General features: G+C 43.2%; 5 protein-coding genes and 1 non-coding gene across 10 annotated transcripts; 1 reads left to right on the forward strand and 5 right to left on the reverse strand.

The window, feature by feature from the left end:
- Positions 1-1272: 1272 nt before the first annotated feature.
- FAM3C (FAM3 metabolism regulating signaling molecule C) lies at positions 1273-47085 on the reverse strand. 3 transcript variants are annotated; one of them, XM_054988418.1, is made up of 10 exons: positions 46994-47085; positions 19400-19458; positions 18333-18437; positions 17730-17759; positions 15357-15480; positions 8302-8360; positions 6982-7032; positions 6295-6379; positions 4022-4148; positions 1273-1827 (listed from the first exon to the last, which is right to left on the reverse strand). In XM_054988418.1, exons 2-10 carry the CDS (start codon positions 19410-19412, stop codon positions 1738-1740), a joined length of 684 nt encoding a protein of 227 aa, XP_054844393.1. In that variant the 5' UTR covers positions 19413-19458; positions 46994-47085; the 3' UTR covers positions 1273-1737. The 3 variants fall into 3 exon arrangements, with proteins under 3 accessions (XP_054844393.1, XP_054844396.1, XP_054844394.1); XM_054988421.1 differs by lacking the exon at positions 46994-47085 and adding an exon at positions 27358-27553; XM_054988419.1 differs by lacking the exon at positions 46994-47085 and adding an exon at positions 26211-26370.
- A 198026-nt stretch (positions 47086-245111) lies between these two features.
- PTPRZ1 (protein tyrosine phosphatase receptor type Z1) lies at positions 245112-383745 on the forward strand. Of its 3 annotated transcripts, none has more exons than XM_054988905.1 (30): positions 245112-245382; positions 291795-291854; positions 311134-311313; positions 313031-313182; positions 316014-316109; positions 316391-316457; positions 319364-319521; positions 321115-321265; positions 326435-326619; positions 329717-329843; positions 336108-336148; positions 337385-340928; positions 347467-347596; positions 355216-355307; positions 360071-360156; positions 362036-362056; positions 362199-362295; positions 363861-363943; positions 365298-365432; positions 367273-367407; positions 368111-368274; positions 369391-369526; positions 370787-370933; positions 372142-372235; positions 374558-374631; positions 375603-375731; positions 376270-376416; positions 377150-377292; positions 379012-379147; positions 382741-383745. In XM_054988905.1, the coding sequence occupies exons 1-30, from the start codon at positions 245322-245324 to the stop codon at positions 382879-382881; spliced, it is 6912 nt and encodes a 2303-aa protein (XP_054844880.1). In that variant the 5' UTR covers positions 245112-245321; the 3' UTR covers positions 382882-383745. The 3 variants fall into 3 exon arrangements, with proteins under 3 accessions (XP_054844880.1, XP_054844878.1, XP_054844879.1); XM_054988903.1 differs by having other exon boundaries at positions 337385-338324; XM_054988904.1 differs by having other exon boundaries at positions 337385-337721.
- Positions 383746-386987: 3242 nt separating this feature from the next.
- AASS (aminoadipate-semialdehyde synthase) lies at positions 386988-431547 on the reverse strand. The gene is made up of 24 exons (XM_054988931.1): positions 431488-431547; positions 427407-427627; positions 424146-424322; positions 422345-422429; positions 421755-421822; positions 421505-421651; positions 418893-418971; positions 418680-418807; positions 417831-417979; positions 417005-417127; positions 416730-416841; positions 411008-411067; positions 410844-410911; positions 405207-405328; positions 402591-402720; positions 401361-401471; positions 399340-399448; positions 397856-397996; positions 397286-397453; positions 395933-396028; positions 394189-394304; positions 393107-393195; positions 391065-391241; positions 386988-389474 (listed from the first exon to the last, which is right to left on the reverse strand). The coding sequence occupies exons 2-24, from the start codon at positions 427617-427619 to the stop codon at positions 389356-389358; spliced, it is 2787 nt and encodes a 928-aa protein (XP_054844906.1). The 5' UTR covers positions 427620-427627; positions 431488-431547; the 3' UTR covers positions 386988-389355.
- On the reverse strand, positions 428370-428441 carry TRNAA-UGC (transfer RNA alanine (anticodon UGC)). Its single transcript has one exon. It is a non-coding gene; the product is annotated as a tRNA-Ala (tRNA).
- Positions 431548-470607: 39060 nt separating the features above from the next.
- Positions 470608-473908, reverse strand: FEZF1 (FEZ family zinc finger 1). The gene is made up of 4 exons (XM_054987784.1): positions 473090-473908; positions 472874-473008; positions 472127-472259; positions 470608-470909 (listed from the first exon to the last, which is right to left on the reverse strand). Exons 1-4 carry the CDS (start codon positions 473906-473908, stop codon positions 470608-470610), a joined length of 1389 nt encoding a protein of 462 aa, XP_054843759.1.
- A 14750-nt stretch (positions 473909-488658) lies between these two features.
- Positions 488659-963206, reverse strand: CADPS2 (calcium dependent secretion activator 2). Its single transcript, XM_054988125.1, has 29 exons — positions 962733-963206; positions 871310-871423; positions 827757-828089; positions 814955-815035; positions 807936-808172; positions 806265-806386; positions 773200-773311; positions 745683-745822; positions 695699-695765; positions 684873-684981; positions 682034-682234; positions 675012-675148; positions 671276-671463; positions 650590-650691; positions 643896-643959; positions 638391-638514; positions 617454-617557; positions 612656-612812; positions 581621-581762; positions 569972-570127; positions 562913-563060; positions 560516-560530; positions 554558-554632; positions 548004-548087; positions 547872-547904; positions 531314-531331; positions 530737-530844; positions 493484-493588; positions 488659-489684 (listed from the first exon to the last, which is right to left on the reverse strand). The coding sequence occupies exons 1-29, from the start codon at positions 963066-963068 to the stop codon at positions 489514-489516; spliced, it is 3783 nt and encodes a 1260-aa protein (XP_054844100.1). The 5' UTR covers positions 963069-963206; the 3' UTR covers positions 488659-489513.
- Between the last annotated feature and the right edge of the window lie 125550 nt (positions 963207-1088756).

The following is a 1088756-nucleotide window of genomic DNA, read 5'->3' on the forward strand; positions in this document are numbered from 1 at the left end:
AACACAAACTCGGTGTGTGTGTGTGGCTATCCATATCACCCAATAGAATGCAGTCTGGATAGCAAGAGTATGCAGAATTATAACTCGATCCCCTACAGCAAACACACCAAACTGTATCACTCTTTGCTTAAAAAGTTACACAATCTCTATTATTTAAAACCAATACAATTATTATGCTTCCACAAGAATTTGCTATTGATCCCTACAACTGTGAACATGTCCCTTTAAGAGCATCTCTACAGAGGCATATGTAGGTTGTCTCAAGGTTCCGGTTCAACACTTCAGTGATAAACAACAAATACAAGGTTTAGTACGGGGAGGGGGGCAAAGACCCAAAGAAGCCGATTTCCTTTCAACTTTAGGACAACATGGCATGGGAGGCTTTTCACAATTTTACAAGAAATTTCCGGAGGTGCTGAATGCTTTCTGAAGATGGGGAGTGGGGGAAATCGCACTTCCTGCATCCACCGTATCAGATTTACGGGTATTGGGAAACGTGCCACTGTTTCTGATAGTGTGGAAGGACCTCATTTGCACACAGAATAGGTGAATGTGCAGATATCAAATATGGTGTGTATAAGAATGAATGAATACCTGTAAAAAAAACCCAGTGAAAATGGCCCCTAAAAAGCCTACTTGTTAAGAGAGATTATTTTAGCAGCATGTTCACCATTATAGGAGAGTGGATGTTATACTCCAGGTGATTTCCCTCCAGTATGAAACCTCTTCTTGAATTTATAGCAGTACATCAAGGTAGTAGTGAGGCTCTTCAAACTTGAATGATGCGTGCTGAGTTAATTAGCTTATTGGGTAACATGCTATTTTTTCCTTTCTAAATAATACACCCGCTGCCAAAAACTGGATTCCTCCCTGACTCCAAATAACATCTAAATCAGCTTCAGTGGTTGGCAGATCAGAGTTTTTTTTTTTTTTTTAAATTCTAGCTGAAATAACCCTATTATGCAGCTCTACTAGAAGTTTGCATTACTAAACAGACAAAATAGATGGTCTAACAGCAGACGCAGGCACAAAAGTTTTCCGTATAAAGGATTTAACTGTGCTTCTTACATTTCTGTATCCAACACTCAACATTCACTTATCCGTAAGCTTGGAGGCAGATGACATAAGGCTGTTTGAACCAACCCTACAGGAGAATGTTGCTCTCAAAGAGTCAGATAATAAAATATACACTTTCTGCTAAAAAAAAATCTACATATCACACTAAAGATATGCATTCATAGCAATGTCCTTGTTTGAGCAAAGTACAGCCTATTTCAGAATCAGTTCAGCTATTTATTAGGTACCAGTAGTACTAAAAGACATACCAAAAGTAACCTGAACATTGTGCTTTTAGGGGGGAAATGCATTAGAAACAATTGTTTCATTTATCTGGGGCCTATTTACAAAAAACCGAAGTTCTCTGTTTGAACAATAAATAAGCCAGATATTCAAGCTCTCAAAGCTCATGCACACTCAAAGGTGGAAACATGCTTGGAAATTATTTACAGAGGGCACCCTCCACTGGGACATTTTCCTACACAAGTCCCCTTTAGATGAATGGGAGTCCTTCACCGTGTTCTTGTGTGACTCCCTTTCATTTCTACAGCGCCTGTGCAAGGTACCATTTCCGGAAGGATTCTGCCTGCAGACAGTGTTCGCTCTCCAACACCCAACAGCGACAGAAAGTGCATTTTTCTCCCAACATTCTGTTGTGTATGTGTTGTTTTTACGATTCCTTCAGTCTTGCTTCTGTGGGATGCATCCCTCCATCTCTACGACTTCTGGCCACCCTTCATATTTGTTTGTGTCTTTGTTGTTTTTAATATGCTGTAAACATACAAATTTTAATGTTAAAATGAAGCGGCTTACTCTAGTGCATTAGCAGTCATCTTTGAGGGAAAGTTTAGTCAATTAAACAATGGTAGAAGTATTTCTACTTCAGTGGCTAGTCACATGAAACGGGTTCCAGAGAGTTACCACTGGGGTGACTAGTGCGCATAAATCATCCCTGGAATTTGTATCAATGTGTAGGAAATGTGCCAAAAGCAACTGAAACGTGCACAAATTCAACCATGAGTCAACCTGGCCAGACAAATCCATAAAGCTACACTACCAGGATAGGCATTAACCGTAGGAAAAGTTGTGGAATTTCTGTCCTGACGTTCAAGGGCTTAAAGACACTTTTGTTACAGTGGTGAATTCCCTTATCATTTGTATTGCATTATTTATTTAGGGAGAGCCAGTGTAGTGTAGTTGTAGAATTTTGGACTAGGATCTGGGAGACCGAGGTTTGAATCCTGACTCTTATCATGGACACTTGCTGCGTAACATTGGGCCAAGTCACACAGACTAAAGTCTAACCTGCCTCACAGGGTTGTTGTGAGGATAAATGGAGGAAAAGAGAATTATTTAAGCTACTTGGGGGTCCCCACTGGGGAGAAAGGTGGGGTGTAAGTGAAATGAATAAACAATAAATAAAGCTGAAGAAGGAATATATCTTCACACTACACTGCGTTTTGTGTGATGGCTGGTGTTGAACAGCAGCAAGCAGCCAGCCTGAATGAGTAATGGAAGTCACATGGTAGCAAGTTGCCCAGTTGCCCCAATGAGTCCTCCCACTAAGGCCAAAACAGCCTGAAAATGGTGTCTGGCCCCTGCCCCTTCCTGACAGAAGCCAAGGCTTGAATACTGGCAATACTATTGTGGTTGCCTAGCAACAATTATTGAGGCATTTGTTTCTTAAAGTAAAGGTGCTACTTTTTTAATGGGGGGATTAACCCCTCCTCCCCATGTATTTTTTTAGGTTTCAGATTCGGTTTCAGGTTTGTAGAAAGATCTAACTGGTCTGTTCCTAGCCCTACTCACCAGTTTTAAAAATCCACAAATGAGGTCCATGTTGAGAACTAGATATATTTATATCTATTAATACATATTTATAAATTTATTTATTTAAAATCCTTTTATGCCACTTCTCCACCACAAGAGGATCCCCAAGGTGGTGAACCGTTTGAACATGAAAACATTTAAACTAATATATAAAAATTGAATTAAAATGAAGTGATCATCATATGAGAGCCTTTTCAAATGATTCATGATAGCCACATGAAAATGGTGCTGAAGAGTCACCATTGGGGTGACCTTTTCATGCCCCAAAAGCACGAGAACCTGTCCCAAAGGGGAAAAAGTCTAAATAAATGTTTGACTAGTACAAAACAAATTGTTTGGTTCTACAGAGCTTTTTCAAAAAATCAAAAGGGACTAATACATTTCTAAAATATCATATATAGCTCTTGCAGGTAATGAGACCAGAAGTCCAAAGGGATCCTTTTTACCTACCACAATGGTGTAAATGTGCTGAAAAGCATTTTTTAAAATAGTGTCACTTGCATGCTACATCTGGTATGTTCCTTCTGTACTAACTCCTGGCTGAGAGCAATTTGGCATTGAGCTATTAGGACAGATTCCAAGGGTGTCGAAAAGCACATTTATTTTATTTTAAAGAACTTATATATTTTGTCTTTTTGTCTTTTACACACAAAGCAGTGTATTCATCTTTTAAAAGTTTAAGAACCAAACACTAACACTTTAATTGACTAATGTAGAAGAGCTGAAGGTGGAGTCTTTGGAAGCTTAATGAAATGGCAGTAAAAACTCAAGTTTCTTGCTCTGTGTTCATACTTTATATGAAAAGGAAATTAAGATACAAGTCTAAATTAACACAGATTTTTACAGCAGTAGCTGTAAAGTAATCTACTTACATTGCCGCAGTGTGGTCATACATTTTAAAAGATGGAAAATAGCCAGTGCTTGATTTTCTGAACCTGTTAAACAATATGGCTCCAACCCAGCAAACCAAAACAGTGAGAGCAACAGGAATGTTCCATTACCTTCCCTGAAATCTATTTCCTTTCCACACTGAGCAACGCAAATGCAAAATGCTCGCCGTCTCCTGGATTACGGGTGCAGTCTGCTATTAAGTCAGGTATAAATCATGCCTCCAAATGTTATCTCGAGAACAAACCTGTTCAAATGGACTTTTGGTCTTGATTCCTTTCCCACCACAGAAGACCCAATTGTCTCTAAAGCCAAGGTTTGTGATAGATGTGCTTCCCAGTTCAGCAATCAGTTTCCGTGCCTCTTCGTTAAGCCTTGAACAAAAAGCAATTAGTTTACTGTGCAGTAAATTCAAAGAAACATTCTGGTTCATATACAGTTCCAGTTCTGGTCCTCTTTGGGTAAACAGTACAGATTGCAGAACCGGCATGTCTCATGTCAGTTCTTTAGGAGAACACATGAACTCGTCCAAACGAGAAGAGAGAACTAAATTTTATCATGTTCACCCAACCCATTATCCTTGTCTCTTTGTTCCCCGCTTCCCTTTTTGCCCCCTCCCTCCTCCAGTACTAGTCAAAGTTTTGACCTCTTTCCTAAGTAATGTTTATACCATATACATTCAGATATACCAGGCAAAGCAGTCGCTAAATTTACCTTGCCTGAAGAAACACCAAACCTTGATAAACAAGGTCAAAGTCCTGCTACGTCAGAGCATTTGTGACTCCGTTATTCAATGTTATATCAGAGCAACACTATACAAACTTATCTACGAATCCTGCTAAATATTCTGTTACTATTGACCCTTCTCTATGAAACTAGGAGGGTTTTAGAAAATTGAGGGATCAAGATCCAAAGGGATACTTTGAGGATTGGGGGAAATTGAGAAAATATTTAGAGAAAAAATGGGATGTTAAAGGACAATTATGGTATTTTGAAAGTTATTAAATAAAATAAGATATAGTTTAGATCTTTACCAGTAATAAAAAAAATGTGACAACTAGGATTTAGAAATAAGGTTAGAAAACGGGGGGTTGGAATGCTGTTGGAAGTCAACAAAGAAAAGGGGGAGGGGAGGGGGTGGGAAGCATATAACCATGGGAAACGAAGGAAAATGTAACTGTTATAATCTTAATTGTATATTAACCCATCCAATAAAAATGTATTTTAAAAAAAAAGAAACTAGGAGGGTTTGTATGGGTTCTGCCCCTCTTTACACCTTCTCTAGCCCCAAACTGAGACGAGACTAATGGAGGCAGCAAAGAGCTCTCAGATCCTAAGCATTGCTGAGATAGAAGGGAAAATGTGCACCAGACCTCTACCTTTGCCTCTCTTGAAAAAGATCTTATTTACAGCCTTTATTGCTGCTCTTCCCTAACTGCGCCTTGCCAGTCTGTACAGAATCACAGAATCATAGAGTTGGAAGGGATCTCTAGGGTCATCTAGTCCAACCCCCTGCACAATGCAGGAAATTCACAACTATCTCTCCTCCAACACCCCCACTGACCCCTGCTCCATACCCAGAAGATGGCAAAACACCTCCAGGATCCCTAGCCAAACTGGCCTGTGTAAAATTGCTGCCTGACCCCAAGGTGGCGATCAACATTTCCCTGGACATGTAAGAAGGGCCATGAGAACTAAGCACTGATGTAACCCTTCCTGCCCTCCCTCTCATGATCTGCCTAGGTTCACAGAATCAGCCTTGCTGTCAGATGGCCATCTAGCCAAAGAAGGAGAGCCCACCACCTCCCAAGGAAGCCTGTTTCCACTGAGGGACCGCTCTGTCAGGAAGTAGTAGGTTTTTACTTTCCTGAAGGATGGCTCACAGAAGCTCAAAGCATATCACTTCATTCGTGGTGCCCCACGAATCTTAAAACAAAGCAGACTGCTACCTCCAGAAAAGCATGACTGGTTGAGGAGGAGGAGTGCCGGTATTTTGACACTTGTCCTGTTCACAAGTCACAGTGAGCACATGTACAATCCCTGTACAATGTAACTAGAGTTTACTTCATATGTTTGTTATGTAATTCTCATGTTACATTAAATGCATGTAAAACTCAACATGTTATTGAAACTGCACATTTATCCAAGTACTTGTCCCTGGTTTCATTTGTAAAATGAACGTGCATTGGCTCTTTCTTACAAACAGATGTACGCATGTACAGGCAGGATGTATGTGTGTTCACTATAATTGTGAACAAAGTTACAGTAACAGTAGGACAAGGGAATATACTGTGGCCCTGAGGGGAGAAGAACTGAAAAACAAGAGAATGGGAGAAGGGGGTCCTTAGGAAAGCATGGACTTATCTACACCTCTCGTTTTGGGAAACATAGTTTAGGATTATATAGGATCTTCCATGATGGATGTATTTCCCCTTTCTCATCTCCTGAAACACCCAGAAACGTGCTGTATAGAAACAAGAATTATGAAAGCATTATGGAGAGAAACTGCTACCGACTTACTTTGTGGCACCATCGTCATAAGTTGCCATTAAGACAATCGTTCCATCTGGAATGGTCTTTATAAATTCAATAAGTGGAGCTACATCTAAACAACACAGAAGCGTATTATAGTGCAACATTCTCAAATTCACACGTACTACAATTTAACTACACACAGCTTCTTGATAACACCACAAGGAACTTTGTAAAAGCACTCTATATGTGTAACAGCTGAGTGACAAGGATTTAACCTGAAATGATTTCATTTCCAATAATTCGCCTTGAAATTTACTTTATTAAATTTAATAAATATTGTTCAAATCAGGGATGTGCAATTCAGGTTCGATAATCCCTTAAAATTACCAAATTCCACCTGATTCGGTGAAATTCGGTATTACTGAACCCAAAAGGGAATAACCAATCAGATTCAGTATTCCCGAACTGAAGTTTACCAAATTAATTCGGTTTAATTCAATAAACTTCGGTAGCCGCAGCTGGGCTACTCTGTTGCTGTTTCTTTGCTAAGGAACAGCAAAGAAACACTATTTCCTGCCCTTTTTCAAAAGCTAAATAATGAGACAAGATAACAGGTGGATTTCAATTATTTCATTCAGCTCAAGTTTCAGTGCAAGTGCATGTAAATCAATGATGGACAAAAACACTTTAGTTCTTATTGCGCACCAATGAATAATGTATTTCTGCACTTACCACCACCCCACATATCATAGAACTTTGTGTCCATTTCTTCACCTGTTTTGCCTAGCCAAAGGAAAATGCATAATTGAAGTCGTTTAGCTCCATAAACATTAAAAAATTACACCAGATACAGTGGACAAGGTATGCTTGCATGGATATTACTAGAGGCCTCTTCATTGTTATGCTTGTGCTATACAATGTGGCCCACCAGATGCCATAGTGTGGATGTATGCCAGTGCACAGGCCGCCCCTTTTCTTTGGGCTTTGTTCAGCTCCTCTGAACACCAGGTCAAGGCCTGTAACTGGGCTGGATGCAAGAATGATAAACAGAGCTCCACTCACAGAATGTATCTTCCCTGTCATTCCCTGTCCTCTGCAGTTCACCATATAAACATGACAAGCTTCTCTTAACAGTCCAGAGAACGCTATAGAATGTAGCTTGGGAGGGTGGAGGTAGTACAGGAAATGTCAAAAATATGCACCACCGTGACACCCCATCTCATGAGTGGAAGTACCTTCTCCACTCACATCACCTTTGAAGCCAACTATTTTAAAGCTAATATTAAATTCTCGGAAATTTTCAGGAAAATTCTAACTCCCACTCAAACAATGCTTTCCTTCACAAAAACTCCCTTACAAACTGGTTTGTTATAGTACTGGCACAGGCGTGAAATGTAAAAACAGTATTACTGCCTGTAACTGGTCTGCTCTTTCAGTAACAAAAAGTTAGTTGACACAGTATTAAACTTTCAAGGATGACCTGGGCGAGGACTATCACATTGAACACGCCACGGAACTAATTTCAATATACACCACAAGTCAGGGATGGATATTCAGGCATAGAAGGGGAAGCTCTTTAGAATATAATTGGTATTTTGTTTAAAAATAAAGACTGAATGACTCAAGTACCCTTACAATCTTACCCCAAACATTATGCAACTAAGTAAAATAAAGGGACTACCACTTCAGAACTAGAAGCCCAAGATGTTTCATTTCTTTTCACTTTGATGAACAAGCATAGCATGGTCTTTTTTTTTTAAAGAGGAAACTGGAATGTATAGCTATATGAGTTTTGGGTTGATAGCCCCTCCCACCTTCGAACCTGGATATAAGAGCTGATAAATCTTCATTCTTATTTGTATCTGACAAAGTGAGCTTTGACACATGAAAAGTTATAACCGAAGAAAATGTTGTTGGTCTTTAAGGTGCTACTGGACTCGAATTTTGTTCTATAAGAATACTTGGTTCAGTAAAACCAAATACGATCTTACCTCTTCTCTTCACCAACATTCAATTTTTATTTTCACACATCTAGAATTCAAAGTCACTTACCATTTACCAAAGCTATGTTGATGCCTCTCCCAACATTGTTTTTAACTCCACTCATTAACCTGGAAGACACCACAAAGAATTACAGCAAGTTTATTCTCCTCCTTTTTTCCCCCCTCGCCCCAAAATTCTCTAGTATCTCTGTCTTGGTGACCTCAATTCATAGCTGACATATGGCAAGAGGCCAACAGGTTGTTTGCCACCGTCTGCCTCTGTAACCTTCGTCTTCTTTGGAGGTCTCCCATCCAACTACTAAGGCCAACCCTGCATAGCTTCCAAGTTCTGACGAGATCGGGCTTGCCTGGGCTACCTAGGTCACGGTTCCTTTCTTTGGCCTCTCCTTATTTCCTTAAGTGACACTTGCACATGCAGCAGTGTGGAGGCATGTGGCAGTGAACAAAATGAGGTTCCCTGAGAGCCAAACTACAAGTGATGCCTGACACTAGTTGGACACTTGTCAGCTTCCCTCAAGTTTTGATGGGAAATGTAGGTGTCCTGGTCTTGCAGCTTGGTTCTCCGACTGCGGCCCAATGGACTTTTCAACTGTCACTTGTCCAACATTCCGCCAAGCTGCCTACAAGTGACAATTGAAAAGTCCATTGGACAGCAGTCAGAGAGCCAAGCTGCAAGACCAGGACGCCAACATTTCCCATCAAAACTTGAGGGAAGCTGACAAGTGTCCAACTAGTGTCAGGCGTCACTTGTAGTTTGGCTCTTAGTCAGATTTTGACTCTGACCTAGTGAGCCCCCCCACACACACACACAATTGAGTCCTACAAGTTGATCCAGTTGCTCTCCCAGTACAGAGTTTTAAGTCTCTCACAAGAATCCACCTGATTAATTAAACAGGTCTAGGCCTCCTTCCTGGAGAAGGAGAGAAGTTCAATCACTATTATAAAAGATATAGCAGTTTATTTGCCACAATATTTCAGCTCAACACCATGCTTTCCTAACCATGCATCTCTTCTGGTGTTCCCACTCGTCTGACTGCATCTTAATTTTACGTTCTTTGCATAGTAATGTCACATTCCTAACTGCATATGGCTGACAGCTGCTCTTTGCAAAAACTGAATGGATGTTCATGGAAAGCAAGGTGGGAATACACAAGCTGCCTTCACATCTTAATCGGCACATGTCCCACATGCAAAATTTCCACCGGACATTAAAGGGACAAATGCAGGCACTCTTGCTTCCAGCGAGTGACACTTCCTTTACAGTTTAAAGCTCCTCTTTGAGCTTGTTTTAGTCTGGAAGACTGTCAACTTGGAGCAGAAATCTGGCAATGACTGTTTTTAAAATGAAATGTAACAAACTCAGGAACAGAAAAGCAGTGCTATTTTCAAGGAGGACATGGCAACTTTCTTAACAAGTTCGTTATTGTGTTGCAACTTTGTCCAAGTTTTGGGGAGTCTGGAGTGGTACAGCAGGGCAGTTTTGAAAGTGAGCCGTTTCCATCTCTTCTTTTCTGAGGTTTTTGTTAGGGTAATGTGGCGCACTGGCCACAAGGGGACAGCAGCACACCAGTCTGGCATTCTTGTCCAAATTTTGGTCAATGGTCTTAGAAGAACAGTTCTTGTCAAGATTGGAGCGACATTACATTCTCAGAAATGTGAGGCAAGTCGTTGAGTAAGATTAACATATTGATATGCTGAAATTTTCATTCCAATGTATCCTAGATTTAACATTAGAGTCACTTAATTGTAGCTAGTTAGTGGCACATTGTTTCTTTTGTAACTTTCCTTCCCACTATACTCTGTTAAGGTAACAAGAATTTCTCTGTAATTGTTTTCAGGTCTGAATAAAAACGAACATAAAATGAACACTAAAAAAGTAGATTTTATGAGGACTCTGTCAAGCAAGGTCATTTTTAAACCCAGACTGCACCTGAGTGTCACATTTAAAGAATATTTTTGATATGAATACCCATTACATACACCTGAGCTGCCGAATCGCAGTTCTGCTTCTGAAAGCTTCGCTGATGTAATCTAATCTTGTGAACTGCAAAGCCTGCAAGAACCTGAAACCTTTGAACTAACTGTTCAGTTGACAGATAAAATGCAAATGTCATTCACATAGATCAAGGTGACTAAGCTTTAAGCTTCTAGAACTTTCAACAAAAGTAGCTGGTGAAAAATGCGGTAGGGGTGCAGCATGGATAGTCTACTATATTTGGACACCTCCCTCAACCTTGTATGCATCTTAACTTGTTTCAATAGATTTAGTCTCATTCTTAGATCCCTTCTACACATGCACCGCAGTTTTTATTTACTTTATTTATAGTCTGCCTCTCTAATGGATACTCAAGCTAGATTACACAATTTAAGTCAATTCTTATTAGGTATCTCATTCTACTGACTGCACCGTAACAGGACTAGGATTACGGAAATCTGCAACAAATAATAAGTATTACAGTATGGTAAAAAAATTGCAGAAAATATACTGAAGTGGTACTGTCTGAAACGTCAGATGACTGATTAGAGTGTTCAAAGTTCCCCTACATTAAAAAAAAATTCTATAAGTGAAAAACAAGCCATGCATGCAAACAGCTAGGCTCTTCCGTCTGATATGTTCATTTTTAATTTTCTGGATTTATTTGTTTAGAAAATGTATACATCACCTCTTTATAGACCTGCCTGAGGTGGCTTACAACTAAAACAACAATGCAAAGCCATTAAAAACAAAAAACCATTAAAACAAATCAGTAAAAACATAAGATGTCATTAAAACAAACAAAGCAGTAAAAACAAACCAAGGCCGCATCATGCCATAAAACACACATTGATCAGCCTAAAATGAGGAAGATGCACTGATTCTTGATCCAGAAGCATATCATAAAAAATTTAACTCCATTAAAACCTGAGTAAAAAGGGATGTTTTGGCCTGGCACCTAAAGGAGAAGGGAGCATTATATGAGGCTGCATTAAAGATGTGTGACTCCACCCCCGACCCCCGCAACAAACCTGATGTAGTATATCCCATTCTATCACCTCAGGATTCTACTTCCTCCTTTTACTATGTAAGTAAACCAGACCTCAGACCTTGAAACTGGCTAACAGTAAAGAAAGTTTAAGCAGAGAAAGGTTACAATACCTTTAGGTATTATTAGGTATGAAAAATCAAGAATCTCATCAAATTTCCTTACATGCCACAAATCACATTACAAAATAATTTAAAGGAAGAAGCAGCTTGCTTGCTTCCTAGATCGTACTTATGAAAGACCTTCCACTGTACAAACCCACTTCGCTTTTACTCAATCCTAAACATATGGGCACCTTTACAATAAAACGAGAACTGTGGGTTATGCCTCATGTATTCTCACCGAGACATTCACACTCTGCTTGCTTAAGGAGGAGAAGGGCAATTCCACCCAATTCACCCCCTTCCTCCCTCTGAGCCACACGGCATTTGGCTTTGGGTGGAGATAGGAGGCCACTGGGGAGGGAGGCAACGGTGGGGAATAGCCACTTCTGCACACTTCTTCCATTTGTGGAAGTTTGGCTCCAACCCATGGACATTGGCCAATATGGAAGTTCTGTCTCTCAAGTGGTTAATCTGTTGTGGTAGCAAACAGAATGGCAGTATGTAAGACAAAGCAGGGAAGGGGATAAAAAACGGAAAGGTCTGACAAGAATGATAATGCTGTAATTTAAAAAAACCTCCAAATCAGAAACATACAAATCAACAAGTGACTAACATGCATGAATGACATGGCCCTCAGAAGTGCCACCACATGTTAAAGTTTTCCTAAATAGTTGAATAGTCAAGGGTGGGGTTTGGGGGTGATAACTAACTACAATTTCTGTCTGCTTTAATACTCCTCCTTTCCTTTTTGTTTGTCTACTTCTATTGGCTTTGTAACATCCACTGCTGAAATTTTAATGTGCTGGTTTCTGTTTTCATTACTGTGTGCATTGAGTGTACTGTGCCTTTATCACAGTGTGCCGTCGCCTTGAGAACCGAGATGGGAAGTAAGTCTGTCAGACGAATGCGCACAGCAGTACAGAAGCCCACACAAGCAGCAGATTGTATATTTAGTTTCTGTAACAAATCCAGCCATACATCTTTTTTGAAATCTGTGTTTCTGTTAAGTTTGTACAGAGGACTAAAATATACATATCCCCTTTGAACCTGACACAGGATTTGACTTCAATAGATTCCGAAGGGCATAACTCTGTTTTGGATTGCACTGTTAGTTGACTAATATAACCTTAGTTTCAATGAATGGATTTTTATACCAACTTATATAACTCACCGGGGCAAAAAAGAGTCATTGCCCAATAAAGAATGAAGTCACCAAGCAAAGAATTTATAAAGCGTCATTTTACTGATTTCAAAGATACCAGCCTCTCTTGCTCTTTCCAAATTTAGGTATGAACATAATCTGTGCTCTTAACCCCAAAAGGGTGAAGCGGCAATGAGTTGTTTTCTCATTGCCGCTTCACTCTTTTGGGGTTAAGAGCACAGATTACGTTCATATCTAAATTTGGAAAGAGCAAGAGAGGCTGGCATCTTTGGCTGCAAATGCTTCTAATCTTACAAAGTCACGTTAATTAGTAGTAGAATCTAATCCATTACTCAATATCCGCTGTGCAGTTAAACATTCCAGTTTGGCATGCTTATAATGTACTCTCAGTAACAGCTTATCTATTGTCTTTGAGCTAAGGTGCAGAGAGGCCTACTGAACATCACTGAAGGGTAATATAGTCTCACGATAAGGGAAATGATAACATTGAAAAGGCACACCAGAACTGCTTGTTCCTTTATACAGCTTATCCCTTTACACAAAAATGGAGGTAGTCCACTGGAAACGAAAAATGCCGAACTCAAGGCATCCCAAACCCCAGAAAATATAGAGTGGTTTACAGATCCTTTCCCTGCACTTGGCAGGGAAAGTACGTAACTGCTTAAGGCTGGATCGGATAATAGGAAGCACCCTAGTGCACGGTTTGCATGTAGGAAGTGCCAGATTTAATACCCAGCATCTCCAGTCACAGGCTTGCAGGGCTGGGAAATGCCTCTGGGCTTATTTATACACCGCAGTGGACACAAATCCCCCAACATGGCTCACAACTAGATGTGCACAGGGGGCCTCACCTTTACAAAGTGCTCTGCCACTTTGTGCAGCTCTGAGCACTGCAAGGGGAAATGGCGGTGTGGGGCTGGGGCTGTTCGCTCCTTCCTCAGGCTCCATGTGTCCGTTGTAATGCATAGCTTGAAGAGCTCACATCTGGGCTTTTAGAAAACTGGTTTCCTTTCACTCCAGTGGGTAACTAGGAGCTAAACTACAAGAGACGAATTACACGCGGACGCTCACATGAAGGGAGTCTCAATGTTAACCAGGAAGCTGCGTTTTAAAAGAGTTCGGAAGGCTCTGTCAACTTGCCATCTCTACAGAGCAGCAAAGATTGCTCCTCAGGTTTATTTCCTCTTTGCCTCCTAGAAGGGAAGGTGAAACTGACAGAGCCTTCGGGAGGTGAAGAGGAAATAAATAAACCCTCTGAGAAGCAATCTTTGCTGGCTCTGTAGAGAGGGAAAATTGCAGAGCCTTCCGATCTCTTGTAAAACTTCGCTTCCTGGCTAACATTGCAACTCCCTTCACATGCGCGTCCTCGTGTAATTCGTCTCTTGTAGCTTAGCTCTTACATGGCAATAAAACTAAGGTAGTACGTGGCAAAAGAACAAAGGTCACACACACTGAAGAACTATCATACATTTTTTTCATACAAAGGGGAGGGGGTCGACTGATAGACTTTCCAGCACTGAAAGTATTTAAGAGTAAGGTAGTCCCTCACCTCCTATATGGAGCTGAAGTGTGGGGTTGGAAGGAAGATATTCTAACCAGTCTTGAAGTAATCCAAAATCAATTTTTGAGACGGATTTTGGCTTTACCCAAAGGCACTCCTGCTGCCCTGATGAGGGCCGAAACAGGACTCCCCTCCCTTGCAGTTTTAAAATACTTGAAAAGTATCAAATCTTCCAGTTCTGACTCCCTAAGCTGCCAATCAGTAAATTTTTTACTATCTAAAGACCCCACACACCCTGTCTTTCTATCCACCATTTGCCGAAGGTATACCATCCCGGATGACCTTTTAGGGGTCTCAGCCAACAACCTCCCACTTAAGGAGTGGATCTACAAGTCAGATGCAGGGATGGATCGGCTATCAGTATTAAAATCTAAGGCAGCTCCTTGGTATAAACTAATCAAATTTGATCACTTAAGATCTCCCTACCTAGCCATAGATGCATCTGACGAAGAGAACTGTGATTCTCGAAAGCTTATGCTACAATAAAGTTGGTTAGTCTTAAAGGTGCTACTGGACTCTTTTTGATTTTCCTACCTAGCCAGTATTTCTCATTATAACCTCAGAGTCTCTTTCGCTGCTCTGCGCTTTCAGATGATGCAAGCAGCTCTCTTGGCAGGGCGTTATTCTCACATCCCTATGGAACACCGCAGCTGCATTTGTGGATTATCTACAGTGGAGAACTTTTCCCACTACCTACTTTATTGTCCATTATATAGTGTACCCTGAGCTAAGTTTTTGGCCAGAATCCTATCAGTCACAAACACATATTCTGAAATCGAGAAGATTGTGTTTTTGTTATCTGATAACACTGATAACCATGCGTCGTACAGAGTCTGTCAGTTTGCACTTGCAGCCAAAAAGATAAGATCTAAGGTGGTATTGAATGAGGCTGTTTCGTGATTCCTGGGCAAGTGTGGTATACTGTACTGTTTTAATTTTAATTAACCTTTTCAAACTGTGATACTGGATTTAACTGTTTATTAGTTGATGTTTGGAAAATTTGTGATGGTCTATGGCTATAGACAATAAACTCTTTGGTACTTGGAACTGAAGGACTATACTGAAGAACATCACACCTCATTTGAAAACATATTTAATAGATCTACCAAAAATAAACCATTGGCAGTTTTCATTTTTAGGGTATACTAAGAGCAAGGTAAATCCCTTACTCATTTTAATCCCTTCCAAGATGATACAATAATTCTTTCACACATTTTTTACAACAATAATAGAACAGAAATTGCTTGTACGTACACATTATCTTCTAAGCAAATTTTAGGTCCAACGACGTTGGCTGCTCCACTTGCCATTTTGAAAGCAAAATGCTTCTCTGGACAAGCTTTTGAAGTTCCACATTTATATCTTGGGGGTTTTGTAGCTTTGGGAGGGGAAAAACAGTTTCATTTTTTAAAATGTGTGTATATGTTTTTAAAAGCCCATCTTATTATCTTTATTGTACAAAAAAAATTGAAGGGAAGAAAAAAGGCCTTATATTTTTTATTATTTAAAATTTTTAAAGCCACCTTTCCACCCAATTTAGTGCCCCAAAGGCAACAAACAAAAACATTAAAATACATATAGGTAAATATAAAGTAATTAAAAACAAAACACACAGATAGATGAACAGGACAGAGGGTTAATGATAATCAGCAAGGGAAAGCCAGAAAAAAAGAGAAAAGTCTTCACTTGTTGATGGAAGAGGACAAACATATGTCCCTGGGGAGGGAATTCCATAGTCTTGGTGCCACAACCAAGAAGGCCATTTCTCAAGTTGCCACACTTTAAGCCTCAAGTGGCAGAGGGCTTGATGCTGGGCCGCCAAAGATGATCATAATGGTTTAGTAGGCTCATATGGAAGTAAGGTATGTTGACCCCAAGCCATTTGGGCGTTAAAGGTCAATACAGTACCTTGAATTGGGCCTGGAAGCAAAGTGGGAGCCAGTCAGGTTAGCATTCTGCACTCAATTGTAGCTTCCAGACAGATTAGCATACCCTCACCCTCTTTCTTTCACAAGACAAAAACTCAGACAGTGGCCTTCTTCCTACTGCACAATAGCATTGTTACTGCAAACACTGCTCATTCCTCCACAGATTTTTTAAAATTAAATTTATTCCACTAAAAACACACACAATGACAATCTTACAGAGCATATTACCATACTACCTTATACAATTCTTATTTGTTAAATTAGTAAAATTTAATTAAAATAGCAATGATTATGAAAGGAATATGGAGAGACTTTGTTCTTTAAAAGTTTTTCCAATACCAGAAACAGCTTATTCAGGAAATTTGACTCTGACATAAGGGGTCATATGAGTATCCAGTTTGGTGTGAGAGACAGTTTGGTGTGGTGGTTAAAAGTGCGGGACGCTAATCTGGAGAACCAGGTTTGATTCCCCACTCCTCCACTTGAAGCCAGCCAGCTGACCTTGGGTCAGTCACAGCTTCTAGGAGTGATTGTTGTGGGGATAATAATAACATACTTTGTAAACCGCTGTGAGTGGGCATTAAGTTGTCCTGAAGGGCAGTATATAAATCAAATGTTGTTGTTGTTATTATTGTTATTATTATCTCAGTTCTCCATAGATGACAGGAACCCATGTCACAGGCTACAGGCTAAGAGCCCTTCAGCTAGCACTACGAGAGCACTCAATTCATGAGGTGAGTTATGGGACTGGCACCTCCTCATTCTTGGTGCAAATACCAGCTCTATGGAATGCTCTTTCTGACCCATCTGTTAGTCTCCTTCCAGAAAAGGCTGTCCTTTTTAAAACAGGTAGGAATTAATCTGTCTTATATCACCGTGTTTACGAGGTAGTTTTTCTTAACTGATTGTTTAGTTCTATTTGTTTGTTGCTGGCTGGTGAGGCCTTTGTAAGCTGCTTTGAGCCACCATGGTCAGTGGAAAAGGGCAAACATTTCCATTAATAAATAATTAAACTATAATGAGTAAAAGTCAGCAGAGCCACAAATCTAATCAACACTCAGAGAACAGTTATAGAGAAGGGAGAAAATTATATCAAATCATCAACAGCAAAAATTGGAACCTTTTCACCTGGCACCTAAAATGACAGAAGTTATACAATGTATGAGTGGCTCTTGGGTTGGAGTTCAAGAAACAAGACACCACAGCAGTTCCTGTCTAGAGGCCACTTTCAAGTAACCAAAATAATATTTTTCCTCATCTTTGGGTCAAAGGGGAGGAGGGAGATTTAGTGGGTGCCCCATGAAAATTATGTGGCCCACCCAGGGCTTTTTTTTCTGGGAAAAGAGGTGGTGGAACTCAAGACCACACAATGACGTCACTTTGGGTCAGCTGGAACAAGGGGGTAGTTTTTAAAGTTTAAATTGCCCTCGGCAAAAATGGTCACATGGCCAGTGGCCCCGCTACCCTGATCTCCAGACAGAGGGGAGTTTCAATTGCCCTCCACGCAAGTGGAGCAGAGGGCAATCTAAACTCCCCTCTGTCTGGAGATCAGGGGGCAGGGCCACTGGCCATGTGACCATTTTCAAGAGGTGCTGGAACTCCGTTCCACAGTGTTCCTGCTGAAAAAAAGCCCTGGGCCCACTTCTAATTTATAAAATCAAATATATAACACAAGTAAAATCCGGCCCCAAATACTTACAGCGTGCAGGTGGGTCAAGTGGTGATCTTGCTACAAGAGAGAACATTTTTTTAAAGGTTAAAAATAATCACAGCATACTCTAAACCAAGTTTATAGGTTTATAAAATGTATTGAAGACTATCCCTCAAAGAAAACGCACAAGTATTGAATTTGCTGAAATAAACAAGCTTTGAAATGGATTCCTACGGAAGCCATAATTTTGTGGTTCGCTTTTGCTGGTGGCATGATGAGCTAGTGTTTTTGCTGGATGGGATAACTGGCTTAGTTTTCATATTATAAAATATGTTTTCGTGTGTGGATCATTAAGGAATGAGTCACTTTTGTCCTCTATAAATATTTCAGTGTAGGTTTTATTGGCTATAAATAAATACCTCTTCAAAATTAAATATGAATCAAACATTAGCTGCAAACAAAATAAAATGATGTACTGTACTGCAAGCAGGGCTTTCATAAACTGACCATGCTTGTTTTGACAACTCATATGGGAAAAAAACTGGTGGTCAGGAGACAAGTGACCTCCAAATCACAAATATATGTAAATCAACTAAAGATCAATATTCTCGCTGCAATTATGAAGAACACAACTGAAGACGGTCAACTTACCGAACAGATTTCCTAGGCTGGCATCCATTTTTATTTCAAATACTTGAGATATGACATAAAATGTCAGCAGAAACACTGCTACTGCTACCACCAATTTTGCAGCTCCTAGTTCAAAAGCAGAACATAACAGTTTCTCATTGTCTGTTTCAAGTTTTATACAGCGCAAAAAACCAAACTCTTTCCAAGTCTAGTTTCTACCCAACTTTTAGATATTGACATGTATATTTAACATGTACATCAATTTAATTGTAGGAAAAAATCTGGTTGAAAATAGGCTGTCATTGCACACTACATAAAATGCCTTCTGCTGAAAAGTTTTTTTTTTGGTTCAACTTTAGAAACGCTAGCTCAGTAACTGCAATGGATTTGGGGTGGGGGGGAGGTTTGGACAGTAAATGCTGAGTAAGTTAAAAAAGAATGACTAAATTCTCTCATTTTCTTCACAGTTCTAAAATACAAAAAATATGTTTCTAATTATATACTATGCAGAGGAGTTAGAAGCGAGCTACATCTCAAACCACACAAAATTTAAGCTACAGTTCTTGGATTTAAGAAAATATAGTATTTATCATTTACTGATTTAAGACCATATACATGTCATTGCTAAGTGATTTAGAATATTTATTTAAAAACTTTATATGCTGCCTCTCTAGATTCATGCACAAGGGAGTTAACAAAAAGAGTAAAACAATAAATACAAATTAAAAATGTAAAAATAATCATTTAAATTAAACATGCAGTGATAAAGGCATCTATCTGCCTGAAAAAAAAACCAAAATGCAAAGAAAACCAGCAGTAGAAAACAATCTTAAGATTATAAAAAGGAAGCCATAAAATATCAAAGATTGGAAAAGCGAACACATCAAATAGGAGCTGATTGTTTTGAACAGATGGTATATAAATTCTGCAAATAAATAAACCCAAACATCTCAGATGAACCAGACTGTGAAACGCAGAACACGCCTGAGACAAAAGGCGGAGATGAAACCTCTTTGCGGGGCATAGCTTGCTATTTAAAGACCAGCAAGCTACTTATTTCACCACATAATGAAAAATGGGCTGGTTACCTGCTATTCTCATGGTTACTCCTCCTTCGTTACTGACACAATTGCATTTAACCAGCTACCTGAGGGAGAGAAAAAGTAGCACACGTTTACAACATAATAAGGAAAGAGGTTTGTGTTGGTAAATCCCACTATAAACATCAGGGCACAGTTGTGATGCAACAAAATGAACTATACATATCTATCCATGAGTGAAATCTAAAAATGTCTGAAAAGTTTAGGAAGGTGCATCAATACAACAGACCGGCTGTGAGATCTATGTTTGATTTTCTCATATATACCCCCATCCTCAGGCATAATTCTGTTTTCCTTGTATATTGCACATCTTTTGTTATATGAAAAGGTATCACAGAACATTTTTTAAAAAGGAAACACACAGGGTTCATTGTCCAATAAATACACGATGTATCCTGTCTGAATAAATTCACCTTTCCCATCGCAAAGAAACAGAGTTAATACACTGTGAGGTCTATTCATCCGTTTGAGATTGACAGATGCAGGTTATATGAACTAAAAGACTGAAATAAAACCAGTGGTATGAATTTTGCAGAAAAATCAGAATCTGAACACTTGCAAGAGAATTATCTGATACCCTAACAGAGTGCGGTATTTGACTTATAGTTGTAAATACATTTTAAAATTACCCAGTGTTAATTTTATGTTCTAAATTGAAACAGACAATTAGCATTAAAAAACCAAGTGTGTTTTTAATGCATTCAAGGAAACTTAAAACTCTTGAAATTATTTTTACCGGAATAATAATTTAATTTTTTACAACACAGTACAGCATTTGCTTCCTTTATGTTGTTGGAGTAAAAAAAAAAAAACTCAATTACTGCAAACTGCTGTCCCACTAATATTACCATACACAAAGCGCTATAAATGATGTACCATGGGTATGAGTGGGCTCATCTATTTCAACACAATTTAACTTTTCATCTAGTTCCATACCAGACTGGTGATTACAACATAACTTCCATCATACGATAGGAGACACATAAATGAGAATTCCAGCTTTGGTTTACATTGGACCTGCACAATCAATTAAGTGAATTCCTAATTTTATTTGGATCATTATATGCAGGGGCAGCGGGCCTATAGAGGCCAGGCAAGCGGTGGCCGCAGGCGCGAGGTGCCGGAGGGAGCACTGGAGGAGGCTCGGCGGGCGGGAGCGCGCGCCACAAAGCACCAGCCTCCTATCCCTCCCACCCCGCGCCGCTGCTGCCGCCAACACAAGCCCCTGGCCAGGCGCAGCCACCGCGGGCAGGCATCTGCGGCGGCGCACGCAACCGAGCGGGAGAGCTCGGAGGCCGCCCACCGCAGCAATCGGGCCGGCGGCGGCGCGTGCGCTCCCGTGATAACGTCACACGTGACATCATCACGCAGGCCGGTGCGCGCGCTTGCGCTCGTGGGGGTGCCCGGCCGGCCGGCTGCGAGCGAGGTAAACCCTTGCTCCGCCCCTGATTATATGTATCCATGTTTTTATCCCCTACCCTCTCTAGTTTACAAATCAAAGGATACATATATTCTTTCACACAATTCCCTAGGATATTCATTGTGTGTGTGTGTGGGGGGGGGAATTCATTACAACTTTGACACTTCCCAGCTTGCCTAATATTGTATTGGCAACAGCATCCATGCATTGTTATTAATTTATGAAACAATCTTTAGAAGTGGAACATTTTCTGTTGAAAAATAAAGCACTATGAACATTTTTGTGCAGTATCACTGAACAAAACAAAAGCCAACCCCACCACCTTACAGCAAACAACTTGTGTTCAATTGGATACTCTATGGAACTTCTGCATAGAAAATGTACTAATGACACCACTGCTACCAAGGGAACACACACACACACACACACACACACACACACACACTCCATTTGCCTACAAATGTTTTAAGAACTCCATGGAATTTCAACAACAGTAAATGAAATGGCCTAATATTCCATCCCCTCTCCCCAGGCAACAATCCCAGAGAATGCAAGCAGCCATTGTTCACACTTTAAGAAGCAATTTGGATCCCCTTCAGCCCTCAATTTTTACATAGCAAATTCTCTAAATAATCAAAGCAAGCTAACCTTTATCAAGAGAACTGATCCTACATACACTACGTAGAGCACTGGTGAATGCTTCCTTAACCATGAAACACACAGTTCAAAGTTAGAGATGGGCACAATCGGCATTACGATCGAAAAATACCCACGATAATGGCAATCGTGCGATTGGAACCCGGCGGATCGGTGCTGTCCACGGCGACTGATCCAGAGTTCGGGGGGGGGGTGCTTGATTGAGGCTTGATCAGGAAGCCAGACACACAGGTGCCAGCAATCTATTCCCCTGGCAACGGAGCCAGGGGAATGCCTGAGCTGTGTTTGCCCTCCTTCTGTCGCCCTGGAAACCCGAATGGAAGTCCAGCTTGCCTTGATCAGCAGGGCTTCCTTCCAACCACAGAGCAGCAAAGCACTCACCAGTTGAGAGAAGACACCCAGGGGAGGGAGGGGGAAGGGGGTGTTCTGTAGCAATGGGCACTCCAATCTCATCCCTGCAAACCCTGAGAGACAGCTCTGACGGCCAAACACAGAAGAGCGGCCAGACCCCCCCCCCCCGCCCCCTGAGCGGCCACCGTCTTCACCCACCGTTCATTTCTCACCAGCACGCTCCTTTTTGGCCTGGCGGGCAAGCACATGGGGGGTACCGCCGTCGAGCAGCCAGACCCCCCACCCCCTGAGGGGAGGCGGCTCGTCATCGCCTCCCCGTACCCGCCAGGCCCGACAGTTGCTGCCACCACCGACCTTCCCACATAGCTGGGAACAGTGGGGCGCCTCTCCGCTTTGGCCTCCCCGATCCACGGATCGGAAACGGGAGATGATTGGTTTGGATCGCTAGTTAGGGATCGTCGCCGGCGCCGATCCACGATCAGCTTGATCGGTAATTTTTTTTGGATCGTGCCCTCCTCTATTCAAAGTACTAATGTGATTCTCTCTGTTTCATGACCATACCACCTCTGTGGTCTAACTGAGAGCCAAGCTACAAGTGATGCCTGACACGAGTTGGACACTTGTCAGCTTCCCTCAAGTTTTGTTGGGAAATGTAGGCGTCCTGGTCTTACAGCTTGGCTCTCCATTTAATTGAAGTTTACAGAACCCCCTCCCCCCCCACACACACAGCGGAAGGGATGGGGGGGTGCCCAGCAAGAGCCCAACGCCTGCACTCCCCTCCTGACCACGTTCTCCCTCCCATAGACTGCCACTCTGTAAACTCGTGTCAGGCATCACTTGTAGCTTGGCTCTCACTAAAGCTTTCACAAGAATGAAGTAAAAAGAAAAAAATCAGTGTCAACTTTTTTTTCTCCCCAAGAAGAAACACCCCAGCAGACTAGCGATAAGTCAAACGTGCTCTGAAGATGGTCTATAGTTCTGCCCCATTGTTCTAGCTAGAATACAGTGAAGACCCCCTCCTCTCTTCTCCGGGATGACAGTTCAAATGAGAAAGAGGCTGAGTGCACACAACTATTTTCAAAGACAGAAAGCTGGTTCCACAGGATCTGCTGCCAGCAGCCTAGGTTTAAATTAAACACTTTCTTGAAAAGTATTTTTCGTCTCTTTCTACAGTGCACAAACTTCACCTGAAATTCTAGAATACGCAATGACATAAAAAGACATTGTTGGGATACTGCAACAGCCCCTAAAAAGAGATATTTAAAAATCCAAGCAGCCATTTCCATTCAGCTTCCAGTACATAAAAGTTAATTTAAATACATCCATATTTTAATTGTATTTTTAGTATTTTGGTATCTGCCCTGAGCCCGCTTGCAGGGAGGGCGGAATACAAATTTGAAATAAATAAAAGCCATTTATTTCACATTTGCCCATTTGATTAAAATTAACTGAAATGTTAACCTTTCAGCAGTCCTACAAATGTGGTGATAATCAGTATATTTTACAACACCGTTACCAAAGCGACCGTAAATTATTTGAAAACATCCAAGATCTTCACAATAGAGATTGAAAGCCTCTGGCCACGGTTTGCATATTCTTTTAATTCTTCCATAGCACCTGGCAGATTTACAGCACAACCCAGCGTGCTCAGAAGTAAGGGTCACTATGAACCAAACTGCACAAGACACCATATGCATGTTCTCCGAGTATTGGGTCCCACAAGATTCCTTGGGTAGAGAAGTCTTACAAAGAACAGCCACTTGATGTCGTGATTCTCCACTGGGGGGGGGGAGCAATGGAAGGGATTCTCTCTCTCGCTCTCTCTCTTTCAAAAAGCCTCACCTCAGGTTTTCCTCCAGGAGCTGGGGGAGGAGGCATAACTGGAGGCAGGAAATCCAGGGTGGCTTTTTGCAAGAGAGAGAGAATCCCCCCACCATTCTTCATTCTGGCGGAGAATTGGGTAGCGTAGTCTTACAAAGAATAGCCTCTTGATGCGATTCTCCACTGGGGGAAGAATGATGGGAAGGATTCTCTCTCTCTTTCAAAAAGCCTCAGCTTGGGTTTTCCTCCAGGAGCTCGGAGGCGGGGGGGGGATGGAACATAATAGGAAGCAGGAAATCCAGGGTGGCTTTTTGCAAGAGAGAGAGAATCCCCCCACCATTCTTCATTCTGGTAGAGAATTGCATCGTGGATTCTCTCTTTTGCAAAAAGCCACCCTGGATTTCCTGCTTCCTATTATGTTCCATTCCCGCCCCTCTCGCCTCCGAGCTCCTGGAGGAAAACTCAAGCTGAGGCTTTTTGAAAGAGAGAGAGAATCCTTCCCATCATTCTTCCCCCGGTGGAGAATCGCATCAAGCAGCTATTCTTTGTAAGACTACGCTATGCAGAGAATCTTGCAGGACTTGACACACCCCAGACATCTCGTGCATTTTCCCTCTATGTTCAAGGTAAATGAGAATAGCTTGCAGACTTCAGCAGCTCGGAATAACATGGATGGAGACTGATCATGAGCATTTCAATTCCTACTCTATTGCTGACTTAATGGTTCAGCTGGGGTACCTCAGTATGTGGGGACTGTACTCATCATGGTGACAACCGAAGGACCTTCTCAGTTGTGGCACCAAGATGATTGACCTCCCTTCCCAGTGATATTTGTCTGTCCCCTTCTATCACTGTCTTCCATTAGTAAATGGACTTTTTTGCTCTATCTGGTGTTCCCACAGTTGTTTGTCCTTCCTGCTTTGCCGCTCTAGGTTTTGTACACATATTTTAGCTCTGGTTTTACCTGTTTTTACGATACATTTTTATTATGTCTGTTTGAATTGTTAGCTGCCTTGATTGCCTGGACTAGGCAGAAAGGTGGGATATAAATACTGTAATTAGTTAATTAACAGTGATCTCACAGCAATCTGTCAACCTTTTTTTCTTTGCTTTTTCTGATCCCTGTTGCTCAAACCACTGTCAACCAAGCAACCCTGCCTCTGGTCCCTTTGGCAACTGATTCCCATGTTTGCCCAGTACTAACTCTGCCACTTCTCTCCCAACAATTGACTGTACACACTTTGTTTTAAACAACAAAAGTAGCATTTTATTTCTTCCAAAGAAGCTTTCACAAAGAGTACCTAAAGTATTTTATATTTACTTTCTTTATATCCCACCATTCCCCCCAATGGAACCCCAAGTGGCTTACATTGTTCTCCGCTCCTTTATTTTATCCTCACTCCAACCCTGTGAGGTATGTTAGACTATGAGCCAAACTAAAAATGACACCTGACACTAGTTGGACGCTTGTCAGCTTCCCTCAAGTTTTGATGGGAGATGTAGGCAGCTTGGCGGAATGTTGGACAAGTGACAGTTGAAAAGTCCATTGGACAGCAGTCGGAGAGCCAAGCTGCAAGACCAGGACGCCTACATTTCCCATCAAAACTTGAGGGAAGCTGACAAGTGTCCAACTTGTGTCAGGCATCACTTGTAGCTTGGCTCTGAGTGCATGACTGGCCCAGGGTCACCCAGCAAGCTTCCACAGCAGAGCAGGGATTTGAACCTGAGTCTCCCAGATCCTAGTCATACACTCTAACAATTCCATCTAAATACTAACAAATATAAGCTGCCTTATACTGGGGTGGATCTTATCACTCCATTGACATCTTCCTCCAGCCTTACGGAGCCTTCCCCAATGGCACAGTGTACACATACTGGCACACCTTTTTAACTCTTCAGAAATCTACAGTTATTCTACCTTTTAATAACAGACCAAGAATCAAGCGTACCATTTTAGCCATACTACACATTAATGTAGGAAACTGCACATTAAGATAGAAAGGATCAATCTTGACGTTCAGAAAGCATGTACTAGATGGAAGTATTTTTCTTTTATTCTTTTTATTAATTGATTAAATTGAGAGCCAGCAGCGTACAGTGATTGGCATCAGATTAAGATTTGTGAGACCCAAGTTTAAATCTTCACTCTGCCATGGAAGCTTGCTGGATAACTTTAGGCCCATCACACACACTCAGCCTAACCTACTTCAGTGTTGTTGTTGGAAGACAGAACAGTGTAAGCTGCATAAATGAAGTAAGTAAGTAAGTAAGTAAGTAAGTAAGTAAGTAAGTAAGTAAGTAAGTAAGTAAGTAAGGAAGGAAGGAAGGAAGGAAGGAAGGAAGGAAGGAAGGAAGGAAGGAAGGAAGGAAGGAAGGAAGGAAGGAAGGAAGGAAGGAAGGCTTTGCCTTTTCTGAAGCAATCACCCAACACATTTCAGACATTATGCCCAGTTGCTCTATGCAACTATGTTTTCTTTTACACCCATAAAAGAATGCAAAACGCACACACTTCAGTTTGTTCGATTTAAAGTTTAAAAGAGCAAGGCTTACCAGCATGAATACAAGCAGCCTCCAAACCCCTGGTTCTTAAACAGCCCTTGCTAACAGATCGTCCTATTTGCAAGAAAACAGTGTGTTGTGGCATCGCAGATATTACAACAAACTTTGGTTTGCTGGAAACCTGGAAGTCTCTGAGCTATGCATGGGGGAGAAGGAGCAGCATGTCAGCCCAAGGCTCCTTTCTGTAGAGACAAAATATTTATATTTTCCAAACAGGGACCCAAAGTGGCATATAAGAAAAATACATAAATAAACCAAAGCTCATCAAACAAACATGCAAAACAAAACAAGTACATCTCAGGGTAGTCCTTGACTCAATGGGTGGCTTGATTGAAGCCAAGGCCCAACAGTTAAAGGGCCAAAGGCTCAAGTCTGGCCGCACCCAAGTTCTAGAAGGTACCTGAGACATAAAGGGGAAAAGCAACCTGCAAAAAGATGTTACATGGCAGCCAAAGATTTTCCTTATCTTATTCATCCCCACATTCCTGTCCAAGGCTTGGCAGTAAGTCTCAATGGAGTAATTCTCCCTGAAATGAAAGGAGCCAGCTTCTGATTTTTAGAGAAGCAATTTTACTCCTTGTTTCAGCTACTTTTTAGAAAAAAACCTGAAAAATTATAGCTGATGTTCCTCCTGGGGCTTTTCTGAGCAGCAGGAGCTTTTCATCAAAAAGATAAACTGGCGGCAAAGCAAAGAAACATACACCATTCTTCCAAATGAAAACCACAGTGCACTCCTCTAATCAACTATTTGAACAGAGTTACATTTTATTCATTTGGAATTTTAGCCTATCCTGTTTCCAAAGGCCATGGGCTGCTGGTAATTGGAAACACACAAACACGTGCTTAAAATATATAGGAGGCCTGCCACCAACATACCTCCCCGCTCATCCCTGGCCACATGACGTTTGGAGGAATATTGCTTTTTCAAAGATATTCAGGCCAGAGCTTTTAAGACCTGGGGGGGAAGCAGAGGTTTGGGACACTTGGGGTTGGGGCACACCAGAAAGAAGCTGCTCTCACCTGAACACAAAGGAAGTGACAATAATAAGGAGACAGGCTCTAAAAAATACAGGACTCTTTGATGAGCTTTAAGTTCAACTCGCCACACTTCTAATCAACCACTGTCATTCTCACTCACTCGTTTGCCCGGGAGAAGCAGCAATTCTGGCCTCGAGCACCTCAGGCAAGCATCCAAACAGTCAATCAGCATTATTATGGGATGATGGCTGCATGCCCAGCGCAGGTATTCTCTTTCTTCTAGCACCAACAGCTCCCCATCGCATCAGAAGAACACACGCATCCCTGTATGCCCCTACTCAGAAGAACGTCCTCCACACCTCAGTGCAAGGCATGTCTGCAGGCAACTATTCTCTGCTCCCACACATCGTACAGTGTTTACTCCTATGGAAACCCATTGCTACAGCTGTTTGCCTTGAAACTGCCAAGGGGCGTGGAGAAGGTGCAGCTCACCCGATCAGACACCCTTCCAGTTTCAGGTGTAAAAATTGCCTTGTTTTGTAACCAGGACCTTCCTGGAAACCAGTGAAGTTGCTGCAACACTACTGTAATATTCTCTCAACAGTCATAAACATCTTGGACAAAGTCACAGTATTTTGCATTAAGTGGAAACTTCTTAGCAAACTTCAAAAATAGTTCCAATTATGCTCCTGAACACCAACTATTAAGTCTGTTACGATTAAAGTCAGGAATAAATAAGACTGCAAATCAAGGTCTGTTTGTTCTGAGGCCACAGAGATCTTATTCATAAGTTGCTAGAATGGCATGACAATTGTTTCTCAGGGTTCTTGTCTCACGGCATCCTAGTAACAACTGTAAGAAGCAATAGTTCTACTACTGTGTGTTTTATTCTGCTGGTTAATGACCGTATTAAATAATTCAACGTTTAATTAAAAGATGTAAATGCCTGGATCTGTTGGATGGCATGGTTTCTTCTCATACCAGCGTAACTCCCTTACCTTGAGTTCTGGAGCTAGCATGGGGAAACAGCTCATTATTTGGAACACTCATATAGTTCATTCTTAAAGCTATGATCAAAGCTGCATAATACTGGGCTGTACAGACAAAGCTCTCACCACTGGGGTAACATATGAACAGCTGTAATCTGATGGTTATAGACTGGGAATGCTGGAGCAATAATGAACAAAAAAACATATTCTATACAAGATTACAATTATTGATTTCTGACTACAAAATGTGCGGTTGTTACAAAAAAATTATCAGATACAGCAGAATACAGTTTTACACACATAAAACAGAGGATCATGCTGACTCAGTAGAATGGCAACACTAATCCTATGTGTAATGCTAGAGATTAGAGACCAGGAGGAGAACGCTTTGTTAATCAATTCCAACTGCTTTCAGTGAGCATGAGATGCTTGCTCATAAAAGTATCAGGAAATGGAGTTAATTCTCTTGTTATCAGTGAAATCCCAAATCCTGAAAACATTTACAGTAAACTGACAAACCCCTTTGTATTGAAAAGGAAGTAAAACTATAGATCCAGATAGAGCTATGCAGGGGAAATTAAATGCTGTTTTGATTGTCGTACAGTGGGAATCTGTTCATTGCGGCAAAAGACTGAGGTTATGGCTAGAAGATGCCATTTTGTGCTCAGTGGGTAGGAAGCGCTTGCTCCATCCCTGTTCGAGAACAAAATGTTGCTACAGAATTCCAGTATCTAATTCCTCGACTTCTTCCCGGGTGGGCAGGGGCCTTAAAGAGAGGAAAGCACAAGGCCCTGGGTAAAAATACCTAGCGAATGAAAATCAGAAACAAAAGAAAAACAAAACAAACATGGTCCTTTAAATATCACAAAACGATAAATGCATTCATTTCTGAAACAGACTGTAAATGATGCCTCTCTCTCCATATGACTCGCATTATCAACATTACACTAGTGAGATGCCCACTAAAGGCTTAGGAGTATATCTGGAAATATGAACATTAAAATAGGTGGGAACTTGGAAGTAGGAAAGTTCTGCCTACTGCCCTAAGCTGCTTATACCCAGATGAAATAGTAAAACTGTCTGTCATGATCTGGCTGTGCCAGGAAGGCCTAGCAAGGCCTCAGAAGCCTGTTAGCAGTGGGAGTAGGCCTGCCTACAATTCCCAGGAGCCCCTGGGTCATTTTGGCATCCTTTTTCACCAATCAGAACATGGGGGGCTAGTGCTATATAAGCCCTAGAGGGGGAAAGCCTGTGTTCTTGCTCCCAAGGAGCAGGCCTGAGGAGGTTTCTGCTAGGGGGAGAGGCCCTCATCCAGGTAGGGTGAGAAGTCAGGCCTGGCAAACAGAGGGACAGTGAGTTCAGTCCCACTAGGGCCTTTTGTTTATTTTGCTTTCACCCATCTATTGTTGCTAAGGCACCTTGTTTGCTTGATTAACTGACCTCCTTGTAAATAAACTCTTTTGTTTGTTGTTACTCTGCTGGGTCATCACACCTGTTTATTGGCCAAGCTACGGAGGTCAGAAGGATTGAGAGGGTACTCTGGGCCTTCCCAAGGGACCCTAAATCCCAGAGTGGTGGCAGTGTAAGGTGGCTCACCCCACCTGAGGCATGACACTGTCCTTTAACTGTACCACTGCAGAATACAGGTAAGGAATGTCCGGGGTCTGGGTCCCAGCCCCCAGACTTGCCAGGAGGGAGCAGTGGGAGGCAACCGGGAGGCAGTGGCCCTACCTCCTCAGCCAGCGAACCTGCCCACTCCAGGGGGAAGAGCTGAAAGGCCCAAGCCTCAGAGGGCTGGGGGGAGCAGGGGGAGACCAGCCAGTCCCACCCTCCAGGGGGAAGAGAGGGGGCTAAGCAGGACAGAGGCAAAGGGCCAAGGCAGGGGGAACAGGGACCCAGCAGCAGCCCAAACAGAGCCCTTACCAGCCAAGGAGGAGAAGCAGCCACTACAGCCCAGAGCCACACCCTGGCCAGAGGACAGTAGCCTGGCTCAGGAGTTGCTAGGAGCCAAGCCCCTCCAGGTGGAGCTGCCACAGGCATTCTGGGTGAGGAGATGGGTAGCCCCGCCCAGCATCAACGAGCAGGCAGCCCAGAAGCTGGCCAGGGCAGCTCCTCGCAAGCAAGGCCAGGGAAGCTCAGCAGCACAGAAGCTGGCTGGGGAAGCTCCTCGCAAGCAAGGCCAGGCATGCTCAGCAACACAGAAGCCGGCTGGGGCAGCTCCTCGTGAGCAAGGCCAGGCATGCTCAGCAGCACAGAAGCCGGCTGGGGCAACTCCTCATGAGCAAGGCCAAGGAGACCTCAGCTGGGGATGGCTCGCATTCAACCCCACCCTGCCAGCAAGGCAAGGAAGCCAAGAAGGGATTAGTGGTAGGAGGGAAACACCTGAGGGAAGGCACAGCTGGGCCAAGTCAGGAGAGGGAACAAGCCTAGAAGGAGGGAGGGCGGGGAAAGGATACCCTATATAAGGTGGCTAGGAAGAGCTCGGAGGTGGTGGGTGTGAGTAAGGAGTGATGGTGTGGAGTGAGAGCAGAGCAGTGTGAGAGTGGAGGCTTGGAGGAGAGTTCTTGGAGGAGGAGATGATGGAGGACGCAGAGGGTAAGCAGGCCAGGTTGAGCAGGCCAGCGGGTGGACTGAGAGGGAGTCTGGGTGATGTATACTGCCCCTCCTTCCACAGAGCAGGGTCCTGTAGTATCCCTGGCACCCCTCTGATGTCAGGGCCGGCCCAGCTGGGGCCCCGCCAGCGACAAGCCCTGACAAGGAATAACACAGATGAATGCTTTGTCATAAAAAAATGCCATACATGGACAAAACTACCACTTGCAACCTGAAATGGTAAAATCTAGGAACAATTTTACCTGTGTTTGTGTAAATTAGGTCCCTAGGCCTGTTCACATATCAAAGCAATATATATTTAAAAAACTGCACTACATGGCAGCAAGTTTTGGGCTGGGCTCACCTCAAATCGTCATTTTACAGTTTAAAATCTGAGTAAACTTTGCAGTATTTATATCTCTAGGCACACACGTACTACCTATACTACTTGCTGCAAAGAGGAGGCATAAGGTTTGCTCTTGAAGAATGTAGGGAGGTAAAAGCCTGATCTCTCAGCATGTTTTATGTGAAGAAACTCCCAGGTTTACTTTTGTATCCTTCTAGCTCCATGCTGATTCAGTGTTCACCCTCAATCTTAGGGTGTTTCACACACTGCAGTGCAACAAACCTAAGTTTGCTATTCAGCACAGACTCAATAAGAAGCCACACTCAATTAGTTTACCTGTATGCTAATTATTTAAAACATTTATTTATGTCGCCTTTCTGCCCAAATAGGATCTCCAAGGCAGTGAACATCAAAACATTAAAAGGCCTGGAAATGCTGTACACAAACAGCTGCAGAACTGTTAAGTGTTAATCTCTCACAGAATCAGAGCTTTGAGTGACAGGCTACTCCAAGGCATCTGATTGAGTAACATGAGCTGGAAAGAGGAGGGTCTGTTTTCAGTCCTAGCAGAGAGAGATGGAGTGTGAAGAATTGGGAGATGGAGTCCTAAAGGAGAGCAGTTTTAACACCAGCAGGAGAACTTCGGAAAGTTGGCAAGGAGGTTTGGGGAGAAGGTGCAGACTCCCAAACAGGCCAAAGAAAGGGTATAGATTTTGTAAGGAGTCATTTTCCCCACCCTGTCAAACAGGGAGGTAGCTCTGGAGAGTGGAGAGATCCCTCATTGGGTGTGGTTGGAAACTGCCTGTGGGGGCCTTCAGATTCAGTTAACGACTGAAGGAAAGCACTAGTGTGCTAGAAAGTGGGTACCAGCCTTCCTAACCCCCAGAAGAGAAAGAATACTAGTGTGCTTGCGGGGGAAACAAGGGAACCAAAGTCTCAAAACAGAAACCTTTAAATATGTGTAAAGATTCTAAGAACTGAAGTCTGTGAATGATCTGATTTTACCTCAGAGAGATACATATATGTTGAATTACCTCGGAAATTTCAACCCCTGATGCCACCTGACCTTTCCCCTCTTAAGTAAATAAACTAGTTATTTTTGAAATTTTAAAAATGCCTCTGGTGCCATTTCTGTTGTTTAAGGAAGAGGGAGCATCATATCAACCCTTTAGCCTCTGATAGCAGGAGTACCTGAAGCAGGGTCTCCGAAGATGACTGGAGTGGATGGGTAGGTTCATACAGAAGAACGTGATCCTTCAGATATACTGGCCCCAAGCCATACAGGCTTTACAGGTTGATACCAGCCCCATGAATTAAGCTTGGAAGCCAAATGAGAGCCAATCTAGATGGAACAAGACTGGAGTTATATGGGCCCTATGACCCACTCCAGTCAATGTTCTGGCTACAGTATTCTGTACCAATTGTAGCTTCTGGTCAATCTCCAAGAACAGCCCCATGTATACAGCATTGCAGTAATCTAACCTAGAAGTTACCAGGACATGCACCAGAGTGGCAAGATTGTTCTTTCCCTGGAAGGGCTGCAGCTGGCTCACCAGTCAAAGCTGGCGAAAGTTCTCCACTTCCACCCATTGATCCAACAAGATGCCCAGGTCCAGGAGCATCCCAAGGCTACAAACCTGCTGCTTTAGCTGAATGTAACTCCATCCGCAACAGGAAATGTCCCATTTCCTGCATCAGACATTCCCCTGACCAGTAGCACCTCCATTTTGTTGGGATTAAATTATGATTAAACACCTGTTAGTTGCATTTACACTTTAAAAAAATCTTACCCATGAACAAGGACACATACCACACTCAAAGCATCACTTTTCAAAATATTAAACTTGCATTATGTGCTGTTTCATTTTCTGGATGAGTTTCTCCATTTGACATGTAAATTATGCCCTCAGGATGAGGTGGGATATAAACTGCAATAAATCATTGAACAAATGGAATAAACTGACAATTTGCTCACTGTATTTTATGAATGAGTGGGGAAAAGACATACCAAAAAATAGACAGGTACTCATCACACTTTACATTTATTTATAGTAGTATGAGAGAGACATATGCAAATTAAGTAATACGGTTCATTATACTAAATATTTATCATTCAAGTCATTGCAATTACATCATACAACTTATCCTCTCCCACAGGAAAACAGAGTTTAATTGCAGGTGCAGGTGGAAGGAAGTACACAGAAAACTGGGACGGCTTTTTAAAAGAATGGTGTACCCTTTAATTAATCAAAACAAGAATTAGTATCAGGTTATTTCTGAACATACTGGGAAATAACAAGACTGGAACTAACCTGCTATAATGCTATTTACGACCACACAATTATTTTACTCCTATGCTTGACCAGAGAAGAGTTGTCCTTGGTATCCTAACATCTGGTGCTGTCCTCTGGAGGCCATTCATACCACAAAATTTGCAAGTACTAGATCCTTTTCTCCAAAACCCTCATAACAAAAGAACACTATTTCAGGAGATCAAGTATCTCCCATCTGTCAATCTAAAATTTCTACCAGTGGTAACAATTCCAGAGTTCTATACTGTCTCAGCATTAGTAAAGGAAACAGAACACAGCCTTTTCATTAGGCAATCTAAAACAGTATTGAAAAGTTCTTTCCTAACATTCCAACACAACTCCTGGAACAGCCCTAACAACTGTCTCATGTCACCAACTATGCCCACACCTAGCTTTCTCAGCCCCCTCACTTCACAACAAAAATTAGAGGCGGGGAGATGGGCCTGCAATACTAAAGATGCCCTCTAATCTTTGCTGAAGTGCTAAATAATATACCATACAATTTAGCATCCAACAAGCTGAGAATCCATTCCCTTCTCTTACTTGCTGCCCTTAACTACCAATTATTTTCCTCTCCACATCACAAGCAGTTCTGAGTTTGTTAAATTATAACATATTAAGCATTAACTGGCATAATACACTGTTGTCTTTCACACAACAGGATCTGGGAGACCTGAGTTCAAATCTACTCCGCCATGGAAGTTTGCTGATGACTTTGGGCCAGTCACACACACTCAGCCTAACCCACCTCACAAGGTTGTTGTGAGGATAAAATGGAGGTGAAGCGAATGGTATAAGCTGCTTTGGGTCACCCGTGGGGAGAAAGGCATGGTATAAATGAAATAAATAGATAACTAATAGATATACAGTGAAAGACAGAACAAGTATAGGTTAATGACATTTATTTATTTCATTTATACCCCACCTTCCTCCCCAGTGGGCTTACATCATTCTTCTCTATTGTAATGTTTTTCATGTAATATATTTAATTTGGCTTTTATTTCTGCATGCTAATGTAGGATTTTTAATAATTGTTACTGAGTGAATAAATGCAGGCCTCTGATGAAAAGAGAGGCGTTGGATGAGTGAGTAGAGTGTGATATGATTGGAGGGTAGATGTACCCTAGAGGGTGGAGGGAACTGCAGTTTTGAGTTACAGAGCTTAGAAAAAGCTTTTCAGTCAGTCTTTGAATGTCTCAGAGAAAAGATTCTGTCTCAGTCAAGCAAACTGTGTGTGTCTGGGGCAGTCTATCAATATCTAAGAGATTATTCTATCTAGGTTAAGCAAGTTGAATGGGAAGGCCTGAGTGAATCTATGTCTGTGTGGATGAGACGAGAGTTTATTCTGTTAGTGAAGATCTGTGTGGAGAATTAGTCTGTGTGACTGAGTCTGTGAAGATATATATATTCAAGAATCTTGAAGATTATATCTTCAAGAAGATATAATTTATGAAACTACCATACTTAAGAACTATTCTGAAACCAGTACGCTTAGTAAAAGTCTGCAACCAACACATTTATGTAGTTGTAAATATATTCTACTTTTGTTTAAGAAAAAAGATATTTTTTTAACCTCATAACCACCCTCACACACTGACTACAATTTATAATAAGCCTTCCTATATTACTGGTAAACCTGAGGAGGTCTAAAGTGAAAGCCTTTGTGGCAGCAAAAACCTTTTGAGGGAGTCAGGGAGGCAGCAATATAGAGGTCAAATACAAAAAAAAGGGAAGGTGTTCTCAAGGTATAAGTCTCGGTAAAGTAGAGAAGTACTAAAGCTCTGTGTGTGTGTGTGGAGGAAAAAAGAGTGTTGGTTGTGACCTCCTGCGTTAAAAGTTTAAGGTAACATAAGGATGAATTGAATTAAAGGTCCAAAAGTTAGGTTAAAAAAACCAAAAGAGAATCATTACACCTATCCTCACAACAACTCTGTAAGGTACGATGGTTGTTGGGGGTTTTCCGGGCTGTATTGCCGTGGTCTTGGCATTGTAGTTCCTGACGTTTCGCCAGCAGCTGTGGCTGGCATCTTCAGAGGTGTAGCACCAAAAGACAGAGATCTCTCAGTGTCACAGTGTGGAAAAGATGTAGGTCATTTGTATCTACTCAGGAGGGGTGGGGTTGAGCTGAGTCATTCTGTAAGAGTTTCCCAGGGTGTGGAATGCTAATGGCGGGAGGCTTCACTGTATCCTGAGGAGGTTCTTTTGCATATGGATTGGTGCTTGATGTGCTAATCTTCTCTGCAGGGCTATTGTCGGGTGTGGAGTGTTTTGTTGGCCTGGTGTTTTTCAGAACTGGAGCCCATGCTCTGTTCATTCTTAAGGTTTCTTCTTTCCTGTTGAAGTTTTGCTTATGCTTGTGATTGGAGTTTTTGTGTAAGTACTTTTTGTGTAAGTACACAAAAACTCCAATCACCACCCCCGACAGAAAAGAGGCATAATGAAAACATTAGTGGATCGTGCAAGACGGATATGTGAGCCGCGCTTTCTCAATGAGGAAATTAATCATCTAAACCACGCACTTCAGGCAAATGGCTACTCCAGAAATGAAATCCGAAGAGCAATCAAACCCAGGATGAATCAAACAACCAAGGAAAAACAGTCACCTACAGGAAAAGTGTTTTTGCCATATATCAAAGGAATTACTGATCAGATGGGAAAGCTTATGAAAAAGCATAACCTTCAAGCAGTATTCAGACCCACCCGAAAAATACAACAGATGCTACGATCAGCAAAAGACAGCAGAGACCCCCTCACCTCTGCAGGAGTATACCGTATACCCTGCAGCTGTGGACAAGTTTACATCGGGACCACAAAGCGTAGCATCCAGACAAGAATAAAAGAACATGAAAGACACTGCAGACTTGGACAGCCTGAAAAATCAGCAGTGGCTGAACATAGCCTAACTCAAACAGGGCACAGTATCTTATTCCAGGACACCAAAATACTGGACAACACTTCCAACTACTTTGTCAGACTGCACAGGGAAGCCATTGAAATTCACAAGCATAAGCAAAACTTCAACAGGAAAGAAGAAACCTTAAGAATGAACAGAGCATGGGCTCCAGTTCTGAAAAACACCAGGCCAACAAAACACTCCACACCCGACAATAGCCCTGCAGAGAAGATTAGCACATCAAGCACCAATCCATATGCAAAAGAACCTCCTCAGGATACAGTGAAGCCTCCCGCCATTAGCATTCCACACCCTGGGAAACTCTTACAGAATGACTCAGCTCAACCCCACCCCTCCTGAGTAGATACAAATGACCTACATCTTTTCCACACTGTGACACTGAGAGATCTCTGTCTTTTGGTGCTACACCTCTGAAGATGCCAGCCACAGCTGCTGGCGAAACGTCAGGAACTACAATGTCAAGACCACGGCAATACAGCCCGGAAAACCCCCAACAACCATCGTTCTCCAGCCGTGAAAGCCTTCGACAATACATCTGTAAGGTACGTTAAGCTAATAGTGTGATTGGCTCAAGGTCACCTAGCAAGTCTTTCTGGCAGAGTAGAAATCTGAACCTGGGTCCCCCAAATGCTCGTCCAACCACTATATCACATATAAACATTAGTAAAAGAAGAAGTGCTGCTATGTCAGTATGCAAAACAACACTGGTGGTTACATCATCAGCTGGTTCATGTGCTTGCACACAATTATTCCTCTTTCTGGAGACAGGAAGTGGACATGCAAACAGCTTTCTGTGTACTATACAACTTGGGGTCCTCCTGTAGACTCATGCCACTACCTGTGATTGCTTTTACCACAAAATCGAACGGCAACATGTTTAACAAGAAGTACTTTCTTTTGTTTGTCAGGAACTTACAGCCCATCCATTTCCTCAGTTGATGCCCAAATGAGAGCATAATGAAAGAGTAAGAATTCTCACATCCGCTTTCTCCAAACCGTACATTATTGTTATAAATGTCAGTCACGTTGCATCTTGGTTGTCTTTTTTCCCCCCTCAGCTAAAAAGCCCCAAATGTTTGACCTTCTTTTTCTGTGTAGGGGAGACATTCCAGCACCTTGATCATTTTACTGGCCCTTTCTGTACTGGAAGCAAGAAAAGAAATCACAGAGTATCATTTACAAATGTTATCCAGTGGCAATTTTTTAAACGGCGATAATGGCAGTATAAGGACTCATTTGCATTCTTGATGATGATGGAATACAGCCAACGTTTAGGACGTACTCTTTAAAACTGGTCAAACTAGTTTTGAACAGGACAGGCAAGCAGCTTAAGAAATCTACGTTATCTTGGCCTGAAGGGAGCCAACTGTAGTTCAGTAGTTAGAATACTGGATCAGGACATAGCAGCAGACACATGAGGTGAAAGGTGATGGTGGCAGCTGTGCTTGGTTGGACACACTGGGAGCAAGATGAGCCAGCACCTCAGGGGTTCGCCTCGGTCCTCTATGTGCAGAACTGGCCTTGAGCGCTAAGCAAAATGGCCTGACATGCCATTTTTGTTATGTGCGCTGGGATGGCCTACATCAGCCTAGCCAGCTGCTGGAACAAGGAGGAAGTTGGGCAGGATGCCTCCCTGCGTTCTTATCCAACCCACGGCAAGCTGCCCTTTCTGGCTTGGCCTCAGAGGTCAATCCAAGGAATGTCCTGAAATGCGAGGGGCTATGTTTCTAGGTGCGGGGCACGTGCACGCTCATGGTCGGGAAAGTGAACAAGGAGGTCTCTAGTGCATCTGGGTATGGCACATGCACGTGTAGGTAAATGTGGCTAGGAACAGGTTGCCAGCCTCCAGGTAGGACCTGGAGACCTACCAGAGTTACAGCCGATCTCCAGACCATAGAGGTCAGTTCCCCTGGAGACAATGACTGCTTTGGAGGGTGGACCCTAAGACATTATACCCTGCTGAGGTCCCTCCTCCCCAAACCTGCCTTCCCCGGGCTACAGCCCCAAATCTCCAGGAATCCCAACCCAGAGCTGGTAATCCTAGCAGCCATTTCTTTATGTGACAGATGTGGTTAATGTTGGTGGGCAGCAGGCTCAGAGGTGTTCTTTCATAGATAACTTTCTCCTCTTCCCAGGGCAGACCTTTAAAGCAGGCATCGTCATCCACTGGAAAAGACAAGTCGGGAAATGGATGGATACGGGCTGAATTTGGAGGATCTCAGTAGTGATGGAAAGGGTATACAGAGCACATGTCTACTCAATACCTTTTATTAAGAGCAACTAAAATGATACAAAACAGTGTGCAAGTTTCTGAGTTCTCCAGAACTCTTAAACAAACTGAACGTTGAGGGGAGGGAGAGAGGAAACACAGATGTCTCAGGCTTGAGACCCCTGAACAGCATACTCAAAACTGCTACGGCACAGATTTTAACTCCAGATTTTGATTCAAGAAGTGACAGTTACCCAAGACTGTAAAATAGAGGAAATACTGTAAGCGTGCTAATGTTTTAAGTATGTTTGCATTTTGAGTCAAAAAAAATTATATCATTAATTGGGTATGCCTGTGTCTTTTATAAAGTTTTATATCTCTGGTACCTGGCATTAAATTTTATGGTACACATGGTCAGCCTGACAAAGTGCCATTTATGTCAGATCGGGGCTTCGTAACAAATGAGTTTGACACCCCAGGCTTAGGCTGAGACTGTCAATGTAGCGGAAACCATAGGATAGAACAGGAATTTCTCTCCCTCCCAAAAGGTCAGCAATAGAAACTTGAGCAAGTAGAACAAACAGCACCTATCAACGGAGAAGGAAAGAGGACTTGCCCAGGGCATGAAGATAAGATAAGCGAATCCCACCCATGCACAGCCTGCCCAACCCTGCGAAATAACTTCGTCAGACATCTCAGCTATGAATGCCTTTTCCAATTTGATCCTAGCCACATTTACTCCGAAACAAGTTCCACTCAGTTGAATGCAACCCACTCGCTTATGAATTCAGTTGTAGTATTTAATACATCACTTATTAATGAAAGAAGTGTTGAACGTTTTAAAAACCAAACACAGATTCTGATGTAAGTCTTTCACCCAAGTTACTGAAGTGGGAAATTAAAATATGCCTTCTAGAATTAGCACCAGGGTGGAGAACAACTCTATTTAAGTCTGCTCAAAACAAACTCCCCAAGAACCTCTAAAGCATGAGTTGAAAAATTATTAACTAAAAATCTTTACGGAAGCCTCTTAAACACTGCAGTCTACAATTATACACAGCAATATACTACTGTTAAAAATATCAGCCTGTCTTAATCATTTTTAATTTAGTAATAAGCCAAAAAAAAGCATATACGGACTCCGTGAAAGTTTTCGAAGCTTGATCATTCCATTCAAGATCTGAAAATGATGGAGCTGCATGAAAATGCAATAGACCTCAACGTTCGACATTGTTTTATGCATCAAACTGAGAGTATTATTCTTTCTTTGCACCTGCGCACACGCAAAGTGGGTTCTGAGTGATCCCAATGCAAAAGAACATCTAGTGTTTTCATTTTGGTTCCTAGAATAAGAGGGAAAATGTTTTTTTAACGGAAGCAAAAAAACCCCAGTAGTCACCTGTAACAAAGGCATATGACGTTAGCTTGTGCTCTCTGGTATTTTATTTTTAGCTCTATAATACTGACTCTGGCATATTTACTTGGAGGCAAAAAATAAAAATATCTTCAGAGTTAAAGGACACCAAACTGAGGCTAATATAACTTTGCTGCCTTACTTCGATATTCAGTTCAATACTTTGGCACTAACCTTGAAAGTGTAAGAGAGAAAGTACCTTCTTTTTCTGAGAGGCCTTTATAGTCCTGGCTTTAATGCACCAGGGCAGACTACATGGCTGACTATCACAAGACTTGTGCCAAGACAGACAAATTCTACGATTGGTAAAAAAAATTATGCAAGTTAAGTGAATCTCTCTCTTTAAATTCTGAATAATATATTTTTCTTCAACTAGGCAAGGCTTCCACCTTCCAGAAAGCCTGCGCATCTCTCATTTAGCTTCTGAGGTGGCATCAAGATAGGCCACAAGCTTTCAAGCCCTTCATCGGCCTTAAAGGCTAGAAGCTTGATTTTAAAACATAAAGGATTGTCAATATACTGAGCTAGGTGCCCAATACAAAGTTAAGTACATGGACACTTCCTAGGATTCCCAAGTGCCCACCAATGGAGGACAAACTCCCTGGGATTTGCCTCCTCGTCTTCTGATTGCCCAGCGATTGGTGGGAGGAGGCACACTCACGGAGGTTGCCCACCACTGGCAGGCACCTCAGGAGCACGCGCCATGTGAGCGCTCCCAACCAGCATGGCCATGTCACTTCTGGAGGTGATGTCGTTGTGCCACCCACAGGAGCATTTCCACGCTTCATTTGGGGCCATGCTTCGTTGGGAGCGCTCGTGCGGCTGGCATGGAGCACGGCCAGCTCTTGTGCTCTGCACAAGTTAAGTGCCAGGTCCTCCACCCTCCCAATGGGAGGTGAGGGGTTCCTGGCAATCCTAACACAGCCCCTTCCATAGTTCCAAGTGGAGAACCAGGCCACTTGCTCTCTCCACACAGAGACCTCTCTTCTGCCTACTGTTTGCAGCAATAATCTAGTATGGGAAATGATGATAAACTAGTTTGTCAAATACAAGCACTGAAGTCTCATAGTTAATCAAGCCACTGAAGGTTCCCTGAAACCAGGCCCTCTATTTTTCTTATTTCCTGAAACAAAGTGATTGATTTATTAAATTTGTAATCTGCTCTCCCTGTGAATGGGCTCAGAGCGGATAACATCAGCACTAAAATTTACAATAAAATTTGCATGAAAACCATAAATAAACAAACAGTTCAAGTAATAAAACAGTTCTAGATGGCGGCCCATATTTCCAACCACCAATCAAACATTCTACGGGGTGAGAGATGGAGGAGCTGCAGTGGTCCAGCTAGTGGAAAAAAATCAGGGTGGGGACTGAACTACCCCCCCCCTTCCCCAGAGGAGACCGGTAGGAAGGAAGAAAACTGCATGCTTGTGCAATCGAGGTAAATTGCTTGATTCAGAACAATGTGCACTGAAGCTTGGGAAATCATGTAATGAGATGCAGGGCATACCTTTCACAAAACATATTTTTATTCAATAAATTGTTGTCCAGAGACTCCAGACTTAATCTTTCTGCATCTATGTTTTTATCACAACAGTTTACAGGTCTGGGTGCTAGCAATACACAAATTAGGTGATTAGTCTATAAAGTATTGTCAATTGCTTTCTCTGGATTTTACCAAATATTTAATACAGTTTGGTGTAGTGCTTAAGAGCGGCAGGACTTAATCTGGAAAACCGGGTTTGATTCCCCACACCTCTGTTTAAAGCTAGCTGGGTGACCTTGAATAAGTCACAGCTCTCTCAGAGCTCTCTCAGCCCCACTCACCTCATATGGTGATTGTTGTGGGGATAATAATAACATACTTTGTAAACTGCTCTGAGTGGATGTTAAATTGTCCTGAAGGGCGGTATATAAATCAAATATTATATTGTACTATACAACAAAATCACTGAAGATGTTTTTACGACGTTTAGGGAAAGGAGGTCTGCTTCTCATAAATCAAAATAATAATCTTGTGGTACCTCAAAGACTAACACATTTACTGTGGCATAAAATTTCATGAGCCCAGAGAAAGCTTATCATACATAAATCTGTTAATTCTTTTAGAAACGACAAGAATCTGTGTTGTTTTGGATACAACAGAGACAGAGACAGCCACCCCTCTGGAATGTCAGTTAAATTTTCAGTTTAATTTTGAATAAACACTTCTTATTGCTAGACAGGCCTCATTTAGAACATATTCCTTTTCAACAGATTTTAGAACATGGAAGGAAGGACAATTCCTGTTACAGAAACACATTCGAGCCAAAACCAGCCTCCACAAAAATCTCCCAAAACATTAATTTAAAAAAAAATCAAGAAAAAACTAAAAAATGCTACAGTTACAATTCCAAGCCTGATGTCATGGTTTTACTGGAATAGATTAAAGTCAAATAAGCACCATCATCTTTAATTGTCCTTTTCCTCCATAAGACTGATTTGAAGAGAAGACACATCTGTGTGGCTAACACATGGGGTGTTTCAAGAGCTGCAAAACCTGGAGTTTGTAGTTGGCCAATACTAAGTTGGACCCAACCAGCATTTCCATTAGTAAAAAATGGAGGTCACCTTTGACCTGCCAAAGAGGATGTGCAGCAGATCATGGGACCTGCATGGACAAAAAGCCACATCAGGTGGAGTGCATAATAAGGAGAACTTGGTGAGTAACAAAATAATCTGGCTGGATCCCACCTGCCCACTGGGTAAAACTGTAACTGTGACTAAAGTTCTAATGAATGTCACAGATTTTTAAAAAGACGCAAGCTTTAATGCCAGAATAATTTCGGAAATCAAAATGACACGTTTTGATTCCTCAAGAGATTCCCCTGGTACATTTCAGACAATTTTTCTTTTTAAAAATTGCATCTGCTTTACGAGTATTCGTACGTTGACAGTGCAATCTATACAGAATGTCTCCAGCCTAAACCCATTGGGCATAGACTGGCATACCTCCTTAGAAAGGAAACATCTTCCTAAGAACATAAGAACCACTCAGCCCAGTCACCACGACTTCTCTGCTGGTCCATTCATCCTGCATCTGTTTCAGCAGTGACTAGCTAGAAGCCTGCAAGCAAGCCATAAAACCAACTCTGCCCCGCTGCTCGCTTCGAAACTTGTATCCAGAGGCGTACAGCTTATTGGCATGGTATAGTCATTTAGCAATCAGTCCTCTATGAATTTTAAAGTCATCCTCCATTACCACCTTCAGACTATACATATAGTATGTTACACAGGTGCACTGTAAATTTGTGCATGGGGAAATGGGGTCAAGCCCACTGACCCTGACCCTAAGTCAGAAAAAAAGTCCTTAATTCAACAATGCACATATTTATTTAAACCATTTTTATATGCCGCTTCTTCAGGGATCTGCTTGAGGGGACCCACAAAGTAAAAGATAACCTTGTGGAACACTAAATTATTACAATCAATAGCCATTAAAACCTAGAAACATAAAAATCACATAACATCCCAGAATGTAAAACATACACAGTGCACCTATGGCCAGGAACCTCCCAGCCTCTTTAAGGATTCTTGGAACAGAAGGTTGGGCTAAAGGCAGATAAGATGTACAGAAGTTATGTGAAGCATTCATTCTGACCAATTTTGCATTCTCCCTCAATCTGATCCTCATTCATTTAATTATGTGAACTCACATTCTAGAGTTAAAAGAAAAACTGCTATCCAATTTCTTCACACCATGACTAATTTTATAAACCTCCATCATGTACCCCTTAAGTCATCTTTTTTTCTAAAACTTAAAAGTTCCAAATACTTAAAAGTTCCAAATACTTAAGTTCCAAATCGATAATTTAGGAATTCCCCCCTTTTCTACACCTTTCCCAGCTGCACGCCCTTTTTGCTGTGGGGTGAACAGAATTGCATCTGCTATTGCATTTGCAACTATGGCAGCAAAACCAAGATTATTGCAGTGGTTAGACTACCACCCAGATTCAAATGCCCATTCTCCCATGGAAGCTTGCTGGGTGAGCTTGGGCCAATGACACAATCTCAGCCTAACCTACCTCACAGGGTTGTTGTGAGGATACAACAGAGGAAAGGAAAACGATTTAAAGTGCTGTGGGTCCGCAGCAGGGAGAAAGGCGTTGTATAAATGAAGTAAATAAATAAAACTGCATCACAAAGGTAAACAATTTATTTTCACTCTCTTTCCGAATAATCCCTGCCATGGAATTGCCCTTCCACAGCAGACATTTTTACTGAGCTATCCACTACAATCTTGAGATCTTTCTCAGTTAGTCACCAATTTAGACCCCATCAATATATATAATATATAAAAATATACATACACCGAGCCCCGTGGCACAGAGTGGTAAGCGGCAGTACTGCAGCCCAACCTCTGCTTGCAACCTGAGTTCGATCCCGGCGGAAGCCGGGTTCAGGTAGCCGGCTCAAGGTTGGCTCAGCCTTCCATCCTTCCGAGGGCGGTAAAATGAGTACCCAGTTTCCTGGGGGTAAAGTGTAGATGACTGGGGAAGGCAATGGCAAACCACCCTGTAAAAAGTCTGCCAAGAAAACGTCGTGATGCGACATCCCCCCATGGGTCAGTAATGACTCAGTGCTTGCACAGGGGACTACCTTTACCCTTTTAATATATATAAAGTTAAAGGGGATGATTTATGCCAAAGCGCATCACTTTACATTTACATGAATCTCATTTGCCTCTTTTCTATCCATTCATCTACTTTGACGAAATTGCTTTTTGGAGCTCTTTGCAGCCAAGCGCTTCCCTAAAGAAATCTCAAAGCTGCTTTAACACATCATCTGACCACTTCCACAATTCTCCAAGTTCCACCCTATTACCCGCTACAAAGTTTTCCCAAAGATTTGAGTTTTAGGAATGTTTCACCTTGAAGCGTACTTTAGATTTCTACATTCATCCATCAAAAGAAAGTGGTTGTAATGAAACATATCAGTAAGCTTTACATTGGCAAGTTTGTGAATTTTAAAAGCAGGAGACACGTACAACAGTTGTGTAAGCAAGACTTGCCCAATGAGACCTTTCAGCAAGATGCACTGGGAACACATATGTTTTTCCAGCGTAATATGTGAAACAGTCCCCAAAGGGTTGAAGAAAAGGAAGTGGGAGGGGAATACACATTAAGTAGTTGGCACAGCAGTAGGAAAAGACAAGAAAGAAACAGAGTCTAGGGAACAGAAGGAAAAAAGCAGTATTGACAGAGGGATGAATACAATAATGGTGCCATACATAAACGTGTACAGCGGCCTTGTAATAACCAAAATATTGACTGCAACTTCTGGTTCCATGCTCCCAGATAACAACAATGGTTAGAATTCCACTTCACTCACTACTGTGAAGTGAAAGTGGGAGAGAAATTCACACTTTCCCCACTTTGAGTGTATAATACGTTGGGAAAAGAGAACAAGAGCATGTTAAGTGATTTTGAATACACGGCCAACTTTAGCCACTATGCACAGCCAATATTCTTCTACTGTGCATTAATCTGAATCAGACACTCCTGCCCAGTCCTGTGTTCACAGGCACAGATATCAATAAAGTATCTTGAAGACTAACTCATTTATTACGGCATAAGCTTTTGCCAGCCAAAAGCTTATTACATCTGATGAGGTGGGCACTGGCTCACAGAATTTGTTAGACTTCGACAGTGAAATCCTAAACAGAGTTACTCCAGATTAAGCCCAATGAAATCAATGGGTTTAGACCAGAGTAAGTATGGTTAGGATTTCACTGTAAGGTGCCAGAGGTCTCCGTCATTTTGGTTGACGCAGATGAGCACAACTAATCCTCTGGAATTTGATGTGTTAGATTCTCCACCAATCTGTATGCGGATAACGACAAGATGAAAACGGGAAATTTACACTGTTAGTTCTTTTCAGCCTTCATGATCAGGCATAACATCTGATTAAAAGGTGCTAAGCATAACTTAATTTTTAAAGAAGTGCTGGTACTCAAGCTTGCCAAGATAATGCATCATCCTACTCCTAATTCCAAATGCACGAAAAATTCAGCGCTCTGCACATCTTCAAGTGATCTTCCCTTCTAAGTATGTCAGAAATCCCAGAGTAGTGTCCCAGTGTACGATCCTAAATGTAAATCCTAACAGCTGTCCCTATGTATGCTATTGTACCGTTTATTGAATGTCCCAGCTGTAATTTACCTGGGGGGGGGTCTCATTTTATTTATTTATTTATGATCCTAAATATAAATCCTAACAGCTGTTCCTATGTATGCTATTGCACCGTTTATTGAATGTCCCAGCTGTTGCTCATATAGACGAACACTGTAATTTTCGGGGGCGGGGGGGGGCATTTTATTTATTTATTTATTTTGTTTGACTTATATCCCGCCCTTCCTGCAAGCATGTGCAGTGAGAAAAGAGGACTATAAATAATATAAACAAATAAAAAAATTAAAAAATGCCTATGCAAAATCAAAGCTGTGTAACTTGCACACAGACCACATATGTATTTTTTTTAAAATCAACCAAATTCACTTTGAATCATGCAAACGTGGCAGGAAAGAGTGCTACGCAGCACCGCCACTCTCTCGGCGTCTCAGCCCAAGCAGCCAAAACGAAACACACACGTGTGCAGCTGCCACATCAGATAAGCTGCCGCGCGGCTTGCTGCGCTCTTTCCTACCCGCTGTCAAGGACCCCCCGCCCCGGTTCTGTAGCATTCAGAATCTACAAAGAAATCTGCCAAGATCCCCACGGAACCCAGCGGTGCTCACTTACGAGGAAGCACCGCCAGGCAAGGGCGCGTGAAGTGGGACTCGCGGCAGAAAGTGGCCGGGGAGGAGAGCTTGTGCAGAGGCGGAAGCGGGCAACGCGGAGGGGACCAGGGGAGGAGGAGGGCGGCTGAGCACCGCAGGAGGAAGCCGAGCCAGGGAAAGGCGGGAGAAGGGATGGGGGCGCGGACGGGGCCCGGGGCGCCGCCCTCCTCGGGAGAAGCGGGCGCACCCGCCGGCCGCCTTACCTGCAGCCTCGGCCGGCTCGGAGCGCGCCACTGGCCCGGAGTCCGCCAGCTCTTCCCAACGGCGCCTGCGCCCTGGCGAGGGAGCAGGAAGCGACCGGGAGCCCGCTTGACCCTCGCCGCCGCGACCCAGCCGCAGCCGCCAGCCGTGCCGGGGAGAGGAGCGCGCCCGCCCTCTAGCGCTGGAGGACCGGCGAGGAAGCGCCCGAGCGCAAAGGATGTGCCAAGGCGGAGGGGCTTTTAAGCATGTGCAGAGGGCGGCGGGCCCTTGCTGGGGGCTTTTCCTGGGTATTCCAGCCTGGGGGGTCCGAGACGGCCCCCTCTCCGTGACCCTGGGCCGATAGGAGGGAAATGCTTGGCGATCTGGGGGAGGCGAGGCAGCAGAGCAGGGACGCAGGGGCGGGCTGCCAGGGAGTCCCCCCTCGGAAGCTGCCGGTTTCTTACGGAGAACTGAGGTCTGTAGTCGGATCGGTCGTAATTCTGGGATAACTTCAATCCTCGTGTGGGATTTGGCAAGCCCAGCCGACAGTTCTCGATTGTATGTTTATGAGTAAAACTGTATACAGAATTAAATAGTTGTAAGTAATATGTACCTAACGATGCAAAACTGAATTATTCAAAAGGTCTTTCCCTCAAACTGTAGGGAAAAGAGATGCTTTACTGACGAGTTAGGAACTGTAGACTTCACCGCTATGTTGCTTTACGTAGTTTCTATTGCTTTAAGTATGTTCTCCCATTAGGGTTGCCAGCCTCCATGGGGTAGCTGGAGATCTCCTCGAATTGCAACTGATCTCAGGGCCAAAGAGATCAGTTGCCCTGGAGAAAATGGCTGCTTTGATGGGTGAACTCTATGGCATTGTACCTCACTGAGGCCCCTCTCCCAAACCCCACCCTCTCCAGGTTCCACCCCCCAAAATCTTCAGGAATTTCCCATCCTGAACCTGGCAACCCTACCTCCCATGTACTACCTGTTGCTCTTAAGTATGACCTTACTGGCTAGTTCTATGCTGTCTAATGTCAATCCTAGAATTGCTTGTGCTCTGTTTCAGCATTTCTTTGACTCTGTATTGGATCCTTGCTAATGCTATGTCTTTGTAATCTTGTATTTATCACCGTATGGCATTGTTTATGGAAATGTCCTTGAAATTGACTGTGCTAACCTAACTCTACGTAATCTGCCTTGAGTCTCAGTGAGATGACCTGCGGGGTGAGACCACCAGTCTATCTAGTCTGGTATCCCATTTCTTTTCTACAGTGGCCAATCAAGGGACTCGAGCCCAAGAACCTGCCCCCATGGCCTCCTAAGCCCAGTATCCAGTGCCACTGGAGGGATGGTGTGTGTGGTTTTTCTAACCACTTGTCTTTCATTTTGCAAGCTAACTTAGGCACATCTCTGAATAATTTTTTCCCCTCCTAGCAGAACCTAGCAGAACCTAGGCCGAATCCACACTTCCCCACCTTCCACTTTACATGTGCATTAATCGCGCTGGATTCTATCCCGCAATGTCCCAGTCTATGTTCACATCCCTTCTCTTACTGCCGCTGCCTCGCGCTATATTTCGTCCACATCTCTGGTAGAATCGCGCAATACGGGGTGGGTTTAGATCTGACGTCGCTGATGACGACATCACGTTCATTTTTTTTCATTTTTTCATCAGATTTCCGCTATAGCGTTTTTTGCTAAATTGCTATGGCAAGGCCACACCCCTATGATACCTGTGATTGGTTAATGTGATTCTATGCCTTCTTCTTTGAAATCCATTGGACCATTATTCTGACGGGCTAATTTGAACTGATATTTAAGGTGGGGGTAATCCGAACTCTCCATACGGGCAGACTAATTATTTGATGCTTGAATGTAATGTTAGAATGACGGATTTCCACTATAACGGTAATTTCAACAGTTAAAAAAAATTAATTTAACAGCCACCGATATTTCTGACTGTCCGGCATCCTAAAAATGACACGAAAATGGAAATGACACCACCCCTTGATGTCTCTGCGGGGATTTTGGAGCACCCCGATTAAGATTTATGGCCGGGATTGTGCAACAATGCTGGGAAAGTGAATCCTGTGTAATCCTTAATTAAAACCACTTTTAAAAAGGGGGGGAAGGGCGGACAGGCAGGCACGCTGCGGAGAGAGTGGAAAAGCTTGATAATTGCTCGGCAAAGAGGGATGGTGTTCCGGAAAGGCTGCAAACATGGAAGTGGGGTGGTTTGAAGGGGGCGGTCTCCTTGTGAAACGCTTCTATTTGTCCACATCCACGGTGAGAACCGCGCAAGAGAAGCGTTTGAACGCATGACAAATTCATCTGAGGCGCAACATGAAAGACGCGAGAGAATGGCGGGATTGAGGTAAGAGTATGAGAACAGCCCTCTGAGAAGAGAATAATGGGGGGGGGGGAACGGAAAACTTGAGACATGTGGATTTGGCCCTAATCTAGGGGTGGTAACTGCCTGGAGAAAAATGCCTCTTTAATACAGGCTTCATGAGATGTTATTTACCAGATGATGTTATTTACTGCCATGCCATGAAAAGCTTCCTCTGCCCATTTCCATGCATTAAGGCTATTAAAGGGGCAGGGCATCTTTCTCCAGGCCCCTTGGCGGCCCTAGTGGTAGAGTGGGGCCTCAAACCCTGGTCTCCTAGATCTTAGTCCACCACTGCACCACATGGAAATGCTGAAGCAAGACTGGGAGAGGACTGTTACCAGAACTGCTATTTTATGGGGAAATTAGCTGCAGTCTGGGTTTAATTATTGCAGATCTTAACCAGCTATACCAGAGTCCCTCTTCCAGATTACTCATGCAATAAAGAGGCAAGACTAATAAAGATAAAACTTGTTTTTACTAATAGTGTTGCGTATGCCTATAATAACACACACAAGCAAGGTACATACAAGAAACTAGGAAATAAAGAGTAGGAAAAATAGAGCTGTTTGCATTAGCAGGAGAACCCAGTTGAGATAGATGAAATTGGGTGATACGCACCTGGTCACGGCGAGGAATAAAGATGTAGCAGCGAAGCGTGGCGATATCTAATGCCTGCACTAGACACGCAGAGTGACGGTTGAGGTTCAGGATGGGAATGGCACGTGCACCTCATGGCAGGGGAAGCCTGCTTAAATACCCCAAAACATACCCTGATGCTAGTGCCTTCCAAGTGGTTCTCAAAAGAGGAACAAAGGCTTAATGGGTCTACAACTATCCCTGATGGGCCACTTTAGTGTCTAATTGTGTGATAGTGATACATAGGGAAGTGGGGACAAAGGAGGGGAGGGGAGTGCCAGGCGGGTTGATTGAATCTTGTCAGGAAGCTGGAGTTGTCTTGATGGCATCAGCTCTGGAATGCAGTGGTTGTATTGACATGCGTCCATTAGGTGTTCTGGACAGCCAGCACGTAGCTTCCATTCCAGGGCGGCTTCTGAGATATGCATAGCAGGGCGAGGCTGGCCGCTGTGGACATGACAGGCACGCATTCACGAAATGGCAGCTTTGGAGTAAACTGTCCAAGCTGGTTCTTTGCTGCCTGGGAACATGGCTTCTTCCTTGGCACGGCTTGGGCTTGCTAGCAGGCTGCCCAGTGGTGGGGGCAGACCCAGTGACCGTCCTGCAAGGGGCTCCCCGCAGGAACTGGCCAGGGGGTGCCTGGCCAGGCTCGTGGAGAGTCCCTCCGGCTGGCACTGTGCTGCTGGCAGCATGGCTCTGGGCCCAGGTGAGATAGGTGCCCAAGGAGGCAGGAAACAGACATGGATGGCACAGTCCATTGCAGCAGGGAGACCAGGACACAGGCATGGGCAGTGCTGCCCCAAAACAGAGTCTTTGATGGATCTTTAAAACGGCAACACTGAAAACTGACGCAGTCCATGGCAGGCCCCATAACAGGAGGAGGGGGGGTCCCTGGCAACAGGACTGCAGTGCGATCCTAAACATGTATACTCAGAAGTAAGTGTACTTAGGACTGCAATCTGTTAGTGACATCCTAAGGGTGTAACTCTGCTTTGCATGGTGCTGTACCAGTGCGTTCCTAAGAATACTTTCTTAGGAGTAAGACTCATTAAAAATGGGGCTTACTTCTAGTAGACCTCTTTAGCATGCTCCCAAAGACACAGAAATGTGTCATTCAGCTAAGCAACTGAAAGCTGGTACAGCATTTTATTTTTATTTCTTTAAGCGGAGCTGAGAGATGTGTACAAATGAAATGGTAAAGTGTGCTTATTTGCATCTGAAGCTGAATTTCCTGCAACCTCTTCTTGCAGCACTAAATAATGTGTGTCATATCTTGTATAAGCTTTGCATAGAAATGTGTCATCTGCTATCAGCATATTTCTCTTAATGCTAGAACACTGGCTGGCATATCCTAATTAAATGGCCATATTTTTTATTCCATCTTATTTTTGGAGTAAGTGCTGGTTAACTGTCAAATTTGACAGGCAAATGGGCAACTCTTTCCTCCCTATCCTCTTCCTGTTCCCACTTTGGTTGTTCATAGGTTGCGCTGTCCCCCCCCCCATTTATTCCGTGTGGTATTAGCAGTTAGACCCCCTCCCCAGACTGCAAGGGCAGTTTATGGGTATGAAATATCATAAACCCCTTGCCATAAGTCCTGGCACTGCCTGTCCCCGGGCAGAGAGGATGTCAGCCAGCCTAGAGACTTGAAAGTTACCAAGCCATGAGTCAAAGGGGGGGGACTGTCTGACAGCCCTCCATGCCCCTGACAGCAGTGGAGATAACTGCACTTCCTGTGATATCTCCCTGGCTAATCTCATCAAAACTTTCCTCTATCTTCCCTCTCCTACTTACCTAATCAAGGCTATTCAGCACATCTAATAGTCTTCCTGCCCAGCACTTACCAGATCATCAAGCAATATTTTCACCTATAGACTATCCCAGATAGTCACTTCAAACCTCTCCCAACTCTATTGTCCATCTCTGGAGACAGCCATTAAGGTATTGTTCTTGTGAGCAAGATGGTCACTTTGAACCTCTCCCAACTCCATTGTCCACCTCTGGAGATAGCCATTACGGCATGGTTCTTGGGAGCAAGATGTCAGCCTTGCCCCAGGATATGTTTTGCTCTATAATTCGGCTTCCTCGCCATGAGCTCACTCTCTGTGTGTTTTTGACCCACACATGCACCCTCGGATACTTCTGAGTCCTCCTCATGAAACACTGATCATTTGGCTGCTGTTCCCACAGACCCCTCCTTCTTCAGGACTGGTAAGTATCACCCTATCCCAAATTACTCTCTCCCAGTTTCTTCCGCTTTCTTAGCTAGACGTGTGTGTGTTTTGTGCTTGTTCGGTTGCCTTTATTTCTCTTTTAATAAAAAAACCCTTTCCTGTTGAACATCTGCCTGATTTATTTGAGAGTTCTCTAAGGGAATAATCTCGGTATACGTAGGTGCAGATTCCTAGTTACTCCCTCTCACTGCGTCTCCTTTAATGCTGATTCTTCCAAAAAATTAAGGAGGCCTCCTATTTGGGTAACAGTAGTGCAGGAGGAATGGAGAGCTTCCAGTTGTTGGTGCAAATCTTGAGTGGGTGGGGGATCTTTTCACTGACACTAGCGATGCTTCTGTGAGTGCATGCATGGCAGTAGGAGATTCCACTATGTGCCATACACAGAAATTTGGTTTGCTTCTGTTCCTAGTCCTCATTTTGGTGGTAGTCCCCTTATAGGGGAGGTTTAAAGAGCTCATTCCTATCCAATTTGGAGCACAAAAATATTCTTGCGACTGGAAACTGATATCGTGCACAGTTTCCTTCTCTTTCCTGTTCCCAGCATTCATTTGGATGATGATCTCATTATAGTAATGGAGGTGGGAATCATTAGAGTTGCACTCAGAGTATTAGTAAAATAGCCTGAACTACTCATGAAGTGGCTTTATATAAGTGGCCTGACTTCAGCAGTGATCTAAGCCTATGGGCAATCAGGGCAGCTGCCCTGGGCCCTACGCTGCAGGGGACAACCGTCATGGCCCTGTCCCATAATGGGGGGAAGAGAAGAACAACAACCGGTTCCCGCTCCTACTCTTCCAACAGAGGGGTACAAAGAAGAGCAGGTTCCTACAGTGTCACTAAGATTGCCCCTGCCTGCCCTGTTCTGGAAATCTTTTATTTAAAAAAGAAATCAAACTGACCTAGATAAATAGAAAAAAAGATGTACAACGTCTTTGTTTTTTATCCATAGTCTGAATATTCGGTTGTCACGTATTCCATGATATTTCATGCTGTCCTGCTTGTAATTCTTTTGGTAAATTATAGAAATGGTGTTGGAGTCCTTTTTAAAGCCCATGTGCATTGAAAGGAAAACCAAAATTAGCATATTGGACGAAAGTGACAAAATTACATTTTATTACTTTTCTCCTTGGTGTTGTCATTGCTGTTCTATTCATTCACTGCCAAAAGGCAATATTTAATAACATGCTGGGTTTTTTTCTTGACAGCTGGTGGCATGCTCAATGCAAACTCAATGCGTTTTTTTCTTTCTGTGATTTATTTTATGTTTATTGGACTCCCACACTGGAGGAGGTCTTTGTTTGCTCTTTGTTTAGGCAAGGGGTAAGAAAATTACAGTGGTATCAGTACAACTTAACGTTTTGAAAATTAACTGCTTTTGACTCAAAATTATAGATAAACGGCAAAAACAAGATTACTGTAATGTGACCACAGGTTATTTTAACTCAAGAGGAATAATTGCAGATGATTGCTTGAGACAAAATATAGAGAAAGCTTTATTTCCTGTTGGTTTAAGGCAGATTATAAATAATAATCTAAAACATACAGAATAAAATTACATCCCAAATTACCCTCATGCACACACTATTGATCCATGACCGACTTCAACAATTGAGTCAAAAGTGTGCACATTTTTGTAATTAATTTTTTTGTAGCTAACAACCCACTCTTAATCTTATTTACTTGTAAATTACTCCCACTGAATTTTATAGGATGTATTTCCAACATGTGGTGGCTTTCCTGATAATGTTTAAATATCAAGGGATACTGAAAAAAACCATCTCTTCTAATGCCTATATCCAATGTGCAAATATGCCTAATGGTGGTATTTCCTAGGTTTTTTTTATTTCCCATCAGTTTTTTTTATTTCCATTGTCCATCTTCTTGCATGCCTGAGATATTATAAGACTAAAGAGCCACTTCTCGATGGAAATCCCCTTTTTAAAAATAATTAGCCAGCTTGGTTCAAGTGTTACAACTAATTGCCTGAAATAATGAGATACCACCTGAAAGAGCACTATGGCTCCAATTTACTGATAAGGACTGAACCTATGCAGAGGCTTCCAAAAACTGCAAACGTATCCCACAAGGTGAAAAGTTGATGAAATTTTTCTTACAACTATGATTTGATTTATTTTACGTATTTTTCACTTTTTTTCTCTCCAGCAGGTCCCAAAACATCTTTAAAAGTGTATTATATAGGGTGTGACATGGCTCTGTGGTCAAGTACCTGCTTGGCATGGAAAAAATTAGTGGTTCAGTTCCAGGAGTCTCCAAGTAAAAGGGTCAGGTTTTGTGAAAGACCTTGACTTGAGAGCCTGGAGAACTACCACCAGTCACAGTAGACAGTACAATCACATCACCCCCTGGGTTAGTCCTGGATCTCCTGGCCTAGCTCATTCGGGTCACAAGCAACAAAACAAAGGCTAAGAGTCAAGGACCAAGAGCTTCTGTCCACACTCGGGCTAAATACCTGAACCAAAGGAGGACCGCAAGCTAAGCCAAAATTTCTTTCAGGTGGCAAACAGATATCCCCACCATTCTTCCCCTGCTATACATATAATTCATTAATGTCTTTTGCTGGAGGAGAAAATGACCCCGGAGAATAGAAATGTTACGCTCACAACGTATTAGGACGGAACTGGGCTTTGTATTTATCCACTGTTCTTAAAAGACACTGCAAGAGTTGTGAATACCTCCAAGGCCCCACTCTCTGTTTTCTATAAGACACAACAACTACTACTTCATTAGTCTAGTAGTACATAATCTGTGTTCATATGGATTGATAATTCTCCTTCATCCCACTTTGATAAGACATGGAGCAGAACCACAAGTGACAAAAGGCACAGATTGGACACTTGTCTGCTTCCTTCAAGTTTTGATGGGAAATGTAGGCATCCTGGTCTCGCAGCTTCGCTCTCTGACTGCTGTCCAATGGACTTTTCAACTGTCACTTGTCCAACATTCCACCAAGCTGCCTACATTTCCCATCAAAACTTGAGGGAAGCTGACAAGTGTCCAATCTGTGCCTTTTGTCACTTGTGGTTCTGCTCATGGTTGCAAAAAATGAACTGAGTTTGCAATACAGTGCAAAATCGATACGTGTGCAAAGGTTTTCTTCAGCTTTTTTTTTAAACTTGCTGTACGTTTCCCTAAGGCAGACTGTGACACAACAGGAAAGATATAATGTTTGACAAGAAGCTGTTCATCATCTTAAAATGCCGTTTGATCTGGAATGCCGTTTGATCTGGAAAAACTGGAAAACCAGTTTTTATGTTTGTTAACATTTTTACAGAATTTGGATCCAAGCCAAGGTTTTGTTGGCTGCTTTCCAGATTCAGAATGTTGTGTTTCATATTATGTCCAAATAAATGGGAGCAAATGTTCTTGTTTTAATCTTAAACCTTCGGCAATATATTGTTTTAATCTGTTGATTTTCTGGGACCCCTTTCTCTTTATCCATTCACAAAGTTTTCTTGGAAAGCTGAGTTCAACAAAAATTCTGGCTTCGCATGTCTACAAAAATGGTGACTATAACTGCTTGCATGCGTAGCAAGAAGGATCTTGATCTCTAATCACAAAGTATGTTCTCCCCAGCAGGTATACTCAGAAGTTATGTCCCAGTTTATTCAATGGATCTAACACCCAGGAAGGTGTTCTTTGTCAGGTCCAGTGTATATCTAAACTGTACTGACTCCATTTTCTAATGCTTCTAGTGTTTAAGTGCTTTCTTCCCAGGTGCACCAGTTCCCAGGCAGCATTCCCACCGGAGGAGACTGTTTTGTCTAACACCGTTCCACCAAGCATTGGCCTTGAAGAAGAGCAGCTTCCCAGGACTGAAAGATGTTGTTTTGAGAACTGTGGGGGGAGGCTGATTCAGATGGGGATTGTTACTCTGTACCTCATGCTTTGCTATTCATTGGTAACAATGATCGTGTACCATCCTGAGTCTCCTACTCAGGACAGTGGACTATAATGGACCTTTTCTGCAGTAAAGTTTCCTTATTCAAACAATGGACTCTTGTTTGCTTCTGAAGGGGAACCTGTAGTAAGAGCCTTATCTAGCCACAGTCTGACATTTTGTTACCAATCATGCCTGAGTCGGGCCCAGCGGAATCCAAGGTTGTCCCGGACAGGGATCCTTTGTTTGATCCGTATGCGTCTCCCGACAGTCAACCAGCGCAACCCCAAGAATCTCAGGAACCGGTGCCAGCCGGGACCGGAGCTTCGACTTCTACCCCGCCTCTCATCGACCTCGGCAGTGAAGGGACAAGGCCGACGGCGGCCGCTCTCCCCTTGATCTCGTTACCCACCCCGTCGGAGTGGGGAGCCAGACCCCGAGAAACGAGAGAGCGCCGGGCCGGGGGACTACATCCACGAGTTTCGATGGAAGGGCACCGAAGCCTAGCGACTGTCCCTGAGCTGGATAGCAGCCAACCGTGGCTGTTTTGGAACAGGACGACCGAACAGACGGACGGGAACACATCCCGCCGCGGCGCCCTGAGTTGGGATTATTCGGAACTTGCCCCGTGGAAAGAGCCAACGGAAGTTCCTGAACAAAGTTGGGTGCAGATGCAAAGTCGCACCCATGCTGTAGATTCCGGCATCTCGGCAGTGACGGGCCTAGCCAAAGGAATTCTAGCAGCGAGATCGCGAGTCGATCAAGGAGACCCCCCGCCTTGGGGGCCGTTTTCCCCCGGTGAGTGCAACTGAGGGAGGTTCCGTGATGGAGCAACCGGGTCCAAGCCGAATGCAACAGTTAGAAGCTAGGCTGATCGACATGGAGGAAAGTTTGGCTCATGCCATTCACCTAATCTCAGCGATGGGGGCAGGAGAGAGACTATCACCTGAAGAAATGGCTGTACAGATAGCTACCCTCCAAAGTGTTATTTCCTATCCGGTGGAGGTCGTTCCGCAGCAGCCGCCGTTTTCAGGAGAGGAGGAACCCTGCCCAGGAGAACCGGGAGAACCGCCCGCGGAACTTCCTAGATTAGACGAAATTCCGCCTAGCGGAGATACTCCAGCTGAGGTACCTGGAGAAGCTCCAACAGAACCCCCTAAATCGGACGGGGATCCACCTCCCGAGGAGACTCCAGCTGAGGTGCCTGCAGAAGGGGAAGAAAGGCCAACCCGTCCAACCGAGACGACGGTGATACCCCCTCCCGCTTCTCCAATAACGGTCCGGCCGGATCAATCGGAAGAGCCTCCGGCTCCGCCTGAGGAGGAATTGCCACAACAACCGCTGGAAGTTGTCCCCATTCAGCAAACCCCAAGGGACGGTCTACCGGCGCCACAAGACCAGCCTCTGCTTCCCAGAGTAACGACGCCGGGAGGGGCAAGCCCGCGCGGCCCGCCACCCATCAGGCCTTCGCCGCTGCGGCCCCTTCCGCTTCGACCGCAACTAATCCCTTTGCAGCAACCGGTCCGTTTGCCATCGGACCAACCCGTATTACCACCTCTGAATCAACCGGTGGGGCCTACGCCACTACGACCCCACCAACCCGCCCCTCAGCGGCCGATCATCACACAACCGCACCGACCTCCTCCACCTCGACAGCTACTGCCGACGCCTCCGGTGTTGCCACCACCAGCCCGACCAAGGTTGCAGCAGCCTGCCCGGCCACTGCTACAGCCACCGGCCCAACCAAGACCACCGCCCGCCCAGCCGAGACCACCACCGCCAGCCCAGCCGAGGCTGCCACAGCCAGCGCAGCCGGTGTTGCCGCCGCCAGTGCAACCAGCGCCGCTGCGACAACCGGGTCCCCAACTACCTCCCCTCGTACCTCAAGTGCCCTTGATGCTTCCGACAGATTTCTACCCAGCACCGGCTCCGAGACAAGACCTCCCGATGGGCTGGGTGAAACTGGAAGCTACTTTTGATGGGGACCCCTCCAAACTAGGATTTTTCCTAGTGCAAGTAGTGCAATTCTTCAACCGGTGGGGACACCTCTTCGGCAGCGAGGCCAGTCAAATTGAGCATCTCGGCTCCCGCTTACAAGGCAAAGCAGCGGATTGGTATGTAGGTCTATACAATATCGGGGCCCCCGAACTCAATACTCTCCAGGGGTTGGTAGACGCTATTCGAGCACAATACGAAGACCCCTTAGAGGAAACCAGGGCCCGAACAGAATTGCAAGCCATTAAACAAGGCAGCATGTCGGCAAGGGACTATATTACGAAATTCCGACAACTAGCTGCCAAATGCCCTAGGTGTGAGGAGTCCACCAAAATTATCCTGTTCAAGCAAGGGCTAAACCCGAGACTTCTGGACAGAGCCCTTATGCAGGACAATCCTCCTACGTTATTAGGTTGGATCCAGCTTGCATGTGAAGTTGAAAATCGCATTCTGGAAGTCCGGTTGGTTGAACAACAACAACAAACGGGACAAAGAAAACCCTTAACTCTACAGAGGGGAGGACGGGGAGCTGGATACGCCACCCGTGGAGCGAGAGATGCTAGATGGCAACAAGGGCTGTGTTTGCAATGCGGGCAAGCCGGTCACTTTGCAGCACAATGCCCCTACCGGCCTGTGCAAAGACCTCCGCTTCAACTACGGCGTCCAACCCTTGCTCCATTTCCTACTCTCCAACGCCCGATTCCCGCTCCACGAGCGAACAGAGGCCGTGGAGCTTCCCAACGACCCGCCGCAGAAAGGGGGCTGGAAGCGGAAGAGATTATGGAATACGACCCCGCTTCCCCAAATGCTGAGGGAAATCCAGAAAGTCCCCAGTCGGGAAACGAGATGGATCTGTCGTAAAAGGGCCCAACCGACAGATCCACCCCAAGCCCGTCCCTGCACGGAACCGGCTGCCTGGGTCCATCTTATTCATGCCAGTGACTTTACTTAACCCGGAGAGGAAAATGCACATCCGAGTGCAAGCCCTTATCGACTCGGGCTGTTCCAGAGACATCATCGCCCCAGCCCTAGTCAACGGACTAGTCCTACCAACGCGTGAATTGCAAAATCCAGTAATATTTGAACAAATGGATGGCACCAATATGAACCCTGTTACCACCGAAACCATCCCAGTGATCACAGGCATGGGCCAACACTGGGAAAAAAGGTCTTTTGTCATCAGCTCCACTGCCAAATACCCGTTAATTCTAGGCAGCAAGTGGCTATGTGATCACAATCCCTACATAAACTGGGCAGAAGGATGCATCACTTTCAGTCACACCAACTGTAAAAACCATCGTTGGAACCAAAACTGGGGTAGTGATCCAACTCACACCGAGAAGGCTCTTCTCACCCAAGAAGAAATAAACCAAATACCCGAACCGTATTGGCCTTTTCTGAATGCTTTCTCCGAGGAAGAAGCTGATACTTTACCCCCGCACCGACGAACTGACTGTGCAGTGGAAATTTTACCCGGAGCCTCACTGCCCAAAGGACGACTCTATCCCATGAGTCTCCATGAACGAGAAGAGCTCCGGAAATTCATCGACACCAACCTTCAAAGAGGGTTCATCCGCCCAGCCAATAGCCCCCACGCCGCTCCGGTTCTCTTCGTGAAAAAAAAGGATGGGGGACTTCGGCTGTGCACGGACTTTAGAGGACTTAATGCGGTATCCACCAACAACGCCTATCCCATCCCGCTCATCCGAGACCTTCTCAACGTCGTGGCCCAAGGTAAGATCTTTACAAAATTAGATTTAAAAGATGCTTACTTCCACGTCCGTATCAAGGCAGGGGATGAGTGGAAAACCGCATTTAATACACCCCTCGGGCAGTATGAATACTTAGTTATGCCTTTTGGATTGACGGGAGCCCCGTCTGTATTCATGTCCATGATAAATGAAGTTCTACACGAATTCCTTTACAAAGGTGTGGTGGTGTACCTTGATGATGTATTAATTTATTCGGACACAAAGGAGGAACACATTCAAATGGTGCAAAAAGTCCTGGCCACCTTGATGAATAATAAACTACCCATCAAGTTGTCCAAATGTGAATTCCATAAGACTGAACTCACTTACCTTGGGTACTGTATCTCCCAAGAGGGATTAAAAATGGATCCAGCCAAAGTACAAGCGATCCAAGAATGGCAAACTCCCACCACCCGCAAGGAACTGCAATCCTTCCTGGGTTTTGCCAACTTCTATAGAGACTTTATAGCAAACTTCGCCCAAATCACACTCCCCTTAACAGAACTGTTAAAAACAAAAAATAAAGGGGACCAGGCTAAAAAACCCTCCTCCAAATTACAATGGACATCCGATTGCCAAACTGCTTTCGAATGCCTGAAAAGGCAATTTGTAACAGAACCCATCCTCTGCCACCCCAACGAAAAGGCCCCTTTCATAGTGCAAGTCGACGCCAGCGATACGGCGATAGGAGGGGTATTATTACAGAAGGGGGAGGATGGGAAATTGCGGCCCTGTGCATTCCTGTCTAGGAAGTTTTCGGAGGCAGAAAGAAATTGGAATGTGTGGGAGAAGGAAGCTTTTGCAGTAAAGGCAGCCCTCACTAACTGGAGGCATTGGCTGGAGGGGGCCCGATACCCCTTCGAGGTCTGGACAGATCATAAAAATCTGGAGGCCCTGCGAAGCCCACGCAGACTGAATGCCAAACAATTGCGATGGGCAGAATTCTTTTCCAAATTCGACTTCACTCTAAATTACCTCCCGGGCAAGACTAACTTTCTGGCAGACGCCCTATCGCGCATGCCCCAACACAAAAGCAAACGGGAGGAGAAGGTGGACACGGTCTTCTCACCTACGCAATTGGGAGGCGTGGTAACTACCCGCAGCCGAGCAAGCCAGCCCCTCCCGCCCAACCAGGAGTGGAAATCGAAACTTAAAACTGAGGTGGAAAAGGAGGGGGATAAAGCACCTAGAAATAAACTGACCCAATCCCCACAGGGGGATTGGCTAGCTGGAAGCAAATTCTATGTCCCGGACAGCCTCCGACGGGAGGTATTACAGCGATGTCATGATGCCCCCACTGCTGGTCATTATGGGTATCTGAAAACATTGCATCTAATACAACGGCAATTCTGGTGGCCGGGCATGCGCAAAGACATTTCCCAATACGTTAGCTCCTGCCCCATTTGCCTCAGCGCCAAAACCCGGAAAGGGAAACCTCCAGGTCTCCTACAACCATTGGAAACACCTAACAGACCTTGGGAAATAATATCTATGGACTTTATCACTGATTTACCCCTTTCGAAAGGACATAATTGCATTTTAGTCGTAGTAGATCTGTTCTCCAAACAAGCTCATTTTATTCCATGTACTGCTATACCCACCGCTCGAAAACTGGCGGATTTATTCTTAAAACACATCGTAAAATTACATTCTTTTCCGTCCAAGGTGATTTCGGATCGCGGCGGACAGTTCGTTGCCAACTTCTGGCGGGAGCTTTTGAGAATGTTGAATATTGAGCAAGGCATCAGCTCAAGCCACCACCCACAAACCGACGGACAATCCGAAAAAACTAATCAGATTTTAGAGCAGTTCCTCCGTTGCTACATTAATTTCCAACAAGATAATTGGGTGGACCTTCTCCCTCTGGCTGAATTCTCATACAACAACAGTGTGCATGCTTCCACTGGGGAGGCCCCTTTCAAAATTGTATATGGAGCTCACTTCAATCCCTTCCCGTTGGACACTCCCCCTCTCCATTCCTCCAGTTCGCCGGATGTATCTTCATGGTGGGGGGAGGCTGCGCAACAGTGGACTCTTATTAAGAAACACCTCGAAAAAGCCAAACTGGATTACAAAAAGTACGCAGATCGCCATCGTGCGGCCGAATGGGATTTACAACCTGGAGATCATGTTTATATTTCCACCAAGAACCTGAAACTAGCTCAGACAAGCCGCAAACTAGCGTTAAAGTTCCTTGGACCTTTCCCTGTGCGCAAAGTAATAAATAAAGTGACTGTTGCTGTAAATTTACCCAAGAATTTGCGCCATGTTCATGATACATTCCATGTCAGTCTCCTGAAAAGGGCTCCCACCGACGACAAGTGGCACATCAAAGCTCCACCCATTCCAACTTTGATAGACGACCAAATACACTATGAAGTGCAACAAATTTTGGACTCTAAATTCAAACGAAATCAGCTTTTTTACCTCATTAGGTGGAAGGACTTTGATTCTGGTTACGATGAGTGGGTGAACTCTGTACATGTTCATGCTCCTAGATTAACCAAAGCTTTTCATACTCGTTACCCATATAAACCAGGGGGGGATCTGTTTTAAGGGGGGCAGAATGTCAGGTCCAGTGTATATCTAAACTGTACTGACTCCATTTTCTAATGCTTCTAGTGTTTAAGTGCTTTCTTCCCAGGTGCACCAGTTCCCAGGCAGCATTCCCACCGGAGGAGACTGTTTTGTCTAACACCGTTCCACCAAGCATTGGCCTTGAAGAAGAGCAGCTTCCCAGGACTGAAAGATGTTGTTTTGAGAACTGTGGGGGGAGGCTGATTCAGATGGGGATTGTTACTCTGTACCTCATGCTTTGCTATTCATTGGTAACAATGATCGTGTACCATCCTGAGTCTCCTACTCAGGACAGTGGACTATAATGGACCTTTTCTGCAGTAAAGTTTCCTTATTCAAACAATGGACTCTTGTTTGCTTCTGAAGGGGAACCTGTAGTAAGAGCCTTATCTAGCCACAGTCTGACAGTTCTTAGGATTGCATTGATTGAGACTTAAGGCAGAGATTCTCAGATTTTTTAATCTTCTGCAATTTAAATGAGAAAACAGACATCAAGTTAATTTACTGCAATAAAGAAAGCCAGCACTCATCTTGGCTTAAGGCTGTATACCACAAGATATCCCTACTGGGTTTCTCTTTCGAGTCATTGCAGATAATGCCACTCTGAAAAGCTAAGGTGATAGTTAAAGAATATATGACATACAAAGGCAGGATGATATTGTAAGGGTCCCTAGCTACTGGGCCCCACAGAAAATAAAATATGTAGTGGCCCCAGTGGCATATTTATCACTGGTAGAGATCCCAACACACTGTAGGGCCTACTCAATGGGCAGATGTAACATCTTTCCATCAGCAGTAACAGAAGGCCATTACAAAAAAGTACCGTTGATAGAGCGGCTCTGCCCGTGTGGGTCAGGGAACATAGAATTGATCGATCATGTATTATTGCACTGTAGGTTCTATGAGGACAGCAGAGTAAATCTTATCTATCCCTTATTAACATAACCCTATGTTATAATAATCCTAATTATTTTACCAGACCAACCCCCTGTTGTTATTCTGTGGGCATATGCAGAGGAAAGCAGGTTTAGAGGCTGGAAATTAGGACCATGGCTTTTACAAAAAGATGTGTGAACCTGTATCAACTATGAAACGGAGGAATTTTTAGATTTAATATTCCCTAGCCTTATGTGTGGTCCATTGTTTGGGACACATTCTAAGCATACCTAAAGAGTTATATTTTAAAAAAGAGGAATCAAAAAGCAGATAATGGAAAAAATTAACTAATTTTCGTAGAGGAAGATCATAAGATCTTTGAAACCAAAGAGGCTTTGGTGAGGCTGACACCAGGTGGGGGGAGTCCAGTCAAGGCAGTGCACAGCCATGTCATGAGCTGCAAGCATTCCCTCTTTGTCAGGCATGGGCAATGGTGTCTATAGGGCAGGATCAGGCCTCCCCCCCCACACACACACATGCTGACAGCCTCAGTCATGGAGGCCAGCATTTGTGGGGAGGTGCCAGCCCTCGTGTGGGGGGAATGAGGGAAGTGGATGAGGATGAGCAAGCGAGGGCAGACAGCTCCCCAGCTCTTCTACCTATCAGCGCATCCTCGTCCCTTTGAGCCAAACGGGAGCTGTTAGTCAGACATTCTGAACTTAGCTCTCCCCACCCAGTGAATGAGTGCAAACTGCTTGCCCAATTTTGCAAATTTCCCCCTCTGTGCTCTCCCTGCCACCAAGAAGCCTCGCGCTCTAAGTCCCCAGGGCAGTGGGCTCTCAGACAGAACCTCCTGCCACACCCCCTACTTACCGAGTTCATGGGCACTCAGCCCGAGTTTATGTAGGGTGGTGGGAGCATGATTGGGTGCAGGTGAGGGGGCTTAACTGCTGCTGGGGAGCAAGTAGATTGGTCGTGGCTTCAGTTGGCATCCTATGGTCCTTTGAGCCATCTGGGCGGGGCTGTGCATGGAGGGGCAGTTAAGGTTTCCTGTTATATAGGCACCTCTGGGCTATGTCACCTTTTTCATTGTAGAACTTTCTGACACTGTTTGGGGTATTCCCCAGCCTGGAGTGGGTTAGGGAGCTGACTAAATCCCATCCCACCCCCTGGCGCGTCCACTCCCATGCCCACACAGTTTACATTCTGGGTTCACCAGCGGTGGGCCATGGTGGTCCCCCCACCAGTGTAAAAACCTGGCAGGGAGCCACCAAGAAGCTCCGCCAGTCTAACTCAGATTTACCATAACGTGAGTTATTGGGGCAGATCAGTTCCCTGAAAACGTTCAGCACCCCCATTTAGGATTGCTCTGATAGATATTCAAAATTTTTGTCAACTATTAATATGACCAAATTATCCATAACTGAGATAATTGAATTGGAGGCCCTCTTTGCAGAAGCAAAATTACTTCAAATTATTAAAAGTTTAAAAATGATAAAGCGCCATGGATGGATGGGTGGGTTTCTTAAAGAATTTTATAAATCATTTGTTGATTCGATTAAAAGCCCACTGACTATTGTATTCAATGAGATGAACAGACTACAACAAATTCCTCTATTCTGGAAAGAAGAAGCTAAGGTTGTGTTGGTTCTAAAACGTGCCCCCTCCCCCAAATAACCTCTTTAGGATATGGGGTCTTATCAACCTACTTCTCCTCTAAATCAAGATTTTAAAATCTGGTCTGCTCTAATCACAAAAAGACTCAAAATAATTTCACGAATTATTGATCCAGATCACACAGGTTTTATGAACAAGAGGCATATGTATCAACAGGGCTTTTTTCTGGGAAAAGAGGTGGTGGAACTCAGTGGGTTGCCCTCGGACAAAATGGTCACATGGCTGGTGGCCCCACCCCCTGGTCTCCAGACAAAGGGGAGTTTAGATTGCCCTCCACGCCACTCGCACAGTGGGCAATCTAAACTCCCCTCTGGAGATCAGGGGGCGGGGCTACCAGCCATGTGACCATTTTCAAGAGGTTCCGGAACTCCGTTCCACCGTGTTCCCACTGAAAAAAAGCCCTGTGTATCAAAATATAGAAAGATTATTTAATATTATAAATTACACACACGCAAAACAAGCGGGTGCATACTTCCTTTAGACATTAGTCACAATCTAAGCATTTTTGCTCCTTTAATCCCCATGCATTTTAAAGCACTGGTTGTTTTTGGAAAAGATTGGAAGTATTCTACTAAATTTCATTAATAAGGGACCTCATTCACAATGCATTTTTAAAACTTTTGTAATTTAAATATTTATAATAAATTTAGATTGATGATCCTTTAGATTTTTTAAAGGTCATGCTAGTAGTACCGTCTCTTATACCTTATTAGCACTGAAAAGGCTGCTTTGTATTTCTAACTTGAAATGCTACCAGCGGCTCAGCTGTAGTAGCTTGCTGTGACCTGACATTATTATTTTTAAAATGGATTTTCTAGCCATGTATTTTGCTTTGCCTGCATGAATAGGACTAAATTAAGAGCCCCTAAAAATGAACATTTATGCCTCCATTGGTCCAAATAAGAGAAATGGAAAGCCACAATTACCAAAGTGCTCCAACAGAATAAAGCTTGCTGAAATGAATCACGGCTGTGTCAATGGAGAAATGGAAGCTGTACGGGGTACTTTGAACAGTCCTATCAATGGGATACCATTCTTTTTGGAATAACGCTCTAGAAGTTATACACATACAACCTGGGTATATAGAATCCAACGGTATTCAGAACACTGCTATGGCTCTACAAGTTTAAACTCCTACTAGTAGTATTTACGTTTTTCTCAGCAGTTGGCAATAGAAAATGTCAGCCTTGTCAATTAATGATGTAATCTACTGGGGATGCCTTTTGACCTAGAGTGTGTTTGTTGACTGTACAGGAGAGGAAACGGCTGCTTCCCAGGGCTGTAGGACGGATAGATTAGACTCTATCAGAGCCCTTTGACTCCATCGGTGATTTCAATATTAGACTGAGCAGCAATCAAGGTTCGTGGTAGAGGGCAGCATGACTGAGCATCTACTGAGGCCCACCCCCAACTGGAGACACTGGGTCAGTCTCATATTTCTAATAGGAGAGGTGCCTAGATGTAGCTGAGGAAGCAGAATGCAGAAGAACTGCACTCTGCCGCCTCCTCTAGGCACCCCTCGCAAATCATTATTTTCGCCCCATAATTATTTTTTGCTCCTTTTACACCTCTCGCAGCTAGGACTGACTCCTGTCAGTCAGCCCCCAGCCCCCACAGCTGGGGTGGAGAAAAGAGAAGTGAAAATAGCTGTTATTTTGGTGGCATGACATCACTTCCAGTGTGAACCTGGAAGCAACATCATGTCAAAGCGATGCTCTAGGATTCTACTAGGGTTACCAGGTCCCCTGGAGCCCAACCTGGGTAATGGGGGGTTGTGGGAGGGCACGGGAGGAGGCTTTGCATGAGTACTTCGGAGCTCTTCCTTGTCACCCCAGGAATAATGTCATTCCTGGGGTGACAAGGAAGAGCTCCAGAGCATGCTACAGGGGAGGAAAGCATCTAACATGAAATTAAAGGCAGGCCCCCTTGATCAAAGAATGAACAACTTGATTTTCTGAATACTGTGGGGAAATATCAATAAAGTTCCTTTGAACCTCCAGATCTCCTTGTATCCTTTTCTACAAATGAGGGGTCAGGTTTGCAGGATAATAAACGAATCTCTTGAATTTCCCTTCATAAACACAATTCCTAGATGATACAACCATAAATCAGAAACTTGCCCATCTCCTGGCTGTTATCAGAAGAACTATGTCAAGAATGCCAAGTTGTTTAAAAGATTCACCCTTCACTACATCTGTCTCCATCTTTGTAGCTGATTCTCACTGTAGCAAACATATGAATTAATATAATTTTTTGTCAAATTATTATATACCAAGCTAACCACAAACATTAAGAGCCAATCAACCAAGAAAATTTAAGAGTACTTCCGTAAGTGTTGCTTTACAGAAAAAGAGATTCCATAGATATTTGGGGGCAGCTACTTATGATACTTATAGTAACCGGGAATACATATCCAACTACAGAATATATATTTTTCTCTTCTCTTATGGCTTGACATGTAAAATTTATTCACTGGTTTTCCTAGCAAGAGCAGTAATTGGGAAACGTTTGGGCCATCCCTCTGGTGCACTTTCCACCTGTAGCTGAATATAAAAATGATAATAAGCAGTCTCTTAAATGCTCTTCCTGTCCAAGAGAGATGCATCTGTGGATTAATTAAGAAGATTTTCTTAGTAACACTAAATGCATGTCTGCATCAGCACCTCTCCATTATGAAGTTTTGCATGCGTCCTTATTGTCCACTTTGTGCATCAACTGGATATATGTGCTTCTTCGTCTCATCAGGAGCAACAACAAAATGCAGATGAAGTGCAGAAAGTTCTATAGCCCCGGCATGTCCACTAGGTGTGGAATTATTCAACCAGTACAAACCGATGTGGATGTGTGCTCACATGAGAATAAAAAAACACACACAAAAAGCTGGAGTTAAAAAAAAGATACAAAATGAGGAGAAGTGTTCTCCACGGTCAAGAGGGGGAACAATATCCTGTCCCTTTAATAGAGGATTAATGGAATGTTATTTATCAAGTGATTTTGTTTAACTCCATGCCATGAAAAGATTCAGCCACCTATTTCTACACATTAGGCTTCTGTTAGAAAGACAGGACATTTTTTTTCCTCCTAGCCTGCTGGTTACCCTAATGGTGAGATATTGTCCAGAATTAAGAATATTTTGAAAATCAACCCTAATAATATAAAGGGAGAGTGCAGTAAACCTATTTTACGTGGGTCTACCTTTAGCAATTTAACACACACACACCCCAAATATAACACTAATCATGATAGGCCATTTATTTATATTTATTGGAACAAATCAATCAAAAATAAGTTTTTTAAAAAAAAAATGTGACTGGACACAGCATGAGGTAAACAGCACCCAAGGACAGATGGACTCACATTCTAGCTGTATCTGAAGTAGTGAGCTGTGACTCACAAAAGCTCATACCCTACCACAATTTTTTTGTCTTATAGGCGCTACTGAACTCTTGTTCTTTTCTACTAGCACCCAAATTGTATGTTAAAAAGTAAAAGTTTAATACTAAGTGCCAGAATGTGTGCCCTTGAGCAGCACTGGATTCTCCTGACAATGCGCTAGTTGTGGGTATTTGGTGAGATGATCCGCAGCCTGAGGCCAAGACAGGCAAAGGAAACAGCCTTTTCTTTCATGTGCACACTACTGCTAGCTGTTTCATCTGCCTGACCTTTGAGATTGTATTCATTAGGAATATGCATGTGACCGAACATGTTAAATGAGAGTTTAAAATCACATTACTTTTGACAAAGACACCTTATAAATCTTAATGAAATATTGAAAGAGGCACCTGAGGTGTTCAGTTTAAATTACGTTGAGAGAAAATGTCGCCTTTATCTAGCTGGTACTTAGAGTGCCATCTAGCGGAATAAGTAAGAAGCGGCGAAATGTTTCTGCTTTTAGGCCAGTTAAGAGGGTAATTCCTGTTATTTTACTGGCTTGTGTTGATAAAAGACTGTATTAAAATTTAGGATCACAGAGGGACAGCCAAGAAAAAGTCTAGTTTAATACAATGTCCAGGAGTACTCTAGAACTGGCGTCTGATTTGTTCCTAAAATAGAGTCCAGTAGCACCTTTAAGACTAACCAACTTTACTGTAGCATAAGCTTTCAAGAATCACAGTTCTCTTCGTCAGATGCATGACGAAGAAAACTGTGATTCATTTCGTCAGATGCATCTGACGAAGAGAACTGTGATTGTCGAAAGGTTATGCTACAGTAAAGTTGGTTAATCTTAAAGGTGCTACTGGACTCTTTTCTATTTTGCTACTACAGACTAACACAGCTAACTCCTCTGGATCTATGATTTGTTCCTGTGAGGGGTTGGTGGTGAGGAGATCCACTTTAATTAGCCGCACGCCATTTTGAAGAGAGGGGAACTCACTTTCCAAAAATCCATAGCTCTATATATTCTAGGCTGAACTCTATCTAGGTTTGCCAGGTTCTCGAGCACTTGGTGGTGGTAGTAGCAGGCACTGACCTTTGAAGTCTTGGTGTGTGTGTTAGCCCATGTGAGACAGTGGCACCTCACAATGACATCACTTCTGGTGTGACCTGGAAGTGACAGCATCACACTGGGGCTAATTATTTAGGAATCAGTTTGGGGTTGATTCTCCACTGAAAAGCAGCCCCGGTGGCTGCATTTTGAAATGAAAAGCTTTCTAACATGATCTTGAAACTCAGCGAGACGCCCTTTGTTCTCAAAGGCTTCTGACAAAAGACTTTTGTATCTGAGACATCCTGTCTTTGTTTTTTCTGTTTTTATTCTATTTTATTAAACTGTTAGAAGCGGCCTTGAACTTGGATGATAAAAGAGAGAAATGCTTCAAGTAATTCAGCAATGAGTATGAACTCACAACATCACCAGGTCTCATCTGTCTGCTGTTCCCTGAAGCTCACTGGCTGATGCACTATATTGGGGTTTGCACTGGCTAATCTGTTGAGCCGAATATTCTCTGACACCAACCAGCAGCAACCGCAGATGTTTGTATTTTGGATTAGTCCAGACACAGCTTGGGTGGCTCCACAAATGTTCCTAGCTAAATATCCTCCTATCATAGAAGACACAAAGGTGATGCTTTCTGGATTCTTCTGTAAAACCTCCTGCACCAGAGAGGTGGAGGAAAGCCAGGACTCGCTCTTTGCTTTGAGGAGGACATGCTTTGGGGTTAGGTTTGCCAAGTCTGGGCTGAGAAATTCCTGGAGATTTGGGTGTGGAACTTTCGAAGGGTGGAAGTTCAGCAGGCATGTGATGCCACAGAGTCCACTCTTTGAAGCTGCCATTTTCTCCAGAGTAAATGTACTGTGTAGTCTGGAGATAGTTGTCAGCCTGGGAGGACTCCAGGCCCTACCAGGAAAATGGCAACCCTATATGGGAAGAAGAAATGGCTGCCAAGAAAAAACCATGGACACCATGTTGAGGACCACTTCTTTACATGGACCCTTAGGATGTTTCGTTATCTCTGTTTATTATGTTTTTAGTCCACCCTTCCACCAAAGATCTCAGGGCAGCATAGGTATGTCTGCTGTACTCCATTTTATCTTCACAAACACCCAGTGAGATTATTTAGGCTGAGACTGAACTGGGCTGAAGTCACTCACTCACCATGCTTGTGTCTCAGAACAAATATGGGTCTCTGCAGTCCTTGTTCAACACGCTAACCACTAGGAAGTACTGGCTATATGAGTAGTACATATTTATTCTGGGCAACCATTTAAACCTCTTAAATATTCAATACACAAAATTCAAATGAACTGGGTTGTAAATCAGAGAAGAACTCTTCTCGCTGGCCATTTCTTTGTCATGAAGCAATTTGCTGTCTCGTTTAATAAAGACTAATACATAACAAGCAATTGTGGACAGGATAGTAATTCAGTTGTAGAGGAATTTTCTGTGGTGCTACTGAAGCGAGGTATTTGGCTTGGGCAAGTCAAGAACGACAGCAAGCTCCTGGCATAAAATCAAAGCAGAGCACAAGCCTTCAGTCTGCTGTTTCTTCAATTGTTTACAAAGAAAAGAAAGCAGAAATGACAGAATTATTTATCACATCACAGTGTCAATCTAGTCAATGAAAAGGCAGAAGCAGTTACAAGGGAAGTTTTTATGGAAAATAAAACAAGATTCATCTGAGCCTCATTTTAGACCCTTCACATCTCCTGCGAAGAACTTTTTGTAATGGATATTTAGAATGTACTCAAAGAGCTTTTCAGATACTATGCACAAATGAAGTGGTCTTCATTTTTGATAAGGGAAATGAAATGGGTTGCCCTATTAGCGGCTGTGTTGTGGCATCTGATACAGAAGTGGGATTAGATGCAGCAGAGTTAAAAGGAGATTAGAATACATCTGGCAAAAGAGGGGGTATTACAGGAAATAATTTGTTGTAGAGCATAGATGGGATGCTCTTCTAATAGAAACACAAACAGTGCAAGCCTAAGAAGAGTTGCCCCAGTCTTAGCCCATTGATTTCAATGGGCTTAGACTGGAGTAACTCCTTTTAGGATTGCACTGTAAATGTAGGATTGTAAAGGAAACAGATAATAGCACCAGTCTGTCAAAAAAATTTTTTTTTTAAAAAGAATGGATATTACAGATATAAAATGAAATTTCTATCCATTAAAAATATCTCTTTCCACAGATTGCATTAAATGAGTACTTTTTTTAAAAAGTTGCAATTAACATATAGAAACAATAAAGAGCATTAAAACTTTGTATGCGGCATATTAGCAAGGCAGACTCTGCCAAGAAGCTACATTTGCAAAACTATCTCTTTCTGGCACCATAAAAATGTTCTTAATTTGAGCTGTCGTGATAGGTCACCTGATTTCAACATCTCTATTAAGCCATAAAAACTTAAGAACGGTTGTCAGTTGGCCTTCTTCTCATCCTATGCCCTTTGACTGGCTGAAAGGAGCTGTTGGCGGGCCTCAATCAACCATCTCATATTTTAGAATGAGAGGAAATTTTGAAACCTGAGAAGCTACACTGTGCACATTTCCTCCAGTTTCCCTTCTCTGCTTAGGAATGCGCTCATGCTCACCTGGATTTTCCAGACTTGGTTACCTATAAGAAGGTAGGCCCAACAATCAGCAAAAGGAGGGAGACAGAAGAAGAGAGATCTCAATTGGCCCTTCGCTCCCAGGTTCTGTTCAGTAGCCAGTCTGACTGCTGGCTGCTAAACTGCTGGGTGCAAGTGTACCAGTGTTCCCTTCCTTCTCTCTCTTCCTTCCCCCCCCCTTCCCTCCACCTCCTTTGAGAGCATATCTTCTTATCACATGGGAGACATTGCATCACCCTTCTACATTTTCATATAGCTGAACTTCCTTAGGTTAAAGTGCCGTTTTATCTTTACTGCAGATTGATATAACACACTCCTATACATTGGAAACCAAGCCTCAGGTGGGTTTGTGATTGGGTTTGGAGAACTTGGGGGGGGGGGTCAATTAAGAGCATGTTAGGGAATAATTTTCTCATTTGGTACATTTTTTCTTTAGAGTGCAACAATAAACGAAGAGCAGTGTGTGAATGCAGTCCTGGATCTACTGCAATATTTGTAGTTTATCACATAATACTAGAGGTAAATTCTGATCCAGTATTTTACCTAGAATAATTCTAGCACTTAATAATGGACTATATCATATTAAAAAAATTCCTCCCCCCTTCTTCTTTTGTTACCACTCTAGATAAAACATCGGGAGCATTGCATGATTGGTTTCTATATGTGTGGGTGTGTTTGATCATAAATTGTTTACAATTGACCACTGAGGAAGGCCTTAGGGCCGAAACGCATCTGGTCGGTTTTTTACTGTACCTTGGTCTATTTGTGTTGGTCATTGCATTGTATTTTGAGATGTTTTAGCAAGTTTTAGTATGTATATGTAGCCTGCCATTCAGGCCTTATGTTTTAAACTTGTTTTTAATCTATATTTAGGTTGTTACTTAACCCCTCTATTTTGTTCCCTTGATTTGATCTAGTACCCACTTATTTGTCTTTTTGGCCATGTCCACAAAACTCTCCTCCAGCACCACATTTCAAATGAATCAATTTTCTTCCTGTCAGTTTTCTTCACTGTCCAACTTTCACATCCATACATAGTAATGGGGGATACCATAGTTTGGATTACCTTGACCTTGGTTCCCAGAAAGACGTCTTTATCTTTAAGGATCTTTTATAGCTCCCTCACAGCTGCTCTTCCAAGTCTCAGTCTTCTTCTGATTTCTTCATTGCAGTCTCCCTGCAAGTGGACACAAAATAGGCGCATACACAATCACAATAAAAACATCATAAAACTGATAATTAAAAGCGATATAATGAAAATCTGCCTTATCCCTTCTTTGAAAGACAAGTCTCAAAAGAGTTTTCAAGTAGTCCCCAAAATACAGCTAGGTTCAGACGGAAGTTATTCAAGGAAATGGAGCCCCCCACTGAAAAAGCCTTCTTAAAAATCCTTCTGGTTTGTCTCTGTACACAGGATGACATCTGTAGCATAGCATTCCAACAGGCATCGAAGGCTGTGACATCAGCGACTTTAGATGTGTATGTCATAAGCTATTTAGGGCTTAAGAGTGAACAGTAAATGCCCTGAATCCTCACAGAAATGCAAACCTCTGCCAACTTGGAAGTGCTGCGGTCAAGCTTGCCATAGCCCATCCCATGTTAATAGGCAACCTACAACATTGTGCACAACGGAGGCTTCCAAATACTGTCCATATGTATAAATGATGGTTGTAGGTTTTAGTACTGCTTTAATAAGCTTAGAATGAGGATTAACCTATTTTATCATGTTTAGCTTAGCATCTAACAATAAATGGTTGGAAGAAAAATAGTTACTAAGCATGCATGTCAATCTATTTGAAATTTCCCATTGCATCTATTGTAATCTTCTGTATTTACATTAACATTGTATATTTCATTCTGAAACGTGCAGTGAATGTGTAAATTGAACAACTTTATATAATGATTAGTTGGCTCACAATAGAAGGGTGTGCTGCTGGCAGCACCCTGACCCTTGCTGCCACTTGGTAGAGCAGTGGGGGGGGGGAATTGCCATTCCTTTGATGGCATGACATCACTTCCTGCACAAAGATCATAACACTGGGGTGACGCTCTAGGATTCTACTGAAAATCTGCAGTAAGTTTCAGTGGAATCCCAGAGCATTGTCGTCGTGACACGATAACATCACTTCCGGATTCATGCCAGAAGTGATGTCAAACTATCGAAGCAATGTCAATTTGCATTTCTCTACCCCTCCAAGCCTCCCACCAACTTCCAATGCTCAACTGGCAACCATAGCAGTGCAAATATATGACATCTATATTGGGGCACTGCCAATTTCCTCTGTCAGTTTGTTTAATTATTTGGAAATTTATACCCTGCTTTTTTTCCCACTGGGAACCCAAAGCAGTTTACAGCAGCATCCTCCCCTCTTCCAATTTTTTCTTGTGAGGTAGGATAGGCTAAGAGAGAGTGACAAGTGCAAGGTAAGCAATGAGCTTCTGTGGCAGAGTAGGAATTTGAACTTGGGTAGGGATTCAAACCTAGTTCAACACCTTAACCACGAATCCACTCTGGCTTTCCCGAATCAACATGTGATATACAGCCTGTTTCTTTGTATGGATAAACTGGTAAAGAGCTCTCTGTGTTGTTTTGTTGTTACATACGCCTTTTGAATTTGCCCTAATTACTGCCAGTGAATTTTGGTTTATAACAGCTCAGAGGATTAGTTGACATTCACCACCATCAAAATGTGCTTTACGGTCTGTGAGTTTGCCATTGTTAAAATCAATGGACCTTTATTGTATGTTGTTATGGACAGAATGAAATCCTTACAGATTAGCACTTGGAGAAAATCATTTGTACAACTCAATTGTAAGGTTGCCAGGTCCAGGTTGGGAAGTTCCTGGAGATTGGGGGGGGGGGTGGTAGATCCTGGAGAGGGCAGGGTTTGCGGAGGGGAGGGGCCTCAGTGGGGTATAATGCCATAGAGTTCACCTTTCAGAGCAGTCATTTTCTCCAAGGGGACTGGTCTCTGCTGCCTGGAGACCAGCTGTAATTCCAGGAGATCTCCACCTATCACCTGGAGGCTGGCAACCCTATCAATCAGGCTAAATCAGCCTCTTGTAACCATAAGATACAAATAATGTTTGTAGAATGAAGCATGAAAAAATCTGAATATAAGATTTCAGAGGCAATTATAAATTATCAATCATCATCTTCAACATCATAAAAACCAGACGGGTTGTGGCGCAATGGCAGAACGCATGCTTTGCAGGCAAAAGACTCAGAGTGGAACTACAAGTGACAAAAGGCACAGGTTGGACACTTGTCAGCTTCCCTCAAGTTTTGATGGGAAATGTAGGCATCCTAGTCTTGCAGCTTGGCTCTCTGTCTGCTGTCCAATGGACTTTTCAACGGTCACTTCTCCAACATTCCACCAAGCTGCCTACATTTCCCATCAAAACTTGAGGGAAGCTGACAAGTGTCCAACCTGTGCCTTTTGTCACTTGTGGTTCCGCTCTCAGTAGCAGGTGAAGAGAAAGGCTTTTCATTTTATTACCAGACAGATCAGATAACACTATCTGACATCATATACGGCTGCCTCATGGTAAGTTATTCTTTCTAATATAAGATAGAGATTCATATTAAGAAACTGGCCTTTTCTAGCCTGTTTCTTCGTTGAAACTTTGGTTCAGGCTTTTGGCCAAGTCAGCCCAAAATCTGTCAGAAGTGTCTGGGAAACTTACTGAAACTTGGAGTTAGCTGTTCTGGGGCTGCCAGGCCCCCAGTGAGGGTGGGGGATCTCTTGCTTCCAGCCTCTGTCCCCCACTGCCACTCACATAGCCAGCGGGGGGGAAGGCCCAAGAAACAGGCCCAGGAGGCAAAAAACCTCCCCCTGGTTTTTTGCCTCCTGGGCATGCTCCCACTGGCTGTGACAACATCACTTTCTTAAGTGACGTCATTGTGCGTATTGGCAGACATGCTCCCATGTTTCACAGGGGGTCCAATTGCATTGGGGCCAGTTCTACATTCTGAGAAGGACTTCACCTGCCTATTATCTTCTAGCATTGTGCAGCATAGGAAGACACATACAGTTGCCATTCCCTCACTGGGGGCGGGGAATCCCCCGCTCCCACCCTCCACCCACTGCCCCCACTTACCTGGCTAGAGGGGGAGGCACAGGCCTCACGAGCACACTACCAGGTGGCGAGGCACGCTCCTGTGTGCCTGAAAGGGCCAGGATCGGGCCTGAATCAGCCCGGATTGGGCCACTGCAGCATGGAGGAGCGGTCCGCCATTTGGCAGCGGTCTGTTCCAGGCTGATTTGGGCCCAATCTAGGCCGTTTCGGGCCTGATTTGTCCCAATCCAGGCCTGAAATGGCCCACATTTGGCTGCTGCTGGGTGGGGGAGTGCTCCCCCACATGGCAGCAGCCCATTCCAGGCTGATGCAGGTCCAATCTGGGCCATTTTGGGCTGATTCAGCCCAATTCAAGCCCGAAATGGCCCAGATCGGGCTGCTGCCAAGCAAGGGAGTGCTCCCCTATGCTGCAGCAGCCCATTCCAGGCCAATTTGGGCCCGAATCACACTCCTGGTGGAGCACGGGAGTGCTCCCGGGGGGGGCATGGCCTGCGTGATGACATCACTTCCCAGAATCTGTTCCAGGTTGATTTGGGCCCAGGGGCGCACGTAAATAACAAAAAGATAGGTGCTACGGCCCCCACCTCCCACCGTACAGGGGGACCTGGCAACCCTAGAAGACAGGGAGGTATCTTCATGTTGCTAGGCAACACAAGGATGTGGTCTCTTCCCACATACTAGTCACTCATCTCATTCAGTAGCTTTGCTCATCTGAACTTGGCCTTCTGCAGCTGCCACCTTGCAAATGGGCAAAATCAACAACTGCCCCCCCCCTTATGAAATGGGATTGGTAAAGAGATAGGGACCATAGCTTATACTTCAGTGACTGTGAGAAAGGTGGACTATAAATACCATAAATAAATAAATGCCAAAAATGAAGGCACCATCTGCATCCAGTCTAATAGGCTATTCCAGAGGATTGGGCCTATCACAAAGATATCATTTCAGTAGAAACTGAGCATCTGTTTGAAGGTTTCTATAAAATAAATGTGATGTGTCAACAAAGAAACTGGGCAATTATGAACATTGCTTTATATTTAAACAAACTGAAACTGAGTAGGAAAAGAGAAAGCATGGATCTTGAAAAGTGAGGTGGACTTCAAGCGCTAAGCCATGAGAGGCGTCTGTCTGTCTGTCTGTCTGTCTGTCACAGTTCCATTTTCCAGCAACTCTTGAGTCCTATAAAATGAAGCTGAGAAGCTCCCTCTGCTGGTAACTCACCCTTAAGATAAATAAGTAATTTGTGGAAACCATTTAAAACTCTTGCCTTGGCTGATTATTTGTTGGTTCAAACCCTTTTGTTCATCTGTCCCAATTGGCAAACTTCAGACAAAGGAGGAACATTTCCAATAGTGCAAGTAAAACAAAATCTTACCTTAATCCAATGTGTTTCAAGTCATATGAATTTCTCGTTGGGGGGCGGGGGTATTTTTTGCGTTATATTTCAAGAGCATGACACTGCCAGTGCAATCCTATGCAGAGTTACTCCATTCTGAGTCCATTCATATGCATGGCCTTAGAGTAATTCAGCATAAGATTGTGTTGCAAATCTTATCTTTATTCTCTTTCATGCTCAGGGATGTAAGATTTCTGGGCATTTTAATGCTCAAGGCTTAGCAATTCTGACAGCGATACTCATGAAATAATTGTTCTTTGCTTATTGGGGCTTGTGAACATTGACTGGGTTACACACACTATGGCTTTTAACATTTTTTAATCATCTTCTGCAGAGTACAAAGCAAAAATTTGACTACAGCTAATTTATTTTATTTTATTTATTTATTTTTTCAATTTATATACCGCCCATCCCCAGGGGCTCTGGGCGGTGAACAGTTAAAATCGATAAAAACAAGAACTAAAATAAATATACAAATAATAAAAACAAATTAACAAAGTGCAGTGGTGGGGAGAACCCTCCCCCCACCCCAAAGGTGGGAGGCCGACATGGCACCGCCCCCTTCAATCACCGAATGCCTGGCGGAACAGCTCTGTCTTACAGGCCCAGCGGAACGATAATATGTCCCGCTGGGCCCGGGTTTCCATTGACAGAGCGTTCCACCAGGCTGGGGCCAGGACTGAAAAGGCCCTGGCCCTGGTTGAAGCGAGGCGGGCATCCTTAGGGCCAGGGACCACAAGTAAATATTTAATCGCTGATCGAAGCGATCTCCGGGGAACGTACAGGGAGAGTACGTTGAACCATTCATATGAAACTAAAATATGTGCAATGCTCTATTCTCAGAATGCTCCTGGCCGTCAAAATGACAGTCCTACAGAACTTTGACTCATGGAAGCTTATGCCCTGGTATATTTTGTCGGTTGGTCTCAAATTTTAATAACATAGTAGTATAAAAACATTCACCCTTCAGGACAATTTAACACCCACTCAGAAGGGTTTACAAAGTGTGTTATTATTATCCTCATGACAATCACCCTGTGAGGTGGGTGGAGCTGAGAGAGCCCTGAGAGAGCTATGACTGACCCATGGTCACCCACCCAGGAGTGGGGAATCAAACCTGGCTCTCCAGATTACAGTCCTGCCGCTCTTAAGCACAACACCAAATTTTGTTCTGCTACTACAGACGAACATGGCTACTCACCTGAAACAGTCCTATACTGCTGTACCTGTTGGAGTAAGCAACATTTGGTGGGCAAAAGAAGGGAATAACACCCTGCAGAGGGCAACAAGAGCTAGTTAGATAGAAATATACGGTCAGCGCCTTCTTTCCTGACAAGTGTCTTCCCTTGCCTGTCTCCAAATTGCTATTCTCAGGGCAATATCCTGCTACTTCTTGAGATGGTCTAGGGCTGTTTTCATGTGTCTTTAAAATACCGCAGTACTCACAGAAGGCTGCCTGGCTTCCTCATGTAATTTTCCAAAATGGAGGAAAGCAGAGATGATGGCACTTTCGTGGCATTTTGTAAAGGGATGGCATCAAAAACCACGCGAGGAAGCCAGTAGCCTTCCATGGTAAGTATCATGCTTTTTTAAAGGCATGTAAAAACGGCCTAGAACTCTCTCTCTTAACTAGTAAGGTAGTTAGCTCTCTATCTCTTCCAGGGCTCATTTGGAGGCGGAACGCGCCGGAATGGCGTTCCGGTAGATCTGAAAAGAGATCATGTGGGTTTTAGCTCTGCCCACGATTCCTTTTCCTCCTGGCTGTCCTTATCTTTAGCAACAGGCAGTGGCAGCTGCAGTAGCACCACCACCACCTCGTGGTTTCCCTGGTAGGAACTGGGGGTGGGGGCTGGGGCATGGGCTGTCCTTGAGGCCTGTAAGCTGTGAGGGCTCTCCAAAGGAACATTAGCTGCTTTGAATTCATTCTGCTCTGCTGCTTTATTTTCATTTGTGACTCATGAGAGAGAGGGAGAGAGAGAGAAAATGAGTGAGTGAGTGAGTGAGTGAGTGAGTGAGTGAGTGAGTACAAGCCGGGTGGGGCTGGACTTCAAAGGAGGGTAAACTGCTTTGAATTCATTCTGCTGCTTTATTTTCATTTGTGACTTGTGAGAGTGAGTGAGTGAGTGAGTGAGTGAGTGCGTGAGTGCGTGCGTGCGTGCGTGCGTGCGTGGGTACAAGCAGGGCTGGCTCTCCAGAGGAGGGTAAGCTGCTTTGAGTTCATTCTGTATTAAGGAAATACATAGAGATTTTTGGGGAAAGGGGCCTGAGGGGTGGATGTTGCCTTCTGACACACTTCTGGTGATATCAGGGGGTGTGGCATATGCTAATGAGTTATGCTAATGAGTCCCTGAAGTTCTTTTTCTGGGAAATGACCCCTGATCTCTTCTCTTTACTAACAAGTATGTTCGTTCCTGAATAAATAATTTCTTTACAGTTTAATCACTTCACACGGTAATTGCTGCGTAATTGCTCTGCCAACAGTACCCTTCAGTATGAGTGCAGCCTTGAGTTCAAAAGAGAGAGAGATAGAGAGATCATTACCATGATTAAAAAGAAACCATTTCCTTGGGAGAAATTCCAAATTGTCCTAAAGCAAAGTGTAATGTACCATGAATGTTCAGGCATTTTCTTATGAGGAACTGTAGTTATTGTCTGCTGATAGGTCCAGGCAAACAGGTCTTTCTACTAACAGAACTGGTAACTGAATAAGCCCCCCGTTTCCTCCTCAGTCTTGATCCTTTCTGACATTTGAAATATATTAATCAGCTATGAAGGGCATGCTTGCACACAGCTCTTACATGATCCAATTATTGGAACGCCGCTGATTGTTTCCATCTTTTAAGCGTGACTCACACTGAATTCTCTGCAGGTAAGCAGCTCGAAGTGTTTTTCTCCTCTCTTTCTATTACTGCTCTGCAGAGTTGTGTGCTTTGAAAAATTAATGAATAGTAATAAACTGAAATGCCACTTGAGTCTTTTATACCCCTCTCTCTCTTGGGGTGTTTAAAAATTTGCACGTAGGTAGAATGCTGCCTTTTAAAAAAATGCTTCTTTTCTATGACGATCAAAGAGGTATTTTCATATGATGCACTGGTTATTTGACATGATCATGGTCTCTTCTTGACTACTATCTCTCTGAAATGCATGGTCGGATGAAATTATCATTTACTTGTCACATGATAATTTGACATCATTCTCTCCAATGGCTTTCCTCCAATGCTAAACACACACTGCTCAAAGGTCAGTCAGTGCCAATATAGACTGTTGCTATAAGCTGGGCTTGTAGGCCCTCTCAGAGAATCCAGAGAGGCCTGGACCGTTTCCAGGTTTGAAGTCTGTTGCCATAATAAGAAATAAAGAATAATGACGCACAATGCACATAAAACAAGTGTTCAACAAATGATAAAAAATTAATAGCCTTCCCAGTCACCCTTCCCGATGGCCCTGATTTTAGGGTAAGCCTGAGCAGAAGAGGGGATTTCTTCACAGAACCTTTCCTCGTATTACACTACTATGAGCTGCTGCTTCTACTGAAACCCCTGAGATTCTTTTACAATTTTCTTTGTCATCTTTCCTCAGCAAAGTTTAGAGTGGCCTGCCCTGTCCATTCTTCATCTTCAAAACCATGTTGTGAGTGGTTGTGATGATAGACAACCTTCACAACTGAACTGTCAGGTGAGCATATCAACCAGTTGAATGCTGGTTCAACTTCCAGCCCGGCTGCTCCTTGTCTATTCATTTACTGCTGCTTCTGCCTCCGAGGGAAGTTTATGTGTCATGCAGGTGGTTCCTGAGATGGAAGCAGAACAAACTCATCTCAGGGCCAAGCTACAAGTGACGAATGACACTTGAACGGCAAGTGGATCGAGTGGCGAGCAACTGCAGGGCAAGTGAACAGGGAGGAATACACTTGCCGTTCATGTGTCATTCGTCATGTGTAGTTTGGCCCTCAGTCATCTAGCTCCAGGGCACTATGGAATTTCCCCAGCAGAAAAGGAGGAGATGTTACATTCTCTGCATGTATCTATTTGGGGTATTTTTATGCCACTTTCCCCCACAAAGCAACTCACAGATGTTTCTGTAAATAAAAAAAAAGTACACAGAACCACATCCTGGGTGGATTGTAAATCACTGGGATTGGCCATGGGCTAAGACCAAGAGCAAGAAGCCCTTTGGCTTCTGCCAAGACCTTGTGCCCAGCCATGCCCATGTTTAAGTACTTGCAAGGGCAAGAGGAGATGGTGAATAAGTAAGGGTGTGACCTGATGTGGAAAGACTGACTGGCCTGAACCACAATCACTGGCATGCTCACTTGTGAAGGCAGGTGCCACGAACATGCGGTGAGCTCCCTCTTTATATTACATCGATCTTCTTCATCCTGGGAGACAATTGCCCAAGACCGCCCAGAGAGCTTCATTTAAATCTGTGTCCCAGGTCAGTATGGATTAGCAGCCTGTCTCCTCTATTACATTTAGCCTATTAAAAACGTATTTGCTTAGCAAGCGCACGTGCGTTTAAAACAATGCAGAAGTAATAGGTGGGTAAATTACTAAGCTACAGCTCATATTCTTCTCTTCCAACAAGAATAGCCTCTGTATAACGTTGCTCATATTCTATGCTTTCCCTTGATTATTCATTTTTCAATAAAAAAGAGCAAACTGCTAATGTGAAGGATTATGTATTGCTTGCTGTTGTGTAAATGTATACTTGTGTCATCAAAGGAGTGCTTTCAAAAGCTGATAAATGTTTGTATGTTGCTGGGTGTTGTGCTGCTTTAATAAAGGAAGATCCAACAGTCCAAGAGGTGAATGTTGCTCTCTCGCCAATCCCGCACAATCACAAGACGCAAATTGCAAGGAGGATTTACAGGCACCAGCTAGGAAAGTAATTTACAGTGCCATCCTGAGCCGAGTTACACCCCTCCAAGTCTTTTGACATCAATGAACTTAAAAGGCCATAACTCTGCTACAGATGACACTGTTGGGCATTCTGCACAAAAGTAAACAATTTAGAATATGGATCCTTGCTATTTTTCCCCAGTCTCACTTCAGTGGGTCAGGCATTTTAATAACAACAGCAATAACAACATTTGATTTATGTATCACCCTTCAGGACAACTTAATGCCACACACAGAGCCGTTTACAAAGAGTGTTATATTATTATCCTCACAACAATCATCCGGTGAGGTGGGTGGGGCTGAGACAGAAGCTGAGACTGACCCAAGTTCACCCAGCGGGCTTCAAGTGGAGGAGTGGGGAATCAAACCTGGCTCTCCAGATCAGAGTCCTGCTGCTCTTAACCACTACACCAGACTGGCTTTTTTTGCGTCATCTTCTCCTTTCAGCTCAGGATATGCACTCCACAGTTGCTCCAATTCATCTCCATAGTCAGGTTGATAAGGTGGACCCCTCATTTAGGGTGGCAGAAGAAAGTGAATGAAATCAATCCCAATACCCTACCCACGCAGGATATTGACAGTATCAAGACCATCAGCACTATTGATTCAGCATTATCTTGTATTTATCTATTTCAGTATTTTTATGCCACTTTTCTCCACAAAGTGACCGACAGATTTTTCTGTAAATAAAAGAAGTGCACAGAACCACATCCTGGAGGATTCTAAATCACTGGGATAAGCCGTGGACTAAGACCAAGGGCAAGAAGCCCTTTAGCTCCTACCCAAGATCTTGTACCCAGCCATGCCCATGTTTAAGTTCATGCAAGGATAGGAGAAAACACACTCAGCCCAAATAGGACTCAGCTGTGAACTGAGTACTATTAGTACTATGAAACGAGTTAAGTGGACTGGCTGCTCGCCAGGCGGGGGTGGTTCTCTGTGCCCTCAGTCTATATTATCCAACCTGGGAATAGAACATAAGCACATTGGAGAGTTGCTTTGTTGCACTTACCTGTCCATCTTCCACCGATGGCATGTCACCTTAAGACTTTATCCTGTCTTCTCTGTAAGAGAAAAAAGAAATTAGTTATGGACTGTTGACTGTGATTTTTGGTGTTTTGGTGTTAACCTACAAAGCCCTACGCGGACTGGGACCGACGTATCTGAGGGACCGTCTCTCACCATATGAGCCCCGGAGGACTCTCCGCTCTGGCGGAAAACATCTTTTAAGTGTCCCTGGCCCTAGGGAGGCCCGCCTGGCGTCGACCAGGGCCAGGGCCTTTTCAGTCCTGGCCCCGACCTGGTGGAATGCTCTGTCTTGCGAGACAAGGGCCCGGCAAGATTTGCTTGCATTTCGCCGGGCCTGTAAGACAGAGCTATTCCGCCAGGCATATGGCTAACGCCGGGCAGTGCCCGCCCCCCCCCCCGTGAAGGGGGGGTTAAACCATCACCCCTATGCAAACACAGAGGCATGTATGAACCACTATGCAGCATGAATTGTTATATTTAATGTTTTTAAATGTATTATTTAATGTTTTTAAATGTTTTTAAACATGTTTGTATTTGTTATCCGCCCTGAGCCTGCGAAAGCGGGGAGGGCGGAATATAAATATAATAAATTAAATTAAATTAAATTAAATTAATGGTTTTATATACGAGTGTGCATTTATATCTATTATATTCATGGTATTTATTGGTTTCATTGGAATGTTACATGTGTGCATTTTATTTATTGAAATTTATATGTAAGAGGTATTTGTTCACTATATGCACTTGTCACTTTATAAACATATGTATGACTGGCTTACTCCTGTTGTATAGTTTTGTATATGTGATATTTCTCCGCTTGGTGGGGTATTTCCCTTTTGGTGTTACACTGCTAGCAAGCTAGCAGGATCTTCTCAACTTCCTCCCCTTTACACAGGGCTTTTTTCTGGGAAAAGAGGTGGCGGAACTCAGTGGGTTGCCCTTGGAGAAAATGGTCACATGGCTGGTGGCCCCGCCCCCTGATCTCCAGACAGAGGGGAGTTTAGATTGCCCTCTGCGCCGCTCAGCGGTGCGGAGGGCAATCTAAACTCCCCTCTGTCTGGAGATCAGGGGGCGGGGCCACCAGCCATGTGACCATTTTCAAGAGGTTCCGGAACTCCGTTCCACCGCATTCCAGCTGAAAAAAAGCCCTGCCTTTATATATTTGTCTAATCCAGGGGTCATTTCATAGAAAAAGAGCTGGAGGAACTCATTAGCATAACTCATTAGCATAACTCATTAGCATATGCCACACCCCTTGCCATCACCGGAAGTGTGTCGTTAGCATAACTGATTTGCGTATGTCACACCCCCTGACATCACCTATCCTGGCTGTTTTGGACCCAATCGTGGCCATTCAGGGCTGAAATTGGGCCCAAAATTGCTAAAAGGGGCTGAAAATGGCTCCAAAGGGGCCCAAAATGGTCAGGATTGGGCCGCTGCTGAGTGGGAGAGTGATCCACCACCCATCAGAGGCCCAATCTGGGCCGTTTTGGCCCCAGTCCAGGCTGAAATGTGCCCCAAATGGCCGAGAGTCAGGTGGGTGGGGCCACCTGATTATGTGACCTCTTTGGGGAACTGCTGGAACTGCGTTCCTGTGCATTCCCCCTTGAAATGAGCCCTGGTCTAATCCATCAAAGGGAGAGCCTGAGCTATGGAGAGGGAGCCTGAGAAACGGCTACCACATCCAAGGAAGGCAGCAGGTGAGCCATGGCTGCAGCATTTCTTCTCATGCAACTCCATTTTGCAAGCAGACACCTGACCCAGAGGCTCCTCAACAGAGAGAAACCTGTTGCTGCAAGCTGATTGTCCTTGATGGATTAGTGTGTTCCTCCCATCTAGTCTTAATCATATGATAAGAAGCCGCCTGAAGATGTGTGTCTCTATGACGTGTCAGGTGTATTTCTTGAATAGATCTAGATCAAACATATTTCTGGGAGTTGCACACCCATTAGTCTGACAAGGGCCAAATTGTAATTTAATAAGATAGTTTACGCACTGATTGATGCTTCTCTAACAGCATCTTAAGAATTGTGTTGGGAAGAGTAACATGAGAAGCAGCTCTTAATGGCTTACTGGCATTTAATCTGAAAATTGTTTTCAGCATTTGAAAGGCAGGTGTTTAACTTTCCAACTTCAGTGTTACACCTGGAAGCTGCTACTGTTTCTTAAACACTCGTGCTATTCAGGATTAAAAGAGGGGGGGACAGAGTCTTCTATGTTTCATAGCCCATATTAAACAATGAGTTCCATTGTATGAGCAAGTGTTAACTGAAGACACGAGATCTACTTTGGCAGAGAGCATCCATCCATGAATGTTTCAACACTCTCTTGATTAAAGTTTCTGGCACACATAAACCTCAAAGAAAAAGAAAATAGCTTTTTTCTTTTGGCCTCTTGGTATGGTAAGGGATGACAGTCCCTTTCAACTGGATGTTTGCTTGGCCTAATTGTGCTTTGTACATCTCACACAATTCCAGACAGCATTTCTGGAAATAATACCACCTGTTAATGTGAGCTGTAGCATTCTCCAACTTGACCAAGGGTCTCCAATAGTTAGTTTGTGAGCTTCCAGTCCTTTGCCACCTGCTACAGAGCAACTCATGCATCCTCCTAATAAACCCAGAGAAAGATCACAAAAAATCTGCTCTAGGCTTTTTTAATGCTTTTATTACGTAGGATTTTTCTCTGTGATGTTTATCTGTTAGTTTTATTTTTCGTACTCCTCTTGTTCTGTTTCTAAGACACAACAGAACTTGATAACGTGCAGAGTGGTTGTAGGGTCCTGACGATATTTTTTGTTGCTCAGAAGTAGCTCTCATTTTTTTTTAAAAAAAAACTTGGTATGTGACTCCTTAACAGGTTGGATCCTGCAATGCACATGTGGAAATGGGATTGCCAACCTCCACATGAAGCCTGGGGATCTACCAGAATTACAACTGGATCACAGAGATCAGTTCCCCTCGAGTAAATGGTTGCTTTGGAGGGTGGGCTCCATGATACAACATCCTGCTCAGCTCTCACCCCTCCCCATACTCCACCCATGCCAGCCTCCTCTCCATAAATCTCCAAGAATTTCCCAACCTGAGGCTGGCAACCCTAAATGGAAATTTAATTGCTCTTAGCTCTGTTCTGTTTGTGCCAGATCTGCTGCAATACCTGTCATCTGATCTCTTGCATTTTATTTTGCCTGTGGGGCTTTGCTCCTTCTTGGCTTCTTAATTAGGGCCAAATCCACACACACTCACCACCCGCTTATCTTGCACAGTCATGCCAGTTGGGTTCATTCTGCTACCATGCTGTGCATCATCACATTCACCCTCCCAGTGCGTCTTCGTGGCGCAATCAGTTCTCCACACGCTAGCGTTATAGTGGGCAGTTCCCTCCTCCATCATCAGCGTTGATGGCGCGGGTCACTTCCCCTTCTTTTTAAAAAAAGTTAATTTTGCACTATACCGATATTCTGACTTTTAAGAAATTGCAGGGTTCCCTCCCCCTCAACTTTGATTGGCCCATTTTTTGCTCATCACAGACCACTTTCTAGCAATTGGCTGGTGACATGCGCATGCTCCAGGGACTGTTTCTTTTCCTGTGCAAACCGCTGCTCTCTAAAGTTGGTTTTGTGGTATACTGACCTTTCTTTATTGTGCAAATGTGCTATGAAAGCACATTTTTTTAAAAAAAGGGCCGGGCAAAAACAGATTTCCGCCATTATCACGTGGTACGGAAAGGAGGTGCAATTGTGGCGCAGTGATGGCGGGGAACACATGGAATGGGAAATCATGTGAGTATCTGCTTGAACAGCGCCGTGGTTGTGAAAAAGGTGCGGAAACAAAAAGGAAGTGTGGATTCGGCCTAGATCGGTTTCCCCCCCTTCCTTACACACAGGATCTTTTGCTTCCTCTGTTTTTCCTTGCGCTCCCACCTCCTTGATTTTGCAGCAAATGATTCTGTATGTAAGGGGAGATGTGTATAAGACGCTAAGCTGGAGCAAAATCCAATGCAGAAACGCCCTTCTTGTGCTTTCATTTAAAACAGCAGAGAAAGAAGAAGGTTCGAATCTGCTGTCTGCGTTAATTGCTTCATGGTCTAGCTAGCCCTGCCTTGCAGATGATCATGAATCAATTACTTCTAGCTGATTTCTCAAGGCAGATTTGCAGATTCCTTGATGTTAAATGGAACCCTCATACAGCAATCAAGAGTCAAATATAAAGCACACGTAAAAGCAGAAAGGCAAAAAAACTCTGTCCCTCCTTTGGAGACCTAAATGCCTAAACTTTAGATGGCGCTAGGGAATAAAGTTCTGGAGCAGGAAATGTAAACTGAATGCCTCTTACTTCAGAGTGGCCCCTCTACAGTAGTGTGCAACTTGATGCAGTCTTAACACCTGGCATTATTTCAGAAGACTTTTAGAAGGGTATTCGGGCTTTTAAAACTCTTGTCTGGCATTTATTTACTGTGGTTCCTTCTGATACATGCTGTTACTGGTGGTCAGCAAAACAATTCACTTTTTGGCCCCATGTGAAATTGTAGATCAAGTACATTGTAGTGTTCTCGTTTAAGACTAGAGATGGGCACGATCCAAAAAAAATTGCCGATCCAGCTGATCGTGGATCGGTGCCAGTGACGATCCCGACTAAACGATCCACACCGATCATCTCCCCTTCCCGTTCCGTGGGGCGTGCTGCTATTCCCAGCTATGTGGGAAGGTGAGTGTTGGCGGTGGCCACCGGGCATGGGGAGATGGCAACAAGCCGCCTCCCCTCAGGAGGCAGGGGGTCTGGCCGCTCGCCGGCGGCATCTCCCATGTGCCCGCCCACCAGTCCAAAAGGGAGCGCGCTAGTGAGAAAAGAACAGTGGGTGATGCCGGCGGCATTTGTGTTTGTGTTTGGCCTTCTGTGTTTGGCTGTCAGAGCTGCCTATCAGGGTTTGCAGGGATGAGATTGGAGTGCTCATGGCTACAGAACACCCCCTTCCCCCTCCCTCCCCTGGGTGTCTTCTCCCAACTGGTGACTGCTTTGCTGCTCCGTGGTTGGAAGGAAACCCTGCTGATCAAAGAAAGCTGGGCTTCCATTCAGGTTTCCAGGGCGACAGAAGGAGGGGAAACACAGATCAGGCATTCCCCTGGCTCCGTTGCCCCGAGAATAGATTACTGGCGCCTGAGTGTCTGGCTTCCCGATCTGAGCACGATCCAGCCCCGATCCAGCCCCCCTCCCGATCGCTGGATCGTTGGCCATGGCCGATCACAATCCACTGAGTCATGATCGTGTGATCGCCATTATCGTGGGTTTTCTTGGATCGTAATTTGGATCGTGCCCATCGCTATTTAAGACCCTCTAGAAAGTGACTGCCTGGATATGTTTCACTATTTACATGGCTACGCCAGTCTGCAGCACAAATGCAAGGAAAAGTACCAGATGTCAGTTATTTTCTCCAGCAAAATGACCTCTTTGCTAAGAGACATAACAAGCGGGTGATTTTTGCTTTTGCTTCCTTGGCTGTCTGTGAGGATCTGCATCTCACTTGTGAGCTGCAGAAGCCCCGAAGGGCTCACAGATCTCATTGCAAGCAAATTTTGAAAGTACGTTTCATTGCAAAAGAAGCAGGGAAAACAGAAGAGATGGCTGATCTGCCTTTGCTACCTATATGGTAATGTATGAAGTAGTTTTTGTTTGTATGTGCTTATGTGCTTTAACTGTCTTGGAAAATGGAATCGTTTCAGCCAGAGAAACGGTAATGCAGAATTATTCCCTACTATTTTCAAAATTCTTTCCAAAGATGGCATGTAAAGCAGATTGCATAGAGATGGTTCTATGTTAGCGGAAGGTAATGTAGAGCCAGTATTGTATAGTGGTTAGGGATAGGGGTGCACCCAGAAAGATTCAGTTTCAGTTCCGAGGGACTCTATAATCATTCAGTTCCATTATTGGTTTGTTCCAGGTCAGCTGGTACAAGCTCAGAACTGATCTGTATGTTTTTTTTTCATTTTCATGAGTTTTGGCCCATTGCATGCACGTTGGCTGTGCATGTCCAAATACAAGCTTTTCTTTTCAAGGGGTGGGATGGAGAAATGAGGTTCTGGGGCAGGTGTTTTTTCATGTAATGGCACCAAAATTACACTGAACACAGTCCTCCCTCTAAACCATTGACCCACCAAGTTTGAGAGCGGGCTTGAACGAGTCAGAGCAAGTGTGCTGTGCAGTGAGTACACACACACACACACTCTGTTCTCCTAGTAGAAATGGGAGACTGGACAGGATGCTGGCTCCCAGACTCCCTTTCCAATGAAAACCATTAACTCAGAGTTGAATGAAAACAAAGAAGCAACACTAGCTGGCACTGCTAAATGAGAGTCCTGTTGCTGTACCCAAAAACAAAAAAAAATTGACCAGATCAATCCTTCCATACTGATCAGAAAAGATTTGGGGAGGGGGGGGGTGCATGCTTGTGAGAATGTGCAATGCACACAAGTGCTACCTCCCCATCATTTGACACTGGGTTAACAGTTTTAATCAGAGAAGCCTCAAAAGCCTGAAGGCTTTCTGAGCAAGATTAAATTCTTGCAGGTGCTCTTTGACCCTTTGCAGGTCTTCTTAATCACAGTGAGTGGCTCTAGGGCACCATGGCACATAAGTGAAGCACAGCAGCAGAAGGCCACTGGATGGGCATGGACCAGCTCCACATGCCTGGGACCTCCTGGATCTCCTTTAATAATTGCTTTTTCTTTCCAATTGTCACCCTAATCTGCATAACTTGAGCCTTTATGGCAGCCAGAGACCCGGCCTTTTCTTGCATTGTGCATAAAAGTTCACAGAAAGGGCCATAACACTGACATTGATAACACCATGCCATCTGCTGGTCCCCAACCTGGTGCAAAGCAAACCTTTGATCTGTACAAACCACTCAATGCCTATAGCTATGGAAGCTCTCTGTAGGCTGCTGCCACCACTCTGGTACAGGTTTCTTCAGATGGGCCCAGAGCATTCAACCAACCCCTTCTGTTTACTCTTTTCCTATAGGTTTGATTTCCCATAGGCGTGAGGGCCCAGGCAGAAGAACTATATTTAAAAGGTTTATTAATAACTGGTGTTCAAAACTTTGTAAAATAAAGAGATTAGTAAAGGTTGGTGAATAAACAAACTAACACACCCTAACGTGTCTAACTAGACTGTCTCCTGGTGACTGACTTCCAACTGTCTCATCCCTTCTGGATGAGGGAATGCTCCGTCTGCAGCAGCCTCTCAGCTTTGCTCCCTAGAAGTGAACACCCTCCCAATGTGGTGAGGCCTTTTCCCCTTTCTCTCAGACACCATCTCCCTACTTTCCTATTGGTGCGATTTTTCCCTCAGAATCCCCTCTTACTCAATCACAGGGGCCAAAGGGAATCTGGGAAATGTTGGCTCTGCAGTCACTTTAGTGCAGGCTTCCCCAGAGCCACTAGGCCTCACTAGGCCTAGGCTCATAACACCATATAACACCTTTGCCCAGGAAGCACTGGAAAAAAATGCACCTATACGCTCCATGCATATCCTCTTCCTGCCAATGAAGTTAATGCTAAAGGCTCAGTGTTAAGTAGTGGGTTCAGACTCCGAACTGATTTCAACAAGCTCTTTATTCAGCAGAAACATCTCTGAAACATAAGCAGCAAGCTGCAAATATTTATACACAGCTTCAACTCCCAAACCACGCCCCAGCTTTGTTAACACCCAATAAGAATCACCTAACTAGAAGCCCTTGTTTGCATCAACGATATACATTGTATTTACAGCATAGCAATTGGTCTTTATTGTGCTGTTATGCTTGGCTACTGCTAGCACTAAACAACCAATGACAATGCAGACTTCAGGAGCCTTGTTTGTGATAGAAGCCCGACCAATGCATAACACTGAGGGCCAAACTACAAATGACGAATGACACAGGTTGGACACTTGTCAGCTTCCCTCAAGTTTTGATGGGAAATGTAGGCAACTTGGCAGAATGTTGGACAAGTGACAGTTGAAAATTGAGATGGGCACAATCCAAAAAAAAATTAACAATCACGCTGATTGTGGATCGGTGCTGGCGACAATCCCGATTTAACGACACGCACCGAGCATCTCCCGTTCCCGATCCATGGATCGTGGATCGTGGAGGCAAAAGTGGAGGGGCGCCCCGCTGTTCCCAGTGATACAGGAATGGTGGGTGATGCCAGCGGCATCTGTGTTTGTGTTTGGCCGTCTGTGTTTGGCCATCAGAGCTGCCTATCAGGGTTTGCAGGGATGAGATTGGAGTGCCCATGGCTACAGAACACCCCCTTCCCCCTCCCTCCCCTGTGTGTCTTCTCCAAACTGGTGACTGCTTTGCTGCTCTGTGGTTGGAAGGAAGTCCTGGACTTGGTTCTGTGTTCCGGAAGCTGATTTAATGATAGGGTTGCCAGCTCCAACTTGGGAAATTCCTGGAGATCTGGGGGGTGAAACCTGGAGAAACCTGGAGAAAGTGCGGTTTGGAGAGGAAAAGGACCAGTGAATTCTAACGCGCCAAGAAACGACAACGGAGACAGGACATGGACATTAACCTTATTGTTCCCGGTTGTTCCAGTAGGATGTATTTAAACTGTACATGAATCGTTGCTGCTATATTGCTTGTTTTGAGTTTATGAAGAGTTAGCTACTTATTATATTTATTATACTCAATGTATTGCACTAACCTTGTTTATAGCACTTGCACTTTAAAAATTGAAAATTTATAAAAATTTATTTAAGTGGATGATTGGTATTGTTGAATGCTTCCCGTGGGTTAGTCCCAACATTTTTGCCAGTTTCTAAGGAAGCAGCCATTCGCTGACTACCTGGAGACTGGCAACCCTATTTAACGAGCCGAACCACTGAGTTCTGTGTATAATTTTGGCTCTTTTTTTCTATTATGCACACGCCTAGTTAGGATGTCAGACTACGATCTAGGAGCACTATGTTTGAATCCCCATTCGGTCATGCAAGGAAACCATGAAGCAGTCACACACACTCAGCCTAACTTTCATCACAGGCTTGTTGTGAAAATAAAATGGAGAAGAACAACGTAAGCTGCTTTGGGTCCTAACTGGAGAGAAAGACAGGATATAAAGGAAGTCATTTTTGCCTGTTTCTTAACCATTGTTACACTATATACACAGCAGCCTTGCTAGATACAGATGCCCACCGCACCCATGTGCAGAGATGACTGAATTAAAACCTGCTATGCTTTTTAATCGTGCCTGAACACAATGGTGTGTTGCACTTGCTCTCTCTGTTTTCAGCCCACACTACTGCAGAAAAATACTCACAAAAGAGATGGATAAGCTCAATCAACCGTATCAGCATTCTTTAAGCTTCACAGATTTAAAGAGCGGAATGATGTTTATGCCATACATATGAGGCAGGTGGGAGAGTTCAGCTTGAGTAAGAGCCTGATATTGCTGTCCCATTAGTGGGAGAGCATAATGGATCCCACTTTTGAAGTTCTCTGAAAGTTCTCAGTTGAACAGCATTTTTTCTATCACAATGTTTTCTGTTTGTCTCACCAACTGTTGCAGAAGTAATTGCTAAGTATTCTCCTTGCCCACATTGGAACAAGCACTCCTTCCTTATACTGGAAAACCAATGAATGTAACCATCTTAGTTTTTTTAAAATTATTTTTCTTTCTTAATTTGCTGCATTTTTGGTAAAGTTACTTCTTCACCTTCATCATCATCATCATCATCATCATCATCATCATCATCATCATCATCCCTCACAGGAATCCTTCCATACTAAGGAAATCCATCAAGAAAGCACATACATCTATCAGAAAGTCAAATGACTTCAGTATTATAAAATGTGCTATATTGGGTTGGATTCAGACATTGCTTTCACGCTTCCTTTGGAATAGAAATTGCCTACCTCCCCTCTTCCTGCTCTAGCACATTGACCTCTCTAAAATGCTGCTCCTGGGGGAGTAGAGGCCCTTTGGAACAGCAGTAGTAGTGAATGGGGATTGGGGCCTGGAGTGGGAGGAGGGGCTCCGCAAACATTGCCACCCTCTTACTGGTGGGAACTTATGGCTAGATCTAACTTATGGGCTGTTCAGTTCAATGCAATTGCTCAGAATTACCTTGGCTGCAGTCCTAAGAACACTTACCCACAATAAGCCCTATTAAATAGAATAATGTATTGTCCCAGCATCTTCCAGAACAGCTGCAAATCAAGAGATAACTCATGCAGTTATTTTTGTTCCAACATTTTCTGAGTGAACATGAAGCCTACATAAATATTGGCTAAGCATGAGCTATGATTCTGGGAGTGGTGCCTGCAATTACTCCACTTTTTTCCCTCATGCTTCCATATGCCTTAGTTTATCAAAGTATTTCTCAGCTCCACCTGTATATAAAACTGCAATAAAGATATATATCTCCTTGCTAAGTATTCACACATTTGTTTTGCGGCAGTGGGTGTCCCTCATTACATTGGGTTGCATCCTAGAGGGGGAAGAGCTTGCAGAGGAAGATCTTTGCCTCCTCTTCCCCTTCCCATAGCAGCTCACCTGTGCACCCTTAAAATCAGGAACCTCCGTAACCAGCATACATTGCAGCTGGAGAAGTGGGGAGGGGGGAGCAATAGGGTGAAATCACCCTCAGGGCCCTCTTACACATATAGATTATTCCATCATTGTAGTAGAAGCAGGAGAGGCAGAAAAATTCTGTCCAATTTGCTTTTCTCACTGCATATCACCTATGCCTTGACACATTTTGTTTATACGAGTTTTTTAGGGTATATAGCTGGCTGTTTGAGGAAAAAGAAAGCAGGAACAACTGTTGTGTTTGCCATGAAATCTAACCCAGTGGGATGTTTTTAGCTGGCATAAATTGAGGACTCAGAAGTCGCAAGAACTTTGTCAGGAAAAGAGAGGGAGAGTTGGTTGTCATCAGCACAGAACAGAACTCTAAATTTCTCTTCAATTATCCTCTTGGGCAGCATGAGAGAACAGAGGTCAATATAATGAGTCATATTTTAGTAATCCTGAGGGAGTTTTCTGGCTAACATAGGAAGGTATTATTAATTAATACCTTCTGTGATCTTTCAATCCTGACAGAAATAAGCATAACCCCAAAAACAAATTCCAATAATCCTGTTACAAATATCATTAGCAGTAGTAGGAAAGCCCACAACAGATATCTACCACCTCCACCTGTCATGCTTGTCATCACCTGTCATGCCCAGCCACATACCCTGCTGTTATAAGTGTACTCATCTATATGTTATGGTTAATTCTGAGATTATTCTGTGCTTGAACTGCAGATGTGAAGCTATGTGAGGGGAGGTGTTCATTCCTACTGTTATCTGTGTATCCTGTGGTGGGAAGCGGCGCCTGAATGGCCTTGGAAACCTCTTATATCATCACTGCTATTTTCCCGCCTAGCTGACCATTAGACGGGGGGGGGGGAGTCTAGTGTTTGCACGTGCTTTGACAGCCTATATATGTTTGATATTTGCACGTAACCATCATTCCTGGCAAAGATGGAGTAAGATCATAATACTAGTGGCTTATCAATAAAGATGCTTTTACCGCTCACAGTGAAGTCCTATTGAGAGTTACTTGGCAGAACCTGACAAAGCCTGAAGAAGATTAAAATGCTTGACTGATATATGTTATCTTTGGACCAGTGTACTGGATGTAAAACACCCCGTCAAAAAGTTACGGTAGACCTAAGTTTATAGCCTGGAATATAGGAGTTTAGTGTAGCAGTCAGACTGACTAATACATGAGAGTAACTGCAAAGAATGATGCTATTTGAACAGTGGACAATAGGACTGTAAAACCTAGAGTTGAAAGAACTGTTCAGAAATATTTGAAATTTAATGTTCAAGTTGTGAATCAGAAATTCAGTATTTGAAATTCAGAATTGAATTTAAATATGAAATTTTACTTCCAAGTTTGAGTGCTGTAAGTTTCTTGGTGTATCAATTATTTTGATTTTGGCAAATATAGAACAGTGTAAATTGTTACTTGTCAAATACCGACCACCAAATTACATTAACAGTATTTCATTTTTTTAATTCAAACACTAGTATTTCATTTTTTGAATTCAAACACTAAATATCATTGCATGTTACCTACTTATAGACCGGATTCACACCTTGCTGGACGTGGTGCTATTGTAATCATTGTGGATTCTTCTGTCTGCACTGGAAAATCCAGGAGGTGAATAATTACAGTCACACAGTGTTCAGTGGTGTGTTGATTACCTGTTAGATATCAAATAAAGTCAAATACAATCCCATCGCATACATAAAAGTCAAATACTCTAATATTTGCCAAACATAGAATGTTGAGTCACACCAGGATTTGACATATTTCACAGGGGAGAATTTTAAAGTAGTATGGGGGAAAATTTTTTCAACTCTATAAAAAGGTGTCAAAGAAACACATTATAATATGGTGTCCTAAACTTAAAGAATCAAATATCCTGATTGATCCTGGGCCAATACAACACCCTTCAAGCCTTCTCAATGCCTAAATGACCCTCATGGATTTGCTGCAGCATTTCTTTGCGGAGGCTAGAGGGATCCTCTTTAACGAGCATTCTATCAACCACTGTGAGGTCATATCTACAGTTCCAATCATCATGGATAGTGATGTCACAGTTATCCCAAGTTTCAGGCCACTGTCCAGAAAGAGTACGAATGAGAATTTGTAAAGATGAGTCATTAGCATCTTTGATGTGGAGCAACACTTTATTAAACAGCAGAAGTCAAGTAATATTTAATATCCACATATGCTTACAGTTCATGTTTCACAGTCTGTTCTATGACTGCCTCCGGAGGAATGACTCAGGAAACTGCATCAGCAGCGGACAAAAACTCACCAGATATATAAGTCACGGCCAAGTCATATTTCTGAAGTTTGATTATCATACGGTAGATGCATAGGTTTGCTAAATAAAGTAACGTGAGGCTCGTGATCCATTTCCAGTCACAGTGTACCAAAAACACAAGGAATGCTGCCATTTCCACCATCTTTGGTACCACAATAGAAAGGAGCTTATACACAAAGCTATTGTGCTTGAGATGTAAAATGCAGCTGCCCACAATGAGAATATATGTTCCCAAATAACAGTCAAGATGGACAAGGATGCAGAGCACAGGATCTAGCGCCTTCACCGATGCCAGGATCCTGTCAATATCCATCATTGTAAGTGGTTCAAAAGTGGTCGATATGTGAACCAGATGGTATATTAAGCATTTCTTCCGTCTTGATTGTATTACAGCTGGCATCCAGATTAGAGCATATCTCATGCTATTTTATCAGCAAAAAAACTTTGCAAAGGGACTGCAGCTAATTGTCTGCTCTTGAGACTGTAACGGTTCAGATTTAGGAGTCATAAGATGTCGAGATACCTTGAACTGTTGGGATGGTTGTGAACTGTCGATTCAATCGTTGCAGAGAAACATTTCTTTTCTGCTCTCGTTGCTGCTTTGTAAGTCTTCCAACGGGATCTGTAGCATGCTCTATCAGTTTCAGCATGAGTTTTCTGCCAGTGTCTTTCTAGATATCTTCCAGCCTCCTTTAGACCACCTGACTCTGAGCTAAACCACAGGGCTGGCTTCCATGCCAAAGGTGGGAGAGATCCGCAAGGAACAATGTCAGTAGTTTCAAGGAGCTTCATATTCCAAGCTCCTACCCCAGACTCAATAGAGCACGTGTTTGGAATTCTAAGATCCTCCAGGGCATTTTAGAATCTAGAAGAGTTTTTTGTGGGGTGTCGGGGCCATTTTTACTGTTGCCTTCAGGCTGAATTTCCAAACCTGAGACAAGACCTTCTTTCCATGGCTGAGTGCAAAATATTAAGTCCAAGGTGTGGCCTCTTTCATGTGTAAGGGAGCTATAGGTCCTTGGGCCAGCCCTGACATGGAGCATTCAGCATGGATATAGAAGTCTCCCAGAACAATCAGTCTAGGTGTCTCCAACACCACATCTGAGAGCACCTCTGCCAACTTGGAAAGGGTGCTTAGTGGAGAGCTGGGCAGCAGTAGATAAGCAGCATGTCTAATCTATCTTTAGTTCCTAATGAAAAGAGCATACAGTCAATGCCAGTTATAGTTTGTACTGGGAGTCTGCAGAAGTTGAAGGACGCTTGAAGGATAATAGCAACCCCTCCTCCTCAGCCATTACAAGGTAGGCATAGGACCACAGAGCTAGGCGGAGTTAGTTGAGACAGACGTATCACATCATTTTTCTCTAATCACATCCCTGTTATGCAAGCCACATCTATTTTCTCTCCCTGCATCATCCCAGTAATGCAGGCAGCTTTGTTCTTTACAGATGTGTATTGCATAATATTAGGGTAGCATTGGGGGAGGTAGTGTCCCTTCCACTGTTGACGTGCAGGATATTAGAGAGGTTAAATAAGCAGCCAGGATCTTTGACTGATACTGGCCAACTTTAATAAATCCCACTCCTGTATCAACCAGCGCCCATCTACACTGGAATAGTATATTCAACATTCATTCTGTCCCAGGTAAGAAAGCTCTCTCACAACTCTCTCAACTTGAACATGTGACTTTATGGAAGATCTTAAAATTAACAGTCATTAACACAGAGGAATATAGAGGAACATCGAACATCTTAAAAGTTTAAGTTGTATCACTACAGTGTGTACTGTGATGTGTACAGAGATGTACTGTGATGTGTATGCATTTATGATGAGAGACATCATCTCAAAGGGAGATCCTGTGGTTCAGAGGCAGAGCACCTGCTTTGCATACAGAAGGTCTCAGGTTCAAGCCCTGCCAACTCCAATTAAAAAGGATAAGAGAACAGGTGATGTGACAGACCTCTTTCCCTGAAACCCTGGGAAATTACTGCCAATCAGAGCGGGCAGTGTTGACCTTGGTAGCTCAATGTTCTGACTCAGTATAAGGCAGTTTTTCATCTGTTTATGTGACTATGATTCGCATTACTAGTTTTGGCAAAACACCTAATATGTTTTGTGAGAGAAAAGAAAGTGTCTCCTCTTTTTCTGTGATACTTTAATGGTGGGAGGGGGGGAGAGAGAGAGAGAGAGAGAGAATGAGTGAAGGAGCATTCAGTCATGTAACGTTTCAGCTGCTATCTGACGTGGTACAATCCCAAGGAACCAGAGGAGTTAGCCTTGATAGTCTGTAGTTGCAAAATAGTAAAAAGTCCAGTAGCACCTTTAAGACTAACCAGCTTTATTGAGGCATAAGCTTTCAAGAACCACAGCTCACTTCATCAGTATCTGACGAAGAGAGCTGTGGTTCTTGAAAGTTTATGCCTCAATAAAGTTGGTTAGTTTTAAAGGTGCTCCTGGGCATTTTACTAATCCCAAGGAAGAATCCTATGTGTATGCATTGGTTCATAAAACAATTTAAGAGAAGTTCTTGCATATAAGGCAAATGTAAAAAACTCCAACAGCCAGAATGCTGTTGAGGGAATTCCTGAGAGCCAGGGCAGACTTCTGTCCCCCCTTCAATTGCCAGAGCCTTACCCTTTTGCAACTCCCTTCCAAACACTGTTCTGAAGGGCAAGGAATGATAGAAGGGTTTTTTTGCGAGGCCAAAGGGGAAAGGTGTTTAGAAGGAGGGATATCTAAAAGGAAAGGCTCACTCACTATGAGCCAAGATACAAGAGGCAAATTACACAAGGAGGAGACATGAAGGGAGTTGCAATGCTAGCCGGGAATGCTGAATTTTAAAAGAGATCGGATGGCTTTATCAATTTCCCCTCTCCACAGAGCCTGCAAAGATCCCTGTGTACTCAGAGGTTTTGTTAATTTCCTCTTTGCCTCCCAAAGGCTCTGTCAGTTTCACCTCCCCTTCTAAGAGGTGAAGAGGAAATAATCAAACCCTCTGAGGAGTGATCTTTGCTGGCTCTGTAGAGAGGGGAAATTTACAAAGCCGATCTCTTTTAAAACTCAGCTTCCCTGCTAACATTGCAACTCCCTTCACGTGCTCGTCCTCGTGTAATTCGTCTCTTGTAGCTTATCTCTAAGACCCAGGTCTCCCAGCCCAAGAGTGTGTCACTGCCACACCATTTGATCTTGTCATGGCAAACTGCCATAGTGCCTGGGCTTGGGACATCTTTCTCAAACCATGCTTGACCTCAGCTTGGCCCACTGCCACTGCTTCCAGGCCCCACAGCCTTGGGGCAGGTCACTGCCACCATACCTGTCTTCAGCATGAATCACTGGTGCAACTCCTGACCTTGGTAAAGCTTGCTGCCACCAGTCTCAAGCAGTTGGTCGCTGCTGTCATGCCCGGCCTCAATGTGGTTTGCTGCAGCAGTGCCCAGCCCCAGCAAAGCTTGCCACTGCCACTGCCCTGACCAGGGAAAGATGAGGGTCAGGTGCCAGGATGGTAACTCTCAGGTAAGTTCTGAGGTGGCGGCCTTCACCCCCTGCCTGCCGAGAACAGTTCACTGCACTTGCACAGTGCAATGCTCGAGTTTTTAAGCTTTGTTTAAATTCCTCAAGCCCTTTTTCCACTTTCCAATTTTTCTTTCTGATAGTTTGGAGAAAAATCTCCCTTGTGTCAAGGGCCTTAAGTATGTGCAGATCAGGGCCATTTGGCTATTAGTATATAAGATGATGGCAAAGAAACTCAAAGACACTGTAACCCTCACTTTTCTAAACTGTCATCCATTTTATTCACTGATAAAAACATTATCCTCAAATATTTGTCCTCTTACAGCCAGCCATGAATGTGGGTCCCTGGCCTACAACTCAGACACTGCCTTCCCTCTCCTAGACACAAAGCTAATTGGTGAAATTACAACTGATCTCCAGGTGACAGAGATCTGTTCACCTGAAGAAAATGGCTGCTCTGGAAGGTGGACTCTATGGTATTATACCATGCTGAGGCCCCTCCCTTCCTCAAACTCCATCCTATCCAGGCTCCACCCCTAAAATCTCCAGGAATTTCTCAACCTGGTCCTGACAATCCTACCTTGACGCAGTCTTTTTCACGAAGCTGAAGTTGGTTCCCAGTTCCCAGTTCCTTATTCGCAGTTCCTTATTCCTTATTCGTTATTCGCAAAGCCAAAGAAAAATATTGTGGGAAAACTGAAAAGCTATAACTCCAAAATGAAGTTTGCAGGGGCACATATTATACACCTCGATATTCAGAAGACTTAGCACTCTAAGTGGACCTATACTGGGTCATCCTACAAAACCCAGATCTTGAGTAAACAGCTTCAAAATAGGATGCCCCCAGAACATTTCAATAAGAAGAAAGGGGGGGCAGCTGCAGCAGAAAAATACTTTGGATCACCCCAAATCACACACCCCTGAACTCCAGAGACTGTCCCCTACAAGAGGACGTGTGCTGGTGCTGATCCAGTCTCTGATTCTGGACCTAAAGCCTCGAATGTGGCCTGTCTCCAAGTACTATGTCTGATAGAAGGTTCTGGGAGGCAGGCCAAATAGGAGGCTTCAGCTCCGGAAGCAGAGACTGGATCAGCACCAGCACAGGTCCTGTTGTGAGGGACAGTTTCTGGAACCCAGGTCTGTTTGATTTCTGGTGATCCAAAGATTATTTGGGGGTGCCGAGGGCTGTTACATTTCTCAGTTCCTTATTCACAGCAATATAAAGTACAAGGTTCTGAGAGAAAGGTGAAATAGTAGGCCTCAACTCTGGAACTAGAGACTGGAATAGAACCAGCACATGTCCTCTTGTAGGGGACAGTCTCTGGAGTTCAGGGGTGTGTGATTTGGAGTGATCCAAAGATTGTTTTGGGTTTCAGAGGGCTTATCGTTCCCCACTTCCTTATTCACAGCAATGTCTAATACAAGTTTTTTTTCAGGCAGGCCACATAGGAGGCCTTAGGACCAGAACCAGAGACTGGATCAGAACCAACACATGTCCTTTTGTAGGGGACAGTCTCTGGAGTTCAGCGGTGTGTGATTTGGGGTGATCCAAAGATTATTTTGGGGTGCAGGGGGGCTTATATTTTCACCACTTCCTTATTCAAAGCCATGTCTAATACAGGGTGCTTGGAGACAGGCCACATTCGAGGCCTTAGGTCCAGAACCAGAGACTAGATCAGCACCAGCACATGTCCTCTTGTAGGGGACAGTCTCTGGAGTTCAGGGGTGTGTGATTTGGGGTGATCCAAAGATTGTTTTGGGTTTCAGAGGGCTTATATTTTCACCACTTCCTTATTCAAAGCCATGTCTAATACAGGGTGCTTGGAGACAGGCCACATTCAAGGCCTTAGGTCCAGAACCAGAGACTGGATCAGCACCAGCACATGTCCTCTTATAGGGGACAGTCTCTGGAATTCAGGGGTGTGTGATTTGGGGTGATCCAAAGATTGTTTTGGGTTTCAGAGGGCTTATAGTTCCCCACTTCCTTATTCACAGCAATGCCTAATACAAGTTTTTTCCAGGCAGGCCACATAGGAGGCCTTAGGTCCAGAACCAGAGACTGGATCAGCACCAGCATACGTCCTCTTGTAGGGGACAATCTCTGGAGTTCAGATCTGTGTGATTTGGGGTGATCGAAAGTTTTTTTTCTGCTTCAGCTGCAGCCCCTTTCTTCTTATTGAATTGTTCTGGGGGCATCCTATTTTGAAGCTGTTTACTCAAGATCTGGGTTTTGTAGGATGACCCAGTATAGGTCCACTTAGAGTGCTGAGTCTTCAGCTTCTAGGTTAATGATAAGTTTAAGGATTGGGCCAAGTTAAATTTGCCCTGGGCTGAAAAAATACTGCTAGTCAAATCCATGATTTTACCTCTTATTTAACTTTCGTATGCTGCCTATTCATCTCACGGTTCAAGATATCCAGTCATGGCAAAGTCTCATAAATAAATTTATCTGGGCTAACAAACGCCCTAGAATCAACTTCTCAACCATGAAACGTGCCTCCAATAGAGGTGGATTGGCTATACCTGATTTAAAACATTATTGCATGGCTGCTCAATTAGCTAATATAGTGTTTTTGTTAAATCCTACAGAAAATTTAGACTGGAGCTATGCTGAAACGAAACACATTTCCCCACATGACATAAAAGATATAATCTGGACAGATTATAAAAGCAGACCAGTTCAAACATTTACCAATCCTTTTCTGAAATCTACTCTAATAACTTGGGACAGGGTAAGGCAGTATCTAGCCCCCACTCCTTCTCCGTTATCATCCTTCCTGGACCAATCTTGGTTTCCACCGGGAAAGGATTTAATCTCATTCCAGAAATGGAAGATACTTAAGAAAAGTAGAATTATGGATATAACCAAACAAGGGGCCATCCTAAGTAAAGGGCAAATTGAAAAAGATGCAGCTGATACCTTGCCATGGTACCAATACTTACAACTGTCACACCTTATAAACAGCCAACCAATTGCAAATGCTTTGAAACGTGAGCTAACAGATTTTGAGTTCCTGCTGAAACAAATATCATCTCAACATAAGGGATTTATAGCAAGAATTTATTCCATTTTAAACCTAAAAAAATGAACATCCACCCTTAAAATACCAAATGAAATGGAATAGGGATTGCAAGAACATACTAACGGACAACCAATGGGCCCTGATTTGGTCAGGCAGACACCTAAAAACGAAAGCAATCAATATTAAAATGTCATCTTTTAAAATAATGTCGAGATGGTACGTGACACCTAGTTCCCTCCATCACCTTAATCCTACTATAGCCCCGCTTTTGTTGGAAGCAATGCGGCCAAATTGGAGATTATATTCATCTCTGGTGGACGTGCCCTAAAATCCAGTCATTCTGGGACTTAATCTTGAGGTCTGTTACAGAAATCACAGGCCATGATGTACCTAAAAATCCTGAGACAATCCTGCTGGGTCTCTGGGAAGACCCAACAGTACCAACGATCAGGAGAAACTGAATACTCTTGTTATTAGCTGCAGCGAAAATGCTTCTTGTGTTATACTGGAAACAAGACAGACTTCCAAAATTGCAGCAGTGGTACCAGAAAGTGTGGGATATCTTCACCATGGAGAAAATAGCGGATTATCTTCACTCTACTGATAATCCACAGCATCATTCAACGTTCTTTACACAATGGATACCTTTTTTGAACCATCTTCATGCTACCAATAAACTGCCGAATGCAGATATGAACAATGTATTGTCGAAGGCTTTCACGGCCGGAGAACGATGGTTGTTGTGGGTTTTCCGGGCTGTATTGCCGTGGTCTTGGCATTGTAGTTCCTGACGTTTCGCCAGCAGCTGTGGCTGGCATCTTCAGAGGTGTAGCACCAAAAGACAGAGATCTCTGTCTTTTGGTGCTACACCTCTGAAGATGCCAGCCACAGCTGCTGGCGAAACGTCAGGAACTACAATGCCAAGACCACGGCAATACAGCCCGGAAAACCCACAACAACCATCGCAGATATGAACACTTTCAGCTTTTTGGCAATCTTATGAGTCTTCTCTAGTATTGTACCTTCTCTAACAATAATGTACTTTTCAGTGATAGCTGATCTCTTATTGACTGTTCCAAGGATCACTGTTTATGTTTTTTGCATGTTATGTGTAAAATTTTTCTTTAAATTGTTATGTATTCCAGAAAATCAGAAAATAAAAAGTTCAAAAAAAAAAAAAAAGAACAGCAGACAGCAGGGTTTTCTGCAGTGGCTCGGGGCTTTATGTGCACTCAGATCAGGTTTTCAAACCCCCTCCCCATTGTCTGGAGTTAGCCTGGGGCTTAAAATATGGCTTCAAGCCAATACCGGTTGCCTGGCTCCAACAGACAATCAAAAAGAGATCTCCTATCTATCTATCTATCTATCTATCTATCTATCTATCTATCTATCTATCTATCTATCTATCTATCTATCTATCTATCTATCTATCTATCTATCTATCTATCTATCTATCTATCTATCTATCTATCTATCTATCTATCTATCTATCTATCTATCTATCTAAAGACAAGTGTCCTGACTGACTCATCAATGCCCAGCCCAAACCCCTGAACCTAAAAGCATGAAATTTGGGGAGAACATTCCTTTTGTGGTATAGAGGCTCACTAAGGAGGGATTTTAAGAAATTTGGCCCTTAAGGAGGTAAAAAGGGGTAAAATGTGTTTTCCCATAGGGATACAGCTTCCCTGTGTGGCTGGGAGGCTGCTCATCCCACTCCCCCTGCCAACTGCCAACTCAGCCGCTGTGCCCTGAGGTCATTTGCATATGTGGCCCTGATTGGTCATCATCCCAACATTCTAAACAGTACTCAGGACACATTCAATGACTCCCTGTGGAGTTCCTCAACATGCTCAACCCTCCTGACTTCCAAGCCCACAAGCTTCTCCTCAAAGTGGGGGCTCCAAAGTGGGAGAAAACCACCAATGAGGTTTATAAAGAGGTCCTTCAGTAGAAAAATAAGGTTGTACGTATTTTTCACTTTATTTCTTGCACTACAGTCTTTTCCTTGTAAAAATCTCTTCAATAAATGTTACATTTCGAAATTCACTTCATCAGTTTTAGGCATCAACACACTTCGCTTTATTCAAACACTTTTGTGAAGCTCGGGTACTATGCTATTATACTACAAAACCAACTCAACCCGCCCCCCCAAACCAAAAAAGTTACTTACCCATAAATATTATAACTGGATTTTAAGTAGTTAAATACCATAGCGAAGCACGGGCATCAAGCTAGTTAATATATATAATCAACCAAACAAAGGAAACTGCTTCCCCATAGATCAATTCAGTCAGTGGGTCAAAATGAAGGTGAATGCAACAATAATGGAAAGGGGCTGTGTGTGAACATTGAACAGTGGATGAATGTGAACAAAACTTGGCGACACGTCGGTCAGAAAGCTGCACAAAGCGTGGGCATTTGGAGAGGGATTTGACTAAAGCGTCAGTAAGTGCATGGAGAGATGATTCAAGCATATAGAGGAGAACAGCAGAGCTGATTTGAAGAGCGGGAGACTGGATAAGATTGCCAACCTCCAGATGGGGCCTAGAGTTCTCCTTGAATTACAGCTGATCTTGGGGTTCAGATGGAATGTAAGTTAAATATGAGCAGCCAGTGTGATGCAGTGACAAAAAAAATTATATTAGAACAGATATTAAACACGTCTGTATGCAAGCATCTGATGGACAACATAGTGATATGCGGAAGTCAGCATGGATTTGTCCTCAATCGGTCCTGCTAGACCAACCTCATCTCCTTCTATGATCAAGTGACAGGCTTACTGGATCATGAGAATTGTAGTTTATCTGGATTTCAGTAAAGCTTTTGGCAAGGTTCCTCATGATGTTCTGATGGGTAAACTAGAGAACTGTGGACTGGACTCTAGGATAGTTAGGTGGATAGGGAACTGGTTGGAGAACCACACTCAAAGAGTAGATGTCAATGCATTTCATCTGAACGGAGGAAGGTGCCGAGTGGGGTGCCACAGGGCTCGGTCCTTGGCCTGGTACTTTTCAATATTTTTATAAATGATCTGGATGAGGGTGTGGAGGGGCTATGCATTAAATTTGCAGATGACATTGAATTTGGAGAAGCAGCAAACAAAATCAGTAGATAGGGATAGAATTCAACGAGATTGGAACACATTGGAAAAGTGGGTGGATGTGAACAAGATTTGGAGATCATTTGTAATTTGGAGATCAGTTGTAATTTGTGGGGATCTCCAGGAGGGTTGGTAACCACAGTGTCATCAAGCCAGGCGGCCTTAGCATGACCTGCCTGCTGCCAGACCTGCCACTGTCTCCCAAAGAACCCCAGGAGCAGCGAAGGCTGAGGGTAAGGGCAGAGGCATGGACCAAGCACAGGAGCGCATGCCTGGCAGCCCACGGCCTTCCCCCTGCTGAGGAAATGTCAGAAGAGCCAGTACAGGATCTGATCTACTCCTCATGAGCAGGAGAGATGAGTCAGCTTGGAGAAAGAAGCTTAATGAACCCAGCCTCACCTGTAGGAGAAACTCCCTTTATAAGGCTGCAGCCAGCGTGGGATTAGCTAGTCACAATTGTGGTATTCTGGATTTGGCTGTTGGTGAGCTCTTTGGTTCTGGCTGCCTGAGCCTTGGTGGGTCACAGTCTTTGATTTTGGAATCTGTTACTTGACCATGGAGTTTGACCTGAGAATCTTTGTTGTTGTTGTTGGCCCTGTTGCTCTCCATTATACCCTTAGGTTATGTTGCTGCTGTTTCTGTGGGTTTGTCATGAAAATATGGTTTAGAGCACATTATACTAAGTGATACATGTGTATTCTAATGAACCTTGTTTTAGAATTTCATTAAGCTGTCTTGGTTTGGGGCATAAATTGCGCCAAATGTGTAAGTTGGGTTTTCTATTTTCTCCATTTGTCAGCTTCTTCTGGTGGTAGCTAGGATAATTCATCCCATGAAGTAGGTTCAGGTATTTCTGCTATTCTTAGTGCAGAAGTCACGTTTATTATTATAGTCTGCGACCAGTACATATAAAACCATTTGCAAATCAGTTTAAAAACAGTCGAGACTGGATACAGGGGAAGAACGATGAATAAATATAAGAGTAAAAAAATAAGATCATCATAAATTGTTTAAAAGGTTAAAATACATTCAGTCTGCCTTATGCAATTTACGTTGCTTGTAGACCTGGCCACAGAATCTTGCTACTTGATGTGTTGTCTGGTGATTCCGATCAGACAAAAGATAATCAAGTTTGATTTTATTTGGACTTCCAGGGAATCTTTCTACTAATGGACTGATGGTTTCTGCTCTAATTTTACTGTGACTTGGGCAGTTAAAGAAGATGTGCTCCATTGAGTCAGTTTCTCTTAGGGGATAGGAGCAAAGCCTAAGAGAGTAATGGACAGCTTTAAACTTTCCTTCCAGAATGGCAGAGGGTGGAGTTGAACTCCTAGCTAAAGTAAATGCCCTTCTGGAGTTACTGGATTCAAGAAAGTAAAAATAGGCTGCAGGAGCGGCAATATATTTAGTAGTATCTGAAGAAATAAAACCTGGTGCTCTAAGTAAATTTGTTTGTCTTTCAATGTCTGTCACTCTCTGCTTAATGAGTGATTTAGCTCGGTCTAACCTCATGACTAGCAAACTTTGAGGGGAAAGACCCAATTTCCCCAGGGATTTCAGAGTCAGCTTTTGCCAATTAGATTGAAATTTGTCTTGGAATAACAGAGGGAGCAGACCTTGCGGGTTTAGACGTCCTGACAGCCATTTGAAAATGGAAAGGATGGTGATTCTGGCCTCTACCCTTAACATTCCTGTTTCCAGTCTAACCCATGAGTTAGGCATGCATTTGGGCACTTGTAATAGAGCTCTAAGGAATTTGGACTGCACTCTCTCAAATTGAGAGAAAGAGGAGGATGGCAGCCCCAAGAATGATCCGTATACTAATTGGGCCAATGGTTTGGCTTTAAACAATCTGAGCGCAGCCGGTACATACTGCCCCCCTTGTGATCGATAGAATTTCAGTATACCGTGTGCTGTTTTTTCTCCCACATCAGCAATGAAGCTGCTATGTGTTGTTTTGGTACCTGAGGCTTGCAAAACTACACCCAAATATTTGAAGCTGGTATGTTGTTCTAACTGATGCCCCTGAAGCTCCCATCGTCTGATCTTTGGATTTTTATCAAAAGCCAGGATCTTAGTTTTTTGGTAATTAGTTAGAAGGTGTTCAGTATCACAGAATTGGGAGAACTTTTTTAGGGCTCGTTTCAGCCCTATGGGGGTCCTAGAAAGTAATACCGCACCATCTGCATAGAGCAGTACGTGAATGTGCCTATTTGCTAATTTGGGAGGGTGCAATCCAGGGTCATTCAAAAGGTTTACCAAATTGTTGATGTAGAAGATAAACTGAAAGGGGGCTAGAAGGCACACCTGCCTGTAAGTTTGAATGGGGTCAGTCAAATGCCCAATTCGGCTGCACCTTACTCAGGGCAGTTTGCTTGTGCATAGCCCCAAAAAGGAACAGCAGTCGCCTATCAATAGAGGAGGCCTGCAGTTTCCTCCAAAGTCTATTTCTAGAGACTGTGTCAAAAGCTGCTTTTAAATCAACAAATGCACGGTAAAGTGATGCTTGGTCTCCTGTAGCGTATTTCTCTACAAGGTGTTGCATTACTAGGCAGTGATCTATTGTTGACCTGCCAGCTCTAAACCCAGCTTGCTCATCAGCAATTATATCCTCCTGTTCTAGTCAGTTTAAAAATTTCTCCAGCAGATGTTTTGTAGACAACTTGCTTACAATGCTTAGTAAGCTGATTGGTCTATAATTGGATGGATCCTCCTTCTTTCCCTTCTTATGGAAGGGGACTACTATAGCCATTCCCCAATCATTGGGGATGTAGCCGGTTTCATCAATATAAGTAAACAGGGAGGCTAGGAAAGTTGCCCACCAGTCCTTATTTGTTTTTAGTAATTCTGGAGATAGTCCATCAAGCCCAGGGGCTTTTGCATTCGTTAACTGGCTAATATAAGCTTTTACCTCCTCGGCATGAACTGGGGGGCATTTGGCCAGATTTTCTATTGTTAGGGCAGGAGGGGGTTGAATAGGATCATCATACATTTTTTGGAAAAAAGAAGTCCATTTATCTGGGGGGATAGCGGAAGCCAAGGGGGAGGCGGCTGTGGAGGCGCGGTTTGACACTAGTTTCCAGAACACCACTGAGTTTTTGCTCGTAGCTGCTTCAGTTATATTGGCCCACAGTTTTCTGGTATGTTCTTTCTCACAGCGGGCAACCAGTGATTTATCTTTCTTTTTTAAAAATGAAAGAGAGCGATATGCATCCTGTCTGGTCTTTTCATCCGCTCTCAATGCTAGCTTATAGGCATAGATTAAAGCATTTTTAGCACAAATACAGCTTTGATCAAACTAAGGTTTAGATGACAAATTGGTCTTGACCAGTTTTCCCTCTCGAGCACCTACCAAAAGTGGCCTTAAGGATTGGATGAGGTCATCATAACTTTTTAAAGGATTTTCAGATTTTGAGGAAACCTTAAAAGCTTGACTATATAGTTGTAGGTTCTAGTGCAGAGGTATTTTTCCCTGCACTTGTTCCTCTGCAGCAAGTATCCTCTGCGCATTGCTACCGTAGAATTTCCCTGCTTTCCTCCCTTTTATTGCAGCCATGAAGCTGACTTTCAGCCCATTTCTTTCCAGACACAGCAGAATAGCTGTGAAGATTTAGTGTTTTCCACTCTGCCGCTTCTCTTGGTGTTGCTGGGATACAGTTTGCTCTATGAAGTGGGGTTTTTTCTTAGCTCTGGAGGCAGTTTCCCACCTTTTCCCTTTTGTTTTCCTTCTCACTTCTTGCTTGGCTTCCTCAAGTTGCTGAAAAGTTTCTTTTTGTAGCATTGGAAGCTATTTCCCCACCTTTTTCCTGGCTGGCACAACAGAGTGTCTTCTACTCCCACCCCCTTCTCATGTTTGCTGTGAGACAATGAGAGAGAGAATTATGTTGTACTTGAAAAGGAGATACTTTTGTCTGCAGTTACTTTGTTTGCTTTCTTCTTTTTAGCTGGCTCTCTGGAGAGCTAAAAAGGAGTAGTTTCAGTAAGGATTGTTCCTCTCAAGTTGACTGAGATTTCTGAGATAACTTTGAGTCTCTTGGACTATTTTGAGACGCAGCAATGACTGGCAGTATTATCTGAAAGCAGGATGATATAACTCATAAGGTTTGCCTTTTTCGAGAGTTAATGATCTCATATTGCCTATCCAAAGCCATACCATACTGCTGTTAGTCAAAGAACAATATACACGAATCACTAGCATCTTTTTCACCTTAATAATTACTTCAACTGGTCTACTTTGTTGGGGGAAAAGGTTAAAAAATAGCTTTTCTTCAGAGTTGCAATGGATCTTGAATCAATAGAGAGTCAGCACACGAGTTTAGCTTTTAAAATCATTTACTTCTAAAGGAAAATAGGTTAACAGTATTGCCTACAAAATAACAAATGCCTGGAGCTACATTCTCACTACTGGTTACAAACAAAGAGCTGGGATAACTGAATGGAGAATCTTCTTCTTCCTCTGTCTTCTTGACCCTGAAAGAAAGTCACCTGACCTGTTGACCAATAACAGTTTACAAACACTCTCAAGTTTCCCGGGCTTGCAGATTATTGGCTTTGAGCCAGGTTCCCCTTCCAGGTCAATCTAAACAATAGCATGGTAGGTAAACACATTAACCCCATAATGACTGAATCTCAGACCTTGCAACACACATATATTCCAACACATTTATGGTACAGGTTTCTCATACTTGTTTCACATATTGGTAAATGTCTTGTTGGGGTAGTGGTGCTCATTCGAGAGTCTTTCTCCATCAGGCTGCTCCCCTTGCCAAAGATTGCTGGCATTGATTGTGTGGGCCTAGTGTGGGATGCCGAGGAGAGTATAGCCATCTGTCTGGTGTACTGATCGCCCAGCGCACCAGCAGATGCTGTGCCTGGCCTGTTAGAGGCAGTGGCTGGCTGGGCCTTGGAGTACCCCAGGCTTCTGGTCTTAGGGGACATCAATATCCATGCCAATGATGTTACCTCCTCACAGGCCATGGACATGATAGCCTCCATGGCAGCATTAGGACTCTCCCAGTTTGTATCAATGCCCACACATCGAGCAGGACACACACTGGATTTGATCTTTGGGTTCGGGATACAGTTGGATCTGGATGAAGCTATAGCAGTGCCATGGTCAGACCATCTCATCCTGAGGGCTTGTCTGGGCACCATGACCCCCTCCTGCTTGGGCAACGAGCTGATTTATGCTCGCCCGTGGAGTCAAATGGATCCAATTGAGGGGGCGTTGTGCGAAGATGGCAGACGTCTAAAACCTCGCTCCGCACCCTAACTGCCTACCGTGGCTTTTTGCAAGTGCCTATACAGCGGTAAGCTTCTAAAAATTATGGGAAAAACAGGAGGAGGAAAAAACAAGCCCACAGATCAAAGCGGCCCTTCCCTAAAATCCTTTTTAGAGCAGATAGAAGCTAAACAAGCCCCGGTGGGAAATCGACAAGGGCCAGCTAAAATGGAGGCCGCCAAGCCAGCAAAAGACCCTGATGAAGCTCATGCTCTAGAGGGAGAAATAACTACTGCCCTGGAACGGCTTGAAAATAAAATAGTTACAAGGCTTGAAAATGCAATTAAAAACCAGACTTGTGAACTTAAAGAGTCAATTGATCGGGTTGCACAGACTGCCGAAAATGCTAAGCAACTAGCTATAGACAACCAAAAAGAAATCCATGATCTACATGCAATAAATGAACAGCTTCATGAAAATATCTTAAATCTTGATAATAAGCTAAGATCTAATAATATAAAAATCAGAGGTTTTGATGAACATGAAGAACGCAATACAGATCTCTCTATATTTATAGCAGAATGGCTTAGAAAAGAACTAAGACTGGAGGATGGTATAACCCCCCCCTAATATCTCATGCCTACAGAGTGGGGTCACTAATCAATACAAGATCAAGACAACAGCAAAGAGAAATAATAATAAACCTCCCTGACTACAGATCAAAAGAAAAGATCATGAAGGAAGCTAGAGTGAGAGGATATTTCTCCTATCAAAATAAAAAAATATATATATTTCAAGATCTCTCTGCAGAAACACTAGCGAAAAGGAGGGAATTAAAGCCGATCATTAACAAACTGAATAAGGCTGAAATGAGATACCGCTGGGCTTCATCAACAAGAATTCTGGTACATTGGCAAGGGAAGACATACCAAGCTCATGACATGGAAACTGGCACCAAACTACTTAAAGATCTACAACTAGACTGGCAAACCACCTCTCCAAGCAAAACTGCTGTTTACAATGCAAGAGCTTCACTGAACAACTGGAGCAAAATACCAGTAAAAAAAGATGATAGAGGTCCACAAAAGGAGTCACCATGAACAAACCAAAGAAGAGTTGCAGAAGGTGGCAAGACTTTCTTTTTTCTGCCGGAATACTACTTTTTCCCACAAAAGAAAAAGAAGCGAGAAGTTTCCTTATAAACAATCAACCTTTCTTAAATGTCACTCAAAAAATTACTTACTTTCTCTCCTGTTTCACTGTATGGTGTCTGATTTAGCTTAAAATGCAGCCGGGTAAGGTGGGAGGGGGTGGACAGAAGTGAGGCCTAGTTGGTTCTCTAATTTAGTTTAAACCCCGGATACTGGGTTGAAAGACCAAAACCCAGTTTCAGTGCACACGATTCTGGATATATTGTTAGCAATCCCTTTCCTACTAGGGAAGGTTTCCGGTGGTTTCCTCCTTGAAAGTACTAAGGAGGTTAGGGTTCTTATACCTTGTTCTTTTTTCCCTTTCTTTTTTCTTTTTTCTTTTTTTTTTAAAAAAATCTCTCTTCTTTCTATTTCTTTTCTCTTCCTTCTCTCTACGAATTTTCTCTTCTCAAATCTCTTCACATCTCCCAGCTACTCTCCATTGAGGTTTTCTCCTCATTTTATATTCTTGCAAATTGCAATTAATACGTAATAGTTGACCGGTTCTTGTTATAGTTGGGGTAAAACCTTGAAATTCAAAAGATTGTTTGCACCTTGCAGTCATATAAACCCTGTTTTATTGACTTCTTTTTATTTCGCAGGAAATGGAGTTTAAAGTTCTTTCTCTAAACTGTCGGGGTCTAAATAATGTTATTAAATGCAAAAGGGTCCAGGCTACACTGCTGAAACAGCGTCCAGATTTTTTGTTACTCCAAGAAACACATCTTTCAGCAAAGGTGAAACAGGTATTCAAATCTAGCTGGTGGAACCACCAATACCTAGCTCATGGTAACTCCAAATCCAGAGGGGTGGCAATTCTTATTTCAAAGAATGTTAGATCTGAAGATATAGTAGTAGAAAAGGACCAGGAAGGTAGATACCTATTCCTTAAGGGTAATTTCGACACAAAGAAACTGACACTTGCGTCAATATATGCTCCCAATTCTAATCAGATTTCATTTTTAAAAGAGACCTTTTTCAAACTTAAAGTGTTTCAGGAGGGGGACATTTTATTAGGGGGGGACCTAAACTTAATAGCTGACCCTAAACTAGACCATTCAAAACAAAACAAAAAAAGAAAATCCAAATCGACTTCACTTGGGCTAAATTCATCTAAAAATAGTCATCTTGCTAATATCCTAAAACAATTAGATCTAGTTGATGTGTGGAGAAATCAACATCCTACTGAAAGGGACTATACTTATTTTTCCCCCAGATTTGAAACATATACTAGGATTGATTACCTGCTGGCATCTCCAAATCTACTACAATATATCTCAAATTCAAAGATAGGCCCAATGAGGTGGTCTGACCACTCATGGGTAGAATGCGCATTAAAGCCCTCAGAACAAAAAACCAAAACACCAAATTGGAGTCTTAACAAATTTCTTTTATTTGATGCTGCAGCTCAAAAAGACACATTAGAAGAAATACAAAACTACTTTAAACAAAACTTAAATTGTGGTATTCCAATTGAAATAATCTGGGATGCAATGAAGGCTGTGGTTCGGGGCAAGTGTATTGCAATTGCTTCAGCCTACAAGAAAAAGAAAGAAAAAACTAAATTGGACTTAATGGAGAAAATATCTTACTTGGAAAAGGCCCATAAAAAAACATGTAATAAGAAAATCTATAAAAAACTTTTAAATGAAAGGAAAAAATTGGAAGCCCTAGAAACCACAACTATTCAGAAAAATCTAATCTTTCTAAAACAAAAATATTGGCAAAATAATCCCAAAAATCTGAAATTACTCTCTTGGAAAGTGGGGGGAAAAAGAGCCACAAGACTAATAAATCAAATAAGAGATGAGGATGGTCAAATTCAAGTAAAAACAGAATCTATTCTTGCAGTCTTCCAAAATTTTTATAAAAATCTATATAAGTCAGACACTCCAAATTTAGAAACTGTCAATAACTACTTGGGAAAAGGAGGGCTGCTTAATAAGATTACAACAGCTCATAAACAAATGGTTGATCAGCAAATCTCAATTACAGAAACTCAAGAGGTGATTAAAAATTTGAAAAATAATAAGTCCCCTGGTAACGATGGATTTCCTGCTGAATATTATAAAAAAATTTCACAACAGTTGGCCCCTCATTTTACTAGTGTTTGTAATGCAATATTAGAATTTGGTGTAATGCCTCCCTCCTGGACTGAATCACAAATGGTGGTTCTCTTAAAACCAGGAAATGATGCTACTAATCCTGCTTCGTATTGCCCTATAGCTCTATTGAATCAGGATATGAAAATATTCACAGCCATCCTAACAGCCAGATTAAACAAAATAATTTCTAACTATATTAAGGAAGGCCAATCTGGCTTTATACCAAACCGCCAACTAACAGATAACATAAGAAAAACACTGAATATCATTAATTTTGGGAAGCAAAATAAACTTAACTCTCTTATTTTGGCGTTAGATGTGGAAAAAGCTTTTGATCGCGTGGAAATCCCTTACCTTATGGAACTATTACGGAAAATGAATTTTGGAGATAACTTTCTCAGAGCAATTCAGTCATTATATGCTAGCCCCACTACCTCCATCAAAATTAATGGTCGTAAGTCGGGGAAAATTAATCTACTTCGAGGCACTAGACAGGGATGTCCGCTATCCCCACTTCTTTTTGCTCTGGCTATTGAACCATTTGCAAACCATATTAGATCATCTCCCAACATAAAAGGCATTAATATTAATAACAAAGAGTACAAACTTTCTCTGTTTGCCGATGATATGGCACTTTAACTTTCAGACCCTGTGTTTTCAATGTCTGAATTAGAGACAATTATGAAAGAATTCTCAAAAGCCTCAGGCCTAACCATCAATAGCAACAAGAGTGAAATTTTCCCAATATATTTACAGTCAGACTTGCTCAATCTCATCAAAAGCAACTATCAATACAAATGGGTTAAAAAACACTGGAAGTACCTAGGAATTAAAATACCTATAAATTTAAATGATCTCCTGAGCATCAACTTTAGCGAAATCAATCAGTCAATCAACACTATATTAGAGGAATGGGGGGGAAATTACCTAACCTTGCTCAAGAGAATTAACCTAATCAAATCATTTATTTTCCCAAAATTTCTATTCATGTTCCGGGCAATCCCTATCGTAATACCAGACAAAAATTTTGATCAATGGCAATTTAAAATTAGTAAATTCATTTGGAATAATAAAAAACCCAGAATATCATTGGAAACTTTAAAAAGAAAAACCAGCAGAGATGGACTAAATCTTCCAGATCTGAAAACCTACTATGAGGCTAATCATTTGAAAAATCTGGTGGTAATAGCAAATGATTTAATTGGACTAGATTGGAAAGACATTGGACAGAGTTACCTGCAAGGAAGTCGTTTAAGTGAATGCATTTGGAACACGAATTTAGAACGCCCCTCTACACTAAAAAGCAATCCCTTTTTATTAAGCGATATTAAAATCTGGGACAGAATGAAATCTAAATTAGTCCATCCATTCTCTGTAGTCTCATCATTTGCAGGACAGCACTAGTTCCCACCAGCTCTCAGCACCCACTCATACAGATGGTGGAGGCTGAACAATAAACTAGAATAATAGATATCCTTGATAAAAAACAATTACAAGAAAAAGCAAAAATAGAACAAGGCAACACGACAAGAGCCCCATGGTTTGAATATCTTCAGATCAAGCATCTCTTTGAGTCGCCAAAACTCAAAGAATCTATAGGCAAGCCACTAACAAGCTTTGAAAGAATCTTAAAAGAAAGATCAGTAAGACAGAAGGGTATCCTGTCTAAAATCAATTCAATTCTATTGGAAGAAAAAAAAATGCAAAATTTTGTCTTATCAAAATATTTGGTTCAAGGAATGCAAAATTGACCCTTCAAATGATACATGGAACATGATTTGGAACTCAAATAATTTCCGTACAAATATAATAAACATCAAGATGCAAACCATAAAACTGATTTCACATTGGTATATGACCCCAATCAAGCTCCATCATGTCCATCAAACTCAGTCAGCCACCTGTTGGAAGCAATGCGGTCAGCTGGGCACATATTTTCATTGCTGGTGGGAATGTAAATACATCAGTTCTTTTTGGGATAAAATAATTAAGGAAATTGAGGTCATAACAAGTTATGTGATACCTAAGTCTCCAGAAGTAATATTATTAAGCTATTGGGAAAATCCTGGGATTCCTACTTCTAGCCTTAATATTATATTCTCACTTCTGGCACTAGCGAAATTATCAATAGCTTCCTTCTGGAAACAAAAATCAATCCCATCCATAAATAACTGGAGAAGTCGCATATGGGATCATTTTGTCATGCAGAAGATTTCTGACCAGCTGGCACAGAGAGAAAACCCGAAACATAAGTCTTGTTTTCTTGAGCAATGGCTACCAGTACTTGCTTATTTAACCAAAGATGAACAATGGTCTACCAACAAGGTGAAACAAGACTTATACTATTCCTTGGCCTATCTTTAAATATTACACAGTTTTATTTACAAAAACGTTATCTGACCCTTACACCACTAGGCAATTTATAACCTGGTCACTGCAAATCAGAGATGTGTTTTCAATAATTGTTATATCATTTTATTTGTTTTAATTAATGTTAATGTTGTTGTCTAGACTAGATAGTAGTTTAGACGTTGATAGTTGTTGGCTGTTACTGAAAAGTACACTATTGATTTGTTTAAAATTGAAGTTGAATATTTTCTGTTAATAATTTCCAGATGTTGTATTATAAAAAATTTGAAAAACTTAAATAAAATACAATTTGAAAAAAAAAATGGATCCAATTGAATTGCAGAACGCTCTGCAGGATCTGATGCCCCCTGGTGGCTCATTGGATGAGCTGATAGAGGACTGGAATGCCCGTTTCTCTGAAGCTATTGATGAGATCGCTCCCCGTCGCTCTCTCCGCCCCCGAACTAGAGTAGCTCCTTGGTATACTGATGAGGTACAACAAATCAAATGGGAGCTGAGACGGCTAGAGCGAGTGTGGCAGCGACTTCATGATGAAATGACAAGAACATTTTATAGGACGTTTATGAAGGCCTATGAGATGGCACTGAAAGCTGCAAAGAGAGACTACTATGCAGCTTCCACTGCGTCCACTAGTTCTCGCCCGGCACTCTTCAGAGTGATTTGGTCTTTAACGTCCCTCATGCATGGGACAAATAAAAATGTAAATTCGGTAATAAGCTGTGAGGCTTTTGGAGACTATTTTGCAGATAAGATCTTGTCACTCCGCTGGGATCTGTCCACCACAGTTGATGCAGTATATGTACTGGAGGCCCCTTGGTTGTCCTCAGGGTTGATATTAGATCAATTCAGGCCACTCTCCCAAGAGGAGGTGGGCAGGGTCCTGCATGCTGTGAAACCTACCATGTGCCCACTGGACCCATGCCCATCATGGCTGGTGAAAAGTGGTGGTGATGGGATTTGGGCACCATTAGCTGACATCATTAATCTTTCTCTGAGTTCTGGGTTTTTTCCAGACTCACTGAAAGAGGCAGTGGTGCAGTTCTTATTAAAGAACCCATCACTGGATCCTGCTGATCCAGCCAATTATCGCCCAGTTTCGAATATTCCATTCCTGGGTAAGGTAATTGAGAGGGCGGGTAGCGGAACAGCTGCAGGTATACCTGGATGATGCCTCTATCCTGGATCCATTCCAGTCCAGCTTCAGGCCTGGCCATGGTACAGAGACGGCTCTGGTTGCCCTCACAGATGATCTGTGGCGACACCTGGACCGGAGTGGGTCAGCACTGCTGATACTTTTAGATCTTACAGCAGCATTTGACATGGTCAATCATAATCTTCTGACCCACTGCCTTGCCGATGTGGGGATTCGTGGAACAGCCCTGCAATGGCTGAACTCCTTCCTTCACAATCTAGGACAGAGGGTGGCACTCGGGAAACAGATGTCTGCTTACCATTCTTTGGTATGTGGCATCCCTCAGGGGGCGATTCTTTCCCCGATGCTATTTAACATCTATATGTGCCCCCTTGCCTGGTTAGCTCGCAGCTTTGGGCTAGGTTGTCACTGGTATGCGGATGACACTCAGCTCTATCTGCTGATGGATGGTGTTATGACTTTTACTTTCTTTAGGGTAGATTTTTCTTTTAATCTATCCCTTAACCCTCTGGGTAGTCTGCTGCCACCAGGAATATTTTATTCCAAGATATTTTATTTAAATTTTCCCTTTGGTAACGTTCCTAAGCGTCAGGCTCCTTTGTGGTTCTATGTGGCCCTGAAGATAGGAATGGGATATAGCAATAACAGCTACACTGGGATATAACAAAACAAAAATAAACTTTTATTTAGTCAAGAAGCGTATCGGTTTCATAAACGTAGTTCTTGGTTCTTTAAGTTACTTCATTTACTCTCATTCACACAGCTGGCCTCTCTTTCCCTGACTGAGTGTCCTTTCACAAACATGCTCAGTTTAGGTTCCACACAGGTTATATTTCTCTCATAAACACTTCAACATATTCAGGCAGCACACAGCTAGCCTGTTTTCTTCTGACTAAAAATTTTCTCTCTACTCTCAGTCTCAAACTGCATTCACTCCGCCCACCCTCTCAGTCCTCAACCAATCATATCACTCACTCATCCATCTCCTTCACCCCCCACTCTTCACCTATCTCATCAAGCATTTAAAGATACATTTACTTGGAATCATTACAGATGGCCAGTCCGATCTTGCTTTGGATTCCTTGGTCAAGGGTCTTGAGGCTGTGACGGTATGGTTACATCAGAGTCACCTGAAATTGAATCCCCTGAAGACAGAGGTTCTGTGTCTGGATCATGGGGCAATCGAGCTGGGAACCGGCTCCCAGCCCTCGATGGGGTACAATTGAAACCTTCACTGATGGTGAGGAGTCTGGGTATGACCTTGGATGCCACACTTTCAATGGAGGCCCAGGTCATGACTGTTGCCAGGTCTGCCTTTTTTCATCTTCGACAGGCCAGGCAACTGGTGCCCTATCTTTCACCCCAGGACCTGGCCACAGTAATCCATGCAACGGTCACCTCCAGGCTAGACTACTGCAACTCACTCTATCCTGGACTGCCCTTGGGCCTGACCCGGAAGTTACAGCTGATCCAGAATGCAGCGGCACACGTCCTTACCGGAATGCCCATCTAAGCGCATATTCATCATGTGCTGTGCCAGCTGCACTGGCTTCCAGTGGAGTTCCAGATCCGGTTCAAGGTGTTAACCTTGGTATTTAAAGCCCTTCATGGACTGGGACCTCCATACCTGTGGGACCGCCTCTTCCATTACGTCCCCTGCAGGGTGTTGCGCTCTGCAGACAAGCAACTCCTGGTGTTCCCTGGCCCAAAGGACATCCATCTGGCCTCAACCAGGGAGAGGGCTTTTTCTGCCCTGGCCCTGGCCTGGTGGAATGCTCTCCCGCTGGAGATCTGGGCCCTGTGGGACCTGTTACAGTTTTGCAGGGCTTGTAAAAAGGAGATGTTCTGCTGGGCCTTTGGCTGAGTGCCAGTGAGTGTCCTTCTTCTTCCATCTAAGACCACCATTTCTTCCGGAGCTGCCCTCAGCCATCTGCCATGCTTGTATAAGGAGTCCCAATATTTGTTTAAATAGCCTGCTCCTGGACTATTTTAATCATTAAAAAAAATATTATTGATTTTATGTTTCTGTGATTTTAATGTATTTTTTAATGTTAGCCACCCTTAGGCCATCTGTGGGGAGGGGAGGGTATAAAATAAATAAATAAATAAATAAATAAATAAATAAATAAAAATGTTACCGTGAGCTTTTGAGCTGCTTGATGTCTGTGGACAGGACCATTTAGGGGGTGCTCAATAGGTTTTCTCAGTTGCATTTTTTTCAAGAAAGTAATTTGTATAAAACTATGCCCCTCTTGAGGTCTGTGCCCAAGGCGGCTGCCTAGTTGGTCTAATGGTAGCACCGGCCCTGTCTATAGTTATGGCAAAAAGAAATGGGGAAAGGGGACAGCCATAGTTGTTGTGGGTTTTCCGGGCTGTATTGCCGTGGTCTTGGCATTGTAGTTCCTGATGTTTCACCAGCAGCTGTGGCTGGCATCTTCAGAGGTGTAGCACCAAAAGATAGAGATCTCTCAGTGTCACCACTGATCTCTATCCTTTGGTGCCACACCTCTTAAGATGCCAGCCACAGCTGCTGGCGAAACATCAGGAACTACAATGCCAAGACCACGGCAATACAGCCCGGAAAACCCACAACAAGCATCATTCTCCGGCTGTGAAAGCCTTCGACAATACAAAGGGGACAGCCTTGTCTAGTTCCCCTTGCTATATGGATATCTATCAAATGTACATTGCTGGTCCTAACTGTAGCTTTTGTAGAAAGATAAAGAGCATTAATGGCATTTCAGAACTGGTCGCGAAAACCCATTTTTGAAGTAAAAGTTTTAGATATGGTATTTCCACTTAATTGAATGCCTTCTCTATATCAAAGGCCAGAAGTAATGCAGGGATTTTGTATGCTTCACAGAAATTAATTATAGTTAAAGTGTTACGTGTATTGTCAATAAGATTCCTTATTGGCATAAAGCTAGTCTGGTCAAGGTGAATGTAGTTGGTTATTTAAATTTAGACAATCTTTTGGCAAATATGCTGGTAAAGATCTTTTGGTCTTGATTCAGTAAGGGTATTGGTTGCGAAGATTTACTATTTGTAATATCGTTGTCCTTTTTTGGAGTAACTACTATTTCAGCCTCTGACCCAGATAGAGGGATGCTACCTCCTATCATAATAGAGTTGCATGTGGCAGTTACTGGAGCTGAAAGTAGGTGAATGTATTTTTTTGTAAAAATTTGGCAGGGAATCCATCCCTGTCTGAAGCTTTGTTATTTTTTTCAAGGATTTGATAGTGACTGTAACATCTTCTGTTGTGACTGGTTGGTCCAGATATTGTTTATGTTCTTGTGAGGTTTTTTGCAAATAATTTCCTGTGATGATAAATAATTTAAAATATGATTAGTGTCAGGATTGTCTGATGTACAAATGGTTTGGTAGTATTTACAGAATTAGTTTGAGTTTTTTCTGGGTGCCTTTAATAGCTTGTATAGAATGTGAGGAGGTTTTTTCCTTTAATTTTCAAGCAAGTAAGTTTATAGATTGGGTGGCCTTTTTTGTGTTCATCTTCTAGTTTTCTTATTCTAGATATCATTTCATTTCTAATGTTTTCTTTTTGCTCTTCATGACAGGAGGCAATGGAGATTAATTTCCCTCTAAGTACCACTTCCATAGCATCCTACACGTGGATTTGAGGAATGCCACATAGTTTGTTTCGATTGTTTAATTTCTAAAGAGACTTCAGAAGAAATTTATTTGTTAAATAAAAGTGATTTATTTAGTTTCCAATTTGTTTGATGTCATTTATTCTCAGTGTACATTCTGTCCAAGCATAGTCTGTCCACAACTTGTCACCAATCCTTGATGTAAGAGTTTGACTAATTAATTTAGGAGATAAGAATATGTCATTTAAATATGTAATTTAGAAGATAAGAATATGTAATTAATCCTTGTGTATATATTGTGGATAGAAGAGAAGTATGTATAGTCTGTTACCAGTGGGTTTTGAAGATGTCACTAGATCAATAGATAAAGCCTAAGAGCCATTAATTGATCTTAGCAGCTTAGTAACTGTATTGTTTATTTTAATTGCTTTGACACAATAGGAAGTAAAATTTAAAAGTTCATTTAGAGAGGAGTGATACAAATGTTTACTGCTGCTGACACATTGATTTACCCGTGCTGAACGAAAGCAGAATTGAAAGCCAAGAGAATCGTGCACTCTGCATGAAGACAGCTCGCCAGGTTGTTTTGATCTACAAGCAGCTCTCCACACTGAAAGCAGTGAAAGCAGCTTTCTCAGTAATCATGCTTTGCGGTATTATCCAATAAAATTTTTAAAGTTTGTATATGTACACTCACACATTATGCAATGCATTTATATTTTGTATCACTTTCATATTTATCAAAATACTTAATTTCACAGGTCAAGGGATGGCGTCATGGAAATATAAATAATAATAATAACTGTGCTTATATACCGCTCTTCTACACATATTAGTGCCACACCCAGAGCAGTGAACAAGTTAGTGTTATTCTTATCCCCACAATGGAGCTGGGGCTGAGAGGAGTGGCTGACCCAAGGCCACCTACTGAGCTCATGTCAGTAGTGGGATTCAAACCAGTAGACTGCTGATTATGGTTTAGAACACATACTTAGTGAAACATATGCATTCTAAATAACGCTGTATGAACTTCACTGTAGTTCTTTTTCTAGTACGGTGTATAACTGGTGCTTCTTTATCTTTGACAGCCAATTAAAAATAGTGAACAGTATCAGATAAATGTTCTGTAATTGTTAGCAGAGACCAAGGATGACCTGGTCATGTAACTTTTCCTGTCATTTTTACTATCCATATCTCTTACCTTGCAGCTGGGCATAGTGGTACTTTCGACTAGGTAGAATGTCACATGATTGGAAATAGTAAAAAAGAATTAAATTATGATTGGTTTGATATTTATCTATGTTATCATATGAAAAGATCTTAGATTTCCGCATAAGATAATATATAAAAATGGTAATCCATATAGCAGATCAGGGTTTTGGCCAAAAGAAATCTCATGAAGATCTAGGCAGGAAACTTATCCTTGTAATATGTGCTACGGTAACTTGAATGCATTTCATCGTTAATCTGACTGAGTTAGATTTCATGAAAAAATGTTAGGAAACTTAATTCTTGTGTTCATCTGTTCTATTTTTCTATGTTTTATTTAAATTATCATTTGTATTTTGATACCTCACTTAATGAAAAAGACTAGCGTTTGTTAATGAAAGAAGCCATTAAACTCTTAGGAGAAGTCTGTCTCCTGGTTGGAAGAGTGCAACAAAAACATCCTGTTTATTTTGTACTGACAAATAGTTTCTCTAAAACAGAGAAACGTGTTTTCAGTTCTCACTTGAAGGTTTCAAGCTGCTCAAGATTTAAGATAAAACTACTGAGTATTTAATACTTTTTATTTAATGATTAAAAGTTATGTTTAATATTTATGCCTAATATGATTATAGAAGCAATACTGTTTGAATTATATACATACTTATTTGAGTTGGATTGTTAGTAAAATTACAATTGTATGAATTTTTTACCTTTTTATAAAATTACAACATTGTACCACAAAAGTTTTAAGTTTTGCATGAAGAAGTTGCCAAAAATAAACACCCCCATCCCCATCCCCATCCCCATCCCCATCCCCATCCCCATCCCCATCCCCATCCCCATCGCGGCGGGCGGCGGGCGGCGGGCGGCGGGCGGCGGGCGGCGGGCGGCGGGCGGCGGGCGGCGGGCGGCGGGCGGCGGGCGGCGGGCGGCGGGCGGCGGGCGGCGGGCGGCGGGCGGCGGGCGGCGGGCGGCGGGCGGCGGGCGGCGGGCGGCGGGCGGGAAGACGAAGACGAAGACGAAGACGAAGACGAAGACGAAGACGAAGACGAAGACAAAGACAGCCGGGCCCCCGGGGGTCGCGGCTGCGCCGCTCCCCCCGACGCCCCCCGCCCCGCCTTCATGTCTCCTGGAAGAAATGACAGTGTCGGAGGGTAGACTCTGGTATCACATTCCCGTCAAGTTCCCTCCCCAGGCGCCTCCCCCAAATCTGCAGGATTTTCTCAAGCCAGAGCTGGCAACCCTATTTGGTGTTATTTATATATTTACATACTGCTTTCTCGCACAAGTGTTCTCCAAGTGATTTAAATTAAACGTTAAACCTACAGATCCAGAGGGTGCCTGGTTTCTGCCTCCATCCTTTCAAATGGTTCTAGTGACAGTATCTGGAATCTAGAGAGGTCTGGTCTTCTGCTGGAGTTTCATTCGGTCATGATAAAAGAGTACCTGGCTGCTGCTTCCTGCCCCTCTCATCAAATTACTACCTGATTGTTTGCCCAGATGTTGAGCTTACTCTTCCAGATTCCAGTTGCTACGGTAAGTCATGGCACACAACCAGATCAGCCAGAATTCAGAAGCTTCTAAGCAGGCCTGCCATGAGTTAACACTCAGTTGAGGAGAACCTGCATCTATATATGGTAGACCCTTCCTTGAATGGTGTGGGTGGTTCTTCACAGACGAACCTCCAAATTTGCCACCAAATGCTGGATCGTTTTTGAATATGCTCTTACCTGTTTGCATCCAGTCTGGTGCCCCTATTCAGGCAAGCAAGCCTGCATGAACAAGATGTCTTCCCAAAAATATCAACAATATTCTTTCCCATAAATGTCATTTCTTCTCTCTCCTTGACTTCCAAATAGTTGTGCCTCATTGCCACTCCCAAGAGGGTGCCTCCACACAAGGCCTCCTCCCTTCCCAGGGGGAAACAGAGAACACCCAAGATGTTAACACAATGTGGCAAGCCAAACAAATGTATGAAGCATTTCTCAAGAGATTTTCCACCCGTCACTTTTTTTGGTTTTGTAGTCTATTAGTTGTTCTCTTTGTTGCTACACCCTGTTTTAATTTTTCTGTCAGCTCAGCACAAGCTAGCTTATCAGCTCTTTATGGCAGAGATCCTAGTATAAGAAAAACCGCACAAAAGATCTATGGCTAATTATTTTTGTAAGCCTTTGCATAGTGTTATAGAACGGAGAATGATGGCCTTATTCACTGGTTTTCATGTTCCTATATAAACTCTTCTTCCAAAGATCCAGTGGGTGTATCTACACAATACATTAGTTTAGCACAACTTCATCTGTCATGTCGTTTCAGGGAACCTAGGAACTTTAGCTTCATGGTGATGATTCCCTCAGAAAATCTTTGACTGTCCTTAGAGCTATGCCGAGAGCAGGTTATCTTTCTCTGCCATTCAAGTCATTCCAAGCGGTTTCCTCTGCTTTCAGGAGCCCTGTGGCATGGAGATCGGTTCAAATCTACCGCCTGCCTAGTGCAGTAGATTTGTTTTAATTAATATTTTATTACTATTACAGTACACCATAGCTTTATCTTCGGTAGATAAACGGAATTAACATTTTATAAATGAAAGAGGCGCATTTCCCCATTAAGGAGCTCCCACTATTTTGTTTTGGTTTTTTTGTCCCTTGAAACATCTTCAAAAAAAGTGTTGAACCAGAATGTGGTGAATTAGCCAATTAGATATGGACAATTTTAGAAAATGACTCAACACAACACAAGAGATTAGCAAGTGGTGGTGTAGCAATTAGCATGTTAAACGAAAACCTGAGACACCTGAGTTCTAATCCCCACTGTGCCACAAAGCATACTTGGGTGATTTTAGGATGATTTCTGTCTCTTAGTTCAATTTACCTCACAGCCAATCTGAAAATGGGGAGAGGCTATAGCCCGCATATTCCTGTGTTCCTTGGAGAAAGGGCAGGATAAAAATCTAAGACAAAACACCTCAGAAACATACATAACCACATTTTTTAAAACGGCCATGTGAACTGGATGTGCTCACAGTGCAAAAATGACTCACGGCATTCAGCTTTGTTAGAAGCATAAATCTCATTTGAGAAGATATTTCTGTGAAGCAACTGACCTTCTGTTGGGAAACACGGACCCAGTGGAAGGCATATGGCATATTCCATTTCATTGTAATAGTTGTTTCCCTTGCAAGAAAATGAGCCTACTCAGAACTAATTAACACGTCAAACTACGTTAAAGCATACAGTGATTCAGAGTGTGGCTGCTGTCACAGCTCAGCGCTAGGAGATTATTATTTATTGTTCTTTTTATTTACATGAGACCTTTGATGCTCTTGACACTGGACAGAATGGAGAGAAAGGCACAGTCCTTCTCCCACAGTGTTTTATATAAAGGCCCTTTGAAGCTCAGACTGCTATTGGGCACAGTGTACAGTTATCATCTTTCACAGATAATGCCTAACATATAAAGGTCAAACATATCCTGCCGTATTCTTTGCCTCTATGTATGTAATCACAGACGCCCCTTTGCAGGTGGTTCCATATTCTCCAGTTATATCAAACGTACTAGTGTGAGTACCTTTTGCCTACATAGGATGTGTATATAGTAGCTTTGGCCTTTACCATGCATGGAAAGCTATTTTCAGTTGCTGTTCGACATCTTATTGATCTAAACCAACAGTCTTCAATCAATGGGTTGGACCCTCAGAGCCAAGCTAGAAGTGACGAATTACACTTGAATGGCAAATGAACAGACTCACATGCATTCCTCCCTGTTCACTTGCGCTCCACTCGATCATATAGAACCAGTTCAAGCACAGACACAGGATGGAGAGCTATGTGATTGAGTAGAGTGCAAGTGAACAGGGAAGAATACATGTGAGGGCCAAGCTATAAGTGACGAATGACACTTGAACGGCAAGTGTATTTCTCCCTGTTCACTTGCACTCCACTCAATCCACTTGCCATTCAAGTGTCATTCATCACTTGTAGCTTGGCCCTGAGTCTGTTCACCTGCCATTCAAGTGTAATTTGTCATTTCTAGCTTGGCTCTCAGGTATGTCACAAATAGGGTTACTAGCTTTTGACTGGCAAGTGGCAGGAAGATTGGGAGGGTGGAGAAAAGGTGGAACGGCATCTTGTGACACCACAAAATTATTTTTGGCCAAGAAACAGAGGCAATCTCATCTTGTCATGCAACACAGTGATGTCACTTCCAGTTTTTTGGCCACAAATTATTCCACAATATTGTGTGATGCAATTTCCCCCCACTATTTCCCCCCTACTGAGTGCCAATGGTGGATGGGGTAGCATCAGGAAGGATTTCCCTGCCTGTGGTGGGAAAATGGTAACCCTAGTCACTCAGAGAGGGAGAGAAACAGGGAGGAGAACGAATGTACTCCTGCCTGTGCTGAAAGAACGCAACAGCTCAGCTGCACAATTTTCTGTGCTTGAGGCACTACAAGAACGCCTGCCTCCAGGAGCCTGTGCTGCCAGAAAGGGAGAGAGACAGATAGTCACTCTACACAAGACATATGTGTTCTTCACTTGTTGGAAGATGCAATGTTAGCCCAGAAATGTAGTTTTCAATGAGAGCCAGAAGAGATTGCTCCGGAGGGGATGGATTCTCTCACAGCCCTCTGCCACCTCTGGGGTCTCCCCTTTTAGAGCCTTTGCCCTGCTGAGGCTTGGTTAATTCAAAGTTTTAAGCCTTGAGGGTGGCAGTGTCACAGTGACACTGAGAGACCTCTGTCTTTTGGTGCTACACCTCTGAAGATGCCAGTCACAGCTGCTGGCGAAATGTCAGGAACTACAATGCCAAGACCACGGCTATACAGCCCAGAAAATCCACAACAACAACCCTATGGTTAGTTGTTTGAGCCTTACATGTTCTTTTTACCAAAGAAGTATAATAAATTTCCTCCAGGGGGCAGTTGCACAACTCAGTTGGTAATGTTTGTGCTAAAAGGATATTTCAGGGCCAATTTCCACATGCCACTTTGTGTACAGTTTAACAGTGCTAAGAATGATCAAGGCTGGTTTTTGTGCTCGGTACAGAGGTCAGGAATGTCAGCTTGGCCAGAGAAAGGAAGTCCCATTTCTGCTTGTCAGCATCTGGAGGGGAGAAGAAGGGACAGCCACAATAGCGGCAACAGCTGGATCAGTAAAGGTTTGGAAACAAGACTAGAAGTGAAATGCTTCAGAAATAGAAAAAGGTGAAGGCACCTTCCTTTGATCGTTCCCATTCCAACACATCAGCTGCTGAACAATGCCCTGTCTTTAGGATCAACAAGGAATGTCTTGTCTCCAAAAGCAAAAGTCTGCTATTCCACCTTCACAGAGCTCTGCAGGTTCATCAATTGATGTAGCTTTTAATCAAAAACTGTTTTGGGAGCCAATCTGGCTGAAAAGCAGACTGTCATTCTAATAAATAACTAAACACAAGGAAATAAATAAATCAACGTGGGGAAAAAATCTCATATCAGCCCTCATCAAATATCTTTTCTACTAGGCATACCTGAGCAAATTGGATCCAATTACCCAGTCTGAAGCAACAAGAGCACTGATTTTTCTTTTCCAGCTAGCATGTTTCTATACTGTGGATGGGATAAAGGATCTCCTTCTGCCTTCTAATTATTGAAGACTTAAGGGTAAGCCTAGAACATTCTCTAGGTTTTTATGGAGCAAGACACCTTTCTACAGACACCAATTACAACCCTGCCCTTCTGCCAAAGCATACTGTCCATCTCACTTTCACATTTCCTAATCCACCCTTTCTGTTGATCTCTTGGGTGCAAGGTAAAGAGCAGGGAAGGAATGAGGATTATTGAGCATGCCAGTTACAGGCTTCTGCAGGTGCCTTGCGCATTAAACATTATTGCAAGTGATGACATCATCTGTAGATAAGCCCTGAAGACCCAACATTAAGAGTTTCTTTTGCTTTCAGCGGGAGTAGGGAACTGTGGAGCACGCCTGGCTGAAGATGGGCCTAATTGTTCCAAGACATTTCAATTCCCCTCAGGATTCAAAGCTCGGAAACCTCTCCTTCAGCGGAAAAAGAATGTCAGTTATGGAAGATGCCAGCATTCTCCAAGTGACAGGTATATTGGAAACCATTTTGGATTTTGTTCTTATCAAACAGGGCTTTTTTTCAGCTGGAACGTGGTGGAACAGAGTTCCGGCACCTCTTGAAAATGGTCACATGGCTGGTGGCCCCGCCCCCTGATCTCCAGAGGGGAGTTTAGATTGCCCTCCATGTCGTTGGAGCGGCACGGAGGGCAATCTAAACTCCTCTCTGTCTGGAGATCAGGGGGTGCGGCCACCAGCCATGTGACCATTTTCACGTAGGGCAATTTAAACTTTTAAAAACTCCCCCCCCCTTGTTCTACTGACCCAAAGTGATGACATTGTGTGGTCCTGGGAGCGTGGTACATGTGGTACCAGGGGCACCACCTCCCACCAAGAGTTGTCCCCTGTGCTGGCAACCCACTGAGTTCCACCTCCTCTTTTCCCAGAAAAAAAAGCCCTGGTTTTATAAATGCTACTTTTCTTCCCTGCATCGCTCTTAACATAGGAAATTGTGTTGAAACTATGTCTTTAAACTGTGTGTCTACTCTTGAGCTTCTTGGATTTGTTTTTGTTGAACTGCTGGAACAAAGAAACCAGTGAAGAAGAAAGTGGGGATCAAAGTGCCAAAAGTCAGAGGAGAGAAGATTCTAATATCAAAGGAATAATTTTAAAGAAAAAAAATCCTTTCCTTGTCTGCCATAAGAAACGGTAGAGTGAGAGGTCAGCCTTCTGAGCAAAAAAAGTACACATGCATTTGGCTGTTGCCTATTACAAATTTTAGAGAGGTAACCATTTGGGCATGTGGGCACACACAGAATACACCAGATTTGCTGGCTTTTAAATATTTCCCAATTTGCATGTATATAACCATTACATGTGTATCAAAATGCCTTGCTATTGACTATACTGACACTGTGTAATCCACCTTGAGTCTCAGTGAGAAAGGCAGACTATAAGTAATGTAAATAAATAAAAATAATAAAAGAACTGTAGGCTGTAACCAGAGACATTATCAAGGAAGAATGTGCACAGAATATTCCTGTAACCAAAAGAAAGGCGATGGATAACTGATGAAATTCTTTAAATGACCAAAGATAGGTGAAAAGTAAAAGTAAAGGTGACAGAAATAGAATGAGAATTCTGAATACTTCTTTTCAGCATCTTGCACACAGAGACAAAGAGAAACAGTATATTAAGGAGTGCAAAGAAACAGAAGAGAACAACAGAAAAGGAAGAACAAGAGATCTGTTCCACAAAATCCAAGAAATTCAAACCATGGCTAGGCTACAGGAATAGTCTGAAAGATTAACATGGAAAGACATTATCCCATCAGGACAAATTAAAGAAAAGATAGAAACAATACACTGGGGGACTATGCAGAAGAGATAGAAGGATGAGAGATTCCTTCAAAGAAGAATCTGAAATCTTAGAAAGTGAAGTGAAAGCTGCACTAAAAAAAATCGGAAGCTACAAACCACCAGGAGTAGATAGTATACTAATAGAGCTATTTCAAGCTACAGAAACTGAATCCATTAAAATCTTAGCAAGAATATGTCAATATGGAAAACAAAACAATGCTCCACAGACTGGAAACAAGTAATCTATATTCCAGTTCCAAAAAAGGAGATTCTAAAGATTGAAGCAACTATTGGACCATCACATTAATTTCCCACACAAGCAAAGTGATGCTCAATATTCTACAACAAAGATTCTTATCATATATGGAACAAAAAATGCCAGATGTTGAAGCTGGATTCAGAAAAGAAAGAAGCACTAGTGACCACACTGCATGTTTGGCTAAAGAAGCATAGCAGTGAGTTTCAGAAGAAAATCAGCCTGTGTTTTATAGATTACAACAAAGTTTTGACTGTGTGGAACATGAAAAGTTATGGATGGTATTAAAAGAAATGAGTGTGCCGCCCACAACCTTTGATTGCTTTCAAGCATGACCTGTACTCTGAACAAGAGGCTACTGTTAGGACAGAATGTTGGGAAACAAAATGGTCTCTGGTTGGCAAAGGTGATAGACAAGGAGGTGTATTATCTCCCTATCTGTTCAACCTATATGCAGAACATATCATAAGGAAAGCAAGATTAGATTTAGAAGAAGCAAAAGTGAAAATTGGTGGAATTGGTATATCTTGAGATATACAGAAAATAGTGAGGACGGGAGCACTCTCTGGGTGGCCCGATGATGTCACTCCCAAGAAGTAATGTTGTTTCGCCACCCCAGGAGCACACACGGGAGACCCGTTCCCACACACACACACTGCTGGCCAGGTGAGTGGTGACAGGTGTTGCCAAGTAGGCCCCCTCCCCTGCTTTAAGGCCTGCCATGAACTATGTTAAAGTTTCCTGCGTTACTGTTTCACTGCTGCACAAAGATTACTTTGCACGTGTGTGTTCTGATACACGTGTCAGTTTCCTGCCTGCGTGTCAATTGCCTTGCTGCTGCTATAGACTGTGTAGTTACTGACTCCATGTTTGGATAGCTGCACAAGGGACTCTCTTTCTGGGCAGCCCTGCCCTGACCTGTATCTGGACTTCCAAGTGTGTGTTTGGACTGTGTTACAAGTGTGCCCCGTGCCTGCACTGCCATCTGCCACGGACCGTGCCTGTTCCCTGCTTTTGACTGTGTTTTAAAGTGTTGTTCCCGCTGCCTCCATGAAAGCCTGCCTCATATGGGCCCAAGCCGCTGCTAGCAGCCGGGCGCCAGCCGGGGGAAACCTCCAGCGAGCCTGGCTAGGCGCTCCCTGGTCAGTTCCCGCCTGGAGCCTCCCGCGAGCCGGTCGCCGAGCTTGCCCTCGCTACCGGGCAGCCTGCTATCCAGCCCCAGCTATGCCCAGCCGGCATCCATGTTCTCAGGCAGCAAGAAGACCCTGGGAAGAAGACTGCTTTGAGAAGCCATTTCGGTGAAGCGGGCACACCACGTCCGCAGCGAGAGCCCCTCGCCCCGCTCTGCATATCTTAGGAGCCGCCCCGGAGAAGGAACTAAGTGCCGACCATCCCAAGCACTTAGAGAATGCATCTCAAAGAAACCTCCGCATTCCAGAGCTGATGACATCAGGACAAGCCCTGTCCACTGGAACATCCATTCAGCCCACTCGGATTTCCCCCTCCCTCTTTTGTCCCCTCTTCCTGAGGTGTCACTTATCACAATCTGATTACTAAAGTGGCCCATCCAAGCCATTCAGTAGCCCATTAGACCCTTTGTTTTAAACTGTGAGAACCACCAAGTACAGCACCAGCCCCAGGGTACGTTTTGGGGTATTTAAGCTGGTCTCCCAGACCACTCGGTGCCTCGGCCATTCCCTATCCAGACTTCCTTGCTGTCCGTCTGTGGTCCCAGTGCTGGCATTGGGCCACCCTCGCTGCCGTGTCTCTGCTTCGCTCCAGGATTGTGAGTATTTCCCTTACCATCGTTGGGAACCCGCTAATGCGAATGTCTCTGTATTTCCTACTCTGTATTTCTTAGACCTTGTGTGTTCCTTGTATGATTGTGCAAGCTAGGCTTACGCTACACTCAATACACGTGTTTGGAACTTATTCGTTGTCTGCCTCTTTTTCACTAGAGTGTCTGGGATCGGGACCTCCGTAAACATAGGTTATGATCCGCGCTTAATATTTAGTTACAGACTGCTATAGCTAATTCCCCATTATAATAAAGAGCAGTTCTGGTAACAGTTTACTGGTGGAGAATGCGGGCATAACCCAGTTCGTGTGAATACACGTGAGTCGACACGCGTGTCTTCAGCGAACTGACTTAGAGGAAAATTTTCCAGACCTCAGTGTAAAGAGCGCAATTTAGCTCAGGGAATTAAAAGTGTGAGTGTGTGTGGCTCTAGCGAGCATTTCTATCTTGTGGGTTGGCTTTTCCCCCATTTCCTCCTTCAGCCAGCTTTGGACTACTTGCCTTTTGTGGTGCACCGCGAGGCCCTCCAGCCGTTATAACCGGTGTACTGTGGGTGAGGACCTCTGAACTGGTGAAGTTCCTGGCCACCTTCCGGGCCACCTAAACGCGTCTATGTGGGTGGGATCCCAGAAGTAGGCTCTATAGATATATATATATCCTGAAGCAGCACATATAAAATTCTCTTCCGCCCTCCCCCGTCTCTCCTAAGCCCGTCCAAAGCCCGTTCCTGCTAGCACTTAGGCTTCAATCCCCGCTCCGGAGGAAACGTGAAGGGATCGATAGTCCGTTCGTTTAGTTTAGCTTTGGGAATCTAAAGCCAGGTTCCTGAAGCCCCGCGGCAGCCGGCCGCACCGTGCTTAAGAGTTTTAAGATAGACTCTTGGGCGCCTTTCCGCTTGCGAGTTCTAAGTCAGACTCGTGGGAGCACCTCGCTTGGGAGTCAGTGGGACTCTTGGGCACACTTCTGCTTGGGAGTTGTTAGAACTCTTGAGCGCTTTTTCCGCTTGGGAGTACAGTAAGCTTTACTCCTGGGCACTTTTGCTTGGGGACTTGCAGAGGCAGTCCTTGAGCGCTTTTGGTCTTTTGGTCTTGGCTTGGAGACAGTATAATCGTTTGTCTCTGAGCGTGAGGCCCGGGGACACTTTGAGTTTAGTTCTTGGGCAGAGAGCTTGAGAGCATTTTGGCTTCTGAGCAGAGGCTTGGGAGCATTTCTGGTTGCCTGAGCAGAGGCTTGGGAGACCCCTTAGTTGCAGTTTCCGAGCAGAGGCTTGGGAACACTTTTTTGGTTTTCTGAGCACATAGGCTTGGGAGACCCCTGAGCTTTGGCTTCTGAGCAGAGGCTTGGGAGCACTGAGCGTTCTTTTTGGTTCTTGGGCTTAGAGAGCTTGAGAGCACCTTCTGAGCCAGTAAGCTTTCCTGGTCCCGTGGCTTGTAGGCAAGCTTGAAACGGGAATAGGAATTTTTCCTTCTCCCCCGGTGGAGAAGAGCCGAGTGTAGGACCCTTAAAAATCCCCTTGTGAACCTAAAAGTAGAACCTTAAAACCCCCTGGTAAAAACCCTTGAGGACCTGAGGGAAGGATAAACCTCCCAAAAGGGACATAGAGAGGAAGAAGTTGTTAAAACCCTTGAGCAGCTTTAATCGCCCCACCCCTGGTGTCGCTGATCTACTCTTTAACCTCCCCCGAGGTCAGCCTTAAACGAAAGTAAAAATGTACCGGGCAAACCCCACCGTGCCCCGCCTGGAGAAGTGGCTAGTTAAGAAGGGAGATTGCCCTTGGGAAGCCGGTTCCTTCAAGGGACCTGACCCGCTCCAGATAGTCAGAAGTGCCTTCCAAGATTTTTGTGAGAAAGAGAAGCCCAAGTCGAGCAAGAAGGACAGATACGGAGCTTGGGCACTTTTTACTGCCTTACAGGACAGCGTGTCCCTGATAAATAAATTACATATTGCGCAGGAAGATAGTGAGCAGGAAATAGAGAGGCTCAGATTGGCCCAAGACAAAGAAAGGAAGGAGCTAGAGGAAAAAGCAAAGAGAAAACAGGACGCCCTGCACCTAGAAATCCAGAGTCTCAGGGCCAAGCTAGTCAAACAGGAGAGAGACCATGAGGAGAAAGCAGTTGAGTGGCGCGCTGAACGCGTCAATTTCATATTGGAAAAACAAGGATTAACCACTGCCCTTCAGGACGCCCAGCACAAGGCTGAAGCGGCCTCCGCTCGTGCCGATATGGCTGAGCATGCAGTAATCGAGGGAAAGGAAAGAATCGCTAAGCTAACCCATGCCGCCCAGTTCATGGCAGAGCATAACCACTCCAAGGTAACCTCCGCTGACCACTCCGCTTGTAGGAGGGAGCTAGAGGCCCTAAAACAGCACCTGGGGATGCAGCAGGCCGTAATCTCCGCCGTGCATCCCGCAGCCCTCTTGGCCCTCCCCGAAGGTAGTGCCGACAGTTGGTCACCTCCTTCGCCCCAGCCCGAGGAAGCTCCACAGCCCCTCCATCCGATAGCTACCAAAGAAATTGTCACCACAGACGATGATGGCAGGAAGACAGACCGAATAGTTAAAGAGACCCGCAATTGGAGGCCCGATGAGCTCCAAGCCATAGCGGATCGAATGGGATCCCTGAACCGAGACTCAGCTATACAATGGTTTGCTCACGTGACCATGTCCCAGCCCTCCGCCAGTGGCTCCGATGTAGCTCAGCTGGCCCGCCATTGTGCCAGCCCCGAAATAGTCACCTCCCTCAACGCATATATTTCTAACCGGAGACTAGCCACTCGCAGTCAGTATGGTGCCATGAAAGAGTTGTGTGCCTTCCTGTGGCCCACCAAGAGTTTAAAAGCCCTGTATATTGCAGAGTCTCAAAAACCCGGAGAGGATCCAGAGGCATATTTAGCCAGAAAGCAGCTTCTAGCCGAACTAGCAGACGAGGTAGATTTAGACTTGAGCGACATGCCGGACTTCGATGACTTAGAATTTAGGAGGGCAGTCATAGATGGACTCAACAGCACCACTCGCCTAGCCCTAGCAGGAGTAGAGCCCGGGAGCATTACATGGGGAGAGCTGGAATCCCGCATCAGGAGCATTGCTGGCCTGTTGCGAGAGACCGGCGCCATCCGCCATGTGAAGTCCCCGGCCTCTCGTAGAAAGGAGAGCGAGCCGATAAGTGCAGTCACCTATGCCAATCATGGCCCCCACTCTCAGTACCGACCGCAGGGACGCAGCCCGTACCCGGAGGCAAGGGGAGGGATCCTGAGGGGAAGGAGCAGCAGCTTTAACCGGGGAAGAGGACCGAGGGACTACCGCCCGGGAGTTTCCTTTGCGCCCACCCCGAGTTACGGCTCTTCCTCCCAGCAGGGACCCCACGAGCCCCGATTACAGGAGGCGCCCCTAGCCCCTTCTCACTCGCGAGCATCACACCCGTACAATCATCAGGTCTACCCGCCTCCAGATCAGTCTAACGCTTGGGGAGCATCGCAGGGCGACCACGAGGGCTACCGGGACTGCGGCAGCACGCCCCAGTCCAGGGACCCCCTCCGTTGGGAACTATGGATGCGCCTCAAAAACATTGGAGCGAACATGGAGCTATTCGATGGAAAGCCCACGTCCGTTCTGATGAAGGCGATCATGGAGTGGGAAGACCAGCAACAGCCCCCAGTACCTCCGTCAGCGCCCCCTTTACCGCCTGACCCTCCCTTCTCGAGTCCCCCGATAGCTGCGGTCTGGGAACGCCCGAGCCCCAACAACCCCTTTAGAGGAAGTGCCGCCCCCACCGACCAGGGCGCAGGATCAGAATAGGGTTGCCCCGAGTCCCAGTCTCCCTCCGTGGGCATAGTTGCCAAACTAAAGCCGGACACATGGGGGAGACCGACAGTGAAGGCAGGGATCGGGACTCCCGGGGAAAAGAAGAAGCCTGCCACTCTCCTCATAGATACCGGAGCTTCACTTAATATACTCCGGCCCACCTTAGTCACTAAGGGAACTCAGACCCCCACCACCATGCAGCTCGCCGGTTTTGGAGGCGGCATGCAGGAATCCCAGGTCTGGCAGGATATCCCCCTCTCCGTTGGGAACCTGACCACCAGGATTTCGGCATGCGCAAACCGGGGAGAAGATGATGGACTTTTGGGCATGCCATTTTTCCGTGCCGAGGGACTGACCATTGACCTAGCAAATGGGCTCCTGTGGCGCATCCCAGGAGGCCCAGACTTCGTCAATGCAGTCCATCGATGTGCAGCCCTTAAGGCCCCCCTTCCTCTCGCCCCCATCACAGGAGACCCCTGGGTTCAGGACTTTCCCGAAGTGTGGGTGACAGACAAGGCCGAGTGTGGGATAGTGAAGGGCGCCTGCGTCCTGATTGAAGGAAAGGACCCCCCTCCCCAACGACAGTACAAGTACCCAGCGGAAGCTGAGGCAGGGATAGCCAAAACTATAGAAGGACTCCTTGAGTGGGACGTCATACTCCCGATGCAGTCCATCTGCAACGCCCCATTGTGGCCAGTTCTAAAAGCAGATGGAGTGACCTGGAGAATGACGGTCGACTTCCGTGCCCTGAATGCCACCACCCCTCCAGTTGCCCCGGTTGTGGCCAAGTACAATGAGATCCTAACGGCCATTGCCGCTGGGTCCCAGTTCTACTCGGTCATAGACCTGGCCAACGCTTTCCACTCCATCCGGTTGCATGAGTCTTGCTGGTACAAGTTCGCGTTCACTTTCCGCGGCCAGCAATACGCATTCAAACGGACACCCCAGGGATTCCACTCCAGCCCCAGTATTTGTCATGCCCATGTAGTTCAGATGTGGGAACGCCTCCAACCCTCCTCGAGGCCCCACGTACTGAGCTACGTGGATGACATTTTAGTCCACGCCCCCACGGAAGAATTAGCCAGCCAAATCACCAGGGAAGTCCTGGAACTCCTCCGCGAGACTGGGTTCAAGGCAAGCAGGGAAAAGGCCCAATTGGTTCAGACCAGCGTCAAGTACCTGGGTCTGACCCTGGGACCCGAGGGTCGCACCCCGGATGCCCAGCGAATGGAGGTCATTTCCAAGCTGCCTGCACCCACCGATGTCCCCTCCCTCAGAGCCCTTCTAGGAACTTTTAACTTTTCCCGAGACTTCATCGAGTCCTTTGCAGACAAGGCTCGCCCCCTTTATGCTCTCCTCAAGAAGAACACTCCCTGGGAGTGGGGACCGGAGCAACAGACAGCCTTAGCCGAGCTGAAGCGCAGTCTGGCCGCAGCCCCGGCCCTAGCCCATCCGGATGTCACCCAGCCATTCTTTATTCAGTTAGCCGTGTCAGACAAGAGCATAGGAGCCACGCTCACCCAGCAGCAAGCGGGAACCGCTAGAGTAGTAGCCTATGCCTCTCGCAACCTAACCGCAGTAGAGACCAAGTTCAGCCCATGCGAAAAGACTTGCCTTGCTCTAGTTTGGAGTCTGACCCATTGGGAATTTATCATAGGAGGGTCACGTACAATAGTTCAAACCACTCACGCGCCTCTCAAATATATCCTGTCGGGAAAAATACAAGATGGACAAGTCTCGAACGCCCGCATAGCACAGTGGACCCTGGCCCTGGTCAACCGCGGAGTAGAATTCAAAAAGGAAACCACTGAGCCACCAGCCCCCTATGGCCTGTTAGTAACTGGAACCGAGCACGAGTGCCCCCTGGACCCGCCACCGCAGGTTGTCTGGCCAGTCACTTGGGGAGTCCCGCTAGAGGAAGCCCGACAGAACGGCTTCACATGCTGGTTCTGTGACGGCTCCTCCTTTCACGTTGGAGGCTCCCCTCGGACAGGCTACGGCGCCGTGCGAGTGAGCGACGCCCATACTCTCAAAGGTCCAGCCCGCCCCCATTCCAGCCAAGCGGCTGAGGTGCAAGCGCTTCTGGCAGTGCTTGAGTTTGAGCCCCCAGAAAGCCCACTCACCATTTACACAGACTCGGATTGGACGGCCAAAGCCGCCACAGTCTGGCTCCCGGTATGGCAGAATCAGGGGTGGAGAGCTAGTGATGGGAAACCCGTAGCTCACCTACAGCTATGGCAGCAAGTAGCAGCACTCCTTCAGTCCCGCACAGGCCCAACACAGGTTACCCATGTCAAGGGACACCAGAAGACAAACTCAGAGACCGCTTATTGGAATGACCAGGCAGACCTCGCAGCCAAGGCAGCCGCCACTGAAAATGCTCCCCTACCGGAACCAGCTACCAATTGCCCCTTACACCCTGTCACCACTCGCGCACAAGCCCGCAGCCAGGCTCAGGGAACTACGGGAACACTAGACCTAGCACAACTGCAGCTATCTGACCCAGAAATAGCCGACCTCCTAACCGCAGGAAGAGATCAGACAGGAAGACTAATGATCCGAGAGGAGGAAGGCATAGTTTGGGCAGTAGATACAGCCGGCGAACGCCACTGGGTAGTGCCATTGGAAGTTAGGGCTGACTTAATTCAGTTTGTCCACGAGCAGGGACACCGAGGCAAGGACCTGACTCTGGAAAGGGTAAAAGAGGTTGGTTGGTGGCCTGGCATGCGCACCGAAGTAGCGCAATGGGTAGACAACTGTCTGTCCTGCGCTATGGTCAATGCAGACCCCACCGGACCTAGAGCTCCCCTCCAGCATCAGAGAATTGACGGACCCTGGGCTCGCATACAAATTGACTTTATCGGCCCCCTTCCCCCCACTCCTCGCGGCAATCGCTACTGTCTCACTGTCATAGACCCCTTTAGCAAACGGGTCGAAGCGTTTCCTTGTAAGCGCAACAATGCAGCCACCACAGCCAAACTACTGTTCAACAATGTCTTTTCAAGATGGGGCATCGTGAGAGTCATGGACTCTGATTTAGGCTCACACTTCATCGGAGAAGTCACACAGGAGCTTTGCAAGGCGCTAGGCATCCAGCAACGCTTCCACATAGCCGGCCACCCTCAAGCTTCGGGCGCCATAGAAAGAACCAACCGGACCCTCAAGGAGGCTCTCCGCAAAATGGTTCGCTCCTCCGGGAGAGACTGGGATGAAAAACTCCCCATAATCCTAATGGCCATCAGAGGCACCACCGCAGTTCACGGGCTCACACCCCATATGGTAATGACAGGGCGAAGAATGCAGCTCCCGGAAGCCTTCTGGCTAGATACGCAGCTCCCTTCTGATATGCAGCCCGTAGTGATTAATGACGCTTGGGTCCAGGATCTGCTCTCATCCATACACGCTGTCCACATGCAAGTGGCCCAGAAGTTGGGCACCGCTCAGAAAGATATGGACCGCAAATTAGGATGGGTCAGGAACCCCAGGCAGTGGGAGGAAGGACAGCTCGTTCTGTACAGGAAGTTCTCGCAAAAGGCGCATTCACTAGCAGCCAAATGGCAAGGCCCAGTCCCCATCACGAAAAGAGTCTCCCCAGCCGTCTATCAGGTAGCTATCCAGAGAAAGACAGGAGGCACTTGGCTAAAATACTTTCACGCCTCTCAGTTAAAAGAATGGAAAGGGAAGCCGCTGCAAACTGCCCCTCCTGTGTATGACCCTGGGGGAGCCGCAACCAGCCCAGCCCCCCTCTGCCCAGTGATTCGCCAGATATCCCTTCACCCTGGGCCGGAGATACCCTGTGTCCCCTTAGACCAGACCTTTGTAGCCTTAGTATAAAAGAAACAGTAGAATATGTAGATATAGGTGTGAATGTCAAAAGTTTTTCCAGTTCTATTCTTTAACTTCATTAGGCGGGCCCCACAGTTGGGACCCTTGGGGAAGACACGGCAACCAAAGCCAAATAGGACCACCACCGAGAGTGATTCTTAATTGGATTGTAAGCCGCATGTTCGGAAAAAAATTGCACAGGCAAAAGAGATTTGCTGTGTGTGAAAGTGTTTGGAGAGGCTTTAGCCCAGAGGTGAATTCATTCTTTCGAACATAGTGGAACCACCAAAAAAGGTGATCCCTGTATTCGAAAATATATCACCCGCCGTGCTGGTGAAGATCCCGCATCTACGTAGATTCGGGGTCTCACCTACCAGACCCACGCTTTCGCATGATGGTCGGCTTTGGCTTTGAGGGCCGTGCCTCCCCTGGAAAAGGACCCCCAGATAGCCCAACATCCCTCTTTTACTAATGTTCATATTCGTCATGGTGAGTTGCTATACGGCGCCACCAGTCCGTACGCTTTAGTGCAAAGGTAAAAGACCCGCCAGTATTTTGTAAATATGTTACCTCTGGAATGTGTTATTGAGGTGCGTTCGCTACGCACAAGGGGCAGCGTGCCTCATTTACATAGCCAGGATCCCCTGCGCCAAGATGACCCCCGAATAACCCAGACCCAGTGGCGCCGGCAGATCTCGGCCGCCTCCGCCGCTTTTCGATAAACGCTGCCGAGCACCTTCGGCTCCACTTCGGTCCTTTCCGCCAGCAGCCGCCCGCCCCACGTAATCTTTTCCCTTGCCCGTACCGTATAAGGGAAAAGAAGGGGGGGGGAGACATATTGAAGTTTTAATGAAGCCATGCCAGGCCTTCCAGGTGAGGGCAACCCGAAAGTACCCCACACCCGTATGCTTCTTGCTCCTTATATTTTTCTTGCTCAGTGTATTTTTCCTTTTTTGCCCGGTGTATCTTTTTTTCTTTTAACTAGAAGATGGGGCCTCCCGAGGGAGTCCCTCCAAAAATTGCTTGTCCTGCAAACATATGACGAAGGCCTATTTTTGAAAATTAAAGCGAGGGCCCCCGTCTGCAGCAACCCGTATAGTTAATGGAAGCCGCTCTTTAGTTTTTTTTCCATTTTAAAACGGCAAGGCCAGGCCGAGCCGGACCGACAGCTCCCAGCCCGCAAAATAAAAGTAGCCCGCCACCGAGCAAGGGGCACCTGAGGGCCACATAGCCTAGGCACCCAGGGACCCCTGGGGCGAGTTTGCATAATCCCGCCTAACGTACAGCCGACCCTTGCTCGACGCAAAGACGTTCCCCCTGAAATATACATGCTATAGGAAGAAGCCCCCGCACAGGAGTTCCCCAGAGCAACAAGCTGGAAGGCTCGCTTAGTGCCCCCGGGACTTCTCGTTCGAACCCCGCCTAACATACAGTGCTGGCAGAAATACGCCCTCCTTTTTCCCCGCTTTACTTTATTTTATTTTTGCTGCAATAAACTCAGGGAGCCTGTACTTATATCCGCAGGTCTCCCCAGGATATTTTCACTACAGAAAGGAAAGGAAGGCCAGGAGATGAGGCACCTGGCTACTCTGTGTTTGCTCGTGCTGGCAGGCACCCTAATAGAGGGACGCCCGTCCAAATTAATGCCCTACCCCCACTGGAGATGTATCAATACACTAGCAGGGAATGAGATGATGGTCTGCAAGGTTGTGCAGCAGATTAATATGACCACCCCCATGGATCGCACTAACTTCCGCAGTTGCGAAGAGCAGTGGATCCGACCCCCAGAGCTTGTTATTTTATGTGTGGGAGTTAAAACCATGTCCCAAGAGCTAGTATGCTATTCACCTACTGACACAGTGTCACCACTTGCTCCGATTCCATGTATGTTTCTCCCCCGCATAAGGCCAGCCCCCACCGCAGTCCCGGTGGTAGACAAATATACCACCCCTGCCAACTTCGAAACCTCGCCATTCGTCACTGAGGCTTTCGGACCATACTGTGAAGTTATTTTAGTGTTGGCCGCAGTATGGAAGGCAGGAGACCCCTTTAGAATGACCATCCTACTAGGCACCACTGCCACTGAGTCTGCATCAGTCACTATCACGCCCCCTTCAGGCGCAGTTCTCTCCTTTGCTATAGAACGCTGGGAGAACCTGACCTGGATTGTAAAGGAGGAAGACCTAGCCAAACATGGCCCACCCGATTGGATACTGGTTCAGCAGACGCCAGAATGCCAAACTAAGCCCCTAGTAGAGAAATTTCACCAGCTTGGGCTGCTCTTTGTAAACTTGACTCACGAACCAGGCAATTATTCCCTGCTGATCCGGACCCAGGAGACCCACGCCATCCAAATTGACCCTTTGATTGCTAGCAATGAACAATTAAGCCAAGGCGGCACGCATATAGTGGGCTCCCATGTTTTGAAAACTGACATTCGAGAGAGAGTTCTAGTCCGCCCGCAAATGTCTTTAAAAGAGATCCGCATAGACTTAGCTGAGCTAAATGTAACCCAGAGGCTGCCGCAGTGCGCTCCCTATCTGGAGGCCGGTAGCAAGGGTTGGAATGCATGGCTACAACTGTGGATCGATCCCTCCCCCTCTCTCTCGCGTGCCAGACGAAGCATTGCCGACTGGACTGCTCCTGCAGCCGGAGGCTTAGCAATCATGGATTCGGTCAACATTGAGACTCTCGCTAATAAGTTTGCCCATGTCACGACTAGCATCTCCGACTTAGGTAAACCGGTGGTGCAGTCCCTAAATTCCATTTCGAATGGGCAACACGAGATCAGCTCCATTTTAGTTAACTGGGAGAGTCAAATTGAAAGAGATTTTTCTCTGCTGCTCAAAGGAACACAGTCTTTTGAACGCAACGTGTCAATAGCCATGGCATGTATGCAAGCCCAACAATTAAACCAGGCTGTGGCCATGGGGCTAATTCGGCAAGCCACGGACGGGCATTTGCCCCTGGAAATTAAAAGATTGATTATGCCCAAATTGTCACCCATAGAACTGGAGCTTGAATCCTGGTGGTCTCTTGTAAATTCCTCATTCTCACCGACCACCCAGGAGCTTAAACTATTTTTATTAACGGCCAGTGCGCACGAGTCATTCCATGTGTATCCAGTCGTGCCTCTGGGACTCCAAGTCAGCGACACCGAGGTCCTCTACGCCCGCCACTCCGACCATTGGGCCCGCTTCACCCCGACCGGATGGCAGCTCGTCAGCCTCCAAGGGTGCCAGCATCGAGACCAGACCGGCTTCATTTGCCAAGACCAAGCCTTTGCACCTCATCACCCCTGTGTAGCCCCGCAAGTCGACGCCCTCAATGAATGCTCTTTCGAGGTCGTCCGGGAGAACAGCTCCGCTGTCGTCTACCTTGGGAAAGGATGTGCCTGCGTGCGAACGGCCTGCGATTTTGTGATCCTGAACTCGTTCCAGCCCAAGCCCGTGATCCCGGGAGTCAACCGCTGCTTCTGCAACCTGTCTTCGGTGGCAGCCTGCGACTTCACCTACACGGTACCGGTCTGGACCCAAGAAGAGATCCTGGTGGCACCCTCCATCTATCGTTATGTGAAGCCCATTCCCCTTGGCATCGGTCTGGAATTAATCCACGAGCTCCTGACCCACCCGCAGCTCCACCGCACCCTCCAGAGCATCCAGAGGGACGGGGATACCACTGCTTTGGTTGTGTTCCACAACGGCAAGGAGATTTTGGATCTTGTCCAGCGGATTAAGACCACCGGTGAGCACTCGTGGTGGGAAACCCTCTTTGGCTGGAGCCCCACCGCCACTGGAATTTACAATTTGGCTTTGCACCCGATTATTGTTATTTTGGCTTTTCAAGTTTTACTATGTGCCTCACTGCTTTATTTGGGCTGTTGGAGCCGCCGACAGCTCCAGCAACTCCAGCTGTCTCACCGCTTGGATCACTATAACCCCGACCTTCTTCTGCCTTAAGGGTTATTCTTGGCGCCCTCCTTTAATCCTTGTTTATTTGCTTGCGTTGTTATGAACTATGACTATATTTTATTATATGTATGGATCCTGAACCAGCCCCATGGACGCTTTGCTGCCGGACACCGCTCCGAGGCCCTCTTGTGGACTAGGGGGGGACATATTACTCTGCCTCCCGGCCCACGGCCCGTCTCCAAACGACCGCCAGCAGCGCCACCTCCATGAGGACTAGAACTGTGTGTCTGAAGCCCTTCTCGCCGCCTGCCGACCCTGCCCTGCGGATTGACGCAGACAGCAAGGGGGGGTGGAAGTGTGTTTTAGAACACATGAGCTAAGTTTGCTTGTTCCTGTAAATATGCAACCCAGTCCAGCAGCTGTACTGCGGACTGAGCCGTCTGTGATCTTTATTGCTCTATTGTTTTATGAATTTCTTGCCATTGCTTTTTATGAATTTTACTCCCATGAATTTAGCCCCGAACTAGTCCCTCCCTCTATCTACTGCAAGTGCGCCCATGATCTTCCCATGAACTGGGACCCTTTGATAACCCCCTATTAACTTTATCCCTATGAATTTGATTTTAACCTTTTGAATTGCCTTTTTAACCTGACTCCCTCCGCCGAGGTAATTCTAGCCTATTTATTATTTTATGAATTTGGTTTTAACCGGGACCCCTCCTGAACGGTCTCTTTCAAAGGTTATTTTATTTCTGATTTTAAGTTTGATGAATTTGGTTTTAATCTGACTATATGAGTTGGTCTTTTAATTGCAGAGTTTATTTTTCTGTCCCCTATGAGCCCTTCCGCCGCTTACCCCTCATGAATTATTTCTTCGCACTTGCTTTTACTATGGCTGCTATCATCTATGAAATCGGTTTTAACTTCCTGAATTATCCTTTTAAACCCTATGTATCTATGTATTTATGATTTTAACCATTTATGAATTAGCCTACCCTCAATGAATTATGCCATGCTTGCACATTTCACTTTACCCTGTATGAATTATCCCTGCTTTTAATCCTATGTATTTATGATTTTACTTATCTATGAATTGATCCATGTATATTAATTGCCCCTGGTTTTTAGTACTTTTAACCCACCATGAATTCCGTATGAACTACCTTCATCCATGAATTAATCAATGTACACAAATATGAATTATTGCTATTTATATGCATGAATTGCTCATTGCTGCCTGTATCACTATGAATTGCTATTACCTATGAATTACTGCTATTTATTCTGACGATTGCACTTAGCACGCCCCCTGGTGTGAACCCAGAGACCTGCAGCCCATTGGCTGATCTAAATTGCACTTATTCGGTTAGGTGGTTCTCCAAACTAAATTTTTGAGTGACGCCTCCTCCCCCTTCCCTTCCCACTCCTTCCTCGCTCGAAGCTCGACCACCGGACATTGCCAGCCACCTCGCCTTTGAAGTCAAGTTCGGAGACCCGCGTGCCTGACGTCCCGGGGTCTCCGAGGGGGGGAATTGTTGCCAAGTAGGCCCCCTCCCCTGCTTTAAGGCCTGCCATGAACTATGTTAAAGTTTCCTGCGTTACTGTTTCACTGCTGCACAAAGATTACTTTGCACGTGTGTGTTCTGATACACGTGTCAGTTTCCTGCCTGCGTGTCAATTGCCTTGCTGCTGCTATAGACTGTGTAGTTACTGACTCCATGTTTGGATAGCTGCACAAGGGACTCTCTTTCTGGGCAGCCCTGCCCTGACCTGTATCTGGACTTCCAAGTGTGTGTTTGGACTGTGTTACAAGTGTGCCCCGTGCCTGCACTGCCATCTGCCACGGACCGTGCCTGTTCCCTGCTTTTGACTGTGTTTTAAAGTGTTGTTCCCGCTGCCTCCATGAAAGCCTGCCTCATATGGGCCCAAGCCGCTGCTAGCAGCCGGGCGCCAGCCGGGGGAAACCTCCAGCGAGCCTGGCTAGGCGCTCCCTGGTCAGTTCCCGCCTGGAGCCTCCCGCGAGCCGGTCGTCGAGCTTGCCCTCGCTACCGGGCAGCCTGCTATCCAGCCCCAGCTATGCCCAGCCGGCATCCATGTTCTCAGGCAGCAAGAAGACCCTGGGAAGAAGACTGCTTTGAGAAGCCATTTCGGTGAAGCGGGCACACCACGTCCGCAGCGAGAGCCCCTCGCCCCGCTCTGCATATCTTAGGAGCCGCCCCGGAGAAGGAACTAAGTGCCGACCATCCCAAGCACTTAGAGAATGCATCTCAAAGAAACCTCCGCATTCCAGAGCTGATGACATCAGGACAAGCCCTGTCCACTGGAACATCCATTCAGCCCACTCGGATTTCCCCCTCCCTCTTTTGTCCCCTCTTCCTGAGGTGTCACTTATCACAATCTGATTACTAAAGTGGCCCATCCAAGCCATTCAGTAGCCCATTAGACCCTTTGTTTTAAACTGTGAGAACCACCAAGTACAGCACCAGCCCCAGGGTACGTTTTGGGGTATTTAAGCTGGTCTCCCAGACCACTCGGTGCCTCGGCCATTCCCTATCCAGACTTCCTTGCTGTCCGTCTGTGGTCCCAGTGCTGGCATTGGGCCACCCTCGCTGCCGTGTCTCTGCTTCGCTCCAGGATTGTGAGTATTTCCCTTACCATCGTTGGGAACCCGCTAATGCGAATGTCTCTGTATTTCCTACTCTGTATTTCTTAGACGAATGTATCAGAACACTGAAATAAACATGCCATGCCCACAAGGAACCTCTGAGCCCATATCAAGATGTGCACGTAACCACCAGATAAACTCATTCTGTTTAATTATGCCAAATGCTGAGAAAACTTAGAGATATAGGGTAAACAGTATGATTAAACTCTTACTCGTTTCCATTGAACGGACTGACAAACTGATAAAATCTGGGACTGGAATCCCTGTTTTCTCCAATTGTTTCTTGTACTGTTTTTACTGCTCAGTTTTTATATGTTGCCAATTATTTATTTCAAGTATCATCCCTTTCTGCCATGCATAATGCACAGTGTCTGCATCTTTAATGCCTTGTATAGTATTTCCAAGAGTTAGCCAAAATTCTTATGGGGCATTTTGAAATATTCTGGAAGCCCATTTAGTTGTAATGATTTCTGCTTTTGACCATTTGGGGTTTTTCCCCCCAAAGTTGTTTTAGTCTTGTTTTCCTTGAAATAGTTGAGAGATGTCCCTCTCAATGACAAGCAACAAGATATGAGCCGGGACAGAGTACAAACACAAGTTGCCAGGGCTTTTTTTCTGGGAAAAAAGGTGGTGGAACTCTGTAGATTACCCTCAGAGAAAATGGTCACATGGCCGGTGGCCCCGCCCCCTGATCTCCAGACAGAGGGGAGTTTAGATTGCCCAGCAGCACGGAGGGCAATCTAAACTCCCCTCTGTCTGGAGATCAGGGGGCGGGGCCACCGGCCATGTGACCATTTTTTAAAAATAAAATTTTATTAAAACTGTAAAACACAACTATAAACTGTTAAACAATAAGCACACAAAATTTAAAAACATGCATAAAGTCAAATCAAGTAATAAGTAACAATTAAATATACAAAGATTTATAACTCACAAGAAGTCTATGTTAATTATGAGTAGTAATTATACTAAGTAATGCTTATTACAGTATAAGGAATTATAGCTGATCTAGTAAAGAGAGGGAATTCTTACAAACTACACCAGATACTCTATGAAACTAAGATATATTTTATATATTTGCATATGTATGAAAAAATTTTAGGCTGGGCACGGAGCTGTTATATTCCAGATATTCAAAAAATGGAAACCATTTCTCCATAAAATTAGTTGTTCTTGGGAAGTGTTCTACTTGATAGATTTTATCATACAACTTTTCCGATATATAATGGTCCCAATTTTTTTTTTGCCAGTTGTCAATTGAGGGGGTGGCCTTAGATTTCCAAAGTGCAGCTATTGCATTTTCAAGAGGTTCCGGAACTCCGTTCCACCGCGTTCCAGCTGAAAAAAAGCCCTGCAAGTTGCTATCATTTCAGCATTAAACAAGTGTTTGGGTCAAGAGAGGCACATGATGGCTTAGATCTGATGAAAACTTCCCCAGAAAAAAATGACATGCTGCTCCCCCTGAGTGAAAGGGGATAGCATGAAGGGAATGTTGGAGAAGTGCTTGGAGAGTCAGCAAAAATTGCCGCCCTCCTTCCTTCCATCCGTGGAAAACATCTGACAAATTCAAGCCAATATGAGAAGTACTTAAAGACTTCAATCATTTCCCCCGTGGTTCCAGAATTTCTACAAGATACAGAATCAGAAACAGTGTTCACGAATGAACTATATAGCCCACTGATGTCTCTATCGAATAGAAACTGCTTCAGTATGGAATCTTCAAGATAATAAAGGGATTGTAAAAGGAGGGACGGGCAAACAGTTTCCATGAATAAGCAGCAGGCTATTATCTTTGACTAAATCAACTTTTGCGTGCCATGTTTTATTTTTCAAAGGTATTCTGCATAGACTTTTCACTCTGGAAGGAGACGTAGCCCTTTGCTGCTTCAACACCCTTTGTGTAGCCTCATGGCTATGACAAACAGGTTATATTACATTTGTAATTTCAAATGAAGACACAGTGTGCTTTTCAGTGCTGGGGAATGTACATTGTCTGCTATTGTTGCACAGCAGAACGGAGCTCTCCAGCTGTGGGTGCCTCCAGAGCTAATCATTGGCCTGTGTTTGGATGATCAGACTGAACATAGTTAATTTAATTAAACTGTGGTTCGATGTGACATCTGAACAGAGCCTCTGTCTAGCATATTCACCCTGGAAGATCTTGGACCCTTAGATTTCTGCTTTTAGTATTTATAACAAGATACAAAGAGAGCAAACCAACTGTTAAGCAAATAGGAGGATGAGTTTGGATTTTTTCATTTTGAAGTACCAGAAATACAGATTTTAAAAATGTTGTTGTTGTTGTTGTTGTTGTTGTTGTTGTTTTCCATGTGCTGTTTTTAGATGAAATGTTGCACATGACATTAGACATGTTTTTGCCATCATTTGGCTGGTGCACAAAGTAGAATAATCTTCATTAATATCTGCATCCTATAGGATTCCATCGAATTCTTTACCTCTGCTTGATTATTTCTCTCTGCTCTCTTCTTTAGTGCTGAGAGAATGCCTGATGTTGCAAGCTGTTCGTTTGCAAGAGGAATCATGTTCCTGGGCCTAATCCTGCCCCCAGAAGATTAATTCTAGTGCATCAAGACTACATCTCTTGGATCCAATTCTAGCAGAACATTTTCCACCCATAAGATGACTTTGCATTGGTAAGAAAACATGAGCATTCATGGTCATAGATCTAGAGGAGTTAGCTGTGTTAGTCTGTAGTTGCAAAATAGTAAAAAGTCCAGTAGCACCTTTAAGACTAACCAACTATATTGAGGCATAAGCTTTTGAGAAAGCTTATGCCTCAATAAAGTTCTCAAAAGTTCTCAAAAGCTTATGCATCAATAAAGTTGGTTAGTCTTAAAGGTGCCACTGGACTTTTTTACTATGGGCTATCATGGCTTGTTGACACCTCTATTAACTGTGTTATTCCAGGTGCAACACACTGTATCTGCAAGTATGTTGCACATAGATGGGCTTTTTGTGGCCATAGGGTTGCCAACCTCCAGGTGGTGGCTGGAGATCTCCTGGAAATACAACTGATCTCCAGGCAACTGATCTCCTGGATAAAATGACTACTTTGGAGGGTGGACTCTATGGCATTATTCTCTGCTGAGATTCTTCCCCTCCCTAAACCTGACTCTTCTTCAGATACCACACCAAAATATTTCTCTTTATCAATGCTTTTAATTAAGGGATTCCTTTTTTAAAAAAATTGCCATGGTCTCCTCCTAGTCCAAGGACTGTTTTTATCAGCATCGTTTTAGACTGCTCTGTTTTATAAATGAAGAATAGAAACCCATTACTAGTTAAAACTTTTCATAATAGGCTATGGAAAGCATTCCCCACAATGGTGGACACTCTGGCCTCTATTTCACTCTTCTTTTCCCCCTGTGATACTAACCTGAAATGGGATGGAACAATATGGCAGAGATCCGCTGGAGAGGGGGAGGGACGCCAGGTTTAATTTAGCCATTATGCAAAGGTATCGTTGGCCTTTGCTCTTTCTTTTCAGGTTGTTCTTCCTTGGCTCTGCTGCTGACAAAGGAACCCCCTTTCTCTGCTATGAAGGATGATTATGTTCCAGCAATATGCAGGTTTCATGGACAAAGCCTGCGCTTCTTATGTCACCCTTAGCCCATGCAGTCGGGTAACATCTTTATTGGATGGCAGTATTCTCTAACCGGAAAATAGAGCCTTGTGGATAAATGGAGAGCAACAAAGGGCACTGTTATGAGCGGCACTAAATCCCTGTAATGTTACAGCACCAAGAAGAAGATATTTTGCTATTGCAATAAAACTGATTCAATTCTATAGCTGGTTGGCTTACGCTGAGCCATAGCAATAAATGGATTCCAAGAGCAGAGCTGGAGCAGGGAAATATCAAACCAGTGGAAGCTCATGGGTAGCTGTTAAATTGCAGCAACTGTTTCAGCACTTCCATAACAGTCATTCGCTTTGTATGCAATAAACAAGACCACACATAGAAATGTATGAATGGCACACCTTGACGTGAGATGGGATCAAATACTGAACTCCTTTTTATGGTGGTACAGGGAAGGCCTCGCAACGAAATGCTGTGGATTGTAGAGACAGTTGTCTCCACAGGTGTCCCCGGAAGCATTCCCTCTTTTTGTCTCCCGGCTAACTCACCCTGTCTGGTTGGTTGGCCCTCCAAAGCACCCTTCCATGTTACTGGTCCCCCTGCCTCCCAAAGAGCCCAGCTCTCACCCATCTCCCTAAAAACCTTTACACTTCCCCCCTTTAGTTTGGAAGTCCTTTACTCTTCCCTTATTGAACCACACTTACCTTTGCACCCTTCCTGCCCAAACACCCTTACCCTCCCTCCCCCTCCCTCCCTAGCAAATACCCTTTCCTCCCATAGTCCCTGGAAAATACCTCCCCCCACTCCATGGCTCTCTCGCAAACACCCTTTGCCTTCCCTCTGAATCACCCTTCCCCTGTTCCTACCTTTTATCAGGGCAGCTTGTCCCAGCGTGGCAGTACCTGAGCCTGGGGCAGGTCCCCTCACCACACTGTGGGCCCTCCCCGGGGTGCCAGGGCTCAGCTCTGGTCCTACCTGGCCTGCAGGGTTGTGCTGCGGTACTGGCTGGATGCAGAAGAGCTCGGCGCAGCACAGCACTGGCCTGCATTGGTGAGACTGGCTGCAGTTAGGGTTGCCAGCTCCAGGGTGGGAAATTCCTGGAGATTCTGGGGGTGGAGCCTAGAGAGGGCGGGGTTTGGGGAGCGGAGGGCCCTCAGCAGGATATAATGCTAAAAAGTCCACCCTCCAAAGCAGCCATTTTCTCCAGGGGAACTGATGGCCTGGAGATTAGTTACAATTCTGGGAGATTTCCAGGCACCATCTGGAGGCTGGTAACTCTAGCTGCAGTGCAGGACTGGCCTAGACCAGCAGGGCTGGCTGCAGCATAGCACAGGCATCCTTCTCCACCCTCCGGCCTCCTCCATCTGTTTTGGAGCAGCAGCAGAGGGGGGTGCTGATAGCATTGCCAGGTCCCTTTACCCTCCCGGTGGGGAGGGGGGGAGCCGGCACTCACCTTTTTCCTCCTCTTCACACGTGCACACTCCTAGGCCTGCATGATGACGTCACTTCCGGGAAGTGCCATTGTGCAAAACTGGCTGTATATACACACTTCGCAAAGTGCAAGAGCACTTCCACAGCAGCACTCCTGGGGGCCTGTTCCCTCATCCCCCCCCTCGCTGGCAAGGTGAGTATAGCGGGGGTGGAAGATAAGGAGCAGGAGATCCCCCAACCCTACCGGGGAAACAGCAACCCAAGGGGCGGAGCAGGCCCTGCTAGTCTGCTGGCATCCTGGCACCTCCCCCCCGCCCCAGTTTAGCTGTGTTTTCTTCCAGCCAGGCCAGCAGGAACATGCCAATACCAGCTGTGCTTTGTGGAGTCACTCCGGCACATGCTTTTTGGGGTGTAGCAGTAAGTCATGCCTGGGCAGTGCGTGCTGTTGTTGAGTTTTTTTCTAAAATTATTGTTGTTGTTAGTTTGCCTTTCTCACTGAGATCCAAGGCAGATTACAATACTGCAAGGCAATACAATATAATCCATAGTCAGGACATTCATTGAGCAAAATACAACATGATCCACATTTAGGGCATTCTGTGAGAACAAACAGGGTATGCTAGCTTCAAATATGAAAAACTATCAGAAAGCCAAACACATGGGTGAAACCTTTTTGAATGTAAGTGTAAGGAATTAAAATGACATCTTCAGCAATGTCGAACAACCCAGTAGAAAAGTATCTACATCAGCTGACAGTACCCAATGGCCTAGTCTATAGTCCCTGCCCCTTACCAAGGTATGTCTATCAGCTATTACTTATGACACAACCCTATAATCTCAGTAAAAAGCCCTCCTGAATAATTCAGTCTTGCATAGTTTGTGGAAAGCCAGGAAAGTGGGAGCTTTATTGACCTCCTCAGGCAGGCTATTCCATAACAGAGAAAGCATGTGTACAGGCAGCTGTTGATTTTGCCCAACAGCAGGGTGGTATCTGCAGAAGGCCCTGTGAGGGGCCAAGGCCATGAAGGGCTTTGAATGGAATAGTCATGACCTTGGATTCAGTTCAGTAACTGATGGGTAGCCACTAGGGTGGCTAGGTCCAGGTTGGGAAATTCCTGGAGATTTTGGGGGGTGCAGCCTGGAGAGAGCAGGGTTTGGGGAGGGGCCTCAGAATTAATTTAATTCATTACATTTATATTCCGCCCTCCCTGCTTTCGCAGGCTCAGAATGGTATAACGTCATAGAGTCCATCCTCCAAAGCTGCCCTTTCCTCCAGGGGAACTGATCTCTGTCACCTGGAAGTCACCTGGAGGCTGGCAGCCCTAGTAGCCAGTCGAGTGGCTGCAGAATGGGGGTGATGTGCACACTCCATAAAGCTCCTAAAAGGAAACAAGCTGCAGGGATTGGCACCAGCGGGAGTCTCCACGTTGGCTTTGAGGGGAGACCTATGTAGATGTTACTGTGGCATGAATCCAGGTGGCCAGATCATCCATTTTAGGATACGGGGCCATCTTCCAGGCTCGTCTAAGTTGGAATAAGTCCCTTTCTTTAAAGATTCTAAAAAGATTTTTCTGTAACCCTAGGGGGTTCCCCAATGTTGCAGCTTCCCCAGATTGTTCTGAAGTGGCTCTGATCCTTGGATATAAACACCCGCATGCATCAGGCTGACTTCAGAATTAAATATATGATAAAGCTTACATCAAAGTCCATTGAAGTCCTTAGGTATAACTTGCACTGGTAGTAACACAAAAACAAACTGTTGCAGTGCTACCACTCTCTAGGTTACTGCCTTTTCTCCTTCACCCCCACCTCCCAATTAACTTCGGTTATTGCTGAAGTTTCTAAAATGGGGTTTCTATTCTAGTTCAGTCTTCAAGCACTTTTCTTTTTCTGACAAATCCTCCAGTTGCAGTAACCTTTTCATGGTTAAATGTAGATACTTCTGCCTGCTGGAAGTCCAGTATAATTAGACAGTTTGCATATTCCATTGACAGAGGCTGATCCAACAAAACTTTATATGTTCTATGCGTTTCTTAGTGGCACTCAGGGCTTTTTTTCAGCGGGAACGCAGAGGAATGAAGTTCCAGCAGCTCTTAAAAATGGTCACATGGCCGGTGGCCCCACCCCCAATCTCCAGACAGAGGGGAGTTTAGATTGCCCTCCATGCTGCTCGGTGGTGCGGAGGGCAATCGAAACTCCCTTCTGTCTGGTGATAAGGGGGTGGGGCCACCAACCATATGACCATTTTCACCTAGGGCAATTTAAACTTTAAAAAACTCCCCCCTTGTTCCAGCTGACCCACAGTGATGTCATTGTGCGGTCTTGAGTTCCACCACTGAGTTCCACCACCTCTTTTCCCAGAAAAAAAGCCCTGGTAGCACTGGTGTGATATGGAAGAACTGAGAGCCAAGCTACAAGTGACACCTGACACAAGTTGGACACTTCTCAGCTTCCCTCAAGGTTTGATGGGAAATGTAGGTGTCCAGGTCTTGCAGCTTGGCTCTCCATTTAATTGAAGTTTACAGAGCGGCAGTCTATGGGAGGGAGAACATGCGGTCAGGAGGAGAGTGCAGGCATCGGGCTCTCGCCGGCCCCCCCTTCCCCTCTGCTGTGTGTGTGTGGGGGGGAGGGTTCCATAAACTTCAATTAAATGGAGAGCCAAGCTGTAAGACCAGGATGCCTACATATCCCATCAAAACTTGAGGTAAACTGATAAGTGTCCAACCTGCATCAGGCGTCACTTGTAGCTTGGCTCTGAGTTTGTCTTTTTTTGGGGTAGAATTGCAGCCTGTAAAGTGACCAGAAGATCGTGAGACCTAAACTGCCTGCCCTTTGGGAAAGCTCTTTCCTGCATTACCTCCTACAAACTAACTTGATCTTATCTCTTTTGCATAGCTAAGCCAGCTGGGAAACACATGATACCTTTGTGCAGTGAAACTGTGAATATGCATGCACCAACGTTTAATCATGCCTCTGGAATTCTTCAGGACATTGTTTAGAATGCTGCACGCAGTCATAAATATTATTCTTGGTCCAACCCAGGAGACGTCTATGCCATGGAGTTCTGAAAGATCCCAGCTCCAGAGGGCAATGAGTATTCTTCATAGTAATGCTAAAATATCCACCGGGATGGCTCTCCTGGTTCAAGGTAATTGGGTTGGTCACCTTTTCTCCTTTTGGATGAAATTCTACCTCATTCTTGCATTTAGAGCAGCATGTAGGTCAGTGCCATAAATTACAGTTTTTTCAGAGAAATAGAAAAGTTCCGGGCTGATTGCATTTCTAGTTTTCCTCTCCCAAAGGCCAGTCTGTCGTCTAGCTGGATTCTGTTTCCATGCAACTTCTGTTACTGGGCAGAGCAGCAATACATAGAAACAAGGAAGCCAATGAATGTACGATGTCTTTTTCACATGGGCAAACAGCAATCCAGATTTGGAAATGGGACCCCCATAAAAATTAGGATGCATTTTGTTTGAAACCTAAGACATTTGAGAACTTGGAGGCAATTTTGCTCTAATTCTACTGCATATTAATAATAACAATTTTTTTATACAATTGAATGCAGCTTATACTATATAAGTGACAACCACTGGAAATTCTGTATGTCTGTGTCTCTGACAGGTGTGTGACAGATAGCAGAATAACAAGGTCAGCTGTCCATCACTGTCTCACCTTCTTACAGAGCAATCCTTTCACTGAGAGCCAAGCTACAAGTGACGCCTGACACAGGTTGGCCACTTGTCAGCTTCCCTCAAGTTTTGATGGGAAATGTAGGCATCCTGGTTTTACAGCTTGGCTCTCCATTACAGCTGCAAGACCAGGATGCCTACATTTCCCATCAAAACTTGAGGGAAGCTGACAAGTGGCCAACCTGTGTCAGGCGTCACTTGTAGCTTGGCTCTGAGTTATCCTATCACCCATAGGCCATAGACAGAATTTCTTCTAAAGTTGAATTGGTGGAGTTGGAATAGAAGTGACTCTACTGCAAGGGGTGCTATTTTTCCCATGTATGTGACTATTCTCTCTATTTTCCACAGTCCACCAGCTGTTTGGGCTGGAATTTTTGGTCCTTCACCAATTCAGATGTTATCCCAAAAATCTAGGAGTCAGTGAGGTATCGCCTTAGTATGTGGCATGTTCCAAGCAGAGTGGCTGTTTGCCACTGGCCTGTTGTTATTCTGTCTATTCTGATATTGTCTTGGTGTTTAGTTGGTCCTTTTGGAATCTTCCCTCATGTTTGTATCCAGGGGTCATTTTGTAGAAAAAGAGCAGGAGGAACTCATAAGCATAACACATTGGCACAACTCATTAGCATATGCCACGCCCCTTGACATCATCGGAAATGTGTCATTAGCATAACTGATTTGCATATGCCACACCTCCTGTCATCACCTATCCTGGCTGCTTTGGACCCAATCCTGGCCATTCAGGGCCAAAATTGGGCCCAAAATGGCAAAAGGGGGCTGAAAATGGCCAAAAAGGGGCCCAAAATGGCTGACATGTGACCTCTTTGGGGAACTATCGGAACTGCACTCCTGAGCGTTCCACCTTGAAATGAGCCCTGTTCGTATCACTACTGGAATTACTGTTGTATGTTTCTCCTGGGGATGCATTTCAAATCTTAGATCTTGATATTTTGTTATCTTTTCAGTTACTTTTTACTCAATTTGACTGCTGCTTGGGATTGCCACGTCAATCAGTTTGACCCTCTTTCTTTCTACCACAGTAATATTTGGAGTACCCTGACCTGGATAGCCCAAGTGAGCCAGATCTTGATCTCAGAAGCTAAGCAGGGTCAGCCTTGGTTAGTAATTGGATGGGAGACCTCCAACAAAGACCAGGGTTGCAGAGGCAGGCAATGGCAAGCCACCTCTGTTATGATCTAGCTTCTTATCCATTTGGAGTCTGAAATCGCACAAGATCTTAACCTTCTCATTTTCAACAGTTTCCTTGGCCTTATGTTCATGCCAGTATTTCACAGATGGTAGCTCATACTTTTTGTATAAATTCCAATGCAGTATTGCAGCTACTTTATTGTGGCACTTTTTATTATCAGTTACTGCACTTGCTTATGGTCAACCATTTCATCCACCTCATTACCAGTGATTTTATTGGGCTTAGACTGGAGTAACTCCGCTTAGGATTTCACTGTACATAATCTACACTTGCTGTCTTTCATGGTCTTTTCAATTTTTGCTTTCATATAGTTCATTCTTAATGCCCATTCTTGTGCAGCCAACATAAGTCCTTCTGTCTCTCTTTTTGCATTAATTGTTACGCCTATCATCTTTACCATCACTACTGTATTGGCCATACAGTAATTTTCTTAGCCATGCCTCCATATGGTTTTTCAATGTTTCTTTCCTCAGTTTATCTTTTATACCCTTAACTTTAATGATTCCTCCTCTATAAACTACCTAGCATCTTCTCTTTCTTGCTCTTGATGTAATCATTCAGTGTCATTTTCCCCTTCTCCTACTGTTTGTTCTATTTGGAACGATCCTCAGCCACCATTACTTTGTGGCAAATAAAGCCCATCTATGTCACTTCAAGGGTGTAGGGCATGATTGGTTGTCACGATTTTCCTCGTTTGCAACTGAATGTATCCAGTTCAGCCTGTGTCCAATCTACAATTCCAGCTTGATATCGAATGACTTGGATTGTTTGGGTGCTTATACCAGGAATTATATTTCCACTGTTAGTTTTGCCTTGAGTATTTTTGAATCATCATCATCATCATCATCATCATCATCATTTGTAAGCTGCTTTCCCACCCAAAATAGGGCCTCCAAGATGGCGAATATTAAAATAGTAACAATTTAAAAATAAATTTTAAAACCATTTAAATTTAAAACAACATTTAAAATAGCATTAAAACAATTCATTACATATGCCACACAAACACAAGACACAAAGTACAAGGAGGAGAGCCAATAGCAAGTTATTGGGTGTTTGCCAGACAAAACAAAAAGTCTTCACCTGCTGGCAGAAGACAATAGAAGGAGAGCGATTTCCAAAGTTTTGGTGCCTGCAGATAGGCAAGATCCACAATTGCCCGTACACATGCCTTCTCTGTAGTGGCCCCACTCTAAGGAATTTCCTGAAAAGGAAATTTTCTTGGTGCATGCCCCAGTGATCTCTTTTATCCCACACTCCAGTTCCAGTGCAAAGGGATTTGCTGTCCCTACCGTGCATTACTTCTGGTCAAGGTGATGCTGGAGAACCTCCTTACCCAAGCAAGGGGCAATAGGAGAAGTTGGGGGGGGGGTGGGAATGAAAGAATGCACCCAACCAGATCACACTGGTGGGAGGGGAATGGGCTATATCTGGAACGAGCCAAAGGAAAGCTTAAGGCAAAGCTTTGCCCAGAAACTAATAACCAGATTCCTCCAATAATAACAATATTGTGTCTTTAACCAGACAAGACTCTTCCTTGCCACTGTTACCGTGCCCTGTATTGTATCCATATACAACTCTCGACTTTGTCAAGTCAAACCTGCACCCAGAATCTGTGATCCCTTTGTCTACAAGGCCGCAAACAAAATAATTTCTTTTGCACCCCACGTGCTTGCTCTCTAAGTGAGGGAAGAATTCTTCCCTTAAGTGTGTAATTGTTTTCTCTCCCCTCCCTCTCCCCAGAGTGACCTGTCCCTTGAGAGCAGCCCAAGACGCAACCCAGTTTGGCATGTAATGTGCTGTCTGCCACCTGGATCTCTTTTTATGGCTCTAACTTCTTTGCTGGATCTCAGGAATGGAATCTGTCTTTTCAGATTCTCACTGAGGATAAATTCAAAACAGACAAAAGGAAGTACTTCACTCCATGTGTGATTACATTGTGGAATTCATTGTCAATGGATGTAGTGATGGCCAATATCATAGATGACAATTAGACATATAAATGCAGGAGATGTTCATCAATGGCTGCTCTCCAAGATGAACTTTCATGTCCATAGGTAGTTAAATCTGAACACCAGTGCTAGGAGGCCACATTGGGGCCAGGGGAGGCCTCAGCTCTGTTCCATTAGCCCTCAAAGGTATCTGGTTGGCCGTTGTGTGAAACAGGACACATGGCCAGATGGACCCTTGGTCCGATCCAGCAGGGCTCTTTTTGGTGTTCCCTCCTTTCCTCACATTTCATAGTGCCTCAAGAACCCTGCCACAGGGAGTGTTCTTTCTAGCCTCACCTCTTGCCTTCTTTCGCTAACTCCCCTTCTCTCCTGCTGAGGGGAATAATTTGCCCACACTCTTTGTGGCTGGTACTACCTTCTTGTCCGTGTTTGCTGATTCCTCTGCCTTCATACTTGTATAATTTTCCTTTGTATGTGTATGGTACACTTTGAACCTGGATTTTGATTGTGGGTCTCTCCGTTTCTTCCCTCCTTCAAGCCTTGCAGAGACGCCTGATCATCCAGCGAACGATCTCTATTACTGTCCTGTGGGTCTTGGTTCCGAATTGGCATTCCTGGAACTGCTTTATATTGGGAAGCTTTTAAGGGCAATCCAGAGATTTTTGCTCTGTCTTGAAATAGCGTTATAATTTGGGTCAGTCGCTGTACAGTTAATGATAAAGAGGAAGGCGGGTGGCAGCTTCCCTGCATTGATTTACTGAGGCTATTTTGTGGATGTGGCCTCCAACAGAGGAGCAGAACTATATTCACATAGACACTGGTCTAGAGAAAACAGATTTTTAACCACAATGTGAGGTGGGTTCATCTAATGGCAGCCTTTGTAAATCCAGGCCTCCTGTTATCTGTTGAGCCATAATAGCTCCAGGGCTGGATCCAGGGTTGCCGGTGCCCAGGGCAACCCAAGTCTGGCCCCCCGCACACACACATAGCGTGCACACCCTCCCAGCACTGCGTGATGATGTCATTTCTCTGACATCATCACGCAGGGGTGGAGCGTGCTGCCAGCACAGCAAGACAGCTGCCCCAGTGCACGGTGCACCACGGAGCTGGCAGTGGCAGCGCAGGCGGCTGGGAGGCCACCTGTGCCATTCACCTGCCCTGCTGAGGGGGTGGCCAGCTTGCCAAGCGCTCCCTGTCCTGCGGGGCAGGTGAATGGCACTGGTGGCCTCCCCCCCTCCACTCAGCTGCCTGTGCTGCCGCCAGTGCACTCCCGGTGGCTGGCAGCTGCACCCGGCGCCCCCTCTTTGGCGGCACTGGGGGCGGACTACCCCCCCCCCCCGTCGATCCGGCCCTGACTAGCTCTACAGTCTATATAATTTCTAGTAATCAGCCCGCATTTCTGTATGCCTAGAACATTATGTATATCAGGCCTTCCTCACCCCAAATCTTCATATTGAAGATGGTGCAATGAAATTTACATGGATCACTTAATTAAATAATGTGATTGCATCTATAAGATCCTTTAAAGCCCTTGTGAAGCACTGAATAAGAGCACAAGTTTCACATGAGGAAACGTTCTCTCTCTCTCTATGTTTTAGAAGGGTGTTTACTGTGCGTACATACTCATGCTATAATTGCCCATTTAATTTTATCACAAGCCTTAATGGGTGAGATTTTGTTGATAATCCATTTGCTTTCAATGGGAGAAAGGGTGAGGCATGCAATCCCACAAGATTTCACAATGTATCTTCGCTCGCCTTGTACAATAATAAGCATATGGTTACACTCTGCTTTGAAATAAACTCTCTCACACAATTTTCAGCACACGTCCCATGGGAAACATTAACTCCTATTGCCTACACTATATAAATGACCACAGGTTGGAGGCACTAGACACATCAGCGGTTTGTAACTGAAACCACAAGAGTTATTTAACGGTGTTGTGTGCTCCTGTACTTTTATTTGTCTGCTGTTTGTAATGGAGTATCTTGCCTCGCCTTGCCTAATGCCACGGCCAGAGAGATAACACTCTATAAGTTTAACCAAATAAAAACAAAGCCTCTAGCCTCCAAGGCGAAATTTTATTTCTAAGAATCAAAATGTTCTTTTTTCATTTGTTTCAAAGAGCAGTAAGTTCCCTTATGTGGTTGCTCAAGTTGTTAACGTATTTATTATTTGGCTCGAAGTTGAAGTTGTTAAGCCAACAGAAACATTTCCACTCAGGATCCGTTTCAGTCTGGCTTGATGCTGGTGGATTTAAGTATAATAACAATGAGGGAAAGTGGCCCCCAATACACACTAAACAAAGGAGGAAATTCCTAAGAGACCACTAATACAATAATGAAGATTGTCTCAGTATAAATAAATACAATTTATAGGTCAAACCAAGTATAGCAATATTTTGGTCAAAACATATGTAATAATGTAATATTCTAATACTACAATTGAGCAATGGTTTGTTCATATCACAACCAGAGCCTGTGGGGAAATCACATTACTAGTCAATTGTCACAATACCCTGTCAGGTAAGTATCAATCATCTGTTGATTTCAATAATTGTCTCTTGTCACAATGTCCCTTTCAGGAAAGTATCAATCATCTGTTGATTTCAATAATTGTCTCTTTGATATTTTTTTCTGTTTTTAGGCAGGATTTCTGCTGATATCCAACGATGTATGCTCCAGGAGGAAAAATTCCCAAATCTCCTGGGCAGTTGGCAACAGGTGCGCCAGCTCTTTAGCCAGCCTGTTTTGCAGTTGCTTTTTCAAGCCAAGAATTCTACTGCCTACAATATGATAAATAATCTATTTACAACAGATGTGCTATACAAAATTACAATAAATCATAAAAAGTTACAGAAAATATGTAATTCAAAATGCAAGGTTTCCTTTACTTATAGAAAGGACTTAAATGGTTGACAGAGGAGATCAGTTATCACCAGTGGAACAGGGTGCAGTCTTATCTCCCATGCTATTTAATTTCTACACAAGGCCCTTAGGAAAATTCATTCATAAGTCTGGAATTGGTCACCATCGGTATGTAGACGACACCCTGCTCTGCATCTCTCTATCCGAATCTCCTGAGGATGTAATAGAGGTCTTGAACCACTGCCTGACAGCTACAATTAAATGGCAGATAGTGAACAAATTGCTGCTGAGCTGTAAGACAGAGGGAATGCTGGTTGAGAAGCCTTCAGTCTTGAAAGATGTTTTGATGGGATTCAGCTGACCCTTGCTGGCTCAGTCAAGAGCTTAATAATAATAATAATAGCATTCGATTTATATACTGCCCTTCCGGACAACTTAATGCCCACTCAGAGCGGTTTACAAAGTATGCTATCATTATCCTCACAACAAAACACCCTGTGAGGTGGGTGGGGCTGAGAGAGCTCCGAAAAGCTGTGACTGACCCAAGGTCACCCAGCTGACTTCAAGTGGAGGAGTGGGGAATCAAACCCAGCTTTCCAGATTAGAGTCCCGTGCTGTTAACCACTACACCAAACTGGCTCTCGAGTTATACTGGACCCAGCATTACTGCTGAAGACACAAATTAATGTGGCCACAAAAAATACTTTCTTACAACTTAGTTTTGTTTGGAGGTCCTACCTGGACTTGGTTGATCCACACCATGGTGACATCAGGACTAAACTGCTGTAATATACTCTATATAGGTCTCCCCTTGAAATCAACTTAGAAACTCCCGTTAGTGCAGAGCCTTCACCAATGGCATCTCAAGGATTAAAACCTACTTGGATACCTGAGGACACAACAAATTGTTATTACATTTATTGATTTTCAAAAGACTCTGTTTATTGAATTAGACGATGAGAGCTACCGGAAGAATTAGCAAGCAATGACCATTGAAACTGACACAGATTGTACTAATAATTTATCTTCAGCTGTTATGCAGTAGAGGATATTGAGGAATTGTACTGATGCTATTTATGTAAGTTGTATTTAAGCTATTTATTGTATGCATTTTGTACTATCGATTAGAAGCACATTGCACTTTGCACTTTGAACACTGAAAAATAATAATTGATAAATTGAGTGTGTGGGAGATTTTTTCGTGTGCCCATTAAAATTACCAGGTTCAGTTCAAAGTACTGGCCATCACATGCAAAGCCCTTCTTGGCCTGGGACCCTCATATCCGCCTCTCCTCCTATGCCCCGTCACAACAACTTTGCTCATCTGAACACTTCTCTACATGTGCAAGTGGGCAAGATTCGCAATTGCCTGTACATATGCCTTCTCTGTGGTGGCCCCACCCAAAGGAATGGGCAGCCTGCGGAGGTCAGGAAGGCTCCCACACTTTGGGTTTTCTGCAAATTATGTAAAACAGTACTATTCGGGAGGGCATTTTAATGAAGGAGCTGCATTATAACAGAATGATTCAGGACAATGCTTCAGTAGAGGGAACGGGACCATGAACTATACCACTGATATGTATTATCTGCTGCTGTATGTTTTTATCTTGCATTACATTTCTACTTATGTAACACCATTTCTTACATCCTTCAGCATGTGTAGTACTTATGCCTTGCTTCAGATTTCTGCAATCCTAGTCCTATTGTATTGTTTATTATACATATATATCCTCATTCTGTTGATTGTACTAACTTTTGCACGGACTTGTATGGCGTAATCCACCTTGAATATCAGCAAGAATAAAAAAAACAAAGAAATAAATTTCGCCATCAAAGAAAGTGACTATTTTCATTCATAAGAACTTGTGGGTTGGATCGAGAGTAAAGATTGCAAAAAGATGGCGCAAAAGCTATGGATGGTACTGCTGTCCCTTCCCCCCAGCAGTTATTTTGGACTCTGGGAAAGTTTGTTCCCAATTTTGTGAGCCCCACACGAAGCCTGTAATTGAGAGGGGAAAGGCAGCCCAAACACTCCGCTCATGGGAGCTCACCCTCCATCCCCATCACAGCCTCCCCGCTAGGGCTGCCATTCTCAGGGTGGGGCTTGGAGTTCTGGCAGAATGAAACTTGATCTACAGGCTACAGAGGTCAGAGCTATGATTACCAGCAGCCTGGAGAGAAAATGTCCTATCACTTTAACTGAGACTTAGGCCTTTTTTGCACTTACAGTTTATTTATTTATGTCATTTATAGTCCACCTTTCTCACTGAGACTCAAGGTGGATTACTACACAGCTGTGAGATAGAACAGTCAGTTTCAAGGACATTTCCATAAACAATGTCATAGGGTAAATAAACACCATTTTACAAAGACATAGCATTGGTAAGAATCCAATATAGACTTGAAGAAATGTTGAAACAAAACATAAGCAATTCTAGCGCTGACATTAGACCACATGAAACATAAATAGTTTATAGAAGGACATATTTAAGACAACAGGTAGTACATAAGGCAACACAGTGGTGAAGTCTGTCAGGTCTGGCTATGTTTCTTGTGTGGTCTAACCAAAGAGACTCTATTTTAATCCTGTCAGTGTTTTAAGTGCTTCTTTTGCAGGTGGCAAGCAGTCCAGTAGCAGTTATCTTAAAGAAGAGGAATGTTACGACTACAACCTTTCCAGCCTTGGGAAACTCACTTTCTCAGCTTCAAGCCGTTTGTTTTGAGAACTATGGGGGGAGGATGGGGCCTGCACAGTTATGCTATCCTGTACCTTAACCTTTGCCTGTCATTCGTAACAATACTCATGTACCAGCCAAGATATTGCATCTTGGATAGTGGACTATAAGGGTTGTTTATATTCAGTAAAGTCTTTTGAAACCAATGGACTCATGTCTAATTGCAAGAGATAGTCTGGATTGCAACTTTTAGTAAGCCACTGTCTGACAAAGTCTATGGTCCTTAACTCATTAGCAAAGCATCTGGGAGCCCCTCCCTACAATACAAAAGCCTTTTTGAATAAGCTAGGAGAGTGGGGGCTCTCCTGACCTCCTTGAGCAGGCCATTCCAAAGGGTAGGGGCCACCACAAAGAAAGCCCATGTATGGGCTGCTATTGATTTTGCCCATGTGCAGGGTGGCACCTGCAGGAAACCCTGTTCAGATGAGCAAAGCTGCTGTGGAGGAACATAGGGAGGGAGGCAGTCCTGTAGGTATGCCAGGCCAAGGCCACGAAGAGCTTTGAATGTGATAACCAATACCTTGAACTGAGCATGGTAGCTGATAGGTAGCCAATGAAGTGACTGCAGAATGGGGGTGATGTCCATGCTCCTGCTCGCTCCTGATAACAATTGCACTGCAGCGTTTTGCACCAATTGAAGTCTCCTAGTTAATTTGGATGGGAGACCTATGTATCTATATATCTATGATTTAAACCACCATTTATGAGCATTTGCTGCAATCACAATGGCTTCAGCATGGCACCCCTGTGTTCCCCACTGTCCGAGGCAGTTTTGATTTGGCATCTTGTGTTTCATTTTAGATGGGCTTTGAAGCTTTGGTGCAGTTTCAGGCTTTCAGGGCTTTGCAATTCATGTCACACTTTTTTTTAACTTTCAGCAGGCATAGTAATGTTGCAATGTATGTGGGGGGGAACCCATATTTGCTGATTGGGCTGTCCTGTGCCCACTGGAGAGAAAATTGGTGGCAGAGTTCTGGAGGAAAACATGTATTTTAGTGCTTATTCCACTCTCATTTATTTTTTTAAAGCCAAGCCAGGAAAGGGTTAAAATGCCGCTGCTTCATCCCCTCCCCACAGCTTCCCTGCCACTTTGCTTCCAAAGGGCTGTGCAAAATGCTTGGTTTTTTCCCCTCTTTGGCAAAGACCAATACATGCCTAGGAGGGAGGGAAAAGCAGCCATTTAATGCTTTCCTGGCTTTTAAAGCCTGAAGGAATGTGCCATAATGTTACAAATGTTACAATGTTACAACCCATTCCTGCCTTTGAAAAAAAAAGAGAATGTGCATATTCCAAGGGAGGAAGGGAAAAGTAGCCATTTATCCCTTTCCTGGTTTTTAGAGCCAGCAGACAATAAGCAGCAACATTAAGAATCGTTCCTGACTTTGAAAAAAAATAATAAGACAGTGCGTGCATACCTGGGAGGAAGGAAGCCAATGGAGAAGCCACCTTATGACTCTTACCTTGCTTTACTGATAAAAATGGTGGGAAAGGAGTTCAGAGAGCTGAGGAGGGTGGGAGTGGTTAATTCCAGACAGACCAATCAGCTCCCAGGGAAAAGGAGAGCAGGGAGAAGATAAGCAGAAGGGGAGTAGAAAGTTCACACTGACATTAATCAGGCCAGATGCAACTTGGCAGCAGATGCAAAATAAAATCGCAGTATGTCTTCATGGGGAAAAATTGTGGATACCGTGGACAAACCTTAGTACTGTGCTCCATGATCACCTTGCAAATGTGAAACTCCTGCAAACATGGGAAGCAGAACAGATACTGAAATGCTTTAAAGTCCCAGTGCGAAAAGGACCTTAATAAGATGTTTTTTCACAGGTGATGTTATTTACTTCCATGCCATGAAAAGCTTCAAATGCTCATTTCCACACATTAAATCTCTATTAAAAGGACATTTTATTTTTCTCCGGGGCTGTTGGCAAATCTAATCTGTGCCCAGGAGGTAATGGCATCTTTAGAGGGGGAGACTAGGAGAAATAGAAGTCCTAGAGTAGCTACAGAGGGTGGACTTCTGATTCTCTTATGGAAGAAACATCCCTAATGAGCAAATATCCAAGAATTTCTCAAGTCAGAGTTGACAACTCCCAATTCACATGGCTATTACTCTACATGGGTCCTGTAACCTGACTCTGGGAATAAACTTTCCCAGGTAAGAACAGATTGCTGGAGGGAAGGGGAAAGCTTGAAATATTGGCAACCCTCTCACTCACATTCATGGGCTCGAAGCCTGTATTTGTAATTAGTTCCTACAAGGGAAGTTTGACGTCTTTGGTACACTCTGATGATTTCATGAAAAGAACTTGCCTCACTCTTGTTCTTATGACCCATCCTTGTGTTGACTCATTAGGCTACATAAATATATATACATGACATATATGCCACAAGTGCACATTTGTTCAGTGGCTGAATTTTAAAAAATGGTTTATTTTTTTTTAATCATCGCAACATTTCATTTGAAAAGCACATGACTCATCTATGGACCAGTGTCTAACATTTTATTCTCTTCTAGATTTGGACCATAAGAGTATTCATATTGTTTCAGGTTCTATAAGCAATACTGCAAGAATAACAACAACAAATCCCTGGATGGTATGCTGTTCAATTGCATTAAAAGGTTGAGCCACTGATACATTTGTGCAATCTCTATTGGGTTAGAGAAATATTATTGGTAATGTTTACTAGTTTAAAGCTGGTCGTGAACTGAAATAAATAAATTCATTCATTACTGGTAATGACCATAGGGCACTTTCATTCATATAGTTTGTGAGTGATTGATTCTGTGGTTCTTGGCTGCTTGATCCGTTTCAGTGCTCCGTCTCCCATACACATACCACATTCCTTGGACTTGGCACCAAAATTATTGGATCTGTGCAGGAATGAGTACAAGAATAGTCACATGCATGTGGTTCAGATAATATGTGAGTATTCCTAACAACCTCAGTTATTACGAGGTATATAAAATGACCAGTGTAAGAACAAACACTCTTAAAATGTGTTCCTTCGGGGCACCATGGATGGCTCCTGGCCTTAAGGTCTTCCGTGTTGCACCACTTTGGCAACTAACATTGAAGCAACTGTTAGTTTGATTTGGCTTGAGAGTCAGTTTGGTACAGTAATTAAGAGCGGCAGGACTCTAATCTGGAGAACCAGGTTTGATTCTCCACTCCTCCACTTAAAGCCAGTTGGGTGACCTTGGGTCAGTCACAGCTCTCTCAGAGCTCTCTCAGCCCCACCCACCTCCCGGGGTGATTGTTGTGAGGATAAAAACAACACACTTTGTAAACCACTCTGAGTGGGCATTAAGTTGTCCTGAAGGGGGCGGTATATAAATCGAATCTTATTATTATTATTCTGCTCTGCCATATCACCACTACACAACGGCAGAGGACAATACTGCAGCTAAAGCACAAGAGGCATCAGGTGACACAAGGAGTCAGGTTCCATTTGGTCCCAGCTATTCATGCTCTGATCGCATCCATGTTGGAGAATTGGAGAGTGAGTGAGGTTGCCTTTGAAGTCTGTTTGGGATCTCCAGTTGGTAGAGAATCCAGTTGCAAAATGACTAACTCATATGCCAAAGGGGGAGTATATTACATCAGTTTTATTGGCTCTCAGTCCATTTCCATGTACAATTCAAAGCAGTGGTAGTTAACTTTAAAGATCTAAATGGCCCAGGGCTAGAAACCTGAATGACCGCCTTCTCCTGTCTGCACCTGCCTGAACATTAAACTCTTCCTCAGAGGCTCTAATCTCTGTGTGTCCATCATTTCTAGTGAGATGGATAAGCAGTAGAGAGGGCATCTGTTCTGCAGTGGCTGATGATGATGATGATGATGACATTCGATTTATATACCGCCCTTCAGGACAACTTAACAATCACTCAAAGTGGTTTACACAGTATGCTATTATTATCCCCACAAGAAAATACCCTGTGAGGTGGGTGGGGCTGAGAGAGCTCTGAGAGAGCTGTGACTGACCCAAGGTTTCCCAGCTGGCTTCAAGAGGAGGATTGGGGAATCAAACCCAGTTCTCCAGATCAGAGCCCCGTGCTCTTAACCACTACACCAAACTGGCTCTCTAAATACTTCTCACCTGCGGAACTCCCTCCCTGCAGAGATTCGCTTGGCACCTACACTTTTATAATTAAGGCATTAGGTTAAGATATTTTGATACTCCCAGTCATTAGTGGGGATTTGTTAGGTGGGTTTTTCGCTGTTTCTTAAAACTCATGCATTATTTACAGTCGTGTCTGTTTTTAGTCTGCTACCTGTACTAGCATTTTTTATTATCATTATCAATGCTCATTTCACTGTTGCGCTATTGAGATTTTGCCTTATTTTTCGTTTTGCACTGTTATCTTTTATTTGTTGCAAAATGATACTGCTTTTCTGTGAATTGCCCACAAACCTTCAATTGAGACCGAGTTTAGAAGTATTCTCGATCAATGAATCTGGCCCTGCAAAAATGCAGGCTCCAGCTTGGCTTCTCAGTATGAGCTGCTTGTAGAATGCCTTAGCCTAGCCCATACTAGCCACCTGCCTCTCCCAGCGCAGAACATTTCTGCTTTGCATTTTAATTTTAATGAATCCAAGAGGAGGATTTCTCCCCATGCTATGAATCCCTCTCTCACTTTGTATGCAGAAGGTCCTTAGTTCAGTCTCTGGCATCTCCAGTTTTAAAAAGGACCAGACAACATGCCACGTGCAGGACCTCTTCATGAGACCCTAGAAGGCCACTTCCAATCAGAATAGACAATATTGACTTTGTTAGACCAATGGCGTGACTCAGAGTTGCTAACCTCCAGGTAGGGCCAGGAGATCATCCGGAATGACAACTGCTCTCCAGGCAACAGAGATATGTTTCCCTGGCAAAAATAATAACATCATAATAATATTTGATTTATATACCACCCTTCAGGACAACTTAATGCCCACTCAGAGCAGTTTACAAAGTGTGTTATTATTTTCCTCAGGACAATCACCCTGTGAGGTGGGTGGGGCTGAGAGAGCTCTGAGAGAGCTGTGACTGACCCAAGGTCACCCAGCTAACTTCAAGCAGCGGAGTGGGGAATCAAACCTCGTTCTCCGTATTAGAGTCCTGCCACTCTTAAACACTACACCAAAATGGCCAAGCACATAATCTCCCAAGCACATAAGGCAGCTTCAATAAGGGGGCTGCTTACTGGTAGGGCATCTTCTTTCATGCAGGAGGTGCCAGGTTCAATCCCTGGCTTCTCCAGCTAAAAGGATCAGGTAGTAGGTGATGGGAAAGCCCCTTACTGGAAACCCTGGAGATCAACTGATCCTGAAAACTATTGATCAGACTCACTGTCAGGCAGCTTCATGTGCACTAGCAGAACACATAATTATTCCCACCAATGACAAATGGTAGCAATTTTGTGTGTAGTAAAATAAGTTTTCCATAATATACTCTTTGTAGTGTTGGGGAAGAGGAGGGAGTCGCTGAATGGCAAGAATCTCTTTTCCCCTCAGGACTCCATTTTTCAAATCATACTGCAGAACATTTGGGCTCTGGTTCTGGTTTCTGTGTTTCTTTCCCTTAGTGAGTGGAAGACCGACAGCTAGCCTGAGCCTTTCTCGTATACATCTTTCACAGCAGATCCTCCCATCACTCAAGGCATTGCAGGCACTGGGGCCTCGGTCAGTCCTGCTGGTGGTAACTGGAATCTCTCCCAAATTCAGTGGATTTAGCTATGCTATGGATTAAGAACTCGTTGGGGATAGGCTGGGCGTGGCGATTCCTCTCTCGGTGCAGGGTGTTGTACAACAGAGGTTTTGAAATTCTCTCTCCCCTTCAAGTTTAGCTTCATTAGCACGTAATGCTCCTGCCGCAAATGCATCAGAGATGCAGCACCTACCGAAGGCATGGGAAATATGCCCCTTGATTGCAGAGGAGCGAGAATAAACTCTTGGGGAGTCACCATCAATTGTTTAAATAAATGGTTGCATAATTAAATTATCAGATATATTCTGTGGCTCATTGAAAGTTTAGCTTAGCGCTAGTTGACACAGCTGCTTCATGCACTAATGGGAGCATGAAACTGCAAGAGAGAAAGAAAATGCTTCTGAGAAGTGGGTGGTTTGGGGGGGGGGGTTGGTGTGCTGAGCAGTTCCATGCTTGTCACGCCAAATGATCCTGCTGATCCTGCTAATTTAGCAGGGGTTGTTACTAGAGATGGGCACGAACCACAAAAAAACCAAACCACGAAATAGCACGAACTGGAGCCAGTTTAGGAACCAGTTCGAGGTTCGTGGTTCATGTGGTTTAAATGCCCCTTTCCAGCTGCTTAGCAATGGGAAGGAAATGGGCATTTGACAGTTTAAAGGGCCCTTTCCTGCCTTGCAAGTGGCGGGTCCCTTTAAACTATCAGCTGGCAGGTGGAAGGGGGGGATCCCTCCCTCGCCGCCTGCCAGCTGAAAGTTTAAAGGGACCTGCCACTTGCAAGCAGCAGGGCCCTTTAAACTGCCCAAACCGTGGCTACGCCCACCATTTGAGGGGCAGGGAGCCCGTTTTCAGTGGTGGAGGTAGCAGAAAACAGCCGTGGACACCATTTGAGGGGCAGGAAGGCCGTTTTCGGCCTCTTCCACTGCTCTGCAGGCTCATGCAGTGGCAGAAGAGGCCAAAAACGGCCTTCCTGCCCCTCGCGGGAGGAAGGGGAGGATGCCGCAGGCCCACAGGGCAAGGTAAGTGTGGGCTGGGGCTGGGGCAGGGGCTGGGGGTGGGGCAGTTTAAAGGGCCCTGCGGCTTGCAAGTGGCAGGTCCCTTTAAACTATCATTTGGCAGGTGGCAAGGGGGGGATTCCCCCCGCTGCATGCCAGCTGATAGTTTAAAGGGACCTGCCACTTGCAAGCCACAGAAAAAGTTTATATTTTAACTGAACCAGTAGACCAGTTCGTGGAAGTTCGTGGAAATGAACTTCCATGAACCACTGGTTCATGAACCACGAACCAGCCTGGTTTGTGTGGCTTTTTTGGCCATCATTCGATTCATGTCCATCTCTAGTTGTTATATATATATATATATATATATATATATATATATATATATATATATATATATATATATATATATATATATATATAGTTGTTCCGAGATTTTTTTTAAAAAAATGCTATTGATTGATTGATTGATTGATTGATTGATTGATTGATTGATTGATTGATTGATTGATTGATTGATTGATTGATTGATTGAACTTTCTCCATTGTTGATGTTCCGTGCTAATGGAAACTAACAATACTCAAAGCAACACATAAAACAAAGCACTGAAAAGCTGCCAAATTTCACACATTGTAAGGCAGCAAGAATGGGACCTGCAAGGGGGCATCTCATTTTCCTTCCCTCACTGTTTCCTTTTTCACTACCTTCAATGCCCCCATACAAAGTTGTGTCATCTGTTCATGGTCCCAGTCTCTGGTTTTAAGTATCCACAGATGGGGACCATGTTGAGAATTGGATAAATTGATTGAACAGCAATTGCATTTTGTACTAATCCCCTTCAACTCCCAAAAGCTTTCCCCAAGAGATGATTCTTAAAGCTTCTCATGAAGGTCTGGAGGGTTCTGTGCTCAAACAGTCTTCCTGAGAGAGGATCTTCTGCAATCCCTTATGATGTAGAGCTAAACTACAAGAGATGAATTACATGAGGATGCTCATATGAAGGGAGTCGCAATGTTAGCCGGGAAGATGAGTTTTAAAAGACAGATCAGAAGGCTCTGTCAATTTCCCCTCTCTACAGAGCCACAAAGATGGCTCCTCAGAGGGTTTGTTAATTTCCTCTTCACTTCCCAAAGGTTCTGTCAATTTCACCTCCCCTTCTAGGAGGCAAAGAGGAAATAAACAAACCCTCTGAGTAGCAATCTTTGTGGCTCTGTAGAGAGGGGAAAATGACAGAGTCTTTTGATCTGTCTTTTAAAACTCGGCTTCCAGGCTAACATTGCAACTCCCTTCACGTGAGTGTCCTCATGAAATTCATCTCTTGTAGTTTAGCTCGTAATGGTTGGTGTCAGGCTTGGATCTTGGAGACTTTCTACTTCACCACAGAAGCTTTTGGTTACTTACTCTCTGAGCCTAACCTAACCCATGGGATTATTGTTGTGAATAAATTGGGGTAAGGGGAAATGATACTATAAATTGCTTTGGGTTCCCCTTGGGGAGAAGATCAAGATACAAACATACGTAACTAGATACATTTCTGTCTGTCCCTTTTCTTTGGAGTCCACTGCCTCACAACACCTGTGTTTCCTTTCTTCCTATACAATAACTTTAAGAAAATCATCTTTTCTTATAAGAATGTAAGACAAACCCTTCTAGGCCAGACCAAGGGTCCCTCTTGTTCAACATCTTGTTTCCCGCAGTGGCTAACCAGAGGTAGAAGCACACAAACAGAAGGGAATAGCCTTCTCACTGTTTCATCGCCAGCAATTGGGTGTTTAGGCATATTCCCTCTAAACACTGAAGTTCCTTTTAGAAATGATTGCTAAGAGCTGTTGTTTGGCATATAGGCTTATCTTCTATGCATTTGCCTCATCAATTCGACTTACTACTGCAAAGTCCATAAATTAATGGTACATTCAAAAGTACTTTCTTCTGCCAGTTCGGAATCTATTTGCCAATAAATTTCTTTGCATGATACCTAAATTCTAATAGCATGGAAGAGGGAGAAAAACTCTTTGTCGACTTTCTTTCCACTATGCATGATTTTATAAATCTGTGTGATCTCCAGTGATAATTTTGCTTGCTGTTTTCAGCAATTTCTCTTCTCTCAAGACTTCAAAATCTAATCTCTATGCTGCTGATTTTTTCCAGCCCTTCATTATTTTGTGTTCCATCCTGTTTTCTACAAGCCTTGAGCTCCTTCTTTAAATTATAAGGCTACAGGCAACATTTGTGTGTCTTGTATTTAATTTTAATACTGTCTAACACCTTGTTTTTAAGATGCTATATAAATAATTATGTCTACGACTCAAATTCCTCTTCTCCAGGAGATTAATACCCCTTGAGCTTGAGATTAGGTAAAAAGAGGAATATGTTTAATTAAGACATATTATTAATTTAAAGCAATTTATTTATTTTAATAGAAATTTTTATTTTTAAAAAAGATACAGTATAACTACAGAAATAATACATAATATAGCTTATACAGGCAATAGTTGAAATTAATTTGAGACTTATACTAACTTATACAAATAGTACATTGGATCTTAATTTGTAAATTACACAAGCATGACATTTAAGGCTGAGTTAAACTAGTAAAAATATAATGAAAGGAATTTTAATAACAAAACTTAGTTTGTGATAAATCTCCTTCCCTATCCTTGATTACTTATACAAAATTTAATATCAGCTATTTTACTAATCATTCCCTGTGTTTCATCCTTTTATCTTTATGCTACCTTATTTAATATTAGTTCTGGCCTAAGTATTCTAAGAAATCCCTCCATTTTCCCCAAAATTCAGCTATTGGTCTATTATGTACATAAACAGTTAATTTGGCCATGGAGGCATATTCATGGACCTTGTTTGTCACTAGAGAGGCAAAGCAATTTCTTTATTAACTTCATTTATACCCCATCTTTCTTTTCAATGGGGACTCAAAGTGGCCTACAACATAATTCTCCCCTTCTCCATTTTGTCCTCAGCAATATAACCTTGTGAGGTAGGTTAGGCAGAGAGATAAAACTGGCCTAAGGCCATCCAGAAAGCATCCAAGGCAGAGTGGAAATTCAAACCTGGATCACCGAGATCCTAGGGCCAAGCTACACATGACGAATGACACTTGAACGGCAAGTGTATTTCTCCCTGTTCACTTGCCCTCCACTCAATCCACTTGCCATTCAAGTGTCATTCGTCATGTGTAGCTTGGCCCCTAGTCCAAAACTCTAATCAGTATACCACACTGGCTCTGAACAATGTTGCATCTATGGTTGTTGTGGGTTTTCCGGGCTGTATTGCCGTGGTCTTGGCATTGTAGTTCCTGACGTTTCGCCAGCAGCTGTGGCTGGCATCTTCAGAGGTGTAGCACCAAAAGACAGAGATCTCTCAGTGTCACGGCCGTGAAAGCCTTCGACAATACAATGTTGCATCTCTTCACACGAGTACAGAATCAATGGACGTGTGACGTGGTGCAGTCTGTCTCTCTAGCTGAATAATTTTCAAGTAGGTTAGATATCACATGGCTTGACAGAATTATTTTCAGTGTGTGTGAAGGGGTTTTTCAATGCTTTAGATGTATGAGGCTCACATAAGATGAAAAGTAGGTTACATGAGTTCTGGGACAGCAGGTATCCGTCTCAGTTTTCTTCCAATTAATTCTCAAAGTTGTTAGATATCAGATCTTGGCTTGTAAATTTTTGTTCTTTCCCTTTGCTTCTATTAAGTGCCACATACAGAGAAGATTCTCATTTAATTTTAAGTGTTTCTGTGATTTCACCATTTTCAAGGTAATTTGCCCTGAGCTATCTCCATTATACAACGCCATTCTCCATTTTCAGGGTTGGAAGGCGTCTTCCAGAGTTCCAAACCAAAATTAACCACAGCCACTCAACTGATAGTTATGTACGCCCACAGCACCTATAATTATGCTCCAGATTTAAATTATTATGAAATAATCATAATAAGCCCATTCAGTGCTAAATCATTAACCCTCAAAGGTGTTGCACAGTTTGACTACAATAACTTCCTCCAAATTAACATCTTTTTAAGAGCGTTTTTAAAAAGGGGACATTTTTATTTTTGGGGACTATAAAATCAACATTATATTAACCTTTGGCGGGAGGGGGAAGAATATATTAGAAATACTGAAAATGGTTTATTTAATAGTAGAGATAATCCAAAGAACAGTGGATGGAATTCTGCTTGTGAAATAGATTTCGTTCTATCTTTGTTTTCTGTGTATCAGGGCTTTTTTTCAGCTGGAACGTGGTGGAACGAAGTTCCAGCACCTCTTGAAAATGGTCACATGGCTGGTGGCCCCACCCTCTGATCTCCAGACAGAGGGGAGTTAAATTGCCCTCTGCGCTGCTCCAGTGGCACAGAGGGCAATCTAAACTCCCCTCTGTCTGGAGATCAGGGGGCAGGGCCACCAGCCATGTGACCATTTTCTCCGAGGGCAACCACTTCTTTTCCCAGAAAAAAAGCCCCGCTGTGTATGATTTTATTTTTACTTCATCCCTCCACAAAGAACTCAGGGCAGTATACATGGCTCTCCTGCCTCCATTTCAGGGGGACCCTTGATGGTATGCAGTGGGAAAGGGACAACAGTGAAAAGCTGCCTTTCAGCCTTTCAACTGCCTTTCAGCTCACAAAGCAGAAGTCTGAGTCCAGCTCTTTGGTCTTTTAGTTCAACAGTGCCAAGCTGGAAACAGCATCTGACAAGGAGAGCTTTGACTCTTGAAAGCTCCTGGAAATCTTGTCGGTTATTAATATATGCTACCGGACTTGAATCTTGCTCTTCTACTGCAGACCAGCACAGCTACCCATCTGAAACTCTCTTCATTGGAAACAGCAGAAAATTGTGTTTGGGAAGCAGAACGTCGAGCAATTCCAAAGCCCCAAATCAACCCTATCTTCCAGTCTTAGAAGAAGATTAACACATAATGCACATTTCATACCAAAGAATTCAAAATGGGATCCTGACTGAGGGCCAAGCTACAAGTGAGGAACGACACTTGAACGGCAAGTGTATTTCTCCCTGTTCACTTGCCCTCCACTTGCACTCCACTCAATCCACTTGCTGTTCAAGTGTCATTCGTCACTTGTAGCTCGGCCCTCAGTAAGATTCCTTCTTCACAGCCTTGGTAATCAAATGTTCATTTATGCAACAGTTGGTCTTTGCCTGGGATATCAAGCGGTCCCACATCTGACGAGCTGAAGGCTGATATTCCGGAGCTTCATCCAGAGAGAATCTAGCCTGGAGGGGGTTTTGACGTTTGTATTCATGTGCTTGTTTGTTACCAGAGCTATAAATTATTTAAGCCAAGTCATTTCTAAAGAAGATGTGGCATATAAAAGGGAGGGAGCGAATGTTCAGTGGAACGAAAATGAAGCCCCCGTCTTCTCTTCTAAATCGTCACGTGACTTTCTGTTCTTAAATATTCAGAGATATAGCAAAGTCTTGCTTATAAAGGGAAATAATGAGATTCTGTGCCTGTAGATGAAGCAAATAAAAATAACCAGTTAACCTGTTGAATGACGTGGAGAGTTCCGAAATGCTCAAAGGAGAAAGGTGGTCATCATGACCATTTTAAATAAATAAATGTTTGGCACAGTAGTTTAAAACGTCAAGGATAACGTTCTATCTCAAGAATCCATTGTCTATGTTGTAAAGAGACACAAAGCGAAGACGCCTTTGGCCACAAGTAGAAGTCAAAGACCCATTAGGCAATTCACGACATACAAACCAGAGTAAGGGGTGCAGGTGTGAGAAAAGAGATTTTCAAGAGCCCCAGCAATTTTGCTTTCAGGATTCAATATTTTTCAGAAGGTTTGGTAACAAAATTACTAAGAGCATGCACAGAGTGCCTTTAATTAATGACTAACTGCATGATCTTATGCGTGTTTTATCAGAAGTAAGCCCTTCTAGATTCAGTAGGATTCACTCTCAGGTAAATGTGTATTGGATGCCAATAAGGTTGCCAGGCACTGGGTGGCATCCAGTGGGGGACTGAGGGGTTTGGGAGATGGGGAGGCACCGTCACCCAATATCTATTTTTTTAGATGATTTTTTTCCAGCTGGCTGCACAGACAGGGGTAGGCAGAGGGTGGGGGAATTGCTTGCCTGCACAAGGGGCATGGAACCCCTGGATGACAGCCTGAAGCAGGGCCAGTTGAGGCAAAGGGCAGGAGGGCCGTTCGACCTGGGCCTCAAGTTCAAAGGGGCTTAGGGTTGCCAGGCGTAGGTTGGGAAATTCCTAGGGATTTTGGAGGTGGAGCCTGAAGAAGGCAGTTTAGGGAGGGAAGAGGCCTCAGCATGGTATAATGCCATAGATCCCACCCTCCAAAGCAGCTGTTTTCTCCAGGGCAATTGATCTCTGTCACCTGAGAATCAATCATAATTCCGGGAGCTCTCCAGCCACCAACTGGAGGCTGGCAACCCTAGGGGCCTCAGGTTTAGACATGTTAATTTTTCAACGCCTGATAAGTTTTGCAACTTGTTTTTTGAGTAATGAAATGACACCTATCTTCAAATTATGTCTTCCTTCCTTCCTATGCTTACTTATTTTGTCTTTTAAATTTTTATTATGGTGCCTGAAAAGTTGGAAGTGGTTCAGGCTTTTCTGCACCGCTTAGAGGCCTGCTCTAAAGAAGGTTTGATTTTCTTTAGGCAAGGAAGCGTATATGGTTTTACCATAAAGTTTCTGGTGATTCCTAGGGAGGTGTAATGTCACTTTCATTTTCCCCCAGAAGTGACATCATATCAGTGATGCTGACCATTCTCAAGATTCCTCCATCCCTGGTCTCTCCCAATGGTTGCCAGGCCATACTCGGTGACCCTTCCTTGGATTCATTTGGTTGTATAGGTCTGATTCTGAAAATGTTTTAAGGAGACAGTATACTACTTCATTTGGGGCCTCAGAAACCATCAAATTTCTCCATCTAAGAGAGTCCCTTACTGGTCTTTTTTTTTACTTCCTGTCCCTCCTTCCAGGGTAGGAAGAAAGATTGACATACCTGATAAATGGAATCTTATAGATCCATTGACCAATCAGGGACTCAGAGGAAGCCATAAGGACTGCGGACCAATAAACTAGGGCATTAGTGTGGATGAACCAGGGTTTAAATTAGGGACATGTGAAAGCTCTCTTATTTTTAGGAAGGGACTTGCTTGCCTGCAGTGTTGAGTTAAACAAAGACAAGCCAGAGATTGATTGACTGAATAACTGGCAGCCTGTGACCTAGGGTTGGGAACTCTGGTGTAGGAAATTCTTGGAGATTTGAAGGGGGAGGTGCTTGGGGAGTAGGAGCATGGGAAGCACAGTCTGGCAACCAGTGGGAGACTCAAGGGTGGGAACATGAGGTGTGGCTGTTGGTCACAGAGTGACATCACTTCTAGGAACCCAGAAGTGATGTTATGTCTATCTCAGAATTGCTAGAAACTTATGTGGCTTTACCATAGAGTTCTGGAGATTCCTAGAGAGGACTGATGTCAATTCTGGGTTTTCTTCAGAAGTGATGTCACACCATTTCTCCAACAACCTTTCCCCCCCTCCTGCCATTACTCCGAGCAGTGGCAGGAAACACATGCTGGGGCTGGGGGATCCCTGGGTAAGCAGGGGGCTGGCAAGCCTATTGGGGAGGGTAGAGTTTGGGAAATGGATGGAGCTTAGTAGGAATGTGGTGCCATAGAGTCTGCCACCTGAAACTGGCATTTTCTCCAGCAAAACTGATCACTGCAGTCTGGAGATCAGTTGCAATTCTCGGAGAACTCCAGACCCCTTTTTGAGGTAACTCTACTGCCACTCCATGAGTTGCCTGCTCAGGACAGTAAGGGGGCAGGAAAGAGGGGACTGAGGGCCTTTCTGGGTGGGGCATTGCCCTAGTCACCCTAATGGACCAGCCCCCACTGCAACTTGTGTACAAATAAAATTCCCCGATAAAAGGCATAGAACATACTGTTAAATCAATATGTTAGGACGGCTGTCGAGTTGGTTCATTATAAATGGTAGTATCTTCAAGTTTCATTGTGTGAATGGTCTTTGCAATGAACATTCGCTTTGCTTAATAATTGCATGTTGGCTTAGGGTTCAAAGCTTAGCAATACTAGACCACTGGTCACACAAAGTAATTTTCTTTGTAAAAATGCCTTGCTAGGGTCCTGCCTAGACAGATGTGATCAGCGTTTTACAAAAGTAACTCAAAGGATCGAAAGGATGGACCCTCTATAGCGAGCTAATTTAAAAAGGTGCACTGAAGCTTGCATAAGTAAGTGTAGCAGAATGGGTCAGGCAGATGCCTGTAAGCAAGGGGGAACAACAGACTATCCAGCTGTGACAGATAATTCAAACCTCCTCCTTCAGAAACTCTGATTTTACAGGTGTAGTAAGGATTTGTCTCTGGCTTCAATGATGTTACCTTGCTCTCCAAGATTGCATCTCTCTACACAATTTATTCATGTCACTGAATTCTCATTCATATCGTTATTAAGCATTGTTTTGTGTGTTTATGTTGGTTTGGGAGCCTGAACAAACATGTTCAGGGAAATATACAGTGGAAATATACAGTTCAGTCCTAAGCAGAATTCTACCCACTGTAATCATACCTGAAGGAATGGTTTGAAATAGAACCTTGCCTGGAAATCCATCATTTGTGTACAAGGTTTATGTACAATTAGGTACATGTTATGTTGTGATTGCATTTTATTAAACATTGCAATTATGTTACAGATTATATATCAGCCGTGCTTTATACATGCTATTTTTTCAGGCCACCTTGGATAGACATGTATATGTTTGAACATGTGGCTTAAATAATTAGTATGTGGATTGGCTGTTGTGGATTTTCCAGGCTGTATCGCCGTGGTCTTGGCATTGTAGTTCCTGATGTTTCGCCAGCAGCTGTGACTGGCATCTTCATAGGTGTAGCACCGAAAGACAGAGATCTCTCAGTGTCACACTGTGGAGAAGATGTTAGCAGGTAATTTATATCTACTCAGGAAGGTGGGTTTGGGTTGCGTCATCCTGTAAGAGTTTTCCAGGGGGTGGAATGCTAATGCTTCACTGTATCCTGAGGAGGTTCTTTTGCATATGGATTGGTGCTTAATATGCTAATCTTATCTGCAGAGCTATTGTAAGATGTAGAGTATTTTGTTAGCCTGGTGTTTTTCAGGACTGGAAACCATGCTCTATTCATTCTTAAAGTCTCTTCTTTCCTGTTGAAGCTGTGAAGCAATAGCATTCCATTAGCATTCCACACCCTGGAAAACTCTTACAGGATGATGCAACCCAAACCCACCTTCCTGAGTAGATATAAATTACCTGCTAACATCTTCTCCACAGTTGACAATGAGAGATCTCTGTCTTTTGGTGCTACACCTCTGAAGATGCCAGTCACAGCTGCTGGCGAAACGTTAGGAACTACAATGCCAAGACCACGGCGATACAGCCCGGAAAATCCACAACCATCGTTCTCTAGCCGTGAAAGCCTTCGACTGTATATGGATTGTTGTGCTGATCTATAGGTATTTCTAATAGATCAAGATGGGTAGCCATGTTAATTTGTCAATCACAGTAGAAAAGAGCAAGAGTCCAGTAGCACTTATAAGACTAACAAAAGATATCTTCAGATATCTGTGACTCATGAAAGCTCATTCCCTATCACAAATTTTGTTAGTTTTATAGGTATTTCTAAAGTAATGTACATTATTCATTCCAACTTTACAGCACATTAAATTTCAGATTATGTTAGTTGAATAATATGTGGAGAAACTTATCTCTGGACCAAAAGTTGGATTCAGTAGTCATTAAGCCACTTCCTGGGCTGTAGAGGGTAGATGATGGTAATCATCCCATTTACCTACTCCAGGGTAGAAATTACCACCCCCCTGTCCCAATTTCCCATCTCTGAAGAAGTGAGGATGGGGGGGGGGGAATGGTCTCCACCAGGGCTTTTTTTCAGCGGGAACACGGTGGAACAGAGTTCTGGCACCTCTTAAAAATGGTCACATGGCCAGTGGCCCCACCCTCTGATCTCCAGACAGAGGGGAGTTTAGATTGCCCTCCGCACTGCCACGCAGCGCGGAGGGCTATCTAAACTCCCCTCTGTCTGGAGATCAGGGGGCGGGGCCACTTGCCATGTGACCATTTTCGCGGAGGGCAATTCAAACTTTAAAAAATTCCCCCCTTGTTCCAGCTGACCCAAAGTGACATCATTGTGCGGTCTTGAGTTCCACCACCTCTTTTCCCAGAAAAAAAGCCCTGGTCTCCACACAGTGGTGCTTTAGGAATTTCCCCCAGGCTCTATGATAAACACCACAGAGACTAGAGTAAACAGCCTAACTCCTCCTCACCCAGAAGTAATATCACATCCGTCCCAAATTCTGTCCTCCCCAGGCATTATGCCTCAAATATCCTGGCATTTGTTGAGACAGGGTTGGGAATCTTTGGAAATGGATAGAAATACCAATCACTGATCTTGTTAACAGGCTATGAATTCCTTGCAGTATGTATTTATTCCTTTTATGCATTCCTGAAATTGTTTGTTATGCTCTGATTGAGGATTGCAATAAATCAACTGGCCGACTGACCTTGTTGACAGAGGCAGGAAAGAGAATGCAAGAAGTGTTGCCATTCTATAGAATATTTGTAAGTGCCAAGACATCCTTTTCCATGAACTAGTGGTCAAGGACTGCCTTTAATCTTATTTATTGGACAGGGCTTTGTTTTGAAAACACTTCTGAAATACTAATATTTTTTCTTTGAGGCGGGTGTTGGAATTGGAAAGGCCTAATTACATGCCCAAATCACAGGGCAGGAAGGGATGAGCTGGTGTTGGGTTCTCTGTAGCTCTTTTGTATATGCCCAAGGGTAATGCTGATCACCACTTTGGGGTCAGGATGGAATTTTCCTCCGGGACAGACTGACCAGGGATCCTGGAGATTTTTTGCCTTCCTCTCAGCATAGAGCAGGTCACTGAGGGAGGTGAGAGGGGGAGATGGCTGTGAATTTCCTGCAATGTACAGGAGCTTGGATTAGATGAGCCCTGGGGTCCCTTGTTTCTATGATTCTGTGTATTGTAAGAATCTCAGGGCAATACAGTCCTAGATATAATTATTCAAAATTAGTGAGTGGAGGGTTATTATCCCTAATGTGAATGATATGGTTGAAACCTAGATATCATACATGTGTAATGATGGAGGTTGCTCAGAGGGGTCACAACATTGTCATTTTTTTAAGAGGAAGATGCTAAGTGGGTGCGATTCTCTCAGAATTGGGCAGGGGTTCGGCTGGTGAATAGCCAGCTGCACCTTGTGCAACTCAGTACAATATGAATGCCCTATGCTGCTATCATCATCATCATCATCACCACCACCACTTCACTGCTCTTCCAGACAGTTTAGTGTCCCACTCAGAGCAATGAACAAAGTCAATATATTATTATCCCCACAATACAGCTGGGGAGCTGGGGCTGAGAGGAGTGGCTTACCCAAGGCCATCTATTGGCAAGGTTGCTGGGTCTCCTTACCCTCCCAGTGGGAGGGGAGACCCAGTACTCACCTTTCGTGGTGTGTTCACATACGCCCAAAGCATGCATGCTCCCAGGGTATCCAGGAAGTGATGTCATCACACAGGCCCAGGAACGCTCCCATGCTTTGCAACAGGCCAATTTGGCCTGCTGTGAAACACAGGAGCATTCCTGAAGTGCCATGATGACATCACTCCCAGAAGTGACATCATCAGACCACCACAGGAGCACACTGTTCCCCTGCCTTTCCCCCCTGCTGGTAGCAGGGGCGGAGGGTGGGAGTGGGAATCCCCCGCCCCCACCAAGGGACTTTGGTTCCCTACCTATTGGGATTATGGCAATAGTGGGATTCAAACCTGCAGAACGCTGATTTGTAGCTCAACCACTTAACTAATATGCTACAGCAGCAGTCATGTGATACTGGCTAATCAGTTGCTGTGTTCCTGTCTCAGTTGCACCTCATTTCACCCATTGGTAACAATGTTGGGTCCTCTTTCTTTGGCCTCTGCTCAGTGCCAACTGCCAAGTTCTGCCTTTGTTTGTTTTTCTTTATTTATACCACACCTTTCTCCTCAATGGAGACACAAGGTGGCTTACATAACTCTCCTTTCCTCCAGTTCATCCTCACAAAAACATTATAAGATTGGTTAGGCAGAGAGTATGTAACTGACCCAAGGTCATCCCGCAATCTTCCGTGTCAGAGTGGGAATTCAAACCTGGTTCTCACAGATCCTAGTCTGACACTCTAACCGCAATACCATGCCGGCTTTTTATTCCTATGAGTGACAAATCTGGTAACTGTACATAGCATCCATTGTTTTGTTTACCAGTGCTATTTGGCCTTTTGGAAATTGTTGTGCTAAAGAAACAGCCTCTCCTCATGTGCTCTGCTTTTCAGAATCCCAGGATGACTTCTGCAGCTTCTAGAAAGGAAATCCTTCACTGAGACGAGCCCTTTGCTATAGGATATCTGTTTTGTCCATTACTTATAAGTAATTTTGCTGCAAAAAGGCTGTTGGTATTATTTTATTTTATCACAGGTATCTGAATAGATAACAATATAGATACAGATACAGGTTTTGGAATTTTCACAAGAAAACAAGGAAAATCTTTCAGCAATCACCCACATATCCTTTCTAACGGTTACTGGGGAGTAAAAAAAGTTGGAGGAAATATTAATATTTTGATGTCAGTGCCAGTCAGAGACCAGAATATAGTGATAAAAAGGAATTAGGCGGGCACTCAATAGTAGAAAAGGCATGATAAAGAGCAGGCAGCTTAAATGGGTAATGCTCAAGGATAAGTCCTTCAGGGTGAAAAACTCGACGAGAAAGCAATTTAGAAAAGAACAGTTGTTCATTCCTAAACGACTGGCATTGACAGGAAAGAAAGACTGATTTTTTGCTCAAAGGGGAGCAAGTAAGAGCTTTTTCATTTCAAGGGCTGAGTAAATAGTAAAAGAAATTGTATAGATATGAAGCAGTTACTGAGTTTCTTCTTCTTAAGGATCACTTAAGCCCTCTATCTTCAGAAAATAACACATTTCTGTGAAGAAAGAAATCAGCATTCAACTGCAGTGCCAAAGTTAGGCTTGAAGGCCTTTGTTTTACAGTGTTTGAAACCAAACAGCCTCTTAGGCCCAGCTTACCCTTATTGCAAATGGGATATTTATCCCTGGATCTCAGCTCTGTAGAGAGGGATGATCAGGGCTTTTTTTCTGGGAAAAGAGGTGGTGGAACTCAGGGCCAAGCTACAAGTGACAAATGACACTTGAACGGCAAGTGGATTGAGTGGAGGGCAAGTGAACAGGGAGAAATACACTTGCCGTTCAAGTGTCATTCGTCACTTGTAGCTTGGCCCTCAGTGGGTTGCCCTCAGAGAAAATGGTCACATGGCTGGTGGCCCTGCCCCCTGATCTCCAAGCAGAGGGGAGTTTAGATTGCCCTCTGCGCCGCCGAGCGGCGTGGAGAGCAATGTAAACTCCCCTCTGTCTGGAGATCAGGGGGTGGGGCCACCAGCCATGTGACCATTTTCAAGACGTTCTGGAACTCCGTTCCACCGCATTCCTGCTGAAAAAAAGCCCTGGGGATGATTGAAAGTAACTGAGTTAGGAGAAGCTCTCAAAAGCTCATAACCTGAAAATTTTGTCGATCCCTCAGGTGCCACTAGACCAAATCCTTCTGTGAGGTAGGTTAGACTGACAATGTGTGACTGACTCAAGGTCAGCCAGCAAGCATCCATGGCAGAGTAGAGATTCAATCTTGGGCCTCCCAGTTCTTCGTCTGACACTCTTAACCACTACACCACGCTGGCTCTCTCTACTTACGCCTCCAGATACATTCCACTTCCATTGCACATTTGTTATGAATTCCAACCTTTCTAAAGCAGACGAAAACATACACAAACAAAATAAAATATACACCTAAGCAAATTAAAATATGCTCAGTATCTAGTACATTTTAAAACCTGTCCTCTTTACAAGGAGCGGAGAGCAGTTTGTATGAGTTTTCTTCACATTGTCTAGACAACAAGTCTGTGAACTAGATAAGGCTGAAAGAGAGATGACTGGCTAGGATCGCCCAGGAAGTTGGGATTTGAACCCACATCCCCCAGAAACAAGTCTAGCACTCTAACCATGACAGTATACTAGCTTTCTAAGCACCATACAGTCCAAAAGCAGAATCTGGGTGGGGGTGTTAATGCAGAATTCAACATCCATTAGATCATGAAATATTTGAATGGTTGTATTCTCTGCCGCGTGAGTAATATAATAGACTTTACACATTTTGTTATCTTGTTTCTTTAACTGGATTAGTCAGTAAGTCACGGTTTGTTTTTGTATTGGGCTCAAGTAGTCAGCTCAAGGTTGACTCAGCCTTCCATCCTTCCGAGGTTGGTAAAATGAGTACCCAGTTTCCTGGGGGTAAAGTGTAGATGACTGGGGAAGGCAATGGCAAACCACCCTGTAAAAAGTCTGCCAAGAAAATGTCGTGATATAATGTCCCCCCATGGGTCAGCCTTTACCCAGGGCTTTTTTCCAGCAGGAACACGGTGGAACGGAGTTCCGGCACCTCTTGAAAATGGTCACATGGCAGGTGGCCCCGCCCCCTGATCTCCAGACAGAGGGGAGATTAGATTGCCCTCTGCGCAGTGGCGTGGAGGGCAATCTAAACTCCCCTCTGTCTGGTGATCAGGAGGCGGGGCCACCGGCCATGTGACCATTTTCGCCAAGGGCGATTTAAACTTTAAAAAACTCCCCCCTTGTTCCAGCTGACCCAAAGTGATATCATTGTGCAGTCCTGAGTTCCATCACTGAGTTCCACCACCTCTTTTCCCAGAAAAAAAGCCCTGTCTTTATCTATTCTCTATATTGCATTGTTGCCTACTGGAACCCAAAAGACCAGCCAGCAGAAACATGAATTGATTTTCTAAACAAGATTTACCATAAAGAAGGCCAGAACCAACAGCAAAGTTTTTAACCTTGTCTTGCATTTGAGGGAGAAAACCACAAACTCATTCAGAGCCATTTAACCAAGTAGGATCCATACTGTGATCATTAAAAAAAACTGACAGAACACCTGGAATCCTCCTCACAGAGAAGCTCTAAATTTGATCTCAAGAGGTCTCGCAAGTATTAACGCAAAGGTGCTGATGCACAAACAGAACAGCATGAAATAATTAAAAAGAAGATGAAAAGAAAATTAAAAGGCATAATTCCTTTGAAACTGTTCTCACTGAATGTCCTCTGTGTCTCTTTTGCATTTCCCCCAGCTGGTGATTTGTCTTATTTCTCTATCAATCTTGCAACAACTTATTTCCCCCAGAGATTATATAATATGCACTGGATGTACAGAATGGTAAACAGCTGCCAAAGACTTTTATCAATCAAACTACTTGCTCTTTTGAGTATGATCCCTTTTTGGTGCTTTTTTTCTCACAACTTAAAGAGACCCTATAGGAGGGGGGGGCGGAAATATTTAAAAGAAAAGAAAGCTAACTGGAGCAGATCAGAGTGCTAGCAATAAAACTCACGTGTTATTAATCAATAACAAAAATGATGCCAGCCATTTTAACAAGACAAATCCAAGTTCTCATCTTGTTGTGACTGCATAGCAAGAATGCCTGTTTGGAAGTGTTTCTAATTTGTTTTGAAGGAAGGCTCAGAGAAGGCATTTCAAGCAAAGCCTTTATATATAGGGGATTTAACGTCACGCATGATTCACAGGTTACAGGACTAGCTTCTGCTGACCATTAGCTTGAAAGGTAATATGGAGAGGTTCTAAGTAGGACTTGGATTTCAGATGATAACAGGGAAGAGTCTAACTCCCTTTGATCAGTTTGGATCATCATTTGTTCATGGCAGGCATAAACACAGCATGTTTTGCCGTGCTCACCGTTCTTCTCTCCTCCCTGGGATTGGCTGAGAATCCCAGAGTAGGAGAGCAAATAAACTTTGATTGGTCATGGCACCTTCTTTCAGACATCATGGGAAATTTGCTTTGGATTGAAGGCTTTCCAAAGCAGAAAGATTTCCATTGTGTTCTGTGAGCAGTGGGGAGAGATAGTGATAGGAATTGTGTGACCACAACAAAAAGGTGTGGTTGTATCGGGTTTGTTCTGACATCTGATTGCATCCACAGAGAACCTGTCAGCTTTCATTTTCTTTTAGTTTTATTGGAGATACGTGAACCATTGTTCATAACCTGGGGAATCCTACATTCGTTTGGTATTTGAGGGGGTGCAACACTGAGCCTGATACATATCTTGATATCCATAGCTTTCTTTCTTATTGTGGGAAGAGTTATACTGAGTTGGCCCATTGGTCTATGTAGCCCAATCTTGTCTTGACTACCAGCTAGTGAGGCTATTTGTTAGTTGTTGTAGCAAAGTTGCACAGTTATAAACTAGCATTGCCATCACCAAGTAGAGAAATTCCTGGAGATTTGGAGGATGGAGCTTGGGGAGGGTGGGATTTGAGGAGGGACCTCACCTAGGTAGAATGCCATACAGTCCACCTTCCATGGCAGCCACTTTCTCCAGGGGACTTGATCTCTATTGCCTGGAGATCAGTTGAAATCCCACAGATCTCCAGCTACCACCTGGATGCTGGCAACCCTGTTATGAACATGTGGAACCATGTGCGGTGAAACACTCTCCAAATCAGTATATTGCAACAGTTAAACCTTATTGAAGCTGATTCACATTCACTTGCATTCTTGGTGTAGTAGAAGAAAACTTAGAAACCTAACCTAAATAACACTATTCATTACTATACGTGGCCAGCTAATCTGGCTGTGCATGAATAAGAGTGTGTACCTCTTGGCACACTTAACAGGAGAGCTCTGTAGAAAGCATCTCGCTTCTTGCAAGACCTGGAGGAAAGAGAGAACAAAGGCAAAGAAAGAGAAAGAGGAGTGAGCAAGAATCTTCCAGATCAGACTAAGAGAGGGATCACAGAAATAAAAAGATGCAGAGTCTGGTTTTAGTAAAAGGGAAAAATTGCACCACCACCCCAGCCAGATATCTAGTCTCCTCTAATCCAATAGTTCCCTGAGGTCTCAGGCAGAGGTCTTTTCCAGCTGGGCTATCTGGGATATATCAATGTGTGAAAAAGTAAATAACAGTAATGAACTCAATGCACAAAATAGTCAATAATCAAAATAAATTAGTCAATTATGCACATAAATCCCTGGACCCACAAACAATAAATGAGTAGGTGCCTAAGATATAACAAAAGACAAAGTGAGGGGGAAAGTCTATTCACAGATAAGACAGTCAAACAGTCAATCATGCAGATACTGCAGTCCCATTAACCAGTATTTATTCCTCAATCTTTGTTATTCTTGCAGGCGATGAATTGAAAAATGAGATGCCCAGCAGACGAAGTCCTCCCACCCGACATTCAGGGCTGGCAAGTCTTCTGATGTTTCGTGGAAACCTCCTCAAGGGCAGTGGAACATATACCACAAACTAGCTTCATAAATTAACACAGCACCAGTGAATCAAATGTCCATAATGGCAGCTCTGGGAGCCTTATGCATGAAAAGCATTCTCTACCACTATCTGTGGTCCCTCTTCAATATCTTCCCAATGATATAATCAGCACTGCTCCCAGAGGAGGTCTTAGCCAATGAGCAATAGGGGCCACTGCCCTGGGCCCCACACTTGGGGGGCTCCCAACTATTGAAGTCAGTGGGCTTAGAAGTCTATAACTCCACTTAAGAATACACTGTTAGAGATCACATTCAACTAAACATGGTAAAATCCTGTGCACTTGTTACTTTCTCAGCACAGTGAAGAGAAGGAGGAGGGACACTGAGAGCTTAAGACTGAGTGGAGATTTCTCACAGGAAAGTAACAGGCCCAGCGTCTATAAACCCCTGGTATGCGGAAATTCATTTCAACATCATTCAGCCAAATGCGTCTGATTTGAGGGAGCAACTTACTAGCAGCTGAAGCTGGGATGGATAACATAAATTCCCCTAATTATTCAAGTTCATCTCAAATGCTATGTGTTAAAAAAGAAACCCTACCTACATCAAATCTATTTGTTAATTCCCTAAGAGAGTCATTAGCAAGCCTCTGGTTACCAGCTGGTTGTAGCTAGGAGGTATTTCACGGAGTTCCTTCTCGTTCCCCCTCCTTCCAGAAACACGGTCCAACATATCCCATGCACCACCTGCTAAGCTTTTTGCAAAATCGTAAAGTAGATTTCAAGCACAGGCTTGTGCAAATGCTGCAGTATGCGCAGGTCAGCCACCCATGTTCTTTCTGCAGAACGCTTGCTGCTCTCTGAACGTTGAAGAGAAAGTGGCTGAAAGTGGCTCCATCAACCTCAATCTGCTAAATTAACTTCAGGCTTGCAGACTCAGGGCCAAGCTACACATGACGAATGACACTTGAACGGCAAGTGTATTTCTCTCTGTTCACTTGCCCGCCACTCAATCCACTTGCCGTTCAAGTGTCATTCGTCATGTGTAGCTTGGCCCACAGAAGTAACCAGTTTGGTTCCCCACAAATAAATCACGGCAGAGCTTTCCTAACCGAACACTGCGAATTTCACACTGAATGTGTTCGGCAGTCAAATGTACTGTGTTCGACTGTGATGATCACATGTCTGCCAATCACTGGGTATGTTCAGTTCAGCACCAAATGACTTACTGATGGGTTGGACTTTGTTCAAAACTGTATATGCATGAAAATGTCTCTGATCCATACAAATCAACAAACCGTAATATCGTTAAGGACTTCTTAGATGGAAGAGAAGATTTCCCCCTGAACCAGTGGCATGGTAGGAGTTAGTCAGTTCCCTAAGCCGCCCTAGTCCAGGAAAAAAACGTTTACAAACACTGTAGAACTACGCTTTCAAAAACTACAATGTCGCCACTCATTAAGTCTGGAAAAAGTACTCCCCACCACCTCCATCATTCTCCTAGTCTCCCAAGGACTACAAGTAGCATATTGACACTGCAGCTTGCATTGGGGCCCCTGTCAACCCCCCTCCCCAGCCAATGCTAGCTCCCAGAGGCCAATATAAACCCCGGCCTGAGCATGGGCAGGCCAGATATCAAGTCACACAGCATGGTGCTACATCAGTCAGTTCCATGACTGTGGTACTTAGCATCTCACACCATGGTGGTGGTTTGGATGGAACTCAGGGAATGGGCACACCATATGGAAATACAGCTCACTGACAGGGCAGAGTTGGGGGACCCTTCCCTCCCCACACCACTGCTGCCATTCTGTTATTGAGAGCCAGTTTGGTGTAGCGGTTAAGAGCACGGGACTCTAATCTGGAGAACCAAGTTTAATTCCCCACTCCTCCATTTGAAGCCAGCTGGGTGACCTTGGGTCAGTCACAGCTTCCAGGAGCACTCTCAGCCCCACCCACCTCACAGTGTGCTTTATTGTGGGGATAATAATGACATACTTTGTAAACCACTCTGAGTGGGTGTTAAGTCATCCTGAAGGGTGGTGTATAAATTGAATGTTGTTGTTGTTGTTGTTGTTGTTGTGGGGGGGGACTGTGCCTTTAAGGGGGTGGGCCTGTGGGCATAGCCCAGTGCTGTGTGGGTCTGTTCCTACCCTCTCCTCACACATCCCCAGGCCTGGTTCCCCATAGCTGCCACTTTGTGGTTGGTCGGTTCCTCCCTGTCTGTCGTGACCATGCTGTGACACTTCTATTACATCTTTTGAGTGCACCAGCATTGGGAATGCTGATGTTCTCACACCCTGTGTGGCCCCACTGCAGAGCCATTTGCCCAGCTTGTGCTGTTTCCCATTAGGGAATGGTCCAGCTGTGTCACTGTTGTGCCAGCTTCCACCACCATAGCAGCTGCCTGGAATCTGCTGAACAGCCATAAATATGTTTAAGAACAGAACAACAGTCCATTCTTATCACCTTAAGCTCTTAACTTTCTCTGCAAAGACTAGCTCCACTCTATTAAGAAGGAGGAGTGCTGGAGTCCTAAGAATAGGCTCATGAGATTAAGCCCAAATGAGTAGGATTCTGAGATGTCTGGCTTCGGATTGCTTTGTAAGATCATCTCCTCTAGGATGTCAACCTTCCTGACCTCCATCTTGTTTGAATATTCCTGTAACCTCCATCTTGTTTGGATATTGAAAACAATAACAAGAATATGTTTAATGTTTCTTACAGAGGTAGAACAAAATGACAAAGTGCTGCCAAAGTGAAGCACACACCTGAACTGAGTCAGACCACTGGCTTGTCAAAGTCAGTATTGTCGGCTGTGGCTGGCAGGGACTCCCCAGGGTCTCCGGCAGGGGTCTTCCACATCCAGGGCTTTTTTTCAGGGGGAACACGGGGAAACAGTGTTCCGGAACCTCTTGAAAATGGTCACATGGCTGGTGGCCCCGCCCCCTGATCGCCAGACAGAGGGGAGTTTAGATTGCCCTCTGTGCTGCTCAGCGGCGCGGAGGTCAATCTAAACTCTCCTCTGTCTGGCGATCAGGGGGCAGGGCCACCAGCCATGTGACCATTTTCTCTGAAGGCAACCCACCTCTTTTCCCAGAAAAAAAGCCCTGTCCACATCGCATCCTTTAAATTAGAGGTGCCTTTAAATTAGAGGTGCCAAGAGATGAACATGGGACTGTCCTCATGAAAAGCAGGTGCTCTGCCACAGACTCATGCCCCCTCCCTTGTTCATCTTTCATTTCCATTGATTTCAGCGGGAGAGGGTTGTCTGGGCTTAGTCCTGTCGTTGAAATCAATGAGCCAGAAAACTCGGTGGAAAAACCACAAGTAGAGGGAAATACAGAGATCAAGAGCTATAAATATAAAGTGTATTCAAGTGCCAAGTGAATGAGTGTTTGTTATAACTATTTTGTCCATTAGGATATTATATTTGTATGAATATTTATCAGAAGAAGTATTTATATAAGTATTTATAAGCACTAGTCACTTGGCACTTGAATACACTTTATATTTATAGCTATTGATCTCTGTCCCTCCATTTGTGGTTTTTCCGCTGAGTTTTCTGGTTATATATATTGAGCGGGGGGGGGGGCTTCTGTTTGGTTACTCTGTTGAAATCAATGAGACATTAAAAAGTGCTTAATTTGGGCTGAGCAAGCCCAGTCGTTGTTGGTCGCTACTATTACTGTGCAGCACATTTATTTTCTTCATGTATACATAGTTCTTAGCAATATGAACAAAGGTGTTCTGAAGTATCCAATTGAGTACTTTACCAGAAAATAATGTATTTCCTTATTTGCATGGCTCTTGGTAGAATAACCATTTTCCATTTTGTTTCCAAATTCACTTTTCTTTTGTGTTCCTGTTCCAGTTAGGGATGTATTCTGTTGTACCACAGTGCTCTAATCACAGGCATTGATTTTTGCAAAAAAAAAAAAAAAAAGTAGGTCACTCACCATTATCAGCCTTCTTGGCTGCAAATACATTTTCCTGGGCAGTTTCAAAAACCACACACTGAGCTGTTGCATGTGATTAAGAATTAGTCCTGAATAAATAATGATGGCCTGCATTCAGCTGTTCAGATTCTACCTTTTTATGCTTAACAATAAAATAATCACGCTAATGGTGATTAGATTATGCAGTCATAAAACAGAAAAGACCAAGCATTTACCCATGCTGGGACTAACTACACTCATAATAAGTAGCAAGCCACTGTGAATTGCAGGTTTTTAATGTGACCAGGTTGTATGAGGAACCACAAAAAACTGCTTAATAGTTTGAGTAGTTGCTGTAGCCACTTAATAAAATTATAGGCCCATCACCCAAAAAAACCTTCAGTTGTTAACACAGCAATAGATCTGACATGGATTCCTGTCTTATTCCATCTGTCTCCCTCTCTGATTTTCTAGAATACCAAATTCCTACAAGATTTCTTCTTTCAATTTTATCTGTTTGAATTTATCCTGAATTTCACTGGTGCTTTCCCGTGGGAGACAAAGGGGATGGGGACTTGGGGTGGCCATTGGCTGCAGTGTGACATCACTTCTGGGAAACCTGGAAGTGATTTCATGCCTCTCTAGGGATTGCTGAAAACTTTATGGAAAACCATAGAGTTTCAAACAATTCCTAGAGAAGATTGATAGCAGTTCCAATGGTGGCCCAATAACCATTTTTATTTTTCTCCCACTGCCACTTGATGCGGTGGGGGAGCAAAAAATCAGAAATGGCAGGGGAGGATCCTCTACCCATTCAGAGAAACTAGAAACTCTATTTCCTTCCATTGGGGTGGACCAAAGAAGCATTCCCACTGAATCTTGCCTGTCTTCCCTCTTTAACATGGTCCTTGTCTCACATGGGTTTTGTTCATGCAGGTTCTATGATCCTCAGCATAACCTTTTCGGGTAGTCAAAGGGAACCCTTACTCCCTTTTTAACAGCAAAAAAAAGCTGGTTAGCTCCACCCCACAGCTTCTCATGGCTATTTCTATAACTTAGGGATGTTACCAAATTATGAAGCCAACATTTTCAGCTTGAAAATCCCTTGTGCAAGTTGAACCTCCATGCCTTTATTTTCATGTGGGGTTTTTTTGTTCCACAAGCTGCATTCTTCCCATTCAAACTACACAGCATTATTTTTGCATTGGCATAAAAATAACATATACCTGACGTTAAAATGGTGTCAAGGAAAGGAACGATTCAGGAATACAAGCAATGAAAACAGGTAAAATGAAAAGTTGCACAATGATAATAGAACAGAAACAAAAAGAGCATATTTGTACATCTCTAATATAATTCAGGGGTTTGCCCAGTCTCTATAAGCACTACGCCAGACAGGCCTTATTCTCCTTTTCCCGAAGTAGTATGCACTGAAAGAGTACAAAACCTTAGCTGTTATGTGAGATTTGAACCAGAGAAGATTCATTAACTCTCCCTGTTAGCCTGTCCAGGAAAGCTTTTTAAAAGTCAGGCTTTAACTGTCAGAACCAGCATAATAGTTGAATCGCATTATTTATTTAGATATTTATACCCTGCTTTTCTCTCCGATGGTGACCCAAAGCTACTCGCAACATCATTCTCCTCTCCTTTATTTTGCCCTCATGACAACCTATAAGGTACGTTAGGCTGAGAGAAAGTGGCTGACCCAAGGTCACACCTAGTGAACTTAAAAGGCAGAGTAGAGAGGTGCACCTTCCCAGATCCTCTTCTGACATTACACCAAGCTGGCTTTCTAACTCAGAGTTCAAGGAGGGAGGCATTGATTTCACTTTCTCCTGAAAAACATCATTCCATAATGAAAATTATGGTGAAATGTTGCTTTCCTCTTTAGCCAAGGAGGGAGTAACCCTGAACATGCAGTTACCTCCCACCCCCCACCCCCAATACAATAGATTTGTGAATTAGTGCTCTGGGATTCAACTCATTCTGAGCCATGTTACTACAGAATCACCTGCCCATGTGTCTTTCTTCCTTATTCTGTAGTCCTATGTGAAACTTCTTTCATTCCTTCTATACTGGTACAGCCTCATCCACCTTTGAAATGTGCTGGCTGGAAGCATGGCTGACTGCTAATTGGCCTCAACAGCTTATGCTGTCTCTGGTTGCCACCTGGGCACTTCATTACCTCATCTCTCTCCATGTCCCCCTGCTCATTGGTTCAGTCTTCTTTTCTAACCCCCCACCCCCACCCCAATTGGGAGGAGGGTGTCCTTCTGAGGCCACTGCGATTGGCTCTGCTTCAGGTCTTTTTAAATAGCACCTAAGGTTTGGACACTGAGAGCTACAATGTCTTCTTTGCCCTGTCTGTGATCTTTCTGCCCATGCCAACTCTGACAGAAGGCTTCTTTCAAATGCAAGAGCTGAACCAAGTGTATTTTATTGTTTCATACAATATGGGCCTAGCACAAATGTTTTAATCCTGGCTGGCTTGGAATTGTTGGCTGAGGGAAAATATTAATTCATTCATTCATTCATTCGGTCGGTCGCTCCATCGATCGATTGATCGATCGAATGATTGATTGATTGTTTGATGATTGATTGAATTTATATTCCACCCTCCCTGCAATAGCAGCCTCAGGGCGGATTACATACAATATAAAACATGAATATATATATATATACACTTTAAAACAGAAATAAAATCACATAAGTATTATAAATATTTAGAACAATGTGGCAGCACTTCTTAAAAAGGGGATCCACCACCCAGTCCTCTCCACAGATGTTTAATAGAGAGGCTGGGCAAATAATACATCTGATAGGGAGGGCAGATTTTCCTCTATTCGGCTGGCAGCCAGCATCAAGCATATGCCTGGCGGAACAGCTCTGTCTTACAGGCCCGGCGGAAAGATAGCACATTCGGCTGGGTCCTAGTCTCTTACAACAGAGTGTTCCACCATGCTGGAGCCAAAACCAAGAAGGCCCTGGCTCTGGTTGACACTAGGAGGGCCTCCTATCACACACAGAGACCTCAAATGCTCAGGTCATGTTAAATTGGCCAAGTTTAAGTAAAGAGTGGTGCATATGTAGGGAAAATAAACTCAAAGATCCCTTTCCCCAATAGCCCTGGGCAGTAGCTGGGTGAAGGGAGGTAAATACAGGGTATGGACTGCCTGTCTGGTGGAGCCTCTGGAAGAGGAGAGAGGGGACCCTGTGAAGATTTGGGTCAGGGCTCTCTGCCTGCTAAATTGGAGGCTAGACAGGTGGCATGTAGTGAACAGCCCTGACCTCTCTTGAGAAGCCCCAAATCTGTGAAGGGAGGTTTAGGGTGGGTGGCTTAGAGTGTGTAAAAGGCACAGGGTCTGCCATACGCTCCAAAGGGTAAAGCATGGTAATTGGACCCATTTCTCACAGTCCTTAATGTTGCCAGCAATAGAGGAAAATGTTCGTATGTGTTCAGTATCAAGCCCTATAGGGGTGCGCTTTACAGATACAAATTAATAGCTTTAATGCCCTTTAAAGACACAGATTAAAAGAATAGAATTAGAGTGAACTTTAGCTAAATGTCACCTGTTTTTTTCAATTAATCTGTTTCCTTCTTTAGGGCAGAGCCACCTGATTTGATATCATCTGTAGCTTACGGAATCTGGCTGCTTTGCTGATTTCCTTTTGTTGTTATAGTTTTCCTGCAGCCTATGCCATTAAAACTGGAATGAAAGGGGTGTGTCATACTGATGTTTAGCTCTTATTTGCATATGTGATTTCTAATGTGTGTGTTTTAAAATTATTCAACAAGACACAAAAGGTCACACAACCCAGGATCCTTGAGGATCAACAGCAGGAGGACTCTAATGTTCTACCATTCAATGAGATGGAAAAGATCCTTGTTTGCAAATAACAGGAGAAAGCATCATGAGAGCCTGTTTTTCCAAAAGATGAGTATAACAGACGTGGACGATGATTCCTCAAGCAAGTCACTATTTCATATCACTGATTTCTTGGTATGGAAAAGAGGTATGATCCTGGCCAATCTCACAAGATTGTGATGAGGTTACTCAATGGTCTGGCCAAATGGACCAAGGAAGAGTGTAGGCTATTAAAAATCTATTAATAAAAATAAAACAACCCTTCTGGCAAGGTGATCACAGTGGTATTTTGCACCCTAGTCAAAAGTGACTTCTCTCATGTCCCCTTGTAGAACCCCATGATTTGATTATCAATTCATTATATCTCTAGCCGTTTTCACACGGCCACACACCCGGAAGATCGCGTGAAACTCACGGCATAAAAGCGTCTTCCTAGCATGATCCTGTTTAATGGCACTTTTTTGGACGTCATCGGACCATTTAAGGGGATCGTGCCGGGAGATCGTGCTAGGAAGATGCTTCATGCCGTGAGTTTGCACGATCTCGTGGGGCGCGAGTGAAAATGGCCTCTATCTCACTTTTCAGTCAATAGGCTCCCATTCTGGATCACAAGAATTCAACCCAGCACAGAGAAACAGGATGAGAGGAATTCATGGCCTGTGTAGGGGCAGTCTCTTTGGGCTCCTGGCATTCACAAACTAGGTTCCAGTCTCTTTCTTCCATAGGGAAAGCTTGAAAGTAGCAGCCGGCTGAGTGTAGAGATGCCCACCTACAGAAGCAGCCCTTCTGATGAACTGCAGACTCTTTTCATCTTTGGGGGCTGGGAGATCGTGCTAGGAAGATGCTTTTAGATATAAGAACATATGAAGTTGTTTCATACAGACACAAATCCCTGGACCATTTGCTGTCTGGGAATGGAGACTCACCTCCAACTAGTGGCTCCACTGGTGCCTCCACAGCTCAGCAGCAGCCAAAGGGAAGAATGGAGGACTGAATAGGAACCTCATGTGTTATGGGAATTACTGGTATCCTCCACAGACCATGTATGGCTTACTGTGAGGTCTGTAAAAGTGTCAGGTGGCAGGTCAATGGTGTTGGAGACCAACTGACTGCTCCCAGTGATACAGGACAGGAGATGAGCCGAAGGAAGAGAGCATAAGTGATGATTATCTGCTCCCCTTCTGGCTGAGGTCACAGAGGGACTATACAGGATTGGCCAAGGCAGAGGTGGATCTTTTCTGACACCTGATACCTAAGAGCCATTATTGGATACTACAACACATGTGCTCTGCTACTGAGCCATAGTCTCTTCCACTCCTCCTAGGACTGATTGGCACGATGTGTGACTTTTTCCTCACAATCTGCCTTCACTCCCAGGAATCTGGTTGCTCTATGCTCAGCCTATTGACTTTGGGTACAAGGGACTTTCCTATTCCACCCTCCAAATTTACCTGTCCTAGTCTGCATAATAAATGGTTGTCTGCATAACTTGCCTGCATAATAAATTATTCTGGGCTTTTTTTGTGGGAACTAAGGAAAAAAGTAAGTGCATTTATTTTATGCCACTTTAATTGAAGACCTCTGATGGCTCGACAATGGAGATCATTTTTCTTAATTTAAAATATAATCTTGTTTTTGTTTATTAATTCATTGCTGAAATTCTTCATATTTTACTGGCTACAGGGCTTTGGGTGTGAATTTTCATCATTTGGGGTACATGTGAACATAAGAATGTAAAAGATGTCCTACTGAAACAGACCGATGGTCCACCTAGTCCATTACCCCATTTCATAAAACAGCTAACCAATTATCCTGCAGGACTAACAAACAGGGCATAGAAGCCAAGGCCTCTAACACTGGTAGTCAATGGTTAAATGCCTCTGAATATGGAGACTCCCTTTATTCACCATGGCTAGTAGCCATGGATGGATATTGATGTCATGCTCTCCGCCACCCTGATGCATCTGACGAAGAGAGCTGCAGTTCTCGAAAAGTTATGCCTCAATAAAGTTGGTTAGTCTTAAAGGCGCTACTGGTCTTTTTACTATTCTGCCATCCTGTAACTCCTTTTTCAGTTGAATGCTTTTCCAAGTGTATCTTCAGCCTGCCTTTGGATATGTGATGGAAAATAGCTAACAATGATTTGCAATAATATAGTTCATTGGCCTCCATTAAAAAATATTGTTTGATGTCATGTTAAATATTCACAAGCTCCTTTCGCAGTGTTTTATCTGTAGCGGCTGTTTCACATCTACGAGTCATCACTTGGTTTTGGAGTCAAAGAATGGCCAACATGTACGTCTGAATGCCCCAATCAAACGATCCCCCCTTGACTACATTTTAAAGTCACCTTAGTTGTATCTAAGAAGTCCTGAATTTCCTTTTATCATAATGCAAAGGAGCTGAGAAATTCCCTGTTCTCCCCCTGGCCCACCTGTCACTCAACATAATACTATACAAATATGTCTGTGGTGTTCCATGCAGATCTCACCGCTGTGGTAGTCATAACTGAATGACTCAAAGGCTTTTCACATCCATAGTTGAGTATGATTGGACAGCCTGGAGAGTGAAAAGGCTGTCTGAAGTGTATCCTTCTTCTGTGGCCAGACTGTGAACTCATTGAAATCAGCAGAAGAATTTTCCATCAAACTGAATAGGCCTTGGAGCGGATCCCTCAATCCATTGAAGTCTTCTGTAATTTCCTGAGAGCCCAGTAATTCTTGGTTAAGGCCCTGGCACTGCCAAACATTGAGGGCCCTCACAATTAGGCTGCCTTTCCTGCTTTGTAAATCCTTGCCTTCTGTTTGCCAACTACTGGATGTGTTCTATACAGCATATGGGATAGACCGGCTCCAATTGGCTTCCCCTAAGAAGATCCACCAATCTGCACAATTGCTAAGAGGGTTTGTTTTTTTTTCAAGAGGCTGTTCTTTTCTTTAGCTGAGGAGGAGAAAAACCCTAAATGGAAATGTGCCCTGGATTTGTCAGGCAATTTGGGTTGCCATGGAGCCTGAAAGACTACTGTTGCTTTTCATGCATTTTCAAAGGCTTCGGCACGTCTATCAAGCCTTGTTAGCCTGAAAAGATCAAAGCTGAAGACTGATGGGTGGCATCCTAAGTCAATTGCAAAATTGTCTGGAGGGGCAGAAGAAGCTGATTGCTCATCTGCATCACTTCTTATTCCACTGCAACATCTTTGCAGCCTCTTGTTCATCACATAGTTATACCCATTACTGAAGTTTCCCTTTATTACCTGAGAAAGAACACTTGACAGACAGATCTTATTTGTATAGGCTGATACTTGCAGGTGCTGCTCTCCATCCATGTTTTTGTTAATACTGGCTCACATATTTCTATCTCCATCTCCATCTCTAGCAAGTACATTAGAATTGCACTGCTGGATCAGACTAAGGCTGATTCCGCACACGTTGGATAATGCACTTTCAATGCACTTTATCAATCGTTTGAGGTGGATTTTTTGTTCCGCGCACAAAAAAATCCATTCCAAATGATCTATAAAGAGGATTGGAAGTGCATTATCCAACATGTGCAGAATCAATGTCTGTCTCCACCATGGACAGCTCAGAAACAGGCTGAGATGGTTAAATGGCTACCTTTTGTGGTTCTTTCCAGCATATGAAAACTAGTAGCGTACTGCCTTTGAATACAGGTGAATACATGGCCCAAAAAAGCCATTGGTAGACCAGTCTTCTATGAACTTGTCCAATGGTTGCAGGTACGGCAATCGAGCAAGCAAAAAACTGAGCTATAGGGAATCCACATCACCACAACCACATGGAGTAAGGAGAATTAGCTCTAGGCAGACCAGTTTGTTCACTTGGCAGGCAACCTCCTGCCAATCATCTATGGCCCCTGCCATCACTCCATGAGACAGCAGGAGAAAAATGTGGGGAACAAATGTAGGCTCGTTCAACACCATGATGTCAATTCTAGCAGTTTTTAGCATGAATCCTAGAGTGCCCTGCAGTGTGCCAGCATCACTTCCAGTTACTCAGCAGGAAATGATGTTATGGTGTCAATAGTTACCATTCAAGTAACTCACGCCCTCCCCAGTCTCTCAGAGGTTGCCAACCCTAATTAACTATCATGCAAATATCCTGTTTGTGTGGAATGTGAGAAAACAATGAGGGGCCTGCAACTTTTTAAACAGTCTGCAATCTCCTGGGAAGATAAACTGCGGGTACACTACCAGTGCCATCCAAAGGCAAGTTACAACCTTCCCAGTTCACTGAAGCCAATGGGCTTAGAAGGGTGTAACTTGCTTAGGGCTGCACTATGTGCTATGCTGCTGCTTAAGGACATGATGTCCATTTGATTTAATGTATTAAGGCAGTACAAAGAACCCCACAAAAATTCTTCCTTGCCTACCTGTCTGTACCTTTTCAGTCACCTAACTTACACCTCATATACCACACCAACCACTTGTGAAGTGTGGCCTAAGAGGGAAAAAGATATCAGCTTCTGCAGAAAGTCCCTTTCCTGCTTGCTCAGCTGGAATCTACTCTTATACTACAAGCTTATTTGCAAGTATATTTTAAAGTCTTGGGTCAACCAGCTCTCATGTATAGCAGCGTGCCAGATCTCCCAAGGTTACAGCATTTGTAGGCTGTTGAACCAGAATCGAGATTTTTTCTTCTTCTTTGACATCTATAATGCATGCTCAAATATGGTGTACCCTGGCTTTTTTGCATTCATAGAAATCAGCTCAGAAGGAATATTTCAAGAAGGATATACCCAGATCCTAACACAAGAGTGCCAGATTTCATTCAGATAGTTTCAGGTGGGCAGCTGTGTTGATCTGAACAGCAAGATTTTTAGGGTATCAGCTCTGACAAAGGCAGCTTTGACTCTCAAAAGCTTATACGCTGAATATATCGATGGTCGTTAAAGTGCCACTGGATTTGAATCTTGCTGGTTTAATTTACCTTTTGTAAACTGTTTGGAATGGGCTTTGTCACTCCATGAAAGAATAATTTACTATCTCTTGGCGGCAGGGTTGTTAATCCATTGAGAGTCCACAGAGGTACTCATGGAGATTAGCTGATCCAAGGATGGAAACGGACAAGTTTTCTTATCTATAATAGTTTTATTTCATCCGTCCTCCAAGGGCAATGCACATAGATCACTCCTCCTCCTTTTTATTCTCGTAATAACCCTGTGAGGTAGGTTAGCTTGAAAGAGAGTGACTAGTCCAAGGCTTTACAGTGAACATTGTGGCTGAGTGAAGATTTGAACCTGGGTCTCTCCCCAGTCCTAGTCTAACACTTAAACCACTACAAAACATTGGGTCTAGAGGGGAAGCCTGACCTGTTAAAAAGAGGCTTACAAAGCAACCCTAAGCAGAGTTACACCCTTCTAAACACATTGAATTCAATGGACTTTAAAAAGGTGCAACTCTGTTTAGGATTGTATTGAAGCCCCAAGAACGCTTTCCTAGGAGTAAGCCCCTCTGTATAAAGTGAAACTTACTTCTGAGCAGGGCTTTTTTTCAGCAGGAACATGGTGGAATGGAGTTCTGGAACTTCTTGAAAAGGGTTACATGGCCAGTGGCCCTGCCTGTTTGGGAAATCTAAACGGAGGGCAATCTAAACTCCCCTCTGTCGGGAGATCAGGGGGCGGGACCACTGGCCATGTGACCATTTTCACCGAGGGCGATTTAAACTTTAAAAAACTCCCCCCTTGTTCCAGCTGACCCAAAGTGATGTCATTGTGTAGCCCTGAGTTCCACCGCTGAGTTCCACCACCTCTTTTCCCAGAAAAAAAACCCCTGCTTCTGAGTATACCTGCTTAAGATAACTCTATCAGTGTACAAGTAGGGATCTGTGATGGGAACCAATATAATTCCTGAAACAAACTTGTCTCTGAAATACGTTCACAAGAATTCTGTCCCTCCATCACAGCCAGCGTCTTTAGAAAGTAACAGATTAGGTGAAAGTCTGTCCTTATAAATCATTGTTTGCGTTGTTTGATGTTTTATTTTTGATGTACATTGCTTCATTTCAACTCACAAGAGTGGTGTGGAACAAAACAATACAGACCTTTTTGTCATTTAGAAGAATTAAAAAAAACATCGACAACGTGTTCAACACTGGTCCATTCAGCTCAATGGAAGCCTGCTGTCCTTAAACTCAATGTGACGTGGATCACACCCAGTGTGAATAATCCTGTCCACTATTGTCTGCCAGCATTCATAATTCATGAAGTCAAAGGGAATAACTTGCATGATGCAGAAGAGAACTGAGCTTTATGTAGTTTAAGCTCAGAAGGAGAAACACTGTTAAAAGCTGTTTTAACATTTAACTAGTAGTCATCCTGCATATGGTTTATATTTCATCCATTTGATATTATTCATGCACTTGTTAATTTCTGAACTCATTACTCAGCTTACTTACCTGGGTCGGTTGTTAGATACCAGATGTGTGAATTACACTGATAATTTATATCACATATGCAAAAAGAGAGCTTTCATAAACAAGTTGAACCTTCCTTCTGTGCAGCTTGGAATTAGATATCCCGCATTCATAAAGAGAATACAATATTCTCTAATTACAGAGCTTAATTGTCTCCAAATTCAAGGATCGGATTCCCAAACACTTATAAATTCTTTATGTACGGTTGTTTTAAAGTTCTCAAGTTCAAGATAGGCCCGAAAGGCAACATTATCAATTATTGATGTATTGTCGAAGGCTTTCACGGCCGGAGAACGATGGTTGTTGTGGGTTTTCCGGGCTGTATTGCCATGGTCTTGGCATTGTAGTTCCTGACGTTTCGCCAGCAGCTGTGGCTGGCATCTTCAGAGGTGTAGCACCAAAAGACAGAGATCTCTCAGTGTCACTGAGAGATCTCTGTCTTTTGGTGCTACACCTCTGAAGATGCCAGCCACAGCTGCTGGCGAAACGTCAGGAACTACAATGCCAAGACCACGGCAATACAGCCCAGAAAACCCACAACAACCATTATCAATTATTACTTACGAGGCAAGCAGCCCTCAGATAGTCCATGCAATCCAACAGTTTGCAAAACTCCCTTTCTCGCTGTTGACTCCAAAATTCAGCTGTGTATTTTGCCAGCCTTATTTTCATTCAAAGAGCACACACACTTAGAAATATGCTCGGTGGAAATCAATGTCTGTATTGATATGTCTATCAATGTCTAAAACTGGGGCTTGTGCTCACATTACTTTCATTATATTCATACAGTTGCACATGGATGGGATTCAGGAATAGGCAAAACTGTATCTGTGACCGTACTGCATATGAGAACCTACCCATCAATCTTGTGTCACTTCCAGTGAAACCATTGTGTGAGAACCCCTTGCCGTATTCAGATCTTAGGCTCACAATAATACCAAGGATGCCCTTTCCCTTGTAATGATAGCTTTGGTTTATTATATCATGTCTTTTCTCATACTGAGGAGAATCCGTATGCCCGCCCACCTCCAAGTACCTTCACTGAGTTTTAAGCAAATAAAAAATTAGTTGATTAACATTGCCATCTAAAGCAAAGGTATACCTTTCTAAGCCCATTGAGTTTGATGGACTAATAGGCTGTAGCTCTGTTTAGGATTAGAGATGGGCATGAACTGAAATACGAACCAAAATTAAGCACAAACCAGGCCGGTTTGTGGTTCGTGAACCACGGTTCATCAGATCCCATTTTTGACGAACTGCCACAAACTTTTAGGCTGGTTCGTTTGGTTCGGTTTTTTGGTTCGTGACTGAAGACAGCCTGGTTCCAATCAATCAGTTTCCTAGGCAACAGGGGATGGACTTCCTGCAGACCTTCTGCTGACCCAGAAGTGACCTTCTGCTGGCCTGGAAGTGACTTTCTGCTGACCCAGAAGTGCCATTTTTCTGACCCAGATGTGCTGTTTTCACTAATCAAACGAACTGGTTCGCAAACCAGGGGCAGGTTCGTGAAAGTTCATGGTTCATGAAATTTGACGAACCACGAACTGTATGGTTCAGTTTTTTTCCAGTTTGTGCCCATCTCTACTTAGGATAGTTTCATCAGATGAAGGGATCTCTCAAAAGCTTACACCGTGGAAACTCTTTGTCGGTCTTTAAGGTGCTACTGGACTCCAACCTTGCTCATCTGCTTAGGATGGGGCTGTGAGAGATGAAAGACAAGAACTAAAGCTGCCTTTCATTTACCTATCTAGTGACTGACTCATTAATTTTTATAGTTATTTGTGTACCGCTTTCAACCTCTCACAAAAACCATTCACATTAAGAAAACCTGTTGACATATAGATAATAATAGACCCATTTGGAGCGTACCTATGCACCGGAGAAGGTAGTTTCCATTCAGCACTACTATTCTGAGAAAAAGCAGTGAAAAGCAGGGAGGGCCCTTTTGAGGACTGTTTTGTCTTTGATCATTGGGGCCAAGCTCAGAAGCAATCGTCAGGCAACTTGATACAACATGAGTTGCATGACTTACCCAGGCCTGACTGCTTGCTAATGTTCAACAGCAGCAACCCCCCCCCCCCGCCAAGCCAGTGTGGTAATTATTAGAATTTCAGACTAGGATCTTGGAAAGCCATGTTCAGATCACCACTCTACTGTAGAAGCTCACTGAGTGACTTTGATCCAGCCACACACTTTTAGCCTAACTACCTTTCAGGGTTTTTGTGAGGATAATATCGAGGCAAGGAGATTGATGTAAGCTGCTTTGGGTACCCACTGTGAAGAAAGGCTCAGAATAAGAATTATCTTATGGGGTTCCACAAGGCACAATCTTATCCCCCCTGTTATTCAATCTCTATGTAAAGCCTTAAGGAGAACTCATTTGTAACTTTGGAACTGAATGCCACCAATATGCAGATGATACTGAGATCTATATCTCGTTATCCAAATCCACCAGTGATGCAGTAGAGGTACTCAGTTGCTGCTTGGCAGCTGTTGTCAATTGGCTGAAAGCAAACAAACTGAAACTGAACTCAGAAAAGATGGAGGTGATGCTGGTTGGAAAAGCAGAGCTCTTGAAGGACATTATGCTTCTGACTTTGATGGGGTTCAATTGACCTCAGCTGACTCAGTTAAGAGCCTAGGGGTCATACTAAACCTAGCACTGCTGTTAGAGAAGCAAGTAAATGCAGCTGCAAAAAACACTCAGCTCAGCTTTATGCTTGTTTAATTTTTTTTTTACTATCATTCTCTATTGTATTTGTTTCCCTGAATGTCCCAACCATTGATTAATGAATATCCTAGCTGTTGACTAAATTGTATTTTCATTTGCACTGTTGTAATCTACCTTGGATCTCAGCGAGAAAAGCAGGCTATAAATAAATTAAAAAAACAAATAAATAAAATTAAGTAAATTAAGAAATATCAATGAAGATAGAGGGGCAGATAAAAGGTAAGTTTTTTAGTGGGTTTGGAGATAGGGAAAGGTGCGCATATTGAGGCTGCCAGAAGGGAAAGAGAAATAGTATAAGGAAGGGGATACAGGGGAAAGTGTCATACTCCCAGTAAGTCCTTGCAGGTTCCCCACCATGCAACTGGGTCTGGTTTAGCCAACTTCACACAACCAGGCCATAGGGGAGAGGCTGCCATGGGGGTAGGGGGAAAGGTGAAGATAGGGGGGAAGACAAAGGTGTCTGGGAAGGAGAGAAGGAAGCAGGAAAGGGGGAGTGGCTATGGGGGGCCTGGAAGGGAAAGAGGACATGATGAGGGAGCAGAAAATAAAATCCCGCCGTCCCCCCCCCCCACAAATCCTTGTAGGTTCCCACTTGTAGGATCAGAATTCTTTAGACCCCAGTAAATAGAACCCTGGGACACTGCAATCGAGCATCACTTCCTGCCAAAGACAAAGTTCACTAATAGCCAATCCAAACAGGAAAATATCAAATGAACTCTTGGTCTGAAGAGGTGTTGCTTGTTATTAACTGTCCACAGAGACATGCATAAATCTGTGGTTTAGATGACTGGGGAAAACAGAAGCAGTGTATAAAAAGAGTTTATCATTTTTTTTACAGTTCCTCATTACAGCTGGCAATTTTGGCAACAGATGATCTCATCGTCTGCTGCACGCCTGCCAGAGAGCTCGCATACAAATAGATGTCTTTGTACCTTGGACCATAGAAACCAGCATCAAATTGGCCTTCTTTCCTTAACTTGAGCAGCAAAAACAAAGATGAGCTTGTTGCTAACCCAGAAGCAAGAGCTTTGTTTCATAAGACTCTCTGAATGTAGGATGCTTTGCCACAGGAGAAGGTCCTCCGCTTTTTTATTTAAAAAAAAAAGAGAAGGGTAAAAGCAAGGGAGGGAGAAAAGAAAACAAGAGAAGAATAGAAAGCGGAAACTAGACAACAAATCAAAGTGTATACTCGTATACTCCACTATTAGATACTGGTGTTGACAGTATGGTGAAACTCCCTCCCCCTTTTTGTGCATACTGGTCACATTTCACAAGCTGAATAAAAATGAAAGGGAAAGGGGCTTTAATTAATTAGATGCCTTTTGATTTGTAGAGCAAAACTGCTAGAGCAGATGCAGTAGAAAAGAGGATTAGATAGTCCCTTTGCTGACACTCTGAAATTTTCTCTTTCCTCCTTTTTTGGTAAACCCCCATTGAGGAAGGGTTGTCTTTAGTAGATTCAGCCCAGCTAAAGAAACTGTTGTATTTGGTTACAATGGCAGCTCTCATAAGCCTAGACTGAATATGTGAGGAGAGAGCTAATATTCATTGAAATGCAAGGTTTCATTAAGAAGCACAAGGAAAAGAGAACTGCTAAGTCTGAATTCCTTCAAAGTGTATGAAATGGGTACTATGAAAAGGAAACTTGAAATAATCTCGATTAGAGACCCTCATTTTGAAGAGTGCAGAATAATAAGATTCGCATGCCTAAATTTGTTTTACATGTTTTGGATTATCCACCTGTGTCTTAATGTCTGTCTCTAAGTTGTACTCCTTTGCTTTTAAATCTTCATCAGGTTGGTTTTTCTGTGGTCTGAGAAAGCTGTGGCTTGATGAAAAACAGAATCTGGAGCTGTTATTATCGGCCTAATTTGTGCCAGTCACTATGATATCAAGACTGATTTCAGATTGTTGGCCAAATCTGAAACACGAGCTCTTCAATACAGTGATAAAATACAATACTCAACCAGACTCCGACAGGGCATTCAGGTTCATGCCTATCTATCTCATTTCCTGTTCATTGCTTTGCAGACAGATGATCCCAGGGTTCATCCCTGACATCTGATAGCAGGTCTGTGAAAAACCTGGAGACTTTGGAGAGAACTATTGAGCTACATGAGTCAATAACTTGATTCAAGTCATGTCCATACATCCTAGTTATTTTATTTGTATTCCACTCTGGCCTATAGGCACATGGCAGTTTATATCAGTTCTCCAAATGCATTTCAGACTCCAAAGGGCTCACAATCTTTTTACATGACATAACACAACACAACATATAAATCTGGGAACCAGAGCTCAATCTCAGGTGCAATGAAGATGGGCTATGGGGCATTGCTCAGGATGTACATAGATTTCCATCCCCAGGTCTTGCCAGGTAATGTTTGCCAGGTAATTATTCTATGTTGCAGCCAATAATTCTGCTAGAATGTGTGTTTCATGTTCCAGCTTCGAAAGCCACATTAGTTGGAATCCATCTGTCCTAGCCTACTGGATGATACAGACAAAATGTATCCCAATTTATACTCGTACTTATAGCAGGAATCCTAATCAGCCAGTTTGGTGTAGTGGTTAAGAGTGGCAGGACTCTAATCTAGAGAACCGGGTTTGATTCCTCACTCCGCTTGATGCCAGCTGAGTGACCTTGGGTCAGTCACAACTGCTCTCGCCGCCCCACCCATCTCACCAGGTGATTCTCGTGAGGATAATAATAACGCACTTTGTAAACCACTCTGAGTGGGCGTTAAGTTGTCCTGAAGGGTGGTATATAAATTGAACGTTGTTGTGGTTGTTCCTTCTCTCCAGCAGCAGCACCAACTGCCACCACCCCCAAGGCTCAAGGCAATCCATAATGCCTCCAATCCAGCTCTAGTTGCAGGCAACTGGTGAAGACGTCTTCCCAGCAGAGATGGTACATTTCTGTTCACTCCAAAATGCATCCAGTCAGTCCAATAGGGCCTGGATGACTATTTTGATATAGAGGAAAAGCCACATGCACAGCTCCTTTGCATCACCTAAGCATACTTCTTCCACACAGTGACTTTCCTTGCTGTATCAAGACAACTGCTATCATCAGTTAAAAACAAACAGGCATGCAGAACGCCACCCCCTCCCATGTTGGTCTTGGATGAAATATTTCAAAATAACAAGTAGTGCTCACTCACATAAATATAGCAATGCATCCAAAGCAGCAGTGACCCACTGGCAGCATAAAAATGCACGAGAGATTCCATTTTTCGAATATCTTTTCAGAATCCTATTTCAGAAATCATTCTGTTGTATCCCTCATGCCAGGCTAACCTAATGCCAATTAGGTTGCCATTTATCATAACTTCCTTGGATTTACCAACTGGTTTGGATATCCCCCAGTCATTCAGAAAAACAGTTATGACTGTATATATTTACAGTGCAATTAGAGCCCATGGAAATCAAAAGGCTTTGAATGGAGTAACTGCATAGGATGACAGTGTTAGGAGAGGATGGAAAACATGATAAAGTCAGTGATCGCAATGATGTCACATCCTGTAGTGACGTCACTGTGCTGGCCAGGAGCACGGATACACTGCATGTGCAATTTTTTGTAAAGGTTAGTCCGCCATAACCTCCTCCCCAGAGTCCGGTATTATTCTGCATCCTGTCTGGCAACCCTAAGTGGGACAATTTTAAAAATAAAAGGGATACGTTCAGCAGGAACAAAAGGCTTCACTTTTGAGACCAGAGATACTTGATACTAGCTCCTGTCCACCTTTTCAGAGAACTACAGCTAGAAACCCAAATAACTTGAAAATACAAACTCAGGCTATAATGAAGTTTACTCTTGGAGATTTGTTTTTTTGTCCTGGCGGACTTAGCCCCACTATCTGCCATTTTTAATAGCAAATAAGCAGCAATCAGATTGTTGTCATGTTGGGCTCCTCAAAAAATGCTGCACCAATTATTTATTTCTCCCTCATCACTTTCCCAAAGTGAAAAATCAAAACCTCTCTATGAATGTTTTATGGGTTCTAAATTTCCTCCCCCCACCCAGTATCTTTTTTTCCTCATGTTTTCTGGTACAATTTTAAGGTATTTTACCTTACCACCTAGGAAAAATTAGGATTATGTTTCAGGAACGTATTTATGCTGTTCTCAACAACAATATTTCTACTGTAAAAAAAGTATGTAACTTATGACTTTCTGAACTCTCCTTTATAATAGGTAAAGTTTTATACTAGTTCATACTCTCCTCATGAATAATTTCAGTGGGGAATCCATTCCTAAAAAGAGGGAAAGGATCTTTCACATTCAACGAGTGAACGGCCACTGTACTTCAAATGTAATTTTCCTCCACAACATGAAGGAGCTCTATTATTTCCAGAGATTTCCATTGCTTCTGGGGGCAGTGGGCAGGACTGTATGTTTTGTTCTTGTTCTTTTGCCTAAAAGCATATGTTAACAGATTTAGCTGAGGTCCAGAGAACTCAGAAACCAGATTCACTTAGACACAACAACCTTAAGTCCCTTTACTGCTAGGATCTCAGCTGGCATTAATCAATGCAACTATTTGATTGAAAGCAGCAGCTTTATTACATATCATCTTCTTCCGTGTATATTCTCTTTCACTTGGGATATGGTGGAATGAAAGAGAAACTTCATTAAAAAGATAACTGGTAATTTCTGTGAATAGCTGGTCAATTCCACTGCTTCTACCCTAAACTCATCCTTCAAGCATTTTTTTCTTTTTTGAAAGAGGAAGCTTTAATGCCAAGGGTCTGGATTTTAAAAACTGTCTTTTGAGGAAAGATGACAGGCACTGAGCAGCATCTGTTTCAGACAAGTCACTCCTTAGGCATGATGTTCAAAATGTTCTGTCTTCAAAGTGGAGACAGGATGGCAGCTAAGCAGAAATTGATATGAAATGAATGCAAAACCATAACAAAAAGAAGTATTAAATGAAAATTGGGCACAGAAAAGAGCTGAAGTAAAAAAACCAGCTACAGCATATGAAGTGGGCATTCTCAAGGGTTCCTAGAGTGCATCATGAGACATCGGTCAGTAGGGTTACCAACCTCCAGGTGGGGTCTGGAGATCTCCAGGAATTACAGCTGATCTCCAGACAACAGAGGTCAGTTCCTCTGGAGGAAATGGCAGTTTCAGAAGGTGGGATTCGATGGTATCACATTGCTGCCGAGTTCCTTCCCCTCCCCAAACTCCATCCACCCCAGGCATCAGCCCCCAAATTTCCAGTAATTTCTTGAGACAGAGTTAATCTATAATCCGAGATTTTTTTTTAAAGATCCATTTGGGAAAAAACTATTTTCCACAAATGTTACTCAAATGGAATTCCTTCTACTCAACATCTAAAGTTGTCCTCCAATTCCCTCCCCAATAGTCTCTCAGCTTTTCCTGCCTTCCTGAGAGACTGTTTGGTGTAGTTGTTAAGAGTGGCAGGACTCTAATTTGGAGAACTGGGTTTGATTCCCCACTCCTCCGCTTGAAGCCAGCTGGGTGACCTTGGGTCAGCACAGCTCTTTCAGAGCTCTCTTAGCCCCACCCATCTCACAAGGTAATAACAACATGCTTTGTAAACAAGGTAATAACAACATACTTTGTAAACCACTCTGAGCGTGGCAGTTATCCTGAAGGGTGGTATATAAATCAAATGTTGCTGTTGTTCTTTCCTTCCTGTCCATCAAACAACCTACCTTTACCTCCCCCTGTGGCTTCAGTTTTCCCTCCTTCTTCTGCAATTCCCACATTAGCAAGATGCTAGCCGTTCTTCCCTGACTTGGATACCCCAGGCTAACCCAGTCTCATCAGATCTTGGAAACTAAGCAGAGTCAGCTCTGGTTCATGTAGTTGGATGGGAGACCACCAAGGAAGTCTAGGAAGGCAAAGGCAAACCACCTCTGGACCAGCCATTGCTAGGGGGTGCATGATGGAAAAAATGAACCGAAATTACAAACAGAAATCAAAAAGAGTCCAGTAGCACCTTTAAGACTAACCAAATTTATTGTAGCATAAGCTTTCGAGAATCACAGTTCTCTTCGTCAGACGCATGCATCTGACGTCGTCATGCATCTGACGAAGAGAACTGTGATTCTCGAAAGCTTATGCTACAATAAAATTGGTTAGTCTTAAAGGTGCTACTGGACTCTTTTTGATTTTGCTACTACAGACTAACATGGCTAACTCCTCTGGATCTACAAACAGAAATGGCTAGTTTGGCCTGTTAAGCAGCTTGAAGAATGCTGAACCAAATCCAAGAAAAAAGGCTGTAACGACTCCCCCATCCCTGGCCTAAAAGTCTATGTGTTTCATTTTGGTACTTACCATGCAGAGGCTGCTCAGGCAGGCCAGGCAGTATCTTGTTTTTCTTAACAGTAAGTCTGACTGCATATGCAACCAATTGGTTCCAAAGGGGAGAGTCTGAGCCCTTAGCGTTAACTCCGTTGGTGGAAAGGGGCTATATGAGGCACCCATATGTGCATTTTCTTTTCAGCGCTCCCTGGGCAATAGGGTTACAGCATCGGCATTGAGTGACTCACAGGGAACAAAGGTTTGTTTTGCGCTGAGGAGGGGAGCAGCAGATGGCATGGTACCATCTGCGCCAGTATCGCCATCCATTTCTGTGCGCTTTTAAGCACAATGCAAGGAAAGGCCTGCCAGGCAACATCCACACATGCAGCAATGCACACATGCATGGGTTTCAGGAGGGAGGGGTCTCCTTCAGCCTCTGAGCCTCGGCTGCCCTTAAAGGCTCATGTTATGCAGATTAAAGTGAAAAATTGGAAAGAAAAAGCAATTACTCAAGGAAAGCCAGGAGGTCCCAGGCATGTAGAGCTGGTTGGTGCCCGTTCAGTGGCCTGCTGCTGCTGCTATCCTTCACTTACATGTCATGGTGCCCCAAGGCTACTCATTGTGACTTAAGAAGTCCTCCAAAGATAGTTGAGGAGCACCTGGAGGAATTTCATCTTGCTCAGAAAGCTTTCAGGCTTTTGGGCATCTCTGATTAAAACTGTTAAAACCCAGTATTGAATGAGAGGGAGATAGCACCGTGTGCATTGCACACTCGCACACGCACACCGTCTCCAGTCTTTCCAGATCAGTATTCCACATGGAAGGACCGATTTGGTCAGATTGGCACAGCAAAGGAGACTTGTTGAATTCTTCCGGCCATTTTGTCGTCTTCTTCAATTAACTCTGGGGCAACAGTTTTAATCAGAAAGAGAGACTGGCAGTTAGCAACCTGTGCAGTCTCCCACTTTTACTAATAAATAATAGGGGGGGGGGAGAGGGCCATCCTCCCTCTCCTTCCCTTCCCATCTAGCCCTCCCATTCTCTGCATTTTTATGCACAATGAAAGGACAGGCCAGCAGCCCGAGGGTTCAAACAGGGAGTCCTGGGCAGCTTCAAAGCAGATTAGGTTGAGGAGGATTTGCCCCTCATCTTGGAAACGAAACTACAAGGCACAGGGAAACATGGCATAACAGCAGGACTCAAAGGTAAAATTTATTGGCTTTGTCAATAAAGCAGGAATGTTTTTTTTTTTAATTTCGTCTTGCTGTTCCAGACAAGTTGGCAATGGAGCGCTCTCCTATTTGCGTGCTGTGCTGGTGCCACTTGTTTCCCACCATTGTGTGTGCCCAACCATCGCAACACTTGCTTTCTTTGGGATCCATTGTTGTGTGAGTTTTCATGCGCATGAGGAGAAACTCATTGGATCGACAGCTTTTTGGATGGTGCAAAAAGAACAGTGTGCGTGCATGCGCAGCTGCCCAATGCTTGCTTTGATGTGCACCTTCCTCATCCCTCATGGTCCATAAATACAGAACCTCATTGTTGCATGCTCTCAGACTTGGTGGGTCAATGGTTTAGGAGGAGGACTGTGTTTTCTGTGCAATTTTGGTGCAATTACATGCAATTGAACCTCGCACCCTTGAAAAGAAGAGCGTGTGTGTATGCGTGTGCGGGCAACATGCGAGCAAGGGGCTGAAACTCATGAAACAAAAAAACCAAATGGATCACCCAAACGCAAATGGAAAGCCCAAATGGCACCACCGCAGCTGGAACAAACAGTAATGTGGCATGTTTGTTCCATAACACCCAGAACCAAAACTGAAACAGAAACTTTTTTGATGCACACCCCTGTCTCTTGCCTTGAAAATGCTATGGGGTTGCTGTAAGTCAGTTGTGACTTGAAGGGAAAAAAAAAGGTGTTTGTACTGGAAACTTTGGGTTAATCAGGCTTTATGACCTACAGAAGACCTTTGGAGCAGCTCTGTATGTCCTGATTGCTGCTGCTGGAAGGGAAACTTTATAAGAAAGGAAGAGACCTTGCCAGGAGGAGCAGGTAGGGATATTGGCTACTGGTAAGGCAGGTGACAGGAAAGGCAGGTCAGGTAGGTTTGCCAACTCCAACTTGCAAAAGTCATGGAGATATGGGGTGATGCATGGCGAGGGTGGAGTTTGAGGACAGGGGTGTGCATAATGGAAAAAGAAGCCAAAAATACACACACAACTCACTGGTTCACCTTGTTTAAACAGCTTCCAGAATGCTGAACCAAATCCGGGAAACTAAATTGTAATGAGTCCCACCAAAAAGTTTGTGTGTTTCATTTCATACTTTCCAGAAGGAGGCAGGCACTGGGCTTACCTTGCGGAGCAGCAGTTTGTTTTTCTGAACAGCTTTCTCTTACCAGATCCCAAGGGAAGAGAGCCCTTACAGTTTATTAATTAACTCTATTGGAGGGAAGGGGGAATTAGACCCAGTGTGCATGAGTGCATCTCCCCACCCTGTAGCTACCCAGGAAATGGCATTTATTCTCCTTCCCTGCTAATCAGGTCCTCGTAAGGAGATATTCCTCCCCTCCCCTCCTATCAGTTTTGGAAATGTTTAGAAAGTGCATACTCTGCACTTTGAAAGACACTTCCCTAGGAGTAAGCACTGATGAATAACATGGGACTTACATCTGAGTAGACCTATTTAGGATTGCTTTTATAGTCTTTCAGGACTCTCTTTTTTTTGAGTCAAATGGCAAACGTGTACCTACCCCCCCCCTTTAAAAAATAATCCTGCCTGCTGCCACAACAAAAGAAAGTGCCTGTTTGGGCTGGGAGAGGGATTTGGCCAATCATTCTGCCTGCCTGCCTGCACTTGGGTGATGGAGAAGATTGGCATCGAGAACTCCCCATTGACAGCAGAACTGTGAGCATCAAAAGGAAGGATCTGGATTTGCTCCTAACTGTGGAAACAAAACTACACAGCACAAGGAAACACAGCAGCAACAGGCAAAAGCAGAATGCAAAGGTAATAAGTTATTGGCCCTATAGAAAAAGAAAAACATGAACATGAAGCAGGATTGTTTTTAATGTTGCTGCACCACACTGGATGGAGTGATCTTCCACTTGGGAGTGCCCTGCTACTGCTGCCCCACCCATCACCAACACTTGCCTTCTACAAGTCCACTGTTCTACGTGTGTGTTGTTGTGCTTGAGGAAAAACTCAGTGAATGAATGGTTTAGATTAGGAGGGAGAGTAACAGTTTGTGGTTTTTGGTTAGGCATGAAAACAGCTGCCCCAGAGCCTCATTTCACACACAGACACACACACCCTGAAAGGACAGCATGCATTTGCACATGTGCAGCTAAACACACATGCAATGGACTGAAACTCATGTAAACAAAAAACCCCAAACTGATCAGTTCTGAGCCAACACCAGCTGACCCAGAACAAACTAGTAATGGAATGGAATTATTCTGGAGCCCCTGGAACTGGAACTGAAAAGGAAATTGTCTTGGTGTACCCCCCTATTTGAGCACAGGAAGGAAGTCACTGGGGAACTGAAACCACTCTCTGAAGCTGCCAATTCCTCCAGGGGAACTGATCTTTGTAATCTGGGGAAATTCCAGAAGACCTCCTGACCTCATCTTGAGGTTGGTAACCCTAGGGTCAGGTCTTTCTGCCAATTCAGAGAATTCTTAAGGGAAGCCCAAGCTTTTCCCAAGAATCACCTGAAAATCTCAGAAGGAACAGCCTATTTCAAACTGAGATTAGGGGAGCTATACCTTCTCTAGCTGGGTGTGGTATGCTCGGTCAAAACATAGCACGTTGTTTTCATTTCAAGCATCCGATATTCCAGTTGCTGCTCTTCACTTGCTCACACACCGCACCAAGCATAGAGAGAGTTACGCACACGAGTTCTTGCACAGATGCAGTGCACCTGTTTAAGAAAAGCCCATACCAAACAGAACCAGGAGGCAATCATTTCTCTGTGTTATTTTATGCAATCATCTCCTCAGTTATCGGTCCCTCGACTCACATTCAGAAACAGAATTTATTCCGGTGGCACAATGCTTTGATTTGTAACAGCTTGGTGAATTGTTCCTGCATGCTGTGTGAAGGGAATACAAGAAGGCATTGTGGCCACTTAAGTCTGACACCACGCATGTTTGCCTCTCTGCTGAGATATGAATGCCACAAATAATCTCTTAATGAACTTAATACGTGGAATGAGGAAGTGGAACTTTGTCTTGCTCACAGCTGACAGAAGCTCATGACATTCAGCTACCGTTAAGCTTTGAGTTTTAGAATTGCCGTTGCTTGGCAACTGAGTCACCCTTCCCTTTCAGAGGTGTCATTTGGTTAACTGTATTTTTTTCTCTTCTAGCCATGTCCTTAATAGGGTATCTAGTAAATAATATCAAGAACACCAAGGGCCGCCCAGAGACACTCCAAAAGTTTTACGCCATTTATTTTTTACGCAATCATTTTCTAGCTTCTGTTAATGACCCACATTTTGGCTGTAGTGGAAATGAAAAGCATATAATTGGCATATCAGTTGCCATGGGAGAGCTCCTTGAGTATCATACCCTCCTTTCTCTCCTCCCCTCCCTCCTGAGAGAAGCAAAAACTTCACAGAGCTTCAGTGCTGACTCTAAGATGCAGAGCCATTTCCTAGAAACCCCCACACAATCCACTCAGATTTCACCCACTTTCTTTAAGTTAGTGATTGATCTTTTTGAGAGCCAGTTTGATGTAGTGGTTAAGAGTGCAGGACTCTAATCTGGAAAGCCGGGTTTGATTCCCCACTCCTCCTCTTGAAGCCAGCTGGGTGACCTTGGGTCAGTCACAGCTTCTCAGAGCTCTCTCAGCCCCACCCACCTCACAGGGTGTTTGTTGTTGTGGGGATAAAAATAACAAACTTTGCAAATTGCTCTGAGTGGGTGTTAAGTCATCCTGAAGGGTGGTATATAAATCAAATGTTGTTGTTGTTATGTGTTTTTCTAAGAAATATCCACCATGTTATCAATTATTATCAAGCAGATTTTTATCACACCCTTCTTCCAAGAAGCTCAGAGTAGTATACCCGGTTTGCTTCTCTTCCATTTGATCTGCCACAACCAAATAAGATGCATCTGGCTGAGAGACAATGGCTGTCTTAAGATCACGTGGAGAGTTTCATTGTAAGTGGGGATATTAATCTGGGTCTCCTCCTCTCCAAGACCCCTCTTGACGTAGTCGAACCATTTCCCCTTCTTCTGAACTTTCTCCTGACCAAGCTCATGTGCCCCACTGAGTATGAAATGGTGATTGCTGAATAACAGGATGGTCCCTGTGCACTAAAAGTTTACAGGGGAAGAATTTTTTTAGGTGAATACAAATCAGTGGGTCACTCACAAGTTGTGCAGGCTTCAAAAGTGGAGAAAGGAATGTTGTGCATGTAATAAAGAAAAAAAAATAAGGAGATGGTATGAATTATTGCCTGAACAGCAACTAACCTTTATCTCTAAACTACCCGTCTACATAGCCCTCTTCCTTGGGTGCTGAGGCCTTGGTACGGTTGCCAGCATTCTAACCAGTCCCTCTAACAAGTCCTTTAACATCAGATTTCATTTACAAGCAATTACCAGGTGGTGTTATTTAACTTCGTGCCATATCAAGTGCCCATTTCCGCTCATTAAACCGCTATTAAAGGGACAGGAGATCTCCCCCACCCTCCAGTCCAATAGACTACCTTAGGTAATGGGGGTGATACTTGGGTGGTAAACTCTACTTAATCCAGAAGGGGTGGTTTTGGCATATCTACAAAGGGGACACAGCTATCTGTGATCACATTTACCTTTATTTTAAAACCAAACCCATCTCACATAATAGCTTCCTAAAATGAAAGCAAATAAAAATTTATTGATTTATATTGATTTATACCATTCCTTTCTTGCCAATGATCCAGAGGAGTTAGCCGTGTTCATCTGTAGTTGCAAAATAGTAAAGAGTCCAGTAGCACCTTTAAAACAAACCAACTTTATAGTAGCATAAGCTTTCGAGAACCACAGTTCTCTTCATCAGATGCATGGAGGGTATGAAGAAACTGGCCAGAGGTATATAGGGGGAGGGGGGGAGTAGATGTAAATCCATTGCAAAAGTCCTGAAAGAGGTGGAGTGCACAATTCAGGCTGGGAGTGACCCCTCCCCTCCATTGCTGAATCTGAATGAAATGCCTGAAAGGCAGTTACTTCTGAGAATGAGATAACCATCCAGAGTCTCTATTCAATCCAAGTCTGATTGAGTCAAATTTACGTATGAATTCCAGTTCTGCAGCTTCCCGTTGGATTCTGTTTTTGAAATGTTTCTGTTGAACTATGCTGACCTTTAAGTCCTTGATGGAGTGTCCTGGTAGATTGAGGCGTTCTCCTACTGGTTTCTGGATATTGCCATTTTTTATGTCAGATTTGTGTCCATTTATTCTTTTGCGCAGAGGTTGGCTGGTTTGTCCTATGCACAGAGCAGAGAGGTATTGTTGGCACATAAGGGCATATATCACATTGGAGGATGAGCAGCTGTAAGAGCTAGAGATTGTGTAGTTGACACCATGGAATCTGACGAAGAGAGTGGTGGTTCTTAAAATCTTATGCTACAATAAATTTGGTTAGTCTTAAAGGTGCTACTGGACTCTTTACTATTTCTTGCCAATGGAAACCCAAGGTGGCTTACATGATTCTCCCTTCCTCTACTTAGTGTTAATAGAGATGAGTTTCAGGCCATTAGATTCCTATGACTAGTTTTGATTTATTTACTTACTTCATTTATGCCCTGCCTTCCTTGTTAAGGTGGTTAGATTGTTTTCCTCTCCTCCATTTGGTCCTCACAACAACCCAGTATGGTAGGCTAGGCTGAGACTGTGTGATTGGCCCAAGGTCACCCAGCGAACTTACATGGTGGAGTGGGAATTCCAACCTGTGTTTCCCTGATCTTAGACCAACAACCTATCCGCTAGCCTACGCCAGCCCACAGTCCATAGCAAAAACTTATTCTGAAAGTTAATTATACTAGTGCCATTGTTATGGGACACTGAAATTAGAAAACAGTTGCATAAATGCTTGAGCTGAATGAACAGGCAATATCAACTGATCTCACTCCTAATGTGAAAACTATCTAAAGTGTCCCATTGAAAGGCAATTTTGGTTCTCAAAGGGGAAATCTGCTGTCATACCAAATGATGTTCGTGCCATACATACTGGGGACATTGTTAATGAACAGAGGCTCCTCACACAGGGAATGCCCCTGTATCACTGCCAATGTCAGTTCCTGAATGGCTGATTTGCCAAGGAAGTGCCAGCTTTGTAATATACACACTTTAGCAGGCATGGAAGCGATTCTCACTTTCACACCCACCTCCTGAATGGCATTCTTTGCCCTCTTTGTGCCAATGTCGTCGGCTTCCCATTCACTGCTGCTCTGCCACTCATGGAAGGTCAATGGTGTATGTGGTTACTTGCTAAGAAATTAAACTTGCCAGTTATGGATATCATCAAAGGCACACAGGAGAGCCAAGACCCAGGTCCAGAGCCTCACGTGCACTCTTAACGTACATATGGAGCTCCCCGGCTGACGAGGTTCCCCATTAATTTCCACAAGGCATCCATGATGTCAAAATTAATGGGGAAGCTCTGAAGTGTGGATGTGACAGTGTGTATTGAAGTTCTTACACAAGGAACTACTCACTAAATTGCGACAAACCTGCATAATTTTATATAAACTCAAATGGCAACAGACTCTTACCTATTGTCATATCCTACCCCCAGGGGTCATTTCGTAGAAAAAGAGCTGGAGGGACTTATTAGCATAAATCATTAGCATATACCACACCCCTTGCCATCACCAGAAGTGTGTCATTAACATAACTGATTTGCATGTGCCACACCCCCTGACATCACCTATCCTGGCTGTTTTGGACCCAATCCTGGCCATTCAGGGCCGCAATTGGGCACAAAATGGCAAAAAGGGGCTGAAAATGGCCAAAAATGGGCCCAAAATGGTCAGGATCAGGCCGCTGCTGAGTGGGAGAGTGATCTACCACCCGTCAGAGGCCTGATCCAGGCCGTTTTGGCCCCAGTCCAGGCTGAAACAGGCCCAAACTGGCCGAGAGTCAGGTGGGTGGGGCCACCTGACATGTGACCTCTTTGGGGAACTGCCGGAACTGCGTTCCTTCACGTTCTCCCTTGAAATGAGCCCTGCCTACCCCTGGAACATGTAAACATTTTATGCCACAAGCCTATTCTACTGACACTGAGTGAAATCTTTGGATTAGCGCGAGAGTTAATCTTTATTTAATCCCTTCGTTTTTAGGAGTTTCGACTGAGAAATTCGGAATGAGAAATTCTGATTTGCTGAGACATAAAAGAGTCATGCTCAGCGATATGCACTGTTTACATGGAACAGTAGGAGATTCAAAATTAGTCGTTTGCTTGGAAGTGGTGCCCGTATTTTGAGCTAGGCAGACAGTCTTGCAAAAGTTTTCTGTCCTCCATTCTTACTGAAATCAACAGAGCTTGATGTGTTTTCACTGTGCAACATAATCCCATTGTTTTCTATGAGTCGTATGAGACATGCTTCAGTTGATTGTACCCGAAAATGTATACTTCCAGACTGCAATCCCAAACTTGGTTTACCCTTGTTGAAAATCCTGCTCAAATCAATCTAACTGAACCTATGTAACTATCTAATAATAGCAATAGCAATTAAGTGTTGCACAGAATGCAACATGTTTGCCAATTAACATACTGATTAATGACTTTAATGTTCAGCTGCAACAGACAAATTAGTAGCCCCGTAGCGAACGGCTTATTAGGAAAGGGTCACTGAGTTTCACAGGGTCTTTCCTTCATACTACGGGCAGTATGGTCTTTGGAAAACCCTACCTTTTAAGTTTGCAGAAGGTTGGCAAGATCTATGGAGATGTCCACAGTGACATAAAGAAGAGTGATTATTCAAATCACGGGGAGGAGAAAAGGCGCCATAGAGGAAGGAGTATTGAACCTGAAGAAGTTGTGGGCATGGTGAGGGAAGAACAAATGGGGCATTGGAAAGCAGAAATGAATGCAAACAGGATGGTCTGAATGGGAAGCGGGGAAAGGATTGTAAGGGGGGCTGAAAAGAAAGGGAGGAGCTGACGACAAAGGGGGAAGGTAGAGAAGAAAGAAGCAGAGGGCAACTGGAACACAGCAAATGAAGCAAAGCTCGAGAAAGTGACTTTAGCAGAGCACTCAACAATGAGGGCCAGTGCAGCTTGGAAGGCAAAATAAATGATCCAGATGGGTGCAATTAAAAATAATAATAAAATGAGACAGAAGTCCTGCATCAGTTTGAGAAAGTGCCAAGTAGCGAGTGGTGTCATTTTCCACAAGTCTTAGCCATGGAATATGCAGTTTGAATTCATAAAGGTTTCATGTTCATTATCAGAATCCATATTGGGGGCAATCTGGTATAGGAAGCTTTGACCTCATCTCTACTGATCGTCAGCATACAGAAACGTAGAAAGCAAGTATGTAGTAGGGCCAAGCTAGAAGTGACGAATTACACTTGAATGGCAAGTGAACAGACTCACATGTATTCCTCCCTGTTCACTTGCATTCCACTTGCACTCCACTCGATCACTACACAAGTGAACAGGGAGGAATGCATGTGAGTCTCTGTTCACTTGCCATTCAAGTGTAATTCGTCACTTCTAGCTTGGCCCGTAGTGGCTAGAGTATCAGACTAGGATCTGGGAGACCCAGATTTGATTCCCTGCTCAGCCACGGAAGCTTGCTTGGCGACTATGGGCCAGTCACGCAGTCAGCCTAACCTGCCTCAGAGGATTATTGTGAGGATAAAATGGAGGAGAATGATATACGTCACTTTGGGTCATGGTTGGAAAGAAAAGGTAGGGTATAAATGATGTAAATGAAGTAAGCAAACAAACATGTTATCCCTGCACCTGGTTTTTCTGTGGCCTGTTGCCAAGCCTTACCCCCTTTCCCAAGTCATTCTGAGTGGGGGCAGTAGCAGCATTACCCAACTCTCCTCCTTTAAGTTTAAAACCATGTAATATTTTTGCTCAAAAAGCTTAAAGAAAAAAAATGGTTTTCTCCTGCCACTGCAGCCAGCCAGGTTTGAAGCCTTGCTCCAGCCTAAGACAACTTCCTCCAATGCTACTTCCATTCGGCGGGATGAATGTTTCAAACCCGGCTGACTGCAGTGGAAAGATACAAACCAAAGACATCCAAACAAGTTAAGTTACAGGTGAGGTCACAGAGGTAAACCAAGAAGACACTGTCTCGGTCATGGTTTCCAAACGCTCTAATGTTTGCTTCTGAAGGTAGACCCTTGACGGACAGGGCACTCGCCTGGGATCAAATGCTTCCTTTCCACAGCAAGGGGCAAGAGGGAATGGGGGCATTTCTGTGTTTTCATTTGTTGCCATGTTTAGAGCAACTACGACTGTTGAAAGGAAGGAAATCCATGTTCACACAAGATGCATTTCTTCTAATGCTAGATTTTAATTAATATCTATTAATTTTTTATTATTTTTATTTTGTAAGCCACCACAGGCAGCTTCCTAGAGAGGCAACACAGAATATTTCTAAATCATCCTCATTGATATTATCAGTGAAAGCATTGCAGGTTGTACATATGATGTTTGTGTATTTATATTAAGTTCTGTTCTGTTCGCCCCACCAAAGGTGCTTGAGGCAGCTAACAGACAATTAAAAATAATGAACACATATTAAAATAACATATTTTTTAAAAAAACATAATCAACAGAAATCTTAGATGGACAAGTATGTCTTTAGCTGGCTATGAGAGTTGTAACAAATTCTGTGCCAACCAAATATCCATGGGGAGCCGGTTTCATAATTGAGGTGCCATGTAGAAAAAGGCCCTTCTCTCTTGTGGTCTTCCACCTTATCTCAGGTAATGGAAACCCATCAAGTACAGTGTCAGAAGACTGCAGTTATTGGACAAGTTCATATGAGAGCAAACAGTCTGTCAAATATCCTAGTCCCGGATGGAGTAGAGCTTTCAAGTTTATAACTAGTGCTTTGAAATAAGCCTGGAAGTGTATCAATAGCCAAAATAAAATCTAAAGTCACAGGTGAAGTAGGTGCTTGGTAATTGATACCAGATAATAATTATGCTTCCAGATAGAGGTGGGCACAAACTGAAATATGAACTGAAATTCATCACAAACCAGGCCGGTTCATGGTTCGTGAACTGCCGGTTCATGGGAGTTCATTTCTCACGAACCCTGACAAATTTTAACCCAGTTTGGTTGGTTCGTATTTTGGTTTGTCACTGCAGACAGCCTGGTGCCGATCAATCAGTTCCCTAGGTAATGGTTGGGACAGGCTGTCTGCAGATCTTCTGCTGACCCAGAAGTGATGTTTTCATGAACGGAATGAACTGGTTTGCGAACTGGGGCAAGTTCGTGAAAGTTTGTGGTTCATGGTTCATGAAACACGATGAACCACAAACCGCATGGTTTGGAATTTTCCCAGTTCATTCCCATCTCTACTTTCAGACTTTGAACTGGTTGAAACTTTTGAATGGTCTTTAAAGACAAAGAGCATATTGAAGAAGGGTAGCTTGGATTTAATTGGAGCAGGAATATCTGGAGGCAAATCACATTTCTGGCAAACTATCCAAAGCAAGTCAAAAGTACAGCATGCTGCGGAGAGATCTGATCACCCCATTGTAAACATTGATCTAATAGCATCCCAGAATTTCAAAACTATTCTTTCAAGGTGAATGCACAGCCTGACTTCTCCATCCCTGATATGAACTAGAATCAACAAACCGCACTGCCATCTTGTCTGGACTGAGTTTCAGTTCATTGGCTCTTACCCATTACTTCCTCCAGGCACCTGTTTAAAACATCCACCATTTCATCAAATGATGCTGAAAAGAAGAAAAAGAGTCACTGGGATTATCACTGACTGGGATTATTACACTTTTTACAGGGGTAGCAACCTATATGTGCAAGGAACATTGAACACAAATACCCTTGATGACTCTCCTGGGTCATTAACAGACCACTGCTTGTCTGCATGCAACTGTTAACAACCGTGCTATCATAACACTGCATGCAAGCGTTAACAACCGTGCTATCATATGATCACATATTTGGGGTGCGGAAAGACAAGAATCACAACCTTTTGATTTTGCTAAGGAGCATTCTCTTTAAGTCCTCTAGAACATGATCGTGGAAACAAATTCTCCTGTTTGAAACCCCATGTCACATGTTGGCTACGGAAACAAATCAGAGGCTGAAGCAAGAGAATGAGCTCTTATCCTAGGAGAACTGATCATCTAAAGAGGTGTTTAGAAGAGCTATAAAAGAAAAGAATCCCTAAAGATTACATGATCATTGCTAAAGAAATACGATGTTATGAGCATCCACCCACTGTTTCTGGCAGCAAGGATGACATTATGATTTACAAATCTGAGATTTGCTGTAAGAAAAAGGGAATAGAAGTGAGTCATACTCCAAAGCAGAAATAAATGCAATCAACTTCAGCAAAGGGCAGCTGCAAGTCAATATAATATATATTTTTTTCATATGGAAGAGATGCTGCCAATGTGTTCTTGAAATATTTATTAAATATTTAAAGCATCAAATACAATTGAATTCTGGCTGAGAAAAGAGTTGTGGAGATAATCTTGTGAAGAATCAATTATTTTTGCTATCCATGCAGTGTTTTCTACATTTATATTGATTGTGTTTCTAATGTCGTGTGTTTGGGGCATGTGATTTGGTGTTTTATCTTTTTACACAAAACTAAAAAGATAAAGATTAGCTTGTCCCATCAATTAAAAACAGAAATATAAGGCTTTGTAAAAATAATAAAATAAATTGGAAACCTTGACAAAATGTGCCAAGCAGCAAAATAAGCAAATACACCAAAGTTGTTATTCATCTCATCTGCAAAATCTTCCGCAAAGAATGGAAAGTGAATATTTTGAGTTAGCTAGGAACAGTTATTGTTCCTCCCATTGTCCTTCACCTTCCTTAGAAATCTCTCCTTTTCTGTAGCAGTGATCGTTTTAAATCTAGAAAATATCTTTAGTATTCACAGCACACAGCCCAACAGTATTGCCAGGAGATGCAAGTCAGAGAGGTTTTGTCTTGAATTGGAAACTCACAGAGCTGTATGAGAGAGTGGTCTCACTTGCCAGCTAACGTTCTCAATAACCCTATTGTCATGCTTTATCAGGATGAACCACTTTAAGTGTTTTTTAACTGGAAAGCACGCTGCCAAGATCTGCAAAAGTGGACTGGACAGTGGTAAATGGTGGGCTGTACAGTGAAAGCGTGGGTTCTGGCCACATGGGGAAGCAACCAGCATTTGCCAATGAGGAAGGGCCATGGTTCAGTGGCAGAGCATCTGCTTAGCATGAAGAAGGTCCAGGTTCATTCCCCAGAATCTTCAGTAAGTAGACCTCCACCAGAAAGCCTGGAGAGCTGCTGCTTGTCTAAGTTGACAATACTGACTTTGGTGGACCAATGGTCTGATTCAGTATAAGGCAGCTTGATGTGTTCATGTGCCATGTGCCCAGAAGAAGGTCGAGCACAGAGGCAGGTGGCAAGCCAGGCCAGGAAGGTCAGAAGAGTCCAAAGTCAAACCAAGGGTCAACTAAAGATTATAGATATATAATCAGTTTGTAAAACACTAGGTTGTATTCAGACTATATTTTCTGCTCATGCAAGCCTAGGCCCTGGCCTGGCAAGAGTGGGAGATCCAGGGCAACAGGAACATGCTGGGGGGGGGGCATCAGGGGACGCCTCTCTAAGAGTCACTGGAATATCTATGTTAAAACCACAGAGTTCCCAGCAATTCCTAAAGAGGACTGATGTCACTTCTGCATGTCCCCCCGAAGTGACGACACACTGTCAACCCAATGGACATCTTTTAAAAATTGTCTCTTGCTGCAGCTCCAAGCAGTGGTGGAAAACGAGAGGCGGGGTGGGGAATCTCCCACCAGATGACTGGCAACCCTATATGAGGTCGTTTTGTCAGTGGAACAGAACTTTCCTGCCTTTCTCCTCCCACTGCAGCCCAATGATCTCCCTGAAATGCTGCTCTGGAGGACAGGGGATCCTTCATAACATCATGAGAGGCAAATCAGAAGTTAAGTAACAGGAACAGGGAATTGAAAATTACCTCTGCCCATTTGTTAGTGAAAAAATTAGTCTCAGTGCAATGCTTCCTGGAGTTGATCCCTACTTAATAAAAGGGGGACTTTCCTCTTAGGTTTGCTCCTAAAGTCAGGAATCCTTAAGGATGATCCAGAAGAAGTAGCATAAGAAGGGATTCGATGACTGAGACACAGCTGTCCTGTAGCTTCCCCTGCCCTTGCCTTCCTAGGCAAACTGAGCAAAGCCTGTTTGCACATTTCCTTTTATATCTCCACAACAAAAAGTCCTACAAATTTAACTTTTTTAAAAATGCTAGGAATTCAGGGAGAAGGCATGGTTTATTTTTGAGTGGGCATTGCCCGCCGTGCTGTCTGCAGCTACAGGCCTGCTCCAAGGATGCATGCTACACATTGTGCATGCTACAAACACAAATTCTTCCCCTTAACCTTTAGGCTCCTATCTGAAAGAAAGCAAATAGCAGTCCACTTGATTTTCTTTTTAGTGTCAGCTGTTAAAGAGGCCATGCGTACAAAGTGTTCTCAGCATTTGAGGATGTTTTCTGGAAGTTTGACAATACTGTGAAATGTGCAGTCCTCCACCTCCACCAGTTTTGAAGGCTTAGAGAAATGTAGGGAGTAATTCTGATGGCTCAGGGCTTTAAAAAAAAGGTTAGGCACCTACTGTCAAGAGTCGACCTAGGGAACCCCGCCCTCATCCCTCCCCCAGGCATGATGTACACACCTGCTCACATCATAGAGCAGATGATGAATCTTAGAGAAAGGAAATGAAGTTGGACTAGCATGAAATATTGCTGGAGCTATCTGGGTTTTTAAGTATATTATCGGGAGCAAGATCCAGCCTAAACAAAACCCTGTAACATTAAGATAAATGCAAGATATTTGAGACTGGATCGTTCCATTTAAATCAGTGGGCTAAATATATGAACATTTGATTTGATTATGAACTGGTTTGCAATGGAACCTACTTCCAAGACAGAATGCTTACCGAATTAAAACTTGTCCTAACGGTGGCAAGGAATCCCAGTAACAGCACAAATCGAAAGGAACGGACAGCGGACTTCAACTCCTCGTTAGCAGTGCTCTGTCCGCACAAGGACTCCTGAGCAAGCAGTAGATGTGGTATGATTCCTGATGTGTTTCTGATCTCTTACCATGTCCCTCTTTGAAAATACATTCTTTAACTATTCTAAATTAACATGATTGTGCAAACATATATTTAGATGAACCGTCTGTTGCAAGTTCTAAACCTTGCACAAGTGGAAGTAGGTCATTGAATACAATATTGTCTGTGCACCACAGCATACCACAACTTAAAAAAACCCCTTCTGTTAATGTAACAGCCTTTCTATTACCAGAAGCAGACTGTATGGCCCTCCAAGGGTTACAGCATGATCTTTAGTATGTTTACTCAACATTAAGTCTTGGGGGCTTATTCCTTAGTAAGTTTGCTCGGGTTTCCAGCCACACATATTTTCTCAGAACTAACTTCCTTTGTACTCATTGAGGTTTACTCCCAAGTAAATGAGCATAGGATAATGCTGCTAATTTAGAGAGAAATATATATTGCCACAGGTTACTAGCAGTGAAAACTCAAGCTGCAGCCTTATAGGACTATGCATGAAGGCACTGGTTCAATGATATCCAATGCAATGGAGCTTGAAAAATAGCCAGTCTAGGGTTATGATGCTTAACTGCTGTACAGCTACCAGAAAAAACACACACATATGGTGTGTTACCCTATTTGCAGCACGGTGTAAATAATAGAGAGTGAAGCCTGGCTGATGGCAGCAAATCTTTGAGCTCCCTCTACATTGTGTAAATTGTATAGGAACTTGCAGATAACACTTTGGGACACACACACCCAAACATGTGCATTTGTACTAGCATAGCAGCAAAGATTTTGCAAGAAATGTTCACCTAAAGAGGATGGGGAAAGAGAGGACGGAGCAAACCCAAGTTACCTTGTTTCCATCGTAGCAAGCATCACTTCTGACTTCATGCCCCTCTGGCTGTTGTGAATTGCTTTGAACAAATCCTGTCTCAGTTCCTCCTTCCACACAACAAATGGTACCTGGGCAATGACGCCAGCTTTATTTTAACACTATGTAACCGATAATATGCAACCCACACATTGGCAGTCCTGATTAAAAAACTGTGACAGATTGCATGGATGTACGGTATGATATAAATACACTTAAAACCGCAGGGTGCTGTTGTGCTTGCCCTGGGGGGGAGTGGGGGTGGGGTGGAACCGAATGATTCTGCCTGGAGTGGTTTTGGACATAGCTGTTCCTAACAAGCTGAAATAAAATCAGAGGCATGGAATTTACGCAGATATGGTAAATATATGATTATGATTCCCACTATAAGTACAAATATAAATTGGGGTGTGTTTTGTCTGAATCATCCAGTTGGCTAGGACAGATGGATTCCAACTAACGTGGCTTGCAAAGTAGAAACATGAAACACATATTCTAGTAGAGTTATCGGCCGCAGCATAGAATAATTACCTGGCAAAACTGGAGGGTGTTAGCTAAACAGAGTTTTTCATAACAACATATTGCAAGCGCATACTTCAAACGAAAATACCAGCAGCCGCCGCCAAGACTATTTAAAGTCTTGCAATGGCTAGTTTCTTCAGGCAAGAAAAGCCATAGCAACAGGACTAGCCAATCAACACTGGTTGTCCTTTGAAAATGCAGTGCCAGCAATAATGAATCCCATTTAGGCACATTCTTAAATATTAAAAAAAAGTTTCACTGTAAAAAGAAAAGAAAATGTTTATTGCAGTACAAATGGTTGTCCTCCAGCAAACATCACCAAGAAAAGGCCCTTCAGCAGAAGTGAAATCCTGGAGGACTCTGGGATTCAAGCGATGCAGGTAAAGCCATTATGTAATCGATGAAAAGATGTCATTGAGGGGCAGAACGGGTTTTTCCCATGTAAAGTAAATATTCAGTATTGATCTATGAGATTAAAAAAATGAACTGTTTGTGTGAGCAGCTTGCCACAGTTTTGGGCATTTTAAGCATGCTATCCCGCTACATACGCTAACTGTATAGTCAAATGACATGTTATGCCAACCACACAAACAACTTACTTGGGGCACTGCTTCTAAGGGCCAAACTACGTGTTACAGTGGCCATATGTCCATGTTCCAGTGGCCATGGAGGCCAAACCCAATTTAGAGAATTTAGTTGTTTAAAAATTCTCCTCTAAAATGGCATTGTTGGCCACAGGTTGGACCGGCAGCCACCATAACGCTCTAAATGGCTGTATTTCAGGTGGTCACCAGCTGGGAATACTCAGGGTCTCACAGGTAATTCGAGTATAAATCAAGTGTATTTTGTCTTGTGTGGTTTGACCCTCAAACACCTGCCAGTTCAGCTCATGTCCTGTTTTCAGGGAGATGTTTTTTCAACAAACCTTGTTTGTTCATGGCTATTAGGCAGGTAGTTTCACTCTACTCCTTCATAACAGCACACTGCATATAGTCTTTTTATGCATACATATTCTCACACAGCCCAGTTGAGGTCTACCCCCCCCCACTCCATTCTTACTTCGCCAGTGCTCTGTTCAGCAAGCCATTGTTTAAATAGACACTTCAATCAGTCACCAATGATAGAAATTAGGCATAAATAATCAGCTGACATCTGATCATCAACACATTTGACATGCAATTCACAGCATCCCTAGCTTGAATACATCGATGGGACCATTTAAGATGTGAATAGCCATTTGGCCATGACAACCATGCCTGAACTACCTTGAAAAAGCCAGGCAGGAAAAGCTAGCTCTTATGCTAGTGTGGGTGGTGGAGAGTGCCCTGAAGTCACAACTGACTTATGGCAACCCTTGTTGAATGCAAGAGACTAACCGAGGTGGTTTGCCATTGCCTGCTTCTGCAACCCTGGTCTTCATTGGAGATCCCCCATCCAATTACTAACCAAGGCCGAAGCTGCTTCGCTTCTGAGATCCGATGAGATCAAGCAGTGAGCACCATTGTTTCTAGGAAGTCTTTACATATGTGGCTCTTTGTGCCTTTCCCCAAATAATCTGGATCATTATGGTGTTGCCTACAAGCCTCCATTTTAGCCCATCCAAAATGACTCAGGACCAACTCCTTTCTGCAAAACATGAGGCCACTAAAACCAGAAGAAGCAGAACCACACCCAGGGCTTTTTTTCAGCAGGAATGCAGGGGAACAGAGTTCCGGAACTTCTTGAAAATGGTCACATGGCTGGTGGCCCCGCCCCCTGATCTCCAGACAGAGGGGAGTTGAGATTGCCCTACGTGCTGCTGAGCGGCGCGGAGAGCAATCTAAACTCCCCTCTGTCTGGAGAGCAGGGGGCGGGGCCACCAGCCATGTGACCATTTTCTCCGAGGGCAACCCACTGAGTTCCACCACCTCTTTTCCCAGAAAAAAGCCCTGACCACACCTATTATCATGCCACATAAAATAGCTATTCCGGGGGGAGCAGATCCTTGAGCAGTGTACATTCAGAACATTTCTATCCCACCTTTCCAAAAATCTTGTTCAAAGCAGTAACAAAATTAAAACAATAAAATAAGGCAATTGCTTTAAAACAATTAAAGCGATGAATAAAATCCCAGCAATAAAATTCTATGCAATAAAATAATCAGTAAAATCAACAATATAGAAATTTATAGACAGCTGTGGTTAGAACAGCAAAAGCCAAGATAAAAAAGAAATAAGGGAGATGCCAAGAAAGCTTCAAGGCGGAGGACATTCTACAGCTGGGAGCCACCACAGAGATGGTCCTGTCCTTAGCTGCCATTTGCCTCACTTTTGTGGGTGAGAATAACCATTAGCAGAGCTTAATAATAGCGACCTGATGTCATTGGTCACAAGAGAGCCAGTTTGGTGTAGTGGTTAAGAGCATGGGACTCTAATCTGGAGAGCTGGGTTTGATTCCCCACTCCTCCACTTGAAGCCAACTGAGTGACCTTGGGTCAGTCACAGCTTCTAGGAGCTCTCTCAGCCCCACCCACCTCACAGGGTGATTGTTGTGAGGATAATAATAGCATACTTTGTAAACCACTCTAAGTGGGTGTTAAGTTGTCCTGAAGGGTGGTATAGAAATCAAATATTGTTGTTGTTGTTGTTGTTGTTGTTGTTGTTATTATTGAGACTGTGATAGCAGCAAGGCCTAGTAGATATTTGTGGTATTACTTTTGGAAATGTCAGAATGATCAAATTGATTTTACTTTCTTGAAGTTGCAACATTCTGCACTTGAAGAAGAGTTGGGCAATAAATGAAGCACAAACTGTTCATCTAGAATAGCACTGGCTGACAGTGGGATTTGGTCAATAATATACACAATTCTTGTGGTACAGGTGATAATGGTAGATTTTTTAAATTAAAAGCACAACTGTCAGTCAGGCCCTTTCTTGCTTAGGATCCAAGTTTGTTTGTACATTGAATTATAAAATGCTACAAGAAATGCGCTGCAGTTTTAGGCAAATCAGTAGTCTGTTATGTAAGTGTGATTGAATTGCTAAACAGAGGCGACAAATCCCTAGAAAACTTCTAGGTGAGTAGCTGTGTAGAACAGTAGGATTTGAGTCCATTTGAGACCAACAAGATTTTCAGAGTGTAAACTTTCAAGAATCAGCGCTCTCTTCCTCAGACATGAGATAACTTCTCTTTCCTCAGAAGTCTTCAATATGTTTTCTGTCAGGGTAGCTCATAACTTTGTCCAAAGCATTAAGCTGTCAGAAAAGGGACATGGAAATTTGACAGAACATTTGGTTCTCCTCCCCTTCTTAGAGCCAGTTTGGTATAGTGGTTAAGAGCAGCAGGACTCTCATCTGGAGAACCAGATTTGATTCCCTCCCTATTCCTCCACTTGAAGCCAGCTGGGTGACCTTGGGTCAGTCACTCACAGCTCTCCAGAGCTCTCTCAGCCCCACCCACTTCACAGGCGTCTGTTTGTGGGGATAATAATAACATACTTTGTAAACTGCTCTGAGCATTAAGTTGTCCTGAAGGGTGGTATATAGATTGAATATTATTATTATTCCTATATCTTTAGGTAGATAGAAAAAGTACACTAGATAATAATAATGAATGAAGTTCTCACTTATTTAGTTCATTTTTAACACACCCTTTTGATGTTTAAAAAGCCACCCTGATCCATTCAGAGAATAACAGACAGCTCATAACGGGTTTCCATTCATGGCTAGCATAGGCTGAGAAGTTTTTGTGTATGCTACATCTGCACTGGTAGGCCGGATTTGGGCACATGATTATGATGAGCGTAGCTTCTGAACATTTTTTGTGGCATGCCCACAGCCAATCCATAGTGATTTCACTTGTAAGCAAATCAGCTTATACCAGCTGACTGACAGGTAGGGTTGCTAAGCATCACCTAGGAAGCAATGGGAGACTGGAGGGAGGGTGGAGACACAGAAAGCACCATTGGCAATGCTGTGATGTCATTGCCAGTGGAAACCCGGAAGCGACATCACACCTCTCTAGGAATCATTAGGAACTCTATAGTAAAACCTAAGTTTCCAGTGATTCCTAGAGAGCTGACATCATTTCCAGGGTTTTGCCTGAAGTGATGTCATGCTATTGGCCCACAGGTGATTTTTTTCTTTTATTTTTCTCCCATCGCTGCTTGGAGTGGCAGCAGAGAATGGGAGCTGGGAGGAGGGGATCACTTGCTCCCAGCAGAGACTTGGCAGCCCTGCTTACAGGCAGTTAGCATCACTGGCATGCATATGATAGATGGAGCCCATCTTCCAAGTTGACAATAGGGGCTACTGCTTTTGGAGTGCAAGCCTCCACTTATGCCACACGGGGGAAAGCATCATCTTACGTGCGGCAAACAATTAGACCTTTTATTGAGGCCAATCACAATGACACAAAACATTGTGCAAGCTTTTGAGCTCTATAGAACCCTTCAGCAGGCAGGTGTTAAAAAAGGAGGGGGAAAACAAAATTTCCACTTCCAGATGTTAAGACCCTTGTCATGCTAGCCTTTGATATTGGATGCTGCCAAGTTCACAGTCTCATTTGATTGCTACAGGAGTTTAGATTATAGCATTTTCATTCTGGGAAGAAAGGGACCTGAGTTGGGTGGAAAGGTGGCATAAACACGTTTAAATAAATAAATTAAACATCCCAGTTCTTCTTTCAGTACTGCAGCCCCAAATCAAAATCAGTCTCTCCCCCCACCAGCTTCTTTTCAAGTTTAAAAAATACAACAGGAGATTCAACCCTGACGCTTCCTTGTAATGTATTTTTGATTTTACAGCGCAGTTCTATGTGGAGTTTCACCAGTCTACCCCTATGGAATCAACAGGCTTAGTCTGGAGTAACTCTGCATAGGATTATATTAAAAATCTTTCAGCTGAGTGTGATACTGTCATATTCTCAAGTACCAACATGTTTAAAACCACATCCCCTTAAAATCAGTATATGGACTTTCAGTTTCATCTTCATCACTGGAAGGAAGGAACGAAGGAAGGCTGACCATATCGAGTATTTAACAAAAGATTAGCCTGTATATAAACATATCTGCATTTGTAAATGGAAATTTGTAAACTACAAATTGCCTGTTTCCAGTCTAAGATCACAGTCTGCTTCATGTGAATGAGGAATTCAGCCCAACTATGTCTACTGAAGGAACATGTCATTATTATACACACTACAAGTAGGGACCCGCAAGGACTTGTAGAAGGGCATCTCATTTTTCTCTCCTCCACCATGTTCTCTTTCACTTCCATGTTCCCCTTGGCCTTTCCCCCCTTTCCTGCTTACTTCTCTCCTTCTCACCCACCTACCTCCTGCCTTCACCTTTGCCTCTTTCCCCCGGCAGCCTTCCCCTATTGGGCCAATTGTGTAGTGCTGGCTAAGCCACGCCCAGTTACATAGTGGGGAACCTGCAAAGACTTGTGGGGATACTTCATTTTTTCCCTTGTACCCCCTTTTCCACACCATTTCTTCTTTCCCTCCTCCTGGCAGGCCCCATAAGGGCACCTTTCCCCATGCCCTTCTCTCCTTCAATCCCACTAAACATCTTACCTTTTATCTGCCCCCATCTTTACCTATATTTCTTAATTTACTTCATTGATATACTACTTTTCTCCAAAGCAACTTATATCATTCTCCTTGGCTCATTATTCTCACAACCACCCTGAAAGGTAGGATAGGCTAAGTGTGTGATTGGATCAAAGTCAACCAATGAGCTTCCACAGCACAGTGGTGAGTCAAAGCTAGGTCTTTCAGATCCTGCTCTTAAGCTCTAACCACTACACTATGTTGTCATTTGAAGGGATGGGCTGCTGATGAACAGTAGCAACCAGCTAGGCTGAGATGAGTCATGCAAGTCATGTGGTATCAAGCTGTCCCATGATTCTGGGCCTTTCCTCAATAAGTCCTCTCAAAGGCCAAAGCAGCTCTGGAAAGGGCCCTGCCTCCTCCCCCTGCCTTTCACTAACAGAAACCAATACTGAAATACTGTTATGGTTTTTTAGCAACAGCCACTGAGGACATCTAGTTAAAGCTACAGGCACTCCTTTTATCATTTTGAGTTTTTTAAAAAAACATCCCCCCAATGTATTTTTTTTATTTCAATTTTTTCTGCAAACCTAGGGCATTTTTCAGGTGTGTAGGAAGATCTGTCTTGTTAATGTATGGCTCCAGTCTCTAGATTTAAGTACAGATAGGCATGAACCGGAAAAAAATGAACCATGCAGTTCGTGGTTCATCAATTTCACAAACTATGAACCATGAACTTTCACGAACCTGCACCTGGTCACTTCCAGGTCAGCAGAAGGTCTGCAGGAAGTCCATCCCCTGTTGCCTAGGAAACTGATTGATTGGCACCAGGCTGTCTGCAGTCACGAACCAAAAAACGAACCAAACAAACCAGCCTAAAGTTTGTGGCGGTTTGTCAGAAATGGGATCTGACAAACCACGGTTTGCGAACCACGAACCGGCCTGGTTTGTGCTTAATTTTGGTTCGTATTTTGGTTCATGCTCATCTCTAGATTTAAGTAACCTCAGATCAGGGCCACTTGGCTATTAGTATATAAGATATTATTATATACATTCAGTTAGGGCCTATTGTCACAACCACCTCAGCTGGTGGCAACTGCAGGGAAAACCAAGGAGCCACTTTAATAACAGTTTGAGGGATTTTTCTTGGAGTGACAGCTTGGCTTGAGGAGACGGTCAACTTCCCCCCCCTGTTTTCAGCAACAAACATTGCCATGGGGGGCTGCTTGGCCCTCTGCCAGGACCACATATTCTGGGATCATGTGACTGAGAACACCTGGTGCTCTCAAGTATTTGGTTGCAGTTGAGCGCACATAAATTCTACAGATTTGACATGTTTAAGATTGGACCATACATTATATATAATGTAGTCTTACTAAATCCCCCCCCTTTTTTTGCAGCCATGAAATGTGGTCACTAATCAGAAATCTCATTACTCTGTTGGAAGTAGTTTTAATCCCTGCATATTTTTAATATTTTAATATAGAATATATCTCTTGCCATCTACACTGTCCTCCTTTCTTTTCTTTACTTCTCTCTTTCTCTCACTCTCTTACTCTGTAATTTTATTGAAATTTATAGAAGTACTGGAGTTAATGAGTGTTTGTTAATGAAATGCCTTCCTGATATGTATAATATTGGATTGGATATATGAGCTGTATTCCTTTAGCAAGGCTGAAGTAGTTTTAGATATAGTTGAGCAAAAACTGAAATATGAATGACTGGATCCAAAGAGAATTCCTTTTGACCACCAAAAAGGCTATACTGGAATCATGAGAACTGGTTGGACAGAAGGCCCATGGTGTGGCCTCGTTTGGAATATTGTGGGCAGTTCTGGTCACTGTATCTCAAAGCAAGTTGATTAAGCAGTTGGAGCCCCTTTCCTGTGATAAAAGACTGAAGAGCCTGGGATTTTTCAGTCAAGAAATGATGGGGGGCAGGGAAAAATAGAGGTTTATAAAATTAAGCACAGTGTAAAGACAACGAACAGTGAGAACTTTTTCTCCCTTTCCGAAATACTAGAACTTGAGGGCATTCCAATGAAGTTGATGGGCAGTAGATTCAGATTGGACCACTGGTCTGAACTAGCAGGGCTGTTCTTATGAAAGGCTGGATCCAAACAGAGTTATCTTTGACCATCAAAAAGAGTATGCTGGAAATCATGAGATCTGAATGGATAAAAGCCATGTGTGATGGGGGCTGAATTAAGGAGGGCTGTTGGGTGAGACTGAGTTAAAAAGCTGGCTGGATTCAACCTGAAATTTAAAACAAAATATAGTTGAAGTTATACTGTAAAAAAATCCTGTTGGAAAAAGAGGAGTTGAAAAGGAAATGAGATGGCCTCGGTGTAAAGGGAGAGCAAGATTGTCTCCAAGAGTAGGTAGTCTACCTTAGCGTTACTTGATGCTTTCTAGTACTCCTCTAACTTTGTTCCCAAGTAACTTCTTTCATGTGTTTTATTTTATTTTTATTGATTGATTGATTGACCTTTACCTTTTCGATGGGGATCGATAAAGGGCAAATCTCTTCTTTGTCCATGCAGAGATTCTTCCTTCTGACTTCAAAATGGCTACACACAGAGAGAGATTACCAGCATAATACAATCCTACTGTTCCAGCAGGAGATAGCTATCCATTGCCTGACTACCTCCTACACTATTGTGCACTGTGTGCATAGTGACTTTGGAGAGATAGTAATGATAATTCTGGATGTAATCAGAGGTAGCCAACCATTTTGCATGTGTAGACAAGCTGCGAGGCTGTGTGGATTGTTGGCTGGCCAGTCAGCATCCGTCTCGGTTGCTATTCATGGTGTTTTCCTTTACACTCCCAACACTCAGCTCTGTGGGTAGCCATGAGGAAGGATGGGTAACAGCAGGAGCCAACACAAATTGACCTCAACCTGTCAACACGAGATCTGTCAGTGCCCCTGGTAATCTTTATCTCCCACACAGCTCCAAGGCCAGAGGGGGTGGGGGATGGAGAAGGCTTCACATTTACAGGATCTGGAAGCACGCCCAAAACAAATTAATACAAAGCGGTTTTATGTGAAGCGGGAACTCTGGTCAGAAAAGGGGGGGGGGTGCTATGCATTTCCCATCAGCTCTGCAGGGATCTCTCTGTTTTTGGATAGGTTGCATATAATTAGTGATGGTGCTAAAATTTCAGAACTGGGAAGTTTTTAGAAATGAACTGCTCATGTTGAGAAACTCAGAGCCTAGTACATGTCAATTCTGGAGCCCCCCAAAGTTCACACCTTGCTTGTAACGGGATCAGCCTTGTACCAACCACCTGCTTCTCATTTCCTATTCAATCTTACCAGGTATCTGCAAGTGTATCTGTTATGGCCTGCAGGTGACTTCCCTCATTCCCTCCTGGTCATATTTTCCTTTGGTCCCTGCTGACACCAAACATATAGGCCCCAACCCTCGCCAGCCATTAGGAAACTGGTGATCCTACAAAATACTAGCAATATGGATGAGTGGTAGGTGAGTAAGTGAGGACACCTTTTGACACAGCTTTATTCCTAACCAAAGAAACATTAGAATATAAAAGTCAAAGAACACACAATATACAGGAAGGTATAGCACACTAAGGCTAGCAGCTAAATAGGAAAAGGAAAATTACTAATGTCTAGCTATGGCACTTGAGAGTTACTAGAGATACCTTAGCATCCTTCAGGGTGCTTTTTGGAGAGTCAGGTATAGGGACCAGCCTCTCTTCTACCTCCCCTCTCTGCTTCTCAGATGAATCACACAACACAAAAAGAACTGCAGATCTTTCCCCCCTCCCTCAAAGCCTGCTCACGTCACCCACAGACCTCAGGTATTATGATGTCACCAAAAAGGCTGGAAAAACAGCCATTTCTCCATCACAGGAAGACAGTTAGAACAAATTGTCATGGATATAGCTAGAAATATAGAAGGACAGTTGCTGGATATGACCAAGAAAGTTCCAGAAGATGCCTTTGCGCACAGAAACAGGGCTTTCCCGGCACCAGGGCCGACGTGCCCATTGAGGCCAGGTAGGCGGTGGCCTCAGGCGCGGGGTGCCGGAGGGAGTGCTGAAGGAGGTGCGGGGGGCAGGAGCACGCGCCACAGAGCTGCAGCCTCCTATCCCTCCTGCCCCGTGCCGCCGCCACTGCCAGCACATGCCCCCGGCCAGGCGCAGCCGCCACGGGCAGGCATCTGCGGCGGTGCAGGCAACCGAGTGGGAGAGCTTGGAGGCCACTTGCGCACCGTCACAGCCGCCCGCCGCAGCAATCGAGCCAGCAGCGGTGTGTATGCTCCCATGACGACATCACACGTGACGTCATCACACAGGCCCGGGGGGCATGTTTGCGCGCGTGCGGAGGGGGCACCCGGCCGGCCACGAGCACTGAAAACCCTTGTGCCGCCCCTGCCTGGCACCATAACTAGACATGCTACAAAGGGAGTCGAGAGGCCTAGGATAGAACAACCTTGGAGAGGAGCGTGAAACAGTGGAGTTGTATGGCCTTGTGTAGATCAGAAGAGCCTCATATTAATATATACAATGTACTAAAGCCCAAGTGCAGAGAGTATCTGAGAATGGCAGGAAAGTGTGACTTCACAGAAGTTAGAGATATTATTCAATGATTGGTGTATTGGTGGAGGGCCAAAAGATATTCATATGTATGAGAAACTTGTAACCACTAATTTTACATATCCTTTGTTAAGATCAGAGGTAGTAAGAATGAACTAACTAGTTTAAAATAATTCTCAGCCATTCTCAGAAACTCTCTGCACTTGGGCTTTAGTACATTGTATATATTAATACAAGACTCTTCTGATCTACACAAGGCCATACAACTCCACTGTTTCACTGATGCTAAGAAAACTCTCTCTGTTCAGCATTTTTTTTCTTCAGAGATGTGTGTGAATACTAGCCCTGGTGCACAAAAACAATTATACAAAAGCAAGGGGGCAGTTCCCAGTGCCTTGTCAGTTTTACTAGGTTGTAGGGAACAAGTAAAAGTAATGGTAAAAGGCAAACTAGCTCTCTGCAATTGCACAGCTTCGTTTAGGAGAGTATTGGGCAGGATGGAAGGTGGATGAGAGGGAAAATGTTTTCACCCACACTAGCTTGGAAGGGCTGTGATGACAGTTAAAGAGGAGAAAAATATAACCTGTGAACTGTGGTGACTGAAGAAGGGGAAGAATCCTGAGAGATCGTTAAAGTGCTTTAAAATGCACGTGCGATTTTGGTCTCTGGGAGGGAACTACATGTGCACGAATATGCATGTATCTCAGGTCTAACAAGGTGCCTTGGGTGGGAGATTTAATGCAGTGAATTAGGGTTGAAGGTAAAGTTAACCCTTTCTCTAATATTTCCTCTCTGTAAATTGCCCATCTCCAAACTGCTTTTTCTTCTATGGTGTTCCAAATGCATGTTTGGAGAAGCAAACATACTGGAAGCCTGAAGGAGAAAAAGTGGCATGGGAGTTTTTGAGGTGGGGAATAGGAACATGAGTTAAGTATCAGCTTTCCTGATCCAAATCCTCCTCCCAAGCCTGTTTGTCCCTAAGAAAAGTGGCCACCAGGATTTTCTCACATGCATTTATGTATAATATGTGGCTAGGTCCTTAGCTTGGGTGGTTGATTTGCATGAAAGGAATTTAAAAAAAAAGGATTTTTTTTTAAAAAAAGGAATACAAAATAGCTGAAATAAGGCAGTATGTAAGATGGAGTGTAAGTTTCTCTTGGGTGATCCTCAAAGCTGAATACAGAGTTCAGTCTAGCAGTTACTGCTTGCAGCAGAAAAATTCTGGGATTAGAACATATACAGGTACTAGAATATTCAGAAATATACCATGATCTCCCAAAGGACAAGTTAACTTGGATTATAAACACATACACACATATGTATATATATACATATATGTATACATGTGTGTGCGTATGTAAAAAAAGCTGTGTGTAAAAAAGCCGTGTGTGTGTGCGTGTGTGTGTATATATATATACACATACACACACACACAAACATACACAGGGCTTTTTTTCAGGGGGAACATGGTGGAATGGAGTTACGGCACCTCTTGAAAATACTCGGCAATAGTGCTTGAAAATAATATTATTTCAAAGAATCCCGTGTTTCTTCCTCATTTCCCTCTTGACAGTTCTACCACCTCTTTTCCCAGAAAAAAACCCGTGTATGTATATATGTGTGTGTATGTGTGTACAGTGTCAAGAAGAAATATATTAAACGTGAGTTAAAACCGCTTTGCATACAATACTCCAGATGTTCCTATGAGTGAAACCAAGCAGTCCCTAAGAACTTGCCTGAACTTGCACAGAAAAATAAGGTTGTAGATAAGAACAGCTTGTTACCTAAGGGTGAGTACTTCTCCCAATGAGACTACTCCCTTTCTGAACTCTCAGCCCTTGTCATAGAAGAAAATCTATACAATAGTTTTAACGTGTTCAGGGTATAAATATCCATTTGCTACCAAAGATAAAGAGGACTGTGCTGAACGGATATATTCAGTTCCTTCACTTATTATGATAACCTGTGACCTTCTGGTCAATGAAGCAATGAATGTGTTTGAAATAGTAAAAAATGTGAATAGGCCACTATTATTGTTGTTGTTATCATCATCATTACTACTATTATTATTACTATTCAACTAAAAACAGCTAATATTGTGTCAAAACAAAGACTGTAAAAATCACCAGAACAACTTGACAGAAAGTATAATTTTGTTTATAAAGTTTAATTGGTTCACTGTGGCATAAACATGTGAGTCATAATGCCACAATAAAACAGGTCTCTAAGAGTCCACAGGACTTTTTGTCTATATGAATTGACTGGAAAAACAAATTATGTACACTTGCATCATAACTGAGTAGACTTTCTTTCCATTTTGTAAAGTTCTGTTTTTTATTATAAACCATGTGGATGAGGAAGAACCCAGCAGGGGCAGAAGCAGTGTACACAGACCCGGGCTGCTTTTACCAATTGGTCACAAACTGGAAGTTGGCCACACCCACTCTAACTGGATTGGTTGTTACTCTTTTGACTGGATCTCAATTTTGTTTTCATCCTGTATGCAATAGCTTTTTAGCCTTACTTTGTAAAAATAGCCCTGTGGTTCTGTATTTCTACTCACTGTGGTTACTACTTCATGCATGTGTCATAGGGATCTCTGGGTCATAAAAATTTAGTCTTAAAGATGCCATAAAATTCTTTATTATTTGGCATCATCACCAGGCTAACAAGGCTACACTTTGAAGTTCTGCTTGTATAATCCAAACATTTATGTATTCTTATTCTAACAAAAATTACTCCAATAAAAGACATCACATTATATATTGTGTTATTCTTTGGAACAATAAGCAAATGTTCATCCAGTACAGGTATAAAATACAATCAGATCCAGGATGTCAGAAGGTGTGGTTAAGTGGAAATAGTGGCATAAAGTTTAAGACAATAGATTATCACGACCATTAGTATCCATAAGGGTTTTGCTAAAGGTAGGTAGGAGTATGGAATTTAATGATAAATGTAGATAAATATTGATAACATTTGTCAATATTTGACAAATAGTATGCTGACAATCTAATGACAGCTATGATCATACTGAGGTTAATACTCATGCTACTACATGACTTTATCCAAAAAGTCCTGAATATAAGACAATACTCCTAAAAAGATTATAGATAAAAGGTTTTATTATTATTATTATTATTATTGTGTGAGTTTACAATGGTTACCTCTTTTTCTTTGTAGTGCACATGGAAAAAACTAATCTTTCTTTCAAGTAAATAGGTTCATCGGAAAAGAAAGACATAAGAGTAAAAGAAATAAAGAGAAAATGCCCAAGACTTGTATATGGACAAAAGAAATAACACTAAATAGATGAACGATGAAGAGATGGAATCGTTCTCAGGCATGCGCTCCTGGCAGAATTTCAACTTCTCATCAACAGAAGAGGGTGAGAATAGTGGAGAGATTAACTGGATGAATTTGTAACTGAAAATCCAATAATTATTTGAGTACCAAAAGAATAAAAGCAAAACATAAAGCAACTGAGTCCAAATATGTAGCTCTCCTAAAACACCATCCTTTGCATTCTAGTTTAAGATAGTTCTAAGTCTTTAAAACAGTTTTCATTGTTTCCCTTGGAAGCTCCATGGGACATCTCCCACCCTAATTCCCCACTATACCATTCCAGGAAATTCATCCTATTTTCCTGTCCAACACAACCAGCATATTGTCGAAGGCTTTCATGGCCGGAGAACGATGGTTGTTGTGGGTTTTCCGGGCTGTATTGCCGTGGTCTTGCCAAGACCACGGCAATACAGCCTGGAAAACCCACAACAACCATCGTTCTCTGGCCGTGAAAGCCTTCGACAATACATCGAACACCTCTACGGGGAGGAAACATTCCAACAGACCCGGAGATTGGAAACACTTCGGAACAAGAAAGCACATCTACTCTGTTCTTTAACCTTTCTCCTACGCTGCAGGGACACAAGAACCATTCCATCTTTTCTCACAACTAAAAGAATCTTCAAAACCACACAGGCGAACCGCATTTATGACCGTCTAGAACAGGCCCTCTTACGTGGCCAAGACCACGGCAATACAGCCCGGAAAACCCACAACAACCACAACCAGCATAAATTGGCTCCCCCTCTTTTACCTTTCATCATTTTTCTTATGACCAGAGTAGAGACAGAGGTGTGGACATAATTTTGCCACCCAATTTCTTCCCCAAGGGTGTTTTTTTAAAAAAAATCCTTCATATTCTGTCTTGCACATCACCTGTCTCATTCATATGTATATGTATGTGTGTGTGTGTGTGTGTGTGTGTGTGTGTATTATATATATATATTTTAACCTCTATGTGTCTGTAATCCGCCTTGAGCCTGCTAGAAATGTGGGGAGGGTGGAATAAAAGTCAAAAATTATATATATATTTATTTATTTATGACTTTTATTCTGCCCTCCCCACATTTCCAGAAGGCTCAAGGCGGATTACAGACACATAGAGGTTAAAATATATTTAAAAAACAATTCTTATAAATTAACAATCCTAAAAGCATCCAAATTTACACAAATTAAAATACATATATAAACATCAACACAGCAGCACAAAATTCCACTGACCAGACTTAAATCATCGTCAGAGCATTTTTGCAGTAAAAGATTTTTAAACGAGGGTATTGGTGGTGGGGAGGGCCCAATCCACTGCCTTGCTTTGATCCTGTCACCTGTATCACTGCCTTGCTTTGATCCTGTCACCATGACTAGCCACATCTTGCTCCCTTGCCCTAAGGATGATTACTATGTTGCTCTTCTGCTCCCTAAGGTTGCTTGTGCCAACTTGACATGCGGGCCTTGTTTTGCTTTTTGCCATTCTCAGCATATAGCAGGAAATTGTGAGTAGCTGCTTCTCTGCCAGAGTCATAGGAAGACACTATGGTTATACATGCACATAGCTCTGGGAGTCCAGTCTGGGGTGGAGACCATGTCTTGCTTCAATATTCTAGTCCTCTCTGTGGACTTGTAGGCGGTGGGCATTGTAGCACAGTGTCAGGTTCAGCAGCCATATCTTATTACTATGGCATCAGGTTTTTGATATTCAGCCAACTTTCAGACTTCTACAGAAGCCCACAGCTCTAACTCCGTGAAAAACCTTGCAAAATCAATTAAAAAGAAATTAAAAGAAACTTATACTTTTATCATTACACCATAATTCATGGGATTATAGTGGGGACATCTGCTGTAAAAACCCATTTTGACAAGACTTGTATCTGAGGAAAAATCTTTTTTTAATATTAAAGAGATTCTTTCAGTTGTTTACCCTTCCATTATAAGGATTAAATGTGCTCCAGAAGAATATAAATACAGCTTACTGTTCCTTATTATATTCCAAACAGGAATACTTTCCAGCAGAAACTCAGGGTTAGGGTCTGAACCAGGCCAAATTTAGCATACCTTAGGCTTCTCTTGTAAAGATTACTCAGGGTTTAACAGGGCCATATTAACATACAACAGCATCACATTAAAATCTGGACTTAGACCTGATCTATGCATGCAATAGAATGAGGTGGTAGAATTCTGTGATGGTAGAATGGGTCCAGACGTTCCTCCATGTAAAAATTCCCTGCAAATAATAAAAAGCACAAAAATGGGAAAGACTGTGCTTGGGCTAGAACCTTTGTATGCATAGTATCCTAATTTTCCACTTATAGGGAATTAGTAACTTTGGAAAACATAATCCCTGCTATTTGAAGTGTTACATTCCATTCTACCACCTAAGCACTCTCTCAGCTCCTTACTGGTTTATTCTGCTGTAGGCCTTAGAGCAGTCTGGAAGTGACTTTGGGGAGGGGGGCTGCCTTGCTCATGCTTCAAGGCCTGGATTCTGTTCATCACAGTCACATGTTGTCAGCAAGAATTAGCCTGCCACCCTTAAATCCCTGGCACCCTCTTGGAAGCACTTACCAGGGTGTGCTGACGAAGTAGGTCTTGGAATGGTGGTGGAGAGTGCCCTCAAGTCATAGCTGACTTATGGTGGCCCCTGGTGGGGTTTTCCAGGCAAGAGACAAACAGGTGGTTTGACATTGCCTGCCTCTGCAGCCCTGGGCTTTGTTGGAGGTCTCCCATCCAATTAATAACCAAAGCCTGCTTAGCTCCTGAAATCCAACGAGATCAGGCTATCTGGGCTATCCAGGGCAGGGCAGGACTTGGAAAATCCAGGTTCAAACCCCAATTCAACCATGCTTATCAGATGACCTTGATCCGTTCAGCCTAGCCTTCCTCACAGGGCAGTAGGGAGGATAAACTGGAGGTGGAAAGAAACATTTATTCTGTCCTAAACTCCTGGAATGATGGATGGGGTAAAAATTTGACAGATGGCTAGCTGACCTAGGATGTTTTTTTAAAGCTTTTTAAATGTTCTTTTCCACGCAGAATTTGCTGCCTCGAGTGTGTCATCACCTCATCTAACTGGGTCTAGTGGACCAGTAGTGAAGTGCTGAAAGGAAAGGCCGTCACTTCCATGCATGGTGGCACTATTAGGGTAATTCTAAAAAGAGCACTACTAATGGGGAGGCAATCTCTCTCTTGCCACTACTGAGACAATGACCTGGGCGCCGTCACGTGGCCCCGCCGAGGGGCGAGCGACCCATCATCATAACGCGAGCAGCGTTATTTAACCCCTTTCCCCCAGGGCCGGGGAGGAAGGGCTGCTCTCGCCTCTTCGAGACCTAAAACGTTCCCTTCCGCCTTAGTATGTCGAAAGGGACGCAGACGCCCCTGTTGACGCGCAGCCCTTCGAGACCTCAGGCCAATTTGGCGCCTCTTCGCAGCGCCTCAGCGGAGCTCGCCCCCCTTCGCCGCCTCCCCTCCCCTTCCCCTCTCAGGCAGCCGCGCTCGCGCCCAGACCACGCACAGGGCCGCGCTCCCCCCCTCCTCGCGCTCAAGGAGGCGCGCGCGCCCTCTCTCTCTCTCTCTCTCTCCTCCGCGCGCGCGCAGCCCCAGAGCGCCGCCGGGCTGTGGAGCGGCTGGCGTCTGAGGCGGCGGGGAAGTCTCTCCGCGATGCGCTTTGCGAGCGGGCGCCGGCCAGAGTCTCTCGCGGGTCCCTGCTGAGGAATCCCTTCCCTGCCTCGGCGCCTCGCGGAAGCGTCCGGGGCTGGAGCGGCTGCCCCGGGGAGACCAAGCGCGGCTTGCCTGGGGTGCCAGAGACGCCGCCGCGGAGCGGGCTTCGGGGCGCTGAGAGCAAGCCGAGCCGGCTTGGAAATGCGAACCCGCCGGCGGTCGCTGCTCGCTGCCCTCCTGCTCTTCTGCTTCCCCCGAATAGGTGAGTGTCGGCGGCGCTGGGCTGGGGGAGACAACTTTGCCCCCTTCCTTTGCCTTACTGGTGCACGCCCCCCCCCCGCCAGCATCAATGGCTCCCCACTCTCTCTCTCTTCCCCCACCCCCCCAGAATGGCCAGAGCAGAACTTAACAAATCCGCCACGCTTTAAAGATGTGGGGCGCTGGAACAGTCCCTCGCCTATAGAGATGTGACGAGAGGGGATGCTTCTTTGAAATTCCTAGAAATCCAGGCCATCTGGCCGTCTTTGCTCCTCGCTTTCCTCCTCTTTCTGATGCTCCAGGTGCATCTGACGAAGTGGGGGGGGGGGGGGCCCTTCCAGCAAAGCTGGCGGTGTGCAATGTTGTCAGTATTCAGAACGTGCAATAAGACTCCGATTGGTTTAAGGTGTCTTTTCCTTGCCACATTGCCAGCCCAGCCAGATGCATTGATCCCGGTTAGCTCCACAGCGTCCTACTTTGCCTCAAGAGAGTCTAATTTGAATTGCACTGCTATGCCCAAGGAAGCCCGAAACATCGAGGCTTGTCTGATTGGGGCGAGGGGCTATCTCAGCCATTCCTATCTTCCCCGGCCTGGCAGGATGAGGCACTGAGAGACTGCTTACAATACAACACAGTGTTGGTTGCAGGAATGTACCTGCCTGTACGTTGCTTGATGTTAGATAGCACTGCATGTTCAAACAATTAGCCCCGGTAAGCCTCATGTGACGCTGACTCCATTGACATGAATGGGACTAACTGCGGATGTCTTTAGGAATGGGCTGCTGCCATGGAGAGGGGAATTCCTCAGCTAATTAATGATTGCCCTGTGCAAAATGTAGGCATCTGCGTGCAAGAGCAAAGCAGCTCATCAACCCATTCATGCATAGGACCCTCATACTCAGATAATTGATTTTTCCCAACAGTGCTACTTATATAACCAAATTAACGTGCTGGATGCCTTCGTATTTATCTTGTCTTCCTTCTGTGTTGTTTGTTAGCAGTTTGTTACACAAAACCCAATTAAAATGATGGTGTTGTGGTAAACAATCATAGTGTCGAATATTCTTGTAAAAATAAGGACAGGGTTCTTTGATTTTTATATGATACATAATAATGATTCTTGTCACATTACGAGCCCAGCAGACTTCTGGAAAGAAATGTTCCCTGACCTGTGAGTGAAAGTAAATAATTGCTGCAGTCATTTATATACAAGTCCAGTTTTACAGCAGATAAAGTAGATATTAACCTACATTTTTATCCAATAGTTTCTGTTGCTTTTGGCACATTAAACCTTGGCAAGCCATGAGAATCAGAGTCAGACTTTTAGATAGGCAAGACATTTAATTATAATAAATGTATAAGCTATTATACATATAAAAATCAGTGCCCTTTTTGAAGACTTTGTTAAGATTAATTTGAAAGTAACTCTGGTTACACAGATGAAATTGTAGTAATTTATGCAATAGTTTGGCATTCTTAGTTCTTCTATTAGATGTTTTGGCTTGATGAGTTCATTTTAATGGAAATTAGTTGGCCCATGGAGGTGTGGAAGAGTATGTTGAAATACATATATATATATAAGATGGCTATGCTCCATGAAATGAAGTAATCATCAAACTTAATAGTTGCTAAACTTTATTTGATGCGTGTTTTAAGCTGTACCATGTATCAAGAATGTATATTCAGGGTTACCTCCCACTGAGTAAGTGTGCTCAGGATTATGGTTCCTTATAATCAGTGAAACTTCAGTGGCTGCAGAAATACTTGCAATGAATTAATCATTTTTGTTCATATAATACTACTTGTTTTAACGAGAATGTTTCTTTAAAAAAACAAAGTGGTGACTGCTTTTTCTGGAGCTATGAAACAAAAAAAATCCCATTTAAAATGCATAAAAAGGAACCTGATTTGCACAGAATCAATGAAATTCTCGAAGCTTTTTCAAGATTTCCTCAAGTTTTCCCTTTGGAAACAAAATTCTTATGTATGTTATATGAATTTGTTGACTGATTCGGTACTACAAAAGTACATTATATTGATGGAAGTCTTTGTTGATACATCAGGTATACCATCAGCTGTTACTTTGTGTTTTCCTGAAGAGCAGCAATTGTTTGCAGATATGACCTGAAGGGGTCCATCAAAGGTGATAGATCGTTTGACCTCAATAGCAGTTTGGTATGGAGGACTACTGAGCCAAACTGCTTTGCATGATAAATGATGTGAGGGTTCCCATGTTCGTACCAGGAATTAGATTATCAATTTGACAATATTATTTATTTATTTATTTATTTATTTATTTATTTATTTATTTATTTATTTGAAATGTTTATTACCTTGCTGGAACTCAAGGCAGTTTACAACATAAATAATATAACAATAATATAATATAACAATCGTAACAATACCTTTGTCTTGACATGTCTCTTGCCGTGTGCTGCTGTTTCCTATGCAATTTTTACATTTTGGATACAATTTTGTAATTCCATACAAATTTTAGTACCAAACTTGGAGCAAATTTTCTTGTGTGCTTGCACATGGAAGATACTTGTTATAACTTGATAATTGTGATGTCCAGAACCTTTTGGCTGTTGAAGACTTTGGTGGTTGGTATCCTTAAGAAACAATATACTTTGTCTGCCAAGGCTCTGTAGACATCAATTTTCAGCCGTTGCTGCAATTTAACTTCCTTCTGTTGAATGTAGCTTTGGTCATGACACTTACAACATATTTGTTATGGTGACCTCAGACTTTCCTTGGTTTGACTCTAGGCACACACCATGTGGCTTGTAGGCCACATACCACCGAGCAGTGCCATACTGAGTGGCCCAAAGCTGGGTGAGGGATGTACTGGCAAAGCAGATTTCTAACTCTTCCTGCAAATGTCTTGATGTGTCCTTCTGGGTTGCAGCAAGGAATGTCCTGTCCCTGGGGGCCCTCTGAACACCAATTCTTAGTTATTCTCTGGTCTGAGAGGCTGACTGCCCCCGCCCCCATACACATATGAGAAATTTCTCTTTTGTATCGCAGGGACTTGCATTTCAGTCAAACATCCCAGAATGCAATGGGGAAATTTCCCATTGGGAGCAGGAGGGACAGAATGCCGCCTGACATCCCAAAGGATGCATGAGAAGAGGCATTCTGATACTGCCCTTCAAACCGATACATGCTATAATTGTGCAGGTGACATCATGGAGTGGCCTGGCACATTTAGCCCCAGTGCATATCTGCAACTCCCTATTTCTATATTCTGTAGTTTGGTGTGCACTGACTCATGTTTCTTCATCTTGCAGTGACTTGCCCCAGAGACACCTGCTTTTATTTTCATTACTTCCTCTTCAACCTGTGTTCTGTTTGGGCATTCATTTGTCCTGTCATTCTTCCTTCTGCTCAAACAATAATAAAAAAAATCATCAGAACATGTGCCGTGCATGAATATCAAAGGTTGTACAAAAAAGAGCATGAGTGAACTGCTCGGTGAACTGCTACAGGAAGAGTCCATGGATGATGGTGCTAACATCAACTGAGAGATCAAGGAGAATCAGCAGGATTAGGATCTCCCTGTCCCGTAGCAAAGGTCGTCAGGATGACCAATGCAATTTCTGTTCTCAAACCAGGTCAGAACCTTGGTTGAAATCCAACAATGCTTAGAGGTGCATGGTTACCACCCACCTGAGCATTTTGGCAAAAAAAAAAGGGGGGCGATATTTGTACCAGACTATAGATGCCTATGTTCTTTTGGGCCCAAGGACAGCTTCTTGGGGAAAGGTTTTATAACCACTTCTTTCAAGGCTGTAGACAAACTACCTCCTCCTTTAACATTCAAAAAGTAATGATGGGTTGATACTACAGCAAATTGTTCCCATGGTCCTTGTTTCCCCTCACAACATTCTTGAAAGTGCTTAAATCCAGCCCACAGCACAGTTGTGCCAAAATACTGGATTTCAGCTTGTTTAGGCACATTTACTTCATTAAGCCCCCAAAGGGCTTCAATAATACTTTGGCTTCCTTGCTTTATCTTTGCATGAGAAGTAGTTCTGCTGAGGACTGTGGGATTACTGTGAAGTAATTAGTTTGAGTACTGTCATCTTAGTCAGTCTTGTTTCCCTTCTTTCTTGCCCTTGTCATTTAAGTGGTCAGTTCCCACTGTGGCTCCTCTAATTAGGAATTTAAGGGTGAGAAGGTTCAGTTCTCTGGCTGACAATTTCAATTCTTCTTCAAATGGTTAGTGCTTTTCAAGAACTGGAAGTCTGAGCTGGTTCCAGAACTCTTGTATTACAGATCAGAGCCCTATTCTTAGAACATCGTGCACTGATTGTGAGCCGTCCCAGTATGACGCATCCTTTGGCTAGTCAAGACACTATGCTCATAAGCTCGTTTTTTCTCATTAAGTTCCTTGTTTGAATATATGTCACAGGATGCTGCACAGGAAAATATAAATCAGCAGGAATAATAGTTTTAAGACTTAAAGTAAGCAGACTGAATATTCACTGGTCACAGAACAGGCTATTCTTCCAAAGAAAGTGACGTTGTTAGTTCCAAAAACAAACCACAGTTCACATAATACTTTTTATTAGGACCAACCAAAATGATACAAAACAGTATGCGAGCATTATCAGTCACCAGAACTCTTCTTCTGTCTGGATGATACCCCCCAAAGGGAAAAAAAGATGTTTCAAGCTAAGAGTCTATTATTTTTCATGGTGTTTTCTCACCAGAATTCCTCTGCTTCATGCCAGTGGGCATGTAGATGTAAAGTGGTGACGTTGGCATCGGGTTACAGTGTTAGCTTGAACTATTTTGAGGAATTGTGGATATATACTCTGTGCCCCCCCCCTTTGATAAAAATTACTAATACTAGTTACTTGCCCTGGTGAGAACACAGATGGTATTTCCCCCCCATGTGGGCAGCAAGAAGTCCCCACAGTGAAGGAGAGCGACCAGATGGTGTTGTGCTCAATCTGGGTGCAACTTTCCTGCTTATGTTGTGATCACCCCTCCCCTTTACACTGGAGAAAATATAGACTTTATTTTCTCGGAGTTAAAAAGGAAAATGCAGGAGAAGCATCCATATGGATTTCCCCCCACAGACACTGTGGAGAGGACCTAAGCTCTAATTCCCCCTCATTTCAGCTTTTAAAGGGCTTCCCCCCCCCTTTCTTGACCAGGCCATGCTGCAACGGCACAGAGTGGCTAGGAAAAGAAACTTACAAAGTCTTCTATTACAGGTTGAGGGCTGCATGGGGGTGGGGGGCTGTGAGTACATAGGTGTTACTGGAAGGAATGGGGCCAGCTGCAGGTCAAGTGGCACAGAAATGGAGAACGTGGACGCTGTTCCCACCCATTTATGCACTGCTTGTCATGGGCAGGAAGCAATTTAAAAGGCTTCAGAGAACAGAACATTGAATGAGGTTGCTCCAGAAGAACGCATTCAACTGCACTTCAACCACCTGTTCTTCTGAAGTGTTGCACCTCTTTGTTTCAGTAGTAACATGGATGAAGAATTCCCACTTCCCCCTGGAAACTTCATGAGATCTCTGAACAGTGGGGGCTGGAGGTCATGGGCTCAATGTAAACAACAACCCGCTTGGCCCACAAGGCTGCAGTGACTTTTATCCATGTAGGTTCTGCAATTTCTAGCCCCTGCCCCAAATCCTGAACTCAGTAAGGGAAGACTTTCCGGAGGTGTCTGTTCTGTAATGTGTCAAGGGAGACACAATGTTAGCCGGGACATGTAGTTTAAACAGACAGAACGGAAGGCTCTGTCAATTTCCTCTCTCTGCAGGAGGGTAGTTTAAAAGACAGCAGGCAGAAATGCTCCTCAAAGGATTTGTTAATTAGGTGAAATTAACAAACACTTTGAAAAGCCATCAGGCTCTGTCTTTTCAAACTATTCTTCTGACAAGAAAGGGAATTGACAGAGCCTTTGGCTTTTAAACTACACCTCCCGGCTAATATTGCATCTCCCTTCACTTGAGTGTCCTCGTGTAAGAAGTATCATGTAGAGAGACTCTCAATAAAGGAAGCCACAGCCTTCAGTTTTCAAGACCTGAACAAGGCTGTCAATGATAGGACATTTTGGAGGTCATAGGGTCACCATATTTTGGGAGCAACTTAACGACACATAACCCAGATCATACTTTTCCTGACTGCTTGCAGTACTTTGTATACATTACTTCAGTAATGCTTATCCTGTAAAGTACAGTAATTTTATTATCCCCATATTAAAAAGGTTTTGAGGGCTGAGAGAGAGAAGCTTGCCCAAGGCCACTTATTTAATTCATAACTGAGATGAAGTTTGAGCCAGGATGTTCTTGGCTCACAGCCTCCTTAATCATTATCATATTCTAGCCCTCAAAGGTACTAAACTGCTGAAGTACATATTGCCTATGGCAGGTTGCAAAGAGTTACACTGTTCTACTCAAGTAGTACGAAAGCTGTCTAAGTCACAACAGTGATTCTTCATGTGGGGAACCATGCTGGATTTTACAGCTTCAATGAAGAGAAGAAAAAATTATGATGCAGTGGAAAATTTTATGTCACTTGAAGTTCCTTACATGTTTCAAACACAGCTTCATTAGAGGATCCCACCTTTCTCCAAATTGGAGACCCAAAGCAGCTTACATCATTCTCCTCACCACCATGTCATCCTCACAACAACAACCCTGAGAGGTAGGTTAAGCTGAGAGTATGACTAGATCAAAGTCAATCAGTGAGCTTCCACAAGAAAGTGGTGATTGGAGCCTGGGTCTCCCAGATCCTATTCTGAAATTTTAACCACTATATTTAACCAGAACCAGCTTCTGGAGAGGCTGCTCTTGAACAGTAGTGAACAGCTAGGTCTGGGTGAGTCATGCAAGTCATGTGGTATCAAATCACTCGGTAGTTACATCTGGGTCAGGTCCCAATAAGTCATCTCTCAAAGGGCCTTACCACCTTCCCCTGCCTTTTATTTATAGAAACCAAGCCTGGTATACTGGCTAAAATGTTAAAGTTGCCTAGCAACAGCTACTGAGGGTATCTGGTTCAACTATAGGTGCTCCATTTATAATTTTGGGGTTTTTAATCCCTCCATTTATTTATTTTTTTAGATTTCAGATTCTTTCTGAAAACTTGGAGCATTTTAGAGATGTGTAGGAAGATCTGTCTTGTCCATTCACAGCTCTAGTCTCTGGATTTAAGTATCATCAGATGAGGGCCACCTGGCTATTAGTATATAACAGGGGTGGCCAAACTTGCTTAATGTAAGAGTCACATAGAATAAACGTCAGATGTTTGAGAGCCACAAGACATGATGCATTGAAGTGACTTCAGATGAAGAGGTGGGTTTAGGGGAGTGTCCTGAAAGTGACATCACAGGAAGGGTGGGGTTTGGGTGCAGTATGCTGGAAGTGACATCATCGGAAGTGGTGGAGCTTGGGAAGAGCCATCACCTGACAGTTGGCTAGGAAGTGACATCATGAAAGTGATGTCACATCCTTGCTAGACTTCACCCCCAAAGTCCCCAGGTATTTTCTGAGTCAGACCTGGCAACCCCAACGTTTTTACTGAAAATATGAAAGATGTGGAAAGAAAGGAGGAAAGGGAGGGAAAGGAGAGAGGGAACTAAACTAAACTAAAATGTATGGCCACAGCAATACTCAGAGACCATTGGGAGCCTCACAATATGTCTAGAAGAGCCACATGTGGCTCCAGAGCCACAGTTTGGCCACGACTGATATATAAGATTCTTAAAGATATATTCACAGACCCAGTCACAAAGGCTAATTTTCCAAACAGATCTTCACTGACAGGATAAACACTCATCCACACAGAAATAGATTCCCTCAGGTTTTTCTATACAGTTTGCCTGACTTAACTAGAATAGTCTCTCACTGAAATACACCCAGACTGCCCCAGATGCACACACAGTTTTCCTGACTTAGACAGAATTTCTCAGAACTCAACACAGACTCATTGAACTTGGCAGAATGAACACCCCTTTCAGGCTTCCATGCAGTTTGCCTGCCTTAGCCAGAAAGAATACTTTCCCACCATTCTCAGACTAAAACTGCAGTTCTCTCCACCCCCTAGGGTACAACCACCATCCAGTCACAGCACACTCCATCCAGCCTCCTTCCTTCCTTGGAGGCCTGTATTTAAACCAACAGAAGCAAATATTAAAAACCTCACATTAACCAGCAGAAACAAAATACAAATACTTCTTTACATGTAGAACATTACAGGGCAGATAACCTTTCTTGATGTGGGTGCTGTACCATTCTGTACATCATCAGAATTCTACATCTATATCCATCCATAAATGCACACTGAGAGCTTCACATAAGATGAAAGGCAATACAGCAGTTCATCTGAAATTATAAAGGCTATATATTGAAGCAACAGTGAAATTCCTATAAGCACTTGCTTCCTCATGGAGACAGGCAGGGCTTTTTTTCAGCGGGAACGTGGTGGAACGGAGTTCCGGCACCTCTTAAAAATGGTCACATGGCCGGTGGCCCCACCCCCTGATCTCCAGACAGAGGTGGAGTTTAGATTGCCCTCCGCACCGCAATCTAAACTCTCCTCTGTCTGGAGATCAGGGGGCGGGGCCACCAGCCATGTGACCATTTTCACCAAGGACAATTTAAACTTTTTTAAAAAAACCCTTGTTCCAGCTGACCCAAAGTGATGTCATTGTGCGGTCTTGAGTTCCACCACTGAGTTCTACCACCTCTTTTCCCAGAAAAAAAGCCCTGGAGACAGGATTATTACAGTTCCACTTACTTACTTAATTCATTTATACCCTTTCCTATCTCCCCAGTGGAGGCTCAACATGGCTCACATCATTCTCCTCCCCTCCATTTGACCCTCACAACAACCTTGTGAGATCAGTTAGGTTGAAAGAGTGTGTCTGGGCCAAGGTAACCCAGCAAACTTCCATAGTAAATGAGGACTCAATCCATGACTCTCCCAGATCCTACTCTAACCACTATATTCGTCTGGATTTCTGGTTGAGTTTTATTTTGTAGACTGTTCCCGTCCCATCTGTTTATGCCAGTGGTTCTCAGACACTTGACAGGGAGTTAGGAACCCCAGAGAAGATCGTGACACTTGAGCAAGAGGCCGCAACGCCAGGAGTGAGGAGGAACAGCAAGATGCACTGTGGTGAGGAGATTTGATAACAAATTTGATCGGCCTTTGCATAAGGTGAGAAATAGTCATGAAATACAGCCTGTTGCTCAGTAAATGTACCTTATATTTATAAATATTTAATATACAGATCAAAATAGAAACTTGTTCAGTGTTAAGTGATGTGAAAGTCCCTCGTTTTATGTTGAGGAGAGGGGAGGTAATGTGGAATTATTTGGCAAGTGGGGCTTTAAGAGCTCAATAAGTTTAGAAATGGATCCTGAAACGTCCTGTAAGTTTAGAAGGGGCTCCAACTTCAAAGAGTTTGAGAGCCACTGCTGTATGATAATATCTGTAAGTCCTGACAGGTCTTTCTGTATTAGGGATAGGAATCTGCATTCTGTTCTGCTTCACCTCTCCTTGAATTCACAGTCATATAGTGGATGAAATTAGTGCCCATATTGGAGATTCCTTCAGGATTGATCGAGATATCTTTCTGCCAGAAGTACATATTTTGGGGGTACACCTAAAAATATAATGTATGAATATTTTTTGAAACTGCCGTACCATATTATCACAGTCATTAAAAGGTTAGAACGGCTACAGCACTTACTGTGCAATCCTAAGCAGGTCTGTTCAGGAAAGTGGCTTACCCCCAGCAAGTGTCCTAGAAAGCTTTGGGGAAACAGAAAAAGGAGGCTTAACACAGATGAGGTTGCAAAGAGACTGTGGTGTGGTATGAAACCAGTAGAGACGAGTGCTATGGAGTGGGAAGATAAACAGATGGAAGATTAATAGATAGGGTGCAGGATGAAGTGTTTGCTATAGAGTCCAGTGAGAAAAAAGTGAGGTTAAAAGAGTAGGCTAGCATGAAGATACTGGGTTTGAAATATAACAAAAAATGCTTTATTTATTTATGCATTTATTTATTTACTTCATTTATGCAGCTATCTTGGATTTATAAAAAGATAAAAATAACCTGTGGAGCAATTTGTGCTCACATGTGTAGCTAGTTATGAACACAGCACCTATGTGAAAAGTAGGTTGATAAAGCTATGTAATAGCCAGAGAGATGTTGCTTAGCACTGGCCATTCATTGGCCTAGGTTCTTGTCAATTTTTATCCCTACATTGAGTGTGTAGGACTAGCCTAAGGTCATCTAGAAAGCTTCCATGGCAGAAGAGGTTATTTGAACCCATATCTTGTGCTGATACTGTAACCACTATCACGCTGTCTTTCTCATCTTATATGCTGTCTAGATTTGACTGTAAACTTCTTACAGTTAAATAGCCTTAGTTATGTTAAGTAGTAAGGAAATATTTGAGTGTTGTAAAGCTTCTTTTAAAAAACGGAACAGAATAATTTTTGAAAAATTGTTTCTGCATGCACTTTTAGCTTTCATCTTTCAAATGCAATGTATACTGGATGTTGTATACAGATAAATGGAACCAGATGTATCTTAATGAATAAAGACCTGTTTCTGTGCACATGCTAATAGAATCTCTCACACAGTCATTAGCGTATGTAAATTTCCTTGGCAAATCATTAGGAGATTCCCTTTAATGTGACTAGTTTACTGTTGATTTGAATGCTGTATCAGCTAATTTCAGCATTCCAGTAGTGAGTGAAGACTATTAATTTGAACTTAATAGGAATAGTTTCCTTTAAGTCATTAAGATGGAAAGGGCATGTTATCTAGCACAGATTGAACCTCTGGGGCACGACAAATTAAGAAAGCTTGAAAGCCCGCTTTGAATACCAACATGTTAAAAGAAGGCACTAGGTTAGCTTCCCCAGGGATGTGCAGACAGTTACCAGGGGAGAGATGCATAAACTCTTCATCTCTACTCCCCTTCTCCCAAAGTGGTGTTGCCTGGGAAACGCAGTGCTAACTCACCCCCTTCAGTCAGTGCAATACTTGCTTAACCCATGCTTTGATTTGACTCAACCTTGCAGTCAGTTATTTAGCTTCTTGTCCAGGGCAGTATTTCTTTCCCAGCCATTACAGTGTAATCATAAGAAGAATTACTCCAGTGGGCTTAGACTGGAGTAACTCTTCTTAGGATTTCACGGACAGTGTTCTGAACATTCTGCTCAAGTGTACTGTGGCATGCATACAGGAGCACACATGTATGTGCTAGCCGTTGGTCTGGACATGTTTATTTGAGAGTTGGCAAGGGCTTTTGTACTTCTGTTTTCCAGTGGTGACAGTCAATGGGCAATCTGCTGCCCTCCCCCTTCCCGGTGTTGGACCAAAGTACAACCAGATTTCTGAGAAATTTTACAATTAAAATACAATCTTTCTCTCAAGCTCTGTGCATCTTAGTGCATGGGTTGGCAATTCTTTCTGCAATGTCTGATGAACCTTTACAGTGCATATGATCTTGGTGAAGCAACACTATCTTCATCGGTTCCCAGTGCTGGTCTTCCACCTGTCTGCACAATTCATGGGGAGAAATCACAGCGCCAGTATGGAGGTGCAGAGAGCAGAAAGGGTTGTCATATTTTTATGAACTCTGGCTTTGTGCCTTTTTGAAGGCAGCCGGAGATGTGAGATAGGATGGCTCTGCTGGGTTGTATATGATTCTCCTCTATGACTGAAAGAACTAGACAACTATGAAGGTGGAAGGAGACACATTGCAAAATGTTTTATGCTCCTGTGAGGGAGAAGGCTTCAAAGGAAGGGGGTGGAATAGAATGCCATGGCAAGCTAGTCTTTCTTCTAGTGCTGCCAGTCCCCCTTTCTGTCAAAATGGTTGATGGGGGGTCACTAGACAGATGGGGCCCCCATATTCTTCTTCCTTGTGTGCACTCTCCAGAGGCCTCAATAGCATCACTTGTGGTTGAAAACCAGAAGCTACAGGGGTTTGCTTTGTTTGGGGCTGATTTGCCTTCACCCCACCTGAGACCCCATAGCTTTGGTTTTTGACTGGAAATGCATCATCAGGGCCTCAGTAGTGTGCTTGCCACTATGCTATGTGTGCTGGTGGCTTCTGGCCTGGTGGATCCGCCTGGTGGGCAGGGCCGGGGAGAGGGGACTGGCATCTCTATTTCATACCTTTCTCTGACTCTGACGTGTCAGTAATTATGATCTATGAACAGAACAGAGCAAGTGTTGTGTTCAGCAAACTGCAACATGTGTTCCTCCTAAGCACTATGCCACCATTTTGTAGATTATGCTTGAGTCCTTTCATAATTCATTCCTCATAACACCCCCGAGGGGAAACTAGGTTGAAGTGGCTGGCTGAGCTTTGTGGCCCAAGCAGGGGTTCAAACTGGGTTTCTCCAGTCCAGCATGTAATACCATACCAGCTCTTACCACTAGAGATGGGCACAAACCGAAATACAAACCAAAGTTCGTGATGAACCGGGCCGGTTCGTGGTTCATGAACCAGTGGTTCATCTGAGCCCATTTCTGACGAACTGCCACAAACTTTAGGATGGTTCGTTTGGTTCATTTTTTGGTTCCTCACTGCAGACAGCCTAGCACTGATCAATCAGTTTACTAGGCAAAAGGGGATGGTCTTCATGTAGACCTGCTGGCCCAGAAGTGACGATTTGCTGACCCCAATGTGACATTTTCACAAACCAAATGAACCATTTCGTGAACCGGGGCAGGTTTGTGAAAGTTGGTGGTTCGTGGTTCATGAAATGCGACGAACCACAAACCGCACAGTTCGTTTTTTTCCAGTTCGTGCCCATCTCTACTTACCACATGTCCATCCTAGCCAGTTAGAAAGGGTTCCCATTTAAACCAACCATTCATAATGCTTTTTTCAAAGTATTCAGGTTATTTAAGTTACATCTTATATCTTCTGTGGAGATTTGCAGTGCTTAGCTTATAGAAGAAAACAGACTCCTGTATAAATCTGCTCATCAACTAAGTTAATTTTCAAATGTCCTTTTTTAACCACTCCCTGTGAACATACATACACACACACATCCTAAAGTTTCTGGTTTTCTGTTTAAAAATATTTTAACGTGTCAGATTTTCTTGGTTTTCAGATATTTTATGCTTCTGTCTTTATTATTGGATATGCTGGTTTCTTATGATTTTGTGGTTTGTATTTTACATTTTTTATATATTTTATTGCATTATACAGAGTTTTATGCAAGCCTCCTTGAGCAAAATTTTCTGGCTGAGAGGATGTAACTGCTAAATACAAATTTAGAAAAAAAGTTCTGCAGCCATTTGAATGAAAGGCATATGAATATAAAATACACTCAATAGCATTCATTCAGGTGCCAATACAAATAGACTTAGCTCAGGTATTATTCTCTTTCTTCATTTACAACAATTGGGTCTGTACAAAAAAGATTTGGGGGTGTTGCCGTTTTATTCTTAGAGGCTCCATTTCATTTCTGAATAGTACTGTCAGTACTGTATAAATCTGGCAGTCAAATGTTCCACTATGAACAGTATTTTTATTATCTATGCATGGGAAATGCCAGCTTTTTCCTTCATTGCAATGTGACTGCAATTCATAATCTGTTGGAGATTTATCTGAGTCATTGTGACATCTCCTAGGTAGATTTCTCAAGGGAACAACACAGCCAGAAAATACAGGTTTATAGATGTTTGCTGTTTTCTACTGAGAATGTGTTCAATGATTGGCTAATATCCCAAAATATTCAGATGTTTACAATAGTTAGAAGAATTCGTTCATCAGGGCACTTTTGTGTCTATTAAGCTAGGAACTGGTTGCTGGCTGAGTAAAGGAGAGTAGATCTGTTAGGAAATTCTGAATATCCCCTTTTAGGATATTTAAATATTCCTCTTATGATGAGCCCAGTAGAAACTCACCCTCCTTTTTCCCTGACTTTCCTTGTTACATGCTTCAGCTGACCAAGTTTGTTCTCTGCTTAGTATGTGATGATAACTAGTACAGTACCAGATAGCCTGTTCCTAGAAGGGACAGTCTACTCTTGAACATGCGCAGTCTTAACATCTCTTTTATCTTACACATGTTCTGATCTTCTGCTTGACTAATGTTGATATGTGTTATGAAACCTGCCGCTGTAGCATTGTTAGAACTGCTTTTTCTCAATGACCTCACACTTACATCACTGTAACATGTAAATTGATGATGCTCGTTATCCTACTGAACTGTATAAAAGATGAAACTGAAATGGCCTCACACATTCTAGCTTCTCTGGTTTGCATTGGGTGGCCATCCTAATGGACTCTGTTCTGCTTTGCCAGTTGCCTTGCCTTGAGAGTTTCTTTTACACCACCAGATCTGAACCTCATATTGAAGGGCTTCCCCTACCCTTTGGCTCTGCAGGGGAAATTCCTTAACAAGAACACCTAACTCAAATATGTATGCAATTGAGTGTGTGAACAAACTGGATGCATGAAGAAAATTTTTTCAGATCTTCATTTCTTTAAATCAGAATTCTCATCGACATATCTATTTTGTATATAAAATACATTATAGTTTTTCAGACTTGCCAACTGGGAAGAAGTTTCAAACGTGGGTGCAAAATCATGGTGGCAATCTCTGCCCCAACCTGTGCATGTTCATTGGAAGGGGGAGAGGTTGTGGCTCAGTGGCATAGCATTTCGGCATGCAGAAGGTCCCAGGTTAAATCCCCAGCACCTCCAGTTCTAAAAAGATTAGTTAGTAGTTGGTGTGAAAGACTTCTTTATCATACCTTAAGAGTTACTGCCAGTTGGAGTAGACAGTATTGACTTTGATGAACCAGTGGTTTGATTCAGTATAAGGCTTCAAGCTTGTGTTTCTGTTTTGTTTGTTGTTTGTGACTTGTAATGGCCTATGGCTGAATACAATAAACTTTTCTACTTCTCAGTATAAGGCAGCTCCATGGGTTCAACATTTGTATAGAACCTGCTTTTACAGGGTTCCTGATTGCATGCATTCCAGTGAATGTATGCATGCCGGAGCTTGCTGCCATGGTGACCCTCTTCTTTCCAACATGTTTGTTCTCCTCAGTTAGAACATTTGAAAATGGCTCTTGTGTCATGAAAAAGTCTTTTGCAGAGAAGACTTTTTCATGACACAAGAGCCCATTTTCAAATATTCAGCCTTGGGAAGAACATACCGATGGTTGGTTCTCTTGGCAGGTCATTGGAAAGCAATAGAAGAGATGTCCCAGAATTGGGATGAATCCTCTGAATTTGTTCTCAGGCTCCCTTCAGACCTTCATTCCAAGATGATGAGAGATGGCAGAGAAGGCAAGGATTAAAGGAACCTCAGTCAGGTTCTAGTTCTAGAGCTTTCCTTTGAAACCTAGTTTAATAGAATTCCCAGTGTGCTGATTACTCTAACCAGATGAATCTATACCTGGTTTTGTTTTTTTGAACTGTAAGCCATGCACTGTCTTTTAAAGACATTTTCTGTGGCCCAGTGTGAGCACTTGAAAGAAGGAATGACTTCACAAGCCTCCAATTGCTATGGGCCAAGTGACTTCTGAATAGAGATGAAGTGGCTAGGGGGATGAGAACTGGCAAGGAGAATACGAAATTTGGCAGGAATTAATGGGCCTCAAGCAATCTAGGAGGCTCAGGAAGAAATGCCTGGAATTGCCAACACTTGAATGGGCCTCTCTGTGTAGAACTACAGCAGATAACAATGCAGATCTCCCATAAAGAACGATTTAAAAAAGGAGAAGCTTCTTATTTCCTTGAAGAACACACAGCTTCTGTGAGTTGTGAAAAAGCAGCATGAAGATGCCTGGAAAAGGTATGAGATATATGGGAGAAAGAGGCTTCTTTCAGGGAGTAGTTTTACTCTCCAAGGTATCTAGAAGCATTATCTTAACTTCCAAGTACCACTCCTAAAGCTTAGCTGGCCACCATACAGAATATAGATTTTGGCCACAGTCTTTAAACTGCTTATAACATTAGTTAAACCAGTCTGGCTGGGGAATAGGCAGGGCTCATTTCGAGGGGGAACGTGCAGGAATGCAGTTCCGGCAGTTCCCCAAAGAGGTCACATGACAGGTGGCCCCGCCCACCTGACTCTCTGCCCTTTTGGGCCTGTTTCAACGTGGGGCTGAAATGGCCCAGATCGGGCCTCTGACGGGTGGTGGATAACTCTCCCACTCAGCAGCGGTCCGATCCTGACCATTTTGTGCCCCTTTTCGGCCATTTTCAGCCCCTTTTTGCCATTTTGGGCCCAATTTCAGCCCTGAATGGCCAGGATTGGGTCCAAAACAGCCAGGATAGGTGATGTCAGGGGATGTGGCATGTGCAAATCAATTATGCCAATGACACACTTCTGGTGATGTCAAGGGGCATAGCATATGCTAATGAGTGATGACTGCAGTGATGCTGCAGTGATGACTTTCATAAAGCATTAGCCACAGGTATTGAGTGTAAAAATGCATCTGTATATTTATGCACCATATACTATGCTACATCATTTTTGTGCAATAAGAACAAACCAAATCTTGGGGGGGGGGATGGTGTGCAATGGGGCCATGCCTTTCGTCAATTTCTTTGCAATGTAGAAACTTGATTCCAAGTAACCCAAGTAAACTTCAGCTCTCTATAAAGGGTTTTAAAATTCATTTCTTAAATATTAGAGATTTGAAATTCATATATGAGCCTAGAGTTGAAACCCATCTGTTGACTTTTCAGAGCTCCAGTTAAGAGCAATTACTTTAAATGCTAAGAAATAGAGCTTATTCTAAGAGCTGCAAGCTTGCTATTGAGATGTCGCCTCTGCTTTCAATATCTTGATGGCATATTTTGCTTCAAGCTTACAATATTGTGTTACATTTAGATATAAATTCTGTGTAAACTTATGTGCCGCCCATTCAAGGTGTGTGGCTGCCTGGAGGCTGTATAGCTCTTGGTAAAAGCCTCAGAAAATAATAATAATAATAATATTCAATTTATATACCACCCTTCAGGACAACTTAACACCCACTCAGAGCGGTTTACAAGGTATATTATTATTATCCCCACAACAATCACCCTGTGAGGCCTGAGATAGCTCCAGAGAGCTGGGACTGACCCAAGGTCACCCAGCTGGCTTCAAGTGGAGGAGTGGGGAATCCAACCTGGTTCTCCAGATTAGAGTCCTGTCGCTCTTCACCACTACACCAAACTGGCACCAAAATAGCCTGAAGGATGGAGCGTGTTCCTATATGTCAGAAACAATACTAAGCATCCACTGGAATAGCACATGCCGCCTGCCTTCTTCGAGCTCTTGCTTATGTAATTATGACACTACTTCACTGAACCTTTTGCTAGATATGCTTAGAGATGTTGTGTCTTAGCTGAACTGCTAAGAGGCATTTGTTCTGTTTCAGGGCAGAATAAAGGATTCCAGTGTTTGTATCACACAGCAGCTGCAGTGCAGTGAACAAGAGCAAGTATGCTTTTCTCTCCATCAAATCATCTTCATTTTGTTGTGAAGATGGACAATTACTATGCATATAATCAGGGTGACCGAATGCAATGAAAGACAGACTAGAAAGTACTTTTAATAGTTGTGCAGCATGGGAGATTTAGAGGGGTAAATCTTCAGCGCTGGGACTTGACGAGCTACACCTGCCTTTGATCTCATTTCTATACCACAGTTAAAGGTCAAGACCCTCCCCCCCCCCCCGCCATTATTTGTTGCAATGAGGTCGAAAGACCTTCCCTGGTTGCACTTTTTAGTGCTGCTGACCACACTTACTGAACTATTTGAACACGGATAACTGAAGAATTGAATTTACAGCTCTTAGGCGGCATGCAAACTATTAAAGTATACTATTCAATAATAGATATGCCTTGTTACTATACTTAATCGTTTAGTAAGATGAAAACTCAAATAACTTCTTCCCCCTCTCCAGATTCCTATTAGGGTTTTTGCTGATAATTATTTATAAGGCTTGGTAGAAATGTTTTGGGTTTTCATCTCTATGTATATTGCTTTCCCAATAGCTCGTGGTATGGCTTGCTCCCTTATCTTTTGGTGAATATATTCCTTCTCCTGTAGAACCTCTAGCATAGCACATTAAGGTTCCTCTTTCTGACTAGTTGTGATAGGATATATAATCTGGTTGGCGTGTGTTAATCTGTTAATATTTTATTATGGAAGATTTTGTTAGAAACCCCTTCAGTCTTGGTTCTAGGAACTTGACCTGAAATCATAATTAGAAGTTTTCTAAAATATGAGGCAGAAAGTCAGACATTAAAGGAAATATTCTTAGTACTGGATAGAAAAAAATGCTGACTATAACTGTTTGCGCTGGAGAATTTTGCAATGGATACATTTAAGGTTCAATTCCAAGAACACTTTTGAGAGAGTAAACCCAATTGAATTAAATGGGGCATACTTCTGAGTCAACCTATTAGTATTTCTCATGATGTTCCAAATGACCACTTGTATCCTCCCTTCGGCTGGAGGAAGTTCTACCATTTTAAGCAGATCTTCTGTTGGACTAAGATCTAAGTCTGATTAGATTGAAGGAAGGCTTCAAACTCTACCAGTATAAATGTCAAAGTGTCTCAGCCACCACTAAGTCCTAATCAACATGCTATTCCATTGCACTAGAAACAGCAAGACTATTATCTGCACAAAATTGGAAGAGTCCAACACTGCCTACAATGGAGGAATGGTTGATAAAGATGTTGGAACTTGCAATTATGGGAAAACTTCATTGATTAGAGAGAAGACAATAACTTCATTTGTAGTTGAATGGCAACCTCTTACAGACTTTTTACATGAAATAAGATAACAATTTGATTATTTGTGTATTTCTGGATTAAAGAATTTGGACATTAGAAAAAAGAGAGTTTTGCATCTTTAACACAGAGCAAGAGAAAATTTGAAAATGGTACTTATATTTGTCATGGAGAAAACTGGAAAGCTGCTTGTAGCTTATTTGGTTTTTTTCTTTCATGTCTTTCTTTTTTTGTTATGTTTGTATGTTTTGTTAGTTTTGTTAGTTGTTTTTTGTTGTTGTGTGAGTTTATGTAACTGTACGTTTATATTGGTCTTTTTATTAAATAAATAAAACTTTTTATTAAATAAATAAAACTCTTTTTTTAAAAAAAAGAACATTTATACTGCTTTAAAGCCCCAGATGCTCTCCAAGAATCTCACAAAAGACCATCATAATAAATGTTATACTTCATTCCTCTAAAGTTTGGTTCAAGTCTTTTAGCCTACTTTTTATGCAATCTTATTTTATGCCAGAGCATCTCAGGGTCAGTCTTGTTGGAAGGAAAGATTGTAGGATGCTGATTCTTTCTTTGTAAGTATATATTTATTTACAAATCAAGGGATGCTGCAAAAAGCAGCACTAGTCACTAGGCACAATCACTGTGGACTTCCACTGAGCTTCAAGCCCAGGAGAATGTTTTTCTCAAGCATCTCTTTCCAACATCTCTCATAACCAGGACAACATTTTACTTTTCTGTGATGTTAAATTCCAGGAATAATAATATAATAATAACAACATTCGATTTATATACTGCCCTTCAGGATGACTTAACACTCACTCAAAGCGGTTTACAAAGTATGTTATTATTATCCCCACAACAAAAACACCCTGTGAGGTGGGTGAGGCCGAGAGAGCTAGAAGCTGTGACTCCCCCAAGGTCACCCAGCTGGCTTCAAGTGGAGGACTGAGGAATCAAACCCGGTTCTCCAGATGAGAGTCCTGTGCTCTTAACCACGACACCAAACTGGGTCTGAATATCCTTGGCTTAGACAGAGCAGATTATGAGAGATGCACGGTAGGTTCCTGTATGAAGCAGGCAGTACTCCAATATTATACACCTGTTCATAACAAACATTATTTTTGTTGCAATATACTAGGGTTGTCAACTCCAATATGGCAAATTCCTGGAGATTTAGGAGCAGTGACCCAGGAGGGGGCCGGTGGCATTTGGGGAGGGGAGGGAGCTCAGCAGAGTTTTATTTTTATTAAGTCTACCTTCCAAAGCTGCCCTTTCCTCCGGGGGAACTGATCTCTGCAATCTGGTAATCAGTTGTAATTCTAGGAGAACTTCAGGCCCCACCTGGAGCTTGGCAATCTTACAATATACTTTTGGGTTGGCATTCAGAGATTCTACCGAGGATCAAAAATTACTTACTGTTCAAATCTGGTATATAAAAAAACCTGAAATCTTTATGTGCATTTTTTGTTCAAAAATAGTGCATTTTTATACTTCTTCTGTGTATACCTTCTAAACCTTGCAAGAACTTCTTATTCTGTAAGATAAGGTGAAAATATAAAATGAGTTTTCAGTTTCATATGTATGTGCAATTTCACTTTATGATTATGAAAGTAAGAAATAAAAATTTCCCATTTTGGAAAAAGATGGAATAGCTCTTTGTAGAAATTACGAAAAATGCTTTAAATGAAGAATGTGATTGAAACTGGTGCTGCTTCCATCTGCAGTCCAAAACATTTAGCTTCTATACCGCTTTTGATGAGTTTCTGGCACACAGTTTTAGCATCTACTTTACCTCCATTTCAGTGTTGAGAAAAGGTTAACGCACAGCTAGAGGGAATCAACTGAGAAAGATAACTTAACAGACATATGAGTTTACTCCCTGGGGATATAAATGAGATAAAAGAAGAAAAGAAAGCGTTCAGTGCTGAAAATGGATCTAAAGTGTGAAAGTGGAGAAGTCAGCCAGACTGTGGCTGGGAGGAGCTTGTGACAGAGAAGGAAGAATTCTGCAGAATTGTGAATATGTTTCATTGAGGTTATCTACATGGAAAATAGATAACCTTAATAAATATAGATTCTGAAATAAGGCACATCTCTTATGTGATTTATAGATATACTAGGTTATAGAACAAGAAAAAAATTCCATTGGAATAAGATTTTTCAAAAAGAGGAAGATTATTCCATTGAAAACATAGTCTGGAGGGACTATATGTTAATTACTAACAACTTTCAAGCTGTTCTGTTTTTAATCATGTTGATTTGTAACCTACTTTGAATAAGTTTCCTGGAGAGGCAGCATAGAAATGTTCTCAATAAATAAATAATACAAAGGCTGAAAAATCAAAACAAGTGTTGTTGAATTGTTTAATTGAACTGTCATCTTTGTATAATGCATACTAAGAAAAGAAGCATTTTTAAAGATTCATTGAAGAAAATCTCTCAGCTGTGTTCTGTGTTTCCATGTTCTTTGTACTGAGCGCCTTTTTTGTGCAGCAAATTTGTTTCCTATGTGGATATATTATTAGAGTTGTTACATCTGCTTTTGACTTATTAAAGATTTTTTAAAAAAAACTTACTATAGAAAATTGTAATTAATCCTGAACCTGGTAAATTTCCAGCCTTCAGGATCAAAGGCAAATACACTTAGCTCCATAATTAACTTTAGATTGCAGATGAAAAAGAGAGAACCTTTTATTAAAACCCATGAGTTTTGTTAAGCGCAAGATGACTTCAATGGAAATATTAAAGATCCCCAGATTGATTTGGGGAAAGAAATAAACAATGCACTTGTTGCATGATAATTCTAATGCTGACAGTATTTCTTCATTTTGAGGCTTAGCTTAGCATAAGTGAGGAAGAAGGTTCATAAATTCATTGTTTGCCAAAGAAGAACGCAGGGGTATATTCTGTACATGAAAATGAATTTAAGGGGTCAGCTATATGAGATACTGTTTCCACATGACGATGATTCTCCATGTAGTTCTAGTTGCTGCTGCTAATGCAGAGACATTCACTGTGGCAACAGAGCATCCACACAGCAGCTTCCCCTGCATTTTCCTTTCCTCAACGCCCCCCCCCCCCCATGGCCAATATTTCCTCCCCCTTCACCTGAGGTTGTTTTTTTTTAAAAAAAATGGGAATTGCTAGATTACTATGCCATTAAGATGAGATGACAACCTGTTGAAATAATGTACTAATTCACAGCTTTGGTTTTAAAAAGGAATGTCTTGAGCCCTTTTTGTTGCAGAGTTATATGGGGGAATGTACACCCTGCATCTTTCCCCTTATAACTCTGCAATGAAAATGGCCAGATACCTTTTTTTTTAAAAAAGGAAAGCTGGGAATTACTAGATCATGGCAATAGATCACTGTAATATTATAATGCTATCTAGTGAGATTAATGCACTATATATAGTGACATAAAGCACTATAATGAGGGGTGGTGGTGGTGGCTACAGTGGCTAAAGCAAGGAAACTGACAACCATGAGAGCAGGACCTGCAAAAATGCACACTTTCCTGTCCACATAGCATCCAAAGCTGTTCTGAGTGTACCAGACCGAATTAGGTACAGATTGCAGCAAAGCAGGGAGAAAACACAGAAGCTGGACAAATGGAGGATAACATTGTGTGGATCTTCCTGAAAACAGCAGTACCGTAAGGAAGTCAAGGTGAAGCAAAATGTCTGTGTGGAAATAGCCGCTATTTCTTCAGAACGATACTCACTGGTAGATAATTTCTAATTTATCCTTGAGATTTTGGAGCAGAAATGCAACGTTGTATTGGGGGTGGGGGTAGATAATTAGAATAGTCTTTCACTATTTATACCACAAAAAAATTTCCTGCTAAGAGACGTTGCTGAGCTATTACCAGAGACTAAGACCCAGGTAAGAAAATACCAAGTTATGGAGCCAGATTCTGTTTGCTTTATTGGTGATATTCGTGGCAAAGCTTCATAGTCAGGAAAGTGTAGAATCATATGTGATGAAACACTTTTCAACCCAGTATATTACAACAGATAAAATTTACTTTTGTTGAAGTTGATTCACGTTCACTTGCACTTTTGTAGTGGCAGAAAAAAAATAGAAATATAGAACCCTAATCTAAATAACACTATTCCCTAGTTTGGTGTAGTGAAGGATTAAGAGCGGCAGGACTCTAATTTGGACAACCAGATTTGATTCCCCACTCCTCTGCTTGTAGCCAGCTGGGTAACCTTGGGTCAGTCGCAGCTCTTCTAGAGCTTTCTTAGCCCTACCTCACAGGGTGATTGTTGTGGAGATGATAATAATATACTTTGTAAACCACACTTGAGTGGGTGTTAAGTTGTTCTGAAGGGGAGTGTATAAATTAAATGTTGTTCTACTTATTATTAATTACTACTACTACTACTACTACTACTACTACTACTACTACTACTACTACTACTACAAATGGCCAACTGATTCAGCTATATGTGAGGGGGAGTATTGGTGTACCTCTTGCAAGCTTGCAAAGGAGACCTCTTCCTGCTTGCATGACCCTGCAGAGAGAGCACATAGAAAGAGAAGGAAGACTCAGATAGAAGCTTCCAGAGCAGACACAAAAAGGGCATAACACAAATGCACAGTCTGGTTCGAATAAAAGGGAAAATATAGTGCTCCCAGTTGTCCAGGAATGCTGAGTCACCTCTATTCTAACAGGTTTAAAAAGTGGTTTGAAAGAGGGCTTCCTACAGCTCACGCTTGGAATCTCTTGCAGTGCTATGAATACAGCCAATACGTGGGCACTTAGGGTTAAATGGCAGAGCTTCCATATCGAAATGTGTTACTTCAAAATAGGAAACACTTGAGAAGGCATTTTTGAGTTAGCCTTGTATCACTGAATTTTGGGCCTTTTCTGCACATCCTTAGAGGTACAAAATAGACAAGAGTCCAGTAGCACCTTTAAGACTAACCAACTTTACTGTAGCATAAGCTTTTGAGAATCACAGTTCTCTTTGTCAGATGCATCTGAAGAAGAGAACTGTGCTTCTCGAAAGCTTATGCTACAGTAAAGTTGGTTAGTCTTAAAGGTGCTACTGGACTCTTTTCTATTTTGCTACTACAGACTAACACGGCTAACTCCTCTGGATCTTAGAGGTACAGTTCACCCTCCGAACTGTGGCGGCTTTCCCTCAAACATGCACACATTATGGGTTGCCAAGCATGTGCAGATGGTTTTGTTACCAGGTTTTCTATGCCTTTTGTTAAGGAAAAATTTTCTTAAAGGTACTCAGCATTCAGATTATGTTTCCCAATAACCATCACCACAAGTAATCAAGACACCAAAACTTGTGATCCGTAAAGAATAATGAGTTTTATTGACATAAAACCCAGATGCAGTGCACAGGCATAAAGCTCAGCCATAGCACAGAATCTTACATACTTTCCAAAGCTAACTGTTTACAGAAAAGAGATAAAAATTGTTATACAAAACTAGATACAAAATTTTTCAGAATCAAATTCTTCAGGAGACATGGCACCAATACAGGCCTGATTGACAAGATAGTAAACTCTCTCTGTAATATAAACATGCTCCATGTCTGGTGCCACACAGGAATTTTGGGTGTCTTCCTGAGAAGGTGCTTATCCAAGGTAAATCCTTGAGTACACAGTCAAAACAAGAGAGATACTGGCCTTGCAACAGGGCTCTCTAACCACAATCTCAGTAGGAATCTGCTTACATAGGAATAACTTTTGCCTTCTGCATGAATAGTCAACTCTAATAAATGCTTATACATAGTTCTTTTAGAATAGGGGTCATAGAAATTCCCTAACACCTTTACTGGGACTGCACTTGCTCCAATGTTTTCTTTTGGTGTGAATTTCTGGTTGTTGTGGGGTTTGGGTTTTTTTTTTTTTTTTGCATTTTCTGGCATATGAATTTGAAACATTTCTGAAGAAACTTCTACTCCTCTCAGTCTCTGCCCAGTTCTTCCCCTGAAGCGCTTTCCCTTCCTTCTTCACATTTCTATTCAGCCGCAAGAGCCTGCTTGCAACAGTAGCTGCATGCAGTTGCGCATGTGCAAAGTGAAAAAATAAAAATGGAACGGGCACTTTTAGTCTATGATGGCAAAAGTGCCCGACCTCCACTCCAAAACTGCTGCTGCTTTTTTTTTTTTTTACTGTTTGGAGGCTTTCCTGCAACCTCGCAACCAACGTAAATGTTTGTGGGTGCTGCACGGAGAGGATGAGTTCTCAGGGTGATGGTTGTTGTGGGTTTTCCAGGCTGTATTGCCGTGGTCTTGGCATTCTCAGGGTGACTCAGCACAACTCAGACCTAAATAGGGTTGCCAGTTCCAAGTTGGGAAATTCCTGGAGATCTGGGGGGTGAAACCTTGAGAAACCTGGAGAAAGTGGGGTTTGGGAAGGAAAAGGACCTTGGCATGGTAGAATTCCATAGCGTCCACCCCCCAAAGTAGCCATTTTCTCCAGGTGAACTGATCTCTGTGGCCTGGAGACCAGCTGTAATTCCGGGAGATCTCCAGCCACTACCTGGAGGCTGGCAACCCTAGACCTAAAGCAGGAAAAAGGTGGGAACAACAGGCTGTGCAGAAATGTCCTTGTTTTTCTGAAAACATTTTGTCATTATCAAAGAGAAATCTTCTAACTTAAAAAACAGCTATTTCACCAGATAGTCCACTACAATGATATCTCACAGTTGCTTTATATGATTTTTGTGTATATCAAATGTAGTAGCTGAACATTTTGAATATCATGCACACTTTATTATTGTGTGGGATGTATTGTAACCTTAATATCACTAGATGTTGGCTGTTCATGATGACTCCAGGGCAGTATATAAAACTTTTTACATTTTATTGATCTATAGGAAATTCTCAAGTGTAACTTTGTTCTTAGAGACAGAAATAGATATTGACAAAAAGTTTGGCCGTGGTGGTTGTGCCAGTGAAATCTTGGCTCTGTTCACTCCACCTACTGATGTACACTTTAAGAGACCTTGTATGAATGGTTAGGTTGCAAGTTTGTGTCCATGGCAATCTGTTCAACGCGTAGAGGAAGTTACAATGGCATTAACCCATGAAAACAGTCAAGACATGCTTTGCATTCATATAGCCAAGTTAATCAGACCTAAGCATCATTTACTAAAGTCTTCTGTTTCAGGAATGGCAGTGATGCACCACCTCCTCTGATTATACATGTGTACATACTTACTAGTACCACTATGCTTGGTGCATTTTTTAGCTCATAACCTCAAATGTGGCTTCTATCGGGGCAAATTTTTTGGCCAATAGATGGAACATAATAATTAATTTTAAAGCTTCATTGAAACATTGGTGGAAACAAAGAGGGCCATATAAATATCTGCTTTTCCTGTTGTTTCCTGTTTAATGGGGGGAGGGGATGTCTCTCAGGTCCAGTTTCATTAATTCTGTCTTTGCATTTCAAATCGACTGAAATGTTTATTGTTCATTATTATCTGTTTGCATGATATCATCAGCTTACTGCCCAAAGTAAGAAAAAGTGAACTTGAGCTAGCCTATAAAGCCAGGACTTCTGTACATTAATGTCACATCAACTGAGAGATTAGACTCTCGCATTGGACTTCCGTTCTTATAACTCCTGATGGAAATATAAGACCCATTCTCATTCATACTGATCTGAGTGAGCAGTTACATTTCATTTTTTATTATGCTGTAGAACAGTCCATATACAGTGCTCAGTTTTGTAGCTTGATGAACGTTTCCTTCATTTCTATAATGTTTGAGAGCCATGGATAGTTAAGTTTCAGCACTGACCACATACTGCTTTACTTGTTGAATAATATGACAGAAACAGCAGTCATTTAACCTGTGTTCTTGAATATTATTCCTTGTGGCCAGTAAATATCATATAAGGAGATAATATAATAAAGAGATTTAGGGCGAGGAATTCAAGAAATTGTAGTACAGTGTACCAATTTTTGCCGTTAGACACTTATTTTCAGTCGATGAGTATTGTTACTGTTTTAGATACAGTACTTATTTGTAAAAAAAATTGCCATATTGCAATCCAAAACATTAAACATTCTTCTTAATAGGAAATTTAATGGTTACTTAGCTATCAGATAAAATGCAAAATGGGGCCCACCCATAGACAAGAGGTTTCCCCATAACTGGGCAACTTACCATGTATACAGAAAAATATTAGTTTGTAGTATTTTTTTTTCCTAAAAGGAAAAATACTTGAAATAGCCCAGTGAGCGTTGAGCATGCAAATTGCCTTCTTGGAACCACAAATGTTCAGGTAGGAAAGAAGATAATATAGGCATTTGTTAAGTAGAAGGAAAACTTGATTGATTGAGTTCTTTAGAGCATCTAATGTAAGTGGTGGTTAGGGTCAGAAGATGCATTTCCTGAGTTGTGCATATCCTTACTGCGCACTGGTCCGGGAGGGTTCTTGCCTCCTGGGCTTGTTCCCCAGGGACCTTTCCCCCTACCTGCCAGGTGAGTGGCTGCAGGGGAGAGGCTTGGAGCGGGGGATCCCACTCCCCCACGAGGAAATGGCAGCCCTAGTTGGTCACCTTGGATTCTCTCACAGCCTCTTTCTAGTGGAGCCTTTCCTTTGAGCTGTCCACTGTATGGGCATATCCTTTGGATAGCAGCCCCAGTGTTATGAAATGCCCTCCCAAAGAGATATGGAGTGCTGTCTAATTTCCATAAGAATTGTAAAGCCATGCTTTGCAGACAACCCCTGTACACTTAATTTCATAAATAAGGTATTGTTTTGATGGAAAGTCATATAGCTGGGGAGAGTTGCTTGTTTTTGTTTAATTGTCTGTAACTACTGGTCAGGGTTTCTTTTTAATTGCCTTGAGCCACCAGGGTCAGTGGGAAAGGTAAATATAAATAAATTGGATGGCATTTAATGATAACATTGTATACTTTTGAGACGGGGTCATGGATTAAATATTAAACACTTCTTTAACTCCTCTTCTCAGTTAAGGTTGCCAACCAGCCTGGGAAAAAATTCTCCTGTCCTTTTAATTAGAGGCTTACTTTCTAGAAATAGTCTCTTGAAGCTTTTCATGGCATAGAAGTAAATAACACAACAGCATCCCACTGAGCCTCTGTTAAAGGAACAGGACATTTTTCTCCCAGACAGTTGGCAATCCTGCCCCCAGAGCAGGATTATATAAAGTGTGAAGCTAAAAAGGTGAAGGAGGGTGCAGTTTGGACTTGAGGAAAACTGGTTACTTTGATACTGGAATGGGAAGTGGAAAGAATGGATGCATTCATGCCATGTAGTGAAGAGTCCAGTAGCACCTTTAAGACTAACTAACTTTATTGCAGCATAAGCTTTCAAGAACCACAGCTTTCTTCGTTAGATGCATCTGATGAAGAGAGCTGTGGTTCTGGAAAGCTTATGCTACAATAAAGCTGGTTAATCTTAAAGGTGCTACTGGACTCTTTACTATTTTGCAACTACTACAGAATAACATGGCTAACTCCTCTAAATCTAGATTCATGCCATACATTCTCCAGCCCCAATGCCCCTTTCAAACTTGCCCATACAGCACTGGGACATAGGTCAACGTTTCCCCCTTTCTTAATTTTATAGCTCATGCTCATTGCTCAGTTAGCAACTTTCTCACCTCAGCTTCACCTTTGCAATCCAGAGAATTGATCTATAGCACTTGGGTGCTGAGGTTCAGGGTTAAGGGAAGAGGAAGCCAAACTACAGAGTATCATATTCCCAAGTGCACCACAGGGACACAGTGCCATTTTACAGCTCTGTTTTAAACTTTTCAAAATGCTGCAGGGGCCCAATCTTGCTGGGGACCACAGCACGGTGAGATGAGAGTCTCCTCCCACCATCCCCCACTGTTTTAAGAACTGAAATGGCTCTTAGAGATGTGGTATCATCTGGTGTGGCCTGCTGTCTCACACATATATGAATTCTCATGAGAGTCAAGCTTTTTATTTAATTAATTAATTTACTTACAGTTTTAGGTGGGAAGCCGTGTTGGTCTGCAGTAAAACAGCAGGAATTGAGACCAGTGGCACTTTAGAGACAAGCAATATTTCCGGGGTATGAGCCTTCAAGAGTCAAAACTCCCTTCTTCAGATACTTGTAAGAATGGAGATCCCTGACCCTTTACATCCAAGCCAAAATGTGGATGGGGTGTTACAAGAAAGGACATCAGGGTGTAAATGTACAATGCAGCTTGATCATATGAGAGGGGTGTTGGAAAGGAAGATGTTAGGATGTAAAGGTACAACGGTACAAATGCAGTTTGATTACAGCAGAAATTAGCATCTGTTGTGAGATAAGAATCCTGTCTTTATTCAGCCCAGGGACGTCCATTGTTCTGAATGTATGAATAAACTCCGTTTCAACAGTCTCACATTGTAATCTCTCCTTGTAGTTTCTCTGTTTGAGGATAGCCACTTTTAGGTCAGCAGTGGAATGTCTTGGAAGCTTAAAATGTTCTCCCGCTGTTTTTTTAGTGTTGTGATTTCTAATGTCAGATTTATGTCCCTTTATTCTTTTGCATAGGGACTGACCTGTTTGTCCAATGTATAGCATATATAACATTGGAAGATGAACAAGTGAGTGAAACTGAGATGGTATAACTGGTGTTTTGATATCCGGTGATCATGTTGTTGGAGTAAATATGGGGACAGAAATGGCATCTTGGTTTATTGCAGGCCCTGTTCCCAAAGTCCGTGTCGGTGTTGGAAAGTACATTCTTCTGAGTGAGAATTTGTTTAAGATTAGGGGGCTGTCTGTGGGCAAGAAAAGGTTTGCCTCCCAATGCTTGCAAGAGAAGAGTATCTTTGTCCAGCACAGGTTTCAAGTCATTCATGAACACCAAAAAAAAGTGGTGTTATGAACCATCAAACCTCAAAAAGGCACTTTTCCCAAAAGGTTTCCATAATTTTGGCCACTAGTGTATATATGTTTGCTGACTGGCAGCTTTCCAGTACAAGATGGTTCTTAAACATCCATTCTGCATATGTACATGTGTACAAATATGTACATACATATACAAATGAGTACTTTACTAACATAATTTATATTTTGCCTTTCTGCCTAATCAGGACCACCAAGCAGGGCTGGATCTACGGTTGCCAGCGCCCAGGGCAACCGTAGTCAGGCTCTACGCACGCGCGCATAGCGCGCACGTGCTCCTGGCGCTGTATGATGATGTCACTCCCATGATATCATCACGCTGGGGCACTCCCCCGCCCCCGCAGCTGGCGTTCCACAGAGCTGGCGGCAGTGTGAGTGGCTTGGAGGCTGCCCGCGCCATTCATCTGCCCTGCAGGACAGGGGGCGGCTGGCTTGCCGCGCACCCCTTGTCCTGGGGAAAGGCGAATGGCACGGGCAGCCTCTGAGCCACTCACGCTGCCTTTTGCCTTTCCCCAGGACAAGGGGCGGCCGGCTTGCCGTGCACCCCTTGTCCTGGGGAAAGGCAAAAGACAGCGCACGTGGCTGGGAGGCCGCCTGCGCCGTTTGCCTTTCCCCAGGTGCGCTCCTGGGGCTGGCAACTGCGCCTGGCGCCCCCTCTTTGGCGGTGCCGGGGGCAGACTACTCCCCTGCCCCCCCATCGATCTGGCCCTGTCACCAAGGTAGCTAACAAAAATCAGAACTTTATAAAACTGTAATAAAACTAATTTAAAGCCCAGAATAATTTTTTTAAAAAAAAACATAGGGCAGGAAGCAGGGAGTCATTAAGGAAATGTCAAATGAACAGAAAGATCTCACAAGCTGGCAGAAGACAGTGATAGAAGGGGACAGACAAATATCCATGGGGAGGAGTTCCACAGTTTTAGTGCCACTCATCCTAGGTTTCCACTCGTCTAACTTCGGGTGGTGGGGGCAGTAATGCAGGGCATCCAAAGAAGACCAGAGTAGATGGGGAGGTTTGTATGGGAGAAGGTGGCTCTTAAGGTACGCTGGTCCAAAACTGTATAGGGCTTTACAGGTCAGTACCAGAGCCTTGAACAGGGCTTGGAAACAAATGGCTCAATACTGGAGGGATATAGGCTGTTTTCACACTGCTTACCCGATCGCGCAAAACTCCCAGAATGACATGCCTTCCTGGCATGATTTCCTGTCATAACCAGAGTTATGATGGGAAATCGCGCCAGGAAGGCGCGTCATTCCGGGAGTTTTGTGCAATCGGTAAGCAGTGTGAAAACGGCCACAGTCCCTACAACCCTCCGTTTTCAAAATATTAATGAATGAAATTTTCCTCATAATAAATGACATTCTCTGACATGTATACAAGTACAGTACTAACAATTCTGACCAAGATGGTACAGGAGTAAATAAAAACAGAATAGGTTGGCTTTCTAAAAATTAAGATGTGTATCTTTGATAGCTTTTTAAAAGTTGCATAGATGATTTTGCACTATTTACAAGGGACCTTCACAAGGGAAGACAGAGGCTGCTTCCACATAGCCCATTGTTCTCGCCTTTTTCCCACTTCAAGTGTGTGCTTTGCTGAGTCGCTCCAACAATTCATCCTCCACACACACTCCCTACAAGCACTTACTTTGCACTGTGAGATCGCAGGAGGACCGCCTCCAAACAGTTGCTAACAAAAGTGGTTTTGGAGGGGAGGTCGGGCACTTTCATCATTGTGGTCTGAAATTTCCCACCTCCCTTTCATTTTTTTTTTTAACTTGGCACATGTATGATTGCATTCAGCTCATTTTGCAGAGAGGCTTCCACAGCTGAACTGAAAGGACTTCAGGAGAGGGACTAAGGGAGATAGGAGGATTCTCCAGAGTACTTTAATTGTTCATATGTGAAAGAATGGGGAAACGCTACTCTGTCAACCCATGGCAGAAGAAAATACTAGAGAAACTGCGTTCCCAGTAAACATGCGGCAAAGGCAGTAACGAAACAGTATGCATACGTTTTGCAAACATAGATGTGAGGAATCCTGAGGAAAAGCAGCCAGAGTTCTGTGGGTGGGCCATGCCTATGAGAACATGTGGAAACAGCCAGGATTAATTGAAATTGATATGATCTTTGCCATACCATTCATAATGTCAAAGCCTACATAATACCTACGGCTACCAATGGAAATGTCCTTATAAAATTATTCTTGAAGCTTAAGGCAATTGGCTTTGCTTTCAGATATTATACAGTCAGTGCTGTTCTAAGAACCAATTCCATGGATTGGGGAGTAAGGCTGCACACTGTAGCTGCAGCGTTCATCAACTAATACCATATGGTTTTCCTGTCCTGTATAATTTATGGCTGTGCCAGAGGTCTCTGCAAGATGTTGTGCTAGTACAGAACTCACCACAGGAACTAACTCATCTGCATAGCGGCCGCTTACAGAGTCATCATTAATATATATTGGTGCAGTTTTCTTAATAAAAGGTTTAATTTCCTGTTCATACAAAGTCTTGGAAAGAGCAATAGACTATTGCCACCTAGCTAAAAAAATTTCACTCAGTATGACCTTTCTGTGACAAGTCAGCAAATCAAAACCCTTAAGAGAATGTTTGTGCTGAAGGGTTTCCTATTTAAACTGGAGAGTAAATAGAGTACAGGTTGACAGTCTGGAAGAAAAGCCGTGACTTCTATTTTTTGGTTCAGCTGACAGAATTAATCTTTTTTCATGGAGTGTAATAGAAGTGATAAATAGAAGTGATAATAGAAGTGATAAAAGGCTTTCTGTTGATTTAGTGAAAGGTTAGAAAGGTGAAGCTATGATGGTGTTCTCCAGGTTATATCTCTGAGAAGGATGAGTTCCAACAAGGGCCTTAGTTTCAGTAGCGGATGTGCTGACGTCGTAGGGCAGCTTTCATAATTTGATTGCATTCTTCTTAGTTTACCTGGCCATGGGATAACAAAGTGTTTGTACCAACACTTTATTCATCGAGCATTCTAAAGGTTTACCCCAGTACATTCCTTTGTTCACCGTTTGTGTGTGTGTGTGTGTCTGTAGACACAATTCAAGCATGATGCATATATCTCTCTTTGGAAACAAGGGTGGATTAGGAAATAAAAAATGGCCTTTGAGTAAGCCAGGTGAGGGGCAGTGCAAGCCCGCACCACAGAGGCCACTCAGTTCAGACTTGCCAGTGTCCGCTCATCCATTTCCTCCTCCTACACTTCCAGCAATGGCAGTTAGGATTACCAGGTCCCCTTACCCTCCTGGCAGGACGGGGAGGACCCAGCACTCACCTTTTTTAACTCCTCATGCACCCATGAAGTGCTCAAGTGCCATCCTGGGACAGTGCAATGACATCACTTCCAGGAAGTGACATCATTGCACAGGGCCAGAAATGCTCCCACACTTCACAGCAGGCCAATTTGGGCTCCAAACAGGCCTGATTCGGGGTCCTAAGCAGCCCACTGCGAAGCATGGGAGCATTCCCGTGGTGGCACAATGATGTCACTCCTGAGAGTGACGTTATCAAGCTGCCACAGAAATGCACCCAGGAGACCTGTTCACCCACCTTTCCCTCCCAATGGCAGTAAAGGAGGAGGCAATAGGAGAGCTGAACCCCTTCATCATCACTGGCCTATTCTGAATTGAGTGGCCCTTGCTGTCTTAGAAAAGTTACTGAGGTGTGACTCTGCTTCCTCCTGATGGCCCTTGGTCTTCTAGGGGAGTAGCCCACCAGGTACCTCCCTTGTAATTTAAATTGCCTATCTGCCCCTGTTTAATAAGCACAGTCGCTGTATATGGATCCACAGAGTAAAAAAACCAGGAATATTTTTACTGCGTAGTCTATAGTTCAATATTTTAGATATTACATAGTGTAGATGAAATCACAGAAGGTGTAGATAAGAGCATGTCTTATGAGTGTTCAAATAGCCAAGGTTTGGAACATATATTTATAAACAGACATTTTGAAATGAACATGAGCAATTAATTGTACTAATTGCTTAATACTGTTGAGAGCAGAGGGGCCCTATGAAGTCACATGCTGAGTTATTTGCCCAGATGGAAACAAGACACCCTATATGTTATCATTTTGAGCACACACACCTTCAAACTACAAGGTTTCTTCTCTTCTTTGTACATAAGACATTAATAACAGTTCCTTTGTATACTGCTCTTCTGGACATATTAGTGCCCTCTCAGAGTGGTGAATAAAGGTAGTGTTATATTATTGTTATTGTTGTTGTTGTTAGTGTTGTTAGTGTTGTTAGTGTTATTATTAGTGTTATGTTATTAGTGTTATTAGTGTTTGTTGTTGTTGTTGTTGTTATTAATCTTATATTCTGCTCTCCCCACTTATGCAGGCTTAGAGCTTATAACAATTGTGAATAAAGTTACATTTTAAATAAATAAAAAATAGACAATTCGATGAACATCTGTTGATGGCAGTTCCATTTTTCCATTGGGAATGGGAGGTGAAGAAGAAGAGATAGGCAACTGATGGAAAAACTGGGATGGGAGGGGGCATAATACCCCTCCCCAAAAAGAGACTGGCAACCATAAACAAACTAAAAAAGTAACTAGCAGATGGCAGCATCTTGCAGCAGTTTGGCAGGGAAAGGAACAGTTCCTGATATGTTTCATGTGATCTCCTTCATCAGGGGACTTAAGAGAATCTTTTCAATTAGGTTTTTCAATTGAGTTGCTTTCTGTAAGCTTCAAATGGGGAAAAAATTCTCCTGGCATACCCTCTGCAGTCCTGTGACAAAGAATACACCAACTCAAAATGTATCAATTGGTTTTTTGTTCCTGCTAAACAAACTACCTCTTTGCATACTTTCTGAAACCTCATTGTTACGTGTAAGCTGGTCACTCTGGGTTCATTCAGCATCTAACAAACAGCAGACAGAGATCCAAGAAGTGGTTTAGCTTGTAATCTTCAAACGGTTCACATTCTGGATGCAAAGTGGTCAGATTCAGGCTTCTCCAGGACTTACCCACAGCAACGTCTACCAGTCTAATGCTTGGCTAGTAGAGGTGGGCATGGATCGGAAAATGGACCAAAATTTGCATGGACTGGGCCAGTTCGGCTTTCGTGAGCCGGCAGGTCATGGGACGCACTTTTTTTCACAGACGCAACAAACTTTGGCTGGTCCGTTGGTCCGTGAAACTAGACATCCCGGCGCCAAGCAATCGATTTCCTAGGCAATATAGGAGCCGCACACAGACCTTCTGCTGCGCTCAAAACACACCAGTCTTAGCCCTGAAAACCTTGGTAGGCAGCTCTGACTGCCAACCCAAGAGCTCCTATTATTCTCTATGTAAGCGTTTAGTATATAAGACACAGGCCAGAGCCACAGTTTCACTTTCCAGCCCATAGTTACTGAGCGAGGAACTGCTTGCTGCAGGAGGGTTTTTTGCTCGTTTGTTTTTTGCATTGTGCATAGTGAGAGGGAGGCTGGGGGGTTGTGCTGCAGCAAGGCCCAGGGAGCAAGCTTATTGGGTTTCCTCAGCTGAGGGCTCAATCTTCTGTTTAATACATTTTTCTTTCAATTCTTACTTGCTTGTGGGGCAGCGGGCTAGCCTAGGGCCGTGCCCCAACCCAGTCTCAGGACTGCAGTCAGGCTCTAACGGAGACCAAGTTTCTTGAGTTTCCTTGGCTGAGGGCTCACTCTTCTGTTTCTCCTTTTTCCCCCTTTCAGTTCTTATTTGTTTGTGGGGTGGTGGGCTACCCTAGGGCTGTGCCCCAACCCAGTCTCAAGGCTGCAGTCAGGCTCTGGGACCAAGCTTATTGGGCTCCTTGAGGGCTCACTCTTCTGTCTCCTTCCCCCCCCCCTTTCAATTCTTATTGGATTGTGAGGTGGCGGGCAATGGAGACCTGCCAATGCCTGGCTGTCCATATCTGCCTCCTCCCAGTTTTGGTCACAAAATCCTCACTTCCATCCTCCTTTCCACATGTGGCCCCTCAAGATGTCTGCTCCCCCAAGAGTCCTCCTGTCTTTTAGTCTCCCCATGACCAGGTCTGCCTCCTCATGATGATTGTTCTCCCTCCCAGAGTCAGCGCTTCCAGCCTCCCCTCAGGCAGCCTGATGGGGAGGTTTCTATTCCCCCAGGGAGACTCTCCTTCCCCCCAGGATTGCCTCTGTCCTGTCCTGTACAGGGATATCCCTGTCTCCCCAAAGAAATACACTTCCTCCCCTCCCAAATTTAGCCTCTTCTCAAAGATCACCTCTGTCCTCATGTCCTTTAAAAGAATATTCCTGCTCTCTCCCCCCAAACATCTCTTTGACTGTCCCCTCAAAGAGTACTTCTCTCCCTCCCCATCCCAGCCCCCAGAGCAGGTTTTCTGCTCCCAGGAACCATCATTTCACTCTGGAGGGCCGTCATTCCATTCTCAGAGAAAGATTCTCGAACTCCATCCCACGTTTTCATTGCAACTTTTTGTGATGCAAGCCAATGCAAGTCAATTGACATTTGCAGCTCCTATTCGATATACTGGAAGTTTCTTGAGGGCAGCCACTTTGGGGGTCTGTACCTTGAATGTCGGAACTGCAATCTTGACCAAACTTGGAGGGTGGCTGGAGGAGAGCCTGCTGAAGACTCGCTGCGAGTTTGACATCGGTGAGCACAAAGGGGGTGGTCCCAGAGCCCCCGGAAGTGACAGACCACGGACTGATGAATCCGTCTGCAAACTGGGGCAAGTCCGTCAATGGTCCGTGGTCTCTGAAAATCGATGGACCACAGACTGTTGGTCAGTGGTTTTTCCTGGTCCATACCAATCCCTATTGGCTAGTTATAATTTTGAAAGAGATAAAGAAGCAAAGCATTTTGTATAGCTGTTTGAAATTAAAGCTGAACACAGTGTTTTCAAGAGTGGATTAACATTTTTGTTAACTTCAATCAGCTTAGACTGGAGTAACTGCATAGGATTGCACTCAATGTTTTATATGTTTCACTGCTGGAGACAAAGTGATAGAATCCATGATTCTATTTGCCGGAGTATTTTCATCTTTCATTGTGAAATGGCTTGGGATTTCATGCCTTTTGTTATAAACTGTTCTTCAACAAAGCAGTGAGCTACAAATTGCCCAGGTGCCCCAACAACTATTCCTGTTATGGTGGGGGAAACTGATGACTCTGTGTTAGCTTATTTACTGAAAAGTACGTTCAAATTTGTCAGTAGATATTAATTGTCAGTAAGTATGTTAAGAATCACTTATGCGAAAACATACAGGAGGGAAAATCCTGGGCTTCTTTTTCTAAACTTGTAAAAAAAAAAGGCAGATTAATAAATGGTACAAATGGAGAAGAAAAAAAAAGAATCACTTATGCAGAGCTCAGCCTTCATGAAGATACTGCAAAAATAACATTCTGGAGCAGAGGCTTCCTGCGGTATAGCCAAGCAAAACAGGGCTGGATCCTGCCATGCAACAGCAGAAGAGAAGTTTTACATAATACAATTCTTTTTATTCATGACATTGCCCAAGAGCTACTGTACTGATTTTCATTGCCAATCAACATTGCTGTGTAGAAAAATCAAAAGATAAAAGACTGTTTCAATTGGTCTTTACAGTCCAATTTGGAAGTGTGATAAGATGTGATCAAAGGAGGTCATTATCATTATGGGGAGGGGTTGCTGAAATACGCTTTGTGCTATGTCTTGTGCAAAGGGAAATGCAAGGTGGTATATGGTTAAGTTGATTCAGCACAAGGGCTTCTTATGCTGACTTTCATATATTCTAGTGCAAGTGAAAATGTTCTATGAGATCTCTCCCAGTATCTTTAGCTACTGCTAGGGTTACCATTCCCCCACAGGGTGGGGGATCCCCCGCTCCTACCCCCTGCACCCGCTTACCTGGCCAACGGGGGAGGCATGGGCTTCACAGGCGCGCTCATGGGTGGCATGGCATGCTACTGCGGGCCTGAACCAGCCCAAATCGGGCCTGAATCAGTCCAAATCAGGCCACTGAGGCATGGAGGACTGTTCCTACATGCGGCAGCAGCCCATTCCAGGCTGATTCAGGCCTGATTCAGGCTGTTTTGGGCCTGATTTGGACTAATTCGGGACCAAAATGGCCCAGATTGGGTCGCTGCTGGGGAAGGAGAGCTCCCTTGTGCCACAGCAGCCTGTTTGAGGCCGATTCGTGCCTGATCCGGGCTGAATTCAGCCTGATCGGGGCCAAATTGGGACCGAATTGGTGATGATATCGCTTCCCAGAAGTGATGTCATTGTGCAGGCCCGAGGCATGCATGTGCACGCACACGTGTGTGAAGGAGACACCAAAAAGGTAGGTGCTGGGGCCCTACCTCCCACTGGGAGTACAGGGGGACCTGGCAACCCTAGCTACTCCCAAGTGAAGGCCAACCCAACCAGTTGTGAAGTATGTACTTTGACCATACAATGCATGCATTGACCATGCAATGATCTTTAAAACACAAAATAGAGAACATACACCACTACCTATTTTATTTCTTTCTTGTCATATTTGGGAACTAACTGCAAAATAGAAATCAGGACTATGTTAAGGAACAGCCAATTCCCGCAGCTCCATCCTAGTTGGGATTCATTTGATCAGAAGTTCATTTCAAATGATCTTCTGTGAAATTCAGGTAGAGCTCAAGAAGTGAAAAGAAAACACTCATCTCTGTTTCCTGAAAGAGACTTGGATGGGCAATAGAAACCACTCCAAAACTTGCTGTTCATGTGTTGAAAATCTTTTTAATTTTCTTTTTAAAAAATTGCATGCAGAGGGTTAGCTTTGAAGGGAAGTTTGTTTTTTCTCTGTTGCAGAGGAATATAATTGCACTCATCTCTATCATACAAATATAAAGCAAAAGAAACCTCTTCAAAACCCTTTGCCTGCCAAAAAACAGTTTTTTTAAAAAAAAATATAACTTTTTGGCACAGAGAGAACATGTTTAGAAGGGTCCCTCTTAATTTTGTTGTTGTTGTTCTGTGGTATAAAAGGACAGTTGGATTCAATAGCAAAGCGGAAAGAGAAATATTATGAACCCTTTCAAAATTATCCCTTTGCTTGTAGAAAAAACTAAAAATCTTTTAAAAACACTTTCAGCATGAAGAGAGCCTGTTTTGGAGGGGTTGTTATCTCTTCATGTTTCTATAGCAACACATGCATGTGCTTTTTCTAGGATCTCTGAATCTGTGTTGCAGAAATTACTTTTATGAAAAATTCCTCAGTGTTTGCAGACCTGGCAGGCACTGGAGGAAACTCCCCCAAAATGCAAACCTGTCTTGGATTGCTCATCAAACGCACCATAGGTGAGGTTTCAAACCAAATAGCAATTTGAAGTGTGGGGGGTGGGGGAGCAAGATCCAAATGTGGAATCCATTCTAATCAGATTTAGCAGTCCACCATAGTTTGTGTATTTTTTATCTATGTTATTTATAGTCCACTTTTCTCACTGAGACTCAAGGGGGATTACACAGTGTAATTCAATACAATCAGCATCTAGGACATGCAATAAACAATACAGTAGTGAATAGATTGCAGAAATTTGAAAACAAGCAGAGCAAATCCAGAGCTAAAACAATGATGGAACAAAACATAAACAATTTGATATGACTTAATAAATGACAGTATCAGATTGTGCCCAGTAGTATAGTCTACAGTCCCTATTCCTTTATCGAAGCTTCTCTTTGAACCATTTCATTACAGAACAGCCCTATTATCAGTTTATTAAAACACTCCTGCATAGTTTGGTTTTGCACAGTTTGTGGGAAGCCAAGAGAGTGAGAACTTTACTGACCTCTTCAGGCAGACTGTTCCATAAAGTGGAGTCCACTGCAGAGAATGCGCGTGTATAGGCAGCTATTGATTTTGCCTGCTTGCAGGGTGGCACCTGCAGAAGGCCCTGTTCAGATGAGCAAAACTGCCATGGTGGAGATAGGCAGTTCTGTAGCTATAAGGGACCAAGGCCATGAAGGTCTTTGCAGGTGATAGCCCAAACCTTGAACTGAGCTTGGTAACTGATGGGTAGTCAATTGAGCAAGTGAAGAATGGGAGCAATATGCATGGTCCACCTAGCTCCTGATTAATCAAGCTGTGGCGTTCTGCACTAACTGGAGTCTCCATTGTTTAAGTAAAGCAGCAGTCATTATGTGAAGTCTCAGTAGGCACAGGATTGTGGCCCGAAAGAAAGAGGATTAGTTTCTACAACAAACAACATATTTTAAATGCCTGGTGCTGTTTAGCAAGCTAATCACTATATTTGTTCAGTTCTTCTATTTCTCTTGGGTTTTGTATTCCTTTAAAATATATTTGGTGTCTGTATAAGGAGCTTGTAGTATTGCTTGGGATCAATTTGAATGCCAACTGCAATGCATTAAATGGGTGTCAGATTCATGATTTTAACAGTATCCAGTGACTGCTTCTTCCCGCCACCAGTCTTTATCCATATGCTGCCCTTTGGTCTAATTTTAAGAGTTGGCATGGTGTTTGCCCCAGCGTCCAAACATGACATGAGGCAATAATTACACAGACAAGTATGTGTGGGTTCAACTCATTTGTATTTATTTAACCATTTAACTTTAAACTACTGATCTTCGCCAGCACTTACAAGCTGACAATGTGTGGGCAGGCTGCACTAGGCATCCCCCTTGGTTGCCAACCGGGCAAGTCCACCCTGGCTCCAAACTTAGCTGGCAGTTTCGCCTGCCTTGCTTATCATAGCCTGCAAAGCCCTCCCTTACCGAGAGGTGCTCAGCTTCATCCACCTCCCTTGACATGCTACAAAGTACCTACCACGTTCAATAGCACCAGGATTAAGTATGTGTCATGTATGCTAGAAAGTATTTTAAAATAACAGGTTCATTTAAAAAGGCATCTGTTAAACACAACTTCTGCCTGAAATGTTGAAGAGACACTATTAGAGTTATGCATAATCTCACTCCTTGCCATTTTGTGGTTGGCTTTACCTTCTGTGATAGCCATTTTGTGGATGGGTCCAGTTATGTTTGCCAAGCCCAGGTTGGTAAATTTCTGGAGATCCGGGGGTAGAGCCTGGGGAAGGCAGAGTTTGGGGGAGGGAGAGAGAGCCATAGAGTTCACTCTCCAAAGCAGCCATTTTATCCTTGGGAACAGATCTCCATCATCTGGAGATCAGTTGTAATTTCTGCAGATTTCCAGGGCCTGCCTAGAAGTTAGCAACCCTAGGACCACCTTATACAGCAGCGATTTTGTGGTTGTACCCACCACCCTGTGTCAGAATTCCAAAGGTGTCCCCAGGCTTCAAAAAGTTGGGGCCCCCTGATATACTGTATTTTCTTTCTTTCTTTCTTTCTTTCTTTCTTTCTTTCTTTCTTTCTTTCTTTCTTTCTTTCTTTCTTTCTTTCTTTCTTTCTTTCTTTCTTTTTCTTTCTTTCTTTCTTTCTTTCTCTTTCTGTCTGTCTGTCTGTCTGTCTGTCTGTCTGTCTGTCTGTCTTTGCTCCTCTGATTTAAAGGTTTTAAGTAGAATTTATCAAATGTAACTGGGAATATGAGGAAGAAAGGACGAATTCAGGCCACAAGCTACAAAAAAGCCTACATCTTCTGAGTTGCCCGAATTCTCATGGCTGGAAGTTGGAACTAAAAATTTAGCTTATACTGTATTCAATGTTGTTGTCTACATCAAGTTCATTTTTTTCTTCCAATGACAGTTACTGAAAATAATAAAAAAAAATGTCCTTTGACATTACAAATGTGGGAATGAATTTTATCTGACTAGAGATCTTTGTCCAAAAGCTGCACAAGTTACTTTGCTTTCTGTGCAAGCATCTTGCCAAAATGTAAAAGTGTGGGTAAAGCATAAAAACATTAATCCTGTTCTTGATTGCTGAAGTTATCTTTGCCCACTGAAGTTCTTCATGGAGTTTAAAAGGTGGTGGCATTCTTTCACGCCCAAGCGCTCCTTCATTTTGCATATGAATGCTTAACAGATTGTTTGAAGTAATAATTAAGAGAACAATGGATAAAGGAAGAAACTGGAAATAGCAACTAATAAGAGCTTCCCATCTTCTTTAAGCTGTTGCATAAAATGGATTTTTAGAAACTATATACTGGTAGGGAGCACCAGCAGGTGATCAGCATCTGCTCCCATATTTCTACTGATATTAATATATCTAATATACCAAACAATATTTTAGTTTATTGTTCATATGCAATTCCTTTGACTACAGTGAGTTATGTACATAAGAGCAGAGCAGCATGCTTTATAATAGGTGCACAGACATCATACTCCTTTCAGTTTCCTGACTGTCTCCTGGAGATAGTCATTAATTAGATTAATGATCCAATTTAGAGAATAATCCTTCATAATGAGATTATAACTGACTGGCAGTTAGCAGGATGAGTTTTCCTTACTTGCCAAAGCGCTAGTTGCTGTTGTTACTATGCCACAGCTATGCATACCTCTAGTGATGGGTGTATTGCTAATTATTGCTAGATGTGTTGATTATTCTAGTGGCTTGTTGTTACCCAGGCAGGTGAAAGCCCAAAAAAATTCCTGGAAAGGTTTATTCTAAAATCAGATCTCCTTATATCTTCGTAGCTCTTCCTACCAACAGCATACATGCAGTGGGATGCCCTGCCAAACAGCAAGCTGTTCAGTTTTCTCCTAATGATGCCAACTACCAGAAGGTGACCTGGAAGCCCTTGATGATCCGTACCTCTTTTTACCAATAGCACCCACCCCGTTCTATCCTTGTATGCTTCAAGTGAGATTTTTCCTTCAGGATATCATAGCAGCTTATCCTCTTTCTTGCCTCTTTTTCCCTCCCAAGTATGCTTATAGCTACAGCTTCCTTCTCACTCTCTCGCTGAAGCCCTCTCTTGTCCTCACTGTTTCTATGCATGTTCAAAGAGTTGCACATATGCCAGACACGCATGTGTGTGAATGAGGCAGCTGATTCTTACCCACATCCAAATTTGCTATGGGGAAACCAAGCATAAAGGAGAAATTGGTCTCCTCCAGCCACTTCCCATTCCTGTTCTAAAGGAGATCCGCTCTTCTAAGCGAATCCTTAAACCATGGGGAAGAAATAAGATGAAGCAGATATGGAGTGAAAAAGAATGATGGAACAAGCAGTGATTATACAAGATGCATGCAGCCAAGATAATATTTAAGTATGTGCAGGGCTTTTTTTTCCGGGAAAAGAGGTGGCAGAACTCAGTGGGTTGCCCTCAGAGAAAATGGTCACATGGCTGGTGGCCCCGCCCCCTGATCTCCAGACAGAGGGGAGTTTAGATTGTATGGGACAGCACCAAACACTGAAATACCGGCAATATGTGTAAACAGTCTAAACTGCCCAAGAAACCCTTGTACAAGGCATAACTCAGAGGGAAAGGGGGTGGAGGGAGAAGGACAGCACAGACAGCAGAACAAGGTATTACCTTTCCTGTTCTGCCTGGGGATGTCACCTGGAGTAGCAAGAGACTAAGCAGTCAACAATCCAAGCAGACCAGACCTGTACAAACTAGGAGGATTGAAGTTCTAGTAGAAACAGTTTGACAAGGAACCAAGCGAGAATCAGAGTAGAAGCTTTATTGTTTTACTTCATTTATATTCTGCTTTTCTCCCAAATGGGGACCCAGGGTTGCTTCCATAGTTTTCCTCTCCTCCATTTTATCCTTACAACAACCCTGTGAGGTAGGTTAGGCTGAGAGTGTGTGACTGGCACAAGATTACCCAGCAAGCTTCCATGGCAAAGTGGGGATTAAAACCTGGATCTCTCCGATTCTAAACTGACACTGTAACCACTACACCACACTGGCTGTCAAGTTCCAGGCCATGTGGAGTAAGACTTGTAAGCAAATGAACCAAAAGCCTTTTGGGTTGGGAGGAGAACCATGTGTTTGTTAAAACACCAAACACGAAAGGTGGATTTGCTTACCTCATTAAGACAACTGATGTCACTTTGTCCCGGGTTTGTGTGTGTTGGGGGGGGGATGGGGGTGTCCTTTGTTAAGGACTGTGACAATACAACAGGGTACTCTGATTGACCAGAAACATACAACAGCCTAAGATAGGGTTGCCAGCTCCAAACTGGGACATTCCTGGAGATCTGGGGGGTGAAACCTGGAGAAACCTGGAGAAAGTGGGGCTTGAGGAGGGAAAGGACCTTGGCATGGCATAATTCCATAGAGTCCACCCCCCCAAAGTAGCCATTTTCTCCAGGTGAACTGATCTCTGTGGCCTGGAGAACAGCTGTAATTCCAGGAGATCTCCAGCCACTATCTGGAGGCTGAACAACTGCAAACCAAGAGAGGCAGTCCCCGACAATACAAAGGGAAAACAAGCTGAACCAGCAAGGGAACCGACAATAATCACAATTACTCAAATGTGTATATTCATATTCCAGCCTGTGGGAAATAATTACGTCATTATACTATTTCAAAGAGCAAGCATTTCTACTGGACTGAGGGAGCAGGTCTGGGTTGAGGGAATACGGTCTGTTGTAAATACTTGACATGTATACACCTTTCATTATACTGAAGTGAAGTACTTTGTATTTATATAGTACACATAGTCTAGCAGTTGAAATATTTTTATATGCATTCTATGAATGAGTAATTGTGATTACTACCTGGAGGCTGGCAACCCTAGCCTAAGAATATACTGTGTATGGTTAGCACTGTAATCCTAAACTGAGTTACATCTTTCCAAGATTGCAGTGGATTTAGGGTCTAGTACTGCTTAGAACTGCCGTGTGAGCCTATTTCTCTCTGAGCTTTCTGTTGTACCAGGCTTAACCTTCCTGGGCTTGTTGCTGTCTTGCAACTTACCCATTATACCTTCACAGGGGCAGCGCAAGGGTTTGCAGCGCTCACGGCCGGCCGGGTGTCCCGCCGTGCACGCGCAAGCGCGCGCACACCAGCCTGCGTGATGACATCACGCGTGATGCCATCACAGGAGTGCGCGCGCCACCGCCAGCCCGATCACTGCGGCGGGCGGTCTCCAAGCTCTCCCGCTCGGTTGCCTGCGCCGCCGCAGATGCCTGCCCACGGCGGCTGCACCCGGCCAGGGGCTTGTGCTTGCGGCGGCGGCAGCATGGGGCGGGAGGGATAGGAGGCTGCTGCTTTGTGGCACGCGCTCCCACCCCCCCACACACACCTCCTCCGGTGCTCCCTCCGGCACCTCGCACCTGAGGCCACCGCCTACCTGGCCTCAATGGGCGTACCAGCCCTGTACCTTCATGGCTGTAATTCTGTCATGTTAAGTGACCCTTCCAACCTGTTCCTCTGCTAACTCACTTCCCTCTTGTTCTGTAAACTGTTCTGTAAATAGTCCTGGTTTGCAGGGCTATTTCTGCATACCACTTTAAGTTTGGAGACTGCAAGACCCTGAAATTATCAGCAAGTGTTGGTCAGACACACTTTTAAGAGGTCACACAATTGTTACAAGTAATCAGTGGTAAGTGCCAAAATTATAATGCTGTATGTAGTATGTGCTCTAGCGATGATAGCTACATGGAGAGTTACCATTATATTGTAGCAGCCACTGTTTGCTTTCTCTTTGGCTGGCTAGTATTTTTGTACTTAATATGAAGTACTTTTGTAAGCCACCTTCAGTGTTGGAATGGGAACACAGGAACAGGCCTCCCTGCAGCCTCCCTGTCTTGTTCCTACTATTCTCTCCCTTTTGCCTTGTTTCTTACATTCCCCTCTGTTTAACAACATTACAGGACCTCATCCAATAGCTGTGGAAGATTTGGACACTAACAAACAATAGTTTATGGTTATGTTGGGATTTAACCCCTACTTTGAGTTCTTGTGACAATTTTATGTTTTCAGAATGCATGACAGGCAAATCTGCGTATTGTATGCTTTAATTTAATATCTCATTTCCAGGGCTTTTTTTCAGCAGGAACGCGGTGGAACGGAGTTCTGGGACCGCTTGAAAATGGTCACATGGCCAGTGGCCCCGCCCCCTGATCTCCAGACAGAGGGGAGTTTAGATTGCCCTCCGCACCACTCCAGCGGCGCGGAGGGCAATCTAAACTCCCCTCTGTCTGGAGATCAGGGGTGGGGCCACCGGCCATGTGACCATTTTAACCGAGGGCGATTTAAACTTTTAAAAACTCCCCCTTGTTCCAGCTGACCCAAAGTGATGTCATTGTGCAGTCTTGAGTTCCACCACTGAGTTCCACCACCTCTGTTCCCAGAAAAAGGCCCTGCTCATTTCTATAAATATGACAAAAAGGGTCTGTACACTAATTCTATCTTTCATGTCTTTGTGCTTTTTCTTGCCTACTCTACCTGACAAGGATTATCCACTGAGCTTCTGTGTCCTTAATATAAGAGATATGGTAGATGATAGATATAATAATAGAATGCATGTAAATATATGAAATCCTTCTTGGGAAAAGCGGGTTTTTTTGTTTTTGTCATAGGCTGATTCCGCACATGTTGGATAATGCACTTTCAATGCACTTTTTCAATCGTTTGAGGTGGATTTTTTGTTCTGCACATGAAAAGATCTGTTCCAAATGATCTATAAAGAGGATTGGAAGTGCATTATCCAACGTGTGCAGAATCACTCATAGTAGGATCCCAGTGCTTTGATAGAGTGATTGGTGTTGTGTAAGCTAGACAAAGGTGAGAACTACTGTTCTAACATACCCTGAGATATAATGAAGGGCCGTGAGGCATACTATTTCTGTTTATTCTGTGAATAAAATCATAGCTAGAGAAAGCTGATGTATTGACATTGATTCGGATTTTTTGTTTGGTTTTTGACATCCTCTGTGCTGCTTGAAGATGTCACGATCTTGTTGTTGCTTGTTTATTTTTAGAATTGGTTTCTGGATATCTCAGACAACAGCGGAAAATTACAGAAGACTGGTCGTATTCAGGTAAGTGCATTATTTGCTATTTCATGATGTTTCATTATAAATAAACATTTTCCGCCTTTCATAGGCAAACTAACCAAAACAGCTGGGTAAAATTACATTTTCACATAAATGAAATGGAAAAGGAATGGAAAGAAGTCAGGGAATACATACGTTCATTCAGCTATCACAAGGAAATGGCTTGTTTCTTGTTCTGAGGTTCATTAAACAACTCCCCACCACTACCAAAAAAGCCCTGTGTGAAAGAGGAAATCAGTTAATACTGAATTGCGGAATGCATCCGTATTGGAAAAGAAAATGCTAGTACTTAATTCTCAGTGTTCAGGAACTGGTAAACAATCTTGTCATAATCTGATTCATTTACATGATTGTAAAGAGTCACCTGTGGTGCAGAGTGGTAAGCATCAGTACTGCAGCCCAAGCTCTACTCACAACCTGAGTTCGATCCTGGCAGAAGCCGGATTCAGGTAGCTGGCTCAAGGTTGACTCAGCCTTCCATCCTTCTGAGGTTGGTAAAATGAGTACCCAGTTTCCTGAGAGTAAAGTGTAGATGACTGGGGAAGGCAATGGCAAACCACCCCATAACAAAAGTCTGCCAAGAAAACGTCGTGATGTAATGTCCCCCCATGGGTCAGTAATGACTCGGTGTTTGCACAGGGGATTACCTTTACCTTTCAAGAGTCTAGTAGCGCCTTTAAGACTAACCGACTTTATTGTAGCATAAGCTTTCGAGAATCACAGTTCTCTTCATCAGATACATGGAGGGTATGAAGAAACTGGCCAAAGATATATAGGTGGTGAGGGGAGGGGGAAGAGAGTGTGGAGAGTAAGGGTCATATAAATGTAACTAAATTACAAGAAGTCATGAAAGAAGTGGAATGCACAATCCAGTTCTTTCATGACTTCTTGTAACTTATTTACATTTACATGACCCTTACTCCCTGCACTCTCTCCCCCCTCCCTCACCACCTATATATCTCTAGCCAATTTCTTCATACCCTCCATGTATCTGACAAAGAGAGCTGTGGCTCTGGAAAGCTTATGCTACAATAAAGTTGGTTAGTCTTAAAGGCGCTACTGTACTCTTTACTATTTTGCTACTACAGACTAACACTGCTCACTCCTCTGGATCTATGTTTACATGATTGTGATCTTTAAAAATTCATCCAGCTGATATGTGAGCAAAGCCCAGGTTTGTAGATTTATCAATCACAAACATACCTGTTTATCCCATTTTTTTCCTTGTCCAATTGCGTTTGGTATAGATCTCCCACATAAATCTAGTGGTTATCTGTTCCCATTACGATGTCGGTTCCGTTTTCAATTGTCAAACATTTTCTTTTCTTGGCATTATCTTGTCAAATAATTTTCAACAAACCTGTCTTTTTTTGTTTCTATATATAAATTTTATTGTTATGTTCTTTAGCAAGAAAATGTATGGTCTTTTTCATATTAAAACGATTAAAAATTAAAAATTATATATATATATATATCAACATATAAATGGAAAGCGTAATATCAGAAGAAGACCTGCAAACGAGGGCGGCTACCATGCTTCTTCGTTCTCCACTGTAATGTCCCTGTTGCTTTCTCATCCTTAAACTTCCATGCAGTTGCGCAGTTGAGGTGTAAAGGGGAACCACAGGGTTCCATGTATTGTTGAATTTCAAAAAGCGTTTTTATCTGATACTTTGAAAAGGCGGCGGGGGGGGGGGGAGTGAAATTATTTTGTTATATGAGAGCATCTCAATGTTGTTTTTCACTCTTCAAACCTCATGTACATAAGTTCATAGAGTTTTCTGCAGGAAATGTTATAAAAATCACATACAGTATACTATTTAAACTAAACAAAAGATTGACAAATGGCTTGGAAGGAATCCAGTAAGTGTCCTGCAACCATCACTAGATAACTTGCAAATGCATTTGTCTACACATACAAGGGCTGTTAGGAGTGGACAGATGGGTCATTGGCAGGAACCTTCTTTTCACTGAGCATCACACATGGGAAGTTGTAGGAAGATGAATTGGGAAGATGGATTGTGCCCTTTGTACTAGTTTAGATATGAATCAGTGTTATTTGAATCACTGTGCAGGTCTTAATTTATTAGGTACAGAATTTCCTTTATAAAAGATTGTAGAAAGGAAAGATTGCTACATACATAGGTAGAAAGGATTGTTTCTTGTAAGTATTATTAATATTAATGTATGTATAGTCGACCTTTCTCTCTGAGATCCAAGGCGGATTACACAGTGCAAGTGAAAATACAATATAATAAACAAATAGAGCATTCACTGAGCAGAGTACAATAATGAACAAGAGTTTGGGCAATCAGTGAAAAAGATACGATATGGTATGGTAGCAAAAAAATTGAAAAACAAGCATAAAGCCAAGCACAGGGATGAAATCTTTCTGAAACAAAGCATAACTAATTTTCATGGCATATTTAGCAATGTGGAAAACTCACCAGTAGACATGGGCACGAACAGAAAAATACCCGAATATAGTGTTCGTTGTTCGTTGCCATCCATGAACAATGAACATTGACAATCATGACCTGTTTACAAACATGTTCATTGTTTGTTGTTTGTGGAGGCCAGCAGGCTCTCCTCCAGCCATCAAGATCCCTACCACACCACTCCCAGAAACCCTACCTGAGCAGGCAGCAGGAAATGTACCAATAATAAATAATAGCTTGGCTCCAGAGCCTGTCAGCAGCCCTGGAACTTGAAGAGGTAGAGCCCTATCCCACCACACACAAAGAAAATTCAAGCTCCAATCCACTCTCCCTGTCTCTCCCTCACTGTCTGCAAAACCAGAGCTGGGAGCCCGCTCCCCCCTGCTCTTTGCTTCCTTGTAACAAATTTGGAGCTCCACACTTGAAAGGAAGACCTGCCCATCCAGCTAAATTGGGCTTAGATTGGGGTTTCCAGGGCAACAGCAGGAGTTCAGACAGAGTTCAGGCAGTCCCTGCCTCCAGTTGCCAAGGGAATTAATTGCATGTGCCAGGTTGTCTGGCTTGACAAACAGCAACTAACGAGGCTTGCAACGACCACCTGTTCGTTTAGAACGGGGCCTCACGAACAGCTGATTGGGCTGTTCATGGCATTTTTTAGTTCGTATTGCTGTTCGTGCCCATCTCTACTCACCAGTAGGCATGTCTATATAAGCAGAAAATATCCAACATAGTGGCATATAGTCCCTGTACCTACTATGGAATCTTTCTGAGATACTTCTTACAAGACAGCCCTATAATCTGGGTAGAAAGGTCTCCTGAATAATTCAGTTTAGCATAGTTTGCAAAAAGCCAAGAGACTGGGACCTTTCCTGACCTCCTCAGGCAGACTATTCCCGATTTGGGTCACACATAAACCCAAATCTCAAGCCAATCTTAAAGCCAATCTCAAGGAATGTTAACTCAGTTTCATCGGATGGTGTGGTTTTTTAAGTGGCAGGCTCCATTATTTGAAACAAGTGGCCTAATGAACTGCTGTAAGTGTATTAACTGGAGATCTTCAGGATAAAATGTAAGGCTGCATTATATCACTGGAATTGAATTTGAAAATTGATCTGTTGTTGAGCTGATTGTTGTTGGTTTAAATGTTTACTGTTTTATCTATATAGTTGGAAACTGATTTGAGTGTTTGTCAGAAAATTATACTATAAATATTTTAAAACAATAAATTCATTGTATTGTCAAAGGCTTTCACGGCCGGAGAATGATGGCTGTTGTGGATTTTCCAGGCTGTATAGCCGTGGTCTCGGCATTGTAGTTCCTGTAGTTCCTGGCGTTTCGCCAGCAGCTGTGAGTGGCATCTTCAGAGGTGTAGCACCAAAAGACAGAGTGACACTGAGAGAGCTCTGTCTTTTGGTGCTACACCTCTGAAGATGCCACTCACAGCTGCTGGCGAAATGTCAAGAACTACAATGCCAAGACCACGGCTATACAGCCCAGAAAATCCACAATAACCAATAAATTCATTAAATATCCTTTTTTTTAAAAAAAAAGCAGCTCCATTGTTCTTTAGATGAAATCTCCTTACATAAAAGCTGGACCATAGTCTCTCTAGATAATACATTCCTTAATTAGTCACCAATGCAAAGAATTAAAGTAAATGAACCAAAATTTGCAGTTTTAAAGGTATCTGCCCTTCATATACCCTATGAACTTTCTGAAGGTATGAGCTTGCGCTCAGTCAATAGAAACCTATTTGTATATTAGAGGCAAAACAGTCAGATAATTTATTCCCCCCCACACACACCTTTCAAATATCGAAGATCAGTCCAACTGTAGCAGAAGCCTGCTTTTATGAGAGTCAGTTCTCACAGAACAACCTGTAATTGCTCTGTAAGCACTTCATTAACAGGCCAAAGACACCACCTTATTGTCTGGAAAGCTGTTAGGCTGCTGCTTAATTTTAGACTTCACTGGGGATGTTCACTAAAAATACGAACTTCAAAAGAAGAATGTATTCTTCACATGCAGAGAGAAGAGGACCTTAAATGTAATCTCACATAGATTTGAGAGCTGATGGTTACAGATACTCCTAGAATGAGAGTGAGGTGATAGATCTCAAAGGATCTCTGCTCTTGTCCTTTATATAAGGTTACCAGTCACCTGTTGAGAGTGAGGGATCCCCACCTTCCACCCTCCACCACTCACCTGGCTGGTGGGGTGGAAGGCACAGGAACAGGTTTCTCAGACATGCTCCCAGGTAAGCACAACACTGTCACTTCCCAGGAGTGACGACATCCTGCTGTCCCGAGAGTGCTCCGGTGCCTCACTGCAGGCTGAATTGGGCCCGTTTGAGGCCCAAATCGGCTCACTGCAAAGCGCACACGGTCCTGTACCTGTGCAATGAAATCACCCAGAAGTGACAGCATCGTGCAGGGGTAAGGAACAACAAGAAGGGGAGTTCCAGGTCCCCCCCCCCATCCCACCAGGATGGTTAGGGGCCTGGCAACCCTACCTTTGTATCTGCTTGCTTTTATTCTTCGTCCTGCATGCAACCAAGGGAAGTGAAAACCCAGGTAAAGAATTCTTGTATATTGGCTTTGTACAGGGTATGAACATTAGGGCTGTGCATAACTGAGAAAAAACAAGATGAAAATACACACAGAAATTGCTGGTTCAGCCCATTAAAGTGACTTCTGGATTGATGAACCAAATGAAATGGTGACAAGTCCCACCTCCCCCCACCAAAAAGTTTGTGTGTTTCATTTCACACCTTCTAGCACCAGGCAGACACTGGGCTAATATCACAGGAGAGCAGCTTGTTTTCCTGAACAGTCACCAATCAGATCTCAAGGGGAGAGAGCCCTTACATTACTAATTAACTCTTTTGGTGGGAAGGAAGAACAAGCACAGTGCACAGGAATTCATCTCCCCCCCCTCCATCAGTTGCATTCTCCCCCTGCCAATTGAGTCCTCATAAGGGGAGACCCCTCCCTCTCCTCCTATCAATCATTGGCTGCAATTCAAAAGACATGTCCCTAGGAATAAGCACTATTGAATAACATGGGACTTAGATCGGAGTAGACCTGTTTAGCATTGCTTCCATAGTCTTTCAGACCTCTCTTTTTTTCTGAGTCAAATGGCAAAAGTGTACCTACTCCACCCTTTCAAAAACAATCCTGCCTGCCCCCACAGCAAAAGGAAAACTTGTAGGAAAACATTTGTCTGTTGGGGCAGGGGAGGGGGAGGAATTCAGACAATCATTCTGCCTGCCTGCCTGCCTGCCTGCCTGCTTGCACTAGGGCGATGGAGAAGATTGACAGTGAAAATGCCATGTTTTGCAGCAGAATGCTGAGCATCCAAAGGAAGGATTAGGATTAGGATTAGGATTTGGGGGACAAAACTTCAAATAAAAGGAAACATTGCAGCAAGAGGCAACCTCAGAAAGCAAAGGTAATACGTTACTGGTGCTATAGAGAAAGAAAAAAGTAAACATGAAGCAGGATTGTTTTTAATGTTGCTTCACTGCACTGATTAGAGAGCTCTCCTGCTTGAGAGTGCCCTGCTGCTGCTGCCCTGCCCACAAACCTTCTATGGGTCATTGTGTGTGTGGTGTTGTGCTTGAAGAAAAACTCAGTGGATCAATGGTTTAGACTAGGAGGGGGGCTAACGGTTTATGTGGTTTTTGGTTAAGTGCAAAAACAGCTGCCCCAAAGCCTTGTTTTTCTACCGCCCTTGAAAAGAACAGCATGTGTCTGTGCATGTGCAGCCAATGCCTGCCTTGCATACGCACAATGGGCCAAAACTCATGACAACAAACAAAAAAATGGATCAGATCTAAGCCAGCACCTTTCCAGCCGGAACAAACTAATAATGGAACCAAATTATTCTGGAACCCCCAGAAATGAAACTAAAGTGGAAATGTTCTTAATGCACATGCATTCAAGGAAATGGCAGCGTTTCCTCTCCAGTAGCCATACTGGCAAGAGATGCTTCACGGCTGCTCTTGTTGTGTTCAGACTTCCATAACACCCACAGACTACGTTCTCCCTTTCCTTGGTGTTCAGACCTGTGAATGAGCGATGTGCAAAGCAATTAACTTCCTTGGTGCAGTTCCTAAATGATTGCAAATGCTAAGAGTGCAGATAAAGAACGACCTCCTTTAATAACTTTATTTATGGAATTGGTAGTTTACTACTCATAGATGCCTCCCCTACTAGAGTTAGACACATAATTTTTCTTTTATAACTTTTAAATGATACTTGTTCATATCATTTATTTATTTACTTCATTTCCCCTTACTGGGGATCCAAAGCAGTTTACATTATTCTTTTCTCTTCTATGTATCCTCACAACAACCCTGTGAGGTACGTTAGGCAGAGCGTGTGAGTGGCCCAAGGTCACCCAGCAGGCTTCCATGGCAGAATGGGAATTCAGACCTGGGTCCTCAGTTCCTAGTCCAACATTCTAACAACTATACCGCATTAACTCTTCTTCAGAATATAAGATAGTTGTTAAACTATATTTTGTACCAGCCATCAAGTATCACTTTCAAAGCAATTGTCATACAATTTATGTATTATGTATATGTACAATTTAAACATCTATTAATGTTTAATAGATTCTAGGCTTGCTAAGCAGTGACAATCTTTGAAATGATATCCCCAGAAGAGTAATGTGAACGAAAAACCCTAATAACTTGTCACTGCCAATCAAGTTAATCCTATACAGGGATCCAAAATACTAATTGCTTTTCTTGAATTATTGTCAATCTTTCCTTCTGTTTGATAAGATGCCCCAGGAAGAGCATATTAAATTGTCTCAGATGGAGATTTGTTTTCATCTTTGTCAGTTATGACAAATATTTCTGTTTTCACTTAATGTTGATTCCAGTAGCTTGTTCTTACATATTTCAGGAATAAAATGGAAGTGACATTTTTCATATACATTATACCTATATTAAAGTGAGAATATATTTTTCTCACTTCAAATGAATGTTTTGTTATGTAAAAATGTGAATTACGGTTCATTAGAATTACAGATGTTGCTGTTAAATAAATTTGAATTAACACCTTCTGTTTTCTATCTGTTACCAAATGTTTAATATAGAACATTCTGGCTGTTAACCTGAAGATCACCTTCCTGAGTAGGTATTTTTGTTTTACAGAACTGAACATCTCATCATGATTTTTTAAAAAAATAGTCTCCAAATCATATCTCACTGACTTTTTTAGTAAGACAACATCACAGGAAGTATGGGATTGACCTTATAACATTTGAGTTGGATCCAACCAATTTTTCCACTGCTGAAGAACCTTTCCCCCCTGACCACCTCCAAAAACTATCCTAGAAATCACAGGACCTGCATGGGCAAAAGCCATGTTTGGGGATGTAGTAAGGAGAGGTAGATTGGCTTGATCCAACCTCAAACTCCTAATTATCTGTAAATATATATAATATCTTTATTGGACGAAGCAACTTGGATGAGCTAAAGATAAGCACAGTCTTGCCCTGCCCGTTCTAAAGCAGGGAAGTATCTCAAAGCAGTTTCTTTTGTTGTATCAGTTTTAACTAGAGATGAGCATGAACCGAAATACGAACCAAAGTTCGGCATAAACTGGGTTGGTTTGTGGTTCACGAACCAGCAGTTTGTCAGAGCCCATTTCTGATGAACTGCCATGAACTCTAGGCCAGTTCATTTGGTTTGTTTTTCGGTTCCTCACTGCAGACAGCCTGACACTGATCAATCAGTTTCCTAGGCAACAGGGCATGGGCTTTCTGGAGACCTCCTGCTGACCTAGAATTGACCTGCTGACCCGGAAGTGTTGTTTTTATGAACCAAATGAATGGGTTCGAGAACCCGGCCAGGTTTGTAAAAGTTAGTGGTTTGGTGGTTTGTGGTTCATGAAACGCGATGAACCACGAACCACCCAGTTTGTTTTTTCCCCAGTTCATGCCCATCTCTAGTTTTAACTCATATCAATATACCCATGTTGGTTATGGTTACAGGTCTTCACTTTGAAGATTACAGAAGCCATGCTACCTGATTCCTTTATGCATTTTTTGCTACAATTCTGTCATATTACTGCCTTTTGCCATAGATTTTCTGCAGCTGCTTAAAATATAGACAACTTACCTGTATTAAGCCAATGATGTGACATTAAAGAACTATTTATATGTGTGTGTGTATGTTTGTAAACTTCTACCCATGCATGTCTAAAGCAGATGATGGGTGTCTTTTTGAATAAAAACAGAGCATGTCAGTGATGGGAGCCTTCCCCTTCCCACATGTACTTTCACTGTGTTCTGTAACTTTGTGCTTTTTCCCAATCATCAGTTGTGTTGTACACTTTCCTCCACCAGTTGCCATTTTCCCCCACTGTGTCACCAGAGGACTTTAAAAAAAAATCACTGTAACAATTTATCATTTATTTTAAAGCTCTCCAAAAGTTGTCTGGTGGTGCAGTGAGGCAAATAGAAGCCCTGAGGGACTGAAAACAGAGCCAAAGGGAGCAGAGCCTTTCGAAATGCAAATGTTGGACTGCATACATTTTTTAAAAATTAAAGCAAAGTAAGTTTGAGAAAAATCAGAGCAAAGCAGGGTGGAAGCCTGGAAAAAGGGTAATTAGAGGATGACATTGTGTGGATGTTCTCTCCCCAAAGTGCACCAGTTTAGAAGCCAAATGGAGAAAATACTTCATGTGGATGCAGCCCACAGTAGTTAGTACAGAAGAGCAAGGATAGTAAATCCCAAAACTATCTGATCAAAGAATCCTGGATAAAAGAATAGCTCGGGCAGAAACCTGATGTACTAAGGTTTCTCCAGTGAAGAGCATATAACTTCTAGGGTTAAGTAGCTTTGGCCCATATTGCACCTTTCTATGAAATGGAATATGTTAGAATATTTTATTGTGTGGAGCCAGCCATATTTGTACAGACAGTACCAGAAATCAGTGAACAAACCCGAGGAAGAAGAGGAGGAGGACAGCAGAGAAGGGGCTCCAAATATGTATTGTGATCAAGTGCAGAGAGGGTAGATCCAGTATCTCAACAGGACAGCTTCAAATCTTATCAGAAGGTGCATTCCTAATCCTGCTGCATGAAGTTTCTGCTGCTGCAGAAGCTTACTCAGTTATAGCCTTTAGTCTTTCATTCTAATAAACCAAAAATAGCAACATCCTATTCAATTCTTTAACAAAGTTATCAGTTTCTATGCAGAGTGAAGATTTTTTAAAATAACATATTGAAATACTTCCTAAATGTAAAGTTCAAATAAATTGTCACTGAAGGACAGTGAATTCATAAGACAGCTTTAAGTCATTTTGTATAGTGTTGTTATCATGTCAAGGCAAACTAAAATACTATTCAGTGTAAGTAGGGTTTGAAGCCATTATAGCCCTTTTTAGAAAAACAAGCACATAATAGCACTGCAGAAATATGGTGTGATGCAGTTTCAGTAAAAAAAATCATCTTTTGACAATGCAGACACAATTCTAAAGAAGCTATTTTGATTCAAATGTGTAGAAGCAAACACAAAAGAAACTAAAATAGTTCTAAGCAGGATGTGGTGTTATGGCTTTTATCTTTTATATTGTAGTTTGCTCACAGTGCAATCCTAAACAGAGTAACACCCTTCTAAGTCCTTTGAAGTAAATGGGTTTTGAATGACATAACTTTGGTCATGATTGCATTGTCAGTCATGCATTTGAACACGGGAGAAAAAATAAGGACTTTTTTACATATGCCTGTATGAAATGAGGGTTTTAAAAAAAATTCCCCTACACAATTCTCTTTATTTATTGTATGACTTCACAATTAGAGGCTGTAAAGTTACTAAAAAATAGTATGAGTGATAATTGATTTTTCTTGGATTTAGGACATTGATCTTGTATATATACCCTTGTATGTTTTAAACAGTTGTGTAAATTAAGCTAATATTGCATAGCAAAATTGTCTCTGTAGCCATTTTCTGTGCTAACAGACATGAAAAATTAGCTTTAAAAATTAATTTATGTGTAAAAAAGTTGTTCATGCATGTAGGGAATCCAGTTAGGAGTAGAGATGGGCACAACCCTAAATACGAACCAAAAAATCCACAAACCAGCCCAGTTCGGGGTTCACGAACCAGGGTTTGTGGAAGCTCGTTTCCACGAACTTCCACAAACTGGAATACTGGTCCGTTTGGTTCGTATTAAAAGGCCAGTTTAAATGGCCATTTCGCCAGGGAAATAAACCGTTTCCCCACTTGCAAGCACAGGCCCCTTTAAACTATCAGCTGGCAGGTGACAGGCCCAACCCCTCTGCTCACAGAGCAGCAGAGGAGGCCGAAAAGGGCCTTTCCACCCTTCAAATGGCAGCTGTGGCTGCCATTTGAGGAGCACAGGGCAGCTTTTGGCTTTCTCCTCTGCTGCGCGGGCCTGCAGGGCAGCAAAGGAGGCCTCCACCATACCAGCATCAGAGGGAAGGTAAGTGGGGGGCTGGGGCTGGGGCTTGGGGGTGAGGTGCTGGGGCTGGGGGCTGGGGTTTGGGGCTGGAGGATGGGGGCTGGGGTGGGCACTGTGGTTTGGGGAGTTTAAAGGGCCCTGCTGCTTGCAAGCAGCAGGGCCCTTTAAACTATCAGCTGGCAGGCAGCAGGGGGGATTCCCCTGCTTGCCAGCTGATAGTTTAAAGGGCCCTGCCCCTTGCAAGTGGCAAGAAAGGGCCTTTTAAATGATTAAATGCCCCTTCCCCTCCTGGAAAGAGGCATTTAAACCCCACGAACCACAAACTGGTCTGTAATTGGCCAGTTCCGTGCCAGTTCATGGTTCATGGAAACCCCACAAACCATGAACCCCATGGTTCAGTTTTTCTGGTTCATGCCCATGTCTAGTTAGGAGATACATTTCTAGTTGTGAGTCTGTGTTCTGGAACACTGTATTTGTCTCAGATTGTTAAGTTTCATTCAGTGTGATCCTAAACAGATTTACTCCAGTCTAAGCCCTAGGATTCCACTAATTATGTAGCAACTAGAGCAGAGAAATAGAATTAATTTCATGCTCTATGGACATCAAGATAGTGTTAATTGTTCAGGCTGTCTGAGGGCAATGACCAATGAAAGGAAATATTTTTGTCTGTTTTGTCTCCTTTAATCTGTGAGGCCAGCAAAACATCTTTTTAATGGAAATTGGGAAATGTGCAGCTTTTAATACAAAAGCTGGACATTAAAATGATCCAAGAAGGTAACTGCGGGTAGGGAAGAAAAGGTGGAGAAGGCAGCAATGAAAGAAGAAGAAGCAGCGATGAGAGGAGGGAGCCAGACACTGGTAGCAACGGGGGAAGAGGAGGAGGAGGAAGCAGGGGAAGAAGAATGTCAGGGAAAGGAGGAAGAGGTGACTTGAGCAAAAGAGAACCAGCAAGAGGATGGAACTTCTCTTCCCCCACCAGTTTCTTATGGACTTGTAATTATCTAATAGGCCCCTTGCATTGTCCTAGGAAGCATACTTCTACCACTCATCTCTAAAAATGATTTGCTACAAAACCACATAAAACAGTTGTAAAGAAGTTACACAGACCTGACTGCATTTTCCCCACTTGAAATAAACACTTTAAATCTAGAGTGGTCATGTGTAGTGGTTGAGTAGTGCTAAAAAGGAGCAAGTTCTCTCAAATGCAGGTGAGCATGTACGAAGATAATATTCCAAATGGCATCTCCAAAATTTTCCTGAGAAGAAACACAAAGGGGGACATGTACCAGAAGATAGGTACAAATAGGGATGTTCTTTTTATTTATTCACATGTTTCTACCAAACATAATGTGTCATTACTATGTTCATGGAAGGATATGCATGAAATGTCAGCAACCCCCCCCCCCCACACACACATTTTAATTTGTTTCTTCATCTTGAATGCATATTGGAGTATAGCAGGGCTTTTTTTCAGCAGGAATGCAGTGGCACAGAGTTCGAGCACCTTTTGAAAATGGTCATATGGCTGGTGGCTCTGCCCCCTGCTCTCCAGACAGAAGGGAGTTTAGATTGCCCTCTGCGCCACTGGAGCAGCATGGAGGGCAATCTAAACTCCCCTCTGTCTGGAGATCAGGGGACTGGGCCACCAGCTATGTGACCATTTTTGCCGAGGGCGATTTAAAATTTTAAAAACTTCCCCCTTGTTCCAGCTGACCCAAAGTGATATCATTATGCGGTCCTGGGAGCATGCACGCACTTTGCGCACATGCATGTGGTACCAGGGGTACTGCCTCCTACCAAGAGTTGCCCCCTGTGCTGGCAATCCACTGAGTTCCACCACCTCTTTTCCCAGAAAAAAAGTCCTGGAGTATATTCTCTATGCCTTATGATTTGGCAGAATGTTAAAAATGCCATCCCACTTCCTTTGTCTAGATTTGTTGTTAATGGTGACAAACAGAAGTAGATTATTTTTGAACGTTTTGTAGTTGCAGTGTTTTCTGCATATGTACCACTGATTAATTGAACCACAAGTCCTAGCTCTTTCGCAATTACTGCCTTTTGAAATTCCTTTTTCTTTTATCTTTACTGGATTCTGATGACCACACATAAAGATTAGCAGTTCTTTTGTATGCTGCAGGGCAAAGAAGATTGCACTTTCCCACTCTTACTGCATTGAAAATCTGTATGGTAGAATTATGCTGGTGTTCTATCAGAATTTTGATACAAAGTTGGATGGCAAGTGTGGCCAGACTATGCAATTTCTTGACCTTCTTATTAACAGTGGCTCTAAATGAGTGGCTGTGTATTTCTTTTCCAGTTATAGTTCTTTATTTCACCTCCTGAGCAAGGAGGTGAAACTAGCCTTCATTGAAACTACTGATCACTCCCCTGGCTTTCCACTCCACACAAAAGGAGATAGTGGACATAAATCAAGTAAATTTATTGGACAGATTATGTTGCCAGGTTTAATTTCAGAAATGACAGAAACTTTTATAGGCCAGCGGCCAAAAGCTAGGTGGGCTCAGTGGAGCTGATATTTCACTTGCAATATCAATATGTTAGCAACATACAGCTGTTTTCAGTCTTTCCATGTGTTAGCCATGAGTCTCTATAACATTTTGAATGCCCTCCTTAATAATTGTTCTAATAAACTAAATTAGCTGTTCATAATGATACAGAAACTTTAATTACTGAGTGTGGTCTTTTGTTTCTTATCAAGATAAAGATAAGACTTAGTGTAAAGCTATACCCAGAATGAAGGCTTTGATCTTGCTTGTTAAAAATTCATTCAGCCAGAGCCTTGACAGAGAAATAAATAAACATATATTTCCTCAGCTTTTTAAGTGGTTATTTCAGACTTTGTTTGGAAACAACAATAAAATAGCAATACACAGTTCGGAATTCTCTACACGCGCAAAAATACACTGATTGCCTTCAGGATATTCAGTTAAGATGCATCTGTAATTCAAATTTTTCTTGAGCTCTTGAAATAGATTACTTCTAATGAATTTTATTTCAATCTCAGACAATTTTTTAATATATAAAGTGTAAGCCTCTATTGCCTGATAAATTTAAGATTGAATTCACGTAGCAATATTATATGTTTAGGCAGCATTAGAACTTCAGTGCACATGATTTGGAGTGTAAGTGTAGCCTAAGGTTGCTACAGTCTGGCATGTAAATAAATCATAATAAATTCCTTTTAAATCAAAGTGATATGGCCAAATGAGCTATGCTGAATTGTTGCTCAAATGATTACACACCCTAAATGATGTTAGCATTCTACAACCATGCTGCTGGCAAGAACCAAATCTTTCCCACCTTTCCTTTCCTCCAGCAATGTCTGGTGACACCCCAGAAAGTACTGCTGGAAGAAGAGGGGCCCTCATAGAGGACAAGCCATATTGTTTGTGGGCAGCTTCAACGAGGAGAGGAACTGGGTGAAACCACCCTCCCTTCCTCTTTTGTTAGTGGAATTGTGGTAAAATACAACCCTATAGTTTTTCTGTGTTTGTTGTCTCAGAAACTAGGTTGCAAGTAGGGTTGCCAGCCTCCAGGTAGAGGCTGGAGATCTCCTGGAATTACAACTGATATCCAGGCCACAGAGATCAGTTCACCTGGAGATCAGTTCACTTTTAGGGGTGGACTCTATGGAATTATGCCATGCCAAGGTCCTTTCCCTCCCCAAACCCCACTTTCTCCAGGTTTCTCCAGGTTTCACACCCCAGATCTTCAGGAATTTCCCAACTTGGAGCTGACAACCCTAGTTGCACGTTCCTTTTCACCTTTATTTTTAATAGGAACAAATTTCCCACTCTCTTGTGTCTGTTTACTCATATACACATTTATTGGGGATATTTGTTAGTCATAGCAAAATTGTACAGTTCAGAAAGCATGGAATCACATGCGGTATAACACTCTCCAAGCCAGTATGTTGAAACAGATAAAGCTTACTTTGTTGAAGCTGATTCACATTCATTCACATTCTTGTAGTAGCAGAAGAAAAAATAGAAACTGGGTCTAAATAATACTATTCCCTATTACAAATGGCCAGCTAATCCAGCCCCTCACGAGTGGGAGTATCGATGTGTCCCTTGCAGGCTTGCACAGGAAAGCTCTGCAGAATCATCTTACTTCTTATAAGACCAGTAGGAGAAAGAGTACAAAAGGCACAGAAAGAGAAGAAGCCAGTAGCTTCCAGATCAGACAAAGAGGGGTATCACACAAATTCACAGTCTGGTCCTAGTTAAAAGGGGAAAATAGCACCCTCCCCAGTGTCCAGGCTTTCTAAGTCTCTTCTATTCTGGCAACATGGTGCTAGGCTGGTTCATACATTTGTATCTTAATGAGGCTCATATGTACAGTAGATATCTGTTTCCTTCAAGCCTGTGCCTTGACCCTCGATCTCAGCAAGCTGAGAACCTTATTCTCACCAAACCTTAGTCCTCAAGAAGACATCCATAACAGTTCCCTGAAGCACAGCAACTGCTCCCCTTTGTTTCCATCCTCCAGTTATTAGAATTCACCACCAGAGAGAAAAAACAGAACCTGCTCATGCAGGTGTTACAAGGCCATGGTTAAAGTAGGGATACAGATCTTCTTACCCAAGATGCAGCTCTGTGGAGGGGAAAACAATAAGTCATGAACTGAGAAAAAAAGTTATTTGTGCTGTAAAGGGGATTTGTCACAGCCTGTTTATTGCTTTCCTAACTTTTTTTTAAAATTTAGGATCTCATACATGAGACGCAATCAAACCACACTGTTCTATTAACTATAAACTATAGAAAGATAATCGTCATTTTTGCTTAAGAACTGAAAGAAAGTTATTAAATCTGACTATTCCAGAAATGTTTAATTACAATCCTGAGTGGTTTCCTAATCTCTCACAAACTGGGGCTTCTTTGAGGGTGAATGACAATGAACTGCAATAGGAAAGACATGTATTATAAGAGGCACTCCAGCTCTGTGAACCTTTATTGGTTATCAGAATCAGAAGCCAGTACAAGTACATAGATCCAGAGGAGTTAGCTGTGTTAGTCTGTAGTAGCAAAATAGAAAAGAGTTCAGTAGCAGCTTTAAGACTAATCAACTTTACTGTAGCATAAGCTTTCAAGAATCACAGTTCTCTTCGTCAGATGCATGCATCTGACGAAGAGAACTGTGATTCTCTAAAGCTTATGCTACAGTAAAGTTGGTTAGTCTTAAAGGTACATAGATGCATCCTTTTCTGTAGTGCTTCCCTAACAAATTAATGAACTAGCATATCAAAGTCAGTTGCAATGATACCAACGGTACAAATAATTGCTTATGTGAATGGTCCAATCACCATAATATGTGAGCAACCTACTCATTCAAGATTGCCTGTTCCTTTATATGATTTTTAAAAATCATAGCTTGCAATTTTTCAGTTCACAGTAGGGGATGGAAAATCTCATACAAATTGTTTGCTCACTCATAACAGTTCTCAGATGAGCAGACAAGTTGTATGAGTAGTGTTCAGAACCAATGTTCCAAGCCCTAATCCTACTCTGCTCAAGGGAGGGAATGCCATAGCGGGATCCAGGAGCAGGCAGTCGCAGGTCCTCTGTACCCAACAGGACCCTATTCCAGCAGGGGTGGTGGTGTTTACCTCATCTAATCCACCTGCCTCCCTAGGACACACCAGAGGTGGGTGCCAGCAGCCTTGGCAATGCGGTACAGCTGCTCTGCGAGCTCAACACCCCAAGAAACAAAGGAGGCAGGGCCACAGACAGAGATGCTAGAGGCCAGCTCAATCCCGAGCACTGGCAGTGATGGCGGGGGGTGGCTCCTTCCTTGATGCTAGAGCCCAGAAATATTACCACCTGGTGGGAGTGGCACAGCCTACCTCAGCCTCCTAGCAGAACATGCAACCCCAACCCTGTGATAAGTGGTGGCTGGATGAGGTAGGAGACTGGGGGAGGAATCAGGAGGCTCTACTGGCCCAGAGCCCTGGTAGCCCGAAGGAAACCCTCCCATGTGAGGGCTGGGTAGCAGAGCCTGGGAAAGCCTCATCCCCGGAAGGGCCTTCAAATGGTGAGGGGAAGGAGCCTCAGGGAATAAGGGCACAGCTGTGCTCTCAGAGTAGAAGAGGCAGCCGAGAGTCAGTGGAAGAGGGGGAAGTGAATCTAGTGACAACCTGCCTCTATCCCATTTTTGAGCCCCCCCTCATCCCCTTGACAAGACCTGGAGAAGGAACCGAAGGAGGAGGCTGTAGTCTCAGACTCCACCCCAGGACAGGAGGAATCTTATACAAGTAGTTACTTGCATGGATCAGAGGCTGTTTTGTATCACTGGAACTGATTCTCAGTCACAACTCTTTGCACTGATATATTTGACAGCAATGCAAAACTCTGCAAACAATGCAAAAAAGTCATGTTGCCGACAACTCACCTTTTATCCTGGTACAGACACACTGAGATGCCTGCGGATGTTCCTGTGCCAGGCCTCTGAAGGTCATGGAGGTGGCAGGGAGGCCCGATGTGGTGGCCCGGCCCTCACAAGGCCCCACAGCAGCCACAGAGGCAGCAGGGAGGCCCGGAGTGCCAGTGCAGCCTCACAAGGCCGTGTAGTGGCTGTGGAGGCAGTAGTAAGGCCCAGCCTGGCGGCACATCCCTCAGCAGGCCCCACAACAGCCGTGGGGTGGCAGCAGGGCCTGGCTAAGAGGTGTGGCCTGGGACACCACTTGCTGCTGGGAGGGGGCCTGCTGAATCCATTTTCTAGAGCCCGTTGTATTTGTTCACATAACGGGTTTGGTTGCTAGTGTTTTATAACAACCCTCTTAGAGCCATTTTCAAAAAGGCATTTTAAAGATTTGAAAAAGGCAATCACAAGACTTTGTCACCACTGAATTTTCGTTAATATGTTTCTATTCGCAAAATAAAAAGGTTCCTGTGAAAAACTTAGAACTGAGCAAGCAGCCTTTCTTAGCTTTGTAGTCTTAAATCGTTCTCTTTTTAAAGGCAGACGTTGTAATCAGCTGCTACTGCTCCAAATGGGCACTTAATAATTAACACTACCTTCTACCTCTTAGTCATTTGAAGGTACCTTACATTTGTTATAAAACCAAAGTGTCTGTTTAACAAAAGAATAAATCATAAAGGACATTTAGGAGAATAGTTGGCACAGATATTTAGTTCTAGAGGCAAACTAATGAGTGGAATGTGCAAAACTTACAAGTATTATATTTGGAAGCAATATCACTTTGGAAGTCAAAATATAAAAGGAATTATATTTTTGAAAAGCTCCCTATTGCACAGGTGACAATTATATAATTGGTTGAGTTTGTTCTGTTTGTTTACAAATTTATACCCTGCCTTTTTGCCCTCATAGAGATACAGATTTCTGTGAATGAAGTTCTGTGATAAAAGTCTATTATCCAAAGTTGTATTCAAGGCCTAGGAAATAGATACTTAACCATTGCTTCAACAAATTTGTCCAAGAGAAGAGAGGGCAAAAAGAGTGTTTCTAATCTACAACTGGGAGTGCTGGAGGAAAGGGGAAACTGTCAAGATTAGAGAGTGAGCAACACGTGGTCGTCCATTTTCATGAAAGTTCTAGTGATTACAAGAAGTAGAGCTTGTGGAAAGATAGCCAGGAGGAAACCTGCAGGAGTAAACTAAATAGTTGAGGAAAATTATTTCATTTTTAGTCCTATGAACGAGTCTGGCAAGGAATAGGGAGATTTACCCATTTTGGAGAAAAAAACGCCTCCATTTTAGGATACTTGATACTTGGAACGGCAGAATGGCATGGTATAGCCCAATCTCGAACTTGGCTGGGAGACAATGGCAAACCACCTCTGCTCATTTCTTGCCTTGACAGCCCGTTGGTGGGGTCCCCATAAGTTGGTTGTGACTTGATAAAACATACATATATATGAGAATACTTTGGCACTTGATTGAAAGGTGGGGAAAAGAAGTCTTGTTATCAAGGTAACAGACAAGGAAATACATCTGACATTCAGGATTGTCCAAAATGGCGCTTTGCCCTTTTCAGATGGAAGTTGATGTTGATTTGGCACAACCTTAGATATATATAGGTGCTGATGTAGATAAATCACTTTTTCTGCACTTGCAAGGCTAGTGTGGGTTAGAAGCTGTCTCCCTGGTGGTCTAGCCTTGTGCATGAAGGGGCGGGGGGGGGGCGGGGTTGTAGCAAAATATTCAGACTGGTGATCCGTCACATCTTTATGTTGCAGTTGCTTATATGACTATCATGAAATCTATGAGTCAGCTGTACAAAAATCAAGCTAAAGGTTTTCCTGAATGAATGAGCATCAAGTTACATAATTTGTTCCTTCTTCATAAAACAAAGTACTTTTGAGCAAATTTATTTAAACTGTTTATGGATTGTTTTGATGTTTAGGCGCATTAAATCAGACAAACTGGGGGAAAAGATATCCAGCATGTAACGGTGCCAAACAGTCACCTATTAATATTGATGAAGATCTAGCGCCAGTAAATGTAAACCTTAAGAAACTGCAGTTCCAAGGCTGGGAAAATGAAACATCAAAAGACACTCTAATCTACAACACAGGCAAAACAGGTACACATCATATTTGCTGTTATTGTTTAAATTATTGTTTAAAGTTTATCATTTAAAGTTCATGAAAGTTAATTTGTTTTGCATTAGAAGTGAAAGATGTTTAAGGGGTTTTAAATGATCTCTTGCATTACTTTTTAGCATTTGAAATTAGGATTTTTACAATTATTTGGAAGATAGCTCGTAATAGCAGCCTAGCATGAAGTCAAGAGGACTCAAAATGAAATTAGATGTATCAACAAAAATAGGCCTTAAAACTACATGAATAGTGTGACTCTAGTACTTCATGTTTACTGAAGATGTACTTTTTACATAATAATTGTCTGTTAATAATACCTATATTTGATACAATGATATGTCAATACACTAAGATTTACACAACTTATACTTTAGTGATCTTAAAAAGAAATGTATAAAGGTGGTCACCGTTATATTTGAAAGAAGACCAGATATACAAAAGCAAAATGTCCATCATTGGTGCATAAGATTGGAATTCAAAGCAGGAAACATCTCCCTACTGCCAGCCTCAAATAAACTTATTGGATAATGCTATTGGAGAGTGATATTTGGGTTTACGGTTCTTATTTCTTAGAGAAAACAACTTTGTAATGAAATGGGAGCCTTTAGTTGCTCCCGTGAATGTACAGGAGGAGTTGATTGCTGCTAGGCAAAAATGCATTGATAATTTTTTTTTAAAATCTCATTTTATTTGAATGAGCTTAAAATAAAATAATTTCATTTACTACTTATTCCTTAAAAAGCTCAAGATAGATACTTATGCCTATGCTGTGTTGCAAAGAGGCTGTAGAGCCTAGAATTACACTCTGGGCTCAGTATACTGATGTAAGGAAACCAAACCCATTGTTCTTACACATTCAGTACGCAGAGGTAGTTTTGGTGGAGTGCATAAAGGGCTTTTTTTTCTTAGGAGGGAAAGCTGGGCAGGGCTGCAAAGCAACTAGTATCCCCTCAAGCCCTCTGTTTGGACTGTCCTTATCAGAACAGTCCTGTGATCGTAGCCAGGATTTTGGCTGTAAGCCTAAGAACAATTTTCTGAGAGTCAACCCCTTTGAATAAAATGGGACTTACTTCCAAGCTAGGGTTGCCAGGTCCCTATACCCTCCTGGCAAGAGAGGAGGGACCAGGCACTTATCTCATGTCCATCATGTGCTCCATTGGGGGGGGGCATGACTACAACACTTCCAGAAGTGATGTCATTGTGCCAGCCACAGAAGCGCTTCCACGCTCTGCACATGGCTGATTCAGCCCATTTGAGGCCCAAAAAGACCCAAGGAAAGCGGAGGAGCACTTCTGAGGAAGGCACGACCACTTCACTTCTGGAAGTGATGCAATTGTGCCCCCCCCCCCAGGAGCACACACATGGCACATGTTCCTGGAATGCCTGCTGGTGGTGGCCGACCTCCGGGGGGCTTACTGCCTCCTGCCAATCACTAGCAGATCGGTGGGCCACGAAGCAAAGTCCCGGGAGTTTGCCCGCCACCAGGGGGACCTGGAAACTCTATTCCAAGTATTTCTGCTTAAGATTGCTCCCTTTGGCTTCCGAAGAAGCTAGAACATATGCAGGCCATGAGTATCACTATCTGTGATATTTAATTCAGTGAGATATCCTTTAAAAATTCTGCACTTCTAATGTTTGAATCACAAATTTCCCCCCTTTTTAACTATGATAAATGACAGCTTATTTTTTTTCTCTCTTTAGTGGAAATTAATTTGACAAATGAATACAATGTTACTGGAGGAGGCTTAGAGGGTGTATTTAGAGCGAGCAAGATAACATTCCACTGGGGAAAATGCAACGCATCACTTGATGGATCTGAACATAGTATAGATGGACAAAAATATCGCCTTGAGGTAAAGAACGTGGACGATTTGAGTAACTATTTTCAAGTGTTCTAGTAATTGACAGGAATTTTGTTTGTAATACATATTCTTAAGTGTGAAGTTTAATTTATTTCATTTTTCCTATCTTAAAGCAAAGGGTTTTTTTCATGTGTTCAAAATACCTCCCTTTGAATAATATGATCTAAATTTTAGGGGGGAAATTTGATGTTCAATGTACACTTAAATACGTTTATTCATTTATTTAGATTTTATCCTATTCTCTCTATATTATATTATATTATATTATATTATATTATATTATATTATATTATATTATATTATATTATATTATATTATATTATATTATATTATATTATATTATATTATATTATATTATATTATATTATATTATATTATATTATATTATATTATATTATATTATATTATATTGCTCCCCACCATCACCTCAGTTGTGTCTTCATAGATAAGGCTAAGAGAATGTGACAAATCCAAGATCACCCAGTGAACTTCATGGCAGAGTGGAGATTTGAACACTGGTCTTTCCAGTTCTAGTGCAATGCACTAACCATTGCACCATATTGGCTGTCAAGACAACATTTATGCTGGCTGCATTAATCTCCTGAAACTTCTCTCAGAGTATTCTTCCATTGAAATGATGGACAAGGCCTTGAAAGTAGTGAAGCTCTCTGATCATATTTACATGTCTTTTAACTTTGAAAGAAGAAAATGGATGGATTGATTTACTTCAGCTATACCCCACCTTTCTCCCCAGTAGGAACCCAATGGTGCAACTATATTTAAACAGCCAGTTCCCCCTGCAATAGACACTCAAACAGTTGTGCAGTCTTTTCCAATTCACCTTTTCTGACTTGAATGCAAGGAAATAAGGGCCCACATTCATAGGCTAGCCTAGGTCACATGACTGAAGCTGTGATCACCAGTGACCCTTCCCCTCTTCCCCTACAGGAAGAGCTGTAGCTTGTCACTGACATCATATTGTACTAGGGTTGCCAATCTTCAGGTGGGGGATGAGAACTAGAGATGGGCACAAATTGAATTATGACCCCCAAAAATGCACAAACCAGGCCAGTTCATGGTTCGCGAACCAAAGGTTCATGGAAGCTAGTTTCCATGAACTTCCACGAACTGGTCTACTGGATCGTTTGGGTCATAAAGGGGCAGTTTAAATGGCCATTTCTCCAGGGAAATGGCCATATAAACTTTTCCTGCAGCAAGGAAATGGCAGGTCCCTTTAAACTATCAGCTGGCAGGCGGCAGGGGGGATCCCCCCTTGCCGCAAGCTGCAAGGCCCTTTAAACTGCCCAAACCCCAGGCCCCAGCCCCACACTTACCTTGCCCTGCGGGCCCGCGGCATCCTCCCCGAAGGGCAGGAAGGCTGTTTTTGGCCTCTTCCACCACTGCATGGGCCCACAGGGCAGCGGAGGAAGTTAAAAATGGCCTTCCCGCCCCTCAAATGGCTGCTGCAGCTACAGGAGGTTTACTGTTTACCACGGGAGGAGGGGAGGATGCCATGGGTCCACAGGGCAAGGTACGTGTGGGGCTGGGGCTGGGGGAGTGGGGGGTGGGGTGGGCAGTTTAAAGGGCCCTGCTGCTTGCAAGCGGCAGGTCCCTTTAAACTATCAGCTGGCAGGCAGTGAGGGGGGATCCCCCCCCTGCTGCCTGCCAGCTGATAGTTTAAAGGGACCTGCCACTTGCAAGGCAGGAAAGTTCCCTTTAAACTGTCAAATGCCCCTTTCCCTGCTGCTGCTATGCAGCCAGAAAGGTGCATTTAAACCCCACGAACCACAAACCATGAACTGGTTCGTAAACTTACCCCAGTTCGTGACAGTTTGTGGTTCCTGGTTCATGAAAACCCACGAACCACGAACCTCATGGTTCGGTTTTTTTTTTGTGGTTTGAGCCCACTGATCTCTTATTTCTGATCTCCATGTGACTGACTTCAGCTCCTCTGGAGTAAATGGCTGCTTTGGACAGTGGACTCTATGGGATTCCAACCTGACCCTCCCCAAATCCCACCCTCCCCAGCCCCAAAGATCTCCAGGTATTTTTCTGTCTGGTGTCTGGACCTGGAAACCCTGTATTGAGCTACACAAGAACTTTTAAGGGCCAAGCTACACATGACGAATGACACTTGAACAGCAAGCGTATTTCTCCCTGTCCACTTGCCCTCCACTCAATCCACTTGCCCTTCAAGTGTCATTCGTCATGTGTAGCTTGGCCCTAAATTCCAAGATGGGGTGGGGAATGTGGGATGTGGGGGATCGTCCTGGTCATATCTGTCTTTTTTTAGATGCTTGGAGCACTTCTGAAACTCAGTGCATCTGCTAAGCAGAGTCCTTGCAGATCCCAGCAAGGAAATCAGTCTTTTAAAAATGCAGGAGTTGTTCACAATTTGAAAACTTTGCATATATTTTGCCATTTACAGTTGGAATACATTTTCCACCAAAGTTTAAACAAGTGTACGATGATGCTTAGTCAGTCTACAACCTGGATCATTTGGGCCCTTTTGATAAATTATGAGGCTGTTTCAGGCAGTATATGTTTGAATGCCCTGATGTTCTCATCAGCTCTGCTGCCTCTGTTAATTGGAGGAGACAATAACAACTTCCAGTCCTGATTTGTAGGGTTTGCTAACCCTATTCAATATGGAATATGTGTTTCGGGCAATGTTTGGATAGCTTGGGAACAGGGTCCTTTGTATCTCAATGGTTTTATCCAAAATAAATCTTTGTAATTTATACAGTAAACCTTGTCTTTATTAACTTATTTTCAAATAGCTTAACTAATTTTTTTGGAAAAAAATATTATTTTATTTGCAGATGCAAATCTACTGTTACGATGCAAGTCAGTTTGCGGATATAGATAAGGCAATTGAAGGAAATGGGAAAATAAGAGCTTTATCAGTTTTATTTGAGGTAATAAATGTTTATGTGAATTGAGTCATCTTAACTTTGGAATATAATAATTACCATCTTAAAGGTAAGAGTTGTACAGTAGTATGTATGCACACATTCTTGCTAATTTACTTTGCATGAGAAAAACTACCCTTATCCGCTTTCATGTTTTGCCATGCACTCAGCCATTTTTCTTTATGCGCAAAATAGTAATACAAATATACATATATGATTTAAAAATTAGAAAACAGATTTAAAAGGAATTCTACTTAGGAATAAATCAGCCAACTTTTTTTCTACAGGTTGGTCTGGAAGATAATTTGGATTATAATTCAATTATCGATGGAGTGGCTAGCGTTAGTCGCTTTGGTGAGTTTGTGATGTAACTTAAGAAACAATCAGCATAAGTATCCATTTCAATACACCATGCATGTTGATGATACACAATTCTGAAGTCTCAGTGTATCATGGGTTGGATCCAATCAAGTTCTCAGCTGATGAAAAGGGGAAGATGGGGTCCCTTTGATCACTCAAAGGGCCATATTGGAGATCATGGAACCTGCATGTGCAGCAGGGGCTATAGTTAGGAGGAGGGTTGAATGAGATTGAACCAAAAAACCATTAAAGCACAGCCCCACCCTCTTCCTCTCCCAAAAGGCTCGTTTCCTTTAGTGCCCATGTTGAATCTTGAACTCGTAAAAGTTCATAGCTAATAAATCTATGCTGTTTTGTCAGTCTAGTCTACATTTAAAACTGTGCTAAGCCTGTATTTCACTGCCACATCTTGTCACAGAAAATCCCCTAATAATTATGTGATTATATTAATCATGTGTAATTATGTGTAATTATATTAATTATGGTGTGTACTTTTGTCCATTCTTCCAATCAATATCATTGGATGACCCTGAATTTTAATATTATACAAGATGGAGAATATTTTTCTCCCATCTATTTTCTCCAAATGAAGAATAATTTTATAAATCTGTATCATATCTTACCTTATAAACTGAAAGTGCCAAACACTGTAGCTTTTCCTTGTAGAAAAAAATTGATCTGATTCCTTGATCGTTTTGTATTTCCCTTTCTGAACTACTTTCATTTCAATGATATCCACTTTAAGATGAGGCAACTGGAATTGTACACGTTATTCTAAATGTGGCACATCATGGAGTTATACTAGCAGTTATGCTTTCAGTCCCTTTTTCATAATCTCTAACATAGGCCGATTCCGCACACGTTGGATAATGCACTTCCAATCCTCTTTATAGATCATTTGGAATGGATTTTTTCGTGTGCGGAACAAAAAATCCACCTCAAATGATTGATAAAGTGCATTGAAAATGCATTATCCAACGTGTGCGGAATCAGCCATAGAATTTGCCTTTTCACCGTTACTGTGTTCATCCTTGATATTTTCACTGAACTATCCGCCACAATCTTAATTTCTCTTTTCTGTGTAATAATACCTTGTTCAGATTTTTTTTGCACCACTTTATAGTTACTAGCATTAAATCCATTTGATGAAAACCCATCATAATAATTATACGTTATTATACATTATTATGATAATGTTTAAAGAAGCAAACTCATGAAAGCAGTCTTAAACAATCAGAAAGCCCACTTTGGTGGAAGAATGAAAGTAGCTGTTATCTAATGTTACCAGGGGTCATTTCGTAGAAAAAGAGCTGGAGGAACTCATTAGCATAACTCATTAGCATAATCCATTAGCATATGCCACGCCCCTTGCCATCACCAGAAGTGTGTCATTAGCTTAACTGATTTGCATATGCCACACCCCCTGACATCACCTATCCTGGCTGTTTTGACCCAATCCTGGCCATTCAGGGCTGGAATTGGGCCCAAAATGGCAAAAAGGGGCTGAAAATGGCTGAAAAGGGGCCCCAAATGGTCGGGATCAGGCTGCTGCTGAGTGGGAGAGTGATCCACCACCCATCAGAGGCCCGATCCGGGCCGTTTCGGCCCCAATCCAGGCTGAAACGGGCCCAAAATGGCCAAGAGTCAGGTGGGTGGGGCCACCTGACATGACCTCTTTGGGGAACTGCCGGTACTGCGTTCCTGTGCATTCCTCCTCGAAATGAGCCCTGAATGTTACTGAATAACAAAGAAGATCACCATGGATTTTGGATTATTATTCAGATGAATAATCTAGCCACAAATCTATAAGCAATTCCTTGAGATATGGTGAATTTTCATCATTCAGCTTTCCAAATAATAGATTCTAGGTAGTTACCTAGTTAGGAACGAACTTAAGGCCATTAGTACTTAAACTGCAGTTCGGTTCAGAATTCAGATTAAAATACCAAATTTTGGCTGAGTTGGTAAAATCTGATTATTCCAAAAATTTTAAATAAAGATGTTTTGAATTTCACCAAATTAATTCAGTAAAAGTTTGGTCATTGTTGGGCAACTTAGCCCGATACAACCTGTGTTATTCACAGCACCCAGGCAATGGGTTCAGCCAATGGGAGAACACCACAGAACAGAACCAAGCAATATCCAGCCACACAAGCACAAAGCATTCCCTTGCTTCATTTTGCTTCTGTTGGCTTAAGTTGCAACAGTGTCCCTTGCTTCGGATTGGTTCAGGTGGAATGGATGTGACTCTCTGATGTGATGTTGGTCCCTTTGCTTCACTGTAAGCCCAGTACACACAACACCGTGCATTGAGTGAACATGCAGAGAGGGAGAACAGGCATAAGCATGCTATCCCCATCTGTCTCCTGCCTCTGTGTGATTGCTGGATCATGAGCATGGTGCCTATGTGCAGAGGCTATGACCATGCATATACTCCCTTACCATGATTGAGGAAACTTGCTTTCTGAACATTGCCAATCGCAGGGAGAGGGTGTATGTGTGGACATTGCCTCCATGAGTAAGTGCTGTGCTAATGAGCTGGCGATTATGTGGAGGCAAGCAGCAGGCTCAGATTGATTGTGTCTGCTCTCCCTCTCTGTGCATTCGCATTTGGAGGAGCTGTGTGTGCAGGGCTTGAGTCTAAGAAGCTTCCATGGCTTCTTCAACTATACTGCAGCAAAGAAGCTTGTCCAAAGAATTATACAAGCTGTGTAACTTTTTTCTATCTTTCCCAAATTGCAGACAGCCCCATCCTCCCGGTGCCACAACATATACTGAATTGTGGTCACGTGCAGGCAGTTTGAACATTTTTCTGCCTGCAACATGGAACCTAAATAATTTCCAGGATGTTGTAATAGTTAAATAAATGTTATAGCTGGCTTATCAATATTGCTTTTCAGGGAAAAAAACTGAATTGAATCCTTTCATCTTGTTGAACCTTTTGCCAAATTCAACTGACAAATATTATACTTACAATGGATCTTTGTCAACTCCTCCATGCTCAGAAACGGTTGAATGGATTGTGTTTAAAGACACTGTTAACATTTCAGAAAACCAGGTAATTTGTGAAACTTTTATAGAACTAATATTTCCATCTAGCCTCAGTTGCATGAGCACTCAAAGCAAGGCCTGTGAAGATAACCAGAGTGGATAGGGTAGGTGCCTAGGAGAGAAGATGTTCATTCAGGTGTGCTGGCACCAAACCATATAGGGATTTAAAGATCAACATCAACACCAGGAATTAAGCCCAGAAACAAACTGGGAGCCAGTATAGATGTAACCAGACTAGAGTGATATGATCCCTATCAGTCGTTCAAAGAAGCTGGGGGTACCTGGATACCAGCAACATTTGAAAAAGCTCCACATTTAACATTGGACATAGATTGGGCTAGAACTTAAGACCGTGTCCTAAAGAATTTAGGACACTTCCCCCACTTTTTTTGGGCTGTTGTTAACATCTAGCCTAAAGAAGAATGTTGGAGACCTCAAAAGCTTGCATGCTGTTATGTATTATTTGATTGGTCCTAATAAAAGGTATTATATGGGTTGGGTTCTGGTTTTATGTAGAACAGCCCTTTTAAAAACTTACCAACGGCACAACCAAAGTTTTGCTCACGTGTCTCTTAGAAGCATCTCCGGGAGAGGACGTGGGATACTCTCACAATTTTTGCATAGACCTGTCTTGAAATGCAAGGGTATAGCTGTTGCAGTATCTAAGACAAGAAAAAAGACATTTACATTTGAATAGTGGTCTTTGGCTATTTATTTTAATACTCTGATAGCATTAATATTTTAATACTCTGATAGCATGTGTATGAGCGAATACAACATTTTGCACAGATTCATTAATGCAATTACTGACATTAAAAGAAAGGGGTTCCCTTCAAAGAGCATGGCCTCTAACCATAAATATAGATGAAGCGTGGTTTTGGGGGCACCAAGTTTTGTCACTGTCACAGCTCTTCATTTGTAAGCTGATGAAGTCGCTGGGAAGATAATGCTGAGCGACAACACTGCATGCCATTTTTCTCAGAGCAATTATTTTAAGATTGTGGCAATTTGGTGTGGAAGAAAAGTTCAATCAGGATAGTCAATAAGGAAGCTGAAAATGAAGACTGCAAATTAACCATTATGTCTTCTAGACTGAAAAGGCTAAACCTGTCCATGCCTCTGATGAACTAAAAGGTAATGTAGGCAGAATCCAGGTATAGAGAAAGAAATGGTACATTTAACTAGGATTTGCCAGTCCTACATGGGCCAGCCTGGAGTACAAGTCTGTTACCCTAATATGGTCTATTTGTGCCAATTTTAGCAATAAAACAATTTTTTCTTTCATAACTGATAAAGCTATAATATGCAATATGATCATGCGGGGAGGGAATTCCAGTTATAAGTTTGTCCCAGAGAAATTATTCTAGAGCCCTGAATGTAGGGGGGAAAGTCAGAAGTATGGGAACTCTGGTTTGTGAAGACACATCTTTGTTGGTTTTTTGATCATGATAATATATGAAACACAAATACTGATTTCTCCATTGCCTGGGAAATTTCTTTAACAAGTGTGTTTACGCTGACATTGTACAGAGACATTTCTGAAATCAAACCCTTCCTCATTTCTGTGATTGTTTGTGAAACGTGTGCTGTGTTTTCCCAGCTGGCAGTGTTTTGTGAGGTCCTTACCATGCAACAGTCTGGATACGTGGTGCTGATGGACTACCTGACCAATAATTTTAGGGAAGAGCAGCATCCATTTTCTGTCAAGATGTTTTCCTCGTATACTGGCCAGGAAGAAATTAATGCAACAGGTATTTATTGTTTACTTATGATTGCTGACTTAAATGATGGGACCACAATTCAGAGCTTCTGTTTAAAAGATAATGGCTCAGATACAAATATATGTGTGCACAACACTGTTAGAAAATCAAGAGTCACACCCTTCATCTGTTCAGCAAGTACTAACCTGAGCTTCACTCCCTCATTTTCTGTCCTGAACAGCTGTTTAGTGTGATTCTAACTAGAACTGTCTGAATGCAGTCCTGGTAGATGGATCACGGGGAGGAACTGAATGCATAGCGTGTTCAGCTCTTGATTCAACTAGGATGCATACTAAGAAGCCTGTTTACTTCGAGCATATATAGCCCAAGTGGCCTCAAGTTTGAACTTGCAATTAGGAAAAAATTAAAGTAACCATCTTTTTAAAATTTAATATCTTTTCTATGAAATGCACTTCAATAGTGAAATAACAAATTTTCCTAAATGAAAATATGAAGAAACCTAGTAGTTAAAGAAAACATGATTTGAAAAATATAGAACGGCCAACCATATATTTCCTTTCGAACGCATGTCACTCTAACCAAAACACCTCTCCCACAGCTTTAAACAACTTGGTTGTACAGAATAAGATGGTCAATCAGGTGTTATTGTTCATGTTGTTACCATCTGTGCTCAGGAAGACTCTGGGCCAGGCTGAAATAGAGAGGAATTATCCCATGTACCCAGAGATTTGAGTTTGAAATGGAAAATGATGGAGCTCCAGAGCAGGCCTAGAAAAGAAAATAGTGGCAATAATAAATTGAACAGGGATAAGTTATTAGAATTAGAGTTACAGGCAAGCTGTCAGAGCAATATTTCAGTACATTACAGCACCAATTACCAAACTGCTCTATCAATACCAGCTCCCAATTCTGACACTCAACCAGTATTTACTCCCAAAGAGCAGTGTATACCTCGGAAAACTGGATAAAAGAGGGCAAAAAGTAAGCGGGGCGGGGGGGGGGGGGGCAGAGCAGGGGAAGTACTACCTATTTTTTTTTCTGCATTGAGGAGTTGTCTGGAATGGCATAATTGTGTTGGTCATGAAACAGACACACCAGCTAGGGCTAAGAGGTTTGCAGAAGGGAGCTTCTTGAAGACAGTGAGCAGAAAATCCCATAGTAATTCCAGGCAATACATCTAAGACTCAATGCTGATCCTCTGATCTTCATGTTTAGTGTAGTGGTTAAGAGCGGTGGGACTCTAATCTAGAGAACCGGGTTTGATTCCCCACTCCTTAGAGTTGAACGCAGCCATTTAAAAATGGTCCAATCCAGTTGGCAGGAACAGACGATCTTGTCCCCCACCAATGTCTTGAAAGCTCCCCACAGCTATTTCTGTGCTTGAAAAGGCACTGGTGGAGGGAAGGGTCTCCTTGTCCTGCCATGCAGCGACCCAAACAGGATCAGACCCTCAGGGCATTTTAAATGGCCAAGTTCCGCTCTAAAATGACATGGTTGACCCCGTGGATGCCGTAACGTCTGGTTTGGCTCAAGGCCTTGCCTTTACTTGCCTGCAGAGATAAACAGGTGCAGGACCTCATTACCATCCCTCCCTGCTGGTTATCATGCAGGGTTCAAACAGTTTAGCCAACTGGTCTTCTCTATAATAGAGTCTTACTATTTGGAAATGGGTAGCTGAAGCTTTTCATGGTATAGAGGTCAATAACATTACTTTGTAAATAACATCCCATTAAGCTTCTATTAAAGGCTCAGGACATTTTACTCCAGGATATGTGCCAACCCTGGGTTCAAGCAATGCTCTCGGGGCTGAACTAAGATACAATGGGGCCAGTCCTAAAATAAGCCAAGTTTAAAAGGTCCCACTGCATTACCAAACAATTGTGATTTTAAAAGATTTTTTTAAATAATCTTCATTTTCAAAAGAAAGAAATTTGTAGTACATTGACAAATGAAAGCCTTTCCCTTTCTGGATCATTATGACTAAAAAGAGGGAACTGATTTAGATTGGGAATGGTTTATTTATTCGGATTGAGAAGATTGGATCACACTTTGCAATGTGGTTTCAGCTATTAAACTTTATAGGCTTAGAATAATACAATTGAGCATGTTTTGTTTCCTGTCCTTCAGGGTACATAGTAACTGACCTATTTAATAAAGAAGTTAGTTTATAATAAGATTATCTAGAATAATGGAAACTGACACTATCACAGGTTTAAAGTTTTATTTTGAAACCTGCAAGAGATGTTTTTTCATTAGTTAAATCATTTCATGTGTGCTTCTGCCTTGATAGAACTTTGGGGGAGTACATCTTTGGGTTGCATCATGTAGATTTCACAGTGTAACTCTAAAAAGAACTACACCCTTCTAATTCCCATTGTGTTTAGAAGGTTGCAAATCTGTTTAAGGGGTGTGCTGTTAATATTGGAAAACAATATAAGGCCTTGATCGCCCTCTTGTGTTCCAAAGGTAAATTACAAAGTTAATTCAAACAAGATTTTGAGAGCTTTGTGAGCTATATAAGAATTCTTATTTATAAGTTCTCATTAGCACCTTTTTGTGTGCTAAGAAGAGAAAATAAAGTATTTCATTTGATCATTTTATTTGCTATGCAGCACATAAAAGACATAAATGTAGCAAATAAAAGCTAGAATATATTTTCTGCTACATCAGTATACAGTTAAAGAATATAAGATTATGTTAAAGCTGCAGCGATGTGATGCTAGCATTATATCTATAAAGCTGGACACGTGAATTGTAGGGTTAAATGATATATTGTCTGGGTTTTATGCAGTGCCAGCTGTGGAGCCTTGTTCAGTTTATTTATTTATGTTATTTCTAGTCTGCCTTTCTCACTGAGACTCAAGGCAGATTACCTGTGATGAATGGCTTTTTATGTACCTGGGACCCCCAAATCTCAGCATCACCTTTTTGAGATTTGTAGGCAGCCACTGAGTAAAAGAGGGAGCCAGGGGAAAACTCTGCCTTTGGTAATGCCATCTGATGTCATAGAGTCCTTTCCAAAGATTGTGTCCCTTACAGATGATAAATATTTATAAACTATTTAGGTAATAATGGAACATGGGGTAAAAACCAAAATCAACTTACATTAAATGAAATCATTACAGTGAAGATGGATTACACTGCTGTTTGGTGACTTCACTCAAGTTAGAACTAAAATTTATCAAACTAAAGGTTAACAGTCTTTTTTAATTTTAAGGCCAATTTAGTACTAACAGGTTTCTGCCTTGTGACGGCTATGAATACAAACACAGAAAATGTTCTTCAGATGGCAAATTTAGCTTCTGTTCACCTGTGGAATCAGTGATTTTCATGGTGGCCTCACAAACCATTTTGAGTTTGAGGCAAGAAGGTGAAAACCAGGGTTTCCTTGTGGTGCCAATTACAAATGGTTTGCCATGCTAAGAAGTCTATATGCAGTTGACTTAAAAATGGCCGCCAGAATGTGGCATGGCTTCATCATATGAAATACCTCATAGCCTGTCTCCGCTACCGTGCCCTGATTTCCCCTTGGTGTCATCTCTAAGCTGTAAGCCAAAAATAATAGCTTTAGAGCACTGAAGCCACTTTTCTCTCCAGCCTTAAGTTCTGAAACTAGCTCTTCTGTCAGTCTGAATCAGAAGCCAGCTGTGCATACGTATCTGAGAGCGAAGCTACAAGTGACTTTCTTCACGTGGAGAACACTTGATTTTTCTCACAAGTTTACCTGGGAAGTGAAGTCCGAGTGGTCCTTCCCCTCTCTGTTAGAATCGCTGCCTGAAGAGCCACAAGAGGGCTTTGTTTGGGGGCGGGCAGCTGCTACTTTCTCCAAGGGCGTCCTGCCGGCTGCCTGCTCCCGGGGAGCTGCTCTGGAAGCGGCCACGTCAGTGAAGCTTCAGCTGCAGTGACAGCGGAAGAATCTGCAGCAGCTCCCTGGGAGCAGGCAGCCCACAGGACGCCCTGGGAGAAAATAGCAGCTGCCCACCCCCAAACGAAGCCCTCTTGAGGCTCTTCAGGCAGCGATTCTAATGGAGAGGGGAAGGACCACTCGGACTTCACTTCCCAGGTAAACTTGCGAGAAAAATCAAGTGTTCTCCATGTGAAGAAAGCCACTTGTAGTCACACCATTAGTGGCCCACTTCTTCTCTGAGTTCTCCAAAAAACCTTCCGTCCCCAAACCTTGGAGCAGTTTGCACTTAAAATGCGGCTCTCCCAGCGCGGCAGAACGCCGCTTAAGCTGGGAGTCGTCCTTTGGAGCCCCGCCCGGTGGAAAGGAGACAGTCTCCCTTCCCGGGCTTCCGGGGCTTTGCTGGGGGGGCGGAGCCTTGAGCCGTTACTGGCTGCTCCGCCCTTACCCAGCCTCAGTCTCTTCGATCACTCGGCCCACCCACCTCACCCTGTTTTAGTGCAGGACTAGCTGGCTGCTGGGTTCAGAGCCAGGTAGGAATTTTTCCCTCTTTTCCCTGATTGGCTGTTGGGAAAAGGGTTTTTTCGCCTACCTTGCACTAATGGCAGTGTTTGAGTTATTCTTGGGTTGTGCTGTTTAGTTGTAGTTGGCAGGAGATTTTGGGAATAGGGTGCGGGCCGGTGAGCCCCTCTGGCATTTTCCCCATGCGTGGGGTGCAGGGTCTGCCAGGACGGTGGGATGCTTTTGACGGCTCCTTGCTAGGAGGGCAGGCGCCTGAGGGGATCCCCAGGAGCAAGGCCTAACCTCATGCTTGACGGCTGGGGCGTAAAGGGTGCTTGAGGGGGGATCCAAGGCCTGGCTGCCGGGTTCCAGCCATTCATGAGATGGCCTATACCCGGGGCAGGGGGGCTCGCCCAGACAGGCAAGGCGGTGGTCAGTGGTATGACCCCAGGGCTTGACCTGTACCGCTTAGTTAGCTCTTGCCGTGCATTACGTTATGGTCATTTAATAAACGGCCCTTTATTCCAAGCCTGTGTCTGTCTCTTCCTTCCGGCTGGGGTTACAAATAACTGTTGGCTTTTAAAAAAAAATCACTAAGGCAACAAATAAACAGCGTAATGCATGATCATTCACCTTTTCAGAAAGTGGAAAAAATTATTTAAAAGTTGACAGCATGAAGGGGGAGGTGCAGGATGATGGGGTGATCCTGAACATGTCAGCTCTCTCTTCACATTGCATCGGACTTAATTCTGTGTATCTTGAAATGACATTTTATTCTTTCTTCTCTTTTAAAGTTTGCAGCTTAGAACCAGGAAATGTCCAAACTGATCCAAAGAACTACACCAGCCTTCTGGTAACTTGGGAAAGGCCTCGAGTAGTGTATGACCCAATGATTGAGAGATTTGCTGTTTTATACCAACAGTTAGATGGAGAAGACCAGACCGTGCACGAACATCAAACCGATGGGTATCAAGACTTGGTAACTAGCTGTTTTGTAGATTTGGAATCATTTATGAATAATTATTATGAACAAATGAACTTTCTCAGATATCTTTACAGTTTAAGCAACACGGATAAGAACGCATTGCAATCCCTTTCTGTGATGTATACAGATCAAAAACAGGCACTTATTAGCAAGTGCATTAACCCTACTCTGCTACTTATTTATTAGGTATATGAATTGTATATGAATTGTGTTTATAGAATTGCATCTTATTTATAGACATTTTCTAAATATATAAAATACTGTTTTGTAAGCCACCTTGGGCAGGTTCCCTGGAAAGGCAGCATAGCAATTTTCTTAGAACTCTCCTTACTCCAGCACAGTGGGAACATAGTGCTAGTTTAACATATGGAACTCTGAGACAAGAACAGAAGAAGTACGTATATTGAAAATTAGTGTTTCACAATTGTCCACTCATCATCTTGCCCAAAGGCAATTTAGGTTCCAGCTTTTGTTCTGGATGAAGTGTATAACTCGCCCATTTTCTAGTTTACTACCAAAAATTCTAGTGACAACAGAACCTTTTCTGATTATAGTTCAAAATACAAGAATAACGTGGCAGTGACTATTGAAGGCAGCAGAAATTAATAGGAGTGCTGTGGCACCTTGAAGGCTTTTTACTTTAACATAGATCCAAAACACACGAGAAGAAATACCTAGATTCAGCACGTGTTCTCTTACCTCAAGGTTTGCTGGGATCTGTAGGCGTCCTGGAAGCTTAAAGTTTAGCATTTACAGAGCAGCAGGAAGGGAAATACAGGCGCCTGCATTTCCCTTCCCCTTCCTGCTGCTCTGTAAATGCTAAACTTTAAGCTGCCAAGACACCTACACTTCCCAACAAACCTTGAGGTAAGAGAACAAGTTTAGCATTTACAGAGCAGCAGGAAGGGGAAGGGAAATACAGGCGCCTGTATTTCCCTTCCTGCTGCTCTGTAAATGCTAAACTTTAAGCTTCCAGGACGCCTACAGATCCCGGCAAACCTTGAGGTAAGAGAACACGTGCTGAACCTAGGTATTTCTTCTCGTGTGTTTTGGCTCATAGTGATACTCAGTTTATGAGTTTAAAGGAGCTGCATTCACAATTACCATCAGCCAAAACAGCCACATGATACTGTATGCCCTGCACACCACCACAATAAATAATATTAAATATATAGCTATTAATTTTGAATTGAGGTGGCAGCAGGGATGAGCAGCGGCGGCTCCCTAGGAGCCAAGCTACCAGAGACGAATTTCACGAGGAGGAGCACATGAAGGGAGTCGCAATGTTAGCTGAGAAGCTGGCTTTTAAAAGAGATCGGAAGGCTTTGTCAATTTCCCCTCTCTACAGAGCCAGGGAGATCTCTGCTCAAGAGAGTTTGTTAATTTCCTCTTTGCCACAGGAAGGCTTTGTCAGTTTCACCTCCCCTTCAAAAAGGCAAAGAGGAAATAAGCAAACCTTCTGAGCAGTGATCTCCATGGCTCTGTAGAGAGGGGAAATTGACAAAGCCTTCCAATCTCTTTTAAAACTCAGCTTCTCAGCTAACATTGCGGCTCCCTTCATGTGCCCCTCCTCGTGTAATTCATCTCTTGTAGCTAAGCTCTAGAGCTCCCTTTATCAAATATATGGAGTGAGTTCTCACTTGGAAGACATATCTATATGACGTTACAAAGAAAAATACTGTGAATAGCATGGTAATTGAATACTAGAAGGCCAGCATTTAATATAATTAAGTGCAATACAGGTGTAACCTAGAAAAATACAGATAACATTCATAATAGCAATAGTGATAATACCATCTCCCTCATTTTGCTAAGCTGATAAATACTTGTGTCGAGTGACTAATGGAAAACAAAAATGCTGTTGAATTTTTTGATGTATCCTAATTTATCAGCTTCACTCTGGAATCTCCCCTTGAAGTTCTTTTGTTGATGAATAGTAACTTTTAATCACCAATAATATGTCATGGGAATATTCGTGGAGCTACGCTCAGAAACAATTTAAATTCCACAGATAATGATCAAACAAATCTCTGCAGCCCACCATCTACTTAATCCATCAAAATGCAAAGGCCTAGTTTTGATTATGTTCAAATGTGTGACCTGTTTTACCAAACATTTGTTGTAACAAACAATCCAAAATAACGCATTGCAGATCATAAACAACATGCAGTTCTTAGCATAAAACCTTAAGTAAGTGACATATTCACCCCAAAGACTAACTTTAGAAGATGTGCTTTAGAGCATTTTTTCATATCATAGCCATTGGATAAATATGTACTGCATGACCATGTCGGCATCACAAACTGCTCATGTTCATTAATGCTAAAGCATGGGGTGAGATACCTTTAAATCCTCGTGGCATTACGTAGCTGTTTGTTTGTTTCTCTGCTTTTGGAGAAGTACTTTTTGATGGCCTCCACATGGAAGCTGTGATAGTTCACTCACGTTCTAATTAATGGTGCTCAGCTCCTGTCTTCAATGGATTTTGAATTGTGAAGTGCTTTATATGGTTGTGAATCACACTATAAAATTTTGTGACCAATTTAAATGCATATGTGCAGATGGAGCACAACTGAAGTAAATATGACCCAATTTGCTGTCATGCATCCAAGTAAAATTATTCACGGTAGCGACTTACATTGTAATGATTTATGTGCTCCGGTGAACATGAAGGGTTCTACGTAAGTAGGAGTAACTTCATTTTAATACTGCGGAAGCTTCAGAGACACGGTGGGGGTGCCTGTTCATTGGATCCTGAAATATTGATGTGAACAAGATATTCTGCTCATATTGTGTATGATTGGGAACCCACAGAGCTTAGAAACGTGCCTGTTATGTTTAAATACAACACAGGCTTTCACTCAACTATACTATGTGTATTTTATTAATTACTACTACTGTCAGTACTACTACCACTATTTGGAGAATACTAAAAATGTTGTTCTTTTTTATCCCTATCCGGGTACCCAGTGAGTCCCATTGTGGTCAAGTGTACGTAGGAATGCAACGTTTTTATTGTTCATGGGAAACAGAACTTTTAAAACAAGGAATTAAAGATACTGAATTAAATAATCGGTTTCTATGCTTCCAGGGAGCCATTCTGAACAATCTGCTACCTAATACCAGTTACGTAGTGCAGATAGTTGCTATTTGTCCTAAAGGACTTCGTGGAAAATACAGCGATCAAGTGATCGTTGACATGCCTTTGGATGATCCAGGTAAGTGCCTGCATGAGCCCAAAGGTAATTTTTAGTTGGAAGTCTTCATTACTCTTTTATTTGCAAACCAGCTGAAATCACAATGCAATGGAATTTCAGTATCAATGTTTTCAATTTGAAATTCCGCCCTTCACCATTACCTGGCACTAAAGAATTTTTTGCACTGGATGTGTCATTGTTTTAGATTATGAACCATAATAATCAAAGTCACTTTGACTTTGATTCCAATACCATGCTACTCTCTGAGATGTATCCATATTCATTTGTTACATTACAGAGACCTGAATTCAAATTCCTGCCCGTCCATGAGCTACCCGGATGAGCTATAAGGATGAATCAGATAAAAGTTGTTAACTGTTTATACATTACAGTATTCAGCATCAACAGTTACCAAACATGACTCCATTGATTTTGAAATCTTATTGCATGTTGCTTCTTTGAAATGTTACGTCAATGCAAATATGGTGATGGAATTCCCTTGCTTCTTAATGTTGGAATGCACAAAATCAAAATAATTAACTATTACATTTTGTTTCAAAGCTCTGTTTTCATCCAACTGTGAATGATACAATGTCAGTTTTACCCTAAGGCACTTCGCTTGATTTGTTACTGAAATCAACAATGATTTGATTTTGCCATTGGTCACTAATCTATATGACCCCGTAATATTATTTCAACTTTTATGTATATTGCTTGCTTTGAAAGAAACCTTAGTAGCGGGGGTGTTATTTCTCTGCATCATTACTTATCCTGCTTCGTTGAAATCTGTATAATTGCACAGACAGAAACTCTGTTTGGAAGAGAAGAAATACATTTAATGATTCAGGAATGCCTTGATTTTTACTCCCTTTATCTACATAGTTTTCAGAGTCAGATGCAAAATTCCCAGGTAGGTGCAGTCAGTTGGATTCATTCCTTATTTACCCGTCCTCAGTTAAAGTTGCTGATGGCTCGGATAGTCCATTAGTGCAGTGGTTCCCAACATTTTTGATGTGGTGACCCGCATGTCACCGTGTCACTCTGTATTGGTGTCCCATTCCAGGGCTGGCCCAAGAGATTGAGAAGATGCAGGGGTGTAGCACTGGATTGAGGAGATGTGGGAAGATGGTAGATGTTGGCAAAGAGGTGGGTGGCAAGTGCCTCAGTACTGTACCTCACCCACAACAGGTAGAGGCCAGTGAGGGTCTGCAGGGAGCTGGACAACAGGTTGGGCTGCTGAAGGAGCAGCAACAAGACAGAGCCTAAACCCAGGCATGCCTCTTTCTCTCCTCCTCTCACTTTTCCATGTACTGAACAGTTCCCACCTACTCTCCAGCCTTTTCTCTTTTTTATTTATTTTATTTTATTTATTTCAAATTTCTATTCCGCCCTCCACACAAGTGGGCTCAGGGTGGATAACAACATATTAAAATACAAAATACAATAAAAACAACATATTAAAATACAATAAAATCCATACACATTTAAAACAGGATGGTGGACAGCCTTCACAGGGAGGGTTAAGATTTTATACAACCCTTTTTCAGGCCGGCGGAGGCCCAGCCTTAGCCATATGCCTGGCAGAACAACTCTGTCTTGCAGGCCCGGCAGAAGGATAGTAGGCCCTGCCGGGCCCTGATTTCAGCAGACAGAGCATTCCACCAGGTGGGAGCCAGGACTGAAAAGGCTCTGGCTCTAGTCGAAGCTAGGCGGGTCTCCTTGGAGCCAGGGACCACCGACAGCTGTTTGTCCCCTGATCAGAGTGTCCTCCGGAGTGTCCACCTACTATCATAAAGTTACTAGTTGCCAGACAGCTTCCTTCCCCCATTATTGTAGAAGCTGGAAAGAAAGGAGAGAGAGAGACAGAGAGAGAGAGAGAGAGAAGAGTGCCAAGGGCAGGAGCCACCATTAGGGACGGCTGGCCGGTGGCCCTCCTTCAGAGGCTGTGTGACCCACAGATTGAGAAATGCTGCATTAGTGTATTATTTCTTCCCAATCAGGGCAATTCAGTTTGTCCCACCTTTGGGGGTGATTGGCAGTGCTTGGCACAGGAAGAGGGAAGCTCTGCTTCTCCCCCCCAACCCCCCCCTCTTTTGTGGCCCCTTTGTGTTTCCAATTATCCAATATAAACATGAACTTTTTTCTTCTGATCTGTCTGTCCCTGCTTCTGTAATGCATGTAAACTCTGCCAGGTCATTTATTGTAATAGAAAAGGCTTTTTATTATGAGATTTGAGTTTAGTAGCTTGTTATGCAGTATAACAAGGAGAAGAGTGTACATTACATTTCAGAGAACAGATTTATCACAGGGAAGGATCCCAAAACTGCTCATATTCTAATAAAGTTAATTGCTGAGGTTCCTATGTAAATAGGTCTCAACTAGCAGATGCAGTGCAGATTTAAGAGGAAGGGAGATAAAGAACATCTGGTGAACACCTGAAGTCAGCAACATGGTGGGGGGGGGCTGCCCAAACAAGCCTCTTGTGGCTTACAGGCTCCTGAATGGGAAGCCCTCCCTGGGGCTCTCGATCGCTCATCACCTTTGCTTAATGGCAAATGTGGGGATGATGCTGAGCAGACCCTTGTACCTTAACCAGGTATTTGGGCAGTAAAGAGCAGTCTGAGGCTCAGAGGCAAACTGGGGTTGCCCAAGCAAAATGTACAGCTGGGAAATATTTCTTTGTTATAAAGTATACTGACACAGAAAGTAAGAGGAGTATTAACAGTTTGGATTGTTGCAGTACATTGGGGATCCCATCCTTCCTTTTATCTTGCTTATTATGCCCCCCAGTGGCCCACTCCCTCCTCTTTTTGCTCCCCCCCCCGTTCCTTTGCTCCCTCTGCCCCTCCCCTGGCCCTTTGCATCTTTGTTTATCCCTACTCTTTCTCTTGCTTTTCCTGCTGGCTACCACGGCTGCCTCCTTCTCCTAGGCTCCCCTGGTAGTGGCGCTTCTCTTGCCCTCCCCAACACCTCCTCCTTCCTTTCCTGCTGCTTCTCCAGTCTCAGCTGCAGGTACCCATTCACCTGCCCACTGACTTGCTCACCTGCCCGCGTGCAATGCCTCTGCTCCCCCCTGCTTGGTTTTCCCAGCAGCAGCTTTCCCAGCCTCCCTGCCACTTCCTCCCTTTCCTCATCACCTCTGCCTCCTCGCATCAGTGCCTTTCAGCAGCTATAGCTGGTTCTGATTATTTATAGGGTTGCTCACCAGTCCTTAAAATGGCCACCAAGATCTCATGACATAGTATCATGAGATCTTAGTTTTTCCCACAGTATATACATTTTTATAAAGTTTTAAAAATTTGAAAATTCAATTTATTTCTTTTGGGGATTTTTGTGAAACCTGAAGGCTGACCCAGGTTGGCACAAACATCACCTCAGTCTGTACCTGGCCCTAGTGTGTGGGTTTTAGGGTTCACACATTGAAGAAATTATTAATAAATTTGTGGCCCGCAGTTACCGCAACCTCTGTGACTTTCGCCTTCATTCCAGAGCTTTAGGGGCCTGAGATCTCTACTTATGATAATCCCAGCAATGTGGAAAGTAGCAGCAGACTAGGAGCTTCCGTACTATCGAACTAATGACCACCAAGTCATAGTCGCTATGGCCACAGACCATGTAGCCTCTAGCCAACCATTATTACACCCAAGGTTCCACCCATTATTACTTATTATTATATGTGTATTCAAACTTTACAGGTCAGAGTTTTTGCTCAGAAGTCATATAGTAAGTGGATGTGTCATTCTGCCCTTAAAGAAATTAGAGAAGTGCAACCTCAGAGTACAAGAAGTCTTATTTCTCATGCACATATATGGGTTGGACCCAATCAGCTTTTTTACTGATGAAAAAGGGAGGAGAGGATTCCTCCTGACACCAAAAACGTTATGCTGAAGATCATGAGAACTGAATAGACAAGAAACATGTGGGACAGAGACCATACGAATCAGAGGACTCAGAGATTAAGTAAAAAAGCAGACTAGACCAACCCATGTCATGCTTGGTGCAAACTAATCAAGAAGAGCCTTCAGTCACTGTTATCTTTCCACCCAACTTGTTAGAAGAACATGTCATATCATAGCCATACTTGTAAATTGTTTTCATCACATTTACTCAGAATGCTATGGCATCTAGGGGCACAGGAGTGGAAGATGGTTGAAATCCCTTGCAAGTTTTGTTAGAGTTCTCCTATTGGTTAATAGCTTTAATCTCATTGTTAATTTGCCTGGATCACATTTGTTTCCTGTAACTCCTGCTTATCCACAAGTATCGCTTTGTCTCCACTAACTTTGGCTGCTGATCACACACTCAAGAAGGTGCAAGGTCTTTTGTAGATGATGCATTCCTTTTACCACTTTTCACCCATAATCTTTTCAGTGTGCAAGACCATTGACTCAATTGTCCTCCAATATTCAGGGTAGCCCCTCCCCAAATATTTTATCTGATAACAGATTTGGAGGCAATGAAAACCTTCCATAAGTCTTTCCACCACAGACCAGTCTAAAGAGCATGTAACTTGGAATAAGATTACGTTTTTCTTGTATCTTGTGGATTTTAGAATCCATCAAAACCTTATCAGATAATTAGTGAGGTGAGAAGCTAGGATGACCCTCAAAGACCCACTTGGGTTCATTACCCTTCATTACCTTTCAATCACTTAAAATCATGAGGATGAAAAAATTCTCTTGTCATACTTTGAAGTATTTTTATTCATTGTATGTCTTCTGACATGGAAGATGGATTTCCATCATAGTTGTTTGTTGTTTAAACATAGTGTAATCGTTTCATGTGGAACTGAACTCGTTTCTTCTTCTTTCTATGGAGAATTAGTGAAAGATGGACTATTTTCAGCTCATCAGCTTTGTCTGTAAGCTAATGCATTATTTTATCTCTTAAGTTCTACTCTAGTTTTACTAGTTGAGTAATGTAGCTACACCTAGTGACAAACTATAAGCATTTTTGAGTCATATAATTTTAAAAGAGAAAAAAATTGAAAATATCTGTGTGATTTAGTCCTGGATGGTTACCGTAACATTTTAGCAAACATCTGCAATCTTATCTAGGCAAACAGTCAACAGAAAATTATCACATCTCATACAAACCAAGTTGCAAATGTATAGATCTTAATAAGTATGGCAAACAGCAAATGTGGAACAAGTTTCATTGAGTCTAGTTTCTTGAAATTAAGAAAATCTTGTTGATAAAAGGTTTAATCTTAAGTATGAGTGAAAGTTTTGTTGATTTTATTGCTAGAATATCACCTACTGTTTTTTTTTTTTTAGTCACCCATATTATTTGTACAGGTTTTTGGATAAAGGAGTTGTTCTGCATAAAGTGTTTAAAAATACAAAGACTTGAATGGAATATGAAATTGAAAATAAAATCCAAATTAAATAAATTCAAACAAAAGATCACTTTTACAGCAAAAATAATCATGCTTCTCTTTAATTAAAATAAAGGTTGTTTGAAAAGTCTGCTGAATGATTTTAATATATATGTATTGTGGACCTGCAGTATTAAGTATTTTCAATGGATATGTAAAATTTTCATTAGAAACAATTGAGAAGCCAGGGAATATCATCATTATTTTATACCTAGCCTACTAATTTCCAGAAGATAAAAGGTAAGAATTTTTTAAAAATCTGATATCTGCTTCTGTTTGTAAATGACTTCTTTATAAGTTACTCATTTGTTTTTAAAACAGTACATTGGGTGTTTTTTACAAGCCAGAGAATGTGTATCATATATCACGATACAGTGTTCTTTAAAATTCATAATGGTTTAATTCTTAAACTCTGCATTCTGGAAAAAATCGAGTGCGGGCAGGGGATCTGCAGGCTTGAGAACTGTTATCATGATAGGCCTGGCATTTTTTTTTTTTAAGAAGTCTTTGTGGCTGTTATCTGTAGGTGACATCAATGCACAGGAGACACAGCACATGTGTATATGAGTATCTGTGTACTTTTTCTGTTAACTTTCAGCAATAGTATTTCCACTGCTGAATCTAAAACTCTATTTTACTTCCCTATTTTTTTGCCACCCCCCCTGCGAATTCCTCCATCATAGTAACTCAGAATTAACTGTCTTCAAGTCCTGTGCACATAGGCCTAATCATTAGCCATTCATAATATTCTAACACTATTTATGATATTGTCATGCATGAATTTTTTACCAAATTTGTTTAACATATAAATTTCTTAAGCATACCTGTAGTTTTGCCAAAGTAATAACTCTGGTGATATTAAAATATGAGTTTAGACAGTACATTTTGTTTGTTTGTTTGCTTGACAGAGATTGAATTTTCTGAGTTGACTGGACCTGAAGACTATGAGGTATTGTATCATCTGAAATCCTTTCCTGTTTTGAAGTGCCAGAATCACAAAGACATCTTGCATTAACATTGCAACATAGACAATTTTAAACACCTTCTTTTCACACCTGCATTTGCAGAAGTATAAAAAATATGCTACAGCAGTTTACTGGAACTGGTTGTTATTAGGAGTATGCATCAAAAAGAATTTGGCTCAGTCCAGATCCAGGTATCACAGGGATACCATAAAAATTTGGCATCCCTGAAATCTGGGTTAGTTTCTCTATTCCTGTTTGGTATCTGGCCATTTTTCCCTCGGGGGGTTTATCTGGCCATTTATTCCCTATAGGGAAAACTATCCAGGGGGCTGGGGAGGCATTTTTCAAGAAAATTCCACTAAATTTGCGGGGAACTTACTCCTTCCTGTCCACTAAAGACCTCCTGAGCTTCAGCAAGATTAGGCCCCTGAACAGGGTGCCTCCAGCCATTTTCCATTGTTTCCTGTAGGGGAAACATTTCCAAGCTGAACCAACAAAGCCTAACAAAGCCAAAGTGAAGCAAAGGAATCAATATCAAACCAAAGAATCCCAAGCTTAACCAAGGGGGATTGAGGCAGCGGACAGACTTTGAGACCGGGGTCGTTCAGTGACCTGTGGCTCAGGAAGGTTCTAAAATTTGTACAATAAGGAGGCAGCATCAGCAGTCGCCCATGTCTTATCTTTCCTCACGCACAGAGAAAGAATGGCTTTCATTTCAGAGCTTTGTGGAGACCAAGAACAGACTCAGTCCAGTGCCTGAACTCCTTCAGTGCTGCCTTGCCCCCATACTGCTGCCCTAAATGAATGCTGCGATGGTGGGTTATGCATACTGCAATTACATTTGAGGCAATCAGTAATTATAGTTGCGACAATCAAGTCCTAATTTAAGTGTCTGAAGTATTGTTACGTGTGCTTGAATTTGGTTTTGTTTGTTGAATGAAGCCAAAATTACTAAATTGAAAACATCTGAAATAAATAAAAAAAATACCTACCACAGCAATGCTCTTACCATCAATTGTGTTTAATTATACATAAGAGAGTTTAAAAGAGAGAGAGAGAGCCTGTGGCTTAAAATTACAAGTTAACAATCATTCCTGGCTTGCCAGAAGGAAAATGTACTGACATTACTGCAGAGTTTATTTCAGTATAATTTACCTTCCTTTAGTCATAGATAATCATAAGATCTTAACTTCGCCGTATTTTTGTGTGTTTTTTTAAAGGAGGAAGATGAAATGGAGGAGGCGAGAGCAGGGGTGGGTGGAGAAGCTGCAGTAATTACCAGCACCGATAGTGTGACAAACGAAATAAGGAAAAAAGAATTCCAGGTGACGACATCTAGCTACAGTCTGGAGAGAATGGGGACAAAATTCAATGAAGCGGGAACACACAAATACTTGACAAGGGAGGAAGACTTCTACGAAAAAAACTATCAATCCACAGCAATTCATCATTCAACTTTTCAGCCCATTCCTGAAATACCAAAGGAAGGAAAAGACGACTCTATGGAAGCTCATGTGGTTACCACAATTGTCTCTCCCACGAGTGTCTCCACCAAAGGTAATGGGGAGGAACGCACACATCTTTCTGACAATGAGCAAACAACAGCCACTGCTTCTGAGAGTAGTGAAGATGATATAGAGGTGTCTGCTTTTAAACCCGATCTAGATCCCGATGACTCTTGGAGTTCTAGCCGTACCACCTCTTCTAAGTGGTTAGTTACTGCAGAGACATCCCCGGAAAACACCTTTAGTTCAGGAAGCCCAGAAACCAGTATTCACGATGACGATCTCTCTGAAAACCATATTAAAATGCCATCAGAAGATTTAACACACCCAAGGCCTGAAGATTCTGCAGAAAAAGCGCCTGCATTTGATGGGAATTTGTGGCATCTTAATGGTACACATATTAGTGCTGTACCAGAGGATAGTAAGCAGTTTTTTGACACTAGTCCCCCAAATCCTGCCACAGTGCCTTATCCGAATGGTGCGGTGCTTTCACAAGATGCTTCTGTTGTGGATATAGAATTGCCACATTCTCCCACCTTTGCTTACTCCCTCACTGAGTTGTCATCTTATTCTGTCTCTTCACATTCTGAAGAACATGGCTCTGCTACTGCTGCCAGTAAGACACTCTCTCAGGCAACTCAACCAGTGTATAATGGTGAGATACCACTTCAACCTTCCTACAGTAGTGAAGTGTTTCCTCTAGTCACCCCTTTACTGTCTGATGCTCAGATGCTCAACACTTCCCTTGCCGCATCAAGTAGTGGTGTCACCTTGCATGCTACACCTGTATTTCCCAGTGTCGATGTGTCGTTTGAATTCACCTTGTCTTCCTATGATGATGTGCCTTTGCTTCCATTTTCCTCTGCTTCGTCCAGTAGTAAAATGTTTCACCATCTGTATATGGTTTCGCAAACATTCCCGCAAGCTACCGCAGCTTTTGAGAGTGATAAAGTGTCTCTGCATGCTTCTTTGACGTTGGCAGAAGGTGACATAGTAATGCAGTCAAGCCTTGCTCAGTTTCCTGATGTGACATCACATCAGATGGTCCACCCTGCTTCGGAGACATTGGTATTTGGTCATGATAGAACTCGCTTGTCTCAAGCTGAACCACCCAGCAGTGATTTAGATATGCATGCACTGTCTACAATCTCTGAACTTGCCTATGCTTTAACTAGTAATGTGGGCTCTCTCCAAACTGTTGCCGCTACCTATTACTCTTCAGAATCCGCTCATGATTCTGTCGGCACGGTTCGACAGGGTCCGTTGTTTAGCAGCTGTAGCAGTGTGCTGGCACATAAGCCTTCTTCCGCAATATCGCAAGCTGACCCTTTGCTGCTGCCTACGTGTTCTTTGTCTAGCGAAACGGAACGGTCTGCTGCATATGCTGGTAGTGAGTCCCCTTTGCCTGACACAGATATGTTGTCTATGCGTAATGCTTCTCCGCACAATCCTTCTGGTGAATTGATAGGCAGCACACCTGGGTTTAGTGGTGATGTTGAAATGCTTCACAAAAACGGTGTGAAATACGGATCGGACACAGAACGGCAAATTTCTTCTTCTTTCAGTGAAATGGCTCCCCTTGCTGAAAGTGAGATGCTGCTGACTGAACAGCCAACAGCCGTTTCTAGCGATGACGTTAATAAGCTGGATGCGGCCTTGCGAGAAATCCTCATTACTGTTTCTAGTGCAAAGGGAATCCTTCCAGTGTCTCTTGCTTTTCCTGTTCCTAAGGTGCTTGATTCTGGTGTTAGTAAGCTCTCAGAAAGTGCTGCTCCTGTTCAGCTTTTGCATGTTACAACCCCAGTCTTTGATGACACTTTGCTTAAGCCTGTGCTTAGTGCGACCTCAAAGCAAGCTTTCTCTGCCCCTGCTTCTAGCCACGTAGTATTTCCTTCTACCCAACAGTATTTTTATGAGTCTTCAGCTACATTGAATAATAATGCATTGCTGCAAACTTCCTTTCAGAAGTCTGGTGATGGTACCCTGCTTAAAACTGTGCCTAGCGATCCAGTATCGATTGAAAAAACCACCAGGGCTGATAATGGTAGTTCTGCATTTGATCAAATATTGCACCAAATGATACAAGGCTCTGCTGCAAATAAATCAGTGTTACATTCTACATCGGTGTTCTCTGCTGTAAATATCTCACATACTACCAGTAATCTGACAGATTCACCAGAAAGTTTAACTGTCTCTAAGGCAAGGGGTGAATATATTTCCCCAAGTTTGCTTAACAACGAAGATATACACCAGGTTGCTCCTTCATTGCACAGTAATTCTGAGTCATATTGGTCAACCAGTTTAGAAAACACAAATGCCTTTCACCCCAAAGCAGTGGACACAGTAACTACCCCGATCTTGCCAACTAGTGCGTTACCATACACAGCTGTTTATGTTGCCAGCCATAGTCATTCAAGTATTTCTGAAAAGGATGAGGTTCTCACTTCTTATTTGGGTTCAAATATTGTTGATATTGCAGATCCTGTGCCAGAAGTAACTTCTGTTCCTCAGGCTTTTACAAATGCGCCAGATATGTATGTTACCCTTTCAGCTGATTCTCCCAGCATGAAAGATGGTAGTACTTTAAACACATTTTTAATTCCCACTAAAGTAACTGCTGAGTTATCCACTGCTGCCCGTTCTGATGCTGATTTGTGGTCGTCTATTGTTGATGAGGATTACGATGAGTATGATAGCGGCTTGCCTATGAATGGCTGTCACACATGCACTTCCCATAGAGAAATTCAGGAGGAGGTAGATGAACCAGATACAAAGGTAAACATTGTGAACGGTCAGCATAATCTAGTTATAAATTCACACTTTGAAATATCTGAAGAAGAAGAAGAAGAGAGAGAAGCTACAATCGCTCCATCAGATCATAGGATCATCCATGATGCAGACCAGATGAAACGCACACCATTCCCAGGATTGGCTTTGAACATCAAGGCTGAAAAACAGAGTGATCCATCCATACTGGACAACCAAATTCAGACTGTTAGCAACCCATTGCAAAACACACCAGAGTCTAAGTCATGGGTAGTTTTGGCAAACGATGAAGAGAGTGGTTCTGGACAAGGTACTGCAGAAAGCCTTAATGATAATGAGACATCAACAGATTTCAGTTTTTCTGACCTTAATGACCGTGACGCTGACGGGACAGTTGGAGCAGGTAACTCAGAAATAACTTCTGGATTACAACAGTCATCTGTAGAATCCATTCCTAGTGGTCACTCATCAGTCTTCAACATTTCTGAGGCAGGTTAGTTATGGCCGTCTGTTGCTTCACTTTGCATAGTTGTAGCAGCCTTCTGCCACACAGGGTATGAAGGGAAGATATCAACATAGCGTGTGTTGAACAAAGGGGATCATCACATGTATTTCAGTTGCGGGCTCAATAGAATAGGAGAACGGTGAAGAACTGCAGTGAGTTGCTTGTGTATGCAATACTAGTTTCAACTTTGCCAGCTAATTTTAAAATTCAGAGTTTCTCCCAGTTATATGAGACAGTAAGAACAACATGCTACATTCCAAGGACACATCTATACTACAAGTTAAATGACTCTGGCTATTGTGGTCTGTCAAAATTATCTTCAGAATTGTTCTTTTCTAAGAAAGTTGACAATTTTTAAAGATTTCCTGACCCCCATACAGTACAGTGAATGATGCCTGGAGCTGGAACAGTGACAGTTAAAACTCCTTAAGTTTGCAGGGTAGATACACACTAAAATTATAGTTTTCTTGTTAAAACCTAGGAACATTTTTCTTATCGAAAGAGTTAGTTGTTATGTGTGGTTTGAGGCATAATATATTTTTAATGATGTATTTTGTATGTTCTTCAGATAAGATGATGGTAAGGTAAAAGATGTTTTATCATAATACTGCCTAGATAAACCTTTTTTTAGATGTGAATAGCTTGCAAAATATGGTGTACTAAGTTCTAACTATGTCTAATCTATTGCTTTTTCCTCCTAAAATGTCTAATTATGCTGTCAAATGAAATGGAAATGAGACCTTTTAGAAATTCAAAGAATTCTTTTTAATGAAATTATATTAGCTACCAATTTATCTGATGTGAGTTCCCCAAAAGAACCATGGGGACTGAAGTGTGGAGAGGCACTGGGAAACTCTTTGTAAGAGATTCCTCCCAACAATCTACATTTATTTGAACATATTTCCAATAGGGGGCAGCATTACCAAGCTTACATTGAGGGAAGAATTAGTTTCTGGAAATTTGCAAAAGTCCCTGGATTCAGACCTGCAAACATGTTCGCTGAACTTCAGTCATAGATATAGGAAAGCGATGAAAGAGAATTTTTGAAAAATGCACCTTTATCCTATTACAGAATTGTTTGCTTCACTGAAAATATACAGGGTGATATATGGCTTAAAGATGACCAAATGGAAAACTCACTGTTTGAACAGAGCATATGAAAGGGATATAGGTTTTCAGTGCTGAAATTGTTTTCTGCATTAAATCATTCCTGAAAATAAAAGGTTGAAGAGAAAAATAAATATCTGTTTCCAAAGCCAGTTAAATATAGCATAATTTATATATATATAGTCAGCTGTGACTAAATGTAAAATCCCTTGTTGTTGCAATTAACACGAAAGGAGGCTAAAAGGATAGTTCAAAAGAGCGGCATATTGTACTTCTTAGGAAACAGCTCTTGTTAGCAATTGAGACTCGCTGTCTTTCCTCATTAAAGGCCTTTCACAGGAATGATTCCCTTCTGACATAAGCCTAATTTTTTTCTTTTGTTCTAGTAGCAATTATAAGTGGTTCTTTCAGGAAGTATTTCACTCAACTATAAATGTCTAGTTAAATCTATTTTTCAAAAAACAGACTCATAAACACTGAATTTTTAAAAATGTTACATGAAGGATCACTCGTTGCTAAAGGCAGGAATTAAACCTGATAGCGTCGTTGTGAGATTTAAAAATATTTATGAATTCATATTTTGACCTGTAGTTGTTATTTATTTAAGCCCACTTTTCTCTGTTAAGTGGAATAAGTCTTAAAACATTGTTTGTCTTGTCATTCATTGAAAATATTTAAATACAATATTTATTGTTGGCTAGATGGTAAAAATTGCAGCAAGTGTTCTGCCAGGGGAATGGAGCTTCCTGCGTTACTGTGATTTCTGCACTCACACACCCATACCTAGGGCTTTTTTTCTGGGAAAAGAGGTGGTGGAAATCAGTGGGTTGCCAGCACAGGGGGCAACTCTTGGCGGGAGGTGGTGGCCCTGATACCACATGTGCACGTGCGAAGTGCGTGCATGCTCCCAGGACCAATGATGTCACTTTGGATCAGCTGGAACAAAGGGGGAGTTTTTACAAGTTTAAATCGCCCTTGGTGAAAAAGTTCATATGGCTGGTGGCCCCGCCCCCTGATCTCCAGACAGAGAGGAGTTTAGATTGCCCTCCGTGCCGCTTCCATGGCACGGAGGGCAATCTAATCTCCCCTCTGTCTGGAGATCAGGGGGCGGGGCCACCAGCCATGTGACTATTTTTCAAGAGGTTCCAGAACTCCATTCCACCATGTTCTAGCTGAAAAAAAGCCCTGCCCATACCACCTGCAAAATTGCTCTGAAGCCTTGAGGGATCCTTTGAGATCATCACTCTGAGATGCAACACAGGGTAGGAGGGGATCTACATCATGATCGACAAGTTCAAAAACTTCCCGATCCCCCTTTATGCAAGCAGAAGTACCTTCTACTTGTTCGCCGGTGCATGCAGTATTTTTTTCTTGAGCGGAAAAAATACTTGATATACCTTATTTTAGAAATTCTTACAATAACCCTTTAAGGGAAACCATTATTATTATTCTCCCTATTATAGAAGGGAGTCTACAATGGAAACTTACTTAAATCTAATTAATTAATTAATGTTATTTATAGTCCTTTCTCACAGAGACTCAAGACGGATTACACAGTCTGAGTCAATACAATCAGTGGTTTGGACACATTGAATACAAATGCCATAGGGTATGGATTACAGAAATTTGAATACAAACAGAAATCTGAAAACAGACCTGAAACAATGCTGGGGGAAAAGCATTAAACATAGTAAATGATGGAGAAACTACCCAGTAGGTGCGTGGTAGTACAGTCCACAGCCCCGGCCCTGTCACCAAAGCATCTTACTGAACCATTTCCTTACAGTTCAGCCCTCCTACCTATGTAAATAAGCTCTCCAGAATAATTCAGTTTTGCATAGGTTGCTGAAAGCCAGGGGTGTGGGATCTGTCCTAACCTCATCAGGCAAGGTATTTCCATAAGGTGGGTGCTACAACGGAGAACACACATGAATGGGCAACTGTAGATTTTGCCCAATTGCAGGATGGCCCCTGCAGAAGGCTCCGTTCAGATGAGCAAAGCTTGTGGCACAGCATAGGGAGAGAGCTGCTCCCATAGACGTGAGAGGCCAAGGCCATGAAGGGCTTTGTACGTGATAGCCAATGTATCTTGCTAGGATGAATTCAAACATGTATTCTGGAAACTGAACACAGGTATTGGTTTCCCAGCACATCTGTTAGTGTAGAGACATACTAAGTGTGTTAGAATGCCATTTATGATCTTGTTCTAATGCAGCAAGGGATGGCAGCAGCCCCCTTCCATCTACACACAGGAATCCATTGTCCTTAATGAGAAAAGCTGTTTCCCAAATTGATAAGTTTGAGGAGATGATCAGGTTTAGAGCTAAGTACAGAACATAGGAGACTAGAGCAGACCTGGAGAGGTATAAATGCTTTTAGAGTGCTCTTCAAATGTACAAGAGAATTCATTGCTTCATGCATATTGTCAGTTCTGTACTAATGGGTTCAGAAGTTAACCATAGATTTAAATACAGCTTACAGACAAAAGCTTTCAAAGGTGCCTTCAGAGTTCTTTCAAAGGGGGGTGAAAATCTAATTTTCGTTTTTGAAACCTGTAATCTACAATGAAGTTACTTGCAAGAATGAAAGTTATTTTTATACATTTTAACTCCCATTTCCCTTTCAGCTCACAATAGACATAGTCTCGTTCTGAACAAAGAAAGCTATTACTCTAAGTATGCTGTGATATCAAACTATACAAGCACCATGTTCTTAGTTGCTGTAATTAATAGCCTATCTGCCCTTAACAACAGCTTGACACAAAGAAATTAAGCAGTTGAATCTTGTTCTATCACTTCTCTCCGTGGCAGGACAAGCATCTTCCTGCTTCATGTCTGAATGTCAGGCTACTGTTTAACGCTCAGAAGAAAGAACTTTACTTCTCAAGTCATCCCTTGAGAAGTGAAATGTTATATAAGAATCTTACCTCTATTGTTAAAATCACAGCTATATATGACGATCACATCTGCAACAAAATAGTAGGTTGGACCAACCATCTCTCACTTGAAACATGCAGTTTAATACTTTGCATTAACTTGAAAAATACCAGTTAGATTATCATCTGTGTGTTTTGCATATGAGATCCACCACTTGGCATAAATAGTCAGTCACCTTTGGAATCATTTCATAAATACAGAAAAACTGAAATTTGAAACAAGTTATGAAACAGCTAATATTTATTTCTATATTATATCATCATTATATGCCTTCATGATATTATAATTCTTAAATAAATTTTGTCTTTCCTCCCATGAAATGCAAGGGGTTGTACATTGAGTAGACCAGGCAGTGTCTCATTCAGTCACTGACCAGACCCATAGGTAATTAGTTTCAGCACATCTGGTTGATTAAATGCCTCCAGACCATGTCCTTTCACACTCACATTGGCTGCATTCAGATCTACTAAAATGTCTGCAGTAGCACTGAAAACAGCAAGTGCTTGAACAGAAGAATTCACCAAATAAGAATACATCAATTTTGCTAATAGTTGCCATTATCCAAAAATCTCCAAGATCCCAATGCACATTTTAAAGTCTATTTACTCAGTTTACCTCCTTGTTTTGGAGATATCTGCTAGCAAAAGACGTTTTCCAGGAGAAACTCCTATGAGCACAGAGTTATCTGAATGCATCGCAGATGCACCTCAGAGCTGATGAATGAAAAGCTATAAATGATAAACCAGAAAAGTTACTAATTAAACTGTTGCATGTTTTCTTTCCTTAAAATTGGATTCATCAGGATTCAGGACTAGAGATGGGCACGAACCGGAAAAAAAACGAACCATGTGATTTGTGGTTTGTCAAATTTCATGAACCACGAACTTTCACGAACCTGCCCCTAGTTCGTGAATCGGTTTGTTTGGTTCATGAAAATGTCACATCTAGGTCAGAAAATCTTTACTTCCGGGTCAGCAGAAGTTCACTTCCAGATCAGCAGAAGGTGTGTAGGAAGTCCATCCCCTGTTGCCTAGGAAACTGATTGATTGGCACCAGGCTGTCTGCAGTGACAAACCAGAAAATGAACCAAACAAACCAGCCTAAAATTCGTGGGTGGTTCATCAGAAATGGGATCTGACAAACCGCTGGTTCATGAACCACGAACTGGCCTGGTTCATGCTTAATTTTGGTTCGTATTTCAGTTCGTGCCCATCTCTATTCAGGACATATCCCAGCAGTCCGGTGGATACAATTTACTCTCCTAGTTTTAAATAGGGAATCTTCCATTTAATGGAACTGTTACTAATCTTTAAGATTTTTGCCCCTAAACCCTCGACTTCTACGTACTCAGTTACCATGATTCAGTCACCTCTTGTAGTGTGCATATTGACATCCCCCCACTGCCGCCATTTGTAATTGCTTTCCTATTTATTTCAATAAAGGGACAACTTCATGTATGATTCTTTGGCTTATGTATTTCTAAGTCTGTCTGAATGTTTGTGGAAGTCAATGCGCAGAAACTCATCAGGGCATATGTATGGCTTTGGGTTGTGTCATTTGTACAGAGATGACCGACAGGATGTGCGCTAAGCAGGGTATTTATCATTTCAGTTTCCACTGTCCTGGTTTTCTTTGAAAGATCAATACGATAGATTACACAATAATGAAATGCATTTTTCAGTTACACTGAACACTGTATTGACACCATGGATCTAAAATTTGATTTCAATATAATAATGAAGAAAATTAGATTTTTAAAAAGGCTGTCATGTCTATCAAGTTCTACTGATCAGAAAAGTTCTATTGATAAAAAGTTCCAAATTCCTCTCTTTCATGTAGATTTTATTAGAACAACTTTACAGTACACATTTTGATTCTCAAGGAAGACCTTGTTGGAGACACCGAATAGCATAGTGCAAATAGAAACATGGGGTATTAATGCAGATCTGCTTTTCCATGAGCACAGGACAGATAAGGAATTCTTACAAAATTATCAAGGAAACCCTGACTTCTTATCACCTAAGTTATGGTGTTTAAATGTTAGAGAAATACATTAAACGGTTTCTGGTGCATTTTCTCTGTTAAGAATGGTTTTGCACTTACAACTAGTGTTATACTGCCTAAGTGAAAATATAACACTGGAACAATCTTTTATTCTCGGTGCTAACTTGTATATGCTAATATAAAGCTGTACCAAACTTCTCTTTGTTTTTATCCCCCTTCTAACAAAAAGAAAAAAATGCAGTTGTTGGATAATGAAATTCTACATTGCTGTGGTGCGGACCTGTCTAAGCTATGAGCCTCTGCTTTGTTCTCTGTCTGCTTATTTGCTTTAAACTGGTTTGCAAATATGTATGTTTTCTGCACTAAAAAAAAATTATAACGGTAAGTGACAGTATTTAGGACCCTTGAATCATGGTCAGTTATGCTGTGTCTATTGCCAAAGTTTAAATACAAGTTGTTTCAATTTTCTTCGACTACAGAGGCAAGTAATAGTAGCCATGACCTCCTAATTGGTCACGCTGAACAGAAGACGGTTATACCACTTGTGGTCGTATCAGCTCTGACTTTCATCTGTCTAGTGATTCTTGTTGGTATTCTCATATACTGGAGGTAAGATTTTTACTGTTGCTTTTTATCACTGCTATTGCTGATTATATTAATTAATCCAGCCTTTTATAGAGAGAGACAGTATTCCACTTGAGGCTGATTTTCTTGATGCAAGTCTTGGGTTCACCATGTTAATGTTTTGCTGTGAGTCAGCTCATCCGTTTAAAAAGCCATAGGTTAAAAACTAGATGGTGTCCCATCTCACCTGTGAAAGTAGCTGCTTAAAATAACAAAGCATTAAACATTAAAGAAATATTAAAATAACATTGCCACACCTAAATATAAGTATTGTGACGATGTATAGGACAGCTTATGTGGCGATAGCTAAAGCAGCACAGGCTGTAGAACAGATATGGCAAATCTTTTGAACAGTGCTGTGTGTGTTGCTGACTTGTCATAATTGGACAACTGTATGCTCGAGATTGCTGGAATGTTTCTCTCTGATTCTGTGTGGCAGATGTGCATGATGTCATAAAGCCACATGTGGAACTAGAGATTATTGACTGAAAATCAACACCAATACATTCATGGGTGGACTAACCATGGCAGTGGCAGTTTTCTCACAATTCTGTGCATCTCTGAATTTATTGGTGCTTAACAGGAAACACAGACATGGGAAGCTGATGCGTAGTAAGTCCACAGCTGTGAAACTTTGTGCATCTTTGTTTCTCTTTGTATCTCTCTGTGTATCTCTGTCTCTTTGTGAACGTTGCTTATTCTGAGCTTGCTCCTCAGATAAAATAATTATAATAACATTTGATTTATACACCACCCTTCAGGACAACTTAACACCCACTCAGCGTGATTTGCAAAGTATGTTATTATTATCCCCACAACAATCACCCTGTGAGGTGGATGGGGCTGAGAGTACTCCTAGAAGCTGTGACTGACCCAAGGTCACCCAGTGGCTTCAAGTGGAGGAGTGGGGAATCAAACCCAGTTCTCCAGATTAGAGTCCTACTACTTTTAACCACTACACCAAACTGGCTCTCTGACCCAGAGCCAGATCGACGGGGGCAGGGGGGTAGTCTTCCCCCAGTGCTGCCAAAGAGGGGGTACCAGGCACAGCTGCCAACCACCAGAAGTGCACCAGAGCTGGCAGCGGCAGCATGGGCAGCTGAGCAGAGGGCTGGGAGGCCGCCCGCACCATTTGCCTGCCCTGCCGACAGGGCAGCTGACTTGCCGCACATGCAGGACAGGGAATGTGTGGCAAGCCAGCCGCCCCATCAGTGGGGCAGGTGAACGGTGCAGGCAGACTCCTAGCCCTCCGCTCAGCTGCCTGCACTGCCACCGCCAGCTCCGTGGCGCACTGTGCACCAGTGCAGCCGGCACGCCTCCGGGCCCCTGCGTGATAATGTCATGGATGACGTCACGGAAGTGATGTCATCACGCAGTGCCGGGGGCATGCGTGCTACATGCATGCGGGGGGGGGGGAGAGAATGCCAGACTTGGGTTGCCCTGGGCGCTGGCAACCCTAGATCTGGCCCTGCTCTGACCTGTGAAAAGGTCTTTCACAGATCTCTGTTTTCAGGTTCTTGTGTTAAAACTGCCACTATGCCATTTAAATTACAGGGAAATTTCCTGAAGGGTAATGCCAGGAGCAAACAGAGTCCAGCTCAAGTTGCTCTGCTACCGTTCAGACCTGACCAATGCTAATGGTTAGCAGTAGTACAAGAAACACACAATTGAGAATACACTCTTTGGCACTGTTGGAAATTTGAGCTAAGTAAACCCTGCACTGCTAGCTTGCAGCCCTGCATGGGTCATGATGATTTTAAATGTCTAGTTTCCTCCTAAAGGCATTCTCTGATATTGGGACAATACATCTGGTTGCAACACCAAAGGGATCTTCTACCCTAGGCATCCTCCTAACATCCTTTTTTGTGATGCAGTGATTTACAGTATTGGTGATGTTTTACTGTTTGTGTTTCCTGTTAAGTGTTTGAACATGATTTTTGAAGACATTGGAATGAATGTTCTATAAATGTGCCATAAATAAAAATATTATAAAATATGTACTGTAAACTTTGTTTTGAGATTCATTTAAAAATAGAATCTTTCACTTCTTAATAAAAGGTTAGGGACAATCAACATATTCTAAGTTCATCCCATCGCTGTTGCAATACCGAGCACTGGATTGCATGTCTGAATGGGCTGTCACCTATTTAACATGCAGGTTGGCTTTACATGAGGGGGTGTGCACTTCAAAAAAAAAATTTTTAATTTCAGGTCTTTTTTTAAAAGGGCATGATGGTCTGTATGCCAAAATTTCAGGAGGATGTTTGTTACTATTTGGGGGCATGTTTCAGGTTTAGCTCTTTCGGTACATGAAAAACATGCCATTTAAAAAAGATCTGACATTAAAAACAATTTTTGGTCCACCCCTGGCAACAGAAGTGAAGATGGAGGGATGGAGAGAGAGGAAACATGCACTAGCTCTCAGCTGCTCTGCAGCACATCAACCCCTTAAACTTTAAAAAGCCATTATTTTCTATGAGAAGACCTGGCCTCCAAGAGCAGGAGGCCAGGTCTACCACCATTGAAAATAATGGCACCTTTAAATTTAAAGGGACAATGCAGTGCCAAACATCTGAGGAGGGGGCACTGGTAGACCTGGCCTCCAAGGCTATGTCTACTGGCCATAGACAATCAAATTATTTCATATTGGCCTAGCCTCAACCATTCAGAGGCCAGGTCTTCTCATGGAAAATAATGGCCTTTTAAAATTCAAAATAAGCATGCACTGCCAAGCATCAGAGAGCTGGGATGAGCCTTCTCTCTCTCGTTCCCTCCCTGTTCCTAAAACCCAAAGCTGTCCCAAAATTCTGAAAGCTAAATTATCATCACTCCCAGTCAGGGCTTTTTTCTGGGAAAAGAGGTGGTGGAACTCAGTGGGTCGCCCTAGGAGAAAATGGTCACATGGCTGGTGGCCCTGCCCCCTGATCTCCAGACAGGGGGAAGTTTAGATTGCCCTCCATGCCGCTTGGCGGCACGGAGGGCAATCTAAACTCCCCTCTGTCTGGAGATCAGGGGGCGGGGCCACCAGCCATGTAACCATTTTCAAGAAGTTCCGGAACTGTTCTGCCGCGTTCCAGCTGAAAAAAAGCCCTGCTCCCAGTATGTTGAGAGTTTTTAGGAGGTCACTTCAGATACAGAATCAGCTACTTTCAAGTGTAATTTCAACTCCGGTATATCCAAATGCATGCTCCTAGTTTACATAGAACCCAGTCCCAGCTCAAATGTGATTTTTTTCATTTTCATTTTTGAGGTTCACATATACTGCTATAAGTGATCCAATCAGGATATGTTTGTGTGAGCCTGCCCATAAAAGAGGAATGTACAAAAAGCTGCACATCTTATTTTTTTTAAATCTACATTTACGATTAATTTGTTATGGATGTTTCTGCAAGGATTTATGACTAACCATCTGCATTTTGTTTACAAGCTTCTCTGTAGCTTTGTGATATGACATGATTGTTCATATACATCTTCCAAAAGGTTTTATCTGTAAGGCTAAAAGGTCTTTGAAAGAAAATACTGTCATAAATTGTAAAACCAGGATTGCATGGTGTTCTTTCAGTAATCTTACATGTGTTCTGACCTTGTTCTTTACAGATGACAGTGTGTTCATTTTGTTTCTTTTCCTAAATACACACTCACACAGTTTTGTAACTTTAATCTTTCAAAACAAAACAAATAACCCATGAATGATAATATTTGCTAGATGATCATGAATTTAATCCTTCATGTCTTTTCAGTGGACCACAAAATAAAATTTGTATCTCTGTTTTTTGTTAATCTGAATCAGAAATTGCCTGGACCACAAGAGGTCACTAATATTTTACATTTTTTCCTTGTGATATAACAACTGAATATTATTTCATAAAACCCAAATGCTGTTTTGCACTCAGTTTCTATTAAAGTCAGGCAAATCTTTTGAAAACTCAGCAGTTTTTGAAAATACTGTATCTTTAAATTGTCATTTTGCATGCATTCTTCTTTGGGCACTTATAATATGCAACGAATGGATCAATTCTGTAGATCATTCTCCATTTTTTCATCTTGCAGCTCTTCTTTGAGAGCTAGATCACACATTGCATTTTTCATATTACCACAACAGAACTTTCCCCCCAAAGAGCAAGGGGCAAAACACACATTATGCAGGAAGATCCATGATTGTTGGTTGTTTCATCTTTGCTAAATGCAGCCCTGAAAGTGAGAAGAGCTCATTTGGCAGGAAACGGCCGGGGGGGGGGGATGATCCTTTAGCCTTTCTCCTGGTGCATCCCCCCCCTTTAAATGGCCCCTTTCACATTCCTGTTTGGTCCATGGGAGGAGAAAAATACTGGCACCTCTATCATGCCTATTTTTTTTTCCATCAGAGAGCAAGTAAACAACTTGAAGAAAGAACTAAAAGGCATAGGGGAAAGGGTTTGTTTTTTTTAAAAAAAAAAACCTTCTGCAACCTCCCCAACCGAATCAATAGCCCATTTATCAACTGCATTTCATTTTTTAAAAATAGGAGCTCTCCTTAGATAAGGTAGCATGGCCCTGATTTCATGTTAGCTGTCTGTAATGTTCATTTCATGAACTCACTTGGAAGACATGTTGCAAAGGCTCACTTATGCTGCAACCTCGTGAACATTTAGTTGGGAGTAAGTTCCTTTGAAATAATTTGAACACAACATTCAAATATGTATAGTTAGTATAGAATTGCAAGAATATCATGCAAAGAAAGAAAGAGCCATTGCCCAGCCTGTATGTGTATGCACATCCATGCACCGTATACATTTCTATGTGCCCTCAGATGATAGCTAAACCAATTTAAGACAATACATTGTGCAAAAATGTTAAATTTGCTTAATGGAAAGAAGAAATAACACTTTGCATTCAGATTTATTGTTTTCAGTACGAAGTCAGAAATGGAATGGAAAAGTCGTCATGAGGAGCATACATTCATGCAATTTTGCTTGGGGGGGGAATGGTCTTTTCTCTCAAAGTATTGTGGAGAACAATGCCACTTTTCAGACATTCAGTTTTGGCACTCCAACCATATGTAACATGAGCACATACTAATGTTATAGTCAGCATGGCGCGGAGGGCAATCTAAACTCCCCTCTGTATGGAGATCAGGGGGCGGAGCCACCAGCCATGTGACCATTTTCAAGAGGTTCCAGAACTCTGTTCCACTGCGTTCCAGCTGAAAAAAAGCCCTGTCCCTAATACAATCCCCAGCATCTCCACTTAAAAGAATCCAGTAGTAGGCAAGATGAAAGACCTCTGCCTGTGTCTCTGGAGAGCTGCTGCCCATGGTCTGACATAATAGCAGCTTTATTTTGAAGCATCATAGTGTGAATAACCGCTAGCTGCCATCCTCTGAATTTTGCTTTTAAAAAAAGAATTATATAGTCTGCACAGCATTCTCTGGCAGAACTTCAAGCGCTGTAATGCTGCTCATCCAGTACCTCCTTCTGCCATAACTACTTCAGCACAAAGTCAGTGGTTCAGTTGAATAAACTTAGACTCTGGTCTTATGCCATCCTTTAGATGGCAACGTAGACTTCAAATGCAAAGCTCCAGCCTGTTTTGGGTCCATCCCTGTTGAACACATGAGCCATAGTGCTGGAATCCCATCCCAAAGTGGTTCTGATAGCATCATTGTGCAAACAACAGCATAGGTCTGTGCTACTCTGTTCTAAGATAAGCCTGAATGACTTGTGTGACGCCAAATATATCATTCCAACTTCTTGACAAACTTCCTGTTTTTTTAAAAAACCCAGAGGTTTATCATGCACTTGATAGGCCACAAGCTCATGGGGTAAGGCTCAAGGAACATCTCAGCCTCTACCAATGCACACTGCAGAAGGGAAAAGCAGTGCCCTTACTAGTGGGTGATGGAGGGTTGCAATGGACCCACCATGGCCATGACTGCAGCATTATGCAGCCATGCTGCTTCTGAATGGCCAGTGGAATCTAGCACCAGCATCACCTCACCCTCCCACACTCATACAGGTGTTAGGGGACTGCATGTGGCTTGATAAATTACATGTTGTCCAGGACTGTACTAAGGCCATGGTGGTATGTTGCCTAGGCAGGAGAGCGAATAGGCGAAGTCTTGCCTCATTGCTTGGAATGGATCGGGCTTTGATTTCAATCATTCTTTGTGACAATGCAGCTAAAGTCATCCATTAGATGGATAAGATCTAGGTGCCCTTTTTATCATTTAACAGCATTTAATTACATTTATGAACATTTTAAAATGAAATACATTAACTTAAAGTAGAGCTTAAGCATCATTGCTATCTTTTTAATCATAGCATCACATCAGTAATTTATCACATTCCCCTCCACCCCTTTATGCTATGGAATTAACTTCCAAAATTTTTCTAACTAATATCAAATGTAGAATGGCTTTCGATTTGATCCTGGTTGAATAGTTAAAATACTCAAGAGTAGAAAACACAGTACCATTCAAATCACTGGAAATACAGTAGCTTAAACCCAAGTATATAATCTTGTTAATCAGATAAAAAGTTCTATAAAATAGCAAAGGAAGAAAAAAGGAATATAGTCCCATTTTCCATAAATCAGAATTTAATAAATTTAAGATGACATCCATGTCTTTTTCTCATTTAGATATCTCTTTTTGAAGGTAACAGATTGTGAATAATACTTCAAACACAGCAAATGACCCATATAAAGTGTTATTAGCAGGTTTAATTATCTGAAGATTTTTTTTAAAAATTAAGAAAAGGCTGAATTGTATAAAACTGAAGTTAGTTATTATGAGCTGCTGAATTACTTACAGTAGTCTCTTTCCAGATGTCTTTTCTATTGTCTTCACATCTGGGGTATAAATGAAAATTCAAATAATATATTACTACACAGTTAATGTTTCCATTCCAAATCCCAGGTCCATTTCATTGGCTAAAATTACCCTCTCTGCATTACTGTGACTTAGTTGGCTGAGATATGTTACAGTGAGATGAACCAACCTCTCCCTCTGAATGGATTGCTTTTTCATTCAACTTTAACGCCTCTAAGGAAAGAGGTGTCTAATTGTAGTATTAAAAGTGGTTTGAAACATGCTATCAACTACCATAGAACCTGAAAACAGACAATTAGCTGGCATTTCAATCTGATAGAGGTGATAGTACGGCTGAAATTTTCAGTACACCTGAAAGCCTGGAACAGCAAGTTAATATCTGTGCTGCCCTTGGTTTGTTTTTCACTATGACCAATGTCTGCTACGTCTTCTGCCTCTTATTCAGGTAAAAATTATTTAAGCATTTAGTAATGGGGGGTATTGTGCTGCCTGTTTGTGTGATGTCTTAAACCTGATCTGAGCATCTTTAGATACCACTGAATTCCATGGAGAAAATAGTAATGTGCTTCATCCTTTGTTGAAATGGATGCGACCTAAAGGGTCTGAATTGTGCCCTAAATGTTTGCTTTGAAATGTGATGATGAGATCTGATTATTTAAAATCTTAGAAGACATATGTGTTTTCATTTGTTATATTCTTTTCCCCCACGATGGTTATTGTTCAAGAATGCATCCAGATTTTGTAGGCAGTCAATATTTATTTATGCAGAATATTATTTCCTGTATCTTCCTGTTAGGAAATGCTTCCAAACAGCACATTTTTATTTAGAAGATAACACGTCACCTCGGGTAATATCCACTCCTCCAGCACCAGTCTTCCCTGTATCAGGTAATTTGCTTTAAATTTATTTTCGGAATAATTCTTTTCTAAACTATGGCAGATAATGGTTGTTTCTGTAATTAACAACGTAAGTGGAGTTACACCTCTCTAAGCCCATTGGGGCCCTTGAAAAGTAGAACTGTGCTTCGAATGGCAAGAAGCTGTTGTGTCAGTATGACTTCTAATTAGGTGCTCTGGACTAATGATAAAAAGATGTGACTTGATTCACCAATGTGACTAGGAGTCTGATCCAGTGTTAACAGCCTGTGAGTTCGAACAGGTCCACATAGAGACATGTAATGTGGATATAAATGCCCCACAGGCTGTAATGTGGATATAAATGCCCCACTGTGTTATGGAGTGGCTGTTCTTAATAACCACAAATACAACACTGAATGCTCTCAAGTTGCCTGTGCTCTTGAGTGGTCCTGCCAAGTGCCCTTCTGCATTGTTAGCTTTAGCTTTATAGTAGGGAAATTTCTGCTAATGCTGTTTTTGGTCAAACTCTTTGTGATTATAATATAAACTCTGAACATAAACTCTGCAACTGCAGAATACATACATCATTAATGTAGCTGACCCAGGAGTAGAAACAAGAAAAAAAGATGCACTCGTGACTGCATTCCTAGGTTTATTTGTTTTTTAACCTACAGTAGGTTGGTATTTGGCTTTTTGTTGAATCTCATTAATTTCAACAAGTTTTAAAGTGACTTCAGTGCAAGAAATTCAGTTTAACCTTGATGACTGGGCTGCAAGATTCAGATATTCTGATTTATAGCGTAGAATAGACTTCAGTACTTCAGTCCAAACAGAAGTAAAAAGGTCTCTCTCTCCCTCTCTCTCTCCCTCTCTCATTTATTCTGCCATATATACTAAGTTGATATTTAGTTACTAAGGTCACTTAATAAGCATCATGGCTGAGCATGTATCTGAACCCACATCCAAATGCAATGCTCTGTTCCAATGTACTACATTACTCAATAGCAAAAAACAAAAGAGAGGCTGGTATAATTCACATGTCAAAAGAGCTGGAAGTCTGTTGTTGTGGAGCATTCCATTAAAGTACACATTCTTTTAAAACCTTATGCCTTGTAACCTTGAAGATGCATGAGCCTCTGTACAAAGATGATAACATTATACAAATTAAGATCAGTGAAAGCAGCGCCAAGTAACGTTACTGGATCAAAGCAGCAGTGTTAAAAACCATGGTTTTCATTATGCACAATGCTCTCCCACAGGTATAAGTGCTTGTTCACAGGAACATGGCATTTATGGCTTTTTGATATGATGTTATTTTAAGCATACTAGCACAAGAAATAGGAACTTCACACATACAGTTAGATGTATAATGGGGAATCCAGGTACCCAAAAGCCACCACTTTTCAGCGTACTCAGCCTGAAATCATGTGCACTGCTCAGGTGTGTGTCTTTTCTCCGACTTTTTTTTTTTTGATAATGCAAAGCCAGCCTCAGGAGCTTTGACTAAAAGCAGAAAGAAGTTGGGAGAGCTGTTTAATCCCTTCTGGTTATTATAATCACCACCACCACACCTCCAGCACACTTTCCCAACTGCAAGGAGAAAGATACAATCTGGGCACATGTGTGATGTAAACAAATACAACACTTTTCTGGAGGCAGAATGGAAAAATCCTGTTTGAAACAGAACAATAGAAACAGGAAACAAAAACCAAGGGGCACTTAAAAGGTCAGGGTGAGTGTCAGTGACAACCCTTTGACTATTCCTGTTGTCCCACCATTTGCCTTTGATTTTTGAATAGTTATTGTATTTCCTTCCATTCTTTTCTCCAGATATATTCTCTGTCATTTGCCCACAATACAGCCTCATGAGTCATTCTGTCCGTGTGTGCGCGTGTGGTGCACTAAAGTATTTTTCCTATTAACCAATGTATGGTAATGTATAGTTTTTCTGTAGCACCTGGGTACTATAAAGGTATAAAGAAACTGATGCTTCATTTAGGGTCTATAGATGGGAGGCTCATCAAAGATTTCAGCTTTTGAGAGAATACCAAGGCTTCCACAATTCAATAGAGACAGGATTGCTGTATGAAAGATGGTTGCAAGCATTGGTCCTCACACTGAAATAGGCTTTTGACAGAGGAGGTCACAAGAAGCTATCACTCAAAGCTAAGGGATTTCATGCACAATTCACAGGTGCCTCATTCTAGTATTCCAGCAAGCTCCTTTTATGTACTGACGGGGTTAACCACACAATATGCCTAGACAATCAACCGTAAACAGAAGTGTGGCTGTCTCTTGTTTGGATCCACACTAAATTTTCCACTGACATAAGAAGCCATGTCTGCCTTTCCACTGCAGACCCCCTGCATGTCATTCCTCAGGATCCTTTACCCCCCAGGAGAAGCATTTAGCAAAAATCATTGTGCTCCAGTGGGATGGAGGAAGCAGGGAAGTTCCATTCCAGTAATGGAAAATTCAGGCTGGATCCAACCCTGAGTATTCTTATATCCAAGCTCTAGGCAAGGAAATGAGGCTCTCTTTCCACTTCTGCACATTTATAAAACAAAATGTAGAAAGAATTGCAGCAAAGTTCTCCCCTGGATTTATTTTTTTAATCAAAAGAACATTGCACAATAGTTTTTTTTAAATCCACGTGAACCCACTTTGCCCAATCAGGACAGAGGGCCTGACCAGCGTTGATTGAGCTTTGTGATACTTAGCTTTGTCCTTCCATTTTCTTTTGTCGACATTTGGTATTGGATGTTACTATTTAGATATTTGTACCCCATTTTTCTCTTCAATGGGAACTCAAAGTGGCCTATTCTGTCATCCTCCATTATCCCCACAACAACCCTGTGAGGGAGGTTAGGCTGAGAGAAAAGTCATCCAGTGAGCCTCCATGGTTGACTGGATCTGAAGTTACCAAAATCTGGTTCCCATTTCAGCCCCTCCCTGCAGGATTCAATGGAACGGGAATGCATTCGTTTCCATGGATCTGTTGCCTAACCTTCTGTAATTATCCCAGCTTTTCCAGTGCAGTGATTATCTCTCATTTTATTAGAGAACCTGTTTTGTGCCAGGCTCCTTTGCCAAGGTTTAAGGTGGCATTACATATTTGTGCATTTTTTTTTCTTAAGCTTGAATGGCTAATTCAATTTGTGTATTCAAGCCTATTCAAGTAAAAACAAGAACAGATGGATCCCAGTACCAACTAACAAATGATTGGTAACTGAAGCGTAAAAAAAAATTAGGTGTTTTAAATGATGAAACATCTGTTGATGTAAATAGTAATTCCTTATGTAGTTTGTTTGATATGTCCTCCTCATTTATGAAATTGCACGTTGTGGAATAGCTATAAGAACTTAAGAAGAGCCCAGCTGGATATGACCACACATCAGTCTAGTACAATTTATTGTTTTTGACAGAGGCCAGTAAGCTTCTGGAAAGCACACAAGTAGGACATGTAGAATTCGCTGAATCCATAAAATGTTCTCTGGGTAAATGTTTTGCTCTTCAGAGATTAAACTACTTAAAATTGTGTGACCTTTTAGCAATTAACTATAGCAAATGTTTCCTTTTTTAGCCTATTGTCAGTCAAACATTTTCAAGATCTACAGAATAAGACAATAGGTTTTATATATTCTATTGGACAAATTTTTTAATACCTAAAATATCTTCCGAAAATACAAATGATGCTCTGAGAGTTTTGGATGCAGTTTAAAGGCCACAATCCAGAAAAGTGCACAGGTCCACATACGTAACAGATGGTTTGGTTCGTTCTCCACCCACCACCCACCCCTCCAAAAAAACAGGCATTATGAGCCCTTCCCTGCATCATGAGCCTTTGCTGAAACTCATCTACTCCAGAAAGTGCTTTCGGTGCCACACAGTGCTTCTGCTTAAAAGGCAAAAAGGGAAAACCTCTGCTTCACATTTGCAAGCTTTCGCTTGTATATCTGAAATGCATATCAAGAGAACAAGCCATCAATATAAATTATTACGTAAATCTCCATGTATAGCCAACCTTCACATACATTTAATTTCCATTAAAAATAATGGGCATGATCCAGGGAAAATTGTGCCATAGGCTGAATTCTGTATTATGTTGATCAGGAGATTAAACTCAATAGGACTTACTTCCCAGTAAGCATGTTATGACAGGCTGTAAATTGTAATCAGTGGAACACAGTAAGAACTTTTAAATCCTTTTGAGTTCAATGGCCTCGAATTGCCTAACTTTCTTTTGATCAGAGCATTGACCATTATCACTGGAAACAAAGTCTTGGATTGAGAAATGTCATTGTAAGAACAAAAAGTAGTGGAACATCCTGTCTTTTACATATCATCATAGAGCATAATTGTAAAATATGAGAGGTTGATCCTGGGGAGTCCCCTCTCCTTGAATAACAGAGTTGGAGGGTGGTATTTCAGACTGTTTCAGGAGGGGGAGGCAGTAAAATCACACTCCATGAGCAGAAAAACCTTGTGCCAGTGGAAACATCTCGTTTGGAACCAACTTGTAGGGTTATATCCACAGTACCCTGAGCAGAGCTCCTCTCGTGGAATAGAACCCCCCCCCCTCCACTGAAACACTGCTCCCAGGGTTCAGGGGACTCCCCAGGAATGGTTCTAGGTGCAGTGCATGGAAGGGACTATGAATGGAGTAGGAAGTCTGCAAAAATTGCCTTACTTCTCCAACAGAAGAGCCCTTCTAATGGCAGAAGATTAACACTGGATCTAACCAAAGGTGTTAAGTTTCATTTCTTCCTTCTGTTTCTCCTTTCACTTTTAAGATGATGTTGGAGCAATCCCAGCAAAGAGTTTTCCAAAACACGTTGCAGATTTACATGCCGGTAATGGGTTCACTGAAGAATTTGAGGTATGCAATATTACCCCATTGAAACGAATGCTACAAATAGCATCGCAGTGACACAAATTTGAGACATGTTTAAGCAATTCCAGCTGTTAAAATCTTAGATGTTCATGGTACTGTGCCATGTGACTTTGGGAGGGATTTCTTTAGCCCCCCATCACACCATTTATGAACATGAAGTATATGTTCTGTGCCCAGATGTGCTCAAGTTGAATATATATGTATCATCTGTGTTTTGGAACATGGATTCCCATATCTAGCTAGGGAAAGAGAAAGACTTGCCCACGCAAGGGGCATCAATATAATATTCTTTTTGCATTGCAAGTAGTGGGAAATCTATACAAAATCTATACAAAATCTATACAGAATCAAAATGACTAAGATCCAAACTACACGAGATGCCAAACATGTTCTTTATGTGTCAGGTCCCACAAGTTCCCCTGGGTAGTGTAGACTTACAAAGAACAGCCGCTTGATGTGATTCTCTGCTGGGGGAAATGCGATAAGAGGGATTCTCTTTCTCTCTTTCAAAAAGCCTCAAGCTCAGGCTCAGGTTTTCCTCCAGGAGCTCGGGAGAGGGGGACGTCACAGGAGGCAGGAAATCCAAGGTGTCTTTTTGCAAGAGAGAGAGAGAGAGAGAATCCCCCCACTGCTCTTCACATCGCAGATTCTCTCTCTCTCTCGTGCAAAGGCGCTTTGGATTTCCTGTTTCCTATTACATCCCGTTCCCCCCACTCTCGGAGGAAAACCTGAACCGAGGCTTTATGCAAGAGAGACAATCCCTCCCATCACTCTTCCCCCAGTGAAGAATCTCATTAAGTGGCTGTTCTTTGTAAGACTACACTTCCCAGGGAACCTTGCAGGACCTGACACATCCAGGCGTCTCATGTAGTTTCCTTCTAAGTTACAGATGTTATAAAGTGAAACTGACCAAAGAAGCATTAGTGACATGTGTGTTTTCTTCCTGTATTTTCTGGATATCAGTAGGAACTTGTATACCACTCCTTCAGTGAGATGAGGGGCTTCATATATAGCTCTGAAAGTGGTGCATCTCACTATAGGAAAGAAAAGTGGAAGCGCAAATCACTTCCGCTTCCTTGCCCTCATGTGTGTACAGCTTTTGAAGTTTCCCCGATTAAAGTTGGAATACTTCTGCTGAGCAGTATTTGATGCACTTGATCAAAATGTAACGATTAAAACAATACACTGTACTTGCTAATCCCGAATCATAGAGGTCCAGCTCTTCAACACTGACGTTTGTTCCACTTTAGTGGTGTTTCCTGTTGTTAATTTAGTTTTTACAGTATCAGTGACACAAAGAAATAGAGACAAAATTGAAATTATTAAGAATAATCTCATTATACACCTAATTTCTGTGCCTCACATCACCGAAATAGAATTTAACTTCATTTGCAGTTCATATACCTTAGCTCTTCAGAGCATGATCAAGTACTTACATGTTTTTCATGGGGAATTTTCATGCTTAGTGTTTGTATTAGCAAAATAAAGTAATCTCAATCAACAAAACTACTTTCCCTGGTTTTTACCATTGAAATCAACAGATACTAGATGTCGTTTGCACATTGACTCAACCATTCCAATTCATGTTAATCAATGGGTGTCTTGCCATTGACTTCAATGGAAGGTAGATTATGTCTCGAGTCACTAAAAACTTTGTTTCCAAGTGAATTTCTTTTACTTTCCATGCTCTTTATTACAATTACCTAGCGAGGTCCTATTATAAATGTGTTATCTGTATGTGTATATTTATCTCATAACCATAATTGCTTTCCATTGTATTTGTAATATATAAACATTTACTCATTTGTTGTGTGCTGTGGAATTTGATTTATTTTTACCTTTTTTGCATTCATTCCTTCATTAGACACTGAAAGAGTTTTACCAGGTAAGGAATTCTTTCAACATATTTTATTTTAGTAAAGAACTAGTTGCAAGCTACCATGCATTATTTGTGGGATGGGGAATCTGTGTGTGAAAGTGTGTGTAGCTATGTAGTCTAACTCTCATGTACTGGTTTTCTTTTTCAGGAAATCCAGAGCTGTACTGTAGATCTAGGTATTACTTCAGACAGCTCTAACCACCCTGACAACAAGAATAAGAATAGATATATAAACATTGTGGCCTGTAAGTAAAGGTGTTGGTTTGTTTGCACCTACAAGCCTTCCTGTATTGTACTAATCATATTTAAGGGGAGCATCTTCTGGCGAACCTAGTCCTGAATATTAGAGGTCAGATCAATTATACTATAGCAACAGATTGCTATGGGTAAGGGCTAAGGTTGACAGGTCTCCTGCTATAGTGGGAGACCTCCCAGCAACCTGGTTCATTGCCTGCTGGTGCCAGAAGCACCAGTCGGAGGAAATGGGAGGGGGCATGTGCCAGCATGGTAATGGTGCACTGACATTACTTCTGGTGAAAATCAGAAATGAAGTCATTGGATGTTCTAGGATTTGCAAAACCTCTAATGTTCTGCCATAGACTTATGCAAATCCTAGAGTGATCCATGATATCACTTCTGTTTTTCACCAGAAGCAGCATCAGTGAATCAACATGCTGCAGAGGCACCAGTCCTCACCCACAAATGCTCCTAGAGATTATGGCCTGGCAACCCTAGTCGGGGCTAGGAGGTCAGGATAAGTCATTCAGCCCTGGAGCTAAGCTACATGTTCCTATTAAGTTAGAGCCAAGCTACAAGTGACGCCTGACATAGGTTGGACACTTGTCAGCTTCCCTCAAGTTTTGATGGGAAATGTAGGCGTCCTGGTCTTACAGCTTGGCTCTCCATTTAATTGAAGTTTACAGAACACCCCCCCCCCCCACACACACACACTCAGCGGAGGGGAAGGGGGCGCTCGGTGAGAGCCTGACGCCTGCACTCTCCTCTTGACCAAATGTTCTCCCTCCCATAGACTGCTGCTCTGTAAATTTGTATACTGTATTTCTCATTTTAAATCTATTACTAATTTACTTTGCACTATTACTTCTTATTTATTTATTTATTTATTTATTTATTCAATTTATATACTGCCCATCCCCAGGGGCTCTGGGCGGTGGTAGTATAGTAGACCAATTTTTCTCTCTTTGATTTAATTTACACAGCTCCGTTTGCTCCAGAGGAGGCTGTCCAGTTAATTAATTAATTTATTTATTTAATCACATTTCTAGACCGCCCTCCCCGTCAGACGGGCTCAGGGCGGTTTAACAACAGCTTAAAACAGTAAAAACATTATAAATCCTATTTTACTTGTTGTTCTATAATTTTTGGGTGCTAATTCTAGCACCCCCCAACATGCTGAAAAAATGCAGATTTTATATATGTAAATGGAAAATCTCATCTTTCTGAAGTCATGGGTAACTAGTTATGTGCAATAACTAGTGCCTCTCAATTGGACATGGAATTCAACCGACATCTGAAGGCACATGCAGCCAATTCAATGGAGCCCAGATGAGCATCATGCAGATGTACGTCTGTATCAGCTGCACGTCCAAAAAGCAGCTTCCACACATGGTCAGGATTGGAGCAATTGAATTCAGTCATTCCTCGTTGGGTGTAGAATGCTTGCATGGTTCAGATTCATTGCATATATTGATAAAATGGTCTTCCATTTTCTAAAGTATTTTCAAAGAAAAATATCACTCTGATTGCTAAAATGTCGTTTGCTGTCACCTTTTTACCCCCTTTGATGCAGATGATCACAGTAGAGTTAAGCTTGCACAACTTTCAGACAAGGATGGAAAGCTGACCGACTACATTAATGCCAACTATGTTGACGTGAGTGCACTTTCCTACTGCATTTGTCCTGGGCAGGAGGTTGGCCTACATTTTGGCTGGAGAAGGACATCGGCAGTTGCAGATCAGAGATACTTCCCTTTTCTTTTTCTGTTTTGGGAGGGGAAGAAGCCCAATCAGAGTTTGGCAGGAGGAATGAATGAAGAAAGCTATTGCCAGTATATAGCATTCAGCATGGGTGTATTCAAGAGGAGGCTATGGGGGGGCAGGTGTCATTTTTTATTTTGCCACATTTTTAGCCCACTCATCTCTTAAGAAAGATGGCATAATGCATGTGATGTTCCCTTACTAGAAACATGTGTCATATTTGTTTGTGTGTTTCTTTGTTTGTTTAATAGTACACCTTTCTCACTGGCACCCAAGGCAGAATACACAGTGCAAGCCATTAAGATCAACAGCTAGGACATTTAATGTACAAATACAAGAGGGTATGGCTCACAGAAGTTTGAAAACAGCCATAAATCCAAACTCAGGGATGAAACATACATAAAAACGTGGCTGAAACAAAGCAAAAGTAATTAAACATGACATCTTTGACAACACTGAGTTGTGAAACCAGGTCAGTCTTGTGTAAGTCTCAGTCCAGGCACTATAGAAAAAAGAACTGATAGATCACGGCTGTCCCAAAGCAACTTACCGTTTCATCGACGAGCAGAGATTTTATCCTGGGATTCTCCTTGTGAGATTATGTATCATTTTAATATCCCGTAAGGCACCTGATCACAAAAGGCCAGTTCTTGTTGGTGTGTTGATTGACAGCTCTGGTATCTTCTGAATTTGCACATCTAATCTGTAGGACTGATGAATTAATGTTAGGAATGTTTCATGATGCCCCTTCAAGATATCACAGATCAAGAAATGGAAAAGATTTTCTCATCGTTGCTATGATGTTTCATGTTTCATGCTATGAAAAAATGGTTCATGCTCTCAGAAGCATGAAGTTTAAGTTTAAAAGTCCTGCCGTGTAGCACACCCTTTTGTGTGCTGAAGTAGGTCTGTTTGGTTCAAAAAGAGGTATCCTGCAGGGAAATTGCAATGCTATACATACTCCATCTAGGAAGTCCCCAAAACCCATGCTTCTATGGACCTGTTTACACTAGAACATCCATAGTATGTTTCTGCCGCCTGCTACATGGTCATATGTTTATGCATGTTTACCTTATGCAATGGGTACATAATTATGGACTGGATCCTGAAATCATTTTGTTAGCATCAGACTTTCAGAAATAAACATTCTTCTCCAAGAGAATTTTATCTGGTATGGATGAACCATATTTCTCTTCCCCTTGTGTGACATATTTCATTAATCAACACCTTTCTTTTATTTTTACTATAGGGCTACAACAGACCAAAAGCTTACATTGCAGCTCAAGGGCCTTTAAAATCAACAGCTGAAGATTTCTGGAGAATGATTTGGGAACATAACGTAGAAGTCATTGTAATGATAACTAACCTCGTTGAGAAAGGAAGGGTATAATTATTTTGTTAAAAAAAAATTCTTTTAATATATTGCTTACTAACTTCAGTTATCATGCCACAACTCCATTCAATACACACAGTAGTGGTTAAGATGGGATGAAATGGATGCTCAGTACAGTTTCCAGTACTCAATGATCTCTCTATATAATAACAATAACATTCAATTTATATATTGCCCTTCAGGACAACTTAATACCACACTCAGAGTGGTTTACAAAGTGTGTTATTATTATCCTCACACCCAGGGCTTTTTTTCAGCTGGAATGCAGTGGAACAGAGTTCCGGAACCTCTTGAAAATGGTCACATGGCTGGTGGCCCCGTCCCCTGATCTCCAGACAGAGGGGAGTTTAGATTGCCCTCCATGCCACCGAGCGGTGCGGAGGGCAATCTAAACTCCCCTCTGTCTGGACATCAGGGGGCGGGGCCACTAGCCATGTGATCATTTTCTCCAAGGGCAACCCACTGAGTTCCACCACCTCTTTTCCCAGAAAAAAAGCCCTGCTCACACCAAGCATCCTGTGAGATGTGTGAGACTGAGAGAGCTCTGAGAAGCTGTGACTGACCCAAGTTCACCCAGATGGCTTCAAGCGGAGGAGTGGGAAAGCAAACACAGCTTTCCAGATTAAAGTCCTGCCGCTCTTTGCCACCTCAGATGGAATAAAAAGGCAGACACAGGGTTTGGGGACTAAAGGGCAACATTTATTTGGCAACAACATTAACAGTGCACTAGTGCAAACACAGTATGGGCCTAACTAGTGGTACAGGTCAAGCCCTGGGGTCACCCCTGGACCTCCTCCCTGACCTGTCTGGGCAAGCCCCACTGCCCCAGATGTGAGCCATCCCTGCAAATTGGCTGGTCCCCGGCCAGCCAGGCAAAAGTGGTTCCCCCCTCCAAGCTCCTGCCACCCCCAGCCATCAAATATGAGGGAAGGACTTGTACAGGGGGGTCCCACTGCGCAGTCTGTCCTCACAGCTAGCAGCCATCAAACATGCCCACCTATCCTGACAGACCTCAATTCCCCCAACAATGGGGATGTGCCAAGGGTGCTCACAGCCTGCTTACTTCACCCAAACTCTATTCTGCCAGTGACAACCTATTCAAGGCTCCTCCATACGCCCATTACCACAACCCATGTAAGCAGTACAAGGTAGGCAAAAAACACCTCCCTGTCAGCCAGTTGGGGAAAGGAAAAAAATCCCTACCCGGCCCTGTTAAACAGCGACCAGCTAAACCTGAACTACTACAGGGCAGCAGGTGGGCTGAGTACAAGGTTAACTGTGGAGCAGGAGGGGCACCTGGCTCTGCCCCCCCTGCTCAAGCCCTGGACGGCTGGGAGGGAGTGTCATGCTGTTTCCTCCACCAGGGCGGCAAAGGCGGCCCCTGGCCTAAGCAAATGACACTGCTGGCTGGGAGGGGCCAAATAACGACTACACCAAACTGGCTATGCTTTTGATAAAAAAAACACAGACATTTCCAGTTGCCTCATCCTTAGAGAAAACTTTTTAAAAGCTCAGAAGGAAACTTTTTCCTTTTTCCTTGGTTCTTCCTCACGAAAAGTAATGTTGGTCAATGTCATTTTATATTTCAGATGTAAGAGGGTAGTGTCTTGTTTAACACGTTAAGGCCATATTCTTTACCCCCACCCACACCCCACCAATGGAAATTAAAAAAAAACAATACAGATGGTGATTAGGAACCAGCCAGGCCAGTTTTTAAAATGATCAGTCTTTGGAGGTATTTCATAAACAGTAGGGGATCCTAGAGACTCAAAAAGGCAAAGTTTGTTTTCATATATGTTATTCAAACGCTGTATGTTCCTTTGACTGCCAGAGAAAATGTGACCAGTACTGGCCTGCTGATGGAAGTGAAGAATATGGAAACTTTTTAGTCACTCAAAAGAGCGTTCACATGCTTGCCTATTACACTGTGAGGAATTTCACTATTAGGAACACCAAGGTGAAAAAGGTAGGCAATACACGTCTACAAATGTATAATTTTCACACAGTAAGAAATCACAGTCTTATAAAAGATCATTGTGGAGTACATTTGTTTGTCTTACAAACAGTTCCTGCTTCAGTAAAATTCTTATTAAATTCTGAATTTAATGTGCACAAAGACTTTATCATTTATATTCTAATTATAGTGGCCCTATTGTGGAAAGTGAGCTTTTACTAAAGCTTCATCCAATTGGCAGCTTCCTGAAAAACTGATTTATTGCTGTAGGACTTAATCAAAACTTGGAAGAAGGAATTACTACCAAGCAGCATGGGAGATTTGTTGCTTTGGCTGCTTTTCTGAATTCTCTCTTCTGTAGTCTAGACTAGATATGGTCAGTGGAGGGTTCAATGAATTGCCTGGACTGGTGAAGCCAGTCCTCTTGCTATTGGGGCAGCCATAGGAACAGTTAGCAGCCCAAAAGTCAGGGCTGGGATTATCATGGCCACCTGTTACAGCCCAGATTGATTGAGGAGAAGGTCTGGCTTCAGACATGAACATGAAAATGTCACTTATGTAAGATGGGATCCGCACATGCTCAGAGTGGCTTCAGGATATATATGAATCAGCTCTCCATTTCTTGTTTGTCACAGAATGTGAAATATGTCATTTCTGTAATGAAGTAGTAGTCTCTATCTCTGTTTTGATACGTAATTTTTATTGTCTGTTTTAGGGTTCTCAAAAAGGGAGGCCCAGTGGCCGCCTCGTTTCTCAGTATCACTATACCCAGTGGCCTGACATGGGTGTCCCTGAATATACTCTGCCAGTGCTCACATTTGTTCGAAAAGCATCATATGCCAAACGTCATGCTGTGGGGCCAGTCGTGGTTCATTGCAGGTCTGTTTATTAGAGCGGGGGCGGGGGGCAGGGTTGATTGAAATGTATTTATGTATTTGTACATATTGACAAGGCTGCTGACCTTAAATATAGGCTCATTAAAACAGTAAAATGTTTTATAGTAACAGAAAATTGCAGAAAATTTCCTAAGAAGAGTTTGTTGCTATTGAGCTTGAAAATTTTTAGCAAATTTTACAACATCTGTAATGGAGCAAAAATGAATCAGCCAGGAAACATAAAAATCCCCAACTGACAAAAACCCAAATCCATGTGAAATAGCATAGCCTTACAGCTGTCCCTAAAAGCACCTAGTAGAGGGGTCCTTCGGGCAATCTGATGCTTAGGACCAGGGCAATGATTGGAATAAAGATTGGATTGGACCAGGGCAATGGTGGAGAAAGTTTCAGCAAAAGTTGAAGAAGTGTATGCAACTTAGTGGGAAAGGACCACAAACAGGATTCATCCAGGTAACACAACTGGTGCACAGGTTTGTATACAAATCTGGTCAGATGGCTTATCTGTTTCTGTTATTTACAAAAATCTAATGAAAGGCTGATTCCGCACACGTTGGATAATGCACTTTCAATGCACTTTAGCTATTGTTTGGAAGTGGATTTTTTGTTTCACACTTGAAAAATTCAGTTCCAAATGATCTCTAAAGAGGATTGGAAGTGCATTATCCAACATGTGCGGAATCAGCTAAAGTTTCTACAAATCTTTAGGGCAAATAGTTACAAATATTGTAGCAGTTCAAAAACAAAACTTTTCGTGCATGCCATTACCACGTAATCCACTGCAGTTCATTTTATTTATTTAATAAAATATTTATACCTTGCCTTTCCTCATGGCTCAGAGCAGCTTACAAATCATAAGTCAAATAATTGTGAATTGTCAATGTCTTCTCCAGTCACTTGGTGATTTTATTGGTGCATTTTAGATGCCACTAAGACCTCGATCCTTGAGCCATAATGTTTAAAGCAGGGCCTTGGATCAAGTCACCTTTGGGCAACCCTTGTTTGGTGGGTGTTTTTTATAAAATGTTACTTTGAAGATTTGAAGCACAGATATGGGTAGTTTTACTGTTTGAGAGCCTTCATTTGTGGTAATGTTTTATAGTGCTGGCGTTGGAAGAACAGGCACATACATAGTATTAGATAGTATGCTACAACAAATTCAGCATGAAGGGACTGTCAACATATTTGGATTCTTGAAGCACATACGAACACAAAGGAACTACTTGGTACAGACAGAGGTAAGACAAATGTCTGGCTCTGTTCTTAGTATTATTTCCCTATCTTGACAGCTTATAAAGGTTAACAAACGTATTACAATGCATTGACTAAATCTGGTGTAAACAAATCTGGTGTAAACAAAAGTACTAGAATTTTGCCCCATTTTGGTTACAGTAACCAAAATAAAGCAGGGTTTATAGTCTCCCTATACGATGTTTGAATTTTGAATATTGATATAACTTGGTTTGCTTGTTTTATGGGTTTTTTTCCTTTTTATGGTTTGCTTGTTTTTATTTTATTACTCTGTTGGGTTTTTTCAGTTGCTAGGATTAGGATGGTTTTTAGTGGAACACATGGAGTCTAATCATTGGTCTTGGGGCTTTCACATCACCTGTTACCTAATCCTTTTAACAAGAAATTGAACCTGGGGCTCTTTGCATGCAAGACAAATGCTCTACTAGTGAGCAACGACCCTTTTTTCTTTCTGGTTTGGTTAGTTTTACTTGGTAGTTGTTTTATTTATTCTTATTTTGTGAGACTCTTTGAGCAGTTTTTCTGGAGAGGCAGCAAGGAGAGAGGCATTACTGGAGAGGTATTACTTCCAAGTAATGTATGACCCCCCACAATCCAAATGCCCTGAATTCTTTATGCCCCCATGGTAACTGGGGATAACATTATGACAAACTTAGGTTGCTCTGCCTGCATTGACCAAGGGTGCTGCATTGCCACTGGATTGTCCAGAAGCACACCATGCTTCTTTTCTCAGGAATATTACATGAAGTCTGATTTGGTGCTAACATGGGCTGACCAGGAGAAGCAACTATGCAGACATATGGTGATGAAGAGTGCCCTCAAGTTATAGCTGACCTGTGGTGACCCCGATAGGGTTTTCATAGCAAGAGGCTAACAGAGGTGGCTTGCCATTGCCTGCCTCTGCAACCCTGGTCTTCATTGGAGGTCTCCCATTCAGTTACTAACCAAGGCCCACCCTGCTTAGCTTCTGAGACCTGATGAGATCAGGCTCACCTGGGCTATCCAGGTCACGCTATGCAGGCACATAAAATGTCTCAAAGTTTAGCAATCTGCAGTTCATACCTGTTTCCATATTATTTCATACACTTACCAGACAGAGAATTCAAGAAACCAGTGAGTGTACAATAATACAGCTGTTTTAAAACTCCTTACTCAACAGATATATTGTAGGTTAAAGAAAGAAAACTTGTATTTAACCAACGATAAAGCCCCAAAGGTTTGCTTACATTTCTTTTCCCCTCAACCAGGAGCAGTATGTCTTTATTCACGATGCACTTGTGGAGGCGATACTTAGCAAAGAAACCGAAGTACCTGAAAGTCACATTCATGCCTATGTTAATTCTCTCTTAATTCCTGGGCCAACAGGAAAAACAAAATTAGAGAAACAATTCAAGGTAAGATCCTGAGGAATTGTGTAAGCAGTAAAATGTGCCAGTTCAGCACATTCCTGCATTCTTGGATCACAGAGTCAGAAGGGAAAGTTTTAGAATCCCTTAGAACTCAGGCTTGGAAACTTGGTGTTGCATCGTTTCCCAAGTTTGTCACCATGGCAAAAGCAAGATGCTCATATTCTAGATAGCATTTATACTGCAGAACTCTTCTTCCCTGGGGTTCTGAAAACTCACAGAAAAGGCAAGCAGACTAAGTGGCCATTCCTGTATAGAGGGCTTTTTTCCTGGGAAAAGAGGTGGTGGAACTCAGTGGGTTGCCCTCGGAGAAAATGGTCACATGGCTGGTGGCCCCTCCCCCTGATCTCTAGACAGAGGGGAGTTTAGATTGCCCTCCACGCCGGAACTCAGTGGGTTGCCCTCGGAGAAAATGATCACATGGCTGGTGGCCCTGCCTGCCCAGACAGAGGGGAATTTAGATTGCCCTCCGCGCCACCAAGTGGGCAGGGTGCGGAGGGCAATCTAAACTCCCCTCTGTCTGGAGATCAGGGGGCGGGGCCACCAGCCGTGATCATTTTCAAGAGGTTCCGGAACTCCGTTCCACCGCATTCCAGCTGAAAAAAAGCCCTGCCTGTATGTATGCACATCTGATGTTTAAGGAACTGAATGGAGACCAAATAATGTCTCACAGAAGCATGGTTTCACCACAGGGACCCTCAATGTGGCAGACCTCTGGGAACCAGCTGGTGTGTCAAAAGGGCAAGGGGCAGGAGACCTGGATCATATCTGGTCCATTAACATTCAGCCCACAAATAGAGCAGAATATCAGTGCTTCTAATGGCTTTACATTTGGGGAGGGGGTCAAAGAACAAATCATTTTCTATATCATGACAAACTCTTGCATTTTTAAGGACTGTTGTAACATAATGGTTGAAAAATGGGACTATGGAACAGGAAGTCATTAGTTCAAATCCAACACTTGTCATAAACATAAAGCCTCTGTTTTTCAGCCTCAGTTCCATGTCTGTAAGCTGGGTGATCTTGTAAGTTGGTAGAAGAGATGAGACCCCTACGTTAATCAATGTAGCTTTATTGTAAGAGAGACATGATCGTGGCCTGAACTTCTGTTACATGTATATTAAGCATGTAAAGAGAGTGTATAGTAAACATAAAGAACAGGCAAATCTTGTTCTTTTTATTCCTGTTGTCTTTAGCTTCTGAGCCAGTCTAATATACAGCAGTGTGATTATTCAACCGCACTGAAACAGTGTAACAGAGAAAAGAACAGGACCTCATCCATCATTCCTGGTAAGTTTGTTGGGTGGAAAGGTTGTTGAACATGATTCCAAAATCAGAAAAATAGCAGCCATCAGGTGTGGCGGAACAGCCCCACTGACCTGTGAGCAGCGCCCCTTCTTGTCCTCTGGGGTGTCTGGGGTTCATCAGTGGCAGTCCAAGTCTCCACCTGGCATATGCCACCCACGTGGTCGGGGGGAGGGGGCGTGCAAGAAGGTTTCCCAGTCCTGGTTTGCCTCTACTTTGTCCCTCATTGGTGGAATGTTACCCCTTTCCACTCTGGATCCTAAGTAAATCCCAAACTGCTATTTGTTCAGTTTGATGATGAGACCCGCCCACTGGAGGGCACCTAACACTTGCTAAGTGCTCAAAGTGTGAATTCAATTACTTGCTAAAAGTCATCATTCTAAACCACTGCGAAGTCTGACATGCCACACCACAAACTATCCACAGCCTCTGAAAAGATGCAGTCACACACACACACACCTGTCCAAAATGCAACATGGAGTAATAAAGGCAGATTTAACTCTTGACTTCTTTCTCCAACTCCTTTTGCCAAAAAAACTTACCATTCACTCTGTGAGGGAGGGCACCTGATCAGCAGGAGAGACCCTGTGACTATTCCATGCCCAGCCCCCCTGGTCCCTCCCTTTTCAAAACCATCCTCAGGCTAATGCAAAACTGACAGGATTCCTTCCCTGTCCTGACATACCTGCTGGCTACTTCAGCTCCTCCCACTCAGCTGATTCAGAAGAGTGAGCAAAAACATTCACTAAGCCTTCATCCAGTTCCTCATCTCCTTCTTCTCTCCTAGTTATATTCAGAACCAGCGTTTCCTTGTCCACATGCTCACCTGAACAACCTAGTCTTTTTTCCTGATCTCTCCATAGAAACAGCATAGGTGACATCAGCTAGCCTGAGAACTGCTGTAGCATGGTGGCTACGTGGCTGGGCTGTAAATCAACCTTCTGCTGGTTTCAATCTCACTACTGCCATGAGCTTGGTAGATGGTTTTGTGTCAGCCACTCCTCTCAGCCCCAGCTCCCCAGCTGTATTGTGAGGGTACTAATTACACTGACTTTGTTCCCTGCTCTGAGAGGGGCACTAATCTGTCTAGAAGAGTGGTATATAAGCACAGTTATGTGCTGATTTGGTAACAATAGCCAGTAGTAGATTATTGCCGGCTTCTATTTCCTCACACCATTACATTTACTCAATTCCCCCCCCCCCCCGCAATTCGGAATGAACAGACGGACACAAGGCTTGGGTGAAAAAATGGGGCCTTTTATTGACCAACATTAACTCAAGAAAGGCAAGGGCATACTAGCAGTACAGGTTGAGCCAAGGGATCTACCCTGGACCACCTCCCCAACCTGTCTGGGCAAGCACCCATTGCCCCAGGCATGAACCATCCAAGCGCATGGGTGTAACTCAGCCAGCCAGCCAAAGGTTCCCTCCTTAAAGCTCCATGCACCCCAAGCTGTGGAGCCTGAGGGAAGGACTTGTACAGGGGGTTGTACAGGCAGTCTGCCCTCTCAGCTGGCAGCCGTGAAGCCCGCCAGCCGATCCCTGACAGACTCCCCCCCATTCCCCACCAATGGGGAGGTGCCACCGGGTGCTCACCCACCCGCTCTATCTACCCCACTCTAACCTGCCAATGCTAGGGTCAAGCTTCTGCTTAGGCCCTCGCACCCCACAGTTGGTGCAATGCCAACCACAGCCCTTGCTGTAGGTTAGTCAGGAAAATTTCATTACCCTTCACCAACAGGTGAACGCCATTGCCTCTGTAGAGGTTGGCAAACTTGTCATGTATTTGATAAGTTTGTTAGGCTTTATTGTGCCGGATTCCTTTAGGGGCTGGGGAGACTGCAAAACTAATCACTGCTAATCTCTCCACCTTTACATGCGGCATTCATGCCTGGGTCTCCTAGGCGGGACTCAGCAACTGTTAGCTGGAATTCCCCTGGCTGCAATTCAAACTGCTGTTTTAGATCTAGGGGCCTTGTGATCTTTAATATCACAGGTAGCCATATTAAATGGGTATTAAAGATGGCGGAGGCCAGGCCAACTGCTTACACACTCCCACCAGGGGGATGGGATCCCTAAAGAGGAAACAATTTGGAAGGAAAGTGCTGTGAAATCAGAATTGCCTACATGGTGTAAGGCCATCAATTGCAATGCTGTGATGTGGGACAAAGTCACAAAAGTGTATCCGGGGGGGGCGGGGGGGGGCTTTATTTTTAGAAAGATGGAATAAGACTAAATGACTGGATGTTTGCTATGATCTAGGAAGTGAAAGAAATAAAAGAATTAGCTTTCATATTTGTTTTACAGTGGAACGATCTAGAGTTGGTATTTCATCATTGTCAGGTGAAGGTACAGACTACATCAATGCCTCCTATATTATGGTAAGTCAAAAGAATTTGTCAGAAACCATACTGTAATTCAAATCCATCAACATAGTTTTGACAGCTTTCTAGGGATTCCTTGGATGGATTACACTCCATTTGTAGCTTTTCTCTGTGCACTCAAATGAAATTCAACACAGGGTAATTCTAGACAATAAAAATAGTAAGTTGTGGAGTAGAGTTACTAATATTAAATGAGTACTAGTCTTGTTCAGTCCTAATATTTATTCCCTACTGTGCTAGGAAATTTCAGCTGCCTGTTCCTCATTCATCTACTTCTGCTTGGGGGAGCTTCTGTCTACCTTCTCCTGAAAATAACTCTTGCTTCTTACTGTTACTGCTGTTAGTCTGGGAGAGTTTTCTTGTCACCTTCATTATGTCTTGAAACTGTACCAAGTCTTGCCACAGTTTCTTCTCAAGGAATTCTGTTACAGAAAGACCGTACTACTGACCAAGTAATAGCAGAAGGGTGGGCAGGCAATGAAGAGAAGCAAGTAACACACCATTATCAATCAGGCCACTGTCCCACCTTCAAACCATGTGAAAAATATTATTAGGTCAGCTCAGCCTTCATGTGCTATGCTTCTGCTAGGAGCTTCAAAAATCTCTAGAAGGATACTGTTTTGAAGATAAGATTCAGGCTAAAGATGACAAAAGATACATCATATGGATTCTGCAGAATAAATATGTGGATGCAGGGCATTAATATCAAGATCAGGCTTAAGAGTGGAAGATGTTCTTGTATATAACAAAAATGCCTACATCTCAGGGGGAAGGGTCCTCAGTTTTCTCCTCCTCAGAGATTAACACCTGCAGTCTGTAAAATTCAGCTCTAGGCTTGCTACTGCATCTGTTGTTTGATAACGAGGCCAGGGTGCTGGTATTTTGAACAGAATAATATTCTTTCATAGCCATTAAATTAAACAATTAAAACTGACATCCATTCTCAACAGATGATATTTGCTTTGCAGGGTTATTATCAAAGTAATGAATACATTATTACCCAGCATCCTCTCCTACATACCATCAAAGATTTCTGGAGAATGATATGGGACCACAATGCTCAGATCGTTGTAATGCTTCCAGATAGTCAGAATATGGTAATATTATGTGATGATATTCAAATACTTTGTTTTTCATCGGTATTTTCATTCAATGAAAATATGGGACAGCAAGAAGTATGAAATATCTTATTCTGCCATTTGTTTTTCTTACTGGTTCATTTAATAGTCATTTTGATATCAGGAATGTGAAAATAAAATCAACGACTCCTTTTTCATTAGAAGTTTAGTAATTAGCATAGCAGGAAATTCAGGGCTTAAAGTGTTAGAATTCTAAAGAGTGAGACCTGGGCAATATTTATTTCAGAATAGCTACGGGGTAAAGAGAAAGTCCTTAACAAGTGGAGGGACCTTCGTAGAAATTTATTTGCTGAATGGGCAAATTTTTATGAACTGTGCAGTTCCAAACTGGGACTTTATCATAACATTTCTATCAAATTCATAAACCAAGTTAAAGCAGTTAAGTTAAAGTACATTACACAGATTGTGTGTTATTTGTTTCACAAAATAGCTGCTTTTTAGCTTTAGTTCCTGGCAAACGTTGAGTTTGTTTAAAGGTTTCTCTTTCTTCCTGCAGGCTGAAGATGAATTTGTTTATTGGCCAAACAAAGAGGAGCCCATCAATTGCGAGAGCTTTAAAGTCAGCCTGATTTCAGAAGAACACAAGTGTTTGTCCAATGAAGAGAAGCTTATAATCCAAGACTTCATTTTAGAAGCTACCCAGGTATTGTTGCTACCCAGTCTTGTAATAAAAAACTCACTGTGTTTTGAATTGCGAAAATCATAGCCTACATCAAATCATGCAGAGTTAATATTTTGCTAGAAATGGAAAATTGTTTTGGTAGAGAAGAGGACTGCAAACATTGGGCAGCAACATATTTGTTTATAAATCCCATTAAAGGTTTCATCTTTTATAGTAGCATTACGGAGCTTTGCAACCTACTGGCAAAACAATGAATGCAGAATTAATTCATGTTTCCAGTCTCTCCATCCTTGTAGTTGTACACTCTGTATATCTTTTACAGCACCATTTTAAGCACAATAATATCTACTAAGCTCATTGACTTCCACTGACTTTTAGAAGGGCATAAATCAGCTTAGGATTGCACTGTTATCCACATAACATGAATATTAGGGCTGGACACTGTCCCTCACTCATATTGCATAAATTATGCATCAATGCATAAATTAAAGGCAACCTTACGCCTAAAAGTGCCATTACAAAGACACATCGTTCCTGATTTGGATTGCCAGTTAGTTATATACTAGTTTTAAAAAATCAGAATAAGACATTCTGTCTCAACAACTGAGTTCTAAATTTTTAAAAAGTGTGTATGGGGGGGGTGTAAACAAAAGCAGGGTCAAGTTTTATATGCAAGCAGAAATAAAGACAATCTCTGCCTTGAACATTACAAGTCAGACAAAGGATATTAATTTTGTATTTTCCTTCTTTGTAGGATGACTATGTTTTGGAAGTGAGACATTTTCAGTGTCCAAAATGGCCAAATCCAGATAGTCCAATTAGTAAAACATTTGAGCTTATAAATGTCATCAAAGAAGAAACTTCCAACAGAGATGGACCCATGATTGTACATGATGAGTAAGTACTCAAATACTGTTGAATTGCTGTGTTTGTGTGTCCCTCACATACCTACAGTTTGGCCAGCCCCCACCCCCCCAGGAGGGGAGCTGGACCAGACTGGGCACATACTTCTCCCCATGCCACGGGTGGGAGGCCAGACTGGCCACATCCTTCCTCGTGCTGCTTGGGGGTCACCTACCCTTGGCAGATCATGTTCACCCCATGTATGGGAAGGAATGTCCCTTGCTTGGAGCTGGGGTGATCCCTGCAGAGGGAGCAGCCCTCTAAGCCATCACCCCACTGGAACTTTTTCTGGTGGCCTTGATGCCCAATCTGCTCCCAGCTGTCAGTATGCTTTTGACCAAGCCTTTCTGACACAGATTCTCAGTATTCTGAGTGCATAGATCGCATGGTATTCTCATTCATTCAGAGAAGAAATTTAAGCTGCACTCACAAAGACATGAACGAAGACTAGAAAGAATGTGGAAGTCCCTCTGGCATCCATTTAACCTTCTGTTCTCTCAACAGATGAATGAGTTAAACTGATTGGGAAGTCTGCTCATGCAAGAGTTCATTTGACTTTAATATCTGGAACAACTCCACATAGGCAGCAGGGTGCATACATTGCAATTCTCTATCCATTTATGCCAATGAAAGAAGTCTTTGCTTGCACAGAAGTTGCACTGACTCATTTATTTGGACTGGATATATATATTTATTGGTGCAAATGGAGCCATGAGATCAAACTGAGGGAACCTTCCTTTACAACTGATTGGATTGTCAAGGAACAATTTCAACTCAATTGGAATTAGCTCTAAAAAAATTTAGAACCAACTGAATACTGATTAAGAAAAAAAAGGGAGAGAGCCTTTTCAGCAGGTGACATTACAAGAGGCAAGGAAGGACAAAACTCTCAGGAAAATTTAAAAACCTACTCCTGAACATTTCCAAGAGCATATTACAAAAAGCAGTGTTTAAAGAGCCTTTGCAGTATTTACTTTTTTATATAGATTTCATAGTCATTGTAGTGATGTTAACAACAGGGGGCATCCCAAAGACCAAGCCAACAGATTTGTGCTTTTCTAGTATTCCCATCTAGTACATGGGCAATTTTATTATTTGCAGGTGGTTCATGGCCGTTTCCACACGTCTTACCTGCCTGCGGAACATAGCGCGAAAGACCCGGAAGACACCTTCTTCTCGTGTGAAATTGCGCCAGGAAGACGCTGTTATCTGGGTCTCTTGCACGATGTTCCACAGGCAGGTAAGACGTGTGGAAATGGCCCATGTTTAAAACTAGTGAACTGACTAGAAATAATGATGTGTGATTGTATCTCTCAACACCTGCCCCGCCCCAGCCCTTCATAAATGGCACATATTCAGAAACATTGTGCACCTTCTCAAAGTATAGTAATGTCTCTTTTAAGCAGGGCTTTTTTTCAGGGGGAATGCGGGGGAACAGAGTTCCGGAACCTTTTGAAAATGGTCACATGGCTGGTGGCCCCGCCCCCTGATCTCCAGACAGAGGGGAGTTTAGATTGCCCTCTGCACCGCCAAGCGGCGTGGAGGGCGATCTAAACTCCCCTCTGTCTGGAGATCAGGGGGCGGGGCCACCAGCCATGTGACCACTTTCTCCGAGGGCAACCCACTGAGTTCCACCACCTCTTTTCCCAGAAAAAAAGCCCTGCTTTTAAGTATGTGTGTGTGTGTGTCTCTTTCTCTTTTACATTCAAAAAGACATGGAGGAGTGACAGCAGGTACTTTCTGTGCATTAACAACGCTCATGCATCAGCTAGAGAATGAAAACTGTGTGGACGTTTATCACGTAGCTAAGATGATAAACTTGATGAGGCCTGGAGTCTTCACAGACATTGTAAGTAAACAAGGATCACACACAATTTTCAAAAGTTCCATTACTGTAAGGATCAAATATTTTATGCATCTCAACATCATCATCATTGTTAGGATGTTAACACTGTTAGTCTAGAACACTGCTACTCTAGAACACTGCTATATTTTACGTCAGAATGATAATATGAAAAATTGGCAGCCTAAAGAATAGAAATGCTTGAGAATCCACTCCCTGCTACCAGCCCAGCTTTGTGCTTCCCCCTCTTCTTTTCTAGTTCCTTCCAGTTACCTGTGTTGGGGGACTAATAATGAACTACACATAGCGGCCCTCTGCTTGTTCTCCTCGTGGGATCTTGGCTGCACCCTTCCTCCCACTCTTTCTATCCTCTCTCAGTCACAATTGACAGCTCCGATGCAGCCTGTTTCATCTTGTGCAAAGGAAGTCTCAACAGGGCAATGCCATTATAAAACCTGATGGAAGAAATAAAGGTGAATCAGTTCAAAATGAAAATTCCACTAGGCAATTATTTTTGAAATTCGAACAGTGGCCCTTATGTGCCCTTTGCTGTTCTGTCCATTTTAGAACCTGCTGAAGTGGACTATAGTCTACAACAGCTTGTGCTTTTAAAAATAAGCTAGTTAAACACATGTTACAAAGACCAAGTCTTCTCTTTTTCAAACAAACAATCAAACGATCCTGCATCTGAACGCCTTCGTAGTCTGAAGTGACTGCACGTATGTGGGGTATGCAATTTTCTTTTAAGTTAAACCAAGTTTATGATCCTAGTAGATGCCTTAACCATGAGGATGGATCAAGATGGGTAGCTGTGTTAGTCTGTCTGTAGCAGTAGAAAGAGCAAAAGTTCAGTAGCACCTATAAGACTAATAAAATGTGTGGTAGGGTATGAGCTGTGGCTCATAGAATCATAGAATCATAGAGTTGGAAGGGCCATACAGACCATCTAGTCCAACCCCCTGCCCAGTGCAGGATCAGCCTAAAGCATCTCTGACAAGTACTCATCCAGCATCTTCTTGAAAACTGCCAGTGAGGGGGAGCTCACCACCTCCCTAGGCAGCTGATTCCACTTTTGAACTACTCTGATGGTGAAAAAGTTTTTCCTAATATCCAGTCGGCACCTTTGTGCCCATTGCTTCACGTCCTACCCTCTGCTGCCAACTGGAACAGCTCCCTGCCCTCCTCCAAATAACAGCCTTTCAAATATTTAAAGAGAGCAATCATGTCCCCCCTCAACCTCCTCTTCTCCAAACTAAACATTCCCAAGGCCCTCAGCCTTTCCTCGTAGGGTTCAGTCTCCAGACCCCTGATCATCCTCGTCGCTCTCCTCTGCACCCTCTCGATTTTGTCCACATCCTTTTTGAACTGAGGCCTCCAGAACTGCACACAATACTCCAGGTGTGGCTTGACCAAGGCAGTATAGAGAGGGGCTATAACCTCCTGCGATTTCGATGCTATGGCCCCTTTGATACAACCCAGGATTGAATTAGCCTTTTTTGCCACCGCATCACACTGACTGCTCATATTCAGTTTACAGTCCACTCTTACCCCAAGATCCCTTTCACATATACTACTGCCCAGAAGTGTATCCCCCATCCAGTATTTGTGCTTCCCATTTTTGTGGCCCAGATGTAATACTGTGCACTTGTCTTTGTTGAATTGCATCCTATTCACAGCTGCCCACTTCTCCAGAGTATTCAGGTCTTGTTGAATTTTAATTCTATCTTCTTGGGTGTTTGCTACCCCTCCCAATTTGGTATCATCAGCAAATTTAATGAGCAGCCCTTCCACTCCTTCATCCAGATCATTGATAAAAATATTGAAAAGTACTGGGCCCAAAACCGAGCCCTGCGGCACCCCACTGGACACCTCCCTCCAATCTGATGAAACGCCGTTGACCACCACTCTTTGAGTGCGGTCCTCCAACCAGTTCCCTATCCACTGAACTGTCCTATAGTCTACTTCACAGTCTTCCAGTTTGCCCATCAGAATGTCATGGGGGACCTTATCAAAAGCTTTACTGAAATCCAGATAAATCACGTCAACAGAGTTCCCCCGATCCAATAAGCTGGTCACTCGATCAAAGAAGGAAACCAGGTTGGTCTGGCAGGATCTGTTAGGAACAAAACCATGCTGACTTCCCCGGATCACTGAGCGGTCCTTCAGATGCTTACAGATTGATCCCTTTAAAATCTGTTCTAATATCTTCCCAGCAACAGAAGTCAGACTGACCGGCCTGTAGTTTCCTGGGTCATCCTTCCTCCCTTTCTTAAAGATTGGGATAACATTCGCTCTTCTCCAATCTTGTGGCACATCCCCAGTCCTCCAGGAGGCCTTGAAGATGATGGACAGAGGTTCTGCAAGTTCTCTGGAAAGTTCTTTCAGCACTCTTGGGTGCACCCCATCCGGCCCAGGGGATTTGTATTCATCCAGTGCAGCCAGATGCCTCTCCACTACCTCTCTGTCAATGTCAATTAGCCACTCAGGTGTCCTGCCACATTTTCTACTATCTCTAGATGTGCCTGAGTTCTTCAGGGAGAAAACAGAGGCTCACGAAAGTTCATACCCTTTAACCGTGAGGAGTTACTGTTAAGATACAGACTCCCAGTCTCTTCCAAAACACCTCTTGTTCCAAAGTCTGTGGTCTTGTCTGTGATCAATAGGACAATGCATGGCCGTGACACACCTGCCTGAGATGAGTTCAACACTTTTCTAGTCAGTCAGCTGGTAGGGAGCAAGCTGAAGCTCCCTGGATTATTTCCCCCTCTTCCATTCAAGAGTCTCAAGACCCTTTGAAATTTACCTCCAAAACTCAAGAAGCAAGTAGATGCCTGGAGAAGCGATCCTTGGGCCCTGTAGCACCCATGGGCGCCACACTCAGGAATGTTGGGCTACATGGACTTGGCAAACACCTCCTTCCTTTCTCCCGTTGGGTGAAGATCTCTCTCTTCCACCGACTGAAGAAATCTGGCTGCATACGCTGCACAATGCACATTTTTCACAAAAGGGAACACTTTGCTCTATTATTTCTCCAAAGCAGTGAAGCAGATAGAACAGAAGAATCATCAAGAAATAAGTCAACCCTCAGTGAGAGCATAGGTGTTTGCAAACATTTGTCTGCTGAATTCCCACTTTACATTTTTCATGTATGCTGAAAACAATCTAGGTGCATGCCTTCAACATGAAGTAGCCCACAATACTAGCAAGTCTGACAACATTTCCCAACCTCCAAGGAAGTTTTTACTGCCCCGTATTTTTCAGCTGCATGAGAATGAATCAATGACCATAGGAAATACCTCTTCTAATCAGAAGCCAGGGGCAAATGTGATTGCATAGATACTACTCGAGAAGAAAGGGAGTGACCTTTAACATGGTTAACGTTCTAAAAACCTGTTGCTGTTTTGATTTATTTAGTGTGAGTAAATATGGCAGAAAGGCAAGCAAAACTGTTTTAAATTGCAAAAAAGTTCTGTTTGTGTTTGAAAAAATGCATGACCCATTCTTAGGGTTTTTGCACATGAAACACACTATGACAAGATACTCTAGCAATCCAGACCAACCACACCAACCTTGTATTTTTTCTCCCTCTCCCGTTGTAGGACCAGTACCAGTTTCTGTACAAAACTATCCTCAGTCTTGTAAGTTCAAGGCAAGAAGAAAACCCTTCAGTATCCATAGACAGTAATGGCTCTGCTTTACCCGATGGCAATGCAGCAGAGAGCTTGGAATCTTTAGTTTGACGACAGCCAGTGTTCAGAATTCAGCAGAGTTGGATTTTTCAGTATCATTGATTCCCCTTATTAAAAATTATGTAGGGGGGAGGGGGGAATTATCCAGCTATTCATTTATCTTTTTTATATTTCCCGTTGGGAAAAAAAAATCACAATTGTTGCATATGACTTTATTGCTGAACTTATATCTTTAACAATGTGTGCCTTTTTGGAAAAAAATCTTGTAATGCATTTTGTTATGTTTGGACTAATTTGATTGAACTACAGTGTGTTTCTATGACTGAAATTGTGGTCTCTCTCTTTATAGTATTAGCTTTCCACTTCTCTGGCTTTATTTTAACTTAAATTTTACCATAACTATAGCCTCTAGGGGTTCTAAGCAACAAACAAGTTATTTTTTTTTAGTATCCACCTTGCTGTTATTTATAGCATTTCTTATGTTTGCTAGAAATGTAACTTTTAATATGGTAGACTGTAAATATAATACTGTTACCTGTAATATTCAACATTTTAAGATTTTGCTAGGCAGTTAGCGTAGTTAATACCTACTGTAAATATTTCTATAGTGATTCCATGGACCAAATTTATATTTATAATTGTAGATTTTTATATTTTACTACAGAGTCAGTTTTCTAGTTCTGTGTACTTGAATTGTTAAAATGATGTAGTTGAGTACCTGTTTTTAATTTTAACAAAGATATTCTGATATTATTATGCATCCTAAGTAACTATTGTCTCTGCATGCAATTTTAACTTTTCTGAGGAACTGAAAAAAACTTGTTTTGAGATGTTTTTATGAGAATAACATCTGTATTCAGCCTTGTTTAAACGGTTTTTACCCGAGGCATTGCAAAAATAAATATTGATATTCCAGTTTGTGTCTTAACTCTGTGCAAGAAAGATGCATTAGTCAAGCCTGCCCTTTTCAGGGTTGAAGATCTGGGCTCCGCTCAGAAGGGCACTGCTTCGCCTTCAGTAACTGGGGCAAAGAAATGGGGGGAGGGATTTAAGATTCAAAGCAAATTTCAAAAGCCTGCTTATTGGATATATGTAAGAGAATGTGTGATAGCAAGGGCTATAGATGCTTTTGTGGAACATATCACATGTGGTGTGAAAGCAGGATTATGAAAGAGAAATGAACCACTGCCCCCCATATGTCTCTCCTAAAACAGCACCCAGTTTTATCCATCTGCTGAATATATGGTTCCAGATCTCTGCTTTAACAGTTCCAGTCATCTTTTGGCAGGAAGAAGGAAACAAAGGGAGAGGCAAGTTCAGCCAGTGTTCATTCACATTTCCTCTCACCTTTTATACTCACACCCACATCTTCCCTACCTTCGTAGAGGCCGAAACCAATGCTTCCAAAAGCCGTTTCTGAAGTACTCCTGTCCATGAGCCAGTTAAACTGGAGCATATCAGTTTAAGGGATTTACTCCCAATAAAACTCATCTTTCCTGATTCAGAGCGAGTCTCAACTAGGCCAGGATTTGTTTCCCTCCACACACATCTTAGCAACAGTGGACTAGGGCCATTTTCACACTGCTTATCAGCCACGGAACATCGCACCAAGCTCCCAGAACGACAGCATCTTCCTGACGCGATTTGGTACCAGGAAGGCGTTGTCATTCCGGGAGCTTGCCGCCATGTTCCATGGCCGGTAAGCAGTGTGAAAATGGCCTAGGACAAGGGAGGCCTTATGATGCTTTGCTCCATGGATATATGGGCTCTAGGCTTGTACTAAACAGGTATCTAGGATTTGTTGACTGCACTACACTGTCAGGGTTCATATGTTCTCTGCAACACTTTCTAGGATAGTCAAGGGAAGACAATAACCCATATCCTAAGCCCCAGTTTATGGGCTTTCATAAGCAAGTGCCTGCTAGCTTCTTTAGAACAAGGGAGATTGCAAAGACCTACTGTAATCAGAAAATGTCACAACTGTAATAAGATCAGGGGAAGGAAATCATCAATGGCACAGAGAGGTATTTTCAGAGTAAGCATACTTTCTGCTTTTTAATATTTTTCTTTATAAAAGGCAAAAGGCTACCCTCAAGAAAATGCACAGAAGTATTAGCGTCTAAAGTCAAACAGGTGAGAGCCTGATTGGGGTGGCGAGTAGAAAGTGCTCTGAGCTTTCTAAAGGAAAAATATGTATGTACACTGAATTAAATACTTTTTATAGCTATGAGGAGCTCACAGACTGAATGAGCTTCTATCACATATTGGTCATAGCACTGCTATCCAAAGAAAATGAATCCAAGGATGCAGTTCTGTACCATTTGAGAAATCTTTCAAGTTCCTATGTCACTGGCTTGAAAATACAGATGATTTCCCCTGTGACACCTCCCCCCTACATACACACATGCTCACTTTTGTTTGCCCTCAAAACAAGCACTGAACATAAGCATACAAAATCATTTTCCCCTTACAGCATCCCCTGGGGTATAAGTGGCACAGGGTTGATCTTCATGGCTGCTTCCTTAACCTCATTTCTTAATCCCCTTGTTCTTTATTTTCCTTTCCCATCCCTAATCCAAGTGCACAGAACAATTCAGAGACTCAGCATAAGAAAATCCAACTGTATTGTGTTAACTAGGAAGCACCCCATGCACGAAGTGGTACCCTGTCTCTGGCAATAAATTGTTACTCAACACTGCAGGAAGATGAACTATGGAAAAGGAAATGTAGAGGAAGGACTCACCTGACACAGACAAATTCTCCTTCAGCTGAGTTCAGCAAAGTTCCTTAAAAATAATAGTCCTAAGGAATCAACCACTGCCCCTTCCATCAGTGTCTGCAATTGGATTCATCATTTCATCATGCTAACAAATTATTTAAAAACATTAAGTCCTTAGGATAATCTGGATTTGAGTCCAGTGGCACCTTAGACACCAACTAGATTTTCAGAGTGTAAGCTTTCGAGATTCAGAGCTCCCTTCTTCAGACACAACAGATTATCTCTTATCAATTTGCATTCACTGGGGGTGAATGAAGAATTATAAGAAACCTTCCATAATCTTAAACCTGCACTGGTTTACTCATTTTAATAAATATGCCTTGGTTCCTAACTAGAGTTAAGCAAACTGTGTCAGACAAATAGAACAAATTCCAATTATTTTTATTGTAATCCATGCTCAGAAGACATGAAGTTTGTTTATGTAAAACTAGGTCAAGAGCATAAATGGTGTTACTCAAGTAACTGCAAGCCATGCAATATATCTTTAGCAATGTAAATTGAAGTCTTGTTTTGCTGTTTTCAAGTTACAAAAAAAAGGATGGTTAGAAAAAAAAACCTTGACAATGTCACGATGAACACAATAAAAAAACTCAGCCCTAAATACTATTTGCCACAGAAGCTTAAAGTGTCAACTGTATTTCATTTTGCCAAAGTTCCTGACACTCTAGTAACACATTTCACCTTAATACGTTTGACTCAAAACACTATCCTCTTTTATGTGTACTACAACGTACAGTAGAAGAAAGCTTGGAAAATTGTACTGATATGGTCAAGCAGGGGGGATGGGAGGCAGTAATCTTCCGGTCTGAAGAAGGGCTAACTCAGCCACAGTATGAAGTGGCTTTATCTCACAGTTGTCACTTATGGTTCTTGTTTAGATGAGTTGACCTGGCTGGTTCTTTCCGACAGCACAACTCTTGCAGCATCAGAACAAAAATGTTTATAGCAGCGGGATAAAAGACAAGCTTGAGAGTCCTCACATAGAACAATGGCAGTTGTACAAACACAAGGCTGGGATACAAATTCATGAGCAAAAATAAAATAAAATAGGGTTGTTTGTAAAGAAAGGGAGAAGAAAATGGCATTCTCCTCTTGAAACAATAGCTAGGGTCTGATGAGCCCCTTACAGCACAGCCTGGGCCCCTGCAAATGGGTACCCTTTTGTCCCTCCCCTCCTTGCTTAAGCCTTAAGCCAATATTTATTCTGATTTATACTTCATGTTACTCCACAATATGGTGTTAATCATCACAATAATGTGCTAACTATCTCACTCATGAAGTGCTCACCTGCCAAGGACCCAGAAATATACCTTATACCCAAATAAGCGAAGGCCCATGTTAATGTACAACTTGAATCACTACAAAAAGAAACAAATAGTGATGAAGTAAACTTTTATTTAGCATCAATCATAACAAAAACACTGGATTTCTTTAAACTCAGCACCTACATATTCCTCACTCCCATATAAGAAAACGATTTAGTGATTCAAATGTATTTTGAAGTAGAAAAGAGTTTGGTACAAAAACACAGAAAAACAAGGATTTTGAGTGATGCACCATCCAGCAACATGTTTTTCCCTTAGCAAAAGATAAGCTTTAAAAAGGAGGATTCTTTTTTATTTAGGTGGGTGGATGGAAGAAAAGGTAGAAATAGGAACGGAAAGCTTAGTTTTTTAGTTTGGGTGTAGGTTTGGTTTGTAAATCACAACCACTTGGAGCCAAGGCTGTCTGAGAATTGAAAAAGATACTGGTAGACAGGAGCTCAGTTGTGCTGCATAGTCTGGTGGTGGGAGAAGAGACACCAGATCACCAGCAACATAGACCTGTTGTGGCTGGGCAACACTGAACTCATGACCCACACCCTAAGCTGGTGTTGCACAATGGTGTCAGCAGTTAAGGTGAGATTTACCAGGGTCAAAGAACAACTTCTTAATTTTTCTTGAGCCTAAGTCAGTAGTCAGACTGAAAAGGTTAAGACTTTTGTCCTTGACATGTGATTGATTTTAAGTACAAAGTGAATGTACTAAAAATGTACTAAAAATGAGTAATGGAAGGATGAAAAGTTGTCTCATATACATTCTTAAAAAGGTAAACGTCCCCTGTGCAAGCACCAAGTCCCCTGTGCAAGCACCGAGTCATTACTGACCCATGGGGGGATGTCGCATCACAACATTTTCTTGGCAGACTTTTTACGGGGTGGTTTGCCATTGCCTTCCCCAGTCATCTACATTTTACCCCAAAAAAACTGGGCACTCATTTTACCAACCTCAGAAGGATGAAAGGCTGAGTCAACCTTGAGCCGGCTACTTGAACCCGGCTTCCACCAGGATCGAACTCAGGTTGTGAGCAGAGCTTGGACTGCAGTACTGCAGCTTACCACTCTGCGCCACAGGGCTCTCACATATACATTCTTAAAAGACACAATTACCAAGGCCAAGGATCCCCAACATTTTTGATCCTGTAGGCACCTTTGGAATTCTGACACAGGATGGTGGGAGCAACCACAAAATTGCTGCCACAGAAGGTGAAGTCAACCACAAACTGACCACCATAGGAGGCAGAGCCATACACACAAAAAGAGGAAGCCCAAGTGCAAGGGGACAAGAGTAGTAATTTTAAAATATATACTGTGAAAGAGGAGCAAGAGGGAGAATAAAATACTTGGTGGGCTCCCGGAAATTTGTCAGTAGGCACCATGGTACCCACAGGCACCATGCTGGGGTTCTGATCTAGCCAACGGTTCTGGAAATGTCTTATTGACTTTAATAGGAGTTCCTCAGAATAAGCAGTTTGAGAACTGGGACCTCTACCTACAACATAAATTATTTAACAAAAGGGGAAAATATCCCAATTTGGGCTCACAAAGAACACATTATAGTTTTCTTCAGCCATTGTCATATATTAAAGACAAATTCACCACTAGAAAACAAAGCCTTGTATTACTACATACAGCAATACTGCGACATTTAAAAATACAGTAATTTTTTTTTGGCACTAGCAGAACAAGTTCAGTATGAACATTTTTTTCTTTGTTAGGCAAATACTGTTTCAGATGATGACTGAATAATGACCTGCTGTTATCCTCCCAGCGGGACGGGGGGCCAACACTTACCTTGTTTTCACTCCTCACGCCTGCGCAATGATGTCACTTCAAGGAAGTGACCACATTCCAGGAAGCAGTGTCATTGCACAGGTGTGGGAGCAAGCACATTTTGCAGGCCCTAAATGGGTCCAATTCAGCCAATCTGGGGCCCAAATTGGCCAGCTGCGAAGCGTGGGAGCTCTCTCGGCATGGCGCAATGACATCACTTCCAGAAAGTGATGTTGTTGCACCACCTCGAGAATGTGCCTGGGAGGCCTGTTCCCACACCTTTCCCCCTGCTGGCCAGGTGACTGGTGGCAGGGGGGCAGAGGTTGGGATTGGGGGATTCCCTGCCCCCACTGGGAGACTGGTAACCATAACTGTTGTCCACCTAAAACGTTAGGAGAGTACTTTGTGAGTACTTTTTTAAAGGTACAGGGCAAAATCCACCAGGAATTTGTCTTGCACAAGCCATTTACAAGTCCACCGGAGCTGCACAAGAGCATTTCAAGTTTGGAGTGACGAGGCATTCCTACTAATTTCAGCAAAGCCTGTGCAGAAGAGCTTGCAGTGGCCCATGCCTGGGGACAATTTGCTTTGAGTTATGCATAGAAAGCTAGAGACGGATAGTAAACCCTTCCCCACCAAAAAGATGAGCTGCCACTTATTGCTTGATAATGCTCTGGGTACTGTATACAATGCCTTCAGCTCGAACTCGTTCCAGTACTGGTCCATATATATTCTTTGTCAGTGGGATTACCATGCCTTTGGTGATAATTTCCCCTGGAAGGTAACATGATAAATATATTTTGAGAAACTTTTAAAGATACAAATTCTATCATGTGGCTATTTATTTCAAGCAGTTAAGACACAAAAGCAGTTATCTCCAATATCATAAATGTCTAGAGATACTAAAAAAAGCTGAACAGTAAGATTTGGGTCTAATGACACCTTAAAGACCCACAAGATTTTCAGAGTAGAAACTTTTGAGAATCGAAGCTCCCTTGTCCAGATACCTTCAGGTACCTGAAAATCTTATGCGTCTTTAAGGTGTCACTGGATTCAAATCTTGCTGTTCTATGGCAGACCAACACAGCTATCCACCAGAAATTAAAAACAGATGGTTCTTTAAGCCAATCAGTGACTATCAACTTTACACCAATAAAAGAGAAGATTCAAGCCTTACCTCACAGAGCTGCTTTAGACGAGGCCAGAGGATAGGAGTACAGAAGCCCATCCAGACCTCCCAGACCACTATGGCCATCTTCTGAGGCCCTGTTCCAGGTGTCCCCACTTTCTGAGGCTAGACAAGTGGCAGACTCTGAGAGCCAAGCTACAAGTGACTTTTTTCATGTGGAGAACGCTTGATTGTTTTTGCAAGTTTTCCTGGGAACTGAAGTCCGAGTGTCCTTCTCCTCTCTGTTAGAATCACTGCCTGAAGAGCCAGAGAAAGCCGGCGGCAGCAGCAGCTTTTACTAATTGTTCCTCCAGTCACAAGCCTGCTGGACAAGAGCAGGATGCTCGAGGGAAAGTAGCAGCTGCCCGCCCCCAAAGATCATTGAGAGCCCTCTTGTCCAGCAGGCTTGTGACTGGAGGAACGATTTGCAAAAGCTGCTACTGCACCCAGCTTTCTCTGGCTCTTCAGGAAGCGATTCTAACAGGGAGGGAAAGGACACTGGGACTTCAGTTCCCAGGAAAACTTGCGAAAACGATCAAGCATTCTCCACGGGAAAAAAGTCACTTGTAGCTTGGCCCTGAGAGGGCCTTCTCAACCATGACACAAAGATTACAGATTTCTCTCCCCAGCAGGTGAAGATTTTTTTCTGCCCGGTGTTCCCTCAATGATCCTTTCCTCCTGCCCTATGTTTTAATTTGGGTTTTAGATATGTATTTTAGCTCCAGTTTTAGCTATTTTCACTATGTTTTTTTATTATGGTTGCTCTAATTGGCAGCCCTGATCAGGCAGAAAGGCAGAATACAAATACTGTGAATGAATGAAATCCAGCCCTCAAGTCATAGTTGACTTATGGAGACCCCTGGTGGGGTTTTCATGGCAAGAGACTAACAGAGGTGGTTTCCCATTGCCTGGCTCTGTAACCCCAGTCTTTGTTGGAGGTCTCCCATCCAATTACTAGCCAAAGCCAACCCTGCTTAGCTTCTGAGATCTGACAAGATCAGGCTCTCCTGGGCTATCCAGGTCAGGGCATACTGTACATAAACAATAAAATAAATACATGTCGTGGTTTATAACTCTTGTCACATTTATAATCTCTCTAGGAATAATATTCCTTTTTAGGATTCATGTCCTAAAATAACAGCTCCCATCAGTCGATTATACAGATAAAACATAGAAAGAGCCTTGGGAATACATACCGTCAAGCACCATCTTTGCTGCAATAGCAGTAGGATACCCTACAGTCTTGGCCATTGCAGAATATCCATTACAATCACCATACACCACCAGATTAATGTATTTTTCTTCCAAATGCCCGGACGGATGCCTGATTCCTATTTCATTTCTCATAACTATCATATCTCGTTCTCCAATGCCTAAAGAAGAGGCAAAATTGGCATTTCAGTTTTTAATGTGGTAAATAATTTTAAGGCACAAGATCAATGATAAATTGTAACCATGTGTCATAATCTGCAGGAGTCCCTATCTACATCTCAAAGAGCATTAAGGCACCCGGATCCTGTCCCATTGTGTTTTGTTTCTGGCTCCCAATGAAACTCATCTTACCTTTCCAAAACAAAGGATCTGCAGTCAGAAGAGAACAACATTAAATCCCAGCCATAAATTGTGTCTTCATCTTCCATTATTCCCAAGCTAACCATCAGATACATGAAAATACATACACTTGGCAAGCAGGAAATACAATTCACCATTCGAGCGACAGGAACATGTGTTATGCTAAAGTCTTTTCCACATAGGTCCCCATATTGCATAGACTTCTCTTGATTTCTGCACACACAGTCAAAATACCCCAATTCAGTCTCTGAACTGTTTCCCAGACTGTTTTATATTCTGCACAGAGAAAGGCTATTTTTGCTGCAGAATCGATATTTCCCTAGCTTTTCTGCGTCTTTTCTCCCTAAGCGCATACTCTTATGGACAGGTGTTTTTTTTTTAGCAAAACGGGGCTTTTTGTTGAAGTGCAGAATGCTTTCTTTACTGTGAGGCCTGGCCTGTTTGAGGCCTGCCTTTCATCCTCCCCTTTATCCCCTTGAGTCCTGACTGGTTGAGCAGCAACCAATCCATTTTTTCCAATTTTGGTGCCTTAAAAAAACCCTTTTATGGGGGGAAAAACGCTGCAATACGGCTAACTCAAAAACTCTGAAGACAGCCCTGAATCCCACTTGATAGTTTTAAGTTTCCCTCTGTGTTTCCTGTACCTTTCAGTCCTTTAAAAATCAAAACAACAAAGATGGTGTCTTAAAAACAAAACAAAAGCCTTGCAAGTCTCCTCAGTTGATCACCTGACAAAACTTGTTCCCCAGAAAGCCCTCAGCAAAAATGGGGCATTGGGGGGGGCGGGGCGGAGAGAAAAAAAGTAGACACCACCTCGGTTCAACTCCCTCAAGTGTGGAATTATATAGGCCCAAATCAGATCCGATCCTTGCTGATCGAATATCCAAAAAACCTGGTGTAAGTGTGCATGCAGAAAACACCTGAGTCAGACTGGCACAGCTCTCTGGGGTCTCAGGTGGTGGAATTTCACATCACCTTCTACCTGGTCCTTTCAGCTGGAGATACTAGGGTTTGATCTTGAGACCTTCTGCATGCAAAGCAGATGCTCTACCATAGAGCCATAGCCCCACCTTATGCCACAGTCCCAACCTAAGCCCAAGTTTGAAATTCAAATGTAGAGCTTACATGCACCTTCTACCATGAGGGGCTGAACCCAAGATTGTCCTAATGTTCTTGCTATGTGGTAAAGAATGGATCTAGGTTCTGAGCACATTGCAAAAAAACCCAAATGCAGTGCTCAGCAAAATCCTAGATGGCCTTGTCTTTAAGTGGGCTTCACCCCGTAGAAATCAACCTAGGTATTTCACGACTAGCACACTAGGAAGGGATAGGCAAGACGTGAGGAATTCTGATAAGAGTGGGGGAAACATGCAAGGAGCTCAAAGTGGAGTGTTTAGTGTGGGTGAGCAGAAAACCATGTCAAGATCTTAAAGCAAAATGATTGAAAGTGATGAAGAGGAGCTAGAGACATTGGTGGAATAAGTACTGAGCTATCTGAATATTTTGCCTAGGGGCCAAAATAGCCAAGACCAGCCCTATCTCTGAAGCTTTCGACGATGATATGTCAGCAAGAAAGCCTACTTAACTTTTCTTGCTCCCCCCAATCAAGGAGAGACAAGAAGAAACTACAGTCTACCAAGTCATACACAAAAAATACTTCACATACCAAAAGATAGCTTGGTCTCCATGTGCTTGGCCAGTGCACCCACTATAGAATCTGCTTTTGGAACAGGCTCAACTCCAAGCAATCCCAACCTGGAGTAGTACAATAAAATAAAGAAACTTGTCTGAACAAGCTCATTACATATGCAGCGGAAGTATACCGATGAAGTACTTTACGGAAATGTCGTTATTCTCATTGTTCCAGAGAGGAAACGGGGACACGGAATCAGAAGGGCTTGCAGGGTGATCCCTGGTGAGACTCTGCTATCACAGTCAGAGGAGGGGGGCTGGGGCAGGCAACAGCTACTTTACATAGCAATTAGTCCCATTCACAAAAAAAATTACAACTATACCACATTTATGTGGCTAAGGCCGTTGACACTATTTCTGGGTCACAGAACACGTATCTCCATCCCGCAAATACACTGGAGCCATGCTTGGGCAAGGATCGCTCGGGGATAAGAGGGGGAGGTAGCTGTGAATTTCCTGCATTGTGAAGGGGGTTGGACTAGATGACCCCGGAGGTCCCTTCCAGCTCTATATTTCTGATTTCACCCTGGAAACTCAGAGTGTTCGAAGCATGGAGAACATGCCTTTGCTTCTCAGTCAGATGCTTATACAGTGGATTTTTAGAAGCAAGGATTTCTGTGCCATTTGAGCCCCAGGACTTCTCTTTAATAGAGATTTCACGCTAGCTTCTGTTGCTTACAGTCATCTCTTTGTAATGTTTTCCCACCCAAAGCAGCCTAAATTTAGATTCAGTTTTTCCAGAAATAGGACCTACCACTTGCTTCCCATATTCAGTATATATTATAGAAAGAACAAGATTAATACATGCATTGACTAATCTAGGATTCAGACTAGCTATTGACCTACAAGCAAAATCTTGTTCTGACACCTAAAATCGTTCTTTCATATCAAATCCTCACCTTCATGCAAGTTTTTATGAACTTGAGGTAGGCAGCAAGAATGGCTATTTTCTGTACACTTAATTGGAAGTTCTGTTACACATCGTATATCTGGAAACTGGAGAGAGGACTTAAAGAGGTGCATATATAGAGAATGGTTGCTTATGAAATGTCCTACCATTCTACTGCCTCCAGCTGACTTTCATCCTTGTCCAATTTATTGTAGACGGCTTCTCGGAGATCGCCTGATTTGACAGATGGCTTAAGCCCCAGAAGCTTGCACATCAGCTCTTGCTAGGTATGTGAAATCAAAACTACTATCAACAACAACACATAACTATATGAAAGCCAGTCTAGATACCTCTAGCATTTAAGCCTTCAGAAAACTGTAGGCAAAGAAGGAAGGATTTCAGAGTACGAAAAACTAAGTTACTCACTAGGCAAGAATAATGATAGCAAGCTACAGGAGACAACATATAATGTCATCTTTGATGCACGTAACATTTGGAGCATAATGCTTTTGAGTAAGAGAAGAGCTCTGGGAGGGGAGCATCTCTAGGAAGGGAGAATTAAATGTAAAGAGAAATTTGAAAAGTGATGGTGGTCCATTCTGATATACTGGAACACCATGGTGTGATCAGTTCTTTCTATGGGTTTTATCTCCATTTCCTCCAGTGAAAAGAAGGAGGAGGGGACACTTTTGATCAATAAAAAGGCTATGGCAGGCTTTGTGAAAGCCACTCAGACAAAAGCCACATGGGATAGGGGCCACAACAAAGAAAGGAAACTGAGCAAAGAGAAAAGCTGGTAGGAACCAGCCCTTGGTTCGAATTCTTATGCCTTTTTTTTTGCATTTTGCTTTTTGGCCCTTTGACAGTTGTCTCACTCTGTGTTGTGCCGGAAGTAGATTGTTGGATGCGTTTCTTATTTCACTGTTTTTTTCCTTAACATTCTGTATTTATAGAGTAATTATAAATTATATAAATTATATAAACAGTGCTATTCAGGTTTCGCTTTGGGTAAAGATATCCAAAGAGGACCTGATTCGGTTAGCCTCGGTATTCCCGAAGTGGGGCCAGCATGCTGGCCCTGCTTCGGAATACTGAAGCAAAGCTTTCTGAAGCATTCAGAAATGCTGCGGAAAGCTTCAGGGCTTGTTTAAAGGGCCCTTGCAAGCAGCAGCGGGGCCCTTTAAACATCAACCCCCTACCTCCCCCCACCTACCTTGCATTGGCTCCAGGCCGGCTCCTCTGCCATCATGCTGCCGCCACCGCCCGAAGGGCCAGAGGGGGGGAGAAAGCCCTTCCTGCCCCTCAAATGGCCGCCATGGCACCGGTTCACCACGGCCATTTGAGGGGCAGGAAGGGCCGGAGGAGGTGGCTCTGGCCTTCCCCACCACCCCACAGGCTCGGGCAGTGGTGCGGCACCAGAGGAGCCGGCTGGCTACAGGCCGTGCAGCCCTGTGCTGCTGCTGCTGCTGCCACAGAGGCAGCAACAGTGGCCCGCCGCCCAGCTGATAACCCTCCCACTGCCAGGTAAGTGGGTGGGGGTTGGAGGGATCTCCCCAGGGTTGGGTGGGGGTGGAGAGGTCTCCCCACGGGGGTGGGGGTGGAGGGGTTGCCCCAGGGAGGGTGGGGGTGAGGAGTTTCCCCCCCTCGCTTCAGTATACTCCGAATCTTCACGGAGCATACCAAAGTGATCTCTGGAACCCGAATCCAAAGCGGCTTGTTGCTTCGGATTTGGGGGTATTCCAAATCAGTTTCCCGCTTCGGGGAATACCAAATCTCCCCGCCCATGCACAGCCCTAGATAGGAGTACAGGACCAGATACAACAGCAACACAACACTGCAAACCAATACTATTTGAGTCTCAGTGATAGCATTGTGAAGCAATTCTCTTGGACCCAAAAATGAAACACTCACCCATTTTACAGAAGGTGCTGCTGCATTTAGCAGAGGACACGGCTCTGTATTTATCAGTCCCAATTTTACAAAGCCACCTATGGCTTTAGAATAACCCTGCAAGAACAGAAGAAAAAGGTTACAAATCAGAACAGTGGATATTCACAGGCTGGAGGCCATTCAATTCCATTCTGCATAGGGTTACCAGCCCCCCCACCACAACTCACCTGGCTGGCAAGGGGGATAGAGCAGGGAATAGGCCAAGTGCTCCAGAGTGTGCAGGAGTGCGCTCCGGAGCTCTTCTGATCTCAGAAGCTAAGCAGGGTGGGCCTTGGTTAGTAATTGGATGGGAGACCTCCAACAAAGACCGGGGTTGCAGAGGCAGGCAATGGCAAACCACATCTGTTAGTCTCTTGCCATGAAAACCCCACCAGGGGTCTCCATAAGTCAACTATGACTTGAGGGCACTCTTCATCATCACCACACGTCCGCTTGCAGTGAATTCCACAATTTAATTACTCATGAACAAAGTACTTCCTTTAATCTGTCCTAAATCTATTGCCTATCAACTTAACTCAGTGCCCTCAAGTTCTCATAAGGGAATGGAAGAAAAAGTTTGCTCCATCAACTTTTCCTACCCCATGCATAATTTTATAAGCTTTTATTATGTCCCCCCTCCGTTGTCTTTTTTTTCTAAACGAAAAAGTTCCAGAGTCTTTATCTATTCCTCATAGAAAAGGTACTTTGACCCATTAGTCATCCTGGCTGTCCTCTTCTACATTTTCTCTTTATTTTTTTTATTTATATATATATATATATATATATATATATATATATATATATATATATATATATATATATATATATATATATGTGAGAAAATGTAGAAGAGGACATATATATAATTTCTTCTGCATTTTTTCAAGCTCTGTAATATGTTTTTTGAGATATGCTGACCAGAATTGCACCCAGTACTCCAAATGAGGCTGTACCATAGATCTATATGGGGACATCACAATATGTAATTAAGTGATACTGAAATCAGCCAACATGGCTTCTACTGTATTCCATTCTCTTTACTTTTCTTCAGTCTGGTCAGATCCACAGCGAACAGAAAGTTTGCTACCACTGAGCTGGAACCTCTCACAGTAAAAATTTGCATACAAGGAACATTTACATCAAAGGCTCTTTCACCCACAGCTCTCGGCTTCTACCACCATTACTACACCCTCTGAATAACAGGTTCCGCTTTTCGAATAAGAAAAAGGTTATTACAGGATTACCCCTGAAGAAACAAGGCTTTGTTTTGTATAAGAACTGCAATGTATGCTCACCCATACATATATTATCAGTCACATACAAAAATATACTTACCCTATATCGTAAAGTTCCTCTTAAAAGTGTGTGAGCTGACTGAATCCCATAGGGTTCAGCATATTTTGTACTATCCCTGTTTGGAAAACCTTCCAAATTTAATCCCGGGAAAAAATCCATGACAGTAACAGAATCAAGCAAAGCTCCTCCCGGTGGAATATTAACAATCTGAAGGTTGTGGAGAAACAAAGAATTGTGTAAGTGTGTTATAATTTAAGACAGGAATCCCCAAGACCACTTTTAAAAGTTTGATTCCCCATGAGACAAAAGGCTGGTATCCTCTTTCTACCACAGGGCCCCCATCAACAACCAGGAAATGCCACTCGGGCACAATTATGTCATTTCCTTCCACCTCCACTGCCTGCTCATCTCAGATCCACTGCCAGATGTCCCAACACATTACAGGCACCCACGTGTCCTGCATCCTCTCAACAGGAGGCCAACTGGGAGCACTTCTTCCAAGATGTGACACCGACCTTAAACGTTTGTCCTAGCAAGTATCCCACCATGCATTTTTGATCTTGCAAGTACCCCACCTTTGCATTTTTAGATATATACAGATTAGTTCACCTCTCCATTTTTTAAATATGTGGCTGGCTGAACAGTATTCAGCAGAACCCCCTGTGGACTCCAACTGAATTTGTATCTCAGGGGATTATCTGAATGCTCTGGAGCAGGCAGGCCACCGCAGAAAGATATGTAAGATGCCACCTGTGGTTAAAGAAAAGAAACACAGCGAATTCAGTTCTACTGGTTCAGAAACATGTGAAACAGGCTGCAATAACATGTAGCCCTGTTTTACTCTGGGGCATGGAATCTCCCTGTACTTATTAAACTTTTGCCATTAATTTTAGAAAGAGATCCAAAGCCCATTTCTAATCTTTCGTTGTAATATCTGAATTCATTACTGTAACTTTGCTAGATTCATTTTACCTGAAATGGTAAAATGGACCAAAAATGGCCAAATTGACATCTAATCAGGAAAAATACATTAGATAATTATTTGAGCATTTGGAAACCCCTTACTGACTTTTTGCAAGAAACAGAAAGAAATGAACTAATGTTGTCGAAGGCTTTCACGGCCAGAGAACGATGGTTGTTGTGGATTTTCCAGGCTGTATAGCCGTGGTCTTGGCATTGTAGTTCCTGATGTTTTGCCAGCAGCTGTGGCTAGCATCTTCAGAGGTGTAGTACCAAAAGACAGAGATCTCTCAGTGCACAGTGTGGAAAAGATGTTGGCAGGTCATTTATATCTACTCAGGAGGGGTGGGGTTGAGCTGAGTCATCCTGTAAGAGTTTCCCAGGGTGTGGCATGCTAATGGAGGGAGGCTTGACTGTATCCTGAGGAGGTTCCAGTCCTGAAAAACACCAGGCTAACAAAACACTCCACAATAGCCCGACAATAGCCCTGCAGAGAAGATTAGCACATCAAGCACCAATCCATATGCAAAAGAACCTCCTCAGGATACAGTCAAGCCTCCTCAATTAGCATGCCACACTCTGGGAAACTCTTACAGGATGACTCAGCTCAACTCCACCCCTCCTGAGTAGATATAAATGACCTGCCAACATCTTTTCCACACTGTGACACTGAGAGATCTCTGTCTTTTGGTGCTACACCTCTGAAGATGCCAGCCACAGCTGCTGGCGAAACGTCAGGAACTACAATGCCAAGACCACGGCTATAAAGCCCGGAAAATCCACAACAACCAATGAACTAATGATCTGTGCTTTTGAAGATTAGGGAGAGGGAAGTAATGTATGGATGGAAAGGGAAAGTGGTTACCTATGGTAACTTTGGAGATGGTATATAATATGTAATATTGTTAGACCTTTTCAAATAGAAAATTGGTACGTATTACTATCTATATATGTACAAGCTCTTTTCTTTATGCTATTTTTTTCTTTTGTTTTATCTCACTTTAAAACTTTAGTAAAATTCTATTTTAAAAAAATGACAATGGATAACAACTTTACCATAAAAGATAATGAAATAAGATTTCACTGAGGAGCAAACAAAGTCCCTCAACACACCTATTATCTACTGGACTTACCGTAGCACCCACTTCTTTTGCTTTATCAATACACTCCATTGCCAGCATATGATCAAGACCAGGATCCAAACCTACTTCACTGATAACTGTGATGCCAGCTGCCTCTACACTAAAATAAAAGGTGAGTTCAAATCAAAGGTCAGAACAAGGTATATATACAGCTCAGAGCACCAATGAGTAATGCTCCTGGTTCCCAAGCAGAATCTTTACTACCTATAACCCACTTTTCTTCTAGCATGAAACTCAAGACAGCATACATGAGGTTTCCAGGAGGTCTCCCATTCAGATACTGTCCAACCCTTAACACGATTGCTGTATCATGTATCTTTTTCTAACTATGCCGTGAGATCATATATTTGACACTATGGAGGGCTACATCCAGCATGTTGCATTTCACTGCCCTTTAAACGGATAGGATAGCAAGGATAGATGGGGTGTTATGTATCAGGCTAGCTTCGAGGAAAACAGGGCTCCTCAGGTAGCCAATCCTATTGGGAATTAGGGTTATCAGCAACCAATCATTTCCCCTGGATATGAGCCAACTGCAGTCGTGTAAACATGTTACCTTTTGTTTAGTGCCTGCAAATGAAGGATCCTAGTGCCCGTGTTCTCATTGTGGAGTTACAGAAATGGGGTGGAGTTGGAGGTGTATATATCTGGCTTCCTCGGAAGCCACGTTGTTCTTTTTGCAAACAAAGTTACTATCATGAGCTGAAGTCACTGCCTGGCTGACATCACTTGAGCACTAGGCTCAATATTTAATATGGACCACGTTAGTTGCATCCAGTATACAAGGGTCTGGGGTGGAGGAGACAACATGCCCCTCTCCTGCTCAGCTTCCCACAAGGCCAAGAACAGCAGCCACCCAGCTCAGAAAGTCAGCTGAGACGCCTTATAAAGATCTGCACACCAGCAAGCTAATCAAGAGCAGCTGGTCCTTTAAGAGCTATCACCCATTGATAGCTGCCCTGACAACCAGCTGTCTGAACAATCAGCTGCCGGGAAGTTTGGGGGAGGGGGGAGTTACAAGGCAGAAATTGCTCAAGAGGCTCTATTGGTCCTTCCCAGCCTGGGCCACACCCACACAAGGCTTTTGAGAAGAAGGAGGCCAGTGGGCATGCCCAGGCCTGGTTAGAGCCTTCAAAACGCTTGAGGGAGGAAGCCAAGGAGGCTAGACCAGCTCTGGCTTCCATCTCAGAAGGCAGTAGAGTTAGAGGGGGTGGAGGTGGACTAGGGTGGTATCCAACCCCCACCCCTCTCTGTCTGAGGCCAAGGGAAGGAGCTTAAGCCAAACTCAGCCCTGGTGAGTGAGAGCTGGGGCCAGGATTCTTAAAACAGGACCCTAAGTGAACTTGCTTTGCCAACTTCAATATACCTTGGGAAATGCTGAGCTTTCCCCTTCATTCTGCTGTAGAACATTTTGTTGTAGGTTGTCTTTCCTTAGGACTCTCATACATATATTATGCTTGGCCCACCTAGAACCACCCACAGTGGACACGATAGAAAGTCAATAGACCATGACCAATGGTTGGTGGAGGAAGCTTTAAGTGCCAAGGGCAGAAACCATGATTGAATGAGGGGCTTGGATCAGACATAGTGCAAAACCATGGTTTAATTAAACAAACTATGGTTGCTGTAATTGTCCAAACACGTGTCACTCCATTAAGATTTAAAGCTGGTTTATTAACCATTATGTGATATTGTATAACCAACAAGCATAGACATCCTGACTTGTTTGCGCGCTTTGCCCTTCCCCAAATGCAGGTGGAGTTAACACAAGAGAAAAGGTGATTAAACCAGCATTTGTTGAAGCAAACCAAGATTTATACGGTAAACTATAAGTCAAATCCTGATTTTAGATATCAGCTGTGGTTAAAAGGAACCATGATTTTGCATTATGTCTAAACTGAGTCATGTGGATGCCATTTTCATAACATGTATTCCAGCTCCAAAATCATGCACAGGAGAGATTTTCTTCTCAAGAGAAAGTGGAACATAAAATGGATTCCCTTCCACCCTACCTTTGCTGCAGCTCTTTCATAGCTGGTGTCAGGTAACTAGCAGTTACCAAGTTCACTTTGCTGTCAATGCATTTCTTAGCAACCAAAGGATGGAATGAATAAGGCAGCAAACTAAAGAGACAAAGGAGAAGGAAGAATAGAAAATTCTAGCACCATTGAATGTGCTTTGCCTTCCCTAAAACAGAAAAATTACCAACTAAGGAACCATTTCTGTATAGTCATTTATAACATGGTGCAATAGGTATGGGTAACTGGATTAGGACAGCTGGGTTCAAATCTGCCCTCCGTCACAATCTAGGGCCAGTCACTCTCTCGCCACCTGAACAATCTCACTGGGCTGCTGCCAAGATAAAATATGGTAAGAAAGAATGTTCCTTAGAGGAATAGCTTGATAAAAATGAAATAGAGTGTAATATGAGAAAGGGGAGAGAAATTTAAAACCTAAGATTCAGGAGAAACCAAAACCCTGGCATGGAAAATAGCAACACTTCAATCTTAAGCATGTTAAATGGAAGAAAATTCATTTCTATGTAGAGTTCAGGATCACAGTGTAAAAGAGGAATGCTTTTACTGACCAAAGTCCCTCCAACTCAGTTGGAAAAATCTCAGGTAGCTCTCATTGAAGAAAAGTTTGGCAACCCCTTCCCTAGGCAGGGATCCCATTTCCCCACTGGGGGAGGGGGACCCTCACTTTTACCCTCCACCCCCCGCCACCACTCAACTGGCCGGCAAGGGAGAAGGGCGTGGGAATGAGCCTCCCAGATGACGTATCTCCCAGGAGTGACATCATTGCACTGCGCCAAGAACACGTGTGCGCTTTGCAGCAGGCCAATTTGGATCCCAATTGGGCTGAATTGGGCCCGTCTGAGGCCTAAATTGGCCCATTGCAAAGTGCATGCGTGCTCCTACACCCACGCAGTGATATCACCACATGAGCACAGGGCGACGCATGCAAAGCATGCATGAGTGAAGCATGCTGGGGGGAAAAGAAAGGTAACCTCCTGCTAGGACGATAAGGAGACTTAGCAACCCTGTCCCTAGGCCATGAGCACACGATCTTGTTGAGCTTGTGGGCATTTCCAGAATTTTAAGAATGGGGAATAAGTACCAGTTTATTAATCAGAATCCACTTATAAGCTGAGCCCAAACAGCTCGTCGATGGCTAATCAAAACACTGCCCATGGCCACTATCTGGGCCCACTAAAGCTGCATGATCACCAGAACACCAACCTGATCACTAGATCATGTTTCTTCACCATGGATGACAATCTTTCCTCTTCTTTGGTGACATCCACAACAACAGGAACAATACTGCTGTGTTTCTTAGCCAGTTGCTCAAGCTGTTCCTTCATGACAGAGGCTGTGTCGCAGAGCGAGATTCTCAGGTGAAATATCCCAGACACCTCAACAAACTATTAAATCCTTTTTCAAGCCAGTTTGACTCAAACAGGTCATGAAATTCCCTCTTTGTGTCACAACTTTTTTTTTCATACATTTACTCCCAACAAAGTATCTGGCACAAATGAACATTGGCATAAACTTAAAAAAAAAAAATCAGTAACCAATATGCCAGTTGAATGCATCTCCTTCAGTGAAAACACCCCGAAATCAACAGAGATAGGTCTATATAGATGATAGGTCTGATAGCTCTGGATCATCATCATCAATTTATTGACAGCTGCAAAGATGTGCAGAGCTGCACATTTGAAAAATAAAGACCCGCCAACAGTATCCGAGAGATTTAACAAAACTGGGGAAATAAGCGTTGTCAGTAAACTAATTTATTATATTCCAACACAAGTTAAGTTATGTGACAGGTATATTTGTAGAATGGCAGAATTTGTTTATCATTTATTGGAATTCTAAGTTTTTGAAGATGGACTTTGCCCATTTATATCCTTCTATAGGCTGTAAACTCAATGAATCTTAATATGATCAGTCACTTCTTTACTGTCTCAACATTTAATAAAACATTTAATAAGCAGTAAAAAAGAAATAGGCTATTCTAAATCAGTACGCTGTTTGAATAAGCAGATAGGCCTTTCAGAGAAATGCTAATCTGTCTGTTTTTGGTAGCATCTTAGGAAAGAGCTCAACAATTAATGGTGACACCTTAAGTCAGTATTAAATGTTATGAAGGTCCATCTAAAAAGGAGCAGAATGCATTTTAGACAAAAGATCGTCTATATAGAAAATCCATACGACACTAGATTAGATCTCACCATGCTTTACAGCTGAAGAAAATACTTCTACATGTGAAAAGGGGTATAATATTCTCACTGACCCCTCTATCCAACTACAAATCCCACTTTGCCCCCACTATTATTGAGTGTAATGATTTGCTTAGTTTGATAACCTTTCAAAACCTTTTAAACCTTTGCCTTTGGACCTTTAGTTCATCTCCTCCTTACATTACCTTAAACTTTTACCTCAGGAGGACCCTGGTTTTAATCAACACTCATTGTATTTCCATTCACACAGAGCTTCAGATGGTCTCTGCTTGACCCAGGCTTATATCTTGAGAACACCTTCCCTGTTTGTTTGTGTGACCTATATATTGCTGCCTCCCCAACAGGTTTTTGCTGCCACCAAAGGGCTTTCACATTAGATCTCTTCCGCTTAACTGGTGCAACAGGAAGGTTATAGATTGTAATTTGATAGAATGGTCAGCACGTAAGAGGGATTGTGAGATAAAAAATGATTTTTCTTCTTAAAAGTAAAATTTATTTATAGGTATGTAAGTGTGGTGGTTGCAGGATTCTGATAAGTATATTGGTTTCAAATAGGGTTGTCAAGAGTCCCAGGGGCCAGAAGTGTAGGGGGCTGAGGGACAGGGGACAACAGGGTACTCACCTCCTGTTGCTCCCCCATCGCACCATCACTGAGGGACAGGGGACAACAGGGTACTCACCTCCCGTTGCTCCCCCATCGCACCAAAATGAAGTCATTTTCTGGTGCATGAGGAATCCTGGTCACGCTAAAGCGGAGTAAAAACTGCCTCCAAAAGGGAGGTTTTCAATCCACTCTGCTTCAGCACACACTGTGACAGGGGAGAGAGGGAGCATGTGCTTGTGCTTCTCCCCACCCCCACGCCTCCTCCCCATGCTGGCCTGGTAAGTGAGGTGAGGGGGTGGGGGTGACAAGCCTAATTTCAAAATAGCTTGATCGTTTCAAAGACAGTTATATATTCACAAACCAAAATATAATTATGTCTTCTTAAAGGTATTTTCACAGACTCAGTGATACAAATGTAGGCAGCTTGGCAGAATGTTGGACAAGTGACAGTTGAAAGGTCCATTGGACAGCAGTTGGAGAGCCAAGCTGCAAGACCAGGATGCCTACATTTCCCATCAAAACTTGAGGGAAGCTGACAAGTGTCCAACCTGTGTCATTCATCACTTGTAGCTTGGACCTCAGATATACACAAACTGACCCAGGCACACGCAGTTTGCCTGACTTTTCTATCAGCTCTCTTACTAAAACTGTAATTCACTTCACCCTCTAGGGTGCAGCTACCGTCCAATCAGATTTCACTCCACTCAACCATCCAGCCCCTCTCCTTCTTTTCTGAGAGGCCTGCATTTAAAATCACAGTAAAAATTTCAAAAAACTCACATTAGCAAGCTGAAATAAAATCCAAATTAAATACATTACAGGTAAAACATGACACAGAGGAACTATCGAATCTTGAGGGCACAATTCTGGGGTCACTTCCAGACACTGAGAGGTGGAGGAATAGATTACTTTTGTGAGTACTACTTGGGCCACCCAAAATAGTTTCAAATCCCTTACTTCTGCTACATGGGTTACTTTGATATCATAGGATTCTATTCTTAAGTCACAAACCTGCTGTTATTTCAATGCCGGGGTCTCTTGAGAGGTATTCTATCACAGGCCCAGAGACATATCCAGATCCCAGTAACAAGACTTTCTTCTTCTTATCCATCGCCAGTGACTGAGCGTACTCCCTAGAAAAGACAAAATTAAATGGAAAGGAAACATCTTGGCTGCTAAAGCCTGTAGAAGTGTGAGTAAACCTTAAAACAAAGAACATTCACCACCAGCCCAGCATATTCGGCTCTTAAATTGGATGAACAACTAGTCCATGGTTTCAGCCTGTTATTTCTGGTATCTATAGATAGTCTGTTTCTTTACATTTACACTGAAGGTAACACAAATTACTCAGCAGAGTTTTTTTTTTAAAAAAGACTCACACTTTAGGGCAGGGATCCCCAACCTTTTTGAGCCTGTGGGCACCTTTGGAATTCTGACACAGGGCACAACCACACAATGGCTGCCATGAGAGGTGGAGCCAGCCACAAAATGGCCACCACAGGAGCTGGAGCTACAGACACAGGCAGATTGAGGCCAAGTGCAGGGAACAAGAGGAGTAATTTTAAAAACAGACTAGGAAAGAATAGGAATAAAAATCAATATTGTAGCGGCAGATGCCACCAAAACAATTTTATTTGAATCTGCACAGTGAATCAGATATCCAATGGCCAATCAGAAATCCTGAGGGGCCCCAGCACTTGGCGGGAAAGCTATCGGTGGGTACCACTGCACCCATGGGCACCATGTTGGGGGTCTCTAATTTTGAGAAATGTAAGCTGAACTTGAGATGCTATACTTCCAGCTTACAAATCCCTGGCACTGTATCCCAGCATCAACACACATGCAAGCTACTTTAAACACAGCCCAAGATATTAGAATACCATAATTACTCTATCAATCAGCAGGACATGCTAAGTGAGTGCCAAGGCCCAAAGATCACTCAGTAAGGTTCCCATCCTGCCTCTGGTTGCTGGAGATCCCCTGGAATCACAACTGATCTCCAGGTGACAGAGATCAGTTCCCCTGGAGAAAATGGCTGCCTTGGAAGGTAGACTCTATGGCATTAAACCCTGCTGAGATCCCTCCCCTCCTCAACCACACCCTCCCCAGACTCCAATCCCAATATCTCCAGGAATTTCCCAGCTTGGAGCTGGCAACCTTCTCATTCAGCCATCTTGCCTGAAGTAATACCCAATCATCCTAATCCTCATTCCAAAGCATGTGTAAGGCACCAAGGTTTCCCAGAGCTCAAGTCTACAACCTGGTTTAGAAACTCCAGCACAGTTCTGCAAATAAAAATGGTGCATGTGTACCACAAGAGTATCTCCAACACTGCCAGTTCTTACACAAATATAGGGGTGTCCAGCAAAACCTGGATCCTGCCACATCTCTTCATAGTAATGAGGATTTTGGAGATCCCTTCTTATATCCTCAGCCAACGTTATATCCTCTACCAACATTAGAGTCAGAAAACACTAATATGCCTTATGACTAATACACAGGCATCTTCTAGGGCAGACAGCTTCGCAAAATGCTGTCTTCTAATAAATATCAACCAATCACAGTTTACCATACTGGGACGCTTATCTTTCTTCAGATCAAGCAAAGCCAAGGAAGTCATGGAATCCAAACACGGAAGAAGGCACGCACTTCCCAACACAAAGCAAAGGGACATCTTTAGGATCCATGCAACCATCTCTAACATGCTATAAGCCCTCCTTACACTGTGGATACTGGCAACCCCATACGATACCATAAGAGATTTCCTGTGTACTAAAATGGTAAGATATAAATTCTGCACCAATAAAGCTTTATTCTGTAGCAGTAAACGGAGCCCACTCAGTTTACATAATTTATTCAATATTCCCATCATGGAGAACAACAGTCTTTGAAATTCTGCTCAGCTACCTCAAACATTTAATATTTCACCCACATTGCATTACAAAAAAACCCCAAAACAGGATTTTGCTGAACAAGGTGTCTACTAGCACAAATTTCAGTGGTTTTCACAGCATGGCTATGGAAAAGATAACATTCAAAATGAGCTTGTATCACATTGTTCTCTTATCATGGAAAACAAAAGCATTCAAAACCAGCCCAAAGTAACACACAGCTAGCCACTCAAAGAGAAGCCATTTCATAACAGCCCTGTTGGATCCCATCAGGTTTTTGCCTGGTGAAAAAAGGAAAGGTCCTTTTTGCCCACCCAAAAGTCCATGAAGGAGGTTATGGCTATGGACCTTCATAGATAAAAGCCACATTTGACAGGGCCATGTAGTAAAGAGGGAACCTGGGTGAGATTGAGCAAAAAACCTGACTGGATCTAACCCATTAATGGTTGTGGATAGGCCACAGAGGTGCCGTCCCCTCTCCCATACAGCAGAAGAACAGTGCTATCTCCCTAATCAGTTCCTTACACTGTTCCCTTGAGAGAAGCCCTCAAAAGAAGTTATGTTCAAAAGGAGGAGAGGAAAGAAAAAGTTTTTTTAAAAATGATGCTGTCTATTATAGACCTACGGTGTATGGTCCAACTAGAAAATGAACAGATGTCTCCAAGACCATTTTCAACCATACCACAAAGCTGCTTCATTCTTAACCTCCTGAAGACTTTCAAAAAAGGAGGGCTAATTCTGTTAAGCCCGTTGAATGGTGAAAATGTAGATGGGGAAGGATCTCTCAAACTGTGGTTACAATGCTATCAGATCACCCGAGCCTGACAAACAAGTTTACTTGGATTGCCCCAAATGCAACTAATATCCTCACCCTACAAGCCACACGGCAGCCATAGGGCTGAGGTTTAAATTACTTGGGAAATGGGACACGCCCAGCAACTGCAGAGCCAGTGGGGTATAGTGGTTAGGGTGTCAGATTAGGATCTGGGATGCAAGATTCGAATCCCCACACTGCCATGGAAGCTTGCTGGGTGACGTTGGGCCAATGACACCCACTTTCAGTCTAACCTACCTCACAAGGTTGTTGGAGGATAAAATGGAGGAAAGGAGAACAATGTTAACTGCTTTGGGTCCCAATTAAGGAAAAAGGTGGGGGATAAATGAAGTAAAATAAAATGAAAATAAAATGAAAATCAGTGCTGCCAGATTATTGCTGACCCCCAGCTATTATAGCAAACAAAAAACAATGCAACCGATAAATTAAGACCTCAGAGGAATAAAGACCCAGATTTCCCTACCCAGTTTGTAAGAGCTTGGTACTACTGTAACTTGGATAGCAAGATACTGTTTGTGCTTCTGTTATCGCTGCAAACACAAGATGGGTAATCCACAAGTCAAAAACAAAGACAAAGCTCATCTCTAGACCAGGGGAGATAACTGAGAGCCACGTTTTGTATCCCACAAAGAACAGACTCAACAAGATCCAAGAGCAAGAAGTCTCCTCAGCTTCACCATCACATTACACAGCTAGAGAAATTCACAACCAAGGATGCCAAGAAATCCATCATGGACTTCCAAAGATTCCCTCTTGAGCCCCCCCCCCCCACACACACACACATTTAAGAGACACAAAATGAAGGAGGAAAGGATAAAGGGGGCATATGAAAACACTGAGAAACAGTGAGAAAACAATGGTTAAAGGAATGGAAGACCTGACTTTAAATTCACCCTCAGCTATGAAACTCATTTGGTAACTTTGGCCCAGTCATCTTCTCTTAGCCTACCTTACCTCACAGGGACGATTAGAGGACAAAATAGGGGAAGGAAGAATGACATCATCTCCCTGAGAGTCTTGGAGAAAGGTACACTAAAAATGTGAGTGAGAGGTAGGGGTATGTAGTTCGGTTTGGTATTTGGATTAAAATGCCGAATTTTTGGCCAATTCGGTGAAATGTGCGTATTCTGGATCAAAACAGTGAATAATGAACTAGGTTCAGTATTCTGGATTTTTTAACCAAATTAATTCAGTAAAATTCAATAAAATTTGGTAAACAAAGTTTGGCTGGTCCTTTGCTGTTTCCCTGCAAAGAAACTAGAGGGGAGGGTCTTTAGAGGACAGTCAGGAATAAGTCCCTTTCAATTTTTTTGCAAAGACGGCGGAGGGCTGTGTGTCATTTTTCAAACAAAATTTGAAAGGAACTTATTCCTGACTGTCCTCTAAAGACCCTCCCCTCCAGTTTCATGAAGATTGAACCCCAGAGACCAATTCTATGGGCCCCCAAAGAAGGTGCCCCCAGCTACAGTCCATTATTCTCTAAAGGAAAAACTATCTGGGGGCTATCCAGAGGGGGGTGGCATTTTTCAAGAAAACTTCACCAAATTTGCAGGGGACCTAATACTGCTGACTGTCCTCCAAGGACCTCCCAAGTTTCAGAAAGATTTCACCACATGGGCCAATTCTGTGAGCCCCCAAAGAAGGTGCCCCCAGCCTCTCTTTTGTTTCCTATGGGGAAAAAGTCAAAGATGACTCCCACTGCAGAAACACAGTTAGGCAAGGCTGCATTGGCCAGGGTACACTCCCGAATGCAAGCTGAGCTCATCCCAGAAAAAGTCCTACAGAACAAAATTGGAGCAGGGAATGGAATCCTCTCAGAACCAAAGTGAAGGGGACCAATATCAAACCAGAGAATCACCCCCTTTCCACCCAAAACACACTGAAGCAAAGGACACTGTTGCAACTTAACCCAACAGAAGCAAATTGAAGAAAGGGAATGCCTTCTGCTTGTAGCTGGGCACTGCTTGGTTCTATTCTGTGGTGTACCCCCACTGGCTGAACCCAGTGCCTAGCTGCTGCGAATGACACTGGTTGTGTTGGGCTAAATTGGTTCGGTATTCCTAATCTGGATTTACCGAATTTGGGGGGGGGGGGATTGCACACCCCTAGTGAGACAGATGTTGTGGAAAAGTCAGTAGGAATTCCTCAACGCTTAAGGAGAAAAGGCTCTCTAGGAAACCTGGTTCTCTCACTTTAACCTTTTGCTCAAAACATAGCAAGTGCTCTATTGTGGCAGAAAAACATTTGCTATGATTTGAATTCAAGGAAAGTGAGCTATTTTGTATTCACAGGGAGGATTCTAGTCACTCAAACTATCAGCCTAGACAAATAAAGCACTGTGCTGGCTGCTTCCTTGTTCTTGCATAAAAGCAAATTGAGACAAGAGAACTGCCTGGTTTCTTGAGCCCCACAAGTTTGGAATCCAACCCTACCCATCATGCACTGCCTGCAAGGTAAGTATGATATGCATTAAAGAAGGCAAGAGATCAGGCCCATATTCAACTTTCTGGAACAGAAGAATCGCTAAGGATGAGTCAAGAAAGGTGGGCCACAAGGAGGCCCATCTAAAATGTTAAGAATCTTTGATCAGATGACCTTCAGGACCCTACAGCATTCTTTCCATGTTTAGAAGATGTGCCCAAGGGTAGGGAGCCAATAAATACAGAAGAATTGCTCTCTGCTCAGAACAGCAAAGAACTGTCGATATTCGTACCTCTTGTGTTAGCACAATGACACACCTGAGGCAACCATAAAGTTTGCACTCTGCAAACACAACCTTTACCCTCATAATAAAACAAGATAGTAAAAATCCACCACCATTACAGTTACACATATAGATACAAGGAGGCAAAGCTACATTTAAAGCGCAAGTCTGAGAAGCTTTTTTTTTTTTTTTTTACAAAAAAGAAATCTATGGATTACCTGCTCTCTCTCAGTTTCTGGATATACTTATACTTATCAGTCAATACACCATTGGACGTAATCACTGCCTATAAAGTATACGAAACATAACATTATTTTCCTTGCCGCTGGCCTTTGCAAACTGGAGTCAAGAAAAAGGGAGGAAATTCCTTCGCAAGACTTACATCTCTAACGACAGGCGAGTAATTCTGGCTCTCAAAGGGTTCAGAGGCATCAGATAAGAGCTGTGGAGATCAAGGATTTCAGTCAGAGCATTCACTTTCATATGTCAGACAGATAATTATCTTTCAGAACTGAGAGCCCTGGAAAACTTGGTTTCATGAAAGGTAGGTGGACCTTTAATGTGTACACTCTTAAGTCAAATGCTGACTGTGTTCCTAGGTCTAATACTTTGAAAATTTGAAACTCTCTTGATCCTCTGTTAACTCCTCCTCCTTGGATTCATAATCTTTTTTCTTTTAGCATTATTCACTGTACCCTGATCTACCTTTACAGATCAGGGTTGGTACATTTGGTAGGTGGTTTGCTAACTCAGGCCTGGGAAATTCTGGGAGATTTGGGGCAGGGGGTGCCTACAGAGATGGGAGTCTGGTGATAAATTTCAGCAAGAATCTGCGATACAGTATAGCATCTGCCCTCTGAAGCGATTATTTTCTGCAGGGGAATTCATCTCCATTGTCTGGCAATCAGCTGTAATTCTGGGAGAACAGGCCAAATCTGGAGGTTGGCAAAGCTTCATATGCAGCTCTTGACTGCAGGAGAAATGTTCCACTTTTTTTAGTGCTCTCCCATGTGGAAAAACTTACTACAAATAAAGAACTAACACCTAATGTAGAAACAGTCTAACTCTGCCTTATCTTATTACCACTTTCTGCTTGCAGGGAGTGATTTAAAAAAAACATACAAACGAAGGAGTGTTTAAAAGTGTCTCTCCACACCTACAGTGGTTCAGCCCACTCTGCCACCTTAAACAAAGACTGAACGGATGTTCTGTCATTTAGCAAAGAGAGATACAAGACAAGTGCAACAGAGCCCTATCTACAGGTTTAGCAGAGATCTGCACATAGCAAGTGCAGAACTGGCTCACTCAAGAAACACATTCCCAAAATAAATAGGGACCATGAGCTCAGATTCTAATATGAGATTCAAAATGTAAGGCAACTAATAAAATGGTCCAGATTGACAGAGGTTGGAAACCAATTAATACCTAGATATTTCAAGTGCTGGAAACCTTTCCTAGGTTATTGTTATCAGACTCTGGACTTAACCGCTGATTTTTTTAAAAAATGTGTTTCTTGTATAGGTGTGCATTTGTGTATAAAGTATATGTAAAGCATTGTCAAGCAGCTGTCTTATTGTGACCCCATCATGTTTTCAAGGTCAGAGACTAACAGGTGGTTTACCATTGCTTGCCTCTTTTTTTTCATTTGTGGTCTCCCATCCAAATACTAACCAGGGTTGACCATGCTTAGCTTCTGAGATATGATAAGATGGGGCTAGCCTGGGTTATGCATATAAAATTCATTTAAATAAACAAATCAAAATAAAAATGATTTAAATACATTCATACACAAATAAATAAGTCAACTGAAGTCAATGGGCTCAGAAGGGTATAACTCTGTTTAGGATTGCACTGCAAATAGCTTTCAGAAGGACAATGAGCTCATCACGCAATACAGCCTAAGGTCAGAGATCAGAAAGGGTGGCGAGTAATTCAGAATAAGGGGAGAAACCAAAGCAAATTCTGTTGGCAGTTGCTTTAGCAGCCGGTGGTTCCCAAAGCCATGGCTCCAACACTATAGTTGGAGCTATGGCTGAAAAAGCTCCAGCTTTGCTTGCTGCTGGGTGGGCTACCTTAAACTAAGGAAAGGCCAGTATGTGGCAACCCAAATACCACAGTTTCTGCAGAGAGACATGCCATGTGCACGTGTTTAAAAAGGGTGACTACCGCCCCCGCCCCCTCCTCCCTGGGGTCTGGTATTATTCCAGACTTCATCTGGCAACCCTATTGGTGAAGTTTGTGAGGGAAAGTGCATTTGTCCCCATAGAAGACGACTGAGGAAAGAAAAGGATTTCTGAGGAGAAAGGGAGATGAAAGCTGTTTTAGGTGTGTTCTATGCAAGACCCACATAGCCCGGTAAGACGCCTAGATGAATATTCTCTCCAATTAAATAAACTTGCTTCGGCACTCCTAGCTTCCCTTTCACACTACAACACTTGTTTAACAGCCATTAACACCCTCAAACAACCATTTATTTCTCCTCCAGAGAAGCTCACACAATCAGCCAGTATCCAGGTTTTCAAAACAGGATTGCAAACAAAAAATACCGTCCAAAGAATCAGCCTGGGCAACCTGAGAGATACAAATTTAACAGGTGGAGGAGCTTTCTCAGTAACTGCTAAGATCTGCAGATCCACCTGCTGTGGAAGCACATTAGACTGTCAAGAAGCTGGCAGCCATGCATCAGACATATAACAGTAGTCAATTCCAATAAAGCAGGGGGGTTGTGGGAGCACTCCCAGAGCAGCCTCTTGGAAGGATTTGCTCCTGGTGTTCGTGCACAGAGAACAAAGGTACCTTGCTTCCTGCCTCTCTTTGCATGCACACCAAAGGAGCAGCAGCACTGCACAGCAAGGTCACTCAGAGTCTCTCTGCACAAGACATCTTACACGGGGATGCTCAAGTGAAAGATCGTACCCTTGTTCTCCCATGGTGGATACACGTGCATTGCTAGGGAAACAGAGTACACTTGAATGTAAGACCGCACAGAAACTCACTTGAGCATCCCATGTAAGATGTCTTGTGTAGAGAGACTCTCAGTGGAGGGGGGGGGGTTCCTCCATGGCTCTGGGCTCTGACCCTTGACATGCTCCTCTCTATAGTACCCTGCCCCTTTGCCTTGTGTTTCCTGTCCCTGACAGCCAAACTACACGAGATGCCAGACACGTGTTCTTCACGTGTTGGGTCCTGCAAACTTCCCTGGAAGGGAAAACCAAGCTTACTGGATTTTCTTACAAAGAACAGCCACTCGACGGGAGAGATTCTATCTTTCAAAAATCCACTCTGCTCAGTTTTCTTCCAGGAGCTTGGAGGCGGGGGGGGGGGGCATGGATGTAACAGCAAGCAGGAAAAAAGCTGAGAGGGAGAAAATCCATGATGCGATTCCCTATGGGGAGAAGAACAATGAGAGGGACTGGGATTCTCTCTCATGCACAAAGAAAATCAGTTTTTTTCCTGCCTCTTGTTACATCATTCTCCCCCTCTCCCAAGCTCCCAAAGGTTTTTTTTTTTTGAGAGAGAGAGAGAGAGAGAGAATCCCTCCAGTTGCAATTCTCCCCAGCTGAGAATCACATCGAGCAGCTGGTTGTTGTTTTTTTAAAGACTACATTTTCTAGGGAACCTGGCAGGATCCAACACTTGCATCCAGGGCTTTTTTCTGGGAAAAGAGGTGATGGAACTCAGTGGTGGAACTTAAGACCACACAATGACGTCACTTTGGGTCAGCTGGAACAAGGGGGGAGTTTTTAAAAGTTTAAATCGCCATTGGCGAAAATGGTCACATGGCCAGAGATCTCTGTCTGGAGATCAGGGGGCAGGGCCACCAGCCATGTGACCATTTTTAAGAGGTGCCAGAACTCTGTTCCACTGTATTCCCACTGAAAAAAAGCCCTGCTTGCGTCTCATGTAGCTCCACTCTTGAGTCTCTTGACTTGTTGCTCACAATCCTAGCCTTGTCGCCAGCAAAGTCATAACTGGCTGATTCTCATATAGAGATAACAAACTCGAGGTGGGGGGATTGTTACTATGAAGCTTAATTGTTTTATTATCTCTTGCTTTTATGGCCCCTGCCTGGCCTGCATCAACCTGAAATCATATTTTTATTTGCCTGTTACCAAATACATTGTACACTGGCACGAGGAGATCATCTTAACACCATGACTTAACATTTTCTTAATATCTACTTTTTTCCTCTTTTTTACTATGTGAAATCTACACTGATCCAATTTAAGTCTCAAGGAGAAAGCAGGGCTATGAATAAATAAATAAATAAATAAATAAACTGAAGTGTTCTAGGGGACTTGAAAACTTGCACCCTGTCCTAATGAAGGACATGGAATACGTTCTTGGTGTTTTGGATAGTCCTCTTACTGGTACGTTCTCCGAGACTGATGTCACATGATCTCATATCACCGTTAGCAGTTCAGTGGGTCCCACATTTGGAAAGGCCAGAGGCTACTGCTTTAAAGCTCACATCAAAGTTGTTTCTGTAACCTGCCAGGAGGTGGAGCTATTACATTATCTAATTCTGTTAACTGGTGAGATTTTGATTTTAGCAGGCAAAGTTGTTTAGGAGGAGAAGGGATGGAAAACGACATTTGTTAAAAAGGGCTTCTTCCATGCATGGTTCCAGCAATCCCCAGTGCCCAAGTCACTGGGCTGAGGCTTGCCTTGCCACACTGCACAAGCAAGTCCCTATTATCTGCCAGTGTGGCATCGCAAGACTTGCGAGGGTGGGGGGGCACCGTGGTTCATACACAAAGTCCCCAGTTCAACCCCTGGTATCTCCAGTTAAAAAATCAGGTCATTTCAGGCGGGTAGCTCTGTTGGTCTGCAGTAGAAGAGCAACATTATAGTCCAGTAGTACCTTAAAGTTGAACAAGATTTCCAGGATATAAGTTTTCAAGAGTTAAAGCTCTATCAGACAAAGGGAGCTTTGACTCTTGAAAGCTTATACCCCTGATATCTTGCTGGTCTTTAAGGTGCCATCTTACGCTAAGAATCAGCTAGTAGGCAACGTGAAAGACTTTGCTCAAAACGCTAGAGAACCACTGCCAGTCAGAGTATTTTACTACACATATACCCTGCCTTTCTTTCCAACGGGGACTCAGAGCAGCGTACATCAGTCTCCTTTCCTCCATTACATTCTCACAAATACCTGGTTGAGAGGGTAGCGACTGATGCAAGCGTAGGTTGAGAGGGTAGCGACTGATGCAAGAGCACCCAGCCAACTTCCAAGGCAGAGCGGGGATTCAAACCTGGGGATCTCCGATCCTAGACTGACACTCTAGCTGCTACACACAGACTCTCAACAATACTGACCTTGATAGACTCAGTATAAGGCATTTTCATTTATATTTTGCTGCAGTCCAGCTCTAGCAGTCCAGACTTCCACGTGATTAGTTGAGGCAGAATGTGGTGCGGAGTGCACTGTCATCTATTCTGCCCCACCTAATCAACCAAAAGCACCTGCAACGTGGAAGAGGAAGAGTGCCAAAAAAAAAAAACCCTGCCAAAAGGGAGGAGTATGTTTTGCAGTCCAGGAAGTGTGAAAATGTTCACAAAACCTCCCCGCTCCCACCCCACACTGTTTCAACTAAGCACTAGATTAAATTGTCACAACTCTGGCAGATGCCACTAAAACTGAGGATGCACTAAGAAGCCTAAGCAGATACCCAAATACAGTTGAATGTCAACCCCAGAGAAAGCAAGGTTAGAAAAGGATTAAACAAATGATACCCTTCGGTAACAGATGGCCCTCGACACCACCAAGGATTTTGAGGAGTCACCAGTCATTGGGCAGAAGAGAAAACTACATTTTATTGGAACCACTCCAGTAAGACAAGTTTGTGCAAGCTTCCACTGTCCTCTTCATCAGGTGGCTAAGAAATGCAGAGTTCCAGCAAAAAAAATTGGATTCATGCAATCATTAGCAGAAATCACATCATATAATGTATATTGCCCTGTTGACATTATAACATCAATAGAGAAAGAGACATTTTCTTACATCCCGTTGTGTTTTACAGCAGATTTCTTTCCTATAGAGCAAACCAGAAACACCACACGGAGATCCGTAAGTGCCCAAACTCATACACAAATACACTTACCATTTCTTCGATATAAGGGAAAAGCATGTCTCCAAAACATTCTGTTGATTCTATGGGAAGCTGAGCTGGTAAGTTATCAATGGAACACATCAAAATTCCAAGCCCTTCCACACTGAAAGAGAGGACAATGGAACTTCACATTGCGCAAGTATTTAGAAAGACCATGACTTTAATCATCCTAATTGCATTTTTTTAAAAAAGGGCAAAAGAATTGCTTTGTAGACTCTGCTCATAACATGAAATCAAACCAGCAGCAATTAAAAAGTCCCACTCACCTATCATGAATAATATGCTGGTCAGCGTCATACATGCAGAAGGGGCTGTCGATCGTGGTACATTCCGTCATGAATTCTATCGATCCTCCAGTGTCTGCTGAAATGTCACAAATTGCAACAAGCCTAGAAAAGTTGATTTTGAAAAATACCTATCTATTACCAAGAAAAGATTTTCAGTGGTTATATACACAAACCTCTAAACACTCCCCTATGTGTTATCGTTGGTTTAAAAGGTAGTTCAGAAGTCCCAAGAAAAATATTCCCAAGAATCAACAAAGGCACCCTCTGAAAACTATTTCAAACTTATTCCAAAATGATTTAGATCTAGTAAAACTTCACACCTGCATATTCATTTGTTCCACAAATCAGCAAATGATGCACATATTTTACCCCTAGAGTGAATAACAAGGCCAGAGGGGATGTGGGGAAGCCGGGCTCTTGCGTTACAATGTCACTTATGTGTGTATGTAAAGTGCCGTCAAGTCATAACAGAGCTATGGGTTTTCAAGGCAGTTGACTGCCTCTGCGTAATGACTCTGGACTCGCTTGGTGGTCTCATTAAACGATTTTTCCTACTTTAAGTCTGATTCTAGTGTGCCACTGCTCAGAGCCAAATAGGCTGTATGAGCAGTATCATTAAAGTAAAGCTTGGTGGTCTCCCATCCAAGTACTAACCACGGCTGGTGTTGCTTAGCTTTCGAAAGCTGATGAGATCAGGCTAGCCTGGCCCATCCAGGTCAGGGCACAAGATGACTTTGCTGCATTTTAACCTTATGAAGGTGCAGCTCTCTCTCTCACACACACCCCACCAAGAAATGTTTCTTACTTGTGTGGCAATTCCGGGCACCCTTCAGTAGCTAATGCAGAAGGTCTGAGAGGCGTCAGAAGTCTCTGTGCGTCTTGCCTGCTTAACAAACGTGGGGTATGCTGCTCCCAATAGATCCCATTGACCACACAAGTTGCATAGGGTGCAATCTGTAAAATAAAGCCAGACATTTCCTGATGTTTGTAGTAACAAATTACTAGATCCAGAGTCCTCCGTCTATGACTGAAGAAGCAAAGGGAATGAGACAGGGCATATTTCTGACACTGGGCCTCAGATTCATGTGTGTGTGTGTGTGCATTACAATATCACTTGTCATTTTAGCTTCTAGGGAGAATTCAAGCTTGATTTGATCTAGAACCCACTTATTTGTCTTTTGGGCCATCCACGGTATCCGCAAAACTCCTCCAGCACCACATTTCAAAGGAATCAATTTTCTTCCTGTCAGCTTTCTTCGCTGTCCAGCTTCCACATTCATACATAGTAATGGGGAATACCATAGTTTGGATTATCTTGATCTTGGTTCCCAGAGAGACATCTTTATCTTTAAGGATCTTATCTTTGGGGTCAGTCTAGTCTGTGAACCATTGTTAATTCTTTGGTTTAGCTGATGATTATCAGGATGTGTTTAATGTTCTACACCCACACGAGTGCTCAAAAACCCTGTGATGGACATGAAACACATCCTGATAATCATCAGCTAACCCAAAGAATTAACAATGGTTCACAGACTAGACTGACCCCAAAGAGGCCTGAATTGGGCATTTCAGACAACCCGCTTGGGTTACTGAAAAGCCGGACCTCAGAGTACAGCTAACCCATAAACAAGAGAGATTTAAATGTTATGCTCACATCAGTGTTAAAACGAGATGTGTAGAGCTCTGGATGCTTGTCATATTCCACAGGGTCATACACCCCATCGGTCTTCCTCACGAGGTGATGGTGTCGACTGAGCACTGTCCCATACACTTTTCGGAGGTCTGAACGAGAGATTGAATGAGAAATTAATACCGGACTCTGCAAATCTTCTGCGTGATGTGTGTTACAGAATTGCTCAAGGATTACCTCCAGTTCTGGAGACTTCCTTCAGCTCGTGGGGCTCTACAAACTCACAAGGGAGTGCATTGAACATTTCTTGAGCACCCTGCAAAAAAATTACTGACCCTCAGTTACATTGGCTTCCTCAGATACTACAATACTAACAAGCACAATGTGGCCGATCTGGTCTGGAAACTTGTGGGGACAGGCAATGGCTCAGAAACAGAAAAGCTGCCCTGCATACAGAAGGTCACGCGAGCACATGAAGCTGCCTTATAGTGGATCAGACCCTTGGTCCATTAAAGTCAGTACTGTCTGCTCAGACTGGCAGCAGCTCTCCAGGCAGAGCTCGCATCATCTACTATCAGGTCCTTTTAACTCAAGATTCCGGGTACTGAACCTTGGACTTTCTGTGCACCAAGAAGATGCTCTACCACAGAGCCGTAGCATCTTCATTTAAAAAGATCAAGTAGGAGGTGATCTGAAATCCCTCAGTGTGAGACCCTGGAAAACCCTCTGCCAGAGGCAATACTGATCTCAAGAGGCCAATGGTCTGATGCATTATAAGGTAGCTTCCTATGTATTCATGCAATGCACTCATTTGGAGGAAGGTTGTGGCTCAGGGCTAAATTTCAATCCCTTGCATCCACTGGAGAATACAAACATAATGTCCAGGGTCACAGAACCTGCCCCTCTGGACTTATCTAGACCCCTGCCAGAGCGCACATCCATTGGGACACCGGGGCTGGGAGCCGACGATGCCAAGCTGGGGCCACCACTAGAGTCAGCAACAGTGGAGCCAACCGTCAGCCAGCACTCCAGGGGTCATAGCTGCACCGCTGTCAGGGCAAGGCCGCAGCTAGGGCTGGTGGTGAAAGAAACAGCTGATGGATGAGGCCCCGGGTGCTGCAGCCACATTGCAACCATCCAGGGCACTTCCTGACAGCTGGCAGGCCAGGGAGCAACCCTTCCCAGTGGTGACAAACGTGAACCCGCCTGTGGAATGCTCCTTGTAGTGATGCCATTGTAGGCAGCCAGGGCAAGGCCACCAGAGAGAGCACAGGCACAACGGCCCAGCCATGCTGGCTGGAAGGGGCCAGCCAGGCCACCCAGAGGGGGCCAGAGAGGGGATCAGGATGGGGGGAAACACACGGAGGCCCTTGGATGAGTCTTTGGCCCCATCAGTTGATCTGGGGGAGGTTGAATTAAACCTAGGTAGGACGGAGCCTGGGGGAGGGGTCAAAACCCCCCAGGGTGACCAGGAAGGAAGAGAACTGAGCCGTCTATGGGCGAGAGAGAGCATGGCGAGATGCTCAGAGGGAAGAGGATGCTGTGAACCCCCCTCCTTCCCATTTCTAAGGCACACCCAGCAGCCAGACTGGATAAGCAGGCCAGCTCAGAGGGTAAGTTCCCTTCAGGCTCCAATGCCCCCACTGTGCAGCACGACACATAAATAATAGAAGTTTTTTTTAAAAAGAGGTGAGTCTCATGACCTTCTTACACAGGGGCTGCAACCAATGGTTCCAAAGCCAAAAGTGGCTCAGTCCAACCTCCCACCCACTCAATACAACAAAATTTGCAACTTAAGGCATATTGGCGGAGTAGGCAGAATATTAGAATAGCCAGCATGTGAAAGGAAAGGCAGACAAAGATTTTATGGGATTAAAGGGCTTCTTAGAGATGCTTTACAGAAAGGGAACTGATAGAGATTAGGAGCCGCCGCTAATCCAAAAGTGAACCATGTGCAGATTTATGTCACTGCAATGAAACAATCAGGCAGGGTGTGCTCCTATGTATTTTTATTACTTATTGTGAGCCTTTGCGTGTGCCACTTGCAACAACCAATGTGTGAGCTGCAGAAATTTTATGGATTATTAATGAACATGTCAATTTTCAGCAAAACTGAATTTTTGTCAGTTGTGCACTAATCACTTGCTATGAATTTTGGTTCTTATACAAGGTTACCAGCGCCTTTTCTTACATAGGTAGAAAATGAAGTATGTAGAAATTACTGCATGTACTCATACCACCTATGCCTTTTGACCAGGCATTTGACAACGGGCCAGGACACGATGCTATTTCCTAGTCTCAGCGGAAAGATGTCCAGATTCTTCCTACTGGCTGGTGACACACAGTGACAATATTGACAGCTACAACCTATGGACAGAGGCTAGTGGTGGTTGTCTTTTGTGATGAGAACATGGGAAACCACCTGTCAAACTTACTGGTTTAACACAAGCCTTATTTTTTGGTGGTGTAAGGTACTTCTGTCGGTAGAAGAAGTAAGGGAGAGTTTGTGCCAATTCTGCCCCCTTACTGGAGCCCCTTAATTTGCTCCTCATGTTGTCCCTGGCCCCTGGCCCCCAAAAGCATTTCTAGGAGTCCAGCACACTGCAGTGGAAGTAAGGAGGCACAAAAGTTGTGTTCCACTAGCAAAGTCTGTTGGTGGTATTTTGGATCCACCCGTCAATTTCTACAGAGGAGCTCTAACAGTGCAATCCTAAGAAGAGTTACTCCAGTCTAAGCTCATTGATGTCTGCACTGTTAGTCTTTCTAGAAAGTACATGCTAATCCAATGTGATTTACACCACATATTTTATTTCTTCAGCTTAATGCTACATACTGAAAGATCACCTTACCTTAGAGACGTTACCGGTACCTGTAAACACAAATGTTATGGGGCCAATCGATTTCGGCATCAAGCCCAGCGAAATTTCATAGCCACAATCCCGAACGGCTTGCACAGCCTGGCCGCTGTTTCTGTAGTTATGGGCCATTCCAATGTGCTGAAACCAGAGGCAGAATGTCAATGTCAAGAGGTCTTTCTGGACATTTAATAAAACCCCAACTCCCTAATGCTCATGCCAGCAATTCTGTACATAGTCTTACCATGAAAGGAGTATGGTGTCCCAGAGCAAGAAACCGCAATCCCATTCCATGTAAAATATTGATCATACCTAGTTTAAAAGATGACAAAAACTGATGGACGGACAGAACTCACAATGCTGCAAGGGACCAAAATGCCACCTGGTCCAGTTGCTTCAGCAAGGAAGAATATCCACCGCCAGCTCAAGGCAGCCAAACGACAAAAAGCCCTGGAAGTAACGGCCTATAACCAGCCACACAATTCCCAAGACTTAAGGACACTTACATTTTCTTAAGAGAGGATAGTGATTTCCACTGATTTCCCCCTCCCTCTGCAGACCTCCCCCCACTTTGCCCTCATTGTGTACGCTGTGGGTCTACCTACCCCCTCAGTAGCAAAATTGGAGGGGGAACTCAGTGAATGGCAAGAAATCATTGAAAACAGCCTGGGCCTTACATTTGAGTAGACCTGGTAAGGCCTGCTCCCTAAGCCAAGCTACATAAGACAGTTGGAAGCAAAAGTATGCTTCCAACCCAGGCTTATTAATTACCTGAGAGAAGGTATAACATTTTTCTTGTAAAAATGCTAAATATGCATTATTTATTCTAGATACCTGCAACACCAGCCCACTTTCCAAAGGCTACAACTCGCACTCCTCTGTGATCCACCAATTTCTCGTAATCTATCAGTCGAATGTCCTAAAAGTACAATACAAAACAGGTATGTTTTCTCATACAATCAATTGATTTTTGTATTTAAATAATAATGTTACAACAAACACCAACACCTAAATAAAATGGTGCATGCTCTAGAAATTAAATGGCTTATTATATAGCAACAAGATAACCGGGGGGTTTCCTCTGTAATTTCCCTTTGAATTTAATGGGATTTACTTAAATGCCACGATAAGATATCCGACTGCTTCCTTCTATTTCAATGGAGAATAGCACAGGAGGCTATCCTGGCAAAGTATACTTTTTAACAAATTCAACATGGTCTGTTTTGCCAGCAAAATGAACACTGTTTCTTTGCGACACTCTGTAAATATTTAACATATTGCTAGTAAAAATATAGTTTGAGAAGTGAGACCACACCACTTATCTCTAGCCCCTAAAACCAAAACATGGTGTTCTTCCTCTAATTAGTCCATCGATTACATTTTCTACCAATACAACACAAATCTTGACTATTCCACAATACATGTTCAGGTGATCAAATAGAGGAGATTATGCAAGTGATCGGCTTCTTATAGTCTGCAGACAATAGAAGGAAGGGCAGATGTTTTCCATCACCAGGATCCAGAGACCTAAGTAGCGTTATATTTGGCAAGGCCTGAAGTTTTTATCCTTTAAATTTTAGAAGCTGACAAAGGAATGTTGAGAAACCTTTCAACTGTGACTGTGTCGCCCTAAGCAAAGCTGCACCCTTATAGGCCCACTGAAGTCATTACAGGATGCTGAAATATCTGTCCAGTCCGAGGAAGAAATGGAGGGTCAGTGAAGAGATGGTGCAATGGTTTCTCCATAGCAGTCTGTCATCAGGACATTCCCAGAGTGGTCATACTCAGTACTGAATTTGCTATAGTTTTATATTTGAAGGACAGACTTGACAAAGAAATAAAACAGACACATCATTGGCTGCTACAGGCATTTTAAATGCTCATGGTATCACATCGCACTTTGTACTGATCTCACACTGTTGCAGCCTTACTGACAACTGATGTACACGAGACCATATAAGTGGCTTTGGGAAAATACTCCATAGGAAGCATTTTTCTGCAGAACAAAAAAAAAATTGGAGGATTCAGAGTAAACCTGTTTAAGATTACTCTGTAAATATATTAAATACAATAGGACTGAAAGCTGGCTAGATTACATCCAATCTGTTAGCTACTTGCTTTTTAAATGACTAATAGTGTCATCCTAAGCAGAATTATATTTAAATCAATGAGCTTAGAAAGGCGTAACTCCACTTATGATTGCACTGAGAGCCAGTTTGGTACAGTGGTTAAGAGCGGTAGGACTTTTATCTGGAGAACCAGGTTTGATTCCCCACTCTTCCAGACGAAGTCAGCTGGGTGACCCTGGGGCTGAGAGAGCTCTCTCGGAGCTCTCTCAGCCCCACCCACCTCACATGGTGATTGTTGTGAGGATAATAATAACACACTTTGTAAACTGCTCTAAGTGGGCGTTAAGTTGTCCTGAAGGGCAGTAATATAAATTGAATGTTTTTTAAAAAAGAAAAGACACTGTGCTTCAAAAGACATAAAGGCTTCAAGGAAAACTAGCAGTATTCTTTGTAATTATTCTTCAGGGCATAAATTTTATAAATATTCTCATTTACATCCAGCTGAACCTATACTTCAAAACGGTATTCTGTAGTAAGCCAGTAATCTTACTTAAGCACAACAGTACCTTTCTTAGGATCTCATCCAACAAGGTCATGTTTGCCTCCTGGGCTTTAATAGTATGAGAGAAGAAGGCATATGTCTTCTTGGGGATTAGTTTATCCTCCGGAGGTCTTTTCACACCTACAATCAGACAAGCCGCTGAAATGTCTTCCTGTATAATGCCGCCAGCTTTAACATAGTCCTAGGAAGGGAACACAGAAGAGAAACCCAACACCTTGAGTAATGGAAGCAAATGCCAGTAAGGAAGTCCTTACCTCTGTATCAGACACACCTTACTGTGAGAAAGTATCCTCCTTCATTACAAGGAGAAAGTTACCAGAATAATATACCAGCAATACTTTATCTGTTTCAGATATATTCAGGTGCCTGAATGGTACTCAGGATTTTTCAAGTTACCAGTAAATGGGTCGCAAAAAATTCTGGAAATATGCATAGATCCAGAGTTAGCCATGTTAGTCTGTAGTAGCAAAATAGAAAAGAGTCCAGTAGCACCTTTAAGACTAACCAACTTTTCTGTAGCATAAGCTTTCGAGAATCACAGTTCTCTTTGTCAGATGCATGACGAAGAGAACTGTGATTCATTTCATCAGATGCATGATGAAGAGCTGTGATTCATTTCGTCAGATGCATCTGATCAAGAGAACTGTGATTCTCAAAAGCTTATGATACAGTAAAGTTGGTTAGTCTTAAAGGTGCTACTGGACTCTTTTCTATTTTGGAAATATTCAGGAACATAGACAAGCATTTTATGCTCCTAGGACTGTTTCCCCTCAATTTTACAGTGTGTCTGTGTCAGTATTTCATTGGCTTGCCAGGCTGGTTTTCCTTGGATTCTCTGGATTGACATTGATTCTTTTAGGCTTGAAACAGCATCCGTTGCTTGAATTGGTTTGGCTGGTTTGACATTGATTGTGTTGGGCTTGCCACATTGGCCCTTGGTTCTGCTGGGACTCTAGTTTCATGTTGGTTCTGTTAAGCTTGTTGTTTCTGTTTTCATTGGAATGTTTTTGGCCTGTGATTGCTTTCTCTTGCATGTTTGGCTTTTGGCTTCTTTGTCCTGAAGAAAGCATGGATGTTTTCCCCCTCTATTGGAAACAATGGAGACAAGTAGGAAGGCTGGGGCGTTTTCCTTGATCCAATCTTTCCCCCCCCCCAAATTCTGTTTATTGTTTTCAAAATCACCAACAATACAAATAACTTTTACAAGAATAGGTATCTATAAACAATTATTACATTCAGTATATGTTTTCTAAATTATTATACTTCTATACAATCATAAATAACATATATTTACAATTCATATGCAATCATATAGCAATGATTATATCTTGCTGTATTGAATTTCCATCCTGTTATGTGCTATTGCATACCAACTATTACACTATCGATTAAGTTCTGATTTATACGTTTATATCAATGATTTACAATAATTTAATTAAGTTATAAAAAGAAACACCTCCCTCTTCCCCCCTCCCCCCAATCTCCATGTGGTTGACTTCATAATATTTAACAATCAACTTTTATAACACTAACCCCTATTTTTATATTAACACTAATAGCAAATAAATTTATATCAGATGTATGTTATAAATTTTAAGGTTCAACCACTCTCCCTAAGATAAGTTCTCAGAGAGAGAATGGTTCGGCTGTAGACCTGTATTCCCCATTTAATCTCTTTACTAAGTGAGAGCTGAAGGCACCAGACGACAGCCCGCTCCCCTCCCCATGTGGATGTTCTGTTAAGACTCATTCTGCAACAGTATTTTCATTTCTTTACTTTGATTTTTGCCACTTCTGACTTATCAGTTAAGTTTACCCCAGACTTGATTTTCTTCCTGGCTAAGCTGTCTGTGGAGTGGTTGTTCTGATCAGTATTTTGCTGCCTTTTTTTTTTTTTTTGGTGAAAGAGTTCTGTCTATTTTCCTCTCGTTTCCTTTGCGTTCTATTTCTGATGGAGTAGGAATACCAAGCTGTTGTAACATGTGTAGTCCGGACTCTATGCCTGCCGCCCCAAATACCTCTCCTTTATGTAGCACTTGGATCTTGGCCGCTGCTACCCATTTGTAGTGTTAATTAGCTGCACAGAGTTGTGAAGTGATAGGCTTTAAATCTCTTCTGCGCTGTACTGCTTCTCGAGGTAAATCTGGGTAGATTTCTGTTTCATGTCCTCTATAATAAGTGCCCCCATTTTCAGGCTTCTGCCGGTATTTGTTGCTTCAGATTAATGTCTCTCAGTTGAATTTTAATGTCCCTCGATTCCGTTCTTTGTAGATTCATATAAGAGCCAACCCTATAGGCTCTAAGCACCATCACATCTCCATTTTTCCCAGCGTATGTTTGTGTGCAGAGCCATTCATCTATTATTTTTGCCATTTGTTCTTCCATTTGTTCTGGAAATCCTTCTGCCTTTACTTTTAATTTTCAAGCATCTAGTTCCAGCTGAATTCAATTCCTCTTTGTTATGATGTAGGGCCTTAACCTCTTCCTATAATGTTTGCCCAAGAGTGAGGGCGTGTTCTGCTTTCCGATTTGTCTCCTGAGAGGAAAGTTGCATCTGATCTAATTGAGCTCTCAGCGGTTCAATCAGGGATCTCATCATTTCCAGAATTCTGGATTCCATGGCTCTTATTACTGTAATCATCTCTGGTTTTGTGGATTCTGTCTCCATCAGGCCTGCTTCATTATGTTCGGCGGCCATTTTGTGTCTATTGCTGCCTGTAGCTCTGTGTTTGTCTCTTCAGGTTTCTTCTTGAGAATATTCTTCTACCGATCTGGAGGGTATGTTTTTCAATTATGTGTTGTAGGCTTTCCCCCTCACATCTGTTTGGTATTTGATTTCAGCAGACAGTCTGATTTATTTGTAGATTTGAGGAGAGGAGCTCAGATTTTAGGCTGCTATCAGACCTCTGCAGCTCTTGGCACAAGCACCGCTTCTCCAGCCAAAGTGATACTGAACACAGATCTTGGGCCCACCCAAAATAGTACTGATTACTTTAAGTAAACCAGAGCTCTCCAAGATACCACATAGAGATCGTTCCATCCTGCTACTGGAGATGCCAAGGATTAAACTTGGAATTTTTGGCAAGCAAAGTACGTGTTGCATCACAGAACAGCATGTTCCCCTTCCTCTTCTTCTCAGACTCTTCCCAAAACCTTCTCCTCATTTGTTTACAATCTTCCTTCCTATGCAAATTTAATGCATGCTATACATTGCATTTCCCATCACGACCATCATCAATAACATCAATAACATCCAAGAACTTACCTTCTCATGGATGGCCCTTCGGTTCGATGGCTGCACCAAAACTTTGTATCCCAGGCTGGTTAATGCCTTGACGTGCCGTGGGGCCAGAGGTGCTCTTCTTTCCCAGGCATTAACATCCTCCCTCCTGATGGCCAGCACAGATTTATGATAATGCCTCCACCTTAAAAGATGGTTCCCAGGTCTACCACCTGAATGTCTGAATGCCTGGAGCATGATAAAACCTGGCAGCAGCAAAGACAAAGTAACAAACCAATGCAAGCTAAAGGTGCTTGGAAACAGTTGCATGTGTGCAAACTAAGGTCTGGTCTCTTTAGAAATCTGCTGTAAAAAACTTTATATCCCATATTAGTTTCTGTACCATATTATTTTCCGTAATAAGTATCACAAAAGCCATCATTTACAGCATGTTTTCAATTACATATGCAAATATTCCCAAATTCTTAAACCAAAAAAAAAAATTAAGGTGGATTCTTTACTAAGAATGGTAAGAAAAAAAAGAGAAGTAATTGAGTTAAAAAGTTACACCTGTGGCTCAAACATAAGGGTGGCCGTTGATCACAGATCCTGGAATTCCAAAGAGCATAACTATTGCAAGAATGATAATAACTGACCTAAGCCAGCAGCAAACATATAAACCACCCAATGCTTCCAGCTCTCCCCTCAGAAACTCTTAAATGTATTTGTAAGTCTTCAGGGTTCCACTGCACTCCTGTTTTATTATACAGCTGGTCAAGAATTCAGCAGATTTGAGTCTGGACTCAATAGAGACTGGGAGATGCTAACTCATGATAGAAATATAATTAATTCCCTTTAGAGGTTTGAATACATACACAAAGTTACACCTTTCCAGGGCATCGGACCCTTAGTCCATCAAGGTCAGTCTTGTCCACTCAGACCGGCAAGCAGCTCTCCAGGGTCTCAAGCAGGGGTCTTTCACATCACCTCCTGCCTGATGCATTTAACTAGAGATGCCAGGGATTGAACCTGGGACTTTCTGCATGCAAAGCAGATGCTCTGCCACTGAGCCACAGCTCCTGTCCTATGTATGCCATTCATATTTCTTTACCAGTTCATTACTGTTGTGCCTAGGCCATATCCACTCGGACTGGACTTTTGCATAGTATGTGACGTGCCTGTGTCCAGGTTAGATTTGATTTAAATCGAGTTGATTTAAATCATGATTTAAACCAGTAAGACTAGATTTAAATCATGGTTTTCTACATAAAGACTTATTCTTTTCTACATAATGACTCCTCACATTTAGTTTCTTGTGCAGATCTATTCTACTCCTAACCATCTTCTATTCATTGGATTTTTTGAAACTTACCTCTTAAGTGCTAAGGGGTTGGTTCTGTGTACAAAGATTTGCAAAGGAACAATGGGATTAAGGTCTTTTTCTCAACTGTGTATGTTTATTTTATAACCTTTTTGCAGTGAAGAAAAGACATGTGATCTCTGCAGACACAAATTCACAGTTTTGAGAACTGTAAAACCAAGCATCTGTGATAGTATCTTCTAGACAGAAAATTGCCCAATAATCTAACAGAAACCTCTGGAAGAGCATGACCATTGTGAATGGATTAAAAGGTAAAGGTGCAAGCACTGAGTCATTACTGACCCATGGGGGGATGTCACATCACGATGTTTTCTTGGCAGACTTTTGTTACGGGGTGGTTTGCCATTGCCTTCCCCAGTCATCTACACTTTACCCCCAGGAAACTGGGTACTCATTTTACCGACCTTGGAAGGATGGAAGGCTGAGTCAACCTTGACCTGGCTACCTGAACCCGGCTTCCGCCAGGATCGAACTCAGGTCATGAGCAGAGCTTGGGCTGCAGAACTGCAGCTTACCACTCTGCACCACGGGGCTCCCTTGTGAATGGATTAATGGAATTCATTTACCAAAAAAATTAAACATTGCATGAATATACAGCCTCATGCTACATAATTAAAAACTAATCCTTATTTCATGATGATAACCTTTGGACTATAATCTATCTTAAATAGAAAGCTATCTTTAGATAGATTTTTCCTCAAAAAACATTTTATGAAAAAAAATCCTATTTAAATTAAAAACTCCGATTTAAATTTTTAAAAATCTGATTTTTTAATTAAAAAAAAACATTTTATTCACCCTGTCTCTGTCTCATACTGCTGGGCTCTCAAGCTCTCCCACCAGCACCCTCCTTGTTTGTGCCCCATGTTTAACTGAGAACATTTCGTGCCTCAGAAATGATGAACTGGGGCTCCCAAATGCTTAAACCACAATGAGGGGTTTTTTTTCTGCTTTAAAATGCCCTACTTTGTTGTTTTACACAGAGAATAAGATTTCCAAAGAGGTTATCTGCAGTGTTAACAACCTGGCTATTACAACTATTAGCACAGTATAATTCCATGCAGATGTTCACAGTCGGCTGGCCTCAGCTGTGCTTTTTTCCTGCTTCTTTGAGGCAAGTTACAGTGGCTCACAGATGAGTCACTGAATGGAAGATTTCCCTGGTCCCTCCTGTACACACACACACACACACCCTCTCCTCAGAACTGCTCCACAGACACACCTCTCCCTTCTCAGGAGAAGAGCTCTGCTGCACATAGTTCCAGCTGGGGAATGCAATGCTCCAGGACTTGCATGTGCATGCACTCTCTTGGATTGCCTCTTCAAGACTGGAAAGAGAGGTACATGCTGCTGAAATGCAGGCACATGCGCCATATTTCTCCTACTGGAAGCAGCAGCGCCCACCTCTCCTGGCTGCCAGGCCCACTTTTAAATGGGCTCTTAAAAGACCACATAAGTACAGCACCAATAATGCGATTGCCATTACAACCACGAATTTATTTTTTTAATGCAATGATGCCAGTGTGATATAGCTTTTACGCTTTCAGCCTAGATCTCCCCACCTGTCATGAAAAAAACAGGGGCTAGTCACTATCTCTCTGTCTAACCTACCCCACAAGGTTGTTTTGAAGATACAATGGAGGAAGGGAGAAACACACATGGCCACTAAGTTGCTTGGGTTAAGGGTGGGATACAATTGTAACACATACATACAGGACTTAAGGTATTTACGGATATTGCTCTGATTATTACTAACACAAATCCAGGGAGGGCTGTCACCCTTTTTACTGGCAAGGCTCCTGTGCACTGAAGGGCCACAGAAATGCATTGGATAAAGCTTTTCCTGTCAGGAGCGCAAGTGGTGGGGAAAGTCCACTAGATACCTTCCTCTCTGTTATGCAACTGTAAAAGGTGCTGGCCAGAAAATCAAGGTGGCAGCCCAAAATCCAGGACAAGTCTTGCATTAACCCTTTGGGAGCAGAAAACGTACCAAAGGGGGAAACAGCCGAAAGAGCACTGTTTAGTAGAGTGGCTGAGTCTGGGAGGTGAACCTAGAGAACTAGTTATTCCTGGTGAGCTATTCTGACTGGCAGGGAGGCAGGCGGTTGTTGTTTAACCCTCTTGGTTGAGGCTTTGAAAGGAGCCTGAGAGAAACTCTTTGGAGTACGCCGGGACCCGCACCTCTTTGCAACTGTAACAGAGCGAGCCGTCTCCGCCAGAGGCGGGGAGCGTGGCCTTTCCGGTCCGAAGACGAGAGGAGCCCGGATTTCCCCTCACGCTACCGTGACCGTGACTCACAAACAAGGTCTCCAGGCCTCAAAAACCCGGGAAAGACGGCAAAACGAGGCCGCGGGAGGGGCACACCGCGAGGCAGCAGAGCCGCGGCTCGGGCTCCTTCCGAAGGCCCCAAAGCACCGCCTCCGGGGCGGCTCCGGTGGGAAAGGGGCCAAAAGCGCCCGCGGGAGGGCCGGAGCCACTGGCGGGGCTCCGAGGCGCTGCGCAAAGAGCGCCGAGCAGCGGCAGGCGCGGGCCGAAGCGGAGCGCATCCTCCCCCGGCGCCTTGCCTGGGCTCGCCAAGGCGGCCCTCCCGCTCGCCTCCGCCCGCCGAGCTCCGACGAGGACGCACGGAGGCCTGCGCGCAGCGAGCCGCTTTCCCAGCCTCGGAGCCGCCCCGCCGCGTCCTGCGCGCAGGGACGTCTCCCGGCTGCCCGGCCCTGCCGCCGCGCGCCGGGCCTGCTCGCTTACCTGCCGCGGAGCCCGTTGCGCGCGCCCCCAAGAAGGGCCGCTGGAGCTGCGCCGCGAAGTTGGCTGAACTGGCGGGGGGGGCTCCCCCCTCCCGGCAGCCAATCGCGGGCAGCGGCCTGGGCACAACCTTCCCCTTCCGCCAGTCGGAGAGGGGCCCGCCGCGGCGTCACAGGCGAGCCCCTCCGCCGCTTGCCTGCCCGGCCCGCCCCCTCGTCGTGCGCCTGCCTGGGGGTCCCAGAAGGGGACCGGCGCGCCTGGAAGCCCCGGGGGGGCCAGGCTTGGGTAGCCAAGACGGTGCTCCGGCCCTTCCCAGAGCGATAGTCACGCTCGCGCAATGCAGAACCGCCACTGAGTTCCCGGCAGGGATCCTGTGCAATGGAACAGAGCCGGGCGTCAGGCAGAAATGCAGATTTCCCGCCCCCCCCCCACGAGATTCAGCAACTGGGAGAAGCTTCATAGACTGAACTGGCGTCAAAAAAGGTGTCAAAGGCACAGCAGAGAAGGGGTGGGAGGTAGTGATGTATTTATTGGGTATTTATATATAATATTATATATTATAAAATAAAATGAGTACCCAGTTTCCTGGGGGTAAAGTGTAGATGACTGGGGAAGGCAAAGGCAAACCACCCCATAAAAAGTCTGCCACGGAAACGTTGTGATGTGACATCCCCCATGGGTCAATAATGACTCGGTGCTTGCACAGGGGACTAAATCCAAAGAGTTTATTGTCTATAGCCATAGGCCATCACAAATTTTCCAAACATCAACTAATAAACAGTTAAATCCAGTATCACAGTTTGAAAAGGTTAATTAAAATTAATTAAAACAGAGGACTACCTTTATCCTTTACCTATATATAATATTTATTAGGAATTATATTAGCACTTTGGCACTTTAGACTCTGTACAAAAAAAATTATAAAAATTTATTAATTTAATTTCCAGTGTACCTCTGAGGTTTTGCTCTTTGTAATTGGCATAGGAATAGATGCAAGAGGAGCCAGTTAACCCTCTGTAGATGTTACACTGCTATTCCATTCATACGGAGGGGGAGTTGCTAGCTGCACATTTTGGAAGCGTGAATCACTGTCAGGTCTTGCCAGATAAATCCCCAAGCACTTCACTGCAAATACTCAGGTGTATGAGCTAAAGTCACTTTATTGAAGAGACATATCAGTATCAAGATACTCGGACAGGATTATTGGCAGAAGTGACGCAAGGTGGGCAAGCAATGTTAATTATAAGTGGACATTCCCACCCATGAGAAAGGGAAACCATTAGGGTTTTGGTGCGAAGTGTCCAGGGCCTGGGAGAAGAGGAGGAATGAACTCATAGTTCTCAGGGAAGGCTGGCTCCGGCCAGTACTCCAAGGCAACGTTCTCAAGCTGGCTGGGAAAGTGAAAGCAAAACACCTGCAAGATAAGCAGCGAACAGCCAAGCAGTAACTATGTTCCCTTTACACATTCTCAGAGGTTCAGAACATAATACAATCATGGCAGATATACTGGGGTGTATCTGACAATCACAAGATCATATAATGAGTGAACTGGGCAACGTTACCTGTGGATTTCCCATGTGGGTACAGCTTTTGTTCATGCCAACCAGAACCTGGGTCTGGTGCCCTCATGGAAAATCCACACAATTTGATCATTCACACACAATTTGATCATGTAGATCTGGTGCATCATGGGGACGTGCTCTGTGCACAACTGGTGTCCTTTCCCTTAGCATGAATGAAAGATCATCATGTCTATAGAGGATTAAAGGCAAGAAAAGTACGTATTCAGCTATCAGGATGTGAAACAGGAAAAAGCAAAAGAGACACTTTAATCCAAAGGCTTGTGCTGAGGCCACAGAAAGTAGGGGAAGAGGCCTTCCTACATTCAGTTTCTGTAAAGCCTGGGAGAAGTCATTTGTAGCTATGGAATTGGATGTCGTCAATAACTTTATGACATCCAGCTCTATGTCTCGCTATCCAAATCCTCTGGTGATGCAGTAGAGGTCCTGAGTCTGCAGCTTAACAGCTACGATCAAATGGCTGAAAGTGAACAGATTGCAACTGAATTCTCCCAAAATGGGACTGATGCCTGTTGGGAAGGTGGAGATCTTGAAGTACACTGTGCTTCCCACCTTTGATGGGGTTCAGCCGACCCTGGCTGACTCTGTTAAGAGTCGTTCTCTTATTCTGGGTTATTCTGGATCCAGCTCTGCTGACAGAGAAGCAGGTAAAGGCTGCTGCAAAAAAGGCCTTCTCCCTACTCAGACTAGCCTGGAGTCAAGGCCCCTGCCTTGACACATGACTAATCTGGCTACTTGGGTTCATGCCACAGTAGCATCAAGACTGGATTATTGTAATGCACTCTTCCGTAAGTCTCCTCTCAAAGTCAACTCAAAGACGCCAAATGGTGCAGAGCTCCTCAGTGCAACTATTATCAGGAGCTAGGCGGAACATGCATATTATTCCTATTCTGCAGTCACTCCACTGGCTACCTATCCATTACCAGGCTCAATTCAAGGTTATGACTATCACATACAAAGCCCTTCATGGCCTTGGCCCCTTGTATCTATGAGATTGCTTCTCTTCCTATACTCTGCTGCAGCAGCTTCGATCATTGGAACAGGGCCTTCTGCAAACACCACCCTGCACTTGGACAAAATCAGTTGCTACCCATATGCACACATTTTCTGTGGTGGCCCCCGTCTTCTAGAATGGCATGCCTGAAGAAGTCAGGAGAGCCCCACTCTCTTGACTGTCCACAAACTTTGCAAAACTGAATGAATCAGGAGGGCTTTTTTCACTCAGATAATAGGGCTGACCTGTAAGAAGTGGCTCAAAGAGATGGTTCAGAGACATCCTTTGGTAAAGAAACAGGAACTGTAGACTATACTTCTGGGTACTGTCTATTGATGTACATGTGCTCCTACTGGGTAGTTTCCATGTCATTTAAGATGTCATGTCAAATTACTTACGTTTTGTTTCATCTCTGTATTTGGCATTATGCTTGCTTTCAAATTTCTGCAGTCCCTAGACTATTCTATTGTTTATTGAATGTCCTAGCTGTTGATAGTATTGATACACACTGTGTAATCAGCCTTGAGTCTCAGAGAGAAAGACAGACTATAAATAAATAAATATTTACATTTTATATACTTTATACCCTGCATTCCTCCCTAATGGGTATCCAAAGCCTCTAACATCATTCTCTTCTCCCCCATTTTATCCTCACAACAATCCTGCAAGTCAGGTTAGGCCAAGAGTGTGTGACTGGCGCCAGGTCACTCAGTGAGCTTCTGTGGCAGAGTGGAGATTCGAACTCAGTTCTTCCAGATCCTAGTCCAGCACTCTAGCCACTGCTCCACACTGGCTGTCAGTGACTACCATGTGGATCTGTAAGCCTGTGAACTGCATGCATGTGTATGTGCTATCAAGTTGCAACTGACTTATGGCAACACCAGCAAGGGGCTGTCAAGGGAAGTGAGCAGCAGAGGTGGCTTGGCAGTGCCTGCAGAGTCTTCCTTGGTGGTTGCCCATCCAAGTACTGACCCTGCTTAGCTTCTGAGACCATGCCACTTTTCCTCCCAAGCCTGTGAACTATCCCATCCCATTCCATAGGTGCTGTAGCACAGTGGTTAAGTGGTTCGTCTGTGAATCAGCACACTACTGGTTCAAATCCCACTACTGCCATGAGCTCAGTAGGTGGCCTTGGGTGAGCTGCTCCTCTCAGTCCCAGCTCCCCAGCTGCATTGTGGGGATAATAATAACACTAACTTGTTCACTGCTCTAGGTGAGGCACTAATCTATCTAGAAGAGCAGTATATAAGCATAGTTATTGTCATTATTATAACACATGAACCATGTGAATTGCTGTATATTTTGTTATTTCCATGTTTTCTGATTTTCGAACACCATCACTAATTACCCATTGTACAAACTGAAGACACAATCCCGCACACGCTCAATTTTAATTGACTGGATCTTTTGTTGAGGTACTCGAGGGGGGGGGGGGGCGTGCTTCTACCCTTTACTTAAATTGTGCAGCTAGTATATATAACATGTTTTACAATGGTTTTTATTGCCAGCTCTTAGATTTTATTGCCAATTTTAATCTAGTCTCTGTTGAGTTTCACTTAACTAATGTTCCATTGTTATTGCTATTTTAATAACATTTGGAAGCCACATCCAGAGTAATATGTTGAAAAGCAGGGAGCACATATTTTAAAGAATAAAGATAAAAGCAATGGTAAAATTCTGTTGTTAAGTTCACTGTCTTGAGGTCCATAGAAGAAAGGCCTGCTAGAAATGTAATAAATAAATAAGATTCCATTTGACTTTCCTCTTCTCAGGTAGTGTTCTATAAGCCTGATACTTTCTTGGCCTTTGCCCCTTGGACAAGAAAAATGGTAAACCTGCAAATAATGTATTTTTCAAACTTCTGCTTCTGTCTAAAGCCAGGAGAAACATTGTGGTCCTTATTTGTATCTATGCTAAATACCAGCTGACACCCGCCCAGGGCCAAGTGCCCTCTTTTCCTACACTGTTACGAACACAGTTCCCAAAACCCAGACCCAGATCGGTGCTTATCCAACAGTGGCCCCTCTCCAGTTTCCTTGCTGCCTGCCAGAATTTTGACTTGGGAAGTCTTTCGTCCTTGACCCTCAGAAGGCTGCATCCAGGAGGCAGATGCTGGAGGCTGGTTGAAACCACCACCTATTAAGTATTCACTCTCTATCTGTTGAACTGTTCCTGCAGTGGCAGCAAGTTGCAAGTTAGACCTGATAGCTTCAAACAATGCCCTAATCTCTGGGGCTTTGGGGCAAGAGCCAAGAGTTGTGTGTGTGTCTGTGCATGCATGTGTTATGTGCCATCAAGTCACCTCCGATCTATGATGACCCTGTGAAGGAAAGACCTCCAAAACGTCCTATCATTAACAGACTTGCTTAGATCCTGCAAACGGGAGGACATGGCTTCTTTTATTGAGACAAGCCATCTCGTTTTACGTCTTCCTCTTTTCCTACTGCCTTCCACTTCTCCTAGCATTATTGACTTTTCCAAAGAATCTTGTCTTTTCAAGATGTGACCAAAGAGTCATGTAGCCAGCTAAAAATAACTTAGAGTGCAACTCATCACTAGAGACCTGTGAAGCAACTTGTGTTAATTTCTCCTGTAAGAAATTTGCAAACTCACTGAGTATTGCTAAATCCCTTAAATAAGACATGTTCTGCCGTGGGTTCAGTTGCTAGATACTTCCTGAACATAAAAAGGAATTTATAGATCAATTTTCTTAGTTTCGAAATGCTGCTCCAAAGTACAAAATAATGTACCCAGTGGGGCAAGGTTGTGGATAGTAAGTCAGCCAGGCCTTCAAAATCTTTTCCTTACAGAAAAGAGGAAAATAGCCCTTTCTTCTTTACATATTAAGAGGACACTGGTTTCAGTCCCGGATCCTCACCCTGTGTCATAAATGCCCGTTGCAGGTTCTCCTCAATTTCCACACACCTGGGGCACAATTAAAACCAAAACTGGCAGAGACAGAGAAAGGGCTTCGCTTTTCCCTTCCCTGAAATGGCTGGGGAGGGCACTTCTAGTTGTTTTCCCAAGCTCCGTCTGGTGCGGCATGAAAGTGTACAGTTGAGCACCTGGGAGGGCCCACACCAATACAGTAGGCATGCCCATGGCCTGCCCTCTCTTACCAGGGGCCATTAGGAGAACTGGGCCTGCTCCACACCCGCAACATGCGTGCAGCCCCCAGTTGGGAGAGGGCTTCTTCCTCCCTTCCCCTCTCCTCCTTCCAGACAGTCAGCAACAGGGCTCCTGACATTCACTCAACTGCCTGAGCAAGGAGTTATGGCTTCCGGAAGCACTCCTTGCTGCTTCTAACCACACTGACAGCCAAGCTACAAGTGACACCTTACACAGGTTGGACACTTGTCAGCTCCACTCAAGTTCTGATGGGAAATGTAGGCATCCTGGTCTTGTAGCTGTAATGGAGAGCCAAGCTGTAAAACCAGGATGCCTACATTTCCCATCAAAACTTGAGGTAAGCTGACAAGTGTCCAACCTGTGTAAGGCGTCACTTGTAGCTTGGCTCTGAGGGACAGAGAGAGCAGTGAGCGAGCTGTGGCTGCCCTTGCTTGTTCATGCAGATGTGTGAGTGAGAAGCACGGGTCACAAGGAGCAGCCTCTGTCACTGCTTTCCTGCGCTCTCTGCGTCTGTCGTGGCTGCGCCTGGGAGAGGCCTGCTGGATGGCATCTTTCCAAGGGACCCCAAACCCCAGATCGAAGCCTGGTGCTCGACATAGCCTTGAAGCCCTCCTCCTGCACCCCCACATCACCCCACAAAACATTTAAGCACACATAATGTTGAGACAATAAACATATTATAATAAGGGAGGGGCTGTGGCTCAGTGGAAGAGCCTCTGCTTTGCCTGCAAAAGGTCCCCAGTTCAATCCCCAGTGCCTCCAGGAGATGTGCAAGACCTCTGCCTGGACCCTGTAGTACCATTGCCAGTCTGAGTAGACAGGACTGACTTTGACGGACCAAGGGGCTGACTCAGTATAAGGCATCTTCATAATAGTTTTGTTTGCAGCATTTAAAGATGATAAATTCGTTAACAACCATGGATAGGCAAATAGGCTTCGTATCCCTCTTTAAGCCACTGCTTTTAAAATCAAAGTTAAAAGTTTGGATAGGTTCAACATTGTCCACAAAACATGTACGATTTGAACCAGTAAGTTGAGGCTTCTCAGCTCTGTGGAGCCCCAAGGCGGTTTGCTCTTTCCCCTCCCCCTGTGCAGCAGCCTAGACTCGTCCCTATAAGTAAACAGGCAATCCAGTATGGACTAGCCCCAAGGCAGAGGCTGTCCTGAGGAATTTGAACATCAGGCTCTTGGAGAGAGAAGGGAAGGCCTAGCAGCCTGGCTGGGAAATAAACATGACATTGCACCTGCCATTAAGATCCGCTCAAATTATCTCCAGTACTAGGCCCTGAAGAAGATCGTCCTGTGCTTGAAGTCCTGGAGAGCTGCTGTGAGTCAGTTGGGTGGACACTTGGTCTGGCACAGCAGAAGGTAGTTTCATATCTTTGTAATAATTTACATAGGCAAGTCACTTCCTGTTTCTTTTTTACTCCTCTTCTTCCCTTCCTTCTCCCAGCCCCGTCTCCATTGAAATGCAGAACCATGAAAAGGATCCCTTTGTTTAGTGAATGTTCTGGAACAGCAACCAAAACATTTCTGTTTATGATGGAGCTTCTTCCCTATTGTATATCTCGAGGGGGTCGACCGACTCCTTTTGTCTGGCAAATTTAGTTTCTCCTCCAAACTTGCTGGAGGAACTCGTTTTTCCAGTGGTTAAGAGCACTCTTGGCTTGGTTTATTTTTAACACTTTATCCCTCCATTTTATCCTCATGGCAGCCCCTTGTTTTGGGTTAGGCTGAGAAAGTGTGAGTGGCCCAAGGCTGCCAAGAAAGCATCATGGATGAGAGGGAATTGGAACTAATTTCCCTGGTCCAACTCCAACACCCTAACCACTACACCACGTTGGTTACCTTGTATTGTTTTCATTTCCAAATAAAATTGGCCACATAGCTATAGAAAGCTGAAAATCCCATGGAGCGTCAAGACTGGACATGGGCACGAAGAGCATTACGAACAGAAAAAAACCACGAACAGCCCAATCTGCTGTTTGCGAGCAAGCTGTTTGTGAGGCCCCATCCTAAACGAACAGGGGGTCATTAAAAGCCTTGTTCGTTGCCTTCAGCAGCCATTTGGCAAGCCAGATAGTCTGGCACCTGCTGCAATCAATCCCCTTGGCAACCAGAGGGACGGAGGGACTGAACTCTGTCTGAACTCCTTCTGGCTTTAACCCTTCAAAGTACTTCCAGCAGAGAGTCCCGTTTTTGCTACTGTGAAGAGAAAATGACAGCCAACGGGGAGACCTGTGGATCATGCCTTTCCCAGGGTGCAATCTCTCTGAAACTTGGGGGGGGGGGTCTTCAGAGGACAGTGAGGACTATGTCCCCTGCAAATTTGGTGGGTATTGGACATTGGGAAGGTCAGTTTGTGGGATGTTTAAAGGGTCCTGCCCCTTGCACATGGCAGGAAAGGGCCCTTTAAACTATCAGCTGGCAGGCGGGATCTTTAAAAGGCCAGGTAAGTGGGTTTGAGGGGAGGGAGGCTAAGTGGGGGGTGGGTGGGGGTGGGGTTCTGGCCCCCACGAACAACAAACATGTCCAGGAACAGTTCAGGTTCATCCATGTTCATTGTTCGTGGATGGCACCGAACAACGAACAGGGTGTTTGGGGTATTTTTTCCGTTCGTGGCCATGTCTAGTCAAGACTGTTGTTTAAAAGTTAACATTCAAAGGAAAGATCTCACTTTAGTAAATGTGTCCAAGAATTTTTTCCCTCCCAGTAATCATGCTAGTGCCACCTTCTGGATACTGGCCAAAAGCGGCAAGTGAAGGTGTATCCGTTAGCCATGAGCCAGTGAACAAGAGACAGCAAGTCCCCTTCCCAAAGTCCACCAGAAGATTAAAAGCCTTTTACAGATGGGGAGTTGGCGCCCTTTTACAATCAAAGAACACGTTGCCATTGTGACTTGCAGCCATGAAGATCAACAACACAGCCACAGGCCGCACAAAGCCTCTGTCCTTTTTTCTAGGTCACAGTACTAAGAAGGTAATTCAATGGTGCAAACCATACGTGACTGTTTAGCCTTAAAGTTTTTGTAACAAATATATTCTTCTTTAAACTTAAACAGCTAAGCATACCTTGAAAGGCTTGCTACCTTTATGCAAATATATGGACATCATTTATTCATTCTGCTTTTCTCACCAACGGGGACCAAAAGTGACTTTCGAAATTGTTCTCCCTTTTATCCTCACATCCTCACAGCCCTGTGAGGTAGCCTAGACTACAAAAAGTGAATGGCTCAAGGTTACCTAGCAAACTTCCATAGCAGAGTGAGGACTCAAACCGGAGTTTCCCAGAACCTGTTCTGACATTCTAACCCCTGTACCATGCTGGACCTGAGGGTTTGATTTCCTAAATAATCTTTAAATATCCCTTTGGGACAGTCAAAGAGCAAATACATTTGCACTTTTTAAGCTATTGCTTCCAGTATCTAAACACATTGAGTACTTTAGAGGCTCCACAATAGCCTTGTATAACCTGAACAACACAGAGAGTGAATTGTGCACTGTTCCCTTTCATGCAATCCAGCCTCTTTACTCTTCTCCCCCGACTTACCTCCTTCTGCCAGGACAGTTTTGTACAACCCTGTTAATCATCCAGTTAGAATTACCAAGGCGTATGTGTTCGACTGGCATGACAGTCTATTTGTCAGTCAAACATTTCCAATTTACCGCTCAATTGACTGCCAATTATTTGACTGAAGTTAAATATTGCTAAGTATTCCATGAAGCCAAGCATGCTACTGTGTGTCCAAGCAGCTTATTTTTTAAAAAAAAAATTAATTTGTTAGGAGTCAAGGCTGCTTGCCCCAAGGTCAGGGGCAGCCCTCGCAGGACCACAGAACTCCTCCTACTGGCCACCTGCTGCAATGACTGGCATCCCCAAGCAGGCAGAAATGGCTTGCTGCTAGATTAGCAGCTCGGCTGTCTTTCAGAACTCTGTTTTTAATACTTATTCTTACTTTGCTTTATTTTTGTTTTCAACAAAACTGTAGGCTGACCATAATGCCCCCAAATAAAAGCCAAAGCAATGAACTGTTCATGCATCAGTCACATGTATATTAGAAACCTTTCTATTGCTGAGACAATTTACATTATTGTACACAGCAGTTAAGAGTAAGGGAGGGACAGACTACATAGCTCTGCAGAAGGCCATTTGCTTTGCTTGCAGATGGTCCCAGGTTCTGTCCTCAGCATTTCCAGTTAAAAGGGTCAAATATCTTGACCTGACACCCTGGAGGGCCAGCACTAATCAGATTAGACATTGCTGACCTGAATAGATTAATGGCTTGACTTGGTATAAGGCAGAGCTGGATAGAATGAGGGAAGAACATTTCTCTAGTACAGAGATGCCAACTACTGAAAGTCCTTGGAAGGCGGTCCAAAGTAACGGTGAAAAATCAGTAAAAACCCAGTGTAATAACACACACCACACAGCACTTCATGTGATATAGTCAGAAAAGGGGCAGATATTCCAATACAATGGGAAATACTTAAGGCCCACACATTCTGAGGATAGAATGTATTAGAACCAGCCAGCTGTGAGCATATCAACTAAGCCTCCTACAAAAATCCTGAATCCATGGCTCACACCAGGCCCTCTTGAAAACTCTGCTGAGGTATAGGAGAAGTTAATGCCACCTCCGAAACATGAAGCCTAACTTCAGATGCACAGGTTACTGATTGCAATGTGTCCGACAAAGGTGTAACCGGTTTGGTGTAGTGGTTAAAAGCGTGGGACGCTAATCTGGAGAACCGGGTTTGATTCCCCACTCCTCCACTTGAAGCCAGCTGGGTAACCTTGGGACAGTCACAGCTCTGTCAGAACTCTCTCAGCCCCACCCATCTCACAGGCATCTGTTTGTTGTGGGGATAATAATGACATACTTTGTAAACTGCTCTGAGTGGGTGTCAAGTTGTCCTGAAGGGCGGTATGTAAATCAAATGTTATTATTATATATTATTATTATTATTTAAAGTTGTTAGTTCGTGGCAAAAGGCTATAGCCAGCCCACCATGGAATTTGATTATTTCCCCTTTGGTTAGCTATGTTTTGACCTTATGTTCGTGAGATGGGGATGCTGGCAACACTGCCTATTCCGACCTTCCACTGGTCTTTGATGTTCTTGGCTAGGCGCCATAGTTCTCTCCTCCAGGCTACAAGCTGTTAGTCTGTGTGGAGGGCAGGAAGAAAAGGAATTATATATATTGATTACAAGCAGCAGAACAAAGAGAACGGATCCCTTCACTGAAGTCAGTCCTGTAAATGGAGCACGAGGCAAGCCCAGCGTCCTGACATTACTCCTTTTCCTGGGGTTACGTTTTCAATGGAGAGTATTACTGCTCTGAGAGGGAAAATATCCGAGCACCGCAAACACTTGAATACAAGTACTGGTTGTCAACTTGACCTGGCCTCTACTGTGGATGGTTTAGCGATTTCCAGATTAGACTACTTGTGGCTGCCAGTAAAGAGCATTTAAAAACGACAAGTGGTACCAATTGCAGCAGCCAGAGTTTTAACTGGAGCTTGTTTGTACCAAGCATGTAGCGCCAGTACTTTTCCATCTGAACTGGTTTGTTTCTAGGCCCAGCTCATTTGGGAAGGAGCCATGGCTGAGCTTGGCATGCAGAAGTTCCTAGGTTGCCACCTGGCCTGGAGAAAAATGTCCTGTCCCTTTAAAACAGGTTAAGTGTGTGGAAATTTCCACGTTTTTCATGTCATGGAAGTAAATGTCCTTATTAAAGGGATGGGACATTTTTCTCCAGGTCAAGGTGGCAACCCTACACATTATCTAATTAAAAAATATTCATGCCTTCAATGAAGTAAACATTGCATTAAGGAGCAAGAAAATAGCAGAGTACAAATATGGTTATCCCAGTTCTAGCTGGTTGATTTCAAACAATTAAATGATCTGCTACCCAAGACAGACGTATTGGAAGGCAACTTTCCTTTATCCAGTACTATGGTTGCAGAAAGTTTGCTTTCATGTACAAGATAACTGCAATTAGGTTAATATGGTATGGAAAAGATAAAATGCAAGAAAACTATGCTAATGTGTGGCTACCTTTTGTAAATTATTGGGGCAAAAAGTATCCTACAGAGAAGATTAAAGAAGAGATTCTGGAACTTATATAATCAGGGCTTTTTTTCAGCTGGAACTCAGGGGAACGGAGTTCCGGAACCTCTTGAAAATGGTCACATGGCTGGTGGCCCCGCCCCCTGATCTCCAGACAGAAGGGAGTTTAGATTGCCCTCCATGCCACTGCGCGGAGGGCAATCTCAACTCCCCTCTGTCTGGAGATCAGGGGGCGTGGCCACCAGCCCTGTGACCATTTTCTCCGAGGGCAACCCACTGAGTTCCACCACCTCTTTTCCCAGAAAAAAAGCCCTGTGTATAATTCATAATTTATAAACACTGGTATGAGGGATGAAGTAAAAGATATTTAAAAGATATGCTATAATTTGAACGTATGGATAAATGTGTTTTTTTCTTTTGGAAAATTGAAAGATTGTATGAGCATCACAGAGTTTGACAAGAAAAGAGTTTATATTTGATTAATATTTATGTTTCATTGTATGTAATATATGTAGTGTAAGATTATTTTTAAAAAAGAAATGACTATGAGGGAGAAAATGTTTGTTCGTTATCATAAAAGACCTTGCACACAAGACCTTCACTGCCTTTGGGGACCCTATTTGAGTGGAAAGGTCACATAGACATGTTTTAAATAACTAAATAAGCTACACCAGCATCTAATTGCCTCTTTATATGCTTAATAAAAAAAAGGATCCATCACATATCGAAAGAAGTGTGTGAATTTGTTGTGTCATCTGTGTCAAATGTGGCAAAGAATCTCATTTTTAAAAAGATATTTTAGTTGTTATTCTGTTAAAATTGTCATTTGTGAGAATCCAGTGATAATGGATAATGTTTTTTCTTTCCTCTCTAATTGTAAATTGCTGTGACTAACAGTTTTAATATGGGGATATACAATTAAAAATGGGAACTATATGAGTGAATTTCTTGTGGTGTCAAAACATTAAGCTAAATTTGAAGATCTCAGTTTTCAAACTTGTTTGCTTATTCTGTAAATGGGTAAATGTTAAGCATGAATTCTGAAGACATGCTCACATTACAGAAATATATAGCTTCTATGAGCCATGTACCTAGCTGAGGGAAAGATCCTGAAATGTAGGAAAGAGGGCATAAATTCTGCTATTGCAATAACAACAACAACATTTGATTTATATATCACCCTTCAGGACAACTTAACGCCCACTCAGAGCAGATTACAAAATATGTTATCGTCCCCACAACATTCACCCTGTGAGGTGGGTGGGGCTGAGAGAAATCTGAGAGAGCTGTGATTGACCCAAGGTCACCCAGCTGGCTTCAAGTGGAAGAGTGGGGAATCAAACCCAGTTCTCCAGATTAAAGCCATGCCTCTCTTAACCACTACACCAAACTGGCTCAGAAAATGGTTCCCTTAAAACATAGGAATTAATGAGATAAAGAATGAGAGACAAGGAGCTGTTTGGGCAGTCTCAGGGCATATGTAGAAGAATTAAGAAGGATAATTTCTAAAATGAAACCATGCTGTCCTCCAGCGGTCTAGTAACTGAGGCCTGGTTCACACACACAGACTAATGAAGTGCCAGAGACTTGCAATGGTAGAATATACTGCACCAAACTGCAGATGGAGGATCGCATTTTGAAAGAGCACCTTTCATATGGAAAACTAGCACAGCAAGCAAAGAAAGGAGCAAGAATTCTTCCCCCTGCTGGACTAATTTTGTGTGTGCGTGGAATAGTGTTGCCAGCTCTGGGTTGGAAAATTCCTGGAGATTTGGGAATGGAACCTGGGGAGATGGGGTTTGAGAAGGGGAGGGAAGGGAACTCAGCAAAGATCAGAGGCCACAGAGGCCACCCTATAAAGTTGCCATTTTCTCCATGGGAACTGATCTCTGTAGTCTGGAGAACCGCTATCATTCCAGATGTCCAGGTCCTACCTGGAGGTTGGTAGCCTTAGCCATTGAACTTCTTATACAAAAGGGAACATTCCAAGATGAGATCTACCGCCTGAACTCTGAAGTGATGCTTTCTGCTGTACCACTTTGGGGCTTTGCTGTCTCATGCCCACGCTGTTCTCCTGCGGGTGAGCACCAGGCCTTAAGGCCGGTTCATACACTTATCTGAGCAGTTCTGAGAAGCAGTAGAAGAAAGTAAAATAGAAAAGAGTCCAGTAGCACCTTTAAGACTAACCAACTTTACTGTAGCATAAGCTTTCGAGAATCACAGTTCTCTTCGTCAGATGCAGTAGAAGAGTGACCTCTCTCACACACTGGAGGCATGATAGAAAGTAATGTTCCAATTCATACGTATCGTTCCAAAATAGGTTAAGGGAGTTCACCTAATTCAGACTTGTATGCATACCATGTTCCACATGGAACATTGAGCAATTTGCAGTGTAGTCTATTGGCTGGCCAAGTTGCACAAATTAGTTGCTCAAAAGTGCTTACTTCTTTGAGCCCAAAAGTTCACTGATTTTTTTTTTTTAGCAGATGCTAGGAGGTCAGGACGAAAAGCATGCTGTCTGCCTCAAAGACAGGTATCAAACTGGGAAAATCTAGACCAGCTCCTAAACAGAATAGGCCTTACTTGCTAACTCATAGAGTCGAGCAGTTTGCATTTGGGGTGCAGAAATCCCTCTCGCAACAACAGTTATCCATTAAAGCAGGCTGAGAAGTTTCTATGGAGTGTAAATGGTGTACGTCCAAAGTCAGGTCTTCTTATATCCTAGCCAGAGACAGTTAACAGACTTTTGAACCTTCCTGCTAGGCAAGGCCTTTACAGAAACCAGAGATGGCAGGACTGGACCTCAAACCTTTTGCATATGAGGGGTATGCCATACCACTACACTACAGCCACTTGAGAAAAAGATTGCCAATTGCTGACAAGGGACAAAAACCTGAATTTTAAATACGGGACTCTAATCTGGAGAACCGGGTTTGATTCCCCACTCCTCCACTTGAAGCCAGCTGGGTGACCTTGGGTCAGTCACAGCTTCTCGGAGCTCTCTCAGCCCCACCTGCCTCACAGGGTGTTTGTTGTGGGGATAATGATACTTTGTAAACCACTCTGAGTAGGCATTAAGTTGTCCTGAAGGGTGGTATATAAACTGAACGTTGTTGTTATTCTTGTTGTTGTTATTAAACTCTTAATAAAAAGTATTCCTCACACACTAATTTGTTTCTCTTGTTCAAGAATAGAATATGAAATGGAATATCCTTTAGAATATCGTTTCAACAGCTGAAGCCTGAAAGGTATGGAAGATCGGTGAAGGAATGTTTACAAACTGCCATCCTGGACCGCAAGTGTGATCAAACCTGGTTCTTTCCCTCATCTGTTATGTTTAGGACTACTCAGGATTTCCACTTGAGGGCACCAAATTTTGTTTTTCAAAGAGAAGCAGGAAAGTAGCATTTGCAGACATGCATCGTGAGTCTTGGAAGAGGCCTAATGAAGTCTTTCTAAACACTAAACATTACTGAGCTTGCAAATGATATTTTTTTCTTATGAATTACATAGGAACCAATGCAGTAGTTGTATGCTTTATCATGAATGGATCATCTCAAGCTACAATTAATGCCAGATTTATTGAAAAATGAGCATGTTTGTACCTACAAATTCCAAATAAATTACACGGATGCAAATGGAGGCTGGCAAATGTCTTGAAGATCAGAGCATCAGCTGTTGGTTTTTGAACAATCTTCCTTTTAATATTTCAAGGGGAAAATTTGCAGTGATAAATTTCTGGCCTAAAAGCACTAACATTCAATTGCTTTGAAACAAAACTTCACTTTTTAGACTAGAAAGTCAGTTTTCCAAGTATAATGTTTAGACTTTGTTTTAATGAAGCTCAAAGGGCTCTGCTATTTTTTTCACAACCAAAAAATGCATTCTGCAATTTCAAAAGAGAGTCAATTACTTTGAGAGCAAACATGCATTTTTCATTTTGCTTGCTGTCAAGTTTAGGCTACAATGTAATGCACATTGCAAGGAAAATAGTCCAACTGAACACAGTGGGATTTAATTCCAGGTAAGCATAGATAAGACTGGGCTATTAAAAATGCTAAGCAGGTAAAACTGCATGGATCCATTGTGACACAGAAATGTGTCTGTGAAGCAATTAATGTTAGGAAATCATACTGGGGTACTATTAGTCCTTTAGTCTGTTCACCTTGAGTAGATAAAATCAAAACAGAGGTCACTTCCTTAGTATATTTTTCCCTGTAAGAGTTTTTATTTATTTATTTATTTATTTATTTATTTATTTATTTATTTATTATATTAGATTTTTAGTCCGCCCTCTCCACCAGATTTGTCACTATCTTGTCACTATCTCTTAGAAGATGTGAGACATGGGTACCTTCAAAGATCTTGCCAAGGCCTGTACAGAAAACACGTTTTTATTTTTAAGCGCTATGTATACGAGCCCTGACCTGGATGGCCCAGGCTAGCCCAATCTTGTGATATCTTGGAAGCTAAGCAGGTTCGGCACAGAGTGGTGAGCTGCAGTACTGCAGCCCAAGCTCTGCTCATGACCTGAGTTTGATCCTGGAGGAAGCCGGGTTCAAGTAGCCAGCTCAAAGTTGACTCAGCCTTCCATCCTTCTGAGGTTGGTAAAATGAGTACCCAGTTTTCTGGGGGTAAAGTGTAGATGACTGGGGAAGGCAATGGCAAACCACCCCATAAAAAGTCTGCCAAGAAAACATCGTGATGCGACATCCCCCCTTGGGTCGGTAATGACTTGGACACCTTTACCTTTTACCTAAGCAGGTTTGGCCCTTGTTAGTTTTTAGATGGGAGACCACTAGGGAAATGCAGGTTAACTACACAGGCAGACAACAGCCAATCAGCTTTGTTCATCTCTTCCCCTGAAAACCCTATGAAGGGGTGCCATAAGTTGGTTGCAACTTGATGGTGTTTACACACACAAGAATGCTAGGAAACAGAAATATTGAGGGAGAGCGCATCTATCATGCAATGGGAACTCAGCAGTTTACTTCATTATCAACTAATCCTCCCAAAAGTTCCCATTCTTACTAGGAAAAACTTAAAAATTCTAATGAAGGTTTATTACACACAGATTGGTCTATCTGCCGTCATGTTAACACATGAATGCATGAAGTTGCTTTTGAGTAGATCCTTGGTCTGGCAAAGTCAGTATTGTCTATTCTGAGTGGTCTCAGGCAGAGGTCTTTAGCATCGCCTACTTCCTAGTACTTTAATGTGGAGATGCAGGAATTGAACTTGGGATGTTCTAGATGCAAAGCAGATGCCCTGCCACTGGGCCACAGCCCCTCCTCCAAAGTCAAGGATGTATTGTCCATTAAGGCCACTGGGAAAATTCCAATATACTGATGCTCTGGGAACAGGAGCTGCCTCCACTGCAAGCTGGCAGCCCCTGTGAAGGGGTAGGAGCTGCTCCTGCCACAAGCCAACATAAGTGTGCAGAAGCCCCGCACAGCTGCAAGCTAGGCATCTCCACCCCACACAATGTGGACAGGTGCAAATCAGGTGGAAGCTGAGGTCACCCTGCTCCTTCCTTCCCTTCCTCTTTGCTTAGAGCAGACCCCTTCCATGGGCATTTTTGCCTTCTGGTCTTCCCCTACTCATATTTGCTGGCCCAAGGCCTTCCAGGGTATCATCTAGAAACTCAAAACAGACTCACATCTTAAACTGGGGTGGGAATAATCATGGTAACCCTTAGATTATGAGTGCTGACAAAGTGTATTTGGGTGGCTGTGCAGGAAGAGATGCCACCAAATGTTGGTATTTAGCCTCTGACATCCCGGCTGCATTTCTTATTTTCTTTTGTGCAAGTGAAAGCTGCAGGTCCTGATTTTAGGGTCCTTTTCACTCTATTTTTTCTCCATTGAATTGATACAAGTCCAACATTACTTTTTGTAACAGGGTATCCGTGGGCACAAAGGAACTGGGGAAACCAGCCACGAAAATGGGGAGGGGAGAGAGAGAAACGCTCACAACAACATACAAAACCAAAAGCAAACAATAAAGGAAAGAAAAAGAAGCAGGATAATTACTCCATTAGACCGGAATAAAATTCTTTTCCTAGCCCTTCTGACAACCTAATCATTTGCACATCCAAACCGCCAAGTATTCTGAATTAGCATCACTTGCCCAGACCAGAAAGTCTTCTTTCATTGGACATTCATCTTCATAAACCAACAAGGGTGCTCACATACTCACCGCACAAAGGGGAGGGTGTGCTGCAAACCATGGTTAACTTCTATATACTTCAAGGAGTACTTCAAGCACATCCTCGGGGAATTTTTACAACAGCCCTGCAAGACTGGCCAGTCTTGGTTTTCACCGTATTGCAAATGGAGAGAGAGAGGCGTAAAGCAAGGCAGATGTGAGCTCTGAGACGGACACTTGCCAACTCACTCTCTTAGCCCTTGCACTAACCCCCTCCGAGTAGATAGAGCAGGGAAATGGGATCAGTCTCCCTCTCCCCTTCGAAACTGTGGAGGTCAGAAATGCCAGGCAGTGTTTAAAAGCCCAGAAAGGAGTTATTAATTGCAAGTTTCTTCCCTCTCATTTTCCCCTACAGAACAATTCAGCGCGCTCCACTTCCCCCACCCCTCCCGCCAGCCAGGCAGCCAGCCCGTCTGCCCTGCAAAACCTCCATTGCTGTTTCTGCCTGCCTGAGGGAGCTGATAATGCCAGTTGGAGTTTGGCACACAGCCCATTTCTTCCTACACCAAAGCATTGCTAATATATTTTAGCTTGGCCTGCACTCCATGCTTGCTATTCTGCCCAGAGATTGCCAACCGTGCCGAATTGAATAGTGTTTATTCTGCAGACAGAATTCCACCAGGAGCGGGGCTCTGACAGTCAGACTCATTTTTATGTGTGAGCTAATCCAATTTGAATCCTGAGTTCCTAGAATGTACAACCAGCACACATTATGCAATGCCGCTCCTTTTCTTCACAACTCAGAAGGGGGAAAAAAGTTAAACCATTCACATTTCTAATCGGAGACAATCAGCTCCCGCTTGTGCACCCCACAGAAACCATTTTTCATTCAGTCCAGAAGCAGTGTATATGCAGAGCACTATCGGATACATTATTTTTATAAAAACACACTCCTCTTCTGATTTTATCAACAACTCTCTCTCTCAGCATAATTGTAACAGCAACATATCCTTTTTTAATTCCCCTCCATTTCCGGGATTTTTTTTTTAATGTTCACACCCAATTTATTCTGGCCCCCCAACTTATCTGTGTCATGCGCCATAAAGACGTGGATCTATATTTAGATATACCAAACAATCGAGGATGGGCTGCACCTTGATCTTACTGGGAAAGTTTCTGGTGGATTAGTCACTGCCTTGCAGGACCTCTGATGCCCAAAAGCAAATTCAGCCAAGGGGCCCCTCAGTACCACAGGGACCATTTGCTTTAGACCTCAGCCCTGGCAACAACAAAAGGGGTACACTTGCCAGTGAGCAAGCTTATGGCCTTTGCCATCAAAGCCATGGTCCACACCCAAGCTGGTTGGCCACTGCAACACTGCCAACATTATAGGGGGCCACTGAGTTGGCTCCTGGACTGTTTTGATGTCCCAACCAGCCCTTGCAAACAAGCCAAAACTTGTTTGTGGTGTGAACAAGCATCAAATGTTGGTTTATTCTTAGGCTGGGCTGCTTCATCCTCTCTTGTAGCTCTTGTAGCTCAGAGCTACAACGGATGATTTCCTGGTTTGGGAAGTCATTCTTTTAACTTCTTATTGTGTGTGTGTTGGGGAGAAACATACTGTGTTTCTTTCTTCCCAGATAACTAGGGTTTTACACAGGACTCAGTCTCTCTGCACAAGACATATGACACGTGAAGAACATGTGTTGGGAGATGCAATGTTAGCCGGGAACGGTAGTTTTAAAAGACAGAGCCAATGGCAGGGCAAAAGCTTTGCTATACACTGGAGCTGTGAGAAGGGCCTGTAAAATGCCAGAAGGGAAACGTCAGCCCATTTTAACCTCTCCAGGTCCAAGCCCAGCTCTGGAAGGCAGCTCCAGCCCATTTCCATTCCTTGCTGCCCTCTGGTTGTGATCCCACACAGTTTTAGACTGGAGAGGTGATATTGACAGAGTCTTTGGGGAAGGAAGATGAAATTGACTAACCCTGTGAGGAGCGATCTCCACTGGTTCTGTCTTTTTAAACAGCACTTCCAGCTTACATTGTGTCTCCCTACAGTTGACAAACACACACTGAGGCATCTCATCTAGAGAGACTCTGAGCTGTGATTTAGAAAAGAGTTAGACTGAAGTGCTCCTAAATCAGGAAATCTTCAATGGTGGCTCCGCATAGTGGGGAAAGAGGAAAGAAGTGTGCAAACCAGAGAATACACCAGGATTTTAGACTGCTTCACGTCACAAAAGTGTCATCTCAATGATGCCTTGATATTTCTCCCTATGTCAAACATGTGCTTCTGTTTATATCTATATTGATATCCAAGAAGACAATTACTAGAGAGAAGTTTTCCTGATTAGACCATTTCTCTGTATTTATCCATGTGGAGAAAAATATCTCAGCTATTTTTAGCAGACCACAGAAGGTGCCTTGGTCAGATCTGGCCTACCTAGTGATTCTCCTCAGAAGAGTCTTATGTTATGGTAGACTCTTGTAAGTCAATTTAAAGGTGTTTCTTTTCTGCTGGAATAAGTCAGGGGCTGCCCTGTCTCTGTTCGCCACAGAACTGTCATTCTTGGGCTAACAGAGGATGATCAAAAACTGTCAGGATGGGCCATTGTGTTACAAAGTGCAGGTCAATAAATCATAGACATAACCCACAATGAGCGCTGGCTCTGGGATAAATATGGCCTGGGGCAAAGATTAACACCTTGATTACTCTGGATTAGTTGGACCCAGGGCTCATTTCGAGGGGGAATGCGCAGGAACGCTGTTCCGGCAGTTCCCCAAAGAGGTCACATGTCAGGTGGCCCCACCCACCTGACTCTTGGCCGTTTTGGGCCCGTTTCGGCCTGGATTGGGGCCGAAACAGCCTGCATCAGGCCTCTGACAGGTGGTGGATCACTCTCCCACTCATCAGCAGCCTGATCCTGACTATCTGGGGCCCCTTTTCAGCCATTTTCAGCCCCTTTTTACCATTTTGGGCCCAATTTCAGCCCTGAATGGCCAGGATTGGGTCCAAAACAGCCAGGCTAGGTGATGTCAGGGGGTGTGGCGTATGCAAACCAGTTATACTAATGACACACTTCCGCTGATGGCAAGAGGCGTGGCATATGCTAATGGGTTATGCTAATGAGTTATGCTAATGAGTTCCTCCTGCTCTTTTTCTACGAAATGACCCCTGGTTGGACCTAGTCACAGTTTGGGAGCTATGTAGAGTCATCCACAGTCAGTGCTTGGATGAGAGACCACTAAAGAAAGCTGAGGTTGCTACATGGAGGAAGGCAATGGCAAACCACCTCTGCTCCTTGTTTGCCCAGAACATCCTATGGTCACCATGAGTTGGTTGTGACTGGAGGGTGCACTCTTCTTTTTCTTAGGGTCACCAGCTGTGACCAAGAGCCTATTCTACCTCTTTGCCCCTCTTTGACCTCCAGGGCTGGTTCCTGGAAAAAACCTTTGTTGTGACAGGACAGATAGCAGCTGTCTTGATTTGAAGGAAGAGGTCAGGAAAGCTCCCATTCACCTCGTTTCCTGCAAACTATGCAAAACTGAGTTATTCAAGAGGGCTTTTTAAAATAGGTAATATGGCTGTACAGGAAGGAAATGGCTCAGAGAGATGGTTTTAAAAAGAGAGAGGGACTGTAGATTCTGCTACTGCGTATTTTCTGTTGTAAGTATGCACCTACTTGGTAGTCTCCATGTCATATAATGCCTCATGTCAACTTGCCTATGTTTTGTTTCAACATTGTTTTTAGTGCTGTACACAGATTTGTGCTTGTTTTTCAAATTTCTGCTATGCCCTATTTTATTATTGAATATCAGCAGTTGGTTTATTGACTTACACTGTGTAATCCCCCTTGAGTCACAGAGCAGAACCACAAGTGACAAAAGGCACAGACTGGACACTTGTAGGCTTCCCTCAAGATTTGATGGGAAATGTAGGCATCCTGGTCTCGCAGCTTCGCTCTCCGACTGCTGTCCAATGGACTTTTCAACGGTCACTTGTCCAACATTCCGCCAAGCTGCCTACATTTCCCATCAAAACTTGAGGGAAGCTGACAAGTGTCCAATCTGTGCCTTTTGTCACTTGTGGTTCTGCTCTCAGTGAGAAAGGCATATCATAAATAACATAATTTTTTTATTTATTTATTTATTTATTTAATTACATTTTTAGACCGCCCTCCCCGTCAGACGGGCTCAGGGCAGTTTGACAACAAATTAAAAATTAAAAAAGAAAAATAAAATGTCAGCTGCAGGTCCATATCAAGTTGTGTTTCTATAACTTTGATCTACAGCTTGATGCTACTGAGTTAGAGACAAATCTGGACTTTTACGTCCTATGACCACTAAGAGATACCAAACCTACAATCAGAGTATGTATTGTATCTGTTCATTCATGGCACAGCACCCACTAAATTTCCAATTATATTGCCTTCTATTCATTTTCAGCAAATACTGATTGCATCCTTCTTACCCTACTATAATCCCAATATTTCACTAATTCTAACCAACAGATGGCTTTATTTTTCCTCTTTTAGGATGCTGAATTAAGTTGCTTTGTTTGGGACGGAGGTCTTTTGTTATGTAAACACACTAATGCCATTATAGAAGTTTAACATTACAGAAAAGAAGGGAAGTTGTATGGTTAGCATCCCAACCACAGGCAACCATCAATTTCCCATCATCCTCCAAAGGAAGTATTTTTCTTTTAATTCAAAAAGGGTACAATTTAAAGAGTGATCTTATTATGACCCACTATGGTTGACCAAAAAGAGAACTTCCAAGAAAATGGAATTAGTAGCAGGTTTAAAAAACAAGATAGAATTTAAGAACTGGAATTGTATCTGTTCTTCTTGGGTTCCAACATCAGTCTTAAAGTTGGGGTGTTGGACTATGATCCAGGAGACCCCAAGTTCAAATCCCCCCTCTGCCATGGAAGCCTGCTGGGTGATCTTAGGATAGTCACACACTCTTAGCCAACCATCCTCATTGGATTGTTGCAAGGATAACGTGGAGGGGTAGGATTAAAATGTACAATATGAATAAATAAATATGAATAAACATGAAAAATAAATAAATAAAAGAGAGAAATAGCCAACACCACAAGAGCACATCCTTAGACAATCTAAATGGGGGATTTAAAGACATTGAATCCTAGCAATTCCATAAAACTTTTCCTAGTGGAAGGGGGCAGCCAGGGAGAAGAATAACGTTTTTCCAGCATGTACCTTTTCCTCCTTGGATATATGGAAACTGCACAAGGAAAATGATGGTTGTTGTGGGTTTTCCGGGCTGTATTGCCGTGGTCTTGGCATTGTAGTTCCTGACGTTTCGCCAGCAGCTGTGACTGGCATCTTCAGAGGTGTAGCACCGAAAGACAGGGATCTCTCAGTGTCAAACAGTTTTACACTGAGAGATCCCTGTCCTTAGGTGCTACACCTCTGAAGATGCCAGTCACAGTTGCTGGCGAAACGTCAGGAACTATAATGCCAAGACCACGGCAATGCAGCCCAGAAAACCCACAACAACCATCGTTCTCCGGCCGTGAAAGCCTTTGACAATATATTGCACAAGGAAAGTTCAAGTCCCAGTGGATTTCTGTTCCAAAGATGTCCAAATGGTGAACTCTTGCAGGAAACTTCCACCCAGTTTTTATGCCTCTAATTGCCACCAAGTCTGCTTTCAAATGCATCCTCGTGCTGGCGAATAGCTTGGGTAATAGATACAGTAAGTTCATTAACAACCACGTTGCATGGCTGCGAGTGCTAATCAGTAATGAACCATCAAAGCAACACTCAGCTTCTCCGAGCTGCATTTTTAAAGTTTCGCTTTCATTTGTTTGGGTCTCTCTGACAAGCTGGTGCCCTATCTCTGCATGACAAGCTCGGCAATTAATCCCAGCCTCGCACTGTGTGTACATACTCCAAACACACAATTTATTCATCTATTGAGATTTTGTCCTGCATACAGATTTAACACAGACGGACCCGTGCTGTCAAGGTATATCAAATACTTATAAGCTATAATGAAAGATTTTTCAGAAAGAATTATCCTCCTCAACCTAGCCTTTATTCAAGAATTGACTGACTTTTTTTAGAATAAACACGACAAATGATGCCAACCCTATAACAATTTGGGAAGCAAGTAAAGCCTATCTAAGAGGAATATTGATGGCAATAGCATCCAAAAAGAAGAAAATTGAAGAAAGAATAATCTAACCCCAAAATTGAAAAAAATGGAACATGACCATAAAAGAACAAGGGATAGAGGAGTATGGGAAGAAAATAACCAGCTGAAGAACAAATTGGATCTACTGGAGACAGAAGAAATTCAGGAAAAGTTGAAGTATTTAAAGCATAGACATTTTTTCATACTTTCTTTTCTTTTCTTTAAATAAAATTTTTACTTTAAAAAAACCTAGCCTTTATGTATGTATGTATGTATGTATGTATGTATGTATGTATGTATGTATGTATGTATGTATGTATGTATGTATGTATGTATGTATGTATGTATGTATGTATTTAGATTCCTCCACCCAGCATTTCTCCTCAATGTGGACCCAAAGTGGCTCATAACACTGTTCTCCCTCCCTCCTTTTTCTTCCCACAGGGACCCTGTGAGGTAAGCTAGGCCAAGAGAGGGACCCTGTGAGGTAAGCTAGGCCAAGAGAGGGACCCTGTGAGGTAAGTTAGGCCAAGAGAGGGACCCTGTGAGGTAAGCTAGGCCAAGAGAGGGACCCTGTGAGGTAAGTTAGGCCAAGAGAGGGACCCTGTGAGGTAAGCTAGGCCAAGAGAGGGACCCTGTGAGGTAAGCTAGGCCAAGAGAGGGACCCTGTGAGGTAAGTTGGCCCAAGGTTACCCAGCAAGCTTCACAGTAGAATAAGGATTTAAACCTGCATCTTCCCGATTGTAGTACAACCATGACACCACACTGGAGACAAGTGTGGGGGTGGGGGTGGGGGCTTACATCTTAGGAACAGGCCAATCTGACAACTGCAGGGAGAAAAGTTTGTTCATATTTACACTGAAAGTGGCCTCTCTGTTTAACATTTTTATTACTAATAGTATATACTGGACAGGCATACAAATAGAACATGTCCAAAATTACTCTGTACATGTAACACAGGCACTGGTTACAGAATTTTGTTAAATATACAAAAATGTAGACACCTCTCAGATAGAGACCAAATAAAAAGCCGTGACATTTTTCTGTTAGTATGTCAAATCACTTCTAAAAAGAAGGTTTTTTTCCTCAGGCATCCCTGAGCCTTGGTGTGATTCCACAGCACTGCACAAAATTTAAAAACACTGTCAAAGAGGATGGCAATGCCCAGCAGAAACAGCAGGCATAGATTTATAGCACTATATCATGTTGTCCAGGCCTGTTTGTGGCATTACCATAGCTCACATGTGGCATTAAGAGACTGAAATTAGTAGATTTTTGGGGCCGCTGACTCAAATGCTGGTGAAATCCCAAAGTCCTAACACAAAGTCTTTCTACCTGATAGAAAAACTCTTATTGATTGCAACTCGCTTTTGATTAAACTGTTAAACGGTAAAGAAAAATCTGAAAAGCTGTAAAATAAATATATAACCTATGTGACTGTTTATAAAACATGCATTTTTCAGATAGCTGCTAGTTCCCATAATCAACCAATCAAACTTTATTGCATTCACCGAAAGCCATAGCAACAATATAAGACAAAATCCAAGATAAAATTAAATTTTAAAAAATTCCAGAATGTTTCATAGAAAAGATTAAAATACAGAATAACCATTTAAAATATCTTGTAGTAAAAACACCATACAATCCAAAGGCTACTGACCCAGAGTAGAGCAGTTAGTGTTCGGGTCAACCATGCCTGGGTCAGCCCACCACATTGTCCTTTTTTACCCCCATTATGGTGGCAGCAGACCCTGCCATTTGGAGAATAATGAATTTGTTCCAATGATAAAACTAATTTCTCCTGGTCTGAACTTCCTGGGACACAAGATATAATGGTCCTCTCCTCAAAAATCTACTGCACTCAGCCTCAACACTGGAATGTGGCATGGGACAAATCCTCAATGGACCTATAATCACAGGAGAAGACTCTTTTGCTATATGGAAACAGCCTTCCAAGACTGCAAGCAATAGAATACTAGGCCTGCTTTAGTATTTTCTGTGGTTCTAATTCATTATATCAGCAAAGTATGCGGGAAGAGTCAAGGAGAAGGAAGTAATTGCCTATAAAGCAGGGTTGTTCTTGAGATGTCTACAAGTCCAGCATCAGCTGGAGCATTCTGAGCTTTGTTTTACTAAACATCAAGCTGTATAGAGTCCAAAGGTCCTCCAGTATTCATCTGAGAAGTCAAGGCTAGCCACTAATCTCAATACAAAACTATGCCATGAGTTATCCTTCATCTCTTCACATGCCGAAGTCAAAAGGCCTGGAGATGCACAAAAGCTGATTTTCAGCCAATAGTTAATGGCTGCTTTATAGATTAAGGTTATTACTGAGGGTAGAGTTTGTTGATCATGCAAACCTGAGGATAGGCAATTGGAATAGAACAAAATAGATGCTGGCAATTGGGTTGCCCAGCTCTGAAGCTGGGTAAAATTTGGATGATTGGAGTACCCATTATCAGAGAAAGTGGGTTATATTATTCCTCCATTCATTCCAGGAGCCCTGATCCAGTAAGGGACCCATAAGGCATGGTGGGATAAAAAGGATGGTACTCTCCCAAATCAGTGTCTTTTCCATACAGCTAAAGTAAAAGATCAAACACTGAATGTTGATTTTACTCTTATTATCAATGACTCCAAAATTTAAACAGAAAAATGTTCACGTCGCATTTTCAAAAGAAGCCAAGACAGAAAAATTCACAATAAATATCACATAAGGGATGCAAATTCAATCAATATATCATTTAGATACATCTGCCTGTCGAACAGCTGGCATGCCCCACTGTTCTCGCTCAGTGTTTTCCAGAAGTTGGGTTTGTTTAGTCTAACCACCACCCACTGCAAAATGCAATACATTGGCATGAAGCAGCGACCACCAACATATCCCCCCTGGGCACCATGGTGTCCACCAATCTATTTCCTGGAGCCTGTTTACTACTTCCCTAAAACGTTTAGTAAATAGTCTGTTCTGCCTATCTTCTATCTCACAGGAGTAGAAAGCGGTGATACAGGGAGCACCCGTTTGGAAATAACTGCCCCTAGCTCAAGGATGCTTGGCTCGAAGGCCACCCGTATTTTGCATTTACCTCCCTCATCCTTCCATCCCAGATCCCATTTCCCAGGGACCTCCAATTTCTCTAAGCTCCCCAACCTCCTCCGGGAATGAGGATGTGTTTCTGTTCTCATGAAACTCCCGCTCTTTGTCTCCCTAGTTTGGCTTGCTCTAATAGCTACCATTCAATGACGGAACATTTTCAAAATGGCATATCTAATCCTGTTAAAGTTGCAGGGCAGTGGTTGGCTTCAAGGGTGTTTGCTGTCTGCAAGGAAACACTAATTCTTTCTTACACAGAATACCCACCCAGGTTGAAAACAGGCATGGCCCCACCTGCTCCAGGCAGACTTGAGCAATGCGCAGGATTCAGAGTTTCGGGGTCATTTTCAGGAGCCATCTTTATTTTGACTTTGCAGGGGACAAACTTTTCTCAGAAGACAACCCCTCTCTATTTCCCTAGTCCATTTTTACCCTACACTTCCTCCAAGGAGCTTTGGATAATGAATATCTTTTTACCAATAATTAATAATAATAGCAGCACTTATATACCGCTCTTCTAGACAGATTAGTGCCTCACCCAGAGCAGTGAACAAGTTACTGTTATTATTATCCCCACAATGCAGCTGGGGAGCTGGGGCTGAGAGGAGTGGCTTACCCAAGGCCACCTCCTGAGCTCATAGCAGTAGTGGGATTCAAACTTGTAGAGTGCTGATTTACAACTGAACCACTTAACCACTGTGCTACAGCAGCTCTTTTCAGAGACTTCATCTCCTTGTGATTCTAAATCACCCCCTCCACACACACACACACACACACACACAAAGAGAGAGAGAGACTTATTTTGTGATGTTTACTGTAATCTTTCACTGAGGTGGGGAAACCAGCAGTACATAAATAGTGGGACATTGACAGATATTACTCTTGTTAAGCGGCTTCCAAAGAATGGTTCTTTTCTTAATGACAGGTGCCAAAGCTCAAATTTACCTGGAAATCGTACCCTTTCACCAGCCTGCTCTCTTCTCCTAAAGTTTGGTGTGTAGAAGCACATGCTTAGACACAGTGTTTTGATTACTTCGTATTTCACGGCTGAGGCCTGGAGAATCCTGTCCCAAATTAAGCCCAAATTCCGGAAAATGAAACCACAGGAAATCCAATCCTGAAATACTAGGATTTAAAACAATTTAGTTTAGCAGATTTAAAAAACGCTGACAACTTTGACAGAACCTGGTTGAAGGATTAAATAGGAAAAGTGAAGTGCCTTTTATTCATTCCATTTCTAATTAAAGATCTTGATCTTTTCTGAGGAGTCCTATCACTTGCTGTGGTGGCAGCTCTGCATTTCCCATTGTGTGGCCAAATTGATTTTAACCTAGACTATCAATCAATATTGACCCAGGTTATTCTGAAGTGGGAATTTTCGAAGATATTAGCCCTGCTCACAAGTTACAGTGAATGCACATACAGCCTGCATGGATTGCATACACCTGTTTGTAGGAAAAACCCAAAGCACATTCACTTTACGAATGAAACCAGGATGAGTACCTGTATACAGATCATACGTGCATTCTCTGTAACTTGTGAACGGGGCTTCTGTGTAGTGTTCACTTGGTTTTTCTTTATACACTCATTAAGTAATTCTCATGTTATGTTCAGCACACATACACATGATAGTAAAGAATCCAGTAGCACCTTTAAGACTAACCAACTTTATTGTAGCATAAGCTGTCAAGAACTACAGCTTATAAGCTTATGCTACAATAAAGTTGGTTAGTCTTAAAGGTGCTACTGGACTCTTTACTATTTTGCAACTCCAGACTAACACAGCTAACTCCACTGGGTCTATACACATGATGTAAACCCCACATTTATCCAGGTGCAGGCCCCCACTTTCATTGTTAAAGTGAATGCGTGTTGGCTCTTCCATATAAACAGGTGTACATTTGTACATGCAGGCTGCATGTGCAGTCACTGTCAATTGTGGATAGGGGTAGTAAGAAAGTGGTTTGTATGCTAAGCAATGAAGCAAGTCCAAGGTACAGAGCAGCCCAGAAACAGGCCACATTTCATTCTCTCCACAGCCTTAAAAAGCACAGAACAATGAGATGGAAGAACTTCGGGATGGAGTGCTGATTGGAAGGGCGGAGAGGGACACTTCCTTTGAACCCTTCTTGCTTCATAAATATGGTGGAGCATTTTGGTCACTCAAAACTTCCATGCCTGGCTTTGCCTGTGTACCCAGCACAGAGCTGTGGGTCAGGACAGTATGATATGGTCTGTATGGCCCCTTCATTCCTAGATGAATGAAGGGGTCTGTATGGCCCCCTTCATTCCTAGATGGTCTGTATGGCCCCTTCCAACTCTATGATTCTATGATATATAAGCACTGGGTTCTGCACCAAGGAACGAACCAGTCAAGGGTACTACCTATAAGACTTCACTGGACCAAAAGAAAGCAAATAACATGACAAGCAAGCGCAAAGAAGAACTTGCTCATCAGGTACGAAGACAACGTTCCGAAACGCTGGAAGTCCAGAAGCAAAAGATCAAATGAGAGAATTGGTAGAAAATATGGAGACTGCAAGTAGCCTAAGAACAGAAGAGGAAATCAGATCTAAGAGGGAAAGGGTGTTTCCCAAATTGCTTCAACTATTATGAGAAACAAGGAAGTTACTAATGCACATAAAACCAGAGAAGCCACTGACATAATAAGCAACATAATTGCAAACATGAAGATCTGGAGAAACCCTCCAAGTACAGGAAGCCTTCAGGCCTCCCAATCTGAATCGGATTGGATGATGATGGACAAGGCTCTATGCTTCAGAGGCGTGTGTTTCGTGAATAAATAGGATTGTTCTCTAGGAAAAGCCTAAATATGTTCACATGCCCCGCTTTGATATTAAACCATGATCACTTGGAGGAACCCAGAATAGCTTCAGCCTCTACTAATACAAGGTGTGGTGTGAGGAGCGAAGTGCCTCACAAGTTTGTTATAAAGTGGGCCATTTTTTATTTGCCTCCAGTTACGCCACCTTTCCACCAGGTCTGCATGTAAAGGGATGTACATAAGCACAAAACTGAACACCATGATTCTAAACGCATGAAGAATAATCTGGCACCAAATAAAGCCGATGAACCTGTTCCTCTCGACAACCACTGGCATCAACTCCATCGGGCTGACACCACCTTGGTCTTCATTCCTCAGAACAGGAAACAGAGGGCACACAGTAACTTCCTGTAGGTTGAGAACAAGTCAGATTTTCCCTTCAGGGAACTCTGTTGCCACACACACGGATTCAACCCGTTGCCTCTATGGTACAATCAGAGCCTTAGAAGGCCTCTTCAAGAGGCCACTTCATTGGGCAACCGGTCTCTTTCCCACATTGCAGCAGAACTTTGACAACATTTCCAAAGAAGGAGAATAGTTTCAGGTGGGGAGCCATGTTGGTCTGCAGAGGAACAGTAGGATTTGAGTCCAGTGGCACCTTAGAAGCCAATAAGATGTTCAGGGTGTAAGCTTTTGACAGTTCAGAGGTCCCTACTTCAGATTCAAGTAGGAACAGAGATCCCTGAGCCTTTACAGCTAAGTCAGGAGGCGGGAGGGGGGTTGCAAGGAAAGGAGTCAGGATGGAAAGGTCCAATGGTCCAATGCAGCTTGACTAGAGCGGAAATTAACATTGGTAGTGACATAAGAATCCCATGTCTCTATTCAACCCTGGGGGACCCATTGTTCTGAATTTGTGAATGAACTCCATTTCAGCAATCTCATAAGCCCTCCTGTTTGCTTGAAAGTCAGTAATGGAATGTCTGGGAAGAGAAAGAGCTGAGCTTGGGAAGACTCCAGATATCTGAGCAAAGAAGTTCAGGTGGGTCTCTTGGAGGACAGACCAACCAGAAGAAGGATTGTGGGATTTGTCCCCCCGTTCTTCATATGAAAGGCCACATTTCTGCACTTACAGTTTCTGCTACTCATCGCTGGAAGTGTGTCACTCTTCCCCTGTGATGACATGAGTAATGTCAAGGGGTGATACAAGTCCTTCCCTGTTATACATATTTGTTTGGGATTCCCTATTTTTACAGTTTGTTTGCATTTATTGGTCTGGGGGTGGCTCTAACCCAAGCTGCGCTCCCTTGCATGAAACGTGAAGCTGCCTTCTACCAAGACGGTTAGTCTATCAAGGTGAACCTTGTCCTTTCTGGCTGGCATTCCGGGGACGCAGGTAGAGGTCTTCACATCACCTACTACCTGGTCCTTTTAACTGAAAATGCAGCGGGTTGAACCCGGGACTTTCTGCTTGCCAAGGAGATGCTCTACAACCCCCCTCCTCCCCTTTCTCCTTGGTCCTTGGCCAACAGGCCTTTGCGGAGTGTGCTTTGTAACGCCCCACACTTTCATTTGAAGGACATGCCCATTGATTTCACTCCAGTGCCTGGGAAGGTGTGATCCCGTCCAGTTAAGCACTTTGCAAGCCTCATTGATTTTTATGAGAAAGTTAAGAATGTGTTCAGTTCTCTCCCACTGAACTAAATGGGGCATTCGAGCGCTTGGCACTGGCTGGATCCCTTTTTAGATTCACCTGGGAGATCTCTCTTCTGAGTGCAGAGCTTGCTGTGGCGAGATTTGAGGATGCCCCCTTTATCATTATATTGCACACAATAAAAGAAAGCCAGGAGGAACACATGGAAACCCCAAAGACATTACTCAGAATGCATTGGTATGATTCAGTCTTTGTGACATTGATTCAAAGTATGGATCTCAGTGGCATACATTTCTTGTGCAGCTGGCGTTGCCGTATAGTGGTCACATGAAACTGCCTTATATGGAATCAAGCCACTGCCCATCAAGGTCAGTTCTGTCTAATCAGACAGGCAATGGCTCCCCGAGGTCTCAGGCAGAGGTCTCTCACATCTCGCACATACTACCTGGTCCTTTTAGCGGGAGATGCCGGGGTTTGAACAGGGGGCTCTCTGCGTGCCAAACAGATGTTCTGCCACTGAGCTACAACCCTTCCCTTGGTCCTGTTCCGACATGAAACCAACATGACACATAGATATATAGAAGCTGAAGTTTTTCAAATCAATTCTTTTCCAAATCAATTGATTTTAAAGGGAAATTCCATTTGCTTTATTTCTGCAGGTCAGGTGGCTACTGAAGCAGATGGAACCAGGATCTCTAGGGAAAGTAGAAATCAAAACCAAGAGGAATCAGGATTTGGTATGGGTAGTGGTGGGGGAGAGTGCCCTCAAGTCAGAGTTGACTTATGGTGACCCCGGGGGGGGGGGCGTTCTTGACAAGAGACTAACAGAGGTGGTTTGCCAGTGCCTGCCTCTGCCACCCTGGTCTTTGTTGGTGGTCTCCCATTCAATTAGTAACCAAGGCTGACCCTGCTTAGCTTCTGAAATCTGATGAGGTCAGGCTCACCGGGGCTAATCAGGTCAGGGTGGTATGGGTGGTATTTGGCGGGAGGAGGGGGAACTCTTAATACGAAACTTCCAATCAGGCCTTGGTTATGTGACAAAGATGACACTGAAATAATGATGGCTCTGAAATAATGTTTTTAGGTGCTTTTCCTGGCCCCATGAAATTGGTGATACAATAAGCAATGATATTACTTGACAAGGTGAATCCAATGTTGGATACCAGTTCTGGAAACACGAATCACCCGACCAAGACGGTGGGGAAATAGCTGGGAATGGTTAGGAATAGCCCTGATTCATGCATTACCCATAGATCTAAATGTTGGTTTTGAAGGTGCCCCTTAGCCAGGGTTACATCTTGAGCTATTCCTCCAGCAGAGCACATACTTGCACTGGATCCACCAAGGTCCACTACTGTCTGCTCAGACTGGCAAAGGCTCTCCATGGTCTCAGGCAGAGACCTATGACCTAACCCTTCCTGGAGGTGCCAGGGATTGAACCTGGGACCTTCTACATGCCAGGCAGCTGCTCTCCCATTGAGCCACTGGGTCTCCCTCCCCAAACAGAACTCCAGGGGCTGTGTTCAGTGCCCAGCAGTATAGAAGATGTAAAGCTATGAAGAAGCAGTGAGACTGTCTGAGCCAGTTTGGTGTCAGGAGCGGCAGGACTCTAATCTGGAGAGCCGGGATTGATCCCCCACTCTTCCACATGAAGCCAGCCGTGTGACCCTGGGTCAGTCACAGCTCTCTCTGAGCTCTCTCAGCCCCACCCACCTCAAAGTAGGTGATTGTTGCTAGGATAATAACAACACGCTTTGTGTTGGGGTGGGCCTTAAGTTGTCCTGAAGGGCGATATATAAATCGAATGTCATTATTATTCACCGAGCCCGCTGCTAAGTTCTGTGTGCCGTTTTCTGCCCTTTCGTTCTTCATATTTAAAGTGTTCCCAAATCCGATTCTTCCATCTCCTTTCGTTCAGGAGGGAAGCGCGCTTTTTTCCAGCCAAAGGACATTTCAGCCAACGAAGTTCTGCCATTCTCTCTTGCAACGTTACTCCAGCGGGTCTAAGCTAGGTCTGCTCACGATCCTGCCGAAGTCTACTCCGCGGAGCTTTCAGGGGGAAAGTGTTCTTCGGGCCGGACCGCAGGGAGCTTCCTGCGAGCAAACATCCGGCAGCATTGGTTGGTGTTTTAATGCCTTGCAAACAGCCTGCCCTGACTCCTGCCTCTTTTTAGCCCCACAGGGGAACTTCGTTTTTCAGATCCGGGATGGAAACAAAACAAGCAAAGGAAAAAGGAGATCGACACAAGAACTTGTTTATCGTTTCCTGGTGTTTTAGATACTCCCTGCTATTTTTGCAGAGCTCCCCCACCCCACCCCCGCCCCAACTTAGCCTGCCCAGGCGGGCAATTTCGCCTTCCTCGGAAACGAGTTTGCTCCGAGGAGACCCATTCCAAAGAGTCTGGAACACGAACCGTCGCCCGGCCAAGGAACTTTCCCGGGAACGTGCCGTCCGTGCGGTCTCCTCTGGGTGCAAGGCCTCCTCTGCCCATTCCTGCCTCATCCTTTCCCCCAGGCGACCCGGGACATTCCGCGGGCGAAGCAGCTGCGCCGCCTCCCTCTGTCTGGAGCGCCCGCCGAAGAAGCGGCCGGATCCGTCGAGGGGCGCTGCTGCCCCTCGGAGATCAGCTCCCCGGCGAAGGGCCGGAAGGGCTGCCCATCCTCGCGGCAAGGAGAGCGGCCAACTCGCCCCCCCCCCGGCGGCTGGGCCCCTTCCGCGCCTCTCTCAGCAGCGGGACAGGCGCGGTCTGCGGCCCGAGAGGCTCAGGGCCCGCCAGGGGCTCGGGGCGCGCCTTGGAAAGCGGCAGCAGGGCCGCCCCCCTCTCAGGGAGCCGGGTCGGCCGCTGGAGTGCTGGGCCTCCTGGAAAGTCCCCACCGGGAAAGCGTCACCTGTTGGACTTCTGCCGGGCGCGCCGCTCTTACAGGCGCGGGAGGGAGAGCCGCCTGCAATGGGTGGATTCTCGATCTGAAGCGAGCGGAGGGAAGAGGGCCCGGAATGAGCGGGTGGAGGGTCAGAGAGGGACTTGCCGGGGCCCTTCGGGGAAGTCCCGGCCTCGATCTCCCGGCAGGCCTCTACGCGGGCAGGGAAGCTTTGCGGGGGCTAAAGAAAGTCGAGGGCGGCTCGAAAAAGAGAAACGCTGCGGGCCAGAACCGGCTGCGGGCCTCCGCTGCCTGCCTGGATCGTGGACGCGAACGGCCTTTTTCTCCGAGCCTGACGTAGCAAAGAGTCACACCGACGCGCTCCCTTCGGTGGGTTGCGGGGACCGATCCACCAAACTCCGGGATCTCCGCTCGGGTACTCAGCAATCCCTCCCGCACCCGATCCAGCCTCCTTCTCCTCCAGCTATTCTATTCATTCGTTAGGTTAAGACCCGCCACCCCCGACGGTCCTTGGAGAGGGAGGCAACCCGGACAGTTTCCGAATAAAACTCCAGTTGTCTAGATTCGGATCGCTTATTCCGAACACGAAACCCACAGGGCCAAAACCAGCGCCGTTCGCGACGGGGTTCGGCAATAATGGGTTCCGGAACACACCTACTCGAGAGTAAGGCCGCTGGGAAGCCACGGGGCTAAATCAGAGCAGGTCAGGTTGGCTATCTGGGTGACCAAAATTTATCAGGGTCTTCGCCAACACAGGCAGGGAAACGAACCTGCAGCTTTCTGCAATGCAAAGCTCCTGATCTGGAGCAGTCCAGAAACTGACAGCGCCAGCCCATGCAGGTTTACACAGAAGAAAGCTCACCGGTGCGCAGTCAGTGCAATCCTAAACAGAGTTACTCAAGTCTAAGCGTAACTCTGTTTAGGATTGCTCTGTGTATTGCATTGTTATAGCGCAATCCTAGCCAGAGGTTCTCCTGTCCAATTCAGAAGCCTCAGAATTACACTATAAATCGCGTGGCTGATCCTTTAGTTGCCTTGAGATCCACAAGCCAGCTAAGCCGTCGCATCTTTGCGCAGCAGCATTTGCGGCGCAATACTGAAACCGTTTTTTCCGGGAAGTAAGCCGGTTGCATAGACCTGAGTTGGATCCTGAACAGACCCGCTTTAGGATTGCTTTGCGAAGCGACTTGGAAGCCGTTTCAGTTTCGCTCCGGCCTTCAACGGCTTTGGAGACTGCGGTTCCGAGCCCCCGAAAGCTTCCCAACCTTTTTAAATAAAGATACATCTGGTTTTAGCGGGCCGGCCGTTTGCCGGAGGAATCCTCCGGGCAGCCGTTTCCGAGATCTCCGGGAAGCGCCACCGAGAGAGCCGCGCAACGGGCCGCCTCGGGAGTCGCGCTTCCCGGCCAAGGGCTCGGGCTTCGCTGGCTCAGGGATCGCGCTCGAAAGGGCTCGGCGGCTTCCTTCGCTTTCCAAGAAGGGAGTTCACTGCGGGCGCCGCCAGGAGTCAAGATCTGGGCTTTCCCTGCCATGTTACGATAGATCTAAAAATTATTTCCCCGCCCCGTTATTTTTATATCATTTTTTCCTGGGGTGGGGAATTAAAGATACTGATAGGGATGACTTTTTTTTTAAGAACCCAACCTACAAAACCGGGGCGAAACAAAATTAACTGTGGGCCGTTCCCTAGTTCTGAAATAAAACCGGCGGCCGGTTGATCTGGTTTGCCGGAGGGCAATTCCATCGCCGGAGATTCCTGCCTGTCTTCGGAAGGACAAGGCTCCTTTCAGTAGCCGCAGTTCAGGTCCCGAACGGCCCGAAAAGGCCAGAGAGGGACAGGAGAAGGCCAGCCGGCCTTACTCTCGAGTAAATGCAGAGCGTCCGCCGTGTGCCTTCCAAACCTATTTTCTCGTTTTGTTTTCCCTGCACTTCTCAGAAGAGACGCCATCGAGAAGGGGCTAAGCATCTGGAGGCGTTTTCGAAGTTCGTTTCGTATACATAAGAGGACCATCACGGGAAGAATGCGACACCCGCCGGTACTTCTTCCCTTGATGGTCCTCCGCCTTCCTTCAAGTACCAGCAACGGCTAAGCAAGCCTCGACTGGCCGCAACCCGAGCGACTCAACGCCACCAGCCACGGCCTCCTCCTTAGGGCGATTCTTTAGCGGGGCACTTTTCAGCAAGAAGCGCGGGTTTGTTACGAGGAAACGTCCAGAAATGTGGCAGGATCCACACACCCCCAATTAGATCCACCAGCGGACCTGGGCGCTGGAGAGCCGCAGGGAGAGCAGAGCACCGGGGCCAGCCGCGTCTCTCCCCGGAAATGGCGCGGGCAAAGCCCCGGAGTCGCTCCGCCTGCTCCCGTCCGGCCTCCCGGGAAATCGTTGCTTTTGCCGGCGCGATTTCTCAAGCCGATTCCCAGCTCTCTCCGCTGGAGAAATTCGCGCGTCCTTCCCCTCCCGGCGGCTCCCCGGTCTTCAGCTCTCGCCTCCTAGTTTTGGAACCTAACCGAGCACTTTTTCTTTCTTTCTTTCTTTCTTTCTTTCTTTCTTTCTTTCTTTCTTTCTTTCTTTCTTTCTTTCTTTCTTTCTTTCTTTCTTTCCCAAACTGCCCTCCGGGGTCCCCTTCTAAGCATCTCCCCCAGGGCTGGCGGGCTGGAGGCTTGCCAAGCCCCGAGAGATTGCTGCCTTGCCCGCCCCCTCGGCCAGCCCCAGAGGGGGAAAGGCCTCGGCCACCGAGGTGGGGATGGGTCCCGTGGCCGGCCGACCCGGTCTTGGCCCGGCGCTGCGATCCCTGCGCTCTCAGGGCCGCCCTCGGGCCGGCGAGCAGCGGTGCTTGGCACTTGCACGCGCGCCAGGCTCAGAGGCGGGCTGGCCACGGGGACCTGCCCCCCGCCCCACCTTCCCCGCCTGAGCCCCGGAACCCGCCCCCCCCCCGCAGCCTCCGGCTCGCTCCATCCTCAAGGGGCCAGCAGCCCAATCCACCCACTTATTTTCTACCAGATCCACCAAGTTCATCCAGGATTATGGGTTTTTTTTGTTCACACGTGCAATAATAATAATAATAGTAATAATTTAAAAAAATACACCGGGAAATTCCAAATCCCCAACTGAATCTCAATCCGGTCCACACGAGCCACGACGGTCAGGGGAGGGGGGCAGGTGAGGGGGGAGGCGAGGTCGGCGGGGCAGCGGGGGGAGGGGGGTGGAGAGGACCAGCCGGGGAAGGAGAGAGCAGGATCCGAGGGCTTCACGAAACCAACCGGTAGGCAAAGTCGATCAACGCGTTGCGGGCGGGGGGTGGGGTAGTGGAATACTATATACAGCCAACAACGCCAAGGGGAGCTGCCCAAGGTTGCCAGATCCAAAGGGCCACTGCAGAGGGAGAGGAAGGGTCGCCCGTGGCCTCCCTGTCCGCACAGGATTACGTGTGTTCGTAAGAAAGGGCCGACACGGGTTCACTTTACAAGTGAATCCGGGAACCATTACCTGGATGCAATCACAGGTTCGGTGCATCTGCCTTGAACGTCACGCGAGCACCTCCTGCGCTGCGCTCTTCCCGTGTCCGGCAGAGATTTGACCTAGAGGTTCGGTTTTCTCTGGGGAGGTGGGATACCGACAAAGGAAGCTCAGCCCTTTTCTGCGAGGGAGACCCCACTTTTTCCGAGCCCAGAGACGTCCCTTGGGAAGGCAGGTCTTCAGTCCAAGCCGCGCTCTCTAGAGCCTGGCCGGCAGGACTAAGCGACCTCCTGGAGGACCGCTTAAAATCGGGGAGGACCCCCCCCCCCGGGACCATTTCGGCTGCGCTCGAGTGAGAGGAAGGGAGAGCCTTTAAAATAAGGCGCATCCCTTCGAGGGGGCGGGCGGTTCTACGGGAGGCGCCGCTGGGGCCTTTTTTCGGGGCGTCGTTTGCCTCCCCAGTCTACACAGCGAGTCAAATCCAACAGCCAAAACTTGCCCCGCTTTAACACCACGCGGGGCAGCGCCCAGTGCCCCAGAAGCGCATCTGAACAAGGGCTGGGGATCGCCCTTCCGCACTAGGCGCAACTATTCCTCGCGGTTCCATTCCCTGGAAAGGGACCGGCCTCTTCAAAGGGCCCTCCTTCCCTGCGGGGACTGGGGAGGCCCCCCTTCCACGGACACCTCTTGCTTATTTGCCTACAGGGCAGCGGGCTTCTGGACTCGGGTCGGGGGTCTTTCTGGAGTCAGGAGGAGGAGGGCTACGCGCCTGGAAGAGGCGCATCTTTCACACGCATCCAGATGCCCTGGAGACCACCCTCCAGTACCGCAGGCTGCCTTCTGGGGTCGAATTTAAAAACGGGAGCGAAAAGAGGAGGGCATCGCAGCAGAAAAGCCCATTTTCGGATTTCCTGGTTTCTTTTTTGAGGCAATGATCTGGCAACCATTGGGCGGCCCCCTCCCCAGCCGAGCTCTGCCCCCAGCCCAATAAATACAGTGTCCTCTGTGGTCCTTGTCCTCACGTCGAGGGGGACGGGGCTGCGTCCAGTCTCTGCGCCCCGCTCCCTTTTGCGGTCTCTCTCCAGCAGTCTCAGTCTGAAAGCGGCTTTGGAGAGAGCCGCGGGACGGCGGCCCTTCGAAGTGCATGCAGAAGGAGCGCCGTCGAGGCGGGTCAGGGGCAGTGGAGCAATGGCGGCGGCTGCGGCTGCGGCGGCGGTTCGGGCTCGCCGGGGGTCCGCGGCAGGCCCAGCGCGGGGGCGCCGGCGGCGGGGTCGTGCAGCTTGCGGACGTGCTTCTTGAGGTCAAAGTTCCTGCAGAAGCCTTTGCCGCAGGTGGGGCAGGTGAAGGGCTTCTTGTCGTTGTGGGTGTGCATGTGGAAGGTCAGGTTGTACACCTGGTGGAAGGCCTTGTTGCAGATATTGCACTTGAACTGCTTCTCGCCGCTGTGCGTCAGCTTGTGGTTCTTGTAGTTGCCTGGGCGGCGAGAAAGAGAAGGCCCGGGGGGAGGCCCGGTGAGACCCACGGAGGAACCTCCGCGCACGCTCCCCCTTCACACATATACACACGTGCCACGAGGGTTGGGGTTTTTCTTTCCGATATCAGCCGCCCGCGCCAGAGTAAAATAGTAAAGAATCCAGTAGCACCTTTAAGACTGACCAACTTTATTGTAGCATAAGCTTTCGAGAACCACAGCTCCCTTTGTCAGATGCATCTGACGAAGAGAGCTGTGGTTCTCGAAAGGTTAGGCTACAATAAATTTCGTCAGTCTTAAAGGTGCTACTGGACCCTTCACTATTTTACAGCTACAGACTAACACCGCTAACTCCTCTGGATCTATCACTCCGGAGTGAATTCGAATTCGAGGGGGCGGATTAGTGGGCATTATTATGTCAAAATAGGACGATAAAAGCGTTTGAACCCCGACGGCTTGGGAGGGATGTGCGAGGAGCTCAAGGGGTCTGGTGCTGAAACGCGGCCTGCGCTCGCCTGCCGTGAGCCCATCCCGTCCCCTGGGCCGCTTCAGGGTCCCCCCTGGCAATCCCCCCCTTGAGCTTTCGCCGCTCCTCCTGCTTAAAAAGAGCTAAACAAAAAAACTCCAAAGAGTGAGAAAAAATTCGGAAACGAAAGTAAGCCCGCGCTGGCACTGGACCCGATCCAGTCCGGACATAATCGGACTTCTGGAGACCCTCCACAGCCCTGAGCCGAGAGAGATTCGGGGATGCTCCCGTGCTTACTCCTAAGTAAGCGAGTTCAGCGAAGGGTATGTTAATTTCGTTCGCTTTAACGACAAAACTTCCTAAACCCGGTTGAGGATCAGGTTCAAACGGCAGCCTGAGCCTTCCAAGGCTAAAAATCCCACCCTCGGTGCTTTTGTAATATTGCAGTGACAGAAGCAGGTTTACTCGGAAACAAGTCTCCGCCAAGCCCAAAGACCCCTCGCCCCAATTCCTAGCGCTCCCAAGCGCCGCCTGGTGCAGATTTCTGTCATGCAAACCGCAGCAGCCTCCTGGGCCGGATCCTGCCCCCCAAACTCCGGGACAGTCCGTTTCCCGGCTGGGTTCAAAACCGGGCTCGGCCTCCTGCTCGCCTGTCCAACGAAGCAACTGCAGCTCGGAGGGACGCGCGCGATTCGGCGCCTTCCCCGAACGGACACGCACCATTTGGAACCGGGAACCGCCGCGGGTCGTTACCTTTTTGGTGGAAGCCCTTTCCGCAGAACTCGCAGACGAAGGGCTTGTAGCCGGCGTGGATCCGCGTGTGCGTGTTGAGCGTGGAGCTCCGGTTGAAGGCTTTCCCGCACTGGCTGCACTTGTGGGGCTTCTCCTGCCAGGGGGGAGAAAGCAAAGGCGCGGCCGCGTTCAGGGCCCAATCCTGGCTCGCCGGAGCCCTCCAGACCCGGCCCCGGCACGCTGTCGCCCCCGCCCGCCTCGCTTGGCCTGCCTGCCGGCTAACCAAAGGGGTCTCCCGGCCGGTTCGCATCCTCGACCAGAGGGAAACGGGGAAAGGCGCGGGAAGGGGCGCCCGGGCTCAATCCTCGCCCGGCGCGCTCTGAGGCGCTTTTGATGGAATTGACTTCCGAGGAAACGTGGCCGCAGGAGACTTACACCGAGCAGATGACCCGAATGGGCGAGAGGAATAAGAAAGAAAGAAAGAAAGAAAGAAAGAAAGAAAGAAAGAAAGAAAGAAAGAAAGAAAGAAAGAAAGAAAGAAAGAAGCGCGCCCAGATTCCACACGCTTGGCCGGCGCTCTTCCGCAAGGGCCTCTGTTGCGCGGCTTTTCCAAGCCGACTGGACAGCGCCCAACCCGTCGCTCCAGCCAGCCGGGCTGTGGGGCGGCCAGAGCGAGGGGCCGAGCGGCAGAGGCCGGGGCGGGAGAAGCTCCTGCCCGGCTCCCCTGGCCTGGCTCCCCTCCCCTCCCCGGGCCGGGCCGGCGGGTACCTGGGTGTGGATGATCTTGTGCCTGCAGAGCGTGCTGGCCTGGCGGAAGCCCTTGCCGCAGACCTTGCAGACGAAGGGCCGCGCGCCCGTGTGCACCGGCATGTGGCGCGTCAGGTTGTAGTGCGCGTTGAAGACCTGCGGGGAGAGAGAGGCGCGCGTTAGACGGCCGGGCCGGGCAGGGCGGGAGACGCGGGCGGGCGAAGCGGGGGCACTTGCCTTGCCGCAGACCTCGCAGGTGAAGACCTTGGGCTTGGCGCCGGGCGAGGCGCGGCTGAAGTCCGCGGCGGCGACGCCCTTGAAGGGCAGCTTGTCGGCGGCCAGCAGGTGCGCGGCGGCGGCGGCGGCGGCTGCGGCGGCGGCGCTGTGGAGCTGGGCGGCGGCCAGGTCCTTGAAGGCGGGCGGCGGGAACTTGTCCGGGCCGGGCAGCGCCTGCAGCTTGTTCCTCTCGGCCAGGTAGGCCTTGGGCGCCGCCGGGGCGGGCAGGGGGCCGGCCGGGCCGGCGAGCGGCGCGCCCAGGAAGTAGGAGGCCACCGGGTGGAGGCTGAGGCCGGCCGGCGGCGGCGGCGGGGGCTCGGCGGCGCGGCCGAAGTAGCCCAGCGCGCCCAGCGCCTGGAAGGACGAGTGGTTGACCACGCGCGGCCGGACCAGCTTGTAGTGCTGCTGCAGCGGGCCGAGCGAGGCCGCCGCGGCGGGCGGCTCCAGGGGCGGCTTGCGGCCCTCGGCGCCGGCCTTGGCCAGCGGCTCGTAGGCCAGCGGCACGAAGGGGATCATGCAGGGCAGGGAGGGCCCCAGGCCCAGCGGCGGGGGCTGCTTGGCCGCCTCGCCCTTGGCGCCGCCGCCGCCGCCCGGCAGGAGCGGGGGCAGCAGCGGCAGGCCTTTGGGCTCGGCGGGGCCCGTCCGGGCCATGATGCGCTCGATGGAGAAGGCCAGCGGCTTGGCGGCGCTCAGCATGCTGCCCCGCGGCGGCGGAGGCGCGCTCAGGCCCTTGGCGGCCGTCGGGGCCGGGTGCTGCGGCGGCTGCCCGCTATTGTCCATGGCTGGCCCGGCCGGCCCGGCTCGCACTGGCGCCTCTCTGCTGCGCCCGTCACTGCCCCGCGGCCGCCGCCGCCTCGCCCGCCAGCCCGGACCGGGAGGCTGCCCCCGCCGCCGCTGCCGCCCCCGCCGCCGTCCTCAGCGCCCCCGCCGCCAGCATCCTCCCGGCCAGCTCGGCCGCCGCCCGCGGAACTGCCTGGCCGAGCCCGGGGGACTCACGCCGGCCCATCGCCGCCTGCGCGCTCCTCGTGCGGCGGACGGCCGCTTTCCTCCTCGCCGCCTCTCGCCGTCTTTTTCTCTCTCAATGGAAAGTGTTGGGTCAATAGCGGCAGCCACGATCCCACCAATCGTTAACTTCCAAGAGGAGAAGGTAAACTAGATAATTGCTCAATTCGCTTCCGACAGGCACTCGGAGGGGGAAGGGGGGAAAGTTGGGCCCCCTCTCCGCCCACCCCCGGCAGCCAGCGGCCACTTTTCATTGGCGCCCGCGCCGCCGCCCCCGCCCAGAGGGAAGGAAGGAGGCGCCCTCCCCTCCCCCTCCCCCTCCCCCTCCCCCTCCCCCTCCCCTTGATCTCCCCCCCCCCCGATCATCCCCGATCTGTTTAAACAGGCGCTGGAGGCCTCCGGATCAATTTTCTTGTTTGCCTTTAAGTGACATCATCTTTTCCTTTTAAAAAAGAGAAAGAAAACACAAAACGGAAAGAGAGAAAATTCAATGTAAAGCAGGGGAAGGAACCCAATTTGGGGGCTTCTATTTGGCAAACAAGGTGCTGCGGGGAAACGGGCAGCCGGCTTGTCAGTTCCAGCCCAGGCGGCCTCCTTTGTGCGCACCTGGGTGCGCGCCTCGGCTGCTCTGCTTCTGCCCCGGCCCCCTCCCTCTCTCCTCCGCCTTCTCTCGGAGGCCCTTCGGAGGTACCCTTTGGCCGTCCAGGGGTTGCCTTTTCTTTTTTGACACCGTTCCTCGCAGGGGCTTCGCCTTCTCAAGGCCAGGCTGCCAGCGAGCGGGGTGCCACAATGCGCCCGGGTAGGCGCACCGAGCCGGGCTCCGGAGCAAGCGGCACGGAAACGAGCGCAAAGACGGCTCAGCAGAGATCGTTTGGAGAACGAAGTTGCGAAGGGGGCCGAGGAGGAGAAAGGGGCCCGGCAGAACCCCTCTTCGGGCAGATTGCAGCCAATCTGGGCAGCCGGCGAGGAGTCCAAAAGGCCCCTTTGCAGCTCGAACGGGTTTAAAATCCCACATTTCACTGAAATCGTTGAAGAGGAAGATGCTCTCCTCTCGTCGGCGTCAGTGGATCCGGAGTTCCAAACGACTTTCCCATAGAGAGGGAGGTGTGTGTGTGTGTGTGTGTGAGAGTGAGTGAGTGAGTGAGTGTGTGTGAGAGAGAGAGAGAGAGAGAGAGCTGACCTGGCGTTGAGATCCAGCCGCAAACCAATATCAGGATATAAAATATTGGGATATATTTTGTGAATGTGGCTAGTCTCAATCTGGGAAAACAAAAGGCAGGTCGGTTTTTGTTTTTTGTTTTTATAAAAAATAGCAAACAAAACGGCGCGCCCCCTCCCCCAGTCCGCGACTTCTAAACTCGGGAAGGGCGTCCATGAAGACCCGCGGAAATGCGTTGCAGGACCCTTCCCGGGCCAGTTGATTGACAGCCTGGAGAAGATCCGCCAATGAAGTCCAACTCTCCCTTCCAGAGACCGGGGCCGGGGCTGTGTAAACATGCCCGAACGGCCTGAATCTTCTCCGCCGAAGAAGGGGAACGGGCAGCTTCGGGGGAGGGAGGGGAAAGAACTCGGGGCTGCCCGTGTTTCCGAAGGGCAGTTGGGAAAGGGGAGGCCGAAACTCTGGGCAAATGGCGTTGAGCAAATCGAGTGTACGGGGGGAGGGAATATCCGTCCCCCAGACTGCTGGTTCTGTCCCACTCCCCCTGCAAGTCTATGAGTGGGTCCCGTTTAAAACGTCCCTTGGGCCTTTGATATTAAGGGCGGCCCTCAGAACAACAAGTGTCTCAACGAAAAGGCTGGTAACTAGAAGTCACTTGCATCGATTTCAATGGGATTTGATTACACGATCTCAGGATAGGGCTGTACGTCGGAATCCACCGGGGACCCCCCCCCCGGCCAAAGTTCGCGTCTCTGTCGCTTGGGCGAGTCTCGGTCCAGAAGAGAGAATCTATGGAGGATACGACGGGGAAGGGGAGAAAAGAAGCAGGGCTGTGTGTGTGTGTGTGTGTGTCGGCCTTCTCCCCAGAGCCAGACCCCGAGGCAGGTGGGTCGGCGCAAACCCTCTAAGGGAAGGGCTCGGGTTCCTTTCTTAGCCCGCGGATCGGTTTCCTCCTGGGGCTGGACCTGCCGCGGGTAAAGGCGGCACAGAACGGCGCTGTCTCAGAGAGCGCGGCGAGGGTCCAGCGCCGGGCACAGGTGGGCTGCTCTCCGCGGGCTCCGCTTCTTTCCCGGCCTGGAGTCCGATTTCTTCGCTACGCTCCGCCCCAAGAGAAGAGCAGGGCCGAGAGGGGCCGCTCGCCTTTCCGCGCCCGAGACAGGCGCGACCCGGCGCAGGTTCCTCGACCCTGGAGAGACGCAGCGAGGCCAGGATCGCTTTGCGCCTTCGCAGCCCAGCGTGTCACCCCCAGCCTGTTTCCTCCCAAGCCGCCCCCCGAGGCCAGCTCCCGCCGGGAGAACGGGCTGCCCCTCGGCAGTGGCCCGGGGGAGCCGCGCTCCAGAAGGCTCCTGTCGCTTCTATTGCAAATCAAACAGAAAAGCAGGAGGGCGAGCCGGGGCGAGCAGGTCTTTGGGCGCAAGGAATGTAACCCGGGCGGCCGGCTCTGCCACCGCCTTCCGTGGCGCCTGCCTCGGCCAGCCCTGCGGGTAAAGGCGCCCTTCGGGGCTCCTGCGCCCGATCCTATGAGGATTGCCTGACGGCGCAGTCTTCAGAAGAAGACGACAGACGTCCTTCTAAATCTCCTGAGGTCAACGGGGCAGGAGGGCCTGGCTATTCCCGGGGCTGCGCTGTGAGTCCCGCGGCTCGGGAAGCCGGTTTAGAAGAGCGGAGCGGTGCTTTGCAGGTCCCTTTGTCTTCTGACTCCCCGGCAAAGGTGCAGAGGGCAGCTCTGCCCCCTAGCGCACCTCTGGCCCCTCAAAGTGTATCCAGCGCTTTATTTCTTTTAAGGTGTCACAAGAATTTTCTGCATCTGACGAAGAGAACTGTGATTCTCGAAAGCTTATGCTACAGTGAAGTTGGTTAGTCTTAAAGGTGCTACTGGACTCTTTTCTGTTTTACAAGAATTTTCGTTAAGGAAAATCATGTTTTCCGGCCGTCTTATTCCTTGATTCTCTTTTTACTGTTTTTATTTGGATTTTTAAGAGTTAAAAAATGGATCCAGAAGGGTGTAACGGTGCCGACGGGCGCCAGGCCAGAGACCTACACGTGCAAATTCCCCCCTTCCAACACACCTGACGTTTGAATCCTGCCTGCTGGATTCCTGCGGGATCGCCTTGAGCTGAGTCCAGGCGCGCCGGCTTGGCCACAGGGCTGAGGGCTGCAGAGGAAAGCTCGCTTTCCAACAGCAAGAGAAACCTGCAGAATTTCAAAAAAGTTTCCACGTTTAAACCTTCCTCCCTTTCTTCCCAGGGGGGAACCAAAGCGGCTGACATCTTTTAGCCCTCACAACAGCCCGGTAAGGTAGCTTAGGCTGTGAGTGTCCAACTGGCCCCAAGTCACCCAGCAGGCTTCCATAGCAGAGGGGCCAGTCGGCTCGGGTCGTCTCTCACTCCAGCCTCTACACCTCTCCGGCAGGCAGAAAGGAGCTCCCCTCTTTGTTCTCACAACAACCCTGTGAGGTGGGCCAGACGGTGACCGGTCCAAAGACACCAAGTCAGTTCCGTGGCAAGCTAGACGTTGACCCTGGACCTCCCCGAACCGCACAGCCTGGGAAATGCTCGTACCCTTGGAGGCGCGCGAAGTAGAAACCGTCATTTAAACGATCTCAGAGGCCGGCGCTCAGGCTAAGCCAGTGCCAAAGAGGGCTCCTGCCACGGTTAGGACGGCAGCTGGCGCCTTAAGGGGGCACAGACCTGGGCTCTTTTTTCGCCCTGCCAGCCGAGGCTCCCCACATCCACACGGAAGTACGGAGATCGCCGGGACTCCCTGCTCAGCGGCTGCAACCCGAGAAGCAAGCCGGCCTTCTGCGAGGGCTTCACCGGGGGCGTCGCCCCGCAGCCGGATTTTCGTGCCTTTCCCGCGGGTCCTTCCCGCCCCGGGGTTCCCCCAGGGCCGTCCTGCCGGATTTCTCCCTTGGCCACAGCTTTGCCTACGCGCAGCGACCGCGCTCTAAACCGGCAGCTTTCGCGCTGGGTTTCCACAGGCGTCCCTGCGCCGGGCAGCTGAACAGCGCCAATTGCCAGAGGAGGCCCGGGGCGAGCTGCACAGTTGAGGGGTCTCGCCTGCCCGTTCCGCTGCGGTTGCTCCGCTGCGAAGGTCCCCCTGGGTTTCACCGCCACCGCCTCCCCGGAATGCCGCGCTGGAGGCAGCCGGGCGGGCCGGGCAAGCCAAAGCCGCGCCTGCCGTCTGGCTTGCGCGCTGCTTTGATCCAGCTGCCGGACCCGGGGATGTCACCAGACGGATCGAACCGCCAGCACTGCTCTTTTTCAGGCCGAACCACAAGCCGATTAAGCCGGAGCATTACTTGGGAGCAAAGTCTGCTTATTTCCGACAAAAGAGCAGAGGCTCGCCCTGCAACCCCCTTTGCTTTCGAGAGAGATTATGAAAAGCCCCCACACGTGAAAGCTGCGATCTTTTGCGTTAGGTGTAGAAGCGGCGGACCGTAGCCAAGACGAAAACCGGGCTGGCTCTTGCGCACGCGGTCTGGTTCAAGCGCTGCAAGCAGCCCCGCGTGGCTTTTCCCGTAGGGACCACGATTCGGATTGGGTTTGGGGGGCTGAAAGATGGAGATGGACAAGAGATCCTGGTGCCTTGAAGATTTGGGGCAGCAGCTCGACTTGCGCAGGCAGCTCTGGGTGATGCAAGGCCCTCTTGGCCCTGCCCCAAGATCCGTTATAGCACCTGCGATCGTGTTTCTCCAGGTTCCCTTCTCCCCCCTCCCCATGAGCCAATCCTGGCTTTCCACCACCACACTGGAGCAGGACCAGCCCAGAATATCTGTTTACAGCACCCATTCGGAAACAGCTGTCCACATCAGAGGAGGTTGCCACCCTCCAGGTGGGGGCTGGAGCTCTCCTGGAGTTACAACTAATCTCCAGACTACAGAAATCAGTTGCCCTGGAGAAAATGCCTGCGTTGGAGGGTGGGCTATCACATTATCCCCTGCTGAGGTTGTCCCTCCTCTCTTCAGACTTCATAGCTAAATCTCTAGGAAGCTGAAAACCCTACTTGGAACTTCCCAACATTTTATGATGGGCCCCCAACCCTGTGGTAGCCATTTTGTGGTTGGGTGCCTCCCTTCCTCCATGGCAGCCATTTTGTTGAGGCACCTACAGACTCAACAAGCTTGAGGCCCCCTGCTTTACAGTGTTGCAAAGAAGGCCGGGATGGAACTGCTCTCATTACAGCTGCTTTGCTGGGCTTCCTGAAAGTAGAGCTGGCCTCAGTTGCAGCTGCGTGGACCTTTTTAGGAAGGCAACCAGCCCTGTGGATGACTCAGCCGTTTCACTGGGACAGCCATTTTTGTCTGAGGCGGCAAAACCAAAAGGGGTATTGTGGCTCCCGAGAGATTCCCTCATTTCTCAGAGCATAAGCACTTATGGGATGGAACCCACTTATTCAGGTAGCCTCCAAATCTTATGATACAAGAAGTCTCTGAAGGGCCGAAGAGGTTCCTTTTTAGTTTTACCCCACACATAGTCATCCAGCGGAAGTCATTGCTGCACACTGCATGAATGAGGTATCTTAAAAAGCAATTTAGTTTTTTAATGCATGCCACCACCTTTCAGCCTGGCAGATAAATTGAGTCACCAACATTTAAAAAAGAACAACACTCTCCATTCTAAAACTATATTCTCAGACCCCGTTAAAATGGAACTGATTCAGGGTAGCTGTCCAGCAGCTAATAACCTGCAAAGGATACATTACACTGTAATACCAACAGAAAAGACAGCTGGTGGACTTTGTAATGAAGGGTGCTTTTATGTGACAAGAAAATGTCCTGAGAAAACAAATGTATAATCAGGATGGAAAAATATTAAGAACCCTTGCCCAAATCTGATGGTGTTTGTATGACATGCAGGAAAGCTAGAAACAAGTGGCAAGATGTCTTTTGAGGCTGTCTGGAGGTTTTACATTCCAGAGAAGTGCAATTGTGTGTTTTCGTATGGGGGAAGTGGCATGACAAAATGTCCGTAAATTGTACTTGGCTCCAATTACAACCCCGTTGCCAAAAAGAGGAACAAGAATGGAGGCAGAAAGAGATTCATTTATTTACTTCATTTATACCCAACCCTTCTCCCCAATGGAGAACCAAAGTGGCTTACTTTGTTCTCTCCTCCATTTTATCCTCACAACTACCCTGTGAGGTAGGTTAGGCTAAGAGAGTGTGACTGGCCCAAACAAGCTTCCATGGCAAAGTCAAGATTTAAACCTGGATCTTTAGATCCTAGTCTGACACTGGCTGTCTTGGATCTTCAGAGTGGAAGTTATTAATGTGAGATAAAACCTCTCGAAGAGAACATGAAATGGGGAAAAAAGAAATCCAAAGTAAAATAAATGATGTTGCCATCCTATATATATATGTATGTAGTTTTATGCACACAACTGTGATTGTGAATTTGGAAGCGGCCTCTCTCTGCCAGTACTGGCCATTGGTGCATGTTGTTACTAGACCTATGAGTCAGAGGACAATCAGGTGGGTTGCCAAACCTTTTTGCTACTGGGCATACATATAGAATGAAGGCATCAGTTTGGTGTAGTGTTTAAGAGCAGTGGTACTCTAATCTGGAGAGCCGGGTTTGATTCCCCCACTCCTCCACTTGGAGCCAGCTGGGTGACCTTGGGTCAGTCACAGCTCTTCCAGAACTCTCTCAGCCCCACCCACCTCACAGGGTGATTGTTGTGGTTATAATAATAACATGCTATGTAAACTGCTCTGAGTAGGCATTAAGTTGTCCTGAAGGGTGGTATATAAATCATCAATCTTCCCACCTCCCCTTTTCACACATGCTGAGAGAAGCAACATAACAACTAGGTCAGTTCAAAACAGGCAGGGTTAGTATCCCCAGAAAGAGCCCCATGGCGCAGAGTGGTAAACTGCAGGGCTGCAGCCCAAGTTCTGCTCACGACCTGAGTTCGATCCTGGTGGAAGCCAGGTTCAGGTATTCAGCCGGGCTCAAGGTTGACTCAGCCTTCCATCCTTCTGAGGTCGGTAAAATGAGTACCCAGTTTCCTGGGGGTAAAGTGTAGATGACTGGGGAAGGCAATGGCAAACCACCCCGTAAAAAGTCTGCCAAGAAAATGTCATGATGCATTGTCCCCCCCATGGGTCAGTAATGACTTGGTGCTTGCACAGGGGACTACCTTTACCCTTTACCTAGTATTCCCCAAGTCTAGGATTTATTTAATAAAACAACCATAGCCTATATAACATAAGCATAGAGGTAGGTATTCAGTATGCACTAATATTTCCCATGGATTTCATCCAGGTAGGCTAGAAACACCCCCCTCTGTCCCACCACCACCCAAAGCAGAACATACTGTAAATATTCTCCATGTCCTGTCAATCTGAAGAGATCTTTGAACAGTGTCTGAAGTGGTATAGCCCTCTATCACCTGTATTATACCACCTCATTCTGTCACGTCTGAGTAAATGTGAGTTACTTGGGTAGGAAAATCCACTTCCCTGTCTCAGTGTGCTTGGATTTGGGTCCCATATTAATGTGCATGTTGGAGAAGTTACTGCATTTCACCTTGACCCCCCATTTCTCCAGTTTTTTCCTGAGAGGGTGGTGTTACATACCAGTATTGAGTTTTTACCAAAAGTTGTTTCCAAGTTTCATTTACAACAGAAAGTAACACTACCTGTATATTTTCCCTCTCCCACATCTGACGCAGAACGTACTTTGCATAGTTTGGATGTTAAGAGGGCTTTATTGTATTACTTGCACAAAACAGTGCACATTCGTAAAACAAAATCGTTGTTCGTTTGTTATTCTGGTCCTCGAATGGGTAAACCTGCCTCATCACAAACTCTGTCAAGCTGGATTGTGCCAGCTATCAAGTTCTGCTATCAGAAATCTAGAACACCATGTCCACTGGTGATTAGAGCGCACTCAACCAGAGCGCAAGCTTCTTCAGCTGCTTTTCTTCGGGGTGTCCCTCCAAGTGAAGTTTGCCAAGCTGCAACAGAGTCTTCCGCAGACACGTTCATAAGACATTATTCTGTGGACACAAATGCCAGGAAGGACTCAGCAGTGGGGACAACTGTCTTACACTCATTGTTTGGTTAATTCACTCACACCCGCCTCCATTGGTGAGTAGCTCACTATACTCCCAATGTGGGGCTGCACAGAAGGATGAAGACAAAAACAGTGTTGCTTACCTGTAACTGTTGTTCATCGAGTATCTTCTGTGCAGACACACATTCCCTCCCTCCTACCCTGCTGTGAGTGTTATTTAATACTATGTATTAAATACTCCGCATAGGCGGAGTGCTGCAGGCTGCTTTCCTGCCAAAGAAGGCTTGGGCACCAAGAAGCGCTTCCTCGTCGCAGTTCATGTTTTCTGGGCCGGGCTCCGGGGCATTTCAGAGCTGGAGGACTGGCAGCAAGCCCATGTGGAGGAGAACTAGACCAAAGAGCACCCTTTACCCACTGCCACGTTTTACAGGTGGTGGAGGAGAGTGCCCTCAAGTTATAGCTGACTTATGGCGACCCTTGGCGGGGTTTTCATGGCAAGAGACAAATAGAGGTGGTTTGCCAGTGCCTGTCTCTGCAACCCTGGTCTTCCTTGGAGGTCTCCCATCCAATTACTAACCAAGGCTGACCCTGCTTAACTTCTGAGATCTGACGAGATCAGGCTCACCTGGGCTATGAAGGTCAGGGCAAGCAGGTCGTCTATATAGGAACTTAAAGGGAGGAAATATCGTCAAGCAAACAGCACCTCAGCTGAAGCTTAAAGAAGCTGTACGTTCTTTCCCAGGTAGCCCTTTCAGTTTTCTTTTATTCAGCTTAACAGCCCACAGGCTATACACTCTAACAAAGTTTAAGAATTAAAAATGACAATTAAAGAAAAGGTTGCCACGTCTACAATGCAGTTTTTACAGAGGGTACTCAGTAATAGTTTTAATTTTGAGGTGTCAGAGATGTTCGAATGCCTCAGTAGCCATTTTTTAAAGAATCTCTCTGGCTAGTTGGTGCTTTGGACAGTGAAAGAAGGTATGGGATAGTGAGTCAACTTCAGCCAATGGGTAGTTGCAGAAGCGTTGATCTGATGGTGTAGAGTAAGATGTTGTTGTTGTTTTGTGGTGGGAACAATTGGTTGTGGATGTGCTATTCAGATCCCACTGCTACCACCAATGAATATGCCACAAACCCACGTGCAACTCAGGCTTAGGCTGACCTTCTCCTACCCTGAGGTAAAACTTCTCCTCTTTAAGCCTATGAAGCTGTATACCGGGCTGGATGGTTGATAGCGTGGTTGATGTTAAGCTTCAACTTTTCTTCTTGTCCCACCCTTAAGGATTATTAAAAATGGTTACCCAGGCAAGTCTTAGTAGGGGACAGATCAGGGGTTTGCGCTTCCTTTTAGCAAAAACTAGCGCACATGGCTTCAAAAGGTAACAGAAGGTTTATTTACAGTAGGTAAAGTCAGAGGGCAGGTAGGCAGATGTTTGAACTGATGTAACAGAAAGGTTTTCATACAGGAACTTCACTTGTGTGAGGCACAAAACACTTAGTATAACGCTAGGTTGCTGGCTTCTTTCAGAGGTTGACACTGCTTCACAGATATTACACTTTATATACTCAAACACAAACACAGCACGACTTTCCCTCCTCTCCAGACTTAAGAGTGCTCCACTGAGACAAAACCCTTCCTAGATACTGGGCAGGCGTTATAGTTATGAGCTATAACCCTGTTCCTGGCACTGAAGGGGAGACTCCTCTCTACCCACTTCCTTGGCCCTCTATAATCCCCAGATCTCTTGAGTCTAAATAGTAGTGCTGGTTTCCCCCACTTTAGTCCTAGGACTAACAGTGCTTCACAAACATCATTTCCTCTCACAGAGGATTCTCTGGCTGACCATCTCTGGTCAAAAGCCAGGCCCCAACCCTCTTTCACTCTCTTGTTTTCCCTCCAGCTCCAACTGACGGCTTCCCCAACATTCCACCCCCATCTGCCATTTCAGGCTAGCCACATTTGGGGGCGGGAACATGTCAATCATAGCCCACTGACTGGAAATCTCAGCATCTGAAGATGAGTCCGTCACAGACGGTATCCTGAGGAAGTGGCCCTTCATCTGGGCTGTCGGAAATGCATTGCAATGTGCAACCATGTAGGACTGCCTCAGTTTTGGGACTACTAGCATGAGGTAATGAGGCTGGTCGAACTGGGTAGGATATTTAATTCTCATGTAGATCTGGAAGCATTTCTGTGCTACGTCTTTTAGAAGGGAGTCCCTTTATGCCAGCCCCCTATCATTACTGCCAGTGGCTCTGGTGCTAAATGTATACATTAAAAATGGTCTCTGGGTGTATGTAGAATTAGTAAGATACTGGAGAGGCAGCCTGTAAATTATCTAAATAAGCATTTATATAAATGTGTAGCCACTTTTGCCCCCCAAACATCTTTCTGCCCTACATTTTATCCTCACAACAATGGCCCTATGAAGTAAGCTTTGCTGAGACTAGCCCAAGGTCAGTTGGCAGGCTTCCTTGTGTGTGCATTTATTTGTTTGTTTGTTATTGTCCATCTTTCTCACTGAGATTCAAGGTGGATTACACAGTGTAATTTGATACAAGCAGTAGCTGAGACATTCAATAAACAATACAATAGGGTGTAGATTGCAGAAATTTGAAAACAGCAGTCACATGCAGAGCTGAAACAATGTTGAAACAAAACGTGATTTGACATGACAATATGCTGAAGTAACAGCCAGTGCCCAATAGCATATAGTCCCTACCCTTTTATTGAAGCATCCCTTTGACCCATTTCCTTACAACACAGTCCTATTACCCATGTAAGAAAGCCCTCCCGAATAATTTAGTTTTGCATAATTTTAAGAAAGCCAGGAGAGTGGGGGCTTGTCTGACCTCTTCAGGAGGCCACTACAGAGAACGTGTGTATATGGGCAACTGCCGATTTTGCCCATTTGCAGAGGGGTACCTGCAGAAAGCCCTGTTCACTCTAACCACTACCACACACTGTCTATATGTAAGGAACCATTAGCAACAACAGTGCAATCCTAAGCAGAGTTACTCCAGTCTAAGCACATTGACTTCAATGGCCTTATACTGGTGTAACTCTTCTTAGGATTGCACTGTAAGAACGTTGGAATAAAAAGGGCACCTCAAAAAATTTACAGCAACTTTAGGGATATGTGACGTGGTGCTTACTTGTCCTAGGCTCACAGAATTAACTAAAGGCTTGTAATGGATTACTCGATAGGGAAATAGCTACAAAGTTGAACTCTGAATTGGAGGAAACAAATATACATGCTGAGAATTCATCAGGGATTCATGAGCATTAAACATGAAGGAAAACTGTATGTATGTAGGAGCAGCTTCAAAATCTGGAGACTTTCAAGGTTATTATTTAGTCTCTGGAAGGAGAGAAAAGAGGGTTGCACTTAGCTGTAACTGTTCATTGGGCGGTCTTCTGTGCAGGCACACACTGGGCTTGAGTGTGTGCAGTCCCAGTGTGGGACTGCAGAGAAACCATGAAGATGAAACTGAGTTACATCAATAGCTCCTGTCTATGATATTCTTAGTAAGGAGGAATTTGATGCCAAAGTTAACATTCCATTTTCAGTGTTAAAGCAGCAGCCACACTCGAAATAATGGTAGAACCTATTTTTGAAATGTGGTTAGGGAAACACTCAAGATTAACATTTTACCTGTCACTTTTTTAGCTAAAGAACAGTTGTGGGGTGTCTGTCTAGGACTGCCTAGTGTATGTTTATACCATTAACTTGTGAAATTACAGTTTTTCTGCACAGTGAGTTTGTCTGGAAGATCTCTGTCAGTGGACGCCTTAAAACAGTTGCATTTTAAAATTTCATTTGAGTATGTTTGGTGGTAAGGTGGAGGTGCATGGTGGGGGAAAGGCATTGTAAGGTATGGGGAAGAATTATCAACCTTTTCTCCTTTACAGCAGTTTATATACATGGAGGGTTTTTGCTCTGATGTGTCATTGGCAAACTTTTGAGACAGGAACGAGTGTACAGTTATTGCAGGAACATTAATCTCATCTGACTTTAGCCAGGAAAGTCAATAGCTTATTTGATTGCTAGTAGGAACTATTAGTAGGAATGTTGGGTCAACCCTCCTTTTCAACCTGTTTTCCCACATGTAAAATGGGAGCGAGTATTGAACTATGTTTCAGCAGGGTAACATAATATAACCCGCAAGTGAAGCGTTATGGGATTTGGTAGGGTAGAAGTATCAGAGGTGACTTGTATATGTAAACAATTGCTGTTAGACACAGGGCAAGTACTAGTGAACAGCCCACAAAATTTTGTGCAGCTTTTGTGTAGGCACAAAAAGGCTTGGGTTTGGGACCCATCTTCTCATCTCACAAGCGCTATCATGCATTTCCCACTTCATGCCAAAGTATAGAAGAGTGAACACAGCAAAGTCCAATGCAAAAATATTTAAAAGAATTATTAGAGTGCATTCCCAACCCTTGCTTTTCTTTTAAAACGAATAATGGTAAACTAAAAAAGGTAAACAGTTTTCAGAGAAAAATCAAATTCCCATTCTTTTCAAAACCCAAATAGTCGGTAACAGTATAGCCAGCCAGCCAGTTTCCACCCTACCCATCATAGGTGAAAATTCCAGAGTCTCATTAATGTGATTTCTACCCAGTATAGAGACTTCTTCTGCAAACAAGTACAACTTTCAGTAAACCAAGGGTAGGAAAGGCCCCTGCAGTTGGCTTCTCTTACAGTCCAACATAGTCACTGGGTATTCTGAATTTCACAACTGATCAATCATTCAGAAGAACACTCTGCAGGCTGGTGTGATGTTAAACCAAACATGTAGGAAGCTGATACATAATGTAAGCCTCTTAGTGGTGCGTGTTCAAGACTCTTTGAAACAACTTGCCTACTTGATATGGTCGTACAGTTAATCCACAGTACGTTGTGCTGATTAACAATGCCATGTTAAGCAGAGTTACAGCCAGCTAAACCCATTGCCTTTATTGGATTTCAAACGGTGTAACTCAGGATGACACTGTCAAACACCTCTGACACAGAGGCTGCTGAAAAGCCACTTCCGATACTCCCGTGGTGCCAATTCCACATCAGTTCACAAAAGCCTTTGAAATTCCTGCTCTTTGAGTGAATTTTTTTTTTTAATGCAAGCCAGAAAACAAGAGAGGTGTTGAGAAATCAAACATATATCCTAACTCATGTAGGCTTTACAGTTATTTTATGAGTGCAAACATACTTTTAACATACTGGGTAAACACTGCCTCCATTGTTATTTTAAGGAGCAATTGAGGCAGTTTGCACATTTACCACTCAATGTGGAACTATGAAACAAGTAATTTATTACAGATGTGCCTTTGGAGATTTTTGCTTTATATACAGAAGTTAAAAAAAACAACCCATGCGCACCCTGCAGGTAGTATCTACCTTCTTAGCAACATTACTTGTATTTGCCAAGATGTGTGTGCATGTGTCTAACCTGCAGCTCTGTCCAACAACCAAGGAATGAGCACAGGCTGGCGTTGAGCCCCTGAAGACCAGAGCAATAATAATGAACTTGGCATGATCACTCCCTGTTGCAGAAAACCTTTGGCTTTTCCTGACATCATCTGAGAACAGTGTTGGCAATTCCAGATGGGAGACCGGAGCAGGCAAAAGCTGGACCTGGACAAATTTTCTACCCTCCTTTCTTTGCTTGTGAAGACAATCTTCAAGATGACAATATTTTATTTGCCCTTCTTCTCGCACTAAAAAAACCCCCCTCCAGTTGAGTTCTTGGGGAATGAGGAGTAATTGCCACTTCTAGAAGGAGTCCTGCCAAAGTGTAGCCTGCCCGCCCTTATTCTGCACAATTTACTTGAATGCTTAAAAAAAAGAAACCTCTTCAAAGCGAGCTACTTTTCAATCCTTGAAGTCTTTGTGCTTGGAGAACAGCTGTGAAGTTGCCTGACCTGTCTTTGCAAAGAACCGTTGCATAAGCTACAGAGATTCTGAATTGTTCAAGGAATTCATTGGAGTAAAACACTTCAGTGCTAAATTAAGGCCAGACATTTAGGGTCAATAGGAACATAAGTAACCCGCCTCTCCTGCCTTTGCACAAAATTCCTCTAGATCCCTTTGGAGTCAACTCAAGCTTTCCCCAATGAGCAGAAATGGATGCATTTTATGTGAAAATATGAAACAAGAAGAGTACGTTTTTTAATAAGGAAAAAAAGGAATGGGGAATACAATATATTCAATTTGTCAAATGCTTTCTATTTTACATTGATTTAAATAGATCTTAAGTTTTTTTGAATGAAAAAAGTTGCAAGATGTGATATTCCAAATAGTTCTTAATATAAAACAACTTATCAATTGCAGATGCTTCCGGACAAATTATTTTTAACCCAAAAAAGTACACGAGGTCAGCTGGTTTGAAATATTGCAAACATCTTTTAATTTTAGAATCTTTATACAAATGTGGGCTAGATACAGAAGTGGAGGGGGGGGGGGTCTTATTGCCTGCAAGTTTTCACAGAGACATAGAAATACCAAAGACAAGCATCCTGACATCCAACAAGACGAGAGATCTTTAAACTTGCAAGGAGGATGAAGAGGAACAATTTGGAATTTTGTTTGTCTCTTTTATTTGGTAGTCCTTGAAGTCCTCCTGCCTTTATATATAGCAAAAACAAAGAACTGGGAATCAAAAGTAATTTTTTTTAAAGCACTTCACCTAATAAAGAACATGGGAGGAAATGCAAATGGCAACAAACCATGAAAAAATATGGGTGGGGCCGTAATTCTGGCAAGGGGCACAATTTAAGTTTCGAACAATTGCACTGAAGAGTTCCTCAGAATGACTGCCTGTAGGGTTGTGTGTGATGCACAAAGTTTTGTTTTCTGCACAAGGCATGCCCACTCTTCGGTAAAGTTACAAGAAGAGACTGCAACATCACAAACAAAAAGAAACTGAAGCACAAGTTGAGTACGGGCTCCATACCGGCATTCTCACAGCGCAAAGCAAAAGCAACATAGAAAAATAGGCAAACCCCCTCCCCCCTATTGTTTTCATAAAGTCCTTGGCACTAACTTCTTTCCCCACGCTGAATTCCAACCCACCTTTCAGAGAGCATTTTCTCACTCCTTTGAATGGGATGAACTACATTTTCATTGTACTTGAGGCATTAAGGCAAAACCATGAATGCAGATGCAGGAACAAATTACAAAACAATTAAATGAGGCACACACAAATCAGCCTTCTTCTTCATCACTGTCCTTCATAGTGATGCCTTGAAGTCCACTCCCATCAGACACAGAGACTGTGGCCTCTTCTACTGTCAGACGGCTGTGGACGGTGTCGTAAGTTTTGCTGTTCAGGGTTCCTTCCAGCACACCTTGTAACCTGAAGTCTCGATAGGTCTTCTGCAACAACCGGAGAATGTTTTCAGTGTAGCATTAAGACTTCTTCCCCACCACTCTGTCCTCACCCTCCTCAGAAACCTTTAGCCTGACTGGAGACAGATGGAGTGAGGGTTTGACTGGTACATAGGCAAGGAATGCAGTGGAATGGAAACGAGAGGTGGGATAGACAGAAGCAGTTCCTTCCTTAGACCTTTGGTCCCACCAGGCCAGAACTATCTGCTCCTGACAAGCAGACACTCTTTAGGGACTTTGCCACCCCTGTACTTGCAGACTTTTAACTGGAGATGGTTAAAATTGAATCTGGGATTTTATATGTATAAAGCATATGCTCAGCCAGTGAACTTTTGCTGTTGGTGATACATGTACAAAGTAGTTGGCTGAGACCAAGGACCAAGATCACATGGTGCGACGTCTGAGAAATGGCTGCCAACCCTAGAATGTCCAGGGGCCGCCTTTTGGAGAGGAATGGCCATTTAAAGCATAAAGGTGCCAAAAAGCCAAAGATGGGCATCCCGGAATCCTTTTGTAACAACTTCCATGGCGTGAATGTGTTATGCAGATGCAAAGCTGTATTACATAAAAACATGGAAAACTTTTTCATTTGATTTTTTTCACATTCTACTAAAAAGCACGAAACTCTCATTAAGTAGCTTGTGCATCAGAAACCAGCTGTTAAGCTCACCAAGCAACCCTTTAAATCATCTGAGTGGTTTAGGGAGGTATTTTCTTCCCTCTCTGTACCTGCAACTTTCCTATTTACCTGGAGTGGCTACAAGAATTTTCTCAGGTAACCAACTGCCCTAGCCCCGGAGTTCAGAATGGGCTACTTTTCTATGCTGCCAAATTCCCCCCCCCCCCTCATGCTTGGGCCCTGATTCATTTAGTGACCTTGGTCCAGAGAAACATGTCATCTGATTAATCCTGAACTTCAAAGTAGGGTGTGTGTGTGTGGGGGGGGGAGGGAATTACTCAATGCAGTAAAAGACAGATGTTCTTGAAGAGGTGTTAGGCAGGCAGCCTTGGGGAACCTTCATATTCACCTTAAGATTCCTGCTTTACCATGGAAACAAAAAAGAGAGAGAGAGACCCTTCTGGAAGGCCACATGGCTGCTCTCTTTTGCTCGAAATCATGAGAATACTACAATAGACCTTTAAGTATTTGACTTTTTAGCGCTTTATATGTTTTTAAAGTTAAGAGTTTGGGAGGATTCACATGAATTATTTGTCCATGGCTGGCTGCTGTTTCTTCTTTCTTTGAACTGACTTTTTCCTGACCAGTCTGACTTCGGCTGATTCCGCACACATTGGATAATGCACTTCCAATCCTCTTTACAGATCATTTAGAACAGATTTTTTTGTGTGCGGAACAAAAAATCCACCTCAAACGATTGATAAAGTGCATTGAAAGTGCATTATCCAACGTGTGCGGAATCAGCCTTCATTACAAAATAATCCTGAGTATTCTAGCATGGGCTCAGCTTGCCCCACTGTGCCACTGCAAACATCCTAAGGCCTGCTGAGCCAGGGTGTGCTGAATTAAGGCATGTGCATGTGGTGGAGTCTTCAGGGGTATACATCTTAAAATGCTTTTGGAGGAGAAAGCATTTGATTTAAATTATATTCAATCTTTAATTGATCACTGTAATCTAACTGGTTAAGTTAAGATCTTCTCCAACTATTTCTCTGGACTATTTTTCTTCTCGTAAAATTAAGCCTCTTCCTAGGCGCAAACATTTTTATCTCTGTAAGATAACTATTTAACTCCCCTGGCTATATGCACAAGCACTATCAATGGCTCTTGGACATTCAAATAATCTTGGAGCAGTGGGATCAGGTTTGCTGAAAGCAAAAATCAACTCCTGTCAGTCTTCATTTATGCAGTGAACCTAATAAATAGCTCAAGTGATTCAGATAGGCCTTCAAACCACCAATCACCCATTAATGGCCTTTTGGGTTTCTCTACTGCAGCTTATTGGTCTCAAGGGTCATGTTTATCATAAGCTACAAGCATGTACAATTTGGCTTGAATAGTGCTCTAGATTTTCTGCTGTACTTTGATTTCAGTTGTGAAAACATTTATTCTATTCCTCCTATTGGTTATTGCTAAGGGCATTATTTTCTCTATCCTTATTCTAAACAATTTAGCATTGCAAATATAATGTATGGTTTAGCTCCAGCTATTCCTATCTATTAAGATTTTATTGCAAGTTTTGCTTTGGCTTCCACTAAAAAACGGCTTTTTTCCAGTCATGACAGCCCAACTATAAAATGCCTCTTCCCAGTTACTGCCCTAGTACCAGAATGGATGGATGAATTTCTGACATGTTCTTGTTCACCCAGATTTTTTGATGAATGGTTTGATGTTTATTTAGTTGGCTTATGTATGCTTTTACCGGTATATTGCTTTGTTTAGTTAATTCATGTTACTTTGGTTGTTTTCCTTTTGTTCTACTCTGCTTACGTTTAATTTGACCGCTTCATTTGTATGCTTATCATATGATATGTTCATTAATTGGTTCTCAGTAATGTGCTGATTTGGGTTATTTCTGCTTTTGGGCTTTGTGGACAATCAGCATTTATTGTATCTCTATTTTACCATGTTGTGAGCTGCCCAGAGAGGCTTTGGGCCGAGGGGTGGGATATAAATGTGTGTGTGTGTTTGTGTGAACGATTCGGCAAATTTGCTGGGCTGGTTTGTTAATCACTGAGATCAACCTCATAGGATGTAATCCTGCTTGAGACATGGATTTACAGGACAGCCGCCCCCTTGTAACAAGGGGTTAATAATACTGGTTTATCTTACAGCGGTTATTGCATGGATTACTGAAATAATGTGCATGAGGTGCATTGAATCCTTGGGGGGCAGGAATCAGTGTTTAACTACTGATCATTGCTATTAGAACATGGTGTTAAGACTATTTTTGTTTATGTGCAAAATCAAAAGGAAAGAGGACTGCTAAGACTGAGGAATCTAACAGTCCCAAGGGGAAACAAAACAAACACATTTGACTGGAAACTGGAGCAGCGAGTCAATAGTTGACTAGCCAGCTTCACAATCTGCTTCATGCTACTAAAACGGTATTAATTTCTGAGCTCTTGTGCAGACATAACGGTCAGCCAGAGTTTGCTTTCCTCATTAAATCATGGCCGCAAACCAGGATGTGAAATCATAACCAGTAAACAAAAAAACTGGGGAGTAGGGCTGTAGGGGGACAGATGAGGTCCTGGGGGCCCTGGTTCCCCTTTGAGTTAGGCCAGACATGTTTTTTAAAATAAGGTATTTGTGTCAGGTTTGGGTGGTATGAGGAGGGGGGCAGAAGGTATTTTTGTCAGGGGACCCATGGTGGCTCTTGGCAACTCTGGTTTCATTTGACATGCTAAGTATAAATGTGTGCAGTGATCAAATCATGATTAAGAAATGTTTGAAGGTATCTCTGGTTTTCACATCTTACTCTGTATACATTCCCTATGGGAAGGCATAGCTTGACAAACTAAGCCAAAATTACACTATGCATCTTTGAACTTAACTAGTATAAAGGTGACAAACTATTCATAGCACTAACCATGGTTAGGCATTATATCCACCTAAGTCAAGGGCAGCGACCCAAAAAGTCTATTCCTTTCCTGTTGCTATTGAAAAATATTGTTGTCTGTGCTCCCTGCCTTGTCTGTAGCAACAGTTTTTCATCACAAGAAGACCTGAACATTAGACAGCAACACAACGGCCAGTCTGTGAGTAATTTTGTTGTTGACGTTTGCTTGTAATGTTGCTGCACAATCCAAATGTAATGTAATTTACCTTCACTATCTTGATGAGTGTCTTCAGCTGGTAAATATGAAGTTGGAGATCTAACCTATCAGCCAGCCACACGCACATGACTTTCATGGAGCTGCTGTACCATTGCTGAAAAAGGAAGGGAGGTGCGGGGGGAAGAAAAGGTCCAGCGTTATTCATTTAGCAGATTGGTAATGAGAGGGAATGGCACACTTTGAAATGACGGAAAATCAGCACTTCAAGTCAATAATGCTATAATTCCTGTTAGTAAAATTGCATGTGTTGTTGCTAGGAAATCGGCTAACTTGACCTGGACTGGTCTTCACATGAATTAGCATTAGCAATAACTGCTCGGTCTTTGAGCTGTGCCATATTCACGCAAAAGAGTGTTTTGCACTTTGCTATCTGCAGGCAAAAAAAAAAAGGTATTAAATACACACTTACTTGAAATAACTGATTGCTGAAACAGTAGGGGGAAGATTATTTACAGAGAAAGGGAGGGGAACTCTGTGTGGCGCTGTGAGTTTCACTTAGCAAAAAGGGAAATGAATTCTAACATAAGAAGAGAACATCTGATGATGAGCCACAATGCCTGCAGTCTTTACTGTTCACACCTAAGCATGTCATGAAATGGGTGGTGGGGGTGGGACGACAGACAGACGGACCGTCCCTCTGCTAGAAGTGGGATGGAGGGAATTATTCCTTCCTCATGGAGATTGCTGTGGAAGCTTTTTCTGAGATTCATACTCTTGCCTGTGTAAAATATTTTAAAATCTCAGCTGCTGGATTTGCCTGGCCCAGAGAACACTGCCACTTGTGGCAGTCCTAGGTGCATGTGAGAAAGGAGGTATAGCCAGATTCATTTCTGAACTGGACTGGGGGGGGGGGTGCAGGGGGAGAGCTAGTGCCCATCTAAAGAAAAGCAGATGGGAGGCAGCAGCCCAACAGGGGGAGAGAAGGCACTTTCAAAGCTTAAATGACCCCCTACCTCTCCTGAACTGGCTTGGAGGGGCTGGAGGTGGAGCTTTGGAAGCTAAGAGCCCTTGCTGTTAACAGGGAGCATTGTTATGTGTCTGCTGTTCCTTCATTATGTGAAAGGCACAGGGCACAGATAAAGACCTAGGAGAAAATGCAGGCATTTCAGACTTGGACAAGGCATTTTCTGTTTGCTTGCACAATCTAAAACATTAAGATGGCTAAAAATGAATAACCTGTCTGCCACTGGCCTTTATCGTGCTCCGAGTCAAAACTGGGGGCGGGGGATATCCCTCCCTGTCACTTCTGTTTCTTTAATTAGCAAACAAGGGTCCTGTAGTCTAACTATGAAAAGGAGGAGGAGTGGTTGTTTCATTTTAAGAGTGAGATTACACTCAGAGAGAATTCACGCCTCAGCCCAGGGGAGTCTCTGCAGGAAGGCTCTCTGCCTAATGTAATTTCCTCTCCCTCTACAATAGGAAGAAATATAGAAATAAGACCAAAAGAAAGACCCAAGGAGTCAAGGCGACTCTATGAATGGTGTTCAGAACATAGCCAGATCATGCAAACAAGCAATAAACCATAGCCCGCTTGGTGTTCTCATGGTGGTTCGCAGAAATGGGAACAACATAATAATATAATAAAATCAAACCCTAACCACATTACAACTTTTCTAATAAGTCTAGCAATTAAATTCAGTACTAATAAACAAACTAAAAGCAATGTTAAAAAGAAGATAGTTACAGAAAACAGAAACACTTAAAAATGTGGTAAGAGTAGTGAAAAGGAACATAACCAGCGGAAACATTGAATATCAGAAAATGCTTGGGAAAATAAAACTATCTTTATTCAGCACCAAATACTTAAAATAATAGGTGTCAGGTGAACGGATACAGAGATGGAGTGTTATACAGGGGGCACCAGCACACAAAAGGCCCTGTTTTTGTGGTTTGCTTGGAATGCTTTATTTATTTTATTTAAAACATTTTTATGCCACCTTTTTGCCCAGTTAGGGTTCTCAAGGCAGTGCACAATTAAAAAGAACAGAAAAATCATCTTTTAAAACTAAGACATATATTGTATTGTTGTATATAAAACCAGCAATTACAAACATACAAGGTCAGTTAGGGCATGCCAGATGAAACAAGGAAGTCTTTACCTGCTGGCAGAATGATTGAGGGGGACAGACAAATCTCCTTAAGAAGGGGATCCCATAATTTTGCTGCCATGACTTTTCTCAGTCATGGCCCTTTCTCAGGTTGCCACCCTGTCTAGCCTCAGATGAGGAGGCCTGAAGCAAGGCCCCCTGAATATGACTGTAATGGTCAGGTAGGTTCGTACGGTAATAGGTGATCCTTAAAGGTAGTAGATACAACCAAAAACGCCAGTGTATAGGAACTACATGGTCACAATTTTCAATAAATGATTTTGAATACATTTTTTGGTATTTATATTAATTCAAAGTGCAACAGTGCTCAGTGCTATACAAATAATTCCTATAACATATTAATGAACAACTGTAGCCAAGTCCTCAAGCACAAAGATAGATGAGTCCATGAGAATTGATATACAAGTATATTGCACAATGGCCCAAAGGTGGCCTCCAAATCCAGAAGACAACATGTGTGCTGGAGCCCAATAGATTCTGCAGCCTTCAGCGAATAAATTTTTTGGTATTTATATTAATTCAAAGTGCAACAGTGCTCAGTGCTATACAAGTAATTCCTATAACATATTAATGAACAACTGTAGCCAAGTCCTCAAGCTTGCTCTGGAAGCGGACGCATCGGTGAAGCTTCAGCCGCAGCGACAGCAGAAGATCCTTCCACTGTCGCTGCGGCTGAAGGTTCACCGATGTGGCTGCTTTCTCCAGAGCAGCTCCCCGGGAGCAGGCAGTCTGCAGGACGCCCTGGGAGAAAGTAGCAGCTGCCCATCCCCAAATGAAGCCCTCTTGTGGCTCTTCAGGCAGCAATTCTAACAGATAGGAGAAGGACCACTTGGACTTCACTTCCCAGGTAACCTTGCAAGAAAAATCTAGTGTTCTCCACGTGAAGAAAGTCACTTGTAGTCACACTCTCAGGCTCAGATGTGTGCTGGGAATGCTGTGCTGCTCAGGGTTATATGGGTCCAAGGCTTTTTGGGTGGCGATACACACCAGGACTGAGTACCGGGGGCGTTGTCCTGAGGGGGGAATTAGTGGAAATCAGTGCAACCACATATATGAGTACTGGAATCTTTAAAAAAATCTGGACAGGGACCATAGTATGCAGAGACACAAGGCTTAAGTATCCAAGTCTCCCCTCGCCACCTGACCTTTTCCTGAACTGAAATGAACCCAGGGAGTGTAGCATCAGTATATGTAGATTTCTCCAATATGTACTGATGGCTACACTTGTTGCCCCAGCAAGGCAAACTGCTTAACTCCTCTGTCTCCACACACTGTAGTCCTGATCCAAGCTGGGCCTACAGTGCACCCCCTGTGAAAGGCCTTCAGTGGTCCAGCAGTTAGGAATGAAGAAATCGATTCCTACAGCCACAGGAGCCGAGGATTCCCTCACATAACTATGCAATACTCCTGGCAGTCCAAAAACAGCCAGCTGCAGCCTCAAACAACACTTTTGTGTTGACAGGAAAATAGATAGGGTCTGAGAGGGAAGGATGGAATATTGTTACAAAACACAACAGCCAGCCTAGCAAAGTCAAGGTGAGCATCAAAAATCTCTAGTCCCCTTACCCTCTCCCTCCCCTGCAGAAAAAAAATTCAAGTCCAACTGCCCTGGGAAAGATTGTACACAGAATGTGCATGTAATGGCACCAAGCCTGTCTGCATTAGTGACTGTGCAACAGGAACAAGTGTTTTGCAAGCGAAGGGAATGAGAGACACAAGGGAAAGGAGGATCAGACATCTCAACGGCAAGCTCATATTATGCAATACTGCGAGCTGGCTAGTAGCTTAGTGAGAAACAGCCATTCAAAGTGGAGAGGTAGTTTGGAGTCCCACTCCTGAGTACTGTAGATGTGTTTCCCCCACAAGGCAAAGCCTAGCCTTTCATCACTCTTGCTAATGTCATTTCACTTCTGAAGACGCCACCCTGCAAATAGCCAAGATCAACAACTGCCTGTACACATGCACTCTCTGCTGTGGCATGGCCTGCCTGAGGAGGTCAAGAAAACTTCTACACTTGCAGCATTGCTCAAATTATGTAAAACAGAATTGTTCTGGAGGGTTATTAGTGCAACACTGCTTGATATCAATCCCCCCCTCCCAGGGCAACACTGTTTTGTTCATTATTATGGCAGCAGGAACCCAGGAAGTGAAAAGAGTTGGGAGACGTTGGGTGGTTGGGACATCTCACCCTGCCTTTTGCTAGTACTCCAGTAGGCAGACACCCTTATGCAGTTGTTGAGGTGTAGAATCAACTGCTCTTCCCATTGTGTGGCCCGTCCTGAAGATATGCCAAACAATTGTTGAGTTCCACAGGGGCAACAGAATGTAACAGCCATTCTATTCCCACCCAGCAGGTGGGATTCAAATGATAGGAGCATATTGTTACAGCTAAACCACATGGGATGCTTGAGTTCCAGGTGTGTTATTTGGCCCTTCAAAAGGAGCCACTAAGCGCTGAAGACGTGGAACTGGGGAAAGGGGGGAGGGGTTTAACACTTCTCTCCCCCCGCCCCCAATATGATTCCCTGATTGAAAATGTCCTTCCTAAACTCTTTTATCTGAATAGCGGGGGTGGGGGGACAGGCACTCATATCATGTCGGTCTTTTCTGCATAGGTCAATTTCTAGCAGCTTGGTGAGGGTCATTTATGACTAAGGAATGGCATAAGGGGAAAACAGAGTCGCACTTATCTGTAACTTGTTCATCGAGTGGCCCTGTGTGGGATCTGCACACGCAAAGGCCAGTCACGGAAGCTCCCAAGCGCCTAGAGGCACAAGATGCTCGCCTAGCCTTTTCACGTGCTTTTCCCTCAGGTCCAGCTATGAAAGGCAGAGTGAGCAGCTCCCTCCCTCAGTTCTGCCAGTGTAGAAGGAAGGTAAGAAAAAAGAGCACACAGTGGGGAAGGAGGGAGGGATGTGTGCCTGCGCAGAAGACCACGCAATGAACAACAATTACAGGTAAGCGCAACCCTGTTTTCATTGCTGTGTCTTCTGTGCAATCCCATCTGGGAGATTTGCAAGATAACTTACCCAGGAGGTGGGAGTGAAGCTCTTTGATGGAAAAGACACTTCGGGATGGTCTTGCCCACAGCTGCATCCTTTCTGGAGTCTATGTCAATGTTATAAATGCTTGATGAATGTGGACGGCATAGACCAGGTGGCTGCTGATTCCACTAGAGGGATGCCCAAGTTGATGGGTGATGAGGCGGGTTGACCCCATGTAGAGTGCGCTCTTAGGTGCAATGGGCATGGTTGTTTAGACCGATTATAACAATCCTTAATCAGCCAAACTATCCAACATGAAATGGTCTGTGCAGTGACCTGCAGGCCGTTTTTGGGCCCTCTAAATGAGACAAAAAGATTAGGGTCCTTTTGGAAAGGAGCTGTCCTGTCCAAGTAGAAGCACAAAGCATGTTTAACATCAAAGGTATGTAAAAGTCTCTGTGTCAGTTGTAGGAGTAGGGGGAAATTCTGATAAGACAATGTCCTATTTCAGTGTAAAGTGGAAATGACCTTTGGAAGAAAGGGGAGGCTCAGGAGAGAGGACAACCTTGCCTGTGAACGTCTTAATGAATGGAGGGCCATATCTCAGGGCTTGCAATTCATCACGCTCCCAGCTGAGGTTGTAGCCACCAGAAAGGCTGTTCTAGCTGTTAGAGCCATAAGGGAGCAGGTAGCAAGCGGCTCGGAAGGTTTATGCATGAGTGAAGCGAGAACCAAGGAGAGACTCCACTGGAGAATCGACATGGATGCTGGAGGAGACAGGTTTGCTAAACCTCTGAGGAATGATGCATTGTGGCTGGGCAAAGAGATTTCCTGTTTATGTCGTCACAGTAGGCCAAATTGGCTGCTAGATGGACTTTAATGGAGGAATTAGCCAAACCTTGATCTTTTAGTGCAAACCTTGACCCAATAGTGCAAAATAGATGGTAATGAGGCTGAGACCAGGTTCAAGTCATTGCCTACGGCCTAAAGAGAAAATCTTTTCCATTTGGCTAGGTATGATTTCCTGGTGGATGGTTTCCTAGCTTTCAACAGGACCTTCTGGACTGGGGAGGAGAAATTCAGTCCAGGAGGCATATGCACCAGGCTGTCAGTTTCAGAGTGCACAGGTCGTGATAGAGAACAAGATCACCCTGTAGCAGGTGTGGTGTTAGGGGAAAATGGCAAATTCTGCCTTGCACCATTTGGAATAGAGTGGCTGGCAAACCAGGCTTGCTTCGGCCAGTAAGGGGTTATAATGATCGCTGAGGAGCCTTCCCTCATCATCTTGCTGAGTGCCAATGTCATAAGAGGAAGAGGGGGGGGGAATGCATACAGGAGGGTGCCCAACCAAGGGATCTGAAAAACGTCCCCAAGAGAGGCCTTCTCCTTTCCTGCCCATGAACAATACTGAGCACATCTCCTGTTGAGGTCTGTGGCAAACAGAACTATGGTAGGATACCCCCGCATTGCAAAAATATGGTGGAAGAAGACAATGCAGATGGACCATTCATAGTTCTGGGATTTGGACCGACTTAGTGCATCTGCCAGAATGTTGCCTGTAATGTGTACGGCAAAGCGAGTGACTTGATACTGGATAGCCCACTCCCATATCAGTGAGGATTTCTGGGAGAGAGCCAGGGAAGCTGTGCCCCCCTGTTAGTTCTGAACATTCTTGCCTTCCACTAGGCAAACCAGAGCCTTCAGAGCATACCTTATTGCTCTGAACTTAAGGAGGTTGATGTGCGTAGACACTTCTTGAGAGGATCATGCTCCCTTTACCTAGGTGGTTCCAGAACAAGCCTTTGCTTATCAGGGATTAGGCTCAAGTATGGGCCTGTCTTTCCCATTAAAAAAACTGGTAGTGGGCCATAAGAGCCTCATAATTACCGATTCTAAAGGTTAAGGCTGCGGAAGCATAAACCTTTCTACCCAGTATGTTTAGTTTCCTGCCCTCCTTTTCAATCAGAGCTGAATGGCCAGTGCTTTTTTGGAGGCCCTCAGAGGGTCTCAGTAACAATAGAATTAGCCAGAGGGTAAGTAAACAGGAAATCTGATCTGTCTTGTTTGGTTTTGTACATATTATCCAGTTGAGTTGAGGCCAGCTTGGACCACATATCTTCGGTCACGTCAAGCATGCCTTGCATTATCGGAAAAACCACTGATCCAGCTGCTTCTGAATGCAGGACTTTGAAGACCAGATCTGAAGAGGTCAGAGAGCAGGTCACCTCAGTGTCCAGAGATCTCGGCATCCAGACAAATTGCTTGTGTACAAGTGGAGATCCTCACTTGAGGACACAGCAGAACCTTCAGTAAGGAATTCTGGTGGAGATGATTCTGATACAAAATGCGAGCGGACATCAGAGTCATCATCAGACTGAGTAGTGTGGTTCAGTGTTGGTTCCGGAGCAGCGTTGTCTTATGGAATTGCAGATGGAACCCATGAAGGTTTAGTTTTGCCTCTTGGTTCCAAAAGGGTCTTTCATCATGGAAGAAGTAATGAGGGGACGGGTACATGCCCAGTGAACCTTCAAAACTGTAAGCATAGTAATGGTATGTGGAGCCATATAGAGAATAATGGAACCGATGGTGTCTGTGGTGAAGAGCCAGTTTCAAGTGATTGTCAGATGGGCCTGCGGAACCCTTCGATCTTTCCCCAGGCCGTACTGATGACAGCGGCAATGGCAAAATGGCTGTAGATGGTTATATGACTTCAGGGATCTCACCCTCTGAAAAGGATGGAACCAAAGTGGAACACCTTCTGGAAGCTGGAAATGGAGTTTGCAGAACCCTGGGTAGACTCAATGCAACCGAAGTGTTCAGAGCTGAAGAAGAGTTTTTTTCCTCTTTTGTGACTCTTAAAGCATGTCTTATCAGCATGCTTTAACTTGAGCTTAGCATTTTTTGTAGGAGGCTCTGATTGGCATTGAGGTGGAACTGACGAAGGTGCGTATGGAACTGACTGGTCCTTCTGGGTGGTGATAGGCCCTGAATATGCTGGAGGGACTGAGATGGTCTGTTCTGGGTGCTGCAGTTTGTTTTCTGAAGCATTAAGATTGGAGTTGGTAGAGCCCTTTAGGGTAGATTCCCAAAGACCTATTTTAAGTCGCGACACCCTTTCATGGTGTGCTTTGGGTGTAAATTGTTTACAGACCGCACACCACTAGGTGTCATGGTCCTCACCTAGACAAAGAAGGCATTTGTCATGTCTATCCAATTGGGCTATCTTTGTCCCACAATGTGAACACTTCTTGAAGAGGGCCGATGCCATCGAATCAAAGGCCCAAACTCGCATCTTCAGTGGTTGGAATTGAGAAGCAGAGAGAAAACATCGTTCTTTCGCAGCAGCCTTACCTTTTACAGCCATGCCGGGGGGAAAAGTGTGCAAAAAGGTTAGGCAAGCACCTCGCACCTGTAGGAACATTCGTGGCTGGCCTGCACATCTGCAGTTCCCATGTGGGACTCCACAGAAGATGATGATGATGAACAGGTAACCTTCTATTCCCAAGTGCTGCAGCTCCAGTCTGCGTTGGCCACTGCCCCATGTCTGTTTTAAGGCTAAACACCAGGGCCGTTTCCACACTACTCACCTTCATCCGGAACGCTGCGGAACGTCGCGAAAAAACGCGGAAGATAGCATCTTGTCGTGCGAGAAGACATTATCTTCCGCATTTTTTTCGCAATGTTCCGCAGCGTTCCAGATGAAGGTGAGTAGTGTGGAAACGGCCCATGTCTGATGTTCCAGTCAAGGAACATCAACACATCATGTGTAGTTTGTCCTCAGTCATATTAATTTCGGGGGCTTCTATACAAGAAATTGTATTATTACAGCCTTTGTCCATGCATCAATATTCTCCTCAAGGACGTGTGAGAGCCAACATTTCTAAACAGAGATATTAAAAAATATATTCTACATATCCATCATTTGTCTTTCATACTCTGGGACTGATATCCCTAAAGCAAAGGCACCCCCTGCCACTTCAAACGCACTGCTGATGAGACAGGGCATACATGTTTTGCATTTATGAGAATAGAATGAAAATTAGGTCTCTTTCTCTCTCTCTCTCTCTGATACAACTTTCGAAGTTGAATCTTGGCTAAAGGACGGGGAGCATGTAACAGACTTTAATTTTTTAAGGTATAAAAATTATCAAAACAATTTTAATTCTTAATCCAGGGATAACAGGTGGCATTCAAATGACTGCTGTCAGCCACAGTGGAAGGAGTGTCATGTCGCTTAACAGATGGCATTGGAGTGAATTCACTTGCATTGATAAATTCACTCACCTAATCATTCTCTTAGCTGCCATTTGTTCCTTTGTACCTATTCATTGTTACATGCAATATGATAGGCCCAATCTGTTCTCTTATCAACCGGGCCTTTAGAAGAATTAACCTCAGAGTTACACAACTGTGATCTAGTACTGAATTTCTATGGAAAGCTCAATGTCCTTCCATGAAAGAAAGAAAAAATCCCATGGTGTGGGCCGTCGATTAGTTATGCAAAGAGGGTTGAGTATCTAACAATTAGTAGAGTGCAGGAGTGGTGCTGCGGGCACAAATGAGCAAACTGCATTTAGTGTGACAAGTACGGCAATTCGTTGTCCTCTGAAAGGAAATTAATGGGGCTGTAACAGGCTAATTGAGAACAGAACCCTGGTCCAAGGCACTCCTCCAAATGCACAAATGCCGCGTGTCCAGGCGTATAACTCAGACTGGGCCGGAAGTCAGATTTCCAGACTTCCAAGAATGCTAAACATAAAGCAAAACGTGGAGTTCTAGACAGAATAAACTGGTAGACTGCACAGTTTATGTTTTGAAGTTTAAATTTAAATCTCTTCTTACACCGTCTATATTTACACATAACAGGGTGGTTGTGGTGGGGAGCTCTTGAGCACTGCAAATCACTAGCTCAGCTTTTAAGAGCTCGTTTCTGTTCCAGTTCTATTTCTGCAGTAATAAATAGTATATAAAGCACATACATTTAAAATGCATTTCTGTTTTGAAGCCAAAATTATCACCAAAGTTTGGGTAAAAGTATTTCCAAGGGGTTGGATTCCCTTCTCCCCGTGGGCACGTAAAATTTTCTGAAAAATAAATCGAACTCAACAATCCCTGTGACATTGATATTTCAAAGTGGAGGTGTTTATGCATCCAAAACAAACCTGACATGCTAAGGAGAAAAGGCAGGCTACTTCTATCATTTGTTCTTTTAACTAATATAAATTTTCATGGTCCAACAGAGGTAATTTACAGGCTGATAGGCCATGGAAATTATGGTGAGATCCCTGGGAAAATACATCCTACGTGTATGCTTGTTGTGTAAGCACAACTCCTTCTGAAGGTGGTTGCAAAGGAGCCACACAAGGTCCACTGGAATTGGACTACTGTCAATTATTATTAATGTTGTTAATATTACATGATAATGCAAGCAGTTTGGTTGAATGTATTGTCGAAGGCTTTCACGGCCGGAGAACGATGGTTGTTGGGGGTTTTCCGGGCTGTCTTGCCGTGGTCTTGGCATTGTAGTTCCTGACGTTTCGCCAGCAGCTGTGGCTGGCATCTTCAGAGGTGTAGCACCTCTGAAGATGCCAGCCACAGCTGCTGGCGAAACGTCAGGAACTACAATGCCAAGACCACGGCAAGACAGCCCGGAAAACCCCCAACAACCATAGTTTGGTTGAAGCTTAACCCTTTCGCAGGAAGGAAGACGTTTAACACCGTTGCAAACATTAAGGGACAATACAAAAACATAGTTAACTATAGTTATCGTGAGTAATATGAATATAAGCCCAAATAAGGTCCAAGAACGTTAGCAGTGCAGTCCGTAGTAGAGTTAGACCCTTCTGAGTACTTAGAGAAAGATCATGGAGAATTAATAGATTGCAGCTCTGCTGGGTTTCAAAGTTCTCAATTTTTTTAAAAAACTCAATACTTTCTAAAACTTTCCCCTTAAAACAAAATCATATTCCTCTGTACTTGATTGGGGCAGGGGGGGAGAGATGAAAAAAGTCAATCCCTTAGCTTTTCTTTTCTTGCTGTGGTCTGCACAGGAATAAAAGAAAAAGCGTATATTATATATATATTTTTCACACCAGTGCATGACAGCAGCCAACCATTTAAAAAGAAAATTTGTTCTCTCCCTCCCCTCCCCTCCCCCCTCCTCCCCCCTCATTCATAGTTCACCAGGCTCCTGTAAGGGCATGTATTACTCACTTCATTTTCCCCTGAAATATCTCTTTTGAAGTACGGGAAAAAAGGAAAGGCTAGGGTTGACTCTGCAAGACCCCTGTATTTATTCACACTTATTGTGCATGACTGTAGACTGGTAAATCATATTAGCAGCCTGTCTCCCCATCAAGCTGCTACTTGCTTTCCAGCCCTGGGAAGGTTCAACAAATCAACAGGAGCACGGAAAACAGAACATCAGTCTAATCTAGTGTTTAAGGTGAAGTTTTCAAACCCAATCTAAGAAGATCTTTAGAGCAAGTAACAAGCTGAAGGGCTCAGAAGGTGGTATCGACAATGAAAGAGTGTTGAAATATTGAGAAGCGCTGCACTTGTGCATTTTTAATAACAAGAGGGTCAACAAGGACACAGCTCCCTCCGTGCCAATAGTTGCCACCGACTATGGAAATTGCCACACCAGGGCCATAAACGCTTTCAGTTCATCAGCTTTCTTAAACACCCCTAAACCCCCTCAGCGGACCTTTAGTCTTGAATTAACAAACCAAAGCAATGAAAGAGGGTGCAGCTTGAATAGCTGGCATTGATCCCCAACTGTGTTCAGCACTGCTACAAGGCACTGAAAAACTCTCTCCATTGTCAATAGAAATTGACAAACCCTCCTCTCCTAAATAGTACAGCTGAGCCAGGCTGGATCCATGCAGCTGTAAAGGGCTCCACTCTCAGGGCCCGGGAGTGCTAACAATAGAACAAGCATGAGCTCTTTGTCAGCCGCAGACTCGGCAATTTTCTAACAAGGATTAAAGTTGTTTCTCGGCAGTGCCGGTGAAAAGAGATTTAGCAACATACCGCGCTTTCTTCAGGCAAAGTTAAAGAGAAGTAGTTAAGGAATTTCATTATTCCATTGACTATTGGAAATAGAAAACAAATATATTCAATATTCACAAGCCTTGCTGCCCTTTCCAATCTTTAATCTATAACATTTTGAGTGGGGCGAAAAAGAAATCCAACACTTGGTTCTTGAAATCATGCACTTCAGGTTTTTGGGGTGGGGGAAGGGAGATGATGGTTTTGTTTTTTAAAAGGCGCCGCTGTTAGCTACCTGGAACGAAGCCTCAATATGTACTAATAGACAATGCCTTAGACCTTTGAGTTCTGATAGTCCTACATTTGAACCAGAAGACCACATAGGGTTTCCCCCTTTAAGATTAGCTCTTTGGGCAACTGGTCACTGACAGAATGCAGCTACTGATGGGGGGAAAAAAGGGTAGCCGTGCATTTGAAGGAACACAGCTGCATTTACGCATACTTCAAAACACAATCCTGCAAGTGTCCAAATGAACTGGAGTGGGGGAGAGCTGTACAGCCGCAGCCGTGCTTTGGGAATTGCGCGTTGCTTTTAAAGATTATTCCATGATTAGGGGCTGGGGCTGTAATGATGCCGGCCGGTCGTCCTCCATTACTTTTGACACTGCTAAGCAGCAGCAAAAAAACCCTGAGATTGCCGCTGAAAAGGCTGGTAAAAGCGAAAGTCTCTCTAGTATAGATTCGGAAACGTGTTTTAAGTGCTTGAAAGACACATGAATGAATACTCACCGTACTGAGCCCAAGAGAATTAACAATGTGCCCAGAGATTCTGAGAAGAATGTGAATAGTGCTGTGTGGATAACAGAAGTGATTTAAATACAGGTGAGACAGGAAAATAAAATATGGATGTTTTTCAAAGTAGCTTTGCCTGTTTAGCACAGAAAGCTAAGAATGCCCAGTTTGCCATTTGAAAAAAAGTCCTATAATTTTATCTGCATTTTTTCCATCATTGTGAATACTTTATATGAGAGCATTTTGAAAAGTAATGGCAATAAGGATGCCCGTGCTCAACATCAATATTATTTTTATCTGATCCTAATTTCCAAAACAACTTTTTATAGCAATAGACCTCACACCAGAATGACAAATATATATTCAGTGAATGGCTCAGGAGAAGAATGGTGAATGAGAGAACAAGTGACAAATTATATAGACACCCAGCTCTGCCAATACATACTTCATTATCAATACACGCAATTTAAATACCTCTCACTTATTTTCTGTCTCTTACCTTGAACCACCTTTACAAAATCAGATTTTCATACCTATTAACAGCACAAAAAGCACTTTTCAAAAAATTCTGATTTTTAAGAAGAAAATCCGATATAGTTAAAGGTCATTCAGAATATTTTGCTACTTGAGGATAAAATAGACTTGTTATGCTTCAGTGAAAACATTAGAAACCTGAACTGCTTTTGTACTGTGATTGAACAGTTCTTTAAAAATGTGCAACTCTAGGTAGCAGGGCTGAACAACCATATATAGATCAGGGTGCTTTCTTTCATGAATAGTTCACAATTAATAGCCTGTTAAAATCCTTAGTGCCCCTGCCCCGTATCCGAAGACTGACTTTACAACTGAACCCTTCTATTAGCTGACGATAATTTATTATGATGTGCATCACCCCCTAATTATCCTAGATTTATGATTGCATGGTCTCTACTTAAGACACTCAACATTAATATCCAAAAAATAATACTGCTTTTTTGCTTTTGGTTGGGGATGGTGGTAAAGCTAAATCACATTTGTAAAACACCACACCTATGCCAGAATTGTATGCAATTATCCCACATTTGCTTTAATTTAATTAACTTTAACATAGTGGCATTTTCTGAAGAACGGGGTGGGGGGTTGAGAAGGATTTCTTACAGTAGTTTTATAGGCTACAGAACTGTCCTTCTTGTTGTGTCACTGCAAGCTGACCTTGCTTTTCATGTGGATTATACTCTAGCTAGATTTCACAGGACAGATGGTCCCAGTAATCAAGGAAAGCGACAACGGATTGGGAGGAATGAAAAACTTGGTGCATAGGAGCATTTTCCAAAGATCTTGGAACATTTCGTGGCAATAACAATACTCCATAGCTTCAGAGGCAGAAGAATTCCTGGGAGCAGCTTTAATCCCCCAGTAGCTACTGGTTTGTGGATAAGAAACTGCCTTGAAGTCAGCCAGTGCCGAGAGCTGTTTTCAGGGCAGTCGCATGGAATGTTTCAGGTTCTGAAACCCACTCAAAGCCATTCAACCCTCCCCCTTTCCTTTAGGATGAAAACACATCCCCTTACAGGCTATGATTAAGTTTGTGTACTTTTGATTAAAAAACATTCAAGTCCAATGCAAAGCTCAGTAGGAGCTCCAGTGTGCGTATGGAACTCCTGCATCAAAGAGTTTCTGATCTGTGAGCAGCAGAGCTGGCTTCTGATACTGGAGCTCTTCCAAGAGCAAAGGACCCTCTGGATCTCAGCTGTAATAATCGTTTCATGCACCCCAGGATGATCTGGAGCTCCAGGAGACTCATTCATAGGACAAGAGTACAGTGGATTCTTTTGGCCCCTTTTGGAATAACTTATTCATAAGGACTGAATACAAGAGGAAGGGGCACATGGACGGACAGTGTGAACTCCTCAAATAGGATCTAAAGCTGCCATGAATTGTAAGGCTGCCTTTTCACACAGCCCCATTAAGAGCATTTTCACTAGGGATGCACAAACCACTTTTAGAATATCTTGTACAAAAAAAAGACATCCCCTGAAATGTTTCAGTGGAGCAAGAGGGAAAGCATTTAAAGCATTTAAAATGACCTTCTATTTACTCAGATTTATCCAATCGCCCTAACCTTAATGTTTCAGAAACCGAGCTTCCGTTGTAAGACAGCACATGGTTTATGAGAATGCTGTGTCTTCATAATAATGTTTAATTTTGCAATGGGATCCATGTACATTCTCTGTTTAATGAGTCTACTGAAATGGAGAATTTAAGCAAAACCAAAATAATCTGTTTAATTATATTTATTCATTTTCCAATGGCATCTTTTATGACCTACTTATCCCATGTGTCTTCCCACACATATGGCAACTTCAGAATGGAGCTGAAACATTGCAAAAAATTATACACATATATACACACAGAGCTGTCATCCAGACCTGGACATCTGCAGTGTTATTTTTTTTTACTTTAAATATTATGTGCTAATATCGATGCTTGTTGAAGTAAGGGGCTCCTAGATGGGGCACACAGAATTCCCTTTTTGCCCATCCTTATGCCTGAACTTCAGTGTGCTACTAATGCTTGAGATCTCTTGAGCAAACCCCACAAAGGTGACAAACACCTATTTAATGTTACATGAGATTTTCCACCAACAAGGCTCAGGAAGAGGTGGAAGGCTAGGCTCGGAAATGCACTGGAAGACAACCTAATCAAGAATTTTCTCTTTTCATAAACAAAAGGGCTGGAATCATATCCCTTTGAGAACTGAGCCTTTCTAGCAGCAGCTGAACTCTTTTTTTCTAAAACACACAAGCCCTCTACTAAACGAAGGTTTCGGAGTAAGCAAGCATAGCTTACTTCAGCGCAATTAAATACCTCTATATAAAAATGCCAATTGGTTCTAGTCCAGCACATGTGGTCACTTCCATCATGGTTGGAGAACCAAGAAGCCTCTAGTGAGGAAAGAAGTCTCCAATATCTTGCAATAGCATCTTACACTGCTATACACTGCCATGTATACTCCCCTGGCCCCCGCACCGGGGACAAACTGCATTAAAGATGTTGCTGATGGGCTAGATTTCGTCTAGGATTTCTTCTACAGTGGAGCTGTTGGGGGGGAAAAAGGCAACTGTTCTTGAAACAAATCTTTTTAATCCATTGAGAAAGTCTAGGAAGTATTATGGGACATGGCAGACTGAGGCCACCCTGGAAGCTCACTGACTTTTTGCTAGTGCATACAAGGCCTTCTTTGCAGCAGATCCCAATGGAGACAGACACCATTCCCACTCTGGTTCTCTACCTTGGGTCTTAGGAAGCATTTTTTTCTTGTTTCCCCGTAGCATTGGGGTGCAGTTGCGTGCCTCTTGGTGTTTCCCTGGCTTTTCTCTGATCTTTGTCAAATCTATTCAGCTGTGAACTTTTGGGAAAGATTGCAGTAAAACCAAGATGGCTCCTGTGTATGTGGGAAAGTTTGGATGCCATTGTAAGACTGGGGCAGGGAAACATGCTATGGGGAAGCTCTAATGCTGATGCGCTATACCAGAGCCTCATCGACACCACACAAGCTTGCTCCCACATGGAAACAAGAGTTTCACCCACATGTGTCACCAACCCTGGATCATTGGCCATTGTCTTCTGAAGTGATTTTTTAAAATTTTTTTTACTTCATTTATATTCCACCCCAATGGGGACCCAAAGCAGCTTACCTCATTCTCCTTTCCTCCATTTCCCCCCTCACAACAACCCTGTGAGGTAGGTAAGGTTGAGAGTATGTGACTGGCCCAAGGAAGCTTCCATGGCAGAGTGGGGAATCAAGCTAGTATGCCTAAAGGCTAATCCATTACCCTAACTACCATGCTACTATACTACAGTAGTTTTCTCCATCAGAGAAAAGTGATGGAGAAGCATAACATTTTCCCACTTAGATAAGCACTTCCTTCTGTTAGTGGACCCAAAGAAATAACACTGGAATGGAAGTCCAAATCCCCTCTGTCAAAATTTCCAACCTCCTCTTTCGTGTACTAGAGCTTGTCTTTCTCAGTACTACGTAACTCCAAAAGTGGAAGTGGGAAGCTTTTTCAGTAGCAGAGGCTAAAAAAATGCCATGAGCTGGAAAGCCACTTGTAATTTGCATGTGTCAGAAGCATAAATCACTGTAATTAGCACAGTATTTTTACCTTTAGTTGGTGAAATACTGTGTTCACTGTGTAATATTCCTATTCAGAAACTGACAAATGTGAAAGATAAGTTGGTCCTTGGAAAAATACTGGTATATGAATTTAGAAACCAAGGAAGTTGGAAAAACTCACTTAAGCCCGTTATAGTTTCTCTTTCGATTTCAGAAATTTAGTAAAAGTAATGAAAGTTTGTAGGACTCTACATCCTATTATAAATAATTGGGCATTGCAAATATAAAAGTTTACTAAATGATGGTTTAGTTTTGGCCATTCCAGCCTGTCTATTAAGATCTGATTGCAGGTTTTGCTTTGGCTTGAGTTGGTTTATGTGTGCTTTTACTGGTATATTGGTTTGTTTAGTTAACTCAGCTCAATGCATAGGGCAAGTTCCCAGTTCTTCAGAGTTAGCAATGGTCTTGTGAAAAGAGATTGGTAAAATCTGGGACGAAGTGCTGCTCAAGAGTTTCTGCTGCTGCTTGTTCATAGTAACTCAGCTCATCAGAAGCTGTTGTGCCAGAATCCTAATAAATGCTTTTGCTATCTAATCAGTAGTGATGGATCCGAGTCACACGTCTCTGATTCCCTTTTCCTCTACCAGCAGAATTCACTGTGTTGCACTACGAGCACCGAGTGAAGATGTTGCCTGGCCTGCTGTCCCAACTAAGTCCCAGGAAGTTGCTGTCCAGCTATTCAGTTGCCACATTAAATATATCCACATAATCCAAATTAAAAAAGAGCACTGGATTGAGTTAAATTATTTTAATATCTGTAAGTGTGTATCTTGGAGGGTTCCTGTTGCATTCCTACTGCTCAACTTTAGGGTCTGCTACTGGGAATACATGCAACCTGAAGGCTATATGTGCCCCGTCCCTCCCTGGCCACACAATTCAGTCCTTGTCATTTCCCCCTTGAAGTCCATCTTTTGTTCTCATACAGTACGACATGCAGGTGGGAAACACAGCATAGGTAAAATGATAAGTTCAACTAAGGAACACTATAGAGGTTGCTAGTTATGCTAAAAAATGTGCAACATTATGGTTCTGATGAAAAAGAAGATTGGACAGAGTGGAGATGCTCAAACTGGCCATCACAATACTGGGAAAACCACTTCATTACTGTTTCCTTTAATGCTTATTAACTATAGTTGTCATATTTTTCCCTAGGCATTTTACAACAATTTTTCAGTCAAGAGCATTTTAAAATTCACCATTTTTTATGGATTACCATAAAAGAAAACGAGTCTCTGGAAGGTGGGCTACGTTTTCATCCCTTCCGAGATTTATGCTGCCATGAATATTCGGCAGACTTCTAATAAAGCAAGCTCAACCTGTACAAGCACACATACAGAGTGTAGCGATATAGGAACAATAAGTATAGACTTGGCTTTAAAAAACTGTGAGCTTCTCCTGCTGATTAAGAGTGTGTATATTTACAGTAAGGAAAAAAATCAATAATCCCTCAATGGCGCCTGCGCTTGGCACTTCATGGTGGAAGGAATATGACCTAAGACAATCCAAATGGTAGAGATCCTATTGATTTTTCCTCACTGCACAGAATGACAAGGCTGCAGGCACAGTTAACACTCACCAACAGATTCACCTACAGCTTCAGAGCTATTACAGCTGGATGTATCCCATTGATCTCAGTAAGGTGCTATCTCATTCTGAAAGCCACCTAGATAAAAGGTATATATAATTGTTATGAAACATCCTTCTTCATGCTTAGCCCGGCTGGCATGCGACAAGCTTGTGCGTTAATGTTTAAATTCCAAAACTAAGAGCTATCTTTTTCAGTCCTTGAAAATAAAAAAATATTTTTTTAAAATGGAGCAATTAAAACAAATGTTATATAAATTTGGGTTTTCTTTCAAAATATGTTCATAAAAAAGGGTTATGTCTAAAAATTATGTTGGTATAATCCAAAAGGTAAAGATCCTATTGGGACAGATGCAGCTGTTGATTTTTCTGACACTGTAAAAAAAAAACTCGTGAATTTTGAAATCATATTGTGGAATACATTTTAATTTCTTTTGCCACTTGCAGTCTCAAAAAGTTGACTTTGCAAAGTAAAAAAAAAAGCACAAAGTCTTAAAACCTGAATCACCCCCCCCCCCAATCAATTTCAACACAAATATAAAAATTGCAAATGGCTACAGCTATCACACTGCTTGGATATGTTAGAAATGCTATTCTGGGTTATCGCTGTGGGTGCTGCATTCATATTTGTATTTTAAAGTCTGTCTATAAAATGCAAAAGACTGGGGGAAAGGGTCACTTTACTGGACTAAACTTTGCCCAGAAAAAAAATGTGATTCTTTAATCGGATGCAATTCATATACTTTTCTGCTTTTTGGAGGCTTCTTATTCCTCAGAACTGGGGAAGCCTGGAGATGTCAAGCAAATGACATGATTAGGCTTGTGAAGAGGAAGTGGCAAGATTAATTCTAAAGGTGTAACCTGCTGATTGAATTATGGCTCATGTGGGATGGATGCTTGTCTCAGGGAAAATTATTCTCATGTGTTCTCGGCTTGACAGCTGTGTCACCCTCATGGTACAAGAGCGGCCAAGGAAAACCTAGGGCCCCTATCTAGACTAGCAGCCGTGTCTGTTGGTCTGGCTCCTGCAGGTGGAACCCCAATGTTATTTGTTTAGTTAAATGTATAACCTATTCAGGGGAACAAAATTAAAAACTGTACAGCTAGGCAGCAGAAAACGAAATAATACTAAAACCTCCAAGCTATTTGTTATATATAAAAGGGAATTGGTCCTGAAAGTTGAGACATGATGGGCCTGAAATATCAAGCAAAACTGAACTTGATGCATTATGAACGCAGTAAACAACGCTGCTAGACTGTGGGTATATAAGATTGAGAAGCTGTCCAATATACAACAAAGTGAAATAAAAAGACGTCTAAGCTTTGGGGAGACTTATGCTGAAATATCACAAGCCTTTTTCAAAGGAACTGCTTCTGCAGAGTGAACTTACCAGGCCATGAACAACAGTGGAAGAGACTGATTTTATTTTTCAAGATTTTAGATTCTAAGAAAAAGCAGACAAAGAATAAATTCCCAGAATAGTATTTGTTTGATATGCACCAAGAAAATTTTAGGATATCATTTTTATCTATATCTAATATATATCTATATAATATAGATATCTATATCTAATAAATATATATCTTAAAAGATAAATATATATTTATATTTTTAATGTGTGTATTTAAACGAATTACTTCCGTTTAATAACAACAACATTTAAGCATCACAATGGATTTTAAGTTTATTTCAAAGATTAATGACTTGGAAGGCAATTTAGCAAGCACTGCGGTTGCACAATCTTCATTTGTATTAGTTAGGTTTGTATGTAATCTATGCAGGCCTTCCTAACATGACAAAAGGTTGCTCCATATCAGTGTTTGGTAGATTGCACTTTGTGTGTGCAGACACATGAACGCATGTGTGCAAGGTGCACTCTTGCACAACCATCTGTTAACATGTTTGAAAAGATCTACCTCTTTCATGCTCCATAGGGGAAACCTGATGCTACAAAGAGCATGTTAAAGGAGGCAATTATTCCCCCCCCACCTTGTTGAAGGGGGGGGCTCCGATCGATTCTTACACTATGAAGGGAGGGGTGTGTGTTGCCCATGCTTTAAAAAAAATTAGGCATAATTAAAGGTGAGTTAAAGCTCAGTAGAAAAGTAAAGAGTATCAGCAAATCCGAGCACTGCTCAGCTTTTGAATTGTTTTTTCCCTCCTCCTCAGTTCTTTTAAATGGCTTTCTATGGCAGGAACATTTTTCTTAATTAGTCACAGCTAATTAGTGTTCTGGCATAGACAAGTAATCAGAAATGTCAGAGCTGCAAGGCTACATCTCCCTAATCCTTTGATAATAATTTAGCCTCCTGGGAGGGCCTCAAGCTGTGGTAAGTAGTGGTTGACAATAAGGCAAAATTAGGTGGGCAGCAGACCATTAGGATAGAAAAATAAAAAGCACCACCAAGTCCCGCTGAGCACCATCAGGCGACTAACTACACTGCCAGATGAGGTGCCTGTTTAAGCCTGTGTTGTTAATTAGCTGATTCTCCCAGACCTGCCACATATGTCCAGGTGCATCAAGCAAAAATGTCTATTCCTGGATTGGTGCCAAGTGACAGTTGCGTTCCGACTCAGATTCTTGAAATCTGATAGCAGAAGTCCACATATTTCTTGAAGATTATTTTGACTTATCGAAGAAATAAAGCAGCTAAACGTGCTACCCAGGCATTGTCTTTGTGGAGTTTCTCTAGGGAATTAGGTACGCTTCGCTCAGATTTCCTCGATTTTCATTCTCATGCAGGGTTGGATTCGAAGGGAGGGCTTTTAATAACCCTCCACCTGGTCTCAACTTGCAAGGTGCTGCCTTAGTGTATAATTGAGATCAAAAGGAGATTTTTTTTTTTTTGGTCAAAGCCCAAACTTACAAATAATGATTTCATGAAAAAAAAAAAACAACCCAAGATGATGAATACAGAAACTAACTTGACAAGATTGTAAACTGAGCATGAGCTATTTTGAAAACGGTGGTGGAAAAAAAAAATTCCACCCTGGTAAATATGAACTGCTACCACTTTCTAGGATAGACTTAAACACTGGTGTCAATAGGATACAGAAAAGTCACTGAAATCATAGGCTATTAACTATTGCTAGAAATAAAAACTCAAACATGATTATCTAAGTTATATAGTATAGTGCCCAGTATGCTGGGCTTGGATGAATCTTTACTACACTTTTCAGCTCACTGGCAGTCTTGGGCAAGATCCAACCTTTTAGTTCACCTTCCTCTCAGGGCGCTGATAGACTAACTACTCACCCTGGGGGACCCCTAGAGGAAAGACAATACCAATTCAATAACATACCTAATTATTTGTGATCAAGAAATTTCGGCAGAGCTGTCAAACGACATAAACACTGTTTCTCTGAACAACTTTATGTGCATCACTGCACCTACGCCAAACTTGAAGGGAAAAAAAGCTGCGATGTGCTATGAATATTCCATTCAGATTGCTGATAAACCCCAAATCATGTAGCCATCTTTGGATGCAAAAATATAAAGTAAAAAAACAAACATTAAAAATGCACATCATGAATGGCCATGACCAGGTCAAGAGGGTTGTTCACATAAGAGCATCTTCAACACGAAGGTGCACAGAGATTTATAGTTCATTGCCTCTAGTATGCCGTTAGCATCCAAATCTCTCTCTCATTTTCATCAAACCCAAGGTAGCCCGAATTGAGTCAGACAACTGAAGAGGAGTTTTAAGAAGAATTTGTGGGGAAAGGGAGGTAGTGTTGTGACTTGAGAGAAAAAGAGAAAACTGGCCTCTCTCTGGGCCAGTTCTTATATTTACAGGAGTGGGGTGTGAAAAATCTGATTCCTTAACTACGTCAGCTTTAGTGACCATCTTTTCAAGTCTTTTTAAGTTCAAGGTTAGACTATTTATGTGACGATGCCCTTAATGACAGTTCAGGAGCTCCAGTTACTTCCTGATGGCAGCAAATCAACGAGAGCTGGCGCTACCAATTACATTCTAGATACCAGTTAGCATGCTGGGTTTAATCTCTAAAGCCCTGGACATCTTGAACCTAGACAGCAATAGCTTCCTTTTGTGCTCCATCATGCTTTCTGCTATAATCAGATGCCACCCTGCTGAGTGTACCGCTCATGCATCAAGTGTGAATGGTAAGAGCATAGTGAGAAATATTCTTGGTGATGGTGGTTCACTTCTCAAGAAGATTCAGAATCCAAGTGTTTGGCAGAAATATTGCAACCCCCCTCCCAATCTGGACTAAGTTTTAAGGCCTGGGGTTAAGCAGCTGTGGAGTTAATTTAGTCTGTCCAAGCATATGGTATTTTACTTTTTAATTGGCTATATTGTTAACTACTCTGATCCCTAGAGATAGAGTGGGTTATAAATGAAATACGGGAGAATAATCATTGGTCATATTCACCTGCAACGTTTCTGGCCACATTTTTTTTTAAACTTAGAGCCAAGCTACAAGTGACAAATGACACTTGCCTGGCAAGTGAACAGACCCACACGTATTCCTTCCTGTTCACTTGCCATTCACTTGTGCTCCAAGCGGAGAGCAAGTGAATGGCAAGTGAACAGGGAGGAATACATGTGAGTCTGTTCACTTGCCAGGCAAGTGTCATTCGTCACTTGTAGCTTGGCTCTTATACGCTGGTCCACACTCTGGTCTATTCAATCATATTCAAGAAAACAAATCTCCATGAAGAAAAGTTAGAGTGAACTGGATTATCCAGGTGATGACCTCAGCAGCAATTTCTGTGATTGTGCCCACTGGAAAAAGTGTATCGATGCCAACTCACACTGACCCTTGCTAACACGATGCAGTGCATACCCACTTGTACACAGAACTTCGCTAGTGTGGACTGATCCTCTAAATCTTATATGGATTTCAGCCTCTCTGGCTGAGTATCACACTACTTATACTTCTAAGGCTTGGGGCAAAAAGGGGGACCAGACTGCAAAGGACTTAGTACAGTGTAATTTTTCTCATGTAATTGAGAATTTATATATATTTTTTAAAAATGCATTTGTTATGATTTCATCTCCCATTGATGTTCCACTCACAGTGGCATGAAAGAGCCTCTTGTGAAAGGTGCTGTTAGTGGAACAGATCCGTGGGATCCCACCTACTCTGCCTACCTGCTGGGTCTTCATATCATTTGATACAATTTGTGCTCAAAATAAGTTTATTAAACCATTATGCTTCACTGTTTGTTTTCTGCAGAGGCCTTCCCTAATGAATAGGGAAACCCTTGGCTGCATTCAGACTTCACGTCAAACTGATGTTAATGTGACATTATTGCTGACTATGTGTATGTGCCTTGCTCTTCTCTCTTCATGCTATTTTAAAATGATCTCTAGTTTGCATATGTACAGATAACCATAGTTAGCCCCCCTCTGCCAAACTAGGGTTTTATGCCTGGATTAAAGAATTGTGGGTGTTAGTGTGTCTGTGGGGGAAGCTAACTCTGGTACTTGCATTTATATATTATGGATAATTGGAATTAATTTTAATTTTGGACTCCATTGTGCAAGAAGATAGGGGGGAGGTACATGTGTAAATTTCAGCACTGTGGTGGACTGTGGAGACTCTGCTTACAAGGAGACCATGATCCACTGTTGCAATAAATAGTATTCTTTATTCCTTTTTTCAAAAACAGACATTAATTGTACAAATGATAATATGTCAAATTGATATGTATCTCAAAGAAATGCTAAGGAGCATTATTATTTCAGAAAAAGCATGTCCAAGTATCAGAAAGCTTGTTTTCCGTAGAAATAACATCTTTAATGAGCAGCATTCACCTTTGCCATATGACCAGGTTAACACCAGCTAATTTTATTTTTAAGCCAGATACTTTAGTATCTCATTTAATAAGCATAATGCCAATTAAAACTCCATCAGAACAGGTAGGATTTATTGCATTATTAACATTTCACATGGGAACGTGTATCTTATGTTTAACCAATGAGAGATTTGTAAGAGGACTCTTCCCAAAGCCGCTAGAGAAGACAGAAGCTATGCAAAAGAAAAAAAGAAGTGGGTACAGTGGTTTTTTTAAAAATAGGTAATAAACATATTACAGTTTTTTATTCACTGATCTATCTACTGGCCACTGTCTGCAGCAGGAAGAGGGAATTGGAAAAAAAACCAAACCCAAACCACGCTCTCCTCTTCTATAAACAAAAAAGCTGTTCCACTAGAGAAGCTACTTCTGCACAGGTGGAATGGAACGGTAGGATCGAAGCCAGAATCTCAAGTGATTCTGTAGTTCTATGGGGCTTATAGAGAGGTTTCAGAATAAAGTTTTGTCTCTTCAAGTACTGCCAAGAGATCACTTACAAGAGATTTCTACAGTGATGCAGTGTGATACGTATACAGCTTGCTCTCACACAACATACCTTTGCATACTATTATTTTCACATACTTCACTTGCGGGAGTGATTCTGCCTCAAAAGTGAAATGTCTAAAGTGACTTGTCTGTTATACTCCCTTGAGGTGAGGTCATACCCTATGAATGAATTTTGAGACAAGTGTACAATCACCATATCTAGGAGAGGGAGAGATCTCCTTGAAATGGACACAACATACTGCTATGTTAAAGAGAAAAATATGAACTTGAGTATTTCAGAAAACAGATCTAAAGTTCTCCATTTCATGTACTAATCAACCAGGGTTTCCTGTTTCCCAGTCAGAACTTTCCCCTTGCACTTTCCCAGACTCTTTATTCCCGCCCTGTGCTAGCCTACTTTATTCTGATTGGCCACTGTTGTCTATCCAGTACTCCTTCTCGCCTCCTTTCCATCCCTCCCCCACTTAGGCTGCGAATCAGCACTCTGCTGGTTCAAATTCTCTTACTGCCATGAGCTTAGTAGGTGGCCTTGGGTAAGCCACTCCTCTTAGCCCTGGCTCCCCAGCTGTATTTTTGAGATAATAATAATACTGACTTTTTTCTCTGTTCTGAATGGGGCACTAATCTGTTTACAAGAACGATATATAAGCACAGTTACTATTATTTTTCTAAATCTAGCATTAGATCGATGCTCTGATGGTTTATTAATGTGCTAGAGGTGCATAATCCCCCCATTGCTTTAATTGCTTTCATTTTTCTGTGCTGGTAGGAGTTGGAAAATCATGTTAGGGGCTAAATATCTTGATATCTGAGAAAAAGACTTTAATATTAACTGTTAGATTCTTTTTTAAAACATTGGTAGATAACAATACAAAGAGAACAGGAATGGCATTTTGCCAGCGAAGCACTGATGCTACAATGAGAGAATCACCTCAAAATATTCTTGTTTAAAATATTATTTCGACTTGTTTATTAGAAAGAACAGGGCTCATTTTGACGGGGAACACGCTGGAATGCAGTTCTGGCAGTTTCCCAAAGAGATCACATGTCAGGTGGCCCCACCCACCTGACTCTCGGCCATTTTGGGCCCATTTCAGACTGGATAGGGGCCGAAACAGCCCGGATCGGGCCTCTGACGGGTGGTGGATCACTCTCCCACTAAGCATCGGCCAGATCCTCACCATTTGAGGCCCCTTTTTGGCCATTTTCAGCCCCTTTTTGCCATTTTGTGCCCAATTTTGGCCCTGAATGGCCAGGATTGGGTCCAAAACAGCCAGGATAGGTGATGTCGGGGAGTGTGGCACATGCAAATGAGTTATGCTAATGACACACTTCTGGTGATGTCAAGGGGCATGGCATATGCTAATGAGTTATGCTAATAAGTTCCTTCAGCTCTTTTTCTACGAAATGACCCCTGAGAAAGAACATTTTTTGTGCCCATGAGTGACTCAAGCGCATGCACAATTTGTGTTCTCGGTGACTTCTTTTGTTGCTTCAGGTTCTGAGTGATTCTCAAGCATGCACCCTACTTTACTACCAGCAGAGAATCACCATACTCGCTTTACATCATGAGCCACACGGTTGAATAAGAGCACTTCACTGGTGGTGGAGGGTGGGAACTTCAAACCTGGGAGAAACAGATTTTATCCACACCATTTTTTAGCACTGCCATTTCCAAGACAGCAGTTTTTTGTTGGTGGGGAAATGATTAATTGAAGCAGGCCAGTGAGGAGACATGGAGTCTCATGGTAGAAGAGGGAAAACCATGGATCACCACTCATTTTGGGGTAAGGAGATGGTCCGGAAGTGCTAAGCACCTCTCAGAGGTATACTGATATTTTTGAATGGATAACTGAGCTGTGGGCACAAACGTACTGCCCTCAAATGAAGGATAAAAGCCACGGCAATGCAGCAGGAGAACAAAAATGTGGCTCAGGCAACTTGCAACACATCCGTTCCACAGACAACTGCACATTCTCAGAAAAGATGCTAGTGTTAAGCCTAAATGAGTGGCCAGAAGTGGCTCCCTCCCTCAGTTCTCTAAGCTGCCAGTGCAGAAGGAGGGTAAGAAAAAGGAGCTCATGGCTCACCATGAGGGAGGGATATGTGACTCCACAGAAGACCATTCTATGAACAACAGTTACAGATAAGCGCAACCCTGTTTTCAGCATTGTGTCTTCTGTGCAGCCCCTCGTGGGGAGATGAGCGAGTGAACTTATCCAGGAAGAGGGTGTGAAGCTCTTTATTGGAAAAGACTATTCAGGACTGCCTTGCCAACAAATGTCTTCCATCTGGAGTCCATGTCAATGGCATAATGCTTGGTGAATATCAGTGGCATGGATCAGGTGGCCGCCTTGCACAAGTTGACTAGAGGGATGTCCAATCTGAAAGTTGATGAGGTGGCTTGAGCCCTCGTGGAATGAGCCCTTATACGTAATGAACATGGTAGCTTGAACAGTTCATAATAAGTCTTAATGAGCCACACTATCCATTTTGAAAGCCTGTGCAGAGACTTTCAAAGAAATTAGGGTCCTTTAAAGAAAAAGCTAACCTGTCTAGATTGAGAAGATTGAGACTTGGAAGAGCAGCTTTGAAGGAGCTAGATAAGATCCTTAAAGATAAAGACATCTCTCTAGGAACCAAGATCAAGATAATCCAAACTATGGTATTCCCCAATGCCATGTATGGATGTGAAAGTTGGACGGTAAAGAAAGCTGACAGGAAAAAAATCGATTCATTTGAAATGTGGTGCTGGAGGAGAGTTTTGCAGATACCATGGACAGCCAAAAAGACAAATAAGTGGGTACTAGATCAAATCAAGCCGGAATTCTCCTTAGAAGCTAAAATGACAAGACTAAAGCTATCGTACTTTGGTCACATCATGAGAAGATAAGAGTCTCTGGAAAAGTCAATAATGCTAGGAAAAGTGGAAGGCAGCAGGAAAAGAGGAAGACCCAAAATGAGGTGGCTTGACTCAATAAAAGAAGCCACATCCTCCAGTTTGCAGGATCTGAGTAGGTCTGTTAGAGATAGAATGTTTTGGAGGTCTTTCATTCATAGGGTCACCATAGGTCGGAAATGACTTGACGGCACATAACACAACCTGTCTAGATAAAAGCACAAGGCATATTTAACATCCAGAGTGTGCAAAAGCCTCTCTGCATCATCCTGAGGTGTTGGAAAGAAGACAGGTACCACAATGTCTTGGTTCATGTGAAAAGCAGAGGCGACATTTGGCAGACAGGACAGGCTGGGACGGAGAATGACTTTAAATGAAAACATCTTAATGAAAAGAGGGTTGGGCTTGCAATTCACCCTCCTAGCTGAGGTTACGACCACCCAAAAGGCTGTTTTAGCTGCCAGGATCTTGCAGGGGGGAGGTAGGTAGGGGCTTGAAGGGTCTGTGCATGATCGAGGTGAGAACTAAAGAGAGACTCCACTGGGGAACAAGTCAGGACACTGAAGGATATAGGTTTGCTATACCTCTAAGGAAGGACTTGCGTTCTGGCTGGGCAAAAAGGGATTTTCCATTTATATTATCATGGTAGGCAGAAATGATTGCCAAATGGATCTTAATGGAGGAATTAGCCAAACCTTGGTCCTTTAACTGGGCCAAATAGTGTAAAACAGAGGGTAATGAGGCAGAGACAGGTTTCAGATTGTTCTTTGGCCCAAGGAGAAAATCTTCTCCATTTTGCTAGATATGATTTCCTGGTGGATGGCTGCCTAGCCTCCAACAGGAACTTTTGGATTGGGGTGGTGGAGAAAACTAATTTAGGGGAGATATGAACCAGGCTGTCAGTTTTAGAGTGCCCAGGTTGTGATGGAGAAACATGGTTGTCCTGTAACACATCTGTGATTAGGGTAAAATGGTGTATTTTGCCCTGTGCCATTTGAAACAGAGTTGTAAACCAGGTGTGTCTCGGCCAGTAAAGTACTATGAGGATTGCCAAGCAACCTTCATTATCTTGCTGAGTATTAGCTTCATAAAAGGCAGAGGGGGGAATGCAAACAGGAGGATGCCTGACCAAGGAATCTGAAAAGCATCACCTAAAGAGGACTTCCCTTTTCCTGCCCGTGAGCAATATCATGCACACTTCTTGCTGAGATATGTGGCCAAAAGGTCTACAGACATGTGCCCCCACATCGCAAAGAGCCGACAGAGGAACTTTGTGCATATAGACCACTCATAATTTGAGTTTGGACCAACAGACGCCATATGCCTGAACATTGTTCTTGCCTTCTGTGTGTATGGCAAAGAGACTGACATCATGTTGGACAGCCCGTTCCCATATTAGTAAAGATTCCTGGGAGAGAGCTGGGGAGGCTGTAACCCCCTGTCTAAGTAATGCATGGCAATTGTATAACACAGATATGACTGTAGGGATGTCTCTGCTGAATGATTTTGGGTAAAAGGGTATGATACCCAAGAATTGGGCTGTCACCTTATCATCTTTAATCTTTTTCAGGGCTTCATCTGTAGTGGATGAAAACAAGTCAGATGCTTCAAAAGGAAGATCTTCCACCCTCATCCTATAGTGAGGGGCTAGTGCTGTGGTTCTTCTGAGCCATGCATGTCTATGTATCACTATACTGGAGGCTATTGCTCTGGAAAAGCAATCCCCAATATGCCCAGCTGTATTAAGTTGTTGCTTTGAGGGTCTTAAAGCTTCTCCTTGCAAGATCTTAGGTAGCCTTTGCTTGTCATCGGAAATTAAATTGAAGTATGGGACTATCTTTTCTCATAAGAAAAGCTAGTAGTGGGCCATGATGGCCTCATAAAGGTCAAAGCTGTGGAAGCATATACCTTTCTACCAAGTATGTCCAGCTTCCCACCTTCCTTATTGATTGAAGCAGAATGGCCCATGCTTTTTTGGAGGGGCTCGGTGGTAATGGAATTGCCTGGGGGATGCATAAAGAGAAAGCCCAACCCTTCTTGCTTGGTCTTACACATATTATCCAACTTTTTAGATGTTGCTGGAGTCAAAGCTGGTCCGGATCACACATCTTTGGTCATGTTAAGCATCCACTGCAGGATTGGAAATGCTACAGGCCCAGCTGCTTCTGAGTAAAGGACCTTGAAAACCAGTGGAGATCTTCACTTGGAGAAAGGGCAGAGTCCTCAGTAAGGAATTCTGGTGGAGAAGGTTCCAATGCAAAATCTGAACTGACATGGGAGTCATCATCAGACTGTGTGGCAGGGTATGACATTGGTTCTGGAGCAGTATTGCCTTCTGGTACTGTAGTAGGAACCAATGAAGATTTTGCTTTATTCCTTGGTTTCAAGTGAACCAGCACACAAGGGTCTTCATCATGGAAGAAGTAATGAAGAGGCGGGTACATACCTGGCAAACCTTCGTAACTCTATACATAATAATGATAAGGGGAACCACATGGAGAGTAATGGAACTGAGGAATCTCTATGTCTTTTTTCAGGACGTACTGGCAATGGCAGCAGCGACGAAAGAGATGTCGATGGTTCAATGACTTCAGGAATTTCACCCCCTGAGAGAGATGGAACTGAAGCAGAGAGACATCTTGGAGATGGTGATGTTCTTGGAACCCTAGATAAACTTGATGGAACTGAGGTAGTCAGAACTGTAGAAGAGGATTTCTTCTACTTTATGTGCCTTCGATGTTGAGGGTTTATTACTATGCTTCGACTTGAGGTTAGCCGTTTTAACAGGCGACTCTGACTGGCACTGAGGTAGAACCACTGAAGATGTGACTGGAACCATCTAGTCCTTCTGAGCCATGTCTGGTGCCGAACCGCCTGGCAGAACAGAGGAGGCCCATTCTGGGTGCTGTGGTTCTTTATCTGTGGCATTGTGATCAGAGTTGGTGGAGCCCTTCCGGGTTGACTCCCAAAGGGCTGCTCTAAGCTACAACACCCATTTATGATGCAGTTTAGGCATGAATTGCTTGCAGACTGCACTCCACAACATGTCATGGCCTTCACCCAGACAGAAGAGGCACTTTTCCTGCCCATACGATTGGGCCATCTTCATCCCATTATGGGAACACTTCTTAAATTAAAGTGGACCTTCAGTGCTATGAATCTAAAGGCCCTGACTCGCATACAGCTTGATGGATCTGAGCAGTGGAGAAAGGAGATGTCCTTCTTCTTAGGAGGCAAAAAAAAAGAACTGAGGGGGGGAGTTGTTTGGCTCGCCATTTACAACCGTGCTTGGGAGAAAAGCATGCAAAAAGGCTAGGAGAGCATCTCACGTTTCTAGGACTTTTGGGACATCTGCGGCTGGCCTGTGCATGCACAGATCCCATGTATGCCTGCACAGAAGACACGATGATGAACACATACCATGTTCTACACCTGCTGATTTTGGTAGGTGTAGCTGTACTCTTTTCTCCTCCCCTCCAGTCCTTGAGGGGGGCCTGGAGGAAACAGGTATTCATTACCCCCTCTATTTCCTATTTTTATTACACTTCAGAGGCTGCTGGAGATGTACCCGGCATTGCCGAGAGCATTCCAGCGGATGGAGATCTCGATGAGATGATTGCTAACACAGTAGAGAAAGTGTTTATAGGCTGAAAGGCTGGCCTGCCCCATTTCCAGCATTTTCTGCCTTGTATTTTCAGTTTTGGATCGTGGAGAGGCTCTTCTCCAAAGGAAACTCAGAAGCTAGCACACTGGGGTGGGGGGAGGGCACACAAAACCGGGAACCTGGACTCTCAGATTTGAGAACCAGGTAGAAAAAGCTCTTTGTGTTCAAACTGAAACACCAAAAGCTATCCTCAGAAGTTTTTCCTTAAAAGACATGCAATGGTTCAAAGGAGTTGAACATGTGGGGTGTGTCTGCATTGTGAAATACTCCACTTGTTTTCACACAATCAAAACCAAAAGCCAATCATTTTCATCTCCCACAACATTTTTTCTTAGCTTATTTAGGTAATCTGACAAACTGGAAAAGTTTCATCTTCATGCATGGTTAAAGTTGAACTGCCTTTTAAGGCACTGTTCCAACAATGAAAAGCTTAAAATCTATTTCATCACTGAGAGCTCACAATTGGGCTGTAATCCGCCCCCTCTCTGTGCAGAGGACAGAAGCAGATAAATGCAGGGTGAGGGGCAGGATAAGAAATGGAAAGCTAGCCTTATTCCTCCTCTACCTGCTCATCCATAGTGATTGAGGTTAGGACAGGCCAATCTTTTTCCTGGGTACCACAAATGGAAGAAATGTAAATTATGTAAGTATGTAAATTAAGCAACCCATCCCCATGGCCTGATGAGGACTCACACAGTGAAATTCTAAGCAGAGTTACACCAGACTAAGCTCGTTGACTTCAAGGCTGTGAGGCAAAGAAAAACGACTACTAACAGAGAAAGTATATATTGCGTTCTGCATACTTGGGGTACTTCCCACAAAAAACACTGGCCGTTTCCACACAGTTTACCTTGTTCCGGAAAACAGCGAAATCTTGTGTGAGAAGACGCTGTTAACGCACGAGAAGACGCGATAACAGCATCTTCTTGCAAGATTTCGCGCGAGATTTCACTGTTTTCCGGAACAAGGTAAACTGTGTGGAAACGGCCACTGTCTCCATAGCCTGAAGAGGAGTGAACATGCTCAGTGCCTACTGGAAAGCACGTAATGTTGAAGACATGTCAATGTCTATTTGAAAAAGGAAAAAAAATGGTGGCAGGGAAACTGGTCTGTCCTCTGACAGTTTACTGCATCCTGGTGTGTGTGTGTGTGTGGGGGGTGGATTAAGCTTGAGGGATACTTTTTCATGTCTCATTTCTAATTCCACCCCTACCCAGATAGTCCAGGAAGATGAAAGAGTCCATGCAGAAGGATTAATTAGAATGAGGAAAAAAAGAACTTTCTCCAAACTGTATGCTCCCTAACCCATACGAACAATGGAGTGGGGTGGGGTGAACAAACGGAATGGGGGAGGAGTTGTGAAAATAAGGTGAGGAGAAGTTCCCTGCATATCAGATTAAATGTTCCTGGGTGTGGGACAGAGAGAAGGGAGGGAAGATGTGGGTGAGGGAGAACCGAGCACACTAGTTACTCCGAAAACCAGATCTTCTCCACTCGTTGTGTCATTGCAACAGACCGGGGCTTAAACAGATCGGTAGTCTGAACTCTGTTTGGCCTGATGCTTCTCTGTGTAAATAAGGACTGCTCTACGAACATTCATCCAGTTATGCAAATAACTTAATGCCTCTTACACTGCAAGAAAGCTTCTGTAAGGAGTACAGCCGGAGTAACAGACATACCGGATTATAGGAGAGGTATCACTGAAATAAAACTGTTGAGTAACCAAAACAAATACCAAATCAAATTGACGTGAATAACTTTTGGAAGAATCCAAAAATGCCATTTATATATCAACCCCACACCGCAATAGGCCACATGTAGAGATCAGGGTAAAAAACTACGTTTGGTTTGCATTTGTATTATTCATATGCAAAACAGACAGTGATTATTACGGTACTAAGGGATTTTTCTTATGCCTTAAGAATACTTAAATGTATTAAATGTATTTTACTTAAACGTTTTAAATGTATTTTCTAGTAGTCCTATTATAAATTTAGCAAACAAGAAAGAGACCCATAAGGACTTGTGTGTGGAGGGGGGTATTTCATTTCCCTCTCCCCCACCATGTCATCTTGCCCTTCCCTGCCTCCCATAGCTTCTCCCCCGTTCCATGCTTCCTTCTCTCCTTCCTGCTCATCCTTGTCTGTCATCCTTTCTTCCCCCTTCTCCCACCTATGGCCCAGTTACATGGTGCTGGCTGAGCCGGACCTAGTTGCATGGTGGGGAACCTGCAATGACTCGCAATGCATATTTCACTTTTCCCTGTATCCCCTCCTCCACACTATTTCTACTTTCCCTCCTCCTGGCAGTATCCATCTGCTCAACTTTCCCTGTGTCCTTCTCTCCATCAAACCTACTAAACACCTTACCTTTATCTGGGCCCATCTTCATCTAGATGTAGTAATTTACTTCATTTATATGCTGCCTTTCTCCACAACGGGGACCCAAAGCACCTTACATCACTCTCCTTTTCTCCATCTTATCCTCACAACAACCTTGAGAGGTAGGTTAGGCTGGGAATGTGTGACTGGATCAAAGTCACCCAGTGGGCTTCCACCACAGAATGGTGATTTGAACCTGGGTCTCCAAGATCCTACTCTAACTACTACACTACACTGGCTTTAGGGGGGTGGCTGCTGGTGAACAGTAGCAAGCACCAGGCCTGGGTGCGTAATGCAAGTCATGTGGTATCAAGTCGCCCGGTGGCTGCTTCTGGGCCTGGCCTCAATGAGTCCTCCTGCAAAGGCCAAAACAGTCCTGGAAAGGGCCCTGCTGTTCCCCCACCTTTTACTGACAAAAACCAAGCCTGGAATACTGGCTAAAGTTTTACAGTTGTCTAGCAACAGTTACTGAGGACATCTGGCTAAAGCAACAAATGTTCCTTTTATCATTTGGGTTTTTTAAACCATCCGAGTTTTTTTTTTTTTTTAAGATTTCAGATTCTTCTACAAACCTGGGGCTTTTTTCAGTTGTGTGGGGAGATCTATCTTTTCTGTCCACAGTTTCAATCTCTGGATTTAAGCACCCTCAGGTCAGGGCCATTTGGCCAATATTTGTAAGTAAAAACAAGGCAACTGAACGTGTACATTTTCTGGATTTGCCCCATTGTCTCCAGAAATTCAACAACTATAAATGCAAGTAATATATCATTACAGTTTGCAGACAGCAACTGTGATTTTGTATAGTTGCCAGCACTACCAGAAATCATAGCATCTGACTCTAGCAGAATTTACAGTCTCACAGCTATAGAGTAAGCCCAACATCTTAATTATTATAAATAAACTATGTATTGTGTCTTAAATGATGTGATCCGCCTTGAGCCTGCTTGTGGGTAGGGCGGAATAGCAGCTTAACAAAATAAATAAATAAATAAATAAAATAAATATATATACTAACAGTGCTTTGCCCTTGTCTGATCTCATTCATCCATAGATATCTCATTACTGCAATTTCATTAGGTTTTGCTGATATTTTCAACAAATGCCACATTAATGCAGGAACTAAACACTTAACATTCAGCATATAAAAAAGGCACTGGACATACAGAATCATAAACTTTTGTCCAAATGCTCAACTGAGCGTTATAAGCAGGGCTTTTTTTCTGGGAAAAGAGGTGGTGGAACTCAGTGGGTTGGCTTCAGAGAAAATGGTCACATGGCTGGTGGGCCTGCCCCCTGATCTCCAGACAGAGGAGAGTTTAGAGTGCCCTCTGCGCTGCGGCGCAGAAGGCACTCTAAACTCCCCTCTGTCTGGAGATCAGGGGGCGGGCCCACCAGCCATGTGACCATTTTCAAGAGGTTCCGGAACTCCATTCCACCGCGTTCCTGCTGAAAAAAAGCCCTGGTTATAACAGTCTAACCCAGAAGTACTACAAAAGCGTTGAGGTGGAATCAGTGAAGTACTTGGGCACATACTTTATCGATAACATCAATAGCAACCACTCAACAACGAAACAGCCTACACTGCAAGAAGGTACGTGTTTGATTTTTTTCCCCTTTTTAAAGCACAGAGTAAGGACTACGCACTCGGCTCCGAAGAGATACAAGACCTAATGGTCTGGCTCAACGCCCCCAAAACAACATGGAAAACTTCCCGCCTCAATTATCTCTGTTAAATGTGGACATGTACACAAATCTTTACATAAAAAAATAAACAATGCCGGAAGGTGGGGAGTGACTCGCCACGGAAATCAACCATATGCTTGCGGATCCAGCGCAACACCAAACTGCCAGGGATGTTGCTAATACGGCTCTGGTACTTTGTAAAAATGCCAGCTGGAGGGATTGGTAGGTTTTTTTACCCCTGCAAGGCATCAAAGCTTTTGCAGCAAAAAAAAAAATCATTCTTTTCACACATATTAACACTTTGCTTATTAAAACAGATGATACTTTTATTTTCGAGCTGTCTGGCAGTCTCTCTGACTCGGGCGCTTGGGCGACAAGGCTCACTTCAAGCAGCCAAGACAGGAAACAGCCGACACTGACATGACATATCCGTGGTGGCGAGGCTTGTGCAGCAGGACCTTCTGCGACTGCCATGAGCGAAGTGTCACAGCAAAGGCTGTGAATTGCTGTTATGAAAACATTTGTGGTAACTTGCATAATTAAACGGAAGTGCCAGAAAAAGCTTTCTAAAATGCCGTGGCGAGGGAACATAAATAAATAAACTTCGTGGCAAATTGCAAGGGTGTTTGGATTGGCTGCTGGAATGGACTGGTAAATCCACAAGGGCTGTCACAAACATAACACACCTGGGACATAACACGGTCAAGCCATGCTCTTCCTCCCTCCTTCCCTCACGTGCCATGCTGAGACTGAAGATTTCCCAGTTTAAGAAGAGTTCAATCTGACCCCAGCGCCTGACCTTTAGAATCCTACTTCATGGTCAACGAACGGCTAATTTATTAAATGTGGCCATCACAAGAAGTTTTGCTTTGTCTGCAGGTCATCTGGATATCTCACAGAAGAGCTTGTGAGATGAATTTGGGCATTATTTGAAAGCACTGAAAACAGGGCCACTGCTTCACTGGAGTGGGATGTGGTGAAGTGGGATCTGGTTGTTTACCACAACACACAAAATAGAACAGCTGATGCAATATATCTAGGTCCAGCTCAAGCTTGAAGAAATGGTGATGATAACGGTAATTTAGAGAACACAGGAGAAAAGGTTATGGGAAACAGTACAGGAAGGAGCCTGCGACAGGGAGAAGGCAGTATGGTCCCAATGTGAATCAGGGCCCCACGTGCCGGAGAACTGAGTTCCCAGCTGGGAACCTGCAGCTGATATCTGACTGAAAATCCCTGTGGAGGACAAGTGTAAAACAGAATGTGCATGGCATTAGATGATGACCGATGATGGTGAAGCTTCCTCCCTTGAGCCCGGCTGCCAATTGGTGACTCTGGTTCCCTTCAGACTACAGATAACCGGGATCAGAACAAAATGGACTTGCTTTGCTTGCAGTATTTATGTATTAGAAGGCAAAGCAACATTTCAGACTTTCTGGTATCTCATTCAAAAAACAGAAAAAAGGAACACTAGAAGGACATGCCCTAGCAATTGTTCATTTATTTGGTCCCCCACAACTGCAAGTCATAGATAGGAACATCAATGGTAAACTAAACCAAAGAAACCACTGACAGGAACAAGCATCTCAATATGCAACTGCAGCATGAAAGAGCAGCTCAAAATGATCAGAGGCACTGACCAGTAATCCTCATAGAGGCTACTTACATCAAACAATTTTTCAATGTACATTTCTTCATTGACCTTATCACGAAGAATATCTTGGTTTTGACGAACGAACGTAATGTAAGTATCTGCTAGATCCATCCCTGGTTTCTGCAAGAGAAACAGATTGGGGAGGGGGTCTAAACTTGCAGTACTGAAAAGTTTTCTTTTTTTTTACAAATATATATATATATATATATTAAAAAAACATGCACATATATGTACATTAACTTATTTGAAAATTCATTGCAAACTTGGTAACAATTTAGAGTAGATCTACATTTTAAACTGATGAAGGCAGCTTCTTATCATGAAAGCTGACCCCAGGCTACTTTTGATTCCCCCCCACCCCCGCATATAAATAAATGTATATTTCATTGACATTTTTTTCCAATTTATGTTTTACAATTATTAAAATAAGGAGGTAACAAAAATAGAAAAAAGTCAGTGCATAATCTGGGGGGGAAGGTTGCCTTTATACTGATCAGGTATGAATAAGCTTCTAGAAAACAGTGGGAAATTACATGCACAATACTATGAAAAATATTAAAGTCCATTGTATTTACTCATCCATACATACACGGTTGTGGTCTGTAGTCTGGATGTATAGTAGCATAGCATGGATATGAAACAAAAGATGGATATGTTACAAGTCAAGAAAACACACAGTATTTTCTACTGCTCTCTCCTCCCACCTCCTGCCCCCCCCCATCCATATGTCAGTGCTGAAGCCAGTTCTAGCCTGATGCATTCATGACATCGGTTAGAGGGAGAATCTGCAGAGAACTTAAACAGATCTGCTTTCATTCTTTCTTTGGAACCTTAAACTGATGGGGGTGGGAACACTGACTATGTGTTAGCAGGATGAAGATCCCAGGGACACGAACTGCTTTCAAAGAATGAACTGTGAGTAGAAAGACTATACAATCCTGAGCTCTTGCAGATGAATGAAGAAAATATATAGAAGCAGACTACCTTGCCAGAGAGAGTCAAATGGAAATGCGTGGGAAGCAACATTAAGCAAAAAGCTGGGTTTTAGGATTGGGTCACACATTTTATTTGCACTAGCAGCCCTGAAAGGGAGGAAACTGGGAACAGAGAAACCAGCTGAAAAAGACCTAGGCTGAGCATTTGAAGTCAAAGGGCAAGAGCCACGGTACTCTCGATGCTTTGGTTCTTAGTGTGAACCTTGGTGGTACAACCAGCAATACCCTGAGGCAACCCTGGTTTATCAGATGCTTCAAGGGTGTATTGGGGGGCCTGTTTGGTGGCATGCATTTATTTAAATTGTATTTTGTTTTGTGTATGTGGCTTTGTAAACTGCTGTAAGTACCCAGACTGGGAGAAAGTAGGGTACAAATATTTAAATAAACATTCATGGAGAAATGAAGTCTGTGAGCCAACCATTCACAAGCACAGCCATCTACTATTGTTATGGTCACCGTTACTGGGAAAAGTTGCCCCAATGCCTGAACTGATGCATTCTATACTTATGTGAAGAGTTAACTCTGTATCATGACTATAAAAATATTAGGGCCACATTCCTCTCTTGTATCACATCTTAACATATTCATGGTGGCCACTTCAACTGATGAAGAGAGAAAACATGGTGACTTTGGGGGGCGGGGCTGGGCAACAGGAATAGGTACATACTCAATTGTGACAAATTGATATTCTTTCAAAAACTGGGTACCTCCCATTTTTCCGGGTGCTTACCTGGATCACCTGTGTTCTAGTGTTTCCAGAAAGCAGGATGAAGAAAAAGGACTCTCATTTTCCCTTGTCGCTAAGGAAAGGTGTTGGCGTAGGACATTAGGTGAAACGAAGCCGAAGAACAGGACCACGTACAAAAGAGTTTAATTTTCTTGCTATCAAAACTCAAATATAAGGCACAATGAAAAGCCAAAATCAATTTTCTTGCTTTCAGAACACAATTGTAAGGCACATAATAAGCCAAAATCAACCGAGGAGTTATGAAGAATTCCCAAACTCCCGGCTGGAGGTGGCAACGGGTTTGCCGGCTTGGAAATTAGGCCCCGTTTCGCACAATGTGCTTTGCCATAAGCCACATGCAAATCAATTATAGTCTGCTACTGCTACTTTTCTCTTTTACATAGAAGCCACATGTAAAACAATTATAGTCTGCTACTGTTACTTTTCTCTTAGAAGCTTCTGTTCCCGAATGATTTTACTTCATGGACCCCATGAAGTAAAATCATTCGGGAACAGAAGTTTCTAAGAGAAAAGTAGCAGTAGCAGACTATAATTGATTTACATGTGGCTTCTATGTAAAAGAGAAAAGTAGCAGTAGCAGACTATAATTGATTTGCATGTGGCTTATGGCAAAGCACATTGTGCGAAACGGGGCCTAATTTCCAAGCCGGCAAACCCGTTGCCACCTCCAGCCGGGAGTTTGGGAATTCTTCATAACTCCTCGGTTGATTTTGGCTTATTATGTGCCTTACAATTGTGTTCTGAAAGCAAGAAAATTGATTTTGGCTTTTCATTGTGCCTTATATTTGAGTTTTGATAGCAAGAAAATTAAACCCTTTTGTACGTAGTCCTGTTCTTCGGCTTCGTTTCATTTTGTTTGGGACCACCCCCTCTTGGATTTGCCGTAGGACATTAGGTGGCAATCTGATGCAAATTTTTCCTTCATGGAGGAAATCCCTATGAAAATGCAAAGAGAGTTCTGCATTTCAAAATACTGAAATGCAAAATCAGCATGCATTAAGCAAGAAATATTCAAATGCAGGAATTTCAGCCTGCTTCCACTGACAGATAATTCTTGCAAAATCTATCAAAATTTTACATTCTGACAGGAGTATCCATCCATGAAGGAAAAAGTGTACTCTGGAACTGATACTTAGATAAAGCAGATCATTCTTTTCTTGCAAATCTCAATTTCTCAAGTTTCGGCAATGATTTTTTTGGGATGGCTGTTGTGTGAAAGAATTCAGAAGGGTCAAATTCACGTGGTTAGGACAGCTTTAAAACATCCACTTGGAGCTGGCAAGATTTTTGGACCCATGACTCTCTTCAAGAAACCCCATAAGCTAATTATGATTGTTAGCCTGGAGGTTCACAGCTTTCAGCAATGAACATCTTCAAAAACTCAGGTACTATTTACTCTCCACAGCTAATATTGGCAAATATACAGTCAATGACCATATTACGCAGATTAGATGTCTTTTATCATAAGAACAGATATTGGTGTTTAAATACATAGAACAAATAATTTTTTTTCCTGTGGAGACTTTCCCCCTTTATTTATAGACTAATAGTGAAGTGACCCTAATCTGTGAATACTTAAATCTGGAGACTGGAGCCATGAATGGACAAGACCAGGGCTTTTGTTCTAGAAAAAGGGGTGGTGGAACTCAGTGGGTTGCCCTCGAAGAAAATGGTCACATGGCTGGTGGCCCCGCCCCTGATCTCCAGACAGAGGGGAGTTGAGATTGCCCTCCGCGCTGCTCCAGCGGCGCAGAGAGCAATCTAAACTTCCCTCTGTCTGGAGATCAGGGGGTGGGGCCACCAGCCATGTGACCATTTTCAAGAAGTTCCAGAACTCCGTTGCACCGCGTTCCTGCTGAAAAAAAGCCCTGGACAAAACAGATCTTCCTACACACTTGAAAAATGTCCCAGGTTTGCAGAAAAATCTGAAATCTAAAAAAATACATTGTTTTTTTTTAAAACCCACCAAACGACTAAGAGTTCATGTAGCTTTGATTAGATGCCCTCAGTTGCTGTTGCTAGGCAACCAAGCAAGAGTTAGGTCAGTATTGCAGACTTGGTTTCGGTCAATAAAAGGCAGGGGGAAGAGCAGCACCCTTTCCAGGGAGGACTCATGGAGGCCAGGCCCAGAAGCAAGCATCAGACAACTTGATACCACACAACTTTCATGACTCTTCCAGGCCTGGCGGCTTGCTACTGCTCAATAGCAGCCCCTCCCCCTAAAGACAGTGTAGTATAGTGGTTAGAGTAGGATGTGGGAGACCTAAGTTTGAATTACCACTCTGCTGCGGAAGCTCACTGGGTGACTTTGTTCCTGTCACACTCTCAGCCTAATCTCCCTCTCAGGGTTGTTGTGAGGATAATATAGAGGCAAAGAGAGTGATGTAAGCTTCTTTGTGAAGAAAGACAGTATATAAATGAAGAAATATAACTGAGGATGGGGGGGCAGATAAAAAGCAAGTTTTTTAGTGGGTTTGAAGGAGAGGACATAAGGAAAGTGAGCATACGGAGGCTGTCCGGTGGAGGGAAATCGGAAATAGTGTTGGGAAAGGAATATAGGGGAAAGTGAAGTGCTTAGCCAGCACCATGCAGAAACGGAAGCAGGAAAAGAGGAGAGGCCATGGGGCCAGGGAAGGGAAAGAGGACATGGTGTGGGAGGGAAACATGCAATGCCTGTTCCAAGTCCTTGTGGGTCCTCCACTTGTACATACACTAAAGAACAGAAGACAGGTGATTTGAAATTCATTTCTGTAACCATACAGAAAATTAAATACTTCACAGAAGTCAGTCACAATGACAAACCCTGTATGTGAGTGAACAACAACCAGAAATCTTGCTGGTAGGAGGCATGGAAAATGAGCGAGATGTTAAAGGAATCCCCTCAACTCACATCTTTCTTGGTGGACTGTGGATTCACAAGGCTTGACCTGGCAAGCAGGAAGCTATTGCATTCTGTTTCCTTCTGACAGAATCAACAGAGTGGTTCCATGAATATAGCCATTCCAGTGTTCCAACATTTCTCTCAAGATTCTGTACATTATCTTTCACCTAACACTCAAAAACTAAGCAATAGCAGTTTGGTGAGTGAAATATCACTTAAAGTAATTGAAAGGTGTGTTGTCTTGGAAACATTAGTGGAACCTCAGACCTTTACAAATGTTTTCAAAATTTACCATATTTCTATATTTTAAGGAAACCATAGAAATTTAGTAGTGTAATCATAAACAGTGTTATAGCATTCTAAGTCTATTGAAGTCAAAGGCCTTAGAAGGTTGTAGCTTCATTTAGGACTGCAGAGGTTTCTCTTTTGTTTTAGCAAGTTTACTTCCTTGTAATGATCTTCAAAGTCATTCATATTTTTTTTACTCCTTTAGGTATTAGGATAGGGATGGAAATTTGGATAGTTTATTAACTTTATCCATGGTAAAAACCTGGATCCAAGACTTCATTCCACTATTTGATAGACACTCTTTTTCCAAAGAAGGAACTATATTACTTACCACAGGACAGTCTTTGAAGCCATTACTGTACCTTTAATATAAAACAATTTTGTTGTTTTACTGATTATGAAACTCAGACCTGAGCTTTACATGGGGAAAATCTCAGTTCATAATGAAATTTTAGCCAGTTCATTAGGGAAAAAAGGTGTTTGTAACACAAAACACAATGCAAAGATATCTAGACATACTTTAATTGAATCTGCAATACTGGCTGAACTGTTATGGTTGCCTAGCAACAGCTACTGAGAGCATCTGGTTAAAGCTACAGGTATTCCTTTTAGCATGTGGGGTTTTTTTACTCCCACCAATGTATTTTTTTTAGTTTTCAGATTTTCCTGCAAACCTGGGGGATTTTTCAGGTGTGTAGGAAGATCTGTCATGTCTGTGGCTCCTATCTCTGGATTTAAGAATCTCTCGATACTTTGCCACTTGGCTATTAGTATATAACATAATCCTTCAACAAAGAAAGTGAGGGAAATTTTGGGAAACATCTACCAGCTGAATAAGACCGAGGCTGAACTTCCATTTCTCCTCTTATTACAGGCATTTAAGTCTGGGCATGGCCAGAGGCAGAAGCTTTTTGGCAGAACCAAAGTGCTTACATACTTTAGCTCATGGTTCGCAGCCCTTGGGCCTGAGTACGCTGCCCCAGTGGATCCAGGAGGAATCCAGGATATGGCATATTGTATTTTTCATCCCCCGCCCCTGTTTATTTAAATTTTGTGTTTGTATTTTGTAAGTTACTTTCAGTCCCCACTCGGGGAAAACAGCATAAAAATAAAACAAACAAAAGACTTGCGCAGATGGAACTTGTAGCCATAGTTAAGATTTGTTGGGGAAGAGCAGGGAGAATCTATGCTACAAAGGAAATGGAAGAGGGACCAATTACCCAACCCACTCTTTAACCATAGTTAAGATATTAGGAACATAATATATGCATTGCCATACAACAGCTTCCTACTGGAGCCCATCAGAAAAATTTTCTTTATGTTGTTATAAATCCTTTCTGTTATTTTGTATAAAACATGGCAGGTCACTGTTGGTTAAAGTTACCACATTGTAAATGTCTCCACACAACATCTTCAAGTCTGTGCCACACGAATTAAACACATACACAAAATGAAGAAACATCACAAAGGAAAGGGATCTGGAAACTGGTATTATGCTGAAGAGCAATTCCTTGCAACATATGCTGGGTCCTCAATAGCTTTATGAAACATGCAAATTTACTTTCAAGTCAGAATTTTTTAAGGACCTCCTGAAAACAGTCAATAGGAAAAAAAATCCCATTAGCAAACTCTCTCCTTTTTTCTTAGAGATGTTTACCTAATCTGTGACATATGGGAATTTCACACCTAGTGAATATATTTTCATGTAGCTAGTGGCACGAGACTCTAATCATTAGAAGAATATACACAAGTAAGAGAATTGCAACAGCTGGTGACATTTACCAATTAGAATTACAGTTCTTTAAAACACTTTATCCTTTTTTTCCTGGTGTACACAAAGTAATTATATCTGATAAATTGATGAAAAATCTAATTTTCCTTCTAAACACTTTTACTTACTGTGTAGATGTGCCTGAATAAAATCAATTGATACTCCAATGAACTTAGTGGCAAAGATCTCAGCTTTAAAGCCAGTGAAAACAGATTAACTAGCTAATTAAGAACCACTAAAAATGTCTCCTACTTGGCATTTTCAGTAAGTCAAGCAATAATCTTCATTTTTAAACGTTTCAAGAGAACAATATAAGTTGCTATAAACTGTTTTGAGCATAATTAAGAACATGTTTTTTTTTTAAATTTATCACACTCAGAAGGTATAATTACATATTTTGGAATCTATGAGAAAAATATTTCTGCAACATTTTCAGTGATTTGCATCGACTGATCGAAGTTGAAAAGTGCTCGTCCAGAACTCTGCCATAACTATTCATGCAGAAATTTATTACCAAATAGACTAGCTACCATTGGATTTAAAAAGCCACTTGATTCTTCAGCAGTGCAAATTACTGTAGTGAAAACAGTGACTAACTGGACAACGGTGCATGTGGTTTTCTTCTCTGCATTTTATTCCCTTCTTTGGATCTTGGTTCTAATATATTCTGTATATGGTATAGCCAATAAACCAGGCTTAGGAATGCTCACCAGGTGACCTTGGAATAGTCATTCTCTTTTTGCTTAACCTACCTCACAGGGTTGTTGTGAAAACAAAAATGGAGGCGGGGAGAACCATGTAAGCCACCTGAGCTCTTTAGGATGGCAGGACAAAAAAGTAATAAATAAATAATCTTGTGAGACAAGTTAGGGCCAAAAGGCTACTTAGGGATAAACTGTACATTACACCAAAGCACAATAAAATCCCCAATGGCTACATTTTCTAAACAAAAGCAGCTTAAGAAGAGAGCAAAGTTGGAATGCAAAAGCAGTGACCGGGTACAGGTGCTTACACTTCTTTCTCCAACACTGTTTTCACACTGCAACTCTCCTTTTTCCAGTTCATTTCCCCCCTAGGGAGTCCAAATGCAGACTGATGAAGGTAAACATATATTGGAAGATTGTCGTACAAAAGCAGCAAGTGAGGAAAGGGTTAAGCACTCCTATCATGAGTTCCATTATGGTCCCCGTGGCGTTCTTGTTTCTAATTAAACTTCAAAATCAGATTTTCAGGCAGCATCTCTTGTCAGAGTTGAAACAGGAAAGCAAACCATAAAACCTAGGCTCCCAGTGAGAAGTGTTATTCCCCCTGTCCCTGGCACTTGTTTCCTGCTGCTGTTCCAAGTGGTGTCAGGAGCGAAAAAAAAGGGCCCTCAGTATGACATCACTTCTGGGGGAACCTCAGACATCACACCAGTCCTCTCTAGGAATCACCATGATAAAACTCATGATAAAACTCTGTGGTTTTATCATGAAGTCTCTGGCAATTTCTAGAGAGGCATGATGTCACTTCTGGGTTTTCTCAGAAGTGATGTTATGTCATTGCCAATGGCTGCTTCCCATTTCCCTACCACTGGATTTCCTACTAGTTGCTAGGCTGTGCCTGGAAACCCTAATAACGCCCAGTAGAGTGGGATAGGAGTTTGTCTCCAAAGGAATAATCTGATTGGCTTAGCACTAGCCATACTGGGAAAAAAGCACCTATTCATGCAAGGGAGTGCAATTATAACAAGACTGATAAAACTCGGAAAGAAGAGTGACTATTGCCTTTTCCTGGAGCAAGCAAGACAGGCTCATGTCAAGCTGACAAATCCTCGTCGTCCATCCCAAACCGCTGTTAAAGATTTTTAAACATGCATCTGTGAACAACCTGTAACTTAGCTCTCAATTAGAGATGGGCACAAACCAAAATACGAACCAGGCCAGTTTGTGGTTTGCGAACCGGTGGTTCATCAGAGCCCATTTCTGACGAACCGTCACGAACTTCAGGCTGGTTCATTGGGTTCATTTTTTGGTCGACACTGCAGACAGCCTGGTGCCGATCAATCAGTTTCCTAGGTAACAGGGGATGGACTTCCTGCAGACCTTCTGCTGACCTGGAAGTGGCCTTCTGCTGTCCCGGAAGTGATGATTTGCTGACCTGGATGTGACTTTTTCACAAACCAAATGAACCGGTTCGTGAACTGGGGCAGGTTCGTGAAAGTTTGTGGCTTGTGAAATGCGATGAACGACAAACCGCACGGTTTGGGGTTTTTCTGGTTCATGCCCATCTCTACTCTCAATGAATAAAACAAGGATTTTAATCTGGCACCCAAACCCAACAACCCGTTCATTGTATTACACTGAAAGTAAAAATCAGAATCCTAATTAAAGAAAGCAATCTAAAAGCAATTTAAAAGTCAGGAAGCTTCCTCTACAAAAAGCTACATTAGAAAATGACGGAGAGGGAAAGTACACGAGACGACCGACACATGTTCTTCATGTGTTGGTTTCCTGCAAGTTTCTATGGGAAGTGTAGTGAGAAAGAATGGCTGTTCAATGCAATTCTTTGTCAGAGAGAGATAGTCCACTCAGCTCCCTCTGGCCACCGCCAGCACACTTGGCTCCCTCTTGCCGCCATGCTCCGCCATACTCTCCTAAATATACTCTGCACTCTGCAAGGAAGAAGCGTGCTGGTGGCAGCCAGAAGGAACCAAGTGGACTATGCTTGGTCCTAGGGAGGTGAGGAGGGCATGCAGGGGGCTGGCTTCCTGGACAGCCCTCCTCAATATGGTCCTCGAGCAGTAGGAGGGATTCTCTCCCTCTTCTCCCTGGTGGAGAATCACACTGAGCGGCTGTTCTTTCTCACTATACTTCCCATGAAAACTTGTGGGAAACCAACACGTGAAGAACATGTGTTGGTTGTCTTGTGTAGTTTCCCTCTCAGACACAGTGTTGTGTAGTGGTTAGTGTGTCAGACGGGATATAGAAGATTGATTTTGAGCCAGTCATTCTCTCCAAGCCTCAGCTTCCTCATAGGTTTGTCGTGAGGATAAAATGGCACAGAAGAGGATGCAAGCTGCTCCAGCTCCCCACTAGGGTAAGGGGGGGCGTTATAAATATTTAAACCAACAAACAATATGGATGATTTTTTACATCCAGATCCTGTGATAGTGCAGTGAAACAGAGGAAGGTTTTAGGATATTCTGCAGTGCTGCATAATATTGGACCTAGTGGCACTGAAACCAATTATGAGAGCTAGTGTGATAGTTATTTATTTGGAAAATATATATGCTGCTTCTCCAGAGAACTGCTTAAGGTAGCGTACAATTTTCAACTTATTTTTGTCCACTCTCACACACTTCTTGTTTTATGGCAAGAATGTTGGATGAGGACTGGGGAGACCTGGGTTCAAATCCCTGTCATGGAGTACTGACCTTGAGCCAGATAATCTTTTTCACAGCCTAGCCTACCTCACAGGATAGTTCTGCAGACAAAATGGAAGACAGGAGAACCACTCTGCTCTGATCTCCAGAATGTCAATTTGGTCTATCTGCGGCTGTTATCAGAGTCATAAAAGTAGTACTCACCTCTCTAAGACACCGTGTAACAGCACTGACTAAAGCCTTTGTCCAACACAGAATTGGACAGAAGGGGCTGTACTGAGGAGAGGGTAGGAAACTACTTACTTGACATCATAGATTAGGCATTGAAATAAGAGGTAGTTGCATCATCATAAGCCAGTGGATAATGTCTGATATTAATGCTGGAGAGTGCTGACAAGACATAGCTGACTTATGGTGACCCCTGCTGGGGTTTTCATGGTAAGAGACTAACATAGATGGTTTGCCATTGCCTGCCTTTGCAACTCTAGTCTTCGTTCAAGTTCTCCCATCCAATTACTAACTAAGGCCGACCCTGGTTAGCTTCCACGATCAGGGAAATATCCGACAGCAGCTCTTGATAACCGGAATAAACAGGAAGTCCAAGCAGAGACCCAGCTGCCAAAACTGCAAAATATAACCTTCAGTGCAGTCTAGGGTTGCCAACAACTCGGAGAAAAATGTCCCGTCCCTTTAACAGAGGCTTAATGGTATATTACTTACAGATGATGTTATTTACCTCTGTGCCATGAATAGCTTTACCCGTATGTTGCCACACATGAACCCTAGTGCAATTCTATGCAGAGTGATTCCAGTCTAAGTCTGTTGAAATCAGTAGGGCTAGGACTTTGACTAAACCAACACAAGGTGCAAAGACTTCTATTGTGAATCAAGTTTCAAGTAATTAGACATGAATTCAACTTCATTTTTAACCAGTCATATATAGCAATTTGTTGCTGATAGAAAATTGTGAGCAAATTCAGGGCAATCTTTACAAGGAAGATCAAATCGTGCGAGGCATTTCTTTTGAATTAATAGACAATGACCTCAGCAGAGTGAAAAGTACATCAAAACATCTTTGCCACTTAGCAAGTGTCTTGAATTTACAAATTGCAAATAAGAAGAATGCCTTTCTTTAATATATAATGCTTTGGATTGGGGGGGGGGGGCAAGTTTAAACAAGAAGCCAAGACATTTTGATCATAGTCATGCACAAATACAAGTAGGAATACTGGAAACACCACAATTAAAGGCATTAAAACAAAAATACCAGGAAATGTATTGTAATAGGGTTACTGTGTCACCTGGTAACACAGGTAACCAAATACACTGGCAAAAGAAAAGTGAAAAAAACTTAAAACCAGGGAGTAAACCACAGAATACACTTTTCCTGGGGTTAATCACTAGTTAACCTGGCAAGATGAACATGATTTAAAGGAGAGACACAGAAAATTCCTCCTTAATTATACATTGCGGCAAGTGCTCCTACTTCCTGTTCCTTCTCATAATCCCACAGGTGTGGGTCATTTCTTGCTGTTCACTGGTAGGATGGTCCATTCCTCCATTCTCATTTACAGATTTAAACACAAACACACACTCTTCTCAATGAATGTCAATCTACTAGGAGGAAAAATATAACAAGTAGCCTTTTTTAGAAAGAAAAGGTCAAAATGCTTAAATACACTATTGCAGATTTAAGAAAGGCTGTTTAAAAGCTACCTTATGATTAATTTAAGTGGGAGATGAAAGAGATTTTTTTCCAAAGGAAGATTTAACTGCAACCAAGTGAGATGAAGGCATGTTTGTGCTCAGAAAAAAAAAACCCAAGGAGTTAGAAGTGAAAGGATTGGGGACATTAAAAGCATATAGAGATAATACGTCAAGATCTTCACCAACAGCTGAAAGGACACTACGCTGGCCAATGTGCCTGAAGTTAGGTTAGGTGGCTGCTTGGAGACTGCTGTGCGTGACTGGAAAATTTAGAAACTTGCTATATTCTCATTGTATTTGTCAATACTTCTGGTTGTTTAACTTCACTTTTGACACTCCAAGGGTAATCTTATATATCTGAAAGAGTTAAAGAACATATATTTCTGTAGTACAGGACTTAACCGTAAATATACAGCACTTTTAAAACAGGTGGAGTGTTAAATACATACAGATTTAAAAAAATACTTTTAGACGTCACTCCCCTTCCTACTGAGAACACAAATGAATGTTTATTTTGCTAATTCTAAAGGTAACTGATTGGCCCTGTGTGGCTTAGGAGAGCCACACAACGGTCCACCCACAACAATAGGGATCTCTGTTTTAGCGGGGAGGGATTCTGCAGATACACCGGGAAAAATCAATTTGTAAATTAAGCAAAAAAAGAATAGAAATCCTAACCTCCACCCTAGGCAATCCAATCTGAGGCTGACTAACTATGCTCCAGAATGAGTGGAACATCAACAGCAGCTGAGGGCTCAGATGGGACCAGGGGTCATTTCGTAGAAAAAGAGCTGGAGGAACTCATTAGCATAACTCATTAGCATATGCCACGCCCTTGACATCACCAGAAATGTGTTATTAGCATAACTGATTTGCATATGCCACACCGTCTGACACCACCTATCCTGGCTGCTTTGGAACCAATCCTGGCCATTCAGGGCTGAAATTGGGCCCAACACGGCCAAAAAGGGGCCCCAACTGGTCAAGATTTGGCTGCTGCTGAACAGGAGAGTGATCCGCCACCCGTCAGAGGCCCAATCCTGGCCATTTCAGCCCCAATCCAGGATGAAACGGGCCCAAAATGGCCGAGAGTCAGGTAGGCGGGGCCACCTGACATGTGACCTCTTTGGGGAACTGCTGGAACTGCGTTCCTGCACATTCGCCCTTGAAATGAGCCCTGGATGGGACAAAGATTAGGCCATCTCTAAAACTGCAGGCTTATACAGCCTCAAATTGCCTCAGAATCATGCAGGGAATGGAGAACCGCTTTAAATATTTAACTTCTACTCAGCTTCACTACTTCAAACCAGTCTCTCTGTTTAGTTGTTGTTGTTTTAAAGGAAACAGCTGCATATTTTTCAGGTTCCAACTGAGACAGGTTCAAGGCCACCTAGCAAACCTGAACTTGGATCTCCTAGATTCTAGTTTTGAAACTCTAACCACTGCATAATGCTGCCCCCAGTCTTTGGCCAGCTGGAAGGAGTTAGGACCACCAGACTATGGATTCATTCTCCTCCTTTTCACTATACTCAAGCAGTTCAGACCTCCTCCACAAAGGGCGAGGGGGAAAATGCGCCTCTGTAAGGCCTTCGGTGAGCATGTGTCTGCCTCTCCGGTAGCATCCTGAAAATCTTCCGCCCAATGGCTACACACAATATTCTCCAATGAGGCAAAGAGCAGCTCCCTGGGGCTATTTCACATCAAGAAACTGGTGTGTGGGAGGGAAGCTTAAGCCTCCTGCATGCCACAGTCCTGATTTGAATTGGTTCCCCATGTGCCTGAGAATCTAAGTTTCAACCAGGAACATGCTGCTTAAGGAGACCCAACGGAGACTCATTAATAGCAGCACACCATATTGTGATGCCTTCCATATCAAATTCCCTCTTTGCCAGGCAGCTTGCTGAATGACCTTGGGTCAGTCAGTCACTTTCTCAGCCTAACCTACCTCCCAGGGCTGTTGCGAGGTTAAAAATGGGGAGGAGAGAAGTGTGTGTCAGTTCCTTGGAGGAAAAGTATGTGTTTGTGTAAAAGAGACATTGGTTGTTATTAACGTTGCGCAACATTGCACAACACTCACGGAATGGTGGCATCTTCAATAGTGCGATTTCTGATGTCACCCCATCACGATTCTGTTTTCATATCATGATGATGTCAGAAATCACGCCATAAAGATGCTAGCGTTCCGTGAGTGTTGCACGACATTAACGACGTATGAAAACGGCCACTGATTTGCATTACAGATTCATGAACAACACCAAAAATAAAAGGGATTTGATTCCATATATGAGAATGCTTTTAGTAGCAATTGTATCTTCTTGGAAAGTCAGCATAAGAAAAAATCCAGTATCAATCACTTGATACTGAAAAATAAAGCACACTTTCTGTTAAAAGCTGGTTCTGAGAACATTGATCATTTATTTGCTTTTCTTTTGATCCTTCCCTATTCTGCAGGCTCAGGATGGGTCACAGATAAAAGCATCACAAAAAAGAGACATTTATTTAACGTTGTTGATCCTAGTTTTACAAAACCCCATAATGCACTGGAATGGTGGAAGGCTTTTGAGAAACCTTAGATAACTTATTCCCCCCCCCCCATTTGTACAAGGAACTATTGTATTGTTTTTTACTTTACAAGCTTCTTTGATCAGGTCTTTTGGAGAGGTACCATAGACATTGTCTGAAAGAAAGAAGGGAAACAGACATTCTGCGGTGCGTGTGTGGATTTTTACACTGAATATGGCAAATTATAGAGGAAGTGAGAACCACCGGATTACTCCAAGAATGAAGATGAGAATGTAGGAGTTCTTTGATGTTCATGACTTGGTTCTCGTATTCTATAGGTTGCCATGCAACTTTTAGCTCTTTTTCAGCTAGAATGCAAGATATTGGCATACCAAAAATGAAAGATCAAACATTAAAGGGAGGTTAAAAATCCTTAGAATCCTCTGCTGGTGCAACCCCTATTCATATCAGTAAGTTTTGCAGTAGTGAAATTCTTTGCAGCCCAGACCATTTTTTCTTGATTTGACATGCCTTGCTCAGTCTTTGCTTCTTTTTCAAACCTATGTTTAAAAGCACATCTTATTCATCGTTTAAAGAACACTCTGGATATGCAGTCCCCTTGAAAGAAATTGTGAGCCTCAAGAAAGACAACATTCATGGGCTTCTACTTTCCAAACAGAACTACCCTTCAGCCACTACCAGTTCTGGTAACCTCCCATCTGGATTGGCTGGGGATTTCCCCTAATGATATTGACTGCCCCAGTTTGACTTTTATTAGAAATCTGATTTTGAGATGTCTTTATGCTTTAGATGAGTCCATTACTAGAATCCTGGCCTGCACAGCTTGTTCCCTTCTCTACTTGGGAATGACATATTCAAAATGTAGCCCAGCATACCTCAACTACTTGATGGTCCCAAAATAATGGTGAGCCTTTATGTTGGCTCATCTTAATTCAGTCCCAATGGCAGAACTATCTGGCCATTTTGGAAGGATCCCATTAGCTGACAGACTATACAGCTGCACCACAGGAAGCCTTGATACCTTGCTTCATCGTTTATTGGATTGTCCAAAATTCCATAGGTATAGGACTATGTTTGTCTCTCCCTTTGTAAATGATCTGGTCTGTGTCCCAGCCCACCATAAGTTAAAGATTCTTTTGCCTGGAAGTGATCATAATATTACTTTGGCAGTAGCCACACTCTTTTCCTATGGTACCAAATCTAACAAATAGCCATATCAGGACAACTCGGTGTTCCAGCTGTGTTGGTGATACCCGTCGTTATCATTATTAGTATTTGCTGTTGTCATTATAATTGTTTTTCTGTTCTTCTGTATTGTTGATGCTCAAGACTGTAGTCATAAGAGCAGAGAATAAAAAGAGTAAAAAAGCCCTCGCATACCCAGTTATGAGTTCAAACCAACTCATCATTCCATATGGTATCTCCTGGGGCAGAATCTTTTTCTTATTTGCTGTTGAGCAATTCTAAGGGTTGATTTCCACATGATGGAGATTGAGTCTGTGGCCCCCAGTGTCTGAACATGTGAGCTCCTCAGTTCCCATAAACACAGTGCCCCATTTGGAATGCAACTTTGGCTCACATGGAGAAGGAGTTCTGCTTCCCCCTCACTGCCCGAGGCTATTACAATGTTTTGATTTTTAACTAATTTTGGGAAATAGTTGGAAAGTGTGATTTTTTTTAAACTGAAAACATTTATTATTCTCTTGATCCTGTTCATACACTATGTAAATAATTATTTTAAAAGTCCGAAAGATGATAGAAAGCTGAAGTCCCTTCTTCACATATGGTGCTGCTAAAATCTGAATGACGAAGGACACAGTACTAGACACAACCTGTGTATTCTGTAATGCAGAAATCAGTCCTAAGGGAGCATTCTGGAGAACTGCTGACAAGAATCTCTAGAAGAAGTCCTACCTGCTTTACTAAAGGACAATTCCCATATGCTTCATTGAACACTAAAGTACAAAACTGTAAGCATGAGAAATTCCCCTGGGTATATACCTCAGAGTAAGATCGTAGTAAACTTAGTATAATATCTAATGTTATGCAAGGACAACTAAAAATGTAGAAACATGCGAGTGCAATGCGGTGTGGGGTCTGCTTATCGCTGTGCTTGTGAAGCAGCATTGGTATGGCCAATGCACATGCTGTCATATATGCAGCTGCAAGAACATGTCCGTACTTCCAACTGTGTGACTCAACCCAGTACGCAAAGTAAAGTGAAAAACACAAAAGGAATGGAAAAAAGAGAAGCTGCAGAAGAGAGACAAAAGGAACAAGAATTTTAAACTAGTAGTATATACCTAATGATAGATTTAAAAACTTTTTTAAAAAGCAGATGATAAATTTGGGATTTTCTTAAGAGGACAGACTGCAAGACAAAGGACTGCATGGATCTGAACTGCACACTCTCTTGATATTTTCACTGTTTAGCTTCATCTGAATAATGGTGGCAGGAGTGCCTAACGGTCACAAGAAGATATTCACAGACATGGATATAACTACAAGGAAAATGTCAAAGGAGCATCAGTTTTCTTGAGAAACCCAAAGGAGCAAAAGCCTTGGCGCAACGGCCCAAATGACGACATGGTCCCCTGTGAAACAGTTCCTAGGTTACAATCCTCACTTCTCTGCAACTGCAAAAGTGCACGGAGAATAACCTTTCCAAGCTTTGCTTGGAGAGGTGCATGAGGGAAATGAAATGCCCTCGAGGGGCAAGACTGTATCTGTTTAAATACTTTGTGCAAAGCTATAATGAACCTCTAAAGGAAAGTGCAATGGTAACACATGAAAAAAAGAAACGTACACACGGTGGAAAGCAACGATTTACAAAAGTAATACTTTTGCGGGGAGGGGGAAATCATACTTACAGGAACATCAACATATTTTGCAGCCGCTTTCACCTTAAAAAAATTTGAAAGTAAGAAACAAATACTGTAACTGGCAACTATTAGCTCTAAGTGGACTTCAATAATCAATAGCAAAAGAGCTCATATACTTACAGTGAATGAAAGTATGGATGAGAAGAAAGTGCCTTCATCATACCTTGATAGTTTAGACAGTACGCTTTCCAACACTGCAACAAACTACATTAAGAGGCGCTGGTTAAATAGTCACACAGACACAAAAGGGTTCATGAAATGACACGCACAGCTGAGAAAGAGAACATTTTTTCCTGTGGCTGAGGCTGTGCAATAAAAATGCTATACACTGGCAAACCCTCTTTCAGATCTAAAGCAATAAAAAGGGTTACAATTAATCTATTCAGCAATTATATAGAAAGCATCCATTTGTACTGTGCATCAATGTCAGTAGATTTCCTACGTCCATAATCCTATAGCTATTTTATTAAAAAACAGCAGTAAAGTATGTTTATGCATCTTTTGCATAATGTGTAGTTTGGCTCTGAGTACATCAAGTAAGGATCTACTTCCTGCAAGAGGCAGAGCTGGAAAGGGATATAAACCCACCACTAATGAGACCCTGCACTCAGACCTGCTCACTCAGGCCCTGCACTGATGAATGAAATTATTTTAAGAGATTACCTCCCCCAAAGGTACTTAACAACCCCAATCCTCCATTACTCTTAGTTTGCAGTTCATGTCACAAGGGACCTAAAACAAAACTGAGAAACTCAGGGGTGTCATGTATGTCATGTCACCCATTCATCCATGCCAATTTTAATTCTGATTCTGAGGCTTAGTCCAGTTACTGTAAACATGATCCTAATGTAATTCAATTTCATTTTGCTAGTGCTCTGTTTCTCAGGCCTTCACAGGTGGGTTATCTGTCAGACTCCAATGTTTATGACCTTGTATCTTCTCAGACTATGATATGTCCTAGCATATCATCCTAGCAACGCATCGTGATAGCACAAATATGTAAAATGTTCTCACAAAGAATGAGCGGCAAAAGATTGTTTGGAATTGGGAGGGGAAGGAAAAGCGGGGTAGAAAACAGATGTATTTTCCCCATGTGGTCATTCCTGTCAATCTTCTACTCTAGCTACTTAGACGCTTGCCTTCTCCTAAATAGACCTATGGACTTGAATATGGAAAAGATCTGATTTCTGAATAAAAGTCATTTAACCAAGGACCTGTGTCTTGCTATAATGATCCAGAGATCTGTCTGCCATATCCTGTCATCCAGAGCCTGACAGTGGGCTTGGAAAATATAAAACTAAAGACCAAAACTTATGCACACATATTCAGTACTGTAGTACGACTAGCTGCCATCCCTATCGCAAGCCCGCTTATATGTGAAGAGATTGATGATGAGTCTATGAAGTGTTTTAAAGAATAATTGCTTGACATCTATACGCTCATTCCAAGAATAGGAGCAGCATTTTACAAGTGAGAGGACAGGACAAAATTCCATTTGGCATGCTGCTAATGGCCACTCTAACAGTGTCACAACAGTGTCATATTCCTTGTTCTCTGTAAGGGTCTCTCACCTTGCAACAAATCTGGGCTCCTAACGGCATAAAGGAGCAACAGTAGTGAATGGCACTCATCGCATCCTTAATCTAGTTTGGTTTTTAACCTGTCTCCTCTGTGTATCAAACTATTTTACAATATTATCTATGAAGCATACACGATCTATACCAAGAAAGAAGACATGAGCTTTGCTCTGTTTTGGAGAACTAGGAAGAAGTCCTACTTTAGATGTGATCCAAGTTCTTCGGGATGCTAACTAATTGCATCAACGGACTGTTTATATCTGCAGTGCGCTCAACTAGCAATACCAGGTAGGATGCTTTCTGCAAAATGCTGACTGAGATGGCATTAGTGTAATTTATTTGAATCTACCCAAGCCAATGAGATTTGAGTTCTAAGGGAGGGAACGACTGTTGGGAAGGGAAAAGGGGCTAGGAGGTGAGGGTTGAATTAGCCATGACTTTTGTTATGCGTTCTCCATAGGGAGTGGCAGCCAGATGCCTGCTGGTGGCTCCCATGGAAAACTCCCTCTAAGAGCCAAGCTACAAGTGACGCCTGACACAGGTTGGACACTTGTCAGCTTCCCTCAAGTTTTGATGGGAAATGTAGGCATCTTGGTCTTGCAGCTGTAATGGAGAGCCAAGCTGTAAAACCAGGTGCCACAGAGTCTCAAGACTCACAGAGTCTTTTTACCAGGTGCTAAAAAGTGCCACAGAGTCTCAATTCTGGGCAGGATTGTGGCATAGAATCAGGGCCCCACAGCATGTTTAGAGGGATCTCACCATGGGAACCAGCAGTTGGTGTATGGCTGACACTCCCCATGGAGAATATGTGACAATCTTCATGTCTAGTTTGGACTTGAGATAGAGGGTGACAGTAACCAGGCTGAGGTGATCAGTTTAGAGTCAGACAGGAGAAGACTGTAGAAACAGAGTAATTTGATTCTGAATGTTCAGCTAGCAGCTGGTTGGGGAGTTAGTGGTGGTTTTACATACATGAAATGCAGCAAAATTATGTTACTATCTCTTTTTTTCCTCCAGGGGTTAATGTTGAAGGGTGGGTTGTTGTTTTTTTGCCTTTGGGCAAGACAGAAATCCACTCTTTGTGGTCTTTGTATCTACTTTCAGGATGTGTTAGAAAGCAGTTCTAGCTGCCAGCCTTTGAACTACTTGCCATAGTCACCATTTCGGGGGGAAATTCTGAAGTTACTGCTAATATGCCACAATACATTTCTATTTCTACCATTAGGTGATATTCCTGGCATCATGATGTAATCAATTCATACTGAAAATTAAAAAAAATTACAGAGGTATACTTCTGCTGACAGCACAGGAGGAAGTTGATTCATGAATGGAACTGCCTGTGTGGATGGGAAAATCCAGGAAGTAAATTGATTCAAAAGAGCATTTTCCACCAAAATATGGATCCTCTGTTGTAATTTTACATGGAATGCCCCCAAGGTGGAATAATCCTGACATGCATGGTTTCTGTTCAGAAACGTGCATATTGGAATAAACATGCCTGGAGTCAAACTTCCCAGGGGATGAAATCTACAATGAACCACTAATAAACGAAATTATCAATCAGTAATTCAATACAAAATATTTATAAGCATTTTTTCCGATAATAAATGTGATATGAACAATATGTGATATAAGCTATACACCCATCATTCAAAATAACAGTGAACATCTGACCGTGATAGCTGGCAGGCATCTCTCAGTAAGTCTTAGTTCGGAAAAATTGCTTATAAATATTTTGTATTGAATTACTGACTGATAATTTCGTTTATTAGTGGTTCATTGTAGATTTCGTCCCCTGGGAATCTTTTGGTGCGTTTCAGTATTTTGTTCCTCTGTTGTTTTGTACTGGAGTCAAACTTCAGCAAATACTGTTAAAGTTAGCTGATGTAGATTTTCCGGGCTGTATGGCCATGGTCTTGGCCAAGACCACGGCCATGCAGCCCGGAAAATCTACAACAACTAACGTTCTCTGGCTGTGAAAGCGTTCGACAAAATACTGTTACAATCAATCTCCCTCTCCCAGGTTTTGAATATTTAATGTAGTTTTGTATAGTTCTAAATAAATGTGTTGCACAGTCACACACTTTCAGCCTAACCAACCTCACAGGGTTGTTATGAGGATAAAATGGAAGCATGGAGAACAATGGAAGCCACTTCAGGTATCCACTGGGGGGGGAACAGGGTATAAATGGAGTAAATAATAAAAAATGTAATAGCATTGTTGAAGTGCATTCAAGGACCTCCTGAGGCTTCCCAGGCTTTCCCAGGTCTTTCCAGAGCCTGTTTTACTCCAAAGTGTTGGGAAAGATCACAGCAGAGTGTAGAGGGGGGGCTGCCACATGGCTGGGAAAGTTAGGATTTTTCCAGCTCCAACCAACGTGGCAGCCATTTTCCGCACAGTGGTCATTTTCTCTCCCTTCTACCAGCGGCTTTTAAAAACAAATTGGTGACTGAGTATTATTATAATGATATAATGTTATAACAACAGCAGTGCAATCCTAAGCAGAGTTACTCCAGTTAGACTGGAGTAACTCTTTAGGACTGCACTGATATTGTATGTAACAGGTTCTCTGAATTCCTAGACTTCATTTGAAAGGGGCTAAAGAGTTACCTATTTTTTTAAAAAAATGATGCTGGGAATTCAAAGAATCTGTTACTCATATAGTATATTGATATAACAACATTCCATTTCTGATTTAAAAAAAAAACCTAAAAAAGCCCTGGTAGTGGGCACTGCTGGGGGCCTAGGGCAGGGAAATAACGGGGAAACCCGTGTGGAAGTCTTATTATGACTGCGCTATACTGGCAACCGCAGTAACAACAGGGGAACTTCACATGCCTATCCCAGTCTGGAAAATACCTGTCTTATTTTAACTAGCCTACACAACTTTTTTTTTTAAAGCCAAGTTTTACAATGGCTTTATCAAGCCTTGAGATACCGGCTAGTTTGAATGCTTGATAATTCGGGATATGTCCTTTTATTAGCCAGGCGATGGCAAACCAGTGTTGGCAAGATATTTTTATCTTTTTATGGTAGTCCATGGTAACTCTGTGAGTACTTCCACAAAACTATTTAGTGGATTAATTAACTATGGTAAGTCTATTGGAAATAGGGTTGCCAGATGACAGAGGGCCCCTGAAGAAAATGGCTACTTTGGAGAGTAATCTCTATGGCATTATACTCCGGTGAGGTATGTCCCTTCTCCGAACCCCACCCACCCCAGGCCCCACTCCCAATTCTCCAGAAATTTCCCAAATTGGAGTTAACAATCCTAATTGGAAATTAGTTTATAAAAGGAATACTGGAAGTATCTGGTAAACAGGACAACTGAAGTTCATCAGCCAGTTTGGTGTAGTGGTTAAGAGCGTGGGACTCTAATCTGGAGAGCCGGGTTTGATTCCCCACTCCTCCACTTGAAGCCAGCTGGGTGACCTTGGGCTAGTCACGGCTCTCTGCAGCTCTCTCAGCCCCACCCACCTCACAGGGTGTTTTGTTGTGGGGATAATAATGGCATACTTTGTAAACCGCTCTGAGTGGGCATAAAGTTGTCCTGAAGGGTGGTATATAAATCGAATGTTGTTGTTGTTGTTATTATGATCATTTCTGAAATTTTATTTTATAAGTATTGCACGAACGATTTGTTGAACATTAAGTTCTTTGTGTGTACTTATAAATCTCTAACATAGGGGTACTTTATATTATTTGAGAAAATGGATCACTGATGAAGACACTGTTGAAATGCATTTGATCCTATGCAGTATTTAGAAACAAGGTTGCATATGTCCTCTTTACTTTGTGATATTGTTTATTAAAATTAATATTTTATTGCTATTTAAAATAATAGATTTATTTAGATCTTTCCACACAACCTTTTTGGACTGTTTAAAGTACAGTTTGGACTCTGTGGCCTCCCCAGAAGCTACTAGATGCCTGAACTCATGGACGATATTATTTGAAGTCTTTAAGCCAATGATCAAAGACTTCAAATTAGGCCAAGAACATCAGAAAGGTCTTCAGAACCTGCAAGATCACTGCTTCAGGAAGAGTCTAGCTGAGGAGCTGTTACTTCTAGGGCAATCTGGCCATATTCTCCAAAAAGTTTTTGTCTTATCTTTGGTATTCTAAGATCTCACTGACTCGAAATAAGAATACCTTTTCATTCTAAAAAATTAATTATAGATTGTATACAGTGCCTAACACATGCAGCTTAATGCTCAATGCCTCATCGGGGTGGGGACCAAAAATCTGAAATGGCATCCCCTGACACATGGCAGCTCTACCTGCTTGGAGAGCAATCACCTTCACTTCTGAGTTGAGTTATGCACTGCCAGGTTTCAGCAGATGCTTGGAAGCAGAAGGAACCAGGGAGAATGACTCTCTATGTGCCAGAAGCAACAGATGAGATGCTATGCAGGAGGCTCTGAAGCATAGTGCTTCCTGGAGATCCCCAAATCAAGTCTGAGTTGAGGCCACCATTTTCTTTTTAAGTAATTGACAGCCTGTGGGAAAAACCTTTGACTCAAGACAACCATTTCCTAGCTTGTGCTGTGCTGTCCGGGAGCAGGGCTGTTTTCACACTACTTACCTGCTGCCCGAACATTGCGAAACATCGCGCAAAAAACACAGATGTCGCGCAAAACTCTTGCAAGAAGATGCTATCTTCCACGCTTTTTGCGCAATGTTTCGCAATGTTCTGGGAGCAGGTAAGTAGTGTGAAAACGGCCGAGGTAAGTAGTGTGAAAACGGCCCTGCTTTCTTGATCTGCTAGGTAACAGTGATGCCCCTAATTAAAAGCTAATCCTAATACTCTAAAAAAAAAACACGATGGTGCTGGATGCCAGTAATTAATCGAGGTGCTATTGCATGAAACACAAAAGAAATATATCTGATTAACAGACACTGCACAGAAACAAGGGTCCCATTTAAACCTGTGAATATCGTGATGAACTGAAGGAGTGCTAGTCGATAAGCCTGTTTTCCTTTAAAAATGCAACGGGTAAAATACAGAACAAAAGCCTCCTCTTCACCGAAAGCAGATATGGAAACAGTTTTTTTCTTCCCGCTGCCTCTCGGATACAAAGCATAAACACATTTACCTTCGAAACAAGGAGCAAAATTACTTCCTTCACCGTTTCTTCAATCAAGTCGTCTATTTTTGAATGGTATTGTTGCTGCATTGAAGAAGACAAAAACAGCATTAGTGTGTATATGAACACAGCACTTTTGTCGTAAGTCATATATGGTACAAAGCAGCTCACCCCGATGGATCGGATTTACTTAAAATTATCATTTTGAAAACCAGAAGAACAAAACCTTGAAAATGATCCACCCAATCAACACTTTCTTACACATGGTATTGAAAATTTTCCCATGTACGCTGTTGAGTTAAGCAGCTAATGGGGTTATTATTTAGATGCATTGAATTCTTATTCTTATTCAAGCAAAGGAATGTGAAGGATACTTTTTGTCTTCTCTATAATTAAGGTGGCTGTGTATTCCCCCCCCCCCCTTGGGTTGGTTTAGCTGGAGAAGTAAGACGAGAAAAAGATTTAATTAATAAAGCACTTTATGTCTGACAACTCTCATTCATAAGTTATGTCCTTCAGAAATAAAACGAGGGGCCAATTGTTGAATCTTAAAAGACCCCTTTTATCGGTGGAGTGAGTGGCAGTTTATACAACTCCTAGGCAATATACTCAAACATGCAAAAATATTCATCAAAAAAACTGAAGAAATAGTAATCATTATAAAAGGTGTAGTAAATAAAGCAGCTGTTATTTTCTATCATATTTTTCCTTCTCTCCCTCCCCCCAGTCCATGAAAACGCTGTCTTTAAATTAAATCTGAAAGACCTGCACACTGTGTCTCTATGACAATAGAAGAGACCTTCCATCCTGCAGTTAGCAGGGATAAGGGCTTTTCTATTCTCGACATCCATCCATCAGAAACATTTGTCTGAGAGCAAAAAATCCCCCCACCAGCCACCTCACCAAAAATGTGACTTGTAAAGACTAACCCTATCTTGATAGTTCAAGGCTACCTGAAAACAGCACGAGCAGAAACGCTTGAAGTAAAAGCACCAAAATCAATATAAACATTAGCCTAACTTGGCAGGAAGCCCATTGAATAGTTTTCTAAAATTTAGCTTTTCAAAGGCTATTTACCTTCTTTTTTCAAAGTTTCCACACAGATCTACAGAAGAATTCCCAGGAGAGCTGCCCTTTTGTCCCACAAACGCCCACTGTGCTTAGATTAATGGAGCAAACATAGTATATACAAGGAAGTGGATGCAGTTACATGTGTAAAGTCAGAAAGGGCCAATTACTGCTTTTGATAAAACAGATACAGCAATGCAACCCAGAGTTACATGTTCTGAAAAACCCACTGAAATCAGAAGTACAGACACTGGGATAACCATGGGTAAATTATATTGGGGTGGGGTGGGGGGCAGAGAGAATGACAGGCAAGAGAGTGTATACTTCAATGCAATTCACACTTAATTCATACATCCAATAACCCTCCTGTCAACCTAAGCCATAAACATAAACAATTCGTTTTGTTTAACCATCATTCAGAAATTGTAGGTAACTACCACAATCTTGTTCAATGGCTCTACTTCTTGGACCAGGCCATTCCCTTTGCGTAGCCTGCTCCCCCGCCCAAGCAAGCCTTGCCTGGCTGATGGATGGGCGACTGCTAAAGGGCAGCCACTCTTTATTTAGGCATGTTATTTGAAGCCCTCTCAGGTGACTGGTTTTCTTTCCTTTGGATTTGAAGAGGGGGGGAGAAAGCTCATGAATCTAGTTCAGGTATGTGAGGACTTGGTGGGTTTCAGGAGGTAAAGATGAAGCAAAAGCAGGGGTCATTTTGTAGAAAAAGAGCTGGAGGAACTCATTAGCATAACTCATTAGCATATGCCATGCCCATTGACATCACCAGAAGTGTGTCATTAGCATAACTGATTTGCATATGCCACACTCCCCTGACATCACTTATCCTGGCTGTTTAGGACCCAATCCTGGCCATTCAGGGCTGAAATTGGGCCCAAAATGGCAAAAAGGGGCTGAAAATGGCTGAAAAGGGACCCAAAATGTTCAGGATCGGGCCGCTGCTGAGCAGGAGAGTGATCCACCACCCATCAGAAGCCCAATCCGGGCCATTTTGGCCCCAATCCAGGCTGAAACGGGCCCCAAATGGCCAAGTCAGGTGGGTGGGGCCACTTGACTTGTGACCTCTTTGGGGGAACTGCTGGAACTGTGTTCCTGTGAGTTCCCCCTTGAAATGAGCCCTGAGCAAAAGTCATGCCTTTACATCGAGTGGGCTTATCTGGGTGACAGGAGAAGCTGAATCTGGTTCCCAGTTCCATAGTCACAGTTGCTAGTTTCTTATTCACAAAGACAAAGACAAATATTGGGGGAAATTGAAAAGCTTTGCACCTCAAAATAAAGTTTGTAGGAGCACATACCATACACTGCCATATTCAGCAGACTTTGCTCTCTAAGTGGACCTATTCTGGGCTTCCTACAAAGCCCAGTTCTTGAGTTAATAGCTTCAAAGTAGGGTGCCCCCAGAACAAATCAATAAGCAGAAAGGGAGGGTAGCTGTACCCGAAAAAAATGTTTGGCTCACCAAAAATCACACAGCCTAGCAGTCCAGAGATTGTGCCCTACACAAGGATGTGTGCTGATGCTGATCCAAACACTGGTTCTGGAGCTAAGACTGCCTATTTGGGCCATCTCCCAGACGCTTGTATTGGGAACAGTTGTGAATAAGGAACTGGGAAAAATACAAGCCCTCTGCACCCCAAACCAATCTTTGGATCACCCCAAATTACACAGCCCTTAACTCCAGAGACTGTGCCGTACATGAGGACATGTGCTGGTGCTGATCCAAACACTTGTTCTGGAACTAACACCTTCTATTTGGGCTGCCTCTCAGAATCTTGTCTTGGGAATAGCTGTGAATGCGGAAGTAGAAAAGTTACATGGCCCCTGAACTCACAAATTAGTCTTATACCACCACAAGCCTCTGGGGAGATTTCAAAGGAAGACCTATGTACAGTCCTTTGCAGTGGACAATATTTCCACGGCTTGTAACCAGGTGGCCAGATTCATTTTGTCAAGGTAAACCTTGCCTTTTCCCCCAGTATGGACCCCAAAGCAGCTTACATTATTCACCTGTCCTCCATGCCATATTCACAACCTTGTGAGGTGGGTTATGCTGAGCATGTGTGACTGGCCTGAGGTCACCCAGCAAGAACTGGGCTTTGGAGCAGGAAGCACCTTTGGTCCAAAAAATAGGAAGCCAGGTTCAGGTAGCCGGCTCAAGGTTGAATCAGCCTTCCATCCTTCTGAGGTCAGTGAAATGAGTACCCAGTTTCCTGAGGGTAAAGTGTAGATGACTGGGGAAAGGCAATGGCAAACCACCCATTAACAAAAAGTCTGCCAAGAAAACGTCCTGATGCGATGTCCCCCCATGGGTCAGTAATGACTCGGCGCTTGCACAGGGGACTACCTTTAACTTTACCCCAAAAGAATCTGTGAAGTACTCAGATTCAAATATTCCATTGCGCTACGCATAAACTTTGTACACGCATCTTCTTCGGTTTAGCATTAACTTTATTTATTGCTTTTTTGGAAAACTGTATGTTAGCTTGAAAGCTGTTAGATCCTTTTCATTTTTAAAAATATCTGATCACTGTTTTGGGATTCTTTCTGATAAAACTTGGTTCCGGTGAGTTTCTGGAAAGGTGTCAGGAGGAGCGGTAAACCTAGAACAAATGCCGCACAGCCCTTTATCTATACCTGCTTTGATCCACAGTGTCATGATTCACATGTCTGTGGGCAAATGGTTGTTTGGGCTTTTTATTGCCAGTACAGCACTTTTAAGGTCAAGAGGATTGACATTAGACAAGGACGGTTCATTCTCAGGTTTCCGTCTTTTGACTTTTAGAGGTAGAAAAATCAACATCAGGATTTTTTTTTACACACACATTTGACTAAAATAAAGCATTTTTATATATTTCTATTATTCCCCACCTTTTTCACCAATGGTGACCCAAAGCATCGTACATCGATCTCCACCCCTCCATTTCACCCTCACAACAACCCTGTGAGGTATGGTAATCTGAGAGTCAGTGCAGGGTTGCCAATCCTAGGTTAGGATAGGTGGGTAAATTTATTGTATATGGCCACTGGCCTCTACCCTAGGTTAGGAAATTCCTGGAGATTTGGGGGGTTGGAGTCTGGTGAGGGTAGGTTTTGGGGAGGGCAGGGAAATTGGCGGGGTATAATGTCATAGAATCCACCCTCCAAAGCAGCCATTTACTCCAGGGGGACTGATACCTGTTTTGTGGAGATCACTGGTGATTGTGGGAGACCTCCAGGCCTCATCTGGAGTATCTGGTCCAAAGTCACCCAGCAAACTTCCACTGCACAGTGAGAATTTGAACACGGATGTTCCAGATCCAGTTTGCACACTCTAACCACTACACATCACTGGCTTCAAATGATATACTGAAACTTAGATATTGAGTCAGCAACGTGCTTAATCTCAACTCCCCTCTGTCTGGAGATCAGGGGGTGGGGCCACCAGCCATGTGACCATTTTCTCCGAGGGCATCCCACTGAGTTCCACCACCGCTTTTCCCAGAAAAAAAGCCCTGCTTATGATTAAGATTGGGGAGAACTGGGTTCAAAAGCCTGCTCTGCCCTAATACTCACTAGGTGACCATGGTCCAGTCACTCTTTTTCAGTGTAACCAAATCTAAAAGGCCATTTGTGTAGGTGAAATGGAGGAGAGGAGAGCCCTGAACTCCCTGAATAAAGAGTGAGATAAATACGTGATTTTTTTTTCATGCAGCTCCCTTTAAATTTCGGCTTCCTTTCTCAGGAGACTTTAGGCAGAAACCCAAATCTCAGAATTTGGGTTTTTAGGTTTGAATGTTGACTCTTGAGGGAATTCTCTTTTCCTTTCTGTTATTCTTTTCCGTTCTGTTGTTCCAGCATACAAAATAGTTTGGCTTTTGGTGAAGCTTCCACTCTGATTGCAGCCATTGTATTTTAGTAGAATCAGAAAGCAATTTCTTGCATCGAGGATGAATTAAAAAAAATAAAGAGGGAAATACCTGAAACCAGGGCTGTTTTCACACTACTTACTTGCTTCCGGAACATCGCGAAACATAGCGCAAAAACCGCGGAAGATAGTCTTCTCGCGAGAGTTTTGTGCGATGTTGCGCAAAACTCTTGCGAGAAGACGCTATCGTCCACGTTTTTTGCGCTATGTTTTACGATGTTCCCGAAGCAAGTAAGTAGTGTGAAAACGGCCCAGTTTAATAAGCTAAAAGGGTTCATTAAGATGTGATGAATCTAATATGCACCACTTGTGTGGCTACTGCGTTTGCAATGGCAAGCAAATGCAAAGGGACCCTTTCATAGTTGGGTGGGTGCAGCCTTTCCCATTCCTGCAGGAAAAGCTGCCAAATTCCTTTTCCAACAAAACTATTACGAGTACTAGAACCCTGCCACCAGGGTCTAATTGTTAGGCAGGTAACTGCCTGGGGGTGGGGGGGCGGTGCAGGGATCGGGGGGGGGGGGAAGCTGTGAACGGTTATCTACACCCAACTTGGATGTAGATAGTTGTACGGGAACTTTTATATATAGAATTAGAGAAAAAATGGTTTATTGGTTATAAATAAATGTCAATTTAAAGATCCTAGATGGCACATTGATTACTTTATAGAACGGGACGAATCAAATTGTGCATCAAAGCTGTGAAATGGGCTACAAAATTCAATAAAAATGGTATTAAAAATGACCCAGCAAAGGGTGTGCACGCTTCTCCTTGCTTGGGGCACTATGTAGTCCAAGGCTGGTCCTGTCTGTCTCCCCTTGCATTGGGTCACCTTGGCATCTGTCTCTATTCTGCTTGCGACTGGATGTCTACATTTTTGACAAATGCATGTTAGGAACAAACGAAGCAACCATTTGTTTACAAGTAGCATACATGGGGGAAAAAACTGAAGACAAATAAATTCTAAAAGAAAATCAACTTACCCACTGATTACCAATCTGGGTCATGTGACAGAAAGCCCCCAAAAAACAGACAATGGAGAAAAATGGTGAAAATAATAATTATAAAATTATACAAGAAACAGCTGTTGAAACTAATGACTCGATGAAGTTTATTGCTTAAAAAATCAATAGGAAGTATAAAACAAAATGAATGACAAGACAGAAATGCTAGAAAAAGACAAATGTTCATAAGTATGACAGTTCTGCACAATAGGACTGTAGGTATCTGAGACTGCAATATCATAATATCAGGGGTCCATAAATTGTTGGCTGGGCTCTTGCTGCTATGTTTCTTGCTGCTATGGAGGCCAGGGGTTGTCTGTGCTTCTTGTTCCACGGAGGCAAGTAAATGTGTTGCTTTTACACCCACTGTTAAATAAAGGAGATTCTCAGGGCTTTTTTTCAGGGAAAAGAGGTGGTGGAACTCAGTGGTGGAACTCCAGATGGCACTTTTGGTCAGCTGGAACAAGGGTTTAATGTTTAAATTGCCCTTGGTGAAAATGGGCACATGGCTGGTGGCCCTGCCCCCTGATCTCCAGACAGAGGGGAGTTTAGATTGCCCTCTGAACCGCTCCAGCCTCTCCAGTGGCGCGGAGGGCAATCTAAATTCCCCTCTGTCTGGAGATCAGGGGGTGGGGCCACAGGCCATGTGACCATTTTCATGAGGTGATGGAACTCCGTTCCACCATATTCCCACTGAATAAAAGCCCTGGAGATTCTACTGATGCTGCTTCCCCATACAGCACACAGCCTCATATAATTTTGGAGGAAAAACTGTGTCCCTTTTTTCTCGTACCTTAAAAACAATTTGTTACTGTTAAGGCAGAGGAAGCTTTCAGTGTTGGTTGCTAAAAGTAAGTCTCTGGTTGTCACTAGTGATTTGTGGATTCCTGCTTAAATCTCTTCCCACCTTGGTCGCAACTATTCTTAAAACCACAAAAGCCATATAATGTAGAATTAATGTGACATAACTTTCCATTGACTGTTCTGGACAGACCAGAAATCTTTAGTCAACAAAGGAAGCCAAGGAAAGGCAGGCATGTTACAAACATGCTAGCAAGTATGAGCTGTTGCTACTTGAATGCTGAAGAGCATTTTAGGATATGAAACAAAAGGAAGATGATTTAACGAAAAAAGTGTGGTTAAAAAACCCAGGGAGACAGCACCTTCGTTTAGTTGTAGCAATTAAAGCACTGTACTGCATATCAGGTTCCCACAATCCCTAATTTCATGATACTTGAAATTCGATGACTCTTCTAAACAACGCAAAAAACAGAATAGGTCTACTGTCTGCCTCTTCTGATTACTGTCCTGTAATTGTTTCTTGCCTCCAGGAAACCAACAGTGCACCTCTTTGCTATCCCACAAATCATTATGGTCCATGTACCAAATACTTTTGTATATGCACAACAAACAGAAAAAATTGAAAAACAGAGAAACAAACAGAAAAAAGTGTTAGCTATCAGTGCATAATGCTTACCACGTGAGTACAGAACCTCACAGTCATTATCTCTGCAATCTTAACAGCCACCCTGTAAGGTAGGCCAGTATTATCATTCCTGCGTTGCTGTCTGGGGATAGGCGTTTCCTCATCCCGTGCTGATGAAACACCACATTCGCTGAGTAGCTATGTTTAGGGGCATCTGGGTGCGGTGTGGAGGCTGAGAATTGTCTCCTTACCGCCTCCTGTGAGAGGAGGTTCTTGAGAGAGACTGAAAGCCCCAACAGGGAATGTTCACTTTAAATGGACTGGGGAGAATACAGAGGGCTCACCTTGCTGCCCAGTCCAGGCAGCAGAGTACAGGAGCAAAGCAAGGAAGGGGAAGGGTACCTGCAAACCTCCTCTCCTCCCTGTGTGAGGTTGCAAGGATGGTATGGAGAGGAGGGAAGGGGACATGCCCTGATGGGTCAACCCCTTACAATTCCTTTGGGGAGGGGGGTGAGGCTAAAAGTATGTCCTATTACACTAATGTGACCCATATACACATATTGTTATCAGGCCATCAAGCTTCATTTCTGTGTTAGTAGTGGAGTTAAATGGGACAGGTGATTGAGAAGGCAGGGGGAGAAAGAACAGCTAACACTATGCTAGATCCTCTAGATATCCGTTGTTGTTTACACAACCATGGCAGGATAGTCGTGGGGGAGGGAGGAGCAAGGACTCGATACAATAACAGGGTGCTCCAGTTCCGGGCCAATACTTTCCTAACCCTTTGTCTTACATTTTTTGAATGGAAGTGTCAAGGAAACCCAGTTCTCTCTTCCTCTCTTTAACCTGCAATAACCAACCCAGAGCATTGAATGGAAATTTGGCAGTTTTTTTGTGCTCCTTTTAATCTTTTTAAGCATACGTTTTAAGGTGCTGACGCTTTCACCTACCTCTTGCCCCCCATCCAGGATACACAGTTTAGCCGTTTGCTTCTTTGCATCAACCAACACATTGAACATGGTGCATACGGAAGGGGGAATGCGTAAGTCTGTTGATTTGCTCGTCTTTTGCAGCTTGAGTTCAAATGCAATTCTTGTTCTATTAATAAAGCAAAAATCACAGGAGAAAAAAATGTCATCATTCTAAATAACCGAAGCGTAAAAGCAAAATCCGTATCCAACGTGTTAATTTAAAACCTATTTATTTCAAGCATGTGAAAATCAAGCTAGAAATGTTTAGCAACACGCTGCTTTAAGCAGTAGAATTATCATATGCATGCGCCTTAATAAAACTTTCCTGGGAGGTGGTGGGATAATCATCTCAAGGTTAGATACTAATTTAACTAAATAACTGCATGCCAAAACATCACACACATAAAACACATAATATGTTCAATGCTTTCTGACAGATCAGTTTCCTTAACAGTTTTTTTAAAACAGCAAAATACAGAATCTAAGGTTGACAATGTCACATATTCAGGCAGTTCTGACAACTAAAAAATGCTGTTTGAGCTTTAGCAAGAGTGAAACTTGTTTCTTTAGAGATGTAGAAAAAAAAGGAAGTAAAATGATTGAAGCACTCATGGGAGGGCAGGAGGAGAAGGTATCTCAGGGAATGGAAGTGTGCCAAATACAGGAAGGGGGCAAGTGACCCACAGGAGCAGGAAAATCAGGAGACATTCTAAGCCTTTATTACTAAGCAATAGTCTCCAGGACCTCCTAATAGAAACTGACTCTGGACTATTGGAACAAAGACTTCTGCCCCAAGCTCCATAGAGTTCAAAGGAAGCCCCAGTGGATGAGAAGATTCAGGCTTTTGCCCCCCCCCCATAATAGGAGGAAACATGTGGTGATGACTGGGGGCTCCCTACTGAGAGGAATAGAGGCTAAAGTGTGCAGACCAGACTTGACATCTCGAGAGGCAGGTTATCTACCAGGTGCAAGCATCCAAGATGTGACAGAAAGGCTAAAGAGAGACTCATCTAGTCTACAGATTATTATCCCTTCTTGCTTATCCATATGGGAACAAATGATACTGTCCAGTACAGCCCAGAGCATATTAAAAAAGGCTATGAGACTCTGGGTAAAAAGGTGAAATCACAGGTTGTGATTTTGTCACTTCTTCCTGTTGATGGCCACGGCTTTGGGGGAGAGAGAAGAATACTGGAAATAAACAACTGGCTACACAGATGGTGTTGTCTAGAAAGGTTTGATTTCTTGGACCATGGTCTATGCTTTTTAGATGAAGCACTTCTATCAGGAGATGGTTTGTACCTTACAACAGGAGGAAAAAATATATTTGGCAAGAGGCTCACAAACCTGATAAGATGAGCTTTAAACTAAATCATGTCAAAAACCCAAAAGCGAGTATGATGCCAATTACAGGAGATAAGAGCACTGATGACGAGTGAAGAAGGGCAAATATTCAGGGACCCATTAATTTGCAGGCAAGGACAAAAATGAAGCACATAAATCCTGAATTCTGATGTCTCTACACTAAAGATGGGCACGGAACAAAATTCCGTATAGAATGGCTGGTTCGTTTGCACCGAAACATGCATTTCATAGGAACGCGTGTTTACGGAACAACCAAATTTTTCCAGCCATTCTGTGGCTGGGTTTGGAGTTTCACAGACCCCGCACCAGTTTCAGCCCACTGGCTGAACCCAGCGTGGGGTCTGTGAAATGAATAACCCGGGCAGCAGGAGAAACAGGCTGTCAGTTTCACAGACCCTGTGTAGGGTTCAGCCAATGAGCTGGAACCAGCGTGGGGTCTGAGAAACTGGCAGCCTGTTTCTCCTGCTGCCCGGGTTATTCATTTCACAGACCCCGCACTGTGGGTCTGTAAAACGGACAGCCCGCACAGCAGGAGAAACGGGCTGTCATTTCACAGACCCCGTGCTGGAACCGGCATGGGAGCTGTGAAATGACAGCATCTTTCTCCTGCTGCCTGGGCTGTCCATTTGTCAGTTTCACAGACCCCACGCTGGAACAGTGCGGGGTCTGTAAACCTGACAGCCCGGGCAGCAGGAGAAAGAAGCTGTAATTTCACTGACCCCACGCCACTTCTAGCGCGGGGTCTGAGAAATGATAGCTTCTTCTACTGCCAGGCAGCAGGAGAAAGAGGCTGTCTGTTTCAAATGCCCTGCACTGGCTTCAGCAGCTGGTGCAGGGCAATTGAAATGCCATGGAGCAACAAACCACAAACTGGGAAAAGGTCGGAAGTTCATGGTTTGATGTTCTGTGGAATGCTATAAACCACGAATCACGTGGTTCATTTTTTTTGTTCTGTGCCCATCTCTACTCTACACCAATGGGAAAGTATGGGAAACAAACAGGAGGAATGTGAAGTTTTAATATAGGAAGGGGACTATGACCTAATAGGTGTTACTGAAGGTCAGTTGAGAGTCTCTGGGTAAAAATAAAAGGAGAAAAACGTAATAGTAGTACTATAGTAATACTATGGTGGTGTGATAGACCACCAAGCTAGGCAGAAGATTTGGGATGATATACTCCTAGAGCAGATTACAAAATTTTCAAAGAGACAGGACATAGTGGTTATGAGAGATTTTGATTACTTTGATATCTGTTGGAAGTCAAACTCTGCTAAAAATGTATGGTCTAATAAATTCCTGACTTGCCTTGCTGACAATTTAGTCTTCCAGAAAGTGGAGAAGGAAAAAGGGGGTCTGCTATCTTGGACGGGATTCTCACCAACAAAGAAGATGAGGCGGAAGTATGGGAACCCTGGGTAGTAGTAACCATGTAATTTTGGAATTTCACATCTTGGGTAAGAGGAAAGCTGAATGTAGTCAGACATATAGGACTTCAGAAAAGCTAATTTCAACACGCTCAAAGTTATGCTGGGTAGAATCTCATGGTCAGAAATACACAAGGACAAGAGAGTTCAAGATGGGTGGGAATTTTTAAAAAATGAAATATTGAAGGCACAATCACACAATTCCAATGAGAAGGAAAATTGGGAGGAACCTAAAAATCCAGGGTGGCTATACAAACAATTTTCTAAAGATCTGAGAAATAAAAAGACCACATTTAAGAAATGATAGGAGGGCCATATAACCAAGGATGAATATAAACAAATAGCCAGTGCTTGTAGGGAGAGTTAGAAAGGCTAAAGCTCAGTATCAGCTTAAGCAAGCAAGAGATGCTAAACACAATGAAAAGGGTTCTCTGTTATGTTCAAAGCAAGTGGTAGGTTCACTGCAGGGAGAGGAAAGTGGAATTTTACAAAGTGATAAAGAGAGGGCAGAACTGCTAAATTCCTACTTTGCCTTGGTCTTCTCTTGCAAGTGAAACTGCTCATCCTGGCAAAAAGAGAACACATGATGAAGGGAGTTGCAGCTTAGGATAAACATAGGGGTGGTATATAAATGCCAAGCTACTTTAAATGAAATCAAGTTCCTCAAGGTCAGATTAATTGCATCCTATGATACTAAAGGAATTTGCTGATGTAATTTCAGAGCCTCTGTCTATCATCTTCGAGAATTCTTGGAGAACGGGTGAGGTGCCAGAAGACTGGAGGTGGCCAAATGTTGTCTCTATCTTTAAGAAGGGGAAAACGGAGGATCCAGGTAACTACTGACACGATGTCCATACCTGGAAAGCTTTTAGAAGAAATTGTCAGTCCTTGATCATTTAGATAAGACAGCTGTAATTACTAAGACCTAGCATGTGTTCCTCAAGAACAAGTCATGTCAGACTAACCTTCATCTCTTTTTCTGAGAGAGTTACTACTTTGTTGGATCAGGGGAATACTGTGGCTATAGCTGATTTTGATTTCAGTTAAGGTTTTCAATAAGATTTCATATGATATTCTTATGGACAATTTGGTAAAATGTGGTTTGGATCCTACTACTCTTAGGCGAAAGATCTCACCCATATAGTGGCCATTTTCACACTACTAACCTGCTTCCGTAACGTTATGAAATGTCGCAGAAACAAACATGGAAGATAGCATCTTCTCACGAGAGTTTTGTGTGACGTCACGTGACGTCGTGCAAAACTCTTGCAAGAAGACGCTAACTTCCGCGTTTTTTGTGTGACGTTTCACAATGGTACGGAAGCAGGTTAGTAGTGTGAAAACGGCCAGTGCTTGTAAATGGTTCTTCATCCTCTTGGAGAGGAGTGGCATGTGGAGTGCCTCCGGGATCTGTCCTGGACCCTGTCTTGTTCAACATCTTTATAAATGAGTTAGATGAAGGAATAAAGGGAATGCTCATTAAATTTGCAGATCATAAAAATCAGGTGGGGCTGCAAATACAGTAGAAGACAGAATCAAGATTCAAGATGATCTTGACAGGATGGAAAACTGGGCTAAAACTAACAAAATGAATTTCAATAGAGTTAAAGTTCTGCATTTAGGTAGGAAAAATCAAAGGCATATTTATAGGATGGGGAAGACAAGTCTAAGCAACAGGATATGTGAAAAGGATCTAGGGGTCTTAGCAGATCATACATCGGACATGAGTTAGCAGTGTAACGCGGTAGCTAAAAAAGCAAATGTGATTTTGGGCTGCATCAATAGAAGTATAGTGTCTCGATTATGCGAAGTGATGGTATCACTTTACTTTCCTCTGGTTAGACGGTACTTGGAGTACTGTGCTCAGTTTTGGGCACCGAAGGATGTTGACATGTCCATGTCCAAAGCATGTCCAAAGGAGGGCAATAAAGATTATTGGGGGTCTGGAAACCAAGTCCTATCAGGAAGGGTTGAAGGAGCTGGGTGTGTTCAGCCTGGGGAAGAGATGACTGAGAGGTGATCTGATAGCCATCTTCAAGTATTTGAAGGGCTGTCACACAGAGGATGGAGTGGAGTTGTTTTCTGTTGTCCCAGGGGGTCGGACCAGAACCAACAGGTTGCAATTAAATCAAAAGAGGTTTCAGCTAAACATTTAGGAAGAACTTCCTGACAGTTAGAACTGTTCCTCGGTGGAACAGGCTTTCTCAGGAGGTGGTGGGCTCTCTTCCTTTGGAGTCTTTTAAGAAAAGGCTAGATGGCCATCTGATAACAGTGCTGATTCTATAACTCAGTATGAATTTAGGCAGATTGGGTGGGGGGGAGAGGGAGAGAAGGGACAAGCTCGTACTAGACTCTTGTGGTCCTTTCTTATATATCCAAGAAATGCCAATCACCACCTTGGGGTCAAGAAGGAACTTTCCTCCAGGCCAGATTGGCCAGGGATCCTGTAGGTTTTTTGCCTTCCTCTGGGCATAGAGCAGTGGTCACTGGGGGAGTGGGGAGAGGTAACTATGAATTTTCTGCACTGTGCAGCAGGTTGGACTAGTGACCCTTGGGCTCCCTTCCAGCTCTATGTTTCTATGATTGTTCCTTCAGTTTTACATGTAAGACCTCTTTCTTCTACAGGTATAATTCAAGAGATGACATTACGAATTTTCCTGAAAAAACTAAGGATCAGTGAAAAGGAGCAAGAGTCAAGTAGCACCTATAAGATTAACAAAATTTATTTATGGAAAAGAGCAAGAGTCCAGTAGCACCTATAAGACGAACAAAATTAGTGGTAGTGTATGAGCTTTTGTGAGCCACAGCTCACTTCTGAAGAAGTTCTTAAGAAGTGCGCTGTGGCTCACAAAAGCTCATACCCTACCACTAATTTTGTTAGTCTTACAGGTACTACTGGACTCTTGCTCTTTTCCACTGCTACATACAGATTAACACGGCTACCCATCAAAATTTATTTATGATAGAGTATGAGCTTTCATGAAACACAAGTCACTTCTTCAGATACAGCTAGAACGTGAGTCCATCTGTGCATATATCTTGAAAGGTGGAATGATTACAGATGTTGAACATAGGTTTCGCCTCTTAGTGCAAGAAACCTGCTATAGCACACACATCTATACTGTGAAGCCATCACAATATACATCTACCTGAAAGGGCTACTTTCTTATGTGTTGACTTAACTTAGGTGGGCTTTGATCCGACAGTTCACAATAATTTAAAAACAGCAAAACAAACTCTCCTAAACGCTGACAATGGAAATAAGACAAGAAGTGATGCAGAGCCAAGAATTTTGACCAGGATAGACCATGTTTGGACTGGAGACTCTAAGGTTGCCAACTGATGAGTTATACTCTTAACCAGCCTTCTGATGAAAATCTTGACCTTCACAGCTGCCTATGCTATCTCCCCATTCCTCTCCTCCACATATCCTGAAACAGTTTCGGAGGGCAGCAGCACAAGAAAGGCGAATAGAAACAACTATGCTACACATGATGGGAACTTCACTGCTGGCTTATCCTAGTATCAATCCATATTACTGATCATCTTTCTTGCATGAGAAAAAAGAAATACAGATTACAGAGAAGGGAATATGAAACTGAGACACACCAATGAAGGAAGGCATCTTTACTTTTGCTTGCTTTGGTTTTTTCTCATTCCACACTTCCATACAAGGAAAACAAACCGTTCACCATACAGACTAGGGATACTCCTCTGGGTATTTTGTTGATGTTGTATGGTAGATTTGAAGTGTACTGAGTTCTAAATTCGTATGCTGTTTGCATTCTGTTGTAAGCTGCCTTGGGTCTATGGGGGCAAAGGTGGTGCATAGGTATTTAAGGGGAAAGACCCTTCTCGATAACAGTCTCAGAGGCTGCGTATATGAATAGACATATGTGTGGAGACCTTTGCTGCATATTTTCTTGGGGGCAATGCCCATGAATAAAGCCTCTTCTTTGTACCAATCTAACCTGCCCACTTGTAGCCACAACCAAGATTCACACTAGTGCTGCTGACCCAGGTTTTTCTGCATGGGAAATTGCTACAAATTGTTGTCTCATTAACAGGAGTAATTTAAAGGAACCTCTGTGTGATGGAAAATACGATTATAGAAATGAAAGTATTAAAAAGATAATCATTACTATAAGCCCATTCAATGAAAAGAGAAGAGGTAAAAACCACTTTCTGAATGTTGATTTCCACATATCTTATAACACTGAAGAATACATTTCAATTAAATGCAGGTTTACCTCTTGACACAGGCTTCAATCATATCACTGGCCATGAGTTTAAGTCTCTGCTCTAAGTGGTGGGCAAATTCTGGTTCTGGCCAATGAAGATCAAACACAAACACTTGCAGTGCATCAAGTTTCCAGAACAGATCTTCTGATGTTGCTGATCCATTACTGTCAAATAATCATTAAAAATTATTTTAAAAACTATTAAAAATAGTCAAATAAAGAACAATAAATAAAACACCCTCCCACTAGAGTCACCATCATCTTGCTTTGGCTATTGAATATGAACAGTCCCACCTTACAGTTGCTTTAACTGCTGAACAATGGTATACAGGGCCGGCGCGCACATTGAGGCCAGGTAGGCAGTTCCCTCAGGGCACAGGGTGCTGGAGGGGGCACCAGAGGAGGCGCTGGGGATGGGAGCGTGTGCCATGGAGCTGCAGCCTCCCAGCCCTCCTGCCCTATGCTGTCGCCGCCGCCAGTACACACCCCCAGCTGGGCGCAGCAGCCGTGGGCAGGCGTCTGGGGCAGCGCAGGGCAACCGAGCGGGAAAGCTGGGAGGCCACCCACGCGCCGTCCCAGATGCCCGCCGCAGCAATCGGGGCTGGCTCGTGTGCCTACCCATGATGACATCACATGTGACATCATCACGCAGGCTGGTATGTGTACACGTGCATGTGCGCACGTGCCTAGCCGGCCGGCCACAAGCACCAAAAACTCTGGTGCCATTCCTGATGGTATAGTGGCAAGATCTCAACATCCTCTGCAAGGGGGCACCGTTTTGTGTCTTTACTGAGGTTACGTTGTTTTGTCACTATATCTTGCCCACTGTGAACCAGTCTAAGCCTCATCTAACACAATCACCTTACAGAAATACTACCCATCCTCTCACAGTAAAGCAACTTTGTTTAATGTCATTTAGTTCCTTGAAGCACTGGAGTGCTTATCAGCCTAGATTTTTTTTGTCAAAAATATCAACTGCAAAGTATCTATACCTACTCCACCCCTCTTGCAGCTTGGCTCTTTTTAACATCATTTGTGAAATGGATTCCACGCTACTGACTTAGAAGCTAGATTAACGACTATCACATATAAGAAAATATATATCAGGAGCACCTTGCGAGGCAGGACGTACAGATGAGAAAGTCTTTCTCAAAGTTTCATGACATAGTGGGGATTTGAATCTGGATGCCCCTATCTTAGTCTGACATTTTGATTCTCATATATTCATTTATTGTTTGGAAAAGCTCTTCAGACTGATTCATAAACACTTGCATCACTTACTGACTTGCAACTGGAAGTAAATGCAGCTCCAGTTAACTGCAATTGCTGCTTTGTTTAAACAAGTCAGCACTGGATGTCAAGGTCATCACACGATGTACATAGTGTGAACTCATTCTCACTTTCAAGACAGTCACTTACTGAAAACTAACTCCAGAATTGATCAAATGACCCCAAAGAAAGTGCACAGGATTGTTTGTGGTCTCCAGAGTTTCATGAATATTTTTTCACTAATGTCAGAGCTAATGTTGGATCAGGGAAATGGTTCATCAAGTTCAGCATCTCATTTCACATAGTGGCCACACAGATGCTGCCAGATGGCCTCCAAGCAGGACCCAGGGGCTAAAGCCTCCCCCTATTGTTGGCCACCTCCATGCTGCAACTGATATTCAGAGGGTTACTCTCTGAATAAGCCAATCTCTCTCTTTCTCTGCAGATCTGCTATGGGTAGTGGATCTGCTGTCCTGCAGGAGTTCCTTTTTACCTCCATTTTGAACTTCACTGCTATATTTGCAAATACAGTAAATATTACAGATACGCCATAAAGTCTCTAGGTGTTTGTGTGATGGACAGGCCTGGCTCCAGCTCCACCTTTCCTGAGAGACAGCCAATGAGAGCGGGTGGAATGCTGGGCCAATGTTAGAGTCTGTTGGAGGGAAAAGGAGGCTCTTGGGAGCTGCTGAGGGAGAAGGGTTTTGACTCTGCTGAGGGAAGCTGGCAGAGGCTAGCAGAGGGAGAGAGCTGATTACAAACCTGTTCTTTTACACTGAGGGCCAAGCTACAAGTGACAAATGACACTTGAATGGCAAGTGTATTTCTCCCTGTTCACTTGCCCTCCACTCAATCCACTTGCCAGGCAAGTGTCTTTCGTCATGTGTAGCTCGGCCCTGAAACATTCTCTGTTTAACTCCAATTAGTTTATTAATTTAAAATCCATTCACTCCTATGTTCCATCTTGTAAATAAAGTTTGTTTTTGTTTTGTTTTCTCTTGGCTGGCTTGGAATCATTAGTTAAGGGAAAATATCTCACACATGTTAAATGGGCCTAGTTTAAATGGTGGCAGTGTGTATATATAGGGAATGTAACCTCTGAGGGGGCACACTACAGAAAATGCCCTGTCTATAGGCGCCACCCATCTCACCTCTGAGGGCAGGGACACAGAAAGCTGGGCTTAAGAGGCAGTTCTTTTTTTCTCTTTTAATTTAATTCAATTCATTAAGAGGCAGATCTTAACTGGCAAGCAGAACAGTATGGGAGAAGGCAGTCCTTCAGGTATCCTGGCCCCAATCCATTTAGCGGCTGTAAAAGGAAGAACCAGCCTTTGAGTTACTTGTGTCCAGAAACAGATAGGTCCCATGCAGACCCTATCCCTAACTCAAACCATGTTATGTAGTAGTATCTAGGAAGTAGGGGCTACAACCAGTACTCATCTTAACCCTTTCATCTAGTGCTTTAGCAGTCTCGTCCAGCTAGGGATGCCAGTCCCCCACTGGGGGCGGGGTATCCCCCGCTTCCACCCTCCACCCCTGCTTTACTGGCTGGTGGGGGGAATGCGCCCTGCATGCCATAGCAGCCCAGTTTGGATTCAGGCCGATTCCGCACTGCTGTGCCCCCCAGGGGCCCAATTTGGTCCAATTCAGGCCTGGATTGGGCCGAATCAGGCTCCTGGGCAGCGTGGGAGCGCTGCCAGGTCACCCCATGACCCACATCACTTCTGTGTAAAAGTGAAAGTAGGAGCCCATATCTCCTGCTGGGGGACTAGGGGGGCCTGGCAACCCTACCGCCAGCTGTCTCCTTTCTACACACGGCCTCCAGCACTCTGCTTTCTGCCCATGGCCAGTGCCCTTTCCTGTAAGCATGAACTGAAAGCTACTTCCTACCAGCTGCTGAAATACAGGTTTGGACTCTAAAAGCCTGGCTTCTGCTTGTGCTGCACACTTTTCTGTGGTGCAGGCAGTCCTCTGCTGTGGAATGTGTTCATCTGCAGTAGGAGCTTCTATTCATACAAGACCAGCAGTGGTTTTCAATCAGTCGAAAAAGCACCGAGTGCCAGAGTAAAGTGCTGCACAATGGAGAAACACCTGAACCAGGGACAAAAAGGAGCAGAAGCAGAAGCAAGGTTTAGGATGGAAGCCACATGTTATTGTACACTCCTTTCTCTACTCCCAACTTGGTACCTGGTGGGGGTCCACACTTTTTAATTATTAGATACAAAGCCCACTAGCAACCTCATATGAATATGTTCCTGATAATTCAAAGCAAGTCTCCAACCTGACACTTTGGCAATTGTTTAGAACTGCTGAAATGAACAGTGAAGGGAAATAAATGAGTATCTTTCAGGGAGAACTCCTATCTTGGCTAATTAAATGCTCTTACCTTCCTCCCCAGCACACTGTTCCAACTCCCTCCTGCTTCCAGTGTGTTTTCCTTAGACAACTCTGAACATAATTCAGCGCACTTTTCACGTCTAGCCAAGATGTCCTCGGAGTTAACCTCTCAAGGGACCAATCAAGCGAAAAGCTGAATACTACATACGGCATTTTGCTCTCTTAATACCTCCTCAGCTTTAATGCACAATGCCCCAAACGTACCATTAAGGAGGAGGGCCCAGCAAAAACAAGTGAAAACAAAGTAATGGTGTTCCCGAGACTCGAATGATAGATGAGAGCACACCTTTAGTGTTTCTGGCTACACAAAGGAAAAAAAAAGCCATTGTGTGCACACAGTAATGCTAGCAGATAAGACATATTATACTTCATCACTAGAAATAGCCCATATACAGAAACAGAAGTCTCATGGTAGAGCTAACCCTAAATAAAGCCACACATGATTCTGATATAGTGAGAAATCTCACCTTCAGAAACACAGGTACTGTTCAGCAAAGCGCATTTAACCCTTTGTTGATTACAGCCAAACTAAAATCTACACTTAATTGCTTTAGGCAATCTAGAAGATGGTAAAAAATTCACAAATCCTAGGGTTGAAAGACTCAGCAAAGTCTTAATATTTCTAAGTCACACAAGTGTAGGGATCTTGAACTCAACTGTTATCTTTTAATACCTGCATGAAATTAGCTTTTTTTAATTTTTAAAATTATTTCTTATCTGCCATTCCAGTTGTTAGAGGTTTATCATTAGTGACATTACAGTTAATTTGGCTGCCGAGTGCTCAGAATGAATTTGTGTGTTTATTTGGGGGAGGAACTACAGCTGTGGTGGTGTTTTGCATGTAGTAGGTCAAAGGTCCAATGCCCAATTCAAGAATATCAACTAGCAGTCTAACAGAAAATCTTCATCAGACTAAGAGCCAAAGTAGACATTATTGATCTAGATGGACCAACTGTCTAACTCAATATAAGAATAATCAAACTTTAGAACTTAATTTTGAAATCTGCTCAAAAGTCAAAGTCCCTATATTGCTTTCCTTCAAGAAGGAGGAAAAATCTACATACAACCTCCTGTTTTAATAGATTTTAAAATTTCATTTTGTGTTTTTAACATAAAACAGGTTATAATTTGTCCATTAGCTTTTTTTAAAAATGGATTTTTGAATCTGGTGTATTGCCAGCATCTCTGCACGATGCTTATATTACTGCCATTCCAAAGCCAGGCAAAGACCAGACTCTATGTGCAAATTTTCAACTTATTTCTTGGACGAATGTGGATGCTAAGATATTAATGGCCATTCTTGTTAACAGACTTCAAAAAGTTATTAGAACCTTGATGCATGTAGACCAGGTAGGATTTAAACAAAGTAGGCAAAGATCTGATAATCATAGATTGGTCGCTGATCTGATTGCATTAAATAGAAAGAGATCTGATCAAGTTGCTATTGATGCTGAAAAAGCATTTGACAAAATATATTGGAAGTTTATTTTCTCTACATTGATTATATTTGGCTTCCCTCATGAATTTTTGAAATGGATTCGAATTCTGTATTTTTCTGGACCATTTCCTCTTGAAAGAGCTATTAGGCAAGGTTGAACTTTTTCTCTTCTCATTTTTAATCTGTTTGGATTCTCTGCCATGCACTATTAAACAAAGTAATAATATAAACGGCTTTATACATAATTATTTAGAATTTAAAATTATTTTATATGCATGTATTTTATTATTTATTTCAGAACCTCAGTCTTGCATTCCTGAATTAATGAATTCGATTAATAATTTTGGTGATCTATCTGGTTATTCAATTAACTGGACAAAATCAGAACTGATGGCATTGAGAGACAATATATCACATAGTGTAATTGCTGAGGAACATTTTCAATGGTGCCCAGATGTTATTAATTATCTTGGAATACTGATTCCAAGGAATATTAAGGACATGATTTCATTGAATTTTAATAAATTGATCTTGAATATATCCATGGATTTTGATTGATGGGCAACCCTAAACCTGTCACTATGGGATAAAGTAAATACACTCAAAATGAATATTATACCTTGCAAAATCTGTTGCAAAACAGATTAGCTATGAAATTTGAAACTTTGAATGTTAAATATAAATGCTGAGTATAAATGTTCACATCAAATGCTGGATATAAATTTGAAACCTAAAATGTTGAATATAAATGGATTCCAATATAAGCAAGTATTATTGTAGTCAGACTGTGTCTTAAAAATTTAATGAAGGGGGTGTTGGGAAGATATACTTGCTGTTTTATATATCTTGTTATATATAATTATTTTGAGTGATATAACTATCTTCTATAATCCCTTTTTATTTTCTGTACCCCCTATACTCTCGAAAATCCTCAAATTATATATGTTCGGCATGCAATCCCTTTTATATACCTTGTAGATATATTCATAAAATTAATACTTTGTTTCAGAAATGTACGTGAGACTCAACATCACTCAAGATTTCTTTAAAGAGGATGTAACTTTCAATTAATGAAGGAGGATTTGGTCTTCCAGAGCTCAGTACTTATCATCAGTCATATTTGTTACCATGTACAAATTACTGGGATCCCTCCCTTCTCTTGGAGTATCCGGCTTGGGCTCTTTTGGAGGCCACTTATTTGGAACCACTTTTTAAGTGGAATGCATTAGGGTCTACCTATGTTAAAATGGGTTTTGTTCCCCCAACAATTCTGCAGCTAGAGAAGTATGGCACATAATATCATGACAATATCAATTTGACCCATTCTCACATGCTAAATTAACATCATGGTCAAATCCTGATTTATAAATTGGGAAGAAATCTTTCTTATGAAAGGATTGGACAGATAAGGGAATTTTTTACTTAGACCAATTGAAAGATGAAGAGTTCTTGTCATTTTTCCAACTGAGGTCTAAATATGATCTGCCAACTTCTGCTGAATGGCAATATTTACAATTGCAACATTTGTTGGTGTCCAAATATGGTCCTGCAGCTCTGAGTGCTTCAGAATCTCCCTCATGTTTGGAGATTTTTATCGAATCAATACTGAAAACTAAATCTACAAAATCTGTATATAAATATTTGAGATTGGTTAATAAATATGATACACAGAATCTCTGAGACGAATGGAATAATAATCTGGAGCATCCAATTTTGTTAAAGGAATGGAATAAGGCTTTAAGTCATATACTTGTTGCTACAATGAATCTTATTTAGCAAAACATTATGTTTAGGGTATACTGGACATCACAGCATCTTTTTACTAAAGGTTAAAGCACAGTGTCTAACTGTTGGCAGCGTAATTCACAAAAAGTATCTCTTAAGCATATGCTTTGGTCATGTTTAGTCATTCGGCCCTTTTGTGAGGAAGTTATTAATTTTATTAATTTGTGTTAGAAAATTCATTTATTTTACAATTATTTTAATGCATTGTTAAACTACTTGCCTGTCTCTTGGAAACTAACTGATGGTCAACAAAATGGACCCTCCATGCCCTTACAGTTGCTAAAAGACTTATACTTTAACATTGGAAAGACAAAAGCCCATCTCCTGTAAATTGCTAGATTGAAGACCTTATAAACTTACCAACATTTGAACATAGTGCATACAGAAGGCAACTGCACATAGCCTTATATTTAGATATTTGGAATTATTTTATAGATACTTATATAGAGATTTGCCAATAGTGCTTTTGTAGCCAGTATTGTATTTTTTCTTCCCCCCCACTCCTGTTTGCTTTTTTATTTTTTATGTTTTTGCACTAGTAAATAAAAATAGAAATTAAAAAAATAAAATGGTAATATTTGTAAAATATGCAATTGCATGCACACTTCATATTTACAGTTCAAAAGATTAGCTAGTGGCTTAATAGTTATCACTTTTTTATGTGATGGGGAAAAATCAAGCACACCAAGGGAGATTGAATTAATTCCATAGTAACGCGGAGAAACATCTCAGTAATGCTGCCTGTAATCTGGTTAGTTTTATGTTTGGTGTGAACTATCTGACACACATTCAGCTGTTTGGAACTGTCCAGGGTCTGAGTCCCAGCCCCCAGACTTGCCAGGAGGGAGCAGTGGGAGGCAACCGGGAGGCAGCAGCCCTACCACCCCAGCCAGCAACCAGGTCTAGAACCTGCCCACTCCAGGGGGAAGGGGCGAAAGGCCAAAGCCTCAGAGGGCTGGAGGGAGCAGGGAGAGACCAGACAGTCCCACCCTCCAGGGGGAAGAGAGGGGGCTAAGTAGGACAGAGGAAAAGGGCCAAGGCAGGGGGAATAGGGACCCAGCAGCAGCCCAAACAGAGCCCTTACCAGCCAAGGAGGAGAAGCAGCCACTACAGCCCAGAGCCACACCCCGGCTAGAGGACAGTAGCCTGGCTCAGGGGTTGCTAGGAGCCAAGCCCCTCCAGGTGGAGCTGCCACAGGCATTCTGGGGGAGGAGATGGGTAGCCCCGACCAGCATCAATGAGCAGGCAGCCCAGAAGCGGTGCGGTGCGGTGCGGTGCGGTGCAAGAGTGGAGGCTTGGAGGAGAGTTCTGGGAGGAGGAGATGATGGAGGACGCAGGGGGTGAGCAGGCCAGGTTGAGCAGGCCAGCGAGTGGACTGAGAGGGAGTCAGGGTGATGTATACCACCCCTCCTTCCACAGAGCAGGGTCCTGCAGCATCCCTGGCGCCCCTCTGACGTCAGGGCTGGCCCAGCCAGCGCCCCGCCCAGCGGCGGCAGCGACAAGCCCTGACAGGAACCTAACGTTTCCTGTGTGCCAAAAGAAGGGAGGGAGGGTAGAGACTTGCTGTGGAAATGGTCACATTCAACCGAGGACAGTACTTTGGTTTCACTGCCACATTAGTAAATTATGTGAACAAGTCCTTGCCAAGAAAACCTTCCAGCACTGATTCAGCTTATATATACTCTGCTTTCAAGCACATAAAATATCAATCAGCGCACATATTCTGCACAGTCATGGCCCAACTAGATGCTTCACGGCGAACATTGGCATTACTGAAGTTTCTGGACAGTTTTCAAAGATAGGCTCCTACATAATGTACATGATAGTAATAGAGACTAGATGCGACCAGAGAATGGGTTGCTGAGGCCAGTTCGAGCTTACTAAGGAATTACTCTAGCAGTTAAAAATGATAGGTACCACATGAAGGACATCAGTCAGGGTGACTAAGAGGTTTTATTCCCCAACTCAGGTCTGAATTAGGATTTAAATTAGTCTAAATAATTTGTTTTCTCCAAGACCACTTGAAGCTGTGTTGCTACTACCTGCTTGAGCAGCTTGCATCACAAAGGAATGTTGGTTGCTAGGTAGTCATTATTTAGGACTGGGCCATCATCTTCAGAAAGGATCTCATGACCCTTTTTTTTCAGAGCAGTCCAAAAAACTACACCCTCTCACAGAGTGGCATTTACAAGTTCCCAAATCTACATGGCCAACCTGACTCGGCTAGATACTATTAGTCACAAGGGCCAAGCCTAGATGTGGTGAATCACGTACGTCTAAACAGATTTTCTACTTCATCATGCCTCACCAACAAAGTCATCGATACAATCAGGACTAGTCTGTGCCCCAATAGCATCCTGAGATTGAACTGGACCAACCATGGCGCCTAAGTATAGAATAGTGATACCTGTATATTTTTCAGACCTATATCCACAGGAGCCTGAGTCAGAAGCTCCATCATAACCTGGAATATCTCCACCAGATAACACTACACTGATGCAAAGGAGGAGACATGAGAGCCCACTTTGCTGACACTACCACCACCTTTACCACCATCATGCTCTCATCTGTGTTCAGCTGCGGTCACTCTGAGTTGTCCACTACTTGCACTCTAACAGTCTGCCCAATCATTTCCTTGTCCCAAGTTCTTTGGTAAACCAAGGGGAATTCTGGCCTCCACAGAAAGGTAGAGGGGTGAGCTACAACCATCATATCCCCTACCCAGGCCATTTCTATATTCCATATGTCAGGACTAGAGATGGGCACAAAACAGAAAAAAATGAACCATGTGGTTCGTCACGTTTCATGAACCATGAACTTTCACGAACCTGCCCTAGTTCATGAACCAGTTCGTTTGGTCTGTGAAAACGTTACTTCCAGGCCAGCAAATCACCATTTCCAGGTCAGCAGAAGGTCACTTCCGGGTCAGCAGAAAGTCTGCAGAAAGCCCAAACCCCGTTGCCTAGGAAACTGATTGATCGGCGCCAAGCTGTCTGCAGTGATGAACTGAAAAATGAACCAAACGAACCACCCTAAAGTTCATGGCAATTTGTCAGAAATGGGCTCTGACGAACCGCTGGTTCACGAACCACGAACCACCCTGGTTCGTGCTGAATTTTGGTTCATATTTCGGTTCATGCCCATCTCTAGTCAGGACTTGGACAAGAACACAACTTGCTGTCACAAAAATCCCCAAGAGACATCAGGAAACCCTTTCAGTCCATCAACTGACCATCCTAACTGCTCCCCCACCATTGTGGAAGTTCCCAGAATCCATCTGTCTAAACTTCAGCAGGTAAGCAAAGGAAAAGTGAAAAATCCCCTCACTACCAAGCCATGCACTTTATTCTTTGGGAAAAAAAACAAATCAAATATATTTCTAACTATATGAATACAGACTAGATTATTTTGGGACAGCCCTATGGTTGTTATGATAGCCATCAGGTCCTTAGCTACAAAGTCCCAGATGACTGCACATTTATTATCTGTCCAAATTATTCTCTGTGCAAGCATAAAACAAACAGCACAAATTGTAATAGAACCAGACATCAACGATGCGTGTATATATCTACTGCAAACACTGACTAAGCCTTAAATGTAAAAGATGAGCCATAATGCTGTAAACAACAACAACTGTGCTTATACACCTCTCTTCTAGACAGATTAGTACCCCACTCAGAGTAGTGAACAAAGTCAGTGTTATTATTATCCCAATACAGCTGGAGAGGAGTGCCTTATCCAAGGCCACCTGCTGAGCTCATGGCGGTAGTCAGAGTTGAACCAACAGAGTGCTGATTCACAGGCCAACCACTTAACCACTATGTTACAGCAGTCCCATTTTCTCAGAATGTTAATGGAAATCCTTGTAATGAAAGCCCTTTTAAAAGTCCCCAATAATTATCTTCTGCTACATCATGTACTGAATAATTGTGCAGTTGTTCATTTGAAGTATGAAAAGCTATTCTGACCCCCCTTTTTTCTTAACAAAGAGAGAGAAGTAACTTCAGACAGCCACAATTTAATTAAGTGGGAATTGCACTCTATTAATGTTAAAAGTGTCCTATTAAAAAGAAAGAGATTTTTTTATAATCTCATAAAAATGCAACGAATTGTGGATGCTGTTTTCAGAATTCTTGGCACAGGCAATGGATTAGTAATAACATGCCAAAACACAAAGAGTGATCAACATTGTAAAAAACAACAACCCACCCTCAAGTACAATCATTTAAAATGTCTCAACACTGCTTATTAACTAAATAAGAGCAATTATGTAATTAAGGGTGATGACTGCTAAGTGTACCACAACAAACCTTTGCCTAGTTAATTTTAAGTAACATCCTACTGAGATTTTACGCACCAAAAAGCACAACCCGATGACGTTCCATGCTTGGCTTTCAACCAAAAAGCTGTAATTTCCAACCAAATGATCACAAAACAACATGCAATCCAAATACAGCTGTACATGACACCAACGAGGCCATGCAGAGCTAACACACACACACTCAATGTTTAACAACCAGTCAAGAATACACACGTGGAATCATATAAAGAAGCCATCCAGGTTGGTGCAGAAAAGCTAGGTATCTGTGGAAGATTAAGAGGCAAACTTGGAACTTTTGGAAGAGCTACATTGGGAAGACTGTTGGTGATGGTCCTGTGAAGAAATAAACAATGCAGGAGTACAATAAAAATAGATTGTAAAAAATGACAGTTGAGGAGTAGTGTAAACCAAATTGGGACTTTGGCTTAGGCCTTCCAGAAACACTTACTTGACGGGCTGCCATGACTCTTGTTCAAGACCTCTGTGAAGAGACTGGGCAATGGATGATTCCATGAGATCAATGTAGCGGATGACCAAAGGAACAAAAATCTCTTGCAAGTGCTTGTGAAACTTTCCATTGCACAAAAGTGCTTGAAAAACAAAACACAAAAATAGTTCTCAATTACTTCCCTAGCTTTCATCACTAGAGGCTTAAAATAAACTGAATTTATTCCCTGACAAGTGTTCTGCCACATGCTGGCTTTGAACTGCACTGATTAAATTCATTAATCAATGCCCTTTCAGAAGGGTTCCACACACCATCAACGCTTGTTCATCAACACTTGCTTGTGGTTCTGCCCTGAGATCAACATAAGAGCAGCCTAATGCTATGGTTATGCGATCTTGGCTTGCCCATAGTATACACCTCGGTCAAAACAGACCTCAACACGAGCACTTACATATTTGGTGCCGCAAGTCTCAAGACTCATCTGGCAGTGCTTTCACAACTTACTGGGTGTAACTGAAGTTGCACACATGGGCTTTGATCCCAGAAAGTGTTCTGTGCATGGGCTTGGGTCCCCCTCGCTGAATGGAAGGGAACACACTTAGGATCAGTTGGTCATACTATCACTCAAAGCAGTTATAGAACATGGTTCAACATTCCTATTAGAATTAAAATGGAGTTAACCACTAAACATCTGTTGACATGCATTTATCAGGATGGTATCCAAAGAAGTGTCAACAGAACATAGATACTTTCATATTCTCATTGCTCCTGCAGTACCTTATGACCTCCCCCATCCCACTCCAGGAAGATAATTTCTAGGGTTGCAGGACCAGTCAAGAAGACAAGCTATGCAGGTTAGGAGGTAGAAATGAGGAGGGGGAAGAGGGTGAAATTCTTGTATTAGCACAGCTTTCCATTGGCACGTTGTTGGATACAAGCCATTAACATGAAACTGCAGGCTGCCATCTTAAACTCAGTTATTTTTGCTTAAAGGATCGTCTATGCCCTTATGAATCTCCCTGACCACTATGGTCATCTTTGGAGGCCCTGCTTCAGGTACCTACACTTTCTGAGACAGGTGGCAACCTGGGAGAGGGCTTCTCAATTGTGGCAAAATATTCTGGAACTCTCTCCCCAGAGTCCCCTTCTGTTGCTATCGTCTGCCAGCGAGTGAAGACTTTTTATGTTTTGCTTGGCATACCCTCAGTGATTCCTCCTTCATGCTCAATGTTTTTATTTTTTAAAATGTTTTAATTGCTCTGGTTTTAACTGTTTTAATGATGTCTGTTGGTTGATTTTAATGGCTTTATAATGTGATTTTAGTACTGTATGTACGCTTTAATCTGGTAGTTAACTTGGTGGTCCTTAAGAGGGCAGAAAGGTGGAGTATGAATTTTGTTAAATAAAATAAATGAAATCCATGGACTTCATAGGCCTAAGTATTCCTAACTGTGCATAGGACTGCAGATGTAGAAATTACCCTGATTTTGACTTCTGTTGAAACCATATAGAAAACAACAGTATAAAACAAAAATACACATACCGATAGCAATTAAATAAAGAAAAAAAGATTAATCTCAATAATACCTAGTGATTCCACTAACATCTGATTTTCATTTTCTAATTTTTTTCAAGCATAGGAAAAAAATTCTAAATTTTCTTAATTTTTTCAAGCCTAGATGTCTTTACATGTAGCAACTGCTACATTATTGGAAGGGACTGGCAATTAAATTGTAGAAGAATGCATGCTTTTAGGTAAAAGTCTTCACAGAGGACAATCCAAAGTCTACATGGTCCCTTATGAAACTCTCTAAATTTTAATCTGAGTGCCTAACAACTTAAACTCTGAGATTGCCAGGAGACAGCAAAAAGAAGGAAGTCCTCTATACAACCAAGGCATTTGTAGGATTTTCCTAATAACCGTGACAAAGATGGAAATGTTGAAACATCATCAATATACTTAACTCATGTACAACTTCTGTCATCAATGCTGGTGTTTTCTACAATTAGCAATGTTTGATCCTTTGCATTTTTAAAAAGTTTAAACAAATTCTTTTAAGTTGCTTAAATACAGCAGAAAATGAATGCAAATTGAAAAAAGGAAACAGCTGATCCATGGCAATCCACCACAAAAGAACTGTAGAAAAGTCAGAAGAACAGGGCTGGCTCGGTGTTGCACTGGGACGAAAACAAGAGGGAAAAAAACCCCAACTTGATAAACAAGTCAGGAACCAACGAGGTTGCCTGGCCAAGAAATAATAAAATATAAAAGAAACGTAATTATTTATTGCACAGTGCAGAAATGATTAAAAATCATGGAGCAAAGTTAAAAACCTAGTAACATCAGTAACACACAGTCACAAAATTGTTGGCACATATAAAAGAACCAAGTCACAAAATTGATTGACCAAACATGTTTTGGCCTTCCAGGCTATCTTCACTAGTCTAACTTGTTATTACACACACACAAAAATTATTTCTCATAAATATAAAATGTTGCTGGTTTAGGCCAGGTAGTTTAAATATTTGCACACTGATTAGCACAGGAACACATAGTTAGAATCAGGGCCGGCTTAAGGGTTGCTGCTGCGCGCAAGCTGGACTGTGTGATGACGTCACTGCGTGTGATGTCATCACACAGGGCTGGGTGCACGCATGGGGGGCCTTCCAGTCCTCCTGTTCAGTTGGTCTGCGGGCCAGGTGCAGCCAGCTGCCCTGTCCGCTGGCTGCGTCTGGCCCACAGAGCAACTGAACGGGAGGCTGTCTGCTCAGCTGCCCCACGCTGTCGCCGCCAGCACATGCTCCTGGCTGGGTGCAGCAGATGCGGGCCAGGCAGGGCAGGCGGGTGGGGTGGCGCGCAGTGATATGCATCCTCCCGGCCCTATGGCTCAGATACTTCATGCGCCGCCCCAGCCGCCTGCTGTGCCTGGCCCGCATCTGCTGCACCCAGCTAGGAGCATGTGCCGGTGGCGGCAGCGGCAGCACAGAGCAACTGGGCGAGAGGGCTGGGAAGCTGCCTGCTCAGTGGCCCCGCGCTGCCACCACCGGCACACGCTCCTGGCCGGGCACAGCAGCACGGGGCAATTGAGCTCCGTGGCGTGCGCCCCCGCCCCCGGGCTGGCGCCCCCTCCGGCACCTTAGCACCCGAGGCAGATGCCGGCTGGGCCTCAATGGGTGGGCCGGCCCTGGTTAGAATGCAACTCTGGCTCAGGACAGAATGCTAGTTGAGCCCCACTTCTGTGGAATGAGACCACCTAAGTAGATATTAACATCAAGTGATTTATATTGGGGGCTATAAATGTTTCATATTTAAACTACCTGGCCTGAACATGCAACATTTTATATTTATGTGCCATAATTTTAATGTGTGTATAATAATCAATTAGACTACTAAGGAAGGCACAGAGGGTTGAAATGTGTTTGGTCTCAGTATATGTGCAATCAATTTTGTGACTCTATGTTATTGATGTTACTAGGTCTCTAGGTGTTTAACTTTGTTCCATGGTTTTTAATCATCCCTGCATTGTGGAATAAATAATTATATTTCTTTTATATTTTATATTTTCTTGGCTGCTCATCGGTGTTGCGCTGCCCGACACAAAAAGGGCATCCTAGCATCTTCTATAGTCAGATAACAAAGCTGGCTCTCTAATCTTGCAGATCTTGGAGTGTAACTGTTGGATGGCACAAAGTTTCACTCGTGTTCCCTAAATTGCTGCTCCTGCAAGCAACTGTTTGAGGCTGCCTGGACAGTCAAATGTATGCCTGGGATAGATGGGGGCGGGAATGTAAAAGTAACAACCCCCCCTCCCCGCCCCACAAAGATTCTTAATACTCAACAGTACAACTGAACAACATATTGGGATTATTATAGTGCAATCCTATGCAGTAGATGCAGAGGAGTTAGCCGTGTTAGTCTGTGGTAGCAAAATCAAAAAGAGTCCAGTAGCACCTTTAAGACTAACCAATTTTATTGTAGCATAAGCTTTCGAGAATCAAGTTCTCTTCGTCAGATGCCTGATACAGAGACTGGTCAAATACAGAAGAGGAGGAGAGAGAAGAGGCAATTAGGGGGGGGAGGGGGAGGGAGCAATCAAAACATTCCTTTGCTAGTATATGTAAACATCTCCTTTTAGTGTGTGTATCGTGTGTATCCTATGCAGTGTTACTCCAGTTTTAGCCCATTGATTTCAATAGACTGGAATAACTGTGCATAGGACTGCATGACTTCCTGCTCATGATGACTTCTAAAATCAAGGTATACATTATGCTTCTGTATTAACTTGTATTTGTTTGTGAAAGGAAGTATATGTAAGAGAGGCACCTGTGGCTGTTCTAAAGCAACAGCAGAGCAAACATTCAGCTATTATGAACGGAAGGTTTTGCACTTGGGCTTATTAATGCTGTAAACAAAACAAAGAACAGCAGCCTCCCAAAGCACCTGCTCTCCAGACACTCCGACTGTTGTTCTTATACATGTCTTTTAATCGCCAGCAACAGCCCTGGCTCTTCCTGCCACAACACGGTACTCTACTCCTTCACCTCAGTATCTTCTCATTCCCCACCTCTCCCTGAACCCAGCCACTTCATTAAAATATTCTTGGCTCCCCAGCTCCTCTGGACCTTGATCCAAGACCTGAAGGGGCCAGAGCTCAGCCAACGTACACAGAGCATACAAACTGGCTGCTCAATCTTCTATGCCTCCTACCTGCTCTTACTTTCCCTCTGGCTGGCTGGGCTCTGCTATGGCCTCTGTCTAGTATAATCCTTATGGTCATGTTAACTATCCTGCTTTGAATTTGAAGATGTATTTTCCGGTGTTGAAATATGTTATTTCTAGGCACCGAAACAACAGACGGTAGCACGTTTGTACAACATATGCATTCCTCTTGATTTATATCTCAATATATACATTCCTCTTGCCAATACATGAAAAAATCTGTGATATGAAGAAGCGAATCAAGTGCAAAATGAGTGTATGGGATGGATTTCTCTGTCAGGGCTTGCCGCGACTGCCGCTGGGCGTGGCACTGGGCGGTCTGCACCTGACGTCACAGGGGGGCCAGGGATTCTGCAGGACCCTGCTCTGTGGAAGGAGGGGCGGTATACCTCACCCAGACTCCCTCTCAGTCCACTCGCTGGCCTGCTCAACCTGGCCTGCTTACCCCCTGCATCCTCCTTCATCTCCTCCTTCCAGCACTCTCCTCCAAGCCTCCACCCTTGCATCCTACTGCTCTCACTCCACATCATCACTCCTCACTCACACCCACCACCTCAGAGCTCTTCCTAGCCACCTTATATAGGGCTTCCTTTCCCCGCCCCGCCCTCCTTCTAGGCTCGTGCCATCTCCTGACTTGGCCCAGCTGGGCCTTCCCTCAGGTGTTTCCCTCCTACCACTAATCTCTTCTTGGCTTCCTTGCCTTGCTGGCAGGGTGGGATTGAATGCGAGCCATCCCCAGCTGAGGTCTCCTTGGCCTTGCTCATGAGGAGCTGCCCCAGCCGGCTTCGGTGCTGCTGAGCCTGCCTGGCCTTGCTCACGAGGAGCTGCCCCAGCCGGCTTCTGTGCTGCCGAGCCTGGCTGGCCTTGCTCGCGAGGAGCTGCCCTGGCCAGCTTCTGTGCTGCCTGTTCACTGATGCCGGGCGGGGCTACCCATCTCCTCCCCCAGAATGCCTGTGGCAGCTCCACCTGGAGGGGCTTGGCTCCTAGCACCTCCTGAGCCAGGCTGCTGTCCTCTAGCCAGTGGGTGGCTCTGGGCTGTAGTGGCTGCTTCTCCTCCTTGGAAGGTAAGGGCTCTGTTTGGGTTGTTGCTGTGTCCCTATTCCCCCTGCCTTGGCCCTTTTCCTCTAGCCTGCTTAGCCCCCTCTCTTCCCCCTGGGGGGTGGGACTAGCTGGCTTCTCCCTGCTCCCTCCAGCCTTCTGAGGCTTTGGCCTTTCGCCCCTTCCCCCTGGAGTAGGCAGGTTCTGGCTCTGTTTGCCAGACAGAGCGGTTGTACTGCTGTCTCCTGGCTGCCCCCTGCCGCTGCCTGTCAGCAAGTCCGGGGGCTGGGCTGCTGACCCCGGACACACCCCCCCTCTTAGCCTGGACGTCGGCTCGGGGGGGTCTGGCTCGAAGAGCCGTGACATGAAGTCTGCGTCCATGTGGTTGGCCCCCCGACGGTAGGTGATGGCGAATCGGTACGGCAGCAGGGACAGGTACCACCTCAGGACGCGGGGGTTGTGCTCCTTCATGCGGTGCATCCACTGGAGCGGTGCATGATCCGTCACCAGCGTAAAGGGGTTATTGGCCAGATAATATCTCAAAGCCCCCACGGCCCACTTGATGGCAAGGGCTTCTCTCTCGAGGGTGGCATACTTCTGCTCTGCTGGCTGGAGCTTGCGGCTTAAGAACAAGATGGGCACCCTCTCCCCGTCTCGCTCCTGCATCAAGACCGCCCCGAGGCCCGAGGCCGACGCGTCAGTTGCCAGGATGAAGGGCCTCTCAAAGTCAGGGTTCCAGAGCTTTGTGGTGTCTGACAGGGCGGTGCGTAAGTCTTGGAAGGCGGCCGTCCGCTCTGGCGTCCAGCTGAGGCGACTAGAGCTGCCCTTCCTCAGGCAGTCTGTCAGGGGGGCTGCGCGGGATGCAAAATGGGGAATGAAGCGCCCGTAATAGCCGAGGAGCCCCAGGAACCGCCTGAGCTGACGCTTGGTCTGAGGCTGGGGGACATCCCCGATGGAGGCCACCTTCTCAGGGGGAGGGCGGACCTGCCCACCCCCTATGACAAACCCCAGGTACTTGAGTTCTTGGAACCCCAAGTGGCTCTTCTTGGGGTTGGCCTTCAGCCCTGCCTTCTGGAGCGCGGTGAGGACTCTTTCCAGATGTTGCAGGTGGGTGGGCCAGTCGGGACTGAAGATGACGATGTCATCAATGTAAGCCATTGCGAAGTCCCGACAGCCCCCCAGGACTTGGTCCACCAGTCGCTGAAAGGTAGCTGCTGCCCCATGGAGGCCGAAGGGCATGCGGCGGAACTGGAAGAGGCCCCGGGGGGTGGCAAAGGCTGTCTTTTCCTTGTCCTCGGGGCAAACTGGCACCTGCCAGTACCCTTTCGTTAGGTCGAGGGCGGATAGGTACCGTGCGGGCCCCAACTGCCCCACCAGAACATCTGCCCGGGGCATGGGGTACGCGTCGAACTTGGCCACCTTGTTCAGCTCGCGGTAGTCGACGCAGAATCGAGTCGACCCGTCTGGCTTCGGCACCAACACGATGGGGCTGCGCCATTCACTTTGGGACGGTTCAATCACCCCCAGGCGCAGCATTTCCTCCGTCTCCCGATCCACTGCCTCCCACTGCTTCCGGGGGATGGGTCGCCAGGTTGCCCGTGCAGATTGCCCCGGCTGGGTGGGGATGGCATGGTGCACCAGGTTTGTGACCCCAGGGCGTCTTGAAAAGACCCCGGGCACTTGCCTCCACAGGGCCTGTAGCTGCGCCTTCTGGGCAGGGTTGAGCTGTGGATCCACCTTCGGCTCCTCGAACTCTGGGGCGTCAGCAGTCCATGGCAGCTCGCTGTCTGGGAGGTCTAAGGGGTCTTCAGCCAAGACGCACCCGTCCTCTGGCCGCTCATGCCACCGCTTGAGCAGGTTCACGTGCAGGGTTCTGCGTCGGCGTCGGCCTGGCCCGCACTGCAGCTCATAGGTGGTGGGGCCCAGCACCCTCCGAATTTGGTAAGGGCCCCTCCATGGGTCCCCCTCCTCCCGTGGGAACACCGAGTGGTGTACCAGGACCTTCTCTCCGATTTGGAAGGTCCTCATCCTTGCGCCCCGGTCGTAGGCCGCCTTCTGCTTTGTCTGGGCGTGGGTCAGCTGGCGGTTGGCCTCGGCCTGGGACTGCTGCACCCGCTCGCGGAGCTGGCTCATGTACTCCGGTATGGGGGGAGCAGGGCTGCTGGTGCGGGGACCCCATCGTTCTGCCAACCGAGAGAGCATCCCCCGCGGCTTGCGCCCGTACAGCAGTTCGAAGGGGCTAAAGCCGGTGGACGCCTGCGGGGTCTCCCTAAGGGCGAACATGAGGGGGTCGATGTATAGGTCCCACTGTCGAGGCTTGTCCCGTGTCATCTTCCTCAAGGCTTCCTTGACGGTCTGGTTCAGACGCTCTGCCAAACCGTCGGTCTGAGGGTGGTACGCCGAGGTGAATACCTGCCGGATCCCCAAATTCTGGCAGAGTTGACGCATGGCTTTGGCCCGGAACGGCCCCCCCCGGTCTGTCAAGATTTCATCATGGCAAAAAGCTTGGACAGGGCTCGTATCATCCCCGGGGTCTGCATCGTCTTAAGCGGGATGACCTCAGGGAATCGTGTAGCATAGTCCACAATCACCAGGGCAAAGCGGTGGCCCCGGGGCGTGCGTGGCAGTGGGCCGATAAAGTCCATCGCGATGCGTTGGAAGGGCGTCTCCATGACAGGCAGCGGGGAGAGGGGGGCCTTTGGTGGGCGCCGGGCTGCCACCCGCTGACAGGTGGGGCACGAGCGGCAGTGTGCCTTCACGTCCGCGTTCACGGAGGGCCAGAAGAACCGCTCAAGGATCTTCTTCAGGGTCTTGTGGTGCCCCAGATGCCCGGCCCAAGCGTGCTCATGGGCTGTGCGGAGGACTTCTGCCCGGTAAGCTGCTGGCACCAGTAGCTGGCGGATCTCTCCCTGGCCATTTGGGGCACGGGCTAGGCGGACCCACACCCCTCCTTGCTTCTCAATGCGGGGAAGCCGTTGGGACCTCCGCTCATCCTGCACTCGGTCCTCCTCACGAGCTGCTGTCTCCCGCAAGCGCTGCAAGGACTCATCTGCCCCTTGGGCCTCGCAGAAGGGACGGTCGGCCGGGGGTCCCACTGGGTCCTTGGCCAGCGGGCCTGCCCCTGGTCTGGTAGAGGGACCCTCATCCGGGTCGGGGGCCTCCTCCACTTGCAGCGCTGGGGCGACCTGTGGGTTTGCCAGTCCCTCGGCTGCCTCCCTAAGTAGCCTGGAGAACCCCGGGGCATCTCTCCCCAGCAGCATAGGGAGCGGTAAGTGGGCCACCTTGGCAACTTCCAGGCGGCGGAGCGCTCCCAGGTATTCCACTGTGATCCAGACCATAGGGTACGGCTGGGTGCGGCCCATCACATCTGTCACCGGGACCCAGCGGTGCACTGGGGTGTCAGCTGGGATGAGTTGGGAATGAATTGCTGATACTGCACTCCCTGAGTCCAACAGGGCTTGTAGGGTCTGCCGTCCTATTCTCACGGTGGCGCACAGACCCTGCACCGCCTTGCCGGCTGGTGGGTTAATTTCCCACGCAAATGCGCATACCACTGGTGGGGTGGCTGCAGGGGTGCAGGCTTGCATCTGGTGCTCCACTGCCTGTGCTAGCTCCACCTGAGCTGCTTGGAAGGTTGCCTCCAGCTTCCTCCACATCTCATCCAGGTGTGCCTCTAGCCATGGTCTGAGCTCTGCCGTGGCGTTGGGATGCATCCCCTCGCCTGGCGCCTGTGTGGGAACGACCTTCCCTGTACGGGCCACCAACTTGTCAGGGCTTGCCGCGACTGCCGCTGGGCGTGGCACTGGGCGGTCTGCACCTGACGTCACAGGGGGGCCAGGGATTCTGCAGGACCCTGCTCTGTGGAAGGAGGGGCGGTATACCTCACCCAGACTCCCTCTCAGTCCACTCGCTGGCCTGCTCAACCTGGCCTGCTTACCCCCTGCATCCTCCTTCATCTCCTCCTTCCAGCACTCTCCTCCAAGCCTCCACCCTTGCATCCTACTGCTCTCACTCCACATCATCACTCCTCACTCACACCCACCACCTCAGAGCTCTTCCTAGCCACCTTATATAGGGCTTCCTTTCCCCGCCCCGCCCTCCTTCTAGGCTCGTGCCATCTCCTGACTTGGCCCAGCTGGGCCTTCCCTCAGGTGTTTCCCTCCTACCACTAATCCCTTCTTGGCTTCCTTGCCTTGCTGGCAGGGTGGGATTGAATGCGAGCCATCCCCAGCTGAGGTCTCCTTGGCCTTGCTCATGAGGAGCTGCCCCAGCCGGCTTCGGTGCTGCTGAGCCTGCCTGGCCTTGCTCACGAGGAGCTGCCCCAGCCGGCTTCTGTGCTGCCGAGCCTGGCTGGCCTTGCTCGCGAGGAGCTGCCCTGGCCAGCTTCTGTGCTGCCTGTTCACTGATGCCGGGCGGGGCTACCCATCTCCTCCCCCAGAATGCCTGTGGCAGCTCCACCTGGAGGGGCTTGGCTCCTAGCACCTCCTGAGCCAGGCTGCTGTCCTCTAGCCAGTGGGTGGCTCTGGGCTGTAGTGGCTGCTTCTCCTCCTTGGAAGGTAAGGGCTCTGTTTGGGTTGTTGCTGTGTCCCTATTCCCCCTGCCTTGGCCCTTTTCCTCTAGCCTGCTTAGCCCCCTCTCTTCCCCCTGGGGGGTGGGACTAGCTGGCTTCTCCCTGCTCCCTCCAGCCTTCTGAGGCTTTGGCCTTTCGCCCCTTCCCCCTGGAGTAGGCAGGTTCTGGCTCTGTTTGCCAGACAGAGCGGTTGTACTGCTGTCTCCTGGCTGCCCCCTGCCGCTGCCTGTCAGCAAGTCCGGGGGCTGGGCTGCTGACCCCGGACATTCTCCTCTTTGCTTATAAAGCTGCCCCTCAGGGCTGGGCGGCTGTTGGGAACAAGTGGGATGTGGCACAGGGGGAATCATCTTCCTCCTATTGGACAAGCACTTGCTCTGTTTGCATTAGAGTTTGCGTAAGACAGGAGAGACAATTTCTGCTAATTTCCCTTCAAGCTACCACCCATTGTGCTGTATCCCACTGTTTTCTTGGGTAGGCTCCAGACCAGCTTTTTAGGGTCACTGGAGGCTTGAGGGGGGGTAGATCTGCTCCATAAACTCATTTCACTCACAGCTGGTTGGATCCAAATCCATTTTTTAACCTGTTTTCAAGTTTGAAAAACAGGTCCATTTCAGAACTGTCCATTAACTAGAAAACAGCAAATCCATGGCTGTTATGGGAGACCTTGTTCATCAATCTGTAGAGAATATCCTTTGAGCACGTAAGATTCCAAGTTCAAAACCAGCTCCAAGTCTAGGACACAGAGCAAGAAAAGAAATCTGCTTGAACCTGGAGGAAAAAAATGCATCACACCTAAGAGAGCTAAAGAGAAGCAGACCACAACTCTTCGTTATATAGCTCTTTGTATGTGCTTTAAGAACAAGACGCTCAAACTTGTGGTCAATCTACTGTTTTGTGGGCCGCTGGTAAAGAACTTTTTACTAGCCTCTTTGTATCAAGAAATTCCTAGCCCTATCCAACTATCTAAAGTTGGTTTTAAAAGAAAGAGGAAACCACTGAAGCACACAGGCTATGCCATCCATTAACTGCCACTGTCTTCATTTGGGTAGGTAGTATGCTTGTTTGGTATTTCAGAATTTTACCCCCGGCTCAAAGGAAATTGCTTTAATCAAACCTCATAGGCAATATTGCAGGTGTTGCTGTACAGATGATACAGTAGGGAAATTAAAAGGGGACAGAGACCATGCAAACACTATTGGTATTTGAAGATGACTACAGCAATTGACATGCTCACTCTTAGGCACACCATTTCATACAGCAGAGTCTATTCTGCTCTTTGATTTACTGGTAAGCTAGGGAGATAAAGCAGGCTGACCGATGGCTTGAGTGTTAATGGAACAAAACTCATAATGAGTCTCAGAAAACATTTTTGTGCCTACTCGGTGGCAATGATAGTGATGAAGCACTGTTTTCTATTACCACCACATCAGAACAAAGCTGTCCAAGAGCACTTTGAGGGGTAAAAGGTCTTCTTCATCAGAACCCTTGGAAGGAAGAGGCCTACCACCTGTACGTTTGACCCTTTCTACCTTGGCTTATTACATCATCGCTGATTGAGTTCAAGAGGTGGTTAATGCTTCCTTGAAGGAGGGTATGGTCAAGACCATCTTGAAGGAGACAGTCATGAAGGTTCCTTCTGAAGCAGCTGTTCCTGGAACCAAATTAAGCAACCCCCCAATCCAGATTGGTTATAAATACCCCCTTGGGGGGCAAGTGCTGCCACAGGGGTGCCGGTGATTTCTTGAATATCACTAATTATCTAGATCAATTTCAATCTATTTGAAATTGTTTTGGAACTCAAATTGCTCTGGTCACCATAAGAGATGATACTTACTGGCATACACTCAGAGTCTTATCTGACTTACCAATACAAGATGTTGGTAATGGGGTACAACTACTGAACCCCTTTGGTATTTGTACTATGGGGCCTTGTGGGTTCCTTTTGTCTCCAATGCTGTTTAACATACACATGAAATCATTGGAAGAAAATGTCTGGAGCTCTGAAGAAAAAATCACCACTATGCTGATAACACTCAACACACTCTCCTTTTCAGCAGTTAGGTAGGGCAATACATATCCTGAACAGAAGTCTGGAGGGAGCAATCCTATGTAAAAGGCTAAGTGTATTCAAGACAACTCACTTCCTGCCCTGGTGCACCACCAGAGGGCGCTGATGTGGAGGGAAGCCCAGATGAGGCAGCCAGACCTCCAGAGAGCACGTCACAGTGGGAAGCCCAGGCTAGGATCAGGTGTGGAGCAGGTGGCAATGCCCACCTCCCGCCTTCACCCAGTTGGGATCAGGAGAGGAGCAGATGGCAATGCCTGCCCCTGCCTTCACCCAGCTGGGATCAGGAGTGGAGGAGGTGGCAATGCCCATCCCCTACCTTCACCCAGCTGGGACCAGGAGCAGAGCAGGTGGCAATGCCCGCCCTTCACCCAGCTGGGATCAGGAGTGGAGGAGGTGGCAATACCCACCTGCCAGTCACCCAGCTGAGATCAGGAGGGGAGCAGGTGGCAATGCCCACCCCCTTCACCCAGCCAGGATCAGGAGTGGAGCATAAGGCAATGCTCATCCCTCTTCACCCCAGCCTGGATCAGGCAGAGAGCAGGAGGTAATGCCTGCCCCCAACTTCACCTGGCAGGGATCGGGAATGGAGCAGGTGGCAATGCCTGCCCCCCTTCACCTGGTAAGAATCAGGCAAGGAGAAGGTGACAATGTCCACCCCCTTCACCCAGCCAGGATCAGGAACAGAGCATGAGGCAATGACCACCCCCCTCCACCTGGTCTGGATCAGGGGCAGAGCAGGAGGCAATGCCCACCCCCTGTTCAACCTGCCAGAATCAGTCACAGAGCAGGCAGCAATGCCCCCCTTCACCCAGCCAGAATCAGGCGCAGAGTGGGAGGCAATGCCCAACCCTTCTTCACCCAGCCGGGATCAGGAACAGAGCAGGTGGCAATGCCCACCCCTGTTTCACCTGGCCAGGATTAGGCACAGAGCAGGCAGCAAGGCCTGCCCCTTCACTCGGCCAGGATCAGGAGTGGAGGTGGCAATGCCCACTCCCCATTCTCCCAGCTGGGATCAGGTGCAGAGCAGGTGGCCATGCTTCCCCCCCCCTTCTTCATCTGGTCAGGATGAGTGACAGAGGAGGAGGGAATGCCTGCCCGCTCACCCTCCCTTTTCTAGAGCCCATTGTATTTTCCCCCACGATGGGCTTTGTTGCTAGTGTATTTAATAATGGGCAAACAAGGTGGCTTCCAGAGACAGGGCCTTCTCTGTAATGGCACGGAATGTGGGAATGCCCTTCCTTCATCTGCCTGGTGAATTATAGCTAGGTTAATATTCTTTGCCAGGTACTTATAAACCTATTTTTATTTTATTCTATATCTGCTTATTAGTATCTGGTTTTGCTCTTAGGATGCACTATAGGATTGTTAGTTTTAGTATCACTACTGATTTGATGTTGTGGCTTTTTGGTTGTTAACGCTGCTGCTAATTTTATTTATGTCACTTAATTTTAGTGTGTGCTATTTTTGCCTTGTGAATTTCTAAGCTGAGAGCACTGGTTCTGAAATATTTGAGAATATGTCAGATATGTGTGGGAGACAATTGCTTCTATTTAAAAACCCTTCATATGCTTTCAGTACCTGCTCTGAGTACTGAACACTACATACTCCACACACACACACACACACACACACACCCAGGACAGAATGTTTAAGTACTCCCCCCCCCTATAAAGCAGAGCACTAGAAAAATCTACTGCAGGCCCATAGACTGGAAACATTCAATCTACATTAGAATTCTGAAAAAAGGGGATGCCAAAGAGTGCAGCAGCTATTGGACCATCACATTAATTTCCCACGCAAGCAAAGTAATGCTCAAAAATCATATAACACTCCTGCCATATGTAGAATGAGAAATGCCGGATGTTCAAACTGGATTAAGAAAAGGAAAAGGCACTAGAGATCACACTACAAATTTAAGTTGGCTAATGGAGCCATACCACCTTTCTTTCAGAAGATAGTAAAAAGCATAAGCATAGCCAGCTGAAATGTATAGTTGTACACATGCAGCATATTAGCTTTGGATGACATTCCCCGGATAAAATTAAAGTGCTATCTTCTGTTTTTCATTACTGATCTGGAAACATGCAGGAAAGTTGTCTGGCTCCTGTGATTTGGATGTACTAGCAACACACGAGGACTCCTGGCATTGCAATATGGTGAGTATAGGCCACTAATAGACCTTATGATTTTACTGGATTGGTGGTGATTGGTGCAACCTTTCATAGTCTTCAACTTGTATTTAGCAGACAGGAGACGGTCTCTGTAGCAAAACCAGCCAACTTTCATACTGTTCTAAAAATCTGTTTCAGGGATATTTTTTGGGTTTGGTAACATCAATATCTGAAAACAACGTGCTGAAATAAAGAAGTTAAAATGACTCCCTCCCCCCAGAGGCAGGACTGGAGAGAGAGAGAGAGAGAGAGAGAGAGAGAGAGAGAGAGAGAGAGAGAGAGAGAGAGAGAGAGAGACCGAGAGAGAGACCGAGAGAGAGACCGAGACCCACTGGGGCATAAGACCTGCTCCTATTCTTGACACCAGGTCTACCAACCATTAATTCCATTGGGTGGATCTTTAAAGTGAGGTGAACAGGCCACAACAACCCCACAGCACAACTGAGACCTGCCCCCCTCTCTCTTTCCTCCTCTGCTAGTGTCATTGTTCCAGCTGCCTCCCCCAAACATGAAACACTCTCAACATCTTGGGAGATAAGTTTTTGTTACTCCCAAAATTTCGTGAGTGTTGTAGTTTATTTTGAATATCTTTGAGCTCATTCTGAAAAGCAAATTTCAGCTCAGGAATATCTGAATGGATACTCTTAGGTAGGGATATGAAGTAATGTAAGGTTCATTCAGGATGAAGGACTTGCCTAAAGCCAACTAGTGAGAGGACAACTGTGGATCAAATCACATTACATTGCCACAAATAGCACTTTTCTGTCTTAAGGAAAGAGTGAGCCGTAACAGACGTGTCTGGCAGTTAAAAATCTATTTTGTTAGAGCAGGATCCCCAACATGGCACCCATAGATGGACACCAAGGCACCTGCCACTATTTCCCTTGGCACCCACCAAACTTTTCAAAGAGAGAACAGGGCCACAGTCACGCAGGGTGTGTTAGTGGCTGCCCTCATTCAACTGAAAGGGTTTTCCATGGCTGCAACAGTAGCAATAGCCATTTGAGCACCGGTAAGCTTTCCTTAGTCAATGACTGTTGCCATGAGCTTCTTTTGCAGGGTAGAGAGGGAGCTTTGGCTTCATCAAAAAAAGAGTCCTGAGAGCTGGGCTGTTGCATGAGGGGAGATAAGTGTTCAGGAGTAGAAGCTCCCCCCGGACCACATTTCCAACCAAAGTACAGTTAATGCTAACACTGACAGACCAATGGCTGGACTGTGAATACGACAGTTTCGTAGGTTCAGTGTGGCTGCCATGCAAATCTTTTGCAAAGTGATGCAGGAGGAATTGTGTTTGGCTCTGCCTCCTGGAGTAGCCATTTTGAGGTGGTGGTGATCACTCCCTCTCAAAATTCTTTAAGTGCTTCAAGCTTCAAAAAGTTGAGGAACACTTATTTAGAATATTTATAGCGGCTAGCAAAGCTGTAAAAACAGTTTAAAGCAATAATTACTATTGTTAAATTAATGATATGGGAAGTCAGCATATAACATTCAAATTTTTTCCATCTATCTAGAGTTCATACTGATGATGTTATACCAGCATGGACTCAACATGAAACAGACAGATGTAAGATTTATCATCACTCCATATGGCCCACTAGAAAGGATTTCATCATAACAAGGCATTATTTTATCCAGCTTGCATTTTTACCCATTAAACATGTTATGGCAACATTCAAGCGAAGTCTTTTCATGTTTGACCTTTAGCCAGTCAGCTGTTGTAGAGCAGCTCAGTATTGTAAAATTTGTGTGTGCAAAGAATGCTCATCTTCCTAAAGAGGATCCACTTCTTGTTGTAATCCATGGTATTGTCAACTGATTTCATCCACTATTAATATTCAAACTGATAAAACAAATGAATTCTTATTTAAAAAAGAGAATTGGTGCCCTGGCAAAATACCATTGATATGCTATGTCTTGTCCCATTAAGTAATCATATGAGAATTCAGTAATTTTTTGTGAATGGTTTACTGAAGTAGTTTGTGGAATTGCTAACACAGTTTTCTGGTACCAGGGACAGAACAAGAGGAACGAATGGAAAAATGATGATGATGATAGAAAAATTGGTATGAAAGATAGATCTAAATCAAGGTTTTGGTGGGGCCTCCAATAGATCTGGTTTTCTCCTTCTCTGGAAAGCATGTCAGATGACATCATGGTGATGGATATTTCAGTTAACAACCGTACCATGGTAGATCATTACTGGATCAGGTTTAAACAAATAAGAGTCTTATGCCTAACAACCTATGTTACTTTTATTTTTTAAGGGGTACAAAGATTCCTGTTTTTTCCTGTTGCAACAGATCAACACAGCTAGTCCTCTAGTGAGGTGTAGACTCAAGTGGACTTAGAACTTGAGCAGGCATGAAGACCAATTAAGGTGGCTTGCCCTCAGAGGCTAATGAATCCAAATTGTTTTCTGATTGTTTGGAGAGTTCCCTATTGACCAGGCTGGTACTCTTGTCAGATCCCTGGTTAAACTTAGGAACTTTGACCCAGGCTATTGACATGGTTGTTTCCAAGCAATCTGTCCCTTCTCTTATATAGCTTGTTCTGCTTCGTGGTTGACTGAGGTGCTGGGGACAATGAAATGGCTTGGGAAACTGTTAGAGCTCAAGTGGATAAAAAACTCTCAGGGAAACTGACTGAATACAAGTTAGAGCACATCTCTGAACATAACTCTGTGGCAGTGATGACAGCCAAACAGGAGCACTTATCTGTCACCATTGCATCCGTGTAAAGTCATCCAACAGAGCTCTGATGACTGGATAAGGAGACTTTCAACTGAATCTTCAAGTGGACCATGTGGATAACCCAGGGGCCTGATGTGACTTGCTTGCAAGATATTTTGTAGATAAAATTGTTCACATTCTTTCTGATTTGGACTCAGGTATTCCTGTCAGACAAGCATAGAATGCTATCCAAAAGCAGTCTGGTCACCACTGTTTGGATGAGATTCAGTTCTTGCAATCTGATGAATTAGACTAACTGCTTAGAAAGCACGGTCCATTACCTTTTAGCATGACACTTGTCCATTTTGGCTTATCAAGGCTTCTTGGGGTAGGTAGTGAAAGGTTAGGTTTGGGAGTTCGTTAATGTTTCTCGGAGAAAAGAGATTGTCCTATTCATCTTGAAGGACACAGACGTAAGACCTCTTTCGAAGACCATCCCTAGACAAAAATGATGTGGCCAATTTTCACTCAATTTCCAAGTGCCCTTTCTGGGCAAAATGACTGAGAGAGAAGTAGCTGACCAACTTCAAGCCTTCTTGGATAAATCTGGTGCAGTTTCAGTCTGGATTTACACCATGCTATGGAACAGAGATAGCTCTGGTGGCTTTATTTGATTATTTTCGCCCGAATGCAGACCAAGGCCACGCTTCTTTGGTTCTCCCCCGGGATCTATCTGCCATCTTACTGAGGCATTTAGAGGCAAAAGTGGGTATTAAAGGATGTGCCTCAAGGAGCCAAGTTGGAGAGCTAGGAGAGGAGGATGGACTTGGGCTGCAAAAGCTGTGGCAGGAGGAGGTGCACCCTACGAAAGTTTCCAACCCAACCCTATCCCGCTCCAGCAAACACCAAGGCTATTGGTTCAGGGAGAGAGCAGCTGTGACTTGTTTTGGCTGAGGGAAAGAAAGGCACCTGAAGAGGGACTGCCCTTCACAAGATCCAGAAGATAACATTGTCAGCGCTCGCTGCCGCTGGGCGGGGTGTCGGCCGGGCCTGCCCTGACGTCAGAGGGGTGCCAGGGATGCTGCAGGACCCTGCTCTGTGGAAGGAGGGGTGGTATACCTCACCCAGACTCCCTCTCAGTCCACTCGCTGGCCTGCTCAACCTGGTCTGCTCTCCCTCTGCGATCTCCGCCATTCCTTCCTCCAAGAACTCTCCTCCAAGCCTCTGCTCTCTCACTGCTCTACTCCAACTCCATGCCATTGCTCCTCCTCAAACCCACCACCGCAGGGCTCTTCCCAGCCAACCTTTATAGGGCTTCCTTTCACTGCCCCACCCTCCTTGCAGGCCCTGCCTGCCAGGCCACACCCCTCCTTGGCCTCCCAGCATTAGCCTGGGCTGTCTCAAGCTGCTGCAGCTGGGATAGCTGGCTGGGCTGCCTGGGTCAGCAACAGCTGTGTCTCATTGGCTGGCTGCCAGGCCTCTCTGGCTGAGCTGATTGCTGAAGGCAGGCCTAGCTGTGGTCCCTTGGCTGGCTGCCCAGCTCTTCCCACAGAGTGCTTCCAGCAGCTCCACCTGGATGGGCTTGGCTCTTAGCATCTCCTGAGCTAGGTTACTGTCCTCTAGCTGGGGTGTGGTTCTGGGCTGTTGTGGCTGCTTCTCCTCCTTGGCTGGTAAGGGCTCTGTTTGGGCTGCTGCTGGGTCCCTATTCCCCCTGCCTTTGCCCTTTCCCTCTGGTCTGTTTAGCCCCCTATCCTCCCCCTGGAGGGTGGGACTAGCTGGTCTCCCCCTGCCCCTTCCAGTCCTCTGAGGCTTTGGCCTTCTTCCCCCTGGTGTAGGCAGGTTCTGGCCCTGGTTGCCAGCTGGGGTGGCAGGGCAGCTGCCTCCCGGCTGCCTCCCCTTGCTTCCTCCCAGCAAGGCCGGGGGCTGAGGCTCAGACCCGGGACACACATAGCTCACCCAACACAGGTGAAGAACATCTTTCTCCATTCTCAGGTGCTCAAGTGGAGAAGGGGAGTGGCTTGCAGCCTTTGGAAGAACAAGTGATGACTGATGCGAAGCGATTCTAGGTTTGGAGAGATACTGGCTCTGCGATTTCTTCAATCCACGTTAGTTTGGTCAGCCCAGAGCAGATCCTCTTGCAAGTTGCCGAAGGCATGGGTCCACATTGGATATCAGGGGTTCCAAGGGTTTGAGAAGGTGGCTGTACAGCAGAAACACCCAGCTGTGTTCCTGATGGGGAATGACTTAGCTGGGAAAAGGGTCCCCATGAATGCCATTTCTTGCAGCCAGCCCAGTGCTGAACCTGTGGGCACACCGCCACACCAACCCACTCCTAAGCAATCCCTGAAAGGAGACCAACCAGAGCCCCTGAGTCAGCTGGAGGAGGGGGGGAAATAAGGACCATGTCCATTAAAGAGCTGCCGAGCAGAAGCTGCTCTCAGCTCCAAACTGCTGTCTGTGGAGGTGACAGTGAAGCAGCCGGCAGAGGGGCCAGTGGCAGACACAGCATCTTCTCCAGACGCTGAGGAGAGCAGAGACTGCAATGAACTGGATGATATAGAGATTGTCCCATTGACGGGATAAGGGGAGGGAGGGTTCAGGAGCTGTCCTTTTCCCCTGGCCTTATGGCAGTTCATAAAGCCCAGATGCAAGAAGTCCAGGCTAAATTCTCCTTGGTTTTTCTAGACAGGCCAGGAAGAACCACTCTGGCATAGCATGGTATCCCCCGTCTCTTCTGCTCCCTAGCTACAGGGAAGCAGGTTGAGTGCATGGAAAAGAGATTAAAGAGACGTTGCAGTTGGGAGCAATCAAGCAGTCCCAGAAACCATGAAGCTCTAGTCAAAAAACAAGATAACACTGTACACTTTTGTGCTGATAATTATAAATGGAATGTGATCATGCAGGGGGATGAATATCCTATGCCCCCCTTGGATGAACAGTTAGATACCATGTGGGGGAAGCCAAGTTCATTTCCACCCGCCTTTGATCTTTCTAAAGGATACTGGCAGATTTGGGTTAACACCTGAGGCTCAGGCAAAGTCAGCCTTCACTACTCACATTGACTTAACAGTCTTGCCCTTTGGACTCTGTAATGGACACATGACCTTTCAAAGATTAATTAATTGCTTCCTGAGAGGGCTTCCCTTTGCAGCCACCTACTTGGGTGATATTTCTGTATTCTTTGATACTTGGGAAGAGCACATGAAGCATGTGCAGATTGTCTCAGAAATGTCAGATAGGGCACCCAGAGGTTGTGTACTTGGGATGCAAGGTGGGACAGGGGAAAATACAGCCTCTTGTCTCCAAAGTGAAAGCAAATCAACAGTACCCCTCCGCCCACCACCACCACTAAGAAACAACTGCAGTCTTTCCTTGGACTGGCAGGATATTGTACTTGTTGTAAACTGCTTTGGGTCTTATTCGAGGGAGAGGCAGTTTAAAGCGCTAATAAATAAACAAACAAATAAATATTAATGGTGTTTTGTGGATCACTACAGTGAGATTGCTGTCCCTTTAACTGATTTATGCTGTAAATGTCAACCAGACAAGGTGGTTTGAACAATGCTAAATTGTGTTTGACACTCTTAAAGCCAAGGTGATGGCTAAACCTGTGCTCCAGGCGCCTGATTCCCAGAAGCCTTTTGTTCTTATGACTGATGCTTCAGGGGGGGGGGTTGCTCTTTCAGAAGGGGGAGGATGGGTTTCTCCATCCTGTGATGTGTCCGACCAGGTAATTTCTTCCCTGGGAGCACAATTATGCAATGATGGACAAAGAGTGTGTCTAGCTATTGTCTGGTCAACCGACTGTCTCTGGTTTTATTTATGGAAAGAGGCCCTTCCTACTCCTCTAACAGATCATTCCACTCTAGTGTAGTTGCAATGGGCGAAAAATAAACACCAGAAGTTGATGAGGTGGGCTTTTGCACTACAAGACTTTGAGTTTGAAACTCAACACGTTCCTGGCATAGAGAATGTGACAGTTGATGCTTTGTCTAGAGACTTTATCTAAAACGCTGTCCATGGTACCTGAAGTGTTGTTTTCAGCCCTATAATTGCCTAACCGTTTTTTGTACTCTACGCTACTTATTTCTTGTATGCAAAAATGTGCCTCTGTACGATGCTCAGGAAACCCTTTTCCTTGTTCATTTTCTGCTTTTTTTTTTGTAACTGGTCTAGAAATTCTTTGCAACTTTACAGAGTGTACTGTTTAAGGTTGTTTTATATTATCTGCTTCTGTTTTGCTGTGGGTTGGAACTCTAGTAGACAGAAATCTAGACTGCAAGTATTTCTGCCCCACTGTCTAGCTTAAAAGGGAAGGTGTCATGATGAGGTCATACATCTGCAGGTCTTTTATATCATACTGGCCTGTGATTCACCTTTTCAAATCCATCTGGGATGGTATATCGAGATGCAATGCCGTTAAGGAAGGCCGACCGGGTTTTATCCTTGTTTCGCAGCTGGTGATAGCTCAAATAACTCAAATTACTGAAGGAACCAGGGTTCGTTAGTTGGTATTTTTCCTGCAATTTGAGAATCGCTAAATGGGCATGTGCTCTGATTGAAGGGAGACCGAGTTCTGCCTGTAGCAAGGCAGCTGGTGTCCCTTTTGGCAGGGCTATAACACGTCTCATGAAAATTTTTTGAATTATTTCCAAATTGCTAAGTGTTGGTTCCTTCCACCCCCAGATCTCAATTCCATACAGTAAATGAGAAATGACTTTAGAAACAAAAAGCTTTATGGCCGGTGCTATCAAGAAACCACCCTTAAGAGTAGTAGAATCCAGCCCTGGGAAAGCAGGGAGGATAGGGCAATAAGCACCACTTGCTCTAACTGCCATCTTGGGATGGATTAAGGGATGTTGTTCTAACCCTTTGGTGACATCATAAAACCAGAGGAATGAGAGATGTGGCTGACATGACAAGAGGCCATCTCACTATGGAGTTTGTGACAGACTGGTTCTAAGGGAGGGAACTCTTCCCTACTTTCGGGAAAAGAGGGGTGGCACGACTTTCTTCCACCAGGAAGAGGGCCTTTATGACTATGGTGCCCTAGCCTGGCGTGGTGGCACACGCCTGTAATCCCAGTCTTCAGGAGGCTGAGGCCAGAGAGATCACTTGAGCTTGGGAGTTCGGACTATGGTGCCCTCCCTTTGGAATGCACTGTTGGAAGACACTCGTGTGCAGCAGGACCTGTTGATGCTTTGGAAATTCTGCTCTGCAAGGCAGAACTATTCCAGTATGCTTTTTGTATCTAATATTTGACTGTGAGGCCCAGCAAGTTGTTGTACATTTTATCTATCTGCTATTTTATGTTATTCACAGGGTTTTAAAGGCTGGGTTTGAGACTAGATTTAATTTGTATTAGGCAGTTGTTTTATTGTGATTTTGTTGAATGTATTAAATTTTTGTATTTTTTTAACTGTTGTAATTGTTGTGAACTGCTTTGAGACCTTAATGGAAGAGAAGCGGTATAAAAATCAAATAAATAAATACAATAAAATACAAAAAGGCTCTGCAGCCTATTGTACATGAGGTTCAGCAAGATGAAAAATGGAGGGTTCTAAGGGCAGGCCTTCAACTTCCCAAGCGGTGGACACTCATCCCAGCAGGGGATGTCTCAGGTACTAGCTGAGAACCCTAAAGGGACTGTTAGATGTTCGACTTTTGGTTTTCTTTCTCTTATTAGCTGTAGCCTTGTACACTGCTCCTTCTCTCTCTCTCTCTCTCTCTCTCTCTCTCTCTCTCTCTCTCTCTCTCTCTCCACACACACTTGTACTCTATGTATTTAATAGTCTACTGAAGTACAATAAATACTTTTTCTTTGGTTAAGTCAAGCTCTGTCCAAGATTCACCAACAATCCTTCTGCTCAGCCACTTGCTAGAACTCTGGACATGCACAGAGGCTCAACAGCATCTCATACAGCTGGTGAAGGGTCAAGCCTGTGTCAATTTGGGGGGTGGTGGCTTACTAAAGGAACCAAAGATCTGGGAGTGAGAAGTTCCCACCCCATAATAATAAACACCTCTCTGGCTTTATCTCATTGGAGGCAAAGAAGTAACTGGGAGAAGGGGCATGACTCCTCCTTGTGGCGGTTAACTGCTGGCCCACGTGCTAGGGGAGGAGTGCCCCTTCAGTATCTAGAAGCTAGAAAGTTCTATCTGAGCAGACCGGTGCAAATACAGTCCCCAATGTGAGACTGCATAGAAGACCAAAGAAGAACTAATGTAAAGTTATGCATTTAGGAAAAATAACTAATATTTGTAGGATGTGGTACATCTGACTTGGCAGTAATATATGTGAAAAAGATCTCAGGATTGTGGTCAATTATGAACAGAAAATGTGCCAGTAGTGCAGTGCTGCTCAGTACTCAATCTAATGGGAGTTAAGTTACGAAAGGGTAGATTTTGGTTCAATGTTAAGCTTCTGAATGGTAATGCCAATGGAGCCAATTTCTGGGCAGGGGGATTCTCCCTCACTGGAAGACTTCAAGCAGATGCTGGACAGTTTAGAAAGCTCTAGCTCTGGATTTCTTGCATTATGTTGGGGGTTGGGCTAGATAGCCTATAAGGTCAGCTTTGGACTCCACAAACCTGCTTAGCTATCCAAATCTTTATCAGAGGTCCTCAGTCTGGATGCTCCCCACCCTCTGAGGTGAGGTGCATAGCTACTGGGGAAAAAGGTATTGTCTGTAATATTTGTGCAATTCCCTCCCTACATCTGTTTTCCTGGAACCTTATTCTCTTAGGCACCAGTGAAGACATTTCTGTGTTCCGTGAAAATGCTTAAATATATTCACTTCAGATACTGTATGAAAAAGAGGGTAAATAATGCATAATAGTTATAGCTCCTTTGAGTCTGCCCCATTTCCTACTCAAAATGTAATATACACACTGGGCACAATCCTCTGGGAATTGGCATCCACAAACAAGTACTCTTCTGCAATTCTTATATATCTCAATGTAGTTTAGGCAGAAAAAAATTACAAATGGACCATGCTTGCTATACAGAAAACAAATTGCTGTTTTTAGAAAAGCCTTCAAAAGTACTTAATTGGCTGTGGGGTTGGGGGGGAAGTGTACAAGAGGAATTCTTGGCACAATGAGCAGTGGGGAACTAATACTAAATAGGTTCATATAAATTGACAAGTAGATGTGTCTGTCTCGAATGTAGAAATAAATATGGTATTCAAGGAAAAAGCTGCATAAAAGCTATACTGTATAATGCAGCTGGTTTCCCTGGTGGGGGGACTTTCAAATGCTGAGCCAATTTGAAACATCAAAGCTTTGATCTAGAAGAGGGCTTGTATATTCGGAGCAAGACTTCTACATGTGCAAACCTACAATGGGTGCTGCTATGCAACAATAGCACAAGCTGGATCTGAAGATTTGCCTTCCAAATATTTAGGTGGGCTTCGCTACCACCGTGTGCAGATACACTCTGCATATTTGGACAGATAACGCGAGTTCCTCATCTGTACACAGTGTGTGTGCCTGAAGGTACATTTTCTAGAGAATGCATAACCTCATACACTATTGGTGATACTGCACATAATAAACCTGCAGTATTACTTCTGCACCATACCTGGTTGTGTGCGACAATCTCTGGATCAGCACCATTACACGTGATGAGAAGCAACATTTACGGACAACAGACTTCGAGATATATTTAGATATACTTTGCTCAGATACAGAAGTCTGTTCTAAACAACAGAACTAAGACCACAGTTAGGTCTCACCATAAATACTACAGAGATAAGGGGCTAGAGAAGATCCTTGGCTTTGTGTCAACTCATGTGCACTACTCAAATCCGACAAAAATGCAGGCATTTCTGCGCAGCAAGTCATTAACAATTCATGGAAGAATCTGAGAGGGTACACGCCTCTTCTAAATCATCTTGCAACTCAGAACTTAAGGATGGAACGTAATTGGTAAGTAGCTAATGCACTCCAATTAAGGGTGTATATGCTTACAACATGAGACTGCTTACATAATGAATAAACAAATAATCAACTACCATAAATAGTGATAATTAAAGCCACTAATTACAAAACTCATCTCTTTTACTAGACAAGATAAATTTACACGGATGTGTACAGGACAGGGGGCATGTATTTTATCTCCAATCCAGACCTTAGGCAGCTAGGTTTCTTATAAGTATAACTCCCTGATGAAAAATCTGGAGCAATAAAAAAAAATGGTATGTGTGTGTTTTTGGTAGATGTCACTTTGAGCTCTTCTAAGTATTATAATTCCTTGGTAAATAAAAATTCAACTAGATACTAAATAAAAATAAATTTCTTTTAAGGAGGTGCATTCTGACATAAGCAAATCTACATTATGCAAATATGCTGTATTTTACAATTTTGGCTAAAATGTTAACAGTTGGGCTTTGACCCACTGTGATATGGATTCACAACAGTATCCTGCACTCCATGAAAGAAAATCGGGGAGGGGGGAAGGCTTAGTCTGCTGCAACCCACTTGGTTGTTACTCTATGGTATTTCAAATACGGCATTTTAACAACAGTAGCTGTAAAAACAAACACTGCTTCTCAATTTCATTAAATACTCCCAACGTTCACCAGATTATACAGCTCAGTTGTTGGCAGTTTATGCCTGTCGAGTGTATCAAGAAACTGTCTTCCATTTCACAGATTCAGAATTCATTGAAAGCTCTTGATGCAGAACAACTTGCAGGTGCCAACCTTCCATGTTTCAAAGGCAGAAGATTAACCTGATGTACAATATGGTGACCTAACAGTTCTACTTTTTCAAAGAAATCTGAAAAATAATCTCCAATACAGCCCTCAGTGTGAGAATAACCCAGTGGGATTTCCACCTCTTCATTTCCTAATGAGCTTTTTGATAATGAGAGGTGACTTTACCAGTCACTCTGGGCTCTATTATGACTAATTTGACTCCACTTCACTCTCCATGTTAATTATTAACACTAGCCTTTTTATCCTCAAGAGAACCCAATCCAGGGTTTTTCTTTTTTTAGATTTATGCAAGTCTCTCTCTCTCTCTCTTTCTAAAAGAGGCGAAAGTCTTCAGCAATAGACCTGTCTTTAATAGTTAAGCCCTCAATGCTTATTAGTCATTACAAGAAGACGCAGTGACATCAATATTATAAGCACGGGGTGTTCTCTCTGATGGTTTTAATGTGCTAACTCTGTGAAAGGGCTGTTAATTAAAGATTAAGCACCATGCGGTAGGTTTCACTTGGAAACGGGGTCCTTGTCGAATGGTCATTTGCCACTTGCTTGTTTCCTTAGGAGACAAAAAGGTGACTAGGCAAGTCAAGGGTTTGCTTTTCAATAGTGATGAAGAAAAGATCCCCTTTAATTTTCCAAAAAGCTTTCCTATATATTTTTTTTCAAATCTTGCTTATATCCATCCCATCTCTTATCATGGCATTTATGGAATTCCCAAATGGCCCCCATTGCCAGAAAATATCATACCAACTACCTTTGTTAGAACAATAGTGGATCACAGGACCCAACTTTGAACATCTGCCGCTTTGGAGAAAGCGATGTTATACACAAATGCACGCAATATTATCCTAGTATCTTTTCCTCCCCAACAATTTTGGAGACATTTGGAGAGATGAAGCTGGTGGGGTGGGGTGGAGAATGATCCTTCCCATGTCCTCCACTTCTCTGCTCCAAACTCTCCCCCACAATGTTCTTTCTTTTTTAAAAAAAGGGGCCAGGGCTCTAATATACATATTTGCATGTATTACACAGTTTGCCGCCTAAATTTAAGTGTTTCGGTTTCCCTGGGCAGCACTTTACAATGTTGCTCATAATTGCTTCATTATGAAAACACATTTTGTCTCATTTTAAGAGTGTCTTCCTTTCCTGAACCAGTTTCCTTGTAATTATTTAAAGTAATTATCTATTAAATTGAAAGAAGGTTAAGCGGGGGGAGGGGGAAAGAACCATATATACTCAAGCCTTACAGTTATCTCTCGTAAGGAAACAAGCAACGTTTGGGGTGGTCAATAGGAAAAACGTTATACTGGAAGGACTACATTCTGAATACAGGTCAAGACAGTCCAGGTTTTACTGACCAGAAAACCTACCACATTGTTATTTATTTATTTAATTTGATTTATATCCCGCCCTCCCCACAAATGGGCTCAGGGCGGTTAACAACATTCGTAAAATACAGTGAATTAACCATAAAACTATAAAATCAATAATAATCTTAAGACAATCAATGAAAATAGTCCAGGCACAGGCTATTTAAATAAATAGTTGGGAGTCCATATATGGGCATATATATGGGCATAGCACATGGCTGAGGGCAGTCCCAGAAAAAGTGGTAGTCTTAGGTGGAAGAAGGGAGACACCCGCTGGCATTCAGCCAGAAGCCTGGCGGAACATCTCCGATTTACAGGTCCTGCAGAACTGTAACAGGTCCCGTAAGGCCCGGATCTCCAGTGGGAGAGCGTTCCACCAGGCCGGGGCCAGGGCAGAAAAAGCCCTGGCCCTGGTCGAGGCCAGATGGATGTCCTTCGGGTCAGGGATCACCAGGAGTTGCTTGTCTGCAGAGTGCAATGCCCTGCAGAGGACGTAATGGAAGAGGTGGTTCCACAGGTATGCAAGTCCCAGTCCGTGAAGGGCTTTAAACACCAAGGTTAACACCTTGAACCGGATCTGGAACTCAACTGGGAGCCAGTGCAGCTGGCACAGCACAGGATGAATGTGTACTCGGATTGGCGTTCAGGTAAGGATCTGTACCGCTGTGTTCTGGACCAGCTGTAACTTCTGGGTCAGGCCCAAGGGCAGCCCAGCGTAGACTGAGTTGTAGTAGTCTAGCCTGGAGGTGACCATTGCATGAATTATTATAGCCAGGTCCTGGGGCGAAAGATAGGTCACCAGTTGCCTGGCCTGTAAAAGATTTAAAAAAGCAGACCTGGCATCGGTCGCAACCTGGGCCTCCCTTGAAATTGTGGCATCCAAGGTCACACCGAGGCTCCTCACTGTTGATGAAGGTTTCAGCTGTACCCCATCGAAGGTTGGGACCCAGGTCCCCAGCTCAATTGCCCCACAACCCAGACACAGAACCTCCATCTTCAAGGGATTCAATTTCAGGCGACTCTGATGTAACCATGTTGTCACAGCCTCAAGACCCTTGGCCAAGGAATCTGGAGTGAGATCAGACTGGCTGTCCATCAGTAGATAGAACTGGGTGTCATCCGCATACTGGTGACAACGCAGCCTAAAGCAGCGAGCTCACTGGGCAAGGGGGCACATATAGATGTTAAATAGCATCAGGGAAATAATCGCCCCCTGAGGGATGCTGCATACCAAAGAATGGTGAACGGACATGTTCCCAAGTGCCACCCTCTGTCTCTGATTGTAAAGGAAGGAGTTCAGCCACTGCAGGGCTATCCCATGAATCCCCACATTGGCAAGGTGTTGGATCAGAAGATTACGATCGACCGTGTCGAACGCTGCTGTAAGATCTAAAAGTATCAGCAGTGCTGATCTGCCATGATCCAGGTGACGCCGCAGATCATCTGTGAGGGCGACCAGGGCTGTCTCCGTATCATGGTTGGGCCTGAAGCTGGACTGGAATGGATCCATGATAGAGGTGTCATGAAGGTATACCTGTAGCTGTTCCGCTACTGCCCTCCCAATTACCTTACCCAGGAATGGAAGATTTGAAACAATAAAATTCAGTTTGTTCATGACAAAAACAAGCCAGGGAATCCTTGGACCTACACACATCTCCTGCCTCGACCACTGCATGCAGCTAGGAAACTGAAGAAATCCTGATTTGGAACGACAGCTGTTTATTGTAATCAATGAACTGTGCAAAATAGGGGTGTGCGCACACACACAAAATCAGGAAATCCAGATTTGGTATTTGAGGAACCCCCCTCAAATTCAGAATTCTCAGAATATGGTACAGATTCTCTAATTTGGTTTGGCTATAACAGGAATTCAGTTTAATTTGGCCATTATCCCCTATGGAGAAATCAATCTGGGGGCTATACAGGGGGTTTCAAGCAAACTCCACCAAATTTGCAGGGGACCTACTCCTGACTGTCCTATAAATACTCCCCTCCCAAGTTTTAGAAAAAATGGACCCTGGGGGCCAATTCTGTGGGCCCTTCAACAGATGCCTTCAGCCACTCCATTGTTTCCTATGGGGAAAATGTCAAGGCTGACTCCCACTGCAGAAGCACACGGGGCGAAGCTGCTATGGCCAAGACACATTTTCAAATGCAAGCTCATCCCAGAGAAAGCCCAACAGAACCAAACTGAAGTAAGGGAATGGAATCCCCCCAGAACCAAAGTGAAGCAAAGGGGCCAACATTACAGCAAAGATTCATACCCTTTCCACCCAAACCAAACTGAAGCAAGGGACACTGTTGCAATTTAGCCCAACAGAACCAGTGTCATTCACAGTAGTCAGGCACTGGGTTCAGCCAGTGGAAGTACACCACAAAACAGAACCAAGTGGTACCCAGCCACAAGAACCAGGTATTCCTTTGCTTTAGTTTGCTTCTGTTGGGCTAAACTGCAAAAGTGTCCCTTGTTGCTCTATTCTTTATTTTGATCCAGGAAAGCCAAATTTTGCTGAAGCAGCAAAAATACAGCCTTTTTTCTGGATTGCGGACCCAAACTGCAAACCCGTAATACAAAATAACAAACTAGATCTTCTTCTCTTATGCACACCAGGTTTAAATTGTGGGCTTAGAATCTGGTTTCTAGAGAAGCAAAAGTCACCATTTGTTATTTTGTCCTAGTCTTCCAAAGCACGAAACATTCATTTTTCAAGCCATGCATGTGTGGAGGGGGAAGGATTTGACCACCCTCTTTTTGTCCCATTACTCTCTCTAATCCTCTTTTAAGATTCTAAAAAAGCTCACTCTAGTAGCCATCAAGGCACATTTTACTTGATTCTTTATTAATCAGCATGCATCTGCAGTGAGGAGAAAACCCACCAACTAATGTATGACATGGAAGGTACTATTTCCAAAATACAGGTCAAGAGCTTTCCTCAAAGCACTGAAGTTGGTTCTTATTAGAGCCACTTCACACATGGTGATTTTATTTTACATAGGAAAATGTGTGTATACCTGTAAAGTTATTAATTGTTGAATGGCTCTCCCCCATTATTGTTTTAAAGGCGGGGGAAGCAAGAATGTGAAAAGCTAGCATGGAAGAAGAGGACAGAAAGAGAGGACTGCAAAGGACAGGGGTGGCCATTAGGGACAGCTGGCCTGCGACCCACTTTCAGAGGCTTTGCAACCCACAGTTTGGGAAACATTGTTTATGGCACATTGCAGATTTCAGACTCAGGCTCTCTACAGGGCATAACGCTTGGGAATTACGTCACTCCTTTCATCACTGGCCCGTAACAGTCAGCCTGCACAAACGTTTGTTAGGAATTTGAAGGAATTTATTTTTTACTGTATTTATGTAATAACGAAGAGCTGCATTATAGCTCAATTCTTTGCACATTTACTCTGAGTCCCAATGAGTTCAATAGTGTCTACTCACTTGTAAATGTGTTCAGAATTGCATCCTTCATGAACGTAGCAAAAAGTGGAGTAGAAATACATTAACAGTGAAATCCTAAGCAGAGTTCCTACTGCTTAAGCCCACTGAAAACAATGGGCTTAGATTACAGTAACTCTGCTTAGGATTTCACTCTAAGTTAATTAAATTTAAAACATTTCTTTTGACTTCTAATCCAACACATCCCAGAGGCTAAGCATGGTCAACGTTTGAAAGGTATAACGATTAAAGACCAAACCAGTAAAACTTGGAAAAGCTTACAGTCATTTCTCAGGAAGTTATTTAGCAGCTGAAAGAGAGGAAAACTATCCCAGGAGTCTTGTGGCTGGGCTTCCAGCGCTGAATCCATGTCAACGGTAAAGAGGGACCAGAATTTCTCTGCGTGTTCAGCCAACAAATCTGGCCACCAAGCAAAAGCCTGCATCGTAATTCAGACGCAATTTTTAAAACGTTTAAACACAACTTTAGAAATTAGACTCACATTCTCAATTAATGTAAAATAGAAAGAGGCAAATGCATTTTTCACTTAGCTGTGGCAATCCTGTGTATACTTCGCATTTAAAATAAAAGAAAAATAATTCAGCACTATGAAAATCTGAATTTTGCAACACACAAAGCTGCTTTTTGTTGAGTCATTGGTTCACCAATAGTGAGTCTCCCAGTCCCCACAACACCCTCTGAGGTGGATGGGGCTGAAAGAGCTGTGACTGACCCAAGGTCACCCAGCTGGCTTCAAGTGGAAGAGTGGGGAATCAAACCTGGTCCTCCAGATTGGCATCCTGCTGCTCTTAACCATCACACCAAACTGCCATCACTCAGCTATCAAGAGCAGGGTACACTTAAAAATTATAGAACGTACACTGTTCCCTCAATTTGCCATGCAGGTGGAAGTAAACTCAGCTCACGGCACAAGTGATTGTTGAGGACCGGCCATGCTGGATGAGGTCACCTGATCCCTGAGTGGAGCCCCGTTTGGACATACTTTTAGGAGTCTAGAAGACACTGGTTCTGCCAAGTGTCTTTCAGTATTTACATTATACATGCTTTTCCCATGAGGAAGCATGGAAACATTACATGCAATGGAGTGATTCACATGACAAGTCATTCTACATACTACAGCTACCACATATATACATGGGATGAGTTCTGGCATTTGTGTATGGAGATGCAAACCTGGTGCTAAAACTTATATACAGGGCTTTTTTTCTGGGAAAAGAGGTGGTGGAACTCAATGGGTTGCCCTCGGAGAAAATGGTCACATGGCTGGTGGCCCCGTCCCCTACTGTCCAGACAGAGGGGAGTTTAGATTGCCCTCCACATCGCTGAGCGGTGTGGAGAGCAATCTAAACTTCCCTCTGTCTGGAGATCAGGGGGTGGGGCCACCAGCCATGTGACCATTTTCAAGAGGTTCTAGAACTCTGTTCCACCGTGTTCCTGCTGAAAAGAAGCCCTGCTTATACATATAGCCTCCTTGAAAAGTTCTCAGACATGGACGCAAACCCCAGTCTGTAGATGCTCAATGAACAATTCCATCCTAAAGTTTGGTTATTTGGATTGCTTATCCTCGCAGTTAAATTAATGGTGAATGACATATGTAGCTAATTAACACCCTTTGAAGAAAAATCTAAATGTAATGATGCTCTCTGAAGAAGCAAAGTGTTTAAATGTAAAGACCACTTAAAAATGTAGGTATTACTCTGTGACAGACATTTTTGTTGGGCCTTGAGATCATGGCTGCAGCTAGAAAGGCAATACTGTGACCTCTGGAAAGATGTTTCTGTAAGATTATAATTAGCTATTACAATGGTTTGAGCATTCTCTATTACCTCTCTCTAGGTAATGGGAAAAAAGAGAGAAGTGGTTCCTTCAGAAAATATGAGTGCTACGGCGTCCCCCTGCAGGTCAGTAATGGCTCGGTGATTGCTTGGGGGACTACCATTTCCTTTTTTTACCTATGTAAAAATACTATTTAAATTGAAGTAACTACCTTCAAATTCTATTAATAGTTATCTAACTGATTAACATGAAAGCTGGAGGAAAAGTTTGAATATGGAGTTGGTGTTAAGGGCGTAGCCTTTCAGTGGTTCCTCTCTTTTCTGTCTGCACACAGAATCTTCACTGGAGATGCAGAATTATTTGGGTGGGATTTGTCTTGTGGAGTGCCACAGGGTTCTATTCTATCACCCACGCTCTTTAACATATATATGAGGTTGCTGAATTAGATTGTCTCAAGCTTTGGAGTCGGCTGTCATCAATATACTGATAATGCCCAGCTCTATATTTCATTATCCAAGCCTCCAGCTATATCTGTCTTGGTTCTCAACCAGTGCTTTAAGGCTATGGTCAGGTGGTTAAGGCAGACTGAGCTGCTAAATCCAGCTGAATCTAGACAAGACAGAGGTAAAGGCTCATATTCTACAGGGAGTGAAACTGGCTTTTTCAGAGCAAGTTAAGAGCTTGGGGATGCCACTGGACCCTGCCCTGCTCTTTGAAATGCAGGTGGCATTGTGGCTAGAAGTTGCATCTGGTTCACCAACTCTCTTATTACCTAGACTCAGTTGATCTGGCCACACTGATTGATGCTTTTGTAACCTCTTGGTTGGATTACTGCAATGTAGTCTACGTGGGGCTGCCCTTGAAAACAACCCAGAAACTACAGCTGGTCCAAAACGCAGCAGCCCTACTATTGCCAAGGGATGGGCACTGGTAACATATGTTGCCCATTTTAAATCAACTATATTGGTTGCCGTGCCAGCTCAATTCAAAGTATTGGTTATTATGACCTTTAAAGCCTTTCACGACCTGGACTGTCTCCTTCAGTATGTCCCCATGTGCCAATTATGGTCTCAGGCCTCCATCTGCCAATGATTTCACCACTCAGGTGGCCCATCTGGCATTGACTAGAGCTCACACCTTTTCTATTGTGGCCCCTGTTCTGTGGAATGGGCTCCCTGAAGAAGTGAGGGGATCTCCCAACTTGGAGATCTTTAGGAGGTGCTGAAAGGTGCTGCCAGGGCTTTTGAGAGGGTTTAATTGACAGGCGTTTTTAAAAGGGAGGGGAGGGACTTGAGGACTGTTATTTTGTTTTGATTTAAACTGTAAATGTTTTTGATCTATTACTGTAAGCTGCCTTGAACCACAAGGGAAGAAAAGTTTAAATAAATATATAAGTAAATAAGTAAGTAAATAAAGCAAGACGAGTCTTAAATCTGCTCCCTAACGCTGCTTTGTTTTCATTATTTCCAACCCCTCTTTCAAGCTCATAATTAAAATGCAATACATATATCTGCATATTTGTCTTTTTATTTTTAATTTTATTTATACTCCACTTTTCCTCCCAATTGAAATCCAAAGTGGCTTGCACCATTTTTCTCCTTCCTCTGTTTTATCCTTACAACTACCATCCAATAAGATAGGTTGGATAGAAAGTGAGTGACTGGTCCAAAGAATGTATGTTAGATGCTGAAAAGAATTTAACAGATAAATGCATGAAACCACATATAAATACATATAAATAAAATGTCTGGTATGCAGTGAATAACATACCTCTTTTCCCTGAAGGAATCCATATTTTGGAAGTTTGTGGAACAGGAAAAAATAGTTGAACTGTCAAAACATTGGTTTAGAAGCCAGCGAGTTATGGCTACTATCTTCTTATATAATTGTTCAGAGGATTTTTAATTTGATTAACAGTTTCAGCTTACTTTCAAGCAGTAATATTTGTAGCAGAGTAACCCAGGTGTTTAGAAAACTGTTAGTTGGAATCTGAACAAGGTAAACTACTTTTATTAGTAATAAACTATTATTACCAGTATCACAGCTCTATTTTTTATTATTTGCTGAGAGAAAAAATATTTAACAAAATATATTTGTGGAATTAAAAATGTAAGACTGTAGCTCTTTTGATTACAATTTAATTTCTGGAACTTTCCTGGGGTCCTTTTGCTTTTCTTTTTTTGAAGTTTTACTTTAGCACACATCTTCAAAGACAAAACTTGCATATACATGTTATTAAGTAATTATTTACAGCGTAACACAGTGGCGATACTAGTACAGAATAATACCCGTTGGGAATTCATTTCAAATTATTGAAGCAGCTGTTTCAGCTGTATAATATAAAATATCCATAACAAGTTCACACATGACAGATGTAAGCTAAAATCTAGAACCGACAGTGTGAGATAAAAGCAGATGTTTTGAATGATCATATTTATAGACACTATACCTTAGTTTACCACTTTGTATGATTTCCCAGAAAATTATAAAGCATTTTTAAATTTAAAACTTGAACTTCCTTCCAAGAAGCTTCATGCATTACTGAACAACTAGTTGATCTGTTTATTAAAAAATGATAGTATTATTAATGGATATTATAATAATCTATTTGTTGATTTGGTAAGATAAAGAGAACTTTTAATTCAGGTAAAATGTACTGTAATATATATCCTTGGCATGAGTTATTTAGGAATACTTCCTCCATGAGCCAAGTCAAAATAAATGTATGAAAACAACGTGTCCCTCCTCACTTCAAGAGGGCTCGCTTGGGCCTTCCTAAAGGATTTTGCCCACATTTTGAAAAAGAACAAATTAAACAGGAGTACTTCTTGGGTGCCATCTTTACAGAACAGCATTATTAAACATAATTTCTCCTTTTAATTTATAAAAATCAAATAAAATTGGCAGACACATGACATTCTTGTCTTATTTTGCTTGTATTTTTAATTAGAGATGAGACTAGAAGAATAATTTCTATTAACTTGAGTTCTTCATAAAATTTCAGGACCTCTGCCAGGCATTATCTCTTCCTTTCCTTTCCATTTTATCTGGTGTATATTTCTGAAATGTTCCAACCTGAAGCTTATTCAAGGGGATCCAAGTACAGTTTTATTTCACTTCACTTCTCATAACCTTCAAAACTACTACGACTCTGCAAATGTGAATTTCCTTTAACATATGTCAGAGGCTTTCGCCATAATGCTTCTTGACAGAATTGCTTCACACCGAGGCCGTACGGGGTGGCTATCAAACCTTATTGTACAGCTAATGCCGTTATCCTCACCTCTGAATGGTGCTCTTCATTCTGCTGCAGGACTTCAATGCAGAGCTCTGCTAAATGAATAACCTCTTCCAGCTTTACCGAAGGAGGCGCTTGATTCAGTGTCTCTGTGGTGGAAGAAACACACAAACTAGGATGAAAGCAGCTAGGAAAATACAGAGATGAGAAATGAAACAATGCACTCACTAGATGGTTTCAAAAGGTTGACATCACTTAGCTCTCCAGGTTGGCTTTTAATGCAAATGATTCTACTGCTGTTAGATCAGACCAATGTGTAAAAAAAATATTTTGCCCAACCAAGAAAACAGAGGCCACAGTGAGCCCTTTCCTGATTAAATACATGAGAAATAACAGGTGCATCTATAGAGGCACATCAAGTTCTGCAACAAGCATGTTCTACTCCTCGCCAAGGTCAGCTGTACAAAGGGAGCACAGGGCCAGGGACTTGTTTTCCCTTTACTACACGATACCTAGGATGATATTCATGATGGATTAATTATTGTGCTCAACAGGCAGAGATCGTAGCTCCTCTTGTAGCTAAATTTCAAGCATGTATAATCTGAATACAGTAAGTTTTGATTTATCTAAAAATTGAAAGAGGACTGCTGCTACACAATTTTCTGACTCTTTCAAATGCCTGTACCTTTCACAATGGAACTCCCGAAGGATATTCTGCTAAAGCAGCAATTAACAACTAAAATCAACAATGAATAAGAAGGCATAAAAGAAAAACTGGATTTTTAAAGAAAAAACTTAAATTACATGGTAGGATGCATACATCTTTCAGAATGGAAACCCCCAAAGGGCCAGAGAAGGCATAGAAGTTAACGATGGTCTTACAAGATATCATGCAGTTCAATTTAAATTCCCCTATCTTTACAATATATGCTTTTGAGCTGGCAAAAACATTAATGCAATCAATTGGGGAATTAAATCAGAATGAAATTATTCAAAACCTAGTTTGGCAATCCCCAACATATTATGAATTTTGTATCAGCTACAAACTTGAAAACAAACTTATATGTGAAAGACTATGCTTGTTATCACAATGTCTGCGTATCAATGTGCGCTAATCCAAACATTAATGAATTAGAGATATCCAAACTGAAGACTGGATCAGCTATACTGACTGTGACATTCTGTCCCCTCACCTCTTCCTACCACTTTCCCACCAACAGGACAACCACCTACCCTTAAGAGGCTCTTTTCCTTCATCACCTCTCCCTTTTGGCTCTGCAGTCTGTTGTTCTGTTTAAGCAAAAGCCAGCCCTGTGGATCACCAGGGAGCTGGGTGATCCACAGAGAGCCGAAGGATATCTAGAAGGAGGCTAGCATACTTACTTTAATGATGCTGCTCATTTGGCCAACAGGCCTCAAGCATGCCACACTAAATACAACAACAATTTTAAAATGACCTAACATTTAACACACTTAAAATCCTTTAAATGTAATTATATAGGCAAAAAATTTAGTAACGACCAGTGTAATTCCTAAATCCATCACTTCCAAAAGATTTTTGACCTTGTCTAGTATTGACAACCACTCATTATCATAAAAAATAGGAGTAATTCACAAATCCCAAATACTATGAAAAATACTGCATGCCAATAAACAATGTTCCACAGTTTCTCTGTCTGGGAGCACAGCTGCGAAGTCTATCAGAATATGGGATTTCCTGTGGTTGACATTGCATTATTTGGGAGATAACAGAGTTAAATCTTGCAAGCATAAATGCTCTCCTATATTGTGGAATGGTTACAAAATCTAAATATGGTAAAAGCAACTTTGTACAGGACAATCCCAAATACATAGGAGAGCACACCCTATGGGTTCTCTGCACAGTGCTAAAAAATTCCACCGCATACAAATGTTCATTCAACAGAGTGTGCTGCTAACCTTCCCAATTTCACCAATTAACTAATGTTAAATCCAAATTATTGGACTCTGGTCTCCATTAATTTCCTCCACGGGGTAACATATAAATCAGATATAATAAACAGAGACATCCATTAGCTTCTGTAGCAAATGAAGTTTTCAACCAGAGCCCAAAGGCAAGCCTGCTCTTCAAGAGATCACAGGCCCAATTCTGCCCTTCGAGTGGTTAGCCAGACAACTTGGCACCCCTGTGATCTTCCACAAAAATAATAGCAAAAGGGAATCTAATGTCTCTCAGCAGGCCATAGAGGAGCTCCATAGAGAAGCCAACCACCCACTTTTGCATTAAAAATGGGAATAGGAACAGGGACAAACTGATCACCTTCAATACAGAAAAACTGAATTACAGCCTTTGTTGCAACAAAGACCTCGTTATGAACACTCTTAAGGTGATCCCTCAAAGCCAAATTAGCTTGAAAAGGAACTCCTAAATAACAAAACTGAGTTACTTGCTCTATACATTTCCCATTCACTTGCTAATTATATTTCTGTAGGTGATTAGATTTAGAAAACACCATAACCTTAGATTTCCCTTGATTTATTGTCATCCCTTCTGTATTGCAATATTTTGAAAAGACCTTCAACAAATCCTGAAGGCCCACAGGAGACCTAAATAGCAAAAGTGTGTCATCCACATATAGTAACACAGATACCGGGGTATCAGCTGACACTGGAAGGTGAAATTTTGGGTTTCTCAAAAAAGGGGTCATATCATTTATACACAAATTAAATAATAACGGGGCTAACAAGAATCCATGCTGAATGTCCTTCTGTAAAGAGAAAGAATTCGATAAGTAGCCTTCCAAACTACAATGATCTCAAGCTGAAGGAGAATTGTAAACTTCTTAATTGACCACAGCAGTCTTTGATCAATCAAAGATTTCCTTGGCTTATCCCATAAACAATCCCTTGGATAGTATGGAGTGAGACTCCATTGGCAATAGCGCATTTTCAGACTTCTGTAGCCTCTGCACACAAAGCCAGGGAGGTGGTCCCCCCAGCTTGTTTTTGTAGTACATGGCTGTTGTGTTGTTGTTATGAATCTGGACGTTCTTGCAACGCAGCACTGCAGTAAAAGAGACAAGAGCAAAGCGGATGACTCTGAGTTCTAATACGTTAATATGTAATGTTTAGTCTTCACGGGACCAGAAATCCTGTATAGACATAGATCCACAATGTGCTCCCCAACCTTGTGAGGAGGCATCAGTAGTTAGCAACATTTGATAGGGGGATATGCCAAATGGCATACCCTGCACTAGATTGGAATCAAGGGACCACTATCTCAACGGTCTGAGTACCTGTCTGGGTATAGAGAACTTGTGACTGGGGGAATATAAGGTGGATTGATACCTCCTTACAAACCAATTTTACAAGGTACGCATATTCAGTCGTGCATAGGGTACCACAGCTGTGGATGCTGCCATGTGACCCAACAACCTTTGAATCCTCCATGCTGGTTGGAAACGATTCTTAGAAAACAGACACCAAAGCCTTGATAGTCTGAACAAGAGATGGGCATAAACTGAAATACAAACCAAAGCTCGTGACGAACCGGGCCAGTTCGTGGTTTGCAAACCAGCAGGTCATCAGATCCCATTTCTGATGAACTGCCATGAACTTCAGGCTGGTTTGTTTGATTTGTTTTTTGGTTTGTCACTACAGACAGCCAGGTGCTGATCAATCAGTTTCCTAGGCAACAGGGGATGGACTTCCTGCAGACCTTCTCCTAATCCGGAAGTGGCCTTCTGCTGGTCCAGAAGTGACCTGCTGACCTGGAAGTGATGATTTGCTGACCCAGATGTGACGTTTTCACAAAACAAACAAACTGGTTTGTGAACCGGGGCAGGTTTGTGAAAGTTTGCAGTTCATGAAATGTGACAAACCATGAACTGCATGGTTTGTTTTTCCCCCCAGTTTGTGCCCATCTCTAGTATGAATCTTTTCAGGCGGCAAGTAAGCCCTGGTGTCCCCTGAATCTAGGACTGCTCCAATGTAATTTACCCTTTGACTTGGTTCCAATTTTTATTTGTCAAAGCTAATAATCAATCCCAATTGTGAGCCGGTATCTACTACCAGGGAAATATCTCTTTGTAGGTCCTCCCTTGATGATGCTGAAATAAGCCAATCATCAGGGTATGGAAAAACAGAGCAACCCTGTTCTCTGAGATAGGCAGCAACAAGTGCCACACTATGTAAATACTCGAGGTGCAGTAGATAGCCCAAAAGGCAATACTGTGTATTGGTAGAGTCTATCCAAGTATTTGAGAAATACTTCCTGTACTCCTTTCTGATAGCCACATGGAAGTAGTCATCCTTGAGATCAAGGACTGCAAACCACTCACTAATGTTCAGTAGGGTGATCGACCCTGCCCTTGAATGGCAGTCAGGGGTTGAAAACAGTCTATCACTCTGAGCCAAAGTTTGAGACGGCTGCTAAGATGGGAGCAGTCTTTTAGTAGCAAAAACCTTCTGCCATAGCATGGACTTGAGATGGACTGATCTTTTGTTGCGTGCCTTAGGTGTAAATTGGCAGCATACAGAACACACTCCCACATGTGTGCCCTACATTGAGGCAGAGAAGGCAGAGGTCATGCAGATTAGAACACGTCATTTTAATGCCACATTGGATACATCTTTTAAAGAGAGCCTTAGCCTCCGCCATAGTGGCCTAGGAGGAACTCAAAGGGGCGGGAACAAAAACGCCAAGTTTAGTCTGCTATCCGTAAGAGAAGTCAAGCTGGTCTGATAATAATTAATGCCAAAAACTCACAAATACCAAGTCTAGAAGCCGAAACAAAAGTCAAGAAACGATCCAAAGTCCATGAAGCTGAAAATCAATCCGGTAGAGCAAGAAATGAACAGAGCACAAAAGCTAAGATTCTCTCCTCGCGGCAGCTCAGAGGGAACTGGAGAGGAGTTGTTCCTCCTTTATCATGTGCCCATTTTGGTGGGAAAATGGGTTGCTACAGGAGTCCGGAGAAGTGGCCCCTAAAGGAGCTTTTTAAAACTATAAAGATTCTTCTGAGCAGCTGGCCTGTGGGACTGCACAGAAGAACGACCTTATAGACTGGTATGCCTGAAGAATTCAGGAAAGTATCCACTCTCTTGGCTTTTCACAAACTATGCAAAATTGATTTAGTCAGGAGGGGGTCTTTTTTACGCAGGTAATAGGGCTGTGGTGTAAGAAAATCATTGACAGGCTGTGGCAAAGGGACAGGAACGGTAGACTATACTACTGAGTCCTGCCTGTTGATGTGGATATGCTTCTACTGGGTAGTGTCCCTGTAGTTTAATATGTCATAATCAAATCACTTACTGTTCTTAAGTACTGTTTCACCTCTATACTCCTGTATTCCTGTATTTGAATGTATGCTTTTCAAATTTCTGCAACACATATACTATTGTATTGTTTATTGAATGTCCCAGCTGGTGATCATTTTGACCTATATTGTGTAATCTGCCTTGAGTCTCAGTAAGAAAGGTCGACTATAAATAAATAAATACATATATACATACATACATAAAGTCTCCCTACTCTGCTTTGCAGTACACAGATTGTCCTGTCCCTAGTCCTCCACAAAGCTTTTCTAATGGGCAAAATGCCCATTTGTTTCTCATATAGCAACTGTACTGTTTGCCAACAGTCTATCACTCAACCACCTCCTCATTAGTAAGAATGCTCGATGTGGACATTTCTTGACTTCACAGCAGTTCAGCCAGTATGTGCATGTTTTGTAGGCGATACCCCAGTTTTGGACCACTGCCATATACAAATAACTACTTTTCACAGCCTCCAGTGCTTACTAAATACTGAAACATTATTGGTATTAGACGATTTCAGTTTGCGGAGTTCCCCAGAAGAACGCTTATTTTAAAAATCAAAAACTGGATCTCTTCCTCATGCAAAAGCAACGTTGCCACACAGAAGAACAAAATGAGAGGGATTATAACATCCTCTTATTACAAAACGTAGTTTTTTCAGAGCCAGTCACACATATATGGATGCGGTTATTAAAAAGAGCTATTTTTAGTAGAAGGCTACCTGATCTCTGGGAACGCCCTCCTTTTGGGAATGAATTTTTTAAAAAAAATTCCCACCTAAACAACCTTGTTGAATTGATGGCCAAGCATGGTATACAGAACAAATTCCTACTTACAGGAAGACAGCAGCAGGCTTGCAAATTAGCATAGGAAAGCTTTATTGCTCCCATTTGATTTTCATTCAGCAGCACAACAATCAGTGTCTGATAAAAAGATATTTGTGAGTGGGCAACTCACTGATTCTGCCCTTTGTTCTTTCAGTGAAATGAACATGCGCTAAGAGCTTTAAATTACAGAAAAAGCCCTCTCTCCACATGCACAAATGGCTCTACTCTGCTTTCAGTTCAATAGTGCTTGTAGTGCTCTTGTTTTCCTTCAGACAAGTCCTTGTGAGCTTGGAGGGCATTTACATGCAACCATTCTTCTTCTTCTTTTTTTTTAAAAGAAAACTTGCCTGCAAAAGACCTCATTAAAAGAGGTTTCATCTTTTTAGTAACTAGTCTGGACAGAAGTCTCTCATTGTCTTTTCCCTGCCCATAGTTCACCTTTCACTTCTGCATTATAAAAGCCCCTCTTTTTTCAGTGGTGAATGTGCACCACTGTACCTTTTTACCTAGACCTCTTGGGAACGTTGTTGGCAAGCAACAGCTGCAACGGAGCCACATCGCAATCCTGGAACCCAAACTGTTTCACAATCCCATAATAAACTTTCACAATCTCATTGGAGGAAAAAAATGAAGGAATTCTGGGTGTGGGGGAGGAGGGCAAATGTATAAGAAATACGGGAAAATATGGATAGTGGGAGACAAAAGTGAAATAACATGGTTAAAGTCCTAGTGCAGGTCCTTGATCAAAAACGGGGATTAAATTTAAAATTGGGATTAAGTCTATTCTCTCTCTTTGGGGCAGGCTGCACATTTTCACCTTGGACATGGGAGATCAAACTCGCACAGCTCTCCCACGTGCACAGCACTGCAGAGGCATACACCAGCACACCCACCCACCTTCCCAATCATTTCAACAGATGTCTGCATTCTTTTTTTATGGGTGAATCAAAGGCGTGGATCCAAACTTCTTCCAACCTAAATAATCTTCTTTCAATTTAAGAGGCTCTTACATTAGAGGGAATTGCTATTTAAAGTGGAAGACAACCTCCTTAGGCTGAAGGAAGGCTTCAAACATTGGAGTGGTGGGATAGGGATAGGATCAACCCCAACTTCTCTACTGAAATGAATGGGACACAAAACCTCACACAGAACCCTGGAACAGGTACCCTGACATACCATTGACAGAAGTGTTCCTCGATGAACTTGTTTGTCTTAGATCATTGTATGGCTATAATTGACACGCGATAGCCAAACTCTTAGCAAATGCGTACATTTTAAAGGATATAACTCTGTAGGATCGAGTGGTAAGTCTGTCCTTCCGCTTCTTAGAGAGCTAGTCATCCATTTTCTCTGAAAGGAGAGTAGGTCTCTCGAAAGGGAGATCTTCAACTTTGGTCTGCTGGCAAGGCTGTGGTTCTCAGCCAGGCAAATCTCCGTAGGACTACTGCAGAGAGTAACGACCTTGCAGAGGTGTCCACCATATTTCTGCTAGTGTTGATTTGATGGTGAGACAAACGGACCGCCTCTTCCTGGATGACCTTGAGAAAGATTCTTTGATCCTCAGGCAATTTAGGAATAAACGGGGGCACTTTATTCCAGAGTAACAACTGGTAGGCTGCCATCATGGTTGCATAATTAGCTATTTTAATATTAAAGGCGGCAGAGGTGTACATCTTATGCCGCATAGCATCTATCTTTCTGCTCTCCTTATCTGAGGGCACTGAGAGAGACCCTTGCTTAGGCTTGGATTGCATTTCCTCTGTAACAGGCAACAAAGGAAGAGGATGCAGAGACAGGAACGAACAGGGGTTGTCCTTGGTCCTGTACAGGTTCTTGGTCTTCCTATTAGTGGTGGGAGTGGAAGCCAGTTTCAGAATTAGGCTATTAAGCAGATCCACAAAGTCTTCTATGATAGGAAAGGCTATCGCAGGAGTGGATCCTGAATAAATGTGTTGCAGAATCTTGTCTCTTGACTTTGGTTCCATAGATGTCACATCCACCTCCAGAGCCTTAGCCATTCGCTACAACAGCTCTGAATATGCACGGAAATCATCCGTCAGTGAGGCTTCCTCTGAAGGGCCAATCACACCCTCTGGAGAGTTGGATGGAGGCGAGTCGTAGGGCCTAGGTTGCAGGGAGCCCTCCTCAAAGCCCATCTCTGAGCCACGTGGGGTTCTTCTAGAACCGGCGTGGGAGTATGCCCTCATCGAAGGGGACCCCGAGCAGTCCCTTGTCAGACGTTCTGAATAGGAGCCTTCTCTGCGGTGGCGATACAGAGCCGCATCACCACTGGCACAGTAACTCCTTGAGTAAGGGTTCCCCTCTCTATATGGGTAAGGGCTCATCCGCTGTCTGGAGCATCCTCTTCCTTCTCGGGAAGAGTGCAATGACCATGAGCCATGGTATGGTGATCTAGAACACCCCAATGGAGTAGGGGGCTTCTCTACTAGAATCACATCCTCCTCCAACCCGCTCTTAGAATGAGGGGAACTGTGGGGTGATGAATGATCACCCGACCCTTGATGCCTCTTATCACAGGGCTCAGATCTGACATCCCCTTGAGGCTCAGTAGATGTCTGGGAGGAGATCACGCTCTCTAAGATCGCCTTCTTGTGCTTTGAAGAGTGATGTCTCTTCTTTTTCTCTGGATTCAAAGGTGGATCTGATACCACCACCAGTTCCGAGGCCTTTGGAACTGGGGAAGATTCCTTTCACTGGTTTCAAGGAGATCTATCGTCCAAAGACACGAACGCCATGGAAGGTGTTCTGTTCCGAGGAGTCTTGGAACCTGAAGCCTTCGATACGGAACCGTCCCATCAGGATCGGGGTGAATGGTCCAGGATAACAGTCGGTGCCGAAGGTGTCCCGCTCTGAGGGGTTCTTGACTCCAAGGGAGTTGGATCTGAGGTAGTTATTGCCAGTGCCGAAGAGCTGTGGGCCAATAGGGCAATCGGATCTGATGATGGGCGCGACTCCATATGGGCTGGGGACAGATGAGAGCGTGGTGTCTTTACTCCCAAAGGCCTGGGATCGGGTAGTGTCGAAGCATCCGACATGGCAGAAATCTTTGTCTCGGATGGTGGGTCAGTCGCAGCCATGGCCTGTTGCCATAAGGAGGCCTGTAATCTCCCCGCCCATTCTGCTCTGGCCTTCAGGGTGAAGGTACGGCAGTGTTTGCATGCCTGTGTGTTGTGGGTCTCTCCCAAGCAATACAGGCAGTTTGAATGACCATCAGATCTTGTCGTTTTCCTATCGCAGGAGACGCACCTCTTAAACAGAGCCTTCTCTGACATTTTCACCAACACTGAACAACACACCTTGAATAGTGAACAAGCTAGAAACTTCAGTATCAGTGGCAAAAGAGGAACTGAGGATACGTTGGGGGCACCGCACTTCTTAAAAGACATTTTTGGTGGGAAAAGTGGCCACACATGCACGATGAGAGGTGAGGCCGCCCCCTAGTGGTTCTGAGCTATATAAAATCTCCTAAATCGGCAGGCCTGCGTGTGCCTGCACAAGAAGTCCCATGTGTGCCTGCACAAGAAGATCATGGATGGACAAGTGTGATTTGTGGTGTAGTAGTCAGAATGCTGGGCTAGGACCTGGAAGATCCCCAGGTTTAAATCCGCACTTTGCTATAAATCTCACTGGGTAACCTTGAGCCAATCATACACATTCAACCTGAAACAACCTGGGTTGTTTCTAGAGGGCAAAGTGGAGGTAAAGTATGCCACACTGAGCACTTCAGAGGGATGGTGGCATTAAAAAAGCACCCAGTAAACAAAACAATCAAACCAAGAAACAAATCACCTGAAATTTACTTTATGGCCACTGGGCTTTGCTTACTTCAAAGTACAAGCAACTTTTCTAATTATTATAGACAGTAGTAGTAGTGAGAGCCCTCAAGCTATAGCTGACTTATGGTGACCCCTGGTGGGGTTTTCATGGCAAGAGACCAACCAAGGTGGTTTGCCATTGACTGCCTCTGCCTGTTGGAGGTCATTCATCCAATTACTAACCAAGGCCGACCCTGCTTAGCTTCTGAAATTGGACAAGATCAGGCTCACCAGCTCAGGGAATTATAGACAGAGAACTCACAAAATACAAATAATCCATAGAAAGGGGAACAAGGGCCAAGCTATAAAGTGCCACCTATATTTCCTATTGCAGTACTTTTGCCTTCTGCACAGATTTAAACAGAGCTCAGACACACGGCTCTTTTTCATTTGTTGTTATCAACATGTACTTCCAATTCACACAAAATTATCCTTTGTCTTATGCCGAAAGAATATAAACATTAAAATGTCATGAAGACAGCAAATGACTCCTAGTTGGTGATGCTTACGATTTGAAAAATTAACTAACTGCTGTCTGGCAGGAGCACACTCTGTGCCTAATTGACATTGCAATGTGGAGAATGAGAGTACTTGGGGGTTTGAGTTCAGAACCAGCGACCATGGAGGAGCACAGAGTCTCATACCATAAAGTATTTGCATATTCAGCTTGAGTATCTCTTATTCAAGACCTCTCTGCATTCTAGTTCCTATAAAGCAACTCTATGGCACCAGTTCAGTCATCAATCTAATCTTCTCTTGTCATCATCTGTTAGCAGTTGCAGGTATAATTCCAGGGAAAAATCTTGTTCAACTGAAGTCCACTGGAAGGTTCCAATTGACTTCCATGGAAACAGGGTCTTTCAAACTGCAACGGAAAGGTGATGGAGATCCATGGAGGATTCGTGCAGATACCATCAGGTAAGCATACAGCATCAGCGGCAGTGACTGCCCACACTCCCCCGCCATCTTTATCATCTAAACAAAATACAGATCTATCTGCCCTCTTTCCTATTTGTTTCTAAATTATGACTTATTGTTTGTTTCTAATAATGACGTATTGTCTGAAAACTACCCTAGGGATGCTCCCCTAGCTATACATTTTACTTTATACCTACAGATTACATGTTTTGCTGGAATGCCTAACTTTTTACAGGCAGAGGGTCTGTGCTTAACGAAAGCAGCATGTAAAAAAAATTATACTCTGTACATGCTCTATTCCTGCGCATTTTCTTCATTATCTACTGTGTTTCAATGAACAGCCTCTAATCCTATCAGTTTTAATTTTTGTTACCAGCATCAGCAAAGCACACAAATATAAAAAGAGCAGAATAGTCAGATAATCATAACACTTATTTAATATGTATAAAGTTGTTAGAATAACACTGCCAGAGAAGAGACCCAATTCAAACACACCACAAATAGTTCAGCTGCTCCCACACTTGTTAGGGTCCATGAAAAAGTTCCCACTCATGTAGTTCCACACTACTCGATTGATGGCGGATCCCCTTCAGAGATGCACTGCTTCTGCGGCGTGCTAAATCTATTGTCAAAAGGATCACATACGCATAAGCCTTTAAGAAGACTGGGACCAGTGAGTGAAGCTGATTCTTGTCTAAAATTTGCACATATGGAGGTGTGACACCCCTGCCTCCTCCACCCCATCCCCGCAGCCCAAAATGTCCCGGAAACATTGTTTCCTGTGAGACAGCAACCCCCAGGAGCAGCAGGGAGAGTTGGAGGGCTGCCATAGAAGGGGCAAATCTGTAAATATTACCTCTCCCTCTATATGCATGGATCTTTTTGACAGGATCCCACTCATAGTACAGGTAACAACCATTCTGCTTGGGATAACCACCTTGAGCTATGAGGAAAGGGGGAATATAAATATTTTAATAAATGAATAGCTAAAATGGGGGTACACATATGTAAAGGGGTATCAAACCCCTACATTCAGTGGACAGGCAGGCAGATAATTTAAATGCACGTGCTCTTCCCTATATGATTCTACTTTCTAAATTATATTCAACATTAATTAACATGATAAAATTAACTGAACTACGCGTCCACGTTAGCAGGCTGTGTGACAGAATTCTGCGTTCTTCGGCCAGAAAACCCAAACGAGGCCAATTTACACACGTTTGGGTATTAAGAGCCCTCCGGCATCCAATCTGAGCATCAGAAAGAGAGAGGCAAACTGTGACGGTTAGTTCCAACTATTGCTGATTTATCAATTCCCTTCTTCACAGGGATTATTGAGCACCAACCACTGTATAAACCAGAAAAGAAGTGAATAAAGCCAACAACCACCCCTGCGATATCCACCTGCTGGGACTGGGCCTCTTTTTTATAGCTAGCTATTTAAGGGCAAAATACACTTCAGTGTGTGTGGGGGCGAGGAAGGGAGAGCAAGTGTTTTGGGGTTTTTTTTGCAGTGTGTGTGTGTGTGTGTGTGTGTGTGTGTGAACAATTATAATTTTCCCCGTTTAGTTCTGGAACTGAATTGCTAATCTAAGAGTTGGGAACAGAAGTAGAACATAAAAGGACTGCATATGGAAGGAGAAGAGGATCAGTGAGAAAAACTGCCAGTGAGGAGAAAGAATTAAAACCTTTCTAGTTTGTCGGCTGCATTTCAGCCATCCATCCAAACAATACTTAGACTGCAAATCCTTTGGGGGGGGGGAGGCAGAGATTGCACCAATGAAATGTCTCTAAACAGCTCTGAGCCCAAGAGTCGGGGAAGATGTATAAAACAAAGAGATATTTAATTGCTACATATTAGTATGGTTCCAAAACATGGAAGAACGGGAAATGAACTGAAAGTTCCACCCAACTTTATGTGTATCAAAGCCTTGTAGGAAATTCTCACTACACTGAATCCTAAGAATGGCCATTTTCACATGTCTTACTGGCTGCGCAAAATCACAACAAACTCCCGGAACGACGTCGTCTTCCTGGAGCGATTTCCCGTCATGACTCCGGTTTGTGGTGCAATTCGCGCCACAAACTGGAGTCATGACAGGAAATCGTGCCAGGAAGACACCGTTGTTCTGGGAGTTTTGCGTGCTTTTGTGCGGCTGGTAAGACATGTGAAAACGACCAACGTGTCTTCAGATATGGTAAGTGATGCTTTTGATATGAGTCAGACCATTCCTTACTTATAACATCAAAAAGGCAACTCATGGGAGAGTCGCTGTTATCTCAACTGTTTCTTTCCAGATGTGAGGCGTGTGGGACAAAAGATCATGTAGCACATGGAGATAAACAGATTTTAGAGTGGGCAGAAAGGAGATGACTACTGTGACTCTGAGACACCGACGCAAGAAAATGACATTTAATTACTATGATTTTTTGTGTACCTTTAAAAGCGAAAACTGCTTGCATATTTTGAATTTATTTGAACAAAAGATGAGGATACTTTTAGTTTTTGAAACTCAGATTTTGAGGATTTTGTGGAAGTCATCAGCTTCTGTATTAGAGAGTTTTTAGAGTCTGTACTGTACCACTTGTATCATCACCCTTGTTGATTCCAACATTCTTAGTTTATAAATAAAGAAATCTCAACAAGTAGGAATGATTTCTTTCCCTCTGCTCTGAGATGCATTTCCAGGAAAACGAGCGGCCCTTACAAGGGTGCCGCGGAGGCTGAAGAAATGCAGATCTGGTTCCCTTTGCTATTAAAAGCAACCAGCGCTTAAACTTGTAATTTAATTTTTGCCAGGATCAAAATGCTTTGAAAAGAACAAAAAAACCTTGTTAGAGAAACCGTGCCTCTCCTAGGATGGAGGAGAATGGGGAGCACAACCCTGTCGGCAGCTCCCTTTTCACCACTCCCACAAATATCACTCCAAGTTATCACATCACCACCTTGGCTTTCTTTGAAAATGGAAAGTGACCTTAACCTGAAGAACATCACCAAGGCAACCCTTCTCTGTGCCGAGGCTCTTGTCATTTAATCTGCGGCAACGCCAAGAGTCTACAAAAAAAAAAATCCATTGTGCCAGGCACCACACGGCTATGTCACAGAAGTGAGACATTGATAGGTATCTATCTACCATAAAATGTGAGTGCAAATATATACTCTTGCACAAGGTCTGCCCAGAAATACACAAAACGTGTTTCCACATCTGACACATGGCTTTCGACAGCGTATCGCTGATCTAATTCCTGCTCTTTTTGGAGACTGTGCTACGACCACGTGGAGGACACGTGCTAGGTGCTTTTTCGTGTTTTGAAGAACTGAAATTCTACTGGATTTCAAAAGAAATAGAACTTGGAACAATTGCAATTCCCTCAAATCCTAATTGCTATCAAGAAAACTGCTTCTTTGCTGAAGCAATGGAACAGCATCACAGACAATGCACAGGCACTGGTAATAGCTTGTCAATAGGGACTGATGTTTCAACAGTTTTTCTATTGACAGTTTTTTTAGTGGGTGAACACTATTTTGGGGGTTAAAATTAGACTGACATTTTTTCAATCCAAAATCAGCTTATCACTGTCATACAGTAACAATAATAATACAGGCTGATTCCGCACACGTTGGATAATGCACTTCCAATCCTCTTTATAGATAATTTGAAACAGATTTTTTCATGTGCGGAACAAAAAATCCACCTCAAAAGATTGATAAAGTGCATTGCAAGTGCATTATCCAATGTGTGTGGAATCAGCCATAATCAAAAAGAGTCCAGTAGCATCTTTAAGACTAACCAACTTTACTGTAGCATAGGCTTTTGAGAATCACGGTTCTCGTCAGATGCATGATGAAGAGAACTGTGATTCATTTCATCAGAAGAGAACTGTGATTCTCGAAATCTTATGCTACAATAAAGTTGGTTAGTCTTAAAGGTGCTACTGGACTCTTTTCGATTTTGCTACTACAGACTAACACGGCTAACTCCTCTGCATCAATAATAATATTTTTAAACAATGCCGTAAGCAATGTAACGATTGACATCACATGGCGCATACAGTGGTTAGATTAGGATTGGACTGTCCCAAATTCAAATCCCCACTTGGCCATGGTGGCCAGCTGTGTGACCTTCGACTTATATCATTCTCTCTCATCATATCCTATTTTTCAGGGTGGTTAAGAGGAGAAAATGAAGGAGGGGAGACCATCTCTACCACCTGGAGCTCCTTGGAGGAAGAACTTTGAAATGGTGATAGGAGATTGAGCTTCTCAGGGGTCAGCCTATGCAGAAATGAGTTGATATAACATCCATATACCATCTGTCATTGTACAAGCTGCTTGAAAATTCTTACCTTGCTTAATTTTTCCGACAATCATGCGAGACAGATTAGATTAAGAGAAGCAACTTCCTAACAAATACCTGGCGAGCTTCATAGCTGAGCAGAACTTTGAATATGGATCTCCCATATCCAAGCTCAATCCTCTACCTGCTTCAGCTCCATAAACTGTCACTAATCTCATGTTTTGCATTCAGAAATATCACACAGCAAGCCCTCCTGGCACTGCAGATGGAGGATCACTATCTTTCATGTTAACAAACCTGATGATCTGTGCAAGCAAAGTTAGCATGTAGGTGGGCTCTAAATGCTTAGGCATACAATGCTTGGACTCTTTGCCTAGTTATCTGCTTTCCTGATATAAACTGGATCCTGGCCTTTCTTATCTAAATGATTGCAAGAGTTCTCTGTGGCTGAAAAGAGGATACTATGAGAGCTACCATATCTGTCTTAAGAGTATCATGGCACCATTTTAAAAACCAAAGTTTTTATCCAGTCAAGGTACAAAACAAATTTCTTCTATCATGGAACAGTCCTACAAATTCTCACAAGGAACCAATTGTATTCTATGTCTTATTTCCAATGCCATTAAACATATCCATGCAAGTGGTGGGAAACAAATCATGTAAGTGCATGCATGTACTTACGCAACATTTTGCAGGAGGTGGGGAGCAAACAAGAGGAATAAAGCTACCTCTCCTTTCCACAGCAATGCCCTGTTATTACATAGTTCTCTCTTTAATTTCTTTGGAGGAGGTGGGTGATCGCATACTCACTTGTCTAAATATTGTCCAAAAATTATCTCTAAAGCAGCAAACCAAGTATCCCGTGGCAGCAAGATACCACTTAACAATGCTGTATATATCATAACCAATGGCACTGGAAGTGGACCAATCCTATCATACCACTAAGAGCATCATCTGGGTGTTCTCCTTTAGAAAAGCATAAATTTACCAGCCCAGTTCTAGAATATATCAGATTGCGTAGGAGTAGGCTTGTGGGTCAGTGGTAGAGCTCTTGCTTGGCATGTAGAAGGTCGCTGGTTCAATCCTTGGCATCTCCAGTTAAAAGGATCAGATAAAAGGTGATGAGAAAGACCTCCACCTGAGATCCTAGAGAGCCAGACAATCTGAGCAGATTGCGTATTCCCCACCAATCCTCAACATGGTGCCATAGGATGCCAGGGTGACCACTGATCTGTTCCTTGGCAACCATTTGCTCCTTGAGTCTTGGAGATAAAATCCAAGAGGATGGAATGAACAAAGAAAAGGAAGCTTCATGTCACTTCCCAACAACTTAACAGATAAGTAAATGGCTGAGCTCATCTTGGGCAGGTGAATCATCATGACTGTGTGCCCTCGAGTTGGCATTGGCCAAAGACTCTCTCATGTCTCCGGGCTTGGAAACCTTTCCCTGTGGCTATGCAGGAAACAATCTTTTCCCTTTTTTGGAGACTGAAACAGTGTCTTTTCCCCACAGCAAAGAGCTGATGCCAGCTATCCTGGTTACCAAATTAGCCATCTGACTTACATTTTTCTCATTACTCAACTATTACTCAACACCACATTTTATTCTTGTAGACTAAACTGAATGCACAACTGTGTATTCAGTTAAACAGTTTCGCCTCCCAGCGAAGCCCACAAAGAGTCTGATTTTCAAGAGGTAAAATTTAGATGTACAGCCTTTAATTGTTCACTTAGAAAATAAAATGCTGCCTTGGAAGTGTGATCGGTTTTTTTTAACGTGCAATATACAACCCGTTAGACTCCAGAATCTATACAATCTTCTAAAATACCACCTTCACTGAAAAACACTAAAACCAGAATGCTTTTAAAGTCAACTTGAATTCTGACATTTTTTCTTTCCTGGAGATTTACTCTACATATACATACACGGGACACTTTAGGACATGCATGCAATTAAAACATCAGTCACCTGGATCCTTCTCGTTTGTTGCTTAATTATGGAGACATGGAGAAGAAAAAAAAATCAGAAATAGCGTTAGTATACTTTCATCACTGCAAATAAAACTATAACTTGCAGCAATCTGAGTATTTAAAAGCATTTTCTGGTAAAGCATTCAGACAAAAAGGAACCTAAATTAAATCAGCCACCAAACTCAGATAATCATTCTTCTGTCTGAAATTATAAGGGATAAAAAAGACAGATAGGTCAACAGAAGACACCTGTGATAACATTCTATCAATCTGACATTATTATTTTTCACATGAAACACTGGAATAATCTTTGTGAGAACTTTTATTGTTAAAGCAGGCTATGAAATAAAACCTGCTATTGATATGAAAATCATATTTATTTCAAGTCACGAATCACACATTGCTTCACGGCCAAAATAAATATTTAAATAAACTCAATAAATTGACAATCTAGAGAAAATGTATTGTTCTTAGAAACATGAAAATATATTAATTTATTAAAATAGTTGAAATAAATAATTTCCATTGAAATATATGGTATTGTGTAGTGTTTAACCCCCATTGAGTTCATAGGACTAAAATAAAGACTAAAAGTATGTTTTCCAATAATAGTAACAATACAAGAGCAGAGATTCTTAGGATGGCCAACTATGAGCCCAATGCAACATTCTATATGCTGATGGCCTAAGCAGGTTCACTCAGAAATAAGTCCCATTTTACTCAATGGGGATTACTCGCAGGAAAGTGCCTTTAGGACTGCAGCCATACTCTCTGCTTTCATGAAATTAGTGAATACAGCCCGAGGAACAAGTAATGATCACAAGTGGTTGTGGACAGATGGAATTCTACTTCAGTGCCCGAGAGGAATTTGGCTAAATATACATAAATATATAGCAGTATTATAAGAGCACTGGAGTCACACAGTTTCAAACAGGCTTGGATTTTATTTTCGAGTCATTATAGCAGCAAGACTATTTCTAAGCAAACAGTACTTTTGTAAAGAGAAAAAACCCCAGTCATTTTATGCAATAAGGCTAAAAAATAACTTACTCATTGTTTATTCACTGTATAATAAACCAAAAAAGATTAACAAACAGTAGTATGGAGTTAAATGGCAATCTTTATAGAAGTGTCCCTATGGGATTCCAGCTTCCTTTAAGGTTAATTACATGGATTTTAAGCAAGGTCAGTCCTGGTTAGTACTTGGATGGGAGACCATGAAGGGAGTCCACAGTTGCTACCAGGGCTTTTTTTCTGGGAAAAGAGGTGGTGAAACTCAGTGGGTTGCCCTCGGAAAAAATGGTCACATGGCTGGTGGCCCCGCCCCCTGATCTCCAGACAAAGGGGAGTTTAGATTGCCATGCAGCGTGGAGGGCAATCTAAACTCCCCTCTGTCTGAAGATCAGGGGGCGGGGCCACCAGCCATGTGACCATTTTCAAGAGGTTCTGGAACTCCATTCCACCGTGTTCCAGCTGAAAAAAAGCCCTGGTTGCTACTCAGAGGCAGGCAATGACAAACCACCTCTGTTCATTCCCTTGACTTGAAAACTCTACAGCTGTCATAAATTCAGTTGCAACTTGACAGCATTTTACACTACCAATATCGAATTCCAGCTTCCTTAAAGGATAATAAATTACATGGAATTTAAAAGGCTGGACTGGACCTGTTGGAAGCTTAATTCCCTAACAGGTTGCAAATGCTGAAGAACAAATTTTATGCTGTAAGGCGGAAAAAAGTTATGCAGCTAGTGACTGACTAGCAAGAAGCATAACTTTTTTCAATCCATGGAAATGTCAACTTAGTTAGGATGACTACTATGTTTTTTAAAAAATTTTCAGAGTATATGATGAATATGTTTATTTCACCTATAAACATAGAGTTCCACACCAAGATTACTTTGCTGACTTTCGAGACAGCTTTGAAGACTTCTTTTTCAAAAGTTTCTATTTTTACACCAATTATTCCAAACAAGCTTGTTAAAAACTCAAGATAATTGAACAGCAAGAGCCCCTGCTGAAAGTCTACATAGGATGCTCACAGGAGGTGAAAAGGTATCTTTCTCATTTTCTAAAAGAACTACATACATCCTCCTTCATTTAAACACAACATGATATCTTAATTAATTATGATAAACTGGTTACTAAGGTGCTTTCATGTTGTTATTCCCATGATATAATATTGGTTGCTATAGTGATGAGATGGCTTTTTTTGTTAATCACTCAGGAGATTGATTAACTTATGTTTGTCAGTGATCTACATAGGAGAGAAAATAAGCTTAAAACCAATTGCTAAACACACCAGCCATCTCCTTTCCCCTTGCTTCTAATAGTGGTGCTATTTTTTTTTTGTCAAGCCAAAAATAAGTTACAGCAAGAATACAAAAAAAACAAGCGGTGATGGAGGCTATACAATGATTTTCTTTACTGAACCTAAGTACCTTATTCTTAGTTCCAGTATGAACACTAGGAAAGTCTTTTCATTCTTCCTGTATAAATATTTGACCTTATTAAATTTTGTTCACTGGGGCGGTGATGTTAGTTTCCAAGTTTTTAAGAAATTATTTGTACACAAAACTTCAGCCTGCTAGATTATTGTCAGTGATTACGAAGCCAGAATTTGAATTTTCTCACATCCAACTGTGTAGATATGGAAAATCTGGAGGAAAACATAGGTAAAGCTGGCATCCATCTCTGGCTTCCATGCAACCCTCTCTGAAAATAAAGAAGTTAGTGCAACAGCAATGCTTGACGGATTTTTTCTAGAATATAACCATTCATTCCATTATGTGAAAATCCTAAAATCTTACCTAGCAGTATTACTTCTTCGTGAAGTTTTACTTGAGTATAATAGCACCATGAGCAGATTTACAAATACTGTGGTAAATGCCTTCAATCACATTTCAAGATATTTTAATAAGGAAAACAACCCCTCTTATGTTTGAAGAAGGGAGCTCTGACTGTTGAGAGATTACACTCTGAAAATCTTGCTGGTCTCTAAGGTACCTCTGGACTCAAATTCTGCTAATCCCTCTCTAAATGTCTAAAATATTATACACACAAAATTGAATTTTTTTGTGGAGGGGGGGGAATTATACAACACAACTATTACCCCCTTTAGGACTGAAAAAGAACAATCTGTTGTTTCACATGAAAAGCCATCTATTGCAGCGGTCTTATGGCACATTTTGTGATGTATGTTATCTAGGGCTTTTTTTCAGGGAAAAGAGGCAGTGGAACTCAGTGGGTTGCCCTCAGAGAAAATGGCCGCAGCGTGGAGGGCAATCTAAGCTCCCCTCTGTCTGGAGATCAGGGGGCGGGGCCACCAGCCAGGTGACCATTTTCAAGAGGTTCTGGAACTCCATTCCACTGTGTTCCAGCTGAAAAAAAGCCCTGATGTTATCCATACCAAATATAGGTCAACAGTGCTATAGCGTCTAAGGCCTTCCACAACTCTGGATTGTCAATACCAGGAGCCGCTTGTTTATGAATTGAGCGATGGAGTTCAAATGTCAAAATGGGTCAAGTGACTCCTTCCAGAATGGACTGATTTGGACCAGTTTTTGCAACATATGAAAGTTCCCTGAAAATATAGGACAAAGGACAACTGCAGCACAAAGCCTAGATCATTCATTCAAGTACAGTCCCAGGAGGTATATTAAAGCAATGAATAGGAAAAAGCTCAGTAGTTCACCAGCTGAGATTCTAATGAGATATTTCACCTTGCTGTGGTACAGGTTTTGCTGAGAAAAGAGAAAAGGCTGCTCTCTAAATGTATTCAGTTAATAGGTGCCAATAGCTTTTACAGCCATGACAGTAGCTGATCACAGCACTAACCTTCTATTTTTGCATAATCCGTAAGTCGAGTGTAATTGATCAAGGCTGCCTTCTCCAGACATTTTCTAACCACCTTCTTCACGTCTTCTGCTGGTATGGGAGTGGCAATATCTTTCATTAAGACCTGTGTCAAAGATAGCCAAACCTGCTTGGTTAGACATCACCATAACCCTGCAAGAGGAACACGAACACACACACACACAAACTTTAAATATGCTAGTAAGGAGAAACTGAATGGAAAAGAAGCAGATAACTAACTACCAAATTTGGAGATTCAACTTCTAATACTGATTTAGCTCATATTAAGTTAGGCCTAGTTCATCCATACAATAGGATAATGTTGGTGGAGTCCTGAGGTGACCGAACGTGCTGTACCATTGAAAAGTTCAGCTGGTAGATTCTAGTTCTGAAATTCCTTTGCATAAAAAAACCCTCCCCCCACAAGGCAAACTAACACCACATGGAGAAAAATTCTACCTTCTTTCTTTGCTAACTATGCTGTTTTTGGTGGCTGAATTGCATTGAGTTTTTATATATAGGGGAGCCTTTCACGATTTTCCACTTGCAGTCTAAAATGGTGCACTCTGTTCTACCCCCTCTGGTCTCTATCACCTCATTCTCTTGCATTTATGAACCGACTGTTAGAGCCAAACTACTAGTGACGCCTTACACAGGTTGGACACTTGTCAGCTTCCCTCAAGTTTTGATGGGAAATGTAGGCGCCCTGGTTTTACAGTTTGGCTCTCCATTACAGCTGCTAGACCAGGATGCCTACATTTCCCATCAAAACTTGAGGGAAGCTGACTAGCGTCCAACCTGCGTAAGACGTCACTTGTAGTTTGGCTCTTAGTCTTGCTCATTAGCACAACTGCTGTGCCTGCCATTTTTCCTAAACAAAGCTTCAAACTAAAACAATAATCATTTATACAGCACATTAGGTATTCAGAGTGCTTGACATATATTATCTCCGGCATTCCACACAGCAACCAGTAAGGAAACCCAACAATAGCCTCAAGTTATATTTAAAGGATTGGATTTGAAAGACAGGGTTGCACTTACCTGTAACCGTTGTTCACTGGAGTCTTCTGCACAGGCTCACATGGGACTGCACATGCGCAGGCCTGCTGATCAGTAGGTTTCTGTAGCTTTAAGACTGGAAAGGGGGTGCCTTCCACTCCCAGGAGTGCCTGCACAGCTGTTTCCTGCCCAAACAGCCTGTGCTATGGGAAGGCGGTCCCCCAACTCTCTGTTTCTCCTGAGCTGCTGCACTCTTCAAGGTAAGTAGTGAAGAGTACACAGTGGAGAAGGAGAGTATGTGTGCCTGCACAGTAGATTTCAATGAACAACAGTTACAGCTAAGCGCAACTCTATTGTCATTGTCAGTCTTCTCTGTAGTCTCACATGGGAGTTTAGCAAGCCACTTAGCCTAGGAGGAGGGGTGAGGCTCTTCACTGAAACAGACTGAAGAACAGCTTGAACCACTGTTGCATCTTTCTTGTTACTGACAGGGGATTCTGCATGATCAATTTTGATCGGACTTTCTGAGCAGTCATGCCGCGGTGGAGTCCTAGGAATCCACTTCTCCCCAATTCCACATTAGGCTTTTGTTTCGCACATTTCATCGGCTCAAGGTCCATCATGCGGAATTTTTGACAGGATAAAAATCGATTCCTCATCGCTTTTTCCAGGGGAAGTGTCGAATGATGCACATCTTCATTTTTTTTATTCCCCCCCCCCAGAAAAAGCGTTGCTACACATAAACGTTGCATCAAACCAACACATTAGAAAAAAAATTCTCACAAAAAAACGTTGCTACACATAAACGTTGCATCAAATAAACATATTAGATAGGCCAGAGCACTTCCCGCCGATATTGTGGAAGAGTATTGGCTATTGACATTTGGAGGGAAAATTGTTACCAATGACCCCGCGTCTATCTTTCCCGCTTTCTTCGTGAGCGGTGTGGTTTAGTGATAGGTGTTGTGTTGAGGACGGTCTCTTTCTCCCTCCATGAAATGCCTAGACCACTAGTTGAACGCTGAAGTCCCTCCATCACACTTTCACTCTACCTCAGAAGCGGTCAGCAAGCAACAAGTAACAAATTTGGCGCGTTGTAAAATGGACCCGTTATTGGTCAGCTGTTGACATGTGACACAGGATATGTTTCTGCATAGATTTGTAGAAACGTTGCAACTTTTTTTACAATTTTTTTTTTAAAAGAGGGGAAGGGAAAGGGTAGTGGGTGTAGCTTAGAAAACATGATTGGCCAATCAAATTAAGTTGATTCAAAGGGCGAGAGAAAAGGGCAAGGGTGGGGAGAACATCGGATAAAGAATTCCGCATGATTAAAATCCCTAATCTGCTGCGCATGGACAAATAAGTCGGGGGAAAGCAGGATGGAAAAAAAACAGACAAAACGTGCAGTGACTTCGAATCTGCTGCTAGGATTGTCTTCCCACGTGTGGAAACACAAGAAAAAATCGAGGTCATTTAGAAGCTGAAGCAGGGAAAACCATTCGTGCGGAATCACCCGACATCTCCATCTCTGACTCCAACAACTGAAAGGCCACAGAAGACTGTGGAATATAATGAGATGGGCATTATGAGCCCTAAGCTGTAACAGATCTGAGACAGACAGTCCCACTTGGCAGAGGCATGCAGTGAGGATAGCAAGTATGGCATTTATGCAAACAACTTTCTTGATTCAGGACCTGCCTATGGGCCCAATGCATTTGTTCTGAATGAAGATGGACCAGTTCGTCTTCTTCCTCCAAGGAACAGATTGGTGGTGACTTGGCCGATGGAATATTAGGACTCTTAATGACTTCCAGTTCACCCACACCCAGACTGAGGGTCACTCTCAGGTGATAGCAGCTGGCTTTCTGTTTAGTGGAGTGCTTTGATTTTGTTTTTGCCTTTTTCTCGGGAAGTTCAGAAGTCTCACAAGCAAACTTGCTTGCCTCCGGCAACCCTGATCTTTTGGGGTTTTGATCCAAGCACAAATCAGTTGGCATTGGCATTAACAATGGGGCCCTCAAGATGGACTCCAAGGGGTCCCTGGACCTGGGGCATTGTTGGATCCAAGTCAGAACTATCAGATCTGATAGGCCTGGGGCATTTGGGTTTGAGGCGCTAGATTGTGCTAGATCCGCCAGGGTGGCATTGCTGCTGGACTATTGCTACTGCAAAGTGCCCTTTCCTAGAGAACTGTTCTCTTGGCATGGGCTTTAGGAGTTGAAACCTGGCATTGCTTGCAGGTGCCTATATTACCCCTTTCTCCCAGACAGATGAGACAAAGAGAATGACCATCTGTTTTGGTCATCTTAGTGACACATTGTGTATATTTTTAAAACAATCTCACTAGTTTTCCTTTTCTTCCTCTCTCTCAGGTGAACAGTGAGGACGCAGAAGGCCCGTAGAAGAAGAACTCACTACAGCTGTTCGTCTCCAACTGGCAACAAAAGAAAAACTGAGGATTGGGGCACTGCCTTTCCCATGGCATAGACTGTTTGGGTGGGAAACAGCCTCACAGGCACTCCAGGAGGGAAAGGAGACCCTTTCCAGTCTTAAAGCTACAGAAGCCTTTTGACTGGCAGGCCATTTGATTGGCATGCACAGTCCCACGAGGGACAGCACAGAAGACTGACAATGAACAAGTTGCAGAGGAGTTAGCTATGTTAGTCTGTAGTAGCAAAATAGTAAAGAGTCCAGTAGCACTTTTAAGACTAACCAACTTTACTGTAGCATAAGCTTTCGAGAACCACAGCTCTCTTCGTCAGATGGAGTAAACTGAGGCGGAGATGAGATTTGGCACATTAGATGCAATAGGTTGTTGCCTACAAAAGCTGAAGAAGTGAAGTCTTACTCATGAAAGCTTATATTGGAATAAAGTTTGCTCATCCTTTCAGAAGAGCAAGATTCAGATATTTTAAATGAACACACAAATGTGTTGGTCTTTAAGGTACCAGAAGACTCTAAATTTTCATTGCACGTAGCAAGAAAAGGGAAATAAAGGTGTAAAAGTCCCATATCACTGATTTCTGATTGCTCTGACAAAAGTCAGTGCTTTAATTCAAACTCTCTGAGATCTGTCCAAAATGCAGATTCAATGCAGGGTGCTATATATGCAGAGCAATGCAAGGAGGAACTCTACCAGAGATATTATTCTCTTCTAAAAATGGCTCTCTCTCTTCCCGGGTTGCTCTAAGGATAATGCTAAGCAGAGCTCATTTGGAGGCGGAACATGCCAGAACGGCGTTCCGGTAGATCCCCGCCCACGTGGTTCCTTTTCCTTCTTGGTTGTCCTTGTCTTTAGCAGCAGGCAGCAGAGTGAGTGCAAGCTGAGTGGGGCTAGGCTCCAAAGGAACGTAAGATGCTTTGAATTCATTCTGCTCTGCTGCTTTATTTTCATTTGTGACTCGGGAGAGAGAGAGAGAGAATGAGTGCAAGCCGGGTGGGGCTGGACTCCAAAGTAGGGGAAGCTGCTTTGAATTCATTCTGCTGCTTTATTTCATTCTGCTGCCTGAGGGGTGGATGGTGCCTTCTGACACACTTCTGGTGATGTCAGGGGGTGTGGCATATGCTAATAAGGTATGCTAACGAGTTCCTGCAGTTCTTTTTCTAGGAAATGACCCCTGATGCTAAGCATAAATAAATGAAATGCACCACCCAATTTGGCTCACTCTCTCAACATCCTCACAGTGCCATGTACAAGGATACAGTTCTATTGCATTCCCACACAAACAAGATTAAACATTTCAGTCCTACAGCTTGGATCAGAGACACATATGGGATGAATTCTCCAAAGTAATTTGGTAAACTATCTGGCAGAACTGTCAATCTATGCCTTTTAGGGCCAAGTTTAAGTTTAAATTGTTCAGCCAGTGGAAAGCATTGTTCATTCAGACCGCCCTCAGAACATTTCTCATTCTATAAGTTACCTCAGAAAGGGTCTGAGCAGAGTAGAACAAAACACAATTGTCCCAGTTTGCAAAACCTAAGCTATTACAAAAGAAACTACTTTGCACTTCTGACAAACATATTTGGAGTTGTTCCTTAAATGCTCCCTTTAAATTATGCTTCAAGGTGCTATCTAGATAAATAAAGTCATATTATTTTTAGAAAGCAAGTTGAAACTTTGAACATTGTGTATTGGCACACATTTGCAGAAAGAAGCAAACTTATATCAACAGCACAATTTTTAGGAGGTTTTTTTTTGGCATAAATACTTCCGTTGTTTTCATTGTAAATTCTCCCATATAATATTACAAGAAATGGGACTGGAAGGATGCCCATCTTGTTGACTTTTTAAAAAAAGACATTAAAATACTGTATGCAAGTTCTGCTTGATTTTCATTAAACAGGGTGTTTTTAATATACCTGGGAACATGTCATTTGTTAAAAATAAAGTGAGTAGCATGGCATCAAAGCACCATCCCATTTGTCCTTTGTTTGATACTAAAAGAACAGATATTTTCTGAAAACTGAAATAAAACTAAGACTTACCCTTTCAAGTAATGAAAGTGTAGCTTTTAAAGCTCCTTCTGGACGCCCAAAAGGGAAACAGTACCTTAAAGAATGAAAAAAAAATGCTTTATTAGACAAGTCTGCATAGAGATCATTTATTAATATTTTCAACTCTGGAGAAGAAATCATATAAAGTAGCTTTAAAAAGTCTCAACTAAGGATGCAATATCTAAGTTGACTGAGTTATCTGTAACTGATTATTCTCTTTCTCATCCACTAGAAAGTTGCCCTAACTGAGAAAAGAGATTTTTCTTAAACAAATCTTAATTTACAATACAAGTCTTAATAATAACTCTAAAGGCAAGGGCAATTTAGAAGAGATTTTTCTCCTTTCATGTGTGTGTGTGTGTGTGTGTGTGTGTGTGTGTGTGTGTGACTGCGTGCGCGTGCATCTTCTAAAGTGATGCCTATTTCGACACATGTACATATCATCATAAAGTAATGGACTAGTAACTGTATAGGATTGTACTGTTAATCAATATAGCTCTTAATCTACTGAAATGTCAACTTTTATTGCTCAATATTTAAAACAAAATTTTACAAAACCAATACACATTTTATTCATAAAGTCTTCTTGAGCATATGTACTGACAATGAACAAACAAATGAAAAAGAATCATTATAATTAATTATTCCAATAACTGTAAGATTCCTATTTTACAAATATGTTATACTTCCTTTGAAAAAAACCTCTGGAACATGAGAGACACAGGAGTTTAGTTTCTATTACTAGTTTTTGGAACTGTCTCTATAATTATTTTATATATACTTTCTCTGTACACAAATCCATTTGACCCTGTTTAAAAACAGGCAAATCTTCAAAACATATTAATCCCTTTCCTCTGTGACCCTTATACCATTTACAGTTTTACATTATGGCAGATTCCGCACATGTTGGATAATGCACTTTCAATGCACTTTATCAATCGTTTGAGGTGGATTTTTTGTTTCACACACAAAAAATCTATTCCAAATGATCTATAAAGAGGATTGGAAGTGCATTATCCAACGTGTGCGGAATCATCCTATGACACCTATAGGAAGGTCTGTGGCTCAGAGTAGCTTTCCTAAATAGAAAGGGCCCCTTCATTGTGCATCAAAGACCCCGCCCCGAGTTTGCATTCCTACAATAATGAAATATACTTGGTTCTAAAAAGCAGGCTGCTTCCCTATGCACACCTCAAATTAACAGGACTTTCCTCATAGCAAGTATGTTCTACTTTGCCTGAACAAGGTCCCAGGTTCCAACATCAGCAGCTCAAAAGGATCAGATGGTAGGTGATGTGGAAGACTACACTGCCTGAGGCTCTGGAGAACAGTCATAGTCGGCAGTACTGACCTGAATAGACCCATAGTCTGACTCAGTATAAAGGCACCTTCTCGTGTTCGTGGAAACCATATAGGTTCCACAAGGGAAATCCCACCATTTATCCTAAGTGTATAAAATCCCAGATCTTTATCCCCTCTCACAACCCATTTGAGGAAGCCTTAGTCTGATTACAAAATGGGCACAAGGCTTGATTTCTTACTGATCTTTTTATTGTTACTGTACTTCATCTTTTAACACCCCTTTATAAATGGAAAGGGATTCAGAAAAATGAGTTTAGAAATCGCTTTTGCCTGCCTTGTAGCAAAACCTGATAATGAGAACGGGGCGAATGTAACGGGTCGGCAACAGGATGCGATCTTCTCGTTCACAGTATTACTTTAGCTATTCTTCAGGATCTTAGCAAATTGACACTGGAAACAGATTTATTTGGTGTTATTTTTAAAATGTCAAGCTTATTTCTGAAGGCTAACAATGTAAAAACTACATTCAAATACATTGTTAAATACATCTATGATGTAAATACATTAAGTAACCCCACAATTAGGCTTAGTCAACTTGAACTTCAATTTCAAATACTGAACATGTGAGATTTTTGTTACCCAAATCATCTAGTATCATCTAAAAAAATCTTTGTGTTTTCTTAAGCCATTGTCTCCCATTGGGTTGAATTCAACCAGTTTTCTTACTGGAGAAAAAGTGAGCAGTCCCCCCTGACTACCCAAAAAGCCTAAGATGGGGATCATGGACAACAACCATTTGGGATGGAGGCTGCAATAAAGAAGGGAATTGTACAAGACAGTCTAAAAGCTTGCAGGATCAAATGTAGATGATAGAATCTGTAAAAATGCTATAGATACTAGGATTATATTCCACATTTTCAAGCAAGTTGTCCCATTGGGTTTGTTATAGAAATATCACTATGACATACCAAGTAAATTATTTTAATAGGCATCTGAAACAAATGCTTTCCTAAGTAAAGAAAAATACAATAGGAACACTAATTAATCTTTTTCAATTGTCTGTTAGAGTAGTCAAGAAAATTCCATAAATAGCTCCCATCATGAATAGCTATAACACAGTCAGATTTTCCACAAAGTTAGCTTGAGTGTCTATCCATGGCTTGGTGATTGACCTTGGAACAGCAGACACGGCAAGGACAACTGAAGTTCAGCAGGGGTGTACCTAACTGATAAATCTGGATTGGAACCCCCTGGCAGCGTAGCATTATCACTCCTTCTAAAACTGAATGTGATATTCCCATACTTATTAGTGGGGCAGTGAAATGGGGCCATGAACAAACAAGATAAGGGTTGCTATGTGCTTGGGTGACTCCACAGGAATGCAGAAAATTATTAGCCTGTGAACTGGAAAAGAAGACCTCTTCCTCCCCTATCACAGCCTCGTGAGCACTGAGTGTGCTCACTACCCTCCAAGAGTCATGAGATGCTGAGGACAGTTCAGAATCAGTTAAAGGAGAAAAAAGATTTTAAAAAAAACAAGAGGGGAAAGATGGGGAAACTGGCCTGACTGATCACCTAATTATAACAACAGCCTCGGAGAGAAGAATAGGATCTAGGGATGCTTATTGTGAAGTATACATCCTCCAGTCCTAATCTCACCGCCTGCCATATCATAATGCTTTAAGATTAAGGGCTCCAAGCATATTAAAGATAAAGCATCTTGATGGGGGTGATTAATTAGGATTAGAAGAAAAGCGGTTATTCTGATTTCAATTAACTGCACACATCCCTAGGGCTTTAGACACAGCTTGTAGCATCCTGTGTTGGAGTGCGTTACGTTAGGTCAGGAGGTGCATGTTGTGAAATGTTACATTCCTCAACCCAAATTTCCCCATCCAACTTCCCTGTAAGTATGCATGTTGGGTGTGTGTGTGAGGTAAAAGGATCTGTCTCCCGTATTAAAGAAACAATCAGTATAATTGCATTTCAGTGTTATACTGTGAGGTTCAAGCAATGAGGAGCAGGGCACTATCTGATCTCAGAGCTCAGTAGTCCTGTGCTACTGTGACAGGGAGAGGGTAGCTTTCCTAACCAGAATGACACTTTACTCTGCATCAAAGACCCCCACTGTGTATTTGAGCTTTTTTTTTTTTTTTTGAAAAAACATGTATTTTCTAAAAACAGGCTTCAGCTCTATGCACTCTCAAGTCAAGGAGACTTTTCCCCAAGCAAATATGAGGAACATCAGAATGTTAATGCTTAACATATTGTCATTTCAGGAATGTAAATAAACTTTTGCAGCAGCAATAAATTGGGCCCCTGTAGATCAGCTAATGGTCATCAGAGGAAGGCTGGCTCCAAGTACTTCTAGAGGAAGGCTGGATCCAAGCGCTCCCACTATTTAAGGCTAGCCACGTGGTTGTGAGCAGGGTCTTCTCGGTAGTAGCCCTTTCTTCTTCATGTCCTTAAAATCAATTTTTTTCATAATACATTTGTCCTGAAGCCAGTCTGGCTGAAATAGGTTAGCCTTGTTTTTCCTCCCTTATACAGCCGACGGACAGAAACTTTGGAAGTATACAGACAGAGAAACATTTGGCCGATAAAATGTTATGGCCTAGTGTCAGCAAGTGATATAACCACTAGTCATCAGCTTCTTCAAAACATATGGGGTTGAGGTAAAGGCAGCAAGCAATGCATCAACCGTATGATTCTTGAAATTCATTGGTATACATTGCCGCAATAAGCAAGAATGGCTGAATGCCAGCACCTCCTTCTTACTCCCTGTCAGAATGAAATCATCTCAGTTAGTGCTACAATGACTCAGTAAGAAGAGCTTCTTTCAAGGAGAAGATACCAACAAGAGAGAAGTGGTGTAGTGATTCTGTTTGTTTTAACCTGCCTTGGACCTTTAATTCAGCTCCTCCTTATGTTACCTTAAACTTTTACCTCAGGAGAGCTCTGGTCACACTCAACACTCTTTTTTCCCTCCACACACACAACTTCAGGTTTTGTCTACTGTACCCAGGCCTTTTACTTCAATAACACCTTTGAATCCCACCACTTGTAGCATTTTGTGGGTGATGTATATATATTGGGGCCTCCGTGACTTTCTCAGAGTTCCCAAAAGGTTATCATTGCCACCAAAGGCTTTTGTTTTGAATCTCTCTCATTTAACTAATATTATAGGAAGGCTTTGTTAGAGATGGTAGTATGACAGAATGTTCAGTGTGGAGGTAAAAAAAGGATTCTATATTCCAGAAGAATCAGGCATTTTGCTTAACTGGAAGTAGAATTTATTAGACGTGTGATGGTTGTAAAGTATTGATAAGTGTATTGGTTTTAGAATAGGTTCATAAGCTTGCAAGTTTCCAAAATAGTTATATATTCTTAAACGTATATTCACAGACCTGATCACAAAGATTAATTTCCCACACAGTTCTTCACTGATAAAATAATTTTTTCATCCACACAGATTCTCTCAGGCTTCATACAAGATTACTTTACCTAGGACTTTCCACAGAAGTTTTTTTCATTGGTCTGGCCCCATACACTGTCCATTTATCCTCTGATTTCTAAACACATTTTTTTTTGCCTTTAGTTTCCACTTTGCATTGTATGGAATGTTTCTTTTGGTTTTGTTTGTTCCACCCACCTCCAACCCACTTTTTGATGACTGATTGTCACTAGGGGTATGTGATTTGGGATAAATACCCGAGTCGGACCCGATTCGTAAAGATTCAGGAATCCCAAATCAAAGCTTTCCGAAGTGATTCTGGTTGCTTCAAAAAGCTTCAGACACATTTAAGCTCTGTGGCCTTGCTTCAGCTGATTGGTGGGCTTCACTAGTCAGCTGAAGCAAGGGTGGGGGGTTTAAAGTTTAAAGCGCCCCCTGCACCACTTGCAAGTGGCGTGGGGGGCGCTTTAAGTTTGGCCCTTGCTTCAGCTGACTAGTGGAGCAGGAGGCTCCCTAGCCAGTCAGCTGAAGCAAGAGGCTACGGGGGAAACAAGTGGCAGGGCGGGAAGTTTGTCGGTGTGCTCGGAATCTTCACAGAACACTCTGAAGTTTGCTGCTTTGGAAATTGCTTATTTCTGACTCCTTTTCCTGCTATGGAAATTCCGAAGTGGGAAACCCGAATATTTTTGTTGTTGCATAGCCCTATTTGCCACAGTCAAACTACTCCTCCTTCTGCCTATCTTCCTCCTCTTGGTTTGATTTCAATCTTATTTTAAATCACCAATTTCATAACATTATAATGACCTAATGTTAAAATAATATCTGCAGCAGGTTCTCTGAATTCTCAACTTTCATTTTTTAAATTTTTTATGTAGACATAAGGAAGCATATCGCCAGAACAGAAGGGGCTATACACTTTTTTACAAAATGAAAGCTGGGAATTCAGAGAACCTGCTACATCTGTTACAATGTTAGATTATGAACGTTATGAAACTGACATTTTTTTAAAAAAATGGAAAAGCTGGGGACTGTAGGTGGGGGGAGACTTAAGTATGCACTAAAATCAAAGAAGGGGAGGGGTCCCATGATACCACCATTGATGCCACTGATCATGACTGCACCCTTGCTTGAAAATTCTGATTGTTTAGGGCAGGTGACGAATAAAATAAATAGACTCCACAACCGTTAAAATTCAGAGGAAGGGCAGATGTGTGAAACAATTGTGCCCTGATTCCAGTGTTTACAGACTGAATTTTAAGAAAATCAGGAATAAACTGAGCATGTGGAAAAGCTAGGAGGATAACCTTTCTCTGAGACACACACAGACTGACTTGAGTTTCCACACAGTTTGCCTGACTTACACAGAATGAGACCCTTTCAGACTTACACACAGTTTGCCTGATTTACACAGAATGACTACTTTTTCTTGGTACTCTGACTGGAATTGCAATTCACTCCACCCAGCAGAGTACTGCTACCATCCAACTGCAGCACCATCCAGACCCCCTCCTCCTCACATTAGAGGCCTGCACTTCTAAACAGAGTAAACATATATTCAAAACTCCCATTAAAACACAGAAATAAAACACACAAACTTATTTACATGTAAGAAATTACAGGTGATTTGTCCTGTATCATTTCAGTCTGGTCATTTTTCATGATCTGGCAAGTCTCCAGTCTGTTTTCATAACTGCCATAGTTCAGCACTGAGCTGGCATGGTTTAAATGCGGTTAGTGATGTAACGCACACAGAATGAGCACATTGGACACTGAAAAAACCTTATGCCTGGAAGTGCTTCCTCTGTGAGAGGCCTCAGTCACTATTTTTGCTTAGGGGCATTCCAAGAAACATTGTACCAGACTTTGACTGTCCCCTGGTCGTCTGATCTTGCCATATCTGTCAAACCTGCCAAATGAAAACACACTCACCTGAAGTGGCTTATCTGGTTTTCTAAAAGGGAAGCAAGTCTTTCCTTAATATCTTCAAACTTCTCTTTCTCGTCAACAGTCACTGTCCCAATTCCGTCAGGCCTAAAATTTAGAGATGAAAAACAATTTTTTCCCCTTTAAAAAATATACTCTCCAGTTATAAATTTGCCAATTATACCACACATTTTATTCATCCACTGAAGAAAACTCTCCAAGTATACTAGTGATATTTGTAAGCCCCCCTTTTTAAATCATAATCCTGGCATCAAAAAGGGGGAGAAGGGACTAAAAACTAGATCAAATTAACATACTCACTGCCAGACTGATGTCTCTTTGAGACAAATGGCAGGGCAGAAATGTCAAATAGATCAAATTAATTATCAAACACACACAGAAAGTGAGAGAACGTAAAGTATGCAAATCCTGAATATAGTAAAAGATGTTGTGGGTGACGACCAACAAACTGAAGCTCAGTCTAGACGAAACGGCTATGCTGTTGGGTCATTGGCGAAGCTGATCCAGGATTTAGAAGACAGCCTGTCCTGGATCAGGTTGCACTCCCCATGAAAGAGCAAGCTCAGAAGCTTTGGGGTGCTGCTGGACACTGGCTCGAAGCTAGAGGCTCAGGTCTTTCCCATAGCACAGTTCCAGCTGATACTCCAGATATGGCCGTTCCTCAAAGTGATCTATGCTCGGATTACGTCCAAGTTAGAGGACTGTAGCACATTCTGTATGAGGGGCTGACACTGAAAACTGCCCAGAAACTTCAGTTGGTTTAAAATGCAGCAGCAGGCTACTGCCATGATCATCCTTGTGCTAAAAGAGCTGCAATCTGTTCCTGGGCACAGTTCAAAGTTCTGGTTGTTACTTTTAGGAACCCAATCAGCTTAGAGCTGAGGCAGATGAAAGATTGCCCCCTCCTGTACTGTCCGGCCACCATTCTACTGTCTGTGCCCTGCTTAGCAGAGAGTAGTTGGGTGGCAATACACAATTACTTATAGAGAGTGCACAGCAGGCAGAGCTGAATGCAGTTAGTATCTCCTTTCAATTTAAAGCTCTTTACCCACTAGGATAAGGAGCCCTGTGGCGCAGAGTGGTAAGCTGCAGTACTGCAGTCCAAGCTCTGCTCATGACCTGAGTTCGATCCCAGCGGAAGCTGGGTTCAGGTAGCCGGCTCAAGGTTGACTCAGCCTTCCATCCTTCCGAGGTCAGCAAAATGAGTACCCAGTTTCCTGGGGGTAAAGTGTAGATGACTGGGGAAGGCAATGGCAAACCACCCCGTAAAAAGTCTGCCAAGAAAATATCGTGATGCAGCATCCCCCCATGGGTCAGTAATGACTCGGTGCTTGCACAGGGGACTACCTTTACCTTTACCTACCCACTAGGATCCCATCCAAGCAATATGGCTAACATGCCAAGGCAACACTGCAGTGTGTATCCAAATTTATTTCATGTTGGTATTCAAATAATATCCTTTCAGCACAACAATAGCTGAAAACTAGACTTCTGCAGGACTTCCAGGTTCAAACTTTATTCTACTCCAGTGTTAGTGAATACTCAATGTATGTTCAGATCCATACATTGAACATCTTGCTAAAGAAGATGGGGTTACCTCTGCTCACACACACCTCTGTAGATATATCAGAACACATGAACTTACACCCAAGGCTCAATTTGGGAGCCTGTAACCCAGCAGACCTGAGACACTAGCCTTGGGGTGCACCAGTCAGGGGCTACCTACACAAGTGGGGCAGGCAACTTGGCTGGGAGTCTTCCCTGGGCATGCAGGGCTTGTTCTGCCCTGTACCAAAGGGCTGGTGCTAAGGGCAGAGGACAGGTGGGAGCCAGAAGGCGGGCCTCCCCCCTCCCTTCTGGCTGAGATTATGGGGCAGGCTTTTGGGGCAACATAAGCTGAGGCAGAATCCAAGGAGTATCAGCAGAGCCAACCTGTACACCAACAAATCAAAATAATTTAGTCTCATCACAAATTTGCTATAATGCTATTTCTCAGCAAATTGTCAGTGAATACATCAACAACAGCAGGTATGTGGCTAGAAATGACGGCGTCCTGCTCTTAAAGTCTATGTTACATACAGAATAATGTGATGCAAACATCCTAAACTGCACAATCTGCAATTCCTTGCTTTTTTGTTGTGAAGCTCTTTGGCTATTCCCTGAACTCTCAATCTCAGACTGAAAGGGTCAGGGATCGCTGCAGTATATAGAACTGAAAACTTGGTTGCACAACTGCAAAAGGCATATGGAATATCTGAATTACTTGTTCTCTAAATTATGATTTTAGGATGTATCGGTAAACCCTAAATTATGGAATTAATCTGAATATTAAAACATACAATGCTCTTGATAAATCAAGATGAGCCCATCATACACTACGACGTGCCCAACTGAGGCCTGTTGGAAATTGCTCCGATCAGTAAAGAGTGTCTCTCCATCTATATGCATTCAAGACAATATATCTAGATATAAACAAATGCAGAGCAGTGATGAATTTAAAGGGGGTACAGAGTTGGCAAAGGTCTCTATCCATGAGACTCCCCAATATTGCTTTAAAATACTGTTTCCATGGGAATATGCATTTGAATTTTAAAAACCTTATTTTTAAAAAAGTAACACATCAGCAATAATGAACCACAAAGCAAGTATTGTGTGTGGTTATTCTATCTATCTGTCTGTCTAGCACTGCTCATACGGCTATTGCCTTAAGCAGAAATTAAAATGGGAAGAACCTTACTTGATATCATGTCTTTGATGTTTAATTATTGCCCCTATATATTTTGCCACACAAAGGGTAATGGAATAATTTCTATCGGATAGTAACCACATCACCTGGGCTCTCATATTAGGTAATTCCATATTTTTAAATACAGGGGTGATTAAGCTAGCCCTCAACTCATTAAATATGGGAAACTCTCTAATCATAAGTTCAATGGTTTCAATTTTATCATATGGGCATCTGCATGTTCTGATAGCATATGGTACTTTCTTGTATTTACCTTGTGGTTATTAATGATCATGGGAACAACCTCCCACTATACAACAGGATACAACATCTACCCCCCCTCCCTATGAGAGCTGCCCACCACTGTTCTTAAGCTGCTGCTATGTTCAATTGTACTGTTGTTATAAACTGTATTGCCGCCATCAAGAAAAAGAGTGCTATTTTTATATTTTTGTATGATGCTTTTAAATGTTTTATATGGAATGTTTTAAATGTTCTTAATGCTGTTATCCACCCTGAGCCTGCTCGCGGGGAGGGCGGAATACAAGTACAATAAAATAATAAATAATATACCACAGCCTCAATCTCCTGGGGATTAAGCATGCTAGCAGTATAGGCAGAGATCTTGGTCAACCGAGAACCAATGTTTGAGAGGATGAAGGAAAGTGAGCAGAATGCTGCTGCAACAGTACAGAGACAAAGAGCAGAATGAATGTGCTCCACGCCAAGTCTTCAGTTCTGAATCTATCACTAGAGTGTGTGGCTAGAACATTTTGATTTCGTAAGATGAGCAGGGCATGCCAGCCACTTCTTAAACCCAACAAACCTCTCATCTGTGAAAAACTCAAAAGTGAGCATGTTACCGGAACATGTGAGCGGTTCCTGAGAAGGCCTTGCACTTAGGGATGACAACACCCCAGTGTGGAAGGGGGATCCCCCACCCCCATCTTTTGCCCCTCCGCCCCACTCAGCTGATCGGTGGGGAGGGGGAGACAAGCTGGAGACACTGAAGCACGTGGCAAAATGACACACATGCATGCTCCAGAGTCCTCGATGACACAATTCTGGTAGAAAACCAGAAGCTATGGGGTCTCAGTGGGGCCAAATTTGCCCCAAACACAGTGGAAATGCTATGCTTGGGGTTGATTTTGGCCCCGCGGAGACCACCTAGTTTCTGATTTTCAACTAAAAGTGACGTCATTGGGGCCTATGGAGCATGCACATGTGTGGAAAAACAACTGGGGCCCCCAACCTGCCTAGCAACCCCGTCTCCCACTTTGACAGTAAGCATGGGGCTGGGAACCCTACTTGCACCACATCCCAAATACAGCAGAGATTCATGCTGGCCTCTCAAGAGTACTTTCACTCACCAAGAAGGGACAGTGGAAGAGAATCGCCTTCCACTCTGTCTTTCCTTTCTCCACCCTCAAATTCCTCATGGATACCCACCTTTTGTTACTATGGGACAAAGTACATGAGATGGCACCCTTAGTTCCGACGACATTTTAAAGCCCAACAGAGGCAATTTCGAAGTGCTGCTAGGGCCCAGTTAGTGCAGCAGGATGAGGCATTCTTGTTCCCTCCCCCATGCCTTTTCAAATGCTGAAACAGCCATGAAGGCACTAAAATAGTCCAAGGATGTCATCATGTTTAGTTTGGCCATAAATATATACATACACAAGCTAATTCCAGAACCCATCTCAACATTCTGCACATTCTAGTATGATCATGAGTCAGAACCCAGAAGGGCTTATGCCAACTGGAACAGGCTTAGCAGAGGGCATATTTAGCATCGCCATGTGCATCTCTCCACTTTCTCCCCGAAGTGAATGGCTGCCATTCATCCTTGTGGGGAAAAGAAAAACACCGCACTTGGGAAGAACATTGAGGCAGAGACAACATTTAGCTCACCTGAGGAGGTGGGTCTATTCGGGGTGGGGTGTCATCTTTCAAAACATGTAGTAAGCGCTGCAACTCCCTTTTATTTGCCAGGGCTTTTAATGGGGTATAGTCTGCAATTAACTTTTACAGAGGAAGGAGTTTATTTGGGGTTTTATTCTGTATGTTTTAAATTGTGACTTGTGAGCCACAAGAAAAGCTGGGATAGAAATAGTTTATAAATAAATAAAAATGATCTCAGTAATCTTCACAACAGCCTTTTAAAGTAGACCCATATAATCAGCCTCATAATGATGATGAAGGCCTGAGGATAAGAGAACAGCAACTTGATTTGGGTCACCTTCATAAAATGAGCTCTGAACCAAGCACACGCCATTGCCAGATATCACCACTGATTTTCCTGTAGTGTACCCTGCTGTATGAATATAGTTGTGAGTTTCTAATAATATTAGTACTGTCAAAAAAAGGACCAGGAAAGAGTAACCAGATGAAATATTACCTGAATGTTTTAGCTATCATGAGCAAAGTGTAAGACACAGGCCACCTCCTGGTCATGGTTTGATTTCTGCACCAATAAGCACACAAGAATTTCCCCTCTTCTCTTCAATAATTTCTACTTGTGACCTGTCAGGCGAGGGAGTTAAACATGCTTTCATCTTTAAAAATAATTTCAAGGACAGCAATAACATCAGAAACAGCAAAGATATGTACATCAACGGTCTCTTTTATAAATGTAATGTGAAAGAATGGTGAGTTCCCTTCTCTTTTCCGATTAATGCCATGACACTTTACCTCAGAGTTCTGACAGATGGAACGTGCTCAAATTCGGGCACATTTCTGTGTCTGATTTGATTGTCAGGAGAGATTGCACTCTGCAGTCATAAAGCAAGTAACTCTGTCGTATTAAACTTCACTGGGGCATGTCATGTGCATGACAGGAGAGAGCCAGAGGTCCTGATGATGACAAGTGAGAAAGGTGAGCCAAGAGAATGTTACCATCTGTCAACCTGAACTAAGAAAAGAATTGTTATGTCCACACAGGAGATCTCACCACTCATCATGTCACTACCTGGGTTTGTTGTCATACAAAACTCTGCTGACAACACCTATGCCTTTAGAATAATTTGACTCATTTGTAGAGGTGATGCAGTGTCCTGGACAGAGGCGCCCCAAAAGGATGCCTTCGTAGGAAATCAACAGGAACCAATTCTCAGATGAAGCCTACACATCTAGCCCCAGGTGAAAGGTAGATTTTTTTCTTCTAGACTTGTGAGGCGTAACGTTTAACATGATTATCTCAAGGAGATATGGCAGATATAGAGGTTTCGAGCCCCTCGCTGTGTTGTCTTCACTGCTTCTGAAAAGATAGCAAGGTCCCCAAGGAAGGAACAGAACCTCTCCAGTGATAAAACAATTCATGGCGAGATCGCAACCTGACTCCTCTCCACCTCCAACTGAGGAGTGCTGGAAAGAAAATAGCTTCTTGCTGTACATTCTTTTCTCCACATCTTTCAGGTTGTTGCCCCTAACTGTTGCTTCAGCATGCAACAAAAGTCAAAAAGTTCCTCATGTTCTTCAGAAGTATTTTTTCCTTATTCTTTTATTCTTCTTAGCAACAGACAGGTGTTGATCAGCCCGAACAGTCTGAGGACTTTAGGATGTTCAAAAACTGAAGCAATGAGATTATGCTCACAACGTAAGTACTCCACCTCGTGCCAAGCTATGAACATATCATCTCCTTTCACCTCCATCTTACTTTTTTACTGGTTTCTGTTCTTGATCACATTCCCTTATGTGAGTATAAATTAGTTTCAAGCTACTAGGCAGACACTGAGATGTGAGCAGGAATAAATTCTTTCTCCAGCTTCTGGGAGAGAGGGAATATTTGCCACTGTGCATCACAACTTTAAAAGTATTTTCTAGATCTGAAGCCAATCGTGCAGTGGTAGGTGTGGTCAGAAATACAACGGGGGTTGGATCCCACCAGCTTTTTCACTCAATCTCACCCAATTCCCCTCCATACTATAAAACCCCACCCCACATTGCTTTTGTCCATGCAACCCCATAAAACCCAAGCCTAGCCTTTTTGGTAGCCAAAGGGTACCTCCCCCTCCCCATTTTGCCAGTGAAAAAGTTGACTGAATCCAACCCATAGTTTACTTTTTCAGTTAGTACAAAAAATCTGGCCTTCTGTCTCCAGGTTGGCTCATAGTTTGTCTAATGCAATGCCTTTTAGATGATGATGATGATGCACTGACCATTCCATAGAAAAAGTAATATCCATGGACCTATTTGATGGTCTCCCCACCCCCTTTCCACTAGTAGATCTTTCGGTTGTAAAAATCTGCCTGTGAAGGAAATCATTTCCAACAGTTTTCAAAGCCGGTAAGTGCATGGATTTTCCAAGATCATGTACACTTCCTCCAAAGCATCTCTTAGGTCAAGATGTTTGTCCCATCCCCACATGGTCAATACCAATGCATTGAATGATAGTAGGTTGCCTCCACGTGAAATATCTGAAGTGAATATAAGACGCATGATGGCTTAACCTTGATTCAAAATGACAGCTGATATAAGGGGTTTTCTAGATAGTTTCAAAGATGGTCCAATCTTGGCAAGTCGTCAGTGAAAAGGGTTTCCAGAGCTCTGAGGGACCTATCAGCTCAAGCCTCACTTTCTCCTCTCCTGGAAGCAGATATCTAGAAAAGCTTCACCAAAAGCTAAGAACGAGTGCAGTCTTGGGGGGGGGGGGGGATTCCTTCATGATCTGAATCGGAGAACTGGTGTTGTGTAGTGCTTAGAGTGTCAAACTAGGATCTAGAAGACCCAGTTTGAATCACCATTCTACCATGAAAGCTTGATGCGTGATCTTGGGCCAATCAGACACACTTGGGCTAACTTATCTCACAAGGTTGTTATGAGGACAGAACGGAGGAGAGGGGAATGATGTAAGATACTTTGGGTCCCCATTGGGGAGAAAGGTAGGGTATAAATGACGTCAATAAATAAGTGGAAGCTTGGTGAATAACTGTGGGCCAGTTGCCTGCTCTCAGTCTAACCTGCTTCACAGGGTTGTTGTGAAGATAAAATGGAGGAAGGGAGAATAATCTTATAAGCTACTTTGGGTCCCCATTGGGGAGGAAATTAGCCAAGCGGCTAAAGCAAACAAACTGAAACTGAACCCAGACAAGATGGAAGAGATCGCTGGTTGGGAAAACAGAGATCTTGAAGGGCACTGGGGCTATCCGTTTTCAGTGGGGTTCAGTTGACCCTTGGCTAGGGGTTACACTGGATCCAGCACTGCTGCTAGAGAAGCAAATTAATGCAGCTGCAAAAAATGCTTCCCCACTCCCAAATCAGGTTAGCCTGGAAGATGGCCTCCTACCTTGACATGGCTAATCTGGCCACTGGGATTCATGCTATGGTAACATGCAGACTAGATTCTACATAGGTCTTCCTTCGAAGTCAGTTTGGAGACTCCAGTTGGTACAGAATGCTACAGCTTGATTATTATCAGGAGCTAGGTGGAACATGCATATTAGGGCCAAGCTACACATGACGAATGACACTTGAACGGCAAGTGGATTTAGTGGAGGGCAAGTGAACAGGGAGAAATATACTTGGTGTTCAAGTGTCATTCGTCATGTGTAGCTTGGCCCATAGTCCCATTCTGCAGTCACTTAATTGGCTACTCATCAGTTACCAGGCTCAGTTCAAGGTTTTAACTATAACATACAGAGCCCTTCATGGTTTTGTCCCCTCGTATCAGTGTGACCACCTCTCTTCCCGTGCTCCACCATAGCAGCCTTAGTCATCTGAACAGGGCCTTCTGCAAAATCAACAGCTGCCCACAAACACGCTTTCTCTGTGGTGGCCATCACCTTGAGCACCAGCCTGCCTGAGAAGGTCAAGAGAGCTTTTTTACATAGGTAATAGGCCTGTGCAATGAGGAAATGGCTCAGAGAGATTCAGAGATAAAAGGACAGTAGCCTATACTACATTTTCTGTTGATGCAGGTATACTCCTACTAGTTAGTTTCTGGGTAATTTAATATGTCATGTCAAATTCCTTATGTTTTGTTTCAGCAGTGTTTCAGTTCATGTTTTGGATTTATGCTTGTGTTCAGATTTCTGCCATCCATACCCTACTGTATTGTTTACTGAGTGTCCCAGCTGTTGACCATATCAATCCTATACTGTATAATCTGCCTTGAGTCTCAGTGAGAAAGACAGACTGTAAATAATAAATAAGTAAGTAAAAAATTGCAGTACAGATATTACTACCATCACCACTACTTCATGATGTAGCGATGAGAAAACTGCTGAGCACCAGGAACAGTAATTTCACCGATAAAGTATACAGTTGATTGAAAATGCACCTTATCAAATGTAGGGGGACCTGGAGGCCACACATCCTAGAAAGTGCCACTAAATTCATTCACACCCTAAAATGTGTGTTAACCGCATACATTTCTCCACACCTCCACTTCAAAACTGTAAAACAGAAATACCACCAAGAGTTTGTAGTGAATGCATGCACCTTGGATATTATAGCAAGATGTAATGAACAGCAACTAGAGGTGGGCATGATCCCCCCCAAAATACCAATCAAGCTGATCGTGGATCAGCGCCGGCGACGATCCCGAATTAACAATCCACACCGGTCACCTCCCGTTTCCGATCCGTGGATCGTGGAGGCAAAAGCAGAGGGGCGCCCCGCTGTTCCCAGCGATACAGGAACGGTGGCTGATGCTGGCGGCATCTGTGTTTGTGTTTGGCTGTCTGTGTTTGGCTGTCAGAGCTGCCTATCAGGGTTTGCAGGGATGAGATTGGAGTGCCCATGGCTCCAGACACCCCCTTCCCCCTCCCTCCCTTGGGTGTCTTCTCCCAGCTGGTGACTGCTTTGCTGCTCTGTGGTTGGAAGGAAGCCCTGCTGATCAAGGCAAGCTGGGCTTCCATTCGGGTTTCCAGGGCGACAGAAGGAGGGCAAACACAGCTCAGGCATTCCTCTGGCTCCGTTGCCAGGGGAATAGATTGCTGGCGCCTGAGTGTCTGGCTTCCCGATCCGAGCACGATCGCCCTGATCAAGCCCCGATCCAGCCCTCCTCCTGACCACTGGATCGTTGGCCATGCCCGAGCACGATCCGCCAGGTCCCAATTGCGCGATCGCCATTATCGTGGTTTTTTTCCGATCGTAATGCAGATCGTGCCCATCTCTAACAGCAACCCTAATCTAAATGAATTTGCTTGATATGCTCCAGAACAATTAAGCAGGAGAAATTTGTAAATGCTCTAGTCCTATTTCCAGAGCACTATCACATCTCATACCATTCTGTGCTTCACAAACACCCATCAGGAAATATCCCATCTAACAACTGCATGCTACACTGGGAGACAAGGGAAACCAGTAACGATATCTTGTAACATGTAAGTTTGTAGAGTCTACCATATTCACTGATCCCATTGTCACTGTGTTGAATAGTCTGAGGACACAGAGAGATTGCGGTGGGGAGGAAGGGAGGAAAAGAGAAGAGACAATTAAACCTGCAGAGTAGAGGTGCCAAGGTATATGGGCCATAGGGAATGGATGCCTAAGAAGCATCTTTGGTCTCCTTCCAAGCCACCATCTGGAGGAAGCACTAGAAAAAGCAAGCAAGTCTCTTCAGCATAGGTGTCTTATGACACAACACCACAAACCTAGCTATAAATCTGTGATCCACAACAGTAACATGGGCAGCTTCTGCTCTTATATATCACAGGATCGCTTTCTGGAAATGAACATGGGTAAATTCTCCTCCATACTTCGGCACTCCCTCTTCAAGTCAGTCAAGTATTTTACAGTTCAACAGCTACAGATTTCCTCCTTTTTTTTCTCCTGCAAAGAATAATTTAAAAAATAAAAGGAAGAAATTACAATGTTTGTGGTCAGAGGCTCGATTTGATTCTTCCGAGATGGCTTCCACCCTTGTTATCCTTTTGAAGAATGTTCAATACATCAGCTTCCTCCAAAGATAAGGAGTGAGACACCTAACCGGGGGTGGGGGCTTTTGTCAATTCAGCTTGCCTCTCAGCAGGGGGAAAAAGTCACTTTGCACTTCATGTATTTCCCACCAACATCATTTCAGAAAGAGAGGTACAAAATGGGATGTCGCAGCATGACTAGATACAAGATGAGAAGATGAGGAAGAAAACAATAGCTCCTTTTCTGTATTTTCCTTACCTTCACTTAACCTCCACTGCTACTGTTTAGATTGTCAAGACTACCTTGTATTTACATAATTAGCCCATTAGAGGTATGTTTTAAAATATGTAACTCTAAAGACATCAGTGAGAAGCCATGTTAGCTCTGCTACTTCTGAGACTAAATAACAGTTTTGTCTTGGAAACGCCGTGTAGGAAATAAACACACAGTTCAAAAACTAGGGCCCAGCCTAAAGGAGGCCTATTCCATGAACAACGTCATCAGAATCGAAAGTGGCTCCCTTCTTTTGACAACCGTTTAAGGCATCATTGTGAAAGGACTATAAAAGTTATTGTTTTATGATCTCAGATGATTTGTGATCCTCACCTGGCCAGGTAGCAGTACTCTCTCTCTCTAAATGGACTTCATTTGTCCTTAGCAATGTCAGCAAGTCGCCCAAACTGACTTACTTCAGAGCATCAGCATGCCCTACATGTGATCGCTGATTGGCTAGGATTGCTTGAGGAGGAATCAAACAACAGTTAGCAATGAAATGAAAAAGGCCACCAAAGCAGCAGTGAAGGGGTGGGGTGGGGGCTTTGTGCAGCAGTGAGCAGCTATGAAAAGGAGTAAAGATTTGGGAGTGGATGACAGCCTATCACTAAGTGCGCCTGGAAAACATTTAATTCAACCTTAGTGAAAAGCTGAAGGAGACTCTTTATTAATTTCTTCAACAGTTTTACATGACCAGAGTGCTTGCCTTTATCTTTACAAGTCTATATCATCAATGAAATGTTGATTGCCAGTATGAGACAGGTCGTGGCTTTTATGGTATCTACTGAACCTGGGCCTGCTAGACCACCTATGTTTGTACCTTGTCACCACGGATGTCAGGTGATAAGGGATAGAGGGCAGCTCTCCTGGTATCTCATGAGGAAGTTCTACACTGTACACCACCTCAGAGAAGCTACAAAAACCTTCTCATTTAAAGCAGCATTGTTTAGCCAAGAAAATTTCACTGGCACAGACTGGTCTCCTGACAGTGTAGAAGCCAAACACAGGCTTCCGGTGCCATTGGCCAGCTCAACTACATTTTGTGGGAAATTCCTTCCCTACTCCCTTTGGAATACTGCTCACTGTTTGCCTGTAAAAATACAGTAGCTACTTAAATGTCTGATGATGGAATGAGCCTTCCTCAAAGAGGATCGTGGCTAGTTGATGACATCTTCATCCATCTGCTGAGACTCGCCAAGGTCTCTGAGTTGCTCAAACTCCCTGAATTTTGGTTGTTGTGGATTTTCCAAGCTGTATAGCCGTGGTCTTGGCATTGTAGTTGCTGACGTTTCGCCAGCAGCTGTGGCTGGCACCTTCAGAGGTGTAGCACCAAAAGACAGAGATATGTAGCACCAAAAGACAGAGATCTCTCAGTGTCACTCTGTCTTTTGGTGCTACACCTCTGAAGATGCCAGCCACAGCTGCTGGCGAAACGTCAGCAACTACAATGCCAAGACCACGGCTATACAGCCCGGAAAATCCACAACAACCATCGTTCTCCAGCCGTGAAAGCCTTCGACAATATATCCCTGAATTTTAACGGTTTCTTAACTTCCTGCTTTTAGAGACCTCTTTCCACAGGTGTTTCTGACATTCACTTTATATCAGGACCTCTTTGGTTGTCAGTCATTAATAATTTTCTTTGCCCACTTCCCTTTAACTACACGTTGCACTTTTTCCTTTGTACTGGTATCTTTGAAGCCCTCTGCTGAAGCAATTTTTGTTGAACCATTCCATGGTTCTATGGGAGCTACATGAAGAACTGTATCATGGAGAAAATAGGATATAATTCATTTTAAATAAACAAAATACTGGAGCTTATGTCCAGCCACCACCTTTCCTATTTTTTCTGAATAGAAGAGGAAGAGCAGCACGAGGGGGATGAACTGCCTCAAGGCTGTACATATGCTGTTGTGATTGCCCACACAACACTAGGTTATTGCGATACTCCATTTTAATGGCAAAAATGCCCTCGCTGCAGAAGCCAAGTTAATGTGCAGAACAACAATTAAAATGGGGGTGGGGGTGGGAAGCTTCATCATACCGTTGTTCGTCTAATGCAAAGACAGGACAACTCCTGGGTATAAATTGGAATTTAAAATGAACACGAATTGCCTGCTTTTACAGAGAGAAAAGATAACTTGCGCTGCTGTGCACCCTCTTTTGAAAAGCTACTGTGTCTGAAATGGTCTGCGTCAGGCTGGTAACAGGGCTGTGATGGCCCTCTTAACAATGGAATACACTGCTCATCTAGCACAGCCAAACCATTTCATCAGTGGGCCATAAAGACCCTTTGTCTTGATGTTACAGTCTTTCTCCTTGTCAGCATGACTTAGAAAACTAAGATGTATAATCACATATATCAACCTAGAACTTTGACCCACCAGGTATTGTCTGTGAAATTCCCCCCCTCCCCCGCCTTTAGTAATGCTGGAGATGAATGAGTGGATGTTATTATCTGGATGTGTGCGTGCGTGTGCACAATCCTGAGTGAGAGCTTCTCTTTCTGTCCTTGACTTACCTTTCTTCTCTCCCCCCTTTCTTCCCATTTCTTTTTCTCTTATTTTCAGTGTCTTAATACCAGCCAGACCCTCTCTCTTTACAACACTATCCCCATTCTTTTATTTCTAAAACACTCATAAATGCTGTACAAATACAGCAGTTTGAATAGGAGGAATACATACAGAGTGCTCACCACAGTAGAGGAGAATGAGCTCTCCGAGAGATTTTTCAAACACATGGCGTGCACTGTCCTTCACTTAAGTTAATAAATAAAAGAAATATGTCTCTCTTCCTTTTGAATTCTTGAAATAAGTTTGGGCAATTATCGGGAGCATTTCTACTGAACGTTAGCACCAACAGGTTCAAAACCAGACAATAAATAAGGGTCTAGGGAGGTACGCTGCATGGAGTCAAGCTTCCATGGGAAATTTCTATGAATGTATCGGGTAGCTCAGGAGCTGGCATGGAAAGTATGCTTTCATTGTAGCTGGCAGAGGCCTTGAAATTATGTACAAAAAAGCCCATCTCCATTCACTAGATAAAATGGCATTATTGGAAAGGAAGGGAAATCTAGTCCACCCAAGTTCTCTAAGAAGCCCAACTCCGCAAAGATGCCTCTCTTCCCGCACTTGCAATTTTAAGTACTAATTACAGTAAGCAATCAAGAACAAGAGCCTAACAACAGAGACAGCTGTTCTGAGCAGCAGAAACCAGGTTCTTTTGCTTTGTGGAGACTGGCTCTCTCCCCTTCATGTTAATTTACAGATTGCTCGAAAGTTTTATCACTGAATTTCAACACCCATTGCTTGCTTTAGCATGGCTTTTCAGAATCAAAGATGCATAACTAAAAGAGCAACCAACACCATGAAGGGAATTTTGCATCACCTTTTTAAAAAAATTCTTTTAAAATTAAAACATGCTTTAAAAAATCCCAGGAAGGCATCAGTGCTCAAAATGTAAACATTCTGAAGAAAAAATACACGCTAGAAAGCAAAACAGTCGCCATTCAGGTCTGTGCTTGGAACACTTGGGCTTTTGCCTAAAGATTCAAATGCAACCAAAACTCATACAAGCTAACAGCTCTCATATGGCATTAATGAAGGGGCCATGGTCTCTCGTCTCATTTAGTTACAGGAAGAAACACAGGCAAATAAAAGCCAGACTTAATGTCATATCAAAAATTACATTTCGAAATCAGAGTTAACTTGAACAAGAAACTAAGGCCTGAATTGGCTAGCAAGCCAGCACTTTGGTAACATATGGGATCTTCTAGGCAGCGCTCCTAGAGAGGCGCCTAATAGCATTAGAGATGGGCACGATCCGCATTACGAACATAAAAAACCCACGAAAATGGTGATCGCGCAATTGTGACCCGGCGGATTGTGATCATCCACGGCCAACAATCCAGCAGTCGGGAGAGGCCTGGATCGTGGCGTTCGGGCTCGATTCGGGGATCCAGACACTCAGGCGCCAGCAATCTATTCCCCCGGCAACGGAGCCAGGGGAATGCCTGAGCTCTGTTTGCCCTCCTTCTGTCGCCCTGGAAACCCCAATGGAAGCCCAGCTTGCCTTGATCAGCAGGGCTTCCTTCCAACCACAGAGCAGCAAAGCAGTCACCAGCTGGGAGAAGACACCCAGGGGAGGGAGGGGGAAGGAGGTGTTCTGTAGCCATGGGCACTCCAATCTCATCCCTGCAAACCCTGATAGGCAGCTCTGATGGCCAAACACAGACCTCCTGTGTTGCTGAATGGGACCCATGCTTATAATAGCCATGGGCTCCCAGGCTGGGTTTCACGATCCATGATCCGGGAACGGGACATGTTTGTTGCTGTTCGGGAATTTGGGATCGTGGTCTGCACCGAACCACAATCCTCTGGTTCTGTAATTTTTTTTGGGGTTTGTGCCCATGTCTAGTCAGCATACATTGCATACAGCATAGGTTCCATATTCCATGTTGCATACAGCAGACATTCCCAGAATGAAGCGCTGGTTTTCCAAAATGACTGCTCTGCATGGACAAAGTTTGGATGCAAACCTGGCTGGCAGCACCTGCATGCAGCAACTGAACCTGTTGCACAGGACCTGCCATAAATGTGAAGCAGCCCTAACATCCTAATGCTCCATACATTATTTGGGACATTCTACTAAGCAACTTATAATCTCCATCTCATTTTCTCTCAAAGTGGTCAGTCAATCATCTCTGTAAATTAATTGCTTCGATTCTTTCTCCTTAAGGTAATAAAGTCAGTTGCTTAGATAAAACCCATCCTTTTTACAAAATTATAAGTATGATTTAAGTAGTTATGGAGCAGATTCAGCCCAATTCTGTTTTTTTTTTTTGGTCATTCTGGTGAAAAAAGACAAAGTTGAAATGTTTCCCGTTGCTCACCACCTGTTTCCCCTCCTCAATTTGATTTTTTTTAACATTTAAAAATGTTTTTATTCAGTTAGAATATTAGCTAGAATACTGGTAGAGAAATGAAATTATTTAAATATACAGGCAAAAGAAGATATTTTCTATTCTTTAATTTTTACATGTTAAAAATATTTTTACTCTGTGGGAGCACTGGTACTTTCTATTTTTTAAAAAATACTTATCTTTTTACTCTATGGGAGTGCTTATGCACTTACGTACAAAGGAAAAATTAAAACCATATAGCAAAAAAGGAAGGTTTCATTTTTAATTTTTAAAAATCTTTTATGCTGTAACAGTGCATTTTTTATTTTTTCTTCCTGAAGCAGCATAATTATATAAAATATATAATTTTTGTAAAAAAATAAAAGTGTGTGTGATATGCATACTTTCTCACTCTGCTGCAGCACTGGAATATATACGTATATGGAGGAAAATGTAACACTCTTAATTAAAATGGACATTTTAGAAACAATATACCACGTCCTAAAAAACAGCAAAATTTCTTCCTGGGTATATTTTTCCCTGCTGCAATATTCAAGTAAAGTTTTTAAAACATTTAAAAATTAAAATTAAAAATAACAAAATACCCACAGGAAAAAAAATACTTAGTTTGCGCCCCCCCCCATCACTTGCTGCACAATCTCAGGATTTAGCTTAATGTAATGGCTGACTTCGCATTTGAGTCACTGCTTACTTACAGCACAAATACTGGAAAAGCAAACCTACAAGAACAGCAGACTCCAACATTATTAGTGCCACTGCTGCTGAACGTTGTAAATAATATGAAGCCCCCAAATCTAGAGAGAAATCCAACAGGAGGATAATTTCTTAAAAATCCCTAGATTTAACACTGCCGCAGCGACACTGAGATAACTACTGCAGAGAACACTGAAAGAGCAGAGCCCCAGATCCTGGGGAATTTTCAATTTGCATCAGATTTGGAAAGGTGGCTTATATTAGAGACTTTCTATATGTAGCAAGGATGGTTTTAAGAGGGTAACGAGTAGCAAAAGTAATGCAGCTAAATTACAGCTAGCGTGGAACAGGAATGCCTCATTTAAAATAAATAGCTGAAGATGAATGGCAAGAAACAGCATGAAACATCCCAACTGTGGGATGACCACTCTAACAGGTACTTCATTCGTGAGTTTGCTATGGAGTTCGCCAACCTGGGCTCGTGCAGACACTCAGCAGCTCTGGGGAATGGCTTGTATAAAAAAATGATAGCCCAAATCGGCTCGGAAAGTTGCCACTGGGGAAGGGAAAGCTCCTGCTTTTCTCCCAAGCTTCCCTCCCTCCCCCCGGGGAGGGGAAAAAAAGAGCTTTCCCTCCTCAGTTGCAGCTTTCTGAGCCCAGTCAGGCTCTCCTTTTTTTATGCAAGCCATTTCCCAGAACTACTGTTTGTCTGCACAAGTTGGGGTTGGCTCCATGGCGAACTTGTGAAGGAAGTAATGTTTAGAGTGACCCAGAGTGGAAAGCTGTTGTACGTAAGGAACCATTCAGAACAAGGTGGGATGGATGCACCGCCGGCGCCAGGGTTTCTGGCGCCTGTGGCCACTCGCGACCATGCACAGCACACCTGGAGACTGTGTGATGATGTCATCACGTGATGACGTCATCACACAGTAAAGGCGGGGCCATTGGCCAGTGGGTGGCTGGGGCAGCGCAAGGAGGCTGCCTGCACTCCACACACTGCCCCGGTCACCTACAGTCCCTGGCCCGTGGCTGCTGCGCCCGCCTGGGGGCGTGTGGCAGTGGCGGCGCAGGGCTGGCCGGTGGCAGAGGTGCGAGGCAGGCACGCCAGCTCCGTGGCACGTGACTCCGCCCCTGGCACCCCCTCCGGCCCTCGCCTCACCGCTTCAATGGTGGCACCGGCCCTGGATGGATGAAACAGAAGACAGACCTTACTTACTTTCGAGAATTTGCTAGGTTACTAAAGTAGCGGTAGCATACAGACAACTTGGTAGAGAATGTTTAGCCTCAAAGCCATACTGAAGCAAGCCTGAACAACTTGCAACAAAATAGCAAAATTGCAAAAGAGGCACTCAGTGAAAGAGCACTTGCAGAAAGTCCCAGGATTCTTCCTGGCATTTCCAATTAAAATGGTTGTAGGTGTCAAGAGTATTCTCTGCCTTGAGATCCTGGAGAGAGGCTGCCAATCAAAGTAGACAATACTGGGCTAGATAAACTGACTTAGAATAAAGTAGCATGATAAAATGTTGTCCATCATCCATCCGTCTATCTATACTGGTCCACCAAGGGATCTATAAACTTGAATCTGCTCCCTTACTTAAAAATGGAAAGAATGGGGTGGGGGGGGGTCAAGTACCTTAATATTTGGTTGATGGGCTGCCCATTGCTTGGGGAATCACGTTCTTGCAATCTATTTATTCAAGAAGTGATGTTGTTGCGCCCCACCGGGAATGTACCCGGTGTGTGCTTTCCTGGGTTGCCTGCGGGTGATGGGTGATCACCGGGGGGTTTAGCTAGCGATTGGCAGGTGACTGGGCAAACCCCTGGGAGACTGCCCACCACTAGCAGGCCACTGGTAAACCTATCTATGAACAAGATCTCAAATCCATCCCTTCATTGAAGGGAATTCTGTGGTGTTCCAAGGCAGAAGAGACAAAGATGGGTGCATGAGGACAGCCAACAGTCGAGACTGTGCCTAACTTGGAGAGGAAGAGAGAAGAAAGCAAGGGGCAAAGTGAAGATAAAAGAGGAGATAAACTCCAAAGCAGAGAAGTGGACTGTCTAGTACCCTACTGAAAACAGAGAGAGCTTTTGTTGTGTTTGTGAACGGCTGCCTTTCCTAAAACCTATTTTACTATAATACTATAATGCCTAACTGGTGATGACATAGGAGTAAAACCATTTGTTTCATAAAATTATATAACCATCCCAACTTGTCATCTAGCAAGCCACAAAGCATGAGCCTGAACCTCTGTGCTAAGCCCTCCTCTCCAAATTTTCAAAATATGGAGTACAAAAAATTCTGCTGTGATCTGTTGTATGATATCTTGGCAGTTCCTAATAACTTTATTTTGGAAATTTTCTAATGGAATTTTTTTTTTCTGCAGAGGAACACAGCTTACTTGCAAACTTAAATTTTAAAAAATAGGGTTTTAAAAAATAAATTTAAGCAAACAATTTTTTAAGAATACATTCCAGCACTTCTTCCACTTGATTAAACCCCAAACTTGATATCCTCGAGACACCCAATTCAAAAATATGCTTTTCCTCTAAGACATTCATCTGGAACACATACATGATACAGGGAAACGTGAATGAAATATCAAGATTCAGTTCTGCCCAAATAATCTGTTCCAAGTTATGAAAAACACTAGTTTCTTAAAACACAGAGATGCATCTGGGAGACTTGGGGCTGATCCAATTTTGGACTTTTCATCAAACAAGTCTTAACTATTCTGTCCGAAAAAAACTACATTCTGCTTGATTTTACAATCATTAATTTACGACAATTAATTCTGATTATGATGGAATTCAGAATTATTTTGAAACGAATGGGGCCGTAAAGGACGGGAAGCAGCATGAATTGAGCTGAGAGGGCAGTGGAGACCAGATGCCACCAAATGAAGTCCAGCAATCAAGAAGCTTTGATCTCCCCAAGCATTGGCCAAGGTTATTGCTGGTTCCAAAACATTCAGACAGTGCACACACGTTTTTAAATTCTACTCCACAAACAAACAGAAAATACAAATATTTGCATTTCCAAATTCAGCTCATGGCAGAGACTAGACTATGTTCCGAGGGGTGGGAAACCCCACCCCCCCTAAAATATTTAGAGAAAGTCACTGAATTTGTGGTGGGTTTTGGCAGGTCATCCTGATGTGTTTGGCTTCAGTAGGCCCAGGTAAGTTTTTTAAAAGTAACAAACTTCTTACTGGTTCTGACTCTTTCACCAGCTTACTTTCACACCCCCACCTCCCAGTTAGAGGCCATTAGGCGCTAGCCAGGTTGATAACAGAACTGCACCAGGCCAACAATGAAAGCCCTAGGCCGTTTCCACACACGTTGGATAATCCACTTTCAATACGCTTTAGTGCACATTTATAACGGATTTTCCATGTGTGGAACAAAAAATCCACTTCTAAAGGATAACTAAAGTGCATTGAAAGTGGAAATGGCCCTAGCCAGGATGCATTCTGCAATGCAGGTCTACAGCTCTTTGGAAGGCACTCTTCCTTACTGGGAAGCGATATCCACATTCTGAAGTAGCACTGAAACTTGTGGGTCGGATCCAGTGCAAAATTTCCTCTTGCTCTGGAGCTCCTACACAATTGCAAATGCAAGAAAAACATCATAGCAGTCCTTTGCGCAAGTCAAACTGGTTGAATCCCCACCTGGATTTCCAACTATCCAATTAATTTCTGGGCACTATAGTTTATAGAGGGAAAGCGCTAGGAGTTACAAAAGATCTTGTGCAAGCAGAATTGGGCTGTTTTTGTTTCCACATGTGCATCGCTGTATCCAAGCCACTATTCCTTTCATCCGCTATAAATGCATAACTCCCCCCCCCCATCCTATCCCCCTCATGCACTTGTTTGCATCTCTCTTCCCACTCTACAGAGTTCCCTGGGAGACATGCAACACACGCACACACATACAAACCTTGCCAAGAAGTGAGAAATGGCCCTCAAACACAGAACCTTCTGAGAGCTTGCATATATTTTAGACCAAAGCCCTCTTTTGTATAAAAATGTTTCTCCTGCACTCCAGAATCGATGTTGCTGTTCTGTACGAACTGAACTCTTGATGCTCATTCATTTATTTGCTAAGCAGCAAATGGGAGAAGCTAATTCTAAATACATTGCTCGTTTCCCCTCGTCACGTAGCCTAATGACATCTGCTGCATGACTGCATATTAAAAATACCTGTTGCCATGAACATGAGAAGCACAAAAGGCAAAGCTGTAATGGAGCAAGGTTGGGTCAATGACAGCACCATTCTCTGAGTGTTCCATCAATTCATTCAGATAGCAGAGATGACGGTGGCATCCTCTCACACCGTAACGAGCACAATATTCATCGAGCACGAAGACCTGGCCGGGGCTAAACCAACCCTGTAAAGAGATGGGAAGGGAGAGGGGGAAAGCGTCATTTTAATGAAGCTGGATTGTTCTTCATTGTCTTCAAACCAGATTCTCTCACTCAGAAAGAATGGGAAAAAAATAAGATTTTGCACACATTAGGAAAACACCTGTCAGGCTATTACACCGACAATAAATCAGATTCTGACAACAACGGAAATTCAAGGGACTAGGCTCAAAAGTGTGACAGCTGTCGCGATGAACAGTTTCTTTTACCGTACTTTAACACTGCATAGTGAAAAACATGCTAAGATATACATGCACTAAAATGGCTGAAGTTGGTTTCTATGTGTTAGCTCAATTACAGGAGAACAACAGCAACAAAAGAAACCTACTCATCTCAGAGAAGGGAGGTTAGTTTTCTCCTTCTCATGCCAGGAAAATTATAGAGCATGAATAAAGATGAATGGTTTGGGAAAGAAACATTACGAGAGAAGAAGCCAGGCGGGATCTGTGTACCATTAGAGTTCAAAGAGATTGGATTGAATGCAAAGCCTTTTCCAGACCTTATTATCAGACATATCCAACTGTACATACCGGGAGCACATGCTACCTGTGATGTCCCTGATTTATTCACCATTTCACCTGAAATGTGCCTGTTTCAGGCAAAACGGAGACCACGTGTATCAGGAGGATAATGGGAAGTACACATGGTTGGATATCCCCAACGCGAAATCTGAAAAATGCTCAAGAAGAGCATAAATCAGCACTGGTTTTACCACTTGGTATACCTCCATTCTGCACCTTCCAGTTCCACTACTCTAGCTCTTCAGTGAAAGTAGAAAATTTTTCTGGGGACAAGAAGAAAACAGTATACAGAAGTCCGGGTGCATGTGCTACTTCGGCAAAAAAGAAACAGCAAAAGAAGGGCATATTATAGGGAGGCAAGAAAGAACATGACCAAATGAAGAACCACAGGCAGAAGCCACAGGGTTCAGAGCAGCTGTATGAAGCGTGGGGAGATGAAGAGCAGCTTATCGGTATTCAGGGGCCCAAGCGCCCCGAGAAACAAGGAATGCAGCCTGGGGCCCCTGCAGGGAGTGGCCAGCTAACATTTCTGCTGGAATAACAACGAAGAAGCCCTGATCAAGCTCCACAAGCCATTGGACCAGACAAGGCAGACAAAAAGGGAAACATGAAGCATGAGGGAAGATTTCAGACGCTTTAGTTTGCCAAAGCACTTAAAAGTATGCTGGAAAAAGTAGTTGCTTTCAGAAGTCAACATATTTCAGCAGTAAGTGGAACTGAAGTAATTATTCTTCTGTTTTAATATAGTGTTTTCTGTTCATTTTCTGACAGAGAGCAGCACAAGTTTGATAGCGCTAAAAAAGGTAGTGGCGGGGGATGGAGGGGTTGGCTTCTTGGTATTGCAACAGACTTCTGTACAACCATTTCAAAAGCTGCATGGCTAGAGAGTTTACTATTCGGCCCACTTAAGTCGTGTACAAGTAAGGCCTGGCTGCCTGCAAGGAAAAAATGTACAAATGTTTTACTTTGTAGCCCTTTTCAGATGTTGGCCAAGCTGTGTACCAGAAGCCTGCCGATTGCATGTACCAAGAATGTGTGCTACACATGATCTTTCCAATACCTACAGTCAACAATTTTTCTGCAATAGATATTGTGTGCAGTTTCTGCTTCCCAGTAAACACAGTTAGATACCCCCAAATGTAACGTCTACAAAAGTCTTCTGAGCAGAGGATATACGGCCCAAACAGGATCAGAACAAATTCTGGCCACTTTCTTCCTCAACAGCTTCCACTAGATTTTTTTCTTTAATGCACACTGCCCCGCCCAACACGTAGGCTGTACATTGTTAGACAGGCAATGCTGTGGTAATCGCTTTTTTATTTTATAATTGCTTAGAAGCTCCCCACTGTCTACTGAAGAGTTCAATAAAGGAATTTTACTATTGCTAATAATTTTAATCATAGGTTATGTTTAAACCTAATTGTTTCACATTAGGTTGATTTTGTTTTGCGGGGAAAAAGTGTGTGTAGCTTCATTCACTTAATTTGCTGAAATGTTAAGATATACTTTAAAATGTTAAGATATACTTTAAAAAGATATTTTCAGCACAGGTAGATTGAAAAGGTTCTGTACAAATCATGTAAGGTAAAATGAGAGAGAAATTCAAATACACCCCTGTCATGCTGAAACATCAAAATATATCTTACAAGAACCATTTTTAATTTTTTTAAAAAAGATAAATAAAACTACCTAGTAGAGATCTGCCTGTGTACAATGAGAATGCCATATCTGGGGGGGGGGGGCAGGGCGGGATCAGAGTATGAGAAAATGCTGGGCATAAAGGGACACTGCAAACTGGTTGCTCTGCTCTTACTTAGATGACCAATTCTACAAGGAGGTGCTGGTAGACTGCAGCTCAACCACATGGCATTTACACTATGGGGTCCCATAGACATTCATCTTATCCTTATGCTTTTTTATGGACTTTGATTTATTTGTGTCATCGACCTAGCTTGTTGTATTGGTGTTTTTACTTATGATCTGCTTATATTGTTTTTATGGTCTGCTTACTTTGTTTCATTATTATGAGCCACCTTGAGAAGGTCTGGAGAAGTAGCACACAAATAAAATACATAACTATAAATAAATAACTTCCTGTGTAACATGGGAAATGGCCATACTCTTGGTGTGAAATGGATTACAGGTACTACAATAGACAAGAATAAAAGACAAAACGAGCATATAGTTACATTGGATTAAACTTTATATGACATATTCTGTGCAACAGAAGAGATCACTTTCCAGTTCTTTATCCCCATTCTTTCAATGAGTGGGATCATTCTTGTTGCACAAGAGAAGCAAAGAAAGGAGTCTAGGCGAAGACTGACCAGTGGAGAAATTAGTAAGTATTAGTTCATGAGCTTTATTTTTTTAATCTGTATTTTACATTCTCATGATGGCAACCCCCGTCTCCAAATACTCTACATTGCTTTCTGCAAGTGAAAAAAACCGAAATTTCAGCCAAGAAGTATAAGTCATTTATCTAGGATTTAAGCCCATAAAGCTAACCTTGACTCAGCTGAAAGCAAGTGCAATACGTCTATTTGCCTTTCTCCCCCTGTGGTTTCGATTCTATTCTTTGGCTTTCTTTTCCCTCCCCGGTTCATAAAAGGGGAGAGAATTAAAAGATAGATGACATAATGCTTGACATCTGGCAAGCTGGATTTGTACCTTAAAATGCCTGTACAGGTGTTAGCAAATCCTACCACAGAGGGTTCCATATTTATTAAAGCCTTGTTTTTATTCAGCCCTCCCTAGAGGAGCAGATAAACCACGGTTCAGAGTCAGTTTGAGTCTATTCTCTTCTCTATTGAGTGGCACAGCAGTAGTCTTCAAGTGTATAATTTTCAAATTTGAAGCCAATCGATTGAAATCCTTTACCCCAACCTCACGCACAGTTATTAAATGAATCTGGAAGAAAAGACCACTTTGCAACAACTATTTCTCACGTTTTCCTCTCCCCCTCCTCCTTTTATCCCAGTCTTTTTACTCACCAAGCAAGAATAGGAATCGTTCAATCGGTGATCCAGGGTCTGCCTCTGAAGTACTTTAAAGAGTGTGGCATGGTCAAACTTGGAAGGATTTGCAGAAATAAACTCATCCATGCTATGCTTCTGAGCACGATCAGCAGCTGGGTAGTGAGGAAGGAGAAAGAGTGTAAGGATTGAGATGATCCCACTTTAAGACTTTGATTTCAAGTTTAATTGGAAAATAGCTTTATTCAGGTTTTTTCTCCCCTCCCTCCTGTCCCTTACTTTCACTCCTACTTCTCCTCTCGAAGATAAACACCCGTCACTATATTGTCTAGGCAAACCACCAAGATTTAAACATAACTCCAGAGAAATAGATAAACAGCTCAAAGCTGGAGGAACTCCCTTTCAGGGCCCAGGTGGCCCAATCGCATTTTTAAGTGTTCCTTTTGACCAAATCAACCCACACCTATTTTCAGGGCTGCGTATGTGTGTGCGCAATGTTTACTTTAACAGTGCACTGCACCTCTGGAAAACTTCGGAAATCATAAAACATACTGGCGAAACAGAGAATTTATTCCTGGAACAACGGTTTTTGTCAAATACACTCCTAGGTGCCTGATTGCCAAATATTGCATTTATATAACACACAAAAGTTTGAGCGTGTCTGTACTGATGGGCATTAACAAGATGTCCATCACAGACCACAAGATCAAAGAAACCTTGCATCTGGAAACCCATTTCTCAAATGGCAAACTGGAGCAGAAATGAACACACTGCTTGGCGCAGGGTCATTTCCAGCCTCCTGTTTTTTATACACAGCTTTTAATGAAACTAGCCTTAATGTAGTAATGGCAAAAAGCTCCTCTGACAGAAAACCAGGAGCAGGAATTTGTGTGTGTGTGTGTGTAAATTATAAATAACATACCATCTCAAATGGCACTTCAATCACAGACCCAAATTTATTGTTGTTCGCAGATTGCATCTTTCAACGCCTTTGAACCCCGCGGGTTTATCAAAAGATAAGCTCTAGTGATTGCTTTCGTAAATGGGTATGTTTTGTCAAAATCTTCAGTGTGAGTGTGTCTAGCATGTATGGACAGAAAAAAAGCCTTACAGTGGGCAAAAGGACTAGTTCTGCATTAGCACATTAAGCTCACTTAGAATCTCTACGCAACACTGGGGGGGGGGAACTGTTTGTGATCAACTCAAAATTGACTTAACCCTTACAATAAAGTCTCTGCTTCTTTGTTCCTTTAATTTCATATATAGGTCTTTTTATGTTCATTACTAGAAAAGATGCATCCTAAATGTAGGGTTTTTTTGGAGGGGGGACGCCCTGCCTAGTAGAAATCTGAAATTTCTATAGAAAAGGAGACAAAAGTTTATTGATTAAACCCAATTATAGAGTCCAGTTCATAATAAAACTCTATATTGATCTGTAGGCATGATGCTAACATAATCAGTCACATTTAGAAATTTAGCCCCAGATCATATTGATCCATGTCAAGTTCAACCTTCAGCTGTATTTGCAGATGGAAGAATTATTTAATTCAAGCTGAAGGATCTGCAGCATCCCATCTTGAAAAGATGCACAAACTAATTCATATCACTGGGCTCTGCATTGTCAAAGCAAGAGTCACATCTATGTGACAGATTTCACCAAGGTGGATACAGCAAATAAACTGTGTGACAGTACATTGATGATTTAAGCTATGAGATGATCACCCACTGAAACAGCACCATATATGATTAAACACCCTTTAGGGTACAATCCTGCACACAGTTAAATCCTAATAAAGTCAGTAAGACATATGTGAAATTCAGTGATAGTGAAGATGCACCTCAAAGGGATCCTCATCCATTCCAGGGCTAAATAAAAAACAGTTTATCTTATACATGACGATACAGTACACGTGCAAAATGTTAAGAAAAATAGAAACCAGTACAAATTAGCCTTATCTGGATGGCATTTTAATCCCAACACTATGTGATTTTGATTGAATAGTTTGTTAATGTTTTCACTTTTCTGAACCCCTCCCCATTTCCAAACAATTCCATCACAATTTATCAGGTGCCTGCTTGCTGCATAAATATACGCAATATAAAAAGAAAAAGAGAGAGAGAATAGCTTTCCTTTGTGCTTTGTCTTGCTTGTGCACATGAATTCAAGCAATCCCTCCCCAAAGAATTTGTAACCTTGATCTTTCATTATGTTATTACTGTGAGCTCTCTTTTATTAAAAGAAAGAAAATACACATTTGTTTGTGTGCAGTTTTTAATGCTTTTGAAGATCTAGATATATTTATTGTCTGCTGCTAGGCATTTAAGGCCTTGACTACTTGTTTATAAGTACATTGACACAAATTGATTATCAGTCTGCTGGCCCTGTGAGAACAAATTTGGGAGGCCAGCTAGCTAAATGAAACAAAGAAGAACCACAGTCCGGAGATGCACCAAGAGAAGAGAAAGCACTTTGTGCAGAGTCAGGATGTACAATAAAAGTCATGCCCATTTCAGCTGGCCATCTCCTCTTAGAGCCCGATTGTAATAAACCCACTTTATTTATCCCCGGAGCGGATCTTGAGCAGATCCAGTCTGCTCAGCTTTTCCTTCGAGAACTTGGAGGTGGTGGGGGGAGGGCATGTCAGAGCAGCAGGAGGATGGGAACAAAAAGTCAGCAAAGAGAACCTAAAGAGAGCTACTTGGAGGGTGGCAGGAGGAGAGCCTGCTGAAGTCTCCCTGTCAGTTTGGCATCTCTGGGTATGAAGGGGGCCATCGTAGGGCCCTGGGATCTGACGAATCACAAACTTAACAAATTGTTTTTCGAAATGGGACAATTTCATGAAAGTTCATGGTTTGTGGAACGTGACGAACCACGAAACTCAGGGTTCATTTTTTCCCCGTTTCGTGCCCATCTCTACTTGCAAAATTGCATGGCTATTTCAATAGGGAAAGGCAAAATCTCTAGCCTTGAAAACCCCAGCAGGGGTCAACATAGGTTGTCTAAGACTTGATGGATCTGTCCACTATTGTGATAGGTGACTCAGCATGCCTTGGATATTGCAGGGGGGGGGGGGCAGCCACTGCATGTCTCTGTGTGTATGTGTTAGTCTCTTGATAAGTAAGCTGCTTGTCTTTGTTTTAGGTGGGAAAGCCTCCCGACTCCTCTTCTCTCTTTGCCTCCATTGAGAGATTCTCTCTGTTGCCTTTTGGCCTCCAAACAGAGAGGTCGCATCAACCTCTCTCCTCTCCAATAGGGAATTACCCTCTCACACCCATGCAGCTTTGGTGCTGAACTAGTCAGCCATGGTATAGGGAAAGTAGTGCTTTAGACTAGGACTATTTCTGTCTTCCACAAGATATTGCCATGAATGGAATCTACCTCAATAAACTGTGAGTTCAATTTTTTACAATTTAATTGCCTGAGGATTGATTACTGCTGTTGGGAAAAATGCTTCTGACTGGGTAACTCTGCAACTAAACAAAATACAACTATTTTTAATATCCACCACCACCACAACACACACTCTCAAGCTTGCATGCGTCTTCCACCCAGTTTTTGGTTCTGTAAGAACACAGCCAGGGATCAAATCTTTTGTAATGTCAAACCTATGCTCCTTTACATATTTCGATGAAACTACTGGGTAGCCGTAGTGCTACCTCCCAGGAGATAGCTGCTGTAGTTTCCATTCTTCTCTGTCCACGTGGTCCTGTCTTCTTACTGGTAAAGCTTGTTCACCTCATTCAGACACAACAGAGACAATGCTGTGGGCAGTGATCTGAACTTTGGTCATGAGGATCATCAGTCTTGTTGCCTCACTTAAACTCTTCCCATGGGGCAACTGTGTCCTAGAGTTTGAAATAGAGTGAGTCTCTAACTCACTAAAAATTGTGGAGGGGTTTTCCTTTTTTGTATAGCTCTGGCTTTCTCCTTGGCACAAGGGTTGCTTGCAGGGAGCAACAATCTTTTCTGCCTGGAGAACTTTCGGCTGCAGGAATCAGTTGTTATGCTCCTACCAGATGAACTAACGGGGTTTCTGGCAAGGGAGAGGCTGTGTGCTCTTCGAATAGAATGTTTGTACATTGCGTGTGTGTGTAGGTTAGGGGAGATTATCATAGCTTTTGCACCACTGCTACATATTGACCAGTGCCTCCTGCACAGAGCCACTGTGGGGGTATCTTTGGTGTGCGAAACCATGATTGATAAGCAGCTGCAGAGTTGCCAAGAATATTTTGAAAGCAGTCAACATTGCTACATCAAATTTTTGGTTCTTCAACACTTCTTGTGCTTTCCGTGTTACTGTAGGAAAATGCTCTGGATCCCAGCTATGTTACGCTGGTATTTGCTGTACTGGTACCATGATATGAATATTTCGAGTTTTATGGTCAATTTTTCTTTGGTACACTTGGTTGCCTTCGAATTGTAATTTACCTACATCTTTAAAAAGGCAGAATATAATTTTATAAAATAAATGTACATGAAGAGCTCTGGACTACTGGCTAATGAGCCACTAATATATGCAAACTGCACTGAACAGAGACTACAAGACTAAAGTTCTGGGTGTATTGAACACTTGACATATAAGCTCAACATGATAAAATGTCAAGTTACGTTTTTTAAAAACTACTCTGTAGACCTGTTGATAAGACTTGTGCAATATTACTCTGAATAAACAATCTCATTTAGGACTGATTTGTATGAGCAAAAATATTAATTATGTTCCCTTTCCTCACTATTTTAGGCTCAAACTACCAATAACAGCGACAGAGCCATTTGCTGAAATCTTGGCAGCAAACACACATAAAGGAGATTGGGGGGGGGGTTACATGGTGGGGGGAGGTATGATGTAGGGAGAATTTATTGCCACATGCCTGTCTCTACAGAGACCTGCTCATAGCCATTCACAAGATTTTAAAAAATCAATACAAAAATAAAATCATAAAAAACAACAAAGTACAAAAATTATCAACATTAAAACCAAAAATAAAACAAGGAGCCTAATATACAATACTCAGTGTTACAAAAAGGTAAGATAATAATAGTATTCGTAAAACAGTTCTCAGTCTGAAGGAAAACCATAAAAATAGTAGTGGATAATTAAAAAGAAATGCTTTCACCTGGCATCAGAAGGACAGTATAAACAGGTCCCAGGACAGCCTCAAGTGAGGACACTCCAAAAGTAAGGCACTACCATTAAAATAAATCCTGTGTCGGATTGTCACTCGTTGTCACACCTCTGCAAGGAGTGGTGCAGAGAGCAGATGAGGCTCTTGGAGCACCCTATTTTGAACTAAAAAACAGACACCCCCCCCCACTTTACCCCCTCTTGGGGCAGACTAGGGGTTTAATAAACAAGTCCATCACTGTCAAGTGCCGTTTGAGCCTCAGGTAAAAGAAGATTCGTTTTGAATTGAGAACTCTGACCAGTACTGTGCTTCTGAGGAATCAGCGTATATTCTCTTACCCTGTCTTTTATCCCAAGACAGAAAAACGGAGCACAGAAACCCATCATTATCTAGGGATTCTTGTATTTGTGTTAAAAAGGTTTGCCATCACATGTCGAACAGGAATAAACTGTTCCATAGGATAAATCATGGTCAGAATTAAGGGGTGTTAGCCAACTATGTGCAGCCCCTCAGAACAACAAAAAACATTTTCGTAACAGATATAAATACTTGGGTGAAGGCTTAAAGGGAGGTACCCTGAAACGGTGTTGCCTACAGAAGGTCCCAGGTTTAATAACTGGAATCTTCAGTCAAAAGGACCGCGGGAGCAAAAGGGCCACTGACAGTCTGAGGAGAGACTAGTGAGCTAGATGGGTCAATGGCCTCATTTATAACATCTGCTTCATATGTTCATGTTTACAAAAGTTTTGGAGGCAAGTTTCTGAATGGTTCAGCACACTCCTAGCATATTCGAATACAGTATCTTGTTAATGCTGTAAGTCTTAATTTTAATTTGAAACTGGCCTCATCCTGTTTGTCTGATAATATTTAGTTTTAATGTGTGGAAAGTTTAAACATTCACTTGATTAGCATATTATTTTTAAAAAACCACCTAAAACACTACATTACGTCTGGCATACCAAATCAGTCTAAATGCACCGTGAAAACCTTACTAACAAAGTGAAATAAACTCTATTGATATATGTACAGTGTATCAAGAAATAAATACAAAGTATCAGTCAATATTACAAATTAATTCAAGTTTTGATGTACAATAATTTCTGGCTGCGCACCAACGCTCTAAGGCATCTTATTATAATGCATCTGCACAGCCAGAAATTATTGTACATCAAAACTTGAATTAATTTGTAATATTGACTGATTCTTTGTATTTATTTCTTGATACACTGTACATATATCAATAGAGTTTATTTCACTTTGTTAGTAAGGTTTTCATGGTGCATTTGTTTGCATGCTTTCTTGCTGTTTATCTTCGTGATCCTCTCACGTGTGGAGTACCAAATCAGTCTAGACATCAACAGTTTGATTGTAATGATCTAAATCCAGGCTTCCTCTTGCCAACGACTGGGCTGACACACTCCAGTTGAGCCCCAACAAACCCCAGCTATACCTGGCATCTGGGATACAGCCCAGTAGCTGACTGTCATTTGCTAAACCTGATGTGACGAGTTGTGAGTGACGGCTTCATCCTCCCAGGCGCTGTGTACAGCACCCTGCGTGGGATTCTGCCTGGGTGTTACTGTGACCACCCCAACCAATCACTTTATAATCACAGTGGATGCTGCACAACTGCTGTGCCATGAAGTGTTCAAGATCCACAGTATACATTTTAAAACAAACAGAATTACTAAAAGTAAAAAAAAAAGACCGTTTCCATGGGAATACACATTTGAACTATAACAAAACCAACCGCATATTTTTTAAAGGTAATCCAACGGCAGTAATGAGCCGCCAGTCAAGTGTTCCGTGGTTATTAACGGCACAAACCTGTCAAGGAAAATCAAGTTCAATATTGATTAATTACAATAAAGGATTTCATGAAGAGGAAAAAAAAACCCAAAACAAAATAAACTTACTCTGTGACAGATCTGCAAGGGTACTGTTTCCTTTTGAGTTTATCTTCTGGGCCTGACTTGCAGGGATGGGCTTATAAGACTGGCCCGTTGCTCTGTACATGGCTTGAACCCACAGGATTCTATCCTGCTCATCATCACTGGCAAATATCACAGTGTCGCCTTCTTTGACAGCATTGAAGAACATCTGGCCACCTTGGAGACCTGCAAAATTGGGAAGTCGGAGTCAGGGTGGCTCCAGCGATTTTGCTGCCTTAGGTGAAAATGAGTTGCATCGCCCCAACTCCTTGTCCTGTACAACTGAGTGGAATGAAGGGAAGAGAGGAGAAGCTGTATCTACCTCAGAGTCTAAAGAAGCAGACACGGTGTGGAGCAGGGAGAAGAAGTATATTCACCTCCAACGGGCATTACACCCAGTTGCCACTTCTTTTCCTTGTGAACACAGAGTATGTATAGACAAACCAACCTGCTGCTACTACGGGTGCCTTATTCTTTTTGTGGTGAGACTGAGTTTTGCTTTCCCTCTCCAATGTTCCTGAAATGGCACATGTCTCTTGCTTTGAGTTCCTGCCTCTCCCTCGCATGCTTTGAGCAACCTTTCATTGTAAAAGCCCCTTGGCATATATATCCTGTTAAATGTTCCTCCGTCTCTTCTTTTTAAAGGGGATTTAGTTCTTTCCCCTGACCTAACTGAAACACTGCTGTGGGGAGGGGAGGAAGAAGCGACTTTGTGTTTCAAAGGCCAGCCAGCTAGCTGTGTGATCTGCACAGGACTTTTCTACTGGAAAGAGGAAGAGGCGGTTGCTCCCAAATCTCTGAGGGTCAGGCTAAACGTGATGCCAAGCATGTGTTCATTGGCATGCTGGGTGACGCAATTTTACCTGGGAACTGTAGTTTTTAAAGAGAGAGCTGTGTGGGATCACTGGGGGAGAGGAACTTTGGAACTGTTTTATTTAGCAATCTCAATGGGGAGAGGAATGATCAGTTCCATCCTGCCCCTGCTTCCCAATGCTAGGGACAAGGCTGAAACTTTGCTTGGGGTTCAAAAAGGACAATAATGCAGAGGATCTGTGAGATCTTCTTCATAAACTTTGCTTGGGGTTCAAACAGGACAATAATGCAGGGGATCTGTGAGATCTCCATTAAAAAAAATTAAAGCAGGCATGCGGGGCTGCTAATTTGATAGCAGGGAGTGCCAGAGGTTTAAAACCTTTCCTCTTGGACTACTTTCACAAACTACATTTCCCTCCCCAGGTCCTGGTGTTAGTTCAATAAGGGCAAGTTAGACAGTTATGCATGCATACGTGCATGCACCAGCAAAGGACCCTGCAGTTTCCTTCAAGTAACAACAAAACCCCCCAAATAAACTGTGATCACAGAGCTCCTAATCTCATTTTGCTCTTTGCTGTGCTAGAGATGCAACTTTTATTTTAAGACCTCGCATCTGGCTTGCTAACCTTCATAAGACATTTAAATAGCAGAATCCACCCAGAGTGGGGAGGGGGCAGGGAGGGAGGGAGGGAGCTGGTCATTCCATTCCCGCTGAGATTGCTAAAGAAAACAATGGCAAAGTTTCAACATTGTCCCAGCTGTAATGGCAGCCACAGCAAGGCAGGGTGGGCGTTGAGTAGCCAGCAGAGGCAGCGGAGGGAGAGACTCCTTGCTTTCCCAGTGATCCTGAGCGTCTCCGTCTTATAAAATTAGTTCCCAGGTGGAATTGTGTCACTTGACACAATAATGACCACATGCCCAATGCCCAATTGTGTCAGTTGACACAATAATGACCATCATGTTTAGCCTGACCCTAAAAAAATCAGACACCTGACCAATAAGCGGACCACAGCAGGTTCACCACATAAACTGTGCACATCAGTAGTTACCTACGCATTTTCATCCCATTCTCCTTTGGGACAACAGGGTCTGAGGAGGTCCCGGCTTTCCATTTAACGATAGTGAACAAAACAAATCTTTTCTTCAGAAGGCAGAAATAAATCTGTTGCTTCAGTTTTCAAAGAAAATGGATAAATATCCATAACTTTAAAAAGGAAAGTCGTATTTTCCCCCCAGTAGTGGCTAATCTTATTTTTCTTACAATGCAGAATTTTTCTTACAGTACAATCCTAAGCAGAGTTTTTTCAGTCTAAGCTCACTGAAATCTGCTTCAGATTGCTGGTAATGTAGTGAGTAAAACTAGATCCTAGGCACAGCTTTTTTCAGGGAGAATGTGGGGGAACGGCGTTCCGGAACCGCTTGAAAATGATCTCATGGCTAGTGGCCCCGCCCCCTGATGATCTCCAGACAGAGGGGAGTTTAGATTGCTCTCCGTGCTGCTCAGTGGCGCGAAGGGCAATCTAAACTCCCCTCTGCCTGGAGATCAGGGGGCGGGCCCACCAGCCATGTGACCATTTTCTCTGAGGGCAACCCACTGAGTTCCACCACCTCTTTTCCCAGAAAAAAAGCCCTGGTCCTAGGTGTTGATAAAATCCAGTTAACCTAACATTTGCAAGTATTACAATTTGTTTTAATGACTGTACTGTATTACTGAGAGAAGTCTGTTGACTAAACAGTAAAATCTGCCTTCTCTATTACAAGACGGTCAGGGATGGAACAAGAGAATTAGCCAGATAATACAGTGCTGTAAATAATTTTTACTGTTTAGGAGCTCTGCATTTCACAACACCAAATAACTGAATATTCTATGATATTGGCAACTTTGACTAGCCTTACTTTCCAGTCATCACAGAGTGATTTTTGCATGGCTCCAAAGAGGACCTATTTGCAAGAATACAGCCAAGGAACCTGGTTAACCTACATAACTAGTGAGAATTACATCCCAAAATACCTGAATGAGGTGCCGTATAGTCCACCGTGTATCCTTCAAGCTGCATTAACTCCTGAGGCTCAGATTTCTTCTCTCTGTAGCTACACATAGCAAACGTGTACTGGCTAACCTGGGTAAAGAACATTTTAAGTTTGCAATATTTCATTACGTAATCTTAGTTATCCATCAGAAGACTACCAACATACAGTACATAGTTCACTGGAGGCAGTGACAACTAAGGTGCAATCTTATAATAAAGGCTTATGTTATTCAAGAGGGCTTACTCCCGGAATGGTGTCCTTAGGATTGCAGTCTAGACAGTAATGATTTGGCTACAAATTATCTTTCACATAACTACCAATCATGCAATAAAAATGAGAAATGAATGTAGCAGTACAGGATCAACTGGTGAACTTTATTCTCTTTTCCAAAAACATTGGCAATTAGGCATGATACCATTGATCTGAGGTAAAACGTAAAGTTATCAGTGCCTGTGATGCTACCATGAAACAGCAAGACGCAGATGGAACAAGGATTCATTGACTCTGTATAAAGTAAAAGCTATTTTCAAAAAACTGAAGCCGTACACAAATATGAGTTTTTAAAGCAACACATGCCATTCTATGCTGGGTTTGCCGTTTGCCTCTTTTCTCAGTTGTCTATGCCCATCACCTTTAATGACAAAACACACTGTGCATCTGGGAGCTGTTTTGTGCTCTTTTGGGAAGTGGAATTATCCTTTCATCTGGAGGGGTAGGAGCAACCTGAGGATCTGGAGGTGGGAAGTATAGAGAGACTAAAGTACAGTCAGGTGTACATGGCGGGGGGAAGTGTTGAACTGACAAGAGACACAACTACAGTAAACACAAGACATAGGTAGTCACGTTGGTCCATTGGTTATGTAATACCTTTTACTAAGAACAACCCATCTGGTCGTTATTCTCAAACTCCTATAGCACAAAGGGGCTGTATTTGTGGATCTCATGTACTAGAGGATTTACCTCATTATATCCTTTCTTGCCTGTAATATTCTGATCCGAGATCTAAGTTTTTGGTGGGAATTTTATCGGGTCTAAACTTATATATAGACATGGAGAAAATCTCATTTTTGCTCTCTGATATGGATGCGAACATTTCATATAGGCTGTTTCCACATGCTGTTAAAGTGACAGTCTACTTACTCAATGCTGGCGTTTTTTTTTTTTTTACAGATTCCAGACGCCTCCGATTTCAAAGCGGAAGCAGGCAGTTTGGCTTTCGTCTGATCAGCGTCTTTTCTGAGTCCGGGATTTCCCGCTCTTTCCTGTGCCAGGTCAAGGATGCTGATCAGACAGAAAACAAATTCCCTGCTTCCGCTTTGAAATTGGAGGCATCTGGAATCTGTAAAAAAACACGCCAGCATGAGTAAGTAGCCCGTTGCTTTAACAACATGTGGAAACGGCCATAGAGTTTCAATTTTTTACCTTTCCTGTTATGAAGATAAGGTCTAATGCAGCAAAGAAACAGGTCATTACCTGAACTTACAGTTAATCTATTCATTTCTGGTTTTAATTGACTTCTACTTTAGTGGAATTCTCCCCATGTTTTGGTAAATCTGTATTGCATACATAACCATATTTTACATAATTTTTATTTTACTTAATGGGGTCTTCGTAATCTTTTGATGGCCTATGGCTATACACAATAAACTCTGATGATGGTGGTGCTAAGAACAACCAAAACAACACAACACTGCTTGGAAGTTTTCCTTTTCTTTCAATCTCCTTTGTCCAGTAATCTTGAGCAGTGGATAAGGAGTCTTTATTTCTTTAGGGAAAATACGATGGAGAGGTACTTGGCCAAAGCCAGCATAGTCCTTAGATCTCTATCCACCAACAGATAGGGGACTATATTATCTTTCAATACAGTGGAAGGTAGTTTAGTTAAAATAGGTGCCAACTACAAGTTGAGATAGAAGTCAAAATCATATGGGGCAGGGAATCAACATTTTTCAAGTTACAATGGCAAAGTTTATTGGAATATAGCAAGTTGCAGAATCTCCCATATAGAACTGCTGAGGGGGGCAGTGTTCACGTGTGTGAGCACAAATGCTCTACAATAGCAAGGAACTGTTAGGTATTTGATGTAAGCTGGGATGGTTGGAGATGGAAGAATGCCAAAAAACTGGGTGGAGCATACTCTCCGAGCATGTATCACTGAGCTTCCCTCCAGAGATTCTTTTGGACATCAGGAGGCAAATACCTGCCAGCTGCCATCCTAGCATTTAAAGCCAAGGTAGTTCCATTGTTATTATTTGGGGTACCCTTGACAATCACCAAAATAAATGAGAAATATGATTCCTGTTTAATTTCCTTTCTGCACTCCATGTCTAACATACCAAAGTGTATCAATGGTCCAGCTATTCGGCTGGAATTTGTGGAACCATCATTAGAAGCCAAAGCCTGGATCACCACATTTATTTTTAGATTAAAAATTGTTTTTTCCCAAGAGAAGAGTTATTTACATCTACTTGTTAAGGATGTTTTTCAGAGTTCTTGGCAAAAACTAGTCAATAATAGATTACAGAGACTGAGCTTCTCTTTTGAGACCTTAAAACAAATGAAATACTCCTCCACATGTAAACTGACTAAATCCAAAATGTTATAGTTCGATAAATGGAACTCTAGCTATAGAGCAAGAAAGGTATGCTATTTGTACTATCTGGGTCTCCTTATTCCAAAGATCTTACTTGCATACTGTAAATTTCTAATCATTTACAAATACAGAATACTTTTTACTAAGGCCAGATTAAATGTAGAGATGGGCACAAACCAGAAAAAACCCGAACCATGTGGTTCGTGGTTCGTCAAATTTCATGAACCACAAACCACAAACTTTCACGAACCTGCTCTTGGTTCGTGAACTGGTTCATTTGGTTCATGAAAAGTCACATCCAGGTCAGAAAATCATCACTTCTGGGTCAGCAGAAGGTCTGCAGGAAGTCCATCCCCTGTTGCCTAGGAAACTAGGCTGTCTGTGGTGACGAACCAAAAAACCAAAAAAAGAACCAAACGAACCAGCCTAAAGTTTGTGGCGGTTCGTCAGAAATGGGACCTGATGAACCACTGGTTTGTGCTCAATTTTGGTTCATATTTTGGTTCGTGCCCATCTCTAATTAAATGTCCTGCCACTAGGGGAGTTAGCAGGCAGGTTTTTAGGGATTCCCTTTTCTGATTGTTTCTGTGATTGTAAATCAGGGAATCTAGATACTAATTGTCACCTGTAAGAAGCATGTACTTGTCAGAGATAAATGGATCTCAGTACACATCCAGAAGTGGGGGCGTGTTTCAAAAGAAATAGTAGTTACAAAGCTTTTAGCTGATATTGCCATGAGTGTAACTCTTGCTGTGGCAAAATGTTTATTAACGACATATTTTATATTTTGTATTTAGCATTTTGGTTATTTCGTTAACCATTTTATTGAATTGTATCATTTTGTATTTTGAAAAAGAGAACTGCTGAACCTTAAAGGCCAATACAGGAATACATTAATCAGAAAAAGAGAGGAAATTCACATGATATAGGGGCTCCTGATCTCCAAAATAAAAAACAAAAATTCCAGTCTCTTTTGGTCAACCTCTAGAAACTTGGATAGAAGATCCCACCTCCCTTTCTTCTGTATTTGTGCTTCAGAATGGGTGCTATTCTTTAAGGAAATATTCTCCTCTGAAAACACTACCTCATGAGACTTGATCCCTAACAATCTCCCCTTCGGGCCTGCTGTTACCAAGCTGGAAGTAATCTACATGATCAAGTGCTTACTCTCAGGGAAAGCCCAAGGTTTCGACTTAGTGCTTAACAATTTGCTCAAGGCTAATCCAGCATGATGGGCTACGATTCTAGCTCCAATTTTCTCTGAGATCAACCTTTCAGGGAAGATTCCTCCAATTTGGAAACACTCTATTATTGTTCCAATTTTTAAGCAAGGTTTCATGGGTCCAGCAAACTATCAACCTATCAATCTTCTCTCATCACTGGCAAAGCTGTGTACCTCATATCTATACCTCAAATTAGAGGAACTGATAACCTCAAACAACATTCTCGGGTGAGAACACATCGGCTTCAGGAAGTTTTCAAGTTGCCCATAACTATTAATCAGAGAGGATGTTAGTCAAATGGAAGTCTTAAAGGCCTTTTTTCTAACCTGCCCTGCAAATTCTATTGTTTTTTAATATCCAGTCTAACTAAGAGTACTGAGCAACTCAAAAACTTGGTCCATATTTGTCTAATTTTGGCTGCTCTTAATAAAAGGTTACATGATACTTGATTTGGAAAATAAATATGTGAGGAAACTTAACAAAACAGTAATAGATCCAATCCTTGTTAAAAACAATGTTGGGCTGGGACTGTAATTTTTCAGTCCATGTACATCTTCCTTTCACGGTTTCTGCTGTAAGCTAATAAGAACAACACAGGAAGCTGCATTATACCATCAGGCCATTGGTCTATTTAGCCAGGATTGTCTTCGGCAACTGGCAGCAGTTTGATTCAAGTTCCCCCCCCCCCCAGTCTTGCTACTCATTCTTTTAACCAGATGTGCCAGGGACTGGAGCTAGGTCCATATAAGTGCAAAGACTTTAGTTAAGGGGAAGAAGAAACATTCTCATGGACAGATCTATATCAAAAACAGTTTTCCTAGTGTGAGATGACTTTGAATGTCCATTGACAAACCACTTAGGCATTTCTTGTTTGTTATAGTCTGTAGGCATAATTCTATTGATCTGTGTCAATCAAGAACCACAGGATTCAGTTCACAGAAATGAGCTACAGTGAATATTCATGGACAAGGAAGACTTCATTCAATGATCAAAAGTGCTATACGTGAATTGGCAGGATCCCTGAACAGCTTTTCCCACCAACAGTGTAAATCTTACATTGTATACATAGCAAGCAGACCTTGCAAATTAAAGGAACTTAAATGTCCAACTAGATCAGATCTAGTAAAAGAAGTTGGGTGGAAATCAAGTGTATCAATAGAAGGATCAATACCAAAAGGCTCAAAGCCACCAATGTATGCTGATCTAAAAGCCTTTGTTTATACTGTCAATAGTGCTGCAAGTGGTACATACAGACTCAGGACCTGATCCAATTTACTACACCAATTGAGCAGCAGATATTGACTAAACATGATAGCTGTATACTGATCTTTAGTCTCAACATGAAGTTCTATGTATTATCATCCTGCTAGTGAGTTGAAGAAGAGCATAAAGAACACAGAATAGGAAAACACAAAGAGTGGTGTCGTCAAAAGTAAGTTCCTTGCAAATTTGGTGGAGTTTTCTTGAAAAATGACACCATCATCCCCCCCCCACACACACACACATACCTCAGACATTTTTTATCATAGGGAATAATGGCCAGAAAAATTTGGGATTCTCTAACTGGATTAGAGAACCTGACCTGGATTTCAGGAATACTGATTTTTTTTGGTATCTCTGAAACTTGCATCTGGAGCACCCCCCCCCCCCATTTTTTTTGGTGCACAACCCTAGATGATATGTTGGCTTCTCCACCCAACCTTGTCTGCTGTATGTAGTGGAAGAGGAGACTCCAAGAAGGCACACAGTACAATCTCAAGCAGAGTTACACTCTTCTAAGCCTTTGACTTCAATTGGTTTAGAAGGATTTAAATCTACCTAAGGATTGAACTGACTGCGGAACAACCTGTATCTCTTCCAGGCTCATCAGGGTCTGTTTGCTCACGAGGTTTAACTGACTTACTGGATGATGGGTCACCAAGGATGGCCTCCTCACCCAAGAAATTTGTGGGAACTGGCAAGGAAGGAGGGCCAAACCACCGCACTCTTCCTTCTGCCCTACCTTCTCCATTCCCATTAACCGCTACTTGTTTGTTTGTTTATTTTATTACATTTATAACCTGCTCTCCCTGCAAGCAGGCTCAGAGCAGGTAACATCCATTAATAAAAATCTCATTAAAATATATTAAGTGCAGAAGGCAGCAGCTCGTCACTGCCACCCATATGTCAAACCTGGCCTAATACATCCCATGGGATGGGTGATGGCATACACATTAGATGAGTTGGCAGACAATCGGGAGAAGGGGGCTACACATTAAATTCCATCATAGTTCTAATCGTGCCATCTATAAGTCCCCATCACAGAAATATTCCCATGCAGAAATTCAAGCCTGTTCATGGATTATGCTTGCCTGACACATCCGCTAATGCAGTGTACCCCTCTGTTCCTGACCTCAAACCATCACGTTTGCATAGGAGCTTCCACATATAGATTCTAACTAAATGAACGCCATACTCAGGGGCTTTTTCACAGAATTATATGAACACCAAATCTTTTTGTGAATCATAAGCCTCTGAGATATAGCACCCTCTCCCAAACTGGGTCAAATGGGCGCTATTCCCAAAGCTGTTGCACACGTCCAGGAAGGTGAAAGCAAAGGGCCCTGAAACGAGCCAGGTTTTGTTATTCGTACCCTGTAGAACTGTAAAACAGGGTTGTGCTTACCTGTAGCTGTTGTTCATCGAGTGGTCTTCTATGCAGGCACACGTTGGGACTGCGCATGCCACTGAGAAAATTTCTAGAGCTTTCTCAAAGACTATGAGAGCCCCTCTTCCCTGCCAGAAACATCACATGACCAGAAGGAGGGGTGTTATTCCCGCCAAAGATAACACCCCCCCTGAAATTAAGGTTCCAGAGAGTTCACAGAGAGGCAGGAGGGAGGGATGTGTGCCTTCACAGAGGACCACCCGACGAACCACAGTTACAGGTAAGTGCCACTCAGTTTTCATCTTTGTGGCTTCTGTGCAGTCCCACATTGGGAGAGTAGCAAGCTCGCTTACTGAAGGAGGTGTGCGTAAAGCTCACAAAGTAAGAGATTTGAGTGGATCATCTTCCCCTCAGATGCTTAGCGTCTCAAATGACATTAACCCAGAGGTGCTTCTAAAGAAGCTGGGAGCTCTCTAAAAGGGTACTTGCCAAACTACAAGCAGGAATGCAGCAAGGAGAAACAGCACTCTGGTGGGAAGGACTGGGCTACGTAAAGGACACTGAACAGCCATTCACTCAAGCGAGAGTGTGATAGCCTGTACCACCCTATAAAGGAAGGGATGTGTAAGGATACTGCCAGGTCTCTCTTGGAACCTGAATGACTCAGGGCCAAGCTACACATGACGAATGACACTTGAACGGCAAGTGTATTTCTCCCTGTTCACTTGCCCTCCACTCAATCCACTTGCCGTTCAAGTGTCATTCGTCATTTGTAGCTTGGCCCTAATACAATCAACAGTGTTATGAGACATGAGGGCCAGGGCAATGGGCGCATTGACATTGTGAAACACTATGAATGGGGGGACACAGGTTAGAACCCACAACATCTTCATTCCACAGGTGCAAGTGCTATACTCTAAAAATGAGGTGCCAAACCAGGGAGGTGCAAAAAGTTAACAAGGGTTACATTCCTACTCTGAATGTCTTTGGAGATCCAATAAGGAAGAGGAAAGTTTAGAGAATTTGAGTCCCAAACATAATCAATAGCACAAGAAGAAGGGTGCAAGTCTTACTATAGCCTCAGTAGAGACTCATACCCATTTAGAGGTACAAGGTATAGTACTCAAGGAGAAGCTGTTCCTACTCAGGAAAACAAAAACAAAAACTGAGACTACTGCTACAGTGCAGGAAAGGGAGCTGGCCCAAACTGCCCAAGTCACAGATCCACACCTGAATAATGAAAACAGTGAAACAGGTATGATGGGGCCCCAAAAAAGGACACACAGTATGCTCCATCAATGAACCTTGTGCTGCTAGCAGAACAATCTGCAAAGCAGAAACAGCCAGGGGATAAAACATAAAAACAGATTACCTTGCCCATGGGCTAGCAAGGCTATTCCCCAATGACGGAGATCCCTGGAAGCAGAGGAGCAAACAAAAGGGCAGGCCATGGACCATCACAGTGTGTCACAAGGCCAAATCGTTCATGCCTCCAATTAGAGTATCTAGGAGTTGGCGCCAATAAATTGAGGAAAACACAATTGCAATGTATTGCAATGACATGGAGCAAATGGACAAAGAAAGGTAAGGTATGTCTAATACTCTAGGTGAAAGAAGTGGTAGTATGACAAAGTCATTTTGCAGAAGATTGGGAAACACCTGAAGACACACCCTCAGAACAGAGACCCCACACCACAGGGGCAGCCCCTGAGATGACATTAACTCCCAGGGTCACAGCATCATAAGAGAGCTCTAGGAGGAACAGAGCACTGAAAGCATGAGAAATGGTGCACATATGCTCTGACTAGGAAAGAAAACAAATTGGGTATCCCTTGAAGTGTGAAACTTAAACTGAAGACTAAATTCTGCCTAGGTGACTCATACAGGTATGTAAGAACGCAGAACTGCAATTGTGAAAGTGAAAACACTGAACAATCTTAGTAAAGTGTAGATTGACTAAGACTGAAAAGACACTTTTTCAATTAGTAGGACAAAAAAGGGGGGTTGCCATGGAAAAGGTCAGTATCCAACCATCAATGGAGCAGAGAGAAAAACTCTATTGCAGCCTCAAGTGGGATATCCTAGTTGTCATGCATTTTTTGGACAATCCAAAGTGCTGAAATTGTGCCACTAGCAGTCTGCACCCCCAACAACAGAGAGTCTCTGCAGGAAAGATAGAGAGATGTATAAATAAGACAGCCAGGCACCACTGTATAGACTATGGGCCAAGCTACACATGACGAATGACACTTGAACGGCAAGTGTATTTCTCCCTGTTCACTTGCCCTCCACTCAATCCACTTGCCAGGCAAGTGTCTTTCGTCATGTGTAGCTTGGCCCTATAATACACAAAATTAGAATACCCGGACCTAAAATAGGCTTTTCCATCTGCTCTCCTTAACAAATAAGGAGCACTCAAAAATAACACCCTTTTTTCTGTCTCAGGTGAAATACTCAACTGAATAGTTCAATTAATGAGAGGATAGGACCTCTCTTAAGCAGAGAGATGGGGAAGATCTTGGATCTTTTGAGCCCGCAAAGGAACACACTTGTGAAAAAGAATTGTAGGAAACCTGTGAGTGGTGGACAAGCCAGCAGGCCACTGAATTTTTACTTTCTCTTGTATAGTAAATAATCACTGAGGATAGACAAATGAATTTAAAAGATTTGGCAGCAAGCCTATTCCTCCTCATACAGTGTTGTCTATCCAGACTGAAGAATTCAGAATCTCTATGTGAAGTCACAGTAACAGCTACTACTTTCAAAAGAAATCACTAAGTCCTAACATGGACTAGTTCCCGATTAAAGGAACAGACTTGTCACATACACTACAGTTGTGGACTATGAAATACAGATATCTCTGAAGGAGTAAGATGAAGTCAAGAAAGCTCATATCAAATAAATGTTAGTCGTTAGAGAGCCACTTGGCTTTAATCTCAATATACAAAAAGGCAATCTGGTACTGGAGATGTTCAATGGCATGTGTGTGTGTATGTGTGATTTTTCATGAAGATTGGACCTCAAGGGTGCCAGGGAGGGGGGCAGGTACCTTTACACATGCTGGCACAAAGCCACAACCTTGGAGAAGGAGCTGTTGTGAGGAGGCTCTGACAGGCCACACTTATGGTCTTAGCCCTTGGTACTCGAGGATGCCCGGGAGGGGGCAGGAACCTTTACACAGGTTGGCACAAAGCCACAGCCTTGGAGAAGGAGCCGTTGTGATGGGCCATGCCTCTGGACTTAGCCCTTGGTAATCCAGGGTGCCAGGGAGGCAATCAGGCTGGCATGAAGCTGTAGCCTTGGAGAAAGAGCCCTAGTGAAGGGGCTCTGCTGGACCACATGTTTGGACTTAGCCCTTGGTAATCAAGGGTGCCAGGGAGGGAGAAGGTTTAATCAGGCTGGCATTTTCCAGCATCTTGAAGAGGCCTCTTTTGAGCCATAACAATGAAAGGAAAGACAAAACTTTTCTTCTTTAAATGTATTTATTTGTCACTAGAACGACTACTGATTGTCAACAACTTTTAAAAGAAATAATTCTCCTCAGCCTCAAGAATGAGACGAGGGAAAAGCAGAGAACAGCAGTGGAGATCCTCTGCCTTGTGGCATCAAAAAGAGAACTGAGGGAATAACGTCCATCTCCCTGGTAATGTGTTTTTTCGCAGGCAAGTGCCAAAGGGAGGAGGGGCACTCCTAGTCTTCTAGAAAGCTCCAGGAATCTTCTCCATGACTGGTCTGCATGTGAACAGTCCCAATGTGGAATTGCACAGAAGCCACGAAGATGAACCTGTACATGTCTGGTTAGGACTTATTCTTAATAGCTTGTTTAGTTTTTATACTGATAATTCATGTTTTAATGATTTTATGGGTTTTTAAACTTGTACGTTCACCAGATCTGGGTTGGGAAATTCCTGCGGATTTGGGGTTGGAGCCTGCGGAGGAACTTCAGCAGTGTATAATGCCCTACCAGAAGGTTGGCAACCCTGCTTGTAAGCCACTTTGAGCAGGACTGTGGAGAACTGGCATATGAATTCCCTAAACAAACAGAGTTGCTTTCTGTAGAATGTCCTGGAAAGATTTTGAGAGCAGGATCAAACAGTCAGATCCAGTACATGAACACATACAGGCTCATGGATCACTCCAAAGTCACACGAACAGGATATGCTTGGTTGCAGCTGGTCATTAAGGAACATGGAGTAGTTTGAAGGATTAAACTGTACAGCAATGATACAAAGGTTTTTTTTAAAAGTTTGAACAGTAGAATGTTGTGAGACTTCATTGCTGTGTATAACCTACTTAATCTGGACAGCAGTTTTTTGAGAAATATGGCAATAAACACTACTAACCTGTACAAGAACAAAGTAACGCTTTTTCCACCTTTTCCATACCTTCTGTCCAAGAGCATACAAATATCTGTCAAGGACAAAGGCAAATAAATTCTTTGTTAAAAAGGTTACACTAACATGTCTTTAATTAATTCTATGACCTATTCAGGAAGACTCAGGAATATGATAGGAATTTGGTCAAAATGGAACTCCATTTCTATATCTTTGAGGCTTTAACCTTCCTGCATGCCAAGTCTTGAAAGAATGAAAGAATGAATTATTTTCAGAAAAGGAAAGTGCGTTTACTGTTCCTCCCTCCACTCATTCTTACATGGCTTAAAGGAATTACATTTGCATGCATGTGCAATTCTACGCACGGATTTAGAGTGCAACGTTTACCACAGTATAAATGAGAGGACCATGGACTAGATAAAACATAATAAAATATCCAGTACATTTATCTGAAGCTGCTTTGTGAATCCTTTGATCAAAAATCAGAACAGAAATACCGTATTACAAACCAACCAACACTGACTACCTTATTTTTTTCGCATGGGCCATACAGTTTCCTACTTTTGTTAATCAAGACAGAAGCTATGCTGATGTTTAATTTCTTTTTTAAAATGAGAGGGCTAATCCTACCTAGTAGACACCCATCAGTCCTGGAAACCCTATCCCTTAATTACTTAGTGCTGAAGACCTCAACCCACAAGCACTTTTGGAATTTTAGAATGGATATGAACAGAGATGGGCACGAACAGCAATACGAATTTTTAAAAGCCACGAACAGCCCAATCAGCTGTTTGTGAACAAGCTGTTCGTGAGGCCCCAGGTGGTCGTTGCAAGCCTCGTTCGTTGCTGTTCATTGCTGTTCATCACGCCAGACAATCTGGCACCTGCAATCAATTCCCTTGGCGACCGGAGGCAGGGACTGCCTGAACTCTGAACTCCTCCTGTTGCCCTGGAAACCCCAATCTAAGCCCAATTTAGCTTGATAGGCAGGTCTTCCTTTCAAGTGTGGAGCTCCAAATTTGTTACAAGGAAGTAAAGAGCAGAGGGAGGGGGGCTCCCAGCTCTGGTTTTGCAGACAGTGAGGAAGAGACAGTTGCTGTTGGCATTTTGAGAGAGTGTCAGGGAGAGTGCATTGGAGCTTGAATTTTCTTTGTGTGTGGTGGGATAGGGATCTACCCCTTCAAGTTCCAGGGCTGCTGCCAGGCTCTGAGCCAAGCTATTATTTATTACTGGTACCTTTCCTGCTGCCTGCTCAGGTAAGGTTTCTGGGAGTGGTGCGGTAGAGAACTACCCCTTCAGGTTCCAGGGCTGCTGCCAGGCTCCGGGGCCAAGCTATTATTTATTATTGGTACAATTCCTGCTGTCTACTCAGGTAGGGTTTCTGAGAGTGGTGTGGTAGGTATCTTGATGGCTGGAGGAGATCCTGCTGGCCCCCACGAACAACGAACATGTTCATGAACAGGTCATGTTCATCAATGTTCGTTGTTCATTGTTCATGGATGGCAACGAACAATGAACACCATGTTCTTTTTTTCTGTTCGTGCCCATGTCTAGTTATGAATGAAACAAAAAATGGGTCCAATCACAAAATACTGAGAGGCTCTACCAAAAATCAAGAGGTTCCAAGCCAAGCATCATCTTATAAATAGCCGTTTTCAAATGGTGCACTCTAAAGATACAAAAGGTGATGCCTCCTGTGCTCTTCATCCTCCAATGAAGTGGAGGAAATCCAGGAAGCATCTGCAGAGAAGAGATGTTTTGGGGAAGAAGTAAATGGGTGCAGGAATCAGAAAGGCTTCCGCAAGGGTGGATTGATTGCCTTAGTATTTTGGAATACATTGTGGCTGCTCTATGAAGAAAGAAAGCTTTTTAGAACATACTTAGATGAGCTTTTCTTTATTACTATCTTCTTCAGTACATCCTAGAACTTAATCTTTGTACAAGAAACAAGTACAAGTTAAACTCTGGGTGGAATACAACCTCTTTTCATAGTGCTATTGGTGTTTACGCTTCCTCAGTACCTTCTTTTGTTTCACCATCTGTTAGGCAAGTATGAAAAAAATATATACTACAATATACTTCAGAAGAAACCAAAGTTCAAGACCACCACACAGCAGGGCTTTTTTTCAGCAGGAAAGTGGTGGAACAGACTTCCGGCACCTCTTGAAAATGATCACATGGGTGGTGGCCCCGCCCCCTGATCTCCAGACAGAGGGGAGTTTAGATTGCCCTCGGTGCCAGTGGCGCAGAGGGCAATCTAAACTCCCCTCTGTCTGGAGATCAGGGGGAGGGGCCACCAGCCATATGACCATTTTCACCAAGAGCAATTTAAACTTTTAAAAACTCCCCCCTTGTTCCAGCTGACCTAAAGTGACATCATTGTGCGGTCTTGAGTTCCACCACTGAGTTCCACCACCTCTTTTCCCAGAAAAAAAGCCCAGTTAAGAAGCAATACAAAATGGCTGCTTAGTTTACATTGTACAACCTGGATTACAGGCATGGTTTCAGATCCTTGGCAGGTAGCTCAAATACCATTTCCAAGAAAATGTAATGAGGAACAGTGGGCCAGTGGCTGATGCTGAGGCAAAATCTAAGGCTTGTCAGAACTGGACACTGCTGTCCCTGCCTGCTCTCGTCACTTCTCTTCTCCTCTAGCACATGGAATTTACCAGTTCTATTGAACTGCAGTGCGTCATGATGCCTGCATGTAAGGGCCTTTGCAAATTGGAGAAGGTTGTGGAAGGAAAACTCCACCTTGTTGAACTGCCTGCATTCAAATGGAATGGCAAAAATGAGCTTGATCAAGCTGCTAGTGGGAAGTGGTAAGGTTGACAGTTTCGGGAGGGGAAATACCTGGAGATTTTTGTAGTGTTGCCTAGGGAAGATAGGGTTTGGGGAGAGACTAGAGCTCAACAGTTTATAATGTCATAGAGTTCATCCTCCAAAGCAGCCATTTTCTCATGGGGAACTGATCTCTGTTGTATAGAAATCAGTTGTAATTCCACACCTCCAGCCCCATCTGGAGGGTGGTAACTAGACATGGGCACAAACAAAAAAAAAATTAATGAATCAGCAGTTTGTGGTTTGGTGCCAACGACAATCCCTAAGTCGCAAACCTCAACGAACATTTTCCGTTGCAAAAACGGTTCATGGTTTGTGGGCACCAGAATGGCCCCCATTGCACTTACAGAGCCCATATTCACAGGGAGTGTGTAGCAGGTTCTCCTCCAGCGAGCAGCCAAGTTTGGTCAAGATTGCAATAGGGATCTTGGAGTTATACCCTCTCCAATCCGAGGCCCCCAGGAAACTTCCACTCGATACAATTAGAGCCACCAGTTGACGTTGGCCCAGTGTACAAGGGGTTGGCCGTCAGAACTGCCTATCAGGGTTTGCAGGGATGAGATTGGAGTGCCCATGGCTACAGAACACCCCCCTTCCCCCTCCCTCCCCCAGGTGTCTTCTCCCATGTAACCAATTGTAACCAATTTGCAGCTCCATGGTTGGAAGGAAGACCTCCTGATCAAGGTAAGCTGGGCTTCCATTTGGGTCTCCAGGGCGACAGAAGGAGCGCAGACAGAGTTCAGGCATTTCCCTGGTTCCGTTTCCAGGAGAATTGATTGATTGCGCCTGACTGTCTGGCTGCCTGAACCGTGGCCAAACACACCGAACCAGGCTTCTTCTGAACGCTGGTTCGTTGGCCGTGGACAATCACGGGTTGCAATCGCCAATTTCGTGGGTTTTTGAAGTTCGTAATGCGGTTCGTGCCCATCTCTAGTGGCAACCTTAGGGAGTGGGTAGAAAGAATTGACATATATAAGCATAGCAAACAAGCTGTGCTCATGACCAGTGCTAAAAAAACCCCTTCTGTTTATTTAGAATTTGCTGCGATGCCTGAAGACAGGCAGTATTTTAACCCCCATCTTTTAATTAAGCAGTCTACCGCAGAACCACTGCACCTCCCTATCTAACTCTAATACCATCTTTAAACTATTGATGCAGAGAGAAATGCAGTCAATAATTTGCCACATAACAACAATCTTAAATACTATTGCTACAGAATCACTGCACTATATTCTCTCTCCTACCTCTAGAAAGTGTTATTTAAATAAGGCATTAAGTACCAGCTTGCTTAGGACAGGAGTTGCCTAAACCTTAAAATATGCTGTTTTTACCAAGATTAAGTAACATAAAGCTGGAATTTAACAGGCAAGTAAAGCACTTGGTTTGATATATTGCTATAAACAAAGAGCAATAAAATATTAATCCCTCCTTCATTGCTGCCCCTGGTGAAAAGAGTTCCTGATTATTCAATGACATCTCCATACAAAGGATACAGATTTTAAGAATGGAGAAATAAAATCTGAGGGTCTAGCAATATGAAAATCTTGTCCTAAACTGTACTGTACTCTCGCAAAGTTGATCTAATTCCCAATCTGAAGGCTAGGAATACTGAACAGCAAAGAATTGTTTAGCTTTGAAGGGGTTTTCTTTGATAACTTCCTTGAAAGATTTTAAACAAGATTGATATAGAAACATACATGCAACCTTAGATGTGCAGATCAGCGGTGTGTTTAATGAGTAGTTTTCAAACTGCGCTCCATAGAACCCAGGGGGTCCTCAGAAACTTAGCAGGAATTCCTTAATAAGATCAGCATTGGTGTAGAAATTTCCCTCAAACACAACTTAAATTCTTAGTACGGTATGTTCACAGCACTGTGCTGAAGACAAGTGTGTTCTAGGTTACAAAGTTTACTGAAAGCAGAGGGGGAAAGTGACAACACCCAACAGGCCTTCCCTGGGTTCTCCAAAAACTGAGTGCATGCTCTAGAACCTGCCATAACGGTATCCTGTAGCATGAAAGTCTGTGGTGGATGTGCAAGGGTCAAGGTCGATTTTTTTAAAGTCAGGAAGTTGGGGGAAAACTCTGATCTAAATTCTCCAGTTAAGCATGAAGTTCACTCTGGCTAATCTTGGCTCAGCCACTGTCCTTCAGCCTAACTTTTCAGAGTTGTTGCAAAGATAAAACAGCAGAGGAATGAACCACATATGTCACCCTGAGCAGCTTGGCAGAAGGGCTGAAGAAATATTTTAACAAACATACATTGCGTGTTATAGAATCTGGAAGGCAGATGTTGATCTGCAACAGAAGAGCAAGATTTGAGTCCAGTAGCACCTTAAAGACCAACAAGATTTCCAGGGCTTTTGAGAGTCACTCTCCCTTTGTCAGATACAAGCTTCTTTTGTTGCTTGTACCTGACAAAGGGAGCTTGACTCTCAAAAGCTTATATCCTGGAAATCTTCTTGCTACTGGGCTCTGATCTTGATCTCCTGTTGCATAGTATACTTTCATCTACACTGGCTGGGGTTTTTTTTTGGGGGGGGGGGGAGAAAACTCCCTTCCATCCTCTTTTTTTAAACCACAGCAGGGGCGGGGGGTAGAGTGATCTCAGCATTTCACAGACATTTATTTAAAAGTATTTCCTGGGAGAAAGATGGCAGAAATTTTTAAAGATACCAATTTAATTTACAATTCTGTCAAACAAATGCATTTCTAAGATTTCTCCCCCTCAATGTGCTGCAGTTCTAACAGAGAAAACTACCATTGTCCACTGCAATAATCAACATGTTAATATGACCCATTAAAAATATTTCTCTTTTCTTCCCAAGGTATGTCTCTATGCATTACAAAGAGGAGAAAAAAACATATTGTATGGTAGTTCCAATTATCTGGCTGTGCATCAAATATGGAAAGAGAGGACAAAAGTTTATGTGCATTTAGACCATGCTGTGAGAGTTCATGGTTCTACATCTTGAGAGGTGGGGGGGGGGGAGACTCTGTCCTAATGAATAGCAGAGCATGCAGCATAATTGTCTATGAAAGACTTGAACAATTCACTGATGGAAGGAGAGATGAGGCTTATTACTTATACACAGATCATCTACCCTCCCCAGTTCGTCCCCCTTTTTTATTTAAAGGAATGAAACAATCTGCACCTGAAATACAAATCCTCTACTTTTACATGGATTTTTAAAAAAAAGTTAGCACAATGAAGGGAAAATCATAGAAAAGTGTGTGTGTGTGGTGGTGGTGGGGATCAATATATACAGCAGTTTAGTCTAGCAAAGGTCCCCCCTTTTTTCCTTAAAAAAAAAAAGAAAAGAAAGAAAGAAAGAAGCCTCCAGTCAAGGTTGAAAGAGCAATTAATGCAGTCTCAAAATCTGGGCCATTCTGATAGAGTTCGGTTAACATGTGGCAGAAGTAATCATCCACTTGTGAAAATGATTTTCAGTTCATTCTCAAACACCTTTCAGACACTCATGATCCCATTTAACTGACAACAATACAGGCTATCTGTGGGCATCATTGCATTCAATGTGAGAACCAATAGGGACCAAATGCCCACAAGGCACTTTCAGTCATTGCGGCATGTTCTGCGTTGCCTAGCATAAAAGGAATCCTTTCCTTGGGCTGCATTCCTTCTTTTATTTAACACCCACCCTAGATTAAGCCATTCTCCCCCTCCGCCCCCCACCTTCAGTAGAGGATACAAGAGACAACAGACTCAAGACGACAATGTGGGCTGGGTCATCGGAAGCCTTGCAGTAAACATTCCCAGATTGATTTTCGTACTTTTCAGTGCTCTTGAGAAAGAGGACTAAACACATCTCGCAACAAATGGGTGGGAAAAAGGAAAAACACACAACCAAACAGCTGTCGTAGTTATGGCAGCTAAGGACAAAGATATCTTGAGGAGTGTCAAGTAAGCCAAGTGACAATGGAGGAGAACCTGTATTTACCTTTGGTGAGCAAAACAGTGAATAAGAAAACTGGCAATAAAACCAAAGCTATTTCTTGGAGCATTTTTCATTTCATGCATATGCTTTCACAGAGGTATAATACAGGCTCATGGGCTCAGTTTTCATACACTATGTGGGACGCTGGAATTTCTAATTGTTTGTATCACAATGCTTCCTGATATGAAGGAAGACATATCATATGATCTAATTGGGATATTTTAAACCAATACAAACGTTTATTTGGCAAGACATTCTTGGAAATAGTTGTTGCCATTCTAGTAATTTCTACCAGCACAAAAAGGCATCTCTGCATCAAATATGGAACATCAAAATACTGATGTTGTCAATATATTCAGGGCATTATTTATTTAGAAATAAATTATGTTGTCTCTCTGGAAAGCCATTCCAAGGCAGCTTACAAAAAACCCTTATAAAATATTGAAAGCTGTTGTTAAACCATCCATATCCCAGGTAGGTCTTAGAAACAATAGGCTGTTCGACCAGAAAAAGATAGCAGCATAACTGAAAAGTTATTGCTGTTCAATATTCATTTTAAAAGGGCATTTAATTGCAGCAGCTATATATTTACATACATCTAATGTTATATTAAAATCCAGATCCACTAACAGAGTCATTAAATGAGAGTTAGAACAGTGAACAGGCTTCTTATTCTGATGAGAATCCAAAGAATTTCTTCTCATAGTTTGCTAAACCTATCATTAAAAACCAAGTTAAACCATAAAAAACATAAATCAATGAGCAGCATAGTCTGAAAATAGTTAAATCTATTTTAAAAGCATATTTCAAAAAATGATATTAAAAAGTTCAACCTCTAGTTCAGGGGTGGGGAACATCCGGCCCATGGGCCGTATCATTTGGACTGGCCCGTGGAGAGAGATGAGCGGTGGAGCTGCAGGTGAATGGCAGCGCTGCGGGCGAATGCAGCAGGTGGATCCCCCGCTCCCACCATTCCCCCTGCTCCCACTTACCCACTTGGTGGGGGGTGTGCTCCATGGGGTGCCCCCTCCCCGGGGGCCACACTCCCGCACCACGAGAGCAGGTGGCAGCGGTGGCGAAAGCAGGCTGCTCTTGCTGCCGCTGCCGCCTGCTGTTGCCAGTGCCGCCTTCTGCTGCTGCTGCCAAAGGCAACCTGCAGCACTGGCGAAAGCGGTGGCGGTGGCAGTGGGGGTGCTGGCAACAGAGCTGCTGCTGCCGCCGCCACTGTCTCAAGCGGGCCGCAGTGGTGGTGGCAGGGAGAAAGGGGACACAAGCGCCCTTTCTCCCGCACGTGTGATATCGTTCCTGGAAGTGATGTCATCATGCATGCTGTGTGATGATGTCATTTCAGGGAGCGCCATCACGCACACGGGAGAAAGGGCGCTCCTCGTGTGGGACAGAACATAAACTTGGCCCTCGGAGGAAAAAAGGTTCCCCACCCCTGCCTTAGTTAAATACCTGGATAAACAGAAATATTTAGGCCTGATGCCTAAAAGGGAGGAGCATAGGCACTAGTGGATCCTCAAGGAGAAGGGCATTCCACTGGCAAGGTGCCACTACTGAAAAAGCCCTGTCTTTGGTTGCCACTTGCCTCATCTCTGAAGATGGAGGCCAATAGAGCAGGGCTTGTGAGGTAGGTCCTAACAGGTGGGCTGAATAGTATGGGAGGTGGCAAACCTTCAAGTACCTTGGCCCCAAGTAATTTAGGGCTTTAAAAGGTAAGAATCAGCACTCTGAATTGCACTTGAAAACAAATGGTCAGCCAAATTTGCTCTACTAATATCCACATTTGGGCATAAAAATTGTTCAGCACGCTGTACATCTACAATCCAGCTCATAGCAGCCTGAAACACATTTCTGGAAATGTTTGGGCAACAGAGACTGGCAGGCAAGATGTGAATCTCAAAAGGTTCTAGAAAAAAATTACCTGCAGAAACGCTCCAAAATTAGCATCATGCCTAGTAGGCATTGAACATATCTTTAGTCAAGACCAGTTATCAAACAATTCAAATTCAAACAATATATTAGACAATTAAAACACTGAGATGATGTAAAATACATTATAAGAAAAAAGGAAACCAACAGGCTAGACCTCCAAAAATTTTCTTGTTATTAGGACCACTTCCCTTCCTTTGTTGATAACATAAATTATGTCATTCATTTCTTGTGTAAAACAATGCCCTGAGGGACTTCAAAATCAGGGGAAGTGGGTATAAAAGACCTGTCTTCTATATGCATTCACTATTACAAGAATGCAACGTCTATTCATATATAATCAACAGGATATATCAGCCCTGTTTTTTATTATTGACCAAATACATAGTAAGGATCACATTTACTTACTCTTAAAAATTCAATTACCAATCAAGATTACTGGAAGGGAATGGGGTTGAACACAACTAACTTGCCTATTTCTTAAACGATTTAAAAAAAAATCTGTATACCTACATATACACACACTTATTTTCAAATACTTGCTAGTTAGTTTTAGTGGTTTTTTTTAACACTTGCAAAGGAGAAATTTAGGAAAACTTCAAAGTTGCAGCTGATCTTGATCTTAACAGAAGATAACGTTATCATTCCAGAGCAGAGAGAGAGAGAGAGAGAGAGAGAGAGAGAGAGAGAGGCTGACTACTACTTTGAAAAAACAACTTTGTTTAACGCTCCAGTATTTGAGCAACTTATTATAGATGTTTATTTCAATGTAAAATTCAATTAATTATCTACCATCTATATAATCTGTTCAAAACACATATAATAGGGGAAGGGTGGAAGGATAGGACAAAACAAACATATCTGAAGTGGTTCCTTTTAAAAGAGGAAAGATCTCTAAACCCTCATCTAACCCTTTAGGAACAAGTCTATTGAACTTAAAAATCCATTGTGCCTCTTCATTCAGGAACAGACTGCTATTCTGACTACTCATTTTCTCCAATGCTCCAAAAGACAAGATGAGTGCACTTGGGATTTCATTCTAAAAATGCTCACCCAGTAGTTCCACAAGCATTTCTTTTTAAAAAGACTAATTTTAGTTCATTACCAACTAAAGACAGTTTTATCTTATGGTTTTATGGTACCTGGTTTTATGATATGCTAAAATTTAAATTTTAAATATTTTTAAATATTTTAAATTGTTTAAATATTTTAAGGCAATGTAAGGCAATGTAATCTATTATGTTACTGAGGTATCTTTTAATCTGTATTCTCTAGTTTATCTCTGTAATACTGATCATTCCTGTAATTCTTTTGCTGGTCTAGGACCGTAATAATAAATTTGAATTTGACTAATTTTAGTTCTCCTTATAGTAAGCTTTTTGCAGGGACACATGATAGCACAGATACCATTAGCAGGACTGCATCTTGTCAAATATCTGAGAACATGCATTTTTTCATCTAGAGATGTATGGAGCCCCAGAAGAAGTTCAGACAAGCCCGGAGGCAGGGCAAGGAAGAAGTGATGTTGCTACTGTACTGCAAATAGCCACTATTCAAGTTTATCTGAATGACCCTTTCTAAGGAATGACCTGCATAAGGTTCCTTGAATCTTTCATTGTATGACCTCTAACAAGCTCATCAATCTTTAACACAAACATAACACGATGCTTTGCTACACTGAGAGCGGGACCACAAGTGACGCCTGACACAGGTTGGACACTGGTCAGATTCCGTCAAGTTTTGATGGGAAATGTAGGCATCCTGGTCTTGCAGCTTGGCTCTCCGACTGCTGTCCAATGGACTTTTCAACTGTCACTTGTCCAACATTCCGCCAAGCTGCCTACATTTCCCATCAAAACTTGAGGGAAGCTGGCAAGTGTCCAACCTGTGTCAGGCGTCACTTGTGGTCCCGCTCTGAGATTACGAATTCCTGGAAGTGAACATTAATGCAGTAGTCCCTGGTGTGTGTGTGTGTGGGGGGGGGTTTAATGGTGACCCACAAATCCAAAATAACATGGTTACGGTGATCCACTTTTTAAAAAAGAACATGAATAAATTGCTAGAACTGCAGAAGCCTGGAACCTGCTTTCACAGGCTGAGGTTGTTTAAGGGGGTATGAGAGTTGCATGTGCTGCACCTCAGCACAGAGAGGTTCGTTCTGCATTGCTGCTCCTTCTGTTTGTTTTTGAATAAGGGCATTTTGGGGTGAGCTGCAGAGTTTATTGAGCCTGATACTGCTGAGGGGTGGGGGACAGTTTTGAGTCTCTTCCCACAGATTTAGAGGGACGGAGGCAGAAATATCTCAGTGGGAAGTAGGATGGAAGACTCGTTTTCAGCCTCTCCAGGGACTGACTGGGGGAATTTACCTGTCAGTAAGCTGAAAAGCAGGAGGCAGGACAGTCGAAGTGGGTCTCCCCCCCCCCGACCTCAGCCACCTCTAGGAGACCCTCCTGCCATCCTTCCCCTCTTTGTCTCTGCCCAAATGCTAGCTCTGGCAGCTCTTCCTGACCAAATAGCAATAAGCCACTTCTCACAGTTCATGATGCCTTCAAACCTGTCAATCGCTTCCGCCCTGTTATCTCCTGCCGGTAGAGGAGACTTGCTGTCCATAAACATGGCTCAGCGGTCAATAGTCAGATTTAATGGGGGGTGGGTAGACAGAAGCTTGCACTCCACAAGCTAAAATGCAATCCAGAGATAAACACTACTTTGCTTTTATCATGATCACATGCTGAATGACGCTATTTCTTCAGGGAAACATCTTTGTGCTTTATGATAGCAGGTGCAACTTCTGTCCTTTGGGCTGTTTCCTGGTAGAGGAAGTAGGTTTCTCTTGGAAAGCAAAGATATAAGCTACCCAGCAATGCATTGGATTATACAGACAAGATAAACATTAGTTAGGAAGATGCTAGGTACAGCTCTGGTATATTTTATTATAGACTAGCAACCAAGCCCGTTGTGCAAATAAATACAATGGGTGCTAGAAAACGGATTCAGCGGGCCCCTTCTCAAGTGGCAAGTGGCTTACCAGGCCATGCCTCTTGGACAGGCCCTACTGTCCCGCTGTGAGATCTTGTGAGGGCCGCGCCACCCTGCAGCAGGACCTTGTGAGGGTTGTGCTGCCCCGCTGCCACACCGGGCCTCCCTGCTGCCTATGTGGCAACTGTGGGACCTTGCCACTGCACCAGGCTTTCCCACCATGGCGGCTTCCTTGGGACCTCCAAGGTAAGCTGAGGTGCTGATGAGCCAGTTTGGTGTAGTGGTTAAGAGCACGGGACTCTAATCTGGAGAACCGGTTTTTTTTTAATAAAATTTTATTGGTGAGTGGAAAAACAAAAGAAAAATTTTCCAAATTTAACACATATAATCCCATTTTCCCCCTTACTCTGCCCCCCACCCTTTTCCTCCCCCCTCCCTATTGACTTCCAACAGCTTTCCAACCCTTAACCCTTCTTATTACTTAAATCTATTTCATTTATATTTTCCTACCAACTTTGAATCATAATATCTCTTACTCTAAGCACATTCTTATTCTTTTACATAAACTCTATCAAACATACTATCAATATAGTATATCTCATATCAATATAACATAACAATATAGTATAATATATAGCAGGGATCGCACTATCTCTTACTTTAAACTTATTCTATTTCTTTTCTTTTAAGCATATAATCCATCAAATACACTATCAATATAGTATATATTATAGTAATATATTATATATATATTGTATGCTATGCCACCAATGTAGCACAGCACACAACACCATATAGCATAACCACATAATATGTTATAATGTAAAGTCTGATCCACTAACCCTTTATTTTGTTATATATCATATATAGTATATCTCATTGAGATATCTATTTACCCCTTCTCATTATCTCATATATTCAATGTAAAATTCCCTTAAATATTATATTAGCTTAGATTATAATTACATTCCCCCTAAATGGTAAGATCCCTTCTCTCTTCTCATTGCAACATTGTTTTTTAAAAAATTTTCAAACTGCCACAGTTCTCCTTTTACATCCCACTTTTTTTCCAAAAATTGTTTCAATTTCCCCCAATCAACAATATATTGTCCTAGGTCAAGATCTTTAAGTTTCCTTGTCATTTTATCCATTTCTGCCATGTACAGCAATTTATAAATCCAGTCTTCTACAGTTGGTATTTCTTGTGTCTTCCATTTCTGTGCATACAAAAGTCTAGCCGCTGCAGTCATGTAAAATAACAATGTTCTATACTGCGTTGGAACTGCCTCCATTCCCAAGTTCAGTAGCAACAATTCTGGGTTCTTGTTTATTTGTATTTGTAAAATCTCATTTATTGCTTCAATTATTTCTCCCCAGTATTGTTTAGCTACTTCACATGTCCACCACATATGATAAAATGATCCTTCATGCTTTTTACATTTCCAGCATTTGTCTGACATATTAGTATTTCCTAGCGCAATTTTCTTTGGTGTTAAATACCATCTGTAAATCATTTTGTACACATTCTCTTTAATGTTCGTACAAGTTGAAATCTTCACTATATTTTTCCATAGGTACTCCCATGCCTCCATTGTTATTTCTTTATGAAAGTTTATTGCCCACTTCACCATCTGGACTTTTACTGTTTCGTCCACCGTAAACCATTTTAAAAGTAATTTGTAAATCTTGGATATTTCTTTCTTGCCTTCTTGTAGTATCACTTCCTCTAACTCCGAATTTTCCAATCTTATTCCTCCTCTCTGGCAGTCCGCATTATAAAGGTCTCTGATCTGTCTGTACTGGAACCATCCATAACAAGGAGACAATTCTTCTTCTGTCTTTATTCTCAGCTTTGAATGTTGTATTTGTGTAATCTCCTTGTAGGTTAGACATTGCTGTTCGTTATCGACAGTTCTCGGATCTATTACTTCATACGGAACCACCCATGAAGGAATTCCATCTTCCATATACAACATGTATTTCTTCCAGACCGTGAAGAGGCTTCTCCGAATATAGTGATGCAAAAACATAGAGTCCGCTTTTACTTTGTCATACCACATGTATGCATGCCATCCAAATATTTTTTATGTCCCTCCATGTCCCTCCGGTTTTTTAACATTATCCGGTCTTTCAACCATACAAGACATACTGCCTCATGATACAGTCTTATGTTGGGCAGTTGCAAGCCACCTCTTTCCTTCGCATCTTGTAAAACCTTCATTTTCACTCGTGGTTTCTTGCCTGCCCACACAAAATCTGAGATTTTCCTTTGCCATTTATCAAATTGTTTGGAGTCTTGGATAATTGGTATAGTTTGCAACAAGAACATCACACGTGGTAAGACGTTCATTTTTACTGCTGCAATTCTTCCCAGCCATGATAAATTCAGTTTGTTCCATTTTATTAAGTCTCTCTCTATTTGTATCCACAGTTTCTCATAATTATTTTTGAACAAATCTATATTTTTCACAGTCAATGCCAAGATATTTTACTTTATTAGTCACCTCACAGTCTGTTATCTCTGTTAGCTCTTGCTGCTTCTGTTTTATTTTCTCTATTACCTTTGGCATATTTTCAATTGGATCCTCTACTATTAACATTATGTCATCCGCAAAAGCTCTGACCTTGTAAGAAAACTCTTTTATTTTCACACCTCGGATTGTGTCTTCTTCACTTATTTGAATCATCAATATTTCCAAAATCAAAATAAACAACAATGGAGACAGCGGGCATCCCTGTCTAGTTCCTTTGCTGATTTTCAATTTTTTTGTCGAATCCTCATTCACTATGATTGCTGCACTCTGGTCTCTATAAATTTCCTTAACCGCTTGTATGAACTTTTCTCCCATTTGCAGCTTTTCCATGGTAGCAAACATAAAATCCCAGTTCAGATTGTCAAATGCTTTTTCCGCGTTAATCTGGAGAACCGGGTTTGATTCCCTACTCCTCCACTTGAAGCCAGCTTTGTGATCTTGGGTCAGTCACAGCTTCTAGGAGCTCTCTCAGCCCCACCAACCTCACAGGGTGATCGTTGTTGTGGGGATAATGATAACATATTTTGTAAACCGCTCTGAGTGGGTGTAAAGTCATCCTGAAGGGCGGTATATAAATTGAATGTTATATGTTATATCCTCATGGAGAGGCCTGCGAGTGTATCTGCGCCAGGATAAAAAGTGAGTCGTCAGCAAAACAGCTTGCCTTTCATATATTAGCGATTATTATTCCAGCTTGAATATTTTAGGAGTCTGTTCCTATTTTCACAAAACCAACCACACCATTAATTTCGTGCAACATGGTTTAAGTATGACCTATGCCAATATAATATTCTTTGATTTCAAAAGCGGACATTTCCCTACAAACTAGAAATATTCCTGATGTTCTTAGCAGTCAATCCCCAAGCATTGGAATCAGTTTGGCTTCAGTTCTTCTGCACATCTGCCTTCCCTTTACGTTTTTACAGTTTGAGAGTTGGTTTATTTTGTTCTGCACATGCCTTAAATAATCATGATTTTCAAGTGAGGGTGCTGTTGTCATCAGTGGTATTATCAGTGATGCAACAGCATCACCCCTTTATAATGTTATCTTGATAAAAGGGCTGAATTAAAAAAAAAACCAAAATGAACACATGAGGAAGCCACTGTATGGGGAAGTCTAAAAGTGGAGTAGTTCCACTACCCCTACCTAAGTCACCTCCTGCATCATGGTCTGAACCAGAGAACCCCATCGGGGCTCACCCAGAGGTAGGAGGTAGAGGCTGGCACTGGGGGGAAGCAGACCTCTATTGGAACACAGCCCAGAACCATAGCAGCTATGTGCTTTTCAAACTATTGCTTTTATTGGGGCCAGAAATGGCCATGCCCCCTTCCCTGCCATTTTTTAAAATTGTCATTTTAAATGTTACATTGACCTATCATTGTAACAACTCATGCAACAGATTCTCTGAATCCTCAGCTTTCATTTTAAAAACAAAGTAAGTCACTAGCCACTTCCTTTGTGAGAGATATAAGAGAAAAGGCATATCTCCAGAATGAATTGGGCTAAAGACTAACTTTTAAAAAAAAACGAAAGCTGGAAATTCAAAGAATCTGCTGCATGTATTGTTTCAACCATAGGTCAATATAACATTATGAGGATGATTTTTTAAAAAATAGAACAGAAAACCAGGAGAGGTAAAAGGAAGATGGGGGGACGAGCAGTTTAACCATGACGAACATCCAGTCACTGAAGAGTGGGTTGAAGGTGGGTGAGGATGGGTGGAACAAACAAAGCCAAAAGAAACATTATGCATGAGGGGAAAAAATCAACTAAAAATTGGCTTACAGAAAAAGATTGTGGTAAAAGTGGTCTTAAAATAACCAGAAAAAAAATCCTGAAGTGAAAACTAAAAGCAAAAAAAAAATGCGTACTGAAATCAAGAGATAAATCAAAGCAGTATGGGGCCAGAAACAACCAAGGGGTGGTGGGGAAAGAAAATTCCCGAGAGTGAGTGTCAGGTTTTTGGCTCCTATATATCAGAACAGTCTCTATAGATTTCTAGAATCCTGGGTAGAGGAACCTCTCATTAGGGATCCCTTGAATCTTTTCCACTCAAATGCTAAGGGATCACAGCCATCTGATGAAGAGAACTTGATTCTCGAAAGCTTATGCTACAATAAAATAAAATTGGTTAGTCTTAAAGGTGCTACTGGACTCTTTTTGATTTTGCTACTACAGACTAACACGGCTAACTCCTCTGGATCTATGAGCCTGAAATTTGGTCCTTCTTGTCTGGAATTGATCAAATTTTGGCGCCTTCTTGCTCATCTGGCACTCGTTGCTAATAAGTGAAATGACTAAAGTACTTAGTGACTGTGATAAAACAATTTAGAACTTTCCCTTAATGTGTGCACCATTTATTCAGAACGTTCCTGTAATTATTTTTGTAATCATTCATAATCAGATTTTCACAAAACCTACAAAAGAAATTAATTTAACAAAAAATATTTTAAAACATTGCCAAAGCTTGAAACTAATCAACTAAACAAAATTTCAAGTCAACAATCTCATTAATTGTTTAATGGCAACACTACACTGGCATTAGAAATTCATTACCACACCCCAGCAAGAGAGATACAACCTCATCTTCATAGGCACATGACACAAAATAGAAAGAACGGTATTTTCTGGACCATGGAAGAAGCCTGAATTTTTATTAATCCCTTTTACATTCAAGTTCTAGAGTCAGAAACCAATATAGACCACTTGACACCCCCTCAAAAGGAGCTTGAAAAGTACCGTTAGAGCCACTCCTTACTCTGGATGTCCAAGCTTAAGGAGGAACTCTTGTGATCTGTCCTGGCTGAACTAAAACAGCTTTGCTACAGTTATCATTGCTCTAGCAACATCCGTATTAGACTACTGTAATGTGCTGAATGTGGGTCTGCCCTTGAAGACTGCAAGGAAAACTTAAACTGGTTCTGAATACGGCAGAAAAATCACTGACTTGCACAGCCATTTGGAATATTTCTCATCAGTGTTAAAAGCTCTCTACAGGCTCCCAGCTCATTCATAGCTATGATTTAAAGCATATGGCTTTGGGTCTACAAGCTTGGGTCTACAAGCCTGCCCAATCTATCTGGCTTGTTCTTGGACTAGAGAATTTTAGCTACACTTTAACGCCTGATTCATTGTATGCAAAACACATGCCTGTGATAGCACAGAGTGGCTTGCATCAACGTAATCGGAATTTAGATCAGAATCTAATTCCACTAGCCAGACTTCAAACTGCATTCATTCCACTATAAACGGTTAGTAGTACATATTTAGTAACAGAGGGTTACACTCATGTAAAGAGTTTCCTGATAGTCAAAGGCCTGTAAGATGTCATATTACTCCACTTCATGCAAAGCTTTGCACTGTGACTGGAAATTGGTCCTATGTCTTTTGAACTGGCATAGAGTTCACTGCATTGATGTCTCAATGATTATTTCATGGCTGCAGCAACGAATAGGATCAGAAAGATTTCAAAAGGATGTTTTTCCAACACCAAGAAAGCCATATTTTGTAATCCCATTTTGAATCCTTTACTTTACGGTTCATTATTTACTGTATATTATTACTCTCGATTCCTCATTCCTCTGCACATAGGTGACTGAAATGTTTTAAAGAATAAATTTTAATTTGCTACTGTTTTAGAAAGAGCATAGGTCCTTGTTAGGCAAAATGTAAGCATGCAGTCTTATGAAGCAAAGTGAAGCCGTAGCTGAGTCTCTCTCTGAACTGGAAGGTGCGTCCGATGGACAGAATTTGCCCCTGTAGTTTTAATAGGACTGATTCATATCCACACCTTGTTCCATTTTTTAAAGAATATCAGAGACTACTATATTAAGCCACTCATTACTGATCAATCACCCCTCTGCACCTAAAAAACACAGTTTTATTTGTTTAGAGATAATGATGACCCTAAGATTATTTGGGCAGTAGCAAAATTTGTTCCAGTCTTTTTATCGCTTGCATCCAAAAAATGATGAAAAGGAACATTTTGCTGGTCAAGATTTATTAATCAATGAGCTTCTAAGGAAAGAAAAGGAAAGAAAGAACAAGTTACAAATGCTACAAGTAAACAATAACTGTGGAAATGAGTAAGAATGAATGAAGAAGGATACGATGGTTATTGTGGGTTTTCCGGGCTGTAGACAATACATCGAAGAAGGATACGTTTCCACATTCTGTCTCCAATCATCCCTTAGGTTTGTGAGAGAAGATGAAAACTGAAATTGTTGTGCCAGTACTTTATATTGCAAAGAATTGTATGTAGTAAGTGAAACAATACTTAAATATGTATTTAGTGCTGTCCTGAGTGTTGACAAATGCTTGCAACAACTGGTAAGGGAAGACAGTATCATGTATCCAAATATAAATCTGCCTGATCATAATTCATTAAATTCAATTGGTGACCAGATGCACATTATTTCAGCTGTGAGCTTGTCTTAGAACTGCATTCACACTGTTTTGGTCAGATAGCTCAGATACACCTATTCTTTAGTACTGACTTTGATAGACAAAAGGTCTGACTTAGCATAAGGCAGGTTCGTCTGTTCCTATTTGCGGCTGAAAAGCATTGACGGATTGGCAATTTTTTTAAGGCCAAAAGTTCACTGAATAAACTTACGGAACTTGAAAAATAATTTTAAAAGGTGGACTGTTCATATGAAGCAAAAAAAGCAGCTCTCCATTCAGATAAAAATATAGATATAGCCAAGGCTTTTTTTCTGGGAAAAGAGGTGGTGGAACTCAGTGGGTTGCCCTCGGAGAAAATGGTCACATGGCTGGTGGCCCCGCCCCCTGATCTCCAGACAGAGGGGAGTTTAGATTGCCCTCTGCGACACTGGCACGGAGGGCAATTTAAACTCCCCTCTGTCTGGAGATGAAAAAAGCACGTCGCCAGGTTTTGAAAATCTAGTTTGGCAAAGCAGTCCAGTCCTAGCTGCTGATAGCTGCTTTTGAAATTTGCATACCTGCTGGGAAGTGTCTGTCATATCCAGGGCTTTTTTTCTGGGAAAAGAGGTGGTGGAACTCAGTGGGTTGCCCTTGGAGAAAATGGTCACATGACCGGTGGCCCTGCCCCCTGATCTCCAGACAGAGGGGAGTTTAGATTGCCCACCATGCTGCTTGGTGGCATGGAGGGCAATCAAACTCCCCTGTGTCTGGAGATCAGGGGGCGAGGCCACCAGCCATGTGACCATTTTCGATTGGTTCCGGAACTCCGTTCCACTGCGTTCCAGCTGAAAAAAAGCCCTGGATATAGCTCTCCATTCAGATAAAAGTATAGATATAGCATCTAAGGTAGGAAAACCACTGTGCGGTCTGGGAAAGGTGGGGCGGGGGGGGGGGAGAAGTTCAGCTTGTAGAAAGTACAGCAGAAAAAGCACCGGTTCTTATTTGTAAACATACCTACATGCATGCTCATGTTATGAGTGCTCTGTATTAAGAATTACACATGCTTATTGCTTTCTAAAGCCAAATTTCCTGCAAAACTTTACACAGGGTCTCCTTCTATGTGGTCCAAATGAAATCATCTTAATAACTGGGTCAATCCAGTTTGATACTCTAGCATTGCTGAGAAGCAAGTCTGTTATTATAAGCATTTCTATTCTCTGCTCAAAAAATTAGGGCTCTGTTTAAATCCACACAGAGACACCCAAAGGGGTTGTACAGTAATCTTATGATTGTACTTGGAGCACTATTAGGAGGCACTTCAATGGCAGCTTACACTGGTATAATCCAATTCAAGTCAATGAGACTACACTACTATTAAGTGGGCCTTGGATGGCCTTCTTAGAAACTCTCAGGGGCTGTTTGTCAGGCTATTGAGTCAACAAACTCCCAACTGATATTATATACATACATACTCATGCACACCCACAGACCTTTCATTGCAGTTCATGTACTTCACATAATGCAACAGCAGAACAGATCCTAAACCTTACCTGAAGTAGATGAATTTCGCCACAAATAATTTCAAGAAACCGTTTGTAGCTTCTCTTGCAGGAAGAATATATGGCAAACATGATGGATGATCACTAGAGCTTTGAATCTTCCTAAAATCGTCCAGTCTAATTTCTGCTAAACTAGAATCCAAGCATGTATTTCCACCATAATTCCTTGGCTTTTATTTGAATTCAAAGGATGTACTTTTGTACACAAGGAAGCATGCCTTGTATTTAGTCTATAACAGAAGCAAGGTATCTGTAGTGAATAAGGAAGACAACAAGGCTTGCAAAACGGTAAACAAGGCAACAAGCTGGCAATGCCCATTTCCATACAAAGGTAAAAGACCAAAGAACCAGTGTTGCACTTACCTGTAACTGTTTTTCACTGAGGTCTTCTGTGCAGGCACACATGGGACTGCACATGCGCAGGCCTGCCTATTTCAGAGGTATTAAAGCTAAACTTCCACCAGGGGGTGCTCCTGCCTCCCACTGCATCTGTGGAGCTGTTTGCTGCCGAAACAGCCCCTTGGGAGGTGGAGCCCCCCTGCTACCCCCTGTCCTCTTTCTCCACTGTACTCTCCAGGTAAGTAAGAAGAGCCTTAGCAGTGTGGGATGTGAATTTAATGGGCTGCAATATTTTCCTGTGCCTTTACTATTTTCATGTGACTTTACTGTATTCTTATGTGTCTTTATCATATTTTTGCTGTGCAAAGTAGAGAGTGAACACTGGGATAAAGTACTCAGGCATAGGGGCTATGTCACATGTGGGATGTCAGCTATAATGAATGTATCTGAATGCCTGTAATTTGCAGTTTGACAGAAGGCTGCCCACACATATGCAGACTGGGCTGGCTTACTGAATAGTAAAATACACATATATCATCATGCAGTGTGCTATACTTATAGGTTAGTAAGAGAAACCCCTTTCTGAGGTAATCATGCTAAAAGTAGCTGTAGTGGTGAGCAGAGAGAAACCAGCTTCAAGAAGAACCAAAGAAAGTTACTTTGAGGGGCAAGAGAACATTAGCTGAACTCTGATCTGAAGCAAGGCAGAGAAGGAATTATAATTGGGATGCAGGAAAGGGGGTAATGAGGAGGGCTGATCATAAACAACTCAGTAGAATAAAAGGTCTTAAGGTCCTCCCACGACATTCAGGCATCAGAGATGGGGTGCTCAAGTAGCTTCAAACGTATCTCAAAGATGGGAGAGATCGCTCCGCAACAGCATGTGACTACACACAAAGGAAAGATTGTTTGTTTAATGATTACGAAGTACAGAACATTGCAAACATGACAGTCAAGGTGCCCTTGGTAAGCGATACACTTTTCAGGAGAAAGGAACTGATAATAACTGTATGAATAGGAAAGTAACAAGGAAGGAGATGTTCTTTAAAATGATAAACAATATTTCTGAAGTGATAAGCAATGTGCACATTGTAATGACGTTCAGAATTGTTCTGCCAATGTGAGACTGCCAGGTCATTGGGGTGGTCACTTGTATGGACCAATGGGGTCCCCAATACTGCAATTAACCCAAAGGTATAAAACTCTATGCAATTGTATCACAGCTGTGAAGAACTGATCAGTTCAAGGGACTTTCCATCCTGGTAACTATATTATTCTTCCTTGCTTATAAGCAATAAAGGCCTGTATTTATCTCTCTCATTGGACTTCAATGTGTTCTCTTTTGCTAAATTGGACTAAGAGTATAAGGTACTAAATTTTGTACAACAGCGGGAAAGGAGGGAGGGTATGTGTGCCTGTACAGAAGACCTCAATGAACAACAGTTACAGGTAAGTGCAACACTGTTTTTCATCTTCAGTTTCCTGTGCAGTCCCACATGGGAGTTTAACAAGCTATTTACCTGAGTGGTGGAGCTTCCTTGCCTTCACTGGAAGATCGACTGGAGCATTGCTGTACCCACTGCTGCTTCCTTTCTATCGAGGATATCCAACGCGTAATGCTTAATGAAGGTGTCAGCCAACGACTGCGTCTCTGCCCTGCAGATGTCTTGGACTGGTATCCCTCTGGACAGGGTCGCCCCTGATCTTTGTGGTCTGATCGAGTGCGCATGTATCTCTAAAGGGCAAGGTAGGTTAACAGTCTTGTAACAGTGTCATATTGCCTGAACCACTCATCAAGCTATGGACTGAGCACTTGCCTTCTTCCCCTTTATAAAGGCCAGCATAACAGGTGAAAAGCAGAGTCCACCTTAAATGGTCTGGTACAATCCACATAAAATAGGATTGCCCTCCTGACGTCCAAAGTTTGTAAGGCTTTTTCTGCCTTATCAGACTGAGTACGAAAAATGGTAGGTAAAACTATTTCCTGTGACGTGGAATTTTGAGACAATTTATGTAAAAAAATCTACTTTTGTCTTCAGTACCACCTCTTCCGGGTGAATCTTTAGGAACGGAGGTTCAACACTTAATGCTGCTAACTCACTGATCCTCCTTGTCAATGTAACAGCCACCAACAGGGCAACTTTCATAGACAATGTTCTGAGATAGCACGTTGCTAAGGGTTCAAAGGGCTTTGCAATTAATTTTGTCAGCACCAGTTGTAATGGCCATTGCAGGACTACACTTTAGCAGCTGGAAACATGTTATTGAGGCCTTTCAAGAACATCTTGGATATAAAATGGGAGAAAACTGTCTTATTATCAATTGGAGCGTGAAAAGCTGATATTGCTGCCAAATACACTTTGATTGATGAATTTGACAGTCCCTACTTTTTGAGATCTAACAAGAATTCCAAAACATTAGTCAGCGCACGATCAGTGGCGCTTAGGTTTTTTTTCTTCTGCCCATGATCTAAATTTCGCCCATTTTAACTCATATGACCATCCTGTGGACAATCGCCTGACATTCAAGATGACCCGTGCTACACCCTTGGTGAGTGTCCCTCCAGTATTATTAGTCACGCCATCAGTTTGATGGCGTGGTGAGGTATTCCCTTCCACGAAAGAAAGTCTGGTTCCCTGGGTAGACTATGAAACTGACTGGTTAATTGCCTTAGTCCATGGTACCAGGGATGTCTGGGATGATACGGAGCTATCAGGATCGTTCTCGTGCCCTCTGCCTGAATTTTGCTTATTACTCTGGCTAATAATGGTATTGGCGGGAAAGCATAATGGAATTGACCTGACCAGTAAAGATGGAAGGCATCTCCCAGGGATTTGTACCCCTGCGCCCCCCTCCCCCCAAACAGAATAGATCTGTCTTCTGGTTCTCTCTTGGAGCAAAAGGATCAATGTCAGGAAAACCCCATTCGTGGAAAATAGGGTCTATATAAGAATCATTTATAGACTACTCTTGAGGGTTGTCTCCTAGTCTGCTGAGACGATCTGCTATGATATTGTCTACCCCTGGTATGTATACCGCATTCAGGTGTACTCCATGCTGTATTGCCCAAGTTCAAATTGTTACTGCCTCCCTGTACAAGCTTCTGGACATGGTTCCCCTCGTTTGTTGATGTAGAACATCGCGGTGGAATTGTCTGCAAGTATTAATACAGGTTTATTTTGTACCACATTTGAAAATGATGTTAAGGCACTGCGTATCGCTTTTAACTCAAGGAGATTAATGTGTGACTTCCTCTCTGATAGTCCCATATCCCATGGGCATATAGATCCCCATAGTGTGCCCTCCAACCCAGATTGGAGGCATCAGTAGCGATAGACAGTTCCGAAGTCCTATGTCGGAACGGGACCCCTTCCCATAAGTGTGTATCATCTAACCACCACTGCAAAGATCTTATTACTTTCCTTGGTATGCTAAATCTCCTTTCTTGGAAGTCCCTCTCATTGTGGAAAATTGATATAAACCACATTTGGAGTCCTCTCATTCTAAACCTGGCATAAGGGACCACTGCGCCCTGGTTGATGCCATGAATCCCAATAAAGTTTGTATTTTCTGTGCTGTCTAGAAACAACAATGCTGGAACATCCTAATCATACCCTTTATTTTTTCTATCCTCTCCACAGGTAGGAAAGTCTTGTTCATGCTACCATCAAGGACTGCTCCTATGAATTGTACCCTTCTTTCAGGGATCAACTCTGATTTTTTCTGATTAACGAACAGACCAAGTTTCCAAAGAGTATGTAAGGTTAGTTGAATCTGTCTGTTTACATCTTCCTCTGACTGGCATGTAATTAGCCAGTCATCTAAGTACAGATATATACAGCAGTTCAGTGTCCTTAAATAGGCAGTAACTACTGCCATGCACTTTGTGAAGACATGGGGTGCCCTGGACAACCCAAAAGGTAAGATGTGGTACTGGTACACTTTTCCTCCATAAATGAAGACTTCAAAGTGGAGAGGTCTGGCGTACGAAGAAGGCATTCTGATTGCTCTGGGAACAGGAAGTCTACAGGACTTGTGGCATCAAGCGGGATGTTGCTCACCAGCAGCTGAACAACAAGAAGCCTGTTGGGTTTGCTCCCTTTCTACTAGACAGCAAAAACAGGATGCAGAAGCAGGAAGATGACAAACCCTTCATGGGCATGGAGAGGTGGCTGTGGGCTTAGAAACTGGCTTGGAAATGACATCTCAAAACGTGTAAGTAACTTGTGGGATTTGCTGCCACGAGATGAAGTGATCATTCACAGTGAAAATGGCTTTGCAAGTGGGTTGGGTGAATTTGTGGAGGATAAAGACAGAGTTGTTCCGCCAGGCTCATAGCTAACGTTGGACCTCCGCCGGCCTGGGGGGAGGGAAGGAAATTTAACCCTTACCCACGTGAAAAACTGTCCACCACAGTATGCATGCAAAATATTATAAGTCTTCCTGATGTTGCCTCTGCACAATACAAAATGTTTTAAATTGTTTTATATGTTTTAAAATGTTTTAAAATGTTGTTAGTTGCCCTGAGCCTGCTTGAGGGGAGGGTGAGATATAAATATGAAATAAACAAACAAACAAACAAACAAACAAACAAATAAATAAATAAATAATGAAGCTCAGGAATTTTCTGTGTGTCACATGGATGGGGACATGGAAATATGCATCTCTGAGGTCCAGTACAGTGAACCAACAGATGGGTGTTATCAGTGACATGACAGTATGAAGCGTGGTCATTCAGAATTTGTGTGTAACAATAAATTTTGTTACAGAATCAGTCAATGTCCCTTATTCTTATCTACCAGAAAGAACCTAAAGTAAAAACCCAATTGTGACTCCCCTTCTGGCAATTCTTGCACTGTGCCCTTATCCAATAAGGCTCTAAGCTCTACCCCTAATTCGGGACATTTCTGAGAATCTGAAAAATCAGGAGGAGTCAAATGCGGGGAACTTTTGAACTCAATTTTATAACCTCTATAAAAGGATTTTAAGCACGCATACATCAGACGTAATGTTACACCAGACTGAGTAATACTCTTGTAGCCTTTCCCCCAAAACTAAGTTCGGTCTCTGTTCTAGTCAGAACTGCTTTGGGAGCGGTACTTGTTCTTTAGGGTTATGGGATTGAGAGTCCTTCTGTCTCTGGTTTTGCTTCCATCTGGCAAAGTTGCCCTGGATACTCTGGAATTGGCGCTGATTACGATACAAGTATCCTTGGGAAGGATGGTAATGATACAACCAACCTCTATACTGGGTCTGTTGTCTGTATTGGCTTCTCCCACCTTGCGGAGTAGAGGGTAGGATGCCATAAGAGCGGGCCGTCAAGCTATCTTTCCACTTCTGGGAAAGATACTCATCTGCCTTTTCAGACAATAATGTCTTTCTCTCAAAGGGTAGGTCCTCCACCCTATTCCTTGTTTCAGTAGGCAACGGCGTTGCCCTTGGCCAAGTGTGCCTCCTCAGCGCTTTAGCAAAGGCCATTGCTCTTGCTGACGTGTGAGTCACATTCCGGTCTACATTAATCTGATGTCCGGCCAATTTTACAGCTTCCTCCTGTAAGACCTTTATCAGGGTTTTCTGCTTCTTGGGCAACATTTTATAGAAGACTGACACTTTGTTCCATAATAATAACTGAGACCCCCATCATTGCGGCATAGTTCACTATCTTGATATTTAGTACCGCTGATGAGTAAATTTTCACCCAAGTGCGTTAAGCTTTTTTCCTTCTTTGTCAGAAGGGGGTTGAGTATGGGCCTTGTCTCTGTTTAGATTGTAATTCCTCTGTAACTAAGGAGGAGGGCAGTTTTCTACAGACTTTCCGCCTTCTTGGTCGTAGGTGTGGCTGATGCTGGCTTCTGGTACAGGGCAACAAAACCTTCAATCATCGGGAACGCAGTGCTGGAGGTAGAACCTGAATATAAATGCTGCAATATTTTATCCTCTGACTTAGGCTCAGCTGATGACATGTCTGTCTCCAATGTCCTGGCCATCCTTAGCAGCTGCTCAGTATATGAGCAAAAATCATCTGTGGTTGATACTTCCCCCGAATCTCCTACTGCCTCATCTGGCGAGGGGTTGATGGTAGGCTAGGGCTGCGTCTCTCTTGGTATGGGTCTAGTCCTAAATCTGGTTCAGACAACTGAAAAGCTATCCTAGAGCTTGAAAAGGTATGACACCTCCTTAAGGGTGCAGGTGATGGCTCTCTGGACATGATGTCTGTATAGCAGGTCTTCCCTGTATCAACGTCATAGTGCAGTCGTTCTGCATAGTACCACTCATCCCTTTCACAATGGTAATAGCGTTCCTCCCGCGGTGACTTGCAGGACAGGTGTTTTCCTACAAGGAAGTTCCCCTTCTTCCCCTACAGACCTCTATTTGGAGTGCAGAAAAGGAGATCTAGAGCGTATAGATGGTGTAGGGGGATGTTCAATGAGTAACATCTCCTCTTCCATCCAATCCCCACTTGAAGTCGGTGTAGAGAGATGATGTTTTGTCTTCTTGGTCCTTTTGCATGGCAGGTCTCCCCCTGTTGTCTCATTACTGCTCAGATCCGTTTGCACCGCAGTCGGATCTGACGTTGTGACCGGGTCCCTCAACTTCAATGGTCTGGTTCCCATCCCATAAATTGTTTACAGACTGCACACTGCAAGCTGTCACGTCATTCTCCCAGACAGAAGAGGCAGCTGTCGTGCCTATCCAACTGGGCCATCTTTGTCCAACAACAGGAACACTTCCTGAAGAAGGCTATCAACACCTTAGAACTGAAGGCCGTGGCTCACATTCAACAAGATGGATCCGAGAAGTGGAGATAGAAGATGTCCTTCAGCAGCAGCAAAGAAGAACAGAGGGAGGGAGTCGTTCATCCCACCTTTTATAGCTGCACCTGGGAGAAAAGTGTGTAAAAAAGCTAGGCAAGCGTCTTGAGCCTACAGGAGCTTTAGAATATCCACAGCTGGCCTGCTCATGTGCATATCCCATGTGGGATGCACAAAAGACAAGACGATGAACTACATAATTAACCACAAATTCACTTCTGATATGTTTCATGAGCAGCACAGATAATGATCACTAAAAGTTATAAAAGTTTGTTAGTACACAGAATACCATAGAGATTGCCCATTAATTTTGAATGGACTATATATCAGTGCAGCATAGCGGCTAGAGTAATGGATTCTAGCAGGATCTATTACCCAGTTCGATTCCCTGCTCTGCCACAGAAGCTTACTGGGTGACCTCAGAGACTGAGGGGGGGGGGAGTTAAAAAGTTTAGTATGGAATAATTAGTTCATTTGTAAAAAAAAAAAAATCTATAGAATCCAGTATCAAATGAAGAGCACTGTGTGAGTCCTTGGTCTGCAGCAACATTTGTATTATACCACACAATACAAGAGGAATATGACTCACCCTGCGGCTGCACGCAGCTTGAGCAGGGAGTCATTCTTTGCAGCCCTGCCGGAGGAAGGAGGCAGTCTCCCTTCCTCCCGGGCATACGGGGCTTTGGCCGGGGGGGCGGAGCCAAGAGCCGTTTTCAGGCGGCTCCGCCTCTCCCTGGCCGCAGTTGGGACGTGTTCTGCCCACCCACCTCTCCCTGTTTTAGTGCAGGATTAGCTGGCTGCTGTTACAGAGCCAGGTAGGATTTTTTTGCCCATTTTCCCTGATTGGCTTTGGGAAAAGGGTTTTTTTCGCCTACCTTGCACTAATGGTAGGGTTGAGGAATTTTATGAGGTGGATCTATCGTTAGCCGCTGGCAGGAGATTTTGGGAATAGGGTGCGGGATGGTGAGCACCCAGTGGCGTTTCCCCAAGTGTGGGGAACAGGGTCTGCCATTTATTGCAGTATGCTTGTTGACGGCTACTGTACCACTGGCAGAATCCTGCGGGGATCCCCAAACACAAGGCCTTCCCTCATGCCGTACGGCTGCGGTGTTAGGTGCTTGCTGGGGGGATCCATTGCCTGGCTGGCCGGGTGGCAGCCATTCATGGAATGGCCTATACCCGGGGTGATGGGGCTCGCCCAGGCAGGTCAAGGCGGAGGTCCAGGTGTTGACCCCAGGGCTTGACCTGTACTGCTTAGTTGGCCCTTGCCTTGTTAAGTTATGGTCTTGTTAATAAACGGCCCTTTAATTCAAGCCTGTGTCTGCCTCTTCATTCCGGTTGGGGTTGCAAAATCTGGCTCAGTGTTTTTCTAAAATATATTTCTAGAGCATAGTGGATGCCAACACTAAATACATTTTTCTCTCCCCCCCTCCCCCACTCCACTTTTCTTTTTGCATTTTTAGAGCGTTTTTATATGGGTTTCTGAATGTGCGGGTGTGTTTGATTATAAATATTGTACAAATGACCACTGAGGAAAACCCTAAGACTGGAATGCACATGGTCTGTCTTTGTGTTGGTCACTGGACTGTATCATCACCTGTGCATGGAGAACGTTTTAGTAGTTTTTAACGTATGCACGTAGCCTGCCATTCAGGCCCTATGTTTTTAAACTATATTTTGTGTACATCCATAATAAATACTTTTTTGGAAAATATTTTACATTTTAGGTTGTAATTTGACCCCTCTATTTTCCCCAGTGCTTACTGATGCCATATGTTATAAAAACTGGTCCCAAGAACTCAACCTAGAACCCATCGCCTCAAATGTAAGACCTGTCGTTCCAGTCTTGATGCAGCTGCATTGTTTTAACAGGTGTTTGGAACCACATTTTGGGTTGCATTTCAAAAACAAAGGAAGATGAACTACAGGGTTAGAGCTAAAGAATTACACACAGAAAAATAACACCGCCCTGCAAAATAGCTGTGCAAACACTAGAAGGGTTTGTATAACATTACAAGATTGATTGGTGTAAGCTCATCTAGTAAGATTGTGGCAAAAATAAGATCGAAGGTGATAGCTACTATACTGGTTCCTAATTCAGTAAGATGCATCTCCAAATAAACAGCTGCTAGACTACAGTGTGATAATCACATATTCCTTCCAATATTAAAAAGTTATATTTAACAATTTTTTCCATGTTAATTCTGAATTGGATTGTTTCTGTATTCTTCTTGCACATAATAGACAACTAAAATGACCGAATTTTGTATTGAAGTATACTTTGGAAGAAAATTGGTTTGCAACAATAAAACAAATCTGCATGTACACACATCAGGAGACAGTATTGCACATTTCACATTTTGGATTTCAAAGGTATACACACACAGGTTCAAACTTTTACTGCTTTCCTTTAAACTATGGTGCCCTCTTGTGGTAAATAACATTTAAGATCTGCACAGAGAGGACTGCATATGTTGCAGTGACTTACAAGGGATACCTGAAATTAGTTATAAAGCTAAGTGATAGCTTTTGCATCATGCTAGACTACAAGCATGATTAACCTCTGCACTGCATCCAGGTACCACACATTTATGCATTTATATACCATCCTTATGGTATATACCATACATATATATACCATCTTTCTATTGACAACCAGCCTCTCACAATAAGAGAAAAATTAAGATATAAACAAACCTAAGATTCTTTCTCCCAGGCTAGCCCAATCTCATCAGAGCTTGGAATCTAAGCAGTATCAGTTGATACTTGGGTGGGAGACCACCCAGGAAATTTAGGGTCTCTATGCAGAGGCACGCAACAGCAAACCACTTCTGAAGTCTCCTGCCTTGAACAGACTATTGTGTTGCCATACATGGACTGCGACTTGACTGCAGTTTCCAACACTAAAATTCTTTTACAAAAGCCACGTTGACCAGAGGTATGATGTGACTGTCCTATCATTAGTACTCTGATATTCCCCAAATGTCAACTACTTCAGAACTGCCTTCTAAAGGCCAAACTACGTTACATATACCACATAATCGCCACGGGGAGTTACAGCAGGAATCCAGCTGCCAGTCGCCTGTGGAAAGTCAATCCAGAAGCACTGCGGGGACCTGATTTGGCTCAGGACCACAGTACAGGGGGAAGAGGGAAACTTGCTTCCCGCCACCGATTTCCAGAGCTGAAACTGACCACAGGGTGGGAATTATTTGCTCCATTGTGGGGCTGCACATGCAACATGCTTGTAGGGCGAATAATACCTCCTGAGGCCCTTTCAGGTCAAGAAAGATCCCCTCCTCCCCTCTGCCATGGTTTCAGTCTGAATTCAGTCCCTGTGGTATTTTTGAATTGAATTCTCTCAGGGAACTTGTAGCTGCTGTATGGCTGCAACTCCCCATGGCAATTATGTGGTATATGTAACACAAAGTTTAGATCAAAAAGTGCTTAATTGAGACATGTGGCCCAGGAAGCCAGGACAAGTTCACTAGGAGCAGAACCACAAGTGACAAAAGGCACAGATTGGACACTTGTCAGCTTCCCTCAAGTTTTGATGGGAAATGTAGGCGTCCTGGTCTCGCAGCTTTGCTCTCTGACTGCTGTCCAATGGACTTTTCAACTGTCACTTGTCCAACATTCCACCAAGCTGCCTACATTTCCCATCAAAACTTGAGGGAAGCTGACAAGTGTCCAACCTGTGCCTTTTGTCACTTGTGGTTCTGCTCTAAGTATCAGCAGTATGTGTGTTATGTGCCGTCAAGTTGTCTCTGACCTATTGCAACCCTATGAATGAAAGACCTCCAAAATGTCCTATTGTTAACAGCCTTGCTCAGATCTTGCAAACTGGAGGGCATGGCTTCATATATTGAGTCAAGCCAGGGAAGGCACCATGGCTCAGTGGTAGAACATGGGCTTGGGGTTCAGAAGGTTCCAGGTTCAATCCCCAGTACCTCCAGTTAAAAGGACCAGTGAGCAGGTGATGTGAAAGACCTTCAGCTTGAGACCCTGGAGAGCTGCAGACAGTCTGAGCAGACAATAGTATCAGCAGTGGGCACTGACAAACTTAAATAAAGGTCAATGGGGGCCTTGGAACAGTAATCTTTTGTGGGAAAGGCTTCTAGTCAATATGTCTTAGGAGATCTATTTCTCAGTGAAGTTGTAAGTTCATGTCTGGACTCCACTAATTCAGACTATAGGTGTGGGTTCACGTGACAAAATGCTCTTCTGCACACACATACCTCACTCTTTTCTTTTGATTTTTTTTAAACTTTAAAATACAAACCGATTAAGCACCAACAACCCAGACAATATTTACATATTTACACAACCTCAACTGCATCTAAAATGTTTGGCCCTGACATAACCATAAGCAAAAGATAAAGTAGGTATAAAGGATCCAGCTGAATATTATTTCTAACAAGCAAGGGCCCACAACGAAATCGCAGAGAGGGGTCGTCCCATACCTCCTGCATTTGCTTCCTCCCCTCTCCCTCATCCTTTTCTCTCTCTCATCCTCTCTCTTTCTTTCACCACCATCCCTTCTGTCACTTATGCCCTCTCTTCCCCTACACTTCTTATCTGTCACTAATCTCCCCTCACTCTTTCTCCCCATCTTCTCTGTCACTACCTCCCACCAGGCTACTCCCACAAGTCAGACTGTTCCTCCTCCCTCTACTAGCTGCAAGTGTTGTCACCTTGGCGCAGGAGGGGGAGGAGCAATGAACCCCATGCTCTGTCTTATACTTTCCTCCTAGGGAGTTGCCTCAGTGCCAGGGGCAGGAATGACTCCGCCTGACTGTGCCCACCTCCAGCATTGCTGCCTCAATGTGACATGGGGTGCAGCAGGGACATCTGAGGAATCTCATGCCTCTTTCCTTGCCCATTTCAAGTATTGTTGCCACAGTGAGGAGGGGGCAGTGGGTCCCACACCTCCTCACCTGCAGTTTGGGCACCACTATGTATATGGGAGGAGAAAAATAGTCATCTCAGCAGTTGGAAGGGCTGATGGGTTCCTTCCATGCTGCCTCCCAGCCTCTCTCCAGTTTCACCATTTGAGCAACTGAGGGCCATGCTACAAGTGACGCTTGACACAGGTTGGACACTTGTCAGCTTCCCTCAAGTTTTGATGGGAAATGTAGGCATCCTGGTCTTGCAGCTTGGCTCTCCGACTGCTGTCCAATGGACTTTTCAACTGTCACTTGTCCAACATTCTGCCAAGCTGCCTACATTTCCCATCAAAACTTGAGGGAAGCTGGCAAGTGTCCAACCTGTGTCATTTGTCACTTGTAGTTTGGCCCTTAGAGGGGCAGAGAGCAGTGGCTTATGCTTCTTCTCCCCTGCCCTCCTCCTCATTGCATACCCTCTGCCTCTAAGAAACAGATGTGTGCCACCCTTTTTTTACTTTTAGGATTTTTCTACAAACCTAGGTCTCCCCTCAATTTGTAGAAAAATCTCCAACTCCACGGCCCTGATCTGTAGATTTAATTGTCCACAGATAAGGCCATGCTGAAAATTAGATATATTGTTTTAAAATTAGATTCATTCTATGATCTCCTTTTTAATCCAATCTAACGAATTGTTTGCATTCAAAATATTTTTATAAACATTAGCTATCTCCAGAGAAACTTACCTTGCATCCAATATTTTCCCCCGCACACCTTAAGTTTATTCATAAGCATCACATGTCTTACTTTATATAATCGTTTTTCATTTTTCTAGAATCACTTGGTACATGGAATTAAAGGAATTTGTGCTACTATTATTAAAATTTGAATTAAATACATATGATATTCTTGAGATCTCTCATAATGTTGGGATCAGAGAAAACGTTCTTAAGCTGATTTTTAGGTAGTTTTATATGCCAGTTAGGCTAGTTAAAACATCTGTAGAACTGAGTCTTTGCTAGTGCTTAATACAGGGGGACACTTTAATTCATATGTGGTAGAAGTGCAAAATGGTAACTGATTTCTGGTATGTAGAATACAGTTCTATAGAAACTATGGTAGGATATGCATTTAATTTTTCCTGTTTGATATATTTATTGGTGAATATTTCTAATGACATTGAAGATGAAGGACATACCACACATTTTCTATGCACAGAAAACCACGTATCAGGAAAAAGACTAGGCAAAAACATTGTCCAATCAAGAATGGAGTTGAGCAAGAGCAAAGGACGGCATCTGGCTAATCAGGAAGCCTAGTGCCTTGGAGCAGAGCTAATCAGGAAGCCTAGTGCCTTGGAGCAGAGCTTAACAAAACATGGTATAGTAAAGGAAATGGCATGTCTTCTCAAGTCAAACAGAAATGATCCGCTCCTTTGATTCTGCTTCATCCTAGCATTCTACTGCCAGAAAACAGCTAGAACCCTAATGTAGATCGTATCCTAACAACCTTACATGTGAACAGGGGTCATTTTGTAGAAAAAGAGCTGGAGGAACTCATTAGCATAACTCATTAGCATGTGCCATGCCCCTTGACATCACCAGAAGTGTGTCATTAGCATAACTGACATGACCTATCCTGGCTGTTTTGGACCCAATCCTGGCCATTCAGGGCCGAAATTGGGCCCAAAATGGCCGAAAAAGGGCCCAAAATGGTCAGGATCAGGCCGCTGCTGAGTGGGAGAGTGATCCACCACCCATCAGAGGCCCAATCCAGGCTGTTTCGGCCCCAATCCAGGCTGAAACGGGCCTAAATGGCCGAGAGTCAGGTGGGCAGGGCCACTTGACATGTGACCTCTTTGGGGAACTGCCGGAACTGCGTTCCTGCGCGTTCCCCCTCAAAATGAGCCCTGCATGTGAACCTTATATCTACAACCTATGCAGCCCAGATGGAGGTTCACCACCCCACAGAGAACTAGGGCTTACTTTCTCTTGTAGCACAATGATCATAAAAATGCATTTACTATATAAGGGAACTTGTTTCTCCTCTGTGCTATAAATGCTGGTGTAACTGTAAGTAAGGCCTTTAATGTTACCAGGCGTATTCTTCAAGTCTTCTTTCAGACTGCAGTTGAACTTATTGCACAATGATAGAGTGGGATTGCCCTGTATGGCTCTTTTGTTTGCTATCAGCTAATGGAGCTATTAAGCTACATACTCACATAGTTGGATATTGTGCTTTTGTTGTACTATAGCTGCCATTCATCTCCTGGATTGTCCGTTCCACACTGGGAAACTCAGTCACAAATAACTGCTGTAGCACAATGATATCACAATTAGCAATCCATGGATGCATCCCTAATCAGTACTTACTATAGAAAACCTGCAATCCAAGCAGGGACATCCAAAATGAAAGCATTGTACTGGATCCTTGGGAAGTGGCTCTATGGTTAATCCAACTTTGTATATTAGGGATTAACATAAAGGTGTAAGAGATTTTCGCTTCCCAGTTGGAAGTTGCAGGCGTCACATGAAATTAGGGATGTTACTGAACATCATGACAACATTGGTTTGTCCAAATTAATCCCTTTTCCCCATCATGATACCAAACTTATATGACATACTGCCGTTAAAACTGATGGCTGTCTGTCAGTGGTGTATAAGAGGTGTGCAGTGTATATATGGCATCAAATGTGTGAAAGGAACAAATGAAAATGGGAAGTGTGTTAAAAAAAACAAGTGGGACAAAAATCAATTGTCCTGTATGCAAAATTTAAAAGAAATAAAGTAAAACTACATACTTTTTACACAGGATCTCACTAAATCTCCCATGTTGCTAATTCATTTACTCAGGATGGGAAATACTAATTTTAGTTTCTGGCTGACCCCATACCATCCAGCTTTAATATGCATTTCCTTATTGCATATAAGCTAAATAAGCTTATTATAAATAATAAATAAATAAATAAATAAGCTTATTTAGCTTATTTTTGTATAACATTTTCTAATGATATTTTTCTACATAGTGGAATTGGTCCAAAATAGACTATGAACAGAACCACAAATGATGCCTGACACAAGTTGGACACTTGTCAGCTTCCCTCAAGTTTTGATGGGAAATGTAGGCATTCTGGTCTCGCAGCTTCGCTCTCTTACTGCTGTCCAATGGACTTTCAACTGTCACTTGTCCAACATTCCACCAAGCTGCCTACATTTCCCATCAAAACTTGAGGGAAGCTGACAAGTGTCCAATCTGTGCCTTTTGTCACTTGTGGTTCTGCTCTCTGTTTGCAAAGAAGGCCCTTCCCAGGAAGGGTCCACAATTTCTTGGAATTTTTTCCTCGAACTGTTTTCAAGTTTCCCTCCTAACTCTCAGCTTTTAAGCAGGGGGCTGCAAAAGACACTATGCATCTTGCAACCAGAGTGCCACCCACAATCCTTTGGATCCAACCCATTATTTTTGAAATAAATCACAAATTAATTTAAATATAAAATAAAAGTGGCCTTATACTCCACCTAGAATTATGACAGGATTTTTGTCACCAGAGTGCAACTCACTTCTGTTCTCTCACTACAGCCCCAAATCCTGCTCCTAGGGATGAGGAACCCTGGGGACAGAAAAATGGAGACGCTGGGGCAGCAGTGTAAGAGAATTGGTGAAAATCACCCCCGCCATTCACCTGTGGAAAAGTTGGGCAGGATCTAACCCGTTACCTGTATTAAGCTTTGAGACTTTATTATACATCATCATCATCATCATCATCATCATTTGGGGCTGTTATTCGAGACATTAGTTTACTCCATAATCTAAAATACAATCAATTTTCAATTTTGAAAACCTCTCAGATAAAACGCTGTACAGAAGTCTCATAGCTAGCTATCAAATGTTATACGTTACAAAGAAAAGAATCCAAAGCCTCAGAAGTGTTTAATGTTCAAATGAAATGTTGAGTTTTATGCTGTTTCCTGCCAATCAAAGTTGCAAGCCTGCCATGCTAATAAAAAAGCAATTGACCCCAACAGTGAGGCTAATTAAATGAGGTAAGATAATTAAATGCTTCTCAATATGTAATCAAAATTGAAGCTGTAAGTGTTTCACAGTGGAAACCGCCCCCTGCCCCCCCCCTTCTTCCAGCATTAGCTTTCTTACAGGATTGGACTCAGCCTAGCTAAAGATATCTGAAACAGAAAGTGCTGTTATAGGGGGGAATGTTATGCTGTCATGAGGGGGAGTGCTAAGAAAGGCTAGCACTCCGATGTTCCCACAAAAATCCCTCACAGCCAGGGTTTTTTTTCAGCAGGAACACGGGGGAATGGAGTTCCGGAACCTCTTGAAAATGGTCACATGGCTGGTGGCTCTGCCCCCGGATCTCCAGACAGAGAGGAGTTGAGATTGCCCTCTGCGCTGCTCGGCGGCATGGAGGGCAATCTAAACTCCCCTCTGTCTGGAGATCAGGGGGTGGGGCCACTGGCCATGTGACCATTTTCTCTGAGGGCAACTCACTGAGTTCCGCCACCTCTTTCCCCCCCAAAAAAGCCCTGCTCACAGCTGAATAATACTTCAGTAAATTGCAGCCATGCAAAACGGTCCAGTTCAAATACGATTATGCACAACAAAACATAGCTTGCAATTACTAGTGAACGTGAGAAAGGCCACTTGCAGTAATACTAGTGATCATCAATCTCTATCCACAATAAAAAATGGACGGGAAGGTATGCCCAACTTTATCCCGATGCCAAGGTTTACATTGCCTTATAGGGGTATGTGAATGATCACAACTATGCAAGGACAATTCAGTGAAATCTCCACTCATGTCTGCTGGCTTACCTACACACAGCATCAGTTTCTGATTCACTATTGCTGTAATATTGATACTTGGGTCAACCATCTCTCATGTTCATCACAGAACTTGGTGTGGGAGCTTTGTAAGGAGCCTGCAGAAGTTTTACCTCAAAGAGTAACCTGGTGGATCAGGATGTCTTGGTCCAGATGTTAAAGTGTTAGTAATGGAAACCAGGTATTTTAGTTCCCATATGTATACGATTTAGACTTTCCCATAGCAGAATGAATGATGCTCGGAAAAAAAATCAGGGTAGAGTCTAAATCAGTGCTCTATAATAACATTTTAAGAACAGTCTTACCCATAATTAGTTTGTAGCTCTCAAGATCAAATGTCAGAATTTTAATTTTTTTAAATTAGCATTTTAGTTGAGATGCAAGGATTAGAAAATTGTTATATCATGTTATTTGTTGAGATCTAGGATTCAAGCATTTGGTCTGGGTCTCAATCAACTTTTTAGGGTCTTTGGTATCCTTAGAAATAGGCCAGCATATGTGTGATGAAACACACGGTCTGCTTTCTAAAAATGTTCAGAAAGCAGAACTCAAAATGCAAAAAGTATTAGGTTAAAGCACAGTTTATATTTAAAAACACAAGATTAAAACACACTAGCTCCTTTCAATTATTTTCCGACAAAAACATTTTATAAAATATTTATGCAGTGCTATCTTACAACTCACGAACTAGCGATTATACACAGAAATTTATCAGATGTATGATGGAGATGTGGTCAGGGACACAGATTTGACACGTGTTTTGGAAACGTCTCAAACAATCAATTTTAGCAAAAAGTGATTCGATTTATCAATGATATGTTACGCAGTAATATACTACTGGATCCTAACATAATTCTGGTAGGATATTTAAAAGGACAGATAGCTGCTTCAGATATTGTGTTATTTTTAACTGTGCTTACTGCTTTTAAAATGGTTATTGCAGCATACTGGGACAAAAGTGAACCACTTTCTATAAATACTGGTTTAACTGTGTTTGGAATTTAGCCTTATTAACTAAGGGATGCAAATAAATAATTCACAGTGTAAAAATAAGTTTTGTGAACGCTGGGCAATTTTTATTATGCACTGGAATGAAAATGTTATAAATAAGATCTATCCACTTGCTTTCTATGATTGTTACAAACACTCATCTCTCTTCCTCCTTTTTATATCAAGTTATTATGTGGTGTAACGTAGGCAATAAAAATCTGAAACTTCAAAAAATATTTTCAATGTTCAAATAACTAGGCATTCAAAGAATCTGTCAACATATTCATACATATACATATACATTTTAAAATGTTAGAAGAATTAAAAGCCCTATTTCTCATAGTAACTGATAATTACATTTCTTTCTGCACTTTAGTATATAATGGCTTTAGTATATAATGGCTTAATATTGAAGTATAGAGGTATAGTATAATATTGAAGTATAGAGGTATAGTATAATACTGGGCTTTGAGCAGAAAGACCTAAGTTCAAATCTCTGCTTAGCTATGAAAACTAACTAGGGGACATGGGTTATCGTAATTTAAAAAATTGTGATGCAGACATTCCTGGGCTGTAGATTGCACTCAAACTCATTAAACAGCGACGAACATTTAGAAACATTTATTGCGAACAGTCACCGGACCTAGAATTTTAGTCTAAGGCTGCAATCTGCTGAAAAAATACATGGATATAAAATCCAAATGAAATGAAGTGGCTGTCCAAACACATAACTCTGCAAGGCTTTAGCCCAAGTCAACTGTGGTTAAATGTTCAGCTGGAATCTCCGATTTCTCCCAGGTTTTACAAATAGTTCAGACTAATTACCGGGAAATGAATGCAAAGTGATACCTAGTTAGTAATATATCTTTGGGCAATTAAAATCCACTCAGCTTCTCTCTGCAATTAAAATGGCAGCAACTTGTTAGAAAGGTCTCCAAGATCCCTTTACTAACAATTATTACCATAATCATTAAAATCAAGCTCATAGCTATAATCTGTTCTCTAAGGAACTAACAGCAGGAAACACACTTCTACGGCTTTCGTTCCTAACCATTTTGCATTTAACCTCATCATAATTATCTAGTCAGTCCTTAATGTAATTTTTTATGCGTCACACAATTTGGTTTTTGTTCTCTTTTTCTTCTTTTTTTGTAAACAGATTTATATCAATTCGTTGTGCAGAAATTAATGAACATACAAACACTTAAAGGTTGAAATGCCATCACAATTTTGTCAGTGAACTACATTTAATATAAGCTAAACCAGCACTGGTCTGTAATGAGGATAACAGGCACCTGTAAAAGAGCCAAGCCTGTTCATTAAGCCGTTCATCCACTTATTCCTAAATTGCTATAATTGAAAGAAATCAATAGATGTGGAGGACCTGAGAAGAACACAGCAATTGTGGATCCCACTCTAAGTCCAAACTTGTAGGTTGCAGGCCTTTTATTGCACAAGATTAGACTGAGGAAAATCTGGGGTTTTATTCTTGTTTGATGTTTTTAATTATGTATTGTAAGCCATCTTGAGCCACAGGAAAAGAAATGATACACATTTTTTATAAATAATGTTAGAGGAAACAAGTAAACCCACTTATGAGAGAAATAAAGTGATTGAAATGATCGGATTTTGTTTAGAGTCCTTGAGATCCAATCTATAGTCCTTTCCGAAATTTTGCTCATGTTATCAAGCTAGGTCTTTGTCAGTGGTTTATATCAAATCAACTCACCAAAAAGAGGGTTAAAAATGTTGAACTTCTGCAGATGTTGTAAAACCCTCCTCTTTAAACTTCTTTTCGTTAATATATTAATTTATAATCCAGACAATGAAATATGCTATGGTGAGCTGAGAGAATGAACAAATACTTTTTAAATTCAAATTTGTTGAGATATGTTTAAAAACTGTTTTAAAATTGTTTTAAAGTGTTTTAGCATTATTCATTTTCAAATAGTACTATTTTTATTTATTTTTACTGGGGTGGTACTTACTAGGGCTATGCGTAAACAAAATCCCGAGCCATAAAAATCATGAAAAGAACCAGTTTTAAGACTTACTTGTGACCCTCTGGAACAGAAATGCTAGTCTTGGCTGCTTGGTAGTCATGGAAACCCTGGCCCTTTTCACACTATTTACCTGCTCCCAGAACGTTGCGAAATATCACACAAAACCCGCGGAAGATAGCGTCTTCTCGCGAGAGTTTTGCACGACATCACGCAAAACTCTTGCGAGAAGACGCTATCTTCTGCGGTTTTTGCATGATATTTCGCAACGTTCTGGGAGCAGGTAAGTAGTGTGAAAAGGGCCCGTCTCTCCAAAAATTCATGCTTTCCCCCACATTCCAGCATTTACCAGCAATGCACCATGAGCGCGTCTTTCACTTGAATCTGTATTGAATTTGTCCCTTTCAATCAGATAGTTACAAGGGAAGAGCAAAGAACACTCCCAGCCAATCCCAAAGAGAGTTGCCATTCTCCTTCACCCCTTTGGGCAGGAGACTTTTTTTCTTGTGAAATTTGAAAAGTAGGGAGGGGGTTGCTCAGGGTCCTGTAGAATGCAAATGCTTAGCCCAATTTGCTTGAAACTTGGGGGTTCGTTCAAGAGCAGGAAGAAGATACCTTGTTGCAATTTTGGTGACACTTAGTTGAAAAAGAACAACTCCAGCTCCCCCACCCCCAAGAAATCCTCCACAGGAAAGAATGGAAGTAAACAATGGTGGGAGCAGTTGCTAAGGGAAACCATAGAATTCAAACGCTTTGCTCAATTTGCTTGAAACCTGGATGTTCTTTCAAGAACAGGCAGAAGACAACCTATGGTAATTTGGGTGAAATTTGGTTAAAAAATAGTGATTCAACCCCGCCCCCCCGAAGTCCCTCATAGGTAAATGATAGCTTAGGGGGGGGGAGCTGCAACAGAAGCCTTCCTCTTTCTGAAAGGAAACAAACCACAAGGAAGGAAGGCAAATGCAGAGTTTTCAGTAGAAAGGTAAATAAAAAATGTAGTGTTAGTCATTGTAAGAGTAGGGAAATGAAATTAATGCAGACAGAGCTTTGTTTTTTAAAATGATGGTAGCTAGGTGAAGGTCTCATGGGTGGGGCTGCTGCCTGATGGCCATTTTAGGAATTAGTAGAGAGAATGCAGTGTGGCTACTTTGGGACTCTGCAAAATCGCCTCCCTTTGTCCAATCTGCTTGAAACGTAGAGGTTCTTTAGATTAGAGAGAAGATTGCGTTGTGTGCGATTTTGGTGCTGTTATGTGCAAAAACAGCTGTGCCAGACCCTCCAATTGGTCCGTTCTCCCTTCCCCACTGAAAAGAATGGTCACAAAAATCATGAGGACCAAAGAAATAACAGGATTGCACTTACCTGTAACTGTTGTTTATTGAAGTCTTCTATGCAGATGCACCTGGGCAGGCCTGCTGATTGGTAGGCACTGTAGCTTTATATCTATAGAGGGGACACCTCCCTCTCCCAGAGCACATGTGCAGCTATTTCCTGCCTGAACAGCCTGCGCTCTGGGAGAGGCAGTGCCTCAGCCCTCAGTGCCTCCTAAGCTGCTGGACTCTCCAAGATAACTAGTGAAGAGCACACAGTGGGGCAGGAAAGAGGGTATGTATGCCTGCGCAGAAGACTTCAATCAACAGTTACAGGTAAGCGCAACTCTGTTTTCATTGTCAATCTTCTGCACACTCCCACATAGGAGTTTAGTAAGCCACTTACTATGGGAAACATGACCATTCTGAATTTGTGCATCCTAACCGATATATTCAGATCCCTAAAATGGGGTTGAACTCTCCATCCTTCTTATTTATTTATTTTATTTGACTTATATCCCACCCTCCCCACAAATGTGCTCAGGGTGGCTCACATCATCAATTAAATACATTAAGTTAATAATCAACTTAACAAAAACCACTTCAAACTTTCACTAAAATACTCCAGGCACTATTATACATAGGCTACTTACTGATCAAAAATCTGCATGTGGGCAGAACGCATACCCGAGGGCAGTCATAGAAGAGGTGGTGATCTTAGATGGAATAAGTGAGGGAAGGACACCCGCTGGTCCTCAGCCAAAGGCCCGGTGGAACATCTCTGTTTTACAAACCCCAAAGACTCCATTTATAAACCAAAAAGTCTCCAAAGTAAAATCTAAATCTAGATTCGCACTCTGGGACCTGCTGCACTGCCTCTTTGTTGATGAGAGCTGAAAGCTCATTAGCTAATTAAGGTGATGCGTTATTTATAGATCTACAAGGGAGACTCAAGATATGGAGAATGCTCAAATTCAATTTTATAACCATGCCATACTATTTCCATCCTGATGACAAATGGGAGAATCTGTTGCCAAACACCACTGGGCTGTCTTCTCCTAATCAGAACAATTGCTTCTCACTTTGAGGTGAATCCTTGGGGGTGGAGGATTGGCTACTCTGCCTTAGTTTGTGAGACATTTTCCACCTGTGATGCTGCACTTGGGATACTGGCAAGGAATGATGGGGAGGATAATGCTGGTACTGGTGGTGGGGCTGGTACCTAAACTAGTACCTTCTTTATGGCTGCTGTTTGCCAAATACACTGGAGCCCAATTGCTAAGAGAGCAGCAAGGTTCCACAGGATCAGGTCATTCAGCAGTCCTTCTTTTCTGCTACGAGTATTCATCCATCTTTCGAGAGAACAAAGTTTGCCCCTTGAACAGCATGTCCTCAACCCTATTTCTTGTCTCTATAGGCAGAGCAGCAGAACACATCCAGATATGCTTTCTGATGACAATGGAGGACTCTTGTTGAAGAGTCATCCATACTCCTGTGTGTGTTAATTTGCTGTTTGGGCAGGCAGATCGCTTACTCCTAGATGACTCCGGCCAGCACTTTTTGATCTTTGGGTAAGTGGTCATTATAGGATGTCATTCTATTCCAAAAAAATATTTGGTAGGCCCCATTAGAGCATTGTAGTACACTATTTTGATGTTGAACACAGAGGAAGTGTCAGCAGATGTTGGATGGGATCCTTGCCTATGTCTGGAGTGTATCTCCTCAGTGACTAGTAAAGAGGGGGGGATGAGTGAACAAAAAGGCACAATTATCCCCTTTCCTCCTTCTTAGACATGGCTGGTATGGAGTCTGGTCGCTCACAAAGATTCAACATTAGTTCCACAAGCCCTTCAATCATACCAAAAGTGATGTTAGCTGAGTTCCCAGAGTAAAGATGGTAAAGATTTTATCCTCTGGCTTTGGTTCCATAGAAGATGTGTCTATGTTGAGGTACTTAGCCATCTTTAATATTTGTTCTGCATAAAGGTGGAAATCATCTGTGGGAGATATTGGCTCCTTGTCCCCAACAGCTTCATCTAGGAAAGGGTTGGAAGGGCACTTGGACTACGATCAGAGGCATATGGCTCCAATTCTGACTTTGACAAGTAAAAAGCCATCGAAGACTGTGAGATATAATGAGGTTATCGAAGAGCCTGAGATTGTACTACAGGATTCAAGACAGCTCCAACTGACTCTGATTGGTATACTTCTCCCCAGTCAGTCCCTGATGGTGGAGGCACATTGTTGGGATACCAGGTAGGGCACTTACATATGCAACTGTCTCGGTGTGACACCCATCTAGGTACCCGATGAATCGTGTCCAATTGAAGATGGGTCAGTTTGCCTTCCTCCTCCAAGAAGTAGACCAACAGAGACTTAAAGTGAGCTGATGGAGTATGGGGAATCTCTACAACTTCAACATTCACCTCCAGGTCAAATGCTTCCTTCCAATGACGGGAGCTTTTTGTTTAGAGACTTGCTTCAAATTCATTTTAGCTCTTTTCTTGGGTCGTTCTGAACTCCCACAAATGGACTCATTTATCTCCAGGGATCTCAACCTCTCAGGGTTCGGATCCGAGAGGGAGTCAGCTGGAGTTGGCATCAATGGTGGGGCTCTCAAGACTGCCTCCGAAGGGTCCCTGGACCTAACACGTTGTCAGAGCCGAGATTGAACTGTCTGATCCAATGGGCTGAAAATACTTGGGTTGGAGGTGTTCAAAGGACTTGGATAGAGCTGGTTTGCGAGCTCCACCACGGCGGAGGATTTCAGTCTTGGGCTACTGGTGCTGGAAAGTGCCCTTTCCCAAAGGATATCCTTGAGTCTAGCAGCTCTCTCAGCATGGACTTTTCGTGTGAAAACCTGGCAATGTTACAAGTCTTTTCTTTCTCTCTTCTTCACCCTCAGACAAAACAGCAGGGACACAGAAGGCCTGACAAAGGAGAGCAGAGGCACTCACTACAACCAGTCTTCTCTGACCAGTGGCAAAAGAGAAACTGAGGTTTGGGGTGCTACCTATCCCAGAGTGTGGGCTGTTCGGGCAGGAAACAGCCATGCACGCTCTCTGGAAGGAGAATGCACTCTTCTACAGTTTTAAAGTGACAGAACCTACCAACTGGCAGGCCTGTGTATGTGCAGTCCCATGTGTGCCTGAACAGAAGACTGATGATGAACTAATGAATTTCGACCTAGCAACGTCCCACCAGAAACCTACCCAATCACAATAAACATTTCACTCAATAGCCATAGATTTTAAAACATCTCATTAAATTTTCTAGATGCACATCCCAGCACTTACTAATTAACGCAGCTAGCTGCCTTGAAGGCAGGAAAGGCAGGATACGAATCCTACAAGCAAACAAACAGCCTGTCTGGAAAGGCATGGAAGCTATGACTTCAGGAAGGACTGTGCAGTCAACCAGATGCCAGAAACAAACAAATAAACAGGACAAACCTCGGGGTGGATCCAACCATTCTCCAAGGATCCTTCCTCCAACTTAAGTGGCTCTTCCAATGGAAGAGCCACTTAAGTTGGAGGGAGGCTTCAAACTTTACTCAATGGAGTGATAGTACAGGGGTAGGATCTACGTCCTTGTTTGAGACTGTTGGAGTTAACCTCTGATCATCAGCTGCACAGCGTGCCACTACAGGTGAGATGGGAAATTGCAAGAGTCAGGGGCTACCACATGTTTGACCTGGACAAGCAATGTCATTTATAGATGAGAACACCTTCAAAGAAATGGCAGAGACATAATGACACACTGCTCCTGTGAAGACAAATTCATCATGGTTTTCAAAAACTCAGTTATCTCAGGCTGCACTCTTCTTCTGCATGGACTAATTTGTTTGAAATAGTCGGTGCGGGGCTGGATAATCTTTATTAGCATCTTTAGTAGTATATTCTACATTCTACCATTCTCAAATTCTTTCTCCTTGGTTGCTATAGTAATGAAGGGAAAATGTAAGCATAACTCATCCTTTGATCTTAAATTGACATCTGGCATATCAAGAGCAATTTATGCCTGCATCCTAGTAATTGTTTGAATCTGCTAAGACTAATAAGGAAAGTATTGAAAGGTGTTTTCTTATTCCGTTTCCTTTTCATTCTCATTACAAAAATCAGCTCATGTGAAGAAATGAGTTGCTGCAAACCTGGTTGTGACAGAGTAATGAGATATTTGTATCTGTGTGAGCCAATCAGATTAGAGTTCAAGCTGGAAAATATCAGCTGGGCTAGCGGGTGGGGGAGTGAGTTAGATGGCACACACACACAACCTTTATTGGCATGTCAGAGCGAAAAAAGGTACATTAAAATTAGTTGATAGCTTCTTCGATACAGATTGCAGATTGAAGAAAACTAGCCACGTTAGAGGTTATAGAAAAGTTGTGACCAGATAGTAATCGCTGGACTTTGACATTATCAGAAAGGCCGCACCATGAATAAAGAAGGGAGTTCAAAAGTTTGTCTTGGATCTTAGAATAAAATAAACAGTATAATAGAACATGGGAAACAGATTCAATGACACCCAGGCCACAAGGGCATTTTCTGAGTTCAAAAGGGGTCCCTTGGCATCTGCCAACGAAAATGGCCAAAGGCAGTATGTTGAATCTGGCCAGCATTAGTGTCCTTCTTTGATGGGGATCAGTTAGAGAGCAGAAATAGGCGGCTAACTGGCCAGATGACAGAGTCAGATGGCTCTGTTATGATAGCTTCCGTACTGCAATGTTTCTGAACGTTTTGAAAGCCGCTCACAAAGTAACTCCAGGCTATTCCCCCCACTCATAAAACACAAGTCTTTCACATCTTTAACACTGAACACACTGCCAGTTTATTTTTCCTGGTTCATATCGATACTGGACAACAGGATGTATTTCCTGAATGCTTTACACATTATGTAGAAGCAAACCTCAATTTGCCATCAAGTCTTCTCTCTCAGTTCATTCTGTTCCTCATTCTCCCTCTTGGCCTTGTGATCCTCCAGTGGGAGAATCTGGGACCACAGTTGGAGAACCACTTCCTCAATAGTTTAGTAGACAGGATTTAGAAATTTTAGAAGCTGATGCTGTACCTTCAGCTCAGGGATTGCGGATGTGTCTTGTATTTTGTTTCCATTCAGTGAATGATGTGTATAGTGCACGTACCTTGATACAAACCTACAATTTGTATGATTTAATTCTATTTATTTCTATGTTACTCTACCAATATTATAAGAAGGCACGGCCACTTTAATGCTGGCACATGTACTTGGTATAGAAAAAATGTTTACAAGCACTCTTGCACTTTAATTGTTCGATTTAAATGTGTTATACAGCTTTTACAGACCTGTATGCCCTCTTTTGTTTATCATTACATTGTATAAAAGAACAGCTGAAATTGGTTTGATTTTGATTCATTGTATCTTTAAGAGTTTCTTTAGGAAGTTAGTCATGGTATTATTCTTTTAGACAAATCTTTTAAAAATCTAGGCAAATCTTTTAAAAACTGTTCCCTGTTCCCTTGGGTCTGTTACTGTTAATTCTGTGTTTTATATGGTATTAATAATTAAGTTTATCATCTGTGTGGTTTAATTTTGGGAATTTTGCTTATAGGTCCCAAACACATCCTGTGCAGAGGATAGTACTTTTGTGGTACTAGGCCTCTGCATAGGATCTTAATCCCTATGAAGTCTGCATAGGAGCTTAATCCTGATGAAGTCCTGTAGGATTGACTCTGCGGGAGAGCTCGGATGACAAGAGACTCCTGCAGCATTCCAGAGTGGGATAAAAATGTCCAAGGGACAAGCCCACTGCCCCAAAATGGCACACCGCTCATCTCTTTTAGTAAGTAGTAGTTGACTTAAGCAGCAACCTTAATGACTACTTTGAGCAAGGTCTCATAAAATATTGTAAGGGCAGACTGGCTATCATACTTACACAGAGCGTGGCTATTATACTTACTGAGAATGTGCCTGATGGACTATTTCCCTGAAAGGCCAAAGCTGCCCAGGAACAAGCAGAGCCAAACCTCTGCAGCTCCATCAGGTCTGCAGGAGCTGCTGAGCTCTTTAGCGGCAGTAATGATCAGCGTCAGCTTACTAGTTCCCTCCTGCTGCACTGAAGCAATGCTGAGCTTGAGGTCCACTGTTGGTACTGCTGGCAGGGTTTGAGCTGAGTGGCTGCTGTGCTGCTGGCATAAGCAGCACCTCAAAGGGCCACTCAGCTAGGCTCATTCCTAGGCTTTGAAGCTTCCCACTCTGCCCCTGATTTTGGCAAGGTGCTCCCAAGTCAAAGCAGACAATGCTAGACTATGGCTGATTCTGCACACGTTGGATAATGCACTTCCAATCCTCTTTACAGATCATTTGGAATGGATTTTTTTGTGTGCGGAACAAAAAATCCACCTCAAACAATTGATAAAGTGCATTGAAAGTGCATTATCCAACGTGTGCGGAATCAGCCTAGGTAGACCGTTAGTCTGACTCAGAGTAGATCCACATGTCCCTTAAGACAAGAGGATCTAGGGAGAGGGGAGCATACTGACTGCAGCATAAGTGCACCATCCTAAAACATACTGTGATTGCCCTACAGAGATCAATTGTATGCAACAACAACAAAGAAACCCTATTCACGTGCCTTCAGGTTTTTTTTAAATCAGTTACCACCATTCTCACATGTCTATATTTTACTATCTGAATCTGATTAACAGTTTAAGAGTTTCATGTTTTGATTTGATGAAGCAATACACACTTTTAGCCACTAGGCTATGCTAGAACATAACTCATCTTGCCAAACACATTTCTAGCACAGGCAATGTAACTTACGGTACCAGATGTTTGAATGGACAGAAGGCAAATTAAGTACGTGTTAAAATACTGTTGTTAAAAAAAATGTTAAAAAATACTTGCGCTCCTTAGGCCGACAACTCGTATAACTTTGTTCCAATTAGCAGCCATAACTACCCACTGTAATAACAACTAACTTGAAGTCAATGGGCTTAGACTGGAGTAAATCTGCACAGGGCTGCACTGTAAATTTGTATGAATCTGATACCAATGCAAAACTGAAAGATGGATTAAGCCAAAGAGCTTGATTTTAAATCACTGTAAACCCTGTAACAGATTTTGTGTGTGCTGTGGATACTGGTCTCTAGAGAATAATAATTCCATTTACTCTGCACGACTTTTCTCTCCCCGAGTTCTCCTTTGCTTTAGATCTTCAAATCGAATCAAACTGCCTCTGTCTACATAGGTCAGAATCTGAAACCTTATAATTATGCCTCTCTGTTCTTTGCAGAAGGTTACCAATTACAGAATCCAGCCTTAAGTCCTGGGAAAGCTGGTTGTACTCCTATCAAGAACCCTATGGGACAACAGTGAAAATGCAGGGTTTTTTGGTCCTGAGCTGCTGACACAGTCAGTCTGTACGCATGCTAGAGTGGAAACAGGTTCAAACTGTATACAGTATATTTGAGCCCCTTTCAGGCATTACCTTTCTGGGGTTCCTACCTGTAGTGTTGGGAGAATGCACAATGTGGATCATCTCAATATGAGCAATCACCCTTCTTAAAAAAAAAGAAGCTACATGCATATTTCACAGCTTTGGTACATATGAAAGCATACCCGTAAAAATCCAGCTTCTAGATCATGTGCACAGAATGTACAAAACGCAAGAGTAACCCGTTCCCAACAAAATGGTGATTGCATGTACCAAGATAATTGCAGAACACAGGAAAAGATTGCCAGAAATGTAACACAACCTGAAAAGGTCTTTGATTTTCTTTGTATGCATAGTGAGTAATTCTTATGGTACATTCATTGAATGTACAGCTGAACATGAAATTTAAATCCACTATTTATCCAGGTACTGGCAAGCCAGTTTTATTTGAAAAGTGAACACATGCTTGCTTCTTCTTATAAACATACACATGAACATGCAAATTATATGTGTGTTCACTGTTAATTTGAGTACAAGACTTTTGGTGATAGTAATCAGGACTAAATGAGGAAGGAATTAGCAGCCTAAACCCCCCAAACATCTGCAGGACAGCCACTGGAGCATCTTGCCAAAGATTACAGCTCCTTGCCAGCATAAAATTTATTACTGGATTGGTCTTAGAAAAATTACCCTTTGAATGTTTAATCCAAGAAAACCATAGTCCTTGGGGAAAAGATGCTGAACTATCAGGGAACTATATACTGCAGGCAGAAATGGTTAAATTCTAATCACTTAAAACTACCTCTTCTCGTGTGTAGCTCAAAAAAGTACTTCCATAAATGTTTAAAATCTAACCATAAATTATTTAAACTGTGACCTTTTCATTTTGCTACACATGGAACTGCTTGTTCCTTCTTCGACAGAGTTTTATTGCTATTTCCCATTATGGGAGAGAACTAATAGGGCTATGCTCAACATCCATGTTTCTGAGAAGGGCTAGGATTCACTTTAGCCAAGTGGAATTTTGAGATTATGACACTTCCTCCTTTGAAAAGTTTGAACATTCTGTCCATTTCAAAAAGTGACTGTACATAGCACAAGGAGGGACAGGAAAGGATGCTGTCTGGAACCACAAACTCCACTCGAGCAGCTGGACTTGGTTTATGCAGTTCTTTGCAATCTGGGCATTTAAAACCAACTTGATGTTTTGCAGAAGACACACTCACCCGCAGTGCTTCATGTGCGGCGGTTTATCCATCCTCACTGCCAGCTTTATCCTCAAATCAGAGTCTTGGCTGTTTTTGGGGACAACCATTTTATGCAGCTCAGGTGACTTTGAACTATTGGACGTTGGGTACAATATTACCTGCAAAGGATAGATAATGAACCGCTGTTTATCACAGTGATGAACAATTCTCCAAGTGCACCGATAATCTTTGATCCAATGCAGAATCTCTGTCTATGTCACTTTTTCCAGTTTGAAAGGGGATCAAAGAATATACGAGTAACAAGTCATAATGCTTTCACTTCATTACTGTAACACATACAGCTTCAAAACTTCATTTTGCTTTTAATGCTTTTTATGCTTTTAATGGTGATGTGATTAGTTGTGTGGTATATTTTAAGTTTGTTGTGATCAGCCCTGAGCCCACTTGTGTGGGGAGGGCGGACTATAAATTGAAGAAAATAAATAAATAAATAAATTTTCTGACACAAGATACAATCATGGAGCAGTTCAGATTTTCTCTCTCTCATTCTGAATTCAAAGCTCAAACAAGCATTACCCTGAACTGAGAGATGAGAAATCCCTTTCTAGCAATACACATACAGCCTTGTGCTACTCAATATCAAAAAGAGTCCAGTAGCACCTTTAAGACTAACCAATTTTATTTTAGCATAAGCTTTCGAGAATCAAGTTCTCTTCGTCAGATGCATGGTACAGAAACTGGTCAAATATAGAAGAGGAGGGGGGAGGAGAGGAGGAGAGAGAAGATGCAGTTGGGGGGGAGAGGGAGGGTGCACCCTCCCTCTCCCCCCCATTTGCATCTTCTCTCTTAGGAGTGCACCCTCCCTCTCCCCCCCAACTGCATCTTCTCTCTTAGGGGTGCACCCTCCCTCTCCCCCCCAACTGCATCTTCTCTCTTAGGGGGGGAGAGGGAGGGTGCACCCTCCCTCTCCCCCCCAACTGCATCTTCTTTCTCCTCCTCTCCTCCCCCCTCCTCTTCTATATTTGACCAGTTTCTGTACCATGCATCTGACTAAGAGAACTTGATTCTCGAAAGCTTATGCTAAAATAAAATTGGTTAGTCTTAAAGGTGCTACTGGACTCTTTTTGATTTTGCTACTACAGACTAACACGGCTAACTCCTCTGGAGCTACTCAATATGACACAGTTGACACCCCTATTTTAATAATAGGTTCTGCAGGAGATAGCATTTGCCAACAATGTTTGGAGATAATAAAAATAGCTGGTATTTCACATTACTTTTATTATTCAATCAATGCCGGCAAAGAAAACTAGCCAAATGAAATTCTGTTCATATTATCTTTAACTGAACTTAGCCAATCCTGAATTATTGCTCATGCATTCTCATGGAAGTACTCTACCTAGCCCCAGTGTTCCTGGTTAGTTCAAATACGTCAGTGTGGCTAGAGTGTCGGACTAGGAAATGGGAGACCGCGGTTCAAGTCCTCACTTTACCCTGGAAACTTGCTGGGTTACCTTGGTCCACTCACACATGCTCAGCCTAACCCACCTCATAAAGTTTTTGTGAGAATAAAATGGAGGATAAGAGAATGATGTAAACCAGTCTGAATCCCCACTGGGAGAAAAAGCAGGGTACACAGTAAATAAATTTAGTTACAAGATTCATGAGCTGCATGAGAGAATTAGCAATAACTAACCCCAAAATGCCACAGCATACCGGAAGTTAGCTTAGACTTGGAGGGTTTCCCCCCCCCCTTTTCTCCATTTGAGTGATGATAACTTCCTCCAGCCAAGACTGGAAGGAGGGAGGGATGCTGATAACCTCCATCGCATTTTCCACTTGAGAGCCCTTCTCAGGAGCGGAAGCTTCCCACTCACTCACCCCTCCAGTTGCTGTCTCCCTGGCTGCAGAGGCCTGTTCGGGTGAGTTGGGGGTGGGGCTTCCCCCTGCAATCTAGAGGGCGCTGCGCTCTAGAGGGAGCTGGCATTTTCATGCCAATTTGCTCCTCAACCCCGCTGCTGGTTTGCAGTGCTTCATGGCTAATGGCTCCACGCTGGAGCTCTACTGTGGTGTAGGGTTGTGGCAGGTGACTATGCAGGGCCCTCCTGCCACAGGAGCACCGTCTCCAGCTGTCCTTCTGAAGACTCGGCTGCATCTGAGATTTCAGAGGCTTAGTCAATCAAAGACATAATGAGCTGCTAAGAGGAGATGGTAGAGGCAGAAAGGGCGACACAAACAATGCTTCTTCAGCTGCAGAGCCACACAGTGGGGAAGACAAGTGGTTGCCAGAACCTTTTTTAAACAGCAAGACAAGGAAGGGTAGGCAGACAAAAAGGAAAGATCCTGCAACCAAGCTGCTATCTGAGAAACTGGTGTCCCACGGAGCTCAAAGAATCCGTGCACTCTCTAAGGGGGTAGGAAAGGAACTGAGAAGGGTGAGAACTCACTTCCCTATCAAGACTGAAAAGAGCAATCTAATTCCTGCCTCCTTGGATGATGGGAAGGGGAGTATCCAAGAGTGACAGGATGTTCTCCTTGTCTCAAACAAAAACAAAAGGCTCACAGCACAAGACGGCTACCTCTTCTGTCAACTGACCTTCTCGCTGGTCCACAGGCAGACTTCTCTGAAGCTCCAAATCCTCACTCCCTCAAGAAGAAACATCTGAGCTCCTCCTTCTCACTTTTGGAGTTCACCCGCCACCCCTAAACATCGCTTTACTTTTGAGCTTGTACACTGTTTTACTACTGTAATTCTGGTCTTAATGTGAGGGGTGAACTAATAAAGTTCCTGTTTGAAAAGACTGCAACAGGACTTAGGCACTCTGGCTGTATTCAGAAATGAATTTAAGCAGAGGACTGGCATGTAAGTTCAGCAATCCACAAATTGTGGCTGGGCTCAGTAATCAGTCATAACTTTCTGCTACCAAGTTGCAATGTCTGACTCTACCACAATATTAACTGTAACACTAAGGTAACACCTAGACCAGGGACACTCAGAGCAGAACCACAAGTGACAAAAGGCACAGATTGGACACTTGTCTGCTTCCCTCAAGTTTTGATGGGAAATGTAGGCAGCTTGGCGGAATGTTGGACAAATGACAGTTGAAAAGTCCATTGGACAGCAGTCAGAGAGCGAAGCTGCGAGACCAGGATGCCTACATTTCCCATCAAAACTTGAGGGAAGCAGACAAGTGTCCAATCTGTGCCTTTTGTCACTTGTGGTTCTGCTCTTATTCAGTGGCTTGTGAGCCACATGTGGCTCTTTGACATGCCCCTCTGGCTCTTCTGAGCACCAATGCAGCACCTGTCCTGTGTTTCAGTTAAGTAGGCAAGGCCCTTGCCTGGTGGAGTTTGTGGTTCGCAGGTGGTTCCCACTTTCAGCACTTCTGCCAGAGGAGAGAGTAAGCTGTGAACCTCCATGAGGTACTGGCATGCCAGGAATGGGAGTAAACGTGGCATAGCTGGCTGATGGTAAGTGCGAAAGTGACTCTTTGTGAGCCACAGGATATCACCGGTCTAAGCTAATAGGACTGTATGCTAACTCTGTTCATAAAAGGGAGAGAATCCAGTGCTTATTCTGTGTGTGTGAAAAAGGTAAGTTTGGACAGAAAGGATAGTATTTATATTAAGAAGCATCCACTTCCTTCCTAGAATAAACTAAAGAGTTTTGCTTTATATAGAAACAGAACAGAAACCTTTATCTTTTCTCTGTTTTTATTTTTCATTATCAACAAAACTCCCTGACCACAGGGTTTGAAAAAGTTTGCAGTTAAGAAATCAGTATCAAATCTAATTTCAATTTTTAAAAATTCTGTCTGCTGCACAGCATAAAAACAGGGGCAAATAATGTTACATTTTATGCCGGAGAAGCACTGTGATCCTTGGGAGCCACCTGGGATCCAGAGAAAAAGTCCATGCAGTAATATATCAACATGTCTTTTGGGGGGGGGGGGGGTCAAGCTGGTTCACAAAGAACAGGTTGTGGATATACACTGGCTGTGGTACTACATGTGTTTGACTATAAACAAACAAGACAGACCTTTTTCCAAGTGAAGATGCAAAATATTTGTATTCACAGATCTGCAGTGCAATCCTGTGCATTTTTACTCAACAGTAAGCCCCACTGATGTATTGTCGTATACATCAGTGTGTATGTATAAGCCCCACTGAGTTCAGTGGCTTATTCCCCAGTAAGTGCTCACAGGACTGTCACCTTGGCAGCACACCAGCTATGAAAAACTGGATGCTAATTTGCCCTGTAAAGAATAAACTCAAATGCAACAATTTGATTAAAGTGTTTTCTAGGCACAATAGTTAGTGTTACTATTGTTACTAGTGTTAGTGTCACTCAGTTAGTGAAGGGCCCCACATTCAGTGGTCGCAATTAAATGGAAGCTAGACAGAGGACTTCAGTCTTTCATCTCTGCATGCTGTGCGAGGGGAGGGGGAGAACTGAGGAACCTTAGGAGCTTAGAAATTAACTGGGTTCATCACCAAGCAAACATCTAAGTCGAGCTTGTCTATAGGCTTCTGCAGAGCTAACCAAACACAGAAAAGGCCTATCATCCTGGCTGGCATAGCAACTGCTGCTCCTTACCAAGCAGACTTGCATTCGTTCTCATCTTACTCCTTTCAGTCACCCAGGTTGTGCTGCTAAATATGAACTGAGGACATTGAGTCTCTTTCCCCTGATTTTTGCTTTGATGCTTGCCCCTTTCCTCCAAACTTTCTTCCCTCACAGAATCTAGGAGAGCCAGTTTGGTGTACTGGTTAAGAGCGACGAGACTCTACTCTGGAGAACCAGGATTGATTCCCCACTCCTCCACTTGAAGGCAGCTGGGTGACCTGGGTCAGTCATAGCTCTTCTAGAGCTCTCTCAGCCCCACCCACCTCACAGGGTGATTGTTGTGGGGATAATAATAACATACTTTGTAAATTGCTCTGAGCAGGTGTTAAGTTGTCCTGAAGGGTGGCATATAAATCAAATGTTGTTGTTGTTAGGGACAGCATCACCTCACTGTCACTGAGATTCCCAAAGTGGATCTAATTCACACTCGTGGTCTTCTCCTAACTGGAGCTCTCCGTGTGTCAAGAGGAAATTATTCTGAATTAATGCTAATTTTTAATGCACATTTGCAGAATGTGTAAATTTAATTTCAGCCTTGAACAAAATCTGTGCACCAATTATGACTGTTTTGTGTACAGATGTAAAGGTTTCCAGTTTGCATGAACAACGTCAAGGAACAATTCCATCTTAACTCTTCTTTCTTCCAACAGCTCACAGCGTGACACAGCTCTTGCTGCTGTGCTCGTGTGCAGATTTAATTCCTGACTACACATCCATGTTGAGAAAACTTCACTGTTGCCACATGGGGCCTCATTAAATATTATAGGTACATGAACATAGCAAAACTCAGTGTTTTGTTTTGTTTAAAGAATAAGACAGAGAACTATTTCTTTGGGAGGAGACAATTTAGGGTAGAGAGCCAGAAGGGCTTAGTTCTTTCCTCACCCATTGCTTCTCACCAAGCCATACTGTACCACACCCACCCAGGTGGCTTTACCTGGGGGATTCAGAATAAGGTGAAAAGCAACTGGGGAACAGATTAGGCATCCCATGCCACTTCTTCACTCTAAATTATCTCCTCCCAATGTAGATGTGTTATGTTTTTTCAAAAGTCTTCCAGGCTTTCTTAACACATGTACTATTTTGGTTATATCCAAAGCATTCCCGCCCCCTATCAAGGAGTCCTTTGCCTGTGTTAACGGGATGGAATATGAAATACAACCTTCTGCATCTGATTTAGACTTCTGCCTCATTTCCCCCTATTCATTATACTCCTCCTTATCCAATAGCAAGACAGGGCCAAGCTACACATGACGAATGACACTTGAACAGCAAGTGTATTTCTCCCTGTTCACTTGCCCTCCACTCAATCCACTTGCCGTTCAAGTGTCATTCGTCATGTGTAGCTTGGCCCACAGTGCATGCAGATACCTTAAATTATTAGCCATCAAGGTCAGAAAGGTCTGTATTTCACTGGAAACTGAAACTTGCCTCTCAAATGCATCTGACTCCACTGAATGATTGATTTAGTCTTCCATTATTTGGGTATAGGAATGTTACTCAAATAAAAATAGAAAATATATGTACTGGCTCCAACTGATGCACACTGTGAGAAAGAGGTATGTGTGAAACACTGGAGGAATTTCATAAGTAATTACATTTCCTTTCAAAACAAGAATTAGTGTTTTCAGTTGTATGAATGTTCTCATTATATTTCAGTCTTTTTACTTTAGTCCACTCAAATCCAATGGAAGCTTTGTTAAATCAACATTTACTGGTCTGTTCAACTTTTATTCACAAATTGGGGGAAGGCTTCAAACTTTGCTCAGTGGAGGAATAGGACAGGACTAGGATGGATTCATCCCAACATGATGTTGTGCACAGAGTGTTGGACGTGGAATGGGGAGATGTGAATTCAAATCCCTACTGAAGCATAAATCATACTGTAAGACCAGATATTATATCCTGGCCAAGCGTATTTCATTGGGATTTTGGGAAGGCAAAGCAGGATAACCATCGTAACCCCATGTACACCATTGTGAACCTCTCAGAGGCATTTTCAAATTTGTTAAATAAAAAATTAACATGAAACTGGATGGATTTTGGTGTAGATGTCAGAACCTCATCCAAAATGAGCACACGCTAGATCTGATAAACTCAATGGTGCCCTGCAAGTCTATCTGTAAATTTCAGAAACTATTCTGTTATGGCAGAACTGCAAGCCCTGCTCCATCTTTAACAAATTGCAGCTGCAATCCTAGTTGAAAATAGTACTCAGACCTGGTACAATTTCCTATTAGGCTCTATTTGCAATGGCTTCCCAGCAAAAAGTTACTTTCATTTCACTTGCAGACTCCCTTGGCTTTCTAATTTCCCCCAGCCTTGTCAGATGACATGCAGCCATCCCTCAACCTACCTACCACTGGGTGAAGCCACAGCTGACAGACAGTTGTTTAAGGGGAGGTACCAACCAACTGGCTGAGCTGGAAAAAGTTGTCTCCACTTTCCCCCTCCACTGCTGAGAAATGCCAATGCAAATGTGGGACAGAATAAATTTTGTAAGCCTTTAAGGTGCTACATATTCTGGTGCCAGGCTTCAGGCTTGGTGGGGTTGTTCTTGTATTAACACAGACTTTAGACTGCAGAAAACAGGAGACATAGTATCTGAATAGCTTGAGAATTAACTCAACCACTCAAGTAGACAGACACAGAATCACAGAGTTCAAAGGGGATCCCAAGGATCACCTAGTCTAACCTCCTGCACAATGTAAAAATATCACCACTGCCCCCAACTCCCTCACTGACCCCTGCTCAATGCCCTGAGGAAGGCAAAAAAAAAAACTTCAGGATTCCTGGCCAATCTGGCCTAGATGAAAATTCCTTCCAGACACCAAAGTGCAGATCAGCATTATGCATGGCACATAAAGGTCATGACAGCTAAGCACTGGTTCATCCATTCCTGCCCATCTTCTCACAATCTGCCTATGTTCATACTGAGTCATAGGATCAGCATTGCCTACAAACGGCCATCTAGTCTTTGCCTTAAAACCTCCAAAAGAGAGTCCACCACACCCCAAGAAAGCCTGTTCCACTAAGGAACCACTCTCATCATCAGGAAGGTAATCCTAATGTTTAACCAGAAATTCTTTTGGTTTAATTTTAATCCATTGGTTCTGGTCTCATCCTCTAGAGCAACAGAAAACAACTCCACTCCATACAGACACAGAATCACAGAGTTCAAAGGGGATCCCAAGTGACAGCCAAATATTTAAGGATGGCTATTGCATCACCTCTCAGTCATCTCCTCTCCAGGCTAAACACATCCAACTCCTTCAACCTTTCCTCATAGGAGTTGGTCTCCAGACCTCTCACTATCATTATTGTCTTCCCTTGGACATGTTTCAGCTTGTCAACATCTTTCTTAAATTGCACTACCCCAAACTGAACACAGTACTCCAAATGAGGTCTAATCAGAGCAGAGCAAAGTAATACTATCACTTCACAGGAGCTGGGCTTTATACTTCTGTTGATGCAACCCAAAACTGTGTTCCCTTTTTTAGCTGTTGACTTGCACTACTCATGAGCAGTGTATGGTCTTCTAAGAGCCCTAAATCTTTTTCACATGTACTACTGCCAAAACTAGTCTCACCAATCCTATAAAAATGCATTTGATGTTTTCTAACTAGATGCAGAACTTTACATTTATCGCCATTGAAATTAATTTTGTTAGTTTTAGCCCAGTTTTCCAGCCTGTCAAGATCATCCTGAATCTTGATTCTATCTTCTAACGTATTGGCGACTCCTCCCAATTTAGAATCATTTGCAAATTTAATAGGCATTCCCCTCTATTCTTTCGTCCAAACTCATTTATAAAGATGTGGAATAACACAGGGATAGTACAGATCCCTGAGGCACTCCACTTGCCACTCCTCTCCAAGATCATAAGGAACAATGTACAAGCACTTTTTGGGTATGATCTGTCAACCAATTAGAATTCTACCTAACAGTCACAGCATCCAAACTACATTTTACCCACTTGTTAACATGAATATTATGTGGGACTATCAAAAGCCTTAATGAAATCAAGATAAACTATATCCATAGAATTCTCCTGATCCTACAAAGTAATAGTATATCAAAAAAGGAGATAAGCCAATATCAAGGACATTTCAATAAACAATATCATAGGGTAAATAAATGTAAGTTTGCAAAGACATAATATTAGCAAAAAAGACATAACATTAGCAAAAAATCCAACGAAGAACTGCTGAAATAGAGCATAAGTAATTCTAGAACTGACATTAGACAGCACATGCTGGACCAAGGCTGTGAAGAGCTTTGTATGTAATAACCATTACCTTGAACTGAGCACGGTAACTGATAGGTAGCCAATGGAATGACTGTAGGATGGGAGTGAAGTTCAAGCTCCTGCTTGCAGAACCATGTAAGATAATTCCCATTCTGGAGATAGCTGATCTCACTAGTCCTTTGATGCCCACTTCTGTTTCTAAATGCCTCAACAGGATAGCATGGTCTACTGTGTCAAAGGCTGCAGACAGATCCAGGAACAGCAATAGGGAGGCACAGCCTTTGTCTATACTCAGACGAATATCATCCACTAAAGCTACTCGAGCCATCTCTGTCCCATGACATGGTCTGAATCCAGACTGAAAAGGGTCCAGAGTAGGGATGTGCGTTTCGGCATTCAGAATGCCGAAAGAATGCCGAAACAAAAGTGTTTCGGCTTCTTTCGGGGAATGCCGAAACGTTTCGGGGAATGCCAAAACGTTTCGGGTAGCCGAAAGAAAAAAGCCGAAACGTTTCGGGATTCTTTCGGCTTTCTTTCGGCTTTTCTATGGGAAAATGCCTCCGTCTTCCAGGACGCCTGGAGGAGGCATTTTCCCACCGAATAAGCCTAAAATTGGTGGGGACCTTCCTCTAACCCTTCTCTAACAACCTCCCAAGTTTCAGACAGATTGGACTTTGGGGGGCCAAGTTTCAGACAGATTGGACTTTGGGGGGGCCATTTCATGGCCTCCCCAAGTAGGTGCTCTAATCTCTACCACTGACAGCTGGGGGAGGCTTGTGTTGCCAGGGGTGGCATTTTGCATGCAAAATGCCCCCCAGCCCTCTGGGGCCCTTCTCCCACCCTTCCTCCCACCCCCCACCAAGGCTCAGACTGCTCCCACTTGGGGGGGGCATTTCATGGCATCCCCAAGTAGGTCCTCTCAGCCCCTAAAGTCCACCCCTTACAGCCCCACACAAACCCAATTCCCCCCCAGCTGCCACACACAGACCCAAATCCCCACATTAGCCCCTCACTATCTTACACAAAAATAACACAACTCACTTAACATCAGAGAATCACAAAAACACAATTCCTGGCAAAAACACTTTATTTCTTGAACAGCTTTAGGTTACACAGTAGGAGGGCACAACAGGGCATGATAGCAATGTACTACAAAAAATAATACAACCCACTTCACCGTTTTTGCCAGGAATTGTGTTTGTGTGATTCTCTGATGTTAAGTGAGTTGTGTTATTTTTGTGTAAGATAGTGCTGCCATGCCCTTTGGTGTTCCCCCCTGCTGCGTAACCTAAAGCTGTTCAAGAAATAAAGTGTTTTTAACAGGAATTGTGCTTTGTGATTCTCTGATGTTAAGTGAGTTGTGTTATTTTTGTGTAAGATAGTGCTGCCATGCCCTTTGGTGTTCCCCCCTGCTGTGTAACCTAAAGCTGTTCAAGAAATAAAGTGTTTTTGACAGGAATCATGCTTTGTGATTCTCTGATGTTAAGTGAGTTTTGTTTTAATTTTTCTGTGTGGGGGACTGCTGGTGTAATGTGTCATAATGCTTTGCCTACTTGTACTTTGGAAGGGAGAATATAATTTTTTTAAAACTTTATTTTGTGTTGTTCTTGTTTTATTCTTTGTTGTGCAGTTGGTTCCCATCATAGGGAACAATGGGGCTGGCTGGCCAGCCATCTCTGTAGGTGGTGGGGGAATTTGAGGGAGGGTGTCTGTGGTTCAGGTGCTCTTTCACAGGGACCAGCTGGCACTCAGAAGTGTGCCCACCATTGTGGCACCCCTGGGCTGTGCAGAATTGCCCAGGGAAAGAGAGTTTAGAAGTTCCCAGCATAGGGAACAAAGGGAGAGGGCTGGCCTTTGCCAGCCTGTTCCTGGGGTTATGGGTGTGGGGCAGGTGGGGGTGGATTTGGGTCTGTGAGGGGCTAATGTGGGGATTTGGGTCTGTGTGTGGCAGCTGGGGGGGAATTGGGTTTGTGTGGGGCTGTAAGGGGTGGACTTTAGGGGCTGAGAGGACCTACTTGGGGATGCCATGAAATGCCCCCCCCCAAGTGGGAGCAGTCTGAGCCTTGGTGGGGGGTGGGAGGAAGGGTGGGAGAAGGGCCCCAGAGGGCTGGGGGGCATTTTGCATGCAAAATGCCACCCCTGGCAACACAAGCCTCCCCCAGCTGTCAGTGGTAGAGATGAGAGCAGAGCACCTACTTGGGGAGGCCATGAAATGCCCCCCCCCAAGTGAGAGCAGGCTGAGCCTTGGTGGGGGGTGGGAGGAGGGGTGGGAGAAGGGCCCCAGAGGGTTGGGGGGCATTTTGCATGCAAAATGCCACCCCTGGCAACACAAGCCTCCCCCAGCTGTCAGTGGTAGAGATTAGAGCACCTACTTGGGGAGGCCATGAAATGCCCCCCCCAAGTGGGAGCAGGCTGAGCCTTGGTGGGGGGTGGGAGGAGGGGTGGGAGAAGGGCCCCTGAGGGCTGGGGGGCATTTTGCATGCAAAATGCCACCCCTGGCAAAGGAAGCCTGCCTCTTCATTTTTTCCCCATAGGAAATAATGAAGAAAGATCAGCAGCAGCATGCTAACAATATGCTGCTCCTTCGCTTTCTTATGGGAGTATGGGGGGACCTGCTTTGGGGGGCCATAACATGGCCCCCCAAAGTCCAATCTGTCTGAAACTTGGGTGGTTGTTAGAGAAGGGTTAGAGGAAGGTCCCCACCAATTGTGGGCTTATTCGGTGGGAAAATGCCTCCTCCAGGCATCCTGGAAGACAGAGGCATTTTCCCATAGAAAAAAGCCGAAAGAATGCCGAAAGAATGCCGAACGAATCCCGAAAGCCGAAAGCCGAAAGAGATTCTTGTTTCGGCTTTCGGCTTTAACGATAGAGAATCTTCTTTCGGCTTTCTACTTTCGGCTATAGCCGAAAATTTTTGGCTTGCACACCCCTAGTCCAGAGCATTAGTTATCCAAGAAGACCTGGAGTTGGCCAGCTACTTCTTTCTCAATCACTTTGCCTAGAAAGGTAAATTAGAGACTGGGCGATAATTGGCCATGTCATTTTTGTATAGGGATGGCTTTTTAATTAGCAGACAAATAACCATCTGTTTGAGCAGCCGGGGGAAGGTGCTCTGGGTTAGTGATTGATTTACAATAGATCTCAGTGGTTGAGGAACTTACGCTGTATCTTAGTAATCTCACAGCCTTCTTTTCTAAATGCTCAAGGACTGTCCGCTTGACGATTTGTTCTAAAACCTTTTCAGGTATGGACGTCAAGCTGACAGGTCAGTAATTATCACTATCCTCCTGTAACAGACTTTTATCAGTGTCTTACTTCCACTATCTCAGACTAAAGATTTATCTTTACTCTTGGACAGCTTTCAGCACTTACTTAAGGCCTGAAGAAACAGAACTCGCTTTTTTAAAAAACAGTGCCGCTTACCAGCACAAATTATTTATAGGGATCTTCTTGCAAAAATTTTCCCCATCAAGACACACAGTAGTAGTAGTTTATTTTCCACGGTCAGTGACCAGCAATTTACAAAAACACCAATAAAAGGTACCACAGAAGAAAATAAAACATCAATAAAACCATTCACAATACCTGGGTAAAATCATTCATGATACAATAGTATAAACTTTAAAATTCTCAGTGGTACAATAAAATCATTCACTTAGACACTAAGGATTTCCTGATCCTCGAAGCAATCCAACCAAATCTGGCCACCTGAAATGTGATCTTAGGATGTCTATCTGAAAAGAAACCCCTCAGAGTGCATATCCTTTGGCTATGGGTAAGAGGCAAAGTTGAAAAAAGGGGAAGAGATTTGCGAAGATTGCTATACACCTTGCAATCAAATATAATGTGTTCTAATGATTCTGTCCCTTCCTCACAGCAAGACACACAGAGTCCTTCTAGAGTTTATTTCTTTCTTTTTATTGAAATACACTCTAGTCTTTTTAAAGAAGCAAGATATCAAAACATATATGATTATTAATATAAATCCTACAAAGATGGAATGCAGAAAAGCAGTAAGAATTAGGTTTGCTAACATTTCCTAATTAACTAACTCTAAAACAATCAAAGTTTCTATGAAATGCATTCAGATTCCCATAGCAATGGTAAAATTCTCACCTAGGTCCTCATGAAATTTCTTTCAGTCAAAAACTCCAACATACTATCTGAGTTGGCAATTTTTATAGATTATCATGTAAAAATCTAAGATCTTTTTCATGTGATAGCATAAATTATGATTGCTTTAATATTTTATTAAATATTCATATTTTCTATTGTATATCATTCTAATCAGCCAAAAAGTGACATTGTATCCAACTTGCAAAATAAAACTATAAAACAATGAAAAATTACAGGAAGCGTTAAGTGAGTAGATCTCCATTGGTCCATTCTATGATAGGAGGACATTAATCTAGACATTGTCCACTATTTTTAATAAGCTGTTAGATGTAAGTACACCTGTGTTGGTTATATAAGTGAGAAAAAACTACAACAGCGTTCACGCAGAGTTCAGAAGTCCACTAGAATACTTGTGTATTACTTAGCAAAAAGTGCTCTAATCTGTATTACTGTAACACTCCTTTTTTCCCCTTCTTGAAGATGGGGATAACATTTGCCCACCTCTAGTCTTCCAACACCTCAACTGTTCTTCAAGAATTCTCAAAGATTATAGACAGAAGTTCTGAAATGACATCAGCAAGTTCCTTTAATATCCTGGGATGCACTTCATCTGGCCCTCAGTACCTTATTTCATTTAAAGAAGCTAGGTGCTTACATACCACCCCATGCATATCCTCTCAACCACACACTATCCCATCAACCAAATACTACTTTATACTGACAGACAAAGATCTGTAAACTCTGAAACCAGGGTAGGTGCTGGAGACAAAGCTGGATTCAGAGGAAGAGAAGAACAAACAGGAATCTTCAGCATCAAATTTGGAAAACAAAAGGCCTCGAGAACACAAGGGGAAAGCATCATTCCAATTTGGACCAAAGATGTCCTGTAATAATAACCAGTGAAGAAGCAGATTCTGCTCTAAACATTTCCCACAGAAAGTGCCAACAAGCTATTTCAAGATTTTTACAAGCTATTGGACTTCCGGTTTGGGATTCATGGAGGTCTAACGCAGCTCCATTTGTGGAGCTGACCGGACTGCCGTTTTAACCGGCCGGAGGGGTGAAAATAACCCGCGGCCGACTGCTCTCAGGCGGGGAGCAGGCAAAGAACGCTCAAGACCCTAGGGTGAGCTAGATCTCGGACGAGGGGGGGCTCTACTCAAGGAGTCTCCCCCCCGATCCTTGAGGTCCCACCTTGCGACGGGTCGGCTATAATCTCTGCGGCAGTTTTGGGGCCAATTCGGCTGGCATAAGACCTACATACCCAAGCTTCGATCGGGGAGGGAAGTTGAGAGGAGAATTTAAGATCGAAACAGTGATTACAACCCGAGAAAGTTGAAGAGAAGGTAAAGATCGCTATCTCTTGAAACGGGACAGATTGATAAAAACAGAGAGGAAAGAAAGTAGATTTTTAAACTGCAACAGACTAGTGAAAAGGAGGTGAAGGAGGAAGGAGGAAGGAGGTGAAGGAGGAAAAGGAGGTGAAGACTTTTAAAAGAGACTAAATTTAAAGAAGTTATTGCAAGAATCGGACTATTGTTTTGAATACCTGTGGTTTTGGAGCTGTGGGAAAAAGACACCATCGCGAGACCTGCTGTGGGAAGACGGGAGACAGGAAGTGCGTAACAACAATAGAGTGGCTGGAGGGAAGCGGCCCTTGCCGACGGACAGGAAGTAGGGAATCGCCATTTTTGAAAGGGGAAGGGTCGCGGCTTCAGCGGAAGAGGAAGTAGGCCATCTTGGATTACAATAACATAGAGAAACCATAGAGAAAAGACCCCCGACATTTTGGATACAAAAAAAATTAATTTTGGCAAAGATTGGGACATTTGAAAAAAAAGAAAACGTTTAAATATACGCCACGGAGCTAAGGAAGAGAGCAGATTCGTGGGAGCGAGCTAAAGCAAGCCCCACGATGTCGAAAAAAGAGTGGCAATCGGCAATAGAAAATTTGGACAAAAAACTTATAGACATGATGAAAGAACTTAAGGACACGAAATTGGAGCTTATTAAAGAGGTCAAAGAAGTTACACAGACAGTAAAGTCGGAGCTGTCAGAAGTGAAAAAAGGCGTGGAAACGATTAGTAGTGAATTACAAGGAACGCAGCAGAGAGTTAAAACAGTAGAAGACGCGATGGAGAATTTAATAGACACGCAACAAACAGAGATGAGACTGGTGAAGGGGAGGATGTCAGTTGCAGAAACTAAACACATGGAGAAGCAGCTTCGTTTTCGTGGTCTGCCAGAGGTGGAAGGGAAGTCAGCGCAAGAACAGATGACTGAGGTGTTGGCTGATTACCTGGGGAAGGAGGAGGAGGAAATTGTGGCTATCCTAGATGTGGCGTACCGTGTGAACTCGAGAATTGCAACCCAGAGGAAACTGCCAAGGGATGTGATTGTGCAATTTACAACTAGAAACATGAAAGAGAGGATTGTGACAAAACAATTTCAAGATCCATTGGAGATTGATGGCAAGACGATTATCATAATGAAGGAACTGCCCAGATCAGTGTTACTGGACAGGAAAAAATATAGAGTGCTAATTCAGACTTTGAAGGACATGAATATTAGATACAGATGGGAGTTACCGGAAGGAGTGTCCTTTGAGTTTGGAGGGGCAAAAAAACGCATCAGATCTGAGCGGGAGATGGAGAGATTTATCAAGGACAATGAAAAAGACTTACCAACAAAATCATGAATATGGAGTGTAAAGTATTATCTTGGAATGTAAATGGACTAAACTCACCGAATAAGAGGAAAAATATTTTTCATTGGCTACTAAAACAAAAATGTGATATTGTTTGTTTGCAGGAGACCCATATTAGAAAACAGGATGTAAAATATTTAAAATCTGGAAAATTGGGCAAAGAATTTGTAGCGGCCTCAAACACGAAAAAAAGAGGAGTGGTGTTGTACATAAAAGAGGAGCTGCAGCCAAAATTTGTTTTGAGAGATGTTGAAGCTAGATTTGTAGCAGTGGAATGTAATTGGAATTTAAAGAGAGTGTTGGTAGTCGGACTTTATGCACCTAACGGTGCAAAGGAAAGCTTCTTTGAGGATTTAAGGAAGCACTTAGACGATCTTGTATATGACCAGATAATTCTTGCTGGAGACTTCAATGGAGTGACAGATTTGGAACTAGACAAAAAGACTACAACAGCACAAAAGAAAAGAGGACTATTGCCAAAGCTTTTTTTTGAGTTGATTCAACAAGAGACTCTCGAAGACGTATGGAGGAGAGAATATCCTAAAACCAAACAGTTTACTTTTTATTCTGCAAGGCATCTTACATTATCAAGAATTGATATGATCTGGGCCTCAAAGGACTTAGCGTTATGGACTAAGGAGGTAGAAATAATGCCGATGGTAGGCTCAGATCACAATCCAATTATGTGGAAATTTGGAAAAAGGAGAAAAAGGAAAGCCTGGAGAATAAATGAGGACTTGTTACAGGAAAGTGAGAATATGGAAATATTGAGAAGAGAGACAAAGTTTTTTATACAATACAACGTGAATAAAGAAGTACCAACCAGTAAAGTTTGGGACGCGTACAAGGCGGTTGTAAGGGGCATACTAATGGACTTAAATGGCAGAGCAAGGAAAAAGAAAGAGGAGAAAAGACAAGAGATTGAGGAGAAAATAAAGGCCAAAGAAGCACAGTTAAAAAAGAGACCAGGGAAAAAGAAAATACATCAGGAAATCAAAATTCTTCAAGAACAGTTAACAGCAATGAGTAATAAAGAATTGGAGTGGAACCTTAAAAGACTGAATCAAAAAGCTTTTGAGGGTGCTAATAAACCTGGGAAATATTTGGCATGGCAATTGAAGAAGAAAAGGGAAAAGAAAATAATAAATAAAATCTGTGAAGAAAATAAAACGTACCTGGAGCAGACTACCATTAGTAGAGCCTTTTATAAATTCTATGCTAAGCTGTATAATAAAAAAGAAGTAACCAAAGAATCAATAGCATCATATTTGGAGAAAACCAAACTTCCAGAGATCTCGGAAGCTTGGAGAAATAAGTTGAACAGTGAAGTAACTGATGAGGAAATAAGTAAGGCAATACAATCCGCAAATCTAGGAAAGGCGCCAGGGCCAGATGGACTTACGGCTAAATTTTATAAGACAATGGCCAACGAACTGGCACCATTCCTAAAAGAGGTGATGAACGGAGTTTTCAGGGATCAAAGAATTCCAGACACTTGGAGCAAAGCGAATATATCATTGATCCCAAAAGAGGGCCAAGATCTGACTAATGTGAAAAATTACAGGCCTATATCATTACTTAACAATGATTATAAAATTTTTGCGAAGATATTGGCGGAGAGACTGAAGGGGTGGCTCTCGGAAGTCATAGAGGAAGAACAAGCAGGCTTTTTGCCGGACAGACAAATAAGAGACAATTTAAGGACAGTGATCAATGCTATTGAATACTATGACAAGCGTTGTGATAAAGAGGTTGGTTTCTTCTTTGTAGACGCTGAAAAAGCGTTTGACAATTTAAACTGGGATTTTTTGTATGCCACTATGGAAAAGCTACAACTGGGAGAAAGATTCATCAGAGCAATTAAAGAAATTTATAGAGACCAGACTGCAGCAATTGTAGTGAATGATGAACTGACCAAGAAATTGACGATTAGTAAAGGAACAAGACAAGGTTGCCCGTTATCTCCATTGTTGTTCATTTTAGTATTGGAGATTCTGATGATACAAATACGACAAGATGAGGAAATACGAGGAATAAAAATAAAGGACTATTCATACAAGGTTAGAGCATTTGCAGATGACATAATGTTAATTGTAGAAGATCCATTGGAGAACATGCCAAAAGTGATAGATAAGATCAAGGAGTTTGGTGACTTGGCAGGTTTCTTCATTAACAAAAAGAAGTCAAAGATATTATGCAAAAACATGACTAAGCAGAAACAACAATTGTTAATGGAAATAACGGACTGTGAAGTAACTAGTAAGGTGAAATATTTGGGAGTTGAGCTGACTGCAAAAAATATAGATTTGTTCAAGAACAATTATGAAAAATTATGGACTCAGATAGAGAGAGACTTGATCAAATGGAATAGACTGAATTTGTCATGGCTGGGCAGGATTGCAGCAGTTAAGATGAATGTGTTACCAAGAGTAATGTTTTTGCTACAGACAATACCAATCATCAGAGACTCTAAACAATTTGAAAAATGGCAGAGGAAAATATCAGATTTTGTTTGGGCAGGCAAGAAGCCTCGAGTGAAAGTAAAAGTTCTACAAGATGCAAAGGAAAGAGGCGGAATGCAACTGCCCAACCTGAGACTTTATCATGATGCAATCTGCCTAGTTTGGTTAAAAGAGTGGATGACATTAAAGAATAAGAAACTATTAGCCCTAGAGGGATATAAAAATTTTTTTGGATGGCACGCATACTTATGGCATGACAAAGTAAAGGTCAACTCGATGTTCCTGCATCATTTTGTAAGGAGAAGTTTATATACAATCTGGAAGAAGTACAGAATTTACCTACAAGAAGGAACCCCCTGGTGGGTGGTTCCATACGAGGTGATAGATCCGAGAGCTGTTGATAATGAACAACAATGTTTAACGTACAAAGAAATAACCAAAACTGAAGCATCTAAACTTAGAATAAAGACGCAAGAGGAACTATCACCTAACTATGATTGGTTCCAGTACAGACAGATTAAAGACTTATACAATTCGGACTCTGCAAAAGGGGGCATACGAACAGAGAACTCGGAACTAGAGCAGACCCTTCTTAAAGAAGACAAGAAAAGAATATCCAAGGTATACCAAGTATTGTTGAAATGGTATACCGAGGATGAGATAGTTAAAACACAAATGGTGAAATGGGCTATAAACTTTAATAAAGAAATAACAATGGAGGCATGGGAATACTTGTGGAAAACTACAATGAAGACAACGACATGTATTAATATTAAAGAGAACATTTTCAAAATGATTTATCGTTGGTACATGACACCAAAGAAGATTGCGCAAGGGAACTTGAACACTTCTAATAAATGCTGGAAATGTAGGAAGCATGAGGGCTCCCTCTATCATATGTGGTGGTCGTGTGAGGTAGCTAGGCAGTTCTGGGGGGAAATAATAAGAGAAATGAGTGAAATTTTACAGTTTCAAATAAATAAGAACCCAGAACTCCTGCTGCTAAACTTGGGAATGGAGGGAATTCCAGCCCATCATAGGACGTTGATATTTTATATGACTGCAGCAGCTAGACTTTTGTATGCGCAGAAATGGAAAGTACAAGAAGTGCCAACTATTGAAGATTGGATCTACAAATTGCTGTATATGGCTGAAATGGATAAGATGACAAGAAAACTGAGAGATCTGGACTCAGGGCAGTTTAACACAGACTGGGAGAAGCTGAAACAATATCTGGAGAAGAAGTGGGAGGTGGGAGGAAAACTGTGGCAGTTTGAGAACTACTGAAGTACAATAAAAGTATAAAAGAGAGGGGTGACTTTACCGGGGGAGGAAGAGAAATGTGAATTTATAAGCAGTTAGATTAATTAATTGATTGAGATATATATAGATATGTAAAGGTTAATTGATAGAATATTGATAGAGAATAATTAACGGTTTAAACATGAGGATTGAGTAATTAACAATATTTTTTTTTTACTTGATAAGACTTATATGCACCAAACTGAATGTATAGAAGAGTTAAAACGACTGATTATGTGATGAGTTATATAGAAATACTATAAAAAGAAGAAATGATTAATATATAGAGAACAAATCAAATTGTTTGATTTAAATGTGGGAAATTTTTATGGTTTATGATATATAGAAATATTCAAAACTGGAAAATGGGATAAATTGTTTATCTAAAGAAGTATAGTTTGGATGTATAATAAGTAAAAGAGTTAAAGATGTACTGCTTAATATAATGGAGAATATATATTTGTTTTAGACAGAGGAAGTTAATAGAAGTAAGGGAAAAGGGACAGAGGGTGGGAAAGCTGTTGGAAGTCAACAAAAGGGGGGGAAAGGGAGGGGGTTAGAAACGAAAAATTAGGGGAAAATTGAATGTAATGGAATGTAAAAATATTAATGTTCTAACCCAATAAAAAATTTAAAAAAAAAAAAGATTTTTACAAGCTATTATAAAACAGCCACCAAAAAATCCTCACAAAACTAATTATTATTGGCTGCTTTAGGATTTGACAAGCATCTCAAAACACAATCGTTTCCCCCCCCTTAATTAAATAATCAGTAGAACAAGACTAAATTATCTTTATATTCAAATAGCCTCTGTGCTCAAACACCACCTGCTGCTCTCTCATTGTATTCGCTTGTGTGTTAAGCAACAACAATGGCTGTCACTTTGAATTAATAGTTTTGAATATCTTGATTCACAGAAGGGCAGTACATGGCCAAAAAAGTGGGAACCTCTCTAGTGTTAAATATTAGCAAACCAAATGCAAGAGCATTTTTTTCAAAAGTGTGCTTTTTCAAAAGGACTGCATACTTAGACCATTCCCTCCCTTTCTGCAGCCAGCTTCTGCTCAAAATAATGTTTCCAGCAAGGAAGCTGGAATAATTGCAATTCTGAAGCCAAAAGAATTTATGTTGGCATTAAAACGATGTTCCTTATTAAAAAGATGTATATTATGAACACAGCTCTTCCTGCTGTACAGTTCAGCCTTTCAAACTGCAATTTGGCACTAGGTTAATTAATTATTACATACTTATAGTTGAAGCAGAATTAATCTTCAAGGTACAAGTGACATTATCTAGAAATGAAACGCGCTGCCTCTTCTTTTGCGCATCGCTCTCATTCCACATCAAAACCTCAAAGTCAGATGACCAAGATTCCTATAGTGTCAGACTTTAAAAAAAAATTCTTAAAACAAGCAGATACAAGAAGATTTTATGCTGGCATTAAAAATATGTTCTCCAGACCCAGGTGTCGGGGATCCCCAAAAAATCTGGGATTCCTGAAATCCAAAAAAGATTCCTTAATCCTGTTCAGCAACATTAGAAAATCTCATTTTTCCCCCTATATCAGAGAGGGGATATTTTGCCAGCAAACACAAGCAACCTAATCCTGTGTGTCCTCTAAAGAGCCCCCAAGTTTCAGGAAGATTGAACCCATGGGGTCCAATTCTATGGGCCCCTGAAAAGATGTCCCAGTCACTTTGCACTGTTTCCCATGGAAGGAAAATTTTCAAGCTGTCTCTCAGGGAGAAACATACAACAGCAAGGCTGCCACTGGCTAAAGGCTCACTCCCAAATGCAACTTCAACCCAGAGAAAGCCCAACAGAGCCAAACTGAACCAAGGGAATAGAACCCCCCCAGAACCAAAGTGAAGCAAAGGGACCAACATCAAACCAGAGAATCATGTCAAACCAGTGAATTCTACAGAAATCAAACTGATAAAGTTCCACATAATATTCTTGTTGAAAAGTTGGTGAAATGTGGTTGGATCCTATCGCTGTTTGGTGGATTTGTAACTGTGGACAGATGGCACCCAAACAGTGCTTGTAAATGGTTCCTCATCCTCTTGGAGAGGAGTGACAAGTGGAGTGCCTTAGGGAACTGTCCTGGGCCTTGTGTTCTTTAACATCTTTATAAATGGATGAAGGAATAGAAGGGGTACCATTTAATTCGCAGATGATACTAAATTGGGAGAGGAAGGGGAAGCAAATACAGTAGAAGACAGAATCAAAATTCAAGATGATCTTGGCAGGCTGGAAAATTGGGCTAAAGCTAACAAAATGAATTTCAACAGTTTGGTGTAGTGGTTAAGAGCGGCAGGACTCTAATATGGAGAACCAGGTTTGATTCCCCACTCCTCCGCTTGAAGCCAGCTGGGTGACCTTGGGTCAATCACAGCTTCTCAGGGCCAAGCTACACATGATGAATGACACTTGAACGGCAAGTGTATTTCTCCCTGTTCACTTGGCCTCCACTCAATCCACTTGCCGTTCAAGTGTCATTCGTCATGTGTAGCTTGGCCCTGAGAGCTCTCTCAGCCCCACCCACCTCGCAGGGTGATTGTTGTGAGGATAATAATAACACACCTTGTAAACTGCTCTGAGTGGGCGTTAAGTTATCCTGTAGGGCGGTATATAAATTGAATGTTATTATTACGCTATTATAAAGTTCTGCATTTAGGTAGGAAGAAATCAAATGCTTAATTATAGGATGAGGAAAACCTGTCCTGGTAGTAGTACATGTGAAAAGGATATAGGTGTCTTAGTAGATCATACACTGAACATGAGTGATGCAGTAGCTAAAAAGGCAAATAGAATTTTAGGCTGTATCAAGAGAAGTATAGTGTCCAGAGCACACAAAGTGACGGTACTGTTTTACTCTGCTCTGGTTAGACCTAATTTGGAGTACTGCGTTCAGTTTGGGGAAGTGTAGTTTAAGAAGGATGGTGACTGCTGGAAGGTGTCCAAGGGAGGACAACAAAAATGGTGAGTAGTCTGGAGATCAAGTCCTATGAGGAAAAATGGAAGGAGCTGGATATGTCTAGTCTAGATATGAGATAACAGAAAGATGGCATTATAGAAATATTTCAACTGGCTTTGCATTGCACATTTTGCATAGACAGGAAGTAGTGTCATAATATAGCACAGTTAAAAGTATTCAAAAGGCCCCTGGTTCTGATTAAAATGGAAATGCACATTTTCAAAAGGAAGCATGACAAAATTGGACTCTGCCTTTTCCTTTTATAATGGCATTTGCTTGCCTAAATTGAAATGCAGGATTTTGAAGATTTACCCTTGAATATCTAGAAAGATATTTCACGGATAATAAAAGGCATTATTCAATCACTAAGTGGTGCAGCGCTAGGAAGAAGAAAAGGCAACCTTGTTCAGTGAGGGGAGGAAAAAGTCTTTCATTAGCTAACTTGTCATTAGAAGTCATCTGGCTCTGAGTAACAGAAATGAGTTTTGATTGCTGTAAAAGAAATGTCCAGATATGAAGCCATTCGCTAATGCAAGCCAGAATCACAACAGCCAAGATTACATTATTAAACCATTATGTGAACACAATGTTCTGACCAGGAACATCACAGCACAACTCTCCTTTTTCTAGCTCTAATCAGGACTCAGGAGTGGGCAATAAACCAGGCACCTGGCGAAGGAAAGTCAGAAGCACGAATAAGCTTGGCAGTCCATTTCCAGCTCTTTCTGGAGTTCTGATGTTCCCTTGTCCACAAGGCTTCCTTCATCCCTTTCAAGAAAAGGGTAATCTTTTTGGTGTCTGTTCTGTACTTGGCAAGCTGGGTGGCAAGGTTCAAGGGCCGCAGGCAAGAATAAGCAGAGCAGGAGCCAACAGTTCTCCCAAAGGGCAAGAGTCTAGCAATAAGCTGCTGTCTACATTAAGGCACGAGCTGGTTGACAGGAGATGGTGATCCGGCAAAGGCCGGGACTCAACTACAGGAATATACAAGGAACTGAGAATTCCACCCTGTCCTGTAACCAGGGCTAGGGCTCCGATCCTACAAAGATCTAGAGTTAGGTTGTAGTGGACTCTTTTATCCGCACCTTACCAAAGATCCCATCATCCAAAAAGAAAGATTTATCTTTACTCTTGGATAGCTTTCGGCAATTAGTAAGGCCTGTCAAACAGGACTGCTCTTTGAACAAGTTCTGCTCACTAGTACAATATTTATAGGGTCCTTTTTGCTTTGCTCCTCCTCCTCATAGTACACAGACACCTTTCTAGAGTTTATTTATTTCCCTTTTATTGGAATTACACTCTAGTTTCTTAAAGAAGCAAGATATCGAAACATATATAGTCATTAATATAAATCTTACAAAAATAGAACACAGAAAAGCAGTAAGAATTAGGTTTGCTAACATTTCCTAATTAACTCTAAGTTTAAAACAATCAACGTTTCTATGAAACGCATTAAGATTCCTATAGCATACAATGCAAAGGTAAGATTCTCACCTAAATTCTCATGAGACTTCTTCCAATCAGAACTGTCTGAATTTGCGTGTTTTATAGGTTATCTTATGCAAATATCTAAGATCTTTTTCATGTGATAACATAAACAATCTATGATTGCTTTGATGCTTCATTAAAAATTCATCATTTCTATTGTATAACCTTCTAATTAGCCAAAATGACTTTATATCTAACTTGCAAAACAAAACTAAATCTGTGAAAAATAATAAGAGTTAAGTTGGTAGATCACCATTGGTCCATTCTCTGATAGAAGAACATTAATCCAGATGGAGTCCACTATTTTTAATTAGTTGGCAAAGATGAAAGCTACACCTGTTTTGGTTATGCAATTCTGTTAGGAAAAACTCAAGACAGTTCATGCAAAGTTTAAAAGTTCACCTAGAATACAAGTGTATTGCTTTGTATTGCTTACTGCCATGTGCTTTAATCCATATCATCGCAATAAGGTCCCTGAGACAGGACTCTAATCTGGAGAACCGGGTTTGATTCCCCACTCCTCCACTTGAAACCAGCTGGGTGACCTTGGGTCAGTCACAGCTCTTCCAGAGTTCTCTCAGCCCCATCCACCTCACAGGGTGATTGTTGTGGGGATAATAATGACATACTTTGTAAACTGCTCTGAGCGGGTGTTAAGTCATCCTGAAGGGCGGTATATAAATTGAATGTTATTATTAAATCCAATGTTATTAACACAGAGGTTCCCTTTAGTCAATATGGCTACCTGCTATTGAAGGGCCTATTCTCTATGAATCTGTAGAATCCCAGATTAAGAGTGTCACAAGTATTTACACAAACTACAGGTCGAGTTTCTCATTACTTTTTTTTAATATACCAACTCTGCAAAATTGTAGGCAACAAGCCTGGTTTCACAGTTGCCTATGGAAGATCAATATCACAATTTCTGAAACATAACAAATATCAGTAAGAGCTTATTTGGCATTATCAACCCCGATCTTCAATATTTGAACAAACACATAACACAGAACTTTTCCCTTAGGTGTGGGTTTATTTGTGTTACTAAGGCCCTGGATGGCAACACGTTTTGAGAAGCGGGAGGGGAGACGGTAAGCTTGCTTGTTCCAATAGCCAGCTTCAGCTTTTGGATCTGCAACTGAGATAAGGCAGATCACCCTTGACTGATTTAGTCCAGGGGCTACCTTACGCTGACCATCCCTTACTCTGGAAGTAAGCCTTTTGTCCATTGGTAATTTCCAAGCTCAAGCGAGTGCTCCCTCTTGAATCATCATTTTATGTTACTTCATTTATGCCTGACTTTTCTCGACAACATATACCCAAAGTGGCTTACATCATTCTCCCCTTCTCCATTTTATCCTCACAACAACCCTTTGAGGTAGTTGAGGTTGAGAGGGTATTATTAGCCCAAGGTAACACAGCAACCACTACACTGAACCCTGAACACACAGGGGGACATTCTTGATGACAGTTCCACATAATGTAGATCTCCTTTCCCTTGGAAACAATCTGAAATGCAGGTATCCTTCACCAGCATTGGGACACACTGTAGTTTCTACCTGGACTTTTTAAAAAAAAGCTAAGACAAAGCGGCAGCAAATTTTAGAACGGCTCAATCCAACTTTTCTGCTGGTAAAAAAGAAAGCTGTTGTCTTTGACTACCAAAAAAGGTTATGGCGGGAATCGTGGTACCTGCACGTACAAAAGCCATCTAAGGGCCAAGCTACACATGATGAATGACACTTGAACAGCAAGTGTATTTCTCCCTGTTCACTTGCCCTCCACTCAATCCACTTGCCATTCAAGTGTCATTCGTCATGTGTAGCTTGGCCCTTAGATGGGAGCAGTAGCATGATCCTAAAGCCTCTATGCAGGAGCTTAATTAAAATCTAAATACTGCAAACTACATTCACATTGATTGGAATGTGTAACAGTCTGCTATAAGTCCTACCACTGAAGCTCAAACTGTCACCTGCAGAAACAAGGTGGTCAAGAAGGATTCGCTGAAAGTTTAAGTAGTATATGAAAAAAAGTTTAGAGATAGCTTCCAAGATCTACCTTCCCTAATACTAGCATGTTATCTAAATACTGGCGGAACAGGTCATTCCCACTGCCCCCACTTCCTTTTGCAGCCCACTGAGCCTCCTGCCCGTCACCTATTTTTTCCTGGGGGTCAAAGGTAGGGATGTGCAACTAAAAAAAGTGGCATTTTTTATTCAGATTTCAGGAAGAGATTAAATTATGATATTCAGGGGCATTTGGCTCCTCCCAAACCATTTCAGGATTGGGTTTTTTTTTCAGGATTCTGAAATTATTTGGGTTCCATTGTTCTCTAAGGCGAATCTTTCCAGGAGGCTGGAGTAGCTAGTTTTCAACCAATTTACACCAAAATTTCCGGAGACCTAGTGCTGCCATTCTACTAAAGACTAGCCAAGTGTCAACCAAGCTGGAAAGGCTCAGTGCTATGGACCCCTGGACAAGGTGCCCCAACCATCCTACTTGTCTCCATTGTAACCTGGGCATGGGGGGGGGATTCAAAGAAGCCAATAACCAAACATGCACCAGTTAAGAGCCTTCAAATGCAAACAGAAGCAACAAGTCGAACAGAACCAACATCAAACCAGAGAATCCCACCAGAACCCAGAGTTGATGTGATGAGCCCAACAGAACCAACGGGCCTTCATCACAGAAGAAAGACAACAGCAACACAGCATGCACAAGTTTCCTTTCAGGTGAATATGTGGGATCTGACTGTCCTTGTTTTAAGCAGAGATACTGATCTACCTTCCTAACATCTCTTGTTCCAGTGACATTTGTGGTTTGTTTTCCTTTATGAAAGTGGTAAGAACAACATTTTTGGCACAGTACTTATTTATTTTCTGTACAGAAGTGATCCCCCTAACATCTGACCCCACTGTCTGGTAGACCTTTACTCCCATCCCCACTGCCTGGAAAACTGGTAAAATGGAAGAAAACAGGCTGCAAGCCTTAAAATGTCTGCCCCAAGTATTTTAGGATATTCCTAAATATTTCCAGAATATTTGGGGAACTGATACCCAGAATTCCCAAAAATCCAGAAAATTATCCACATACCAAAATATACCTGAAAAATACCAATAAAGTATGCAGAATGGAAATATCCAAATGTACATCTCTAATCAAAGATCCTTAAGAACAGCATAAGGAGAAAGGGCCCGCAGTGGGAAGGGGATCTGAGCAGATATCACCACCTTTCCTTCCGCGAATGAAAACGCCATTCCATCAGAGAAACTGCATGTTTGGACAAGGACCACCAAGTTTACTTTAATCTAAAATGGACTTTTCCATCACCAAAAGGTCAACTTTAGTTTCTGACCTTTTTATGATAAACATAGATGTAAATTACTGACAAATGCTGCTGCAAGTGTATGAGTCATGCAGGCCAGATGTCTCGTTTTTTTCAATACATTCTAGTCACAGTTAATTAGGAATCTGTCCTTGCAGTAAAATGAACAGGAGTTACACCAGAGTTCAACGGTGCAAGAGTTAATTTCCATGACTCTCACAAATGAGAAAGTTCCAGTGGGTCCTTCCATCTGCCAGCTTCTTAAACTAGTAATAATTTGCTACTCACTCTCCCTAGCTCCTTATCTTCAAGTGCCAGGACTCCAGTGCTCTCTGTAAAAAGTTTAACTTTGACGATGGGCCGAGGATGAGTTGTGGTGAAATCCCCTTGAGTTCCCCATCTGTAACAAAAGAAATGACAAAATTCAAATTCCAAGTTCATTACAAGCAGTTATTATCACAGTGGCCCCATATGGATGGAGATGCTGTAAATACCTCCCTACAGGGAAGATACCTCCATCAGTTCCCAGAGAGAAACAGTTTTAATGATTTTCATATTAGTTTTGTAATTAAAAATCATCCAATGTGGCAGATGGCATAATGGAAGACTATATTCACAAGGTTTGCAGCATCAGGCTGATGAATGAATACAAATTTATGTTCAGTAAAGTTCACATTTTCCCACTAAAATAAACTGAAGACATTGGGATTAACATTATTGCTTGTCTAGCCACCCCACCCCCGCAGCATCTTACATAATTGACTAGTGCAAAGATGTAAACAAGAATTCACCAAATTGTTGTTCACTCTCTGTTGCTCCGATGGAAGAAACAATACCAACATCCAAGTTTGTAAATTTGCCTTCTCCTTACCTTCACTCAGGGCTTTTTTTCAACCGGAACACCGTGGAACTGCATTCCAGCACCTCTTAAAAATACCCACGTGACTAGGTATTTTTAAGAATGTTTTAAGCCTTGGGCCTGTTTCGGCCCAATTTGAGCCCAAAATGGCCAGGATTGGGCCACTGCAGTGAGGAGGAGGGTTCCCCCACATGGCAGTGTCCTGTTCCAGGCAGATTAGGGCCCTATCCAGGATGTTTCAGGCCCATTTTGGCCATTTTGGGCCCATTTCAGCCCAATTCAGGCCTGAAATGGCCAGGATCGGGCTGCTGCCAGGCAGAGGAGTGTTCTCCTGTGCGGTGGCAGCACATTCTAGGTAGATCTGGGCCCAAATTGGGTCCTCTGTGGTGTGTGGGAGTTCTCCTGGGCTGGCCATGGCCTGCATGATGATGTCACTTCCCAGAAGTGACATCATTGCATGGTCCCGGGAGCGCACGCACGCTTTGCACATGTGTGTATATGGTACCCAGTGAGTTCCACCACCTCTTTTCCCAGAAAAAGCCCTTCCTTTACTATTCTTTGCTTTAATCACTTTCTAAACAGACGTAAAGTTTTCTGAGAACCCGAGATTTAAAAAAAAAAAACAAGTTGGATGATCGCCTCAGTAAAGCACATTTAAATGGAAGAAATCACAAGAAACCTGACTCTGCTATGTATCAATGAGCGTGCCTATGCTGACAGCTATGTGCTTGTTTTCTATCCACAATTGTGTCAATATTTGTTCAGGATATCTGTGAATTTATCTGGCAGTACCTGGTTTTCTACATTTACACAGAATGTATAGCATCATTGCACTATTTTACCCAAATGCATTAACAATAATTCCCTTTCCTGAGTCAACTAAATCTGGACCAAAATCACCAGAGCAGCCTCAAACTCAAACATTTCTGAAGAGAATAAAATAGATCATTTCCAAATAAACCAATCACATCGAAGGCAATCCTCTTTGTCCGAACAGGAAAAGCCCTAACTGCTAGATTTTTTCCCCTGCTTGGGAACCAAGATCTCCCTTGTCAAGTAGCAAAATGTCATTCTAATCAATCAAATCTTGAAACGATATATGATTTTAGTCAGGGTTTTTTTTCTAGGAAAAGAGGTGGTGGAACTCAGTGGTGGAACTCAGGACCACACAATGATGTCACTTTGGGTCAGCTGGAACAAGGGGGGAATTTTTTAAAGTTTAAATCGCCCTCGGCGAAAATGGTCACATGGCTGGTGGCCCCGCCCCCTGATCTCCAGACAGAGGGGAGTTTAGATTGCCCTCCACGCTGCTGCGCAGAGGGCAATCTAAACTCCCCTCCGTCTGGAGATCAGGGGGCAGGGCCACTGGCCATGTGACCATTTTCAAGAGGTGCCGGAACTCCGTTCCACCACGTTCCCTCTGAAAAAAAGTCCTGATTTTAGTTACAGTCACACTATTGCTTAGTGTTTTGGTGAGACATGTGGCTGGGCTTTCATTTTTAAAGTAACTAAGATCTCCACAAACCTATACCCAAAACTGAATAAAGCACAGAGCCACTTAATGAAATATATAAATAAGGCCATTTAACATTTTTGAAGTATTTTCATAACACCATTTGTTGACACTACTGGGAAATCAGGCTTAGAAAAATCACCATGAGGGAAAAAGATGAAGAGAAAGATAAAAAGGAAAGACAAAATGCAAAGATCATCAACGAAGAATACACTTCAGGGTGACATTTTACATGTAAACACAATTTATAAAACTCACAGATTCAATCATTTTTAATAATTTAAAATATTCATTTGTTACTTTAAGAAACTCATTTTCTGCTTTTAGCCTGTGATTACAACCTCTAATTGCCTTGCTGCCCGAGGCTGAAAACCTGCATAGTTGATTTCAACAGGACTTTAAGATGTATACAATCAGCCACAGTTCACAGCCGGAAAGCACAACAAATGCACTTGCTGGGTGAGATATAGGAAGCCCTGCCACAGATCTCTCCACCTCTTAAGAGCGTTCCTAAAGAGCAGATGCAAGAAGCCTCAATCTGTATCTGCACTGGGGAGGGGAGTTATCCTTTGCTGACCTGTACCATCTTCCCCATGTAAACTGGAGCAAACAGAACCGCCAGGAGGTTGATTTAATTTAGGAAAAGAGTATGCAGAGGGAAGGGTTAATCTCTCATCAGAAACTGCTGCTGTTCCAGTCCAGATATGGAAGTCCTGGAGCTGCTCCCCAGCAAATTTTTAAGAGGTAGGAAACTTGATCACAGATCTTCAATGGTTCAGCTAATTTGGTTCTCAAAAAGCAAATATTGTTCTAAGATATCTACAAGTTTTAGATCAGAGATGACCAATGAGTTATATCCACTCTCATAGCAATTTCATACGGTCCAGGGTGGCCCTATGACATTCTGAACAAGATATAGTTAAAAGTTTGCTCACGGTTCTATTCAAAAGTGTTAGAACATTTTCAAGTAGTAAAAACAAAAGATATTCCCCCTCCTATGAGGGCCAAAGTAGACAGTGCCTAGAATTTATAGCTGACACCAATCTGTGGCATCACCACGTTCAGCAATTCCCTCCTCGTGCCCTTCGTTTGCTATATGTGAAGGGCGGGAAGTTGCAGCTCATGGCAATGTCACATCACATCTCTGCTTCAGCCAGACATTACAGGAGATACAAGAAAGAGCGGTAGCCACGTTGAAGCATACGAAAGTGATTTCCGAAACCTGAACCCGAAGCAGCTTGCCGCTTCAGGTTTTGGGTTGTTCCGGATCGTTTTCCCGCTTTGGGTAAATCTGAAGCGGGAAAACCAAATCTTTTCCCTGCTGCACACCCCTATTCTTCTCCAAGGATGCTTGCTGGTAGAAACAAAAGTACATATTTTCAACAGATATTGGAGAGGCCCCTGGCTCTCCTGTAATTGATATTAGCAATTAAGACAGAGAGGATCTACACAGAATACAGTATATAACTCTGGCAAATAGCAATGACCAGTACAAAATGCAGAACACGATTATGACAGGTATACTGGCATACATGACACACTTTTTACTGGGCTCTGAGAAAGGATGGCACACGCAGGGCTCAAGCAGATAACATTTCCTGGTTGTTAGATCACTGGAGAACATGGTGGCCGCCAACACAGAATATAGCCCTCCCTTTTAAACATTTACTTAGCTGTGCATTTCAACTGTAATCATTTTAAAACATTTTTGCACAAGTTATGTGTTTGGTCTTTTTTTGTCCCTGGAGCACTGAACCATCTGTGCACCATCACATTGAGAATCGATTCTGTTGTAAAGAATGAGTGCCTTGGAGACAAAATGCTGCAATCGCTTACACACCAGGACGAAGCAATTACAACATATAAGTCACTGCAAAATTTAATACTTTGTACAGCCCTGACATATTAGTGGCAATGACAGAAAAAGTAACCTGACTGTCAGCTTTGTATCATGAGAATGCAGCCACCTTTAACAAGATAATATACATCAAAATATACATTAAAAGCAAGCACTGGAAAGCAAACTCCTTAAAAATGAAATAGAAAAGAAGAAATACAAGGTGAACCTGCACATTTCCATACGCTATTTCCACAGGGCAAGTCAATCTTTTTTGCCACTGTTTACCAAAAAAACCAGTATCTGAAATATGCCTAATACCATCAGCCAGCCCGGCATCCATCAAAAGGCTCTAGCTTCTATTATAGTGCAAACACAAGAGACATCATGTAAATTGTTAAATTGAACTTTATTGATAGGGACAATGGTACCAAGCTGCATTGTCAGTGACAAGCCAAACCTCCCCCACCCCCCATAAACAAACAAAAAACCAGTTTCCAGCATTCTTCTCCCTGACAAAGAAAGAAGACATGACGGGGGGAGGGGGGTTCAGCACAAATGCCCTTGCCCTCCATTAGCAGATATGCTCTGTGGAATCTAACCAAGTATTATCACATAATGAGTCAGTGTGCAAATGAGACAGCAGCAATGGTGGAGTAGGGAGATTGTCTGACCAGGATCCGGAAGATCCAGGTTCAAATCCACACTCTACCATGAAGCTCTCTGCTTGAATTTCAGTCAGGCACTTTCCCTCACTCTAAACTACTTCACTGGCTTGTTGTGAGGATATGATGGAGAAAGGGAGAATGATGTACCCAACCGATGGAAGCAAAACAGGAATGTGTCCAAGAGGTGACGTTATTTGGATGAGACTATGGATAGCAGAGTGGTAAGCTGCAGTACTGCAGTCCAAGCTCTGCTCATGACCTGGGTTCAATCCCAGCGGAAGCCGGGTTCAGGTAGGAATGTGTCCAAGAGGTGACATTATTTTGGATGAGACTATGGATAGCAGAGGGGTAAGAGCCAGCATCCCAGTCTCCCGCCAGGAGAGTGAAGGGACCTGGCAACCCTTATGTCATGAGCATATCTGTATCAGCGTCAGGTAAAGCGAGTCTAAGGAGTCACCTCTAGAGCAAGATTGCAAGGTCTCTGGCTTAAGTTCTGAAATTCAGATTCTGGAGATCATTCTCGGGAGTTCAAGGCTGTATGTTAAAAATCAGGGCAATCAGCTAACCCACAAATTTGATGGCTTTTCCTAGACTTTTGTGCACACAAGCTTGTGGTAACTCCTGTATAAGCGCACAGAAGGTGGGAAGCACTAATATAGGTCAACTATATTTTCCATTTATCACTATGGGCCAAGCTACAAGTGATGAATGACACTTGAACGGCAAGTGGATTGAGTGGAGAGCAAGTGGAGGGCAAGTGAACAGGGAGGAATACACGGTGGGTGATGCTGGCGGCATCTGTGTTTGTGTTTGGCCGTCTGTGTTTGGCCGTCAGAGCTGCCTATCAGGGTTTGCAGGGATGAAATTGGAGTGCCCATGGCTAGAGAACACCTCCTTCTCCGTCCCTCCCCTGGGTGTCTTCTCCCAACTGGTGACTGCTTTGCTGCTCCGTGGTTGGAAGGAAGCCCTGCTGATCAAGGAAAGCTGGGCTTCCATTCAGGTTTCCAGGGTGACAGAAGGAGGGGAAACACAGCTCAGGCATTCCCCTGGCTCCGTTGCCCTGGGAATAGATTACTGTCGCCTGAGTGTCTGGCTTCCCAATCCGAGCACGATCCAGCCCCGATCCAGCCCCCTCCCAATCGCTGGATTGTTGGCCATGGCCGATCACGATCCGCTGAGTCGCGATCGCCATTATCGCGGGTTTTTTTGGATCGTAATGCGGATCGTGCCCATCTCTAGTGATGAGTACAAGATGACATACAGTGGGGCTCTCCCATTTTACCTTTACAAGAAGTCCAATGAGGTAGGTTAGGAAGAATGACATGACTAGAGATGGGCATGAACCGAAATATGAACCAAAATCAAGCACGAAGCAGGTCGGTGCGTGGTTCGCAAACCATGGTTCGTCAGATCCCATTTTCGACGAACCACCATGAACTTTTAGGCTGGTTTGTTTGGTTCGTTTTTGGTTCGTCACTACGGACAGCCTGGTGCCAATCAATCAGTTTCCTAGGCAACAGGGGATGGACTTCCTGCAGACCTTCTGCTGACCCGGAAGTGAACTTCTGCTGACCCGGAAGTGATGATTTTCTGGACTGGATGTGCCGTTTTCACGAACTAAATGAACCGATTCGCGAACCAGGGGCAGGTTCATGAAAGTTCGTGGTCCGTGGTTCGTGAAATTTGTCTAACCGTGAACCAAATGGTTTGGGTTTTTTCCAGTTCCTGCCCATCTCTAGACATGACTAACCCAATGTCCCACAATGGTTACACAGCAATTTTAATCTGAGTCTTCCCAGTCCAAATGCAGCACTCTGTATATCACACAGCATTAACTCCAGGGAAAAACAAGTAAATAATTCCATCGTTACAGTTCCAGATCACTCAAGTAGCCTCTAATGTCAGATTTAATATTCTTATGAGCACACATTTGCTAAATAAAATTTAACAGCATCTTTCATTTTAGGAGATTTCAGAGCACTGCAGGAAGTACTCAGGGGGAATGAACAATATACAAGAACTCTTGTTAAAACATCAGAGCTGTGTTTTTAGTATTGTGATTTAATTTAGCGAATGAACAATTATACTCTTGAAACCACACAATACTTACAATATATATTTACAAAATAGATGCACAAAGCACCATAAAAAGCAACTCTATCCAGGAAACCCAGGGACCGATCCACACAATATATAACCCAACAGCCAGCACTGTAATCCTTAACTGTAAATATGTAATAAGTTTATTCATCATTTTTTTTACAATTTAAAGCCAACAAAATGAAACCCCAGATAATCCCCTTCCAACCAAATATAGCTGCAAATATATACCCAGTTAAAAGCTCCAGCAAATAAAGTACCCTTGTGGCTCCTCCTGAAAGTTTCTAAAGACAGTTAGTTCTTCCCTGACCTCTAGGAAGTCAGTTCCACAGAACTGAAGCTATAATGAAAAAGGCACACACTCTGAACAATGTGACCTTAAGTGGGCAACAGTCAATAGGTGTCAGTCTTCTTATGAAAACGTTATAAATGGGAGGGCAGGAGCGCAGAATATAACACACACTCATTTGAGAAACCTATTCTACATTAAACCAACCCCTCTCTGAAGCTGGTCCTATTGGTTAACTCCATCCCCAAGCTATCTTACCCTTTGAATGAGACCAAATCAATGATAGGGAGGATTCACAGAAGAGAGAAGAGGCCTTGAATGTTTCACCCGCAAGATAAAGGAAATTCTCATGCACTCTGGAAGAAATGGGCATCCTCCAGCTTCCTCAGGAGTGCCCTGACCTGAAGGATGAGGCGGACAAGCTGTCTCCCATCTCCAGCAAGCTCTTTCCACTACCACCTACCTCCTCTGAGGAACTGACAGGGATGTCTAGGAAAAAGCTCCATTGGGTTATTCTAGTAAAAGCCCTGAAAAGCCAGGATTAGTTCTCCCTAAGACTCCTCCCGAAAGTGAGAGAAACTGTAACATTTTACTTATTCTTAATCCACCCTGTAATGATTTGCTGTTTGTTTTTAACTTTTTAAACTTCGGGTTTTGGACCTTCAGAGCCTCCTTACATTAAACCTCAGAGGGGCCCTGGTTTTAATAAACACTCCCTATATTTCCACTCACACAGAGCTTAGGTGTTCTCTACCTTGCCCAGGCTTATACCCCAAGAACATCTTCCTCTTTTTGGCTTGTGTGTGTGTGCATGTGTGCGTGACCTATATACTGCTGCTTTCCTGACTCCCTAAAAATGGATTTTGCTGCCACCAAAGACTCTCATCTTACATGTTGTAACATGTAATATATAGGAAGGGTTAAAAAAAAGGATATTTTTTCTTAAACCAAAGTAGAATTTATGTATCAGTAAATAAGCGTGATGGTTGTAGAGTTTTGATAAGCACATTGGTTTCAGAATAGTTCTTAAGTTTGGTGGTTTCAAAGACAGTTATATATTCACAAGCCCAATCACACACAAATCTTCACTAACAGAATAAACTACACACAGATACAGACTCACTCAGGCCTTTCCGCAAAGCTTGCCTCAACTAGTTAGATCAATATCTCACTCAGATATACATAGACTCTGTCTCTCAGGCGCACACACAATTTGCCTGTCTTAGACAAAATAATTTCTCTCTCAGATATACATACTGCCCCAGGTGCGCACACACATTCTGCCTGACTTAGACAGAATTTCTCAGAACACCATACAGCCAGTTCAGGCTCCACAGAGGTTGCCTGACTTAACTAAAATAACCTCTCTCTCTCTCCACGACATACAAAGAGGGACTAAAGAACTTGCCTCAGCAAACTCTCTCAAAACTGCAGTTCTCCCCCTTGGGTACAGCTACTGACCAATCAGATTTCAGTCCACTCACTCACTCCCCACCCTGCTCCTTCTTTCCTCAGAGACCTGCATTTTAAATAGCAGCAACAACTTTAAAAAGCCCATACAAGCAAACAAAAATAAAATTTAAACTATTTAATGTGAGCTGGTTCAGGATGTCAAACTTAGTAACAGAAAGCCAAAGTGTCTCCCTATGTTCCTCCATAGTAACTTCACTGATCTGAAAAGGATCTCCTGCAGGTGCCAGGCTGCCCATGGGCAAAATCAACGGTAGCCTGTACATGGGCTTTTTCTATGGTGGTCCCTACCCTGTGGAATGGCCTGCCTGAGGAGGCCAAGAGAGCTCCCACTCTCCTAGTTTTCCGCAAACGATGCAAAACTGAATTATTCAAAAATACTTTTGTACTGAAGGGAGGGGCTCTCAGATGCTTCGCTAATAAGTTAGGGATCATAGACTTCACCACTATGTTGCCTTACAGGCTATCTGCTATTTTAAACATGTGCTCCTATGAGCTACCTGTGCTTCATGTTGCATGTCAGTCCTAAACTTGCTTATGTTAGGATTCAACATTTCTTCAACTCTGTATTGGATTCTTGCTAATGTTATGTCTTTATAAACTTGTGCTTATTTACCCCATGGGATTGTTTATAGAAATGTCCTTGATATTGACTGCACTAATCTCACACTGTGTAATCCGCCTTGGGTCTCAGTGAGAAAGGTGGATTATAAATGACATAAACAAACAAACAAACAAAGATTGATGATGACGTAGCTATTACTAGTCAGTTCTGGAAATCTTGGTGAGCTGCAGTATTATCTAGTGTATGCAGGGAGAAAAGTAATGAAACATCAGATAGCTGAACTGCAGAAAGTAAATGTCAACCAAATTAAAAATAATAATAAAAAATGGGGGGATGGAAGTTGTACTGCGTGAAAAATCTAAACATGAATTGCAGAAAGTAAATTCTTTCTGCAAAGAAAGAATTTGATTCTTGATTCGGTTTCGTTTTCTCCGCCATGTCGGACGCTCCTCTTCGCTGGCTCGAGAGGAAGCGGCCGAGCACCCTGTCCGGGCGGCTGATCTGCGAAGATTAGCCCCCAAAACTCCCAGTGAGGGAGGCTGGGTCCGGGACGCTGCGGGAAGAGCCCCCTGGAATCAATGCGGGGGGTTAATTGCCCGTTTGTCCCTACGGAGGCCGGCGGACGTGCGCGGCGCCTCGAGTGCTGCCGGGCCATGAGAAACGGCAAAGAGCAGAATTAGGCGAGAGCCTACAAGTAAGCGAATTCCTTCTGTTATTACAAGCGTACGTGAAGGAGAGGTGAGATCTGAAGCCAAGAAGGCTCACTCTTCCCCTTTGCTGAGTCTCAAAATTTGGTTGGCGCCCCCCCCCCCAAAATGGCAACAAAGAAACAAAGTCCTGCCCTTGGCAAGTCAGTTTCGGCTGCCTTAAAGGGAGAATCGTTGGAGGAAATTGTACGGAGGGCGGTTGGTGAAGCTATAAAACCCTTTGTTGACAAGCTGAATGAAACAGATCAAAGGGTGGGCTTAATTGAGAGCGAAGTGAAAACCATCAAGGAAGCAGCGGGGGGGGCAGAGAAGTCTGCTCGGGAAAGTGCGTCACTCGTGAAGGCTACGAATAAAGAGCTTAAACTGGTGGAGAATCAGTTGATCGGGCTACAAGTGGAACGAACACAGACAATTTTGCGCCTCCAGAATGTGAAAGAGGAGGAAAACGAGGACTTACGGGGTCTTGTCTCGGAACTATTGGCGACACCCGCGAGGGCAACTAAAGAAGAAGTTAAAAGCGCCATTTTGGAAGCCCGTCGGGCTACTTCAAAGTATGCAATGAAGCGTCAGTTGCCGCGCGAGATCATCATCGATTTTTCATCTAAGAGGATCCGGGACACTATCCTATACAATTCATACAATGCGGATTTGGACTTCTTGGGCAACAAAATTAAGATATTGAAAGACGTCCCATTTCTAGTCCGGAAAAGACGTTTTAAGTATAAAAAGTTCGCAGCTCTTCTGAGAGAACGTGGAATAAAGTACAAATGGTTATTTCCGGAAGGAATCTGGTTCACCCATAAAGATCAAGCCTTTAAGATATTATCAGAAGATCAACTAAGGGATTTTGAGGACAGGAACCCAGAATTCCAGTGCACCAAGCAAGACGAAAAGGAGAAGTCTGAGGGGGAGGGGGAGGAAACGAGCAATGCGGCTGCAGTTGCGCAGAGAGAACTCCGTCCGGGACCCAGGAGGGGAAGAAAAATTTAACTTGAAATTAAATTGTAATTTGCATTTAGTAAGGTCAACCACTCCATCAATATAATATAAAGCTTTAACTTTTGAATAATGGCAGTATGAAGGGAAAACAGAAATGTAGTGTTTAGTGTTTAGTGTTTGTAGGGTACCTTCCCCTTTTTTCCACCCCTCCCTCCCTCTCTCTTTTTTCTTTCCTCTTTCCTATCCCTTGTGTTATTGTAGTCTTTTGTAGTTATTGTTCTGTAGGGTATGTATGTATGTAGTAGTTGTATGTTAGATATTGAAAATAAAAAATTATATATAAAAAAAAAACAGAAAGTAAATTCTTATCTCCTAACTACATCTCATAGTGCTATCCCACAGGTTAACAGCTGTTAACCATCAACAAATAGAGGTCTTCTGGCACCTTAAAAGCTAACAGTTTTGATTCAGGTGTTTTGTAACCTTTTGAACGGGCCCTAGCTTTGCAGAATATAAATCAGTATATGAAGATAAAAATGCTGTAAAAACCCAAATCAACAGCCAGCTCTTTATTGGGCTGCTCGTCCTGAGTTAGATTTTCTATACGAAATTCATTCCTTTTGTCCTTGCTCTTTACAGCATGGTGTCTTACGAACCAGGATCTGAGACACCCTGGTTTTAATTGCCAGTCTGCCAGGGAAGCTTGCTGGGTGGTCTTGGGACAGCCACACACTCTTAGGCTAACCTACCTCATAGAGTTGTTTTGAGGATAAAATACAGACAGGGACAATGATGTAAGCCACTTCAGGCCTGCATTGGGGGGGAAAGTGGGATATAAATGAAGTAAACAAATTCTTACTCCAAAATCCAAAGCTTTCAGGCAGGTGTCATTTATTTCGTTTATATTCTACTTTTCTTCTGTGAAATATAGGTGCCATGCATAAAGTTTGAAGATAGCCTTGCATTCAGGCACCAAATGAATCCTGACTTCAGTAAGAATGCTGGAAAATGCATTTTCAAGACTATGCTCTGGGGCCATGTTCGAAAGCTGACATTTGCTGCCTAGCTTGCCCCTCCCACACCAACCGCACAGCAACACTCGCAAAGGAAGGTTTCCTTACATACACATTTCTTCCTTAAGGCCTTTCAGTTCTAGAACCCAATTCTACAAAAGGAGCTGTTATTAAAATAATGTATTCCGGAATGGATTGTCTTCTTTCTGAAATACACAAGTAACTTATTTTCAACCAAGTTTGCAATGCTGAGAAATGCTGCAAATAAATTATTCATTTTGAATTATACCAATCATCCAGTCAATATAACAAAACATAGGAATGTACAACTTCGTATTTTACTCATGGACACAATGATCTCAACTCTATTGATCAGGATAAACATATAAACAAGCCATGAAGGGATTAATTAGATTTCAACATGAAGATATATTGTTTGGGAGTTTCCATTAAAATCCCTCTAGAAAGCAAATATTTTTGCTGCGCTCCTAGTGCACATATGTCCGTAGAAAAGCATATGAAAGTAATTTAATGTTTCAAGCATTATTTACTTACATTTGCCATGCTGACACAAATGTAACAGCTGCATTGTTTATGGTGGTAGGTAATTTTGTTGTAGTGACATCTTGTACACATTGTGTCAACCAAGATAACTTAATTTTGCAGACTGAAAAAAATGCAAACTATCAAGATCAATGTTAAATAAGATTCCATTACTCTTCTCAGTAATTTGTTTAGCATTGGCAATCAGAAATGTACTTTAAAAAAAAAAAGAAATCAAGATATGAGCAGCTTGGTAATTTAAAAGGTTTAACTACATAAATCTTTCCCCAAAGAGGAACATAAGATTGCCCTGCCAGGGCCGGCTCAATGGGGGGGGGCAGGGGGGTAGTCTGCCCCCGGCGCTGCCAAAGAGAGGGCGCTGGGTGCAGTTGCCAGCCCCGGGAGTACGCAGGCGGCAGGGCAGGGGGTGTGCTTGCTGCGTACCCCCTGTCCTGCAGGGCAGGCGAAAAGCAGCACAGGTGGCTGGGTGGCCGCCTGCGCCATTCGCCTGCCCTACAGGACAGGGGGCTCGTGGCAAGCTGGCTGCCCCCTGTCCTGCGGGGCAGGCGAATGGCACGGGCGGCCTCCCAGCCACTCGCGCTGCCGCCGCCAGCTCCATGGCACACCAGGACAGCCGGCTTGCTGCAGGGTGGCACACACCCTACATCATGCAGTACCGGGAGCATGTGTGTGCTGTGCGCACGCGCAAGTGGCCGGTCTTCGGTTGCCCTGGGCGACGGCAACAGTAGATCTGGCCCTGTGCCCTGCTAAATCAAATGAGTAGTTGATCACATCCAGCATCTTTTTTCATACAGTGGCCAACCAGTTGGTCTGGGGGTCCGACAAACAGGGCATAAAGGCCAAGGTCTTCCTCTGATGTCGTCTCCCAGCCTGGGTATTCAGAGGTTTACTACCTCTAAAAGTGGATATTCCCTTTAGTGATCGTGGCTAATAGGCATTGATGGAACCATTCTCCATCAATCTGTTATCTCCTTTAAAGACAGTTATACTCATAGCCATCTTAGCATCCACTGGCAGTGAATTCTACAATTTAATTACTCATAGAATAAAGAAGTATTGCCTTTTGGTCTGTCCTGGTTCTATTGCCAATTAACTTAATTTGTTGCCCTCGAGTTCTAATATTATTGAAGACGCAGAAAAAGTTCTATCTACTTTCTCCATGTCATGCATAATTTTATAGACCTATCATGCTCTCCCCTTCCCCACCAAGTCACTGTTTTTCTAAGCTGAAAAGCGCCACTCGCTTCTGACTTTTCTCATAGGAAAGGTACTCCAAACCCTTAATCACTTGACTCTTCTATAATACCATTTTTTGAGGTACACAGACCAGAGCTGTATAGGGCTATCTTTAGATGAGGAAGTCTAAAACAGGGATCTCCAATCTTTTTATCCCTGCAGGTACCTTTGGAATTTGGACACAGTTCCGAAGCTCTTTATATTTGATATCTGGAATGATATCCAAATTCCCCCAAAGGCAAGAAACTTTATTTCCAAATTATTAGCAGTGGGTTGTTTGATGATTGCTACCTTTTGGTTAGATCCAGCTAGACCTTCCTTGGATAGATGGCATGAGAAACTTAGGGCGATTTGTGTTTGGGAGAAAATTTTGTACAATCCATTTTTCTGTAGTTCGCATCATAGTGCACAACAGAGGAGTTATGAAGAAATCTAGAATCCTGAGTTTGATTATTTGGAACTCAGAGGGATTCTAGCACTATAGACTTTGGTTTCCTCTTTGACTGTCCTTATGTCTGAAGCTAGCATATATGTTTATACTCTCCGGGGGTCTAATTGTGTGTATATTTGTGTACTTTTTTACATGATTTTTTTAAAAACCGGAATTCGGACACAGGCGGCAGAGCCAACCACAAAATGTAAGGCTGAAATTATGCTTAACTCTAATAATATCTTCAACATTTCAGGAAGAAGCTCTGTTTAACCGGAATCCTTTTAAAATGAACATGTTAAAATATTTTCTTCCATAAAAATAGCTAATTTTCAGTCACACTGTGAAGATCCTTGTGCTACTGTGACAGCTCTTGTCTAAGCAATGTTTTTTAAAATATGCATAGCCAATCAGAATACTTGCTGAGCAAAAGCCCCACCTGGCCCTGCTCACTTTCTAAAAATATTTAGCTGATGCCAGAACTTTTCCGGGCCAGGCCAATCAGCCATCACTGGATGACATGCTACTGCAAGACTTGCATGACTCATCAAGACCCAGTGCTTGACACTGCACAACAGCAATCGTCCCATGATAGCTAATGTGGTATACTGGTTAGAATTTCAGACTAGAATCAGGGTGACCCAGGTTCAAATCAACACTACCATGAAAGCTAGGGTTGCCAGCTCCGAGTTGGGAAATTCCTGGGGATCTGGGGGGTGAAACCTGGAGAAACCTGGAGAAAGTGGGGTTTCGGGAGGGAAAACACCTTGGCATAGTATAATTCCATACAGTCTACCCTTTAAAGTAGCCGTTTTCTCCAGGTGAACTGATCTCTGTGGCCTGGAGTCCAGTTGTAATTCCAGGAGATCTCCAGCCACTAGCTGGAGGCTGGCCACCCTAATGAAAGCTCACTGGGAGACCTTGGGCTAGTTACATATTCTCAGCCTCTCTTACTTAACAGGGTTGTTACAAGGTTAAAATGGAGGGGAGGGGAATGATGTCAGCTGCTCTGGGTCCCCATTGTGGAGAATAGAGGAGCATAAATGAAATAATAAATACAGGGGAAGATGAAAGCAGATAAAAGGTGGGGTGGTTGGGCAAGAGAGAAGTAGGGAACGGTTAAATATGGGGGTTGCCAGCTGGAGTAAAAGAAAAAGTAGTGTGGGGAAGGGGCTACAGAGTGAAAATGAGGCGTTCCCTATGAGTCTTTGAAGGTTCCCTACTCTGTGACTGGAACTGGCCCAGCAGTCACCACTGTGCAACTGGGCCATGGTTATCCCTGGCAGAGTCTGTCAGCGGGAGGCAAGGAAAGCTGAAAAGTGGGCAGCAGATAAAGGTAGCTTGGGTAGCCGGAGGGTGGGAAGGAGAGAAGGAAGCAAGTAAAGAGACTTTCAGGGACGGGAAAGAGGAAATAGTTCTTGAGGATCCCCCACTTGTAATATTTAGTAGTAGTAGTAGTAGTAGTAGTAGTAGCAGTAGTAGCAGTAGTAGTAGACGTAGAGTGCCCTCAAGTCATTGCTGACCTATGGCAACCCCAGGAAAGGTTTTCGTGGTAAGAAACTAACAGAAGTGGTTTGCCATTCCCCGGCTCTGCAACCCTGGTCTTTGCTGGCGTTCTCCAATCCAATTACTAATCAAGGTCAAACCTGCTTAGCTTCTGAGATCTGACAAGAACAGGCTCATTTGGGCTGTCCAGGTCAGGGAGATATTTAATAACCACTTACCTTTTGTTCTTGCATGGTTATAATGGGTACTGATGCTACTGGTAACTCAGTAGTTGCTGTACGGGCTATGATAAACACATGTTGCTGCCTTATATATCAAATCAGAAAATTGGTTTATCAAGGGCAATATTGTCTACTCGGACTGGTAGCAGCAGTCCAAGACTCATGAGGGGTCTCTCACATCATCTACTACCTGATTCTTTTAACTGGAAACGCTAGGAACTGAATCTGGGACCTTCTGCATGCAAAAGTTCTATCGCTCAGCCGACCCACATCCCACCCCGCTACTCAATGACAGATGCTCAAAGGAAATTCTTTTATACTTTACCAAATCAGAGAGGGGGAGTTATGGTTGCTGATTTTAGTGGTAGCCACTGTTTTTTATAGCATCAAGTTTTGCTTGTAGAGTAGCTACAACTTGGAGGCCAGTGCATATGAATAGCAAAGAGTCCAGTAGCACCTTTAAGACTAACCAACTTTATTGTAACATAAGCTTTCGAGAGCCACAGCTCTCTTTATCAGATGCATAACTCTCTTTTTCAGATGCATCTGACAAAGAGAGCTGTGGCTCTCGAAAGCTTATGCTACAATAAAGTTGGTTAGTCTTAAAGGTGATACTGGACTCTTCTGCTATTTTGCTACTGCAGACTAACATGACTAACTCCTTTGGATCTATTGCCTATGAATGATTCCCAAAGAGCTGACCTCAACCAGTACTATCAAAACCCATTACAAAATGTCATTTTGGACACATTTAAATATATAAACTTGTATACTGTATAATTTAAAAACATCAATGTTTTTCCACTACAGTTCATCAAAGACTTGTGAAAAACAGCTGCTTGTTATTAAACACTTCCAGCCATGACGTTAACAGCTAAGAAGTCACATGGACACTGCTGCGCCCAGCTCTGTTTTAGCCCTAAATAGCAATGCCAATAATGGTCAAGAAGAAAGTGCTAGGTGCTTGCCATTCAAGGAGCAGAGACACTGTATGGTGTGAAAGCAACAAAGCAGCACGGGACTTCACACAGAGCCAAGGCTCTTTGAAAACATTCCCCTAACCGAGGTTGGAGAGAAAAGGTCATTGTCTACGCTGGTGGCCTTTTGAAAGCTTAAGAAAGTAGGAAGCTGCTAGGGAAAGGAGGAGGAAAAAATAATAGAATGAATGTTTCACAAACAGTAACAAACATTTAATGTGTCTGGCAACTCAGGGTGCAGTACAAAGGATCAATTTGTAAAACTGAAGCATAAAGTTGGACCTACCAGGCCACAGGGTCAGACTAGCATAATTTAGAACCTTTTAGAAACTCTACCATACATTTCACTCTGTGCAAAGGCATTTGAGGATCTGTTTATAGCATTACTCCAAAGGAAAGAACTCCTTATGAGAGAGGTGGAAGTTTGTCATTTGGAAATGGAACCCAAGGGAAAGCAGTCACCTGACCATACATGTACTATTTTAAAACAATACTTCTGAAAGTCTATCCCTGTTGTTATTTCTACTTTAAAATGGGGCTTACAAGTAGTAACAGAATTAGAGCAAATATGTGTATATACAAATCACATATTGATCTGGGCAACAGCAAACTGTATATTGTGAATAGAGATGGGCACGAACTGAAATACGAACCAAAATTAAGCATGAACCAGGCCGGTTCGTGGTTAGTGAACCACGGTTCGTCACATCCAATTTCTGATGAACCACCATGAACTTTTAGGCTGGTTCGTTTGGTTCATTTTTTGGATCGTCACTGTAGGCAGCCTGGTGCCAATCAATCAGTTTCGTAGGCAACCGGAGATGGACTTCCTGCAAACCTTCTGCTGAGCTGGAAGTGAACTTCTGCTGGCCCAGAAGTGGCCTTCTGCTGACCCAGAAGTGACCTTCTGCTGACCCAGAAGTGATGATTTTCTGACCTGGATGTGATGTTTTCATGAACCAAACAAACCAGTTCGCAAACCAGGGGCAGGTTCACGAAAGTTCGTGGTTCGTGAAATTTGACGAACCATGAACCACATGGTTCGGGGTTTTTTTCGGTTCGTAGCCATCTCTAATTGTGAACATGATCTTGTACTGCTTGAGCTATTGACTCTTATGACATTTCCCCTGTTATATCATGGTACTAACAAAGGTGCAGAGCCCTCATAGGACAAATAACTGTTGCTTACTGCTGCTGCTTAATTCTTTGTTTCTAACTGCTCACATAGGGTAAGTGTGTCACAGATATATGGATTAGGGCAACTTATACTTAAGCAATACACATGTATTCTGGTGCACTCCGTATGATCTCTGCCATAGTTTTTTCTAACTTGTTGTATAACCATACAGGTGTACTTTCATCAGTGACAGCTAATTAAAAATAGTGGGCAGAATCAAAATTAATGTTCTCTAACCTTAGAATGGACCAATCATAATCTATTAACTTAACTTTTCCTGTCATTTTTACTGATTTATAAATTTTATCTTGAAGCTGGACTGTAGCATCACTTTTTGGCTAATTAGAATGTCACATGGTTGAAAAGATGAATAATTAATTAAGTCTTAAGCCAATCATAGTTTATCTATGCTATTGCATGAAAAGGATCTTAGATTTCTGCATAACATAATTTTAAAAAGTGCCAACTCAGAAAGTAGTTCAGAGTTCTGGCTGAAAGCAATCTTACGAAGATCTAGGTGAGAAAACTTGTAATTATAATGTGTGCTATGGAAAACCCAGTGCGCATCATAGAAAACCTACTTGTTTTAAACTTAAGAGTTAATTAATTAGGAAAACCTAATTCTTATTGCCCTTCTGAGTTCCATCTTTGTATGATTTATATTAATACGCATTTATATGTTGATATCTTGCTTCTTAAAAAAACCTAGAGTTTATTTCAAGAAAAGAAACTTTAAACTCTAAATCCAGAGGAGTTAGCCGTGTTAGTCTGTAGTAGCAAAATCAAAAAGAGTCCAGTAGCACCTTTAAGACTAACCAATTTTATTGTAGCATAAGCTTTCGAGAATCAAGTTCTCTTCATCAGATGCCTGATCCGAACTGGTCAAATACAGAAGAGGAGGGGAGGGGAAAGAAGGGGACATATATCACAAGAGGACAGGATGCAATTAGTGTGAAGGCAATCAAAACATTCCTTTGCTTGTAAATGTAAACATCTCCTTTTGGTGTGGAGTCAGTTTGCCGTGTTCGTTTGCCGCAGTGAAAGTATCCAATTCCTATGTAGTATAAGCCTTCGATAACCACAGCTCTCCCTGCCAGCTGCATCTGACAAAGAGAACTGTGGTCCCCGAAAGCCCACACGCACTCAGGCTGAGATAATTGACAAACAAAGCCCACACCAGGCGTCACTGGGCTCCCCCAGACCACGCCTCTGTAAAGGAAATCTGTTACCTGTGATAATGTGATAACCATTCATAGTCTCTATTCAGTCCCAGCTTGACAGAGTCAAATTTGCATATGAATTCCAATTCAGCAGCCTCCCGTTGGATTTTGTTTTTGAAGGGTTTCTGTTGAACCACAGCGACTTTTAAGTCTTTGGTGGAATGTCCTGGTAGATTGAAGTGTTCTCCCACTGGTTTTTGGACGTTTCCATTTCTAATGTCAGATTTGTGTCCATTTATTCTTTTGTGTAGAGGTTGGCTGGTTTGTCCAATGTACAGAGCAGAAGGACATTGTTGGCACATGAGGGCATATATCAGATTGGAGGATGAGCAGCTGTAAGAGCCAGAGACAGTGTAGTTGATGCCATTTGGTCCTGTAATTGTATTCCCTGGGTAGATATAGGGGCAGAGCTGGCATCTGGGTCTGTTGCAGGGCCTGGTACCTGTGCTGGTGACTCTGCTGGCCGATTCATGATTGTAAGTGAGAAGTCGTTTAAGATTGGGGGGCTGTCTGTAGGCAAGGAAAGGTCTTCCACCCAGGACTTCTGAGAGAGAGGTATCATTTTCCAGGATGGGTTGTAGCTCCCTGATGATACGTTGGATGGGTTTGAGCTGGGAGCTATAGGTGACAACCAGTGGTGTTCTGTTGTTAGTTCCTTTAGGTATGTCCTGGAGCAGACTGTTTCTGGGTACTAGTCTGGCCCTGTTGATTTGTTTCTTCACTTCATTTGGTGGGTACTGTAGTCTCAAAAATGCTTGTTGTAAATCTCTTAAGTGTGAGTCTCGGTCGAGAGCATCGGAGCAGATACGGTTGTAACGTAAGGCTTGGCTGTAGACAATAGACCGAGTGGTATGTTTAGGGTGGAAGCTGGAGGCATGTAGATATGAGTATCGGTCTGTTGGTTTCCGGTATAAGGTGGTATTTATTCGTCCATTATGTAGTTGTACAGTGGTGTCCAGGAAGTGTACCTGTTGTGTAGAGTGGTCCAGGCTTAGGTTGATAGTAGGGTGAAAGTTATTGAAGTCCTGATGAAATCTCTCAAGGGCTTCCTTCCCATGGGTCCAAATGATGAAGATGTCATCCAGGAATCTTAAGTATAGTAGTGGTTCCAGTGGATGGGAGCTGAGGAAGCGTTGCTCCAAGTCCGCCATGAATATGTTAGCATATTGTGGTGCCATGCGTGTGCCCATGGCTGTGCCATTAACCTGTAGATATAAGTTGTCACCAAATTCGAAGTAATTGTGAGTGAGTATGAAGTGACAAAGTTCAGTGGCGAGGTGTGCTGTGGTTTTGTCCGTGATAATATTCCGTATGGCTTGCAGTCTATCTGCATGTGGGATATTGGTATACAGGGCCTCCACATCCATGGTTGCTAGGATGGTGTCATCTGGTAGGTTGTCAATGGACTGTATTTTCCTGAGGAAGTCAGTGGTGTCCCGTAAGTAGCTGCGTGTGCTGGTGGCATAGGGCCTGAGGATAGAGTCCATGTATCCCGAGACTCCTACTGTGATGGTGCATTTTCCTGAAACAATTGGGCGTCCTGGGTTACCTGGTTTGTGGATTTTGGGTAGTAGGTAGAATCTTCCTGGTCGTGGTTCCTGGGGTGTGTCCATATGGATGCATTCTTGTATGTCCATGGGGAGTGTTTTTAATATTTTATTGAGTTCCCTTTTGTATTGCTCCGTGGGGTCAGAAGGTAGTATTTTATAGAATGTTGTGTTGGAGAGTTGTCTTTCTGCTTCTTGTATATAATTTTGTTTGTCCATGATGACAACTGCTCCGCCTTTGTCAGCTTCCTTGATTACGATGCCAGAATTATTTTGGAGGCTGTTTATGGCCTCTCTTTCTCCACGGCTGAGATTCTGCTTTAGGTGTTGTTGTTTGCCTGAGAACGTCTACGGAAGCATTCAATGTAAAAGTCCAATGAGGAGTTACGGCCCTCAGGGGGTGTCCATGTGGAATTCTTTTTCCTGGAGTTTTGTAACGATGGTTGTGTATTGCTGGGTTGGCTAAGACTCTAAAGGAGTCTTTGGCTGCTTCCACACATGTTGGATAATCCACTTTCAATACTCTTTAGTGAACATTTGAAACGGATTTTCCATGTGTGGAACAAAAAATCCACTTCCAAAGGATTGCGAAAGTGCATTGAAAGTGCATTATTCAACGTGTATGGAAATGGTCTTTGTGTCTTGGGGGGAAAACATTGCAAGAAGAACCCTACCAATAATTTTGTACTGACAAGCAGCCTCTTTAAAGTAGAGAACACTGTTTTTTTCTCAGGTCTAATCTAAAGTCTGGAAACTGTTCAGAGTAAGATAAAATCTTTAGTCTGAAACAATGGAAGCCTTAATTAGACATGGATAAGAATCCATTACAAGTGCTCTCTCTTCTTGTGTAAGTTTACCTACAGAGATACATAGTACTAGATCTGAACCCATACAAGGATAGCTGTTGCTTCCAGTCTTCCCATTCTGTCTAAAGAATAGAGCGATATGAAGCTCCCTCTCTTATTTTCTCCAATTAAGGTGGCTTTACCAATTTTTCTTATGTGCAATCTAAAAACATCTTAGCATAGTAAGCTTTTCAATGATTTGTAAATTCTGTCTGGTACTATTTCTGTCTCTGTGTTTATTTATTTGTTTTTATTTACATCATTTATATTCTGCCTTTCTTACTGAGACTCAAGTTGGATTGCATAGTGTGGGATTAGTACAATCTGTGGCAAGGACAAGGGCAGGCATTTCCATACAGTGTCAAGAACATTTCCATAAACAATGTCATAGGGTAAATGGATACAAGTTTACAAAGATATAGTATTAGCAGGGATCCAATATGGGGTTGAAGAATTGCTGAAACATAACATAATCAATTCTAGGACTTCCATTAAACAACATGAAGCAGAGGTAGTATATAGGAGTACATATTTAAAGCAACAGATAATATGTAAGGCAACATAACGGTGAAATCTATGGTTCATAACTCATTAACGAAACATCTGGGACCCCTTTCCTACAATATTGCCCTCTTAGCAGAGAAAAAGGCCTTTCAGTTTTGCATTGTTTGTGGAAAGCCAGAGCATGGGGGGGGGGGTCTCCTGACCTCCTCAGGCAGGCCATTCCATAGAGTAGGGGCCACCACAGAGAAAGCCCATGTACGGGCTGCTGTTGATTTCGTCCATGTACAAAGCTGGCACCTGCAAGAGACCCTGTTCAGATGAGCGAAGCTGCCATGGAGGGACACAGGGAGAGAAGCGGTCCCATAGGTATGCTGGACCAAGGCCGTGAAGAGCTTTGTATGTAATAACCAATACCTTGAACTGAGCATAGTAACTGATAGGTAGCCAATGGAGTGACTGCAGAATGGGAGTGATGTTCAGGCTCCTGCTCGCTCATGGTAATAGTCAAGCCACAGCATTTTGCACGAATTGCAGCCTCCTAGTTAACTTCGATGGGAGACCAATGTAGAGTGCATTACAATAGTCAAGTTTTGATGTTACCATAGTATGAATCTAGGTGGCCAGGTTGGCTGTAAGAAGCCATTTTCCAGGCTAGAGTGAGATTGTGGTAAGCATTTTTTGCAGCTGCCTTAACTTGTTTTTCTAGTATTAGTGCTGAATCCAGTATAACCCCTAGGCTCTTGCATATTCATAACAAATATTATGGGCAACAGTTTCATGAAGCAACAAATCAAAGTGCTTGACTCTACTTGATATGATTCCAAAAGTCACAGAATACATAAACAAGTGAAAATAAACTTTCATATTAATCAAACTGAATGCCTCAAAGAATGGCAAAGACAAAACAAATTTAGACGGTCTAGCAATCGTTTCAGGTAGGTAGCTATGCTGGGCTGCAGTAGAACAGCAGGATTTGATATCAGTGGCACCTCAGAGATCAACAAGATGTTAATATTATAATATTAATATTATAAGCTTTCGAGAGTCAAAACTCCTTTCTTCAAATACTGTATCTGAAGAAGGGAGCTTTGACTTTCGAAAGCTTATATCTTGAAAATCTTGTTGGTGTCTAATATGCTATCAGACTCAAATCCTGCTCTTTCTAGCTACTGTTTATCCAAAGACTGACAGAAAAACTCGCAAGGCTTTTTCTCTATTGGATATAATAATAATAATATTTGTTGGTTTTCTTTGCTTAAATAAAAAAATAAAAAACAAATCGAAATGCTTGACTCAGCTTCCATAAGCAATGGTGAGTTCCTTCTCTTGCCTCCTCAATATATGTCTGTCAATCTCTCTCTGCTCTGCTATGATGAGAAGTTAATAGAAACCCATCAGGTTCAGTGGGGCACATTTTACTTTACACGCCTCCTTTCCTTTCTTTTTTCCTTCTTAATTTCCAGACAGAACCTTTATTGGCATGACCGTAACAGTGTCAAAAACAAGTGGAGCCTGTTAATTGTTAAACATTCTAAACACACTTCTCCTCTTGTATACACAGTAAAGGAAGTTTGCCACCATCTCAGTGACTTCAACCTTAGTTGAGGTTAAAAGACTCACTATCTTACTCTCAACAGATTTGCCCTCCATCTTAATTTTATGTTTCTCAAAATGTATGAGAGGAGATCAAGGGAGTCTTTGTCCAAGGGTCCACGGTAGCTATGAGTAGCCCTGGCTGAAGGAAGAAGGAGTGATACCAGAAGAATTACAGGGTACACGACAAGATAACAAAAAGAACCATTGTGATATTCAGCGCTTCCCAAATAAAGACAAGGTAAAAAATTGGATATTAAAAATATTGTAAAAGTGTATTAACTGTTTACATCAATGCAAAAATACAACAATTTCAGTCCAGTATCAAAACGTAACATTATGTATCGTAAGCAAACACTCCCAATTCAGGATCAAGGGATAATTAATGAAAACTTATGAGTAGAATTAATCACAGTCTGCGTAGTGTTGTGAGATGCAGCTTCCATTTGACTCCCACATTTCAGCATTTCAGTCCCTTCTTCAGTAAACTGACAGAGCATCAAACATACAATTGAGATACATTGGATATTATTGAATCTGAGAAAAACATCAGAATTCAGTTTGGGTGGAATGTGCTCTGCTGCGATGCTGGTCCCCTTCCTTCACTTTGGTTCTGGAGGGATTCCATTCCTCTACTTCAGTTTGGTTCTATTGGGCTTTTTCTGGGCTGAGATCAGCTTGCATTTGGGAGTGTACCTTGGCCACAGCAGCCTTGCCCCAGTGTGTTTCTGCAATGGGAGTCAGCTTTGACTTTTTTCTCGTAGGAAACAATGGAGTGGCTTTGGTAAAATTCGGCCATTGTTTTCTAGGGGAAAATCACTGTGGGAGCTCTCTGGTATGCTGGAGAGGTCATTTAACAACCAAACTTTACCACATTTGGTGGGTACCTACTCCTGACTGTTCACTAAAGACCCCCCAAGTTTCATGAAGATTGGATCCTGGAGACCAATTTTATGGGCGCCCTCCAAAAGGTACCCTCACCCATTCTCCATTATTCCCTATGGAGAAAATATCTGGGGACTGTCCAGGGGCTGGGAATGGCATTTTTCATGCAAATTCCATCAATTTTTCAAGGAACCTACTCCTGACAGTCCTCTAAAGACCCCCCCCCCCAAGGTTCAAGAAGAATGGACCTCAGGGGCCAATTCTATGAGCCCCAGAAGAAGATGCAGACTTTGATTTATTTACTCATGTTATCTTTTGATACAGGAATGTAATTGTTGTATTTTTGTATTGATATAAATAATTAACACACTTCTTGTCTTTATTTGGGAAGTGCTGTATATCGCAGTGGTTCTTATTTTTGTTATCTTGAAGGGAAAAGGAGGCAGGTTGTAAACTGGGGCTCACAATGGGAAAAAACAAGTATTGAAATATATTCACTGTCTTCTGATTTATTTCCAGTTTCAGTTCAAAGTGTTAGCTTTCACCTATAAAACACAAAATGGTCAAGGAACAGATTATCTAAATAACTACCTCCTCTAGTACAAAGACCTTGTGATGGAACCCTTCCTTTTTCTGTTCTGGTGTCCCAGCTACAAAACCACCTTCACAGAAATGTTGACCCTTTGAGACATCAGACAGGGTTCCGTCCTGCTTGCCTAAGCTTTTAATTAGATTTTACTGCACCCACTACTATTTTTCTTTATATTTGCTGTTGCTTAAGGAATTTTAGTCATGTTACTGGCATATTTTGAATATATTTAAATTATTTATTGCTATGTTTTATGCTCTTATTCTTGTTTTATTTGTAAACTGCAAACAGGCTATTTTATAGTAAAAAAAGCCAGGGTATAAATCTCTAAATAAATAATGCAGTGGTACTCATATTATTCCGCTGTATCACAAAGGTCTGAACATTAAGAATAAACATTACTCAGACATGAGCCATTCAGGCAATAATACAGCAAGACTAGAATTTCATAGACAAACATGCTTGCCAACAGAGGATCTTTCTATCCACAAGCATTCCCAGGCAAGGGAAAGGTGTGATCTCTTGAGTATAATGAACGCAGATTTCACAGAGGCATTTATACATTTCAGACAGGAAGCAAGGAATGCATATCTGTGGAAAAGCAAAACAGATTTAACATGTTCTATATCCAGGTAAAAGAAACCATGTGACCCTCAGTCATTCCAAAATGTGACATTAAGTTGATGAATATGAAAACACCCCCTTAGAAAAGGATGGCTCCCCAGCACGACTGTATTAAATTATGATGCAACACATATATTCACTACATTCCACTAATTCGGAGGGGGGGGAATGCATGAAAAGGAATGGGCATGACTCCTCCTTGATCTTATAAAGTGCTTCCACACCCTGGTACAAATTAATTAAACACGATCACTCTAGAGCTGCTTATTTAGTTAATACCTTGAAACACATACTCAGAGTATCATTTACCTTTTTACATTTCCAAACAGTGCCTACGGCAGTTTTGGATGGCTGCTTCAACCAAATCCCGCTGGTTCATCATGTTTGCATATGCAGCTCTAAAGAAATTGAGGCTCTACCCCACTATATCCTCGCCTATTCACTGTATTGCACTTCTAGAATTAAATTTCTGGCAGCAATTTTGGACAGTTTAAAGCAATACTCAGAGGTTGAGAAAATTTCCATATTGAGGTAGAAGTGTCTTAAATCTCTCTATTTGCGGTTGCAGCAAGAAAGATAAGAGCAACTACGGCAACTAGTGGGGAACTAGATAGATAATTTTTTATCATATGGTTTTAGGATAAACAGAGCCCTGTGGTGCAAAGTGGTAAGCTACAGTACTGCAGCCCAAGCTCTGCTCACGACCTGAGTTCGATCCTGGCGGAAGCTGGGTTCAAATAGCTGGCTCAAGGTTGATTCAACCTTCCATCCTTCCAAGGTTGGTAAAACGAGTACCTGTTTTCCTGGGGGGTAAAGTGTAGATGAATGGGGAAGGCAATGGCAAACCACCCCATAAAAAAAAAGGTCTGCCAAGAAAATGTCATGATGTGACGTCCCCCCATGGGTCAGTAATGACTCGGTGCTTGCATATACCTTTACCTTTTTTTAGGATATTATTTGCTGTAATTGTATTGTTATTTTGTAGCTCTTGGAGTTTATGGAGTCATTATCAACTTATATTTTATTTGTTAATTGTAAATTTGCTATGGCCAATAGCTAACTGCAATAAACTACTACTACTGCTACTACTGCTGCTGCTGCTGCTGCTACTACTACTACTACGTGCTTCCACCTCCTCAATGTTATGGGAAGAGGAGCAGATTTCTGGCAGAGTTCCTGAATAAGTTCTACAAAGCCTTGAATGATAGGAAATGCTATAGAGGTAGTGTTAGTGGCATAGAGATGCTTCAGGATATTGTCCTTCAGCTTGGGCTGAGAAGAAGAAACATCAATTTCAAGCGCATTAGCCATCATCTACATGTATTCAGAGTATATTTTAAAGTCCTCTGTTGGGGAGCTGTCTGGATTACCCACATCATCTGGTGACAGATTGGATGCAAAATTGGCACTGTGCTCGGATCTGATGACTTCCACCACCAAACTGGAGCCAGATAAATGGTCAGAAAGATAGGATGGTAGAGATGGCATCCTTGAAAATGGTTTAGGGTGTAAGGTCTTCCTCAGATCCAAGACGGTGTGCAGGGAGGAGATGTGAGATCAATAAATGTCTCCCCAAACTGGGGGTGGGCAGCAGGAATAAAAACAGGTTTTACTTACCATAACTGTTGTTCATCTAGGTCTTCCGTGCAGGCACACATGGGACTGCGCACGCGCAGGCCTGCCGATACCGGAGATTTTTATAGCTCAAAGCCACTAGGGGGCGCTTCCGCCTCTCAGCGCGCATGCGCGGCCGCTTTCCCGCCGAAACGGCTCCTTAAGAGGCGGAGCGCCCCACACATACCCTCAGTTCCTCTTTCGCCACCCCCTGCAAGGTAAGTACCAAGAGAGTCAGCGGGGAAGGAGGGAGGGCATGTGTGCCTGCACGGAAGACCTAGATGAACAACAGTTATGGTAAGTAAAACCTGTTTTTCATCTACGGTCTTCCTGTGCAGTCCCACATGGGAAGATTACAAAGCTAAATACCTGGGTGGAGGTGACGCCAAAGCATCACTCAAAGATGGAGTGCAGAACTGCTGTGCCCACCGAGGAGAGGCAAAAGAAAACACAGGGAGACGTAAATATGGTAAACCAACAAATTCAACTTTATAACCAAACTGGATAATAGACAGAACCCAAACGTCAGAACAAATTGAAGATCATGCATTCAAGAAAGCACTAAGCCTGTCCCCAAACGTGGGGTCAGGTCCCTGTGATAGTCAGAATTGCTTATGCAATTGGTCCTGGTCCTTGGCCTGATGCTGCTGGGAGCCAGGCTTGGGACGTTGGCCCTGCCTCCGTCTAGGGAAGGCGGTTTGCGGGCTCTGGTAGCTCCTGCGAGGCTGGTAAGCATACCCTTGATATGGCTGGTAGCGGTGTTGCTTGCCACGCTGAAAGGAACGATAGTAGGGACGAGAAGACTGCTGCGAAGTTTGGTGCAGAACCCCATACGAGCGGGCTGTCAGACGGTCGGTCCTCTTCTTAGACAGGAATTCGTCAGTCTTTTCCGAAAATAGGGTGGTGCCCTCGAAAGGTAAGTCCTCAACCCTGTTCCTCGTCTCCACAGGAAGGGCAGTTGTGCGAAGCCAAGCATATCTGCGCAAAACAACGGACGACAGAAGCGACCTGGCTGAAGTATCTCCCATACTCCTACCAGCATTAATCTGGTGGCGGGATAAGCGGACCGCTTCCTCTTGTATAACCCGAAGTAAGGTGCATTGGTCTTCGGGAACTTTTGGAAGAAAAGATGCCACTTTCTTCCATAAGAAGAGTTGGTATGCCGCCATCATCGCGGTATAATTTGCCACCTTGATGCCAAATGTCGCCGAAGTGTACAACTTCCTGCCGATGGCATCAATCTTTCTGCTGTCCTTATCAGACGGAGCTGACATAGAACCTTGGCGAGGCCGAGCTTGCATCTCCTCCGTGACAAGTGAAGACGGAGGAGGATGGACCGCCAGGAATGGGTGAGCATCGTCCTTGGTCCTATAAAGGCTCTCAACTTTATGATTGGTGGCCGTAGCAGACGCAAGACGAGACTGCAGCTTCTTCCAGAGGTCAGCAAAACCTTCTATAAGGGGAAAGGCAACTTAGACTCAGTGGAAGTCACTTCAAGGTCCAAGGCTTTAGCCATTCTCTGGAGCAGTTCATTATAGGCCCGAAAATCATCGGTAGGCGAAGCCTCATCAGATGGTCCAATCTCTCTTTCAGGTGACTCCGACAAAGGAGAATCACTGTATCGGGCCCGGATCTGAGGAGACATCACCTCCGCCGGGTGGCGGGATGGATCATAACCAGCATCGGAACCGACACGAAATGAGGGAGACAATGAAGCACCTCTGTAAAGCCGGTCAGAGCAGTACGAGCAATCTCTACTAAAATAGCGAGGAACAGGTTCGTCCCGACGTCGACTCTCCCTAGATCGGCTCCGATAGGACCGAGGTGAGCCCCGATGGTCAGAGTGACGGGTAGACCGACTCCGCCGACTCCTAACCGAATGAATCGAGCTCGATTCATAAGAAGCCGATCGAGGCCGACCCGATGGTGTAGGGGGCTTCTCAAGAAGTATGACATCATCCTCCTGAGTCTCCCGGTCTGGAGGAGGCTTAGACAACAGACGATCAGCCACTGCAGCACCCTTCTGGGCAGTGGTGGGGTTGATCAGAACCGACGGGGTAGTAGCAATCAGGCTCTCCAAAACTGCCTTATCGTGTTTGTCAGAGCGCTTATGCTTTTTCTTTTTTTCTCAGGACCGGAGCCCACCTTCGAACTTACAATCGGGTCCGAAGTAGTCGGATCCGAAGAGGCCGGAGGAGCCGGAGGGGTAGACCTCGAAACCGAAGGGGTCGAACTTCTACGGACTCCATGAACCGGGGAAGCCCGAGCAGCCGAAGAGGTCGAAGGAGGTCGACTTCCAGCAGGTCTCGGAACCGAGACGATCGGTTCCGACGAACTCCGAACCGACCGGCTGGGAGACGGTTGAGAGCGAGGAGTCCTGGAACCCGGAGCCTCCGAAGGAGGATGAGACGGTGCAGACGGAGCAGATGAAGATTTCAGCGGGGGAACTTCGACAGACATCACGCGCTGCCAGAGGGAGGCATGCAAGCGATCCGCCCACTCCGCCCTGGCCTTAGAGGTAAACGCGCGGCAATGTTTGCACGCTTGAGTGTTGTGCGTTTCCCCAAGGCAGTATAAACACACAGAGTGACCATCCGACCTTGTCATCTTGCGATTGCAGGTCTCACAACGTTTGAACAAGGCCGTCTCAGACATCGCGAATGAAGAAAGCTATAAACCTCAACGATCGGCGGCGAAAGAGAAACTGAGGGTATGTGTGGGGCGCTCCGCCTCTTAAGGAGCCGTTTCGGCGGGAAAGCGGCCGCGCATGCGCGCTGAGAGGCGGGAGCGCCCCCTAGTGGCTTTGAGCTATAAAAATCTCCGGTATCGGCAGGCCTGCGCGTGCGCAGTCCCATGTGGGACTGCACAGGAAGACCGTAGATGAACACGGAGGATGGTAGCAATGGCTGTATCTACTCAGCTCCCTATTCAACTAATGGTGATGATGGTGGTATTGAGGTGGAGTATGAAGCACTGGATGGGCTCCAACTTCGGATCCAGACAAAACTGGTGAAGCTGCCTATGTTTAATTTTACTCCTTTTTTTGTTGCAGGATCCAAGGAAGCTGCATTAGGCAGAATGGGAATCGGAGACCTCAGAGACTGAGCAGTCAGAACCAGTGGACACTGAGACATAACAGAACGGACAGGTGAAAGGCTGACCAAAATGGAAAGTTCTTGACATTGGGACTGTTGCCAGTTCCAATTCAAAGTCACGTTTGATGGAACTGTACGAGTGGAGCCATGGTAAGGATCGATCAGATTCATTGTTGGGCCCAAAGAGCCTGCGGCAGGGCTGTTGCGTTTTCCCTTGCGCTCTACTGGGGCAGAGTGCTTTGCTGCCTAGTCTGGACTCAATATGGCTTTCTCCCACAGAAGAGCTTTCAGTCTTATAACTTCACCCCCTCTCATCTTAGGAGTAAATAGCTGGCAAAATTTACAGAGGGAAACATGGCCTTCACCAAGACAGAGAAGGCAGAGAGAATGGCCATTGGTCTTGGTCATTTTAGTTCTGCATTTGTCACACATTAAAAACAGCCTTGTCAGCTATGGCAGAGAGTAAGAAAAAGAGCCACGAGCAGCGGACAGTCAACATTCAAACAATTCTTTTCTCATAGGAAAGAGAGAAGGAAATTGCTGAGGCAATTTACTTCAGAGCAGAAGGAGAAACATCCTATACTTGCGGCAGTGAAGAACGAACTGAGGGAAAGGGGGCACCGCCTCCTTGGATCATGTGACAGGTTCAGTGGGAAAACCAGCCTGGCATGTGATCTGAGGGGGAGGGATGCCCCATCATCTACTCTTAGAGCTTGAGAATCCAATTCCAAGTGCCCAGCCTGCACAAGCACAGTCCCAATGTGTGCCTGCACTAAAGACTGATGATGAACTACTACAGAACTATGGTCAACATTCCAAAACATACAGCTCTTCTCTTTGTCCATCCACCCAATCAGCAGAACATCTCCCTTCCATCCATGATTTCCTTCTCTGCCATCACTCACATCTCTTTTGCTACTTGTAACCCATCTGTTTTCTTTCTTTGTATGCATCTTTCTCTGTCTCTCTCTCTCACTCTCACATTCCCTTGGCTCCTGCCTCTTACCTCCCCCCCCCATCACATATGTACTGTTTAGTTTGACATGTCATCATCATCATGACCACGGAAATACACAATAAGACTATTTTGCAATCTGATCCACACTTCTTGGTTGTGGCTACCATTTTTTCTTTGGGCACTGGACACTTTTTAAGTATCGAGCTGACCACTACTGCATAATGCTTACAAAGACTGTTCATAAATACTCCACAAAACCCTGAATTCTACAATGGCCACAACTGTTAACAAGTTTGCATCCCAGCCATATATACTTAGACATCATTTGCCACCCACTGCTTTTTCAATATCCCCTTTTCATAGAACCATAGAATCACAGGGTTGGAAGGTACCTCTAGGGTCATCTAGTCCAACCCCTTTTGGAAGCTGCTAAGTGACATTTTAAAATTCAGCTGTTTGCTATTTTCCTAATGCTGTTCTCCAGTTATATCAGTGGACCAAGCTGTGACTTTTGCTTTCCATGTGCAGTAGCCATTAAACCAGAAGGAATCACTAGACCACAAACACCACTCATCTTAAACAGAGAGAAAGCTATTTTTGTAGCCCCTGCAGCAAGTTTCATCCCACAGCTGTTTTATAACAAAAAGGAACAAAATTATCTTTACATGTTTCTAGTTCTACCTAATGGAATTTTTAGGTGACCTTTGAACCAGTGCTCACTTTATGGCTGTTGCTTAGAGAGCTCAATGACTATCATCCTCAAAACCTGTTTTTCATAGGACACGTTATGGAGCAGGAAAAACTCTCAGCAACCTATCTGAACACACACTTACAAAAAATCCTCAATGACAATTTTAACAAAAGAGAAAAGAATGTAAAGTAAATGCACAACACACAAGTCAATCAAATTCACCAAATAATACTTATCTTCCCATGTGCCAGTCTGGTTAGTTCAAACTAAAGGTGGCATGGTGTTCTCCTCTGGAGCCTTTTTACTGCCTGCCTCCTTCAAAATTAACTAGAATATGCACTGATTCTCCTGTGGCAGGGATAAGAGATAATGCATGTAACCAGGGATTTTTTCCAGCTGGAACGCGGTGGAACGGAACGGAACCTCTTGAAAATGGTCACATGGCCGGTGGCCCCGTCCCCTGATCTCCAGATGTAGGGGAATTTAGATTCCCCTCTGTCTGGAGATCAGAGGGCGGGGCCACCGGCCATGTGACCATTTTCGCCTAGGGTGATTTAAACTTTTAAAAAACTCCTCCCTTGTTCCAGCTGACCCAAAGTGATGTCATCGTGCGGTCCTGAGTTTCACCACTGAGTTCCACCACCTCTTTTCCCATTAAAAAAGCCCTGCATATAACCCCTTCCCCTTGGGGTAATGTGTAGTGTACCAAGAAACTACTTCGCAGTTCTCTTGCTTTTGTTACAGTTCTCCTAAAAGCCATTTTCCTTTATGGTTTTCTGTAGTGTTTCTAGCCCTCATGGTTACAAAGGAAGTCTGAAAACAAAAATAGAAATATGTAGCAAAATAGTGCATGTTTCCTGCTCACAGACTCCAAATGCATGTACCCAGAGAATCTGAATAAGGTTGTATCCCAGGTAAAAGTAAGAGTTCTAATTAAAAATAACTGGCAGGAGAATGGAGCACAACTAGTGTCCATGGAAAAATTACTGTTAACTAAATTTTTCACATGTGCAAAGTGCAAACTTGTACCCCCAAATTTAATATGCATTTCTGATACAGTTTTCAGAGTCCAATGGAACATGCATTTTCATGGAAAACATCGTTGCACAAAGCTTACTGTGGTCTGGATGCTTCTGCCTGGTCTGTCTGGAGTTTCTCCCCTCCTTCCACTTCCATTGTGCAGTAAACAATGCGGTTGGGAGTGAGTGACTTTAAACCTTGAACTTCCATTATAATGATCTAAACAAGAGTAAAAGGGAAAAGGGCGCAGCAAACATGTATCAAGAGCATAGAACATATTATTCTATATACTTGCTATAGTATTAGCACTGAAATGATCAGAACATGGAACTTGCCCAACTTTGTAAAGGTTCTCTGTTATTTTTCCCCGTTTTACGTGACAGATAACTCACCCTGCTCCTTGCAATTTAGCAATGTATTCTACAAGTTTTTACCATTGCATTCTTCTGCACAGCACTAAAGTTTAGCTGAAGTGACGCCACCATTTTCTGTGAAAGATCCTCCACCAGTGTCACCTTCCAGTACTGCTGCTGCCCAGTAGCTAGCCTTCAAGAATTCCTCCACTCCCATCATTGCTGGAACATTCAAATCTCCTCTGCTGATGAGACTGTTGATTGCTGAAGGGGATGAATGCGTCTTAGTGTGGTGTCTGAGCTCTCACCATTCCGTCTTGAGTGACTCTTCAGGAGTTTAGAGTCTTGACCAATCCTGTGCTCCTGACAGTATTGCTCACAGCTTCAATGACATGCTCAACCCCGCTCACCACGTTAAAGTGTACATCCAAGAGGGGCCTTCCTACTTCTGTTTATTATTCAATAGTTTTTAGATTCATTGCCCAACTGTTCACTGAAGCTTTACAGACAGTCTGAAGATGTTAAATCTACTCATCTCTATAGATGCTCCCAAATATTCTCAACACTTAAAACTTTGAGCTAGCTATATGAATGCATTGAGAGCAAATATGCAAAAACAGCACATGATGTTGAACTTCCTGATCTGGACCACATCCGAAAGCAAGTGGAAAGTAATTCAAATATTCTCTATCCATGTTTTTTTTTTTAAAAAAGAACTACCACCACTGTAGTATAGTGGTTAAGTGGCTGGGCTTTGAGCCAGCACTCTGTTGGCTGGACTCCCACGACTGCCATGAGCTCAGCAGGTGGCCTTGGGTAAGCCACTCGTCTCAGCTCCAGCTCCCCAGTTGCATTGTGGGGATAATAACATCACTGACTTTGTTCACTGCTCTGAATTGGGCACTCATCTGTCGAGAAGAGTAGTATATAAACACACTGTAGTAGTATGTTAAAGCCTCCTTTCTGGTGAAAAGCTAATATATCATCCAGGGTCAGTACATTTTATCCTCCTTTGGGATTTGCCTTCCCTTTGCCTAAGAAAGCTAACTTTCTTTTTATTGCTAAAATTGTTACTGGCCTTGTAGAAAGAAAAGTATCACAGTGTGTTTACAGGAAGATGAGGTACACAAGCCAGAGCACTTGACAACTGAAAGTCATTAAGAATTCTCCCATCAGCAGCAGCAACAATTCACATCCATTACAGTATTGAAACCTTCTGCCAGCAAAAGATCTACAAAACTTCAAAGTAGATGTCAAAGGATAACCCCGAAGACTGGACTGCACTAACAACAGACGTTTGGAAAGTGCAGGTATAAAATTCTGAGAGTATCGGTAAAACTGAGCAGTCCCAAGCTGAGAGAATTACCCAGCATTATTCAAGCTGTCAGCAAATATTAGATAAGATGTACACTTACCTCCAATGTGAATGACAACACCACATCTGATTTTGACAGCTGAACATCATTTTCATCTCCTATGTCCAAGAATGCAGAATTTTGTGATCTTTTTAACTTCTGTAGTTTAAATTCTGGGCCACCTTTAGAAACTGGAAGACTTTCCAAATTTGCCATTAGCAAATTCACTGAAGACCGTAGTTCTTCTATATACATAGGCTCCATTTCTTTTGCCACAAATTTTGGATATTTTCTTTCCTTTAAAATAGTTTGAAAATTGAAAAAAAATTACATTATTGTTCAGACACCCTGTGCTTTAAAGACCAATTCAGATAACACAAGCCTGATTTTCTAGTATTTGCTTTTAAATAAATCTACCTATGAAACTCTATCATATACAGTTAATTAGCCCTCTGCTCCTAAAAATTAGCCCTCTGCTCCTAAAAAAAGTCAAAGAAGGCATTTTAACAGGTTATTTAGACAGAAAGATTATTCAAATCAATATTTCAATTCCAGTTACATACCTAGATACATTTCTTATGAATGTTAAGAAATTTAGCATCAGGATGCATCAAAGGAAGAATAATCTATTTTATTATTTGTAATTATTTATATTTTAATGGGTTTATGAACCTGCTTTTCAATTTAAAAGATGCTTTAAAAGCATAGAGATACTAGTAGTAAGAAAAGACTATTGGGTACATAATAAAATACATAATATAGCATATCTAATAAAATAATCAAAAGAAATCAAAGACATACTCAATTAAGTCCAAAATACAAATTCAAAATTCACAGTCTAACCAATGAAGGTGTGTAAAAACCGATGTATTCAAGACATTCTTTAAAATGATTCAGACCTTGAGTTTCATGGAACACAGCTGGAAATTGGAGCCATGCGTCAGGGTGAGAATGGCTTGCTCAGAAGTGGTTGTGAACTTACTATGAGCAATATGTTCTGTGCAGTAGATCCTTTGCAACCTGGAGCCGGACCACACGATACGAATTACACGTGAATGACACGAAAACTTACTTACACGGGTTCCAACGTTGTTTTCAACGACACGCGCCAGGACTGTAGGACCTCCATCGAACCCGTGTTTGCGGTGGCACAGGTTTTCTCCATGTACCTCCAAGATATCCCATCGTGCATCTCCACTTTGCACAGATAGGAAGCGGAAGATATAGGAAATAAGGACGCTCTGCATTACTGACTTACTGATTGTGACTGCGTACACACGCTGTCGTGGCTACACTGGAGCAGAAAATTTTGAATGCATGCCTAGACCAGGACACGTGCTCATCAACAGAATGCTGGGCACGGGCATTTGGGGTAAGGACCCCTGACACTCAGTCTTGTGTAATTCGTATTGTGTGGTTCAACTCCTGGTTTGTAATCTAGTTTTTAGTCACATTGTTTGCTGTATATTGTTCCTACTGCAATGTTTACAATTGAGTAATCTACTTCGAGTCTTGGCAATAAAGATGGACTATAAATGGCGCAAATAAATAAATCACACACCTCCTGCGTCCTGTGACAACACATTTCTAATTACATGTTCCCTGCTACTCAAGTATATAGGCAGGGTGCTTTTGTTCAGTCTGGGGTAGAACTTGCGCATGGGGTCAGGATTCCCTCTACCCACCATACGTGTATGTTCTATTCCCTTCCAGAAATTGTCCTCAAGAAAAACACTGCCTTTTCCTTCGATTTTCCTCTAATGTTCTGATTTTCCTATCTGACTGAAGTAACATCAGCACTTGTCCTATCTATGTTAATCACCAAGAGGCTTCAGCTGGCTTGTTAACCTAACAGTGCAACCCTACCTATACACTGGGCTTAGACTGGAGTAACTGCACAGAATTGCACTATTGAAAAGGCAAAAAAAAAAAATCCTTCGAACAATCTTGGTTTGAGCTTTATTCCAACACTAAGTTTTACCATTCACGTTTCAGCAAAGTATTTGACTTAAGCAACCCTACTCTCCACAGCTCACCCATTTCAGAAAAGTAGGAAAAACGTAAGAAACATTCTTACATCCACGACGTGGTGCATTTTATCTTTTACACTGATGGGTATACCTATGTTCTAAAAAGTCAACTTCATTCTCAGCATTACAGCCTGTATTTTAAATTAGTGAGAGTCAAGCACTGTCCTTAAACAACACAGCCCTTAAAAAAAAACTGCAATAATAGGCGCCGGTTCTGCACACGGCAAGCAATCGGCAAGAGTCCTTCAAAAAGTTACATTCCGTAAAATGTTGATAAGGAATCATGGTCTGATACAGTATCGTAACTACATGATATGCTCGACATGTGTTGGGTCACAGAGGCAATATACTCACAGTCAAACGTACACACTGGGGCAGGGGTGTCCAAACTACAGCTCAGGAGCTGCATATGGCTCTTCTAGACATATCATGCGGCTCCTGGAGGTCTCTGAGCATTGCCATAGAGTTTATTTTAGCGGAGAAGGAGGGGAAATAGGCAAGCTTGCAAGCTTCCCCCCTCCACCACAGGTCACCAGGAGAAGATGAAAGATGAAAATGAGAGTGTACAGCCTCATAGCTCAGCAAGGGATCTCACGTCTGGAGGCTCCATGTGCCTGGCTGCAGTGGCAACAGCAGCAAGAGGTGAGCTGGGGAGCCAGAACGCCAGCCAGCTGAGGCACGCACACACACCCTTTCCCCTTGCCTTGGCCAGGAAGCTGAGCTAATGGCAGGCGGGCATTGTGCAGGGCTGGTGTGGTCGAGCTGAACTGGAGATATGGCCACGGTGCTGGGTCAAGAGGCTGCTGGTGGGCGGGCAAGGCAAGTGATCCCAATTCTTCCCCCACCCCGGCCGCCTATTTAATCAAAGTTTGTAGCATGAATCCTTTGCATAGTGGTTGACACAGAAGGAAGCCCATCTCTCTTTCCCCCATGTGTGTGTGAATGAGTTAGTGGGAGGGGAGAGTCCAATCTGTTTTCAAAGAGAGCAGGGGAAAGAGAGAGAGAGAGAGAGAGAAATAGCTATGGTGTGTGTAGGTGGGGGTACTTTTCCTTCCCTTGGGGAAATGCTGGGAGGGGGTCGAGTTGGTGGCCAGATTGCCTTTGTAGGAGCTGTGGGGAGGGAACCCATTTGTGGTTTTGTGTTGCTCTCCCCAACTTTTATATCCCTGCCAACTATGTTTTTTGATATTCTTTTCTCTCCCATTTCCAAGCCTTTTGTATCCTCTTTTCTTCTCCCATCACACATGCATTTTAATATTCACCCCTTTTCAGACTGCTTTTCATGTTCAGTCCTTCCTTTTTTTCCCACCCCCAAACCCTCACAGTGTATTTCATTTAAGAATAGCAAGGCAAGCAATCCCACTGCTTCCCTCCCTGGCTTCCCTCCTAAGCCTTTTCTATTCTCTTTTCTTCTCCTGTCACCACACATGCATTTTAATTTTCAGATTTCTTTCATTCCATATCTTTCCTTCTCTCCCTTTCCACGTCTTTCCCTCCTTCCCTTTCCTTCTTTCTTTCCATGTCTTTCCCTCCCTTTCCTTTTTTCCTTCTTTCTTTCCTTGTCTTTCGTATTTTCAATAAAAACATTGGGGTTGCCAAGTCTGACTCAGAAAATATCTGGGGATTATGGGAGTGCAGTCAGGAGACTTTGGGGGGTAGTGCCTAGCAAGGATGTGACATTACTTTTGTGATGTCACTTCCAGGTCAAAGGTCAAGTGATGGCACTTCATAAACTCCACCCCCTTGCAATGATGTCACTTCCAGCATACTGAAACAAAACCCCAATCTTTCCTGTGACATCACTTTCAGGGCACTCCCCCAAACCTGCCTCTTCCTCTGAAGTCACTTCAGTGCATCATGTCATGTGGCTCTCAAACATCTGAGGTTTATTCTATGTGGCTCTTACATTAAACAAGTTTGGCCACCCCTGCACTGGGGGAACCCACCTTAAAAATTGGTCATTCACTTGGTGCTGTGAGGAAAAGGGAGTTAATGGTTTCCCTCTCATTCTGCTTTTATCAGCAGAAAGGGAAATGGCATTGGGGAGCTTTTTGCCCCTGGCTCCACGTGTCCTCCTAATGGCATATGGAGCCAGAGAAAAGGGGCAACCCCCTCCCAAGCATTCTACTGGCAAAAGCAAGGTGGTAGGAACACTGTATTACCCTAATGGAGGGTCTCCTTGTGAGTTGGGGAAATTAGCATTAAATGAGATGGGAAACCTCCACATATGTATACAGGGATTGTTCCTTTAGAGAACACTCAAATAAACAGGCAGATGTTCTACAGGAAAGGTTTCTTTTATTAACAGAGAAATAAAAGGCAGGTATAAAGAAAACACAGAGAGAGCTAACTAAGAAAACTGTGAGGAACCGGGAAAGCAATTTCGGGGAAGGGTGATATTTACCAGTCTTGGAAAGGAAAAGGGGTCTGCAGAAGTGCAGCAAAACGATGAGCATTTCACAGAGGAGGAGAGGAAGCCAAACATGTTGTAGGTGAGTGGATAGGTCTCAGAACACACACACCCACACACTGAGCATATGGCTGGATAGCCCAGTTATAGTGCAAAATGTACTCTGGAGAAAAAATGACATCCTGCTTCCAAAAACAATACTTTAATAGCTTGTCCAGAGGTGGAATAATATATTGGTAAAGGTGTGACATGACTATCTGGCATGGGCTATAGGTCAAAATATTGCTTGATGACCTGGTAAGTATCGGATGAAAAGGCTATCAGGTTCGCTGAATAGCCTGATTGGTGAGGGGAAGCACGGTAGGGAATTTATGAGATTTAGGCTGGGAGTTTCCTCAGGAAGCCTCCAGGGCATGGGGGCCTCCAGTCAGCCATTCCGCTATGACTCATGTCTTGAGAACTTTCCAGCCTCCAGGACACCTGGCAGTGTGTTGTGCTTATGGCACACTGAGGAAGGGGTTTATGATATTTCATATGTATAAACTAGGGGTCTGACTGCTAACGTCTCCTTTACAGCACCAAGAGAATGAGCACATTTTAAGGTGAGTTCCCCCAATGAGCATCTGACTGGAAGTCTGGCTGAGCACCCATCACTCGACACATGTCAAGCATATCATGAAGCTGGGTCCGATTCTTCCTCTATTGTGGCAAAACTCTGATCTCTCCACAAACTACAATTGGCCTGCATAAGAAACTGTTGCTTACAAATCAGGCTTTGCAGCCCATTATGATTTACGCACCACACCGTCTAGATGAAATGGCAAACTACAGATTGGCCTGAAAGAGAAAAGTATCCGAACAATCTCTTGAAAAAAAACAATCATAATTGCAGTCTTAAATTATTACCTTTTGAAAATTCTCACCACTGTCTAAGACAAAATAGCAATTAATATCTCTATATTCTTAACTGATAGTCCTATGATTAACACAGAAAACCTTTAAATCTTTCAAGCTGAGGACATTGCACAAGAGAAGAAACAAAATACTTCCCCAGAATGTAAACAAACCTAATCCTCAATGGTTCACCGTAGCTGAACGCTGAAAACACCTTTAATGTGTGTCTTTTTTCCTTTCTTAAACAGTGTTTAGAACTTTTAAATGTTTTAGAATGGGTTCTCTGTATGTGTGTGTGTGTGTGTGTGTATTTGGGTTTGGGTTTGTGTGTGTGTGCTCATAACAGTTATAATTGCTAGCAGGCATTGGAGATCTGAAGCTTCATGTTAGAAGTTTGCACCTTTGACAACACGAATACAGAAAGAACACTTGGCCAATGGAGGGATTGGGAAGCCATGAGATTTAGTAGGAAATGCTGCAAACTAGGAACTTCTATGAATTTTGGGCTCTAGTAGATGTGGCAGGGACATCCTCCAGTATTTAGACATTAAGTTCATCTACATTTATATAAAGTCAGGGTTGGGGGACCGCACGATTTTAAACAGAAAATGGAGTGTGCAGGTGAGAGGGGCGAAATCCTGCTCCTCCTTGTCCTACGTTGAACACTGCAGATGGAAGTATTTTTCTTCTAGTCTTGCTTACTTCTGGTAACCAGAATAGGTTACCCATGTCCCCAGCAGTGGTGGGAGAAAAAAAAAACAGCTGTTGGCACAACAATGTGACTTCACTTCTGTGGAAATCACAGAACTGACATCAACCTTCTTTAGGAATCTCCAGAAATGTTATGGTGTTACCAGAGAGATTCCAGTGTTTCCTAGAGACACACAACATCCTGAAAGTGATGTCATAATGCAGTTGGCAGTCACCCCCATGTCCCCTCCTACTCTCTCCTCCACTATTTGCCATGCTTGGCAACCCTACTCTGAACCGTAAAAGTAGTATGACAATGGACCCAATAACATAGAAAGATGGGCTCTCCCTCACTGGAGGTTTTCAAGCAGCAGCAAGGACAGCTACTTGTCAGGGATGTTCTAGATTGGGTTTCCTGCACAGAGCTGGGAGATCCAACTATATGGGCTATAAAGCCTCTTCCACCACTACAAATCTATGTTTAGAAATGCTTAGCAATGGGTAGAAATCTTCACAAATCATTAGGAACTTCACTAAAGTTGTTTGTTTTCAATAAAACTGTCACTTTTATAAAATCAGTAAACTAGATACTGCACATTCAGTAACCATATGGAACACAAAAAAGACACCACCATTTGTGGCTGGTTGGCTGTGAGGATATACAGCATGTACTGAAACATATGGACTTTTATTGTCAGATACAATTAAATTTCATTAGGGAAAACAGAAGCTGGGAACACAAAGACAAAGGAATATTTTTGCTAATGGAAGCGGTGCAGACCTTCCTCACCTCACCCCTCATGCTGCAGCCCGAAATGCCCCCGAAATGCTGCTTCTGGGCGCTGAGGGACCCCAGAAACAAAAGGAGGGTGGAGCTGGAGGCCTGCAGCGAGAAGGGGAAATTGACAAACCACACCCCCAGTCACAGAAATCCTCTGTGGAATCCAACTCAATGAGAGCAGCAGAGGACTGTGAGTAAATGAAAATTACACATACTTAAACAAAACTGAACATGTTTTATTGCCTTAAAGCAAGAAACGAGGTAACAAACTTACTTTTGCCATTTGGTCAGCTAGCTGGAGGCGCCCATCAAGTTCACGTCTAATCTGAGCTGCCTGTTCATCTGCATTGTCCAGCTTAGGTAGAAAAAGGGGACAACATAAAAAGTAAATTACTTATAATGTTTGGGAGGGTTTTTTACCCAGTCTAAAAAGATCCCTGCCTCAAAAAAAACAACAACAACCCAGTATAACATCATTAGGCATATGGAAGAGAACATGATTTTATAAAGTGATCTTTTAGGAACTAGCAGAGTTAATATCAAAAATGCATCTTTTCAACCGGGATAGGTTCTAACAAAGGATTGCACAGAATAAAGCACTGGACATGTATCACAAGATAGGATCAATGTAAATTCTACATTACAAGCAATACAAGCAACAACCCAAAATTCTGCAGCAGAGTAAAATTAACACACCAAATTCTTTATTCAAAAAGCCAACTCCACAATTTTAATTATATATTGTTTGCAAATCCGCATGCTTCAAAAAACACTGCAGTATCTACAGTGCAATCCAAAAAAGAATGGTACTCTTTTAAGTTCAATGAAAGCAAAAGAATTAGAACAAGTATACCAATTGCTCACTTCCAGCTGGTTATCCTCCACACACTTCTGATATTCGTGGCAGAAAGAAAAGGGATTGGTGGTGTCATTTGACTTAGAAGTGACATTATTTTCAGATGAGTCTCTAGGACTCTCCCCAGTCTTTGAGGGGTATATCACTTGCTAGGGGTCCTAGAGAGTCATGCAGCACAGACATCTTTTCTGGGCAATCCTGCCCAGCCTCTGCCCCAGAAATCTAAGCTAATAATCACACAGGTTCAAGCATATCTGAACATCAAAGAGAAGTAAAAATTTCCTTTAAAAAAAAAAAGAATTCAGTTTCTCAATTCTGCATTCAATTCCCACAGGGCTATTTTGTAGAGCAATTTGCTGAGTTACCTTGTAAAACTATATTGCTTATTCCTCAAAGCCATTTGCTGAGGCATCTTAATTACACACATTTGCCATATACATTTGTGAAACAAAACATATTGCGACGAGTATAAACATAACACATTAGAATAACTCAAAAAGGCATTCCTATGTCAAGGCATTGAAATATTTATAATGGGGTTATAAATACACTACTAATTATGTGACTCTCTGATTGCTTTATAAGACAGCTGTCAACTTAATACCGCAGGGAACTACTCCGTTTTCTATTCTGGCTAGGATTCAGAGATTAAAAGGACCCAGAGAACTGGGAACAAACCACAAGATCACTCCCAGTATGAGAACACAAGATACATCACATCCCAGAAAAAGATCAACACACAAGCTTGCGCACAAGTGCACACACACAGAGTATAGACTATGGAATTGCACAAATAAAGCACATGTAACACAATGAGGTATTTCCTGACTATACAGCTATAGATTCCTTTGGAAGGATAAACTTCCTGCTGGGCACCAGGACAGATGACACTGGTCCAGAGGCTGCCATCCTCCAGTTCACAGAACCTATAAGCCCAGTGCAGTAAGTCCTGTTTACATGTTACATGTTGACTGCACATACACCTGCTTGTAAGGAAGAGTCAACAGGCGTATGCTTTACAAATGAAACCAAGGACCAGTACCTGGATAAACATGTGAACTCGATCAGAAATTCAGTTCTTCATATGTTGACTGTAACATGAAAATCAGTGCACATATAAAGAAAAATCAAGTGTATGTTATGCATGGACTGTACAGGCATTCCCAGTAACTTGTGAACAGGGCTACAATACATCTAGCGATAAGCCAATGTGTATAAGGGGATAGAGAACAAGTTTGCTCCCTGTGTGCCATGCACGAATGACTTCATTGACCCTGCTCCTTCAGGTCACTGAACTTGCTGGCCCCATCTTACCTATGCCTAAGACTACAAACATCCTTACAAATGTCTGTTTCAAAAACTGTTCTTCATTGTGGCTGATTCCACACACGTTGGATAATGCACTTTTGCAATAATTTAGAAGTGGATTTTTTGTTTCACACACGAAAAATTCAGTTCCAAATGGTCTCTAAAGAGGATTGGAAGTGCATTATCCAACGTGTGCCGAATCAGCATAAGATCAGGATGTTTTTCCCCCCTTTAGTGTAGCCAGGAATTCCAACAGAGCAAAGATCAGTTCACAAGCCATCCAGACATTAACACAAGAAGACTCTTAAACACTCCCCAGACAGGCAACGTCCATCTAGTAAAAAGGCAGTAAATAAAGACACTCTGGAAGAAAGAAAAAAATGAAGTACGTCCAGCCACTCTCCACAGACACTTAAAGGTTGCCTGGTTAGATTTTGGAGTTTACAGCCTGACAATGGGGAGCTAATTACAAAGGACTTCTGCTGAGAAGCAATCTTCCATAGCCAACAATCTGGACAAAGTCATTCCCTGTACATATTGTTCAAGGAAAACTAGAAAGACAGCTCTCTATTATTTCTCTGAAATCTGGAGAGGCGACATGAGCTTTTAAATACAGACAAGGGGTGTGTGTGAAAGAGGGCATCAAGGGCTGGTGTTGACTTTTAAAGCCCTAAAACGCCAACATGTTAAATACCACACGTTAACGGTCTCGCACTGAGAGCTAAACTACGAGAGGCGAATTACATGAGGACACTCACATGAAGGGAGTCGCAATGTTAGCTGGGAAGCTGAGTTTTAAAAGAGATCAGAAGGCTCTGTCGGTTTCCCCTCTCTACAGAGCCAGCAAAGATCACTCCTCAGAGGGTTTGATTATTTCCTCTTCGCCTCTTAGAAGGGAAGGTGAAACTGACGGAGTCTTCTGGAGGCAAAGAGGAAATTAGCAAACCCTTCCAGGAGCCATCTTTGCTGCTTCTGTAGAGAGAGGAAACTGACAGGGCCTTCCGATCTCTTTTAAAACTTACCTTCCTGGCTTACATTGCGACTCCCTTCACGTGTGCGTCCTCGTGTAATTTGTCTCTTGTAGCTTAGCTCTGAGGGCCTTACTCTGCATGTTTCTGTTCTATGGGGATCAAGTGGTTAGTCATAGCAGCTACAGCATAGTCTATACTGACATCTATTTTATTTACTGCCATTCTTGGCAACATCTCTGGATTTGTGGATTCTTCAGGATGGTGCGCATTTTTACTGCACTTGTTTCTAGACATAATCTGCCTGACTAGACAGAAAGACAGGATGGAAATAGATTAGATAAAAAGGAAAAATCATCAATGTATGGGGAAATAGTTTGCTTAGATAATTAAACTTTGTAATATTGGTTAGAGTGTAATACTAGGATCTGGGATCTGCCATGGAAGCATACTGGGTGATGTTGTACCAGACATTCTCTCTCTCAGTCTAACCTATGTCATGGTTTTGTTCTGCGAATAAAATGAAGGAGGGGGAAATCTTCCCATAAGCTGCTTCCCCAATGGGAAGAAAAACAGGGGGAAAGATCTAAACAAATAAAAATGCAAGTTCATATTCATTGGAATTCTATAGGAAAACTGTCTCAGCATTTCAGAATGAGTGCTCAACAAACACATTACTGGCCCACCTACACATCGTCTCACAACTACATACCTTCCACATGGAAGAGGCAACAAGGTTACTGAGGTAACATCTAAAAGAATAAGTCATCTAAAAGAATAAGTCAAGCAGACCCATGATAAGAACTGGAGGTTGCAGGCAGATGTTAGGAATTCAAACTGAGGCATAAGCTGTTGAACTTATTTTCGGCGTTATATTTATCTTTGCTGTTAACAGCTGACTGTTAACAACGGGTATTCATATCACAAGTGGCATGCATAAAAAACCCACAATGATCTAAATGACTCTCAAGTATACTTCACATATCATGAAATACCTCATGCACAGCACACAACGTTGTATTGCTGGCTATTTTACGCAAAAGACCAACGCCTATTTGCTTTAATCGTATTACATACATCTTTTTGAAAAGGTACACCTGGCATTGTATTTGATTTACTCATGTTACCTTTCATACAGCTTAAAGAAAGGTTTCTAAGGCATTTGGCACACAATCATCAATAGAGAAATCGACACATTTATTCAGCTGGTTCGTTCATGTTCTCTTAGGAAGTAGAGTTTTCATGATCATGTGACCAAAAACATGGTGATAGCTCTAACATGGCTCAGGTTAGTACTTGAAGTTTTCAACACCTCTTTTTCTAATCATTCAAATATAGAACTGGAGATTGCCAGCTAGAAATTGCCAGCTTGAGGGGAGAGGGCTAGGGCGGAGAAAGGCAATGGAGACCATGTGGGAGGGAAAACAGGCCACCACTTTATTGCTTACAGCTTGACAGAGACTTGGCACTGCATTAGGCATGGATCCCAGATTGGCTGGCCCACCTGCCAGCTGATGACTGTTCAGAGTCTGAGGATCAGCCCCCGGACTTACCAGGAAGAGAGGGTGGGAGACAATTGGGGGGCAACTACCCAGCCACCCCAACAGACACCCTGGGCCAGCACGGACCAACAACAGAATGGGGGAAAGAGGCACCCCAGCCACAAGAGGGTGGAGCAGTTCCCAAGCCCCAGAGGGTCAAAAGGAGCAGGTGGAAGCCACCCTCCAGTGGGAGGCTAAGAGCCCTGACAGGGGAAGTAAGGACAGTCAGGAGGGGACCAGGGTAGAGGGAGAAGGAACAAGAGATAGGGACAGCCAGCCATCAGCCAGCCAGACAGCAACCTTGTCAGCAGGGCAGCAGAAGCAGCACAGGGCCACATCCCAACATGCAAACAGGAAGGAAGGGAATAATAGAGACCAGCTGGGGCTGCTGGAAGCTCCAAACAGAGGAGGCTTGACTGCCAGCCAAGAGAGCACAGCTGTTGCTGCCCAGGGGCCTGAAGCTCGGAGCAGAGGAGGCTTGGCAGCCAGCCAAGAGAGCACAGCTGTAGCTGTCCAAAGTAACCAAACTAGCTACCTCAGGTGCAACTGCTTGAGGCAGCCAAGGCCAATGCTAGAGGGCAAAAGAGGGGTGTGGCTGGCAGGTGGGGCTAGGAATGAGGAAGAGGATACAAGGGAAGTCCACCCACAGGGCGGGGTGGGTTGTTGTGTAGAAGTGTGGTGGAGTGGAGAAGGGAGAGAGAGAGAATGAGAGAGCAGTGGAGAGGAGGTGGAGGAAAGAAGATGAAGAGGAGGAGGAGGAGGAGGAGGAGGAGGAGTAAGACTGACAGTTGGATGGGGACAGCTGCCATGGAAGGCAGCCGGGACAATGTCAGGTTGAAGGGACCTGCAAGTGGACTGAGAGGGTGCGAGGGTGAGGTATACCCCCTCCTTCCACTGAGCAGGATCCCATATGTTCCCTGAAGGTCCTTTAAGGTGGAAGTCAGGCAGGCAGGCATCTCACAGGGTGGCGCCTATGGCAGAACCAGACAATGACCCCTGACCTCCTCAGGGCACCAACTGAGGGGGGCACTATGGAATGACAGTAAGTGGGAACACACCTGGGTGTGCGCCTCTGTGTAGTTCCTGTCACCAGGAAGCAAGCATGCCCTGACAGCCCTCAAGCTGGGCTTGTCACTGCCCTGCCCACTCCTAAGATCTTATGTCTTATTCCCTTGCTATGGGGAAACAGAGCACAAACGCCAGGTTAACCCCAAACGGATCCATGCCCAATGCCAAACTGCCCAAAGTTTTGACAGAAAGTATAAGCACGAACAACAAAGGAAACCACTCAAGGATACAACAAAACTCCAAGATGTTGAGAAAATGGAGGACAAGTGGGATCGCTGGCCATAGCAAAACTCATGCGTGGGCCTGGGCGACTGCACACAAAGTAAGGACAGGGGCTGCCTCCTCACCTGGCTAACCCCACTGATTGGCCAGCTGGTCACTCAGGGCCAGAAGGAGCTGTCCAGGCCAAACAGCAGCCAGAAGAGCCTCCACAGCCAGCCTGCAGTTCCACAAACCGGCTAGCCAGTAAGTTGACAGGCCGCAACCTGTGGAAGAAATCCTAAGCAACTTTACTCAGAAGTCACACATTATTCAATAGGATTTATTCCCAAAAAAGTGTTTTTGGGGCTGCAGCCTAAGTGTTACAAGTGTTTAGAGTTCCCTCTAAAACAGATATGCTTGTTCAATACTCAAATTAATTTTCAGATGATCAGATATTACTATCAAACACTTTTGTATTATAATTTTAACTTGCCTGGTATTAAAAATATAAAGAACAGGTAACATTCCGTTAGCTATCAATTCACTGATATATGACTAGAAATTATAGAAGAATAAAACTGGCAAATTTTCTCACAGAACAGAGTAAGGAAGAAAAAAAAGTAGTCTAGTTTGCTTGAGCCATCCTCAAGGCCAGTGTGCCCATTGAGGCCAGGTAGGCAGTGGCCTCAGGCGCGGGGTGCCGGAGGGAGCGCCGGAGGAGGCACAGCGGGCGGGAGCATGTGCCACAAAGCAGCAGCCTCTTATCCCTCCCACATCGCGCCGCCGCCGCCGCCGCCAGCACAAGCCTCAGCCCGGGCGCAGCCGCCACGGGTAGGCATCTGCGATGGCGCAGGCAACCAAGTGGGAGAGCTCGGAGGCGCCCGCCTGCAGCAATTGCACTGGCGGCAGCACGTGCGCGCTCCCGTGATGACGTCACACGTGACGTCATCATGCAGGCCGGTGTACGTGCGCACTTGCGCATGCGCGCATGCAGGGGGGGCACCTGGCTGGCCGGCTGCGAGCACCGCAAACCCTTGTGCCGCCCCTGGCCATCCTGTATATGGAAATGTTTTCCTTCAGACGGTCTTGTATGTTAAGTTTCAGTGCTGCAGGAAAGCATAGACAAGGTCTCCCATTTCTATTTTATACGGAAAACTCACCAAGACTGGTTTCGATCAAATCACACAAAGGTGCCTCAAATTTCTATATATGGTGGCTCATCCCTGAACATCTATACAAGGCTTTAAGAATTTTTCTTCAAATTTCTGGGATTTTCCTCAAAAAAAAAGGAAGAGAGTTATTTTCCCCATGGCTTCAAAATTTCTAGAAATATCATTCAAATGCCATTTCATATTTTAAAAGGTAAAGGTAGTCCCCTGTGCAAGCACTGAGTCATTACTGACCCATGTGGGGATGTCGATGTTACTTACCCCCAGGAAACTGGGTACTCATTTTACCGACCTCGGAAGGATGGAAGGCTGAGTCAACCCTGAGCCAGCTACTTGAACCTGGCTTCCGCCAGGATTGAACTCAGGTCATAAGCAGAGCTTGGGCTGCAGTACTGCAGCTTACCACCCTGCGCCACAGGGCTCCTTTCCATTTCATATTACAAAGCAAATATTTCATTTTAATCCATTCTTGAGTTGTTAAAGCTGACATATTTGCAGCAATCATTACTACCTAGTCCAGAAGCAACAGAACCATCCTGACATTTACTTCCTGAAAACGCGGCTGTGGGGTTTTACTATGATGTCATGGCCTCTTCCTTGCTCACCATTGGTGACAGGTTAATATCCATTGCCCAATGAACATCTACAATTAGAAGACTGGCTCTTCTAAAGCAAAACTGTCACAACATTACATTAGCCTGCTCTATTCAGACCCCCAGAGCACATTTGTGGGTTTGTAAATTTAATTAAATTCACTGCAGCAATACAACTAATACAGCCTAATCTCTTAAAATCCAAAATAATGGAAAAATAGGATGGATAATCTCTGCCTAAAATGAATAAGGACAATTATCTCATGACACCAGAAAATTAGTTCCTCCTATAGCATACTTCAATTTGTAGAAAAGACTTTTTAAAAAAAGAACAGTCGGAGCATTATTCTATTGTGGATATTTGTAGCAGGCTTTGAAACTACGGTTGCCAGCTCCAGGTATGGAAATTTGGGGGTGAAACCTGGGAAGGGTTTCCTGTGGAACTGAACTCTGTGGACATCAGTTGTAATTTGGGAGATCTTCAGGCCCCATCTGGAGGTCAGCAACCCTTTTTTAAACATAAAGCACAAAATATAAAAAGAGCACTTTGTATAAGCTCTGTACTATCATCTATGGCATAATACAGTGGGTCGAGTGTCAAATTAGGATCTGGGGACCCAGTTTTGAATCTTCGCTCGGCCACAAAAGCTTGCTGGGTGATTAGTCTCTTACACTAACCCACATTACATTACACTAACAACCACAGTGTTGTTGTGAGGATAAAATAGAGGATAGGAATATAAAAAAAGAATACGTTTTAAACTAGTTATCACAAACTGGTTAAACAAAAACTAAATGGTCTGCCACATTCAAGAACACAGACACATAAGCACTATTAGCAAAGACAAAAAAAATTATGCACAAGTTTCTGAACCTTAAATACAGTATGCAGTTCCAACAGTGCTATCCTACGCAGAACAAAGCCCAATGAAATCAATTTAGTTAGAATGGAAAGACTTCACTGAGCACAGTATTTGCTTCAGAGCAATACTGTCATACAGAATGACAGAACAAAATTCTAGACTGTACTACTTTAGACTGGGAGGGTATCATAAAAGCTCTGTGTGTGATGTCAACAAACAGAACAGGGAAAGAACTATTCTAGGCTTATCTAATGTTCTAGTTGTATTATATTCAGGGAGCTTTTATCATGTGGGAACGTCCCAAAATACGAACCATTAGTAATACCCATTTTCTGTCATAGCACAGTCTAGAATTCTACATAAAGTCCAAATAAGAATTCGACCTTATTCCACATTTATGTCCACTGAATTTTATATCTTTTAATGTGATTCTATTGTGGTTTTATTACATCATGATGATGATAATAATAACAGCAACATTCAATTTATATACTGTCCTTCAAGACAACTTAATGTCCACTCAAAGTGGTTTACAAAGTATGTTATTATTATCCTCACAACAATCACCCTGTGAAGTGGGTGGGGCTGAGAGAGCTCTGAGTGAGCTGTGACTGACCCAAGGTCACCCAGCTGGCTTCAAGAAGAGGAGTGGGGAATCAAACCTGGCTCTCCAGATTAGAGTCCTGCCGCTCTTAACCACTACACCAAACTGGCTCTCCTGATTTTATCCGCTCTGGGCCCGCTTGTGGGGAGAGCAGCCTATAAATTTAATAAATAAATAATAAAATAAATAAATAATGCACAGAACAGTTCTTCCCGCACTCCAAAGACAACACAAGCTGAGAACAGAACATCCTTGAGAAGCAACTGCAAGTTAAATAGTGTTTTTTCCCAAGCTCCTCACAGTTCTGTAAAATTAATATTAATCTATACTAAATTAGTTGCATAATTAGTGTCTCTCACTTTCCTCCCCTACAGCTATGGCAGGGAAAGAATAGGCTCTCCAAAATCAACTCAGCTCAGTAACTACATCAGCTCATAAAGATGCCACATGCCAAAACACTGCTCAATTTGCTAATGAAAATAATGAACGCTGATGTTTTTAAATCACTGTTTTCTCCTTGGAAATTAAAATTATAAGTCAAGCCACGTGTGGGGGAAAAAGAAGAGAAGGGAAAAGCTATTAAGAAGTTTGTTCCATAACTGCTGTTTGAAGGCATCTTAAATCTCTCACCTTTGGAGGCCACCCCTATACGTTCTTCCCCCAATTTCTCGTCTCTCTCTCTCTCTCTCTCTCTGAATGATGAGCAGGCTAATGGTAATGAAACAAAATTACCATTAAGGCCCCCAGGGACTGTTACCCCAAAGCCTCGGCAATATCATGCTTTGCTGGAAACAGCATGAAAAAGAAAATTTGGATGAGGGGAATACCTTGCAGCTACGTTTTCTCTCCACCTTCTGCTGCAACAAACTTTTCATTTCAAAAGATAAATACAGCCCACGCATCCTTAAAACTTGGTGTGTACCAATGCTGCTTCTGCCGTATCATTACTCAGTTCATGCTGTTAGTAATACTTGTGTATTGGCAAAAGAAATCTCTTCATGCCAAATACACAAGATCAGGGCTTTTTTTCTGGGAAAAGAGGTGGTGGAACTCAGTGGGTTGCCAGCACAGGGGGCAACTCCTGGCAGGAGGTGCTGCCCCTGGTACTACATGTGCATGTGCAAAGTGCATGCATGTTCTCGGGACCGTGCAATGACGTCACTTTGGTCAGATGGAACAAGGGGAGAGTTTTTTAAAGTTTAAATCGCCCTCCGTGAAAATGGTCACATGGCCGGTGGCCCTGCCCCCTGATCTCCAGAGAGAGGGGAGTTTAGATTGTCTTCCGTGCCGCTCCAGCGTCACGGAGGGCAATCTAAACTCCCTTCTGTCTGGAGATCAGGGGGCGGGGCCACCAGCCACATTACTATTTTCAAGAGGTTCCGGAACTCCGTTCCACTGCGTTCCAGCTGAAAAAAAGCCCTGCACAAGACCATCATGCTATTTTATCTGCATAACTTAATCTGTATAATTTAATCTAGAGTATCTACTGTGCCTTAAACTCTATTGTCATAATCACCAACCATAATCATACTCCACTAAGAGGCACACATTTAAAGAATGGAGGAAAATTCCACCCTCTTGCCATTTCAGTTAAAAGGCTGAAGTGGCTCCTAAGAAGAAGGCTGGTCCATCAAGTGGGTAACCTAGGAGAATCTAGACTTGCCATCCCTCCACTGGGGATGGGGGATCCCCCGCCTCCAGTCTGCCAGTGGAAGGAAATTAATGGGGGGAATGGGAGACTTACTAGCTCAGGTGCACAAGCACCAGTAATGTAATGATGTTGCCAGCCGATGCTCTGACATCACTTCCTGTGCACCAAGAAGTGACATCCTCACATTGCTACAGAAGTCATGGTTTGGGGGCAAAAACCATAGAAATTTTGTCCAAAAACCAGAGCAGTTCTGGCAGTATTGGTGTCACTTCTGGAAGTGATGTCATTACATCGCCGGTGAGCACACAGGCTGGTAATCCCCCCCACACACACACACTGCTGCCTGCTGTCTTCCCCTGCCCCCTGCTAGTTGCTAGGGGGAACCTGACAAACCTAGAAGAAGCAGGGCCCTGTGCCTGTAACAGAAGGTATTTTGAGGTAGCAACTGAAAAAGAGAGGATAATGTGCAAGATCAAAGCTGTTGAGTGGCCAAGGGCACCCAGCAGGGCCATACCTAAATGGTCCTCACCCAGAGGGCCCCCAGACTTTACTGTTGCCTCACAATACCTACTTTGAAGGTCACATGGATCCCAGCCTTGAGGTAAGGGGTCTTCAATTTTTTTCATCTTGTGGATGCTTTTGGAATTTTCAGGACTGAGAGTGGGCACCACCACAAAATGGCTGCAAGGGAGCTGCAGGCAGTCAGGAAGTGCTGGGAAGCTGCAAGCCAAGCAACCACCTATAATGGAGGAAGCTGTTCCTGAACCAATCCTCCCTGCAGACGTGAAGTTGATGCCTCTTGGGTACTTCTGAAAAGCCAGGAGTAGTTCTTTGTTTTGTGAAAATATACTTTGTTGAAGAATTAAATGGGTGCCAGGAAACCTACCAGCAGATGCCATGGTGCACTTGGGAGCCACGTTGGGGATCACTGCGCTAGGTCACCAGCAGCCTCTTCCCCTGCATGCTGAACTCCCTTGTGAATGGCTCTGGCTCCCAATAGGCATCCAACCTGTGTTAAGTGATCTCTAGGCCTGCGCTTTTGGTCGAGCAAAACTATTCAGCCACTCGAAGCACAATACGAAACCAGGCAAAGCCAATATGGTTGGATCCATGCACAGCAGTGATATGGAGGCATCTTAAATCCAAATACCTTTGGAGACTATGTCAATAATATTTTTGGAGGCTATGCCAATATGATAAGTTGGTATTCCACAAAGGGACAGAGGCCTCCTTGACATGAAGGCTTTCAGGGGCACACCAGGAAGCTTCCATGTGTGGTAAATTGCTGCCCTCACAGGGGCCATAAGTAGCAATTTAAAAGGCATCCACTAGCCACACGCTTTGCACTCTAGTGCTTCCACTCTACAGGTTTTCCTTATGACAAGGAGTTCATATTTGGCTCAAGAAACAACTTGCTTTCAGCTCTTGACTTTCATTTAAAATAAAGGTTCTTGGAATGCTTTTTAAACAAGGACAATAACAAAGATCAGTTTCTTGTTGCCTTCCTCAGATACAATGGGGGTGCGGCTTATATGGTATGTTATATTATATTCAAAATGTTTCTGTTTGAATCAAAGGACTATTCCATTAGGACCCCCGTTTGTTAAAAAGAAGGAAATTAAAAGGTTTTTATGGATGAAAGTATGTTGATATAGGGTCTGCTTACGTAGAGTTCCTACAGATCTGGGTGTTGATCTGAAAGTTTTTCTCCAAGCTTCCTCATGTTACCAGGAAACTTGTCCATTTGTTATCCTTCTCTGTTTTTTTTCCCATCGTATCTCTGTGATTTCTCAGATCAGATCCAAGGAGACTCGAGAATGCACAAAGAAACCTCAGGAAAACCTATGTATGAAAATACCTTCATGTTGTAAGCCACTTTGCTTCTCTACTGGGGAGAAAAGCATAGTGTACACACACACACACACGCAAACACACACACAGACAGAGGGAGAGGGGGGAGAGAGAGAGAAGGAGACAGGTTCCCCTTCTTCCTCTCCTCTTCAACCTCTTACCTCCCACTCCTTGAGTGAGTGTGTGAGATCATTGGGAATATCTGCTTCTTATCGTGGGCATTCTAGTATTTGATGCTCTTGCTCCATGCTACCCTGCAAATGGGTAAGATAGACAGTTGACTATCCCCAAGCTTTCTCTGCTGTGCCTCGTTTGCACTGGCAAGATTTGTCCAGGTGGGCAATCTAAGGAGGAGAAAGGAAGGGACACTAGGTATGTGAGAGAATGGAGAGAAATTCCTTACTTGGCAGGCATTGTAGATCAACTGGTGCTCCAGCTTCTTGATGCCTAGAATCTGCTGAAACATCTCATAAAGCTGTTCTTTGCTCAAAATAAGTTCTGATACAGCACTTAAAGCCATCCGATTGGACTGTTTGTACAAGTCCTCTTCTCCCCTGTAAATGGCATCATATTTGGCTATCCAAGAACTTAGCACAGTCTCTTTGCTTAATCCATCAATTTCAGGCAAGCTTCGGACCCGCTTTTCTATGTTCTTCTTAAAAACATCTCTGAAGTCATTTGCAGAACATCCTCCACTGTGGACCATTCTGGCAACTCGATCACTTTTGAGAAAAACCTTTTAAAAAATGAAATATGGAATTAGGAACAGGCACATTAAAAAACAGTGTGTGTAGAAGTTGCCATTTATGAAGCAAAGCTATTGAAGATATTTAAGCATTACAAAGCTGCTGAACAGAACTTGCACTAAAGAAAGACACTTTATTGCCTTATGCTGTGACAGAAGTTGTTACTAGAGATGGGCACGAACCTGAATATGACCCAAAAAACCCCCACGAAACAACCTGGTTCGTGGTTTGCGAACCAGTGATCCGTGGAAGCTCATTTCCATGAACTTCCATGAACTGGTCTACTGGTTCGTTTGGTTTGTATTAAAGGGCAATGTGCCCCTTTCTGTGTTCCTGCAAAGCGACAAGGAAAGGTGCAGTTTAAATGACCATTTCCTCGAGGAAATGGCCATTTAAACTTTTCCTGCCACTTGCAAGTGGCAGGGCCCTTTAAACTATAAGCAGGCAAGTGATGGGGGGGTTCCCCCCTCATCACCTGCCAGTGGATAGTTTAAAGGGACCTGCCGCTTGCAAGCAGCAGGGCCCTTTAAATGCCCAAACCCCACAAACCCCAGCCCCATCCCCCCAGCCCCACACTTACCTTGTCTGGTGGCTCCACGGCCACAGCCTCTTCCCCTTCCTCCCGCGAGGGGCGAGAAGGCTGTTTTTGGCCTCCTCTGCCATGGAGGAGGCTGAAAATGGCCATCCTGCCCCTCAAATGGCCACCGCAGCAGCCATTTGAGGGGCCGGAAGGCCGTTTTCGGCATCCTCCATCACTTTGCAGGCCCACACAGCAGCGGAGGAGGCCAAAAATTGCCTTCCTGCTCCTCCCAAGGAGGAGGGGGAGGACGCCACGGGCCTGCAGGGCAGCCGGAGCTGTGAATCAAGGTAAGTGTGGGGCTGGGGCTGGGGGGGGTGGGGGTTTGGGGCTGGTGGGCCATTTAAAGGGCCCTGCCGCTTGCCAGCAGCAGGAAAGGGCCCTTTAAACAATCAAAGGCCCCTTTCCCTGCTGCTAAGGAGCCGGAAAGGGGCATTTAAACTCCACGAACCACTAACTGGTTCACGAACTTGCCCCAGTTTGTGGGAGTTCGTGGTTCCTGGAAACTACACGAACCACATGGTTTGTTTTTTTTGTGGTTTGTGCCCATGTCTAGTTGTTACTGCAAAAGCTTATTTATTGAAAGTGACTAACAGCACAATCCTAAGCAAGTATATTCAGAGCTAAATCCCACTGGGAATTCCTCTCTAGACAGTGTCCTTAGGATTGCAGCTTTAATCACTTTAAGTGACTCATCTCTAGAAATGGGAACAGGTATAAGAAACAAAATTGACTAAATCCCAGCTGCATGTCCCAGCTTCTCTTTGACACACACATACTCCTTTGATGTCTGGAGTGGCTCAGCTACATGTGCATGGCGTACATCTGACAGATTTGCAAATACCAAGGGTACTTAACGGACTACAATGTCAGATGTTAAGTCGGACATATAAAGCAACCATCACAGACAAGAAAATCTTGGAACATTTTGATTACATCTCACATAATCTCTAGCATCTGCCTTCAAGACTTTTGAAAAGAAAAAGTTAGGAAGTATCTGTCTTAGGCAAAAATGTTTTTCAGTGGAGGCAGATCACAGTAAGAGTGTGCAATCAGATATTGCCCGATACATCACGTATTGGCTCCGGCAGGGAATATTCAATACCACTCCTGCCTCCCCAACAGTACTCCTAATTCTTATATTACAACTCCCGATATTAGAACTGGGAGTCCTCTTAAGGAGGAGGAGTGACTTATGGAGGAGGGAACACCCTCCAGCTGGTCCCAGACTACACTAAATTTAAAGGGCCATTACTTGCTATGGGAAGACCTAGGCCCTGGAGTCCACAGTCCATAGAAAATAATGGTCCTTTAAAGTTTAAAAGGTCAAAGCATCTCTGACCAGCTGGGGGTCCTTCCTCTCCCTCCCTGCTCTTACTGACTTAGGCAGAGGGCAACTATCCTTTTAATTCTGTATACGAAATCCAAGAAAGGCATGAGTACAGTTTTCGTTAAATATCAAGATGGAATACTGTTCTGATATTTGCAGAGGAGTTAGCCGTGTTAGTCTGTAGTTTCATAATAAAAAAGAGTCCAGTAGCACCTTTAAGATTAACCAACTTATTGTAGCATAAGCTTTCGAGAACCACAGCTCTCTTCATCAGATGCATTCATCAGATGCATGACATTTACAGAATGACTTTCTAGATGATAACCATGTTCCCAATATTTAATGAAAACTATTATCATGCCTTTCCTGGTTTCCCCATATGGAATCAAAATGGTATTTTTTATCATTTTATCACTTATCATACAATTTATCATTTTATCATACAATTAAAGACACACATCACTCCTTTCCACTCTGCTCCCTAAGACATGCCTTTTGTGCAAATATACTGAAAGAACATCAGTGCAAAAGAAAACCTAAACCAGTAAAGTGTCCTTAAATTTGTGCATCCCCTCAAGCCTCCATGCACCACTTAGCAGATTTAACGGTGGAATTTCTTTGGGATAAAACTTGAGTAAACAGCATATTATAATCATAAACAGGGCTTTTTTTCACCGGGAACGCAGGGGAACGGAGTTCCTGAACCTTTTGAAAATGGTCACATGGCTGGTGGCCCCGCCCCCTGATCTCCAGACAGAGTGAGCGGCGCGGAGGGCACTCAAAACTCCCCTCTGTCTGGAGATCAGGGGGCGGGGCCACCAGCCATGTGACCATTTTCTCTGAGGGCAACCCACTGAGTTCCACCACCTCTTTTCCCAGAAAAAAAGCCCTGATCATAAATATAACTTAAATTTATGTATTAAAATATATTTAATATCTGTAATGCTGCAAGACAGCCTCCGTGCCAAGAAAGATTGTAGAACCACTCTAGATGGAGGCAGCAACGTTGCTGAAACACAACAGGCACTTCTAGAAGCAAGCTCACCATAGCAACACAGTCCCATGACTGCAGATGGGACAGGGCAGGTAACTGGCTACACCAGTCTACACTATTTCATCTTGTGAAAGAGAACGTAGGAGTGAACTAGCCACTTACTTTACTGGGGAATATCCTGGTGGTCCCCCTGTCCCACCCCCCCACTATGGCTCACGAGGAGCAGCATGGTGGTGCCCAGAGCAAGTCACAGAGCAACCAGCAAGGAGGGGCAACGTAGCACCTCCCTCCACCAAGCCAGCTCTTTAGTCCTCCATTACATGAGGGAGGCTTAGTCGCTATAAGGGGGGCACGATTCAGTGCTGGCCTTTTCATCAGGAAAAATGGGTGCTGGAAGGAGCTCCATTTGGTTCTTGAGTACCCAAAGGCTCTACTTCACTTCTAACACTTTCCACTGCTCCAATTATCTTCATTTTGCACATAGGGCACGTCTGGTTCTCTAAAAGCCAGGGGTCAACACACACTTTGTGAAAAAGATGCCTGCAATGCAAAACACGTGCCACGTCTCCAGGCTTGTATGTTTCCAAACACACTGCACATCTCTCGCTGTTCAATCCAACCTCTTCCTTCTCCTTCAATGTCCAAAGCTCAAGCTGCTTAATGGCCATTTCAATTTCCAACACTCGCTAACATTTCTCAATTAGACTCCCCAGATTCCCAAAGTGCTGGCAGGCCCATACTAGCAGAATACTCACCAGAGCAATCCCCAGAAAAACGCTAATGTAGGTGATATATGAACTCAGACGGTAATGGAATTGTGACATCATGGGCAATACCACAAAGTTACCTATATGCAATCTGACTGGCTCATCATTCCAATATATGCATTTGTTTCTACCCAGTACTGAATTTCCAAACGATACTATAAAAATCTTAGTCATATTTTATTGGAAGTTTTGGCATAGAATTTGGGTTCTTTGGGTGAGGGATACAAAATATGCACTGTGAAAGCTAAGCTTCAGACCACAGTAGGATAGAATCATAGTAAACTTCATATACAATCTTATGTACCAGAATTATATTTCCTGTGGTCGCAATCACCACTAATTCAGTTGAATATACACACACACACACACACACATTTTTATATTCCAAGGGAACATTCAGAAAATGTTGAAACTATCTCCATCTCTGCTCATGTCGCTAATAATGTGCACACAGGTAAAATATGAAATGACTTGCTAATATATTCATTATACATGTCTCTCTACATGTTGATAATAAATGAGCTATGAATGCGAAAGCAAGCACCTTACACATGCAAACTCCAGACAAGAGATGTAAAATTACTGGAAAATTTGAAGCTATTGGGAAGGAAGGTATGGAAAATTGAAATATAAGCATTTATTTCTCTCTTATTGAACCTAACCTTATCTTAGAGCTTCAGCAACGTAACATGCATAATTTATTAAATTTCGGTAGCACTAAAAAATCTAATATTTGAGATGTTTATGCAACTTAAAAGTAGTTACAAATGACATTTGGATATAGAGCTCTTACCCAGTGTTCACTGGGAAGCCTAGTTGAAAAACATAGAGCCAAAGGCTCTGTCAATTTCACCTCTCTACAGGCAGGTAGTTTTAAAATACAGAGCCTGCAGAGAGAGCTCCTGAGAGGGTTTGTTAATTTCATTTTCACCCCGCTGCAGAGAGGAAATTGACAGAGCCTTTGGCTCTGTGTTTTTAAACTATACTTCCCCGCTAACACTGAGCATTCTCGTGTAAGTTGTCTCATATAGATAGACTCAGACAGAGACAGGGACAGAAAGAGAGAAGAGCAAACTGATGCACTTATGCTACCTTAGCACATATATATTTTTGCCATCTGAGAAGTAGGAAAAATTAGTTGAAAATAGAAGACACACACTTTGTAATAAGAAATTATTATTTTGACAGAAACACACTCATACAGTCACTATAGGACAAGCGGCATATACAGATATGAAGTTCAACTTTATAACAGAAAACACTGACATTTCCATTCATGTATCATACATATTATAGAAAACTGGGGACAAAATTAGTCAGCCTTAAATACATATTCTTGAAAAAATACTTTGTCTACTGTATACACAGGGATTATCTAACGCTGAGGTTTATTTTATATAAAATATACTATACATTTTGAGTGAATAAAACTTTACCATTAATAAAGCATTACACTCATTTCAGAGGGGGGGAAAGGTCTCCGTATTGGGGGGTTTTCCCAGTTTTTTCGTAAAATTTCTTAACATTTCTAGGAAAAACACAAAGCACACCCACTTTATCAACCATCACATCTCTAATGGCAAAAGAAATATTATTGCCTTTCAAAGACAGGGAGTTTACATAATCAGCTTTCACAAAGACATACCACTTTGTGATCAAGTCCCCGGTAATAGTTTGTGTTTTCTTATTCTTAGGAATTCATTCCCAACACAAACCTACCCAACCACTCTGGACATCTTCAGAGAGCCTCCTTTGAATGCTCCCAAGATCTGAGGCTAGAGGGGGGAGCAATTTGAGAAAGGGCTTTCTTGTTGTGGCATCAAAACTTTGAAGCCCTCTCCCCAGGGAGATTCATCTGTCACCCCGTATCTTTTTCTTCCTCCTACAAGTGAAGTCTTTTTTGTTTTGTTTGGCATTCCCTCACTAACTCTTATGATCTCCCTTCCTTTTTGTGTGTGTATATTTTTGATATAATAATTTTAAATATTTTATATATATTTATATTTTAAACACTGTTTTAATGTCTGAAATGTTTTAATGCTTGTTGCCTTGAGCACTCTGAGTTGAGTGAAAAGGTGGCATACAGATATTTTAAATTCTCAGAGAAAATACTCTAGGAATAACAAGGACACGATGCAGAAGAGCCAAGGGTATGTGTTGCTGCACTGAAGCTACTACAGTTGACAACCAGCGTGGTACAGAGTTCCAAAAATCTGAGTAACTCAGAGCTAAGCTACAAGTGCCTGAAACAGGTTGGACACTCGTCAGCTTCCCTCAAGTTTTGATGGGAAATGTAGGCATCCTGGTCTTGCAGCTGTAATGGAGAGTCAAGCTGTAAAACCAGAATGCCTACATTTCCCATCAAAACTTGAGGTAAATTGACAAGTGTCCAACCTGTGTAAGGCGTCACTTGTAGCTTGGCTCTCAGGTTCAAATCCCCAGTCTACTGTGAAGCCTGCTAGAGTCTCTCTACACGAGATGAATTAAACGAGGACGCTCAAGTGAAGGGAGATGCAATGTTAGCCGAGAAGCCGAGTTTTAAAAGACGTATCAGAAGGCTCTGTCTGAAGCCTCTTTGCCTGTCTGAAGGGGAGGTGAAATTGACAGAGCCTTCGGGAGGTGAAGAGGAAATAAACAAGCCATCTCAGGAGCAATTTTTGTCTGCTCTAGAGAGGTGAAATTGACAGAATGTTCCGATCTGTCTTTTAAAACTTGGCGTCCCGGCTAACATTGCATCTCCCTTTACTTGAGCATCCTTGTGTAATTCATCTCGTGAAAGAGACTCCTAGATAAGCTTGGGCCATTTGCTCTGTGTGTGTGTGTGTGTGTGTGTGTTTGTTTGTGTACGTACGTACACACCCCTGGGGAAGAGTTGGAGCTTCTCCCCTTTGGCTGAGTCTTTTCTATGTTGGCTTCTGTACTTATCATTGAAGATGACAATAATTACCTTCCTTTATAGTCTGCCTTTCTCACAGGGAATCAAGCTGAATTACAAATATTAATAAGAACTATTCAGTCAATTAGCAAATGAATTACAAAGTATGATAAAAACATTTGAATTTAACTGCAAAGAATCCTAGTAAAACAGAATAATGGAGTGGGGCTGGCGGATTACAGGTATGAGAAATACTCTTCAGTCAATCATCAAATGGAATTTTGAAAGTATGATCAAACAATTTAGTCTAACAGCAGCGATTCTTTACAGAACAAAATAACACGGAGGGATCAGGACTGAAGAACTGGGAAAACAACACAAGCTAAGAAAACTTCGCCCAGGCAACAAAACAATGTAGGTAATTCAACTAACAGCAAAGATTCTTAATGAAACAAAATAATGTTATGAAGCTGAGATTGACTATAATAATCAATCAATGAAGGAAATGTTTGTCCCTTAAAGAAATCACCTTCTGAGCTGATCGATTATACTATAACTCTGCTCCCTTTATAAGGCTTGGGATGGGATCTTCTCCAACAGTTTAAGTGAGAAAATGCTTGCTACTTGTCCAAACTTATAATGCTTCTGCCATCTGTAGAAGACCATAGAAAGGACATAAGCCCTTATGATTTAGATCACTGATTATTACTATGGCTATGCACAGGTTTTACTGTCAGTTTTAAAATGGGGGTGCTGACCTTTCTTGAGGAAAGATTGCACTCCTTTCCTGCTAAAAACAATTAACGGGAAACAGGGGAGGCATTTCCATTGTCATTCATCATCAGTCTTGGAAAAGATTAGGAGATTGATGTATTGTCGAAGGCTTTCACGGCCGGAGAACGATGGTTGTTGGGGGTTTTCCGGGCTGTATTGCCGTGGTCTTGGCATTGTAGTTCCTGACGTTTCGCCAGCAGCTGTGGCTGGCATCTTCAGAGGTGTAGCACCAAAAGACAGAGATCTCTCAGTGTCACAGTGTGGAAAAGATGTAGGTCATTTGTATCTACTCAGGAGGGGTGGGGTTGAGCTGAGTCATCCTGTAAGAGTTTCCCAGGGTGTGGAATGCTAATGGCGGGAGGCTTCACTGAATCCTGAGGAGGTTCTTTTGCATATGGATTGGTGCTTGATGTGCTAATCTTCTCTGCAGGGCTATTGTCGGGTGTGGAGTGTTTTGTTGGCCTGGTGTTTTTCAGAACTGGAGCCCATGCTCTGTTCATTCTTAAGGTTTCTTCTTTCCTGTTGAAGTTTTGCTTATGCTTGTGAATTTCAATGGCTTCCCTGTGCAGTCTGACAAAGTAGTTGGAAGTGTTGTCCAGTATTTTGGTGTCCTGGAATAAGATACTGTGCCCTGTTTGAGTTAGGCTATGTTCAGCCACTGCTGATTTTTCAGGCTGTCCAAGTCTGCAGTGTCTTTCATGTTCTTTTATTCTTGTCTGGATGCTACGCTTTGTGGTCCCGATGTAAACTTGTCCACAGCTGCAGGGTATACGGTATACTCCTGCAGAGGTGAGGGGGTCTCTGCTGTCTTTTGCTGATCGTAGCATCTGTTGTATTTTTCGGGTGGGTCTGAATACTGCTTGAAGGTTATGCTTTTCCATAAGCTTTCCCATCTGATCAGTAATTCCTTTGATATATGGCAAAAACACTTTTCCTGTAGGTGACTGTTTTTCCTTGGTTGTTTGATTCATCCTGGGTTTGATTGCTCTTCGGATTTCATTTCTGGAGTAGCCATTTGCCTGAAGTGCGTGGTTTAGATGATTAATTTCCTCATTGAGAAAGCGCGGCTCACATATCCGTCTTGCACGATCCACTAATGTTTTCATTATGCCTCTTTTCTGTCGGGGGTGGTGATTGGAGTTTTTGTGTAAGTACCGATCAGTGTGAGTTGGTTTCCTGTAGACCTTGTGACCTAACTGAAAGTTTGCTTTACGGATGACCAAGGTATCCAGGAATGAGAGTTTTCCCTCACTTTCTTTCTCCATTGTGAATTGTATGTTCAGGTGGATGTTGTTGAGATGATTCAAAAACTCCCTCAATTCTCATTTGGAGCCATGGGGAGGAAGAATTGAGGGAGTTTTTGAATCATCTCAACAACATCCACCTGAACATACAATTCACAATGGAGAAAGAAAGTGAGGGAAAACTCTCATTCCTGGATACCTTGGTCATCCGTAAAGCAAACTTTCAGTTAGGTCACAAGGTCTACAGGAAACCAACTCACACTGATCGGTACTTACACAAAAACTCCAATCACCACCCCCGACAGAAAAGAGGCATAATGAAAACATTAGTGGATCGTGCAAGACGGATATGTGAGCCGCGCTTTCTCAATGAGGAAATTAATCATCTAAACCACGCACTTCAGGCAAATGGCTACTCCAGAAATGAAATCCGAAGAGCAATCAAACCCAGGATGAATCAAACAACCAAGGAAAAACAGTCACCTACAGGAAAAGTGTTTTTGCCATATATCAAAGGAATTACTGATCAGATGGGAAAGCTTATGGAAAAGCATAACCTTCAAGCAGTATTCAGACCCACCCGAAAAATACAACAGATGCTACGATCAGCAAAAGACAGCAGAGACCCCCTCACCTCTGCAGGAGTATACCGTATACCCTGCAGCTGTGGACAAGTTTACATCGGGACCACAAAGCGTAGCATCCAGACAAGAATAAAAGAACATGAAAGACACTGCAGACTTGGACAGCCTGAAAAATCAGCAGTGGCTGAACATAGCCTAACTCAAACAGGGCACAGTATCTTATTCCAGGACACCAAAATACTGGACAACACTTCCAACTACTTTGTCAGACTGCACAGGGAAGCCATTGAAATTCACAAGCATAAGCAAAACTTCAACAGGAAAGAAGAAACCTTAAGAATGAACAGAGCATGGGCTCCAGTTCTGAAAAACACCAGGCCAACAAAACACTCCACACCCGACAATAGCCCTGCAGAGAAGATTAGCACATCAAGCACCAATCCATATGCAAAAGAACCTCCTCAGGATTCAGTGAAGCCTCCCGCCATTAGCATTCCACACCCTGGGAAACTCTTACAGGATGACTCAGCTCAACCCCACCCCTCCTGAGTAGATACAAATGACCTACATCTTTTCCACACTGTGACACTGAGAGATCTCTGTCTTTTGGTGCTACACCTCTGAAGATGCCAGCCACAGCTGCTGGCGAAACGTCAGGAACTACAATGCCAAGACCACGGCAATACAGCCCAGAAAACCCCCCAACAACCATCGATTAGGAGATTGTCTCTCCTGAGTGGTGAAGGTTCTTAATACTGAATTGCAGGGCTGGATCGAGGGGGGGAGGGGGAGTAGTATGCCCCCAGCGCCACCAAGGAGGGGGTTCTGGGCGCAGCTGCCAGCCGCTGGGAGCACATGGGCGGCAGCACGGGCAACCTCCCAGCCCCCCGTGCTGCCTTTTGCCTGCCCCACAGGACAAGGGGTGGCCGGCTTGCCGGGGACCCTGGCTTGTCGTGCGGGCAGCACGCTCCACCCTGCATGATGACGTCGCGGAAGTGATGTCATCACACAGCGCTGGGAGTGCACGCACGTGAGGGGCCAGACTTGGGTTGCCCGGGGTGCCGGCAACCCTAGATGTGGCCCTGCTGAATTAACGTTTTCATGAAAAAGGAGGGGCACAGCTTGGGGAAAACAGAAGGTAGGGAGATTCAAATATCCATTTCCCCTGTCAAGTGGCAGATTTCCTCTTACTGACTTGCCTTGTGTTTGGATGACCCTCATTCAACGTTGACAATGTACACCCTTTTTATACCTGAGAAAAGCAGAAGGCAAACCATAGCCTACCAGCCAATTTCTGGCAAATCCACCAAGTGCTTGCTGGTTGCTTGGACTTCTCCAAAGAAAAGTGTAACAAGACTCCTATTTATAAATCTTGCACAGATTAATATAGCCAGTCTTCCAGGGAAAAAAAGGCAAATTTTGGCCTAATCCAGCAAGATGGTTCTTAAGCAAGCATTCACACTTGGATCACATAATCCTGATTAATCATGCTCTAATTGATAAGATACCCTGGGCGTGCATTCTTGTTTTGTACATTTTGGCAGGCCAGAGCAGTTCTAACAAAAAAGGAAGTAGATCATATAAGACTAGAGTCACCACCAGTTTATTATGATTTGTGACAACAAACTCCAAGCTCTTCAGAAAAAATGGTCAGGATCCCCAATTATATACTGTGGGGTCAACACTGCTACCGATAGAAAAGAGCAAGAGTCCAGTAGCACCTAGAAGACTAACAAAATTGTCTTTTCTTTTTCTTTTCTACAGCTACAGAGAGACAGAATATGGCTACCCATTTTGACCTACTGCTACCAATGTTTTTATTAACGGGGGACTGCATTTAATTATTTTTTTCATTTACATTGATTTAGGTTTGTCTAATAAATATAGCCCAAGTATCAAGGGGATATAAGGTGATGGGATAATGTTATCCAACTTCACTACAGGAAGTGAAAGGCTTATAAAAACAGTGATGCAGCTGCTGTAGCACAGTGGCTAAGTGGTTGGGTTGTGAATCAGCACTCTGCCGGTTCAAACCCCACTACTGCCATGAGCTCAGAAGGTAGCCTTGGATAAGCCACTCCTCTCGGTCCCAGCTCCTCAGCTTGTGGGGATAATAACACTGATTTTGTTCACCGCTGAGAATGGGGCACTCATCTGTCTAGAAGAGTGGTATATAATCACAGTTACAATTATTATTCAGCAGCATAAACTCATCTTTGCTATCTGGTGGTGGAGATTACCCTCAAGTCACAGCTGACATATGGTGACCCCTGGTGCGGTTTTCATGGCAAGAGACTAACAGAGGTGGTTTGTCATTGCCTGCCTCTACAACCCTGGTCTTCATTGGAGGTCTCCTATCCAATTACTAACCAAGGCTGACCCTACTTAGCTTCTGAGATGTAACGAGATCAGGCTCACCTGGGCTATCCAGGTCAGGGCATCTTTGCTATTTACTGGCAGTGAAATCAAGGAAAACCAACCCCACTACTCATATGTATTAAGAAAGTATTACAGCTGGAGATCCAACAGAGACTGGAAATGTCCACAGTATGTGTTGGATACGGTTGACCTGTCCCTGCTTATCCCAGTTTAGAGCCTGGGTAACCTCCTTGTACCTGGCTCCAGAGTGCCTTTAACCCAACTGAGGCTGATATACCAGTTGTGACCAACCCCTGAGACATCTGGCTTGGCCACAGTTATGTCTTGGTGATTTCCTATTATAATGCACACTGGGGGGCTGCCTTTGGAAAGGCCTTGGAAACTACTATTACTCCAGAACGTAGCTGCCCAGCTAAAAACACTGGCACTGAACTGAAAACATAAAGCTGCCTTATATTAGATGAGACCATCAGTCCATCAAGGTCATAACTGTCTACTCAGACTGGGAGCAGCTCTTAAGGGTCTCAGGCAGAGGTCTTTCACATCACCTATTACCTGACCCTTTTCACCGACGATGCCAGGGATTGAACCTCGAACTTTCTACAGCCAAGCAGATGTTCTACCACTGAGCCACAGCCCCTCCCCTTAATGGGCTTTAAAATCTAAATGGCTTGGGACAAAGTACCTTTGAGAGTTCTGGATGCAAGACTAAGCACTCTTACCTAAATCCTATTAAACTCAATGCAATTTACTTTCGAATACACCTTCTTAGGATTGTATTGCATGTTTTCTAATGTGAGCATATTTATGCGCTGAAGGTCAACTGAAAAGGCCTTGCAACATGTTCCCCCTGCCACCAGAAGATCAGCAGGTGGCTATTCGATGCTGGCACAGCTTATGCGGTCCTCTCCCTTGCCCCGTCTCTTTTGCCCTTCATCAACTGGAATTGAGAATTGCCCTATTTCAGTGGGTCTTTGGTCTCAAATCAATCTCCAGGAATTTCCCAACCTGGAGCTGGCAACTCTAGCAAATAGAACCCACTGGCTGATTGGTAACAAACAGAGTGCCCGCATAGTTTATCCACTGTGGTATTAACTCTGACCATTTCCACACACATTGAATAATGCACTTTCAATGCACTTTAGTTATCCTTTAGAAGTGGATTTTGTTTCACACACGAAAACCCAGTTCCAAGTGATCACTAAAGAGCATTGAAAGTGCATTATCCAACGTGTGTGGAAGCAGCCTCCGTGTATCCTGAGTGAAGAAAACTGGAAGTTCATTCACCCTTTTCTAATGATTCTACACAGCCGATGCAGGAATGAGACCAGCATGGTTTTACAGTAAAGAAAAAAAATCTGATAGTCATTAGCAATCATTAGCAATAGTTTTCTGACACAGGAGGTATATAGCATTATGTTTCAATATATTTGTCTCCTTGCTAACAAAGCAGGGTGGATTTGATTTAAATCAAACTGATTTAAATCACGATTTAAATCACGATTTAAATCACTAGTCATTAAGGCTTGATTTAAATCATAGTTTTCTACATAAAGACTAATTCTTGCTGGTATAACTTTAATATGCAAGTAGATGCCTCCCTTACCGACAGGTAAAGGAACTTCATTAAAGTATGCCCAAACTGGGTCTCTTTTACGGCCTGCTGCCATTATAGGTTTTTTCCTCCAAGGAAAGAATGTGATAAACCTCAGGTCATACACACAAAAGATCAAATGACTTGTGAAGTATTGTGCTCAAAAAGTTTCACTTTCATTTTGTACTGCTTGCCCCTCCCTCCTCACAGTTTCTTCTTGTGCAGATCTATTCCACTCCAAACAATCAGAAAAATATTATTTCTATTCACTGAACTTCTTGAAACTTAGCACTGGAGGGGTTGATTCTGTCTTCATAGGTTTGTAGAACAATAGGATTAAGGTCTTTTTCTCAACTCTGTTCATGTTATAACATTTTTGCTGTGAAGAAGAGGCATGTGATCTCTGCTGAGCTGACACAAATTCAGTTTTGAGAACTGCAAAACCAAGCATCTGTGATAATATCTTGTAGGCAGAGAAACTGCCCAATAATCTTACAAAAACTTCTGGAAGAGCATGACATTGTGAATGGATTAATGGAATTTATTTACCAAAAAAATTAAACATATACAGCCTTATTCTACATAATTAAAAACTAATCTTTATTTCATGGATTACCTTTGGATGGTAATATATTTTCCTCAAAAAGCATTTTATTTAAAAAAAATCCGATTTAAATTTTAAAAAATCCGATTTAAATCAAAAAAATCCGATTTTTCTGATTTTTTAAAAAAAATCATTGATTTTTATCCACCCTGTAACAAAGCAATGTCGAGACATGCTATTAAATTTCTTACTCCCCTCAGTTTGACTAGGAAAATCCCTGTTTCGATTTTAACTCCCCCTTGTGCAAATCAAGCTGGCAAGTCTATTTTATTGGAACTGGCACAAGGAATATAATGGCCCAAAAGTATACACATTTTTCTACATTATCTGCATATCAACGGTACACAAATAATGCAAAACAAACAAATTAATCAGAAACATGAGAAATGAAAATGGTTAGTGAATGCCACCACACTAAAAACAACGAAACACTAAAAACAGCGCTAATATTTCAAAATAGTTCCTCTCACAGAACTCCTCCTTGAAAGTTTATTCAGTTGAGATAAAACAGAGGAATCTTGTGGATTTCTTAACCAAAGCTTGCAAAATTTAATTTCTAGAGAAAATATATTCTGCTATTTATACAAAACATTTCCCGAACTGGGAGAATTCATTCATAGACTTAATAAATAATAACAGCAACATCCGATTTATATACTGCCCTTCAGGACAACTTAATGCCCACTCAGAGCCGTGTGTTGTTATAATTCTCCCAACAATCACCCTGTGAGGTTGGTGGGGCGGAGAGAGCTCCAAGAAGCTGTGACTGACTCAAGGTCACCCAGATGGCTTTAAGTGGAGGAGCAGAGAATCAAACTCAGTTCTCCAGATTAGATTCCAGCCTCTCTTAACCACTACTCCAAACTTATACACTCCACACATACACACACACCCAAAAAACCATCATCGATTGCAATTTTCTGTGAAATAAATGGTATCAAATCTAAATAACCACATAGTTAGTTCTTTAATGATCACAAAGGGCAGAAAAGTAGCACTACAACAAATTGCCAGTTTTCCTACAAAAATCAGTTCACCATTTTTTTATGTAGGAAACTTTCAACATGGTCTTGGCAGTGAAAGGACACCAGACATCTCAAAAAGATAAGGTGTCACATCTCTCTCAGTTCTTTTGGAGAATAGCGTAGCTGCAAATTGGACAAATCCCACGATTTAATAACCAGCGGTCAATGCATCTTTTGTGAAAAAAATGCTTGCAAGTTAAAATTCGAACCACCTCTCTCTGCTTATATGCTTCTAAGCACACAACACAAATCTCTTCCGCCGGATCAATTTCACTTTTTTTTAACCTGCGTTCCTCAAGTGACTGAACAGCTTTCCAGAGTTCAGTTTTTGTTGTGTGAGTTCTCCTCCTTTCCTCGTGTCTTGCCATCATCAGTCCTGAAGAACTGCATAGTAAGACATAGACTACAAGTGTCAAAATGAGGCAGTATGAGCACAAATAGATCTTCCAGAAGCACGGCAGGATTCCCATTTCAACCACAGCAGTAATCCGAATACCTTTTTCAATCAAGTGTAGTATCTGTTTCCCTTTTAGGTTGCTCATCACGAGGGCCACAGTATCACCTGCAACCTTGCGAGACAAAACAAGAATGTCTCTGCCTGGACATGGATGGTCGTAGATGATAACACCGGAAGCCCCTTTTCCTGCAGCGACCTTTATTTTATCTTTAAAAGAGCAGCCTCCCCTCACAACAAAGGCAATCCATGTTTCAGTATCTGGCGGTACATTGAAGGTGGTTTCTGTGCTACAAGCATGTTTAGGTTGTCCCTCTGGTATCACCAACACTCCGATCGTCTTCTCTGAAGGGAGGGTCTCTTCAAACAAAGCTGGATAGTGTACCTCCGACACAGCCCACTTCCCCCACATAAATGTTACGTTTGTATAATGAGTAGAAGTATCTGAAGCGTGGGAGCAGGGCAGGCCAAACACCAAGGAAAGGCTGAAGGCCAGTTTCCAGCCAGGTGAAACCTTTCTTCTGCAGCTGTCATGAAGCTTCATTCCTCTGCTTGCGTTTGCAAATGGCAAAAATAAATACCCCAGGGGTGGCTCACATGACCAAACTGCCAATCTGGAACAGTGTCTTCAAAAAAAACAAGGCATGGAAAACTAGCATTTCTTCCTGTGTTTGAGAGATTTTTCTGGGATCAACCTATCCTTTGAACAGCCATATTAAGTGAGCAGGAATTACAGGAAAAACAAACAATGGACCAGTTCATTTGAATACTGAAAGCCTATTGGCTAAATGATTTACACAGGCTAAAGCTATCCTATTACTCTGACTATTATCTGTTATCACAACATCAGCCTTTAACTTTTCACCTCAGGGAGCTCTTCAGAAGATGGAAGGCTAGGACTGTGGAGAACTTTTCCCCTTTAAAAATAATTTCAGTTAGTGATTATTACAGTGGTGAAGATCAATCATTCAGGAGGCATTGCTGTCAACACTCAGACAGTGTTTTTTCTGCCAAACTACCCTTAAAATAAAAACTTTTAGCAGCCGCATCCCCATTTTAAAAATGGGGATTGCAGCTTCACAACCTTCAGCAAGCAGTTTTACTGCTTCGGATGATGGACTTTACGACCATTTGATCATTTTGACTAGAGTGCCTTCAAGTACCATTATGAATGAACTGTTGAATATTACTGTTGAATGAATTGTTTTGTATATTTCTCCCATCATTTGGATATTGTTGTAAAAACTGTATTTCATATGTATGAGATGATTGTTTGATAGATATTTATTGTAGATTTTTGATGGAATTGTAACAGCTACTTATTACTATTTATTTTTTTTTATTTTTTTTATTATTTTTACATAGCTACAAAACACTACACAAAACTATCACAAGGAAAGGGGAGAGGGAAGGGACAAAGGGGGGGTGGAAAAAGAAAAGGGGGGGAATGAACTACAAACACTAAACACTACACTTCAATGTTTCCCTTCATACTGTCAATACAAAAATAGCTCCATAAAATAATGATGGAGTGGTTAATCATACAGAGAATAAACATTTCAAATTCTGGTTAAACTTTCCTCCCCCTTCTAGGTCCCGGACGCAATTCTCTCTGTGCAACTGCTGTTGCGATGCTCTCCTCCTCCCCCCCCCTCCGGCTCCTCCTTTTCTTCGTTCTTGGTGCAGCAGAGTTCTGGGTTTTTATTCTCAAAATCCTTTAGTTGATCTTCTGATAATATCTTATAGGCCTGATCTTTATATCTGAACCATATTCCTTCCGGGAATAACCATTTGTACTTTATTCCATGGTCCCTCAGAAGTGCTACAAACTTTTTATATTTAAAACGCCGTTTCCGGACTAGAAATGGAACGTCCTTCAAAATCTTGACTTTCAAACCCATAAAGTCCAAATCCGCATTGTATGAGTTATATAGGATGGTGTCCCGAATCTTTTTAGATGAAAAGTCAATAATGATCTCACGAGGCAACTGTCGCTTTGTTGCATATTTTGAAGAAGCCCGACGGACCTCCAAAATGGCGCTTTTAACCTCTTCTTTAGTCGTCCTCGCGGGTGTCGCCAGTAATTCCGAGACCAAATCCCACAGATCCTCATTTTCCTCCTCTTTCACGTTTTGGAGACGCAAAATTGTCTGCGTTCGTTCCACCTGTAGCCCGATCAGCTGGTTCTCCACCAACTTCAGGTCCTTTTTTGTAGCCTTCACAAGTGACGCACTTTCCAGAGCAGACTTTTCTGCCCCCCCCGCTGCTGCCTTAATGGTTTTCACCTCGCTTTCAATTAAGCCCACCCTTTGATCAGTTTCGTTCAGCTTGTCAACAAAGGGTTTTATAGCTTCCACCACCGCCCTGCGTACCAACTCTTCGAGCGACTCCCCCTTCTGCAAGGTAGCCGAGATTGACTTACCGAGAGCGGGACTTTGCCTCTTTGCTGCCATTTGGGGGGGGGCGCCAACAAAATTCTGGAACTCAACGAAGGGGAAGAGCGAGTCTTCTTCAGATCAACCTCTCCTTCACAAACGCTTGTAGAACAGAAGGGATTCGCTTGTTTACAGGCTTCCGCCTGTTTCTTTTACTTGCCGTTTCTCGTTGCCCGGCGGCACTCGAGGCGCCGCGCACATCTGCCGGCCTCCATAGGGACAAACGGGCAATTCCCCCCCCGCATTGATTTCGGGGAGTTCTTCCCGCCGCGTCCCGGACCCTGGCTCCCTCCCTGGGAGTCCTGGGGGCTAATCCTTGCGGGTCAGCCGCCCGGTCAGGGTGCCCGGTCGTTTCCTCCCAGACCAGCCGAGAGGAGCGTCCGGCATGGCTGAGAAAACGAAACCGAATCCCTACTTATTACTATTTATTGATGAAATTCTGCACTTTTGGTACTTCTGTCACTTTTATATATATATATGATTTTTAAAGATAGCTTTCATTGTGTACTCTGAGAAGGTTGGTTGGTGTTTGAAACAAAGAAAGCTGCATTTAGATAAGCAGCTAGGAGGACAAATGGTTAGTGGGCCATATTTTACACAAATCACTGATCTAAAAAAAAAATGGAGGCTAAAGGATCGATACCAGAGAAGAGAGTCTAACAGAGCAATCCTAAGCAGGCCTACTTGGAAGTAGGTCCCATTTTATTCAATGGGGCTTACTCCCATGTAAGTGTTCTTAGGACTGCAGCCTAAAAGCCAGAACTTTCTATTTTGGAATGATGGTCGAGAATTTTCTAAAATCAAATTTTCTAAGATCAACTTCTGAGAAAAGCAGTACCTAAGAAAATGAGTAGTACCTAAGAAAAATCCACAACCACCAGTACTTAAGAAATTTGAATCAGTGTAAAAAATTTTTTAAAAAAAACATTTTTTTCTTCTAGTCTGCAAATAAAAGTCTGTGCATAGCTCCACATAGGTTGGATCTAGACAAATGTTTCTGCAGGGTCAAGGACTTCTGCTCACAGAGCATGAACTCCCTGTCTCTTCCAGCAGCCTGAAATTCACCCTTCACAGATCCCATTCCTAGGGCCTCCCTTCTTCCCCAGGAACTGGATTTCAAGGGGCACTCTGGGCTGCCATAGAAGAGGAGAGAATCATGCTCCACAGGTGCATGTCCTTGTGCCTGCAGAAAGGCAATCTGATTTTATGCCTGTAGATCCCATTCTCCCTGGGCATCCCATGCTTAGAATTTTGGCTGGTCCTAGCACTGAATGACACAGAACTACCACTACTTACCACAATGTTGCGAGATATGCCATTTCAGTTTCTCTTCAACTAGCATTACAACTTGCCTTCTGCCAGTTACTGCTTTACTTATGTTTGGTGTAGCTGTAGGTAGAAGCCTCCGGCGCAGAACTTACCCGCGCTGGTGTTTGCGGGGCCGCAAGCAGGAGTAGAAGGCAGGACGGCTTTCTTGCCGGCCCGGCCCAGGCGCGCGGATCCGAAGGAGGCTGAGTTGGGCAGTTTGAAAAGCCCAGCCAATCGGGGACGCCGCCAGGGAGCCAATGGGGAGAAGGCAGTCAACCGACCTGAAAGGGGAAGTTTTCCCTCAGGTCCTCCCCAAAGGCTTATAGGGCTGGGCCGGCTTCCGTAGGTCAGTCGGCTTCGGAGCAGCGATCCCCGCCCACCCTCCGCTTAAGGACAGTTAGGGGTGAATGTAATAGTTATTGAACATTGAAATTAAACTTTTGTTAGCGTTAATTGTCACAACTTATTGTTGGCGGTTTGGGCGTGGGGCACCGATCCCGTTGGGAAAACAGTGCCGGCCGGCACTGTGTTCCCATAGATGGGGATCCCCATAAGGGATCTTGGACCAGGCTTGGCAGTGGTAAGCCCAGCTCGGGAGGCTGACAGACCAGGCCTGTGTTCAGGTGACGGGGGAGCCACGCAGAGGCTACCGCCCAGTGTGACTCCCTTAACCGTCATCCCGTGGTTTTCCCCCTGCAGCGGGCCGGCTGAAGGGGTGAGGGGTCATCACCTGGCAGGCGGGTCAGCCGATGCTGGGATCCGTGCCCTTACGCAGCCATAGCTCCATGATTCTGTAACCAATAAAGTTGTGGCCAATTTTCTCCAAAAGAAGCGTCAGCGTGTTTTTTCCTGCCTGGTGAATTCCTGCGGTTCAGGCTGGTCCCGCAAACGCAAGATGTATACACTGCCTATAGAATTTGGGATCTGAGAAGGTTCAGCATTTCAAGATTAGTCAATCATACAAGACAGCGGAAAGCTGCAAATGAGATTAGTCAGCAGATAACTATTATATGCATTTTCTGGGTTTTTAAAAATTATTCATTTACAATGTATGTATGTATGTAGCCTCTCCCAAGGCTTGCTTAAAGTGGCTCATCAATTGTGCTGTTAGCCACAGCTTAAAAGCTTGTATTAGCTAGATCATAAATGTGTGTTGCCTCTTTAAGGCTTTGAATGATGGGAATTGTAGTTTACTCTGCCACCAACGGGGCGAGGGATATTTGAATCCTTAATGACCTTGTTCCTGCTTTAGTGTGATTTTTTACAACCTCTCTTCCTCCCTTTGTCTGTACTGGACATCTCCCATGAGGAAGGGGAAAGATGACTGCTTTTACCGCACCTTAAAATAAACTACTGCTATAATACACAAGAAGCATCCTTCTCTTGGCTGAACTGTAAGTTGGTTCTGGGTCATTTGGGTCAGCAGGTAGCTAAAGAGGAGCGGTAACCTGGAACTCCAGGAAATCAATATTAAAACAGTTGTCACTCCAGAAGTAGACCATAAGAACACTAGAAAAGATCAAATCTTTCAGTCAAAAACATGGGCAAAGACAAATGCTTTGGCCTAGCCACTAAAGGAAAGTTAAGTAAGTGCCAGGCAGCTTCATGGAGGAGAGCATTCCAAAGGCGAAGTGCCATCACTGAAAAGATCCTGTCTTTGGATGCCACCCATCTCAGTTCTACTGGTGGGGCATGCGAAACAGAGAGTGGGAAGGGGACGTCAAGTCATCTGGCTTAATCGTTCAGGATGGTGCAGTGTTTCTGGAACTGGCCCCTAAGCCTTAAAGAAAATAATGATGATGATGACAAGAACAACAACATTTGATTTATATACCACCCTTCAGGCCAACTTAACACCCATTCAGAGTGATTTACAAAGTATGTCATTATTACCCCACAGCAATCACCCTGTGAGGTGGGTGGGGCTGAGAGAGCTCTGAGAGAGCCGTGACTGACTCAAGGTCACCCAGCTGGCTTCAAGTGGAGGAGTGGAGAATCAAACCCGGTTCTCCAGATGAGAGTCCTGCCACTCTTAACCACCACACCAAACTGGCCTTTGAATCAGAATGGGCAGCCATTGCAGACCTTTTAGCACAGGAGTATTCCCCGTATCCAGCCTTCTACCTTTTTATATCAAGTAGAAAGCAGCTAAGACTAAGGCACAAGGATGCCTGTAGAAAACAAAATATGTTTATGGTATGGTGAGAGACCCAGATTCGAATCCCCACTCTGTCATGGAGGCTCTATGGGTGACCTTGGGCCAGTCACAAATTCCGCCCAACTGGGTTGTTATGAGGATAAAATGGGAGGGGAGGGGAACAATGTAAGCTGCTTTGGGCTGTCACTGGGGAGAAAGTCAATAAATACATACATAAATTTAATAGGAAACCAGACAAAAATGTAGAAATCAATATTATGTGGCATATTCATTTTACCAAAAGTTGCTAAACTGCATGTTATTTCTTCCTAATAAGTTAGCTTTCTGTTGTCTAGTGAGTTTTCTGCGAAACCTCCAATGGCTCAAGTACTATGTTAATAAAAATTGTGCACAGGCAGAGGATATGCTAAAACTCCTCACATTTGCTTCACATCAACTGCTCTCCCCTCCCCCTCGCACAACTGGAAACATCTTCACTGGGAATCTGCTTGAAAAGATAAAAGACACATGCAAGAGTTACGCTATGCTTTATATTAAACAGTTTAAATGCAAGTTGAGCAAAATTTCAACATATTCCTTTGAAAACAAGTTGGCACTTGAAGGTAACTTTTCAACCTGTGCCAGTTAACCTTAATGGAAAACACTAGATAAAAGCCTCTGCCAATTGAATGATTTATATTTTTTATTATTATTTAAAAACCTTTATACCCAGTGCTCCCAGCACAATGCTCTCAGAACAGTTTCCCCATAAAAGTTAAAACAGTATGTAACAAACAAGTCCATAAGAGAAAGACACTAAAACTATTAGTCCCAGTTTTTAAAGCCTCTTTATAAAGCAAACCTACTCAGCAGCAAGTGACAGAATAATATACAATTAAAGGAGCAATATAAGAGAGGAGACAAAGCAAAACAAAACAGGGTAGGTAGGGAAAACAGCTATAGACAGATAAAGTCCAACAAAACAAAGTAAGCCTTGAAGAAAAAGAGAAAATGTTTTACCGGGTGTCTCAAAGTCAACAGGCAAGGTACCAGTCGGAGCTACACAGGGAGGAGGGAGTTTCAACAAACAAGGTATCACAACAGATCTAGAGATTACAGTTGCCACATGTATGCTGGCGAAAGATGACTGTGGTCAGAATGTTTAAAAGCCCCTTTTACCATGCCCTGCCTCAACAGGCTACCTTTTTCTGTATCATCCTGTCTGCCAGTCAAGATTACCATCGCAAGCCCTGCTGTGCGCCCCCCACTCAGAGCGGTGAGGCACATGGCAACTTGAGGCAGGGTTTTTCTAATGGTGGAATTCACTCACTCTGGGGGTCTAAATCAACCTATTGTTGATTTTAAATCAATAGGTCAAGACTAGGGATAGGCACAAACCAAAATATGAACCAAAGTTCATCATGAACCGGGCCGGTTTGTGGTTTGCAAACCAGTGGTTCCTTCGTGCGTGTTTCTGATGAACCATGACGAACCGCTATGATTTTTAGGGCAGTTCGTTTGGTTCGTTTTTCGGTTCATCACTGCAGACAGCCTGGTATTGATCAATCTGTTTTCTAGGCAATAGGAGGGATGGACTTCTGCAGACTTTCTGCAGCCCTAGGAACACACAAACCAAAAGAACTGGGCAAGTTAGTGAAAGTTCGTGGTTCGTTAAATGCGACAAACCACGAACCACCACAAACCGCCATTTTCCCAGTTCATGCCCATGTCTAGTCAAGACATTTTTATTTGCCTGGTTTTTTAGCTAAGTTTTCCTTCCTGGCTACTTTTTGTGTTTTTATTGAGTGATTGTTGTGTATTTTACCTGCTATTTTATGGCACACAGGACTTGGGATTATTTGACTGATGTAGTTGGCTTGGGTTGTGCGTTGGTTCTGTTTGACTGCAATGGGAAAACTTTTTTGCTTTATGCTAGTCTTTGATATTTTATTAATTTACTATTATTGATTTTTAACTGTTTTATGATTATCTTGTCTGGTATCATTGTCAGCCACCTCAAGCTATTCCATTCTGGAGAGGCAGCACAGAAATATAAAAAGCAAAATGCATCTCCCTGCACTGCAAGTGATGTGTGCTGCTTTCCCATCTTTTACAGGGACGGGCAGGAGCAACACCGTCAATTCAGAAAAGTTAATTTGACAGTTTTAGTGCTCCCTTCATAAACCTGTTTTTTTATCACAGTATGAGTGGAAGACTACTGTAGAAATACAGTATTGTTAAGTGACACCTTTAAGACTAACCAACTTTATTGCAGCATAAGCTTTCGAGAGTCACAGCTCTGTGGCTCTCGAAAGCTTATGCTACAATAAAGTTGGTTAGTCTTAAAGGTGCTACTGGACTCTTTGCTATTTCGCTAATGCTGACTAACACAGCAAAGTCCTCTGAGTACTGTTAAGAAGTGCATATATGTAAACATATACAGTACTATGTTTAATAGTCTGATGCAAGATTCTTTGGACACTAACATTAAAAACTGCATCCCCTTCTCCTTTTGCTTTAAAATTTCTGGTACTGAAAGTAACAAAACATTTTTGTTCATCTTGCACGTGGTCAGCTGGTTCAAAGTGAGGCCTGGAAAGTTTTAACTTGCATAATGGTTTTCAAAATGCATTCTGAATATTAAATTCATTTAGATTTAGTAATCATCCAGCTACACTTCAGACACTTCAATGGGAAGATTAATGAATATTTGGGTACAGTTTACTCCCTTTAGATTTTAGTATGCAAAGTGGAAAGTTTTACAAATTAGACTATTTTTCTGCATCTCAATTACCTATTACGCTTTCCACAGCCTAAATAGTAACACCAAGATGTCTTAGTCACATTAATGTCTCCTTTTAGAGCCATTTTCATTTTAAAAATATATTAAATATTTAGTGGACTGTAATATTTCGTAGGCATTAAAGCGACCTCTAAATGAGAATGTGTTTCCTCAATATATTCACATTTGCTCTCATTCCTATTCTCAGTAGGGAATTTCCCCCTTACAGATTTAGCTGCACACAAGTAAGCAACTACAGAACTGATGCTTTGAGGAAAGAGAAAAATGGGGTGGAGGTCAGGAGATGAAATCTAGCAAGCCAGCAGCTATCAACCAGAATTGCCAATGGCCTTTTCAAATGGTGTTTGGGGGCACTGTCATTCCCCGATATCTCCTCCTGGCCTCTCACACTCCAGTATACAAAAAGCTGGTTTCTGACAAGAGGAAAATACAGGAGAACTTAAACTGGGAAATTATATACCAGGAGGAACCAAAGCTGTGGTCCAGGGTACCAGCTGCTGATCCTTCTGGATTCCATTAAATCTGAGGAGCCCTAGCAGAAGAGACTCCACAAAATATATGAAGGGAGGATGTCATTAACACCCTAAGATTTCCAAAGGAAGTACGAGCCCCAGACCCTTCCTTCTTTAAAAATGGAATACTAAAGGCTGTGATTCTCATCAAGAAAATCATCCCTTACAGGTGACTAAATAGCGCCAACCAAGCAAGAGGCATTGAAGATCTGTAAAGTTCAGATTCTCTATGGCCATTCTAATTGAGCGTTATTCAGAAGAGATATCTTTGATGTAAATTCAGGAAAAACTGGCTCCAGAAATTCCATGCTACTCATTTGAAATGAGGATGGGTAGTTCCTCCCCTGGAAGGACATTTTATTTGACATCTATCAAGGAGCAGAGCCCAACACATACCCCAAACTCTGGGCAAGAGTATTTAGAAAAAACAAAGCAGACTTGAGAATATTATTTTGATGGTATACACCAGTTTGATGTAGTTGGTTAAGAGCAGCAGGACTCTAATCTGGAGGACTGGGATTGATTCCCCACTCCTCTGCCTGAAGCCAGCTGGGTGACCTTGGGTCAGTCACAGCTCTCTCACCCACTTCACAGAAGATGACGATAATAATAAGATGATAATAATAAGACACTTGGTAAACCGCTCTGAGTGGGCATTACGTTATCCTGAAGGAAGGTATATAAATTGAATGCTGTTGTTGTTGTTTACAATGCAAAAAGAACATTACAGGTCTCATGTACTGCATGGTGCTTCATCTTATTTGGGATGGCCTTCGGCTACCCAAAGCAGACTAGAAGTACTAGTACCAGCCCCCGAATAACAGTGGCTTCCCCAAGTTAAGGTCTACATTCCATTTCCATTTAGTGTGAGGAGGGTCTAGGAGATAACAAGGGGAGCTTTGATGAGGATAAAGAAGAATTTTTGACCCTTCATCCTGTCGATATCTGATTTGGCATATCTTCTTGATTCGACAGGCCCGACCTCCCACTTGAGGCTCACCTGGCTGCACTCTTCTTTTCCTTCAGGTACCAGGACAAACATTTATTTATTAATTACTTCATTTATATGCCACCTTTCTCCACAATGGGAACCCAACGTGGCCTTTATCACCCTCCTCCATTTTATCCTCACAACAACCCTGTAAGGTAGCTTAGGCTGAGAAAATGTGACAGGCCCAAGGTCACTCAGTCAGTTTCCAGGGCAGAGTGGGGATCGAACCTGGGTCTTCCACATCCTAGTTCAACACTACACCACCCTGACTCTATTTTTTCCCTTCACCCAGGCTTTTAACTAAGGGGTTTCTTTTTCACTGTTTTATCTATTTAGCTATCATTTTAGACTACTCTGTTTAAGTGCTTTTATGCCCTGGCTTTCTTTTAATTAGCTTGGCTTGTTTGTATTGCTATGTTATTATTTATCTGTTATCTGTGCTACCAACTTGGCTTGTTTTTCTGACTTGTTTTTATTATCTTGAGTAGTTTTGCTGTATTGTTTTTAGTTGACCGCTGCCTGGAGCAGGTCTGGAAAGGCCTACAGTTGTGCCCTGCAGAAGTCTTCCAAATGGGTACAGAGAACGCCCAGCTGCCAAATCAACCTACAGTCATGTAAAAAGGCCTGAAAGTTTAAGGGGAATTTTCCTCCTACAATTTCACATTTTTTGCCTTATATTTCTAAAAAATCATCTTAAAGACTAATCCCAATGAAGAGTGCCTCTGTTCTACAATAAGATTTTTTTAAAACATGTGAGTATTTCATACAATCACTGTTACAAAAAAGAAAGAGATCCCAATTCCTTTTCCAATTTGTTTGCACTGCAGGCAGCAATACTGATGAGTAATATACTGCATTACTTCTACTACTGGGACAGTCTGAGGAAGGTAGCATGAGCAAGGGTAGCTTTTTGGACATGGACCCTTTGCCCGAACCACCAATTAACCCCATGGTCCTCAAACTGTGGACTAGGGCACAAAAGGTGGTTGCAACTCTGTCACAGACCGGTTGCAAAGCCAAGAAGGAAAATGAAGGATGGGAGGTTGGTGGTAAATTTGGGTTTCCCCCTGCATAATGCATGAAATGACCACAAAATACCACCTATTGCTCAATAATGCTGTTCTGTATCCAACTTCACGTTCTGAAAATTTAAGGGTGCTTAAGTTTCTGGAAGAGGAGGGTGACAGTTTCCGCCGATTCCTGCTCCTTCTTGCAGACCCTCCATTATGCCCCGTATGCTGTTAACTAAGAGCTAGGAACAAAATTGTCAGGGAGCTGAGTGGGCAGGAGCAGGGTAGGGTGGGGGAGATAAAAGAACCACCCCCTCTTCCAAAAACACAAGTCACTGGAGCTGTGTGGTTGGATAATGACTGCTCTATAAACACTAAAAACATGAAAAATAATATATAAACTTATTCCATGTGGACAGATATGAGATTCCAGGCACAAGTAGCAGGGAGTTACTTTGTAAGTGGGTGCTGAAAAATACAGCAAGTTTAGAAGCAGGTCCAGCTTTAAAAAGTTCAGGAGCCGCTGATTTAACCTTTCTTATCTTAAAAAATAGGTCAAGTTTAAGCAGGGTAATCAGGGGCTCTCTCTTCACTCCCCTGGAGTATATTGCCTGTATGTTCACACTGTATGGACAGGAACTGAAGACACTTTTTATATATATACAAGGAGTTCTATTCCTCCCTACACAGAGCTGAGTTTCTTAGAGTTTTGAATCACATAATCTGAGCCACAATCATCTCAGCCCTGAAGTTGACAGTCTGTATTGACATTATAAGAGAAGTGACAAGATAGGAAAATTCTCCTGAACTGCCAAACCGCCCCCCCCCACAGGTGTTATATTTTCCACAGGTAACTCATAAGCACAGTGACCACCATGTTAGATGGACTGCCATCACTGAATATGTGTACACCATCAGGAGCCAAGCAGATGAAGCAGTGTTACCTTCACCGACTGTGTTCTTATTCACTTCATTCCCACCCACCCACCCAAAAACACACACACAAACAAGCAGCCCAGATCCTGCCATTGTGTGAGGTTTCGTTGGGCTGGATGAGGAGAAATGGGAGTGGGGGGAGGAAGGGGAACAGGGTGGGAGAGACAGAGAGCCGACACGCAGGCTGTTTCCACCATACCGCCTCACAGCATGGCGGGGGAAGGGAAAAGTGAATTGCGGCAGAGGTTGAAGCACCACATCACTGCCACCTTTGTCAAGCTCATCCTCCTCCATGACCACCACCATTGCCCTTCCCTTGGTTCCCCCTTCCTCACAGTGCTATGAGGTGGCTTTGGGGGGTGGGGAGCAGCCCATGTACCTACCATCTGTCTTTCCCTCCTGCTCAGCCCTTCGTCTCATTACCCTACTCAACAAGGCCTATTACCATGGTGGGATCTGACTTTCTCATAGGGAGGGTGGGGAAGGAAGTAAGCCACATGCTCACTGAAGGCTACTAACTTACAGTATACACGATCAGTGGTGTCATCTGGTCTGACCAGGCAAGCCTGAGGCTTACATGTGTCTTATTTTTATTTTACCTTCTTTATATCTCACCTTTTCCCCCAGTGGGGATCCAAAGCAACTTATATCATTCTCCTCTCTATTTTTGTTCTTACAACAACCCTGTGAGGAAGGTCACACTGGGGATGCCAGGTACCCACCAATAATGGGCAAACTCTCAGCAGTTTACCCCTCTGCCCACCACTTGCTGGCAATCAGCAGGAGTAGGAAAGACACCCAGAGATCACTCGCTACTGGCAGGCATCCCAAGCAACAGGTATGGGCACCTCCACGCCCTGCCACAAGGACATCACTTCTGGAAATGACATGGTCACGTGGTGGGTAGGAACGTGTGTGCGTTTCACGCCAGTGCCAATTTCTTAACAATCAGCCCAATCTACAGCATTTGGGGCTAATTCCTAAGGAATCAGCTGTGGCGCGAAGCCTGCATATGCGCTCCTACCCTTCCCACATGACAATGTCACTTCCTGAAGTGATGTCATCATGATGGAGTGTGGGGGGAATAGAGGTAAGTGCTACACTCACACACACACACACACACACACACACACACACACACACTCCCAATCTCCCGCCAGTTACCAGGGAGACCTAGGTAACATCAGGTTATTTAGAAAGTATACAACTGGCCCAGACACCCAACAAGCTTGCATGGTAGAGTGGGGAAGTGAACCCGGGTTACCCAGATCCTAGGCCATTTCCAGATGGCTTACCTGCCTCCGGAACGTCACGCCATGTTGCGGGGGAAATGCGAAATACTGCGTTTTCTCGCACGAGTTTTGCGCAACGTCGCAAAATATTTCGCGTTTTCCCCGCAACATGGCGCGACGTTCCGGAGGCAGATAAGCCATCTGGAAACAGCCCTAATCCTTCACTCTAGCCCCCACACCACAATGGCTCCTATATATTTACTGGAGAAATATGTCATCTAGTTAGGCCTTGTCAGTGGTAACATCAAGGTGCCAGATAGTTCTCAACCAACTGTCATCATGTAGCAAGTGCACTTATAGACACAAAGGAATTTCCAGACTGGTTGATAAGTACAAGAACGAGGCACTCTCCCATACAGTAGAAATTGGCTCATGTGTCTGAGACACCTTTACGAAATTACCACATTCCTCCTGGAATCATAAACATCTTTGGCACCATATTTCCCCACTCTACCATGGAAGCTTGTCGGGTGTCTTTGGGCCAGTCGTATACTTTCTAAATAACCTGATGTTACCTAGGTCTTTTGGCACCATATGCCTCACACGCAGTATTGATTTGTGTGAATGCATTACATCTATATAGAGAGAGGATTGATTTACAGTGAGAACATGGCCTAACTTGGCAAGATCCTTAGAGCAAGAGATTAAATTCAAAACTTATTGCTGACCACACTACAGCCCTGAAACATGTAAAGGAATACTAAAATTGTGACCTGAGCCTAACGCAGAAAACAGGGTTGTACATACTTATAACTATTGTTCGTCGAGTTCTTCTGTGCAGGCACACATGGGACTGCGCATGTGCAGGCCTGCCAATGGAGAATTCTTCAATGCTTCTATTAGAGAATGTTAGAGGCCGTTGCCCTTGAGCCACATAGCAACCGTTTTCCCACTCATGTAACTTAATGGAGAGCAACAGCCTCTTTCCTCAGTTCTCCTAAGCCGCCGCGACCCACAGCTGGACTTAACCAGAGAGTTCACAGCGAGGTAGGAGGGACGGCATGTGTGCCAGCACAGAAGAACTAGGTGAACAATAGTTACAGGTATGTACAACCCTGTTTTCATCGTTGTTCTTCTGTGCAGTCCCACATGGGAGAGTACTAAGCTATACACAATGAGGGGGCGGGGTGAATCTCCAACTCAATTTTATTAAGAAAACAAACAAAGAACACTGCAACAGCCGGTGTATATAAAAGAGTCAAAATCTGTAAAGCACAACACTAATAGTAAATTCAATAAGTTAGAAAGTCAAACAGTCAAAGCACATCAAACAGTAAAGATCAATAATACTGGTGAGCAACATGCCCAAAAACTAACACTCTGTAAGAGCATCACATAATACAAGATTTTACATGACCATTTTAAATGCCAACAACTAATGCTATACAAGTGTCAATAAACTCACACCATACTCTCTGCTTTTCTTTCAGAAAAACAAGGATTGCAGAACGGCCCTTGCAACCGCCACATCCTGGGTTGCGCTGACATCCACAGCATAATGCTCCACAAATGTATCAGCAGAGGACCATGTCGCGGCCTTGCAAATACTGGAAACAGAGACACGCCTGAGGAAGGCAGAGGAAGCTGCTTGTGACCTTGTTGAATGAGCCCTCAAAGTGAATGGACACTGTGCCCCAGCCAGAAGGTATATCTTTTCAATGGCTGACACAATCCAACGTGACACCGTTTGAGAGGATGCCTTTTTGCCTTTGTCTGAGTCCCCAAAACGCACAAAAAGATGTGGACTTTCATAAAAGATTTTTGTTCTGTTCAAATAAAAAGTTAAAGCTCTTTTAAAATCTAATGCGTTTAGAGCTCTCTCTCTCCGCCCCCCTCCCTTTGATACTGGGTTAGGAAAGAAAACAGGCAAGAAAATATCCTGCTGTAGGTGGAATGCTGTTTAGACCTTTGGCAAAAAATGAAGGCTGGGCCTAAGTATCACCTTACTAGTCTGGAACTTCAAAAATGGAGGGTCAGATCTAAGTGCTGCCAATTCGCTCACCCTCCTAGCTGAGATGATGGCCACAAGAAATGCTACTTTGTAAGACAGTAAGTCCAAGGTACACGTAGCTAAACATTCAAAGGGAGGCAACATAAGCTGTGCCAATACGTGATACGAACTAGGGGTGTGCATGGGGGAAAAATCGGTTTGATTTGTAATCTCCAAAAGCCAAAGCAGCAAGTTGTTTCAGCTCGAGTATTTAAACAGCTTCGGAATGATCTGTAAAGATTCGGAGCATACTGAAGTGTGGGGGGAAGCTGTCTCCCAGCCCCCCTACCACCCCCACTTAGTCTCCCCCCGTCCTCTCCACCCCCATCCCACTTACCTGGCCGTGGAGCCAGGAAAAAGACCAGCTGGACAGCAGCGAAGGCTGGAACTGGTGCCTCCACGGCCCATGCCACCTCCTCCCCTGTAGCAGCCAGCTGGAGGCAGAGAAGGCCAGAGCAGGTGCCTCCACGGCCCGCACCACCTTCTCCACTGGCTCAGCAGCCAGCTGAGTGGTGGAGAAGGCCGGAACCAGCGCTTCTGCCACCCGCGCCACCTCCTCCGTCGCCGCAGTGGCTAGCTGGAAGCAGGGAAGGCTGGAACCAGCAGTTCTGCTGCCCGCGCTGCCGCCTCCACTGTCACACTGGTCACCTGGGCGGCAGAGAAGGGCAGAGCCGCCACTGTTGCTGCTGGGAAGGCACAGGTAAGTGGGGTGGTGGGAGACTTCCTCCCTTTAAACTTCAACTGGCCTGCAGAGGGGCATTCCCCCACAGGCCAGTCAAAGCCCAGAAAAGGCCCTGAAGCTTCCTGAAGCAACCCGAATCGCTTCAGGAACCTTTGATTCGGGGCACTGGAACAGGGCCAGCATGCTGTCCCCAATTTGGAAACCCCAAACCTTTACGGATCAGGTTTCATTTGGACATTTTTCCTGAATCAGATACCCGAAGTGCACATCCCTAATAAGGACCACTCGGGGAACCAGTGGTACTACAGGTAATTAAGGAACTCGCGGGATTTTAAATGGGAAAAAACAGTTTGCCCTTCAATCTGCTGATGAAAAGCAGAAAAGGCTGCCAAATGCACTTTTAGTGATGTCACCATCAAACTCTGAGCTTTTAACTCACAGAGGTAGTTGATTTTTCAAAGGACACTCAGTGGCAACAACACTTTTAGATACTTTTGGGGCTGGCTAAACAGCAGATATCGTCATAGAGCTTTGCAGGATCTCCCAGCTCAGTGCTTTCATTTCTTGGAACCCAGAGAATGACGTGGATGTCTTCAATCACGCGCCCCCGAGGAAGTCTCTATGATGAAATCTGCCATTTAGCCAGCCCCAGCTAGGGCTATCTCCGTGTTGGATTCTCAGTGTTACATCTTGGAAGACACCTACAAGAAAGGAATAAGAACTGCTACAATTACTCTCACTGAATTATACTTATCTTCTCCTCTCCTTGGAACTAGAGCACCTTCCCTGTTCTTAAAAGGATATGGAATAGGGCATGCAGTCTCTAGCTTGGCTTTGACTGTTGAATTTTGTATTAATGTACTTATGAATGTTTTGTACATATGAATGCATGACATTTATGAAAATTGTTGAGCACACCTACTGTATAAACCTTTGAGCTTTTTGCCTCAATATATAGAAATATTTTTCTTAATTTTCCTGGGTGGATGTTCACTTCTCTTCTACCTTCTCTGTACCGGGAAATTGCCCTGTCTTCCTGATAATACTGGTAAGGGCTGTGCCAAGGAAAGTACTTTGGCTTGTAAGCAGCTCTCTCCATAGATGTAATCCCCAATGATCTGGCCGTCTACCTATCCTCTTTCTTCTTGACAGCCTCATCCGTGGTGGTAGAGAACAGAGAGTCACCTTCAAAAAGCAAACTTTCAGTCCTGGCCCTGGTCTCCTGAGGAAGGACTATGGATCTCAACCAGGAATGTCTACGAACAAGTACAGCTCCAGCCATGCCCCTAGCTGAAGCATCAACTGCATGGCTCCCAACATTCACATGTTGCTTGGAGAGGCAGATAGCCTCTGTCTGAAGCAAGGACACAAAGGCTTTCTTATCTTCAGGGAGATCTGCAACATACGAAGACAATTTCTCCCAAAAATATAGCTGGTACCCGGACACTATTGTCTGCTAGTTGGCGATTCTCAGATTTAATGCTGACACCAAATATAGCCCAACATCCCAAGCTGTCAATCTTTCTCCCCTCTTTGTCTGGTGGAGTGGTACGTAAGCCAGATTTTCCCTGTTGCATCTCTTCTGCAACCAACAAAAAGGGAGGAGGGTGCTTGATCAGAGACTGCCAAGCATCCTGCTTGTTCATACATTTGTTCTATCCTCTTGGTTGTTGCAGGAAGCGCTGCAGGCATCTTCCATATCTTGTTTACAATCCCTTCAAGCTCCACTAGGATGGGAAAAGCCACTGTCACAGGAGAGTCACTATAAATACGGCTGAGCAGTTTATCCTTAGTCTTTGGACCAGCAGAGGACATAACAATGTCAAGGGCTTCGTCTTCTTAGACTTCTTAGCTGGCAGTTCCAATGAAGCCCTCGGATCCGAGAGATGTTTCAGGGATCTCAGTTTTTCCCCAGTCAGATTTGAGCATGGAGACGACTTCAAGGACTGCATGGATCCCGTTCTTGAAAGTCGTTCAGCAGATGCCGAAGCTTTAACTGCTTTCGGAGTCGACTCCAACGGATGCTCTTTCCCTCTCGGAGCCTTCCCCTCAGACTCCTCAGCAAGCACTTTTTCCCATAGTGCTGCTTTTTGCCACTGAGACCTCTCATGCCTCACCTTTGGGGTGAATTACTGACACATTTTACAAGCTGTGCATTATGTCCCTCACCTAGGCACATAAGACAGAGGTCATGCTCATCTGTGTGGGTCATTTTTGTACCACACTGTGAACAATGCTTAAAGGGCGCCTTGGTAGCCATACTGAGGGCAAAAATTGTTGTACCTCACAGCGTTGTCAAGAAGGCCAGGTCGAAACACACCAAAGACAACCAGAGACCAAAATCAGAACCGAAACCAAAGTCAAAAGCCAATCCAAGTTATTTCAATACCAGAAAAGATCAATCAGAAAGCGAAAGTAACAGAGCTTGAAAGTGAAGTCCTTCTCCAAGCAGCGGCAAGAAGAGGGGCTGTTGGTCTCCATTAAGTCACATGACCATTTGGGTGGGAAATGGTTGCTCTGTAGCTCGAGGGCAACAGCCCCTAACTGACAGGCCTGCACGTGCACAGTCCTATGTGGGACTGCACAGAACGACGATGAATGCTTGTTCATCACCACCTATTAGCTGTAATCTAACGTCACAGAGCTGGGATTAGATTAGGTCAGAAGGTGCATCTTACAGGGCAGGTCTCAGTCCAAATATCCCTCTTTGAAAAAAGTGTCTGTGTCCATCCATACAATTCTAAAAGGGGAGCTGGGAATTCTTTGAGTGCACCTAAAAAGCAGCTGGCTCTGAAAGCCTGGGCAGTTGACTCGAATTTCCTTGAGCCTTCTAACCTCAAGAAAAAGTTCTGGAGGAACTAGCACTCTATACATCTCATCCCAAGCTGAACAAACTCATCCACTCCTGCCAATAATTACAATTTCTGTCACCTCTATTATGCAAAACTAGTCTTGGGAAGCAGCCAAACTGAGACAGGATATTGAACAGGTGTTCACTCAGAAGTCTAAAAGCACAGGTGGAACAGGCACTGTTCTACAACTAGGTTTGCCAGTGGGCTATTGAATCGATTTCCTTCTTCCCTCCTGGTGGCCTCTCATAACTGCCACTGCATTAGTTCGGCTCCCTCTTTCCATTGTTTCTGGCCAGGAAGAAAATTATCCAGGCAACACAAATGGCCTTCGTGAAGAAAAAACACACGCTTCTCTCATACTGGAATTGACCACATTTTCTCCTTGCGTGCATGAAAGCAGGACAATTTAATTACAAATGACTGGAATTCTTTGAACAAGCTTACCTTAGGCTAGCAAACATCCAGCAACATTATCATATAAACATGCACTGTGGAATGCTTAAATCTTTTTCAGTTGTTATAGTTTTGACAATCCAGCTGTGCAAGGGGAACACCGCACTATGTGTGATCCTCTAGATACACATGGTCACCATGTGATGCAATTGGCAAGACACATGTATATTCGGTCTTTGGAACACATGATTGGAAAGCTAGATTACTTGAAGGTACATACTTGCATTGACCAAGGATGATAGCCTGTTACACCTTAGTCATATAAAAAGGAACTCACACATATTGGGAAGATTACAGGTGGCACGCTCTCTCATTCTGCAAAGTTTGAGAACCAAAACATAATGATTAAAAAGGAGTTTTTGCTTAAAAGGATAATGGCAAGTAAAGAAAGCTGCAGAGATGACAAAAAGAAAATCAAATATGTAAAGTTTACTGAAGACTTCCCCCAAAAGCCCAGATTATTTCTGCAGTAAATTAGATTAGAGATGTTATACTTGGAGAAGGTAGAAAGGGATATGTAAGAAACAAGATCTCTAAGCCAGATATCATCATAGTGTAAAATGGAAAATCACAGTTAATTTATTTCAAGAGCTTGACAAGATTGTTTCCCTAGATTTTAAACACCATATTGTCTTAAAGTTGGGAACATCCTTTCAATTAAAATTATGCATGCAAAATTTAAATAAAATTGTTCTTTTTAATTAAAAACACCGATCTGAATGCCCCAAGGCAAATGATGTTCATTCTAACATCTTAACACTTAACAAGATATGTCAGCCTAGATGTACATACATGACTAACTAAAGTGTTTTAGGGAAGTGCTGAATGAAAAACATATTAATTTTTAAGAGTGTTTACCACATGCAGCTGAGTATCATAGCTTCTAACTGAACAAGAGTTCTGTTGTCTTGATTACTATAAACAGTCCTACCATTGTTTTGCCCACCTAGCAACTAACAAAGTAATGAAGACTTTTCTCTAAAGCAGTGAAATGACTCTTAATGCCCTAAAAATCTCACTCCAGTATTTGGAATATTTCACTGAAAGGACTGGAGAGGGGAAGAGAGATTACAGAGACAGAACTGAGTTATTAGCTAGAATCAACTAAGTTGATCTGGGCTCAAACGTGCCCAAAATGGCTATTTTCTACCGTTCTGGACCCATTTCCACAGGGATCGGGCCCGGAACGGCCGGGATTGGGTCGGTGCTGGGTGGGAGAACCTTCCCTTGCCTGGCACTGACCTGGTCTGGGCTATTTTGGCCCTGATCCAGCCCCAAACGGGCCCCAAATGGCCATTTTTGGCCATTGGGGCCTGTTTCAGCCAGGGTCAGGGCCAAAACCACCAGGATTAGGTCAGTGCCTGGTGGGGGACACCTCCCCTGCCCAGCACCGACCCAATCTGGGCCATTTAGGGCCTGATCCAGGCCAAAATGTGCCCACAATGGCCATTTTGGGCCCATTTCAGTCTGGATTGGGGCCAAAACAACTCTGATCGGGCCGCTGCCAGGTGGGGGAACACTCCCCCGTCTGGCAGCAGCCGAATCCCAGCCATTTCATCCTGATCAAGGGGCGTGGCATATGCTAATGATTTATGCTAATGAGCTCCTGCAGCTCTTTTTCTACGAAATGACCCCTGCTGAAAAAGTTCAAGGATCTAAGGACAAATGGGAATGCATGCCTTTCCAACATGCATTTGGATAGTACCCATGCAAATCCATATGCACATAGTTTGTGCAATCCTTTCCACTAAAAAAAAATTACCGGGGTGGGTGACCCTACAAACTTGTTTTGTAGATGCACCACTGTATGTTGTTAGCATCGGTGTAATGTACTGCCGCAAGTGCACCCAGCATGCCATATACATGCAGTCTATGCACCTGACCTACTATGGACAGCTGCCCCCATTCATATCTTTTAAAACCCAACCACCCCACTCTCTCTGATGGTAATCTGAATTGCGTTTTCATTTTACATCTAATGCACGCTACCTTATAATCAGAGACCCTTATTAAGCTCTCTTAAACTATGCCATAGGAAGTGACAATCATTATTTTAATAGTAAATAAAGAGACCAGGGACACCTATCACATTTGAATCCTAACTGCCAGAAACTATTAACCGCAGCTCACAACCTGCCAAGAATTCTCTGTGTTGCATTTAGAACGCTATGGGGTATCCCAGCTTACTGACAATAGGAACAAAAGTAGCAACAAAAAAATCCCAATGTGAGATTTCAGCAGGCACTACACACTTATTATTGGTGCCAAGACAAATGAGATTTCAATCAAAGCACTGTACAAAGCTAGGTAAGTTTATGCAATACAGAAACAAATTATGCTTAATACAGTTGGCGTGGAAAAAACCCAACAACAGTGCAATATTAATGGGCCACATGGTAGTCCATTAACATGCATTCTCAAAGGTATAATTTTGATTGCAGTTGAAAATATTTCAGCCGGTAATATGCAACTGCTGTAGGCATACCACCTCTGATAAACAGTTCATTCTCAACAGATGCAGCTAATGAGCAGTTAATGAAACGTTGATTACTTACACATTAACAAACAAATATTAAAGGCCTACCATCGTAAAGTATAACTGCGAAATTCTATTCTGCAAAGGCATGAAGGAAATCATTTAAATTCAAGAGCCAGCCTTCCTCCCTCCCCTTTTTCAAACTACTTTGGAGAGTCGTCTTTCACATTGGGAAGGGGCACATTTTCAGTACTAAACATTTCACTTAATTTTGTAGTCAGGTTTTATAAAGGATACGAGGGATACTATGGAGTTGCCCTCAGATCTGAAGCTGAACCTGTGCGATGGTAGATAGTCAGGCCTCATGAGGAGCTAATCTTCTCTCGGATCCAAGTGGTGGGTCAAAGACATAGCCAGCTCCAGGTGAGTGGAGATGGGGTCCTTGGAGTCACCAGAAGGATATCCTCCCCTTCAGGCTCAGTTATGGGCAACGGGATCTGAGCTGGTGCCTTTTTAGAATGGCTCGGACTTGTGCAGCTGTTTAGCCAGAGGTTCTGACATGGGCCTCGGATCCGATGGAGATCTCGGAGAGCAGTGGTTGGCACTCAGAGCTGACTTCGACGTCGCTCTAGAGGATGCCGCCAATCCGTCCCGGGAAGGTTGCTCATTTGTGGCTGGTGACTTTGCAGCCAGAGTTTCATAGCTGGTCAAGATCTTCTCCCGCAGTGCAGCCTTGAGTTTCAGCGCCCTCTCATTCCTGGCCTTGGAAGCGAATTGCTGACAATGTTCACAGATCAAAACATTAGGACCCTTGCCCAGGCACAGGAGACAGGCACAGGAGGTAGTAGGGTTATGATTAGAGATGGGCACGATCCAAAAAAAATTAACGATCCAGCTGATTGTGGATTGGCGCTGGCAACGATCTCGAATTAACGATCCACACTGATCATCTCCTGTTCCCGATCCATGGATCATGGACAGTGGAGGCCAAAGCGGGCTGCGCTGCTATTTCCAGCTATGTGGGAAGGTGGGTGGTGGCAGCGACTGCCGGGCCTGGCGGGCACGGGGAGGTGGCGACGAGCCGCCTCCCCTCAGGTCCCATTCAGCAACACAGGAGGTCTGTGTTTGGCCGTCAGAGCTACCTATCAGGGTTTTCAGGGATGAGATTGGATGCCCATGGCTACAGAACACCCCCTTCCCCCTCCCTCCCCTGGGTGTCTTCTCCCAACTTGTGACTACTTTGCTGTTCCGTGGTTGGAAGGAAGCCCTGCTGATCAAGGAAAGCTGGGCTTCCATTCAGGTTTCCAGGGCGACAGAAGGAGGGCAAACAGAGCTCAGGCATTCCCCTGGCTCCGTTGCCAGAGGAATAGATTGCTGGCGCCTGAGTGTCTGGATGCCCGATCTGAGCCCGAACGCAATGATCCAGGCCTCTCCCAATAGCTGGATCGTTGGCCGTGGACGATCACGATCCGCCAGGTCACGATCGCACGACTGCCATTATCGTGGGTTTTTTCCGATCGTAATGCGGATCGTGCCCATCTCTAGTTATGATTCACTACTGAGCTCCCTCTTTATGTTACCTTTGTGGCATGACAGCCACTGCAAGAAGTACCGACCCATGCCAACAGGGTAATATTTGAAACACCATGCCCATGCTGGGGTTTTTCTGAATATCAGCATAGCCTCTCCTGGAATTTCTGGCAAGTGTGGCAAGGAACAACAGTTCTCTCCCATAAGCTTCTTTCATGTGGCTCAGGGATTCTCACATTAACACCACAGTCACACAAGAAGGTGTCACAGTAGAGCAGCTCCCACACCACAGACATAAAAAGGGGCCCTGTCAAAATCCATCCCACAATAACAACAACAACAACAACATTATGTTTATATACCACCCTTCAGGACAACTCAATGCCCACTCAGAGCAGTTTACAAAGTATGCCATTATTATCCCCACAACAAAACATCCTGTAAGGTGGGTGGGGCTGAGAGAGCTCCAGAAAACTGTGACTAGCCCAATACAGAGTCAAACATAGGGCTGCCAGACCCCCGGTGGGGGCGGGGGATCCCCCACCCCCACCTCCACTTACCTGGCCAGCAGGGGGGCGCACACCTTCCATGCGTGCCCCCCTGCGGTGCTGCGCACCCCAGCGCACAGCAGCCCCAGGATCAGGCATGTTTTGGCCTGGATCGGGGCCCCTGTGGAGCGCAGGAGCGTTCCTGCGCTCCGCAGTGGCCCACAACGGGCCCAATCCACGCCAAAACGGGCCCAATCCGCGACTGTTTTGGCACGGATTGGGTCCGTTTTGGCGCGGATTGGGCCTGTTGTGGGCCCCTGCGGAGCACAGGAACGCTCCCACGCTCTACAGGGGTCCAAAATGGGTCCAATCCGTATCAAAACGAACCCGATCTGTGCCAAAACAGGTGCTGATTGGGCCTGTTTTGGTGCGGATTGGGCCCGTTGTGGGCCCCTGTGGGGCGTGGGAGCGTTCCTGCGCTCCGCAGGGGCCCACAACGGGCCCAATCAGTGCCCAAACGGGGGCTGCGTGATGACGCCACTCCCAGAAGTGACGTCATCACACTTGCAGGAGCGCACGCACACGAGCTCCTCCATGGTAAGAGCCAGGCCCCAGTCTCCCGTTCGGAGATCGAGGGGGCCTGGCAACCCTAGTCAAACATCATTCAAAATATTTGAACTCTTGTTCTCTTGTATTCATTCTAGTTTCTTTTGGGCCCAAATACGGCCAAATTTGTTTATTATTTGTCACTTTTCAAGAAGAACAACACCTGTGAAGAGTTATTGACTGCATAGTGATAAAGAAATAGACCGTGTAGCCTAAGAATTTCATACCTCCCCTTTCCCTCTCCTCATGTGGGGCTATGGGGAGGAACAGAGAGGCCGGGGGGGGGGGGGGAATAAGCAAACTCCTTGACATTTATGTCGGGGCTACAGTAGAAAGAAAATTACTTTGCTTAGCCAAAATAATGCATATTAAGTAGACACATGATAGCCCCACAAGATTCCTAACAGGGTAATAAAGCAAGTAAAAAGAAGGAACTACTTACACTGAAAAGCAGTGAGCTAGACAATGAGCTTGTGTTTGCTAGAAGAAAAAATTAAACTGGGAAATTACGAAAAAGTTCTGGGTAGCAAGGGCAGATCAGACCGTGGAACGGCTTCCTTAATTAGGTAGTTATCGCTAACAAACAGAATAGCATTTCCCCATATAAACAGACTAAATAATTAATTTCTCCCATTCATTTTGTTTTAAGGCATGTCCCAAAGGGGAAAAAACCCTGACAAAACAACCGCAGTTTACTTTTGGCTATTACATAGCCTCCTTCCTGTTCAGTGAGGCTACAACACAGTTATCAAAAAAGAGAACGTGAAATAATAAGCACAATTGTTTTGACAGAATTACAACTATTACTTCAGAGAATACAAGCGTGTGGCGATCCTGATTTCCCAGTTTGCCCTTTCCATGAAGCACCACAGTGGAAAATAGAAATTGAACAAAGCTCAAAGGCTCCCCCTCCTTTCCCCGTGTCAAAAATACTTATACTAACACTATCAGAGTTCCCCAATCACCTAAAGAGACTGTTGTAAAGACAATTTATTCTCCGTTGGATTCTATAAACAGATCATGATCAATGATCTCTCTAGCTGGTATAAATTTAACACCATACACTTCATTACTTCCTTGCTGGATTTCAGCCACAGACACACTGACCTTCTTGTGTTTGCTCAATATGAGGTCCTGTTTAGCCCACATATAGATTAGCTTCAAGATTTGACAGGTCACGTTGTCTTAAAGACTGGAGACACAGTTTTTTTATTTCTGAGTGTTCTCAATCCAAGCGTAGCTATTATTGCTTGGTGGGGCCAGAAATCAGATACCTGATAAAGACGTTGGCAGAATGCCACCAGCAAACATACAAAGATCACTTTGCATTGTCATCAATGAAGGGAGGACAATTTACTTTGATCCTTCCAGAACTATCCAGATTTAGTCTGCCAAATACTGAAGATGTCACATCAGAGCCAGTTTGGTGTAGTGGTTAAGAGCGCAGGACTCTAATCTGGAGAGCTGGGTTTGATTCCTCACTCCTCCACTTGAAGCCAGGTGGGTGACCTTGGGCTAGTCACAGTTCTCTGGAGCTCTATCAGCCCCACCCACCTCACTTGGTGTTTTGTTGTGGGGATAATAACAACATACTTTGTAAACCACTCTGAGTGGGCATTGAGTTGTCCTGAAGGGCGGTATATAAATTGGTTGTTGTTGTTGTTGTTATCATCACTGCATCATATTAAACATGGCTTTATGAAAGTTGTACAAGACCGTACCCCCATATTCCTACAATAGAAAGATGCCCACTATATACCAAATGCTCTCCTTCATATCCTTCTGTCTGACAGCAGTATCAGACTTTCAGCATGACCCCTTAGTTAAAGCTTGATGATGCTCTGTACAAATTCACCCGTCTACAACCAAAATCCAAAACCAAGATAAGCATCAAACCAGTGCTTCACGGGACTAAACATCAGGAATTGCCCAGAACATTTCATTAGGGGGAAAAAATCAATTGTTCCATTCTATCCCTCCCCACCCCACCCCCATATCAACCTGAGGCTTTTCTTCTCATGGAAGAAGAGAACACACAGTTTTTGTTGCCAGCATGCTAACAGACCACTTTGTTTGGAATAACAAAAGAAGGTTTTAAAGGTATTGTATTTTATATTATTGTATTAATTGGAATCCGCCCTGAGCCTGGTGATGTGGGGAGGGCGGAATACAAATCGAATAAAATAAATAAATAAATAAAATAACCAAGATTAATCCTGCTAACCCTCGCAAGATACTGCTCTGCCTTCAAGTGTGTTATTGCATAGCAAAATTTTCGCTGTAAGCATAGTCTCTCCAGCCAAAAATTAATCCTGAAACCAAGTTCTAGCTCATAATAGGAACCCTACCAAGTTTGCTCCAGGTCTGCTCACAATGAGCAAAGTTTAGTCTTTTTTTTAAAGGACCGTATTTTTCAGTTAGGCAGATGGTCTCAGCACCCACCAATTTCTCCATTCAACAAGTTGTACATATAGTCCATGCTTCCGTTACCTGCAAAGATTGCACAAGAACTGCAATAAAAGATTTCCGTTAGGAAAATGCTGCTTTATGCTGTCATAAAAGCTTGTTACTCAGTATTCATTCAAGCTTCCACTAACGACAGGCCTTGGAAGCACTGGCCCACATGGAAATATGGCTACTTTGACCAGCAGACTTCTTAGCAGGGATCATCTTGGCATTAGCCTGAGGGTGAAGTGCTCAAATCTCTCTCTCTGCCTATGTCTTCTCAGGGTAACACATTCTCTAAGAATCCATAAACTGGACTCAACAAATAGGATTCACAGCATTAATCCTGGTACCGAGGGAAGGGCATCCCATACTAAAGAATTCTTTGTTCTTCCTTAAAATTAGACAAAACTACCATCAGGGCCAGAGTCAGCATACCCCAAGGGCTTGTGGGAGGGCCCATTGATGCCAACCAACCACTCACTTGCTAGCATTCTACTACCCATGCTCCCAGTTGCACACACTTCCCAGGGCCCACAGGGAAAGGGTGGCAGATGCTGTAAGCAGCTGTGAGCATGGCCAATGGGAGGTCTTGCAAGCAGGCAGGAGAAGGACACAAAGGCAGGTGAGAGGCATGAAAACAGAAGGGGGAATGGGGGTTTGATTAGCATCTGGTGGTAAGTACATGAGGGGAGAGGGTCCCTGGAAAACTCTCTGCCCAGGGCCTCCCAAAGCCTGGAACCTGTCCTGCTTACCATGTTCCTAAATGATTCACAAATGGCAATATAATTTAGACATTTGATGCATGGCAATAAGGACCTTGATTCCACATGGTTCCAACAGTCCCACAAAAACTTCGAATACGAACCCCTCGTTCTGCTCCCTATATCCCAACTTTCAATATCGGAAACATAGTTGCAGGGGAAAATCGTAGGCAAGCAGCACCAAGAATAAATTTAAAGTTCTAGCTTTAAAATCATTGTGAAGAATGCACAAGTCCTTCTACAAAGCGGGTATTCACACAATGCGCATGATATTTGAAACTGCCCGGGAAACTGCTTACCTCATAATAACTCCGAACTGCATTGCAAAATGCTTCATCAGCTACAATTTGTGTTTCTCCATTTAGAAAAGCCTGGAAGCGCTCCTTCACAACCTGTAGCTGTTGCTTGTTCAGCTGGAGAGATGACAAGAAGGTAGTTAGTAAAGCACAGTGATTTGGTTTATTCCAGCATTTATCCTCACAATAGCCATACAGGACCTGCTGGGCTGCCTAGATGCTGGCCTTATGATGCTGTCACTCATGTTTAAGGGCCAGGAAATCAGTAAGAAACTGCTGTCTCCCTCTTGCCCACCTGACATAAGAATTCCCTATCCTCCTACTTTGTCACTACCTACAACAGCCTGGTTACAAAAAAATATTCAGGTTACTTCAAGGTGCATTACAACATAAATGAAAAACAATCAACTTTAAATACATTAAAATGTTATAGCTGAAGATCAAACAAGAGAAGCTATCAGTGTTCAAAAGAGCAGACATGGGGACAGCAAAAAAAAATCACAAAAAGTGGCACTAATTAAGGTAACAGTCATCTAAAAATATTAACAGCCTCCGGAGAATCCTCTAGGACAGCAGTTCTCAACTGGTAGCACACACACAACTAGTGGGACACAGAATTAGTCTAGGTAGGATACAGGGCTTTCGTAACAATTACTGCTCTCCTTCTGTCCCCAAATCCACTTGCAAGTATGGCATACCATCTCCTGCTGATCCCATCTGCCACAGATTATTCATCTATGACCTTCTGGAATTATAGTGGTAACCTTGGATACTTGATGTGTCTCCTAATCCCCTGTCCCTTTTGCCCACCAGCAAGTGTCTTCGATGTGTTGCTTTCTGCTGACCCTATCTGCCAGGGATTATCCATTAAATTCCTTGAACTTTAATGTCTTTAAAACTTAACATTTATGATAAATATAGTAACAGAATACCTGTAAACACTATTGTTGGGAAAAGTAGGACATTTGTTTCTATCATGGTGGGACCTGGTTTCTTTGACAGACTGCTCTGACGTAAGATATGAAAGGCTGAGAACAACTGCTCAAGGAAACCTCTCAATGATTCCAGCCAATCTCATAAACCTCCTTTCTTTTTTTCCAATGTAATATAGTTTATTTTGAAAAACAAAATAGTAATGTGAAACAATATAAAAAGAAAACAAAGAAATGTATAAGATAGTTATATAAACCAGAGATTTATATTAAAATACATTCTATTCAACATTTCAAGTTACTGATTTGATAATTAATCCATTTTACTGATAATTGTTCTTAGTTTTTCTTAAATTTCAGCTGCAAAGCTTCCAATTTTTCTGAAATTCTAGGATTGGACTATTATATATATAATATGTTAATTTTGCCATTGACGCATATTCATATAGTTTATTCATCCATTCTGTCACATCTGAACAAGATTCTGCCTTCCATTTTGTAGCATATACTACTCTCACTACTCTCACTATATATTTAAATAGTTCACGGTGTATTTTTACAATGTAAACTTTCTTTCAATGCTCCAATCAAACTCGTATTCAACTCTCCACCATCTCCATCGCAGCTTCAAAAGTTATTTCTGCAACACTGCTAGCACCTCACATACAGCATCACCGTTTTTTATTCCTTGTTCTTAAAAGCTTCAAAAGTGGAAACACAGTCAGAGAAATAGGCTCAACAGGGTTAGTACAGACAGCCTGTCTCTTCCATTTGCTTCTCTCTTCATTGGATATATCATAATATATGGCTCTGCCTCTTGTGATAGCCATTTTGAAGCTGCGGCTGCCACCACCCATGTCAGAATTCCACAAGTTCAAAAAAGTTGGAGGCCCCTGCTCTATGAGATCATATCCCCACTGAGCTCCCTTCTCTCCCCAAGGCATGCCCTCCCCAGATACCATCTCTGATAATCTCCATGGATTTTCCAAACTGGATTTGGCAACCATATTGATAAAGCTAACAGGAAAATAGTATAACAAAATGGTTCAAGACAGTCCTTTTACAAAAAGAACAGGACTGTAGTCTGTGCCACTGTGTCTGCTATATAGCCAGTTTGGTGTAGTGGTTAAGAGTGGTAGGACTCTAATATCAAAAACCAGAAGTGATTCCCCACTCCTCCGCTCGAAGCCAGCTGGGTGACCTTGGGTCAGTCACAGCATCTTGGAGCTCTCTCAGCCCCACCCACCTCATAGGGTGATTTTCGTTAGGGTAATAAATAAGACACTTTGTAAACTGCTCTGAGTGGGCATTAAGTTGTCCTGAAGGGCAGTATATAAACTGAATGATGTTGTTGCTACTGTGCTGCTGCAGTTGCTGTCTGTTGAAAGCATTATCTTACCCTTACTGCATTGCTTTTTTGCACTGCTTCTAATTTTTGTAATCCTAGTCCTATTGCATTGTTTATTAGATCTCTCATGTGATTTGATGACATTGTTTTACACCATGCAATCTGCCTTGCGACTCAGTGAAAGGGCAGACTATGAATGAAGTAAACAAATAGCACTTCAAAAGTACTGTAGAAAGACAAACTTTTTAGTATCGGATTCATGTACAAGATAGTCCATTATATGGTCAGTATTTCAGAAAATTTGCAATATAGGCATCAATCCATAGAAAAGGAAACTGTATAACCACACACCCCTTCTTTCTCTCTTTATATAGTGTACAGTCCATTTAAATCTCTCCAAGCACTTTTAAATTTTCTTGCTTTTTAACCCACCTATTCAGTTTCCTTTCTCTTTTCTAACAATTACCATTTTAAACACTTTTAAGGTTCTCAAACAACATGAAGTTGGCCTTTAAGATGGCAACAAGTTTTCCAGTCAGTTGATAAAACTGTTCTAGGATTTCCTTCTTGGCATGTTCAATCATCTTGAAGCTCATCGTTAAAATGCCCCCCTCCCCAGATATTTACCACATCATAAACAAACCAGTGAGAAATAAATGGCGAGCCTTCTGTCCGGTCCTTGTAAAGCATGCAAGGAGCAGAATTATTTTATTAGGCAAGCAAAATATTTACTCCCCTTTAGCAAATCAAAAGGCTCTGTTTGCTAATAGAAGCACACTATAATTTGGCACACTCATTATGCTAAACACACTCATTGTTACCAGAAATGCTATATGATTAGATATTGTCACCTGCTCTATTTAAGTATTTCCATCAATTTCTTACAGCTTTACATTACAGCTAGCTTCTGGCTTTATAAACACATACGCATCCTTTGTTGGCTCTTCACAGCTAGCTTAGTGCCAAGGTAAAGCAGTCACTGTTAAAGTTTTTTTTTTCTTATGAACCTTCCGATATAAAGACAAGCCAGCAGATGGCATCACTCTTTTGTGGCTTCAGCTTGCTTTCTGTGAAGTGCAAAAGGAATACAAGACTATGCGTTCAATTGCTTTCACATAGTGCAGAATGAAGTAGAACAAGCATAATCTCAACAAAGAGAAGTTGTAGATGCAAAGAAGAAATCACAAAAGTTTATGATTTACTATATCTAAATAAGTGAACAACGTATTAGATGCTGCGTATGATATTCAAACTGCTGCCATTATGAATTGAACTGTAAGTCTTCTATCATGAATTACAGTATCATGAATTACAGTTTCTTCACTTCAGGCAGCTTTCACTTCAGGCAGCATTGCACAATACTTCAAAAGCAATCCCAAAGGTCAAAATTGATCTTCTAATTCCTTGAGAGTCCCCCAAAAAATACATCACATTTTTGAACTCAGAAATGTGAACGTTTGAACTCAGAAATGTGAATGTGAACTCAGAAATGTGAGTGTGAAGCCCACAAACATTGCTTCCCTGTTGGCATTCCTTCAAAACTATGACTCTCTGGTGTAAAGCAGGCCTAGGAAGAACCACAATACACAAATTCAGCTCTATGGACTGAAAACTATGTCATGCTTGTTTCAAAAGAAGTTTCTTGCTTACCAAAAATGTTAAGATTTATTCTCATGTGCTGCAGCCAGCAAGAATGTCCATAAAATACAGACAAACTGTATTCTTTTAAAAAAATGAAAGAATCCACACAATTTATTTTTCATGAAGTATCAAAGCTATTTATACATCGACAATCATTAGCTTCCATTATTACACAAACAAGACTGCCAAGAAACTCAATTAAAACATTTACATAAACTGTTAGACTTCTTTAGTCTGAGCGTGTCAGTTATTCTTTAGTTCTTTAGTTTGAGCGTGCCAGTTATTCTTGTTGCCCCCACCCCCTCTCCAACAAGAATGACTGGCACGCTCAAACTAAAGAACTAAAGAATAACTGGCACGCTCAAACTAGACCTCCCCAAAAACACAGTTGCACTATCCAGGTTATTATTTCCCAGTTAAAAAAAATACAATATACCGCCATTTTTATGCCTTAAGGCAAACAAAATTTAAATAGCTGAGTCAGTTGAAAACACAGTTGTGCTGCAAATCATTTCCACACGCTGAATTCTAAATAGGAAAGATGGTCGAAAACAAAGACCAGCTAAATGCCTGCCAAGTGAAACATGACTGTGCATCTTGCAAATTGCATTGCTAAACAGCACTCCCAAGTGAACTGACCAGAGGAACAAATTGCAGACAAGGACGAGGTTGTCTTGGAACTGCATCAGAAAAAAGGGACACACAAACCAACAGAAGCCTCTCCAACAGGTCTGGTCTACTAATTTAACTACAGCTGGAAAGTCCATAAAACAGCCACAGCCTTAATGGAAGTAATTTATATCTACACCTGAATCTTAACTCTATGGAGTACTTTCTGGTAGCAAATTTGAGGCTGGACTAAACTTTCCAAAAACAGAACAAAACGTAAATTTCCTGCCTCCCCCCTTTACACTACAGTTCTCTGATCCTGACAAAATGCTACTCATGGGGGAGTGGGAGGAATGTTGAGGGGGAAGGGGGAATCAGAGGAAACTGCAAATTTAGCCTAGATCCAACTTTCTATTGGTTCTCCACCTGAGTTGCAAACTATGTTGTTCAAAGAAACTAGAATTCAATATGCTCCATTTTAAGATCAGCCTGACAGCTCTATTCTATCCCAAAACAGCCAGTCCCACAACACACTGTGAAGTGTGGGGCAGTAAGTTGAACGCTATCAGCGTTTTGAAAATGCGGAAGTCTGTCCTTCTGACACAAGTAAGATTCTTTAGAGGCTGCTCAATCCTACATCATTGTCGAAGGCATTCACGGCCGGAGAACGATGGTTGTTGTGGGTTTTCCGGGCTGTATTGCCGTGGTCTTGGCATTGTAGTTCCTGAGGTTTCGCCAGCAGCTGTGGCTGGCATCTTCAGAGGTGTAGCACCACCTCTGGTGCTACACCACCTTCTTTTGGTGCTACACCTCTGAAGATGCCAGCCACAGCTGCTGGCGAAACCTCAGGAACTACAATGCCAAGACCACGGCAATACAGCCCGGAAAACCCACAACAACAATCCTACATCATGTCTTGAAAACCCTTCTCCTCAATTTACCGCTCAACACAAAGAGCAATAGATGAAGTTACAAAAGGGTGTAAGGATTTCCCTGCAAAGAGAAACAAAAGAGAAATCCCTCTTTTAAAAGAGAATGAGCCATCAATGTCTATATCTAAAAAAGTGCATTTCAGAAGAAGAAATTCACTTCCCTATAACAACTAAACACAAAGCATGGGAGCTGGCTAAGGGCATTTCTCTCCCACAGGAGTCACCAGGAAAAGAAGGCAGATCTGCAACAGCTTTGTGAAAGAATAATGAAGGATTGCCCTGGTAGAGAAGAAAGCAAGAGTTCGGGGTAAAGGGAGATACGGAGAAAAAGAAGGGAAGATTGCTCTTGACAGGGAAGTGAGTCAAATTAGATTTCTTGGCTACCACTGCACACACATAACTTCACTTACTATGACTGGCTGCTTAAGCGAAGAAGAATGAAAGACCACTTGGAAAAAGGAAGGAGGACATGAGAATATTATCTGCAAGTCAAATAAGAACCGTGTGTGTTGGTGTGTGGGTGTGGGTGTGCGTGCATGCGTGCACATGTTATATTCTGTCCACCTCCAAAACTTTCAATCGTTAACAGCCTTGCTGAGATCTTACAAACTGGAGGCTTCATTGAGTCGAGCTGTCTCATTCTGGGTCTTCCTTTTTTCCTGCCTTCCATCTTTCCTAGCATTAGTGTATGTCTTTCTAAAAGCGTGTGCCACTAAAGAGCACAGTTACATATTGGGGGCAGGGGGGAATACCAACACCTGTCAAATCACTAAATCAATCTTCCAGCTTCAGTTTCATGTAGCATTGTTATGGGAAGGAAAATTTCTTTCCTCGAAATTCTCTTTTTTTAAATACAACCACCAATTCCTCTTGTTTCCTTTTTGAAAAGAGGAACTTCTCTCATTTCTCTTTGAAAAGAAACCAGTGTACCCTTTGTAACTTCAGCCCTTGCAACTGTTTTATGTAATGCACAATGGAAGGATGCTCTAAGGAAGGTTTGGGAAGACATCACCCACCTTGTTGAAATAAATCACTATGCCCTAATTTGAATAGAAAAAGTGAAGAATACTTGCAGATGGAAAGGGGGCTTGATACTTTGTATAGTGTCCGTTTATCTGTTGATATTGAACTGGCCCCTCCCTGCTGTGAATGAACATTCCTTTTGTGTCAGTTAAAAAAGGTCTGTTACTGTAACTGTCTATCTTATGTACAAGTCATGAACAAGTTTTCTCTCTCAGTTTGCTGTTTGCTTTGCTGTATATAGTTATTAAATGAAGTTCAATATTATCTGAACAAATATGTCTGCAGAATGATATTACTTCTCACTGGATTCAACTATTGACTCTGATATATATATATATATGAAGCAGGTGGAATATCCTGCACCTGGTGAGTGAAGGGATATTGCCCCATAATGAGAACTGAGTGGGATATTTATATATATATCTCCTGAACACACCTCTGAGCATCAACAGAGTGAAATTCTGCAATTCAGTACAACCTCCCTTCCTGCCCTTCTCTCTTCAAATTTTTTTTTGACTACAATGAAACATTTAGAAACTCACATAATTCCTTTTAAAAAAGAAGAAAATAAAGGGACTGTTGGATTTCAGTGAGAAACTGGGTGAAGAGGAATTAAGCAAATTTCTCTTAACAGCCCCTAACTTCATTTAATAGCAACACCTTACTAAACCATCAAGACCTTCACAGTGCGATCCTAAGCAGAGTTACTCCAGTCTATGCCCATGAATTTCAATGGTCTCATACTGGAGCAACTCTGCTTAGGATTGCACTATCAGTGTCCCTCCCAGGAAAAGCTTCACTTCTGAGTCATTAATCCTGGTACAAACCTAACAGGATGATTTTTCCCCCCTACTCTTCGTGTGCTTGTTAAAACATCCTCATTTTAGTTGCAAAACGAGATTGTGATTTGGCTTTAATAGTTCACATGGTGTTCTAGAAATTAATGGCCAATATTAATGCATGGAATTTCATGCTCCAAGTTTAATAGCTTTATAATACAGGCTCCATATTTCACACTTCCCTGCCTGTCACCCCCCTTTTCCCATGACAGGACAATCCCTAGTAACTATTCCTGATTAATGCACTTCTAAGAGCCTGATCTAGTTCTAATATCAATAACATTAATTAGCTTGTCAAGGAACACTGAAAAGCGGTCTGGGGTTGCACAGTGTAGTATGGCACCATTTGTTCATTTATTAAAAACTATGGTCAACAATAATGAAATTAGTCAAGCTCAGAACAGAGCTCCTGAAACTCTAATCAACGGCTACATAATGGAGAAGGGAAATACTGAAGCAAATCAATAGTAGAATCGTAACAGTGAAGATCAACCCCAACAAAAATCTGATAACACAGACAAGTATGAAAGAGGAGATTTTGTTCTGAAATGGCACAGCACTAAACTCTGATCATGAACCATCACTGATGACAGAAAGCCAGAGTGTGTGTTTTATATACATCTCAGGGCAGCTCCCGGCAAGAAAAGATTCCCTCTCATTCCAAGGTGGGTGGGCCAGGGCTGATAACATCAGCAAAACTGTGTCACCTATAAAAAAGAGAAGAATTTCTAAAGGGAAAAGAGAACCCAAGAAAACGGGAGAATGCAACTGAACAGAAAACTCTGGCAGATGGTTACAGGAACGAGCTCTTTGCCACTGGCAGTCCAGCCAGAGAAACAAGACAATTACCAACAAAGGGCATAAAAATATGGAATGTTTTGTGGTACGGCTGTTGTGTGGGGTGGGGGGAGGAAGGTTAACAGCAAACTCCTCCCCTCTGCCCCCTACCCCAATAGTACAACTATGAAGGTTTCTGAAAGGAGCTTTGACTCTCAAAAGCTTATACTCTGAAAATCTTGTGGGTCTCTAAGGAGCCAATGAACACAAATTCTGTTCGATTTATTGTCGAAGGCTTTCACGGCCGGAGAATGATGGCTGTTGTGGGTTTTCCGGGCTGTATTGCCGTGGTCTTGGCATTGTAGTTCCTGACGTTTCGCCAGCAGCTGTGGCGGGCATCTTCAGAGGTGTAGCACCAAAAGACAGAGATCTCTCAGTGTCTCTCAGGACACTGAGAGATCTCTGTCTTTTGGTGCTACACCTCTGAAGATGCCCGCCACAGCTGCTGGCGAAACGTCAGGAACTACAATGCCAAGACCACGGCAATACAGCCCGGAAAACCCACAACAGCCACAAATTCTGTTGTTTTCCTGCAGACCAACATGGCAACCTACCTGAAACGAAGCTCTATTTTGCGTGTGCAACAGATTCCAGGGAAGCTGCTTAACTGTGAAAAGGTACCTAAAGGAAATTTTAGAGCAGATCTGATCTAATATACTGAAGCTTAACCCCAACAAGGTAGAAATGCTTTGGGGAGCAGAAGGTCTGACCCGGGATTTAAGGGGTTATCCATTCTGGTTGAGGTTGCACTCCCCTTGAAGGAACAGGGCTGCAGGCTGGGGGTGCTCTACTGCTGGATAAGCAGGTAGCAGCTACGGCCGGGGTGCTTTTACCAGCTTCGACTGGTTAGCCAGCTGCGGCCATTCCAGGCAGAAAGATTTGGCTACTGTGGTACATGCCTTGCTTATGTCTATAACACTATTGCAGCCCTAACACCTGAAAATACTAGCTGGTCCCTAATTTGCTTTCATAATTCATCTTCACAAACATAGCTTCTTTTTACTTCACCTGTTCCTTGCACTAAAAACTCTGAAGGTCACTGGAGAAAAGATTCCTTTAAAAACAGTTTTATGTTTTATTACTGATTCTCCTCCCCCCCTGCTTTTTTTGCTGTTACTTAAAGAAATCTCTCTCTCTTTAGTCTCCAGAGATTTGTATAATCTAATTATTCCAGCAAAGCCAAATTCTCTGTAATGCAATTAACATCACCCCTCCTGAAGACTTTCTGCTCCTTTGTTTTAAAGGACAGATTACTCTCACCTTGTAAATGACTTTATTTTGGTTCTGAATACGCACTTTAGACCCAGGGTTCAAAGAAACTTAAAAGGTTGCTGCTTGAATTTTACAGATTACTTTGCTTAAGAAAGATTAAGCACCTCATCTGGTTTTTTAAAAATGCTGTAAGCACCAAAAAGAGGAGTGAAGCACAAGACAAAAAAATTCGTAAGAATATGAAAACCCATACAGAGATCTGAAGCACAAACTAAAACACCCTGGATTCTTCCACAGCACATTCATTTTGGAGATTCACAGGAAATTATTATGGCACGTTTTCAAGTCTCATTTTATTCCTCTATATCTATCTCAATTTCAAACGGTTTTGATGAGCATATTTTTAGAAACATAATCATGTTTCTTTATAATAATAACAACAACAACATTTGATTTATATACCACCCTTCAGGACAACTTAATGCCCAATCAGAGCGGTTTACAAAGTATGCCATTATTATCCCCGCAACAAAACACCCTATGTGGTGGGTGGGACTGAGAGAGCTCCAAGAAGCTGTGACTGATCCAAGGTCACCCAGCTGGCTTCAAGTGGAGAAGTGGGGAATCAAACCCAGCTCTCCAGATTAGAGTGCCACGCTCTTAACCACTACACCGAACTGGCTCTGCAACTTTGAAAAAAGTATGGACATAATATAAGAGCCCTGCTGAAAGAGACCCAAGGCCATCTAACTCCAGCCCTGGCTAGGCATGGGCCTCAAGGAAACACACAGGGAGGCCCTGAGGGCAACAGTTCTGCACAGAGTAACATACTATGTTTATTTTTTTATTTACTTTATTTATACCCCACCTTTCTCCCCAATGGCCATTGCACAGCCAGGGACTAGAGATGGCAGGATGCTTGTAGCTGTGTTGAAGAGGGCAGAGCAGAGAACTAGTCAGTTTGCTTACAAGATCCCTGAGCTATCTCACCTCTATTAGGTAAGCTTGAAGAGGCCAGTGACCAGAGGTGTGAGCCTCTGGGCACATGCCTGAGAGTGAAAGCCCAAGGGCTCTTGACTCGTGGCTCTTGGGGGGCAAAGCTGGGTTGATTGATTGATTGATTGATTTAATTTATTTTCCACCCTCCCCATGGATGGGCTCAGGGTGGATAACAACAATATTTAAAACCAAAAATAAAGTCATAAATAACAGGACAGTTCAGTTCAATAAAACATCACCCTAAATAGCAGCTATACTTTCTTAACCCCAACCAACACACCTTATGGATGGAGGAAGGTAACCAGATGAACAAGATGAACCAACTAGTGGGAACCGGAAAGGGCTGTTACATTACCCCCTCCCCAACAAAAGAGTGGCCGGAAGGCTCGTCCCTGCTCCAGTCTCAGCCAGGTGGAGCAGGGACATGTTCCACCTGATGTCCCTGTCTTGCAGGCCTGGGGAAAGGATGGTAAATCACACTAGTAAATCACACTGGGCCCAGGTCTCAGCAGATAGAGAGTTCCAGCAGGTTGGTGCCAGGACCGAAAAGGCCCTGGCTCTAATCGATGCCATGTGGGCCTCCCTAGGGCCAGGGATCCCACTTTCTAAAGAAGGAGACCTACACCAGAAACTAGGCCTGGAGATTGGGAGCTGCAGGCATGGAACAACACCTGTTGGACAATGTTAACGTCAGTGCATCATGAAATCACCTCGGGACTGTGATACGGTTATTTGCGGACACTAGCGTCTTGAATGCGAAGTACCTGAGATATCTTTACTGAGAGTGGAAGAACCTAATCTGCATAGTCTGTCTGCAATTAGGTTGGTCACACCCAGAACGGGAATGACCTGAAGCGATGCACCTCGTCTGCTGGCCCCTTCCCAGATGAGAAGTCTTGCCTCCCTGCTTGTTTACGCGGAACACTGCCGTGTGATGGTCCATGAGTATTTGTACTCTTTTGCCTTTCCCCATATCTGTGAAGGAGATAAGTGAATAGCGCATCACCCTTAACTCCAATATATTGATATGCAAACTCCTTTCATTTTTCAACCATGTACCATGAGTAGAATAGTGTCCACACTGGGCCCCCCACCCATGCAACAAGGCATCTGTGGTAATCGTTGCCTCAATCTTGGGTGAGCCAAATTTAACTCCCTCTAACAAATGGGAATCCACTGACCACCACCGTAGTGATCTGACTACTGCCCTGGCTACATTGTATTTCCTATCCTGGGAGTGCTCCTCTGGGTAATGAACTGATAAAAGCCATAATTGTACTCTCCTCATTTGTAACCTGGCTAATGGTATTACTGTCATTAGACCCAGAAACATTTGAATTTTCAGTGCTGACTGAAATCTACAAGCTGTACAGCATCTCACTAGAGATTTAGCTTCTGGGCTCTCTCTGAAGGCAGGGAAGCTTTGTTCAGAGATGAATCAAGCACTGTTCCTAGGAATTCTATCTTCCTAGAAGGGTTCAAGTTAGACTTTCTGAAATTTATTACAAGTCCTAAATTGTGGCAATGTTTCTATTATCAAATGTATCTGTTCCTGCAGGAATTCTCCGGAGTGGGCCAAGATCAGCCAATCATCCAAATATGGATATATAGAACATCCCCGAGTCCTAAGGTAGGTGACTCCCACCACCATACATATGGTAAAAACCCTGGGGGCTGTGGTCAATCCAAATGGTAGGACCCAGGATTGATATATAATTTCTCCAAAACTGGAACCTCAGAAATTTCTAAGGGAAGGATGGACTGAGAGCCAAGCAATAAGAAATGAATTACACGAAGAGGAGCACGTGAAGGGAGTCACAATGTTAGCTGGAGATCCAGAGGAGTTAGCCGTGTTAGTCTGTAGTAGCAAAATCAAAAAGAGTCCAGTAGCACCTTTAAGACTAACCAATTTTATTATAGCATAAGCTTTCGAGAATCAAGTTCTCTTCGTCAGATGCCTGATCAAAACTGGGCAGATACCTGCAGTATCTGCCCAGTTTTGATCAGGCATCTGACGAAGAGAACTTGATTCTCGAAAGCTTATGCTATAATAAAATTGGTTAGTCTTAAAGGTGCTACTGGACTCTTTTTGATAATGTTAGCTGGGAAGATGAATTTTAAAAGAGATTGGAAGGCTTTGTCAATTTCCCTTCTCTACAGAGCCAGGGAGGTGGAGGCTCAGAGGGTTTGTTTATTTCCTCCTTGCCTCCAGAAGTTTCACCTCCCCTTCTAAGATGCTAAGAGGAAATTAAGAAACCCTCTGAGCAGAGATATCCCTGGCTCTGTACAGAGGGGAAATTGACAAAGCCAACCTGTTTTAAAACTCAGCTTCCTGGCTAAAGTTGCGACTCCCTTCACGTGTTCCTCCTCATGTAATTTGCCATTACCTTAAGCGCCTCCTCCTGAATCACCTTGACCAGGGCTATCTGATCCTCTTGGTCAATATACACCGCCATCTTGTTCCTCAACAATATTTGGTAAGCCCCCATAACTGCTGAATAGTTTGCAATCTTTATATTGAGGGATAATGAAGCGTAAATCATCTGTCCGATCTCATCATGTTTCTTCCCTTATTTATCGGCGGGTGTAGAATGAGGGCCCTGTTGATGTCTCGACTGCATCTCCTTGGAGACTAGTGATGATGATGTGGGGGGGGGGTGCAGAAAAGGCCATTTATCCTCTTTGATCTTATAAAGACCCTTGGTGCTTTTTTCATTACATGGGTGGAATAGACGCTGGTTTCTCACACAGAGAAGACAACCATTCTACAAATCCTTCCATCATAAGAAAGGCATGGTGGTAGAGGTCCAATCTGCGCAGGAGCTCTCCTGTCTGCCTGGGTTCTGTGAGTGACACTGGTTCAGTTGGGCTACGTTGCAACAGTGAGCAGATCCACAAGTGACAAAAGGCACCGATTGGACACTTGTCAGCTTCCCTCAAGTTTTGATGGGAAATGTAGGCAGCTTGGCGGAATGTTGGACAAGTGACAGTTGAAAAGTCCATTGGACAGCAGTTGGAGAGCGAAGCTGTGAGACCAGGATGCCTACATTTCAGCTTTAAAATCCTATGGGAGTGCCTCTCCTCCCCAGAGTCCATGTGTGGCTGTTTCAGTCCATGTGCTCTGGGAGCCATGAAAGCTAACTGTAATATCACATATCAGATCAGGGATTCCCTAATTTGATTCAGGAAAGCCAGTTTTAGCTGGATAAGCAAAAATCTGGCTTTTCCCCTGAATTCCAGACCTGGATCACACACCCGTACACCTGTCCATCACCAAGCTGTTCTAGCAGTGTTCTGTGATTATTCTCTTTATCAAAATGCTGTCGATCTATAATCCATTGCAGTATCACCAGCTGGGAAGATAGATGCTGCCTACAAATTTGAAACAGTTGCTGAAAAAGACAAAATGACTAAACTCAGTAGCCAGTTATGCTGTGACGTTTAACAGATAACATTCCCAACAACTTCTAGTCTATGAGTATGTAAGCACTCTTGCGTTCAAGGTTCGTGTGTTCAGCAAGATCGTCCAGACTGCATCCTTTGCAAGTTGTTAGATGCTTACAAATAACACAAGAGTATTGGTACCAGAGGGCCTGAGGATAAGGTCCACAGAACCAGACACCCAGCATGATAGTAGGAGTTCCCCAGAAAATGGAACAGCTAAGATTTTATGGTCTGTGAATTGGCAGGAGACATAAGACCTTTGGTTTAAATTCCCCAGGATGTTCGTATGTATGTCTTAATACATTTTATGTATTGAATTTATATACCACATTTCTGTGCAAGAGTTCTAAATTATTTATGATTAACAAAAAGTAAAATCTAAAAGACAGAAGAAAGTGGGATTCCCTACTGAAGGGGGATCCAAAATGGCAGAGGGGTTCTAATTGCCATTAAATCCCAAACTTCAGTTTGTGGTAGGGTATGAGCTTTCGTGAGTCACAGCTCACTTCTTCAGATATTGGAAGAAGTGAGCCGTGACTCATGAAAGCTCATATCCTACCACAAATTTTGTTCATCTTATAGATGCTACTGGACTAGTTCTTTTCTACTGCTACAGACAGACTAACAGGGCCCATCTTGCAAACTTCAGTTTGCAAACCTCCTTCCCTCTCCACCACTGGAACAAAAGGAAGGGGGGGCAGAAAGATTGAAAGCAAGTAGAACGTTCCTGATTGCATATCTTTAGGCAGCCATGAAGGGTTACATCTCATGCAGGTGAGTATACCTCTTCCACAGAACTAGAGAGTAAGGATGGAAAGACCAGCCCTTGCCTAGTTTTCTTTGTTGCCCAAACCAGATCCTGAGACATGCAACAAGCTACTGAGAGTTTGAAAGCCAATCTTTTGTTCCCGAAGCTTTAGCTCTTATAGCAACACGCAGCTTACCAACAGAAAAGGAACAGAAGCTAATGGCTTGGCATTTAAATACATTCTGGAGACAGCCCGAAGAGGCTAAATTCAAAGCTTACAGGTAGAAAAGCTTTATGCAAACACAAAGTTCAACAGTAATTAACGAAGCCCGACAAGCGCCCACTGACTGAATTATACTGATGGCTTTGCAACACCTCATCTGCTGCTATACAAGCAGAGCACTGTGTATCTTCCCCAAGAGCGACACACACACACAACTTTGCTGTTCAAGGCTATAAACTATCTGTCACTAATCAGAAGAGATAGGTGCAAGAGCTAAGGAACGGAGTACTCTCTGAACAGACTTGTTTTGTAATTGTAAAGTCAGTCTCTTGAACTTCAGTGATTTTAGGTTTTCCACTGCCAAACACGACATACTTAGAAGACAACAAATCTGGTTCAGCAGAAGTACCATATTCACAGGCAATATGGCAGGGTGTTTTTTTCCTTATTGGATTCCTCAGCACCTGACAACGATTACATAACCAGTCTATCTGCCTGCAGGGCAGAACTAGATGGGGTGGTGGCCACATGTCTGTTAGTGAAAATGGCAGTCTCACGGCAAGTTTCCTCATACGCTGTAGGCAGACTTACCCACGTTGTTTCCCTGCCAGCTGTAGTCAAGCATATGGAACAGAACAATGAAATACATACAGCATGTTGACATTGCAACATGGGCTAACATCTGTCTAAGCGTTACCAGCAAAACTCAGCACTGTAATTGACCTGCACGTGGTATTCTTTTGCTAAGCGGATTACACAGCTGTAAGAGACAGGCGTTCCAATACATTTTTACAAGATGGTATTCACTGCTTAGTACAGAGTGTTTTAACGGCAAGACATTTTCTATCAAAGCTACCATTCGCAAGCAGGCTTTTACTGTCTACCAGCATGATCTGCAATGGGAGACATCTTCAGTTATGTTTCATACGTTGCCGTGTCACACATTAAGTTCAGGAGTGAATACTTGGGTTAGAAACTAAGGGCTCCTCCATTTTCATGATATTCCCAACAGTGTATATTGCTTTTGTATACCCCTACAGATTCCCCTGTTGGAGCAAGGGAAGGGGACCAGCCAGTCAATGACCGCCCTCATTTGTCATTATTTTCCCATGTGAAAAATCTTAAATTATGCATCTGCATGCAGATGGGTAAGTAATATCCAGGGCTTTTTTTCTGGGAAAAGAGGTGGTGGAACTCAGTGGGTTGCCCTCAGAGAAAATGGTCACATGGCTGGTGGCCCCGCCCCCTGATCTCCAGACAGAAGGCGCGGAGGGCAATCTCAACTCTCCTCTGTCTGGAGATCAGGGGGCGGGGCCACCAGCCATGTGACCATTTTCAAGAGGTTCTGGAACTCCGTTCCCCTGCGTTCCCCCTGAAAAAAAAGCCCTGGTAATATCCATACAGAGATGAAGCCAGAGCTTCTAAAACCAGATGAGAATAAAAGGCACAGGTCAGGCTGTAAGGCCTAGGGCACCTTCAAAAGGCAATGGATTTAATAAGCGAAATATTTTCCCTTTACATGCATTTAAAAAGGAAGAGACAGTTAAAAATGGATCCCATTTCTCTTGGAAGGTATCCATAACTTGTCTTCCCTCCCTTATTCTCATAAATAATGTTGGAAACTGATAACAGCTTTACAGTGCCAGGAAACAGGAACATGTACACCATTGTAAACCCTTTGGAGGAAAGGCGAGATTTAAAAAAATGCACAAAGCAAAGTAAGACAAGAAAGAATATAATTACAGAACTGTTTCTACACTGAATGTCTTCATTGTTCATATACTATCTTTCCAAGCCTGTATATTTCCTGACAGTAAATTCTTAACCATCTACAGGAAACCAATGAGACGCAGTAGTTAGAGCATCAGATTATGGCCCATGAGATGAAAGTTCAGAACTCCACTCAGTCATAATGTTCACTGGGTAAACTTAGGCCAGTCACTCTTATTCTAACCTACACCACAGGGCTGTTGTGAGGATAAAATGGGGAGAAGAATTATGAACACATGTAGCCTTGGAGAAATGATACACGCCATGTGTCAAAAATTTTCAGAATTAAGTTCAGGTGTGTATTAAGTGTTTAGCAGCAGAAGAACAAAGGAGGTCTTGCTTTCTTTCCCTTCACATCCCCAGTCTCAACAGCAGGTACTATACTGCCAAAAGATATCAGCCAGATGGGTGCCTGTTAATTACGGTTTTATCTACATTGCTTTAAACACTGCTTGCTTGAAAGACAACAGATGAAATCTGCCTTCAAATGCAGATAAACACACACACACACAAAATATAGCAACAAAAATCTATTTCCATAAGATTTTTCTAAAATAACATGAGAATAAGGAAAATCAGAACATGACAAGTCTGTTCATGAAATGTGAACAATTCTGTTCAAGAAATGTGCATTTTTCAAACAGGAAAGATCAGCACTCTGATGGGGATATTTTTATTTCATGGGCATTGCTTCTGTTTGGGGCATCCTGTGGCTAATTTTTGGATTAGCCAAAAAGAACAAAAACTGTTTTTTTATTATTATTATTATTTTCTAAACAACAAAGGAGATACAGGAAAAAAAGATATGGAAACACAGAAATACCCATCACACTGGGGGGAAATTACACAGATTATCTAGAACACGATCACTATACATCATTTGAATATCATGTTCAAGCCCACAAGAACCACTCTCAGAGACATTCTCAGAGAAAATAAGAAAGAAAAGCACAAACTTCAGAATCTGCATCACGAATCACTCTCATTCTCTGAGACACCATCAAGAGCTATTCATTACATCTGACTTTAAACTGCACTTTTTGAATGAATAAAAACTGTTAATGGGGACAATGTGGATAAAAGAAAATCAGGGTGAGAAAAGTCCCATTTCTAAGTAAAAATAGAAATTGGCATACTAAAAATACTGGATCTGATGAACCATCATCTCATATTTGGAAACCAGAATTTGAAAGGGGCCGTAATTGGAATTTCAGTTATTCAACAAATCAATATATTTAGCACCACAGCAATAAGGGCCTGTTCTGACAGTACGTGCATTATTTCATTAAGAAAATCTGCACAGCAGATACTGATGTTAGAGATTTTTCGATCTAACCAGCTAGCAGGTAAAATGTACCGGATGCAGTCTGTTACCATTTTTTTCCCCTGAAGCATTTCAAACCATTCTAAAGAAAGCAGTAATTAAGCCTTGCAACCAATGTGAGAACGTTTTAACTTTCATTCCCATTCAATGGCTCCCTTGGATGGAGACCTTTATATTTCTATCCATTGCCACTTTTTATTTATTTTTAGCTTGAAAAATACAGCAGGATAAGGCCAAGTCTATTAATGTCATCATTTCACAATATTAGTTAAATGTCTTCAGGAACCTGCGTCACCCAAATTCATCCTCAGTTAGTTTGTGATCTAAGATCTAATCTATATGATACACTCGCCACTAGCAGTTTTCTGTATTCGCATGACATATTTGTTCATTTAGAAAGGTCACCAGGTGTTTTTGGCTTGTTGTTAGCTCACCACCTCGGCAATCTTCAAGAATTTTTAGCCCATGGCAATTGGAATTAATTTAATTTTATTATTTATTAACAAATGTTTTGCCCCACCCTTCTGCTCTCACAGGGTCACCAAGAGAGCGAACACATTTAAAACATATGAATTAAAATATCATCTTAAAAGCCATTCATGTCAACACATCACTAAAACAATATAAAACCAGAATTTAAAATAAATGCAAAAGATCAAAACAGAAGTTAAAACACTGAGGAGAGAGGAGGGATCACTACAAGAATATAAAGGGGAACAAAAAAAAACTTTACCCGGAAGATGGCAACAGAAGGGGACAAGCAATTCTCCCCAGGGAGAGGAGTTTTTGTGCCACTACAGGCCCTCTCTCAGGGCCAAGCTACAAGTGACGAATGACACAGGTTGAACACTTGTCAGCTTCCCTCAAGTTTTGATGGGAAATGTAGGCATCCTGGTCTTGCAGCTTGGCTCTCCGACTGCTGTCCAATGGACTTTTCAGCTGTCACTTGTCCAACATTCCGCCAAGCTGCCTACATTTCCCATCAAAACTTGAGGGAAGCTGACAAGTGTCCAACCTGTGTCATTCATCACTTGTAGTCTGGCCCTTCAGTTTGCCGCCTCAGAACACTGGAGCACATAAAGAAAGGCCTCTGAAGAGGACCACAGCAGTCAGGCAGATTCATGAGGGAATCTTGGTCCCATACCATACAGAGCTTTAAATGTCAGCACCAGCACCTGGAATTGTGGCCAGAAAAAACTGGAAGCCAGTATAGATGAGCCAAGATAGGAGTTATATGATCCCTGTGACCCAGTCAGCATCCTCCTGACTGCAGCATTCTGTCCCAGTTGAAGTTGCCGAACACTTTTTAAGGTCAGCCTCATGTAAAGAGTATTGCAAATATAATCTAGATGTGAGCAGGGCATGGTACGCAGTGGCCAGATGTTCCAGGAAATGCCACAGCTGGCAAACCAGTTGAAGCTGGTGAAAAGCACCCCTGGCCACAGCTGCCACCCGCTTATCTAGCAGTAGGCCTGGGTCCAAGAATACCCCCAAAATACAGACGTGTTCCTTAAAGGGGAGTGCAAGCCCATTCAGAACAAGTGACACCTTAAATCAAGAGTCAGACCCGTTCACCAGTAGCACTTGCATCTTTTGGGGACTAATCTTCAGTTTATTAGCCCACATCCAATTCAAAACTGCCCCCAGGCACTGGCTCACAGTTTCTACAGCCTCCCTGGGACCTGCTGGAACTATGAGCTAGAGTTGTCATCTGCATATTGACAACAACCCAGTCCGAATCTCCAGAAGATGTCACCCAGAGGTGTAGATCAGGTAGATATTTAAAAGCATGGGGAATACAATGGAAGCTTATGAGACTCCACAGGCTAAGGGCCAAGGGATTACCCTAACTAGAAATGGGTGACTAGATAGATGGGTCTAGTGACCAGTTCGGATCAGGCATCTGATGAAGAGAACTTGATTCTCGAAAGCTTATGCTACAATAAAATAAAATTGGTTAGTCTTAAAGGTGCTACTGGACTCTTTTAGATAGATGGGTGTCACTCAACACCAGTCATTAGACTGGCTGTCAGATCTAGCAAAACAATATCCCATTTTCAAAGTGGTTAGGAGACCTTGCAGGTTTTTTACTACCTCCTCTTCTGTCACAGACCAAGCTCAAATTGAGTTTAGTACCTGAAGCTATTTGTCCTGCAGATACTTTGTGTGATTCACCACAGCTGTTGACTCATGGGCCTAACTTTATAGAATGACTCATCCTACATCATAAAGCTCTCTCAATTAAGTACAGGGTACAATGTTAGGAGACAGTTTTCCCCGAAGAGCTATACAGGAACCCATGTTGGCCATCACTGATGGGTAGTGGCCTATATTCTGCCATGCCATTTAACAAAGTTTGAGGCCTTCCTCCAACAGAAGAGACACTTAACTTGTAGGAAGGCCCCTCCGGCTGGAGAAACTTCCTCTAGCCTCCGGTCAGATACTGCCCGCTCTGATATTTTTTGCCTCCTTGTTCAGCAGCACCTCTTATTGTTGTCTCAGGCGGAAAGGACACCATGCCCATTAAGAAAACCAACAACTGCTATCTGGTATTCCAAAGCAGCAACAGGATACAATAACAAAATATTGCTCTAGATGCCTTCTGATTTTCATAACCCAAATGTGAGAACTAAGAGAAATGAAGGAAGTTGGTATGTATGCTCTTGCTCTTACCGGTGTGATGTGCCCTGCACATCTCAGCTCTTGAAGTGATACTTGTAGCAATCTGTCTGGGGGAAACACACACACACAGATGCTGACGTGGTAATAAGAACAGCTTGAGATGGAAAGCTTTATCAGGATACACTGATAAAATATAAACCGTACCAGAACAGAAGCCACGCTGACACTTATTTGATTCACTACTACATCTTAATGGGTCCAAGTTCCTGTGATAACTGATAAGCAATGCTCTCACACATTTCTCTCTCTCCTCACAGTACTGAATGCTTTCACAGAGGCAGGCCAACACAGACTGGGCAGTTTCTTTCCTTTCCCAAGCCTTAAGGAGTGCCACAGTGCACCAAGAACTATTGTTCTAGGTCCCATTCCCACCACCCACCACCACCACCATTACACGCAGGCTACTGGTATTTTAAACTCCCCCCACAGTATGGACACAGCTAGTGCTCTCCTGGGCTGAAATGAATTAACAGCATCATTTTCACAGCAGCTAGGCTCTTTAAGAGAATTCAATGAGAAAAGCACGCTTGCCCCATTGGGTAGCTGCTCGATAGACGAGCAGGGACTCTCATATGACCAGGGCCTTGCTCTATAAGTTAGCCTCGCAATTTAATGAAACTCAACTGATGCAGGAGCTGATCTAAATGTGTAATTAAATGAGCTAGTAAGGAGGTGGCAGAACAGACTTCAGACTGTGTTGGGGGGGTTTTCCCCACATTTATGAAGTTCTCCCACCTGAGTAATTTCCTTTAAGAGGAAAATTAGCACAGTATAGAAAGGGTTAGGCCAGACCCTGTCTCCCCAGAAGGAGAAGGACGTTGCAGGAAGTTATTACATGGGGGAGCATTAAATTGCAACTCTTCCCCACCTGCAGTCCAAAATGGTACAACTCTATCTAGCACATTATTCTGCTGCACCAGGCCTAATACGTTTTACATGTCCCATGCTATTCTTTGCAGAGCATATACAATTTTGGCCCTTGAAAGAAACACATTCACTGTTGCACACCTCTGTGTGAGCCAGTTCTTGCCTTGTCACATGCATCTGTTGGGAAGGGTTCTGGCTCAGAAGCCTGTGAGACAATTTGTTAGAAGATGTGCCACCAGATGCTTTGCCCACAACAGACTCAGGATCAGGGCTTTTTTTTCTGGGAAAAGAGGTGATGGAACTCAGGACCGCACAATGACATCACTTTGGGTCAGCTGGAACAAGGGGGGAGTTTTTAAAAATTTAAATCTCCCTCAGTGAAAATGGTCACATGGCTGGCGGCCCCGCCCCCTGATCTCCAGACAGAGGGGAGTTTAGATTGCCCTGCGCGCCGCTGGAGCAGCGCGGAGGGCAATCTAAACTCCCCTCTGTCTGGAGATCAGGAGGCGGGGCCATCGGCCATGTGACCATTTTCAAGAGGTGCCGGAACTCCGTTCCACCATGTTCCTGCTGAAAAAAGCCCTGCTCAGGATGCTATGTATCTAGAACTGAGAGAGGCAATGTGACCACAAATCACTGAACTATTTGTTTACTATTAATTGATTATGATGTATATGAATTGTGTTGTTTTTAACTTTTAGCTGCCTTGGGGGCCCAGACTGGGCAGAAAGCAGAGATAAAACCCTGTAAATAAATACATTTACTCAAAATCGTCTCCAGGGAAATAAGTAGAACCAACGCCCCCTGCTTTTTGGAGGGAAGAACGAGGAAACTGAATTTCTCTATGCTCTTTCTTATTATTGCCTTATACATTATGCCATTGAATGTTGTAGTTAGAGCATCAGACTAGGGACTGGGCGAACCAGGCTCAGGTATCCAGTATGCCACAGACGCACCCTGGGTGATCTGGGTCAGTCACTTTCTTTCAACCTAATCTACCTCACGGGGCTGATCTGGCCATTACAAAAAAGCCTTACACGATGGCTTCTGTGTGTTCTAACTGGTTGATGTTACGGATAACTCCAAGAGATGCTGGACAATGTAGAACGGCAAGAGTGCAAGCAAAGATTGGGGGGGGGGTTAAGGGACAAAAGTCATATTTGACCCCCATTTATGTATACTTTTAGATTGTAAGCTCCCTGAGGAGGGGGGCACAGTTTAGAATTGTTATTCCAGTAGACACCACAGTGTTCATACAGCACCTTCAGTGAGCATTCCACTTTCTAGAGAAACACTACTGAAGTGCACCCCTCCCCCAAGCAATTTAAAAATCCAAAAAATAGACAGAGGGAGGAAGAAGGTAGTTCAGTAACAGATCATTAGGAGTTTTCTTTCAACAGGAATGAGGATTACGCGGTCACGCCAGAGGCTCTACACTTTGCTCTCCTGGTTTTAGTCACGGTTTTCCACACAGCTCTTTAAAACCTTGCAGATTTGCTGTCCTGCAGAGAAACAGCCACACTTAAGTCTCAGCCACACAAGACGATATTTGGGTCCCTAAAAAACTTGATGCTAATGTCAAGGAAATTTAAAGTTTACCAGCCCTGCAGACAGTAGGCAGCTCCAAATTAGCTGCAAGCATCACCTGGAAAGCCGAAGGTTTGCTGTCTCTTGGAATATATAAACAGGCTCACTGTGTTTACAGGGCTTATCTGTACAGAATTTTCCAGTAGAAGGAACTGCAGATAGCTCTCTGACAGGCAGGAACCTCTATTCTAACCTTTTGCAACATGTGAATGATTAGTGGAAAGAGTGAGATGAACCATTACTGAAATGAGTGAGATGTTACAAATACTTCCAATTAAATGTGCCCTGTTATCTGGGGGGAAAAACAATAACAGATGTCTACCTGTTGAAATCAACAAGGGCTTCTTACAAATTAAAAGCACTTCAGAAGATAAAACTGGCCCATACCAGGATATCTGGCACAGGAGCAAATAGTTTTGAGCTCAGCTATCAAGTTCCCTTAAGAAGAAAGGCAATTGTACCTCTAAAAGGTTCATTTTCCCCTTTCGCCACACACTCTACACCAAGGCTGTTTCCACACGGCTTACCTTATTCTGCAAAATAGCGAAATCTCGCACGAAATTTCGCTGTTATCGCGTCTTCTCATGCGATAACAGCGTCTTCTCGTGAGATTTTGCTATTTTGCAGAATAAGGTAAGCCGTGTGGAAACGGCCCTTGTTAGAGGGAGAAATGGTATAGCACTTGGTTTGGTTTGTTTCTCTTCTATTCACAAACAATCAAGACACTGATGTACCAGTACCAAAGGAAACAACAGTTTGGATCTTCTTGATTCTCACTAAATAGACATCAAACTTGCTTCAACCTGGCAAGGGACTTTAAAAAAATATTTTCTAACACATTAAGATGCTGAACTTAAAAGGGATCTTCAGAGGACTCACAAAAGATTCAGGAAACTCCTCTGGCATCCGAAGACATTGTTTTTTGAAGTGGAGAAACCAAGCGATCATCTTCCACTAGCAGGCTGCAACACAACCTGACCTAAGGTGAGTAAGTAACATTAAAGTCACCTTTTGGGGGGACAGCAAAGGACAGATTGACTAATCTAGTCAGAGATTTTAAAAAATTACAAATGGGCAGCTGGCAAAAGGCTAGAATTAAAAGGTGGATTCTGGATCAAGGTGATATATACTACAGGCCTTGACTGTCAGCTTTCTCACTCTTGTGAGGAAGAGAACCTACATCTGTCTTCTACACTATTTGTGGTATGGATGCTATTTTCTTTTTCTATAGAGACACGGTAGGTTTGTATGTGTGTATCATTGATTTCCAAAATTATGGGGGGTTTTCTTCAGTTTCTACACCCGTTTGGTGTAGTGGTTAAGAGCGCAGGACTCTAATCTGGAGAACCGGGTTTGATTCCCCACTCCTCCGTCTGAAGCCAGCTGGGTGACCTTGGGTCAGTCACAGCTCTCTCAGCCCCACCCATTTCACAGGGTGATTGTCATGAATATGATAATAATAAGACACATGGGCCGATTCCAGACGACTAACCTTAAGTCGCCTCATGCCGCCCTCTTCTGGATCGCGACGGGGAAAATGCGAAATATCGCGTTTCCTCGCGCGAGTTTTGCACGACGACGCGCAAAACTCGCGCGAGGAAACGCGATATTTCGCATTTTCCCCGTCGCGATCCGGAAGAGGGCGGCATGAGGCGACTTAAGGTTAGTCGTCTGGAATCGGCCTAGGTAAACCGCTCTGAGTGGGTCTTAAGTCATCCTGAAGGGCGGTATATAAATTGAATGTTATTGTTCTTTCTTTCTTGCTTGCGTGCTTGCTTGCTTGCTTGCTCTGCTCTTCTGACCTATAAGTATTAAGTAGTAACTGAGAATATGAGGAAGAAAGGAAGAATTTAGGTCAGAGAAAGTTAGTCCATAAACTACAAAAGGGGAGATTATGTTGTTGTTGTTGTTGTTGTTGTTGTTATCCCTATCTTTTTCCCCCAATCAGGATCCAAAGCAGCTTGCATTATTTTCATCTCCATTTTATCTCCACAAAAGCCCCATGAGGTAAGTTAGGCTAAGAGTATGTGACTGGCCCAAGGTTTCCCAACAAGCTTCCACGGCAGAGCGGGGATCAAACCTGGGTTTCCCAGATGTTAGTCCAATACTACAGCATACATCAAGCCAATTCAAGGACTTCAGGCCAATTCTGCCTTAATGTGAATGCAATGGGTGATTCAAAGTTTCTGAACCAGTGAATGGGTGTGTGTGTGCTGAAATACAACATGGAACTCGTGAACTTTTTGTGCACTTACACAGACATCTCTTGGAGCCACATTAGGATGATAAATGGTCACAGGCTTGTTGTAGTCTGTCATGACCAAACTGTGTGGATCATGGTGATGAGAGAGCTGATTCACATTATGGCGCCACTGGTGCGGCAGGCAGCTGAGACGGCATACAGGTGGCCTCCCAGCCCTCCTGCTCAGTTGCCCCGTGCCACCCCGGTAACCTGCCGTGCCTGGCCCGCAGCTGTGTGCAGGCAGCAGCGGTGGCAGCACGGGGCAACTGAGTGGGAGGGCTGGGAGACTGCCCACTCAGACTGCCCTATGCTGCCACTGCCAGCACACACGCAGGCGGCCGGGGTGGCACGCAGGGAGCTTCCCAGCTCCGTGGCACACGCCCCTGTCCCCAGCAGCTGCCGGACCCGCCCCCATAGACGCACCGGCCCTGCATATATCTGCAGGTCTTTTAGAGATCAAATGTAATTGACTTTTTCTAATCAGCCCCTAGGAAGGCACGAAGAGGGTGCTGTAAACACCTGGCAGGAGTAGTACATCATTTGCTCAAACTGACACCTCTCCTTAGGATGTTTGCATAGCTGACATCCTGGGATGAATAAGTGCATGTTGTTTGTTTAAGCCGAGTGTGTGTGACTGGCCCACGGTCACATTGCAAGCTTCCAGACAGAGTAGAGATCTGAATCTTTTTTTCCCAGATCCTATTCTGATACTTTAATCACTGCTGGCTAAAACTACCAACTTCAGTAAAATTCAAGCAACGTTCTCAGAGGTCCCAAAACAAGCAACTTTAATAAACACAGGATATGAAAAAGGCACAATTCATACCCCTGGTGGCCAGAAATTCAAGCCCAGGATCATTTCATGCAAAAACAAACTTCTCTAATTGTCATAAGCGCATATGACCCGACAGGACAACTTTCATTGATGCAAACCTAACCTGCAGACCCAGTAATAACAGAAGCAATCCCAATCGGGAAAGGGGGGATCATTTAATACAATGACTGAGAGATTTTATGTTAAATTACTAGGTGCAAAATTATTTGAGGGACTGGTTACAATCATGCTTTCCAACTGACCTTGTAGTTAACATAGAAAATCAGCATAAAGGACAGAAGGGAAGAAGCTGATATTTATATAAGGGGCCACTTCTCACTATGGTGAGCAACTCGGTCTGGACAGAAAAGCAGGTGGGGAGGGTCACATGATTAAATGCACCACCATTTAAAAAAAAAACCTCTCCCCCCCAAAAATACAGAAAACCTGGTGATACAAAGAACATGCTGGTTAGGACCGATGTGCTCTGACATGCTGGGTTTTTTACAGGCAGGTAAACTTTTGAATAAAGGGCACTTAATTCTGCAAAGTCCTTCCTGCAGCCCAAACTCAATTTCACCACCTGAGTCAGAACTGAGGTGGGCCCAAAGCCTAAACTCAATTTTAGTACATCATTCAAACTTAGCCCTGGAAAAACTGCATTATCTTACACGGAAGACAAAATAAAATCCAACACAATCTTTTTCATCATACTATATTTCTAAGCCCTCTTCCATAAATTTTCTAGGCTAAAGATGTATCATATTGATATCCATTTCTTGGCAATAAGATCTAATTCTTTAAGGAATCACATTTAAGGTGCCACAAATGTTTGCAAAACATCATGACAGCATTCTCAAAACCCGTCTCGTTCTACAAATTAAAAGCAGGTACCTCCCCTTTCCCCCAAGTTCAAATTCAAAAGCATTTTATCTTTTTCAAGAACAAAAATCCAACAAGGCTTTAAAAGTAAGTGATTCATCAGTTCCTTGGTCTTCTATATAAACATATTCTATATAAACATACTTGCTCAACAGCAACATCACCCAAATAAAATTTTTGTGTTGGGGGAAGATGGCCCTAAGAACTCCATTTACAAAAAAAAAACCACCAGGAAACAACTCCTTTATCTTCAGTTCCTCTGGAGTAGGGGAGACGCAACAAAGTTAAATAATAGAGGGCAAGTATAGTGTTTGAATTAACAGCATATACCCTAAAGCCTGCGTAAAATAATAGACAGATTATTTGCCAAGAAACAAACAAGCGTCATCTTAGTCTATTTAAAGCTCTAAGTCTTCTACAAAAAATGGGGACTTGTTAGGATTTGAAATCAACCTGATCAAATTGGCTTAGGTCCATGGGCACTGACATAAGTCACCAGCACCAAACAGGATTAAACAGTTACTATTTCTCAATCAATGCAGAAGACATTTTCTATTGCGGGTGAGTGCCAACAGAAGGAATAAAGCACCTCCTATGTAATTCTGTTGCGGAAACATTGTGAGCCCTTACAAAATCTGAGTTACACTAAACTATGGTTGTTTGCTTTCACATGGAGCCAACCAAACTGGAGGAGGTAGGTGAGAGCATCTATATCACATGATCCCCATTGCATCTCCATTTCAGGCTTCTTCCTGCTTTGCTCCTACCTTTCTTATTCATATAGACTGGAAGCTGTCCACTTTCAAACCTCTCGTTCACTTTGGTGCAATTTTATTTCTCTCATTCCCTAGCGGCGCCATTTCACTCCTCCATCCCCCTCCCAGTGTGCTACCAGAGGACCTTGGGTTGGCTTTAAAAAAACTGGTACAGCATTACAATGCTGTAGCAATATAACAAGTGTTAATTTGTCTTGGAAGCTGACAAAGAGCCATCTGGTGGCGGGGTGGGGAGGAGAACGGCAGGCGCCAAGAAAACCCTCATATAGACACTCTACTGTTGATGCGAGCACCTCAGCATTTGCAGTAACTGCACAAATGAGGAAACGGCACTGTGTGGAAGGAGCAAACTCAGTGGTAGAAAAACTATACAAAAGCCCAAGAGATTCCTCAAAAATGAGTTTTTTAGCAGCTCCCAAGTGCAGGGCCGGCCCGCCCATTGAGACTGCCACCTCAGGGTGCTAAGGTGCTGGGGGGGGGCACCGGCCTGGGGGCAGGGGTGCACACCACAGAGCTGCCACCACCGCCGGCCAGAAGCGCGTGCTGGCAGCAGCAGCGTGGGGCAGCTGAGCGGGCAACCTCCTGTTCAGTTGCTCTTGTGCACGCCAGCCCCTGCATGATGACGCCATACAGAGTGATGTCATCACGCAGTCCAGTGCATGTGCACAGAGGCAGCATTAAGCTGCCTCAGGTGCCGGCAACGCTGGAGCCGGCCCTGCCAAAGTGACACATCGTTTCTGCTCATCAATGTCCCTTTCTTAGGTCTTGAACTCAAGAACCTCCCCCAAATGTACCGGCTCCTTGAATTTCCATAATGGCCACCTACAGAGATTAAAAGGTAACTCCTCTCCCCTGGCATAGGCTTCCTTACTCCTTTAACTCCTACTGCATGTCATAATCCTTCACTAAACTGTGGTTACATCTACAGGAGAATCTAGTGGCAGAGACATGATGCTCTGCTGAAAATCACGACTTGGACATAATGTCTTTTAAGGTCCTGAACCGCTACCATGAGAACTAGAATCTTTTAACATGACATACAGCTTCTTTGTAATGATACATGACAAATATATGGATTGCTCATGGCTATCAGCCTACTCTATGTCTGATTTAATAATACGGGGGCTGCTCCGGGTAGAACCACATTTATTAAAACACATTTATTATTTAATTTCAAGTCTTTAATATTTTGATTTTTATTAAAGCTTGAAGGCGCGCACAGCTGTTCTCCAGAAGATTTCTAGCTTTTTATATCAGGCAGCTGTGAGAGAGATCATGAAACAAGATTATAGAGCGTCTAATATTCTCCCAGCTTTTCTAGGCTTTTCCAAATTAGACTGCACAGAAAAGTTTACAGAGTATAAATTTTAGCGGCCAGCAGCTTACACCTTGCTCACTGCATATATAAACACTGTTTAAGGCATACAAAAAAGTCATGTTTCCCAAGATTTTCTTCACAGCTGTTGTGGATGAAACGTTACTTGTACCGATGTATACGTTTAGGACGCCCAGCTTTCATTTTTTTGAAAACATAGGTCTCTACTCTCTTCTGTTCTAGAGATATATGGGGAAAAGGGATATCTCCACAATGGAAGGGGCTAGAGACTTACTTTTTTTACAAAATGAAAGCTGGGAATTCAGAGAGCCTGCTGCTCCTTGCATGGGGCTCTTGGACTCGGGGACAACGCCCTTGAGCCCCAGTAGCTACAAGACACTGCATCTCAGGGAACACCCCTCCAGCCACAGCAAGGCAAGGAGGGATCTGTGACAGCCATCAGCATCAACCTTGGATCTCTGTGCCCTTGAGAACAACAGAGAGGCAGAGGGAGACCACACCACCCTCACAGCACTCACCTGAGGCGGAGGAGGGAGCAAGGAGGACAGTAGCAATGATGGGGTTGGCTGAGATAGCCCATCAGAAGCAGGCAGAAATTCCCTTCCTTCCCTTGTTGGTCAGATCGGAAGTCAGAAATGAGAGGATGCTGCCAACGCAGGAAGGAACTTTCCCAGCCATGCAAATCATGGGGTTTCATTCAGCCAGGTGTGGTTGAGCATGCCCCACCAGGAAAGCCACATGGGAGGCCTTACGCTGGCATCAGACCCACAGGGGCCAGGTGTGGCAGCAACACCAAGCCCAACACCTGACAGCTGGGGCAGACAGGAAGAGGGCAGGAGAAAAGCAGATGGGCAGGCTCCCGAGTCCCAGCCAACCAGCTGAGCCCCTCAAATCTTAACCCAGGCCAGGGAAGGGGGAACAGGCTGGAATAATAGAGGTTGGCTGTGCAAGGGAGGTGGGCAGAGTATGATGCTATAAAGGTGAGGTTTCCCAAACAAGCCAGGGAGGAGAACCTGGAAGTAAATGCAGAGAGCCAACAGCTGCTACCCAGGGGCAAGAGGAGGAACACAGTATAGCAACCCCCTCCATCACCTATTCCGAGGCCTAGGGAGGGCCTCATTGTGCGCTTCACAGGATTGCTGAGGAGGGCGTGCAAGCAGCGGCAGCCCACACACCTATCGTTACAATGCTATAGCAGTAATCTATATATGTTCTTAAAAAGGAAGTTGGAACTGAGCAGGAAATTAAAGAAGGTGGTTCTGTTAGAAGTGCTAGGGATATTTCAAACTACTCCACAGCAAATGGAAAACGTATCAAAAACTTGAGAACAGGAGAAACGGTTTTCAAAAAGACCCGCCTCAACTCCACAAATGGGATACAAGAGGTTTTGTCTAAAAAGGTTTTTAAAAAATTCCTTTACCAACCAGCAGCCAAACAAGTTGGGTCTGAAACAACATTAAAAAATCCACCAGTAGCCAGCAGCCAAAAAAGTTTATAAAGGCTGTGTGGAAAGGGCCTTCCTCACTCCCCAAAGCACAGACACACATTTTGTTGGCTCAACTACAGCCCTGCTCTTCAACTGACATGGTATTTGTTTTCTCTGTTCTTACTCCAAATTATGAAAGGTACAAAAGGTGCCAGAGTACTAATGTATACAGGGAAACATGGCACTTAGAGCATTCCTCCGTTTTGGCATCAAATTTAAAAAAACTGACAGAGGTGGTACACAGCCATCAAAGCACAGTGCTGTAATTCCTCAGCCAGGAAAGTTTAAAGCCAAATTTCCCTGTTCCCTCTCCTCTCCGTTGTTGATCCCAGAAGAAATTGTGTACGTGGAAAAAAATTGCAGTACCCACTGAGAGAAAAGCCATCAGTATATCCACCACAGCCTCACGCTTTGTTCCCTCAGGTACGGTGGCATTCCAGACTATTCCACTCGATATACTAAGCTGGTTTCTCCACCCATGAGACTGAGGTGAACCCCTGAGACACGGCAAGTCCACTGGGCTTCCACTTGCACCCAAGGAGTCCAACCAAGTCCAACTCTTGCTCCATCCCTTTTGTTTGCCAGCACACCAATGTAACAGAATGTTTCATCCATGCCTCATTAAAGCTTCCAAACCACCCAGTTCTAAGATTTATATCCCAATTCCAAACAGCTCAGAGGGATTTAGGTAATGAAACCTAAAGACAGAAACCTTTGTTTCAAGAACCTGTTACGCAGTACAAATAATTTATATGGGTTCTTCTGGTTTTAACACTTTCCATCAAGACACACAGAGACTTCTTTTACAGTTTAATATTTATTCTTTATTGAAATAAACTCTCATCTTTTTTAATTAAGAAAGATACTAAAAGTATAAAGGATTATTAAGATGAAACATAATTAATGAACAAGTATTAATTCTTCAACAAGGATTAATTCTTCTAACAACTCTCAAATAAATCAAAAGATGGATTTAAAATCAGATCATAATCAGTCTACAATGAAATGCACTGACTTTTTAATAAGCACACAGACAAATATGTTTCTCACCTAATCTTCATGAAATTTCCTTTATCGAGCCCTAATCTCTTAGTTGGGGAGCATCCTTTATGCTAATTGGCATATGCTATCTACTAAGAAATCTAAGATCTTTCACACGTGACAATATAAAAGTATCATTGGTTTTAGATTTAGCTGACTCTTCGTATTTTCAATTTTGTGACATTATACAAACCCAAAAGTGATGCCATGTTGTAGGTGCAGGATAAGCTTCATAAATCTTTAGAAGTTACCTTTTTTTCAAGTGAGCAGATTATGATTGGTTCAAGTAATTAAAGAATCATTTGTCTACTACTGTCCACTACTTTTAATTGGTTGTAGAATACACATGTACAATTAGAGTATATTGATCTAATCCATATTCCCCCCACACCAAGATCGTCACAGGGAACCACTGTTATGGTAGCGGTTGGCACATCAGACTGCGGCTGAATCTGCACATCCTTACATTAGCGCCTTTTTCTCATTACTGTAGCGCTATATTCACTGCTGTTCACACGTTCTCTATTCAATTCCGTCATTCTCCTGCTATGGTTGCGCTTCAGTTGAGAATGCCTTGATAAACTCTTCCCCGCTTAGAAACTATTCTTTTGCGCTATTTTCAGTACGCATGTGAATGCTAACAAGCGCTTCTCAAGAGACCACCTCCTAAACCACCCCTCCTTCAGAGTGCCTCCCCTTTAAGGAACAAGGGTTCCCTCTGTAAAGGGATGCTTATAACCAGGACTGTGTCCAAAGCTATCCCACTCCCCCTTTTTTCTTTAAAAAAAAAAGTGCTCTCCTTGCGCTACTGGCTCTCCTTGCGCTACTGTGACCTCACATTCTAATTTAGAACCCCGCTGCTGCTTTGAATGTGGCACCCTTTTAAAAGCAAAACCTCACGCTGAGGTAGGATTGCCAGCCTGAGGTTAGGAAACTCGCAGTGATCTCAGCGGCTGAACCTGAGTGGGAAGTTTGGAGAGGTATGGAGCAGTGGAGTCCATTAACCAAAACTGCCATTTTCTTCTGAGCAACTGATCTCTGTCATCAGGAGATCTGTTGTGATCCTGTGAGATCTCCAGGCACTGCCGGTAGGATTGCAACTCTGAGATCACTCTTCGCTGAATTTCAGACCTGAATTTTATTTATTTATGTATCGGTTTTAACAGTCAGAATTGCGATATAGCACAAAATTGAAGGGTTTTTTTAAAAAATTCCACTGCCGTCATCGGTGACGGTAGGTCTCGCTCCTCCCTATATCCCACATTTCACACAGTAATGAGCACAAATGATAGCGCCACATAGACTCTATTTGGGCGAGAATGCGAATGCCTGCTGGGTAATTGTGGAATAGAAAATAACACAATCATTGTAAGAGAAATGCCATTAAAGGAATTTGAATTGAATTGAATTGAAAAGCGGAAGGTAAGACCGTGTGGATTCAGCCTACACGTCCAAATACCCACAGTGCTATGAAACTTTCTGGGTGACCTTAGACCCCTCACATTTCCTCAGCCTAACCCACATCCTGTGAGGATAAAATGAAGGCAAACCAGATACGCTGCCCTGAGATTGTAGTCCTTTCTCCAAGATAAAAAGTGTACTAGACATTGTAGAGTTTTGATTCTTGGGTCAGAAAGGAGGCCGTCCCCACTTAGTCAGGGCTACTGCTAGTCATCTTAAGTGAGTACCTATTAGCTTTTATTAAATAGGCACTTCTGTGTACAAATGAAAGTTACAATCTGCCTTTGGTACCATAAATAAACTCTTGTCGTATTTAACAAGATGCAGAAACGTCTTTAACTTCGATTAATTCTAGATAAAAGTGGTAACACATAAACCTGCTGCCGTGCCCTGATGTAACCAGTATCTGCCTTCTACTGAGTCAGACCCTTGGACTATCAAGGTCTACTCTGCCTGCCAGCAGGTGTCTAGAACAGATCTTTTAACATCACCTACTGCCTGAGCCTTTTAACTAGAGATGCTAGGCACTGAACCAGCGGTGGATGTTCTATCACTCAGCCACAAAGATGCTAAGCACTGAACCAGAGTAAATGCTTTACTACTCAGCCACAGTTCTTCGATTATGAAAAGGGAGAATCATTATTGCAGTGTCTCATCCACAGCCACAGTAGTAATTCTACCCTTCCTAAATAAAGCTAACATTGTGACTGTTTGTACTGGTTTCACAAAACTCAACGCAACCAAGCTAAATAAAGTTCATGAACACCAGCCTTTTAAAAAGAAATAGAGGAGTCCCCAGTCATTTTTACTGTAGCAAAAGTACAGATGTAAAATGTCCAGAAATTCTGAAGGCATAGGAGGAAAAAACTGCAAAATTCAAAATTCAAGCAATTAGGAATGCTCCTAGACTAAAGAATGTTTCTGAGCTAAAAGCTTACTTAGGTTTGCTTAATTATTATAGCACATTTTAACCTAACTTGTCAGTGCTTCTCTGGCCTCTTTACACATTGCTTAAGAAAAGGGTCATATGGCACTGGGGAGCCTCTTAAGAGCAGGCATTTAAGGAATCAAAATCAAAAAGAGTCCAGTAGCACCTTTAAGACTAACCAATTTTATTTTATTGTAGCATAAGCTTTCGAGAATCAAGTTCTCTTCATCAGATGCCTGATCCGAACTGGTCAAATACAGAAGAGGAGGGGAGGGGAAAGAACAGGACATATATCACAAGAAGACAGGATGCAATTAGTGTGAAGGCAATCAAAACATTCCTTTGTTTGTAAATGTAAACATCTCCTTTTGGTGTGGAGTCAGTTTGCCGCAGTGAAGGTATACAATTCCTATGTAGTATAAGCCCTCGATAACCACAGCTCTCCCTGCCAGCTGCATCTGACAAAGAGAACTGTGGTCCCCGAAAGCCCACACGCACTCAGGCTGAGATAATTGACAAACAAAGCCCACACCAGGCGTCTCTGGGCTCCCCCAGACCACGCCTCTGTAAAGGAAATCTGTTACCTGTGATAATGTGATAACCATTCATAGTCTCTATTCAGTCCCAGCTTGACAGAGTCAAATTTGCATATGAATTCCAATTCAGCAGCCTCCTGTTGGATTTTGTTTTTGAAGGGTTTCTGTTGAACCACAGCGACTTTTAAGTCTTTGGTGGAATGTCCTGGTAGATTGAAGTGTTCTCCCACTGGTTTTTGGACGTTTCCATTTCTAATGTCAGATTTGTGTCCATTTATTCTTTTGCGTAGAGGTTGGCTGGTTTGTCCAATGTACAGAGCAGAAGGACATTGTTGGCACATGAGGGCATATATCAGATTGGAGGATGAGCAGCTGTAAGAGCCAGAGACAGTGTAGTTGATGCCATTGGGTCCTGTAATTGTATTCCCTGGGTAGATATAGGGGCAGAGCTGGCATCTGGGTCTGTTGCAGGGCCTGGTACCTGTGCTGGTGGCCCTGCTGGCCGATTCATGATTGTAAGTGAGAAGTCGTTTAAGATTGGGGGGCTGTCTGTAGGCAAGGAAAGGTCTTCCACCCAGGACTTCTGAGAGAGAGGTATCATTTTCCAGGATGGGTTGTAGCTCCCTGATGATACGTTGGATGGGTTTGAGCTGGGAGCTATAGGTGACAACCAGTGGTGTTCTGACTCACACTTAAGAGATTTACAACAAGCATTTTTGAGACTACAGTACCCACCAAATGAAGTGAAGAAACAAATTAACAGGGCCAGACTAGTACCCAGAAACAGTCTGCTCCAGGACATACCTAAAGGAACTAACAACATGTCACGAACTCTGTCCCCTGCTGAGCACAATTATTCACAGCCGGATCAAGAAGTTCTCGTGTTGTGGGAGAAGGTTTTCTCCAGAGCTGATTCTGCATTGGGTCAGAAATCAAGCTCCAAAGGGCACTCGGCTGTTTCTTCTAAGAAAGCTGACAAGCCCACAGCCACTTCGGATTGGCACTCCAGGGTGGGATTCGTGACTTCTCTGAGATCAACTCCGTGATCGGATCCAACAGCATCGTAGTCTTCAGCTCCACATACTTCTCTGGAACCAAGATCCTCCTCAGAATCACCTGCAAAAAATTTGAAGGCAAAACACTTGTCCAAACCTAGCCAGAGCTGGGAGCAGAGTTGTGAGCATCAGACTCAATCTAAAGAACATCAGTCGGAAGATGATGTCATTCTAGTCCGCCCCAGGACTCCATCGCCACATCTTCATTCTTTGGGACGTTCAATGTCAGAGGGCAAGGCACAAGGGCTGGATCCCACTTCACTGAGGACCAATTCCAGCCTCTGGACGACCAAGCATGGATTCAAGTCCGCTTCCTTCATAGAGCAGAAAAGGTCCATTATAGTCCACAGTCCTGAATAGGAGACTCAGGATGGTACACAGTCATTGTTACCAATGAAGGGCAAAGCATGAGGTACAAAGTAACAGTTCCCATCTGCATCAGCCTCCCCCCACAGTTCTCAAAACAACATCTTTCAGTCTTGGGAAGCTGCTCTCCGTCAAGGCCAATGCCTGGTGGAACGGTATTAGACAAAACAGTCTCCTCCGGTGGGAAAGCTGCCTGGGAACTGGTGCACCTGCGGGGAAAGCACTTAGACACTAGAAACATTAGAAAATGGAGTCAGTACAGTTTAAATATACACTGGACCTGACACTCCAATGGGCGAGTCATCAGGTCGGATCCAAAGTGCAAGTCCGAGAGCACAATCCCCAACTCTTGAGCCAGCACAGTGTGCTCGGATCTGAGCGTGGGCACTCTTCGGAACCGAGGAGACCGATTCAGCGTGAATATCACCAGCCATGCTGCGTTTCCCTCCACGCCAATACCACTGTCATTGGGCTGGGAGTCCTCATAGGTTCAACGGTCCAGATCTGAGACTGTCTACATCGTCGGGAAAAGCCTGGCTCCTGCTTCTGTCTCCTGCTCAATTGCAGTACTCGGTTGATTTGGAAGAAGAGGATGCCGATTATCGACCAGATCCATCTGACAATGGATCCAGAGTGTCAGAAACATCACCTGACGAGAACATGGCTCCATCTTTGGGGTCTCCTTATGAAGATCTATGCCTATTTGCAGAGAAAATGGCCAGAATGGCACAAGCGCTTGACCTGGATGTGTCATCCTCTGCTCCTAAGACATCTGACAAGTTATTAGGCAGACTTTATAGTGATGCACTGGCATCAGTTGGGTTCTCTATTGTAGAGGACCTGGATAAAGTGATTCTGAAGACGTGGGGAAAGCCTGCTGAGCTGCCACCACCTCTAAGAGAGTAGAGGCTATGTATAAAGTAAAGCATGTACACCTCTGAGTGACTCAACACGCTTACAAAGGTTAAGAAGGCATCAATGGCTTACCAACCTGAGACCAGAAGCATCATTTATTCATACTTCCTCTTCCCCTTGTTCAGAACTTCCAAAGTCAAAATGGTCATATAAGAAACCCGTAAGCTGATTTGATTTAGCACATCACATATTTTGTAAAAATCTGTACCCTCACATGAGTGCTGAACACAGCCCCAATTAGTCTTGTATGACTCCAGAAGAACTCTAAAACTTTTCTCAAGAACTAAAATAAGGTTCTTTGGGGATTCATTTAATTAATGAACATTGCCTGCGACATGTTTCACACAACCAACTTGCTGCTTTGTTAAGAGCAGTCCCCAAACAAGATGTTTACAGAAGTGGAAGAGGTGAACAGGTTTAAGAAATTCCACAAAGAATTTCAGCTGATCAACTATGGCTCTTTATGAAAGAGAAAACTATCAGCCCCACAACATCAAAAAGCACTCCATGAACCAAGTATGAAGACAGGCATCTTGTCTGAAGATGCTCAAGCTGACTACTTATAGGCAGCCTGTTTTAAGATCTTCAAGAGGCCATCAAATTGTATCAACTATTATGACCATTTTGAAGACTGTGCCTATTGCAAGCAAAGAACATCTACCAGGTACATTTCTAGACACTCACCTTCCAAGGAGCTCAGAGGCATAAATGATTGTCCATTCCTTATTTAAGTCTCACCACAACCCTGTGAGATAAGACAAGCGGGGAGGAGCTGACTAGCCCAATGTCACCTAATTAAGGGGAGGTCTTACCAAAAGGCAACCAGGAGAGCGGAACTGGAATCACCCTAACCACTGCACCATACATGCCCTCTTGGGTGTTTTTGTTTTAAAAAAACCTGTTAACTGTTACTACACTATTACAGTAGCCGAGTGTTCCTAATGAAAGTAATTCATGTGATTCATAACGGGAAAAGCAAGGCCTGTATCAGATACTTCAGTTTAAAAACCAGAATCTTTATTCCTTCCAAGCACTTTGAGTGGCTGATAATGGAGGGAAAGAGTTGTTACTAAAATCTGAGAAAGCACCTTCTGTTTATTGATTTAGGAATCAATTTTCCAAGATGAAGTACCAATACTATCAAGCTGTAAAAAAAACCACTTGGTGCCTTCAAAAGGAAGAGAGAATAATTGCACACACGAACGTGAACAAAACCTGTTTTTATGGTACATCAATCTAAAGAGTCTAAATGCATTTACACCACTTACAACTCAAAACATTCAGCAAATATAAGCACCGTACAATGGTTATTACTGTATTCTACCTTTGTACTTTTTAAAAATAAAGCACATTTGAGAAACCCGATTATTTCTTCATCATCTTCATTCCCTGCTGTCTCTCATTTGAAATGCCGATAAAGGTCTAAGCACTCATTAACGGTAACAAAGTTACCCTAATACAGATCATTATTCATCTGGAGCAAGCAAATTCTTCAGCAATTAAAAACAGAGATTGCCAATTCAGTAGATCTACTTTAGTTAGATAAGCAAAATGAAATTAAGCCCTTGTTTAATGATGGCGACAGACGGAGGTAAAGAAAAAGATACTACTTCTAGCCAAATTGCCTTCTGTACTCCAGCCGTCTTTACCCCTTGCCACCAAAAATGATAACCTAGATTAGACTGAGTGCATCAAGATCCATTCCCATGTATGAATAAGATTACACCAGGCCCACCCTCCCTGGATTCATCCAACAACCAAAGTTGCCGTTGAGCACTAAAATGTTTTGAATTCTAGGAAGTTACTGGAAATTCATTTCTTTCTAAACGGATCTTAAATAGAGATGGGCATGAACCGAAATATAAACCAAAGTTCAGCAATAAGCGGGCCAGTTCATGGTTCGCAAACCAGCGGTTCGTAAGAGCCCATCTCTTACGAACCGCCACAAACTTTAGGCTGGTTCGTTTGGTTCATTTTTCAGTTTGTCACTGCAGTTTCCTAGGCAATGGGTGATGGGCTTTCTGCAGACCTTCTGCTGACCCGGAAGTGACATTTTCATGAACAGAATGAGCCAGTTCACAAATGGGGGGGGGGAGAGTTCGTGAAAGTTCACTGTTTGTGAAATGCAACAAACCATGAACCACACAGTTCATTTCCCCCCCGGTTCATACCCATCTCTAATCTTAAACTTTCAACGTGGGGGAGGGGGGAATGCAGCTTCAGATAAATGTCAAGCCAACTGTGAAACATTAACATAATATAACATAATAATAAGATGCATATTGTCATGGCCCAGTCTGGGCTCAGTGAGAGCGAGGACTCCTTAGCAGGAAAGGGGTTTCATGTAGCCAGCCAGGACTCCTCAGGAGAAGAGGAGCTCCATATAGCTGGCCCTGAGTCAGCAGAGGCTGGTAATCAGGAGCCGCAGCTGCTGGCTAATTGGAGCTTACAGCCAGCAGCTGAGGCAGAGCCACCAGTACTCTCCAGCCCCAGCACCACAGGGGAAGCTCAGCCAGGGACTTACACAGGGAAGCTCAGTCAGGGACTGCCAGCACCACAGGGGAAGCCCAGCAAGGGGCTCCCCCCCCCGGTTCGCTCATGCCTCAAGAACGCCGCAGATAAAGGCAGAGGCTGGAGCTGCAGAAGAGGCGGCGCCGTGCTCGTCTCCTGAACCAACGTCAGCTGCCTGGAGAGCAATGATGAGTAGCAGTAGGATGGCACCCCAGCAGCTGGCTGCAATCCATGCCTTGCTATAAAAGCTGAGCTGAGAGAACTGCCAAGTGTGGAAGCAAAGTGTCAAACTACCTGCAATCACGCCGTGTGCCATGTACCTTGCTCGTGCCTGCCTTTGGATCTGCCTATTGGTAACTGACCTTGGACTGGACCTGACCTGGCTTTTGGACTCTGGACTCACTCCTGGCATTTACCTCATGCTCTGACCACTGACTGGACTTGGCTTTTGTACCTTGGATGCCCCCTGGGCTTTTGTGTGAGGGCTTAGACTTGGGACTACCAGCTCGGGTGAGCCCGGCCCATGGCACATACTAACAGGATGAAAAACTTTTTTCCAACATGAGCATTTTTCTCTCTTAGAAATACCACTCTATGTCATTTGTCATCGTTCTTTGACCAAGAGAAAACATAGTTTGTGGATCCAGGTTCCAGACTAAATAGACAAGTTTCCAATGATTTCCACTTTGTGCTTCAGACCCCCCTCATGTATTACTCCTCAGGGTCTCTCTCTCACATACACACCCAGGAGCATCATTTCATAGAGATCAATGGGCTGTAGTGGGAAGGGGAAGGCAGAAGAGTTCTATTCTGCCACTGAAAGATTTAGTCTGGATCCAACCTATGGAATACAGAGGTTGTCTCCACTTCAGAGAGGTTGGAAAGAGTTGCAGGAACAGAAAGAAATGATAGTTCCTGTGTAACAGGACACACGTAGAGGTGCAGCCATGAAGGTCAGGTCTGGAGTGAGGTAGAATAATATGAAACTGCAGCTCCCCTCTTCTGCAAGCGCAGCTCTGCTGAAAGGAGGGGAAATTTCACTCCAGCCCCCAGACCTACATGGCTACTTTTCCACGTTGGTTCCATGAAAATCTTTTCAGAGATCAGAAGCAAGATAGACATAGATGCAGGGAAACTACTTCACCCAGATGGCTGGGTACAGGCTGCTGAAAGTACTGCCCTCTTAGATAGTCAAATCACAACACAGAGATTAAATGTGAAAGGAGAAGAAAACCCGTTCCATATATCTATCCCAATGAAGACTAAGCCCAGGTTTATGCACATAACAGAATTAGGTGGGAATGAGGTGTTCAAGAGTTCTGATGCAATGCAATGGACCATGACACTTCAGGGTACATGTTGGGGAGCGGCCACATTTGTGTGCAAACCTTTTGTAAAGAACACTGTGAAAGATAAATATTAGTACAGTGGAGCAGCCTGAACTAGAATTTCTCTAATGCATTAGGTTTTTTTAAAACACAAAGTGCATTTTTATATAGATTACTAACTTGATAGCCATGCTTCGCTATGGTATTTAACCACTTTAAATCCTGTTATAATACTTATGGATATGTAACATTTTTTGGTTTGGGTGGGGGGTGAGTTGGCAACCCTAGTGAACTTTTAGGGGAAGATCCAGGAGGTACATTTTATCTCAGGACACATTCGATAACTCCCAATAGCAACTACATACTGTTTAGAAGGTGAGGGGGTGATGACCAATCAGGCCGCATATGCAAATGACCTCTGTGTTCCAACTGTCCCTGGGGGTGGGGGGGATGAGGTGTGGAACATTGTGAGGCCCAATTAGCCCACATATGTAAACGTTCTTGAAAGGCTAGCCCAGTCAGAGAAACAGCGGGCAGGGGCACAAGCAGGCAGCAGCCTGACAGCCACACAGGGAAGTTGTAGCCCTTTGTGAAAACACTTTTTACCCCCTTAGGGGGCAAATTCCTTAAAATCCCTTCTTAGTGGGTCTTTACATCATGAAAGGAATGTTGTCCTTAAATTTCATGTTTATAGGTCCAGGGGGTTGAGCTGGGTGTTGATGAGTCAGTCAGGACACTTGTCTTTATATATAAACTAGCTTGATGCCCGTGCTTCGCTACGGTATTTAACTACTTTAATTCCAGTTATAATACTTATGGGTATGTACCAATTTTCAGTTTCTGGGTTGTGTTTTTTTTAGTTGGTTTTGTAGTATAATGGCATAGTGCCTGAGTGTCACAAAGGTGTTTGTATAAAGTGAAGCGTGTTGATGCCGAAAACCGATTAAGTGAATTTCGAAATATAACTAGGGGAGTGCAATTCGGGTATATGCTACCTGAAAAAAACCAGAAACAACCTGTTTCGGGTTGTTTCGGGTTTTCCCGAAACGTTTCAAAAAAACCCGAAACGTTTCGGGTAATCCAAAACAGCGATTTCCGAAACGTTTCGGTATTTCAGCTTGTTTTAGTAATCCATTTCAATGGGAAAAAGCCTCCCCCCCGGCTTCCCAGAAGCCTGGGGGAGGCATTATTACCACCAAATCAAGCCAAACTTGGTGGGAACCTTCCTCCAACTCCCCTCTAACAACCCCCCCAAGTTTCAGAAAGATTGGACTTTGGGGGGGGGCAAGTTATGGCCGCCCAAAACAGGTCCCCCTATCCTCGCCTAAAAGGGAAAGGTTTTTGCTTGCTGCTGCTGATCTCTTACGTTGTGGATGCTGCTGCTGATCTCCATGTTTCCTATGGGGGAAAAATGAAGAGGCAGGCTTGTCTTTCTAGGGGGGGCATTTTGCATGCAAAATGCCCCCAACCCTCAGGGGCCCTTCTCCTACCTTTCCTCCCACCCCCCACCAAAGCTCAGCCTGTTCCCACTTGGGGGAGGCATTTCATGGCCTCCCAAAGTAGGTGCTCTTCCCCCCCTCCCTTTCTGCACTATTTCCAGCTGGGAAATAACAGAGGCTTGTCTTTCTAGGGGGGGCATTTTGCATGCAAAATGACCCCAACCCTCAGGGGCCCTTCTCCTACTACCTTTCCTCCCACCCACCCCAAGGCTCAGCCCCAAGGCTCAGCCTGCTCCCACTTGGGGGGGGCAATTTCATGGCCTCCCAAAGAAGGTGCTCTCAGCCTCCAAAGTCCACCCCCTACAGCCCCACACATACCCAATTCTCCCCCAGCTGCCACACACAGATCCAAATCCCCACAGTAGCTCCTCACAGGCCCAAATCCATCCCCAGCAGCCCCACACAATCCCAGGAACAGGCTGGCCAGCCTTCTCCCTTTGTTTCCTATGCTGTGAACTATAACACTCTGTTTTCCAGAGCAAATGTGCACAGCCCAGGGATGCCACAATGGTGGACACACTTCTGAGTGCCAGCTTGTCCTTGTGAAAGAGCACCTGAACCGCAGACACCCTCCCTCAAATTCCCCCACCACCTACAGAGATGGCTGGCTGGCCAGCCCCATTGTTCTCTATGATGGGAACCAACTGGACAACAAAGAATAAAACACGAACAACACAAAGTTTTTTAAAAAAACATTTCTCACTTTCAAAGTACAAGTAGGCAAAGCATTATGACACATTACACCAGCAGTCCCCCACACAGAAAAATAACACGACTCACTTAAGATCAGAGAATCACAAAAACACAATTCCTGTCAAAAACACTTTATTTCTTCAACAGGTTTACGTTACACAGCAGGGGGGCACACCAAAGGGCATTCCAGCATTCCACCTCACAAAAATAACACAACTCACTTAACATCAGAGAATCACAAAAACACAATTCCTGTCAAAAACACTTTATTTCTTGAACAGCTTTAGGTTACACAGCAGGGGGGTACACCAAAGGGCATGGCAGCAGTACCTTACACAAAAATAACACAACTCACTTCACATTAAAGAATCACCCCAAAAATTGCTGTTAAAAGCACTTTATTTCTTTAACTGCTTTAGGTTACACAGTAGGAAGGCACAACAGGGCGTAAAAGCAGTCTACTACACAAAAATAACACAACTCACTTCACATCAGAGAATCACTCAAACACAATTGCTATCAAAAAACGTGAAGTGGGCTGTATTATTTTGTGTAGTGCACTGCTTTTCATGCCCTGTTGTGCCCTCCTACTGTGTAACCTAAAGCTGTTCAAGAAATAAAGTGTTTTTGACAGGAATTGTGCTTTTGTGATTCTCTGATGTTAAGTGAGTCATGTTATTTTTCTGTGTGGGGGACTGCTGGTGTAATGTGTCATAATGCTTTGCCTACTTGTACTTTGAAAGTGAGAAAATATTTTTTTTAAAAAAATTATTTTGTGTTGTTCTTGTTTTATTTTTTGATGTGCAGTTGGTTCCCATCATAGGAAACAGTACAGCAGGCTGGCCAGGCTTCTCTGCAGATGGTGGGGGTGTCAGGGGGTGGTTGTCTGTGTGTCAGGTCAGGTGCTCTTTCCCAGGGACAAGTTAGCACTCAGAAGTTTGCCCACCATTGTGGCACCCCTGGGCTGTGCGGAATTGCCCTGGGAAAGAGAGTTTAGAAGTTCCCAGCATAGGGAACAAAGGAGGAGGGCTGGCCTTTGCCAGCCTGTTCCTGGGGTTATGGGTGTGGGGCTGCTGGGGGTGGATTTGGGTCTGTGAGGGGCTAATGTGCGGAATCAGGATTTGAGTCTGTGTGTGGCTAATGGGGGGAAATTGGGTTTGTGTGGGGCTGTGGGGGGTGGACTTTGGGGGCTGAGAGCACCTACTTGAGGAGGCCATGAAATGCTCCCCCAAGTGGGAGCAGGCTGAGCCTTGGTGGGGGGTGGGAGAAAAGGTGGGAGAAGGGCCCCTGAGGGTTGGGGGGCATTTTGCATGCAAAATGCCACCCCTGGCAAAACAAGCCTGCCTCTTCATTTTTCCCCATAGGAAATAATGAAGAAGATTACCAGCAGCAAGCTAAAAATACGTTCACGTTTCCCTTTTTTAGGCGAGGATAGTTTCAGTCCAATCGGTCTGAAACTTGGTGGGTTGTTAGAGAGGAGTTAGAGGAAGGTCCCCACCAATTCTGGCTTGATTCGGTGGGAAAATGCCTCCCCCAGGCGTCCGGGAAGACGGAGGCATTTTCCCATCAAAAAGAAACCCGAAACAACCCGAAACGATACCCGAACCGCTAAACCCGAAACGGGTTTCAGATTTGCCGTTTCAGATTTAGCTGTTCCCGAAACAGTGTGCCTTTGCACACCCCTAAATGTAACATTTATTGAAGAGATTTTAAAAGGAAAATATTGCAGTGCAATAAATAAAGTGGAAAATACATACAACCTTTTTTTTTCTACTGAAGGACCTCTTTGTAGACCTCATAGGTGGTTTTTCCCTCAGTTGTTAGGATCACCAGGCTGCTGGGTGAGCTCATTCTGCAGCAGACCATGTAGAACTGCCCATGTGAGAAGCAGTCCTCCCTCAAGTCAATTTTTGCCACCTTCAGTGTCTGCCCCTGGGACTTGTTGATCGTCATAGCAAAGCAGACCTTGAGGGGGAACTGCAGTCTTTTGAACTCGAAGAGGTTATCTGATGGTATGAACAGTATGCGTGGTATGAACACCGACTCCCCCGAAGCTTTCACTCATGGTCTGGTGCCATTGCAGAGTTTGGGTGAGCTGAGATTCTGGAGCAACATCATTGGAGCCCCTACTTTGAGGAGAAGCTTGTGGGCTGGGAATCCAGGACTCCACAGGGTAGTGGATAGCATCATCCATTTGCACCACTGAGTCCACAGATCTGTACTCCCTTTCTACTCCTTCAAGGGAGTTGTGTTGTGTTTCATTAATGATGGCAGCCTTGTCTTTCTTGGGGGCAGAGTGGCACGCTTGCAAAGCCCATCCATGGACTTCTCAATGATAGTGATGATATCAGGGTATATTGTGGCTGTTAGGTCTGCTAGGGCCGTCACTACTGTGCCCAGGCCTGCAGGGATGGTCACCTTTCCCTTGGACTTGGAACTTGCTGGTACTTGGCCACTGCTGCTCAGTGTACCACAGGAGTATGATGTGCATATTTCTTTGCCGCATCTCTAAGTTGCTTCCTCCTTTTAGCATCGGTATACCTTGAACAATGTCTACCAGGAGGCTTCTTGGGGGCAGTAAGAGAAGATGGCTGTAAGAGGTGTGAGGTGGAGTTGGATTGAGGGAGGGGTGGTGTAGTGGGCACTTCAGCAGGTTCATGTGTGAGGTTCACATTGAAATGACCCCTAGAAAGGTCGTGAACCATCTCCCCATGAACATTTAAAAACTCAGTTGCCATACTGACTTTTATATAAAATCCCTTTTCAGGAATCTTGTACTGTCTTTCTTCAACTTGTCTGTAGTTTCCTTTACCTGATTTTTACCTCAGAACACAGAGTTCCACAGCTGTCCCATCAGGGAGGTGGAGGGTATGAGCAGGCAGGAGCCTGAGAGCCACACAACAAAGCCAGGCCCCACAGAGAGATTGGCAACCCTAGAGGGGAAGGCTGGGAGGTGTATTTTTTCCTCAGGACACATTCAATGATTCCCAATAGGAACTGTATACTCTTTAGAATGTTGGGGAGATGGCCAATCAGGTCACATATGCAAATGACCTCAGGGAAGAGTGGCAGTTGGTGGGGGGAGCACCCTGCCAGCCACACAGGGAGCACCCTGCCAGCCCAAATTTCACATTTCTAGGTCCAGGAGTTTGGGCTGGGCGTTGATGAGTCAGTCAAGACACTTTTCTTTATATAGAGAGAGATTTTTTAAAAAATTGCATCCTTCATCTACAGTGTGAACTGGTAGAGTATATTCTACCATCTCATTCTGATGCCTGGGTAGACCAAACCCACCTTTTGTGAGGTTATTGATCCACTCCAATTCATGTAAAGATTATACATGTATAATCTTTACATGAATTGGAGTGGATCAATAAAATCACAAAATCGGCTTCCTTGAACAATCTTCTCAGCAGTAAGGAATCCCTGTACCGCCTCATCAATGAAAAGTTTGCCTTTCTCTGCCCTCCCCAGGTCTGGCCATTTCAATAACTAATTCAAGTACAAAATACACTGGCATAATTTGCCTAGCACATTCACAAAAACTGGAAGTTGGCAAACCTGAAGCTGGTGACCATTTTGCACTTTTTCTGAGAATGGGGAGGGAGAAAGAAGAGTGTCTAGCAAGAATGCAGGTGTCTAGTAGTGAGAAAACACTTCTGAGCATGTGCAAAGTGCCACTTTTCATCCAATAATCCAGGACTCCCATTGCAAGCCAATTTCTGGAGACATTGCAAATAAAACACAGGGAGGGGATATATAAAAAAAGAAAAATTGCTTTTGTGAATAGCAGAAACAGAGTGGAGCAATGTGTAGGGGAGAATAAAAAGAGAAAGGCTGAGTTTTCATCTGTGTGGGAGACTTGCAAGACAGAAGTGAATTTTCCCTGAATCACTCAACAGCCAGGACCTGAATATGGTGAATCCACCTACAGCCTTGAACTGCCCCTGAGCTGAGAACCTTAAAGAGGTCCAGATGATATTTTCATGTAATGTATTTTTTCTTCCTTGGCCTTCCTTTCATTTTGACACCTTATTGGTTTCCTTCTGCTTGTTCATTTCTCCATGTGTTTAGAATTCCCTGCTGCCTGCCTCAATACTCTTCTTTTCAAACATGTTAAAAGCTTTTCTTTTGCTTTTCCACCCTAGATTTTTTTCTTTAAATCGGGGGAGGGGGGAGCAAGTAAACCTCAGATTTGTAACAATGACAGTCCACTTTTTAGAAAAGACTGTAACAAGCCTTAGGACAAGGAAGTCTTTGCTCTCTGTGAAATACATTTAAGTGTTATGCAAATAAACAGCAGGCAGGTTACGTGATCGACATGGGGAGGGGGAGCAAGCAGAGCTTCAGCAGAGGTGTCAGCACCTTAGAGATGCACCCGGGTCACCAGGAAAGAGAACAGGCTGTGCATGCTAAGCAAAATAATCTGTGAACCTAAAGAGAACCCTCAGGGGAAGAAACAACAATTACAACCAATAAACAACCCAATAAACAACTCTATTATAAGTGCCCGAAGGGCCATACGTATTTCTTATGTAAATGTACCAATCAATAGGATGACCAATTACAAATTATACAATACATACAATAATTCCTCCATGAACTGGAAATCACTTATATGTCTTCTTTATGTAAAATAGCATTCATGCACAGCTATATCCACACATGGAAAGGAAACCCACGGCTGCATGCCCGATCTGGGGCCGGCTGAAAAGCTCAGATTTCGTGCAGATTCTTCCTCAGGGGCATGGCCAAGCCAACGCTGTGTGGTAACCCTTAAACGCTGTAACAGTTATTCACTCCCGGATCTGAACAGCTGTATCTTCTTTAGCAGGGCGGCTGTATCTTCTGAAGCACGCCATTGCATTAAGTAACTAAGCGTTTATATTAGGCTGAGCCTAATGAATGCTATTTTACATAAAGAAGACACAGGACACATTTCTTTTGGACTTTGGTATTTTCCTGGACTACTACTTGGATATAAGTGATTTCCAGTTCATGGAGGAATTATTGTATATATTGTATAATTTGTAATTGGTCATCCTATTGATTGGTACATTTACATAAGAAATACGTATGGCCCTTCGGGCACTTATAATAGAGTTGTTTATTGGGTTGTTTATTGGTTGTAATTGTTGTTTCTTCCCGTGACGGTTCTCTTTAGGTTCACTGTTACAGTATGGGAAGTGCCATTGTTTTGTTGTTCTCTAGTTATCAAAGCAAAATAATCTGGCATACCATTGTTCAGCACACATACACTGGGGTTGCCGACCCTTGGCTAAAACTAAACAAAAATGATTTATTTATTTAATTCAATTTATATTCCGCCCTCCCCGCATCAGCAGGCTCAGGGTGGATTACAATCGGTATAGTAATTTAATATGCATATAACTTTAAAACCAATAAAACCACATATTTAAAACACACAGCAGCAGACTTCTCCAATAATCACCACCCAACCATCTCCAAAGCATTTAACAGGCTGAGTGGGTAGGGGGGCATGTTTTCATCTAGTCGGCCAGTGGGGAGGCGCAACTAGCATCAACCATATGCCTGGCGGAACAGCTCCGTCTTGCAGGCCCGGCGGAAGGATAACAAATCCGGCCGGGCCCTAGTCTCTTTAGACAGAGCATTCCACCAGGTCAGAGCCAGGACCGAAAAGGCCCTGGCCCTGATCGACGCTAGGTGGGCCTCCCTGGGACCAGGGACCATTAAGAGCTGTTTGTCGCTGGATCGAAGCGTCCTCTGGGACTCATATAGGGACAGGTGGTCCCTATGTATTGGAAGTGGGGGAGGTAAGTGCTATTCCACACATGTCCACAAAATAATCAACACTGATAGTCATCAGTTATCTGTTTACTCTGATTCAAGATACCACAATCAGCACCAGTAATTCCCAATTTCCAAGGTGTCATGTGCTGGACTTGCACACTGCCTGCCATATTGTCCTTTTAACAGGAGATGGTTGCGATTGTACCTGGAACCTTCGGCATGCCAAGCAGGCGATCGACTTCTGATCCGCAGGGATGGATCTACCAGATGGATTTCCATCTGCCCAACAGTGCTTGCACAAGCAGAAGTCTTGAAATTACTGTCTACAGTCTGCTCGCACTAAATAAGAGTTGTCTTTATCTTTATTACTATCTTTTCTGTTTGCACAACCTACAACACATGGTATTTCTTCTGATATCATCGCAAGAGCAGGTTAAATAAAATTAGGCGAACCATCTGTTGTAAATTCCACTGTTCCATTTGCACATTGTAATTCTGTAAATTAACTATAACCCTCGACCTATCGCTTGTAAAAGCAGAACTGTGAAAAGCATATTTACCTTTCTGCTCACACATCTCTGGATCCAACCTTAAGTCCCTAGCATAGCATATATTTGTCTTTAACTGAATTTCTAACCCATCTTTCTCCCCTGGAATACAGGGCAACATAGGTAAGGTGCCCGAGTAGTCTTCCATCCAAGAACTGATTTGAAACTCTTCTAGGTTAGATAAGATGTCGTTGGCCGTTTCCATGTGTTATTAAAGCAACAGGCTACTTACTCAATGCTGGCGGGTTTTTTTACAGATTCCAGATGCCTCTGATTTCAAAGTGGAAGCAGGCAGTTTGTCTTTCGTCTGATCAGCGTCCTTGACCCAGCACAGGAAAGAGCCGGGAAATCCCGGACTCAGAAAAGACGCTGATCAGACGAAAGACAAACTGCCTGCTTCCGCTTTGAAATCGGAGGCATCTGGAATCTGTAAAAAAAAACTGTCAGCATTGAGTAAGTAGCCTGTTGCTTTAACATGTAGAAACGGCCTTCATCTCTCTCCCTAGGAACACTGAACATTACAATGCCCTCTAATTATTTTTCCTCAACACATTTCCAGCAAAAGTCAGGAAACTCCTATGCAGGAGCAGGGCCAGACTGAGGGGGGGCAGGGGGGTAGTCTGCCTCCGGCAGTGCCAGAGAGGGAGTGCCAGGAGCAGCTGCCAGCCCCAGGAGCACACGGTGGCAGCGCGGGCAGCCTCGCAGCCCCCCGTGCTGCCTTTCACCTGCCCCACAGGACAGGGGGCAGCCAGCTTGCTGCGCGCCCCCAGTCCTGTGGGGCAGGCAAAAGGCAGCGCGGGGGGCTGCGAGGCTGCCCACGCCATTTGCCTGTCCTGCGGAGAGGCGAATGGTGCATCTGCCGGTGCACCACGCAGGCAGCACACTCCACCCTGTGTGACTACATCACAGAAGTGACGTCATCAAGCAGTGCCGGGAGTGCACGCATGCTGTGCACAGGCACAAGGGCTTGGGCTAGGGTTGCCCTGGGCGCCGGAAACCCTAGATCCGGCCCTGCGCAGGAGTAGAATGGTCTATGGCAGAGTCTGGTATGACCAGAAGTATAATACTAAGATTGACTTTTTCTCATTCCTCTCCATTCTTTTCTCTCAAAAATATATTATTGCAATTATTTGCATAAGCCAGCCAGAACCTCAGAAATAATGGTGAAATAATTGGGAATTTTCAAAATGAAAAATGCATTAATTATAAGAATGTTTTGGTAATATGCATGTTCAAAGAGCCTTTCTACCTACTCTTCCACTAAATCTACCCCAATGTTCTGATTTTCTCACTCATAAGGGCCCTAGGGAAGTTTATGAACAACCACCACAAACTATTTAAGTTCTTAAAGCAGTTTAAAATACAACATACCTTGGACATCATACATGGCCCACCAGTCCAAGCTACAACATTGAACATTAAACTCTGTCAAAGGCATTTCTAAACACTGCCTTATCGGCGACTTCCAACAAGGCAGACAACTGGCCTCCGTCAGACGGGTGTTCCAAAGAATTAAGGGGCTTATACTGAAAAGCCTCAAACAGCCCAGAGCAGATTTCCCATCTCCTACAGCTAACAGCTGCTGAAAGGAAAGGGTTTGTATAGGCTTGCCCCCAAGCTTATATCTGCTATATCAAAAACTTCTTGGGCAGATGCTTATTTAAGTACCATGTGGGAACCAGTGTGGTGTGACAGCCAATGTGTATAACGGTTCGAACATCTGACTATGATCTGGAAGACCCAGATCTCTGCCATGGAAGCTTGCTGGGTAGGGTTGCCAGCCTCCAGATGATAGCTGGAGATCTCCCGGAAATATAGCTGATCTCCAGGCAACAGAGATCAGTTCCTCTGGAGAAAATGGCTGCTTTGAAGGGTGAACTCTATGGAATTATACCTCACTGAGGCCCCTCCCCAAACTCCACCTCTTCAGGCTCCACCCCCAAAATCTCCAGGAATTTCCCAACCTGGACCTGGCAACCCTATTGCTGGGTGACCTTTGGCCATCACATACTCAGCCTAAGCTACCGCACCTGGCCGGCGTGAGCATAAAATGAAGGAGAAAGATGTAACCTGCTTTGGGTCCCTATTAGAGAGAAAGGCAGGCAGGGTATAAATGAATAAACTGTGGTTCGTGCTTACAACTTCACTGTTATTTTTACAAACCTGAAGGCGTTAGAGCTCTTGCTGAGCTTCCCTCCTTCCTTCCAATAAGGCTTTATTATGGATTTGTTCATATTGTGTATATCTGTACATTTGTCACCTACTTACTCCAGGACTGATTTCTACAAAAACAAAGAGAGGCTTGAAGCTCCTGAGGTGTTCCTGCCTGGGCTCTGCAGGTAATCGCCACATTACTCCTACTGCTAGATATAAAATCAGGGGGAGTTTTTTCCCCTTAAATCCAAGTTTTCAAGAAAAAAAATTAATTGGCAGCATGCAGCCTGACTTTCACAGCAGTTACTCTGACTTATTAAAATTACCCGAACTTCACTTAAACAAATGAGCCCCCCCAGTTCTCTTGCGGCTTGCTGCAGAGGCACTGGGTCTCAAATAAGATCTGGAAAATAAAAGATGTTAAGTATGCAAGCACTTTATTTCTTATCCCCAATTACCGCTATCATTCTCCTCAGGAAACTCTTAACACTTAGAGAGAGAGGTCTGTCACTAGCTTCAAGCAAATAAAAAGACAGCTAGTCACCGTGCCGTACACCATAAATCGGCATTGCGTTTTTATACTGTAACAGCTAAATCACACAAACAGTGCATAGTAAGAAGTCTGTGAGGGTTTTTGTTTGTTTGTTTTGTCCAAGACCCCCTTTCAAAGGAGCACACACCTCTTATGAATTCCATTTCTATTTATTGGAAAGGCTACATAACCAACCCATACTGTGCTTCCAAAAACATTAAGCCTCCATTTTGTTCCAGATTCGGAACCGTCTGCCAGACTACAGAATCACTACATGCCAACGGAAGAAGACTTGCCAAAGGATTACAATTCTGGGACCCTTCGAAGAATACTATGGTGCAGAAAGCAGAAGCCCTATGGCTATTACTTAATATATTTTGATCCAATCAGGTACTCAGAACTATAGTCCAGGCAACAGCTGCCTTCATTCCCAAACAGGCCAGATACCTTCAATTCCGGTTCACACAGGCTAATCATATCTCTTTCCTGCCTCCATTCTCTCCCTTTTTTTCCAATTAGAGGAAGAGCATACAGCTGATTCACTTCATACTCCCCCCTGACTTCCTCCATTTTCTGGCAAGCCCCTGCTCCCCATCCCCCACCCCCACTTACCTGGCCGGGGGGGGGAGCACACATTCCGTGCACACTCACCTGCAGCGCTGCACGCTCCCATGCACTACAGCTGGCTGGATTGTGCCCATTTTGACCTGGATCAGCAGACTGGGGCAGCTGCAGAGTGCAGGAGCGCTCCTGCCCTCCACAGCAGCCCAAAACGCACCCATTTTGTCCCAGAACACAGGCGTGTTTTGGGCCACTGTGGAGGGCAGGAGTACTTCCACGCTCCACAGCATCCCTAATACGGGCCCCTGTGGACCGTGGGCGCATTCCCATGGGCCGTACGATGATGTCACTTCCTGGAAGTGACATCATCACACTTGTGGGAGCACACACACATACCCCTGCAGGTAAGTTCCAGGCCCCAATCCCCTGCCAGGACATTGAGGGGGGCTGGCAACCCTAATCTGATCCCATGACCCAAGTCTTGTTCATAGGGACAAGGAACATTTGATCTGTTGCCCTAAGTACATTTGGTAACCACTGAGGGCCAAGCTACAAGTGATGAATGACACTTGAACAGCAAGTGTATTTCTCCCTGTTCACTTGCCCTCCACTCAATCCACTTGCCGTTCAAGTGTCATTCGTCATGTGTAGCTTGGCCCTGAATATAGTCAGGAGGATATATTGGGGCCACCATTTTCCAACGCCCTGTCAGTCATTCTTTCATTATTTCACCAAGCCACTATTTTCAGCCATGTGCAAGACACTACAAGGCAACGGGACTGCAGCTCAGGTAGCTGCCTCATACCAAGTTATACCACAGGTCCATCAAGGTCACTATTGCCTATTCTGATTGATAAGAGATCTCCTGAGCCACAGGCTCTCTGGAGACCCACTAACTATAGATGCTAGGGACCTTCTGCATGCAAAGCAGGTGCTCTACCACTAAGAGAAAGCCCTTCCACACCTCCATTCCCACATATCCCTATGGATTCAGCAATTCCATTTAGGGTTTGCAGAAGAGGAAACAAAAGGCAGGGAAACAATAGAACAGTCAGAACAGAAGTGCACAGCACAAGCTCCGACAAACGTCATGCGTAAAACTGGACACTGTTGAAATCAAAACTCCACCCATCAAAAGCCTGGGCAAAGCCTCACCGCCCACCAGCTGACCTCCCCAACCCCTCTTCTCATCTTCACCACCACCCACGCTGGGCAGCTATTCTAGATAAATACACCAATCCAACTGGAAGAGGAGGAGAATGAGGCCATACGGACAGGAGGCATGTCTTTGTTAAGTAGGCCTTCAACCACAATACAAACCAAACCCAAGCAGGGAAGAGCAACAACAAGGATCCAAAACAAACACACACCTGTATGAATGAAACACCGAAGATTAGACTGGCAAGACTGGTTACAAGTATGTTACCGAATAACTAGCTGAAGATTCAAAAATGGCCAACAGAACACAAGCAAAGCAACTATACTCAATTCCTCTGTGCTTTAGCTGATGGGACATAAGAACTCTGTAACCCTGGGAGGACACAGCATCAAGACAAGAGGCAATAAGAAAACTGCATCATGGTCACATTCACCCCAGCTGTGCACAAATTTGTTTTCTGTGCATGCTTCATCCTTCCTCCCCAGAGCACAATGTAGGAATTCCAGTTCAAAACTAGCTCTGACCACCCGTCATACACACATGTAGGCATGCAGTTTAAACAGTTAGTTTGCTCTCCCCCCCCGCCCCCGCCCCTTCAACTGAGATTCTAAGCCTGGTTGGGAAAACATTGCATGGTGGGAGGAGGATTAAGACCCCCACACACACCCAAATCGTGGCTACCACTGTTTCTGACAGCTCTTGTTCACTTTGTCTTCCCATCTAGGAACTTGGCTACAAAGATAGACTCTGATATTTTCCCCATATGTGCTGTCACAAAAAAATGGGGGAGCATCTTAAATTTGCATACAAGTCATCATTATGTACCATAATAAAATGCCTTTTATGCATAACTTACATTCAGTTTGTCAAAGCCCCTTGTATTCACAAAGAGGCCTGAGTAGAAAGGCAAGAGCAAAACACTCAAAACTGGGGAGCGAATCCTCGCTTCCCAGGGTAACAGTCATCACCATTCGTCTCTCTGGCTAACCCTTAGCATGATACGGAGAGACAAATCTCAAGCCCTACTGGGTGTCAAATGACAAAAAAGTCAGCACAGCAAGGAAGCCACTTTAAAGACTGAGTTCCACAAAACAATTACGCAACAAGTGATGGCAAATCGGCCAAAGTACCAGACTCAGGTTGAAGCACTCAAAGCCCAAAGAACACCCCAGAAGTATACTCAATAGAGTCTATTAAGAACAGTGCAAAGATTACAAACATAGAAGTGGGCAAACAGGAAAGGAAAATTACAGAGCTAAATGGCTATCCTAAAGTACTAGACAGGCTTTGGTCCTCTGACACCGTGGTTACCCTGTCAGACTAAAAGCACAAAGTCCAGATAGAGCTCCAAAGTCCAAAAACAATTGTCCTGGTAACCAGATCCAAAGAACATGTAGCAAAGGTATCCACCAGCAACCACACAGAATGAGGGGGTGGACTGGAATGAAGACCCGTACTTTATTCCAAACTGGCTGCAATGGTCTGATCCGGATTGACAAATCAGGAGTGTTGCACATTCCTCTACAGCTTGCACATACTCACACCCAGAATCCCTTCTGCTGATGATAAGATGTAGATGCAAAAACTCTCTTCCAGCCTCCGACCTTGAAGCTATGACGGCCTCTTCCCACCCGAAAGTGCAGCGGCTAGGGTGGGGGCCGCTTTTGCCGCTCGGAGGAAGGGAAGGCAGTTTCCCTTCTTCCCCGGCATACGGGTATTCAGGGAGGACGGAGCTAAAGGCATATAAGCCTGCTCCGCACCCCCTCCCTTTGCAGAAGGACGCTGGTTGCTCGGCCCACCCACCCTCCCTTTTACAGTGCAGGCTTATCCGGTCGCTGTTTATCAGGGCCAGGTAGGAATTTTTTCTCTTTTCCCAGTTGGCATGAAAGGGGAGAAGGGTTTTTTGCCTACCTTGCACTGTGGGATTTGTGTTGTGTAATTGGTTGGTGGTGCTGTACATAGTTCGGTCACTTGCAGGTTAGGTTGGCAAAATGAGTGGGCCGGTGACCCCCTTGGCACATCCTCATTGGTGAAGAATTGGGGTCTGTCCGGAGCAGCTGGTGGGCTGTACGGTAACCTGTGGTGAGGGCAGACTGCCGCGTGGCTCCCCTGTACAAGTAAGGCGCTCTTGCTGTACGGCGAGGTGCTGCAGACTTGGAAGGGGAACCATTTGCCTGGCCGCCAGGTACAGCCATTTATTGGATGGCTCACCCCTGGGGCAGTGGGGGCTCGCCCAGACAGACCAAGGTGGAGGTCCGAGGTGACCCCAGCGCTTGACCTGTACCGCTAGTTAGCTAGATCCTTTGCCGTAGTGACAAGTTATGTTGTAATCAATAAAGTGGCCCAATTTTAATCCCAAGCTTTGTGTCTGCCTTTTATTTCAACTGGGGAAGGGGGGGGGGCTAAATGTCATCTTACACCTGCATTTTCGCTTTTATCTCAGAAAACTGCCGAGCCATGATGGCTACAGTTTCCCAGAGGGAGACTTTCTATGCTTAACCAGGCCTAGAAACCTGAATCAAATGTCTGGAAAGCCAAGAAAAAGACTAGCCAAAGTCAGTTTCTTGACACGAGGTTATCCTCCTTTGGGGTAAATACAATAATTTCATTAAGCTCTGCCCCATCTTGATTTTTATAAGCAGGGCAGATTTGCATTATGAAAAAGTATAATATAATATGCATATAGTATTAATGCACTAAGAACGAGGCATGTGAGGTGCGATGTGAGCCATCTTTGATGTTTTAGTGCAGTATTTTAATGTATTATATGATTGGTTGTTGTGGATTTTCCGGGCTGTATAGCCGAGGTCTTGGCATTGTAGTTCCTGACATTTCGCCAGCAGCTGCTGGCGAAACGTCAGGAACTACAATGACAAGACCACGGCTATACAGCCCGGAAAATCCACAACAACCATTGTTGTCCGGCCGTGAAAGCCTTCGACAATATATTATATGATTGCTACCAATGTTTTGTTACATGTAATTTATATATTGTGAATCCACTCTGAGCCGGCTTGCAGGGACAGCAGACAATAAATTAAAGAAAATAAATAAATATATCTTGATGATGGGCTTTGCTGAGATCCAACCACTTTTGATAAATTTGTAAGTTAATCCTTGGGTCCTATTAGACTGATGCCATTCTCCAAAAATGTGTCTAGGTTAGCCTTCTGTTGCGGTGGTGACAACCAGGGTTACCCGTGTATTTATTTTTATACGACAGTGATTTTGTCCTACATTTAAGAAGTATGAGAAACTGTCTAGTAACAGACAGGAAGAGGAGGCAAAGAGAAATTATTAAAGACAACAGGTAAAGGAAAAAACTATGAATGTAACATCTAGTTAGTTCATTTGGCTTTTGCGATGTTGAGCTGGTTCTAAATTGTGCCAGATGCCAAGTTAGGAGGTAATTTACTTACATCCCCCCTGATGTAACGATGGGCCTCAATTCCCGCAGGCTTCAATGCAGAAGAGGGAAAGGTTAGCATCTAGTGGCTGAATCAATTGAATACACTAATTTCATTTCAGGCATTGCGTACAAAGATCCCACGCTCTGATAACTGAAGTGCCTCCTTTGAAACCAGTTCCCTATTAATATCAGAAAAAGATTTTTCAGTGGCGGTTCCTTAGAAGATGAAAGAATTCCGACTTGCAAGTTAATCACTTCAAAGAAAGGGATGGGCGATTAAGACAAGGTAAGGGTAAAATTTCCGGCCCGGAATAATAATTTTGCATTTGACAAGCACCTCAAGCAAGCCATTTCTAGACCAAAGGACATTTTAGCAATTACTTTGAAATAAACATTTCCTAGGGTTCACCACGTGGGTTCATAATGCTGCGAGCCTGCTATTATGGAGACAGTTTGATTTTATAGAAGTATTTTTATTTTACTTATTTTTTTTATTTACGTCATTTACAGTCCGCCTTTCTCACTGAGACTCAAGGTGGATTACACAGTATGAGGTTAATACAATCAGTATCAAGCACATTTCAATACAATACCATAAGGTAAACAGATACAAGTTTAAAAGACAGCATTAGCAAGGATCCAAAACAAGAGTAGAAAAAATACCGAAGCAAAACAATCAATTCTAGGACTAACATTAGACAACATGGAGCACTGGTTGTACACAGGAGTACATATTTAAAGCAGCAGATAATATATAAGGCAAAAATGGTGATGAAATCTATGATCCCCAACTCATTAGTGAAGGATCTGAGGGCCAAGATACACATGACGAATGACACTTGAACGGCAAGTGGATTGAGTGGAGGGCAAGTGAACAGGGAGAAATACACTTGCTGTTCAAGTGTCATTCGTCATGTGTAGCTTGGCCCTGAGACCCCATCTCTACAATACAGCCCTCCCATTTGAGTAAAAAGTCTTTTTGAACAGTTCTGTTTTGCATCGTTTACAGAAAGCCAGGAGAGTGGGGGCTCTTCTGACTTCCTCAGGCAGGTCATTCCACAGGAAAGGGGCCACCACAGAGAAGGCCTGTGTACGGGCTCCTGCTGACTTCACCTGAGTGCAGCCTGGCACCTGCAGGAGACCCTGTTTTTAAAAGTATTTATAGAAGTATTTTTTAAATGGATCAAGAAACTTATTTTTCATCACTGTTCCCATCACTTAAAGCAGCAATTTATTATTAACCAGCCATTTAATACACCCCCCTACGCCAAATAACTTACACTATAGTCGATGGAAAATAAGGGAGTGAAAGAAAGTGAACCCTTTGTGACAGCGTATCATAGCTGAGACCTTTTACTGGTGAAATCTCTCATACAATAACACACACGCTATGGGATAGATCCAGCACAAACTTCACTTTGCTCTAGAGCTCTTGTGCAACCGGAAACAAAAGAAAAAAGACCACTGTAACTGCTTGCACCAAGTCAAACATTGTTTCCCCTTTTTGTTTATGCTTGTGCAGGATTTTGTGCAACCAATTACAGAACACTATAATCTATAGAAAGGAAGAGAGCCAGTGGTTTGAGTGTTGGACTAGGATACAGGAGACCCAGGTTTGAACCCCCAATTTACCATGGAAGTTTGCTGCGTGACCTTGGGACAGTTACACACACTCAGCTTAACCTACCTCACAGTGTTGTTGAGAGGATAAAATGGAAGACAAGAGAATGAAGTAAGCTGCTTTCAGTCCCCACCGGGGGAAAAGGTGGGATATGAATGAGGTAAATAAAAGCCATGAAGTAAATAAAATCTTGCGCAAGCGGAACCGTCCTATGTGCATGTATGTTTGCACATCACCGGTTCCAAGCCGATATTGCACTCTGAAATAGCTCCGTCCAAGCATTTAAAACCATAGCTGGGATACAGTTTTCAAAGAAACCGATGACACAAATCCCATTGTGTCTCATTTTCAGCCGAAAACGGACATTCGCAGTGGCATTTATTTGAGTCTGAGAAGACAGGGGCATAACAAAATCCTTCAGAGTTAAAGATGCCTTCTTCCTGCATAACTCCTCTTGGGCTTTTAGGACCCAAGCCGAAATTTAAGTGAGAACTGATTAACGCAAAGAAGTTCAGAAAACTCAGATGTTTCATATTTAAACTGCCTTAGCCAAGACTAGGGCAACTTTTCCCACAAGATTCGTGTACTCTCTGGTATTTATCAATTGTTGTTACACAAAGTAATTCTAGATATTTTTCCTCCTAGCTTATTGAGGCAGTCCCACCTGAGAGTGTATCTCCAAGGCTTCCATTTTCATGAGCACCACAAGAAGAAAAGAATAATGAAGAACACGGAGGAAGGCAGTGGACATCACCTGTATGTTTACCTGTTTGCCCTGCCCCCCACCCTGTCAATATTATTTGTATTTCTTTGTTGCATGCTTCGAAACAGAACATTCAAACTTACCATAGAATTCCCATCTGCCTGAAGTTGGAGGGAATCTTTTGACAACTGGGCATTCATTCCTTCTGTTATTCATACCTGGCTTTTATCCCCAGCAGGGACTCAAAGCAGCTTACAACATTCTTCTCTCCTCCATTTTATCCTCACAACATCCTCGTAAAACAAGTTAAGCTGAGAGACAGTGACTGGTTCGAGGTCATCCAACGATGCTCCTTGGCAGAGCAGATACGAACCCGGGTTTCCCAGATCCTAGGCCACGGTGACCATTAGACAGAGAACAATAACACAAGGCCTGAGGTGGTCAAAAATAATTAAATATTTCTCTATTTAATGCATTCATATACCCCCTCTTCAGCGACATAACATCTTGAGTTGGCAGCCACACCCAATTATGTCATTATTATCTCTCTTCAGAGATGCCTGAGACTGAAGGAACCTATACACTAAGTTCTCATGTTCCATTCTTCCCTGAAGAACAGGGCGTCCTTCGGATACTTTTGATGTTACGAATCTCCTCAGTCATCTTGGGAGAAAGGCTGCAAATCACAGTGGCAAAGCCACCTGTTGAAGGACTCTAAGCCCATCAGCCAAAGCAAGAGAGTCCATTACATGGCTTCTGGCAAATACAGAAATAGAAATCCAGGCGATAATTCCTGATATGCTCTCCTCTCAGCTCAGCTAGGAAGGAGTACCTCCACCCATGTCAACATGTGGCTACTGTACACCCGACTGCAAATGGTTCGACCTCAAGAGCCTCGCAAAGTGCCAGTGGGTGCCTTTGAGGACCCTTCTCCGTCCTTCAGAAGTTACCACACCCTTCATTAAGGCTGATACACATGCAGAAGGGACTAGATGACCTCGGCTGGAAAACAGCACATTCCTTCAGCATGGCTGGAATGAAAACTGCCCTAGAGAAGAAGTCTTTTAATGTTTCTTTTAAAGACAAATACATGTTCTGAAATGATGAAAAGCTTCCTCTCCTCCTATAATCCTATGACGCATGAATGCTCCAATATCCTCACAGTCCCAACGAGAAAAAGAGGGAAGGGTTTTCTTGTGAGAAAAAAATATCTGGACTGTTGCTCTTCTGTAGAAGATCCTCATCTGAAAACTCTTCTGCTTCTCCCTGTCTCCCTGGAACACCCAGGCCCAACTGCTTGCTACTGTTCAGCAGCAACCACCCCACAAAAGCCAGCGTTGTATAGTGGTTAGAGTTACAGATGAGGATCAGGGAGACCAAAGTTAGAATCTCCAGTCTACTTCCTGGGTGATCTTGGGCCTGTCACACAGTCTCTGCCTAACCTACCTCACAGAGTTGCTGTGAGGATAAAATAGAAGAGAAGAGAATGATGTAAACTGCTTTGAGTTCCCATTGTGCAAAAAGGCCATATGAAGCAAATAAAACTGTAGCTAAAGATGGTGGGGTTTATAAAATGTGAATTGGATGGTTAATGGGAAGGAGAGAAAGAAGCAGGAAAAGGGGAAAGGCTATGGGGGCTTAAAGGAAAGGGAAATAGTGTGGGAGAGGAAAGCAAGATGCCTTCTGTAGGTCTTTGTTGGCCCCACCTTGACATATTAAAGTCTGGCAGCATCTGAGGATTCACCTGCTGAGGTACAGGCTAACATGTCCACAGCCTAGGCAAGGTGTCATCAGATGCACAAAGACAGAGAAGGGAGGGAGACAAAAAGAAATGGCTTTTTTTAAAAGAGAGAAAGAGGACAAAAGAAAGTATTTAAGACAGGCACAGAAATAAGGAAACATGCAATCAAGATGCTCAGAATAAAAAAATCCCCAAGCTAGGGAGGCGTGTCTAATGATGTCAGAGCACCCATGTGACAGGCTCCATCCCCTCAATTTTTCCCAAGCGTTGGAGGCTCCACCCTAGCTCTCCATACTGTTGAAGTCACGTCGGGAAAAGAACTGAGGAGGGCACCGACTACGGGTGGAGATAAGAACTGCACTCTACGTCCTTCCTCCACTGATTGGCAGGGAAGGCGCCCAGTCCACAAAAAGATGCTCTCCTCTTCAGGAAAGGCAAATGCCAACATAGCACAAGAGAGAAGTGAACCAACAGAATCCCTAAGGGCAACCAAGATGTAGTGCTGCATTTGGTATTGCCATTAATAGCCACCAAGGGTGCATGTGTGACTGACTGTAGCAAGGCAGCATCAAGTCCAATATATGTCAGTACAACACTTGCAGGGGAAGACGCATCATCTACACTTTCTGCCCTAAAACTATTAAATGTACACAAATGGTCGCTTCAAAGCCAGAGGTTGTTAATCATAATTGCAGCCCAATGAAGAATTACGTAATCAGAGCTCCTAGCCCGGTGTGTAGACTGTAGTCCTAAACTTAACCAAAGAGGAATTAAGTTTCTAAATTGGGCAAGTGTCCCTGTGAGCATAGCTTGGAGAAGCTCCAGAGTCAAAACTAGAAACCTGATTTGGCAACATGGGTGTTTGGATCCATATTCTCAACATAAATCAATTTGATGGCTATAATCTTATTCATGTAGGTCTAGCAAGTCTGAAGAAGTGAAATATACATTATGTAAATGAAATCAATGCACAGATTTAGAGTCTCTCTACACAAGATGCCTCAGCTTGTGTTTGTCAAGTGCAGGGAGACACAATGTTAGCCAGGAAGCGTAGTTTAAAAAGACTGAGTGGTGGAAATTGCTCCTCAGAGGGTTTGTTAATTTCATCTTCGCCTCCCCAAAGGCTCTGTCAATTTCACCTCTCCAGTCTAAAACTGTGTGGGATCTCAACCAGAGGGCAGAGAAGAATGGAAATGGGCTGGAGCTGCCTTCCAGAGCCAGATTTGGACCCGGAGAGGTGATAATGGGCTGAAGTTTCCCTTCTGGCATTTCACAACCCCTTCACACAGCTCCATTGTACAGCAAAACATTTGCACTGCATCAGTTCAGTCTTTTAAAACCACCCTTCCCAGCTACTGTGCATCTCCCGACACGTGTTCTTCACATGCCAAATGTCTCGTGTAGAGAGACTCTTAGAGCGGGACCACAAGTGATGCCTGACACAGGCTGGACACTAGTCAGCTTCCCTCAAGTTTTGATGGGAAATGTAGGCGTCCTGGTCTTGCAGCTTTGCTCTCCAACAGCTGTCCAATGGACTTTTCAATTGTCACTTGTCCAACATTCCGCCAAGCTGCCTACATTTCCCATCAAAACTTGAGGGAAGCTGGCAAGTGTCCAACCTGTGTCAGGCGTCACTTGTGGTCCTGCTCTTAGACAGGAATATGGTATTGGAATTGAGGACTGACTTCTGGATAGAGTTCCATTAAGGATTCATCTCACAATTATTACTACATCCACAGTTAACTTTAGCTAAGATTAGTTTCCACAAAGCACTTGATTTATTGCCAAGGTCACCTCTGCTGGATTTCTAGTGCTGGACCCCCTCATGAAGCACTGGTCCTGCAAAGCTAATCCCAGGCAAAAAGAAACCTGCTCCATTATTACAGAGTTTGTACTGAAAGTGAACCTATAGTTTGTAAACTCAAACTGGCAAAATAATCGGTGAATTCATGGAATAGCATTCCTTAATAACCAGTTTCAGACCTAAGTCCATTCATTTTGCCCAAGCACAGCTGCAAACATTAGACGTCACTGCATACTCCTTGGCCCACTTTACATTTCAAAATGAGAATATCCAATTTCACTTACTACTTCCGCTAGATTTAGCAGAAATCAGTTAGAGAGATAAACCTATCCTTACTAGAGTCTCTTAATTATGTGTTAGCACACTGCGTTAGAAATCTCTTGACATCTCTTGTACTAAGGTTTGTTCTTTGTCCCCAAAGAAAGTTTTTAAAAGGCCATTTGCCAAGAGACTGATTATTTTACACTAAAATTGTACTGTGACCTGTAAGCAAGATCTGATAACAGATTAATTATGTTGACCAGTTAAACTGCAGTTAAATGCTTCCTGATTCACCACTTCAGTCACATACGTTGCCTGCAATACACGGATATCCAATTCAGGCACAAAAACAAGCTGATTCCTTTGCCTACTGACGACTCTGCTATTATAAAATGCAAACTTTTCATTTCATCAGCAAGGGATATTTTAAAATAGGACAAAGAAGTAGGCTTACATAGTGTAATTTATTGGCACTCTAGGGTCCATCCCCAACAATGCAACATAAGCAGATGTGCAGGTGTGAGAAGCATCAGTGTATCTAATCCGGCACAGCCAACATGTAACTATCTCTGTGCAGATTCTTGTTAGTCCAACCAGCACTCTTCCCTTCCAGAAACAACAGTCACATAGCCTCTGTTTATTAAGTTGTCAGTTATTCTGTATTTCCTCCCACCGTGCATCTCCAAACAGGCACCCAGATTGATTATATAAATTTGTAACACTTACTAAGCAGTTAAAAAGACACACTAAAATGATTTTTTTTTGTCAACAGCTGTAACAAATAGGGTCATGCCCTCCACTATGAATTTTGCAAGGGTTCCTCTCTAAGTTCCACAGCTCTTTGAGAGATGCTCTCCAGGAGATCAGCACCTTTTCTTTCTCTCTGCTTTGACAATAAAAGATTTTCTTCCAACCCTCAAGCATGCCATTGCCGGTAACTCACATGACTGGAGTCCCAAATGTCTCCCCCACCCCCCATGATCACATCAATAATTATTTGTGAGAATTGCACATTACAGTGAGAGAACTTGGCATTAGGGGCGTGTAAATTAAATACATGGATACACATTTGTCTGAAAGTTCAATTGCTTAAACAAACATTTTAATCTCTTACAACAAGGGAGAGGTCACTATAAATACACTGTTATACTTCTGAGTTACTCACTCTATAAATGCCTATATGTTTAAAAAAGAAAGCCGCCCATTGCTCAAAACATTAATGCAGAACTTTTATAATATCAATTTAAAAGCTTTGGGAAGAATTTTATTTATTTTACGAAATTTATACCCCACCTTTCTGCCCTCATAAAAGCCATCAAGGCAGCTGACGAATTAAAAACATACATAATAAAATCATCAAAATTATTAAAAACCAACAGAAACACATTCTTAAAGCAATTCAAACCAGAGCTAAAATACACATGCAAAAACATAAAAGCAACCATTTAAACACTGGGCAGGAAGGAGAAATCACTGAGGGAATGCCAAATGGGAAAAAACCTCACCCACTGGAAAAAGATGGCAACAGAAGAAGAAAGACATGTCTCCCTTAGGAGAGAGTTCATATTTTTGGTGTTAAAACCAAGAAGGCCCTTTCCTGGGTTGTCACCTAACCAGGGCTTTTTTTCAGCTGGAACGCGGTGGAACAGAGTTCCGACACCTCTTGAAAATGGTCACATGGCCAGTGGCCCCTTGATCTCCAGACAGAGAGGAGTTTAGATCACCCTCTGCACTGCAGTGCAGAGGGCGATCTAAACTCTCCTCTGTCTGGAGATCAGGGGGCGGGGCCACCGGCCATGTGACCATTTTCGCCGAGGGAAATTTAAACTTTAAAAAACTCCCCCCTTGTTCCAGCTGACCCAAAGCGACATCATCATGCAGTCCTGAGTTCCACCACTGAATTCCACCACCTCTTTTCCCAGAAAAAAGGCCCTGCACCTACCTAATCTGAGAGGGTAACGGGACCTGAAGCAGGGCCTCCAAAGATGGGGGTCAAATAGATTCATAATGGACTAGGAGATAATTCAGATATGCTGGTCCCAAACCATACAGCTTTAAAGGCCAACACCAGCACCCTGCGTTGTGCCCAGAAACAGACTGGGAGCCAGTGATGATGGGTCAAGAGTTGACTGATATGGCCCCGCTCCATTCAACGTACCAGCAGCAGCATTCTGCACCAACTGATGTTTCTGAACACTTTTCAAGGACAGCCCCATGTGAAGCGCACTGCAGTCATCTAAACTAGACCTAAGCAGGGCATGTTCCACAATAGTCAAACCGTTCTGCCCAGAAAAGGCCACAGTTGGCTAACTAGTCGAAACTGATAAAAGATACCCCGGGCCACAGCAGCAGGCCCAGGTCCAAAAGCACCTCCAGGCTGCAGATCGGTTCCTTTAAGGGGAGGTGCAACCCCATCCAGAACACGTGACATTTTAAACCCTGGGTCAGATCTTCCGCTCACCAGCAGCACTTCTCTTATGTCGAGGTTAAGCTTCAGTTTATTAAACCACACCCACTCCAAAACTGCCTCCTGGCACTGGTTCAGGGTTTCCACAACCCCCCTGGGATTGCCGGGCAGTGTGAAATACAGCTGAGCGTCATCTGCACTCAGCTCTTCAGATGACCTCAACCAGCAGTTTCATTTAGATATTAAAGAGCATCTGGAACAAAAGAGAGACTCACAGGATCACACAGGCCAAAGGCCTGGACACCAGTTTCCTGCTCCACGTTATGAAACCTGCCCTCTAGATAGAACCAGAATTCTCAGAAAACAGAGCCTGTCAATCACAGGCCAGAAAGCAGGATACCTGATTGATGGTATCAAAAGGTGCAGAGCAGGGTTGCCAGGTCCAGGTTGGGAGATTCCTGGAGATTTGGGGGGTGGAGCCTGGACAGGAAAGGGTTTGGGGAGGGGAGCGGCCTGGAGATCAGTTGTAATTCCGGGAGATCTCCAGCTACCACCTGGAGGCTGGCAACCCTACTGCAGAGAGAGAGAGAGACAACCCAGCTCTCACCTGGTGAAAAAAGCAATCAAAGTGGCACACCTTCACCCTCCTTTCTCCCATAACATCCACACAGAGATCCCAATCTTCCCATTGGGTGGTTCTCCCTGCCTCAGTACAGCAGATGTGGTAGGCAAGCAAGGCCAATTCAAAATCTGCATGTTGCATCCATGGCCCGGGATCTCCCGACAGCTGGGTCATAGGCTGCAAGGGCAAGAGGCTAAGAGCCTTGCACCCCAAGCACCAGCCTGTACCTGCAAGTAAAAGAGCACAGCAACTCAGAGCTAAGCTATATGTGACACCTGACACAGGTTGGACACTTGTCAGCTTCCCTCAAGGTTTGATGGGAAATGTAGGCATCCTGGTCTTGTAAGCTGTAACGGAGAGCCAAGCTGTAAAACCAGGATGCCTACATTTCCCATCAAAACTTGAGGTAAGCTAACAAGTGTCCAACCTGTGTAAGGTGTCACTTGTAGCTTGGCTCTCAGCAGCAATGGTTGATGAGCAGGAGCGCTCTCCACACTCTGGTTAACAAGCTCAGAGGTTGCTCTCTGCTTCCAGCTAGTCCCTTCTCACCCCTGAAAGCACGAGCATCTGAAGTTTGCAAGTGGAAATGCCCCCCAATTTACCTTTTCTGGTTGGCTGTTTCTAAGGCAATTTTCCAAATTACTAAGATTAATCTACCCTTCCCTCTAAAGCTGTTTGATATCTGGAATGATATCCAAATTCCCCAAAAGACAAGAAACCTTATTTCCAAATTATTAGCAGCCAGTCATTTGTTAATTGCTTCCTCTTGGTCAGATCCCGTTGGACCTTCCTTAGATGGATGGCATGAGAAACTTAGGGCGATTTGTGTTTTGGAGAAAATTGTGCACAATCCCTTTTTCTGTAGTTCACATCATAGTGCACAACGGAGCAGTTATGAAGAAATCTGGAATCTTGTCTTTGATTATTTGGAGCTCAGAGGGATCCTAGCACAGAGAAAAGACTATAGACTTTGGTTTTCTCTTTGACTGTCCTTATGTCTGAGACTAGTATATTCTTTTACACTCTCCAGGGGTCTAATTGTGCTTATATTTGTGTACTTTTTAACGTGAATAAATTTTGATTTAAAAAAAAGTTTGCAAGGAAACTAACTCTAACACTGTTTGTAAGTATGCAATGGGTAGGGGGGAGACACTTTTTAATTCACACCGGAGTAAGGCCACCTACACCAGAAATCTAATTGTTCTGATAAAGTTCATCATGAAATAAACCGGGGAAACATCTTTACCCTTAAATATAAAGCATGTCTCATTTCAAGGATACAAGCACTTTTACCAGAACAACCAGAGCTAGACTCAAACCTATTCGATATAAAAATGAACTCCTGCAAACATCTGAACAAAAAGGAAATCTCTAATCCGCGCAACCAGCCATCAAACACAATCCCGCGCTTCCGAAACATCTACAGGGATGCACAGAAGAGGGTTCATTTTTGTTCAGAAGATGGTTCTAATCAACAGCTGAGCCATCAATGCTATCCGCTCTGGGGGAAAATGCAGTGTTAGCATTCTAGCGACCTTCTAGGAAAGATACAGCAGGCCACCTTCTGGGAATTTCCTGTGCACCAGCTACGTTTTAAGACACTAATCATTACGAAGTGGTAGATTCAAAGATCACCTGGATGCCCGTGCCACTCGATCCCACGGTTATTAGCAAGTAAACAATACAGACCTGCTGGGTCCACACAAATAATTGCTGTCGCTTGTATGAAGTGAAAGACAGAAAGAGTCAGCAAACAAGAACATAACAGGACACGGAACACAGACAGGCCGAATTTCACATCTGCACGACGGTTCTGCAAATTCACCTCTGGGAAAATCCACCCTTCTGCCAGTTGTTGAAGTAGAAACATCGACAGCTTCCATATTCTGGGTTTTCTTTCTCACTCTTAATTTAGCTTTTTGTTTTGCTTCTGTTAAACACCGTCATAATGAGAGCTGTGACTTCGTAGTACTGTAAAAGCTAGTGCCTTAAAACCTTTTTGTCTTTCACAGAATTGAAGCTTTTCATGGTGAGGTAGAACAATAGATTTACTGATTTTTGAGCCTTCCTCATCCTACAGGTTCAGGCTAGATTACAACAACCTAAACAAATACAAAGAAATTATAAGGTACTTTTTAAAGTTTGAAGACCTTGCGTTACCTTAGGAAAACTTGCAATACATTGTGCAGATGACTGAACAACCCTGGTGGACCAGAGAAGCTGGTGAACCCCCTACTCCCTTTACAAACCTACCCAATGACTATGGTCATCTTCTGAGACACTGGCCGTTTTCACGCTGCTTACTGATCGCGCAAAACTCCCAGAATGATGCACCTTCCTGGCGCAGTTTCCCGTCATAACTCCGGTTATCATGGAAAATCGTGCCAGGAAGGCGCGTCGTTCCGGGAGTTTTGTGCGATCGGGTAAGCAGTGTGAAAACAGACACTATTTGGGGTGCCACTTCTAGACTGGGCACAGACCAGGAGAGGGCTTTCTCAGTCATGGCACCAAAAATCCAGAACTCTTTCCCCGTTCTGTTCTTTTGCCATCTTCCACCAGACTTCTTTGTTTCGCCTTGCATTCCCTCAGTGATTCTTAACTTTCTGCCTATGTTTAAATTGTCGTTTTATGTTTTTGTATGTGTATTTTAGCTTTGGTTTAATTGTGTTTGTTTAAGTGATTATTAAGAAGCATTTTTATTTATGTTTTTAATCAGCCACCTTGGTGGCCCAGATGAGGTTAGAAAAACAGGGTATAAATTTTGACAATATATGAATAAATAATATTTTAAACAACAGAATGCGTCCGCAACCCATAAAAAGCAGTTGGGCTATTCCATTTGCCATCTGTAAGGAGGCTGAACCTGCCACTCTTAATTTTCGAAGACTTGATGCATATTTGAGATGCCAAAAAGTAACAGAGCAGTTTTTATGTTGCTGAGAAACAGCCTTTGGTATCCTGCCATGCAGCATTTGAATCTGTAATTCAAAAATTAATGAAGGGACTCAGAATACAGTAGGCACCAGCCGAGAGCTCAACAGAGCCACAAGCCACTATACAGATAATTGCCATAATTTGCCTGAAATGCCTGAAGTAAATTTATTTGCTTGAGAGACAGAGAGAGAGAGAGAGAGAGAGAGAGAGAGAGAGAGAGAGAGAGAGAGAGAGAGCACGTGAGTGAGCAAGAACACACAAGCAAGAGCACACGCAAGAGCAGCCATCATATGAACAGCTTAAGCTGACACATTCTATTATCAGAGCTTGAATAGCATAGTAGTTCAGAGAATGATATGAGAAAGGCAGTCAGAATCTCATCCCTGCTATCTCATCCAATCTCATCCAAGGTACTGCCTCCCAGCATCAACTGCCACTTGCACCACGGCCAGCATGAATAAGGAACTGAAATAACAAGTGATCTGACGGCCAGGACAAGCTTAAACAAAGCATATACCTCCAATACGGTGTGAGTGACGGATTTGGGCCAGGAATCCTTGGCTTTCTTCCACAAGAGGATGATTTTGCACTATGCACTCATTGCCACCGCAAATACAAAGGCATAGCCAGAGGCCATGGGAGCCTCCACCCAAGGATATTCTCCATTCTTCCCCCTTGCACTTGTTTGCCTTCTTCACTCCCAGCTGACTTTTTGCCAGTTTTTTAAATCAATGGTCGAATCCACATTCACCCATTACCCGCATGTTTATCGGATATCTTCCGTTTGCCTCCAATCCGCGATTTGTTCCTCTTCATTCACATTCCTGCTTCCAATCCGTCTTTCTCGCGCGTCTCTCCGGTCACACGGCCGCTCAAAAACCGCTTTTTGGGGCGGGACCTTTTTTTCCCGCCCATCTTTTTTTCAGCGCACTTTTCCATTATTTCAATCTTGCCTTATAAAGAAACATCATTGAAGATAATGATGCCTCTCTTTCCCCCACTGACAGCACTGATGGCTCTCTCCGGTTTCTTTTTTGGAAATTTGGAAGCATGTGGGAAGCTTTCATGGGCATTTCCTATGCAGGAAAGTTCAGTGCCTGAATTTTACTGAAGTTTCACTTCCTTGGAGTGTCATTATTTCGATAATTCGATAATTTGATATTACAGTAATATAAAATAAAAAAATAAAAAAGTTAAAAAGGAAGTTTCACGAGTCCGTTCTGAGGATGGATTCACCCCAAAATGATTTTTCAAACTACCAGATTTGATTCAGAAACAGCATAATCAATAAATCCAATGCTATGAAGTCAAAAACAGTGTTTTGCAGACTACGGAGCACTTGCAAGTTGAATCAGCCAATAGGAACTCTCGGAACATCTGGAGGGACAGGAAGGGGGGTAGCTTTTTTAAAAACCACGTAAATTGCGCATTGGCCCGTTCACGGCCACCGTGAAACTTCCGTTGAAAACCTGTGACCACATATTCGGGAGAAATGCGAATTAAATTCATCTGTTTAATGAGGTAATGTGACCGGCACTCGGGATTGCGTGGGGAATGCAGGGAACATGCGACTTAGAATGAGTAATGTGGATTTGACCAATAGTAGATACATCACTATAGCATTGTAATTCTATAGGGAATAGACCAACTGGTAGGGCTGCCAATCCCCCACTCAGGGCAAAGGATCCCCTGTTCCCACCTCCTCCCCCCTGACCCCACTTACCTGGCCAGCTGAGGGGTACACCCCTCGGGACCCCCCCCCAGTGGCAGGGTGCACCCTCGGGCAACGTGGCACACCACCACTCCCTGCCTTAGTGTGCTCCCGCAATGGGCCTGTGGGAGGGGGTGATTCAGCCCTGTGGTGAGTGCAGGAGTGCATGCCAGGCCACCCTCTGACCCTCATGATGACATCACTTCTGGGAAGTAATGTCATCATGATGCATGCCGGGATCACGCGCACGTGAAAAGGGAATGTGGAGAGCACGGAGGGTAAGTGCCAGGCTCCAAGTCTCCCGCCGGGGAACTCGAGGGACCTGGCAACTCTACCAACTACACATTTGAAACAGCACCAGGTGCAAAAATCTCCACCTTCCTGTCCACACTTTGGGCAAAAACACTTTGAATATGACTGAGAAATATGTACAAAGCAGGTTCAGGAAATGACAGAGATGATGTCTTGTTGAAGAGAAAAAAACCCCCACTCCAGTTTGAGAAGAAATATGGAGCGCAAACTCTGCATGGAAACAGTCCTGGACTGAAATTCCAACACCAGACATGAAGCTTATGGGAAGGTTGTGAATACTGAAAGCCGCATCTTGGATATGTTAGTTTTAACGTTTGTACTGTGATTATCTATTTTTATTTTTTTTATTGTGTATTGTTATCTTTTTAACTTTATTGTATTGTTATTATAATGTTGCAACCCGCTCTGAGCCCGCTTGTGGGTAGGGCGGGCAAAAAGATCTAATAAATTAAATTAATTACTAGGTAGCTTACAGCAAGCAACTCTCCTTCAATCTCAGCTTCCTCACAGGATTTGTTCTATGGATAAAATGGAACTCCTCCCATCAACACGACCCTGAGCTCTTTGGAGAAAGGACTAGATAAAAATACAGTTGAGAAATAAAATGACTATTTTCCTGTAATGCCATAGAGTCTCTCTACACAGACTCCTGGCATGTGTTCTTCACGTGTCAGGAAACACAATGTTAGCCAGGAAGCGCAGTTTTAAATGATAGAGCCAATGGAGATCGCTCTGGAAGGGACGGATTCTCTCACAGCCCTCTACCACCTCTGACATGCTGGGCTGCCTCCCCTTCTGGAGTCTTTGCCTTGCCACCCTCACTGATTAAAATTTTGAATTCACCAAGCCTGAGCAATCTGCAACGGCTCTGCCTTTTAAAACTACACTTCCCAGCTAACATTGCATCTCCTGCCATTTGACAAACACATGCCCAGGCGTCTCGTGTAGAGGGACTCACACTCTCGTATCTTGGGAACTAGATTTCAAAAACTTTGCTACCATGACTCACAAGCTGGTTTCAAAATTCTCCTACACATTCATTAGATCAGGATTTATTTATTTAGATATGTCTACTCCACTTTTCTCCCCAATGCTTACTCAGAGCAACTTACAATGTCAGTCTCTCCTCTTGCATTTTCTCCTCACAACCACCCTATGAGGTAGGCTCAGCAGAGAAAGAATGACTGGCCCAAGGATCCACAGCAGAATGGGGATCTGATCTTGTGTGGCCCAGATCACTGTCTAACCACTACACCACGGCTGATTCCGCACACGTTGAAAAGTGCACTTTCAATGCACTTTATCAATAGTTTGAGGCGGATTTTTTGTTCCGCACACGAAAAAATCCATTCCAAATGTTCTATAAAGAGGATTGGAAGTGCATTATCCAACGCATGTGGAATCACTACATGTCAGCTATAATGCAACTTTTCCTTTGAATGCTAATACTTACTAATACTAAGTCTTACTTCTAACATAAAAGACTGAGGATTGGCGCATTAGTTTGGTTTCTGAATTGTATACACCATGGTGATGCTTAAATGATTAATATATGAGAAACACAGAAGCCAAGAGATGGGCAGTTAATTTTCAGCTACTGAACCAGAGGAGAATTTCTTCAGTTTTCAGTCACTGGTTTGATCCCAGAAATTAATTTCACAGTGTTACCTGCAAAAAAATTCACCCCCTGGGGCCCAGCATTGCAATTTCTGTCTATCCCGCAAATGATTTTTGTGATGGGTAGCCATTCATCAGCACGAGCAATATACCAGACAGCTTTATTTGCAGTACCAGCACAAGAGATCTGTTTGCTCAACTGGACGCCACATGTTCTTACAGAGACCGTTTAAGAAATCCTAGAAATTTGTCTTAATATATTTTTCCCCTTTGTGTGATGATGAGCTTTCAAGTTTAATTCAAGCAGAACTGAATGGGTTAAAAAATGGAAACAAAACTCTCACAGTACATGGAGACTACATTCTATTTAGGGTTGCCAACCTCCAAGTGGGGCCTGGAGATCTCGCAGAATTTTGCCGGATCTCCAGATTACAGAAGTCATTTCCCCTGGAGAAGATAGCTACTTTGGAGAGTAGCTACTTTGGAGAGGAGCTGCTGAATTGGAATTCATATGTAAATTTGACTCAGTCAAACTGGGATTGAATAGAGACTATGAATGGTTATCTCATTATCAGAAGTAACTGACTTCCTTAACAGAAGCAAACTGATCTCCATATCATAGAATCATAGAGTTGGAAGGGGCCATACAGACCATCTAGTCCAACCCCCTGCCCAGTGCAAGATCAGCCTAAAGCATCTCTGACAAGTATTCATCCAGCCTCTTCTTGAAAACTGCCAGTGAAGGGGAGCTCACCACCTCCCTAGGCAGCTGATTCCACTTTTGAACTATCAGATGCTACTGTTTGCATCTACTCCTCCCTCCCCTCTCCACCTATATATCTGACCAGTTTCTTCTTTCCCTTCATGCATCTGACGAAGAGAACTGTGATTCTCGAAAGCTTATGCTACAATAAAGTTGGTTAGTCTTAAAGGTGCTACTGGACTCTTTTTGACTTTGGAGAGTGGACTCCACAGGATTATACCCTGCGGAGATTCCTCCACCACCCCCACCCCCAAATCTACAGGAATTTCCCAACTTAGAGTTTGCAACTCAACTCCACCTTGACCGTGTGAAGGAGGCCAGGCTCGCAATTCCCCATAACAACCTGTGAAGATATATTAACCCTTATGCTGGAAGAAAGGGAAGGGCTCTAGTGAGCTCTCTGGGGATCCTTTTCATTCGGAGAAGTAGGTACAATGCATGCTGGCTTTTCTGAACAGTGGCCAGAAATAAGATACACGCTCTCTGGTTCCCATAGCCATTTTCATTCATAAAAGTTTTCCTGCAAGTCTGCCCCCACGTGGAGGTGCCAGGTACAGAAGGCAGGTAGGCAGACGACCTTCCAACTCCACGCTTCGGAGAGAACTGCTCAGTGGTTCTGCACTCCAAGTCACTGTAGCTATCGATGTTAAACATCCTTAAGTACTGGGTATATGTACCCCCTAGGGTTGCCAGACTCCTGGTAGTAGCTGGAGTTCCCCCAGAATTACAACTGGTCTCCAGGCCACAGAGATCAGTTCACCTGGAGAAAATGGCTACCGGGGGGGGGGGACTCTATGGAATTATGCCATGCCAAGATCCTTTCCCTCCCCAAACCCCTCTTTCTCCAGGTTTCACCCCCTAGATCTCCAGGAATTTCCCAACTTGGAGCTGGCAACCCTACCCCCAAAGAATACATGTAAAGGTTTAAAAAAAGAGTTATGATCCCATGTTGATAACTCAGCTATATATTTGAACAAAACCTCAAGAAATGCTCTTAATTCACATTTTCTCTCTTTTGTAATGTCACCTTAAATGCATCCTTTGCCGTTTGTACCGAAGCTTTAATAAGACACATCCTTTCCCAACCTCTTCCCCCCCCCCGCCTTACGAAATGTGAAATGGTGCCCCAGCTGCCCCCTCCGAAGTGCACAGTCACATGCAAAATTCCTGAAATACCTCGTAACAGCTCAACCTTTGTCCCTCTCCTGCTTACAACTATTATTTTATGAACTTCCTGGTTAGAAGATAAACACCGGACAGGAAAGACAAGGTGGTTCCTGCAACCAGAAAGGCACTCTGCTATCCTGCCAAGATAAGAGTATTTCAGCTACATTTCTGCCTAACAGGCACTAGGGATGTTACCCTGCCATTAAACCTCGTTAATATTAGCAAATTAATTGCAATTGTGCACACCACCTGAAAGCTTTTGTTGTTGTTGAGTAAGGCACTGAACTGCAAGTCAAACAAACCACATCTCATCTTGCATTGCCACCCAAACTATTGGAAACAAACCTGCATAGGCCATTCTTGTCTCTCCAAACTGCCCAGACCAACAGCAAACGCTGCTAAGGTTGTGTTGGCATGCACAACAGTTGTGTATCTCTTGTAGAAGTTCTATACGCTTGTAATTATAAAAGGTTGCTTGATATAGTGCAGTTCTTGGGCTCAGAAGTGTGTAACTCTGATACTGATGTAACGGCGCCATAAAATCAAGCTTCCACATAAGCAATTTCAGAAGTACTGCAGTTATAGCTGCTTGGTTAGATCTCCAATGATCAGATATTTCTTTCTTTCAATTTTCAGCAGAGGAGTGAGTGAAAAGAGTAGATTGGTCATTTAGCTGGGATCATACTGAAAAACCTTGGGTTCTCCTAAAATAACTTCTCAGACTTTTTTCATGCACCAGCAGCTATAAATTCTTGATGATTTCTGTTCTAAAATTGACGTCGCCTTATTTTCCCAATCACATCAGCTCAAGCAAGGTAGACTTGGATGAGTCCATCTTTCAGCAAGGGCAAACAAAGAGGGTGTAGAGCATGAGGCTGTCCCCAAAGTTGCCTCCTAGCACGGGGTTTCAGAGATTTACTGCCACTAAATATGGAGATTTCCTTTACTCACCCTGGCTATTGGTGGACCTCTCATCCATGAATCTATTCTACGCTCATGGCTACCGCTACATCCACTGGCAAAATTCTACCATTTAAATACTTGTTGAGTAAAGAAGTATTTCCTTTTGACTGTACTGTCTCTACCATGCATCAACGTCATTGGGTGTCCCGAGTTCTAGCATTATGAGAACATGGGGAGGGGATCTCCACCCCATGTATAATTTCATAACTCTCTATCATGCCCCCCAGCTGTCTTTTTTCTAAACTAAGAAGTCCCAGATCTCTTCAGCCTCTCCTCATAGGAAAGGAACTCCAGCCCTTTAATTGTTACGATTGCCCTCTTTTGTGCTTTTTCCAGCTCCGCAATATCCTTTTTGAGATACAGTAGCAGAATTTCACACAGTATTTTCACAGTATTTCATCCAATGATTAATATTGGCGGTGATACGCTGCCACCATGCAAATAAAGATGGGAAAAGAAAGTGACTGGCACAGGACTTCACTGGCCAAATAGTAGCCAAAAGGCACACACAACCAGGGCTTTTTTTCAGCGGGAATGCGGTGGAACGGAGTCCCGGAACCTCTCAAAAATGGTCACATGGCTGGTGGCCCCGCCCCCTGATCTCCAGACAGAGGAGAGTTTAGAGTTTAGAGGACAGTTAAACTCCCCTCTGTCTGGAGATCAGGGGGCGGGGCCACCAGCCATGTGACCATTTTCTCCGAGGGCAATGCACTGAGTTCCACCACCTCTTTTCCCAGAAAAAAAGCCCTGCACACAACCCATTCAAAATCAAAATTAGTTTCTGAAACAGTTTTAAACAAACCAAATATATTAAAGTGTGGTGAAGATGTTGTACACGCTTACCCCGCACATATTAACGGTGACCCGCAAAATCACTGCACAGTACACTCTGTTTTTTAGCTTAGCTTCTATTTTTTTGCTGCAGAAAGTGTGTAACACTGTCCTAAACCTCTAACTGTGTTTTGGTAGTTTTATAATAAATTCAGTTCCAAAAATTGCAAAACCAAATTATTCAGAAGGGCTTTTTACACAGGTAATAGTATAAGGAAATAGTTCAGAGAGATGGACTGGAAAAGGGACAGGGACTGCTGACAATAGTACTATACACTGTATTTTTCTGCGGTCAGGGTGCATAAAAATCAATGATTTTTTTAAAAAAAAATTAAAAAATTGGATTTTTAAAATTTAAATCTGATTTTTTAAATTTAAATTGGATTTTTTTTTAATAAAATGTTTTGTGAGGAAAAATCTATCTAAAGATAGTTTTCTATTTACGATACATTACAGTCCAAAGGTTATCATCCTGAAATAAGGATTAGTTTTTAATTATGTAGCATGAGGTTCATGCAATGCTTACATTTTTTGGTAAACGATTTCCATTAATCCATTCACAATGTCATGTTCTTCCAGAGGTTTCTGTAATTTCTGCAGATTGAAAAATTCTGCAATTTTTCTATCTAGAAGACATTATCACAGATACTTGGTTTTGCAATTCTCAGAACTGTGAATTTGTGTCTGCAGAGATCACATATCTCTTCTTCACAGCAAAAAGGTTATAAAATAAACACACACAGTTGAAAAAAGACCTTAATCCCATTGTTCTTTTGCAAATCTTTGTACACAGAACCAACCCCTTAGCACTTAAGAGGTAAGTTTCAAAAAATCCAATGAATAGAAGATTGTTGGGAGTAGAATAGATCTGCACAAGAAACTAAGCGTGACGAGTCTTTACGTAGAAAAGAATGAGTCTTTATGTAGAAAACCTTGATTTCAATTTAGTCTTACTGACTAGTGGTTTAAATTGTGATTTAAATCACGATCCACCCTGGCTGCAGTTATCCCCCTACTGGATAGTAGCTTCACATAATTTAATAAGCCATGGCAATTTGCTTATGTTTTGTTTTAGTATTTTCTTTCAGCCTTGTATCAGAGTTCTGCTTGTTTTCAAATTTCTATTGTATTGTTTATCAAATGTATTGTTTATTGACTATCCCAGCCATTGATAGTATTGGCTTACACTGTGTCATCTACCTTGCGTCTCAGTCAGAAAGGCAGCCTATAAACAAGAAATAACTGCAAATTGTAAGGCCACCCAACACAATTTATTTCAGTCCAGCTAAGTATTTGTAAAAATCACCCCATTACACTATTTAACTAAAAATATTTTAGCCCTCGAAACCCCATAAAATCTTCCATTTATCCTCCTGGAAATTACTTAATTCACCTAAATATTTATTATATGCAGATATGAAGGGGATTTTTCAGGCTGGGGCACCCTATGGCAGCCATTTTATGGTGGCACTTTTGGTGGAACAAGGTTGGAGATCTCTGTGCTTCAGAATCTTTGGCCCAGTTCTCAAATCTGGAGCTATAATACGTCAGACAGGAAGAGGGGAACACACACATGCTTGAAGGATCCCCCACACAGAAAACTTCCCTCCACTCAAAAATTAGCACACCAGGGAAACAAGCTAGTCGAGACTGCTTCTCCCTGGCAAATCTACCTGGCATGCCAGTTCATAAGCCTGTTGGCTTATGAAAAACTAGGTCTGGGCATCTGACAGAAAAGACCTCTTCAATAGATAACGCCCCCCCCCCCTAAGTTCCATCTACTGGTTTCTTCAACAAGTCATAGAATGAAGATCACCACAGAGTATCATAATAAGTGTTTTCATTCTCTTAAGTGTACTCAGCAGGGAAAAGAGGGACTCCTCCACATTGTTAAAGGGCCTTTAGATACCAAAGGGTGGATGCTTATCAACTCTGTGACAGAACAGAGGGAGTGGAAGTTTCCCATCCTTGTCCAACACATAGACACAGTATGCATAAACACTCTGAACTCAGACAATCAACCTCTGCTCACAGTCTACAAGAAAAACAAATCATTTGCCAGACATTCCTTTGATATTTTGAAAGGCTGAATGATGAAATAGTTAGTGGAAACAAAGCACCTTCAATTCCTGTGTAGACTGTGCTGCTACTACATCCCCCTCTTCTATGGTTGCCAGCTCCAGGTTGGGAAATTCCTGGAGATTTGGGGGGTGGAGCCTTATGAGGGCTGGGTTTGGACCTCAGCAGGGCATAACGTCCTAGAGTCCACTCTTCAAAGCAGTCATTTTATCCAGTGTAACTGATCCCTTGTGACCTAGAGATCAGTTGTAATTCCGGGAGATCTCCAGCCGCCACCTGGAAGTTGGCAACCCTACCCTATTCTCAGTTTGCCATACTATAACACCGCCAACAAAAGAACAGGATGGAAGAAAGGCACAGGTGAACAGCAATGTACACAACTATTTGTCTTGGTACATAAGCTTTCCAACTAATTTTATCTAAAATGTATTTCTGGAGCACATTTTGAAAATAAAATTGGAAATTGCCAGGAAGCGATAGCTGGCCAAAGCATAATATCCTGCAACCATGGTGAACTACCAGCCTGCCACTCAAATGGCATCTTCAGTATCAAATTAATTTCACATTTATGAATAGGCGCATGCCTTGATGAGCATAACGAGAACTGACCTCATTTCATATCTGATGGGAGGAAACTGAATAAATGCTCACTGCGTTTAGGAACAATTAGAATTCATTAGTGAAACCAAGCTCATAAAATTAAATGTTATGGTCCCACCGAAGGGTTTTGCTACGCTTTACAAAAAGTGAAAAGGAAAACAAATGCTTCAAAGTCGTGTTTCATTTCAGAGAGAAAGAAAGAAAGGTTTAATGTACAACTTTCCGCTCATTTGGTAATGAATAAAATATTCTACAAAAGGCAGTTAACACTTTTATTACATAAAAAGAGCATTTATCAGCAGACAGACATCCATAAAGATGGGTGTTAGGTTGCCAGGCAGAGACCATAAATTAATAACAGCCAGAGTAGTATTATGGTTGGAGTGTATAACGGTTGGTGTGTTAGACTAGCACTGGAGAACAGCAGGTTCAAATCCCCACTTGGGAATTTATTTATTTACAATCCGCCTTTCTCGCTGAGACTCAAGGTGGATTACACAGACTAAGTCAGTACAGTCAATTTCAAAGACATTTCAATAAGCATGGGATAGGATATATACATGCAAATTTGCAAAGATTTAAAACCAGCAGAAATCTAATACAGAGCTAAAGAAATGCTGAAACAGAACATAAGCAATTCTAAGACTGACATATTAAACAACATAGAAACTACCCAGTTCAATCATACTTATAGCAACAGTAGTAGAGTCTATGTCTATCATACTTACAGCAATTGTAGTAAAGACAGTGGTCCCTCCCTATCCCTTTATGGATGCATCTCTCTGAGACCATTTCCTTACAGTACAGCCCTCTTATCTGAGCAAAAAGCACTCTTGAATAATTCAGTTTTGCATCATTTGTGGAAAGCCAGGAGAGTGGGAGCTTTCCTGACCTCTTCAGGCAGGCCATTCCATAAGGTGGGGACCATCACAGAGAATACACGTGTACGGGCGGCTGTTCATTGTGCCCATGTGCAAGGTGGCTCCTGCAGAAGGCCCTGTTCAGATGAGTAAAGCTGCCATGGTGGAACATAGGGAGAGATGAAGTCCCGTAAATAAGCTGGACCAAGGTTGTGAAGAGCTTTGTATGTGATAACTGATACTTTGACTTGAGCACAGTAACAGATAGGTAGCTAATAGAGTGACTGTAGTATGGGAGTGGAAGAGCCCTGTGGCGCAGAGTGGTAAGCGCCAGTACTGCAGCCCAAGCTCTGCTCACGACCTGAGTTCGATCCTGGAGGAAACCGGGTTCAGATAGCCGGCTCAAGGTTGACTCAGCCTTCCATCCTTCCGAGGTGGGTAAAATGAGTACCCAGTTTCCTGGGGATAAAGTGTAGATGACTGGGGAAGGCAATGGCAAACCACCCCATAACAAAAAGTCTACCAACAAAACGTCATGATGCAACGTCCCCCCATGGGTCAGTACTGACTCAGTGCTTGCATAGGGGACTACCTTTACCTTTACCATTACCTTAGTACGGGAGTAATATACATGGTCCTCCTAGCTCCCGTTAACAGCCAAGCTGTACTGTTCTGCGCCAACTGGAGTCTCCAAATTAACATAGGGGGGAAACTCATGTACAGTGCATTACAGTAGTCAAGTCTTGACGTTACGATGGTATGGACCCAGGAGGCCAGATTGGCCATGTCAAGGTAGGAGGCCATCTTCCAGGATAAACTGAGTTCGTGGAAATCATTTTTTGCAGCTGCCTTAACTTGCTTTCTTAGCAGTAGCACTGGATCCACTATAATTCCTAGACTCTTAACCGAGTCTGCAAGGGTCAGATGAACTCCATCAAAAGTGGACAGTATGAAGTCCTTTTCCAACCAGCATCACTTCGGTCTTGTCTGCGTTCAGTTTCAATTTGTTTGCTTTCAGCTATTTGGTCAAAACAGTCAGGCAGTTGAGAGGATAAATGGAGAACAGCCACTTACATCCACATAAGCTCTACAGAGGAAAGGTAAGATAAAATGAAAGAAAGAGGCTTGCAACGTCTGCCTGCCTCTCCTCTCAGGTACCCAGCATACACATCCCCCCCGCCCCACACACAAATTCTCCATATATCATCAGCAACTCAAAAAGAGGTGCCTCACTACATGCTGGGTGTAAGAGACTAAACTTTTCCCTCTCAAATCTGTGGCTCAGGCAGAGATTCAGGATAGGGTGCCTCAGTTAGTAAAAGGGGTTAGAAAAAGAAGCAGAGTAAACAGGGGTCATTTTGTAGAAAAAGTGCTGCAGGAACTCATTAGCATAACTCATTAGCACAACTCATTTGCATATGCTACACCCCTTGCCATCAGCAGAAGTGTGTCATTGGCATAACTGATTTGCATATGCCCCACCCCCCGACATCACCTTTCCTGGCTGTTTTGGACCCATTCCTGGCCATTCAAGGCCGAAATTGGGCCCAAAATAGCAAAAAGGGGCTGAAAATGGCTGAAAAGGAGCCCAAAATGGTCAGGATTGGGCTGCTGCTGAGCGGGAGAGTGATCCACCACCCATCAGAGGCCTGGCTGTTTTGGGACCGATCTTGGCTGTTTTAGGCCTGATCCTGGCCATTTTGGGTCCGAATTGGGCGAAACGGGCCCAAAATGGCCAAAATCAGGAGGGCGAGGCCACCTGACGTGTGACCTTTTTGGAGAACTACCGGAACTGCGTTCCTGTGCATTCCCCCTCAAAATGAGCCCTGAGGGTAAGCATTTTGATGCTCCTGAATTTGTCCAAACCCTGGCAAAAAACAAGAAACGAGTCATTAAAAGCCCCTCTATCTGTGGCTAGGCTCACTAATTCAACATACATTGTCAAAACCTTACGTACGCATGTGCAACCCTTTCAAAGCAGTCCATACGTAGAACAGAGTTTCTGGGCCTTTGGGGCTTGCTGGGAACCCTCCCCACCCACCTTCTCCAAAGGGTCAAAATGGCACCCCTATAAGCCGTCTCTTACCTGGCATAGACCCAGAACCTGCTTTCAATGCCAAGACTCACCTCAAGCTATAGCACATAAAGAGAGAGGACGAGGTTTGCCCCTCCTGACTAGTCTACTCATGGTTAGTTTAATAGACAAGAAAGACACCGAGATGAGAGCAGTTCTGTGGACTTCTCCCTCTGGCAAGGAGGGCTTCTCCAATTTCAGAGCGTACAGGTCTTTTCACACCAATATGATCAATAAGTTCTGCACAAAGCCTCTACCCATTAAGCTCCCATACAACTATGGACAAGCCACATTTCTTTTCTCCTTCTGCAAATGTGTGCGTCAAAAAATTTTCAATCACACAGAACTTCAAACATCCCCGCAAGAGACAGAAATTGTTAGAGAAAGATCAGCCTGAAAAACATAAGCTGTACTCGGCAAGCTTCTGGGGCTACTGGCTGAGCTGCTTACCCTGCCAAAGAATGTTCACAAATATCCTAAATGCTGAAGAAGAAGGGACATTTAAATGCTACTCTGGGTACTTGGCAAGGAAGCTTTTGTTAGGAAAACGAAAAATCATCTTGTTTGCCCAGCAAAGGCTTCCTGTATGCTATGGAAGAAAGAAAAAGGGGGTGGGGGGAGAACGGGAATTTGGGTAAGTTCACCAAGCACCAAATTCCATATATGTACACATAATAATAATAATAATAACAACAACATTCAATTTATATATCGCCCTTCAGGACGACTTATCACCCACTCAGAGCAGTTTACAAAGTATGTTATGATTATCCCTTCAATTGTGGGGCTGAGAGAGCTCAGAGAGAGCTGTGACTGACCCAAGGTCACAAAGCTGGCTTCAAGCGGAGGAATGGAGAATCAAACTCGGCTCTCCATATTAAAGTCCTGCCACTCTTAACCACTACCCCAAACTGGCTCTACTAACCACTAACATAACATCTTTAAGTAGGTAGCACACACACACAAATCCACAACAGACTATTTAGTATATGTGGAATTTCAGTCCAGTGGCACCTTAAAGACCAACAAGGAACTACAATGCCAAGCCCATGGCCATACAGCCCGGAAAATCTACAACAGTTTAAGATTTTCAAAGTGTAAACTTTCAAGAGTTAGCGCTCCCTTCTTCAGACACCTAAAACCACACCACACAACGTTCTTCGGGCTTAATGAATGTGAGAACCAGCTTTTAGAGCAGGTACCTTTCACACAAGAATTGCTGGTTCAAGTACAGCTAAAGAAATATGTTCATACAAGGCAGCTATGTCAAAAAAAAGGAAACAAGCGGAGGCACAGTTCTCAAGGGACAGTCGTCTTCAACAGCATAAAAATAGCAGCACACCTTGCAAGATGCTCAGCGCAACCACCTCACGTAGCAAGCATAGAAATTAGCAAGAACTAGCAAGATCTGTACCCTTAAATCCTGACATGAAATGGGGGCAAAGGATGGGGGGTGCACTGGACCAGCGCATGATGCTCCTTGAGTAACTGGGAATTTTTACAAGGACCTTGGCATAAATTTGGGCTTTGAGTACAACGCAGTAAAACCATGCATTACTGTTCTCTGAAGGCAACTGTCATTAACTCCTGCCCCTAGGTCAGGGGGAAGGGGAGTGTGTTCCACATTTCATAGGCTTGACCCAGATCAAGGCTGTGACGTGCAAAAAGAGGAGGTTCAGAGAGTTCCCCTGACCTGTGGCCTGGGTGGAAACGGGTGTGTGTGTGTGTGTGTGTGTGTGTGTGCGTGCTATTTCCCCTTCTATGAAAATGTAACACCTACGTAGCTTGTGAGAACATGTGCAGCTGCCAATGGGAAAACAGCAGCCCTTCCCAGCCATTGTAGGTCAGGAAAACGACAGTCAAAAGCCCCGCTCTCTGCATGCCACAGTCACAACCACCACTGGGCCCATGTCACCTGAGAAGCACAGACCGTCAGAACATGCCTCTCCACCCAACCCAGAGACATTCCAATAGGAAACCTCACATGTAGTTGGTTGCGGAGCGTGCAGTGGCCATAATTTAATGCGCAGGAGCTCATTATTGTCCATATCGTTCCTACTGTCAGCTCGCACTGATCATCCGCCTGAAGATGGGAGAGGAAGCAGGCAGCCCTTCTGACAAAGTCAGCCACCTTGCCAGAGGCTCTCACATCCTACACCATTCCTACCCCCAGAACAGCAGTTCTCACATGCTCAGGTCCAAGGTATACAAAAAACTCACCACATGACGAAATGCTTCTGGACCACTTCTGGCTGCAAGTGTGTGTGTGTGGGGGGGGCGTTTAGAAACAATGTTTGAATGTTCACCCAAAAAAGAAATCCCTGAATATAGAATAGTGGTACATTAGGGGAAAGGCCAAGCTAGATGATGACTTTTTCTGATAGGGCTTTTTTTCAGCTGGAACACAGTGGAATGGAGTTCCGGAACCTCTTGAAAATGGTCACATGGCTGGTGGGCCCGCCCCCTGATCTCCAGACAGAGGAGAGTTTAGATTGCCCTCTGTGCTGCTGGAGCAGCGCGGAGGGCAATTTAAGCTCCCCTCTGTCTGGAGATCAGGGGACGGGGCCACCACCCATGTTACCATTTTTGCTGAGAGTGATTTAAACTTAAAAATCCCCCCTTGTTCCAACTGACCCAAAATGACATCATTGGTCCTGGGAGCATGCACACACTTTGCACGCACACATGTGGTACCAGGGGCACCACCTCCTGCCAAGAGTTGCCCCTTGTGCTGGCAACCCACTGAGTTCCACCACCTCTTTTCCCAGAAAAAAAGCCCTGCCGATATCCCATAATAGGAACACATAATACATACATGAGGAATTATCAATCACCATATCCCCTTTCTGTAGTCTCTCTGCTGGCACAGTCCAAGAACTGTTCCACTTTACTATTTAATATTAACGTTACTATTTTTGACAGGTCCAGACCTTGGTTAGAAAGCTAAAATTGAAACAGGACTACTGTAGGATTCCTTCTATAGTGGAGATACTCGGATAAAATACCACGCAAACAACCAACTGGACAAGTTAAAGGAATTTCCACAAACAGCAGTTGATTAAAAGATCTCCTTTCTTCTGCTAGCACACATTACCCAGTTGCCAAACATAGGGAGAAAGAAACCTAGGGAGAAATTTTATTCATAGTCAATAAATATTTGTATTATTTTGGAACATCCGTATGGCTAGCCATCTTTCAAACGATTTGTTTTCCAGGTATAAAAAGCATACATAATTCAATCAATGGAGAGAAGGTCCCTAAGTGTATAAAAAAGGGCTCTTGCAGCCCTTGTCAAGCCACTCCAAGGATGGAGGCAACAGGAAGTGGATCAAGCACATCCAGGGCATTTTTTCTGGGAAAAGAGGTGGTGGAACTCAGTGGGTTGCCCTCGGAGAAAATGGTCACATGTCTGGTGGCCCCGCCCCCTGATCTCCAGACAGAGGGGAGTTTAGATTGCCCTCCACGCAAACTCCCCTCTGTCTGGAGATCAGGGGGCGGGGCCACCAGACGTGACCATTTTCAAGAGGTTCCGGAACTCCGTTCCACCACGTTTCAGCTGAAAAAAAGTCCTGAGCACATCTATGCATGACAGCCAGCTGGATCAAGTGCCCAGGATCTGGTTGAAGGGCCCAAGAGACTGCAGTACAGCTGACCTCACTCCCCTCTTCCAAGTCTCCCCCAGTCCCTGCCCTCAGAAAGCAGCTTCATAGCAAAAGGCAAATAGAGGAAAAACAAGAACAGGGTGGTGCAAAAGAAACAACAGAAAAAATAGTGGGACAACTGGTGCATAAATAAAATCACAGATCATCTTTTACAATTAGGAGTGAGAGGCATAATTTTGGGGCAGAAATAAGAGATTAGAGCACATGTATTCTAATGAACTCTGTATGCACTATGTGTTAGGTGCCATCAAGTCGCCTTTGACATATGATGACCCTATGAATGAAAGACCTCCAAAACATCCTATCATTAACAGACTTGCTCAGATCCTACAAACTGGAAGATGTGGCTTCTTTTATTAAGTCAAGCCACCTCGTTTTAGGTTTTCCTCTTTTCCTACTGTCTTCCACTTTTTTTAGCATTATTGACTTTTCCAGAGAATCTTGTCTTCTCATGATGTGACTAAAGTAAAATAGCCTCAGTTGTGTCATTTTAGCTTCTAGGGAGAATTCAGGCTTGATTGGATTTAATATTCACTTATTTGTCTTTTTGGCTGTCCATGGAATCTGCAAAACTTTTCTCCAGCACCACTTTTCAAATGAATCAAATTTCTTCCTGTCAGCTTTCTTCACCATCCAACTTTCAGTCATACATAGTAATGGGGAATACCATCGTTTGGATTATCTTGATCTTGGTTCCCAGAGATACATCTTTAAGGATCTTTTCTAGCTCCCTCACAGCTGCTCTTCCAAGTCTCAAATCTTCTGATTTCTTGGTTGCAGTCTCCCTTTTGGTTGATGATTGAGCAAAGGGATAGAAAATCTTGAACAATTTTAATTTCCTCACTGTCAACTTTTAAAATTGTGTAATTCCTCAGTAGTCATTACTTTTTGTCTTCTTGATGTTCAACTGAAATTCTGCTTTGTCGCTTTCTCCTTTAACCATCACTAGTCGTTACAAGTCTTTACTATTTTCTGTCAGTAACGTGGTGTCATCTGCATATCTCAAATTGTTATGCATTTTACTGTAATTTTTTTCTAGCATGTTGTATAACTACACAGGTGCTCTTTCATCTTCGACAATTAAAAATGGTGGACAGTACCGGATAAATGTTCTCTAATGGTTAGAATGGACCAATGATGATCTGCTGACTTAACTTTTCCTGTCATCTGACTGATTTATGTCTCTTATCTTGCAGCCGGACATAGTGTCGCTTTTTGGCTAGGTGGAATGTCACATGATTGAATTAACGAATAATTAATTAAATCTCAAGCCAATCATAATGTAGCTGTGCTATCGCATGAAAAAGATCTCGGGTTTCTGCATAAGGTAACATATAAAAGCGCCAACTCAGATAGCAGATCAGAGTTCGGCTGAAAGAAATCTCATGAAGATCTAGGTGAGAAAGATACTTTTGTAATGTGTGATACGGAAACCTGATGGATTTAAACTTAGATTTGAGAAATGTTAGGGAGACTTACAGTGAAATCCCTACGCAGAGTTACTCCAAGTCAACGGGCTTTAAAAAAGGTAAAATGCAGCTTAGGATGACACTGTAGTATTGCTTGGAGAAACAAAATGAGACATTCCTAGAAAATCCCCCACTTTATTTATGCTTAAATATTCAATAAGATCAACTGAATGTTGGGCAGATTCTGCTATTGACTCTCTTTAGGACAGTGGTCATGGGTCCACCAGCTGGCACCCTCAGGTGGGTCACAGATAGCCATTTTTTCTGACTGTCCTTTGGAAAGGCCTCCTACTAGCATAGATGCATAGACTGCAAAGATGCCATACTTCCTGCCTTTCTTTGTACATATGCAGTAGGGAAAGGCCACTTGGTGTTGAAGACACTTCAATGGCTTTGACCCTCAGCTTCTTCTTCAGCCCAGTGCTTCCTGAAGTCTGCTGCCCACCAACCCAGCCTCGGCCTCAGCAAATTAATTAACTACGCCTCTCCTTTTTCATGACACGACTCTGCTGTCATGCGACTTTCTATCACTTTTTTGTAGTTCTCAAGTCTATAAGAACTGAAGATCAGTGCCCTAGGATACAAAAGTCCTTACAATTATTCTAAAATGTTGGACACCAACAGGCTTTGCACAGAGGAAATATTTTCCTGAAGCGTTCTACTTTTCTGCAGTGCAAGATAGCCACACACAGAGCTAAACTACAAGAGACAAATTACACGAGGGACGCTCATGTGAAGGGAGTCGCAATGTTAGCCAGGAAGCTGAGTTTTAGAAGAGATCAGAAGGCTTTGTCAATTTCCCCTCCCTACAGAACCAAGGCATCTCTGCTCAGAGGGTTTGTTCATTTCCTCTTTGCCTCTGGAAGACTCTGTCAGTTTCACCTCCCCTTCTAAGAAGCAAAGAGGAAATAAACAAACCTTCTGAGAAGCCATCTTTGCTGTCTCTGCAGCAAGGGGAAATTGACAAAGCCTTCCGATCTCTTTTAAAACCCAACTTCTCGGCTAATATTGCAACTCCCTTCATGTGCATGTCCTCATGCAATTCGTCTCTTGTAGCTTAGCTGTCAGTCTCACTGTTTTAAGCATCAGTATTCTACCCAAATGAGAAGGCCCTTCGACTGCTTTTTAAATAGCTGCTCCTAATAGGTGCACAACACTGTTTTTTTTTTAAAAAAAATCTCCCCAATATAGCTAATTGAAGTAAGTAGACCAACATCTACTAAGATGACAGGAATAAACACACCTCCATACTAGCAGTTAAGCAAGATTAATGACCGCAACTAGAAGGGCTGCTTCAGACAGGATCCCACTGCAAGACAGAAATTAATTTTTTCATGCCAAATGTAGATGCCCTAAGCAAATGAAACCCAGGTTCATTGATTATGGTATACAGAATCGTCTGAGTTACAGGTACTATTTAGCTGGAGCACAGACATCAAACATTTTTTACCCAATACTCACCATTTAATATGATTTCTAGAGGATAATTTCTAAGTTTTGTGTTTTTAAAAAATACTACTTCAAACAAACGTCCTCTGCTGACCTTACAGCTGGTCATATTGTTCTCCTTCCCTCAATAAACATTGTCACTCTAAACCTACCATAAACAAAAGTGATGAAGATGAATTTTATATAATGTGTAAATACTGTGGAGTAAACAAGGCGGGTCAGGTTCTTTAAAGTGACTTTTTGGAGACTGTGGGAATAACAGAGAGGAAGGGCACCCTCTATTCATGTTGTTCCTTGCTAATGGCAGTTATATGGTTCAAAAAGAAAAACCTGTGCAGCATTCTTTTTAAAAAATCACATTTTAAAAAGTCATATTCATAACTCATGGAAGTGGAGGACTTTACACTGTCTCCCAGTCTCAGGGTTGAAAGACAGATTATGAGAGTCAGCCAGATAGACGTCAAGGGTCTGTCCATCCTTCCTTTTGCTAATGAGTTAAGGACCATCAACTTCACCGCTGTGTTGCCTTACATACTACCTGTTGTCTTAAATATGTGCTCCTATGAGCTACTTGTGGTCTAACGTCAACCCTGGAATTGCTTACGTTCTTTTTCAGCGTTTCTTCAGCTCTGTATTGGATTCTTACTAATGCGATGTCTTTGTAAAATTGTGTTTATTTACCCTATGGCATTGTTTATGAAAATGTCCTTGAAACTGACTGCACTGATCTCACACTGTGTAATCCGCCTTGAGTCTTAGTGGGGAAAGGACTATAAATGACATACATACATACATAAATTCTGGTGCTGTCCCTTTGAGGGGTAGACTTCCTTCCATCTTCACTTTCTCTCTCCTCGCTCTCTCTTCTCCATCTTGTGGAACTTGCCTCCTGCATCCTAGTCTAGACAGTTTAGAATGTTATCTACTGCCTATCTAAAGTGGAGATAAGGGACTCTTATTGCTCCATGTAAGCTTATTTCCACAACAGCACACACTCAGCTGTACTCACTAGGCTACTCTGCTTTCAATAACAATATATGTATATTAGCCACTGACTGACAGTTCAGCACAATTCAGACACGGCAGGAATGTTTTTAGACTGTGGAAGAATCGGCATGGAAAACCCACTGAAGATTTCGGGGCAAATTCTTATAAAGGATGCACAGATCTTTCCAAAGGTGCTCAATTTGGACTTTTTTGTGCGTTCCTCCATCTCCCCCCAACGCATTCACCCGGAGGCAAGCATTTATCAGGAGCAGGAGGCATTTGGCTGGGGAGAATAGGTTCGGAGAAAAGGGAAGGGGCAAGAAAAAGGAGATGCTTACACTGGATCTTTGACGCTCTAAGCCTGTCTATGCAGCAGGCCATTCAAAAGTTTATCAAGCATGCACCACTTTCTGCTCATGAGCATAATAAGAATTTCAAAAAAATATTCAGAAAAATCACTGACTGCTGTTCTGAATGCTTGCTCCAAGTCCTGTTTTGCCAGAAAGATGCCATTTTGCGACCTTGTATTTGCCTGTCAATAGCATCATTCCATTGACTAAGCATCTCTTAAGACACAGGTTCACAGGGGACCAGACAAAATGGATGTTTTGTTGACAAAAGCAATTCCTCTTCTATTATTTTGTCGGCTTGCAACCACCTGCCTTCCAAATGATACCATAGATCACCTTCAACACAGAGAAAGCTTTTTGAAAAGTATAATTTAAAGCAAAAAAAAAGATGTCTCAGGAACTGGGGAAATATGTAACAAAACTGGAACTGATTTTGGCTACTGCAACTTTGGGGGAGCCGTTGTGAAAAGGGAGACAATTTAGGCTACAATGTAAGTGCCCCTACACATGCTTTACTGGCCATAATAATTAAGTACTGTCAATAGCAACCAATTTATGGGGCCCGAGGCCCCTTCCTGGGGATTTCAGGCCAGAGCAGAGGTGGTTTGCCATTGCCTTCCTCTGCGTAGCAACCCTCTTGGGGGTCTCCCATCCAAGCGCTAAGCCACGGTCAACCTTGCTTCGCTTGCAAGCTCAGCCGAGCTCAGGCTAGACTGGGCTCCTCAGACTGCATTTGCCCCAGACTAAACAGCAGCAGGATCGGGCTGCACCAAGTCTTCTCTCCCCAACCCTTCAGCTTAATCTAGTTTCTTCCCAGAGCTGACCTAGTATAATCTCCAAGAGGCTTTCCCCTCCCTTCTGGCTTCAAAACAAGGTGAGTGGTTTTCTTCGGAAATGCTCCGGAATCGATGTGATCAAGTGCCTCAAGTGATCGCTTAACGGGACCCTACACACACACGCACGCACACAATGACCCGGTTTAGGCGGCGGCAAGCGAGCCCACGAGCTTCGCGATCAAACAGCTCGTTCAACCTGTTGCAGTCCCGGAAAAGCTGCACCAGCGAAGCGCGTTTGCTCTCCAGCCTAGCTCGCCACAAGCCCCCAGTCCGACTTGCGAGTAAAGCATGCTCCGCGTCACAACGCGCGGCAGCTGCGGAGGAAAGGATCGCCCTTTCCTTCCCCACCACGGACGCGAGCACCGGCATGAAGTAGAACTGCACCGCACGCAAAGGGCTGGCGGATCGGGCCCGGGGAGGAGGGCGTCCCCGGCGCCACCGCGGCAGAAGTTTTGTTTCGCACCGGCTGCGCGGCGCTTGGCCGGCCGCAGCTCCCGAGGGCTGAAGCGGGAGCGGAACTGGCCCGGCCCGGGCCGAGCCTTGGGCACACAAGGGGCGGAGCGGGAAGTCGGCGCGGCTCACCTTCTGCTGCCTGCGGGCCATGTCGGTGGGCTGCTTGGCGTTGAAGGGGTGGGCGATGCAGCGCACGATGAAGACGTAGAGCTGCAGCCGGAGCCGCTTCTGGCGCTCCTCCTGCAGCCGCTCCTGCTCTTCCCGGCCTTCGCTGCGCACCGAGGGGCTGGGGCTGGCCGGTCTGGCAGCCCCGCCGCCGCCGCCGCCGCCGCCCGCCTGGCGCCCGGGCTCCCGGTGAGCCGCCGGCTGGGCTCGCGGCGCGGCGCCGGCCACCGCCAGCACCTCCCGCCGCTCTTCCTCCAGCACCTCCTCGGACTCTTCCTCGCTGGAGGACGGGTCCAGCATGGTGCCCCCCACGCCGGGCCAGGAGACGCAGCCGCCGGCGCTGCCAGCCAAGCGGCCACCTTCCCGGACACGTCGAGCTGCCGCCCGGCGCCAAAGCGCGTCCAGCCCGCGAGTCGAGCGAGCCGGCGAGGGGGCGGGGCTTGGCCGAAAGGGGGTCGAGCTTCGCGGGGGCTTCGCCGGCCTTGCCTCCTATCAGCGCCCCGCCCGGCTCGGCCCGGCCCGGCCCGCGGCGCTCCCCCGGGAGGGCGGGAGGGAGGCGCGGCTCCGCCCCGCCCGAGAGTCGCGGCGCGACTCACAGGTGGGCAACCTGTGGCGCCCACAACAAGCAACACGTGGAGCGGAATGCTAAGCGCCCGGCGCGGCGCTGCCACCTCCCCGCTCGGCTGCGGCCGCTCGGCTGCTGCCTGGCGCCAGGCGCTTCCTGGAGCCGAGGCCGGGTTTTCAGCCCGCTTTCCAGGCTCTGCAGCCTGCCGCTTTTAGTCATTCCGAGTCCTGCTTCAGACATGCCATTTCATTTCCCGTTTTGCTGTTACACAGGGGAAGATACTGTATTTCCTATCTTCCTTTTTCCTATGAGGAAACATACTTTAAAAAAAAAATCACTTTTCTTTCCCGCTGTAAAAAATAAAAAGGCGCCGAACGATCACAACAACAAAGCCCGCCCAAATGTTGACACCCGGCTGTCATTCGGGTTGGCGGTTGCAACAATCCTTCAAAAGAATCCCTGGAAGATTTTAATAGCCATGATGGCCCTGAATTTGCTCCCTCTGATCTAGAAGGAAGTATGTTGGCACCTGTCAGTTTTGAGGCTAAATGGTTTCCGGGTTTTATTTTTTATTTATTTTGCAACGTCCTGCAATACAATTGCAGAGCGGGTCCTCAACATGTTCATTCAAAAGTATATCCTGTTGATTTAAAATCAGCGGCGAAGACCGTGTGGGGTAGTGGGTAGAGTGGCTGGCTAGTAGAATTGCCTGCAAATCTCCACTCTGCCAAGAAGCTCCTTGTTTGGCCAGTCACCTTCTCTCAGCCTCATCTATCTCGTGGGGTTGGTGTGAAGATGAAATAGGGAAGGGAAAACCACAGATGCTCGCTCAAACATCTGGACAAAAAGGTGATATTTAAAATGTGCTAAATAGGTTGGTTTTACTAGGGAACAAGCCCCATTGATTTCAGGTCGCTGCCCTCCTATGCAGAAAGGCACAGGTAAGTTGCCTTCTGTAATCAAAGGAATTTCCTAGTATTTATGCATAGGATTATAGTTTTACTTGATATTTTCAGATATTCCCTTCCACCACAAATATAGTACATTGTGATAGTATGCATGCTTACTCAGAAGTAAATTTATAGTTTTAGATAATAATCTTAGTTTAATCCTATATATGTTTACTCAAAAGTAACACTCTCTGTAGTCATTAAAACTTGCTTCTGTCCTGAATGTGCATAGGTTTTTAAGCAACTTAGTGCTACCTTTAGCCTGCTTAGTGTGATGTTATTCCCATTCAGTGTATTTGGACTATGCATGTACACATCAAGGTGTGTAAACAATGCATTAGCAGCTGGACTGTGTGTTTTCTACCACAAAGAGTAGCTGTGAAGCTATAAAAGAATATCCATGTATATTCACCTTCTCTTTAATATTTGTTTATTGAAGCCACTCTTTGTTTAGTATTAGAAGAAGAATTTTTACCTTTAGATGAAAACATATATACAACTTACAATAAAACATTAAAATAAAATAATTTTTATTTATGTACTTCATTTATACAGTTTTTCTCCCCATTGGGGACCAAAAGTGGCTTACAACATCCTTCTCCATTTTATTTTCACAACAGTCCTGTAAGGTAGTTTATGCTGACTGTGTGATTGGCCCAGCAAGCTTCCATGGTAGAGTGAGACCAGGAGGGGGGGGGGGGACTTCCACGAAAAACCTGGAAGTGTTGTTGCACTTCTCTAGAAATTACCAGAAATACTATGATAAACCATAGAGTTGTCAGTGATTCATAGAAGGGACTGGCATTACCTTCAAGGGAAACCTGGAAGTGATGTCATTCCAGATTGCCAGAAACTCTATGGTTTTTATCCAATGGCCATTTTTTTAAAAAAAAAAAATCTTATCACAGTGGTAGGAAATGAGAGGTGGAGGATCCCCCACCCTTTCCAGTGAGTTGGCAATTACATGGGGCAGGGTGGGGACTCGAATCTAGGTCGCCCAGATCCTCATGCAACACACTAAACTACTATATGACACCGGCTAAGATATTAGGAAAGCAAACAGTAGAAACGGAAGCACTAATGGCACAGTATAATTATCCAAGGCATCGTCCATGTTTAGATGTTGAAATCATAGCTAAATAATTCAAATTTTGATACCCAAATGATGATAATGAAGGTGCTGAGTGAACCTGAGAGGGGAGAGAGTTCCAGTCCCAGTGCTACCACAAAAAAAAAGACCAATTCCCTGTAATCGCCTGCCTGCCTTCTGATACTGGGATAACATGGGGGAACAGCTTCAACAGATGGCCTCCATTGCAGGGCAGGTTCTTCTAAGAGCAAGGGATCTTTAAGATCATTTAGGGCTTCATAGTCTTTTAGGGCTTCATAGGCTAATGGCAGCATTTGGCAACATTTGGATTATGCTCAGAAACTGGAAATTAAGTTCTTTCAAGACAAGGAAATATGTTTCCAACAAATAGTTTCAGACAATAATTTGAGCACATTTGGACCAGATGAAGTTTCTGAACAGTCTTCAATGGCAGCCCTATGCAGAATACACTACAACAGTCAAGCTGGAAAGTCATCAGAATATGGACAATGGTCATGGATGAAGATGACTTAGATAAAAAGCATTTCTATCAAAAATGAATGGAACTGATGATCCAGCCCACACTTTTAAAAGGCACTTTCAGAAAACTATGCCTCTTGATCATCCCCTTGCAAGGTTGTCTGCAGAAGCACTCCCAAGCTGTGAACCTGATCCCTGAGGTGGCCCAGAAGAATACTGTTGTCAATTATATCTGTAGCTCTAAGAGAATGAAGAGGGCCACATTCCCCTTGTTTCCTGGTGCAGATCATCCATCAGGCCCACAAAAGCCATTTCAGTCGCATAAACCAGACTGATACGTTGCTACTAGAAAAATTAATCCACAGTAACTTTTTTTAAAGGTCAGTGTTATGCCAATGATAAATCCATCACACTTCAGCAGAGTGCATACAGTTTTTGAGATGGGAAAATTTGTCCAAACAAAACAATAACTAGCATTGTCAACCATTTTTCAAACGGGTCTGAAGCCTTTAAGAGCGGTATGGCACCCAGAAATTCCAAAACAATAAACCTTTCTCCAGCACAACTAAAATGTCATCTGCTGAGATTTTTTACTATTAGGCAAACGTAGCTGATCTGGGAAGGAATTCTGCTTTTTTCTGTAGGACTAAATTTCCAAGATCTAGGATTGCCCATGGAGGCAGACTGGCCATTATAGCTGCCAGGGAATTTTCTGGTGGGCTACTAACAACAACAACAACATTCGATCTATATACTGCCTTTCAGGACAACTAAATGCCCACTCAGAGTGGTTTACAAAGTATGTTATCATTATCTCCACAACAACAAACACCCTGTGAGGTGGGTGGGGTTGAGAGAGCTCTGAGAAGCTGTGACTGACCCCAGCTGGCTTCAAGCGGAGGAGCGGGGAATCAAACCCGGCTCTCCAGATTAGGGTCCCGTGGTCTTAAGCACTACACCAAACTGGCTCTCCCGTCCACCTTGGGCCAATCTATCCCAGGGTAGAAGGGCAGATCGCCGTGCCTAGGCCTAGCAGAGCTGGGGGAGGCACAAACTGTGGCTGGGCTAATTGGCTCTTTCTTCCTCTCTCCTTTGTGGTGATGGGGCATAAGCATGCCTTGTCCAAGGTTTTTTTCCCTCCCTGAAATATGTTCCCATATAAATATTTTGTGTATTTCATTTCAACTAATTAATGTTTTGAATGTATATTTACCGTGGTTTAAAGAAAGAAGGGGTGAGTGAAGTGTGACTGAGTAGTAGCTGTAACTTAGGGAGCAGAATGAACTGCAGTTTAGTCAAGAGGGATAGAATTTAGTTTGTTGCGCTTAGGGCTGCCAGGTCCAGGTTGGAAAATTCCTGGAGATTTTGAGGGAGGAGCCTGGAGAGGGTGGGGTTTGAGGAGGGGAGGGACCTCAGTGGGGTATAACTCCATAGAGTTCACCCTTCAAAGCAGCCATTTTCTCCAGGGGAACTGATCTCTGTTGCTTGGAGATCACTTGTAATTCCGGGAGATCTCCAGCTACCACCTGGAGGCTGGCAAGTCTAGTTGTACTAGTGTTGATCAGAGCTGTTTTGGGGGAAATGAAAAGAAATGCTGTAATCTGAGGGAAGTCTGTTTATTCTTTTATTTGAGGATATTATTAGCCTAACTGGCAACTGAGGGAAATAAACCTTTGTGACTGAAATGTTTGAATACCTGTAGCTATTTTGAAACTATTAACCATATGTATTTATAAATAAACTTTATTTCTGTTTAAGTAAAACATGTTTTATCTAGAATAAAGGATCTCCTTTTACCTTGCAGCCACATGTTGACCATTCTGTCAAACTGCCAAATTTAATTAAGCCTTCCAACACTTTGGGTCAAACTGAGAGAGAACTAAGACAAAAGGGGATTCTCAAGGAAAAATTGCACCAATGGGAAAATTGGGAGATGGTGCCTGAGAGAAGGGATAAAAGGCCTCACCACAGTGGGAGGGTGTTCGCTCCTAGGGACCAGAGCTGAGGAGAGGGTGTGGTGGAGGGATCCCTCATCCAGAAGGGGTGAGACAGTTGGAAGCCAGTCACCAGGAGACAGTTAAGAACAGTCTAGTTAGCCGCATTAGAGTGTTATAGTTTTGTTTGTTAACAAGCTTTTACTATTCTCTTTACAAAGTTTTGAACACCAGTTGCTAATAAACATTTTAATAAAGTTCGTTATTATTCTGCCTGGGTCTTAGGTTGAGATGGGCACGATCTGCATTACGATCGGAAAAAACCCACGATAATGGCGATCGCGCGATCGTGACCTGGCGGATTGTGATCGTCCACGGCCAACGATCCAGCGATTGGGAGAGGCCTGGATCATTGCGTTTGGGCTCGGATCGGGGATCCAGACACTCAGGCGCCAGCAATCTATTCCCCTGGCAACGGAGCCAGGGGAAATCCTGAGCTCTGTTTGGCCTCCTGTCACCCTGGAAACCTGAATGGAAGCCCAGCTTTCCTTGATCAGCAGGGCTTCCTTCCAACCACGGAGCAGCAAAGACACTCAGGAGAGGGAGAGGGAAGGGGGTGTTCTGTAGCCATGGGCACTCCAATCTCATCCCTGCAAACCCTGATAGGCAGCTCTGACGGCCAAACACAGACCTCTTGTGTTGCTGAATGGGACCTGAGGGGAGGCGGCTCGTCACCGCCTCCCCGTGCCCGCCAGGCCCGGCAGCCGCCACCACCACCCACCTTCCCACATAGCTGGAAATAGCAGCGCAGCCCGCTTTGGCCTCCACGATCCATGGCTCGGGAACAAGAGATGATTGGTGTGGATCATTAATTCGGGATTGTCGCCAGCACCGATCCACGATCAGCTTGATCGTTAATTTTTTTTTTGGGATCGTGCTCATCTCTAGTCCTGAGTCCTGACACCTCATTTGGTCACATAATAAATCAATCCTACTGGAGAAAAGTAAACAGAAGGGGTCTGTTGGGTGCTCTGGGCCCTTTCAAGGAAACTTGTACCAGAGTGGTGGCAGCCTACTACAGATGGTGCCCCTAGGCCTCAGCCAGCTGTGACAGGTAGCGTCTGGCCTCTTTCCTCCCCCAGAGGTTTGTAATGTGCTAAGACAAGACAGGACTATACCACAGTTCTGTCAATGCAGTTGTATCCTTGTTAAACCCAACCTCACATGTTCTGTTTTCCTGCTGGACTCCAGGGACAATAAGAAATGTATGGAATAGACAGAAAATTTCCTGGGGACACCCTAGGTGTTCTTAGCAAAGCCATAATTTCTGCTGCTTCTTAATCTACGTGAACCAAATCTCATCTGTTTATAATCCAACATTTCTTACTCATAGTTCATGATCATACAAGTTTTTCTCTAAGCCACATTAAGTATTTTGGTTTTTTAAAAATATCATTACAATAATTTGCAATTACAGTATGATTTGTTTTTAGAAAGCTCACACTGATTACCTTTGTGGTTTTATGGGGTGACTAGAGATGAGAAGCTATGTGTAAAGGAGATTAAAAGTATTCCTAGCAATTAAATCTGTAAGAATCTACGGGTGGGGGGGGGAGAATTCTCAAACGCTTATTATTTCTGTATTCTAAAGAACAAAATTAAGCCACTTGTAAGCCTTTTAAGTATCTGTTCAGGCTGAATCAAAATGAGACTGGGCATTTTTCATGCATGCTCTTTCTCCCTGTGAAAAGAACCATTTTTTCAGCACTCATTCATAGAGGTGAGGTGGTACAAAATGGGACAAAACTATTTTGCCATTATATTGTCGAAGGCTTTCACGGCTTTCACTGCCATTGTGCAGACAGGTATCAGAGATAGGTTTGGCATCCTCCAAGTGGGGCCTGGCCTTCTCTTGGACTTAAACTGATATCCAGACTACAGAGATCAGTCCCCTTGGAAGAAATGACGGCTTTGAAGAGTGGATTCCATGGCATCACATCAGTGTTGAGCCCCTTTCCCCTTCCCAATTTCCCCCCCTTCCCGGACACTGCTCCCAAAGTCTCCAGGAATTTCCCAGGCCAGAGATGGCAACCCTTGTCAGAGAGAGGGTATCTGTTCTCATTGCCAAGTTCAAGCTTAAGGTTCCCTGCTTCGATTGTAGCAAGTAATTAACCTACCACAGTGTGAAAAGTGCCTTTCTGATGGTGATGTGTCACTCCCCCCACACCTGTGTTGAGATAAGGCAGCACTCTTGATTTCACTTGCTCTCAGTTACATCATCAGATAGCTATATCTCACTGGATACATGAAACTTTGACCCCCATCCATGCATTAAATCAGGGACCCCAAGCCTGATGATTCTGCAGTCACTTTTGAATTTTTAAGAAAGGGAAGTAGGTGCCACTGCAAAATGGATGCCACGGGAAGCATTTCTGTATTTTTGTTTTTCAGGGGCTACAGAATACACATGCTTTAAGTATATTTGAGCTTACATTTGGGACAGGGTGATTTTTCCCAGTCCCTCCGTACATATTGTTAAATAAAGTTTCAGTCTAATGAAATGTTTTGGGGTTGGGAGTAGAAGCTTACAGTTTTTCCAGGCAGCCAAGAAAATGCACTTTTAATTGAAATTGCCATGTTTATATCTTGCAGCAGCTTCACTGGCTCCCAGTAGAATTCTGGATCCGGTTCAAGGTGTTGGTTCTGACCTATAAAGCCCTAAACGGACTGGGACCAGCATACCTAAGGGACCGTCTCTCCCCGTATGTGCCCCAAAGAGCACTTTGTTCAACTGGAAAACATCTACTGGTGGTCCCTGGCCCTAGGGAGGCTCGGCTGGCCTCTACCAGGGCCAGGGACTTTTCAGTCCTGGTCCCAAACTGGTGGAACTCTCTGTCTGAAGACACTCGGGCCCGCCAGGATCTTGTATCATTTAGGCAGGCCTGTAAGTCAGAGATGTTCTGCCAGGCATATGGTGGAGGCTAATTTTAGTCCATCAGTGCCAGGCCTTCCACCAGTCTCCCTCTATGAGGGGTTATGGAGAATCCACTGCTGGCTGCCCCAAAAAGGAGTACAGTATTCTATATGTCCACTACTACCTCCCCTTTTTGTATGCTGACGGGCAGGAGTGCAGGACTGCCCCGTCTTGGAATGGTTTTATTGATTGCTGTTTTTATGATGTGATTATTGTTTTTATGTTCTGTTTTAATCACTGTTGTAACTTGCCCTAAGCCCGCTTGCAGGGAGGGGAGGTTAAAAACCAACCAACCAACCAACCAACCAACCAACCAACCAACCAACCAACCAACCAACCAACCAACCAACCAACCAACCAACACGTTATCCAAAATTGTGGAGGAAGGCACTAGTGTAGTGTAATGGGTTAGAGTATCAGAAAAGGATCTGGGAGACCCAGGTTCGAATCCCCACACTGTCACAGAAGAGTGCTGGGGTGACCTTGAGCCAGTCATACACCCTCAGCCTAACCTACCTCACTGGATTGTTGTGATAACATAGAGGAGAGAACTATGTATTTTTCTTTCCTCACTCAGTAGAAAGGTGGGGTATAAATGAACCACCACACTGAAAACTACTGCTTGAAATGAACAGCTCGAATCATGTAGTGAAGGAGAAGGAAGCCCTAATAAAATTGTGGGGGGAAAGCAGCCCTGAAAAACGAGCAACCTGGAACTGCAAACAAACAGAAAATCCCAGGACTAGCCTTAAAGGTTAGGGATTTTTCAGAGAACATTTCATCCCCATTGAAAATGCCTTATTGACTCAAAAAGTGTTTGCCGCTCTAAATTTCTTTTTGATTTTTCCACCTTGCAGCAGGCCTGGAAAATCACTGGTATGGCACTTGTTCTACATCAGACTCTACTGAATATCTCTACATCATCTGGAAAATGATTCAGAGGGTCTTGTGAGAGTCCCACCAACCAAAACTCCTGTTTAATTGTGCTAGCTGTTGTCAAGGGATCCAAGAAGATAACAACAACATCTAGGCATAGAAAGGGGTGGGGGGGGGTGACAGGCACATATATTGCTCCCCCCACAGAGGACGCAAAGGGGGAAAGTAGTCATTGGTCAAATCTCCCCCTACTCGTGATTCTGCCATTCTAACACACAGTTTGTGACCCACTCAGGCAAAGTTTTGAGTTTCAGAAATCTGTAATGTCTGCCTGTGAAGATGTTGCTGTACTAGCAATCAAAAGCAGTACATGTGTGTCCCCAGACACACATGGAAGAAGCTGAGTCCCCAGCGAGTTGCTGGTCCTTCGGTGGGTGTGGGTGGGAGATCACCCACTCCCAGCCTTCACCCCCTGCCACCACTCACCTTGCCAACGGGGGGGGGGGCAGGCCTCCGAGGGAGCACTTTCAGCGTGGCACGATGACATCACTTCCAGGAGTGATGTTATTACGCAGGCTGTGGGAGTGCTCTTGGACTTTATGCCAGGAGTGACACACCACTTTCAAGAGTCTCAGATTATATCCATTAAAGAGCCCTCCAGATAGAAGCAAACCATAAAAATCATTAACAAAGATGGAACCTCTTGGTTAAAAGTCTGGATAAAAAGCAATGTTTCAGCCTGGTGCCTAAAAGACAGTTAGGTAGGTGCCATGTGGACCTCAAGAGGGAGTGCATTCCATAGGTGAGGCACCACCACTGAAAAACCCCTGTCTTTGGTCACCATCCGCCATACTTCTGCAGGTAGGGATACAGGGAGCAGGGTTTGGGGGAAAGATCTTAATTTGTGGGTTGGGACAGTACAGAAGGAGGTGGTCCTCCAAGTACTTCAGCTCCAAACCATTTAGGATCTTAAAAGGTAAGGGCCAGCACCTTAAATAGTGACCAGAAACAGGTCAGAAGAAGTAGTTAGGAGGACCTCAGTTTTAATAGTACCATCCCAAACAGAGTTACACCCAGGGCTTTTTTTCAGCTGGAACGCGGTGGAATGGAGTTCTGGAACCTCTTGAAAATGGTCACATGGCTGGTGGCCCCGCCCCCTGATCTCCAGACAGAGGGGAGTTTAGATTGCCCTCCACGCCATGAGGCACGGAGGGCAATCTAAACTCCCCTCTGTCTGGAGATCAGGGGGTGGGGCCACCAGCCATGTGACCATTTTCTCTGAGGGCAACCCACTGAGTTCCACCACCAGCTTTTTTCCCAGAAAAAAAGACCTGGTTACACCCTTCAAGTCCTCTGAAGTCAATGGGCTTAGAACACTGTCAGGATAGTACAGAGATTTGCTTAATAGGGCCTAAGACATAATCTTCTTCAGAACCTTACCTGTTAACATCCATAGCCACATCAACCCTTTACTCCAAGTTATCTTTACATTTGGCAAAAAAAAAGGAAACAATTTCCCTAAAAGAGCAATAGAAATGTGATATTAGGAGGAAATGGCTAATGCGAGAGACTCAAAAATGAAACATATGCCTGATTCCCCACAGGCATACATGACAATCAGAACGGGTGGCACAAAAAACCCTCTGTCGCTTTGTAAAAAGACATTTTCATTATGTGCCATCTTGTGAGCTATAAGCTCAGGAATGGTGTGAGTTTGTTTTGTGAAGCTACTGGTGTCTGCAAACACTCTCGCAATTGCCTTTCAACATATGGTCAAAGCAAATGGAATTCCTGAGCCCATCTCTGAAATCTGCTTTTTAAGTAATTGGTCAGTCATCCCAGGCAGCCAACCTGTTTGAATGCACGGATAAATGTAATATATAGACCTTCAAGTCAGATTGGTTGAAATATATTTTTCAGAGGCTGAATATTGTGCAGACAACCCACCTGTCTTACTGCTGAAAGAAATCTTATAAAGCTAGAGATAAAACCAAAAAATACAATATTTATGAGACGGGCTTTCAACAACTGCATTATATGGATCTATTTTATCCCTGCCAATTTTGTCTTCTATTGGGAGAGCTCAAAAGAGATCTCAATCTGTTGCATTCGAATGACAATCAGTGGCCCAATGTTATTGTTATATTTCCTCTGTGATTATTATTTTTAATGGCTGTATAGCTGTAAATCTTTTATGGTGTAGACCCTTGCTACCAAGGTTGCCAACATCTAGGTTGTTCCAGGAGATCTTCCAGAATTACAACAGATCTTTAGAGGGAAAGATCAGTTCCCCTGGAGAAAATGGCTGCTTTGGAGGGTGGACTCCATGGCATTGTACCCTGCTGAGGTCCCTCCCCTCCCCAAACCCTGCCTACCCCAGGCTCCACCCCCAAATCTCCAAGAATTCCCCAAACAAGAGTTGGCAACCTTAGTTGCCATGTTGGTACACCTAAGTACAACTTCATGTAGAAAAAAGGGTCAGGATTGTGCCCATTATTCCCACATGGGCCCTCCACATGTTCAGGGATGTGATACGTATATAGTCTACATTAGGGTTCCAAGGTGCCCACCAGTGGCGGGCAAACTCCCAGGGATTTGCCCCCTCATCTGCCGATTGCCCAGTGATGATGTCACTTGTGGAAGTGACGTTGCTGCGCACTCGGCGCAGTGAGGTCACTTCCAGAAGTGATGTCATCAGGCCGTGGCTGGAGAGTGATAACATTTCTTTGCTACTATCATTACAGCTTCATAGGTCTTCCAACAGGCTCTATAGCACACTCTGTCTGATCTGTGAGAGTTTTCCACCAGTGTCTTCCTAAATGTCGTTCAGCCTTCTTTAGGTAGTCTAAATCCTAGTTGGTTAGTCTTAAAGGTGCTACTGGACTCTTTACTATTTTGTGACTACAGACTAACATGGCTAATTTCTCTGGATCTATGACTATTAATGTAATTTGGATGTTAAGTGCTCTGTGACAGCGGAGGGTCCCCAATTCAAATCTTCCCATTGTTCCCAAAATTACTGCCACAAGAGTGACTCAGTGTCATACTTTCAGTTTTGCAGTGCTGTCTCTTCTGTACCAATCTCTGCTTTTCTGAAAGGCCTCTGGCTAGTTTACTTGCTTCCTCAACCAGACGTTTTTTTTTTTTGCTTAAAGATTTTCTCTTTTTTGATCTGAATTACTTGTACATTTATGATTGGTTGTGCAGGCACACACACACACCTGATGATCCTTTGATTCATTTAATAAGAGTTTAAGAATAAGTGTGATTGTTTTAGTAGTAGAAACGTTTCAGTATGATCCCAATGGAGGCCCAATCAGCTTCAGTAAGGAGGACTCCCCTGCTGTTACCCCTTCCTGTATTTCTCTTTCTTCTCTCTCTCTCTCTCTCTTTGCTGTTTTTAACAAGAGCAAATACAACCTCTCCTCACCTCAGTAAGCACCACATCCCTCTAATTTCCCCCCTGCAAACCAGGTTATCCCAAACTGTTCTCAGAAATTGGGCCTTCTGGCTAATTATGACTCTCAGAGGCCGTGAAACTCAGGGCCAAGCTACACATGACGAATGACACTTGAACAGCAAGTGTATTTCTCCCTCTTCACTTGCCCTCCACTCAATCCACTTGCCGTTCAAGTGTCATTCGTCATGTGTAGCTTGGCCCTAAGCAATCCTGATTAGCCTGAACACAGTAGCTCCCGACCCCAACAAGTGTATGTGTGCTCAGTTGTAACCCTGAAAGCAACCCTGAGGTGGGCGCCATGTTTTCTGGTCACCTCCATGACTCCTCAGGCCATATGCTGTCTAGGGCTGCCGGAGAAAGAGAGGTCATGTTTGATAACAAACTGAGACATTAAGGTCAGGCTGCAGGAACAGAAAAGCTGACTAACTGACAGGAATGTAGCCAGGCTCCCCAGTAGGGTTACCAGCTCCAAGTTAGGAAATTCCTGGAGATCTGGGGGGTGAAACCTGGAGAAACCTGAAGAAAGTGGGGTTTGGGGAGGCAAAGGACCTTGACATGGCATAATTCCATAGAGTCCACCCCTCAAAGTAGCCATTTGCTCCAGGTGAACTGATCTCTGTGGCCTGGAGAACAGCTGTAATTCCAGGAGATCTCCAGCCACTGCCTGGAGGCTGGCAACCCTACTCCCCAAGGTCTGGACACTCCCTGGATGATACTTCTATTTTTCAGCTTCCTGAGGGTCATCAAAATTCAGGCCATGTTGAAAGATCGGAGTTTGCTGGGCAATGAGGAACTTCTAGGACCTCAAGGAATCCACTGTACAATGCAGAGTTCCCTGAAAATTTAATCATGTGAGGCTAGGACAACAGCCATCTCCTGGCTTTTCTTAATTAGGCTTGCCACTCAAGTAAATCAATCAAACCACTACCCAACCTTTGTCCAACAGGCCTGAGTGGCCACCTGTCAGGTAAACAAATAACCCCGGGCTGACTTTTCATACTTTCCACACACTTTTAAATCAGGCCCATAATTTGGAGTTCTCTCCACTTTCCACTTCCCTAAAATGTAAATTGTCCAATCAGATTCAAAGTTTCTAGCCTGGACCCAGTCCTATCACAGAAGAGAAACTATCCTCCTCTCAATGCAACTAAGGGTGCATAAAACCCACTTCTCAGCTCCAAACTTTTGTAGCTAGTCTCTTCTCTTGATCCTACCTACTACCCAAACCTTACTATTAGTTTACTCTTGCTGAAATTACTTAATCATCTCTGGGCTTCCCACAAACTGCAATAGGCTTCTACTGCACTGGATCCTTCCTTCTTCCTCCTGATTTCTATGCAGAATAGGAAACGTATATCTTTGTTCCCCACCTTATTTATCTCTTCTTATTTTCCAGTTCTCACTGTACAACACAGCAGAGCGGGCATTCTGCTTCTCTCTGCTACTTAGACTAGATACACACTTCTCTTCTGTCCTGTTTCCCCATTTCTCTTCATATTTCATCTTAAGCTTAGAGGTAACTCCTGCTGCAAATTGGAACAGCTCTGGCTGATATTTTCTAGGTGTTGTTAGGAAATGTGCTATTTGCTTGTGCTTTGTTTTAATGCTTGCTAGCATTTACTCAAGATAAGTTCCCCCTCCTAATATTATACCCAAATCCCTCAATAAACTCCATATTTCTCTTTAAACCTGTTTTTATTGTCCCTTTCTTACTTAATTGAACTCCTCACAGTTATTCACAGTCTCCTCATTAGGTAAAGATCCCTGCCCCTCACCCTCCACAAACAAGCAAGCCAGTTCCCCATACCAAGAACTAACACACCGGGGTGCCTCCACAAACAAACAAGCTAAACCAACTACAAATCCCAGAAGGTAGAACTAGAAATATAATAAATTTTGAATTTTTATTAAAAAAAAAAATCAAAACTGTTGTTGCTGCTGGAGTTGCACAATGCTGTGACATCAGGTCTGGTTTTGTACCCGGAAGTGATGTCACAGCATCATGCAATGTTTTAAGAATTTATGAGATCTCTATGGTGAATATCATAAAGGTTGGAGAAATTCCTAGAGTGCTGCATGATGCCATAACATCACTTCCAGTACACAACCGTAAGTGATGTCATGGCAGCAGTGACACCAGTCTGCAGTCTGTGCCAACCTCCCATGCTCTCAAAGGTTACAAGGGGTTGTAATGGATTCTCTTATCCTGGTCTTTATTAAGCTTCTGCTACCCTATAAGAAAGATTTGTCTTTTCTCTGGGATAGCTTTCAGCAATTAGTTCAAAACCTGTCAAACAGGACTGCTCTTTGAACAAGTTCTGCTCATCAGTACATTATTTATAGGGTCCTTTTTGCTTTGCTCCTTCTCATCAAAGCACACAGGCACCTTTCTAGAGTTTATTTATTTCCTTTTATTGAAATTACACACTAATTTTTTAATGAAGCAGGATACCAATATATACATAGTCATTAATATAAATCCTACAAAAACTGAACACAGAAAAGTAATAAGAATTAGATTTACTAACATTTCCTAATGAACTCTGTTTAAAATAATCAAAGTGTCTATGAAATTCATTAAGATTCCCATAGCATACAATGCAAAGATAAGATTCTCACCTAAATTCTCATGAGATTTCTTCCAAACAGAACTCTAACATACTATCTGAATTCGTATGTTTTATAGGTTATCTTATGCAAATATCTAAGATCTTTTTCATGTGATAGCACAAACTATGATTGGTTTGAGACTTCATTAGATATTCATAATTTCTATTGTATAACCTTCTGATTAGCCCCAAATGATATTATATCCAACTTGCAAAACAAAACTGTAGATCTGTGAGAAATGACAGAAAGAGTTAAATTGGTAGATCACCATTGGTCCATTCTCTGTTAGAAGTACATTAATCTAGATAGAGTCCACTATTTTTAATTGGCTGTCAAAGATGAAAAAGCACACTTGTTTTAGTTACCTAACATTCTGAAAAAACACACAGACAGTTCATGCAAAGTTTAGAAGTTTACCTGGAATACAAGTGTATTGCTTAGTGCTGTGTGCTTTAATCTATATTACTGCAACAGGTTGACTCTTAACAAGAAGCTATCAATTTACAAAAACTAACTGCAACTTTCCTACAATGGAAGGGGAAAAGGAACTCTTTTCTCTTGAATTTGAGTCACACTTGGCTATTTGTGGAAGCCTGTTGTCTATTACTGCCTTGCTGGCTTTTCAGAATTTGATCGTTCTGTCGTTATTTTGTTTTCTGCAATATTCTGTCATACCAGGACCAATTTATTAAATGTGCTCTATTACTATTTTTTAAATTAGATCTTACTTGGAAAGTGTTTAGGCCTCTGATGAATTTTCCTGTGTTATTACTTTTCTAGATGACAACTATACTAACAGGAAAACAGCACTGTAACCCAAACCCCTTTTTTCCCTCTAAAAATGTACTCTGATATAAATACGCAAAGAAGAATGCAGTCAACTCAACATTGCTTATTGTTTTCATAAGTCTTCAAATGTATAACATGCATTCAATAGCTAACCAATTATATAAACAAAGCCTACTTGTGGTTTAATTAGATTAAGTTTTTTTAAAAACTCATTTCAAGTTTGTGGAGTACAAGATTCTGGAAATGTGATTTAAATGTAAAATTATATCAGATAAGTTAAAATTAATTACATAGTCAGAGGGGCATACAGATTCCTTCTATTAAATTGTTGTGGAAATCATTTTAATTAAAACCACGAACACCCCAAATAAAAGTGCAATCCTAAGCAATGTTACACTCTTATAAACCCATTGAAATCAATGACTTTAGAAAGATTTAATTCTACTTAGGATTGCGCTGTAATAAACCACAGTATAATTCAATCAACCAGCTTCCTCTAACTGGCTCCTCACAGCCTGCATATGGGGCAGGCTGCATTGCCTGGTGACTGTGAAAGAGAGAGAGAGAGAGAGAGAGAGGTTCAGCCCAATTTATCCTGTCCTGCTGTGCCATCTAGTTGCCACTCATGCACTTAGAAGGAAAAGTAGAGGCACAGAGGCGGTAGCTGGATTGTGCCTTGAAAGTATTCTGAAGGTAAAGGATCCACAAGAGTTAGCTGTGTTAGTCTATAGTAGCAAAATAGTAAAGAGTCCAGTAGCACCTTTAAGACAGTCCAACTTTATTGTAGCATAAGCTTTCGAGAGCCACAGCTCTCTTCATCAGAGAGCTACAATAAAGTTGGTTAGTTTTAAAGGTGCTATTGGACTCTTTACTATGAATTTAGGCTGATCCTGCTAAGGCTTGCCAGGCACTCTCAGAGGGAAACGACACAAGACGCCCGACACATGTTCTTCATGTGTCAGTTTCCCCGCAAGTTTCTGTGGGAAGTGTAGGCAAGAAGAATGAGCACTCAATTCAGCTTCAGTGTGTTCTGCCTCGGCCATTTGACCAGCACATTCAGGCATCAGGCCAGAACATAAACAATCTCATCCAGTGGTTTATTCAGAGTAATATATAGTTGGGCATCACAGGATGTTGATGGCAACCTACATCAATACTCAAATGATCTGACAGTCTCTCTACACAAGACATCTTACACAGGGATGCTCAAAGTGACTTATTTTCTGTGTGGTCTTATATTCAAGTGTACTCTGTCTCCCTAGCAGTGCATGTGTATCCACAATGGGAGAACAAGCGTAAGATCTTTCACTTGAGCCTACTTGTGTAAGATGTCTTGTGTAGAGTGACTCTCATTAAGGGGCCTTACAAAAAATATTAAATAACATGGGAGATAACTGGGGTGCCACTTAACAGACAGTGGCAAGCATTTCCCCACTTTCAGCTGCACTCGCCCCCTTATTTCTTTCCTCTGGGTGGAGGAACAGTGTTGCGTGCATTGCAATGTGTCGGAATCTGTGCAAGTGTCCTACGCTCAGTCATGAAAGAGTTAAATTGTTATTCTGTTTGTTTAGTCAGATAGCTAGTTAGCATAGGACCACTTAGGCTTCGAGAGAAGTTCCCGCCAGAGAAAGTGGGAGTCTTTAGTCTTAATGAGGGAATCCAGGAATGTCTATTGGATGAGCCAGTTTATTGGGGGGCAATTAGCTAGCAACATATACTAAGGTTTTATTGCTCTTCGTTCAGTCGTCATCTGCTGCCAGTCCACTACTACTACTTCACTAGACCATGCAGTCTAAGCTTTTCTCTCTCTAGTACCTAGTTGAGACTATCAAGATGTAGTCAGAAACTGTTTGTTGTTTTTCCTACTAAATGTACCCTTTTTACCCTGTTATGTAGTAAAGTATTTTTTAGAGCTAGAATCACAGAAGTCTGTCTACTTATTTCCATTGCGCTATTATCAAACTCTGCAAACGTATATTTAATTGCTGTGCAACTGCCAACACAATGTCACTTCTGGTGTAAACCCAGGAGTGACATCACAACCAACGTGCAATGCTCTAGGTAAAGACCATAGAGATTCGGGGCATTCCTAGAGCATCATGGGGTGGTGGTGATGTCACTTCCAGGTTTTCACTGAAAACTGAAAGTGCTGTCGTGACACATGCAACACTTTCCCCCCAAGGGTTCCACCCTCCACTCTGGAAAACTGGCAACCCTAGAGATAACATGCAGCCTTGTAGCGCTCCTCCTCCTATGTCAGCTCTCCCATCAGATCTGCAGCCTGGAAAGGGGCCCCTCTCACTGGTAGAGCACCTGCTTAGCGTGCAGAACATCCTTGGTTGCCTGGCATCTCTCGTTAAAAGGATCAGGCAATAGGTGATATGGAAGACCTCCACCAGAGACTTTGGAGAGCTGCTACTGCTGCTGAGTAGACTATAAGGACTTTGATGGACCAATAGTCTGATTCAGTATGAGGCCGCTTCATATGTACACTTTCTTTTTTCTCCAAGACATTTCTTCCCTCTGGCACCACTCCCCCCTCCCCCCGCCACTCAACAAAGCAGGAAATCAGGTGGGATTTCCGTTATATTCTTCTGGTTAGATTGGTATGCTGGAGAGATGCTGAGGGCCATTTTTCCTTTCTACTCCTACCCGGCTGCTGCTTCTCCAAAGAAAGTACTTACTGAGTTTGTTTTTTTTTAAAAAAACAGGAAATGGATTGTGTGGAAATACTTGCAGACACCCTTAATTAGATTGTAAACCTGCAGGGGTGGCCTTCAAATCCCCCCCCCTTTGTGTAGTTCTTAGCTGGTTTAGGTGCTTTATAAATAATGTAGATTCTCCAGAGGGGATGCAAGAATAAAGAAAAATGCACAGGCATTTAGAGTCCTAGGGAAGAGCTGAGTTCAGCATAGGCCTGAAGCATTGCTCATAACTTCCAACCCTCATCTGTGAAGGAAAGAAAAAAATAGGAGTGAACCTAAGAATCTATGTCACCGCTGCTAAGAACCAGCCACACTCCTAGGTTGGCATATGTGTAGGCTCTTTACTCTTCCTCTTCCACAGGTGTGGTTTGGCCACCAGCAGGGCTTTTTTTCAGTAGGAACATGGTGGAATGGAGTTCCAGAACCTCTTGAAAATGGTCACATGGCAGGCGGCCCCGCCCCCTGATCTCCAGACAGAGGGGAGTTGAGTGGCGTGGAGGGCAATCTCAACTCCCCTCTGTCTGGAGATCAGGAGGCGGGGCCACCGGCCATGTGACCATTTTCTCCAAGGGCAACCCACTGAGTTCCACCACCTCTTTTCCCAGAAAAAAAAAGCCCTGGCCACCAGTATTGGGGTCACAAATTCACTTAGCTGAGGTCCCTGGCCAACCTGGCTTGCAACTGCAATGGCAATCCATCTGCAAACCGTCCCACTCAAAAAATGAAAAGGCTACACAGAAAGAAGGGAGTAAAAAGATGCGGCCCTTTCTTTGCCTCCCCCCCCCCCATCCACAGGTCTCTGTGACAAATCGCAAAGTCAAAACCAGCCTTAGGCAACAGGGATCTGATTGAGGTATCAGACTGAAAAACAACAAGTAGCCTTCTGGAAAATAAACCGCTTTGCCCAAAACACACGCATCTCTGAGCAGCTCTAGATGATACCTTTCTGCTCGGGCATGCACTTGTTTTAAGGTGCTCTAAGCAGTCCCAGGGCTGCTTTTTTTTTCTTTTTTAAAAATGGAGAGCAAAAAAGGGGTTCAGAACAGTGCCTCCAGGGGAAGCAAGGCTCCTGCTCTCTCCAAATGCTGTTTTCTTACATGAACACTGTGAACATTTCACAGCTTTTGCACCTCCATGTAGAGAATCTACGTGGAGCAGAAAAATCAGCCAGATAACTCCCCCTGCACGTGTCATTTTTGCACAGGAAAATGGCTTGGGGGAAAGGCAGGGTTTTTTTGTCTCCTTGTAGTGTTATTCTGAACCCATTTGAGGTCTCTTTTTTAAAAAGAAGCAGTTCTCATCAGCTGCCATGTGGCTGCAGGGAGCACATTAAAACAAATGCATGCCCAAGCAGAAACTTATTGTCTAGAGCCACCTTCTGTCTCTCTCTGAACATAAAAATGCAAACAGAGAGATAAGTAAAAGCTTCTAAGTAATTAAACTTTAGAACAAAGAACCAATGGAGAGGAAAAAGCTCATGTGATGTTCATAAAGACATAGATCAGATCAAATGAATGGTCATGTATGTAAGACAGTGAGAGAAGCTCTGTGCACATCCTATATGCACACATACTGAATACACTGACAAGAGAAAACAGAACTAAGCCACCAGCCTTGCTTGCACGTGCATTTAAAAGAATGTCATCGTCTAGATTCTATGAAGCAACAGTCTGATATATATAGGGCCTTCCTCTGTTCTTCTAGAGTCCTTGATTGTACAGAGGAAGGCTACGTGTGTACAGTTTGCACTTGCATAAACTCTGTACCAATGTTACACCGTAACTAGAGAGCAGGGCTAGTGGGCGAACTCCCACTCTTCACTCTGCACATATTCCAGTATAAATATAAATAAATATTCTGCGTACAGGCATAATGTGCATTCACAACAAGCGTTGCCCCAAGACCACCCTGTCCGGGGTCTGAGCCCCAGCCCCCAGACTTGACAAGAGGGAACAGCAGGGGACAAAAGGGTGGCAGCAACTCCACCCCCCAAGCCGGCAACCAGGGCCAGAACCTACCTACTCCATGGGGAAGGGGCAAAAGGCCAGTACCTCAGAGGGGTGGAGGGGGCAAGGAGAAACCAGCCAGCCCCACCCTCCAGGGGGAAGAGAGGGGGCTAAGCAGGCCGGAGGGAAAGGGACACAGCAGGGAGAAGGTGGGTCCAGCAGCAGCAACCCAAGCAGAGCCCTTACCTGGCAGGGAGAGGACGCCGCCGCTGCAGCCCAGAGCCACACCATGGCTAGAAGACAGCAGCCTGGCTCAGGAGTTGCTAGAAGCCAAGCCTCTCCAGGGGGGGCTGCCACAGGCATTCTGGGGGAGGAGATGGGTAACCCCGCCCAGCATTGCTGAGCAGGCAGCGCAGAAGCTGGCTAAGGCAGCTCCTCATGAGCAGGGCCAGGCAAGCCCAATAGCACAGAGGCTGGCTGGGGCAGCTCCTCGTGAGCAAGGCCAGGCAAGCTCAATAGCACAAGGGCTGGCTGGGGCAGCTCCTCGTGAGCAGGGCCAGGCAAGCTCAGTAGCTCAGAGGCTGGCTGGGGCAGCTCCTCGTGAGCAAGGCCAGGCAAGCTCAATAGCACAAGGGCTGGCTGGGGCAGCTCCTCGTGAGCAAGGCCAAGGAGCCCTCAGCTGGGGATGGCTCACACTCAACCCCACCCTGCCAGCATGGCAAAAGGGCCCAGGAGGGATTAGTGGTTGGAGGGAAACACCTGGAGGAATGCACAGCTGGACCCAGTCAGGAGAGGGAACAAGCCTGGAAGGAGGGCGGGGTGGAGAAAGGAAACCCTATAAAGGGTGGCTGGGAAGAGCTCTGTGGTGGTGGGTATGAGTGAGGAGTGATGATGTGGAGTGAGAGCAGTAGGATGCAAGGGTGGAGGCTTGGAGGAGAGTTCTGGAAGGAGGAGATGGAGGACACAGAGGGTAAGCAGGCCAGGTTGAGCAGGCCAGCGAGTGGACTGAGAGGGAGTCTGGGTGAGGTATACCGCCCCTCCTTCCACAGAGCAGGGTCCTGCAGAGTCCCTGGCCCCCCTGTGACGTCAGGAGCAGACCGCCCAGTGCCACGCCCAGCGGCAGCTGCGGCAAGCCCTGACACACACCCCTCCCATGAGATAATGTCCCTGCAGTGTCAAAAGACTGAGGGAATCCATTTTTGCTACCGAACCAGAGATTCTCTATAATGGAATGTATCACCTCAGGCACTCGTAAGAGGAAATAGCCCGGCTGCCATGAAAACTCTAGAGCACATTAATCAAGGTTTTTCTGCGTGAACCTCCAAGACTCCACAACTTTAGCAACTTATGCTTGTGATACAATAACCGGACCTCTCAGGAATCTTCCTTACAAACCAGACTTCATTGGAAAGTTTAGCCAATGCCTGGCCAGAACATCGACCCATCTCCTGAGCCACTGTTGCCAGGTATTAGTCATACCTGTCAGTCAACACAGTCAGATCCATCTCCCACTCTCATTACATCACCTGGACACATTCTCCTATTAGCACCTCCCACAAAGGAAATTTCAAATCTCCCAGTAGCTCAGACACTGAGGGCCAAGCTAGAAGTGACAAATTACACTTGAATGGCAAGTAAACAGATTCACATGTATTCCTCCCTGTTCACTTGCACTACGTGATCAAGTGGAGTGCAAGTGGAGTGCAAGTGAACAGGGAGGAATACATGTGAGTCTGTTCACTTGCCATTCAAGTGTAATTCATCACTTCTAGCTTGGCCTGACATTTCCCCCAATGAGGGCACAGATCTTAATATTGCTCCTATCGCAGAATTCTCCAGTGAGAGGCGGGATGCTAGAATTTGGCCCAAAGCTGTGCAGATCCAAATATTGTGCCAACCGCAACAACCCCACAAGGGACTCTAGCCTAACACAAGGAGAATTTTATGTGTCTTTCCAACCCTGTCATCTTTTTAATTTTTTAAAAAAATTATTAGAGAATTTGTACTCTACCTCCACCAAGTAGTACGTAAGAAAATCAATAAATACAATGCGGTATTTATTTAACATTACATAGTTAATAACGCAATTACATGATTAGAACATCAATAATTACAACAATAAAATAACTGCCCTTCAGAAACACAGTCATCCCATTTCATTTTCTAGTTAAAATCTCATTTTAAAAGGGAAGTTGTATGGCTTCTTTGGAAAATGAACAAGACTATCTTCCTTACCTCTGTGAGGTTTCATTACATAGGTAGAACTGGTAGAAATTCTTAGTTTCTCAGAGTCATGGTTGTAACCCTTCAGAGAATGGGAACTGCCACCACTGACGGTTTTCAAAAGGGGTGTGGACTCATGGAGACTACATAGTGTTCACCCTGAATCCTGCAACAAGTGTGCAGCTACAGGCCCCCAGATGGCCCTTGCACGGTCAATCTATCTGGTCCGTTTCTGGAATTAGACCCTCTAAGTCTATTAACATATTAATAAATGCTCCACTACCATGATTCCCTTCCCGAAGTATGGCCTGGCTTCAGCTTATGCGTAATGCACAAGAATTATATGAGTGATCCAGCCTGGCCTATCATGACTAGAAATAAGCATGAACAGCATTATGAACAGAAAAAAACCATGAACAGCCCAATCTGCTGTTCGTAAGCAAGCTGTTCGTGGGGCCCCATCCTAAATGAACAGGTGGTTGTTAAAAGCCTTGTTCCTTGCCTTCAGCAGCCATTCAGCAAGCCAGACAGTCTGGCGCCTGCTGCAATCAATCCCCTTGGCAACCGGAGACAGGGAGGGACTGTACTCTGTCTGAACTCATTCTGGCTTTCCTTCTGGCTTTAACCCTTCAAAGTACTTCCAGCAGAGAGTCCCGCTTTTGCCACTATGAAGAGAAAATAACAGTCAACAGGGAGACCCGTGGATCATGCCTTTCCCGGGGTGCAATGTCTCTGAAACTTGGGGGGTCTTCGGAGGAAGTGAGGACTATGTCCCCTGCAAATTTGGTGAGTATTGGACATTGGGAAGGTCAGTTTGTGGGATGTTTAAAGGGCCCTGCTCCTTGCATGTGGCAGAAAAGGGCCCTTTAAACTGTCAGCTGGCAGGTGGCAGGGGGGAATCCCCCCTGCCGCCTGCCAGCTGACAGTTTAAAGGGATCTTTAAAGGGCCAGGTAAGTGGGTTTGAGGGGAGGGGGGCTAAGTGGGTTTTTTTGGGGTGGGTGGGTGGGGATTCTGGCCCCCACGATCAACGAACAACGAACATGTCTGGGAACAGTCCATGTTCGTCCATGTTCATCGTTGTTTGTGGATGGCACCAAACGACGAACAGGGTGTTCGGGTTTTTTTCCCCCGTTCATGCCCATGTCTAATCATGACCAACCCTGCCATCTTGTAGTTGGCCTTGCTCCAAAATCTTCTCCGCTGCTGCCATGATGCCACAGGATTCCCTCTTCAAAACAGGCAGAGTGTGATCTCATTTCTCCAACCCGAATGTCCCTCTTGAAACCCACCCTTCTCATCCCCTCTCCTTAGCTTCATTCTTCCGTTCAGTCCATCTTTTAGCCTGTCAGTCCCCATAGCACCCACCACACTGGATACAGAATCCTTCCTTCTGATCCCAAAATCTCTTCCCAGTTCATCCCTTTACACATTCTGGTTAACCCCACACCATCTCCTCTGAATTAGCCACATGGGAGGAACATGATATCATTGTGTTAAAATCACTACAATCGAACACTAGAATATTGTAGAACAGATAGTTGATTGGTTTGCCACCAGGAGATTGCTTCTGTATTTTATTGGTGACCTCTTCAGTCTCACGGTCTTATATTGCTATAACTTTACTTTTTTTCACTACTCTGTACAATAAAGTTATCTTTCGGTTAAGCACCTGTCTCCCCCTCTCATCTCCCCATGGCTTATTTGTGCTAGAGGCTGGAGCCATCATGAATACAGTAGCCTCAAAAGTTCCCCTGGGAACCATTTCAAATTCTCCACACATAGAGGATGGTCTTCTTACATGTATATCCCAATATTAAGAACTATCTGGATTACACTGCCATTAGAAGAGCATAATTGAAGTTGCATGCATGGATATTTTGATGTAAAAAAGTAAAGCATGTATGTTGTGAGATTGTGTTTGTATAGGAATGGGTGTGTGAGTAATGGTAGATTAGGAATCAGATACATCCTGGATTGAAAATTTAGGATTTTTATCTCACTGTAGGTGTGATTATCTTACCAAAACCTTGCGTGTCAACGAGTGTAGCATAGCTAGTGAACTGTCTCTGTATTTTTCCTCACTAGATTTGAATTTTACATCATCACATTTTTCTCTAGATCCAGAGGAGTTAACCATGTTAGTCCGTAGTTGCAAAATAGTAAAGAGTCCAGTAGCACCTTTAAGACCAACCAACTTTATTGTAGCATAAATTTGCGAGAACCACAGCTCTCTTTGTCAGATGCATATGACAAAGAGAGCTGTGGTTCTCGAAAGCTTATGCTACAATAAAGTTGGTTGGTCTTAAAGGTGCTAATGGACTCTTTACATTTTTCTCTATAGTTCTTGCATTTCATGACCTTTGATCTAACTGTTTTTTTTAAACTCCCCCACAAAACACTGGCTTGGTGAAGATCCTATCACCAACATCAGACCCCCCCCCCCTAGGGCTAGTGAAATGGGAGGGTCCAAGAATAAAACACACTTCTGGAGGACACGAGCATCTGTACCCCAGGGTAGGACACTGTCATCGGTTCCCTCTAACTAACTGGAAGCTTAGAGACTGAGGAAAACAAGTCTCCAACTGTACCGGGTGTTAATCAAGGTAGAACATTTGCAAACTGAGTTTTACAAGAGCGATTATTTGGTAGCTGAGGCCAAATAGGTCAAGATAGTGGATTCGACTTGAATCCACAAAACCCAATAACAACACACATGTTTATTTATTTTTATTTATTTATTTTAAACATTTATTAGCCACCTTTCTACCTTGCCAGAACTCAAGGTGGCTTACAATTCAAATAAAAACATAAAATTAATAAAACAAAGTTTAAAAACACTGTTTTCAGCACACCAGCTGAAGCTGGACAAAAGCACTCCGAACCACCCAGCCACATAGTTTTCTAAGATGGCTGTTGTTTCATGGACTACTCCCAAGCTACAAACCTGGTTTTTCAAGGGAAGTATAACCCTGTACAAGACAGGAAAATCTCAAGTTTCTGGTCTGCCTTTCTACCAACCCAGAGAAACTCTGACTTGTCAAGAGAAACTCTGACTTGTCAGCCCATTACTGACTTCAAGCACCAGTTAAAAACATCAATAGCATCCTTGGAATTAGGTGGAAAAGAATGATAGAGCTGGGTATCATTTGCAGCCCAGACCTCTTGATGACCTCTCCCAGCGGTTTCATATAGAAATTAAATAGCATGGGGGATAAGATCAAACCTTGCGGAATCCCACAGGCCAATGGCCAAGGGGCAGAGCAGGAATCTACCAGCACCACCTTCTCAGGCAGGACTCAAACCACTGTAACACAGAGTATAATTAAGATATTAAGAATTGTGCAAAAGGATACCTATATCAAAATTGTGCAAGACAGGAAAGAAAATAATAAAATCTAAATAACTAAAGCCTAAGATACTTAACAGAGTCCTGTTGCCTAAATCCAGATGTTACCTTGTCAAGTCAAACCACAAAGTCCAAATAGAACTCCAGGGCCCACGGTCATCTACTTGCTGGTTTATCACCTATGCCAGATGTCAGTCCAAGAGCAAGATAGCTAAAATCAAAGGCCAAGAGTCAACTGCTAGCTCAAAATCCATTCTTGTCCCATGAATGAGATGGAATGCAGACAATGACCCTCTTCTCCACCTGTCCTTAATGATCTCACCTGCACTTGGGCTCTGTGAACACCATATCTAAGCTTATCTGGAAGCAACTAGCTCCAAGTTTCATCAAGTTCCCAGAGATTTCTTTTGTGGTTTGGCTAGGCCAAAAGCCTGAACCAAAGTTTAGCCAAGAAACGGGCAAGAAAATGCCAATTTCTTGACAGACTGACACATAGAATCTGAAGTAGGATCTAGTAGGATCTAGTCCACAAAAGTAGGATCTAGTCCACAAAAACATGTTTATATTTAAAATGCTGCAAGACTCTTGTTTACTGTAGATACAGAAAAGGTACTGCAAACAAAAAGACATCTGTGAATTTTTAGAAGGTGTTCGTTTGTGGGAGTGCATATGCACACACAACTCATATTTACTGCTCAGCACAGATCCTCTAATCACTCAATCAATTGCTACAATGTAAAATACGACACATTTGCAGATTAAAAAGATAAACAACGCTTGCATCAGGGGTGACATCAATGTATAATAAATGCACTTGATTCTCAGCAGGCTTTTCAGAGAGAGGTACTTGAAACAGTCGATTGCCAGGACGAAACTGGCATCTGGTAATTTTCTATGTGGAGACTGATTACATCTGCAGCATAACAGGATACTTTAAAAGATGTTACTTGAAGAGAAATTATTTCCATAACTAATTTAGAACCCAAGTGGATTTTGAAAGATGTGCATAACCAGAATCTTCCTTCCCCTGTGGTTTGGAATTTGTCTTGTAGAAAAGAGTGGAGTTAAAGGGAAGTGTTTTGATGCTCAGAGTTAGACAGATAAATATCTAGAAGCACATACCTGCTCATTCTGCCCTCTGGATATTAGCATTCTATAGCAATAGCACATATCAACAGCGTGTGAATAGCAAGCGTATGAAAATCAAGCACTTAGATGGTGCATGTATGTACTATATACTACCTGCGCTTCATGTTATCTGATGTCAGTCCTAGAATTGATTATGTTCTGTTTCAGCAATTCTTCTACTCTGTATTGGATCCTTGCTAATGCTATGTCTTTGTAAAATCCTATGATATTGTTTATGGAAATGTCCTTGATAGACATGGGCATGAACGGAACCACCCCGCCCCTGAACACCCTGTTCATTGTTCGGTGCCATCCACGAACAATGAACAACGAACATGGACGAACATGAACTGTTCCCAGACATGTTCGTTGTTCGTTGTTCATGGGGGCCAGAACCACCCCCAACCCCCCACTTAGCCCCCCTCCCCTCAAACCCACTTACCTGGCCCTTTAAAGATCCCTTTAAACTATCAGCAGGCAGGCAGCAGGGGGGGATTCCCCCTTGCCCCTGCCAGCTGATAGTTTAAAGGGCCCTTTCTTGCCACGTGCAAGGGGCAGGACCCTTTAAACATCCCACAAACTGACCTTCCCAATGTCCAATACCCATCAAATTTGCAGGGGACATAGTCCTCACTGTCCTCTGAAGACCCCCCAAGTTTCAGAGACATTGCATCCCAAGAAAGACACGATCCACGGGTCTCCCCGTTGGCTGTCATTTTCTCTTCACAGTGGCAAAAACGGGACTCTCTGCTGGAAGACTTTTAACGACCACCTGCTCATTTAGGATGGGGCCTCATGAAAAGCTTGCTCACGAACAGCAGATTGGGCTGTTCATGGTTTTTTTCTGTTCATAATGCTGTTTGTGCCCATGTCTAGTCCTTGACACTGTATGGAAATGTCCTTGGTACTGATTGTACTAATCTCACACTATGTAATCTGCCTTGAGTCTAAGTGAGAAAGGTGGACTATAAATGACATAAATAAATGTATGCAATAATAGCTGAGGATATATTTGAAGGCTGAACTTCATACAACAAAGCAGGATGCTCTATGCTCAAATTTAAGAAATTAGTTGGGATGTGCACCTGAACATTTTTTTTTCTTTTAGATTCAGATTTCAGGAAGGACATAATAATTGGTATTCTAGGTTATTTATATCTCCGATATCTTTTGGTATGCAGATTCAGGTATGTTTTAGAATTCTAAAAATTTTCTGGTCCATTATTCCTGGGGACAAGCTACACATGACGAATGACACTTGAATGGCAAGTGGATTGAGTGGAGGGCAAGTGAACAGGGAGAAATACACTTGCTGTTCAAGTGTCATTCGTCACTTGTAGCTTGGCCCCTGATTGGGAATATTGGGGGGGGGGGGGAGGGAATGTCCGTCTTCAAGCAAATGGCACCAAAATTGCAGGGATCCTAGTCCTGTCCATTAAAGAGTGCCCCAAGTTTCAAGTATATTGGATCAACGTGTCTAAATCTGTGGCCCCCTGAACAAGGTGCCTTCAGCCATCCTATTTGTCTCCATTGTTTCCTATGGGCAGAAAATTCCATGCTTTCTTCAGAGCAAAGAAGCCAATAGTCAAACACACAAAAGCAAGCAATCTCTGATCAAAAGCTTCCCAATGCAAACAGAACCAACAGAGCCAGTGTCAAACCAGAGAATCCTAGCAGAATCACAAGCCAATCTAGCAAGCCCAATACAATCAATGTAAAATCAGAGAATCCAAGGCAAATCAACCTCCTGAGAGCCTTAAATTGTTGGCCCCAAACATTTCCATATAATCCTGAGTATTTCTGGAATATTTTGGGACTCATTTATTAGTATTCTGAAATATCTAGACACTCTAATATATCTGAAAAATAATGATGTTTATTGGAAATAAACAAACACACATCCCTACAAATTAGTCCATGGCAAGGATTAAGGAGAACCAAACAAGAGCAACCCTTCAAAGATTGCCATTGCACACGGATGAGTAAAGCAATTTTCTATGTTAAAGCAGAAAAATGAGGAAAAGCCTTCAAGTTCTTGTGAGAGAGGAAAAACTCTGAATATGACCCATCTACACTGGCTCCCAGTCTGTTTCTGTGCACAGTTAAATGGGCTGGTGTTGAACTTTAAAGCCGTATATGACTTCAGACCAGCATACCTGAAGGACTGCCTACTCCCTTATAAACCTACCCAACCACTACAGTCAACTTCTGAGGCCTTCCTTTAAGGAATTAGGTGATAATGCGGAAAAGATGACTGGATCCAACTCATAGGAATGAAATAATGTTATGCTATCTTGAGCTAACTTTGGATTGGGACCATGAATTATCACCCTTATCACTTCCTATTACCTTGGCTTCATCTTTAACCCAGCAAGGGAAGTCAGTGAATTATGTACATCCACGACTGAGACCTGTTTCTGGTGATTGCAGTCAATTTAGAACCCTGCAATGTGTCATTTAAGCTTATTCATTCTCACCTGGTTTACCTTGTATTTGCCAGCATTAATAACGTTCTTTCCCCATGTCTGGAAAGCTGGATCACTGCACAAGCAAGCCAAGCAGTCACGATTTGAAGAGGGCATGAGGAAGGAAGGAGGCCACAGAGGTGGCTTATGCCCACAATCAGCTCCCAGGTTTAGGTCTCCCATTTTACCTGCACAGGTCTGACTTGGTGAAACATACTGCCTTGACTTGGCCCTGTTTGTATGTGCATGATAGAGAAACAGAATGCTATGGAAACTCGTCCCATGTACACCACCCTCCCATGAGTTGGGGAGGAAAGCTGCATTTTAAAAGGAGGCAGGCCATTTCTTAAAAGGCAAACAAAAGTCCCAGACAAGAGCCATTTTGGTGTGGCAGTGAAGTGTGGCAAAGCTGGGTTTGATTCCCCACTCCTCCATCTGAAGCCAGCTGGGTGACCTTGGGTCAGTCACAGCTCTTCCAGAGCTCTCTCAGCCCCACCCACCTCACAGGGTGATAATAATAACATAGTTTGTAAACTGCTCTGAGTGGGTGTTAAGTTGTCCTGAAGGGCGTTATATAAACCGAATGTTGTTGTTGTTGTTAAGGTTGTCCACTCCCCATGGAATCAAATATAAGCAACTTTCTTTCTCCTAAAACATTTGATGGTTCCTTCCCCTCATGTTGCCTCCTAGCGCTGGCATTCAGTGTGAGGGGGGAGAGATATCCCTGTGACCCTCAATATGGGGCATATCCCCTCACTCACCTGGTGAAGGAAGATATACCACCTTCCCACACATGTGAATGTGTGTAGCAGAGCACACAGTGAAGTCCAGCGAGAAGAAATATACTTTAAGATAAGTTTGTTTAGTTAAAGAAGAGTTTCATTTAAGAACTATTTACAATAATATATACAACAAACTGAGAGAGAGACATATTCATTTTTATTTTTATTTATTTATTTTTGATTTTTATTCCGCCCTCCCCACATTTCCAGCAGGCTTAGGGCGGATACAGGAGACAGAGAGACAGTTTCACCAACAGACATTTTACAACTGACACAGGCAGAACACAATCTTCACTCACAGCAGGGAGGGGCTAGTTCAGGAGCTACATATAAACAAACTATACAAAGTGTCAAGCCCTTCACTCTGCAAACACCCTGCACATTCAAATAAGTCCACAGTGCTTTATTCCTACATTCACAGCCTTCCTGCCTCTTGCTATGAAGGACCCCTTTATTCACCATTTCCTGTTTGCATAAACTTGCACACATATACACATGAATTGTTGCCCATGGAGGGAAAAACCAGTGAAGAAAAGTTGCCTTTCCCTGCCCATCCTTCCTCTTCCCATACTTGCAGCCTGGGTTACAGCTTTAAAAAACAAAGTGATGCAATTTGATGTAACTTTTTTAGTGTTCATCACATGTAAAAAGAATTAAGATTCTTTAACAGTTCCAAACTTTCAACAATTTTTGAGCTTGAGGCCATAGTTCACAATTATATTACCTGGGCAGCCCTTTCCCTTTTTTGTGTCTCTTACTAGCCAAATATTCAACCTAACAGCTTAAACTGCAGTTTGGCCACAGCTCCAAGAAGAATTTCTGCCTCTCACCCAACAGATTCATCCAGAGAGCTGGAGGGCCATTGCTTCAGTGTGAATAAATGTTTCCATGGAGATTTTTCAGACCTGCAGCCCTCAACTGACCGTGCACTTTACCCACTAGAACGACATGGTAACCAAAGTTTAACTAGTACCTTGGTATGATTTGAAATACTCTATTGGATTGGTATGATTATCAACACTGTTCCAGAAATACAAATTTCGGGGAGTTTCTCTTCTGTAGGTCCGTATTTGCATCTGCAGTTGATTAAAAAGTTAATTCATCTTTGCTCGGAGAAATAAACACACACTGTGAAATGAAACCAATTCCTTGTATTTACATCCTGGATGTAACCGAAGATGCAACCACAGTCAAGACCATTATCTTGTAGGCAAGGCCTACAATTATGAAGGCAATCTCAATCACAGGACCTTTAAACTATTTAGCCAACTAAAAGAGAAATTTGTAGGTTTAGATATTACTACTGCCACATGAAGTTCACTTTAAATGATTGCTTGTGTAGTGGCTATGCCTATGCTTATAGCAGATGTGGGACAATGCTCTCAATACTAACACAAGAGATTCTGGAATTTGTGGTTGCTTGAAAAAAACACTCCACCCACAGGCTAAATTACAACATGCACAAAAAAACTTACTACAAAAATGCTACAAAGAATAATTTTTAAAAGTCTCTCTCTCTCTTTTTTTTTAATTTCTAACATCAAAACTACAAACAGAAAAAGGAAAAAGGAAACAAGGGGAGAGGGAAAAACAACATAAGAACACAGACTACAACTACAAGTATTGAATTCCCTTCATAATACAATTATTTAAAGTTAAACTTTCTAATATGCTATTAGATTGGTAGATCTTATAAGATGCTAACTACAGTCAGGATCAGGTCTTCTCCCCCCCCCCCCCCGCGTCTTGGTCTCAGTTCTCTTTGAACAGCTACAATAGCTGCGCTCACTCCCTCCTCCCCACTCCCCCCTTCAGATTCTGGATCTTCTTCTTGCTTGAACTCTTGATGATTAAGCACAAAATCCCTCAGCTGTACTTCCGATATTATCTTGTAGGCTTGGTCTTTATATCTAAACCAGATGCCTTCCAGAAATAACCATTTGTATTTTATATCACGCTTTCTCAGAAGAGCTGCAAACCTTTTGTATTTGAATCTTCTTTTCCGAGCTAGAAATGGAACGTCCTTCAATATCTCAACCTTGTTGCCAAGAAAGTCCAAGTCCACGTTAGTCGAATTGTTTAAAATGATGTCCCGAGTCTTCTTAGATGAAAAATCAATAATAATCTTGCGAGGCAGCTGATGCTTCATTGCATATTTTGAAGATGTCCGACGGACTTCCAGAATATCGCTTTTTAACTCTTCTTTAGTTGCCTTTGCGAATGACGCCAAAAGTTCCGACACCAAATCCTTTAAATTTTCACTTTCCTCCTACTTCACCTTCTGTAAACGCAATACCGTCTGAGCATGATCCACTTGTAGTCCTATCAATTGATTCTCCAAAAGCTTTACTTCTTTGTTTGTAGCTCTCATGAGTGTTGCATTTTCACGAGCAGATTCCTCTCGAGCGCTACATCTTTAATGGTTTTCACTTCATTTTCAACTGAGCCAACCCTTTGTCCAATTTCATTTAGCTTATCAACAAAGGGCTTCATAGCTTCAACGACCGACCGTTTAACCACCTCTTCAAGAGTCTCTCCCTTCCCCTGCAACGCAGCTGAAACTAATTCGCCCACAACAGGGCTCTGCTTTTTCGTCGCCATCTTAGGGGGGGGGGAGTCCGCCAACTAAGTTTCAAAACTCAATGAAGGGGAAGATATCCGAGCCTTCTTAAGCTTCAACTCCCACCAATCCTTCGCATGCGCTTAGAGTAACAGAAGGGATCCGCTTACAGGCTTTTCACCTTAAATCTGCTTGTTGCCATTCTCCATGGACCGGCAGCACGCGATGTGCTGCGCAAGTCTGCCGGCCTCCATAGGAGCAGATGGGCTATTTACCCCCTGGATCGACTTCAGGGGGCTCTTCCCGCAGCGCTCCGGACCCTGACCCCCTCACTGGGAGTCCTGGAGGTTAACCCTCGCAGGTCAACCACCCGGTCAGGCTTCTCGGCCGCTTCCTCCTGGACCTGCGGAGAGGAGCGTCCGACATGGCCGGGAAAACGAAACCGAATCAATTTTTAAAAGTCTCTATGTGGCAATTGTGATGAACAAATTACTCTTCATTTTCACCTAATGATATGAGTCTAGGAGTTAACCTATCATCTTCCTATAATGATGACAACATTTTCCCAATGGGTGATCCCTGAAGACACAAAAGGGATGCCTTTTGGGTTCTTCCGAAGAACCTTCTAATCTAATGAAGAGGAAGAAAGCCAGGATTAGCTCTTAGCTTAGGAAAGAGATGCATTGGGGTACTAGGAAATACAATGGAGGGTGCTATGATAACCATTAAGGGTATGCTTAATGGAAAAAATGAGCCAAAAAGAGCAGCATACCTTTGCACATGTACACCAGACCAAAACCAAAAAAACCCAAATAGATCAGTTCTGAGCTGAACCGAAACTAGTTTTGGGAGCCGAAACTGAAACAAACTTTCTTGATGCATACCCCTATTAATCACGGGTACCACAATGGGGATGACTGGTCTACCGGGTACATTTCCCCTACCCTTCCTCCAAGGGTTTCCAGATGGCATAAATTTTATTTTATTTTATTAATCTTCTATCTTATCTTCCTTCCATCAAGTGGGACCTATGGTGACGTACAATAAATCATACCCAGTGAACCTGGCAATACAAAATAATATAAAATATAATACAAAATAATACAAGTTGCTCACATCAGGTCTCAGACAGGCATAAGTGATAACGTCTCAGACACAAGAGAAGGCAAGGTTGGGCAGCTGGTCGGATTCAATCCTGGCTGAATGGAGCAACACCTGTCTTCCCACTGGTTGTAGCAGCATTGCCCAAATCCATGCTTCTCCCTCCCCTATTTTATCCTCACAACAACCCTGTGAGATAGGTTAGGCTGAGAAAAAGTGAGTGACCCAAACTCACTCTGTAAACTTCCAAGGCCGAGTGGGGATTTGAACTTGGAGGTCCCAAGTCTTAGACTGACACTAATCACTGAACCACAGTGTGTCTCTTCACATGCTTTGTGTAACCCCCCCATCATTTTACTGTGATTTGAGAAAGAGGACATACATATCATGCCCCAAATATTTCACTGGAGCAGCCACCTCTGAAAATATATTGTCTCTACCTGCTTGATGCAAAGCACTGTTATTTAGACGTCTCCCTGATTTCAAAGTATATATGTTAAGGATCACAAGCCAAAGTATTAACACTAAAAAAATCTTAAAATATTTCTTGGCTTGATATTTTCTGCTTGCTGTATTGGTTTTAGATACAGTTTGGAACATCCTTCATTATAAAGTCCCACGAGAACCCTACTGCTTAAATGACCAAACACAACCCATTCTGATTGTCAAACTGGGCCTCTCATAATTAGATGATTGGTTTTGGAAATAGCTCAAAACCATCTGGAAGCTCTGTAAAAAAGAAACTGGCTGGCAAGCTAAAGGCACAGGAGGCAAATAAGCTTGCTCCCCGCAATTGTTTCTCATAAGTTGCCCAAGCTCTGCTCATGACCTGAATTCGATCCTGTTGGAAGCCAGGTTCAGGTAGCTGGCTCAAGGTTGACTCAGCCTTCCATCCTTCTGAGGTAAGTAAAGTGAGTACCCAGTTTCCTGGGGGTAAAGGGTAGATGACTAGGGAAGGCAATGGCGAACCACCCCGTAACAAGTCTGCCAAGAAAACATCATGATGCGACATCCTCCCATGGGTCAGTAATGACCCAGTGCTTGCACAGGGGACTACCTTTACCTTTTTAAAGTTGTTAATGAGGGTGGGGTGGGGGATCACAAACAATTTAAGGAACCAGATAAAGAAGCTTTCGTAACAGTCCCAAAGAAGAAAATTAGACACACAAAATCATCATTGTAATTTGAGGTGTTTTGATTATTATGTAAGGGCATCGTAATAAACAGTATTAATAACTGAACCTATGGTCTGATCCAAGGCCAGCAAAGCTGAAGAATGCCTAGACTTTAGGAGATGAAAGATCAGGCCCGTTTGTTTAAGAAGAAAATGACTGCAGAGAATCAGTCGGCGGGGGAGCCCCCCTCATGCCTCTAGTACATTTTGTTTAAATGAAAATTTTATTGGTTAATTTAACTTGTGCCACACTAAGATTGCCTACGGTCATCAGAATGGATGATTGCTTTGTAATGCACATTAATCTCTTGGTCAAAATGGAGGTGGGAAGAGAGGGGAAGAGATTTACAGTGCAAGCCTATGCAGAACCATTCTACTCGAAACCCACTGATCTCAATGGGCTCAGGCTGGAGTAACTCTGCATAAAATTGCACTGTTAGTCACTGAAAACTTCTGCAAAAAATTTCTATTCATAATAAATCAGTTTGCTATCAAGTATCTTGTGTCGGCATCCATTGTTAGCTGTAGATACAGTACTCTTGGAAGCCATGATAAGATTGAATTACATTATCACATAAAATTAGATTCCTTTGTTGAAATGATGGACTGGTAATGTATTGTATTTCATTATTTGGGGTTGGAAAAAAAATACCCATATCTTATATTACTTAATCACACAGCACAGGAGACAAAGTTGAATTTCTCTTTTAACACTGATTTTTAGTGAGAACTGTGTGGGATTTGTGCACTGTTGATGCCTTCTGATTTGATCTCCCCCATCTTTGGTTGTCAGCAACATTGACCGAACAGTTTGAATCCACAAAGTGCTTTAAACAGTTAGTGTGTTTGGGGAGATGGTGGAATTTGAAAAGGCAAGGATATTTTCTGGATGGTTTGGGGGAGCTGATTTCCCCCCCACAGATCTATGGTCTAAGAAAAGCTGATGAACAGAACATTTGAGCAGTGGTAGCAAAGTAATTGTACGAAATGTTGGGTTATCATCAGAATGCTGAAGTCTAACAATGACACAAACAGAAATACTCCAAAATTATCCTTGCACAAAATTTAAAATCTCAGAAACTAGGATTCTCATTATCTATTTACATATATAAAGACAAGTGTCCTGACTGACTTATCAACGCCCAGCCCTGGACCTAGAAACATGAAATTTGGGGAGAACGTTCCTTTCATGATGCAAATATCCACTAAGAAGGGATTTTAAGAAATTCACCCCCTAAGGGGGTAAACAGGGATAAAAAGGGGTAAAATATGTTTTCCCAAAGGGATACAGTTTCTCTGTGTGGCTGGCAGGCTGCTGCCTGCTTGCGCCCTGCCCACTGGTAGCTCAGCCACTCTTCCCTGATTGGGCCAGCATTTCAAGGTCATTTGCATATGTGGGCTGTTTGGGGCCCACAACATTCCACTCTTCATCCTCTCCCCCAGAGACAGTTGGAACACAGAGGTCATTTGCATATGTGCTCTGATTGGTCCTCACCCCCCACATTCTAAACAATATGCAGTTGCTCTTGGGAATCATTGAATGTGTCCTGAGGTAAAAAGCACCTCTCAGTCTTCCCCTAAAAATTCACTAGGGTTGCCAACTCAAAAAAACAAACAAACCACAAACCAAAAAATGTTACATACCTGTAAGTATTATAACTGGATTTAAAGTATTTAAATATCGTAGTGAAGCCGGAGTATCAAGCTAGTATATGATAAAAAGAGCTTTAGTTCGGATCATCTGCTTTGCTAATCCAGGATCTTACTTGTGGGAGCGGCAATAATTGATCAATAGCTTGGTTTCTTCCTAAGCTCAGTTCTTATTCATTCATCCCCCATTTTTTTCTCCCCAATGGGGACCCAAAGTGACATACATCATTTCCCTCGCCTACATTTTACCCTCACAACAACCCTATGAAATAGATTAGACTGACATAGTGTGACTGGCCCAAGGTCACCCAGTGAGCTTCTATGGTAGAGCATGGATTTGAACCTGGGTCTTCCAGATGCCAGTCTGACACTCTAATCACTACACCACACTGGCTCTGTTCTGATCCTTCAAAAACCCACAAAGCTTTGGGGCCTCCCAGTGAAGTCACCAAGCACTCCACAGGCTTTCTGTTACCTTCCCGCTAACTTCCGTGTACTATGGTCCCAGCTACAACTGCTTGCCCAGTCCCAATTACCAAGGCTGCTGCTGATTGGGCAAGCTGCAGTCAGGTGACTAGAAAGTAATAGCCTGGGATAAGGGATGTCTCCCTCCTGCATCTTGTGAAGTCCTCCTGGCAGTGCCTCAGAAGCTGCTAAAACAACCTTTGTGGACAGAAAAGACTCTCTCCTTCCCTCTTGCCAGCAGCCAAGAATATAGTCAGTTTGGTTCTCAAAACAAAATCAGTTACGATTGCCTACTTTTCAGACACCTAAAGTGGAGTGTCAGCACAGTAATGTATCTATGGCAAAATCAGGATCGTCACATTAGGAAGGAGAGGTTGTATATTGCTCTGTAGGACCAGATTTGCTCTTTTGAACACAGCCCCTGAAAGAAAATAATTGGTAATCCAATAGATTTGATCTGTGCTTTTGTTTGCTACATGGATGATAGTTATCCCATTAACAAAGAAGATTTACAATTTAACCAGCAATATAGAGAGATGAAAATGGCCAGAGGGGAGGGGGAAAGAGAGAGAGGAAAACGTCAGGTAGCAAAAGCTGTCCAATTGATAACTCAATAACAGGCCTCCCTCTTTTATGGTTTTGGGTGTTTTGTAACATTTAACTTACTGGCCTGCTGCTGAAGGGGACTAAGGCTTCAGCAGCAGAGAAATTATAACAGCAAAAAAAAAAAAAAAGAGGGTTGGATTCAACTTTGCAATCCGATCTGATAAGCATAGCAGTGGCAAATAAACAGGAAAGAGAGAAGGTGCATATTTTGGACATGCATAGCATTGAAAGCATGCTTTCTACTTGCACAGTTTCTTCCCCCGCCCATACTTATGTATTTGCTGGTATTTGATGCTGAAAAACACAGCCCTAATTAATTGTTATTCACGGGTCATGGAATTTTTGACACGCCCTCACTTGGCTGAGGATTTTGTTGATGGGGGAAAAAATTGTCTCTGAAACCAGCTGGGAAAGAATTGCTAAGAGGGTTCTGGCCACCGGAAGTAACTTCTATATTATTGGAGAACCATCTCAATGCTGTTCCGGGACAAGGACTACTGGCCTGCTCCCAATCTGCTCATTATGTAATACTTGCAGACAAACACATATAAAATAGAAGGCACCATACTTGTACAGCCTCAATATAAGAAACAGACCCTGATTAATTTGGGGGTCTTCCCTATCCACTTGGGCACTTGATCTAGCAGCTGAATGGTGATTTGCACGGCTTCATTAATAGCAAAAGAAAAGGCAACAGTAGAAACTGAGATGCCTGCTTACAGGAGAGACCAGTGATCTCAAGGCCGGGCTGCTAATTGGAACTGATACGAATCGCTGCAAGACAGACTTGTCCTTGTCATTGAGCGCAAGGTGTTGCCATAGCTCTAACTACAGCTACACAAAATTCCTCCACACATCACCTTCTTGGCTCTAAAAGAGATGAGTGTGCCTGTGGTTTTCTGCATTGTTAGATCACAACTATACTATAAGCAATCCTTCAGGCTGATTCAGACATGAAGCTGCCATATACTGAGTCAGGCTATCAAAGTCTATTAAGATCTGACTGGCAGCAGCTTTCTAGGATCAAAGGCACAGGTCTTTTACACCGCCTCCTACCTCATCCTTTTAAGGTGATAGGGGAATTTTCTAAATAGTACTCTGCTGTCAATTATAAACTCCCCTATTACCACTTACCCAAATATATTCAAGACTCCAATCACAGTGATGCAAGGAAATATGGGTTTTATTGTTTGTGAATGAAGCCCAGATGCATACTGCTTCTGTCTGGATCATATGCAGTTACATCAGAAAATCTTATATACCCTTAGTGCTAATTGTTTACAGAATAAGAACTCAAAAAGGTTGATATAAACAGTTATTCAGAATTACGTTTCCCAGGATACATGGCACCCAACAAGCCTGATTGACAGGACAGTCAGATCTCACTGTAATGTAAACATCTTAAATGCTTAGAGTCACACTTCTGTTATGAGTTCAAGAGTCGAGACCTTCTCTGGGAAACTGTTCCCAAGGCTAAAACCTAGTTGCAAAGTAAAGACATGAGAAAATGTTTACAGTTGAAAGGAACTTCAACTGTAAACTTACTGTAAGACCAAGTAGACCTGCAACTTAATCTCCAAAAATGTGGGAGAAAGAAGTTGCTTACTAAGGCAAACTTTGCCTCCTGTGTGGGAGTTTAGCTTCAATAATGCTCACATACAGGGCTTTTTTTCTGGGAAAAGAGGTGGTGGAACTCAGTGCTGGAACTCAAGACCGCACAATGATGTCACTTTTGGGTCAGCTGGAACAAGGGGGGAGTTTTTTAAAGTTTAAATTGCCCTCAGCAAAAATGGTCACATGGCCGGTGGCCCTGCCCCCTGATCTCCAGACAGAGGGGAATTTAGATTGCCTCTCGGCGGCATGGAGGGCAATCTAAACTCCCCTCTGTCTAGAGATCATGGGGCAGGGTCACCGGCCATGTGACCATTTTTAAGAGGTGCCGGAACTCAGTTCCTCCGCGTTCCCGCTGAAAAAATCCCTGCTCACATAGGATTTTAGGAGAGGGGTCTTCAGCAAAATCCTGTAACGTAAGGGTAGGTTGAACTTAGGGCTTTTGGCATGTAAAGCACGCACTGCACCAATGCTACCAGCAGAGGAGGGGGGATCAGGCATTTACCGGAGCTCCATTTGAACGCACGCACCAGTGCACATGAACTGCTGTAGCCAGAATGATGACATCACTTGCAGTGCGACCAGAAGAGACGTCATCATGCCAGGGCTGAATAGGCTCAAAACATAGTGCTGTTGCTATATTTTGGACTGATTGGCCTTGCTGTGTTGCCATCACTTCTAGTTAGACCAGAAGCAATGCCATTGCATGCGCAGGAGCACATGCAGAGCACTTACCCACAGTGACTGTCGATACTGCATGCTGTCTGGGCGGCTTGCCTCCTCCCGCCAATCGCCAGCGATCAGCAAGCAGAGAGACAAATCACTGGGAGTTTGCCTGTGACCAGTGGACACCTGGCAAGCCTGGCAAATGCTCTACCATTAAGCTATAGCTCCATCAAGAAATTCAGTCTGATTATACATTGCAAGTTTCCAGTGACTTGACGCCTCCCACCCCCGTGTATTCCCAGATAGACAACATATACATTCTTTTTACATCATTCTTTTTTACATCGCCTGGTGAACCAACAGAGTTGGCCGCAATTGGTTTGGCTCACAAATTGTGCAAGCAGACCTGCCTCAGATCGATTTCCACAACATTTTTGGCACATGATCTTTTCTATACTTACTACTACCCACCCACTGGGCATTCTTTCATCCGGTCTTGCACCAACATACACTTTGTTGCTATTTCATTTTGCAAGCTTCAGAGAGATTCACTTGTCATACATCTCAAAAACATTGACATTTACAAGACAAAAAAGTATTTTAATAGAACTGTCATCGCTTCCTGCTGCAACTTGGCTTCATTTCAAAATATATAATGAATTGCAATGTTTGGCTGATGAGAAATGTTTCCAAGACAATTTTCAGAACAATAAGTATGACATGGAATCTATTTTATACTTTAGAACAGTCTTGCAGATTTGAATTTCGGAATAGTTCTCCATCTGTTTGATATTAGTAGGAAGCTGCTTCAATGTGTCTTTGGAGTGGTCAGAATGTTGAAATGGAGGTTCAAATCTTCCTTTAAAGGGCCTAACTATACTTCCCAAAGTCCTTGGGTCATGTCTAGATCCACCAATTTCAAGGAGACACAAATTCAAGGAGACATGAATTCAGAACTCAATTCCAAGACATGCAAAGGAGAGCCAGTAGGGTTGGACTAGTATCTGGGAAACGCAGGTTCGAATCCCAGCTCTGCCATGGGAGCTCATTGGGTGACCTTGGGCCAGTCACATACTCTCAGTCTACCTCACAGGGTTTGTTATGAGGAAAAAATGGAGGAGAGGAGAATGATGTAAGCCACTTTGGGGAGAAAAAGTGGGGTATACATGAAGTAAATAAAATAAATAAGGTCTTAATTTAGATCAGGACCATTCCACATGGGGGGAAAGTGTTCTGGAGCCTTCACTCCATGCTGTTTTGCTGACCTAAAGGAGCCCCAGGAAGTTGTTGGAGAAATAACAGCAACAACAATGTTAGATTTATATACCGCCCTTCAGGACAAATTAACACTCACTCAGAGCAGTTTACAAAGTATGTTATTATTATCCTCACAACAATTATCACAGTGTGAGGTGGGTGGGGCTGAGAGAGCTCCAAGAAGCTGTGACTGACCCAAGGTCACCCAGCTGGTTTCAAGTGGTGGAGAGGGGAATCAAACTCAGTACTCCAGATTAGAGTCCCACGCTCTTAACCACTACACCAAACTGGTATTTGAGTACCCCATCAATATACGTTGAGGTCTTCAGTGAGGCGCAAAGCATCCTCTTGGGGCTCTTTCAGGTCAGGGAAATGATGTATGGGGAAGCTTAAGCACCTCTCTCTTTATTGTGTTCCTGATGTGACCTAGGTTCACTAGTTTAGAAGCTGAATGGCAAGCATACTTCCATCTGATAGAAAGTTCTAGTGGCAGACCCGAGGACTTTGTAACATCTGACTCAGGGCTTGATTGCATATGAAGATAACTGAATGATCTTGTGTCACAGTGAAGGAGGAGAAGCTCACAGATCCCATGTCTAGATCCTTGGAGGCTAGGCGTGATGAAAATATGAACCTTGAGTATGTATGATTGAGCATGTTTTTCCCCAAAGCACCAGCCTTAAACCTCATAGGGAAAGTTTGTTAAATCAAAGCTCAACTTCATAGCAAAAAAAAAAAAAGGATTAAAGAGGATTTCTAGGATGAAAAAGCACATATCAGCTGAAGACAGAGAGGGCTCCCCTGTCTTTTTGACAAGGAAATGTCGATATTCCTGTGATTATGGTGAGCAGTGGCACCATCTAGTAGCCTAGTTTGCATTTCATGCTTTTTTGTTGTGTGCATATGTGTATTCTGGCTATCATTTCAGATTTATTTCCATGTTATCCCCACATTTCAGATGGCATAGGCTCACCTTTTTTCTGAAATAAGAATTGAAACATGCTTCACTCTTATCTTTTACTTTTAGTATGTATGTCTGGGGCCAGGGGCCCAACCCCCCCATACTTACCTTCTTGGCAGGCTGGGGAGCAGCCTGGAGTGGCCCGGGGAGTTTGGAGCTGCCCCAAAGACCGCCCCAGTGACCAGCTGGAGGGTGGTGGGGACTGTTGGAGCATCGGAGGTGGCATGGCCCAACGGGAGGCCGATGGGTGTTGCTTCAGCAATGAGAGCAGGCTTGAATGAGGTGGCCAGGCTGCAAGCCCTCCCAGCAGTGGTGGGGAAGCAAGGCCAGGACTCCTCCCAAGTGCCCACTGCCGCAAGCCTGAGGCATGCCTCAGCCTCACGCAGAGGGCGAAGCCACAGCAGACCACCAAGAGGGAGCCCTGACCAAAGGCAGGGCCATGACACCTCCTCCCAAGCCAGCTGGGCAACAGGGGGCAGAGGGCCAAGGCGGAGGGGAGACAGAGCACCCAACAGCCATCCCAGGCCATCCTGGGGCAGAGGAGTGCAGGGAAGCACTCGGGCGGCATCGGGCCAGGTGGAGAGGGTGAAGACCAGCCAGCCCCACCCTTCATGAGGGCTTTAGAAACCTGGGTGGGCTAGAGATGGCAGCCAACTCCAGGAAGGCCCCAACAGGCCAAAGCAGCTGCCAGACAAGACTAGGGTGAAGGGCATGCATGGTGACAGGGTGAAGCCTGGGGGAGGGGTGACAGAGAAGGCCTGTGAGGAGTGTTGGGAGAGAACAGACTGAGAAGGACAGAGAAAGCGAGAGAGCCAAGCCAACTCCAGTGGAGGAAGAGAGCGGGTGAAGATGCTGTAACCCCCCCTCCTCCCTCCAATTCTAAGGCCTACCCTGACCCTCCCCTGACTTGAGGGCCAACCTGGAGGGCATGCTCCCTCAGGCTCTGATGTCCCCAGTGCAGAACCTGACAATGTAAAAAAGGAAATTGCCCACTCTTTGCAAAGGTTCTATTCATGCATGTTACCACCCATGCATAGAGCCAGTTTGATGTAGTGGTTAAGAGTGGCAGGACTCTAATCTTGAGAACTGGGTTTGAGACCCCACTATCTGCTTGAGGTCAGCTGGGTGACCTTGGGGCAGTCACAGCTCTTCCAGAGCTCTCTCAGCTCCACCCACCTCACAGAGTGATTGTTGTAGGGATAATAATAATATACTTTGTCAACCTCTCTGAGCTGGTGTTAAGTTGTCCTGAAGGGCGGTATATAAATCTAATGTTATTATTATTATATAAATTTTCTAAATAAACAAAACTTATTGCACTCAGCTTTTACAATGGAGGAAGCATGGCCTTCATGAAATAATATGATTGCTCTCACAGTAGTCTGGAATAGATCCAGAGGAGTTAGCCGTGTTAGTCTGTAGTAGCAAAATCAAAAAGAGTCCAGTAGCACCTTTAAGACTAACCAATTTTATTGTAGCATAAGCTTTCGAGAATCACAGTTCTGGGATTCTCGAATGCTTATGACGAAGAGAACTGTGATTCTCGAAAGCTTATGCTACAATAAAATTGGTTAGTCTTAAAGGTGCTACTGGACTCTTTTTGAGTAGTCTGGAATATCCATCTATAGCCAAAAAAAGAATCTAATTTGCATTTGATTTTCATATCCAGTTATCTGTTGGCATAAATTATTCCCTGTGTCAGTCCCTGGCAGTTAGATCCCCCCTCAAGTTCTCCACAGTTAACACACAGGAGTTCCAACTGAAGTAACTTTATTAGAGATCCATTCAGCACAAAGTGCTCAGACAGTGGAATTGGAAGAAATGGCGTATGTGGGGCTAGCAATGTTAGTTATAGGGAATATTCCCGCCTTTGGGAAAGAGGACTGTTAACGGGGTGGGGTTGGAGTGAGACATTGTTTTAGAGTAGACAGTGAGAAAGTTGAACTTATCTTTGGTTCTCAAGAAGGAAACACTTCGAGCCAGTGTCAGCTGGCAGTCAAGGACACTGTCTCAGCAGAACGAGAAAGATAAAGTAAACATAAGTGAGATAACCTACTGGCATTGCAGCAATAAAGAACTTCCCATACTCTCAGAGACCAAAGGCAGAGCCCATATACATTCATGGCAGATATGCAGGAGGCATATATGACACTCCGTGTGCAATTGTTGGATGGTGTAAGCCAGGCACACGATTCATTCCAGGCCAGGCACTCGCTTGATTCCAAGAAAGCATACTGCTGCATTTACTCCTACGAGTAAGTATTACCTCTTCACACCAGCACAAGGATGATGAACATGCAAAACTCGATGAGACTGTGGGTGCTCTATCCAAATTGGGAGTCTGTCCTTGATAATACCCCAGCATCCTTTGCAGTCTGGGAGTTTCCTCAGCAGGGAAATCAACTTGGAATGAATTCTCTGAGAGTAGGAAGTTTGAATGATACTATGTTATGGCCACTGAAAGAGAAAATGAATAGGTAGATCTATTGCTTCTCAGCCTTGTCAATCAATTTAACAAGGTGTTCATTAACTGTATAGTGGATGTGGCATAATACCCTGACATGGCACCAATTATGTAGGTTGGCATTTGCATGGAAAAAAATTGTCAAGGTGAAGTTAAGTGTGTGTGTGTTTACATAACTATCGCTATGCCAGGAAACTCCTCAACTGTGAATTCCTCCATACAGGAATGCGGTTAAAGGCACAGGGGCATGGAGAAGAATTTTAAACAGTCTTCCAGATCACCATATGGTTCTTCAAGCTTCCTCATCTACAGGAGGTCAGCTGCTTAATTGGAACAAAGCATCTCCACAAGCCCACTGTCAATACGTAAGCATCTCTTTAAATAAATAGGAACAGGAAAAAAATCAATGTATGATCACTGGGTGGCAGTTAATTGGTTATTGGAAAGTTAGGAACAGATAAACTGTAGTCAGTAGCTACTACTGAACGTGTCAGATGAAAAACAGAGAACGATATGACACTTTGTCTTGGCTAAAGAACTTTGAATAGTCAAAGCCCAAGAAAAAGAGTTTTAGATTCTCAGCTCCAGCTGAGGTTCAAAAAGTGTCTTAAGTACTTTGTGCTTAGATGGCAAATAAACATTTATTCTTTATATTTGGCAGACTTTTGCCATTTATGGATTTATTTGCAGATAGTGATTTGATCACATGACATGGTCTCCAGCTTGTTTTTGCCCCCACCATACCATCATCATTTAAGAGGGGACCTCTTAAAATTTTACTGGATGTGGTAGGCCAAAGAATCACTGTATGAGGCTAAATTTCTGTGCTCTGCTATCTGTGAAAATAGGTGCTCAAATAATGTCCTGTGCATAGTTCTCTCTGATAACCTTTAACCCTTTTAATTGTCTGATGTACTAGGATGAATGATATATGTTGTGATATAATTTTAGGTAATTAATCAATCAATGCTCTTTGTTCTGCTTTGGTATGGCTTGTGGGCCATAATAAAGATTGAGTTGACTTGAGTTTGCATCGTGAGCCTCAACATAATGATGGTTCTAGGAATTTCCCCTAGTCTCTATGGTAAAGATCTCAGAGAATGAAGGAGGCAGCCTAGAGCATTGTCCAGAAATGATATCACATTATCCCTAAACTCCACCCACCTCTGGCATTTGCTGAGACAGTGTTGGGAACCCAACCAGAGCATGGCCAAAAGATTTTGTAACATCTAAGTAGTCCATGAATATTGCCAGCTCACAGAGGCCACAATCCTACAGAGTTGGCTTTAGTGGGCTCTAGCATTTATTTAAAGGATTTATATACTTCTCTTAATTCTAGGTCAGATTTAATGGTAGACTATAACAATTACAAAATTTAGAAATTATCTGCATCTAAGACATTCAGAGTGGCTTGGGAGGGTGGATTAGAGAGAAGGATGCTTAAGTGTATTGGGTTGTAGCTCATAATGAGAAATAGTAACATCCAATTCGAAAACGATGCTTGCCTGACATTTTGATATCTTGTCTGGCAGTTTTGCCATCTGCAGGCATCCAGAAGCAACACCTGTTCAGCAAATTTAAAATACGAACAGGTTTTTCAAGTGTGTACTCTGAGCCCACTTGATAGGCTGTGCAATTAAATACATCAACAAGCAAAAGATTGAATCAAATGTGTTGTCAACCTCACCAAATTTCAGCACTCTTATATTGAATGTTTTGGAGCAATCACATTTGCCGTTGGAAAAAAACAAACACAGATCTGTTTGTGTACGTGTTTTAAAATTGAGAGTATCTGCTCTATCGATGAGATGATTTAAAAATGCATAGCTCCAAGGCCGCATTCTGATCCTCTAAATTGGTCACCCTGGTTAATGGAAGCATCTGGCTGCAACTTTCCCTGTCTCTTGTAAATTTACCAAAGGGATTTTGGTAATGACTCGTTTTAGCTCATTTCCCCATTTCTCATCATGTCAAGCCCTCCCATGGGGGAGACTTAGGTTTATCTCTTTGCCTTCTACTTGTTATTTAGCAGCTGCTAAGGATGCCAGGTGACAGACCGGGCTAGGAATTAGTCCCGTTGCTTTAGGAAACACATTCGAAGTTATAAGCACAGCTTTATAAATCCAGAGAGTAATTTGAAGCCTACATACATTTTAGATTGACTTACTCAGACAACAAGTGATTAAATGGTGGAATTCGCTGCTGGTGGATGTTGTGAAGGCCACTAGCATAAAAGGGGATTATGGACTGATACACAGGGGAGAGGCCAGTCAGTGGCTAGTAGCCATGGTGGCTAAAGAGAATCTCCAAGTACAGAGCCAGTAAACCTCGGAATACCAGTGGAGAGCCAGTTTGGTGTCGTGGTTAAAAGCGGCATAACTCTAATCTGGAGAACTGGGTTTGATCCCCCACTCCTCCACTTGAAGCCAGATGGGGGGCCCTGGATCAATCACAGCTTCTCAGAGCTCTCTCAGCCCCACCCACCTCACAGGGTGATTGTTGTGAGGATAATAATAACACTTTGTAAACTGCTCTGAGGGAGCATTAAGTTGTCCTGAATTGAATGTTATTATTATTATATTATGGTAAGAAGCAACATCAGGAGAAGACCTTGGCCTCTAAGCCCTGCTAATTGACTGCTGTGTGAAACAGGATGCTAGGATAGATGGGCCACTGTTCTGATCTAGCAGGGTTCTTCTTATGTTCTAAGGGATTAATTTAGTCATATTAATTTCAGAACTGAAAAGACAGGCTGAGCATCATTCATGGTGAAATGGATCATTTGAGATTTTCATAAGTTACTTCCGTGCTGCTCAGTTCAACAAGGTAGCTAAGGAAGGTGTCTCTGGAGAATGGACAGACCCCATCTGGCCTATCACAACCTTTCCCGTGGCCCACAACTGCACTGCTGTTGTATGGTAATTCCCCCATAGGTCAGTTATTACAGAGAAGGTAGAATCTGTAGTAAGAGAGTCACTATGGGCTACATATAGAATTCCTGACAGATTCTCCCTCACTAAAAGGCTTCAAGGAGAAGTTGGACAGCCATTCATTTAGCATGCACTAGCTTTGAATATGTTAAATACCATGGACAGCCAAAAAGACAAATAAGTGGGTACTAGATCAAATCAAGCCTAAATTCTCCCTAGAAGCTAAGATGACAAGACTAAGGGCCAAACTACAAGTGACGAATGACACAGGTTGGACACTTGTCAGCTTCCCGCAAGTTTTGATGGGAAATGTAGGCATCCTGGTCTTGCAGCTTGGCTCTCCAACTGCTGTCCAGTGGACTTTTCAACTGTCGCTTGTCCAACATTCCGCCAAGCTGCCTACATTTCCCATCAAAACTTGAAGGAAGCTGACAAGTGTCCAACCTGTGTCATTTGTCACTTGTAGTTTGGCCTTTAGACTACTGTACTTTGGTCACATCATGAGAAGACAAAATTCTCTGGAAAAGTCAATAATGCTAGCAAAAGTGGAAGGCAGTAGGAGAAGAAGAAGACCTAAAACTAGATGGTTTGACTCAATAAAAGAAGCCACGTCCTCCAGTTTGCAGAATCTGAGCTCGTCTGTTAACGATAGGATGTTTTGGAGGTCTTTCATTCATAGGGTCGCCATAGGTCGGAGGCGACTTGACAGCACATAACACACAGATTTGAATATTGTGCACTGAGCTACTAGATAGCTTATAAGGCACTTCCAACTCTGGGATTCTATGACTATAACTCCTCATTATATATTCTCCAACTTCAGCTGAACAAGTGGGCTTTCTGAAGAAGTGAGGTTCCTTTGCATGACAGCTAATAAAATTACACATGACATTTGGTGTTAGATAATATGGAAATGTGCCCCCAAGACCCTGAAAGCATCCTGTTCCTGCTAGCAACTTAGGAATGACCAGAATTACATGAGGAGTCTCAAGAGAGATGGGGGGCAAGAATCTGGTGTCCAATTCCTAGCTTTTCGTATTTTACATCATTTCCAATTCCTTCTGGTGAATAAATTATTAGATATCTGACCTGAATGACTGGTTATAAACACGCTTTAATATTAGATTGATGTTTGCCTGATGATGTGAATCTTTGTACATTTTCCCAAGAAACATGCATAGTAATTGCAGGGAACGGGTAATATTGATTTAATTTGCCAGAACCTGCAGATTTAATGGGCAGCTAGAGGTTTGCAGGAAGTCTACTGCTCGTGATCAGAAAATAGCCTTGAAAAATGGACATCTTCTAGGAGGTTTGGCAGATATGTAACAGTATGAACTTACGGCACTGCTCCCGGTCATTACCATCCCCCCTCTTCAGACTAGTTTGCATTTCTCTGTTCTTGCAGGGACCACAGCTCCATTAAAAACCCTAATATGGGCCATTTCCACACACATTGGCTAATGCACTTTCAATGCACTTTAGCAATCCTTTGGAAGTGGATTTTTTGTTTCACACAGGAAAGCCCAGTTCCAAATGATCACTAAAGAGCATCGAAAGCGCATTATCCAATGTGTGTGGAAGAAGCCATGGCTTCTAAGTTTAGTCTTTGGTACCCAACACAATGTTGCATCACAGAATGCTTCCCGGCTATTTGAGTACAGAGGATCACCAGACAGACAGCAACGTAGAAAATAATATTATCGTTCCGACGTTCAAAGTGATTTCTTTGGATCAACAAAATGTGATACTTTCACCTGGCTTACTTTCCTTTCTCGACAGGCTTTAACAAATTGTGGAATTAAAACATAAACTATCTGGGCGGGGTGGGGGGGAATCACTAAGGCTGCCCTTTTGAATCTGGGAGTTTTGAAAAGACTGAAACTGCTCAAATGTATAGATGACCTAATTAAATGTAATCCAAGTTTGCTGGGAGGAATCTATGTACCACTTGTAGGAAACTCTTCTTCATGCTAAGTGGGTTAATGTTCAATTCTGAGCTTTATCTTAATGGATCTTGAACAATGTAATGCTGTTCAGATTGGTACTTTTGGCCACGTTGCACCCACAAGCACACTTTCTCCTTTGATCAAGCCCATCAATTCAATCTTCAATTAATATCCATGGTGCACAGCTCATAGTCTCAATCAAATTCATTTTCAGAACATCGTTAAACCAGAATTGACATATGTATACTACACTGATACCCCCATTGTCATTAGAACTGTTATGCTTGATTTAAACTATTGTGGGGGTTTGCATCTCACTTAGATAGCCAAACCAAGTTTTGGAAACAATTGAATAGTTTACTAAATAGGGTTAGCAAGTCTGGGCTGGGAAATTTCTGGAGATTTGGAGGCGGGTTTGGGGAGAGGAGGGACCTCAGTAGAGTAGAGCCTTCCCTCCAAAGCTGCCTTTTTCTCTGAGGGAACTGATCTCTGTCATCTGGATATCAGTTGTAATTCTGGGAGACCGCCAGACTCCACCTGGAGGCTGGCAATAATAACATAATCATAACATTTGATTTGTATATTAACATTCAAATTATATACTGCCCTTCAGGACAACTGAATGCCTACTCAGAGTGGTTTACAAAGTGTGTTATTATTATCCTGACAAAAATCACCCTTTGAGGTGTGTGGGGCTGAGAGAACTGTGACTGACCCAGGGTCACCCAGCTGGCTTCATGTGGAGGAGTGGGGAATCAAACCCGGTTATCCAGATTAGAATCCTGCTGCTCTTAACCACTACACCAAACTGGCTCTCTCAACCCTATTCCTATGTGCTGTATAAAAATTAATACATTTATAAAGAGCACTTTTGCAAAAGCCTAATGAAACATCCCCCTGCTGTCACCTTGCAGTGCCTCAAATAAAAATTGTTATCACCTTCCTTTCTCCTACTAAGCTGGACCCAGTCCTGCTTACAGAAAAAAAAAATCAATGATATTGTACGATAAACAGCACCAAAAACCTCACATGGTATTCATTAAAAGGATGCAGTCATTTCCCCCAGACAAAAATCTTTTCAGGATCTCAGGCACATATTGGAGTAAAGGCCACTCCTTTATGAACAGAGGAGAGGAGGACCAAGCAGGTGGCACCCTCAGCCCTGACTGGAGTTCTCTTTCCCCTTTGGTGACAGCAAGCTCCTGATGTAGGGTTGCCAGCTCCAGGTTAGGAAATTCCTGGAGATTTGGGGGGTGGAGTCTGGAGAGGGTGGGGTTTGGGGAGGGAAGGGGCCTCAGCTGTATATAATGCCATACGGTCCACTGTGCAAAGCAGCCATTTTCTTCAGGGGAACTGATCTCTGTTGGCTGGAGATCAGTTGTAATTCCAGGATATCTCCAGCCACCACCTGGATGCTGGCAACCCTATCCTGGAAGTGAATGTTCTTACAATGTCCCAGGCATGAAGGAGGGTTGGGTTGATTTTCCTCAACCTTGACTGGAGCTCTCTCCTCCTTTTGGTAGATGATGTTTGTGGATAGGAAGAAATCCAGTGAATGGCACACCAAGCTGTGTAAGGGAATCCCAATGAACTCCTTTTAAAATGTGAAAGGCAATGCTGAGAATGGGCTAGGGCAATGGCAAAGAAGTCCCCAGCATTCCTGCACTCATAACTGCACCCCTCCCCAGCCTATTTCATCACATACAGGTGAATAGCCTAATGCCACTATGCAATCTCTTTCATTTGAATTGTAGCAACTTTACTGTCGCATAAGCTTTCAAGAACCACGGTTCTCTTCATCAGATGCATCTGATGAAGAGAGCTGTGGTTCTTGAAAACTTATGCTACAGTAAAGTTGGTTAGTCTTAAAGGTGCTACTGGACTCTTTACTATTTTGCTACTACAGACTAACACGGCTAACTCCTCTGGATCTTTCATCTGAGCAGCTGATGCTGTATCTGAAGAAGTGAGCTGTGATTCATGAAAGCTCATACTTTACCACAAATATTGTCAGTCTTATAGGTGCTACTGGACTTTTGCTCTTTTCTACTGCTACAGACAGGCTAACATGGCTTCCCATCTTGAAAGATCCCTGCTTTCCTTTCTGGATTTTTAAAACAAACAAACAAAAACAAAAAAGCCTTCCAAGAATCATCTTCCCTTTTGAGAATAACATGTCGCTAAATCCTTTCCAGACTTGGAACAGAAAAAGGGTCAAGGAAATGAAACACATGGAGTTAGAGTCTCAGCTCCACAGAGCATTACCCTTCCCACCCCCAAGTGTAGCCAAAGCCAGGGTTATTTCTCATCTTTTCCAACCAGGAAAGGAACCACCGGATTCTAGACAAAGGCCGTTTCCACACGGCTTACCTTTTGCCGGGATGCAGCGTGTTCTCGTGCGAAATTGCGCTATAACAGTGTCTTCCTGACGCGATTTCGCACGAGAACATGCTGCATCCCGGCAAAAGGTAAGCTGTGTGGAAACGGCCAAAGTCTGCAGAGACCAACCAACAGCTAAGAGATCACAGAGAATCCATTCTAGGCAACCAATCAAACACAACCAAACTCAGCTTAAAAAACAGAGTAATTGATCCCCCAAACCTGACCTGAGTCATTTTACCCCCAAGCAGAATCAACAACCTCCTCCAAAGTTGAAGTTGCATGGAATTTAAAGGGGAACTGCTCTGACCGAAAATGCACTTTGCATTGTTACAGAATAGGGTTCAGTTGTGCCTTTTCCAACATCCTTGTGTGGTTGGGAGGGCTTATTCAGCCACCCCTCCAAAGATCTGAGCCATCACCCTCAAGCAAGAAATCTAATGACTTCATAGAGAAGTGCCGAGAGAATTTCCTCCTCTTAGGACATGGATAAATGAAATGTAATATTAAAACTTACAGTGCAACTCTTCTTGTGGTTTCTTCTTTGACCCTTGTCTTCTAACAACATCTCCTCTCCCCTTACTATAAAAATAGAGATTCTGACTTTATTAAGGAAGTTTAAAATCATATTTGGGCTGTGCACATGAAAATCAGCACCAGGGAAAACGCAGATCATTAAGGCCAAGAGGCTGCACATAGAATTCAGCCGTCACTGGTGATATCTTTCTTGCAGCATAATTGGGAAAAAATCCCAGTTATCCAGAGCGTATATGTGCTACAGCTTATTTGAGTGGTGTTTCAGTAAAACAATGGCCATACTTATACACTGGTGGAGACCTCTCTTTACAGGAAGCAATTTCTTACAATGCAATGCAACATAGTGGTCAAGCGAGACATTTTTATGAAGATCTTGGTGGAATACCCATAAAGCTTCCATTGATCTGACCGTTCCTGTATTTTTGATGCATCTTAAGTCTATGCCGGCTGGCTAAAGTCCCGTTCAGATTTAAGTACTCCCTCCCCCTCCCCCATGTGCTTTTCGGTGTCGCTGTCACACTTAGCAGATGGTGCCTTTGTAATATTGCATCCTACTTTCTGGAGGAATGATTGGTGCCTGGCCAAACGGCTTGTTTGTTGTAGCTCTTTGCTTTAAGGCTTTATATTTTAAAGTATTGACATATTTGTTGTAGCAGAAATCTGGAAAAAGAAACATCTTACAGTAAAAAACTTCAAACAGCAATTTGGATTTGGGTGTGGGGACTGTAGGGGCGGGAGAGTCTTAAATGGCTATTTACATAATCTGCCATTTGTCTGGTTTCTAAAGCAAAATTAAAGATAGCAAATGGAATTGAAAATGTCACTGCATGAACTCATCATAGCCCGAATGTAAGAAGTTTCACTTAGCTCACATTCTAAAGCAGCAATTTTTTTTAAAAAAGCAAAATTATCTTTGACATGGCAGGAACAGCCAGTATTTGATGTCTATACACCATGAGGATACAGCCAGCTTAATACTGCTGTTCAGATGTCATTCGTTTCAGGGAGAAAGCAGGTATCATTTTTTAAAAAAAAGATCACAATAATGAGACCACTTTTGCAATTTGCAGAAGGCAGGCACGTGCTACCAAACTGAGCACATGATCAGCTGCCAGTCTGACCTTCTCATCCGTGTTCCAGGCAAGCTGCCTTTAAACAAAAAATATTGTCCATTGTAAATCCCCCAGGTGAGGGCCCCCATCCTCCCAGAGATGTCTAAACTTTTATTAGTGTTGTCAAAGATGAGTGCACGCACAAAAAAAATGCAGAAGTTGCCCTTTTATTGCTTAGCCCAGTTCCAGTCACCAGTTTCTGAAGTCAACAGTCACCCTGCAGCCTGGCTGGTTTACTCCTTATCACCTCCATTTGCTTTTACCCAGGTCCAAGATCTGCTTTCCCTGACTGGGCCCTTCACCGGATCCTGGTAACACCTACCCCAGGCCACTGCACCCATCCTGCAGGGTTAATATCTGAGACAGCTAGGTCACCCAGGCCTGGAGCAGGTGATACTTGTTGCTCCTTGGCCAGGAATGCTACCAGCCTGGTCCATGAGCCTGGTCCAACAGCCTGGAGAAAAAAGTCTTGCTCCTTTAAGAGAGACTTAATGAGGTGTTATTTACCTTCATGCCATGAAAAGCTGCAGGTGCCCATTTCCGAAGCCTCTATTAAATGGACAGGACATTTTTTTCTCCAGATTGTTGGCAACCCTACTAGATAAAGGTATATTTGTAGCAAATGGGGTAAGGAAGGACATCCTAAACTTCCTCCACAGCTCTACTAATGTTACCTCTGTCTCTTCCCGCAATAGGGCTTGAGTGACATACGGCTATGGAGGGACAAGAAGATAAGTTGCCTACGTGTGTGTCCAATAGGGTTCCCAATGTCCAGGGGGAGCCAGGAGATCTGCTAGAATTACAACTGATCTCCAAACTACAGAGATCAGTTGCCCCAGAGAAAAAATATCTACTTTGGAGGGTGAAACCTATGACATTATACCCCACTGAAATCCCTCCCCTCTCTAAACCCCACCCATCCCAGGCTTGAACTCCCCAACCTGAAACAGGCAACTGTAGTGTCTTATGTGTGTAAGTTATTAAATGCAATAAAGTGAGAGGTGGAAAGCTTCAGGTTACTTGTATACCCTGCCTGGCTACATAGGGCAGGATTCTCCAACATGGTGCCCAGGGCAACCACCAACACCAGTTTTTCCTTTCCTTTTGCATTCGTGTGTCAGTTGCTTGTAAAATAGTCAGATACTGCCTGATGAGGATTTCATAGCAAGCTCAATATGTATATTTCTGTGTGCTGATTAGGTGCTCCCATCTAAGGCTGACATGAAGATATCTTCATCTGCTCCATGAATGGTGGGATTTGGTGGTATTGCTATAGACTCCAGTGCAGTTGCAACGCTCTAAGTTCTCTGGAGTTGGGTCTTTTTTGGAATTTCTTTTCTCTGCTGAGAGAGCATAAGATGCTAACTATGCCATTGTCATACTGGCTTTGCTCAGGTGCAGGTGTCGTGGGTTTAGGACTCAGGGCCAAGCCAGAAGTAACGAAATACACTTAAATGGCAAGTGAACAGACTCACATGTATTCCTCCCTGTTCACTTGCATTCCACTTGCACTCCACTCGATCGTGATCGAGTGGAGTGCAAATGGAGCGCAAGTGAACAGGGAGGAATACATGTGAGTCTGTTCACTTGCCATTCAAGTGTATTTTGTCACTTCGGACTTGGCCCTGAGACCGCTTTTAGCAGTGACAATTGGAAGCATCTGATTTTATGATAATGTTCACATCTATTGGGAAATCCACTTCCTTCTCCACTTTCGAACTTGATTTTCCTTTTAAAAAATTACAGTAGAGTATTATAACTTTAAAAATAAAGTCTAAAAAATAGGTTCATCTTTTACCAGACAGGCACAGCTATTATATTTCAGAGCAAGACTTCCTTAAAAAAATGTGGCATGTCACTCCTACAAGCTATTATTGTAATATATCACCAGCATGAGGGCTAGCTGAAATGTTCGCTCCCATAATGGACCTTTCGTAAGTTTTATTAAAAAGAAAAAAATATATATAATGGAAAAGTTACTCTGGGAGTTTGGTGGCGATATTAATGGTCTACACAGACCCATAAAACATTTGAAACAACATGGACTATTTCTTTCCTTCATGGAAGTAAAACATATTTGAACATTTTAATAGTGGTGGAATCTGAATGCGCTTAAAGGGGCTAGCAGCCATTGTGGACACAAAACTGACATAACATCCAGCCCTGAAGTCAACAGCGTAAAGATCTTTTTCAGGTCTCTTTCTCCTTGGAGGTTGAAAGCCTATTTCCTCTTTTTACCATACTGGGGTCTCTACACAGCTTGTCCATTTTCACTATTATTTGACATTAAGATCCCATTCCAACAGTCTGCAAGGTGGTCCAACGCTTGGATAGGGGCGAGAATCTCAAGACACATCAAAAGGAGGTTCCAGCCAGTTCAGGGGATCCCAAAAGAGTACTGCTCTGCAATACAGATTTTCATCCTGAGCATTATTCAGCACATGTTCAGAAGTTCACCCTTCTTCCCAGGTTCTGTTGCTGCATGGGTGAGGACATTTGTGAGTCCTTACTTGAAGGTGAATGAGGCACTCAGCTTTCTCCTCCTGCTCCAGGAGAGCTTGATCTCATCAGATCTTGGAAGCTAAGAAGGGTCGGTCTTCGTTAGTAATTGGATGGGAGCAGGGCTTTTTTTCTGGGAAAAGAGGTGGTGGAACTCAGTGGGTTGCCAGCACAGGCAATCCGCTGTGGCGCGGAGGGCAATCTAAACTCCCCTCTGTCTGGAGATCAGGGGGCAGAGCCACCAGCCATGTGTCCATTTTCAAGAGGTTCCAGAACTCTGTTCCACTGCGTTCCAGCTGAAAAAATGCCCTGGATGGGAGACATCCAACGAAGACCAAGGTGGCAGAGGCAGGCAATGGTAAACCACCTGTTAGTCTCCTGCCATGGAAATCCAACCAGGGCTCACCATAAGTCAACTATGACTTGAAGGTAGGATTTCATTTCAACACAGCCTAAGCTTCAAGAAGATCCTTATTGAGACCACCAGAGAAAAGTGAATAAAAATGCTTATGACGCAACTTATCCCACCCACTCCCACCCCTTTTGCTCTTGCCTGATTGCTTTCTACCCTCTTAATGTCACATTCATGAAGTGTTGTGAGACGGGAGGAAAATATTTGCTCTTTGACATCTATGATTATTTTTAAATATATGATCTAAGATCATATATTAGAATATTATTAAATATATATAAAAATATTAAAAATATAATCTGAGATTATTACAAAACCTGTCCAGATACTGATACTATCTTAATTTCTTTGGCGGGGCCTGACTCCTGATAGTTCATACTACGATCCAGATTAACAACACAATACCAAAAGACTTACCCCATTTCAAAAGTTCCCCCAAGAGTTCCCCCACTGATTTCAATGGGCTTAGACTGGACTCGAGTAACTCTTTTGAGGATCGCACTGATAATTTCCAATGGCAGAAGGAAACTTTCCTGCTGCCTCTCTCTCACTGCAGCCCACTAATCTTCATGAAATGTTGTTCTTGGTGGGAGGGTACCTGAAGGAATCACGTGTCAGGGTTCTGCAGTAGGAAGGGGAATAAGTGGAGATTAGCACTTTAGTCTGGATCCAACTCTACACCTGTACTTTTTTTGTTAGGAGCAGCACTCAAAATTCAGAGAAAATTCAGAGAACGATGCCATGTCGTTAAAACAGGATTCCACAAGCTGTCTAACCAGCATTGCAAACTATAAGGGAAATAGTCACTAAAAGCAGAGTATGAAAACCCCTGAGCGAAAGGCAGTTTTTTCACACAACTACAAGTTTTACCCTTTAAAAAAGTCAAAGTCAGTCACAGGGATGCTGAATACCAGGGCGAAGGCCGAGGAACTGTGTGTGTTTCATATATCAAGGGTAGAAAATATTTCAGCTTCTAACTTGTCTGCAAGGATTTCCCCACCCCCAGAGAGAGATCAAAGAGCTGTGGTTGCTACCTCACCCTCAGGGCAATCCTAAGAACACCTTCCTAGGTTGAAGCCTATTGAATATACCAGAACAAGATTCTGAGTAGACCCACTTAGGATGACTCTGGACTCTGGAGGTATACTTTTTTATTGCTTTCTTGGATGGATTTGTTAGTGTTCAGCCAAATACTAGCTAATAGGCTATTTTAAACTTGCGTATACATTGGGACAAGATCTATAATCTCACCTACAGAAAGATGGAACATGTGTTTACCAGCCATACTTCCAGACAGAAGCAGAAGTTTAACAAATTACAGGAAAAAAGACAGACAAACCCAATGCTCGACAACGCACGCATTGTCATCAATCTGACGGATCGTCAACTCTCACCAGAAGAAACCTCCATCTTGGCTAAGGGAGGAAACTTTGCAGTCACCCCCACCGAAATTCCTGTGGAAGACATCATTGCAAATGTGGAAGCTGCCATTCGTCATCTACCTGAAGAGAAAGCTGAGGAAATAAGAGGAGAGATGGCCAGGATTCTACGTAAGGCAAAAGTTCCCACCAGCAATATAACACGCATGGAGAGGAACGCCATCAAGACCCTCAATGCGGATCCAGACATCATTATTCTACCAGCTGACAAAGGCAATGCCACAGAGATCATAAAAACAGAAGAATACAAAAGGAAGATTAAGGAACTCCTGGACCCTTCCACCTACAAAAAACTAAAACGAGGTCCAACCTGCAAAATCACCAGGCTGACTAATGCGCTGATCAAGAATTCCTCACTTCATCCCGACACGCACAGAAAACTATGCAAGACAGAAGCACAGCCACCATGACTATATGGACTCCCTAAAATTCATAAGGATTCAGTCCCACTCTGACCCATTGTGAGTGTCATTGGTTCACCAACATATGAATTAGCTAAATATCTGGCCAATCTTCTACAGGACCACATCGGAAAAACCACATCTTACATCAAAGATTCAGAACATTTCATCAACAAAATCAGTTCTCTGAAACTCAGTCCACAGGACATACTTGTCAGTTTTGATGTTGTATCCCTATTTACCAAGGTTCCGGTAAAAGACACAATCACACTTATTAATCAGATTTTTCCAGAGGATGGAACAGCCTTATTCCACCATTGTCTGACAACCAGTTACTTCCAATGGGATAACGAATTCTATGAACAGATGGATGGGATGGCCATGGGAAGCCCTCTCAGCCCAGTTATAGCAAACTTCTACATGGGACATTTTGAAAAAACAGCTCTAGAATTAGCACCCCACAAACCTACAGTCTGATTCCAGTTCATGGATGATACCTTTATCATTTGTAGCCATTGTGAGGAAGAATTGATGGAGTTTTTAAACCACCTCACCAATATCCACCTGAACATACAATTCACCATGGAGAAAGAAACCAAGGGTAAACTTCCATTTCTAGATACCTTGGTCATCTGCAAAGCAAACTTTCAGTTAGGTCACAACGTCTACAGGAAACCAACTCACACAGATCGGTACTTACACAAAAACTCCAATCCCCACCCTCGACAGAAAAGAGGCATAATAAAAACATTAGTAGACCGTGCAAGACGGATATGTGAACCGCATTTTCTCAACGAGGAAATTAATCATCTAAACCACGCACTTCAAGCAAATGGCTACTCCAGAAATGAAATCAGAAGAGCAAGTAAACCAAGGATAAATCAAACAACTAAGGAAAAACAGTCTCCCACAGGAAAAGTGTTTTTGCCATATATCAAAGGAATTACTGATCAGATGGGAAAGCTTATGAAAAAGCACAGCTTACAAACAGTATTCAGACCCACCAGAAAAATACAACAGATGCTACGTTCAGCAAAAGACAGTAGAGACCCCCTCACCTCTGCAGGAGTATACCGTGTACCCTGCAGCTGTGGACAAGTTTACATTGGGACCACAAAGCGTAGCATCCAGACAAGAATAAAAGAACACTGCAGACTTGGCCATCCTGAAAAATCAGCAGCGGCTGAACATAGCCTAACTCAAACAGGACACAGTATCCTATTCCAGGACACTAAAATACTTGACAACACTTCCAACTACTTTGTCAGACTGTACAAGGAAGCCATTGAAATTCATAAGCATAAGCACAATTTCAACAGGAAAGAAGAGACTTTAAGAATGAATAGAGCATGGTTTCCAGTCCTGAAAAACACCAGGCTAACAAAACACTCTATATCCTACAATAGCCCTGCAGAGAAGATTAGCACATCAAGCACCAATCCATATGCAAAAGAACCTCCTCAGGATACAGTGAAGCCTCCCTCCATTAGCATTCCACACCCTGGGAAACTCTTACAGGATGACTCAGCTCAACCCCACCCCTCCTGAGTAGATGTAAATGACCTGCCAACATCTTTTCCACATTGTGACACTGAGAGATCTGTCTTTTGGTGCTACACCTCTGAAGATGCCAGCCACAGCTGCTGGTGAAACGTCAGGAACTACAATGCCAAGACCACGGCTATACAGCCCGGAAAATCCACAACAACCATTGCGTATACATTTTTTTTCTGTTTTCATTATTTTATTAAAGTAAAAAAAGGGGTACAGAAAAGAAGGGAAGGAAGGGAGGACAAGTAAATAGATATAAAATTGTGTACTACAAGGCTTATTAAAAAACAACATACCAAAGTCATGACCTTTATGAATATTAAAATAGCAATTAAATATTTTCCCAGAATAAACAATACATACAGAATTCAAGCCTATTTCTACTCGTTATTTTAATAATAATAAGAAAAGAGAGGGAAAAAATCAATTATTAACACTAATACTGCTTATTACTTAATATAATGGATTATCACAACCTTTAGGAGCCCCGTGGTGCAGAGGGTTAACCTGCAGTATTGCTGCCCCAGCTCTGCTCACAACCTGAGTTCAATCCTGGTGGAAGCTGGGTTCAGTTAGCTGACTGAAGGTTGGCTCAGCCTTCCATCCTTCTGAGGTTGGTAAAATGAGTACCCAGTTTCCTGGGGGTACAGTGTAGATGACTGGGGAAGACAATGGCAAACCACCCTGTAAAAAGTCTGCCAAGAAAACGTCGTGATGCGATGTCCCCCCATGGGTCAGTAATGACTCAGTGCTTGCACAGGGGACTACCGTTACCTTTATAGGAGCCTTAAGATAAAGTTAAGAATTCTAACCTGTTTCTACTCCATATTTTCATTACCTTTTATTTATACTTTACATAGCTGTAAGAATGTTGACTTTTTGCCAATGTTACAATATTATTAAGTCTATTATCTTTATATAACTAATTATCTTACAATCAGGTTGTCAACTTGTGTATACATTTAACAAATTATTATAAACATCATGACTGTTTTCATCCTTGGGGATAGGTTAGCATCCCGGTCTGCTGTGGGATGAATAACTTTCCCTTTAATTCTGCACTTTCATGGTCAGATTCTGAGAGGATTCATTTCTTTAGAAGATGGTTGAGAAATCTGATGATCAGTCTTACTTCGGTGTGGGACTGCTCTACCCCAAGGGGTTTCATCTTCTAGAAATCTTAATTGGAGCTCTCTGTAATTGACATCCAACTAATCTGCTGTATCTTCTTCCTCTCTACTTAACAAAAGTTTTAAAAAGTGCTGACAAACTATTTGTGCTTGGTGGAAGTGATAATTACAAAAGCTGAGCTTTCACTTAATGGGCTGAAAATGATTGCTGATCGTAACCAGAATGGAAAAGTTTAATATTAGCAGTATTATGCATAGACCTAATTTCCAACTAGAGTAAACTGGGGCATGGAGCAAAGGAAAGATCTATATTAACCAAATACCATCAAGCCTCTTAAATCATACTTTCCTAGCAGATTGGTCCCTGTTTTATCCCTACACTTGGGCCCTTTCCACACATCCTTAAAGGGATGGCCCACTCACCGATGTTGATGGCTTTCTCCCTTGACTCCAGACATCTCCATTTTCAAAATGGTTGCAGGTTGTTTGGCTGCCTTTTTGGCACCATTGGAAAGTGCGCCCCCAGAAAAGGCACCAAAAAAATGGAAGCCAAACAGCCTGCGACCATTTTGAAAACAGAGATGTCTGGAGTCAAGGGGAGAAGTCGCCAGTGTTCGGTGAGTGGTTTGCCCCTTTAAGGATATGTGGAAAGGGCGATGGTAGTCTGAGAAATTGTACCATCCAGCCTTACACACTGGTCATACCTTTTCTGTCTTTAGGCCTTTTCGGTTATTACAATTTTGGTGTTCAAGCCATGTATAAGGCGAGATCATGCTACCCACAATCTTCCCAATATGCTTGGCTGTCATTTTGAGTGAAGAAGGAAACTCACAATTTTCCAGTTTTGTTATCTGTGAACAAGTACCCTAAAAAAAAAAAAAAAGCGAGAATCCTATCATGTGCACCTAAGTTGAACAATATGTGCATTGCCCTGTTCACACAAACTGGCAATCCCATCCACAGAAGTGACTGAAAAGAGCTTTTGACATGGGGGGTAGAAGGCAATACATGCATAACATCCATCCCATGTGTGGATGTCCAGGAGTGTCACAGATAAGACAGGCCATGCCAATGGGTTGGGCAGAAGGAGCACGGTTATTTCTCTGCAACCTGTAACTGTAATATTTACTTATTTTTATTTATGTCATTTATAGTCCGCCTTTCTCACTGAGACTCAAGGCGGATTGCACAGTATGAGATTAGTACAATCAGTATCAGGACATTTCAATACAGTATCAAGGACATTTCATAAACAATACCATAGGGTAAATAGATACAAGTTTAAAAGACATAGTATTAGCAAGAATCCAATACAGAGTAGAAATAATACTGAAGCAGAACATAATCAGTTCTAATACTAACATTAGACAACATGGAGCACTGGTGGTACATAGGAGTACATATTTAAAGCAGCAGATAATATGTAAGGCAATATAGTGATGAAGTCTATGGTCCCTAACTCATTAGCAAAGCATCTTCCCTACAACAGTGTATCATTTTATCCCAGCTATTCAACTCATTCTCATATGAAGAGGAACATTTCTGCTTCTCGTCGTGCTTAGGAACTTGTATCATAGCGCTAAGATGCATAGCCACAACAGAGAGTGCCTCACGCACTGTTCTCACACATCACTGGGTATACTGAAAGTTAGTCAAATGCTTAATAAATGCTACGTTGGTTTTCTGTGATGTGCTCTGCTTAACTTGCTGTTCATTCATTGCCTTTTCAGGGCTGATGCACATGACCAATGCAGTGTGTGGTATTTTTAGTCAAATTCTGCATGTCTCAGCTGCACACCCACGGCCAGCCAATTTTGCAGACTTGCTACCACTTGCGAGCTTCTGTTTTTCTTATACTATCATACAGTGTTGTTTTTCAAATCTTTGTGCTTCAGATCATGGATTGACAACTGAGACAGACAGATTTGCAGTTGTTTTTTATTGTGGGTGCTATATAACCAACAGACATGCCAAGAGCTTCTCAGAAGTTCACCATTTAAAACTGTATTTAATATTTTCTTCTAAATTACCTGTGTTTCATTTCTTTATTGCTCCAGAAGTTTGTGAGTAGTGCATTCCCCCCCCTCCTACATTTTGCTTAAACTTGAAGACTTCCAAAGTTAATTCCATAAAGTAAGTGTGTGCAATTTCAATACTTTCTGGGTAATTTCAGTACTTTTCGTTCATCTGCATCTCTATTCACCCTGTTTTACTTCTACACTCATTGATGAAACATTACAAAAAAGCATTCTTGGTGTAATGGTGCATTTTTGTGCAGTGTAGTAGTAATGCGCACATGCACTTTTGAGCACTGATGAAACACCACAGAAAAAGATTATCGATAAACCTGTACAATGCTGTTTTTTACTGCATGATGGTAACATGGACAGGAAGGGAAGAAAGTGAGGAAATCAAAAGCTGCAAGAAACTACACAGTTCATAAATTAAAATCAACAACAACAAGAGAGTATATCCAATTCATCAGTTCCACTTCAATAACAAAACCAATGGAACCAAAAATCCAGGGGATAATTTGAATGAGGAAAATGTTGATAGCATTCCTAATTCAATACTACAATGGTCAACTACTAATTTTTTATACAGTGCCTTTCTTTAATATTATCCATTATCCATGTATTTCCAACTTTTAAAGCTCTGAGTGTTCAAAGAAACAATAGGAACTCACTTTCCTACTTCTTAACTCCTCTTTTTTAAGTCTACTTGAGTCTTCATGCTTCTATGAGTATCTCCCCAAGCACAGAAGCCTGCCGTGACAACATACAGAGCACTCTGCCTACCAGCTAAGGAGGTGTTACTCCTGGTTGTCTTTCTGGGATTGCTTATTTAGGTTTGAAAGCAGAGTTCTAGGGGGTTTATTCTTTGATGCATATACGTATAAATTTAGATGGAATCAGTTTGCAAAGTGCATTATCTGGTAGCAACATATACTGTCTGAAAACTAAGGTAGATAACAAGGAAACAACAGAACAGCCTGCCAAGTTGCTACTAGTTCCAAAATTATCTATGGTAGTGATAAATAAATCATTATGTAGGCCCCAGAAACCTAATTAAAGGACTCCATGTTTGGGCTGCAAGCAGAGTCTATCATTTGGCACAGAAAGTGTGATTATAGGTGGTTGTGAGCTGGTTCTACTGGCTGGTGTGTATGCAGGAATGAAAATAATAAAAGCATACACTTGCTTTATATTGAGAAAAGAAATGAGAGTTCTTTATTGTAGGGACTCCATACTCTGATCAGAAATGAGGACAGACAGATCCTAACTACCTATCTAGTCTAAGGATGGACATGGATGCCAGGACAAGGCCTGCATCCATGCTGCCAAGATGGAGGGAGGAGAAGGAGAGATGTGTTGTCTGGAACAATGCCAGGAAGAGAAGAAGTGAGAGGGAGGAAGTCAGGAGGAGGAATAGTAATCTACATATCAAAAGACAGTCAGAGCAGTAAACAGGGTGCCCAGACCTCTCTATCTTTCTAACTCTTTGGTTCATCCTCCTCTGAAACCTGAGGAAAGGGACAGCGTTGAATCCTCCTCTTTCAACAGGTCAAACCAATTACTATAAACTATTGTGTATCAACACAATGATAAAATATACCACAAAAATCATGAAGAATTACCTGCTTTCAGAGGAGTCTTGATGGTACTCTGTGAGACACTATTCTGAATTGGTTTCCTGATTAGAGACATTCAGACTAGGGTGGCCAGCCTGGTCCCCCATTTCCCACTGCTGTTTGACAGATCAGCAGGGGATAATGAGGTGGCTCTTCAGCATCACATGTCCCCAGTGCAAAACTGGCAGTGGCATCATCATGACACTCAAGGATTGACCCAAAACTCTGTGATTTAACCACAGAATTTTGTGCAACCCCTACAGTACTACCCCAATGCAAGGATGTCATTTCCTGTCTTGCAGTGGAAGTGATATTGCAAGTTGGTGCACTGTCTCCGAAATTGCCTCCACCCCCCAAATATTCCTCAGCTATTGACTGAGAGCGGAACTACAAGTGACAAAAGGCACAGGTTGGACACTTGTCTGCTTCCCTCAAGTTTTGATGGGAAATGTAGGCTTCCTAGTCTTGCAGCTTGGCTCTCTGACTGCTGTCCAATGGACTTTTCAACTGTCACTTGTCCAACATTCCGCCAAGCTGCCTACATTTCCCATCAAAACTTGAGGGAAGCTGACAAGTGTCCAACCTGTGCCTTTTGTCACTTGTAGTTCCGCTCTGAGGGAAGGAATTCGGTCGAGAACATAGCTGGACTGAGACTGAAATGATTATTATCCCCTGAGAAAGTGGTTATGAAACAGGTGAGTAGCTATCATCCTGTCGGGAAGAACTGGGTTGAATGGATCACGCCTTGCACTTCAGGTCCAGAGGCACGACTCTTCCATTGTACTTTTGGGCTGAGGTGGGTGTTACCTGAATAGTGTGACAAAACGTTGTAACAGAGGAGCCAACATTGGTGAGATATAATACATTCTTCTTAACTCATTGAAGACATTTGGACTAGATGGTCTGTATGGCCCCTTCCAACTCTATGATTCTATGATTTTGGACTTTATATTCAACTCTATCAGAAGGTATATTCGCACTACCTACCACCACCAACGCAGCCTTGTATTACAGATATCTATTTTTGTAACGTATTTTAGGATATTGGAATTTGTATTTATTGTACTATTTAGTCTCATAATTATATTTATTGTAAATGTGTTCTGATGTTGATAGTCAATTAGTGTTTGTGAATGTGATCAATTTCAATTGCCTATTTATTGCTTACTCTATTAACAATCCTCGGCACATACTGTTATTGATTAATGCCAGTGGCTGACGTTTATCCAATGCGAGTTATTTAGGTTATGTATTCACTGGTATTTATGCACTGAGTACTTTAACATAAAATTACAAAAAATATAAAAATTATATTATGTTTTGTAATTGCTTTCCATGTGATTTATTGTTGGATTATGGGGACGTTCGTCTGGTTCGTAGAGTTGCTAGCCATAGCTGGGTGGAGCATTGTGGGGGGCAATTTCATCATCATCATCAGCAGCAGTGATGTACAACATCACTTCTGGCTCAAACTGAAACATAGATGTTCTAAACAGTTTCCTCATAGGGTAGGAATATCTCCTGCATCTCTCTTTTTAGGGAAATGATTGAATGCTCAAGTCTCTCCCAATGCAGAGACTCAAGATGAATTGCCAGCTCCCAGTAGCAGAGAGGATGACCACAACAAGGCAAAGCCTGAGTGGTTGCTTTATGCAGAGATGCAGAGGCAGCATCCTCTTACTGACCATGGCTTTCTTGTGGAATACAATTTCGGAATTACTAATATCCACTGACATGCAGGCTCCCCTGCCATAGCTTATCCCATTTATACTCCTAGCCAGGTTTGTCTGGCAGACCAGGGAAATCAAAGAAGGGAAAGAGTGGAGGAATGACTTTACCTAGGATTGCCAAGTCCAGGTTGGGAAATTCCTGGAGATTTTGGGTGTGGAGCCTGGAGAGGGTGGGGTTTGAGGAGGGGAGAGGCTTCAGTGGGCCATAGAGTTCACCCTTCAGAACGGCCATTTTCTCCAGGGGAACTAGTCTCTCTTGCCTGGAGATCAGTTGTAATTCCGGGAGATCTCCAGCTACCACCTGGAGGCTGGCAACCCTACTTTACCAACTGCACCATCTTGCTGTGGACCCCCAACTTCTTATATTCAGATATCTGTGCTTTTGGGTGTGGCCCAGGACCAATCCAAGATGTAGTTTGCTGCTGTACTGTCATTGTGCTGTTTATTGGTTTCAGTGTATAGCGTTTATGGGGGGGGGGGCAGTAAAGGGACAAAAGCAGGTACAAATACCTAAACGAACAAACCTTTCTGGATTCTACTCAGGCTTCCTGTGTTTTCTTTGGGAAATTCTCCTTTGAGGTATCTTGTCTGCTTGGATTATTTATTAAGATATTAACAGACTGCTTTTTTTTTTCCTAATGGGGATCCAAATTGGCTCACAAAGTCATTCTCCCCCTCTTCTGTTTTATCCTCATAACAACCTTGTGAGGTAGATTAGGCTGAGAGAGAGAGAGAGAGAGAGAGAGAGAGAGAGAGACTGGCCCAAGGTCACCGAGTAAGTTTCCAAAACAGAGTAGGGATTCAAACCTAGGCCTCCCACAGACTAGTTCAGCATTCTAACCAATATGCAACATTGTCTCTCAGTATTAATATAACCAGAGAGATCCAGTGCTTGGTCTGTTAAAAAAGAAAAGAAGAAGAAAAAAGACTACAACGTTTTAAAATAAGACTTCAGAAAAGAGAGATTCTTCAGTCTTTTAGCAATGTGAGCTCAGAGGCAGCTGAGACTACTCTAAATGGGCAAATTGAGATTGAAACCTCCAAGTGGTGGCTCAGCAGGTAGCCCAATTGACTGGAATTCAGGAAGCTATTCATGCCCCCCTCCACAGCCTCCAATTGGAAAAGAGCTGAAGGCATCATAAAGCAACAATATCAGCCTCTCTCATGGCACAGATAACACCTTTTAGAGGAAGAGCACAGATTAGACTCTGCCTTATCACCAAATCCTCTTTAAGTAAGTTGCAAGGAAGTCATGGTAGATCAGCCTACCAAGGCTGCTTTGAGCTATTATGTGGTAATTTTCTCTGACACCACAGACACTGATGAAATTCTCCAGATGTCTGAGGAGGAGAAATTATAAATTAGATATGCAGAGTAGCTCTGCTGTGACTTTGTGCTTGCTTATGTTGGGAGTAGGTTTAGTCAAGAACATTGGCCACATGGATAGACTAGGTAGGGTTGCCAGGACACCTCTCCAAAGAAACCGGACTGGGCCATGGCACTCACCTCAGTTTTTTCCCTCTCATCTGTGTATAGCACTTGTGCACTCCTGAGTCCAGCGTGATGACAGCCTGGGCACCTGGGCTGGCTGGCCACTCCTAGGTGGGGCCGTGTAGCCTCAGGAAGCTGACTGAGTGCTGGGGTTGGCTGGCCACTTCTGGGTGGTGCCTCACAGCTATAGGAGGCTAGCAGGAGTGCTGTGGAAGGCACCCGGGTTGGCTGGCAGTTCCTGTTGGTGCCACACACAAGGCCCTCACCTGCGCAATGGAGTGAGGGGAGGTATCCAGTGTTTGGGGAACATTTTCCCTGGACAGCACCCCAAAATACCGAACTGTTCAGGTGAATACTGGACACCTGGCAACCCTAAGAATAGGTAGTGCTGTCATCAGAGATTCTGGAGCCTATTTATTTATTTATTTATTTCATTTATCGTCCACCTTTCTTATTGAGACTCAAGGCGTATTACATAGTGTGAGATTAGTACAATCAGTATCAAGGACATTTCCATACAATGTCAAGGACATTTTCATAAACAATGTCATAGGATTTTACAAAGACATAGCATTAGCAAGGATCCAATACAGAGTTCTAGGACTGACATTAGACAGCATGAAGTACTGGTAGTATATAGGAGTACAAATTTAAAGCAACAGATAATATGTAAGGCATCATAGTGGTGTAGCCTATGGTCCCCATCTCAGTAGCAAAGCATCTGAGGCACCCTCCCTACAATACCACCCTCATTTCTGAGTAAAAAGCCTTTTTGAATAATTCAGTTTTGCATCATTTGCGGAAAGCCAGGAACGTGGTGGCTCTCCTGACCTCCTCAGGCTGTTCCACACGGTAGGGGCCACCACAGAGAAAGCCCGTGTATAGGCTGCTGTTGATTTGCCCATCTGCAGGCTGGCACCAGCAGGAGACCCTGTTCAGATGAGTGAAGCTGCCATGGAGGGACATAGGGAGGGAGGTGGTCCCGTAGGTATGCAGGTACAAGACTATGAAGAGCTTTGTATGTAATAGCCAATACCGCCATTGGAGGCATGAAATGGCTCCCCGCCACAGCTCCTAATGCTGCAACCAACAAAGCAGAGCATCCCGGATATCTTGCAACCATATATCCTGACCCCAGCTGGACAGGCGCACTCCATCTGGTTGATACAACGCCTCCGTCCGAAAGGAGATATCCGGGTGATCAATTACCACACCACCAGCTGCTAATACAAATCTCCCCACCGTTTTGGATAACCGCCGCCTAGCTAGGTCTACCTTCTCAGGGGCCTGCGCCCCTCTCCATACCCTCCGCTGTAGCAGAGCAGACCAAAACATGAACATATTGGGATAAGTTTCATGCAACACCCCCAAGTCTCTCAAGACATCCTGCTGCACCTCCAATTTAGTCCTTTTGGGAAGGTCGTTTTCCCCGAGCTGCAAAACGACCGTATCAGATGGTCCCACGCACCGCGCTAGCCGTAGGAAAAGAGGCAGCAACTCCTTTTTTTTTTTTTTTACTGAGCACGGTAACTGATAAGTAGCCAATGGAGTGACTGTAGGATGAGAGTGATGTTCATACTCCTGCTTGCTCCTGCTAACAGTTGAGCTGCAGCATTTTGCACCAGTTGGAGCCTCCTAATTAACTTAGATGGGAGACCAATGTAGAGTGCATTACAATAATCAAGTTTTGATGTTACCATAGCATGGATCCAGGTGGCCAAGTCAACTGTGTCGAGGTAAGAAGCCATCTTCCAGGCTAGAGTGAGATTGTACTAAGCATTTTTTGTGGCTGCCGTAACTTGTTTTTCTAGTAGTTGCGCTGGATCCAGTACAACCCGTAGGCTCTTAACTGAGTCTGCAAGGGTCAGGCAAACTCCATTGAAAGTGAGGAGTACAATGTTTTTCAAGTTCTCTGCCTTCCCAATAAACATTACTTCAGTCTTGTCTGGGTTCAATTTCAATTTGTTATTTTTCAGCCATTTCACTACAGCTGTCAGGCAGCAATGTAAGATTTCTACTGCATCCTGTGAGGACCTGGATAGCGAGATACAGAGTTGGGTGTCAATTCTATAAACTGTAATGCCATCTTGTTTGCATTAAACTTTTAGACTGTTACAAGCAGGGACCGGCAAGGACTTGTGGGGGGCATCTCATTTCTCTTGTATCCTCCTCCTGCACTATTTCTTCTTTCTTTTCCCTGCAACCAACATGGCCTCTTCCTTTTGCTGCTTCTTTCACTTCTTCCCACCTATCAGCTAACCTACCTTTACCTTTTTTTAGTCTTCAGCTTTCCCTGATTTTATCCTTTCCCTGGATAAAAAAAGTCTGGCCCAGTTGTATGGTGGCTACTGCTGCAGGTGGGTTGCCAACCCCCAGGAGCTCTAGACAGCAAAGCCCCAGGAAATTGATGTCAGGCGGCACCATGACATTACATCACATACCTGGAAGTGTCACCGCAGCATAGCCTGATGCCAGCTTTCACTTCCATTTTGCTCCCACCACTCTACCAAACAGCAGAGGTAGCCCAGTGGCTGGGAGTGGGAGGCTGCCTGCCACAGTGGGCAACCTGATCTCCCAAGCAATGGGCTGGGCTGTGTGGTATGGGTAGTGAAACTCCAGTGGTCACTGTCAGGATTTCCCCCATGAGTCCCCAACAAGGCTTAGAAGGCTCAGCTACAGTGTTGCCTAGCAACCGCCAAAATGGTGACAGAGTTCAGCTGACATTCTTTTCTTAAAGGTACAGAATTCTTTGCCTGACCCAGCAGGGCTCTTCTTATATTCCTATGTGTAAACAAAAATGGCTATTTTAAATGTACTTAAAACAGACATACACTGAGAAAAGTAAGTGAGATCGATTTATTTTAAATGAATGTTACTAGGACGAATACTGAATAACCACCCGGTAGCAGAAGAGACAGACCTGTTCAATGCTTGAATCCGTAAAGAAATGCAGTTTTCAAGAATTCAAACATACAGAGAAAGAGAGAGAGAGAGGGGAAGAGTTCTCTTTGCAGCTAATGATGAGTCCCTTTTCAATCCTGACACTTACAAATGTACAAACACATTTATTCTGGAGAAGCATTTGGGAAATCAAAAGACATACTTATGCAGGAAACATGAATCTCCATGAAGGCACAGGGAACTAAAATTTATGTATTTATTCCTGTAATATACAAGTCTATAGAAGTTTTCTGCGGACTTATGCAGTGCTTTAAATCTTAAGATAAGTCGTAACATTGGTAAATAATTTGCAAAGTTCTCTCTAGTGCTTTTGCCTTGTTTTGTTAGAGACTTGCAAGGGAGAATCTAGCAAAAGATGGTTATATTAATGGGTCCGGATGAGCAAGGGGTAGATCTGTCAAGGTAACAGGTTTCACTTTATTTTTAATAGCATACATGGACCTGTCAGTTTCAGACTAATTACTTATTGTTCCCTTATGAATCCAGGAAGAAAGATAGATTGATAAAGCACGTAGTTAAAAACCCCTCTTAGATGGACCCTGTGTTCTTTCAAATGCTAATAAGTAAGAAAAATGATGGTCTGTCTTCTTTTATGACATCCCATGATTAAATGCTGAAATTAACCTGTCCCCCCTCCCAAGCTTCCCCCTGGAGCTGCCTGATTCTTTGAGTTTTATTTTATTTGGTTCCAGACATACCTTTGCTACAAGGGAGTGTTAGTCTAGCCTTCATTGTTATTCTAAATATGCTACAGACTGGAGATTCAGCCAACTTATATCCCTATTGCAGTATTTGAGAGCACTTTACCTTGTTCTCAGTACTGCACTTTAAAATTCATTTTTCTTAGCTGAATGTATGATAGCTACTGCCTCATCACCCAGCTCTGACAGTTGGTTGTGTTTACTGTCCCCACCTTTCCCAAACCAGCATTAGCATCTTGCAATCTTAAGTCTTCTCAGATTGCCATACTGACCATAATGATAATAGGAACCAAAGACTTCTCTGTGTATGGGTGTTCCGAGAGAAGCAGTTTAGGAGAACACCATCAGTAAACTGAAACCGAGGAGAATAGTAATTTTGAATTCAGTTGTTGTAGTAAGTTTATGCAGTAGGGATACCAGCCCCATGCCGGCAAATCCCAGAAGCTTTGAGGAGAGAGCAGAGCCAGGGAAGGAGAGAGCAGTACAAAAACTGTGACATTGTGTCTCGGTGATCATCCAGAAGTGATGTCACAACCCTATGACATTCTAGGAATTTCTACAATATCTATGGTAGAGCCCATAGAGATTAGGGGAAATTCCTACCACTGCACGGATGTCATGACATCACTGCCCCCATTTTCCCCATTGCTCAATTGACTGAGCATGGGCAAATGGAGAGGGGGATTTGTCTGCCCTGGGTTAGCATGTGGTGTAAAACAGAATTTGTTGTCTAGTTTAGTGGCTCCTAAAGTTTGCAACAGCAAATGGTTCATGGTGTCAGAATAGAAACTGCAATTGAGTGCAGCAAAAATGGACCCACTGATTGGCTAGCACAACAAAGAATATGAAAACAAAAATTTGAGTTCTGTTGTATTGCAAATAGAGCAAATAACATTGGGAAACTCCAGTCAGCATTATTTCTTCATATGGCTGTGGAAGAAGCAAGAGAGGAATTTAATATTGTTCTGTTGGCTAACATTGCAGATAATGAATTAATAAATCTAGCGCTACACTGCACCCTAAACAAATATTGCATATGAAAGGCACAGACTCTTTACTAGAATTCAGAGTGAAGCAGAAACCTTCATTAAACCATTAACCAAAACTTGGGGAGCTGTGTGCATCACTTTTTAAAGATGACTATATGCAGAAAACCCACGCATGTCTACTCAGAAGTAAGTCCCATTTTAGTCAATGTGGCTTACTCCCAGGAAAACATTCTTAAGTTTGTTGTATTGTCAAAGGCTTTCACGGCCGGAGAACGATGGTTGTTGTGGGTTTTCCGGGCTGTATTGCCGTGGTCTTGGCATTGTAGTTCCTGACGTTTCGCCAGCAGCTGTGGCTGGCATCTTCAGAGGTCTTTCAGTGCTACACCTCTGAAGATGCCAGCCACAGCTGCTGGCGAAACGTCAGGAACTACAATGCCAAGACCACGGCAATACAGCCCGGAAAACCCACAACAACCATTCTTAAGTTTGCAGCCATAATGTCTGGTTGGTATCCAACGGAGAAAGATTCAGTTACTCTTAGAGGTTGCAGCAGGTGAACGCTGTACATTGGGAGTAGCAGAATGTGGATAGCAGAGAAGAAAATGGATGACCCACAGTGCAAAAAAAAAAAATGATTTTTACAAAGCAAAGGAAACTCTAGCAGTAACACCAACTCTCTTGGAAAAGTTTTTGGAGAGAAACAGATTTGCAAAGACCTGTTGTAAGAGTGGCTTCAGCAGTGGCACAGATTCCACTCCAGCATATGGGAAATAATGCAGAAAATGTGTTCAAATGTGATCATTGTGCCGAACTAGAGGAAGAAAATCTGAAGGCAAAGATATGTTTACACTGGCAGGCACGGAAGAAAACCCACACAGTTTCTGCATTGGTACATTGAATTCTTCTAATTCGTTATTAGTTATCTAATACAGAATAATTATCTCATTGCCCCCAAATTTTGTGCAGAATGCTCACAGACTTCAGAAGGTTTGCAAAAGAATGGGATTATTTAATCAGTTCAGCAACCTGGCAGAAAGAGCAATTGAAGCGGTAAAGAGGATTTTTTTCTTTCTTCTTCTTCTTCTTTTTTTGCAATATAGTATCTTTCTATTTTGAAAAACAAAATAATAATAAGAGGGGACACAGAAGGGGGGGGGGAAAGGATTGTATAACATACAGTGCAATCCTAAGCAGAGTTATGCCTGTCTAAGACCACTGATTTTAATGAGCTTAGATTGGAGTAACTCTGCCTAGGATAGCAGAAATAGTTGTGTATATCAGAGATAGTTAAATATGTAAAAAAACAAAGTATTTCTCCCCACCACCCCCTTGATTAAATTTCTTAAGACATTTTCTATGAGATACAATGACACTTACTTGTATTATGATACATTTATAGTCAACATTTTAATTATAAATTTGATAACGAATCTATTTTGCTGGTAATTGTTCTTAGTTATTCTTAATTTTCAGCTAAATGATCAAAAAAAGCTTTCTATTTTTTAAAAAAATTCTAGGATTGGCCTATTACGTATATAAGATGTTAATTTTGCCATTGACACATATTTGTATAGCCTATTCATCCATTCTGTCAAATACCGACAGCATTCTGCCGTCCATTTTGCTGCATATGCTACTGTTGCTGTCACCATATATTTAAATAGTTTGCTATGTATTTTTATATTTTTATAATATTACTTGGTGCCCTGACCTGGATAGCACAGGTGAGCCTGATCTTGTGAGATCTCAGAAGCTAAGCAGGACCAGTCTTGGTTAGTAATTGGGTGGGAGACCTCCAATGAAGACCAGGGTTGCAGAGGCAGGCAATGGCAAGCCACCTCTGTTAGTCTCTTGCCATGAAAACCCCGCCAGGGGTCGCCTTAAGTCAGCTATGACCTGAAGACATCCTTCACCATCAATATTATTTGGTATGATAATTAATAACATATTTTTAGGGTAAAGAGTATTCTGAAGAAATCTGGACAACAGAGACTATGTTTGTAGTCTCACAAACTACTCCTATAAGATATGCAGGCTCCATTTCAAAGGGGAGGCATTTGAGACCATATTGTCACTCTCAGCATCTTTGTTACTGTGCCAATTGGTGAAAAGAAACCTACAGACATTTTTGAAATGGAAAGAAACAGAAAAATTAGCCCACGATACTGTAGCAAGAATTCTGATACCCACCATAATGAAAGTATCAAATTAATGCTGTATCAACTGCCTTGGCTTCCAGTTTATTTCTGGGCTTGCTTCAAGGTCCTTTTAGACCTCAAGAGCTTGGGTCAAAATGCTTAGAAGTTCTGTTTTGAGGGGCCCAGAGCACACTGGTGGGGAAGGTTGTTAGGGTCCCATGATCTCAAACCCCGGACACTCACTCGGTGGGGCGTCAAGATGTCCTGGATTCAGTGATGTCATGCAGTGGGCACTGGAGATACTACAATTGAATAGCAATAATTATATTTTTCCAGACATTGCTAGGTCTGTGTCATATGATATCTCTGCACAGTCATAATCACAAAGCATTGAAATGCTGGGCCATTTACCAGACTGAAAAACAGACAAACACGGAAATTTGTGCTAAATGTAAAATGTAGTAAACATAGTGCTAGTCGATGCCTCTCATCACCCGTGTGCATGTACAGTAATCGCAAGCAGTCACGCACAGAAGTCTTAAAAGAAGCCACACACCTGCAATATGACACATCATCGTATTCAGGGGGAAATGATCTGAACATACTATAACAACAACAACAGCAGCAGCAGCCGCAACAACAACAACAACAATAACAATGTTCAATTTATATATCGCCCTTCAGGACAACTTAACGCCTGCCTACTCAGAGCGGTTTACAAAGTATGTTATTATTATCTCCACAACAATCACCCTGTGAGGTGGGTGGGGCTGAGAGAGCTCCAGAGAGCTGTGCCTAGCCCAAGGTCACCCAGTTGGCTTCCAGTGGAGGAGTGCAGAATCAACCCGGTTCTCCAGATTAGAGTCCTGCGCTCTAACTACTACACCAAAGTATACATCCTTTGCCGATTTAATTAGTGTGCCAACATTATTCTCTCTAGAGATCTTTCAGGGCATAAGACAATGGGTTAGGATTCAAAACTTGTTTGCAAAGTCTAGGGTAGTGTGGAGAAAATAGAAACTAACTATTGCGTTAATGACTAAAATGAGAAATCCCTTCATTACATCTGCCCGTAAAACATTTCCTGTAGCACTTAGCCTTTAATACTAAGATGGTAGATGATGATGACGACGACGGCATTCAATTTATATACTGCCCTTCAGAACAACTTAACACCCACTCAGAGCGGTTTACAAAGTATGTTATTATTATCCCCACAACAAAACACCCTGTGAGGTAGGTGGGGCTGAGAGAGCTCTGAGAAAGCTGTGACTGACCCATATGGCGGAGTGGGGAATCAAACCCGGCTCTCCAGATTAAAGTCCCATTGCTCTTAACCACTACAACAAACTGGTTACACTAAACCGGATCAGAGTCTGGTGACTACATAGTGAGGTAAAATCACACTGTATATGTGCAGACAGAGTATCTTCAGTTTCAGCATTCAGAGAGGGCCTTATTCTTAGGTCATATTGATTAGATCCACTCAAATAGTTTATTTTAATAACAACAATAACAACAACAACAACAATAACATTAGATTTACATACTGCCCTTCAGGACAACTTAACATCCACTGAGAGTGGTTTACAAAGTATGCCATTATTATCCCCAAAACAAACAGATGCCTGTGAGATGGGTGGGGCTGAGAGAGTTCTGACAGAGCTGTGACTGTCCCAAGGTTACCCAGCTGGCTTCAAGTGGAGGAGTGGGGAATCAAACCCGGTTCTCCAGATTAGCGTCCCAACACTCTAAACCACTACACCAAACTGGTTTTTCTGTCATGAGAGGTATTGGGCTTAAGACTATTTGGATATTCAAGAATATTTGAATATTATTATTAGGATATATTATTTGGGTTGCTCCCTACCATGACATGGCTGATCTGGCCCCCTGGATCCATGCCATGGTAGCATCAAAAGTAGGCTATTGTAATGCACTGTACATAGGTCTCCTCTCAAAATCAGCTCAGAGACTCCAGTTGGTACAGAACACCTCTCTGCTCAATTACCATTAGGAATTAGACTGAGCATGCATATTACTCCCATTCTGCAGTCACCATTGGCTACCCATCATTTACCAGGCTCAGCTCAAGATTTCTGCTACCACATATAAAGCCCTTCACGGCCTTGGTTCCTCAAATCTACGGGACCGCCTCTTTCCCTGTTCTCCACCATGGCAGCTTTGCTCATCTGAACTGGGCCTTCTGCAGGAGCCACCTTGCACACGGGCAAAATCAACAGCTGCCCATACATTCTCTGTGGCAGCCTCCATCTTATGGAAAGGCTTACTTGAAGAAGTCAGGGAAGCTCCTGCTTTCCTGCTTTCCCACAAATTATGCAAAACAATAACTCAGGAGAGCGTTTTTACACAGGTAATAGGGTCGTGCTGTAAAGAAATGGCTCAGAGAGACGCTTTAGCAACAGGACAGGGATTGTAAACTATACTACTGGGTACTGTCTTTTGCTGTAAGTATGCTCCTTCTGGTAGTTTCCATGTCATGTAACAAGTCATGCCAAATTGCTTATGGAAGGCTGAGTCAACCTAGAGCTGGCTATTTGAAGCCGGCTTCCACCAGGGTCAAACTCAGGTCGTGAGCAGAGCTTGGACTGCAGTACTGCCGCTTACCACTCTGTGCCATGAGGCTCCTTATTGGTGGGGGGAGCTGTAGCAGAATGGTGACATTAAAATAAACAAATACTTGTAATTTTAGAGGCAAAACTCTTAACTTCTTTGTTTGGAGGGGAGACCCATTAACTTTCTGTCAAAATGGAATACAGAAACCAGCAAAAAGTACAATTGGGATGAACGTATTGTTTGTTTTAGAGTAACGGTTGTAGGTATCTACAGAGGAAGAAGAAATCTGCAGAGCACTAAAAGAGTCTGGAGCTAATAAACAGATTAAACCAGTTGAGAATGCAAACATACCTATGACAGATACAGACAAGCTAAAATCTCTGCAGAGAATAAATGAAACTGTTACAGCATAAAGGGTTAGCAAGACTTCAGAGAAGGTTTTGGACATGGAGATGCCTCTGACTACATCAAGCAGCAAAGTGATAAGAAAACCCATTAGATACACAGAGGGAAATCTTTTCTTAAAAAGAGAAGATGTAAGGATAGAAGCAACCAAAGTACTCACTGGCTGATTCCGCACGTGTTGGATAATGCACTTCCAATCCTCTTTAGAGACCATTTGGAACTGAATTTTTCGAGTGTGAAACAAAAAATCCACTTCCAAAAGACAGCTAAAGTGCGAGGGAGCATAGAGAGAAGCAGTTCTGGGGGGACACCAGACGAGAACTGAAACCATAGAGATAAAAATGACTAGAGTGATGTTGCTGCCCTTGTTTCCTGTTTGGATAAGTGTTTTATTTTGCTATAAAACGGTGGACCATAACAGTGTATTTGCATGGCAATGAGCAGTTCATATCTGAATTCAACTGGCTAATGCCTTTGGATTGTGGAGGCTGAGGGGACACGAAACGACTATTTCACTAGTTTTATCTTTGCTTTGGATCTCTTTCTACTTGACTGTGAAATGTCCCCACAGTATCAGTCAGATGCAAGCTGCGGGTTTTCATCAATTCCTGCCAGTACCCAATTCAGTCCAGGAACATGACAAGTGTGGAGAAGGGACTTCACACACCATGCTGTTAAGGTTGTCAATAGGGGTGTGCAAAGGCACCCTGATTCGTGTTTTCCGAATCTGCTAAACCCGAATCGAGAGGCCGATTCAGGTTTACCGATTCAGATTGATTCGGATTGATTCGGGTTGATTCGGGTTTTTTTTTAATGGGAAAAAGCCTCCCCTGCTTTAGGTTACACAGTAGGAGGGCACAACAGGGCATGATAGCAGAGTACTACACAAAATAAAACAACCCACTTCACCGTTTTTGACAGCAATTGTGTTTGGGTGATTCTCTGATGTGAAGTGAGTTGTGTTATTTTTGTGAGGTGGAATGCTGCCATGCCCTTTGGTGTTCCCCCCTGCTGTGTAACCTAAAGCTGTTCAAGAAATAAAGTGTTTTTGACAGGAATTGTGCTTTTGTGATTCTCTGATGTTAAGTGAGTTGTGTTATTTTTCTGCGTGGGGGACTGCTGGTGTAATGTGTCATAATGCTTTGCCTACTTGTACTTTGAAAGGGAGAAAATAATTTTTAAAAAACTTTATTTTGTGGTGTTCGTGTTTTATTCTTTGTTGTGCAGTTGGTTCCCATCATAGGGAACAATGGGGCTGGCTGGCTCTCTGTAGGTGGGGGGGGATTTGAGGGAGGGTGTCTGTGGTTCAGGTGCTCTTTCACAGGGACCAGCTGGCACTCAGAAGTGTGCCCACCATTGTGGCACCCCTGGGCTGTGCAGAATTGCCCAGGGAAAGAGAGTTTAGAAGTTCCCAGCATAGGGAACAAAGGGAGAGGTCTGGCCTTTGCCAGCCTGTTCCTGGGGTTATGGGTGTGGGGCTGCTGGGGGTGTATTTGGGTCTGTGAGGGGCTAATGTGGGGATTTGGGTCTGTGTGTGGCAGCTGGGGGGAATTGGGTTTGTGTGGGGCTGTAAGGGGTGGACTTTGGGGGCTGAGAGCACCTACTTGGGGAGGGCATGAAATGCCCCCCCCCAAGTGGGAGCAGGCTGAGCCTTGGAGGGGGGTGGGAGGAAAGGTGGGAGAAGGGCCCCTGAGGGTTGGGGGACATTTTGCATACGAAATGCCACCCCTGGCAAAGGAACCCTGCCTCTTCATTTTTTCCCCATAGGAAAAAAATGAATGAAGATCAGCAGCAGCAACCTAAAGCTATGTCCTTTTTTTAGGCAAGGATAAGGGGACCTGATTTGGGGGGCCATAACATGGCCCCCCAAAGTCCAATCGGTCTGAAACCTGGGGGATTGTTAGAGGGGAGTTAGAGAAAGGACCCCACCAATTTTGGGTTGATTCGGTGGGAAAATGCCTCCCCCAGGCATCCGGGAAGACGGAAAAAAACCCCGAATCAACCCGAATCAATCCGAATCGATTTGGGTTATGGTGATTCGGAAAACCCGAATCAATTCGGGTTTCTCCGAATCGATTTGGGTTTCTCCGAATCAACCCGAATCGGGGTGATTCGGGTTTTTTCGGGTTTTCCAAAACCCGAACTGCACACCTCTAGTTGTCAACTCTGGGTTGTGAAATTCCTGGATGTTTATAGGCAGATCCTTGGGAAGGTGAGTTTGGGGGAGGGGGAGAGTCCTCAGCGGGGTATAATGCCATAGACTCCACCCTCCAAGCAGCTGTTTTCTAGAAGGGAACTGATCTCTGCATTCTGGAGATCAGTTGTAATTCCATGGGATCTCCAGGCCCACCTAGAGGTTGGCAACCCTATCTGAACTGCAGTGGTCCCAGGGGTGTGCTGTTTGGTTTGTTGGAGAAACCCGTGTGTGTCTCAGGGAATAACCAACCTAGTCTGCTTACTGTGTGAATTGGTTTAGACTGTTAGCGACACAACGTATGTTACTATTATCCCTACAACAAACACCCTGGGTGGGTGGGGTTGAGAGAGCTCCAGGAAGCTGTGACTGACCCAAGGTCACCCAGGTGGCTTCAAGTGGAGGCCCTCCAGATTAGAGTCCCGCACTCTTAACCAAACTGGTGTAGGGAACTCTTTAAAAACCTAAATGTCTAGCTTCGCCCTTAGATATCATGGTACAAGTCTGGTTTTAACCTCCTACCTCAGTCTGCAATATGGGGACATTAATGATGGAGTATGCTATAAGGTAGCCAGTAGCAACTTTGATCCACATTCTTCTCCTATCCTGCAATCTGGGCTACAAGGGAGAAGCCTAGACCTGAAAAGTCCATGTTTTTGTTTCCTAAACGATACCCAGGGAAACCATCTAAAGCAGCCCTTCCACCATCTTAGAGGTCTCTGAAAGAACTGTGACCCCCAACGTGAAGGCACGAGAGACCCCCAGGCTAAAAACTTCATACCACCAGTTACTAAAGGAATAATCAGGGGCCTGAGGTGATGTTGGCTGTATAATTTTTTTATGGGTTCTATCTTTTCATATTTTAAATCATTACCCATTCGAATGGATTCTTGGAAAGGTGGTATAAAAACAGAAGAAACATAATAAATATAGGACAACATCACTAGACTACATAAAAATATCATTTCATACTAGTCTCTTTCATCCCTTGCCACCCCAATGTTGTTTTATCCAATGACAACGTGAGACTAATTTGCGATGTTCTGAGTTCAGACCTTCTGCCTTTCCTGTAAGAAAAGGATAAAAATGCCACATTATGTGACAGATTTCTGGTTTTGCTTCTGCTCTAGCTCCTGAATTTTGCCTTTGTCTCCAAAGCCCTGCTTTTGGTAGCTCTGTTCACATGTTATAGTGATCACACATACCCCTTCCATGTATATTCATGTATCTTTTTGTACGAAAGAGGAAACAAACAGTTCACTTTACAACTGAAACCAGGGGCCAGCACCTGGATAAATATGGAGTTATATCACATGTTCAACTGTACCTATTGCATGAGAACTTACACACATACTTTAAAAAAAACAAGTGTATGCACCACATGAATTGTTCACATGTTCACTGTAACTTGTGAACAGGGTTTAACATGGTAACAAGGGAGAAAACAATGTCAGTAGGAAACCAGAAACTTCTGTCACTCGACAAAGGAACTTTCTCTCATATGTATAACACTAGTAACAAAGCCCGTTGTGGGAAAAAATACAATGGGCTCTAGAAAGGGGAGGGTGGGCAGGCCTCCTCTGTGACTGATCCTGGCTGAGTGAAGGTGGGCGGGGGGCGGGCATTGCCACCTGCTCCACTCCTGATCCCAGCTGGGTGAAGGCAGGGGGTGGACATTGCTGCCTGCTCTGCGCCTGATCCCGGCCTGGGCTTCTCGCCATGGTGGGCTCTCTGGAGGGATGGGTTGCCTCATCAGGGCTTCCCTCCATAGCAGCGCCCTCTGGAGGCACTCCAGGGAAGGAGGTGAGTTGTCAGGAATACAGTTTTCCTTTTATACGGTAGGATATATAAAATCTCCCAGGGCAGCAGCCATTTTTAGTATTGTTGTTGTAATAGGGAAAAATTCACCTGTAAACTCTTTATAAAGACTCCAGTTCTTCTCTACGTGGGCAGGCGATGGAGGGGAAACTTCTTCATTAACGTCTATTTACTGTTTGAACTGACCAGACAGGCTGCATTTAAGAGCTCCTTCTTTAAAATGCAAGCATGTAATTGAAATGCCACATATGAATTGTGGCAGGGAGAGGAAGAGCTTTCCTTGAAAAGAACTAACATAGACATTTGTGTCATTCAAAATTCATAGCCCTAAATTGCTTCAAATGTCTCAGAGTGGCAAGTGTCTTTTATATGCAAGAGGTACTGTTGGGCTTTAAAAAAAGAAGACGCTCTCCTTCAAAGCTGCTGTGCATATCTTTTGCTTTTCCTGTCAGGCCCCATACTGGCCTGACAGAAGAAAGAAAGGATGCACGCAGCCACTTTGAAGCCTTTGTGAGAGGTATTCTTATTGTACTCCAAAGCTGAATAACTCAGCTTGATAGCACTGCAAAATTTCTAATGAAAATTAGTAAGGATGGACTCCAGGCCAACTCGTGATTTTATTACACTGTCTGCCTTTAGCTTCCTGGATTTCCTGTCAGCAATCAGGACTCGGAGACAGCTTTGCTGTTAGCCACTGTCCTGGGTGAGTAATAATTCCTTCCGAGTGAGAAAAGGGTAACGTTTTTGTATTTAACTGCAAGACAGATTTTGACAGAAAGCTGATGATAGAATTATGAGCTCTGCCGTGCTTTAGATGCACGTGGACTTCAGTAGTACAGAAAGTTCGTTACTTAACGTCTGCTTTGAAGTGCAAGCCTCCTTGGGCCCGTCTACAGAATAGTTTCTTTTATATCTCTGTGTTGAGACCAGGGGTGCCGTTTGCCCAGTTCAGGTGGACATTGTCCCCCTGTTAAGCCCTCCCACCTGCTTTCGCTTTCTGGCTGATAGGAGAACCAGTGGAAGGCAGACATGATGTGGTACAATACACTGACGTCATGTCCAGGTGAAAATCCGAATGTGACATTAGCGTGTAAGCAGATGCTCTGGAAACTTCTAGAGCATTATGTCTGCCTCTTGCCCTGCTCTCAAAGCTCCCAGGGGTGCCAAGTAGCAGGCTGGCATCCCTACTTGAGACTCAAAACTCTTCTTGACTTGGACTTTTCCCCACACTTTTTTCTGTCCAGTTTGCAACTTGTCTCTATGCAAGCTCTCTTGTCTTCAACAAGAACTGCCTCTTTTAGTTACCCCTTCCTCTTTTTCAAGGGTCTTTTTGCCTGGGGTGTGTGCAACTGGTACAGAAAAGAGATGGGTTTGCTTCTCTCATCTACTTTTCCTGAGCTTTCTTATAAAAACTCAAGGCTCCCTGCCCCACCAAGCATTCTCTCGGAAAGCCTGGGAAAGTAAACAGTCCAGGTGAGCCAGAGGAAATTTGCCCATCTCTGGTTTTTAATTTTTATCACTTTTTTAAAAAATACACAAACATTATAACTTATATGGACTCACATTTCCAGGATTACATTTGACTTTTAGCAAGAGAAATGGGGAAACTATTAGCATTATTTTAAAAGCTCCTTTGGGCTACTTCAGAGATGATTGGCTTGAAACATGAGAATTCTAGGCAAAATTTGCCAATCTCATCAACTGTACCCAAGACTACATTCTGTATGTATATGCTTTAAAAGCTAACTCTGTCTAGGCACAGATAGTATCCAGATTATATTCTCTGTGTGCAGGGCTTTTTTCTGGGAAAAGAGGTGGGGGAATTCAGTGGGTTGCCCTCGGAGAAAATGGTCACATGGCTGGTGGCCCCGCCCCCTGATCTCCAGACAGAGGGGAGTTGAGATTGCCTTCTGTGCCGCTGGAGCGGCGCGGAGGGCAATCTCAACTCCCCTCTGTCTGGAGATCAGGGGGCAGGGCCACCAGCCATGTGACCATTTTCAAGAGGTTCCGGAACTCCGTTCCACCGCGTTCCCGCTGAAAAAAAGCCCTGTCTCTGTGTGCGTTGGGGTGAACTGCATCTGGATACAGGAAGTGTGTAAGTGAAGAGAATTGGATCCAAAGATATCCTTGTATTAGAGGTATTTTCTCATACAAATGGATATCTCTAATTTCTGCTGAGATCCTGCCTCATGCTCTTATTTTTCACTCATGCTTCCTCATGCTTTCATATTTCGCATTAGGACTTGCACCTGTTGACAGTTTCATTAATTGCAACACCCCTAATGTGGTTTACCTGATTCAGTGCCCATGTTCAATGTTGTACATGGGAAAAACAAATAGGGCCATAAAATTGCGTATTTTAAAACATCTCTCTTGCTTAAAAAATAAGGTTACAGAAGCCCCAATGGTAAGCCATTACTTAGATGCTGGGCATGGGGAGTTGGCTCTTAAATACATGGTTCTACATGTATCAAAAGAACATTTCCCAGATGCTATAAATATAGATTTACTCAGGAGGGAGACCTCCTGGATTTATAAATTGAACACTGTGTCACCTAAGGGTCTGAATATTGCCACTGACTTTTCATGTTTCCTGTAGTGGTATGCATTCCGGCGGCATATTCCTTTAAGACTTAGTTCTAGTATGCTGTTGCCAGCTGTGATTGATTATATAGTGGTTAATGGGAGCTATGTTGTTATGCAGCCTTCACTTGAAGCAGCACCCAGCATTGGGATAATGGTGATTTAAATGGAAGTAAGTGACTATGGGATTCTGTGCATTAAGGGTTATTGTGCATTGTGTATGTGTACTGTATAAACTGTTTGTGTTTTGCACAAGGTCTGTAATTTTTGAAAGTAACGTCGGAACAGTCTACATCTTCCATCTTTGAAAAAGGGAATCCGGAAATGGGACCTTCAACCGGTCATCCCGTCAGATGGACGTTTCTGTCAATGTGCTATTGGATCTATAATGGACTTGTGACCATTTGGACCATTAGACAAATAATTGAACTACTGGACAAAACAAAAAAGTAGTATGAAGTGGAATGGTCATTACCAATAATAATATCTGTGATATGCACTAAGCATTTTATAGGTCTGGTGAGGGAGACTGTATAATGATTGTGAATGAACTGAATGACAATTAATAACACTTAATGTATGGTTAATACTTTGTATGAAACTGACTTGGAGTAGCTTTATTTCGTTAGGTGGTCTTGAATTCTGTAACTCATATTTCACTGCCTGGCATTCTCCAGTGTCCTCTGACTCCCAGAAGTGGCTTTTCAGAGGCAGTAAAGTGGTACAGAGAAATCCATTCTTTGGCTCTAGATCATATTCTAAGGTTGATGTTATTTTCTTGGACGGGGGGGGGGAGCGGGAGTTTGTTAATGAGCTCTTTTGCACCAAACATTTTACCAAAAAACTCATTAAAAATATTTCGATTCTAAAAGCAAAATTTGAAGAGAGGAATAATTCCCTCTTCCTTCCCTTCAGGTTTAACTTCTGACAAGAAACTGAAGCAACAATACACTTACTAAAAAAGGTGGCAGATATTGCTATCAGTGTTTGAGTGTTAACAAATAAAAAAAGTTATTACTTCTTTAGAAACATTAATTGCCCAGCTATTACCGTTCCATTAGGGTACTGTGAAGAGAAGAGTGTTACTGAATGCTATAAGCCATTCATCATTCTTGAGGAAATCAGAAAAGTTAAAGTTCAAATAAGAAACTTTTGTGTGAACTAGAACAGGGGTCCCCAACCCCTGGGCTGCGGACCGGTACCGGTCCGTGGCCTGTTAGCAACTGGGCCACACAGGAGGTGAGTGGCGGGCAAGTGCAGAGCCAGCTCCAGGGAGCAGGCGAGGTAGGGACCGTCTAGTTGCAGGAAAACAAGCTCAGGGCTCCCACTGATTCTGCATTGTGGTGAGTTGTATCATTATTTCATTTTATATTATAATGTACTAATAGAAATAAAGTGCACAGTTGTATCATCCCGAAACCACCCCCACCCCCACCCCCACCCTGGTCCATGGAAAAATTGTCTTCCATGAAACCGGTCCCTGGTGCCTAAAAGGTTGGGAACAGGGCAGATTCCACACAGCTTACCTGAAGCAAGGACATTGCAGGACGTTGCGGATCATGCTGGAAAAAATGCAGAAGATCGCGTTTTCTTGCACAAAACTTGCGCGAGAAAACGCGATCTTCCGCGTTTTTTCCGGCATGATCCACAATGTTCCGCAATGTCCCGGCTTCAGGTAAGCCATGTGGAATCGGACCTGCTGAACTAGGGCATAGGAAACATTTACCTTACAGCCCACACTACCTTTCAGCTATCCTCTGAAACGATCATCTGTGTCAAGCTTTAAAACAATTCCAGCTGGCGTACTCTCATGAACAGAGTTAGATCTAATTTTTTAAAAGTATCGTATGTATTCTCTCTCATATCTTAGCCCAGCTTTATTAATATTGGCCATTTTCCGTAATAAAAACTGCTTTGCATACCTAGGAAACTCCATGGTATTCTTTTTTTTTTTTTTTTAAAATATTTATTGGGGGTTTTTTTGGTATACATTTCAAATAATAAAGAAAAAAGTTTCACAAGTTATAAGGGGGGGGAGTACAGTTTATCAATGTAACAAAAATACATGGAAAAACACAGGGGAGGAGTTCCACACTCCATGGTATTCTTGAAGAAGTTCATTAGGAACTTTTCACAGGTGTTTTAAAAGAAATAGCCAGTCAGCGATGCCATGCTGTTGCATTTCGGTCTCAGGTGGCTCCACATGCCAATGTATTTTAAATGATACTTTTATTCTGTCACCTGAATCTTTGATCTTCCAGGAATGTCACAGCTGGCAAGCAAAGGCATTATACATGCAAAAGGACCTGTGGAGCTGCATAATTTTGAGGCCTAGACTGTAAACATAAACCTTGAAGGTAGTATTAAAGGACCAGAAACATTCCCAAAACAAAGAAATCCTTTCAAACATCCTTGGCTATTCAATTCCTTGCTATAAAGCTTGGTAACTGGAAAATGGTGTGAAAGGTTAAGTATGTTTCTTAGCAACCATGACTCACTAACTATCAAAACACTTTTTAAAAAATCCATTATATAATATATTCAGCAGATTTTTTTTTAATCTGTTGGATTGTTTTCCTAAATAGATTTTGGAAAACAAGAAATTGAAACATATTCAGACGTTTGATACTATATTTAGATTGGCTTGAAATGAGTTTAGTACTTTTGGACATCTATCTGATAAATGGTTATTGAATAAAATGGTAGAAATATAGACTTTTATCTTGTATAAAGAGAGATTTGATTTCAGGGGCTACAGAAGTTGTATTAATAAATATTTGTTTATGACATATCAGAGATAGATGAAAGCATAATAGGACATAAGGGATATTGGTTAATTTTATATAGGAAAAGATCAGTTTAGAGTACTTCACTGAGATTTGTGATTTCTGTGTTAAAAACTACAAAGGGGAAGTGCTATTGAGAGTATTTAGAAATATCAAAGTTGATTATACTGTTTATCCAACTGAGAATTAACCAGGCAAATTCTAGTACTTTTATGCCACTTATTTCAGAGAAAACCATGAGAGGGGTCCAACCAACTTTTGTGCCATTGAACTAAGAAGTTTCCTTTTGATCATCAAAAGGCTATGCTTGGGTTTGTGGGACTATATGGAGAAAAGGCATGTGGGATGGAGGCTGTACTAAGGAGGGGAATTTGGCAAGATTGAGTGAAAGGCTGACTGGATCCAACCTTATGGGAATTGGCCTATATCCTACCCATCGTGCTCAGCAAAGTTCAAAGCCTTCCTCCAGAAACCAAGAAACTCCCACTGACAGGAGTGACTGTTCCTCTAGTGGAAGAGTCACTTGAGTTGAAGGAACAAAACAACGAGCAGAGTGGTAGGATACAAACCATTAGCTCTGTCTGAATCATGTCAATTTTCTCCACCATATTTTCACCAAAAATGTCAATTTTTACCACAATACAAATTGCCCAATAATATTAATATAGATAAAAGAAACATTTGGGAAACAAAGATATTGTCTATTGACCTGTCCACTTTTGATACATCCCACTATATGTATCCCACCCATAATGCTTTGCCCCCTGTCTTTTATTACTGCAGTGTTCAATATAATCATCTACAATAGAGATGTCTTGGCCCTAAAGTAAAACACCAAGGTCCATGCAGCACGATGTGGAAATAAATAGGATACTTCATTGGTCAGACTTCATAAGAAAACCAGGGAGGGGTGGGGGGGGTGGGAGGGAAGAAAGAACAGATTATAAATAATTATAAAAAATCATGAATGCCAGGATCACTGGTGGCATATGGCTGCCAAAGAGTATATTCTCATTCATATTTGCTTTAAAACATGTGGATCACTAGTATATTTATTATTCTTTTCTATAGAAAAATTTTATGTCACCTCTCCAGAGACCTGCTCAAACTGGATCATCAAAGTAAAACATGATCAAATCATTTTAAAAAGCACGAAATCTCTAAAGTTATCATACCCAAGCTTAAAAAATAGTGATGAAAGATCAGGGAAATAGATAAAAGTGTGGTTTTGGTTTTCTGTTGCTTGCAAAAAATTTCAAGAAAAAATGATCAAGCAATGCTCAGAGTTCAAATAGGTTACTCACGTATTTAGCTGCAATATCTCATGAATTACTGTGATATTAAAGAATAATTAAGCAATAAGAAAAGATGTATCGCTGATTTACAATGTCCACTGCTCATGCTATTACTGGGTTTTAGTTAAGGCATGTTAACTAAACAAACTGCACGCAGAAAGCTCTCATCCAAGTTAGAGAACCAATAACTGTTTATTTGTGTAAAGAAATACATTCACTTAAGATTAGTGGAGAGAAAGAACTAGTAGTAACTGATCTAACTAGCTAGGATGGTTTTAGATTGAAAGTAGACCATCTCTCTCAGGAGGAGACACCATGCTGCCTTTCCAGGTGCATGCAGGGAAAAAGAGAAAAAGGAGGGGGAGAGAAGGGAAGGAAGGAAGTTCCCCTGGCAGGAAGGAGACTGATAGCAGCCTGTCTATCTAACTGACTCTACGGTTGCTGCTTTCCTTCTTCTCTCCTGGCAGTCCTAAAGGCCTAAGCAAGAGACATCGCCAGTCCCTTCTTCTAATAGCTATCATTGTGTTAGCATCAGAGCGCAGTGTTCCTGACACCACAGAACTATCGGCTTCCCCCCCCCCCGCCCTTCATGAACTAAATAAGCAATTGGACATACACTGGAACAAGCAACCCACCATTTTGCCACATCAAACTCACCATTTACCATTAAACTACATAAGAGTGAAACTGGAAGGTTTTGTTTATTGGCTTTCTGTTCTCACTTCTGTACAAATGTTTGAAAAGCAATATTTCATTTCCACTCAGAGAAGCTTCAAAACATTTGCGATCCTAAAGGAACCCCTTAAAGAGATTTCTAAAGAATAAAAATAGATTTGGAATTAGTGCAAAAGATCTGTTCCACCCCCCCCCCCTGATCCCACCGTACAACTCCATCTCATTTTCCATTTGTTTAACATAAATTCTCCACTCAATTCCACTCGTAGTTTGCAAAATAGTAAAGAGTTCAGTGGCACCTTTAAGACTAACCAACTTTATTGTAGCATAAGCTTTTGAGAGCCACAGCTCTTGAAAGCTTATGCAGCAATAACGTTGGTTAGTCTTAAAGGTGTTACTGAACACTTTACTATTTTGCTACTACAACACGGCTAACTCTTCTGGTTCTATGATTCGTAGTTAGAGCTCTTAATAAGTGAAAGGGAACACAATGGCAAAGAAATTATTTTGCTGGTTCTTTTCCCTACCGAAACCAAAAAACTCTTACTTTTAAGTCCTATCGGATTAATTTGCTTTTTGTTCACAAAGTATTTTTAGTACGGGACCATTAAAACTGATGTGTGAGGCTGTAAAACAAGGCAGGTATATGAGTTCTTTTTATAAGCATCTTGGTGTTAGGTCTAAACACCCAACCAGTACTGGAAAAGAAGAGCCAATAATGGCATTCCTGAAGAAGGATTTTTGGCATACTTCAGAGAAAGGGTGTTTGTGTGATTAATAATGGCTGTTGAAGGTTCAGGATATGAATCAGCCCTCTCTATGCCCTGTTGTTTGCCTCTGTGAAAAGAAGAAAGATTCATTACACTGGAGGAGGGGAAGTATTTTTAAAAAATTATGAGATGATTTAAAGTCATTTTATGGCTGGCCTATTGAATAGGCAGCAACTTGTCAGAAGGAATGTCTGAATTTAATGCTGATTAAGAACGCTTGAAGACATAATTATATAGCATCACCACTTGGTTTTGGTAGAAGGTAGCTTAGGGTAGGTCACGTTAATGACATTAGCTAATTTGTAAGCATAGCTATAGGCAAGTGGTAACACACATGAATGTGAAACAATTATCTATACTAAACGTTTCCCCAAGGAATTTAGGGAGGCATACTATTTATCATCACAACAACCCTGCGAAGTAGGGGTAGACTGAGGTGAGTCTTGCTCATATCTAAATTGGATTCTGCCCCATTTTCCTCAATCTTATCTCCTCCAATACTGTGTTGACTACAACACCATAGTTCTCAGGGCCAAGCTAGGAGATAGGTAGGAGGTGTATGATCTGAGTCTCCTGCGAGATTTCAAGATTAAAAATAGGCATGACTCCAAAAAACTGGCTGGATCCATGATGTTTGAGGAGGGCTGGGTTAGCCCTTTCCCTCATGCAGTTCTCCATCACCACATACAACCAAGTATGATACAAGAGATACAAGACACTATCTAATTATTTAGAAAAATATATATGCCACCTCTCCAGAGACCTGCTATGGCAACTTACAATTCAACAATAAAACAAAACCATTAACAAACAGCCATTAAAACGAGCCATTAAAACCAGCATAAAATGCACACTGAGCATTCTAAAATGGAATAAATAGAACAACCCTCAGTCCAGTTGAAAGAACAGGGCTGGCAACCAGTGGGAAACTTACCCTGGAGTAAGTCCAAATGCTAGAGTGTCCCTAGTAGACATTGGCACGAACAGAAAAAAAATGAACATGGTGTTCGTTGTTCATTGCCATCCACGAACAAAGACCATTGACGAACATGACCTGCTCATGAACATGTTTGTTGTTCGTGGGGGCCAGCAGGCTGTCCTCCAGCCATCAAGATCCCTACCATACCACTCCCAGAAACCCTACCTGGGCAGGCAGCACGAAATGTACCAATAATAAATAATAGCTTGGCCCAGAGCCTGGCAGCAGCCCTGGAACCTGAAGGGGTAGATCCCTACTGCACCACTCCCAGAAACCTTACTTGAGCAGGCAGCAGGAAAGGTACCAGTAATAAATAATAGCTTGGCCCAGAACCTGGCAGCAGCCCTGAAACTTGAACAGGTAGATCCCTATCTCATCACGCTCAAAGAAAATTCAAGCTCCAATGCACTCTCCCTGTCTCTCTCTCAAAATGCCCACAGCAACTGTCTCTCCCTCACTGTCTGCAAAACCGGAGCTGGGAGCCCCCCTCCCCCTTGCTCTTTGCTTCCTTGTAACAAATTAGGAGCTCCACATTTGAAAGGAAAACCTGCCTATCAAGCTAAATTGGGCATAGATTGGGGTTTCCAGGACAACAGCAGGAGTTCAGACAGAGGTCAGGCAGTCCCTGCCTCCGGTTGCCAAGAGAATTGATTGCAGGTGCCAGATTGTCTGGCTTGACGAACAGCAACAAACGAGGCTTGCAAAGACCACCTGTTCATTTAGAATGGGGCCTCACGAACAGCTTGTTCGCAAACAGCTGATTGGGCTGTCCATGGCTTTTTAAAGTTTGCATTGCTGTTTGTGCCCGTCTCTAGTCCCTAGCAGCATGCTGATGTCACTTCCACATGTATGGGGAATGATGTCAGCTTGTCGGGACACTGCCAGTCACCTCTTGTTTTCCTGCCATTTTCCTCCTGCTGCCCAGCTGAGCAGTGGCAGGAAGTATTTTCTAGTCGCAGGGGATCCCCTGCCACCAGCAGCAACATGGCAAGCCTGACCCAAAAGCGAACCAAGAAACAGCTAAAAGAGATAAAACCCATGGATAACAAGGAATGTTTTAGTCCTGTGCCTAAAGGAAAGTAAGGGAGGCACCAGGCGAACCTTAAGAGGAGGGCATTCCAAAGTCAAAGCACCACCACTGAAAAAGCCATCTCAGATTATCACCAATTTCACCTCGCACAGGAAAGGGAAGCTTTAGAAGAGGATCTTAACAGGCAGGTTGGCAGGGTTGTATTATTCATAAGGTCGACTAGGCTAAAGCCTAGGAGCCCTGCAGGGACTAGGAGCCCGTCTATTATTATTATTATTTTTTTGCTGAGGCATTGTTACCTGCACCTGGGGCTCCAATGGTTATAGGCACTTTGCACTCTGCACCATAGCAATACACATGCATATATATTTATTCATATTATACATACTCTCATCAGTATACTATATATAACTTTAATGCCATATTGCTTACTGGTTCCATTTTTGTCCATATCTCTATTCCAATATTCAGGCGAGAATAATAAATAAAATTATACCTCCAAAATGTGCTTTCCTGAAAAATGTGCTTTCCTTAAAAATTGTGAATAGAATTCTTCAGGAAACTGTCAAAATGAATATAGGACTATGTACTGTGGTCTAGTATCTACCGTACCAGGGTCAGGCTGTCAGCTGTAGTGAGGTGAAAGACTGAAGTGCCGGAGGGGGCCTGAAATACCTGAAAGTCTAGGGGCCCGGCCGTGGGTTAATATGGCCCTGCAGGTTGGACAATATATGTGGGATGATTCAAGGACTTCCTGCTTGGTCTTGACAAAGCCCTGCATCAGGTTCCTGACTAAGTTTAGCAGTCATGATACAGGAGGATGGGTAATCTTTGGACTACTAACTGGTTCAACAGCAAGTAGTAGAGAAGAGGAGTAAATGGATGGTTCTCACAGTGGAGAGAAGTGAGCTGAGTGGCCCTCCAGGGATGTATATTAGGACTTGTGCTATTTAATTTGTTCAGAAATGGTCTGGAACTGAAAACGTGTAACTGACACTAAGTTTCAGGATTGTAAAAATCGAAGTAGATTGTAAAGAGCTCTAAGAGGAAAGATCTGTCCAAGCTGGGTGAGTGGACAGCATAGCAAATGAGGTTCACTGTAAGTGTAAAGCAGTGCCTTCCCCCTAATTCTTAACTTTACATATACACTGATGGGATATGTATGAACAGTGACTGACCAGGAAAGACTGGGTCATGGCAGACCCATGCCAGCGCAATGAAAATGTCTATTAAGTGTGCATCAGCAGAGAAAAAGACAGATTCTATGATAATGATTATTAGAGAAAGGATTGGAAATGAAACAGACAGTACTGTAATGTCCTTATATAGAGTGCAGATGAATTTGAAATAGTCTGTACAGCTCTAGTCATTTCCTTTCACAAGGGATGTCACAGACCTGGGAAAGGGGCAGAAAACGACAAACAAAATGATCAAGGGATTGGAGCACTGCTATGATCAGGAAAGGCTGAAGAGTTTGGGTTGCGGAGCCAGCTTGAGGGTTAAGGACAATGCAACAGAAAATACAGAGGCACCAGATGGAGCTTTAAAGGCCATAACTTTATAGGCACAGCATGGGGCAAAGATCCAAGTATTAGGTCACTTGTCTGCCAGCTGATGACCCCCTTGCCCCCTCAGCTCGCTTGCTGACAGGGGAAACTGCGGGATGATAGCAAGTGGGATTCTACAAGGGTCTAAGCCTCTGCATGGTTCCTCTGCCACTTGGGAGTGAGCAAGACCCCAAAGCCCCTGATCTGGGCTTGTCCTTGCCATGCACTGCCCCCAAGATCCCTTAAGGAGATCCCCAGCTTTGGGGAAAGAGTGCATGCAGGCCATGTTTCCCCTCCAAAGGATCCATGCTCAATGCCAAAACCACCAACCCTAAAGTTGTGACAAAATTATAACCAGCCACCAAAGAGTTCAGAATAGAGTTGGGCATGAACAGAACCCCCCCACCCCCACAAATGAACAGGATGTTCATTGTTCGTTGCCATCCATGAAAAACCACAAACATGGCCCTGTTCACACACATGTTTGTGGTTGGCTGTTCGTGGGGGCCAGCAGGCTCTCCTCTAGCCATCATGCAAGTCAAGATCCCTACTGCACCTCTCCCAGAAACCTGACCTGAGCAGACACCAGGAAAGGTACCAATGATAAATAATAGCTTGGCCCCAGAGCCTGGCAGCAGCCCTGGAACTTGAAGGGGTAGATCCCTACCACACCACTCCCAGAAACCTTACCTGAGCAGGCAGCAGGAAAGGTACCGATAATAAATAATAGCTTGGCCCAGAACCTGGCAGCAGCCCTGAAACTTGAAGGGGTAGATCCTCATCCCACCACACACAAAGAAAATTCAAGCTCCAATGCACTCTCTCTATCAAAATGCCAACAGCAGCTGTCTCTCCCTCTCCAAAGCCAGAGCTGGGAGCCCCCCTCCCCCCCTTGCTCTTTGCTCCCTTGTGACAAATTTGGAGCTCTACACTTGAAAGAAAGACCTGCCTATCAAGCTAAATTGGGCTTCGATTGGGGTTTCCAGGGCAACAGCAGGAGTTCAGACAGAGTTCAGTCCCTGCCTCTGATTGCCAAGGGAATTGATTGCAGGTGCCAGATTGTCTGGCTTGACGAACAGCAATGAACAGCAATGAATGAGGCTTGCAATGACCACCTGTTCATTTAGAATAGGGCCTCATGAACAGCTTGTTCGTGAACATCAGATTGGGCTGTTCGTGGGTTTTTTTTGTTTGTATTGCTGTTCGTGCCCACCTCTAGTTCAGAACCCTATCAGAGACCCAGATACCAACAGATGAGGAGCAAAACCCAACCTATACCATAAGCTCAAACCTAAGCTGAGGGATGGATGGGTGAGACACAATTAGAGGTGAAATGTATGCAGGGCCCATCCAGCTCTGGAATTTAAGCCCAGCTGGCAGAATAAACTGAAGACTGCGTATGCCAGATCTGCCAGCAGGGCTGGCCCCCAAGAGCCAGGTCAGCCTACCACTGATTGGCTGGCTGGGCAGTTTGAATCCATTGGCTCCTACGCAGCCCCAAGGAGGCTGCTTGGAGCCACTGGGGACCAGCGAACATGGTGGCCACCTTGCCCTACATCTGGCACCCCATGGCCTACAAACAGGGGCCTCAAGTAAGTCCAGGGCCAGGCCATTTTAAAGTGTAGAAGAAACACAACTAAGAAGTGGGCATGCTGGAGGCTTATAAAATTATGCACGAGGTGGAAAAAGCTGGGAAAGGCCTTTTCTTTGTTTCCTATAATACTAGAACTTAAGAGTTCCCAATGATGTTGATGGTTAGTACTAGATTATTTATTTGTTTGTTTGTTTATTCATTAAACTTATAGTCTGCTTTCCCCACAAGCGGGCTCAGAGTGGATAACATCAGATAAAATATGTGAAAAATTAAAACATGCCAGAGAGATAAAAGGACTACTCCCCCCAATCAACCACTTGCATTCTACCCTTGCTAAAGACCCTAGGGCTGCCAGATGCCCCCCTATCACTATAGGAGACCTTCAGCCCGGCAGCCCCTTCCCCTGCCGCTAAGTGGGGCAGTGAAGAAAACGGGGGGAAATCATTGTTGCTCTGATGTCACTGCTGGTGCCAATCTGGAATTGATATGATTACGTCAGGATTACGTCACTGATACAGAGTTTTAGCGGAATCCTAGAATGTCACCCAAATGTGATGACATCACTTCTGGATTTGCAGTAGAAGCGGCATCGTGCTGCTGGAGTGATGGCAATTTACATGTCCTTGTCCCACACCATCTCTTGCCAGTTTCTGGTGCTGAAACAAAAGGTGGAAAGCCACAACCACGAGGATAAAAAACCAGTCTAGACAGAATAAGATGTTTGTATACATATTAGTATAATTCTAGTCTAAATATTGTATAAATATTTTAAAGTGCAAGGTAACTAAGTGCTGATATATATACTAAATATATAAATAAGGATCATTAAAAGTTCTTACGAAACATCTTACAATGCATCCACATTCTACAATAAATATAATAGGAAATACGAAAAATCGACCAGAGCTGTAGATCTTATTCTGTCTAGACTGATTTTTTATCCCCGTGGTTGTGGTTTCCCACCTTTTGTTTCAGGTTCTGTACCAGGAGAGCCTCTGTAGTTTGGGTTCCTTAGTTTCTAGTGCTGAACTGGCAATTCTACGATCCCATCATGCAGGTTATTTGTTCATGTTCCTCTCTGGAACGGACAGTACTTTGGGAGTGGAAGGGTTAAAAACAGGAAAGGGGTTTATACCTCCCCTGCACCTCAGTTGTGGCCCTGATCTGAACCAGGCCTTTCTAAGTTTGCTTTAAATGCAAAAGCTAAAATGTGAGATTCTGATAATAGTTTCCCTTCAAGTATTGTCTGTTTTAGCCATTAGATGCTGCCTTCAGTCTGATCATCAACAATATCTATCTATAGCCTGTGCAATCAGGTATATTTGTTTAGCCTCTTGACACTAGTAATTAATCTTGATCCTCATATCTGTCCGCCCCCCACTACACACATATTTGTCATCAGAAATAGGGTTTATTTGGGCCAGAGTAACAAGGGTACATTCCATTAAGCACTTGAAATACAGCATCTCTGATGTCCCTTTCTCTTCCTGTTCTAGCCACGGGTGGCCTCTCCTTCATTTTTAGCTACTAACTCCCGTGGGCTTATGTGGCAAGCATGCTGACTCCTTAATTAAAATTGCATGCCAGGAAGCAAACTGCCAAATGAAGCCTTCCCTCCTACTGTTGCATTCTGTCAGTTCAGGGTTGTTTTTTTTTAAAGAAAATGTCAGCTACTTTCTTTGAAATAAAATTTGGTAGTCTGAAAAGTGCCGAGTAAGGGATTAAATCAGGAAAAGATACAACGAGGATGAAAGAGAGCATATTTTATTTGTCTGAAGGTCTAAATCTGGGGCACATAAACATACCATGAGAGGAAAATAATCATGATGCTTAATCAGGCACTTGATCTTGCAAAATCAAATGGAAAAGCCGGTATTATGAATAAGAAATTCTTCATTTTCTAAGCCTGGTGTTCCCTTCAACACACACTTCTAAAAGATATAAGGATAAGGGTGCCACTCTGTGGTGATATCAATCTCTCTAAAAGTTCTGGGACAGCCATGAAGTGATACTGGTTCAGACTTTGGCCCTGTCCACATGTCCTTAAAGGGACGGCCCACTCACGGAACACTGGTAGCTTTTCCTCTTCACTCCAGACGTCTCCATTTTCAAAATGGTTGCAGGCTGTTTGGTTTCCTTTTTTTTTTTTTTTGGTGCCTTTCTGGGACCATGGAAAAGTATTCTGTTCCAAGAACATTTTCCAATGCAGCTAGTACAGATGACCAATAAATTCTGTTAGCTAAATTCATAACAAAATACTAACAGGTTGGCTTTTAAACACACAGAGGAAGAATTCACTAAAGTTGCAAGTGCAAAGAATCTCAGCAGACTTTACATACCTCAGATGTACAATAATTCATGATTTGTGTTAACAGAGGAACCGTATTAACAGAAGAACCATACCTACCACTGCACAGAAGGGTCCATGAAGTAGGATTTCAGTGAGGACAGAAGGAGCAAAGAAGCCAGCCACCTAAGAACCATGTCCTTCCTTTTGCCTTTCCTTGCACTGAGATCTGTCATCTCTGGAAAAAGTCACATCTCAGGGCCAAGCTACACATGACGAATGACACTTGAACAGCAAGTGTATTTCTCCCTGTTCACTTGCCCTCCACTCAATCCACTTGCCGTTCAAGTGTCATTCGTCATGTGTAGCTTGGCCCATAGTCAACAACAATAGCAAATGGCAGATTTAATTATATCCCTGGTTTGAACATGTCCGTGGATGACTTTTCTAAAGCATGGTTAATTATTAGGCTGTGCTATCAATTCTGCACCTGTATTCTTTAAAATATTATTCTTTTTTGATGCTCTGTAATTTTTACATTGTGAAATGTGGGCATGAAGACAGCAATTAAAACGCTCTTTGGCCAGCCCAGGTTACAATCACTGCAATGGTCGAAACTGTGAGAGAGAGAAATGGCACTTTCTTACTTAACAGTCTAGTCAAATATATTGAGGGTTTTTTTTAAAAAAAATCACAGTTCCAAGAGAACAATATAGATCTTATCAACTCCTGTATGAAATCAATAGATTTATGGGCTCTGATTGCGGAGATCAATTCTGATTTCTGTTGGACCCTTCCCATTTGGTAATGGCGTTACTCTCCTGTAAATCAGAAGAAAAGGCATACTGAAAATGATGCTTTAGCTAAGGACAAACCAACTTTATTTTCAGATCTCAGCTGGAATTTGTAGGGTTTGTCCAAAATGCTTCAAGGTTATGATTCCACCATAGAGAAGCACATGTTGAAGTATTTCAGGTAGGAAGCCATGTTGTTCTGCAGCAGAACAGCTGCATTTGAGTCCAGTGGCACTTTATAGACCAACAAGATTTTCAGGGCATCAGCTTTTGAGGGTCAAAGCTCCCATATTCAGATACAGGCCTGTATCTGAAGAAGGGAGCTTTGACCCTTGAATGCTTATAACCTGGAAATCTTGTGCATCTTTAAGGTGCCACTGAATTCAACTCTGCGCACCGACATGGCTACCCACCTGAAATGATTTTAAAGTACTGCTGATTTCAACAGGATAAAGTGCATCCTTAATTAGCTCAACAAGTAGATCAGAAATGCTAACCATGTGAGAATGTAAAGATGTTTGGCAATGGCTCCGCTACATCCTGCTCATTCTATTCTTTGACTAGTGGATGAAATGGTAAAAAAAAATCACAGAGGGCAATAAATGCTGACAAAGGTGGAGAACTCTGTGAAAGGAGTGAGTGACAGCATATTAAACAATAAATAAAGAGCAAATGGCAGCAGGCCACATTATAGGATTGCAAATGTCATGCTTAAGAGCAGGCATACTATAATTATCTGCGACTGCAAAAAACTATTGCCGTGCATAATTGCCTAGTGCTGAAGGTCCCAAGGTGATTGCATGGTGGGATGAACAGCATATCAGATCAGAAGACAACTTGAACAAAACAAAGAAAGAAGAATCAGAACATAGTTTAATCAGGAATAACTCTCACTCAAACAGCATAATCCTATTACAATAAAAAGGAAGGATAATGTGTGCCATAATAAATATGGAAGAAGGAATGATGTTTCTGTAGTTCCTAAACAGCTGTGAGATAACTCAGCCTCGACCCTGAATTCATTTCTCTGTAACTAGTTCTCTTATCTTTAGGCCCGTTCTATGAACTGCACTCCAATAAGGAATTTAAACACCTGTCATTTAGAATACAAGTAGATTTGCTCAAATTGCAAGGAATGTGCCTTCAATAGGACAGGAGGTATTCAGTTCGGGCAAGTGAGGTTTTGATAGCTACTATTAACAAGTCTAGGAACTTGGATTGCTTTAACTTCCACTATATTTTTCCTGGAGCTTTTCAGCTCAAATTTACTTTGTCACAAAGAAGCACTGTTGTGTTTGCTTTCGATCATCATTTTGAATTGAGTTTCTGGACTTTAAAAAACTCAACAGCAACCTGAGTCTATGTTTGCTTGTACCTGATGCAGCTTTCTGGTTCTTCCACTGGTTTCTACAATCTGGGGGGGGGGGGGACAGTTAAGTCATTAACTATGCACACACATGATGTATCATAGTGAAAGAGTCAGCAAGATAGAAAGGTCAAGGGTCTGTCTATCCTTCCTTTTTACTATCCTGGAGCTATCTCCTTTAAGTGTAGATTTTTTTTTCTCAGTGACTTACTTCCAGGGCTTTTTTCTGGGAAAAGAGGTGGAGGAACTCAGTGGGTTTCTCTCAGAGAAAATGGTCACATGGCTGGGGCCCCCACCCCCTGATCTTCAGAAAGAGGGGAGTTTAGATTGCCCTCCGCACTGCACAGCGTGGAGGGCAATCTAAACTCCCCTATGTCTCCACATACCACCGCATACCAGCTATGTTCCACCACATACCTGATGAAAAAAAGCCCTGTTTACTTCCTTCTTGCACCGCATCTTCCTCTCTTTGTCTCTCTTCTCCATCTTGCCACCATGAGAGCAGGACATGCTCTCCTGCAGTTTTGGGCATCCTAGACTAGATAGATAGAACAGAAGGTTTATCTCTGCTCTTTCCTATCTTCAATAGAGTTATTGCAATAAAGAGCTCATATTTCTTTTCTAAAACTTAAACCAGGCCTCATGTGTGAGCTTGTTCCTCAGCACACTGTAACAGTCTGCATATTTTCAAGAAAGCTTGGAAGGGCTGTACACTCACATTTGCAGGACTATGAAGGGATAATCCCTCTTAGAATCAGGGCCAAGCTACACATGACGAATGACACTTGAACGGCAAGTGTATTTCTCCCTGTTCACTTGCCCTCCACTCAATCCACTTGCCATTCAAGTGTCATTCGTCATGTGTAGCTTGGCCCTCAGAAAGCTTTGAGTGGCAGGCTACTCCAAAGCATCAGATTGAGTAGCATGAGCTGAAAGAGGAGGGTCCCCCCCCCACTCCCATTCCTGACAGAACAGAGAGATCCAGTATGTGGGAAGTTGAGAGATGGAGACTCCATGCAGTTTTAATACTGTCAGGAGAACTAGGGAGAGTTGGCAGGGAGGTTTGGGAGTAGGTGCAGACTCCCAAATGTGTGGAACAAATGGGATAGATCTTTTAAGGAGAGATTTTCCCTACCCAGTGAAACAGGGAGATAGCTCTGGAGAGTGAAGAGACCCCTTGCCAGGTGTGGTTGAAAACGTTCTGTGGAGACCTTCAGATTCAGTTAACAACTGAAGGAAAGCACTGGTGTGTGAAGAGAAGGGAACTGAGGTGCTAAAAAGTGGGCACCAGCCTTCCTAACCCCCAGAAGAGAAAGAGAATATTTAAAAGAAAGTATATTAGAGGGCTTGGGGAAAAAATGAGGGAACCAAAGCCTAAAATAAGCCCCAAGTAACAGTAAAAAACAAGAAATGAAGCCTGTGCATGTTTTGAATTTTACCTCAGTAATAGTTATCTATGTTGAATTTTTACTTCAGAAATTTTCAACCCTTGACTTCACCTGACCTTTCTCTTCTAATGTAAATAAATGAATTCCTTTAAAAAAAACTTTAAAAATGCCTCTAATGTCATTTCTGTGGTTTAAGGACGAGCGTGTATCATACACACACTCTGCATTCCCCTGAAGCCTAATGCAAAGAATGCTTGGACACATGTCAGCTTGGCTCATGCCATGTTCGCCACTCATAATAAAGCAAACAATGTTTTGATGAACTGTTCATTTTTTTAAAATTAACCTATTCCTTCCTACAGTAGATTTGGATTTTCCTGCATGCACGTTCTCACAGCCTGCTTGCCCCCATTCTTGCTATGCCACTGCTCCACTTAGTGGGCAATTTCATTTAGTGTTCATCTAAGTAGTCCTTAGTGATGTTAACAGCTGCTGGTCTGTTTGGATTGGCAGCATTTTTGTTTACACACAGTTTTGCAAAACCCCAATGCAAACCTGCTTGTCAGGCAGTCAATTTATTTGGTGCCAAATGTGTAGGATTTGTCCAAAATGCTTCTAGGGCATGATCCCATTCTAGATAAGCTTGTATGTGATTTCCACAGCCAAACAAAGTATGTTTGACCATCAAACACATTCATTGTGAAATCCATGGCACCTCTATCTAAGATCAGAAAGCTTCTGGACCATGGAGACAATGTCACAGCTTGAGAGGCCTGCAGTTCCTTCTTCCAGTGAACAGCCCTAGTGGTACAGAGAGCAGGGAATTGGTACTTGACCTGTACAACTTCTGGTTTGAGTGCCACAGCATGACGGCAGACTAGTAAATGACGTAAAGTTAAGTGGACTCATCCCTTCCAGAAAATATTTCCGGACTATGTGAAGACATTGCCAAAAAGCTCTAAACTAGCAATTACTTCTGATGTTTTTCACAATTAGGCAGTCACAGTCATGAAAGAAAAGTTAAACTCTAATTGAGCTCAAGACTAGAGATGGGCATGGACAGCAATATGAACTAAAAACACCCACAAACAGCCCAATCTGCTGCTCACGAACGAGCTGTTTGTGAGCCCCCATTCTAAACGAACAGGTGGTTGTTGCAAGCCTCATTCATTGCTGTTCGTTGCTGTTCATCAAGCCAAACAGTCTGGCACCTGCAATCAATTCCCTTGGCAACTTAGACAGGGATTGTCTGAACTCTGTCTGAACTCCTGCTGCTGCCCTGGAAACCCCAATCTAAGCCCAATTTAGCTCGATGGGCAGGTCTTCCTTCCAAGTGTGGACTGGAGCTCCAAATTTGTTACAAGAGGAAAAGACCAGGGGGGAGGGGGGCTCCCAGCTCTGGCTTTCAGGGAGAGACAGCTGCTGTTAGAGAGACAGGGTGAGTGCATTGGAGCTTGCATTTTCTTTGTTTGGTGGGATAGGGATCTACCCCTTCAGGTTCCAGGGCTGCTGCCAGGTTCTGGGGCCAAGCTATTATTATTGGTACCTTTCCTGCTGCCTGCTCAGGTAGAGTTTTTGGGAGTGGTGCAGTAGGGATCTACTCCTTCAAGTTCCAGGGCTGCTGCCAGGCTCTGGGGCCATGCTATTATTTATTATTGGTACATTTCCTGCTGCCTGCTCAGGTAGGGTTTCTGGGAGTGGTGCGGTAGGGATCTTGATGGCTGGAGGAGAGCCTGCTGGCCCCCACGAAGAACAAACAATGAACATGTTTGCGACAGGATCATGTTCGTCAGTATTCATTGTTCGTGGATGGCAATGAACAACAAACACCATGTTCGGGCTTTTTTCTGTTCATGCCCATGTCTACTCAAGACCCACCAGATTTGCAATAGAGCAGACATGCCACTCCTCCCCTGCCTTCTTCCATAGAAGTCAAAACAAAGTACAATCAAATCTTAAAGGGTCGCCTGAACCCAACCATTAGCTGATGATTCTGTAACTTGTTTACAATTGATGTTACCTTTCTTGTACCCTCTGGGAGGTGTGCAGAAAGAAGGAAGATGCCAAGATTGCCAGTCTCCTGGATTCCTTAGGGAAACTCTATGCACTAAACCCACCCTAAGCAATATCACCCCCTCTTGTCCCCAACCCACAGCTCATGGTTGTCCTATGCTGGTTTTGTCTTTGGGGAGTGTCACTGTTATCTTGAAAGCAAAAACCTTTTCTGTCCAAAGATATTGTTTTATTGTAAAACACTTAAAAGTCAGACATTTACAGGCAGCAGCTTCCTTCCTGCGTTTTAAAGGTTGATTAGTTCAGCAGCAAGCTTTCTACTAGTGGTAGTGAAATATGATGATTAGACATGGGCATGAACCGGAAAAAAAATCAAATTTCTTGATGAATCGGGCCGATTCGTGTATCATGAAAACGTGTTTCATGGGACTGCATTTTTCACAAAATCCACCACTTTGGGGGCCGATTTATTTGATTCGTGAATGCTTCGTGATCCCAGACAGGCTGGTGCTGATCCATTGATTCCCTAGGCAACATAGGCCTGGGATGTCTGCAGACCTTCTGTTGCCATGGAAACCCCAATTTTAGCACACATAACCTTGATAGGCAGCTCTCCCTGCCAACCTGAGAGCTCCCATTCTGTTCTATGAAAGCAATGAGCAGGGAGATGGGTCTTCTGTAACCATAGGCGCACCAATCTCATCCCTCCAAACCCTGTTAGGCAGGTCTGTCTGCCAACCAGAGAGCTTCTGTTCTGCTCTATGTGAGAGTTTCTTATATAAAGCACAGCTCTCTGCCTCGTGCTTTCAGTTCTAGTAGACAGAGGGAGAGAAAGGAGCTGTTGCTGGTATTTGGAGTGAGAAAGAGTGGATTTGGGAGTTTTTGACTGGATTTGCTGCTGCTTCAAAAGAGACTGAAAGACTCTTTCTTATTTTCTGCTCTTTTCCTTGCTGGGAAGGTTGTTGGGTGAGAGTGCCTTTGAAGTCTCCCTGCGAGTTTGGCATCTCTGGGTATGAACAGGGCTGTTGTAGGGCCCTGGGATCTGACAAATCATGAACCAAATGAATCATTTCGTGAGATGGGACAATTTCATGAAAGTTCGTGGTTCGTGGAATGTGACAAACCACAAAACTCAGGGTTCTTTTTTCCCCATTTTGTGCCCGTCTCTAATGATGATCGTTCCTCTGCTCTATTCTTAGTTTGACTGAAAATTTCAAGCAGCACCTTTGAACATGGGGGATGAAAACAAAACAATCTATAAGTGCTCTTAATTGTTGTAAACTTTATTGTGAATTTTAGGATATGTGTGTTCTCTTTAGTTGTTCTCGATGACCAATGAAAGAGAGCTCAAGGGTTGCTGGCAACCATTCTAATAAGCTGCTGTTCTGGAGGGGCATAGCAAGCAAACTGTATCACAGTGACAAAAATGAGAGTCTGTTCTATGGCTACTAGTTTGAATGGAAAAGATTGTACCATTCCTAAAGCAAAGAATCTAAGCTCTGATGGGCTGTGGGTACACCATTTGAAATGTTCAATTAAAAGAGCCCCCAATGTAGATGTACACATTTTACTTTTGTGTTCAGAAATCCTGATTCTTAAAACTCTGTTGGTTTGTTCAACATACCGTCATTTGTAAAAATACATGATAATATAACTTGATGTGCATTACAGTTAATGAACTGGATTAATAGCTGTATTTTTTGATCCAAGGGACTAATAAATTCTTTAACTTTTGAATATTTTGGACAACAAGAACAGTGCTTGCATTTGTGATGACCCACAACACATCTGGGCTGATTCCAGATGACTAACTTTAAGGCGCTTCATGCCGCCCTCTTCCGGATCGCGACGGGGAAAATGCGAAACATCGTGTTTCCTCGCACGAGTTTTGCGCGTCGTCGCGCAAAACTCGCGCGAGAAAACGCGATGTTTCGCGTTTTCCCCGTTGCGATCCGGAAGAGGGCGGCATGAAGCGCCTTAAGGTTAGTCATCTGGAATCGGCCCTGGATACATCTGTATTTAAGATATCAGAATGGACCAATCTGTCCATCAGATTAGGTTTTGTACAAAAACCAATACACAGATTATTCTGACACCCAGGAATGTCCTGTATAACATGCCAGTGTTTGTGTATAAATCTTCTAACTTGATGCGACAAATGATGATATCCATGGACCACGGAAAATTATTATATGAGGATGATAGTCTATTGGCAAAAAGATTAGACTTCAAGATATTGTTAGCTCTCTGTCTTGGTGAATCAATGACCTTCCTAGAGCCACAGCTCTCTTCGTCAGATGTTGTGTTTCTCAAAAGCTTATGCTACAATAAAGTTGGTTAGTCTTAAAGGTGCTATTGGACTCTTTACCATTTTGCTATTACAGACTAACATGGCTAACTCCTCTGGATCTATGATCCTCCTAGAATATCCTTACTGAAGAAGCTACTCTGAGAAGGAATCTGCTATGCTATCATAAGATCTGTGCAATTTCTTTCTAACCTTAAGAATGGACCAAAAGGTAAACTGAGTTTAAGGTACAGATGATGATGTAGACTAGAATTCGGGACCCTGTACATGAAATATCCCTTGATCATAATGGTGGAATTAAATTGATAACCCAATACATTACAAAAAGGAATACTCAGACTATTACACTTGATGTCTGGATTTACAGAGTTAATCCAGTTAAAGAATTCAGAGACTAGCCTATGAAAATGTTGTCAGTATAACAGCCATAGAATTTGAAATGTGCATAAAAATGATTAATGTGAGGTCCACCATATATCAATCAGCCACAATGGGTACTATGGGACTACCCATGGTTGCACACTTGTTTTAATAATAAAATTGCTTATCAAAACCTAAGTAAATTTTGTGCAAGATGATATCCAACAGGTTATGTACAAAATTGGTACTTGGATATAATTCAGTTCTAGTGTTACAAACCAAAGACTTGGGCATGTCTAATGGGATTTTCATTTTATTACTCTCAACAGTAGATCTATGCCATATCAGAATATGGTGGAGGGTCTCCTCAGCTTCAAAAACGATTTGCCATGCGGCATGGAGACCTCGTGTTTGAGAAGCACATGCAGGACCAGTTCTCTAGATCCCAACCCATAGTTCTACCAACATGAGCCATTACTTTTTTAGCCAAATGTTACACTGGAGTCTGGGGTGGACTGGAACTTTAGAACAGCCTAGGAGCAAACTGAATTGAGCAGCCCTTGCTGTAGAAGCTGCTAAGCTTGGACATGGTCAGTAGAATGACTATAGGCACAAGGCCAGCCTATGTCCATCAACGTTGCCTTTGACCAGGTCTGAGTCAAGCTGCCTCTGCAGAACTGACAATGCCAGTGAGCCTCAGCTTGGATTGTTCTTGCTTGCCAATGGCCCTGCAAGGTAGTGACCCCCCCGGAATTTCCTTGGTAAGTTAAAGGCCAATCCATGCTGATTGGAGTATCTCTGTCTAAAGGCTGAACAGCTTGAATAGACTAGTCAAATCAAAATATCATGTAGAAAGAATGTGATATTATGGGATGAAGGCAATTTTTCAAAATAAAAGGGAAACAAGTAGTAGAAATCTGGCTAACCTACTCTAAACAAGCACTTGAAATACATTATGGCTACAGAATTGCCCTATCAGGCTACAGCACTTGGCTCCTTAACAGGCTTGGAGGCAGAGCTGAAGGGGAGAGGGAGCAGTGGCGACAGTGGTGGAAAGTGAGCCCTGGAGATTGGAGGCAGGGCTGGGCCAGACCGGACTGCAGGTTGGTGCAAACTAGTCCTGGCCCATGGGTACAGTAGCAAGGACTGGGCTGGCTCCATGCATTGGCATGGGGTTTGATGGGCACTTTGGTGTACTGGGGCCATCATCATCAAGTGGATCAGCTTCAGGGGCATACTTCAGGATTATTTAGTGGTCAACGGTGCTGCATGGGGCCAGCTGATTGGGGATCTGGGCAGCCAGGGTGGTGGGGGCAGCCAGGGAGTGGCAATGCAGGACTCGATACAGTATTTTTGGCTGGCCTCGGCATCTCATCGTTATATGGCAAGGAAATTGTGGCCAGAGCCAAGGTGGTGCCTTGTGGAAATATCAGTGACTATGAGTTCTGATGGGGTGTACCTGTCAGGCTGGGACAGGTTGCTTGGTGTCACAGCATTCTGGCCAGACTCCCAGTTTGGTCGCAGCTTTAGGAGCTTTGGCATGAACCATTTTATGGCTCTTGTGGTTTTGACACTGGGCATGGGTCCTTTTGGAGGGAAAAAGGGCCACAAGCCTGGTTTCTTCATCCTTGGGGACCCTTTTAAAGGATCTTGGGAGTGAGGTATAGTAGGGACAAGCCCAGGTGGAGGCTGTCAGGGCTTGCTCTCTCCAAGGTGGCAGGGGGATCCATGCAGAGGTATTCACCCAGCAGGTGGGCTGAAGGGGTGAGGGGGTCATCAGCTGGCAGATGGGTCAGTTGATGTTTGGATCCATGCCGTATGCAGCACCAAGGCTCCATAATCTGTAACCAATAAAGTTGTGGCCTTTTAAATAACAACAGCAGCAGCATTTGATTTATATACTACCCTTCAGAACAACTTAACACACTCAGAGCGATTTACAAAGTATACTATTATTATCTCCACAACAATCACCTTGTGAGGTGGGTGGGGCTGAGAGAGCTCTGAGACAGCTGTGACTGTACAGCTTTGAGAGAATTGTAACTGGATCAAGGTCACCCAGCTGGCTTCAAGCTGAAGAGTGGGGAATCAAACCTGGTTCTCCAGATCAGAGTCCTGCTGCTCTTCGCCACTACACCAAACTGGCTCTCCAAAAAATTCCAACAAGTCATCTGTGTCTTCTGTTGCCCTTCCCCTTCCTCCCCCCTTGATGCTGGGCCCACAAATTCACTTACATATAGTTGAATCCTTACTATAGGCTCAGGGAATGGTTCACTACTATCCACACACATCTCCTCCAGGAGAACAAATAAACTAGCCAACAGTTTCAGTGCAAAACCTATTTAAATGATGAGACTATACAAAGGTTCAGATAGGTACATCTAACTGTGCTGACAAGCACATTAATTATCTGTCTCTGGTCTGGTCTTTGGTAAGCTTGATTAATAACAGTGGCATTTAAAGACACAAATGTACCACTCACACCTTGATCTTGTTCTTTTGATCTCATCAGAGTTCAGGAACACTTCAATTATGGTCACCCAATCAAAATATAGAAAATATTGGTAAATTAGGACAGGGGGTAACTTGTCAGACAGATTTCAATGAGACTACGTCTTTCTGAAAGAAGGACTTTCCCTCCAGTTCAACTGGTATGTTAGAATTGACTGAGCCCTTTTGATATAATTAGACTTTGCAGACACACGTGGGCCAAAAAGGGCAGGCTGCTCATTCTGAAGGTTGACAATGAAGAAAAATGATGGGAAGTGCAGAAGGAGAGAATAACAAGCAAGCGCTTGTAAGCAAATACGTTATTAGTCCGCTTGGTGAGAAATGGCCACTAGTAAATAATTTAAGGTGCTAGAGTCTGTGCTGCTTAACTGTTTTCAATTACGTCTTCTTATTAGAAGTGGTTGTTTGGAATCCTCACCGCATGACATCAGAAGTGGAGCCAGAGGCAAAGGTGGCTGTTAAATTAATGTTTGTGTTTTAGTGTTCTACAAAAAAAAAGTGAGGGAGAAGACGGCAAAATGTCACCAAGACAGCGAACAAAGACCCTAATATATTTGCTTACCTTTTCCCTCAGACAAAGGTATGAATCCTGATAATGCAGCCAAGGCTCTTGTAAATAATGTAATGTTATTGTCTTATTCTTGGAGACTTGATGCTCTTCATCAAGGCTCTGGAAAAGCTAACAAACTGGGCCAAAACAGCAACACAAACTTAAGAGATATAAATAAAACATACACATTGTGCTTTTCATGCTGTTGAGGCAAATTACATTTTTGATCCTGCTTTGCTCTCAAGGATGTCAAGTTTCAAGGTGGTTGGAGAGGAAGCAGTCCCTGCACTTCCTCTTTGGTTCTCCCTTCACATCGCCTCACACTTCACATCCATCTTTTGTGAAGTAAAACTGGTACAGCAGGCAAGGAAAGGTAAGTAAGTAAGAGAAACAACGGTGGACTGATGGTTGCATCTTTCTTCTTCTGCTCCCTCAGAACTTTAAAAATTATAGACTTCATCTCCAGGCTGAACCGTGGCAATCGAGAGCCTGGTGTAATAATAGCCCAGTATACTGCCAGATTACAATCTGGGAGAACCAGGTGTGAATTCCCACTCTGCCATGGAAGCTCACTGGATGATATTGAGCCAATCACTCTCTCTCAGTGTAACCTATCCCGTAGGGTTGTTGTTGTGAAGATAAATAGATGAGGAGATAAGGATGTAAACTGCTTTTGGTCCCCATTGGGGAAAAAAAATGGGTGTCACCTTTAGGATTAACAGTGACTCAGAACCCGCGTTCTCTCGGGGCCAAGCTACACATGACGAATGACACTTGAATGGCAAGTGTATTTCTCCCTGTTCACTTGCTCTCCACTCAATCCACTTGCCGTTCAAGTGTCATTCGTCATGTGTAGCTTGGCCCTAAGTGGACCTTGTGGGTAACCTTGGACTCTTTCTTGGAAAAAGGAGTGCATTTTGTACACAACCAATGAGTTGTAGTGGATGGTTAACATGCATGTCTCTGCCCAACTTCCCTATTCATACCATAGCATGCTTTAAAAAAAAAAAACTCCCTCATGATATTCAACAAAGCATTCAGATGAAGACTGAAAATGTTTCATATATTGATAGAATGCTGCAATTTGCAAACTGAGAGCCAGCTTGGTGTAGTGGTTAAGGGTGCGGGGACTCTAATCTGGAGAACTGGGTTTGATTCCTCACTTCTCCACTTGAAGCCAGCTGGGTGACCTTGGGTTAGTCACAGTTTCTAGGAGCTCTCTCAGCCCCATCCACCTCACAGGGTGTTTTGTTGTGGGGATAATAATAGCATACTTTGTAAACCTCTCTGAGTGGGTGTTGTTAAGTCATCCTGAAGGGTGGTATATAATTTTAATGTTGTTGTTGTTGTTATTATTATTATACCATTTTTTTTAAAAAAGGAGAAAAGCAGAATTGATGCCCATTAGGCATGCAGAAAAAGACAACAGTCTAAGAAGCAAAATGGTAGGGGGTGGTGGGAAATCAGTTCATGATCTACCCAAGAATATTGCAATTCAAGGGAGATGGATTTGGATTTGGCAAGACTCCCACAATACTGTCATTGGTACATGTTGAAGGAGGAACAATAGTGTGTGAAATAAAACCCTGAAGAAAAGGAAGAATTAAGGGAGTACACCATGGTTAGGTGGGTAGCCATGTTGGTCTGCAGGAGAACAGCAAGATTTCAGTCAGTCAGTCAGTCAGTCAGTCAGTCAGTCAGTCAGAGTTTATTGTCTATAGCCATAGGCCATCACAAATTTACCAGACATCATGCCAACTAATAAACAGTTAACTTCCAGTATCAGTAAAAACTTCCAATAAAAGGTTAATTAAAATTAATTAAAACAGTACAGTATACCAAACTATCCCCAAAGTCCTGAAACAGCCTCATTCAGTACCACCTTAGATCTTATCTTCTTGGCTGCAAGTGCAAACTGAGAGACTCTGTAAGACACATGATTGATTATCTGTGTCAGATAACAAGAACACAATCTTCTCGATTACAGAATATGTGTTTCTGGCTGGTAGGATTCTGGCCAAGAATTTAGCTCTGGGTACACTATATAATGGACAATAAAGTAGGTAGTGGGAAAGGTTCTCCACTGTAGATAATCCACAAATGCAGCTGCGGTGTTCCATAGGGATGTGAGAATAACGCCCTATCAAAAGAGCTGATTGCATTGTCTGAAAGCGCATAGCGGTTTATAATGAGATTATAATGAGATTTTAGTCCAGAAGCACCTTAGAGACCAACAGGATTCATAGAGTGTAAGCTTTCGAAAGTCAGAGCTCCCTTTTTCAGACACCATGAACATCATAGGCAATACTTGGTCAAAACAGCACTGGAGCCCATGGCAAGTGTCAGCAGGAGGTTGAAATCTGACATTATTTCAGGGACAAAGGTGTTTGTGTCTTGGCCTCTCTGTCCCAAGGGGTTCCTGCATGATCAAAAGCTCAAAGAAGGTCTAGTTAGGTATGATGGACAGTTAGTTACTTACCTGAAACATTTATACCCAGCACTTTGAATCAAACTTGGTTCACAAAATGGCTTCCAAAAAAAAATATTAAAATATCAGATACTAGACAAATAAAAATAACTAGTCAAATCTAAAAAATCAGCACAAACTAGCAGCAAAGAAATGAACATACTCCTAAAGGCACAAATACTCCCCCCACCCCAAAGAGCAAGATCATAAAACTTAAGACATTGGGAATATAGAATCATTCAAATTGGCAAAGTTGATCATAACAATACTAATTCCAGAAGAACAGAATAAAATCAATGAAACAGACTATTGGCCATTCCAAAATTTGCATTAAGAAGAGAGAGGATAAAAATAAACTCAAATGTCTGGGAGAATAAGTATTTAACCTAGTATCAAAAGCTAAGCAAATTTGGGGGAGGGTGGGTGGACATGAGGAGGGTATTCCAAATGTATGTCTCTCAGTGATTCTTAGACATGATAACTAAATGGTGTCTATGCATTCCTGTTTTCCAGATCCTGAGGACACCCAGTCACGATGACAGAAAATAACTCTCATTAAGATTTTGGTCTGATCTATTGCAATTGACAATTTTAAGGACAGAACTAACAACATCCCAAAAGCGCATTATTCATTCTAGCATTAACTACTCTGAAAGTCTTCAGGTGAGTTCAATAGAAAATATTTCATTGCCTTGAAATATCCAGTCACTGTTGAAATGAAACCTCTTGGGAGTTTTGCCATTCAACAAGATTTTTGTTCTCATCATGTCTCATTTGCATTCTGTACCGCTGAAAACTTCGTTATCTCTCTCATCATCATTGCGTCCAGTCTGTGAAGTTCCATTTACTTCCGTCGCATGAAAGCCCCCCTCATCTGTTCTGATGTTTAACAATTTATGGTAGCCAAATAGTTTAGAACTATTGATTTATAACATTCTGCCGATACAAATTCCTTGAAAACACCTTGATTTCCCCAACAGTTGCACAACTGAGTCGGGCATTCATTAATGTGGAGTAGAATGAAAACACAAAGATTATCATAAGACAAATGTTAACCACAAATGGACCAGAATAGATTCCCCGTCCCTGGAATGATTGTGAGAATAAAGAGTCAGTTGTAACAGAATATTCTTAGTGTAAAATAAGACATGACATCATGGTATTTATAACTTTTTTTTAAAAAAAGAGTAAATTGGAGCTTGAATTGGATCTGAGCCATGGTAGGGGTCGATTCACAGTGCAATCCTAAACAGAGCTACACCTTTCTAAAACCATGTACTTCAACTGTGTGGTTAATGTTTCCCCTCCCCTCGAGACATTTGCTGTGACTTTCATTGTCCCTTTTGGGGCTACTGTAGACAACACACTGGAAGAAATATAAAGAAATCTGAATGGTGCCTATAGGTACCTTGCTGACATGTTGCCCCAACTGGAAAAATAGGTGGAAACTGAGTTTGGAAGAACGACAAAGAACCCCTTGATCCGAAGTGGGAGGCCAGTGATTGCTTTTTGTGCTTCAAACACACTCTCCCCAAATCTCATTTGATCCTCACTATCACTGAAAGGAAAAGTACAGTCTGATCCTGTGCATGTTTGTTCAGAAATAAGCCCCCCTGTGTTCAATGGGAATTCATCCCAAGTAAATATACATACAGCTGCAACCCTATGCTTGTGTGCATGAGCACCTCAGTGAACATAGCAAAGCATATGTACGTGGGAGTCTTAATGGATGCTCTTTCTGAGTTATTGTGTCCATGATCAGCTTGTGCCACAATTGTCCCTTCCAAACCACTCAGGGGAGCTCCAGCTGGAGCGAAATAATGCTGTCCATCTTCTCATAGGCACAATGGTTATCACAGTGCTTTAAGGGTTCACCTTGAGGCTGGCAGGTGGCTGCAAAGATGGGCAAAAGCCACGTTTCACCTTCTCCCATGTGGCTGCTGCCAGAAATGCTGCCAGCACTTCAGAGTACGAAACCAGCCCTGTATGCTAAGGAAACTAGTCTGACGTTGTCATGTATGACTGTACCCATTCATCCATGCCAATGTGACTGTACCCATTCATCCATGCCAATGTTTATTCTGATGTTTATTGTCAATAATCCTGGTATGCCAGTTCTGATGTTTATTGTTAACATCATCCCGATGTAACTCACTATCGTAGCTGATCTAATATTGTAATTGCTAAGTACATTTCTGGTTGATTTCATAGACTGTGTGTATCACTTTCGTTTTCTCCCTCTCACGGCTCCGCAATGCAGCTGGCAGAGCTGTGGACAATCTTCTCCTTTGATGTTCCTGGAAATGACCTTGCATGTCTGAAATGTTACAGTTCCCTATATCTTGTCTAAGAAATGTATAAACTCCAGAAAGGTTTCCCAGACTACTGCTGAACTTGTGGTTTAGGAGGGAGGGGGATGTTTGAGTATTTAGACCTGTACTTGCTTTAAGCCTTATTCCTTACAAAGAGAAGTTGTACTGCTCAGATGCATTTTTGCTTCCATGTAAACCTATGGACCTGTGAATGTGGGAAAAGGCTGATTTTCTGAATAAAAGTCATTTAATCAAGGACTTGTGTCTTGTTGAAATGATCCAGGAATCTGCCTGCCATATCCTGTCAAACATAGCCTGACAGATGTGCCACTATTTAGGGGGACTGCCCACCCCTGGTCTATAATATGGAACAAACCAACCTTTAGATGTAATGAGGGGAACTATTGTTATCTCTCTTCCATACAGGGTGAAAGACTGGATCGATCTGTGAGCTTCGTACTTCTTAAGCTGCTTTTATAAATTTTGTCTGTGTTTTGTTCCCTTATTTTAATTTTTTGTGTTTTTTTTTTAAAACAGCACAGCTTTGAACATTCAGAAAATCAGCCTTTGAACATTTTAAATGAATACTTATACAAGCTCTCTGCATATAGAAAATGAGTGTGCCAGAGAAGAGTTCAAAATGTTCACTTGCCTTTTTTTAAAAGCGATATAATGACAAACATAGTATTTATAAAGGTAAAAGAAAATGAAATGAAGACAATATGTGGAACAATTATTGTAATACTAAAGATAATAGCCTGTAATCAAACAGAACCACTTCTGTCAAAACACATAAAGGGCAAAAATTATTTTAAAAGAATGAATCAATAGCCTTTGAATCACATGCATGGAGTCTTACATAGCTCTGGAATTTATCATTTTGGAATGGAATGAAAATGAACCATTTAGGCAGAAATGTATGCATATTTTTTCTAGGTTGCATAAAATAAGTAGTTTTACTCAGGGATTTTTTTCTGGGAAAAGTGGTGGTGGAACTCAGTGATAGAACTCAGGAGTGCACAATGATGTCACTTTGGGTCAGCTGGAACAAGGGGGGAGTTTCTTAAAGTTTAAATCACCTTTGGAGAAAATAGTCACATGGCATGCTGCAGAGTAATTCCTGAACCCCATGGAAGTTAGAGGAACAGACTGTGAAAACATCTGCTTTTGGTTTTTAATCTTTATTTCATGTTTTTCCCCTCTCTATGCTGCTTTAGCGGACAGCTTCTAGTGCTCTTCCTGTTTCACGGACCAAACAAAACTTGACAACATGCCTAGGTTGGGAGGGGAGGAGTAGCTTCAGATATTTTTCATTTTTGAGACATAGCTCTCATTTGAAAAAGTTTGGGAACACCTGCATTATAGCGATGGCTTATATCTTGATAAATAGTAAAGAGTCTAGTAGCACTTTTAAGACTAACCAACTTTATTGCTGCATAAGCTTTCAAAAACCACAGCTCTCTTCAACAGATGCATCTGACGAAGAGAGCTGTGGTTCTCGAAAGCTTATGCTACAATGAATTTGGTTAGTCTTAAAGGTGCTACTGGACTCTTTACTATTTTGCAACTACAGACTGACACGGTTAACTCCTCTGGATCGATGACCTTCTTGATAGTATAGTATACTATGCAGTATACTATGCAGGTTAATTTCTTGTTCTTGTAAAATGAAATTTTAGCAATAGCAGTTTTCAGATGCATGTCATCCAAGTCATCTACATTACATATCCAGGGAATCTACAGGGATCTTACAGTCTGTGATCCATTCCATTTGTCTGAATGTCAGAGTACAGAAGCTCTTCACTTTATGACATTTCCAGTGAATATGTAGAAAATCAAAGTACTCTGCCTTTTTATATGATGTGTCTGAGAATCACGGAGATGGACCAGGGCTCCAGTGTCTTCTGTCAGCAAAGTGAGCAGTTGAGACTAGAGATGGGCACGAACAGAAAAAAAATGAACATAATGTTCGTTGCTCATTGCCATCCAAGAACAGGGACTCACGAACAACCACGAACATGGCCCTGTTCACAAACATGTTCATGGTTGGCTGTTCGTGGGGGCCAGCATCCAAGTCAAGATCCCTGCTGCACCACTCCCAGAAATCTGACCTGAGCAGGCACCAGGAAAGGTACCAATGATAAATAATAGCTTGGCCCAAGGGCCTGGCAGCAGCCCTGGAACTTGAAGGGGTAGAGCCCTACCGCACCACTCCCAAAAACCTTACCTGAGCAGGCAGCAGGAAAGGTACCAATAATAAATAATAGCTTGGCCCAAGGGCCTGGCAGCAGCCCTGGAATTGAAGGGGTAGATCCCTATCCCACCACACACAAAGAAAAGTCAAGCTCCAATGCACTCTATCAAAATGCCAACAGCAGCTGTCTCTCCCTCTCCAAAGCCAGAGATGGGAGCCCCCTCCCCCCTGGTCTTTGTTCCCTTGTAACAAATTTGGAGCTCCACACTTGAAAGGAAGACCTGCCTATGGCTTAGATTGGAGTTTCCAGGGCAACAGCAGAAGTTCAGACAGAGTTCAGACAATCCCTGCCTAAGTTGCCAAGGGAATTGATTGCAGGTGCCAGACTGTCTGGCTTGATGAACAGCAACAAACAATGCTTACAATGACCACCTGTTCATTTAGAATGGGGCCTCACAAACTGCTTGTTTGCAAACAGCAGATTGGGCTGTTCGTGGCTTTTTTGGTTCATATTGCTGTTCATGCCCATCTCTAGTTGAGACTAGGCATACAAATCTTCCCTTGTCCCCTGGCGTAAGACTTCCCCCTGAGCTGCTTCTGCATCTCCGTTTCTCATAACAGACCAATGGCAGCATCGTTCTCTATTAGCGGGTCACTCATTTAAGTAGATAAGCGGAAGTACCATCTTTCCTATGGAAATATCTCTCCTTGGTCTCAACAATATGGCTGCTCAAACAGATAAAAATAGTGAAGGTGTCTTGGTATACCCTACTCCAGCATCTTATTACATTCTGGCAGCCTGGTTTGTTGTTTCAGAAACGAATGGTCTGCTACAGTCTGAATGAAGGATTCAATATACAATATACATCCAGTGCAATTACAAGTAGATGAAAGTTTGTCCTTAAAATCGTTTGGACTGTGCAATCTCTGTTACTAATTCATTTTTCTCCTACTATTTCAGAAATATTTAAGAGCAAGGTTCCTTTGATTTTTTAAAGCTACTAGCAGATATTGGGTAGTTGGAAAGATGCTATATATTTGTATTCATGATTGAAAACTCAACATTCCTAATATTAACTGTGAGCTGGTGTTTGGCGAGAAAGATGACAGGGTTTCCTACGCATTACTTACCATTTGCGACCCCATCAAAATCAACCTTTAATGGTCTTTATGACAAAACTGCTTGAAACACACATCCCTCTTCCTCTTTTTAAATTAACTGATTTAAGATGTTTCACCTACCTTTACCCCGCTTTTCTCTCCAATAGGGATGGAAAGCAGCTCACAACATTGTTCTCCCTTCCTCCACTTTAAAAAATTTGAACAGTAATGATCACTTTAATAAATGATCCGGAAACAGAGGTAAACAATGAAAGGGCAAAGACTGCAGATAACACCACATTATTCAGAATGGTGAAAACCAGAACAGTTGTGAAGAGTGAGCTCCAAGAGGATCTCTGCAAACTGAATCCCCATCCACGCTATTCATTTAATGTGAAACTTCTGATTTGTTCACTTTTACAGGCAATCCAGATGATGGCCTTTTTTTGCATGGGCGACTTTTGCCACATTTGGCCCCGTACCGCTTGAGTTTTCGTGAATGCCAGATGATTAACTCCCGTTTCAGATTTCAATATTTTAAAAAATTATATTTATATCCTGCCCTCCCCACAAGCGGGCTCAGGGTGGGCTCAGGGCGGGTTACAACAGAAGATTAAATATACAAGATAAAATCACAGTAAATTAACACGGCTTTCTAATAAAATACCTGCTCACCTTAGAAAAACCATATAACATCCGACGGAGGTGGAGGTGCAGCTTAACTATGCGTGGTTGCTCATATATGGGGGTAGATGGTCAATACCCCCTACAGACATAGAGGAGATAAGGAGAGAGGCTCATTTGGTGGAAACCCTGATGGCGGAACATCTCCATCTTACAGATGAAGTTTCAAGGGTTCTCTTCCGAATTTTCTTCCTATGATTTTTGTGCGCAAGCAGAAAATTTGGAAGAGAACCCTTGAAATGCTTCACTGAAATCTGAAGGGGGAGTTAATCGTCCAGAATTCAGAAGAAAATCCAAATGCGGTTAAAATTGCCAATGCAAAGAAGGCAGATGTTGTGATCAGACTATTGCATTCCTGTATGGTTTGTGTTGTTCTTACATGTTTTGTGATGATTATATGGACTTGAACACATACATGATAATCTGAAACTGCCTTATATTGAGTCAGACCCTCGGTCTGTCTAGGTCAGTAGCATCTACTTTGTCTGGCAGGGGCTCTGGGGTCTTAGGCAGAGGTCTTCCCCAACACCTCCCTCCCTTTTTAACTGGAGACGCCAGGGATTGAACCTGGACCTTCTACTTACAAGGCAGGTGCTCTGTCACCTACCCATGACCCTGCCCCAACTTAACAAACAATGGCTGTGTCAGATTGACTGATGTGGAGAGTCAAAGCACCACTGAAGCATCTCATGGCTGCTGTTCCTTTCAGTTTCATTCATCTCCTTCTTGCTGCCTCCAGTTTCCTGCCTCCTGGCTGTTCCTCTCAGGTTACTCGAGAACGAATGGTTAATTGCCAGCATTTGAGGGAGGTGGCGATGGTGCTTAAGAACTGCTGTCTTGTCTTGAAGCAAAGCAATTCTGTCGCACTAATTTTTAAAAAATGATAGGTGATGCTTTTGGCTTGTAACTGAGTTTTTAAAAAGCTTCCCTCCCACAGCTGATAATTAACCATTATTTGGGAGTGCTGCCAGAGAAAAAGCCAGCAAGGAGACAACAGAAAGTAATACATAAAGCTAAAAACAAAGGAACATAAGGAAAAAAGGTGAAAGCTTTGCTGAAGGAGATCTATTCCTCTGGAGTAGAAGCATAATACGATTGTGCCACATTTTACAGAACAACATAACACTATAGAGCCAGTTTGGTGTAGTGGTTAAGAGCACGGGACTCTAATCTGGAGAACTGGTTTGATTCCCCACTCCTCCACCTGAAGTCAGCTGGGTGACCTTGGGTCAGTCACAGTTTCTAGGAGCTCTCAGCCCCACCCACCTCATAGGGTGTTTGTTGTGGAAATAATAATAACATACTTTGTAAACCACTCTGAGTGGGTGTTAAGTTGTCCTAAGGGCGGTATATAAATGAAATGTTACTATTATATAATATTATTATTGTACCATATGGAACCTCTGTGGCAATTCCACTTCCAGATAATAGGGGAAGAGCAGTCCTTTAACAACATAATAACCCTTGTGTGGATAGTTCTTGGCTGAGGACATAGTATAGTCATTAGAGTGTTGGACAATGGCATTGTGTGACAGGGTTCTGCCATGTTAGCTTGCTTGGTGACCTTGGGCTTGTCACAGTGTCTCAGCCTAACCTATACTTCACAGGGTTGTTGTTTATTTATTTTATTTACTCTATTTATACCCCACTTTTCTCCCCAACAGGGATTCAAGATGGCTTATATAATTCTCCTCTTCTCCATTTTATCCCCTATGAGGTAGGTGAGGCTGTGTGTGTGACTGGCACAAGGTCACCCAGCAATCTTCCACGGCAGAGTAGGGAATAAAACTCAGTTCTCCCAGCTCCTAGTCTCAGAGATGAATGGAATAGTGAGTTAGAGTGTTCAGTTCTGCCAAAGCAATATGATAGGGCTTTAAGCCTTGTACCTCTTGCTGCTATGGATCTAAAACTGTGACTTATTAGGCACAACAGAGCCTTTTCACTAAAGGATTAAGTACAGCGTCTAATTGTTGGTGCTATAATTTACAAGATGTGTCTCTTAAGCATATGTTTTGGACATGTCCAGTCATTCAGCCCTTTTTGGAGGAAATCGTTACCTGTATTAATTTTGTATTAGAGTATTTATTTTTGAGGCTGTTAACGTACAATTAAACTATTTGGCTGTAATTTGGAACCTAACTGATTGACAAAGGAAATGGACACTCCATGCCCTTACAGTTGCTAAAAGACTTATACTGCAACACTGGAAAAACAAAAACCCACTTCCTGTAATTCATTGATTTGACGATCTTATAAATTTAATGTATTGCATATAGATGGCAATTGCGTATAGATTTATATTGAGATCTCTGGAAATATTTTATAGAAATGTATGCACAGATTTGCCAACACAGCTTTTGTTGCCACCATTTCTTGTTTCTTTTTTGTTTGTTTTGCACTGATAAATAAAAATTAGCTTAAATAAATTTTGCAGACTTAAATTAGATTTAGTGGTGCTGGGTTGAAGTGGTTTCAAGGAAGAAAAATGGCAGTCTCCAGCTGAGAATGTAAAAAGCCAACTGTCAATCAAATTTCTCTCTAGCACCACAGGGAACTCACCGGTCCCTTAAAAGGCTGAGAACTGAAGAAAAACTTGTATTAAAAAAACTGGAGATAAATTTAGATGATGCAATATGGAAAGAGTTAAAGACAAACTGGGGTAACCTTACCTAGTAGCTGGAGGGCAAGAAACACCCCTAAGCAAAATCCCATCCCAGCTCATTTTCCTCCATTTGAAAAAAATAGTCTTTCATGCTTACATTTGGTATGTCCCAAAACAGACACAAATCTGTCCCCCCACTGAGATATTTCTAAAATAAACAAAGATCTAATTTCAGAGCATTACTCCACACAGCGAAAAAACCTTGGCAAACAGGTTCAGCAAAAAATGAGCAAGCCATTTTCCAAAGGAGAACCAACATATATATACACACCTTTAATAAGAAAGCACATTGACAATGTATACCATTTAATTGGCTTCCGATATCACAGTTACAGCCCTGCACATATTTACTTGGAAGTAACCCTTTTTGGATTTATTTCTTTATCGGCTCTAACTGTAAGCAGGTATATTTCCTCATGTTTCAAGCTGGCTTAACATTGAGTTCAGCCATCCATATAGTGGAAACGTAGAACGAAGTTTCTCTAGAACAGTTCACTTACATAAAGGCATTGAATGGCAAACAGGATTATTAAAACCTCCAGGGGTTTGAAACTAAACATTTAGTTTATCTGACATAGAAAAACAACAGTAAATGGAGCATTATTCACTTTCTGCTCAATCTTATCCCTTGTTCAAATCCCTGGCAGAAAGTTGGGATAGAATACAAGTGCTCATGTGTTAGCACAATGCAGTTAGTCTCGGCATGATGTTGGTACTGTTATACTTTGCCAATGCAGGATACTTGAGATGTAAGAGTTATATGACTCTGTAGCTTCACTTTGCAAGGCTTTATGAACTCAAGAGAATGGAAAAGAAGCTATATACTGTAGTCAACTTGCTAGAGCCCAATGCACGATCATATCATGAGCTGACTCATGATATAGGACCCACAAATCACGTATTCTGGAATTTTCAGAGCAATTTTCAGAAGGGTGTAAACAGAGTTACACCCTTCTAAGCTGTCAAAGTCAATTATCTTAAAAGGGGAATCTCTGCTTAGGATGACACCTTTAACTTAGTTTTGCTCTATTTGAGTCAATGTATCTATGATGGAACCACATGTACATTTTAGTACTTTAATTATGGCTTGGAAACTTCCCTCACTTCAGTTGTGCATCACCACTGTTCATATGTGATAGTTCCTGGATTTAAATGCCACCGTTACCTGTTGAATAGGAGGTTTAAAAATGGACTTCAAGTAATAGGCGCCTGTTCATAGGTGAACCAGAAACAAATCAGGAAGATTGAAACGTGGTACTTCATGTACAGTTCACTCAGTCAATTTAAAAACTGAATGCAAATTCATGTAGAACTCTGCTTCTTTCGCACATATTTTCACAGCAGCAGCAGGGAGGCTCGACAGCACTTTAAATAGTTCATGTGAAATATGTAAGATGGTACTCAATTCCCACTTTTCTCAAATGGATTTTAGGCAGTTTAGTAGTCATAATGATTACAATTTCAGGTCAAATATTCTGACTTGCTTTTGGGGGTGGACAAGAAATTGAGATTTTACTGGTTTACGGATTGTAAAGTTTTTTTAAAAAGAAGCACTAGAAAAGGTAATTTAAATGGCCCATTTACAATGAGACAGCAACAGCAACTCAATTTTTTATCCAACGTGGGCTGATTCTGCACTCATTGGATAATGCACTTCCAATCCTCTTTAGAGATCATTTGGAACTGAATTTTTCATGTGTGAAACAAAAAATCCACTACCAAACGATTGCTAAAGTGCATTATCCAACGTGTGCGGAATCAGCAATGGGTAAGTAATCAAGGTAGTTGCTAAAGAGCCTACAGACCTAAGTGAAAGCCCACCTTTTTTGCCGAGTTCATACAGTTTGATACACGTGCATCATTTATGGAAACATTTTAAAATGCCTTTGATCTTCTGGGACCTGTGATTGTTTTGTCAATAAGCTTGTAAGAAGCCTCCAAATCAGACCAGCAGAACAGCTAAATGAAAATTCCAATATACAAATGTCTCTTCAGCTTTAAAAAGGCATGTCACAGTTTGCTTATATAAGCAGTCTCTGTAGCAATTCTTATTACTAAAAAGAAACAGGCCACATAAATGTGTGGAGTGACAATAGTTATACATTTCTTATTGCATACTTTAGGTAAGGGCTGTGGGTGGCTCTCCAAGTAGGGAGACTATCATCTTTGAGCAGCCACGCTGGAGAGGTGGCATAGAAAATTTCGAAATAAATGATCTTCATGCAACCATCCCTCCCCTTAACAAACTGAAAATGATGCTCACATTGCAAGAGAGCACACAGACAGGAAAGATGAGATGAGATTCCTTCTTGTCAAATCTTGCCGAACAAACATTTTCCCTTAATTCAGATGCTACTTATTTAAACTTCTGCACAGAGGAATGGTCTGTTTAAATTGGGTGAGGGTTCAAGTGGAGGGGGAGGACAATCAGTATTATTCTCTGCCAGGGATCATCGGGGGGGGGGGGGAGTACGACTGAAAAATCTGCCGCAGATAAAAATTTACAGTTGATGTTACAAAACATATCAGGGATTATGAAGTTATAATAATACATTTCTGGCTTGATTTCCATTTCTATTATCTCTTATGCTGTGTTCTGTTCAGATAGAATTATAAAGAATTCTACCATAGCTGAATAACCTAGTTGAATAATAAGTCCTACCCATCACTAATCACAGTAACTCTTTTTATAGTTTGGACCCTTGCAAAAGCCCAATAATGCAACAGGAATTATGATATAGTCCTAAATAGAGATGGGCACCAAGAGCAATACGAACTAAAAAAAGCCACGGCCAGCCCAATCAGCTGTTTGCGAACAAGCTGTTTGGGAGGCCCATTCTAAATGAACTCTAAATGAACAGGTGTTCATTGCAAGCCTCCTTCTTCGGCAAGCCAGACAGTCTGGCACCTGCAATCAATTCCCTTGGCAACCAGAAGCAAGGACTGTCTGAACTCTGTCTGAACTCCTGCTGTTGCAATTTAGCTTGATGGGCAGGTCTTCCTTCTAGTGTGGAGCTCCTAATTTGTTACAAGAAAGCAAAGATCAGGGGGGAGGGAGGCTCCCAGCTCTGCTTTTGCAGACAGTGAGGGAAAGACAGTTGCTGTTGGCATTTTGAGAGAGAGACAGGGAGAGAGCATTGGAGCTTGAATTTTCTTTGTGTGTGGTGGGATAGGGATCTACCTCTTCAAGTTCCAGGGCTGCTGCCAGGCTCTGGGGCCAAGCTATTATTTATTATTGGTACAATCCCTGCTCAGGTAGGGTTTCTGGGAGTGGTGTGGTAGGGATCTTGATGGCTGGAGGAGAGCCTGCTGGCCCCCACAAATAATGAACATGTTCGTGAACAGGTCATGTTCATCAATGATCATTGTTCGTTGTTCATGGATGGCAACGAACAACAAACACCATGTTTGGGGTTTTTTTTTTCTTGTTCATGCCCATGTCTAATCCTAAATACCAGTAATTAACTATCCAAATTGTTTATAAACCCTTTTACTTGCTCCAGTTTTCCTGTGGAGTTTTAGTATGAAACAAGCTGTGATGTACCTTTTTAACAAGAGAAGTCTAGGTTTTCCAGACTCACACAACATAAATTTAGTCATGATCAGAACAAGGGGAAGAGAAGATGGATGAATGCTACTAACCAATGAATGCGGCCATTCATCAGTGCAGATGCAAAAGTGGTACATACAATGTAACATGGCTGCTTTGAAGAGAAACATATTTTCATACATCTCATCACAACCTAGAGCGTGGCAGTTAACCATGTGTGATCAGCAGCTACCTAGCCAACCGCCATGTCATGGGAGGGGTGCAATGTTTACCTGACTGATCTTTGTCAAGGACTGTGCAACATTAAAGTCAGCAGGTAGGGCAAGGGTGTTAAGCTAAGCTCACTCCCTTGTGTGGAAGGAATAGAGCAGGTTGCTCAGGATAGGTAGGGTTAATCAGCAAACACCCTGAGATATCATGGTGATGGGTGTGTGTGTTTGGAATAGGCCAGCGCATGCTATGCAGCTAGGTAGTGCTGTGAAGGAGTGCCCCGAGGGCTGAACGGCATCTCTTGAATCTGGTAAGTGCCTTGTGGTTCATCAGAGATGGCAGAAGAAGATGGGCACCTCTTAGCACAGAATGGTGGTGCAGGTTGTGATAAACAAGACCAGTGATAACTGTAGGCAGAGTTTGGAGCTGGGATGGGCCTCCCTGGTAGATGCCTGGAGAGGTTGTCTAGCGCAGACCACCCTCAAAATGGTCGGCTTATTTAAATAAGCAGTGACATAGATTAGCTATTTAAATAAATTTAAATAAATAAGCAAAACTAGTTGAATCCACACTCAGTTGACTTTGTCTTTATTGTCTTGTGTTATATTTGGGGTTTCCAGGACAAACATTTTCAGTTTTATCTAAACACTATAAAGTCCCAGCTCCCCCAATTTTAAAACAAGTCTGTTATCTCATCTAAGTTCTGCTACCTCACCTAATAAGTTTAAACATTCAACTACTCTTACTAGCATTATTAATCACTGATACTCTTTATGATATAGTGAATTGGAATGAGCAGATAAAACGTTGTAATCATCATATAGGAAATCCATTTTGAGGCAGATTCCAAGGATACTTGGGGCCTATCAGAAATGGTAGACAGGTAGGCCATTTGGCCAAGGGTTACAAACCACATGGTGGGAATAGAATTACAATGGCTTGCCAGACTACAGGAATAATTTCCCCTGGAGGAAAAAACAGCTTCAGACAGTGGAATGTATAGCACTTTATCTCTTCTGAGCTCCATTTGGTCCCTGAACTCTACCTTCCCCAGCAGGGCTGTATTAACCCATGGCCGGGCCTCTAGGCTTTCAAGTATTTCAGGGCCCCTCCAGCACTTCAATCTTTCACCCCACTACAGCTGACAGCTTGTCCTTGGTACGGTAGCTATTAGACCACAGTACATAGCCCTATATCCATTTTGACGGTCTCCTGAAGAATTCTATTCACAATTTTAAAAATATTTTTATTGCACGAGTAGAACTCTTCAGGAAAGCACATTTTGGGGGTATAATTTTATTTATTATTCTTGCCTGAATATCGAAATAGAGATATGGACAAAAACAGAACCAGTAAGCAATATGGCATTAAAGTAATATATATAAATATATATATAGTATACTGATGAGAGTATATATAATATGAATAAATATATATGTACGTGTATAGCAAAGTGCAGAGTGCAAAGTGCCTTTAACCATTAAAGTCATATATATAAATATATATAGTGTACTGATGAGCAGGGCTCATTTCGACGGGGAACGCACAGGAACGCAGTTCCGGCAGTTCCCCAAAGAGGTCACATGTCAGGTGGCTCCGCTCGCCTGACTCTCATCCATTTTGGGCCCGTTTCAGCCTGGATTGGGGCTGAAATGGCCCAGATCGGGCCTCTGACAGGTGGTGGATCACTCTCCCACGCAGCAGCGGCCCGATCCTGACCATTTGGGGCCCCTTTTCAGCCAATTTTCAGCCGCTTTTCAGCCAATTTTCAGCCCCTTTTTGCCATTTTTGGGCCCAATCTTGGCCCTCAATGGCCAGGATTGGGTCCAAAACACTCAGGATAGGTGATGTCAGGGGGTGTGGCATATGCAAATCAGTTATGCTAATGACACACTTCTGGTGATGTCAAGGGGTGTAGCATATGCTAATGAGTTATGTGAATGAGTTTCTCCAGCTCTTTTTCTATGAAATGGCCCCTGCTGATGGAGAGTGTGTATATATATATACATATATTGCCCTAGGGCGCAGGTAACAGTGCCTCAGCAAAATTTTTTGACAGGCCCTTTGTCCCTGCGAGGCCCCTAGGCTTCAGCCTAGTCAACCTACAGCCTTGCTCCCCAAACACCATTCCCATTTCTCTATGAAATTTCCAATTCAGA

This window comes from Eublepharis macularius, chromosome 9 (genome assembly GCF_028583425.1).
Source record: "Eublepharis macularius isolate TG4126 chromosome 9, MPM_Emac_v1.0, whole genome shotgun sequence".
Taxonomy (NCBI): Eukaryota; Metazoa; Chordata; class Lepidosauria; order Squamata; family Eublepharidae; genus Eublepharis; species Eublepharis macularius.

What these genes read in the sequence shown, in the direction of transcription:
- FAM3C (XM_054988418.1), bottom strand. An exon ending in ACTTGACCCACCTGCACGCT is followed by an intron (nt 15,481 to 17,729) that starts GTAAGTATTTGG and finishes CCCCTCCCAAAG; the next exon opens with CTACAAAACCCCCAAGATAT. An exon ending in ATTTGCTTAGAAGATAATGT is followed by an intron (nt 8,361 to 15,356) that starts GTACGTACAAGC and finishes GGTGTCTTCCAG; the next exon opens with GTTAATGAGTGGAGTTAAAA.
- PTPRZ1 (XM_054988905.1), top strand. Translation starts at nt 245,322, where the DNA reads ATGCGAACCCGCCGGCGGTCGCTGCTCGCTGCCCTCCTGCTCTTCTGC. An exon ending in GGAAGAAATTAATGCAACAG is followed by an intron (nt 321,266 to 326,434) that starts GTATTTATTGTT and finishes TCTCTTTTAAAG; the next exon opens with TTTGCAGCTTAGAACCAGGA. An exon ending in TTCCAGATAGTCAGAATATG is followed by an intron (nt 375,732 to 376,269) that starts GTAATATTATGT and finishes TTCTTCCTGCAG; the next exon opens with GCTGAAGATGAATTTGTTTA.
- AASS (XM_054988931.1), bottom strand. Translation starts at nt 427,619, where the DNA reads ATGCTCCAGGCATTCAGACATTCAGGTGGTAGACCTGGGAACCATCTT. An exon ending in CGGCATTGAAATAACAGCAG is followed by an intron (nt 402,721 to 405,206) that starts GTTTGTGACTTA and finishes TCTGCGACACAG; the next exon opens with CCTCTGTCATGAAGGAACAG. An exon ending in CAAAAGAAGTGGGTGCTACG is followed by an intron (nt 397,997 to 399,339) that starts GTAAGTCCAGTA and finishes CTTTAACCACAG; the next exon opens with GTGGCATCTTACATATCTTT.
- FEZF1 (XM_054987784.1), bottom strand. Translation starts at nt 473,908, where the DNA reads ATGGACAATAGCGGGCAGCCGCCGCAGCACCCGGCCCCGACGGCCGCC. An exon ending in CCTGCGAGGTCTGCGGCAAG is followed by an intron (nt 473,009 to 473,089) that starts GCAAGTGCCCCC and finishes CTCTCCCCGCAG; the next exon opens with GTCTTCAACGCGCACTACAA. An exon ending in ACAAGATCATCCACACCCAG is followed by an intron (nt 472,260 to 472,873) that starts GTACCCGCCGGC and finishes CCCCCCTGGCAG; the next exon opens with GAGAAGCCCCACAAGTGCAG.
- CADPS2 (XM_054988125.1), bottom strand. Translation starts at nt 963,068, where the DNA reads ATGCTGGACCCGTCCTCCAGCGAGGAAGAGTCCGAGGAGGTGCTGGAG. An exon ending in CAGTTCGGAGTTATTATGAG is followed by an intron (nt 828,090 to 871,309) that starts GTAAGCAGTTTC and finishes ATTTTTTAAAAG; the next exon opens with GTTTTTCTCAAAAGTGATCG. An exon ending in TAGCTGACCAAATGGCAAAA is followed by an intron (nt 808,173 to 814,954) that starts GTAAGTTTGTTA and finishes ACTATTTTAAAG; the next exon opens with GAAAGAAAATATCCAAAATT.